This window comes from Dermochelys coriacea, chromosome 6, assembly GCF_009764565.3.
Source record: "Dermochelys coriacea isolate rDerCor1 chromosome 6, rDerCor1.pri.v4, whole genome shotgun sequence".
In the NCBI taxonomy this organism is placed as follows: Eukaryota; Metazoa; Chordata; order Testudines; family Dermochelyidae; genus Dermochelys; species Dermochelys coriacea.
The window spans coordinates 82,845,978-83,999,410 of record NC_050073.1 but is presented as its reverse complement, the minus strand read 5'-3'; the positions used below and the strand labels follow the sequence as shown (position 1 = coordinate 83,999,410).

Below are 1,153,433 nucleotides of genomic sequence, written 5' to 3'. Positions count from 1 at the left end.
TCCGGCACTTAGCACAATAGAGCCCTGATGCTCATTTGGCCATTTGAGTGCTGCTACAATACCAATAAGCCAACATCATCATTTTCATCAAGTGGAAGGCTAATTTTCAGACTTTAAATCAGTGAAATATCCTGACTGATGTCATTTATAGCCTGAAATTTTAAGAAAAGTTCATGTGCCTATTGCATATGATAGTAAAGCACTAACAAATGGTCATAGATCAGAATCTCAAAACAAGATTAAACTGGTACATAATGAAGGCTGCACTGTGTCTTTCGGTAGGATTATAAAAAAGGGGCCGTGTATAAAATGAGTCTAAGAAGATTATCCTGGGTGAGAGCTCTCATACATTTCTTTCTAATTTATTTTTCAAATTTACTGTGAACCCAGCACTTTCACTATTCCTTTTTTTAAAAGCAAGCAAAAGAACCACTGCAAAAGTGAAAATCACAATTAAAGATTAAAATTTCTAATTCAAAGCATTAATTGCCCCAAAGATGTCAGGTGATGCCATTTGTTTTGGGTTGCCAATCAATAGGAGTCTACAGGCATACACAAAATTCCAGTTAGCAAATAGCAACATTCGAGAACTTTTAGTTATGAATTAAAGTTGATTTATTCTCGATTCATAGCAAAACCATCTATGAGGAGTCATAGCATGATAATCAATATTTCAACCCTAGATGCCTTTATCAATGTTTGCCTCAGACTGAAGTACAATTCTTATAGTTCTCTTTCTATAATTATGAAGAGAGAATGAAACTAACTTAATACATAAGAACTGCTATACTGGGTCATACAAAGGTCCATCTAACCCACTATTCTGACTTCTGACAGTGGCTAATGTTAGGTGCTTCAGAAGGAACAAATAGAACAGGTAATCATCAAGGGATCCATACACTGTTGTCCGTTCCCAGTTTCTGGCAAACAGAGGTTAGGGACACCATCCCTGCCGATCCTGGCTAACCGCCATTGATGGACCTATCCTCCATGAACTAATCTAGTTCTTTTTTGAACCCTGTTATAGTCTTGGCCTTCACAAGATCCTCTGGCAAACAGATCCACAGTTTGACTGTGCATTGTGTGAAGAAATGCTTCCTTTTGTTTGTTTTAAACCTGCAGCCTATTAATCTCATTTGGTGATCCCTGGTTCTTGTGTTCTGAGAAGGAGTAAATAACAGTTCCTTTCTCCACACCAGTCATGATCTTATAGACCTCTATCATATCCCCCCTTAGTCCTCTCTTTTCTAAACTGAAAAGTCCCAGCTTATTAATCTCTCCTCAATTCAACAATTTTATGTATAAGAAAATTTTTTTCTGAATTCATCTAGTGGATTTGTGTGTGTGCATGCCCAGTCTTAAATGCTCTTAATCCTTTTATACCAACATCTGTCTATGTATTGCTCACTCTATTTTGAATACAATAATGTCATAAGTAATGGGAGTTTTGTCACAGTATCATAGAATCATAGAAGATTAGAGTTGGAAGAGACCTCAGGAGGTCATCTAGTCTAACACCCTGCTCAAAGCAGGACTAACCCCAACTAAATCATGCCAGCCAGGACTTTGTCAAGCCGGGCCTTAAAAACTTCTAAGGAAGGAGATTCCATCACCTCCCTAGGTAACACATTCCAGTGCTTCACCACCCATATTGGCAGCCCAATATGCTGTTAGCCTTCTTGGCAACAAGGGCACATTGTTGACTCATACCAGCTTCTCGTCCACTGTAATCCCCAGGTCCTTTTTTGCAGAACTGCCGCTTAGCCTGTCAGTCCCCAGCCTGTAGCAATTCATGGGTTTCTTTCATCCTAAGTGCAGGACTCTGCACTTGTCCTTGTTGAACCTCATCAGATTTCTTTTGGCCCAATCCTCTAATTTGTCTAGGTCACTCTGGAGCCTATCTCTACCCTCCAGCATATCTACCTCTTCCCCCAGCTTAGTGTCATCCACAAACTTGCTGAGGGTGCAAACCATCCCATCATCCAGATCATTAACGAAGAAGTTGAACAAAACCAGGCCCAGGACTGACCCCTGGAGCAGTCCGCTTCATACTGGCTGCCAACTAGACATCAAGTCATTGATCACTACCCATTGAGCCTGATGGTCTAGCCAGCTTTCTATCCACCTTATAGTCCATTCATCCAATCTATACTTCTTTAACTTGCTGGCAAGAATACTGTGGGAGACCATATCAAAAGCTTTGCTAAAGTCAAGGTATATCACATCCACTGCTTTCCTCATATTTTAAGCATCAGGATACCTTACTCAGTAAATGTTTTGCTTAATCATGGATTTAGTGAGTAATATGTCCTGACTGCTTGTGATACTTCCTAAAACATTATACAGTAACTCCTCACTTAACATCCTCCCACTTAACGTTGTTTCAAAGTTATGTCGCTGCTCCATTAGGGAACATGCTTATTTAAAGTTGTGCAATGCTCCCTTGTAACATCCTTTGGCTGCCTGCTCTGTCCACTGCTTGTAAGATTCTGTGGAAGAGCGGCAACTTTACAAGGAAGCATTGAACAAGTTCCTCTTCTCTACCTCCTCCCCCTCCCTCCCAGCGCTTCCCCCATCACCAAAAAGCTGTTTAGCAGCGCTTAGGCCTTTCTGGGAGGGAGGGGCAGGAGCGAGGAAGCGCCATGTCTCCACTCCTCCCCTTCCCTCCCAGCGCTTCCCCCGTCACCAAAAAGCTGTTTGGCGGCGCTTAGGACTTTCTGGGGGCGGGGAAGGAGCAGGGACACAGTGTGCTCCGGACAGGAGGTGGAGTGGGGGTGGGAAGAGGTGCCTGGAGTGGAGCGGGGACAGGAAGAGGCAGGCCTGGAGCATCCCCCAGCAAAGTCGGTGCCTGTTCTTCTCCTGGTAAGCTGCCACTGCTGCTGTGAAGGTGCTTCCTAGCGTACTGCAGCAGGCTGTGCCTGTGTGGGGTAAGCCAGGGGCACTTCCCAACCACAGTACAGTACAGTACTATACAGTATATAATGCCTTTTGTCTACCCCCAGAAAATTTCCTTGGAACCTAACCCCCCGCATTTACATTAAATCTTTTGGGAAAATTGGATTCGTTTAATATTGTTTCACATAAAGTTGCATTTTTCAGGAACATAACTACAACATTAAGTGAAGAGTTACTGTATTGTAATTTGGAAAGCCACTATCCAGCACCCTACTCTATATTTCAGGTATTCCATATTAAGTTTGTTTTATTATGCTTTGTCGTATAATTGTAAAAGTACTTCAGTGTTATAGACAGTATAATTGCATCACACTTATAAGCTGGCTTCCTGATTTGTGGGCTGAGCCCACTCCCACTAAAATCAATGGTAAAACTCACATTGAGTTTTATGGATGCAGGATTCAGTCCAATATCTGTATCATTTGCGTGTTCTAAAAAGATTTAGGGCTCAATCCTCTGGTGCAGCTGAGCAGCCCATCAAAGCCAGTGCGTTTCCATATGGACCTAATGCTTCAGTAATACAGATCTGATTGCAGTATTTGGGATTTAAATACAGACCAAGGCCCAGTTCAGCAAAGCATTTTATCATATGCTTAGCTTTAAGCACACGATGATCCACTAGATGCTTAATGCTTTGTGCTTAGTGCTTTGTTAAATGGGGGTGGAATTACTCGGGTGCTTAAATTTTCTGCTGAATTGGCGCTTTAAAATAGTGATCTATTAGCAGAAGGCTCCCTATCCTTTAGCTAATTGCTAGAGCCATCCAATTCCCCTTTTTGTGAGTTTTGAGAATCTACTCTATTCTAAAATAAAAGGAAATCTATGATTTTTTTTTCTCTCACTCTCTTATTTTTCTGATGTCTTCTTTCTCCAGAGATACTGATACATGTACGCAACCTCTTTGTTATTGCTCCACACCAAAAATTCTTATATATCATCAATCCTGTCAGGAACTTCTTAACCCTAAAACAACCTGCTTGTGCAATGCCATGTCTTTTTAGAAACACTTTCTGAACAATGTCCTTTTGTATTCTTGCAATATTGAAAGCCACAGTCTCTGCTGAAGTAAATAAAACACTATTTTTTTATTATGGTTTTCTGATTTCAGAGTATCACCCTTGTCTGACTTGTCAGTGGTGTATGCAAAAAAAAACCCAGAAGAATTCCATGCTTTATTTCTTTTCTCTCCCACAGAAAATAAATAAAAACTATGAGCTAATATACTGCAACTGCAACATGTAGACTGCCTGAGCACACAGGGAGTACCATGCCAGCACACAATGCTGTTGTGGGGGTCTAAAGTCCCACCATGGAGGTGTGAAGTCCCACGCAACATGACAGTGCCAATGTTGGGGGTAGGAGGAGTGTAATGATCTTGGGGTTCATTAAATAAAAAACAGTGAATCAGATAGAAACACAATTTTAATAAAACAAACTAGACAGCGTCCGTGATGAACTGCTGTACACAGCAGCCCTGTGTCCTCAATACCTCTACAGGGAGGACCAGTAAATGCGGGCATGAAGCCCTGCCCCAACTTCCTGTGGCAAGTTATTTTGGGGAGCAGAAGGAAGAGCATGTGTCTGTACAAGCATCAGGTAGCTGTCCTAGTGGCAGCAGTGACACAGCTGATTGAGAATCAGCTCTGGGCTGGAGGACAAACCCAGTGGGCAGACTGAGCATGTGATCCCACAGGCTTGTATCACACTGCATGTAAGAATCCGCCAGAGGCTGAAGGGGAGAGATGCTCCGATCCATGACTGAAGGGCTGAGGCTGACACAGGAGATGAGTGTGACATGGCGGTGGCTGGCGGAAGTCTTGTTTTGTGCTGGGAGAAGGTGGCAGCGGAGAAGGGGACAGCTGAAAGCTGCTGAAGAAAGGCCACACAGAAAGCAACCCAAGCACAGCAGGGAAGTGAAGGCACCTTTGCCTGGGGTTGAGACAGTGAGAGATACTGGCACTGTTTGTTGCTGCTCACGGTTACTTGCTGATAAAGCTGAGTGTTTGTAACCGGGGGAATTTCTGCCTCCACAAAGGCATTTGGAGGGGTCTCCACTCCAAGGTGAGGGATGGGAGGGAGTTCAGAACCCACCACTAACAAAGAGGCACCTCTGCCCACACAAATAACCAGGTGATGAGAGGTGGCAAGAGCCAAAAGCGATTTTTAATAACTTGATTGTATCGTCTGTATCCCAATGAAAGTACATAATGTGGACAGTCAAAAAATGGAGTCAGACAAATCACCGCACAGAACTAATTTCTAAATAGAATTTTAGGTAATCATGATTCATCATGTGCCAGCTACAGACTCTAGTGGCTTTGGGCTCTGTCTGGGACAGTCAGAATGATGAATTGAGAACTATCCATTCTCAATTGATTTGATTTTTATTTATAAATAAAGCTTAAGTAGCTGACTTGCAAGTCACAAAAAAGCAGTAAATACCAGAAGTGAGATGTATATTCTTGTCTCCTGCCAGGCTCAGCCGGACAATAATCTCACTCTTGTCTTCTGCTCCCACCTATCTGCTTTTGATTGCACCTCAGGGTTTTGATAGTGTTTAGACCCCACTCCCTGAACTGAACCCAGCCAACCAGGAAACCTTAACAAATTCACTTCCCTGACATAAGACTTAATCTAACTCCCAATTAAGCCCATAAAAAGGCAGTCATTAACATCAGTAAGAGTTGGGTTGGGCCAGAGCTGGTAAACATCCATGCGGGCTGCTCAGGCCATGCCCTTACAAATCACAGCTCTGCCCCTACCTGCTAGCCCCTACATTTGCCCATATTTGTCCAAGTTCACTCAAAAGTTTGGAGTCCTTTTATTAATTTTTCAACAAACATGATTGATGTTTCAAAGCTTGTAGCAAACATGAACTCACATGAGATTCCAGCTGCAAATATTCAAACAGCTCTAAAACTGAGGGCAAATGCCAAAGTAAATCCTCTTGTAAGTCCAAAACAACAACAAAAAAACCCTTCACACAAACAATACAAACAATTCAATGAAAAGCCCAACATTCCCAACAGCACAATGCGCTGAAATGGAAAACTAAAAGATCATAGAATCATAGAATATCAGGGTTGGAAGAGACCTCAGGAGATCATCTAGTCCAACCCGTGCTCAAAGCAGGACCAAGATCTTGAACATTGCCCTGATGTACAGAGACGGTTACCTGCTGTTCTATTTAAACTGGCCATTGGTCTGGTAACAAACTGGTGCAGATGATTTAAACTGATCTATGGAAGTAAAACATTCCTCTCAAGGAGGAAAATAAAATGACATTATTGCACATGTTATTTTAGTCAGTAACAATTGTCTGTGCCTCAAGAAATATGATCCAATTATACCTTACATGTAGCATAAAGCTTTGTCAGATTTTTGTGTTTTGCTTTAATTTGGCTAAATAGTAGTGTTATAAAATGTGAAGTCCTTTTTACAATTACTAAAGCCAACATTGTTGGTTAGAGTTTTTGATTCATCTCTCCAGTGTAACATTAAAAATCCCTCCATTTTTAGAGCCAAGAATCATAGAATCATAGAATCATAGAATATCAGGGTTGGAAGGGACCCCAGAAGGTCATCTAGTCCAACCCCCTGCTCAAAGCAGGATCAAGTCCCAGTTAAATCATCCCAGCCAGGGCTTTGTCAAGCCTGACCTTAAAAACCTCTAAGGAAGGAGATTCTACCACCTCCCTAGGTAACGCATTCCAGTGTTTCACCACCCTCTTAGTGAAAAAGTTTTTCCTAATATCCAATCTAAACCTCCCCCATTGCAACTTGAGACCATTACTCCTCGTTCTGTCATCTGCTACCATTGAGAACAGTCTAGAGCCATCCTCTTTGAAACCCCCTTTCAGGTAGTTGAAAGCAGCTATCAAATCCCCCCTCATTCTTCTCTTCTGCAGACTAAACAATCCCAGCTCCCTCAGCCTCTCCTCATAAGTCATGTGCTCTAGACCCCTAATCATTTTCGTTGCCCTTCGTTGTACTCTTTCCAATTTATCCACATCCTTCCTGTAGTGTGGGGCCCAAAACTGGACACAGTACTCCAGATGAGGCCTCACCAGTGTCGAATAGAGGGGAACGATCACGTCCCTCGATCTGCTCGCTATGCCCCTACTTATACATCCCAAAATGCCATTGGCCTTCTTGGCAACAAGGGCACACTGCTGACTCATATCCAGCTTCTCGTCCACTGTCACCCCTAGGTCCTTTTCCGCAGAACTGCTGCCGAGCCATTCGGTCCCTAGTCTGTAGCGGTGCATTGGATTCTTCCATCCTAAGTGCAGGACCCTGCACTTATCCTTATTGAACCTCATTAGATTTCTTTTGGCCCAATCCTCCAATTTGTCTAGGTCCTTCTGTATCCTATCCCTCCCCTCCAGCGTATCTACCACTCCTCCCAGTTTAGTATCATCCGCAAATTTGCTGAGAGTGCAATCCACACCATCCTCCAGATCATTTATTAAGAAGGTGTGCTACTGCCACAAACCTTCATTCATACCATGTTGCTGCTCTTTATACACAGCAGGTTCTGTCATGAAGTACCAAAATAACAATGATACACTTTGGATCAAAGTGTGGATGTTGGTAGGGAGGACTGGTGCTTTAAAGACCCAAAACGTATCAAAAGATTTGGCAGCACTTCAGAAAACTTTGTGGCACAGACAAAACCACATCTATTTTAAATCGAACCAGACCTAGTTTATTTGTTAAAACAAAAATCCAAAATGACTAATGTCTTTGTAAACAAAACAAACTAAAGTACTCACTGACATAATCTAATAAAACCAACGTGTCATAATATGCCACCATTGATCAGATTGCAAACAGCCATCTGAATCCCTTACTGCCACTGGTCAGCAGCTATTCACATGGGCATTTCCATTGACTTCACTGATGTCAGCAGAGTTGCACCCACTTGCAGCGGGTCTGTGTTTTGGCTCTGGCATCATTGGTTCATTTGTGTAAGGCTTTGCAGTAAGAATAGTGAAAAAATTAAACAATTCTAATATAGTAGTGTAGAAAACACAACACCTAGTAAATTTACCCAAATATATGTAGCCTCCTGGTGACCATTTCTTCAGTCTCCATTTCAAATTTCAACACAGGGAAGTATATTATCTCACTACCACCTTCAATAACACATTTGCTTACTCTCGGAATGAAAATGTTAAAAAAAGAAACAACAAAGATGTTTTTCACTTTTTTTCTGTGTCCACATTACTGACAAATTATTATACTAGCGTAATCCCCCCAAGAGTGTCTTAGTTTATTTTCAGGTTATGCACCATTTTGTACTGTGACTTCTTCAAATATCGCAAGCTAAACAAAGTCAGCTTTAGTCAGTATTTGGAAAATGCAGGGTGTTGCATATGTGGGTGCTGGCAGACTTCTTGTTAAGTACTGAACGAATGCTCCAGGATAGTGTAAAAAGGCGGCACTGTGTTCTTTCAGAGGGATGGCAAACTGGTCCAGAGAGGTCTTGATCACTTGTGGTCAAAAAAAGATTCCATTGCACTGTTGGCAAGAACAGTGTTGTTTTACCACCAGTTTTTTGGCCAAGCAGCTGCGGATTAGCCACTGGGCCAACAGGCCCGTGCCAAGGGGCTCTGGCCAATTGGGGGCCCCAGAAAAATGGGTGCCCTGACCCTCTCTGCCTGCCCAGTGTTCCTGCCAGGAAGCGAGGTTGGGGTGTGAGGGCTTGCCCAACTCTGCCTTCCCAGCACTCCTGCTGGGGAGCAGGGTTGGGGTGCAGGGGCTTCCCTCACCCTCCTGGCATTCCTGCCCGGGAGTGGAATTGGGGCACGGGGGCTTTCCCTGCTCTGCCTGCCCGACACTCCTGTTGGGGAGTGGAAGAAGCCTCTGCACCCTGACCACGCTCCCCAGGAGCACCAGGAGGCATGGGGAGGACTGCAGGTAGAAGAGGTGGGAAGGGGCCCCCATTTGCTCTGGCCCAGGGCCCCACAAAACAGTAATCCACCTCTGTGGCCAAGTTTCAATTCTGCATTCCACCTGCCTAAATGCTCTCAGTATATCCAATTGGACAGGGTACTCTTGTTCACTCCTTGACCTAAGCTGTTAATAATTTTATTGTATGCTGTTACACAGCTGCCAAGTTCCTCATCAGAGGTAGCTGCATTTCAATGGTGGATAAAAAATGACTCCTTTGTGTGTTTTGTAGAGTTTTGGTTTCCTTCCAGATGAGAGGTGCTATATAAATGGAAGGTATTATTGTAACTAAGATGCTCCTGTTGGAGATCTGTCAGCAAAGGCTTTGGCTAAAGATTGAAACTTGTAGCTGGTAAATAGCACAATTATTTTTGCCCAAATAATCGGCAGGAAATCATTCACTTGATTCCATTCTGATTTGAAAAGTCTGTTTTGGGAGCATATCACCAATGCAGAAGAAACCAGTGCTGCTGTGTGGGCAATCTACATGAATATGTGCATGTCATATGGGATGCAAAATATCCACCAAATTACCTCCTCCAAATATGGTGCTTTTGTATGGGAGCCTATACTTGTGGGCATGATTTCTATTTCAACAGCAAATAAGGTGGTAATTGGTTAAAAAAGTAACAGTGTTGAAGTGTATAGAGCAACACTGATGTACACTAGCTGGGACTCTGATCCCCTTTTTCCCTGTTTTCCTTTAATGACGTGGAAAGGAAGGCTGGCTATAGTTGTCTTCCTGGTTCTGCCTTTTCTTTGTTTTACTGTTAATGGACATCTAGAGTTGTTCCAACAATTGTGTTATTTGTTTTTTGTCTGATAGGGCTCTGAGTCAGGATCCAGTGGAGTCGGGTGGGCCCAGGTCCCCCTACCCGAGCCACCACTCCTTGGTGGTGGCCCCTTAGGTATTGGCCACTAGGCCATACTGCCCTGTATCTGGGGCTGCTGTATTGACTCTGGCCACTAGGTTGCGCTGCCCTGAACACAAGGGCCACTATTTTCACTCTGACCCTTGGACCGCAGTGGGATGAGGTTTGACAGTTGGGTAGACAATAATTTAGTTGTCCACACACACCCATAATTCCGTCTGGCAGGGGATGGGGTGTGCATACACCACCACAAAATTTCAAAAGCACAGAATGTTGAGGAGATCATTGAACATCATTGCTTCTTCTCTTAAAGCCTATATTTGTAGCCTTGAAGAGGCACAATTTAGGACTCTCTGAGATTTCCTCCCTATGTCCTCATCAGCAAAGATGCGCATAGTAGCTAGCTGGGGTAGCCAGATGTGAAAGGTGTTTAATACCTTGTGTGGTGGCGGTGGTGTCTTGCTTGTAAGAATATATACAATTGATAATCAGTGTTTAGTTTTGGGGTCTGTGAAGGGGCACACCCTCACTCTAGCAGAGAGGAGACTATTCTGGGCCCATTCAGAACTAGCCAGATGTACCTGGAGCAGAGGGACGCTTAAAGAGAAAAACCTGCCACGGGAAGGGCTAGTGAACAGGAAGAAGACTGCTGTTCCTCAGAGACTGCTGAGCACAGATACAGATCAGCCAAGAGGGAGACGGACCCAGGCCTCACTGCCCCTGGAACTGCCGGGACCAGCTATAAAGCAGGGTGCCCCAAGAGGCAGGGCTGGAGGTAGACCCTAATTAAAGCCACTATGTCAGCTGATAAGCCAAGCCCCAAAGGGACAACCCCAAAAGACTACTTAAAAAGCACCACCTTTGCCTTTCTTTTCTTTTACTCTGATTTCCCTCTCTCTCAAGGGAAAGAAAGAGAAAGGGACATTTCTTTTGTTTGGAGACCCCTCATGTGCCATGAACAAGGGAGGAATATTATAAACAACTTCAATTGGGGTCTGGTGGGGACTCAGGGGACCACAACCTCCCCACAGGGTCAAAGTATTCACTGAATTCCTTAATGGGCATTGCATAGTCCACTCAAGTTCAGGCAGCCAGGGCACAGGGAAACTCTATCCAGACCCATTTTCCTCAGCCATGACCCATGGCTGGCTACAGGAGGTGGAGTGATACATGAATCACAAGGCTGGCTCTGTAACAGTGGAGTATTCCTTAGCCTAAGGTGGTTTTCCTATGCCTTAGTAGGACAGCATAAGGGTCAGCTAGTGCCAATAGAGTGGCTCAAAAATATTACAGCACAGCTGAGGGGGGTATTTATGCACCTAAATATGCAGACAGGTGCTTAGGGGGATTTGTCCTTCTGATTCACATTTTCCAGATAGTCTCCTATGATACAGTGATAGATTTTTTTTTATGCTCCCAAAACTCAGAACATGCACCATTTGGGTACAGAGAGCATTTGGTGACCTACAAGGTCATAAATTCTGCTAGAAATAGCTCTGCTGTTGTAATGCAGTATTTTATGCTTGTTTCCCATATTACTTTATGGGAAGTAAATAACTGCTAATATTGTAAACCAACGGAAAACAATGAACTCTAGAAGGACAGGAGAAGGGGTCAGAGTATGTAGCTATTAGGGAATTTGCTTGTGGAATATCTGGCAGTTTACTAGAATGTTTATAAAATACTACAAATGGAATAAGTAAACATTAGCCTTATTATTATGTTTATGTCTAATTCCATCTGGTAAATCTTGTTAGGCACACCGGTGATCTCAAACAAACTCATCATGTAAAACTTTTGAACATCTGCTTAGCAAACTTCATTGGGTGGGCACTGTTCATTTCAAACCAGAATTCATCCCCAAGGATCCTAATCAAGAGCATAAAGGAAACCTTAAGCATCATGATTCTGAGTTGGTGAAAACAAACTTTTAACATTTCAGCCTTATAAGCCATTGGAATGAAAACTCATGTTCATCATTAGGTTAAGACATTGTGATCTTGGTTTAAAATAAGACTTTTCCTGAGGCCAAATTGATGCCTGCACCAGAAATAAAAAGATAAGAAAAGCAATGAAGATGAGTGGGTTGAACACACATGGCTTGAACTCCAACACAGCACTTAGTGTGAGTGTTTACTTTTGTGAAAATTGTTTATAGTCAATAAAAATCGATGCAGACAGTTGAAAAGAACAAAACAGTTTTATTTACAAGTCCAGAACAAAGCTCAGGGGACAGAAAGAGACATGTGAATTGCCATCAGCCTTGGGCTTTTAAAGTACAACTTTTACATCCTTTGAAAACTATAACAATTACAAGTCCTCTCTCACCGAAATCTAAGAAAGAACAAGCTGCAGATAAAGCAGTATGTGCTACCAGACTGTTCTAGGTAAATGGATGGATGGTCCTACTGCAGATTTCCCTTATCATCACCATAATACCTGTTTCAGAGTCACTAATGAATTTTATCCTCACCACAGTCCTGTGAGATAGGGAAGTACTATCTCCATTTTACACACGGGGAACTGAGGTACAGCATAGATTAAGTGATTTGCTAAAGAAGTCTTGCAGAGAGAATCTTTGCCTGTGCCAGGAACTAAACCCACATCTTTGGAGTTTTAGCCAATTGCCATATCTATTAAACCATTCGTTCCACCCCAGGGAAGGCTGATATTCACTAATGACCTAAATCTCCCTTCTGATGACTATAATCCTTAGGGCGGCTACAATTCCTACTCTCCAATACTCTAAGACTTCTTGACCAGTCCCCTCCTTCCTTCTTGACTTCGGATTTTTTTTAATGAGGCAATTGTTTTATTTTCTGAGTTAAATTGAAAATAATCATTGACATTTAACTTGACCTTTGTTACATTATTTGTGTCCTGAATAAAGTTACTAGCCATTTGACTGAGCAAAGATTTAGCCCATGAATTATAATTAATAGCAAGCCAGCTAAAGACTTTCCCACTCCTAATAATAAGCCCCACTATTTGGGGATATACAACAAAGTTAAAAATTAGCAAAAAAACCCTGACTCTTATATTACTAATCATTTTAAATAACAACAAAAATTAGAATAGTAAAGATCTACACGTATTAGGTCATGTAAGTCATACCCCATTAGTGCGCAATTGTTTCTTACAGCGTGGTTTCAAAGTACTTTGCACAGTTTCATTTTAAATGACTCAAGTGATGCAACTTCAACCCATGACTTCCATAGGGAGATGGTTTCGTAGTCTGACAGCCCCTACACTGTTAGGATTTTCTTCTCCTCGCTTTCAATGATTATATGCACCTGCACTATTTGAAACAATTTATTTCCCTTCTTGTGTTTACCTGCTTCAAACCCTAATATGCAGTATAGTTGTAGCCGACTCACCCACCTTGTCTCTCAAATCCTAGTAGACGGTTATCACAATTTCCTTAGTGATCTCATATCCAAGAAAAAAGAAAAGGAGTACTTGTGGCACCTTAGAAACTAACAAATTTATTTGAACATAAGCTTTCATGAGCCACAGCTCACTGCATCCGATGAAGTGAGCTGTAGCTCATGGAAGCTTATGCTCAAATTTGTTAGTCTCTAAGGTGCCACAAGTACTCCTTTTCTTTTTGCTGATACAGACTAACACGGCTGCTACTCTGAAACCTGTCATAGCCAAGAGTCATTCAGACTACATTTTTTCTCATAAATCAATCCCTGCAGACCTTCAGTCATTTTATATACTGTTGTTCTCTGGATTCTCTCTACTTTGTCTGTGTAGCACTTATAAGGGAATTTCAGGGTTAGATTTACCTGTGCCCTGTCTCTTTAAGGATTCGGGTCTCCTGAGCAGGTTAAAGAGGGAAGCTCTGGTTGCAGCAGCAGAGTTGTGTGGTTCCTGAAAGGACTGAGCGGCAAAGCTGTGTTTGTTAATTCTTAGTTTAATAAAACTCCATTTTTAAAACTATCCCTTGCCTGGCAGTGTAACACTTGGCAAGCACAAGAATCTATATGGCAATAATCTGCCCTTTCTGAGAGACAAAACTATGTGGAATCTGCTATAAACTGTTCTAGGAAAAGCTGCCAGGGAAGATTTAATTATCTGAAGCACTATGACAGGGAGAAAGTTAGAGAATCTGCACATGGAAGTAGTAGGACTTTTATACCAGCTAATGGATGAGCATTTTAGAGAAGTCTGTGACTCTGTGGGCATTTGTGGGCATTTCTGGGACAAGTCACAGTGAAACTGCAGCAAAAAGCCATTTTGCTTCAGTCAGATATATAAGAAGCCACTTACATTAGCAGGAAGACTTGAAGGATCAGAGATTGTCTACATTGCTGGCAGTGTTGGTGCTAGCCTGTTGGGGGCCATACGCAGGAATATTTTGCCCTGCCACACACACACCACATACGAATAATTAATAGGGAGCCACTTGACCTGCTCAGGGCCATAAGCAGTTCTGCTTATGTCTAGTGCCAGTTTTGATTGCTGGCATTAAAAGATAAGATTTTTACACTTCATTGCTCCAGCAAAAGAGGCACAAATCAAAACAACTGAAGTAGAGAAAATTCAAAGACAGTATGCTGAAAATTTCAAATTGCTTGAAATACAGTTTCAGAAAAGCATGGAAGAAATTAAAAGCCAAACCACTGAGGAAAATCTATCCCTGTCGCCCCGCCCCAAAAACAGAACCAATTTTAAAGAAAGGCTTTAAAGTAACCTGACAGAGTGGAAATTTCCACCAAAAGGACAATTAAACCTAATGTGAAAGGGGGTACACTAAGGCAGAGATAAAGGAAACTGTAATCAGGGCAGTTTACTCAGGGCTGAGCTCAGGAGCTACTTGGAAGGAAAAACTAATCTGAGCCTGCCAAAACGGAGTTGCACCTTGGGTCTTATTATCAGGAAAAAGGTACAACTGAACTTTTACCTGCAGCTCTCGAGAACCACACAAGAGCCAGAAGACACACCTCGGGATTTCCTACTTGGAGCACTTGATTTGGGACAGCAAGTTTGCCTCACACAACACTGACTATATGACCCTAGCCTTGTACAAAATGTTTTCCTTCATTAAGCCCTGCCAGCACTGCAGAATGACAATATTCAGAATGTGATGCAACCTTATTTAGAAGCTAATCAGGTTGCAAATGAAACCTTGTTTGAGACCCTGCACACATCTGTAAGTGATGAGGTAGAGCAATAGCAGAAGCTTAGGAATGGAGCACATGCTAAGGCAGTAGTTTGTAATGCTGTGCAATTGCCCTACACACAGCACAGGTCAGAGAGGGAAGCAGCACCTTCTTCCAAGGGAAAAGAAGTCTCAAAATGATGCATCTTCCATGTTGTATGCAGAATTGTAGCCATATCAGTCCTAGGATATTAGACAGACAAGGTGAGGGAGGTAATATTTGTTATTGGACCAACTTCTGTGGGTGAGAGAAACACACTTTTGAGCTCCACAGAGCTTCTCCCAACTACAGAGAGAATAGCCCCACAGACACTGATATAAAAACAATTAAACATCTGCTTATCAATGTCTAAATCCAATGGTTGGACTGGAGAATACACCATGGGGTTGTCCTTATGGCTGTCACATTCCTAATACCTACTCTTGCACCTTTATCCTGATTTCTATCCAAGACTGATGTAATATTTGTAAATGATGTAATATTGATTTATGGATATTGTTCTAAATAAAAGGAGTACTTGTGACACCTTAGAGACTAACAAATTTATTAGAGCATAAGCTTTCGTGAGCTACAGCTCACTTCATCGGATGCATTTGGTGGAAAAAACAGAGGAGAGATTTATATACACACACACACAGAGAACATGAAACAATGGGTTTATCATACACACTGTAAGGAGAGTGATCACTTAAGATAAGCCATCACCAGCAGCAGGGGGGGGAAAGGAGGAAAACCTTTCATGGTGACAAGCAAGGTAGGCTAATTCCAGCAGTTAACAAGAATTTCGGAGGAACAGTGGGGGGTGAGGTGGGACGGAGAAATACCATGGGGAAATAGTTTTACTTCGTGTAATGACTCATCCATTCCCAGTCTCTATTCAAGCCTAAGTTAATTGTATCCAGTTTGCAAATTAATTCCAATTCAGCAGTCTCTCATTGGAGTCTGTTTTTGAAGCTTTTTTGTTGAAGTATAGCCACTCTTAGGTCTGTGATCGAGTGACCAGAGAGATTGAAGTGTTCTCCAATTGGTTTTTGAATGTTATAATTCTTGACGTCTGATTTGTGTCCATTCATTCTTTTACGTAGAGACTGTCCAGTTTGGCCAATGTACATGGCAGAGGGGCATTGCTGGCACATGATGGCATATATCACATTGGTAGATGCGCAGGTGAACGAGCCTCTGATAGTGTGGCTGATGTGATTAGGCCCTCTGATGGTATCCCCTGAATAGATATGTGGACAGAGTTGGCAACGGGCTTTGTTGCAAGGATAGGTTCCTGGGTTAGTGGTTCTGTTGTGTGGTGTGTGGTTGCTGGTGAGTATTTGCTTCAGATTGGGGGGCTGTCTGTAAGCAAGGACTGGTCTGTCTCCCAAGATCTCTGAGAGTGATGGGTCGTCCTTCAGGATAGGTTGTAGATCCTTGATGATGCGTTGGAGAGGTTTTAGTTGGGGGCTGAAGGTGATGGCTAGTGGCGTTCTGTTGTTTTCTTTGTGGGCCTGTCCTGTAGTAGGTGACTTCTGGGTACTCTTCTGGCTCTGTCAATCTGTTTCTTCACTTCAGCAGGTGGGTATTGTAGTTGTAGGAATGCATGATAGAGATCTTGTAGGTGTTTGTCTCTTTCTGAGGGGTTGGAGCAAATGCGGTTATATCGTAGCGCTTGGCTGTAGACAATGGATCTAGTGGTATGATCTGGATGAAAGCTAGAGGCATGTAGGTAGGAATAGCGGTCACTAGGTTTCCGATATAGGGTGGTGTTTATGTGACCATCACTTATTAGCACTGTAGTGTCCAGGAAGTGGATCTCTTGTGTGGACTGGTCCAGGCTGAGGTTGATGGTGGGATGGAAATTGTTGAAATCATGGTGAAATTCCTCAAGAGCTTCTTTTCCATGGGTCCAGATGATGAAGATGTCATCAATGTAGCGCAAGTAGAGTAGGGGCATTAGGGGACGAGAGCTGAGGAAGCGTTGTTCTAAGTCAGCCATAAAAATGTTGGCATACTGTGGGGCCATGCGGGTACCCATCGCAGTGCCGCTGATTTGAAGGTATACATTGTCACCAAATGTGAAATAGTTATGAGTCAGGACAAAGTCACAAAGTTCAGCCACCAGGTTAGCCGTGACAGTATCGGGGATACTGTTCCATTGTTTCATGTTCTCTGTGTGTGTGTATATAAATCTCTCCTCTGTTTTTTCCACCAAATGCATCTGATGAAGTGAGCTGTAGCTCATGAAAGGTTATGCTCTAATAAATTTGTTAGTCTCTAAGGTGCCACAAGTACTCCTTTTCTTTTTGCAAATACAGACTAACACGGCTGCTACTCTGAAACCTGTTCTAAATAAAGTGTCTTATAGGTCTGGATAGTTTGCTATTATGTTAAATTAGTAGATTCTTTTCTTAATAGCTTGCCATATGCCAGTTGACTTTGAATTATGTAGTTATATCATTGATCATATCCGAACTGTTATTTCATAAGATAGGAATATATTTTGGAATTTAAGCTACTCAGAACTGGCTTAACTTTTTTGGGGTAGCAGAACTATAATTGCCGCAGAAACTTTCTGCTTAATGTGAAATAAACTGGGGAGAGATGCAGACATTTTCACCATCAATACCAGAACTTGTGAAGAGGAGAAACCTAAAGACTCAGTTGAAAATGAGTTATCAGCTTGTGAAACTCATGGACTACAGCTAATAAGTCAAATGTATACACTATAACTTATGTTTTGTTAATAGAAACGTCAGGTTGACATTACATTTACAAAGGGGGAGTATAGCACTCATAAGGAAATATCAGGGTTGGATTTACTTGTGTCCTGTCCCTTTAAGGAACGAAGGTCTGCTGAGGGGGTCAAAAAGAATACTTCTGGACTGGTTGCAACAGCAGAGTTCTGTGTGCCCTGAAAGGACTGAGCAGCAATGGGGCTTAAGAAAGCTGTATTTTTTTAATCTACTACATTTAATCTCCAGTTTCAAACATTCCCAGACCAGGGACAGTTAACATCTACATCTTTCTGGAATCAATGTGCCCAGCTCTACAGATGGCATAGAATCATAGAATCATAGAATCATAGAATATCAGGGTTGGAAGGGACCCCAGAAGGTCATCTAGTCCAACCCCCTGCTCAAAGCAGGACCAAGTCCCAGTTAAATCATCCTAGCCAGGGCTTTGTCAAGCCTGACCTTAAAAACCTCCAAGGAAGGAGATTCTACCACCTCCCTAGGCAACGCATTCCAGTGTTTCACCACCCTCTTAGTGAAAAAGTTTTTCCTAATATCCAATCTAAACCTCCCCCATTGCAACTTGAGACCATTACTCCTCGTTCTGTCATCTGCTACCATTGAGAACAGTCTAGAGCCATCCTCTTTGAAACCCCCTTTCAGGTAGTTGAAAGCAGCTATCAAATCCCCCCTCATTCTTCTCTTCTGCAGACTAAACAATCCCAGCTCCCTCAGCCTCTCCTCGTAAGTCATGTGCTCTAGACCCCTAATCATTTTTGTTGCCCTTCGCTGTACTCTTTCCAATTTATCCACATCCTTCTTGTAGTGTGGGGCCCAAAACTGGACACAGTACTCCAGATGAGGCCTCACCAGTGTCGAATAGAGGGGAACGATCACGTCCCTCGATCTGCTCGCTATGCCCCTACTTATACATCCCAAAATGCCATTGGCCTTCTTGGCAACAAGGGCACACTGCTGACTCATATCCAGCTTCTCGTCAACTGTCACCCCTAGGTCCTTTTCCGCAGAACTGCTGCCGAGCCATTCGGTCCCTAGTCTGTAGCGGTGCATTGGATTCTTCCATCCTAAGTGCAGGACCCTGCACTTATCCTTATTGAACCTCATTAGATTTCTTTTGGCCCAATCTTCCAATTTGTCTAGGTCCTTCTGTATCCTATCCCTCCCCTCCAGCGTATCTACCACTCCTCCCAGTTTAGTATCATCCGCAAATTTGCTGAGAGTGCAATCCACACCATCCTCCAGATCATTTATGAAGATATTGAACAAAACGGGCCCCAGGACCGACCCCTGGGGCACTCCACTTGACACCGGCTGCCAACTAGACATGGAGCCATTGATCACTACCCGTTGAGCCCGACAATCTAGCCAGCTTTCTACCCACCTTAAAGTGCATTCATCCAGCCCATACTTCCTTAACTTGCTGACAAGAATGCTGTGGGAGACCGTGTCAAAAGCTTTGCTAAAGTCAAGAAACAATACATCCGCTGCTTTCCCTTCATCCACAGAACCAGTAATCTCATCATAAAAGGCGATTAGGCATTTCCCCTCTTAGTCCATGATGGGATATTTTGGTATCTGCAACTCAAACTTTCCATCGGGGTTTTCTTCTTGTATTCACTATGAAGAGCCATCTTAACTGCACATTGGAATCCAGACAAGAGAGCCACAAGGACAATCTTACTATCCTTGGCGTGGATACTTTGTAAGAACACTGCTTTTTAGTTATTTTATTGTTTTGTTTTAATCCGGCCACCGACCTCAGCCCTGTACCACCTGTCAAGGACTTGGCCTAAACTCACTATTTACCTAGGCTGGTACTGGGAGGGAGAACAGGGTGGCTTGTACTGGCTGTACATTTGGGAAGGGTCGAGTTTAGTATTGTCATTTTTGTCTTTTATTATCCTGATCCTTTCTTCCATTGTCCCCTATCCTGAGTTCCCCATACCTAATAAAGCCCTGGTTACAGTTGTCTTACGCTGGGAATCATGACAGCTATTTTATTTTTGTGCTCTCACTTACACTCCTCTGTAATAGATTGTGTGTTAAATATTTTTACAAGGAACAAGCCCTCTGTGCTCTCTGCACTAGGAGGGGTCTGATTGCTTGGAGGCACGAGGCACCCTTATAGGTGAACCTAGGATCCATAACACTGAAGAGAAAAAGAAGGCTGCAGCCACATCTCAGGGCTGGGGTTACATTAACATCTAGTAGGCCATCCTATACATATACATACTTTAGTAGCCCTGTACAAATACACAAAGCCCAGATATAGTATAAATACTCATTCGTGCTACACTAGGGTGCAGGTAACAGAGAGTACATAAGCCTACACCATTTCCTGCGCACTACGGTATTCTTTCTATACTCCAAGGGAAAGGGTGTTTATGTTGGGAGAATGGCAGCAGTGTGGTAAGTGACTCCATGTACAATTTGAATTGCCAAACCCAAACCCCATGAAAGTGAGAAGCAATGGGATTGATCCACTACTCCCTTCTCTGTGTCCTGTAACAGCAGCTGTAAACCAGATGAGCACTGGCTATTGCATGTTGGAACCAAGGATTTTGTCCCTTTTGCTACGATAGCTTCCCCATAAGAGACATGATGGTTTCCTTATGTATAGGATAATGTTTAAGAGCTTAGAGATCTGTTCTTTCAGGAAGGGCTTGATGAGAGAGGACATTACATGTGGAGAAGGGAATAAAACCTGAATGTGCACTGCCTTGTCTCTCTGTCTTTTTATGCTTGACCAAGGAACACCTCTGCTCTGTACCTTTTTGTTTTTAATTTCTTGAATGTATTTCCTGTTTACTCAGCCTGTGCACTGATTTCCAGGCCCTAGCCACATCTGCCATCTTCAGAGGATTGATGAGCCATTTCCTACTTCCAGATCATTTACAAATTTGTTCAATTAAACTGGACCCAATAGTGTTCCCTATAGCATCCTCTGTACACATCGCCCCAGTTAAATGTATTGCCATTGATCATTACTCTTTATTTCCTTTTCTCAGCTATGGTGCAATACAATTGACCAGGCTTCTATCCAAGCCAATTTGAATTAAATTGTCTAGTAAGATTTTGAGAAGACCAGTATAAATCACTGCCAATACATAGCCTGTGGTTTGTTTAAGAAGTTACCAGTCAATTTAATAGTCCTTTCTCACTATTACTAGTTCTGGTTACATACTGGAAATGAAATAGTTATTTACCTCTCAGACTTGGTTTGTAGCTGGATTCGTTAATGTTCATAAAATGTTTTGAGATCCTGCTAGACAAGAACAAAGTATAATTATTATTGGTTAACCTGTGATTTTAAAATCTTTTACTAACACCTATATTTAAAAATATTACATACTGCCTTTGTAATCTAAAATATTGTACTGATAATCTATAAAGAAGCCCCTCAGAAGCTATCACTGTTGTGCCCAATATATCCAGTTGACTTTTTAAACAGATCCATTGCATTAGATTTAAAAGTGCATAGTGACTCAAGTGCTTTACCGTTTTTTTTTTTTTCAATTTCAGCAAACTCTCACCATGGCTCAGCTCCCACTGGAGATTTATATCTCAAGTCAAGAGTTTCAATCCAAATGACCTAATACAACTTTGTCTATTGCCTTTTTCAATTAAAGCACACAGTACATGTGGTAAAAAGCCAAATGCAATTTTCCCCCTTGAGAGGATGGAGAAGGAACCACATGTGACAGATGCTAGTCATATTGTTTAATTAATCATTGGAAGGTGATCAGATACTTTAGTATCAGCCACAGTAAAAAACCTCAATAGAAAAGAACAGGAAATCCTTGCATTTTATAAGAACTGAGATGTCTCTATTTACTGCATTTTAAAAATAGCTACTTATTTTGACTTCTCCAACAAATTGTGTTTTTACATTTATCCAACAAAATCAACTTTGATAGAATTACATTTATTGAAGGCCAGTTGTTTTGCTTCCCTTCTATGTAAAACATCTGTTTTATTAAAAAAAATGTGTATGTTATACTAGTGATATTTCTTGGAAACAATTTTCAAGGCAACCCAGAGATTTTGTCAGACAGTGTAAGTGTAATTAAGAACTTTATTGAGGGCAATTCTATTGCACTACTCCTAGTTCTGTTATGGCTGATACTGTGGTGACAGCCACCCATGGGTAGTAATTGAGTGTCCCAAGAAGGCAAATTCTGTTCCCTACTCTGGGGATATAAAGCAAATGCAAAGCTGTTTTGACTCCAGGCAGCAAGAGCCAGTCTAGCAGCTCTGCACCAACTCTCTTCTTAGCCTCTGCACAGAGAGTATGACTGGTATGTGTTATGTTCATGGCATGTAAACAGAGAAGCTGGATAAAAACATAAAATATTCTTTGTGGATATTGCAACAGAACACTACCTTATTTCTTAAAATCCAGAACTTTAACATACAAGAACCAAAAACAGAGAAAGAAAAAGTAGGCAGCTTCTTAATGCAGAGATATACAACTCACCCTGACTTGATCTAGGCTGGTTCTTTGTAGACGGACGGTAGAAAGACCCAGATCTCAGGCTTTCTTACAGAATCCCCTAGTCTGGAAGCAAGAGCAGGAAAGTTCCTGAGAATTTAAAGTGATAGCTTGTAATTTTAATACAATTTTCAATACACCACAGTTTGGACTGTCTTTAGGTTGTTTGAATTTATACCAGAGACCAGATTGGTCTTTAGCTGGACTCAGGAACAAGAGTGGCACAGAGACACCTTTTTATCAGGTTTCAGAGTAGCAGCCGTATTAGTCTGTATTCGCAAAAAGAAAAGGAGTACTTGTGGCACCTTAGAGACTAACAAATTTATTTGAGCATCCGATGAAGTGAGCTGTAGCTCACGAAAGCTTATGCTCAAATAAATTTGTTAGTCTCTAAGGTGCCACAAGTACTCCTTTTCTTTTTACCTTTTTATCAGTCACCTAACACTAGTCCTGCACCCAAAAACATCTTGGCCATACCAAAGAATGTGGACTCCTGTGCTCGCTCTTGATATAAGTTTCCAGATGTCCATTTAGAGTTACCTACAAAAGGCACAAATGATTGCTTCCATTTCTTGACTGTTTACAACGTTGTAACCATTGCAACGAACTACAAGAAAAGTGGTGAATTCTCCATTTTTTGATGTCTTCAAATCAAGAACAGATACCTTTCTGGAAGATGTACTTTAGTGGAACACTGTCAGTGAGCAAGTTATGGGCTGTCTTGTCTAATGGTTGCATCAAGAGTCTGGCCAGCCAGTTAGAGCTGAACTCCGAAGGGGCGAGTCCTGAAGTGGAGCCAAGAGTCAGGGCAGGAGTCAAAGCCAAAGCCTAAGGCGAAGGATAAGCCAGAGTAGTGGTCAGGAGGTATAGCCAAGAATCAGACTGGGATCCGAAGCCAGGGTCAGAAGCCAAAGGGTTAACTGGCTTCACAGTCATAGGTGTAGCTGAGGATCAGGGCTAGGAGTCTGAAGCCAGCACGGAGCTGGAGACTGGGGCAGGTAACAAGCTAGAACCAGAGCAGGGCTAGAGACAGCAGAGGCAGGGACAGGACTAAGCACAGCTGCAGGCAAGAAGTGCATTGAGAAGCCAGAGCTCTGCTGTTGCTGCTGGGCTTATAAATCAGGCGCTGTGACTAATCAGGCAGTTCCAGGGCAGTGCAGTTGGGCCTATTAATTGCCTAGCAGGGAAGTTAGCAGAGAAGCAGGCCAGTAGCTGGTCCTAGCTCAGTGGTCCCCAAACTATGGGGTAGGCATGGATGAATGTTGGGGAGCAGTCAGGCTGAGGCCAGCCCCCATGGGGAGCAGGGAGGCAGTGCCACCCAGCTCCACTCTGCCCCCAGCTCTGCTCCAGCCCCATCCTCAGCCATGTCCCCGCTCCCATCCCCAGCTCCGCATCTGGCCATGGCCCCGGCTACCGTCCCCGGTGGTGGCTCCATTTCCGGCCCTAGCTCTGCCCTCCCAACCCCTGTCTGCACCCACCACCCCGCCCCTCAAGAGCCAGAGTCCCGCTCCTGGCCGCAGCTGGGGGTGTGGGGTGCACAGACTGGAGTAAGGGGGGAGGTGCAACATGAAAAGCTTGGGGATCACTGTCCTAGCTGGTCTGACCCCTGACAGACGCAAGGGGTAACAGGGAAATTCTATGGCCCATGTGATACAGGAGGTCAGACTAGATGATCCCTTCTGGTCTTGAAATCTGTGGATCTATATTATATAGCAGATTAGCTCAAAGATATTGTCTCCTGAGAAGGGGAAGAAGAAGAAGCATAAATTGAGGAAGTCAGAGATAGGCTGGCAATTTTGGCAATCATTTTCAGTTAGACTGATGGCCACCAAAGTTAAACAGTTGTGTAATCAAGAAAGCCAGAAAATGAACAAGTATTAATTTACTATATAAGCAAAATAGTAATATTATTGTGTAATGTAAAACATTTTCCTGAAGAACTAATATGTTTAATTTGAGATTAATATCATTCAGCTATTCTACATGTAATCTAAAGTATATTCACCTACTTCTCAACTATTTATTTTATGCAGTTAGTTACTGAATGCGTTTTTAGCTTCTGTCAAGTGATAATTATATATCTGAGTTCAGTATCTTACACGATAGCAGAGTCTGTGCAAAGCCAGAGAAAGCCAGAAAGGATTTAAACCTGAAGTGTAATAAATGTTAATGTAAAACTGGGCCCTTCCATCTTTCTTTCAAAATATTCCAACTCAATTGCTGACAAATATACATCCCTAGTGTCAGTTTATAGCTCATAACCATCCAGCGTAGGGCAAATATAACAGCCCCCAAAACATGATCATGAAAATATCCAACAACCGTGATCCTGTGAGGACACCTAGTGAGCAATTACATATAGAAACCAAATAGTAATAGTTGGAATGTCCTACTTCTAATATACATGTTCAGAATATAAACATTTTAACCTTAAATCTTGTATTGAAGCCAGTGGTGATTATTATTAATTGTATTATAGTTGTCCCTAGTGGCCTGGGCCCCATTGTACAAAGCACTGTACAAACATATAACAAAAAGACGATTCGTATCCTGAAAGTTTACAATTTAAGTCAAATTTTATCTCTAGCTTTGGTACTTATGTGACCCGCAAAAGTACAGTATCTGAGCACCTCAAAATCTGTAATGGATTTACCTGACAACTTGCTGGAAGTGCTTTATCTCCACTTTATAGAGAGGATAATAAGAAACAGTAAGGCCCAGAGTTTTAAAGGTATTTAGTCATTGCTATGCTCAGCATTGCAACACCTACCGGTAATTTATTTAGAAGCCCAAGTCTCATTTTCAAATGAGAGTTAGGCACTTCGGTGCCAAAATCCCATTAACTGTCAATGGGATTCAGACTCCTAAGTGCCTTAATGCCTTTTGAAAATCTGGACCCAACTGACTTGCCCACAGTCACACAGGCAGCCTGTGACAAAGCAGGGGATTAAATCTGGGCTTCATAATGCAGAGCTGTAAAAGGAGATGGCCAGAACTGCAGACAACTGGCTCTCAGTTTGGGGTTTCAGTGTACAAAACCCAAACCAGAATCCCATTTATGCCAGACCCCAAATTTTGAAACAAAGGAGATGTCTGGATAACTGGTTCTGATTTGGGCCATTCTGTTCCAAATAGAGATGTCCAAAAGCAGGGGTGGTTTTGATTGGGATTGAACAAACTTGTTTGGCCTAGTTTTGTCCCCACCAAAGAATAGCTGCTCTTAATTAAAATTTTGGGTTGAGCACTGTAACTTCCTACATGTTCTTACTAAGGGTACTTTTGAAAGTGCCCCTCAGTGCTTCTGCTGTGCCTGACAGGCAGTGCAGTGAAGTCATTGTGCTGCTTTGGAACCCCTTAGAGGAATGTGTTTATGTGTAGTACGTACGGGCACTTTTGAGAATGTTTCTTCTTGTGGCCGCTCGCTGTTCTGCTGTAGCTTCCAAGCTGTTCAACAAAGTTCTGCTGCTTCTGGTGGTTTAGAGCCTCAGGGCAACATCAAAAAAGGTGACTTAGATTCAGTGTTGCAACATTTAACTTTAGGCACCCTGGTCAGGCCCCCAGACTCCCAATCAATGTATTAGGCTCATAGGAATAGGTGTCATAGCAGCCAGCACACAGAACAGGAAGATGCCTAATTTAGCCAGCTGGAAATGCTGAAGAGAAGCATGTGGCCTAATCCCCGAAAAGAGATGGGATTTAGGCCCCTAACTCCAGACTGGAGGAAGGTGCCTATCTCTGCTTGACATTTACAGCTATGAACCTGCTCCCGGAGTTAAGCACCTAAACCAGGTGAGCCCTTTCTAACAAAAAGCAGTGGTGATGGTATTATATCCAATATCCCAGTGATTAGTGTACTCTAAGGTGCCACAAGTACTCCATTTCTTTTTGCGAATACTGACTAACACGGCTGCTACTCTGAAACCTATCACCCAGAATGTGGGACACCCAGTTTCAAATCTCATTCTGTCTGATTCAGAGTAGGGACTCAAAATCAGGTCTCCTACCTGAGTGCCCTAACTACTGCACTATTGGGCATTCTGGGATAGATTTCTCTTCATTGGAGAAGGGTCTCATCTGCCAAATGAGTGCCTTAACCTCAGGTTTTACTCATTTTCACACTCTCTGGGCCATCATGGATTCTACATCTTGAAGCCCATTCTGTTAAATTAACAGCTGTGAATGGTTTAAAAGATACATTTGTTCATCTTTGTTTTTTCATTTTTCTGGGCAGGGCAGTTCTCCAGGTTTGTCCTACAGTACAGTGCTCACTGCTACTCAGAAATTGCAAGTTTGAAAATTTTATTTGAATGCAGTTGGGTTCCTTGCTCTATATATGAGAGGCTGTGAAAGAGGCAGAGATAAATTCCTCTTAAATTTGTGGGGGCTTGAAAAATAGTTCTAGGTTTGGCCCCTCTCTAGCTGTAATATGTGAAAGTCCTGTACAAGAAGAACAGCTGTGATCAATTTTGATACATTTAATAGTCCCCTAATGAATGACCAAGTACATGGATGTGTCCCAGCAGCAAAACATGCCAGAACAACACTGTCAATGTGGTGAAAATTCAAGGAAGATGAAGGAAAAGTAAATTTCAAAGAACATCTATTGCACTTGATTTACTTGCAGCATCTGAGATATTGGACAATTTAAGAATACATTGCACTAAGGTTTGAAATTATAATTTTATATCATGCAGTACATGAATAATGTTTTCATTTACTTGTGTCTATGGTTGTACTTTCCTAATGCTCTTTTTGTTCTCTACCCAGATAGTAACTATATCAACAAAATGTTCATATGAGAGGCCATTTGAGACTCCTTTGAATTAGTAATGCCCCAAAGACTATTTATGGCAGCACTAATTAAGTGACAGGGCCTCCAATTTCCATCTAATTAGAGTGCTAGTTAATTTCCCCAAATCCTCACAAATATTTAGAAAGTTGCCAGATAATGTAACAAGCGTAATGAAAAGACATTAGCTTCAGAAAGACTTTGGGGGGGGGGGGGCTGTGTCTGATAACATAAGCACCATAATGGTGAAATACCTGGAAATACTGTGAAAGGAAGAGCACACACAGATTACATGTAATTATGCTTCAGCCAATTCTTTAGCCTTGCCATGTATAAAAGTCTACATTTCTGCCCTTTTTCCTGAGTCTTCTTGATATAGTTGTACCTTAGGGTAACTATCCAGCAGTTCTGTTAAGTGGTACATCTGTCATTGCACTGAAATCACCCCCCTAAGACAGTGAAACCTTTGGAGATCAGAAGCTGAGTTAATTTTCGTGTGTTGTCAAAAGCTAATGTAAGTTTTTATTGGGGAAATATCTTTTCCAAAATATCTATTCCCAAAAGCCATTCACAGAAGAAGCAGTGACATAACTATGTGAATCATAAAAGGAAAACAAACATGTGTGCTGCAATTCTGAAAAAACTGATTTTTTTACAACAGACAAATTGAATGTTAAATAGTCCTATACATGCCTTTACTGAAATGATTTTTCTTTGAATGTACATTATGCCATTTTAGAGAATGAAGTCAACCAGTGGGGCCACTGCTCTATTGAGATGATAAAGGAGCACTCAAAGAAGATAAGATCATTGCAGAGAAACTAAATGAATTCTTTGCATTGGTCTTCATGGCTGAGGAGATGAGGGAGATTCCCAAACCTGAGCCATTCTTTTCAGGTGACAAATCTGAGGAACTGTCCCAGATTAGAGGAGATTTTGGAACAAACTGATAAATTAAACAGTAATAAGTCACCAGAACCAGATGGTATTCACCCAAGAGTTCTGAAGGAGGTATAGGGGGTAAGGATACCTCCAGCCAGTGATGAGCTGCCAAAATCTTAACAACCGGTTCCCTCCTCACCCCACAGGGGGTTGTGACCCGCCCCCCCTGGGATCCCTGCCCCATTCAGCCCCCTCCCTGTCCCCTGACTGCCCACAGAACCAGGCAGGAGGGTCTCCTGGGCCACTGTAGTGGGTGCCCACCGTGCCCCAACCCAAGAGCCAGAGGGACCTGCCGAGGGCGAGGTGGGGAGTCCCAGCAGTGCTTACCTGGGGTGGCTCCCAGGAAGCATCCGGCAGGTCCCTCTGGCTCCTAGGGACGGGGAAGCATAGCTGGGGGAAGCAGGGGGAGCAGCTACTCCCCCCACTGATCACATCAAAAGTGGCGCCTTGGGTGCCGACTCTGTGGGTGCTCCAGAGCTGGAGCACCCACGGGGAAAATTTGGTGGGTGCAGAGCACCCACTGGCAGCTCCCCGCCCTGCCCTGCGCCCGGCCTCAGCTCACCTCACCTCCACTCCGCCTCCGCCCCGAACATGCCGCCCTACTCTGCTTGTCCACACACCCCACCCCAGTTTCGGTGAATCAGCTATTCAGCGGGAAGCCAGGGAGGGCTGAGAAGCAGGCTGCAGCTTCCCGCTCAGGCTGAGGGTGGTGGAGGTGAGCTGGGGCGGGGAGCGGTTCCCCTGGGCGCCCCTCCCCAGGGTTAACTGCTGAGGCGCGGACGGTCCTCCTCGCACCCCCCCCCCTCCGCCTCCCTGGGCCTGAGTGCGAAGCCACCGCCTGCTTCTCAGCCCTCCCAGGCTTCCCACGCGAACAGCTGATTTGCGGGAAGCCGGGGGGGGGGGTGGTTGGGGGGCAGAGAAGCAGAGCGGGGCACATTCAGGGGAGGAGGTGGAGGCGGAGCGGAGGTGAACTGGGTCCAGGTACAGGGCAGGAGCTGATGGTGGGTGCTCTGCACCCACCAAATTTACCCCATAGGTGCTCCAGCCCCAGAGCACCCACGGAGGTGGCGCCTAAAACACTACTTTTGGCCGGTTGTCCATGAGGGACAACGGTTCTAAAAGGGCTTCTAAATTTAACAACCGGTTCCAGCGAACTGGTGCGAACCGGCTCCAGCTCACCATTGCCTCCGGCCCTGTATCTGCCACAGCTGGGCTCGTAGCTTTCAGCAGGAAACAAACATTTTCTTTCTCCTCTTTGGCATGTCAAACCTGGTTTCTCTGGAACTCTAAGTTCCCCTCCACTATTTGCAGGGCCTCCTCAGCAGCTGCCAGTTTGTCCCACAGCTCCTTCACCTGCCTCTCTGGGTCCCCCAGTCCCTTTTCTCCCAGGGTCTGGGTCCCCACCATAGCCTGCTGTGGCACTGGGTTCACCCCTACATCTTTCTGGGCCCATTCTGTTTCAATCTTTTTGTCTATCCGTTCTTTCTTACTCCCAGACAAGTGCGTGGGTGGAGCCTCTGTCCTTTCTGCGGTTATACCCACTTTCTCTGCACTCCCAGTATGTGCTTCCTGTTCCCCCTTCCTAGGAACTTTACCCCTCTCTGAGCCATTCCTCTTCTTCCTATGCGGGCACTTCCTTTCTTTGTGCCCCAACTCCCCACATAAAAAACAGAACCCTCCCCCCCCCCGTCTCTTAGCAGGAGGGCCTCTTTTGGGCACTCTTGCTTTTTCCCTTCCTGGGGAGCTTCTTCGTTACAACTCACATAGGGTCATTGCCTTTGTAGGCGTCCCCTCTGGCCACAGACATAACATAATTTTGGCTGGGACCCAGGCCTTAGGCTTTCCTCCCCGTTCCCAGCCCTTATGGTCTTTCTTATTTTTCTTCTTCCAGCACCTCAGTAAGTGCCACTGCTGTGTCATAATCTCCAGTAAGTACTCCTACAGGTACTGTTTTGCCTCCCACAGTCTTTGCTCATTTTCCAGCACCTGCATTAGCAGGGCCTGGATCTGCCCTAACTACTTGTCTATCCTCTTTGTTGGGAGTAGCAAATGCAGAGCCCAGCCTGGGAGGGTTTTGCTGCCCTCTGCAAAGAGTGCCTCTGCCCAAAGTGAGTCTATAAGGCTTTTCTCTTCCCCCCTCACCTCAGGGGTGTCCCTCCTGCACTGCACCACATTCCTCCCTTGTGTCAGGGGTGACCATGCAATACTGTCTTTCTCAGTTCCCTTTCCTCAGGGTCAATTGTCCTATACAATTCTTCATCCAGGGCTCAGTCCTTCGCACCATCCCCTTACCTCAGAGGCAACTGAATGCCTGCATTCTCCACCATGTTGTCACAGGGTGCAGCCCTCACTGCCAGATTGGTGCCTCCTCCTAGTCATGCTGGGGATTAGCTTGAGGCTGATGCCCACATCTGTGGTCTGCACACCGGCACTCTGTATCTACTCCCACCTGCGGCTCCTCTCTCTGCTTCAAGAATTGCAGCATCCTCTTTGAAACACAGCCCTCCAGCCATGTCGTCATCTGTGTTTCCACCTTCTGTGGTGGGGGGATCTCTGTCCAACAATCCAGCCACTTCCCCAGTGGTGAGTTGTGGGGACCTGGGCCCACCCTCTACTCTGGGCCCCAACCCAGGGACCCTGTAATAGCTCCTCTGTAACCCCCATCAATGCTGCTATATTTCCCTGGGCCACTTCTCCATGGCCCCAGCACCTTCTTCGCCTTCATCTCAGGGCACTCAGCTGCTCAGTCACAGAAGCCAGTCAGGAATTCCCTCTCACTCCCCTGGTCCCTTCTAGCAGCTGCTCCATCCAACGTGTTTAGTTCTTTCAGTCCTCTGGGGATGCAGTCCTTACTCCCTAGGCTCTCAGCAGCAATTGATCCTACTCTTCCCCACAGCTCCCTTTTATCTGAGCTTGCAGGGCATGATTAACATTTTTCTCTGCCTGTGTGGGGAAGGCACCCCATCACATTGCCAATCTCAGGTCAGATTGTCAGGAAACAGGGCACGTACCCCAAACTTGTAAGGATCACTCTCCTTACAGTGTGTATGACAAAAACCCATTGTTTCATGTTCTCTGTGTGTGTATATAAATCTCCCCACTGTATTTTCCACCAAATGCATCCAATGAAGTGAGCTGTAGCTCATGAAAGCTTATGCTCAAATAAATTTGTTAGTCTCTAAGGTGCCACAAGTACTCCTTTTCTTTTTGCGAATACAGACTAACACGGCTGCTACTCTGAAACCCAAACTTGTGGTATATTCTATCATAAGATTTTACCAAGCTAGTAACAAATGTGTGCTTCCAAAATAATATACTAGTTATTATGAAGCCACAGACATCTCCTTCTGGCCGTCTGGCCCCTCATGTACCACCCAGACAAACCAGACTTTTGTAAAAAATGATTATTAAAACCAAGAACCACATATATTAGGTTCTTCCAGTTCCAAAGAACCAGCCATCCACCCCAGATCAAAATATACTTCAGATCTTACCCAAAAATCATGGTGGCAAGCCAATCCTTCAGTAACTAAAAACTAAAAGTTTATTGATATATAAAAAAGGAAGAGAGGTTAAAATGAATTATATACATTAGAGTTGATTTCAGAGTTTGTAAATCAGGATAATAGCAGTGATGTTAAATCTGCCAGTCTGCAATTAGTCTCTCCGGATCATCCTAAATATTGGGGTCCTCAATCCATTGTTCAAAGCTCTTCTCTGTTAGAAATTGTAGTCCAGAGATGTGGAGCAAGAAAAAGGCAAATAAATGATGTCACAGTCTCTACTTTTATACCTTCAGCCCATGTTCATGGAAAGATACTGTCTCAAACATGGAGTCAGGGATCACATGTTCTATGTGCCTTGCTGAGCCACTGGGCCTACATTGTCCATATGCTCTCTGAGGTATCCTCTGGAAGAGTTGATTCTCTTTAATGGCCTGTCAATCATGGCTGGCTGGCCTTAATGTAAATATGTCTTGTGGGTGTAACCCAGGAACACAACACATTTGAAATACAAACATATAGCAAATATTCATTACTTCAGATACAATGATGACACATGGATTTAAACAGTATAATAATACTTAGCAGCTCGTAACATTTTCATTGACACGTTACAAGTAATACTTTGTATAAAATTTATCAGAATTGTGCAACAGAGGTGGTACATCACTGGTTGCACCTTAGTGTACACGTGGCCATCTTTCTTTCTACACAGCATCACAGTAGCATTTAAATACTAATATATTTTTAAAATGTTTTGAAAAATAGGAAACTAAGCCAATGCCTCACACCAACAACCCTTTAAAATTATAGTGCAGTTTGCTATATGCTATTCAAGAAAGATTTCCCATTAAACATATTATTTTAAAAGTGCAAACATTAAAAAGTATGGAGATCACAAGTTAAGTTACAGAAACAATTCTGACACAAACCTTAATATTCAGTTCCTAGACACAGATGATTAAAGAGGAAATAATTCTCATTAAGCAGCACCCAAACATCCTTAACTCTGACCCTGGAACAAGACATTCAAACTACCTACAGAGTCTGAAGCAAATTTGATGGAGCTTTTCATAGCCATCCAGGGGATAGAGCCACATATTTTTAATTCAAATTCATGTCTCGATCACCATAATAAAAATGAAGGTTAGTCTGAATAGACACACTATTACCCAGATGTTTCTTAGCATAAGAGACAAATAAAATCCCTTTAAAAATCTTAATTCTTTTTAAATAATGTGCCAGAATCCTTCTAGTATCCAAAGTATGTAACACCAATAATTCCCCTTTATTAGAATGTGACTTAGTAAAAATGGTAAATTAATAGTTTGATTCATGTGAAATTCAGATACTATCTTTGTAGAAACCTGTGGTCAGGTTTAAGAATCACTTTGTTATTATGCAAAAAGAAAAGGAGTACTTGTGGCACCTTAGAGACTAACAAATTTATTAGAGCATAAGCTTTCGTGAGCTACAGCTCACTTCATCGGATGCATTGCTGTAGCTCACGAAAGCTTATGCTCTAATAAATTTGTTAGTCTCTAAGGTGCCACAAGTACTCCTTTTCTTTTTGCGAATACAGACTAACACGGCTGCTACTCTGAAACCTTTGTTATTATGAAATACACTAAATGGCAGATACACCATCTGAGCATATAATTTTCTCATACTTCTGACTGATGTTATATAAGAATAATAAATTCCATCTTTATAGACAAATAAAACAAGGAACACTCTGCCAAGGGTTCAAATGGTGGTTTCATAATGATGGACAAGAGCAAATTGAGGTCCCCGATGGGATCAGATCCCTCAAAAGGGGATACAAATGGGACAATTGTCTCATAAACCTTTTAATTGTATCATGCACAAACAGTGATCTACCATCAAAGCAAGCATATTAAGTGGAAAAAGTTGCCAAATGAACTCTTAAAGAAGCATTAGATAAACTGTCAGATTTCAAATACATTAAACGTTCCAAAATAGAGGAAACCGAAGCTGAAACTGGGGAATCAGATTTTCTTGGCATCCAAGAGACCTGGAGAGTATTAGATCAGGCAAAATACTCAGTACTTCACCTCTGCTCTTCAAAGTTAAAACCAGAACTGACCTGGGCTTCAGAGATGGAAACGCAGAGGTCATGTCAGAATCAGACAGCTTTAGTAAATCTGATGCACAGGATCTGTTACTGCTAGCACTGGCTCTCTTTTCCCTGGCTTTCTTGGAAAATGATATACTTGGAGCTGATGATGTGGCAGTCATCCTTTTTCCTCCACTGGGACCTTCAGAGACTTGACAGCTTTGAAAGAACGACCAGAGCCAGAACAGATAATGGTCCCAATGACTGGGAATCTTTACACAGCTTAACTTTGCTGAAGGAAGCTACTAGAGCTGAAACAGGACTATTGGACTTCAGATCCAATGACCTTCTGGAACCAGTTCAGCAGCAAGGGTTTCCTTAAGTAGATCACTTGCAGTCTGTTCTGCCTCTCCTTGCGAGTGCTGGGCATGAAAGTCTGGCAAATAGAACACCCACAAGGAGAATGGCCTTCACCCAGGCATTTAAGGTACCTCAATGGTCATCTAATACCAGGAAGACATCTGGGTATGAAAAGGATCTCTTAAAACATGACTTATTTTTCCGTAGTTCCACCATCACTCAGAACCAACTCCACAAGCTACACAAAACTATCTATACTTAACACTACCTTATATTGAACAGTAAACTAAATTAACAGCTATAAACTACAGACTATTGAGACAGGCTCAATGGAGAAAAATCTGAGATCCAAATGCACCAGACCAATTCACTTCCAACTGCTGCAGAAGCTGGAAGGAATTGAAGCAGTATGAGGTGCACTACCCCCTTAAATAGCCTTGGACTGAGAACATTTGATGACACTGAGAAGAGGGGTACAACATGTGTATTCTAACAGACATTGCTTCGAGAAGGTTCTACCGTTGGGCACCACCAGGTGGCTCAAAACCAATAAGTGGGACTATGCAGAGACACTTGAAGAACTATAAGCATCACCACAAACGTGATGCATGTGAATCTTCATGATCAATCTTATTTCCAAAAATGCCAAACACATTTTAAACTGATGTGGCAAATCCTTCTTATGGTAGCACTCTGGATCTCTGCAAACAAGGCACTGTCAGAACCTTCTCTTTGGAACTGCCCAGTGAACCACCTTCCGACTGAAAGTGGGGAATAACATATTTTATATTGTGTACACTACTTACTATAGTTATGCAGGGGACGGTGGATATCTATTAAGGAAGATAGACTTAAGAACTCTGTAAATTGTCAAACAAAGGGAATGGCCTTCAAATAAATAATTAATGAATTAATTGCATTGCCACGAAGAAATCAGGCTAAAATGCAAAACTGTTTCCTGTTTTACCTGCCAATGACATTCAATATTTCTGATTTCTTAGATGTTTGTAATGAGAATCTTTGAATCAGTTAACATTAATGTGTTCTGCAGTTACCTAAAGGCATCTGGTAATCTGATCCTTTATTTAAGATACTTTCTATAATGAAAAACAAAAAAGTGATTTAACAAAACACAAGGGAAATTATGATTAATATGTTTGATATCCAGTTTCTCAATATTTTTTCTATTAAAAATAAGTTAGAGACTAAATTTAGAGTTTATCTCCCCAATTTAGCTGCCAGTTGAATACACCTTTCGTATCTACCATTAAATTAATCTAGACTAAGTGACTCCTTTTTTCAGGTTGCACATATATCTAATAATCCTTAATACCAACCATAGCTGGTTCATGTATAAATCAGAAATTCTTATGTTCTTTACTGCCAGAAGCCAAATGCATTATCTCTACAATAAACATTGTGCTAGCTTCTGGCACAAGAAATACGGGATGCAAACACTGACTTCAGCCTGACACAAATATGTACAGCATGCAACACCATTAAGCTACTTTGCAATCTGCAATTTATGGACACATTGCCCTTTGACTTTCATTAATTCTAATAAAATATTCATTAGCAGATTAAATAAACTTGTATTCAAGAAAGAACAGAATTACAAATAGCTAAAAAAATGTTGCTTTGTGGATGGCCAGTGAACTTCATCAAATTTGGTTTCTGTCTGTGATTGAAATAATGGAAGTAAAACTCAATTAGCACAAAAAATAAATGTGCTAGATCCTAAGGCTTCTTTATTCATGGTGTTTAACAAATTAAAATAAATATTTTCATCATAGGTTTCAGAGTAGCAGCCGTGTTAGTCTGTATTCTCAAAAAGAAAAGGAGTACTTGTGGCACCTTAGAGACTAACAAATTTATTAGAGCATAAGCTTTCGTGAGCTACAGCTCACTTCATCGGATGCATTTGGTGGAAAAAACAGAGTAGAGATTTATATACACACACACAGAGAACATGAAACAATGGGTTTATCATACACACTGTAAGGAGAGTGATCACTTAAGATAAGCCATCACCAACAGCAGGGGGGGGAAGGAGGAAAACCTTTCATGGTGACAAGCAGGTAGGCTAATTCCAGCAGTTAACAAGAATATCAGAGGAACAGTGGGGGGTGGGGTGGGAGGGAGAAATACCATGGGGAAATAGTTTTACTTTGTGTAATGACTCATCCATTCCCAGTCTCTATTCAAGCCTAAGTTAATTGTATCCAGTTTGCAAATTAATTCCAATTCAGCAGTCTCTCGTTGGAGTCTGTTTTTGAAGCTTTTTTGTTGAAGTATAGCCACTCTTAGGTCTGTGATCGAGTGACCAGAGAGATTGAAGTGTTCTCCAACTGGTTTTTGAATGTTATAATTCTTGACGTCTGATTTGTGTCCATTCATTCTTTTACGTAGAGACTGTCCAGTTTGGCCAATGTACATGGCAGAGGGGCATTGCTGGCACATGATGGCATATATCACATTGGTAGATGCGCAGGTGAAGGAGCCTCTGATAGTGTGGCTGATGTGATTAGGCCCTATGATGGTATCCCCTGAATAGATATGTGGACAGAGTTGGCAACGGGCTTTGTTGCAAGGATAGGTTCCTGGGTTAGTGGCTATCCTTGCAACAAAGCCCGTTGCCAACTCTGTCCACATATCTATTCAGGGGATACCATCATAGGGCCTAATCACATCAGCCACACTATCAGAGGCTCCTTCACCTGCGCATCTACCAATGTGATATATGCCATCATGTGCCAGCAATGCCCCTCTGCCATGTACATTGGCCAAACTGGACAGTCTCTACGTAAAAGAATGAATGGACACAAATCAGACGTCAAGAATTATAACATTCAAAAACCAGTTGGAGAACACTTCAATCTCTCTGGTCACTCGATCACAGACCTAAGAGTGGCTATACTTCAACAAAAAAGCTTCAAAAACAGACTCCAACGAGAGACTGCTGAATTGGAATTAATTTGCAAACTGGATACAATTAACTTAGGCTTGAATAGAGACTGGGAATGGATGAGTCATTACACAAAGTAAAACTATTTCCCCATGGTATTTCTCCCTCCCACCCCACCCCCCACTGTTCCTCTGATATTCTTGTTAACTGCTGGAATTAGCCTACCTGCTTGTCACCATGAAAGGTTTTCCTCCTTCCCCCCCCTGCTGTTGGTGATGGCTTATCTTAAGTGATCACTCTCCTTACAGTGTGTATGATAAACCCATTGTTTCATGTTCTCTGTGTGTGTGTATATAAATCTCTACTCTGTTTTTTCCACCAAATGCATCCGATGAAGTGAGCTGTAGCTCACGAAAGCTTATGCTCTAATAAATTTGTTAGTCTCTAAGGTGCCACAAGTACTCCTTTTCTTTTTGAGAATACAGACTAACACGGCTGCTACTCTGAAACCTGTGATTATGCAAGGCACTGAATTTAGCCGTATAGAGTGGAAATCTGTCAACTTCATGAAAAAACTCGCACAGATACAGACAGACATCATCTTCCTCTCCAAATGCAAACAGATGGACATCATACCGAAAGGACTGAAGGTAAAAAATCCATTACAATCTACATACCACACAGACTATGCTGACAGCTTGTGCCACACACTCTCAAGGAAACTGCGGAACCACCTGATCAACATCCTCTACAGCAAACAGGGAAAGATTAAGAATGAGCTCTCAAAACTGGATACTCTCATAAAGAACCAACCTTCCACACAAACTTCCTCGTGGCTGGACTTTACAAAAACTAGACAAGCCATTTACAAAACACACTTTGATTCTCTACAAAAGAAAAAGGACACTAAGCTATCTAAACTACTATATGCCACAAGGGGCCACAACAATGGTTCCCGTAACCCACCCAGCAATATTGTTAATCTATCCAACTATACTCTTAGCCCAGCGGAAGAATCTGTCCTATCTCGGGGCCTCTCCTTTTGCCCCTCCACCCCCACGAACATGATACAGTTCTGTGGTGACCTAGAATCCTATTTTCGACGTCTCAGACTCAAGGAATATTTCCAACACACCTCTGACCAACATATTAATCCACAGAGACCTTCCTGCCAACACTACAAAAAGAAGGATTCTAGGTGGACTCCTCCTGAAGGTCGAAACAGCAGCCTGGATTTCTACATAGACTGCTTCCGCCGACGTGCACGAGCTGAAATTGTGGAAAAGCAGCATCGCTTACCCCATAACCTCAGCCATGCAGAACACAGTGCCATCCACAGCCTCAGAAACAACTCTGACATCATAATCAAAAAGGCTGACAAAGGAGGTGCTGTCGTCATCATGAATAGGTCAGAGTATGAACAAGAGGCTACTAGGCAGCTCTCCAACACCACTTTCTACAAGCCATTACCCTCTGATCCCACTGAGAGTTACCAAAAGAAACTACAGCATTTGCTCAAGAAACTCCCTGAAAAAGCACAAGAACAAATCCGCACAGACACACCCCTGGAGCCAGGACCTGGGGTATTCTATCTGCTACCCAAGATCCATAAACCTGGAAATCCTGGACGCCCCATCATCTCAGGCATTGGCACCCTGACAGCAGGATTGTCTGGCTATGTAGACTCCCTCCTCAGGCCCTTCGTTACCAGCACTCCCAGCTATCTTCGAGACACCACCGATTTCCTGAGGAAACTACAGTCCATTGGTGATCTTCCTAAAAACACCATCCTAGCCACTATGGATGTAGAAGCCCTCTACACCAACATTCCACACAAAGATGGACTACAAGCCGTCAGGAACAGTATCCCCGATACTGTCACGGCTAACCTGGTGGCAGAACTTTGTGACTTTGTCCTGACCCATAACTATTTCACATTTGGTGACAATGTATACCTTCAAATCAGCGGCACTGCGATGGGTACCCGCATGGCCCCACAGTATGCCAACATTTTTATGGCTGACTTAGAACAACGCTTCCTCAGCTCTCGTTCCCTAATGCCCCTACTCTACTTGCGCTACATTGATGACATCTTCATCATCTGGACCCATGGAAAAGAAGCTCTTGAGGAATTCCACCATGATTTCAACAATTTCCATCCCACCATCAACCTCAGCCTGGACCAGTCCACACAAGAGATCCACTTCCTGGACACTACGGTGCTAATAAGCGATGGTCACATAAACACCACCCTATATCGGAAACCTACTGACCGCTATTCCTACCTACATGCCTCTAGCTTTCATCCAGATCATACCACTCGATCCATTGTCTACAGCCAAGCGCTACGATATAACCGCATTTGCTCCAACCCCTCAGACAGAGACAAACACCTACAAGATCTCTATCATGCATTCCTACAACTACAGTACCCACCTGCTGAAGTGAAGAAACAGATTGACAGAGCCAGAAGAGTACCCAGAAGTCACCTACTACAGGACAGGCCCAACAAAGAAAACAACAGAACGCCACTAGCCATCACCTTCAGCCCCCAACTAAAACCCCTCCAACGCATCATCAAGGATCTACAACCTATCCTGAAGGACGAGCCATCGCTCTCTCAGATCTTGGGAGACAGACCAGTCCTTGCTTACAGACAGCCCCCCAATCTGAAGCAAATACTCACCAGCAACCACACACCACACAACAGAGCCACTAACCCAGGAACCTATCCTTGCAACAAAGCCCGTTGCCAACTCTGTCCACATATCTATTCAGGGGATACCATCATAGGGCCTAATCACATCAGCCACACTATCAGAGGCTCCTTCACCTGCGCATCTACCAATGTGATATATGCCATCATGTGCCAGCAATGCCCCTCTGCCATGTACATTGGCCAAACTGGACAGTCTCTACGTAAAAGAATGAATGGACACAAATCAGACGTCAAGAATTATAACATTCAAAAACCAGTTGGAGAACACTTCAATCTCTCTGGTCACTCGATCACAGACCTAAGAGTGGCTATACTTCAACAAAAAAGCTTCAAAAACAGACTCCAAGGAGAGACTGCTGAATTGGAATTAATTTGCAAACTGGATACAATTAACTTAGGCTTGAATAGAGACTGGGAATGGATGAGTCATTACACAAAGTAAAACTATTTCCCCATGGTATTTCTCCCTCCCACCCCACCCCCCACTGTTCCTCTGATATTCTTGTTAACTGCTGGAATTAGCCTACCTGCTTGTCACCATGAAAGGTTTTCCTCCTTCCCCCCCCTGCTGTTGGTGATGGCTTATCTTAAGTGATCACTCTCCTTACAGTGTGTATGATAAACCCATTGTTTCATGTTCTCTGTGTGTGTGTATATAAATCTCTACTCTGTTTTTTCCACCAAATGCATCCGATGAAGTGAGCTGTAGCTCACGAAAGCTTATGCTCTAATAAATTTGTTAGTCTCTAAGGTGCCACAAGTACTCCTTTTATTTTCATCATAGTGAGACGTCAGATATGCTTATCACAACTATGGTAGTTTATTTTGATCTCCCCGTAGATATTACTTCCTGGGAGGCATGATTCTTCATTGTTTTGTTTATTCTAGGCAGTATGTCGGTTTCTTCTGGATAATATAACAAAAATATCAGGACACTTTGCTGTCTGGTACTATTATGTAAATAAGATTTTTGTGTAGCATATTCTTTACCTTTTTTTCCTAAGCCTAATCATAGACAATTTAATCTAATCTTTTTGTATTTTCATCACCCTGTGTCCCCCTATAACTATCACTGGAGGCAATCTATAAATAATAATGCTACCACTTTGCCAAGATGAAAGACATCCATCCATACAGATGCAAAATGCTTTCAATGGAAACTATTATTCCATTTTACGGATTGGGGAACTGAGGTACAGGGGGGAATAGTGTATTGCCCAAGGTCACATAGTAACCTTGATTTCTTCCTGATGCAGACTCCTCTGTTCTAATGGCTCTTCTATATACTACAGTGTGTCCCAATTCACAAAAAGAAACTATATTGGGAATCGAAATAATAGAATCAATAATTATTTTATGCACATAAGTATAGTTTGTAGCACACTATAAATACGTCATTAACTTTTAAAAAGAAAAGGACCACACAGTATTCAGAATATGTAGTAGAGGTGGACATAGCACTGGCCAAGACACCAACAATACTAGTGACTTGTCAACAACGTAGCCAAAGAATTAAAAGTTGAATGGTAAAAATTTTAAAAATGCCTAAGTCTGGACAGGAAACAGATTTTCTGTTACATGGGCAATTCCATGGGTTTGAAAAAAATTTTCCCTTCCAGTAAAATGAAAACAAAATGAAAAGAGAATGAAAACAAAATATTCCTGTACAGCAAAAACCTAATAAAAAAAAGCAAGTCAATTGAAATATTTCTTTTTGATCAAATTAAAATATTTCATTCTAATTTGTAATGTTCAATTTTTTGTAAATAACATTAAAAGATTTCTAAACAAAAAAATTCAAAATGAAAAACTGAAATGTTCTGTTCCGAAAATGTCAACATTGTCAAAACATTTCAGGTCATTCTTTTTCACCATGAAAGTTTCTCCAAATGGACGCTTCTACAAAATGTTTCACATCTGATAAATTGGCATTTTACAGTAGAAAAACATTCTGTCAGAAAATTCCCAACCAGGTCTAGTCTCATTGACTTTCAGTGAGACAGGATCTTAGAAGCCAAAGGGCCTGATTTTCAAAGATATTTAAGTGTCTAAAGCTGTAGATAGGCCCTTGTGGGATTTTCAAACACACTTACATTTCTAAGAACCTTTGAAAATCTGGCTCTGAGTCACTTTTGAAAATGGGACATGGGCTTCTAAGTCATGTCGGTGCTTTTGAAAATTTTACCTTAAAACTAAATTTGTTACTACATCTTGAACTTTCCTTTCTCTTCCCTTCCAGAGAGGTCCTGAAAAATGTTCTCATCTTCAGCTCAGTGATTTATTTTTTTTGCCACTACATTTTGTTTGAAGAAATAAACTATTTGGAGGGGAATCCTGGCAATTTAGTCTGCAGAACAGAAGCTGGTAAAGCTGCACCACCATTCCCAGTTGCCAAAGCAGTCATGTCAATAACTGACCTAATGGACTGCCAGGGAGTGATTAGGGTATCAACACTATTGGTGGTGAAGTGTTATTGGCCTCTCTGTTTATTCTAACCCAGTAATCCACCTGTTATCATTTTCCAGAAAGCGGAGGAAGAATTAGCAGCAAGAACTAGTGAACTGTGAAGCCTCATGCAAGGTTGAGTGGGCTCGTCTACAAGTGAGCCTTGTTCTCAGTGACTGACAGAAAGTACTGCAGATGTACCTGGGAGAGCCACTTTTATCCATCTCTTTAGGCACTTATATGGCCTCCACCTTCAGAATAATCCAGCACCTCCCAATCATTTCAAAATAGAAATATCAATAACAATATATTGTTCTAGAAAAAGCCACTATTATGGCAAATCAGATACCATGGTGATGGGCATGGTGTAAAAACCAAATAGAAAGAGGGGGAAATTCCATGTTGTGCCTCTAAGTGTATGTCTTCACTGCAGAGTTAGCATGGGATCTTACTCGAATGTTAGCTCTAACAGACTATGATGGGGTATGCATCCCACACCATCTCTGATAGGGTAAACCAGGGCCTCAGAGGCCAATTAGGTCACCTGGCATCACCTCAGAGAAGGAGGGCCAGGGTTAATTGAGAGTGAAGCCCAGCACTGTAAAGCTCAGAGTCTGAAAGTAGAAGGAGGCTGAAGGGGAAGAAGTCTGCAGTTGCTTCCTGGGAGGAAGGAGGCCTCCAGGAACAAGGAAAAAGTCTAGGGGGAGAGTAAGTCCTGGGAACCTGCCCTGACTCTAATAAGGGGTGGGAAGCAAAGCAGCCACAGGGAGTAGAGCCTGAGGTATACCCAGAAGCAGGCAAGAGAAGATAGAGAAACCGGGCAGGTAGGAGCCCAAGGAAACAGGGACTGGGAATGAGCAAACCTGGATTGCTGGTTGTAGGATACCTGGGCTGGAACTCATGTAGTGGGCAGGCTTGAGTTCTCCTGCCAGCCATTGGTATAGTGTCACAGAGCCTGAAAAGAAGCTGAACACTATCTTCCATTTGCACAGTTGTCCTGTTGGACTTCATAACCCCAGAAGGGATGGACTAAATGGTGACCTGGCCAGAGGGCCAAATTAGATGAGGATGAAAGAAATGCCATATCTCTGCTCCCCCTTTCTTCCTATACCCTTTTCCCAGACACATCTGAACCATGATGGATTCCAACCAGGGGAAAACATGCAACTACTGATTTATTCTGCCATGCACTTCTGCATGCATTCAAAGCAGAGAACACTAGTACAAGCCAAGAAATGCTTGCAGACACCAGGATGCATGATGCACACACATATGTACATCTCTCTCTATGTGCTGAAGTGTGCTTTTCCTCACACCGACAGGAATTAAAACATTATCTGAGGAAGCTTAGATTTTAAGTCCCATTGCATGACCTGTGGCTGTATTAAGTCCAGAGGACTTTCAAAGTCTCTTGGTGCTGCTAGGCCATTTTCCGTTTACCACAGGTGGAATTGTAAAGAGCAGAAAAGAGGTTGCAAAGGTATATCTCATGTAAGCAAGATTCTGCATCTGAGTTCAGAAACATGTTTATGTTCCCTGAAGTTTACTCCACTGCTGTGTGGTGATACAGAAGAACCTTTCATAGAGGAGGAACTCCAGAGGATCCATGAAGTTCCTGAGCAGGACAAATTTTCTACAATTCTCCTTGTAGCGCACTATGCAGTTCCAGTCATTAAATTTGTTCCTCTGATCCTTCCATATGTTGTGCAGTGCACAGCATGCCCCAATAATATGAACAGTACAGTATTGGGCACACTGGGATCCAAATGGGTTTGTAGGAAGTACCATCTTTCCTTCAGTCCACCTAATGCACATTCCACAATGATCCTGCAACTGCTCAGTGGTTAATTAAAGCTTCATCTGCCAGGTGTCCTCACATCAAGGTAGGGCTTCATAAGTTAAGGCATTAGAGGATAGGCTGATCCCTATCATACTGATACCCTGTGGTGGCAAGGACTACTGCTATCAGCGATACTACAAAATGACACATTCTGGCATACCTTTAGTAAATAAGGAATGTCAGAAGTTACAATGTATTCTATGCTGAACAGCCCCATTATTGGGGGGAGTTCAGTACATAAAGTTGGACTGAGATGAATTTCAATTAATTGTTTCTGTTAATCTTTAAACCCCCTTGTGATGCCATGCTCTGGACACCTAGAACTATGAGCCACTGTATTACCTCTCTGCCTTAGCAAGAGTGAGAGCTCTGCTGCGGCTAAGCTGTGTATCAGTTCCCTATACACCAGTCTGTCTGCCTTGCCAGAAAACTCTTCAAGACTTTGCCAATCTGTCATCTGCAAGGCAAGGTTTAATCACTGAGCCCCAATTCCTGAGTTCCCTAGAGATGTCTCCCTGCAGTGTCCTGTCCCTCTCGCTGGACACTCACAGAAATGATTAAGTTTGCTGCCTCCAAAGAGACAGAGAACACATCAGCCTGAGAGGTTAGCTGAAGACTCACACTTCACTAATACACAGCATTGAGATGGTTTTGTCATAAACAAGAATAAGTTTATTAACAAAGAACAGAGATTTAACTGATACTAAGCAAGAGAAAAAGAGACAGGTATTGTTACAAACAAAAACAAAACAAAACACACTTTCCAGTGACTACAAAGTAATCTTAGCAAGTTACAATCTTTACATAAGCAGTTTTCTAACTTACATCAAGATAGCAGCAGCTCTAGCCATCCAGATGAGGGGATCTAACTTTCACAGGCTCAGAGGCTGCTGTACCCTATGTCCCATCAGTGATGGATAACTAAAAGGTCTTTTTGCTCATTTTATATTAGTCAAAGTCCATTGTCTCCGTTTCAAGAGCCAGGAAGGCTTCTGGGGGTGCAGATTCTGTCCCCTCTCATGGTTGTTAAACTGCCTTCTCCCCAGCTCATTTAGCTTGATGGCTTTATTTACCTTATATGTCAATGTACTTTCATTGTCCTCTGTCAGTAATCAAGCCAGTCAGACAGGTAAAGACACATTCCTTTGTCTTGGGCAGCCTGGATTCAAGCTCTGTCTCCCAAGCACATTTGAAGAATATATTTCCAGCACACATCTATAACTCTTTGTATACAACCCATATATACAGCACGCTGATTTTTTGAGACCACCATGTCACCAGTTTACATATGATCCTTTACATGACACCTTTGAGCTACATATTATGGCAATTATGTGTTTGGGGCAATGAATGTGTCAGGTAGGGTGACCAGATAACAAGTATGGAAAATCAGGACATTTTCTTTTTGGGGGGTAGGGCAATAGTTGCCTATATAAGATACAGCACCTAATAGCTGGATGGTCCCAATAATATCAGGATGTCTGGTCACCCTAGTGTCAGGCATGATTTGAGTTACAATGTGATGGATCCTCTCCCAGTTGGCCTAGAGGGGTTCCCAGGGTCATTTCCCCTGCCCCCCAACTAAATCTCAGAAAACTTCAGCCAGAAGCTCTGCACTTAACCTAAACATCTACTTTTCAACATCTGTGATTTTTTTTAAAAAAAGGAACACCATCAACTTGAAATCTAAGCAGTTCAAAAATATACTTGATAGTCTATTATATATCAATACTTTATCAGGGATATGAAGGGTTCCTGATGGAGGACCAGTGAATGGAGATGGGGAACTGCATGGCGTGGCTCTCTCTTCTGTAGTCACCGGCTCTGGTGAAAGCTATGGGAGGACTGGGCATAGCAGAGTTATGTCCTCAACAACACCCTTTCTTTCCCTTATGCCAGCATTGGTGGTGCGAGGGCGGCTAGCAGGAGGCAGCATACCCATCTCCTGCACAACCAGTTTTCTGCAGGTGGAGAGGTCACCTACACAAGGTGTTATGTTCATGATGTACACATAGGGAAGTTAGATAAAAACATACACTGCTCTTGCTGAAAGGTTAAAACAAAACATTAGAATTCAGAAGGATTATACACAAGACCCAAAAGCAGAGAGAGAGAGAAAACAAGCTGCTCCCTAGGGCAGTAAGGCACCGCTCACCCCATCATGCTTTAAGTCAGTTCTTTCCAAAGAGTCAGAATGACTCTTATCGTGTGCTTTCTGACACAGACCCTTAGCCCTCAAGCATGGCCAGAAACTCCCCCCCACCCTTAAAGTGATATCTTGCAGTTCCAGCACCGTTATCAATGTACCGCACAGGGAAAATACTCCACTAACCATATCCAGCCATTTCAAAGCCACTTTGTATCACATAGAGAACTGAAGATTTTCATCTGTTAGCTCTAATCTCTTTCACTTGACATCTGAATGGTTATTTGTTACTACAGTTTGGTATTGAATTTTCAGATAGAAGTGTGATTTTTTTTCAATTGACCATGTCCTTTAAGCCGCAGCCCATGGTGAGGGTGGGAGTGGAGGAGGGGCTCCATACCAGAAACAGCTCCTGGAGGCATTGGGCCTGAAGCTTGGGAGCTGCTGGAGGAGTGCAGTGCACACAGCTGCTGCCAGAACAAAACCCTTTGAACAGAGCACAGCCTGTACGCTTTCTCCTAAACCCACGTTGGCTCTGTTTGACTGGGTGTTGCAAAATGAAATGTGGTCATGGCACCATCTACCACGTTTGGGGATTAATTAGGAGTTAGAGGGCTTGACTCTCCACTGTGTTACCACATCAGTATAACTGTCGAAATCAATGGCATTACACTGGGATAAAATTGGTGTAACATTATGAAGAATCAGGCTTTTAACATTCACTTGCATTCAGCTGTGACCTTAGTGATTCTTCCAGAGTTCCTGAGCTGATGACTGAAACACATGCACACCCAGCATTCATGGATGACTGTGTCAGAGATTAAAACACTCAGCAAACACGGGGCCACAATCAATCATGTCAGCATGGGCAGAGGATAGATAACGTTCTCATTTCAACTGACAGTTCAATCTGTCCATTTCACTTTCAAAAGTGTGGGTGGGTATTTGTTGTTAATCTGCAGTTTGTGGATCTGATCCAAAGATCACTGAATTCATTAAGGGTCTTTCCATTGATTTCAATAGCTTTTGGATCAGAATCTTAATGGGTGGTTTGTGTGTGCATCTGTTTACAAAAAAATGAGACTGCAGCACAGCTAAAAGTGCTGTTCCGCAGGGACACTAGGTCCCTGAACTTCTCTTGCTGCCTCTAGTAGGTATAATACCTGCTTTCCCTTTGTTTATAAGGACTGACAGCAAGTCTCAGGGAGGGTATCAAACTCTGCTTCCGTTCTAGGATTTTTATTTTTACTTAAAAGAGAAACTACTAAGCCAGATTTGTTTCTGTAAAGTAAAATAAAGGAGAACCAGCTGCAGCTGGCATAGCATTACTATCAATCAGTAATAGTTATCCCCTTTTAATTATCTCTTTTGGGGACAGGGGTGGCAAGAAAGGGAGGATGGACAATTCAGACAGGGAGAATGGCTGCCTCACAGACAAGGAGCTGTCTTTCTATTCTTTTTACTTTTTTTTTGTTTGTTTGTTTTCTGTTTCTGTTTCCTTCGGGTGCAGTACGCGATTTCTTTTTCTGCAAAAATAAAACAGCCACTGGGGCAATGAATCAAAAAGAACAGCCTGGAAAATATAACTGTTGGAGATGGTTAGAAGATTCTGTACTGTTTTCCTTCCCTTTCTGAATCCCTCTCTTTGGAAAGACCAATAAATCTGAGCTAGGCAGAGGAAATCATAGCAAGAAATGAGTAGTTATGCCAGACCTACAGTGCCTTCATTTCTGTTTTTGGTTTTGTTTTTAAATATCAAATAATGTTATACTATATCAGACACAGAGAGAACCATATATTTAATGGACTTGGAGACATTATACTGTAACATTCTACTAAGAATAGCTCCAGTACCAACAACTGATATTTATGACTCCAGCATCTCTTATTATACAGCTCATAAGATTGTACAAGTAGAGCTTCCACATTGCCACTACAGGTGGTTATGCTGTAATTCACTCTTTCTGTGGATGTCACAGTATATAACTTTCACAGAGTTAAGTTTAATATTCTGTCCTTTACTAACAGTGTATTCTTCAATGCACATTTTCAAAGCTTACTTATTTTCTGGATACTCCATGGAGAGACTTTCTATAGACTGAAATATAAGCATGAAGACAATAAAAAAACAGAACATACTGTATATAAGAGTGGATTAATCATTATCTTTTGGAACGTTATTCATTTGGAATAAGCAAAATGAATAAAGTTTCCTTTTTACTTTTTTAGAACACCATCCTGGAGCAAACACACACACCACAGTGGAAACTGCTTACGGAAAAAGGCCCATGATGTTGTATACTAGTATGTGGCAAGCATGGCAGTGGATCTATAGCAATGTCAAATAATATTTTATGACTGGGCAAGACACCTAGAATGTGTCATGTTCCAAGTCAGCAGTTGCATGATACAGGCATAGGTGATTTACCACAGTGTTCAAGTATGTGTGTGAAATATCTCTAGCTCTTTTGATGTGCTTGATACATGAAACAAAATGTTGCAAGCACTCCCAAGGAAATAGTGCACAAGAACTGGGTATTCTGAATTACCAAGTATATAACTAGTGTTTGGAAGCATCCACAGAATATTTAGTAGAAAACATGCAAGTCCCAATCCTGCACACCATATACACCCAAATTTCTCATTAAAATTAAGTGCATTTCAATTAAAGAAACGTGGGATCAGCCCCATAAAGGTCACTAGACACTGATAGCCTTCCTATTAAATACTACTGGGCCTTATTTGTGATATTTCATTTAGCTAAATACTGTCATCCTGCAATCTTTTGACAAGTATGAGCTTTTATGCCAAGGAAATGTTCTTGAGATAATATTTCCTGTTATACTTTCAGGTAGATTTACCAGGGAACCTCACAAATAAAGTGGATGGGTCATTACACAAACTAAAATCTATTTCTCTATGCTAATTTCCCCCCCTACTGTTACTTACACCTTCTTGTCAACTGTTTGAAATAGGCCACCCTGATTACCACTACAAAAGTGATTTTTCCTCCTGCTGATAATAGCCCACTTTAATTGAACTGTCTCGTTAGAATTGGTAAGGCAACCCCCATCTTTTCATGTACTCTGCATATATATCTTCCTACTGTATTTTCCACTGTATGCATCTGATGAAGTGGGTTTTAGCCCACGAAAGCTTATGCCCAAATAAATTTGTTAATCTCTAAGGTGTCACAAGTACTCCTCGTTGTTTTTTCTGATACAGATTAACACGGCTACCACTCTGAAACAAAAAAGTCTATGTGCAGCAGACAGAGGCAGACAAATCACATGCACACACCTGAAAAACATGGATTATGACATTCTGAGGCCCTAATCTATGCCAAGTGTAAGAGTCCCCATACTAGAAAAAAATGAATTTATTATTTTCTCAGAAAGGACATTGAATATATAAACACAAAAGTTTTATATTTGCATATATACAAAGGTGAATAATAATCTAACTAAAATACATGTCTTGCAAAATTCCTGTTTTCATTATAAAATAGTTTCAAATTAACATATTTTATCTATGATTTCTTAATTAGTAGATATGAAAACTTTATATCTACAGCAACATAAAAGCAGTTACAGTTACAAAGACCAGCTTACTTAATGGAAGCAGTACAACCTGCAGTATGTCTGTTTGCATATCACATTAATTTTAACACTGAAATTTAAAACATTTTTTGTGATTTTTGGAGAGCAAAGTCATTGATGATGTCCTCAAATGATAAGCTATGGAGTCTGTCACTTTCGATGCACAGAATGCTTAGAGCAGATAGCTTTTCTTGCAGCATTGTTCTCCGCAGTTCATTCTTGCTATAGTTCAGTTGCAAAAATGAGCTTTCTCCTGAGCAGTTTGTCACCATTAGACTAAAAATAAGCTGCAAAATCACTTTCAAAAACCAGTAAAAAATAATTTGATATTATAAATATTGAGATTTATATATCTATAACAAATAATATATATATATATATACACACACACTGAAAACCTGTGTTATTTTACCAGGATATTTCTGTGAAAGTAGTGCTATTTTGTCTATGTTCTCACAGGAAAACAAGAGAGGATACATCTTTTTTTTTACACTATGAATAAGGAAAATTATCCTACTTTTCATATGAATAAATGAAAAAACGTTTGATTAATTTGTTAGGGAAATACAAAGTTTATCCACACTGTATATAAAATATATTTACAAATGTTTATTCCGATTTAATTTTTGCTATGAAACAATGAATTGTTGGAGTTTTTCTTTTGCCATACTATAAAAATACAATGTATTATGCATATGATATGTGATTTATAACTCTATAAAATAATTTTTACATAACATGCTACCTATAATAAAATATTATCTTGAGTGCTCTAAACCCGCCAAGCAAAAAATCCCAGTCTTTTTTCTAGGCACACATCTCTCTTCGTGTTCGCTTCTCTGTCCTCTGTCTCCCCCATGACCACTAATTAATCTTGAGTGAACACCTCAGACACACAGAGTGACAACAAGCTATATGCACGAAAGAGAAAGAATTTACCAGAAAAAAGACTGGTAATCTCTAGACAGGCACTGAGAAAGTGAGAAAAACTAGCCTATATTCAAGAAATTAGAATGAATATTTAATAGCCTATAAATCATATATGCACATAGTTTGAAATAACTGCTCACCAAGTACTCAGATTATAATATATATGTATATCTTCCTTCACTTTTCTCAAAACCCTCTATTTATCCTTTTGTCAGCACTCTCTGATATTTACTGTGAAAGTTCCCAAAACTGACAGAGGGAAGCCAACACAAATTTATCCTCCTCAAGATCCACTCGATCCAAGGCCATAAGACGATCACCTGCAAACTCCATCACATGAAGCATGGGTAGTGCATGAAGCAGAAAGCAGTGTGCACACTAAAATACACAACGGTATATATGTACAGCTCAAAAGAAGAAACTAATACTAACACTTTAAGAAAACGAAAAAAAACAGGAGGGAAGGCACTGTACGACTGAGCGTGCTGGACCATAAACAAAAGATGGCATCCTTCCGGCTATTACCAGCCAAGGGGGATGCTATACATGATGTCACTCCTAGGACATGTCCCATGTGAGTATGAGCTTAGCACGATGGCTTCACAACACTGCAGTCTCCAACCTCACATTTTTCCCGATTTTATCAGCAGTGGGATTATTTATTTATTTAAATAAGTTATGAAGGCACAGTCAGAATTTTACCAGTAGCAGCTGGCCAACAAAACGCTGCTTTAGGAGACTGATAGCAGGTTTACTCATAGAAATACTAATTTTACAAGTGCAGTTATAGTTTTTTTCTCAGCCTTGGCCTCCTGCCTGTCAATAATTAACAATTAGTGAAGGGTAAGGGTAGGTTAAGGTATTTGTGTTGCCAGATGTGTGTATTTTTGTCATATTTGAATGAAATGTCTGTATTTAGAGAGAATCTTCTTTTCCCCATATATCCTTTATTTATCAACTGATTTTGATAAAATTTGAAATGGGATCAGTTTTTTCTTTTTTAGAGGCCCCTCATGTTGTGAGGCACTAAGCTGTAGCTTAGTTATCTTATGCATTAATTCGGCACTGTTGAAGAGCAGGGACTAGAAAGCTGACCTGACCACTCTGAAAACACAAACCTTTACAACTTGACCTATATAGAAAGACTGTAGCTGTAGTAAATCCCTTTGCTTCTTGTGAGACAGCCATTAGAGGGCAACATCCTTCCTTCACTCATACACACAAAGCCAGTAGTACATTACAGCCTTTTGTATATTTTTAGGCCCAAACAAGGTAGGCTGTGTGATGCTGTATGATTAAAGATGAACATTTTGATATTACCACTGTTATATAATTGCAACAAATCTTGTACAAAGTATGTGTCATGTAAGGTATCAATGGAAAAGTTATGATTTGCTAAGTATGATTATCTTGCTAATATGCATGTATCATCTTTGTATCTGAAGTTATGAATATTGGATATGTACTTGTATCTTAAACATGTTTGTTCTTAGATGACACCCCCAGATAGAATTTACATTAGGGCTAGACCTCTGTGTGTGGACGGGCCCATCAAGGATACTCCACTCTCACAATGGTCCATTGAAGAAACTCATCCCATCCAGATAGGTCTTCCTAAGGATGCCTCAAACAGCAAGAAGCCAGTGTCCATCCCCTGTGATTCAGCAAACCATGTGAGGACATGTGATAAGGACATGTGACTTTGGACTCCATCTTGGGCCAATAATTTTCCATGCTCCTTAGGTGTGGGCTTCGTTTGGGATAGTACATTTCCAGCCACATGTCAGAGGATACAAAAGATACGAGACTCCTCCATTTTGCCTCTTTCCTTCTCTAATTCTCTGGACTGTGGATTTACAACAAAAAGTAGCCTCTTGAACTATGGACTAAGGAGCTTCCAATCTTCTGGAAGTTACCAGAGAAACTTTACAAGCCAACAGTCTCTTCTGTCACTGCTACAAACCCTGATATAAGGACTTTGAAATCATTTGTATGTATATGATCTATTAACCATTTATAACTCTTCTTTTGTTTTATTAATAAATATTTAGGTAGTTTACTAAGACTTGGTTGACAGCGTGATATCTGGATAAGATCTGAGATTCATATTAACCTGGGCGTAAGTGTCTGATTCTTTGGGATTAGAAAGAACCTTACATATGGGGAACTGAGTTTTCAGTAACCTCTCACTATATTAGATTGGGTTGTCTGGATGGAGGCCAAAGACTGGAATGCCTAAAGGGGACTGTGTTTGGATTCTGGTTAACCAGTGTGGTATTGCAGAAGCTCTTTTGTTACTGCATTGGTGTCAAATTATAAAATAAACCACCAGTTTGGGGGGATTGTCTGTCCTATTTCTTGCAATCTGCCCTGAGTGTGGCATTCTCAATGTGGTCTGTCCCAGGCACCTGGGCACAGGCTGAAATAAACAAAAAGTTCAAATCCAGCACTAGATTAGCTGTAGCTCTAGCTATTGATTAAACACTGATTGTGTTGCTCAGGTGATCTTGTAAAACTCTTCCACTGCCAGGTACACTTTTTTTTTTTTTAATAAGGGTGTTTTTTCCCCAGGGCAGCCTTACACCACATGAGTTTGTTTCATGCCAAGTCAGTGTGTTTTTCGTTCACTTTCATGTGTTTTTCACTTTTATCGGTTTGGCAATCTTGCAGAGCTGACACCTCTATGTGCCAGATACCAATATACGTTGTTATTTTTGTTAGTTGTTAGGTTTTCTGTTCCAGATGTGTGGGTGGGACGGCACCTGCTTTTTATTCCTCATGTTTCCTATCTTATAGCTATGCTTTTCATTAGAAAAAAAATCCAAATCACCTGAGAGCGAGAAATGGCCCCATAGAGAGAGCGGTAATATTTTGTTTTGCTTTTGTTCTGTTTTGTTTGTTGACATTGGCAGTTTTTGGCTTGTTTCTTTTACTTCCATTTCCCTTTGACAGCTATATTTCTGTCACCTATGGACTAACTTATCACTCTGTTCAAGCTAAACTGTCATGAACCTGAACCATTTTCACCAAGAGGGATTTTGAAAAGATTTCTGAATGAAATGTTATCCACTTTATTTCACAAAGAAGGGGATAGCATTAGTAATTGTCACTGGGTGGGAAAAATAGTCAATGTTTGCCATTGTATACTGTGAAGGAAGAAAAAGCAGAACTTGCAAGTCCTGTTTGTTTTACTCAGACAGAGTCTGGCTGCTATTTGTCATTGAATATAAGTGGTATTCCCTCTGAAACTGGATTTTTTTTCCCAATGAAAGACAAAGTTATTTTTGCTGTTTGTTTGTTTGTTTAAATAGAACTACAGAATAAATTAGATGTTGGAGTTGGGAAAATCAGTTTATGGAGTTATTAAAATTATGTTAACAAAATATGACTCTAGCCTAACTGATAATGTTACAAGTAGGGCTTGTTGGAAAAATTTCAAATGAAATATTTTCCCATCACAAAATGGGATTTTGTTGAAGCTGAAATTTTCTGTGGGAAAAGATCAGATTTGGTGACTTTTTCCATCAGGAAAATCTAAATAATTAAGGAATGTCAGAATGTTTCATTTTGATCAAAAATGTTGAAACAAAATGCCTTGACATTTCAGAATAAAATTTCTGTTTCAACTTTTTTATTCTGCAAGAATTTTAGATATTTCACCATCTTATTCTAATTTGAGATGAAAACAATTTTCAAAATTCTGAAATTTCCCAGTCAATGGAAATTCCATTTTTTATCAACTCTAATTAAAAGCACTTCTGTGGCACTTTCCAGCCAAAGTTCTTAAAATGCTTTAAAATATTAAGACTTACAATGCCCCTGGAGAGTTGGTGAAGAATTATTATCCCTATATTACAGACAGTAAAACTGAGTCAGAAAGAGATTAAGTGACTGGACCAAGGTCACACAGTAAATCTTGGACAGAGAACCCATATCTATCTCCAAATTCTACCCTTTAACCATAAGCTCATCCTGATCTGTTAGCTGATATCAACTAACAGATGTCTGGGTATTCTACTTAACTACAATCAAGGTGTGACTCATACTACAACCATTACTGTTAATGCATCCTTGGTAGTTTATATCAGTCAATATTCTTTCTTTGGTTTACAGTGTTGTACGAAATAATAACTACTACACCTTAACCTTCAGGTTGTCATGAAATGCTTTCAAACATCTTAGTGCACTTGTTCACAGCCAAAATGTCAGGCATCCACAAGCTGAACCAAAAGATTCAATTATTTTTAAAATAGTCTAGGAGATACAGATATCCAAATATGTACATGGGGATTTCCCATGTGCCCAGATAGAAATATCAATAGTGGCTCTTATTATGTTGTTTATGTAGCTATAAAATATGAGTGCACAAATCCACATCACAAAGGTGTGTCCCACATCCATGCAGACTAAGGCACTGCCCATTACTTACGGAAAACATTAATATCCAGAATGACCATAGAGTTTGCTTACACTTCTGTACAATGCAGCAGTAGTTCCTTAATGCTACCGATTGTCATTATGTTTATAATTTTGTAAATAAGCACCCAGGGCCCAGATCTTCAAAGATATTTAGGCTCTTAACTTCCATTGCTTTCAACACCATGGAGGATTTAGGTCTAGTTGCTTCAGCAATGGGCACTTTATAAATCAATACAATAAATGAATCCTGCACCCTGGTACCCTTTAGCCTCACCCCAAAGCCTTAATTGTATTTTAATCTCCTAGGTTACTATGATCTATTGTAGAGCTGAAGACGGATATTTCTATCAATTTAGAGTAGCTTCTCATAAAACATTCTAGTCTTCTTCCTGAATCATATCAATGAGATCCTTTTATCACCTAAATTCAGAGGCAGGTATTGATCCAGGATTGGAACAACGTTCTGTATTGTCTGGCCAACATTTAAGAAACAAGTGCTAGTTTATTTGCCTCTTCTCTACTCTGCTGGTGTCATTGCTTCTTCCCAATACCTCCTAACTTAATTTTCAATCACTCATTAAGTCAGAGCAACTGGCTTTCCACTGATATATATGTCAGTGTTTTAAAGCAAAGTGTGTGTGGGTGGTGGTGGTGGTGAAGAGATGCTTCAGTCCTTTACATACATAGACCTATATTTAGGTGACAAAGATCCTTTTCAGTAATGCCTCCAATATCCTCTATCCAATTTGATAGAACTTCTTGAATACTTATGCATAAGTGCGCATGGAATTATTCTACTGGAAACTTTGGTTTTTATAAGGCCTATACATCACAATGACTATGGCATGCATGTAAAACCGAAAAATGCTGACATTTCTGTCTTTCTTTATCAATATGAAGCTGAAAACTCTTATTTTTTCCCCTGTTGTTACTTACAATCACAGGGATCATTTTTCTGAAGCAATAACATGCAATACCTCTCTCATATCATTTCCTTGATAAAGCATATTACATAGGAAAATTGTTTTTGAGATATTTCTGCTGAATGATCAAATACAAAATGAAGTAAAATGACAGCATTATAACCACAAAATGACTAGTAAAATATCTTGGAAAAAAGGTAAGGGCAATCCTCAATGAATTAAGTGCACCAGACAAAACTGAATATGATACTGAACCAGAAGGATATGCCACTACTTATGTATTTTCACTTTTCTTAAGTTAAATGAGGCAGAATGTTTACAGTGACAATTTCCCTATCTATCTGAGCAAAGGCAAAGCTTCTTAGTAAATCTGGCTTTCTGTCTACTTGGAGAAAATAAGAATGAAGAAGCTGGAAAATAAAATCAAAATGAGACTCATATATTTTAAAGTCAGAAGGGACCATTATGATCATTTGGTGATGATTACCATCTTCTCTTATACTAAGTAAATCTGAAAAGCAAAATCACTTTGATACTTCCAATAAGTAAATCTCTGGATCTATAATTTATCAATGGAGATAGAAAATATCCCAACATCTTTACCTCAGTTATAAGTTTTGCATCTAAGTGTTGGGATAACAGAAAATGAATGATTCATTTACAGGAGAATTCAAGAGGTTCCAATTTTTTCTAATTCAGTAAACATCCTGAAGCTGCAGAGACACTCCTGCAGTTGATTTTGAATGGTTTAGTCTAGTCTGCGGAAATCCTTTCGTGCAATTGCAATGGACTAAATCTTGAAATCCTAACTCATTCAAATTAAAACTCTCAGTGAACTCGTGAATGAGAAATTTCTTACTTGATAATTTTCTGTTAGCAGCTACTCTCCAAATTCAGTATGCATGGGCTAATGCCCACCTCCCGTGGAATTCAGAGGCAGTCCAACATTGTTGCTGGAGGCTCCAGGACTAGGCTCTGCCCTTCAGCTCAGGCCAGCAGAAGAGTTCTTCCACAGATGTAGAAACACTTCAGCAACCAATTATTAGCATTGATATAATGTATTAAACTTGATATAATGTATTAAATTAACCTTGAAACAATATATGTCTGTTTCTCTTTAGAGAAAATCTTTAATTTATAGTCTGTCCATTTACCAGATTACCGGGGGGGGGGGGGTTGAATTTAGAGAGAAGTTGCTAGCAGAACGAAAATTATCAGGTGAGAAATTTCTCGTTCTGTTGCACAGCTTCTCCCCTCATTCATTACTCATGGGTAAGGCTGAGATTTTGTCATGGAAGTCACAGAATTTGTGACTTCCAAAGATCTATGTGACATTTTTGCTTCAGACCCAGGGCGGCGGGGCTGAAACTGTTAACCGGTGGAGTCCCCCCGCAGCTCCCAGCCACGGCAGGCAGCAGGGGCTCCTGGTAGCTCTAAGCAACTGCCAGGGGAAGACCCCATAGCCCAAGCCACTGCTGCGGGCATCATGGGGACCCCCACAGCTCCAAACTGCTGCTGCGGTTGGCAGGGATCTCCGCAGTTCCAAGTCGTGGGTAGCGGGGGGACCTTCAGCTCCCAGCTGGTGTGGGCAACAGAGGGACCCCCATAGCCCTAAGCCTCCAGCATGGGTGTTGGGGGGATGCCGCAGCCCCAAGCTGCCGCAGTGAGCATCAGGAGGGACCCCTCAGCTCCCAGTCCCACGGGGCAAGGGAGGGACCCTGTATCTCCCAGTTGCCAAGGTCAGAACCCTCGGCTCAAAGCTGCTGCCACAGAAATGGGGGATCCCATGCTCTCAGCCACCATTGGTGGGGAGAACCTTGGAGCCCCAGAAGTGGTGGGTGCTGGACTCTCCTCCTTCCCCATTTTGTCAAAGTTATTTTTAATAAAAGTCAGAGACAGATAACGGGCTTTCATGAATTTTTGGTTATTGCTCATGACCTGTCCATGACTTTTACTAAAAATAACCATGACAAAATCTTAGTCTTACTCAAGGGAAGTAGCAAGCAGTGAATCCAAGAAGTAGGGAGGGAAAGGACAAACAGAATTTAATTATTATAGTAGGGTAATAGACAGGAACTGAAGTTCCCCCAGATGAAGCAAGAGCTTTATAAACTAAGGGGTTATGTGGGAACCAGCGCATAGCACGTTCCTAGCAAAGGATGTCTTTGCAGAGGAATGGAAGCTTAGTTGCAGATTTTCCTCAGATGATCCTCATACACTTCTCCCCCTGTGTTTCTAGAGAATAGTTTCCCGGATGCCTACCATGCCAACTGGCACAGGATTTATACATCTTGCCTACAGCAACCTTGATGCCCAAAGGACTTGACAACATGCAGAGAATGAGATGGTACAGGGTACAATTGGCATATGTACTCCATATGCTTGAGATACGTCTGTAGAGTTCTAGGAATGCCCATTTATGCCACAACCTTCTAAAGGTTAGAACAAAATGATGGGAGAACTATTTCCCAGGAATTGTGGAAAGAGGAACTTACCTTGAACAGAAAGGTTTCTGAAGCTATAAGAATAATCTTTTTCTCATGTCAATGGCAGTGTGGTTTTTGTAAGGTTATGGGAACTCATTCCAAAACTTGCCTTTCAGAGGTAACGGCGACTAGAAAGGCCAGTCACAGGCTTGTCTGATTTGTCATTGTGATAGAACTTAGCACCTGCTACTCAAATGAAGAATCCAATGTGTCCATCTACAAAATGCCCTTTCTCCCCCACACTTGAAATGGAAATTTGACCAGATCTGTTAAAACTCAACAAGCATAATTATTTATCTGGATACCAAATTGTACGACAGGTTAATGGAGAATCCATGTGCTGAAATACACTTCTCTTCGATGCCCAGGCTGTTAACTGTAGGTATTCCCAGTCTGACTGAAAGAGTCCTTGTGTCAGGAGCTCTAGTGTCTTCTGGTGTGGGGTCCTTGGCTGTCTAGCAAGTCCAAAGTGCTTTCTGGGCCAGTGGAGGACGAGGAGGAGAACCACAACTCTTCTTTTTCCTCTTTTCTGTATCCTTTATGGAACTATCTTGAAAAGGAGCAGATTCTTCTCTAACCAGAACATGATTTATACTGCCACAGAGAAGCTTTGATCTCTTGTTACTTCCTAGCTATGGAAGGGATTAAACACTCATGCCTCAATCATCAGCCAATCCCTAACAGGAAGTAGGAGGATACTTCCTCTGTGAGTATCATTATTGCCTACTATGTGGTTTCTTGAACCTTCTACTGAGGCAGCTGGTAGTGGTCATGGTTACAGACTAGATACCAGAATAGATGGAATCACTGTCCTGGAAAAGGGTTGTGGTTTGGGTTTTTGTTGTTGGTTGTGGTGGTTATGTATGATACATGTGTGGTACTTCTTCCCTTGGCTGTTTACAGAGGGGAGGTAGTACACTATTCATCCTGGCATGAAGCCCACACAACAGAGGAAGGGTACTGATACCCATACCTCAATAGTGGAAGTAGCTTGCTAGATGTCCCCGGGAGGCTGAAAGGCTGCCTGCCTGCCCCACCAAACTGCCCCAGTCACCTCCTGCACCCAAATTCCCTCCCAGAGCCCGCACCACAAATCCCTCCTTCACACCAACCACCTGCTCCAGACTCCCACACCCAAACTCCCTCCCAGAGCCTGTACCCCCCTCCTCCACCCCTTCCTGCACCCCAACTCCCTGCCCCAGGCTCCCTCCCACACTCCAAACCCCTTGGCCTCAGCCCTCAGCCCGCACCCCTCCTGCACCCTAACCCCCTTCTCCAGATTCAGCCTGGAGCCCTCTTCCACACCCAAGATCCCTCCCAGAGCCTGCACCCCAACCCCCTGCTCCAGGATCAGCCCAAAGCCCCCTGCCACACTCCGAACCCTTCGGCCCCAACCTTCAGGCCAGAGCCCACACCCCCGCCTGCACCCCAACCACCTGCCCCAGCCCAGTGAAAGTGAATGAGAGTGGGGGAGAGCAAGTGACCGAAGAAGGGGGGGCTGGAGTGAGCGGGGGACAGGGCCTCAGAGAAGGGGCAGGGCAGGGGGCGGGGCAAAGGAGTTTGGGTTTGTGCAATTAGACAGTTGGCAACCCTAATCAGACTGCATGCCTATACATGCTCAGGTCAGGATGGCAAAGGGGCAGTGTGCATGTGTAGCAGGGCCCACCCGCTCAAGTCCACAAACAGCTCAGAGATCTTTTTGCTGGTAAAACACCCAGTCCAGTTTATTTACAATATTAATTTCCACCACCCTTGTACTCTATACAGCTTCAATCCTACAGTTCTGGGGCTCCTGAGCAAACAGGGAAGAGTGAGCAAGCGACTGATAAGTGACCTTGCTCTCTCTCTCTCTCTCTCTCTCTAGCTATTTGCTTCCCACATTCTTCCTGTGTCTTTTGTACCATCTGCCTAATGGCTTAATTAGCTTCTTATTTCTCCTCAGCTCAGTCAGGCACAGCTCTTAATGAGATCTGCTCAGCCTCTGCTGTAACTAGAACTGCAATGACCAGAGTGCTGGCTCAGCTGCTGTTGTCCAATGCTCTGTCACAGAGCACTGTGAGAGGGGCTGTGTGTAGGAGAAAAGCCCCAGACACACCCCTTAGGGAGAGAGACAGAGGAGAAGGGGTTTAACCCCTCATTTTCACCACCACTTGTTCAGTAACAATACTAATCATTGCTGGGTGAAGGACACACTTGCTTTTGCCTTTTGTGGAGTTTCTGGAATTTGTAGGCCCTACCTCTGAGTATCATGAGACTCCCCTGGTTCACAATGGACAGAAGGGGAGCTGTGTAGGAGCCCTGCTTCTTTCCCCAGGGAGCTAGGACACACTTCAGTATCAGAGAGGAGATTCTGGATCCTTTCAGGGTTTTCCCCCTCCAGCCCAGATCTGATGTGGGACTTGCCTCCCGAACTAGACAGAGAGCTTCCTCCTCATCCTTGGGCCTTGTTTACACTACAAAATTACTCTGATTTTACAGAAGTCGATTTTTGGGAACAGATTGTATAAAGTAGAGTGCATGCGTCCACACTAAGCATATTAATTCGGCGGTGTGTGTCCACAGTACTGTGGCAAGCATTACATTCCGAGCAGCGCACTGTGGGTAGCTATCCCACAGTTCCCGCAGTCCCCGCTGCCCATTGGAATTCTGGGCTGAGCTCCCAATGATGGGGCAAAAATTTGTCATGGGTGGTTATGTGTAAATGTCATCAGTCAACCCTCCCTCGGTGAAAGCAACGATAGACAATCATTTTGCGCCCTTTTCCCTGGATTGCCCGAGTAGATGCCATAGCATGGCAAGCATGGAGCCCGTTCAGCTCACCGCAGCAGTTATGACTATTGTAAACACCTCGTAAATTATCGTGCAGTTTATGCAGAACCAGAACCTGAAAAACCAGGCAAGGAGGCAACAGCAGCGCAGTGATGAGGATATGGACACAGATTTCTCTAAAACCACAGTCCCTGGCAATTTGGAGATCATGGTGTTAATGGGGCAGGCTCATGCCATGGAACACCAATTCTGGGCCTGGGAAACAAGCACAGACTGGTGGGACCACATAGTGTTGCAGGTTTGGGATGATTCCCAGTAGCTCCAAAACTTTTGCATGCCTAAGGGCACTTTCATGGAACTTTGTGATTTGCTTTCCCCTGCCCTGAAGTGCAAGAATACCAAGATGAGAGCAGCCCTCACAGTTCACAAGTGAATGGCAATAGCCCAGCGGAAGCTTGCAACGCCAGGCAGCTACCTGTCAGTCGGTAATCAATTTGGAGTGGGCAAATCTACTGTGGAGGTTGCTGTGATGCAAATAGCCAACGCAATCATTGAGCTGCTGCTATCAAAGGTAGGGACTCTGGGAAATGTGCAGGTCATAGTAGATGACTTTGCTGCAATGGGATTCCCTAAGTGTGGTGGGGCTATAGACAGAATGCATATCCCTATCTTGGGAACGGACCACCAGGGCAGCCAGTACATAAACCGCAAGAGGTACTTTTCAATGGTGCTGCAAGCGCTGGTGGATCACAAAGGACGTTTCACTGTCAACATGGGGTGTCTGGGAAAGGTTCATGACGCTCGCGTCTTCAGGAACTCTGAGCTGTTTAAATGGCTGCAGGAAGGGATTTACTTCCCAGACCAGAAAATAACACTTGGGGATGTTGAAATGCCTATAGTTATCCTTGGGCTCATGAAGCCGTATACAGGCACCCTGGACAGTTGTAAGGAGCTGTTAAACTATAGGCTGAGCAAGTGCAGAATGGTGGTAGAGTGTGCATTTGGACATTTAAAGGGTTGCTGGTGCTGTTTACTGACTTACTCAGACCTCAGCGAAACCAGTATTCCCATTGTTATTGCTGCTTGCTGTGTGCTCCACAATCTCTGTGAGAGTAAGGGGGAGACGTTTATGGTGGGGTGGGAGGTTGAAGAAAATCGCCTGGCTGCTGAATATGTGCAGCCAGACACCAGGGCAGTTAGAAGAGTACAGCAGAAAGCGCTGCGCATCAGAGAAACTTTGAAAACCAGTTTCATGGCTGGCCAGGCTATGGTGTGACAGTTCTGTTTGTTTCTCCTTGATGAAAACCCACCCCCTTGGTTGACTCTAATTCCCTGTAAGCCACCCACCCTCCCCTCTTCAATCACAGTTTGCTTGCAAAGGGACGCATTATCGTTATTAAAATTACATTATTAAAGTCATTATCATTTAAAAAACATGTATTTTTTAATAATTGATTGTAAAAATAGGGAGATAACTCACAAGGTAGCCTTAATGGGGTGTGGGAGGAGGGTAGGAGGGAAGGGAAAGGCCACTTCAAAACTTGTTGAATGACAGCCTTCTGTTGCTTGGGCTGTCTACTGGGATGGAGTGGCCTCCCCCCCACTCCATGTTCTTGGGTGTCTGGGTGAGGCGGCTATGGAACTTGGGGAGGAGGGAGGGCGGTTAAACGGGCTGCAGCGGCAGTCTGTGATCCTGCCGCCATTCCTGAACCTCCACCAGACGCCGGAGCATGTCCATTTGATCCCACAGTAGCCCCAGCATTGCATCCTGCCTCCTCTGATCTTCCTGCTGCCACCTCTCATCTCAATCGTCCCTCCTGTCCTCACGTTCATTGGCCGCTTTCCTGTACTGTGCTTCTGTGTCCCTCCACACATTCTGCTGAGCTCTGTCAGTGCCAGACAACTGCATGAGCTCAGAACATTTCATCGCGCGTGCGTTTTTTTCGCCACCTTATCTGAGATAGCCTTTGGGACAGAGGAGGGAGGCTTGAAACATTTGCAGCTGCGGGAGGAAAAAAAGGGAATGAAGTATTTTAAAAGATACATTTTACAGAACAATGGCTATACTCTTTCACGGTGAACACCACTATTCACATTACATAGCACATGTGATTTCGGTACAAGGTCACATTTTGCATCTTATATTGAGTGCCTGTGGCTTTGGTGTTAGAGATCACATACGCAGAGTGGGGCAACAGAATTTGGCTTGCAGGCAGCCATGGTAAGCCATAGTCTTTTGGTTTCTGCAACCTTCATAACAGCAGCGCCCTCCTTTCCCATACCAAGTAAAACCTGTTGAGTTGGCCATTTAGTGCTTTGGTTTTCATGTTAACGTGCAGCAGCAGAAACCAAACTAACCCCCCCATCCAATTCTCTGGGATGATCGCTTTACCCCTCCTCCCACCACATGGCTGGTTTCAGGGAAGATCCCTGCTAGCCAAATGCGAACAGCTCAGCGCCAATGCCCCTCCCCCACCGATTGGCTAACTGTGGGGAGCATTTCTTTTCAGCCACAGGCAAACAGCTCAGTAGGAGCGGCCACCTCTGAATGTCCCTTTAATTAAATTCCCTATTTCAACCAGGTTACCATGAATGATATCACTCTCCTGAGGATAACACAGAGAGATAAAGAACAGTTGTTGCTTGAATGCTAGCAAACACCGGGACCATATGCTGCCAGGCTTTGTCATGCAATGATACCGGATTACTTGCTACTAGCATGGTATGGTAAAGTGTCCTACCATGGAGGACGGAATAAGGCTGCTCTCCCCAGAAACCTTCTGCAAAGGCTTTTAGAGTACCTCCAGGAGAGCTTCATGAAGATGTCCCTGGAGGATTTCCGCTCCATCCCCAGACACATTAACAGACATTTCCAGTAGCTTACTGGCCACGAATGCATCCCAAGTCCTCAGGGCAAATTAATCATTAAAAATGCTTGCTTTTCTAACATGTATTATATTTAAAAAGGTACACTCACCAGAGGTTCCTTCTCCGGCTTGGTTGGGTTGGGAGGATATTTCAGTCAGGGTGATAAAAAGATCCTGGCTGTCGGGGAGAACGGTGTGCTGTGTGCTCTCCTCAAGCTCGTCCTCCTCCTCCTCTTCATCTTCCCTGTCCGCAAAATCCTCAGGCATGGCGGAGACTACCCCATCATCGGAGTCCATGTACAGGGGTGGGGTAATGGTGGTGGCCCCCCTTAGAATTGCATGCAGCTCAGCGTAGAAGTGTCATGTCTGTTTGTTTGATTCTTTGGTTTTCTGGTACGTTTGTCTGAGTTCCTTAAGTTTTACGTGGCACTGTGTTGCGTCCCTGCTGTAGTCTCTGTCCCTCATGGCCTTGGAGATTTTTTGAAATGTTTTGGCATTTCGTCTTTTGGAACATAGTTCTGATAGTACAGATTCCTCTCTCCATACAGCGATCAGATCCAGTACCAGTACCAGTACCTCCCATTCAGTCCATGCTGGAGCTCTTTTTTGATTCTGGGACTGCATGGTTACCTGTGCTGATGAGCTCTGCATGGTCACCTGTCCTGATGAGCTCGCCTGACCAAACAGGAAATGAGATTCAAAAGTTCCTGGGGCATTTCCTGTCTACCTGGCCAGTGCATCCGAGTTCAGTGTGCTGTCCAGAGTGGTCACAATGGTGCACTGTGGGATAGCTCCCAGAGGCCAATACCGTCAAATTGCATCCACACTAACCCTAATTTGAAACGGTGATGTCGATTTCAGTGCTAATCCCCTCATTGGGGAGGAGCACAGAAATCGATTTTAAGAGCCTTTCATGTCGGAAAAAATGGCTTCATTGTGTGGACGGGTGCAGGGTTAATTCAATTTAACGCTGCTAAATTCGACAAACTCATAGTGTAGACCAGGCCTGTCCTCAGAAGCTACTGAGTGGGCTTTTCTCTGCTGGAGTCATGATTCCTTGGTAGGGTGGGGACCCAACAAACCAGTTGGACTCTGAGTCCCCTACCCTGGCAGTGCAACGGTCAGATGGCTGGCCACAGGCAGGGCATAATTCAACCTCTGTAGAGCCTGTAAGTGCTACCTCACAAAGGGAACAGTGCCTAGATTTACATCAGGTGTTTGCAGAACAGCTCTGCTGTGCCTGAGTGGGGACAGAGGAGCCCAGCACAGAGGCGCTACAACAGCAGATCCAGGTGGCTGAATCTGGGGAGGAAGATTATAAGTCGCAACTACATGAAAACAAATACAAATACAGGTTTTAAAACTAAATGGTAGGGAGAAACTGAACCACCAACTTGTTCCACTGTTGGAGGCAGAAAATCTGGTGGCGTGAGCTGAAGAACAGAATTCTAGTCCTGGAGTCTCCAGTAACAACACTGGACCACCTCCAGGTTCCATGGGTGAGGGGCCTTAGATCTTGAATAATGAATGAGGAGAGAAGTTGTGCAACAGAAATCCTTACTCAGCTGTTACCCAGGCAACATGCACATTGACTCAGACTCAGACTTTAAGGTCAGAAGGGACCATTATGATCATCTAGTCTGACCTCCTGCGCAATGCAGGCCACAGAATCTCGCCCACTCACTCCTGCAATAAACTTCTCATCTATGTCTGAGCTATTGAAGTCCTCAAATCATGGTTTAAAGACTTCAAGGTGCAGAGAATCCTCCAGCAAGTGACCCGTGCCCCATGCTGCAGAAGAAGGCGAAAACCCCCCCAGGGCCTCTTCCAATTTGCCCTGGAGGAAAATTCTTTCCCGACCCCAAATATGGCAATCAGCGGAACCCTGAGCATGTGGGCAAGATTCACCAGCCAGATACCCAGGAAAGAATTCTCTGTAGTAACTCAGATCCCACCCCATCTAACATCCCATCACAGGCCATTGGGCCTAATTACCATGAATAGTCAACAATCAACTAATTGCCAAAATCAGGTTATCTCATCATACCATCTCCTCCATAAACTTATCGAGCTTAATCTTGAAGCCAGATAGGTCTTTTGCCCCCACTGCTTCCCTTGGAAGGCTGTTCCAGAACTTCACTCCTCTGATGGTTAGACACCTTTGTCTAATTTCAAGTCTAAACTTCCTGATGGCCAGTTTATATCCATTTGTTCTTGTGTCCACATTGGTAATGAGCTTAAATAATTCTTCTCCCTCCCTGGTATTTATCCCTCTGATATATTTATAGATAGCAATCATATCTCCCCTCAGCCTTCTTTTGGTTATGTTAAACAAGCCAAGCTCCTTGAGTCTCCTTTCATAAAACAGGTTTTTCATTCCTTGGATCATCCTAGTATGTAAAATGCTAACATCCCTAGTAAAATGAGGGAGATTTGAAATTTCTTATTGAAACACACTGCTAAATCTTTCATAACAAAATGGCAAGACTTTCAAAAGTACCTTAAAATTAAACCCATTGAGAGAGTTTTTCTTCTCCAGATGAGTAAGACTTGGCAGGTCTAGAGGCAGGAGGGGATCATGTGGAGTTTGGCATTAGGTGTCTACAAAAAAAGATAATTACATGTACTGACAATAATAACAGTTAAATTTATTTGGGATTATTTGAAAAGTGTTTTCATTAATTAGTGATTTTATTAAATGCTGCATGAAGGGTGCATATGTCAGATCTATACTCCAAGGTCACATGAGTTCAAGTTTTTCCATCCACAGTTAGTTAGGAGGAACAGAAGATGGTTTTCAAAGGGCCATGTGACATTGACCATTAAGCACATATCCCAAGGAACTCAAAAGAAGATTAAAAAACTAGGAAGGCATGACAAAGACTCTTTTGCTCAATGCTGCCTCCTCTTAGATGAACTCCTAAACTGGAAACAGATAGCTGCATGTGGTACTGAATGTGGTAGACACTGACAAATTAAAAATGACATTAGGTGATGTGGATGTTTCTTGAAAGAATTGAAAGTAGGGATGTTCAAAATTTTTCCTTTGAAAACTCCTTTTTCCTTTGGAAACTCTTTGACAGAAAAATTGGGTCTTTGACTAAACATTTTTTCAGATAAAGTGTCTATGTTGCACAGAAATTTTTCATCCAAAACCTGAACATTTTGATTCAAAATGGTGCTGCATGCCTTGGGTTCCCATTCTCCTCAATGGGCAGGGTTGTCTGGCTGGACTGCATCTCTCATGATGGGATATTAGATGGATGGGATCTGAGTTACCCAGGAAAGAATTTTCTGTAGTATCTGGCTGGCGAATCTTGCCCATATGCTCAGGGTTTAGCTGATTGCCATATTTGGGGTCGGGAAGGAATTTTCCTCCAGGGCAGATTGGAGAGGCCCTGGTGGTTTTTCGCCTTCCTCTGTAGCATGGGGCATGGTTGACTTGAGGGAGGCTTCTCTGCTCCTTGAAGTCTTTAAACCATGATTTAAGGACTTCAATAGCTCAGACATAGGTGAGGTTTTTCGTAGGAGTGGGTGGGTGAGATTCTGTGGCCTGCGCTGTGCAGGAGGTCGGACTAGATGATCAGAATGGTCCCTTCTGACCTTAGTATCTATGAATCTATGAATCTAGTAGACCTTCTCTGTACCTGCTCCAGTTTGAATTCATCCTTTTTAAACATGGGAGACCAGAACTGCACACAGTATTCCAGGTGAGGTCTCACCAGTGCCTTGTATAATGGTACTAACACCTCCTTATCTCTACGGGAAATACCTCACCTGATGCATCCCAAGACTGCATTAGCTTTTTTTACGGCCATATCACATTGGCGGCTCATAGTCATCCTGTGGTCAACCAATACTCCAAGGTCCTTCTCCTCCTCTGTTACTTCCAATTGATGCGTCCCCAGCTTATAACTAAAATTCTTGTTATTAATCCCTAAATGCATGATCTTACACTTCTCACTGTTAAATTTCATCCTATTACTATTACTCCAGTTTACAAGGTCATCCAGATCTTCCTGTATGATATCCCGGTCCTTCTCTGAATTGGCAATACCTCCCAGCTTCGTGTCATCCGCAAACTTTATTTGCACACTCCCACTTTTTGTGCTGAGGTCAATAATAAAAAGATTAAATAAGATTGGTCCCAAAACCGATCCCTGAGGAACTCCACGGGTAACCTCCCTCCAGCCTGACAGTTCACCTTTCAGTATGCCCCGTTGTAGTCTCTCCTTTAACGAATTCCTTATCCACCTTTCAATTTTCATATTGATCCCCATCTTTTCCAATTTAACTAATAATTCCCCATGTGGCACCGTATCAAACGCCTTACTGAAATTTAGGGAAATTAGATCCACTGCATTTCCTTTGTCTAAAAAATCTATTACTTTCTCAAAGAAGATCAGGTTGGTTTGGCATGATCTATCTTTTGTAAAACCATGTTGTATTTTGTCCCATTTACCATTGACCTCAATGTCCTTAACTACTTTCTCCTTCACAATTTTTTCCAAGACCTTGCATACTACAGATGTCAAACTAACAGGCCTGTAGTTACCCGGATCACTTTTTCCCCCTTTCTTAAAAATAGGAACTATGTTAGCAATTCTCCAGTCATATGGTACAACCCCTGAGTTTACAGATTCATTAAAAATTCTTGCTAATGGGCTTGCAATTTCATGTGCCAGTTCATTTAATATTCTTGGATGAAGAGTATCTGGGCCCCCTGATTTTGTCCCATTAAGCTGTTCGAGTTTCACTTCTACCTCGGATATGGTAATATCTATCTCCATATCCTCATTCCCATTTGTCATACTACCATTATCCCCAAGATCCTCATTAGCGTCATTAAAGACTGAGGCAAAGTATTTGTTTAGATATAGGGCCATCCTAGATTATCCTTAACCTCCACTCCATCCTCAGTGTTTAGCGGTCCCACTTCTTCTTTCTTTGTTTTCTTCTTATTTATATGGCTATAGAACCTTTTACTATTGGTTTTAATTCCCTTTGCAAGGTCCAACTCTACTTGACTTTTAGCCTCTCTCACTTTATCCCTACATGTTCTGACCTCAATGAAGGTAGCTTTCCCTTGCTGATCCCTCCCATCTTCCACTCCCTCTATGCTTTCTGCTTTTTCTTAATCACCTCTCTGAGATGCTTGCTCATCCAGCTTTGTCTACAACTCCTGCCTTTGAATTTTTTCCCCTTTCTTGGGATGCAGGCTTCCGATAGCTTCTGCAGCTTTGACTTGAAGTAACCCAGGCCTCCTCTGCTTTTAGATTCATAAATTCTTCAGTCCAATCCACTTCCCTACCTAATTTCCTTAATTTTTTAAAGTCAGCCCTTTTGAAATAAAAAAACCCTACTTGCAGATTTGTTTTTGTTTATCCTTCCATTCAGTTTGAACTGAATTAGCTCATGATCACTCGAACCAAGGTTGTCCCCTACAACAATTTCTTCTATGAGGTCCTCACTACTCACCAAAACCAAATCTAAAATGGCATCCCCTCTTGTTGGTTCAGCAACTACTTGATGAAGGAATCCATCAGCTATTGCATCAAGGAAAATCTGAGCCCTATTATTATTACTAGGGGTGGTCCTCCAGTCTATATCTGGGAAGTTAAAGTCTCCCATGATCATGCAGTTTCTATTAGTATTTACTTCAGTAAAAACATTAAAGAGGAATCTATCCATATCCAAATTAGATCCCAGTGGTCTATAGCACACCCCAAGCACTATCACAGGGGAGGCTCTAGTAGTTTTCTTCCCCAATGTGATTTTTGCCCAGACAGATTCTGTCTTATCCATTCCGGTGCTTCTTATTTCTTTACATTCTACCTCATCATTGATATACAATGCTACTCCACCTTTATTTCTGCCTTTCCTAAACAGCACATACCCTTCAATACCTCTAGTCCAGTCATGACTACTATTCTACCATGTTTCTGTTATCCCTATAATATCTGGTTTCACTTCCTGCACCAGTAGCTCTTATTCCTCCATTTTGTTACCCAGGCTCCTCGCATTGGTGTACAAACATCTTAATTTTTGCTGTTTGGACTCGCTCACATTCTTTACTCGATTAGGCATGGACATTCTACCGCAAGTATGACCTATTAGACTGGTATCCACACTGCCCTTCCTCCTTATGTCCATTCTCCTACCCACAGTGTATCCTTTATTACTTTGTTTTCTTCCCTCTCAATGATAAAATCTGGCGTGGAGATTACCTGGACATCTCCTAACCATCTCCCCCAAATTCCTAGTTTAGAGCTCTCTTAATCAGTTGTGCCAGCCTCCATCGTAGAAGTCTATTTCCTTCCCTACTCCAATGAAGTCAATCCCGAGAGAACAGTCCCCTGTCTATGAATGCCTACCAGTGGCCATACATCCCAAAGCCCTCCTTATAGCACCACTGCCTGACCCATATGTTGATAGTCATAATTTTGTCACACTTTGGTGCCCTTCTCTTGGAACAGGCAGAATCCCACCTGAGCCTCAATTTTCTTAAGTGTCTTCCCCAGCCTGGCATAGTCTCCCTTGATATGTTCCAGTGAGAATCTATTGGTATCATTCGTTCCCACATGAGGGACGAGCAGTGGATTCTTTCCCGCTCCTTTTAGGATCCTCTTCAACCTCAGGTCCACGTCCCATATCTTAGCATCCGGTAGACAGCACACTCTTTTATTCTCTGGATCAGCTCTGGTTGCAGGCCTGTCTATTCTTTTCAGTAGGGAGTCTCTGATCACGTAGACCTGGTGTTTCCTGGTGATGGTGCGATTCTCTGTCTATTCCCTGTTCCCTCTGACTGCAAGTCCTTTCCATTCCTATGCTCCCTTGTAATCCTCTTCAACCCATCCTGTATCCTCTTGGGGCTCATATTTGGTGTTGTCTCCATTGACTCTTCCCCTTTTCCTGTAGGACTAGCTGCTCTTTTTTTCTTCCTTGCCCTTCCACCTTCAGTGATCACCTGCTGATCCCCTTCTTCATTTTCTAACTCTGCAAACCTGTTCTTGAGCTCTATTTCTCCTTCACTTGTCTTTTCCTCTGCCTGGTTCTTTTAGTCACATGCTTCCACTGTCCATTTTCTTCACCCAGCAGTCTCCCCTCAGAGTTCTTCAGTCCTGCTTCCATCTGCAAGTCTGAGCTTTTCTCTTCAGCTGCCTTGTGTCTTTGCTCCAGAATCTGTTCGAACCCCCTTCTAAACTCAACCAGACTTTCCACCTCCATCTCCAATCCTCGGATCTTTTCTTCCAACAGCTCTATCAGGCGGCACTTCAAGCAGACGAAACGCTTTCCAGGTACCCCCTCCAGGATCATGTACATACCATAGCTTCCACATCCAGTCATCTTCATTGTGTCTTCCACTACTTGGGTCACTACCACTGCTGCCTCTGTATCTGTCACAGCCTTCCCACCTAAATCCTGTTAGTCTGGGAAACAAACACACCAAAACACCACCCCACACAGCAAAAACAAACCCCAAACGAGCACTGCAATACAAACTCCCACTGAAACTCCCCTGTTTACAGCTCTGTTTGCTGGCTCCTGTGCCGCTGCAGCCCAAGCAAGAAATTCCGAGTAAGAATTTCAGGATTTGTCTCCAATTATTCAACCTCCCACACATCTCTACCAGGTCTTCCTGTATGTAGAAAATTTATTTTTCCCCATGTCAAACTACATATAAGGCTAGACTGTGGTATTTAGCCACAGCCCAGAGTAGAGGGCAGTGCAGAGCTGCACTGTCCCAGAGAGATCTCTATGATGGATTGTATTTCAGAAGCTGCAATACGTCCTGTGTGCTGAAGAGATTCAGGGGCAGCACCCTCACTGAACCTTTCCTTTGAATGGAAAAGCTGGGATTTTTCCTGGTCCTTGCATGAGGAAGCAATCACAATGGGTCAGAAGGTGCCTTGCATCTATCCACCCCCACCATACAGCTATACAAGGGTCAGGTACAATCTGATCACATCATTATGGGATTCTATATGATCCAGCCAAGTGCTTGAGCAACAAGGAATGGTCAGACTTGCAGTATTCCATAGAGTAAATGCAATGTTTTTGCTTCTGAACACCACTAAGGGAGGACTCAGCAGTCTGTAAGACCTGTCTAGACTAGGAAAATAGGTCATATTTTAAAATGTTAGCTAATATAGTTTAACTACCATGTTTTTAAATACTGTGGACAACTCTATCTACACTAGTATTTAAAAACCTGGTAGTTGAAATGGGTTCGTGCAGATATTTTTAAATACAATCTATTTCCTTGTCAAAACATACCCAGTGTGTGTGTTGGCCCAACAAGGAAAAAAATGTAAAATAGCCAATGTAAAAAAAAAAAACAGTTGTGAAAAAAGTTAGCTACAAATACTGATTAAAAATGATACTTGTAATAATCACAGTGGTGGTGTGTGGAATCCAAATTATACCAGGTTAGGCAAAGTTCAGAATGGTATGAATCATTCATAGTTCCTTCCACCAAGAGGGCACAAATGCTACTGCATAGCCATAGCATACCAAAAATAACCTTAATTTATAAGTGGCAGCAATGGCTATTAGAGGTATCACAGACTTGGTCTCTGTTAATTTATTCAAAAGATTTGAAATTAGTTTTGTCATATAAACCTTTCCACTATTTTTAAAAAATTTCTAAAACAAATTATTTGAATCATAAAGAAAATCAAAATAAAAGCTGAAGAAAAAGAACCTGAGAGCTACCAGAAACTTGCCACTTGGCTTCAAATGAGTCCGTGAGCTTTGATTTATGTAGCTCAAGGTTTTAATGCTCTATACGGAGGTTCTCAAATGTCATTGCACTATGACCCCCTCCTGACAACAAAGATTACTACATGACCCCAGAATAGTTAATACTTTAAATAAAAAATGCTTAGAAACAGGACCGGCATTGAGGGTGGCAAGAAGGCAATTGCCCAGAGCCCCATGCCACAGGGGCCCTGTGAAGCTAAGTTGCTCAGGCTTCGGCTTTGGTCCCGCATAGCAGGGCTCGGGCTTCGGCTTTCTGCCCTGGGCCCCAGCAAGTCTAATGGTGGCCCTGCCCAGGCAACCCTATTAAAATGAATTCATGACCCACTTTGGGATCGCAAAACACAATTTAAGACTCGCTGCTCTATTATGAAAAATAAGATCATCAACTATTTCCTGTTTAATTTTAAAGGCAGTCAATATACTTCCTTAATTGTCAGTGATATGGCAGCGATGCATACAGAAAATAGAAATAGGAAGGCTAGCCCATACCCCTAGTACTGTGTGATAGATTAAATGTATTGAAATGAATCATTACTCAGCCAATTATAGAAGTGAAAATATTTCAGTATTCCAGTTTTGTGAAATCTACAGTATCTACCATAAAGGGTAGAACAAACTGAAAAACAGGACACTTAGCCAGCATTATTTAAAATAGCAGGAACCTGCCAATATTAAGCAAAGGGAAATTTGTCCAGTTAATCATAACTGACAGAGTTTGATTTAAGTGTTTTTAAATGTAAATCAAAGAGCTTATAAAATGTCCCTGGCTATATTCATTCCAAGGTGATGGCAAGATTAAATTAAAAAAAAATCTACTGTAGATAGTGCAAAGAAAGCATCCAAGGGAAAGGTTTGATTTCTGTTCATTTTGATTTAACTCTGATGTTGCAATTTCCACAAGGAGACTGTCACAATCTCATGACTCATAATTGAGCCATTCTTAGGGGTGTGGAAGGAGGAAAAGAGTAAGAAAGGACAAGGCCTTGATACCACAAGATTTAACAACCCACCAGCCAAAAAATTGGTGTTACAGTAACATGAAAAATGAAAAAAAAAACTTTGAATGTTTATTTGTACACCCCATTACCACTGTTAAATTGAGAATGTGTGTATATATGGTTAATTAGGTGCATAATAACCTTATTTGCATATGCAATCATTATAATTGTACACACCAATGGGGCACAAGTATACTCACACTTTTTGTAAACTCAGGCGGTGGGGGGGTGAGAAAAAGGACATTACTCTTCACAAATTTGGTCTCTATTATGACAAGCCCATCACTCAATATTCATCTTTTCATAAGGAAGCAAAGTAGGAGTGGGGAGACTATAGAGAAGGAAAAACAAACAAGAAAATGGGGCAAATCCCCCCTCCCCAAAGTGATCAGAACTGAGTATGCCTATCCTGGGCTGAGCAAACAACCAGTAATAAAAAAGCCACTGTCACTGAGTCTGAAAGTGAAACTTCTGAAGAGTAGAACTGGCCATAGAAAGCTATGTTACTATGATGCTGGGAAGTTAATTTATTTCCTAATAGCCACAAAAATTTGTCGTTTGTAATGTCAGTCTCAGGAGTTCTCTTTATTGAAGTTACAAACTCTAGAGAAACTGTTTGACTTTGTCATCTGTCAGAAACCTAAGAATTCTACACGCTATTGCAGAAATACTATAAATCTCTTATTTATTACTGCAGAGCTGGAGGCATGAATTGCTCCTTGAGCTTCCCCTTTTCTAATAAACTAGGCTGACAGCCACTTTTACCTCTCTGGCATATATTCTTTCTTAGATTTAAGAAAAAGCTTTTCCATCAAATAAAGGCCACTAATTAAAGCTCTAATGTAGTGGAAACCAATTTAAACTATCTATACAGGGTGATGTGTTGCTGACATCAAGTATTATGCTTCTAATATTCTAGTGCCTCTGTATTGTGAAGTTCCACAATACAAAACAAAAGGACACCATATTGGTACAGCTGAAACATAGTGGGAGAAATCTTTGCCCCACTGAAGTACATGGGAGTTTTACCATTTACTTCAATGGAGCTTGGATTTCACCCATTAAAAACAAACAGTTGTTCTTCGTGTGAACTGTATCTGCTGAAGATTACTGGAACAAAAGTCTAGCTAATATTTTATAGGTTCTACATTTAATTTCTAAATTTAACTCATACATAAAAATCCTTTTTTCCTTGCATTGGAATAAGCAACAGTTTCACCATTTGCTTTGTCACCGTCATAAAGCTTAAGGCCAGAAGGGACCACCAGATCATCAAGTCTGACCTCTTGTATATCACAGGCCACCAGCACCACTCAGCACCCACACACTAAACGTAGCAACCCAAAATTAGATCAAAATATTACAGCCCACAAAAGACTAAACTATTATGTGCCACAGGCAGAGAATGGGACAGACAGAGGTGCTCCAATGCCTGAGGCCTTTGCAAGGCAGTGAATTGATTAAGTGAGATATACCCCAATAATACCAGCAAGTGAGGAAGGCTGCAGAGGAATACATGCTGCAGAGGAAGGCAATAAACACCCAAACTCACTGCAGTCTGATCCAAGGGGAAATTTCTTCTTGACCTCACATATGGTGATTTGTTAGACCCTAAGCATGTGATCAAGAACCAGCCAGCCAACCACATAAGAGAGTGAATGCTCGGTGCCGTCTCAGAGCACTGGCCCACCCAGTCTGGTATCCCATTCCAGTCATGACTATCTCTGACACTTCAGAAGCAGCAAACCAAAAAAAGCCAACAACCCAGAATACACTGGGAAAAGGGGTGGAATCCCTTCCTGACCCCTACAGGTGAGTATCTGAAGTCCCAAAGCAAGAACTTTTAGGAACATAAGACAAAGTGGAAGGGACCGTAGGGCTGCCAAACCCTGCCCTCCACCATCAGGAGCAGATCAGCACAGTACGCAACAGCTGTCAGAAACAGAGCTTTGAAAGGAGAGAGGCGCAAGCATTCAGGGCAGCCAGCTAAGTTCAAAACAATGAGCAGAGTGGCCACTTGAGGAATTATGGGACACTTCCGGAGGCCAATTACAGCGTTGAAAGCAATTGATGTGTTTACACTGGCAATGCAGCACAAGAGCATCTGCGCTGTAAGCCTTACGACTCTCATCGAGGTGGTTTTTTTGCAATGCTGCAACTGAGGAGTTTCTGTGCACTAAGTGGCTTGGCAGCGTACACATCTCGGGAGTTACACCGCAGAAAGCTGCTTTACTGCAAAGAAACTTGCCAATGTAGACAATGCCTACTTTGCTGAATAGAGATGGACTTAAGCATATGCTTAAGTACTTTGGTGGACTGTGGCCTTAGCTATGATCTTTTCCACTTCTTCACCCCAATGAAAGTTTATTTTACAAAAACATTTTTCAAAAGCAGAATATCATGAGGTGAGAATTTTAGCAGTGGAACCTATTGTCACAACTGCAAAAAGTTAGAGAAGATAGCTATAAAACCAGTTTGCATCATTGTGCCATATTAGCTAAACACCGATTGTTTGGTCAAGGGAAAAAAACAAATAAAAAATCTTTATGCAGAAATAAGGGGGTGAATAGCATTGTATGAAATATTCAAAAAAAGGGAATGCCCTTCAGGCAAAGTAATTTTGATGTTTTTACTCTGATCTCAGCAATGAAAAATCTACTGGGAGTTGTCAGAAGTGAAAATAGAACTGTGAGACCCATTAAATAATCAATTCACATTATGTTAAATTATATTTTTTCTTATTATGAATGTGAATGTAAATTATTTCCTTGCCATTGAGTGATTTATTTTACATAGAGAAGACTATGTAATTATAATCATGAACTAGCATTTTATTATCAGCTTCACTGTGAAGACTCCTTTCTGAATTCATATTTCAGGAGGAAAATGGATATTACTTTAAGGCTAAGGGAGATGTTTTTAAAGACACAAATGGCAGGTAGGTGTCTAACTCCCATAGACTTTCAATGAGGGTCAGGTGCCTAATTGTGATTTGTGTCGTTGAAAATTCCCCCCATCTTGAGAAATTGTAGCAAGTTTTCTGTTCTCAACGAGTGCTAGCTTCTTTTCCCACCCACCTCAAAGTAATATCCGAGCACCTAGCTGTATAGAACACAGTGGTACATTACAACTAGATATGGACTAAACTTGTTAACTTCAATGTACGAGGTTGGGGATTGACATTTTTTTATTTCTGTTCATGTGGAGTTATACCCTAAGTTTCAAATCTGAATGAACATGATCAAAGCAACATTTAAATCTCATTCTTAAGGCTCAAACCCCAAGACTGTGATCTATTATTTAATTCACTTTGAAGAAAAGTACAAAATACATGCTGAGTGTTCATGTCAATTTTTTATTTTATGTTCTTAAATCCTTTTTCTTAATCTGCTTTTCACTGACATCAACCTTTTCCAACATGGGAGTGTAGGTAAGTGGACAAATTATCTGTGTTTCAGATTTCAATTTGGAATAATTAGGACACATTTATACTTTAGCCAATGATCCCCATCCTCCATTCAGATGGGGGGATGTTTGAGCCAATTGGCAGGGGACAGAAAAACTCCAGGTCCTAGGAAGAGGAGGAAGGGAGGGGCTGGCTTGGTTGCTCTGGGACTTTGCCCCACACCCTCCCTGCCCATAATGCACATGGACACTACTTGTGTAGAGTTTGGGGAGGGCAGGGAAGGACAGATTTCTCTGCTTCCTCCTGCCGCCCATTTGCTGGACTGGAGGAGGAAGGGATAGCTGACTAGCACTCATACACCACCATCCTCACTGGCATGCAGCAGCCATTCTATTGCTGTTACTGCTTTGCTCCCCCACCCTTTAACTGAGGGAAATACAATTCAAACTATATACAAGACTGCAATGGGTCTGACTAGATCACTACCAGCAGCTTGGAGGCCTGTTTTAGGTTAGTTTAGAGAAAGAACAGTAATTTACACATTGTAAATTTAACAAGTGGAGTTTGTAAATTTTTTTGTAATTTATAGCTGGTGTCCAGTGTAGGTAAGAAGCTCAAAGGGGCCAGCTCTCAGGGGCAAATGTGTAAGAGGCCCAAGAGATGGCAGGTGGACCATATTAACCCAAGGTAGAAGGAAGACCTGAAGTCAACAAAGACTCAGGTACACCTTGTGTGTACACTCATTCCCTCTCACTGAGAGAGGGAGAGAGGAATCAGAGGTGGGCTGAATCCTAAGGGTTGGATGAAAGGGGGCCAAACCTAAATATTGGTTATTTTGCCATTTAATGTCACATTGGACCCAAGTAAATAAAGATGAAGCCTTCCCCAATGATATTTATTCCTTTGTGTTTCATTTTCCAACGGCCATTTGGTACCAATCAATAAAGAAAATCCAACATTCGCTTTGTGAAATTACTTCTTTAATGTTAGCATTCTGTTCTTAAATAGCTCTGTTCAATTTTTGCACTGAATCAAGCAATTAAATTATTCAGGAAGATAACATATGTGCAGAAGTTCATCTAAAAATGAAGATTGATTATTACAGTATTAACTGTATACAAAACTAAACCTTTTGTGCCAAGCCTAGTGCTACATAATACATTCTTTTAAATAGTATTTGAGATATAATTAAACAAATATCTCTTATTTAAATAAGGCAAAGCTCTGTAAACAGACCCAACTTGTTACTATGTTTTGCAGGAACTGGAATCTTTTCACATTGCATCAATCATTTCTTGAATGCTGATTGCTCGCTTGTAATCGGCAATGGCTTCTTCACTGAATCCCATTTTACCACGAACATCAGCTCTAAGTTTATACATCAAAGCATCATTAGGTTGAATTGATAATGCTGTAAAAATGAAAAATAAATGTTAAGGCATTTTTAAATTTCAAAAGATTGTTATGATTGTTATAAAAAGCAGCACATGCCAAAAGCCTATCTGAAAGTTGAGACAAAGTATATTTCAAAACCCACATGCTCTCAATAGGAAATACATATGTCCAATTCATATTTTTATAGCGGGAGCTAAGTAATTTTGTTAAGATATTTACATTCTTACAGTCTCCCTTTGACTCTCCTTTTTCTCCTCTTGATGTTAGATATCATCATGGCATGTTTATAAATCTGACTCTAGCAACTGCTGAAGCATCAGAAGCCACATTCTCCCTCCCAAAGCAGGTTCAACACCAAAACAAATATCAAGCAATAGGAAACCATTATCAATCTATTCCTTGGTGCCAGCAATGCACATTGTCTCAGAGTCAGATTTCCTATTGTTCAAAGGTATTTAAATAACTTACTGTTGGCAAGTGTTTAATCTGTTGTTTAAAGAGTCTAGGTCCCAGCAAACTCCCTATTTTACAGTAATCAATTCACTAGACAAGATTTCATAATTATTCTGTTCTGACATCAAGAAAATCTACTTTTAATGGAAAAAATTCATAGTGAAAATAAGGAATTTTATACATCTTTACCCAAATCATGTTTTCATATACTTTAGACAAACTTATATTGTAAGAGTATACCGGTTAACTTCTCAGTAAAACTTGATCATATTTATTGTTGGTGGAAAAATTATTGCACTTGCAATCAACTATTGGTTCAAAGTACAGACAGTAGTATAACAATGGTACTCTAGTTTGTATAGGGCTTTGACTCAAGGACTTTGTTATCAAAATCCAATGAAATAACTTCATCTTAGGAAGATTCAAACAGCCTGACCATGGATTTGGTAGCTGAGATGGAAAGACAGGAATTGAATCTGGGGTGGCTGAAGATGGGTGGCACACAGGGATGCGCTCAGCTGGTTTGCACACACAAATGTGGTATTTGTGAAATTTAGCTCTGTATACATTATAAAATTAATTTTAAAAAAATCTTTATCTGTAATTGGCTAAAGCAGTAGTGACTGAGTAGGTAATAAACTCAGATGCCCTCAGGATTTGTGAGGGTAGCATGAATGCACATCTTTCTGCTACAACTTTCTTTGAAAATCTGGCTCAGAGTTCAGCTGCTATGGTACATATTACATATGACACATTTACTTCTAATCAGTAATTGGAAATAAACAGATAATTGCATTTTTTGGTTTCGTGGCTGAACTGAACCCTCCTCCTCCTCTCAAAAAAATCATTGTAGGTGAACCCATAATAGATTTTTTTAAAATCAAAACCACCATCTCCCCCATCCGAAAAAAAGTAAAAAATAAATTACTAACTCCTCCCCCCCGCTACACACACAGTCAAACAACTCAAATTCACAAATAGTTTCTGTTGACCCCAAAACTGCATTTTTTGGCAAATAAAATTATTTGTCCAGAAAAAAACATTTGCCCAGCTCTACTAGTTAATTTTCATTAGAAAAACAAAAATAATTTTTAGCTGGCATTTTCATTACCACTCCCTTTTCAATCTCATAGCCACTCCTATATAAGTTAAGAACTTAAATAAATATATTAAATACATAAATGGAAATAGTTGCTAATACTTTCTGAACTATGAAATAGAGCCAAAATAATTTGTTGTTCTTATTCTAACTGAAACTATATCAGGTACTGAACAAAAAGTACCTGTTGAAATATCCTTCTCAGCTAGCTCATATTGCTTTAATGTTCTATAGAGATTTGCCCTGTTAAAGTACACTGCTGCAGAGAAAGGGCAGAGACAAACTGCCTTCTCAAAATCTTCTTTTGCTTCTTCGATATTTTGTAATAATGTATTTGTAATAGCTCGATTCAGGACTGCAGATTCATTCCGTGGGTCAAGCTGTAATGCCTTGGAATAGTATGAATTGGCCTGTGAAATATATAATATGAAGATATTATGCACCATGTAAACTTCTGAAATGCTGTATATATTTTTATATTATATTAATAATCAAGGTAGCAGAAATCCACAGGATTTATGCAAGAATAACAAGATTTTTGCAAGGATCTTTGAGAAGAAGAATTCAGCCACTCTTTCGCAACAGAATGATTTACTATTATTTATTAGTAGTACTATGGTAACATCCAGAGACTTCAATCAGGACTGGGTTCCCACTTAGGGTTGCTACCTTTCTAATGGCTGGTAACTGGACTCCCCAAACCCCCACCCCGCCTCTTCCCCCAAGGCCCCGCCCCACTCCACCTCTTCCCCCAAGACTCTGGCTCTGCTCCATCTCTTCCCCTAAGGCCCCACCCACTTCACTACCTCTTCCCCCAAGTACCCAGATTCACGCCAGATTTTTAAAAAATGGACATTGGGGTTTGTTAAATGGTATCCGGGACACACAAGCCAAAACCCAAACTATCCAGGTGAAAACCAGACAGGTGGCAACCCTATTCCCACTATGTTAGAGGCTGTACAGAGAGTATGAAATGGTCCTTGCCTCCAAAGAGCTTACTAGGAAAATGCAAGGGGAACTTCGGTGTTTGATTACCTCAGGCCCTCCCCAGGGTATTTTTGCAGAAGGGAGTGAGGATTCAGGACTCTGAGGGTATTACAACAGGGAGAAAACTTGGCTTAGTAGTTAAAGAATAGGCCTGTGAGACAGGAGATTTGGGTTCTACTCTTCACTCTGTCACTGAATTACTGTGTAAACTAGGACAATTACTTGACTTCTCTTTGCTTAGTCTCCAGGGCAAAAATTTCAGAAGCACCTGGCTGATTCAGTAGCCTAAGTCTCATTGAAAGTCAGGGAGATTTAGATTTCTAAATTACTTAGGAATATTTGAAGATTTTGGCCCCATCTGAAAAATCACCGTTATGAGTCTTTATTCATAAATATTTGTAAAGCATTTAGAGATCGTCAGATAAAATGGACAGTAGTAGAACATAGTAGTATTATGTATTACTCATTTCTATATATTAATTCATACCCTATCAGAGTACAGCTAAATGATTAAATTAAATGTAAAAAGATTCAAGTAAAATCTTACATTTATACACTAATTTGTATCAATAACATTATTCCTCAGTCAAGGAAAAGTGTTCTAAGAATGGTATGAAAATAGAACATAAGACCTACCTGTGAAAATTGCCTGTGATGAAAGTAGATATTTGCTGCATTGAAATAGGCTAAAGCATAGCCAGGGTTGATGGAAATTGCTTGCTGGTAATCTTTCATAGCACAGTTTACGTGACCCATAAACTGGTTAATGACACCCCGGTTTGTAAGAAGCTGAGCATTGATAGTGAGCTGAAATGTAATAATATATGCATTCTTATCTGAGTAAAGTTCACATTTCTACATTAATAACAAGACTCTTTCTTTAAAGGAAACGTATAAAAATAGAAAGTACCTCCTAATCTAAACCTACAATTATTCATACACAGTGCTTCAAATTTATGTGCATTATTCAGTGGCCTAATAACAGCAGGTTCATATTTATAAACGAACTGAAAACCAAACATTTACCTTTAGTGCTGCATTTGTATCTTGAAATGCAGCAAAAGTATCACCCATCTGAAGACAGACCACAGCTCGTCCGTCATAGGCAATATGGCATTTTGGATCAATGTCAATGGCAACTGTAAATTGATTCCAAGCTTTCTGAAATTTTCCAAAGGCCTATAATGAGTTTTAACATATGAATATTATTAAACGTACCACATACCAATGGACAAACTTTCAAAAATTATATGCATGTGGGAAAATTGCACATGCCCCCATGTTGCCACATTCAGTTATTTAATTTTGAGCACAAATTGGGAAAAGATGCATGCACATAAATAGTTAGATATCCACACACCAACTGCATGGGCAGTTACTTGATTTACATGCTACCTTTGCAGGAACTGCACATGTAATTGCTCTTGTACCTCAGCTTCTGGCCTCAAGTTTTAAATATCTAGCCCTGTTTGATAATGTAATGAAGTGAAGACTCATCTCTATGCATCTGCCTTCCCACAATAACATCAAAATGTCTTGGTGTGACCCTCTCTCCCTGGAGATAATAAAATAATAATAATAATAATAATAATAATTCTTGGGTTACACACTATCCAAAACTAAATAAGTAAGACCAAGTGAGAGCCACTCACCAAATACAAGAGAATAAAAATGAGAAACACCAGCATAATTGTTCAAAACAATATATGAAGAAAGCACAGAAATTCTGTTAGACAGCAACAATATCTCATTTTCATTTACTTGTGAATATGAGCCTATAACCTTAAAATTGGGACAGCTATGTTTTATTGTCATGTAGCCAAATTTGAGGTCTTAGCTGCCCATGGACAAGTGATCTGATATTTTATCCCCAGACTGGAAGTAGGCCCAGCCCCACTGGTTGTGGAGGAGTAAGAGATGCTAGACAAAAAGGGGGATGGAAACATGCATGGGGCAGGATAAGCTATTGAGTGAGGGGAAATAGAAAGATGTGAGGGAAATAAATGGCTAGACCCCACTTCTTCAAGTTCTGATGACTGATTCACGGATTCACTAATATTCTACCTTGGAAGACCTGGATTTGAATTTTGACCAAGTACAAATAAGTTTGGTAATCTTATCTGATTCCCCAAGAAACAGTCACACAATTTGGATCCATTCAGCAGAACCAGCACTCTGTTGTTGAAAGAGACTTTCTTGTATGACTGAAAACAATGGCAGGAAGGCTGCTTGTTAAGACTGATGATAACACTCAGCACTTAGATAGTACTTTATAAAGCACAGTGCAAACATTAATTAATTAGAATTAAAACATATTGGCAGAGCTGTGTGAGGAAATTTGCACAGGGCCTATCCAAGTAAGCCTGATGCAGGCTGATAAAATTAGTCCCTCATTTACACAGGCACAAAATTAACTCACAACTTTGTTGGAAAGAGTTTTGTCAGACAAATGGGTATAACAACAAAGCACAATAACAATGTTGTAAAATCATGGGAAGTAGAGAGGAGGAAAACACACTATATGTCATTTCATACATGACTTTGCTAATGCAGGATTGTTCTTTTTGGGGTATAGCTAACTGGTTTTCAGTTTTCATTATATATAAGCCCTCTTTGAAGGGGCTTAACACAAATGTTAACATTTTGTTTTGGATTGACTTAACATACAAGATTTTTTCCTTTTACGTAAGATTCACCAAAAATATCTAAGTCACTTTTTATGTAGCGACCTAGTGTCTAGTGTTATTGATTACAATACCATACAAGGTATCCGGGCATGATTACCAGTACCACTCTATTTCTCTCTGGGCTGACTAAGGAGATCAAGTCTCTTGGTACTCAAGAGTAAATCCACCAATGAAGTAAGATGCAGCATAGACAAATGTCAAAAGGAATTGCAGCCTATCCCTTTAGTTGAAAAGAAAAGTTTTGAAAAGAAAAGAAAAGAGTAGGGGGAAAATAGAGAACAACAAAGGATACATTAAGGATACAAGTTATTTTATCTGCCTGAACAATTTAACTAGTTTGCAGTATTATTATGTATGGAGCATGGACTAAACAATGTTATATATGAAAAATAATGCTACTCTCTTTGTCACAGGATATTACAGACTATGATCTTTGGTGTATTACCTGCAAATTGTATCCTAAGCAAATTCTGGCTTTCATATACTTTGGGTTAAGATGCAGTGCTTTCAGGAAGTCTTTCTGTGCTAGAGTATTGCCAGCTTCATTACCATATTCCATGTATGAATTTCCTCTTGCAACATAGGCATCCAGAGAAAAGGGATCTAGTTTAAGCACTTGGGTAAATGAATTCACAGCTTCTTCCAACTGCTCAAGTCTAAAAATAAATATACAGCTGACGGTCAGTGTTTTTTTTTTAAATCAGTCATTTTAATGAAAGGTGCCAGATTTACAACTCTAGAGACTTAGGTTCTCATTTCATCCACTAAACAGATAGCACTGGCAGTGCACACTTCCCCAACCAGGGACAATGGTTAAAGAAATATGACTGATTAATTCTCCATGCACAGTCCTTTTCTTGATCATTACAGAGGCCAATGCTGCTAGTCTGTGAACTTTTAAACACTTAGGGTGAAATCCTGTCCCCAATAAAGTCAATGTGAAAACTCCTGTTGACTTCAGTGGAGCCAGGATTACACTCAGCAGATTCCAATTTGCCTTGGTTTGTTCAGGTTCAGATTTCCAGCTGAATCATTCACACTGCCCAGTTTCAAGACCAAACACACTTTGTGCCAGTCTGTTCAGACTCAGCCGTTTCAACCAAGCATAGTTTACTTCTACAATAAATCTTCTTCTTCCTGTTTCCTCTTACTCTCTTCACTCCTCCAAGACTCACTCTCACCAATTTCTTTCTTCATCTTTCTCCCAATCTCATCTCTGCCCCTTCTTCATGCCAGCCTGTAAAATTTGGAACTGACTCCCTCTTTTTATTTCTGATCCAATGCCCATTAAGACTCCCACTTATTTTGTTCCTCAGACTATCTTTTCTCCTTCAAATACACTTTATGCAAAGACTTTCAGCTATAACATCTGCCCCTCCTCAACAAATACAATTTCCCAGTGCATTAAAAATATCTGAACTACTTGATCTATTTCTAAACTATACTGTAAACTCTTTGGGGTAAGGGCTGTGTCTTCTTATATGACTGCACAGCTCTGGGTGCGCACAAAGCTCTCAAATAATAAAAAGAGAGGAAGGATAGTATTGCATTTAAGGCACTGGGACTTAAGAACTGGGTTCAGTTCTTGGCTGTGCCACACATTTTTGTGCAACTGTCCTGGGCTGAGATCCACCAAAATGCTTGTTATGAACATATACATCCAAAAGCACAGAATTTGATCTTCAGCATTCAAGAATAAAATCTTCAAGCATGCTTTCCTATTTAGTTAAGAACGGTAATGTTTATGATTGAAACATCTGATTTATTGCGCTTAGACCTTTACTCAGTGCACAGAGCCACATGTATAGACCCTTAGAGATTTTTTCTTTTCTATGATTTGTCGAAGTCACTTTATAATCATGTGTATAACAAGCCTATTGCTTTGCCAAATCTGGCACCAGTCACACCATAGGCAACATGTGCGGGGAGGGGGGGGAAGGGCGGGCATGTGGGATCAAGTGCCCCCCCAGATTTCTGCTTGGCTTGCCAAGGGGGAGGTAGAGGGGCTCCGTTCTCCTGCTGCACCTACCTCCAGTACACTCAGCCTCTGTCCCTGGCAACCAGGCCTGGGCGGAGAGTGGAAGGGGTGGGACCAGCCACTTCTCATGCCGGCAACTCCAGATCACTGCTCTGTGCAGTGTGGTGGCTGCCTGAGAAAGAGCCTGGCTGGGGAGGTGACCCCACCCCCTCTGCTCCCCACCTGGGTCCAGCTGCCAGGGACAGGGGACAAGCGAGTCAGAAACATGCTGGGGGGTGGGGAGGCACCAGCTCGCTCAGCCTCTGTGAGGCGGGCTGCCATCCCAGCCAGGATCTTGCTCAGGAAGCCGCTGTGCTGCACAGAGTCAGCGACCCAGAGTAGCCAGCTTCAGCTGCGTGAGAAGTGGCTGCATCCTGCTCTCCAGGGCTGGCTGCCAGAGAGAGCGGCTGAATGTGCCGGCGGGGGGGGGGAAGGGGGGAAGGCGCAGTGGGAGAAGGACAGAGCTCTTCCCTTCCCTGCCCCCTGCAGGAAATTCTGGTGGGGCAGTTAGAGCACAGCAGCCCCAGGCTGGGCACAGGATGGGGGGTCACCGGGCAGAAGAGACGTGACTGCCCCACGTGTCCTACCCTTTCAATTGTGTCCCCCCAGTATTATCAAGAGGCACGAGTTGTCTATGAGTCACATATGCTGCCTAAGGGATTTTGTCTCCTAGCAACCACAAGAAAATGACCAGAAACCACTACCGCCTACTTCAAAGTCATGAGTCCCAAAGTTCCAAGAACAAAAAAAGTAAAGGGGAAATAAATACAAACCAAACAGGAAAACTTTTCATTGTATGATTACAAAAGATGTTTCAATGATTATGATGTCCCTCACCCTTAACTCTTGTCCACTCTATGGAATATTTCCTTAAAATTCATTCTGCAGTGTTGCCACTAGAGTTTCAGCTCCACTGGTGCCATCAATAGTGGGAGCATTGATATAGACAAAGCTCTGGTGTCAGCTAACATTTCAAAGTCCCATGTTGCACAGACCTGCGCTGGGCAGGATTAGACAACACAATACTTAAAATACTGGTAGCCACCTGGAGCCCTGGCTACATTAGGTCTCCCCTTGTTGCTAATCCAGAGCTGAAACAGTGTAAGCAACCAGGGAAAATTTGAGGCCAAAAAAACAAAGTGCAGACACCCCTTGAGGCAATTCAAATTTATTAATATTAGTAACTTTAAAGCAAGCTTTTGGAGTTGTTGCTCAAAACCAGCACTTGATGTCTTATGTGTTTCTTATTAGTATAGATGATGTGATGGGTTTGGAGCTGCCCTGTGATAATTTATAAATACTGTATGTTGGCCTGGTTATTGGGTGTTTTGTAGTCATAGAGTTTAAGGCCAGAAGGGACCACCATATCATCTAGTCTGACCTCCTGTATAACACAGGCCACCGACACCACCTGCACACTAAATCCAGCAACCAAAATTAGACTAAAGTATTATAGTATACAGGAGACGAGACCAGTAGTTTTCAAACTTTTTTTCTGGCAACGCAGCATGAATTTATTCAGGGCCAATTTACACCCATTTTCTTGTGGCAACATTGTCTCTTATCTTGAATAGCTCTTCTCCCACCTTGGTATTCCTTCCTCCCCGCCCTCCACCACCGTTGTATTTATACAGATAAATCATATCCCCTCTCAGACTTCTTTTTGCTAGACTAAACAAGAAATCTCTTCCAGTCTCCATTCGTAAGATAGGTCCTCCATTCCCCTGATCATTCCAGTAGCTCTTCTCTGCACCTGTTCCATTTTGAATTCATCTTTTTTGAACATGGGTTTTCTGTATGACTATATTGTTTTAACGCAATGGGAGTCTGTCTGAAAAAACATGCAGGAAAGAAAAGAATGGCTCAAGATGCCACCTCTTGGCAAATATACAGGAGTTGTTAAGGGGCAATGACAAAACTATTAATGCTTTGATGATTCTGTCTCTGTCTCCAGCAAACCTACAAAGCTGGTTTTGATCATGACAGGAAAAGGCCTGCAAACAAAGAACAGAAGAACAACAGCAGGAATAAAAAGAGTCACTCTCGCAAGAAAAAGGCCCTAGTTATTCAGGGAAGAAGAAGGAGGGGACCCAGACCTATTCAAAAGATCCCACTGAAAAAGATAGGCCTGCCTAGGTTACCAATAGGGATGATAAGTCTTTAGATAAGACAGACGTGTGTAGAGCGTTTGTTATTTTAAAAAAAAAAATTCTTTAAAAGCTTTGTTGCCACTGCACAAAAAACAATAAGGTTGTTTGGTCACAGATTCCAGAAGGGAAGAATTACATAAGCCTGAAATGTGTAGGACCTGCTGGGTAAGCACCGTAAACAAACAGGATACTCGCAAAAAGAAAAGGAGTACTTGTCGCACCTTAGAGACTAACAAATTTATTAGAGCATAAGCTTTCGTGAGCTACAGCTCACTTCATCGGATGCATTTGGTGGAAAAAACAGAGGAGAGATTTATATACACACACAGACACACACACAGACACACACACACACACACACACACACACACACACAGAGAACATGAAACAATGGGTTTATTTGTTCGGCTGCTACTCTGAAACAGGATACTGTAGCCCAGGGTCTGGGCTAAGAGTGGAAGAACTGTTGAATTCCACCCCAAGACAGGTAAAGGCAGGAGGCCTGACATCTGAGGAGGTGCACTGATAGAGACCAGAAAAGAGACAGAGGTGCAGTTAGCTATTTAACAATGACAGATGAAAACAAAACATATTTACCCTACCTGCAAATGACAAAAATGTGTACTCATATGGTGACAAATATTTTAAAGGGATCAAGTCTGCAAACAATCTGTGCATGGAACTCTAATTTATGTCAAAAGCTCTTTTATGTATGGAGGTCAAAATTGTGCCAAAGTGTGTAGTCATTTTACCAAGGAGACACGGAAAGATATACTAGATCCCCATGTTCTACCTGAAGCATAGACTGAATTCTTTACTACATAGAAACAGCTCTTACAGATATGGCTAAAATGCAACTACAAGGATTCAGGACAAGGATTTTGTTATAAATCTAAATAATTTTTTAAAAGTAAAAAACTGTATTAAAACCATAGTGCCAATCTCTGAGTTGGCCCTTTTAGCACTCACGTAAGCTCAAGGAAGGGGGACTCCCTGATTCTGGAGTTACAGGACCAGCACCAAGATGCAATTTAGAACAGCTTCTAATTTGCATTAGCTGATAATGGGCCCTGAGAAGCTCTTTTAGAAGCTGAGGATCTCTTAGTCATAGGGACACCTTAGCCATAGGAACACCCCAGTCACACCCACTGCACCTGGGTACACCAAAAAACACAGTGCCACTGTGTCAGCTCTATGCCTCCCAGGACTCCCCTGATACAAGTAGAATCAAGGAGCCATTTATATCACCAGAGCAACACAAATCAGCCATAGCCAGGCAAGACTCATGATGATAGATCTTAAATATGCCCACCCAAAGAGTGCCTAAGCAGCACTTGTACAATACAGTGATACGTGCTAGAGAAAGCCCTAGAATACAATAGATAAGAGTAAATTAATAGATTGTTCATCAACCAACATCACACTATAACCTACCTTGCTTTCCACATTAAAAAATAGAGACTTCCCATTCTTACTGATTATCACTATGATAAAATAGAATAACTTAAGTGTATACTCTAATGCCTCTAAATTATATACTTTAAAACGATTAATAGGTTTACTTGAAATTTTCAGAATATACCTCTGCTAGCTGAGACTAAACATGAAAAATTTCAAGTTAAAAAGTCAGAGTTGGTTTTGTAAAAAGGAAGGCGCATAGGTTTAAAATGGAAATTGTGTCACTACTAAAATTATGGAGACACTAACATAGTGCCATAATTACAGGCATTACTGGCTCTGTTCTATCTCCTCCTCACCTTTCATTCTATGTCATCCCTCTTGGTTCTCTTAGCTTTACTTTTTCTCTCGTACCTTTTTTTTCCCCCTCTGCTGCTATAAACATCTTATTGCTTGGTAATGAATGATCCCATGCGAGACTGGGACATCAATGGCAAATCTGACAAATACCTACTCATCTCTCTTTTTTCTTTCCCTTCTTCCTCTTCTCTTATCCAGTCCTCACTCGGACTGTTATTAAAAGATACAGTGGAACATCATCCAGCTCCCCCTCTATTTCTCTTCTCCTACCCTATGCCATACCCAACCACATATCATACCTGTGGTAGCAGATTCCAATAGCTTGATAGATCTCACTATTACTTGGATTACACAATGAAGCCTCTTTAAAGTCCTGAAAAAAAAGATACTCAATAATATATGTTTGTATTGTTTTGTTTTGCTTCAATAACATGGCCTTAGCAAATCAAATTTATATCAACAAGGGGATGAAACCTAAACAAGAACACAGTATGTTTTCAGTAGAATTGGAGAGTTAATGCACTAACAGTTTTCCATTCCATAATTAATGCTCAGGTTCTTGGGGGAACATAGCTTTTCTAGTCAGACAATATATTTGACGTCCGGGTATTTCCTACGGAGCTGGATGCAATATTACTTCCAGTATTTTTTTATAGAAACGCCTATATAATTGCAATTAAACATACATATTAAGGGTATATTATATTCTGATACACAATCTCATTAAAAAATTCAGTAATAAAAACATTTTAATAATAAAAACATTTTTTCATTTGCTTCTGCTACAGTATTTATAAACAAGTAAACTCAAGTAGTTTAAAAATAAATGATAGGATTGAACTGAGTGATTCTTTGGTTAGAGTTTCCTGTTCATAATCTTCCAGTTAAAGATGTATCAATATTTCCATTATAAATCACTAGTTTAGGGATTTCTAACTCTTCTTTTAACTAAAATTTGGAATACCTTTTCTGTGTGCTTTTGATATACAAGATTTAAAAGGAAAACACTGTTTAGATGTTTCTGATATGGAGAAAACACCTTTTAACTTTATAATAAGGAAGTAGTTTAAGTCCTTGCAAGGGAAAGTAGGCTTTATACAGTCTACAGCACCTCCCATCAACATATAGTTACAGGAACAGTTTGGCTTTGAAACAGCACTTGTACTGATGCACTCAATGGAAAAATAGTTTAGACTGGGGTGGCCAGCCTGAGCCTGAGAAGGAGCCAGAATTTACCAGTGTACACTGCCAAAGAGCCACAGTAATATGTCAGCATCCCCCCATTAGTTCCTCCCTCCCCTGCCCCGCTCCCAGCGCTTCCTTCCCACTGGCAGCCCTGCCGATCAGCACCTCCCCCTCCCTCCCCGCACCTCCTGATCAGCTGTTTCGTGGCATGCAGGGGGCTCTGGGGGGGAAGGGGGAGGAGCGAGGGCACCACAGGCTCAGGGTAGGGGGCAGGAAGGGGTGGAGTGGGGGCAGGGCCTGTGGCAGAGCCAGGGGTTGAGCAGGGAGCACCCCCGGCCCATTGGAAAGTTGGCACCTGTAGCTCCAGCCCTGGAGTCAGTGCCTATACAAGAAGCCACATATTAACTTCTGAAGAGCCACATGTGGCTCCGGAGCCACAGGTTGGCCACCCCTGGTTTAGAGGGTATTTTCTAGCTCTTCAAATGGAAAAAATAAATATCTCACTATCTATAGAGATTTAGTGTTCCAGAGACTATCATCACATTGTTCTGACATTGTAATGAGATATACACATATGTACAGAAATGTCCTACTATGTTAGTACAAACCTCTCTTTTGTAGTGACAATTTTATTTTATTTGTGTAACTAAAATATTGTAAAATAAAGACCCACTCTAAACAGGGCTGGACATTTTGGCCCAAACTACCAAAACACTTAAACATATTTAGCTGTAAGTACACAAATAGTTCTAATGAAGTCAATGGCACTGCTCACATTGCTAATTTTGCGCACATGCTTAACTGCATTGCTCCATCACCACACTTATCTTCACAGATCCAGTAACCACTCCAAAAACACTAAAACACCTGTTATCTACAGCCAGGCACTCACTTACCACAGATTGTGTTCCAAGAAAAGAGTCTGGGATACACATCTTAATACATTTAAAACTGCCTTCACCAAACAAGGACACTCCATCAGAGAAGTAGATTGCATCATGGAACAGGCCACTCAAATACCCCAAGAGAACCTGCCTCAATACAGTGAAAAAAAACAAACAAAAACCTCCAACCACACACCTCTAGTTGTCACGTACAAGCCCACACTGGAACCCATGTAGGATATCATTAAGCAATTACAACCCATACTCTATGGAGACCACATCCTAAAATAAATCTTTCCTGAGCCCCCCTCTTCTGGCCTTCAAACTACTCCCCTACCTTGCCAAACCACTCTCCTACCTTGCCTACACATCACTCCATATCTGATCTAGAAGTCCGCATCCTCAAAGGAAACCTGCACAATACCTTCAAAAAATAGGCCTGTGAGCTTGAATTCATAACTTTGCTAGATACTAAAAATCATGGTCTTAAGACAGACACTGGATTTGTAGCTTATTAATATAATCTGTGTGCTCCAACAAAAGATATTACCTCATCCACCTTGTCTCTCTTGCTAGATCATGGCAGAAAACATCTTCCAGGATTGAGCCCTAAAAGACTACCTCCTGACAAAACAGGCATAGTACATGTGGGTGCTCTGAAAGCTCCCCCCCAGCAGCACACTAACAAAACTGATTTGTACACCAGAGTCTCTAAATTACATGAAGGAGAAACATAATCTTGTGAAAATATTTAGCTACATGGGATGCATTAGGATTGTGCGTCTCTAATGTTCAACTCATTTTGTAAATCACTCTTCTCTAAAATTCATTCAGGAATTAACACTTTTTCCTGATCATGTTGGTTCTACTGCATTGCTATGAGTCCCTATTCTCCTTTAATTTGATGAATTACATTTAGTAGCATAAGACAGAGACCTATACAGTAATTGTTCTGTTTCAGCTATTTCTATGCAAGGTCTACGAAGTGTGAAGGACTTTTTCTGTGCATTTCTAGTGGGACATTTCTGGGTCATCACAAAGGTATCCATCTTCATTCTTGCATCTACATAGGATATCTATCTTTGAAACAAATAAACTACCCAATTTTGTAGAGTGCCCATGCTGAAATCATTCCTGTCAGATGAACAAAAAATTCAAAGCCTAAAGTTACCCATCCAAAATAAAAACACAAATAATACTGAGAAAAGGATTCCTTCTAAGTCATAACAAATGACGGCTTTTGAGAAATTATACTTTAAGAATGAAAAACGGTATCTATGAGACTATTTAATATGCTTAAGCCTCAGTCCTGCTATTGTTTTGCTGGCAGAACTCCCAATGAATAAGAGGGAAGTCTGGATTATGGATCAATGACAAGATTGCAATCCTTTTTCTGAAAACCTGAAGAAAAAAAAACTCAGGGCCTGAGTCTCCTGTAACTTTAACCTTGAGTGGTCATTTCACCTTGTGCAAAGAGAATGTAAAACAAAACCAAATCAGAATCCTCCATTCACTTACACCTGTGGCCTTGGCTTACACTCACTTTGCAAAAACAGAAAATGACTACTCAAGGTGCAAGGCCGTGGAGGCAGGCCTTCACTTTTTAAGTTAATATACAACTTGCATATTTTGGTTCTGTTTCTTGTTTACACTGTGGCCATTTTACACCACTCTGGCAATGTAAAGGTGCAGCAAAAAGAATGTAACTGTCATTTATGCCCATGCTAATGCAACACTGAACTACAGTGACGGAAAGGGTTCTTCCATCACAGCAGTAAATCCACCTCTTCAAGAGATAGCAGCTAGGTTGATGAAAGAATTCCTCTGTCAACCTAGAAATGTCTACAACAGGCTTTAGGCTGGCTTAATTACATTGCACAGGGCGTGAAATTTTTCACAGCCCTGAGCAATGTAGTTAAGCTGACCTAACTTTGTAGTGTAGACCTGCCCTAAATTTGCACATTATTCTTCAAGTCAGCTATATGTGTCATAAAATAAACATGAAATGTGAAATTTTGTATATAAAGAGAATCTTATACCTCTAATGCATTAGAGTAGTCTTCCAGTTCCACATAGAGTAGTGCACGGTTAATTAACACTGTCAAGACAATTTCCTTAGTCAATTCAAGAAGAAGAAGAATTCCATAGTCTTTCAAAGCCTAAAAAAAAAATTAAAAATATTTAATTTTACTGAGAAGCATACAATGATACTTAAGTTTACAATCTAAAGCTCCAATCCTGCAAACACTTATGTCTTATTTTAAGTACCTGATTAGTCCTACTGATTTCAGTGTGACTACTCAGATGCTAAGAGTTAAGCACATGCTTAAATGTTTGTAGGACTAGGGCCTAAATATAAAGAGGAACACAATACAGCAGTTATTTTCTTCTCAAAGTGTTGCCTATTCCTTTCTGTGCTTATATATACCCCTGTCTGCAGAACAGAATAGCAAAGAGACTAAGTCTGCACTGAGGCTACAAAAGTTTTATGTTTAGAGATAAAACTGCTATTCTTTCTGTATCTAATTTGCTGTTTCCCATATTTGTATTTAAACTTTATTTTAATTTTTTAACTTCATTTTAGATGCATCAAGCATTTTTATTATAAAGTTAAGAAACTTCTGAAAATTAAATGTCTCAAAACCTAATTTAAGACTACTGGAAAGTCTTATTAGTCTAGTTTTAACAACTAAATGTCAGTAGAGAGCACAACGGCATGAATAAGTGGAATGGAAATGCAGGTATCAATTCACAAACTTATCACAAAGTTGGACAGTATCTCACCAACCCTAAAATGGAAAATAAAGTATATGCCTTAAGTCAAGTGATAACTAGGGTGGGATAATTAGGACAGTTTAGGCCTTCATATCATGAAAGGCTTCCTGATAGTATTAGGCAGACCCCGCTCGTTGGCGGGCAGGATTGAACCTCGGACCTTGGGAGCTAAATGCATGAGCCTCTACTACATGAGCTAAAAGCCACATGGCTCTTAGCTAAGGCTGCAGCAGACTCATTAATCTCTACGTGGTCTGGGTGCCACAAGATGGGACAGAACACCACACCCAGGAGTGTGGGTTGCACTAAGACCTCTCTACACTGCCAGATTGGTGTAAAGAGGCCATAATGTAAATGAGAAGTAGTCCTTTAGTACTTTAGGATTTATCTACACTAAAAATTCTACAGTGGCACAGACACAATAGTCTCTCAGGGGAAGTCCTACTACTAGTGATATTTAAAACTAGACTAAGCAAACATTGGATTAATCTAAAAGGTCTTTTCCATCCCTAACTCCTGAGAGTCTACATGAGTTGATGGGTTATCTCCACTCTCACCACTATTCCTGCCACTTCCTGATGCCTCTTGGGATGCGTCAAGGACTGGAATGGTGATTCAACAAGAAAAATTCTGTAGTCCCTTGGAGGTGAGGGATGGGAACTGAGGTGTCTCTGGGTAGCAAAAAGAATTGGGAGGAGAAGGCTAGAATGAAGACTTGTAGGCTGGAACAGGTATTGGGGAAGCCTTAAGAGGCAAAATAAGTATTGCAGGGAGCTCAGGGTAGTAAGGTTTTGGCACCTTTAGAAGCTATATGGGGTAACAGTTCCCTCTGGAACAAAAAGATCTGCAGAGAGGAAGTAATCAAGCAAAAGGCTCTGTGGAGCTGTTGACATTCAAGTCCCACCTCTATGGTGATGAAGTCCCAACCCCACCTCTGTGGAGATGCCATCTGTCTTTTTCCCAAATGAAGTGGGCTTTGTGGAGCTTCTGTCCCAATCTTGCTCCTTTGAGCAGTGGTATGGACAGGGCCACAGGGGACCAGGACCAGATCAACCCCACAAGATAGAGATGGGCTCAAATTTTTACAGTACTGATTACTGCCTTAATCTTGCCCTGTTCTGCTTCTATGCTCCCCTTCTTTCCTTCCCCTTTCTGAACTCCCCTGCAAGATTTTGGTGGGTGGGTGGGCGTGCGTGTGTGATACACATATCACAGCAGAAATGCATATGTCTGAACAACACTACATCCTGAAATAATCACTGCAAATGTTAGTGATATAAAGGCCAGATTTTCAATAATGTATTGTCATGTATACATCCAAGTACCTGATTGGTTCCTGATCTAAGTACCACAAAACAGGTACTTAGATCTTCAACTGACAGCAATGCAGTTGTAAAGGATTGTTGATGCAAAAAGGAAAGCTTGCTACTAATGTTCAGAAACAGTTTATTAGCATTTCTGAATAATTGCATAATCAAGTGCTTTTGAATAAAAGGATATAATACCTTTCTGAAGTCCTTTATTTGGTGATAACAGATTGCTCTGTTGCAATATGCCAAAATGCAGATTTTGTCCAAGTCAATAGTTTTGGTTAAGTCTTCAATGGCATTTTTGTATGTCTGCACATAAAAACATTGTGTATAAAACCACTGTATAATTCACAGCATCATATGTTCTGTCCTAAAGAACACAACAGTGTAAAATTTGACCATACAGTTTTACATTTCTTGTCTCTTCATCAGTACTGGAAGGCATTCTCTCATATCAGTTTGTCAATATGGGTCAGATATTGCAGTCTTCTCTTAGGTAGGATTTCTACTGATTTCTATGGGATTTTGACTGGACCAAGACTGCATAATTGAGCCTTATTATTTTATGTTTTTGTCATTGTCATGGTTGTATCACTTAGTCAATCATTAATGTTATCTAGCTATATTATTCTTTACCCTCTCTTTGACCCTTTCATGATCACTTTGTATCATCTTCTAACATGGATGGTAGTTTATTACGGAGCTGCAGTTGCTCCTGTGGCCAAATTCACTTATGGGAGCTTCCTCCATGGGTCCTGGAGAGGTAAAATCGAGATAAATCTAGCTAGCTTAGCCAACCCACCCCACTGCACCCTTTCCAGAACCACAGAGCCCCCCACAAAGTGGCTTCCAAGACTCTGGGGAAACTGGAAGTATGCTATATTGGTGGAATTCCCCACAAGCCTGGGTAGCATTGGTCCCCCGCTTCTAGCTCTTTCTACAGGTGACTAACAAAAATATTTCATGTACTTCATCCAAAAGATAAAATACGTCTCTACCTTATTGTGATATTTCAAAGTTCCCCTGTAGAGATAGGCTCTCACACTGTCAGGATGAATTTTGATAGCCTCATTACAATTCAGAATTGCCTTGGAGTATCTTCCTTTGCTACCATAGTAAGCAGCACGACTTAAATATGCCTTTATAGATGAAGACAGAAACATGCTGCAGTACAAGTACTAAAAAAACTTTGATATTACCTTGGACAACCACTGAGTAAAGGTAATAAATGACTTTTTTCATAAAGAACTTAAAACTGCTAAGTCTTGTGGTCACAAAACCAAGCAAATTAAATGAACCTTTGTTACAATAATGGAAGACAACATGAATATTGAAACACGAAATAACTTATACTCCATTAGACATAACAAAAATCAAATGCAGGAGAATGATCTTTGGAAACCAAAAAGAAAAAACAAAAACAAAAAGGACACAAATAAAACAGACTTTAACAAAACAATACTAATGATGTCCAAGTCATCCCTTAAAGGGAAACTACTAAGCTGTTTAATAACAAAAATTACCATTTAGAAATTGCTATTGTGACTCTGGCAGATCAGACACCAGCTCATGCCAAGGTCCCCATGTCTCAAATGAACATTGACAGATAAATAGCTGGAATCTCTCTGGCTCACTTGTGGGTTAATATTAATATGATAAATATAAGAAAATGCTTAGTGTTTGGACTCTGTCAAATGCTTATGAATTGCTGCATGCATTGATCTTCCTTGTAATATCTGTATTCCACATTGTAATGTACTATTTGAGTGAGTGTAGTGGGAGCCTCTGTGACTGTATGAATCACCATACAGTTGATGGGTCAGCTCCACTCTCACCGCTGTTCCTGCCACTTCCTGATGCCTATTGAGATGGGCTTCAAGGACTGGAATGCTGATTCAACAAGAAAAATTCTGTAGTCCCTTGGAGGTGAGGGATGGGAACTGAGGTGTCTTTGGGTAGCAAAAAGAATCGGGAGGAGAAGGCTAAAATGAAGACCTGTAGGCTGGAACAGGTATTGGGGAAGAGGGACATTAATTACATACAGGACATACAGGAGAGGAACATTAATTAGTGTGAAGAGCTGCTCTTCTACAGAAATCATTATGCCCCTCCCAAAAGAGGAGCCCTATCGACACCAGACAGGCTATAGTTGGCTCTTACAACTGGACACTCCCTATATCTGGATTGAGGAACCGTCAACAAAAGGACTAAAGACTTATTGTTGTTCTGTTCTCCTCCCCGTGAAGATGAGTCATGCAAGTGAACTCCCACCAGCTGAGTTTTGCAGCTGAGAGCATATGGCAGGACAGGGATCAAAACCACAAGCAAAAGGAACTCAGGATCTCTATGTTGCTGGGACTCTGAGGGACAATGAGTTTTCTAGGCATAAGCAAGAGATCATCAGCTGCTTAGCATGGATTAAACCTAAAGGACAAAAAGAGCTTGCTGATTAGAAAAGCCTCTATTACCTTTTAAAACCTAAGACTGTAATTCATTTGCGTGTCTATATTCGCTTGCTTTAATCTTGTAAATAACATTCTAGTTACCTTTTTCTATTTAATAAATCTACATATAGTTTATTATAGGATTGGCTACAAGCTTTGTCCTTTGTGTGAGATCTAAGGCACAAATGATCTGGGGTAAGTGACTGGTTCTTTGGGACTAGGAGTTACCTCAACATTGCTGTGATTCTTGGTTTTAAGAGCCATATATGACAGAGATATGCTCAGCTGAGTGACAAGAGAGACCAGAGGACCCAAGGAGACTGTCTGTGACTTCGTTTAAGGCTATTAATATGCCTGAGGAGTTTGCATTTGGTGCAGTTGGTTGGTGAAATCTAAGTTTAGAATTAATGACCAATTTGGGGTTTGTGTCCTGGTTTTTAACAGTTTGCCCTGAGTTTGTTACTCATGTTCTTGCACCTCCATTGGGAGCATCACAGTTATAACCCGATGGAAAATGTGCTCCAGATTTTTTAATATCCATCACCCTATTGCAACAAAATAATAACTGTTTTGTGCAACACAACAAAACATAATGTGTGAACTCCCTCTGCTACTTTGCTTCAAATAGTTAATTAAAACATACTGAGAGCACTACATATTCTTATGGAAATTATGCTACTGGTGTATAGACAGAAAAGTAAACAAAATCCTCAAATCTTAATTATTTCTCCATTAGAAGCACAGCAGAAAAATTAGTAAGAGTGATTAACACATGGAGGACATAACTGTCAGGAAAATACATAAAAGAGATCAATACCGTGTCCTTCACATACACCAGTATATGAAGAACTTCATAAGAAGAATGGCCATACTGGCTGAGACCAATGGTCCATCTAGCCCAGTAGCCTAGACAGTGGCCAACGCCAGGTACTTCAGAGGGAATGAACAGAACAGGTAATCCTCAAGTGATCCATTCCCCGTCGCCCATTCCCAGCTTCTGGCAAACAGAGGCTAGGGACACTTCAGAACATGGTTTTGTATCCCTTCCCATCTTGGCTAATAGCCATTGATGGATCTATCCTCCATGAATTTATCTAGTTCTTTTTTGAACCCTGTTATAGTGTTGGTCTTCACAACATCCTCTGGCAAAGACTTCCACAAGTTGACTGTGTGTTGTGTGAAGAAATACTTCATTTTGTTTGTTTTAAACTTGCTGCCTATGAATTTCATTTGGTGACCCCTGGTTCTTGTGTTATGAGAAGGAGTAAATAATACTTCTTTCCTTACTTTCGCCACACCAGTCATGATTTAATAGACCTCTATAATATCCCCCCTTAGTCATCTCTTTTCCAAGTTGAAAAGAGCCAGTCTTCAAATTCTTTTTTGGCCTTCCTAATTATATTTTTTACACTTCACTTGCCAGAGTTTATGCTTCTTTCTATTTGGCTCAATAGAATTTAACTTCCACTTTTTAAAGGATGCTTGTTTGCCTCTGATTCTTTTACTTTGTTGTTTATCTGTGATGACACTTTTTTGGTCCTCTTACTATGTTTTTTAATTTGGGGTATACATTTAAATTGAATCATTATTATGGTGTCTTAAAAACGTTTCCATGCAGCTTGTATGGATGTCACTTTTTGCACTGTACCTTTTAATTTCTGTTTAACTTCCTTATTTTTGTGTAGTTTCCCTGTCTGAAATTAAATGCTACTTTGGTGGACTGCTTTGATGATCCCCCCGGGATGTTAAATTTTATTATGTTATGGTCACTATTACCAAGCAGTTCAGTTATATTCATTCTTGGACCAGATCCTGTGTTCCACTGAGGATTAAATCAAGAATTAGGGGGTAGCCGTGTTAGTCTGTATCCACAAAAACAACAAAGGGTCTGGTGGCACCTTAAAGACTAACAGATTTATTTGGGCATAAGCTTTCGTGGATAAAAAACCCACTTTCTTCAGATGCATGGAGTGAAAATTACAGATGCCAGCATTATTAGACATGAAGAGAAGGGAGTTACCTTATAAGTGGAGAACCAGTGTTGACAGGGCAATTCAATCAGGGTGGATGTAGTCCACCCCCAATAATTGATGAGGAGGTGTCAATACCAAGAGAGGGAAAGTTGCTTTTGTAGTGTGCCAGCCACTCCCAGTCCCTATTCAAGCTCAAATTAATGGTGTTAAATTTGCAGAGGACCCAACCACATGAGCCACAGCATCAGGCACTCAATCACCTGCACATCTACTAACGTGATATATGACATGTGCCAGCAATGCCCCTCTGTGCATTGGCCAAACTGGACAGTCTCTACATAAAAGAATAAATGGACTCAAATCAGACATCAGGAATGGTAGCATACAAAAGCCCAGTAGGAGATCACTTCAATCTCCCTGGACATTCTATAACAAATTTAAAAGTAGCCATACTTCAACAAAAAAACTTCAAAAACAGACTTCAAAGAGAAACTGCAGAGCTAAAATTTATTTGCAAATTTAACACCATTAATTTGAGCTTGAATAGAGACTGGGAGTGGCTGGATCACTACAAAAGCAACTTTCTCTCTCTTGGTATTGATACCTCCTCATCAATTATTGGGAGTGGACTACATCCATCCTGATTGAATTGGCCCTGTCAACACTGGTTCTCTACTTGTAAGGTAACTCCCTTCTCTTCATGTATAATAATGCCGGCATCTGTAATTTTCACTCAATGCATCTGAAGAAGTGGATTTTTTACCCATGAAAGCTTATGCCCAAATAAATCTGTTAGTCTTAAAGGTGCCACCAAAATCAAGAATTGCCTCTCCTCTTGTGGGTTCCAGGACTAGCTGCTCCAAGCAGCAGTCATTTAAGGTGTCAAGAAAGTTTATCTCTGCATCCCATCCTGAGGTGACATCTACCCAGTCAATATGAGGATAGTTGAAATCACCCATTATTATTGAGTTTATTTTTTATTGCTTCTCTAATCTTCCTGAGCATTTCACAATCACTATCACCATCCTGGTCAGGTAGTCGGTAGTATATTCCTACTGCTATATTCTTATTATTCAAGCATGAAATTACTATCCATAGAGATTCTATGGTACAGTTTGGTTCATTTAAGATTTTTACTTCATTTTACTCTATACTTTCTTTCACATATAGTGCCACTCTCCCTCAGCAGTATGACCTATTCTGTCCTTCCAATATATTTTGTACCCCTGTATTACTGTGTCCCCTTGATTATCCTCATTCCACCTATTATATCAATATCCTCATTTAACACAAGGCACTCAAGTTCACCTATTTTAGTATTTAGATTTTTAGTATTTGTATATGAGCACTTTAAAAAATTGTCACTTTTTAGCTGTCTGCCATTATGTGATGTAATTGAATTGGACTCTGTTTCATTTTATTATTTTTCATCAGATCCTACCCATATTTTATCCTCTCCTCCTTACTAGGATAAAGAGAATTGCCATAAATAGATCCTCCCCTAAGGCAGTGGTCCTCAAAGCCGGTCCGCCGTTTGTTTAGGGAAAGCTCCTGGCAGGCCAGGCCGGTTTGTTTACCTGCCTCATCCGCAGGTTCGGTCGACTGCAGCTCCCACTGGCCGCTGTTCGCTGCTTCAGGCCAATGGGGGTTGCGGGAAGGGCGGCTAGCATATCCCTCGGCCCACGCCACTTCCTGCAGCCTCCATTGGCCTGGAGCAGCGAACTGCGGCCACTGGGGCCGAACCTGCGGACAGGTAGGTAAACAAACCGGCCCGGCCTGCCGGGGCTTTCCCTGAACAAGCGGCAGACTGGCTTTGAGAACCACTACCCTAAGGGATGTCTCTGCTGGAACCACGTGCTCCTCCAGACCTGTTGACTTTCCCCCAGCTCTTAGTATAAAAAACACTCTAAGACCTTTTTAATTTTATGTGCCAGCAATTTGGTTCCATTTTGGTTTAGGTGGAGCCCAGTCTTCCTGCATAGGCTCCCTTTCCCAAAAGGTAATCCAGTTTCTAATAATCTAAGACCCTCCTCCCTACACCATCATCTCATTCATGGATTAGACCCTGCAGTTCTGCCTGCCTAACTGGCCCTGACTTCAGAATTCTTTAAAACTGCTCTCAAAATCTACCCAAAAGAAAACCATCAGAATTGTAAATTCAGTATTACCTGAAAATGTTTTGGATTAATGGCAAGTGCTCGATTGAAATCTTGGATGCAGTTAGCTTGTTTGAGCTGCATTCTGCACAGCCCTCGCTGATAAAAAGCATCAGAATAATTTGCATATATCTTGACAGCAAGGCTAAAAGCTTCAAAGGCCTAAAAGATGACATAATGGTTTGAATTAATGTAATCTACTTGCACAATTGCAATCATAGGCAGAATATCAACTTTTAAAACCCAGTAGTATTTTTTCTTGTGTTTTCACTATTTTATTCCTACTTTTTTAAAATTTTAATACAACATATGAGACAAACACAATAAGTGAAATTCTGCCCTCATTTAATACTTATCTTACTCCATTTTCTTCAGTGGGACTACAATAGTATAACCAAGGGCAGAATTTGGTCCTGTGACCATAAATAATTAACATACTAAAATTATTTGCTACATTAGAGAACACCTAAAATGTGATTTCTTTAAGGTCCTTCTGCAGCTTTTTTTTTATTCATACAAAAACACAGATTTTTCTGGGATCTGCTAATGTGGTGTCAGCCACATATTCTAAAGGGAAAGTAACCCATTCCTAGTGGCCAGGGTATGCCTCATCAGGTATTTCAGCCACTCTTGACTATCATTTATAACTGTCTTGGAAAAGGAGGCTAACAGGGTTATAAAAATAATGTTGTGATACTACTATGTTTGGTGAGTCTCTCAACATTGTAATACAGAGACAAGCTCTTGTCCTCACTACTAAACATCAAGTCAGCCAGGGAATTTAAAGTTGCTATGATCTGAAGATTTAGAGATAACCTGGGCTAACAGATCCATTTTGGAGGTAAACCACAAAACAGAAGACAAGGACCATTCAGCTCAAATATTATACCCTTCTCTATTCAAAATAGAACAGTTACTATGAGGGAAGTTCCTATTCCAGGTGACATTTCAAATTTTAGTCGTATAAAATTACTTTGAATATACTGTAGATATTATTCACTGGTCTTCTGTGACTAAAGAAATTATTAATGTTTATATTGTTATTGTTGAAATAATGCTTGAAGCATGTGAAGCACTATTCAAAAATAGGGTTCCTACCTAAGGATATATCAGTCGAAGATCCAGTCCTGTAAACACTTATACATTTGTTTAATTTTACTCATATGAAAGGAAGGTTGGCCTAGTGGATTGGGCACCAAACTGGGACTCAGGAGCTCTGCATACATTCCTGGCTCTTCCATAGTCTTTCTAAGTGACCTTGGCAAGTAAATTTAGGCCCGGATGCAGCAAAGCAAGTAGGCAACTTTACTGTAAACACATGCATAGGCCCATCTCTACTCAGCAAAACACTTAAGCATTTGCTTAGGTCCCACTGATGTCAATGGGACTTATGCATATGCTGAAGTGTTTTGCTGAATAGGAATGAACTTAAGAGCTTAAGTGCTTTCCTGAATCAAGGCTTTAATTTTTCAGTTCTTTAGTTCCCCATATGTAAAATGAGCATGATAATAATATCCCTTTTCACCGTTTGTCTCTCATGTTTACGTAAGACTGTAAGCTTTTCAGAGTAGTGACAATCTCTTATTGTGTTTTGGAACAGTGCCTAGCAATGTACTCCAATCATGCTTGGGACAGCTAGGTGCTACGAAATACAAATACATGATGATAACTAATCCTACTGAGGTCAAAGACATTACACATGTGCATAAATGTTTGCAGGACTCGGCTCTACAAATAGAATATAGGAAAGAATGGTGAAAAGGGATGCAACGATAAGCGAAAAGGCACTCTTAAAAAGATTTTCTAATGTCAATTTTGTAACACTTCAAAATGAGGGGAAGGCTAGGGTTTATAAGCTTTTTAAAGTTGGCATTATTAATATACAAAATGGATCCTACTCATATAAGACCTGATTCAAAGGCCCACTGAAGGAGTCCCATTGATTGCAATAGACTTCGGATCAGACTTTTGAACAATGAACAAGCCTGTAACTGTAGTTAAAAACATAGAAAGAACAAAAAAGTCCTTTACTATTAAAATGCACCTAGAAAAATGTATTAAATTACATAATAAAAAATACCTAGTTAAAAAAAAAATTATATCATGTGTAAAATCAATGCCAAAAACTGAACTAGTATAGGATTGGTTGGCTGGGGGATTTTTTTTAACCTCTGTAGAAGTACAACAATCCGTTAACTAAAATGCTATCCCTAGCGTGGCGTACATTGCTTATAACAACCATAGTGAAAACATTAATGTACAAATAAGATATTCATGTTGATTTCACCTCTATTAGAAATACAGCAAAAAGTATGCATAACTAATTAAATAAGGTAATACTGGTATGGAAAAAAATTGTTTACACATTTGCAAGAAGATCTGATGAAAACTAAAGAGTAAAAATATGTAAAAAGAAATGGAAAGTAACCCTTAAAATATTTAAATTTTTTAGCCAATCTTGTTTCCAGCTCTTAAAGCCACAAGGCTAATATGTTCTAATTAATAAATACACACCTGTAATAAACTGACTTGCTCCATATAGCACAGGCCCATGAAATAATAAATTTCTGCAGCCTCAAATGTATTAGGCAAGATTTTTGCTGAAGAAGTCAGTATCTTTAATGCTTGTTGAAAACTTTCCACAGCATCCTGTAATAACAAAGGATATTATTCTAATATTTGTAAAACACTGTTAGTGTAAAAAAAAAAAAAGTCTGAGTTTTAAAGGTGACATACACTGAATTTTTTTAATTGGGCCTGTGCCCTTTTTTGCTTCTTTATTATATATAAAGAAGGCCTGAAAAGTACTTTTGATTTTTTAGCCTTATACTTTTAAGAAATGTGAAGTCTGGTCTTCCTTGGTTTTGCTGGAAGTTCTGAATTGCTCTAATTGAAGGTGTGAGCATGATTAAGAACAACTTTTTTTCAAAATGTTCATTAGTCATTGGTTTAAATAAAAAGTAGAACTTTAAGCAGTCTGACTAATAATCTCTTCCTGTTGCAGTTGCTTAGCAACTTTCAGCCTCTTGACACTTTTGGAGGACTCTATCTTGGGAAGCAGCAACTCTGAAAAAGATTTGGAAATCATGGTGCATGATCAGATGAACATGAGTTCTCAATGTGACTCCTGTCGCCAAAAGGGCTAATGAGTACTTGGATGCATAAACAGCAATCTCAAGTAGGAGTAAAAAGATTATTTTACCTTTGTATTTGGCATTGGTGCAACTGCTGCTGGAATACTGTGTCCAGTTCTTGTGTCCACAATTCAAGAAGAACATTGACAGGGTTCAGAGAAGAACCACAAGAATGATTAAAGGATTATAAAACATGCTTTAAACTGATAGACTCAAGGAGCTCCATATATTTAGCTTAATAAAGAGAAGGCAAAGGGGTGACTCAATCACAGTCTATTAGGATCCACATGGGGAAGAAATATTTGATAATGAGCTTTTCAATCAAGCATACAAAGGTATAACAAGGTTCAATGGCTGGAAGTTGATGCTAGCCAAATTCACAGTAGAAATAAGAAGTAATATTTTAACAGTGAGGATAATTAACCATTGGAACAATTTACCGAAGGTCATGATGGTTTATCCATCACTGGCAAGTTTTAAAATCAAGATTGGATTTTTATATTTACACACATACACACACACACACACACACACCAGTTCAGTAGGCATTACTTTGAGGGAGTTCTATGGCCGGTGTTATACAGAGGTCAGAGTAGATGATCACAATGGTCCCTTCTGACCTTGGAATCTATTAATCTTTGATGTCATAACTTGACTAATGCTCCAGTCAGAGAATCTTCCAGTGAGACATCACCTGAATTTCTAAAGCAAGCAAGCAAAACATGCCAACAAACAAAAGCCAAACCTTTTAGGCCTTCTTTATATATCAGGCAGAGGCAAAAACCCCAATGTGTCCCACTTTTCAGATCACATTTTAAATACTTGCTTTTGGGTTTTCTGTGTGAACAGTGATAAACTATGCATAATATTCCATTTATACCCATGAAACATCTCACTTATAATACAATGGTTAAGGGCTAATCCTGCAAATAAACAGAGGTAATTTCACTCAAGTGAGTAATCTCACTGAATAAAGCTACTCATATACATGTGTGAGGGATGTGGGCCTATCTGTAATAACTTATGAATATTATATGTTGACTTAGTTATTGGAATGTTTACTGTCTGAAAATATTGGTTTAATTTAATGGGGGGCTACAAGGAGAAACAAATAGGAAGTTAAAGAATGGTACGAGATAAGCCACTCCTCACAAAACACTTGAGAGTTACTAAGGGAAAATGACAAAGCCACTGGTTTGGAAGACTGGCTCTATCTCGTGTTGAGCATACAGACTGGTTTGGTTCAGAAGACACATAGAGCGCTCTGACTCCATGGCTGCAGCGCTCCTGGTACTCCATCTCTGCGAGTGGAATAACGTTTTGTCTGCCCCTGCTGGAGTGCCGCGGCACCAGTGTGGACGCCCTGGTCTGTTAGTGCGCTCTGATCGGCCTCCAGAAGTGCCCCACAATGCCTGTTCTAGCCACTCTGGTCATCACTTTGAACTCTACTGCCCTGCCCTCCGGTGACCAACCATCAGACCCGCCCTTTAAATTCTCTGGGAATTTTGAAAATCCCCTTCCTGTTTGCTCAGCCAGGCGTGGAATGCTCTCAGCGAATCTTTCCAGGTGACCATGACTCCACACGCCAGGCGATCCCCAGTATGGAGCAATGGTGAGGTGCTGGACCCCATCAGTGTTTGGGAGGAGGAAGCTGTCCAGTCCCAGCTGCACTCCATACCTTCGGGACGATATCAAGGGACATGATGGAAAGGGGCCATGACAGAGACGCACTGCAGTGCAGGGTTAAAGTGAAGGAGCTGCGGAACGCCCACCGCAAAGCCCACGAGGCAAACAGCCGCTCCGGTGCTGCTCCTCTGACCTGCTGTTTCTACAAAAAGCTGGACGCAATACTTGGGGGCGACCCCACCTCCACTCCAAGTACCACCACGGACACTTCAGAGCCCAATTCAACAAGGCAGGAGGAGGAGGAGCAAAGTGGGAGCGAGGATGCTGAGGAAGAGGAAGACACCCTGGTATCCCTAGATGCAGGCAGCCAGGAGCTGTTCTCAAGCCAGGAGGAAGGTAGCCAGTCGCGGCGGCCGGTGCCTGGGGAAGGAAAAACACCAGAGGAGGTTCCCAGTAAGCGGCTTTTATTTTGTGAAGGAAGTTATTCGGTGCGGGCTCTTGGAGCGAGGAGGGTTAAGGCTGCCTACATGCCTAGATGCGGAATAGGGCATTAATGTGCTCTCTCACATCATAGTAATCGGCCTCAGTGATCTCTTCAAAGGTCTCATCCAGAACTTTGGGCAATGTGATTGTGCAGGTTTCTCGGGAGAGCCACTGTGGTCCTTAGATTCATAGATACTAAGGTCAGAAGGGACCATTCTGATCATCTAGTCTGACCTCCTGCACAGCGCAGGCCACAGAATCTCACCCACCCACTCCTATGAAAAACCTCACCCATGTCTGAGCTATTGAAGTCCTTAAATCATGCTTCAAAGACTTCAAGGAGCAGAGAAGCCTCCCTCAAGTCAACCATGCCCCATGCTACAGAGGAAGGCAAAAAACCTCCAGGGCCTCTCCAATCTGCCCTGGAGGAAAATTCCTTCCCGACCCCAAATATGGCAATCAGCTAAACCCTGAGCATATGGGCAAGATTCACCAGCCAGATACCCAGGAAAGAATTTTCTATAGTAACTCAGATCCCATCCATCTAATATCCCATCTCAGGGGATTTGGCCTATTTACTCTGAATATTTAAAGATCAATTACTTACAAAAATCCAATTATCCCATCATACCATCTCCTCCATAAACTTACCGAGTAGAATCTTAAAACCAGATAGATCTTTTGCCCCCACTGCTTCCCTTGGAAGGTTATTCCAAAACTTCACTCCTCTGATGGTTAAAAACCTTCGTCTGATTTCAAGTCTAAACTTCCTGGTGGCCAGTTTATACCCATTTGTTCTTGTGTGCACATTGGTGCTGAGCTGAAATAATTCCTCTCCCTCTCCTATATTTATCCCTCTGATATATTTATAGAGAGCAATGATATCTCCCCTCAACCTTCTTTTAGTTAGGCTAAACAAGCCAAGCTCCTTAACTCTCCTTTCATAAGACAAGTTTTCCATTCCTCGGATCATCCTAGTAGCCCTTCTCTGTACCTGCTCCAGTTTGAATTCATCCTTTTTAAACATGGGAGACCAGAACTGCACACAGTATTCTAGGTGAGGTCTCACCAGTGCCTTGTATAACGGTACTAAAACCTCCTTATCCCTACTGGAAATGCCTCTCCTGATGCATCCCAAAACCGCATTAGCTTTTTTCACAGCCATATCACATTGGCAGCTCATAGTCATCCTATGATCAACCAATACTCCAAGGTCCTTCTCCTCTTCCGTTACTTCTAATTGATGCGTCCCCAACTTATAACTAAAATTCTTGTTATTAATCCCTAAATGCATAACCTTACACTTCTCAGTATTAAATTTCATCCTATTACTATTACTCCAGTTTACAAGATAATCCAGATCCTCCTGTATAATATCCCGATCCTTCTCCGAATTGGCAATACCTCCCAGCTTTGTACCATCTGCAAACTTTATTAGCACACTCCCACTTTTTGTGCCAAGGTCAGTAATAAAAAGATTAAATAAGATTGGTCCCAAAACCGATCCCTGAGGAACTCCACTGGTAACCTCCCTCCAACCTGACAGTTCTCCTTTCAGTAGGACCCGTTGAAGTCTCCCCTTTAACCAATTCCTTATCCACCTTTTGATGTTCATATTGATCCCCATCTTCTCCAATTTAACTAATAATTCCCCATGTGGCACGGTATCAAATGCCTTACTGAAATCTAGGTAAATTAGATCCACTACATTTCCTTTATCTAAAAAAACTGTTACTTTTTCAAAAAAGGAGATTAGGTTGGTTTGGCACAATTTACCTTTTGTAAAACCATGTTGTATTTTGTCCCATTTACCATTGACTTCAATGTCCTTAACTAATTTCTCCTTCAAAATTTTTTCCAGGACCTTGCATACTACAGATGTCAAACTAACTGGCTTGTAGTTACCCAGATCACTTTTTTTTCCTTTCTTAAAAATAGGAACTATATTAGCAATTCTCCAATCATTCGGTACTATTCCTGAGTTTACAGATTCATTAAAATTCTTGCTAATGGGCTTGCAATTTCAGGTGCCAATTCCTTTAATATTCTTGGATGAAGATTATCTGGGCCCCCCGATTTAGTCCCATTAAGCTGTTTCAGTTTCGCTTCTACCTCTGATATGGTAATATCTACCTCTATATCCTCCTTCCCATTTGTCATGCTACCATTATCCCCAAGATCCTCTTTAGCCTTATTAAAGACTGAGGCAAAGTATTTGTTTAGATATTGAGCCATGCCTAGATTATCTTTAACCTCCACTCCATCCTCAGTGTTTAGCGGCCCCACTTCTTCTTTCTTAGTTTTCTTCTTATTTATATGGCTATAGAACCTTTTACTATTGGTTTTAATTCCCTTTGCAAGGTCCAACTCTACTCGACTTTTAGCCTGTCTCACTTTATCCCTACATGTTCTGACCTCAATTAGGTAACTTTCCTTGCTGATCCCTCCCATCTTCCACTCCCTGTATGCTTTCTGCTGCTTCTTAATCACCTCTCTAAGATGCTTGCTCATCCAGCTTGGTCTACAACTCCTTCCTATGAATTTTTTCCCCTTTCTTGGGATACAGGCTTCCGATAGCTTCTGCAGTTTTGATTTAAAGTAATCCCAGGCCTCCTCTACCTTTAGATCCATAAGTTCTTCAGTCCAATCCACTTCCCTAACTAATTTCCTTAATTTTTGAAAGTCAGCCCTTTTGAAATCAAAAACCCTAGTTGCAGATTTATTTTTGTTAATCCTTCCATTTAGTTTGAACTGAATTAGCTCATGATCACTTGAGCCAAGATTGTCCCCTACAACCATTTCTTCTATGAGGTCCTCGCTACTCACCAAATTTAAATCTAAAATGGCATCCCCTCTAGTCGGTTCAGCAACTACTTGATGAAGGAATCCATCAGCTATCGCATCTAGGAAAATCTGAGCCCTATTATTGTTACTAGCACTGGTCCTCCAGTCTATATCTGGTAAGTTAAAGTCTCCCATGATCACGCAGTTTCCATTAGTATTTACTTTATTAAAGACATTAAAAAGGGCTCTATCCATATCCAAATTAGATCTCGGAGGTCTATAGCACACCCCAAGCACTATCGTAGGAGAAGCTTTACTAGTTTTCTTCCCCAATGTAATTTTTGCCCAGACGGACTGTCTTATCCATTGCATCGCTTCTTATTTCTTTACATTCTACCTCATCATTGATATACAATGCTACTCCACCCCCTTTACCTTTGTTTCTGTCTTTCCTAAAGAGCACATACCCTTCAATACCTGTAGTCCAGTCATGACTACTATTCCACCATGTTTCTGTTATCCCTATAATATCTGGTTTCACTTCCTGCACCAGTAACTCTAGTTCCTCCATTTTGTTACCTAGACTCCTCGCATTGGTGTACAAACATCTTAATTTTTGCTGTTTGGACTTGCTCACATTTTGTACCCTATTAGGCACAGTCATTCTACAGCCAGTATAACCTATTAGACTAGTATCCACACCGCCCTCGCTCCTTATATACATTCTCCTACCCACGGCTGTATCCTTTCTTACTTCATCTTCTTCCCTCTCAATGCTAAAATCTGGCGTGGAGATTTTCTGGACATCTCCCATCCATCTCCCCCCAATTCCTAGTTTAAAGCTCTCTTTATCAGTTGTGCCAGCCTCGATCCTAGAAGTCTATTTCCTTCCCTACTCAGATGAAGTCCATCCCGAGAGAACTGACTTCTGTCCGTGAATGCCTCCCAGTGGCCATACATCCCAAAGCCCTCCTTATAGCACCACTGCCTAAGCCATCTGTTGATAGTCATAATCTTGTCAGACCTTTGTTGCTCTTCTCTAGGAACAGGAAGGATCCCGCTAAAGATCACCTGAGCCTCAATTTCCTTAAGTGTCTTCCCCAGCCTAGCATAGTCTCCCTTAATACTTTCCAGCGAGAATCTAGCTGTATCATTTGTTCCCACATGAAGGAAAATTTGGGGATTCTTTCCCGCTCCCTTTAGGATCCTTTTCAACCTCAGGTCTACATCCCGTATCTTAGCACCCAGAAGATAGCACACCCTTCTATTCTCAGGATCAGCTCTAGTTACAGGCCTGTCTATTCTTCTCAATAAAGAGTCCCCGATCACATAGACCTGCCTTTTCCTGGTGACAGTGCTATTCTCCAGTCTCTCCCCTGTTCCCTCTGGCTGCAAGTTCTTTCCATTCCTATTTTCCCTTACAATCTTCTTCAACCCATCCTGTATCCTCCTGGGGCTCATATTTGGTGTAGTCTCCCTTGACTCTTCCCCTTTTTCTATAGGACTAGCCTCTCTTCTCTTCTTCCTTACCCTTCAACCTTCAATAAGTACCTGCTGAGCCCCTTCTTCATTTTCCAACTCTGCAAACCTGTTCCTAAGCTCTATTTCTCCTTCACTAGCCCGTCTTTTTCTCTGCCTGGTTCTTTGAGTCACATGTTTCCACTGACCACTTTCCTCATCCAGTCTCTCCTCAAAATTCCCCAGCCCTGCTTCCATCTGTGAGTCTGAGCTTTTCCCTTCAGATACCTCATATCTTTGCTCCATCATCTGCTCAAACCCTTTCCTAAACTCAACCAGACTTTCCACCTGCATCTCCAAACCTCGGATCTTTTCCTCCATCAGTTCTATCAGACGACATTTCATGCAGAAAAAACTCTTACCGGTTCCCCCCTCCAGGATCATGTACATACCACAGCTTCCACATCCAGTCATCCTCAATGTGTCTTTCACTACAGGTGTCACTCCCACAGCTGCCTCTGTATCTGTCATCTCCTTCCCACCTAAATCCTGTTAATCTGGGAAACACAAGCCACACCAAAAAGACCACCCCCCCCCCCAGCAAAAGCAAACCCCAAACAAGCACCACAATCCGAACTCCCCTAGCAAACTCCCACTCAAACTCCCCTGTTTAGAGCTCTGTTTGCTAGCTCCTGTGCCGCTGCAGCTGTCTGTGCCACTGCACGACTGGCTGGCTACCTTTATAGGGCCCCTAGTCAGAAGCCCCACCCCGTAAGCAGGGCTCAGCTGCTCTCTAAGCACAAAGCCCCACCCCCTAATCAGGCTCAGCTGCTCTCCCAGCACAAAACCCCTACACACACACACAAATACTAAAAATACAAAACCAAGTACAACTACCTTCTCCTCCAACAGAACTCCCACGCAAACTCCCCTGTTTAGAGCTCTGTTTGCTAGCTCCTGTGCCGCTGCAGCTGTCTGTCCTTGTTCCAGTAAGGCTAACTTGCCTGTGCCACTGTGCCATAAGGGGCAGGGGGACTATTGTTGCATGCAGGCAAGCTGCATATGGGCCAGAGCAGAAGCCGCATTGCAGTAGAAGACCCTCCCTTGCTTCCCAGGTCACCCTCAGCAGTGAGATATCTTCCAGAATTAACTCCTGTGGAAAATGTGGTGACAGTGTTCAGTATAGGGGCCCCCTGCCGCTGTTGGCTCTCTACAAAGCACAGAAACCCAGAGGACAGTACAGCCGTGAAACAATCAGTCACACTTGACCCTGTGCTTACTCACCATTTTGGGGCTCCCGTGGGTTATGTGTGCGTGCTTTGGGTCGGGCAAATTATGCTATTGTGTAGACTGTGCTTGCCCTTAAGTATGGGGGAATCATTGCTCTGACTGGTGTGAACAATGCTGCCTCTGTTATGTGTTGCATTTTGCCATTACAGATGCAACCTTGAGATCTCAGCCATCCGTGTTATCATCGGCTGAAAGACTCCAAAGAATCAGAAAGAGGCCACGTAGAAGCAAGAAAGACATGTTGCATGAAGTAATGCAGCATTCAAGAAACGAAAATCAAAAACTGCATGAGTGGCGGGACAGTGAAAGGAGGATCTAGCAGCAGAATGAGGAGCGCTGGCACAAAAGCACGGTGCTCTAGCAGCAAAGCATGGATCGGCCAATAAGCATAATGGAGCGCCAAGCGGACTCTATCCAGGCCCTCGTAGCCATGCAGGCGGAGCACTACCGGGCCCCCGCCCGCAGCCCTTGTCCCAAAGCCCTCTTTCCCTTGTGCCCCCATGTCACCTCCAACCCACCTTCCCCAACATCCGGGTTCTTACCACCACCAGCTGCCTCCAACACCTGTAGCTTCACCACCCAGCCCTGAAAACTACAACCCTTACCCACTGCACTCAACCCCCATCACCATGCAGTATAGCCATCCTGAAGTGCAGCACTCATTGCACAGCACTCCAGATAGGAAGGCTGAGTATGATAACAGGACATACGCAAATCTGTGATTGTACTGTTCCCCACCCCACCACCTTAACCTTTCTGTTTCCCAAGCACTTGTGTTTTTCAATAAATGGATTTTTTGGTTTTGAAAACGTTCTTTATTATTGCATAAAGTAAAAGATACCTTAGCCCAGGAAAGAAACAGGCACTGCAAGTCAGCGTTGCAAACACAGATTCCTACTAACATTGGAACCATGCACTTCACTCCTGTGCAGGGGACCAGATATTACTGGTGGCTTTCAGCCTCAAATTGCTCCCTCAAGGCATCCCTAATCCTTGCAGCCCCGCGCTGGACCCCTCTAATAGCCCTGCTCTCTGGCTGTTCAAATTCAGCCTCCAGGTGTTGAACCTCCGAATTCCATGCTTGAGAGAATCTTTCACCCTTCCCCTTCACAAATGTTATGGATGGTATAGCACGCAGATATAACCGCAGGGATGCTGTCATCAGCCAGGTCCAGCTTCCCATACAGAGAATGCCAGCAGTCCTTTAAACAGCCAAAAGCTCACTCCACAGTCATTCTGCACTGGTGCAGCCTGTTGTTGAACTGCTCCTCGTTGCTGTCAAGGTTCCCTGTGTAGGGTTTCATGAGCCACGGCATTAAAGGGTAAGCAGGGTCTCCAAGGATCACAATGGGCATTTCGACTTCCCCTACGGTGATCTTATGGTCTGGGAAAAAAGCCCCAGCTTGCAGCTTCCTGAGCATGCCAGTGTTCCGAAAGATGCGTGCATCATGCACCTTTCTGGGCCAGCCTGGAGAACCACAGCGAAATACCCCTTCCGATTAACGTACTCGGAGGCTAGGTGGACTGGTGCCAGAATTGGAATGTGTGCGCCATCTATTGCCCCTCCGCAGTTAGGGGAACCCATTTGTGCAAAGTCATCAACAATGTCATGCACATTACCCAGAGTCACATTTCTTCTGAGCAGGATGCAATTAATGGCCCTGCAAACTTGCATCAACATGATTCCAACGGTCGACTTTCCCACTCCAAACTGGTTAGCGACCAATCGGTAGCTGTCTGGAGTTGCCAGCTTCCAGACTGCAATAGCCACCTGCTTCTCCACCATCAGGGCAGCTCTCAATCTCGCGTCCTTGTGCCGCAGGGTGGGGGCAAGCTCCTCACACAGTCCCATGACAGTGGCTTTTGTCATCCGAAAGTTCTGCAGCCACTGCTTGTCATCCCAGATTTGCATGATGATGTGATCCCACCACTCAGTGTTTGTTTCCCAAGCCCAAAAGCACCGTTCCACGATAATGAGCATGTCTGTGAATGCCACAAGCAAACTCACGTCATATGTGTTACTCAAGTTGATATCATTGTCGGAGCCCTCACTATCACTTTGGATCATAAGGAATAAGTCTACTGCCAAACGTGACGTGCTGGTGAGACTCGTCATCATACTCCACAGTAGTTTGGGCTCCATTCCCACAGACCGAAGGGGAAGACAGAGCATGCAGTACATAAAACGTTGAAAGATGGCGCCAAATGTGGACGAAAGCACAGGGATTGCTGGATGCAAACTGATGCATCACAGGGCGTTGGGACAGGACCCAGAATGCCCCACATCCCCGCCCTCTTCCCACAAGCCACAGCACCAGAATGGGAAGAGGTGCTCAGTGGGATAGCTGCCCATAATGCACAGCTCCCAATGTCGCTGTAAGTGCTGCAAATGTGGCCATGCCAGTGCGCTTGCAGCTGTCAGTGTGGACAAACTGCAGCGCTTTCCCTAGTGCGCTCTCCGAAGGCGGGTTTAACTCAAAGCGCTCTAAATCTGCAAGTGTAGCCATGCCCTAAGGCTATGTACACACTACAGTTTATGTCGGTATAAGGGCTTGGCTACACTTACATTGTATAGCGCTCTAACTTGCTGGCTCAAGTTAAAAGTGAAAAATCACTACCCTGAGTGCAGCAAGTCAGAGCGCTTTGGAGCACTAGTGTAAACAGGCTCCAAGCGCTGGGAGCTGTGCTCCCAGTGCTCAGAGCTAATCCCCTTGTGGAGGTGGATTACCAGGAGCGCTAGGAGAGCTCTCTCCCAGCGCTCGAGCGCGACCACACTCGCACTTCAAAGCGCTGCTGCAGGAGCGCTCCCACGATAGCGCTTTGAAGTTTCCAGTGTAGCCATGCCCTAAGTTATGTTGTTCAGGGATGTGAATAAGCAACCCCTGAACAACGCAAGATACATTGACCTAAGCGTCAGTGTGGACAGTGCTATGTTGGCGGGGGGACCTTCTCCCGTGGACGTAACTACTGCCACTCGTGGGGGCTGGAGTAATTAAGTTGATGGGAGACCTCTCTCCTGTCAGCTTAGAATGTCTGCACTAACAGCGCTACAGCAGCCACTATAAGCTCTGTCATGCCGCCATAGCCTAACTCAAAGTGTCACTCCTAAAAACAAGATTTGAATAGTTTGTTTAGCATAAATAGTTAACAGATATTTCAATGGACCATTCAAAGTGAAGGAGCCTGTTAACACCCCTCCAGTCATAGGAAGGAAAGGATGGGGAGAAAATGCAGCTGAGGGCAGTTGTTAGTGGGTTTATAGATTGTTGTAATAAACCATTAATCCAATGTCTCTATTCAGTCCATGATTTTTAGTGATGAGCAAAATTATGATCTTGCTCATCTTTTGAAATTGTTGTTTAGGCTTCCTTTGAGGATGAGGGCTGATAGGTTAGATATAGAGTGATCACTTTGTGAAAAGTGTTCACCCAGAGGTCTTTGTCTTCTATCATTTTCCTGTGTGAGTTCACTCAAGAGTGTAGTGATAGCCTGACGACACCCACATAGCTGCTATTGAAGCATTTAGTGCACTGGATGAGGTATACCACATGCTGTGATAGGCATGTTGTGGGGGGTGTGGATCATCATAGCAGTGAGATATGTCTGCAGGTTTTGCATCTGTTGTTGTGGCAGTGTCTGGTGCCACCTTGAGTTGATGTGTCCTGGTCTGAGGGAAGCTTGCTTCTAATGATGATTTCAAGTTGCAATGGGGGAGGTTTAGATTGGATATTAGGAAAAACTTTTTCACTAAGAGGGTGGTGAAACACTGGAATGCGTTACCTAGGGAGGTGGTAGAATCTCCTTCCTTAGAGGTTTTTAAGGTCAGGCTTGACAAAGCCCTGGCTAGGATGATTTAACTGGGACTTGGTCCTGCTTTGAGCAGGGGGTTGGACTAGATGACCTTCTGGGGTCCCTTCCAACCCTGATATTCTATGATTCTATGATTCTATGATCTTGGAGAGGGTGGGGGTTGTTTGAAGGCCAGAAGAGGTTCAGAAAATATTTCTTTTGGAATGGGTTCCCATCAAGTGTGGGTTGTAGTTGTTTGATGATACCTGGTATGGGTTCCGGTGTGAGGTGAAAACTGCGGTGTGCAGTCAGAGGGGATTTTATTTCTGAATTGAAGTAAGTTCTCTTGGGGTATTTGAGTGGCCTGGTACATGATGCGATCTACTTCTGTGGTGGAGTGTCCTTGTTTGGTGAAGGCAATTGTGAGTGCATTAAGGTGTATATCCTGGACTTTCTCCTTGGAGAAAATTCTATGGTATCTCAGTGGTAGGACAGACATGCATATAGACCGTTTGTTGTTTTAAAATCCTCTCATTCTAAATGCTTTATTCCTACTGTTAAAATAAACAATACTTTGGTTTTAAGAAGGCTGTTTGGTCACTGTATACCACTGGTCACATACTCCCAAAGGTGCCAGAACTCAATCAGACCTGATCAGCAAGCATGCTCGATACAAATGGTATGGTAACCCAGGGACCATTTTAAGAGTGGGAGAATTGCAGAATTCCACTCTGGGAGAGGTAAAGGCACAAGGCTTGACATCTGAGACGGTGCACTCAGAGAGACCAGAAAAGGGACAATGGTGCAGATAGACCTGCAACCATGACAGCATGTTTTCAGGCTCTATCCCGAATGCCTAGAGTACTCTTATGCAGAAAGTTACTAATGGCTGCCATCAAAGGGTTATTGATACAGAAACTATCACAGCCATGGTTAAAGCCAATGAATGAGCTAATCACCTTTCTCTCAGGTGAAGTATAAGGAAAACATTAAGCTCCTTTTCTGTGGTGAGACAGACGTAATAATGGAGGCTACTGCCTAAGGCACTAGGCTATATGATGATGTGGTTCAAGGGGTTTTGCCTAGTGGAAACACAGGATGTAAGTGTTTTCTTTCTGCAAGCTATGTGCATGTGTGTGCAATACAGGAGAAAGCCAGAGAAGCAGTTGTGAGCATAATCCTGAGACGAAGCAGAGGGATGGAGCTTCTTGGACACAGAACTTGCTAGAGAGGCAGACTTGAGGATTTCTGAAGAAGGAAACTGCCAGGTACAATTTGTTTCTAGTGTGTTTGAGGAAACAGGGCTTGCTGTACGTTCTTTGTAAATAAACAGGATTGCACCAAAATACATGTCGGACTTGTATCATCTATTTCTCCTCCTAATGAAAATAACTTTACAAGGCCGTGATTATTGTCTAGCTGTTTGTCAAAGACCCAACAGTATGATATTTCTACTGGTAACATACAATGTTAAGCAAGTACTGTATTCACAAAGCTGAGGGATTAGTTATAATCACTCTTAAAATGCTTATACATTCATTCTACAAATATGAAACAACCAAACTTTTATATTGCCTCTAGCTCCATTAGATAGTACAGTATTTGCACATTGCTTTCTTATTTTGTTTTGAAAAAAACAACATTATGAAATTTAACTGAACTCCAGTCTACATAATTATTTCTTTGAACTAAATTTTACATTGTTTTAAACAACACTGTGTAACACTTGCTGGAACATTAGTGCAGGAGCATTAAGCTGAAAAGAGTGTTACTATTCCCTTTTGTAATTTAAACATTGAAGTACAGGGAATATTTGATAAAATGAGATACTCTGTAAAGCATCAAGGCTATAGAAATCAAGACATTGTATTGCTTGGCATTTTATTGTAAATAGTTTAGAAATAATTTTCTAACCTTGGTTTTCTTGGCTTTCATTTGTATTTTTCCTAGCAGAACAAATATGGAAGGCACAGGCTGACTTGCAATAACCTCAAGTAAACACTCTATAGCTTTACTGTGATTTTGACAAAATGACTGAACAAGTGCTTGCTGAACAGGAGAGGTTTTAAGGGATACTGAAAATAAGAAAAACAAACAAACAATGGTCACAATATTATATTATTTCACACTGCATGTTCTAAATATAAGATAGTTTCATAGGATAAACAAACTTTACATTGTCCAAAAATCCATGAGATTCCAAGGTTGTTTGCTCTAACTGCTATACCAAAACATAAACAATTTTTTAAGAATTGAGTTTTAATCCTTTCACATCAAAGCCTGGGGTAGAAAACTTCAACTGTAAGCAGCAAAGTTAGGGTCAAATCATGGGCATCTTCAAACTTCCCCTCTCCAAAGAAAGAAAAAAGGAAAAAGACAACCTCAAACAACTACACAGGCATTGTTGAGGGGTCAATGGGGCAAAAGAATCGTCCCCACTGAGGGCATGGGGCACTTGTTCTGCCACTCCGAGACAACTATTACCACCCACAAGAGTTACTATAGCAATTGCAGTATTTTACCTTACAGGTGTGTTATGAAGCTTAATGTTTGTAAAGCCATTTGATATCTTAGTAAGAAAGATCCTAAGTAAATACAAAGTATTACAATAAATTCCACATAAAGTTCTATTACCAATATTTATAAGTAAGGCTGCAAATTTCTCACGGAGGCCCAGGACTTCTGCAGCGGTCGGTGTGGCTGGCCTGGGGGCTTCTTGAGCAGCTCAGGCAGCCCCTGAGCCAGCCGCACTGGCTGCTGCTGGGGCAGTCTTGGGCCACCGCACCCACCTCCCCCAGCAGCAGTAGGAGTTTAGGTGTGGGAAAGAGCCCAGGGCTGGGGGTTAGGATGCGGGAGGGGGTGAGGGCTCTGGGCAGCGCTTACCTCAGCGGGCTCCCCGGAAGCGGTGACATCCCTCGGCTCCTGGGCAAAGGCTTAGCCAGGGGGCTCAGCGCGCTGCCTCCATTTGCAGACACTGCCCCTACAACTTCTATTGGCTGTGATTCCTGGCTAATGGGAGCTGCAGGGTCGGTGCTCAGGGTGGAGGCAATGAGCAGAGCTGCCTGGCCGTGCCTCCATCTAGGAGCTGAGGGAGGGGGATGTCACTGCTTCTAGGGAGGTGCAGAGCCAGGTAGGGAGCCTGCCAGCTCCACCAACCCTCCCCCCCCAGTGCCCGCGGGTTTCCTGGGTGGTGGCGCACAGCCTCCCCTCCTCCCCCCGCAGCACCAGCGGGGGTCCCGGGCCAAACCCGGGTACTGGTGACACCCACCACCCAAGCAACCCTGGCACTCTCGGGCTGCCCCCACCCCAAGATTTAGTCAGGGGTATATAGTACAAGTCATGGACAGATCACGAGCCATGAATTTTTGTTTACTGCCCATGACTTGTCCATTACTTTTACTAAAACGTTACTAAAACGTAGCCTTATTTATAAGTCAAAATATAAACATAAACAGCACAAGTAAAGAAAGGTAAGTGAAAGAATTGCAAGCAATATAAGGAAGTGTCAGAGTTCCTTATAATAAATTACAGTATTTAAATTACTCCTTACATTAGGGCTCAGATACTATGGTTAATAAGAACCTAGACAATTAAACTGATTTTACCTTTGCCCATTTCTGATACTTGAAGAATACAGAAGCTTGCAAGTTTATATTCCTTCATCTCAATTAAATATTGTCCCCTGTAACAAAACAAATTTTTGTTGTATGTAATTTGCCCACTGTAAAACCATTTTTTCAGGCTAAGATTTCTTATTTAAGCAGTATTTTAAAAGTACAAATAATGCAGGAGTAAGTAAAAGTCTAAAGTTTCTAGTAAGACTCACATCTTCAAAGGAATACCATCCAGGTTTTTCCTCTTGTTCCTTCTGAACATACTTTTTTAAAACACTATCACCAAGAAATTTTAAAAATGCATAGCTATTCAGACGGCAAGACTCATAAAAACACATTTTCTGTGGGCTCCACAGCGACAGCGCACACACACACACACACACACACACACACACACACACACTCACTATCTCTAGATGTAATGCAAATATTGTTAATAATGCTATTTCTAAAATCAATGTTGTTTAACCATAGAGTGGTTATAGGTAAATTCAACCTGATTCTGAAGGCCAAGCTAGGTTTCTTGCTTTCCCACGCATCACCATTAGTAGTAAAGGTACTTGCAAGCCAAATCAGGCCTTCAGAGATACCTGCACAACTCCACTCTTGTTATTGGGGTAACAGAGGTGGGACTGACTGAAACTTAGTAAACAACTCTTTTGATGATGAACAAGAAGGACGAACTTTTCGCCCATTCCTTCTTAAGTTTGCTGTGACTCTATAGTACTGATAAGAGCAAAAAGCAGTAAAAACTTATTGTTGTTCCTAAAGTAAGCAGAGAGGACTTGAAATGCACACAAGGAATATTGATTAAGACAACATTTTTATATATTCACTATTTAGAGTACAGCCTCACTTTAAGTCCTTAATATGAGTTTTAATTGACGTATAGAGCATTGAGTTGGCCTTCTGCAATGAGATGAGATGACAATGAGATGTTCTCACTTCTTAAACATTTCCTACAGTTTATTTGGTTCCTCTCAGATGAAAACTGGCTTATCTGTTTGACTTAGTAAGGGCTGGTACCTTTCACTAATTTGGGAGGAGTGGAGTGAAGGAATTAGTTCATGATTTAAAATGTATTTTATGCATACTTTAGGAACTATATGGATTCATTAGTCAATACGTCAGTTTTCACAGAGTTTTGGAAATCCACACCAGCCGAAGGAGAGTTTCTCAAACTGCATGTGCCTGAAGCGATAGGCAGGATTTAGATATGCCAAATGGTGCACTGGTTCTAGACAAGCCTCAAGAAGCTTGTAAAAAAACCACCAACTATGCAAAAATACAAAGGACATTCACGAACAGTCTGGGAAGCTCAGATTTGGCTTTTGAAACCAAATAAAGACCAGAAAAGGAAAACGAGCAAATGGTGGTAGAATCCTAAGACTAGGAGAGGAAAGATCTTTAGCAAAATTATTTTCTGTGAAGAGAGAAACAGATTTACAGAGAAAATGAGTGAAGCTACACTGAAATGGAGCTTTTAGGCTAAGCTGGAGAGAACAGCTAAATATCAGGTTTGAAATATTTACTCTCTCTGAACTCATAGGTTCAAGCCTAGGGGAAAGGCTGAACTCAGCACTTCACCCTTATTTTACTGTGTCATTTCTTCAGATAGGACACTGAAATATTTATCCACTCTTAAAGGACATTTAAAATATGAATTTAGAAGAGTATAGGTGTGCCCTGTTGTCATTGTTCATATTCACACTCCCCCGTCCCCAAACCTTGCATGTACTTTATCACGCAGCATCCTGTATATCATGCTGGATCCTTCTCTCCATCCCAGAGGTAACACCAGTGAGGTGCTACTCAGAGCTTTGGAGCTGTGCTCTGGCTCTGCTCCAATTCGAGGCAAAAACCTGCAGCTCCACTGCTCCGGAGATGCTCCACGCTCCAGCTCCGGGCTCCGCTCCAAAGCCCTTTTGCTACTACATGGATATAATTTGTAAAGGATATTACCATTACCCATACTTTTCTACACTGAAACACACTAAAAATATCAGCTATATTAACACATCTGCTAAACAAGCCTACTGTTGTTGAAAACAGTTGTAAAGTGGAACACTTGTTAAGTTCTAATGATAACTTTCCTTTAATTTATTCCTACCTTATTATGCATAAATAGGATTCAGTTGGATAAAGATGAATGACTCGATTTATATCTCTTAATGCACGCTGTAAATTGTGCAGCTGTTATATAAAAAAAAATTCAGTTACTCCTGCATACTCTCTAATCACTTTTTCTACCCCATTGCGTGTATTCTTCTCTACAAGAGAGTTCTTTGTAATAAAATATGTAAATTAATGGCTATACTGTCCTTTTCTTTAAGTTTTAAATAATAGTAGGATACACACAGTGACTTGCACATCATGAATAAATACATTTTAAAACAAAATATTTGCTAATCAGCTTCTGCTTTACTTATCTACCAACACCCAATTTCAGGATTTTCTATTCTCCCTACATCTAATGGTGACACTAAAATAAATGCCTAAAACAGCACAGAGATCCTTAATCCTGACAAAAGATACAAACATGCAAACTTCCTAAACTGCTTTTATAATATTTTACAAAAGCTTATCTATTAATCTTACCTCTTACTACTATTATTTTATCCATTCCACTTTTTGAGGATCGATAGATGGCAAGTTAAGGCCCTAAAAATCCCATAGAGCTCTAAATATTCAGCTCATGGAGGAAGACTTTAAAACTACAATTACTACAGATGGGATTATCTGTTATTGCCTTTGATCCCAACCCTGCAAAGATTTACATATGTGCTTTTTATGCATTGCAAGTAGTCCCATAGAAATCAATATGGGTACTTATTGTCCAAAAAGTTAAGCATGTATGTAAGTCTTTGAAGGACCAGGGCATAAATATCTATTAAAATGTTTTTCATAGCAACTATAAAATGTAAAAGTAGTGTTATAATGATATAAAAGACCAAAAAGGATAAAATACCTGATAATATGCTTGAGCTCTACATATATAAGCGCTAACGTTTGTGGGGTCAACTTCAATGGCTTTAGAGAACTGTCGAATAGCTTCATAGTAACGCTCCAGATGTAACAGTAATATCAAGCCAATATTTATGTAAGCCAAGGCAATACCACTAAAAAAGAATAAAGATGATCTTATTTTTCATTTTGTCATACAATATGAAACACTTGGTTGAATACATCAATGTCCAGTACGACATGTTTCATCTAATTACTATAGTATTATAAAAACACATCTGTAAGCAGTCAAAAGGTAGGCTTTGAGTTACACCTATTTGCTTGCATAACACACATCAACTGCATTACTAATTCCCTTTTTAATTCCCTTGAACATTGGTAGCTGCATATATGCATGATTAGTGACTTCTCCAAAACATGGACTGCACCTTTTTTGGTAGATGTTTATAAGAAGGCTGTGATATGCAAGTCCAGTTTCATCAGCATTCCTCTGACTTTCTCCTAGATCCACGTCTGTCTGGTTTCAAGGCTGAATTTAGTACAGAGGGTTCATTAGTTTCTTTGGTTGTTGATTTTTTGCCACCATGTCTCCATTCTTATGTTATTTTATCAACTGCCTTTGATACGATAGACCATGAAGTGCCACTGCCCCACCTGGGGTATTGTGAAGGGTCTGACTCACCACCAGCACCTCCTTGTGGCTGGGCATGGCATAGCAGCTCACTCCTTACTGGGTGTCTCCTGCCGATGCCTCCTCTGCCTCTGTGGTGGCCTGCCTCTTCCTGTGACTTGGCTCTCCAGTCAGGTCACTTTAAAGTCTCTCTCTTTCCAGGGTTGTCCATGAACAAAAAGCAAGGGGAATTAATACGAAATAGAGGGGAATGATTCCCTCTCAGGATGCGTCAGAATCTGGCCCTTCCTTCCCTCAGGGAGTGGCCTTCAGGCAAGTGGTCATCTGGGAAGCTCCTGCCTTCAGTCAGCCCTTTCCTCAGGAGCTGAGAAAGGCTGAAGGTCTGTCTTCCCTGGTCTGCCAACAAGTGAGCTACTCTGTTCCCCTTTTAAGCTCCTCCTCCAACCTATGCATGTCTTACAAGTGTGATAGGACTGAACTGCCTAGGCCCAGAGCAGCTCCTTAGCCCCTGGTTGTCCAGTATGGAATTTGTATACCGCATCGCATACCCTTCCATTCCAGATGGTACCTGGAGAACCAGAGCCAACAGACTGTCTCCAACTCGGGGAGGGGGTGCGGGGGGAATAAAAAAAAAAAATCAGCATTTTGGTGAGCTCTTCTCACTCTGTGCTCACAGTTCAGATAGAGTACAGAAAGTTCCTCTCCATTTGTTTCCTGGGACAACATTTTCTTTGTCTCACTTCTGAGGCATTGATTTGCAAAATGAATTCTTTTGAAGAAGTCAACATTGAGCAAGACAGGCTCTTTGAAGACGTGGTTTTTCAACTTCTGAAAAAAATTTTTTTTCGACTTTTTCATAGGCCTCAGACCAGTGAACCTTCTTGGGGCTACTGTCCTAATTAGATCTGTGAGGTGGGCTGCTATCATCGAAAACTTGGTACAAATCGGCAGTAGTAACCTGACAGTGCCAAAAATCTCTGGACTTGTTTCTTCATGGTTGGGATAGGGCATGCTTTGAAGCCTGATCTGGCCCTTTCCCAAAGTATATCCCAGGTAGGTGGTCTCTTCTTTTCTAATCTTAGACTTGGCTGGGTTTGCAGTTAGCCCAGCCTCCCATAGGAACCGAAGTACAGAGGCGACTTGAGCTAGATGCTCCTCCCAATCTCAGCTGTGGATGTCCACATCATCTAAATAGGCTGCTACATATAAGCCAGGTGGTTGAAGAAATTGATCCATGAGCAATTGAAACATTTTTGGGGCACCATGGAGGCCAAAAGCATAGTCCTAAAATCACTGAGGCCAAACGACGTGGCAAAGGCATTTTTATCCCATGATTCTGGTGGAGTGGGATCTGCCAGCATCCCTTGGTTAGGTCTAACAAGGTGATATATCAGGCCTCACCCAGTTGGTCTATTATTTCATCAACTCAGAGCATGGGGAAGGCATCAAATTTGGAGACAGCACTGACCTTTCTAAAGTCTATACAAAACCAGATAATGCTGTCCAGCCATCAAGCTTTGGTATAGCTGCTGAGGGATTCTTCAGTGATCTTTGGTTCCAACATTGCTTGGACCTTTAGCCACATGGCCTCATGAATTTTTGGGGAGAGCAGCCATGGGTTCTCCCAAGCTCTGTCTGGATATGGTGTTCCATGAAATGAGTCCGCCCCAGCTGGAAGATAAACACCATCAAGAAAGCTTTTACTAGGCTTCTTACCTGTACCCTCTGTTCCAGGCAGAGGTGTTCCCCCATCTACATAGGGTCTGGGATCAGTGAGGTGAATCACTTGAGGCCCCAGCTCAGGCTCAGGGGGATAAACAGTGATAAATAAGCTCTCCAGTTCCTTCTAAATTTTCAGAAGGTTAATACGGTAGATCTGGGTTAGGTTCCTCTTGTTAGGCTGCCTGATTTAGTAATTAACTGACCCAATATAATTACTTCATATGGCCCTTGCCATTTAGCAAGTAACTTGGACTCTGCATTCAGGAATAGAAGTACCCAATCACCCAACTTAATATGCATTCCTTTGTTATAGGCTTGCTCCTGGTTCCATTGAGCACTGAGGAAGTTTTCTTTGGCAAAGGTCCGTAGGGTTTAAGGCCTCTCCCAGAGCTTCCAGTATGTACTATATAATTTTCTCCATGCTAGGAGGCTGCTCCTCCCATATCTCATGGACCAGGTAAAGAATTCCCAGGGGTTGTCTCCCATATAAAAGTTCAAATGGGAAGAACCCAGTAGATGACTGTGAAACTTCTCAAACATCAAATAACGGGATCCTGAGCAATAAACTTCTTTAACATCCTTTTCAGGGTCTAGCTGAATCGTTCAACCAGCACTTGCAGATGATAATCAGAGGTACATAATCTTTATTTTTAGGAGACCACACACCTCCTTCTGCAGCTGAGATGTAAAGTTGGTGCCTTGGATCAATGAGGATCTTCTTAAATATCCCTTCTCTGGCAAAGACAATTAGCAGTTCCACTGCAATAGTCTTTGCATTGGGGGTATGCAGTGGGATTTCTTTGGGATAGCAGATGGTGTAATCAACTATAACTAATACATGTTTATACCCAGTTCACTTTTTTCAAAGCACCCAATGATGTCCATCTTAATCCTGTTGAACAGGATGCCTATTATGTGGTGTCAGGATGCGGTTTCAAACCCTGGTCCTGAACCTAGCTCCACTGGGGAAGCAGTCTTGGCTGTTGTGCCATGCCAACTCATCCAATTATCAGGGAATTCACAGACTTGGGTGGGCCCAAGGATTCTGCAACCTGCTTCCTGACTGGCCACATGATCTTGACCTGGATTGGTTGGTGACCATATATAAACTTCTTGCTTCCTTTCTAGCCTTGTCTGAGCAACAAGCCATTGTCTGCTAGTTGGTACTTGGACTCCGCCTTTCTGCATTGCCTGACCTGAGTGATTCCTATGCATAACACCTGGAGACCTAGCAATTGGAGTCATAATGCTATAGTAGGTCCCCTGCAGCTCTGGAGCAAGATGATAAAATCCTACATTTTCTGAAATCTTTCTAATGATGGATAGGTAGATCTTGCTACCTAGGTGTCTATTTCCATCCCCAGATGGGTTACTCGGGTGAATGAAACCAGGGAGCTTTTCTTGGTTCTGATGATGAAGCCATTCTCCAGGAGGAGATTCAACTTCCAACATGCGACATGGTGTGCTGCTAATTGCAATGGAGCTCAGAACAGAATGTCATCCAGAAAAGGGTACAGGTAGGTCTACCACCTGAGTCTGGCCACTATCACTACAAACGTCTTTCATAAAAAACCTGGCGGAGCCCAGGACAGGCTGAATGGAAGTGTTCAGTACTCGTAACATTTTTTACCATAAGCAAACCTCAGAAGTATGCAGTGACGTGATCTGATGGAGATATGCATCTGTTAGATCTACTGAAGTCAAGAAGTCCCACTGAAACACGGATGACACCATAGAGGCCAATGTCTCCATCTGAAACTTCATTTTCTTCATCCACTGGTTAAGCCTTTTGAGGTCAGCAATGGCTCTGATACTACTCCCCTACCCCTGCCCCCATCCCATGCATTTCTGCACCATGAAAAATATATATTAGAACCCAATGTATATAGCTGCCAGGGCCGCTTAGAGAGTGGTGGAAGAGGCTTCAAAGTCCTTTCTGAGAGCAGGTTCCATCTTTCTAGCCATGGAGTCCTTAGAGCAGATCTCCTCCTCTGAGGGAATAACCATATCCCTGGTGAAGGATGCTACAGTGGCATCCACCTTTGGTAACTAGCAACAGAGCCTTTTGGTTCTTTAATGTTATATAGCCTGAGGTCACTCTTGTTAATTTCTTATCAGGCTTGCTCCATTCATCACTAATCACTTCCCTGAAGAAGGAGTGAAGGAGTATTGCTGCCTCAGGGGAAAATTTTGAGGGGAGGAACTTACTCAGGCTTATCCAGGTTGCATTTGAATCCTGGAAACAATCTGGTTGCATATAGTTTGATATTTCTTAGGAGGGAAAAAGTCTGTCCTGCATTTTTCCCTCCCATCCTGTTTCAATTCAGAGCCGGACAGCTTACCACCCTCGTGGTGGAGAATGAGGAGGGAGAGGAGACAGGACTCATACTTCCTGACTTTTTGTGCTTTTTCTTTCCCTTTTGTTCCTTTTAAATTTTTTTTAAAACTTTTTTGCACACTTTGGGATTATAGAAGCCTGTAGCAAGGCAGTTACCCCTTGCCGATGATGAATGGCCATTACAGACTACAGTTTGCCCCAGTGAGGGGGGCTAGAATAGATGACGACTGGCAGTAGCCACTGAGTCAGGATGGGTGTAGAAGGTTGGGGGATCCCCTGGGAGGGGAGACCCAGAGCATGGGGACTGCCGGGGGGGGCGGGGAACAGAACCCTGAAGAAAGGGGCACCGGGGTCCGGGAGGCCTGAAAGGATGAGACATTGGCCACCAAGAGGCGCTTCACATGCTGGATGAGCTAATTCCCAAACAACCAGCAGGAGGTACCACACCGGTGAGTCTTTGCTCTGCTACAAAGCCCTGCTGCAGCTCTGATGAGGCCTTTTGCTGTTTGCCTTCCTTAGTGCCTCGAGCCCTTTCAAGAAGTCAGTCTCAGAATCCTCCCCACTGTGTCCAACCCCCTGGGAGGGGAAAACTCCTCAGTCAGGGCCTGCCAGGTCATCTTGGGAAGGAGTAAGGCTGATTAGAAGGCCTGCTTCTTTCCTCAAGATGCTTGGGACCCACTTTAAAACTTGGGGGGATCTGTGGACCCATAGACTCCCTTCTTTGTTCTGAAGTGGTCCCTTGGGACTTACCCCCTTTGTCGAATGGTCTGGGTCCTCCTTGCTTTTAGAGCTTCTCCCTGCTCTGCACTGGGGTTCCTGGTCCATTTTCCTGCAGTGGAGTCAGGGCTGCCTGATGAGTTGGGGACCCTGTCTATCTGTTTGACTCGTAGCCCTGAATCCCAACAGAGATAGGGACAGAAGGCCGGGAGGGTGGGCACCACTCACCCTGGAGCCTGCCTCACAAACAGAGCACTGTTTGGATTTAATCCTATGCTTTCTTGGCTACTCACCACACCTCCAAGGGACAGAGGAGCCAGCAGTGAGACACTGAAGCAAAGGCTCAGAGAGGATTAAGGGTTAATTGACCCAGGGAGGGGAGGAATGTTGGAGAGGGAGAATGCTGTCATCACTGCCCAAAAGCTGGCCAGAAACAGCTCAGATTGCAAAGTAAGAGCAGGAGCAACAAACTGCCACTGTATGTTGGCATGGAGCCAGAGAATCTGACAGCAAGCAGGAGCAGAGGAATGTGAAGCCAAAACACTGATCTGTCTCTGCGAAGCTGCAGACAGAGGTGAGCAGCTCAGATGTCAAGAATTGTGGGAGATGGTGGGCTGCAGAAAATACTTATAGTTTTCCAACAAATAAGAGGAAGGATAATACAGCTCTACCCCGATATAATGCTGTCCTCGGGAGCCAAAAAATCTTTCTGCGATATATGTGAAATTGCCTTATATCGAACTTGCTATAGAGGGCCGGGTAGGAGAGGCTGTGCCTCCCCAAACAGCCTGGCCCCAACCCCCACCTACTTCCCGCCCCGACTGACCCCTCAGACCCCCGACCCATCCAACCCCCCGTCCCCTGACCATCCTCCGAGACCCTCTGCCCCTTATCCAACCTCCCGGCCCCAGCCCGGCCCCCTTAACACGCCGCTTAGAGCGGCATGTCAGAGCCAGACACGCTGCCTCCATAGGCACTAACTCTGTGGGTGCTCCGGAGTTGGAGCACCCACAGAGAAAAACTGATGGGTGCAGAGCACCCACCGGCAGCTCCCTACCTCACTCCAGCTCACTTCTGCTCTGCCTCCGCCTCCTCCCCTGAGCGCACTGCCGCTGCTCCGCTTCTCCCTCCAAGGCTTGCTGCGACTCAACTGTTTGGTGTGGCAAGCCTGGGAGGGAGGGAGAAGTGGAGCGGCGGTGCACTCGGGGGAGGGGGCGGATTGGAGGTGAGCTGAGGCAGGGAGAAGTTCCTCTGCTCCCACCGCCCCCCATTCCCCAGTTACTTGTTGTGGCCCTCTCTGCGCCCCCCCCGCCCCAGCTCACCTCCGCTCCGCTGCCTCCCCTGAGTGAACCGCCGCCACTCCGCTTCTCCCCCCTCCCTGCTAGGCTTGCGTAAGCCTGGGAAGGGGAGGAGGGGAAATGCTTTACCGCGTTATATCTGAATTCATATTATATCGGATCGCATTATATCAGGGTAGAGGTGTATTGTGCTTAAGGCACTGCACTGAGATGCAGGAGACCCTATTTCATTTCCAGCTGTGGCACAGCATTCTCATGTCATCTCTGGCAAGTCAATGAGGGTGGAATTTTCACAAGGTTCCCTTAAGGCACTTAGATACTTTTGAAAATCCCACTCAATCTCTCTATTGCTCAGTTCCCAATCTCTAACATAGGAATAATAATGCTTTCCTGTTTCATAAAGGATGAATTCATAAACATTTGTAAGTCTACACTGATGGGGGCCATAGCAGTACTTAGACAGACAGACATAGATTGAGAGAAATTAACATAACTTTCCACCTTAGCTAATTCAAAGTGTATACAATCTACATTAAAAGTCCAATCACCTGTCCAGAGCTAGAGCACTTTCAAAGTCACAGATTGCTAGTGACCACTGACATTGCTCTGTGTATAAGATCCCACGGTGAATGAAAGAACTGAGATTTTCATAAGAGTCATTGAGGAGCACTGAGGGAAAAAGAATATATTTTAATTGTAACTTTTTGATATTCACATTTAAATTATAGTTGTTTATTATATAGCTTATCTGCATATTTTATTCTAGGTTTCTTAGTGTTGTACTTAATATCAGTGAAGTGAATATAAAGTGAAGTAAAAACTAACTGGTGGGACAACCATGCAAAGAAACTAGTTTATGTAACATGAAAAATGGTATGTATAAAATGGAGCACTTACATACAAGTATATAATTATAATTCTTTACTACCTCTACTCTCAAATGATTAAAATAAAACAAAGGGGGAATTTGGAAACAGTGGGAAATAACTGAAAATGGCTTACAGCCAACATCCAATACTAATTCTAAATTAATACAAATTAAAAAGGACAAAGTCATCACAAAGTATGGAGTGACTACAGCATCCCTGACCATCTTGGCTAACAAGCATTGATTGACCTATCCTCCAGGAACTTTTCTAATTCTTTTTTGAACCCAGTTATACTTTTGGCCTTCACAACAACCCTTGGCAACAAGTTGCACAGATTGACTATGCATTGTATGAAGATGTATTACTTTGTTTGTTTTAAACCTGCTGCTGTTAATTTCATCAGGTGATCCATAGTTCTTTTATTATGTGAAAGAGTAAATAACACTTCCCTATTCTCTTTCTCCATACCATTCAAGATTATATAAATCTCTGTAATATCACCCCTCTAGTCATCGCTGAAGCAGTTCCATACCTCTAATCATTTTTGTTGCCCGTCTCAGTACTTTTTCCAATTCTAAGGTATTTTTTCGAGATGGGGCAACCAGAACTACACACAATATTCAAGGTATGGGCATACCAGGGATTTACATAGTGGCAATATGATGTTTTCTGTCTTTTTATCGATCCCTTTCCTAATGGTTCCTAACATTCTAGAGTGGTGTTTATGTGACCATCTTATACCGGAAACCTACTGAACGCCATTCCTACCTACATGCCTCCAGCTTTCACCCAGATCACACTACACAATCCATTGTCTACAGCCAAGCTCTACGATACAACCACATTTGCTCCAACCCTTCAGACAAAGACAAACACCTACAAGATCTCTATCAAGCATTCTTACAACTACAATACCCACCTGCTGAAGTGAAGAAACAGACTGACAGAGGCAGAAGAGTACCCAGAAGTCACCTACTACAGGACAGGCCCAACAAAGAAAATAACAGAATGCCACTAGCCATCATCTTCAGCCCCCAACTAAAACCTCTCCAACGCATCATCAAGAATCTACAACCTATCCTGAAGGACGACCCATCACTCACACAGATCTTGGGAGACAGGTCAGTCCTTGCTTACAGACAGCCCTCCTACCTGAAGCAAATACTCACCAGCAACCACACACCACACAACAGAACCACTAACCCAGGAACCTATCCTTGCAACAAAGCCCATTGCCAAATCTGTCCACATATCTATTCAGGGGATACCATCATAGGGCCTAATCACATCAGCCACACTATCAGAGGCTCCTTCACCTGCACATCTACCAATGTGATATATGCCATCATGTGCCAGTAATGCCCCTCTGCCATGTACATTGGTCAAACTGGACAGTCTCTACGTAAAAGAATAAATGGACACAAATCAGACATCAAGAATTATAACATTCAAAAACCAGTTGGAGAACACTTCAATCTCTCTGGTCACTCGATTACAGACCTAAGAGTGGCTATTCTTCAACAAAAAAAATTTAAAAACAGACTCCAACGAGAGACTGCTGAATTGGAATTAATTTGCAAACTGAATACAATTAATTTAGGCTTGAATGAAGACTGGGAGTGGATGGGTCATTACACAAAGTAAAACTATTTCCCCATGTTATTTCTCCACTCCTCACTGTTCCTCAGACGTTCTTGTCAACTGCTGGAAATGACCCACCTTGATTATCACCATAAAAGATTTTCTTCCTTCCCCCCACCTCCCTACCTGCTGGTAATAGCTCATCTTAAGTGATCACTCTCCTTACACTGTGTATGGTAATACCCATTGTTTCATGTTCTCTGTGTGTGTATATAAATCTCTCCACTGTATTTTCCACTGAATGCATCCGATGAAGTGAGCTGTAGCTCACGAAAACTTATGCTCAAATAAATGTGTTAGTCTCTAAGGTGCCACGAGTACTCCTTATCATTTTGCATGTTTAGTTGGGATTATTTTTTCCATATTCAACAGTGAATTTCATCTGCCATTTTCTTGCCAAGTCATCCAGTTTCATGAGATGCCTTTGTAAATCTTTGCAGTCAGCTTTGGACTTAACTATTTTGACAAATTTTGTATCATCTGCAAATTTTGCCACTTCACTGTTCACCCACTTTTCCAACTCATTTTTGAACATGTTGAACAGGACTAGTACCAGTGCAGAACTGTGGGCGACTTGGCTATTTACTTCTCTCCCTTTCAGTACTGACACTAGGTAATAACTGTGATAGCTCATAGACTGTGGTCTAGTAACTAATGGAGAATGTTTTGTAAAAAGTCAGCAATGAATTGACATTCATCAACATAAAATTAAAAAACAATAATACCAGAAACACTGAAGTCCTGCAGCGCTCTCTTTGGATCAATCTTTCGCAGTATGCAACCTCTGCAATAGAATGCTAACCAATTAAAAGGGTCTAGATGAACTGCAGCAGAAAAGTCTTCCATTGCATTTTTATACTGCTGTCGTTTAGTATATATTCTGCCTCGATATATCCTAGTACAGAAAAAATAATCTCTTTATTTACAGTTTTCCATACAAAAATTATATTTACCGAATGAAGCCATAGGAAGCTATCTACAATATGAATATTTGAATCAGCTTAGCATTAATGGTACTTAATTTGTTAATTACTTTAAGACTATGCAGCAAAGTATCTGAAAAAAAAGTCAAAGGATAGAATAAATGTTAATGGTAGTTTTAATGGTAGTAAGAGTTTTATTTCTTTTGTCAGAAGTTCTTTCTTTCTTTCTTGTTTAAATCAGCAGTGACAAAACAACTCAGAGGTTCAAATCCTCCATATAGATTCATATGGGCAGACTACTGCATGCACCAGCACAAAGCCCCACTGAAGTTGATGGGGCTCTGCATAATGGGCCCTTGCACCTGCATGGAGCTTCACAGACCCGAGTGGGGCTCTGTGTGAGTGCAACTGAACACTTGTGCAGAGCAATTTGCAGGATCAGACTCATACAGACTTAGTACACTGGTTTAAAAGAAAAGAAATGGAGCTCTGCTTACTATTACTAAAACTGCCTATAAACATTTATTGTCATTCAATATTTCCTTCAGGTAAATAACCCTGACAAAATGGGGAGCCCAGCTGTGGGGTCCCACACCACCTGCAGAGGTTGGGTAGCTGCGGGGGCTGCTCCAAGCTCTGGGTGCCCACACTGCCTATGGGGGCTCAGAGCTCCAGAGTTTCCCACCTCAGAGCTCCAAGGTACCCCTGCCACCTGCGGAGGCTGGGAGCTCTGAAGGACCCCCAGCACTATGGCGGCTCAGAGCTGGGGAGCCCCCACACCCTGATTGGCCGGAAGTTGCAGGGGCCCCATTGCGGTTAGGAGCTGTGGCCCATTGCCTGTGTTGGCTGGGAGCTCTGGGGTCCCTCGCTGCACACAGAATCCAGGAACTGTGGCCCTGCACCCACGGCAGCTAGAAGCTGCGGCCCCTTCCCTGCGGAGGGAAGAAGGCGGATTTCAAGGATCTTGTAGTTCTTGATGCTGCACAGTCTTACTCCAATGTAAGTTAGAGTTGCTGAGGAGCAACTGTAACTTACATCACTGGCATAAGGTCTCTCAATGACCATACGCCAGAGGAGTATTGGGTGTAGGGGATCTCTGCTCTACCATGTCCTCTATGCTGGTGGATGGGGAGTGGCTGGTGCAGGAAGCAGCTATGCCCCTTCCACCACTGGAGAGCTCCCCTCTGCAGGTGGAGAGTTCTCTGCCGGACATTTCTTGCCAGCATATGTCCACTGTGGAGAGTCCATTCCAGAGTGTGACTGATGCCTAAAAGAGAGAGCAAACTCTATATTTTCAAAAACATACGACTTATTGCTTAATCCACAAAACTCAAACCACCACTACAATTTAGAAACAAAGAAAAATTAATTTGGATTTTGATGCTTCATAAAAAGAAATACTAAAGAATTAAGACTTTAATTCAGCAAAAGCGCTAACACTGGAATTTTCAAGGTAATCTCAGGGAATTAAGTACCCAACTAAGATGAAAGTACATCCTTAACTTTAATCAGGTGTTTAAATCTATCCCCATTCATCAAAGAGGGGGATGACATAAATAAAGTGATGGACTTGGGAAATGATTTTGTAGCAGTATTCTGAATGGATATCAGTGGGGAAGACTATTTGTCACGGTCAGGAAAAAGGATGTTGCAGTAACTGAGACAAGACAATGAGAGCCGGGACAAGTTTTAGCTGTGTGGATGGACACAAAAAGCCATATCTTACAGAAGTTATGCAAAAAGAAAAAACAGTTACTCACATTTCCTTAACTGGTGTTTGAGATGTGTTGCATATGTCCATTACATTGTAGGTGTGTTTGTGCCCCATGTACCAGTGCCAGAGAATTTTCCCTAGCAGTAACCATAGGGTCAACCCCATGAACAGCTCAGCTCCTTGTGTTCCAAAGTGAGGATATAAGGGGCAGAGTTGCCTCACCTTCGCACTGGAAGCTGATGGTAGACTCTAGGGCTGTCAAGCGATTAAAAAGATTAATTGCAATTAATCGAACTGTTAAACAATAATAGAATACCATTTATTTAAATTTTGGATGTTTTCTACATTTTCAAATATATTGATTTCAGTTACAACACAGAATACAAAGTATACAGCGCTCACTTTATATTTATTTGTGATTACAAATATTTGCACTGTAAAAAACAAAAGAAATAGTATATTTCAATTTACCTAATACAAGTACTTTAGTGCAATATCTTTATCATGAATGTTGAACTTACAAATGTAGAATTATGTACAAAAATATAACTGCATTCAAAAATAAAACAATGTAAAACTTTAGAGCCTACAAGTCCACCCAGTCCTGCTTCAGCCAATCGCTGAAGTTTGGTTACATTTGTGGGACATAATGCTGCCCACTTCTTGTTTACAATGTCACCTGAAAGTGAGAACAGGCGTTCACAGGGCACTGTTGTAACTGGCGTTGCAAGATACTTATGTGCCAGATGCACTAGAGATGCATATGTCCCTTCATGGTTCAACCACCATTCCAGAGGATGCGTGCCCATGCTGATGACGGGTTCTGCTCGATAACGAAAGCAGAGTGGACCAATGCATGTTAATTTTCATCATCTGAATCAGATGCCACCAGCGGAAGGTTGATTTTCTTTTTTTGGTAGTTCGGATTCTGTAGTTTCCGCATCAGAATGTTGCTCTTTTAAGACTTCTGAAAGCATGCTCCGCACCTCATCCCTCTCAGATTTTGGAAGGCACTTCAGATTCTTAAACTTTGGGTGGAGTGCTGGAACTATCTTTAGAAATCTCACATTGGTACCTTCTTTGTGTTTTGTCAAATGTGCAGTGGAAGTGTTCTTAAAATGAACAACGTGTGCTGGGTCATCATCCAAGACTGCTATAACATGAAATATATGGTAGAATGTGGGTAAAACAAAACAGGGGACATATAATTCTTCCCAAGAAGTTCAGTTTAATGCATTTTTTTAATGAGCATCATCAGCATGGAAGCATGTCCTCTGGAATGGCGGCTGAAGCATGAAGGGGCATACAAATGTTTAGCATATCTGGCACGTAAATACCTTGCAATGCTGACTACAAAAGCTCCATGCAAATGCTTCTTCTCACTTTGTGGTGACATTGTAAATGAGAGGAGGGCAGCATTATCTCCTGTAAATGTAAACAAACTTGTTTGTTTTAGTTACTGGCTGAACAAGAAGTAGGACTGAGTGGACTTGTAGGCTCTGAAGTTTTACATTGTTATGTTTTTGAGTGCAGTTATGTAACAAAAAATCTACATTTATAAGTTGCACTTTCATGACAAAGATTGCACTACAGTACTTGTATGAGGTGAACTGAAAAATACTATTTCTTTTGTTTACAAATATTTGCACTGTAAAAATGATCAAAAATGTACACTTTGATTTCAATTACAACAGAATACAATACATATGAAAATGTAGAAAAATATCCAAAATATTTAATACATTTCATTTTGTCTTCCATTGTTTAACAGTGCAATTAAAACTGTGATTAATCACGATTAATTTTTTTTAGTTAACCACGTGAGTTAACTGCAATTGATCGACAGCCCTAGTAGACTTCAATGCATTGGAAAAGAAAGGTAGGTCATGTATTGGAGATATGCAATGCTTCTTTAAGAACAATAGGTACAAGAGGATGAGTAACCATTTTTTCTTCAAGTGCTTGCATATGTCCATTACACTGTAATTGACACCCAAGCTGTTATCCCAAGTGGCAGGACTGGGAGTCTCATCACAGAAGGGAATGTAAGATTGCTTTCCCTACACTTGAATCTTCCTTTGATACAGTGGACAGTGAATGATGTCTGGTAAATGAATGAACGAAAGACCACATCACCACCTTGCAGACGTCCATAATTGGAACATGTGCCACAAACACTGCCGAGGCCAAATGTTGTCTGGTTAAGCGTGCTGTGAGTCTGTCAGTAGGCGTGATCACTTTGACAGCATAACATTCTGAAATACAGCTGGTGATCCATTTTGAGAGTCTGTGCATTGTGGTTGACTGACCTTTCATACAGTCTGCCTAAGAAATAAAGAGCTGGGAAGAAACTCAAAAGAGCTTTGTCCCACTGAGGTAAAAAACAAGAGCTTGACAAACATGCAAAGAGTGGAGCCTTCACTTGAACTTGTGTGTATGTGGCTTTGGGAAGAAAACTGACGGGTGTATAGATTGATTCAGATGGAAATCAGATACCACTTTTGAGAGAAATTTAGGGTGTGGTCTAAGCTGGAGTTTGTCCTTGTAGAAAACTGTATATGGTGGATCAGTGACCAATGTACTTAGTTCTCCCACCCTCCTAAACACTAAGAAAGCTACCTTCACTAACAGTTGTAAAAGTGAACATGATATTAAAGGCTTGAAAAGAGAATCCATCAGGGCAGACTACACTAGACGGAGTTGGGTCCCTGTTAGATGGGAAAAATCTATGTAGATCTTTCAGGACTCTGCTCATGATATGATGAATAAAAAGTCTTACCATCTGTACAAAGGTGGACCGCTCAAATGGCTGCAAGACCCATCCATATGGAGCTGATGGTTAGACCTGACTCCTTAAGTTGCAAAAAACAGTCCAGTATTGTTTAAATATTAGTCTGAGTGGGGGGACGCATTATGGAGGCTGGCCATCCAAATGCAGAAAGGCTTCCACTTACTCAATAAGTAACTACTGTGGAAGGTTTTGTGCTGTGAAGAATATTCTGGACTGCCACTGAACAATGTGCCTCTTCTGCATTCAACTACTGACATGCAGCACTTCGGGACTTCGGTGCAGCACCCGACAATGATTCTGTGTTATGAGGCCAGTTATCAGTAACAGCATGGGCTCCTGAGTGGGCAGTTTGTGGAACTCTGAATAGCAAAACTGTCTTGGCCAGGCTGGAGTTATAGGGCTCATTCTGTCATGATCTTTCTTGAACTTGAGAATTATGCTGGGAATCAGAGTACTACTGGGAATCAGAAGTGGGTATGCATACAGCAGACTCCTGTCCCATGGAAACAGAGAAGCGTCTGATATTGATCTAGGGCTATGACCTGCTTTGGAATAGAACCAGGAACACTTCCTGTTCTGCCAAGTCACAAACAAATCCACCAACAGAAAAAACCCTGTGTGGAACAACCAAGCTAGAATGTTTATGTTGAGAAACGATTTGTGGTCTAAACTGAAAGTTCTGCTCCGATGAGCCACTAGACCATTTTGAACCCCCAGCAAGCGAGATGCACTGAGTGTCTGAGCTCCAAATGCATGTTACACAATTTTACTACTTCCTGACAAAGGCTGTTTGAGCTGGCACCCCCTGGCTTGTTCACATAATACACTGCTGTGGTGTTGTCAGTGAGCATTTGGACAATATTGCCCTGAAAGTAAGGCAGGAACTGCTGATATGCACGCAAATTTGTGTGCAACTCAAGTATGCTTACGTGTAACCTGGCCTTGTGGGCAGCTCATAAACCTTGAGCCTGATAAATGCCCAGATTTGCTCCAAGCCCCATAGCTGAAGCATCTGTTACCAAAGTCTTGGAAGGGAAAAGAGGAGAGAAAGGGACTCCCTTGGCTCATCCACTGAGGTGACAATACCTTGTCAGGAATGCATACCAGCTTATCAAGACAGTGAATCTGACGATAATAAACTGACTCGAGCCATGCCTGTAGTGCTCTGAGGGGGTCACACATATACATGAACCCATGTGACCTAAGAGCCTGAAGCAACTCCTTACAGGATGGTCCTTGAGGGATGCTCAGAGGTCCCATAGAGTCTGAAATCTAGAAAGAGACTAACACCTTGACAGAAGTCAAATCCAGGACTGCCCCAATTAATTCTACCTTTGCAAAGACAATAATATCAATTTTTCTTTGTTTAATTTCAGGCCCAGGATGTTGAACAGACACAGAGTTTGATGGATTACAACATGCACATGGCATCTGAAGTGATCCCAAATAACAAGTTGTCCAGGTAAGGATAACAGTGATGTCTCTTCCATGAAGACAGTCTGCCACTACTGCCATGCACTTGGTAAAGACCCTCGATGCTGACGATAGGCTGAAGGGTAAGACAGTGAGCTGGTAATGGTCATCTACTACGACGAACTCAAACTTCCTGTGGTCAGGCTGGAAGTCCACCTGGAAGCAGGGATCCTGTAAGTCAGAGGCGGCCAACCTTAGCCCGAGAAGGAGCCAGAATTTACCAATGTACATTGCCAAAGAGCCACACTAATATGTCAGCAGCCCCTCATCAGCTCCCCCGCTCCAACCTGCAGCACCTCCCGTGCGCCAGCAGCCCCACCAATCAGTGCCTCCCGCTCCCTCCCCACACCTCCTGCCCACTGCAATCAGCTGTTACGCAGTATGCAGGAGGCTCTGGTGGGGAGGGGGAAAGAGCGAGGACATGGTAGGCTTGGGGGAAGGGGTAGAGTGGGGGCAGAGCCTGGGGCTGAGCAGGGGGTTGAGCACTGAGCACTCCCCAGCACATTGGAAAGTTAGCATCTATAGCTCCAGCCCTGGAGTCAGTGCCTATGCAAGGAGCTGCATATTAACCTATGAAGAGCCGCATATGGCTCCCGGAGCCACAGGTTGGCCACCCCTGCTGTAAATCAAGGTAAGCATGCCAGCCTCCCAGATCTATGGAGGGGATAATCATAGCCAAGGATGCCATATAGAATCTTATCTTCCTGAGGTATTTGTTGGGCTTTCAAAGGTCTAGGATGGATCCGAGAGTTCTTTAGTGGGTGCAACACCTCATCTAAATTAGGTGAGAACAATGCACATTCCTTCAAGGGGAGTCCTCAATTGTCTGTGACACCTGCACAGGAATCCCCAAGGACTCCAGCCAGGAAGAACAGCACATAGTCACTGCCATAGCCCTGGCTGTAGAATCCATCACATCCAAAGAAGCCTGAAGAGCTGATTGAGAGACAAGGTGGCCCTCAAAAACAAGTGACTGAAATTGTTCTATGGAACCTTCCAGCAGCTTGCTCACAAATTAAGATATTGCCTCCCAGTTAGAGAAGTCAGACCTCGACAACAGAGCATAGTGATTGACAATATCAAGGTGTGAACTTGCCATAAGATCAATTTTACTACAAAAAAGGTTGAGCTTTCTGATGTTTTTGTATTTGGGGGTAGCCTTGGCCTGGTCCTGCCAGTTCTTCTCATTCACTACAGCCACTATCAAAGAGCCAAGTGTGGGATGTAAATAAAACTGTTCAAATCACTGGGTCAGAACCTAGTATTTACATTCCATTCCTTTGGCCATGGGGGGGAAGGGGGAGGAGGAAGGGGTTTGCCAAAGTGTTTTAGCTAGCTGCATAATGTCCTCATTGATAGGCAGAACTACCTTTAATACCACATCTTGGCAGCTGTGCCAGTGCCGGATGACAGATTTTGTCCGGAAGCAATGGTGACTGTGGTAGCGATGGACCTAACAAGTCCCTGCTATGGCCTAAGCCTCTGGTGTAATCAGTACAAACATGGCTATTGTCCCACAGTGAGCAGAAATGACTGCTCCATTGCAGCTGGAGAGATAGCTAGTCTCAATGGTCCCTGGAAGGGCACCGGCGTTGTTGGCTCAGGTCTTTCTATATGAGCCAGAACAAGGAAGCAGCAAGCCAAAGCGCAGACTGTACCATTAATACCAGAACAATCTTCTTGTTGTGTTTTTGAGGCCAGAACTACTCTGAGTCTTGCACTTCAAAGAAGACAGTCGTGGAGACAGAACTCTCCTGCAGCTCCTGTCTGTTGGCATAGCTGCAGGAGCACTTCAGGAAGGAATCATCGAAGAACTACCTTTGGACAACTAAGGAAGTTCCAACACCATTCTAAGGCCAGCCTTCATAAGGATGTAATGGAGATGCTCCTTCCTCAGCTTCTCTGTCCTGGCCTTGAAACCACAATGAATAAAGCACTTATTGCTAACATGATCCTTGCCTAAGCACCTGAGACAAATGAGGGTCACTGACAGATATAGGCTTTCTGCAGCCTGAGCAAAGTTAAAAACCCAGGGATCTTGGCACAGGCTCCCCAGATCCCAAGTAGGGACTGAAGGCCCTGCTGACTGGAAAAAAACTAAGAACTAAACATTTTTTAAATGAAATAAAAAATTTTAAAAGCATCAAGTGACAAAAAGGAGTACCATTAGGTATTACAGAGTAGACTAAAAGTTTTTGTTAACAGGGAACACAAATGCTCTGACCACCAACCACGGATGGTAGAAGAAACTGCAGGAGCAGAGGGTTGGCTCCACACTTTATACCCTCACTTCAGAGAATGAGGAGCTCAGGTGTGAGGGGTGCTGCCCCTATATGTACCACTACAGGAAAACTCTCCAGCACCGGTGCCTGGGACATGCACACACCTACAGTATAATCATCCAATATACAAGCACTTGAAGTATCTGCAAGAATTAGACTTAGCCTGGATGTGAGGACCTAGAGAGAGGCTGGAGTCAAAGATGACACCCAGATTATGGGCCTGAGCAACAGGTAAAATTATGGTGTTCTTCACCATGGTCAAGAAAAAAGGTAATGGAGAAGGCTTGGGAGTAGAGTTGCCAACTTTGGTTGGATGAATTCCTGGAGATTTCATAACATGACATAATCTTTAATTAAAGATTCGTCTTTATTTCCTGAAGACTCCAGGACAATCCTAGAGGGTTGGCAACCCTTGGGGGAAATAAGAGCTCTGTTTTAGCCATGTTGAGAATAAATTGATTGCTAGACAATAAAGGAGATGTCAGTGAGACAGGCTGAGATTTTAGTTTGGATAGACAGACAGGTCTGGAGTAGAGACAGGGATCTGCATAGAGATGGTAGTTTAATTTGTATTTGCAGATGAGATGTTACTATATTATTTTTAAAAGCTATTTTAATAATCAAATAATAATTGCAGACTATATATTTACCTTGCTTGAACATTGCTGGGGTCTTCCTTAATCACAGCTGTAAAATCCTGAAGAGCTATAGTCCAAACTGATTTCTCAAAGAAATATATTCCATGTTTCATAAATGCATCTGTTCTTTTTGGATTATATTGAAAACACTACATTGAAAAATTTAAGAAGCACATAATAGTTGCATAATTGTTACACTTATTTTCCTATAAATTAAAAATCTGAAATGAAAAGGTACCAAAGAATATAAACTTAGTTTATACATTTTTTAAAAAATCTTCCATTCTTTTAAAAAAATTTCCTTGTCCTTTAATTTCCTTTGCCATTCTTTTCCCTTCAATTGTAAAAGTGGAACATATAACCAACTAAGCAGACTTATAAACTGATTCTTAATTTAGCTATATGAATCACTCTGCAGAATAAATTTCAGAAAATATGTACTAACTCCATCACACTGAATGATTTGTTTGTTTAAAAGGATACATAGCTTTCAGAACTTGTGCCAGATAAATCCAAATATTTGTAATTCAGTGACTATAATAATGTTACACTACAAAAAGGAAAACCTACTTTGGCATAATCATCCATTGCCAACAATAAGTCCTCTTCCTCTTCCAACAACTCAGCTCTCCTAAAATAAATGTCATCATCTGTAGGGTTGCATTTCACTGCTAATGTGCAATTTATGATTGCCAATGCATTATTGCCTTGATTTCTGTAAATTTCAGCCTTTGACAGATATGCATCTAGAACCAATAAAATAAAAAATACATTTAGCAGCACAAAATATTGACAATTCATCTGCAGAAAAATAATACAAGCATGAAAGTAAAGCATGACCAATTCTTTTTCACTGTGGGTGATACATGGCAAAAGTACTGGAACTTCAGCTCTGTGCTCAGTCCTCTAACTCCATAGTCCTCCTGACAGATAGCTTGTGTAAGATTTCTCAGTTATTGAAAGTCTTTGCAAACTCAGATTAACGTAAAGCACTTCAAAGTGATCCAAATGTTCAAAGCCATTTTAGCCTGAGTAAAATAACCTAACAGGCCTATTTTGATGTTTCTCAACAACATTCTAATCTGTAGATTGAGCAAAGAGATCAAATAAAAAAAAAAACCTGCACATGCACAAAAAGCTTCCAGCAACTTCAAAATTACTACACCAATTTATTTCAAACGCAGCATGTTTCCTTACCTCTCCTTAGAATGTATTCCTCAAAACAAAGCAAGTTTGAGCAAAAAATATCAGTCACAAGTTAGTTATGTTTGTGTCAAATTCCTGATTAAAACTTACGGCAGTGTTTACATACACATGCACACCTCAAAACATTGAAGAGATTTTGCTGGAACTTTGCAAAAACAATTTGCTTCAGGCAAAGATCAAGCATGGAAAACTGCAAACCTAAAATGAATGCGTCTGTTTTGCGCAGTTAAAAAAGGGAGTTAATAATAAAAATTACATTTTAACTAACATACAAGAGGACAAAATTAAGGGTGCATGGACAACCATAAATTTGTTGATTCCTAACTTTCAAGTGCACCCTAAGTAACATTATTTTCATGCAGGTTTTATTGTATGCAATCCCTTAGTTTCTGTTTGTTTTTAATGGAAGATAAAAAAAATTACAACAATCTCACCTAGGGTTGCTAGGTGTCTGGTTTTCAACCAGAAAGTCCAGTTTTAAGGGGACCTGTATAGTCTCCAGTCAGAAGTATTGACTAGACACCAAAAGTCCGATTACTGCAATTTAATATCTTCTCCAGGAAGCAGCTGTAGCCATGAGAGGGTTCAGCCATCGCCGCTGTGGGGCACACAGGCTATGCTATCTGGTGGGGGAGTGTCCCTGGTTTGCCTCGCTCCCCTCCAGCTGTGCAGTGCCCAGTCAGGGCGTAGAACTCACACCAACAGCCTCTAGCCCTGCCATGAGCTGCGGTTGCACAGTGTGGGGCACTGCAAATGAGCAGGGCATAGCTGGCTGCTGTGATTGGGCCCTTTCTTGGCCAGCCTCACTCCAGCTGGGAGCGGGGAAACCTACTTGGTAGAAGAGTTCGTTGACCGCCACTGGCAAGATGTGCGCTGACTGGTTCACAGCCCTGGGGGCAGGGGTGGCCTATCACGGTCAGGACCCTGGGTGGATGAGAGCCAGGAGGAGGGAGGGAGGGAGAGTTTAGGAGCAGTCAGGGCCTGTCGGGGGTTCCTTCCTCACTCTGAACTCTAGGGTACAGATGTGGGGACCTGCATGAAAGACCCCCTAAGCTTATTTCTACTTGTTTCTAGCTTAGGTTAAAAACTTCCCCACAGCACAAAGCCTTTGCCCTTGGATTAGGTAAAACGCTGCCACCACCAAGAGTTTTAGACAAAGAACAGGGAAAGGACCACTTGGAGTCCTATTCCCCCAAGCCCTACACCCCCTTTCCTGGGGAAGGCTTGGTAATAATATCCTCACCAATTGGTACAGGTGAACACAGACCAAAACCCTTGGATCTTAAGAACAATGAAAAATCAATCAGGTTTTTAAAAGAAGAATTTTATTTAAAGAAAAGGTAAAAGAATCACCTCTGTAAAATACTTTACAGGGTAATCAGATTCAAAACATAAAGAATCCCTCTAGGCAAAACCTTAAGTTACAAAAAGACAGAAAAACAGGAACACACATTCCCTCCAGCACAGCGAATTTACAAGTCAAAAAACAAAGAAAACCTAACGCATTTTCTAGCTAGATTACTTACTAACTTTACAGGAGTTGGAGAGCTTGCATCTTTGATCTGTTCCCGGCAAAGGTATCACACAAATAGACAAAAACCTTTCCCCCCCCCTCCAGATTTGAAAGTATCTTGTCCCCTCATTGGTCATTTTGGGTCAGGTGCCAGCGAGGTTACCTTAGCTTTTTAACCCTTTACAGGTGAAAGGATTTTGCCTCTGGCCAGGAGGGATTTTATAGCACTGTACACAGAAAGGTGGTTACCCTTCTCTTTATATTTATCACAGGGCCCCTGTGAGGGGTATTTGTAGGGAGCTTTTTGCCACAAGCTAGCAAAGAGGGGACCACAAACAGGGGAGTTTGAGAGAGGGAGAAGGAGATCCCCCTGCTGAAAGAACAAGTTGCGAGTACTAATCTTGGGGTGAGTGAGTTTGTTTGGCTGTTTGTGGTTTCTCTCTCTTTCAGGTTATTTCCGTTACAGGGTCAGTTGGGATTGTGTGTCTGGGGACTGTTTGGGCCTTTGTTCCCTGGATCATCCTTCATCATCTTTGATTAGCCTCAATCAGCCTTGTGATCACCCTCCCCCTGTGTGATTAACAAGAGGGTAGAGCTGACCTAGGAGAGAAGGCCTTAAAAGCCAGAGGCTAAGCGACCCAGGGGAGCTAGCAAAAAGGGGACCACAAACAGGGGAGTTTGAGAGGGAGTTTTTGGGAAGGTAGCTGTAATATAAATCGCTGTGGTTAGGAAGGGACACATAGCCAGTGCCAACACTGCTCCAGTCTCCTCCACTTGCACCTGTATCCAGACAAAACAACCTAAGCATGGATGCCTCTACCCGGATCCTGGTGTGGATTTGAAGAGACTGTGGGCTGCATTTCCCCACTCACAGACAGCCAGGCTGGAGGGACCATCCAGTTTGAAAGGTGCCTGCTGGTGGAATCTCAGGAAGCAGGTGGGAGAGCTATAGGAGGAGGTGGCTAGGCTGAGGAGCATCTGTGCCCACGAAGAATTCCTTGAGAGTATTCACATGGAGACATCCAAGGGTGAGGAAGCTATCCAGTTTCAAAGGACTGATGTCACACCACCACGGGAGGAGGAGGATATGGCTCTATCACAGGGAGGACACTGGTTACTTCTGGCAGCAGGCAGTGCTCCACCCCTACTCCCAAACCGCCCACCATGGTGATGGAAAACCATTATGCTGCCCTGGCAACGAGTGATGAGGAATCACCCCCAAAGGTGGAGGAGGAGAAGCCATATACTCACAAGGCTGGGAGGATCGCAGCCACCACTCCCAGGAGGAAACATAGGGTAGGTTGGTGAATCTCTTCTCTCACCCCGACATGGTGTCATAAATATAAAGGGAAGGGTAAACACCTTTAAAATCCCTCCTGGCCAGAGGAAAAACCCTTTCACCTCTAAAGGTTTAAGAAGCTAGGATAACCTCGCTGGCACCTGACCACAATGACCAATGAGGAGACAAGATACTTTCAAAAGCTGGGGGGAGGGAGAAACAAAGTCTCTCTCTCTCTGTCTGTGTGATGTTTTTGCTGGGGACAGAACAGGAATGGAGTCTTAAAATTTAGTAAGTAATCTAGCTAGATATGCGTTAGATTCTGATTCCTTTAAATGGCTGAGAAAATAAGCTGTGCTGAATGGAATGGATATTCCTGTTTTTGTGTCTTTTTGTAACTTAAGGTTTTGCCTAGAGGGATTCTCTATGTTTTGAATCTAATTACCCTGTAAGGTATTTACCATCCTGATTTTACAGAGGTGATTCTTTTTACTTTTTCTTCTATTAAAATTCTTCTTTTAAGAAACTGAATGCTTTTTCATTGTTCTTAAGATCCAAGGGTTTGGGTCTGTGGTCACCTATGCAAATTGGTAAGGATTTTTTATCAAACCTTCCCCAGGAAAGGGGGTGTAACGTTTGGGAGGATTTTGGGGGGAAAGACATTTCCAAACGGACTCTTTCCTAGTAATATACCAGTTAGACGTTTGGTGGTGGCAGCGAAAGTCCAAGGGCAAAAGATAAAATAGTTTGTACCTTGGGGAAGTTTTAACCTAAGTTGGTAAAAGTAAGCTTAGGAGATTTTCATGCAGGTCCCCACATCTGTACCCTAGAGTTCAGAGTGGGGAAGGAACCTTGACACATGGCATTCTGGAAGGTATTGCTAAGGGTCAGGGGCCCATATCCAAGATGTTACTGAGGGATTGTAGAGGATCATCTGGCCCTCTTACTACTACCCCATGCTACTCATCCATGTGGGCACTAATGATACTGTGAGGTATGACCTTCAGCAGATCATGAGTGACTACAAGGCTCTGGAAGTAAGGGTGAAGGAGTTGGGAGCGCAGGTGGTGTTCTCTTTGATCCTTCCGGTCAAGGGGAGGGGTCAAGGCAGAGACAGATGCAACCTGGAGGTGAGTGCCTGGCTTCAAGGATGGTGTCGCCAGGAGGGTTTCAGCTTCCTTGACCATGGGATGCTGTTCCAGGAAGAAGAATTGCTGAGATGGGGTCCATCTATCGAGGAAGGGGAAGAGCATATTTGGATACAGAATGGCTAACCTCATGAGGATGGCTTTAAACTAAGTTTGAAGAGGGCAGGTGACCAAACCCCACAGCTAAGTAAACATGGAGACCTGAGAGAAGGATTAGAATGTGGGGGGAGCATGGGCTGTTATAGCAGGGATAAGGGAGAGACAAGACAGAACTTAAGGGGGGGGGGGGGAAGCATGAAATCAAATCAATATCTTAGATGTCTGTATACTAATGCAAGAAGTATGGGAAATAAGCAAGAAGAACTCAAAATACTACTAAATAAACACAACTATGACATAGCTGGCATCACAAAGACTTGGTGGGATAATACACATGACTGGAATGTTGGTATAGAAGGGTACAAGCTTGCTCAGGAAGCACAGGCAGGGAAAAAAGGGAGGAAATGTTGCCTTGTATATTAAAAAGGGACTGAGGTTGAGATGGAAATAGGAGACAGACTTGTTGAAAGTCTCTGGGTAAAGATAAAATGGGAAAAAACAAGGGTGCTGTCATGGTACGGGTCTACTACAGGGCATCTAACCAGGAAGAAGAGTTAGATGAAGCTTTTTTTAAACAACTAACAAAATCATCTAAAGTACAGGGCTTGGTGGTAATGGGGGACTTCAACTATCCAGACATCTGTTGGGAAAATTACACAGCAGGACACAGATTATCCAACAAGTTCTTCGAATGAATTGGAGACCATTTTTTATTTCAGAAGGTGGAGAAAGCTACTAGGGAGAGGCTGTTCTAGATTTTATTTTGACAAATAAGGAGGAACTGGTTGAGATTTTGATCACATTCACCCAAGCTGCATTTCCACTTTCATGAAATGGTAATGTTCATGATTTTAAGGAATGGTAAGAGGGAGAACAGCAAAATAAAGACAATGTATTTCAAGAAAGCAGATTTTAGCAAACTTAGGGAATTGATAGGTAAGATCCCATGGAAAGCAAATTTAAGGGGAAAAACAATTGAAGACAGTTGGCAGTTTTTCAAAGGCCACAAGAGCAAACTATCCCTCTGCATACGAAAGTTAGGAAGTATGACAAGAGACCACCCTAGCTTCACCAGGAGATCTTCAATGATCTAAAACTCAAAAAAGAGTCCAATAAAAAGTGGAAACTAGGTCAAATTACAAAGGATGAGTATAAACAAATAACACAAGTATGTATGGACAAAATTAGAAAGGCCAAGGCACAAAACGAAATCAAACTAGCTAGAGATATAAAGGGTAACAAGAAAACATTCTTCAAATACATTAGAATCAAGAGGAAGACCAAGGACAGGGTAGGTCCATTGCTCAATAAGGGCAGGAGGGGAACAATAACAGAAAATGCGGAAATGGAAGAGATGCTTAATGACTTCTTTGTTTCAGTTTTAACCAAGAAGGTTGGTGGTGATTGGACCTCTAACATAGTGAATGACAGTGAAAATGAGGTAGGATCAGAGGCTAAAATTGGGAAAGAATAAGTTAAAAATTACTTAGACAATTTAGATGTCTTCAAGTCATCAGGGCCTGATGAAATGCATCCTAGAATGGAGCTGACTGAGGAGATATCTGAGCTGTTAGCGATTATCTTTGAAAAGTCCTGGAATCTCCAGTCTTCTATAAGACTGGAAAAGAGCAAATATAGTGCCAATCCATGAAAAAGGAAATAAGGACAACCTGGGGAATTACAGACCAGTTTAACTTCTGCTCCCAGAAAAATAATGGAGCAAATAATAAAGCAAACAATTTGCAAACATCTAGAGGATAATACAGTGATAAGTAACAGTCAGCATGAATTTGTCAAGAACAAATGGTGTCAAAGCAACCTGATAGCTTTCTTTGACAGGATAACAAGCCTTGTGGATAGGGGGAAGCAGTAGACGTGGTATATCTTGACTTTACTAAAGCTTTTGATACTGTCTCGTATGACCTTCTCATAAACAAACTAGGGAAATACAACCTAGATGGAGCTACTATAAGGTGGGTGCATAACTGGTTGGAAAACCGCTCCCTGAGAATAGTTATCAATGGTTCACAGTCATGCTGGAAGGGCATAATGAGTGGGGTCCCGCAGGGATCAGTTCTGGGTCCGGTTCTGTTCAATATCTTCATCAATGATTTAGATAATGGCATAGAAAGAGTATAAAGTTTGCAGACAATACCAAGCTCGGGGGGGGGGGGTTGCAAGAGCTTTGGAGGATAGGATTATAATTCAAAATCAGATGGACAAATTGGAGAAATGGTCTGAAGTAAATAGGATGAAATTCAATAAGGAAAAATACAAAGTACTTCACTTAGGAAGGAACAATCAGTTGCACACATACAAAATGGGAAATGACTGCCTAGGAAGGAGTACCGATGAAAGGGATCTGGGGGTCATAATGGACCACAAGCTAAATATGAGTCAACAGTGTAACTCTTGCAAAAAAAGCAAATAACATTCCGGGATGTATTTGCAGGAGTGTTGTAAGCAGGACACGAGAAGTAATTCTTCTGCACTGATTAGGCCTCAACTGGAGTATTGGGCCAAGTTCTGGGTGCCACATTTCAGAAAAGATGTCGACAAATTGGAAAAAGTCTGGAGAAGAGCAACAAAAACAATTAAAGGTCTAGAAAACATGACCAATGAGGGAAGACTGAAAAAAGTGGGTATGTTTAATCTGGAAAAGAGAAGACTGAGAGGAGACGAAACAGTTTTCATGTACATAAAAGGTTGCTACAAGGGGGAAGGGAAAAACATGTTCTTCTAAACGCTGAGGTCAGGACAAGAAGCAATTGGCTTAAATGGCAGCAAGGGAGGTTTAGGTTGGACATTAGGAAAAAACTTCCTAGCTATCAGGGTGGTTAAGCACTGGAATAAATTGCCTAGGGAGGTTGTGGAATCTCCATCATTAGAGATTTTTAAGAGCAGGTTAGAAAAAAACCTGTCAGGGATGGTCTAGATAATACTAACTCCTGCCTTGAGTGCAGGGGACTGAACTAGATGACCTCTCAAGGTCTCTTCCAGTCCTGTGATTCTATGCTTCTAACTTACCCTGAGCTCGTTTGAACCCTGTACCTTCTGTATCACAGCACAGACTTTTATCATTTGCACTACAAGAATAACATTAGTCAGTAGCAGAAGGCGGATGCAATTGCAGTTGGTGAGAGGGAATAGGCCACTGGGGACAGGATATGGTTTGGGGGAGCCTGGTCCACTTCCCTCTCTCTCCCCTCCAACCTTCCGGGGAGTTGGAGAGCCCCTACCCCATGTGGAGCCCCTACAACAGGGAATGAAGCTCTGGGACCATTTGCTGGCCCAGATAATGACCAGGGGGAGCCTGGCTTATCTCTCTTCCACTTCCCACCCCAGAAGTGTGGAATCTCCTGACCCAAACTGTACCCTGGGAGGATGGTGGATGGATGGCTCGGGCCACATGCTGGATTCAGACAGCTAGTTGGGGAAGCCTGTGTTTCAGTGTTCCCCATGAAGGAGTTGAGGGATCTCCTGCTGCATGTAGTGCCTGGGTCTAGAGGGAGGCTGGGATCAGAACACCCAGCCTTCCCACCTCACCCAGGCTGCTGCAGCTGCTCTGGGAGCTCCCAAGCACTTTGAATAGCATCCACTGCAGCTCCTTTGGCTTTCCTTTCTTTTCACAAACCAAAAAAATAAAAGGTTGAAAGAACACTTTCAATCTTTAGGCAGGGTCATTACCAGCTTTCCCTGAAATATTAATGGATATAACGTCATGACAATTGTGTATTGTGACAAAGCTCTGTCCTTGCCTCCGTGGGTCCTGCGTTTCCTGGTGGATTTCGCTAGCCTCAGAGGCTCACTGTGACCCTCCACGTAACCCTTCTTTCTCTAGAAACAAGGGTCACAGTCTACTGAGCCATTTTCATCATAAGCCAGCGAGGGAGGGGAGGAGAAGTTATCCTTCCTTATACAGTCTCTGTTGTCTCCCAGTCTCAGTGATTAAACAGGGGGCAAAGGTGTGGGGGGGAAGAGAGCCCGGGCCCACCCTCTACTCCGGGCTCCAGCCCAGGGACCCTAATAGTATCAGCTATGGTAGCTGACCTTTTTGAAACGTGACCTGTACAATTCCCTGGGCTACTTCCCCCACAGCAGCCCTCACTTCCTCAAGCTCCACTTCACCCTTACCTTAGGGCCTCCTTCCTTGTGCCTGATATGGTGTATACTACTCAGCCTCTCCAACAGCACAATTTCTTACCACAGCTCCTGACATGCACATCCACCTGACTGACTGGGAGGCTTTTAACTAGTTTCAGCCAGCCCCTGATTGGCTTCAGGTGTCTCAGTCAACCTAGCATTCTCCCTGCCTTCTGGAAAGTTCTTAATTGGCCCCAGGTGTCTTAATTGACCTGGAGCAGCTGCCATTTCACTTAACCTGGTACCAGGGATTTGTTTAGCCTGGAGCTAGTATATCTATCTCCCACTACTTTTCTATAGCCATCTGGTCTTGCCCCATCACATATCCCCCCCTCTGCTCAACAGCACAGAATTGGGCAACTTGGGACGCCAGGCAGTATGCTCGTGACAGACCATCAGCGTTGCCATTGTGGCATCCAGCCCTGTGCCGTATGTGGAACTAGAATGGTTGGAGGGATAAGAACCACCTGGTGACCCTTGCATTCTTTTCCTTATTCCGCTACATCCACTGGAGGGGTGCATGGTCCGTCACAAGAGTAAATTGCCGGCCTAAGAGGTAATAACGCAGTGTCTCCATAGCCCATTTGACAAGCAAGGCATTTTCTCTCGAGTACTGAATATTTCTGTTCTCTTGGGAGAAGCTTTCTCCTTAGGTAGAGGATCGGGTGTTCCTCTTCTCCCACCATTTGCGACAGAATTGCTCCCAACCCCTCCTCGGAAGCGTCTGTTTGTAAAATAAATTCCCTATTAAAGTCTGGGGCTATGAGTATGGGGTCATTACAGAGGGCCGTCCAAAGGTCTGTAAATGCCCCCTCTGCTGCGTTGGTCCACTTTACCATGTCTGGACCTCGGGCCTTCACCAGGTCCATTAGGGGACTTGCCCTAGTGGCGAAGTGGGGAATAAACCATAGGTAGTAGCCTACCATGCCTAGGAAAACATGGACCTGCTTCTTTCGGGTCAGCTGGGGCCAGTTTTGAATTGCCTCTAGCTTATTCGTTTGGGGCTTCACTATGCCCCTTCCCACAATATATCCCAGGTTCCTAGCTTCTGCTAGCCCTATGGCGCATTTAGCGGGATTAGCAGTGAGGCCAGCCCGCCTTAAGGTGCGCAGTACTGCCTCAACTTTCTCCAAGTGGGTTCCCCAGTCTGGTGTATGGATGATGACATCATCTAGGTATGCAGCTGCATAACTAGTATGGGGGCACAGCAGTTTATCCATGAGGTGCTGGAATGTGGCTGGGGCCCCATGTAGCCCAAAAGGGAGGACGATGTACTGGAATAGCCCATCCAGGGTGGAGAATGCTGTCTTTTCTTTAGCTTCTTTGGTCAGAGGGATCTGCCAGTACCCTTTTGTCAGATCCAGTGTAGTCAAGAATCAGGCACTACCCTGTCGGTCAACCAGTTCGTCGATGCGTGGTATGGGGTATGCATCAAACTGGGTTATTTCATTCAGTCGGCGAAAGTCATTACAGAATCTCATGGTACCGTCAGGTTTAGGCACTCGAACAATTGGACTGGACCACTGACTGTAAGATTCTTCAATAACAACTAATTCTAACATTTTCTTTACTTCGACCTTGATTTCCTCTCTTTTGGCTGCTGGGATTCGGCTGGGTCTCAATGATACCTTGGCTCCGGGGATCGTGCGGATATGGTGATAGGTCTCAGTCGTCCGCCCTGGTTTTGTAGAGAACACATCTCTATTGCGATTAATCATGTCGGCTGCCTCGATCTTTTGGATCAGCATCAAGTCGGATGATATCCTCACTTGCTCGTGTAAGTTATCCTCCTGGGGAAAGGTCTCCTGCATGACTAAGCATGCCTCTTGATCGTGCCAAGGTTTTAGAAGATTGACGTGGTAAATTTGCTCCGATTTCCTGTGGCCTGGCTGCCGTACCTTATAGTTCACCTCTCCCACGGCTTCGATTATTTCGTAGGGTCCCTGCCACTGGGCCAACAGTTTACTTTCTGCTGTGGGCACCAGTACCATCACCCGATCCCCTGGTTGGAACTGTCGAAGCTTCGCTTGGTGGTTATAGTGGGTTCGTTGGGTCTCCTGTGCTCTCTCCAAGTGTTCCCGTATAATAGGCGTAACTCGGGCTATCCGAGTTCTCATCTGCAGTACATGCTCAACTATGTTCCTTCCAGGATTTGGCTCCTCTTCCCAGGCTTCTCTGGCTACATCCAATATGCCCCGAGGGTGGTGCCCATATAGTAGTTTGAATGGAGAGAAACCTGTGGAGATTTGCGGAACCTCCCGGATGGCAAACATGAGGTAAGGAAATAGGATATCTCAATCTTTCCCATCCCGGCTCACCACTTTCCTGATCATGGCCTTGAGGGTCCTATTGAACCTTTCCACAAGGCCATCTGTTTGCAGGTGGTATACAGAGGTCCGGAGGACTTGTACATGGAGCAAGGAATAGAGATCTTTCATCAACTTGGACATGAAAGGTGTCCCTTGATCAGTCAATATCTCCTTGAGTAGCCCAACCCAGATAAAGATCTATACTAGCTCCTTAGCTATTGTCTTGGAAGCTATGTTGCGCAGGGGAACAGCTTCCGGGTACCGGGTTGCATAGTCCAGTACAACAAGCACATGTTGGTGGCCCCGAGCTGTTTTCCCTAGGGGCCCTACAAGATCCATAGCTATCTGTTCAAAAGGAACCTCTATTATTGGAAGAGGTATCAAAGGAGCCTGCAAGTGCGGGCGAGGGCTATGTAACTGACACTCCGGACAAGAGGTGCAATATCGCCGGACATCTTCATGTACTCCTGGCCAGAAGAACCTCCCCAGCATCCGTGCCTGGGTTTTCTCTACCCCTAGGTGTCCTCCAAACAGGTGACTGTAGGCGAGACTCAATATGGCTTTTTGATGTTTTCATGGCACCAGAAGTTGTATCTCTTGCTCCTGCATTTGTACCACGCGGTACAGGAGATCTTTCTACTCCGGACCTTCCCATCCACGATATCCCATCCATCTCGGCCATCTCTTTCCTGGCATTATCATATCTGGGGTCCTCCGCCTGGTCCCGCCCAAAAGTCTCTCTCCCGGGACTAATCTGCCCAAGCTCCCAGGGACTGGCTTCTGCTTCTTCCAATGGCTCGCCGCCGTCATGGATGGGGGCAGCTTCTGGCTCACTTTCTGTGGTGGAAGTTTCTCTGTTGGCTGCTCACGTCCATCTGCCTACTAGGGAGGTCTTCTGGCCCTGGGTCAGGATCCGGGTTCCCGAGGCCTTCGCGGCCTTCCTTTCTTTTTTTGTCTTCCGGGTCTTTTGGAGGGCTGAGAACAGATCCTGAGAAATCTCAGCGAACATCAGGGGTTGACATTCCCCCGGTGACAAGTCGCTGTCCTCAGGGTCCCCACCTCCCTCCAGTCTCTCCAGGGGGAGTAAATTATCAAATCCTGGATAGTCCCTCCCAATGACTACAGGATATGGGAGTTTAGGAACTACGTCCACGGTCACCTCAATGGGGTTTCCCTGAACCTCTATCTCCACTGGGATGGTGGGGTAATGGCTCATGGCCCCATGCACACACGTCACTGCTACACGTTTGGCTTGTAGCAGCTGACTATTTTTTACCAGCTTACCCGACATGAGGGTGATAGCACTCCCAGAGTCCACAAGCACTATAATCTCTGCTCCATTTATCCTCACTGGCCTGGTGTAATTATGAGGGGCTAATGCGACCCCCACGAGGTGGATAAGGGAGCATGGGATCTCCCAATCCCCCAAGTTACATTGCATAGGCTCTTCGGTGCTGGGACACTGTGCTGCTATGTGTCCCCACTCCCCACATGCATAACTTCTATAATTGCTTTTAATCACTCCCCTATCCCGAGGGTTAGGGGGTTTAATCCTGGGGTTCCCCCCACTCAGGCCAATCCCTTCCTTCTGGGGTCCCCGCTGGTTTTCGGCCTCCCCCTTCTTCCACCTAGGACTCCCCAGGGGTTTGGCTGCCCAGCCTTCCAGGGGTGGGGTTAGGTGCTTGCTTCGAAAGGGGCCTTCCTAGAGTAGTCAGGTCAGTTCCCTGGCTGTCATCCGTCTTTCTACTAGTGTGATCATCTCGTCATATGTGGACGGATTGTTCTGGCCTACCCATTTGCGGAGATCTGGCAGCAGTCCCCGCATGTAATGGTCTATGACCACGGTCTCCAAAATCTCCTCCGGCCTGCACACCTCGGGCTGTAACAACTTCCGTGCGAGATGTACGAGGTCAAATAGCTGGGACCTCAGGGTTTTGTTCTCCTGGTATTTCCACTCATGGAACCTCTGGGCCCTTACTGCTGCCGTTACCCCTGCTCATGCTAGGATCTCTGCCTTCAGACGGGTATAGTCAGTGGCATCCGTGGCAGACAAGTCAAAGTAGGCTTTCTGGGCCTCTCCACACAAAAAAGGGGCGAGAATGCTGGCCCACTGCTCCTGGGGCCACGCCTCACGCTGAGCAGTCCTTTTGAATGAGAGAGATATGCCTCTACGTCATCTCCTGACATCATCTTTGGCAGACAACCAGTGGCCCTCAGGGTTCGCGTCCCATCGGCCCCCCCAGGCCTGGATAGTGAGGATCTTCAGCTGGTCCACCACATCTCTCAAGAGAGCATGATCTTGGGTTGCCTGGCTCATCAATAATTGATTGGTTTCCTGCTGTAGCCACACAGACGCCTGTTGTGCCATTGCCTGAACCTGGGTGGCCTCCTGCTGGGCTGCCGTGGCTTGTACCAGAGCTCTTACCACCTCCTCCATTGTAGTATAAAGCAAACAAACAAACAAAAAAAAAATCCAAAACCCCAGTGCACTTTTTTTTTTTAAACCTCTTTCTTCCGCCACGCTGTGAATGAAGTCCCACTCCTGACACCAGTTGTGACAAAGCTCTGTCCTTGCTTCCATGGGTCCCACGTTTCCTGGCAGATTTTGCTAGCCTCAGAGGCTCACTGTGACCCTCCACGTAACCCTTCTTTCTCTAGAAACAAGGGTCACAGTCTACTGAGCCATTTTCATCACAAGCCAGCGAGGGAGGGGAGGAGAAGTTATCCTTCCTTACACAGTCTCTGTTGTCTCCCAGTCTCAGTGATTAATCAGGGGGCAAAGGTGTGGGGGGGAAGAGAGCCCGGGCCCACCCTCTACTCCGGGCTCCAGCCCAGGGACCCTAATAGTATCAGCTATAGTAGCTGACCTTTTAGAAACATGACATGTACAATTCCCTGGGCTACTTCCCCCACAGCAGCCCTCACTTTCTCAAGCTCCACTTCACCCTTACCTCAAGGCCTCCTTCCTTGTGCCTGACATGGTGTGTACTACTCAGCCTCTCCAACAGCACAACTTCTTACCACAGCTCCTGATATGCACACCCACCTGACTGACTGGGAGGCTTTTAACTAGTTTCAGCCAGCCCCTGATTGGCTTCAGGTGTCCCAATCAACCTAGCATTCTCCCTGCCTTCTGGAAAGTTCTTAATTGGCCCCAGGTGTCTTAATTGACCTGAAGCAGCTTCCATTTCACTTAACCTGGTACCAGGGATTTGTTTAGCCTGGAGCTAATATATCTATCTCCCACTACTTTTCTATAGCCATCTGGCTTTGCCCCGTCAGTGTGTATTGAAATAAAACATTTAGTTAGCTATTGTTTTAGAAATTTGGGCCCCAATCTTTCAAAGACTTATGCTCACGCAAAACTTTACAAACTACAAGCAATCCTATTGAAGTAAATGGGACTATTTGGTGATAAAGTTAGGCATGTCCATAAGTCTTTGTGATACAACTGAAGACACAGCATTTGTGAGAAAAAACTGTTTTAAAAAGAAAAATCCTTCATACTTCAATAGATACATACCTGCATTATTTTTGTTCCATTTAATTATAAAATTCAGGTCATCCAAGGCAGCTTGATTTTTTTCTTGAAAGAGGTAAATCAAATGTCTGTGCCAATAAGCATTAAGTAGAAGTGGTTCTAAGCTTATGGCCTATAAAAGAAAATGTGAAATAAATTATAATTTATTATTTAGATAGTGAGATCTCACCAAGCAAATAATTTCTTATGCATTTTATTCCTGGTGCTCATAATATTAATCTAACATAAATCTAGGGAAAATTTACAGGAGTATACATATCTGCCACTGGTCTGCTAGAGTCTGGATTTGTAAACTGTCAAGACACACTGCAAGGCTCACCTGTTTTCTAAGGCTTTGGAGGATGATAAAGATGAGGAATTAAAAGGATAAAATGAATGTCCTGTGCAGGTAATTTTAGACAGTCTAGAAGATATCTTAGAGATTATAAGTGATAATGTGTATTGTAATGTATTGTAAAGAGTCATAACATATAACAGATACCTATATTATTTTATAAATCAAAAGAAATTAAACAAATACATACTTTACACTTTACATGGAAAGTCTGTGGGAAAAGATCTAGTTTCTTAATTATAGAACAGTAAGTCAAATTTAAAGTTAAAATGTTTTATAAATGTTTACTGGAATCCGGAGATAATATGTAAACTGGGTCCAGAACAGGCACATTTCTGGGGGAAGTATCAAAACCAGGTAAAGAGATTTTTACCCACATGCTTTGGATCTATGCATAATGAGAACAGGTGATGTGAAAGATGAGCAATGTGGATTTGGAATTTATAATTACTGCACCTATCTAAAATAAACACTATTACTGATCTGAAGACTATTTCATCAAGAAACGTCCTGGTGATAGGCACCTTAGAAATACCTAAAATAGATAAGTAAATTGAAGGAGCGCTGCTTGGATACAATTTGAATTAATGAAGAATAAGATCCTCCAACAAAGACAGACTGGAGAGTAAATCTTTCTCACATGGTAGATCTTGAGAGAGCAGGACAGCACAGATGATTAAAATACATAAATAAACGATTTATTTATACTGAGGGGGCTGGGATTAATTATCATCATTATAATCATGATTTAACATTTATATTCCAATAGTGCATGGACACCAAGCAGGTTGGGGCCCCAACATATGAGATGCTGTACAAACATATAGTAAAAGATAAGTATAAATATGAAGAACTATGCTATTGGCTGTAAGTGAAGATTTTTGCATTAAATACACCTTCTACCTTCAAGTAATGTACTTTAGATTTTATCTTTTTATTTTTGCTGTTTATAATTTATTTTAATCCTCTTTTTGTTATGCTTAGTTTAGATTGTGTAGTTTCTTGGGTGGAGGTGAAGAGTTTCTCTATGAAGTGGGTACCCTCTAAATTACTTATAGAGTTAATCTTTAAAAACATACCAAATACCAATGTTAATTTATAAATATTAATTATTGTAAGAACATTTATTTTAATAATGCATAATAAATATACTGCACTTTATAGAAAATAAAGGCTCGATCATCAGCTGTGCCCAAAGTAGTGCTTGGAACAGCTAGAAACAAAAAAACCTTACTTGCCAACTTTCTACACTCTCTTCGCAGCCAGGGACCAATTCAGAACTTTTCTAGCTTGAGACAGCTATTATGGACTCCAAAGAAACATTATGGTCGTAGAGCACAGCGTATTTTGGCCCTACATCTCCATTCCCCCAATATGCTCCTGGGAGCATCCAATTCTGGGAGAGAGGCAAAAGAAGGTGGCATAGAGACTGGCTATCAGCTTTCTACCAGCCCTGGGAGAACTCAGATGCCCAACAAGGTAACAAAAAACACCTACTTCTTGGTAGTAAACAAACTTTGTATTAAACTTACTTTTTCTAAATCATCCATGGCTGACTTTAACTTGCCTAATTTCCTGTTTATTGCGCCACGTCTACAATAGTGAAACGCTGAAGAATTTTCTTCCTTTTCAATCAACACTGTTAGTCTATTGATTTCTGTTTCCAAATCTTCAATTTCAGCAATATCTTCTACCAAAACAGGATTCACTGAGTCCATTAGTTCTATTTCTAGATCAGGTTTTCCTTGTTCTGCAGAGTCCACCTTCTTAGTGTCTGTTAGTACTTTAGCATCTTTTTCCTCAGTAGAAGCCCTAGTAGGAGGGAAAGCCTCATCGAACCAGCTATCCCAGATTCCTCTGACCCACTCACGAACACCAAGGTCTTTTGGAATTCCACCTTTACTTTTTTCGAATTTCTCAAAATCTAACAAACAAGGGAGACTGGGACTTCGATAACGTTGGACTGTCGGAGATAGTCTGATACTGAATTTATCCTGTATATGCAGTCTTCCAAGGGATACAGAGCTGAAATACAGGGGGGGAAATGATGACGTTAACTACAGGTTCTTAGCTATATTGACGATACGGAGAATTTGGCTATCAATAAATATTTAATTAACCACTTAATTAGTTTAATTAATAACTATAATATTTTGGTCTAATAGCCACTTATTACAATATAATTACACATTAGTCATAAGAGAGCACAGGTATGATAAATGATGTTCACACTCCAAAATAAATCAGCATCTGCTGCTCAGTTCCAAGCACACACACCTCTTCAGAAAGTTCTCAACAGAAGTATACAAAGACAAAGCTAGACCTGAGAAAAGGACCAAATTCAAGAGCTGCATAATAACCTAAAAGATTAGATTAAATAGATGGATGAGACGCACTAATGGGATTCTGAGGAGGCCAGTGAACATACATCTAGGTGCATCATCCAAATTGTAATGTATGGAACATGCTAATCACCAAGGATAGTGCCAAAACCAAGCCCAGAATGATCATTTCTTTCTAAAGACTGCACATAGCTTCCAAGCTGAGAGCCTCGACAACGTTCAAAATCAAAATCTGCTGATTGTGTCAGATTTAAAACCTATTTCAAGCCACTCAATGCCAAGGAAATATAAAAGTCTTTATCTGTAGCTGTAATATTATCTCTGCCACCAAAATACAGAGTTCTAAAATGGACTGTTGAGATAATATTTTACATTTATCAGACTCTTTCTTCTTAAAAATCCCAATTAAAACCATATCTAATTATATACAAAACCACTGAAATGTAGCCACCTCTAGGGTGAAGGACATGCAGGACACCACACAGAGGTAGAAAGCCCTGACTCTCAGCAAAAAAACTTCAGTGTCAACAAAAAGCAGAGAGCACCTCTGTTTATAAGTTTCAGAGTAGCAGCCGTGTTAGTCTGTATTCACAAAAAGAAAAGGAGTACTTCTGGCACCTTAGAGACTAAAATTTATGTGAGCATAAGCTTTCGTGAGCTACAGCTCACTTCATTGGCAGCTTATGCTCAAATAAATTTGTTAGTCTCTAAGGTGCCACAAGTACTCCTTTTCTTTCTGTTTATAAGGTTATCTTGAAAACATACCACCACTTCAACGTACCATCACAGTAAATCACACTGTCCTCAGTTTTGCTAGTTGAGAAAAATCTAAGAGCTAAACATAAGGAAAAAAGAAACACAAACTCATAACAGCCCATGAAAGATAGCTACTGAGACAAACAATTAGCTAGAAGAAGAAACTGAACTGAAAGGCCAGTATTGAGCACCTGTTTATATACAGTGGGTGTACATTTTTCATCAATCAGTGCACAAGCAGGTAGTGTACATTTTTTCAGTAGCTCCCAAGCCCACACACACACACACCTTAATCCAAAAGTGAAGATCTATGCATCAGACTTAAGAATTAATTTGTTGTCCATTTCATATATTACAAAACTGTTAAGTCAGAGTATTAACATTCTTTTACTGCATCTGTGGCCTTTTAAATTCTTGATAGCTTCCTAAAGTCATCTCTCTTCTATATCTTATATAATACAATGAATAAAAATAAGCAATGATAATGAATATATTTAGAGTGATACAAGAAGTCTGAAGAGTAGAGAGAACCCCTTCCCTTGGATATAAACTGTGCAACCTCACAGAACACAAGAGGTTAATCCAGCCCAGGATTTCATTCTATTCTTTCAGAGGAAAGAAATCTCAGTTTAAATTGTGCCGTTTTAACCACTAGATTAAGCTTTTGAACACACTACTTTTTAAACTTCAGCATTCACTGGCTACTGTTGTTCTATAAATAAGTTAATTAATTGAAGTATAAGATTCCCTTTTTAATGAACTGAACATAACTCCTGTGTTTCAGAGTAACACTTCACATTCAAAAAGATTAAAGACAAAAATCAAAAATATGACCACAAATTTAAATAAATGGTTTATAAATGCAGTATGCATTAATTAAAGAAAACCTTTTAAGAATCTTCGAGGGTTGTTTTAATTCCTCAGCCATAACTTCTAATTTTCCAAGGTCTATCATTTTCTTTGATTTCTTTGTTTTCTTTCTTTTTGGGAAAATAATGTACTTAATCCCAGCTTTTCGAGCTTTCTCAACAAGAACGATGTCATCATCAGTATCCTCTTGTCTTCTAAAAATAGGTATTCTTTCCATTGGTAAGTCTACTTGTGCTGGTAAAGGCTCATCACAGCTTTTAGTCAATAGGTGCTTAGAAGGGGAGCTTTTCTCAATCTCTGTCTCAACCGCTCGCTCAGATAGCTGTCCCTTCATAACCTTCAACTCTTTCATGCTAGTTTTGAAATTAGTAGAAATCTTTAACACTGTTTTGCCTTTGAAAGCAGACGCATCTGGTGCAGAGGCTGATCTTTTAATAAAACTTATCTGTTAGAAAAAAGAAAGCTGAATTTATTTGCTGTTCATTTGAAACAATATTTATGTATTACGTTTACACAATTTTAGTAGATTGGATTTTAGTATTTAATTTAAAAATAATAAAAAAGATATATAATTTCATAGAGGCTATACTATTCAAAACATTTTTAAAATAGTATTTAACCTAAAAAAACTACATTATATCTACATTTGTCAACATGTTTTTGAAAATATGTAAGTCTATGCAGTAATACATCATTATTTGAAGATGACAGGTGTTAATCTTAACAGCAAAGTTTTACAAGGAACCAGAGATGAAGATGCAGCATTCATATCTTTTATTCAAGTTTAATTTTATTCAAACCAAAAGATTTATACCCATGGAGCCACCATTCATAGAACCGTGTATTGAGACAGGCATGGAATCAGGACTAGTGAGAGACTGTTTGTCCTAGACACATGGAAAGAGAGACAAGATGAGAGGAATGTGGTTTAACTAGGCCAAAAATGTATTACTTATCTGGGAACTACCTGGTGATAATTTGTACGATGTAGACCATGATTCCTACCTTAATGATTTCTACCTGTTCGAGTGCTGCCATCAGCCACCCTACCCCTCCACAACTAGTCTCAGCCCATTGCTGTGACCCCAATCACTGTCCCTTGTATGAGGATTAATGAGCTAGGGAAAGAGGGTTGTCTCCTCATTGTACTAGACATTAGGAGTCCCAAGCCCATTCCCCAGCTACTTTAGGGAATGTGTTTGTAAAAGATATGACAATTTCCTGCACTATCCTTGAAAAACCTTACTGAATCAAGTGTATGTATCTTTGGAGTACATTTTATTAATGCAAAGTTCATGTATTATTGTGGGTCTGGATGGTCAAAGAACCATATTGCACAGTGTGGCAGACAAAAACAGTCTATTGGGACATATGAAATGAATTTTCTGGGAAGTATCTATGGGAGATGAATGCAAATTCCCTACCTCCAATTATGCAAATACCCAGCCTTTTGAAGCTACCCCCTGAGGGGAGGGCATTTGCCTGCTGGTCACCTGTTACATGAGGACAACATCAAAGATCCATGCTGTATCAAGAAAGATTGCACTATACATAGTTGTTCCCATTCTGAGCCAAGGCTGGTATGAACTTCTAACCACAGAAAAACCCCTTTGAAGGACTAGCTCCTATCAGTTCCCTTGTTGCAGTTGGAGGTGATCTCTGGTACGCTTATTAGCATGCACATAGGTTCTTATGTTGTTTGAATATGTTTTCTCTCTAATGCTTTCACTTTAAGATTAAATGTGCTTGCTTAGAAAGAGCTGTGTGGTAATTTGTAACTGCTGGCAATTACAGCAGTTCATAACCTTTGGAAAGAAAACAAAGCACAGACCCTAGTCTGGTAAGGCAATCTGGCTTGCTGGGTATATCAGAGTATAGGCAGGGAACTATACAGCCTGGAAAAACCCCAGTCAGGAGGAAGAGAGGTGATGACTGAGGAGCCGGGAGACTAGAGTAGGTGTCCTCAAGGGACCACAGAGGGTAAATACAAGTGCAGTTGTCCTAAACTGTGACATCCTTCCCCTAAATCCACTTCCAATTCTGATTTATCAGGAAACTGGATGCTCTTTGAGATGAGTACCTGCACTGGACACCTTATACCTGCTAAGTTGTATAAAACTTGACCCATAGCTCCAGGCTTACCCTGTTAGGTCTCTGAGTTGCTCTGGGGAAGATGAAAAATCCCACCCCATTCTAGCAACTCTGGCAGTGAGAGAAAAATCCCTTTCCTGTCCTCAAAAAGGTGACCACCACAATGCTCACAGCAGACCAAAAACCCAGTCCTCTGCTAATCCCAGGGATGGGAGGGTGGGGAGCTGCTAACTGGGCATAAGAAGGGGCTCAGACTGGAGGGACTAGTTTATATATCCTCCACTAGATGTGCAGAAGACAATGGTTTATCTTAGCCCCATTGGCTTGCCCACCATCTGCTCGGGCCCACCTCAACCAGGTCCTGCAAGAGGATGCGCCCTGCCTGCCCTCCACCCCAGACCATCCGGACCTTTTCATTGGGTTCCTGCCCCGTGGACCCAACCGGCCCCCCCACCCCTTCACTGTGAGCCGGCTGCACTACTTGCAGCTGGTTCATTTCCAGACCGCGCCAAGGAAACATCTCCTTCACACCCTTCACTTCCTCACCCTTGTGCTCCACACCCTTCACTTCCTCACCCTCGTGTCCCGCCCTGACACAAAGTGGCAAGACCTCCTGCCACCTTTAAAGGGTGAGGAACCCTGGTGGGCCAGCCCATACTCTACCCTGGTCCCGAGGCTCGCCGGGGATATCAGTTGGCAGCTCCTTCATGGGGCTGTGATCACGGCCATGTATTTGGCACGGTTTACCCTTGCCCCGACACCTGCCCCTTCTGCAGCGCGAGGGAGACCCTGGCACATGTTTACTTGGAGTGCACCAGGTTGCAGCCCCTATTCCAGCTCCTCACAAATATTTTGTTACGTTTCTGGCTACACTTTTCTCCTCACCTCCCTATCTATGCACTCCCTATCCATGGCCCAACAAAGCCATGGGACCTCCTGGCCTCCTCCTGGTTCTGGCTAAAATGACCATCTATAAAACCAGCGAGAGGAGGTTGGCCAATGGAAACTCCTGTGACTGTGGGGCCTATTTCCAATCTTCTGTCCGTTCACGCATCCAGGCAGAGTTCCTCTGGGCAGCATCCACTGACTCCCTTGACGCCTTCGAGGAGCAGTGGGCGCTGTCTAGGGTTCTCTGTTTGACCCTTTGACCGCACTCCTGTTCCTTTTATTTTATTAGTTGTCCCCCCCGAAATCACTTGGCTTCCAGGTCCTGTGGATTCCCCCCTTAGGCTGGAGGGGGGACCCTTTAGCAGTGGGCGGGCTTCCGCCCATCCACTTCCTGGATCCCAATAGAATCTGAGGTGATGCCTTCTCCCCCCACACACACATCTGGAGGGGGGTACCCCCAAAGGAGCTACTACCCTTTCTTCCCCACCAGTCCAGACAAAGTTTCCCCACCTTGAGGTTGCAGGGATTGCAATTTGTGCTACAGGGAATCAGAGTCAAAGTTTGAAGGGAATGGTACACTGCTATACTTTGTGTAAACAGAAAAACCACAACCTGATTACATCCAGGATACAGACCAGCTATTACACACTGGTGTTTAAATTGAATAATTATAAATCAGGTACAATTTGCAATAATAAAAGTATGCTTTGCCATAAGTTTTTACACTATTAATTCCAATTCACTGGTCTATTTTAAAAATGTACACAGACTGCTGAGTAGCCCTGCCATGCAGACTGACCTGAGCTTTCCAGTGTACGCAGCTCAAGCGCAGCCCTGCTATGCCAGAGCTTCAAGGGGTTCAAGGCTTCCTGCTGCTAAGCTGGGAGCCTGGCAGTCCAGGAAACCTGACTCAGGCACGGGCTCTCAGGATTTCCAGGGTTCCCACCTCCTCAGCAAGGAGCCTGGAAGTCCTGATTCTAACTGGGGCTCAGTTCCTGGTTCTATGGCTGGAAGCCCTGAGAACCCCAATCTCATGACCAGGTCGTGGGCCAGACCTAGGAGTCAGAACTAGATTCTGCAGTCATGAGATAGGAGTGAAGAGTCAGCTGGGTCAGGATACCGGGAGGTAAGAAGCAGGAGACAAATTGGAGATCAGAACCACGAGTCAGGAACCAGAGTCAGACCAGGTCAGAATATCAGAGTGTCAGTGGCAGAAGCGAAACTGGAAGTCAAGAACCACAAGTCATATGCCAAGAATCAAACCTGGTCAGGATGCCAGAAAAATCAAGCTGGGGAAGTGGGAAGCAGAGTGGAGCCCAATTGTTCAGGCAGCTTCCTGTTCCTGCTTCTGACTTAAGTAAGGCCAGTGGGCCAATCAGCCACTCTGGCGCTCTGCCAGCTGGACCTCAGGGATGGAGCCTCACACTGGGGCTGGGCTTTGTGGGTCCCAGGTAAGGAATTGTCAGCAGGCTGCTAGGTGGAGGGTTGAAGTATGCCTGTTCCCATGCGTCCTGTGGGCCTGGATTCAAGACTCACAGGTCATATCACCACCCCTTCCCCCAAGGGCACTCTCCAGGCGACATGGGTTCAGGTTTCTCAGGGTGGCTCCCATGGAAGGCCCAAGCCAGGATGGGAGTATGAATGTTTTCAGCTGGCTCTGAAGTGCATTTTCTGAGCCATAACCCTCTCAATCAGTTAAGTACCATAATTTGCCCTGCTCGATCTTAGAGTTGAGAACTTAATGAACAATGTATTCCTCTGACCCTGTACTTTCACCGGTAGGAGCAATGATTGGGTTCTTTGGAATGTATGGTTTTAGAAGCAAGACATGGAACATGGGGTGAACTCTGAGGGATCAAGGGAGCTGGAGCTCGAAGGTGACTGGGTTGATTTGTCACCATATCCTGTACGAGCCAAGGAATCGGTGGCCTGAGAGGATCTGTCCATGCAGATGTGTGCTGTAGAAAGCCATACCTTTTGTCCTACAGATCATGCAGGGCTCTGTTATCTACTCTTGTCCACATACTTTTTGTAGTCTTCCTTCACCTTTTCAAGGTGTCCCATCACTTCATCTTGTATGCGATAGATGTATTGCACTAGGTCCAATGCAGAGTTGGCGGAAGATGTGGGTAGCTATGGTGCCATCAGGGGTGGTACCCACAGTTGATAAAGAAGGAGCTGTGGCCTGTGGATGCATGTTCTGCATTACTGTACAAGTACTCAGCACAGGGAAACAGTGAAGACCATGGTTGATGTGGCATCATAAGTATCGTTTGAGGATCTGGTTGATTCTGTTTGGCTGTTAGACTGAGGATGGTAGGCAGAGGACAGGTGCACATGGACTCCTGTTTAATGAAGGGCTTCATGTCAGAAGCAGGCAGTAAACTGTGGTCCCAAGTTGGAAGTGATGTGATACCAGAGACCATGAAGGCAGACTACATAGTTTATGCAGAGTCAGGTGGTTTCACCCACAGAGGGTAAACCCATGCAAAGAATGAAGTGAGCCCTCTTAGCAAAGCAATCTATCACTATCAGAATGGTCATGAACCCACTGGATTCTAGCAGTTGCACCACAAAGTCTAAGGAAATGTCCCTCCAGGGCCAAGATGAGGAATCCAGAGGTTAGAGGAGACCACACAGTTTCTGGCATGAAATCTTGGTGTGGACGCACATCTGGCAGGAAGCTATAAAGGTCTCTATTGTGGGGTGCATTCAGGGCCACCAGAAGAAACAGAAAGAAAAGGAGTACTTGTGGCACCTTAGAGACTAACAAATTTATTAGAGCATAAGCTTTCGTGAGCTACAGCTCACTTCATCGGATGCATTTGGTGGAAAAAACAGAGGAGAGATTTATATACACACACACAGAGAACATGAAACAATGGGTTTATCATACACACTGTAAGGAGAGTGATCACTTAAGATAAGCCATCACCAGCAGCAGGGGGGTGAAAGGAGGAAAACCTTTCATGGTGACAAGCAAGGTAGGCTAATTCCAGCAGTTAACAAGAATATCAGAGGAACAGTGGGGGGTGGGGTGGGAGGGAGAAATACCATGGGGAAATAGTTTTACTTTGTGTAATGACTCATCCATTCCCAGTCTCTATTCAAGCCTAAGTTAATTGTATCCAGTTTGCAAATTAATTCCAATTCAGCAGTCTCTCGTTGGAGTCTGTTTTTGAAGCTTTTTTGTTGAAGTATAGCCACTCTTAGGTCTGTGATCGAGTGACCAGAGAGATTGAAGTGTTCTCCAACTGGTTTTTGAATGTTATAATTCTTGACGACTGATTTGTGTCCATTCATTCTTTTACGTAGAGACTGTCCAGTTTGGCCAATGTACATGGCAGAGGGGCATTGCTGGCACATGATGGCATATATCACATTGGTAAATGCGCAGGTGAACGAGCCTCTGATAGTGTGGCTGATGTGATTAGGCCCTAGGATGGTATCCCCTGAATAGATATGTGGACAGAGTTGGCAACGGGCTTTGTTGCAAGGATAGGTTCCTGGGTTAGTGGTTCTGTTGTGTGGTGTGTGGTTGCTGGTGAGTATTTGCTTCAGATTGGGGGGCTGTCTGTAAGCAAGGACTGGTCTGTCTCCCAAGATCTGTGAGAGTGATGGGTCGTCCTTCAGGATAGGTTGTAGATCCTTGATGATGCGTTGGAGAGGTTTTAGTTGGGGGCTGAAGGTGATGGCTAGTGGCGTTCTGTTGTTTTCTTTGTTGGGCCTGTCCTGTAGTAGGTGACTTCTGGGTACTCTTCTGGCTCTGTCAATCTGTTTCTTCACTTCAACAGGTGGGTATTGTAGTTGTAGGAATGCATGAGAGAGATCTTGTAGGTGTTTGTCTCTGTCTGAGGGGTTGGAGCAAATGCAGTTATATCGTAGCGCTTGGCTGTAGACTATGGATCGAGTGGTATGATCTGGATGAAAGCTAGAGGCATGTAGGTAGGAATAGTGATCAATAGGTTTCCGATATAGGGTGGTGTTTATGTGACCATCGCTTATTAGCACCGTAGTGTCCAGGAAGTGGATCTCTTGTGTGGACTGGTCCAGGCTGAGGTTGATGGTGGGATGAAAATTGTTGAAATCATGGTGGAATTCCTCAAGAGCTTCTTTTCCATGGGTCCAGATGATGAAGATGTCATCAATGTAGCGCAAGTAGAGTAGGGGCATTAGGGGACGAGAGCAGAAGAAACAGGACATTCAATCGTAAGGTTTTATATCACCCTAAACTGTCCTGCCAGGGTGGAGGCATGGGACAGTTGAAAAACCACCACTCTTGCAGGTCCTGGGGAAACACAGATGCAGTCACTTTTAAATGTGATCCCCTCCTGGGTGTCATGTGGTTCTCGGTTGATAATGGCTATCTGATGGGGTGAAATTCCAGAGACAGGCAAAGTGGATGCGTGCAAGCAGGTTCTGGCAGCAACTCGCATTGAGGAAATTATGGGACTTGAGTATGTTGGCTGGTTCTGGACTGGAGCCCTCCTGAGTCACAGCCACATCTTCAGGATAAAGTGTTGGCCTTGCCATTTCTAGTTCCCGGCTGGTAGGTCACGATAAAGTTGAACAAGGAGAAAAATAGGGCCTACCAAAGCTGTTGTTGGTTTAGGGCCTTGGCCCTGGCACAGGTACTTCAGGTTCTTATGATCGGTAAACACTTGGATCCGAAGACAGACCCATTCCAAGTAGTATCCTCACTCTTCAAAGGCGATCTTAATTGCCAGGAGCTCCTTCTCCAAGATTTTATAGTTACTCTCTGCAGGGATAAGCTTCCTCAAACAGTAGGAGATGGGGTGCAGTATTTTTTCCTCTATGCCTTTGTGAGAGGACTGCCCCGATTGCCATACTAGAAATGGCTTCCATAATCAAAGCTTGTATCATGTCTGGGAGGGTCAATACAGGAGCAGTGGTGATGGCAAGCTTCAACTGTTCAAAGCCATGCTGGGCCTCTAACAAACAATGGAACAAGGCATTTTTCCAGAGTAGGACAGTTAGGGGCTTGGCTTGTTTTGAAAAATTCAAAATGAATCTCTAGTAAAAGTTCACAAAGCCTGAAAAATATTACAGGTCATGCACACATCAGGGGGCTCACCAGTCGCAGACAGCCTGGACCTTGCATGTATCATCTTGATTCCTTCTGGAGACAGGATGAAACCCAGGAATTCAGAAGAAGTCTGATAGAATGTGCACTTGTCAAGTTTAGCATATAGTCTGTGTTGCCGTAGTCTCTCTAGGACTGTACAGACATAAGTAGTGTGTTGGTCCAGATCACCTGAGATCAATATATTATCTAAATATACTATCACAATCTGATCCAGTAGGTCTTGTAGCACATTGTAAATGAAGTGCTGGAACATTGCTGGGGCACTAGTCAGTCTAAATGGCATCGCTAAATATTTAAGTGGCCATAGCAGGTCTGAAAGGCAGTATTCCATATATCCCCTTCTCAGATACAGATGAGACTGTAAACTCTTTGGAGATCCAGTTTAGTGAATATGCGGGCAGCATCCACATGATCCAAGAACTCAGGGATCAGGGTAGTGGGTAACGGTTCCAGATTGTTATCATATTTAGGGCTCAGTAATTGTCCCAACGTGGAGGGAGGCTTTTTGCATTGTTATTCTCAAAGACATAGTTCTGGTGCTTGGGAAGTAAGTTCCATCATTCCCCCAGCAAGTGTTTTAATGGAGGCGACTACACCTACTTGAACCTACTTGGGTTTGGATACAACATTCACTGGTCCCTGACCATGCTGTCCACCAAATTCTGACAGGAAAATGACCTTCTGCGCTCGCCAGTGAATGAGGTGCAGCCAGGAGATGCCAAGGATCTGGGAAAATGCAGGGAATAGCATTATTTTCCTGTGTTCCTCAATAATGGTCTCCATTGGGAGAACATCTTCCACAACTAGACCTGAAGACAGTTTCATCAACAGTTTCAATCATGTCAGGCATGGCCTTGTGCAGCAGGAATCTGTAGGGCCCAAGCTGTACCTGCATCCATTAAATTGTCCACTGCTCCAAAATTGATGAGGGCCTGTTCGAGGGACATCTGTTGTGGGTCCCCCAGGATATGCAGCTGGATAGACACTGCAAATGAGAAACCCCTGGATAGGGCTCAGGATGTGTGTCAGTAAGGGACTAGGGTATGGGGAAGTTCTCTTCTCTAAAGGCCCAAGCTGGTTCCCACCACCATGCCTGGACCAGATTGTTTCCCATGCTCCTCAGCATTCATACTGCCCAGGCTGAGATAGGGTGGCCAGGTTCACCATAGTAGAAGCACAGATGGCATTGACGAAGCTGTTCCTTTTCTTCAGCTGTGAATCACTGATGAGCCAGACTGGTTTGGCGAGTGATAGAGAAAGTCACAGTACACAGATAGGAGGGCTGCAGGAAACCGCTTTTCTCCTCCCTTTGTTCTCGCAACCAATTATCTGTGTGGATGGTAAGGTCCACAAGGCATCTGAGCCTGTAGGTATCTCTATGTGGGCCAGTTCATCTTTGATTTCTTCCCACAAGCTCAACTGGAATTAGTACAGCTGTGCTGCTTCATTCCACTCTGTATCCGCTGGGAGGCAGTGGAAGTGCGCCGCTTAGGAGGCCACTGTGCTGTGTCTCTGCTGGAGTCCCTCAGGATGGCCTCAGTCATTTGAGCTGGGTCATGGAAGATGGTTGACATCAAATAGAAAAAGCCAACCCAGTTTGACAGCACTGGGATATGGGACTACCAGCTGCAGGGAGGCCCAGTCTAATGCATCTCCTGTCAGCAGGCTGATTACCAAGGCTATCTTGGCGCAATTAGAGGCATATATTTGGGGATGTATCAGAAACATAAGGCATCATTGGTTCATGAATCCCTGGAACAGCCGGGGGTTCCCATCGAACCGTTCAGACAAGGGTATCAAGCCCCTGTTCAGGGCAAGGCACTGCAGGCTGTGTTAGCCGCACAGTATTTTTCATATTGAGCTGCCTTGCTTGCTCCTGAAGCTGCTGGTTGTCTGAGGTCAGCGGCACAACTTGGGCCTGCCTGGAGGGAGAGGGCCCATTTGAGCAACTCCGGTGCTTCTGGTGGTGCTGCTGGTTTCATCCTTCTCACTCTGGGATAGGTCTGCAGGGTTAGTCTGGTCCAAATAACCTGTCACATCTGGGTCACAGGCAGCCAGACTTAGTAGTCAGAGCCAGAATTGGCAGTCACAAGACGAGTCAAAAGTCCACTAGGCCACAATATCAGGAGATCAGAAGTAGGAGACAAACTGGAGATCAGAACCACAAGTTGGGAACTAGAGTCTGGCTGGGTCAGGATACCTTGACATCAGAGACAGAAGACAAACTGGACATCAGAATCATGAATCAGGAACTAGAGTCAGGCCAGGTCAGGATACCCGAGGGTCAGAGGCTGAAGCAAAACCATAAGTCAGGAACCACAAGTCAGATGCCTGGAGTCAAGCCAGGTCAGGGTGCCAGGAAATCAAGCAGGTGGAGCAGTTGCAGGAAGCACAAGACAGAAAGTCCAGAGCAAGGTGGAGCAGGCCAATCAGTCCCTCTGGGACTCCGCCAATCAAACCTCAGGTTCCAAACCTCACACTGGGGATGAGCTTTATGGGTCCTGGTGAGTGATTGTCAACAAACTGCTAGATGGAAGGTTGAAAATTGGCTGCTACCATGAACACTGCAGGCCTGGGTTTGAGAACCATGGGTCGTAACACCCAATACATTTTAGCATTTCAATATTTGATTTAATTCTGAATAACAAAACCAAATTTTTCAAAATTTCTTGCAAACCAGAAACCCTAAAAAATGTTTTAGAAACAGCAACATATTGTGTTCCTGAAATGAAATAAATTCCCAGGTCCAGCAGTAGTGCAGCAGTGAAACTGACAAGCATGTCAGTTTCAGTAAGCAACTGCTGAGGCTCCTTGCCCCAGTGTTGGGTACCCCAGAGCACCAAGATTCCCAAGCCATCTTTGGAGTTGACTTCCCAAGGAGGTGGGAAGCCCTACTTCTTGCCAGTTGCTTTCACATTCTCCTCCCCACCATACACACACACCCCTTCCAGGCACCACATTACATCCCCTGCAATCTATTCACAATCCCTCCCCTGGTAGGAAAGGGTCATCTTAAATAGAGTCCACAAACTGATCTGCCTTAATAAAATATTACCCTTATAATGCTGTTAAGGTCAAAGTCTTGCATAGGTTGTATGATTGGTAAACAAAATATGCATAATTTATTGCTGTCTTATGCAATTTGAGAGGTTGCTCAAAATATTATTTATTTCTATAGTACCTTAAATGTGCATGGCACTTTACAGATAGAAAAAAAAACCCCACAATGTTGCTATTCCAATCTGGTAAGAATCTAAGAAGCAAACCTTTACTCACAGATCTTGTCCAACTTATATGTGATTAAGTAGGTAAAAACTATTCACATGAATAAAGGCGCTAGCCAATTCCCTCTGAAGTCAACAGGAGACTCTCAATACAGACCTCCAGCTTTCTGTTTTGATATTAAAAGATTCCATGCAATCCACTTGAAAGAGAACTTTGATTTAGTCTCATTTTTTTTAAATTAAGCAGAAAGGAAAACTTTAGAAAAGCAGTTAACTTTAAATATTTCTTATATAATATTATTATGCTGGAAGTGTTCTTTCTTAAAATTTACTGCAGATCGAAATAATCAAGCACCAAAAGGATAAAAATTGGTCTATAAAATCTAAAGGAAAAAATAAATAAAAGTGACTAAATTATAGTACCTTTAATTTTTCAGCGGCATAAAAATCTAGGCAGGAATGGCATCTTCTTAGTGTGCTTTTTGCCTATAAATAAAGTAAAATGAAAATAGGTCTATCATAGTCCATGCCGAGTAAAAGTGGAGTCTTCATTTACTCAAATCTTAATTACATAATTTTCAATAAGAATGATAGTTCTTCCTGACAAATTTTCTGTTTTAGAGCTGGTTTTATGATATGAATTTATGCAAAAACTATGTTAACACAACACTAGGATTACAAAGTTAAAATTAAAACAAAAGGAAGAATACATTAAGTGGCTATGTTACACATATTTCTTATGATCAAATCTTGGTTTTCTTGCTAGATATGGAGCCTAATATAGCTCTAGTTATGTTATTAAGTACATACCGTAAAATATTACCACAAACAAAAAATTTAGTTAGTTTAATATCTTAGGTTGCATGAGGACACACTCACCTCTCTTAAATCTTGAAAGCATGTAAATAAGAAGCTAAAAGTAAAGTCTCTAACATTCTTTCCCACCTTCACATTACCTACAATGTGGTCAATGACACACTCCAATAGTCTATAGGGTATTCACTTCATCTCCAACAAGTATAAAAGAGCAACTGCATCCAATTCATAATCTAATGCAAAAACTTAATAGTGACCTCATATGTTTTATATTTACAGATTAGCACATCTAACTATCACATAGTCCATTCATTTGGAAAATTATTCTGCCAAGATTGCCATCGCAGTTTTGCACGTGAGCGTGAGTTGGATGAAGCTGAGGTATATACTGCTTTTCAGTAGGTGTGTTCCAATGAGCTAATGCAATTGTACCAGCAGCAGCATGTATGCCTGCTGGGCTCCTGGTCAGGCCAGAATGTGCAGTGATGTCATTAAAGGGCTATTCTTCACTTGAAAATTAAATTAAGTTAGAACATGCCTTTGAGGAGTTTTATTAGTTAACCTGATGTTAAATGCTGCTTTGCAGTAGACAGTAAACTCAAGGACAAGGCATGTTTAACATTGTGTCAGCTTGTCATGGTTAAATATATGGTTCCAGTAGTTTACCCACAATCAGCTGACACAATGTTAAACACAGAGATACTTGACTGCAAAGGCATGCTTAACAACATGTTAGTTAACATGACTCAAAATTGTGTTCTAACACAACCTACCTTTCTAGTGAAGACAAACCTTGGATGATAAACTCCTTTCAGTTAAACTTCTTTCCAAAACAACTGTTAATTGCATTACAGAGAATCCTACAGTATCATATAATACTTTTATAGCAGTGTGACAGGGTGAACCAGGCCCTTTGAGGCTCCCCGCTGGAGGCCTCTCAGTCCTACCACACCTTGCCCCTGGAAAGGAGCAGTGAAGTTTGGTCCTCCAGGCTGCCTAGAAAGGCTGCAGGGAAGAAGCCAATCAGAATACAGCAGCCTCAGACAACAGGAGTTGCAGGGGCTAAGCAGGGCAGTTCCTGGCTGGGACAAGAAGGGGGAAAGACAGAGAAACAGTTAACTGACAAAAAGTATCTTTGAGTATAACAAATTTATCCAAAGATTACAAATGTTTTTGGTAAGCCCTTAACTCTTGAAAAGGAAGCAACTGGGAATAATTGAAATTGAAAGCTATCTTACTGAGATACATACATACCACCATATAATTGTAGATGTCAAGAGCATCCTCAGACTCTGAGTCTTCTTCATCTTGAAGGTCAGCAGAAAAGTCTTCAGTTACAACACCCTCAATAACATTGCTCTGTAATATTAACATATTTAATATTAATTTTACATTACTATTAAAATTTTAGTCAGCTACAGTAAAAATAGCAATATGCCAATTACTAAAGAACATACTATAATTAATCTAAAGTTTAGGGCTGTCAAGCGATTAAAAAAATAATTATGATTAATTGCACTGTTGAACAACAACAGTATACAATTTATTTAAATATTTTTGGATATTTTCTACATTTAAAATATATTGATTTCAGTTACAACACAGAATACAATGTGTAGAGTGCTCACTTTATATTATTTCATTACAAATATTTGCACTGTAAAAAAACAAAATAAATAGTAAAGGAGTACTTGCGGCACCTTAGAGACTAACAAATTTATTTCAGCATAAGCTTTCGTGAGCTACAGCTCACTTCATCAGATGCATTCAGTGCAAAATATTTTCCACTGAATGCATCTGATGAAGTGAGCTGTAGCTCACGAAAACTTATGCTCAAATAAATTTGTTAGTCTCTAAGGTTCTACAAGTACTCCTTTTCTTTTCGCGAATACAAACTAACACAGCAGCTACTCTGAAACCTGTCAAAATCAATAGTATTTTTCAATTCACCTAATACAAGTACTTTAGTGCAATATCTTTATCGTGAAAGTTGAACTTATAAATGTGAATTACGTACAAAAAATAACTTCACTCAAAAATAAAACAATGTAAAAATTTAGAGCCTACAAGTCCACTCAGTCCTACTTCTTGTTCAACCAGTCACTCAGACAAACAAGTTTGTTTACATTTGTAGGCAGTAATGCTACCCGCTTCTTGTTTACAATGTCACGTGAAAGCAACAACAGGCGCTTGCAGGGCACTGTTGTAGCCAGCATCACAAGATACTTATGTGCCAGATGCACTAAAGATTCATATTTCCCTTCATGCTTCAACCACCATTCCAGAGGGCATATGCCCAGGCCGATGACGAATTCTGCTCGATAATGATCCAAAGCGGTGCAGACCAATGCATGTTCATTTTCATTATCTGAGACAATTGCCACCAGCAGAAGGTTGATTTTCTTTTTTGGTGGTGCGCATTCTGTAGTTTCCACATCAGAATGTTGCTCTTTTAACTCTTCCGAAAGCATGCTCCTCCCTCTCAGATTTTGGAAGGCACTTCAGATTCTTAAACCTTGGGTCAAGTGCTGTAGCTGTCTTTAGAAATCTCACATAGGTACCTTCATTGTATTTTGTCAAATCTGCAGTGAAAGTGTTCTTAAAATGACCAAGTGCTGGGTCATCACCCGAGACTGCTATAACATGAAATCTATGGCAAAATGCGGGTAAAACAGAGCCGGAGACATGCAATTCTCCCCCAAGGAGTTCAGTCACATATTTAATTAACGCTTTTTTTTTTTAAACAAGCATCATCAGCATGGAAGCATGTCCAGTGGAATGGTGGCCAAAGTATGAAGGGGCATATGAATGTTTAGCATATCTGGCATGTAAGTACCTTGCAATGCCAACTTCAAAAATTCCATGCGAATGCCTGTTCTCACTTTCAGGTGACATCGTAAACAAGAAGCGGGCAGCATTACCTCCTGCAAATGTAAGCAAACTTGTTTGTCTGAGTGATTGGCTGAACAAGAAATAGGACTGAGTGGACTTGTAGGCTCTAAAGCTTTACATTGTTTTGTTTTTGAGCGCAGTAATGTAACAAAAAAAATCTACATTTGTAAGTGGTACTTTCATGATAAAGTGATTGCACTACAGTACTTATATGAAGTGAATTGAAAAATACTGTTTCTTTTGTTTATTATTTTACAGTGCAAATATTTGTAATAAAAATAATATAAAGTGAGTGCTGTACACTTTGTATTCTGTGTTGTAACTGAAATCAATATATTTGAAAATGTAGAAAAACATTCAAAAATATTTAATAAATTTCAATTGATATTCTATTGTTTAACAGTCGGATTAAAAGTGTGATTAATCATGATTAATATTTTTAGTTAATCACATGAGTTAACTGCGATTAATCGACAGCCCTACTAAAGTTTTTATAGAATTGCTATTTAGTTCACATTTAAGATGTGCAGACACTGCAGGCAGATTCTCTGTTGTGGTCAAAATCTATTTGGTGTGACAGCGAGTGAAGCTACCACCAAGCTGGCTGGTACTCCCTGATTCTCTAAACAGCTCCTCCATGGCCTTGGTAATTTATGCCACAGGCAATGGTCCTCAATGCACTATCTAACAGTTAGGGATAGGCAGAGCACAGCTCACTCTGGCTGTACCCCCTCATGATGAGACTGAGAGGGACTGGCATAGGAGCTAACTATCCCAGGTCTGTTCCTGCTGTAGACTCCCCTATGCATAAGAAAGAATGCCTCTTTTTACTGCATTTCTTGCACTGGATATTGTATATGGATTGCTGGCTTCTCTATAGCCACTGGTCCCAGCAAAGGTGCAGAGTAATGACTGAGTGCCAACACCAGGCACTAGATATGCCCATTAGCTTGGATGGCATGTCGGCTGTCAAACATGTTTGCATTACAAAGATTTTATTGCACAACAACATTACAAAGTTTAAAAACACACTGACATATTCTGAAATTGTTTTCTCTGTCCAAAATACTGGGGAGTGGGGAGGAGGGGTTATCACATTTTAATAGGAACTAGTGATAGGATTCTGTACAAGCAACTTTGTGTAAAGTAGCTTTGTAAGTTTTATTAAAAGAAAAAACACATTTAAAAACAATGTATTAGCATATAAAAGCATTATGTGGTAAAGGAAGTATATATTACAATGTAATTAAAATAAACACTATACGATATCAAAAGGTGGCCACTATAACATATAGCATAATTACTACTGGAAATTCTATTATTCCAGAAACTGAACTTAAAACCACAGCAAATTATGCAATACATACTATAACAACAGATCATATATATTATCATCTATAGATATTAATGCAGAAACTCTAATACAAACAGTAGTATAAATAACTACAGTTAGAGTGGTATATATCTTCAAAAAGTAACAACACACAGAAAACATTTAAAATATTTACCTCATACGTAGGAAATAAGGTTTCCTTCATGAAAGATAGTGGAGCAGAAAATTTTGGTGGAGCTGCAGCCCAAAACATTTTTAGAGTTCCTGGATAAACAGAAACCTTCAAAACCAACAAACTACAGTTAGCTACTAAAACCAAGCTAAACATTAAATGTCTTTACATTATTATTATCTGAATATAATTGTTTGGTGAAAAAATGCCAAAGTCCACTTAATATGCTTTTGAGGAAAGCTGCAAGCAGAATAATGAAATTTCAAGAGATGAAACACACTTCTACGGCAAAATAAACTATTCAGTGTAGCTCTCTAAATTTTTTAATTAGTTGTTAATTGGCATTTCTCAACCTAATGCTGGCATTGGCTATCATGCAGAAAAGTGAGGTCATTTTTGGCACTAGCAACATGAAGGAACTACAAGTTTCTAACCTGTTTTACTAATCATTTAACTATTAAAAGAAACCCTAATACTTAAAACAAATATTTTCAACTGTAAATATTAAAAGTTTTCCTTCTTATTGCTAAATCAATACTAAAGCAGATAAGAAACTGACTAGCAGATTCTCATGGCTCACACACTGCCAATGTTACAAATGATACAACTTTTCAGAAGATGGCAGGTTCTAGCATTTGGCTCAGACATGATCACTCTACTTAAAAACTTAGCTTTATAAAACTTTAAAGTAGGGCTGTCGATTAATCGCAGTTAACTCACGCAATTAACTCAAAAAATTAATTGTGATTAAAAATTAATCACAATTAATTGCACTGTTAAACAATAGAATACCAATTGAAATGTATTAAATATTTTTGGATGTTTTTCTACATTTTCAAATGTATTGATTTCTATTACAGCACAGAATACAAAGTTTACAGTGCTCACTTTATATTATTTTTTACAAATATTTGCACTGTAAAAATGATAAACAAAAGAAATAGTATTTTTCAATTCACCTCATACAAGTACTGAAGTGCAATCTCTATTGTGAAAGTGTAAATTACAAATGTAGATTTTTTTGTTACATAACTGCACTCAAAACCAAAACAATGTAAAACTTTAGCGCCTATACATCCACTCAGTTCTACTTCTTGTACAGCCAATCGTTAAGACAAGCAAGTTTGTTTACATTTACGGGAGATGCTGCTGCCTACTTCTTATTTACGTTACCTGAAAGCGAGAACAGGCATTTGCATTACACTTCTGTAGCTAGCATTGCAAGGTATTTACATGCCAGATATGCTAAATGTTTATATGCTCCTTCATGCTTCAACCACCATTCTGGAAGACATGCTTCCATGCTGATGATGCTCATTAAAAAAATAGCACATTAATTAAATTTCTCCTTGAGGGAAAATTGTATGTCTCCTGTTCTGTTTTACCCACATTCTGCCATATATTTCATGTTATAGCAGTCTCAGAGGATGACCCAGCACATGTTCGTTTTAAGAACACTTCCAATGCAGATTTGACAAAATGCAAAGAAGGTATCAATGTGAGATTTCTAGAAATAGCTACAGCACTCCACTCAAGGTTTAAGAATCTGAAGTGCCTTCAAAATCTGAGACGGATGAGGTGTGGAGCATGCTTTCAGAAGTCTTAAAAGAGCAACATTCTGATGCGGAAACTACAGAATCCGAACCACCAAAAAAGAAAATCAACCTTCTGCTGGTCGCATCTGACTCAGATGATGAAAATGAATATGCATCAGTCCGCTCTGCTTTCGTTATCAAGCAGAACCCGTCATCAGCATGGACACACATCCTCTAGAATGGTGGTTGAACCATGAAGGGACACATGAATCTTTAGTGCATCTGGCACATAAGTATCTTGCAACGCCAGTTACAACAGTGCCCCGCGAACGCCTGTTCTCACTTTCCGGTTATATTGTAAACAAGAAGCGGGCAGCATTATCTCCTGCAAATGTAACCAAATTTCTGTGACTGGCTGAAGCAGGACTGGGTGGACTTGTAGGCTCTAAAGTTTTACATTGTTTTATTTTTGAATGCAGGGTTTTTTTCTACATAATTCTACATTTGTAAGTTCAACTTTCACGATAAAGATATTGCACTGAAGTACTTGTATTAGGTAAATTGAAATATACTATTTCTTTTGTTTTTTACAGTGCAAATATTTGTAATCACAAATAAATATAAAGTGAGCACTGTACACTTTGTATTCTGTGTTGTAACTGAAGTCAATATATTTGAAAATGTAGAAAACATCCAAAAATTTAAATAAATGGTATTCTATTATTAACAGTGCAATTAATCATGTGATTAATCGAGATTAATTTTTTAATCGCTTGACAGCCCTACTTTAAAACAAACATTTTGGTTTATCTATGGCCTCAAATATTTCTTACCATCTTAAATATTTGTTGTTCAATGCAACCAAAACCTGTGCAGTTTCCCTTTAAATAATAAGTTGCCAAATTTAAAACAGATATAAGAAATACTTTTTAGCAAAATGCACACAGGGCATGTGCAATTAATTGCCTCATGATATAATTGAGGCCAACAGCTTAGGAAGATTCAAAAAAAAGTTTAGAAAAATGTATGGATAACAATAATATCCACAGGTTTCAGAGTAGCAGCGGGGTTAGTCTGTATTCGCAAAAAGAAAAGGAGTACTTCTGGCACCTTAGAGACTAACAAATTTAGTTGAGCATAAGCTTTCGTGAGCTACAGCTCACTTCATCGGATGCATTTGGTGGAAAATACAGAGGGGAGATTTATATACACACACAGAGAACATGAAACAATGGGTTTTATCATACACACTGTAAGGAGAGGTTTCAGAGCAGCCGTGTTAGTCTGTATTCACAAAAAGAAAAGGAGTCCTTGTGGCACCTTAGAGACTAACATGCATCCGATGAAGTGAGCTGTAGCTCAAGAAAGCTTATGCTCTAATAAATTTGTTAATCTCTAAGGTGCCACTGTAAGGAGAGTGATCACTTAAGATGAGCCATCACCAGCAGCGGGGGCGGGGGGGGAGGAGGAAAACCTTTCATGGTGACAAGCAAGGTAGGCTATTTCCAGCAGTTAACAAGAACATCTGAGGAACAGCGGGAGGTGGCGTGGGGCGGAGAAATAACATGGGGAAATAGTTTTACTTTGTGTAATGACTCATCCATTCCCAGTCTCTATTCAAGCCTAAGTTAACTGTATCCGGTTTGCAAATTAATTCCAATTCAGCAGTCTCTCATTGGACCCTGTTTTTGAAGCTTTTTTGTTGAAGGATAGCCACCCTCAGGTCTGTAATCGAGTGAACAGAGAGATTGAAGTGTTCTCCAACTGGTTTTTGAATGTTATAATTCTTGACATCTGATTTGTGTCCATTTATTCTTTTACATAGGTAGGTATCTTGGGAGACAGGCCAGTCCTTGCTTACAGATAGCCCCCCAATCTGAAGTAAATTCTCTCCAGCAACCACACACCACACAACAGAACCACTAACCCAGGAACCTATCCTTGCAACAAAGCCCGTTGCCAACTCTGTCCACATATCTATTCAGGGGACATCATCAGAGGGCCTAATCACATCAGCCACACTATCAGAGGCTCGTTCACCTGCACATCTACCAATGTGATATATGCCATCATGTGCCAGCAATGCCCCTCTGCCATGTACATTGGTCAAACTGCACAGTCTACTTAAAAGAATAAATGGACATATCGGATGTCAAGAATTATAACATTCAAAAACCAGTTGGAGAACACTTCAATCTCTCCAGTCACTCGATTACAGACCTGAGGGTGGCTATCCTTCAACAAAAAAGCTTCAAAAACAGACTCCAACGAGAGACTGCTGAATTGGAATTAATTTGCAAACTGGATACAATTAACTTAGGCTTGAATAGAGACTGGGAATGGATGAGTCATTACACAAAGTAAAACTATTTCCCCATGTTATTTCTCCCCCCCACCCCACCCCCCACTGTTCCTCTGATATTCTTGTTAACTGCTGGAAATAGCCTCCCTTGCTTGTCACCATGAAAGGTTTTCCTCCTTTCCCCCCCTGCTGCTGGTGATGGCTTATCTTAAGTGATCACTCTCCTTACAGTGTGTATGATAAACCCATTGTTTCATGTTCTCTGTGTGTGTATATCAATCTCCCCTCTGTTTTTTCCACCAAATGCATCCGATGAAGTGAGCTGTAGCTCACGAAAGCTTATGCTCTAATAAATTTGTTAGTCTCTAAGGTGCCACAAGTACTCCTTTTCTTTTAACCACTGACTGCAACAAAGTGCTGGGACCACGTCTGATCGAGTAAGGAAATTCCTATGTTCCCATGTAATAATATTTCATATAAAGAAATGGGGATGAGGGTGATTTATTAAAGCATATAAAAGACTGCATATTACAACATATAAATGACACATAAAATGTGTCATTATGTGTCACTGAATTCCTGAATGACACACACAAACAAAATGATTTAGGAATTTGTTTTCAGGCTCTGTGTAATTATTTGTAAAACTGCACAAACAGTGCACATTTTTATCAAAATTAGTTCTTACTTTCTCTCCTAACAGTTCCAGTCGTGGCTTTTCAACATAATAGGCAGCTATTTTTTGCCATTCTGTTAGACTTCTTGATGTATGTGGAGGCAAAACATTAATTCCATCTTTCTGATTATCCTGATGTAGTTCTGAAACAGGAACTCCATCATAACAAATTCTAAAGTGGAATAAAACATGAATAAACTACTCAAATGTCAGTTACTTGAAATATTAAGAAAAATAATGTAATGTTACTTAATTCAAATTTTAAATTAGTTTTCCTTGTGACTAAACCAAAGGTTAAGGAATAAATAAAATAAATAAAATTACTCAAGTTCTTTCCTAAGAAGGGGAGATGTCAGGAATAAAATGATTACCTGCCTTTGAGTAACTTGTGTTCTTCAAGATGTGTTGCACATGTCCATTCTACTGTAGGTGCGTGTGCACTATATGCACAGTTGTCAGAGAACTTTTTTCCTCAGTGGTATCTGTTGGGGCAGCTTGAACTCCCTCTGTTGCATACACTATTGCATGCTGGTATAAGAGAATGGAGCTCCCCCTAACTCCCCTCAGTTCCCCTCTCTATCAAGATCACCTAGTACGAAGGAAGGAGGAATGGACATGTGCAAAACTTCTCGAGGAACAACAGTTACAGAAAGGTAGGTAACAGTTTTTATTTCTTTGAGTCCTTGCACATGTCCATTCCACTGTAGGTGACTCACAAGCAGACAAACGTAGAGGTAAACTCGGAGTCTACCTGAATAGTGATTGAAGGACAACCTATCAAAAATTGGTATTGTCCCTGGACTAATGGGAAATGGCATAATGAGAAGCAAAAGTGTAAACTGATTACCAAGTCTCTGATTTACAAATAGCTATGATCAGCACTTGTGACAGGAAAGCCACTGGAGTTGCCTATGCTTTAGTAGAATGCATCAATACTCCAGCAACTAGTAGCATAAACAAATGCACAAAGAGATCCAGGATGAGATTCTCTAAGTGAAAACTTAACCCTGTCCATAACCGTAATGAACAGCTGTGTGGAGATTCTAAAGAACTTAGTACTCTCCAGATAAAAAGCTTAAGCCCTTCTCACATCGAACAAATGGAGTCTCTCCTCATCTCTTTGTACATGGGGTATCGGGAAGAATGTAGACAAAAAGACTGTCTGGTTATCATGAAAATTAAAGACTACCTTGATGACAAATTTTGGGTGAGGGCAGAGATAAATTTTATCCTTGTGGAAAACTGGGTAAGGAAGCTCTGACACTAGAACTCTCAAATTGCCCACCCTTCTGGCTGAGATAATGGCAAGCAAAAATGCTACCTTCACAGAGAGCAAGTTTCAAGGGGTTCAAATGGCAGTCCCATTAACTTTGCTAGAACCAAGTTCAGATCCCAAGGAGGGATAGGATCTTTGGCATGTGGGTACAATCTGATCAAACTCTTTAGGAATTTGGTAACAATGGGTTGAAGAAAAGGGATTTATTATCCACCAAGATGTGGAAGGCTGAGATAGCTGCCAGATGTACTCTTACAGAGCTAATCTCCAAACTCTGATGTTTTAGGTATAGAAGACAGTCCAGTACAAGATTCAGGGGTGCATGCTCTGGGAATATGCCTTTCTGACAGGATGAAATGGAGAAGCACTTCCATTTACTACGGTACATGCCCCTAGTTGAGGGTTTTCTGCTATTCAGAAACACTTCAAGGACATCCTTAGAACAGGATTCTCCAAAGCTGTGTTAACAATGCATTAGCAATGAAGCATCCATGCTGTCAGATGGAGGGCTTCTAGGCTGGGATGGAGCAGGCAGCCGCGGTCCTGCAAAATCACATCTAGATCCAATGGGAGAGACAGGGGCTTGACTGACAAGGTCAGTAGGGTCAAGAACCAGAATTGTTGAAGTCACGCTGGTGCTATAAGGATGAGACGAGCATGGTCTTGTTTGACTTTGAACAAAACTCTGGACAGCAAGGGAATCAGAAGGAAGGCATACAGGAGGGGGTCCTTCTAGGATAACAGAAAACACATGTCAACTAGCCTGGTCTGATACCTCCCCAGAACAAAACCAATGGTATTTTCTGTTAGACTTTGTTGTGAACAGGTCCTTGTTAGTAGTCCCCCAAAGCTGGAAGATGGATCTGGTGATATCAGAGCATAAAGACCACTCATGGTGATCAGAGAAGTCCTGCTCAATCAATCTATTAATTTATTCTGCTTCCCTACAAGGTAAGCAGCCCTGAGATTAACTGAATTGGTTATACAAAAGTCCCAGAAGCAAATTGCCTCCCAGCATTGCCTCCTGGATCGACTGCGCTCCTCCCTGTCTGTTTATGTAAATCATAATCGCAGAGTTGTCTGTTAGAATTAACAAATTCTTTCCATCTATATGTCAGAAGAAAGCTGAGCAGGCTAGTCACAAAGCTCTTAACTCCCTGACACTTATATGAGCAATCAGATCCCGAGGCAACCAGAGACCTTGAGTCTGCAGAGATCCCATGTGGGCCCTGCAACCCAGGGCTGATGCATCTCTGACTAAAGTGTGGGCTCATACCAGAGGGATAAAAGAGACCTCCACACAGACTTTCAGAAGGTCCATCCACCAATCCAGAGACAACAAAACTGACACTGGTACATGAACCATCTAGTCCAAATGATGATTACTTGGGGCTTTCCCTGACGCTAGCCATGCATGCAGCTTTCTGAGATGCAGCCTGGTGTGTTAACCCATATAGGTACACCTTGACATGCAACCCAGGAGGCTGAAGCATCTGTGTGTCATGGCGAGAGCCTATGCTTTCAGTCAAAGCACCTCAACAGTCTTGTCTGGCAATGAGGAAAAGGGCAGCACAGGATTCCAAGGTGGTAGCTGCTTCATGACTTGTGATGAGGAAGCCACACTTGTGACCTCAGTGCTCAGTAGTGGAGAACGATACTCTCGGTGCCAATGCCCCCAGAGCAATCTCATGACAAAAGATGAGATGATTGCGGGGAGGTCCTAGCAGAAGCAGGGACACCCCACAGTGTCCAGAACCACCAGAAATGGGCCTGGAACCGCACCTTGACTGGGCCATTGTTCCGTAGGAGGAGGAGACCAGTGCTGTGACTGTTGCATGACTCAAGGTCTGATGGAGGGTATGCCCTCTGTCTTGGATGGGACACAGAGGAATGCACCTCTGAGTACAAAGAGGAAGAATCTGAAACATCTGACGTTGGGGGTGCAGAACCAGTTGGGACTTTGGATAGGTAGCCCAAGCTTGGAGATGATGGATGTGGTACTGATGATATCATTGGAGGCTTGCCCTTTGACTGCACCAGCCTTTGTGGAAGTTTGGAGGTAACAGTACTGTGAGTTTCCGACACGGAGAGGAAGGTCACACAGGCATCAGTACTGATTGTAAACCTTCTTGCACCTCCGGGGATACCAGTACCAAGAGGCTAAATAGGTCCCTTGTGACTGCTTATGCCTCTGGGGTGGTTGGGAGCAGCAATGACTGATGGCTCTGCTGCAGAGATCTTTCAGGGGATGCCCTCAAAGGACCTCGCACAGCTCTGGAGGTGGCGATCCCTTTTTCTTAGCTGAAGAGTGTTCCAGTGCGAGACTCTACCCTTATTTCAGAGTAGCAGCCGTGTTAGTCTGTATTCGCAAAAAGAAAAGGAGTACTTGTGGCACCTTAGAGACTAACAAATTTATTAGAGCATAAGCTTTCGTGAGCTACAGCTCACTTCATCCGATGCATTTGGTGGAAAAAACAGAGGAGAGATTTATATACACACACACAGAGAACATGAAACAATGGGTTTATCATACACACTGTAAGGAGAGTGATCACTTAAGATAAGCCATCACCAGCAGCAGGGGGGGGAAAAGGAGGAAAACCTTTCATGGTGACAAGAAAGGTAGGCTAATTCCAGCAGTTAACAAGAATATCAGAGGAACAGTGGGGGGTGGGGTGGGGGGGAGAAATAACATGGGGAAATAGTTTTACTTTGTGTAATGACTCATCCATTCCCAGTCTCTATTCAAGCCTAAGTTAATTGTATCCAGTTTGCAAATTAATTCCAATTCAGCAGTCTCTCGTTGGAGTCTGTTTTTGAAGCTTTTTTGTTGAAGGATAGCCACTCTTAGGTCTGTGATCGAGTGACCAGAGAGATTGAAGTGTTCTCCAACTGGTTTTTGAATGTTATAATTTTTGACGTCTGATTTGTGTCCATTCATTCTTTTACGTAGAGACTGTACAGTTTGGCCAATGTACATGGCAGAAGGGCATTGCTGGCACATGATGGCATATATCACATTGGTAGATGCGCAGGTGAACGAGCCTTTGATAGTGTGGCTGATGTGATTAGGCCCTAGGATGGTATCCCCTGAATAGATATGTGGACAGAGTTGGCAACGGGCTTTGTTGCAAGGATAGGTTCCTGGGTTAGTGGTTCTGTTGTGTGGTGTGTGGTTGCTGGAGAGTATTTGCTTCAGATTGGGGAAGAAAGGAAGAACTGTAAGAAAGGACTGGCCTGTCTCCCAAGATCTGTGAGAGTGATGGGTCGTCCTTCAGGATAGGTTGTAGATCCTTGATGATGCGTTGGAGAGGTTTTAGTTGGGGGCTGAAGGTGATGGCTAGTGGCATTCTGTTATTTTCTTTGTTGGGCCTGTCCTGTAGTAGGTGACTTCTGGGTACTCTTCTGGCTCTGTCAATCTGTTTCTTCACTTCAGCAGGTGGGTATTGTAGTTGTAGGAATGCATGATACAGATCTTGTAGGTGTTTGTCTCTGTCTGAGGGGTTGGAGCAAATGCGGTTATATCGTAGCGCTTGGCTGTAGACAATGGATCGAGTGGTATGATCTGGATGAAAGCTAGAGGCATGTAGGTAGGAATAGCGGTCAGTAGGTTTCCGATATAGGGTGGTGTTTATGTGACCATCGCTTATTAGCACTGTAGTTTCCAGGAAGTGGATCTCTTGTGTGGACTGGTCCAGGCTGAGGTTGATGGTGGGATGGAAATTGTTGAAATCATGGTGGAATTCCTCAAGAGCTTCTTTTCCATGGGTCCAGATGATGAAGATGTCATCAATGTAGCGCAAGTAGAGTAGGGTCATTAGGGGACGAGAGCTGAGGAAGCGTTGTTCTAAGTCAGCCATAAAAATGTTGGCATACTGTGGGGCCATGCGGGTACCCATCGCAGTGCTGCTGATTTGAAGGTATACATTGTCACCAAATGTGAAATAGTTATAGGTGAGGACAAAGTCACAAAGTTCAGCCACCAAGTTAGCCGTGACATTATCGGGGATACTGTTCCTGACGGCTTGTAGTCCATCTTTGTGTGGAATGTTGGTGTAGAGGGCTTCTACATCCATAGTGGCTAGGATGGTGTTTTTAGGAAGATCACCAATGGACTGTAGTTTCCACCAAATGCATCTGATGAAGTGAGCTGTAGCTCACAGAAGCTTATGCTCTAATAAATTTGTTAGTCTCTAAGGTGCCACAAGTACTCCTTCTCTACCCTTATTGTCACTTAAAGTCTCTAACTCTACTAGGCTTCGGCACCGACATCCCCAAGTGAGGTACCAAACCTGAGGAGGATACCAGCGAATGGGACCGAGGAGCTGCAGACACCTCCTGTGTGCTCCATACCGAGGCTGATATACTTGGGGTTCTCTCTGCATGAGATGAGTCCGATGGGGGGCAAAGTGCTGCCTTTAAGAGCAACATTTGAGCCTTACCACTCTAACTCTCCTTGAGCGGAGCTTAAATCCCTTACAAATGTGACTTTTGTCACTTTTGTGGTATTCTCCCAAACATTTCAAACAGGCTGGGTGTGGGCCACTGACCAGCACAGATTTAGCGCAAGTGTGGCAGGATTGAAAACCTGGTAAATGCGGCATCATTTCGGTACCAATCCCAATATCAAAAGATGAAAACTAGTCCAAAAACACCTACGACTAAAATCTATCACTAAAACTAACAAACTTAACCAACCAACTACTTCCTAACAATAACAGAGAGTATATATACAAAGGAGTGAAGGAAGCTTATGACAACAAGTCTGAGATTACTCCGACAACCATCACTGGCAGTAAGAAGGAACCGAGAGGGTTGGGGATGGCTCCGTGCTCTTATACCAGCATGCAGTGGTATATGGTGACAGGGGGCATTTGAGCCGCCCCAGTGGGTACCATTGAGGGAAAAAGTTCCAACAACTGTGCACGCCCACGCCCACACCCACAGTGGAATGGACACATGCAAACACTCAAAGAAGTGATTTCAGGAAAGCGTGTGAGATCAAACCCATGATGTACATTATGTGAAGACACAAGAGGGCCACACTAGTGTTTCCCATGCATGTTGGACCTACAGCCCTGAGCCTGCAAACACTTATGAATATGCTTAACTTTAAGCACATGAGTAGCCCCATTTATTTTAACAGGATTAAATTTAAGCATGTGTTTGCAGCATTGAGGCCTAACTAGTGCATGCATAACTTTAAACATAAAGACTAGTCCCACTGAAGTCAATGGAGCTACTGACATACTTTACAGGAGGTACATATTTAAGTTAAAAGTACAGTAAAATCAATAGGAGGGTTTCTGTTGTCCTCAATGAGTTTTGGATTATACCCTAAAGTGATTATCCTGTCATTTGGATTCTGATTTTGGAAGGGTTTTTTACTTTTTAAAAATCACCTACTGCAAATGCCACACAAATGAAATATCTCACTTTAGAAAGTGACATTCTCAAGTATGTAAGATAAAAAGTAAAAAGCCATATGTCTAGATACATTTTGCACCTTTTATAATGTTTCAGATTAAAACTTACTAACCACTTCTTACATAATGTATACAAAACTGTCAGGTGGAATAAGCATTTTTGCCATTCTCTACCTCTCTACCTTTATGCCTGGTACCTCGTCAATAACAGATTTGGAGTGGGGATGACGGGGTTACCAAAAAAAATGCTACTATTTTCATTCTTCCAGGTTTGATTAATATTTATCAGCTAAGTAGCTATTTTTAAAAGTCATTCAGCTTGATAAATGATATTTATACCAATAGAGAATTTCTGCATTATATTTTTAAATATATTAACTTAACAGAAAGTAAGGATTATATTTATTTATATTTTTGTCATGATTTCATAACACACTGAATACTCAATGTTTTGATTATAATTGGTCTTTATGAAAATAACACAATTACAAAAATATATAACTAAATGGAAATGATGAAAGGTAGTATATATTATATTATACACACACACACACACACAGGAGAGAGAACTTATTGCTAAATATCTACGTATACACAAAAATATATATTACATTTGTCTTTTGAGCATTCTAACCTCATTAGTACATGCTCAGAGTGACATCTGCTGGCTTTATACAGTTTTGGTTTTTGAAAAGACTAAACCAATGGTTTTCAACCTTATTTCATTTGGGGACCCTTAAAAAAATTCAAATGGAGGTGTGGAACCCTTTGGAACTCTTAGACATGGTCTGCAAATCCCCAGGGGTCCATGGACCACAGGTTGAAAACCATTGCTCTATAGTAACGACAACCTTTCATGTAAACCCAGAGGGGTCCACGGACCACAGATCGAAAACCACTGAACTAAACCAATAATGACATTTCTCTTTGTAGAAACAAGGTGAATGAGATAATATTTGTGTTAACTACTTATGCTAAACAATCTGTTCACCTTTTATTTAGCTGTGCCACTCTGAGTACCTTTCTCAGACCTGAAGAAGAGCTGTGTGTAGCTTGAAAGCTTGCCTCTGACCAACAGCAGTTGGTCCAATAAAAGATATTGCCTCACCCACATTGTTGCTCTAATATCATGGTGCCAATGTGGCTATGACAACATGTTTCTCTTTTATTTCATACAATTAAGTTTCTATTATTTCATCTCATATTTCTTGGTAATCTAACTGACACACACATACAATATAGTTGGCCTGATTCTCATTTACACTATATATAATTTACTCCCCTTTTAACACCTCTTTACACTACCAGAGCAGCGTAAAGGGGCTTTAGCATACCTGAGCATCAGTTTAAAACAAAGTGCCTTCTAATTTGGAGTGTGATTAATTTTTGAAATGAGTCCAAAAAAGGTAACTTTGGAACAAAAGAACCTGTAATCCTTACTTAGGGCCTCAGAGAGAAAGGCCTTGGACCTGAAAGTAATGTGATCTTGAACAGTCTCTGACATATATCTGAGATTTCTCTTTCTTCAAATAGAAGTCTTAACAAAAGATCTGTTACTTAACTTGATAGCGGGAAAAAACTAGCTTTTTGGCAAGCGTCTGGCCTTTTATCTGTTCAAGTTTCCTCTTTATTTCTAAGACTTTGCAGGTTCTGACTCCCATTGAGAGTTTGTATAGAATGAATATAAATTAAAATGATAAAAGATATAAAACACCCTTGAGTAAAACACACTTTTAACACCCAAGTTCAAAAGTAATTGAAATGAGCAACAAAAACAATTATCCACTATTTATACTGCACTTTTGATCAAAGTAGTTTTCAGATTAAGAAGTCTATGTCAAACAATAAAGTTGATGTAACCTGAAATGCCTTACAGACTGTTGACCTTCTGGAGACAAAAACACACTGAGGGAAAGTGCTAGGAAGTACTAATACTGATGTAACAGTATTGTGTTTCTATCTGCTGGCAAAAAAATATAATCTGCACTCCCAGAGAAGTACAGGAATTCCTGCTGAAAGGAGTTTTATAAAATACAATACTATATGACATTTTTTTACAATATCTTGTAGAATATTTTTGCTGGAAATGGGGTAACAAAATACCTCTTTTAATGTTTAAATTGAACATATTGGTGCATAAGATAAGCAGAAGAATGAAATAAGCATTACTAGCTTAGGCAAACTTGAAGATATAGCTTTCTTGATCAGTTCCACTATAAATTCTATAACAGACTGCTGCAGACTTCCTTGGTCTTTGTTACAACAAACAAGCATCAATCTAAGTACTTAAAACTAGCACCAACACATGAAGAGAACTAAACTATTGTTGTTATAACTGCAGACATCAGTATAATTTGAATTTGACTATCCACTGCACAGAAAAACAAGTTTGCTCTAATCTGATTCATTGTATCTGTAGAATTTGTCAAATGCAGGAGCTAGTCATGTCTCAGTAGTTCAGTGTGTGCAATTATATTCTGAAAGAAGCCTTATCTGGTGTAGGATAAATTGTACCTATAAGGTTGTAGGTTCACCTGGCATGTAGATTTAAAAGATTTAAAACCAGGCAACTTCAAAGCAGTAGGAGGTGCCACAAGATGGCAGTGCTCCAGAGGATTCAGTTTTCTATACTTAATTCAGCAAGGTCGGGCATATGCTTAAATACTTGAGCATGCAAGTTGTTCCATCAATGTCAATGACATATAGATATAAATATATAATAAATATATATATAGATATATAGATATAAACATATAATATAATGGTAATTTCTATGCCTAGTAAATAAAAAAGTGAAAAACTGAGGCCATAACACAAATTGAGTGCATGAAATCTAGAAAACTAGCCAACTACTGAAAATATTAAAATCATCAAAAGTTGTTCTAGATTCTTGCATCCACGATACAAAAGCATCATATATTGATAAATATTTTTACTTAACATTCTCTGACTCGCAAATCTTAAACCGTTGGGATCTTTCCAGAAGTCACTTAAAAAGAAAATGAGGGGGAGGAAGAGGTATTATAGCTAATGGTTTAGGAAACTCTTGCTTCCGCTTTTGAAGCTGCATGCCATGTACACTGGGATAGTGAGTCTTCTGAAACCAGCCACTGATGTGAAAGCCTTTCTAAGTAAAGCATTTTCAACTCCTTTGCCTTCTGTACAGAGGTCTCCACCTCTTACCCAAAGAAGTTCTCTATGAACTAAAATAGGTTTTTGAGATTTTTCTGAACCTCCCAGTGGAATGCAGAAGTTTGCAGCCAAGTGCACCTGCTGGCATCAGCCTGAATCAATAATTTTCTGTACTGTATCACCCCCATCAAGAAGTGCCAATGCCTGGTGTCAGGCCAGGTCTACACCTTCATAAACTAGCTTTTTAGGCTCTTGGTGATTGTTCTGAAGGATCTTAACCCGCCTTTAGTCAGGAAGGCAAGACAGACCACAACAGGAAGGGCTGCAGCTATGGAGTGGTAAACCCCTTACTCCAAATGAATCCTATGACTCAAGCTTAGAGTTCTGAGGTGTAGTACCACATACTTGGCTGGCCTTTCCTTAGACCATGGCCATTTCAACCACTATCCTTTCATGGAGAAGGTAGGACCCATAGCTGGCAGCATCCTCAGGGAAGATCCTTGGAGACAGTACGAGATGGCAGCCATAAATGCTTCACAAGCTGGCCCAACATACTTTGCAAAGTCACAGCAATCCCATTGCATGGCTCAGTTATCACTTGGCTACAACCCTTATAGATTCCTGGCCCAGTGCTAACTGGGTCAGCCAATGTTGCCAGCTTTTTAAAAAACTGGGGGAAAGTCAAACCCTCTGTCACAGAGTTGCTATCCCTATCCTCCTGTTTCTTTGCAGCAGAACCATATTTGGCAACAGATTAGAACATCAGCCCATTAGAGTACAAGCAGCAATCATCATCTCCCTGGTCACCACTCTGCTCCAATTTGGGTAGTGATTATGATGTAGTGATGGAAGATCTAGGAGAAATGAGCTCTTCAGTACACAAGGTACCAGCAGCACTGGTGAGAAGGGCAGTGCTCCATGCAGTGATGAATTAGCCACTGGGCCAATAGGGCCCATGCCCAGGGGCCCCAGCCAACTGGGGGACCCCCAGAAAATGGGCAGCCCTGCACTCTGCTCCGCCTGCCCGGTGCTCCTGCTGGGAAGCAGTGTCAGGGTGCGGAGGCTTGCCCCGCTCTGCCCAGCAGAAGCACCGGGCAAGCAGGGCAGGGCAAGCCCCTGCCGCCTGACCTCCTCCCTGGCAGAAGCGCTGGGCAGGTGGTGCTGCCCCCGTGCTTTGACCCCATTTCCCCGGTTGGAGTGCCAGCAGGGGAAGGGGGACTTCAGACAGAGGGGGGACTTCGGGGCCCCCACTTGCTCTGGCCCAAGGCCCCACAAACCCTTAATCTGCCTCTGGCTCCATGTAGCAATTAAGCCATTAATTGTAAAATGGCCTTCTAATTATGGTCTAAAAGGAATTGACTGAATGGTTCCAAGGACAGAGTTTAGTTTATGGGTGTTATGCAGCCAACAGTAAGGGACATGACATGCCTTCCTAGCCATGACCCTTAGGGGTCAAAAAAAACTTTAGAGGCTTGGAAAGTTTCACCTGTCATGTGTTAGAGAGCTTACTTTACAAAAGGTTTTTCCTCCTTCACCATTTACTTCACAAAGTTTCACCAGGTGGCATACTTCCAGGTAACTGATAGCCTGATAAATCCTAGCTATCACCATTCAAAAACAGAGTCAGATATTTCACACAGTTAGGATTTTTTTATCTACTTTATGGAAATGATTGATTAGATTTGGAATTGGATGAACACATTCATTGGGGCAGATCCACATCTGGGAAGACAAACACAAAATCTTCTCTATTTTGCTAATTTTACTCACTGAGGTTCTAAGAGAACTTCACTCCTGGTGAATACCCAAATCAAAAGGAGCAGTATTAGTCTACTGGGAGGAAAAGAAGTCTGCATAGATCAAAATGAAAGAAAGGGCCTAACACAGTAGCCTGACAAAAATTCTCAAGGAAAATTACTAAGTCATCTTGATAGCTCAAGTGAAATCTTTACACAAGAGTTTTCACAGACTCACAGATTTTAAGGCTATAAGAGTTCATTATGATCATCAGGTCTGAGCCTCTGGCATAATACAGGCCATAAAATTTCACCAAACGATTCTTGCATCAAGTCTATAATTTCTGGTTCAGCTCTAGCCTATATTTCAGAGATATTCAGTCTTGATTTAAACACTTCAAGTGACTGAGAATCTCACATTCCTTTGTTTGCTAAATTAAAGGCTCTCTTTAGAAACCTTCTCCCCATGCAGGTGCTTATAGACCTTAATCAGGCCACCTCCTAACTCTCTCTTGGATAAACAGAATAGACTAAGCTTCATTAATTTCCCACTATAAGGCAAGAGGTTTTCCAGACCTGGAATCATTCTTATAGTTCTTTTCTGAGCCAATTTGTCAACATCCTTTTTAAAAAGTGTGGACACCAGAATGGACTGCAGTATTGCAGTAATAGTCTCACTAATTCCATACACAGTCGTTATATCACCTTCCTACATCTATGCAATATCACCTTGCATATACATCCAAGGATAATGTTTGCTGTCTTTGCCAGCGTATTCCTTTGGAGTTCATCTCCAGCTGATTACCTACCATGACTATTAAGTCCCTTTCAGAGTTATTGCTTTCCAAAATATAGTACCCCATCCTGCAAGCATGACCTATATTCTTTATTCCTAGAAGTATAACCTTACATGTGCCTGTATTTTTAAAAATGCATGTTGTTCAAGTGAGCCCATTTTAGCAAGCAATCCAGATTGCTGTGTAGAACTGACCTGTCGTCATTATTTACCATTCTAACAAATGTTTGAGTCATTTGCAAACTTATCAGAAATGATTTTATATTTTTGTAAGTATGACTGTATCTGGAGATATAAACAGCCCATAAGAAGCGAACAACCAGTCTGAAAATTGTGAAGGAATATCTGAAAGTATTAGGTGTCTAATCCTAAATCCCCTGATCAACAACAGAACACAGTAAGTCACAAATAAATAGAGCAAAAATGTAACTAAAATAATCACTACACAATGAAGATGAAAGATAATTCTTATTTATATTTAACTTTTTTCAATTAAGAGAAAGGAACTGCAAAAACCTGTATGAAAATCAGAAAGAGATTTAGGAACTAATCTGAATGACACTGGAAAGACATAAATTAGTGATGTGACAACACTATAAAACAGAGTAGGCAGACAACAAAGCAGAGTACTGTTAACGTTTCATCGTTGTTCCTTGTAAAACAAATTACTTGTTGACAGATCATCCTCTTGTTTGGTATGTTGTACTATCATTGTTAACTTGGATTTTTAAAAAATATTTTACATAACAGTCACTTCGTTTTAAATAAATTACTCACAAATTAAAGGTTAAAATCCTGCAAGGCTTTCTTCCACGAGTAGCCCTTATTCATAAAAGTAATCCTGTTGATTCTCAATCTGTGATTAACTTTATGTACATGAATTTTCCATTGGAATCAATGGAACTACTCGGATGCTTAAAGGTAGACAGAAATGTAAGTGCTTCCAGAATCAGGACTTGTGTGAGTAAGGTCTTCTGTGAGTCAGGATTTGCGGGACTGAGCTTTAAAGTCCAAATTCGTATAGGCATGTATAACATGACTTCCTTAAGTAGCCCTATGGACAATAATGGGACTGCTAAAGTTTGTAAACTTAAGCATGAGCATAAGCATTTGCAAGACTCAGGTCAAATCTGCAAAATATTCACTGAAAACCTGACTAAAAAAATGTATTTGTTTCAATAAGTCAAATGCAAAACAATATCTTTAATGTTTTGAGCAATATGAATTCTAGCTGTTTGTGGTTTAAAGATTAATATAAACAAGAATATTAAAATATGTCTGTAGTGCCAGCCTAATACAGAATCTATTAAGATATTATGTGTTCAGAACATTTCTTTAATAATAAAATATTAAAATAATGAAGCCTTCAGAAAAGTTATTCTTTAACTAATATTCATTTAAACTAAATTATAATTACAAAGCTAAAACTGAAAACAGATTATAGGTTCATACCTATTTCTTTCAATTTGCTCTTCAAAAGTAATATTTTCTGAGCAGAGTGATGCTTCCTCCTGGTGGTCCAGATCCTTTGCTGTAAATAAAAGATAATGCCCTTTTCTGTTGAAAGTATGACACACTCTTGAAGCCAGCTGTAGATCAGAAGGCAGTGCAAAACTAGGAGAAGCAGTACACAGGTGATGAATAACTGGATAATGTTGACCTCTGAGGGACAAAAAAAAAAATCAATTATTTTAGCATTTTCATTGTCTTCGGACATCTAGATTTCACATATACAGATTACTCTATTACTGCATTAGAATCACACAGACTGTATTTGAAGTTTTAATACATATAATTAGTAGAAATTATTGTACAATTAATAGAAAAGAAAAGAAGATGCTAAAATCCCTGACAGTAGCTTTAAAGTAGAAATTAATTACATAGGACAAAGTCTTACTCTCCTGATTCAAGCACAACTTTTATGGGCTTCATTGAGAGTTTCACTTGTGTAAGTACTTAGGATAAGACCCCTAAATTATACACATATGTAAATATGCTGAAACATTACACGAACTCATGAGTAAAACTATGGGTATGTCTACACTGCAGCTGGGAGTGTGCTCCCCAGGGTGGGTAGACAAACACATGCTAGATCTGCTGGAGCTAGAGCACTAAAAATAGCAGTGTAGCTGGAAGCAGCATGAGCAGCAACTTGGGCTAGCCACCCTAGTATGTAACCAAGAAGTCCAGGTGGGTTTGTCCTCAGGCAGCTAGCCCGAGCTGCTACGCATGCTACTCCCAGCCACACTGCTTTTTTTCGTGCCCTACCTTGAGCAGAGTATCTGTCTACCTGGGAAGCACGCTCCCAGCTGCAGTGTAGATGAACCCTAAATCTTTTGACAGAATTCCTTGGAAATAATGTTTATAAAGTTTTGGACTTAATTATGTTAATGAGGTGCTATCTTCACTTGAACATTTTCCTAACTTCTTTCAGTTCATAATTCCAAAGCAGTCTGGCCCATACTCTACACATTTGTTTTCATCTCTTGGCTTTGTAAGACCTGATGCCATTGATTAACTTTGGAAAGTTAAAATTATTTACTTCCACCATTTAAGATCCTGATCCAAAACCCCTTGAAGTCAATGAGACTCTTTCTACTAACTTAACTGGCAATGTATCAGGACCTAAAAGGCATTTCTGCCCATTTTATGGGCTCCACAGAGTTAATAAATGTCCAGGATCAGACAGCTATGATGTGGGGGCGGGGGGGCTAGCAGGCAGGAAGGCTCCTGGAGTGAATGAGGATGGTCTAGGAAGTAAAGAGGGTCCAAGTGATGGTGCAGAGATTCCCACATATCCTCGTTACATGCACCCCATCATCCTCCAGATGCAACGAAGCCTTCACCATGAAGAAAGAAAATAGGTAGCAGAGAGCCATGAAGGGGTTAATGGGGAAGAGGCATTTGGTCAGAGTGTGTGCGAGTGAGAGAAAGGGTGGATTTTAGAGAGGGTGGATTTTTAGGAAGAAGCAGAGTCCATGTGCAGGTTACAAATTCTACCAAAGGTCCTTTCACTGAATTGTTCTTACATATTTTGTTTTTTGTCTTCATTTTAAGATCTAAGAAATTAATAGGCAAACAAAATTATGCAGTATTTACAAACTTAAGTCCAGTTTATCAATTACTTAAGGGAAACATCTGTGTGAGAATGCTGGAAATTCAAAGTTAAAGTTACACTGCGTAACTTTCTTGATACCTTGCAGGGCTACCCCTGGAGTCATGAAGCTTACACATCTCCCTCTTGCTCAGGGCTGTGCCTAACTCCACAAACTAGAATGTAACTTTTTTTATTTTATGAAGGGGGAAAGCAGCACTAATAACTACAATTAAATCAGAAAAATACAGAGGTTAGTGTAACACAGTCATGTTTGTCATGTTCTAAAATAATATTTTATATTTATGTTGTAAAAATATTACAAAAAGAATGAAAGCAAAGAGGAAAGATAAAGCCGCCATAGAAAATGAAGGCAAGAGGATATGCACAATATATAACTCCACTCAGAAGAAAATAATACAACTCAAGAATCAGAAAATTGTTATCATACAGTCCAGCAATGACATCAATGGATTTTAAAGAAAACCGCAACACCCACTTAGTTCGTCAATATTTGAAAAACCTTAAACTACATTTTAATTTTTATTTGGGAATACTTCAATATGTTTTAAATTAATTGTTATATGAAAGAGAAACCACTTCAGGGGGGAAACAAACTATGTCTATTCTGTGCAAAAAAGTTAGGTTTAACTAAAGAAGTGTTTTTTTAAATTAATGCAAAACCCTGCATGAACACTCTTTTGTCATTTTAAATCTGGTTCATATTGATTGATTTAGCATGTGTCAGTAAATGTACAGGCACAAGTTAAACAAATATAAATAGTTTTCAGCCAACACCCACAAAAGTGTTTGGACCAGTTTAAGTAAAATAATTTAAAAACTGATTTTAGTTAAACAAGTGCAACTTTTGTGGTGTAGACAAGGCATTAGTTCCCTCAACAATGCAAAATGCAACAATGCAAAATTTCACCAGATCCTACAACCCAAGCAAAAGCTCACTGAACTCAGTGGGAACTTTTCCTGCATAAAGAGTACAGGATCAAGCCTTTGGGATAAAATTTAAAAGGATAAAAAAGAAAGGAGTATCCATGAAAGAAGGGGATTCACAGGCATGGCACACATGAGATGAATGGGCTAGTCTGGATTAAAGGATACCCCCTGGAAACCCAAGCAGTGGAGGGGACATTTTCAGGACAAGATTTCATAAGTTTTGCAGGATAGTAGGATTGAAAGCAGAGTCAGCTTAGATTCAGGAGAGTGAAATTGCAGACCAATATTTTAATGAGAAGCTTACATATTGGTTTATTTTAGAGAAGAGAAGAAAGATTTCACACAGTATTTCTACAAGGGGGAAATATTGAATATACTCCATAAATGTATGCAATAGCCTGGCTTATTTAAATCCGTGCACTAAAACTACATTTTCCCCACAGTACAATTCACCTGCAAATTAAAAAAACAACAGAGAGAAAAGACTTCTACGGGCAAAGAGTTTCTTAAATTTTCTTTAAAATATAATAGGTTCAGTGATTTCTGTAAATAAAGAAAAGTGAAATAACTGAAAATTTGTCCCAGAACATTGATCAGAAATTCTTGTTTACTTATTTAAAATACATAAAAACAGTCAGAGTATAAATTTAATTGGGTCATGTTTTTACACTTCTAGTACAGAAGTTTATCATTTCACTGGATGGACAAACTGGAAGTATAAGCAATAAAAACTAAAATATTTGGGGCATGTTGCAGGTAAAGGTGTGTTTTTACAGCACACAGTCTCCCTTAAAATGACTATTTATCATTCTTTGAAAAAGAGGACATGAAAAAACAATACTATGTGTGTGGCCTACATTACCTTCATCTAATGCACTAAATAAAGGTTTTTTTTAGAAAATCATGCAGTTTCTGAACCATTGATAATCTGACAATAACTATTTATTGAAGGTAAAATACTCATTGTCTGCAGTCACTATTTGTTTTAATATATAATCTTGCTAACCAAATGATCTTTAAGCCATGTAGATAAGCAATGGCATGCAGAGGGTCACTTAAATGCCAATTTGACTGTTTCATAAACTTAGGCATTCTTTCCCCATGAGTCTAGTCTCGGCTACTTAATTGAAAGTAATATCCATTTACAAACTTTAGGCCTGCCATAAAAAGGCTCTCTTCTGTGTCCAGCAAACCTTTCAGGGCCCTAAGCCCAACAAAAGCTAATAATTAAAGCTTTTTTTTTCATCTCAATAAAGAGTGAAGTGGAGGTGCAACTTAAGGTACACCAAAACAAACCTGGCCATAAAGATCTAATTGACAGGGAAGACTGTAAAACCAGAGAATCTCACTTGTCATGAAGCGAACAGGATCAGACAAATTAGTGTATAAACTGTACTTCTTTCTATATCTGCACACCTGCTACAGAACGACATATGCCACCTATGACAACAGCAGGATAAATAGGAGCTGTCCTCAAATTACAGCTTCAACTAAAAACTGCTGAATAGAGCTGTGCGAATATCTGATTTTTTGGTTCAGTAGCTAAACCAAAACAAAAAAACAAACAAAAAATTTTTGTTTTGAGTCAACTCAAAACAAAAATTTTTTGATGAACCAAAAAAGTCTGAAAAATTTAGTTTTGGGCTGAGTGAAATGTTTCATTCGACCCAAAATAAATCATTTCATCTTGCTTGAGGGTGGGTGGGTTTTTTTTGCCTTTTTAAAATAATTAAAATGCAAGTAAAATCTGAAATGAAAAATAATTTCCAATCAAAATATGAAGGTGTGTTTCATTTCAAAAATATTGAAACAAAATATTTAGACTTTTTCTGAATTTGTGTTTAATATGGCAAATTTGACATGAATTCAAGAAAGTTTCAGTCTGAATCTATATTTTTTATCTAAAATAAATTTCATCCAAAAAATTTCACCCACCTCTACTACTGAATCTGAAATAATAAGCACTGACTGTAATACAAATACAAGTCAACGAATTCTTAGTACATAAGTAAAGAAGATGGCTTAAATCCGGAATTGTTTACATTACATTTGTAGTATTTTCCACTGTTTGTTTTTAAATATTTTAATTAGATTATGCTTGGGATTGTATGGACCAAGTTCTACCATAGCATAAGTGCCTCCAACTCCTGCTGAGTCAATGCCTGGGCTGAATTTGGCCCTATAGGCTTAAAATAGTTTTCAGTTACAACTTAAGGAGATAAACAGAAAATTCAAACTACAGTTGATTCTGAGCTACAAAGTTTGAATCTGAACTTCACCAAGGTTCTGGATGTTCAGATCTAGGATTTTGAAATAGCCCTATGCCTACTCTAAACATGTACTATACTATTTTTTTCCAACAGTGTTTAAAATAACTGCAAAAATATTTCCATAATATTCACTTCATAACAATTAAATGTTCTAAAAGTTACTTGATCTCTGGATTCCATGTGGACAGTGAAGACAGTGATTGCTGTAGCTGGAGATCTTCTTCTAATACCTTTTGCTGAACTTCAAATGGTTTAGCCTTTATGATTGCTTCTCCTTTCACCTGTAGCATGTCTGAGGATACAGCCTAAAAAGCAATAAAACTGAAGGGTAAAAACAATGTTATGAGAAACTAAATATTAGATGGATTTTTTTTATCCATGTTGAAGTACTCTGAACTCTGGCAATTCTATGCTTCAGAACAAACCATAGCAGACAGTTAAGGTTGCTATAAATTAGAGTAGCCATAGTGACTGCTGTAACTTACTCCATTTGTTACATCAGCTCCAGGGGAAATCCAGAATCTGGCAACACAAATTTGCCATGCTCCTTCCCAGGCTGCACTTTCTGAGGGTCTGTCTACACTGAGGACTGGTCTACACTACACAGTTAGGTCAACATAAGTTGCTTTATGTCAGTGTCTACACTTCAGCCTTCCACCCTCCAATGTAAGTGCCCTACTACACTGACTCCACTTCACAAAAGGTGTAAGGCTTATGTCGGTGTAGTTAGGGCGACGCAGCTTACATCAGCTATCTTGTCAATTTCACCGTGGGGAACAGGGAGGAGAGAAACCCCAGGGAGCTTCCCTCCCACTCCTGGAGGGAAATGAAGGGGTGGGAAACCCCGGGTGGTTTCCCCAACTCCCTGCAGTGAACAGGGAGTGGGGGGGGGGGAGCCTGCCAGGAGCCCAGGAGCCTATGGGGCAGCCAGGCTTCTGTCAGGGAGCTGCCAGCAGAGCCGAGAAATCCGGCTCTCAGCTCCACACACTGCCCCTCTTAGGTTAGTGGAAGCGCTCCTGGGAGGACATGCACCAACCCAAGAAGGGTAGTGTGGACATGCACCACCACAATAATTACACAGTCAACCTAATATAGGTTGACTTAGATTTGTAGTGCAGTCATACTCTGAGATTGGAAGTGTGCTTCCCGACATGGGTAGACAAACATGTTAGCTCTTCTTGAGCTAGCGCACTACAAATAGCAGAGTATCTTGGGATTACATAGAATACGCATCCAAGGGGTCCAGGCAAGTTTGTACTCAGAAGTTTGGCCCAAGCTGCCTCAGCTATGCTGGCTATGCTGCTATTTTCAGCACAATAGTTCAAGCAGAGCTAGCACGTGCCAGTCTACCCATGTGGCACCCACACTCTGAGCTGCAGTGTAGACATAGCCAGAGATGTACAACACGATCCACCTCTAAGACTATTAATCAGATATACAAATGTTACCTCTAAAGACGATGTTACAGTTGTCTGTGATTCTTGTTTTCTCTCTACATCCTCTGAAATTTTAGGCACTGGAAAAGCTGGTTCATGTAAGGATGGAATGTCTGAAGAAGAGAACTTTAATTTATATTCCTCAGTTTCTACAAAAGTAGGCATATCCTCTGAAAGTGGAGATGAAGTTCCTGGTGCCTCAAAAGGAGTTGTTTCACTAAGTGATTCTTTGATCTAAGAAGGGGAAAACAGTTAATTTTTTTTGTAGACATGACATGTTAATACTTCTAATACAAGTTTTCTGAAATATAGAATGTAAACACAAAATCATCAAAAGATCATTAAAATCCTAAAATTAATATTCAGAACAGCTCAAGGTATTTTAGCCATGAACATACCTATGATAGCTTGATGATTTTTTTATGTACACAAGAAGGGAATTGGCGGGTTTAGGCTAAAAGTTCACAACTTCTCAGGAGTCTTCTTTTAAAGAGCTAGATCCTTCAGAACAATTATTTTAAGAATCCATGTTCTTGTGCTGTTTTCCCACATTGCCCTTCACTATATGCTGACAGCAGAAGAAAAGTTGCAAAAGTCCTTACTAAAGCATTGATTAATGGTACTACAGACAATCAGGATTCTACTGAATTTCACTTAGATGCTTGCCCACGGAATGAAAGAAAGTGTAGAGAGGTAGTAGAGTCAAGAAACTGAAGAATGAAAGGAAAGAGGTAGCTAGCTAGTAAAACAGAGAAGAGAGGAACAATATCAAAATGGAGGAGGGGAAGAAAAAGACTCAAAAACCTTACTAAGGATCCAAAAACTCATCTTCTCACTTATGCCCCTAGGACTTTCACAGGTCATCTTTGGTTCAATCCACTCAGCCAGTTACCCCTGGGACCTGATCTTTGGCCTAGATGTCAAGATAGAAAACATAACAACCCAGTCACTGTCTTGGATAGACCAACACCTCATTAAAGTACTGGTCAGAGATCTTCCAGTGCCCAAGCAACCAGAAAGACGAATTATTCTGATTCAGCCATGGATTCCAACAAATTACAAAGCCTGCTAAAGAATGACAGCACTCCAGCCACAAGATCAGAGCTGAGGACCTGGTGAATCACTACCATTCTACACTAGCTTCAACAACTAACATGTCTTCCCCCAAATGGCACCTTTCTTCCCATCATCCACAGATCTCCTTGGTTCTCTGACACCCTGAACCAGCTGAAGAGAGAAGAGCAGAAACTCAAGTGCTAATGGTGGGGGAGAAAGACTGATTCTGACAAGATGAAACGCAATAATTCCTCAAAGCTGAGGCTGTATAACAGGCCAAAAGAACTTTTCTTTCAGCCTGTACTGAGGCTGCCAAATCCCGCCTCAAGGAGCTAGCAAGGGTGGTAAAGTGCTTTATCAATCCTGAATGCCCACAACCTGCATTAGAGCTGGGCCTCAAGCACCATAAAGAGCTATCATCTTGCTTCTCTGAAAAGATTAGACACATTCAGGAAGCCTTCTCAAACAGCCTGGATCCATGCTGCCTATACCCACTATCCAACAGCCCAGCTGCATTCCCAGAGTTCAGAACATTCCCTCATCAAAAACTTCTGAACACCCTAAAGGAGTCTCAACCCAAAACTTGGGAATCTGACCCATGCCCTTCCTGGCTTGTGAAAGAGAATCAAAAACAACCATTGCCACTCCTGACCAAAACAGATAATATATCATTCAGAGAAGAATATAAGAATGACCACACTGAGTCCAACAAATGGTCCATCTAGCCCAGTATCCTGTCTTCCAACAGTGGCCAGATGCTTCACAGAGAATGAACAGAACAGAGCAATTTATCAAGAGATCCATCCCATCATCCAGGGCCAGCTCCAGCTTTTTTTGCCGCCCCAAGCGGCGAAAAAAAAAAAAGAAAAGAAAAAAACTCCAACTGAGCTGCCACTGAAGTGCTGCTGAAGTGGAAGGGAGGGAATGAAGGACTCGCCGCCGAATTGCCGCTGAAGACCCGGAAGTGCTGCCCCTTTCTATTGGCCACCCCAGGCTCCTGCTTCCTTCGCTGGTGCCTGGAGGTGGCCCTGCCATCGTCCAGTCCCAGCTTCTGGCAGTTGGAGGTTTGGGAATACTCAGAGCATGGGGTTGCATCCCTGAACATATTGGCTAAAAGCCATTGATGGACCTATCCTCCAGGAACTTATCTAATTCTTTTTTGAACCCAGTTATACTTTTGGCCTTCACAACATCCCCTGGCAATGAGTTCCATGAATTGACTGTGTGTTGTGTGAAAAAAAATACTTCCTTCTACTAATTGTAAACCTGCTGCCTATTAATTTCATTGGGTGACCTCTGCTTCTTGTGTTATGGGAAGGGGTAAATAACACTTCCCTGTTCACTTTCTCCACACCATTCATGATTTTAGAGACTTCTATCATATCTCCCCTTCATTGTCTCTTTTCTAAGCATAACAGTGCCAGTGTTTTTAATCTCCCCTCATAAGGAAGCTGTTCCATACCCTTAATCATTTTTGTTGCCCTTCTCTGTTCCTCTCCCTCCCCGCATAGCAGGGCCCCACATTCTCTGCACCATGCCAAGGATACAGTCCCTCCCCCACCCTTTCCCCCTTCCCTCACACTAAGGTCCCCTCTCATCTGCACTACACTAAGGACTTTGTGTCTCTCTCCTCCCTCTGCCCCTTAAGTACCTTTCATTCCCCTAGATTGGGAGGAGTGGATGCCAGGTGGTGCTCTCTCCCCACACCTGGTTCAGGCTTTGAGGAGGCAGGACATTACAAAGCAAGGAAGAAAGAAGTCTCTCTCTCCTTTCTCTCTGGCTGCCCCTGCTGGCTGAGTACCTGCTCAACAGCTCCAACCAGAGAAAGTAATTGTTTCTCTTTTGTCATTCAGGGTGTCAACAAGTTGAACTCCATTGGCAGAATGATCATAGGTATTATTATGCTGCATAGTATTAAACAAATGATAGCAACTCCAAGAGTCCCCCATTTTTCTTCTTTCAGTGTTCTGATTGCACCCAGAATCACCAGGGTTCTGGCCACAGATGCGTAGAACATGCCCTGAAATTTGGGAAACAATCAGGTTTGAAATTCAAAAGTTATTGTGTCACAGACAGATAGAGAAATGTCATCAAATTGACTATAAGGCCTTCACAAGCACATCCAAAAATGGGTACCGGTTATATGGGCCTTTGGGCCCAGGCTCCACCAATATCCTGGGAGTGGACTGGAGCTGGCACCACTTAGAGGGAAAAAGCCCATACCAGAGCTCAAGTTGTGCCAGAACACTGTGTAAGTGTTCCAGCACTTTTTTGGGGAGCCAGAACATAGTCTGGTACTTCTGACTGAGCTCACTGCTCCAGAAGTAGAGATGGTAGCTCATTTAATGAGCTGCCCTCACACATAGGAACACAAGAGCTGGTCAAACCAAAGGTCCATCTAGCCCAGTATCCTGTCTTCTGACAGTGGCCAATGCCAGGTGCCCCAGAGGGAATGAACAGAACAGGTAATCATCAAATGATCCATCCACTGTCGCCCATTCCCAGCTTCTGGCAAACAGAGTCTAGGGACACCATCCCGCCCCTTCTGGCTAATAGCTGTTGATGGACCTATACTCCATGAATTTATCTAGTTCTTTTTTGAACCCTGTTATAGTCTTTGCCTTCACACCATCCTCAGGCAAAGAGTTCCACAGGTTGATTGTGCATTGTGTGAAGAAATACTTGCTTTTGTTTGGAAAGTAAATAAAAACTTCCTTATTTACTTTCTCCATACCAGTCATGATTTTATAGACCTCTATCATATCCACCCTAATCGTCTCTTTTCCAAGTTGATAAGTCCCAGTCTTATTAATCTCTCCTCATACAGAAGCCATTTCATACCCCTAATCATTTTCTGAACCTTTTCCAATTACAATTCCAATATATCTATTTTGAGATGGGGCAACCATATCTGCACGCAGTATTCAATATGTAGGCGTACCATGGATTTATACAGAGGCAATATGATATTTTCAGTCTTATTATCTATCCCTTTCTTAACGATTCCTAACATTCTGTTTGCTTTTTAACTGCTGTTGCACATTGAGTGGATGTTTTCAGAGAACTATCCACAATGACTCCAAGATCTCTTTCTTGCATGATAACAGCTAAATTAGACCCCATCATTGTATATGTATAGTTGGGATTATGTTTTCCAATGTGCATTACTTTGCATTTATCAACATTAAATTTCATCTGCCATTTTGTTGCCCCGTCACCCAATTTTGTGAGCTCCCTTTGTAGCTCTTGGCAGTCTTCTTTGGACTTAAATATCTTGAGTAGTTTTGTATCATCTGCAAATTTTGCCACCTCACTATTTACACCTTTTTCCAGATCATTTATGAATAAGATGAATAGTACTGGTCTCAGTACAGATGCTGGGGGCACCACTATTTACCTCTCTCCATTCTGAAAACTAACCATTTATTCCTACCCTTTGCTTCCTATATTTTAATCAATTATCGATCCATGAGAGGACCTTCCCTCTTATCCCTTGATAGCTTATTTTGCTTAAAAGCCTTTGGTGAGGGACTTTGTCAAAGGCTTTCTGAAAATCTCAGTACACTATATCCACTGGATCCCCCTTGTCCATATGTTTGTTGACCCTGTCAAAGAATTCTAGTAGATTAGTGAGGCATGATTTCCTGTTACAAAAAACATGTTTACTCTTCCCCGACAAATTATGTTCATCTATGTCTCTGACAATTCTGATCTTTAGTATAGTTTCAACCAGCTTGTCCAGTACTGAAGTCAGGCTTACTGGCCTGTAATTGCTGAGTAGGGATCCAAATCCTGGAGATGTTGCTGGGTTCCTCTGGAGACTGCCCAGGTGACTGAGCTTCCATCTCTCCTTCCAGAGCGGGAAGCCAGGTCTGGAGGCTCCCCAGGGGTCTTCCCAGGTTACCAAGGCACCATCCTTCCACTTAGGAAGGAACAATCAGTTGTATACATACAAAATGGGAAATGACAACCTAGGAAGGAGTACTCTGGAGAGGGATCTAGGGATCATAGTGGACCACAAGCTAAATATGAATCAAAAGTATAACATTGTTGCAAAAAAAAAGCACACATTATTCTGAGCTGTATTAGCAACAGTGTTGTAAGCAAGAAATGAGAAATAATTCTTCCACTTATTCTGCACTGATTAGGCCCTCAACTAGACTATTTTGTCCAGTTCTGGGTGCCACTTTTCAGGAAAGACGTGGACAAATTAGAGAAAGTCCAGAGAAGAACACCACAAATGATTAAAGGTCTAGAAAACATGACCTCCGAGGGAAAATTGAAAAAAATGGGTTTGTTTAGTCTGGAGAAGAGAAGACTGGAGGGGACATGATAACAGTTTTCAAGTACATAAAAGGTGTTACAAGGAGGAGAGAGAAAAAAAATTGTTCTCTTTAACGTCTGAGATTAGGAAAAGAAAACAATGGTCTTAAATTGCAGCAAAAGCAGTTTAGGTTGGACATTAGGAAAAACTTTCTAACTGTCAGGGAGGTTAAGCACTGGAATAAATTGCCTAGGGAAGTTGTCACTGGAGATTTTTAAGAGCAAATTAGACAAAACCCTGTCAGGGATGGTCTAGATAATACTAACTCCTGCCTTGAGTGCAGGGGAATGGATTAGAAGACCTCTCAAGTCCCTTCCAGTCCTACGATTCTATGACCTCTCCTAATGGAGTGGGAAGCCAGGCCAAGGGTTCCCCCTGGGTTGCGCTCACGTTATTGAGCTGCCATCTCTCCTTCTGGAGCAGGGATGCAGGTCCAGAAGTTATTTTCCAATTTTATGCCCACCTGAGAGGCTTCACCCTCCCCCAGACACCCAAATTTAGGGGACTCTATCCCTTATTCCCCTTTGCTCTCTGACCCCTACCAAACTTTTTACAAATCTAGGGCCTATACTGGCAATATTCTTTTTGCCTTCAGAATACACATAACAATTATAAGGCCAAACTAATTTTTTAAACCAAAATTACAGAGGGGACGTAAATAAGGTTTTTTTTATAGTACATGTCGGTAACCTAAACTATGGAAATTCTACTACCCCTCCAGAATAGTGTTAAACTTCACCTGTTTCAGTTGCTGAAAATCTATTGATAGCTCTTTTTAGCTTGAGATGTATTTTGTGCTGAGACTGGAAAATTTCTAACGATAGCTTCCTTTCTGCTTGGAGCATCTCCCACAATTCTGAACATTTGAGCTAAAATATTCTCTCTGCAGCTCACAGAAGTGGATCGGTGTTTTGGCGCCATATGGTCTGACCACACCCACTCTGCTCCCACATGCTGCCAGATGAGTTATTCCCATGCTGTAAAACTTGCATAACACCATTATCAACAAATATTCCAGAGATAAATAAATAACTTATACATTAGAACAAGGAAGACTGTCATATGGTAATGGTTCCACCTAATATCTGACCCTTTGTTCATGAGCCATCCAGGGTGGATAGAACTGTGGGAGATGCTACTAGCCGAAAGGAAATCATCATTAAGAAATTTTCCATTCTGAAGCCCAGTTTCTCCCACAATTCTCAATGACTGAGAACTAGCGAGCAGTGAACAAATGTAGGAAGCGTTATGAGACAAAGTAGGAAAGAAGTATCCCGCTTTTTATGAGGTCATGCAAAAGCTTGTATTATTTATAGGCTACTTCCTGCAGCACATTCCTGCCAAAGAAGGAGAAGACAGAAGGTCCACCTTTATGTGAATAATAAAGTTGTTAGCTGTAGACCAAGTGGCTGCTTTGCAAATTTCTGAAGTGCACACCTGTTCTTTCTGCCCATGATGCTCCTAAAGATCCCGTGTAGTGTGCCTTGATCCCTTCCAAGACATGAATCTCTGATTTCAAGGATTCTACAATACATAGACTAATCCACCTAGCAATGGAGGACTTGGAATTTCGCATGAAAGGACATGAATATGGAACCTGATCCTCTCATGGATTTTGCATGCCTGAGATGGATTTTTCAACACTCTTCTGATATCTAAGGTATGCCATGCCTTTTCAGTTGTATCTTGTGATTTTGGACATAAGGAAGCACAACTGCTTTGGAAGTGTGGAAGGAGGAATTTACCTTAGGAAGAAAGGATTCTAGTATTCCTGAGCACCAGCTGTCCTCATGGAACACACAGTAAGGCTCCTGTATAGATAAGGCTGCCAGCTCTTAACATGCCTCGTGAATGTGACAGCTAATCAGAAGAAAGTCTTAATGGATTTTTTTTAAAAGTCTAACACTGAAGTCAAACACTGGAAGGGATAGCTTGGCTGTGCCCTCAAAACTAATGGAAGGTCCCATTTTGGAAGAGTGGCCTGACTAAATGACTGCTCAAAAGAATCTGGCTACCTTGGATGTCTGCAGGCAGCCCAAGGATCCTGCAAATAGTGTGCTATTAAGAGCAGACAGCTGGTGTGCATTGGTACTGGGCTAATCTGTCTATACCTTCTTGTAGAAGTTCAAACAGTTGGAATTCCTGAATTTCTGGGATTTGCATTGTGCTCTTGGCACCAGTGATGACTCTGGACCAGATAGAAGAGTACGCTTTAATGTTGATACCCTTGTAGATTAAAGCAATATCTAACAACAGTGGAGGACAGACCAAGACCTTTTAGTACTCTCTTTCAATAGCCAGGCTATTAGGTGAACTGTTTCAGATCCAGATGAAGGAGAGGATCTTGCAAGAGAATGTCCAGTCTCCATGAAACCTGGAGTGGGAGCTTTCATGCACTCTATCAGGTCTGAGAACCAAGGTCTCTTCAGCAAATGGGGAATTATCAGTATTACCATTCATGTGCTCATTTTATTTTCTTCTGCAGTAGAGGAAAGGGTAAAACACATAAAATAGGCCCTGTGTGATAAGGCACTGTTCCCATGGCTCTGGGGTCTGCCTTGTAGCAAAATATTTTGGCCTCTTTTGTGGAACAGGTCAGTTGAAGGGAGGCCAAACATCTGAACAATGAGATCAAAAACATGATTCAGCGCACCACTCCGAGTTGTTGACCCTACACCTGCTGAGCAGTCTGCTTTTGGTCCAGGTCTCCTACGATATGGATCACTCTGGGGGGGGGGGGGAAAGATGAGAAACTGTCTGCCCACCTCATTATTTCTATAGCTTCTGTGTGTAGGTCAGATCTTTGTTCCCTTTTTATTGTTTAATACACTACAGTAGTTGTCTTGCTGGACTGAGCCAGAATGTGGTTCCCTTAGGGTGGCTGGAACCTTTCAACGCTAGCTTGACCTTTCTCAGCTCTATGAGGTTTATCCTGTGAGCCTTTTCCCTCTTCCCTCCAGAGGCCCCTGGCTACTTGGATCTCAAATAAGCACTCCAGCCTCCACACTAGCACTGGTTGTGGACAAAGGATCTGGAAGGTAGATCAGCATGCTTACGGACCTTGTCATGGTCTGACCACCATTGTAAGGAGTTGTAACACCTGTGTTGAACCCATACTTGATCTTCAGGATTCTGTAGAGTGACCCCAGACCTTAGTATGAAGGCTTTTGATGTGTGACTGCCCATGGAGCAATCCCTATGCACAACATCAGGAGTCCAGCAGTTTGGAGATATAGCTCTATGGGGGCCTCCTGCAACTCCGGAGAAAGAAAATCAATTACTGAGTGGACCAGAGAACTTTCTTGGCACTGATGATGAAGCCATGCATCTGGAGGTGATTCAACATCCAACGTGGGGGCCTGTGCATTGCTGACTCTGATGGAGCTCTGATCAGATGTCATCCAGAAAGGGGTACAGGTGAGCTCCTTGCAACCTGAGTCTGGCTATTATCACCACCAGTATCTTTATCAAAATCCTGGAGGCCAAGGACAGGCTGAACAGGAGCATTCAGTACTGATGTCTCCTGACATAGGTGAATCTCAAAAGGCTGTAGTGGCATGATATAATTGAAATATGGAGATATGCACCATTAGATCTACTAAAGTCAAGAAGTCTCCTCCCCCCACCCCACTAATTGAGCCTTTTGAGATGATTTCAGATGCCCCCCATGCATTTCTGTTCAATGAAGTAGATGGAGTAGAACCCAGAGAACTTTTCTTCTGAGGGAACACTCTCTATTATTCAGATATCCAGAAGATGAGATATTTAATTCTGGATCAGATTGTGTTATATGGCATCGTTGTAGCTGTATGAAGAATGCATGGGGTGGAGCCTGCAACTCAGGGAGCATCTGTTGCATCACTATTTCCCTGGCCCACTTTTCTGTGGTCAATGAAAAATTCCTCTAGGAAATGGGAAAACCTGCCCCAGAGCTTCTGCTCTGGGCAGAGGCCTATGTGATTTTTGTCAAAGTGGATTTTTTGTTGGGCTGAGGTCCCTCTGGACTTTCTTCCAAGACCTTGATTCCACTATTTTCCATTTGGGGAATCTGTTGTCCTCACAGAGTACCAGCAAAGGGACAAGGAGAGAAAGGAGTGACTCCTGCTGAAGGCTGGTCTATAGTCCTCTCCTGATGGTCCTTAGTGGGGATGGAGAGGACTGTTTGGATATTCTTGTGTCGTCAGCCACCACCTTTTCCAGCTTTTTCTCCAAAATGGAGGAGCCTGTAAATCTTAGCCAAGCATAGGACCTGTTTAGAGTGAGCATCCACAAAGCGATAGGTGTGCCCAGCTAGTGAGCTGGAAACCATGGAGCAGGCTGAGCACCTCATAGCATCCATTGATGCGTCAGCTGCAAATACTGTTGCTAGGGAGACTTTCTTTAAAGTAGAGCCACAGTCAGGGTGAACTCTGTCCTTAAGGCTTGAGATCGTTCAGCCAGGAACAAGATGCTCCTACAAAGCAGGTAGTTGACAGTGGGACACTCAGAGGAGGCTTCAAGTCCTTTTGAGCGTGGTCTCCATCTTCTTATCTGTGGGGTCCACAAGGAAAACTCCCCAAGGGAATACCATATCCCTAGCAAGGGATGCTTCAGCAGCGTCCACCTTCGATGTCTCTGCAATAAAGCCTTTGGTTCTTGAGTATTATATAGCCTGAGGTCACTCTTGTTAATGTGGTTGCTTCTTAATCAGACTCGTCCATTCATCCCTAATCCCTTCATCGAAGGCAGAGTGAAGGGGTATTGCCATCTCAGGGGAAGTTTTTTGAGGGGAGAAATTTACTCTAGGGCTTACTCTCAGGAACCTGCTCAGGTTTCAGAGGCAGACAACCGACCTTTCTCAGAGAAGGAAGAGTGAAGGAGGAAGAGGAGTCAGGGACTTGTTATCGCCTGGATTTTTTGAACTTTTTCTTTCCATTTTATGCTTTTTAGATGTTTTTTTTAAAACCTTTTTGTGCACTTTGGGAGCATAGAAGCTCTGCTGCAGATTTGGTGAGGACTTTTGTGGCTTGCCTTCCTTAAAGCCTGGATCCTCTCAAGAGGTCTGTCTCAGAATCTGCCTACTGGGTCCCATTTCCTCTGAAAGCAGGGAGGAGGAAACTCATGGTCAGAGCCCTCTTGAGCTTGGGAGGGAGGGGGCTGATTAAAAGCCCTGCTTCTTTCTCCACAGTGCTCTGACCCACTTTAAGACTGTGGGGACAGGACTTTTGGCCCAAAAAGCCTCCCCTTTTGTTCTGCAGTGGTCCCCTGGTACTTACCCCCGAGTCGAATGGTCCAGGTCCTCCTCGCTTTTGGAGCCTCTCCCAGCTCTGCATTGGGGTTTCTGGTCCTTTTTTCCCAACTGGAGTCCGGATGAGGGTGAGCACAACTCACCATCTTCCAAGCCTGAGAAGCTGCCTCATATATAGAGCACCACTTGGATTTGACCTGGTGCTTTCTTGCCTGCTCTGCCATGCCTGTAAGGGGCAGAGTAGCCAGCAGGGAAGACACTGTAGTGGAAACTCAGAGAGGGTTAAACCAGAGAGGTTAACCAACAGGGAGGAGGAGGAATACGGAGAAAGGAGAACACTGCTCCCCACTACCCAGAAAACTCAGCAGAAAAGTAAATACAAGGAGTAAGGATGAAAACAACTGAAACTGCGACTGTCTTCTGCTGCAGAGGCAGAGAATCTGGTGGCAAGCAGAAGTACACTGAGTTTGGCCATATCAGGCAGTGCCAAAATACTGATCTGCCTCCATGAGCTGCAGAGAGATGTAAGCAGCCCAGGCATCCAGAACTGCAGGAGCCACTGGGCTACAGATATTTGTTTCCTACAGGGAAAATTTCTCAACATAATGTTTCTCTGCTGTGCAATTTTTCCTTCATTGCCTATATTTATTTATACAGCATCTGCAATATTTGATCAGTTAAGACTAAAAGCAATCATTCCTCTATGAATAAATGGACTTACAGAAGAAGGTGGAATAGAAACCAAAAGGAACTACAATTAATTGCACTAACTATTAATACTAATGGGGACTTTTGCTCAAAAATTGATAGCATGATCTGGTCTATGGGTCCTACAATGTGTGACCTGAAAACTTGAAAAGAGATATACAACAAAGACATATACTACTCAAATACATTATACATCTCTCAACTGCTTAGTTTACAACTATGAGCAACACTAAGAACTTGTCTAAGCTTAAATGTGTAACCATATATAACTAGATTGTATGTTACAGAAAAACAAAATAGACACACAAATATATAAGAACTTTTATTTACTCAAGGACCCACTCAATACAAGCACTTAACTTGAATAATTGATTAATCGTGTTTATTATTTGTAGTGCTTTAGGGATCAACCAAGAACAGGGCCCCTTTGTGCTGGGCACTGTACAAAGAGAGTAGTGTACTGTCCTGGCCCTCAAAAGTACTTGCCATTGATTCAATGGGATTTTGGATATGTCCATAGTAGGAGAATCACATCCACGAGCAGACAGAGAAAAAGAATTGTATATTTGACTTTTATGGAGTATTTAAATGTTTTAAAACATTATTTAGTTTCCTTTCACTTTTATCGTTTGAAACCTGAAACTGCCTATCTGAGCAAGGCAGCAAGCAACACAAGCACATAACTTATTATGTTTTTAACATCCTAGATAACACTGAATTTTACCAGGCTCGGTGCCTGAAAACTTGCCACTATTTCCTCATTAGCTTGACATTCAGTCTTCTTTTCCCGAGATTCAGCCTGATGTCTGCTTTGCCAAACAAGAAAGAAAATGTAGTATGATTTTAATGACTTATATTTTTATCCTACAGAACAAAACACCAACAAATTAATATATTCTCATAAGCATGAGTTTGTTTTTCACTGCAAACGCTGATAAATTAATTTGAAACTAGTAAGTACATTTATGGACAAATGATCTTAGGCCCCTATCCTACAACCCCTTTTGCACATGCTTAATTTTACTACCATGAGCAGTCCCTCAGTGGACTTACTTATAGTAGTAAAGTTAAGCACATGCAAAAGTATTTGCAGGATCAGAGCCCTAAAGAGCAGGATGTTGAGTAATTTCTTGACGCACCACCTCACATGCAGAATTCTGCAGGCAGAGCCAGCAAAAGAGTTACTACAGGGTTTAGAAGGGTGCTCAGCTCCTTGCAGAACTACTTATCCTCTTGTGAAGTTGGGGTGTGGAGCCACACCATGTCTGTGCTCAACATATGCCATTTTGTTTCTGGTGCACCAAACCAGAAGCACCAACTCACCATGTTAAGTAAGGTGTGTAACATTTCATTGAGAGTACATTAATAAATAAGCATCAGAGACCAGGTATTTTCAAAATTGTGACTTATCAATGATGTAGAGTAAAAAAAAAAGCTGTCCAGAGGCCAAGAAAAGAGAGCTGGGTCTATTCCTATCCCACAAATTAAATCTGAAAAGCAATGAAAAGCTATACAATGTTCTGAAAGGGACCATGATATATGTTTATTACAACCACCTTTATAATTCACCAATGACTTGCAACAACAGACAAAGGAAAAACTATGCTTTTCAAGGCATTAGATAGTTTTTCCCTGCTTCAGAGGCAAGGAACTGATCATAGAATCATAGAATATCAGGGGTGAAGGGACCCCAGAAGGTCATCTAGTCCAACCCCCTGCTCAAAGCAGACCAAGTCCCAGTTATAATCATCCCAGCCAGGGCTTTGTCAGCCTGACCTTAAAAACCTCTAAGGAAGGAGATTCTACCACCTCCCTAGGTAACGCATTCCAGTGTTTCACCACCCTCTTAGTGAAAAAGTTTTTCCTAATATCCAATCTAAACCTCCCCCATTGCAACTTGAATTGTGCAGAGAATTCATTGTAACCAAAATAAATTCCTCTGTTAATCTCACAGTTCTATTTTTAATTCTTAAGTCCTGCTAAGGTTATCTACCTTTAATAAATGTTTCATATGTATGAAAATTTGATATTTTACATAGCAGTTTTATTTTACCTAAGAGATCACATTTGTTCTTTGATAGATAGAAAATGTTAAAATAAGTTTAAGGAAGAATGTATATTTATATTTAATCTATATTCTATTTATATGCAGTAAATAGGCATGCCCTGAAAACCTGAAGACCAGCACTTCAGCTGTACTAAATCAGGATAGCACCACTGATTTACACATGCTGAAGAGCTGGCCCAAAACATGTTTGCATTCTGTGGGAGTCATAACATGGAATATACAACATGAAGATCCCACTAACACTTACATTTTGAATAGTAGGTATGCTTAAAGGTATAGGTTTCCAATAAAAGAATACAAAGATGTTGCTATTCTTCCTACTAATGATCAAAAGGTATATCTTAAAGCACTGGAATGAGAGAATAGCTCCTGACATACAAGAACAGGTAGAATACATTCAACGTCATCATTCCCAAAATGGAACACACAATCTCCTCCTTTTGCAACACCTGTACATATTTCCCCCCTTCACAGAGGAAGAGGAAGTCCTGTCCTCACCTGCCTCCAGCCCAGCCAGGATTAACACCTAATCCCTGCTCAGGGTAGGAGCCACTGGCTGGGAAGTCCCCAGCCCTGTGGTGATTATCGCTCTGCGATGCTCCAGGTGCCTGAAATGATCTACCTGCACAGCTAGAGAGTGGGTGCGTGACTGCTCTTGCAGCTTCCCTTTGCTTCCCTGTCAGAAAGGCATTTTTCTGCAGGGAAGCAAAGAAATCTGCAGGGACATGAATTCTGCCCAGAATTCCCCAGGAGTATATATCAAGGCCATCAACAGCATGCAGGGACCTGCACACTAAGGATGAGGGAAACAGTATAAGAACACGGGTCTATATAGAACATCTCTTTGCACAATTAGATTATTTTGAGCTGATTAGGTTGTTTTATACAAGATTTAAGCAAGTAAGTTAAACATCAGAGGTCCCTACCTCTAGGCCACCATTACCAGGCAATTTCCCATAGCATCATGACAGAAGTGTGTATTGAGGAGAAATTTGGAGGAAAGTGTAGTGGCTTACCAGACAATTTCAGGGACAATATACCATGCATAATGGTCCCATGGAAGATTGTGTGATGGTGCTTGTGAAGCAAGTGAATAATTGGGCAATGTAGGATAAAGAATAGCATTATTAGTAGAGCAGAGGAGATGGGGTGTTGACACAATAAAGTACAAGTACAGATAAGAAGGATTGGTCTAAATTGAGAAGGGCCTTAACAAGTCTGGAACAGACAGCTTCTGAAGGGGAAGCCAGTGGAAGGACTCAAAGAGCAGGGTGCTGGCGTTCAGACATACGGGTCAGAGAATAGACCTTAGCAGCAGTATTTTGATATACCTCAGGTGAGTGTTAGGAAGTGAGGGTGAGTGTCAGGAAGACCAGAGAGAAGGAGGTTGCTAATTATCAAGACTGGCAAGAAAAAGAGCCTAAACAACAGTGAAAAGACTAACAAATTTATCCAGTACTCCTTTTCTTTTTGCGGATACAGACTAACATGGCTGCTACTCTGAAACCAGTGAAAAGACTGAATCTTACATATGTTATAGAGGAAGGACCAGCAACATTTGGACACAGTACTGAAATGGATGCTCATATCTGCATTCCAAAATAACGTTACCATTCCTTAGCAATTAAACAAAAAAAGCAGAAGCAGATTGCCCAAGAAAAGGATGGACATCAGTTCCATGACAACCAATAGCCCTGGTAATCACACTCGTAATGAAAAAAAAACATTATGCTTCTTTTTCAGAAGAACAGTGAGGAGCCAAGTAGGAGCTGTGTCCACATGTCTACTGTAACCAGAAAAATAAAGATGAGAAAAGTCTGATCTTCCTGCTTAAAGGCTTGATCCAAATCCTATTCATATCAATGAAAAGACTCCCATTATCTTTACGGGAGTTGAATTGGGCCTCAAGGAAACAGTGGAAAAGAGAAAGTTTAAAATATCTGCATATAGTCTCTGTATGAAACTGTTCTCACTTAACCACCTTTCATATATTGCTTGCTGGTAAATTGGTGGAAAATGCATGCTCAGTCAATTTCAGCATTGCCGCTTAAGCTTGCAAGTATAGTATTAGTATTTATATCTTCCACAAGAATTGCTTCTCAACTAATGGTGCACCATACATAGATCTATCCAAAAAGTATAAGCCAGTTATGTCTGAACTATAATTTAAACCTAAACTAGAACATAAAGAATGTAAATAGCAAACATTAAAATGACATAAATATCATGAATGGATGTAAATGTCAAAGGGAAACAGAGCTGGTCAACAGTGACTAACCCTTAGAAGCACAGTAAGCGATTAGCCAAACTATTAAGCATAATGGAGAAGATCACAACAGGCCGTCATTCTGACATGGACTCACAGTACCCAGAGACAGACAGACAGCCACACACAAACACATAAGTTCAAAAGATAAAAGTACTGTATATTTGGTGTTGGTTTAATACTGTTCATTACACAGTTCTTGTATAGTAACAATATTTGCATGCTCAAATTTTTGTGGTTATTTTACCAAGATTTTTATTTTACTAACAAAACAGTTTTTCTTCCATCCATATAACCCAAAAAGTTATTTGGACCGCCAAGGAATTATTGTACTGTAAAAAAATAAAGATGATGAGCTGCAGGTTGTTTAATGCTGAACAAAAGAAATACATTTCTGCAATGAATATAAACTCCCTCTCATAGATAATAAAGTCAACAAGTAACTTGGTAACTCAGTATATTAAGAGTTAGCAAGCACTGACAATCAGTTTAAAATTATGGATTAAAATTCTACTTCTCAACAAAACATGGTGGGAACTATTATTCATAACTAGTTTCTCTTGAGGAATCCAAAGAAAATATGGTTGAGGGGTCATGTCCCGCTGCTGGGCTGGCATACTTTTCCCTGGATAACAGTAGTCTTTTTAAGGCTGCTGGGTAAATTGTGGTCAACCTTGTAATAGTTTAATAAGCTAACAACATTAAGTAGCCAATGCCAATCAAGAATGAGATAATAAGAAGGGAAAATATGTAAATAAATAAAATCTCATTTAATTACAATAGCTTGTTTTCATTTCAATACATGTATTTCTTGGATATTTCCATTTCACCTAAAAGAACAAATTTCATACCTTGTTTGTAAAGGCAAGGACTGAAACTCAGCAAAATATATGAGATAAGCTGTGCATAACAGATTAAAAATAATTGCTAGACTCTTCATCCTATTTAAAAAGTCACTTCAGTTGAGAAAATACATGCTGCAACTGCCTTTGACTTTACATAACTTAATCAACTATTGTTAGAGCAGCATTCACCCTTCTTAAGGCTCAGATCTTCTAGATAATGAAAATGCTAAAGAACAACCAGACCTGCAAAGACTCTCCATTTAGATTTTTTTAACCTGAACCTGTCAATGAAAAGTTTTAAGTTTCAAGATCACTGTACAGATTTTAAAAAGTGCTCTCTGCCCAGCAACTCCCATTGAAAACAATGGAGAATTTCTCCTCCCCACCTCAAACTGGGGACTGAGCATTTTTAAAAAACCTGGCCACTTATTTAGGTGCCTAAATGGGAACTATAGGATGTTGGGCCCTTTTGAAAATTGGGCCTAAGACATGTGTAGTTCTTATAAATAGATGACAAAAAGTAATGTAGCATAAAACTAATAATAATTTATAATGCAAACTGAACAGGAAGGCACAATGGGATGTGCTCACATATACTACTGTTTAAAATAGAAGTTCAGTTAATTTACACAATTATTGTTGCTCTCCTTCTAACTTTTGCATTTAATCAAACTACATGATGTTGGTTATCTCAAGTGAATTTAATGATCATAACTGCATTGACAGCAGTAGGGAATCACAGAATGATAGAATCAGGGTTGGAAGGGACCTCAGGCGGTCATCTAGTCCAACCCCCTGCTCAAAACCAGACCAATCCCCAACTAAATCATCCCAGTCAGGGCTTTGTCAAGCCTGACCTTAAAAACCTCTAAGGAAGGAGATTCCACCACCTCCCTAGGTAACCCATTCTACTACTTCACCCCCCTCCTAATGAAAAAGTTTTTCCTAACATCCAACCTAAACCTCCCCCACTTCAACTTGAGACCATTACTCCTTGTTCTGTCATCTGGTACCATTGAGAACAGTCTAGATCCATCCTCTTTGGAACCCCCCTTCAGACAGTTGAAAGCATTATTTCATTTCCCCCTCATTCTTCTCTTCTGCAGACAAATGATGTTCTCTGCCTACCGATAAAATGCATACAGTCACACAGCTCCACTAATTTGCCTCACCTTGTTCTAAGGCAACCACCTCTGCATGAAAGAGTAGTTCAGTCTCCATGCCCATTTATTCTTGAGGTTCTCTGATGATATTGCCAACATGGGTGCCAGTTGCAATAGTGGTTTTGGTGAGGGAGCTAGACTAGATGACCTATGGAGGTTCCTTCCAGCCTGAATTTCAATGATTCTGCATGATCATCTGACCACTTGGAAATGGAATAAGATCTTCTTTCATCAACTTATTTCACACAGGCCAAAGAGCCATCTGACAGTAATATCTACTGTCCTGGTTAGGAACTGAATCAGTAATCAGCAAGTAAAAGGCTCTGTATCCAATTAACAGTCTTCTGTAGCATTTTTTTTTAATGCTTGATGCCTTATTGTAGTCTTTTATTGTAAATATTACCACATTAGATGAGAGGAATCTCTAACACCATATTAATAAATCTACCAATAACATATTAACAGTTTTTCTGTGATCTCACAATGCTGAGCAATAACTCATAACTGACACCCTTATAAATATTTAACACTTGTTAATCTGTCAATATCAAACATATCCCTTTAAAAGGGAAACAGAAAACCCATCTAAATTATAAGCAATGTAAAGAACCAATGTCCAAAAAGAGGCCCTTAAATGAAGTTATATTTTAACTGGTTTTAATATTGGCTTGATTTGACTTTTAAAGGACACTGCAAATTGACAGTAAGATACAATGAAGGAAGCTCTACAACACATCAGTGTTTTTATCCATTTGTTTTGTCTGGCCTCTGTGTTATAACACATTGTAGGATCTGAAAAACAAATATACAACTTTTCTAAAAGTAATATTTACTCAACAGAAAATATTGCTCTTGTTCTGGTTCACCTACTTCCATTTTTATGCTGTAGTTCCGGCCAAGAACACTCTCCAGGAGTTCTTTGATCATCTGGTCTGAGGGAGACTGAAAAGTAGACTGCAGAGAAGCAATTATTTCATCAATAGACCTTGCAACCACTCTCACAGGCAACTTTGGTGTGGAAGTAAGCTCTTCTGGTTTGCTCTGCTGGAAGTTCTCCTCGTATATTTTTGAAGTGTCTGGTCTAGTTATGTCTCTAGCCTCTTCCAACTGCTCTGAAGCAGACCTCACACTTGGATGGCTGCAGGAGACACTGCTTCTTTTACTCAGTGCTCTTCCCGGCTCAACAACTGAATCTTGTTGACTTGCTTTTGAAAGTTCTCTGCATACTTTCTTTTCTTTTTTCCAAATAACTATTTCCTTTTTAGAAGCCTTTTCACTTGAATCAGAATCTGTAGAACTAGATTCATCACTTTCTTTACTGTCATTGCTAGCTTCTTCGGTTCTATTTGTTTTTACAACCTGAATGTTCATCTTCAGAGAATGGGCTCTAGCCTGCACTTTTCTAGTATCTTTGACTTTCTGTAACAGAATGGGGGGGTTATAAGTTACTAGTCTTGGATGAAGAATGAGTTTGCGATATTTAGGCTTCCGAGGTGGTGCTGGTTGTTTTAACATAGTGATTTTTTTAGTGGTACCTGCTAAAGATGCTATTACTGGCATTTTTACACTTGTACTTTCATGATTACAACTACTATTTTCCACATTTATTTTTTCAGAGTAACTTTTCTGATTTTTGTCAGCACTGTCCTCTTTTACAGAAGATTTATTTCTTTGAATCATTGTGCTGAGATCACAAGTTTGTTTTTTCATGTCTCTTACTTCAGGAGAGATTCTTACTTTTCTGTGAATTTCAGAACTGCCAATGAATTCATTAGGGACATTTTTATTTATATTAATGGTGGGCTTATGTGGACTCTCTGACCTCTGAAGATGATACTGCTCTAACTGATGTGACTGATCTGGTGTTAAATCTTCCAGTAAGGGCTGAGTGCTCACATTTGTATAAGCAGTAGCTACTGCTTGTTTGAATCTAAGAAAATCCTTCCGAGATTCCTTGCATATAATCTCACGCTCCTTAATCATATTTAGTTCTTCTAGATAACTTAGTCCAAAGTGCTCATGTTTTCTAGCCATTTCCTTTTAATATATGTGGCCTGTAAAGGAAAACAGAAATGTGTTCATATACGTTATATACAAACACAGACCCCAATCCTGCAAAGACTTATGCACATGCTTAACTTTATGCACTGCAAGTAGTTTCATTCATTTCAACAGAACTACTCACAGTATGTACAGTTAAGCATGTCTGACCAGCCACTAGCACTTTATCTACAGCAACTCGGGCCATTCCTACCACTGCTAGCAACTGCTGGAAATCTAGTGTAGAAAAGGCCTAAATATGGGAGCGCTAAATGCAAAAAAATAAAAAGATGGAGAGCCTTCACCTGCAATAATAAATCATCCCCCTCCAAAAAGATACTACGCTCTCCAATCAAAGAGAAAGATCCCCCCCAAGAAGCTTCCCTTTAAACGAGTATCTGGAAAAAATACTCCCAGCCCCAAAGGAGACCAGCTACCCCCCAAAAGAGATACAACCTGACCTCCCCAACATGAAATATACCACCCAAGTCCCCCAAATGGGACCCCTCCTAAGCACCCACCAAGCCCCCAAAGACACCCCCTAGCCCGCCCAAGACATCCTCAACACGATACCACCATGCCCCCTGACCGCCCCGCAAAATAACGCGCCCCCAGGCTAAAGCACAGCCCCTGGCCCCGTGGCGCTGAAGGGTCAGTGAGGCCCTCGACCGAGCTCTCTCACCTGGCCCCGGGGAGACAGCTGGGCAAGGCCTGCGTGCGCCGGCCTGGAGGGCAGGGAGGGAGCCCCACAGCCACTGCCCTTCCCGCGGGGCGACGGCTCTGCCCAGGCCCGGGGGCGGGGGCACGCGCTCGGGAGCCTAGCAACAGACCAGCTCGGCTCGGCGCGTGCGGCCCGGCGGGAGAAGAGAGGGACCCGCGGGGCGCCTGCTTCCCAAGAGCGCCCCCTGCAGCCGGGGAGGGTCCAGCGCCGCGCGCCTTCCGGGGGCGGCTATGGAGGGCGGCAGGGAGCATGCTCCAGCCCTGCCCGGCTTAACCTCCCCCGGCCCCGGCTGGATTGCCCCGGCGGTAGCCAGGGCTGGTCTCCGCGGGGATGCAAAAGGCGAGGCAGCTGGCGCTGAGGAGATCCAGGCTTCAGCGAGTAGCGCGGCGGGGCACCGGTGCCGGAGTCACCGCGGAGCGGGTCCAGCTCCTCCAGCCGTCGGGGCAGCTGCAGCCGTTTAGGCCAGCCGCCAATGTGGCCCCTGCTCCGCTCCTCTCGGGGTCACCCGACGAAGGGGGACCCTTGGCGGCCGAGGCAGGCGGAGCGGTCTGGCCACGGGGCTGTGTGAGCTGGGAAGCCTGGTAGCTGCGATCCAGTTGTGGGCGCTGCCCTCTGAGGTTAGCCGCTGGCAGAGGGGCAGCGACCAGGGTCGGGTGTCTCCCAGCCACGAAAGCAAGCGCCCCTCAATCTCATCCTGGATTTTCCTTCAACCGCTTTCCTTCGCCGTGTAAAGAAAACTCCGTTGCGCGGTCGCTGATGCTGTGCACTGGCTCCATGACATTTCTACTCTGAGCCTGACTGTCAAAATGGCATTCGTGGTGTTTCACCTGTATTACCTCTCAGAGGCTTCCAGATAAAGTCCAAATACCTCTTTCTACCTGCAGCCCTGCAAACTCAGCCTGGAGCTGAAGGTCAAACTTGAATCTTTCTGACTCATTCATCAGCAGCAATAAAGTTTCGCAAAAAGAAAAGGAGGACTTGTGGCACCTTAGAGACTAACAAATCTATTAGAGCATAAGCTTTCGTGAGCTACAGCTCACATCATCGGCTGCATTTGTTAGTCTCTAAGGTGCCACAAGTCCTCCTTTTCTTTTTGCGAATACAGACTAACACGGCTGCTACTCTGAAATAAAGTTTCGATCACTGGAATTTAACTAAAAAGGTGGCTGAGGGCCCATGGGACAGAACAGAATCCAGCCCTGGCTCCCAGAACTGTATCCAATTTGCAGTGCTAACGTGAGTCAAAAGTAGAGAAAACAGTTGTGAATGGAGCCTTCCTTGTGCCTGCGGTTGTGGATAATAACCTAGTTTCCTGTCCATAGAGGTACCCACTATACCTGATATAGCTAAGATCTGAGAGTTCCATGTTAACACTAATCCTTTTGTGTATTTCTGATTTGGGAGGATGGGGATCCCTTCCTTAAAATAATCACGCCCAATGCAATAGCAAAACCTCTTAGATACTTATCCAAACTGAACCTGGGTATCTCTGAGGCTGGCCCGTCACTGTTGGAAATGGTCTTCACCAGCAAGGTTTATATATCATTCACAATGAAAGAAGAGCAATATTTCCCACAAGAGAACCCAAAAGACAGAACAGAGAGACAGATTAATAAATTTGAACACTTCTGCCCTTCCATTGTTTCTTTTGATAGTCTATCTAAACCCAGAAAATGCCTTGTTATTTTCAGGAAGATGTTTACTCCCGAGATGGAAAATGATTCTCTCCTCTCTAAGAGGAAAGATTAAGAATGAGCTCTCAAAACTGAATACTTTCATAAAAAAACAACCTTCCACACAAACTTCCTCATGGATAGATTTTACAGAAACTAGACAAGCCATTTACAACACACACTTTGCTTCTCTACAAAGGAAAAAGGACACTAAACTATCTAAACTGCTACATGCCACAAGGAGCCACAACAGTAGTTCCCTGAACCCACCCAACAATATTGTTAATCTTTCCAGTTATACTCTTAGCCTGGCAGAAGAGTCTGTCCTATCTCACGGCCTCTCCTTTTGTCCCTCCAGGCCCACAAACATGATGCAGTACTGTGGTGACCTAGAATCCTACTTTCGACGTCTCCAACTCAAAGAATATTTCCAACACACCTCTGAACAACATACCAACCCATAGAATCCTTCCTACCAACACTACAAAAAGAAGGATTCTGGGTGGACTCCTCCTGAAGGTCAAAACAACAGACTGGACTTTTACATAGATTGTTTCCGTTGATGTGCCTGGGCTGAAATTGTGGAAAAGCAGCATCACTTGCCCCATAACCTCAGCCATGCTGAACACAATGCCATCAACAGTCTTAGGAACAACTCTGACATCATAATCAAAAAGGCTGATAAAGGAGGTGCTGTCATCATCATGAATAAGTTGGGATATGAACAAGAGGCTGCTAGGCAGCTCTTTTAACTCCTCCTCATTCTACAGGCCATTATCCTCTGATCCCACTGAGGATTACCAAAAGAAACTGCACCATCTGCTCAAGAAACTCCCTGAAAAAGTACAGGAACAGATCTGTGCAGACACATGCCTAGAACCCCAACCAGGGGTATTCTACCCAAGATCCATAAACCTGGAAATCTCGGATGCCCCATCATCTCAGGCATTGGCACCCTAACAGCAGGGTTGTCTGGCTATGTGGACTCCCTCCTCAGGCCCTACTCTACCAACACTCCCAGCTATCTTCAAGACACCCACTGACTTCCTGAGGAAACTACAATCCATCTGTGCTCTTCCAAAAAACACCATCCTGGCCACTATGGCTATAGAAGCCCTCTACACCAACATTCGACACAAAGATGGACTACAAGCTGTCAGGAACAGTATCTCTGATAATGTCACGGCAAACCTTGTGTCTGACCTTTGTGACTTTGTCTTCATCCACAACTATTTCACATTTGAGGACAATATATACCTTCATGTCAGTGGCACTACTATGGGTACTGCATGGCCCCACAGTAGCCAACATTTTTATGGCTGACTTAGAACAACGCTTCCTTAGCTCTCGTCCCCTAACGCCCCTATTCTACTTGTGCTACACTCATGACATCTTCATCATCTGGATCCATGGAAAAGAAGCCCTTGAGGAATTCCACCATGATTTCAACAAGTTCCATCTCACCATCAGCCTCAGCCTAGACCAATCCACACAAGCGGTCCATTTCCCGGACACTACTGTAATAATAAGCGATGGTCACATAAACACCACCCTGCACCTGAAACCTACTGACCACTATACTTACTTACATGCCTCCAGCTTCCATCCAGGACACACCACACAATCCATTATCTACAGCCAAGCTCTAAGATACAACCACATTTGCTCCAATCCCTCAGACAGAGACAAACACCTACAAGATCTCTATCAAGCATTCTTAAAACTACAATACCCACCTCCTAAAGTGAAAAAACAGATTGACAGAGCCAGAAGAGTATCCAGAAGTTACCTACTACAGGTCAGGCCCAAAAAAGAAAATAACAGAACGCCACTAGCTGTCACCTTCAGCCCCCAACTAAAACCTCTCCAGCACATCATCAAAGATCTACAACCTATCCTGAAAAATGATCCCTCATTCTCACAGATCTTGGGAGACAGACCAGTCCTCGCTTACAGACAGCCCCCCAACCTGAAGCAAATACTCTCCAGCAACCACATACCACACAACAAAAACCTCCAGGAACCTATTCTTGCAACAAAGCCCAATGCCAACTCTGTCCACATATTTATTCAAGTGACACCATCAACGGATCTAATCACATTAGCCATGCCATCAAGGGCTTGTTCACCTGCACATCTACCAATAAGATATATACAATCATGTGCCAGCAATGCCTCTCTGCCATGTACATTGGCCAAACCGCACAATCCCTATGCAAAAGAATAATGGACACAAATCTGACATCAGGAATCATAACATTCAAAAACCAGTAGAACACTTCAACTTCTCTGGCCACTCAGTAAAAGACTTAAGGGTGGCAATTTTGCAACAGAAAAGCTTCAAAAACAGAAACTGCTGAGCTTGAATTAATAGGCAAACTAGATCCCATTAACTTGGGTTTGAATAGAGACTGGGAGTGCCTGGGTCATTACACATATTGAATCTATTTCCCCATGTTAAGTATCCTCACACCTTCTTGTCAACTGTCTAAATGGGCCATCTTGATTATCACTACAAAAGGTTTTTTCTCCTGCTGATAATAGCTCATCTTAATTAATTAGCCTCTTACAGTTTGTATGGCAACTTCCACCTTCTCTGTATGTATATATATATATATATCTTCTTACTATATGTTCCATTCTATGCATCCGATGAAGTAGGCTGTAGCCCACGAAAGCTTATGCTCTAATAAATTTGTTAGTCTCTAAGGTGCCACAGGTACTCCTGTTCTTTTTGCAGATACAGACTAACATGGCTGCTACTCTGAAATCTCTAAGAGGGTTTGTCATCATTCATTGCATTTAGCTTTAAGATGGCAGGGGAAAGAAACCAACAAGAAGTGCCAAAGACACTGCCTCAGCAAGTGTTGTTTCTTTCAGGCTAAAAGAATCATAGATGAAACATTTCTGGTTCACAACATCTGGGAGACAGGCATCAGGTGCTTGGTGATGAATCCACTTAATTCAGAGACATTCAAACCCAAGTGACAGATACAGAGCGGAATACCTGTCCTTCCAGTGTTTATACTTATTCCTTCTATTTTCACTTAGTGTGCAAACTGTTTGGAAGGCTCTCAACCTAATGGTTTTGCTATGTACCACAGTGCTTACCCCCATTAATATTTATGTACAAAACAAACCAGGTTGCTGGGAAACCCAGTGTGTGTTACTGGTCCTCCCTGGGCTGGATCAACAGAGGATTTGAGTCTGCTAAAGGCCTAGCTATGGAGCTCTTTAGCCCAAGTTCTAGAGATTTACACTTCCAGATCAGTTCAGTCTCTAGTGTTGGCCAAGATAGTGGCCATCACAAATGCATTAGAAAAATATACAAAGCAAAGCCCCACATAATTTACCATAATCTGAATTTAGGTGAAGGGTTTGGTACTCTCCACTCCCTGTAGAGGCAGCAATTCCATTGCACTCTAACAGGATTCTAATTACCTGAACTCTACCTTATTGTAAAAAGAAACAAATTTATCTGAACTCTACCTTATTGTAAAAAGAAACAAATTTATCTGAGCATAAGCTTTCGTGAGCTGTAGCTCACGAAAGCTTATGCTCAAATAAATTTTTTAGTCTCTAAGGTGCCACAAGTACTCCTTTTCTTTTTGCGAATACAGACTAACACAGCTGCTACTCTGAAATCTACCTTATTGTGTTGCTCCAAGCACCAAATTTCTGAAGTTCAGATAATTCACTGGCTTTTATACCCAGCATCTGCTTTTCCATAGTCCTTTATTAATTTCTCCCTTTAAAATAATCTGATATTAAAAATTAAACATACCAGATAATACCCGGGGGGGGGAGGGGTCCACAGTCCAGTTATCCTGGACTCCTGGCGCTCTGCAGCATCAACATATAAGCAGGCAGGTGTCCCACTTTTGTGACATAGAGCCACAGCTGCAACTTGCCAGGAGCCTTGTGGCTGCAGCAAATTTGCATACCTGTTTGCCTAATCTGGTCATGTCTATGGATTGTCGCTATAAATGGATGCTTTTATTTCACCCGTCGTGGTCTGCAAAAAGCTGTCTGATAATAATGAACTTTTGTGATAAGTTACTTGCACCAGATTCAAACTAGTGACCCAAGTGGCGGAAAGGCAGTGAAAAGCAAAGAACCAAAATTATAATGGTTTTATATGGTAAGTATCTTTTCAGATTATTCTGCTTCTGATTTTTATAGCCTTGAGAAGCCTTTTCTACCTATTTGTGTTCCTGTAGCTCAAGGGAGTAACAAATGTATTTCTTGCAAATAGTCCAGGTTAGACTAAGCTAGAAGGTAGATTTTTACTTTTTTCAGGCAACAAACAGAGAACATGAGCTTGTCACATTACACCCAGAGTTACTGGAAGGGTTTCTTCTACTAGCAAAGTAATTGATTAAAGCTTTAAGAACTTTTGCTTGCTCTGGGGAACATGACTTCAGTGTGGAGTAGTCTACCAATGCAGGATGCCCTCTGCAGCCCATTATTTTGCTATGTAATTTGTTTCCCTTTCTCCCCAATACACTCATTAATAAATAGCTATTTGTTTTATGGTGCAGTAACCTAGTTAATCATTCAAGCCATCATGCTACTATTCTGCACAATAGGAATGCAAGCAAAAGTTGATAGAGATTGCTTTCTTTGTTGAGGTAAGAATCATTAGCTGAGCCATATAGTTGGGATTCTAGGAAGCAGCTCAGTCCCAAAGTAACCTAATGGTAAATAATAAATCAGCATCTCACTTTATCTTTGATAGTTCTTCTCTGCAGGAGTCACTGTGGGGGATGGAAGAGAGGACACTGAACATGAAGAGGTATTTGCATCAGGAAGCTTTAGGAAGATGGGCTGAATGGAAAGAGGTATTTGCATCAGGAAGCTTCAGGAAGGAGGGGAAAACCTTAGAGATTGCTTCTTCCAGGTCTGGGTTGTGATACAATGGTGGAGCACTGCAGGAAAATTAGCATTCTATACTGCCCATCCTGTATCTGTTCTTTTCTCGGAACTGATTCAAGCAAAACTGGGATCCTCTTCAAAAGTATTCATTTGGGCTGCAAGAAAGGCCCACGATTTACTTTGCATATGTTTTCCCCTTATTCCACCTGGCCTCAATGCCATGCAAGCTAGCTGGGGTCAGCACCCACAGCACCAAGGATGGAAAGATGAAAGCTAACATTGCAAGACATTTGTGGGGCTAATGTCAAGTTAAATAGCAAATATCATTTAGTTTCCTTTGTGAGTAGGGCTGTTCTCAGAGGCTAGTCCAAAAGGCAGCACTGTCAATTTATCACCTAGTGATTTACTCGAATTCCGACACTACTGTGTCTGCATTTCATGGACTAACTCCAGAAGAAAGAGGGCTGTTGAGATTTCATCAACAAGATATTATGCACATATTGGGTGGTTATTTTCTATACTTCTTTTTCAGTTATATTAGGGTTGTCTCTTATCCTCTAGGCAGATAGTGCCATTACCAAGGTGAAAAGCAGATGGGACAGGGCACAACCCTGTGCTGACACTCTTCTAAGCTCTGTTTTTTATACCAGTGATTTTAATAGTATCAAAAGGTTCTGTCTACATAAATTCAATCCAATGTCTAAACCTAGATCTCAGTCTAAATTTAAGAGCTGTATATAGGCTCACTGAGCCTGGCTGAAAGCATCCAAAGGAGAATGTTCTGGAGAGGATCACTTATATATGATATATCTAACAGTGCGGAAAAACTATGATTAAAATAAAATGTTGAGAGAGAAATTTGCAGGGAATGGAAAAACATATGCCAAGCTGTAAAAGAACAAGTAGTGTTACAACTAATTGATAACAGTGGGAGTTCTGCATGTGGAATGACAAGGATAGAATCTGGCCTACTGTGAGCAGCTTAGCAAAAATATGAACAGTCAGCTCTCAGATGTCTACTGTAATTTCATCAGTTCCAGGTGTTTCCTCTCACTTTCATTTCTGAGAGCATCTTGCCTTTCTTCATCAGCTTAAGGTTGGCCATGCTACCTTTGCTGTTTGCCAGTCTGAGATTATCCTGCAGTGCAAACCTAACAAGACAATCACTGAAAGAACTCTACCAGAGAAAGCATATGTTCATGGACATAAAACAGTGAATAGGAATGAGCCCTGGAATAAAAAAAATAATGGAAATGACTGGCAGGGGATTCAGAGCTGTCAGGAGTATCTTTAGAAATTTAGACACAATGAAACAAATAAGATTCTGCAGCTTCTGACTATCAGCTGAAGAGACGGCATTTTACCTAAGGAGCAGAGATATGAAAATTAACCAAATGCACTCAGCAGAAGATACAGATAGTGCTGAGAAGCTTGATGTAACAGATTCTAGGAACAGCTAAGAGAAATTGCAGAACAAATGCCTGGATTAAGAGCCAGACAAAAGTCAGAGGCGTAATGGGGAAAAAATCAGAAAAGTTAGTAATAGTATTGAGCAGGACATTTATCTTATGGATACGATTGCAACTGGTGACTGAACTGATCCATTGATTCATTTTAAGAGGAATAAAGACAAAAGGCTATCAAAAGTACAGGTCGGTTGAAATAAAAACATATAAAACAATAACATGGATGAGTCTCACTGAAACAGGGAGAAGTAAAATGATGCTGAAAATAGCTTTCTCCATGCCTTGGATTAACATAGCTGCTGAAGATATTGCAGTGAATTGTCTCCATGGTACTCATCCTAAGGACAATCACATAACAAATTGTGCATAGTTTTTTGTAAGAAAAGTATGACATACATATATTCTGGTAAGAAAGTGATCTGTATTTCCTAGCCCTAGTGAGTTGACACAGGACAGAGTATATAGTAGCCACGGTTACAATTTTCATTCCAAGAAATTATATCAAAGCACCACTTTGGGCCCAAATATATAATCCAAGCAGAACATCCACTGTAGCTGGTGAGTTTTGCTGGCATGAGGACTACAGGACTGAGCCCTTTCTCATTAGGTATACTATAAAAGTTATACCTGAATGTACTTAATGACATTCTGTGACACTCTGCATACTTGTTTCACACGCTATCTAGAAAAAGTGATGTGACTTATTTAGTATTGTAAGATTATTCTTCATTTTGCGCAATAGGATAGAGGTAATTTATTATAAATAGTTAGGCTGCAATAGGCACTAAGACACTTGATCCTGTTCCCAATTAAATCAATGGCAAAATTCATATTGATTTAAATGGAAGCGGCAGGGCAATTAGATAGGACTTAGTAAGTGTCTAATAGTCCCTTCGCAGAAAATTCAAAGGAGAGGATTCTTGGGAGGAGGGGGAATGGTTTTTACCTCCTAACTCTCTGTTTTCCCTCAAGATCCATACAACTCTCTGAAGCCCAGGGCCATCTACACAGGAAGCTCTGGCTCTCAGGCCCTGACTGCCAGAAAGTACAGCTTCTGGAACCCCTTCTTTCCCCAGACTTCCCTGCAGGGCTGGGGGGATGATGTACATCCTGACAGCCCTCCCCCTTCTACCTCCAGTCTACTCACAGATCTGCCACTCCATGAAGGGCCTTTGTGGAGTCCAGGACAGAAGGTACAGTGTCATGGAGGCAGCTGACACCCCTCCACCTCACCCCTAGATTGCAGTTTTGTGCATGGAGAGTCCTCTGTACGCATGGACACTGGGAGGGGGATATCCCCTCTCCCCAAAAGCTAGTGTGTGGCTTATGAACCACTCTTAGCCATCACAGTCATACCTGAAGCCTAGAAGAGTCTTTTTTTTTTTTAGTGTAAGCCATTTAGTTGAACTATTTAATCCTCATCTCTGTAGCCTGCTTAGTCCAAAGATTTAATCAGTAGATGACTCTTCATGCATGTAGATGGATCTAGATCTGGAAAACCTTGTATAATTTAGTCCCTGGGTACACACTATTATTTTTCTAAATTATACTTCACCATATCACTAAGCTTTCTAACTTCATATACATTGTATCTTCTAGGTTAGCAGATTACTACTACTACAAGGAAGGCTTTGTTCTTTTAAAAAGAAAAGTGTTCAATTGGCTGGATAGAAAATGCAAACTAGTTTCCTTTGTTTCTAATTAACACAAGCTCTTTAAAGAAACATTCCTAGGAAAGCTAAAAAGTAATAATTTTAAAAGAAAAGAAATTGTCTGCTTTGTAGCAAAAAGCAGTAAGTTTACACGGAACCACCTGTCTATCCAACTACTATAATAATAAATAATATTCTTTATCACTTGTATATTATTTTTTACTAAGAATCTCAAAGAAGGCTAAGTAACATTATCCCCATTGTAAAGATTGGAAAACTGAGGTACAAAGTGATTACATGACTTTCCTAACGCCAGAAAGAGAGTCATTGTCAAACTCAAGAATTGAATCCATGTCCCCTAACTTCTAGTACAGTGCTTCTCTTCTACATTCTCTATCTCAGATAAATAGAAAAACTTTATAAAATTACTCAGATTTTAATCCTATATTTGCTGTTTAAATAAACCAATAACTATGTTTTAATATTTCAGTTTTCCCATATATACAAATAAAATAAGCATAAGTATCCCAAAGACAACTTCTTATTAATAAATAAATACAGTGAGTATTAACTCTGGAAATACCATAATCCATATGTGTGGTAACTAGCTAAATACATTACAAAACAAACCACTACCCAGTTTAACCTTAGGAAACTGATCTGTTCCTAGTTGCTGTAATTTAGGACTACTTCATCTGCAGTGTTTTAGTGAAGCCACTTGTGCTGTGCAAGGGAGTATCTGTGGCACTGGAAAAAGGGGCTGAGTTGGGCATGTATCCTGCAATGAGACCTGCTCTGCCTCAAAATCATTATCACCTGAAATCGGGTTTTATTATGACTATTCTACATGGCATTATATGTATTTCATGAATTCAAGCAAAAGTGCTCACTCATACATTTGTAAATTTCCCGATTTAGAACTAAATTATGTCTTCTGTGTGTTACCTTAATGGGAACTGCAAGTTCATAATCAATATATGGCCTATAATAATTATTGTGGCAAACAAACTATCCTTGGAAAACAATGTTATTGTCATTGCTTGTGTATAGCTGCAACAACATTGCAGTTTTTAATAATTGATGAATTACAAGAAGGTAGACTGTAAAATAATGTACTTTATATTATAGGAAAAAATATATGGTATTCAAATTACCTGATTTAGGGCCCAAACCTGTAAATGGTACCTGTTGAGAGTAGTACTTACTATTATGAATTGTCCTGTTAACTACAAAAGCCTGATTCGGCTTCATTGACGTATAAGGCATTGGTAGCTTTTCCAGTGTCAGTGTATGGGTATTTGATCAACCCCTATTGGGATTATCTATAGCAATAAAAAGTAGTAAGTGTCTACAGAATCAGTACCTTAAGTAGCTCAGTCCGTCACCTTCTGAGAGTTATGGGACTTAGAAAACTGTAATTCTTCTAATCATTATATCGTATCTCTGACCAACAACAAATATTCACACTCTTCTTTGATAAGCTCCTCTGTGGTTCCAGAATATCTGTGCTTGCCAACATTATATCAACAGAAATAGTTTTGTAAATAAATATCTCTTCCTCCTAAGTGTTTAGGCTTTATTTGTTTGCCAATTTAAACATATTATTTAAACACTGACATGTCCTTGACAGCAGCAGAGTTGATCAAAAAGTTGGAATATTGATGATGACCTTTAATTGTTAAGCAATATTTTTAATGAGATATTATGACCACTTTTAGTGAACACAAACCAAAAGTTTATATTTGGCAGATTTTAACTGTGCCATTCATAATCTAAATAAGTGTAATATTATTACATACCCAAAGAAAAAATATCTGATTAACTTTTACAAGTTAGTCATAATCTTTACAGTGAGAAGGGCAGAACCTCCCCTGTTTTGATAGAAGCCAAAAGCAATAAGTAAAAATAAAACATTTTCACTTAGGTAATGTGCTATCCTATTTATCTACTAAGGCTCTAATCGTGCACTGATTCAATGAGACTACTCACGAGTTTAAAGTTAAGCCCCTGCAGAAATCTTTGCTGGATATGGCCCTGAACTTTTAATTTAGTTTTTAAAGGTTGACCTTATTACTGGCTGCTCTCCACTTTCTTTGAGTTATCCTGGCAAATTCTCCAGATTTCAGTCCCAGTCCATTTAATCTGCTTCCTAAAGGGTCACATTTTGACCTTGAAATAATGTGTGTGTAGTTCTCATTGACTTCATAGCTGAAAAGCTCAGTCTTTGGGGGCATAAAGGCCCCATACGTGCAGACTTTGCAATTAAAAGGTCAACCCTATGCATAGAGGGAATTAAATCTGCTGTGGCTCCAGCAGCACAGAGAGGTTGGAGAGTCCAGGGCCAAAGCTGTTAAAAAGAATTGTGGGGATTCTGTTTGTGAGCCTGCAAAGGCTGAGGTTTGGTATGAGAGTGACTCCCTGATAGTGATTCTGCAAAAGGTGGTGGAGAAAGGACCTCTTCCCCCGACCCTATAGATGATAATAAGAAAGGATTCTGTCCACAATCCTGCAAATAGAATGGGGGAGATAGTCCCTAATCGCTGCTGTTGGGAAGGGTTCTGTTTGGGTTCCCTCCTGTTCATACCTTCACTGTGTTGGGGGCTTTCTCTCACTCATCATTTAAAGAGAAAGAAATCTGAAGCTGGGTAGATTCCAGAATCTCTCTTTAAAGAGAGCTCCCTTTTGGAGCTGTCAGCCTTGGGGAGGGTCTCATGCTGCTTGACTCTTCACTGACTGCCTATTAGCCAAGGAAAAACTGATGCCACATGAGGAGGGAAGGGAAGACACCTAGTGTGGTAAGTGCCTTTTCAGATGTGATCTCCTAGATCCTGAGCATCATAAAAAACTCCATCTCTCTGAAGGGGATGTTTGGGGAAGCTGTGTAAAGCCAAAATCTGCTTCACGCAGCCAGCTACGGGGGGAACTAACCTTCAGAATAGGAAACAGCTAGCAGGGCTGTGGTGCTCAGTAGGTTCACAGAGCTTTGGTGATCCTTGAAGTCACTGGGGCAATAATGAGCTGGATAGAAGCCCAAGCAAACCAAAACCAGCCTCTACATACTATGCCATGGAATCTCATTGGGACTCCTATTCTACGGAAATATTACTGACATTGACTTCCCCTCAATAAAGTCCTTTACTCCATGGACTCCACCGGGCATGCTCAAAGTGGGGTACAGATGTTCCTTTGCAGAGGCTAGCGGTGGTGGGGGGTGTTCCTCCGACAGATGAAATATCACATCTGCTTCTGCAAATGTGATCATACTGCCCTACAATCTACAGAGCATGAGCATTGCTAACTCAGCTCAAGGAGATTCATCTTTATCTCATTTGTGATAGGGCCCTGACATTTTTGTAGCAGGAAGTCTTTTGTTCTATGAACTGCGAAATGCATGAGAAGCATTTCTGGTAGCATTACACAGGAAGGAACTTTAAATAAACCACCCCTGTGTTTTGTTATATTCAGCTCTTCTATTACTGTGAATTCAAAACTGAAATCAGTCCAGGACAACCATTTATGACAGCCACTGGTCTCTACCACACATCCTTCTAATACTGATGGAGAGCTAGAGGCACACAGCTGAATTAAATCTGTCTCCCTAGCTGACTTAAAGAATAGACCCCATCAGCCCAGGAAAAAAGGTCCAAACACAGTCCTGTGGGGAGGGAGAACTATCAAATGTGAGGGAGAGGGAAGAACCCTCCACAATCCCCATCACTCAAAATGTGAGCTACCAAACCCACCCTTCCCTCAAGAAGAGCCATTTCAACCTAGAGTTAGTAGTATTTGCATAAGCACTGCCAGCCACAGACAGTTCTGCAGCTTGTGCCCATAGTGGTATGGAATTATTTGATGTATTATGGCCTTTAAAGTTGAGCCAACCTTTCTCTGGGATAGGTAAACCTGCTGCAATTCTAGGATTCAAAATTTTGCCTGGAAAACCACATATATTGCCTATTGAATAGGTCATTTGTTAGGGCTAAAGGTCCAGTTCAATAACAATGATTTTTGTGCTTCCTTAGTTCTCTGTTGAAAGCCCCACCTGAACCCTGAAAGATCATGTTAGTTGTTTGAGTTGGATTCCACAAATAGGAAACCATAGGGATTTGTGCATGTTTTCCCAAAATTCACTCCATAGCTACTGCTAGTATGTTATTATAACTCCAGAGACAAGGTAGGCGAGGTAATTTGGACCAGCTTCTGTTGGTGAAAGAGACAAGACTGATTTCCAGCTCACACAGAGCTTTTCAAACCTGAAGAAGAAGTCTGTGTAAGGTTGAAAGCTTGTCTCTTTCACCAACAGAAACTGGTCCAATAAAAGATATTACCTCACGCACCTTGTCGCTAATATCCTGAGACCACCACGTCTACAACAACACTACAAACAATTATGACTCTATTAACTTTCAAAATAAATAATGTGTTTTGAAAATTGGATTTGTGAGAATGGGTACAGGACACCCAATATACAAGATAAACATTTATTTTTATAGTTCCATAAATTATAATATAAACATTATACCCAACATTCAGAATAAATGCTTATTTTTGACACTGGTGAAAAAAAAATCCAATGTATTTTAATAGGTCTGTTCCCATACTTAAAAGGATCCATCTCAGACCATATATAAATGTGGGCATCCTGACAATTTGAACTATTCAAATAACATGTATATATCTAGCAGCATTCACAAAAATTAACTTAAGGTAGGTATTACATAGCTTAATTTGGATGGTAAACTATTTAACAAAAGGTATTTAACAAAAAGTTGCTTTAAACAAATAAGACATACATTTCCTTACTATCCAATGGTCTTTGTGTCCAATTGTAATGATTGGACAGCCACTATTTATTTGTAGTTTTAATGTTTAAGATTTGTCCCCCTTGCTAACTGATTTAGTACACAGATATTTTCGGATAGGTTTTAGAGCAGGAATATGAACGATGTAACCAAATATAATCTGATCCCTAAATTACACCGGAATTAAATCTAGAAAAAGAATGGATGCTAACAATGATATGCTATGATGCTATCAATACAAATCATAGGACCAAAAAAAAAAAAATCCTGGCAGTACAGCATCGCTACAACAATGTCCAAAGCGATATCTCCTATGATTGTGGGGGAAAGAACTTTGTGACATGACTAAATTGTCACAATCAAGTAATTAAAGAATCCGGGGTTGTTAGGGCCGGATTCTTAGCGGTGTTGTTACGGATGCTCAACATCTTGCAGGAGCTGCTCAGCACCGATCAGGATCGGGACCAGAAGTGACTGTTTTCTAAACCAATGTCTTCTTTTATATCTCCCCCCCGCCCAATACTCCATGAATCTGATGGCCCGGATCCTGTTCTCACAGACTGCAATGGCAGCAGGGTCGAGCCCTGTGTCGGCGAACCTTCAACTTGCAAAGTTATCTGCTTCCTTCAAAATAAAGAACTCTACAACCCCGACTACTGCTTGGGGGGAAGAATGCTTATGCACCTGCGCTACAAATTCTTTGCTTCATCTGTCAGGAAAACATACTGTCTAGTTTGGGGTGTCGGGGGGGGGGGGAATACAAGAAAACAGGTTGAAATGTTGGAGACTACTCGATTATCGGACAGCCTAGTCACCCAACTGGCGCGACAAAAACGGGAGTAGGAGAGGAGGATGGCGGCGAAAGACGCCAGTTCCCAGGTGACATGTGTGTTGATTTCATTAATCAGACTTCCTGGCAGTTCTCCAGAATCCCGATCCGGGTAATAGTTAATTACCCATTATTAATAGCGTGTGAAGTCCAAAATATAGATACTTTTGCCGAATTTATCATATAATTTGTCCCCTTTATACTTTTATATAGTTCCTCTTTAAAGGAGTGACTCTAGACTGTATAGGTTGTCACCGTCTATATTTATAGGCGCCCATTCCATTTGGATTTATTGTAATATGGAAATACCATTAATCCCTGGCTGTTGACAACAGTTCTACTCTGAAACAGTTCTACTGTAATCCTGTGTGTTACAATCATACCCCTTTATTTGCATAAGACCGAAATGAAAGGAAGAAAAATCGATTCATTTGAATAGCTTAACCGAGATTCATTTTTTGAAATGGGCTTTTGCCTGTAGTCTCCAGAGGAGATAAAGGGTTCAGTTCAGAACGAAAAAGGGTGTTGTCCGTGTGAGTGGGATCACGGAACCAAGTAGTGTAGTTAAATGTCACTTATACAAGTGCTTCAGCGACGTTTAAAACCTACTTCCCCGTATGTTCATTTTAAGGAGAAGAAAATTCTTTTTACAATTTAGCAGGACAAACAAAACAAGCAGAAGCTAGGGGAAGAGGCACTCCATTTCAAGGCAGGTCATTAGTTAAGGAAAAACTACTCAACTGACAAAATCCGAGGCAAGAAAAGTTCATGTGGAAAAGACTAAAAGAAGCTGTTGACCCAATAAAGTGTTCTTACCTGTCTAGGCAGGTAAACTGATCCCCAAAAGAGAGGAAAGTAAATGCAACCTTATCGCATCTCACCTGGTCGTGAACTCCTCCTGCTGAGTGACTCAGAGTGCAACCCTTAAATCAAAGACAGATTCCAAATGGGTATCGTCTGAGTCTGAGATATACTTCGAAAACAAAGAGATGTCATATGCTGGGCTGGCCTGGGAGGTGTTAATATGCACGAGGCTATATTTTGCTCAAAACTTGTTATGGTGAACCGTTTAAACACTGTTTACATTTCAATCAATGCTGCAAACTGCCGAAGTGGTTTTATTCTGTCTAGATCCTTCCATAAAATTGCATTTTGTCTTGGTATTTACCGGATTCTTCGTGGAATTCAGATGCTCTTTAAATTAATCGAAGTACTTTCTAGGAGTGATGAAAGGAGGATTCAGGCTTTCACAATTTGTGTTGTCTCTGCCCACTATTTAAAAGAAACACTTGCTATACCTGGCGATCTAGCAACTTCACGATTTTCGTTTTATTGCCATTCCTGTGCGGTTTTGTATGAATGGAAGTAATAGAATTTTCCTGTTTCTGCTTCTTCTTTTCTGTAGAAAAGAAGTAAGCTTCTTTTTCCAGATAGATAGATAGATAGATAGATAGATAGATAGATAGATACCATCACCAAGTTTAGACCAAACAATTTTAACCCTTCCCCATAATACTCTATTAATATGGAAACCTTTCTGATAATGACCAATTCTACGGTGCAGATATGCAATTAAATGAATATACAGGAAAATAAAAAGAAGTCTATACAGAAGTCTATATAAAAAAAAGAAGTCTATAACGTAAAAGAAAAATATCCTTAGCTGCATGGAAAGCGACAGATGATTGAAACAGCTGCACTTTAGGGATGTGTCCCTTAACAGAACATCTGTTTAATGTCGATCAGAAGATCTCATTTGGCTAAAAACCAAGTGACCACTTCAAATTAAACCTGAAGAATTACCTGCAGGTCGTGTCCATTTCAAACGCAGTCTCTCCTAAATTAAGCGACAACGTTCTTTTGTTCTAGGAAAAACAATTAAACAGCTTTTCCCTCTCTCTTTTTTTTAAATAACTCCTGATAATTTAAAGTTTTGTTTTTGCTTTTGTTACCGGGTGTGTGAAGAAGTGAAACTGTGGAGAGTTTGGAATACATAAATAACTTTTATATTTGGCAAGTTAGTATGAATGGCAAACGCTAATTTCCCCCAACTTTATTCTTCAGTAAATGAGATGGCAAATAATCCAAAAATATGCCATTTCACCTTGTTCATTGTCATTATTTCCCTACCTGAGGCCTGCCTGGAATACCGTTACTCAGAAATATTGCACAAACTGGCTTCAAAAATTGTATGTGTTCTGTAAAATAAGTAGGTTAAATTGTGACTCGCTTATAATAACAGTTTACATTAACGTATTTTCTCTTTTTAATCTTGTTATCCTCCCCCCCATCTGCAACATCCTCCGATTTCTGATGCGGAGAAATCACTGAAAGGAATTGAGCCTCTGACCCCCAGTTAGACAATTCAAAGCAGAGCCCCTCCCCGTTCTGTATTATTACTCTGCAAAACAAATGATCTTGGAAGCAAACGATTTCACGGATTCGTTAGAAATAGGCACAATCCGCACTAGTTCGATAAGAGGAGAGGAACCCTATCACTTGAACCAGGGGTACCCGATTATAGCCTAGAAAACACACTTTGGCAAGCAGAATCATCCCAAAAGGTTTTATCTGGAGTCACCCACTCATATCTTAAGAAGAGTCTCCTTTCTTTCCTGCCTGGAGTGACTTAAATTGGCACAATACAGTTGACGCCCAAATCATCAGGCATGTTATTACATAGAGTTGCAACAGCTAGCTGGCTAGAGCGATGGATTGAAATGTACTCTTTTTAAATACCCGCAAAAGATAACCGCCCTGATCCTCGAGGTTAGATCCACCGCTACACTCAAGAAAGTATATTGGAAGCCAGTCTCTCAAACAGCAGGCTGCAATGCAGTAAAGGGGGGTGGGCATTGCGGGAATTTCCAGTAGCGGCCGATTCTTTGCCTCAGGCAGCTTGATTTGTATACGAGAAAACTGATGTAAAAAGATTATAAGCTGCAGTTATTCATGTGGTATTATACCCAGTAGCTGTGTTTAAAACAGGTATGTGAGTTTGACGTAACAGCTGGACAACAGGAGGCGCTGTGACTTTGTTCAATCAAATAAGTCTCCTATACACCTATAATTTCAGAGAAACAAGTGTCTTACAATTGCCTTTCAGCAGAGGAAACCTAATATTTAAAAGGGGGCTGATTCTTTAATCAGTTATGTGTGCTGATATCATTGCTTACGTTTTTTGGATGGACAGAGAATGTAATTTTAAACAGGCTGACTTTCGAGCCTGCTGATATTTCTGTTACACTTTCCCTTGTGACGTTTCTATATAATTTTGCAAGTGTATCTAGCAAACATTTGGCGTGGACAGTCGTCTTTTCGTAGGTTTTAACTGGTCTCTTTTGGGAGCGAATATATTCAGGCAGCTGTTCACTAGACTTACATTGCTGCGGAAAATAGGAAAATCTTGCTTATCTCATTCAAACGAAGAATAGTTTGTAGTATAGTCACTTGAAAAAGAGAGGACCTTTTGCTGCTGAAAACTCAGCCAGTTTCATAGTGCATTTGTGTGTACTTGTATGTTATCCAAACAGAACCAAAAATATTGAAATAAACAAACGACTCAAAAAGTACTAATTCATAGATTGATTAGTATTCATATGACAGATAGATAGATAGATAGATAGATAGATAGATAGATAGATAGATAGATAGATAGTGCATTGTTTAATGATATTGTCTCTTAATACGTTCCATGTGGATTTTATTTCAGCCTAAATCTTTTATTTACAGTGTGACCATTTTAAAAAGTGGATTGTAATCCAATGCTTTTATCTTTTTATTTCTTTAACGCCACATTTTTATCCCTTGTTCTCGCCTGCTGATTTCAGCGTTTTGTTTGTTTCGAGGATTTAACTTAATTCTGTTGCCAGATTTAAAGAAAAGGGAAAGAAAATAACAAAGAAAGGGATAACGCGTTTCTTAGACAAATTAAAACATATTTCTTCAAAGCAGAGATATTATATATGAGTCTATATATTAGAATGTTAATTTATTTTTAGGTACTTCAATAAGAAAGTTCTTTAAGGTGTGAGGCACGAGAATTTAGCACAGTAGTAAAAAAATAAAAAAAAACAAGGACAGTTAAATGTGGAAGCAACCAAAAGCCGTTGTATATGTCCCATCTGATAAACAACTGGTAAAGAAATCCAGATCATTTGTGTATTTTTAATCAGTTTGCTATGATTCGTATTAATCGATTTTCAAACGCTCAGGAAATTGCAAGGTGGTTTGTTCCCGGCCCCCTGCCTTTCCCCGAAAGCTTTTTTACAACGAAGTAATACAAGTTCTGTCATCGGGACAAACATAAAGGATGTTGCTAAGAAACCCAAGAAGAATCTGTGATCTTGACATCAGATCAGAGAATCACAAAAGCTAGAAATTGATATCTTAGTTCACCCAGTTCACCCCCCTACAAAGGCTGGGTGGATCGCTCACGTGCTTTTTCACCTTTTAGCCAAGTAAGTAACCACTGTCAGGCAGGCACCCGCGTTTCTTGCGAGAAGTCAGAATAATGCACAATTTAAGTGACTAATCAGGCATCTGCTACTCATTATTATCACTATTCTTGGGTGACTATTTCCAAGCAAGCTTCTAGGTTGAATGCTTTCTATAACAAAGATATAAAATGGTTTCAGTGACTCACCTGATGTTTGTCAAATATAGGTTAATATCAGTGGATCCGCATTCAAGCTGGTGTTCGTGTTTATTGGGTGGCTTAGCGTCATGTCTCACCGCTGTGACTCACATGGTATGGTTTCTAAATGTGTGACACGGCAAAAGAGAATAATAAAATATACAGAAATAGAAGCCTTGTATGAAGGACTGGACTGGATTTAGCCGATGAACGTGTCAATAGAATGTTGGAAACATATGTTCGAGAACCTTGATTGAAATTGGAAGCACCAAAGTTATTTGCCTTGGTGAGTCGGGGGGTGGAGGGGGAGAAGTATTGTGTGATGTGATCATAAGACTAGCTCTCATTTCTTGGGTGTATGTTGGCTGCAGTGCTCAGTCAGTACTTTGAAATATATGCCGGTCGACAAATTAAAGGAGCATCTACTGTACTTTAGTAAACACAGCCCGCTAATCTCCGGGTTTGGAGGCTGGGTGGCCTTTTGTATTCTATTCAAACAGCGGGGGCTGCCCTTCCTTATCTACTTCGTGTAATTTCCAACGATCCCTGCTAGCATTTCTACTGGCCATTTGAAAGGAGGGTATTTTCCTTTCCTACTCTTCCCCCCCCCATCCCTCCTCCCACCTCGGTCTCTCCTTCATTCCCCGTAGCTTAAACCAATTACACTGCTTTGCAAATAAAGTGACGCCCCGGGGGAGTTGCAAGCGAGTGGAACTGCCTTGTTTGCAGGTGCATCTCCGGCTTTGTAGGTGCGAACGTCTTTGTGCGGCGGACAAATGGGGAGAGGAGGAGGAGGAGGTGGGCACTTCTGCGACGTAAGATCCACATCAGCTCAACTCCACTCACATCCCAGCCGGCACTTCCTCACTTTCTCAAGTGTCTCGCCCCACACCGCTCCCTGCCTCCTTTTTGGCTTGTTATAGACCAGATCTCAACCCCCTTCCTCCCCCGCACCCCGCGAGTTGGCTTCTTGCTAGACTGGGGCTGTGTCACGCTCCCTTTCCTGCTGCCTGTCTCTTGCAAAAAGGCTGGATGGTTACACCGGGCAGGTTGGCTCCATGATGTTAGGTGCTGTAAAAATGGAAGGGCATGAAACTAGCGACTGGAGCAGCTACTACACCGACAATCAGGAGGTGAGTGAATCATAAGAGCTCCCTTGTTTGCTGCCCCTGAGCCGCTGTAGCGGGCGGGGGGGGGAGCGGGGGGGGAGGCTGGGTGTGCGTGTAACAAAATGGGGAAGCGGTTTGCACTCTAGATCCTGCCAGTGCAAACGTGCCTTTTCCAACACTGAAGCCGGCCAAGCAATAAAGAAACCGCCACGCTTTCCAATAGCCCCATGATAATGGGGCTGCTGCGTATGCTTGGAGTGAGTGGGGGTGCGGAGGGGGTTAGGAGCTCGTTTAAGAGGCGTCATTTGTACTTTTGCACACACAAAAGCCCCCCGTAAACTCTTGGCTCGGTGCACAGGACTGTGCCCGAGCTCTGGGCGCCCCCAGCCCTGGGCTCTCCAGATGGTGCAGTGTGAGGGCCACGAGTTGCAAAAACCCTCTAAAAACACTAGCGCCTTCCGTCGCCGTGGACGAGCTTGACTTTTAAGGCCTTCTCGACCCACAGTTTTCAACGGCCTCACCTGTTAATTCTGGTGGTTTACTGGGCAAAATAATCAGTCGTTTGTACTTTGCAACAAGATTTTTGAAACGTGGGTGCGCTTCTGCCTGGAACCGGAGGGTGGCGCTGCTGAGAGTCGGATCAGGCTGGCACCGGGGAACCTGTCTCTTTCTCCATACCCTTTGCATTTCCGTGTTGTTCTTATTTTTACAATATGCTCAGAAGGAACAGAAAGAAAAGATCAAACATAAACAAATGAACAATGATAGAGGGCAAATAAAACACCATTATGGAGTGAATTACCTCCCCTTGGAATATGGATTAAAACACATCAGCGATTGCTGTTTGCACAATTGTGGATGTGGCCGTGTAGCTTTCACACTGGCATGTTTGTGAAAAACAACACAGTTAGCATTAGAGAATATCTAAAGTCATGCACAGATTAGTACATAAAAAGGAGACACTTCACAGTCGAATTGTAAATGTGTAGGGCTAAAATGCGGGATATATGCTAAATATTTGCACACCCATTTTTGAGTGTATATGTGTTCCCATGCACTGATTTTTAATGTTGACGGAGAAAATACGTCATATTAAATACTTAGCTTTTCTGTATTTAATATTCACTACCATAAAGTCCTGGAAGCCTCCCTTTTACTATGTTAGCTGACAATAGCTTATCCTTATTTGTTCCTATAATAAACTCACTGTACATATTTTTATAAGGGAAACGCATTCCTGTTTTAAACTGTTCTGTGAAATAATTACCTCAATTTAAATTAAAATCAGATTTTTAGAGAAAAAGGCATGGCTGCTTATAATAAGTAGCTGCAAATACTACAGTACACCAACAAAATAATTAAACATAGCTTTTACTTAACAAGAGTTGCATTTGTTCACTCTTAATTGTAAATGAACGAAAAAGGCCTTGATCCCATTTCTATTAAATTAGATTTAGTACCGGTTTATATACCTCTACTAATTTTGGTGATAGATTTTTATAATAGTTCTGAAATGTGTCAAGTCGTAATTATATTGCACATTAGAAGATTATAGAAAATCATAAAGAAACACAATATAGAATTCAGAGAATTTATACTTTGGGAATTGTTTTTAATGTTAAATAATGTGACACATTAGATATAAAACAAATAACGGTACATGCGTTGTCTTTCAGAAATGTATAAGTAAAATAATACGGTCTGAGCAGGAACTGCTGAATTTCTTGTAATGGTATATTATTAGCTTGTTTAACAAAAAATTCAAGTACAGGGCAGCCATATGTCTGATGATTCTTTTGTAGCAAAACCTAGGCAATTTAATTCCGCCTTGTCTACAATGTAATCTGACAATGCACAAGTTTGTTCATTTTTATTAGTTGTATTAGTTTTTATTAACTAATCAAAACATTAGTAATTCTAAGAGTAAAATCTATCCTGTTTTAGCCAATTGTTTTGCCCTTATTTGAAAGTATGGCTTTGGTATGAAAAGGTGAGATTGTACTTTAGCGTAACTTTGTAATGTAACTGTGTACTGCATCAGCCGTTGGGGATACAAATACAGGCGCTTTTTCCAAATAAGCACTGAGTAAAAATATTTAGTCTTCTCATCCCACTACCTTGTGCACAAAACAGCTGCAATTCAAGATAGCGTCGTTTCAGTAGGACGGTAATGAAGTGACAAAATATTAAAGGCAAAAAGGCATTCACGTTGGCTGGCCGTTTGTAAGACACGTCAGCTAATACACGTTTTGATATATTTTTACATTGTATATGTAAATAGGGTGGAGGTATAGGAGCAAATCTGTTTCAATGAAGCCGGAGTGTCTTGTCTTGCCCCGGGCAGTCAGATCGCCTCCAGAAGTGCCGTGGTAACTTTCCCGGGGTTCGGCGGCGTTCTTGCTTTGTGTAAGGCAGGGAGACATTGCCCCGGCCTCTTGTGTAATGAACTCTTGGGGGGGGGGGAGAGAAGGGGTCGCTTTCCTAAAGTGTCCCGCTTTCTCTTCTGCTAACCGCCGCTCTTAATCTTGTGTCCCCGCTGCAGGCCTATTCCTCTGTTCCCGTCAGCAACATGAACTCGGGACTGGGATCCATGAACACCATGAACACCTACATGACCATGAACACTATGACTACCAGTGGCAACATGACATCCAGCTCCTTTAACATGTCCTACGCTAACACAGGGCTTGGGGCAGGCCTGAGCCCGGGCACCATGGCCGGCATGTCTGCTGGCCCCACGGGCGCCATGAACAGCATGACGGCCGGGGTGACGGCCATGGGGACAGCGCTTACCCCGACCAGTGTGAATGCCATGTCAGCTCAGCAAGCTTCCATGAACGGCCTGAGCCCTTACGCCAGCATGAACCCATGCATGAGTCCCATGGCGTACGCGCAGTCCAACCTCACCAGGACCAGAGACACCAAGACCTTTAAGCGAAGCTACCCCCACGCCAAGCCCCCCTATTCCTACATATCTCTGATTACAATGGCTATCCAGCAGGCTCCCAGCAAGATGCTGACGCTGAGCGAAATCTACCAGTGGATCATGGATCTGTTCCCCTACTACCGGCAGAACCAGCAGCGGTGGCAGAACTCCATCCGCCATTCCCTCTCCTTCAACGACTGCTTCGTCAAAGTGGCCCGGTCGCCCGACAAGCCCGGCAAAGGATCCTACTGGACCCTGCACCCCGACTCCGGCAACATGTTTGAAAACGGCTGCTACCTTCGCCGGCAGAAGCGCTTCAAGTGCGAAAAGCAGGCGAACGGCAAAGCCAGTCAGGAGGGCAGGAAAGAGCACTCCGGCGCCTCCAATTCCAGCTCCAATTCCCCGTTACACAGAGGTCACAGTAAACCCGCCCAGCTGGAAAGCGCAACCTCCGTCTCCAACCCCAACCCTCCCACCAGCCCCCCGTCTCTGGACCACAATGGATCAAGCACTGAGCTGAAGACCTCGGCTTCCGCGGCGTCCTCGACCATCAGCTCGGTCCCAGCCTTGGCGCCTGTCCCCCACCCGCCGCACTCCCTAGCCCACGAGTCCCAGCTCCACCTGAAGGGCGATCCCCATTATTCCTTCAACCACCCCTTTTCTATCAACAACCTCATGTCCTCCTCGGAACAGCAGCACAAGCTGGACTTTAAAGCCTACGAGCAGGCTCTGCAATATTCTTCTTACGGGGCGGGCATCCCAGGCGGGCTGCCCCTGAGCAGCGCCTCCATGGCCGGTAGGAGTAGTATTGAGCCCTCGGCACTGGAGCCTTCCTACTATCAAGGTGTGTATTCCAGACCTGTGCTAAACACGTCTTAGCTCTGCCCCGTCACCTCCCGCATGGCGAGTCTGATTCTCCCTGTCTCTAGCCCTGTAACAAAACTGTCACGTTTCCGCACGCTCTGTGCGAAAGGACTGTTACTTTATTATTGTGTTCAAACGCCTTGTGTATGTTGTTATAAAACAGGCCCTCCTGCGAAGTGGAGCGAACCCCCATTGTGCATACTCCCCGCCCCTCCAAAGATCGCTGTCGCCTTTGCAGGGTGTTATTAACGAGAGAGAGAGAGAGAGAGAAGAGGTTGTTAAGCTTGTAAACTTATTTGTTTGTGCTTTCCATCCCCACCTACTCCCCCCTTCTGTGCTCTATAATCTCATGCGAGTTTACAGGTATGTGGCAATACTTTTAACAATACGGAGATGAAGAAGCAAGCAAGTAGACATATAAGGTTCTTTTTTTAATTAAAAAAAAGTTTGAAGGACAATACTGCTGTGAAGTAGCAAAACACTAATCTCTAAGCAACAAGAAAACCATTTACTTTCTCCGATTATCCTTTTGATACTTGCAAAATACTCTTCGGTTAGTAGAACAGGCATCAACACAGATGCTATGGGCCGGATCCTGCACTCTCACTGATGTCAGTGGGAGGTTTGGAGCGCAGAATTTGGGCCAGATATTTCCAAGCGTTACCTGTCTTGGGATTTAATATCAAGTTACAGAGGTCACAATCAGTTGGATTTTTTTTTCCTTCCAAGCTGTTACTGAAGATTCTCATTCATCAGCAACTCTCTTCAACATGTGGATGACATGATTATTTCATTTGAGTCTCTTCATTGTGTACAAACTAGACCTATATATGTATAACAACGTTATTTTCCCCCCAGAAAATATTGAATATTAACCCAACGCAAAGAAAGAGAGAGCGCTCTCTCTCCTTCCATCTGTTTCAGAATGACTTATCCACAATTTTTTATGGCCGTTTAATTATTGCCATTGTTAGCTTGTTTCATCCAGTGTTAATGCACTTTCCACAGTTTTACACGGTGTTAGCATAGACAGACGGGTCTTATTATTATTCCTGTTCGCTTTCTCAATGTTCTTAATTTATTGCATGGTTTATATTTTCTTTCTTTACAGCTGAAATTGCTTTAAATAACAGCAAGAAATTACACATGAATTTTTTAAAAAAATGTTAATTTTATAAATGTGATTGTAATTGAAAAATATTTTGATTTAAAATGATAACTGAGAATTTAAGCCGTGACGTATGTTTTTGATCATTTGCAGTTAAGGACTTTAAATAAATCAAATGTTAACAATGAATGATTTCTGCTATTTTCTTTCAATTACACATGTGTGAAGGATAGAATAGACTTACATAAAATATAAAAAAAGAGGGTGGATATGAAGGCATAATAAAGACTTATTAAATGTTGAAGAACTCTTAACACTGTGAACCAGAATGGGGATACTGGCGTTAATAAAGAAAGTGATATCTGCTTTATTCGATAGATAGATAGATAGATAGATAGATAGACCACACAAGCTCTGTGTATATAGTAAATATATTCATGCATAAACATCCACCTCAAATTTAAAATTCACTCGCTATGGAAAAATATGCAGTTAGATGAAAGTATAATATCCTTTTTCTTTAGAGTTTTAAGACTACAGAAATTATTTTAACCGGTGCTGTGAATCTTTTGTCATTTTAGGGCGGGAAAGAAACTGAAAGTATATCTCAGTGTGTGTACCGTTTACTAGGAAAGTAAAACTAACATGTTACACAATATTTAAACGGTAAAAATCCACAACAGAGTGTGCTTTTATTTTAAATGCCATTAGGTGCTCCATACTGTATATTTAATCTGTATTTATTGCAAATTATGCAGCTGTTTCCGAGTCCAGCTGTGGATAACTAATTTAACAAAATGTGCTTGTCCTTCTTACCGCTGTTCCTAATATTAATTTGTTATAGCTGATATTGTTATGTATGCCAGTGTGCATTTTCCTCTCTGTACTGAAATGCAGCAGAACTATTTGCAGTATAGGATGCAACATAGCAGTGTGGTTTTGTATAAACACATTTTGTACCTATTCTTCTAAAGACGCAGGTTCCAGGAGTTAAGCTGTTGGTCATTGTTACATTTGAAGAAAATCTCTTAAATACAACTTCACACCAAAATGCTGCTCTAAATCACAAAAATCATTAATCTCCTCAGATCCTAGGCTCACTTTCCAATCCACCTACTTCTTTGTGGATTTTGCTCAGATTGACATCAACAACAACAACAACAACAGCTCTGGCAAACGCTGATCCCCAGCAAGCAACACTTGCTTGTAAACTGCATCATCGCCAGGGGTATGAACTTGAACAGATTTTACTTTGATCAGCTTACTTCATACAAGAACACGAGATAAAGAACTGTGTAATTCTCTTAATTATCACATAATTGCCCCCTGACTGGTCGGGGAAAGTGGAGACAAACTAAATTGGCTGGGGGGGCGGGAGGGAGGGGGAGAGAAAGCACAGAAATCCCATAGCAAAACCAATTCTTCAAACCCTGCGGCCCAGCCAGGAAGGAAAGGAAAATATATAAAAGGCAAGAAGCTCTGGGCTTTTAAAAAATAGTTTGATCATTCACTGAATGAAGCCACTACTCTGACGGGGATTTAAGGACACAGATACACAGAGTGAAATAAATTCCACCTTTTGCTACATACTTATATTTGATCGAATATAGATTTAGAAAATGAGTTTTCCAAATGATATATCATGTATTCTAGAACACTTGGAAATGCAAATCTCGGCCTGGTCAGCAACATGAGCTGTTTAGCCGTGTATCTAGATGCCATTACTTTGCAGCCCCTATGCATAAGACTGTCTGTGCCGCCTGGAGCTGCAGGCGGCTCAGCACCACTGGAAGTCAGGCCAGATGAGCCCTAGTCTACCGCCCTACCTCACTCTGTCAAAGGGAGTTTTTACCCCAGCAATTACTACACAGTCAAGCCCATTGTAAGTAGAAGGTACCTAGTCTTCCATAGAACAGTGCTATAAGATAACACTCTACTTCAAAATAAAAACATGGATGTAGTGCTTTGGGGCTTTGAACCGAAAATATAAATTGACCCACAGCGGTTAAATATTAGGATTCAGACCTTAGCTGTGGAATACAGCCAGAATGTAATTGACCTGGAAGAAATGTAAAATGATTAACCAGACCATTCTGGTTCAAAATGATCTATCTGGCTATCTAGGTATCTAGCTATAGTTAGTTCAGTCTATACTATAAATAATATATATTTCCAGGATATGCATTAAATATGATAAACGCTAGAATCTCTGTTTTCTGTAATAGAGCAACAGTGACTACGATGGGGGAAACCATATACATGGAGTAGAGGGGAAATTATTAATTGCCAGCATGGAAAAAAGTATATTTTTAAAAATATAGCGAATACAGCTTCTGTGCTTAGTTCAAGACAGAGTCACCAAAAGGAAGGAAAGTCGTGTATTTTCTGCCCCATGCTCATCTATCAAGTTCTGTTGTTCCTGCTTCTTCTCCTCTTTACACCTCTGCTCGAGAAGCCTTCAGTAACAGCAGAAAAATAAATTCGAGACAGGACTGCATGGGAAGGTGTGCAAATGCATCACTTTCATGCTTTTATTTTCAGCCAATTCTATCCTTCTGCCACGATCAAATTCATTACACAGAGTATGATTTTACTACATTTCAACGCCTGGTGTTTTAGCCCTGTTGCCTTATAGGACGCCAAGGAAATGGGTGAATTCAGGATTAGTCGCGCTGTGACTTCCGGACATTACTGTATTCCAGTTTATCTGGGAATTTCTGCCTTTTAAAAATGCAATTATCTTTAATCAACCACATGCTAGAAAGCTAAAACTATTGGCAACCATCAGGTTCCTTTAACCTAATTAAATGCAAATAGGGAGTAATTCAGTATATTAGGGGACATCTTAAACGGTCTAAGTAGATTTTAGATGGTTTGAAAGATCCAAATCTGGAAATCAATCACGGTTTCCTTGAATGGGAATTTTTGAGTTCGCAGGGAATACGGGCTGGGATTAGTGTCAGTACCTTTTTCATTTTATCATTTTAAAACGCTAGGTAAATCGTACCTTTGGCAAGTTTTATAAGCAATGGGAAGAAACACACACGCCCAGATTGTCAAAGGTCTAAAAGGAAATTCGGATTTTTTTCCTCCATAAAGCAATTTGGGCCCAATCCTGCTCCCACGGAAGACAACTGGAGCTGTACTAGTAACTGCAGCGAGATCAGAATCAAGCCCTAAATTTGCATCACTTTTTAAAACGGGGAAATCCTTATTTTTCTTTGAAGGGGAATGAAATCGTGACACTCAACGAATGGGCAGGAAGAAAGACACACCGATATCAGGAAAGGAATATAACAATATCCCTTCGGTATTGTTTGATCTATAAGGTTAATATTGGTATATGTAACAGCAAAACCATTGTAGGGTGCGTATCTATTGAAATAAATGAGTTAAAACCGCTATATGGAATCATGAGAGAAATAGAATTTTCTGTTATTTTTGCCTTAAATGTTACTGTATCAATAAAGTATAAATATGGTCAAATCCTAGAAAACACATCTCACTTTACCATATGCCCATGCCTGGTTTTAAAATGACTGGGGGAGGGGTTGATTTTTTTATTATTGGTCAATGATCAGTCAATACAAACCAATGCCTCCTGAACTAAGTGAACTACCCCCGCTGTAACTATAACTAGCCTTGAAAATAATCAATTGAATGGGTGTTGATTTTGCAGCAATATTATATGTAAAACACTTGACTGCAATAGCAGTGTACATAATAACTGTTCCTTTTTGCTATGAAACAATATTAGTTCTAGATTTTTTAAAAAATACTCAATTTGGAAACCAGTTTCTTTAAAAAACACGCAAGAGAGGAAAGACACTTGTTAAAAGACACGTTTTAGTGCACGTTCGGTTGTTAATTTTGACTTAATGTTTAACCAAAATTACCCTCTTATATACCGAGAGCGGGATGTTTTCTGAGGATATAGGATTCATATGCATGCATTGCATGTGGTAACATATATATTTAATATGAATTTGTTTCCACCAGAAAAACACATGCAATGGAAACATATACAAATAAACAAAGTAGCATTACATGACAATAGCGTATACAGGCTGATTGGTGTGTGCAGTTAAGGCTAGATTTTCCATTCCTAAGGCGAATTGTGGTATCGAATGTTTGCTGCCGATCAATAACTTAAAAAAATCAGTTAACTTGGTGACTAAATTTACAGGTGATGCTGTAAGACAGGTAATTTCTCCTTAATCAAAGCACGGGAGTCTCAATTTCCCAGAAAATACTGTGTAATAACTAATTACTATAGAATGAACAATTGTCTATAATTTTCAAGGGCTAAAGGTCAATCTTCAGGAGGCAAAAGATTGAAAAACGAGTTAAAAAGGAAGGGTGATAAGGAAAAACACAGCCTTTGTTCCGGCTGGTTATTCCCCACTAATTATTCTACTCTTTGTGACAGAGTAACAGTTAAAGACAGATTAGTCCAAATAACCTCACATTTCATTCTCAATATAGTGCAACTTTCTGGCCCAAGACATTCCGTGCTGTTTGTGTTTCTCCTCTTCGCCTCAAATAGAAACTCATTGAGATTTCACATCTTTGAACTTTGGACAGCTTAAACTACCAACCCTCACCTTTGTTTTCAGTCTTTAGGATTTAAAACACATGCAGTCTCCTGACAAAATCCAGCTGGGTTTGAGGTAAAAATAATAATAAAATAATAATAATTAATAAAAATGGGAACCTTCAATCCCCTCATACTGCTCTCCCCCAAACTATGAAATGAAATTTAAATAATGTAAACAAAATTTTCTTATTATGGCACGACTGGGTCATTTTCACTTGTCAAATGGGCTTTGCAAAACTGAACAATTTAAGAGAAAGCTCGGTGCAATTGTTGATCGCTGTACAATTATTTTTTAATTTGTCAAGAGAACGCGTTTCATCATTCTCAAATCTTCGCATTCCTCCAAAAGAGCTTCTCGCAGATGGAGAATTATTTTTTAAAAAGTGTCGTCCCCTTCCCCCCGCTCCCCCGCCAGCGGGCGGAATACATTTTAAATAGTTACTCGTCCCAAATCTCAGCCTTGTACTATGTACTCTCCGCTGGAGCCCTGAGAGCATGATGCGGTGCAGAGGATCGCTAGCAAGCTGGACATGCAAGAACATCAGTATCTGGAAAACAGCTGCCTTGCAATGATCCATTGCAACTCTCTTACGCCACACCAACTATAATCCGAATAGAACGCTCCGCGACTATAGCGCACTCCGACTATATTCCAGGAACATAGGCAACTAGATTGAATGGCCAGAAACAAACCCTGCCCAATTCAGGCAAAACTCCTTTGCACTGAAGTGATGTGATTTATCATCAGGTGGGAAACTGATTAGTTAAAAGAAAAGGAGTACTTGTGGCACCTTAGAGACTAACAAATTTATTAGAGCATTATGCTCTAATAAAGTATTATGCTCTAATAATAGAGTATTATGCTCTAATAAATTTGTTAGTCTCTAAGGTGCCACAAGTACTCCTTTTCTTTTTGCGAATACAGACTAACACGGCTGCTACTCTGAAACCTGTGATTAGTTAAAGGCGATTCCTCCCTTCCTCCCTCCTCATTTTAATGCCACTAGCCCCATTTGATAGATTTGACGACCCTGAGAATCATTTGCGGCGAAAGAGCTGAAATATCTGGCTTCTAAACTAGGCGCCAGTAATACCCAGAGACCTCCTGAGAACGTTTCCAGGTGACTTCAATTGAACTCATTTCTGCTTGCGGAATCTGTCCCGGATCAGCTACTTCATATCGATAAAATAAAGCAGAATTAGTCGTTATTGGAAATGAAATCACCCTCCTAAGCTGAAGGCTGGGGCATAAAATAGGCTCCCTGTTCCCTTCGAGGCGTTATAAAGGAACATTTAAAATGTCCCTGCAGTGAGTGTTTACTTGGGTGCCTCGTGACCCCGGAGGTCTGTCTCCGTTTATGCTGATTCAGGAGGCTTTAGAAAGCCCGCACTGTGGTGGAATCGGGGCGGTGGATCGCACATACTCTGTGCTTGCGAATCTGCGTATTCTTGAGAGCCGCAACGCCCGACTGCCACGACAACACTGTTGCAAAAGTGCAGCTGGGAGCCTGACGCCCCCCCGGGGCAGATCCTGCCCCCATTGAAGTCAACTGCCAGACTCCCTCTCGGCTTCAGCAGAAGCAGGGTCTGGCCCAGGCACTGCAGCACTATAGCCATTGTAAACATTGCCTTTGTGTGTTAGACTTTCAAACACTCGCCGGTTAACCATCTAAATCTGAAACGAACAGTGCAGTGGCTGACATACATCTTTGCCTTTATCCCCTCTATTCTCATAGCCAGCCATGCATTGACAGCGGACATACATTCCCTTCTGGTTATGACTGGCGAAAAATGTAAGCATATTGGAGGTGGGGTTCCTCTTTATGAAAACTTGGATTTCTCCATAGTTACTCTCCATAGTTAAAATGGACTCCTTTAGCATAGGAAACTTCTGGGGGCGGGGGATCTTTCCATGGCTGGAGGAGCGTGGGGCTTGGAATAAGAGAATGTACGAACTTCATTCAAATATATGCAAGAAGTTTTCCAGTGAGGAGGTTATCTGATGCGACTAAGATCTCTTCCTTTTGTCCCTTGTCCGGCTGCTTTAGCTGAGGAGATACCCTACAGCCTGTAGTTGTGTAACCACGGCGTACAAAACGAAGACGGGACGCAATACCCTAGCTGGCTCTACATTCCGTTTCGTGGCTATCTAAACCCAAATTCCGCCCCAGAAACGCAGGCTCGCCCTCGCCGGCAAACACACACCGCGCAAGCCAAGCCCCCAACCCAAAGTGCTGGTGCCAAACTAACCAACCACCCGACAGCTAGGGGCAAATCGATGCGTTACAGCCGCCACGGTGAGTTTTCCAATGTGCCCTCGAGTCCTGCCTTGAAACAATACGGGCTGCTCCTGTGTAAGAAACGTTCTGCCCTTTCATACCGAAACAGCTGGCCAAGTAGAATGCGTGATTCAAACCCAGCATGCAAGGCAGAAGCTCATCAATCTCCCCTCCAATATCCATACTTAGCGGCACAGCGGTCCGGAGAAAAAGCCTTTAGCCGGTGTAAGCCAGGCTAGTATCCCCCCTGCCCAATTGTTCCCTTTGAGCCCCTATTAATGCGGGACATATGTTATCCACAGGCAGTAGGCAGCAGTAAGACACTGCCATCTAACTTGTTGCTCAACTTACGAGGCGGTTCTCATCTTCTCATCAAAAGCCGCCGGTCTTTCTTCAGCCTTATGGACAAAAATCTGAACAACAATGCTCGACCCCCTTCACTTCAAAAGCCGCTATCAGGGAGGCTACCCAGAGAATTTTCTCCCGGCCTTTCATTCCGAGTTTGAAAAAGCCACTACAGGGCCAAGGCGCTCCTAATACTCTTTGATGGGGATTGAATTCATTATCTCCAATAACACAATTGTGCTTGGCCAACGAAAAGAGCAAAGTAATACTCATCTAGAATTAGACAGGGGCTGAGAAGAAGGGGGGGGGGAATGTGGAGACATTTCAAAGGCAAAGGGGGAAAAGCAAAAAACACCTATATCGAAAATCGGCTTGGAAGTGGGGGTCCCCGGCAGTTTAAATTACAGAAGTGTATTAAGTGGCGCATTGCGCGGATCAGGGCGCGCTGGTGGTCCGAGTGCGCATTCCTGCCTTTGCTGGAGGAGCCGACGCTAAACAGGTCGGGGTTCTTGACATTTCTCTCCTAGCAATAGGTAGGTGGCGTTGGGAGGCGCAGTCCGGATCAGGGACCCGGCTGTGGACCCTCCTCATCTAAACTTTACAGCAATTCCTATGTAAACGGACCGCATTTCAGGCACTAGATGCTGCACTTCAGAATGGCTTGAGGTTGGAGGAGGGGGAAAGGATCCTATCCGGCTGAACCTGCCATTGCTAACCGCTCCTGTTTTAAGTGCCACATGAATGTACCGACAGCTCACCGCAGGGGATGGCCCGCAGACACCCAATCTTACCCCACGACTTTACAGAAGAGCGTTAGAACCAACAAACTGAACTCGGTAAGAATTGCTGCTCCACTGAGCAGAGCAAAACGTGCCCAGGAGAGATCAGGGCGGTGGGAATGTGCCTAAGCACAGAGCCTGACATCAAACATTATAGACCGTTAAACGCGGCACAGTTTGAGGCAAATGATTGTAAACAAACTCAATCAAACGTTAACGCTTCCAGAGAAAACAGGAACAGCCAGCCCTTGTTCTGATCAAATTCAGCTACCACTCCACTTGGTCGTGGGCAAGACTAACGACTAGATTAAAATGAGGGATTAAAAGTGTTCCCTGCTTCTTTGATTACAGGGTGGTTGTTTTCTATCGGATGTTATTCAAGCAGGTTTCCTTTCAAAGTCAAGCAATATAGAGATGAATGTTTAAATAAATAGTGACAGGTTTCAGAGTAGCAGCCGTGTTAGTCTGTATTCGCAAAAAGAAAAGGAGGACTTGTGGCACCTTAGAGACTATGCATCCGATGAAGTGAGCTGTAGCTCACGAAAGCTTATGCTCTAATAAATTTGTTAGTCTCTAAGGTGCCACAAGTACTCCTTTTCTTTAAATAAATTGTGTTTGTGTGTGTATTTATATCTGTTCACACCGCCAACCCTCCCCCCCATACATAAATATGTTTAAATAAGATTATGACTTTCTATAAGGTAAATATGTCATTAAAATATTTGAGGAATAAGTCAGGAAGACCGGCACATAGCAGATAGTGGGAGGATAAAGAAGGGTTCAAAGTTCAAGACACCCTCTGGGCGATATGGTGTCATCCATTTCTAAGCAAAACTGACTGGAACCCATGGGGAATTCTGCATCCCTCTGCTCCATTCCCCCTTAAATATTGATGGTACAATAAGACCCTCTCCTTAGCTCTAGGCCAATGGTTCTCAAACTTTTATACTGGTGACCCCTTTCACGTAGCAAGCCTCTGAGTGCAATCCCCCCTTATAAATTAAAAACACTTTTTTATATATTTAACATCATTATACATTCTGGAGACAAAGTGAGGTTGGGGTGGAGGTTGACAGCTCATGACCCCCCATGTAACAACCTTGTGACCCGCTGAGGGGTCCCGACCCCCAGTTTGAGAACTCCTGCTCTAGGTCTTCTTTCACTGCACAGGAGTCCCTTTCTTCTACAGCTCTTTAGCACCCCTTCTAGCTGTCTTTGGAGCAAGGTTCATGTGAAGAACCATCACTCATCCCCATTGCAATGTCAAGCCATAAATGGAGAGAGGAAGGGAGTGAGGACCAGACCTTAAAAGGTACTGAGTGCTTTCAGCAAGGAGCTGAGCGTCCCGGGAAGTAATCCAGCTCTCATGGAAGTCAAGCCCATTAATTGCCATGGGATTTGGGGGCGATGAGTACCTTGGAGGAGAGGACCCTAACAAGCCAGGCCTCACAATCTTTAGGGGACACCATTATTATAAATTTAAAAAACAAGGGGGGAAGTGGGGGTGTGGGGGTTTGGAGGTAGGGAGAAGGGAAACATCATTGCTAAAATTCCAGTGCCTTGAAAGTAAACTCTTAAATAATTTCATAATTGTGTAGGCAATTCTCTCTAGTGTTAAGGGGAGTTACCTTCATGGTGGTAGGGGAAAATGTGAGTGTGTCTGTAGGGGGAAATCTAACTGATCCTGGAGGGAAAGTCAACTGCTAAGGCATAGTTTAGAAGCTTCTGGCTTCCATGTATTAGTCACTTTTAAAAAATTATTCATTTTCATGAGAGGAGTTATCTTTTATATTTTAAATCTTTCATGGAAGGTTATAAAACATCTATTAGTTAAACAGGAGACTGTCTCTTTAGGCTAATTTGTCCTTTAGATAAGACATAAAAACCAAGGTCCTGACCACTTGCAGTACATTAATGACCCTATGACACATTTCACAAGAGCAGGGGTCCCTGGCCAAATTCCACTTTAGATAACCAAGACCTTCTTAAACCCCCCTACTGTTCCAGTTGAATATGATAGAATCAGCCTTCAGTTCCTACTTTAAAAGAGGGCCAGATTCTGCATCCTTCTAGAAAAACAAAACACTCCCCACTCCCATTGACTTCTGTGGGAGTTTTGCCTAAGCAAGGACTGGTTTAGGTTACTTGGCTGGGTGGGGGAGAGGTCAGGGTCAGGGGAGAGATAGCTTCTTCCAAACCTATTGGGATTTCCCCATGTGCAATAAAGTTGACCCTGTCATCTTTCCTTTCATGAAATAGGGCTGACCTTGACAGGATTATTGTATGTGGATTCCCACTCTGTGTTCTCAGGTATGCCCTGGAGGGATTTTTTTTTTTTTGGCCCAAGTGTGGAACCACACCTACATTGACTTCAGAGGGGGTGCAGAGTATTCAGGAAGTTCAGTATCTTTCCCATAGTTTGTAAAGTGCTTTAGGTTGCTTAGATATTTAAAAACAAAACAAAACAAAAAACACCAGATAAATAGGAGCCTAACCTTTCTCCCATTGAAGGCAGTGGCAAAACTCCCCTTGTCCTCTATGGGAGCAGACCTCACATTCATAACACTGAGGTAGGTATATATAGGCTAACATGAATATATTTCATCTGGTAAAATACAGATTTTACTGTGCATATGATTTGCCTCATTACGTATAATGACTCCTCCAAAATATATTAAATGACCACATACTTCATGTGCAAGGACTGTCTTTACAAGGCTAGTTACCCTGAATGTCAATATTCCACCACACATTTTCTAAATAGGTATTTACACAATAGACCTTAATTGCTAATTGTCTATGAGAAATAATTTGTCCTACGCCATAGCACAAACAGAGGATTATGATTTTCAGGTGAGGAAAAGAAACCCTAAGCAACACAAATTCTGTTTTCATGCAACAGTTTGTACTAATAAAAAGCAGGAGGTGACCCCATTCTCATTTCCTGGATATCTGAAAGCAAAATTACAGCACCAATGGCCCTGTTTTTTTTAAACTGGCCCTGTTTTTCCATATTACTACAAATTACACAGAACACTATGCAGTGAAAATAAATAAGATAGATTTCCTTCTTTCTATAAAGCTATTGCATTAAACATAATCACTATTTTAAAAAGTCACGAATCAGCAATGAATGAGTGAAGCTGAGCTAGAAACTTGCTATTTTCTATTAATTCAATAAAAGGTGATTTATTTTTAAAATATTCTTTCCATTTTTTATTGATAGCTGAATTTTTCAAGCACCAACACACACCAAATTTTATTAAACCACAATGTTTAAAACAGGAAGTTCCTTCCTACTCCAGAGGCTTATAAAATAACTGCTACCAATCAATGGAATATTGTTAAGGGCCCAATCCTGCAAATACATATCAGTAGTCCTTCATTTTAGTGGGAGTACCCATGTGAATAAGGGTTTTTGAGATGATGCCCTTATTCTTTAGGCTTCACATAATATTGATTTTTAAATATGGAAATTTACATTGATACATCATATTTGGTAGTTTGCCTGCATACCAGTGTCCAAAATATTTTCATCTAAAGATATAACCATCAAATGCAGTATTTATGAAAGCATTTTAAGCATTTTCCCTTTTTCAAAAACAATCTGCCCAACCAACCTGTATTTAAATTACTATTAAGATTGCTTGTGACAACCTGACTAAAGCCAGATGATTCTAAATTAAGGTTCACATTATCTTTTAACAACATAAGAATGGCCATACTGGGTCAGATCAAACGTCTATCCAGCCCAGTATCCTGTCTACAGAGAGTGGCCAATGCCAGGTGCCCCAGAGGGAGTAAAACCTAACAGGTAATGATCAAGTGATCTCTCTCCTGCCATTCGTCTCCACCCTCTGACAAACAGAGGCTAGGGACACCATTCCTTACCCATCCTGGCTAATAGCCATTAATTACTTTATCCAGTTCTCTTTTAAACCCTCTTATAGTCCTAGCCTTCACAACCTCCTCAGGCAAGGAGTTCCACAGGTTGACTGTGCACTGTGTGAAGAAGAACTTTCTTTTATTTGTTTTAAACCTGCTGCCCATTAATTTCAGTTCCGTCCATTAAGAAAAATGAACAAAACTAGCAATACACAGAAGGTATAATTTCCTTTTGAGGAACCTCATAGGAAATACCTGCTGGCACTGTACTTACAGAATAGATTTTCCCCCTTCACCATTATATCCCTCCAATTTTCCCCTCTTAACATGGAATTTCTTTGTTTTGGTGTCTTTTGTTGCCAGGGTAATGTTAAAGATAGACATTGGTTCTTCTGACATTTAAAAAGTAACCAAAGTTCAGTTCCTGCTAAATGGAGGGGGCAGGGGAGAGAAAAATAGGGAAAGAAATCATATGTGTATTTACACTGCATAATTTTGGGAGGGGCTCAGATACCACTGTGATGGGCACCATGTCTGGACCTAGATAGATAGGGAATCGATGAATAAGCTATACACAGAAATCAAAATCTCAATGAATGAAAACACAGTATCTTACTGCCTCTACCTCCTGGTTCAAAAGTTTTAAAATACTTTCCCCTACCTCCTAGAACAGATATGGGGAGAAAACCAATTACTGGGAGGAATATACTGGTCTCACCTCTATAGGGCTAAAGTAGCCAAAGAAGTGCCTTAGGGAACTGAGAAAGAGTAGGAGAGGGATTGTGAGGCAACTAATTTCCACTCTCCTACTGCCAGCAGGATACATCAGAAGGTTTGTTTTCTTCCTTTTGCTGCTTTTAGGAAATTTGGGCAATCTGAAAGGGTGGTGAGTTCCCTTCCTGTCTTGTCCCATTGCAGTTCCTGGGCTGCTCAGATTCCACCTTGGCAAAGTCTGCACAGAACCCCTAAATGTTCAGTTACACTGCCCATGCATAAGGCAGGCTCTGAGGGTAAGAACTATGGATATCACAGGTTACCACTGAGGTCAAAGGGAGTTTTGCAAGAGATTTCAGTGGAAGAAGGATGGGTTTTATTAGGTGCTATGTGCCTTCAAGTCCTATTGTACGCTGTAAACTCTTTAAGACACAGACTGTCTCTTTACTGTATATTTATACAGCATGTAGCACAATGGCTCCAATACATGTACTACTGTAATATAAATGATAACATGAAATAAATAAACAATGCTGCTAAGTACCTCTAGGAGTTGATCAACACCTTGCAGAATGGAGCCCTATATATGTTGCTGTCAAAATCACATATCAGTAATTTGTAACAACTGCTTGGACTTTTGTACTATCTTAAACACTTCTGTTATGTACTGTATAGATTACTGAAGTTTCATCTTGATATGAAAATAATAAAAATCCAGTTTTGCACATAACATACAGGATTTTTTTAAAAAAGAAAAACAGAAGACTATCTCTTTCATGAGAGGTTGTAAAATGGGGATTATTTGCTCAAGAGTCCGGAACTCCTTGGCAAATATATATTTATCTGATAAACCAGAGCATTTACAGTTTGGTCTACTGAGTGTAAATATGTACGTAAGCAGTTTTTACAATGTCTCTTCTGTCCTGGATAGTCTGGCACACTTAAATATGTATTAGTATACTTTTCTAAAGGATAAATTTGTATTCCTTTTTGTGGAAATGCTTATCTAGAACAAAAGCTATGGGATAGAATAATAAGGAAAATAATCTTTGTGGAAAATAGTTATTAGATATGAGCTAAATTGCTTTGCAATTGATTTTAATTTTGAAAAGGAAGAGAGAGGCATTCTACTTAATCAGGTAAATAACATACAACAAAACACTTTTTAACTGAATAGATAATACCTATTTTGGACTAAATATGTGGAAATTTAGTTGCTGTGGAAATTATTATGTCATAAACTGTGGAGTCTGGCCTTATGCAATATGCAATAAGGAGCAGGATTAGATTCACTACTAATAAAGTACAACAATCCTGTTTTCATGCAAATATCTTTAGCAATAAATACAAATGGAAATATAGACAATGTAATTAGCTTTTAAAAATATATTTTCCCAATATATTCAGCATTGAATTGCACATGAAATCCTATAGAAGTGTGTAAATATATATGCCCAGTAATATACAGATCTACATTAATATACATATATTCATCTATGGGAGCCTGTGGTTTATTAACTATGTGGACTATGCATACATATAACACACCTGAGACAATATCAGCTTAACAAGAAACTTTGAAAATTAAAGACCAATAATGAAAAAAGTGTTTTTTTAAAATGCTACCCTCATTTTAATTGTAACATTATTTTTAAGATTATTGAACACTGGGGCTTCAAAATTATTCTATGAGAAATGAAATCACATTTCAAGTGTAATTTTTCATAAGGTCTAAAATAAATATTCAATATTACGTCCCTGTCAAAATATGAATTTGAAGCTTGGAAAGCGAAGGGTGCGGGAGGACAGCATTTACTATGGGCCTGGCTCCTGGGTGGTGCTGAGTGTCACCAAATCCGACTGATCTCAATAGGGGCTGGAGCTGCTCAAAAATCTCACAGGATGGGTCTTTTAGAAAAGGCCAGAAAGAGAAAAAGAGAGAGATGAGTTAGCTTAGCAGCAGCAGGTGTGGGCTCAAGAGTAGATAGCTGGATGGACAGATTGAAGGGTTAATAGACAGATACACATGTGAATTAATGGCTGGAGAGGGTGAGATGGAGTGTGCTGGGGAAGACAAGGAGTGAAAAGATTTGGCGTAGTTATAGCAACCAGCTCAGCCCTGTCCACTCCCCCATCGTCTCTAAACCCCTTTCAGCTCGGGCTGCCGGAACACGTTTTTAATTAAAGCGTATAAAAAGTTGTTTTGTAAGGACTGCTCCTCATCCGATCGGTTTCAAAATGGTTAATCAGGCTTCATCTCCTTTTGATGCTCAGAGAAGCATAGGCCGCAGAGGGGCTCACTGGGGCTCACTGAAACTGCTGCGAGAGAGTTATCTCTCAATCAGACTGACCGGGAGGGTGAAACTAACACATTGACTCGAGTAAGGACTGGAGGATTTGGCCCTTAGTTATTTATTAACACCGCACATAAGCACAGTGCTGCCTGTGGGCATGTTGCTCTGAAATACAGAAGGGACATTAGGCAGCCTGTGCCTTTAGCGCTATAGGGATTCCCCCCACTCCAATGTATGGGGGCTGCAATCTACAGCAGCAGGGATAATCTGCTCTGGAAAAATGAGGGTGGGGACTGGCCTGAAAGGTTTTGGAGACTGGTGCCCTATAGATAGAGCCAAGGATGCAAAACGATGGGGGAGGGGAGGAGGCTCCTCTAAGCTTATCACACATTGAAACTTATTGTGAGGAAGTCTCCTTCAATGGCACTCAACTTCCCAGCCACTTTTCCTCCTCCATTTCTTTAGTGCAAGTGTTTCCATAGAAAACATGGGGGCTCTAGTCCCCCTCCACTCTATCCTCACACTCAGTCTCTGGATGCTGAGGTAGGTCTGGCTCATCTCTCCTGTTCCTGGAGACAGCAGCCTGCTCAGTTCTAGGAAAGGGAGTGTGAAGTTCCCCACTGGGTACATAAGGGCCACAGAACTAACTGCACACTGAGTTCTTTATTTACTCTTATTCAAGGGCTCCTGTAAAAATGAAATAAATAAATAAAGCAGTATATAGTAAACACACACAGTTCTTCATCTCTGTTAATAACACCCTACCTGATTAAAACTGAAAGAATGTTTAATACCCCCTTACACTTTTCTGTGGTCACTTTTCGCATTTCCTTTAACTCAGACAATGAAAAACATTGAAGTCAGTTTCATGTTTCTTTGCAGTCAGTTTCACTTTCAGGTCCTTAGTGCCCTAATGTCTGAGTTGCAAGCTCTACAAGAAAGTATTCTGTTTTTGTTTGTTTGTTTAAAAAACCCTATATAGCATCAGTACAAGTTTTTTATCATGAAAAATATTTCTATTGATCTTAAATTTTGTCCAAAAATATTTTTACTAAACCTAACTTTTAGGCCAAATTTAAGCTAATTGTGCCTGTAACAAGCAGGAAACCAGCTGAACTCTCCCTTTGAGTGTCCCTGAAAACTGCCAATCAAGTCTGGGGAGGGACTGGTTGTGAAACCTGATCTTGCTTCTGGTTCAGTTGAAAGCCCCAAATGTTTCATGCATGACAGTGTCTTTTAGATATTTCTTATATAGACTTTTTTCCTGCTTCCTCCTTCCAATCTCCTTGTGATTAACAATTCCAAGAAGCCCTTACAAATATAACAATGATGCTGCAGGCAGCAGTATTTCCTTGAAAAATTTTATTACTGTTTTTTTTTCATTCAAAGACACAAGTTTTTGACATAATAGTTTATAAAACAAAAGCAGCCAGTTACATATAAAAAAACTGATACATTTTATAATTATCACAGCATTTTAGCATTGCCACCCATATTTGGCAACATTTCACAAGATTTTGCTTTTATTTTAAGCATTCTGATTAATTTCTGATTTCTGCTTTCAATTTTGCCCTTATCTGAAATGATTGCTATCTCCCATTACTCTCAATAGGACCGACACCTCAGGTTTCCCTCAGCAAGGTAGCCACTACTTTACAGGTGAAGTCGAGACTGCCCCCAGAAAAGATGGCCACTGTCTCCCATTATTATCCATGGGGCTGAGCCCAGACTTCTCTCACAGAATATGGTGGCCCTTGTCTGTGAGGGCCATGGAAAGGACAGGATAATGTGGAGGTGCCAGGAATGAGTTTACCAGGACAGCAGGGAGGGGGAATATGTTAGGAAACTGAACAATAAACAGGAAAGAGTCAGGGGAAAGTGGAGAGCCAGAAACAAACTGAGAGGGCTAAATGTAGGGAGCAGGAGGCAGACTGAGGAGGTACACAGGGCAATGTGCCATGGCAGACAGAGACTAAAATGGGTAGCAAACTAGAAGGAAAAAAAGGAAGGAAATACAGGGGGAAAGTGAATGTAGGGAGTAGGCAGGAGACAGGAGAGAGTGGGGAGCAAGGAGACAGAATGTGAATGGGGCTGCTACCTATCCTTTCCAGGAAGGGAAAGAGAGAGCAGCACAGCAATAGAACGGCAGCTCCCAGCACTCCAGAGGATAGCAGTAATTCAGTGACAGGTTTCAGAGTAGTAGCCGTGTTAGTCTGTATTCGCAAAAAGAAAAGGAGGACTTGTGGCACTTTAGAGACTAACAAATTTATTTGAGCATAAGCTTTCGTGAGCTACAGCTCACTTCATCGGATTTCCACCAAATGCATCCGATGAAGTGAGCTGTAGCTCACGAAAGCTTATGCTCAAATAAATTTGTTAGTCTCTAAGGTGCCACAACTCCTCCTTTTCTTTTTTCAGTAATTCAATGGAATTTCCTGTGAATAGTGAACAGAGAAGCCTGCTTTTTGTGTGTGTATGTAAGGTTACATTTTGACTCTGAGATAACTGCACACAAAATGGGGGTTGGCTGCTTCCCCTAAAGATGAAAAAAATCAGAAGTCAGGCTAAAAACTTGATTTATTAAATATCTCCTGATTTGGGGGCTCTGACTCATGATTTGTGAGTACTTGTTGGCAGAACTGTACTTTTAAAATATCATCTTTACCACAGGTCAGGAATTATTATTGTTCTTTATTATTTACTTGCAATAGTGCCCACTATGTGCTAAGCACTTTCCAAACAATTAAGACAGACAATCCCCACTCCGAGGAGTTCACAATCTAAGGAATAGTTTAATAAAAGCAGGGTTAATAGGTTATTTCCAAATATTATATATTCATGTTCTTTTCTAGAAGTCCATTTTAAAGCATGTAAGAGCATGCAGAGTTTACTACTGCAAAAGTTATAAAGCTATTGGTAATAGAGACTCAGGTTAGATAAGGGGCTATATGGGTGGAGCAAGTGAACAATGCACTTAGAAGTGCTTTTCTTTCACTGATCTTGGTTCAAAGTAAGGTTACATTCCACGGGGAGTGTCCTTTTCTCTTTCTCCTTTCTCCAGGAAGAGGATTTAAAATACATCATTTTTAGTTTAAAACAAAACAAAACAAAAACCCCTATACATATTCATATGAAGGAAGCATTCAGCAGTGGAAGAAATTAAATTAGTCTTCTTCCTTTTTAAGGGTTGATCCTGCCAATTCTGAGCACCCTCAGCTCCAAGTGCAGTCAAAGCAGGTTGAATAAACTCAGCACCTGGCAGGAATAGGCCTGATCCTGTGCCCCTTTTTTGGTGTAAATAAGTCCCACTGAAGTCAGTGGACGTCTGGTCCTGATCCTGCAAGATGCTGACAACATGTCCTATAAGGTGCTATGTGTTCTCAGCTTTCAAAGAAGTCAGCAGAAATGACAGCAATTAAAACTTTACAGGTTCAAGCTCCACATACTTCCCCCTATGCATTGGAATTACACTGGCTCCACTATATTCAGGGTGGTCTGTGACTGTGTGATTGAACTGGCCCAGTAAGAAATAAAACACACATGCACATGTGACACAGGCAAATACTCACAAACATCTGCACTCAAGCACCCCCCATAATAAGTCCAGTTTGTTGTATATATACGTATGTCAAACATTTTAAATTTTTGTGAAAAATATTTCCCCTTTTCCCCTCATCAGAAGTCAACATTTGCGGGGAAAAAAACATTACATAATGGGTTATTATTATTGTCACAAAATAACTATGGGGTCCTGTCAGGGTTCCTTCCCCACTCTGAACTCTAGGGTACAGATGTGGGGACCCGCATGAAAGACCCCCTAAGCTTATTCTTACCAGCTTAGGTTAAAAACTTCCCCAAAGTACAAACTTTACCTTGTCCTTGAACAGTATGCTGCTACCACCAAGCACTTTAAACAAAGAACAGGGAAAGAGACCACTTGGAGACGTCTTCCCCCAAAATATCCCCCCAAGCCCTACACACCCCCTTTCCTGGGAAGGCTTGAGAATAATATCCTAACCAATTGGTTACAAAATCATCAAAGACCCAAACCCCTGGATCTGGAACAATGGAAAAATTAGTCAGGTTCTTAAAAGAAGGATTTTATTTAAAAAAAGAAAAGTAAAAATCATCTCTGTAAAATCAGGATGGAAAATATTTTACAGGGTATTCAGATTAAAAACACAGAGGATCCCCCTCTGAGCAAAACCTTAAAGTTACAGAAAACAGGAATAAACCTCCCTCTTAACACAGGGAAAATTCACATAAAACAAAAGCTAAACTAATCTGCCTTGCCTGGCTTACCTATACTGGTTGCAATATTGGAGACTTGGATTAGGATGGGTTGGAGAAGAGGGATTTCTGTCTGGCCTCTCTCAGTCCCAAGAGAGAACAACCACGTAAACAAAGAGCACAAACAAAAGCCTCCCCCGCCCCAAGATTTGAAAGTATCTTGTCCCCTTATTGGTCCTTTGGGTCAGGTACCAGCCAGGTTAGTTGAGCTTCTTAACCCTTTACAGGTAACAGGATGTTGCCTCTGGCCAGGAGGGATTTTATAGCACTGTATACAGAAAGGTGGTTACCCTTCCCTTTATATTTATGACACACACCCCCATCACAGGTAGGGTGAAACACTGGCTGTGATTTCTTCCTGGAGCTCTAGGAGAAAACAGAGTTAATAAGACACATGCATCTCTAAACATACTACTAACTGTATAAAGACTAACAATATTTCCCAAATCTTAAGGACGATTTGGACCAGTTGATTCTGGGAAACTTTCATGGTATAGTGCATCAGCCACTTTGTTAGAAGCTCCTGAAAAGTGTTGTATGTCGAAATCAAAATCTTGGAGAGCTAAACTCCTCCGAATACGTTTTTTGTTATTTCCCTTGGTGGTATGAAGCCACTGTAGCGCAGCATGATCAGTCTGTAGTTGGAAACGCCGTCCCCAGACGTATGGGTGTAGCTTTTCCAGAGCGTAGACAATGGCGTAACATTCCTTTTCACTGATTGATCAGTGGCTTTCCCTCTCAGACGGCTTCTTGCTGAGAAACACAACAGGATGGAACTCTTGATCCGGTCCTTCCTGCATTAAAACTGCTCCCACACCACGCTTGGACGCATCTGTGGTTACTAGGAACGGTTTGTCAAAGTCTGGGGCCCTTAGCACAGGGTCAGACATGAGTGTCGCTTTAAGCTGGTTAAAGGCCTTCTGACACTCTTCAGTTCATTGAACGGCATTTGGCTGTTTCTTTTTGGTTAGGTCTGTCAGGGGAGTGGCGATTTGGTTGTATTGTGGTATAAATCGCCTGTAATATCCAGCCAAGCCTAAGAAGGATTGGACCGGTTTCTTTGACTTTGGGACAGTCCATTTTTGGATCGCATCCATTTTGGCCTGTAGCGGGTTGATAGTTCCTTGACCCACCTGGTGTCCAAGGTAAGTTATTCTGTTTAGGCCTATTTGACACTTCTTAGCCTTAACAGTTAGTCCTGCCTCCCTTATGCGCTCGAAGACTTTTTGTAGATGTTCCAGGTGTTCTGCCCAGGAATCCGAAAATATGGCCACATCGTCAAGGTAGGCAACTGCATATTCTCCCAATCCCACTAGGAGACCATCTACAAGTTTTTGGAAGGTGGCGGGCACATTCCACAGCCCGAAAGGGAGCACATTAAATTCATACAACCCGACGTGTGATGAAGGCTGACTTTTCCTTGGCGGATTCATCTAGCGGTACCTGCCAGTACTCCTTGGTTAAGTCCAAGGTAGAGATGAACTGGGCCCGTCCCAGTTTCTCCAATAGTTCATCTGTGTGTGGCACTGGATAGTTGTCTGGGTGAGTTACAGCATTTAGCTTACAGTAGTCCACACAAAAACGTACCTCCCCATCTAGTTTGGGAACTACAACCACTGGAGATGCCCATGCACTGCCAGAGGAGCGGATTACACCCATCTGTAGCATATCCTGGATCTCCCATTCTATAACAGTTTTAGCTTGAGGAGATACCCGGTAAGGTTGGGCTCTAATTGGATGAGCATTACCTGTGTCAATGGAGTGGTATGCCCGTTCAGTCAATCCTGGTGTGGCTGAGAATGTCGGCGCATAGCTAGTGCCGACATTCCTGGTACTTAGTTGGAACTACCAACTGTCTCTGAGGATGCCAGTTTTCCTGGTGCCCACAAGAAAGAGTTTCTTTGTATAAAAGTCCTCTTTCTACAACAAACTGGGATCGATTAGAAGAGCTGAGAGGCGGTGGGTTGCTCCGTGCCTCCATCCAATCTCTCTGGAGGCTTTCATCTGCTTCCTGTTCGGCCTGGAACTGTTCCCTTGATGCTGGAGACATCACTGGATTGTGGACCTGGGCTTGGTCCCTCTGGAAGCAATGCAGGTGATGGGGCTGTTTCCATTGATGGTGAACCGCTCTCTGCTGGTGCATTATGCGGTATTTCAGGCTCTGGTTGAGCCTCTTGTGTAGGGTCATCTGCTGCTGCTGCCAGTGCAGGCTCAGTGGTGCCCTCTGGTGCTGGAGCTGTAGACGGGGTTGCAAGCGCTGGACTCAGTGCTGGCAATGGTTCTGGTGCTGTTTGCTTCACCAGTTTCGATTCGGGGACTGGCTTTGGCTGGGTCTCTGGGACTGGATCCACTACAGCTGTTGTAGTCATTGGCAGGGTCTCCGGTTCCACCACCTCCACCTGGTTCTCTGGTAACACAGATGGGGCCCTGGTAGAAGGCTCAGGAACACGGATAGGTGTGGAAGCTTGCTTAGTCTGGCTGTGGGTGACCATTCCCACCCTCTTGGCCAGCTTTACCTGGTTGGCCAAGTCTTCCCCCAGCAGAATGGGAATGGGATAATCATCATAGACTGCAAAAGACCACATTCCTGACCGGCCCTTGTACTGGACAGGCAACTTGGCTGTAGGCAAATCGAAAGAGTTGGACTTGAAGGGATGAATCATCAATTGGGCCTCTGGGTTGATTAAGTTGGGGTCCACCAAGGATTGGTGGATAGCTGACACCTGTGCTTCAGTGTCCCTCCACGCTGTAACCTTCTTACCTCCCACACTCACAGTTTCCCTTCGCTCTAAGGGTATCTGGGAAGCATCTGGGCCTGAGGATCTTTGGTGTGACCCCAGTGCAATGAATTGTAATCTACTGGGGTTCTTGGGGCAGTTGGCCTTCACATGCCCCAGCTCATTACATTTAAAACATCGCCAGTTGACTGGTCACTGGGGCGAGGTGGGTTGCTGGAGAATGGTGTGGTGGGATGATAAGGTGTCTGTCCTTGGGATGTAGGTGGGGCTTTGGGTTGCCCCCAGTGATAGGGTTTTGTTTTGGGTTGTCCCTTCTGATATACATCTTAACTGCTACTAGTTTTTTTCTTTTCTGCCACCTCCACCCATTTGGCTCCAATCTCCCCCGCCACGATTACTGTTTTGGGCTTCCTATCTAGGATGTCCCTTTCTATTTCCTCAGGAACACCCTCTAAGAACTGCCCCATTTGCATTAGGAAGGGCAACTCTTCTGGAGATTTAACACTTGCTCCTGATATCCAGGCATCCCAATTTTTCACAATGTGGCTTGTCAGGTAAATGACATGTCCGGTTTCCACCTTAGGGCTCTGAACCGCTGACGGGAATGCTCGGGTGTTAGCCCCATTCTGACTCTCACCTGGGTTTTAAAAAGTTCATAACTGTTCATGTGTTCCTTTGGCATTTCAGCCGCCACCTCTACTAAGGGTCCACTGAGCTGCGGCCTCAGCTCCACCATGTGCTGGTCTGTAGAGATGCTGTAGCCAAGGCAGGCCCTTTCGAAGTTTTCTAAGAAGGCCTCGGTATCATTGACAGCCTTGTAGGTGGGGAACTTTCTGGGATGGGAAGTGGTACCTGGAGAAGGATTGCTAGGGCTGGTTGGTATATTCTGCTGAGCCCTTGCCTTCTCCATCTCCAGTGCATGTTTCTTCTCTTTTTCTTTCTCCTCCATAGCTCACTTGTGGGCAGCTTCCTCTGCCTCCACCCTGGCTTTTTCTGCCTCCATCTCCAAGCGCCTTAATGCCATCTGTCTATCATGCGCTTTTTGTTTCTCTTCAGCTTCAAATCTGGCCAGCTCTAGTTTATTAGCTGCTTCACTGGTAGTCATTTTCCTGCTTTCTTGTGCTTAACTCTAGCTATACTTGAGAGTTAGGAAAAAAAAAAAACTTGTGAATTTCCCTGGAGGAGGTTAACTACCCTGCCTTTAGGTAGAGAAAACTCCAGCTCAAAAAAGAAAAATACCTTTGTAAAAAAACACCTCTGTCTATAGCCAAATAGACAGAAAACCCTCTAGCTGCTCTCAGCTTAAAAAAAAACACCTTTTTAGATCTGTGCTTTTGGTTCAAAATGATCTCTGGTTCAAAATGATCCCACTGCTCTGCCACTATGTCAGGGTTCCTTCCCCACTCTGAACTCTAGGGTACAGATGTGGGGACCCGCATGAAAGACCCCCTAAGTTTATTCTTACCAGCTTAGGTTAAAAACTTCCCCAAAGTACAAACTTTACCTTGTCCTTGAACAGTATGCTGCTACCACCAAGCACTTTAAACAAGAACAGGGAAAGAGACCACTTGGAGATGTCTTCCCCCAAAATATCCCCCCAAACCCTACACACCCCCTTTCCTGGGGAGGCTTGAGAATAATATCCTAACCAATTGATTACAAAATCATCAAAGACCCAAACCCCTGGATCTTGGAACAATGGAAAAATCAGTCAGGTTCTTAAAAGAAGGATTTTATTTAAAAAAAGAAAGGTAAAAATCATTTCTGTAAAATCAGGATAGAAAATACTTTATAGGGTATTCAGATTAAAAACACAGAGGATCCCCCTCTGGGCAAAACCTTAAAGTTACAGAAAACAGGAATAAACCTCCCTCTTAACACAGGGAAAATTCACATAAAACAAAAGCTAAACTAATCCGCCTTGCCTGGCTTACCTATACTGGTTGCAATATTGGAGACTTGGATTAGGATGGGTTGGAGAAGAGGGATTTCTGTCTGGCCTCTCTCAGTCCCAAGAGAGAACAACCACGTAAACAAAGAGCACAAACAAAAGCCTCCCCCCCCCAAGATTTGAAAGTATCTTGTCCCCTTATTGGTCCTTTGGATCAGGTGACAGCCAGGTTAGCTGAGCTTCTTAACCCTTTACAGGTAACAGGATGTTGCCTCTGGCCAGGAGGGATTTTATAGCACTGTATACAGAAAGGTGGTTACCCTTCCCTTTATATTTATGACAGGTCCACAGAAGCATCACAAGACCTCATATGGGACATCTTATTTTATGGATCCTGAAACCTTGGAGACATTACAATCTGACATATCAATAAGGTCGAGAAGAGACAAGGTGGGTGAGGCAATCTCTTTTATTGGATCAACTGCTGAAGGTGAGAGAGACAAACTTTTGAATTTACACAGGGCTCTTCTTCGGGTCTGGGAAACTTACTCAGGGCTTGAGTTCACATACAGAACTTTAGTGAAGATTCTAGTATGTTGACAGGAGAGTTTCTCCCGTTGACATAGTTAATCTACCTCCCGAGAGATGGTAGCTATGTTGGAAGGAGAAGCTCTCCCATTGACAATCACTGTCTACACAGTGGAAGTTAGGTTGGTACAACTACATCACTCAGGGCTCTGGATGTTTCACATCTTGAGTGATGTAGTTATACTGATATAGGTCTGTAGTGTAGACCTGGCCTCACAGTGTCACAGCTAACTACAAGATGGAATAGATAGTTTAGCATAGGTAGTTATTACATATTTCAAGGGACCATTCAAGGTGAAGTGGCCTGTTAATACCCCTCCTGTCATAGGGAGGAAAGGAAAGGCAGAGGGTGGGGGAGGACAAATGGGAGGTGGGTTTAGTGGGTTATAGATTGTTTTAATAAGCCATACATCCAATGTCTCTTTTCAGGCTCTTTTGAAAGTGTTGTTCAAAAGATGAGCCTGGGAGCTTAAATTCATAACTTTGCTAGTCACTCACAATCATGGACTGAATAGAGTGCTCTTGGTCTGCAACACATCAGGGACCAGGGACTCAGAACATTGTGTGGGTGCAGCAAGAGCCTGTGCTCTGGAGGTCACAAGTGAAAGCAGCCTCTCAAAGAGGTCTTTCTGCAGGCCTCTATCTCCTTCCCTCAGCCAACATTCCTGCTCCAGAAACTGCAATGCAAGCCTCTCCCTGCATGCTGAAACTCTGTCCTCACTTTGCAGCCTCTCTGTGCCTTCCCATTTCCCTTAAATCTTCTCCTTCCGCTTGTTGGCTCTGTCCAGAATGGCCACTATAAGTTCATCATGGAAATGCTTCCACTTGGATCAGTCTGTGACAGTTCAGAGTCCCAGGGACCTGCTGGAGTGGGTCCATGCTGCTGAGGTGGAAGGACCAGCAGAAGTTGAAAGATCATCTCAAATGAGGCTGTCGTGAAGTGCTGGTGGCAAAGTGCTTGGCACGGTACCCAAGCAAACTCCTCGTAAAAGGGGCAGGATGATGGCGAGTGCTCAGAGGTGTGGTTTACATCTCTGGCTTTCTGGTAGTCAGTCTTGAGCCACGAAATCCTCTCCTTGCATCTGGTGAATTCCCAATGCTGCCTGCTTCTTTGCTATTAGCTGGTCCACATTATCTTCCTGGAACCCTTGCTAAAGTTGAACTGTTCGCTTGCCTTGCACGAGAGATTAATCAAAATCTGGCTGTGCTCCCGGAAGCAGCTAGCAGCATGCTTGGTAAAGAGCTTCTTCATATCGGTGGCCATTACAAATGCAGGAGTAGATTCACTCTGCTTGCAGATCAGCAGTCAGAACAAAATGGAAGGGTTAAATGCCTCACAGATGTTCTTAAACCAGGGGGGTTACTTCCATTTCCTGGGAGTTTCCTTAGGATAGAGGGGACAAAGGACACTGGCCCATGGTATTGTTACAATGGCATTGATGGACTCTCAGGACCCAAGTCTGGGGGTCCTGGGCCTGAGCTGCATTCACACTGCAAAACAATGGAGTATGGGCCCTTGCCCCCACCGGATTCAGTCTCAAATCCCCCAGCCCTAAGGGTAGAGCCCTGCAAATCCGTGGATATCTGTGGACCATTTTTGCAGATATGGATTGGATGCAGATACAACCGTGCAGGGCTCTACTCACTGGCGGTGCCTGGCCTGTGGCATCTGGCTTGGGCAGCCCGGGGGGGGCACAGCATGCTTAGGGATTGCGGCCAGCAGCCAGTGGCTGGGCGGCAAGCTGGAGTCGGAGCTGTCATCCACCACCCACTTGCTGTGCCATTTCCTGTCCAGCAGCTTGGGCCCCTGGGGGAATGACAGTGTCCCCGCCATGGAATGACCTGGTAGCATTGGCCGCACTCCTGGCCCGCTGGCTCCTGGGGAGCGGGGCCCGCCCCAGCTGTGGGGACTGGAGCAGGCGGGGCCTTGGGGCCCCACCCCTCCGCCCTGCTGTGATGCAACATGCACTGCTGCTGCCATTGCTTGCGAGCACATGGGAGCAGCACGTGATGCAATGCCCCATTCCCCCAGCCCCTGCCCCCACGTCCCCCTTCTCCTCAAGACCCCACCCCTCCGCTAGCTCATCTCTGCTCTCTCCGCCCTCCCCCAGTCATTAGCCTTTGTGAGACAGCTTGCTGCTGCGGATGCAGATACACATAAAAGACAGCTAGCAGATTGCCGGTCGGATGCATGTTGATTCTGGCGGATGCGGATCGGATGCAGATCCACATTTTTGTATCTGCACAGGGCTCTACCTAACGGGTCCTGGGTTTACTGTGCCAGACAGAATTGTGTATAGACAGAAGCGGGTTTAGGCTTGAGCCTGAGTGTGAGTCCAGGCTTACACTGTAGTTTAAATATACCCTCTGCCTCTGATCTCTCCCCATTCCACACACTGCCATTACATTCCTTCGCTGCCATTCAGCTCATGTCCCTCCCCTACCTTAATGAGTCCCTCCATTGGCTTCCCTACTGGGTTCAACCTCAATTTCACGCTTCTTCACCTCACCCTTAGTGCTCTGTGCAGTGCTGCTCTTGTGTGCATCTTGGCTCTCCTCTCTCACTACACCCCCATGATGCATTATGACCTGCCAACTCTGCCTGCCTCTCAGAAGCTTACATCTTCATACTTTTTTTACCCTGTTCTCTATGCCAAGAATAGCTTCCCCCTCTGCTTAAAATGACACGCAAACATCACTGTCCTCCTTCAGATCTCTCCCGAAAATCACTTCTTCCAGCTTGCCTTCCACTAGCAAGTGCCCACCCACTGATTTTACAATACGTCACCCAATAATCCTTTGCTTTAGCTCAGATTACAGTATAATTAAAATCACCATAATACAAAACCAAGCTAATAAGATTAACTGCTCAATCACTTAGCTTTTATGTTGCATCCTTTCTGTCCATCTCTCTGATTTTGGCTTTTTAAACTGTGGGATCTTTGCAATCCTTACATGTTTGCAAAGCCCCATGGCACAGCAGCAGTGCTATAGAAATAAAAAAATCATCTGTAGTAATTAATAAATACATAACAAATAAATAAAACAAAGGTCATTAGGTCGTGGGTTGTTTTACTCCTAGTTTGCCAATCCATCTTCCATCCTACTCTTTCATTAGTTATGTCCATTACCATTTTATTTTCCTTATTTTCTATCTAATGTTTTCATGTCTTTCCTTGTCTCTCCTTTCCCCTGGTTCTGTTTATCTTTTCCTATTCCCAGTTTTCTGGTATGATGTGGTTTCTCCCTCTACATGCTACCCCCTTCATCTGTTTTCTCTTCTTTTCATTGTAGCCTGTCTTGTTTGGCTCTTTTGCACCCTCTCCATCTTTTTTATATTCCCTCTTTCATTCCTTTGTGCTTTTTTCTGTCCCAACTTCCTTCCTATTCTGTTCATTGGCTTCTCTTCTGAAAAGTCCTTCTTCTCCTTCCCTTTACCCATTGCTACCACCCCTCCAAGTCTCCCAATTTAGTTTTCCTCCAACAATTATAGAAAGCAATCTGGATCACTTAGCAAGGTGGGCTCATGTGAATGTGTGGTTTAGACAAACAAATGCAAGTGTAGACATCTGGGAACAAAGATTGTATGTCACATTTACAGGTGGGGGACTGTATCCTGGAATGCAGTTGCACTGAAAAGGAGTTGGAGGTCATGGTGGATAACAAGCCAAACCTGAGCTTCAAGTGCGATGCTATGGCTAAGAGAGATAATACAATCCTTGGATAAGAAGCTGGGAAAAATCAAATAGAAGGAAGTTGGCATTATCTCTCTATACAGCACTGACGAGGCCATTACTGGAATACTGTGTCCAGTTATAGTCTGCACAATATATTGTAGGAGCCATCTCCGTGGGTGCTCCAGTGGGTGCTCAGCACCCACCAGACACAGCTGTTCGGCGGTGCCCCTGATGAGCTAATGGGGGTGCTGCCAAACAGCTGTTTGGTAACACCACCAAACAATTGATCGACGGCTGCTGCCACTAAACAAACTGTTTGGTGGCTAGGGGAGGGACTTGGGGGAGAGTGGAGAGTGACAGGAAGGTGGGGGGCTCAGGGGAGGGGATGGAGCAGAGGTGGGAAGAGGCAGAGCAAGGGTGGGGCCTTGGGGGAGGGCGGTCAGGGTGTTGGGGCAGGGATGGAGCACCCCTGGGGAAAACTAGAAGTCCGTGCCTATGGTGTCCACAATTCAAAAAGGATGTTGAAAAATTGTAACAGGTTCATAATGATTCAAGATTTGGCTTGTGTTATACAGTTGATCAAGTTAGATAATTATAATGGTCCCTTTGGCCTTAAAATCTATTAATCTGTTCCTTTTCCCAGAATTTCTTTGAACTTTATTTGCTCCCTCAATGCTGAGAACAGCTTGAGGATGATGTTGATATCGCCACACCTGGGGAACAGACCTTTAACTAACACACATATTTATCTCCAGTCTGGCTCTGAACCCTCACATCTCTAGAAACATACAGCCCCACAACATCTATCGCTGGCTTCTTCCCAAAATGCATTTCACCTTCCATCTGTGGACCCCCATCCCTTCCCCTACAGAAATGCACAAGCACACCTCCTGTTTTGGTGCTCTGATTCCCTCTTCTCTTCTTCACTGGGTACCTCTACATTTTCTTTCACTCTCTCGTCTGTAATAGAATCATAGAAATGGAGCTCTAAGCCCAGGGTTAAATTTACACATTACACGCCCCTAGGCACAGCATCTTCAGTGCCACTCACCCAGGGACCCCTCCACAGACCCCATTACCACAACTGCACAGCACCCTGCACACACACACACCCAACCACAGACCTCCCACTGCCCAGTGCCCCCCACACAGCCCCACCACAACTGCCCAGTGCCCCACACAGACCACCCACTGCCCAGCACCCCCCACAAACTCCCTACTGTCCAGCGCCCCCCCCCGCCCACCACCACCCCACAAACTTCCCCACTCCCCCACACCCTGCCCCCCAGCCGCACTCACCAGCCCCGCGGGCAGGTGACTGTCTGCCAGGCTGAGCTGGCAGCACAGCCGGGGCTGGTTGGGGATCACTTGGGCCCCTCGGGAGCAGCGCGATCAGTCAGGCTGGAGCAGGAGCAGGAGCAGGAGCAGGGCCTGCCCAGGCTGGGCTCCCTCAGGACCCACTTGCCTGGCATGGCCCCCTGCATTGGACTGCTGACCTCTTCCCCTGCCAAAGGGGGCTGCTTTGCCTTCCCTGCTGGCAGGAGTGCTTCAGCAGGCCCGCGTGGCACCGTCTCCCCCTCAGCCAGCCCCGCCCCCTGCTGGAACCTGGGTGGAACACCTCCCTTATAGGTGTTTGTCTAATTGGTTCTTAAAAACTTTCAATGATGGGTATTCCACAACCTCCCTTAGAAGCTTATTCAAGTGCCTAACTATCCTTATACTTAGAACAATTTTCCTAATATCTAATTTAAGTCTCCTTTGCTGCAGATTAAGCCAATTACTTCTTGTCCTACCTCCAGGGGACATGGAGAACAAATGGTCATTGTTCTCTTTATAACAGCCCTTAACATATTTGAAGATACTAATCAGGTTCTCCCTCAGTCTTTTAGGCACATTTAATCTGGAGGAGCTGCCCCCAGTGGAACCAGCAGCAGTAACAGAAAAGGAAGAAGTAGCCCCTGAGCTTGGTAAATTTCTGGTACCATGTTTGTTGTTATTGATATAGGGATGGGAGCGATTTTCAGTTTATTACCCAACACAAAATTTATTGCAAATCACAGGCAATAGATGTAGCTGCTAATGGCGGATTGCAAGACAGCACTTTATCACCCCTGCCACCACCATCACGTGGAATTCAAAATGGTGACTAGGAAGTGCAAACAAATGAAAGCAGCATTCACAATTAAATTTTGACTTACAGAGATGTGCCTATGTGTTTAAAGTAAGACTTTTGTTGGCTTCCCTTTTAGTATGCATAGCCATACCAATCAGGCTATAACATAATGAGGCATCTGTAAAGAAAAAACTGTCCCGAGGTGGGGGTTGGGGGGTGGAAAGTTAAACGTAATCCCTGGGTGATTAAATCAATGTCCAGAGTGTGGCTGGGAGGTTGTATGCAATCCAGAAATGTGCTGGGGGAGGGAGGATGGTTGGGTAGTTTTTGTAGAGTCCTTATTATCATGCGTATTTGCATGTAGTCCCTGGGCAGATGCATTCAGGGCAGCCTACGTTGAGAGCCATATGGAGCCACAGGGAGGCAGCCATCCATGTGGATGTGAATGCAGCATCCTGTTGATGCCACCATGAATTTTGAGTCAATCCCAGGTGCCGATGTAGTAGGAATTCCAGATAGGTAGTCGCATTTTGGGGAAGGGCATATTTCCAAGGCCATCCTCTATAGATCATCAGCCCACTCCACTCGAAGATGTACTGCCCTGTCACCGTAAGTTTGAAAACCTCTATGGCATACATGGTTGGTGTGTAATTTTCCAGCCGCCCCCCATCATCTAGTCCTCTGTTAAAGTCACTTTTTTTATACCTACCTCTGGGCTTTTGGCAGCTGCCACCTTTAAGCCTAATTTAAAGCCCTTCTTATTAAGTTGGTGAGTCAGTGTGTGAAGATACTCCTCCACTTCTTGGTCAGGTGGACCCCATCTCTCTCCTGCAGTCCTCCCTCCTGTAACAGCATCTCATGGTTAAGAAAGCAAACCCAGCCCCTTCTTCTCTCTTCCATCATTTTGTTTTCCCTCCTCTTTATTTCTCCTCCTGTCATCCATTCTCTCTCCATTTTCTCTATGCTTCCCCAGCTGGGTTTACATGGCAGTGAGAGGGTTCTGCTGGCACATGGTGATAGTGAGTGTGGCAGTGAAACACATCTCTTCCTGTCCCGCTTTCCACATAGGCTTCATTTCAGCTGGGAAACCGAGCAATCTGCTCCCTGCTAATTCTAGGCAAGTTGCTGGAAGCAGAACAATGCTGAAGGGGAAGAGGAGATCTTCAAAAACACTGAGTGGCCCTAGATAGAGCCATAGAACTATCTATTGGTTAAGACTGTCACAGGTGTATGTATATTGGGGCAGGAGGTGGAGTCAGTAGCTGGGGGGATGGAGAGGAACAAAAGGGCTTGACGGCTGGGCTCAGTCCTGTCCAGTTTTGTAACATCAACATTTTGCATCCATTGTATCCATTCCTCTCTGATAAGGAACTAGCCATTGTTATCTAGACTTGCATCACCTTTCAGTCAGAAAACTGCAACTCACTATATCGGATGACAACTGTGAAGGTCACACAGGAGCCCCAATTTGTGCAATGCAGCAGCCTTACCTTTAAGACCAATAAGAGGACATCATACCAGTACAGTTTGCTCTCCACTGCCTCTCCATTTAATTCTAGGTCCACATTAAGGTCCTTGTCCTAATCTTTTGAGTTCCTTGTGGGCTGGACATAGCTATTTTAGAGACTCCCTTTTCATCTACAACCCCCTGATATAGCTGTAAGGATGCTGTGATTATTGAAAACCTAGATGAAATTTTATTTGGTGTCTGGATTTCCCAGTGGTGAGTGAATTAGAAAAACACTTAAATGTAAAGAAAATGGATGCACTTCAAATGTTCTTTTCATTCTGAAATATGCTACCAGATAGAGAAAGATTCCTTAAACTTAAAATGAGGAATACCTCTGAAAGCAAAGAAATTTTTTATACACACATGTATTATAATAATTAATAATCAATCATAATAAATACATCTATATAACGGAAGAGGCACCAAAACCCAGGTTTATATTTTCTGCTAGCAGGAGATGTTTTAGATAATATGAGCATAAAAATGTAAATACCTGTGAAAATATTAGACATACATAATAGGAGACAAAATAGCAGGTCCACATGGTAACATACATTTTTAAAGGAAATGAGGATACAATGAGTGAACTCTTAAATAAGAAATACCTTCACTGATAATGTTAGCAGTACTTTTCAGTATCTCAATGATTGGATAATTACAAACATTATTCCATTTTTCTAAAACAGACAGTCAGATATGTGAATGCATGGGAATATTGGAAATTATTCTGTGAGATTCATGACAGACAAAAGGCGTAATTTGATTAGACAAAGCCAACATAGATTTACATGAGGGAAGTCTGGCGTTAGTAACTCGTTGGAGTTTTTAGAAGATAAAACTGTCATCGGTAGACAAGCAAAATGAAGAGAAAGCAACACACGTAGATTTTTGAAAAACATTTGATACAGATTTCCAAGGTGTGTGATCAAAGAACAGTGTAATTGTGAAGCTTTCTGGACTTTTTCCAGAGAACTTTATGATGACTGTCTCTGGCGGTTAATAAATGTTTGATAATGTGGAACAATATATGTATTATTCACACTAGTAAGGAGTTTGCAAAAACCTGGAGTATAATCAAAGGTCAAATTCTGGCAGGATACTTTGCACAGACTTGTTAGGCTGAGCCATATTCTGGCCCAGTGGTTCATTATTAATCTATAATGAAATCAAATGAAAACAAGACCATTTTTCTTGCCCTGAGTGTGTGAAACTCACCAAGTTTCGATATATATTTGTTAATCCAATTGTATGGCTTGAGAAATATTAGAAGTAGAGGATGTGTTAATTGCTTAGCAAATAAACACAGTATAGAATATAATAGATAATCAACAATGACAAAAGTAAGATCTATAGAGAACTTTATTAATACAATATTTCTTTACTAACTAGTACTAATGATGGAGTGGGTAACTGTGAATGACTGAAGTTTGCAAACTAGTAATGGCCAGATTCTATGACCCTTCCTCATGCCCATTCTCAGTGGGGCTACTCATGGAGTATGGTATTACTCAACATCAAGGAAAGGAGTACTTGTGGCACCTTAGAGACTAACAAATTTATTAGAGCATAAGCTTTCGTGAGCTACAGCTCACTTCATCGGATGCATCCGATGAAGTGAGCTGTAGCTCACGAAAGCTTATGCTCTAATAAATTTGTTAGTCTCTAAGGTGCCACAAGTACTCCTTTTCTTTTTGCGAATACAGACTAACACGGCTGCTACTCTGAAACCTGTCAACATCAAGGAAGATAGTAAAATCTGGCTCTAATCACCCAATTCTTGGCCAGCTACAATCAGTGGAATTACTCCCATTGACATCAATAGGTTTCAGTTAAGGCCCTATCTGAATAAACACAATAAGTAAGCAAGCAAATAGATCACCAAATGCACTTTTAGGATTTATTTTGCCAATTTGGGGATAATAATACTTACCTCCCTTTGTAAAGCACTTTCAGATTTCCTGAAGAAAATGCTACATAAGAACTAGATATTTTAAAAATTATAATTCAATGTTAATTATTTATGATAATATATCACAACATACTAGTAAGTGTTTTACAGGATGGAAGTCTTAATAATAGGGTGACTCACTGCAACCATGGCTAGTCAATCTTTGAGAAGTTGTGGAGAGACTGACAGCTTTTTATACCAATAATGAAGTGTCTGAACCAGCAAAAAGTGAATGAGCAAGGTACTACTCTATTATAAATATGGAACTAGGTTTGCCTGTTTCATCAAATAAGAAGTAAATCAAGAAAATGAACACAGATAGCCAACATTTTCAACCCAAGTGCCTGAAAAATAGATTCCTAGATCCACATAAGTATCCAAGTAAAAGAGCACCTGCAACTCTCTTTGACTTCAATGGGGTTTGCCAGTGCTTGGCAGTTCTGAAAAGCTGGCCGCTTTTATTTAAGTCTCCAAACAACTGCTTTTCATCCCATTTTTAAGTTTTAAACAAACAAAGTTTGCATTCTCATGCACAAGTTGCGTGGTTAGCTGTGGGATTGTTCTCCAGATGAAGTTTAATTTGTGACTTGTACTTGCCGTATAAAGTGCATTTTCTCAGTGTTAATGGGGTAATTTTGCTATGTGGATTAACACTTTGCTTGTCCATAGGAAAGAGTCCAGTTTCTGGAGATTCAAATTTTAAACTGCGGAATTCCGAGCATTCTCCTCCCACTGAACTGAACTGACTGGGTGTTCCACTTGTTGAGTGCTTGTAGGACTAGATCCAAAGAACACAACGTGGTTCTTATTCTCCCGTGAATGTTTGGACTACTGGTGAGGCTAGTACCCACAGGGGCAGATATGGCCTGGCATGCAGCATGGATAATGCACCCTCTTCACTAATGGCATAACTTCCACAGTCCCTGAAACTCCAGGACTTATTGTGCTTGCTTGAGGCACCAAGTTCTGCAGTATCCCAACACGACACTGTGCTTTTTTTTTTCCGATGTGCATATAGTTGGGATATTGGCTCTAGACTTTGCACCATAAACCTTCATGAGTTATTAAGTGTCACTTTTAGTGAGTTTTTTTGATGTTCACATTTTCAACTGCTTTACGGTCATCTTTGCATAGAAAGTTGTCCGTTGGCAATCAAATGTACTCATGTTCTTTGACTTTACATTTCAATCTTTGTTCTATAGATATCATAATTACAACAGATTAATGAACTTACATAAGCAGATGCTTTTGCAGAACACAAGACTCCAAAAAAAGATAGAGCTCAGTCAATTAACTGAAAGAATGAACATGCCAGTTCAATCTGTTGTAAATGATTCAAAAAAAGACTTTGGTGAAAGAACTGCTTAAGTTTTTTCTCAACAAACTATTGTGTCAATCATGATTCTTATAACTGTCAGGTGGGGAAACCCAATGGTCAAAAGTAATCTGCCCCAAGTTTTGCCAAACCTCTGAATACCCTGTTTAGAGGACAAGACCCGCTAAAGCAAAATGGAAGAACTGGTGATTGAGCAAGGATTATAAACCATAGGACTGTGGGTATATCAGACATAGCAGAGAGTTCAGACTCTGAAAGACTCATTATCACAACACTGGTGTCTTGCTCAAACTAATTTGGATTGATCAACTACTTTGGCTTCAGAGACCCCTTACCAAGAAGGCCTCTAGTGGTATACACTGCTGTGATGAGCAAACTGAAAAGTGAATGGAAAACAGGAAGAAAAATTACCCCAAATAAACAAAAAGGGAGGATTTATAAAAGTCAAGGGAAGTGTTAATCTGACCTCCACAAGCTAATTTACATGGCCAATACTTTAGGTGCCAGTAATAACCACTCACTGATGTTGGCACTATTAGAGGAGAAATATTATTACAAGGAAGAACAAATAATGTTTCCAGTTTATTAAGTACCAACATGTTTTCTATCAATACCAGGCACAAACATATTAGTCTTTTACTCCTTTATTTTCAAACATGCTGGAGTCATAGCATAAAATCCTCCACCCTCCGCATTTCATATTACTACAAACTGACACAGCAAGGCAGTAGCTGATCTTGCTTCAATCTCTGTCAGTTCTTGATCTTCTTCAATAGCATAGTGTAACTGCTAGTCTTTAGTGATCTTCACTGATAATATTCCTGTTCTTCATCAGCTTTATTATGTTAGAATCTGAGGGTGAAAGTAAAATTTGCTCCAATGTGTGAGGTGGATGAAACAAAAATAATGATACTATTGGAAATGTTAAGATATCAAGCATAGTGGTAATGCGAAATCTGAGCTGATGTAATTTTCCCACCATTAGTTACTCTCTTTTTGGTCCAATATATTCTGATAGAAGTATACTCTGATACACTGCTGCTTTGTTGGTTAAAAAAGTGTAAAGTGTATTCACCAAGTCAACTTAATTACTACAGTGGTTTTATTTTCTGAAAGGAAGGGGATTCTAACCTGTTGATAGCTGAAATCCTGCTTAGACATCAGTTTGTGGCCTGATATTACAGAGACTGATTTTTATAAATAGCATACAGAGAACACACCCATTGGACCACATAAAGAATTTGTGAAACAATATAGCTACCTCTGTGAAAGTCAAATACTGAAAAACAAAACTCTAGGTCTCCAAACTGCAAGTTAGAGCAGTTCCCAGGCAGTAGTTATTTCTTTATTTATGTATTTATTTTATCGTGCATTTTAATTTATGGAAGTCTCTTTGAAAAGGTTTACTTCAGAAATTTGGTCAGCTAATATCTGTTCTGTGACAAATGCACCATATAAGAGTTTCTACCTGTGGTGGGGCGGCTGCCCCACCCCTATCAGAGATAGGGCTAGAGTAGGCCAGAGCGGCTGCGCAGAAGGGCAGCCAATCAGGAAAAGGCCTACTGGGAGCCAATCAGGGCCAGTATTACAGCCAGCCAATCAGGGCTAGGCCCTATATAAAGGCTGCCCAGGAAGGGAGCAGGGAGTGTGTCCCAGACCTTCATGGGGGAAAGTCTGTCTCCTGAGCAAGAGACAGGCACCTCGGACAGAGCAGTGCTGGGCAGGCTTGGGGGAGCATAGAAGGGCTCCGGCCCAATACCTGCCGGATTGCGGGTCCTGATAGAAAGGGCCTAGAGGGTGCGAAGGGCCAGAGGGGAAGTGGCCCAGGGACAGTTAGACAGGGGGAGAGGAGGAGGGCATGGAGGCTACCACTAGAGGGTCCCTGGGTCAGGACCCAGAGTAGTGGGCAGACCTGGGTCTCACCCTTCCTCCTTGTACAGCACCTGGCCGTGGAAGGGTGGCCATGACAGACTGCAACCGGCCCTTGAACAGAGGGGCTAGATCTGAGAGGTTGTGGTTGGCCACTGTGGCAGGAGCGAACTGGAAAGACTGCTGTTAAACTCCCACCCTCCCCTGGAAGGGGGCAAGTGTGGACTTGGGGATTAATTTTTATGTCTAACTAGAGCCACATGAAACATGGTAGTTTCAGTTTGTAGTGGTTTTCATTTCTTGAGTTTCACTATAAATTTCAGGTTCAAACTAGCCATAAAATTAAAAGTAAGTTTAGTTTTTTTTACTTTAAATTATAAAAAATTCCCTATCACATGTTGGAAACAGAAAAAGAAGGATTTCTTTTTTCTGAAGTTATTCTACTTTATCAATAGACTACACAGGCAAACTGTCTGCTTATAGCCTGATCCTGCAAAGTACTATGGGTAATGCTTACTAACCCACTGTAAGCGTTACTCCCAAGAGGAAGGGTCTGTAAGATCAGGCCCCTAATATATTTTATTCATTCTATGAGGAAGAAATCTGGGCCACTGACATGAAGCTTCAGATTCTAAAAGACATTTTTGAAATTACATGTCAGCCATTGCAGTTAATTTTGACTCTCATTAGTTTAATAACAATATTTTATGTTACTTTTTTTTAAAAAAAAACCTTTACAAAGACTATTTTAATGAAGGGATTAAAAATACAAAAAACAAAGACAGGTAACTTGAGATGCAACTTTGGAATGTATATGGCTAGTTCAAATGTGCAAGCTTGAACTTAACAAATGTTTAAAATATTTGAGTTTTTTAAACAGTGCCAAAATAAACCACATCTTTTCTAAAGACTACATATTTAGCTAGGCACTAGCAATGCAAATCTTTCAACCATTCCAAGTATTTGTTTAAAAGCCTCACAGAACACGTGCGCTCCCTACAAAACTGGAGAATGAAATGTTTAGACCACTGAAGCCCAGTAACTGACTTACGATCAAGCTAAAACAAGACAAACACTTTGTTTCTTGGATTTGTGAATACATTTTTTATTTACCAGTGCAGTGGAAGAAAAAGGAATATTTTGCACAGACCTTATGCTAATTGGTGTAATGATAAAAGCCAGATGTATTTCACGTAATGCTGCAATGCTGTCAAGTATAGTAGCAGAGAAACTGCCATTCATTTCTTGCAAGAGTTTTCTCTGCCTCACAGTAATTTGTTTGTACATGGGGTACAGCACCCTCAAAAAGCAGCTTTCATATGGCATTATTTTAAACAAAGGCATGTAGAAACTGACATTTAGATAGCAACTTCATTTTTGTGTGTGTATTAAAGCAATTACAATTCAAGGTCACCTAATAAGATTTTTTTATAAAACCATTTTAATTTGGAAACTAAAGTGAATGAAAATCTTATAAAATATCCTATAATTTGAAAAAAATGGAATGTCTCTGTGACAACACATTGACATTATTAAATTATTTCAATATGATAGCTTATTTGTGAAAGCAGTCTTCAAATTCTCATACATTAATAATTAACTAATGAGTCTTCCTATCAGCTGAATATATTTAAAGAGGGTTACAACTGATTTCATCTATAGGGTTCCACTACAAGACTGAGTGGGCTATGAACTTTTCAACTATCAGCAGCTTTCCTGACACCAATGTACAAAACTACACTATGAGATTTTGGCTGTGGATTGAATGAAAAACAGTACTAAATAACTAAAGGGCCACAGTTCTGTTCTGTTAAAGTTGACTTGTCACAATATTGTTAATTAGTGAGGGCTTAGGGAAGGCTTACTATGAATATAATTACAGTGCTGAAAAGCATTAATAACATTCTTATCCAGAGAAAACGTGACACTATTTACATATTTCATCATGGCATGCATCATGAATGGCTCCCAGTGCTGTCATTCGCTGCATGATCACACAGAGAAATGCACAAAATTTCAGGAGGGATATGAAATGCTACATCAAAGTAATGGTGACACTGCTACACCAGTAATTACCATTGTCATAGTCTTTGCCTATGGAAGACAAGCCCTTACTCTGAACTGGTGGCTAAGGCACTACCACTACCGGGATGTAATCTGACACAGTCTCATCCTTCCCCATAAATTAGGAGACTAATAAATAATGTCTATTTTGTGGTTATACAGTATTTTACACCTGTACAGACATTAACTAATCAATCCTCACAACAATTCTGTGAGGAAAAGCAAAAACAAAATACTATTATCTCCATTTTACAGATGGGGAAACTTAAGAGGGTGAAATCCTGCCCCCCATTAAAGGTAATGGCAAAACTCACCTTGATTTTAATGGGTCCAGGAATTCACCTACACTACAGAGATTAAAGGCCTGATCCCACACCACTGAAGTCACTGGGGGATTAACCGTTCATTTCAATGGGAGCAGGAGAATAAATCAATTTATTTCAATGGGAGTTTACCTTGGCGCTTTTGAAAAATCCCACTAGGTGCCTATCTGCATCTTTAGGTGCCTAAATACCTTTAAAAATCTGGCCCTAAGTGACTTGCCCAAGGCCACACATCAAGCCAGTAGCAGGACAGGATTAGAACTCAAGAGGTCCTTCACGTTTAGATGAGCCTTCCCAAGCATTTTCCCAAAGATGACAAATATTTGTAGCTGAATTTTTAAAAGGTGATGGATAATTTAACAATGAATAAAAGTAATTTGTAGTTGCACTACAAGGGTGCTAAAAATCCATGCTAAAAGGTAATCTGATCTCATGCTTCATGGTGTAAGTGGTAACACAGAGTCAGGAAGGAATTTTCCCTCATATACAACATGGCACAACTGTATTATGGACGGTCATCATCTTGCTCTGAAGAATCAGCCATTGGCCACAACCAGAAAGAGTATATTTGACTTAATGACTATTGATCTGATCTTGTATGGTCAATCCTACTTTCCTGGATAAAAAGGGAGGATGGAAGCATGATTATGTAAAGTGTGCATGTAAAGGATGAGGAGCTCTTTCATTAGGGAGTCTGTTTTTCATTTCGGGGCGGGAGGGGGGGCAGTTATTTTTAGCAATTTTTTTTTTTTTAGTTTTATGTAGCTGTCCAAAAATCAGGGTAGATTTTTTGTGGGCTGTCTCTTTATATACACTGCAATGAGTGATGTATATTACATATATTACTCATTACAGTAGCATACACTGTAATGATTAATCTCTTTATAATGTTCCCTAGTGAACTTTAACACAGTACTGTTTCAAACAGCACTATGTCATAGCGCACTAGGGAACCTTTTGTGCATGCCAGCCGCGTCTACATGGACCAATTAATGTGTAATACATTAGTGCGCTTTAGAAATCACATCCCACAGTCCACATTATTGCTCCATGTAGGCAAGTTCTTTGATACAAGTAACCATTTCTGCTGTTCATTGGATAAACACGAGTTTCATTTTTTGTACTAAGAGCGCTGTATCAGTTAAAACTGAAAATCAGAAGCCCTACCCTTAAGAGAGAATCAAGGTGAAAATTCTAGATATACCTAGATAAATGTGAAAGTGACACCTAGGTCACTCAAGCATGGACAAAAACTTCTTCCTTCCTTGTTTGCCATTTCCCTCAAGCAGAATTGGCACAAAGGTGTCCACAGCATGTGGCATGCCACTCAATACAACACTGCGGGTACAGTAAGGATATTAGAATAGGTCAGTAGTTGCTTCCAATCTAGTGAGAGCAGCATCCTCAAGACAGTAATTACAGGCTCACTTTGCGCACAAGAGGAACTAGGGCCTCGTGCAGCAGTCATTGGTTCCTCTTGGGTTTTACCAGTTCCCAGGTCTGGAAGCATTAAAGGGTCATCGGTGGTTTAATGACTATGGAGGTTCAGAAGCAATAATCACAGTCTGTCTTGGGGCAGAGTGGGGGGTTTGGAATCACTCATAGAGTCTCCTGGGGCATAACAAGTACTATGCACTGTAGGTAAATGTACCTTCCCCTGCAAGTGGCCTAGTTGGCATACTGAAACCAAAAGGAGCCTAGGTCTGCAGACAAAGAATGCAGAGTATTCTGCATTCTGCACGTTGCAGTGTCTGACCAGAAATACGAACCCTGAGTCTGACTCTCCACATTAAATGGCATATTGCAGATTTCTTTCCATCATTCTTCTATTCTCTTCTTTCATTGTATCTATAAAAACAATCACTAAAGGGAGAAGACAGCATAAACCCACAAAAGCCAGAGGAGGGGGGCTGAGCAGAATGTTCAGTGCTTCCATTTCAAAGGAGGAGGCAAGAAGATTGATATAGAAGAGATGAGGCTGTGCCTTACACAGTGGAGGTGAATGGCAGTTCCTTTGCCCCAGCAAGGTGGAGTATTAACCCCTCAGAGATTTTCTTCCTAGGAGAGGGAAGAAGAGCTTCAACACTAATCAATGTAACTACATTTTTACAAATTAATGAATCTACTCTTTTAGTGAAATCTAACTGTACATACATGTTTATAAGGAGCTGAAATTGATCTATAATAGGATTCTGTGCTAGCTATAGAAATTCTTTTTAAAGCCACGTGTATACCTTCCCCATGATGCATGTAAATAATTCTGATTAACAACTACAATATGGAGGGATTATGAGTGTGGATCAGGAGGGAAACATCTCCATGATATTAATATACATAGAACATTGAATCTGAACTTTTATTATCAATTAAGAAATACATTCAACATTAAAATATTCAATTGTTTGGGGACTGATAAATAGCACAGTAGATTTATAGTTTGAGACTGTGCTTTGTAGGACTGGCCCCTGAAGCAGGCTGTATGTAACAACATGACCAGACTATGTCTTTCAGCACACTACAGTCCGACAATGTTAACTGAGAGAAGAGACTATTGTTAAAACAGCACACAAATGATTTCCACAATACTCACTGACGATACCAGAATACAGCTGCTTAAAGCAAATACATGTTTGCAGAGATACAGTTTGACAAATAACACAACTCAGCAGCGAAGTGGTTAAACATTTATGATTTGATTTTATCTCAGGCTGGAATGTCATTGGAGTGTCCCACTTCTAACAACTGTTTGCTAAGTTAAGGCTTTAGTGTTTACATAGTGCTGAATGAAGCAGCCTGGTCACCAGATGTGAATACTTCCCTAGGCTGGAGCTTTCAATCAGATCACAGTCCTAATGGTCCCTGCTCCAACCTTCTTCCTCAGGACGTCCACCAGCCTTTCCAACCTGAGATGCGGGCAATGTGGGGAAGGGAGGGAAGAAAATAAAAAGGAAGCTAACATTAGGAATGTTCTGGCTGAAAGAGACAATGTTTGCAATGAACCAAGCTGTCCTGGTGGTGGTCATGCTAAGAAACAAAGCATTACTGTAAAAGACAGACACTAGGGCAGAATGCAGACAACTTGAGAGAAACTTTTAACCTACAGCCCAACCCAGTCACAGTCCGAGGTGTATATCAACTCATCTTCCCTCTGAGAAGGACATACTGTGTCTGAGACGCCCATGACACACTAGTTTACACAGGACTGTATGAATAAATCTTGCTGCAGATATGCCACGATACATGGGCAGCACATTAAATTGCTGGAGAAAAAAAAACCCCGACTCGGTGGCTGTTGCCTTCACTAAACACAATACTAATTGTCTTGTTTTTTTTAAAAGAAAACTAGCACGTGGTACTAAAGCTATGTGTACACTACAAGTGGTACAGTGGCAAATCTGCAGCACCGCAGTATGCTGATGTAGCATGGATGCTTCCTACATTGATGAAAGGTTTTTTTCTGTCACTAGTTAATCCACCTCTCCAAGAGGCGGTAGCCAGTTCAACAGAAGAATTCTTAGCTGCACCTACAGTGGGGGTTAGGTTGACCTAACTAAGGTGCTGAGAGTGCCAAATTTTTCACAGCCCTGAGCACTGTAGCTAGGTTGATCTAATTTTTAAGGGTAGACCAAGCTTTAGCTCAATTGAGCAATGTGCCCTTGCACATACTGTATGTTTACCTCTAAAAATCCCATGTGTGTTTATATCAAAATCTCTTTTAAAAATACATGATAGAAGTCGAGTTTCTGAGTTGAGAGTGTATAAGATGTTATGTCTACACTGGTTCATATGTTTTGAATTGATGATACAAGCAAGAGCGTACCATAATTTGGGTCAAATCCTGCAAAATGCTCAGAGTCCTCAATTCCCATAGACTTCAATGCAGTGGGAGCGAGGGTGTTCAGTGCCTCACAAGATCAGACTCTTCCTGGCACATAGCCAAACCCAAATTCTAAATTTGTCCAGGAGTTTGCATTCACATGCATTTTTCTTAAGCACTCCAGGGAAAGTGTATTTAGTTATTTACTTGGTTTAATCTATTTTTTTTATGTAATCCTCCAATGAAAGTTCTCCCACAAATAAACACAGAGCATAAAGCTGGACATTGAGGGAAAGGGAATATTTTCAGTGCCTATGCCAGTTAACAAGAGTTGTGACTTGTGAGTCCAATTAGCTGCACACAACACTGAAGGTTCACCATCTTTTCTGGGCTGAGAAAATGTTGTGTGTATATGTATTGTATACTGCACAACACTGGAACATAAATACAATATAAAAATAATTTAACCCCCTGAAAGCTGAAAAATGCATTTGACCTAATGGATGCATTAGTGACTTAGTGCAAAAGAATTAGTTCATGCTTCTTGGATTTACTGCCACAAGTTATAACATCTGATAATCACTAATGTGTACAATTAGGTACTGAAACACTCGCATTTTCCAGTAACCTCTGAGTACCATGAAACTACACCTTTTATTGTGCTATGCAGATGGCTTAAATCCTGAAACTAGATTAGGAACTCACTACCAAAAACAATTGAGGGAAAGATTATCAACAGGCACCAGGAAATGACACATGGAAAATTTAGATGATACTGGTTGCATTTTCCATGGTGAAGGTACTGGAGATGCAGTTTTTATTTCTGTGTAGTTTCACATTTTAAGTACTAGCATAGATAGTATCATTACAGGTTAACTATTCCTTCTCTTCCCCTTCCCCCTTGTCTATATATCTTTGTATCTTTGTCATTTTTTCTTTTGTCTTTTATTTGCTATAATTTCCATTATTTGCCATAACACATGCATCTAAGGAGTTCATCAAACTTTTGGGGTTGAGAATCAGGCAGGAAACAACTTACCCACAATGATCTATACAACTCTCTTAAGTCAGTTCTTATGCAGTTTACTCTAACCAGAAATACTTTTCCAGGTTGGTTAAGTGAGTGGCTTTTAGGTCGTAGAAGATCTAAGGATTTTACCTCATAGCTACATGATACACCATATTTTTCTTCCCTCTTACTTAGAAGTTCATATATTTTATCATTTCCTATTCCAGGGACAATACTTAAAATAATTTGGAATAGAGCTGGTTGAAAAATTTATGATGTAATGTTTTTCTGTTAGCAGATGCTGATTTGACAAAATCAAAACACTTCATGGGAGTGCATCTATGTTGTTGAAATTTTTGATGGGAAATTATTGAAACATTTCATAGGGATGAAACAGTCCATTCAGACTTCATCATTTTGATAACAAATATGTTATTAATGAAATCTTTCAACTTTTATAATAGTCAAAATAATAAAATTATAAAAGTCAAAACGATAAAGTTGAAACAAAACATTTTGACCTTATTGAAATGAAATCTTTTAATAAAATCCAAATTAAATATTTAGTTTCACAAAAAAATTCCCAGATTTCTACTTTTCGTCCCAATTCAGGATGAAATACAATTTCAAAATCTCTTCCCATGGGACAGGAATTCCATTTTTCAACCAGATCTAACTTGATCAGTTGAAGTCAATGGAGTGATACCAATTCACATCATCTGAGGATCAGACCCACTGTATCTTATCTGTTTTCCATCTGCAGGAAATATGCCCTCTTTCATTGAATAGCCATCAGTTCCCTATCCTTCACCAACCAGGAATTGCCTAATGTCTCTGCAAAAGATCTGGGAGATATCCAAGAAGAGTAGCTTTCCCGTGATGGCTTTTTCAGGTTAAGGATTAAGATAACATTTTTAATCTACACAAATAGGGGCTGTAGGAAGGGCCAGTTCTATGGGTGGGCAAGCAGGGTGGTTGTCCTGGGTGCCAACTTCCAGGGATGCTGAAGTGCTGTGCTAGTTTTTTCCCCTGCTCTAATCCTGATTGGCTGGTTGTGTTTTCTCCCATTTTCAGCTGCTTTCGGGAAGCATGGTCCTAAAACATTTTCTGTTCTGGCTGGCAAAATGGCTCAGGCTGCTGCTGGCTCTAGACCTGTTCAGGTCCACAAAGCTCAGTGTTATAGGAATATGAAAAGGGAAGGAGGCCAGGCCTGATTTAGATGTTATCATTCATCTCCCTTTACTTTTAGCAGCTGCTAGGACCTTTGGATTTCGCATTTATTATGTTCAATAGCACCACAACAACCTTCTCAGCCACTTTAAGCACCTATGAAAATCTCTCTCATACTAGTACTTATCCCCAGGATCATACAATTCCTGCTATGGAACAAAAGGGAAGAAGAAACTAATCTGACACACTGAAAGTCTGAGATTTGAGGGTTTATTATTTTTTGAAAAACAGGAACACCTGATAGCGTGATTATTTAAATCACTGTTGTATTAAAAGCAATGCTGTGCAGCTGCACACATGGGGAAAAAACTATAATGGTTTCAGTTATTTAAGTACCTTTAAGATCATAAGATAAATATGGAATAGCGGTCAATGTTTAAACTTTCTCTTGCTAGCGTGCTTAGATATGTAGCTATGATCACAATTTGTGATCAACCAATGGCAGTGGACACCAAAGGAGACAAGTTAGTGAAGAGTTGCCCATATTTGAAAAGAAATACCAGTAGGATGAAAGTTGCTGTCTTCTGTTTAACCTTGCAACTGTCAGGCCTCATTGAAAATAATGAGGCTTAACAATCATAGCTTCTGCTCTTCTGATGAATGATGACTGCAATCATCAAAATGAGGTATCCAGCACCAAGTACAAACTATGCAGAGCTTATGTGCCTTTTATGTCAGTCCTGTATGGATTTGCATTTATTTATTATTAGAAAAATGATTTTTAATAGTAGGAGATTAAGAAACCACATCTCTAACATGGATCTAAACAATTCTGTGAAATAAAAAGTAACAGCTAATTATAAATTAAATCACAAACAGCGTGAAATTCACCCCTGCGCAGAGAGCCAGCAAAATGCCTACTTGTACCCCTAACATCCCTCTTAATCCCATAAAATAGTGCTATGGCCTAAATCAGTGGTTAATAACCCCTGGTAAAAGCCCCAAGACTCACTTTTGGGAACTATAATTCTATGTCCCTGTTGTCCATCACAGAGCCCAGTTCTGCCACCCTTACTTACAGAGTAGCACCTTTCTCTGTGGATAGTTAACTAAAGTAATGAGACTACCTGGGTAGTAAGGTATTACCCAGAGTGAGTAAAGGTGACAAAATTGGGCCCTGAATGATTAGCTTCTTTGTTAGCTCAGATGGGCTGCTGAATATTTCCTATCTCCTTTTCAAGGTTGTGCCGCCTAATCCACGGTGGAGCTTGTTGCTCCAAATGCCATTCTTATGGCAGAGATAGTAGCCTAAATTCCATTGTGCATGCATAGTTGAATGGGAGGTGTAGGAAACCAGTGGGTACACCAGATCTCTTAATTTTGGTAAATTTTCATAAAAAGGATGGAAGCCAATAACCTATAGGAAGTAATATTAAGAACATAAGAAAGACCATTGATATGACCCAGTAAGGCCAATCTAGCCCAGTATCCTGTCGTCCAACAGTGGCCAGTGCCAGATGCTTCATGAATGAACAAAACAGGACAATTTATTGAGGGATCCATCCCTTGACATCTAGTCCCAGTTTCTGGCAGTCAGAAATTTAGGGACATCCAGAGCATGGGGTTGTGTCCTTGACCATCTTGGCTAATATTCATTGATGGACCTATCCTCCCTGAGCTTACTTAATTCTTTTTTGAATCCAGTTATAGTTTTGGCCTTCACAACATCCCATGGCAATGAGTTTCAAAGGAGTCTGTGCGTTATGTGAAGAAGTTCTTCCTTATGTTTCTTTTAAACCTGCTGCCTATTAATTTCATTGGGTGAACCCTAGTTCTTGTGTTATGTGAAGGGGTAAATAACACTTCCTTATTCACTTTCTCCATAACATTCATTATATACCTCTATACTATCCCCGCACTAGTCACCTCTTTTCTAAGATGAACAGTCCCAGTCTTTTTGTTCTCTTCTCATACGGAAGCTGTTCCATATCCCTAATCATTTTTGTTGTCCATCTCTGTACTTTTTCCAATTTAATATATATTTTTTGAGAACTGCATGCAGCATTCAAAGCGTGGGCATACCATGGATTTATATAGTGACACTCGATATTTTCTGTCTTATTATCTATCCCTTTCCTAATGGTTCCTAACAGAGATAGCTTTTTTGACCGCCACTGCACATTGAGCCAATGTTTTCAGACAACTATCCATGATGACTCCCAGATCTCTTTCTTGACTGGTAAAAGATAATTTAGACCCCATTATTTTGTATATATTAGGGCTGTCAATTAATTTCAGTTAACTCATGTGATTAACTAAAAAAATTAATTGTGATTAAAAAAATAATCACAATTAATCATACTGTTAAACAATAAAATACCAGTTGAAATGTATTAAATATTTTTGGATGTTTTTCTACATTTTCAAATATATTAATTTCTATTACAACACAGAATACAAAGTGTACAGTGCTCACTTTATATTATTATTTTTATTACAAATATTTGCACTGTAAAAATGATAAAAGAAATAGTATTCTTCCATTCACCTCATACAAGTACTGTAGTGCAATCTCTTTATCATGAAAGTGCAACTTACAAATGTAGATTTTTTGTTACATAACTGCTCGCAAAAACAAAATAATGTAAAACTTTAACGCCTACAAGTCCACTCAGTCCTACTTCTTGTTCAGCCAATTGCTAAGACAAACAAGTTTGTTTACATTTACCAGAGATGCTGCTGCCTGCTTCTTATTTACAATGTCACCTGAAAGTGAGAACATGTGTTCCCATGGCACTTTTGTAGCTGGTGTTGCAAGGTATTTATGTGACAGATATGCTAAATATACGTATGCCCCTTCATGCTTTGGCCACCATTCCAGAAGATATGCTTCCATGCTGATGATGCTTGTTAAAAAATAATGCATTAATTAAATTTGTGACTGAACTCCTTGGGGGAGAATTGTATGTCTCCTGCTCTGTTTTACCTGCATTCTGCCATATATTTCATGTTATAGCTGTCTCGGATGGTGACCCAGCACATTTGTTTTAAGAACGCTTTCACAGCAGATTTGACAAAACACAAAGAAGGTACCAATGTGAGATTTCTAAAGATAGCTACAGCACTCAACCCAAGGTTTAAGTATCTGAAGTGCCTTCCAAAATCTGAGAGGGACGAGGTGCAGAACATGCTGTCAGAAGTTTTAAAAGAGCAGTACTCAGATGCAGAAACCACAGAACCTGAGCCACCAAAAAAGAAAATCAACTTTCTGCTGGTGGCATCTGACTCCGATGATAAAAATGAACATGTGTTGGTCTGCTCTCCTTTGGTTCATTATTGAGCAGAACCCATCATCAGCATGGCCGCATGTCCTATGGAATGGTGACTGAAGATGAAGGGACATATGAATCTTTAGCGCATCTGGCATGTAAATATCTTGCGACGACTGCTACAACAGTGCCATGCAAACGTCTGTTCTCACTTTCAGGTGACATTGTGAACAAGAAGCAGACAGCATTATCTCCTGCAAATTGTAACCAAGTTTGTTTGTCTGAGCAATTGGCTGAAGTAGGACTGAATGGATTTGTAGGCTCTACAGTTTTACATTGTTTTCTTTTTCAATGCAGTTATTTTTTATAAATTATTCTACATTTGTAAGTTCAACTTTCACGATAAAGAGATTGCACTACTGTACTTGTATGAGGTGAATTGAAAAATACTCTCTCTTTTGTTTTTTACAGTGCAAATATTTGTAATAAAAATAAACATAAAGTGAGCACTGTACACTTTGTATTCTGTATTGTAATTGAAGTCAATATATTTGAAAATGTAGACAACACCCAAAAATATTTAAATAAATGGTATTCCATTATTGTTTAACAATGCAATTAATTGCAATTATTTTTTTTAATCGCTTGACAGCCCTAATTTATATGTATTCATTTTTATTCATTTTGTATATTTGTGTTGATATATTTTAGTTAAGTTGCAAACACATTTATTACAGTTGTCTATGATCTTGCAAAACAGGATGAATTAATCTTTTCCCTGCTGTGAGTCTTATACTGTGAAGAAATACTTTGCGGAGGAGGTGCTCTTTTGAGGATAACTAAGATGCATAAGACAACGCTTATCCTAAAGTATAAGCATGGATAATGACCCAATTTGCTTCACCTCTTGAAGCTACCCAAAGAGTTTCCTCAGGAAGAACAATGAGGAGTACTTGTGGCACCTTAGAGACTAACAAATTTATTTGGGCATAAGCTTTCAGAGATTTTTCTGACCTTTTAGTGAAGATTGAACATGCATGACTGACTGGTGGAAAAAAATCAGCTCCAGTGACCAAGGTCCAGACGTTCAAAGATATTTAGGGCCCTGAAGATAACAAACAGGCTCATAGTGGAGTTCTCAAAAGTGCCTAATCTTGTTAGGCACCTAACTCACGTTGATTTCAATAGGACAGGCACCTAACCTGCTTAGGTATTTTTAGAAATTCCATAGGGCACCTATCTGCCTTGTTAGATGCCTAAATGCCTTTGAAAATCTAGCTCTAAGAGATTAATTCACCTTACAAATATCACTTTACTGGTGTGCAATTTTTTTTTGCTATATTGTATCTATGTATTCAAAGACCCATGTTAAAAGGGAAAAAAAACACTGGGCCAAATCATGTCCTCATATGGATATGATTGCTCTGCCTTTAGTCATATTGAGCTGCACATTCCAAGGGCAATGAATTCCATGCTTAAAGGATTGATAAAATTTACCATCTCTGAAGAGCATAAAAAGGAGTGAGAAATATTCTTTATCTTTATCTTATTTCTATAGTGCCTTTCTAAGTGCTTCTCCTAATAATCCTATACAAGAAGAAAAGTCCTATAGTGTAAAGACAAAGACATCTGCAAAGCTGGTACATGAGTATTTCTTAGTTTAGCAAAAGACGTATTGCCTTTTAGACTCTTGAGTGGTGCTAGACTAATGGTGCTCTTTTTTATATGAAGTTGGAGTTAATTCTAGGCCAAAAGCAAGGAAATCTGTGGCTGAGTGTAGCAGCAAACAGGTTTACTAGTGGGGTCTGCTACTGTGATGTTATCAGGTGGAATAAATTCTTCATGAAATGTTCATAATCTTTGAGAAGGAGGTCCCATCTACAGAAGCAGACTGACTAAGCAGTCAGGTATTTCTTTTCCAAGACAGTCTGTTTGCTTGCTTATGCAGTTACTTTAGGTTTGTGCTCTGTTGTCCTTTATGTATGCTGTTCTGATTTGAATACTGGATGTGGTTAGACAGTTCTAAGCGCTTGACTGCTTTGATTTTTAGTAGATTTATGGATTTCCCTTCCTTGGTGTTTCTCTTTGGGTTGCCATACATTGTAGGTGGGCTCCAGATTTCCAGAAGCTGATGTCTACTCTGATTTTGAATAATTCTGAATTATCTGGAAGTTTCCTTATTAAAATATATTTAAAAATTTTTGATGACAGAAATTTTAATAATAGCTATAGGGTTCTATTCACTGTTCTTTCAGATCACCCTCTACTATGGGTGTGTGTGTGTGTGTGTGCAATTTTTGCGCCGCTGCCCCCCTATAGAAGACCAGATGAAGGAATACAGCTTTAAACTGGGGTTTTATTTACTCTAAGATCTACTGATGAAGGCTGAGAGATGTGCTGAATCAGTGCATTCCCCCGCCGGTGCCCCTTCTCTGGCCTGAGCTGCCCATTTTATGGTGAACAGTGACATTTAGCCACAAACCTTGAGTAAGGGCTTGTGTAGATCTGCACTGCTCCAAGGGGATCACTGGGGAGATTACAGCTCAGGTCTACCTAAAATTTACCTCTACTAGAGAATAGCATTCTTCAATTAGCCTTATGTCCTAATCTGCACAGCAATACATAGACTAGGACAAAACAATAGCTTCTACCTGCAGATGGATGATAAAAGCGATAAAAACAAAACCCTTGTGGATTTTGAAATACTATATAAAGGCCTATAAACCTATACTCTAACCTTTGGTTATCTGTCCAACAGATTAGATTAGGCTCAGGCCATGAAGATGGCCTTACTTGGGTGCTTGCTGGCTTCTTGTGGAATGTATTTTGCTGACATTAATGCCTCTCCCAAACCCAACAGTTCTGACACATTCCGTGATGAGTAAGAGGCAGTAGACAGAAAGAGTGGGAGATGTCTGTGCTTAACAGACCAAGTGCAGATCTGCTACAATCCTGTAATAGATTATTTATCGGATAATGCCTTGATATGGTTTAGAGGCATCATGCTGATTTCCTCATACTTCTTCACTCCTTCAGCATCTTCTCTACCAGAAAGAATAATTTTGTACTGGATTAAACTTAGAGGTAAATACAGCCAGTTGGGCTCCTTTCAAAATAAACCTGGTTTATATGGGCCTTGGCTAAAATATTAAATATTGTTCTGTGGCCCACAATAGTTAATCTCGCCAAATAGTTTTCCCTATACCTTCTGTCTCAAAGATTATGAGCCTGACATCAGCATTGCCACATACCTTCTACCATTACTTACATCAAGAAAAAGTGAGTGTAAAACACTACCATTCTGTTTTGATAGTGTTTTACTCCTAATGGAGAATTAGGCCCCATGTACGTATTTAGGACTTAAGTCATTCTTGCTAAGGGTACAGCTCTTCCCCTATTTTAGAATGCTTATTAAGAAGAGCATTTATTGATTGCCCACAAGACATTATCTTATTACAAATAAGACAAAAAACCCTGAAAGCACTAATTTACCACCTCAACTGGGTTTCAGTACAACCAGCTCTTTGGAGCAAGGACTGTCTTTGTTTGCTGTAGTGTACCATTCTGCGCAAGGTGTTGACACTAAACAAACAATAATAATTAGAATAGATGATAGATTCATATATTTAAAGGCCAGAAGAGACCATTAGATCCTCCTGGCCACAGAATTTCATCGAGTTATCCCTTTATGGAGCCCAATAACTTGTATGGTAGCTTCATTAGTGACCTTATGATCCCACATGTGTATTAGAAACCATTTTCTAAATTCTTTCTTTATGTGTGACTTATTTTATACTGGTTTCTCCATGACAGTTTGTCACTGACAATTATTGCTTCAGGTCATTTTGTTCCATAGTTTGTTCTCTGTCTTGTAGAGTTCATCTAAAAAATCCTGGCATCAGAACATGTGTCTTGGAATGACCACATTTTCACAGCTTTTTCACTTACATTAACTGGGGGTTTATTTGATTTACATACCAAATATTTACTGGAACAATTCTCTCTGTCACATGCATAAGAAAAACTAGCAGTTTTGCTTTTCAGGTCAGATAGCTTTACCATAGAAAGCCTTTGTGCCAAAGTATTTATTGGTTTGAAGGGAGGAGAAATCACTACTTCCCATCAACCACAGAAGAATACTAGTCTTTCATTTTGGTAGTGCTGTTTGATGTTATTAAAAAGTCATGAACTCCTGAAAGGCTCAGTCTCTCTCCTAACAGCTCCCCACCCTTCTCTCAAGAGCATTCTCTCCAGAGAAAAGCTGCATGTCTATATAGCTGGGATATTCATGTGCAGCCCGGGGTTTAAGGGCAGATTCTCAGCTGGCATAATCAGCATATTGACTCCAATAGAACTATGACAATTTACATCAGCTGAGGAGTTATTTCAATAATACTTCTGATAGGGTCACTTATTTTCTGCAGTGTCCTGTTATCTACGATACATTTAGCAAGACAACCAACATTCTTCTTAAGAGTTGTATTTACTGTGGCTAAAGCAGGCCAGCTGACAGGAGTCATAAGATACCCACACAGACCAAAGGCAAGTTACTGGCAAGATGGAAGAATGATGTGGAATACCAGTAGCTCTGTGGGATCTTTCAAATCTAAGCTAGGATTGAGGTGGTTGCAAGGTCCCAGATGAGGTTTTTTTTTGTTTGCATGGCTGTTTTAAAGAACTATTCTTTAGATCCTGTAGTATTAGGTTACAGAATAGATAGTACTTATCTGCAATGGAGCCAAAGGTAAGCCCTTGCTTAGCCTGCTGGGCAATGCCAAAAATCCATTTCTCTCTCTCTTTTTAACATCAAAACTGACTAACACAGCCTGCTGTGCCTATTGTCACCATGCAGAGTATTCATAAACGCTAGGTTAGAGTATGTGGTTATGGAACAATCATGGAACAGTATGTGGATGTTTTTCTTTCCATAAGAGATGAGGTTTGTGATCACAGAGATTGAGACTGATAGTGAGAAAGCTTGCCTGCTAACCAATAAACTGAACCAGTACAAAGCTGAGAAAGCTAATAAAGCCATAGACATTTTTGTAAAGTAATAAAATCAAGAATATGAGGTTCTCATTTTTGTTTTTAAACCACTGAAAAAGAATAAGATGATCAAGGCACAAGAGCAGGGTTTGACATTTTCTTTGTTCCTAAGTCCTATATTCAGTCTTGGATCAGTGCCTGCTAGACTGAGGGACAGTGACAGATTTTAATGGGCCACGGTCTCCCAAACACCAGGGTTGGAAAAGAATGTGAGTACAATCATAGCGAGCTGAGAATTCTGCCCTTTCAATGCAGGGCTAGCTCCAGGGCTTCTTATGGGGAATAGGCAAACGTCCTGCAGTGACCCACGCTAGCAGATACTGAAAGTTTTGTTGCTCCATGCAATTATTCTGTATGGGACAGCAATCCCTGTTCCAAAACACTGGTCCCTCCAGGGATGCATGTTAGTCCCCCACTAATAGTGGGGGGAGCTTCTAATAATAAAATGCACTATTACTCAGGCTAAGTCTTTGGCATGGTTATTTTTATAAAAGTCACGGACAGGTCACGGGCAATAAACAAAAATTCATGGAAGCCGTGACCCATCTGTGACTTTTGCTGCTGTGGCTCCATGGTTTCCCCCACCACCGTGGTACCTGGGAGCTGTGGGGATCCCCCTTCGCTTGAGGCAGCTGGAAGCCCTCTCCCACAGCACCTGGGAGCTGCAGGGTGGTCATATTTCCCAAAGAAAAAACAGGACACCCCCAGCTGCTCGTCCAAGGTGCTCCCTCCCCCTTCCCCCATAAGAGTCTGTCGCCTGTCACTGGAACCCTGAGGAGGGGCCCCCTCAGGAGTCTGTCACCTGTTGCTGGAACCTTGCAGGGTGCCCCTGTTGCTGCTGTTGCCTGTCGCTGGAACCCTGCCAGGGTATCAGCTCCAGAGACCCACAGCCCCTGGGGCTGAACCAGAGAATGTCATCCGTGACTTCCATGAACTCCGTGATGTAAACGTAACCTTAACTATTACCACTACTTAGCACTTAGAGTTCGTTTTACCATCAAACTTAAAGTGCTTTACAAAGGCGAGTGAGCAACATTAGCTCTATTTCTCAGATGGGAAAATGTTTGGGCAGAGAAGTTAAGAGATTTGCTCAAGCTCACACAATAAACTAGTAAGGCCCCAATCCTGCAAACATTTAATGCATGTGTTTAACTTTATTCAGAAGTAGTCTTATTGAGCAGGATTGCTCATGTGTGCAAAGTTAAGCACGTGCATAAGTGTTTGCAGGATCAGGACTGAAGAGAGTGCTGGGAATAGACCCTGTCTCTCTTGGCTCCAGTCCCATGGCCCATCTATTGGACCAAGTTCGTACTTGGGGATCTAGAATGCTTCCAGGTTTTGAGAACTCTCTTAATGATATGTGTCAGAAGGTATGTGCTGCAGGAATTGGAATTAATACAATAATATCTTCTGTTGGAGATTTTGGCCTTCTTTAGAAATACTCAAAAATGACCTCAAAAACTGATTGACAACTGTAAAAACTTTTTTAAGCATAAAAATCTGTTTTAGAGTATTTTGTTTTAGTTACACAGTAAGCCACATGGTGTATTTTTAAAAGTCTCTAGGGAAGCTGTGATTATCTTTAAATGTTAATGCCATCATTCTAATGCCTCTTTGCATGCTTCAGACAAGTCCTCCTTGTAAGACCAGATCTGACCTTCTTGTCTGTCTATTCCAAGTCAGCTCCACCTCTCTTATGTGTGCCTTAGTCAAGATTTGTTTATAATGAGGTTTGCAAAACTGCAAACACTGTTACACTGCCCAAGTTTCTGTTTCTCAAGCGCATCCCACCAACCCGTAGTTTTGGCGGTACCTGCTTAAAACACTAAACACCCTCTTGACACTGTAAACAATGAAGACAAGATTGTGTTCTTTTTTGATTCTGTGCATATTTTACAAACACTAATGCAGACTCGTGGGCTCTAGATAGCTCTTATTTTTCTTCTCCCTCCTTGGAGGTAGCCGTACCACTATGACTGAGAGCAATGCGGAGTCTGTGGAGCAAATTCTGCCCTTCCCCCCACCCAAACCACCATCAATTCCCCTTCGCTATACTTTTAGAAAAACCCTTTTTTATATAGGCGTGATGTGTTTTAGTTGCTTTTCCCTCCTGGCATAACTGAGGTGATGTTGCTCAAGCAGAAATGGAAGAGATGGTGCCATAGAAAGATCAAATGACAATGGGAAAGGGTTTGAAGGCACAGGAAAGTAGTTAGTTAAGCTCTCACTTGTGATATCTCCCTCATGACAGGCAACAGACCAGTAGCCCAAACTGCCCAACCTTCTGGCAGAATCCAGTGGCACACACCAAGCAATACACCTTGCTCATAGACCTTTCAGTACCTCTGGATTTGGAGGTATTCACAGTTGGTCAAATCCTGCAAACCATTTCTTGAAAAAACAACCACAGATTATTTATTACTAGTCTCTCAATAATGTAAGGAAAATGCTGTGGATGAGCCATTTCTCTACCTACATTATCTATTTCTTGTAATGTTTTAAAATATTGTGGATGGGCATTATTAATGGAGAATTCATGGTGATTGGGGCCCCACTGTGCTGGGTGCTGTACAAACACAGACAAGAATACGGAGGTGATCACTTGCACACAATAGAAAAAAAGATCGCAAAAGCATTGTTTGAGGATTAACATTACTCAGCAAAATGTGCCATCTGCACATGCATGGAGCTCTCCTCAAATTATGCTGTAGACATGCTGCCTCTCCACATGAGTTCCTCATTTAAAATATTAGAACCTGCTCAAAGTCTTATGGGAAAAGCTGGCTGTTAGTTTAGTCACTTAATATAGGGTTAAAGAAATATGAAAAACTACTTTTTCTTCATAGAGTTAGGTAGGTTCCATTTTCGCAAAGCACTTACACCCCTGCTTAACTTTAAGCAAGTGAGTAGTCCCACTGATTTCAAGTCTGTTTAAAGTTAAGCATGGGTTGAACTGCTTTGCTGGATTGGGGCAATAGTTATTTCTATTGGCATTGTAAAAAACAAGAGTGACTAGCCCTTCAGTAAAACTTTAGAAGTAATTCATAAGCCTCAAAAAGTCTGAATTTTTGCTGAGTTTTTGAAAATACAGTTTTATCTGGCTATAACATTCAATCTTTTGCATATTTTCAGAAATAATTTCAAAATTGTTAAAAAATACCCTTATTTTTATTCCAACAGCCAAGTCACAAATAAATTACTTTTTTTACCTTTTTTGATAAATGGCTCTTGCAAGACAATTAAATATCATTTAGTAACAGCAATATAAATGCCATGGGTATATTTTATTTGGATAGAAATTATAAAAGCTAATGATTATTTACTGAGAGACTTACTTTTTCACCTGGGAAAAAAAGCAAGTTCCACAAAAAAGTTTTCTTACTTGTCTTCAAGGGGTATTTAGTGTGTGGTCAAAACGGTAATTTAATAGTTTGTTATAGAACAGTTGACTATATGCTTTAAAATGCTATGTAAATATGCTTTTTGGTACTGGACAAAGTGTACAACTCCAAGATCTAATTTGTTTGTGTTATTGGTCTTACTAAATATTAGTCTTTCCTAGTCTGGTTTACACCATTTATCTTGACTATGCCAACATTCTGATTTTGTTCTGAAGTATTCCACAACAAGCTGATGTTATACAATACTAGCCTTAGAGCTAGCGTTTCCAGTTTACTGAGTATACTTAGTATATTTTGTTACTGATAAATCAATAGAACAACGTTGTAATGTACAAACTTCCATCTCTGTGAAGCCGCTATAAGCAAACTGTAAATGAACACATGGGTCAAAAAATGGGATACTGTGATTATGTTGACTCTGAAAACATTTGATTTTCATACATTTTACTGTTTAGGTAAAATAAGTTGTAGCACTGCCTGCATTTTCTTGAACATTAAAGTGATAAATATTCAAATGATAATAAATATACGGGTTTAGATCCTAGTTATTCATGTTTAAAAACAATTATTGTGAGGATTGGTGTTGCAGGCCATATTTTATAGTAGATAAGTAAATTAAATCATATGTACAAGTAAGTAGATAAATACCTGACTTGGGCTATGTCTATATTTAAAATTGTACAGCTGTAGTGGTCAGTCTAGTAGACACTTACTACAGTGATGGGAGGGGCTCACCCATCACTGTGTGTAATCTACCGCCCCTAGAGGTAGTAGCTAGATCACCGAAAGAATTCTTTCATTGACCTAGCAATGTCTACACTGGGAATTAGGTTGGCTTAACTACATCTCTTAGGGGTGTGGATTTTCATACCCCCAAGACATGTAGCTATGACACATGTAACTTTTCAATGTAGACCAACCCTTACATTCTGAGCTTGAGTCTGCATCCCATATGCACCCGAAATTCCATGAAGGCTATGTAAATTGGGGCTGCGCAAGGAATGCCGGATAGCCTCTCTGTAAATATTTTGAGGACAGAGTCTCTTGACTTCATTCTTATGTAGATCACTGAACATAATGTTGCCATTCAGCACAAGCCATCAGATGCCAGAAATCTCACTTCAACCCATGGCATCGGGGATCTCAAGAGAAAGCTTATCCCAGAATGACAGGTCACTCTGTGACATGCCAGAGACTAGGCTTGCAATGAGACTTTTGGTATTTGATTTCAAAGACAGATGTATTATGGGATATCCTCAAAGAAGCAGGAAGTGTCAGAAGGGATTCAGAGATGGGAAACAGATTAGATCAAATTTATTTCTGTGCTGAAAGATCTCCACAATCTGGCTAGTAGATGGCAGAGGATGGCATTCAGCACATGCATCAGTTTTCATTTTACCTTAGTTCATATTTAAATATTTTGTATTGATTTATTGACTTAGATTCATGATATCAAGGTGATGTAGCAGACTCTACCTAGTTAATTTTAATCAGTATGTATCAAATTGTATTAGCATTGAAGATAGGCCAGGGCTGAGACATACTACATACTGAATAGCAACACAGACAGTCTGCCATCAGAAGTACTGCTTTATTCTTGGAACACTAAGGCATATTCCTGGAACACTCAGACATTTCAGGTGTTGGAGAAAGCTCCTGAATCGTGTCTTTCACATCAGCTGTAGAATCCAGATCAGTGAATTCCTCTGTATATGTATGTTTCAGAGTCCACAGGTACCTTCAATATGTTTTCCAAATTATTTCTGAACTCATGTCCACTATGTAGTTGTACTGTACAGGATCTGAGAGTATTTTCTTTGACCAACACATGAGAAAGTTTCAATTTACCTCCTGATGTATCTTTTCTGAACACCAGCATTTACTGGAGGGCAGTACTTTATCATCCCGCTGTATTAACTTTTCCAGCCTCTATTTATGAACTATCAACTTCTATCTTTTAGTACAGTCTCTTTTGCTTATTTTAAATAAGCTAATTGTAATGGGAAGTCTTGTTTTCAGATGTCTACCTATTCATAATTGGACAGATGATTCTGATTATTCTCTTTTCTTAAGTATATTTTTTGACCAGTTTTTTCTGCTAATCCTTTTGACCTTGGATATTTTGAACTGGAAGTAACATGCACAGAAGCCCACTACTCTACAAATGCTATGCATTTTGTACTAGTATGTAGCAGACTATTATCTGAACACATTTGATCAAGAATTTCATGCTTTGCAAAGATAGATTTTCAGGTGACTAATTACTGTTTTACTCAGCGCAAAGTAGCCTGAATATGAGTGATATATGGGAAGAAAATCTAAGGGAAAAAGGAGCTCTGCAGAGCAGGCAGTTTCTCAAAGAGACAATATTAAAGGCACAACAGAAAACTATCCCAATGCAAAAGAAAGGCAGGAAGAATAATAAGAGGCCAAAATGATTCCATCAGGAGCTCTCTAAGCCTGAAAATCAAAAAGGAATCCTACAAAAAACTGGAAACATAGACAAATTGCTATGGATGAGTATGAAAGACTAGCACAAGCATGAAGAGACAAAATCAGAAAGGCTTAGGCACAAAATGAGTTATATCTAGCAAAGGACATAAAAGGCACTAAGTTCTATAAACACATTAGGAGCAAGAAAAAGATGAAAGATAGTGTAGGTTCTCTACTTAGTGGGGACAGAGAGCTAATAATGGATGACATCAAGAAAGCTGAGGTATTTTTTTGCTTTAGTCTTCACTAAAAAGATGAATTGTGACCAGATACTTAACACAATTAACATTAACAAGGGAGAAGGAACACAAACCAAAATAGGAAAAGAATAGGTTAAAGACTATTTAGATACGTTAGCTGTATTCAAGTCAACGTTGCATTTCAAAATATACAAAGTACATAGTCTTAAATCAAATGCTAGTATGTTCTCAAGCAGCATTTTTCTTACTTTGACTATTGGAAAATTTTTATTATTATTGATGGAAATATTTTTTCATCAGTTTGTGTCTGGTGAAATAGCCAATTACCAATACAAATCTAATCCTACGAACTGTACCTGTGAGGAAAATTTAAAAATCAGGGCATGTTTAATCTTGAGAAAAGAAGTCTGCAGGGGGACCTGATAATAGTCGTCAAATATGTTAAGGGTTGTTATAAAGGGAACAGTGATAATTTTTTCTCCATGTCCACTGGTGGTAGGACAAGAAGTAATTGGCTTAATCTGCAGCAAGGCAGATTTAGATTGGATATTAGAAAAAAACTTTCCCACTATAAGGGTAGTTAAGCCCTGGAATAAGCTTCCAGGGAGGCTCTGGAATTCCTGTCATTGGGGGTTTTAAAAAACTGGTTGTACAAATACCTATTAGGGACGGTCTAGGTTTACTTGGTCCTGCCTTAGTGCATGGAGCCGGACTAGATGATCTCTTGCAGTCTGTCACGGGGTTTGCATACCCTACACTAGGCGAGGGTTAACCCCATCTTATGAGCCTCAGTTTAAAAGGGAGCTGCCCAGCTCATTCTGGGCTGACCGCCGGGGAGGAAGGATGCTCGGTGGAGACTCCAGCCCAGGAGCCACTTCAGCCCCTGACTGCAGGAACCAGAAACCCTGAGGCCTGACAGGAGACCGATTGCCTACTGCAGCCGACAGGAGTCCCAACAAGCTACCAGCACCAGGGAGCTTGAAGACCCCAGTGATGAATGGACCCCAACTTCAGGACTCACAGTAGGAAGTGGCCCAGGGAGGTGGGGTGAGTAGTATCTCCCATCCGAGGAAAGTTGGAGTATTGTGGTAAGATCCCATGACTGGGTGACCACCACACTTAGTGCCAATAGGGCCCTAGACTGGGACCCGGTGGAGAGAGCGCGACCAGGTCCCCCTACCCCAGCCGCCACCCACCCCTCTGTGGCTGCTTCACTGACTCTGGCCATTAGGCCGCACAGCCCTGAGCCCAAGGACAGCTGTACTGACTCTGGCCACTAGCCCGCACAGCCTTGAACCCAAAGGAAGCTGCATAGACCCCAGAAATTAGGCTGCCTGGCCTTTCGCCCAAGTGCAGCTGTCTTGACCCTGACCACTGAGCCATGCTGCCTATCTGCCTCTGATAGATGGTAGTCACGTTGATATCACAACCCCACCTCACCCTGAAATAGGACAGGGTGTGCATACTCTGAGACACAGTCCCTTCCAGCCATACATTTCTATGATTCTATAAAACAGGTCTTGCCTTCAAAGGCAAAATGTATCAGTTTTATCAAGTTGTTCTCGTATATACTGAGGATACAATAATTCTTTAGGTTTTTTGGATAACATTTGATAAGTATGATTTTCAAACCATAACAACCATTTGTTTGTTCATATAGGCCAGTAAATGTTTTCTCTGGTGCTTCTTTTACATAATTCCATAACCACACGTTCTTCAAGAAGGTTCTTTCCCCAGTCTGCATGAGATCACTCATTTTTCTCCTGAAAATTACATCACTAACAGCAGTGACTGCATTACAGACAAATCGGTGAAGAAGGGATGAACCATTTCTCTTTGCCGCTAGTCTTGCCTCAAGTATCATCATGTTCAGAACATGTTTTGCAGCCACACAAGTTTCTTGCATCTACCAGTAGAGACTTGAAGGTGTGTTAACTTTTATTGCTGTTTAGTGGTCCATGGTAAAGGTAAATGACTGTGGTAATAAATTTGAGTTCTGGTAATTATGCCATAAATAGTGCACATGTTGCAGCCAAGATGTCACTCGGCACATTGTTTAGGTTAAACTGATACCTTTGCAAGCTCAATCATATATATTGTACTTTATTCAACGTTTTTAAATAAAAGCCTCTAAGGAATGATGCTCAGTTTGTACCAGGAATTCATTCCCATAAATGTACTGATGAAATCTCTCTGACCGAAATACTATAGCAAGTTATCTTTTTTCTACGACAGGAAGGCTTTTTGCTCCTCTTTGAATCATCGGTACGGAAGCAAAGAGAAATGGAGCAACAATCCGCATTATCCACTTTGTTAGGCAGCACCTACCAGTCCATTTGTTTTGATATAAATATTGCAAAATAAGGGCTTTTATTTACTATTTCTTCACTATTTTAATGTGTTTCAATTTCCATAGTTAGTCACAGTACTTCCTTAATAATTCTTTAAGTGGCAGAGTTGCTGTGGAACTTGGTAGCAGGAATTTGGGAAAGTACATAAGCATTCCAATCTGTCATTCCTATGTATTTTAAAGTTAATGGAAGTTTAGTGATAGCTTCTACTTTAGTGTCACCCTGCTTAGTGACTTTTCTAGTTAATACAGATGGAAATGTTTTACACCTATTTCTGGCTTTGCAGCATTTGCCTTTATTTATTACATTTAAAGCCCTATTTTCTTGCCACAATTTCTAATATTGTATTCCTTTCTTAGGCCGCAAAATCAACAGCGTCAGTGATACCATCAACTACTTCTAACACAGACTACAAAATTCTAACTGGACACTCACCTGCGGTAAGCAATTTATTTTTATAGGCAAGTAAAATATTTTTAAATTATCCTCAGTCAACACAGCAAAGTCTGGGTGATTAGATTTTATGCCTGGGCTAGTAAATTTTCATGAGAATTTTGCAAGAAAGAATCTACTTTTTATGGAACATGAATAGTACACTAGATATACTGAGAGAAAAAATATCTACCAAGAGATGTTGGAAATGTATTATACCCAGAACATTCTCTAACTATCCAGGCAAATTTGTGATGAGTGACTGCATGCATCTAACACAAATTAATATTCAGCTCCAGTCCGGTCTACACGTATTTCTTCAATAGCTAAGAGAGAAAATTCCTTTTACTTTACAGCTTTATTAAGTTCCTTTAGATCTAGGCATACCTTCACCAACTTGTTTGGTTTTTCTACCACTACAATTAGATATACCTAGATAGTTGGTTCACTGACTTTCTTTATAAGTTGTAATTTCACCATTCATGTTAGCTCCTGCATACTGCTATCAGTGTAAATGGAATTTTACTAAGTGGAGTAATAATGGGGATTATTTTAGGTTTAAAAAACTGTGATGTGTGCAATTAGTTTTAAACACCTAAATAAATTCTGTTAGTAGTGTGAATTGCTTTCAGTTAGATCACACATGAACTTCTTTATATATTTCAATTACTCTTCATTCTTCACAAATCTTAAATCCTAAAACAGACAGAGTTTCCATACCCACTGTCACAAAATCTAGTGACTTTACACTCCCTCTATTCAAACCTTACTCATGTTTCTTTTTCTATTTCAGATTCCTCATGTACATATCCATGCCACGCAGGCCTAAGAAAGCTTGCATCAGCTGTGCCACACTTTGCAGAGTTCCTTTCGGGTGCACTGTACTTTTGTGCATTTGGAAATCTTGCTACTGACTGGTGTTGCCTTCCCAAACTCTGTAAAAGCCAGCAAGGAGAGATTATATCATGGGCCCCATGAAGCGTATATTGTAATACTCACTTGCAGAAATCAATAGATTTATTGGGACACTGCAAGTAACAACTCCATCACACACAGGCAGGACTGAAAACTTCCTCAAACCTCTCCTACTCCCAAAAAGATACATCATAATATCAAAACAAAACAATTTAGCTCTAAGTTACATCACCAATTATTGGTGGAGGTAGTATCTACACTGATCATACAATATACATAACCTGCTTTTAACAACTGCATTCTTTCAGGACACCAGTCCTCACCTAGCATTTTCTCCCTAACAGAGCTTACCCAATAACTTTTGATCCAATTATGAAACTCCATAAAGTTGTTAATTTTCATCACTGTCAGTATTACACTAATCTTATCAATCATAGACCTTTCACTGGGGCAGACACTACTGACACCAGACATCAACTCTATTATCTTTAAAAACAGTAGAAAGTTCGTAGAACCTCTCCATATTCAACCTTTACTCAGTTGTCTATTTTAGTTAGTTTTTTTGAGTATAGACTATCTGTTTCACTATAAACTATGGGTCAGATCCTCAGCTGGAGTAAATCAGCATAGCTCAACTCAATAAAGCTAAGCCTATTTATACCAGCTGGCCCTATATTTATATTCTTCCATAAAATATCAGAGCTTACTTTATGTTTCAGAACACCAGAACTCATTACAATTACTCTCAGAATAATGTTAAAAATACTATTGATTATTCAGCACCAGTACAAACATTCTCTTCTTTAAGATCAAACCCACTTTTCACATTATGGGCCAAATTCTTTGCTGGCATAAATGGGTGAAACTCCATTAAAATGAATGGAGCTCCTCCCATTTACTCCATTAGGTAATTTGGTCCTATCATCCCCCAAATTTTGCTTTATAATTAAGGGGAAGAATCCAGTCTAAATTTAATAGAAGAATTTGAACATGTAATCATTAAACATATTACTAAACTAACGGGAACAAATTAAATGTTTTGAAAGCCGCAAAACAGAGAAAAATATTGGTGATATTTAAAGTAAAGCCAGCTGAGTTCTCCAATATTGGGTGATTTCTCCAAAACAAATAGCTTTCATTCTCCATGAATGTACAACTTGTTTCTTTTGTGCAGTGCTTCTGCTTGTAATTTTTAATTAGCTAGACCCATCCTTATCTTTGAAGAATGACTGAAGGCATACATGCCACCAGATATACTTCAGCTAAATATATTTAGGTATGATTTTTATAGGGAGATAACTAGTTAATAGCATTTACATGGAAGAAAAAGACTCAATCAGCATAATAATCCTGAAGTCTAGTTTTTATCTGTTTCCTGTTTAACAGAAGTTGTACTCTACAGAATATAATCTGTACATTAAAGATATCATGCTTGCAGTTAAAAATCTCAAAAGACTTTAGACCTACAAATAAAAGATACCCATTTTATCCTTTTCTGAGACACTGACCTGTATCCTCATTTAAAAATGAACACCACATCTTTGTGTTATTAAATCTTTGTTTTGATCTGTTAGTATTCACCAAAGTGCCATTTTATAAAACCCCACACTGAATAGGCAAGGCTGGAGGTAACCATCTGCAGCTTTAGAGTCTGCGTTTGAATTGATGAAAAGAGCTTTGTGTTTTCATTGCCAAGTTTGATTCTTCCAGTCATTAGGCATTCCCCTCAGATCGCATCAATGAAGCGGACTCTCTTACACCCATGTGTTAAATTCTCTTCTCCTCATGGTTTCCTTTGCCAGCTATACTCCAGAAAGACTACTGGGTCTTAGCCACATTCTTCTCACAGCTGTGTTAAAAAAGAGCATCAGAGCGTCTTCCCAAAACCCATATGTGTATCTGGTCAGTCCCCTGTCTGGGGGTCACCTCACATTGTGGTGTGATTATTCAAAAATTCATTCTTGTTCTTGAACTGCTCTGCTCAGATCATTCTGAGAAAGATTAGACCCTCCAGTGGGCACTAGAGAACGTCTTGGACATTGATGTGAAATGCACACAACTCCTATACTCAGAAGGCAGATTAGTTTTAGTTTCAGAGGCAGAGGAGTCTAACGTTTATTAAATGTTCAGTACTCATTTCTTTTCATTTTCACATTCTTTTCATGTGTCAAATGCCAGTATAAAATGAAAAGAGAAATATTCATTTTTGTGTCTCTCATTAATGGATATATTTATCATGCAAAGCAAAGAAACAAAACAAAGTTTTATACTAAAATACCTGAAAACATAAAGAGCTTGCACACCAGAAATGCAATGGGAAAATGCAGTGCAAAATGGATATGTTCCATTAACAGTAAGGGTTATGCAGGCAAGGAACATGCAGGAATTCTCATTCTATTTTACACTAAAAAAAATCACCAAAAATTAGACAAATCACTGGTAAGATTAAATATATCTTGTGTAGGGTATTGTAATTCCCTTTGCTGAAATTACCTAATTATATATGATGTACTTTAATTTTGTCTTGCATTTTTTTCCAATTTAAAAGCAGAAACGGGGTTTTTTAGAAAAGAACTGAGCTTCAGTAAACAATTACAGATAAAACAACTAAGAGTGTTATCACTTTTATATTTTCTTAGTCCATTAAGAAAACTAACTTAGCAAAATGTATGTACAAGCATTTATCACAGTTTGTGTTTATTTTCTTAGATTTATATTTTAACAACCAACGTGAATTTCTGTTCTAATTGTATGTATGTCATTTCAGTTATATGTGTAGCAATATTTTGTGTGCATGCATGCACACACACACACACATGCGCACACACACAGAGTCAGACCTTACTGATCTATCCAGTGTCATTAAATTACTCTTTTACCAATAAAAACCCATAACTAAAATCTCATACACTTAAATTCACAGTATCCTCAAGACTAATGTTATAGAAATGGAACTCTTCCTAGGGAAAATATATCATAACCACATCAGTCTTTACTATAAATTATTAACATTGGTTTAGCACTATAATAGGACCTCTTCCTGCTTTTAATGAACTCGACGGCCACTGCCAATCCCCAGTAGTTCCACCAGGGTGGACCACTTTAAAATCCAGCGTAGACTTCATATGATCCAAGCTGGCAGAGGCACTAATTAATTCACAGCATCTTCCAGCTGGCTTGGCCCCACCTCCTCTAAGTCAACCCCACTTCCCTTTTGGGGCTGCAACATCTAGGTCCACCATCAGAGCAAATTTTTAGGGGCCTTCTGCCTATATGTCACCACTTCAGGTGGATTTATGCCACTGCCCCAAATGCTTTGTTGATCAAAATGAAATAAAAAAATTATCAAAAATTATATTTATTTTTACAGTCTGGTAATTATACGGTTGCAGACAGTTTTAAATATTATTTAAGTCCCTAAGCAGAGCAGGGCAATAAAAATTTGTTGGTTTCCTGGTTATTCTAAAAAATTGGAAAAAATTCATTTGGGGTTGAACCAAAAACAATTTTTTTAAATTGTTGGCAAAACAAAAAGTTGAATTTTTTTGCTTTGTTTTGGATCAAATGAAACCTTTAGTTCCACCCAGAAATAAAATACTTCATTTAGAAAATTTAACATTTTTAATTAAAGAAAATTAAAGGATGCTTTGAAATGAAAAGATGTTTGAATTAAAAAATAAAACCTTTTTGTTTTGAAAATGTCAAAATTAAACAGGATTTTTTAAAAAGGTTTTTTCTCCGCAATGGAAACAATTTGGAGAAATTGACACAAATTTGCAAAATGTTTCGGTGTTGCCAAATCTGTTTTTTTGGCAAAAAAACAAATTTTATCACAAATTTCTGCCCAGCTCTCTACATAATAGATCTTATCTATTAAGTTAATATTTACTCTATTGCATATATTGCTATTTATATATTGCAATGCATTAAAAAAAAGTAAGAATTTCATTCTACCTAAGTATAAAACTGTACTTTTGCTATATCCAGGTTTGCTATAAGCAAATTCCACTGTATCCCCCTTCTGGCTAACAACTGCTGCTTCACATGGGGTGGAATCCAGAAACTTTTTAGATGCTTTGTGTCCATATGCCAAAGGACAGAGCACTAATGTATGTGAGATACTAAATTTAGAGAGCAACAATTGCAGGTAAGTAACTTAATATATACACAAATGAATTAAACCCAATAGTGCTACCTTCGATGGAGAAATGAAAGCTATGCTGTTTTCTAAACTGTTGACATAACATATATTGTAAGAATTAAGATTTATTTTAAAATCTTAATTTTTTTATTCATTCTTCAGTAATGTCAAAGAACCGGTCATCTAAAGTGTGGTATATGTCAGTCAATGACATTAAGAAAGAAAGATTTGCTTGCCAGACTTGATTTTGACTTCTATTAAATGACATGACGCTCTGAATTACATTCTTCCTTAATCAAGCTCATGATTATTTCCCTTTTTAACTGTAAATCCATTACTAATGTACATTATTAAATAACACTGAAAAAAATAAAATAACTTAGCACATCACCAGAAAATACTTCACTCACAGATGATGGAGAAGAAAAGGTAAGCCTATACTTTGAATTCTCACTTGGGCTATGAAGTTTAGTTTCATATTTTAAATACATATAAAAATCTCTATAGGATAATGATAAAAAATAAATACTAATATAGCAAAAAGCCTTCCAGCTGATAGGTTTTAAAACTGTCAGTCCTTTTTGAAATGTAGAACATCCCACATCTTAAAAAAAAAAAAGTAAAGCTAACAAACTAGTTCCTGCCTAATTGCCAAACACTGATTTGAATGAAGCAGTTGAGGTTACAAAGAAATTGTGAATTCTCAGCCTGGTTTCCCTGCTGATGAGCAGGAACTGTCTGTGTAGTTCTCCCAGAGGTGTCAGTGGAATCTCTATAGTGTCACACAAGGGTTCTTAGCTCAGAGTAAACACACTTTCCACAAACTCAGCTGCTTAATCTGTTTGCAGGTTGAATTATAGGATGGGGGTGGATGACTGGGTGCTGGGAAGATGCACTGAGCATTTCCACAGTTTCTTGATAAAAAGGGCATGCTATTGTCATCAAAAGATTTCAACCAACTGTTTAATTTTGCTAGAGGACTGATTTTAGCAATAATGAAACTAACCTGAGAAAATTTCCCAAGTAGTTAAGCATGTTAAATTGAATGAATTCTTTTCATTATGGCAGTGCATTGGCACCACTATAGTTCAAGTTGTGTCTGCACTTCTGTTCTAACCACTGTGGTTTCAGGGGATTAAAACATGACTGAAAAATATTATCTGGGACAAATATTGGCCTATAAATTCCCAGTTTACAAATAGTAAGTGCTTTTTCAACTAAAATGAAAAACAATAACATGACAGCTTTAAAATGATACTAGTGCAAAGGGAGATTTAATAGATGTCTGGACATGGACCATGAGTCCTCCACGTTCTGTACAGCACTGAGCAGTGTTGACACTGAACAAATAATATAGATAGTTTATATGAATTTGTCAAAATGATATTAAAAAGCAACTTCTGCATATGCACCATATCTATTTTTCATAAGGTTATTTTAATTATGCATGCTTAATAGTCCAAGTATATGCATGCTTAATATATATAAAAGATTAACCCAACAGGGAAAAAAACTTATTGGGTGCCTGAAATGAATTATGGACTAATTTCTGGTTGCTACGTGAGTATATTACACACACTAGGAAACTTGTTGGCAGATGTGGAACAAACAGGGAGAAATGTTGCCCTGATTCAGGCACCACAACCTAAAAAACTTGTAGGGAGTTCATTTTGGAGCCCCCACGTATCATACAGGTGCAAGCTGGGCCAAGAAATGAAGAGGTATAGTCTGCATGTTTGCCCTGATCCAGCAATGAGAATTATGGGCAAAGAACTTACAGGTAGAATAAATAAAAAGACAACTCTTAGGATTTTGTCTGCATATACAATATATAACACTAGACCTATGTTTTGACCTCAGAACATTAATATGATCAAGAAAGTAACAAGATGGAACAAAATAGATCACATCTTTCTTCAGAGGAGGTGGGTGAGTGTACTTCACTGAGAAATAACAATACCTTCAGAGTACAACAGTTTAATCCCCTTTGATTTCAATGAGAGCAAGAGTAAATTTGGAGTCTTCACACTGAAGACTATAAAGTAAGAAATTTAGAATTAACATGCACACTTTCCTCTTGACAGTATACTGTATTCTTTCTGTCTGTATGATTTATTTCTCACAAGGCCAAAAGTGTCTGTTAGAGGAGCATTTATGACAACAGGTTGGATAGTGTATAATCTTGCAACTTGTGAAACATATACTAAAGCAAATATTAGGAGTATATACAAATAGTTTAATTTAAATTCACAAGTTGAGTTTGATTTGTAGTGGCTATAATAATTCTATGTACATTATTTTAAAGCTGACTACAAAGTCATATCTTTGTTTTATCAGTTAGTTATTACCCAATATTCAACTATCACTTGTAATTAACCATTATCCAAAGGACTGTCATTATGGCTGTAATATCTCATGGGTGAAATCCTGGCTCCACTGAAGCCAATGGGAGGCTTGCCGTTTACTTCAGTGGAGCCAGGTTTTCATCTAGAGTCCGTACACTGATTGTCACTAAGATATATTTCATATTCCACTTTCACTATATAAGTTTGTTTGGTCAGCTTTGCTGTTTCCTCTCTAAAAACCTGCCATATGGAGCAAAGAATTGTGTGTGTGTGTGTACTAACTAGTACATTGTTAAAAGGGAACTTATAATGGACTTCAACACAGCTGAACTCCAGGGTTCAGAGTTTAGCAGCCTTTTAACAAGAAGTCTTACCTTATGGAGCACTGTCATTTACCTAAACATAGGGTCCAATCCAATGCCCACTGAAGTCAACAAGAGTCTTCCCATTCATTTCAATGGAATTTGGATCAGACTCAAACACCTGGCCTGAAATGTACCAGGTATGAACCAGACAAAAACTGATATATATGTACATTGCAAATATTCTCACATGTAACTATAAATTGTTGTAGGCAGTGTTTTGTAGCCATGTTGGTCCCAGGATATTAGAGAAACAAGGTGGATGAGGTAATATCTTTTATGGGACCAAAATCTGCTGGTGAAGAGCTCTGTGGAAGCTCAAAAGCTTGTCCCTCTCACCAACAGAAGTTGTTCCCATAAAAGATATTACCTCACCCACGTTATCTCATATAGCTATAAAGGCAAATAGAATACTGTAGCAGGGATTCCATGTGTTCCAAGAACACTGAAAACCATTCCAACCTAACAGAAAATACTTTAAAGACTCTTGTATATGTATAAAAGCGGTGACCATATGACATTAAGGGAAAGCACATCACGAATCCTACTATTTCATTACAATGCTGTTGAAATAATCAGCATCTAGAAACCTTTAACACTTGCAGCCTTGGATGTCAGAGTTCTGGCATGTGAGGATTTAATTTTGCTCAGTCACTTATCCAACACGATCTGTCCCAAACTGAAGAGTGGTTTTACAAAACTCAAAGATAAGTTGCTTAGAATCTAGAGAACATAAAAACCTATGGGGCTGATCAATGGCTGCTGGATCTGGGTCAATTGGAGCAGGAAAATCCCATTCAGCTCATTCCCCCCAGTTTCTGCACCCTTGAAGAATACCTCCTTTAAATCCTTTACCAATCCATTTTATCTGATCACTATATCCCTTCCCTGTGGAGTACCTGCACTGGACACCCATCCCACATTTACATAATGATTTGCAACATCATAGACTAATTCCCATTTCATGTTTGCCCCCAAATAAGCCACTTCTCCCCCAAACCTGCTGTGGGGAACGCAAAAACCCCCAATCTGGTGGTGAGGGAAAAATTCATTCCCAGTCCCCCGAGAAAGGAGCACTAGCACAGCGCCTATAGAGAATCTCGACAAAACCCAGTATTTCACCATTTCATGGGTGGGAGGGTGGGTGCTGCTCTGTCTGGTCCAGGTAAAAGAGGGCTTTTTCTGCACTGGCATGGACTTAAATAGTCCCCCCTCTCTTCTGGTCACATGGGGGTTGTTGGGTCAGTGACCCTATGCTGACTTGGTCCGCAGCTGCTTCTGAAAGTCACTCCCTAGCTCTCTAGCCCTTAAAGAGGTGCACACGTTTTCCAACAAGCCAAACAACAACCCCCACCCCTTAATGTGCAGTGAGGTCATTCTCCCAGAGGCAGGTTGGTTATACAGCGCTAAGGCAGTAAGCAGTAGTAGTGTTTTGTCACTAAAGCAGCAGAAATGACTCTTGACTACAACAAGAAGCCAATCTGTGAGAAGCCACTTTTAAACAGCCACTTTTGTGACTACAACCATACTATAAACATCAGGAGGAATAATGTCTCATTCAGCTGTCAAATGACATTCTTCCAAATGTAAAGACAACTGACTTACGTTTGAACTTTTTCGTTGGCCTCTTGTGAAGCTTCTAAAGCTTGCTGAAGCTTTAATTCCATATCTGTTCGCTCTGTTAGGGCTTGCTGCAGTTGGGTAGCTAGCTGCTCATTTTGGCGATGTGTGATGGTTACAATATCCTCACTGCTTTTCAATGCATCTTCATATGTACTAAGAGTACAGTTAAACTGATCCTTAAGACTCACTTCTTGGGATAGAGATTTGTGTAAACTGGGAAAACAAAAATATACATTTTATTGACTCACAGTATAAGCTTTGAGTTTGAACTGCAAGAATACCACATTTAAATTGTATTAATGTATTTTAAAATATTACACATATATCAATATAAACTAATTCTGAAGCAAGATCTTTATTATATCACAAAACAAGAAGACTGAAAATGCAGAGATGTAACTCTGAACTGGAAAATCTCTTTATATTAATTTCAAGGAACTATAAACTAAAAACAACATATAATTTTTAAAAGCTTCTTTTCAAGTGTACGGAAGATATTTAAAAATTCCAAAAGAAAAAAAAACAGTGAAAAACTCAGGTTAAAAAAATATAGAATACATCCCAAAATTAACTCTTTAAAAATAAAATCTGTACCACATGTAAGCATAATTTTTCTATAGGTTGTATGATAAAGTTGAATGTGTAATTTACAAGAAATTGAATTAATCACCATGAATTATTGAGTGTGCAATGGAAGATTCAGCTGTTTTCTCATTAAATATTGAAATAAATGAGTAGAATGAAAAAGAGGGATAGATTCTGATGCCCTTAACTCATTTTGAACAGCATGAGTTGCCCCATTGACTTCAGTGGGATTACTTGTGAAGTAAGTTATTACTCAGCATGGGTAAGGATATCAGAATATGGTCCAAAAGGAGTGAAAATACAACTGACTAAAATAAATTAATGAAATTAATGTGCTTTTCTGAAATACAGTTTGCACAGGCTAGCTCAACTCCAAACAACCTCAGTCAACTTTTCAGTGTCTAAAATCTCAAATCCTTCCTGATTCTGGTATAAATAAGGATAAACTGATCTTAAATAAGTTTTTCTATATTAGGTAGAAATATGTTACTTATCACTATCAGATGGCAATCACTGGGCCAATTTCATATCCATAGCTCCTTGAATCACGGTATTCATAATTTCTTGCCAAGCCATGCACAGCCACTATTTTGGATTCATTTATATAATAAGTAAATCACCTTTAGCAACTATTTCACATAGAAAAGCCTCTATCAGCCATGGCTATGCATTCACCCACTGTATTTTATATGACTTTGGGGCTATATTCATGGAGACATTAAGTCATGGAGCATGGCAGTAATAATCCTTCACTGCAAGATCTGGAATACAGTATTCAGCAACTCAGTACCAGGAAGCTACCGACAGAGTTTAAAAAACAGCAACAAAAGTGTCTATATGTGCACAGCAAAGAAAAACCTGCAGCTGGCCCATGCCAGCTGACTTGGGCTTTTTTCCCCCCCAGCATGATTCAAAGGCTTTATTTCTTCAATAGCTTACAGGTTGAGATTTCCATTTTTAATATTACATTAAAACAAAAATAGGAGCTTTTCACACTAAAAGGAGAGGGAAAGACACTATCTTGTATTTCTCCCTGTCCTTGTGCCAGCTGGATTTCTTTGAACTCTTGGGGATAGTGGAAGGGGCAGGACTGTTTCTGTCATCCTGTTTCTGAAACAAGTTGGAGTAGGGTGTGAAGAGAACAAAGATTAATGTGAAGAGTACCTGTCTGGATATGAAGCCAAAGCAATAGGTGAGCTGCAGCTAAAAGGGTTTTCAATGCAAACCTAACTGTCTCTCCAAGCTCAGATTGCAGGGCTGTTTCATTGCTGTCTAGACTTCTGGGTTCTGGCTGGAGCCCAAGCTCTGGGACCCTCCCAGCTCACAGGGTCCTAGAGCCCAGGCTCCAGCCTGATCCAGAAAACTACACAGCAGTGAAACAGCCCCGCAGCCTCAGTCCAGAGAGCCTGAGTTGGCTGGCATGGGTCAGCTGTGGGTTTCTAATTGCTGCATAGACTTACCTAATGGGGTTGAAGGAACTGATTTACGAGAAAAGATTAAAAGAACAACAGATGAGGAGATTGATTAATAACTAAGGGCTTGTCTACTTAGCGATGTAGTGTGCAGCAAGCCAGGGCGTGAATCTACAGTGCACCAGCTTGCTGAGCACTAACTGGCCACATGAACCCTGCAACCACATGCTAAAAGTTCCGTAGTGTGCTTTGATGTACTCCCGTTTCAAATGTTGAGTAGGGAACATCCCTGCACTGACCAGGTGATGGACTAGACAGTAGGTCTGCTCCATTTCTATTTTCCATTATTCTATCATTCAACTGTGTGTGAAATGGGACCAAAAGTAGAAGAAATTCAGGGAGCACATTTACAACGAAGGTGGTAGAAATAAAAACGTTATAATGAGTAGGCAGTTTATATCATAGTTTAGGGTACTTCAGAACTGCTGCCTGTACACTAGAAACTGATGAAAGCTGTTACCATATTGATGAATATGACTTGAAGTCATGTCAGAATGATAACTATGAAAATATCAACCATTCTTTAAAGTGTATTGTCCTAGTTTCCTATCTGAAATGCAGGGTGAATAAAACACACCAGCCATACTTTGCATTCCAGAGTGCTGGTATGCAGTGGCATATTTATTTCCGTTTCCTTTTGTTAAAACATTTATACAGAAAACATCCCCCCATCAAGCTATATAGCGAAATCACATACAAATGAAAATATAATATACATGCATAAGTAAATATGGATGAATTAATAGAAATTGAAAAGTTAAAGGTTAGAACATAGGTACGTCATTACACCTAGCACCTGAGGTTGTTTGAAAATGGTGTGAAGCACCTATTCAATTAAACCACGACATTTTGAATATATCCACAATTCATGAAGGGACATGACAAATCCACAGAGAAGAGGCATTAAAAAAATAAAATCATATTCGTAGCTGCATATAAAATATATTGATTGATGTTTTATTCTAGTGGGCAACTCCTGAGACTTACTAGAAAAAGTAAGCAACAACATTTGGAAGTAGTACTAAAAGCTGCAAATTGAGGATGCTGTTGCTCATTTTTATACTCCTCGGCCAAGATTTTCAAAAGTGGCAGCCTTTAAAGTTAAGCCCCTCAGGATATGTCTACACTGCAATTAGACACCTGCGGCTGGCCTGTGCCAGGTGACTTGGGCTCACAGGGCTCACGTTAAGGGGCTGTGGTGTAGACGTTTGGGCTTGGGCTTGGGCTGGGACCCTCTCACCTTGCAGGCCTCTAGAGCCCAGGCTCCAGCCCAAACCTCGATGTCCACACTGCAATTAAACAGACCCTTAGCTGGCACAGACCAGATGCGGGTTTTTAACTGCACTGTAGACATACCTTAAGTCAGTATTTAAGTACTTAAACAAGTGACCTGATTTCAAAAAGTGCTGAACATTTAACCTTCCCCATCACCTTAAATGGGAGGGAATGGGTTTTTCGGCACTCCTGAAAATCAAGTCATTTATCTACATACTTGAATATAGATTTGGGAGCCTAACTGTAGACACCCATTTTGAAAATATTGGCCCTGAGCAATACTGTGTCTAATGTTCACTGTTATACATTTCACTGCAGAGGTGATTGCGATTCAGTCATGGATAAAGTGATTCTGACGCGCTATATACTGTAAGCCAGTCTAAGATCCTTCTAGATGAAGGCCCTATTGTGTATAAATGTAAGTTATTTTCTTACCCCCAATTTTTTCAGACAAACATGATCACAAAATTTCTGTATGTATGTGTTTTATTAAAACCTCTTCTCCTTAGGACAATGTGTCAGGAGTAAGGCCCTGCAGCTGTGCCTGCTCAGTACTTCTGATGCCCTAACAAGCCACCTAGGCTGCCTGACAGACCACCCTGCCTGATTAGCTGAGGAAGCTAGCACATCAGTTCTTAAGCCCAGCAGTAACTTGCTGGCTGCTCATTGCACACACCCACGGACTCCCTGTGCTTATGTCTCTGTAAGCTCTGCTCCCGCTTTGCTTCTTCACAGTTCCAGCCCAGATCCTGCCCTGCACCTAGTCTTATACCTGTCCTCGCCCAGCTTTGCTCCAGCCTGAGAACCAGCCCTGCTCTTGCCTTCCTTGATTCCTGTAATCCGGACCCAACCCTCAGCTCTGACTCTTGACTTTGACTCAGTCTCGACTCTTGATTCTGGCATTCAGCCTCTGACTTTAGCTCTGACCCTCGGCCCTGGTTCCTGGTTCTGACCCTGTCTCGACCTGTGGCTCTGACTTTTGGACTCCAACCCCGAGGCCTGACTTCTGCTCTGACCACTAGGCTTAACCGCCTATGACCTGGTCTGCTGATACAATGGCACGTGCTCATCCTCTTCTAACGATTATGTATTTATTGATAGAAATATTTATTCCTTTATAATTTTAGAGGAAAATGAATCCCAAGTAAACCATTTTGATGGTATGGACCCATGATATATGGGAGGCCTAGGCTGAAGAACAATCCATTTCAACACCCATATTGTTTGAGGGTGAGGAAGGTTCAAAATTTTCTGCCTCTTGGGTTGCTGTAGTATGTACATCTTTCAATTTCCTGGCTCATCTTGAATGTGATGGCTTCAAATAATAGACCTGTCTGAACTGTGTCCAGGTAGGGAGAGGTGTGTGACAAAAGCAGTTGTATGCTACCTATGTACTCCCCCGACCAGCTACAGAGCTGAAGGTTATCCAGCCCTCAGTGTTACAGCATCATCATGAATGTTCTAACTTACACCAGCTAAAACAGTCTCCGAGAGGCTCTTATATTGGCTGGGGACCACTGGAGTACAGCAGTGCTCTGGTCATGCCCCTTCCCAACTCACCAAGCATACCTCTGTCACACTCCCTATTTGTTTATAGAGTGCCTTGCACAAAGGGGCCCTGATCTATGTCTGTGCCCCCTAGATATTATCATAATCATCATAATCACTCCCATAACCTCATTGGTAGTTGGGGCACCATCAGTGATGAGCAATCAACCAATTGTCTCCACCCGACAATTGTGTGTCAGTGCTTGAGTCTCTGCGAAGTCCATTCCTGTCCACTCTTTTATGTCCTGTTATTGACGGGAAAGTCCATTTCCTGTCCATCTCTTCTTCTGCCTACCTCTTCTTCTTTTCCCTGTACTGTCCCTTGGAGGATGATCTTGGATAGGCCAGATGATCTTGTTACATGGCCGTAACACTTCAGCTTGCACTTCTTCATGGTCATCAGGAGGTCTTCACATGACTCTGCGCATTGGGTGATGATGTTGCGGACTTCTTCATTAGTGATGTCATCGAAGTAGGAGATATCCAGGATTTTATGGAAGCATCTCATCTCTACTATCTGTATTTTCCATTCAAGTTCTGCCGTAAGGGTCCATGTCTTGCACTCATACAGAAAAATGGAGATGACCAATGTGTGCAGCAGTTTCAGTTTAGATTCCAGGGAGATGTTCTTATTCCTCCCAAATTGGCTTTAGCTTTGCCACTGCTGCTGTTGTTTGCACAGTTCTTGCCTGAATTTCTGCCTTGGATCCTTCATCTGTGATGATTGTCCCCAACTACTTGAACCGTTTCACTGTCTCCAGCTCTTGTTCACTGACGGTGATATGTGAGCTGATCCCATCACATTTGTTTGTCATCAGCTTGGTTTTCTCTGCACTGATTTCCATGCCATATTTTGTGGAAGTTCCATCCAATCGTTTCATAAGGTTGGCAAGTTCATCTTCGCTGCCTGCCAGGCCATCAATGACATCAGTGAACCAAAGATTTGAGATTGTTTGCCCCCCAATGCTGACTGTGCATATGTGATCTTCTAGGGCATCAGTCATTATGTGCTCCAAGTAGATGTTGAATAGTGTGGGCAAAAGAAGGCAGCCTTGCCAGACTCCAGCAGTGGTGCGAAACCACTCTCCTATTATGCCACTGATGAGAACTGCACTGATGACCTTCGCATACAGTTGTTTAATGTTATCATAATACAAATAAAATAAAACAAAAATGACAACATTTTGGGGAATCCTCACCTGCCCATAAAGGGGAGATTTAGAGTGTTTTTGCACTGCTGTTTCATGGCCATCTATCTAGCCCTATATCTATTCTACATCAATGCATTACCTTTGTCTTATTGATCGCTCTATTTGGCTATATCCATGAGACCTGAGATCTCAGTATGTTCTTTAGTCTTGATAACATTTTTGCATTTTGAACTTTGTGAAGAGAGTTCTGAGACTCTTGAGATAACAAGTGATTAGCTAAGGTAGGATCTGAGGAGCTGATGGAATAGTATCCCAAAGGGAGTAAGTCTCTCTGATAACTTTTTGTGACAGATTTCTTCAGGCCTGAACCTATGAGGCCTACAAGGCACATGTATCTGAGCTATTTTTGCTGCAAAAGAGGGTTAAAAATTGGTCAAACTTGGATTATTAAATGTAAGTATGTTTAATTGAAAGTCCAGCAGCCATTAATCAGTCACTAGATTGGACTCCTCCGCCACAGTCTGGTATCTTGGACTTCTGCCACAGATAATCCTCTGTTCTTGTAGTGTTCATTCCATAGTGTGAAATTAGCCCCTTTGAGAAAGCTTTGTTTTCTGCACAGACAGCTTTGCCTCTATTGTACAAAGTTCCCATGTGACAGAGGAATGAAGTTGTTGACCACAGTCTTCATCCCAGAACCTTAGTCAATCTTTTAAATACCCTGGACCCAGGCCATTGAGCGCCTTGATGATAAGGACCAAAACCTTCAATGTCCTACAGGAAGCCACTGTATGGGGAATAAAGGACAGGTCTGATGAGCTTGCAGTAAGTTGCTGAGGAGATCTACTGCAGCATTCTGTACTAATTCGAATTTCGTAAGTGCTGAAGGTGTCATGTACACGTATATTGCATTGCGGTAGCCAAGCATGAATAAAGATAGTTTTCCAGGATGGGATGGAGTCTCAGCCAAGTGGAGGTGGTAGAAAGGATCACTAGCAATTACTTCTGTGTGAAAACTTAGTATCAGTGAGGAATCCAGGAGCATGCCAAAACTCTGGACAGAACTTACCAATTGTGGCTGTGTACCTTCAAGCGAAGAAGACTGAACATGGTTTGTAAACTCTTCAGGTGGTTTCCTCTGCCTATCAGCATCACCTCTATCTTGATCAGGTTCAGTTTCAGTCACCTATTCTTTATCCATAAGCTGATCCTTTCCAAGCATAAAGTCATCTTGGTGGTAATCATGTGGTTGTATGTGGTAAAAGATAGATAGACCTGTATCTTATCTCCATATTGCTGGCACCTGAGTCTCTCATTTCACCATTTCCCCTAGTGGCTGCATATGGATGTTGATTAGGACTGGAGAGAGAATTCTTAGTGGAACTCCATGAGTGAGGGATCTAATAGTGGAGGTGCATTTTCACATCATGACTCATTGGATGCATCCCTCTAGAAAGGAATCAAATCATTTTTAGTGCATTACTCTGGACCCCTGCCACCTCTCTGCTGACAGTTTTGAATGCTGCAGAGAGGTGCAGAGGGACGAGATTGATTATCTGCCATCTATCCATTGACAGTAGATCATGCACGAGTACCACTAAAGCGGTTTTGATTTCATGTCCTGGCCTGAATTCAGATTATGCCAGATCTAGAATATTCACTTCAATTAGATAAGCTTGAAAATGGCCGTTGGCTAGCTTCTTTATGAGCTTGCTCAGGAACAGAAGGTTTGACACACTGAAGAGCAGTTGACTATAACCAGTGTATCCAAGGTGTTCTTTTCAGTGTTGGTCAGACTGTTAATGTGACCTTAACTCATGTAATTGTGGAGGAAACCAGACAATAGCAGACTCCAAAGTACTCCTAGACTTCTAAGTGCTAGGCACATTTCTTTGACCTTGCCTTCTCCAATAATATAGACACATTCATCTGTTGCTATATATTATATAAAAAAATCCAAAACAAAATGCTTGACTGAACACACTTCTAACCCTGGGAACAGGACGAGAGAACAAACACGTGACAAATGTTGGTCACATTGGTTAATGCACTACTTGGAGACACTTGGATACTATGGCAATGAGTGCACTATAAGCACCTATATAGAACAGAACAGGATATTCTGGATTTGCTGCCTTAATTCTGAATTTTCCTCTCTCTCTGTGCGTGTGTTTAGATTAGTGATATATTTTTAAAGAGCCTCTAAACATGTGTACCTATTATTTACAATGCACACCCATTCATATGTTCTAATGTTTCTTTGCTTCCACATTTGTGGATTTTATTTTCAAATTAGTACAGCTGCAATTGTTGTGGGTCCCCATTGTTACTTATTACACTATACACCTACATATTTCTGTGAGTAATCTGAATGTTTCTGTTGAGCTTTGATATAGAACTGGCTGTTCATAATTTCATAAGAAACAAAGCATACAGGGTTTTGTACAGAGACAAGGTGGGTGAGTTAATGTTGTTTATTGGACCAACTTCTGTTGGTGATAAGAGACAAGCTTTTGAGCTTACACAAAGCTCTTCACCAACAGAAATGGGTCCAATAAAATATATTACCTCACCCACCTTGTTTCTCTAATATCCTGGGACCAACACAGTTACAACAACAGTAGGGTAGTTGCATACAGGGTTTGGTACAGGCATTCACAAATCTGTGTATCCTTAAAACTCAGACAATCCCGGCATGTTGCAGTCTTACACCAACTGAGAACAAGACAATTGCAATGGTGGAGTCATGCCCAACGTACAGAGGAAGGCACACTTCTATAGAAAATTTATAGAGTTGAGGCTGAAGGAACAAAGAGCACGAGGCTGACCACGAATGAGATTGGAAGATGCAATTTTGAGGGATTTAAGAAGCCTAATTCCTTCCTTACTAACTTTGGCACAGGAAAAAGACTTGCAAGAGACTGTTCAAGATGGAAGTTCATTCTATGTGCCACCGAAGCTACATCATAGCCATGTGACTCTGCCGCTGCTGCATCTTTGAGATACCCCTTCTGACTAGGTAAAATTGATCTTAAATTTGTAGAATGGCTGCATTTTGAATCGTGCCATTTTTGTTTTATCCCACCATTAAAAGTTATAAAAATGATTTTACCTATCTTTTATCTACTATTTATTGTCAATTCATATAGTCTAGTCAGCCTTAAATACTTACCAATTGCTTTTGGTAACTAAATAACTTTAACTTAGTATTTGCAATCATCTAATTGTTTAGGTAATACAACAAATACTGAGGTAACCTTATCTATTAATCAAAGGTAGTTAAGAGTGACCTCAATATTTAAAGAAAAAAGATGTTTAAGATGTTTTCATGTATAAAATCTATCAGACAAACCTGATTATTTTACAAATAAAGAGCTAAATTAACTGCTGCACTAGACCAGAGCTTAGGCTTACCGGGGTCAAATGGACCTCTAAGTGCAAGTTAACTTCTGCTGGCTTGTGGAGGCCACTACATTAACTAGAACTGTTAGAGGCCAACATATTGTGGCACTGCCCCCTACATAGGGAAGTCTATGTGAATGGGTGGAGTAAAGCCAGCTATACTGGCTTTATGTCAACTGAGAATTTACCTATGCCAAGGGTTTACAGTAGCACAAAGTCTCTGGAAGGGGTTTGAGGATCCAAGGGTTTAAAAAGGTTAATTTTTTATACTAAGTGTGTGTTTCTAACTACAATCGTTTCAAAAGTAGCACATATTTTTGCTAAAAACTGAGCACAATTTTTTTTAAAACCCTGGTTATATATTAAAATATTACAGCTATTTTAATGCAAATTAAACTTGGTAGAAAATAAAAAGTAGTAGATATTGCTTAGTGGTTTGAGTATTGGCCTGCTAAACTCAGGGCTGTGAGTTCAATCCTTGAGGGGGCCGTTTAGGAATCTGGGGCAAAAATTGGGGATTGGTCCTGCTTTGAGCAGGGGGTTGGACTAGATGATCTCCTGAGGTCCCTTCCAACCCTGATATTCTATGATTCTATGATTACCCTCCTTTATTTATCCTCATTATGAGCCTGATCAAACTGTTTCTAGCTCATGTGAGGCTCAAGCCCCAGAGCTGCATCCTATGAGGTGTTGAATGTGTTCTGGGGGTGCAAAGCCTCAATTCTTACTGACTTCATGGGATGTTGAGAGTGCTCAGCAAATTGCATGTTTGGACCTTGATTCCCCTGCTGGGTCATGGCCCAGCACCGTGACATATGCGGTCGGAGGCTTTAATAATCTGTGCTGTCATGGTTGCTTGACTTTACATCAGCACACATACCTAAGAAAACCAAATGGAAAATATATACAGTGAAAATAAGATTTGCTTTTTGTTAGGAGTTGCATATAAAAAAAATAAAGGGCACAAACAAAACCAACCCTCGCTTCATGAATAGTTTTAAAGATTTTTTTTTTAAATAGGAAAAGCCCTCCCTGGAAAAGAGCTGTCTGCCTATAATAGCATATCACTTTCCTCTATTTGATAAACTGCAAGAATAAATAAGATGAAAGGAATAAAAATATTGCCTCTGAAAACTGAAGTACCCAGTAAAGTGTTCACTCAGTTAAAAGCGATACTTATGATATATCAGCAGTCTGATAACACTGGAACGTATAATAACACAGGCAGAATAGCCTAAAAAACAAGTTCAACTTAATGACCATCCTGTGCTATTTACTTTTATTTTCATCTCCAGGGAATACTGTTTACCTTGCTTTAAAATTTATATGAGTCATTGTTATGTGCCTTTTTTAATTAGTTTGAAGGAAATAGTCATTTGGGAGAGACAGCGGAAATCAATTCTGATTCTATATTGGTAGCTACTGTGCAATGTAAACCGTATGTCCTCTCTAATTAAATGTAAACATGTTCAGTTCTAAAGTCCAACAGCGATGACAACAACCACTAGAAAGGATTGCTTAAGCACTGATCAACTGATTCTCCTGAACCTTTTGTTCATACCGTGGGTGCGCTTGTGCAATCTGTGGCAGGGTGAATGCCAGTTGTAACTGACTTTATTTTAGGTCATCTTCAGAGAAAAGAATTGACAAGCATGTGGAGTGTTCTGTAATACCTCAAGTTACTCATTAACTATGTCCTTCTGATAGCTAATCAATAGCATCGCATGGAGCCAAACACACTGCACTGAACTGCCCCTCTTCCAAAAGCCAAGTCTTGGTAAATATTTAATGGCAGTAAAGGTGTTTTGACTGTTATCAAACTGATATGTTAAAGAACTCTTACAAGAAACTTTATCTTGCTTCTCTCTGCATAAATAATTTGTTCTGTCACCATACAGTCCTGATGCAAAAGCACTTACATTAATGCATTCAAATCGGTGCTTTGGAGAGAGAATACTGAGTTTCACTCTATGTGGTGAAATAATGAAAATAGCTCTGCTGTCACAAAATAACAATGAAAAATCAAAAAGTTTACTTCCTTGGTAAAATGCCAGCTCCAAATACACAGCAAGCAACCCAACCCTTTATACTTCAGTAATAAATACTGCATCAGACTTGTTCAAAACCTGTTATACAAGTGCACGCTTGAGGTTCTCTGACAAGGTTTCTCTTGTTATAGAATCTCCACGACCCTCTAGAATCAGAACGGGCCTGGATTTTCATCCCTTATCCAATATAGGGGACAAAAAAATCCAGTTTTCAACAGTTGCCTTAGTTTCTGCATATTTTCATTTCCCATGACCATCCCATACAGACAGTGGATATGTTCCCCATCAACTGGAAACACCCTTAGCCACCGAATCTCATTTGGAGGTCTCCCATTTGTCATGTTTTTCTCTATACAAGCAGCATGTATGGACTTTTCAAGCATTTAAGCCCTGATACATCAAAAAATAGTATGTGGGCTGCCTGGTACACCTTGCCCAGTACTCAATTGATTTCAAAGGGGTTTGCACAGGTACACCAATGTGATATCTGTTGCAGGATCCAGGACTTAGACATTTGCCATTAGAGGATCTGACCATCAGGTAAACCTGTGTGTTTTGAAGATATTGATTCATCAACAGACTGGGGAACATAAAACTGAAAGTGCTTCTGCCTCTGAAATTTAAAACACTATAACACTAAAGAAGTATAAGCCCTTATATTTATATTTGTAAAGGACCTCTTCACTGCTCTAGAAGCTAGCTGTTCAACAGATAAAAATATTGATTCATTATATTTTGGAATGATTCCAATATACACAGGTAAATCAGCCACCCAGGAATTTCCAAATCAATAATAATAATTTAAGAAGAGAACAATATTAACAAAATAAAAAATATAAATCAAACAATAACAAAGTGCAGGGCATTATATGGGAATGAATGAGCAGTTGAAGAAAGGAAATCATTGTCATTAAATGCTTTGCACTTAACACATTATTACTGTTATAAATCAAGCATAAGAAAATATTTGTCACTGGTGAAATTATGGGTCTCATGGTTTGGGCATTGCAGTGGGGTGGCTAAATCTGACCCTGAACCAAAGCAGAGAGAAATTAATGGATTGGATTGAAAACCAGCCCTGCCTTCCATCAACATCAAGCCTGGAAGGGGGAAGGCAGGAGTCTCTTTAGATGGAGAGAATAAAAAAGATGGAAACGTACTTCAAAGCTAGGCTGCCCAAATAGATACTGAGTTTGAGCAGAGATGACCTAGTGGGTGGGCTGAGCAGCCCGGAAACAGGGACTCCAATGGTAGCCAAGCCTGGGTGAAAGACTTGCATTGAACTATGGTATCTTATTATTCATTTGTTAATAAATACAAGTGGTCGAAACTTTTTGAAATTAAGTATTTAAATTTAAAAATGCCCTATTTGACAATTTTCAGAGTACAGCCGTGTTAGTCTGTATTTGCAAAAAGAAAAGGAGAACTTGTGGCACCTTATATACTAACAAATTTATTTGAGCATAAGGTTTCGTGAGCTACAGCTCACTTCATTGGATGGATGCATCCGATGAAGTGAGCTGTAGCTCATGAAAGCTTATGAGCAAATAAATTTGTTCGTCTCTAAGGTGCCACAAGTACTCCTTTTCTATTTGACAATGAAATTTTTCACGAAAAATTGTCAATTTAAAAAAATGTGCATGACATTTCATCAGAAGTGTTATTGAAGATATTATAGGAATTCTTCATTTACAGAAACCCCTTTGATAACAATTTTGATGTTTTCTGTAAAAAAAACTCCAACAATAAGGGTCTGTTCTGAATCCTGGCAAACAAAAATAACTTTGAAATTTTGGTATTTTTCACAATTTCCTCCCGCCATTTTTCACCCAGTTCTATCAATAAAGTCAAGTCCCTGGAATGGAGCAAGTTCTGATGCTAACCAGGTTGTGTGTGACTGTGTCTGAGGGCTTCTCTTCACTACCATGCTACTGCGGCGCAGGGGCATTGATGCAGCTACGCCGATGTAGTGCATCTGATGAAGACGCACTATGTTGATGGGAGAGCGCTCTCCCATCGATGTAATTACTTCACCTCAACGAGAGGCGGAAGTTATGTCAGTGGGAGAGCATCTCCCACTGACATAGCACAGTGTAGACACTGCTTTAAGTCGACGTAACTTACGTCACTCAGGGGGTGGGTTTTTCACACCCTTGAGCAACATAAGTTACTTGAACTTAAGTGGTAGTGTAGACAAGCCCTTACAAAAATCACCTGCTCAAAGGCATGCAATGAAGATCAACTGCACTTTAATCCTTATATTTTACCTAGGGCTTGCTCCCGCCAAACCCTTGCTCATAGAAGCCACTTTGTTACGTGGACATATAGATCTATGAAACAAAAGACAGCTGAAATGCCAGCTCAAAATGACGAAAGTGAGGGGGAATGCCTGGGAAATCTAACTTGTTGAAAGTCTATTCACCAACGTACCAACCATTACTGAGACAACTGGCAGACTTGTCTGGGCCATCCCCCTGAACCCTAAGGCATTATTCAAAGACTTGGAGTGGGAGAATGATCTTGTGGTTGAGGCACTGGACTAGGATTCAGAGATCTGGTTTTAATCCCTGGTTCTGCCACATGCCTTCTATGTGACCTTGGGCAAGCCACAGCCTCTTTGTGGCTGAGTTTCCTTTCTTCAAATGGGGAATAATACTTCCTTTCTCCCACACTTTGGCTGTCTGGTTTACTTAGATTGTAAGCTCTCTGAGGCAAGGGCTGTCTCTTACTGTGTATATGTACAGCACCTATCACATAGGGGCCCTGACTGTGGCTGGGGCCTTTAGGAGCCAATGTAATACAAGTTATTACTAACAATGAGAAGACTTGAGTACACATATTCAATCTAGGATCAGGGCATTAGTGACTCACAGGTAGCTTATACGATATGAATTCAGCCTGCCATTGCTAGAGAAAATCAGAGAAGCAGCAGTAGAAGGCTCCAGGAAGCAAGTGCTGGAAGGGGGCTGAAAACAGATCTTGTATCCTGGAGCTTATAAGTCAGTTGCTCTTCTCTTCATTTTTTCCTGCTGAGTCTGACTGCTGAGCTGTTTAAATGATGTGGGGAAAACCTATGCTGTCATGTACTGTAAGCAAGTCTGAATTAAGAGGAAGACATATTATATGTACTTAATGAGGCAAGAATTGTGATGAAAAACTGCAGGTCATTTCTCCGTAACTTGTAGGTAAAATATAAATATAAGGAAATGTGTTCATTGCATTAAACCAAATGACTAATTATTTCTGAGACCATGACAAGGAAGCTGAATATAGGATCCATCTGAAATCTAGCCAACACAGTGTGCACTGCAGATCTTTTGGGAGAGGACAACGGAATAAGCTAAGTATGAACATGACCTAGAATATATTTTTTGAATCAGGATTTTGCTTTTTTCTTGTTGGAATTATAAAACTGCTCAAGAAGTAAAATTGAAACCATATCACAGGCCACTTGTTTTACCATTATAACTAAAATGGAAGTATGAAGATGGGCTTCTTCTGAGGCTCATTTGGTTAGACAGAGTTATAGTTTTTCCTTTTTAAAAGGGAGAACATGGATCCTCTGCATCTCTATCAAAAATCTGAGGAACCAGCTTTAGCCTGTGGAACTCACTGTTGCAAAATATTCCTGAGGCACATAGCATCTGAAGTCAGACGAGCGTGGATAAAATTACAATCCTTTCAGTCTTGTAGATCCAGGGGTTAAAATAAGGGGAAGCAGGAGGAATGGGACAGAGAATGGGGAGAGGGGTTGAGCACAACTCCCCATCTCTGCTAAAAGCTCTCTTCCTCCCCTTGGCTTGCAGTCTCCAGCATCTCTCTTTTCTCCTTGCCTACTGGGATGAGAGCGCCCCATCCTGTTTCAAGCTACTGTAACCACTGTGTAGGTCATTAGTGGATCTTCTTCTGAAGTCAAAGAAAAATTTCCAAGCATTATATTATTAGTTATTTGTATTCTCCTAGTGGCTAAAAGTCATAGTCAGGAGCAGGGGCTCTTTTTGTTGGGCTCTGTATAATACAATTAGATGCATTATGGAAAATTCTATTCCTTTCTCTTAATCTTTCATGAATGGCCACACTTAGAACAAGGATACCAGACTAAAAGGAACAATTCTGATGCTTCTAAAAGCATTTTAAAAAATACAAAAAGAGGGACAATATAAAAAAGTTCTTTCAAGAATAAGAAGAATTACTAAAAGTCTAGATGCTTGGAGTTTGACAATAACCTCATTTACCTCCTAATAGCCAAGAGATAGCTATGACACAATTCCTCAGGGGCATATTTTGTACTCTATGTGCAGGCCTCTTACATTAATGGGAGGTGCACAGCTCAGAGCCCATGAATCAAGTTGATAATATGCCCCTAAGTTATTGTTTCATGGATAGTGGGTGAAACTGATGTCATTCCTCTGTTCAGTCAGGAGTTAAAACATGTACAGCAATTCCTTATTTTCACAATATTCCTTCTGACAAAAAGAACCATGAGAACAGTTCCCAGCTGGCTAAACCTGACATACAGGTTTCGTTAATAAAAAAATGCATGACTTAATTAATGAAATGGATCTATTAAGACTGTCCCCCAACCCACTATGGCTGCCCCACCTACAGCTGAACTTCATATGACCTATCTTATGCAAAAAGAATTGTAATAACTTGTACTAAAAGCTGTTACAGAGGAAAGGTTGCCATGAAGATAAAGTATGACTCAGAAATGCATACGATGCCCCTAGAGGAGAAAGCTAAGTAAATTCACGTTTAAGCAAGGTTTACTTTTACAGTGAATAAACAGGTGACATAATTTTGTTAAACTGCGTAATATTATTTCATCAGCAGTAATTATATTTGGTTCTATAAGTACTTGATTATACTGATTGTGCACTCAATCCACAAATAAATGTCCATAAATAAATCTCAATAGTATTAGAATTAAGTCCATTACTGAGGCATTAGTGGAATCAATATTTTTAAGAGTTCTACATTTTTATAAACTCCTCCACCATAATCCCCAAAAGAGAGACCATGACACTGTTAGCTTTTTGTTTTCAAACTGTACATCTTGTCTTAAATCTATAAGTTTAGGATCTTTAAATCCAAGAACAATTTGCCTGTTTTGCCCCAGCAAGCATAATTCTACATTAACCTACTCATTTTACAAGTTTCTCTGTTCTTGTCTAGCCATCCCATGCTAAACTGGTTTTCAAATCCACCTCCATCAACACTGGCAGGTTCAACCCCTCCTTCTCTCAACTAGTTTCCCCCCAATAATGCACTACCACATTACCAAGCAAAGAAAAAGAACTCAGTTCTATTTACATAAACGAAGTGCTACATATATTCATGGACAGACCATGAACATTTTCCAGACCTGCACTTCTACAATAATAGGGCTCGCTTATTCAGAGTGCAGATGTTCTTTCTCTGTCTCAGAATAACATCGTGTTTCAAATGAGACTGTTCCAAACACCCCTTGTCCATATGTAGAAGAAATATTAGATATATCTGGGGATAAATTCTCACTCCAACTGATGGATGCTACAGGCCCCACCCATATGCATGATGGTGAGCTGACACCTCCCTCCCCTTGATTGTAATTTGTATTTTGAGAATAATGTAGAGAAACCAGAGGGAACTGTTGGTCATTAAGCATTGCATATAATAATTAGTCATTCACAATGCATCATTTGCCTGAAAAATGCAGATTAGCATTCTCTAGTCTTGGAAAACTGGATGCAAAGCAACAGCTGCCATGGAATACTTTTTTACCCCACCTAAATTGTATTAGAAAGTCTAATAACTAATACTTAAATTTATATAGCTCTCACAGTATTTTCCAATGATGAATGTGTCATTATTCCCACTTTAAAGCTAGGAAGACTGAGATGCAAAGAGAACAAGAACAACATTTTCAAAAGTTATCTCTGATTCTGGATTTCCTGGCCGTGATTTTCAGAAGTGCTGAGCACCTACAGCTCAATTTAAGTCACTGGAAGATGAGGGTACTCAGCAACTCTGAACAACAGACCTAATGTCTCTCTAGTTGAGAACTCCAAATCACTCTGGGGCATGTAGGAAACATACAACTCTGGTTCATGCCATCCTTGAAGAACTGCTTGGTTCTTCTGGAGACCTCAGATCCCGGTGCACTAGTTGAGTGTCATGTGACATCCTCTCAGTAAGTGGTAAGTTTAGGAATGGTGCAGTAGAGCGCAGCCTCAATGAGCTTTGCTTACAGCGCACAGCCTAAGCAAAGATTTTCTTTGTGCTTTTAAAGTTATATATACCACTTTATACAAACTCTCTAGAAATGAAATGTTATTTCAAAGAATCTGTCTCTGACCAGGCCAGGGCCAGCTCCAGGCACCAGCTTTCAAGCAGGTGCTTGGGGAGGCATTTAGAATGGGGCGGCAGTCCATGTCCCAGGGCAGCAATTCGGAGGCAGCTCTGCTGCTCTTCCCGCAGTGGCAGCTTTTGGGTGGCAGCTTCACCGCTATTATGGCGGCTGCAATTCGGCGGCGACTGCTTGGGGCGGCAAAATTGGTAGATCCACCCCTGGACCAGGCCCAGGTATGCCTAGTAAATGGCCTATATTTTGCCTGGTCTGATGAACTGATGACTAATTTAAAGTTTAAAGTAATTTATCTTGGGAGCCACCAGAAAATTAATGCTATACACCAGTGGTTCCCAAACTTGTTCCGCCGCTTGTGCAGGGAAAGCCCCTGGCGGGCCGTGCCTGTTTGTTTACCTGCCATGTCTGCAGGTTCGGCCAATCGCGGCTCCCAGTGGCTGCGGTTCGCTGCTCCAGGCCAATGGCAGCTGCTGGAAGCGGCACGGGCCGAGGGATGTACTGGCTGAATCACTATACACCAATGGAAAGCTGGGAATCCTTTTATTTTTCCCTAGCCTTAGTTATTCATGAAATATCACGTCTTAAAACAACATCATTGTGATAATCATCTTGACTTTTCCCCTCCTGCTTCAATTGTGACCTTAATTAGGTGGCTGCTATCTCAAATTGTCCCAGCGTCCTATGAGCCTTACATACTGTCAAATAGTTGTAGTTCTGAAAAGCTCATTGAAGTCAGTGGAAAGATTCCTCCTGACTTTAACAGGCTTTGGATACGGTCTAAGGTGATCGTATGCATTCATAGGGGAAGGAAATGATGGTTTTATACTGGCACTAATCAGGAGGAATGTTGGTTGTGTCCTGTGCTTTCATCATAGTTTCATGGTCTGTGACCCAAGCAGCTCAATCTAGGAAAAATACAAAGTTGAGTTTTTAGCACCATCTAAAACTTTGGAAAAGAAAACAGTTCACAGACAGAAAAGGAGTACTTGTGGCACACAGTCTCTAAGGTGCCACAAGTACTCCTTTTCTTTTTGCGGACACAGACTAACATGGCTGCTACTCTGAAAAAAGTTCACAGACAGAATCCAAAGAGCAGAGAGTGAACAACCAATGTGCCTAGAGCTATACGTTTTTCAGGATGAAAGTAACCTGGTTCAGGAGTCCTCTGTCACAGCAGAGCAGATGACAGCATTGTTTATATGGTATACAAAAGATCTGGGTATACAATGCACAGATACAATGCAGCAGATGAAAAATATCAGTCAGATCTCTTAAACAATCATTCTGGATGAAAGAATCTAGAGTCTCACAGATGTAAATTTGCTAAAATAAGAGTAATATATTGCCTACTTCTACAATAAGTACAGAAGTAAAAGTAAAAAGAAAAGGAGTACTTGTGGCACCTTAGAGACTAACAAATTTATCTGAGCATAAGCTTTCGTGAGCTACAGCTCACTTCATTGGGAAAGCTTATGCTCAAATAAATTTGTTAGTCTCTAAGGTGCCACAAGTACTCCTTTTCTTTTTGCGAATACAGACTAACACGGCTACTACTCTGAAAGAAGTAAAAGTGGTTGGCTGCTAAATTTGGGACGTGATAGTGAAAAACCTTAACAAGGAAATCAAGGAAAAGAGAAGCAGAGTATGTAATTCTCAAAGTAACTATGGTGTAGAAAAGAATTTCAGCAGCCTGCCTCATCAAGTACTGACAAATGGAATGTGAGAACTATCCCTTAGATGAAAGAAGGCAGACTGAACAATCCAGCTAATGGGATCACATTGAGCTAATGGGATCACTCTGACTTTTTTTGCTTCGGTTGGTGTATGTCAAAACTTTAATGTTATTTTAAGGTTGTTCCTTTTATTTTTATATTCATTAGCAGCGGGCCAGAACTGGCTTTAAAAATTTGAAGGGATTGGGAGAATAAACACATCCAGACGCTGTAAAAATTGTGGGGCATACTGAGCCTTCTGCAACAAGGTTACACTGCAAACTTCTGCTGTGTTAAAATTGTGAGAACAAATTTCTCTAACACTGTTACCGAAGGCAAAACAGAAACCTTGGGTTCTTTAATATCACATTAAACAGATGTTTACTGCTACTACAATCACTCTGAGATGAGAGGGTTACAGATTGTTTGCATTCAAATAAGCCCACGATTGGTTTCTTATATAACTCTCAGGTAGGCAAGAGAAGGGTGAATACAATCAAACTGTCCTTCAGACACGGCAGAGCACCAGGTAGATTTTGTGTTCAACATTATTTGCATAATCTAGACATTATGGCTCCAATTCTGCTTCTGCTGAAGTCAATACAGAAGTTCAGTTGACTTCCGTGTGGGTACTGCGCTCTATGGTCAATATGACTCCTGAAGATGTAAACATGAGTTATATCAGTTAAATCTCTGGACTGCTTTGAAAACTGACCCGTATATGTTGCTAATACAGTGAGCATCTAACACATTTGTGGGCACTATAAAACAATTTGATGATCATGACTGCTAGAAGTTCTGGACTACTACTTGTATGACATGCCAGCATCAAGGGGTTAAGCACGCAGTAGGAGTTTTGGGTGTTTACACTTGACTAATTTATGAGGCTTTTTTAACAAAAGTAAGATGAGATCACAATGTTCAAACCTAGGAGCCTAATGTTTGGTACCTAAATGAGCAGCCAGCTTTTCAGAGGTGCACTTGCAGTTTCCACTTAAGTCAGCACTTTTGAAAATCAGGCCACAACCTACTTACTAAGAGTATTTCTACACTACAAGTGCTAGAGTGGCATAACTGCAGTTACACTGCCGTAGTACTGTAGTGCAGACACTTGCTACAGAGACTGAAAGGATTTTCCCATCACTGTAATACATCCAACCCCTCGAAAGGTGGTAGGGTAGGTTGACTGACAAATTCTTCTGTCAATCTAGGGCTTTGGTCAGCTTACTTATATCTCTTAGGGTATGAATTTTTGACCTTAATTTTACATGTAGACCAGGCCTTTGTCCCTAAATACAGAGTTAGGTGCCTAACTTTATGTATCCAAGTTTGAAAATTTTGGTTTTACGGTCAGATGTGCTCGGAACCCCCTTGTAAACAGATCTTTAAAAAAAGCCTTAAAATTCACTGGATTCTGTGCTATCAAATCTAAAGAGACTGTCCAGAGCAAGCCAACATCCTCACTGGCTTCAAAGTTATGATTTTCCACCTCATGAATTTTTATTGACTAATGACAGGTTGAGTACCCAAATCAAGTCTTGCTTGGAACATATATTAATCATTTTGGAGTGCTGGCAGCTATCTGTCTACAAAGCTGTGGGCAGAATAAAAGCATTCCAAATTGTAGTTGCTTGACTTCAAGACTGATTCCTAAAGTCACAGGAAACCCACGGACATGACAACTCTGACACACTGTTCACTGAAAAACTGGGGTCAGTGAACCCCTGCTTATAAAACCTGGAGATCTGCTAAGACTACTTTTATTATCTACCACATCATTAGTTTTAATGATACTAGTGATTACACATAGATAAGCTTAAGAGATACTATTGTTGTCTCCTATCTTATAACAGTAGGTATCCTACTGTGACTTCACACTGGCCATCCCGTAAACCACACTTTTCTTTCTTACTATTCTACCTTAAAAGAATATGCTAATGAAATAAAAATAGCTTTTCTGATGCAAACCACAGAAATACTAACACAAAAGCAAAACAGTATGAACAAAATATTAGGAATATACACTCCACAGTATGTTTTCTCTTGGTTTTCAAAAAAAAAAAAAAAAAAAACCACCACAGAAAAAAACAAACAACAATCCCAAATAAACTACTGTATTTGTAGTTTAGTCTAATGTTAATTGAATCTTATTTGGGCATATTGGCCCAAACCCAACAACATGGAATTCAAATGTAAGGAACAGATTAAAAAGGGAGAGTTTGCTGTAGTTGTATGATTGCCACTAAGAAGTCAACATTTGCCAACCAATTTTACACAATTGTCACAGTTATTCCCTAACTCAAGTATAAAGAAAAAATCAGGTATCTCAAATATTGCTGTGTGTAATGTGTGGCAAACACTATTGGCCACTACTGAGAGGTGTGGACATAAGTTGATCCCTGTTGCAAGTCTGGAAACAGCCAAGAAGCCAGACACATTACACAACAGTATTTAAATTCCTAGGCACAAGAAATAACCCCCACATGAAAGCAGCAGCCTTAAAGACAATAGGTTGTGGGGGTGATGGTAAACAGAATTCCCTTCTTGGTTTTGGTGCAGACATACAATCCCACCTGGAATGTAGGCTCAAGAATTGTGGAAAGAAAAAGAAAACACTGTACAGTGAGTTTAGTCATCTGTTTAAGGCTACAAAAAATTTGAGGCTGATGTTTAAGAGAGTTTTAATGAGAGATGATGCTATGTAAGCCTGTTGGTGTGGTGTGTTCTTTTAGGTGGCATGAAAGCAGGAATGGGTGAAATCTAAGACTTGTGAAATATTTTGGGGCTATCACAAAAAAAGGAATCTTTTCAGTTTTGACAGAAATATCACCATAATTTTCAGCCATTTTTGTGCTATTTTACTGCCCAAGAACTATCTTTCTCACAGACAGGTGTAGCAAAAAGTAGTGCAAAGTCTCATCATTTCAATGATTTTTCCACTTGGAACAAATAACTAAGAACTCATGTGATGAGTGATATCATCTTATAACTGTCATAGACTGTGAGCAAGGAGGCATTGTGTTTACAAACCAAGGAAGGAGAAGTGGAAGATTTTCTTCTTTTTAGTTGCATGCCAAAGCTAAAGCTCCAGCAGGGTTCATACGGGCCAGTCAGTGTGTAACATGCTAGTGGGCACTAGAACGTACACTCCTGTAGTGTGGGCTAATGCACCATGTAGACAAGCCCCCAGAAACCAAAGAAAAGTTTATAATGGAAAAGCTGATTAAGAACAAAGTCAATAATGGAAACTCACAGAGAAAAAAAGAAAGAGAATTCCATTAGATGTATAACAGGAAGTTGGTATGAAGGGAGAAATAGAACCATGAAACCACATCAGCATCCAATTGCAAACAATTCCTTTGTCAGGTCAACTAATGACCCAAGACAGCACTTAGATGACCACCTGAAAGAAATGTACAAAGCAAAACTGGCAAAAAATCCTTCTAGTTAGATTTACTAAAAAGCAAAAAATCTAACATTTTCCCTTGAATAGTTCAGTCTGATGAAAGACAGCATATTACAGATTGAGACTACTTTTTGCCTTAGTGTTGACTAGAAGATAAATGGTAGGTCTCTGCCTTGTGGATTTTATAGACCTGACATTTTTCAGATGATTTAAAAGTAGGTGAGCAAGCAGAATACAAGGTATAAAATGTAGCATCTCTAGAATACATAATATTCAGTAAGCAATTAAAATTGCATTATACAACAATTAAGATCGGCATTGAATTGAAACAATTCTTTAAAATCGAGTCTACAGAAAAGGTAACCAGGAAGTGGACTACAGCTTTCATTTGATTAAGTCTTTGCTACATGGATGTCATGAGGCAACTCATTATTCCATCAAGAAGTTGGAAACTTATGAAACACCTTCAGGAAATCGTGAGTGGCCTATCTTGCTCAACGTTTCTATAATTGCTTTAGTGACCCATCAGGTAAAAATCATGTATTTTTAACAAAGTAAGTCCGGACCCAAGCCTACATTCCTTGCATTGTCCAAAACTCCCACTGAAATCAATGGGACTTTACAGATTGAGAATAAACCAAGACACATCACGTGGTATCCCGCATAGGTGGTACCTGCGATTTTTTAAAATAATGAAAGAAACAAAAAACCCAGCATTTCCTTACACTTCTATTGTTCTATATGAGTTGTGTTATATCAAATTGCAAGGGTTAGGCTCCTTCACAGGAAGAGAATAACTCAAGACATATCACATTGTGTCCCACTGCATAATGCATGTAAACAAATACCTCCACTTCATTTTGGTAGAGAAGAAAAAGAATCCTTCCCTCTTGTGCCCTGAAACTATAAGCACAACAAGAACATTTGGAGGCAGCATGTCTGTACTTTATGGAAAACTAGTCAAGATAGGAAGTCTCTATAGTACTAAAAAGAACTCCCACAAAATCGGAATGAAAAATAAGAACAGTATTATTTATCAGTATGATTGTTTGAACTAGTCTTTTATTATTATTATTCTTTCATGATTACAACCAACCACACTAAAACGCTTTTAAAGCCATTGAGACTGATCTGTAGGGGAGAAGAGGGAAAGGGCAGGAGGGTGGGAAGGAGGAGTAAAGAGAGTCAACCTTTTTCTTTTAAACCAATATAGTTTTTTAGATAAGATTTTTAAATTTTGCCACTTTTCCACATCAGTTTAAAAGAGCGAGAAGCCGAGGAAGCATCTTTGTTGCAGGCAAAAAAACCTTGAAAAATCTAAGTACAGGAGCCAGTTAGAGCTGAGTTGGACAGATTTGCATATTCACAGTACTACTCAGAAATAACCATACATTAATTATGCTAATCCCTGTATTCTGTATGGCTAACACAATGATTGTCAGCCAATTAAAATACAGTCAGGATATGATTATTGAAAAATTACACACGACTATATACCACCAGAGTCCGAACAATCAGTGTGTAGGGAATTGCGTAACTGGGCACAAAATCATGCAGTAATGTATCAGTTGTGCACAGAATCCAAGTACTATGATGGGCCGAAGTAATCCTATTTCAGTGTAATAATCCATAATTTGGACCATGAAGCTATAAAATATAAGAAGTTAAACATGTACCATTTTACACAGAGCCTCAATTTTGCCAAGAATGCAAATACTACCCCGTAAAGCATCTTTCTTCTTTTATTTCTCCTGTTATAGTGTATGTCAGTGCTAGAATTAAAATTAAAATCTAGTGTGTCTCCTTTACACTATGCTTCTACTTCTGCCACTTAAAGAAATTGAAAAATTTTTTGGTTCCCTTGTTTTTCAAGTCTATTAATTTTAATCTTTAGGAATATCAACCTTCATGTCACTGTACAAGATAGTTTGCAGAAAAATATGCAAAACTCCATAAAATTAATTGTTTTTGAGACTGTTTGCACATGCCACTTAAACTATGAATTCTAGCTTAACTGAAGCATCAGGAGCTGACTTTATAGAAATGCCCTTGGAGTAACTACATCTTTAAATTAGGTTAAGGAAATACAATAGCAGAAGAAAATTAAGGGCAAAAAAGAAAGCTATTCAAGTGTGGAAATAGTATCTCTAGCTGCTTTTGGATTAAAATTTTAATAAATCTCTTCAGAAGTACTTAACTCTTAAAAGTAACAGGACTGGTTAAGGAATTGCTTTGCAACAATTCACATGAGGAAGCCACCTGTATTAATTAACGGGCTGATTCTATTAATATTTACTATAGGCCCTACTGCTATTATATAGTGAGTCATTCCACTGAGGTTACTGCTGTGTGATTTTTGAAAACTACAACACAGATGAGTCAAGATATCTTCTCTGCTCTCTGCCTGGCTATTAATAGCACATTGTTTTCATGACTGTGCAGTATGTAAATCCCTGCACTCTGACTTGTTACTGCCCTCAGGACTCACCACCCATATGCCAACAACCAACATGGCTGCCTCAGCTTTTCATTTCACTCTGGTGGCAGAATTATACATTAAAAAAATCCTATTCTAGAGGAACATTAATTGTAATGCAGTTGTACCACCTGAAAAATGTCTGCTCTCTAGACAATTTGATACAATAAAATCAAGTTTCTTTCTGTTAATTAGAGCTGGCCGAAATGTTTTGGATATTTTGACATTTCAGTTATAAGTGGCACGAAAATTTTGATAGACAAGGTGAGGGAGGTAATATCTTTGATTGGACCAACTTCTGTTGGTGAAAGAGACAAGTGTTCAAGCTTTCAGAGCTCTTTTCAGGAAGAGGTCACTTGAAGAAGAGCTCTGTGTAGGGTTACCAACTTTCTATTTGCATAAAACTGAACACCCTTCCCCCGCTCCTTCCCTGAGGCCCCACCCCTTCCTCTGAGGCCCCGCCCCTCCAGGCCCCATCCCTGCTCACTCCTTCCCCGCTCCCTCTGTCGCTCACTCTCCCCCATCCTTGCTTATTTTCACTGGGCTGGGGCATGGGGTTGCGATGTGCAACGGGGTATGGGCTCTGGGCTGGAGGTACAGGCTCCGGAGTGGGACCAGAATGAAGGGCTCAGAGTGCAGGAGGGAGCTCCAGGCTGGGGCAGAGGGTTGGGCTGTGGGCGCTGGACGGTGCTCTCCTCAGGCAGCTCCCGGAAGTGGTCGGCATGTTCAGCTCCTAGGCACTGGGGTGGCCAGGGAGGATCCACACGCTGCCCCCGTCTGCAGGAACTGCCCCCGCAGCTCCCATTGGCCACGTTCCCAACCAATGGGAGCTGCGGACCTGGCACTCTGGGGCAGCACACGGAGCCTCCCTGGCCACCCCTACACCTAGAAGCCAAACGTGCCGGCTGCTTCCGGGAGCCACACAGAACTGGGCAGGCAGGCTGCCTGCCCTGCTGACCAGACTTTTAATGGCCCTGTCAGCCATGCTGAGCGGAGCCGCTGGGGTCCCTTTTTGACCAGGTGTTCCAGTCAAAAACTGGACACCTGGCAACTCTAGCTCTGTGTAAGCTTGAAAGCTTGTCATTTCACCAACAGAAGTTGGTCCAATAAAATACATTACCTCACCCACTTTGTTTGTCTAATATCCTGTGACTAACATGGCTACAACAATACTAAAAACAGAATTTTTTTATAATATTTTTGGTAAAAAGTTTTTTTATTGTTGCACCCTTAAATTATTGTTAAGTTACTGCTGGTGCATTTAAGAAAACAAAATAAACTAAAACACTAAATGCTACATTAGGGCCCAGCCTTGCCATTGGTAGCCTCATTGCAAGATAACATATATTAACATGAGTTTATATATACTTTATATAGTGTGTACAGTTAACAGTAATGTTAACCTCCAGATGTTGGGACTGAATGATATGATTATGGAGTGTCACAGTTTCTGATCACAATGTAACTTTTGAAATATGTAAGCTTAATATAATAACCCCCTAATGTTTCATAATTTTGCTTTTCCTGCTTATTTTTACACTGGTTTTCTGGTTTTGCAGTCCCTGCCTTCAGTTTCTGTTTGAACACTGGGATGCGAGGTGCAGCTTTGATCTCATGACATCTGAAGAGGAGCCATCATATTAACAGCAGGGCACAACCAGGCAGAACCTTTGGTGTGAGGCTCTCTACCGCCACCTATCAACAATGCAATCTTTCTCTAACCTCACCTAGCATCCACACATGCTCTGTTGCTGTAACCCCACCATCTCCTTGTAATCATTGCCACCCAGCTGCTTACTCCCTAGCCAGAAACTCTTTCAACCCCACAACCACCACACAGGAAACTCAGTAGCCTGTCATCTCCTCCATGAGATGTGGTGAGTGTTAAGAGCTGCCCTCAGGAAACTACTTATAGATTCATAGATACTAAGGTCAGAAGGGACCATTATGATCATCTAGTCCAACCTCCTGAACAACGCAGGCCACACAATCTCACCCACTCACTCCTGCGAAAAACCTCTCACCTATGTCTGAGCTATTGAAATCCTCAAATCGTGGTTTAAAGACTTCAAGGACCAGAGAATCCTCCAGCAAGTGACCCGTGCCCCATGCTACAGAAGAAGGCGAAAAACCTCCAGGGCCTCTTCCAATCTGCCCTGGAGGAAAATTCCTTCCCGACCCCAAATATGGCGATCAGTTAAACCCTGAGCATATGGGCAAGATTCACCAGCCAGATACTACAGAAAATTCTTTCCTGGGTAACTCAGATCCCACCCCATCTAACATCCCATCACAGGCCATTAGGACTATTTACCATGAATATTTAAAGATCAATTAATTATTTGTACTGCATAACAACAACTTCATTGACCGTACAAACTTATCAACAATGCTGCATATTCTTATATCCCAAGAGATGGAACTCTTTATAGTACCTAACACCTCCTATCTCTAGGCATGTGTAGATCTTTTATTACATCAGATTTCAGAGTAGCAGCCGTGTTAGTCTGTATTCGCAAAAAGAAAAGGAGTACTTGTGGCACCTTAGAGATTAACAAATTTATTTGAGCATAAGCTTTCGTGAGCTACAGCTCACTTCATCGGATGCATTCAGTGGAAACTACAGTGAGGAGATTTATATACACACACAGAGAACATGAAACAATGGGTTTATCATACACACTGTAAGGAGAGTGATCGCTTAAGATGAGCCATCACCAGCAGGAGGGGGGGGGAAGGAGGAAAACCTTTCATGATGACAAGCAAGCTGGGCCATTTCCAGCAGTTAACAAGAACGTCTGAGGAACAGTGTGGGGTTGGGTGGGGGGGAGAAATAACATGGGGAAATAGTTTTACTTTGTGTAATGACTCATCCACTCCCAGTCTCTATTCAAGCCTAAGTTAGTTGTATCCAGTTTGCAAATTAATTCCAATTCAGCAGTCCCTCACTGGAGTCTGTTTTTGAAGTTTTTTTGTTGAAGGAGAGCCACTCTCAGGTCTGTAATCGAGTGACCGAAGAGACTGAAGTGTTCTCCGACTGGTTTTTGAATGTTATAATTCTTGACGTCTGATTTGTGTCCATTTATTCTTTTACGTAGAGACTGTCCAGTTTGACCAATGTACATGGCAGAGGGGCATTGCTGGCACATGATGGCATATATCACATTGGTAGATGTGCAGGTGAACGAACGAGCCTCTGATAGTGTGGCTGATGTGATTAGGCCCTATGATGGTGTCCCCTGAATAGATACGAGGACAGAGTTGGCAACGGGCTTTGTTGCAAGGATAGGTTCCTGGGTTAGTGGTTCTGTTGTGTGGTGTATGGTTGCTGGTGAGTATTTGCTTCAGGTTGGGGGGCTGTCTGTAAGCAAGGACTGGCCTGTCTCCCAAGATCTGTGAGAGTGATGGGTCATTCTTCAGGATAGGTTGTAGATCCTTGATGATGCATTGGAGAGGTTTTAGTTGGGGGCAGAAGGTGATGGCTAGTGGCGTTCTGTATTTTCTTTGTTGGGCCTGACCTGTAATAGGTGACTTCTGGGTACTCTTCTGGCTCTGTCAATTCATCATCTGGACCCATGGAAAAAAAGCCCTTGAGGAATTCCACCATGATTTCAACAATTTCCATCCCACCATCAACCTCATCCTGGACCAGTCCACACAAGAGATCCACTTCCTGGACACTACGGTGCTAATAAGCGATGGTCACATAAACACCACCCTATATCGGAAACCTACTGACCGCTATTCCTACCTACATGCATCTAGCTTTCATCCAGATCACCCCACACGAACCATTATCGTAGAGCTTGGCTGAAGACATAACCGCATTTGCTCCAACCCCTCTGACAGAGACAAACACCTACAAGATCTCTATCATGCATTCTTATAACTACAATACCCACCTGCTGAAGTGAAGAAACAGAATAAATGGACACAAATCAGATATCAAGAATTATAACATTCAAAAACCAGTCGGAGAACACTTCAATCTCTCCGGTCACTCGATTACAGACCTGAGAGTGGCTATCCTTCAACAAAAAAACTTCAAAAACAGACTCCAGCGAGAGACTGCTGAATTGGAATTAATTTGCAAACTGGATACAATTAACTTAGGCTTGAATAGAGACTGGGAATGGATGAGTCATTACACAAAGTAAAACTATTTCCCCATGTTATTTCTCCCCCCCACGCCCACTGTTCCTCAGACGTTCTTGTTAACTGCTGGAAATGGCCCAGCTTGCTTATCTCCATGAAAGGTTTTCCTCCTTCCCCCCCCCTCCTGCTAGTGATGGCTCATCTTAAGTGATCACTCTCCTTACAGTGTGTATGATAAAACCCATTGTTTCATGTTCTCTGTGTGTGTACATAAATCTCCCCACTGTATTTTCCACCGAATGCATCCGATGAAGTGAGCTGTAGCTCACGAAAGCTTATGCTCAAATAAATTTGTTAGTCTCTAAGGTGCCACAAGTACTCCTTTTCTTATTACATCAGAGAAAACCACATTAAAGAAGAGTTAGAGTTACAAAGTGAAGCATTCAAAATTTTGGAAATGCTAAAATAATCTGGTCCCTTTATGTATATACATTATGATAGTGTTACAGATCCTAGCGAGCACTCCCTCCTGGCCACCCCCGGGACTGCTGTAAAGGGAATGCAAGCCTCTATGCTCTGGATCCTCTCATATGTGTTAAGTTGCTGGAGCCTGACTCAGTCTGCTACCATTTCTCAGAAATGGGGCTACACAGCACATCTGCCCTAGCCCCCCAGGACCAGTACTGATTCCAGAGATACCTCAGTTATTTAAATACACCCCTATCCCAGAGCTCCATCCCAAAGGTGAGAAGCTTCTAATTTATTGTTCAAGTCTCTCAGGGCACACAGTAGGTGTAAAGCAGACAGCAGACATATTGTGCTCAGTCTAACACCTTTATGTTCCTTTATACTTAATCATGCAAAGCAAAGGAGAGCACAGAACATACCAAACACTAAACACTAAACGCATGTCCCTGCCTCAATTTTCTCAACACTCCAGGCATTCTTTGGGCTTGGGTCTGAATCTCTTGGGTTGCCAAAATCCTTGAGGCCATTTTGGCTCATGAAAGCAAGTAGGGCCTTATGCCCCATGCTAGTGCCCTCTTCTCTTTGGAGCCCATAACCCAGTTTCTGTGACCTTGCTCCCTCTTGCCCCATTTTGCTCTTCCTCTGTGGCTACCCCCATTCCTCTGTGTTTCTTTGTTTAACTCCTCCCGGTCAACTGGTCTCTTTTGTTCTAGTCCTGGTAAGTTCCCACTATTCTTACCTTCCCCCTGCCCTTTGGGGGGTGAGGATGGGGGGAAGAGGGGTTAACCTAAAACTGGATTTTCAAGCCTAGTGCTGCTTTTTAGCTTTATGAGGTCTAAATACTGTCTCTAACCTTAAGTATTTCCTATATACTTGATAAATTCAAACAGTAGAACAATCTGAGAGGATGGACAGTAATGTAACTCTTCTACATAGTGCAAAACTGATTATTCTAACACATCCTTCATCATGTCACTCAAGTTTCTATGATTTGCATTAATCCTCAGCCTAAAGGATACAGTTGTGAAAGAATTAGAATAACTCAGTTGGGAACACTAACTCGGAACTGTTATGCAAATTTTCATTTCAGACTCACATTTCCAGGTTATGCATCAGAAACTGCGATTTTGCTTCTGAGCCACAATATAAAAAAAAATAAACAGAGAGACAAAGAACTTGCCTAACTTCATTCTGAGCCAACTTTCTTCTGGCGTGTATGATTGAATTTGATTCCTGATATATATATTTTCTCATTTCTCTTTCCTTTTAATGCATGATGGAATCAATTTTTGCTCATCCTCAGTTTTCAGAAAACTCAAATTCATATTGAAATATATGATCAATTTTGGTCTTTCAAAAAAATTTAATTTTCTTTCCTTTCTGAAACTCTCATTCCTTCTAGGAGTTTCTCTCCATGTTCTTTGCATGGGAGCATGGCCTGCAACAGTGGCTTCTGGCAGAGAAACAAATAATAGTTTCAAAACAGCAGCAGCCTGATCACATGATATGCACAGGGAAGAAAAGGAAGCACTGCCAGGGGCTCAAACATTGAGATATTTAGAAGGGTGGCAGGGAGGGCAGATAGCATTTGCGGCCCAACACATTTGGGATCTGGGAAACTTGGGAGAGAAATATGTCCCCACTAAACTAAATAGAAAACTGACCTGGGAGGGAGCAGGAGATGCATTGCTATTGGAGGGTCAGCAGAAGGTGCATAAGGGAAAATTGCTGCTAGGGAAAGGGGCAGTACTCTACCCAAGGTCAGTGCCAGTTGGGTTATAAAGCCACTCAAGAGAGGGGAAGTAACTCCTCTCCTTCATGCCACATGGACTGGCTGCCTTGCCAGCGAAAGGACAGGGGTTTCTGCCAGCAAGGATATGTCAACACTGCAAAAAAACCCTGCAAAAACAAACCAAACCATGGCAATGAATCTCAGAGACCATGTCTGCAGATTTGGGCTTGCGCTCTGGATCTAAAAAAATAGCTGTGCAGATGTTTAGGCTCGGGCTCTGAGACCCACCCTATTCCCTCGACTTCCTAGCCCAAGCTCCAGTCTGAGCTGGAATGTTTACACAGCTATTTTTAGTGCAGGAGCCCTAATCTGCAGACCTGGGCACTGAGATTTGCTGCTGTGGGTTTTTTTTTTCTGAACATACCCTAAATTTCTCTGTTCCTAGGCCCCTGTCTGCTAGCATAGGCCATTCAGGACTCCCTATCTTCTGTGCATTTGCTGGGGACGGGGGAAGCAGTGAAGGAGGAAAAAATCACTGTGATAGGCAGATTTCCTTCTAGGACTATGTCCTCTGGCTTCCAGACATCTTAGAGATGCAGAAGCAATCTGTTCCTCTGACAAAACCAGACTTTTGCTTTTCAAAGGTGCTTCAGCTCCTCCCCCACTTTGTAGGTGAATGTACACATACACACACAAACCTGATCTCCTTCCACATCAATTTTATATCATTATAACATGACTCTGATGAAATTACTTCAGTTAGAGAATGTAAATTAGAGACGAATCAGGCCCTATATATCTATAAGTAAGCGTATACACATGTACTCACCACTAGATATGTATGCATACACAGTCACTACACTCCCCGCCCCGCACCCCTATATGTGGTATTGCATGCTGTAGCTCTCTTACTGGGGACCTGGTTGTTCTGCTCGTGCATGGCTCTCTGCTTTGCCAGCCCTTGCTCCCTGCCCTAGGTGCTGAGTGCCAAGAGGTGCTTTCCTGGCTACAATGCTTGAGGGAGTCTCTTGGGAGGGGCACTGCTGTTCTTTAAATGCCTTCGTGTTACACTGCCTGTGGTTTTTTAATATCTTTTTTCATGCAGTGCATGCCCCTGGAGTGGATAATGGTGTTGCTGATGCTCTCTCAATTTCAGGATGACAGATTCCGGGAACTTGACCCACCAGCCAGCAGGGATCCATGGGTGATGTCCCAACAACTATGGAACCTTGGCTCATGACAGCTGTGGGACTAGTTGAGGACACAGTGTTATCTCAGACTCCGAGGTCCTATAAGGAGTTTGTGGAATTTAGGGCACATGAAGGATTTTATTGTGGATGGACCATCCCCATACTCAGAATGCCCCTCATCTCCATCTTCCCCCCCTCATTTCTCCCCATACCCCTAATTCTCCCTTTCTCCACCAGGCCAGGGGCTCTATGTGCTCCCCCACCCCCACCACATGACAAGGATACTATGTTCCCCATGTCCCCCACCCCCATACCATTGTGCCTTCTTTCTCCCCATGCCAGGTGCTCTGTGTGTATCCCTTCCTTTTCTGTCTGGGAGAGAAGTCTTCCGGGGTGTCAGCGTTTTGAAGCTGTATTCAGAAGATGGGCAGAGCTGAGATGGGGGGTGTTATGCTGAAGGTGTTAAGGGTCATCTTCAACCGCTTCTTTGACCTCTAGATAATTACAGACCTGATTAAAGCTGGTGGGTTTGTTAACCAGATGCCAGGGGTTCTGTGTGTTCCCCATTTTCACCTTTTAATTTTTCTAATTTTCACTAAAATCAGTAGGGTTCTGCCTATAAATACCTAGAACATTTCCTAAATTTTCAAATTGATCAGATTCAGGGTTCAATTACATTGCAGACAAACAAAGATGCACACAGTCAGAGAAATCCACTTAGCTGAATGCCCTTGTTCGCTTGGCCAGAAAGAACCCCAAAATGTATTATATTTTTTAAAATCTCATTATTTTGAGCCAACGTTGTGATTTTTTTGAGGCCTGAAATCACGATGTTTGAATGCTTGGAGTTGCCACATATGTTGGACAGCCTCAACAGCTTGCTAATCCATCCCAACATGGGAGATGTGTAACATTCCAAACTTCGAACAGCTTTAGACAGTTGACATTAAAATAAAACCAACCTGCTACAAATGCGTTTCCTATTTTCTCCCCACATTTGGGATTCTTGCTACACTCCTTCCCTTAAGAAAAGCCCAGTTTCCAGAATGATCAATATTTTAGTCCTGGACTAGTTATACAATCTCTCATGATCCTTCAAGGAAAGAAACAGCAACCATATATACATCATTGGAGAGAGGAGATATCCAGCTTTTAGTGGAACACAAAGAACTTGCTAGTTGTAGCCTTGGTAGGTCATAAGATAATTAAACTTAAAGTAATATATTTTATGTATAGAAAAGCTTTTTATGTACTTTTAGAGGTTTTTTCCAAACATATTCGTTATACTTTTTCTTCCTCAGAGGCATGTGCTAGATTTATGTTAATTAGCCTGGTTTTACAGTAGGAGAGAGAAAAAATTAAACCCAATAAATATTTTAAAATCTCAAACATTTCTTAAATATGTTTTACATCCAGAAGACATGATAGTGCCCTATAAAGATTTTATTCCCATTCTGGTACTCATTTGGGATGACCCCAAAATTGACTCATAGTATATCACTCACACATATGGTGGCCATCCCAAACTCATGCTGATAACACTTCTTTCAGTGTTTGCACATATATATTATTGAGGGGAGGGATAGCTCAGTGGTTTGAGTTTTGGCCTGCTAAACCCAGGGTTGTGAGTTCAAAGCTTGAGGGGGGCCATTTAGGGATCTGGGACAAAAATTGGGGATTGGTCCTGCTTTGAGCAGGGGGTTAGACTAAATGACCTCCTGAGGTCCCTTCCAACCTTGATATTCTATGATTCTACTAAAAAGAAAAGCAGAACTTGTGGCACCTTAGAGACTAACAAATTTATTAGAGCATAAGCTTTTGTGAGCTACAGCTCACTGTAGCTCACGAAAGCTTATGCTCCAATAAATTTGTTAGTCTCTAAGGTGCCACAAGTACTGCTTTTCTTTTTGCGAATACAGACTAACACGGCTCCTATTCTGAAACCTATGATTCCACTGTTTATATTGCACTGAATGTAACCTATTTTGTCTTGAGTTTGTATTTGTAAGCTCCTTGGGCATAGATCTTGTTCTCTGTCTGGCACACTTGCCAGTTTGTAAAGCATGACACACAATCTGGGAACACTATATAAAATGACTGTCATAATGCTAATATGTTACTAATTATTATCACATTAATGCAATTCATTTCTGACTCAGGCAGAAATAAGATGAAGGCTTCTAAAAGGGCAAAGAAGGATTTTCAGGGACAAGAGGGAAATATCCATAAAGAATATTTTTAAAATGTTTTTTGTGTACTTTTCCCATCTGGCAAGTAAGCAGTCAACTCCACTATTTGGGAGGTTCTGTGGAAAGTACTCAAGTGGTACGGTTTTAGCAGCAGGCTGATTCAAATATGGCAGAATCTGTATAGCATAGCTTGGTGTGCAGTGAGAGTCAGTGGTAAGCTGACTGAGTGGTTTGAAATGAAAACCGGAGTCAAACAGGGATGCATCCTCAGTTCAATAGGTTTTGCTTTAATTTAGAAAACATCTTGTCCAACTCCCTACATAACATTGATGGAGGCTGATGATATTGGAGCAAATTATCTATCATCTTAACTTCACAGAAAATATCATAATGATAATGTCTACAGAGGAATATAACCAAAAAGCATTGGACAATCTGTATACAACAGCCAAACAATGGAGATTAAAACTGGATGAACAAAAGTTAAGAATAACAGAAAAAAGAAAAGGAGTACTTGTGGCACCTTAGAGACTAACAAATTTATTTGAGCATAAGCTTTCGTGAGGTACAGCTCACTTCATCAGATGCATCTGATGAAGTGAGCTGTAGCTCACGAAAGCTTATGCTCAAATAAATTTGTTAGTCTCTAAGGTGCCACAAGTACTCCTTTTCTTTTTGCGAATACAGACTAACACGGCTGCTACTCTGAAAACTGAACTACTAGTATCACTCTTATTATTTAACACAATAAATCTTGTTCTGATGGCAGCAAACAATAGGATTTGATCAGTGTTTGATTATTTCATTTTGTCTTTTTCTCAACAATAGGAAATAAAGGAAGCACTGCAAATCAGCAGAGAGACTTAGGCATACTCTTTATTACAGAAGAGGATGTCATTATTATACTGGCTGAGTCTTGGAATGTAGTGCTACTAGTTTGTGACCAAAAAAAATAAATAAATCATGTCCTGAACATGACTCTGACCCCTTTAAATTTAACATTCTCTTCCTCAGTGAATTTGTTCAGGCCCAAATTAATACAAATGGCTATCCACTGCTGTTATAAGCTAATTTATTCCCCAATGATAAACAGAAGTGAAACTGCAGAAATGTTCAATGTAACTTTCGGGAGTAAACTTAATCCCTTTTTATTCTTTATTATTATATTGATTTCTAAAAAGTTTTGGAGGTAATATTAAAAGTTGCATTGTATCTTTTCTTGATGACATGTATGTATACACATGGGACTGAATTCTAAATGTGCTAGAAAAAAGCAACTACTTAAGACATCAAGGGAGAAATGGCATTTACGGATCAAAAGTTCTCTATTTCTAACCTTATAAAGGGCTCTATAACCTAGTTATTAGTTGGTACTGAAAGCTCTACAGTCAGAGGATATTATATTAATTCAGCTTATAATTTCATATATCTAATGATACCATACCATAATCATCAGAGATTATCAAATACCATAATCAAATTAGCACTAAAGTGTTAGGTGAAATTAAAGGTCAGAACTTAGTTAACTATGTGGTATATTCAGATATGGATGCTGGCAAGTAGGTAATATTCAAGTATTTGCATCAACAGACTATAGTCTATTGTCTGCTTTAACGTCTGCTGCAGTGGAACTTTTTAATGTTAGAATAAAAGTGTACTCAGTCTTTATGCTTACAGACCAATTCGTAAATTCTGAGTTTGAATTTTTGAAGTGGCATGATAAAAAAGTTAATCAAATTATTTTTTACTGTTTTTCAAGTCCTTTCTAAGTGAATAATGTTGTTTTGTAATGCTTTATTTCTAGTTGACAATAGTGTATCTAGAAATTTTTCATTGAATGCTGAACAAATTATTTAAAAGAAATACTAAAAGATTCCTTGGAGTTTCTATTGACTAATAACCAAAGCAAAGGTTTTCAGAAATGCTGATGAGATTTAGGAATACAAGTTTTTAATAAATATAAAGGAACATGGGAAGCGTGAACAGCTACTAGAAACCTGCAAACGGAATCTCCGTCTCAGCTGAAACATTGTGTGGAAATACAGAAGACACACAAGAAAAATGCGGTGTCATTGCAGTTATTTTTTCAGCTGTAACAAACGAGTCCCCTTCTGTTTTAAATTTTAAATGAACACACCAGTCATGTATCACTGTATTATCTCTGCAGACCATGTCCCTTGCAATAGCTATACATTCAACTTTTAGATTTTCTTCTTGTACTGATGTCAAGACTTCTGCACCTAATCTGTTGCCAGTATTGTAGGCTGATAAACTAGGAGAAGAGAAATAGTAATACAACTGCTCCCCCATAAAACAACCTAACTTCTTCACTGGACCACACAGCTGTTCCCTTAGATACTAAACAAATCCAGGTTTCAGAGTAGCAGCTGTGTTAGTCTGTATTCGCAAAAAGAAAAGGAGTACTTGTGGCACCTTAGAGACTAACAAATTTATTAGCGCATAAGCTTTTGTGACCTACAGCTCACTTCATCGGATGCATCTGATGAGCTGTAGCTCATGAAAGCTTATGCTCTAATAAATTTGTTAGTCTCTAAGGTGCCACAAGTACTCCTTTTCTTTAAACAAATCCAGTGATCCATGGAGAAGTTTTTCACAGGCCTCCAAAATTAATGAGAGAATGGCTGTCCGCACCACTAACTATTGTAGAATATAAGGCAATCAAAATTCTGCATTATGTAGGAGTCTAGAAAAGAAAACACAGTTCTAGAATTCAACAGATTTTGTGTTTCCTAAATCAATGCAGATAAAGCTAGGTAAGTGCAGACAATCAAGTAAGAAATAGGCTCTGTCCAGCGGTGCTGGAACAATTTGTATAGTGGAGGTGCCGGAAGACACTGAACCATGACGGAAACCACTTCAAGCCATGGGGTGCAGCAGCACCCCCAGCATCCCTAGTTCCAGCACATATGGGTCTATCTGCTTTTTAGTGAATGCATTGCTGCATCATAACTTTTTGAATTTCATCAAGAACACTGAGTGAGAATTACTACACAGAAAAAAACCCCAAAGCAATAAAGAGCAGGACTATTGAAACAAAACTATATTAGCCATGCGACCATCTTTATAAAAAGATACTTCATGGCACTGAGTCATTGTTAATAAACCAACAATCACAGGAGATGACACCCTACATTTCGGAATAGGGCTTGAAGATCAGAAAGGTGGGAAATCTAGAAAAGAAATCTGCTAGCTTCACACTCTTTGGAATATAAGGCCCATGGAATATGTATAACCCAAGGCAGTTATACATATTCCTAACAAATACCTAAGCAATAAGGCCATTTCCTCACTTACAGTTATAAAGCCATGCAGAAAATTTCCCCTATGAGTCATCACATTTACAATAATATAAATGATTTTACCTGTAATAAACACGTAGCGTCTGAATTTCTTCTTCTAGTTTTTTATTCTGTTGAACAGCAGCCTCTCTCTCTTGTTGCATAGCTAGCAACTTTGCCTGCAAATAGATAGGTGAGAATTATTTATGAGAAGACTGTGCTGTTTTAAGCACAATGAAAAAAATACAGCAATCCTTTATGAATGTTAATTGCAGCTCTATTGTAGGTTTGATTATACACAAAACCGTAGTCCTCTGTAATATTACCCATTTGTTCATTATTATGACATTCTTATTTAGTTGGTATACTATTGTAATTGTTTGTAAGTATTGACATGTTTCAGTTGGTAATGTTCTAAACAAATTTCCCTACTTTTCCCTTCTGCTTTTCTATATTTCCAGTTCCCATATTAATGTCTTCTTCAATTTTATCCAGCTGTTTGCCAACAAATATATTTACATGGTATTCAGAATGCTAAATCTTGAACTAAAGTACTGTTGTTAGAGTGCTAAGTAAGAGTATTGACCAGTTCCTGTAATTGTCTGAGGAGACGTATGGAAAAATAAGTGCACGTATGTTTAATATAGGACCATAGCTTAATCACTTTGAATATTTAAAAATCTAGTACTAATAGTGATTTAGGACTCCCCAGAGTACTCAGGTTTCATATAATTTATTTAATATCTCACAGGATGATTAGCTGATTTAACTACAAATAAGACTGGGCTTGCATTGCATTTCTATCGTACATGTAAGTCTGAGTACTAGGCAGCCTTCCCTACCATTCAATATATTTTTTTATTATATTGCACAGCTACTGCAGATCAACCAATTATCAGAAGTCATAGGACATAAAACCAAAAAGGGTGTGTGCAACTCCTTAGTGTATTACCATGTGTGAATTCTGTCAGTGTCCCTGGCCTTGCACCCACCAACTCCCTGAGGCTACAAAAAAAAAATGTCTTGGTGAATTCCAGACACAATAGATGAGCTGTGCATACATAAAGTGGAAGGTTATGTTTCAGGCACTGGATTGGGACTCAGTAGATCTAGGTCTGCCAAACTCACTGTATGACCTTGAGCAACTCAATCTCTCTGTGCCTCAATTTCCCATCTGTAAAAATGGGGATAATAATACTTCCTTTCATCCACCTTCCTTTTGTGTATTTAGACTGCAGCTCTTCAGGACAGGGACTGTCTTTTAATATTTATACGTACAGTGCAAAGAGAGGCCCTGATATCAGTTGAACCTCTAGGTGTTACTGTAATATAAACAAATTATAATAAGCTGTTAAGAGAATAACAAGCACAGACTATTTTACTACACACATGGTCTCTTTAAGCCTTGAAAGTGAAGTGTGTTAATGCTTAACCTCTCTGTAACACTGATTTAGAGTGCCTGATGCTGAACGGCAATGCACTTTGCATGAGCACTTGGAGTTGGCAAGCCCTAACTCGTGGCACTAAGAGGTTAAAGTACTCTCCAGGTGAGCTGTTTAAGTCCTGAGCCTGGTGCTGCTTACAGCTTTACAAAGAGAACTCAGAGAACGCAAGAATGTTAGCCAAACTAAACGATTTTCTATAATTATACCGTACTGTTTGTGAAACTACATACTTAAAAATTGGAAAAAACATGCTCAAATCAAAGTAGGTGGTTTGTTCTAGAGGCCAATAATTAACATCCTTGCCAATTTTCAGCGTACTGTGAAGTGTGATTGAAATGGTAGACTGGAAGGAAATGTTTGCAGCAGACACACCTACGCACAGAGAGATTAACGGCTAGTCTCTTTAGGGAAGTATACAAAAAAGTACACCTACCATTCAAGTCACACTTTTCAGGACAAAGTTCAGAAGACATTGGGGCTTGAGACTCTTATTTATGCCAACTTTGTACCAGTCTAACTCCACTGATTTCATTGGAGTTTCGCCTGATTTACACCAGCATAAATGAGAGGAGAATCCAGCTCACTAGACTCAATATAATCAAAAATAACAAAAACAGAAAAGTAATAGGCATGTTGCCAATCTTCTTGCATGTGATTTGTGGGGGTGGATAACAAAAAATTTCAGCCTGGGTATGTGATCATGACTAGGGAAGGGGGACTTAGCTGGGAGTGGGGTGAGACAGAGGGCAAGAGCAAGCACCAAGCAGTGAGGGTACTTATCTGGGATGTGGGAAACTGGTTCAAGTTCTTGCTCCAGCTATTCTAGGGTGGTCTTTCTCCTCAATTGCACCTGATGGAGGTATTCCACTCGTATAAGTAATCAAATATTCAGCAGGCTAGTGAAAGACTGATTCTATAGCTCTATGGTTATAGCACTCACCTAGGATGTGGGAGAGCTGGGTTCAAGTCCTTGTTCTGACTAATTTGGAGTTTATATAGCGGAAGAGAAAGTCCTGAAGATTGTTTCAGTAGTGGAGAAGCTCAACTGTTTATGCTTGGTACAGCTGTGGGGTGATGAGGGCATATGAGTCTAAGCTACCTTTCTACTCCCTCAATCCTGAAACTAAATGAAAATCAGCAGCACATAGCCAGCAGAGAATTGCCCTGCATTACAGATACTCCCTTTTGTCCTAGGTGTGCTGGCTACATGCCCTGCGCCCACTGTCCCCCTCTAAGATGTGGGGGTGCACTGCATTTATACTCCACTAGCAGAAGGTCTGTTAAGGGCCAAATGCTATTGTAGGGATTTAGACCTCTCTCACAACAGATCTAAGCAGAAATGGAGCTAGAGCTGGCCTGAGAATCAGGATATTGTAACTGGCTCCCTGGCACAACTCTCCTGTGCCCAGTAGAGATCTGGTGTCCATAAACATTTATGACTTAAAAAATAGTTGAAATGTTTGAACATGATGGAAAGTTGTTACTGTGTTCCAGCAACAGAATTTTGATTAAGCTGAAGAGAGAAGAGGGCATGGAAAATCAACATTAATTTGACCTAGGCAGCAAATTTTACACAGTGCTGATCTTTCCTCCTCAATTTTGAAAGTGGTACCAAGATTCAGCTGTGTATATCATAGAATATCAGGGTTGGAAGGGACCTCAGGAGGTCATCTAGTCCAACCCCCTGCTCAAAGCAGGACCAATCCCCAACTAAATCATCCCAGCCAGGGCTTTGTCAAGCCTGACCTTAAAAACTTCTAAGGAAGGAGATTCTATCACCTCCCTAGGTAATGCATTCCAGTGTTTCACCACCCTCCTAGTGAAAAAGTTTTTCCTAATATCCAACCTAAACCTCCCCCTATCCTAATGACCGAAGTGATAGTCACAAAATAAAGGACCCTGCATACTGCATTATCTGGGGAAGCTTTCTAATTATTTTAAAAATGCTCAACATACTGAATAAAATTCTGACCCCTTATCTGCACTATGGGACATCTATGGCATGTTACTTACATGTATCACTTGATGAACTCCTCTTGACATCAAGGAAATTCCCCGTCTCATGGGGAATAAGGGTCCAGTACAGTACTTAAATATGTGCATAACTTTAAGCCCTTGAGTAGCCCCATTGAGTTGACATACTGAAAGTTACGCACATGCTTAAGTACTTGGCCAAACTGGGGTCTAATTGCAGAATGTATAATAGAGATCCCAAGTGGAGAGGACAACTGTGACTTTGTATTGCCACAGGCAGTATTTCTGAAAAGTACAAGGAAAGAGGTGTAACCAACCCTCAAGTGGTTGCACATCTAGGGTTAAATCCTCAGCCCTGCCTTTGGTTGCTTTGCATTGCTGAGGTAGATCGAAGCAGCCAGAAAGCTAACCTAATCCTAAAGGGGCAGCTGAAGATTCCCCCTGGCCTGGGTGGAACAAAGTTGGTGTAGCTGGCTTATACCACCCGTGCCCCCTCTTGCTGGAGGGGGCATGACAGGATTTAGGGGGTGGTTCAGATCCATTGACTGGCTGACATTCCTCGGGGCACAAATGGGCTAGATCTCAATAGAGAATATAACTTTTATTAGTTCGTATCTAGAAATTTTAATCAGCAGGAACAGCAAATTAAACTGTTTTACTCTGCAATCTAATACCACACACCCCCAACCCAATCCTTACTCTGTTATTTAATACTGTTCAGGGATATTTGCAGCAGACATGTAAATGACAACACTCATAGCGGTCTGTGTTTTGCACTAGTCTTAAGGTTGCAGACAACAAATCCAGCATTAGAATTCCTTGTCTGTCTCACATGAATATTACTGCTACACCACATGATCATTCATTTCTGAAAACTTCAGTCCTGATTCAGTACTATGGAAATAGGCCAGAACAAACATTTTCCAGGTAGTACCGTCAAGGAAGAATATGGCTTTTATTTCTCTATCAAAGAAAAGGAAAGGACTGAACAGCAATTTTGAGCAGGTAGTGCACACATATGATTTGTTTCATTGTAATAAAAGCACATTGAGTCTGATGCTAGTTAACCCATGTAAAGAAAAGTGTTTTGCAACATTTTGTTCATGATTTTAGTCCCATAGTCTTCCCCTTACATGATCACCTCACACTGGGGAGTGAGGCATAAAATATTATAGCAAATATTTTACATGTAGGAGCTAACTATGTGCCCATAAAAATACTACATGCTAATTCTAGTATGTTATCACATTATGGAGGCAAATTGATATATGAAAAGTTCACATTACTCTGAATTAAAGTTACCTTAAGAACCTGCCTATTTTACTTTAGATACATTGATAACGTTTCCTCAGTATCTGCAGTAACATTTTTTAATATCCTATACTTTAGGAAATACCTGAAATATTGCAAATGCAGAGGTAAAATGAGTTAGTTATCTCAAGTGCAATCCAAGGCAAATACACGTGTTTAATACATGGAATGTACCACCCAGAAATATTTTATTGCATATGGTATTCCTGAAAACCAAAGGACTGTTTTAATCACATAGTGAAGCGGCATAGGGTGAAATCTTGGCCCTACTGAAGTCAATGGCAGACTCCTACTGACTTCAGTAAAGCCAGGATTTTACCCTTAGTTTCTGTGGATTTAAGCACAATCTCTAAAATCCAAAAGTCACATGTAATCTATTCAGCACATTTGGATTATTACATATGCAAACTAGATAGTTTATTTCAGGCAGAAGGCCATCTTGGCCCTGGTCTGTGCTACAGGCTTAGGTCAAATTTAGCTGCATTAGGTTGATTTTATAATGAATGCATCTACACAAGCAACCCCGTTTCGCCAACCTAAAGGGCTCTTAAAATCGACTTCTGTACTCCTCCTCAGCGAGGGGAATAGCACTAAAATCGACCTTGCTGGGTTGAATTTGGGGTAGTGCAGACACAAATCAATGTTATTGGCCTCCGGGAGCTCCCAGAGTGCTCCAATGTAATTGCTCTGGACAGGACTTTCAACTCCGAAGCACTAGCCAGGTACACAGGAAAAGCCCTGGGAACTTTTCAATTTTGTTTCCTGTTTGGTCAGCATGGTGAGCTCAGCAGCACAGGTGACCATACAGTCCCCCCAGAATCGCAAATGAGCTCCAGCATGGAGCGAACAGGAGACACTGGTTCTGATTGCTGTATGGGGAGAAGAATCTGTGCAGGCAGAACTCCGAACAAAAAGAAGAAATGCTAATATATATGCCAAAATTGCACAGGGCATGGTGGAGAGAGGCTACAACAGGCATGGCACCAGTGCCACAGGAAAGTCAAGGAGCTCAGGCAAGCCTACCAAAAGATGAAGGAGGGAAATGGTCACCCTGGCTCAGAGCCCCATACATGCCACTTCTATGATCAGCTGCATGGCATTCTGGGGGGGGGGGGACCCTACCACTACCCCACCACTGTCCGTGGACACCTGCAAGGAGGGAGTCTCACTCAACAAGGAGGAGGATTTTTTGGATGAGGAAGAGGAGGAGGAGAAGGAGGAGAATGTGCAGCAGGCAAGTGGTGAATCCGTTCTCCCCAGCAGCCAGGATCTTTTCATCACCCTGGAGCCAATACCCTCCCAGGGCGGGATCCCTGACCCTGAAGGCAGAGAAGGCACCTCTGGTAAGTGCACATTTGTAACTACAGTACAGGGTTTAAAAGCAATAGTGTTTAATGTTTGATTTTCCCTGAAGACTTGGGATGCATTCGTGGCCAGTACAGCTACTGAAAAAGTCTGTTAACATGTCTGGGGATGGAGTGGGAATCCTCCAGGGACATCTCTATGAAGCTCTCTTGGAGGTACTCTGAAAGCCTTTGCAGAAGGTTTCTGGGGAGGGCTGCCTTATTTCATCCTCCACGGTAGGACACTGTACCACACCAAGCCAGTAGCAAGTAGTCTGGAATCACTGCAGCACAAAGCATGGCAGCAAATGGTCCTGGGTTTTGGTTGCATTCAAGCAACATTTGGTCTTTATCTTTCTGTGTTAGCCTCAGGATAGTGATATCATTCATGGTCACCTGGTTGAAACAGGCGAATTTTTGTAAGGGAACAGTAAAAGGACCCCGTTCATGCTGGGCTGTTTGTGCTTAGCTAAAAGGGATCATCCCATAGCCACGCGGCGGGGGGAGAGGTGAAGGGATCATCCCAAATAGCCACGCAGAGGGGTGGGGGGAAGTGTGTGCTGCACATCCACCCAAAAACCGCAGCCCCTCCTTTTAAATGGCAAACCCAACCAGCATTGCTTGCTATAGGTAAGGAGGATGCTACAGTTTGAAAACATGCCCACATGTTATGAAGGTGTCAGAAGCCAAATCAAGCTTTGAGCAGGGGGTTGGACTAGATGACCTTCTGGGGTCCCTTCCAACCCTGATATTCTATGATTCTATAAGTACCCTTTGGCTTACCATGGCTGCCTGGAAACCGAATTCTGTTGCCCAGCCATGCGTGATGTGTCACCATACCGGCAGGCACTCAATATAAAAGGCAAAATGCGACCTTGTACCTAAAGCACATGTGCTGTCTGCTGTGAATTGTTTGATTCATTGTGAAAAAGTCTCCCTTTTGTTCTCAGGAATGTATCATCTTAAATTTTACTCTCCCTTTTTATCCCCCTGCAGGTGCAAATGTTTCTATGCTCCCCCTATCATCTCCGTCCCTGAGGTTATCGCAGATTAGAAGGTGAAAAAACCACACTCGCGATGACATGTTTTACGAGCTCATACAGTCCTCCCGCACTGATAGGGCACAGCTGAACGCTAATCAGTGTTCCACTGTATCAATCAGCCCCACTGCCGCCATGATGTCCCAGTTGCCACAGCCTGTGCTTTCAGGAACATCTGTGTCCCATGTCCTCCTTATAATCGTCCTTGTGCTGCCGTCTCTTAGCCAGGTTCTGCACATACCGCAGTATAATGCGCAAGGTGTTTACAATGCTCTCAACAGCAGTGGTGAGATGAGTGGGCTCCATGCTTGCCATGCTATGGAATCTGCATGGGTAACCCAGAAAAAAAGTTGTGAAATGATTGTCTGCAATTGCTTTCACAGAGGGAGGGAGGGGAGACTGACGACATGTACCCAAAACCACCCGCAACAATGTTTTTGCCCCATCAGGCAAATTAGGAGCTCCCATTAGGAGCTTAACCCAGAATTCCAATGGGCAGCAGAAACTGAGGAAACTATGGGATAGCTTCCCACAGTGCACTGCTCCGTGAGTCGATGCTAGCCAAGGTAGTGAGGATGCACTCCGCCGAATTAATGCGCTTAGTGGGGACATACACAATTGACTGTATAAAACTGATTTCTAAAAATTGACTTTGATAAAATCAACCTAATTTTGTAGTGTAGACATACCCTAGGTGTCAACAAAAGTGCTTCAATTGTCACAGCACCAAGTAGTGCATTCAAAACCAGATGTCAGATTGGTTTCTGCAGGCAGGTAATGTTATATGCAGAGATGACAACAGATTCCAGGTAGAAATAGTTTTATTATGAAATCTAGCTGCAGGCAATTTTTTAAAACAACAAGAATCCTGTTTATGGAGGCCTAGCAAGTAATTTCTTGTATCATCAATCATAACACAAACTGTGAAAAGGTGAGAAAACCACAGACTCCATTTGCATATATCAGCAAACAGTTATTCCTAACTGATTTAGAAGCCCAAATCTCTATTAGGCTCCTCAGTGCATGAGCCACTTTTGAAAACAAGACTTGGGCTCCTAAGTCAGTTAGGCCTTGCAGTGCTGAGTGAAGCACCACTTTAACAGCTTTTAAAGTCTGGATCTTTGTGCTTGTGACAGGTACTAGTTTGGTATCACAAGTGACAAAGTGGTGTGGGAAAGTTTCAGTGTTGATACCTGTTGTCCAAAGAAAGGGCTTCCGTGACCTATGATATCAAGCTAGCACCTATCAGAAGCACAAAGGCCAAGACTTTAAAAGGTTTTTAAGTGTAGCTTCCCACAGCAATGCAAGGTCTAACTGACTTAGGAGCCCAAGTCTCATTTTCAAAAGTAAATTAAGCACTGAAAGTCAATGGGACTTAGACTCCTCCATGCTTTTGTAATGAGACTTGGGCTCTTAAGTCAGTTAGACGTTGCAGTGCTGAGCAAAGCAATGCCTAAATACTTTTATAAATCTGGGCCTAAGTTTGTTCATCATTCCCTGTTCCAAAATACATCACACATCTCTCTTGGAAATCTTAAGAGCGACTTAGGACCGAATGGCCATATACAATAAGTGAACAATCCCTCTAGCATCCAGATCAGGGTTGAAGTACATTGGTGGGGGGACCTACAGAAGCTAACACTGCTGCTATTACAGGTTATAATTAGGCTTAAATTTCACTGTACATGACAAACAGATGAAAAATATTTCCATCAATAATCAAAATTTACAGTTATGCAAAGTAAGAAAAATGCTGTTTGAGAACTTGTTAGAGTTTGATTTAAGCAGGTTTAATTTGTGTTTTTTGATGTGATGTTGATAATTTGTGTTTTAATGGTTATAAAGCTTTCACTTTTAAAATCTCAGTGTCTGCTGTCATTAAATACTTAGTGTCTGACCCCCTCATAATTTCCCATGGCTGTGAACATTTAAATTGATAATTTTAAAAAAATGCTTAAAAATAAACGGATACTATCTTTCAAAATTATAAAAAAATAAAAATCAAATTCTGCCAACTCTAGTTATATCTGTGTTGTAGACAAAGTATCAGTTTTCAGAGCTGTTAGTCCAATATCTTTCATAATCACTAAATTTCCCTTTGAAAGGAAAAATCCACACATTTAAATTCTTCACTCCTCATTCAAGTAAAAAATGTCAATTCAGGTAATTAAGCAAAATACTGTACTCAACGAAAAGCAGTTAACCAATTTGTGTTGAATGCTTACAATTTATGCTAAATGGGAAAACATAGTTTTTGCTAATTCCATTGAGCAAACAAATAATTAGTATATCCCAAAGTAGTACTTTTTCATTCATAGTGCCAAAATCATATATAGCACTCCGCGTTACTTCTGCTGAGAACAACAGGGTCAGAGTTTTGTTGTTGTTTATATTGACTATTTGAAACTATTAAATGAGACCATACCAAAAAATTCAGTTACATCATGAACAGTTCACAAAGATCACAATCCTGCAAAGAATCACAAACATGAGTAGGCCTGTTGACTTCAGTGGCACTGCTCACGTGAGTAATTTTTTGCAGGATTTGGGTAGGCGAGGAGGGGGAGTTTGGGTTAATGTCTATTTGTATATACATGGCCTGTGTTCGTGAAAGGGAAATTGAGCTATTAGTATGCACAGGCACACAAAAAAAAAATCTAATTAGATATCATCATCTATACATAACACAGAATCAAAATGCTGAGTTTAATACTAAGACTTTAGACAAATATGTCACTCTTAAGAAAAGAGCAAAGAAATTATCAACACAGAATCAATATATCTGTGATTAGAAAAATTAGGATTAGTAAAGAATCAATGTTTATACCTCAAACAACAGAGGTGAGCATTCTGCAAGTATTAAGACACTTGTCACTATAGGAGCTTCTTTTGCAATGGACTTGTATAGGACCCCATTTTGTACGTGTGTTCTCCTTTGATATTTGAGGCTCCAATCAGACCACCTAGTGAAACATTTTGAGCTCAGTCCCCAACTGGGCCAAGCTCTTGCTTGGCATATTTGGAAAAGGAAGGAAAAAGTAGCTTTAAGCAATCTTTCTGCTTTCCCAATCCTGTGATTGGCTGGGGGTTGAACTGACCCCTGCCTCAGTTTAGAGCAGCCTAAGGGCTGCATTAACTTGATCCATCTCATAATGACACTGGTTAAACTGAAGACTGCTGAGAAACAATCTATGCAGGCCCCTGGAATGTCTCGTATGCTGAAGGAATCCTCAACAGACAATTTATGGTGGCTTTAGGGTTCCTTGCACAATTCCAGTGATACAAAAGGACCAATCATAGTGGGGCTATGGATCTGTCCTTTATGATTTATCATGACCTGTTCTGAATATAAATATCACCAAAATCTTTATTCTGAATTATGCTTTTTTTCCTCATCCAAATACAAGTCCAGCCAGAAATTCTGATTAAGATATACCTATTAAAACATTATGGGAGCCCTCCAAAAAACATGTAGCTGTTGCAAAATTTGCTACTGAGGATTCAATAGGTGACACTCTTCCTCCTGAATCCATATGGAACAAACACCTCCATATGGGTTCTGGAGCACTATACTACAGGAAGTGCAGTCTTATAGATCAGACATAAAAACAAGGTTCTGATGCTAAAGATTCCTGGTACTTTTTGCAAGAATGGTGGATATGTCCTTAATTAAATTTCAGTTGCAGTAACTGCATTCTTCCTTACTAAATTTCCATGTAGCTTCAATTGAAAACAGTTTTCTTTTTCAATTGCTGTTCTTAGCTGTGGTGTGTAGTTGCTGTGCACTGTTAAACCTCTGTCACATTTCAATGCATGGGTACATTTCGGCAATGAAAGAAGGAATCCCTGCATATTTGATAACACTTACAAGCATTTGAAATTTGGAAGGTGAAAAGAACAAAATGTTAATATATTCCATTTAAAATTACAGTTTTGCAAAGCCAAGCAAACACATTTGGAAAAACAAATCCTTTTATTAATGAATTGTCAAATGCTCAAATATATTTCATTATCTATAATCTAGTGCAGAAGGCATAATTTTTGCATTATACTTGTGAAATGCTATTGAGCCCATTTCAGTCACCACAGACAAAATTACAGTGTGAAAAAGTCATGTCTTGTTAAACCCACACAGTAAACATTTCCCTATATAACAGTGTCCTTCTATAGTTAGAATTTTAGCCAATAGTTTTGTTTTTGTTTGTTCAAAGGATCTCTTATACTTTCTCACTGCACCTACTGTACACTTCATCACCTGAACACCTGCAACTAAACTGGTCTTGCCAACAAAATTTTTTAAAATTATGCAATCTGTATTCTATCAATGGCAAGCACTTGGGTAGAATTTCCTCGATACCTTTCAACATAACCAACAGACAATTAAAGAACTGAGTGTATAGAAATATTTGCCAACTGAAAAGTTAGGAAAACAAGTTTAATCAAGTGATCTTCACTGACATTTTAGCAGTGTTTTTGAGCATTAGCTGAATGTTTTAAATATAACATATAAGGGTTAACTTTAAATAATGGTTCATGGAAAATATTTTATTGTCTAACTCAGGCTATACAATCTGTAATATGGGTCTAACTTTCATAATACTTGAGGCACAAGATCCATTAATATTTGAGCACCTCTTTTGCATGTGTGAAGCAAGTACTTAAATGCATGCAAATCTTAGCCTCGATTTAAGAAAATTAGGTTCTGAGAGAGGAATGCTGCCCCATTTAAGTCAATGGGAGTTTTGCCATTAACTTACATGTGCATTCACACAACTTCTATTTAGACATAGATATATCAAGTAAATATACATATGCTGTATTGTATGAAGGGAAAAATATATAGGATAGGTATGTGTGCATGCTCTCTTTCTTTCTCTGATTTTATGTTTACTAACAGATACTATAAATGTAAAGACTGTAGAATTCTTTCCAGATCTATACTGTGAAAGCTGAGATGCTATCTATTCCACAGTGGTAAAGGATTTTCACTTTTAAACTGACCAACGCACATAGATTTTATGGAGCAATGAAAAGATCCTGGTTCAATTTGCACAACCCAATTTATGAAGGACCTGGACTGCAATAGTAAAATTCTTCAGATGACCAGCCCTTTAGAATGACAACATTCTTTTTTTGTGGGGAAAAGGGGTCCAATGATATAAAACATATATAGAAAAGGTGACACCCACCATCCTCTTTTGGAGGCGGCAAGAGTTGGCAGCCCTATTGCCTAGGCACACCGCTGTGGATTTCAGCCATTGTATGGAACTCTACAAAACGCTTTTGATCCATTTTATCTTGCAAGTTAGCAAAGAAATGTTGCAATAAGAAACACCAACAAAGATCTGAAAAACTTAAGCTCTGGATTACCATATTGTGTTCTCCTGCTATTCAATGCGTCAGACAAAGGCAGTGGTGTTCAAAGTAGAAAAAGAAAAAAGAAACTGGTCACAGAAAGTGCAGAGCACAAAGTAAATAATATTCCTCCATATCCCCACTCTTTCATAGATTGGTCGTTAAAAGAGTTGCAGCAATTAGGCTTTTGTTAATTACCAGCTGTTGAAACAGATGTGTTGACTGTGCTTATTAGCCAACAGCTGGGACAGGAGAACAATTGAGGCTCCCTAAAACCAACAGCCAGCTGCTTTGCAGTAATTATCTCCAATCAATAATACAGGTGATAAAGGCAGTAAAAAGCTTATATCTATGAGTTTCAATAACTAAGACACTGTTAATACATATTACTGGAATCGATGGTTATTTTTAGAAAATGAGAAAAATAGTAACTTGTTATGGCTGCCATGTGCATTATATCATTTAAGGGGCAAGTGTCATGCAAACATTAACTGAGGAATACACAGCAGAAACAGACACTTTAAATTCTTTTAACTAGCTTGCCATATTTCAAATGTCTTCCTATCTTTAAGGGATGTTCTCTCTTTCTCAGCTGGCTCTGTGACTGTTTTTTATTTACATTTAATGGACATCCTTGCCATATACCTTTTCCCTAACTTCACTGTACATCACTTGATTTTTAAAAAATATATATAAACACTAATTCTAGCTATTAGGAAATATCATTATACAACATATAATGAAAATGGTGTGGTCTAGTGGTTAGGGCAGTGGTTTGGTTCTCAGGAGAGCTGGCTATACCCACTGCCTCCTGAGGCAAATAATTTACTTTGTGCTCAGTTTCTTCAGCTGTAAAATGGGATAATAATGCTTGCCCAGTTTAGTGTACTATTTTAAGATTGTTGTCTGCCCAGTTTAGTATACTATTTTAAGATTGTTGTCTACCAGGTGCTATATAAATGCAAAGTATTACAGTATGCTATTGGGAAGGGACATTAAATATTTTCTCTAACTCAAGTAGGTCAAAAGGATCAAAATGTATAGACCATATAGTGGCATAACACCATTCAGATCTACACTGGTGGTGGCCACCTGCATAATAGAACATTTCTGAATGGATCATACTACATCAGCATATATAGTCATACGGTTTTTATTTCATTTTGTTCCTGCTTTATTTTACATTCTCATATCTCCATGGCCTATTAAAGTGCATTAAAAAAAGAAAAGCAATGGAAAATAAGAGTTTTTAGACCATTTATATTAGCTAGGCCGTTCATCTCAGGCCAACAAAAGACATGTCTACAACAATGTACAACCATGTCTATTCACTAATTAGTTTGCACTTAAAGACACTGCCTTACTGAAAACAAGGATTAAGGCTGGTTGAATACTTGCCCTTTCATAGACCTCCCTTATGTCTCTGTTGGGTCATCATAAGCAGCTTGTTCACTCAGCTTTAAGTAGAGAAGCTTGACAATCAGTTCTGCCCTCATCAGTAGGCACTGGGGCAATTTATAGGAACTACAGAAATTTTAAGGAAACTTAAAGAAATCAGCCAACCAAAAGTGTTTCATCTAAATGTATTTGTAAAACTGCAAATATAGTAATTCTATATTAACTACTTGTAAAGCAAGAAGCATTGTAAACTACATGGTACAGAATCCTAAAGTAAAAACAAAGTCATTCCAATCCCCACTTTCCTACTCCAAAAGAAAAAGAAGTGCTTTTAATGGAATCAAGAGTCATGGAAACAGATCTCTACACATACACCTTTACATCCATTAATATGCTTTCAGTTCATACTGTAAAAGAAACACCCGATCAAGCATGAGTATAAATGTCAGTTTTCTGTTTTTAGAAGAATGCCTAAAACAAAGTAACCCCTCCCTTCAGCTACTTTAATTTCCATTAGGAACAATTGTACAGTGTTAGAGAATAGAGAAATAAGCCACAGCAAGGTGTTTTTGAACCATCCAAGAATTGTATCAAATGCTTAATAATACTAATACACATATTGATGGAACATTGCTATTAGACTTTAAATGTAATTGAAGTTAAAAAACCAAAACAAAACCCTTCCAATACAAAACATGATTCATGGCAGAAATAGAACAGAAAAAAAGTTGGGAAAAAGTTAAGTGAGCTGTAGCTCATGAAAGCTTATGCTCTAATAAATTTGTTAGTCTCTAAGGTGCCACAAGTACTCCTTTTCTTTTTACTCGGTCTTTACTATTTTGGAGCTTGCACAGACCTCTTCTCTATTGTATTCTTACTTTTCTTTCTTTGCACTCGCCAAACTGCCTGAACTATTTGGACTCCTCCTCTTATACCTATTCCTCATGATTCCTGCTGACCTTTAAGATGCAGTTTGTTTCTTCATAGCCATTTCTATCGTAGAAATTATATTAGGAATATTAAATATCTTCCAAGTTAGATTTTAGAGTAGGAAGTGACGTCTGAAAATGGCACAATGGTCACAAACTGCTGCCTAAAGGTTCCTGAGCGTGGGGTGGAAGGGTGAATAAGCTGTTTTAAACCACCACTTTTCATTCTCTTTTCTCCTCCCTCTGCATAGATGCCTCTCTCCTACAGTACCCATCCCTGCAGTTTCTGGGCCGTCACATAGCTTTACCCCTCAGAAGGCATGGTTTGGCTCCCTACATTCTCTTTTATATCCATGAATGATTTGAGGGGGACAAGGAGAGGGAAAGGGCATAAGTTGTGGCCTGGCTCCACTCTGCTAAGAAATGACTAAGATCTAGATGGTACTGGGAGGGGATATCTGGTGGAATAGTGGACAGCACAGGACTACTCTTTCCTAGGAAGAGCTCAGGGAAGGATTATACCTAAGACTGAAAGATACTTTTAGTTAAATTAGGTTAGATCTGCAGCTATCAGGACATTTTTCAAGTTTTATCAGTTTTAACATATTTTTTTTTTGACAGATGCAGCCGCAACAGCAGTAGTAAGTGGGAGCTGAAAGACGGGGAATTCATCATTAGCATTAGGAGCTGACATACCTAAGCAGAGACAAGACCCATGACCTTTGACTGTAGATGCATACCTTTTGGGGTTGGGGAGACCTGCCTAACATTCTAAAGTTCTCAGGCACTGGGATTACCAAACCACCTGCATGAATTTATTATAACCAACACTTTACCTCTATAGAATAAATTACTGGAACATAATCTAACAGTAACAAACTACATTATAGTGTGTACTGTTTGGCCCTTAGCATACTACTGGGACACTTGAAGGCACCTGGACTTAGAGGCCTCATAACTTGCAACAGTCCTACAGTGAGCACTAATAGTCTACACCCTAACTTGGAACAATTAAGGCAATATTGCACAATTAAGACAAACCTTCTTAGCCTTAAGAATGACATGAAAAGCAAACGAAGGAAATGTGATCTGGATGAAATAGAATAAAGTGGGTGCACAACTAATTGAAAGAGTTCGCCGTCAAACCAGGAGGGAATATCTAGTGGAGTCATGCAGCAGTCAGTCCTGGGTCTGGTACTATTCAATATTTTCATTAGTGACTTGGATAATGGAATTGAGATTATGCTTATAAAATTTGAAGATAACACCACACTAGGAGGGGTTGCAAGCACTTTGGAGGACTGGGTTAGAATTCAGAACTACCTTGACAAATTGGAGAATTGGTCTGAAATCAACCAGATGAAATTCAGTAAAAACAAGTGCAAACTACTATACTCAGTAAGGAAAAATCAAATGCGTCGCTACCATGGGGAATAACTGGTTAGGCAATACTGAAAAGGATCTGGGGATTATAGTGGATCACAAATTGAATATGGGCCAATAATGTGATGCAGTTGAGAAAAAGGCTAAAATCATTCTGGGGTGTGTTAACAGTTGTGCCATTCGTAAGACCATGATGTCACTGTGCTGTGATCCAGTATGCATTGGTGAGGCCTTGGATGCAGAAATATGTCTTTAAGAAAGATGTGGACAAACTGGAGTGAGTCCAGCGGAGAGCAATAAAAATGATAAAAAGTTTAGAAAACCTGACCTGTGAGGATATGTTAAAAAAAACAACAACCTGGGCATATTTGGTCTTGAGAAAGGAGGGTGAGGGGGGACCTGATAACAGTCTTCAAATGTGTTAAGGACTTATAAAGAGGATGGTGATCAACTGAACTCAGCTGAAGGTAGGACAAGAAGTAATTTGCTTAATCTGCAGCAAGGGAAATTTAAGTTAGATATTATCAGAAACTTTTTGACTATAAGGATAGTTAAGCTCTAGCATAGGTTTCCAAGGGAGAACAAGTTGGACAAACACCTGTCAGGGATGGTGTTGGTCCTTGCTCAGCATGGGGGACTGGACTAGATGACCGCTCATTGTCCCTTCCAGCCCAACATTTCTATGATATGCTCTGAATTCATACTCAACCGGACCACATTCTGTCTTCTTCTACATTCATGCAATCCCACTGAATAAGGCTCAGAACAAAATTTGGCCCACTGAATTTATTCCAATGCATTTTTATATCTCTTGTACTAGAATTAATCTTTACCTTGCTAACGAAACATGTACACATCAGCACTGTACACACTATGGGGTTATCCTATTTATCCAAATCTATAGTATGTCATAAACAATAAGAACAGTTCCCTAATAAAAAGTTAAACTGATGCTTGTGACTATAACAAATCCTTTTTGATATCTCATTAAATGTTGGTAAATGTTCCAATCAATCAAGCTCTCAACAAATTTTACCAGGCAACAGCTGCATTGAAACAAAGTTACTGCAGCAACAAGTAACGTCACAGTGTTAATAATTGACATGCAAAGAATGAAAAGGTGAGCAAGGGATAAAGAGGACAAAGGAGAGATTTTAGTAATAACTTATCCTGCTATGTAATCAATCAAAATTAAGATTCAAAGTATCTGCATTCAGCATTATGTTAAAAGCTGAAGTAAAATTGATGTTTTGGACACTTTTTTATCAATATATGATAGAAGTTGATTTGCAAAATGTGACAAGCAAATCCTTCACTGATTTGAATCTTCCTTCGTTTGATTCTATCAAGACACTAAAGAGAATGCCATACTGTAGCTCTGAATGTTTACTGTACCTAAGAAAAGTGTGGTTCAATTCCTGGTTCTACAGGTTACAACAGGAATTAGTAGTGTGTTAGTAATAAATGAGCTTCTAGATTTACATATGTCTATCAAAAGGTCACACCCCTCTCAGGGAGGAACTAGATCCTAGTGACACTGTTTAGATGAAATTGATTCGCATGACTAACTTATCAACAGCCTTGGGTGAATTCTGCTATTGTATTAACATCCAGGACTACTATGGCTAGAGGCACTGTACCAAAGAAAATAAATTAAAAAAGAACAAAAATAGTGAAATATGGATTAGATCCTTCACCACCAAATATTTTTTCTTACATGCACAATATGATTGACTTATAGTTCATATATAAAAGTTTTAAAATGTCAATTTCCATGCTTCCAGTTAACGCGATGCTGTTTTACATTGCTACAGAAACATTGGTAGAAGTTACGTTTACTATGCACTATAACTGCACTTCAGAATTTTCTGTAAAACATGCAAACTAAACATAATTCAACTATTGCATTTAATAAAGTAAGCAAACCATACATTGAAGTTAATTACTACAAAGATTCTTGCAAAAGTAAGGGTCAGACCCCTAAATTGTTTTCCCCCCGAAATTAAAATCCCCATTTTAATTATATATAAGCTACTGACATTCTGTCAATTCTATGCAAAAAGATTCTGCTATTTAGATGGATTTTTTGACTACATTAGAACCTTGCTATTTATTCTACATTTTTCGGCGTGCACACAAAATACTGGTCATTTTTCCCTGTCAGCAAAGATTTATTAATAGATAGAGGCTGTAGTACAATTTTACAAAATATACTACAGATTTAATTCTGCTTCATGGAATGTTGACATAAATAATTAAAGTTGAACTGTGATTGTCAAAATAAGTTAGCCAAGTATATTGGCTCTTTTGCAGGGGTTATTAACTTAGGGCCTGATTCTACTCCCAGTCAGGTCAGTGCAAGTCTTCCCAATGACTTCAGTGGGAGCAGGATTGGGCCCTTCCTAGCTAGCTCACAATGGTCTTCACAAAATTAGAGAAACAAGGTAGATGAGGTAATATTTTTGTTGGACCAACTTCTATTGGTGAGAGAGACAAGCTTTAGAGTCACACAGAGCTCTTCTTCAGACCTTAGCTGCTCGAATGCTTCTCTCTCTCTCTCTCATCACAAAATTTGGACCAATAAAAGATATTACCTCATCCACCTTGTCTCTCTAATATCCTGAAACCAACATGGCTACAACTACACTGCATACATTCCCAAAAATAGACTTAATAAGGGTCTTCTACATTAGTAGAAATGTTCCACAAGGCTTCATTAATATTTCATATTAAAAGGATACCATACTTTTCTAGCCACAGCAGCATTATTTAAATACTAATATCTATTATGGCTCCAGTCTCTAAAATGCCCTCTTGTAGCAACTCATTACCTTTCTTTTTAATCTGCTTCATGGTGGTACTCTTTAAACGGGGGAATTTGTAAAGTAAATATCTGATTAAGAATCTTCCACAACCCTTCCCACCCCCATCTTTATAGCATCAAGGCTCCAGGAAAATGGGTGATTTCATTGAACACATCCACTTACAGAATAAAGAATTTACATTACTACTGGAAAAATGTCCACCTCAAGAAACTGATAATAGATAGCAATCTTTCACTTCCAGATAACCAGTCATCTGACTGAGCTCCCAGCAGCTCCCACTGCTTTTACTGTCCCTGAACAACTTTAATATTTTTAAGGTACCTTAATTTTTGGACATGCTGTGCAATCTTCCCTCAAAATGTCTTTGGAGATCAACAGACTGACATTAATGTTTGCTAAAAACTATCATCATCATCATCATCATCACCACTACCACCACCATTTAAGAGTTAGGTTGAGAGAGTTATTGCTGCAAACTGGCAGTTAGCATCTACAACAACTTTTCCACTAAGGAAAAAAACACAGAAAGCAACCATTTAATTACTTTATGATACAACAATCGTATAGAGTTTTTGCTTCAGCAGTGGGTCAAGGAAACTAACAAAAACACAGGATTTTTCATTTTACAATGAGGTTTCCAAAAGTTCCTTAAATGATTTAATCTAAACTTCAGTTTTAGCTGATCTCACACAAACTCTTTCATCCTACACACAAACCTTAAGAGATACATTATTTTGCAGAACAAAAAGATCTTTTGCTAGAGCCACAAAATTGTCTCATTAATTCTTGCGCAGTGTATAGATTTGAAGAAGCCCACATCACAACATATTTTTAGTCTCACAATTTAGATTTTAATTATGGTTAAGAAGACCATTTTGTTAAGAAAAGTATTAATGCTTTTTGTACCTAACATTTATAATTACAAGAAAAAGGGAGCATAATGCTAAATAAACCTGTTTGAAGGTTAGGCTAATCCGCTAAACATATGTCTTATAAAAGTGGATAGATTTGGCAACTGATTAAGGTAAAAATAAACATACTACTGGATTTCCAGAGAGCACACCTTACCATACTGTCTTTGTTTCATTTTAAACAATGAAGGACAGAAATCAGACATTCCTTGATTGTTTAACAAGTCATTAGTCTTCAGATATAAACCCATTAAAAACAACCCACCTGAAACTCCTGGGCTCATTCAAAGTGAAATACTATTCTTTATCAACCAGGATAATCTCTTTATCAGTGTTATAACCATATCACATTATTGAGACTATCTGGGGGACAGAAGTGGTTCTCTTCAGACACTAAGGAAGCAGATTAAGACTTGGGCTAGATTCTACTGCTCAATACAGGATGACTGAAGTACTATATCTGAGGCCTGATTTGAAATATACTTCACCTGCAACTTGGAAAATCACTATTACTATAAAATATAGAAATAGGCTAACACACTAAGTATGTACATAGATGAATATATACATGTGTGCATATACACACACAGACATATATCGCACACAAAAATAATGGTTAAAAAGCATTAAGATTGATACATCAAGCACTGAAACGTTAGGAAATGCCACAATTAAGGTTGCCTGTGCAATCTTAATTCAGTCCCCTTGTGCATACACATTATGGCACAGTCTTTAATTATATGATTGATTACTATTTTTTCCACAAGACCCTTGCCTTATTCCGTGCACAGGCTTAACCTGCTCTAGTGATGAATCAGAGTTGTGAAGTAAAGAAGGATGTTGTCTGTAGGACCACTGCTTCATTTGTTGCAGTAGTTGGAAGGTGTGTAGCAACCGAGGCAGGGAATTGTAGGAAGAGAAATGATGGAATCATGGTTAAGGCAGTTGAATGCTGCACTGGAGAACTGGATTATATCCCTGCACCTGCCACAGAATTTCTATGTGATGTCACTTAAACCAAACTTTTCACAGGTGGGCACTCAGTTTCTGGATGTCTGATATAAGACCCTAAAGTATGATTTTCAGAAGTGCTGAACATTCACAGTTGCAACTCAAGTCAGTAGGAGCTGTGCTTTGAACATACAAAGTACTATATAATGCTAACCATTCTGAAAAATCAGGTCTAATGTGTCTCAAATCGGGCACTTAAAATTAGTGGCAACTTTTGACTCTAATCTCTCTTTTCTTCAGTTCCCCATTTGTAAAATGGAGATTTTAGTGCACCCTGATCTAACAGGAGTGTTGTGAAAATAAATTCATGAATATTTATGAAGGACCCAGATACTATAGTGATGAACAAGATAGACATATGAGGAAATTAATAATTCTGTCTTCAGAGCATGATTTGAATAATGGACAGTAAAATAAGGCCTGGGGCCACAAAGAACAAGGGTAAAACAAAATATTGAATAGCTGCTCACTAAGTGAGCACCGTCCATCCTGTGCACTGAATGAGTCATATGTTCTGTGGAAAAAGAGTATGTAATCATGTAATTAAAAACTATAATAACGTACAGGGACACGGTATGAGGCAAACCAGCAACTAGCCCAGGACTGCTCACTTGGCTGTGATGACTCATCCCTCCAGCACAGCCTGCAGTGACTCAGCCCTGAGGCATGCTGCAGCAGCCTATCCCTGAGCAGACCCTCGGTCAGATGACCCCCAGGCACAGGTATTACATTGACTGCCAAAACTGAAAGTTCATCCATGCAACAGCGCTACATGGCCAGGAATCCTCCTGCTACCTTGCAGTGTTACAGACGCCTAGGCTTCCAACCTGCTCTTGATCCAGTTCCTGTTCCTGTGCCCAGCCTCGCCTGTGCCTTGTTCTAGCTCATTTCAGCCTTGTTCGTACCTTACCCTAACCCTGCTCCAACCCTGTTCCTGGCCTGTTCCAGCCATGTACTCACCTTCTGAACCCCAGATCTTTGGACCAACCTGGCTTCAACCTTTGACTTGTTTCCTTGCTCTTGATTACAATCCTGATTTGGCTTTTCCATGGACTCTGACCATGGTTCTGACCCACAGCCTGACCCTGGATCCCAATCTCAGTACTGCCCTTGGCCCAGTCCCAACTCTGGCTGACCTCAATCACCACTCCAACCACCAGGCCTCATCATCTAGAACCCAGAGCCTGACACAAGGGGGCCTAATGTTGAAAAGGCAACCTTAATTGTGGCATTTCCTAATCTAGGAGTGCTTGATTTTGCAACCATAACAACATTCTTTCAACATAGTTTTTACTCACCCACACATAGTCATAATCTGGATAGTCATGCATAGTAGTCATAATCTGCAGGATAGTTATAATATGACTATTATAGATAGATAACCTGCTTTCCTGAGAATGAGGAACTGTGTGAATAATTCTACTACACTTTGAGATCTATGGATGAAAAATATTATATAAGAGCGAGGTGTTATTATTACTGAAACCAAGAACATTTGGCCATCCTGTCTTACACAACTCAAGTCCCCTGAGTGATGAACAAGATAGGAAATTAACAATTCTGTCTTCAGAGCATGATTTGAGTTTCTGCACTGTGAATATAGCACAACAGTGTGTCCAGTGGATACCAGAAGGTTTTTCTCATCCTGCCCACTGCCGGCCACTTTCCAGTTGCTCAGTGTGGACTTGAAATGATCTTTGTGCTTCACAGCACAGCTAAGAGGAACAAAACTACCAATGTATTAGCTGCTGCTTCCAGCACGGAAGAAAGGTCTTCAGAGTGTTCAGGCTGGCCCAATATTTGGGTAGGCTGTGGATGAGGAAGATGGGGGCCAGGGAGAGAGAGCATGAGAACCCAAGGAAAGGAAGAACAAAGGAGGAAACCTACAAGGAAGGAATGTGGGAGGGAACACTTCAAGGAGGACAATAAAGGAGACCAGAGAGGTGCCAAACAGATGATGTGAAGGTTTAGGGCAAAGAGAGAGAGAGGGAGGAGTAACAACACCACCCTCCTTTCAAAGCTGGACCAAAAAAAAAAAAAAAAAAAAAAAAAAGACAGAGGAACAGAAGGAAGTTAGTGAGAAAAGAAAATGGGATGTGCAAAGTGCTTTAAATAATAAATAAACCTATTCAGCTTTATCAAATTGTTTATGTTTTTAGTGCTCTTTTTCACTCTGAGGTATTTACATGGACATAAAATAGATTTGAAAGTTTTTTGATACAAGACATACTGGTCAAGATTTTAAAAACTGGCTCATGATTTTGAGTGTCCAGGGTGAAACATCTTAGATGGACCTGATTTTCAGATTTTCCTGAGCACGCAGAATCTGAAAATCAGGTGTCTCAACCTAGACAGCCAAACTAGGAATTATTTTTAAAAGGCTTGGCCATTAGACTGTTATTGTAACCTGTCAATGACAAGTAACAATTCTTAATGGTTAAAAGGGGTGTGATAAAATATTAAGGTTCTTGTTACATCTTTTAGGCTAAAAGTTTTGGAATAGTCTAGAAGCCTAGAGAGGAAGGAGACTGTGGAATCACTGGGAATTGGAGACGGGCATGCTTAGCAAGTCGAATCAACTGTCAGTAGATATTCAAGGGAGAGAAGTAGGTAGAATTCCATCTTCAGTGTTGGATTCACTAGGTGGTGACTTCTCAGTTTAAACAGTAGTAAATGTAAAAGCTGCAATACAGAAAATGGGCAAATAATGTTTAGTGATTACTAAATGTCAGTATGAATTTATCTTAAATCCTGCATCTTGGCAGGGGGCAAAACTAGATGACCTTTACAGTCCCTTCTAACACTATGATTCTATGATCTGGCCCAACATTCCTAGAAAGTTAAAGGAAGTGTAGAGAACAAGTTACTGAATAGATTCAAGTAATGAAAACAGATTATTCTTCTAAAATAAAAAGTAAACATTGTCAAAAATTGTAAATTAACAGCAAGGATTTGTGCTCTTCTAAAAAAAATCATAATTGGTTCTTTAGATTTTTCAAGATCAAAAGTGTCACTGAATGAACCTTTGTCCACAGAAGTCAAAGAGCAGGATGGAAGAGTCTCTGATCACCTTCAGCCTCAAAAATGCCAATGTTCAATTAGTGATTATGCCATAAAAACAGTTTCAGAGTAGCAGCTGTGTTAGTCTGTATCCGCAAGAAGAACAGGAGTACTTGTGGCACCTTAGCGAATGCTCTAATAAATTTGTTAGTCTCTAAGGTGCCACATTTACTCTTGTTCTTTATGCCATAGAACAAATGAAAAGCAGACTTGAATTTCATAGGAATCTGAAACCTCACTCTACGCTAATATCACCAATTTCAATGGAGCATACAATGAGCAATATAAAGACATGATTGAAGCTCTTCACTGTGAATATACTCCTCTTGGCAGATTTAAATTTGCAGGCCCACTACAAGATCCTGAATGTCAAGTCATAGAGGAAAAGATAAAGGAAGAATCAACAAAGGCAGTGACTTCTCATGAAAGGGTCTGTAATCCTTGTGGGGCAAGAATATCCCTGAATGGCAGTATACACATCATAAAACCATTGTACAGTACATGCTTTATGTCTTTTTCAGTTAATTTATTTATTTTGAATAAAGTAACACAGAAACATGGAAGTCATATTCTCGTTAAAGAGAATTTCATTTCCCTTCTCTCATCAAGGAGTGGAGATATGTCACAGTCTCATAGGAAGAAAGACATAATGAAGGAAGGACAACCTACTGATTCTGATGAATATGAAGAGGGCCTTTGTGCACCAAGGTTGGAACAGTATGCAGAACAACTTTGTCCACATGTAAAATTTAGATTGTTTCTTAAAAAACAAACAAACAAAACTATGTTTGTAGAAAAGGGGTGTGTTATAGCAGGTCCTTACCAGCTTGCTCACTTCCCATGTTATGTAGTGCCTCAGCTCACCTGTCTCTGCTCTGTACCACCTCCAATGCCTTCTAGGTTGCAGAAACTTAGTCCTCCAGCTAGGTCACTTTCACTTCTAAGCCTTCTGGGATACTCAAAATCCACAAGTATGAAGCAATATAAAAACTCTTCCTATTCCTCTGCGAGATCTTCTAGGCACCAGTCTTCCACCAGTCCGTGACCTTAGTCAGCCTTTTCTCCTGCAGTGAGAACTCCACATCAGCTTCCCTCCTGCTGCACAGGGCTCTTCTATTTAAGCCACTCCCTGGAAGACTATCTTCTATTCCAGGTATCTCAATTTGAGCGGATTGGACCTTCTGTAGCCCATTAACCCCTTCCTGCCTTGAATGGTGGCTTGCATGCTGCATTGCAGGCGGCCATCTCAAAAACCCAGTGAGCAAGACAAATGCAACTCAAAACAGGACCTTAAGGGTTAAACATTTCAAAAGGATCTCCAAATGAGGAATGCAAAGAGCACATACCAGGTTCACAGGAGGCTTAAATTGAACTAGGGCTTCTAAACAATATGATTACCAATATATTGTTGAGCAGTGTCCCTATTCATCCCCAGAGCTGATGCCTGATGCCTCAGGGAACAGATTAAATTACCTTCATAAAAAACTTGTTGGGAAAAAGTCTGGGACCTTGCTGAGAGAGGGTTTGGAGGTTTAATGGATCTCCCCTTACTTCTACACTAGAATCTCTTCCAGACTCTTGAATGGGAAAAGAACATAGAACAGCACCTGAGATTTTACTAGGGTCTCAGTGAATCTTATTCAGAATTAGAGATACATTGAAGAGTTAAACTCTTATGCACTGGGCTTTCAGAGCTAGTCACTGAAAGTTCATGTGAAAAACTACCTCCTGTTGGATAAGTTATGCTATTGCAGATATATTCTCTGTCCAGACTAACGTTGGCCTGCCTGATACAATTTTCATGAGGCACCATCTCTTTTAGCTCGTATTTCCAGAACATGTATCTAGAACCTTGCTTCCAAGCAGAATTATTTTCTCTAAGCCATTTTGCCATTGCCCCTACAATTGGCCAGATTTGCATCTATTGCAATAAAAGTCCTTCGAAGACTAAATAGAAGTTCTAGAATCAGTCAAACACAGAAAATGCAGATTGTTGAAACTGAAACATTTTGTGGGAATGTGTTGATTTTGAGAAAATTCTTTTGACTTTCTTGTTTCATTAATTTCAATCATTTTAATTTCAATGTCAAAACATTTTGTTTCAATGAGATTAAAATATTTCATTTCAACTTTATCATTTTGATTAATTTTGTTTCAACTTTATATTCTATTAAATATTAATTTAAATTGTACAGTACGGATATTTAATATTAAATACAATTTATACACATTATATATTTAAAAGTCAAAACAAATAAGGTAAATATTTCATTTGGACTTCATGAAAATGACATATTTATACCTTATTGAAATGCCACATTTTTACCTTATTGAAATGAAACTTCTTGATGGTCCCAAATAAAATAAATCAAAATGTTCATTCAATGGGAAATTTCAGCTTTTTGTTCTGATTCAGAACCCTCCCCCCACCAATGGGGGGTTTCTTCATGAAATAGAACCAGGTTTCTTCATGAAATAGAAATTCTGATTCCTGGCTGTTTCTCCTTTTAATAGATTGAAGTCTTGGATCCACCATGAGAACATTTTATCATGAAATATTTATCTATTTGTCTAACTTCGGCTTCTAATTTGTTCTAGCTCATAAACAAAACAAATGTAGACATCAGAGCTGTAAGCAAGTCCAGAGGATTACTTTGAGCAGGATACATGTAAATGAAGGCAGGATACATTGTCTGATGATGTGAACAATGCTGTAGAGAGCATAGAACTCCTGGATGTCTGACTTTAATTGTCTTTTTTCAGTAGAAGACGTCCTTCAATAGTGATGTGATCATGGTGGAAAAGAGTCAGTAAAGTCTGAGAGGAAGGGATCCCAAAAAATTATTTTACAGGCCCACCACAAATGCTAAGGCTGCCTCTGTGTGGAACTGGATTCCCCGGTGAAAATTCTTGATGAGATTTAAAACTAGGAACCAGAACAGACAAAGCCTGGATACTACTGGCTGCATCTCATGCAAAGAATTGCACAACAGATAGTCATCTAAGACTTCAGGAAGTCTGAAGTAAAGTCAGCAAAGTTGTGCTTTTTCTTAAAAGACTGGCTGCTTCTCTTAAAATTATCATGCATTTGTAAAGACACTGGGGCTAAAGAGAAGCCAAAGGAAGGATCTCAGTTTTGGAGGTATAGATTGCAGAAGCAGAAATGCAAGATAAAATTGGTGCTGGAGAGTGATACGCAAGTACAGATAAGCATCTTGGTGAATGGGAATGCTAATAAATTCCACAGAGGAACAACTAGAGTGACTGGATGGAATCCACCTTGAACATGTAGGAAATTCCTAACTTTCTAATTAATTTTCAAATCCAACATTTCTTCAATAAGAAGCAGAGTGAATGAAAAGTTCCGAATCTTTTATGTGACGAGTCTGATATTACCTGTATGGAGAGGAGATGCAGAATTGTCTTTAGGCCTTTGGCTTTCTTTTCTATGTATTGGAAGAAAAGAGACTGAACTACTGTATGCAGAGTGAGAATGGAAGTTAGAGAAAATCTATTAAATACGTTTACACTGAAGAACAGACTAAAAGAGAATGATTCGTTCATGACAGAATTATTTAGCTACATAGTGTGTTCCTATCTTGTAAAAACAGACCTGTTTATGAGAAACCTGATCAAACAACCTGAGGTTCACATAGACAATGATGTATGCAACATACACATTTATAAAAATGATAAGAATGGATTTATTCTGCTTTAACGACAGTTATAGAAATACATCCCAAGGACATGCTCAGAGTTGGATTTCTAGCAGGCCAAATTAACACTCCCAATGGAAATCAAATAGATCAGATTTCATGATCTTTTAGAAGCAAATACAATTTGACAGCCATTCCAATTTTAAATGTTAGGGCACAGTAGCCCTCACATTTGATGGCAAGAGGTTCTCTGACAGCCTTATTTCATTGTCAGCACTTATGGTGAGCAGAAAGTGAGCAGGGAACCCAATTTTGAAAGATATTTGGTGCTTAAAGATGCACACAGTTGCTTAATGGGATTTTCCAAAAGCACCTAAGCAAGATAGGCACCTAATTCCCATTAATTTCAATAGGCATAAGGTAGCTAACCTCCTTTAGAAAATCCCACTATGCAACTATCTGCCTCTTTAGGCACCTAAATACCTTAGGAAATCTGGCTCTAAAACCTATCTATGTGTGACCCAGCCTTTAAAGTTAACAGTTGCAGTCCACAAGAATATTTTCCCTTTCAGATATTGTCCTTACCTTGCTCCCTTTTACACTTGATACTTTTATTAGCTATTTATTTAATTATACAGACATTTCACCTAAATTCCCTTAGAGCCCTTCCTGAGTTTAAGTGCTCTTTTTTTTTGTTCTCCCTAGCTGTCAGTCCAGTTTTTGGATCAGATCCTAAAATGGTGTGAATGAACACAGAAACACTAATTTTAACAATGCTACACTGATCTGCACCAGTTGAGGATCAGGCCCACCATGTGTCCTCCGTGCCCCAAGGTGATTCAGATGGGTCACTTTGAGATCCTTCTATTTGACTTGGTTGGGGAACATTTTTTAATTTTTTCCATGAGTTCCTTTCCTTGCAGTAAATTAAGATTGCAGCCCACTTGCTTGGCTGCTTTGCAACCTGGAGAAAACTTCATCAAAGCATTTGCCAATACTAATATCACTTTACTTTTCAAAGTAGAACACAGTGCTTTTTGTATCACTGCTGCTATATTATTAATCACTTTTTGGAACATAATAGAAATGTTCCCACTTTCCTGTGTTTGGTAAATTGAGATAATTGTGATACAACCTGTAAGTCTTTTGGCATGCTTGGAATGCTACCACACTGCTATACTGAGCTATCACAGAAATGTAGGGCTGGAAGGGACCTCAAGCGGTCATCTAGTCCATCCCTCCCATGCTAAGGCAGGACCAAGGATAGCTTGGCAATCCCTGACTGGTGTTTGTCTAATCTGTTCTTAAAAGCCTCAGATGATGACCTCACATGGTAACCAATTCCAGTATTTAATTTTCTAGTAGTCAGAAAATGTTTCCTAATATCTAACCTAAATTTCCCTTGCTGCATATTAAGCCCATTTCTTCTTGTCCGACAGCCAGTGGAAATGGAAATTGATGTCAGTCCTTTTTAAAACAGCCTGTAATATACTAAAAGACTTATCAGGTTTCCCTCCTCAGTCTTCTTTACTTATAGGTCAGGTTTATAAAAACATGTTATCATTTTTGTAGCTCTCCTCTGGACTCTCCAATTTGTCCACATCTTTCTTGAAGAGTGGCACCCAAAACTGGACACAATACTCCAGCTAAGACCTCACCAGTGCAGAATACAGCAGGACAATTACCTCCTATGTCTTACATATGAGACTCCTGTGAATACACTCCAGAATGATATTAGGGTTTTTCTCAACTGCATCACAATATTGACTTGGATTCAATGTGTGATCCACTATAATACTCAGATCCTTTTCAGAAGAACTACTGCCTAGCTAGTTATCCCCCATTTTCTATTCATACATTTGATTTTTCTTTCTTAAGCATAGTACTTTGCACTTGTCTTTATTGACTTTCATCTTGCTGCTTTCAGACCAATTCATCAAGGTCATTTTGAATTTTAACCCTGTCCTCCAAAGTGATTGCAACCTCTTCCAGCTTGGTGTCATCCACAAATTTTATAAGCATACCCTCCACTCCACTGTCCAAGTCATTAATAAAAATACTGAATAGTATTCTTTGAGTATGTTTTTTCAACCAGTTGTGCACAGATACCTTATAGTAATCTCATCTACTCCACATTTGTTTAGTTTGCTTATGTGAATGTTATGTGGGATCGTGTCAAAAGCCTTACTAAAATCAAGATACATCACCTCTACAGCTTCCCCTGACTCACTAAGCCAGGATCATGTCAAAGAAGTAGGGCTGCCAATTAATCGCAGTTAACTCACGCAATTAAATAAAGAAAAATTAATTGTGATTAATCACACATAACAATAGAATACCAATTGAAAATTATTAAATATTTTTGGATGTTTTTCTACATTTTCAATATTGATTTCAGTTACAACACAGAATACAAAGTGCACAGTGCTCAGTTTATATTATTATTTTTATTACAAATATATGTACTGTAAAAATGATAAAATAAATAGTATTTTTCAATTCACCTCATACAAGTTTTCAAGTGCAATCTCTTTATTGTGAAAGTGTAACGGACAAATGCAGAATTTGTTTTGGTTATATAACTTCACTCAAAACCAAAACAGTGTAAAACTTTAGAGCCTACAAGTCCACTCAGTCCTACTTCTTATTCAGCCAATCGCTAAGACAAACAAGTTTGTTTACATTGATGGGAGCTACTGCTGCCTGCTTCTTATTTACAATGTCACCTGAAAGTGAGAACAGGTGTTTGCATGGCACTTTTTTAGCTGGCATTGCAAGGTATTTACATGTCAGATATGTTAAACATTAGTATGCCCCTTCATGCTTCGGCCACCATTCCAGAGAACATGCTTCCATGCTGATGATGCTCATTAAAAAAAATAATGCGTCAATTAAATTTGTGACTGTACTCCTTTGGGGGGAGGGAGGGAGAGGGAGAATTGTGTGTCTCCTGCTCTGTTTTAGCCACATGATGCCATATATTTCATGTTATAGCAGTCTCGGATGATGACCCAGCACATGTTTGTTTTAAGAACACAGTCACAGCAGATTTGACAAAATGCACTGAAGGTACCGATGTGAGATTTCTAAAAATAGCTACAACACTTGACCCAAGGTTAGAATCTGAAGTGCCGTCCAAAATCTGAGAGGGACGAGGTGTGCAGCATACGTTTAGAAGTCTTAAAAGAGCAACACTCTGATGTTGAAACTACAGAAACCAAACCACCAAAAGAGAAAATCAACTTTCTGCTGGTGGCATCTGACTCAGATGTTGAAAATGAACATGCATCAGTCCGCACTGCTTTGGATCGTTATCAAGGAGAACCCACCATCAGCATGGAAGCATGTCCTCTGAAATGGTGGCTGAAGCACAAAGGGACATATGAATCTTTAGTGCATCTAGCACGTAAATATTTTGCAATGCCAGCTACAACAGTGCGATGTGAACACCTGTTCTTAATTTTAGGTGACATTGTAAACAAGAAGCTGGCAGCATTATCTCCTGAAAATTGTAACCAACTTTGTTTGTCTGAGTGATTGGCTGACCAAGAAGTAGGACTGAGTGGACTTGTAAGCTCCAAAGTTTTACATTGTTTTATTTTTGAATGCAGTTTTTTTGTACATAATTCTACATTTGTAAGTTCAACTTTCATGATAAAGAGATTGCGCTACAGAACTTGTATGATGTGAATTGAAAAATACTTTTTTTTACAGTGCAAATATTTGTAATCACAAATAAATATAAAGTGAGCATTGTACATTTTGTATTCTGTGTTGTAATTTAAATAAATATATTTGAAAAGGTAGTAAACATCCACAAATATTTAAAATAAGTGGTATTCTATTGTTGTTTAACATCACGATTAATCATGATTACTTTTTTTAATCACTTGACAGCTCTACAAAGAAGGAAATTAGGTTGGTTTGGCATGAATTGTTCTTGACAAATCCATGTTGGCTATTGCTTATAACCCTATTATCCTCAAGTGCTTACAAACTGTTTAATATGTTGTTTCAGCATCTTTCCAGTTATCAAATTTAGGCTCATTGGTCTATAAATACTCAGGTCCTCTTTGTTCCCCTTTTTAAAGATAGGTTCTATGTTTGCCCTTCTCCAGTCCTCTGGGACCTCACCTGTCCTCCATGTATTCTTGAAGATATGGTTCCAGTATTGCTTCAGCTAGTTTTTTAAGTACGCTAGATTGAATTTCATCAGGCCATGTCAACTTGAATTCATCTAATTTCTCTAAATATTCTTTAACTTGTCTTTTTCCCTATTCTGGCTTGTGTTCCTTCCTCCCTGTTATTAATATTAAATTGTGTTAAGCATCTGGTCACAATTTACCTTTTTAGTGAAGACTGAAGCAAACCAGGCATTAAACAGCTCAGCCTTCTTGGTGTCATCTATTATTTAGCTCTTTTTCCCCACTAAGTAGGGGACTTTCCTTTGACTTTCTCTTGTTCTTTCGCTGACTCCACCTCAAATAATTCTTTCACAGCAAAGATGACACCACCACAACTACCACACCCCCATGGTCAGTCAGAAGAAATAAAATCATTTGACTTGACACCCCACATTGGACGAAACCACCCACTTGATCATTACATTGATTGCTTAAAAGGAAAAAAAATGTCTGAAATCCTTAACAAACATCACATCCACTACAGTTTCTCCACTAATAACACAGATTGCATCCAATGAAGTGAGCTGTAGCTCACGAAAGCTTATGCTCTAATAAATTTGTTAGTCTCTAAAGTGCCACAAGTACTCCTTTTCTTTTTGTGAATACAGACTAACATGGCGGCTACTCTGAAACCTGTCACAATGACAGAATCACTTTCTATAACACATGTCTACAAGACAATGGACACCGCTCAGATAACCACCCCAAACACATTGCCAAACTCATCCATTTCATCCGCACCTGTAACAATTTTACATTCAACGACAAACATTTTGTGCAAACCATGTGAACAGCTCTGGGGACTAGAATGGCTCCCCAGTATGCCAACCTCTTCATAGGCCACCTCGAGGAAGAATTTCTGGACAAATGCATCACAAAAGCAAAGAAATTTCTCAGATCAAAGGATGAAAATATCAGTGTGACAGACAATCTAAAATCCCGCATAGATTTCCAGAACTTCAACCGCCACCATCCATCCATCAAACTATCTCTCTAGAACACTCCGACACCAGCATCAACTTTATGCACACCACAATGCTCTGCAACAATGGAACCCTACGGAAAAATATATACAAGAAATTCACCAGTCACCACATTTACTTTCACAGATCCAGTAACCACCCCAAACACATTAAGAAATGAATTATCTGTAGTCAGGCACTCAAATACCAAAGGGTGTCCTCTGAGGAGAAAGTCTGGGATACACATCTTAACACATTTAAAACCAGCTTCACCAAACAAAGGACCCTCCACCAGAGAAGTAGATTGGATCATGGAATGGGCCACCCAAATATCCCAAGAGAACCTGCTTCAACACAGAAAAAATAAAAACGTCTGACAACACCCCCTTTAGTTGTCACCGAGCACCCTACTCTGGAGCCCATAAAGGGTATCATTAAGCAATTACAAACCATACTTGTTGGGGCCAACATCCTGAAATAAATCTTTCCTGTACTCATGGTGGATTAGTCATTGGGCCAGCAGGGCCTGTGCTCAGGGGCCCCGGCTACTTGGGGGCCCCCAGAAAAATGGGCACCTCTATGCCCCGACCCACTCCACCTGCCCAGTGCTCCTGCAAGGGACTGGGGTCGGGGGGCTTGCCCTGCTCCGCCCACCTGGCGCTCCTGCTGGGAAATGGGGGAAGCCCCTGCACCACAACTCCATTTCCCCAGCAGAAGTGTGTGGGGGGGGAAGAGGAAATGCAGGTGGAAGGGGTAGGTAGGGGTCCCCACTTGCTCTGGTCCAGGCCCCACAAAAGCTTAATCTGCTTCTGCCTGTATCCTCTCTTGGAGCCTTCAAACCTCACCAAGTTCATCATCAGAGGTAAGCTCCCTACAGACCAGGACACACCAACTCAAAGTGGCACCAGACTCTGCCAAGACAACGGATGCAAATCCAACAGACATATCTTCACTACTATGATAATCAATACCCCCACAACACACCTTTCAAGATTTATGGGTCCTACATATGCCTCTTACAACATGTGGTGTACCTTCTCCAGTGCATTAAATGCCCCAATAACAACTATGTGGGTGAAACCAGACATCACTATGCTTTCAAATGAACTCACACAGGAAAATAAAAGAGAAATAACACAGTATCACCTGTGGGTGACACTTCTCACAAAATGATAATTCCATATATGATCTCTCAGTCCTCATCCTCAAAGGAAACCTGCACAATGCCTTCAAAAGACAAATGAGGGAGCTTAAATTCATAACTTTGCTAAACTCTAAAAATCTGGGAATCAATAAAGACACTGGATTTATGGCAACTACAACAATCTGTAACATACTAACTCTCCTTTGTCATATGACTGTAGAGATGTTATCTGCCCTCTTCACCTCAAAAGTTCTCTTTTCTGTTAACTGCTTATGCTAAACTATCTGTACCACCCTGTATTTAGCTGTGACATTCTGAGTTCCTTTCTCAGATCTGAAGAAGAGCTCTATGTAAGCTTGAAAGCTTGACTCTTTGACCAATTGAAGTTGTTCCAATAAAATATATTACCTCACCCACCTTGTCTCTCTTGCTCTTCATGTATTTATAGACCCTCTTCTTATTGCTTTTTATGTCCCTTGCTAGGTGCAACTCATTTTGTGCCTTTCTGATTTTGTCCCTTTGTGCTTGTGCTCTTCTTTTGTACTTATCCTTTAACAATTTTTCCACATTTCCATTTTCTGAAGGATTCCTTTTTAATTTGCAGGCCATTTAATTTGAAGAGCTCCTGATGAAGTCACATTAACGACAATGACGACTTCTTCTTCTCTTTCCTTCTCACTGGGATAATTTGTTTTTGTGCCTTTAATATTGTCTCTGAGAAACTGCCAGCTCTCTTGAACTATTCCCTTTAGATTTTCTTCCCATGGGATGCTACCTACCAGTTGCTTGAGTTTATTAAAATCTTTTTTTTTAAAAAAAAAAAAGTACACTGTCCTAATGCTGCTGTTCTCACTCCTTTCTTTCCTTAGAATCACGAAATCTATCATTTCAGGATCACTTTCACCTAAATTGCCTTCTACCTTCAGATTTGCAACCAATTCCTCACAGTTAGTTGGAATCAATTCTAAAATGGCTACCCACCTGTTTATTTCCTCCCCCTTATGAAATACGTTGTCCCCAACACATTCTAAGAACTTAATGAACATTTTGTGTTTTGCCATATTATTTTTCCAAGAGATGTCTGGGTAGTTAAAGTTCCCCATTACCACTAGGTCTTGTGTTTTGGATATTTCTGTTGTTTGTTCTAGAAATGCTTCACTCACTTCATCCTCTTGATTTGGAGATCTGTGGCAGACCCCTACCATGACATCACCTTTGTTATTTTCCCCTTTTTTCTTCACACTGAGACTTTTACCTGGTCTGCTTGTCATCACCTTCAGGACCTCTGAACAATGATATATTTTTTTGATGTACAATGCAACAACTCCTCCCTTCTTATCCTGCCTGTCCTTTCTGAACAAGCTATAACCTTTTATACCAATATTCCAGTCATGACATTTATCTCATCAAGTCATCTGAGATGCCAATTAAGTCGTAATCTAGCTTGTGTACCAAGACTCCCAGTTATTAATGTTTATTCCACATACGCCTTTGCATTTGTGAATATATATCTAAGATGTTCAGCAGATTCCCCCACTGTTGTCCCATTAAGATGTCAGACTAACAATATTACAGTAACTGTGTTCTGGCCTATGGATTTTGATCAAGGGTTTCATGTTGTCCTTTCCCCTACACTGACCCTGAAACTATCGAGCAAACACAAAATTCTAAGGAGAACAAAGAGTAAGAGGGATATAGAGCATAGTGCTAAGACCAACAAAGTAACTTTTTTCTTTCACTCTCCTTCAAAAGCACAGAACTTGATCTAGATTGAATAGTTCTTAAGAAACAACTATTACTACAATTATGAGACAACAAATTCTATAGTCAAGAATACTAGGCATTGTAGAAAGGCAAAATAGAGGTCTAATTATTTACAAAATATTAAAGAAAGCAATTCTTAAAAAACTATAGTATCAAAACCACACCAGCAACGTTTTAAGGTAACAATAAATGGCAACTGGAAGCAGCAATAGACAAAAATTTCATCCTATCGCAATATGAATTTCTAAATAATAAGCCAAAACATTTCAAAGCTCCAGCAACACCATTAAAAATACTTGTTGAATTTCAATTTTTAAAAAGAGTGTAAGGGCTACTGTAATTAATTTTAAAGAGATAAACGAATCCAGATGGCTCCTAGCTTAATTCTTTGACTGACAACAGAAAGACAGAAAAAAATATCATCTACATGATAAAACAGAGGCAGGCGTATTACCCATTATTTAAAAAAAATGTTTCTTTAAAATAAAACTCTCCATTCTAAAAAGAGTTCAAGAGTATTTTTTTACTGGAAGATAATGTGTACAATTAACCTTTTGAAAATACTACAATATGATGTTCAACATTCGACAGAAAGCCAAGTTTAGATATTTTCTTATTTCACCCCTAAAAAATAAAATTGACAGTTAAGATACAGTTAATTCTTACCACACAATTCTGTAAGGTACTAAAAAAAAAATCCATGGTTTGTCCCCAACTTTATGCAATAAAATTTCAAATAGAGACATAAAATGTTACTAAAAGGAATAAAATATTGGTAAGACTAAAATTAGCTACATAGATAGATATGATCTGGTATCCTACTAAATGTAAGAAAAAATCTAAGTGCTTTCAACTTGGGGTTAATGATTAGCTGCATAAAGAGGTCTGCTATCTCTTTCTCTCTCTCTTTTTTTTTTGTATTGCAAAGGCAACACAGCCATCATGCAGGTCTGTCTGTGTCATTCTTAGGCCACTTTCAGGCAGATTGAGAAAAGCTGGAAAGTAAACACAGGTGTTTTAAAACTGGAGCCGCTGTCAGGGACAACCACAAACACCGTCAACTCTGATGTGGCAACGCCTCTTTCCCGCCCTCCCTTTTTTTAAAGCAATGCCCAAAATGAAAATGTCAAATGTTTCACCTTTCACCACCTCAAAATAACTTGGAGCTTAAAGCATTGTTTGGCAAAACTCAAGCAAATAGATCATTTTTTTCATTTCTTTTCAAATGTAGCCAATTAAAAATTATCCACATAAAAATAAAGTCATTTTATTTCTATTTCATTTTCAAGATAAGTTTGCTGGTTTAACTGCAAGCACTGTGTTGCAAATTGACTATTTTTTTTCCTAAAACCAGTTTAGACTGCTTGCTTCAGTTTCAGCTAGAAAATATGAGAAGGAATTTTGCAATGCCTAACAGATAGACTTAATCCAACGGATAAGAAGATGAAAAAAATCCATGGCTTTTTGGTCATTGTGCAAGAACAGATGCAACACTGTAAAAGTACTAACTTGTTGTAAGTCAGCTATCCCAGGAATCTGCACATCCTGTTTAACAGCCACAAAGAGGTATTGGCATTAGCTAGCAAAAAACTATGGTAAATAAAAGTAGAATAATTCCCCACCAATTATGTAATTAGTCTCCACTTAGGCAGCCAAAGTGTTTAAAAAATCATTTAAAAATGTAATACCTATTAAAGAGACTTAATATTTTACCTTCAAAAATAGATAAGCTAAACAAATGTCGTTAACCCTGGACCAAACTCATCAACACTCCCCACAAAGTCTATAATTGGTTCATAACCTAAATATGGAAAGACATGGCAGATAAACCAAGACATCCGTAAATGTTATACTCAAAATTGAATGAAACTTCCTCTCCTCCTTGCATAAGCAGTTGACATACTTCAAAAATTAGTGTTGTTAAAAGAACAATGCCTATCAAAACCAGGTAAAATATTACTTATCTTAAAGGATGATTTTTCTGGTCAGTCTCCGCATCAGGACTCCAGAACAATTTTCTTTTGGAAATAGATGCTTACACGCCCTGGACCGTTTTAAAAACCAGACACCAGACTTACTGTGTGTTCTGTGTTCTAAGTTAAACAAACATGTGCAGTACTTCATGAGATAGACAGTGCTCATGCATACATTTATTTATGTTAGAACACAAGCAGTTTGGAGTAGGGTTTTTTGAATTTCTCAGTATGAAGAAGGGAACATATTGCTTTCAAAAGATCTGGCTGTGATCCTTAACATCCTCCCACTCAGTTAACCTAACTGGGAATTGAAAGGTGCTCAGCATGTCACATATCAAGCCTTAAAAGAGCATCACTAGGTAACTCCTGAAATTTAAATTATACAAGACAAATCAGTTGTCACATTTAGTCATTTTTAGGCCATGTTAGATTGATATTGATCTTCATGGAAACCTGGATTCACAAAACCTATGAATTATTTTCTAATGTGGTAATAAAAGTCTGAAGGGGTAGTATTTTCAAAGATGCATTCTGTCAGGAACAAGAGGCAACAGAATGTAAATGAAAGTAAAACAAATATAAAAATTCCATCATCTTGCAAGGAAGCATCCGTGCCTTGCATCACCTCACACATGCAGGGTGTTAAGAGACAAAACATATATAATGTTAAGATTGTGACCTAATCCATAAAGAGCAAATAAATTATTAATTTAGCATTAATTGTCCTTAACTCCTCCCCCTGCACCAAGCATAACACATATGGACCATAATATGACATGCTACCCTGAAACCGCTGCACATAATGGGGCAAAAGTTAGGGAAAATATGTAAAGTTTATATATATATGTTAGCTTGTTTTATTGGTGGTGTTAAACTTAATTTTTCATAAACATAAAAAGGATTTATGCCTTTACAACCCCCCTTTCTGGGAGTTTTTAATAGAAAAAAAACACAAGATGGTTTTTCAGGCTTATTTGATTTTTTTTAATTCACACTATAGAACTACAAGATGCAATGTGAATTGTGAATCACATCTCTCATATACATACTTGATGCTAAAGAGAAAAAACCTCTAATTTAAAAAATTTGGATTAAGTACAAGAGAATTTACAAATGACTGTTTAATAGTGGTTTTAATCTGTGTGATATTTACCTAGCGGAGAGAAGCAGCAATTATGGTCCATTACTTACCTGTATGTCTGAAAACATTTTAAAAGTGTATTTTTAATCCGTTGACTGGAGTTGGTTTAGTTTGCCAAGTCACTGGCTACCATTAAATAATGAATGATTATCTTTCATGGACCATGTAGCCGTCCTGGATGAAAACTAAGTCCTTCCAAGCCTTTGTGCTCAAAGTTATTACCCGTGCACAAAAGGAACCAATTTTCTAAGCAAAAAAACTCCTGCCCTGCTCCTTTGCAGTGCTGAGCACTAACAACTGCCACTAACTTTAACAGCAGTTGGAGATACTCAGCAAATCTGATTAATTACTGGATAAATCTGTAAATTACCTTTGGGCAGAGACTGGTCATTTTCTACGTGTCTTTAAAGCACAGTACTGTGGTGCTGAATGAAGTAAGATATTATAATACATTTTAATCAATTTTTGTTACTGAAAACAAAACTGTTGTTAATAAATGATAGAAAAGCATCTTAGATGCTTGGCTTATTTTATCTTTTAATAAACAAGAAAAAACATCAAACTGATTTTTTTAACTAAGGCCCCGGTCCTGCAAGTCTTATACATTTGAGTAATACTTATTCACACAAATAATCCCATGAGTGAAATTTACTGAATTAGGCCCCAGTTTGTGAAAATGTTGTTTCTGGACTTGGATGTGCTATTCTAAGTTTCAGTCTGGAATGAAGTTTTTACTGTTGAGTTCTTAAACCCAAAAGATAGGGGGTTAGAATGGAAACAATTCAGTAATGTGAATTATGCTGCTGCTAGAACGTCAGCTCTGCTGGGCAATTTTTTTCAAGTTACTAAAGAGAGGAAACGAAGTCTGATGTCATTTTCTTACAAACATAAACAAATCCCAGCAAGACTGCAAGTCTCTCTTTTTTTTCTGAAGAATAACAGAAAAAACAAAACTATGAGAGGCAGACATTCCTTTGTAAGGATAAAGCTAATAAAGCATTTTATGTTGGAAGCAGACATGACACAATGAGTTTAAAGGTGCATTCAGCTTTGTCCTAATATTTTAAACTTGACAACACTACATGTCAAAAGATGTTAACATTGTTTTGTGGTCCAACAAGTCGCTCTGCAAGAATAATTTTTAAGCGGCTTTTCTTTTTGTTTCAGTTAAAATTAAAATCCATGCTGTCTAATCCTTAGAGTCAATCTGTAATTAAGGGGATTTGAAGAGAGACCATGCACTGCATTAATGATAAAATTTAATATCTGTTTTAATACTCCAACATAAGAAAAAAACCTAAGCAACACACAAAAACACAATCATTTCTCTATTGTGTGTGAATAGAGTATATGCACCATTTCTATGTGTAGTAGCAATGCTATATTTGATGTCATCTTTTTTGTTTCTAGATTGAATATTTTAGGATTAAGTATCTACACAGCTTAAAACTGCATCTGGTTGAAAGTTGGCACACAGCTCTAGTAGGCTCGATAAACAGATTTTATTTTATCTAGTATAGAAAATTATTGTTGGATGTATAACTGCTTCTACTTGGAATTCTTAACAATCACACATTCAAGATTTCAAACACTTCCCCCCACACCTACAACGTCAAAGATAAGTATAGCTCAAAGGTGAGAAATGAGAGTAGACAAGCAATTCAAGTTGACCAATTTTATTTGGTATTTTGATTTTTTTAATCGGTCATAACTACTTTTATAAATTCTATTAAACATACTGCAAAAATTGTTTTTCATAATGTTTTTAGTGTAAATCCATATTCTATACTATGTATCATAGAGCACTGTACCTCCCAAGATAGTTTGATATCTTAACTATTTAAAACTGCAGTAAGTTGACACCTAGTGTAGTACTCAAACTGTCCACTCAGCTATACATCTTTAAATGAAAACATGATTGTATTTAGACCGAAACTGATTTTAAGTAGTCATACTTTATTTTTGTACAAACTAGTGAGTAAAAATCTAACTAAACAAAGAGTGCCATTTGTACTTAGAGTGGTTCCTAATGACATTTTGGATGGGAAGGTTTGAAGTGATGCAATATTTATATTTGAGAAATGGATACTGACTTGGATCAGTAATTTTACTTTGGAATCAAGCATTTTCCTCAATAAAATGCCTACTTCTCCTTAGCCTTTCTGAAAATAGTATGGAACTACAACTTATTCTAACAACAACTAATAGTATTGTACAACATAAATATGTACTTTACTACACAGATCTACACATAGCTTCTAATGATGTCACTGGATATTAAATGGTTTATTTTTCTACGCCAATGTAAATGTGCATGGCACTTCCCTGAAGACCTTATAAGCTCTGGGCCCATGCCTACAAACAATTAAGTGTGTGAGTAACTTTAATACTTCAAAGCAAGTAGAAAAAAAAAAGGTCCCTAGACCTTAAGCTAATGCCCTACCAAATTCACATGGTTGCTTTCATGGTCATAGGATTTTAAAAATCTTAAATGTCATGATTTCAGATATTTAAATCTAAATGTTTATAGTGTTGTAATTGTAGGGATCCTGAAACAAAAAGGAGCTGTGGGAAGTGGGGGTCACAAGGTTATTGTATGGGGGGGTTGCAGTACTGCTACACTTACTTCTGAACTACTGCTGGTGGTGGTGCTGCCTTCAGAGCTGAGCAGCTGGAGATCGGCAGCTGCTGGCTGAGAGCCCGGCTCTGAAGGCAGCCAGTAGTAAGGGTGTAAATACTATGACACCCCTCCCCCACACCAAAATAAGCTTGCGACCCCCCCTGCAACTCCCTTTTGGGGCAGGAGCCCCAATTTGAGAAACGCTGGTCTCCCACATGAAATCTGTACAGTATAGCGTAAAAGCATGCAAAAGACCAGATTTCATGCGGGGGGGACCAGATTTCACAGTCCGGGATGTGCTTTTCATGGCCATGAATTTGGTAGGGCCATACTCATGCCTTTGAATTCTGCCAGTGAACTCAATGGGACTATTCACATGCACAGTCACTCACCTGAATGTTTACAGTATCAAGGCTGTCATAAATATAAAGAGAAGGGTAAACACCTTTAAAATCCCTCCTGGCCAGAGGAAAAATCCTTTCACCTGTAAAGGGTTAAGAAGCTAGGATAACCTCTCTGGCACCTGACCACAATGACCAATGAGGAGACAAGATACTTTTCAAAACTGGAGGGAGGGAGAAACAAAGGGTCTGTCTGTGTGATGCTTTTGTGGGGGACAGAACAGGAATGGAGTCTTTGAATTTAGTAAGTAATCTAGCTAGATATGCGCTAGATTATGATTTCTTTAAATGGCTGAGAAATTAGACTGTGCTGAATAGAATGAATATTCTTGTCTTTGTGTCTTTTTTGTAACTTAAGGTTTTGCCTAGAGGGATTCTCTATGTTTTGAATCTAATTACCCTGTAAGGTATTTACCATCCTGATTTTACAGAGGTGATTCTTTTTACCTTTTCTTATATTAAAATTCTTTTTGTAAGAAATTGAATGCTTTTTTCATTGTTCTTAAGATCCAAGGGTTTGGGTCTGTGGTCACCTATGCAAATTGGTGAGGATTTTTTATCAAGCCTTCCCCAGGCAGGGGGGTGCAAGGTTTTGGGGAGGATTTTGGGGGGAAAGACGTTCCCAAACAACGTTTTCCCAGTAAACCCAGTCAAACGTTTGGTGGTGGCAATGGAAGTCCAAGAGCAAAGGGTAAAATAGTTTGTACCTTGGGGAAGTTTTAACCTAAGCTGGTAAAAGTAAGCTTAGGAGGTTTTCATGCAGGTCCCCACAGCTGTACCCTAGAGTTCAGAGAGGGATTCTCTGTGTTTTGAATCTAATTACCCTGTAAGGTATTTATCATCCTGATTTTACACGGGTGATTCTTTTTACCTTTTCTTATATTAAAATTCTTCTTGTAAGAAATTGAATGCTTTTTTCATTGTTCTTAAGATCCAAGGGTTTGGGTCTGTGGTCACCTATGCAAATTGGTGAGGATTTTTGTCAAGATTCCTTCCACACTCTGAACTCTAGGGTACAGATGTGGGGACCTGCATGAAAACCCCCTAAGCTTACTTTTACCAGCTTAGGTTATCTAAAATGCAAGAGACCCAAGTTTAAGTCCTGCTCCAAATCAAGCAGCATGGGGAGTTGAACATGGGTGTCCCACATCCTAGGTGAGTGCGCTAACCACAGGAATATAGGGCAATACTAACATCACAGCTTCCTTGAATACTGCCTGTGGCCCATTGTGAACTGAGCCCCACGCAATTTTTTTTGACTGAAATTATTCAGCAAACTCGTATTGAATTTGTGAATAGTTTTGGTTGACTCGAAACTGCATTTTCTGGCAAATAAACTATTTGTCTGAAAAATTTCACCCAGCTCAATTACTTGCATTTTTAAATGTTTATGATTCTAAAAAGCGCACTATTAGGAGCAAAGCCAGAGTACAGCACCCAGGCCCCCTCCATGAGGGAAAACCAAAGGATCAACACAGAGGCAAATTCACTAGCCCCACTCCACCCCTCACCCAGCCCCACACATCCTGTGTGCTACTGTGAAGAAAGCACCTATAAAACAGGACTCCATAGCCTTCAGGGTGTGCATGTCCCCCATGTAGCACCCTCAAACACTTACAGAGTAGAACTGCACCCCTCCCACACACCCACAAAGGTAAAGGTGGGATTTAACCCTTAATTATGATCAAATGGGTGGGATTTTCAGAAGTGCCTCAGTGATTTAGGAGCACAAGTCCCATTTTATCCAATGTTGCACAATACGTGGGACAAACAAACAGACTGAATTAAACAGGTGAGGTAACTAGGGTCTCAAGAAGCTATTTCTGCAAACAAGTGACAACTGGGAACGAAACTGCAAGTTCTGATATAGCTAGGGTTACCATACGTCCGTATTTTCCTGGTCATGTCTGGCTTTTTGGTTCTTAAATCGCTGTCCGAGAGGAATTTTTAAATATCTAAAAATGTCCGGGATTTTGCCATTATTATTTTTTCCCAAAGAAGAGTTGATCATTCAAGAAAGAGAGTGAATGTTGATCATTCGAGAAAGAAAGTGAATGTTGATCACTCGAGAGAGTGCCCGCTTTTTCCCCCCAGCTCCCAGCGCTTGCGCCTCGAAACAGCTGTTTCGTGCAGCTGGGAGGGAGGGAAGGAGGGAGGGTGGAGGAGGGCGAACGCGGTGCGCTCAGGGGAGGAGGTGGGGCCGGGATTTGGGGAAGGGGTCCAATGGGGCAGGGAGGGGGCGGAGTTGGGGCGGGGACTTTGGGGAAGGGGTTGGAATGGGAGCAGGGAAGGGGTGGAGCTGGGGTGGGGGGAGTGCGAGCAAATATTCCCGCCTTCCCCCCTGGTGGAGTGTCCTCTTTTTTGAATGTTCAAATATGGCAACCCTAGAGGTAGGCCTTCTGACTTGATCTATGTATGAAAACCAAAAGGAGCTTCCCCACTCAGAACAGCAGAACAGACAAGATCTTCTGATTAGGGGAGAAAGAAAGATGGGTAGGAGCAGATATATAGTATCTTGTGGCTTCTGAGGCAAGACTGATCTGTAGGCTTGAGATTGCATTAGGGCCCTGTGCTTTAGTGTCATCTGCTGCCAACTCCCCCTCTTCTACTCAAACTCACTCATAATTGGTTCTTAAACCACAATAAAAAGCCTATCCAATAGTGCATAAGACTGAGATAAACCGGGCAGATTTTCAGATACAGGGGCCCCAGAAGACGTTTTAGCAAATGTGTAAGACTCAGAAATATTTAGATTGGTACCCCACCCCCATGTCTCCTCAGTGTCTACCTCAGACCTAAAGTGGATTCTATTAACTCTGAGAGTCTTTTCAGATAAGGAGGTCATGGGTGGGTCAGAGCAAGACCTTTGCTATTTAACACTCCTTTTGGGTGCGGGCTTAGGTTACTACTACCTTTTATACATTTTATTGTAGGACAAATAACCAATGTATCATCATGCACTCAGGCTCCAGATGTTGTTTACAGTTACTGCTCAAATAAAAGTTATTTTCTCTGTGCATCCTGTAAGCTGACAATGTAAAATAGGGCATGAGAAGGGTGCATGAACATGGAAATTGGGATCCACTGCACTGTCAGGGGTGGATGGAAACAAGACTTACATACAAAATGAAGTTTTATGAAACAAACAAAGTAATACTTAACAGCAACATATTATTTGCCATAGCCATTCACATAGGTCTGGTACCTTGCCTCCGGAGAAGCCTTAGAAAAAGGGAAAATAAAGACTGAGCTAAACATTTTTGTTTGTTTGTTTGTGATGGAGCTATTCAATAAAAAGAAAAGAAGTAAAGCCAACACATTACAGCAACAGGGGAAAAAAAGGAACAGTAAGGAAAAATGCTCTAAAAAGTTTTAGCACAAGGTATGACTCAAAGCCAGATGGCCACATCCACCTGCTTCCACCTGGCAATTATAGCTCATATAAAGGGGAAAATCCCCAAAGCGATTACAGTTATCCAAATTCCAGTATAAGGAAATTACTTCAGGATCAGATCATGAAAGAGCAGAAATAAAACAAAATCAATGCAAAAAGAGTCCAGAGTTCAACAATATTCAAAAACTTCACAGTACCTATAATATTCAGAGTGAAGAACTGCAAGCAGCTGCACACCATGTTGCACTCAATATTTTACTAATCCAACAGGATGGGATTATACTATCGTGACTAAGATATGGTGGGGGTGACTGATTCATGCTCTTCAGTCTTGTTTCTTCCATGTTGTCTCAAACCCATATCAAGTCCTGCCCTATGTCAGGACATTTAAATCCCCCATTTTATTTGTGTGTGAGTGTGTGTGTGGTGACAAGCATCTCAAGCAGTCAATGATGCACGTGTGTGTGTGTGTATGTGTGGTGACAAGTATCTCTAGCAGTCAATGATGCACCAAATAAAAAATGTCTGACAGCCAGAGCATCATCTGGGACCGGAGTGACATTACAATTGTTTCATTGTTGCAGTCACCAATTTACCATTGCTTTTAAAGTTAAGTCCTCTGCCTTCAGAATTATCAGATTTTATCAAATACTGGCTTCAGACTCATCACATTGGGTTTTGTCACGAAGGTTCATGCAATGCTTAGGAATAAAAACAAAAACCCAAAAGAACAAAGATCAAGGGAAGTTTTCAAAACACCTAAATGGCTTAGGAGTGTGAAGACACTTAGGTACTTTTAAGTATTATACCCAGATAAAGCTCTAAAATTTGATTTTGGGAAAATTTCTTGTAGGCATAGATTCATAGATTCATAGATACTAAGGTCAGAAGGGACCACTCTGATCATCTAGTCCGACCTGCTGCACAGCGCAGGCCACAGAATGTCACCCACCCACTCCTATGAAAAACCTCACCCATGTCTGAGCTATTGAAGTCCTCAAATCATGGTTCAAAACTTCAAGGAGCAGAGAAGCCTCCCTCCAGTCAACCATGCCCCATGCTACAGAGGAAGGCAAAAAAAACCCTCCAGGGCCTCTCCAATCTGCCCTGGAGGAAAACTCCCTCCCGACCCCAAACATGGCAATCAGCCAAACCCTGAGCACATGGGCAAGATTCACCAGCCAGATACCCAGGAAAGAGTTTTCTATAGTAAATCAGATCCCATCCATCTAATATCCCATCTCAGGGGATTTGGCCTATTTACCCTGAATATTTAAAGATCAATTACTTACCAAAATCCCATTATCCCATCATACCATCTCCTCCATAAACTTACCATCTCCTCCATAAACTTAATCCTTAGTCCTTCCCACATAAAGCAAGTCTGTCTCAGTTAGTATGAGTCCAACTGTACAGCTGTCTGAATGACAGGAACAAGTTAACTGATACATTTTAGACTCCTCTAAAGATCACATAGAAAAGTAAAAAGAAAAGAGGTACTTGTGGCACCTTAGAGACTAACAAATTTATTTGAGCATAAGTTTTCGTGAGCTACAGCTCACTTCATTGGATGAATTCAGTGGAAAATACAGTGGGGAGATTTATATACATAGAGAACATGAAACAATGGGTGTTACCATACACTCTGTAACCAGAGTGATCACTTAAGGTGAGCTATTACCAGCGGCGGGGGGGGAAGGAACCTTTTGTAGTGATAATCAAGGTGAGCAGTTGACAAGAATGTCTGAGAAACGGGGTGGGGGGGGGGAATAAACATGGAGAAATAGTTTTACTTTGTGTAATGACCCATCCACTCCCAGTCTCTATTCAAGCCTAAATTAATTGTATTCAGTTTGCAAATTAATTCCAATTCAGCAGTCTCTCGTTGGAGTCTGTTTTTGAAGCTTTTTTGTTGAAGAATTGCAACTTTTAGGTCTGTAATCGAGTGACCAGAGAGATTGAAGTGTTTTCCAACTGGTTTTTGCATGTTATAATTCTTGACGTCTGATTTGTGTCCATTTATTCTTTTACGTAGAGACTGTCCAGTTTGACTAATGTACATGGCAGAGGGGCATTGCTGACACATGATGGCATATATCACATTGGTAGATGTGCAGGTGAAGGAGCCTCTGATAGTGTGGTTGATGTGATTAGGCCCTATGATGGTGTCCCCTGAATAGATATGTGGACAGAGTTGGCAACGGGCTTTGTTGCAAGGATAGGTTCCTCGGTTAGTGGTTCTGTTGTGTGGTGTGTGGTAACGATTCCATGCTTAATAATGAGACAGTTGTAAGGTCCAATATTTTGTAATCTAGTAGTGCTGGAAATGTGCCTTACACCATTGAAAAAGGTTGAGTGGGGGAGAGACTCTGGGTATAAAGAACCTATTTCTAGCCCTGAAACTTCAAGAAATATTAGACTTTAACTTGCCCCTGTCTGAAGACTGAAAATTGCATGAACTGTACCTCAGATCAGCATAATTTTGAAATGCAATTCTACATTTGGGGGAAGGGAAGAAACATTTTTGTAGCAGGTTTTGGATTGTATTGCACTGAAACTAACTGAAAACTGCTTGAAGGCTCGGAATGTCCAGTGTATATCCCACTGATGATGGATTATTGGGCAGAATTAAGTGAGATGGCGAAATTTATATGATAAATTAGTTAGTGCATAGATAACAGACATAAACAAATGTTGTTCCAGACATATGTATATGACAATGGATTGGGACAGAAGGCACTGGCTGAGGGTCTCAGGAGTCGAACTGACCAGGGAACAGGGCTAAGGAAGCTGGAGAGCAGGTGAATGGTATCTGATGTGTTTAAAACTTTACACTACTGGCAGAGGAAGCTCTAACTGATGCTCAAACTTTCTCCCCTCAGTGATCCACATAGACAGAGAATTTCTTGAAGCTATGTGGTTATCTGTGGTATTTTCTGCCCCACTGTATATGATGATGCATGGGCTGGTTGCCAAAAGTCTATGACATATCTTTAATGGGAATTATAGGACAGTAAGAAGAAAACACGCTCAATTCACACTGGACTTGAATATGTACACAATTTGTTATGCCAGTAATTGTAGATTGCACAGTTTTAAAGTTCTGCTAATGCATAATCGAACTGCTTACATAGAGTCCAACCCTTAATCATGTTGACTAGTACTTAATGCCATTTAACTCAGTAAGACTGATTATGTAAGCACTATTCAAGTTGAGTGAGGGTTACCGAATTGGGCCTAGATGTAGTGACAGACCACACAGACACAGAGCACGTCATTACAGCTTAGTTTACTAGCAAACAAACATTATATTTAGTCACAGTTAAGGTTCTGGCAGGACATACCCCATCCACACAAAACCTTAAAACATGGAAATAAAAAGTTAAGGGAAAAGACGAGTGTATTCCTTTCCACCTTCATATTCCTACAACATTGTCAATAACACACTCCCATGCTCTATGAGGCTTTAACTTCCATCTGCAGCAGATTCCCAAAAGCAATAAGCATCCCTGCTTCAACAAACTTACACTATAATGCAAAACCTTAACAGTGATCTCATATACTTTTATATTAATTATATCAACAGATCAGCATATCTGACTGTTACACATTCCGTGCATTTGAGAAATTATTTTGCCTTAACACTGTTGAGATCACTGTTAAACTTATACTCATATGGCAAAGCCTTAAACTGGGGTACATACTGCCCTTGAGGAATCCCACCATGATTTCAACAATTTCCATCCCACCATCAACCTCAGCTGGACCAGTCCACACAAGAGATCCACTTCCTGGACACTGTGGTGCTAATAAGCGATGGTCACATAAACACCACCCTATACTGGAAACCTACTGACTGCTATTCCTACCTACATGCCTCCAGCTTTCTCCCAGATCACACCACATGATCCATTGTCTACAGCCAAGCTCTACGATACAACCACATTTGCTCCAACCCCTCAGACAGAGACAAACACCTACAAGATCTCTATCAAGCATTCTTACAACTACAATACCCACCTGCTGAAATGAAGAAACAGATTGACAGAGCCAGAAGAGTACCCAGAAGTCACCTACTACAGGACAGGCCCAACAAAAAAAATAACAGAACACCACTAGCCATCACCTTCAGCCCCCAACTAAAACCTCTCCAATGCATCATCAAGGATCTACAGCCTATCCCGAAGGACGACACATCACTCTCACAGATCTTGGGAGACAGACCAGTCCTTGCTTAAAGACAGCCCCCCAACCTGAAGCAAATACGCAGCAGCAACCACACACCACACAACAGAACCACTAACGCAGGAACCTATCCTTGCACAAAGCCCGTTATCAACTGTGTCCATATATCTATTGAGGGGACACCATCATAGGGCCTAATCACATCAGCCACACTATCAGAGGCTCGTTCACCTGCGCATCTACCAATGTGATATACGTCTTCATGTGCCAGCAATGCCCCTCTGCCATGTACATTGGCCAAACTGGACAGTCTCTACGTAAAAGAATAAATGGACACAAATCAGACGTCAAGAATTATAACATTCAAAAACCAGTTGGAGAACACTTCAATCTCTCTGGTCACTCGATTACAGACCTAAGAGTGGCTATTCTTCAACAAAAAAAAATTAAAAACAGACTCCAACGAGAGACTGCTGAATTGGAATTAATTTGCAAACTGAATACAATTAACTTAGGCTTGAATAAAGACTGGGAGTGGATGGGTCATTACACAAAGTAAAACTATTTCCCCATGTTATTTCCCCCCTTACCCCCCACTGTTCCTCAGACGTGCTTGTCAACTGCTTGAAATGGCCCACCTTTATTATCACCATTAAAGGTTTTCTTCCTCCCTTCCCCCCCCCACCCTTGCTGGTAATAGCTCATCTTAAGTGATCACTCTTCTTACAGTGTGTATGATAAAACCTATTGTTTCATGTTCTCTGTGCGTGTATATAAGTCTCCCCACTGTATTTTCCACTGCATGCATCCGATGAAGTGAGCTGTAGCTCACGAAAGCTTATGCTCAAATAAATTTGTTAGTCTCTAAGGTGCCACTAGTACTCCTTTTCTTCATACTGCTTTTGAGTATCTGTTTGAGATGGAAGTGAAAGCCTTCCATAGTTCGGGTGTACCTCACTGGACAGCTCCCCTAGAGAAGAGAAGCTGCACCTGCCTGGGAATCAGAGGGAGAAACTGAAGCTACTGCTATGTTAATCCTGCTGAAGAGCCTGAGAGGTTGTAACATGTCTCATTGAATTCTGTGTCTATAACATTCCATCCCCATTGAAAAGTTCCTCAACATAAGTACAGCAAGAGGAATCCGCCATGATGGGCAATGACAACCTAACTGTCCACAGAAGAAACTTCCATGAAAACGTCTATGTAATCACTCACTTCCCAAAACACTCTGTCACCTCTCACAGACTTCTGGAAATTGGATACAGCCAGGTGCAGCTGCAGCAGCATGGTGTGCATTCCTGCATTGCACCAGCAGATCTGCCTATTGCTCTCCCACTTCCATGGCAGAATGAAGCATACATCTCTACCTCCAAAGCAAACAGAATGGTGGGAATCGTTAAGAAAGGGATAGATAATAAGACAGAAAATATCGTATTGCCTCTATATAAATCGATGGTATGCCCACCTCTTGAATATAGCGTGCAGATGTGGTCATCCCATCTCAAAAAAGAATTGGATCAGATCCCTATCTTTCACCCTTACTATTTGAGGTGAAGGAGCAACTGTCAGCCCTTTTGTAGAACTACTACTTGAGGAAGACTTGACACTCAACTTCTCAGTGGGTTACACAACTATTTACCTGTCAGCAGTAGAATATTGGTGATTGGAAACCCTGGATTTGATCTCTGACTCTGGGTGAGCACTATAGTTTATTGTAGTTAGAGCCAGGAAAATCAAAACTGACTAGATATTCAATATGGGGTTTTGTCACGGAACAGACCTGGGATGTGGGCCTGCAGCAACCTTACATAAGCTCTCTTATCACTTATTAAAAAAAAGTGGATAATGGAGTGTTCAGCAGCTCTTCCAGAACTATCTTCTAGGTTAGGGTTATTGGGTATCGTCAGCTGCATGGGAATTTAAACAGCAGTTATGAGACCAGAAATTCAAATCTCACCTTTTCTTTTTCCCAGCTCTGGGAACTTTCACCTGGGCTACAGGCATCAGAGTCAGACACATTCATTCTCTCTCTCTCTCTCTCTCTCTCACTCTCTCTCTCACACACACACACACACACACTTTACTGATATCAGTTCCGCTGCTTTGCAGTAACAGCCCAGTTTCAGACACTTTAAAAGTGAAGCTTTGCTGGCCATGTGTGCCCTGTAGTCATTTTTTTTAAAGGTAGAAGAAAGCAATACAATCTCTCTTCAGAAACAAGAATCATATTCCACATTGTATATTACTTAACATTACAATAATTCCAATAGGAGTGAGCATATTAAAGTTTATGTTACAGCTGATCCTTCAGATTCATTATAAAGTCAAGGGTTATGTACTTCACTCGATTGGTTGAATGCTCAGCTATGGTGCTCTTGTGCTTGGCATAACTAAGGGTGATTGGCACATCTTTCCACTCCAAACATTTTGGGATGCTGAGGGCCAAAATGGCCTCTGACACAACTTAGGGAAGCCTAAGGGGTGCTCTAAATTGTACCACTTGGAGTGGACCTCCTGTCCCTGCCACATGCCACATAACACACACAGAGCGAAGGAAGCGGGAGATGTAGAGCCAGGCAGTGTAGGATTTACCTACTCCAGGGGAATCTTTTGACTTCTCCTTTAGGGAAGCTTTCTGGCTCCCTTGAGCAGCAGGACCAGGAGCTGAGGATCTGGCCTGAATGTATTAAGTTCTTAATAAAATCATGAAAGTGTATAGGATGAATTCTACATAAAATTACAACTAGAGAGATAGCCAGGCAATAAAATACAATAAAACAATCACGGCCAAATATTAGCATTCTAACAGCTTTGAAGGAGATGTATAACCTTTAGAAAGTCTACTGACATCATACTTGGCTGGAATAAACTCATTAAGTCATTAAAGGTCACCTGATTTGTGTATCCCTTTCCCCATTTTAAGGGTTTAGCTTAAAAGTAAGTTAGCGTGTCTCTTTGGTGTTTAAAGCAGATTAATAGCAGCTTTGCAAAGAATGTGCCACCTAATTAAAATTTGCAACATAAATCATAGGCCTTTGAAAAAAAATCACCTCTCCAAACTTCATATTCAAATCCAATTAAATATGTTGCATGAGTTTTCACATGAAGTTTATGATTTCACAAGATTTCTTCTCCATTTTTTGTTTAGCAAAGCAAAGAGGATATTCACATAAAAATACAGACATGTGATGATGGTGACTGAGGCACGGCAGAAACATTTCCTTTTCTTTTTTTGAACCTATTCTCCACAGCTATCAACTACAAAATCAACAACAACAAAATAACTCAAGGTGGTATTCTAATACTGATGAAGAAAACTGTGATTCCTGAAAAACTGCACAGTGTAACTGAGTCAACTATTTCAGTGTAATGTGGGAATACATTTATCAGAATCAGTAGAGACCAAGTGTTAATTACAAAGGCCAAACACAAATGAATAATCTTATATATAGACCCTGACATATTAGTCTCGTAAAGCACTTTGCAGATCTTATTTTATGAAAATGTACAAAGGGTCTATATACATTTGTGCTTTTAGGAAGCAATTATTCCTAAAAGATTTAGATATAATTCAATCTGGAATATTGTAAGAGATTTTTTTAAAATGGTTTCAGATAGAGAAGGATTATATTACCTTAAAATGGAAATACTGATCCAAATTCTCCTCACAGTGGCATCAGCACAACTCTGGGTGTCACTATGAGAAGGATTTGGAACTGACATTTTCATTCAAATGAGTGTAATCCTCTAGTATGTGGAGAAAAAAAATGTAAAACAAAATTCAGAGCACAAATTTGGCATCAGTGGGATTGGATCACTGTCACCATGAGGAGCATTTGGCCCATTACGCTAATTAGTCACATAAATCCTAAACTCCATAAACTGATCTGCATGAGAGAGATTGGTTTAAACCAACTACCTTACCAAAAAGATGAAGATAAGATGTATTGTACAGTAAGCTAATGTAAATGAGTGATATGGAACTAGAGGAAAGCTGTATATATGCAATAGCTTCACACTTCATACATGAGGCACAATCCTCAAGTCTGACAAGACCTAAGGGCTCACAAGGGTGGTTTTACTTACACTTTTGTGTCCCCTTGATCTGGGGGCTGGCTAGGGCGTAGTTCACTCCTAGCACAACTTATAGCAGCCTTCTGCCCCATTCAGTTTCTTTGCTATGATCCTAGGAAGTGCTGAAAGTCCTCAAAAACCCACTCCAGTACGTGAGGGTAATTAGCACCTTACTGAAGGTGGCCTGTGCCCCAAACATGTTACAGAAACAACCACTTCACAAGAGACCCACATTACAAAGCGTATTCAGTAGCTATTAGTGAAGGAGAAGACATTCATTTTAAATTATGTACTTCTATCTCATTTATGAAGTTAGACATTACACACCCAATCTTTTTTTTTTTAAGCCAGAGAGAACTGTAAGGCATGGGAGACGTTACTGGGAAGCATTAAAGCACTCTGCAATTCCCTGTCTCTTTTCCCCCCTTTGCAATTTGCAGAGATAGCATGAAAGGTTCTTTAGCTCATCCATAAGAAGAAAAAACCCCATTAATCCTTTATACTGTACATTCACTTTCTTAATCCCCCACTTCTTTACTTTAGCAATAACACACCAGAGGCCTTGTAGCCCTTCTCTGAGACTAACTCAGCACCTTTATATGAACTATTACCATTCATTTGTAAGGAAATGCTCCAATCACATAGACACTTATGCACATGAGTAACTTTACTTCCATAAATGAGTCGGTGGGATCATTCATTTGAAGAATCACTTGTTTGAAAGTGTCTGCAGGATCAGGGCCTTACTATTATTTTGCAGATTTTCTCCTTTCATCTTATGAAGGAAAGAGTTGCTCAATTACAAAAAAAGGATTCGCTTACTCAAAGGTAGAGTTATGGTTGCTGCCACACAACCGTGCTTCCTGCTTGCCATACCCAGGCATCCCAAATCAGAGCACCTTCCACTAGGCTAAGAGGCTCTTTCCTTATCTCTTTCCCCTTATCCTCCTTTCCTTCAGTCAGTCCCTGCGCACTGCTGGTGCTCCATGCAAGCAAGGATTGCAGCAGTCCTGTTCACTACTCTGGAAATAAAGTTGAATGATTGTTTATAAAGTTTGGCAGCTTGTTTTAGGCATCAGTCACTAAATCTCAATAATCAATCCAGTGTTATATGTTTAGTGGGGGCATTGCTCATGGGTTTTTCCCTTTCTTTGAATAACAAAGTGTAAGGAAGCTGATATTTTAAAAACAGGATATTATTTGAGGAGTTGTATCTCAGAAACCCTGTGAGCAAATTATCTCAACTTTGTATCACAAATTCTACCTCAGGCCCTGAATTGTCATAACAATTTTTAACCCAATCTGACTATGCATGTGGACTATAAAGAGTAAATTGGAAGTAGAAAAATTCATTACAAAAGTTCAATAAGTAACCTTAACTCCAATCCTATATTCCTGCTCTCTCCATTGTTTCTATACGTAAGGGTGTAAATATCTTTCTGTTGTCCCCTGATTTTGACCCCTCCTTTATTTTTTAAAGGAAAATCCAAAAGGCATGAAACATCTTTTTTTTTTTTGATTCTCACCATAATAGATTATTTTGGCAAATTTGAGGTGAATTGGACGAGAAGAGTTAAATTTATGGGAGTTAGACAAATACAAAAATTTCCCTTTTTTTTTAAACAATTGGTGCAGAGTGGACAGAGTAAAGGTGGACATAAGCCTTGTTTCTGCAGTATGAGGTCTTACAGCCATATTTGGAGGATGGATTAAGGATAGACATGGTGTTTATATATGGGGTGCATGTGATGCTGGCAGACTAGGTGCCAGCTCTTGCCAAGATTGTAGGTGTCAGCTGGGCATAGACAGATTCATAGCTGGAAACCAGACCAGCTCACTTGTATGTTAGTATTGTTCAAGATAGGTGTTAGACTTACAGGAAAGTGTTTAGACACTATGGAATGCTTGCAAGTCGCTACATGCATTGATTTCACTTGTCATGTCTATATCCCATGCTATAAGGTGATATGGAAGTTTTGCTTTATAACTGTCAAAATGCTTGCTCTGAACCTGTGAACCCAGTCAGAAGGAATGGTCCACTACCTATCAAGAAGGGCTATCAAAACTAAATGGGCCATTGTGGAACATCACAATAAAAAAACTTGGTTAACAGCCCTCTCACACCCAGGAAGCTGCTATGTGCAAGAAAGCCTGTCCCATCAGCGGGAATGCTAGAAGAAGGGGATAAAACAGGGACACAAGAAAATTTTCTCTCTCTTTTTGCTGTTTGGAGTCTCATAGCAGTGGAGCTAGGAAACAGAAGCAGAGATCCCAAGGGTCAACCTGGGTTAGCCTTAAAAGACATTCAGTGCTGGCAGATTACTACAAACCTCTGTCACCTTTTGGAACCATAGACTGTAACTCATTTGTGTATATATGTTGCCTAGTTTAATCTGTAAATAACTCTCTATTTTCTTCTTCCTAGTTAATAAACGCTTAGTTTGTTTACTATAGGATTGGCTACAAGTGTTGTCTTTGGTGTGGTGTGGTATTGTCTTTTTGTCTGAGGTACAAAATTGATCTGGGGTTAGTGACTGATCTCTTGGGACTGCAAGCAACCTGAATCTTTTGTGATCTTTGGCATATGACAATCAACTATCACTAAGTCCAACTTGCGTGGGTGGCTAGATAGAGTGGAGTGCCCAAGGGGACTATCAGTGACTCCATGGTAAGACTGTTATAGCACTTCAGGAGTTCACATTTGTATTAGGTTGGTGAAATCTAATCACACAAGATACCAGTTTGGGATGTCAGCCCTGCTTTTTGACAATCTGCCCTGAGGTTGGCACGCTCAGTCATGAACCACTCCAGGCACCATGACAGGGTGGATGAAGTAAATTTGTTTCTCTGGATCAGAGTGGGACAGTAGGAGTTGGGAGGATGTTGTTTTTTCGCTGTACATGGTATGGATAAAAGATATGGTATGTTTCTCTGAAAACAGTCAGGTGACCTAGAGGATGTTCTGTGGCTGATGTGAAGGGGCTCTTAGATTTGTAACTACTCTATGTGTGGTGAAGGTTTATGGTCACTGTTAGAAGTGTACCAGAGGTGAGACCTGGTGGTTGGGAATGAGAAGGGGGAGGGGGGAGTGTGTGTGCATGCATATTTTCAGTCATGCTCGGTCTCCCAGTAGGGTTGTATGAAAATTCTGTCACAGTGAGCTCTGGTGCTAATAGTCATAGGGACAGGTGGTTCACATTGCAGTGGCAAGAGAAGAGCAGCTGTAGGAGAATAATCTGTGATTTTTAAGAAAAATCACTGATATAAACTTTTATATCTAGTGTTTGATTTACATTTTCTATTTTTACAACAGAAAGGGCTGATTAGCTTCTTGTTCTAAATGAAAGGTTAGTTACATATCAAAGATCACAAGCACTCCTGATAGGAGTTTTCAAAGGTACTAAGTCCCTAACTTAAATTAACCACCCAATCTTTCAAAAAGTATTCAAAAGGGACTAGTTCTCTCTGAGGACAACAAAATACAACAAATCTGGACTCACTAGATTTCTGGAGATATAATATTAAAAAACCCCAAATGCAACTTTTCCAAAAGTGAAAAGCCTTCCACATTTCATATATCCAAAACAATTTAACCAATTAGCCACTAACTTTGCAAAATGAAATATGCCCGAAAAAGGCCAGGCAGAATTTAGATTCTTTGAGGACTGGATACAGGGACAGCAATAGCAGGATTAAAAATAAAATCTAGTTTCAGTTTGAACTATTAGGTCTCTCTTATGGCTCTGAAAATAAAATTATACAGTAAGCATCATTTCAGATAATATTAAAAGGAAAAATTGTAATCTCAATAAAACATTATTGTTTTCTGATGGAAAGAATCTCTCCAGCAACCAGGGGCACTGGAACAATTTTTATAGCAAGGGTTCTAAGAGCCATTGAATGAAACTGTAAACTTGGCATAAAATGGAATTCACTTCAAGCCAGGGGCTGCAGCAGCACCCATGCCAGCAACAATTCAAAGCCATTAAATAAGTAACTTAGTACAATTATGGGAAATTACTTAAAATCTTTTAAACCTTTCCTATTTGCAGTCAACAGAATATCTGTCAAACACTAGCTTGTGATGACTCCAGATTCAAGGCATTTGCATTACTGTGAACATAAATGATTCTGGAGTCTATAGTTTCTCTCTATGATGTCCATCAGTTATCTTGAAGAAGGCTGTACTACTTTTGATAGCATAGACTTCATTCTGCAATATTCAGCAAAGATTTTACTGGTAACCTTAGCTAATGCAACTCTTGGTATTTATGTGACATAGAGTCTTTTCTAGGTTTCAAAGTAGCAGCCGTGTTAGTCTGTATTCGCAAAAAGAAAAGGAGTACTTGTGGCACCTTAGAGACTAACAAATTTATTTGAGCATAAGCTTTTGTGAGCTACAGCTCACTTCAAAATCTGTTTCCAAAAATAGCCTCAAAAATTGCACAGCAATTTTTGGCTACTAAATTTATGTGCATGCAGTTTTATATGGCCAAGTTTCTGCTCAAGCAAAAAGTTGGATTTGTGTATGCAACCTCTATTCTCATTCTTACATGCAAATCTGAATGTTTTAATGTACAGATATATATGTATGCAAAATTAAGTCCATAATTTTAGAAACTAAGTGGAGTCTGCTCTGAAAATTCAGCCCTCTACATCCACAGTGATAAAGCGCTGTACCTTCTTTTTGTAATTAGTGAAGGAATAACTAAACAAGAGGTATATAAATCAACTGATAGTCACTATGATCTACTGGATCTCAAATTTCTTCACACTCAAGTGCCTTTTGTGCATTCCATAGTAAACAAACGTGGATCCGCTTTATTGTCAACAGAAAAGTCAACTTTTAATTTCTTTGTTGCAGCATGAAGGTTGAACATGTCACTGTATCCTGAAAGTGACCAAGGGTAAAAGAGAGAGAAACCATCTAAGATGACAGGTTTCAGAGTAGCAGCCGTGTTAGTCTGTATCCGCAAAAAGAAAAGGAGTACTTGTGGCACCTTAGAGACTAACAAATTTATTTGAGCATAAGCTTTCGTGAGTTACACCTCACTTTATCGGATGCATTCAGTGGCGCTTATGCTCAAATAAATTTGTTAGTCTCTAAGGTGCCACAAGTACTCCTTTTCTTTTCATCTAAGATGAGTTGTCTTGAGCTGACCAAATCTACCAAGCAAGAATGACAATTCTCTCATGCTCTCAAGAGTAACAAAAGAGGCTGGGAAACATTTGACTATAATGAGATACGTTCATTTCCTCCTGCCTAAATAAAACACAATTTTAAAATGACAAGATTAAAAAGATAAAGGAATACTGGCTCCTACTTAAGATTTATTTTCATTCCTTCACACGTAAACAGGAAATAGATTTCTGAACATTTTATTGGTTGAACACACTTACAAGTTTTTGCATCTTCACCGGGCAATTTCTCTTATGCTGGCAAGTAATGGTGCCTGCAGTTAGGCAGCTACCACTTTCAACAACGTCACAATGCCACTTTCTCAAATCAAAGTAGAAAAACCCTGTCAAATCTTTTCATTGTCTTTTCTCTTTCCCCCTCCTCCTGCTCTCCTAATTTTTATCCTTATTGATAAGGCTTATTATTCTTCCTCCCAATTCCAACTGAAATAAGCTACCCTTTTGCAAATAGTAGTCTCAACTATGTGGTCACTAGTAGTATAGGTCAATAATGTTATTAATATAGCACATGCTGCTGAGAGCAGATCAAACAGCCATGCTTTAAAATGTTAGTTTTGTGCAATTGAGACAAACAGCAGCAGTTTTTTACACATGATAAAAATGTAATATTGCAAGGACAGAACCAAAACCAAATCTAGTGCTAGTTACCACAACACAGCCCATCAATTTGGAGAATATATTATTTCTTTCTTGTTGTTTTCATACAACACACAAAATAAAATAATACCATAACAGAAGGGTGCTGTATCTGTGTTTAAAGAAGGGGTTGTTGGCAAACACTACAGCTCACTTCTGCCAAAATGTACACAACTGATATATGCAGCACGGAAAGCTGGCACCATGGGCTTACAACCTTAATTTGCCTGCAAGAAGGAACGGAGATTTACCTTCAGAGCACGTTCTTGATTGTTTTCAGCAGTCAGATGTCTCGTGTTGTTTGCTGAAGTCTGGTTCTGCTCTTTCAGATGATGAAGCTCCTGCTCCAGCCGTTTGCACTGCAACGAGGAAAGAATTCCATTAAGTAAAGGAGATGGGGCATATTTTTTTTCCCAAGAAGCCAAATGAATTAATGTAAATAACACCATCACCATTTTTTCAGCGGAAAAAGCTTCCAACAAAAGCAAGTTGTAATCAAAGAGATGAAATCATATTAGATCTATACTATACTATATATATATATACATACACACACACACACACACACACACGTAAATCAATCTTTTATTCATTGTCTTGTTCAGATCCAATTGTTTAAAGGAAAAACTCATATATCAAGTATAGTATATCAAGAAACTCTGCCAAATAATATTTAAATATATTTTACAAATTAATATGACACTGAGCCAAATTCTGGTCTCAGCTGCACTAGTGTAACAGAGCAGAATTTGCCCCATTATATATTTAAATATAATTGAATATGAAAAAATTAAGCGTGTACCTTCACAAAAACCCTCACTTTTTAATAAGGAAATATATGTATAGATTTACACAGTATTATATTAATAATTATACATATATTAATTTATAATATAATATAATATAATATAATATATAATTTATATATAATTATAATTAATTAATTAATTATCTATAATTTATAATTTATAATATATAAGTATATTAATAAAACTCAGAGTCTGCATTCCCAAATGTATACCAGACCTTGGACGACAACTAGTTTTTTAAAAAATGTTTGCTTTTTAATAATCAACTTTTTAAAATAATCAAGAACAGGATAGAAAATTTTAGTTTTTCCTATTCTGAGTGTGTGTATACAAACACTTAAAGGAGTTAACTTGAATAAGTATTTTAAAGGCCAAAATATTTAGGATATTCAAACTGGTACCCAAAGCAGATTTAACCAGTTTTCAAGATAGCAATGAGGGGCAAAACCCAGCTATCCTGGCTTACCACAGCAATTAACAGTTAGCAGAAAAAACTCTTATAAAAATAGGGAAAGGGGAATTAGAGATGTCTTACTATGGGCATGTAAGAGAGCATATTAGCTGAAAACATTAGCAAAACCAAAATATTTTTAGCATACACCATATTACTGGGAAGCAGAAGGAAGTAGTTATGATAGCACCATTGAAAACCAAAGCATGGAGGAGCTTGATGGCACAGCATCTGAATATTCAAAGATGAGGAACATCTTCTGCTGATACTCAGAGTACACATTAAGGGAAGGGAGAAGATCAAAGATATAATGGCCACTAGCACTGTGATCTCAAAACTAAAAATTTAAACTAAAATAATATTACTATGGACCGATAGCTTATGATCCTGGATTATTTTGGAAGTTATGTAAGGAATCAAATTTCCTATCAAATTTATAATCTGTCATGATGCAGGACTAGCGAGTAAGGAAGCATGGGTCATGTTAGCCCCAATGCTTAAAAAGGGTAAATGGTTCTGAACCAGAAGACCACAGGCTAGTGAGTCTATCTACAGTCCCAAATAAAATTTTAAAACTGTATCCAAAAATGCATTTTCCAACACAAGTTTAGATAACACTATTTTATTTCCTTCTTTAAACCCTTAATCACAAATAATGAACTCTGGGCCCCATTACCAAACACTGGCACCTAAACTGGATGCCAAATCCCAAGGCTTGCACGGGTATCCAAATAACAGCAGGTTTCAGAGTAGCAGCCGTGTTAGTCTGTATTCGCAAAAAGAAAAGGAGTACTTGTGGCACCTTAGAGACTAACAAATTTATTAGAGCATAAGCTTTCGTGAGCTACAGCTCACTTCATCGGATGCATTTGGTGGAAAAAACAGAGGAGAGATTTATATACACACACACAGAGAACATGAAACAATGGGTTTATCATACACACTGTAAGGAGAGTGATCACTTAAGATAAGCCAACACCAACAGCAGGGGGGGGAAGGAGGAAAACCTTCCATGGTGACAAGCAGGTAGGCTAATTCCAGCAGTTAACAAGAATATCAGAGGAACAGTGGGGGGTGGGGTGGGAGGGAGAAATACCATGGGGAAATAGTTTTACTTTGTGTAATGACTCATCCATTCCCAGTCTCTATTCAAGCCTAAATTAATTGTATCCAGTTTGCAAATTAATTCCAATTCAGCAGTCTCTCGTTGGAGTCTGTTTTTGAAGCTTTTTTGTTGAAGTATAGCCACTCTTAGGTCTGTGATCGAGTGACCAGAGAGATTGAAGTGTTCTCCAACTGGTTTTTGAATGTTATAATTCTTGACGTCTGATTTGTGTCCATTCATTCTTTTACGTAGAGACTGTCCAGTTTGGCCAATGTACATGGCAGAGGGGCATTGCTGGCACATGATGGCATATATCACATTGGTAGATGCGCAGGTGAACGAGCCTCTGATAGTGTGGCTGATGTGATTAGGCCCTATGATGGTATCCCCTGAATAGATATGTGGACAGAGTTGGCAACGGGCTTTGTTGCAAGGATAGGTTCCTGGGTTAGTGGTTCTGTTGCGTGGTGTGTGGTTGCTGGTGAGTATTTGCTTCAGATTGGGGGGCTGTCTGTAAGCAAGGACTGGTCTGTCTCCCAAGATCTGAGAGAGCGATGGCTCATCCTTCAGGATAGGTTGTAGATCCTTGATGATGCGTTGGAGGGGTTTTAGTTGGGGGCTGAAGGTGATGGCTAGTGGCGTTCTGTTGTTTTCTTTGTTGGGCCTGTCCTGTAGTAGGTGACTTCTGGGTACTCTTCTGGCTCTGTCAATCTGTTTCTTCACTTCAGCAGGTGGGTACTGTAGTTGTAGGAATGCATGATAGAGATCTTGTAGGTGTTTGTCTCTGTCTGAGGGGTTGGAGCAAATGCGGTTATATCGTAGCGCTTGGCTGTAGACAATGGATCGAGTGGTATGATCTGGATGAAAGCTAGAGGCATGTAGGTAGGAATAGCGGTCAGTAGGTTTCCGATATAGGGTGGTGTTTATGTGACCATCGCTTATTAGCACCGTAGTGTCCAGGAAGTGGATCTCTTGTGTGGACTGGTCCAGGCTGAGGTTGATGGTGGGATGGAAATTGTTGAAATCATGGTGGAATTCCTCAAGAGCTTCTTTTCCATGGGTCCAGATGATGAAGATGTCATCAATGTAGCGCAAGTAGAGTAGGGGCATTAGGGAACGAGAGCTGAGGAAGCGTTGTTCTAAGTCAGCCATAAAAATGTTGGCATACTGTGGGGCCATGCAGGTACCCATCGCAGTGCCGCTGATTTGAAGGTATACATTGTCACCAAATGTGAAATAGTTATGGGTCAGGACAAAGTCACAAAGTTCTGCCACCAGGTTAGCCGTGACAGTATCGGGGATACTGTTCCTGACGGCTTGTAGTCCATCTTTGTGTGGAATGTTGGTGTAGAGGGCTTCTACATCCATAGTGGCTAGGATGGTGTTTTTAGGAAGATCACCAATGGACTGTAGTTTCCTCAGGAAATTGGTGGTGTCTCGAAGATAGCTGGGAGTGCTGGTAACGAAGGGCCTGAGGAGGGAGTCTACATAGCCAGACAATCCTGCTGTCAGGGTGCCAATGCCTGAGATGATGGGGCGTCCAGGATTTCCAGGTTTATGGATCTTGGGTAGCAGATAGAATACCCCAGGTCCTGGCTCCAGGGGTGTGTCTGTGCGGATTTGTTCTTGTGCTTTTTCAGGGAGTTTCTTGAGCAAATGCTGTAGTTTCTTTTGGTAACTCTCAGTGGGATCAGAGGGTAATGGCTTGTAGAAAGTGGTGTTGGAGAGCTGCCTAGTAGCCTCTTGTTCATACTCTGACCTATTCATGATGACGACAGCACCTCCTTTGTCAGCCTTTTTGATTATGATGTCAGAGTTGTTTCTGAGGCTGTGGATGGCACTGTGTTCTGCATGGCTGAGGTTATGGGGTAAGCGATGCTGCTTTTCCACAATTTCAGCTCGTGCACGTCGGCGGAAGCAGTCTATGTAGAAATCCAGGCTGCTGTTTCGACCTTCAGGAGGAGTCCACCCAGAATCCTTCTTTTTGTAGTGTTGGCAGGAAGGTCTCTGTGGGTTAATATGTTGGTCAGAGGTGTGTTGGAAATATTCCTTGAGTCTGAGACGTCGAAAATAGGATTCTAGGTCACCACAGAACTGTATCATGTTCGTGGGGGTGGAGGGGCAAAAGGAGAGGCCCCGAGATAGGACAGATTCTTCCGCTGGGTTAAGAGTATAGTTGGATAGATTAACAATATTGCTGGGTGGGTTACGGGAACAATTGTTGTGGCCCCTTGTGGCATATAGTAGTTTAGATAGCTTAGTGTCCTTTTTCTTTTGTAGAGAATCAAAGTGTGTTTTGTAAATGGCTTGTCTAGTTTTTGTAAAGTCCAGCCACGAGGAAGTTTGTGTGGAAGGTTGGTTCTTTATGAGAGTATCCAGTTTTGAGAGCTCATTCTTAATCTTTCCCTGTTTGCTGTAGAGGATGTTGATCAGGTGGTTCCGCAGTTTCCTTGAGAGTGTGTGGCACAAGCTGTCAGCATGGTCTGTGTGGTATGTAGATTGTAATGGATTTTTTACCTTCAGTCCTTTCGGTATGATGTCCATCTGTTTGCATTTGGAGAGGAAGATGATGTCTGTCTGTATCTGTGCGAGTTTTTTCATGAAGTTGACAGATTTCCACTCTATACGGCTAAATTCAGTGCCTTGCATAATCACAGGTTTCAGAGTAGCAGCCGTGTTAGTCTGTATTCGCAAAAAGAAAAGGAGTACTTGTGGCACCTTAGAGACTAACAAATTTATTAGAGCATAAGCTTTCGTGAGCTACAGCTCACTTCATCGGATGCATTTGGTGGAAAAAACAGAGGAGAGACTTATATACACACACACAGAGAACATGAAACAATGGGTTTATCATACACACTGTAAGGAGAGTGATCACTTAAGATAAGCCATCACCAACAGCAGGGGGGGGAAAGGAGGAAAACCTTCCATGGTGACAAGCAGGTAGGCTAATTCCAGCAGTTAACAAGAATATCAGAGGAACAGTGGGGGGTGGGGTGGGAGGGAGAAATACCATGGGGAAATAGTTTTACTTTGTGTAATGACTCATCCATTCCCAGTCTCTATTCAAGCCTAAGTTAATTGTATCCAATTTGCAAATTAATTCTAATTCAGCAGTCTCTCCTTGGAGTCTGTTTTTGAAGCCTTTTGTTGAAGTATAGCCACTCTTAGGTCTGTGATCGAGTGACCAGAGAGATTGAAGTGTTCTCCAACTGGTTTTTGAATGTTATAATTCTTGACGTCTGATTTGTGTCCATTCATTCTTTTACGTAGAGACTGTCCAGTTTGGCCAATGTACATGGCAGAGGGGCATTGCTGGCACATGATGGCATATATCACATTGGTAGATGCGCAGGTGAACGAGCCTCTGATAGTGTGGCTGATGTGATTAGGCCCTATGATGGTATCCCCTGAATAGATATCACATCAGCCACACTATCAGAGGCTCGTTCACCTGCGCATCTACCAATGTGATATATGCCATCATGTGCCAGCAATGCCCCTCTGCCATGTACATTGGCCAAACTGGACAGTCTCTACGTAAAAGAATGAATGGACACAAATCAGACGTCAAGAATTATAACATTCAAAAACCAGTTGGAGAACACTTCAATCTCTCTGGTCACTCGATCACAGACCTAAGAGTGGCTATACTTCAACAAAAAAGCTTCAAAAACAGACTCCAACGAGAGACTGCTGAATTGGAATTAATTTGCAAACTGGATACAATTAACTTAGGCTTGAATAGAGACTGGGAATGGATGAGTCATTACACAAAGTAAAACTATTTCCCCATGGTATTTCTCCCTCCCACCCCACCCCCCACTGTTCCTCTGATATTCTTGTTAACTGCTGGAATTAGCCTACCTGCTTGTCACCATGGAAGGTTTTCCTCCTTTCCCCCCCCTGCTGTTGGTGATGGCTTATCTTAAGTGATCACTCTCCTTACAGTGTGTATGATAAACCCATTGTTTCATGTTCTCTGTGTGTGTGTATATAAATCTCTCCTCTGTTTTTTCCACCAAATGCATCCGATGAAGTGAGCTGTAGCTCACGAAAGCTTATGCTCTAATAAATTTGTTAGTCTCTAAGGTGCCACAAGTACTCCTTTTCTTTTTGCAAATAACAGCAGTTACTCAAAATGGGCAAATAAGGGCTGATCTAAGCACCCAAATGAAGTATCTGGGTGTCTATTTTATGTATTTTCATATGAAACCGGAGCTCAAAAAAATTACCAGCTCTACTGAATTTCTCGTTTTTAAAAGAGGGAATATTTCTGGAACTAGTATATTCTCTCAAACTGGTGGCAGTGTATAAGTGTGCTAACTGTATCACAGCTATTTCATTTTTATAGTGAACAACAAAGAAAAAAAAGATAGAGAAAAGACAAAAAAAATCTGTTAAATTGCACCATGATGGATTGTGGTTGTGAATTTTTTTTCCTCGTTAAAGCCTAAGGCTAAGATGATATATTAATACATTTGATTTGATTTGTGTATGTCTGTGTTTATTTGTATAAAGCAATGGTTCAAGTACTGATTATAATTTTAATGCTCTTTTTACAGAAAATAGCAATCACAAATCATGCCCCTAAAATGCCTTTCCATAACAACTGTGCGAGAAGTAAGGTGGTAGGAAAATAACTCCAACAACTCTAAATCAGTTCTAATTAAATCCATGTATACATGGGTACAGTTTCTCTGGCAGGCATACTCATAACACCAGAGTTTTAAAAATCAGTTAGTTAACTCATTATCACAAATCATGAGTTTTCAATTGCAACTTAACATCAGCAAAATTGCCATTTTAACCTTTCAAAAATGCCTTCCTTTAAAAAAAAACTTTTGTCTTGAAATCTCTTAACATTATACTCATTGTACCCATGACACTTAAAACACACTGGGGTAACATAAGGAGATGGGCCAAAAATTTAATCCATCTGAAAAATATCACATATTTTATTCATGCTGCCCTCCTGGCTCCAAAAATAACACTGGTACATAGGTAATATTAAAAACTAGTTATTGGATAATTCAATAACAAACCTCATGGGCTTGATGTTTTGCACAACTGCAGGCATCTGTGTGCACTTCATAATATTATTCTACTCTATTTGTTCCACTTTTATGAAGACAGGATATTGACATAAACAGAAACAGCAAGATTCTTGCACTATCCTAACTACTCAGAGGGAAAGCAGGCAAGTCAAAGAGAAGCAGCACAAAGCATGCATGCCCCCACATTAAAGCAGCTGGTAGAATTAAATGTATGTCAATTTCAACAGTGTCTACGTTGATTTAAATATGCTAGATGTGCACTTTCCCATCTTCAGTGGATAAAATGATCTCATTTTCACTAAAATCACTGACAATAGAAAATCAGGACTAGTGTTGCTAGAATCCATTTTAGGGGTATCATAAAAAAAAACCCAAACAAAACAATACAAAGTTAGTGACTTAATTTACATATCACAGGAGAAAAAGTGTCTAATTAATTAAGTCTATGATAGTGTCACCCAAGTAGAAGGCACAAGTCACCTAATACATTTAAAATAATTCATTAACCAAACCTGTCGCAGGTACATCACCAATCAAATTTATTTTCACCAGTCCAGGAAATAGCACCTAGCTATGCATTGTCTATGAAGGACTGTTGTTACAGTGACAATTTTTTATTTATATGTTAATGGTGTATATAGCATAAAAATCATAACTTCACAAAAATTTACAGTTAGAATATTTTTAGCATTAACAATACTGTACAAATCTACACTCCTTTTTCACAAGGGCAAGAGTATCTGGAATTTCTGTGCAGCCAATATTTTTGCTGTTCAGAAGGAGTATTAAGAACAGTTTTAGACAATGTGGGCCTTCTACTCATTTCAGTCAACATTTTTTGACTTCTGTGTCGTTGGTTTTTAGCAGGATCCAATAAAAATAGATGTTCTTTAAAAGAACATGTGTTTTTATTGGTTCCCCGCTTTGCTGAAAGATGCCAACAGCTGCAAGGATGAAACTGGACTTCCTTCTAAAAACATATATAAAAATCTTTTGGGAGTAGGGCAGAGAAGACATGCCCAGTTTAATACTGACAAGGAAGCATCAGATGTTTACCTTTAAGGCCTAATGGAGGAAGTCTTTTATTTTTAGTATTATAAATAAGAATTTCTAAACCCTACCATATCAAATGTGTGAAGATATTTATTTGTGAAACATTCAAGCTATATCCTAACAATATCAGAGATGTGAAACTATTTGAAAATGATATATCAACTAAAGTAGATTTTGGACTGTCTACAGATTCTTATTTGAAAGAAAACTGCTCACATAGAGGAAATCCTGAATTAAGCTACTTACTAGATCATGTAAAAGGCAATAATCATTTAGGATTCTGTTTCTTTCCTAGATTGAATATCATACATATTTCGGACACAATTATGGCACATATGCACAGTGTTGTTGCAGGTCAATGGGGGGGGAGGGAGAGGGGAGATAAGCATGAGGTAGAGTCCTGGAGACGTAGCTAGGAAGGGGTCATTAAAGCCTTGGTGAAGGAATATGTCGTTTCATGGAGATTTCACACAAGTAACCCACTGAAGATCAGCTCACTCATGTAAATGGATTTTACCACCGAGAAAAGCTGTGTAGTCAAGATATGCATCGCCTATGCAGAGATCAAGTGTGTAATGTCAAAAAAGGGTGAAAGGATTTGATAGAAAACAGGAGACATTTTCCTAAAGAACAAATTATTATAAAATCTGGATGTACACATTAGCTCTAAAATTACCAAGCTTAAGTCAGCTTTGCCCATGTCACCAACAGCCTCTAACCCAAACAGTGCTCCTCTTTAACCCCACTCCCCAGCTCTGCTCCCTTAGCAATAAGTCTTTCTGTTTTATACAGCAGTTGCCAGTAAAACAGCAACATTTCCCAACACTTGCCACTCACCGTTGTACTAGTTTTCTTCTATATTAAAATAGGAAACAACTGCAGTGTCTAGAGAACCACTGCATGGTAAGTGTTGGAATATGACCGGTTTCAGAGTAGCAGCCGTGTTAGTCTGTATTCGCAAAAAGAAAAGGAGCTTTCTTTTTGTGGCACCTTAGAGACTAACAAATTTATTTGAGCATAAGCTTTCGTGAGCTACAGCTCACTTCATCAGATGCTTATGCTCAAATAAATTTGTTGGAATATGGTGACACTTTAATGGTGATCACCACACAATCATTCAAAAAGTAATCACTTTGGACAAGATTTTTATATTCCTCCTTCTGAATTAAGTATGTATAGAGGGCTTTAGTTTTACACCCATGAATTTCAGAGAGGTAGTGAGAAAGGGACAGATATGATGGGCAACATAATTAGCATTTACCAACCAATCTCCCATCCCCATGTATCAAAGGGCTGAAGCAGTCCCACCCAGCTCAGCCAGTCTTCCCTCCTGTTAGGCCTGGGAGCAGGGCTGTGCAAAAGGATCCTCCAGAGAGCTTTTCACCACTATGCCTTGAAGGGAAAAGAAACTCCTAGGTCTTGCCCTCTATCAGGCCTGAGGCAGGTGGAGATGCTCCTGCTGTGTGCCCCCACCCCCCCCCGAGCTAAGGGAAGAGCGGTCATTCTAGATTAGTCCCTCCCTCAGGAAGGGGATGAACATCCTCCAGATCTGGTGGAGTAAGGGGGTTGGGTGGGGGTGTGCGTGTGTCTCCATCCTCCTGAGGCTGTATCCCATCCCACACCTGGAGGGATTGAGGATCTTCCCTGTGGTGGTACTGCAGCATTACAGGAGTAAAACAGAGTAAGGAAGTCAACTGTGTGTGAAAGAGAACAGTAAATGTAAGCAAGTGTGAGAAAGAACCCGAGAGTGAGAGAGCTCAGAGGGGACAGGAAGGAGGTTGAGAATGTACTGTGGGGAGCTGAGATGTACAAAGGCAGAAGAAAAGACATTGAAAACCCCCTGCCCCTGAAGATGCAGTGGTGGGGACGGATTCAGAGTGGGGAGAAGGGAATAGACAGAAGTATGTTTTTTAAAAAATACTTATTCTTCCTCCCCTTACTTGAAACTGCTGTGGGTGCCTGGGGCGCTGGAACAATTTGTATAGTGGGGGGCGGGGCTGAGAGTCATTGAATCAAACTGTAAACCCTGTATATAATAAAAACCACTTCAAGAAAGGGGGTGTGCTAGAGGCCCTCACAGGTCAATTGCTCTTTCTGTGCACCTGACAGCATTTGATGTGAGATTCAGCAGAGTGAGATAGGTCTAATGAGGAAAGGTAGATTAGAGAGTCATCACAGAGGAGGTAATTGGACCCACACAAACCAATGAGGACACAGTGACAAAAAGCGTCGAAGGAAAATATGAGAAAGCTAAGAACAGAGCCTGGAAGACCCCTACAGAGGTGGGGAACAGGGCAGAGAAGGAACAGCTGAAGGTGGACATGGATGGAACAGTCTGGGATAGGAAGAAAACCAGGCAAGGACAGAGTCAAAATGCTCAGGAAGGACAGACTGACAGCATCAGAAAGTTAAGGAGGATAAGCATGGTGTAGAATCCTAGATACTAGGAAGAAATTATTAGAACTACGGTAATGACAGTTCCAGTGGCGCGGAGGGGGTGGAAATGGATTGGAATAGTTTCAGAGGTGAGTTAGAAGAGAGGCATTCAAAGGAACCATCTCATGTTGTTTGTCTTCACTAGAAAATGAGGTTGTACTAACATGATGCTAAATATGACTTTATAGTCAGTACAGATTGATCAGCTGACACAACACGTTAAGCATGACCTGAGGGAAGCCCCCAGCATTCTTTCTCAGGGTTTATCTACAACTAGCTAACATGGTGTTACACACCACTTTCTTTTGTCTACACTGACTGCTAAATTGCTTCTATCACATTACTGAGTCTGAGTCCTCAAAGCTGGATTCTAACATGCTTTCACTAGAAAATAAAGTTAAGACCAACAAGGTTACAGACAAAGGGAAGAAGAGAAATGTGAAAGTAATTGGAGAAACAGCTAAAGTCACTAGTTGTTTTAAGTGCGGGGGAAACAAGGTAATGCTTATACAGGATTAAGAGCCATCCTGTCACCCTCCTGTGCAATGTACACACAGCTCTATAGCTCTGATTCAGCAAAACGTTTGAGTATGAGTAGTCCCATTGACTTTAATGGGATTAGTCATATGCTTGAAAATAGGAATGTGTCCAAGTGCTTTGCTGGATGAGGACCTATGTCTCTATTTCATCAAACCAGATGCAGCAGATGACCAAATTACTAATTTCTTATCTGAATACAGAGGTTGAACGACAACTAAGACTAGCTAAGATCAACCTAGAGAAGACCCAGGTTTTATTGGCAGGAGAAGCAACCCAATAATATGGCAGGCTGAGCAGAGTAGGAGGGGGTTGTGGTAAGAAAACTGTATTTGTAGTGTGAGGGGAAATATAATTTTTAGGGCAATTTGAGTTTGCTAACTTTTGTTTATGTTTTTTATATTGCTGAACAACACTTTTGTACAGAGTGAAGCTTTTATTAAAATGGAAAGAGCAGTTATGGCAAGATGCTCCAAAAGAAGAAAATGCATTGTACTTTTCAGATGCGACACAAATTATGAGTAGATTTCTCCTGTTAATCACAAGTTTGAGGTTAAAATTTGACACCTGTTTACAATGTCATTTGTTTAAATAAATTGCATCAGGTGTAAACCAGTGCAGAACTTGGCCCAGAGTTCTTTACTGATATCTGGAATTCAGCAGAAATATCTAAAAGAGATAGATTAGATTGATAATGCAATTAAAAACAAAACAAACAAAAAGGCCTTTGTTTATTTAGCTCTTCTATGAAAATATATCATGTTCATGGAGCAGATCCTGCAGTCTTTGTCTGAACCAGTCCCATCTTGATGTAGACCCTATATTTGAATAGTAGTTCTCTTTTTTCTCTTTATGTATTTGACAAAAACAATAATATTTATTAACCTTAAAGATAAAAAGTGACCGTCATTAACCTAAACCATTTTACTGAATTATACTAATGCGCCTACAGGGATCATTATCTATATAAATTTACTTAAATGTAATAACTTAAAAAAATCCAATTTGATAGAATACACTTAATTGTATGTCCTGACATATAAAACAATTGCTTAAAAAAAAGCCCTGTAGCATATTTTTCCTCCCTTATTGATGTTTATGTGCATTTTTTTTCAAACAAGTGAGAATCTAAATTCCCAATTTTGCACTAACCTCATTGAGGCTCCATATAGATGCAGGATGCATTCTGATATAGGATCTAGGTCAAAATCACTATGGTCCAGTTCAGCAAGGTATTTAAGCATGCACTCAAATTTAAGCATGCAATTAGTTTCCCTAAACTCAATGGGATTACTCCAGTGCTTTATGTTAGGCCTGTTCTTAAATACCTTGCTGAAATACAAGTGAAGTAGTGAAATTGACAAGAACCAGGTTGCTTGGGTGACCAGATGTCCTGATTTTATAGGGACAGTCCTGACTTTTGGGATTTTTTCCTATATAGACTCCTATTACCCCTTACTCCCGTCCCGATTTTTCACATTTGCTGTCTGGTCACCATATAGGTTGCAGCCAATACCCAAAGTAAATATGAGTAAGGGGAGAGAAATATTTCCCTCTTTAATGTCTTTCAGTTATGGTCAACTTTTAGGTGTTCATTTTAACAATCGTATGTACATCACTGTGACAGAAATGTATTTATCGCTTTATGTAGAGTCAAGAGAATGTTATTGTTTTGCACAGAGAAAACCAATTTAAAAAAAATAAATTTTGATATATTTCAATAGAAATATACAAGAGAGAAATTAAACAGATCTTTGAATATCATGTTCCTACTGGCCAGAGCAGTATTTCTGCAAGTGACAAATACTAGGATTTACAATAGCAATCACTTCATCAGTAGCATAAGCAACTAACATACAATCTGTACATGAAGCACTAGAAATTTTTTTTTTGAAACTACGGCTATTTTTTACATCTGATTTTTTTTCTCAGTCATCTATAGACATGAATGAATACAATAATATGCAGCAGACAGAAAGAGTTTAACTGATTTTACTCTTGTTTTATTATTCTATTATCCTTTTCTTTATTTTCTTTTAAAAGATCTTCACATGCGAATAGCACCCAACTCGAGAGTCCTATTGGAATGCAAGCATTCTTAGTTTTTGACAGTTTTTTTCTTTTTGAACAGTCTGCTCCTTGTCCCAAATTCATCATGATTGCTTGAGAGGCAAACATCTTGCCATTTGCATGCTACACAACTCTTTCCTTTGCAGACAAAAATAATACCAAACTCTTCCAGTCAAAACACAAACCAACCTTTGGTGTCAATGTGAATTATGTACATTGAACTGCAGAAGTTTGGACGCACTTATATTTATATAAATAGATTTTATCTTTTTTCATGTAGAAGAATTATTTTTGTTAAAAAATAAATGAGTTTCTATACAATAATCCCTAGAAGGATTTTTCCATTAAACTATAATTTTGAATTAAAATTTTCTACTGTCTGAAAGAAAAGGTTTTCTTCAAAGTCTTGGCAAACACTCAACAAATGTGCTTAAATGATTATTTATACAATGCCTAGCAGCTTAAAACTACTGGAATTTCAAGAAAGAGAAGTGCTTTTATAGCGTGTAGGCCTCAGAAACAGCTGCCTCTTAAAAAAATTATATTTGATTAGTAAGAGAAACATTTCAAGCTAGAAACATTTTCTTGCAATTGTGCATTGGGGTCTTGCTCACTCAGAAGTCATCAAAAGAAACATTAAAATACAGATGAAACACTCTTTGTCTGCATTGCTACTGTGAGCCAATTGGAGCCTGGCAGATTAAAGGAACCAGATAATACACAATGAACATCACTAAATGTATATTTATGAACATGACGAAGAACAGCAAATCAAGATTTCATTTATTTTCTTTGGAATACTTTAAGGAACCATAGTCACACTCATACTATAAAACAAGATGAATGGAAGTTTCAGGTGATATAGGTTAACTGCTTCTGTCCCTCTTCATTAAAAATCTAGACAGGTACAACCAAATAGTGCCACCAGCCACACCTGTGCAATTTTGTTTGGCCTCAAGTGAAATTTAGCTGTAACGTTTATGTAGTTATGCAGCTTTTTTTCCCTTTCAGGATGAAATTTGGAAAATCCATGACAAGATAAATTTTCTCTTCAGTAAGCTCTCAATGTACATTTCTACCATATTATAATGAGCCCTCAACATTTGGCAATGTGGGAAGAGAGTCAAACCTATGATGTAGGACCACAATCACGGCCTAGAAATGATCAAAACTATCTTTGTTCTTGCAAAGGGCAAAGACTGGTAATGGCTGAACCTAAAGAGATATGGTGGTTTGATTTGAATAAGCAGTTTAAAGCTTGGATTGCTTAACCTGTTAAGTTCTGGAAGTCAGGATGGAAGACTTGCAAGTACAGGCTATTTCAGAAGATTTTATTGCCATGAGTGAAAAGTTTCATTAAGTAGGCCTGTAACAGAGTCAAAACTAGTGTCAGGCCCCAATGTTTGGTGTTGCTCCATTTACTGTTGCAAGGTCCAAGTGACCTAGTTCGTGTTAAGTTCCACTTTCAAAAGTTAATTTGGCATTTAGGAGTCTAAGTCTCATTGACTTTCAATGAAAAGGAGAGAAAAAATAATTTAAAAAAGTAATATCTCTAGAAATTACCTAAAATAGCCTTCTGTAGGTCTAAAAAGGCCACAAAATTAGAGGTCATTATATCCTGGCCTTTCAGGAGTAGAACCACAGAATCATAAAAATGTAGGACTGGAAGGGGTCTTCAGGGGTCATCTAGTCCAGCCCCCTGCACTGAGGCAGGATCAAGAAAACCTAGACCACGGGTCGGCAACCTTCAGCATGTGGCCCATCAGGGTCATCGGCTGGTGGACCGTGAGACATTTTGTTTACGTTGACCATCCGCAGGCATGGTCCCCCGCAGCTCCCAGTGGCTGCAGTTTGCTGTTTCCGGCCAATGGGAGAAACTGGACACAATTCTCCAGTTTGGAGAACTCACCAGTGCTGAATAGAGCAGAACAGTTACCTCCCCTGACTTACATACAACACTGCTGTTAATATACCCTGGAAACTTATTAGCCTTTTTTGCAACTGCATCATATTGTTGGCTCATATTCAATTTGTTATCCACTATAACCCCCAGATCCTTCTCTGCAGTACTATTGCCTAATCAGTTATTCCCCATGTTGTGTTTGTGCATTTGGTTTTAACTTCCTAAGTGTAGTACTTTGCACTTGCTTTATTGAGTTTCATAGTGTTGATTTAAGACCAATTCTCCAATTTATCAAGATCATTTTGAATTCTCACCCTGTCCTCCAAGGAGATAGGAACCCCTCCCAGCTTGATGTCACCGACAAATTTTCATTATCCAAGTCATTAATGAAAATATTGAATAGTACCAAACCCAGAACCAACCCATGGGGCCTCACTACATACATCCTCCTAGTTTGACAGCAAAACTATTGATTAAGCCTAATGGATTTAATATGGATTTCTACAGGGATATAAACAGAGCATAATTCTACCCAAAATATCTTTAGCCAGGTCCTGGAAAAAAACTGTATATGCTAGATTGAATAAAAAGCTACATCTAATTCTATTAACAATATAAGCATAGATCAGTCTCCTGCTAAGGCTAGTGTGAGGGAAATTCAAACCTGGCATAAAGCCAGCAGAGCTTCTGGCTCAGGGGGCATGTCAGGACTTTGGCAGAGTATAACAGCTAGGAGGGTATGGGGTCAAACTCCACAGCTCTTATGCTGCTCTAAATTATTTAGAAGCTGTTTGGGCCCCCAGTGACCTCAAGATCCTGGAGGCAGAATGATGGTTTAGAGCCCCTAGGCTCGGTCCACTTGAGCATCTATCTGATCCATTGGAGACAAGTCTACAGGTCTTTTGTTAGATATTCTCAGGTCATACACCACCAACCTTCACAGCAGGTGTATTACTTTTGTCTGTTTTCTTGCACTAATACAATGTATACTTTTGTATGCATGATATCACAAGACATAAAATAATTGCATCAGTATCCACTGGAAGAGAAGAGAGTACTCTCACATTTTGTTACAAGTAATAGAACAGAAAACTGGTGTGCTGGGTCCCAATGGAAAATGGGGAATCTCTCATTCTCAGTGGGGTACTGCTTCTATTCCTAGCCCCACAAGGCCATGAAGTATCTGACTTTCAAGTGATGTCATTTTTTAGCTCTAGACAAATTTCCACTGGCCCACATCTGAATCTTACTCACTGGGGACCTAGGTAATTTGGAGGGAAATTCCACATTTGGTGGAAAGACAAGATTTTCATTGCAAACTAATTGCTGTTGTTTGAAGCAGCTCAGTGATCTGGAATGGTGAAGTCCCAGAAGATGGATTAGGCCTCAGTCCTTCAAAGATTTATGCATGTGCTTAATCTCAGACAACGTAAGCAGTCTCACTCAACTACCCACTCCTAGAAAGTTAAGCACATGCATAAGTCTTTGTGGGACTGGGGTCTTAGTGGGCAGGTAATGAGATTATAGGTATAACACTTTTCATATGCATGTGCAATTTGTCACAGAACTTTTCCATTTATCACATGGATTTCACTTCCACATATATGATATATAACTATTAATGTAATTCTTCTCAATTCTCTGGCATTTTGGGCTTGGTTACGAGATATAACCTAGTGTTCTCTCTTCATACAATATATAGAAATGGTTTGTATAAGGAATGGGTAAACTCAGTGAAGTTCTAGGATTTGCAACCTCTCAAACTGTTTTTAGGGGTTGCAAAACTCATCTGAATGTTTGACCCTTGCAATTTACCTAAGAATGTTCAATTAAAGACAAAAAGCAATAAGTTTTTTCTAGCAAAAGAGAATCCTATACTCTGTACTGGAAAAAGACAAACTCCTTCAAATAATGCTGGAATAAGTGGGTGCCTTGTACTTGGCACATATATTGCATATCTTTTCTCTGGATTATATTCCTCTCTTACCTTTTATCCCCCAGTGGAGTTTTTTTCTTTGCCCTCCCTCTTCTACCTTCTTCATAGACCTTTCTAAGCAGAATGCAAAAAGTAATAATTCCAGAATCTGAGTGAACTTTTACACACAAAGGTTTGAAATTAAGCAAAAATATGTTCACGCATCTTTAGGGTTTTTTAAGTGCATCTCATATGTAAATAAGAGACTTCTGTTTTACATGGAGGTCACATTACTCATTCAATTTTCTAATTTCATACCTATAATTCTAATAAATAATATATAAACTAAACATGTAAGCTGATAAGTAGTGCTCATGGTAACAGGCTAGTGAGCTCATGCACAGGAAATCAATATAGTACAATGAACTTTAATAGTTTATACTTCTGTGCACTGTACATATCGAAACAAAAACCATTACCAATGATCCCGAATAGTTCAGCCAATTGTACATTTTAATTAAGAGTTCATCATGGGAGAAAGAAGGCTCAATAATTTAAAAATCAAGTTTTTTATTTATCACTGTCACTGATAATGAAGCACAAACATTTATTCTTCCAAACAACTTGTAGATCTTTGTTAGCAAAAATCATGATCACAGGATAGAGGTCTAGATGTAAAATATATTTGCTGGGGGATTCTTTGTTATATTCAATGCATAGTAGCAACTTCAAAAAAAGAATTTCAGCGTGAACAAAAAACAATTCCAATGTAATTAGCTTGGAATATTAAACAGCACTAACCGTTTAAAATGTTTAAAGAATGATAAAAATATGCCTAACATACTAATTCATTCGTATAGTAAATCATGTGTTTCTGGACACTGACATGTGTATCAGTATTGATACTCTATAAATCCACTGACTACTCAAGGCCCAGTTCCGCTACCCTTACTTCATTAGTCTCATTACAAGGGACTACTTGCAGGGTAAAATACAATGCACATTGAGAATGGGTATCAGAATCAGGTACTTAGGGTACATCATCTAAACTGCAGCTGGGAGCTTGCTAAAAGCCAGAAGCTAAACGCAAGAAGCCCACTCCCAGCTTCAGTGCAGACAAACCCTTAGCGAGCATTCTATTTGCTGTGTATCAGTGATCCCCATTTACTTGTCTGTAAACTATTCTGAAATTCAGTTATGGCTGCTGCAAACGTCACTCCTTGTGTTGGGATGTTAGGTAGCCATAATATTTTTGAATGGACCTACAAAACTACTTCCTAACTTCCTGAAAACTTAACTCACTTTGGTTCATCATGATCACAGCACTATACAAAAGACCAGCCTTAGGACTTCAGGGAACATGTTTTGAGTCCCCATAAACTTAAATTATTCTTTTTCTGTAAGAAAGAGGTAAAGATCTTCAGGCTGCTAGCAGTCTCCTCTGCTGCAGGAAAAAGTGGATCCAAGCTGTTTGTTCTGAGTTCCGTTCACATCTGCTAATGTTTTTAAAAGTTTCAAGGGACAATTCTTCAAATAACCTATGGGTTGAAGTGCTATTACAGCACAAACAACTGGATGTGTACATGCACAAACTAGTACATTTTAGATTGTCTTTTTCCTCCAATTATTTAACTACACACATCAGAATATCCAGCAATATTAATATAACAGACCTGATTGAAGTAGTCATTCCATCCTATTCCCTCAAATTCACAGAGATTTCTGGCAGAGAAGAACAGAAAGGAGCATAAATTCATCTAAATTCACCACCCTACAAATTATGTACATTTTTACTTTCTCGTTCTCTTCTATTATGTTATCTCATTTTTTCTCTCCTTCCATGTGAATCACAGATGCCCCATTTTTTTCCCAGTTTTGTCTGTTTTCTTCTTTTGTCTCTCTTCCTTTGAAAAGCAGCATCTTCTTTCCTCTCATCCTCACCCTGTCCTGCGTCGCCCACCCCTCCGCGCTCCCCACATTACAATGTCTATTTCCCTTTGGTCTCTCTAATCTGTTCTCCCTATCCCCACAGATGTTCTCTGTATTACATGTCTTCCCTCGTAAGTCTCTCTCATTATAACAACAGTATGCAGCAATGTTATAGCAGCTGACTGTCAAACTAATAAGTTGTTACAACAGCTTTCTGAGGTTAGCAGATAGGGCCAGCAATACTTGTCCATTTTATGAGATGGGAAGTTAAAAGAGAAAGTTCAAGTGGCTAAGTCAAAGGGATCCCATGTTAGAACTAAAATGAGTACACACAAGACCCTTGCTTTCACTACTATGCTTAGCCCATTAGACTATATGATATTTAGCTATTGCTTCTGGTGGCCACATGTTATGCTGCCTGATTCCACTGCAATCAGAGGGCTTACAGCCAGGAGGCAGCTTGTCAGCCATTTGGCACAGCACCTCCCCTTACACACAGCTGCTTTACCTCTCCCCCCCCCGGGGAAAAAGTTGAGCAACCCACACCAGCATTGTTCACAGGAGTATTCATAATTGAATGGAGGCAGTGGACAGAGTCTGGTACTCGTGAGTTCCAGTCTTGTAAATTGGGGGAGTTGCTGGAAAAGGTTGGTAACCACAGTTTTAAATGGTTGGCTAGAGCAACACATTTCCAGACTAGCCTTTTCTCTATAGGCATTTCAGGGCTATAGAAGCAAACATCCAGCGTAATCCGTCCTCTTTTCCACCTATTTCTAGGAATGAGGAATCTGATTCTCAGGCTAATGCAGAGTATTCAGCTGATGATATAGGTATGTTTTTGTACTACTGTAACCTTGTTTCACTGAATGCAACTAATATAAATTGATGGACAGGAAAACAAAATTCTGTAAACAATCTGTCATTCTAATGAGCTGGTTTTCAAATAAGCTTCATAGGATTTTCTTGAAATCCATATGCAAACAAGACTATTGCCTAAATGATAAGTTGGTAGTTATTACACAAAAAGACAAGAATGCTTCTTGTCCTTTTTTAAATACCACCACATTAGTTCAGGAAACAAGTATCAGGGATCGCTGTGTAACAGCCATAGTTTATTAATTTCCTTGTTCGGTTATTATAATCCTGGGATCACAGTTGTTTCCTCATGGTACACAAACTAGCTGTTTGTCATGATGATAAGTACTGTACTCTCAGTTGAGCTGTCAATTGCTTAAGTGCGTGGTCTTGATTTTCTCATTGAAAATGTGTGTTCCCCAAACATCTTTAAACTCTAACAAAAGCTACTTTAAACAAGACAGGCTATGAGAATCTAAGCCAAGATAACTAACTAGGTATATTAGAAGGGAAAGTTTCAACGGCTCTAACAGCGGCAACAGGTACTTTTTGAACAATCAAAGAGTAGTTCCTCTTTTCTCCTTGGAATGAGGAATGGAGACACAGGACATGTTGCTTTCATTATTCTCAATGAAAACAGCCCTTATCCCCCGACACACACACGCTACATAATGCTACATAAAGGCCAAGAACTTAAATTATATAGAAGAAAAGGTGCTCTGCATGCATAAACACACAACTATAAACCTTCAAACTTTAAAATTCTTAAATCATTTTTTCTCCAGAACATTACTGCAGTACTTCCTTACAGAAAGCTGAACAAGGACAGAACTGAAAATGTAAATTTCAAATATTTTTGTCAAATTTGATCAAATGCACCCCACAATCATTTTTTCTAGTACAAACAAAGATCAAAACTTATCAATTTTGCTCAAACTTTTCAAAATGAATGACATATGGAGAGACTAATTCTATGATGTTACATCAAATGTGGAAAATATTTTTAAAAATTATATAAAACAGAAAAGATAGGTTTAGAATGTATAGCCTTCTCAGCTTCAACAATAGTGTATACTATCAACATGAGATTTATTATACATGTGTATGTATATATAATATGTGTGTGTATGTATTTAAAAAAATCTTGTTTCATTAATGTTATATCTGTGGGGATGGAACTAGCTACCCAAGCTGATGGGGGCTTCTGAGAGTCTTCAGTTCTGAATGGAAATTTGCTGTTATTTCAGAAAATCCACCTAAAAGCTTTCAGACCACTAACAGAGGCAGAAAGCCTAAAACTAAACACTGTGGTTCCCTCAAGACCTCTTCACTTGTTTCCTCAAGAACTCAGTTCAACTTCAGTCTCATCAATCACGTTGCTTTATTTGGATACAGCAAAGCTATGCTGAGTTGGTCAGACTGAAGTATAGGCATAGGCACGGGAAGTACAGGTGCGGGGGGGTGCAGCAGCACCTCCAGGTTTTATGTGGGGTCCCAGCTGCCAACCCCACACCCACCTCCAGCTGTGGCCCCGGCCCCTGTACCTCTGTCCTAGTCCCCACTCCCAGAGACACAGCCCTGCTCCCAGCCCCAGCTCTGGGGGAGGGGGAAACACGGACGGGGTAAGGGGACTGGCTTTCAGCATCCCCACTATTAAAAATGTTCCAGCACCACTGAGCATAGGGGGTGAGCATAGGGTGTACGACACATCCAAGGTTACACAGAAAACTTCTTCCTCTATACACATTTAGGCATTACATTGCATATATTATACTTGCATCATTGGGATTGGCTTGGTTAATCTGTAGGAACCAATCCCTGTACATCATGCTCTGTCCAGACACTGACCATGTACAATTTACTCTTTACCTCATCTTTACATTTCCGACTTTTCCATTGTTATCTTGTCCATTGTAAATAGTTTCCCTGGGGTGTTCCCCTTTATCTTAGCTAGAACAGATATTCTGTTTCCAGCCTAGTGATTCGTTTACCTCCCTAATCCCAAAAAATGATGCCTCACCCATGTCCAGTTATTCATGTCAAGCCAGGTCTACACTAAAAAGCAGCAGAGAGAATTTTTCTGAAGTGCAGCCTGCAACATGTTTAACCCGCAGCACGCACACCCACCTCAAAGTCTCCAGGCAATTCCACCATTCACATTTACAGGGAAAGACACCCTAAGTAGAGGGAGATCTGAGGAAATTTTAAGCAAAACAGAAAGCTTACAGAATGTAATGACATCTCCTGAAAGCAATGGGGTGGATCCATCTGCCAAAACAAACAAAATGAATAAATGTCTCAACAGTTGAGAAGCGTCTATATACCATGGAGGACAGTATGAAGCACATAAAAGAGAAAGTGTAATGAGACACGCAGCAGCTGTCTAAGTAAGAATTTGGCCCCAGCATGGAAAGCAGAATGGCCTGAGTATTGGTTACAAGTGAGAAATAAAGAAAGATCTAAGAAGAAGCTGCTAGATGCCATTAGTTTCATCAAGAGATTTATTAGCCTGGTTTTGCTAACTGTTTTAAATTAACATCCCTACCCCCATGCAAAACCCTAACATGTTCTAGTTGTCATTGGGACTTTCAGAAGTGGGGTTATAACCAGTGCTTTTAGATTGAGAAACAATAGTTGGGCTTAGAGAAGTTGAGAAGGTAGAGGAAGCAACCTACAAAGGGATTGTCATAAATATAAAGGGAAGGGTAACCACCTTTCTGTATACAGTGCTATAAAATCCCTCCTGGCCAGAGGCAAAGTCCTTTTACCTGTAAAGGGTTAAGAAGCTCAGGTAGCTTGGCTGACACCTGACCCCAAATGACCAATGAGGGGACAAGATGCTTTCAAATCTGGAGGGGAGGAAAAGGCTTTTGTCTGTCTGTGTGATACCTTTGCCGGGAACAGATCAAGGATGCAAGCGCTCCAACTCCTGTAAAGTTAGTAAGTAAACTAGCTAGAAAATGTGTTACATTTTCTTTGTAAATAAATTTTACAGTCTCTAAGGTGCCACAAGTATTCCTTTTCTTTTTTGCGAATACAGACTAACACAGCTGCTACTCTGAAACCTGTTTTCTTTGTTTTGGCTTGTGAAATTCGCTGTGCTGGAGGAAATGTGTATTGCTGTTTTTGTGTCTTTTTGTAACTTAAGGTTTTGCCTAGAGGGATTCTCTATGTTTTGAATCTGACTGCCTGTAAGATTATCTTCCATTCTAATCGTACAGAGTTGTTCTCTTATCTTTTTTTGTTCTTCTAATAAAGTTCTGTTTTTTAAGAATCTGATTGGGTTTTTTGGGTCTTAAAATCAAAGGCTGGTCTGTGCTCATCTTGTTTATTCTCAAGCCTCCCCAGGAAAGAGGGATGTAAGGGCTTCGGGGGATGTTTTGAAGAAATAGGAACTCCAAGTGGTCCTTTCCCTGATTGTTTGTTAAATCACTTGGTGGTGGCAGCGTTTACCTAATTCAAGGTCAAAGACCTTGTGTCTTGGGGAAGTTTTAACCTAAGCTGGTAGAAATAAGCTTAGGGGGTCTTTCATGCGGGTCTCCACATCTGTACCCTAGAGTTCAGAGTGGGGAAGGAACCTTGACAGGGATAAAGATTTTCACTTCCTGACCAGAGCTCCCCAAAGCAGGCTTGATAGCAGGAGGCCAGAGATATCCAAGTTGCTTCAAGCAGAGGGGGAGTGGAAGCCTTCCTCTTCTACACAACACCGCATCAGTCCACACTGTGCACTGTAATCAACAACTTAGAAACTTTCCAATGAGACTGTAAAACAACTGATTTCATTCATTCAACATAATTCTTTCACCTTTGCTTTCTAGTTCTGTGTGAACTTTAGTAATAATTAGACATGAATGCCTAAGGCTCAATTACTTTAAAGAAGAGGGTGAAAATCAAAATCAAAATTACCTAATAGAAACTTTGTGAATGACTGTAAGGAGAATCATGAGTCAAACACTAATTCCAGTAAAACTTTTGGTTAATATATTTATTATATTTAATTTATTAATTCTGGGGCAAAAATTTTATTGTGGTTGAATTTTTCTTTCAAAGAGACACTCTGTATTATCAACGGCATAGAAAATTTGAAGTAAATATTATTGATATTTATCCAGTACTATAGTATTAGGTCTATGCTACAGTATTTTAGTTTAGCTACCTCAGATATTAAATATTTATGATCACTGTTATATGATTGTGAAAAGCAATTATTGTAGTTACATGTAAAATCAATAATAACCCTAAACATACAAGCTTTAACAAATGGTTGTTCGGTTATTTTTGCTTAAAGGTTAAAATATCCTTTACTGCCTTCTAAATATTAATGTCAATGAGGATATGTTACTTTTCAAATTTACCTTTTGTTAAGAATCTTTCAAATACCTTTGTCCATTAAAATTGGGAAAATCATAGCTTTACTATAGCGACCAAAATATAAACTTGAATTAAAAAAACTTTTTAAAAAAGGTTTTGTTGTTTCTACTATACCAATAGCATACACCATGCTAAATGTGCCAAAACACACTACAGAAAAGAATGGTGATAAAAACTGCATAGAGCACAACGTCCAAAATCTCTGAGATAGTAATCTCTCACAATTACATGCTTCCTCCTTTCAGTTTTTCCAGTGGATACCTGGCAGAGTCAGTATCCCCCACAAGAATTAAAAAAAAAAAGAAAAAAGTTTACACGTGACTCAAGACTTCCCAGGACAACATTCATGAATTTACAGAAGTTAGAGGTGGAAAATAAATATTACCTCATGTAGGTTTGTCCTTTTGCCAGTGTTGAATTGTTCCCTAAAATTGAGTCTTTTTTGCTATTTAATTTTAAATGGCTAAAATAATGGGGCTTCCACAGGTTCTCAAGAGAGATTAGTCAATGGCTTAATATTCTTCCCGCTTTGGAATTACTCATGATATTCAACTTAACTTTACTTTTGCTCAGTTTTATTCCATCACAATTATATTCCCCTCCCTCCCCGTTTTTACCATCTTAAACACTTCCTCTTCTTCCTTACTGTTTATGTCCTTCAAATAGTTTAGGTGGCTTACCTTTTCTCATAAGTCACCATTAACCTTAAATGGTCATCTAACCCAGAGGTGGGCAAACTATGGCTCGCAGGCAACATCCTGCCCACAGGACTGTCCTGTCCGGCCCCTGAGCTCCTGGTTGGGGAGACTAGTCCCTGGCCCCTCCCCTGCTGTCCTCTCTCCCCCACAGCCATGCCGCCACACCGCCAGTGCTCTGGCCCTCTGCTCCTGCTGGGCAGCATGGGCAGCATGGCTGGCTCTGGCCGGGCTGTGAGCTCCTGATGCTCTGAGCAGCATGGTAAGGGGTCAGGGAGCGGGGGGGGGTTGGATAAGGGGCAGGGGATCCTGGGGGTCAGTTAGGGGACAGGGAGCAAGGGGGGTTGGATAGACATGGGAGTTCCGGGGGGGCTGTCAGGGTGTGGGGGTGTGGCTAGGAATTGGGGCAGTCAGGGGGCAGGGAGCAGGGCAGGTTGGATAGGGGGTGGGATCCTGGGGGGCAGTTGGGGCGGGGGTCCCGGGAGGGGGCAGTCAGGGGAGAAGGAGCAGGGGGGGATGGATGGGTTGGGATCTGAGGGGGGCAGGGCCAGGTTGTTTGGGGAGGCACAGCCTTCCCCACCCGGCCCTCCACACAGTTTCACAACCCTGATGTGGCTCTTGGGCCAAAAAATTTGCCTACCCCAATCTAACCAGTAAATCATTTTCTTGTAGTTTTCCAATGTTTCTCCAACTTGTTGATGTCCCAGAAATAGGACACAAAACCAAGTGCTCATTGTGTAGGGGTTTCTATAATTGCCTTAAAGAGAATTGATACTGTATTGATATGTTAGATAAAAAATGCACAATACAGGGCAGGATTGCAACTGCTTCTAATAAAGATGTGCAAGCTTTCTTTTACATTAAACCTAGCCAAAAAGAAATGGGGAAGGCGGGCCAGTATTTGCAGATAGGATTGCATATTCGTCTCAACCAATTCCACCAATCCACCTCATCAAGTGGGAAACTTGTTGGGGTTGGTGGTGATTGGAATACCCCAGTTGAACGGAGGAGGAGAACATATGCTGATGGAGATGCAGGGGTGGCGCCCTCCTCTAGCAGAATCTCTAGCCACTTATTGGCCAACTGAAGAAAGGAAGCTGATTGGTCCCTTACCTTCCCCTTTCATTAGTTTCAAATTCTAGCTCAGGCCATGTGAAGCCTCTTTTTGCTGTTTTTCAGCCATCCCACCCTGTGCTGATAGCTTCAGAGTTGTGTTTTGTAGATACTGTGGGTGTGACTGATTGACTGTTTTGGGGACAGGAGAAATTTTTTTCTTCCCATAAGGGCAAAATTGGCAGAGGCCTGAGGAGGTTGTTGCTTTCCTCGCGGCATCCTAGAGGCACAGTAAGTTGAATAGAAATAGGGTTTAGTAGTTAGTGGTAGTACTTGGTGAGGATGTTAGTTCATCACAATTTACAGTCAGTTTCCACTATGGTTCAGAGGAACAGTAGCCAGAAGTAAAACACCTGGGATTTTGCTGATGGGCCTTGTTCTTATAGTATAGAGGAAGCACTTGTGGCCTTCCTGGGCAGAGATCCCCTTTTAGTTACCCTCTGTCCCCCTCGCAGAGTGAGGTGGAGATGGTAGAAGAGCAAGTAGGGGTAGGCTGAGAAGAGTCGATCCTGGGTTGTGGGTTATCTGGTAGTAGACCTGTAACCCCCACACTAAAACCAATTAAAATGGTATTTGAGAATATGGTTAACAGAGCATGTAGCACGCCACCCCTGGGTTAAGTTTAATAAACTTGTAGCCTGCCACTTGAAATCCATGTTTGTGTTTCTCCTCATTTACTGCCATGTCCAGATCAATTCAAGTCATTTTGGACCAAGGGAGAGGGAATTCAATTCTCAAGTCCTCATGGAGAACAGCCTGTCAACAACTCTCTTCCTTATGAGCCAGAGAGACTTCAGCTTGAACCTTTCCATTGCTTGCAACTGCAGTATTATTACAGGAAAGAGTGGGGTCCCCACGAGTAGGCAGGTCTCAAGTCATTCAGGACTTTTGGTCGAAGAATAGAGAAGGAGCCACAACCTCCTTACCAAATGCAGATGTCTTGGTCACTATTCTATTGGGCCACTTAAAAACAGGTGGGAATTTAAAAACATGCCCAAGTTGCAAAGTCACCTATCAAAGAGGCCTATATAACCTCTGCTATATATTCTGTTGTTTCCAACAAGTCAATATCATCATCTCCCCATTCTTACCAGAGTCTCAACCAACTCAATCTCATCCATAGCTAATCTCACCCAGTCAATGATAAAAAACACCTGGCCACACTCCCTGTAGTAGAACCTTAAAGTTACGAATTGACCAATTAACCACACATGTGATTTGGAACCGGAAGTTCACAATCAAGCAGTAGCAAAGACCATACAGTACACTATGTTAAACATAAATGACTTAAAAAAAAAGGGAAAGCAGCATTTTTCTTCTGCATAGTAAAGTTTCAAAATTGTATTAAATCAATGTTCAGATATAAACCTTTGAAAGAACAACCATAATGTTTTGTTCAGAGTTACGAACATTTCAGAATTATGAACAACCTCCATTTCTGAGGTGTTCGTAACTCTGAGGTTCTACTGTAAATGAGTTGGAGATATAAACCTAGTTGCCACCAACATACTAAAGGCATTTAATCTTCTTTTAATACTGCTGCGCTCACTCTCTTAATAGGCTCACAAGCATGTTGAAGAGCAAAGATGGCTAAGGAGAACTCTGCAGCAGCACCGGGACATTACTACACTTTGGGAGCTCTCAAAAGAAATAACATTGCTATCAGAAAATAGCTCTATCCATTTTTTCTGCTTTGGTCTGTAGACAAATCAACTCCATCCCATCACCCCCATGATCCATATCAAAGATAGCTCGTAGATGTAACAGTAGCAGCATGAACAAAGATATATTTGACCACTATTATTTGAAGGTGCCTGCATCCATTGTTCACTTTGCTATTACTTCAGAAAAACTGTGAGTCACTGAAATCAATAGAATGACTTTGATTTACACCTGCTGAGGATATGGCCCTAAAACTCCACCAGAAAGATAATTTTGACCACAAAAGCAGCCTCTTATACAAGTCATAGATTTCAAAATAAAAATGGCAAATATGGAATATTTTAGGATTCATTCTTAGAATAAACAGTGATAACTTAAAACAAAGAGGGGAGAAGAGGGAAAAAACATTACAACAAAAGGATATAAAAATTATTTCCAACTTCTCTTTCCTAATTTCATTTAGGCAGGACTGGTAGAACTCTTGATATAATTAGTTATTTGTCTTCATAAAATAAATGGATCAAGTTTTCATTGCTATAATAATAAATAATGATGCTTTGCACTTCTAAAGTGTACTCATACGCAATACTAAATTGAGAAACGTATAATCAATTACTATTTAAATAGACATCAGGATTTATGGAGGCTGAGTATAAAGATGCAAATTTTTTTTACATTCAGAAATCTTTTATAGGGTAATAGAAAGACAGACACACAATCTAGGTACTAATTTTTCCATATAAATGCTTATACTGGATTCCACTTATATTATTAGAAAGGGAGTATATAATAAAAATAAAATAAAACCAATCTTTTTTATAATTTCTTTTTTTAACAAAGAGACAATTCAAATGTATGGCAATGTATTTCTGTGGGCAGATTTCATAAGCATGTTGCCTGTGCATACTACAATTTAATAGGAAAGCCTCCCCAGCAGTTTGGATTATGTATATTTTTAAAAGTAATACCCACTGAGCCAAATCCAAAAGACCTGAGTCCTCACTCAAGGAAAATTTTCATTAAAGTCAATGTGATTTTTAGCTGCTCCGTAAGCAAATCAGATTTTGGCCTAACATTTAGGAAGTGTACAGCACTTTACATCTTCTAAGTACTGTAAAAACTTTACTTTAAAAATATCTAAGCATATAATTTCAGGCACCTATACAACTTATTTCAACCACAGTGAGTACAATTCTGCTCTCAGACTAAGTACTGTATACACTCCATTACTTATAACACATTGGGAATTTCCTCTATAGGTTGTTAATGAAACAGACCACCAATGATAAACCATTTTTTCCTGTTTCATCCTAAGGTTTTGACATTAAATGTTTAAATTAATTCTAGAAAGTGGTTTGGGAGTCTGAGCTGTGTGATCCTAGAGCTTAGCATTATGATAGATGAGTCAAACAGCAATTAATCAAACAAGCTTTATGCAAATTTATGGACACTACCTACTGTCATTTTCAAAAAGGGAAGGTGTTCTTATGTACTGAATAGAAGATGAATGTACCAGTTGAAAATTTATTAAAGCTTATAATTAAAGATACAAGGCTTAATCATGCCCTCAAATACTATGTAGATATGTATCTTGTAAATTCTACACAACACATTGTTTGCATAAGCACAACAGGTGATTTAACAATACAAATAGTGATGTATCTTAGGGCAGAATCCAGCCAAAAGTTTGTGACATTAAATGGAGAAAAAGCAATATTAATTAAAATTTTGCTTCAGAAGTTCAAAAAGAGAAATTTTAATCCCTCTTTTCAAGGAAGTTATGCATTCACATATTTACTCATATTGAGCATTCAGACTAGATAAGATAAGAACTTCTTGAAGGAAGATTAGAAAATCCTTCCAAGTCCTCTATTTTCACTCCTTCCATGTCCTACAGGCTGACCTGTCCTTCCAGCTGAGGAACATGGTTCCCAATGGCATGGGTCAATGCCATACCTGTAGTCAACTGAGAGGATAGCTTCAGAGACAGTGTGACAGATTCATTCTCCTAGCTCCAATGAAGTCAATGGGAGTTTGGCTACTTAGTTCAACAGGGCCAAGGTTTCATGGCAAGGCATAAAAAAATCTGCCAATACAGAAATCACAGCCTCTGCCATGTCAAAGTGAGGAAACTAGTTGAGATTCCAAAGATACAGATCTCAAAATCTTCTCAAACTTCCCTACTAGGGCATAAGAATAGCCATATTGGGTAAGACCAAAGGTCCATCAGCCCAGTACCGTGTCTTCTGACAATGGCCAATGCCAGGTGCCACAGAGGGAATGAACAGAATAGGTAATCATCAAGTGATCCATCCCCTGTCGCCCATTCCCAGCTTCTGACAAACAGAGGCTAGGGACACCATCCCTGCCCATCCTGGCTAATAGCCATTGATGGACCTATACTCCATGAACTTATCTAGTTCTTCTTTGAACCCTGTTATGGTCTTGCCCTTCACAACATTCTCTGGCAAAGAGTTCCACAGACTGACTGTGCATTGTGAAAAAATACTTCCTTTTGGAAGTATTAAGGATCTCTTATACCTCTGGACAGTCTCAGCTTTCCTCCCCAACAACATAGAAACTGAGACTATAGAACTATACACAATGATTGAATACATTACTAAATGAAAACTGAAGTGAATATTATTTTTTCTGGGAGTGGGGGTATTACAAGTGAACATACCCAATCCATGGTATAGAGAGGATTAAGTTTGGCGAGTTCACTTACTACAAGTCTCCAGAAGACTATAGTTCACTTTAAAAACAACAACCCCCCGTCCCCACCACCACCCACTTTACACATTTACTCAGTGTGATCTAATACAATGTCACTCAAAATTCAGGAAAGAGCAAGGGGTGAGCTAACATACAGATTTAATTGCACGTCATTCCATGACATACTCATACAGCAGAAAACCACACTGACAAGTACCAGAATCACATATGTTTTGGCTTGTTTATCAGAGACCATTTCTGATTTTTTTTTGTTTTTTGGTACCTGAATAAAAAACACCTCTATTTATTGAAGAACAGACTGACATACAGTCAGGTATGAAAGAACCTGACCTTTGGTAAGATGTTGGGGGACTGGGCAACTCCCTGATGCCATTCCCAGTACCTCAAATACCATGAGGGAAGTAGGTATTCTGTGCTTCACAGCCACAGAGGCTATTGCTACTTCTGAGGAACCTAGCCAGTTTGGAGCTTCTGTAAACTCTGCAGCCAAAGAGGCTCATTATACCTATTTTACTCCCTAAGGGAAGTAGCACAGAATATAAACATCAAAGACATGACCAGGAAATGGGTAGTTTGGCGTAAAGGTTGGAGCCTTGGGGGCAGCCAGGCTAGGAGGTTAGAGTGGAGCTGAGCTGAAGTCAAGAATTAGGGCCATGACACCTGGGGACGTAGTTGAGATCAGAGCTGAGAATCAGAAACTGTGATCAGAAGCCAAATGCCAGGGCCACTGGGTGAACTGGAGACTTGGTTGGGAAGCAGAGCCAGGAATGTCAAGGATGGAGAAAGATAGGGACTGAAGTGGGCACAAGAGCAGGTGGGGCAGGAGCAGACACAAGAAGCAGGACCAAATGCAGCTGTGAGCAGCTTGAGCAGCCAGCAAGCTCCAGCTGTTGCTGGGTTAAATAGTTGTTGGCTCCACCCCTCCACCAAGCAAGAAGTGGAAACAGGCAACACCTGTTAGAATCAGGCGCCCAGTATGTTGCTAAAAGATTGCCCTGCTGTACAGGACTCCCCATACAACACCACTCCTCTCCCCACAAAGACAACTTCTAAGGGCCATAAGGCCCAGGTTTTTTTGGTGAAAAGCAAGTACAAGCTCAGGAACATAGGCATTCCCTTCTGGTTCCCAAGATCGTTTTTCCAAGCCACAACATTGCCAGTGCACCAGGTAGTAAAGTCAACTTCTGATTCGCTTAGAATTCAGGATTTCTCTGATTTTGCATTCTTCCTGACCTTGATGGAAAGTGATGGAGCAGAGCAGTCAGGGAAGTGATTTTCTGTGTAGGGCTTCAGGAGGGACACACAAAAAACTGGATGGACGTTCAGGCAGTTGTAGTGGGACTTCTACTGGGTTGACTTGTTCAGTAATCTCAAATTGATCCAGGTATTGGCAGTCTAATTTGGCAGATGGGTGGTAGGATTTGACATGGTTAGAGGACAGCCAAACCTTATCCTCCACACTTAGTGCCAGTGCAAGTTGGCGGTTTTGGCTGGAATGACGCTTATGTTTCCTTGGCAGACTCCAAATGCTCCATAAATTCCTGGTGAACTTGAAGGTGGGTAATGAGATCTGTCACAGCAGTAACTTGCGAGTGCAACTAGATGGAAATGAGGGTGAAAACTGTAATTGGCATAAAATGGACTGTGTTGGATGCAGGTATGGATGGAATTATTTTAAGCAAATTTGGCATATGGCAGGAGACTGACCCAATTCTCTTGGCAGTAGTTAAGGAAGCACTGAAGGCATTGCTTGAGCATTTGATTTACCTATTCTGTCTGCCTGTTGGTCTGCAGGTGACAGGATGAGGTGATAAAGAGTTCAATTCCTAGGAGTTTACAGAGCTCACACTACAACTGGGAAGTAAATAGTGGGCCCTAATCAGACACTATTCTGGCTGGCAATCTGTGGAACCAAAAAATAGTTTAGGAAAAGGCAAGCTTTTTCCTGAGTGGTGGGGAGAGAGTGAAAAGAAATAAAGAGTGCCATCTTAGTGAAAAGATCAACTGCTAGGATGTTGGCACAACCTTGAGAACAAGATAGTTCTACAGTAAAATCCAGGATTCAGGTGAAAAGGGATGAGGCTGGAGTATGGTTTAGCATGTGGGCACTTGTTCTGACAGCACAGGTCATAGGAGCGGACATATTTTTTTATCTCAGTACTTGCTCCGGCCAGCAGTGAATTTTGTATCACCAAGTCCGGAGTTTTATGGCAGCCTAAATGGCTGGCCATCAGCATATCATGGCACATTCTCAACACTTTGATTCTGGGCTAACCTTCTAGCATATAAAGACTTCCCATGATGCAGAAGACCATTGTGCAAATAGAAAGTTGAGCTGGCCAGCGTGTTGGGGGAAATCAAGTGTCTGACAGACTTTGGTCACTTGCAGGTCTTTTGGGAGTCGTGTCAGAATAAGGAACACCAAATCCCAGACTATGAATCCACAAATAAAATTAGATGGGCATAGCACAGTATCTTGGGGAGCTGTGTTTGTTTCGGCCTATTCATCCTTGCAGAAAAGGGTGTCAGTTTTCCTGTTTCATGACCCAGGGTAGTCGGTAATGATGAAATCAAATTTGTTAAAGAAAAGTGACCAATGGATCTGCTGCTGTTCAAAATGATGGGCTGTTCAAAGATTCTCTAAGTTCTTGTGATAAGTAAGGACCTGGACTGGGAACTGAGACTCATCCTAAAGATGTCTCTATTCTTCAGTTGTGGTTTTGATTGCCAGCAGCTCGTTGTTCCAGACATCACAGTTTTTCCTTAGCAGGTGTAAGTTTACAAGTATAATACACACAAGGATGGAGTTGGTTATGGGGCCTACATTTTTCAGAAGTACAGCGCCCACTGCAAAGTTCAAAGCATCTGGTTCCACAGTAAAAGATTTAGCAGGGTCTGGATGCACAAGAGCAGAAACTGAAGTGAAAGCTTTCTTTGGTTGATTGAAGGCTGACTTCCTCCTCTGACCTGACAAAACGAACCTGTTTTTGCAGGAGTACAGTTATGAGTGCCACTAGCTGGGAGAATCATTTAATGAACTGTGGATAAAAACTGGCAAATCCAAGAAAATGCTGAACTCCCTTAATATCTTTTGGGGCCCTCCACCTAGTGATGGAAGATACTTTCCATAGGTCATTTGCTAGGCTCTTTGGGAGAAATGTTGTAACTGAGGAACTCAATAGTGTCATTGTCAAATTCACATTTCTTCAGTTAAGCATAGAGGCGAATCTGGTGAAGTCTGTCAAGGACAAAGGGAATATGTGTGTGTGACATTGCACTCCATATGTTTATGGAAATATGCTAATGAGTGTGAATAAGATTAACTGGAATATGCTTCATGCAAAAGGTCTCTTGTAAGGTATAATTACAAATCTTATAATCTACTGAGTGTGTTCATCCTATTTGTATGAATGTATCATTCTTGTATTTAAAGCTAGAAATATGAAGTATTACTCTGCAATCCTATTGTAATTATGCAAAGTGTGGGCTATTAATGGTGGCTTAGAATCTGGATGGCTCCCATTAACTAGAACAATTGGTTGTAAATGGCTCTGTTTACTTGTAAGACTTCCTGTGTTCCTGGGAGTCAGGCCAGAAAGAATGGAGGCTTGGGGTCTCACAGGACATGTGACCATGTCACCTGGTACTGGAATCCATCTTAAACCTGGTGCTTTTCCATTTAGAAGGAGGGGTGGGAACCCAGAAAGACAAAAGATCCCTGTCTTGTGCCAAAGCTATAAAAGGGGGTGGAACAGAACAAAGGGGGCTGCCAGTCATGAGAAATCCCCTAGTTACCACCTGAGCTGAAGCTAACAAGAACTGAACCAGGGAAAGGATTGTGCCCAGACTAAGAAGGAGTCTAGTCTGAAAAAGAAGCTTATTGGAACATCTCTGAGGGTGAGATTTACCTGTATTCAGTTTCTTAATGTATTAGGCTTAGATCTGCATGTTTTATTTTATTTTGCTTGGTTACTTACTTTGTTCTGTTTGTTATTACTTGAAACCACTTAAATCCTACTTTTTTACTTAATAAAATCACTTTTGTTTATTAATTAACCCAGAGTAAGTGATTAATACCTGGGGGAGCAGACAGTTGTGCATATCTCTCTATCAGTATTATAGAGGACAGACAATTCATGAGTTTACCCTGTATAAGCTTTATACAGAGTAAAACAGATTTATTTGGGGTTTGGATCCCATTGGGAACTGGGTGTCTGGGTGCTGGAGATAGGTAACCTGCTGAGTGGTTCTCAGTTAAAGCCTGGAGCTTTGGGGGCGTGGTTCAGACCTGGGTCTGTGTTGCAGCAGGCTAGTGTGTCTGGTTCAACAAGGCAGGGTTCTAGAGTCCCAAGCAATAAGGAAAAATGGGCTCAGAGGTAATTTCAGCACATCAGGTGACAGTCCTATGGGGGTCTCTGTGACTGAACCATGTTACAGTGTGCTCATGTAGCTTCTGGTTTTCAGAGAACACAAGGATATCATCTAAAAAGATAACAAATTGGTCCACCACATCTCATAAAACATTGTTCACAAAATGCTGAAATATAGCTGGAGCATTACATAGCTCAAATGGCATAACTAAATACTCAAAATGTCCCTGTCAAGTGTGGAACACTGTCTTCCACCCATCACCTTCCTTCACACAAACTAGCCTATAGGCTGTTTGAAGGTCTAGTTTAGGCAAAACTCTAGTCAAGCAAAGTCTCTCAAAAAGTTCATTAATAAGTGGCGAAGGGTGGCGGTTTCGAACTGTCACTCTAGTCAGGAGCTAGTAACACAAGAGCACAGGGAGCCATCTTTTTTGCCATGAAAAAACAACAAAACAAATAGATGCCCCCCACTGGAGAAGTAGAAAGATGAATAAACTCCTTCTCTAAATTCTCATGGAGGTAGTCCCAGAGCATCTGGAGTTCCAGTTCTGAGAGGGAGTAAATATGGCCAAAGGGAATGTCAGACTTGGGCTGCAGGTCAATGGGGCAATCATCAGTGTAAAGTAGTGGCAAAACATCTCCCCTCCTTTTGTCAAAGACATCAGCACAGTCTTGATATTTCTTTATAATATCTGAAGGGGATAAAAGGGTGACAGAGATAGTGGCATCTACTTTTTAAGTCCCCCCTTTAGCAACTGCATTGCAAGAGGATTCAGGACTAACACTTAACCTTGGAAGACCTGACTGGCAGCAGAACCTTGAGGTAAAGGGCATCGTGACTCAGCTCCACTAGATTTGTGGGTCATAGGCAACCAGCCAAGGAATATTGAGGATGATAGAGGAATGAGGGGGCAGATCAGTTGAAATTTCTGAACCTCCTACTGGCCCTGGAGGGTGGTCATAGTCAACAGTGTTGTCTGGTGAGTTACTAGGCCAGAGGAGAGTGGGGACCCAACAATGGATTCTATCAAACTGGGGATCGAGTTACATCGAGTGGGGATGTTATGGCTCCAAGCAAAATCTATGTTCATGAAGTTGTCTGAGGACCTTGAATCCACCAGCATTCTCAGCCCAATCTCAGACCTGGCAGGTTATCATAACCAAAAAGGAAGCTGGAGGCTTTCTGGTGAGCCATCGCCAGGGTACTGGTTGTTCATGACTGGGACAGGACAGGAGTCTTACCGGGGCATAGTTCCCAGGTTCCCTGCAATATAAGCATAAGTCTAAGGCTTATTGGTGGCTCCTTTCTGCATCAATAAGGCAGGGTTGAATTTGGTTGGCTTGTGGGGAATCGAAAACTGGACTCCTTTTGTAGTCACTGTTCAGCCAGGCGATCACCAATGCTCAGGCACAGCTTGACCAGGGGATCTAAGTCAGATACTGGCTCTTCATTCAAGCCATGCTGAAAATGGTAGCTCTGCACTGTCTCATTACACCTAGTGTCAGCCCGTAAGCACTGGAATTCCACAGCGAACCTGGAGACTGGTCTATTTCCCTGGCATACATTCTGAAACATGCTTTCGGCAGAATGGGAATGGTTCAGATCATCCAAAACAATTGCTATGGCTCAACTGAATTCCTCCAGTTGCCTCAGCAAGGGACTGGAAGTCTCCAGGAGGTGGGATGCCCAGGCCAGGGCCTCCCCAGTTAACAGGATGATAATGAGCTCCACTCAGGCCTGATCAGTGGGAAATGACAGGAATGTAGCATGAACAGGAGTTGGCATCGATTCACGAAGCTGCATTTCCCATGGTCACCGTCAAACGGGGCTGGCAGCAGACTCTTCAGGTCCTGAGGGATCTGGGTCCCAGATAGCAAGATCTGTTCCTACCAGGCTGAGATCTGGGATTGTAGCCTCTGCAAGGTGTTCATTACATCAATCGGAAAGAGGGAGGCCTTAACAGGTGTCAAACCCACAGCTGAACACAGTCTTCAGTCTTTCTCTCTTGCACTGCTCAAATTGTCAAGTACATGACTGGATGTTGGCAGTCAGGCCTAATGGTTAGATCCACGGGGGTCGCTAGGCCTGGAGGCTAGAGCAGAGCTAAGCTGAAGTCAAGAATCATGGCCTTGGGACACCTGGGGTCATAGTCGAGAGCAGAGTTGAGAGTTAGAACCAGTGATCAGAAGCCAAATGCTGGAGGCAATGGGCGAGCCAGAGACTTGGTCAGGAAACAGAGCCGGAGGTATCAAGAATGGAGAAGGATAGGGTCTACAGCAGGCACAATAGCACGAGGCAGCAGCAGGCACAGGAAGCCGGACAAAGAGCAGCTGCAGGCAAGGAATGTGTTGAACCGCCAGCCAGTTCTGGCTGTTGCTGGGTTAAATAGTAGTTAGCTCCACCCCTCCACCAATTAAGAAGTACAGTCAAATAGGCAGCCCCTGTTAGGATCAGCTGTGTCCAGTGTGTCCCTACAAGACTGCCCCTGCTGCAGCTGGCTGTCTGACAATAAATCAATTGATCTACTCATCTTTCCCAAAAATGAAGGTTTTGATGAATCTTTGTAAGGAAACTCTTAAAAATAATTAGAATTGCAGTGTAATCAAAGTATTTACCCCATTAACTCTGTGGAACAGAACTGAATGGAAAACTGAGCCCGACTTACAAATAAAAATCATTGTTTGTGTGACCGGGCTTTGTTTTTTGGTGAATTTCTTAAAAGGGTGCATGCCGCCCAGCTTCATTGGCTTGGGCTTCAGAGTGAGGGGGCAAGGATGTATCCCTACAGCCACCTGTGAGAAAGATGACTTGGGTGGCCATTTCCCCTGTTCTACCCTCCCAGAGTGTTATTTTTTTGAGTTAAATCCAACCTTTTAAATTAGAATAAAAAATGAAAGTGCTATCTCCCCCAGCTTTTATCCCCCTCTAACTGAAAGCAGGGCTCACTCCAATATGAACTGCACAACAGGGGCATCTTGCAGGCAGAGTCTTTGAACCTACACTGACTCTCTTGTGCTTACTGCATTAACTCTCTCCACTCACTCTTCCTGGTGGTAGTTTCCTCCTCCCATCCTCTTGTCTGCTACCAGCTATAGAAAAAGCACAGGAAATGTGTGGGTGTAGGGATCTTGCTGTATGCTGGAACAAGAGGGGAAATGAACCAAGATAGTCCTAGGGCTAATCAAATTGCAATCACACTCCACACAAGCCAGTGAGTTTGAAAAATCACCCCCACAGCTGTCTGCTTCACACGGACAAGTGTCAGAGTAGCAGCCGTGTTAGCCTGTCTTCGCAAAAAGAAAAGGAGTACTTGTGGCACCTTAGCGACTAACAAATTTATTAGAGCATAAGCTTTCATGAGCTACAGCTCACTTCATCGGATGCATTTGGTGGAAAAACAGAGGGGAGATTAATATATACATGTAACAATGGGTTTATCATACACACTGTAAGGAGAGTGATCACTTAAGATAAGCCATCAGCAGCAGCGGGGGGGGGGGGGCGGGAGGGAAGGAGGAAAACCTTTCATGGTGACAAGCAAGGTAGGCTATTTCCAGTAGTTAACAAGAATATCTGAGGAACAGTGGGGTGGGGCGGGGTGAGAAATAACATGGGGAAATAGTTTTACTTTGTGTAATGACTCATCCATTCCCAGTCTCTATTCAAGCCTAAGTTAATTGTATCCAGTTTGCAAATTAATTCCAATTCAGCAGTCTCTCGTTGGAGTCTGTTTTTGAAGCTTTTTTGTTGAAGGATAGCCACTCTGAGGTCTGTAATCAAGTCATTCCTAAGAATCTGGTGTTCTCCTCTGACCCTTAGTATTAGAGGCAGCAGAAGAAGGGGTAGAAGGAGCAGTGTCCCAGCACAGTAGCTAGATCATTGTCAGATGTACCTTCTCGTGCGCTAGTGCCAACACCAGCAGAGTGAACTCAGCAAGTGTTGGCAAAGGCTAGAATAAGCACCACAGTGTAAAACAGAGATGCTAATTTGAAAGATTTAGTGTTTAAAAAAAAATAAAAATAAAAAATAAAAGGTAGTTTCCTCTGTTCTAACAGTGTGGCCATGCACTATTGCCCCCTCAACATGAGGATGCAGATTCCCTAGTTTAGATTGCAGCCCCAACCTATATTTCAAATAACCATTTTTTTTGTGGTTTTTAAAGATATTGCAGCTCACAGAGTGTATTTCTTAAATGAGAAATGTTCACCGATGTGTGGTAAGAAATCTTGAATGCTCTAGGAACCACAGAAAACACTGAGCTCTACACCTTATTTGGTTTTAAACCAGAAGAACTGTTTGAGAACAGCCTCAGAAAGGTTAATAAGAAGTTGGCCTACTGAGACTACTGACATTTATTAGTATTAGTCGTTAGCTGAAATTGATAATGGTAGGCAGTGAAGCGTACTGCTTCTAATCTTTGTTCTCAATTACCATGAAACACTGTCTGATGCCAAACAGTGCCTTGAAATGGAGAAAGGCACTTTAACTTGTTTCAGATGAGCAACTGGGAGTGTGCCAGTTTTGTACATGAACAGTCATAAGCATGTTCCTGCACAGCAGGATGTGATCAAACTATTCAAAACTGTAAAACCAGGGTTGCTTGCCAATTATGTTACTGCTTCAATCCAGGTATTAAACAGAGAATGCTATACTGGCCATGAAACTATTGCTTTTCTTCTACAACAAATTCTACACCTTTAATATTAAATTTTGCATAGCAACAGGCTATACCTTGATTACAAAATATCCACTCAATGGAAGTTAGGGCTGAAAACACAATAAATACATGACCCTTCTGTAGTATGATCCACGGTCTTGGTTTACAACCTTTAAAAGCACCTTCAACCTGCACTGATAAAAACATCTCTTTTCGTCCCTCAAAAGGGAAGAAAAAAATTGCAATGCCTTACTCAGTGCCCCAGTTTCAGCTGCCAAACTTTTAATCATATTAACATTCCTGTCCGGAAGGTGTAAAATGGCTTACAGCCATTTGCTACTTTGAGGCATTATTACACCATATTGCCTCCTGCTGGTAACTATTTCCTTTAAAGTATTTAATGAAGATTACCAAATTGTGACTACAGTGTGTTGTATTTGTATTAAATGTTAATCACAAATATATTTGATTACTCAATAAACAAGCAAGACTTGCGAAGAAAAACAAGAACTACATTACAAACATTTGAATGGATAGAATATTTCCATGAATGGGTTAAGATTAAATTGAAAATAAACCAAGAAACTTCTTTCTCATGGCAGTCAGCATCTCTGTTTTCTTTTCAAAGAGCAGCCATAAAATAGAAACAAGTTCCACACCATAACACAGTATCTGTTCACTAACAAATATATCTTGGCAAATGCAACCACTACGTTGTGTTTGGTTTTTTTTAAAAAGGGGGGTGACATTGGTATGTGGGGTGGGGGTGGCAAGGGAGGGATGTCAATGTTTAGCCATACTTTAGCTGTTTGTTTTTTATTCACTGGAAAATACATACTAAAAGTAATATCAAATATTTGAGTTTATATCATTTTATTTGTTTTTGCACATACAAAATGTAGTTTGTGTATTTGCTCAGCAATCTAGTGAATGATCTAAGATTGTGTACACGTGTGCTACTCAATACGGTGATAATAGTGTCCAGCTTTCTGTTAAGACATGGTGATCTAGATATTTGTAAAAAGAAAAGGAGTACTTGTGGCACCTTAGAGACTAACAAATTTATTAGAGCATAAGCTTTCGTGAGCTACAGCTCACTTCATCGGATGCATCCGATGAAGTGAGCTGTAGCTCACGAAAGCTTATGCTCTAATAAATTTGTTAGTCTCTAAGGTGCCACAAGTACTCCTTTTCTTTTTGCGAATACAGACTAACACGGCTGCTACTCTGAAACCTAGATATTTGTGGTTCACAAAGGGGTGGTTTTTATAAAACCACATTTCCTAAAAATTAGTGAGCATTTCTAGTTTGTGCAGCAGTGAAAAATGCAAGTAAAATTCTAAGTCACAAAATATAACTAGTTAACTATTGCCAAGCATGTGTACAATAGCAGTCTAATTAAATTAATACAATAGAGCCACCACAATGTACTACAAAAATCACACCTGAAAGACTACTTCAAACAGCCTATATTTACATGCTCATAGAGGGCACCCAATTTATAACAGTGCATCCATTATTTAAGAATATTAAATATTGTCTAACTGAAACAAAACTGATAAGTTAAAGTTTCATGGTCTTCTGTGTTACAGTTTCTCAATCAGAAAATCTGAAACCCTATCAATAATACCAGAAGAGCTAGATGCTGTTTAGGTAAATTGTAGTTAACAGTCAAGTGTCAGGCTGTGAAGGGACTCATTCAGAAGGTTAATGGATTAGCTTAATTAATTATACCCCCTGTAAACCCTGAAAGCAGGGAGGAAGTGAAATCAGTTATGCTGGTAACTCAAGTGGCAGTGTTGCTCCTTCACTAGATACTAGCAAGTTGTATAGGAGGATGTAACTTTCACAGAGACTCACAAATACTGAGCTCTTAAATGCTGCACTGCAGGGGACAACCACAGACTACAAATGTCTCCCTATGGCTGTGACTGATTGTAACCCCTGTTTTGGCTCAATTTTTATGATATGCCTTGGTGTGAATGTGATTTCATATCCACTGAAAATGGAGAGCTCTCATCTTGCGGATGCTACCAAAACCTGTGGCAGGGCCAGATCTAAATGACAATAATTTGGGTTTATTATAGTATAACTATAGATATTGCCTGAGTTACCTTCAGTCCCTTTGTGCTCTAATGCAAGATTCCCTCTCCTATTCTTCTTGCTGATAAATTGTAATAACTGTTATTAGAATCTTAACAAAAGACCAGTAATTTGTATATTGCACAAGTACCCAAACCATTATCAATTAAGAAATGTAGTTTGAAATGGTGGCCACAATTCTAAGACTTATCTTACACATTCTAAAATATTAGTTATAGCTATAAAACTATATGTACAAATATAAGTTAGGTTTTCCATCAGTAAATTTCATAGAGTTCTATTCATAATAATTATTTACAATTCATAGTAGAAGAGTTTTTTAATGAACATCAAGTGGAGCAATACTGCTTGGCATCAAATGTTGGTAGTATAATATAATTCACATCACAATGTTTTTTTATGACCTGCATGATCTACTTAAAACTATCTGTGTAGTATGCTGACAGATGTGTAAATTGCCTTTGATGCTCTTGGCACGTAAACCATTATTATGTGGAATAACTGATCTTTTATTAATGCTTGGTTTAATTATTTGAGAGAGCAACATATCATACATGATTCTGTGAGATTATTCAAACAAGCAGTTTTTTTTTTAAAAAAGAGTATATATATATATATATATATATATATATATATATATATATATAGGCGCATGTGCACACCATATCACTCAAATGGTGATATTCAAGAATTTATAGGTTTTACTGACCTTTTACAATTCCTATGTGAAAGGACACGGACGAAAAAAAAAACCCATAAAATCAACAAACCAAAAATAAAAATACCAAACATATTCTCCTCCTTTGCTGAAATCTTTTCTCTTACTGGTTGCCCAAATTTCAATGTCCTGTGTAAGAAAAGTCAATAATAATAAAAAAACCCAGCATAAAATGTTCACAAGACTGTTGGGTATTTCACCAGTAACCATGCTGCTAATAAGCTTTTTAAAAAAATAAAAATATAATCAAATACATTCTGGAGTGGCAAATGAATGGAGGAGACAGGAAGTAGCCAAAGATGGACTGAGGAGAAAGGAATGACTGAGATATGTTCAGGTAAATTTGTATAATTTAATGAACAAATTAAAAATAGTTAAGAAGCCAATAAAAGTACAGGTGATTTTACAAACTATTTATGCTTTGCTCAAATAACTTTTTATAATTCTACCTGAAACTCTTGTCACACTTGTTCCTCGGCTAGTTTATCAGTTGTACTCTATCAGTTATTATCCATTTACTGTAGAACACCCCAAACCCCTTAATCTGTGAAAGATGCCCATACCTGTGCAGAGAGCCAACACAAGACCTTGTGTTTTAATGGTACATAGATTCTGGACATCTTTATGAGGCTGACTGAAGTAGCCCTATGTGGCTCCAATAGGCTCCCGCAACAGGAGCGAGGAACAAAGACTCTGATAGAAGTAGGTCCTCTGACTCCACCCCTTTCCCTGATGCAGGAGCCCTCTCTTTCAATTGTGTATGCACCCCCTGCACAGAAACCTCTTGCACAGTGAGAGCAGAATTTGTCTCTAAATGCCTATCATTTATTCGATATATACATTAAGACACAGATCCTACTCCCCTTGAAACTAAAAAATAAAAAAAATTATTCACACCATCCAATGCTGCAAGCAACTGCTCCAACACATCCTCAGAAATTATCTCGCTTTAATACATCTCTCCTGAGCAAAGAATGAACCAACAGACAAGGGAAGCATAGTGAAAAATCTCTGACCAATTTCTTAATCACCTGGCTCATTTATGGCATTTCATGCAATACAACTTTCCAGATTCCCAGAGATATTATTTCATCTTAAAGAAAAATTACTTATTTTGTAAAGTTTGTCTTCTGTGTTTGGAATACGGTGGAGGGGAAATGCAAAAACACACAAAATAAAGGAACCCAACCTCAATGCCAGCTGCAATTCCATAACTACATGAACATGGCTGCATGCCAAGTAGAGGTGGCTGGCCAGGGTAAAATAGGGTAGAACGTAAGAACAGACGTGACAATAGAAGAGGAGGAAGTTTCAGGGTTTGGAGAGGACACTCTCCTACCTGGTAGCTTCTTGCTGAAAACGTTAGTTGAATTTACATTGTACCAACAGAGACCATAAACTGACTTTAAAAACTAGTTAATCCCCAGATGGATGCTACTTGGAGACTGGATAATTTAGATCATTAAGGTTCAGGGAGCATGTTAGGTTTCTGGCTCTCTGAGAGGCAGGGCCAGATCACAGCTCTTGCATGAGGTGAGTGCTTAATGGCTGTACATACCCCCCCATCTAAAGTCCCCTTATTCTCTCCCAGCTGCCACATGATCTGCCTATTTCAATGACCTGATCCCAAAGGACAGAACCCAGGAATGTGGAAACAGGTCATATCAGGTGCTAAGTCTAGGAGCAGCCAAGACTGGGCACAGAACCCAAAGCGATTCTATGGTGAGGTACGACTGGTAGCCCATGGAAACAACTGAGGAGCAGGAGGGCTCTCGGCCTGCTTCAGGGAAGGGGAACGGTGTTTTTTTGTGGAGTTTAGGAGATGGAAGGGGCTGTGTGTTCAGAAGTATCAGGAGCAGGAAGGGACATCAAAATTCTGCTGAGTATAGTAAAAGAGGCAAAGACACTGAATACCAGGACTGTATATCAAGGACCTGATTTTTAGCTCTTGAATGCAGAACCCTAGGGAAGAATTTGCTTGTCTTAAAGAGTAGCTATATGTGACAGGATTTCTCTACCATTTATAATAGTTATCCCTTTACAAATATTTAGGACCCAGTGCACTGTTGCCCTGCACCTTGTGTGCCCATTTACACCATCACAATGACCACCCTGCACCTTTAAGTGGGGGTAATTTGGCTGGGTGGCTGAGTGAACGGAACAGTGCTTTATGGATTTAGGGTGGGGAAGGAAATAGGAATGAAAACTGTTGCAAAAAGGGGTCAGCATGGTTGATGACTCATCCCCTAGGAATGCAGAATTTAAAAGGGGCAGCTCTGGGCCTGAAGCCACTCTTTTACACGGAGCATCTGAAGAAGGATCCACCCTCCCTTCCCTTTAGGTGGTAAAATACCAGGTCTAGACTTGCTGTGGGCATTATGCTAGTCGTCCCTTTTTTAGGGGGGCTGGGAAGGAATTTTTCCTTTACCATCATATTGGTCTGGGTGCAGCTGAGGTTTTTTCACCTTCCCCACAGTGGGTTCAGCAAGGGCTCTGTTCATGCATGGCATGACGGGTGGTAGGTTATATGTCACAACTCATTATTTAAGTGTAGGGCGGATGTCCAGGACAGGTACTCCATAGGGAAGGTATACAGTAACCAGATAAATGTCTTGGAAAAGGACTTAAAAGAGATGTTCATTAAAGGAATGAATAGGGGCAGTTGGGGACTCCTATGTTTGGTATGGCAGGGAGTCAACCCTCCATTCTTATAGCCCACCTTAACCCTCCTACGAGGGGGATGGATGGTAAATTCCTAGCATTGGATTTTCTGAGGGACCTGGATGGAAAAAGAGGGGGAGCTGGTGGGAGCCCCCAGGTATGATAAGGTCCCAGCAATAAATTTGCTGGATGGACTTGGATGGAAAATAAGAGGGGGAGTTGATAAAAGCCCCCCAGATAATTACAGAATAAACATGGGGTTACCTGCACTGTATACTTTTATCTGTTGGGTAGTCCCTGATATCTAATAATAAAGTTGCATCCTGATTAAACCCATGTCAAATGTCTCCTGTCCTTCTTTCGGCATAGCCAGACAATGAGCTGCACAACTGAGCTCTTAGCAGTTCTATAAAGGTTAGTACTTTGGAAGCTATACTTAAAAAAAGAAAAAAAAACACAGAGAAGCATCTTTTGTAATCAGGAGTGTTAGATGCAAAAAAAAATCTTTTCTCTTTGAACAGTGGCTTGCAAACATTGTTAAAGCCATTTTAAATAGCATTCCTATGGTACTACAATAATTGCATAGTGTTCATGAGTTCTCTATGTGGAAGGACTTTTTAAAAAGTGAACTTTGAACAGGAAACATACGTGGAAGACTTTGTTTCCCCAAACATGGGGGAAGAGAGAGAGTTTGGCATTGAATGTTTTTATAGACTAGTAGGGACTTACTTGAGACAAAGCTGCATCCCGTTCTTCTATCACCGCATTCATTTCCTCAGCTGTTATTTTTTTTCTACGCTCCTTGGTCCTGTGTATTCGATCCACAATTATAGCTCCATTCTTCTGTATAGCTATCCCTGTGTCTGCATTGTTTATTCTGTTCAGTAATTCCTGTAATGTCTACCAACAGCATTATATGTTAGTCAGACATGAAGTTTTAATATATTTTATTTAATATAGGGTTTTAATTAATAGGCACATGTGAATTGTAAATTGACTGAGTGAAGTTATTGAATTTTTATATTGCAGCAAAGATGTACATTATTAGTGTGTCAATTCTTCTTTTTTCCCACATCTTAGTTCTTGAAACCCACTCAATTGAACTTAAGCCTCTAAGATATAAATCTGACATCAAGAAATCTCCTCAGAGAATGGCTTACCATGTCATTTTCTTCAGGGTTAATATTTTCTAGCCTAGAAAAAAGGGACACAGAAAGCCTGATCAGTAGCATTTCCTTAGTGCAGCAAAATGAGTTCGCTTTTTAAATCTTTAGAACCTCAAGTAATTTCATTCTACTAGTCTTTAGAGTCAACCATGACACTGAACATATTAAAGTGCCACCTGCTCGACTCCATCTTTCAATAATGCTCCGTATCTTCAGCACTGACTTCAGACTGTTAAGTTATTAATGTTTACTGCTATATATGACTACAAGGATCAATTGTTCATATGTGCTTAGATGAAGAAAGTTCCCTAGTGATAGAAAGCACTGGTGCTCTTATTTTATTTATTTTTGGACTTACAACTTTAACCTGAAATTATATTCATGTTGTCTTTATTGCACCCCAAAATGAAATGGGACAGTAGGTTTGTGGGGGGGGGAGGGAGGGTTGGGTTTGTTTTAACAAAATGTCATTCTTCCCCTCCACCTAGGAGGACAAACATTTTAGTTAAACCTCACTTAGAAATTTTGTTTTATCCTATCACAAAATATAGGAGTTAAATTAAGCCTCTAGTGGTGCCCTTCCTTAATTCTGGAACAAAAATATTGAACTCTTTCTTTCTTTGTTTCACTGGCACATTTACTCATATGTAAAGAAGCAGTAAACAGTTTTACTGCTTTGCCGAACAACGGCTATTGTGCTCTGCAACAGCAATGAGTAATAGCACAAATTTCTGCATACAGAGATGATTAAACAGGAAATTACACTTTTTTCTATAATAATTAAAAAGTTAATTATAATTAATATCTAAACATCTGATTATTTACAGAACATTTGGGGTCCAAAATACAGAGATTAATACCTTGTTAAAAATTAAGCTTAAACATTAAAGAAGTGCAGCCTCTCCCAGTTCATGGATACTTAAGCAAGTGGTGGATCCAGTACATACTAAGTAGCTTAAGAAAAAGCATTCTGGCAGAGGCTGCAATGTAACATTTCAAAAACAGTTACTGCAATCATCAAACTTCCAATGTCTGCCAAAGAACAAGGTGTAATTTGTACTGTGATGCTGTTGTCAGAGATCACCCTTCAAACATCTCTGTGCCACACAGCAATTGACAGTGTCCTAACCCTGTGCCTTTGAATGCACTAGTCTTCATGACCCTAAATATGGTATAACCTCTTATGCGCACTAAGCTAGGAAATCAACCCATTCTTGCCATCTGACCTTTGACATTTAATACTAGTGCAGCTACCTAGTATCATAATTAGTGAATTTCCTGTGTTTTTTGTTCAATTTGTACAGGTTCATAGTCAGACAAAGTCATCTGAATTCTTGTAATCACGGGAAGCAATTCAGAAAGGACTGCTCTGTTGCTGCTGTGTAGTGGAAGACATTTATTTGGGAGGTTCTGAGCAGATGGTATTCCCAGCATACCCCAAAACAATAAACATGTGCTGAGTAGGTTTGAACCTTACCTCTTTGATGGGATTTGATCTTATTAACAAGAAAACACACAAAATGTAAACTCCAGCCTGAACTCTCACACCTAGCTTAGTTATTCCTAGAGTTACTCCTTTCAAACAGGTCAGTCCAAGCCCCTAGATTTCTCCGACTAATTCGGCCATTATCATTTCCAGAGCAGGCAAATGATCTACACCTGCCACTGTGAGTCAGCAGGATTCAACTGGCATCTCCCTATGCGTTTCCAACACCTGCTAACAGGGTGGGTCAACGGTAGAACCCAGCCGACTAGAAGGGAAAAATAAGTATTATTACCCTTTGTGGGTAAGGCTATCTCCAAAATCTGATTTTGGGCCAGATTTATGGGCAATGATACTTAAGTAACTTGTAAAAATCAATTGACTAACAGAGCACACATTAAAGGCAGCCATACTATTGCAAAGGGATCTAGTTTTAGTTTAACCCTTTGGCCAGTGGCAACTGGTATTTCCCAGCTTTATTCTCTAATGCAATCATCAAGTACAAACAACAAAGCATGAATGCAAATTGCCAACTCTCAATACCAAGAGGTTGAACACAAATGTGGAAAAATAATGGTGGCATTTCAGTCTGGAAAAATGCAGGTTGTTTACTGTGAAAAAACAGCAGCGCCACCAAGAAATAAGTTTGTAAGGGAAGCTTCATGAGAATAGTTTTTCTAATGAAGTCTTTCCTACCAGTTATCTGTGATACAGAAACCACATTTACTCTAGGGGATTAGAGTAAGAAAAAATGCCAGCTAATAAAAATACCCAACAAGAGGCAGATATCCATTTTGTCCTAGAGAAAAGAAACAGTTAATGAGGTTTTCTACTAAGGTCAAATATTTAAAAAGTAGCAACTAAGTACAATGCAAAATCTATTGTATTTACTTTATGTGGTACAACACTTACAGATAGTATCCTTGCTACTGTGAAATACTGTCTGTTCTCAGTGATACAACGTATTATGGGGATGAACTCAAGTTGCAGCACATTTCCAGAATTGTGAACATTTGGACCAATACTCAATTGTCATTCTGCAAAGAAGGACCAATCCTAGGGCTCATAATGGGGAAATAGAGTCAGATATATCATCTTGATATTCTTTACCTGCCTGATACATGGAGCCCTTTAGTGGCTTCATACAAACAGACATGCTTAGGGCTCTCTCTAGCTCCCTGGAGTAGTGGTTCCCAACTTTTGTCTGTTAGAACACCTCTCTACTGCCAGTTCAGCAGATGTCATCTTTCCTTTCTCTCTGGCTATTTTCTCTCATTTCTCCTTTCCCCTCTTTCTTGTCTCTCTTTTCTATATACTTTTTCTTTATTTACCCTTTTAACTTATTGCTCTTTTACATGTGCTTTGCTGGCTCTTCTTCCCTTATGCCCCGATACCATCCTCCTTTCTAGTACTCTATTCCCCTTCCCTATGTCCTCTTGCACCAGAAGCCTTTATGCTGCTGTTGTGAAAGTTGTCTGTTGATGAAACCCAGGGCTGAACAAGGGTCATGAAAGGAGTATAGCTTCTGTCTGAGCCTGACACTTGGAACTATACACAAGCGGCTCTTGCAGTGTGCTCCATTAGAGTCCATAACAGAAGCAAAGAGGGAAGGGGAATGGCTTATAAGCTAACTATTGTTTTATCTTCAGCTGCAGCAGCACATTTGCAGAGAGAGAGAGAGAAAAAAAGAGTGTGTATTGGGGGGCATCTGGATCCTACATCTTTCCCCACCCACACTAAACCTCTGCATTCATAACAACATAAGAATGGTCACACTGCATCAGACCAATGGTCCATTGAGCCCACTCTCCCATCTTCTGACAATGGCCAGTGCCAGATGCTTCAGGGGAATGAACAGAACAGGGCAATTTATTGAGGGATCCATCCCCTTTCATCGTGTCCCTAGCTTCTGGCAGTCAAGGTTCAGGGACATCCAGAGCATGGTGTTGTGCCTTTAGTATGAACCTCTATTATGGTATTTTAAAGAAGTTTCCATACAGCTTGCAGGGATTTCATTCATGATTGTTCCTTTAATTTCCTCCTCATTTTTGTGTAGTTCCTCTTTTTGAAGTTAAATGCTACTGTAGTGGGTTTCTTTGGTATTTTCTACCCTACAGGGATGTTAAGTTTAATTACATTATAGTTGCTATTACTAAGCAATTCAGCTACATTCACCTTTTGGACCAGATCTTGTGTGCCATTTAGGACTAACTCAAGAATTATTTCTCCCCCATAGGTTCCATAACTAGCTGCTCCAAGAAGCAGTCATTAATGGTGTCTAGAAATTTCATCACTACATCCTGTCCTGAGGTGACGTGTACCCAGTCAATATATGGATAGTTGAAATCCCCCATTATTATTGAGTTTTCTGTTTTTGTAGCCTCTCCGATCTCCCTGAGCATTTCCCAAACACAGTCGCCATCCTGGTCAGGTGGCCGGTAGTATTTTTCTGCTGCTATATTCTTATTAATCCAGCATGGAATTGAGATTCTATGGTATAGTTTGATTCATTTAAGATTTTTAGTATGTTTGACTCTATGCTTTCCTTCATATATAACGCCATTCCCTCACCAGCATTACCTATTCTGTCATTCCACTTAAGCTAGTCTGGCACTCTCTATGGCTGAAAACACTAGCCTGGTTTGCAAAAAGAAAAGGAGTACTTGTGGCACCTTAGAGACTAACAAATTTATTAGAGTATAAGCTTTCGTGAGCTACAGCTCACTTCATCGGATGCATTTGGTGGAAAAAACAGAGGAGAGATTTATATACACACACACAGAGAACATGAAACAATGGGTTTATCATACACACTGTAAGGAGAGTGATCACTTAAGATAAGCCATCACCAGCAGCAGGGGGGGAAAGGAGGAAAACCTTTCGTGGTGACAAGCAAGGTAGGCTAATTCCAGCAGTTAACAAGAATATCAGAGGAACAGTAGGGGGTGGGGTGGGAGGGAGAAATACCATGGGGAAATAGTTTTACTTTGTGTAATGACTCATCCATTCCCAGTCTCTATTCAAGCCTAAGTTAATTGTATCCAGTTTGCAAATTAATTCCAATTCAGCAGTCTCTCGTTGGAGTCTGTTTTTGAAGCTTTTTTGTTGAAGGATAGCCACTCTTAGGTCTGTGATCGAGTGACCAGAGAGATTGAAGTGTTCTCCAACTGGTTTTTGAATGTTATAATTCTTGACGTCTGATTTGTGTCCATTCATTCTTTTACGTAGAGACTGTCCAGTTTGGCCAATGTACATGGCAGAGGGGCATTGCTGGCACATGATGGCATATATCACATTGGTAGATGTGCAGGTGAACGAGCCTCTGATAGTGTGGCTGATGTGATTAGGCCCTATGATGGTATCCCCTGAATAGATATGTGGACAGAGTTGGCAACGGCCTTTGTGGCAAGGATAGGTTCCTGGGTTAGTGGTTCTGTTGTGTGGTGTGTGGTTGCTGGTGAGTATTTGCTTCAGATTGGGGGGCTGTCTGTAAGCAAGGACTGGTCTGTCTCTCAAGATCTGTGAGAGTGATGGCTCGACCTTCAGGATAGGTTGTAGATCCTTGATGATGCGTTGGAGAGGTTTTAGTTGGGGGCTGAAGGTGATGGCTAGTGGCGTTCTGTTGTTTTCTTTGTTGGGCCTGTCCTGTAGTAGGTGACTTCTGGGTACTCTTCTGGCTCTGTCAATCTGTTTCTTCACTTCAACAGGTGGGTATTGTAGTTGTAGGAATGCATGATAGAGATCTTGTAGGTGTTTGTCTCTGTCTGAGGGGTTGGAGCAAATGCGGTTATATCGTAGCGCTGTAGACAATGGATCTAGTGGTATGATCTGGATGAAAGCTAGAGGCATGTAGGTAGGAATAGCGGTCAGTAAGTTTCCGATATAGGGTGGTGTTTATGTGACCATCGCTTATTAGCACCGTAGTGTCCAGGAAGTGGATCTCTTGTGTGGACTGGTCCAGGCTGAGGTTGATGGTGGGATGGAAATTGTTGAAATCATGGTGGAATTCCTCAAGAGCTTCTTTTCCATGGGTCCAGATGACGAAGATGTCATCAATGTAGCGCAAGTAGAGTAGGGGCATTAGGGGACGAGAGATGAGGAAGCGTTGTTCTAAGTCAGCCATAAAAATGTTGGCATACTGTGGGGCCATGCGGGTACCCATCGCAGTGCCGCTGATTTGAAGGTATACATTGTCACCAAATGTGAAATAGTACAACTACAATACCCACCTGCTGAAGTGAAGAAACAGATTGACAGAGCCAGAAGACTCCAACGAGAGACTGCTGAATTGGAATTAATTTGCAAACTGGATACAATTAACTTAGGCTTGAATAGAGACTGGGAATGGATGAGTCATTACACAAAGTAAAACTATTTCCCCATGGTATTTCTCCCTCCCACCCCACCCCCCACTGTTCCTCTGATATTCTTGTTAACTGCTGGAATTAGCCTACCTTGCTTGTCACCATGAAAGGTTTTCCTCCTTTCCCCCCCTGCTGCTGGTGATGGCTTGTCTTAAGTGATCACTCTCCTTACAGTGTGTATGATAAACCCATTGTTTCATGTTCTCTGTGTGTGTGTATATAAATCTCTCCTCTGTTTTTTCCACCAAATGCATCCGATGAAGTGAGCTGTAGCTCACGAAAGCTTATGCTCTAATAAATTTGTTAGTCTCTAAGGTGCCACAAGTACTCCTTTTCTTTTTGCGAATACAGACTAACACGGCTGCTACTCTGTAGCCTGGTTTGCTCACTGGCATTTTTTGACAGAATGTTTTTTCACTGGAAAATGCAGATTTGTCTAAATGTATCGGTTTCAATAAAATTTTTGTTTGGATGGGTCCTCAGGTCCAGAATGCAGTTTCTGGTCAGACACACTCCCCCAGTAGTAGTTATAGCACTCTCCTGGGATGTGGGAGACTCAAGTTCAAGTCCCTGCTCTGCCTCTGGCAGTTTTTCCCACATCCCAGGTCAGTTCCCTAACTGCTAAGCAAGGGGTGGGCAAACTTTTTGCCTGAGGGCCACATCGGGGTTGGAAAACTGTATGGAGGGCCAGCTAGGGAAAGCTGTGCCTCCCCAAACAGCCTGGCCCCCACCCCTTATCTGCCCCCTCCTACTTCCTGCCCCCTTCAGAACCCCCGATCCATCCACCCCCCTGCTCCTTGTCTCCTGACCACCCCCTCCCAGGACCCCTGCCTCTAACTGCCCCCCGGGACCCCACCCCTTATCCAACCCCCCCCACTGTCCCCTGATAGATTTCTTGTTTTCCAGCCAACCCTAGCGCTCATACTCTGATGCTAGGTTGTCTTCTCAGAAAGACAGAGGCCCCATGGGCAGTGGCAATATAGGACCCTAACAAACCCTTAAAAAAACCCTGGCTTTTGGAGCCTAGCCTGGGAGTCAGCAGTAGTGGGAGAGGAATCTAGTTTTGTACCCAACGAGTTTGTGCTTGACAGACTAGTCTGAGACAAACAAAACACAAGGAGAAGAGAACAATAATTTTGAAGAAACAGCATTCTGGGTTCTGGTCTATCCTGAAATGGGAGTAATTAAGAGGGGTATGTGTGTATGCATGCACAACAGCATGCATATTTGGGTGGGAGGAAGGTGGGAATTGTTGGGCAAATGAGAAATAAAGGACAAGCTAGGGAGGATGTACTGGGGAAACAGGGAAAAGGAGAAAATTAGGGATGGGCAAGAAAGTGAGAAGAGGAAACAGTAGAGGAAGAGAGAAAGAGAAAAGAGAACAAGAAGGATAAAAAATATAAAGGAAAAGAGAAAGAGAATGAGAAATTAAAATAGTTCTTCCTAAATTAAGAATGACTTTTGTTTAAATGAGAACAAGTAGGAGGGTAATGCAGATAATTTTTTCCACACTTCCACTGTAATTAGTAGATATTTTGCTAAAAGAAATGTCTAGTGGGCTCAAAGATTCAATTGATTTCCTATACAGTGCAACTTCTGACCAACAAACTTGTACTCCATGTGAAGAAACCCCTGTATGAAATGTCACACTTCCCTGATTTATCTCTGAATAAATCAATAGTGGATCTTTTTTTCTCTCTCTCTCTCTCTCTCTCCTTTTTTCTTTTCTTTTCTTTTCTTTTCTTTTCTTTTCTTTTCTTTTCTTTTCTTTTCTTTTCTTTTTTGCAACCAGAATCATTCACCTTGTTCTCCATCTGGGGAAAAAAACATGACCTCATTTGATCATGTGTTTTTTTAAAAAAACCTACACACACAGTTGGAATATTTAGACTATCGATATTCTCTTACGTTCTATCACACTGAAATTCATATTAAGATTTACCACATGTTCACTTTTGAGTACTATCAAGTTTCCCTTGGCTTCCAATAAATAACCATCTCTTTACATATAGTAGAAAAAACATACATACTCTTTAAGAGATTGCTCCAAATGCTTGGCTCGAAGAAGTGCTTCATCTCGCTCTTCATTGGCTAACCTAAGTCTAGCCATGACAGCTTCATCACGTTCTCGTTGAGCTGTATAAACTTCTTCCACGAGTGCTGCAAAATGACCAGCGTGTTTAGCACAGCTTTAGTTGTATCCTCACATGGGCCCTATCATTTAATGCCTATTGAAATCAATAGTTTTTCCACTCACTTCAGTGTCCTTTGGATCAGGTATTGACTGTACTTCCTATACAAAACATTTGCTAATGTGAAGATACCATAACAAGATTTTGCTTTACAGTTTTGAGAATATCAAAGTGCTATTGCTAGTTAACATACCTGGAGGAATAAGGAAGGGACAAGGTTTCAAGATTGACCTTCAAACTCATCACACAGAACACTTATTTGAAGCAGTGACTCTGAATACAAAGCTAATTCCTGATGCTCACATTCATATCAGATACAACTAGCCCCCTTCTCTTATAGCAAGACATCAGATTAAGAGAAAGGATCTCCTGAAGATGCTTTTAACACCACACTTTAACTAGCCCCAAAGTGGTGCACAATTTAGCTCTTGCACGATGCCTCTCTGGTATTATAAAGATAACATGGTCAGCACCCCTCTCTCCGTCAAGCCTTTACTTTATTGTTCATATATTGTTCTATTATCTGTTAAAACATTCAGGGACCTTTGAGCATTAGGTGCCAATAAACTAAGATTTACTGTTAGTTTGCTCCCAAGGACAGAAACCTTCAAGTCATTCTTCACACTGGGCTTACTTTTTCTTCCTGCATCTCCCTTGTCAACATAGCTAACACCATCTCTGGTACATCATCAGAATCCGTACCTCAACCCTGCTTCTGCTAAAATCTTTATTTACACATTTTTGTCATTCCTCATCTCTAATATTGCAGATCTCTCTTTGCAGTCATCCTAAACCCCTATTCTCAACTTCAGGGCACTCAGGATGCTGCAGTGAGACTACTTTTATTCCAGGAAGGACTATATCTTCTACCATTGGCACTGGAATTGAGTCTCCAAATTCAAATCAAAATTGTTTCCCCTAGGTTTCAAAGTTCTCTGTGGGCCCCTTTCACTCTAATGAACTGATCTTTAATTTACATAGTTCCCCTGCACCCAACTCTGACGCTTCCAAATGCTGGCATGTTTTCCAGTATTCTCAAGATTCTGCTGAGTCAAAAGCTATTGCATTAGTTCTTCCCCCTCTATCTGGAATTCCCTCCCGTTCTCTTAGGCACGGATGAGTCATTTCCTTTCTTCAAGTCTCACCTTAAATAGATTCTGTTCAATTTAACCTAGAGCCAACTCTGCTGCTTTTTCTATCTTAGTTTCTTTTTTCCTGCTTCACCTTTGTACATTATTATTATGTCTGTATTAAAGTGGCTCTATCCAATTTACTATAAAGCAATTTATGATACTTCATAGGAATGGCACTATCTAAAATTGTAATTATATTTTATAATACATTTTTTGCTTACTATCATACTTATATCATTGGTACCAAATAAATATATTTACAAATATTTACAGAAAATATTTAAAAGACAAACTAGCAATAAAATGTCACTGCAGTCAAAAATACCAGAACAAACTGTTGCTCATGACTACATTTTGTTGAGAAAATACCTCATGATGAAATGTCATTTTTAGTTATTTTTCAGAAGTTTTAATATATCCATACAGATATATTCAAGTACAATGACAAAGAAAACCGCAGGAGTATGGATTTAACAATATCACAGCATGAAATATTCACCAATAAATACTCCTGAATGTTACAAGATAAATAATTCCTTAACAACCTCCCACCACAAAACTAAAAAAGGGGAGAAGCATCAGATGCCTAATCTACCTGGATTCAATTGTAACACTCTCATGAAAGACCAAACATCTTCATAGTTGCATCTTATGTCTCCATAGATTAATGTCAGTTTTTCCAAGAGGGAGGTGTTGGTTTGCTCAGTTAGCCAATCAAAGAATGAAAGGGGAAGAAGCTGACACCCATTTTCATAAAATGACTCTTTTGGTCACTATAAGTGCTGCAGCAATTCATTTCCTGGCATTACTCGAGCAGGGAAGATCTAGAATGTCCAAAACACAGAGGCTTGACATAGGGGAAACTCCTACCTAGTCACCTTAGATAGAGCATCACAAATGCCAAGATTTCTACAGTTCTACTTACTGTGCCATTAGGACTGTTCAATAAATGAGGTCATTTGAAGGGTTAACCACAAGCATATCAAAACATTTAGATGAAAATGTAGTCTATACAGTGAATACCCTTTAATTTGCAGATTCCTTGACCCCTTCCATGAGCAGCTTTGGCAGCTGAGAGATGTAGGACACTGGGGGAAGGTGTGGAAGAATTAATCCTGACAGATCATCTAGAAAGGAATTCTGGGTATGAAATACTTCTGTCACCCCTGGAGCAGAACCAGAAGCATTATTGGGAAGTGTATGAAAGGTGGAAGAAAGATGTGATTTTTGTGCTTCTGAGGGTAGGGTGAGAGGGCCAATCTAAGAGGCTGGATGAAGGAGAATGGGGACAGCTACACAAGTTGCTTCTAGGGGTATGGTCTACCCTCTCGTTCACAATTGAAGAGGAACCCTCAACTCAGTCACATTAGAGAGGTCACAGAAGATATATGCCAAATTGTGTTTCTGGCAGGAAAATAATTGCTGTGTCATAAGAAAAACCACACCCGATTGTCCAAGAATATTCTGCCCAGATTTGGAGCATCCATCAAATACTGATTTAGATATCTTCAACCTGAATATTGTTTGGTGGCGAGAGGAAAAGAATTTTTCTGCTGCAGTTGGATGTAGACACAACACCAGAAGCTGCCTGCCTCTTTGTGAGATGATATCCTTGCTACAGTGCAAGGGATAAAGTTAGGTGGATGGGCAGAGCATGCAGCTCCAGATCTACACACGTGATTTGGAGATGAATGAATTAAGAGCACATGCAGAGAATGATTCCGACATCTGGACAGTTGTGTGGCGCAGATAAGCACTGTGTCCTTACACCTATCAGGTTCCCAAAGGGACATAAGATTTCTGAAATTTGTGCTGGCATCATGGTGCCAACTGCAGAGGCTTACATTAGAGCCTCTTTGTCTCTTGCTGAAGTCACTTGGCTGGTTGTAGAAGCCTTATATGCCATCTGCCAGATTTCTCTGCTGGCCAGATCATCTACTGATTCTACACACATATTTTCATGTTCAACATGTACATTAATTTCTGACCATATCAGATCATTTTTAGTGTTCATAAAGTTAAAAAGTTTTACAATTTTATCAATATTTCTTTTTAAAAATCCTTTAATTTCATACAGGGTGCAATTATTACGGTAGATAAATGGGCTGAGAAATTTATTTTCACAGCAACAATCAACATTTTAAAGAGTTATTGATATGTCGTTGTAGCGGTGTGGCTACCCTGCTCCTAAAATAGAAGGGGTTAAAAGCAGCCCTGGAGAGGGCTGTGGCTGGAGATAGATGACTGGTGAAGCAGCCGCAGCTGGGCCACGCCCCAATCAGGCCCCAACTGGCCTGTATAAAAAGGCTGTGAGCCAGAAGTCCAAGGAGTCTCTCTCCAGGCTGGGAGAGAGCAGGGCCTGACTGTCTGCCTGACAAGGTACTGAGGATGGTGCAGTGCTGGGGAAGGAGCAGGCTGAGCGGGAGCGCTCCAGGCTGGCAACTCCCCAGGCTGTAGTGCCTGGTCCAAGGCCCATAGAGGTACTGGGAGGCAGAGGAAGGCAACAGGTTCGAACCTCCTTGCCTATGATGAATGGCCTTTATGCTGCAGTCTGCCCCAGGGAGTGGGGGCTTGGTGATGACTGGCCATAGCCCAGACTGAGGCAAGATAGTGGGTTGGGGGTTCCCCAGGAAGTGGAGACCCAGAGGCAGAGTGTGGGGGTACTGCCAGGGGGCAGAACCCCAGAGAAAGGGGCACTGGGGTCTGTGAGGGACATGGGAGCCAGAGCTGTGCGGATCATTGGCCTGCAGAGGGTGCTCTGGGGCTGAAAGAGCTAATTCCAACAACCAGCAGGAGGCGCTGCAGGGGTGAGTCCGCTCCTTTACAGTTGTGTATAGAAGTACAGCCCCACTCCTACAAGCTACTTGGCAAAGGCAGACTCCTGCAGCTGCACAGAGCTCTACTGAGTTCAGGAGAGCTGGAGGATAAGGCTGTAATTCTTCAAAGTTAATAACGAAGAGAAACACACAACTGCAAAAAAAAAATTTTTTTATCTCCCACCCACTATCAAGCTCATATTTGAAGATAAATAAGCAAAAAAGGATTTTTCCTAGAACTACCCCTGCATGAATGTGCACAGAGTGTGGGGCAAGGGACAAGGTATGCCTTCCCTCCCACCAACTCCAGTGATCCTATGGGGACTAGAATTGAATGACATCAGTTACCCCATGGATGGCCAGGAGGAGCCATGGCCACACCCACTCCAGGGGCAAGGCACACAGAATCCTCACATGCCGTTGCGGTGGCCATGCTACCTGTGTTCACTGGAGAATTCTGAGAAGCATTATGTCATTTGTGAGTGCTGACACATATTTAAGTGGCTTATACTTATCATCTTCCTTTATCGAAAACAGCTCTATAAATAAGGACCAAAAGAGTGAAGAGGGAAAAGAAAGTATTTTTATATAATATAGCATTCTGTTACAGAAAAATACCACTATTAACAATACCACATCTTTCAACCAGAAGAATCTCAAAATGCTTTACAAACTTTATAAAGAAATCATCACCCACTGAAACACTGCCACCTCTGGAGTGCAACTGTTTAACAGCACAACATTTTAATGCTATATTTAGGACAGGAACTGAAGAATGAGAGTCCAAATAAAACTCTTTGGGAAATATTTTGATAGAAAGGATGCAGTTATCCAGGTTGGAAAATCAGGATCCACAGCCCCTATCTATGTTTATGAAAAGTGTCATGGGATTGTGAATGAACATAAGCAATCGGGTTCTTATGTCCACTACAAAAGATGGCACCTCCAGCAGCACAATGGGCCCATAGTTCCGTGCTAGCACACTAATTCAGTGCCTGACTCTAAGAAATGAGAACCAGCTACTTAATCACCAATTCCACCCTCCTGGGTTTTCCTTGGAAGCCTGCCATCGAAGTACCAACCAACCCTCCCCTGTTTATCTCAAGAGCTGACCAACAAGAATAAAATTTTGTATACAATTTCCCCCCCTTGAAACATGATACATGAACTGAAAATGTATATTCAGGCATTAAGGTAAAATGAAGACTTGTTTTTTAGCAATAGCACGTGTATCTCAGGACATGCAAGAGTTAATAGAGGTTATTCCTGCAATGTTAAATAAAATTCACCTAATGAAAAAAACACCCCCGACTGTTTTCCAATGACAGGTTTCAGAGTAGCAGCCGTGTTAGTCGGTATCCGTAAAAAAAAAAGAAAAAAAGAGTACTTGTGGCTACTTAGAGACAGTCTCTAAGGTGCCACAAGTACTCCTTTTCTGTTTTCCAATGCTTACTAAAAGTGTACTTGAAACATATTTATATAGTACATTGAACAGCTAAATTTTATCTGCTCTGGAATAATGTAATAACATCTTTGTCTTTGTTACCAAAAAACTTATTATACTGGAGCTCTTTATTTCAAAATGATCGTTATGCTAAGTCCATCAACTCTAAAACATTTGTATTTTTTAGTAAAGAAAACAACTGTAAACAGAGAGCTTTGGTAAGGTAGATAGCTATTACAAAGTTCACTTAGAAAATCAATATAGCATTTTAGTTGGAATTTGCTCATTAAACACCCACAGCTCTAATGCAAATTATGATGGAATTAATAAAGCAAATACATATGCTTCTTTCTTTTTATTAAATGTAAAATCTGCTGTTAATTGCTTCTGGTATGTCATATAAACTTTTCTCCTTAACTATTAAATGGAAGCTTTTACAAAAGTCATTAGAGAGTCTCTTTCTTTAACTTGTATAAATTTCAATATTTGTTCAGTAAAGGTTCACAGCAGTTAAATTACATTAACAAATATTATTAGCTACTATGTAAGCCAGCTAAGTAAAATACTTATATTGCAGGTAAAACAAATCATTGGGTGTTTACAATAATATTTGGATATGCCCATTTTTAAACAAGCTTATCAAATATCCTGTAATTCTTAGTCAAATGAGAGACTCAAAGTAGATTTTTTCCACAAATACTCAAATTTGTTTAGTAAGCTAATTGTTTTCTAATATGGGTGAAAGTAAATATGAAGAAGATGAACCATACCAAGTATGAGTTTACTGAGTCAAAGTAGTGTACATATTTTTTTAGTTAAACCTGATTCTGTTGGCAAACCTTTCTTCCACACTTTTTAAACTACCTTTAAAATACAGTAGTAGCAAGAGAATGTGTTGGAAATCATTCTAGTTTAAACATTAGTTCATGATTCTCCAAACAACAGGACTTTGGGGGAAGGGAGGGAGTACGTTTCCCAGGAAAGAAGACTGTTTGCTGATTTCCTAGAGGTCATCTGTGTAAATAGAAAAGTTGAATAGGAAAGGCAAGAAAGAAGAAATTGTTAGGATTTAAAACATCTACTTCAGCAGAAATCACTTAACATTACTCCTATCAAAAAAATGAAAAAGCCAGAATAAAGGCAAGATCTTACAATAAAAAGATGAGATCGCTATCCACAGTACTATCTCAGAAGATATAATAAATATTACAACACTGTAAGGACTGACTTTCAGAATAATTCCCTGTTACAAAATATACCAGTACAGTATTTTGGAACTTTATAAGGTGTTTTATAAACTAAGTAATAAAATTCTGCCATATATATATCTATATCTATATCTATATGTATGTGTGTGTGTGTACATATATATATATATATATATACACACACACACACACATATGTCTCTCTCAGAACAAAAACCAAAAGCTCTAAGAAGTACTGAATGGTTTTATTTGTTTGTTAGTATTTTGTTACTAACTCTAGTTGTTATTGTTTATTGGGCATTTTCATGGAATAAGCGTGGCAAAAGCAACTTGCTGTTAATATATTGGTGGATGATATGAGGGTTCTCTGGGTTTTGGATTTAGTATTCAAGATTAGTGGTTGTTGAACTCTGCCTGACCTAGGCTTTTCTTTAGAGTTGGCTTTGGAATTATCACTTTTAATGATTATGCATAGTATGTATTTTTAATGTTATGGTCATTGCTGGGGGTAACGGTACATTTTTATGAAGAAATGCTTGGAGTTTCCTTAGTTAAAATTTTTCAGAACTAACTGAAAATTAAATATTTCTAAGTCTTTTTTACTGTATGATTTCACTAATAATTCATATAGCTCTATAGAGAGTTAAGATTTAGTTTGTCAGAAAACAAAGTAAATTATGTATTTTCTATTTCGCCCTCCCCACCAAACATATATTAAAATGAAAGTAAAATACAGGAAACACCACACTTGGTAAAGTCATACTTTGAATTTAAGATTCCTGTAATGGGTCTCTTGTTTGTTCTGCTTAGTTGTTTCTATGAAGGATCTGTCAGCTGAAATTTATCCTGGGGAATGGGTGTAAATGGTTTTGGGGTTTTTTGTGTTTGCTTGTTTTTGGAAGGAGGGCAAGCGTGGGGAAAGAAAGGAGAAAAACAGGGAAGAGGGTCACTAAGAACCACCTTCCTTTTCACCTTTGCAGCCTCCCCCAGCATTGGGGTGCCCTGTCCTTCTGGGCAGAGAAGGCTTTGGAGCCTGTCTATGCCATTTCTAGATGGGCCAGTACTATTGATATTTGCTTTAAAAACTTACCAAAACTCATTTTCCACTAAAAACATCTTTTCTTTATTCATTTACTTTAGAAATCAAAATAATTTGACAGACTTTTTTCAGGTTTGGGTCTAGTCATTAACCCCCAGTTCTTATTTTAGAAATTGAACTTATAATAGTCAAATAAATTGAAACAGAGTAATTACATTACTGTGAATGTCATTAAAATATACTATTAATCTGCCTACACGCACACATTGCAAAGTGCTGATAATCCCTGGAAATGTTGTAAACCTAAAGGCCCTATTCTACTCTCATTGAACTCAATGGCAAAACTCTCATGTCTTACTTTTTTTTTTTAAATGATCTGTAAGGTTCTGCTATGAAACGGACAACCTGACCAGGTACTTCATTGCGATTTTGAAAATTACCATTAATTTATTTTAAATTTTGTCATGTAACTAAATATTAGAAGCACATTGCTGATGAACAAAAATTGCAAAGCATTTTTGACTGGTCTATACTAGGAGTTACCGACTACAAGCTATTTACATATAAATGTGACTCTGTAGATAAAGCAATCTGTACAAACACAGATAGACGCACTGACACTTTTATTGCTTTGTGTTTGCTATATGTATTTAGTTTGTTGTATTCATCTGCTCCTAAATTTCAAATGCTGTAAACACACTGATTTAACTAAATGGCTAAAACTATTTAGTTGGCAGTTATCAAATGTGGCTCTGTACTGTGGTTTCATTGTGTACTCAGATCCAATTCAGTGAAAAAAGAAAAAAGAGGTTTTGTAGGTTTAGATACTGACTCTCCACAGGACTTGCCTAACCTGGCTCTTGTGAAAGCTAATCCTTGTACAACTTTAACCTCTCTGCTTTCAACATACTGAATTCCACACAGCTGACTTTTAAAAACTGCACAGCAATCTTGTTCAGCCTTTTTCTGTGAATAACTGATTCCTGAATAGCTTTATTTAATTATTTTAATAGAAAAAGGATTGGTAAGTAACATGGGTATGTATACAAATGTAAGCACATTATGGTCATGTTTGGGTGTTATACTTCAACAACTATAGCAGGTGTAGTCCACGCTATTCCCTAAAAAGAAGATGATTTGAAGTCCTTTCTTTTGTGTATAAAGGAAAAACAGATCTTATATTTATGGTTTACTTGGCATCATGGAGCAAAAACTCACTAACAGGGCCTTCTCTGAAATAAATGCTGGATTTATTTTTACATAAAAGCAAAACTGTATATGGCTTAATAACTAAAATACTGAACTTGTTCCATCCAATCAAATTTTATACTTTAAATAGTTGTGACCTGTATATTGTTTTTAGACTACTGACATTTCTGATCATTTCAACGTAAACTTTAAAGTGAAACATTCATTAGGTTGCAAACAGTCATCAGAGTTGCAAAGAAAACTCTACATTGTCTGTTCTTTTGACAGCTGTGTACTTTCCCATTCTCATAACTCAAACACTATTGTCTTTTTAAAGATTTTACTATTTATAAAGACACATTTTGATAAAACATTTAGAAAGTGGGTTTACATAATGCAACATTAATGACAAGAAAACCAAGAAATAATTATGTATACTGTATACACAGTGAATAATTATACACAGAGAGCTGAATAATTAGTGAAAGTATATGCATTACATACTTTTTAAAAATGTAGAATGTCATATGTATTTAGGTTTATAAACATAAGGGTTGGGAACAAGTGAGTTCTTTTGGCTAAAGCCCAATATTGGCCTTATTTCAGTTTAATTGGAAGAGAATCTTGAATTCATCTTCTCCATGAGTTATCAGGAACCTGGATTTCTCTTTGTACCAAAGGTTAATAAGAAATGTGTCTGCAAAAGTCAAACAGCATTAAATACCAAAAACTGATTATTATTCCACAGGAGTTGTTCTGTCATTCATAATCTCTCCATGCTCCAACCTTCCTCAGCTAATCTTTAATGGATGACATGCAAGAAAGAAAAATAACTAACATCTAAAAAGGGGACTCTACAGCAAGCTTTTAAAGAAATGGAAAATACTTTTCTCAGTGCTAGAAATAACCACCATTGGCACTTAATTAGTGAAAAGACCACTTAAGTAAGAGGAAGTAAGTAATGTTAAATTAAACTTTAACTCCAGCCTAGCATCCTATTGGATGATTTGTTTTCTTCAATTCTGCTGTTTGAACTGTTGCACATTTATTCAGTAATTATAATTTTTTCAAGTAAATTAAGGACATTTTCAATAATGCTCTGCACTTCATTATGTTCATACCCTATACCACATCTGAGTATTCCAAAGAACTGTACAAACGTGAATACACAATATTAACTGTATAACAGATTAAACAAAAACGTAAGTTTTCCTGTACTGTACTCCATTGCTACTTTTTTTCTTTGAGACCGAGAAAGAGAGAGACAAACATATAAAGCTGCAAAACAGGTATAACAGTAAGCGATATGGAATACAAACAGCAGATAATAGATTGAGAAAAAGGTGGAACTTTTCCTTTTTTATTTTTAAAAACAGAGAGAGATAGGAAAAACCTCCAAAACAGTTCACAATTTACATAAAACTATATTTTAAACATTCATATAGCAAAATTCACAGACCAATCTTTTTCCAATATGTTCATATATAAACACAAAAACAAATGTTCTGCAATTATCTACTGGATTTTTAATAACAAAATAATATCCTGCTGTAAATTCAGGGATCTCAAAGCACTTGTCTCACAACTTACAGTGCTCTAGAGCTGTGAAAAATTTTACCTTCACGTTACGAGTCTCCTATTTTAAGAACACTGCTACAGTCAAAAACTTGATGCAAGTATGAAATACTTGCCAACCTATTTTATTTTTGTATCAGTTTCTGAATGCATTTTTTTAAACTCACAAGAACAGTCCAAGGAATGACCCAGGTTGGGACTTTCAAGGGCTTCTCTTAAAATCCCAGCCTAACATTAGTTTATCTGTCACAGCCAACACACTGGATATGGATCTCTTTACTACACTCTTGTTCCTCTCCTCTCACCACCAACTTTCTCTCCCCCAAGATTGGTACAAATTATTTTCTGCTGCTGATTCACAATTTCTGAATTCATGATGATAACTGAGGGCAGGTCTACACTAGAAGCATTACATCAACGCAGCTGCGGTAGGGTGTCTGGTGAGGATGCTCTATGCCAACAGGAGCGTGCTCCTCTCCCTCTCCCTCTATGCCAACAGGAGCGTACTCCACCTCCATGAGAGACAGAAGCTATATTGGTGGAAGAGCATCTCCTGCTGAGATAGGGCTAGTGCAGACAGCGCTTCCGTTGCTGTAACTTCCATCGCTCAGGGGGTATTTTTTTCACACCCTGGCTGACGTAAGTTAGATTGACTTAAGTGGTAGTTTCAGAGTAGCAGCTGTGTTAGTCTGTATTCGCAAAAAGAAAAGGAGTACTTGTGGCATCTTGGAGACTAACAAATTTATTTGAGCATAAGCTTTCGTGAGCTACAGCTCACTTCATCGGATGCAAATGCAACCTGCCCTTAGTTTGGATTGTGCATTGTACGGGGAGGGGAAGGGAAAAGATTTTCCACACAATAAAAACTAATCAAAAAAGAGTTAAATTATTGTAAATTTTGTCAATTAATAGCAATTCTAGTGCAATTGTCATTTAAAAGGTATACAGAGCAATTTTTTCCCAGTGGCAACATAGCTACATGAAATATAGTGGGTGAAATCCTGAACCCACTGAAATCAATAGGAGTTTACCATTGACTTCAATTGGGCCAAGATTTCAACCATTCACTGTAATGGGCTGGCAGTGTTTATCTGAAACACTTCACCACATTAGCCAGTGTTAATACAGCTGAGAAAGAGATAAGTGGGTTTGGCTGATTCACTGAGGCATGTGTCTTGTTACCCTATGTAGATATAAGAGAGGGGGAGTGGCTCTCAAAGATAAAGAGTCTTCTAAGGAGTGGGCTGAGCAGTGGTGACGGAGGAACCCTTGCAGCAACCAAGGTTTCATCAGCTCTTTAATAGTATCTTCTTCTTGTTTTGTTCATTAATAAAGCTGAGCTCCATGAAGGGGGTGACTTTAGACTTTACAAGTTTGTAGAGCAGATTAGAAATGCTGCCTGCTAATGTTAACCAAGTGAGGCAATGTGTCCAAGTAAACAGCTAAAATCAGAACAGAAAGTAAAAACACAACCAGCCATGCCTCACACATCCAACAGTAGTTAATTCCTTCACCAGTAACTCTTAAAACCCTCCCAATAAATCAACATTTTCAAAATAAGTTTGTCTTCTATAATACAGAACAAGGAACCTAAAACTTCACAAAATCTTAAATTGTGCATCAAAGCTGTAGTTCTATTACAAGGTTTTGATGATGTATTAAAACACAAAAGAAAGGCTAGTGATAATTTCCTAACTGTTTATCGTATTGCTCCATGTCCTTCCTTATAGCCATTGTTTGGGGTGACATACAAGTCCTTCTACAAGCAAAATGATTGCGATGTCACTCCCTTAGTAAAGCTGAGTAACCCTGCTTTGTTGACCTAGCATGATATTTCATTAATTCGCATTTCAGAAAAACAGTTTCAACCCTATCAACACAACAAATACAGGTTGCGATGTTTCAGGTTGCATAGTCAGGACTTGGAGAAACTAGGTTACCAAGTAAGAAGTTCCCAATCTACATTCTCCTCCTTTGCCAACCTAGATAACAGGAACGCCAAAGTGGCACCCAAGAAATGTGTTGGCCTATTTCTTTGAGAGGGAGAGAAAGTTATTTACATGATCTAAAGGAATGTAGGACCAGACCACTCCTTGTCCAAGATGCACTGAATAGAGCAGATAACCTGGAAGCCTTCTTATGGCTGGTCAAAATAGCCAGTCATTTTTTAGAATTAGTATGCTGACCACTTGCTTAATCAGCATGGTTGGACTGCCCCTTTTGGAAAGTACGAGTTCAGAGACATGACTCTTCCCCCTCCTCACCCTGAAGGAATTTTCTACTCTTCACAGTCATTGATCCAAGTCTCATCTCCCATTTCCAAGTGGGGAGGCTAATCTACTGAGAGACAAAAAGTATTTTTGTGCTTGAGAGAGACTGTATTGGCCATGATATTGTATTGAGCAACCCTGCGATTCAATGAGCCTGAAGCTCAGACCTTCTAGAGAGACTTGAGAACAGACATCACTATTGCCATTCTTGGTCATCAGTCTCATTCTGCATACTTAGCCCCCTTATATTGCAGCATGACATTGTGTCACTAAGTAACACTTTGTGGCAGTGATGTAGCCCTACTAAAATAAAGAGCAAGACTCTATATATTGCAAATGTACCTCGAGTACAAAACCAGTGAAGGAGCAACCCTCTAACATTTCCTGTTAGCAGACAATGGTTGCCCCCTATATATCTCTTTGTTTCTTCTTGGGGAAGGTCTAATGGGCTATCATCCTCGTTCAGACAGATCCATTCCCTCCTCTCACACCTTTGAATGGATATTCACCTTCTGTCTCCCCATCTCTTCCTTGCAGTGTCTCCACCCTTACTTTCCACTCTCCCTTTACCTTTTTGGTGTGGTCCTCCCTTCTCCCACCCGTGGGGGCTACTTTTCTTTCTCCCTTTCTGCCTTTGGTGTCCATCCCTTCCTCTGTCCCCTTTGAGAGGTTTCTCCTTCCTCTTCACAACCCCTCCTGTGAGGTTCCTCCTTCCTCTCCCACAACCTTTCCTCCCACAGAGTTCCCTGTTTTCCTCTCCAGCATCCTACGCTCAATCCCTATATGGCTCTCTCTTCCTCTGCCTTCACCTGTTGCCTCTTCAATTACTTCCTCCTCCCGAGGGATAATTAAGTGAACAATACCTCCATAGATGATGGCTTAGATGAGAGAGAATCAGGCAGGGGGAATAGTAAAGAATTAGAAAAGAGAGAGAGAAAGAAAGCCTATGGAAAGCAGCAGCAGAAGGAATAATAGCCTCTAGTGGCCAAAGAACTGCAACAACAACAAAATTCTTCCCTATTTCTAGTCCCAGCTACTTGGGGCAGAGACAGGAACCCAAGACAGAGGTTGAAACTCACTATTAGGATTGCAAAAAGGAATGATAAAGACTACATTTGACAGTACATTATTTCTTATATATATGACTATAAATACACGCCTTGTGTTTCTTTCCTCACTCTTTTTTACTTCATCTTTTGTTATTCTCCCATCAACCCCTCAGATATTTCTGTTCTTCCTTTTTACCTCTTCCCATGCATGTACAAAGCTCTAGAAATGAAAAGTATAAAGTGACAAACTTTGGGTTATTTGCTGCTGAACTCTATGGAAATTTCCATTTAAAAATGAACTCTCTTTTTAACAACAGTGTCAGTCCCAAGTGTGGATAAAAAAGGAGGCTTCTGCAGTTGGGTTTACACTCCTCTCCAGAATGGAGAGGGGTAACTAGTGGTGTTCCCCAAGGGTCAGTTCTATAACCAATCCTATTCAACTTATTCATAAATGATCTGGAGAAAGGGGTAAACAGTGAGGTGGCAAAGTTTGCAGACGGTACTGAACTGCTCAAGATAGTTAAGACCAAAGCAGACTGTGAAGAGCTTCAAAAAGATCTCACAAAACTAAGTAATTGGGTAACAAAATGGCAAATGAAATTTAATGTGGATAAATGTAAAGTAATGCACATTGGAGAAAATAACCCAACTATACATACAATATGATGGGGGCTAATTTAGCAACAACTAATCAGGAGAAAGATCTTGGAGTCATTGTGGATAGTTCTCTGAAGACGTCCACACAGAGTGCAGCGGCAGTCAAACATGCAAATGAGATGTTAGGAATAATAAAAGAAAGGTTAGAGAATAAGACAGAGAATATCTTATTGCCCTTATATAAATCCATGGTACGCCCACATCTTGAATACTGCATACAGATGTGGTCCCCTCATCTCAAAAAAGATGTACTGGAATTAGAAAAGGTTCAGAAAAGGGCAACTTAAATGATTAGGGGTTTGGAACAGGTCCCATATGAGGCGAGATTAAAGAGGCTAGGACTTTTCATCTTGGAAAAGAGGAGACGAAGGGGGGATATGACAGAGGTATATAAAATCATGAGTGGTGTGGAGAAAGTGAATAAGGAAAAGTTATTTATTTGTTCCCATAATGTAAGAACTAGGGGCCACCAAATGAAATTAATGGGTAGTAGGTTTAAAACAAATAAAAGGAAGTTCTTCTTCACTCAACGCACAGTCAACCTGTGGAACTTTTTGCCTGAGGAGGTTGTGAAGGCTAGGACTAGAACAGGGTTTAAAAGAAAACTGGATAAATTCATGGAGGTTAAGTCTATTAATGGCAATTAGCCAGGATGGGTAAGGAATGGTGTCCCTAGCCTTTGTTTGTCAAAGGGTGGAGATGGATGGCAGGAGAGAGATCACTTGATCATTACCTGTTAGGTTCACTCCCTCCGGGGTACCTGGCATTGGCCACTGTTGGCAGACAGGATACTGGGCTGGATGGACTTTGGATCCAGTATGGTCATTCTTATGTTAACACACTCAGGTAAAGCCTTACTGCAACAGTAACAGTTGGTGGGCAAAACAGGGGTGGGCAAACTTTTTGGCTTGAGGGCCACATCTGGGTATGCAAATTGTATGGCAGGCCATGAATGCTCATGAAATTGGGGTTGGAGTGCAGGAGGGGGTAAGGGCTCTAGGTGGGGTTGCGGACTCTGGGGTGGAGCCAGAAATGAGTTCAGGGTGCAGGAGGGGGCTCTGGGCTGGGGCAGTGGGTTGGAGTGCTGGGGTGGGGGGTAAGAGTTCCAGCTGGAGGTGTGAGTTCTGGGGTGGGGTTGGGGATGAAGGGTTTGGGGTGCAGGAGGGTGCTCCAGGCTGGGACCAAGGGGTTTGGAGTGTGGGAGGGGGTTCCAGGATGTGGCAGGGGTTTGGGGCATGTGGGGGGTGAGGGCTCCGGCTGGGGGTGCAGGGGCTGGGGATGAGGGGCTTGGGGTGTAGAAGGGTGCTCTGTGCTGGGACTGAGGGGTTCGGAGGGCAGGAGCGGGATCAGGGCTGGGGCAGGGGGTTGTGGCATGGGAGGGGCTCAGGGGTGCAGGCTTTAGGTGGCGCTTACCTCAAGCAGCTCCCAGAAACAGCAGCATGTCTCCCATCCGGCTCCTACATGGCCAATGGGAGCTGCGGGGGTGGTGCTTGGGGCAGGGACAGAATGCGGAGCCCCCTGGTTGCCCCTATGCATAGGAACTGGATGGGGGACATGGCGCTACATCCGGGAGCCACACAGAGCCACAGCATGTGCATACAGAGTGATCTCTGATCCCGCTCCCTGGCTGGAGTGCGGGAGTGGGGCAAGCCCCAGACCCCGCTCCCCAGTGGGAGCTCAAGGGCCATATTAAATCGGCTGGCGAGCTGGATGTGGCCCATGGGCAGTAGTTTGCCCACCCCTGTCTTGAACCAAAAATCGAGGATGGTAGATGTAAATGATGTGAGTGAAGTTTTGGAATAGCCTTCCAAGGGAAGCAGTGGGAGCAAAAGATCTATCTGGCTTTAAGATTCTACTCGATAAGTTTATGGAGGAGATGGTATGATGGGATAATGGGATTTTGGTAAGTAATTGATCTTTAAATATTCAGGGTAAATAGGCCAAATCCCCTGAGATGGGATATTAGATGGATGGCATCTGAGTTACTATAGAAAATTCTTTCCTGGGTATCTGGCTGGTGAATCTTGCCCATACGCTCAGGGTTTAGCTGATTGCCATATTTGGGGTCGGGAAGGAATTTTCCTCCAGGGCAGATTGGAGAGGCCCTGGAGGTTTTTTGCCTTCCTCTGTAGCATGGGGCATGGTTGACTTGAGGGAGGCTTCTCTGCTCCTTGAAGTCTTTGAAGCATGATTTAAGGACTTCAATAGCTCAGACATGGGTGAGGTTTTTCATAGGAGTGGGTGGGTGAGATTCTGTGGCCTGCGCTGTGCAGGAGGTCGGACTAGATGATCAGAATGGTCCCTTCTGACCTTAGTATCTATGAATCTATGAATCTAAATGGAGCTTAAAACCCAAATACGACAGATCTCAGTGAAAGCCAAAAGGAAGCTAGAATCAAGACATCAAATCTTCATGACCAAATTTGTAACAAGAACAGGCATGTGAAATTATGAACCTTGTATAGTACAGAAAAACTGGCATAAGTTACATAAGAAACGAGAAAATACCATATGAACATACTTAATATCAATCAAATGAGATGGGCAGGAGGTGGCAAGATGGTGTTTGATAGTACTACACTCTTATACTCAGGTATAGGAATTATGCTGGATAAAATCACAGCGAAAACTCTGCTGACTTGGGAGGCAGTGAATGACAGAATAACGACAGTGATGCTGCAAACAAGACAGGACACTTGTACAAGTATATGCACCAACAAACACAGCAGCCTACAGTGAAATAGATACATTCTATGAGCAGGTGCAGCAAGAACTGGACGATGTGTCTATCCACAAAATCAAGGTGATGATAGGCAACTTCAATGCACAAACTGATAACAACTCTACTGGCTGGGAAGTAGTCAAAGGCAGATCAGCGGAAGGCATCCAACCTGATAATGACGAATAAGTCTCGATTCTCAGTGGCACAAATACCCTAAAGATAGGAGGACAAGAGGAGTCACAAGGTCACATGGAGATCACGAGATTATGCAAATATCCACCAGACATACCACGTGTGTATATCTAAAATGTGCTATATTCTTTGTGGGATGTCAGAGTCAGCAGAGGAGCAGATGTTGGCTCAGCTCATTATATTTTAGTGTCCACATTACAACTTAAACTCAAAGATCATGAAGACAGACAGTATTCTAGCAAGAGAAAAGTTCAAGGACAAAGAAACATAGATCTGATTCCAGATTGCACTTATAGTAACCGTTCCAGGATTTCATAGGACCAGGCTGATGACAGAGCAGGACATATTAGAAAAGAAAGAAGGCTCAGGTGGTTGGGACATGAACACCATACGGCAGATGGGACACATGCTAAGCAAACACTGAACTGAATACCCGAAAGAGGAAAGAGAAAGCAAGGGAGGCAAAGGAAGAACTGGCATAAGAAGTGACAGAGAATACTGAGTGAATGGCCAGCCCCTGGGAAGAAGTACCACAACTGGCAAGTAACCATACTCAATGCAGAAACTGGACTGCCTGATATGTTAGCAGCCCAGAAGGAACTAAGGTGTCTTTTTCTGCCTTTCTGACACAGGTTTTAAAATCAGCAAGGCCTTAAATAAATTGGAAGGTTCATTTTTAAAAAGTGAATTGTAATTCCTCCCAAAGAAGGTGGTAAATGGTTTTATTATGTCCCTTACGTGATGCTTTTTACAATGTACTTTTCTGGAGTAATTTTCTTATCACGAAGTCAGTACTAAGCAATAGGAAGAATGCAAACACCCATATTTATAAGCTTCATTCTCTATGGGTTAAATACAGTAGCAATTAAGCATTAACTAGTTACATGAAATCATAACACCATGTGTTCCCCTTTTCTCAATGAACTTAACAAAATGAAAAAAATCATTTGTCTAAATACACTGAATCTTCATTACTATGCTCTTTAATGATAAAGTAGGTCTGCCCCTGAAGTTTTTATTAGACAGATCGGCAAACCTCCACAAGTTCAGTTTGGTTTAGATAACTTGGATAAGCACTCCAAATTTTGGAGTTATCTGAAACTTTTAGACTGGTAAAACCAAGCAGGAAGCAAACACTCAAGAGATATTGGAGGCTTTCTTCTTCCAGTCAGGCTAGAAATAAAAGGACACCCAGTCTCCCAGCAATTAGACACTTCTGCTCTTCCAGAACCAGGAGATGCAGAAACAAAGAAAAGATGAGAGGAGGAAAATTTATTAAAAATTTACCCTAACGTTCTTAAGACTTCAAAGCTTTGATTCACATTTGGGTTTGCATGGTTCATTGCTATGTCCATATCTAGTTATCATATCATGTCATTTCCTTCTGAGAGGATATCATTAATAAATTTACTAAAGTAAACAGAAAATTAAAAGGTTTCAGAGTAGCAGCCGTGTTAGTCTGTATTCTCAAAAAGAAAAGGAGTACTTGTGGCACCTTAGAGACTAACAAATTTATTAGAGCATAAGCTTTCGTGAGCTACAGCTCACTTCATCGGATGCGATGAAGTGAGCTGTAGCTCACGAAAGCTTATGCTCTAATAAATTTGTTAGTCTCTAAGGTGCCACAAGTACTCCTTTTCTTTTTTAGAAAATTAAAAACTTAAGATGGGAACTGATTGCCAACAGTTGTTTCTTCCTATCCTTACAGGAAACTGATTAGGATTTTGACTGTGTATTTTATATCTACAGGGGCTTTTTCCCTATAGGCTTTAATGAGCAATGAAGGTTTACTTTAAATAGAATATTTCTGTATTATATACAATAGGTAAGATGCTATGCAAACATCCAGAAAACAAACAGATAACTTGGAATTTAATGCAAACAAAAGATGTTATCATGACACATACAGAAGATTTATGTTTCTTCTGAATATACACAAGAGGGTTCATTCAAAAATTTCTCTTATTTTGTTTCACACTATCTAGCTCCTCACCCCCATAAACCTCCTTTTCCATCTGTGATATACACACACAAAAGAATATTGATTCTTGGTAGTTTGACATTAAACAGCTAGCCAACCATCTAATTTTTCAGTTGGAGAGTTTACTTATATTCTTTTCCACTATTTTTCTGGTGATGATTAATCTCCCTTTCAGTACCATTATCTTGGAGACAGGTCATTAGACACATAATTTTACACCTTGCACCTAACTTAAACCTAATAAAATATGACTGAGAATAAATTGTGTGAAGCATTTTATAAAATTCTGGTGCAATTAACTGTTTAAATCACATGGAGAAAGATCTCAAAGAACGTTGTCATCTTTCTTTAAGGTACTAAGCATCATCTTTCTATAATATTTTAGCCTCACGGTGTACTGGCTCTATATAAGAAATCACTGTCAAATGTAAAAATATTCTACTTAAAATATAACTTTTTGCAACTTAACAAGGTAACTGTTTTTTTGTATACCTACCCAGAGAACAATGGTTAAATATATTCACATCTGTATTGTTCTTAAAATTTATTTTAAAGTAGTCACTTTCAACTGTAAACTTTAAAATCATTGCACTTTGGAAATCTTTTATAAACCTCATCCTCTGGAGACATACCATCATCAATGTCATGAGATGAAAATTCATTAACTACCAGAAGAACAGATTTTTCAAGTGCAGGTCTCCAGTTGAGGTGACTGTGTGACTATCTCCATACAAAGGGGGGGCGGGTGGGGTAGTATTGCTCTGAACAAGCTAAAACAATAAGTGGTATTTGAACTGCTGGTTGAAAGGTAGAGGCACTGGTAATCATTATTTCTTCTTGTTTGTTCAGGACCTTCCAACAAAACAAACAACCTTTTTGTGATTGGATTGACATGGTGTTAACAATGCATTTAATGCCCAAATCAGTATGAATACAGGTAAAGCTCTCACTAATACCAGTACCAGGATGTTAAAGCCACCTATTTTCTAAGCAACTCTAAACAACCACACATAAAAAAAAAAATTATCAAATCTTCCCTCCTTTAGCAAACATAGCTAACAGTCACTAGGCCACGTCATATAGCAACCATGGGTACTGTATGATCCATAGGGCCATCTGTTAAATGCTTGTCTACTGTACCTGCAGTCTTTTCCGCAATCTTAGCTTCTGTAGCTCTCTCTTGCAGTTCTAAGTCCAGCTTTATTGTCTTCAGCTCCTTGTCTTTTTCAGACAGCTTATCCTGAAGCTTAATTGAACAAATGGACAATAAGATCCTTTTCTGACAAATATACCCTGTGCATTAATCTTCAGCAAAATATAAATTTCCCTCTTATAAAATGATTCCTCTCCTCCCAAAGAAAACAAATATTAAACAACACAGGTGTTTAATGTGCTTCTATTTATTTAAAACACTAAAGCAGAAAATACCGTCTGTTTTCAACCCCCTTGTTTTCATCTACTCTGTACGACAGACAGCACTGTTTTTATTTGGGATACTCCATCTCAGAAACTACTAGCTGTAACAGTGTTGCATTAAGAAATTCAGAAGCAGCATGAGATGAATGATGCATCTTATTCCCTGGAATATTCTTTCAGCTCACAGCCCTTTCATAGGAATGGTGTTACTTCAGTTAAGATAAATGGAAAGGTTTGGGCTAAGTTTGTAGGTGCAATACATTCTTTTCTGTATTCTTTTCAAGCCAGAATTTTGACTCTTTCTCCCCATACTGAGCCCTTCTTGTATTTGGGAATTAATTTTATCTGTACTTGGGAAACGGTAAAGGCTGTTTTATTTACAGGTTTGGGCGATCACAGCTCCCACTGGCCACAGTACACTGCTCCAGGCCAATGGGGGCTGCGAGAAGCAGCAGCCAGCACATCCCTCGGTCCGCGCCACTTCCCGCAGCCCCATTGGCCTGGAGCGGCAAACTGCGGCCAGTGGGAGCAGTGATCGGCCAGACCTGTGGACGCAGCAGGTAAACAAATGAGCCCGGCCTGCCAGAGGGTTTACCCTGGCGGCCCGCGTGCCAAAGGTTGCTGATCGCTGGTGTAACCAATAACAGAAATTACCCCAAAACTTGCATTAAAACAACCAAGTGACATTAGGGCCTGCCTATCAGATGGACTATATGCATAAAGGAAGAGCTCCAGTTTACAAATTATTGCTCTTATTTATAAGCTTCTAGCCACTGTTTATGCCAAACAGCTGATAATAGCATCATGAAATGCTTGAGCTGTCTGAGAATGGGGGAAAATCCATGGGGATAAATTGTTTAACAGAACAGATTGAATGAATGCCATTCTGGAAAGTAGGTTTCAAACTTTTCATAAAAACATGGAAGCACCATCATTCAAACTCTCCACCATCAACATTATATTAGAGGCTGAAGTCTAGTCTAGAACACACGAAAAAAACAAAACAAAACCCAAGACAAGGTGGTGATGGAGGCTGAGAGAATTAAAATAACACTAATAAAACATGGATCGGGGTTCATTTGGTAGATAGAATAACTTTGGAACCAAGAACTCTCACAGTCTCAAACTCCTCCAAATTCCAGAGAGAAAAATCCAATGGAGATTACAGTACACAAACAGAGGGATGCAGAGGTTATATTAAAATGATCAATGCTTAAGAATTTGTACAATCTCTAGGGTTTCCCTCAAGATTAGGACATGAGGGGGTAGGGGAAAGATCTCAAATGTTTTCTATCTAAAATGAGAGAAATTTGGAGAAATATATGTAGAGATTGGTTTCAGAGTAGCCGCCGTGTTAGTCTGTATTCGCAAAAAGACAAGGAGTACTTGTGGCACCTTAGAGATTAACAAATTTATTAGAGCATAAGCTTTCGTGAGCTACAGCTCACTTCATCGGATGCATTTGGTGGAAAAAATTTAATAAATTTTTTAGTCTGTAATAAATTTGTTAGTCTCTAAGGTGCCACAAGTACTCCTTTTCTTTATATGTAGAGATTGTAGAGATTGTAATTGTTATTTTGGAATTAGTCTAATTAAAGATGGAATTAAGCAAACAGGAGAGGGAATCAGAGTAGCAGCCGTGTTAGTCTGTATTCGCAAAAAGAAAAGGAAGACTTGTGACTTCATAGGAAGTACTCAAAATGTTAATGAAGTGAGTTGTAGCTCACAAAAGCTTATGCTCAAATAAATTTGTTAGTCTCAAAGGTGCCACAAGTACTCCTTTTCTTTTTGCGAATACAGACTAACACAGCTGCTAGTCTGAGACCTGAAGAGGCATTGCTGCTAAATAAATAAAGTTTAGTCAATCAGCTGCAATGCAGAAATTAATTAATTAAATGACAACAGGGAACTGCTAATAAAAAGGGAAAATAAATACAGCGGAATTTACTAAGCCCTCAAATCTGCGAACATTTCTGTACTTGTTTTCAAAAGGACAACCAAAATGAGTACAGTTAAGCATATGCATTTTTGCAGGATTGGGGCCTGAAACAATTTGCTATGTCTCATTATTTACGTTCTGCTTTTAAAACATTGGTCTTTCCCCTCTTCTCAGAAAAGTTTTAATAGGAGTGCATTGTTGTGAGATTTCATGTTACTAAATATCATTACTTCTTCAAAATATTGTATGATACCTTTACTACTAGTTTGCTGTGAAATATCAAATTATTGTAAAAATAAATGGACAAAGCATATTTTGTGACACATTATTCTCGCTTTTGTACTGTGCTTACTTAATCACTCATTTGCAAAATTCTGTGATCTGTACTGGATCTCCCAGTCATTAGCGTGAATGACTGACATGAAACTAGTGTGGGCCCTGATCCAAAGCTCACAGAAAACCACGGGAGTCTTTCCATTAATTTCAATAGGTTTCAGATTAGCCCTTCTGTTTCTAAATTCCCCAGTCTCCACAAATCTGACTGAAACCTAGTAAAATGTTAATGAATGGCCCTACAGTGATATATTTATTTTGCATCTATATCTATGATATAGGAATTGATGTCACTGATTAAAAAAGTCAAAAAATAAAAGATTATTCACTTCCTTGGAAACATTCATTAAGCAAATACTAAGAGTAGAAATGACAAGAGATCTATTGATTAATAATGCAATAAAATAAAATAATTAAAAAAAACTATATTAGAAAAGGTTGAAATGAAGGTATAATAGGAAACAATAAAACAGCAAGTACTGTAATCTGAATATCTCTATTGTACCTTTTTATTCTTTGCCCTTACAACATCCAATTCTTTTAAAAGGAATGCAATATTCATCTCTTTATCTAGGTCTCCAGTCTCCTTCCAAGAAGTCATAAGGTCAGAGAGCATTCTACCTTGTTTTTCTGTAATACTATGATTTTTAAAAAAAGATTAAAAAAATTCATCAATCAATAGAACAGAAATTCTCTCATTCAGCAAGACATCCATTACCTGCATCTGAAGTTTACAAAATCTGATAGTTAACTATCACAGATTTAGGATTTATAAATTAACCATAGAGCTGGACAATGCTATTTCTCATCTTTTAAACCTACAAGAGCAGCAGTATTTGAAATAATAAATGTATTAAAATGCTAGTATATAAAATAAACTAAGCTAAATAAGCTATGAAGTCTATAAATTGGAAATGCTTAAAGGAAGTAAATATCAAAAATGCTGAGCTTAATCTGGAGTGATAACGTAAGAAAAATATTGGGAGATCAAATTTATGCTCAGGCTAAAGAATATATTTCAAGAGAATGGGCCACTCAATGAAAAGAAATGAAAATATTCAAAAGATATGAGACAAAGGAAAACATCTTTTTGGAATTCTAGAAAATGATTTTATGTCATTCTAAATATTATATCAGACCACAGGATGTCCCCACTTTATACCACCCAATTCCAAGAACATTTATTTAGTGATGGAAAGAAGAGAGATAAGGTGGAGTTGAAAAGGTTAATTTTTGGAATACAATGTGGTGAAATTTCCTGCTGAACCTTTATACTACCTATTTTGCTACTAAGGTCTGATACCAGCTACTGTAGGGAGCTGATAATAAGGGGTGAAATCCTTTCCTGGTTAAAAACTGAATTGGGCACTCTTGCTATACCAATCAGACAAAAATTTACGCTTCATTAACAGTATACCAATGTCTACAAAATATTGTCTTGTAGTCTACCTTTCTAGGACCCAACCCAAAGTAAGATTTTAAAAATTCCTTTTACTCTGTCACCTGTTATTTCCAGATAACTCAGATCTTAGCTCTAATGCAGAACCAATGTAGACATGTTCATGGATTAGGGGAGAAATTCATGGATTATAAGTAACAGGCACAGAAAACTTAAGTTTTATACAATATAACCTATTACCTTTGACATACCAACTCTACAACTTTTCTTGTGTGCGCTATCTTCAAATACAATATATTTCCCAAAAATAAATAGGAGAAAACCAAGGGTGATCTTTCCCAGACAGCTGAAGACCTAGCAAAATATTTTCAAATGTGGCTAAGTGTCTTTGAAGCCGAAATCCCATTTTCAAAAATTTACTTAGACACTACAGTCCCACTGACTTTCAGTGAGACTTCCTAAGTCAATGGCTCCTGATTGCCGAAGTCACTTTTGAAAATGGGATTCAGGCTCCAGAGTCATGAGAGTGCATTTGAAAATTTAACCCCTAGTAAATAAATCAGAGTTTCTCATAAGTACATACACACACGATTACATGAAGGAGTGTTTTACACTCTAATTATAATGAAAATGTAATATAGATTATCATGGGACTCAAAACAGGTCAAGATAAAGAATGGAAAATAATATGGATAAGTCTCCTAAAGGCCTTACAGAATATCTGCATTAAGACAACCAGTGATAAACATATACAGACCCCAGAAATTTTTATTATATATAAACATGAATAGATCAAGGATGAAACTATGGATCGTATCTCCAGCACACAAAGAAACAAATCTTGGATCTACAGAGCCATGGAGAGATCAGCTGCCCCCAGGAATGTGTCGAGAGGACTATGCATGGAATTCTAGGGCTACCGCAGTTGATTCTTGGGCCCGTTCATCACTTTCTATCAAAGACATCCATATTGAGTAGCATGTTAGCACAATTATGTCAAACAAGGATAGCTTGCACTGAAGCAAGAGGGACGCTGTGCAAGTGGTAGGACCAGTTATCAGTTCAACTGGACTCATCAACGTAAGAAGTTGGTATTATGAAGATGAACACAGGAAGCATTATTAACACTGGAAAAAGATAAGAGGGAATCTACATGGAAGGCAGAAAGATGTAAACACGAATCAACTTGTCCCTCCTTTCACCTTTGCTACTGACAATTTAGTCACTTGCCCATCTCACATCTAAGAGTTGCATTTGACCCTTTCACTTCTCTCCTCTCACATCCCAGTATTCACCACTTCTAAAACCATCCTTTCTTTTCAGTCCCCATTGCTAACACCCTGGCTCACACTCCATGCCTCTCTCTGATCTGAACTATAATACAACCACCTAATTCCCAGCCTCCCTGATCCTCCCATCTTCAATCTATCCGCAATTCTGTAGCCACGTTATAATCTCTCTCTCACTCCACAGACCATTCCTCCCTCTCCCATAGCCCCTTAGATTCCTTCTGTGGGAGCTTTCCCCAAAGTGTTATAAATCCTCATCCTAACTTTTAAGGCTTTGCCTACACCTCACCTCCCATCTGCCTTTGATCCCCCAACTCACGCCAGGTGATCTGCCCACTCCTCACCCATCATTGCTCCCTTGGTTTCTCCTCTTCCTATACTTGTCTTAATTCCCATAAACTTAATTCACTCGTGAATGAAAGCCCCTCTTCCCGTGCACCCAACAGCCTCAGTCTCTTCCTTCAAGCCCTCTCTCCAAGACCCATTTCTTTTGCCTTGGTTTTCGTAAGTGGCCTACACTGCTGAGCTCTCTCTCCTGTTGCCCAACCCGATACCCAATTGTAATTAGTGTCAGAACTTCATTTGTGACATAAAGAGACTTTGTTTTAACCATTGCCCCTCATTTTGCTACCCCTTCTTTTCTACAGTTAGCTTCATTTTCACTGTTTGTCTGACGCAGATTTTACCTTCTTTGGGGCACTGACCATGCCTTGTTTAAATTTCAGTAGTGTTTTGTGCAGGTTTATTATAGCCCTAGGTAAATATTTATCAGCACAACAATAGCTTTGGATTAGTGCTTGAGGAAAAATAGCTGAAAGGAATGGGAGACATAGTGGATTCCAAAAGAAGACATGGCTTAGGGGTGTGAGAGCATGGTGACCATTTTTATGAATCCAACACACGAGCAGCCTTACACTCATTCCAAATTACACAGAAAAGCGCCAAATTTTTGGAATTTTCAAAGTCTAAGGGAGTTAGGCACCCAAATACCATTGAATTTTAATGCAAGCTGGGCAGCTAACTCCCTTCATTGCCTTTGAAAATTTTATCCATAATAGTGAAATATTCTCAATCCAGGAAAAAATATATAAAAGAAGCTTGTATTTACCTTGATTCTTCAGCATTACAAGGGGCAATAACATGATCTAGACACACATTCTGGGTGCTAGCACTCTGCATACTGAGTGAGGTGGCTGTTGGCAAATCTGACCGCTTCATTGCTTCAACATTGCCTTGGATGACCAATTCATGTTGTGGTCGTAGGCTTCTTGAAGAATTTGGACAAAGCTGAAATTTCAGACAAAAGTCTTCTCTTTGCTGTTCCAGATTACAAATTTCTATTTGAAGATAAAAATTAACAAAAAGTTCTCCTTGAACTGCCTTTTAAATTGAAGGAAAGCATACACTTAAAATAATTTATGAAGTTTTAAAACCCACCCACACTTTTCTTTGTAACAGAAGGAGGAAACATACCAATTTAGGTCCACTGCTCCCTCATCCTATTGATGGAAGGAGAGGAGTGTATCCAAAGCACTGACTCAGGAGATCAGTCCATATTCAGGAGTTACGGGTTTTCACTGGATATTTCACATGCAAGTCAAAAATTTCTCCCCATTTCCTGATTTCTCTCCCCTCTCAATTACTTATTAACAGGATAGATCATTGGTCCTTACAAATGACCTGCAATAGCCAGGGTAAGCATGTATTACAGCACGTTATGAGCCTGATTCTCATTTACACTAAGGCCTCTTGACTTCAAAGCTTACGTTAATTTTCCTCTTAGCTCCCAAAGCACCTGGCTCCACTCAGCTCTCCAGCTTCTATAGAAATATGATACTCCAGCATGTGCTATGATAGTTTTGCCACCACAATTTGTGGAAGTCAGCTGGAATATGCAGACAGTGCATGTCAGTGCATCATTCATCCAGACAGTTTAACAATATTTGCAAATCTTCAGAAGCAGGTATACTCTTAGCTATCTGTTTTATGTAGATTAAATAGAGACTACTAAGAGTTTCTATTTCTAAAACTTCTTGAGGAGGGTTTTGGTTTTGTGTCACTGTTGTTTATTAAGATCACTTTTATTCTATACATACTGTACTTTAATCAGACTCATTATTTCCCCTCAAAACGGACACAAGAAAAAACTGTCTATACCCTGTTACTGTTCTAGGAATAGCCTTAAAATACCCATTAAACAAACCCAGGATACTGTACTGCATATAAAACAGAGAAGCAGAGACTTTAATCCAAGAATATTCAAATAAAGTAATTCCCTAAAATCTGTTGAAATTGTGGAACCCTTTCTTTCCTGAGGAAGGATTAGCAATGATACACAGTCACTTGCTGCAAACTCTGCCTCAGCACTGGGGTTGAAGCTTGCTCCCTCAGGTTAGGCTATCGCAGCACTATTATGGAACTTACGCAGGACAGGCAGGACTCCTGAATCAGGTGTGCACTACTGCTCATTGTCCCACGCACCCCTGATTTCTGACTGGCCGTTCATTGAAACTGCTGCTGGATTTATGAGCTATTGGCAGAAAGTGGTTCAACCTCTTTCTCCCTGCTACAATACAAAGCAAAGGTTTCAGAGTAGCAGCCATGTTAGTCTGTATTCGCAAAAAAAAAGGAGTACTTGTGGCACCTTAGAGACTAACAAATTTATTAGAGCATAAGCTTTTGTGACCTACAGCTCACTTCATCGGATGCATTTGGTGGAAAAAACAGAGGGGAGACTGATATACACACACAGAGAACATGAAATAATGGGTTTATCATACACACTGTAAGGAGAGTGATCACTTAAGATAAGCCATCACCAGCAAGGAGGGGGGGAAGGAGGAAAACCTTTCATGGTGACAAGCAAGGTAGGCTATTTCCAGCAGTTAACAAGAATATCTGAGGAACAGTGGGGGATGGGGTGGGGTGGGGGGGAGAAATAACATGGGGAAATAGTTTTACTTTGTGTAATGACTCATCCATTCCCAGTCTCTATTCAAGCCTAAGTTAATTGTATCCAGTTTGCAAATTAATTCCAATTCAGCAGTCTCTCGTTGGAGTCTGTTTTTGATGCTTTTTTGTTGAAGGATAGCCACTCTTAGGTCTGTAATCGAGTGACCAGAGAGACTGAAGTGTTCTCCAACTGGTTTTTGAATGTTATAATTCTTGACGTCTGATTTGTGTCATTCATTCTTTTACGTAGAGACTGTCCAGTTTGGCCAATGTACATGGCAGAGGGGCATTGCTGGCACATGATGGCATATATCACATTAGTAGATGCACAGGTGAATGAGCCTCTGATAGTGCGGCTGATGTGATTAGGCCCTATGATGGTGTCACCTGAATAGATATGTGGACAGAGTTGGCAACAGGCTTTGTGGCAAGGATAGGTTCCTGGGTTAGTGGTTCTGTTGTGTGGTGTGCGGTTGCTGGTGAGTATTTGCTTCACATTGGGGGGCTGTCTGTAAGCAAGGACTGGCCTGTCTCCCAAGATCTGTGAGAGTGATGGGTCGTCCTTCAGGATAGGTTGTAGATCCTTGATGATACATTGGAGAGGTTTTAGTTGGGGGCTGAAGGTGATGGTTAGTGGCGTTCTGTTATTTTCTTTGTTGGGCCTGTCCTGTAGTAGGTGACTTCTGGGTACTCTTCTGGCTCTGTCAATCTGTTTCTTCACTTCAGCAGGTGGGTATTGTAGTTGTAGGATTGCATGATAGAGATCTTGTAGGTGTTTGTCTCTGTCTGAGGGGTTGGAGCAAATGCGGTTATATCGTAGAGCTTGGCTGTAGACAATGGATCGAGTGGTATGATCTGGATGAAAGCTAGAGGCATGTAGGTAGGAATAGCGGTCAGTAGGTTTCCGATATAGGGTGGTGTTTATGTGACCATCGCTTATTAGCACCGTAGTGTCCAGGAAGTGGATCTCTTGTGTGGACTGGTCCAGGCTGAGGTTGATGGTGGGATGGAAATTGTTGAAATCATGGTGGAATTCCTCAAGGGCTTCTTTTCCATGGGTCCAGATGATGAAGATGTCATCAATGTAGCGCAAGTAGATAGGGGCATTAGGGGACAAGAGCTGAGGAAGCGTTGTTCTAAGTCAGCCATAAAAATGTTGGCATACTGTGGGGCCATGTGGCCATCGCAATGCCGCTGACTTGAAGGTATACATTGTCCCCAAATGTGAAATAGTTATGGGTGAGGACAAAGTCACAAAGTTCAGCCACCAGGTTAGCCGTGACATTATCGGGGATACTGTTCCTGACGGCTTGTAGCCCATCTTTGTGTGGAATGTTGGTGTAGAGGGCTTCTACATCCATAGTGGCTAGGATGGTGTTTTTAGGAAGATCACCAACGGACTGTAGTTTCCTCAGGTAGTCAGTGGTGTCTCGAAGATAGCTGGGGGTGCTGGTAATGTAGGGCCTGAGGAGGGAGTCTACATAGCCAGACAATCCTGCTGTCAGGGTGCCAATGCCTGAGATGATGGGGCCTCCAGGATTTCCAGGTTTATGGATCTTGGGTAGCAGATAGAATACCCCAGGTTGGGGTTCTAGGGGTGTGTCTGTGTGGATTTGTTCTTGTGCTTTTTCAGGGAGTTTCTTGAGCAAATGCTGTAGTTTCTTTTGGTAACTCTCAGTGGGATCAAAGGGTAATTGTAGAAAGTGGTGTTGGAGAGCCTCTTGTTCATACTCCGACCTATTCATGATGACGACAGCACCTCCTTTGTCAGCCTTTTTGATTTTGATGTCAGAGTTGTTTCTGAGGCTGTGGATGGCATTGTGTTCTGCATGGCTGAGGTTATGGGGCAAGCGATGCTGCTTTTCCACAATTTCAGCTGGAAATCTGTCAACTTCATGAAAAAACTCGTACAGATACAGACACACATCATCTTCCTCTCCAAATGCAAACAGATGGACATCATACCGAAAGGACTGAAGGTAAAAAATCCATTACAATCTACATACCACACAGACTATGCTGACAGCTTGTACCACACACTCTCAAAGAAACTGCGGAACCACCTGATCAACATCCTCTACAGCAAACAGGGAAAGATTAAGAATGAGCTCTCAAAACTGGATACTCTCATAAAGAACCAACCTTCCACACAAACTTCCTTGTGGCTGGACTTTACAAAAACTAGACAAGCCATTTACAACACACACTTTGCTTCTCTACAAAAGAAAAAGGACACTAAGCTATCTAAACTACTACATGCCACAAGGGGCCACAACAGTGGTTCCGTAACACGCCCAGCAATATTGTTAATCTATCCAACTATACTCTTAGCCCAGCAGAAGAATCTGTCCTATCTCGGGGCCTCTTCTTTTGCCCCTCCACCCCCACGAACATGATACAGTTCTGAGGTGACCTAGAATCCTATTTTCGATGTCTCCGACTCAAGGAATATTTCCAACACACCTCTGACAACATATTAACCCACAGAGACCTTCCTACCAACACTACAAAAAGAAGGATTCTGGGTGGACTCCTCCTGAAGGTCGAAACAGCAGCCACTAGCCATCACCTTCAGCCCCCAATTAAAACCTCTCCAACGCATCATCAAGGATCTACAACCTATCCTGAAGGACGACCCATCACTCTCACAGATCTTGGGAGACAGGCCAGTCCTTGCTTATAGACAGCCCCCCAATCTGAAGCAAATACTCACCAGCAACCACACACCACACAAAAGAACCACCAACCCAGGAACCTATCCTTGCAACAAAGCCCGTTGCCAACTCTGTCCACATATCTATTCAGGGGACACCATCATAGGGCCTAATCACATCAGCCACACTATCAGAGGCTCATTCACCTGCGCATCTACTAATGTGATATATGCCATCATGTGCCAGCAATGCCCCTCTGCCATGTACATTGGTCAAACTGGACAGTCTCTACGTAAAAGAATGAATGGACACAAATCAGACGTCAAGAATTATAACATTCAAAAACCAGTTGGAGAACACTTCAATCTCTCTGGTCACTCGATTACAGACCTAAGAGTGGCTATCCTTCAACAAAAAAGCTTCAAAAACAGACTCCAACGAGAGACTGCTGAATTGGAATTAATTTGCAAACTGGATACAATTAACTTAGGCTTGAATAGAGACTGGGAATGGATGAGTCATTACACAAAGTAAAACTATTTCCCCATGTTATTTCTCCCCCCCCCCCCATCCCCCACTGTTCCTCAGATATTCTTGTTAACTACTGGAAATAGCCTACCTTGCTTGTCACCATGAAAGGTCCCCCCCCCCCCCCCCCCCGCTGGTGATGGCTTATCTTAAGTGATCACTCTCCTTACAATGTGTATGATAAACCCATTGTTTCATGTTCTCTGTGTGTGTATATCAATCTCCCCTCTGTTTTTTCCACCAAATGCATTCGATGAAGTGAGCTGTAGCTCACGAAAGCTTATGTTCTAATAAATTTGTTAGTCTCTAAGGTGCCACAAGTACTCCTTTTCTTTTTGAGAATACAAAGCAAAGGAAGACCTCGCTGTAATGAACAAGGCAGAGCAGAGACACTGAGTACAGATCTTGCCCCCACTAGGGTGTGGGACATTCTGGATATATTCAGTCACTATTAGCTAGAGAACTAAGGTAATGGGAGTTTTTATTGCCTTTAAACCCTTGTTGTGGGGGCAGGGGGGCATCCCTTTTTGGTTGTGTAACCACTAAAGGGAGTTCTCCTTGAACTACCTTTAATTGCTTCCCTATCTACCAAAGTACACACTGACGAATCTTGTCTGCAAATGCATTGTCTCCTCCACTTCTCCTACTTTAGACACCCTTTGCTTTGCATACAAAGTAATACAAACCACCCTCCTGCACATTATAGGATGGGTGCTGCATTACTGAAATTGGTACTTGCTTTCAATAGTTTGGTTCAACCTCAGGCAATTATTTTCTTTCTGTAGTCTAGCAGTAGACTCCATAACTAGTCTTTATTTGAAACACCTCAGGCAGGGATGGGTTAGTGACTGCGATGAACTCTCCAACCACCACACACCTACTTTTTATTATTTGTATTACTTTTGGGCCTCGAAGCCTCAGTCATGGATTAGGGCTCCCTAGGAACTGTACAAACACAGGACAAAAAGATGGTTCCTGTTCTAAAACGCTTATCATCCAAGTATATAACAAGCTAATCAGCCTCTGTAGTTACACTGGGACAGATCAAAATTTCAAGACATCTCAGCCCTCATGCTCCAGGGCATAAGGTGATCGATAGCAGAGGTTTTCCTTTTCCTATTTTTCACATCTGCAGCTTTTAAACCTCACCAATGTATGTACTGAGTTCTTGCAGGAGGGTGACCTGAATTGTACTGTTTAGGGCAGTAGTAGGGTGGTGCTCTCTGATTCCCAATCTAGATATGGTTAGGATTTGGAAATCTATGTCTCCTTTGAGTCACCAGCAAAGCCAGTCATCATTGTGATGGATTCAAATTTGCATGGGACGTTTCTATTAGCTGGTCTTAGGGCCTGTAATTGATCTGGCTTGAGGGATGCTTATGGGACCTGGTCCTTCCTTGCTGGTTTTATAAGACAGAGAGGAAAGGTTTCAGCCTCCCCCGCTCAGAATTGGAAGGACTATCTGTCCTGGGGCATTAAGGGTGAAGTTGTTGCTTGTTCAATAAAGCTGCATCCTTTCTTTGCCAAGGCACTACATCTGTGTCATTGTCCTCATTTGAGCGTGTCTGGACTAGAGTGCTTTAAGGAAAACTTTGTAAATGCAGTCAGGTTTACTGTGTATTGTGACTTTTATCAATTTCAGAAATATTTTATTCACCAAATAAGCATGACCATTTGTCCTAGCTACAGAACCATCCTCAACTCCCTAACTAATAATGTAAACCCTGGGGCTGATGCAAGATGGTAACTTGGCTTATTGCTAAATTATGCAACAATATGGATCATTGCCCACCTTGGGTGTGTTACTTCATGCCTCCTGTGCATTCTAAGGTGTACATTAATCAGTACTAGTGCACAGACACAATAGACACTGAAAGTATATGTGTAAGCAGGCTGCATGAAGAGTGCCACGGATGGGACTCACAGCATTTTTTTAGACATTCTGGAATATATTTTCATTGAAGTGGTACCACAACATGGATTTTGAGTCTTCTTGCATAGGCCAACCAACCTTTTTTCTATATAAATTCCATATTAATATTTCACTGCAAAGGTGAAACCAAACAGCTGATCATCAATTTATCTTGAATGAATGCTCATTCATGTTGAGGGAAGGGGGGGCAAATGTTAAAAAGGGATATAAAGACACTAGAATTGAAGCTGGCAGGTCTGTGGGGTGAAGAGGAATCAAGGAATCCCTGTTGAGGTTACAGGGACAAACCATCCCGATGAGTCGAAAGAATAGTAAATATGGCAGGCGACCAGCTTGGCTTAATGGTGAAATCCTAGCGGATCTTAAACATAAAAAAGAAGCTTACAAGAAGTGGAAGGTTGGACATATGACCAGGGAAGAGTATAAAAATATTGCTCGAGCATGTAGGAAAGATATCAGGAGGGCCAAATCGCACCTGGAGCTGCAGCTAGCAAGAGATGTCAAGAGTAACAAGAAGGGTTTCTTCAGGTATGTTGGCAACAAGAAGAAAGCCAAGGAAAGTGTGGGCCCCTTACTGAATGAGGGAGGCAAGCTAGTGACAGAGGATGTGGAAAAAGCTAATGTACTCAATGCTTTTTTTGCCTCTGTTTTCACTAACAAGGTCAGCTCCCAGACTGCTGTGCTGGGCATCACAAAATGGAGAAGAGATGGCCAGCCCTCTGTAGAGATAGAGGTGGTTAGGGACTATTTAGAAAAGCTGGACGTGCACAAGTCCATGGGGCCGGACGAATTGCATCCGAGAGTGCTGAAGGAATTGGCGGCTGTGATTGCAGAGCCCTTGGCCATTATCTTTGAAAACTCGTGGCGAACGGGGGAAGTCCCGGACGACTGGAAAAAGGCTAATGTAGTGCCCATCTTTAAAAAAGGGAAGAAGGAGGATCCTGGGAACTACAGGCCAGTCAGCCTCACCTCAGTCCCTGGAAAAATCATGGAGCAGGTCCTCAAAGAATCAATCCTGAAGCACTTAGAGGAGAGGAAAGTGATCAGGAACAGTCAGCATGGATTCACCAAGGGAAGGTCATGCCTGACTAATCTAATCGCCTTTTATGATGAGATTACTGGTTCTGTGGATGAAGGGAAAGCAGTGGATGTATTGTTTCTTGACTTTAGCAAAGCTTTTGACACGGTCTCCCACAGCATTCTTGTCAGCAAGTTAAGGAAGTATGGGCTGGATGAATGCACTATAAGGTGGGTAGAAAGCTGGCTAGATTGTCGGGCTCAACGGGTAGTGATCAATGGCTCCATGTCTAGTTGGCAGCCGGTGTCAAGTGGAGTGCCCCAGGGGTCGGTCCTGGGGCCCGTTTTGTTCAATATCTTCATAAATGATCTGGAGGATGGTGTGGATTGCACTCTCAGCAAATTTGCGGATGATACTAAACTGGGAGGAGTGGTAGATACGCTGGAGGGGAGGGATAGGATACAGAAGGACCTAGACAAATTGGAGGATTGGGCCAAAAGAAATCTAATGAGGTTCAATAAGGATAAGTGCAGGGTCCTGCACTTAGGATGGAAGAATCCAATGCACCGCTACAGACTAGGGACCGAATGGCTCGGCAGCAGTTCTGCGGAAAAGGACCTAGGGGTGACAGTGGACGAGAAGCTGGATATGAGTCGGCAGTGTGCCCTTGTTGCCAAGAAGGCCAATGGCATTTTGGGATGTATAAGTAGGGGCATAGCGAGCAGATCGAGGGACGTGATCGTTCCCCTCTATTCGACACTGGTGAGGCCTCATCTGGAGTACTGTGTCCAGTTTTGGGCCCCACACTACAGGAAGGATGTGGATAAATTGGAAAGAGTACAGCGAAGGGCAACAAAAATGATTAGGGGTCTAGAGCACATGACTTATGAGGAGAGGCTGAGGGAGCTGGGATTGTTTAGTCTGCAGAAGAGAAGAATGAGGGGGGATTTGATAGCTGCTTTCAACTACCTGAAAGGGGGTTTCAAAGAGTATGGCTCTAGACTGTTCTCAATGGTAGCAGATGACAGAACGAGGAGTAATGGTCTCAAGTTGCAATGGGGGAGGTTTAGATTGGATATTAGGAAAAACTTTTTCACTAAGAGGGTGGTGAAACACTGGAATGCGTTACCTAGGGAGGTGGTAGAATCTCCTTCCTTAGAGGTTTTTAAGGTCAGGCTTGACAAAGCCCTGGCTAGGATGATTTAACTGGGACTTGGTCCTGCTTTGAGCAGGGGGTTGGACTAGATGACCTTCTGGGGTCCCTTCCAACCCTGATATTCTATGATTCTATGATTCTATGATTCTAAGAAAGTTAAAGGGGAATTGGTTTGTGTTGAGAATAAAGTGGAGGGAAATTTAGCATGTTTAACTTGGGAGTGATGGAGGGTGAAACAAGTAGTAAACATGTAACCAAAAAAATAAGAGCCTACCATATAAATGCATCCTTCCCCCTAGTCCTCCTCTGTCTTTGTCTTTTTAAATTGAGGAAAGGACCATGACTTCCTCTGTGCATGGAAAACACCTAGCAGTTTTTGAGCACTGCCACAGTCTAAGCTACAGCAGTCATTACTATTTCTATCATCACTGAAATGACAGAGACATTGGGGCGGGGAAGCAGACTACTGGAGAATCCTGTAGTTACACAGACAATAAAAGAAAAGGGGAGATATGCTGGTTTAAAACTGGTGATACGTAGCCCTCTGGGACTTCCCAACACTCCACTTACTATACTCAGCTAGTCAGCACTTAGTTTGTCAGGAAATATCTGGGGACCTACATATATGTAAAGGGAAAGGAAAGAACTGATCAGACAGTAGGGTAGGTAAGATAGGAGTAACTTCAGATACAGAAGTGATACAGGCATACAAATTGAATAATAACATTCAGCAAATCATAACCTTTCCAAGAGAGGACAGAGATGGCCAAGAGGGATGGAAATTAGACAAAGGAAGGAAGAGGGAAGACAGAGAGAAAGACAAAGAGCAATATACATTCTAGAATATGAACTAAGCTTTTTTTGGAAAGCAGATTACTAAATTACAAGCTCATGGGTCCATGCTATCATTGTTAAAGGGACACTCAGGTTGAAAATCATATTAAAAACCCCATACTTTAAAAAAAACCCCAAATTTCCATACTTATGGTATCAACAGCAAGCTTAGATGATTAAAAAAAGAATGTTAATAAAATCTATATTAACTTTTCATTATTTATTCTGTTTACGCCCTCTTCCCCCTTCCTTTCCGCCCCCCCTCCCCCAGTTTGAACAACAAGAAGTCTAGTTTCACCCAGGCCTGGCTTACACTTAAAATGTAGTTCGACATAGCTATGTCACTCAGCAATGTGAAAAATCCACGCCTCCGAGCAACGTAGCAATGCTACGTAGACCCCACTGTAGATGGAGCTAGGCTGATGGAAGAATGCTTTCAGTGACCTAGCTAATATCGCCCAGGAAAACCCCTTCCATGAGTGGAGGCTGTGTCTATGCTATGGCAGAACTATAACACCATATAGTCCCCATAGTAAAGAAATACTCTCAATCTGTTTCTAGTTTGCATACACTAGCACAAAGCTACAATATTTGAGACATTGAGCAAATGTTCATTTGTTTAAAAAGAAATATAAAATCTATTCCCACTGGAATATTAAAAAAAAGAAAGAAACCTTTATAGGGGTATTACAAATACTTATTCCACCACCACTGACCACAATACACATATCTGGTCAAATTTGAAAGTCCAGATATTTATATCAAACCAAAGACAACCAATCTATGCAATGTCCAGGTGCTAATATCAGGCAATAAACCATCACCTAAAAGCTTCACTGCAACCCTTCCCTCTCATTTTTGCGGCAGTGATTGATCTTGTTACTTTATTATTGATTTGTCAGAAAAGTCCAAACCAAGTTTAACTTTCGTGGGGTGGTGGAAAAGAAATTTCTAAAAATTTCCCGTGACCTGCAACAATCCAGATGTTCCTGCTTCAGAAATTTCACCAGCGCTGTACGTTTGGGTTGAAACAAGATGTTTGTTCTGACAAGACAATTACCATCATTATCTTCAAGCAATATCAGCTGAACCATTTCAGCTGAAAATAGACTAAAGTGTTTGTGATGTGTCATTCCCTATTCTTTATGAAAATACAGTTATGATATGAATATGCAAAAAGAAAAGGAGTACTTGTGGCACCTTAGAGACTAACAAATTTATTTGAGCATAAGCTTTCCTGAGCTACAGCTCACTTCATCGGATGAAGTGAGCTGTAGCTCACGAAAGCTTATGCTCAAATAAATTTGTTAGTCTCTAAGGTGCCACAAGTACTCCTTTTCTTTTTGCGAATACAGACTAACACGGCTGCTACTCTGAAACCTGTCGATATGAATACGACATAACTGAGATATACTTTGTGCAAGATGGCTCATGTATCATTGGAAAGGTTATGATTTGCTGAATGTTATTATCCAATTTGTATGCCTGTAGTGAGCTGTAGCTCACGAAAGCTTATGCTCTAATAAATTTGTTAGTCTCTAAGGTGCCACAAGTACTCCTTTTCTTTTTGCGAATACAGACTAACACGGCTGCTACTCTGAAACATGGGGAAATAGTTTTACTTTGTGTAATGACTCATCCATTCCCAGTCTCTATTCAAGCCTAAGTTAATTGTATCCAGTTTGCAAATTAATTCCAATTCAGCAGTCTCTCGTTGGAGTCTGTTTTTGAAGCTTTTTTGTTGAAGGATAGCCACTCTTAGGTCTGTGATCGAGTGACCAGAGAGATTGAAGTGTTCTCCAACTGGTTTTTGAATGTTATAATTCTTGACGTCTGATTTGTGTCCATTCATTCTCTTACGTAGAGACTGTCCAGTTTGGCCAATGTACATGGCAGAGGGGCATTGCTGGCACATGATGGCATATATCACATTGGTAGATGCGCAGGTGAACGAGCCTCTGATAGTGTGGCTGATGTGATTAGGCCCTATGATGGTATCCCCTGAATAGATATGTGGACAGAGTTGGCAACGGCCTTTGTGGCAAGGATAGGTTCCTGGGTTAGTGGTTCTGTTGTGTGGTGTGTGGTTGCTGGTGAGTATTTGCTTCAGATTGGGGGGCTGTCTGTAAGCAAGGACTGGTCTGTCTCCCAAGATCTGTGAGAGTGATGGCTCGTCCTTCAGGATAGGTTGTAGATCCTTGATGATGGGTTGGAGAGGTTTTAGTTGGGGGCTGAAGGTGATGGCTAGTGGCGTTCTGTTGTTTTCTTTGTTGGGCCTGTCCTGTAGTAGGTGACTTCTGGGTACTCTTCTGGCTCTGTCAATCTGTTTCTTCACTTCAGCAGGTGGGTATTGTAGTTGTAGGAATGCATGATAGAGATCTTGTAGGTTTTGTCTCTGTCTGAGGGGTTGGAGCAAATGCGGTTATATCGTAGTGCTTGGCTGTAGACAATGGATCGAGTGGTATGATCTGGATGAAAGCTAGAGGCATGTAGGTAGGAATAGCGGTCAGTAGGTTTCCGATATAGGGTGGTGTTTATGTGACCATCGCTTATTAGCACCGTAGTGTCCAGGAAGTGGATCTCTTGTGTGGACTGGTCCAGGCTGAGGTTGATGGTGGGATGGAAATTGTTGAAATCATGGTGGAATTCCTCAAGGGCTTCTTTTCCATGGGTCCAGATGATGAAGATGTCATCAATGTAGCGCAAGTAGAGTAGGGGCATTAGGGGACGAGAGCTGAGGAAGCGTTGTTCTAAGTCAGCCATAAAAATGTTGGCATACTGTGGGGCCATGCAGGTACCCATCGCAGTGCCGCTGATTTGAAGGTATACATTGTCACCAAATGTGAAATAGTTATGGGTCAGGACAAAGTCACAAAGTTCAGCCACCAGGTTAGCCGTGACATTATCGGGGATACTGTTCCTGACGGCTTGTAGCCCATCTTTGTGTGGAATGTTGGTGTAGAGGGCTTCTACATCCATAGTGGCTAGGATGGTGTTTTTAGGAAGATCACCAATGGACTGTAGTTTCCTCAGGATGTGGAAACCTCAGTGGTGTCTCGAAGATAGCTGGGAGTGCTGGTAACGAAAACTTTGTGACTTTGTCCTCACCCATAACTATTTCACATTTCCAAAATGCAATTTGACTGTACATTATTGCACTTCTACTATACAATATATTAAGTCTTATGGAAAAGACAACACTTCAGCTTGAATCTTGTAACTAACCCATTTTTAATAGATGCAAAAGAAACCAGTACCATGGCTGGGTAACTTCAGGATCAGAAAGAAATGAATCAGCATTTTTTGTCAAGGCCAACATATACACATATTACCTCTGAAATGTCTACCAAACAGAATGTCTGCAAGAGAACCAGATTGCTAAACAGCTCACCCCCTTTCTGAATAGAGGTCCTATATCCTGAAAAAGAGGGCAAAGCTCATATAAAAGGGTTTTACTTGAATAAACAAGCAGTGAAACAAAATGACCCTGAGGGAAGGAATCTACTTCTGTTGCTTGGTGTAGGCGGGGAGGAGCAGGGAGTTTTTGGGCTGTATGCAAGGATCTACATATGCCTGCTTTCTCCTCCCTTATTCCCACTGGGGTCATCACAAGCGCAGTATGTATGAGGTTGCAAAGTACCTTGGCAAAGAGCTTCTACTACTTTTTGATGTCCTCTACTAAGTTGACATGCCTCTTACTCAGTGCTGTTGTCCTTTATATTTGTGCAAACCAGAAGTCTTCAAGATTTAGCCCAAATAAATTAGTGAGAAGATGGAGAAGGACTTGGGAAATTCAGTGCAAGTAGATAATGAAAGTAATTCCAACTTCTGTTTGGCAAAATTGTAACAGCTGGTTCAAGCATTTAATACAGAATATTGCTACAGGATCAGCATCTCCCATTTTCAAAATAAAAGCCTCAGATTACCTCAGCCTAGGGGTTTTAGCATATACTGGCCTAAGTTGATCGTTTTATTGACCTAATAGTCATAGTATTGAGTGTCTAAGGTGGCATTTGTCTAGGAGCACCAGACTATTATCCTGCAACTGTCCTTTATTGACACTCTCTTTTAATTTGGCCCTATTATGTATTTTCCTTGTGTCTGGACCACTGAATGGATCTTAATATGCTTTTTACTAGGACTCCATACGAGGCCTAATAGCATCACCTGTGCAGAGTTCAGAGCAGCTCCATGGGGAGGCTGGGATCTGCAGCCACAGAAGTTTAGGGACATCCGGAGGCTCGGATCACACTCAATGTGTCACTTATTTGAATCCATTCCCCTTCTTGTAACTCCACCTAGCCTGACTTCCACTTCCAGCCAGGCCCTTGAGAATTACATCAGGGAAAGTGCTGCGCAGGTGCAGTATATCCCAATTCCCTCATCTGTCCCTAATTGTCAGCCTGGTAAAGAATGAACAGGCCACAAGGCCTGAATACAGTCACAGAGTTCACAACTGATGCAAGTGAGGGAGAAGAGACCCCCATTAGGCTGAAGACCCTAAAATCCCTGGCAATTCACTGGGACAGGTGACGGTCTCTTAAGGAATTCCTCCAAACACAACGCAAGGCAGATTTAGTGTGGTGTTTGTTTTCTTTTGAAAACACACATATTTAAGAAACTGTAGGTTGATGGCCTGTCATCTCTGCCCATGGAGGATTCAGTGCCACATCTAGGGTCTTTATTCAAGCATAGTTTTATTCTCCAAAATACAATTTAGGCAAACCTTGAACACAGATACAAGATTTTTCCTCTTTATCCCTCTTAGTCCATCTTGCTTCAGAGTCGACCATAGTCTCCCTCTTGTTGCTCCTCATTCCTCCTCCAAGCCATCTGCTTAGGAGTTGCCCTTCTCCAGGGCCTGTCAGAGGAGCCAGCTCCTCTACTAACTGAGCTCTATCTCACTCTTTGTAGATTCCTCATTCCTCTGACTCCTTCCCAGCTGGGTCAATAATTGAACAGGGTCATTTGATCTTTAGCCCATCAGGATCAGCTGGGAGGATCACAAGTGAGGCTAGCCCTGACTCCTCTGAAAGAGCTAGTCCTCTGTGACAGGGACCCATTAATAATAATATCACTTAGCTCTTCTATAGATAGCACTTTTCATCAGTAGAAATCAAAGCCCTTGCATTAAAGAAGGTCAGTCTCATCCCCATTTCCAGATGTGGTAACTGGGGCACAAACACAGGAAGTGAGACTTGCCCAATGTTACCCACACGCCAGTAGCAGAAATGGGCATAGAACCCAGGTCTTTTGAATTCCACTCCAGTGCTCTGTCCACTACTTCATTTTTGGCCCTTCTCCTTGCCCCCTTCTATTCTGGTGACGTTTAGAGATTACTACCACACTAAGTTTCTCTTTTCTTTTTCATTGGCTTCATTAGGACCTTAAGAGACACAACACGATGGAGCCAAAGAATAATGATTTTTTTAAAAACAGTGAACATGGAATAATGTTTCCCTATCAAGGAATAAAGAGGAAATTCAAATCATGATAGTGGTATTCTTCCAAAACTCAGGACGGCCATAACTTTCATTAACATGCCAGATCACAGTACGATCTGTCACAAAAACACCTAGAGGCACATTTACAAACTTTTTATAATTTTTAATGGTTTGTGTAAAAATAATTATCCTCTTAATTAAAATGAAATTGTAATTCTCAAACATATAATTTTTCAAGTACCAAAACTGCTTTGACAGATAGTTGCATTAGTACAGCGCTGCAGTTTAAGGGCTGAGGCTTTTCTGGTTTTGGTTTGCATTTTCAAAGAGTCCAAAATGGTGATGAAATGGACAGAAATTTTTGTTAAAACAAGAAAGTTTTTTGCTAATAGTTCACAAAGCAAAACTTGTATAAGTTTTATTCTGAAATGTCACTTATTTCACATGATAAAAAAACTTTAAAATAACTTTTGAAAAAGTCAGATGTCCTTTATCTGCTAGAATATAGACAAAACTCAAAGTGTAATGGTTCATTTCTTTAAATCTTGATGGAATCTAAAGAGAATACTGAATTCATTCTCTGTAAGCAACTTAAAGAAGGACATCTGTGTTACTTAGAATGCTTCTTTATCTCACCTGTACTTGTTTGGAATCCAGGTAACACCCTTTAGAAAGAAAGAAATTGAGAGAGCTTAAGAACTGTTGGAGTTATTCCAGCAGAATGGCAATTTTTACAATCCTCCAAGGACACTGGTTATTTTAGCTATTATATTTTCTCTCTCACTTTCTCTCTCATTATTAGCCTTTTACTATCTTTCTTTGCATACAAAATGCTGAAGTAAATGGGAAGACTTAAATATTTACAAGATTGAGCACTTCTTTTAAAGATGTGTCAAAATTGCACTACCATTATTTGGTATTCACTGCAGTTAATCATGATGCAATTATTAATAGGTAAATATGACATATTTCCTTTGGCATTCCATTCTCATTTTTCAATTAACATTTAAAAAAATACTAGCATTTTAGAAGAAAAACGATTTTTGTTGTATTGGTTTCTTTCTTATTCTAAAAGCAATTTTAGATTCTGAACACATCAAAATAGCAGAATCTCTAGTCAGACACTAAGTGGGATTCACTGAAACACAATGTTAGTTCTAATGGATGGATGATTGTGTTTGGTCTTTTGAAACTTTGAAGTATAGGTAAGTCTTGATCACACAAATTAATAAATCCTAAAGCTGGAGTTAACAATAACCATTACACCCAAATTCTGCAGCTTAGCCCAGCCAATTTTTCAAAAGGTCAGGTTGTGAACTGGAGAAGATCAGGGAGGTCCACCGCATAGCTTTGTTGCCAGGCATCTCTCGTCTGGATTGTTGCAGGCATTTATTAGTATTCGTCAGCAGACTCAACAAAGCAAACAAGAAATTCAAGCACGAATAATAAAATGAAATGCTGCTATATAACCCTTTGTCATTCAGCAAATATGGGACTTTTTAGCTACATTGTTCCTAAACCTGGGTTACTACTTTAATTTTTCTCCACAGTGCTGACTGAATGAGTATGCATGTGTGTTAAATGCAGAGCTCCCTTAACAACTGCAGGACTGCCATTTAATCTGTTGGTAGATGGACCATTTCCTGTGGGAACTCTAGCTATGACTTCCAGATCCACCAAATAAATCTCAGATTAAGATTCCAAATGAAACCTGCCTTTGGCAGATAAAAAATGTCAAGATGGATATAAACAGTAAAATTATAAATTATCTAGGTGTTGCACGATGACTTTATGTGCGTTTTTTGTTTACACTTTCCCCGATATCACAACTATACAAGGCATTCATCAAATGTCACACTTTCATAATATTGGAGGCATCATTAAAACTGTTTGGCTAAGGACCTTGAAGTATTTAAGCAGTAGCTCAAAAGTATATTTGTGCAAAGTAGAAGAATAAATTTACATATCAGCAGCAGCTCATAAGGGATGGGTAAATATTCTGTTTATCTCTCATTGTAATTCAGGTTAGTTTAAATACAGGGTTTCAGGATATCATTACAGCCTATACGGAGTTATTACATAATTTCCAAACACAGTGACTGGCAGAGTTTTATTCATGCACCCTTGTATTTATGTTTTCTAGAACAACTGAAAACATAAATGGGATAAAGTAAACCTTCCCATTGCATTTTTCTGCTGTTATTGTGATACCAGAAAATTACAATTTATATATGACCAACTCAATTAGCTAAATCTTGATTATTCACAATTCCATTTTATCTACAGCAGGGTCATTAAGTACACTGAAAATTATCTGTATTTACCAATATATTCAACATTCCCTATCACATTTGGATAATTAAAGTTCTATTGTATTTTGAATTCTGAACAAAACAAAAACACACTACTCTTTAAAAGATTTTTCCTTTAAAGATTTCTTTTAATTTTAGGTGTCCACCACAACAAAAAGAAAGGAAAGGTCACTTTTGGCAATAAAATGCCAATAAAAATCATTCAGAACAAGTGGTCTATTAAAGATGCAGGTTAAATCTCTGACGCTAGTCTCCAATGCACTCCCCAGAGAACAAGGGCTGTTTTTTAATGAAATTTTTTGTTATGTCTTTTCTCATCTTACCTGTGCTAATGCAGGCCTGTTCTGGATTTAAGCTTCATTCTAGTTGATAATAAAATAGCAATGAAGGTTTCTAAAGAAGGAAACAACCAATTCTTCTTGTACCTGCGATAGTTCTTCTAAAGGTGATTCTGAGGCATAGTATAAAAGATGGCTGTGGCAATAACGGCCACTACCCTGAGCGCACATTTAAAGTCTTTTTAAAGTTAGCGGTACCCCCATTTTTAAAGACTAAAATGATACAAAGTGAAATATTTTAAGGGGTTCATTGACCCAACCCTTTAACCAAGTAATAAATGCATGGTACTTATAAAGCACTGAGTTTTCTAATCAGTGTATAATCATTAACAACAATCTTCATAATATTGCTCTGAGAGTTAGGTAAATGTTGCAAAGCTTTAATTTTGTGTCTGGTGGAGAGCAGTTAGGGAGACTCTTACAGCCCCCATGCTCCATCCAACCCACATGCAAACAGTTTCCAATTTAGTGATTTAAAGTTTATGGGGTGGGGGGTGAGTGGCTGGAGGGGGAGGGAAGGTTGTTTTTGGAGGGCAGATCACATAATATGTGAGTTCAGTCAGTCAGACAATCATTTAGTGTGGCTAGAAGTCTAACAATCAAAGAGAACAAAACAACTTCCCCACAAAATTAATTTCAGTTTCATTTTTAGATCTCTCAACCTTCAGATCCCTTCTCTCTTCCCAGGGTTCTTTTGGGGTGTCCTGTTCCACATTCCTCAACCTGATTTTTTTTGTCTCCCTCCTTATGTCCACTGTTGCCCTGTTGTTTCTACCCCCTCCACCTGTGATGTTTTCTCTTGCCCCTTGTGCCTCTTCTGCTTCCAACATCATGCTGCTTATCCTGCTCCCCCTGTGCTTGCTCTTTGGAGGTCCCTTTATCTTGATGTAAGCACTAGGGTGGGTTTCCCATCTCTGAAGGCAGAATGAGAGGAGGAAACGGCTGCGGTTTCTCCTGCTGCAGCATTCGAAGGGAGAAGATCTGAGCCAAGCATGTTGAGTGTGGTTCCACTCTGCCCCCCCCCCCACATCAACTATACTCTTTGAGCGAGAGGCATCAGTCACCACCTCCCCACAACAGCCACAGCAGCACTTTGTGTTTTGGAGAAAGAAGAAGCATCACCTCAAGTCTGTACCCAGTCAACTCTTGAGCCAATTAGGGCTTTCGCTGGAGGTGAGAAGCAGTTTTACAGCCGGGTCTTACCCCCAGAGCTTCATTGAGTAAGTTAGAAGGCTAAAGTGCTAAGTGGCAGTGGAGCAGAAGCTCACCATCCCTTACCGGGGATGACTCCAGCCACACAGAAGTTCCTGTAATTCCATGGCCAATTTAGAGCTTTGTGCTATCCTCATTTTACAGAGAGAGGGGAACAGACACAGATAAATTAAGAGACTAGATCAAGGTGACTCTGCAAGTCAATAGCAGATGTGGGATTGGATTCAGCAGTTCCTGGCTCCCAGACCCACACTCAGTCTCTTGGACAATTTACATCTAACTATATACGTAACTAATGCAATGGGAGTTTCAGGAACACAAGGAGAATAGCACAGACTTCCCTCAGTGGCTTAGTATTTCTTTTCAGTGTTACATCAGGACTTACATTTCATTCCATTTAGAAAGAAAGAAATCATAATAAAATCTTTATGCTACGAAATCATCACAGTCAGACAGAGCTCCTTACTAACATGGTCTATATCTTTCATGGAAATTGAGGGTTTTGTTTGTTTGCTTTTAATAAAAACATCAACAACAAATGTGTCTTGGCTAACTTTTAAACCCATTTTACATCTACGTTCCAAATGTGTGTAGCTGTACATATCAATTACAATGAATTTATCTGGGATTATTGATAACTAATGGAAGTAACTTGCAAGTGAAGTAAATGCAATACATACATGATATATATTTCTAAAGAGGTTTCATTTCTTAATACATTTTCAGTATACTATAAAATGGAACAACATATTTATAAATATACTGAAATATACATCATAATTTTGCTGACATAAGGAAAAAGCTCTAGATTTTCAATGCTAGGTACCAAAATTTGCATGTACCTAACCAACATGTGTATAACTCACATGCATGTACAAATACATGAAGGAAATGCACAGACATCACATATAAGAATGGCCATATTGGGTCAGACCAAAGGTCCATCCAGCCCAGTAACCTGTCTACCGACAGTGGCCAATGCCAGGTGCCCCAGAGGGAGTGAACCTAACAAGTAAAGATCAAGTGATCTCTCTTCTGCCATCCATCTCCACCCTCTGACAAACAGAGGCTAGGGACACCATTCCTTTCCCATTCTGGCTAATAGCCATTAATGGACTTAACCTCCATGAATTTATCCAGTTCTCTTTTAAACCCTGTTATAGCCCTAGCCTTCACAACCTCCTCAGGCAAGGAGTTCCACAGATTAATTAATTTCATTTGGTGGCCCCTAGTTCTTATATTATGGGAACAAGTAAATAACTTTTCCTTATTCACTTTCTCCACACCACTCATGATTTTATAGACCTCTATCATATCCCCTCTTAGTCTCCTCTTTTCCAAGCTTAAAAGTCCTAGCATCTTTAATGTCTCCTCATATGGGACCAGTTCCAAACCCCTAATCATTTTAGTTGTCCTTTTCTGAACCTTTTCTTATGCCAGTTTATCTTTTTTGAGATGATATGTGCACACACAAGGCAGCTGTACATGAACACTAAGTATTTAAATGCATAAACCAGGCACTCGCAAATATATCTGAGGAACTGTATGTATCTAACTATGATAATCTGGCCCACATGTTTATTACTTTCCCCCACCCCTCTTCTGTTTTTCCTGGGGATAAGGGGGGAAATTCTTGAACATGATAGTAAATTAGAATCAGCATAGCACACAGTAAATTCTATGGCAATTTCCACACGATGCTATGCCAATGCAACTCAAATCCAACCTACATCATCACAACCTGATTAAACTGTAGGACTCTCAACAGTCAGCGACATGCATGCTAAATTTGGTACAAATTAAAGTGCTTTTGATGAAGCAGACAAATGTCCTCTAGGGACTAAGATAAAACCAGTGTATTCATTTTAATTGTCACCACACTAGAATTTGACACCCGATCTTTTGAAACTCTGGTTCATTAGCTCACTACACCAACATGTAAAATGAGAAGGAAATATATTACTGATCTTATTCTGTGATACTTATATAACTATGGTTGAAGGTGTTAATTAAAAACTCCTATTTTCAAAACTTATAAACTTTGTGCTCATAACTCCTTCTCCAGAAAGAAACTGGGCATGCAAGATTCCAGCTGGGATCATAATTTGTTTTAAAATAAAGTTTTAAACACAAATAATCAGAATTTTGAGTTATAGAAAACAGCAGTGAAAACTTTGGATACTTTTTGGCCACTCTCACAAATAAAATAAATGAGGGAGTTATTATTTATTTTACAGTAGCACCTATACATCCAAATCAGGGATCAGGACCTCATTATGCTGAAAATTCTTTTAATTTTCATGCACACTTACTAAAAGACAATTCCTTCTCCTAAGGAGTTTAAACTCCAGGGTTGTTTGATAACACAATGCTGATAACTCGACTCTCATACTATTTTTTTTTTACTATGTAATCATATGGGGCAAAAGAAGTTGTTGGTCTGGTGACTCTTTGTATCTTTGAAATTCAGTTTTTCCAATAATAAAATGTAATCTTTTAAAAAAAATCCAAATTAAAAAATAAAAGCAAAAACCACAAGCTTTGTAAGTATTTGGCCTGTTAAGTGAACAAATCACTTTGCCACTTTTAAAAGCAACAAAAAAGGGACAAATTAAGTTACATACTTTTACAAAGTTAGTAATTCTAGATGTACAGCAATCAGATTATCATGATCATTTTCTCCAGTTTGGCATCAGCGATAGAAAATCTCTTGTCATTTTTGGTTAAGAGATCAAAAACTACACGGCTGTTACTCTGAAACCTGTCATTATGCAAGGCACTGAATTTAGCGGTATAGAGTGGAATGCTCAAATAAATTTGTTAGTCTCTAAGGTGCCACAAGTACTCCTTTTCTTTTTGCGAATACAGACTAACACGGCTGCTACTCTGAAACATATCCAAGAAGGGTTATCTCCCTCCTTTCCTTAAACCAAATAAATTCACACAATAATACAACATAGACAAAAAGATCACAACTGCAAAAAGTATAACAAATGTGAACATATTTGTAGTTAACAATGAAACATCCCCTGAGCCCTTCAAGCACACCTTTCAAATATAGCTCATCACATGGGACATCACTCAGTTCAAACACAAATTTACCTCCAAGTAAATTTACCTGCCATTTTTCCAAATCCTGCTATTTCCTGTGAATTTGTATAAAAATGTTGAATCTTGAAGTTTAGTTCACAGAAACCTATATACCTAAAAGGAGCCAATGCCGTTCCAAGCCTCCTCATGTACTTTTATTTATTTATATTTGTGTGTTCTCCATATTTTGGTGCTTTGCCACACATTTAGGCCATCACCAGATAAAAGTTTTACATCCCAATTTACAACTTCTTTTAATTTGCATGCAAACTTTATACACACATTTGTAAGATTAAATTTCTTTTTAGAATAGACTATAGTCCTATGCTTTCGGGCTTGGAATCTGAGCATTCATCTGGAAATGAAACAGTTTTCACTGGCCAGCTGCCAATGATCCTAAACCATTACATCTAAGAATACTTGAGAGAAATATGTGAGAAACCACTATCCCCCTATTAAAAACGAGATCCTGTGGACATAAACAGTAAATTTAAATTAGACCCAAGACCAAAATGGTAATCCTTACACACAGACTAGTTTTTAACTCTCTCTAATACGTACAAACAGAGGCAAAAGCATGTCTTCAATTCATGAAGACATTTATAATCCAAACAGTCTGGAGGTTTCAAAGACCGACTGAATTCCAAAACAAAATTTAAAATACAGTGTCCTTCTTAAACTGCTCTCTCAAATGTTTTATTTTCTGGAATACATAAACAAATTGCCCAATGTACCATGCAATTATTAAAACTGCCATTTCTCCAGAGGTAATAACTTATCTTTCCAATCTCTTTGTTTGGTTGGGTTTCTTCTAACCACATGAATTTAACCTTAGCCATGCCTAATGGTATTTGCTTATGCTGTAAAACAGGTTCTGAATCAGAAATAGTCATTAGGAGCTATTTCTAGAAGCAACTTATGTGGAGGGGAATATTGGAGGCAGTATAGTATCCAATGCAGGAAGGAAAAACAGCTAAGAGGACAGCATGGAGGATTGAGGGACACAAACAATGGCAAGTTTACTACTTTAATTATCCAGGTAGAACACCTGAAGTTGTTTTGGATGTAGTGGGTCATCCAAAAAAAATCAGATGTTCACCTAGGTTACATAAAAGGCCTTTACCTGTTACCAATATGGCAACCAGGCCAATTACACCAATAAAGGATCTAGGCTTTTAGTACTGGAAAACAGTTTCAGGGAGTTATTTGTTTGAAATAATATTTTTCAATTTAAACCAAAGTGATGACAAGGAGCTCTGTATGCCCAACTGATCTCAGTAAATCACAACATAAAAACTATTAACACTGTTAATAGTAAGTACCTCTTTCTTATTTATCTGTATCCATAGGAAAGTTAAGAATCATACGATTTGTAAATTACTAATTACAACTTAATTCTATGTTATGCTATACATGCTTTCATCTGCAATATTTCATAAAGTTATATCATATCTTTTATTGGACCCATAAACATTTGCATGAAATAATGTCCTTTCCTAAGCAATATAAAACTTTGAAATCCTTTCATCAGAAGTGATATTGCAAATAAATGGAACTCATTAAATAGCCAGCCGTTTTTTTAAAGATTCTGTAAGCTATGAAATACCATTTATTGAAATTTGACAGGAAATGTTTAATGCACAGTGAATTTACAGTACTCATTGTTAGCTACTTTGGAACAGTTAACCTTTTGAACCTTTCTTAGGGTATGCTGACCCCTAAAGGTCTAAAGGTACTGCATTTGAATTATCTAAATAAAATTGAAAATATAGTATAGTGAAAGACCAATTCTCCAGTTTTCCACTTAGCTACTGCACTGAGAATATTTCATAAGTTTTTGGTTCCGAAATATTTTTCAGCTACCTCAGCAGGCATTCTACATAATGGGGATTAAAATATGCCTGTAGATTGTTTTTACATACAGTATCACTCCTAGAAAATTAGGAATCTCCAAACCAGTAAGAAGCAAATCCCCTCCCCCAAAAGAAAAAGAATGCTTTCTCTTGCCTTGCAAATGCAAGACTGGTTTTATGGCATATTTGAAATTTATTCTCTTTGGAGAAACAGTGGGGAGGTGAAAATTTGGGTCACAGATACATGAGGTGCCACTAGGGTTTGCCATAACAGAGGTCTTTGTGGTTAAGGCCATTAGCGGCCTGATTCTTCTCTGCCCCACTCTTCCTAACCCTATCTCTATGCCCATAGTAATGGTCATTTGCCTGTGAGCTCCTCTCTTTCATGAGACACTATGCTCTACCTCCCACATCCTTTCCTTTCTTCAGGATATATGGGCCACTCATGACTTACCATCTCTCCATTAGACCTCTTAGGCATTCTGTTCCTAGAAGAATCTAGCCCATTCATGTGATACCACCTTAGACACTTAATTCTCATGCAGTTCCCCCATGAGATACCCCTCTCCCCTGGAACTCTCTATGTAACCACTGAAAAGACATATCTGAGAACTCACTTTGGTTCTTTCCAATATAAGATGACTCTTCCCCTTCCCAATCAGGAGGCTAAAGATATGTCTACACTGCAGCTGGAAGGTGTGATTCCCAGCACGGGTAGACTTTCACTATCTCAGTTAGAACTAACATGCTAGAAACAGCAAGGGGGACGTTGCGGCAATGGCAGTGGCTTGTGATAGCCCCCGGAGTCCAAGACCGTCTGACCCTTTGGGTCCAAGCTTGGTCGGTGAGCCCAAGCCCCTGCCAGCGCAGCAACATCCACCCTGATATTTTTAGCATGCTAATTGAAGCTGAACTAGTGCAAGTCTGGCTATCTGTGCTGGGACTCACACCTCACAGCTGCAGTGTAGACATATTCTAAGAGTCCCAACTCCTAACATGGTGCCAAGTGCCCTCAAAGCCCCATTGAAGTCAACAGAGGAGACACCGCACATTATTGGATCAAATGCTACACTGTCATGTGATTTGAACTAAGGTAATATTAAGAATTTTTAAAATATTAATAACAAGATTTTGATTCCCACCACAATGAGGGTCTGAATAACAGAAAAAATACCATGACTCTTAATTTTAAGATAAAATTTTTTTTATTAAATTCGTGAAAGAACTTAGTTAGAAAGTAATGGCATTTTGGGGGCAAGGACTGTCTTTTTGTTCTGTGTTTGCACAGTGCCTAGCACAATGAGGTCCCAGTCTATGCCTAGGATTCCTTAGCACTACAGTAATACACATAAGTAATAATAATACTGAATATCACAACTGAGAGTTTAACTGAAGTCCCTTAACATTGCAAAATACCAAAAAGCTACAGTAATCTACAAAAAACTAAACTGGTTGAAGATTTACACATTTTTTCTTTCATGGAAGTTTTAAAATTCCATTTTAAAAGACATAATCTTGCAGCTGCTTTTCTTTCACCCCAAATGTTTCCAAGAGGCAGAGCAAAATGATTGCGGAAAAAAAAGTCACTTCGATATATCAGCAAGAACAAATACATTCCAGTCAGTACCTAGCACTGGTACACCACCTGGGGTTACGCATTAACACCTTAAAAGTCCTTACCTTTTGACCAGTCCTCCATTTGTACTTCTGAACTTGTTGATCTGGCACTCACTCTGGTTTTTGCTCCAGATTGCAGAGCTAAAATAAGCCAACTCTAGATAAATAAACTTGAAACAATATATTAGAACACACCTATGCCTACCCTTTATTTGACAGAGAATTTACAAGACAAATGATTTTTAAAATATTTATAGTAGGACAATGAACTCTGTGTATTTTAACAGTTAATGCTAAGCTATGCTTCTCAGTAAAAGATTTTTTTCTTCACACATTTAGTTTATGAAATGGTTTATTCAGCTTTCTGCTGGGTTTAATGCCTTTGTAGAAGTATTTGTTAGTTTGCCACCTTGTTCAAGTCCTGATCTTGCAAACACATGCAACCAAGTGTAGCATTTACTACAGCAAGTAGTTCCATTGAAGGCAAAGGCATTGTTCACCACTGTGGCAAGTGCTACTCGTGCTAGTAAGTACTTGCGGAATTGAGTCCTTGAGCTGTTTATAATGTGCTTGTGTTTGTGAATTTTTCATGAGAAACACACAAAATAACCATGAACATTTTCAACTTGTACTTTAAGCTTGTATTTAAGAAGGCAATTCAAACCTCTACAATAAAAATAACTGCACTTCATATATACTGTTCCATATTATATACTATAATATAAAACTAAACTTTTCAACTAGTCATGACAATATTTAATTATGGTTTAGGGTATATTTACTGTATTGATAAGTACTTCTTTAGATTTTCATGAACTATTTAATCTGATGGATTTTTAAGACTCTCTCTATAAAACATTTTATTTCATTTTTACATACAACATATTATCTGATGATACTTTGTCTAAACACTTTACCATACACTTTATTTGTGAGCTTTGCTTTTTGTTTATCATCTACGTTTACCATAAACTTTCATATTTACTCTAGCATCGCTTTTTAAATTATCTATAGCAACAGCAATTTTTTACCCTTCAAGTACAGGTGTTGGTGAAACATCGAAAAATAAATACTATATTGTATTCTGCATTTGTCTAAAAATACAGTGTGAAGAGGTAATGTATGGGCTAATGAAAATGCACAGAGAATTACCATCTCTGCAAATAAATCTGATGTAGGGTGAAAAACCTTAAAAGTGAATGCATAAAATCCAGTAAATGATACCAAGATAAAGGTTTCTCTTACCTGCTCCCCACTTATTAGTGAAGAAGTGGGGGCGGGTGGGGGGGGAGGAGAGTTTTCCTTCTATGCTACATCAAAAACTGAAGGGCCTGTCATTTCTAATTTGAGATTATAAAAAATTAATTCTGAAGACCACTGATAAGATTTTATTTATTGAGACTAACATTTACTGTAAACACTCAAGAATTAATAATATCTCTAGCTCATATTTGTCCTAAGTCTAAGTGTACATGATGAAAGCAGTGCAAGTGTTTATTTGATGTGCTTGCTTCTTAAGAGTGAAAGAAAAGATAACTTTACCGCATACCTAGAACAGTGAGTGCTTTACAAAAGTCCTCAAATGAAGCCGTAAGCTTCTTCTTTTTTGATTCTGTATAACTGTTGATTTGGAGTTGGCAACCTTTTTCTAAGTTCCTCATTTACTTTTGGATTAGCTGAAAATATAGAAGGTTATTAATATCAAAGAAATATGTTTCTGTCAATGAAGCCATTTCCCTACATATTGCACAAAAAGATTCATAATAATTGCAGTCTTTTAATAAGATATTCATATAGCAAGACATGAAGAAAATACAGTCTTTAATAACCTCCAGAGTATTTTAAAACATGTCTTAGAGCCTTAATGTGCCTAGTAATATACTATTTAAAACCATAATTTTATCCCTGTACAATATACAGTCATTCTTCCTCGTGATTTACCCAGCTAATGAATGCCAGCAATTAGTAAAATGTAATCCCATTGCACAATCATTTTAATGCTTTTAGCACTCAGAAAAGTAAACATCGAATTAATACTGCTCAAGCCATATCAGATCCTAGCTGGAAGCAAGCAATTATAGTTCAGCTCCTCAGGTGTAATTAAATGATTGGAATGATTTAGTTCCATAAATGCAAGTTAATTCATAAGCAAGCAACAAATATACTGGGAGTAATTACAAGAAACATTGACAGTCTAAGCAGGGCATGTTCTTTTATGTACCTGTTGTAGGAAAAGGCTGCCCTCTCCTGGAGATCATAGTGAATAATAAATTTACTGAATAATGAACTCCATAACTTGGAAAATGGCATAACTTTTAGAGGTTGTAGCTTCTCTCATATGACACACAAACACTCATAATTAATGAATAGAAACTGTTTTGTTTTACATAGAGAGAAAGTCAACTATGGTCATCAAATTATGTTGGGTAACTTACTGGTAAAAGTCAACTAATACGATTTTTCCAGGCAGTTGGTTTTTTTATTTGTTTTTTTCCCTCTGTTATCAACAAAATATTACTTTTCAAAATATCTCATTATTCAGTTTTGCTAAGTAAGTGTCCAGGCTTATTCTTAAAAAAATCCACCATAAAACGTAGCTTATACACAATATTTGCAAGCAAGACAACATATGTTTCCGTAAGGTACTCTAAGTGACATTGAGTAACAAAACTAACTACAATGTTACCATTCTGACAGCATTGAGTAACTCATACAAATCAACAAGAAGTTGGGCATGGTCATAAAAGTTTCTTTGTGAATGAATCACTAAAGAATTGCAATACAGTGTTCTACTTAAATTCCCTTTTGAAATGAAATGAAAGTTTTGTAATTGATCTATTACCGCAGGCATTACTGAGTGCTTTTATTAAGGAAACAGTCTTCTGGTTAACCTAATTAAAGTGATAATCAAAATAAATGAAAATTTATGAAACAGTGGAAGAATATACAGGAAACAGGATGCTACATTTAGAAGCGAAGGGTAAGAGAAGGGTTGGAAGAGGCAAAACTAGATGGATGAATGTCACACAAAAGAATTTGATTAGCTCCAGAGTTTCCAAGGAACTGCTGCAAGACAGACTGGAATGAAGAAGAAGGACTCAAAGAGCATTGATTCCATATAGATGGGTCTAAGGCGAGAAGAAGGTGACAATATACCACTGGGGAAAAGGTTAAATCAAATTCTAAAAATGGTAAGAGGAAATTAAGGCCACAAAACAACATATTTCAATGACACAATTCAAGATTGATTTAAAATGCTCTTTCCTTATTCACAATCCTTCAATTCAAGGTGGTATCAATTATACATATCCTGTTTTGATATTATCATAACATCCTATTATAGCTTCCGTCCTGTACACATCAGCAACTAACCAGAACATTAAGCAAGGAAAATTATAAATTGACTATAACTGTGGCATGCCACATCCAATAACTGCAAAAATAAGGCTTTGCAAATTTAAGTGAAAAGTTACTTATGTACCTAAGTATAAATTTACTAATAACGTCCCAGTTTTTAAACGAGTTCCAGCCCTAACCTGTCTTTATATATTGCTTTCTAGTAAAGTATACAGAGAATATGTAAACAGTATTTGCAAATGTCCTGTATATGGTCTTTTCCACAAACACTGAACTTACAAAAAGTACATTCAAAAACATGGTTAATACTCTTTAAGACATTGAATAGTTCCTTACTAATAAGATTTCCTGCTAGCAAAATAAGTCTCTGTTATTGAGCTTTACACACTTAAAAACAATCAGAGGCCATGGACAAATATCTGAGGACACTATACTCATTGTGAGATGAAATAAATCAAATTATTTTAAGAAGTCACATTTCCAAGTTTAAAATGTACAGCACATTTGCTTTGCCCTTTGATGTCACAGTCTTATTTTTCTATTCAAATCTTGTACACTGTAAGTTAATTGCTTTTGGAAACTACTTATTATTCATGTAAAAATTAATGTGCCAATGTGTTTAAATCCTTTTAAATGACCATTCATGCATCTTTCTTCTTTAAGTACCGATGAAATCTGTCAAAGATATCAATGCAAGATGGTCTTAAAGAAAGTTCTAATAAAGATTCTTTTCTGCTAACATAAGATTTTCATTTTTGCCAACTTTACTTAAATTCCATTAATTTTTTAAGCTGCTTTTAATAAATTCACCAAGTAAAATTTTTTAGGCCCCATAGTCTGTCATTTGTGTTCCAGCTGACTTTATGAATATTAATAACAGTGTTATCCTGATTAAATAGGCTTCATATGAAATCCCTGTGAATCCTATAGCTCAGACATCTCATTTTTCCAACTCTTTATGAATTTGGATTCAGATATTAAACTGGAAAAAAATCTTAAAAAACAGATTTAATGGTACATTTGTGTATTCTTAAGCAAAAATTAGATAATCTAATGATTCAAATAATTAAAACCGATAGCCTGAAATCTTAATATGTGGACCTTTCTGTAAACATGCAACATATTTTAACTCTAATGAAAACTTCAACACTTTCCAGAACAAAGCATTAAGGATCTATTATAAAATACTAATGTCTGTCCTTACACTCACCTTAAACAACAGATGATATAGTCTTAACTCACGTATATGAGTTTTAGAGTTGCAAAAAGGATTCCTAAAGTTTCCTTAAAGGAAAATAACTATTGATGGATCTTTGGTTATGTACATTTAAATACCAAATACATGCACACAGTGCTTTTATTACAGTTTAAGTACAATGATTTCAATCTTTTAATACTTATAAAACCATACTCATATCAGACACCCAAATTAAATTAAACAACATTAATATTTACCTGGTGTACTTCTGTTCTCATTCAAAAATGGCCTAAGTTTTCTAACAGGGTCCCGCCAAAGTACACACATGCTCTCAGCTAACAAATCCTTAGCTATATGCATGGGCAACTCTGATTTATGTACATGCACTAGAGGTTCTGTACAGCTTTGTCAGACATCAGATTGAAAAACTGGGACAAACTGTCCTGTGTTATAGCCAGTACAAAAAGTTACTTTATTTTCATCATGCAATATGAAATAGAAGCATCACTTACCTCATTCAGTTAGGGCCCAATCCTGCAAAGGGACCCCTGCAATCTTTAGCCCTAGGTATAAATGTTTGCTTAGATGGATTCCATTGCAAGAACAGGGCCTTAATTATTAGATTTACTAATCACCAAGATTATTTAATTCACTCATTATCAGAAGAAGAGGATGATTTATTTTTAGACTTCAGTCACTTTCTACAATGTATGAACAAATTAACTTTCCAGCTAATGAGGATTTTCTACAGCCTGTATGCACTGTATGTGTATCTCTGTCCTTCACTATAGTATGCATTTTTATTGGTTTGGTGCCCACAACATGCTAGGTGCTTTGCAGACTTATTAAATGATTGAGCTGGTTCCTTATCTGTTTTCCCTACTGTCTGAACTAGCAGAGTACTCTTTTAGTACACTTAGTAGAGATATATGTTTTTGGCAGTATCAGTATAAGGTTAGGCCTGATCTCTTCTCGTGTACCATTACATGATTATATCATTACATATTGGGCACTGAGCTCTTAGAATAACAGTGAACCACCAATACCCTGCAAAGCACTGTTTTGAGTGAAGGTTGGTATGTGAAAGGGTGTGATCTACTGATTTCTGCACAGTTGTTCTACTTTCCTGTACTAGAAGGAATACAGTCAAATTCATTTAGGATGTGTGGGCTGACCAAGCAATTTGACAAAACCCATTTACCTAAACCAAACTGACTACTTATGAGAGGCGCATGCCAGTGGTTCTTAAACCTTAGATGTAAACAAGGTCTTACAAGAATGTGTCTCATGGACACCTCTTCTACCATTCAGAACTGCATAGCACGCCAGTGCAACCACAGCAATCATTTATACAGAAAATATTCAGAAAGCCTTTAATTTATCTATAACTACCTTGACTGTGATTTAGCCACGTTAATAAAGGAGGAGCTGGAGGCAGCACCTTGTGACCAGCCAGGTCTCCACACACCCACAGCAAGTGATCCATAGACCACACTTTGGATATGGATACCACAGATTTGTGCTATTGCTTACGATTAAAAAAAAACTCCACAACAAATAATTTTCTTTGAACATTTTCTGTACCAGATTCTGCTTCTCTCTTTGAAGTGTATTAAGTCCGTTCTTGTTACTACTGTTCATATGGCCGTAACATCCAAACACCCAATCAGGATCAGGGCCCCACTGTGCGAGGCACAGTACAAACCCACAATAAAACATGGTCCTTATCCTGAAGAGCTTACCATCTAACTTGAAACAAGCTATAGGTGAGCCAAGTCATCATGTGATCTTATATGTACATATTTATGTTCCTGAATTGTGTTTTTCTTTATTTGTTTTGGGTTGTTTTTTATATATATATTCGCTGTAAGTGCTGCTCAGCCTGTTGTTAGTTGGCTGATTTTCTTTTAGATGTCACACCAGATGTGGGTCTTGAACGGGGATGCTGGAACAATTTGTATAATGGGGGTGCTGAGAGCCACTGAACCAAACTGTAAACCCTGTATATAATAGAAGTCCCTTCAAACCAGGAGGTGCGGCAGCACCTATGGTCTTGAGGAGTGGTTTGAAGGAGAGAATGGATGGATTAACTCAGGAAGTGTATTACATGTGCAAGAGGTGGCATGGCAGCATAGAGAGAGTTGTAGGAAAAGAGCAAATAGACATTCACTTGCAGCTTCCATCTCTATCATCTCTACCACAGGGAAACTCAACATCCCCTTCCCAAATGACAAAGACAGACAGTCTAACTGTGCTCTCTTGAATAACTATCTCAATCAGTTATTTTGGGAAAGGACAAGATTCTCTACGGAGCGCTCCTTTCCTCCTCTCTCCTTGATAATGGGCTCCAACTCCTTTCACAAAGTCACATAACCCTCCTCATGTATTGAAAAATCTGAAATTACATACAGAGAGTGGCCCCCTGTCATATTACCTTCCTTGATAGAGTAAGGCTGAATAGGATTTCATTTAAAGCTCACCAAAACTTATCCTACTGTGGTTACCAGTTGTCTCCAGACAGCAACATAAGTGCTCCATCCCTCCATCCCAAGTTTAAATGAGCTGCCTCCATGCCAGCCCATGAAGCAAGAAACAGGACCTTGGACTCAATATAGTGATTCTCATCTTAACAGGCTTTGACTGAAATTAAGTATTTATCCTTTTTCTGTAAAGGATGAATTAGTAGAATTGCTCCATTATCTGAACAAGTAGTGTGTTTGGAGCCAAAAAACTCTGAACTGTACTCCTAATGTGTATACTTAGTTAGCTGACAAATATTCCTTCTATATACGTGACCAGATATTGTTCATTACACTAGGTCAGGGGTGGGGAATCTCCGGCACCCGGGCTGGATCCGGACTGCTGCTTCATTTCATCTGGCCCAAAGCAAGTCTCTGCGCCGTGGGCCGGAATCCCTGAGACTTGGCGCCGCCCCCACAGGGTTGGAGCTGCGAGTGCCGGCTCGGCCCGCTGCGGGAGGAAACTGGGGTTGCCAGGTCATTAAAAGTCTGGTCAGCTCTGCACAGCTCCCAGAAGCAAACGACATGTCCCTGCGGCCCCTAGGCGGAGGGGCGATCAGGGAAACTCTGCGTGCTGCCCCAGCCCCCAGCACCAGCTCCGTAGCTCCCATTGACCAACTGTGGCCAATGGGAGCTGCGGGCGTGGGCAGCACGCACTGTGCAGAGCCCCCTGGCCCCTCCACCTAGGGTCTGGACATGGTGGCTGCTTCTGAGAGCAGCCTGGAGCCAGGGCAGGCAGGGAGCCTCCCTTTGCCCCACCGACCTGGAGCTGCCTGAGGTAAGTGCCGCCCGACCACAGCCCATACCCCGTACCCCCTATCTCAGGTGGGAACCCCCTCCCACACCCTAACTCCCTCCCAGAGCCCGCACCCCATGCCCCAAATCCATGCCCCAGCCCTAGCCCCCTCCGACATCCAAACTCCCTCCCACAACCCGAACCTCCTCCTGCACCCCAACCCCCTACACCAGCCCTGAGCCTGTCCCACACTCCAAACCCTTTGGCCCCAGCCCAGAGTCCCCTTCCCACAGCAAGGTACCCTGAACCCCTCATTTCTGGCCCCACCCAGAGCCTATGGGAAGCCCCGAGCCTCCATGCCCCTGACACATAGGGCTGTCTAGCCCGAGACTGATTTTTTCTGTGGTTTGGTGGCCCCGATAGAAAAAAGGTTCCCCACCTCTGCACTAGGTAAAATTCTGCTGTTTCTACACAAACGTTCTCTTGGGGTTACATCTTTGATAGAAATGCTGTATGCTCTAGGAAAATACCACAGACAGCTCAGTAGATCTGGTTAAAACATGCAGTACTATAAAATCAATAGATGCTAACATTCTTCAGAAGTGTGAAATTCTAAGCAGTTTGTACTTAAAAGAAAAAAAATCGATATAGGTCAACATTAGAACTACAAATTGGCCATGAAAATATGGCCACTAGATGGAAGAAGATATTTGCATAAAAAGGGCAAAATACAAAGTTTACTTAATTTGTTGCATTCCACAATGAGCTTGATAACCACATATTACAAACACCTTTTCATCTTCAGCTGCTCCTCCGTGGCTTTGTTGTCTTTCAAGCAAACACCTCCTGTTTAAGCGACAGGAAACTGAGCTGGCACTCATATAGTTTCCAGTGCATTTTCCCTTGGTGAAGAAGGGATAAGAGGAATGCAGATTTTGAGTTAGAAAAGTCTGGAATTCTGTCCCTAAACTCAGCAGATTTCTGGGGATTCAACCAACACTACTACCATCCATGTGGAGGGGTAGGGTGAGCTTCACAAGGGGAACGTAGATACCCAAGTCCAACAATTAGCCACAACTGCCACTGAGAAAATTCCTGCTCAGCTGCTGCCTAGCCCAAGGTGCCTAAGTTTCCACCATTAAAGGGTCCTGAGGTGCCTAAATGTTGGCCTCTGGGCATGCACATAGTCACTAAGTCCTGACACTGCCCAGTAGCTCAGCACTTAACTCACGCTTAAGCCCCAGTGGGATTCACAAATCAGGAATTCTCCACTTATCTTGCCTTTGGGGCCCAGTTCAGTCGGTATGCTTATAGCATGCCCAAATCCCTGGAAGAATAAGAGGTGGTGGTGGTGTCCTTATGACTTTTAGCCCAAAGGTTAGAGAACTCACCCACAATGTGGGAGAGCTGAATTCAAAATTCCCCATCTGCTTGATGTGGAGCAGGGATCTGAAGTTAGTCTCCACCTCCCAGGTGAGTGCTCTAACCACTGGGCTATAGAGTCTCTCTCTCTCTCTCTCTCTGGCCCAAAGAATATTTAAGTATTTCTACACAGTGGAACAGCTTCAACACAAGAAACAGAGAACCCACACCACCATATCCCACAGCACAGTGATTGGGGCACTCTCCTGAGAAGGAGGAGACCCCAGTTCAAATCCCCCCTCTGCATCAGGCAGAGGGGCGATTTGAACCTAGGTCTCCTACATGCTGGGTGAGTGCTTCATCCACTGGTTTTAAGGCGATAAGGAGGGGGCAACCTCAACCTTCTCATTTTTTCTTGAAAAGAACTGAAGTGGATTAGGCACCAAACTCCAGGAGGGATTCACACAGTGAACCCTCAGGTGAAATGGACACTTCCTTCTGGCCTGAACTTCGGCACCTAAGTCCCTTTCAGAGGCAAGGGTTAGGCTGTGCCCCTCCTCTCAGCATTTTCTTCTGGCTAGTTTAGGTGGCTCCCGAGAAGCATGCTGGCTTTTATGAATCCCATTCTTAGGCGTCTAACTCTCTCCATGGCATTGTATAGGAGCCTGGATGCCTACTCAGGTTTGTGAATTCCACTAGGCAGCAGGACACTTAAAATGTAGACACTGTATGTATGTCTACACTACAGTTAGACACCCGGAGCTCACCAGTACCAGCTGACTCAGGCTCGCAAGGCTTGGGCTGCAGGGCTGTTTAACTGCAGTGTAGACATCTGGGCTCAGGCTAGAGCCTGGGCTCTAGGATCCAGTAAGGTGGGAGGGTCCCAGAGCCTGGGCAGCAGCCCCAGTTGGAATGTGTACATTGCAATTAAACAGCCCCATAGCCTGAGTCAGCAGGCATGGGCTAGCCATGGGTGTCTAACTGCAGTATAGACATAAAGTGCAATGCGGAACAATGCAGCCCTCCAGCCCTTTCCCACCTATGCCCCGCTCTTGCCCCGCTCTTGCTCCTGGGCAGCACTGTTTCTGAACAACCTTGGAGTAGAGACTCCTCCTGATAGCTGCTGCTGCTGCCCCCTGAACCACCACATGGGACTGGATGTAAGTTAATGCTGATAAGGCTAGCACTATCTTACCAGCAAAAATCCTGTGGGGGGAGGGGGGAAGGGGCTGCCAGAGTGCTTGAATGACCATCCTCCTCCCCCCAGCTTTACCTTTTCCTTCCAAACTCCAGAGACTGATCAATTCCTCTTGGAGAGCTTTCCATGGGCCTGTGAAAAGGTGGCAGTATCTGATGCTAGGTGGATAGCACTCCCTCCTTACATGCTCTGTTTCCTAGAACTCCTCATTTTTGATACCATCCACCCATAAAAGCAAAGGCTCAATGTGCTTTCACCAGCCACAGTTTTGCTACTTGCCATGTTGGAAAGATCTTGTAGATCTGTCTAGATATCACACAGTAAAGGAAAAGTTTACACAGACTTAAAAAAAACAACAACCCAGCCTCATCAGGCCACTATAATTTGGAATAGTTCCAAGCCAATATTTGTCCTGTACCTTGGATGTAAGTGACCAGTTACCACTGACACATTAGAGGGGTGCAGGGAGGGAGCCATACAGAAGAGGGAAGATTATATGCTCTCTTGATAAGGAAGTAAAGTTTGAAATTTAGGATTATTTCATAGGGTTAATTAGATACCAGGATCTTCTAAAATATCCTGAAACGTTTTGCCCCAGGCCAAGCTAAACTAAATCACTTAATCTAGGAGGGTACAGCATATAAAAACAAAGTAAGCTTATAGAATAGTTTCCCCAGGGAACAGCCTGTTTTGTTTTTGCTTTTTTGTATTCACATGGAAGCCAAGTTTTGATGAAGTGACACACTCCTCCACAAAAGGCTATATTTCCATAGAACCAACAAATTTACCAGAAAATCAAAAGTCTATAAGCACCCAAAGGAAGTTCAGATCAATCTATGAAACAGCTGGTATGAAAAGTCTGTACTGTTCAAAAGAAAAAGATTATAAGAAACAATTATAATAATTAATTCACATACATATCAAACATATAATAAAAAACACCAGACTCAAGTTTTCATTTACATACAGTAGAACTGTTTTACTATTTTATTGATATATTAAAATCAGGAACCCCCTCATGTCCTGGTGTGGCTTTTTTGGGGGGAAGGGATTTTTAAAAACAACCCTATACGCCATAAACTTGTGCTCTCTGTCTCCTTTCTGCCCTCTAACCCCATAACAAACTCCATTTGCACCTTTATTTATTATTCTCTTCTGTCCATATGCTCAGTAGAGGAAAAGAATCTAGGAAATGATTGGAAGATGACACATGTAACATGGCATGGCAGACACTCTTCCACCTGTGTGTGATATTTTCTTTTATCATGAAATAAGGGCATCAGTCTGTAACTGTTTCCAGCACTGTTTAGCAGACCCATCCAACAGAGTTCCAATAAATATCAGCTTTTCACAGTGATCTGTCAGGTTAATTCTGAGTAATGAGAGCAGACCCCCAAGAATACTGGTTTGTAGGGCAGCCATGAACTAGCCCAGTTTGACCTCTGATGCAGACAGAACTGAAATACTGACCAGACTTTCTGAAACTATTGATTAAAGTAAAGTCCAGAGATATTTCCCATTTACTGAATCATAGAAAAGGACTGAAATGAAAGCAGTAAAAAATGTTGATATGATTAAAGTGAAACTCCAAAACAAACTTTAGAAATGGTTTAGGAGACATCTGATAATATGGCTATATTATCTTCTCTTCGCAAAATCCACTGTACAATAGATCACAAGAGTATCTAAAATTTCCTAATTCTCTAAATTATAGCTTCCGCTACCAGCAACACAAGTCAATATTGTCTTATTCCCCCCCCCAACCCCAATATACTGAAAGAATGAAATTAAAGCAATAGGATGACATCATAGCCTGGTATCATGTCACACACAAGCAAGCAAAGGGGTGTCTCAGTATTGGTATCATGACAAACATGTTTACATGCATGTGGGCCATAATTTTAAACACAACTATATTTCACAATCAAAACAACACAGTCATTTTCAGTAGTTTCGAGAGACAGAAGAAATTTGGAGGAGACGTGGGGAGGGGGGAAGATGACAAATTTAGAAATGAAGTAGAGGAGCTGCAAATCTATTGGCTAAACTGACAGTATCCAAATTTTCTTCAGCCATAATCACCTCTTTACAAATAATCTTCCATTTTTCTGAAAGCCAAATTATTAAAAACATAAAACAAACACGCAGTTTGTGAACAGTCTCTAATTTCTGCACTATATTTAGGGTTGTCAGGTGTTCTGTTTTCGACTGGAATGCCCCGTTGAAAAGAGACCCTGGCTGCTGACAGGGCCGTTAAAAGTCTGGTAGGTAGCAGAGTGGGGCTAAGGCAGGCTCCCTGCCTGCCTTAATTCCATGTGGCTCCCAGAAGCAGCGACATGTTCCCCCTCTGACTTCTATGCATAGAGGCAGCCAGGGGTCTCCGCACACTGTCCTCGCCCCAAGCACCTGCTCTGCAGCTCCCATTGGCCGAAAACCATGACCAATGGGAGCTGTGGGGGCGATGCCAGCTGACAGGGCAGCACACAGAGCCACTTGGCTATGCCTCTGCATTGGAGCCAGACGGGGGACATGCTGCTGCTTCCGGGCTGCCTGAGGTAAGCGAAGGCCATAGCCTTCATCCCTGACTACTCCCCTCTGCACCCCAACCCCGTGCCCCAACCCTGATCCCCCTCCCACCCTCTGAACACCTCAGTCCTAGCCCAGAGCCCCCTCTTGCACCCCAAATCCCTCTTCCCAACCCCACCCCAGAGCCTGTACCCCCAGCCAGAGCCCTCACCACCCCGCACTCCAACCCCCTGCCCTAGCCTGGAGCCCCCTCCCTCACTCTGAACCCCTCATTCCTGGCACTACCCCAGAACGCGCACCTCCAGCCCAGAGCCTATACCTCCCTCCCACACCCCAACCCCCTGCCTCAGTCCAGAGCCCCCTCCCATACTCCGAATCCCTCGGCTCCACCCCCCCAGCCTGGAGCTCCCTCATGCACCCCAAATCCGTCATTTCTGGCCCCACCCCAGAGCCAGCAACCCCAGCTGGAGCCCGCACCCCATCCCGCACCCCAACACCCTGCCCCACCCCAGTGAAAATGAGCAAGTGAGTGAGGGTGGGTGATGAGGGACAGAGGGAGGAGAGATGGAGTCCGTGGGGGTGGGGCTTTGGAGAAGGGAGGCAGGGTGGGGCTTTGGAGGAGGGGCCGGGCAAGGTGTTCACTTTTGTGCGAGTAGAAAGTTGGCAACCCTAACTATATTGCCACTAACTGTAAACACATATAGTCATGTTACATGTACTCAATCCATTCTAGATATAGAACAGAAAAGCTAGAAGCCCTTTTGTATCCCTTACAATCAGCAAAACTGTATTTCTCGCATGCCTTCCAGGTGGTTTTCCAAATAAGAATGCACTTCCTTTTTATCATAAACTGTTGGATGTGCAGTGGACATATCCAGAATGGTTGATCCTCTCAATTTGTGTGGCATACTACACTTATAAAGGCCAGCAACACCAGAGTTAAATCAGTCATTCAAAATCTATAGAGGGAATGAGGCGCAGGCAAGTAAAAAAAGACACTACCACTGAAATGAACTGGCTTTGTGAGGAGAATTAACTTGGACTTCATATTCTGAACTAAATGCTTGATGAGAAAAAAAATACAGAGACTTAAGTGCCGAATTCTTCCCTCACTTACATGCTACTTCTGACTCATTGAAGCCAACAGGAGTGCACTGGTGTAAATGAAAGCATACGTTTGTCTCTAGATCTGTAAAGTTTCAATAGCAATTACTGGGCTCCTCTCATCAATTTAAGAAGCGTGATAAGTACTGCAAACACATCTAGCACGTAAATGCTTCCCCCACTCACTACAAAAATAGCTCAACATTTTAAAATTGGCAAGAAAAAACAAAGTTATGAAAAGCGTAATGCATTTCAGGGTTTATGTGTTATACTCCATTAACAACACTTCACAGGTGTTGAAAACACTCTACATTAGCCTTGTGCCTTATATCACTCCTAAGGCAAAGGGTATAACACATGCCCTATCATGTGCTGTTGCTTATTTAGCTATGATAAGCAGACTAGTGTTTTTTGTAAGTGTAACGCAGATGTTTCTCACAGACTATACATACCACTAAAGAGAGCTAACAGGGAAAAGTACTTGGATAAGAACATCTAGACTGGGGGCAAGGGGGACAGTCTGGGACCATCCCAGGAGAATCAGATATTTTAAAGCAAGCTAGAGCTTAATGAAAACAGCAGATAAGTGCTGGATCTCTTCAGGAATTAAATATGATGAAAACAGTGTTCAGAATTTAAATGGATGATGAAAATCAAAAGGACCCAATCCTGCAAATACATATTGCCATGAGTTGTCCCACAGCAGCAACAGCAAAAGGTCAGGTGAAACTTCAGGTTTACATCTACTAGCCAGAAGCCAATACAAAAGAAGAACCTCCCATGAATTGTGCTTGAGTGGCTAATAGGCTGATGGTGTCAGGGAGCTGATACCCAGTTAAGCACAAAGCAAGACTCTCTCATGCTGGAGGTAAGGAGTAGCAAGGTGATTCTCAGTCCTGGCTATCCTGAGAACTATCACACCTCCTCCTTCCCCACTGGTCAGGGCCCAGAGACAACACCTTAATAATAATCCCAACATCCTGCTGGGAAAGGCAGGGGGCTGGACTTACCACCAGAGCATTTCTGCTGGACCTCCCTGTGAGGCCACTGACCTCTCTGGGTATGTCTACACTGCAGTTAAAAACCGGCAGCTGGCCCATGCCACCTGACTCGGGCTAAGGGCTGTTTAATTGTGGTGCAGGCATTTGGGCTTGGGCAAGAGTCCAGGCTCTACATACTGCAAGGTGGGAGGGACCCAGAGCTTGGGCTGCAGCCTGAGCGCAAACATCTACACCACAATTAAACAGCCTCTTAGCCCGAGCCCAGGTCAGCTGGCACAGGCCAGCCACCGATGTCTAATTGCAGTGTAAACATACCCTCTCTCTCTCCTGGATAGTAGGTTTCTGAGAAGTTTTTCAAGACCTGCATTGCATTTTTTATAATAATATTATATTTATACAGACACCAACCTAGCACAATCCTACTCACCACTTGCAAGCAATACTTTTTTGATGGTCAAATTAAATGTTAGGGACTTTCTGCCAGTATAGGGTAGGTGAATAAATATTTGGCTGGGCTGGTAAATTTTCATGCCAATATTATTTACATATATATTAACTTAAAGGAATATCAAATACACAGTATATGAGATACACATATTGTAGGGGTATCTATCTTTCAGACTGAGTACAGAAGACATTTTTTTTAAAAGACCCCACAACATTCTGTAATTTCACACACCCTGCCTTTAGTAGGGTTAAACCTGGAAGTATATCAGATGTCTTTTTACGAGGCTGAATTTCTTGCTGATAAGAGAATGATAAAGAAAACCTAAATCTGGAAATCACCATCATTGCCACAAAGACTTCAGACTCACATGGTAATTATTGTATTTTAAAACACAATCAAGCTAAAGGTCAGTGCAGTAAGTGAATGCAGTTGGTTACAAAGCCAACATGTTGGTACATAATGGAAGTTTTACTTTCCACCCTCTCAGCCCAATACTTTGTCTATATACTTTACTACTACATAAAAATACATTAAAAGAACAGTAGGATACAAAGTCAAGCACTCAAAAGTAAGGAAGTGCCAGAATTAAGGTTGCCTCTGCAACATTAATCTGGCATCCTTATCAGCACATGCATTATGATATAGTATTTAATTAAATGATCACATACTATTTTTTCCACAGGACCCCTGCCTCAGTGCTCTGGGAATGAACCAGAGTTGTCTCATGAATGACTACTCATTCACTGAATAAGGCAGGGGTCCTTAATTCTGGCATTTTTGTAGCTTTGGAGTGCTTGACTTGACAAACTTCACATTTGGTTAACTTTGAGAAAAACAACAATGTGATTTCCTAAAAAAATTGGAAAAATAAATTCCATCATGTTAAACCATATTGATCCCCAGTTCATCAACAGGGTTCTGATCTTCATTTCTACAGCACAGACCTCAACTATGCAGTTAAGATTAACTAGTAGCAGTAGTAGGCTGTTATCCCCTATAATGTGAACTAGAACGGGATGAGACATACACTTTGCCAGGTTTCAGAGTAGCAGCTGTGTTGGTCTGTTTCCTCAAAAGAACAGGAGTACTTGTGGCACCTTAGACACTAACAAATTTATTTGAGCATAAGCTTTCATGGGCTACAGCCCACTTCATCAGATGCATAGAATGGAACATACAGTAAGAAGATATATATATACACACATACAGAGAACAGGAAAAAGTGGAGTAAGAGGCTAATTAATTAAGATGAGCTATTATCAGCAGGAGAAAAAAACTTCTGTAGTGATAATCAAGATGGCCTATTTAGACAGTTGACAAGAAGGTCTGGGGATACTTAACATGGGGAAACAGATTCAATATGTATAATGACCCAGCCACTCCCAGTTTCTATTCAAACCCAAGTTAATGGTATCTAGTTTGCATATTAATTCAAGCTCAGCAGTTTCTCACGGGAGTCTGTTTTTGAAGCTTTTCTGTTGCAAAATTGACATCTTTACATCTATTACTGAGTGGTCAGAGAGGTTGAAGTGTTCTCCTACCAGTTTTTGAATGTTATGATTCCTGTGTCAGATTTGTGTCCATTTATTCTTTTGTGTAGAGACTGTCTGGTTTGGCCAATGTACATGGCAGAGGGGCATTGCTGGCACATGATGGCATATATCACATTGGTACATGTGCAGGTGAACGAGCCTCTGATGGCATGGCTAATGTGAATAGGTCCTATGATGGTGTCACTTGAATAAATATGTGGACAGAGTTGGCATTGGGCTTTGTTGCAAGAATAGGTTCCTGGGTTAGTGTTTTTGTTGTGTGGTGTGTGGTTACTGGAGAGTATTTGCTTCAGGTTGGGAGGCTGTCTGTAAGCAAGGACTGGTCTGTCTCCCAAGATCTGTGAAAGTGAGGGATCATTTTTCAGGATAGGTTGTAGATCTTTGATGATGCGCTGGAGAGGTTTTAGTTGGGGGCCGAAGGTGACAGCTAGTGGTGTTCTGTTATTTTCTTTGTTGGGCCTGTCCTGTAGTAGGTGACTTCTGGGTACTCTTCTGGCTCTGTCAATCTGTTTTTTCACTTCAGCAGGTGAGTATTGTAGTTTTAAGAATGCTTGATAGAGATCTTGTAGGTGTTTGTCTCTGTCTGAGGGATTGGAGCTAATGTGGTTGTATCTTAGAGCTTGGCTGTAGACAATGGATTGTGTGCTCACCAGTATTTGCTGATAACAGACAAATGGAGAGACGAATGACTGATGGATTCAGGCTTTATAGGGGAGTGTTCTCTAGCGGATATAGACCATTCTGCCCCTAACTGCCCCTTGGCTCTGTAACCCCTTTCCCTTCTGCTCATATCCAAGCCCCAACCCTTGGTGCTTGCCCCCCATTCTACAGCTATAGTGCCCCACCAAACCTCCTCTGCTCCAATCCACCAGCTTCCATCCCTTCTCTGCTGCTTCCACATCCTCAGCTTCTACAACCCCCTATTCACTACCCATTTCTCACCTCTCTGAATTCCAGCATGTCTTCTTCTTTGTTCCCACTGCCAGGACACCAGGAAGGGGAGCAGAGAGCAAAGAAAAGACAATCTACCTGTTCTCAGTTCTGGTACCTGGCAGATAAGAGGAGCAATTACAGGGAAAGCCATGCTCATCCTCTGCAATCCTAAAATGGAGCATGCTCAGTGCAAAAGGAATCTTCAGATAATTTAGCTGTGAAACTCAAACAAGCCTCTACTGAGCACGTGCGAACAGAGATTTTTTTTCAAAGACTTAGAACTTGACCAAATTTAGGAAGACCTTCACAGGGACAGCAAGAGGTGCGTCCTGAAGACTAGAATGATCTCTCTACCAAATTTCATCCCCTGCTGAATAACATGGAGGTGCTAGAGCTCCTCAATGACATGATTTTTAACACGTGTAAAACAATGGATTTTTCTCTAATCTTATAGTTGGAAAAAGATACACCTTTTTGAGCTGAAAGTTTTAAAAAAAAATCTACTGGAGGCAGACAACCAGCATGGAAAATTTCAGCCTAAATTGTTAAAGTTTGTCAGAGTTATAAGCAACTGAATAGAGTCTTATAATGAGAACCAGTGGGCAACTGTAACTATCAGTGACATTACCAGCACCACCTATCACAGAACTATTTATTCATTTAATGATTTCTGTATTTTCTTTTTATCCTCAATTAAATTTTATTATTTAAATCTTATTTGCAATACATAATGTGAATAAATGGAACCTTCTAGTTACATGATTCTTCCATCATTTATAAAGTTATACAACCTAGGTCATGAAGAAGCTGAACAGACTTGCTTTGTTAAAACATTCCTTTATTGCGACTTGAATAAAGATCAATTGCAAGCCTTTATATGGTGCATATGACACACACACAACAAGCATATTTCCTGGGCCAGAAATGTGAATAGAAAATCATGATTCACACATAATGAATAAAAAAAACCCTTAAAGTATTCTTCTGAGGTCATTTATCTGAGGGTAGAGTACAGATAAGTTTTAGGTTACACCATTGCCAGAGAAATTTCTATCTATGGTTCAGATCCTCAAACCCAAACAGAATCGGTTTTAGCTACCAATATGTTATGGCAAACAGTCAAATGGAAGCAAACATTTTTCTTGTTGAGACATGGACAACTTAGCTTGTTTCAGCAAGATTCTCTACTTGAAATTTGCCTAGAAAAGAGAAGTTGGACAATCTCTTCTATCCTGTAACTATAGTGTCAGCTTAGCAAGCTGCGTATTGATTAATCATAGAAGGCCAGTTTACAAATAGAGATTGTCCTTTTCATCAAGCTACAATGATATGTTTTCACTAGCAGTGCCCGAGGTATCCTGGGGAAAGGGAGAAATTAAGTATTGATGGATTGAGGATTTGGACTACTAAATCAGTATCAAAGCACCTTCACACAATTACTCTTTGTGGAGCAAGAGAACATTCTTGGGGAGGAGAGAGCTGCACATCTGCTTATTCTCCACCTGCACATAGATCCTTGCTCAGCTCACAATTCTGAAACCCTCACTCATGCTGAGGATTATTTATTCATGTGAGTAGTCTTGCTGAACCTTGTCAGTCATTAGGAGCCTGTTTTTCAGAGGTTTTGAGCCTCCACCACTCCCTTTGCTCAGCATCGCTAAAAACCAGGCCTACAGCACTAGGAATATTACCTTATAGGACAGAAATGCAAGGAAAATCAAGCTTAGAGGCCAAATACTTAAGACACATATTGATATTTTGCATTGTCAGCATCTGCTGGACTCTAGGTTTGATCTTACCAACCATCCTGAAGAAGCACAAGAGACTATATACAACATTCACCAAAAATGGTCTCAAATAGTCGTGAGGACAAGTCTTAGCATGATGAAAGACTTCCAGATCAAACCACACACCCTAAGTTCACAATAAAACTGGAGGAGGGGATGCAGGAGATAAATTCTTAAATCACTTATCCAGGGAGTCAACATTTCTTTAAAAAGTTTCACTTTCATGAACCAAACTGTCAAGCTGATAGCACAAATCTTATCTGGTTATCAAAAACTAAACTTTAAAGCAAAGGAACTCGAGTTGTCTGAGAGAAGATCTGTGGATATGTGTAAGGCCATCAGAGCTGTTATAATGGATCTTAGCCCCATTTTTTGAATTTCTTCAGGACTTTGAGGACAGTATAATCTAATAAGTGGTTTGGCCTTATAAGAAAATATGCCAAAGCCCTTTCTTTGGCTATCTAAAAAAAAAGTATTCTTTGTTGAACTCCCAGATTGTGAACCTGCTCAACAGGCTGGCTTGAAAATGGAGGACACTATAACAAGCTGGCAGTTTTTACCTAAAATGTTTCATCCTGTCAGAAGATGATTCTGCTGGAAAGGATTAAGTGAGTTCAGTTTCCTCACTGAGGCAAGTGGCTTATTACTGAAGTAAATGTAAGGAAGAGGAGAGTGGCTATCAGAAAGAGGATCTTTTCCTGGGATGAGCATTCCTGATGTAGGCACTCCAGGAATAGCCAAGCCTGGGGAGAAGTCTTGAGCTGAATTTTATGAACAAAGAAATTCACTAAAACATACAGCCAAGTCAGAGGAAAGGGGTAAGATTTTGATACTACGCATTGTCAGAATTTTGTTTTATAGTACTGTGACTGGGTCGGGCCAGATGGCTACAGGAGAGTGACAGAAAACAGATATATTAGCCCCAGGTTGAGTAGGTCCCTTTTCCCTGGGTAAGGCAACAGGGAAGGTTCCAGAACAATCAGGACCTTTCTGGAAACAATTAAGACAGACAGGCTGATTAGAACACCTGCAGCCAATCAAGAAGCTTCTAGAATCAATTAAGGCTGGCTAATCAGGGCACCTGAGTTTAAAAAGGATCTCACTTCAGTTTGTGGCGTGTGTATGAGGAACTGGGAGCAAGAGGCACTAGGAGCTGAGAGTGAGAATGCGGACTGTTGGAGGACTGAGGAGTACAAGCATTATCAGACACCAGGAGGAAGGTCCTATGGTGAGGATAAAGAAGGTGTTGGGAGGAGGCCATGGGGAAGTAGCTCAGGGAGTTGTAGCTGTCGCACAGCTGTTCCAGGAGGCACTCTAGACAGCTGCATTCCACAGGGCCCTGGGCTGGAACCCAGAGTAGAGGGCAGGCCCAGGTTCCCCACAAACCTCCCAACTCCTGGTCAGACACAGGAGGAGTTGACCTGGACTGTGGGTTCATGAAAACGGCCAAACTGAGGGCTGCTGTGACACTCCAAACCACTTATACTGTCTTTACAAAAATGCCACTTTTTTAATGCAATGTGAATTACCATGTGTACCTTTGAATTCCTGTAAAACAGACAATCTTTTTTCTAAAGTACAAGTGGAATTTTAAAACTGTGGATCTGTAGACAAGTTCTTTAATTTTCATTTATCCCTCTGAATGGGTGGGACGGCAATATTATTGCTGGTTACTAGTGAGAGAAATTCATTTAACTTTTAAAACTTTCATATCAATAGTGAAAGTATAGATATATCTTTCCATTTCTTTAAGCAGTTAAGATATATCATTTCCAACTGTATAATACCAAACAAAAAACACGTACCAGCAGGCAAAGTCATGATGGCTCCTTAGCATCAAGTAAAATTTCCTACTAAATATTCAAACATAATGTTGTGGTCTATTTGTGAAACCCACAGCTAAAGTTACATATGACAAAAAAAGTGAATGTCTACCAGGAATATTTTATGCACACCAACTTTTTTTGGAATGTGAAATAGATACTTTCAAAATATGAACAGAATTACATTTTTTTCCTAATATTTAGTAACCTTCAGCTAATTCCACTTCAAATCCTGGAAAACAGTCTAGAGACAAATATTAGCCTAGCATAGGACAGTAAAGAGGAGGAACAAAATTACATTTCAAGGCGAAACTGTATTTTAATTAGTGTTACCTACTACACCCACACAGCAGTCACCTTCAGTGCAATAAGAGAAAAACTGTTACACTCCACAGAAGTCTTTGGCTGCCACTGCAAAGCACAGAAGTTGGAGCCCCAGCAAGAAGGGGGCAGGAAGGTAATATTGGCTTCAAGTCACTTTAGTGCCACCCTAATTCTAGGAGAGCAAACAAACTTATAACACCTTTCTGTGACTGCCCGTAGGCTGCTCTGCAGCCCAGAATAACCAGAGTGTTCTCCACTCCCTTTTCCATCCCAATCCAACCCCTGCACTGGGAGAAATCTCCAGGGGGCTATTCCATCCTCCTTTTTGCTGCCACAGTGGCATCAAGAGGCTGGAGCAGTGGAAAAAGTCTGTCTCAGGGTGGCCCTAAAGCAACTGTATTCCGTCATAGAAACTCTCTTTTGATGAAGGAAATTCCACTATACCATGGAGGTGTGGTGCTGAGCCAGTAACCACACACAGAACTGCATTTGCCCAACAATCCAGCAAGGTGATGAGGTTGCTGGCTCAGCAACACCGCCAAAGTCTGTGCATTTGTGTCACCTAAGCAAGTGAGACTTTTTGAGCCACAGACATCACAGAGGCCTGAACTGTAACATCAGCCCAGCACGCTAAAACTCCTGAGTTAGTGACATCACAGAGGCCCGTGTACTGACATCACACCACTATCTACAGCTGTTGAGCTGCCTCAGACACCTGAAAGAAACTTGAACCTTGAAATAAACCCAGCAAATTAGAGCTCCTCAGTCCAAGAGCTCACAGAACCCTGTCCCCTGATGTCAGACCAACAGGCTACAGGTCCCAAGTCAGCAAGACTCCTCTTGTCTTGACATCAGACCAGCTACCTAAATGAGCTGAACCAGAGGACCCCCACCAAGGCCTATATCTTTAACCCAGTGCAGCAAGCTGTGGCCACTCTGCTAGTAAACTTCACAGAGGTGTCTGCATGTAGACATCAGATCTGCATGACAGAATTGCCGAGCCACAGGTCTCACAGTCACCATCTCCTGATTTCTGCCAAGCAAGCTAGATGAGGCAAGTCACTGACCTCACAGAAGCTCATACCTTCACATCAGTCCAGAAAACAAGAGAGGCTTTGAGCCAGTAATTGTCATAGAGGGCTGTGCTTTGTCATCAGCCCAGCAAGCTAGAAGTGTGGAACCAGAGAGCTTACAAAGGCATGAATCAGACAACTCATACAGGCACCCTGGGCTAGAACTGTTGGGGCTGGGGCATGGATGAGGGTAAACTGGCCAAAGCTCTACCCATACAAAACTGAGGCAAAGATGCTAGGCTGGGGGAAGCAGCAGGAGGATATGGCAGAGACACTTCTGCCCCTTTAATTGAAGTTGCTCTTCCACCATTAGTTGCATGAATTCACAACTTAAAAGGGAGTGGAGGGTAAAGAGAAGGGATATTTAGATCCCCAGTAGCTTTTAGATGACCATATTACAAAGTGGACCAGATTAGTTTTGTGGAAGGTTAAGGGATTGTGATTGCAGCTGGTTGCGAACAGAGGAAATTTTTTTTCAAGCTTCTGCCCCATTTCTCTCCCACCCCGCCAATTTTGTTGAAATTTCAAAATTAAAAATATCAGCTACAGTTGTAACCTTTTCACAAGCTGGTGTAAAATATGACAGCCTCATTGGGATCTAGTTACCTAGGGAGAGCATCTCTCTCTAGGGCATACTGCCATTGTTACAATCAACTTAGGTGCACAAGTACTCCAGCTTGTCTGGAAGAAAGGCAGTTGCCAGCATGGCATTCTCAGTGATGACTCTGGAATTTGTTTCTTCTTTCTCAGTGTGAAATAGTTCAAAGGTCTCTCTCATCCGTGCTTACAGCAAAGACCATCCAATGCTAAGGCTTGTGGGGAGGACTGGGCATATGAGCACGGTGGGACTCTGAAGGGAGATGAAGTATATTATGCAATTTTAAAATTACTGACTAGTGCAGTTGATTTTGTTGTGTGTAGGTTTATGTTATCCTGCTGTATGAATTGTGATTTTCAAAAACTTCCAGGGAATATAGGACAGTGGAGAGGACTTTTTTGTATTTAAATGGAAACAAATTTATTATATACACAGTAGAGCTGTCGATTAATCACAGTTAACTCAAGTGATTAACTGAAAAAAATTAATCATGACTTAAAAAATGAATCACAGTTTTAATCACATTGTTAAACAATAGAATACCAATTGAAATTTATTAACTATTTTTAGATGTTTTTCTCCATTTTCAAATATATTGATTTCAATTACAACACAGAAACAAAGTGTACACTTCTCACTTTATATTATTATTTTTTATTACACATTGTATGTCTCCGGCTCTATTTTACCCGCATTCTGCCATATATTTCATGTTACAGTAGTCTCGGATGATGACTCAGCACATGTTCATTTTAAGAACACTTTCACTGCAGATTTGACAAAATGCGAAGAAGGTACCAATGTCAGATTTCTAAAGATAGCTACAGCACTCGACCCAAGGTTTAAGAATTTGAAGTGTCTTCCAAAATCTGAGAGGGACGAGGTGCGTAGCTTGCTTTCAGAAGTCTTAAAAGAGCAACACTCCGATGCAGAAACTACAGAACCCGCACCACCAAAAAAGAAAATCAACCTTCTGCTGGTGGCATCTGACTCAGATAATGAAAATGAACATGCATTGGTCCACACTGCATTGGATTGTTATCAAGCAGAACCAGCATGGAAGCATGTCCCCTGGAATGGTGGTTGAAGCAGGAGGGGACATATGACATCTGGCATGTAAGTCTCTTGCAATGCCGGCTACAACAGTGCCATGAGAACGCCTGTTCCCACTTTCAGGTGACATTGTAACCAAGAAGCAAGCAGCATTATCTCCTGAAAATGTAAACAAACTTGTTTGACTGAGCAATTGTCTGAACAAGAAGTGGGACTGAGTTGACTTGTAGCCTCTAAAGTTTTACATTGTTTTATTTTTAATGCAGTTTTTTTGTGCATAATTCTACATTTGTAAGTTCAACTTTCAAGAGAGATAAAAAGATTGCACTACAGTACTTGCATTAGGTGAACTGAAATACACTATTTCTTTTGTTTTTTTTACAGTGCAAATACTTGTAATCAAAAAATCAATATAAAGTGAGCACTGTACACTTTGTATTCTGTGCTATAACTGAAATCAATATATTTGAAAATGTAGAAAACATCTAAAAATATTTAAATAAAGGGTATTCTCTTATTTAACAGTGCGATTAATCTCAATTTTTTTAATTGTGCAATTAATCGCAATTAACTTTTTTAATTGCTTGACAGCCCTAATATACAGTAAACTAGCCTCAGAAATCAAGCAGGTAGGTGGCCTTTCCTAACCTGAGTATGCAGTCTACAGAATCCAAACTCATCCTTTCCCTGAGGTTTAAAGAAAAGGAGTACTTGTGGCACCTTAGAGACTAACAAATTTATTAGAGCATAAGCTTTCGTGAGCTACAGCTCACTTCATCGGATGCATTTGGTGGAAAAAACAGAGGAGAGATTTATATACACACACACAGAGAACATGAAACAATGGGTTTATCATACACACTGTAAGGAGAGTGATCACTTAAGATAAGCCATCACCAACAGCGGGGGGGGGGGGGGGGGGGAAGGAGGAAAACCTTTCATGGTGACAAGCAGGTAGGCTAATTCCAGCAGTTAACAAGAATATCAGAGGAACAGTGGGGGGTGGGGTGGGAGGGAGAAATACCATGGGGAAATAGTTTTACTTTGTGTAATGACTCATCCATTCCCAGTCTCTATTCAAGCCTAAGTTAATTGTATCCAGTTTGCAAATTAATTCCAATTCAGCAGTCTCTCGTTGGAGTCTGTTTTTGAAGCTTTTTTGTTGAAGTATAGCCACTCTTAGGTCTGTGATCGAGTGACCAGAGAGATTGAAGTGTTCTCCAACTGGTTTTTGAATGTTATAATTCTTGACGTCTGATTTGTGTCCATTCATTCTTTTACGTAGAGACTGTCCAGTTTGGCCAATGTACATGGCAGAGGGGCATTGCTGGCACATGATGGCATATATCACATTGGTAGATGCGCAGGTGAACGAGCCTCTGATAGTGTGGCTGATGTGATTAGGCCCTATGATGGTATCCCCTGAATAGATATGTGGACAGAGTTGGCAACGGGCTTTGTTGCAAGGATAGGTTCCTGGGTTAGTGGTTCTGTTGTGTGGTGTGTGGTTGCTGGTGAGTATTTGCTTCAGATTGGGGGGCTGTCTGTAAGCAAGGACTGGTCTGTCTCCCAAGATCTGAGAGAGTGATGGCTCGTCCTTCAGGATAGGTTGTAGATCCTTGATGATGCGTTGGAGAGGTTTTAGTTGGGGGCTGAAGGTGATGGCTAGTGGCGTTCTGTCCCTGAGGTTTAGTTTTATTAATATGGAGATATAAGGTACGTGATATAGGGTACGGCAGAGGAAGAAAAGGTACGTGATAAGCTGTCTGTGTTTGTTGGAACACCTTATCCCACTACTATGTGTGGATCCTAGTGCCAAACGTTAAGTGGGTTCCACTGACTTACTGAGGCACTACCCCAGCTCACATGGTGACAGGGGAAAGGGTCTCTGCTATCTGGTATGGAGCGGGAGAAGACAGGACTTCAGTATCATATGTATCCTTCCAGTATCATAAGACTCCAGGCTGGGCCTGCACAGAGGAAAGGAAAGTAGGCTGCAGTGGTTATAGGACACAGTGCAGTGCAGGATTTGTTCCATCTCCTCTCCTCCAGCTGGCTGTGCAGTTTGAGAGGTGCAGTAGAAGGGCAGTACACAGCAGAATTATATGATTGAATATCCTTCACTGGTTCCTAGAGGTACCAGCCAGGGATTGAAGAAAAAAGTTACATTTGAAGCAACTGTTGGTCACTGAAGTAACAAGTGCTTTATATTTTCACAGGCTGAGCCAGTCTTGGCATTTTGGGTTGGTTGCAAAGCAATTTCTGCCCCACAAATGTAAGCTATTCAGTTCATGACTGTCACACTATTGTGCACAGGGCCAACCCAAGGACTGTGTGGAGGGTGAGAGAGGTGACTCTCTGGAATCTACCTCAAACTTAACTGCATTCTTTGTCAAAAATGGTACATGCAGAGGTGATCTTTAGTCCCCACAGCTTCCTGTTGCAGAAGTAGAGCAGAGCTGCAAATTCTTTTCAATCTTAGCCATCAGTTTGCACTGGTTTATGTTTTCAAGGCTCTCTCTATCAGACCCAAATGGTTCTCTTTTAGCAGGCTTACAGGTAATATCTATTAATAAGGGTTCTTTGTGAGTTCCTGGGAATCCCCTCATATCATTGCCCCTACCAAAAAGAGGGCACAAACTTTTGTCATTCTTTCTTGATAAATATAGAACAACTATTGAGAAATATATCACTATGAAGTATAAAGGGTTTTTTTTTCTTCATTTTTTAGTTAAAAATAATTTACCAAAATGCCACAGCAAAACATGTAAATATGTTACTTCAAGGATTATAAGTAGCATATGAACCAACATGTCTCTCTCAAATTTTTGACAAAATTAAGATGAAGAATCATGTCCCAAGAACCTGTGCTTACGTGCAACGTGTTACCTGAAATCACACTCCTCGTAAAATAATGTTCAGGGAGCTAAGCTGAGAGACAACTTCACAGAGCCGTCTGACTCCAGGTAACATTAATTTGGCAACTTGTAAAGAAGACTAAGAATGTGGCAATGGTATATATAAAAGAGATCTATTAAACAGTTTACAGGAACACTTAAAATATTAATGAGTATGTAACTATTATTGAAGGGAATATATAAATTACAGGTGATCAGATTTAGTTTTCAGGAAGCCCACCTGATGCTATTGTCTTCTGGCATCAACTGCTTATAGTTTTATTTTTCAGCAGAATTTGGTTCACTTGAACTATTTCCAATGAGGAGTAGTTATATTGCAATTTCAAATCTGGTATATGGTGAGAGATGATATTCTCCCAAAACTCAAACTTGTAATTAGCAATGCTGTCCTCTCTGCAAGAAAGGCTGTGATATATTTACAGCAGCAGCCTGCTGTAAATATATCTTTAAATCAGAGGCTGCACCTGCCTATGCTAGATTTGATCCAGTCAACAGCAGTCTCTGATCCTGACTGACCTTGTACAAGTATCATAGCTGATTTTCTCTAGGTGGTCCTGGCCAAGTGTCCCCCCACAGCCTTAGTGCTGCAGCAAAATTTACGTTAATCTCTTTTTAATAAAGATACTTTATTTTTGGCTACAAATGATATGTAGGGATGACACTAGGGGCATTAATACATCTCCACTCCCTTATAACACTGAAGATACCTGATTCTGAAACTTATAATAAATGTGGAGTGTATATAATAACAAGGGCAATGTATTTCAATCTCATTTTATTCACTTTATATTTCCAACAAAAGAAATGCATTTTGCACATGAAGGAGCTTCTATCTACTGACCTTGGCATTCTGGACCATACTGTGATTTATACGGAGAATTCCAAGTCTCTATCTAATCTTATAAATAAATGTAAAATACATAAAACAATTATCCTAGAGTAAAATTGAATTTTATCTCTCTGTAATCAGCTTTTGTCTATGCTACATATTTCTATATTTGAATACAATTCAAAATTAACAGCTATAATTTATTTTCTGACTTTTCATTATCTTGACATTTTAACAATAATTTTTATATACATAGGCTTTACTTTATCTAGAGCTTCCACCCCACAGTTGATTTTTAGCCATGAACAATGTACTCTTCCAGCATACCTGTTCAAGGAATAAGCCTGTTAAAAGAATACATTTCCAATCTAGCAAACCAAAATATACAGTATCAAGAAATAAAAGGAATTCATTATAAAGGAAAAATCAGAGTAAATAACAATTTGTAGTGCTGCATGTCAGTGATCTGAATACTGTGTGTACTTCAACATCTGCCTACAGCGAACTGAATTAAAGAGAGAAACTGGCTTTGTTTGATTTCCTTGCTTTTAGAAGTTTCCCCAATTAGGAACATAAGATTAGCCAGTGCTCCATTTAATAACAATACTTAGCTCTTATCAGTAAATCTGAAAGAGCTTTACAAAGGGAGGTAAGTATCATGCATCCCCATTTTACAGATTGCGAAACTGAGGCAATAACTTTCCCAATATCACCCAGCAAGCAAGTAGCCGAGCCAGGATTAGAACCTAGATCTCCTGAAGCCCAGTCCAGTGCTCTATCCACTAGAGCATACTGCCTCCTCTGTCTAGTATACTGCCTCTGACAACAGCCAGTACCAGATACTTCTGAGGAAGGTACAGATACATGAAATACCAAAATAGAGGACTACGGAATAAGCTGCCAACAAAAGTTTCTTCCCTCTCAATTAGTGGCCGACTTATGTCCTGAAGCATGCGGGTTTATATTCCTTCCAAATTTTCTCTACATATTTCTAAATAGAATATTTTCATCAGAAGCTAGTACAAAGAACCTTTAATGATGTAAAAAATGTCCTTTTTCCAATTTGGGGGGGCAAAAAATTGCCAAACTTCTTAATTTTTTTTCCAGTTTTTGCAAAAATGTCATGGCCCTCTTCAAACTTGTATTGCATGACCTTGTATACATGTTATGATTACATAATTACATATAGGACTCTACATGTACACAGGTTTCAGAGTAGCAGCCGTGTTAGTCTGTATTCACAAAAAGAAAAAGAGTACTTGTGGCACCTTAGAGACTAACCAATTTATTTGAGCATAAGCTTTCGTGAGCTACAATAATGCATCCGATGAAGTGAGCTGTAGCTCACGAAAGCTTATGCTCAAATAAATTTGTTAGTCTCCAAGGTGCCACAAGGACTCTTTTTCTTTTTACATGTACACAGGCACTCGTCAGAGGAGGCATGGTCCTTGTCCAAGAAGCTTACAGTTTAGCTCAGGCATTAACGGTGGTGAACAGTTGAGGTGCATGGGTGGCATTGGCATGATCAGTGAGGAAAATCCACCATTGGAAGGCTTCACCAGAGAAGTATTGTTCAAAAAATGATATGAAAGAGGAAAGGAGGGTCAGCTGGGAATTGATCCAAGCTGCCAAATACATTCTATTCCCACTAACTTCAGAGGAAGCTGGGGGTGTTCAGAATCTTGACGTGATTTCTCAGTACCCTGAAGAATCCAGTCCCTAGTGAGTAAGTCGTAAAGGGAAGTTTGAGGCATAAAAGTTAGCATAAAAGAAAGTACAAAGCCCATAGCACGAGGAAACAACAAAAAGGAGCAGTTAGGAGAAAAACTTGAAAGAGGGAAGGTAGGCTAAGGCAGAGCTGAGTAGAGCCTTAAAAATGAAGGCAAGGAGCTTGATCTTTAACCCATTTAGGCACACCCTTCGAGCACAAAAAAATACAGTGCTGATGTCATAGAAAGTCCTCAAACAGCGTGGACAAAAACACAAAAAAATCTTGAGTAAATAAAAATGAAGAATAGATCGGGCTCTGTGGCTTGGCTGCAATGCTATGTGTCATGAAACTGGACAAGTAGTGCTCAGGGGTTCTCATACTTCAATGCACCGCAACCCCATTCTGACAATAAAAATTACTACACGACCCCAGGAGTGGGGGCCGAAGCCAGAGTCTGCCTGATTCCCACTACCCCAGGTGGGGGAGCCAAAGCCCAAGTCCCACTGCCCTGGGGAAGGGTTCAAAACCGAAGCCCAAGGGCTTCAGCTCCAGCTAGGGGGTCTGTGACCTGAGGGCTGAATCCCTCAGGCTTCGGCCCCAGATGGTGGGGCTCGGGATTCAGCCCCAAACCCCAGCAAGTCTAAGCCAGCCCTGGCATCCGCATTAAAATGGGGTTGTGACCCACTTTGGGGTCTCAACACACAGTTTGAGAACTGCTGCTGTAGGGTATTAAAATGGATAGGGGAAGGGGGTAAGGAAGGAAGCTGGCTGTGTAAATGCCACCTGTGCACCAATGGTGGGTTGGTAATTGCATTAGTATCAAAGGAGGCTGCTCACCTTGCCTCCCTGGTTGCAGGAGGAATGTCATAACCATGGTGGTCTAGACTGTTGAATAAAAACAGCATTCCCAAGAATGAGTGACCTTGAGTCTGAAGTGGCTCTGGGTCAGAGTAAGGCATGGTTAGGAAGAAGCCCATTGAATTCCTTAGTGGTAAACCCAGCAAGGAGAGGGAGAAATAGTATGAAAGAACACTGTAGTTAACTAAAGAAAAGGTTAAAAAAAACAAACAATATTTTTGCAGCTTAACATTTATTTGTGAACTGCTGGTGCAACTCTATGTTAGATGGTAAAGCTATGAAGCTCTTGGTTGTTTGACAAGACAAGCTACAAGCCTGAATGAAATGTTCAGCTTAAAGAATTAGAATAAATCTGATGACTGATGTGTTACTGAATGTGACGGGCTGTCATCCGTTTTAAACAGGATCTTTGCTAGGATGTACTGAAAGCAATTTTTCCATTACCCTAAACATACTAAAGCTTTTTCCAATGACATCTGACTTCAGACTATTAAGAGAAAAGACTTACTCAGACTGTTGCCATTTAAATAAAATAATGAAACAGGAATTTAGTTAATTTGAATAATTAAGCATTCAAACCAGAACTGTATATTTGTGATTAATTCATACCCAATCCACAAAAACATACAAACCAAAACTGTACACTCATATCCTAATTACCTCTAAAAATTACAAGATACAAGGTATTTTAATCATTTATTTGCTCACCCAAGCCTTACTCATACAGATGATTCCATATTTTGAAATATTAGGTTATTGCAAAAGACAGTATTATAAACAATGAAATAGTGTTAACTGATGCGGGAATGCGTTTGATACTATCTATTCTTAATATAGATAGTAAAGACTGGGAGTGGATGGGTCATTACACAAAGTAAAACTATTTCCCCATGTTTATTCTCCTCCCCGCCCCCCACAGTTCCTCAGATGTTCTTGTCAACTGCTGGAAATGGCCCACCTTGATTATCACTACAAAAGTTCCCCCCCCCTCACGCTCTCCTGTTGATAATAGCTCACCTTACTGATCACTCTCCTTACAGTGTGTATGGTAACACCCATTATTTCATGTTCTCCGTGTATATAAATCTCCTCACTGTATTTTCCACTGAATGCATCCGATGAAGTGAGCTGTAGCTCATGAAAGCTTATGCTCAAATAAATTTGTTAGTCTCTAAGGTGCCACAAGTACTCCTTTTCTTTTTGCGGATACAGACTAACACGGCTGCTACTCTGAAACCTATCTATTCTTAGTATTACTGTTAGACTATGCATAAAAGATAGTGATACAGAGGTTCTGCAATTTTCTTTTCAAATTAAGAAAGATTCATTAAAGAAAGTCCTGGAGTGGAATTGTGTAATAACATAGAAGAGACAAGAAATCAACCTGCATTTCTCTAGCCTGTCTAAACTAAATTTGGAATTAAGTTTAACCTTTGTTCGGGGTGATTACTGCATACATATCGATGCTCATTTTTAGGATGTGCATATACATCTAAAATAAATAATTAATTAGAGTTGCCTCTGGGCAGTGCCTTATACCAGTACTTTACAAAAACTGTAGCCTAGCCACAGGTAGTTTTGGGACAGAAAATACCGGGTCTACAAATGCTGGCAATTCCTTAAGTAAGAACACCCTTTCCCCATTAGATTGTACGTACATACATTGCGTGAGGGATTAGGTGGTGATGATATTTTAGGTGATCTTTTCACACAAGGTCAATGCTAAAGATAAATGAAAAATGAGTTTTGTGGCCTCATCCAAGGTCTCTACATCACAGAACTTTCACATGTAGAAAATTGACACAACTGATTATCACTGCAGTAACACCAACAATATAGGTCAAAACTCAAGTACATTAGCAGAGCTAAGAGGGAAAGCTTGCCCAGCATCTCTGCCATTCGCTTACACCAAGCCATTGCAGTTAGTGAATCCAATTTCAAAATCATTAAATTTGCTCGCAACTTGCAGGACAATGAAGTCAAATAATATATTACAGCACTGAAGATGTCATAATAATGTTCAGATTGTTCTTTCCTCTACTTATTGGGCAGCCCTCTGCATACAGTTAGTAGATTAACATCTGAATTACATTTCATACCATATTATTGTCGAAAAAGAGCAGTATGTGCTATGATCCAAAAAGAAAAACAGTCATTTTCAATCCTGTTTGGTTCTAAATCAGATAAATGAATCTGTTAGAATGAATGCTACATTAGGGATTTTTAAAGCTCAACCTTATTTAGCAATATACATCTATACCTATATGTCTGAGGGGAAGAGATGCAGACTTACATTGCAACAGTATTTGCACCTGCATGAAAATAATGAAATATAAGTCACAATAAAAACAATCAGGAGAAGTGGCAAAATAATTAGAACCAACAATTTAATAATTAATTGCCATACATTTCTTTAATACCTTTAGTCCCAAAGAATCCCTAATGCTCAAATATAAAAAAAAATACATAAGTTTCTACCACTAAAATGCAACCACCTCTGAGGTGAAATAAAGCAACTTTTCAACAGCAGCAATACACTACAATTTAAAAACAGGAAGTGAAGTTCATTTAATCCAGTTGAAAATGCAGGTAGAAAGGAACTTGGCCAGATACTAAGACCTCTGTTTTAGACCTTGTTGGAAGGATGGCACCAGGGCTTTGGAGCTGTGTCTGGCTCCGCTCCAGCTCCAGGCAAAAACCTGCAGCTCCACTCCTCCGGAGCTGCTCCACGGGCTCTACTCCAAAGCCCTGGATGGCACATCCTGCTATCACAGTGCCTCTAGCCACCACACTATAGCTTTGGTTCAGTAATGGGTCTGTGAACAGTACCATCTACTGGTCCACACAGCCATTACTCAAGACTCTGTGAGAGGAGGCCAGTTTCTTCATAACTGTAGTTACTTTAATTTTTCTTTTTAAAAAACATTTTTCTTAAAAAAAGACAATCAGTTCCAGACATTGACGAAATATCCATTAGGAAAGGTCCTATACAGTGTTTCTCTCCTCTCATTCCCAAATTTTGCTCCACAAAACACCTGTTGATGGGCACCAGCCAAATCATTTTAAAAGAAGCTTAAATACTTTCCTAATATTTTTCCATGTAAGCAATTGCTACAGTTTACCACAACGTTATGCAAACAGGTGGGGAGGTGTCCACAAGACACTTTCTCTATTAAGATCTAAGTCCATGCGATAAAAAGTTTTGAGAATTCTTATTTAAGAATATAAGCATGTAGGGTGGAATTTTCCATGCTATCTTTGCTCCCAGTGACTTCACTGAAAACTAGAAAAATATAATTAAGGCCCTGGTTAAACCTTCAAACTCTCTTTGACCATGAAATCTCACTTAGGTGACAAACTACTGGGTATGAGTCTTTTGTTATTTTCACAAAACACAAAAAACATTTAGCCAGAGGTAGTGATGTTATGACAAAGGTAAGCCAGAAATAATGGAAGAAAACCCTTATACTTTGTTTTCATTCCAAGATAAGCTTCTCTCTAAGAAAAGATGTATATGCGACTAAAAATTCTAAAACCATTTTTCTAAGTTCTGAAAAGTTTTTCAGAATAGTATGCTTTCTAGAAAAACTTCTCTGTACTGTCATTCCTAGAAAAATGTTAAATGTCATTTTTCACTTGCCCGCCCATGCACAAGAATGTTTCATATATAAGAAATGCTTCATATAAGAAATGATGATAGTTTCACCACAAAACTCTATTCAAAGTAACAAATTCCTAAATATGACTGACTAATGCTGCTGTGCAATAGCATTGAATTGTGCTATGAAAAAAATTCCATAGTTAGTCTGCAAAACCATAATATGTGAGTAAAAGCAAGTGTGCTTCAACCTTCAAAGAACACAAACCAAAGATGGTGTTCTGAGGAAACTAACTTGTTCTGTTAAATTTCTTTTTGACAAATGCCAAAACATTACCTTTCACTGTCTCATATTTTACATCATGCCTTGAATGCATTTGTTTTACTTGCATAAATAGCAGTGTGCAGAGACTCACTTTCTGACACTACTCAGGCTTGCAATTCACTATTACTGCACAGTAGTAACCCAAATCTATAACATTTGGGCATAAATGAATCCCTTATTTTTGGGATATCAGATACTGTACAAAAGTGTTATTGTACTATGATGTTATTCAGATGTAGGACAGTTGGGACTCAATCAATTTCCAGATTTTTTGAGAAAAATATGAATGACCAAGAGCATCAAATAAGAGATGCACTATATTTAATTTCTTTTCAGAAAACACCAAAATAGTCCAAATTTAATAGTTTTAAACACTGATCTTTAGACTGACAGATTTTTTTTCCAATCAATACTATATATTTACACTCTTTCAGACAGCAATTTCAAGAAAACCTAGGTTCCCCCCCTCCAAGTAAAAATATAACAGAACTGTAGCATCACTGTAACCACATCATCCTGCTCTTTAGATGTTGTTTCACTCTCATAGCTTGTGTCAACACACAGAAATGGCGCCATTTTAACTAAATTGGTTTCAAAATGTATTTTGTTAAATTGGCATAACTCCCCTTGTGTGGACACTCTCAAATCACGTTAAGAGTGGCCAATATGGATTTAGCTTCATTTGGTAACAAACCAAATTCATTCGAGCCCCTTCACATGACTTATTTTTAAGCTGAGGGTCTGAATATGCATCAGGCACAACAAAGTGCGCAGTTTTTTGCTGACCTATTTCCTCTAGTTGTAGTCTGCATTTTCAGTTAAAAACTCAAAGGCTAAATGGATATCAGAGCCTTAGGCCATGACTACACTACCCGCTGGATCGGCGAGTAGTGATCTATCAGGGATCGATTTATCGCGTCTAGTGTAGACGCGATAAATCGATTCCCGATCGTTCTGCCGTCGACTCCGGAACTCCACCAGGGCGAGAAGCGGAAGCAGAGTTGATGAGGGAGCGGCGGCAGCCATCGATCCTGCGCCGCGAGGACACGAAGTAAGTGATTCTAAGTCGATCTAAGATACGTCGACTTCAGCTACGCTATTCTCGTAGCTGAAGTTGCATATCTTAGATCGATCCCCTCCCCAATGTAGACCAGGCCTTAGTGTCTCAGTGCAGGATCAGCGTCCATGACTTCTACAATACATTTCAAAAAAAGTTTTAATACTTCATGCATTTTTTGAACATGTAATACAGAATCATAGGCATGAAAGCACTTTCAATTATATATATGGGGTTTCTGGGAGGGTGGATAGCCAGTATTGTCACCTGTTATTTTAGAGATCCACTGTTGGCACATAGCTCCATCTAGTGTTTAAAGATACTAAAGAAACTCTCAAAAAAGCTGTATTTGTTGAAAGATGTTTTAACAGTTCAGCACGTCAAATGTGGTAGTAAGGGCCCGGCCCTCAGAAAAACTACTGAACAAAAGAAAAAGGTTAAATGACAATCTTCATCAGTGTATGTTCTCCTTTATTGTTTCCAATAAATGTACTTTCAAAATGTATTTCAAGAAGCTCCTAAACTACCACCATTAGTCTAACCGGTACCCAAATCAAGACATGAGAACCATCATAAAGTAAAAAGAAAAGGAGTCCGTGTGGCACCTTAAAGACTAACAATTTGTTAGTCTCTAAGGTGCCACAAGCACTCCTTTTCTTTTTGCGAATACAGACTAACACAGCTGCTACTCTGAAACCCATCATAAAGTATTCATTCCTCATGCACATGTAAAGTTCAATATGTCCTAGAAAAATACATACAGCTGATAACTATTATTAGCACAGTAGCACTGTTCTAGACACATATGGATTTCATTTCTTCAAATTTACAGAAATACAAATGCTTCTATAACATGCATTTTACCTTTTAAAACAGTAAATATGATCCCAATTTAATATTTTTCTTCATATACAGGTAAAAAGTGTGCTACTTGTTTTCTACTGCTTGCGTATGCTCAACACATTAGTAATCTGCTGTTTGGTAGCAGACAGTAAATCAGAGAATTGGGATGCGAGGTACATGAGCAGTATCAGATCACAGGTTATAAAACTTGCAGTTTGTTTTTTTTGGGGTGGGGTTAAGTTAAAGACAAATATCTCAACACTAATGTTGGCATTTTAAAATTACTGTAGTTTGTTCTAAAAAGTATTTTTAAAATGTGAGTAGCAATAATTGTAAGTTTGTTATTTTATGTACTGTTCCTTTAAGGAACACAGTGAAATTAGGAAGGATTCTACTTCACAAGGATATAGGTGTGGAACTATATCCTTTTTCATGATATGTAGTCAGGTGCAAACATAAAAGCTTAACTTTAAAGTTCCTGTGGTCTAATGAAAACAAACAGTTTTAGAGATAGAGCCAAGAATGCAGATTTATAAAAAAAAATTGTTTGCTTTTCTTTAAAGATAATCATGCGAACTGAAATGTTTAACTGCATCTTTCTAAATTAAGATTTGTTAAAAAATAAAATATAATGTCAACAAACTCATGAAATATTGACATAACAAGCAACAAAAAACTGTGAATTAACATGTTTGTAAACAGATTAAAATCAAATAGCTAAATATTTGAATATTTTACTTTAATACTATAAAGCAATGTATCCAATAGGATATTAACTTTATTACACATTCAAAGATAATATTTGTGAGAACAAAAGCAATTTAACCTGAGAAAATATTTTATAGATACACCGGATAGGATTATTTTACCAGGCTTTCAAGCATACTTCATAGTGTACCATCATTTTTACCATTACACAATGACAAGTTACACAGGTTTATTAGTGTTATCTGAAATGTATGCATTTACATATTAATATGCCCAGAAGGTGTGAAAGAGTGTGCACATACAAAAAATAGCACACTTAAGTACACAGACCTTCTTAAATTACCAAACAATGTCTAGATAATGTGGAGTATCTGAATTATTCCCACAAAAGCAAGAAAACTACTGAAAGTTGAAATCCTGGGTTTACACTGCATAATTCACAAAGGGCCTATTTCAAAAACTGAAGTCAATGCAAATTTTTCTGCTGACTTCAATGGACTTTAGGTCAAGCCATACGACTGTTATTTTAAAAAGGAATATCTTCATTTAAGTCCATATTTCATTTGAGGCATTAACATTGTTCCTTCACCACAGTATTGTATTGTATTTTTGTAGGGTTTAATTTTCTTTTTTATTTTAAAGTACAAAAACAAATCAACACTTTTCCAAAAAAAAATCTAAATAGGAACAAGTGAACCTTGTAATAATTTCCAACTATTTCTCCAAGAGTTCTGTTTTTCACAAAGTAAGTCTATGTTTTTGGAAATCCAAAGCTTTCAAACCATTCCCATAGCCCCCATCATCAGGCAGGGAAAAACTGCACTGCACCCTCTGTCATGCTGGAGAAAAAAAAAGAGTGAATATATCACAACACTACGCCCAAACTCCCTAAGCTTCTCATACACTATGAATTGCCTCGGTCTCTTGGGGCTTTACATAGCACTGTGGAACATAGTAAGAATTATTTTCCCGTGTTTTGCTGCTGCTAGATGAGGTGTTGAACAACCAGTCTTCCTCCCCTCCCTGCTCACCAGAACCATCTCCTTTTGATGGTGGGGTATAGTAGACTTTTTGCCAGGCTACTTGAAGACAGAAAATGCGGGGTAAAGCAATTTGCCTCCTATAGAAAGTGCTAGAGGGGAACATAAAATGCTAACCACACTCAACCCATCAAACAACACTAGTAAGAAAGTGGGTATGGTACCTGGAGCCTTTTGGGGTGGGTGAGTGCAGATGGACATGGCTCTCAAGGGTTGTGAGAACTTCACTCCCTGGTCCCTTGAATGACAGAAAGCATTTATGGATCTCCACCATCTCTTCCTGACATAGGGCAGGGAAAAGGGTTGCATTTCATCTGTCATCCTACCCAAAGGTCATGGAGATTCTTCTCTTCCCCTTTTTAACTATGTGATGGGATAAAAGTTAGTGCCCTGCCAGATGTAGAAATCCACGTGTCTTAGCCCAGGGCAGGTACTGATAGCAAAAAGACAGGAATTGCCAAAATTCCAGTGCCGAACAGAATGCAAGCCTCAGAAGGTTTGAGCTCTGTTCTCAGTTTCAAATTTGTGATACTTGAGTGGGTTTGAAATTAGGCAAAATGTATTGAATACATGTTGAAATTATTGCTGATATTTTATGTTCTTTTCTTCATTCACAATACCTTAATTACAATATAAATTGCCACAAAGCAAGCAGCTCATATGATGTTTTTATCAGAGATTTTTCTGTCAAGGGAAACCATGTCCCAATATTTTGTTGCAACAGAGAATGGCATTTATGTATAACAAGACAGGAAAAACTGTGATATAAATACAATACACATAATGCTGAAAAATAAAAATCAAACAGAGGAGATAAATACATATATACAAAATAAATCGGATGAGAAATATTGCTACTTTCACTCACTGGGACTGCATCTAAAACCAGCCAACCAATTTCTCTGTAGGTCCATCACTGCTGAACACCCAATACTGAAAGGCCCTGAACAACCTCAAAATTTCTATTGACCTGAATGTGAGTTGCAGTTCTGTACCTTGAAGAATTAAACTCTAAAAAATCCAACTACAGATCAAGAACCTTGGAGAAAGAGAATTGTATTGATGGGAAACTAGTGCCACTTACTTTGAAGCCCAGCATTCATATCAGCATTGGTAAATTTTATTATAGTTACATATATTATCTATACACTCAAATAATTAATATAATATATACAAAAGTACACACATCATATAAAGGGTAAAGACTCCTATTGAACTGAAAACTCTGATTAATGTCGCCTATAGTCTAGCTACTGCTCTACCATAATATAATACACGTATATGCTATTTACACTGTTGCCAATTTTGCTTGGATGTATTCCCAGAGTTTTCATCGCATGACAATCTTTAATTAAAGATTAATCTTTAATTCTGGAGACTCCAGGACAACCCTAACTGTATACTGTATTGACATGAAGGCAATAAATGGCATCACCATGTGTATCTTGCTTGCATACTACCCTCTAATCCACCTTAACCAGAACTATTTTCTCTTTTCTTTTCTTTTTTTAAAAATGTAAAAAACAAACAATTCCACATGGCATACATGCTTACATTGTATGCTTCTAAACAGTTTTCAGGTAAAATACCACCATTTAGGAAAATAAATTTTTCAGAAAATGACATACTACAAAATTACTTCTTTCCACCCAAAAATATGATATCCAGTACTTGCAGCATTTAGTTCTGGGCAAGAAAAAGATTTAACAGTCAGTACCTTGTGAACCATCTGGTCTGGAAATAAATGTACAACATGCAACATGCAGGATAATCATGTCATATCCCCCTCTAGTGACTAGAGTAGAACCTACTATTTCTCCTACATACTGTACTGTTACTCCTTTGGCGCAAATGGTAGAGGCCTGTGCTTTTCGTGCTGACGGCCTCATGTTGAATCCCGAGTGACAATCCATGGGAAAGTCATTTCAAATGGGAGAGCTGGTTCACCTCTTTCCAGTGGTCTACAGCACTTGTTTCTTGCCTTGACAAGATCCTGGATTTTAACATCACAACATTATGATTTTATTGTAATGTACCTAAGAGATATGAACAAATACTTCATATTATTATTTTTATCTTCTTCCAAGTCCTATGTCATTCACAGTATGCATGCTAGCTTTACAGGTGAAGAGATACACAAAGTAGTACTAACAACATTTCTTTAAAAATAGTGTCTAAAACATTTGTAAAATAGTTTTTTGTATTAAAAATGTGGCAAGAACAAAACATACAGAATGAGGTGTAGGATAAATGCTTTAATACTAATTTGATACAAGACAAAGGCCTATGTTGTAACTAAATATGAAGGAATAAGACTTCCAACACAAACACTTTTGTACAGCAGGATATTATCACTCATGCTTCTCAGTAAATTCTTATGTTCCAAACTGCTCCATCACACAATCAGAATAAAATTAATTAAAATAACAACATGTATTCCAAACCAAATAAAGTTACTTGTGCAAGTAACACTTTCCGCACGTAGCATTTGGAGGATGGCTGGTAAGCAATTTCTACTTCTGAAATGTTTAGATACACATCCTGCTGCAATGAACTGAAAGGCCACTGAGAGGTGTGCTTGCACCAGTGAAACAACACATGAATGCGAGCCTTCCACAATATTATTTTAATCCATTCCAACTCTGCAGGGAAACAGCCACTTGTCTGTCTATAAACTTGTCTTTCTGCCAATCAAACAAGCTCTTAAAATTAAGCTAATCTATAAAGCACAGGGGAAAATTGTCAGAAAAACAAAGTATGTGCCAAGATATTTTATTCTTATATCAGAAGTATTATTAGTACATCCAAGAATGGGGCAATCTACTCACTAGTACTAGCTGATGGAGTAGAATACAAAGAAGGGGTTCACATTTGAATCCTGTACTTAGTATGTACCGCTGAATGTAGTGTGGCAAGAAAATTGAAGTGAAACTCAATTCTCCTAAAGAAAATAAACTGATATAACTATGAAAACACCAATTAAGACCCCAGTCCTGCAAAGATTTATGCATTGAAAATTGGAATGCAGCACAATAATTTTTTTAATTGTACAAATTCTGTGACAAATTTTTAAAATTAAAATTCACACATATCCACTAGCATGCTTGAAAGAGCCTTACTCTGCTTCTCCCAAGCTAGTCTAAGGCCTCCTCTACACAACAAGTTTAGGTCTAATTTAGCAGCGCTACCTCGATTTAACTCTGCACCCGTCTGTCCACACGACGAAGCCCTTTTTTTCAACTTAAAGGGCTCTTAAAATTGATTTCTTTACTCCACCCCCGACAAGGGGATTAGCGCTGAAATCAGCCTTGTCGGGTTGAATTTGGGGTACTGTGGACACAATTCAACGGTATTGGCCTCTGGGAGCTATCCCAGAGTGTTCAGTTGTGACCGCTCTGGACAGCACTCTCAACTCAGATGCACTGGCCAAGTAAACAGGAAAAGGCCCACGAACTTTTGAATCTCATTTCTTGTTTGGCCAGCATGGCAAGCTCATCTGCACAGGTCACCATGCAGAGCCCATCAGCACAGGAAACCATGCAGTCCCAGAATCGCTGAAGAGCTCCAGCATGGACCGAACGGGAGGTACAGGAACTGATTGCTGTATAGGGAGACGAATCCGTGATGGCAGAACTCCGTTCAAAAAGACAAAATGCCAAAATATTTGAAAAAATCTCCAATGGCATGAAGGACAGAGGCTATAACAGGGACCCACATGAAAATTAAGGAGCTCAGGCAAGCCTACCAAAAAAACAGAGAGGCACTCCGGTTCAGAGCCCCAGACATGCCACTTCTATGATGAGCTGCATGCCATTCAAAGGGTGCAGCCACCACTACCCCAACTCTGTGCTTTGACTCCGTCCAAGGAGTGGGAGGCAACATGGAAGCGGGTTTTGGGGGCGAGGAAGAGGATAATGAGGAGGAGGTTGTAGATAGCTCACAGCAAGGAAGCGGAGAAATTGGTTTCCCCAACAGCCAGGATCTGTTTATCACCCTGGACCTGGAGCCAGTACCCCTTGAACCCACCCAAGGCAGGCTCCTGGACCCTGAAGGCAGAGAAGGGACCTCTGGTGAGTGTACCTTTGTAAATATTATACATGATTTAAAAGCAAGCATGTTTAATGATTAATTTGCCCTGGCATTCGAGGCCAGTACAGTTACTAGAAAAGTCTGTTAATGTGTCTGGGGATGGAGCAGAAATCCTCCAGGGACATCTCCATAAAGCTCTCCTGGATGTACTCCCAAAGCCTTTGCAAAAGGTTTCTGGGGAGGGCAGCCTTATTCCGTCCTCCATGGTAGGACACTTTACCACGCCAGGCCAGTAACACGTAGTTAGGAATCATTGCAGAACAAAGCATTGTAGCGTATGGTCCTGGTGTTTGCTGGCATTCAAACAACAACTGTTCTTTATCTCTGTGTTACCCTCAGGAGAGCGATATCATTCATGGTCACCTGGTTGAAATAGGGTGGTTTTAGTAAGTGGACATTCAGAGGTGCCTGTTCCTGCTGGGCTGTTTGCCTGTGGCTGAACAGAAATCTTCCCTGCTGTTAGCCACACAGTGGGGGGGATGGGTGAAGCCATCATCCCAGAGAATTGGGTGTGGGTGTGTGTGTGTGTGCCGGGGAGGGAGGGGGAGGGTTAGTTGGGTTTCTGCTGCACGTTAACCCGGAAACCGCAGCCCCTCCTTTTAAACTGCCAACCCATTTTAAAAGGCCAACCCCATGGCTACTTCGTATGGGAAATGAGGACACTGCTGTTTGAAACCATTCCCACATGTTACGAAGGTTAAAGAAGCCAAAAGATTGTGGCTTACCATGGCTGCCTGCAAGCCGAATTCTGTTGCTTGGCCTGCGTGAGTGATCTCTCACACCAAATCAGCATACCCTCAATAAGAGGCAAAATGCGATCTTGTAATGAAAGCACATGTGCTATGTAATGTTAACAGCAAGGTTTACCATGAAAAAGTGTACCCACTGTTCTATAAAATGTGTCTTTTCAAATACCACTCTTCCTTTTTTTCCCCTCCACCAGCTGCATATGTTTCTCCTTCCCAGAGACTAGAGATTAGAAGGCAAAAAAAACGCACTCACGATGAAATGTTCTCTGACCTCATGCTGTCCTCCCACACTGACAGAGCACAGCAAAATACATGGAGGCAGACAATCTCAGAGTGCAGGAAAACACAATCTGACCGTGAGGAGAGGTGGCGGGCTGAAGATGGTAAGTGGCGTCAGCTTGCTGAAAGAAGGCAGGAGTCAATGCTCAGGCTGCTGGAGGATCAAACTCATATGCTCCAGCATAGGAGCACAGACTGCCGCTACAGCCCCTGTGTAACCAACCACCCTCCTCCCCAAGTTCCATAGCCTTCTCACCCAGACGCCCAAGAACACAGTGGGGGGGCCTCCAGCCACCCCACCCCAGAGGATTGCCCAAGCAACAGAAGGCTGGCATTCAATAAGTTTTAAAGTGCTGTGTGGCCTTGTCCTTCCCACCTCACCACCCCACCCGATGCTTCCTTCCTCCACCATTGAAAAGTACCCCTTTCGGTTTATGTACTCGCTGTCTTGGTGCTCCGGTGCCAAGATAGGGATATGGGTTCTGTCTATTGCCCCACCAGAGTTAGGGAATCCCATTGCAGCAAAGCCATCCACTATGACCTGCATATTTCCCAGAGTCACTATTTCACCTTGATAGCAGCAGCTCAGTGATTGTATTGGCTACTTGCATCACAGCAGGCCCCACAGTAGACTTGCCCACTCCAAATTGACTCCTGACTGACCTGTAGCTGTCTGGCGTTGCAAGCTTCCACAGGGCTATCGCCACTCGTTTCTCAACTGTGAGGGTTGCTCTCATCTTGGTATTCTTGCGCTTCAGGGCGGGGGAAAGCAAGTCACAAAGTTCCATGAAAGTGCCCTTATGCATGCGAAAGTTTTGCAGCCATTGGGAATCATCCCAGACCTGCGACACTATGCGGTCCCACCAGTCTGTGCTTGTTTCCCAGGCCCAAAATTGGTGTTCCACGCCATGAACCTGTCCAATTGACACCATGATGTGCACATTGCAGGGGCCCGTACTTTGTGAGAAGTCTATGTCCATGTCTCATCATTCTCATCACTGCGCTGCAGTCGCCTCCTCCTCGCCTGGTTTTGCTTTTCATGCAGGTTATGGTTCTGCATATGCGCGTGGTGTTTATAGTGCTCATAATTGCCGCAGTGATCTGAGCAGGCTCCATGTTCCCAGTGCTATGGCATCTACACTGAAAAAAGGCACGAAACAATTGTCTACCATTGCTCTGATGGAGGAAGGGGTGACTGACAATATGGCTTACAGGGTTGGCTTACAGGGAATTAAAATCAACAAAGGGGGTGGCTTTGCATCAAGGAAAAACAGAATGGCCCCCTCAAGGATAGAACTCAAAACCCTGGGTTTAGCAGGCTATTGATTTCTCAGATGGAGGGAGGGGGAAGAAAATGAATACAAATGAATACAAAACAAATCTGGTCTATTTCTTGTTTTGATCCACTTCATCTATCTTTATGTTGGCAGCAGATGGCGCAGCACGACTGCTGGCCATCGTCATCTCCTGGCTGCTCACCAGAAGACGGTGCAGTACAACTGCTGGCAGGACTGAATCTCCATGAGACAAAACTTAAAAGGGAAATGACCTGGCTGAGTCACTCCCATGTCTGCCCAGGCGCCCCTGACCGACCTCACCGAGGTGGGCTAAAAGTGCACCCTGGAGTGCTGCGATGATGGCTACCAGTCATACTGCACTGTCTGCTGCCAAAAGGCAATGAGCTGCTGCTGTGTAGCAATGCAGTACCGCGTCTACCAGCACCCAGGAGATGTATGGTGATGGTGAGCTAAGCGGGCTCCATGCTTGCCGTGGTATGGTGTCTGCATGGATAACCCAGGAAAAAAGGCATGAAACTATTGTTGGCCGTTGCTTTCACGGAGGGAGGGAGGGAAGGAAGGGGGGGCCTGACAATATGTACCCAGAACCACCCGTGACAATGTTTTTGCCCCCAATGAAGGCATTGGGATTTCTACCCAGAATTCAAATGGGCAGCGGAGACTGCAGGAACGCTACCCACAGTGCAACGCTCCGGAAGTCGACGGTTGCCTCAGAACTATGGACGCACTCCACCCTTAGAGAATTTGTGGGGGGGGACACACAACTGACTGTATAAAAATGTTTTCTACAAAACCGACTTCTATAAATTCGACCTAATTTCGTAGTGTAGACATACCCTAAGTTTGGTACCACTTGCTAAATCCGTATCTGTAAAATATTTAAGTAATCGATTCCATGCAGAAATTTGATTAATAAGATTGTCAGACCTAAATGCACCTATCCTTCATAAAGTTAAAATATAGAGCAAGCAGAAATCACCAGAAAGTCTCCATATTTTCTAAATAATATTAAAAACTCAGCCAATGTACTTCAAGTACACAATTCTGGACCATAGAAGAAGCTTTTTATTAAGCTTATTTCTATTTCTACTCTCTTGCATTTGGATACAAACTCAGACCAGACACGAAAAAAATCCTGTGCTTTTACTCAGTACTGAACTTTGTAAGTGGCATTCATGATCAAGGAATTAAACTTTTTCCCCATTTTATTAATATATTATCTTTACATTCCAAAAGCATCACATTTTGTACTAGCAGTAGAGAATCTACTGTAAGAGATTTAGATTTTGCCTTTTTGCCTGTTAGAAATGCGTATCATTTAATTTACTGCAGATTTGGTTCCAACATTGCTATTCAAATTAACATATGACACGAAGTCAAAATTCTGCCTTCAATGGAGTTACCCAGGATGAAAGTAAGGGTTGAATATGGCCATTATGATGTTATATGGATTTTGGTAAATTCTGCATCATTAAAACCATACTGACAACGAGGAGATTAACTCATTACCTATTATTTCTTCCATACCTAGGACCCAATCCCACAATATCGAAATTGATGGGAGTTTTGCCACTGAATTCAAAAAGATCAGGCCCTTAATTGGCTAATTCAGTTACTATAAATTGTGATGTACACATAATCAGTTTTCCTCACTGGGAAGTAGTCATCAAACGGAGATCTATAATATCAGCCTAGTAGACTTATTCTCTACTAAAAACAGAGAACAACATTTTAACAATACTTGCATCTACTCCTGTAAATAAAGTCACAGCAAAATTCTGTGAACCTTTTCAATACTGATTTTTTTTAATGAAGTCCAGAAACAAGAAAAGCAATTACTGCTCATACTGTTTTTCAGCATGTCTTTTTCTTCTACTTTTAAACAGAGATTTAAAGCGGGATAATGAACTACAACATATTGAAAGTAAAGCCAAATTGAAACCTCTTTGATGCCAATAAAACTATAAGCCTCTTCTTTTTTAAATAGAATATTTTCATTAATTTACACACACCAAAGAAAGAGTACACCTGGTTTCAACCTCAGAATCAATTCAATTGTGCATTACCCTACCCGCATGCTTCTGAAATGAAAACTCAATAGTGGAAGGAAGAAATGAGAATGAGCTACAAGAAGATTTTAGAGCTCTGAATGAATTGCAGTTAACTCAACAGATTAACACAAAACAAATTAATTAGATTTTATAAACAGTCACGATTAATTGCAGTTTTTAATCACACTGTTAAACAATAATAATAGAATACCAATTTAAATTCATGATAAATATTTTTGGATTTTTTCTACAATTTCAAATTTATTGGTTTCAACACAGAATACAAAGTGTACAGTGCTCACTTTATATTATTATTTTGGATTACAAATATTTCCACTCTAAAAAAGAAAAAAAATAATATTTTTCACTTAACCTCATGCAAGTACTGTATGAAATCTCTTTATCATACAAGTATAATTTACAAATGTAGAATTTTTTTCCACATGACCGTACTCAAAAATAAGAGAATGTAAAACATTAGAGCCTACAAATCCACGCAGTCCTATTTCTTGTTCAGCCAACTGCTAAGAGAAACAAGTTTGTTTTACATTTATGGGAGATAATGCTGCCTGCTTCTTATTTACAAGGTCACCTAAAAGTGAAAACAGGAATTCGCATGGCACCGTTGTAGCTGGCGTTGCAAGATATTTACGTGCCAGATATGTCAAACATTTGTATGCTTCGGCTTCTAGATTTACAGTGCAAATATTTGTAATAAATATAATATTAAGTGAGCACTGTATTGTATTTGTATTCTGTGTTGTAATTGAAATCAATATATTTGAAAATGTAGAAAAACATCAAAAACATTTATCATAAATTTAATTCTATTCTATTCTATTATTGTTTAACGGTGCGATTAAAACTGTGATTAATTGTGACTATTTTTTTAATCTCACAATCAACTGCAATTTTTAAAATCATTTGACAGCCCTAGAAGATTTCAAACAATCATTATTTCTGCTTTCTCTCAAAAGTGTCCCAAGAACAAAGTCACTATTTGTTTGCAAGCAGAATAACTTGTTTTCATTCATGACAGTATAATAGTTTGCTACAAACATTATAAATAAGTCTGCATGTCTGTCATGGAGGTCACGGAAGTCACAAATTCCGTGACTTTGTGACTTCTGCAGTAGCTGATGCAGCTGGATCCAAGGCTGCCCTGGGCCAGCCGCACCAGCTGCTGGTGGGGCAGTCTTTGGCCATCGCCCCCCACCCCCTCCGGCAGCAGCAGAAGTTTGGGTGTCAGAGGGGACCCAGGGCTGGGGCAGGGGGCTGCCCGGAAGCGGACGGCATGTCCCTGCAGCTCCTAGGGAGAAGAGCCAGGGGGCTCTACACTCTGCTCCTGCCTGCAGGCATGCCCTTGCAGTTCCCATTTGCTGCAATTCCCAGTGAAAAGCGCTCATGGAGGGGGCAGCATGTGGAGCCCCCTAGCCTTCCCTCTCCCTAGGAGCTGTAGGGGACATGCCGTCCACTTCTGGGGAGTTGCATAGAGCCAGGTAAGGAGCCTGGCAGCCCCGCCAATCCTCCCATCCCAGCAGGGGGGCCAGGCCGCCCTCTCCCCAGCACCCACGGCGCCCTCCACCCCGCTCCGCAGCACCTGCAGCCTCCTGGCCCAAGTTTTAGTTAGGGGCATATAGTACAAATCATGGACATGTCACGGGCCATGAATATTTGATTACTGCCCATGATCTGTCCATGACTTTTACTAAAAATACCCATGACTAAAATGTAGCCTTAATTATAAACAATAGCATCTGTCAGACAAATGACAGTATTATCTACATAATTTCAGGTAAGATTCATTTCCTCTAAAAATAAAAATGAATCTGGTAATCTGTTCAGTGAGATTCAGCCAACTTCAGTGACACACAATATTATGCAAGTTATCTGTATACGCAGTTGATATTTTCTCATACAGTTTACTGCTACACACACCTTTTGGAAATGTAAGGCTGACCTAAGATTGCTGTGCGCTGACTAAAACTAAATCCTACATATTAGTCTTGCCAGGTGGCAACCAATGCTATAATTAAGGTTACGAAAGCATATTCATCCCTGTAATGGAGCCTTTTGCTGCTCGTGCCACAAATCAGCCGGAGACGGCTTAGAGTGCAAGCACCAGTGCCCTTTTATTTACAGTATCACTTCCCACCACCATCTATATACAGTCTGTTCAACACAGCTCCCTGGGGGACAGCTAGCTAGCGCCCTCAGCCAGCAGGCACCTACAGCCACAGGCTCCTCCCTTTGCTTCCTTCCTTCCAGCTTTATATAGTCCCCTGGCTAATAAGGTCCACAGGTGTTTCTCATCAAGCCCTTAGGTGAGCCATATCCAGCCACACCAATTAATGCCCCTTAATGCCTCCTGGCCAGCACCCTGTTACAATCCCAAATACCTGGTTTTCAGTTGTTAATGACATTTCTTAAAAGTTTATCCTTATACACTAAAAATACATTTATTCTAAATTCAAAGGTGATTTTTTAAAATTTTGAGTAAAATCCCTTCAATCATGTTGTAAACAGTTGGTGCAATTAAAAAAATGACATTTACTATCCACCATAATTAAATTTACTTCAACATCAGTGTTATTTGCCATTCTAAGAATAAAGAAAGCCACAAACAGCTCTGTAATACATATCCTTTGGTATTCAGTGTATGTGGTCATATATCTTCTTAAGTGTTTGTACAGCACCTACTACAAGGGAGACAGAAGAACTACAGTAAAAAACTCTCAAGCAGTTGTTAACTTGTTTCTGTTCTATTGGATCTGCACAAATCAGCACATACTAAAACTTCAACTAATATTGTTTAGCTCATTAATATCAGTGCGGATAATCAAATATCACCTCCTGCCATCTTCAAGTTCACAATATTCTTTTTGCCATTCTAATTTTAAGTTATCTAACTATATCCATATAATTTCTACAACATATCTAAGCCAGTCCACTGAAGATATTACTAATATTTCCATTACAACCACCCATTTTCCTGTTTAGTTCCTAGTGCATAGCAGTCCACAATGAATAACCACAATCAAATTTGGTTGTGATAAGCATCCTTGGTGGTAGTTTATACAAATCAGTATCTATAAAGTGTTTTAACTACAAAAAGTGGATATATTGTACATGCTAAGGAATACTATACCAGCTGACAGCATGGTTACTGCCCTCTCATGCTTAAGAGTTGGTAGACCCACGGTAGCATTGAGACATACTGATGGAGAAGCATGAAGGAGCTTACACTGATGCTTTCCATGCTGTATCTATTCTCTGAATAAACAGAACTTCTCAATCTCCATTGATGTTTACATGACATTTCACAAATAGTTTACATTTTAAGAGAAGAGAAAAGGCAAAACCAGAAATCCTCTTTTCAACAATATTTAGCTGCTGAAATATTGCTGTGAGATGAAATTTACTAAAATAAGCCTTACTCTGAAAATAAGTTTTTAAAATAAATGTTAAACTAGTCACTAATCCACACAAGTGAAAGAAAGCCTCAGTACAGATTTGAGAGGTTTGAGCTAACACGTTACAGGCTGTGCTTTTGCATTTTTGGGTGCTCCTGCAAAACGTATTTTACCACTGGCCTCCTTCCACAAATGTAACTAATTCCTGCCTACACTACTATGTACAAAGATGGCCTAATGATTTTGGGAAGAGTTAGTCAGAGGACTCTTGGGGATATACCTCAAAAGCAATTGACTTGTTTTACATAAAATTGTGGGTCACACAGGTGAGACAAAACTTTAAGTACTCAGCCTCCTGCAGCAGAAGTTGAGCCCAACTCTGGTGACCAGTTTACATTCACAAGGCTATCTGCACATGGGGAGGGGAAAGAAAAGGTAATATATTTAAGTGAAAGCCGAGCTTCTCCTTTAATTTTCCACCAAATTAGAGGAGTGAGCAGTTGAGAGCTTCACAAGAACAGAGCTGACTTTTGGACCCTTATAGAAACAACATCACACACTCTCCTTCAGGGCAATAACAGTGTGCTACAGCAACCCCTAGACTATCATGTATCAAGATGGCATGCCAAAAAGATTAATAGTAAGTTTGATCTGATTTAATATACTCATTAATGGTTGAGAAAAAGGAGCAAATACCACAAGAGTGAAATTTTCAGATAGTACTGAACTGGAAAGGATACCAAATAGCAGTGAGAACAGAGAAATGCCACAGAGAACCAGAGAAGCTAGAAATATGGACAAAAAATTGCAAGCTAATAACTCAGAACAGAAATAAAGTGAACCAGTGAATGAGAGAGAGAAAGCTGATTAGATGTCAAGGGGAAACACTGGGTGACAGAAAAATTATATCTCATTTGCTATCCCCTAGGCAGCACAGCAGCAAAAAAAAAGTGCTCTATGGGAAGAGGCTGCATCATCAGGGAGGTGGTAGTTCCTTTCTGGTGAAACATGTGCGCACCCACAGCCCCACTATGCTCGTCAGCCCCAGCTCACCAACGAACAAACAAAGCCCTGAGCGCAGACAGACGAGGACAGCGGGCACACCCTGGAGACACCGATGTGGAGGGGGAAAGGCATGCAGCTCTCGGGAGTGCGCAAGGCGAGCCCCAGCAGAGAAAGAGGAGCAGGAGCGTAAGCAGGGATGGGAAGCGGGGCTAGAGTCGGCGGGTTAGGATTCGATCAGCTGTTCACTGAAGCTGGTGAGGAAGTAGGGGCTGGGGTCTTCGGTGGATGTTTTTACTGGGGGCTGAGAGCGATTGCTGGTGGCTTGTTGCTTTGGAGAGTGCTGTGGTGGTGGACCTGCGGCAGATTTTGGGGGGAAGGGATGCAAAAGCTAGGTATTTCTGAGAGATGGCTAATGAGAAAGGGCTGGAACACACTGGGGTTTTTTTTGAGGGAGTGGGGTCGGCGGGAGGGGACAAAGTTCCTATGTTTGTCTGCTTGGTGTTTGTTGTTGTGTGGTTTGTTTTGTTAAGAACATTAAGAACGTTATGTGACCGGAGGAATCTGATGTGTTTCTTACTAATGGCATGTGAGGAAATGTCCTTGTTTCTGAAGAGATCAGGAATGGAGGCCCTGACAGGTGTCTGGTTTCAAGAGTAAAGTTGGTTGAAGTATGTGTGTGTGTGCGTATAGAGGGGGGATTATTCACTAATAATTTAATACCTAAGGTGATCATACATTCTGTTTTGGCTGGGACAGTCCCCTTTTTAAACCCTGTACCCAGATGTCTTGACTTTTTTTTTGGCAAAAGTGGGCATTTGTCCTGTTTGATGATCAGTTGGCAAGAACAAACAGGACAAATGCCCAGTTCTGCCAAAAAAGTGGGGTGTGCCTCGGGTGACCAGATAGCAAGTATACAAAAATTGGGATGGGGTGAGGGGTAACAGGAGCCTATATAAGAAAAAGCCCCCAAAATCAGGACTGTCCCTATAAAATCAGGATGCGGAGGTGTGGTGTGGAGGGGGAGAGCAAAAGGAGATACCAGCCATGCACAACGGGCTTGGGCTAGCGGTGACACCAGGCAGCCTAGGTGTCCTGTTTTCACTTTGAGAAATATAGTCACCCCAGATACCTTCGAAGGTGGAAATAATCAAATAAACTATATTTTGATAATAATATTACTGAACTAGTTCTTTTGAAGAGGAGGATGTTGTGATCCCAGTAAACACAGGTGATGCAGTGTTTGGGAAGGGCAGGAGAAGAAAAGGCTCATGCGAACACAGGATTAAACCTTGCAGTACTTTGGGAAATCTGTCCAATGGAGGTGCAGCGATTAGTATTTTGAGAATGTGAGCAGACAGATGTCAAAGGAGAAAAGGTATATGTTATAAGTTAAAGTAACCCGCAGGGGCGTTTAACCATGTTTGTTTGTTTGTTTGGGGTATATAACACCTAGTACTACAGTGATAATGGATAATGGACTTTAAGGTTTCCTAAAGTAGTAGTTAATGTTTTATCTAAGAGAATGACATTATGGGGACATGGATCCACAACAGACGCATCTCAATGTTAATTATGTACACCTTGGCTATTTTATTTTTAAATTTAATTTTATTCTGTAGACTTACACAAATTCTTTACACAAATTCCTGTTTTGTTACAATGGTACTTATTGCTGAAGAAAGATCTGATCAACTGTAGACCTTCCCCCGGCTGATACTATTAGGCTGAACTGCTACAGTTAGTCCATCCTAATTCTATTTCTATTCTTTGTATCAAAGGAGATCTTGTACAGTAGATTCTCCATCTCTGGATGAGCAGTGATGCTCAAATAGTTTTTTGACAATCTAGAACACTGGGGGCTTCCTGATCCTGCAGTATTTATCAAGCAATGTTCTCACTGAGAAAAACCAAGGAAACTAATGCAAATGTTAATGAAACATTAATGTTGAGATTTTAATTATTTGAAGGTCACCACAAACAAAGTGTATTATCTTAGGAGAGTTACTCTAGATTCCCATTACAATGATTACTCAGTCTTTATAACATGTATATATTAAAGAATTCACATTACTATTTGTTTTCTGATACGTGCAAGGGGGACGAAGTATGTTTGCTGTGGGAACAATGATTTTGAATTTCCTGATTTTTTTACAATTAAAATCTCAAGCTTTAATGCAGCATTCATTTTTTTACATATAATTAATACTATCCATGTTCATATACTGTATAGTGACAATCACAGGTTTTGCAAAGTCTTTGCTGTAAGCAATTAACAGCTACATTTTCTTACCATGCTGCAATATCTACTTATTCCAGTATTGGAATAAATATCTACTTATTGTATTAGAATAAGTATCTACTTATTCCAGAACTTGCTGGTAATACTTTATCACCTGTATCACTTTATCAAGAAGAGAGGCTCAGCAAATGAACTTATCAGAATTGTACTGTAGCTTGGTGAAAATATCTTTCTAACAACAACGTATTTTCAGGTCTTGGCTTCTAAGTAATAACACACTAGCTATTCATTTTCCAAGTAGCAGAACACATTTGGGAGAGATTTGACAAATTCTCAGAAAGGCCTGCTTCTGGGGGAAAAATGTGCTTTATCTCAGAAGTTCATGCACAATAACTACCTACAGCCAACTAAAGTATCTTCTTCAGCATGCCACTTGTCTAAAAATTATTGCTTTTTTGCTTGTAGAGGACCTGCTTTTTCTGCCACATAAATGGGCTGGAATGGCAAAATTAGATGAATTTTGGTGTCTAATGATTTAATAGTCTAACTTGATTTCCCTTCCTGTTCCTATGTAAATCTAAGACTAGCCTCCTCACAGTCCTTCCATACAATCTCTCCATTGGTAGTATAAGAACCATCTCTGCAACTCCTGACAAGTGAAACAACTTTCCTTTATCTTTATTGCATTTTGCCATTATTGTAACACTTTAATTCTAGCTCAAAATATATTTTCCCTTTCCAGTAACTTAATGTAGTTTTCCTCAGTTACTAATTATTTAACTCCGTGAAGGCATTAACTCTGTAAAACGTTTTGGGGTGCTGTTTGTAGGAAAAATTGAATACAAAATTAAGTTGTGCTGTAATCTTACTATCTGGTGTAGGTATTTATATTGCCCTATTTCCACAGTTTCTGGGCACTTCACAATCTTTAAAGTATTCATCCTCACAACACCCCCTGTGAGACAGAGAAATACTTATCATAATTAAAAATATTACACATTTAACTTTAAATATATTTATCAGATTGTACACCCAAAGAATCATTCCAGATAAGAAGGGATAAGAAAAGTTATTTATTTTCTTCAAAGCTATCAGATTTAATTTAACCCCAGACATGGGCCCATATTCTTAGCAGCAGACTGATCATAACTCTCACATTTTAAAGTAGTCTAATGTCATTATCTCAGGCAAGAGTGTCACATGCTACCACAGCCCATGGCAACTCCCAAGTGTCTCCAAGTGTTCTTTACTTTCTGTTGCATGACTACCTTGTTTATTGTTACATGCCTCTTATTCACACTTACTCAATGAAGTTTTGGTGCCTTAGTCCTTAGATGTGAACGTTTTCTCTTTAAAATAATCTAGTTTTCCCTAAATCTTGTCTTGTGTATAATTCCTTAGCCATGTCTTCCAAAATCCTGCTAAAAAGGAAGAGAAGAAACATCACAGTGACTTCAAAAACTCCTCCATGTGTGGTGACATTCACTGCAGGCTAAAAGGACCCGTGTTTGGTGAATCTTGTGTCTCACCGTATCTGCAATGACTGGGCCTAAATGCTTTGGATGAAAGCCTGGCCTTACTGAAATCAATGGCATTGACTTCACCCAGAATTTCACCCTATAAGTCACTGTGGCTTGGCAGGTCTCTGGGCAAGCACCTGAAAGCTTCCTTTCTCTTTTATTAGTGTGTCACATAATTATGACAAGAAGTTGGTTTGTAAGGCCTTAAAGTCAGAAGCCCTGAATGAACATATCAGAGGCACCAGGAGGTAAATGAAACACTGTATTAGTACCACCCACTTTGACACCAATCTATTGAGTCATACAAGCATAAATACCAGTTCAGAATATGGAAAACAGCTCTACCCAAAAAGAAATTCTACCCAAAAAGAAAGCAGGCAGAATTTAAAAATACAGGTGAGTCGCATCATAAGTGCATTTAACTTACGCAAATTCAACTATACACACTTGGCAAAAAAAAAGAAAAATAACAAGCTACTTGTAAATAGTGTGGGTGATTCCACGCACTATTCCACTCAATAAGCATATGCCCCGGAGTGAGCATGAGATGGGAGACGTGAATCTGCTGTTCCCTCAGTCAGTCTCAGTTCTCGCGTGCCTCTCATGGTGCGAGCATCTCGCCGCGCTGAGTGTGATTCTAGTGTTTAAAGATAACGTATTTTTCATACAACATGGCCCCTACGCACAAGCCAACTACTTCATCTGGTGCTAAACCAAAGAAACAGCGATCTGTTCCAACGCTGGAGGAAAAACTGGTTGTGTTGGACTTATTGACGGTATGTCAGTCTCCAACGTGGCATGGAAATATGGCCGCAACGAATCTAGCATCCGTGCCATGAAGATTCAAGAGAGAGAAATTCGTCAAGCCATGGCATCAAGTGCTCCAATAACTGCTAAAGTGACGACCCAGGTGCGTGATAAGACTTTAGTGAAGACTGAAAAGGCATTAAACTTATGGCCGGAAGACATGAATTATAAACATGTGCCTATCAATGGCAACATGTTGCAAAAAAAGGCTCTTAGCCTCTATGCACTGTTCAAACCTCCCACTGAAGAGGGACAGCCTTCTGATGAGAAGGAATTCAAAGCCAGCCAAGGTTGGCTTAACACTTTTAGGAACTGCTTCAACGTCAAAAACGTGCAGATTACTGGTGAAGCTGCATCTGCCAATGAAGAATGATTTAATTTCTGAATACAATCCCTCTATGGAACGAAGCCTCAAAATCACACATAGTATTACGGACGATTTGAGACCGTATCAAGAAATGTTTGAGCAGCTCAAGAGACAACAGCAACAGTTGCCGATCACCATGTTTTTCAAGGAAAAACAACCAGCAGCAGATGAGCCTATGCAATCAACTTCTCGAGCTGAACCAGAGCCAACCACTTTGTCTACAACTCACTCTCCGTCACCCAAGCTATGTACTCTTTTTTATATACTGTACATTACTGTATACATTATACATTTATACATATTACTGTGCAGGGTTGTATACACAAAACATGTACAGTATATTGTACTTTATGGGCGATTTAAGGGATTTTTAAGGGTAATTTTGACTATATGCAATTTTAGCCTTACGCACTGACTTTAGAATCGAACCCCCACATAAGACGCGACTCCACTGTAGGATCTGTTTTGGCTTGGAGATGACTTGGCACTAAGATTCAGATGGTCTTTGGTGGCTGGGATGCAAGAGCATGCAGATACACCCAACTACAAATATTTTCTGTCTTCAAGAGGTTTAGCAGAAACTAGGGTTCCTGTTGTATGATGGTGAGCGCCTTTTGAGGGAGAAGTTAAGAGCTTCAAAGTGACAGAGACAAAAGCCACCCTTTATTCCTTCACGTCTGTCATCTAGTCCTTTCACCAGAAGCCACCAGCCAACCTAGACCTCTGGATTCAGGACACTCATGTTCACAGTGTTCATCACCCCTTTCAGATAATCCAAAAGGGCCTCCTAAATCCCTAATTCCAAGAAACAAAAACCTCTTGCTTTTTAAAGAGTAAAGAATAAATAGCCAGTTGGTATCCAGTTTGGAGGGTGTCCCTCATGGAAGGAAAATAGGAAGCTTTTTATCCCAGATGGTCCCTAGTCACCTTGGATAAATAGTCCCTCAGCTTTACCAAGGAAGGCTACAGAATTCAGTTAAAAGAAATTCTACCAAATTCACCATCTGAGCTATGTTCAAGAGTGTCTTTGAGATCAACACTCATTTGACATGCATCCGACGAAGTGGGTATTCCCCCATGAAAGCTTATGCTCCAATACGTCTGTTAGTCTATAAGGTGCCACAGGACTCTTTGCAGCTTTTACAGATCCAGACTAACATGGCTACCCCTCTGATATTTGAGATCAACAAAGTCAGTAAGAAATTTCAGGAACTCCAATCCCTCCTTGAAAAGAAAGGCATCAAGTCTATGGATATGTATTTCCTGATCCTTAAAAAAAAATGAGAGGGCTGAGGCCTATCATGGTAGACAGACAGCTCAATTTTCATGTGGCAAAAGAAAATTCTCAGTGTCTGTAAGGATAATCATACATTTGTTTTCTGTTTGTTTTGTTCTGTTTTTTGGAAGAGAGTGACTGGATATATGCAATTTGGACCTTGCGGATGCTTGTATGCTGAAATGACTGAATTTCATTTAAAACTACCTGAAGGTGCAACTTGTGTATCTGAAACAAGTACAGGATATAGAAGCCCTGCCAGGCCTGACTCCTGAGCAGGTAGAGACTAGAGAAAGAGGTTTGGTATCACCTAGCTGAAGCTGGGAGATAGGAGGTTAGACAGACATCCCCAGAAAACAAAAGCCATTGCCTCTCCCCTCTGAAGATTCAAGGGTGTGTAACAAATTGGGCCAAGGGTCATCAGGGTGAGGAAATAAGTGTTGGTTGGCTTTGGGTTAGCTTGTGTGGCTCTGTGGGGATGGAAGCCTGAGGGGTCCATGTCTAGCCCATGAGAGGGGAGATATGGGATGTGGGCAAGAGGGTTATAAGAAGTATGGGGGTCAACTGGAGGAGAAAGGGGGTGAGGCAGCCAGATACAGGGGTCAGGGGCGGGGCAGAGTGTTGTGCTAATAGATTGGGGGCAGCCAGGGAACAGGGAGTTATTTGGGGATTAGAAATCTGAGGAGGGTACTGGGGACAGCAAGGGAGTTGGCACAGTGGGGTGGGAACGGGGAAGAAGAGCAGGGGAGCTGGCTCAGTTGATTGGGTTTGAGACCTTTCTGTTCTCTGCTCCACTGGCTACTAGGATGCTCTGTCCTATCACCATCCCTGGGGCTGCTGCCTATACAATAACTCCTTGCTTAACATTGTAGTTATGGTCCTGAAAAATGCTACTTTAAGTGAAATGATGTTAAGCAAATCCAATTTCCTCATAAGAATTAATGTAAAGGGGGTGGGGGGGGTTAGGTTCCAAGGAAATTTTTTTCACCAGACAAAAGACATTTATATATGGAGTCAGAGGGTGGAAGAGGGCATGATATTTCCCAGGGAATGCCTTGCTGCTAAATGATGAACTAGCACTCGGCTGAGCCCTCAAGGATTAACACATTGTTGTTAATGTAGCCTCACACTCTACAAAGCAGCAGTAATGGAGGGAGGGAGACACAATAGATGCATGGCTGTGGCTGCAAACATTCCTTGCGAAACTGAATAGTGATGATGAACCCCCGCTATCCCAATGGAGCGCACCACTCCCTCCACAGACATACACACCCATCTGTGTGTGTGTGTGTGAGAGAGAGACACACATTGCCCCTTTAAGTAAGCTGAACCCACTCTAAGTACATTGCCTTTTTAAGTAGATCAGCAAGTTGAGATAGCCGCTGCTGCCAGCCAGCTCCCTCTGTCCTGAGCCCAGTTGTGTCTCCATCTGCTTTGTGGAGATGGGGTATAGGGATGTAGGGAGATGGGGACACCCTTACATCAGCACCCCTCTTCCCCCCCCACCTCCTGCACAGCAACAGGAGGCTCCCAGGAGCAGCTCCAAGGCAGAAGGCAGGAGCAGCACAGGGCAGTGGGGGGAGGGATAGCTGAACTGCCAGGCAATTGATAGCCTGCTGGGCAGCTGCCACACAGGGAACTTAAGGGAGCTGATGGGGGGGCTGCCGGTCCACCCTGGTTCTAAGCCCCCACCAGCTCGCGCCAACTAGCTGCTCTTCCTGCAAGCCCTGGACAAAGCAGGCAGCTGCCAAACACTGTTATAAGGGAGCATCGCACAACTTTAAACTAGCATGTTTTCTAATTGATCAGCCACATAACAAGTTAACCAAGACCACATTAAGTAGGAGATACTGTACCTCCTGCCTCCCTGCCCCTTGTGACGGGACTTCCCCCTTTCCACTCTCTCAGTCTACCAGTAGGGGCTGAATTGCAGACTGCAAAGCAACGGGGGACCTGCCCTTTGGGGCATGGCAACGACTCGAGGCCCAGGTTCTGGCCCGCAGCTGTCCCCCGCCCACTGGGTATAAAGGTTGCGGGGGAAGGGCTGGGGGAGCGCACATAACAGGCAGGTTCCTGCACGTGCAGCTGGGCTCTTGCCTCCGCCTCCTCCCGCCCAGCCACGGTCCCAGGGTGGCGGGGCGCTCGCGCTTCACCCTTCCAGCTGCCACTTTCTGCCAGGGGCTGGTCTCCGACATCCCCCCTCCCCGCGGCTTCCCACTGTCTCGGGCTCTTTCCCTTCACGGGGGCTGGCGCTAGTTGTGCCCCCAGGCCGCCTCTGCCGGGTACTTCGGCACTGACCGCTCTGCTGCTTCCCCAACGCAGGTGAAGATGTCCAGGAAGCCGGGCGGCTTGCTGCAGGAGGCGTCTCATCAGATCACGGCCGGCGGCTCGGCGGGTAAGTCAGACATTTTCCTCCCAGGCACTCTGCGCTCCCTGCTCTCTGATTATGATGTATTGGAGGGTGTGATTCAGTTCACCAACATTTCCTGACTCTGGCTAGCCGTGGGCACCACCTCCCCGGGTGTGGGCGCTGCGAAGCTGAGCCTGGCCATCTGAAAGCCCACTCTGCGCCCCCAACCCCAATGTGTCCTGGCCGCGGAGCCCAAAAAGCCTTGATCAAGTGCCCAGTCTCGTCCCACTCGCGGGCTGTTGGCCGCTCCTCCCCCTGTGTGTGCGTGCAGCCAGTTGCACTGACTAAAGGAGGCGAGGTGGCCGCCTGCTCTTTGGTTCCCTGCTTCAACAGTTCCCCTGTCTGGGAAGTTTAAACCAGCCCCTTTGGCGTTCTGAGGCAGCTCTCGTGCCCCAGAAGAACCGATTGGGTTTCCTCTCCTTTGATTTTTACAAACAAACGGAATGGGGGTAGAAATTAACATGTGTCGTTCTCCTGTCAGTGTCTGTAGCAATTGCTGATAAAATACAGTAACTCCTCACTTAATGGCCTCCCAGTTAGGCAGCCGCCTGCTTTGTCCACTGCTTGTAGGAAGAGCAGCCCACTGCAGCTAGCTGGTGGGGCCATGAAACCAGGGTGGACCGGCAGCCCCACATTAGCTCCCCTAAGCTCCCTGTGTGGAGACTGCCCAGCAGGCAACCAATTGCTGGCAGTTCAGCTGTCCCTCCCCCCCGCCCTGTTTGCTGCTCCTGCCCTCTGCCTTGGAGCTGCTCTTGGGAGCCTCCTGCTTGTCGTGCAGGAGGTGGGGAAGAGGGGTGCTGATGTAAGGGTGTCTCCCTCCACTTGCTTCTGCTTCTTGCTCTTGTACCCCATCTCCCCAGACCAGGGGGGACACTATAGGGCTCAGGATAGAGAGAGTTTGCTGGCAGCAGCTTCTGTTGCAACTTGCTGATCTACTTAAAAAGGCAATGTACTTAGAGTGGGGTTAGCATACTTAAAAGGGCAGTGTGTGTGTGTCTCTCTCTCTCTCTCTCTCTCTCTCTCACACACACTCACACACACACACACACACACACACACACACACACACACACTGTGTGTGTGTGTCTGTCTCTCTCACACATGTATTCCCCAGGCACTTTGGAAAGTGGAGGGAGTGGTGCACTCCAGTGGGATAGCATGAGTTCATCATCACATTCAGTTTCCACAGGGAATGTTTGCAGCCACTGCCATGTGTCTGTTGTGTCTCCTTTAAGGTGACCAAATAGCAAATGTGAAAAATCGGGACGGAGTGGGGGGGTAATAGGAGCCTATATGAGAAAAAGACCCAAAATCAGGACTGTCCCTATAGAATCAGGACATCTGGTCACCCTAGTCTCCTCCCTCCATTACTGCTGCCTTGTAGAGTGTGAGGCTACGTTAACAGTTCATCATTTAGCAGCAAGGCATTCCCTGGGAAATATCCTACCCTCTGATTCCATCACCTCAACCAAGCTTCGCAATCATCATTGCTGTGTACGGTATTAAATTGTTTGTTTAAAACTTGTATATAAAATCTTTTGTCTGGCAAAAACAATTTCCCTGGAACCTAACCCACCCATTTACATTAAATCCTATGGGGAAATTGGATTCACTTAACATCATTTCACTTAAAGTAGCATTTTTCAGGAACATAACTACAACACTAAGCGAGGCATTATAGTATTCTGTCTGAGGCCCCAAAAGCTACGTTTACAATAGTGTTACAACAGTATTTTAGGCCATTATGGAATAATTGTGAAATATTTAAAACATAGGAATGGCCATACTGGTTCAGACCAATGGTCCATCACCTTCCAACAGTGGCTGATGCCAGATGCTTTAGAGGGAATAAACAGAAGAGGGCAATTTGTAGAGTAATCCATCCCCTATCCTCCAGTTCCAATTTCTGGAACTCGGAGGTTTTGAGGACTCTGCTGTACTTTGGACTAAGCTTGGATATAGTGTAGCATGATTATGTTTGAAAGGCTGCTAAGATTTAATCGGTTTACTGTTTAACTATAATGGTGCTACTGGCCCACTGTAGTCTCTTCTAACAAGTGACTGCTTTATCTTTTCCTTGCAGAAGCATGGACTTAATTTAATATCTTTTCCATATTTGCATACTATGATCGTCTATAAATCCTTACTGGAGTGTTCATACCACATAGAAAGCAGTGTTAAACTTCAGAAACTTATTTTATGTAGCATTTTTGTAGCACATTTGATATTATTAAGTTAAAATAGATGCTGGATTGTTATTACTGATCTAGAATATTATGACACATTGTTAATAGCACTTGAAGTCATGTAGTTCAGGGTTTACAATTCTGAAATATTAATAGTAAAAAATTGCACTGCACTGAAACTGTAACTACTCTATATTTAAAATGGAATCACACTGTACTACTCTTTGTACTTTAGCAGTAATCTTTAAAATCAGATATACTGTTGCATCTCCAGGAAGAAATTAAAGTAACATCTTATACTTTTCTGACATAAATATAGCATTAAACTAACAAAATCAACCTATAATAATTAATAACATTATTTTAAAAAATTACAAATCACTAATTCATTAGATTATTCAAACTGTAAACTTTAAATATCACAAATTTATGATATTCAGTTTTTGCATATAATTCAGCTTGGACAATGACAGTATTTCTAGTTTCTGATTGTCATGTAGTAGTATATTTCAGTGTTTGGGTTGCAAATAGTGCAGAGTGCACTCATGTCTAAAGAAAATATTACTTTTTTTAGATAGATTATTTAAATCATATAAGCATTTTAATTAGGTGGGCTAAAATATTTTTATTAGACCTAAACTAGTAGACAGTAAGTACTTTAAGCCAAAAGAGAGAATCTGTCATTGAAGTACTATAGTCTGTTAAAGTTGTTTTCAAACTTTTTTTTTTTTTTTTTTTTTAACAACCCAACTGAGGAAAATTGTTGATGCCTGCAATCCAATGGAGCTGGGGATGAGGGACATGGGAGGGGTTCAGGGCTGGGGCAGAGGGTTGGGTTCAGGGCTGTGGGGTGGGGTTGGGGATGAAGGATTTGGGGTGAAGGAGGGGCTCTGGGTTTGGGGGGACTCAGGACTGGGGCAGGAGGTTGGGGTGTGTGTGAGGGGTCTGGGCTCTCGGCTGTGGGTGATAGCTGTGGGGTTGGGGAGGAAGGGTTTGGGGTGCAGGAGGGGCTCTGGGTTTGGGGGGACTAAAGGCTGGGGCAGGAGGTTGGGGTTAGAGCATGGGCTTACCTCGAGCAGCTCCCGGTCAGCGATGCAGCGGGGGTGTTAAGGCCGGCTTCCTGTCTGTCCTGGCACCGTGGACTGCACTGTGCCCCAGAAGTGCCCAGCAGCAGATTCAGCTCCTAGGCAGAGGCACACAAGTGGTTCCATGTGGTTCTCATCCACAGGCACCGCACCTCCACAACCCAGCTCCCCTAGGAGCAGGACCTACTGCTGGCCGCTTCTGGGGAACAGCACAGTGTCAGAACAGGTAGGGAATAGCCTGCCTTACCCGGGCAGCACCACTGACGGGACTTTTAACGATCCGGCTGGCAGTGCTGACTAGAGCCGCTGCTACCCAGTGCCTTCCATTCCATGACCCGCAGTTGGAAACCACTGGTCTATTAGACACTGATACAGTACAGAATATAAATGTTTAATTTCAAATCCCACAATAGTCAGTATAAATATGACAAATATAAATCAGAGTCAAAAACAAAGCCATGTACACACAACAAACATCAGTTAGTCTGGAATAGCAGATTTTCCCTCACAGATTGTTATCCAAATATAAAGGATTTTTCTTTTCCTGACTATCACACTTTTTTGTTGTTTTAATCTTTGCTACAAGCAGATAACACTCATTTACCATCCTTGATTTGAAAAAATACGTGCAGTGATCCTTAGATGGAATTAATAGTTTGGCAGAAAAATAATAAAGCCGGGTCATGCCCAGAGCTATGATATGCACTTTACCACCAGAAACATGAGTAAATATCTAACCTTAAATTACTGGCTGAGGACCAAGGCCTCCTGCTCAGCCAAGGCCTTAGATAATTTTTCCAGCTGTTCGACCTCCGTCTATCCTCCCTACGCCACCCCTTGAAGGCAACCCTGACTCCTTTGTGGATACCTCATACCTGAAAAATGTAATCTAATTGGACAGAACATTGTGAAAAGAAAACAACCTGATTTAAACTAAATATGCAATTTGGCAAGTGACGAGTTGGGGAGTGTGTGTGTGTCGGAGTTGGGTGTGTGGAAAGTGGGGCATAACTATCCACAAATATCTGAAGGGTATAAATGGGGCCCTACCAAATTCACAGCCATGAAAAACACATCGCAGACTGTGAAATCTGGTCTTTTTTATGCTTTTACTCTATACAGATTTCACGAGGGAGACCACCATTTCTCAAATTGGGGGTCCTGACCCAAAAGGGAGTTTTAGTGGGGTTGCAAGGTTATTTTAGGGGCAGTCATGGTATTGCTACCCTTACTTCTGCATTTCCTTCAGAGCTGGGTGGCTGGAGAGCAGCAGCTGTGAAGGCAGTGCACTGTGAGCAGCAGCACAGAAGAAAGCATGGCAATAGCATGCCATCCTTACTTCTGCGCTGCTGCCTTCAGGGTTGGGCAACTGGAGAGTGATGGCTGCTGACTGAGGGCCCAGCTCTGCAGGCAGCAGCTCAGAAGTAAGGGTAGCAGTACCACAACCCCCTCCTACAATAACCTTGCAACCACCACCACCACTCTGCCAACACACAGCTCTTGTTTGCTTCAGGATCCCTACAATTACACCACCATGAAATTTCAGTTTTAAATAGCTGAAATCATGAAATTTATTTTTTTTTAAAAATCCTCTGACCATGAAATCGAGCAAAATGGACCATGAATTTGGTAGGGCCCTTGTATAAACTTCAAGGTGACAGAATATTGTCAGCATGGTACAAGGGGGTATAACTAGGACATACAGGATGCAGTTAGGGAGAGGAAAACCCTTTTGTTGAGATCTAAAGCTAGACTTCCCAAAGCACTAGAAAATGTATTCAGAACTATCTACCATTGACAGGAAAATGGACTGGATGACTGAATAGGTCTTTTCAATCTCTATTTTCTGTGATCAGAAAAACTTACCCAATTTATTTGCATTACAGACTATTAAAAATGATGCGGAAGGAAAAAAAAAAAGGAAGAGAAGTACAGAACTTGTGAATTGTATTAGAACAGAATATGTCCCTTGGTGGTTCAAAAACACTTTCATATACAGTAACTCCTCACTTAAAGTTATTCCGGTTAAAGTTGTTTCGTTGTTACATTGCTGATCAATTAGGGCAGTGGTCTCCAAACATTTTGGCTCGTGCATCCCCAGGATGACCTGCCGCAGGCGCGCTGCCGATGGAAGAAGACCGGAAGACCTGCCGCAGGTAGGCTGCCGGAGAGGAACACCAGCTGTGAACGTGCAGAGCTGCCACCGAAGGAAAAAACGGCGGAGTGCCGTCCGGCAGCGCTACTGCTGCTGCGCACCCCCGGGATCATCTCACGCACCCCTTGAGGTGCATGCACCCCAGTTTGGAGACCACTGAATCGGGGAACGTGCTCATTTAAAGTTGTGAAATGCTCCCTTATGACATTGTTTGGCAGCCACCTGCTTTGTCCACTGCTTGCAGGAAGAGCAGCCCTTTGGAGCTAGCTGGTGGGGGCTTGGAACCAGGGTGGAGTGGCAGCCCCCCATCAGTTCCCCACTCCCTTAAGTTCCATGTGCAGCAGCTGCCCAGCAGGCTATCAATTGCCAGCAGTTCAATAGTCCCTCCCCCCACTGCCCTTTGCTGCTCCTGCCCTGTGCCTTGGAGCTGCTCCCGGGAGCCTCCTGCTTGCTGTGGAGAAGGGTAAGGTAGGGGCAGGAGTAGGGAGGAGGGAAAGAGGACCTAATGTCAGGGTGTCCCCCTCCCCCCCGCTCCTGCCCCCTGCTTACCCCTTCTCCATATAGAGCAGGGTGGGGACAGGACAGGGCTCAGGATGGAGAGAGCTTGCTGACCGCAGCTCCTGTCTCAACTTCCTGATGTACTTAAAAAGGCAATGTACTTAGAGTGGAGTCAGCGTACTTAAACCTAACCTCCTCCCCCACCATTTACATTAATTCTTATGGGGAAATTGGTTTCACTTAGTTGCATTTTTCAGGACCATAACTGCAATGTTAAGTGAGGAGTTACTGTAATGTAAAAGCATTCTTCTTGTGCGTGATGCTGTAGAGCTGGGTTCTTACGGGGGATTTGAATAAAGTCAGGTTGGAGTTTTGGTACACAGACATTTTTGGAAGGGTGTTCCTGTCTGAAGGGGCAGTATGGAAGAAGGCATAGAGCCAATTATAAGAAAAGGAAACTGGACACAGAAGCTGATGGTGTTGGCAGAGCAGAGAGAAGAGGGTAGGAATGTGAGCAGGAGAAGAAGTTTGAACTAATTGCACTGTGCAGTGGGGAGGCAGTGAAGTGACTCAGAGGGGATGACATTGTCAAAGTAACAGGTGAGAGATTATTTTGGTATCAGCGTGTTGGATGGACTTGAGGGGAGTTTTTAGTGTCAAAGACCTGAGCAGAGCAGACTCCAATGGGTGAGATGGAAAAATGATAGACAAAAAGAAGCTGTCAGGACAGAAAAAAGGGGATGAATTTGAAGCATGGTGACAGATGTGATGGGTCTTGCTCATGGCCTTGGGGAGGAGGAGAAGAGGGTGGGAAATCAAACATGATCCCCCCTGCAGGTTGCAGGCCAGGGTGAAATGGAAGAAGAGGTATGATCACCTGTAATGGAAAACAAAGGTAATCCAAAGATTTATGGGGAGGAAAGATTAGGCGTGTACCATTAGGCATCTAGATCTTGACATGACATCAAATCATCTGAGATAGGTGCAGAATTACATTTGAGTCACCTGTGTAGTTCATCAGTTAAACTCATGTGTGGCAAGATTTCTTACCTCTTCCACGTCAGATGCAGTCACTGCTTTAGTTTTCTTGGTGCTGAAATAATTTAGCTCTTTGGCTAGACTGAAAGCTCTACTCCCTTTTGAGAGTACACTGAAAGTCTAAAGTCACAACCAGATCTACCCCAGTCTTTGCTGGGTCGTGGACTTCTCCCCGGAAATGGTGAAGGGGAACTCCTGCCTTCTGAATCTCCAGTTTAAGTCCCTGTAAAGTAACCAGGTGGACCCATTCTAGGCCACAAGCCCACACTTTCCTAAAGGTTGCTTCCTTCGCTTTGTGTCCAGTCTGTCTCCTACTTCAAGCTCCTCACATCAAGTTCCAACAGACAGCAAAAGTTCCTTTAACCACTTGTTCAGGAAACCTTTCCCTGAGCTTCCTCTGAGCCACCAAATGCTTCCCTCATCTCCAGGGTTCTTTACCCAGTTCAGATCACTTTAGTTCTGGTTGCTGCCCACAGGAACTCCTGCTTCTTCTGCACATTTCTCTTTTACTAGAGAAAAACTATCACAGCAAGTCCTTCTCCCTATCTATAAGGAAAAGAAGGATGCTTTTATGCCATGGGGGGGAGGGATAGCTCAGTGGTTTGAGCTTTGGCCTACTAAACCCAGGGTTGTGAGTTCAATCCTTGAGGGGGTCATTTAGGGATCTGGGGCAAAAAGTTGGGGATTGGCCCTGCTTTGAGCAGGGGGTTAGACTAGATGACCTTCTGAGGTCCCTTCCAACCCCGATATTCTATGATTCATTTCTCTTCTTATATTGGCTTGCTATCAAGCCTTCAGTTCCCAAGTACCCTGGAAACAACTGTTCCTCACAATGTCTGTGCTCTGAGTAAAACTTGGAATAGGGCAGAGCTGGAAATTGATCCCCTCTTAAAGGGCCAGCTTTGCTCTGTCATACCACGTGAGTGGATTACGTTGTCCAAGAATCCATATCAAGGGAAGGAGCCAAGGAATGAGAAGGAAAACGGGGGTGGGGGGAGGAAAAGAAAGACAGACAAGACATAGAGCCAGGTAAGGCTGTGGAAAAGGAAAAGGATGATCCTGGACTCCCTAGAAGATGCTGACCAAAACCCAAAAGGGTTGTAAAAGTGGTGAGGAAACGGGCAGGGTTTTGCATGCAGGTCTCTTACTTTCTATACATCTATATATCTCTTGTGCTTTGTCTTTGAGTGAAGTATGGTTCGTTTAAACATTCTGTTGCAAAGTCTGAGTGCCCCTTGCATTCACTGTCATGTAGCCCTGAAGGTGGAAGCTGGAATTTGGAAAGTCCACAGCTTCAGTGGAACTCTGAGAGCCCATAAGAGCTACTGGGGAGGCTTAGGAGAACTGGTACTGGTTTCAGGATGTACAGAGTTGAACTGAGGAGTCTTGTCTGTCAGAAGTTGCTAGATGGAGGATCTGTACCCTGACCGTGCATCTCAAGACTGTGAGCCAGAGTTGGTGGCTAGGCTGTGCTCAAACCCAACAAGCAAAGAGCATGTGGGATCCAGTGGGTGAATGCAAGTACAGCAACCTGGTAAGCATCCAACTACCAGCCCTGCAAATTCAACAAAGGATCTGAAAGTCAAGCTGGGCTCTTTCCTTCATATGCATCATAATCTCCTACACTTAAGGGTGCTGTAGGTGAAGTTCCATCCTCGGAAACCCCTCTGCAATTTCGCTTAAGACTAAGTGGGTCCATCTTGGCTTTGATGCTTGTTGAGCTTGCAAAATTGGCAGTTCACAAAAGCATATTTTTCTTATAAGCTGAGAAAATTTTGATATGGAAGAGTTTGAGGGCCAATACATTTGCAATACCGTTAAAGTCTATTCTTTCCAGTACTTCAAATAGAACAGAATAAACCATTTATGGCAATGTACAAATAATCCATATATAAATCATGAGGGACAAGGAGGGTGAGGTAATATCTTATCTTGGATTAACCTCTGTTGGTGGAAGGGACAAGCTGTGACATTTTGGGGATAACCCACTCTGGTAAGGGGTTCTGTCTCCATGTGCCCTGTAATGTTGGGATGCTTTGGGGCCATGACACCAGGAGCCATCCCAGAAGCACAAAGTGTCACCCTGTCTCTCACTAGTCTTGTATCACTCTGCAAGGAGTAACCAACAGCCCTTCTCTTCCCAAGTCTCTCCAAAATCCATGCTCCTTAAGGTCTTAATTACCAGACATTCCCCTCTGGTTCATCACCCCAATGTGTGAAAACAGTCTCTCAGTTATCAGTTTGGCACACATCCTACATACAGTTTGCACACCAGTGATCTGCTTGGGTAAAAATAAACAAAAGGATTATTTAATAGAAAAACCACAGATTCAAAGATGAAATAGTAAAGAAAAGCAAATGTATAAAAGTTACACAGAAAAGGAATGAAGATGTGACTTCAGGCTTTAAATCTCCATATTAGCTAAAATCTCTTTTCTCATACAAGTTACTTATTGCCCTTGGCCAATTTCCTGATATGCCTTCTAGCATTAGTCCCTTCCACCAACAGTAGTTGGTCCAATAAAATATATTGCTTCACCCACTTTGTCTCTCTAATATCCTGGGACCAACATGGCTACAACAACACTGCAAATAATATATAAATAATGTCATTAAGACCTAGATCCAGCAAAGCACACAAACATCTGTTTACTTTTAAGCACATGGGTAGTCCCATTGCAGTGAATGTGTTTAGAAGTTTGGAAACTAAAGACAGTAATAAATGAGATTAGTACCTCCTGGAACATCATGGCTTTCACTGTTTAGGCTCTGATCCAGCAGAACGCTTAATTTTAAGCATGGGAGAATCCCACTGATTTCAAAGTTTGATTTTAGTACGTTCAGTGTCCATACTCCAACATACATCTTAAAATCCACCCAGAACTATCAACCTTGTTTCTTATCACATGTTCATTTTAAAAAATGGACTATTTGCCCTTTGGTGATCAGAGTCTGGAATTATTTCTGAATAATATATTATATGCACAAAGTAATTATGGAAAGTAGTTTACAAACTGATATTTGAAATATTTTCATAACTTTCTACCTGCCAGAGCTCCGACCACATATAAAGCAGTGTTCAAGGGGTGATCTGCACTAAACAATTTCTAGGTCCCTGTACTGAAAAGCTTAGTCTAGAGGCATGAACAATAATATGACTTCAGCAGAAGCAGGAAAGTCATCTGCCGATTATGCAGGTTCATTATTGGTATTGATGACTAAGGCAGTCTTACTTTGTAATGTTTCCTTATGTGGACTTGAAGAGGTGCAGGGGGGAAGAATGTAGCAGACTGCAGCCAGACATCGCTAATCCCACCTTTACAGAGGGCATCTTAGCGAAAAGGGAGTAACTAGTCGGGCACAAAGTTAGCTAATGATGTCAGTACTTCTTGGGCATCTCCTTGGCCAGGATCTGCAGGTTCAGGTTCCTTCATGCAGACGGAAGGAAGCATTTGTCCCTAAAATTTTATACCTGTAGTCTGATCTACATGTTAAAAAATCAGAGAGGTAATATGATTCTTTCAAGTGGGTTGGGGTTTCTTCCTAATTAAGTACTCTAATTATATTGAAGGTAAAATCATTCTTTTTAAAAAAACACAGACAATAAGCTTGGGTATATAGGAAAAGGGAATCTTGAAATTAAAGGGTTAAGGTATATATTAAAACAAAAAACTTTTACTTTTGCCACTCATTTTCTGTCTTATCCACAAGATGGCAGTGTAAGACTGCCATGTTGTGTTTAAATGGGTAGTATTTGGTTATGGAAGGAACAAAAATTAAGTTGTTCCTTTGCAGGTGAGATATAAAATTTCAATATGTCAATCTAGATGAAAAATGTTTGAAAAACTAGTGTAAAGATAGAGGAAAGAAAAGTTCATATACATAATCAATAGGGCCTGAAAACAAACACACATACTACGTAATCTTCTGGGTATATACGCATACATAAATTAAACAAAAAGAAAAGGAGTACTTGTGGCACCTTAGAGACTAACAAATTTATTAGAGCATAAGCTTTCGTGAGCTACAGCTCACTTCATCGATGAGTGAGCTGTAGCTCACGAAAGCTTATGCTCTAATAAATTTGTTAGTCTCTAAGGTGCCACAAGTACTCCTTTTCTTTTTGCGAATACAGACTAACACGGCTGCTACTCTGAAACCTATAAATTAAACATTGTTTTGTTAGGAATTCTACAGTCTAAGAAACAGCAGTATCTTTTCCCCCAAAAGTTAATACTGTGAAGATAAAAGTGACATCAAATTTTCTGTTTTACAACAAATCTACAGTAAAGATCACATAACATATAATTGGCCAGAAGCAGGAGGATGGTCTTGTGATTAAGATACTGTTTTATAAACCAGGACACCTGGGGCAAAATCCTGGTTCCATTGATATCAATTGGTGTCTTGCATTGACTTCAACAGAGTAGGAATTCACCCTTGGATTCTATACCTAGTTCTTCCACAGACTTCATGTGACCTTTCCAAAATCACTTAATCTCTCTCTCAGTGGCTCTCAACCTTTCCAGACTACAGTATCCCTTTCAGGAGTCTGATTTGTCTTGCGTACAACCCCAAGTTTAATCTTACTTAAAAAATATTTGCTTACAAAATCAGACATAAAAATACAAAAGTGTCACAGCACACTGTTACAGAAAAATTGCTTGCTTGCTTACTTTTACCACATAATTATAAAATAAATCAATTGAAATATAAATATTGTACTTGCATTTCAGTGTATAATATATAGAGCAGCATAAACAAGTCATTGTCTGTATGACATTTTAGTTTGTACTGACTTTGTTAGTGCTTATGTAGCATGTTGTAAAACTAGGCAAATATCTGGATGAGTTGATGTACCCCCTGGAAGACCTCTGCATACCCCCAGGGGTACACGTACCCCTGGTTGAGAACTACTGTTCTATGTCACCCACCAATGGGTTGGCAGCACAACCTGGTGGTCAGAGCAGGAAGCTGACTTAGTGGTCAGAGCAGAATCAGAGGCCAAAACCAGAGGCATGGTCATAGATACTAAGGTCAGAAGGGACCATTATGATCATCTAGTCTGATCTCCTGTAGAACGCAGGCCACAGAATCTCACCCACCCACTCCTGCAAAAAACCTCACCTATGTCTGAGCTATTGAAGTCCTCAAATCATGGTTTAAAGATTTCAAGGAGCAGAGAATCCTCCGTCAAGTGACCCATGCCCCATGCTACAGAGGAAGGAGAAAAACCTCCAGGGCCTCTTCCAATCTGCCCTGGAGGAATATTCCTTCCCGACCCCAAATATGACGATCAGCTAAACCTTGAGCATATGGGCAAGATTCACCAGCCAGATACTACAGAAAATTGTTTCGTGGGTAACTCCGATTCCCACCCATCTAATATCCCATTACAGGCCATTAGGCCCATTTACTGTGAATATTTAAAGATCAATTAATTACCAAAATCAAGTTATCCCATCATACCATTTCCTCCATAAACTTACCGAGTTTAATCTTAAAGCCAGATAGATCTTTTGCCCCCACTGCTTCCATTGGAAGGCTATTCCAGAACTTCACTCCTTTGATGGTTAGAAACCTTCGTCTAATTTCAAGTCTAAACTTCCTGGTGGCCAGTTTATATCCATTTGTTCTTGTGTCCACATTGGTACTGAGCTTAAATAATTCCTCTCCCTCTCCGGTATTTATCCTTCTGATATATTTATAGAGAGCAATCATATCTCCCCTCAACCTTCTTTTAGTTAAGCTAAACAAGCCAAGCTCCTTAAGTCTCCTTTCATAAGACAAGTTTTCCATTCCTCGGCTCATCCTAGTAGCCCTTCTCTGTACCTGTTCCAGTTTGAATTCATCCTTTTTAAACATGGGAGACCAGAACTGCACACAGTATTCCAGGTGAGGTCTCACCAGTGCCTTGTATAACGGTACTAAAACCTACTTATCCCTACTGGAAATACCTCTCCTGATGCATCCCAAGACCGCATTAGCTTTTTTCACGGCCATATCACATTGGCAGCTCATAGTCATCCTATGATCAACCAATACTCCAAGGTCCTTCACCTCCTCCGTTACTTCTAATTGATGCGTCCCCAGCTTATAACTAAAATTCTTTATTATTAATCCCTAAATGCATAACCTTACACTTCTCACTATGAAATTTCATCCTATTACTATTACTCCAGTTTACAAGGTCATCCAGATCTTCCTGTATGATATCCCAGTCCTTCTCTAAATTGGCAATACCTCCCAGCTTTGTACCATCTGCAAACTTTATTAGCATACTCCCACTTTTTGTGCCGAGGTCAGTAATAAAAAGAGTGGTCCCAAAACTGACCCTTGAGGAACTCCACTGGTAACCTCCCTCCAGCCTGACCGTTCACCTTTCAGTAGGACCCGTTGTAGTCTCTCCTTTTAACCAATTCGTTATCCACCTTTCAATGTTCATATTGATCCCCATCTTTTCCAATTTAACTAATAATTTTCTGGTCAGGAGACAAGCCAATAGTTGATCAGGAGTCGGAACAGGACCAAAAGGTAGGGTCAGAAGACAAGTCAGAATCAGGAGTTCTGAGGGTGGCACGGACTGGGGCTAGAGCAGAGCAGGCAAGGGTGCGGGGGAGCAAAGGCTGGACAGGAAACAATCAGGTGCAGCTGCAGGCCTGGAACCCATTGAGGACCGCTGCTTAAATGGTGGTCAATTGGCTCTTCTGGCCAGTCAAGAGCACAGTCATTTAGTGCGGGTTTATTGGACCTAGCTGAACTTTCTAATCGCGCAAAACCGAACACCCTTGGTCCTTCCCCAAGGCCCCACCCCTTCCCCGAAGCCCTGCCCCCTTTCACTCCATCTCACCTCCCTCCATCGTTCACTCTCCCCCACCTTCACTCACTTTCACCTAGCTGGGGCAGGGTTCAGGTGCAGGAGGAGGTGAGGGCTCCACAGGCTTGGGGATGGGGCCAGGGATGAGGGATTTGGGGTACACGAGGGGGCTCCAGACTGGGGGGTTTGGGTTGCAAGAGGGGCTCAGGGCTGGGGCAGGTTTGGGCTCTGGGCGGGGTTGGGGATAAGGGGCTTGGGGTATAGGAGGGGTCTTAAAGCTGGGGCAGAGGGTTGGGGTTTGGAAGGGTGTTCAGGGTGTGGCTCTGTCCGGGTGGTGCCTACCTCAGGTGGCTTCTGGAAGCAGCTGGCATGTCGCCTTCCTAGGCAGAGTGGCCAGGGGGCTCCGTGCGCTGCCTGCCCCCACAGGCACCGCCCCTGCAGCTCCCATTGGCTGTGGTTCCTGGTCAGTTGGAGCTGCGGAGTCGGTGCTGGGGTGGGGGCAGTGTACAGAGCTCCCATAGCCGCCCCTGTGCCTAGGAGCCAGATATGCCAGCTACTTCCAGGAGCTGCGTGGAGCAAGGGAAGGCAGGGGGCCTGCCTTAGCCCTGCTGAGCTGCTGATTGGATTTTTAGCGGCCTGGTCAGCAGTGCTGACAAGAGCTGCCAGGGTCCCTTATCAACTAGGCATTCCAGTCGAAAACTGGATGCCTGGCAACCTTAAGCTGAACTCATTGGGTTGCTAGGTGACTGAGCCTAGAGGCAGCTGAGTTCCTGACACTTTATGCCTAAGTTTTCTGAATCTGCTTAAAAAAAACAAAGGGGGGGGGAAGGGAAGCATGGACCAGTTTGTGAGTAATAGTGCCGTTAAGGCCTGGTCAACACTTAAATTTTAAGTCAACATAGCTACAGCACTCACACACTCCTGAGTGCTGTATTAGTGCTGAGATAACTCCTAGTGTAAATGAAGCTAGATCAATGAAAAGAATGCTTCAGTCAACATAGCTAGCATTGCTCAGGGAGGTAAAATTCCTAAAGTGATGGAAAAACCCCTTCTGTCGATGTAGGCTGTGTTTACACTATGTGGTTATGCCAGCATAGCTACCGTGCGGTAGCTAGGCGGTCATACTTCTAGTAGTGTAGACATGGTCTTAGTCTGTTTTTGATTGCACCTATAGCTAAGCCAGTTCCTCTAAGCATCTAGCATGCTGTAAAATGCCATTAATGGCAAGTGCTAAATTTCACCACTGTAAACACCAGACTCTCCAATGACTGAAGGTCTAGTGGCCTGCACATCCCAGTTTATTTAGTGGCTTGTCCTTTGGACTACATTTTTATTTTTTTTTTTATGCTGGTAGTTATACAAAGATTGCAATGCAAGCATGTGGCCTATTTTTCCTGCAGCTCAAGACAGTTAAAAAGGTGATGCCCCCAAAGATTGTTTCATTGAGATTCCAAAGCCCTAGGGCCAACTTGTGTATAGTAGTGTAGTCCTGGACAAATGTTTGGGGATGCCTGAAAATTGTTTTGTAGGATTAGAATTCAGATGTTCTTAGACTTGTGTTCAATCCATTAGACTACATGGTTGCTGCTGTTTTTGTTCTCTAGACCCTCTTCAATTTTAATTTTGGTAGGAAATGTAATTTACAGGTCACTTTTCATCCTTCAGTTAATAGATCATTTCCCAGTTTGGGACATATTTTTCATGGTTTCCTTGACATTCTTCTATTTGTGTTGCACTGAAATGTGTTGATGACTGGTTTCCTCCAGGACCCACCCAGACAAAAACAAAATGTGATGCTTTCCCAGTGCTCAAAACTTTTTTTTTTTTTTTTAAATGGCTTCAAACTTGTACTCAAATGCTCATTCTGTAAATGTTATCACAGAACTGGGAAACTTCCCTGTTCTCTTGTAAACTCAACTTTGAATGCAAATCTTTACGTGCATTTTAACAAATAAAAGTTATGTTGCTTACATTTGCAAATGTATATTTGTAAGGTACTCATAAAACTGAAGAGTAGCTTAACTTTAGTCTTTCAGATGACATCAGGTACCATCCTTGATTGACTGACTGATCTTCCATGAGAGAATGATTATTACACCTGTTCTGGTTCTACTACCACATTATCAGGCAGTGTTCCTGACTTTGGTGATATTTTTTATCATGAGTTTCATGGTATTTGGTGTTTTCCTCAGCTGCTAGAGTCGTGATTATGTAAGAATCTTAGTGGGTTTTTTTTTTAAAGATAAATTGTTAGTCCTCATGGTTGTGGACAAAAGCTTGAAAGCATGAACCCTAAAGTCTTAAAAACCCAGAAGACAAATAGAACCCCAAAGTTATTTATTTATTAAAAATCTTATAATTAAGTCAATCTGATACTGTTTTTTTTAGTGTCTTAGTAATGATTTTTGACTGGTTGGGTTGGTAATAATTTATGGCTTTAACTAGCAAGAGCTATGAAGATGTAATCTACAGGCAAAGCTTGGAATGCTGTCTTGGAACTAGTGGAAATACAGATACACTATAAAGGAAATATTGGTCTCATGGAGGCCCATAGAGCACTAGTGAAATAACTATCCCAATGCTTATTGAAACTATTCCCAAGTGTCTGGTACAAAAGATGCTACTTCACTATAAAATCTGACAAATACTGGCACAAAAATGAAAAAAAAAAAAACAAAGGTGTATTTAAAAATACACATAAAATAGTGCTAATTACTGACTTATTAAATGTGGCAATGTGAATATATGAAATACACTGAATGCATCCAATGAAGTGAGCTGTAGCTCACAAAAGCTTATGCTCAAATTTGTTAGTCTCTAAGGTGCCACAAGTACTCCTTTTTTCTTTTTGCGAATACAGACTTTTCTTTTTACACAATACTTAAACTGGGTAGATATATGAGTTTTAGTGTTGGGGATAATTTAGTCTTTTAAATATCTGGTAGCATGCTCTAGGTACCAGAACCTCCTCTCAGAGCTATTCTAGCTACCCTGATTACATCTGCCCTTTGATACAGTCCCCTATCAAAGAGGCAACCTAAAGAGGGGAGAGGGAAATAGTACAAGTTAATGTAGCCTTGGAATGTATTAATTTGTGCAGAGAGGAAAGGGTTTTAGAAGACTCAAAAGAGGAGCCCAGCTACTTTTCATTGTCTCAATTCCCCCCTCTCATTGCTTGGTTTGTAAAGCCTGAACCAGGCAGGGGGACTTTGTGGGATTGGGGGATTATGTTGCAGAGGCGATCACTTCCTTCCCCGCATCTTTGCTCATGGATGAGAGCAGGGCTGCAAGTGAGTGAGGAACAAATGGCAGCTTTATTTAACTTGTATCTGTTCTTAAAATGATCATATATCAAAATTGTAATGTAAATGGGGATATGAGATGGTGCTTCGTTGAGAGAACCTGCACAATTTTTTTTTTCTTTGTGAATAGTTAAGGTAGTGCCCACTCCCCTCTCCACCCCCTGCATCTTCACTTCTTTCCCATCAGAAGAAAATGGAGATTGATAACTAAATTTATTTGAGATCTCTGTAATGCTGACAAAAAATATATATAACTTTTTTTCTTTCATGTAGTAGTTGCCCAAAGGGAAGGAAAATTCAGAGGGAGCTTGTAAGCAAGTAATTGGGCCAGCACGCAGTATTTGTGATAGACTAGAGAAATATTAAAATTGTCTCTTTGAGCAGTTGTTCACTACATATCTATAAAGGGGAGGAGGAGAATGGTATTTGTGAGGAAACAGGCACAGACTCCACCCCCCCCCAAAATATTAACCATTGAATATTGCTAAAGATCAGAGTAAATGGAGAAAAAATGTCATCTTTAGGGTATGAAACTATTTTACCATAATGTCAATACATTTAAATTGGTTCAGACTTTTCTTATTAGAATAAATGTTTCCTCTTAAAATGCATGATAATCATAATCAAGACTAAATTTGTTCTGTTATTTATTTTCAAAATGATTGTACATGTTTAGCAGACTTTTTGATTTAAATCCCTAGGGATATATTGGAGACAGATGTTTAGATGACCTCATGTTTAAAGTAATGTTGTATTTGGACAGCAGATTAAATTTTGCTTAAAATCTTTCCTTATATATTAGAGTGGTTTGGGATGCAGAAAGTAATCAATAATTTATATTGGAAAAATACTACTATATTTCTATAAGAGGTTTTTTTCCAGGAGTCTATATGCTACAAAAGGTCTGATTATGAAACAGCTTGTTTACAAATGAAAATATTGTTTCTGGCTGGAGGGCTAAATGGGAAACAGATTTTTAAAATTCCATGGATTTAAATGCAAATTTACCATGTCATTTATACCTTCCCTAAAAAGCTGGTTTAAAAACCTGCAACAGGATTTATAATGTAATATCACTTGAAGACTGCTTTGTAAACCTCAATGAGAGCACATATTTTATCATTTGCTTTCTTTGAACAATGTTGTCTACTTGGTTACAATCAAGATCATGGTAGGTAAATATGATTGTTCTACATGGGAGGCAGTTCAGTTGCCCATAATAATGAAATCATAAGTATTTCAACAAAAGTAATTATCAAAATTGGCTGATTGAAAATATATGGACGTGTATTAATTGACAGATAAAAAAAGTGATCTTCAAAAGATTGAAGTGACTTACCACTTGCATTAGAAAAGAAGTACCCGTGGCACCTTAGAGACTAACAAATTTATTAGAGCATAAGCTTTCGTGAGCTACAGCTCACAACACTTTGCCTTTTAATGTGTTTTGTTAGATAAAGAGAAGTTATTCAATAAATGGCACTTAGCCATTTGCAGTTGTAACTAAAGTTACTGTAGTGATTAATGTGTAGTTATCCTTGTCACTACTAATTGGAAAAAATTATTAATATTTTACTGGAATAATAAAACCATTCAGGTTTTTTTTTTCTCTGTAAGCTAAAAGAAAAGTTTACCCGAAAACATTAGTGATGTTGTGATTCTTGGGGCTAAAACCCATCTTTCACTTAAAAAGGCATATTAGGGTCTAAAACATCATAAAAGCTATATGTGTGTTGCACACAAAGGACAAAGCACCAGAAACCCAAACCAGAGGGAATTTGCACCCTCTGTACATCATGTTTCTGTGGCTCACTACAGGAGTGTGAAATATAGATATTTCAAATATGGCCAGTAGGTTCCTCTAGAGCATGGATCCACTTGCTGATTGGAGAGACAGAGAGAAAGGGGTGAATGTAGTGTCTATCTACCATTGTTTCTGTGGGCAAAGAGGTTTTGCTCAGGTTTTTCCTGTGGTAATCAAGAGTTGGAACTTAGATGCTGATATCTGCTGAAAAATATTGGCAAACATTCTGTTTACAAATAATTTACTAATATTTACCCTAATTTCTTATTAATAGCTTTGCATGGAAATCAGGATCTATAGTGTCCTAAGAGTTCATCTGTTCCTGCTTGTCTCATAAAAAGCAAAGGGCCAAATACAGGAAATATGTCTATGCTATGAAATTACTCAGATTTTACAGAAGTTGATTTTTGGGAACAGATTGTATAAAGTCGAGTGCATGCATCCACACTAAACAGATTAATTTGGCAGTGTGTGTTCACAGCACCGTGGCAAGCATCAACATTCCGAGCAGTGCACTGTGGGTAGCTATCCCACAGTTCCTGCAGTCCCCGCTGCCCATGGCAATTCTGGGCTCAGCTCCCAATACCTGATGGAGCCAAAAATTTGTCACGGGTGGTTATGGGTAAATATCGTCAGTCAACCCTCCCTCTGTGAAAGCAACAGCAGAGAATCATTTCACACTCTTTTCCCTGGATTGTCCCAGCAGACGCCATAGCACGGCAAGCATGGAGCCCGTTCAGCTCACCGCAGCAATTATGACCATTGTAAACACCTCACGCATTATTGTGCAGTTTATGCAGAACCAGAACCTGAAAAACCAGGTGAGGACAGCAGCACAGTGACGAGAGTGATGAGGACATGGACACAGATTTCTCTAAAACCGCAGTCCCAGGCAATTTGGAGATCATGGTGTTAATGGGGCAGGCTCATGCCATGGAACGCCGATTCTGGGCCCGGGAAACAAGCACAGACTGGTGGGACCACATAGTGTTGCATGTTTGGGATGATTCCCAGTAGCTCCAAAACTTTTGCATGCCTAAGGGCACTTTCATGGAACTTTGTGACTTGCTTTCCCCTGCCCTGAAGCGCAAGAATACCAAGATGAGAGCAGCCCTCACAGTTCACAAGTGAGTGGCAATAGCCCTGTGGAAGCTTGCAACTCCAGACAGCTACCAGTCAGTCGGTAATCAATTTGGAGTGGGCAAAACTACTGTGGGGGTTGCTGTGATGCAAGTAGCCAACACAATCATTGAGCTGCTGCTATCAAAGGTAGTGACTCTGGGAAATGTGCAGGTCACAAGAGATGGCTTTACTGCAATGGGATTCCCTAAGTGTGGTGGGGCTATAGACAGAATGCATATCCCTATCTTGGGACTGGACCACCAGGGCAGCCAGTACATAAACTGCAAGAGGTACTTTTCAATGGTGCTGCAAGCCCTGGTGGATCACAAAGGACGTTTCACCAACATCAACGTGGGATGGCCGGGAAAGATTCATGACGCTCACGTCTTCAAGAACTCTGGTCTGTTTAAACGGCTGCAGGAAGGGATTTACTTCCCAGACCAGAAAATAACTGTTGGGGATATTGAAATGCCTTTAGTTATCCTTGGGGACCTAGCCTACCCCTTAATGCCCTGGCTCAGGAAGCCAGTAGTAAGGACAGTAGTAAGGAGCTGTTCAATTATAGGCTTAGCAAGTGCAAAATGGTGGTAGTGTGCATTTGAGCATTTAAGGGGTCGCTGGCGCAGTTTACTGACTTGATCAGTCCTCAGCGAAACCAATATTCCCATTGTTATTGCTGCTTGTTGTATGCTGCACAATCTCTGTGACAGTAAGGGGGACACGTTTGTGGCGGAGTGGGAGGTTGAGGCAAATTGCGTGGCTGTTGAATATGTGCAGCCAGACACCAGGGCAGTTAGAAGAGTACAGCAGAAAGCGCTGCGCATCAGAGAGAAGCTGTGAGAACCAGTTTCATGACTGGCCAGGGTACCATGTTACACTTCTGTTTGTTTCTCCTTGATGAAAACCCGTTCCCTTGGTTGACTCTAATTCCCTGTAAGCCACCCATCCTCCCCTGTTCAATCACAGCTTGCTTGCAAAGGAAATAGTCACTATTGTTTAAAAACCATGTATTTTTTTATTAATTGATTACAAAAATAGGGAGATAACTCACAAGGTAGCCCGGGTCAGGTGTGGGAGGAGGGTAGGAGAGAAGGAAAAGGCCACTTCAAAACTTGTTGAATGACAGCCTTCTGTTGCTTGGGCTGTCCACTGGGGTGGAGTGGTTGGGTGCCCAGAGCCTCCCCCCCTTGTTCTTGGGGAGGAGGGAGGGCGGTTAAACAGGTGCTGCAGCAGCAGTCTGTGATCCTGCCACCATTCCTGAACCTCCACCAGACGCCGGAGCATGTCCGTTTGATCCCTCAGTAGGCCCAGCGTTGCATCCTGCCTCCTCTGATCTTCCTGCCGCCACCTCTCATCTTGATCGTCCCTCCGGTCCTCACATTCATTAGCTGCTTTCCTGTACTGTGCTACTGTCTCCCTCCACACATTCTGCTGAGCTCCGTCAGTGCCGGACAACTGCATGAGCTCAGAGAACATTTCATTGCACGTGCATTTTTTTTTTCTTTCCTCCTTATCTGAGAGAGCCTTTGGGACGGAGGAGGAAGGCTTGAAACATTTGCAGCTGCGGGAGGGAAAAAAAGGGGAGTGAAATATTTTAAAAGATACATTTTACAGAACAATGGCTATACTCTTTCACAGTGAACAACACTATTCACATTATATAGCACGTGATTTCAGTACAAGGTCGCATTTTGCATCTTGTACTGAGTGCCTGCGGCTTTGGTGTTAGAGATCGCACATGCAGTGCCGGGCAACAGAATTCGGCTTGCAAGCAGCCATGGTAAGCCATAGTCTTTCGGCTTCTGCAATCTTCATAATGCCAACACCCTCCTTTCCAATAACAAGCAAAGCCCGTTGAGTTGGCCGTTTAGTGCTTTGGTTTTCATGTTAACGTGCAGCAGGAGAAACCAAACTAACCGCCCCATCCAATTCTCTGGGATGATCGCTTTACCCCTCCCCCCACCACGTGGCTGGTATCAGGGAAGATCCCTGATAGTCAAACGCAAAAAGCTCAGTGCCAATCCCCCCCCCCCGCCCCGCTTGGCTAACTGCGGGGAGGATTTCTTTTCAGCCACAGGCAAACAGCCCAGTAGAAACGGCCCCTCTGAATGTCCCCTTTATTAAATTCCTATATTTCAGCCAGGTTACCATGAACAATATCACTCTCCTGAGGATAACACAAAGAGATAAAGAACGGATGTTGCTTGAATGCCAGCAAACACCAGGACCATACATTGCCAGGCTTTGTCATGCAATGATACCAGATTACTTGCTATTAGCATGGTGTGGTAAAGTGTCCTACCGTGGAGGATGGAGTAAGGCTGCTCTCCCCAGAAACTTTCTGCAAAGGCTTTTAGAGTACCTCCAGGAGAGCTTCATGGAGATGTCCCTGGAAGATTTCGGCTCCATCCCCAGACACATTAACAGACTTTTCCAGTAGCTCTACTGGCCACGAATGCATCCCAAGTCCTCAGGGCAAATTAATCATTAAACACTCTCTTTTAAAACATATATTTAAAAAGGTGCACTCACCAGAGGTTCCTTCTCTGGCTTGGTTGGGTTGGGAGGGTATTTCAGTCAGAGTGACAAAAAGATCCTGGCTGTCGGGGAGAACGGTGTGCTCTCCTCAAGCTTGTCGTCATCATCCTCCTCATCTTCCCTGTCGGCAAAATCCTCAGGCATGGTGGACAGTATACCTCATCAACGGAGTCCACAGACGGGTGGGGTAGTAGTGCCTTCCCCCTCCCCCAGAATTGCATGCAGCTCAGCATAGAAGCGGCATGTCTGCGACTCTGTCCCAGAATATCCATTTGATTCTTTGGTTTTCTGGTACGCTTGTCTGAGCTCCTTAAGTTTCACGTGGCACCGTGTTGCTTCCCTGCTGTAGTATCTGTCCATCATGGCCTTGGAGATTTTTTTGAAATGTTTTGGCATTTTGTCTTTTGGAATGTAGTTCTGATAGCACAGATTCATCTCCCCATACAGCGATCAGATCCAGTACTTCCCGTTGGGTCCATGGTGGAGCTCTTTTTCAATTCTGGGACTGCATGGTCACCTGTGCTGATGAGCTCGCCTGGCCAAACAGAAAATGAGATTTCCAGGGCTTTTCCTGTCTACCTGGCCAGTGCATCTGAGTTCAGAGTGCTGTCCAGAGCGGTCACAATGGTGCACTGTGGGATAGCTCCCAGAGGCCAATACCGTCAAATTGCATCCACACTAACCCTAATTCGAAACAGAGATGTCGATTCCAGCGCTAATCCCCTCGTTGGGGAGGAGTACAGAAATCAATTTTAAGAGCCCTTTATGTCAACAAAAATGGCTTCGTTGTTTGGACGGGTGCAGGGTTAATTCGATTTTAACGCTGCTAAATTTGACATAAACTCATAATGTAGATCAGGCCTAAATTTGAGAGTCTCTCTCTTACATTAGTAAGTGTAAGGAAGTTTAAGATTCATATCTTGATTTTTGGAAAAAGGTATAAATAACACCAATTTAGAGTCTCCTCTGAATTTGTTCCATAATCTTTGCTGACATCTAGCAACTAATATATTACAAATATAACTTCAGGTGGGGAATAAGCAACAGGAACACACAAACTCTAAACACAAGTTAGTTTTATTTTTTTTCATGGATATTCATCAGAAGTAAAAGGACAAAAAAGTTAAAATTCTGCTGAAACAGAATATCTTCCAAAATCTTCATTCATAACTTTAAGTAACAGCCAAGCTTTCAAAAACGCACAATAAAAATATTTTACACGTCACTTATCAGGATTATTGTTACCAAGGTGAACAACCTTCAATACAAAGAAATTAGATTCTATTGATACCCAAACTTGAGGAATCAGTAGAATCTAAATATTAACATCCAGATTAGATTAACATTCAGAAATGATCTGACAGTTACACTACAACAAAATATCGATAAATTTATGATTCTTTAAATTGGGCTGCTCATCGTTTTGCTGTTTTGTTTATCAAAAGTTGTTAATTTTAATGGATAGCATTGGCTTTTTTTCTGCTCGCTTTTTTTCAGGGTTTCTGAAAACTGTTTATTTCTTGGAAGAAAAAAAAACAAAACCCCATCCCAACTCGGAGCACTGCACTAAAATGATCTTATGGTTGCAAAGTCAAGCACTCAAAAGTTAGGAAATACCAGAATTGAAGATCCCCTAACTTTAATTCTGCCTTCTTGTAATTCAAGAATGTACCATAATACATACACACACATTTTCACAGACTAGTTCTTCCGCAGCACCCTTGCCTCATTTGGTGCACAGGATGGACCATGCCCACTAAATGGCTAGCTAGTCAATAGTTCATTTATCCTTGTCAATATGTAGTCCCGTGTTATCTTTATTGCACAGTATTCAAACCCTGCACTGAACAAAGATTATTAACTTTCTCTTGTACTTTTCTATAGAGCTTAGGGTTGCCGGCTCTTCAGGATTGGCCTGGAATCTCCAGGAATTAAAGATTAATCTTTAATTAAAGATTGTCATGTGCTGAAATCTCCTGGAATACATCCAACCAAAATTGGCAACCCTAATTAGAGCTTATTGCCATGATATCGGAGGCCCAGACCCACAAACATACTTAAGTTCCTAAAACTCATACTTAGGTGCCTAATTCCCAGTGTTAGGCTCCATGGTGATCCACAAAATCCGTACTCAGACATTGCCTTACCCTGTAGGTGCCTAAATTCTCTGCACAAACCTGGGGAAGATAGGCGGGGGAACATATATCTCTCCCAGGGGGTCCAATCCAGTAGGCATGGTCGGAGGCCGCCTAGCAGATCTGGTCCCTTTCTGGACATATTAGTAGTGCCTGCTTGAACTTTTATCTCGGTGGTTAGAGCACTCTCTTAGGACGGGGGAGATCAAGGTTCAATTCCCCACCTTTGCCAGATGGGGGAGAGGATTTGAACAAGGGTATCCCACACCTCTCAGGTGAGTGCTCTAACCACTCAGCTATGTGATATTCTGAGCTGGAGCTCCCTCAGTCTCCCTCTCTGCTTTTTCTAAAATCTTGAAATTAAAAAAAAAAAAAAGACTGGAAAAAAGAAATTCCATAATGCAGAACCTTATGTATTCTCCCCCCCGCCATTATCATGATTGGAACCTTTAGATTTACACTACAACCCTATACCTACCGAGATAATGGAGAAACTTAGCAGCAGTAATAGGCTGTTATCCACTGCGTGGCCAACCACTTGAGGGGAAAGAGACCCATACCTTGTCAGTGGATTTCACAGCTATTTGCTGGACAGCAGAGGAATGTTGAGATTCCATTATTCCTGGATTCTGTTCCAAATTTTGGAGGGAGTATGCGCTAGTAAATACAGATGCTTGTTCCCTTTAGCCTGAACAGCTAAATTTCTCCAACTGCTGTTGCAATGGAGGAACAAAAGAGTTTACAATTGACTATTTATTATTCAGGGTATGAAACTATATTTCAAAAGCAGTACAGTTAAAAGAAAAACTTCCATACTTAATTCCACTCTTTGAATTAAGGTGACCTCAGTGTAACTTGAAATTCTTTCCCATCCCTTCTGATTGCATGAGACAGTCCAGTGAATCTGAGAACTGATAGTATTTCATTCACTCTTCATATTCCTTTTTCACAGGAATTTGCTGCTCTGCTAAAGCACCTTTCTGCTTCTGTAATGTATAAACTACTACTAATGTTTGCACTAAGAACCACTTTTTTCCAAATTAAGGGACAGAAGCATCAATTATTATATGAAATTCACTGTGAAGAATGTAAACTTAAGCTCTTCCAGAGCTTAGAACTTCCAGGGTATTTTTTTATTGGAAAGAAAAGACTTACTTAGAGGTCTCTGTGTACAGTGAAACTGAACAAAAGAGATGTCCTTTAGATTCTCTGCACTATTTCTGCAAATGAGGGACTTCTTAAGTACTTGTAATGCTGAATTTCCATATACAGAGCTTTGACTGGCTGCCCAAGCTCTGCTTCCTTTGTGGCTTTGCATTTATTATGGAATTGCATTTGGCAATTTACTTTAGAGTTGGACTAGATTATGTTCCAACTCATAAGAGTTACTATCTTTTGAAAATAAGTTATTTTAAAGAGGGGGTGGTAAGCTCTTGAACCACAGTGTCACACTTCTCAACTATAAGAGCTGTGCAGCCTATTATAAAACCACAAAATCATTTCAATGGGATGGTATTACAGTAATTCTCCAGAAATCTGAACATTATTTATTTTATTTTATTTTATATTTAATATCTATGTAAGCCCTGAAGCCCTGGATACTAGGGAAGTCACTCTTGGCACCTGTTGGTGAAAAGTGCAGCCCAGAGCTGTTTGAGAATTCCAGATGGACAGGGGCTTGATAGGGGAGGGAGCTCCTTGCCAACATTTATTGATGAGCAAGGGAAAATAACTGAACTGGCCATTTGCATTTAAGTTATATGACCATTTGGGGCAGTTTTGAGTTTGGGAGCAATCAAATGCTGATGAGAAATGAACTGACGAGAATTATACCAAATGTACCTGAGCTGAGGGTTCACCCTGACCAAAACAACAGTTTGGCATAGTTGGGTAGCGATGCCAATGGACAGAGGGGAAACAGCTTCCCACTATCTTCTGGGAGTGATCTGCTGCTGGTAAGGATGCTGTAAGGACACTTTCTATAAAGAGTCAGCATAACAGCAACTTCAAGATAGTGGATGGCATTATGGTAGCAGGTTGAGCTGAGGTACCTTTGAAGTAACTAAGTCAGTGGCCTGAGCTGGCTGTGAGATAGCAGACAACACAGAAGTGGTCCTGAGTGGCTTGGGCTGAAGCTATGAAGAGCAGTAGCCTGCAAGCTGAACTCGAGTTTGGGCCCCCTATCCAGGAATCAAAGCTGAAATCAGTTCAGCTGGGTCAGGTGCTGGGGCTCCTAGAGCAGCCCAGGCAGTACTCCTCAGGGGCAGGAGGTTGACTGCAAGAAGCCTGGACAAGAGACTGAATGGGGAACTGGGGTGGCAGGAAGTGCCTAGAACACATTAGCTACTCATAACTGCAAGAAGAGCCCAGTGAACTGAGTTTGGGACTACTAATGTTAAGATGCAGTGGGGGAGGAGTTTTACCTAATAGATAATATTAATTTATTAATTGTTGGCTTTCCCAGGTTCATTCAGTTGTCTCTGTTCTTCCTTCTCTTCCCCTCAAGTAAAATTCTATTTGTTTTAAATACCTGGACCTGGTGCTGCAAGTGGGGAAGTATTGCTTATCAAGAGTGCAATCTTATGGTATTCTATATAGTTTGCCAGGTTTCTGGATGGGGGTTCAGATTGGTGTTTTGTTTTCAGGAGGAACTCCTAGGAAATTGAACCTGGCCCTTTTTGTTGGTGACAACATCTGGCAGAAGGGTTACATCCGGAAGAACTCAGTCTAATATTGAACACAGTAGACTCGCATAAAGTTGCCATAAGAATAATGTGAGCACAAACATAAATATAGCTTATTGAATTGCACCACAATACAGTACTTTATGACTAATCTTTGAAGTTCTGTAAGTTTCTACCCAGGGACATTTATAGAAGAAGTTTATGTAAATGTGTAGTAATTCTCCATTTTGCAAAAATTTTCTTCAGCACAGATAGTTAGTGTTTGTGGGCTTGCTTTGTCTATATCTTGCCTACAGACTACTAGATAAAGAAACTAAATTCAGACAAAAAGAAAAGGAATACTTGTGGCACCTTAGAGACTAACAAATTTATTAGAGCATAATCTTTCGTGAGCTACAGCTCACTTCATCGGATGCATTTGGTGGAAAAACCAAATTCATTGGTGCATCCGATGAAGTGAGCTGTAGCTCATGAAAGGTTATGCTCTAATAAATTTGTTAGTCTCTAAGGTGCCACAAGTACTCCTTTTCTTTTTGTGAATACAGACTAACACGGCTGCTACTCTGAAACCTAAATTCAGACAGAATAACAAATCACTTTTGTTTATTGTATTGGATTTTATAGTTTGGTTGGAACTATTTGGGTATTTGCTAATTGCTTTTGTAAATATTTCAGTATTTAAACTTGTAATACAAGATGTTCTGACTAAGTCAAAACTTTCAGATTTGGGGTTTAAAGTTAGGCCCCTACAGCCATATTTAGGTATTTAAGTATGAGGCTTGATTTTTACCCAGAACCCTTACTGAAATCCATAGGAGTTTAAGCCGGACACTTATGAAAATAGACAGCTTTTATATAAATGTATTTAAGTGCCTATGTTTAGATTCCCAAGTTTGAAAGTTTCAAGAGTGGCTTAAAATGGAGGATAGACACTGAGCTCAGGGCTCCTAACCTCAATTCCCATTTCTCTCCCAAGCACAGGCCCAGGTGCATACCCATGGATTACTTACAGCACCCAGGCTACACATCTCCCCAAAATCACTGCGTGGTAGTCATCCCTGCTGAATGCATGGGGCCCATGCCTGTGAACCAGAAACTTACCCAGATCCTCCTGCACACACACACCATCACTATCTTCTGTGGTTTTCCTCCCCACAAAATGAGCCTAAAAGCTATCTCAGAGGAATGGTGCCATGGGAAGTACCAAGTGGTGCTTGAGATGAATGACCAACCTCAGCTGCTAGCCCTAGGTTTTACTGTACAGTAGAAATTTATTACATTGCTCACTTGACTTTATTTGGTTTTGTTTGTGAGAATCTCTCTTCTCCCTCTACTAGGGTAGCAGAATTCTATTGCTGCATCTGGTTATCAGGAGCTGGAATCATGCAGGAAACTGCAGATAAAGATATTGGGGGAGGGAGAAGCTAGTGTGTGGGATGGACAGAAACTTAGACAACTCATGCCTCCCCCTGCGGGGTGGGGCACAATCTAAAGGGGCGGACACGTGACCACCCCACATGTCTCCTCTGCCCAGTGACCTCTCCACCCTGAGTCCAGCCCAAGGCCACCCCAGGTTACCTGTATTGTGTGTGTGTGTGGGGGGGGGGGGTGCGCTGTCCCTCCCCACAGTATGTTCGGCCACTTTCCCAGACAGCCAAGTGGGGAATAGGACAGAACCACTTCTGCCTGACAGTCTGTCTGGGAAGCAGTGGCGGCCCGTTTCCTGACCAGGCTCAACTGCTGGGAACAGAAAAAGAATGAGGAAAAATACAAATAATCAGCTTTGTACTTGAGGACAAAAGGTGGTGGCGGCTGATGGTCATTCATTATATTGAAGATTCTCTTAGGCTTACTCAATGATTAAAACACAGAAGAATGAGGGCTGTTGATCACAGTTAACTCGCACAATTAACTCAAATTAATCATGATTTAAAAAATTAATTGTGATTAATCACCACTTTTATTGCAATGTTAAACAATACAATACTAACTGAAATTTATTAAATATTTTTGGATGTTTTCTAAATTTTCAAATATATTGATTTCAATTACAAAACAGAATACAAAGCGTACGTTGCTCACTTTTATATTTTTGATTACAAATATTTGCACTCTAAAAGTGATAAAAGAAATAGTATTTTTCAATTCACCTCATACAAGTACTATAGTGCAATATCTTTATTGTGAAAGTGCAATTTACAAATGTAGATTTTTATTTGTTACATAACTGCACTCAATACAAAACAGTGCAAAACTTTAGAGCCTATAAGTCCAGTCAGTCCTACTTCTTGTTCAGCCAATTGTTAAGACAAACAAGTTTGTTTACATTTATGGGAGATAATGCTGCCCACGTCTTATTTACAATGTCACCAGAAAGTGAGAACAGGCATTCACATGGACTTTTGTAGCCAGCATTGCAAGATATTTACGTGCCAGATAGGTTAAACATTCATATGCCCCTTCATGCTTCGGCCACTATTCCACAGGAGATGCTTCCATGCTGATGATGCTCATTTTTGTTTAAAGTATTAATTAAATTTGTGACTGAACTCCTTGGGGGAGAATTGTAAGTCTCTCTCTGTTTTACCCGCATTCTGCCATATATTTCATGTTATAGTAGTCTCAGATGATGACTCAGCACGTTGTTCTTTTTAAGAACACTTTTTCTGCAGATTTGACAAAATGCAAAGAAGGTACCAATGTGAGATTTCTAAAGATCGCTACAGCACTCAATCCAACATTTTGAGAATCTGAAGTGCCTTCCAAAATCTGAGAGGGACAAGGTATGGAGCATGCTTTCAGAAATCTTAAAAGAGCAACACTCCAATGCGGAAACTATAGAACCCAAACAACCAAAAAGAAAATCAACCTTCTGCTGGTGGCATCTGACTCGGAGGATGAAAATGAACATGTGTTGGTCTGCACTGCTTTGGATTGTTATCAAGCAGAACCCAACATCAGCATTGACACATGTCCTCTGGAATTGTGGTTTGAAGCATGAAGGGGCATATGAATCTTTAGTGCATCTGACATGTAAGTATTTTGCAATGCCAGCTACAACAGTGCCATGCGAACGCTTGTTCTCACTTTCAGATGACTTTGTAAACAAGAAGCAGGCAGCATTATCTCCAGCAAATGTAAACAAACTTGTTTGTCTGAGCAATTGTCCGAATAAGAAGTAGGACTGAGTGGACTTATAGGCTCAAAAGTTTTACCTTGTGTTTTTTTTTTTGTTTTTGAATGCAGTTTTTTTTGTACATAATTCTACAGTTGTAAGTTCAACTTTCATGATAAAGAGATTGTACTACAGTACTTGTATTAGGTGAATTGAAAAATACTCTGGTTTTTTACAATGCAAATATTTGTAATCGGAAATCACAAAGTGAGCACTGTACACTTTGTATTCTGTGTTGTAATTGAAATTAATGTATTGGAAAATGTAGAAAACATCCAAAAATATTTAAATAAATGGTATTCTATTATTGTTTAACAGTGTGATTAATCACAATTTTTAATCATGCAATTAATTGCAAATAATTTTTAATTGCTTGACAGCCCTAATAAAAATTGGAGGAGGAGATCTCCAAATCTGGTGATTGTATGTCATTACTGGTTTTAATGTCACATAGTGATGTGACATTTCAGAGAGAAGAGAAGGGAATAAACATTTTTGTAAGTAGTTCATGTCCCCATGTAGACCCTCAGATTACAAAGTGTGTGTGTGTGTGTGTGTGTGTGTGTGTTTTCACGGAATAACTTCTTTTTAATGAAAACTGTGGTATAGCTCATCCAGTGTACTAAATGCTCCAATTATAATGATGTGGGTGAAACCAATCACTATGCTCCTGATTGAACTCACATGGGAAAATAAGACAAAAACACCTTATCACCTCTTAGTGAACACTTCACAAAGCGATCACGTTATGTGATCACAAAGCTCTGACCTCTCAGTCCTTATCCTCAAAGGAAACCTGCACAAAACCTTATCTTCAAAAGACAAGAGTGGGATCTTAAATTCATAATTTTGCTAGAACTAAAAATCATGATCTTAATGAGGACACTGGTTTTATAGCTTATTACAACAATTTATAACCCACTATACTTAGTTTTTGTCTTCTGACTACAGAGATGTTAATGGGTCAGTTCACCTTGCCTGATTCCTTAGTTTAGCGTAAGTAGTTGCATATATGCTATCTGTAGGGCCTTTTATTTAGCTGTGACACTCTGAGTACATTTCCCAGACCTGAAGAAGAGCTGTGTGTAGCTTGAAAGCTTGTCTCTCTCACCAACAGAAACTGGTCCAATAAAATATTACCTCACCCACCCTGTCTCTCTAATGATTATTAACAGTTTCTAGATAGCAATGTTCCTAGTAAACATAGCTTGGCCTACGCTGTTCTTTCTCTGTGGTCCTTCCAGAAGAGGTGGATACAGAAACTAAACCTGTGCGTAAATAAATAGGGAAAATATCATTAAGGCAATTTGTCATAAGTAAATAAGCTGGCTTACATGGTCCCTATTCAGCGTCTCATGTAAAAAGCTGCACCCAACAAGCTTTTTTTCAGTGCACAACATAGGGTTGCCAGGTGTCTGATTTTTCGACTGGAACACCCTGTCAAAAAGGGGGTCTGTGCTGATGACCGGGCTGTTAAAAGTCCGGTTGGCAGTTCAGCACGGCTCGCAGGCTCCATGTGGCTCCCAGGAAGCGACCAGCATGTTCGGCTCCTAGGTGAAGAGATGACTATGGGGCTCTGCACACTGCCCCAGTCTGCTGGGGCCACCCCGAGCACCAGCTCCGCAGCTCCCCTTGGCTGGGAACCACAGCCAACGGGAGCTGCGGGGTCAACACTTGCGGGCGGGGGCAGCGTGCGGCACCACCTGGCCTCCCTTCCACCTAGGAGCTGGAGGGACGTGTTGCTGATGTCTGGGAGCTGCCTGAGGTCAGCATTGCCTGGAGCCTGCACCCCAAACCCGCTCCCACACCCAACCCCCCTGTCCCAGCCCAGAGACCCTTCCCACACCATGAACCCCTCATTTCTGGCCCTACCCTGGAGCCCACACCTCCAACCCAGAGCCCATACTCCCTTCCTTACCCTCTGCCCCGTCCCGGAGTCCCTCAGCTCCAGCCTGGAGCCCACTCCCACACCCCAAAACCCTCATCCCTGGCCCCACCCCAGAGCCTGCACCCCCAGCCAGAGCACTCACCCCCTCTGGCACCCCAACCACCTGCCCCAGCCTGGTGAAAATGAGTGAGGGTGGGGGATAACTAGCGACAGAGGGAGGGGGGATGGAGTGAATGGGAGCGGGGCTTCAGGACAGGGGTGGGGCAAGGGTGTTCAGTTTTCTTCATTTAGGAAGTTGGCAACCCTAGCACAACAACAAACAGCTTTACTGGGCCTACAAAATCCAGGAACAAAGTTGCATATTCTTGGGCACCATTTACAGTCACATTATCTATTAACTGACTAATTACATATATAGACATCTCTTTTGTAGAATGCTGTCATAACAGTCTCTAACATAACAAGATGATTCTCCAGATCATTAAAGGAAGTGCCAATAGTTTTGCTCCCAAGACTCTGACCTTGGGGCCCCAAAAACACAGCTGGGGACCATAGGACAGCATGTTAAAAATATCACAATGTTATTCTGAGACCCTGTCAAACATGCCATGTTTATTGCCTTTAAAGTGCCTAGTTTTAGAAAGGAACACATTACAAGGAAAAAATTGTTTATGGATTATAGTTCTTTAAAACGCAAATATATAGCTTTCTCCCCAAAACTTTGCTTTGTAACTGTGAATACAGCGGTGAAAGATATGAAAGAAAATGACTGGAAAATGTTATCAGCACATAAATATGTAAAATGCCATGAAACATGCGCTAAAGGGGATTTTTTTTTAATTGGAAATGGCTATTTTAGTGTTAAATACATTATCCATGACTTTTAACATTGTTTACTAGGATTTTTCTTTAAAGTCATTTGAAAACATTCAAATTTGCCTGTTTAATGACATCTCCATGTATATATGCAGATAAGGCAAAATTTGTTGGCAAATGCTCTAAAATAAATAATAAAAATTCCATGAATTTCTCCACGAAGTAAATTTCTTGAAGTCAGCTTTCCCACATACCATAAATTTGCAGTAATTTTCTTCCCATTTTAAAATCATTCTATTTATTACACATCTAATTTATATTTCTGTGGTGAAATAATTAGCCTCTGAGGACAGTTGTCTTAGAAATCTTATGTGAGAATATATATTGTTTCTTTAAATCTGTAGCAGGAAGAGAGACAGGAGTGGATGGGGAGAAAGTTCTAGGCAAAACCTATAAAGTGAAGCAGACAGAAAGCAACAACAACAGTGTATGTATATATGTGTGTGGGAGGAAGTTCATGTTTAGAATAATACTGGGGTTTTTTTAATTTAAAGAAGTTTCTTGTTCAGAATTAGAAGAAAATGACCCTTTACCATGGCGATGTGACATAGTGTCAGAAGCTAATGCTTTGGTTTTGGACCAGCATAAATTAGAGGAAAGAAAATGCCAAAGTTTAACAGTCCCCTTTCAGTTGGGTAACTCCATATAAAGGTCTGAGTGGTAGGAGTACTTCACCAGATTCTGAACCTCAGTGAAGCTTAACACAGACAGCAGCAAAGTATGGGTTGGCTCATTAATTTATGCAATGGGGTGGGAAACTGAAAATATTTAGAAATCATTTGCCATCTAGTTGCTGACAATGTGGAATGTGTTTGGTGGTCTCATCTTGCTTCGCAATGCATAAGCATCTGTATCACAAAAGCCATCATCACAGTCAGCGCTAATCTGCAATATTAGCCGAGAAGCCAAGGAAGGAAAGCACACTGAGACTGAACGCTCCTCTTTTTCCTCACTGACCCCATTTCCTCCAGGGCAGTTGGGAGTGTGAGGAGATTTTAGTAGCCTGTGTTGAACCTCCTCTGTTAACCCCAGTCTTCTGGTCTGTTAATCTGGCATTTGTCAAGAGCATTAAATTCAAACACTTTCAAAAATAATTTTTGATTAAACTATTTTTATCTGCTATTGCTATTTTTACCTGCCATTTTAAATGATTAATACAAGAAAAGTTAGCATTCTGAAGGTGCTTTGTGTTGCCAGAACATTTCAACTTAAAATGTTCACTATTCTTTTTATGCCTATGATACTTGTACTTCAGGATTTAAAATGGAGATGGCAGTGTTGTCTGTTCACTATCTTCGTGTTTTCCTGAGACGTAAAGGCAAGTAACATATCAGTTGGCTAAAGTTCAGTATTACCTCTTGGGACTGTCTTTGGCAACTGCTGTTGCTGAATTCGTGTGTACATACAGAAGCTTCAGTACTTGGAGGTATTTGCGATAGGTAGTCTGTACTATAAAATATATTGAGTATCATTTAATTTTCTGGCAATAAATGTAAGATTATTAAATTATTACAAGTGTGAAAATAGTTCGTTAAAAGTTTACATCACTCTGCGGCCCTGGTGTGGAAGGAGAATAATTCATTAATTGAAATGGTTTCTGAAAGGATTTGTCAAGAAAGGTTAACTTTCTTTCCTTTATGAAAATCTTTTGACATCTGTTTGTATTACATTTATAATAATTTAAAATATTTCAATAAGACTTAGTACTAATTTTATTCCATATCCTTTTTCCTTTTGGTAGTTCTAAACACACAGGAAAGCTCTGGGTTTCAAAGTGTTCATAGTCTAGTAAACTAAAGTTTCTATAACGGTTTTAGTTGTCTTTTTTTAAAAAAAGTTTTCCCTTATAATTAATGTGGGTGACCAGTGAAAAAAAACAACTTGAATATCTACTATATTAAATTTTGAGCCAACTATGGGAGACCCAAGCTGAAAATACAGCCTGTCTTAAATAGAGCTGGGGGAAAATTTTGTCTAAAACTTTTTTCAGGCAAAAAATACAGATTTGGGGATGCCAAAATGTTTAGTGAATTTGTGGCAGTTTCACCAAATTGTTTATTTCAGGGCGGGAAGCAAAATAATAATAATGGAAAAAATTGAACCATTACATTTTGACTGTTTTGAAATGGTTTTTGATTTTTCAAGTCTAAATGACTTAGTTTGAAGTTTCCTATCATATTATTTAAAAAATTAACCTTAAAAAGGCTCAAAATAACATTTCATTTTGGGTTGAAAAACACATTTTGTTTGACCTGAAATGAAAATTTTTAACTTTTTGGTTTGCTGTAAAAAAAAAAAAAAAATCATTTCAGAACAGCCTACAAACAAAAGGTGATTTTTGCTTGTTTTAATTTTTAAAACTGCCAGCAAGCTGAAAAATCAGTTATTCATACAACGCTTTGTCTTAAGTGAAACTTTATAGAACTACATTAGTACTAATTGTCATTTGAAATGTTGACTTCCCATATTGAAATATATCAAACCACAGTCTTGCAACCTGCTCTGCGCCTGCTGACCCGTGCCCACCTGGAGTCCCATTGACAAGAGGGGGTCTGAACTAGGGGTCTGCTTGTGTGGAACCTCCTTTGACTTTTTAATGCTATCGATTATGACTCCCTCTGAAATTAAAGGCTAACAAATCATATGGTAGAAGAACTATATTTGTTTAGTTTTGCAGTTTTTGAAAGTAGAGTTTTTTCTCTACATCATATTTAATGAGCTGTTAAATTGATGCTACATATGGCCAATAATTAATGCAGCTAAGGCAACACTGTTTGAATTCTCCAATATGGTAGTGACAATGATATCTTCATTTCAAGTTGTTCTGGGATATATTTAATGATTGTTGTTAACCCACAAGAAAATTTATTCTCAGCTGGATTCTTTCATTGTAGGTATTACTCTTTTAACTTTGTGGGTTTATTTATAATTATTATTGAAAGGATATAGTCTGTGACTTTGAAAGGTATCCATTAAAAGACTTCAATAACAAGTGCATGACTTTGAAAGTCATGTTAGACCATGTGTAACATAACAACATCAAATATTTTACAAATAGTATAATATGCAGACAGTACGCAAGATTAATGTATCATATATAAGTTGTGGTGCTTGCATTTTTAGAGCTATCTATTCCTCTTGAATCTGCCATTGACATAAATGGTAGGTGCAAGAGCGTAACCCTTCATATACATACACAGGCAGGGTTTGTACTACTGCCAAAACTGACCTATTTTATCTTACAAGTGAAGTCTTTGATACTTAGGCATTTGAAGAGCCACAAATACATGAGAAGAGTTGGAAAGGCTTGAGTATGATACATTTATGTTCTGTATATACTATTTGTTTCTTTAATGGCTGTACCTGTATTTACAACTGCAGCTCTGTCTGCAGTTAATGTACCTTAATAAGTTTGATTGGTATTTAAGGGGTGACATCATTCAGATTTTTTAGTCCTGGTTCTTTGTAATTTATTCAAGGTCTGTTTTACTTTTTTCCATTCTCTTCTGCTGAAGCAGGAATTTCCTGACAACGGGCTTCAGCCAATTAGGAAACAAGATGTAGCACTATTTTCAAAACATAAATAATGTGAAATATATTCCGATGAGACTGTTTGCTTTTCTTTCAGATTAGATGATACTGTTATGATAGTCTAGTCTATACAGGTGGAAGTAAGTATATCTGATGTTATCATCATTTTAAGATTTTAACCCTTACTATAACTTTCTATTACAACTGTAATAACTGACAGTTTTCTTAACTTCAATTTAAGAAAATAAATAGCAATCATACTGTCATGGCAACATTAGTTCTGCTTTTTAAAAAAAGCATGTGTAGGTTGCAAAGAATATATTAATTTTAAAACCAGAAATACTATTTTTTTCTTTGGTTATTATAGTTGCAAGAGATGCTTATGGGTAGAATCCATACATTTTTAAACATGGCCTTTAGAAATATTTACATTGTCTTTCTGTTGAAACAGCTGGAAAATGTTCCCCTCCAAATCTAATAAATCAGAACAGGGGGTTCCTAAAGTGTAGGGGCCAAAAGACTAACCAGGGAGGTATGGACAAACCTTAGCTTTTCTTTCTTCTTAAAGAAAAATAAAAGTCAGTCTCTAGTTGTTATGGATGCAAAGAAAACTTTCAAAATCTGAAGTGATTATAGCCAATATAGTAATGTCTGCCTGAGTTTGCAGAGAACTGGAAATGTGCTCTGGGTTGTGAACTATCCGTTCATTTCAATAAGTGCTAACTTGTATGTCAATGATAATACTTTAAATGTCAACATTTTGTTAACAATTTTACTGCTCATCAAAGCATGTAAGAAAGGAGAGGAAGTATCGTATTATGAAGATCTACACCAGCATTTCCTAAAGTGTGTCGGGGGTGGCAGAGGAGCACATGGGGGTGGGTTGTCTTAAAGGACTTGCTAGAGGGGAGGTGGGAAGATGTGTAAAATAAGATGGTTAGGCCTTTAACAATATATGCTGGGATTTCAGGATGGCATGACTAGTTTTGTTCTTCTAAATGGATTCTCAGCTTTCACAAGTTTGGGAAATGCTTCATCATTATTTTCACATGAACACCTTGATCCTTAGGGATATTGGCTCATACTCTGACCTAGTGTCAGCTGGTACAACTCCATTGACTTAGATTTCTGAATTTGGCCTAATCTATAGATTTTTCAGGGCTGTAATATCTACACACTAGTCAATAATTTTACTCTTGAGGAGCTGTTATTATGAGGTAAAAATTAGCTAGCTTTCTCTCCTTCCTGCCTTTCCTGTGCCTTGGAGTTAAGCAGTGCTTAACTGTGCTCTCTGCTGGCCTTTGTTTGAGCTTTTTGTTCATTCAATATGCATTGCTAGACTTCTCTGTAGCACTGCAGTAACTAGGAGGAGGAAGAGTACAAGAAAGGACACACGTTCTCAAGCCATGCATCATGGGAACCTTCAGCAGCACTGCTTGTCTAGACTCACAACTCGTTATGTATTCTGACCTCCTTTCCTGGTCAGGATGTTACCAAGGTAGAAAAGAATTCAAGAACCTGTGTGAGATCAGTTTGTCTCTACACCACACATTACCTGTTTTGGTTTGGTAGTAGGCTTGATACAATATTTAGCTGTTGGGTTGATGATATATGCAGCATGGCCATGACCCAGCATTTGGACCAGTATGTTAATGTTTTCATCTCAGACTGTCTAGAACAATTGATACTCTTCAGTTGAATTGGTGTACTGTTCCCAGGGTGAGAAGTCCACCTTTAGTATATACACGGTTGCACGGCAGTGGCAGTTGGGGAAAGTAATGCACAATCTGTGCAGTCTCCCTCATCCAACCAATGAAATTACTGACGCAAATTAATGGTAGAGTAAGGGTTTTTCTAGGGCTCTTGGAATTGCATAGATGCAGGACTAAGTGTAGCTGTACACTACATGGCTATAATTTATAAAGACAAAATGACTGAGAACTTAAAAGTATGTGTTTCCCAGAGTTTGTTTCCCAGAGCTGTCCCTTTTTTAGAGGCACAACCACCTAATTGTTACCCCACATAGGTGTTACTCTCACCATCTCTGATCAACTGTTATAACTGGAACAAATTATTAAACAATCCATTTGTAAGCACCTAGAAGATAAGAGGGTTATAAGGAATAGCTAACATATATCTTTCAAGAACAAATCATGCCAAACCAACCTAATTTCTTTCTTTGACAGCATTACTGGATGGGGAGAAGCTGCAGATGTGATATACCTTGATTTCAGTAAAGTTTCTGACACAGTCCCACATGACATTCTCATAAGCAAACTAGGGAAATGTGGTCTAAATTAAATTACTATAAAATAAAGTGAGTACACATTTGGTTTAAAGACCATATCCAAAGGGTATTTATCAATTAATCTCTGTCAAACTGGAAAGGTGTATCTAGTGGAGTCCGGCAGGAGTCAATCCTAGGTCTGGTACTATTCAATATTTTCATTAGTGACTTGGATAATGAAGTGGATGGTGTGCTTATAAAATTTGCGCATGACACCAAGCTAGGAGGGGTTGCAAGCACTTTGGAGGACAGGATTAGAATTCAAAACAACCTTGACAAATTAGAGAAATATATGAAACCAACAAGATGAAATTCAATAAAGACAAGTGCAGAGTACTACCCTTAGGAAGAAAAAAATTAAATGCATAACTGCAAAATGGGGAATAACTAATGAGGCAGTAGTTCTTCTGAAAAAGACCTGTGGCTTACAGTGAATCACAAATTGAATAAGTCAACTTGACATAGTTGCACAAAAGGCTAATAAAATTCTGGGGTGTGTTAATAGGGGTTTCATACGTATGATATGGGAGGCAACTGTCCCACTCTACTCGGCACTGGTAAGGCCTCACCTTGAGTTCTGTGTCCAGTTCTGGGCATCATCGTGCTTTAGGAAAGATGTGTATAAACTAGAGAGAGTTCAGAAAAAAACAAAAAATTACGAATGGTTTAGAAAATCTGATCTATGAGGAAAGCGTGATAAAATCTAGGCATGTTTAGTCTTGAGAACAGGAGACTGAGGAGGACCTGAGAACAGTCTTCAAATATGTTAAGGGCTGTTATAAAGAGGATGACACTCAATTGTTCTCCATGTTCACTGAGGGCAGAACAAGAAATAAAGGGCTTAATCTGCAGTAAGGAAGATTTAGGTTACATATCAGGGAAAACTCTCTAACTACCAGGATAGTTAAGTACTGGAATAGGCTTCTAAAGAAAGTGTGGAATCCCCATCACTGGAGGGGTTTTTTTTTTCTGTAGAATAGGTTAGACAAATATAGTCAGGTATGGTATAGGTTTACTTGGTCCTGCCTCTGCAAAAGGGGGTGGACTTGATGACCCCTCAAGCTGCCTTCCAGCTCTGCATTTATATTATTCAAACTGCCACAGGGCCTTTGGACTCCAACATTTCTTCTGATTCTCACAGACAATGTGAGTGAATGAGGAAAACAAATGTGCGTGTTGTGCTGGGAGAGTTGTTGATTTGTGTGGGGTGTGTTCTGTGATGAGGGGCTGTGTGAGTTTTGGGTTATTGTGTGCATGGTTTTATGGGGGGTTGTGCTGGTTCTCTTGATTTGTGTAGGTGGCAGTGAGGTGCATGGGTGTGGCACTTGGGCCAAGTAATCCACCACCTGTGCACTCTTCCTCATACAACCAGTTAAACTGTTGCATGGAAATTACCTGTAGAATAAGGGTGGTGATTGGTTGAGTTACCTCTGATGGCATGGCATAGATACATGCCTTATTTTAGCAGTATGCTGCATGGGTGTAATTTGTAAAGTCACTTAAAACTTAAACAATGGATGGTAATAGACCACAAAAGCCAGTGATGATTGATCTTGGGATAGTCTGAACAAAAAGAGCTCTCAACCATACTTCTAGCTGCTTCTATCGCTTCACACTGACGGCAGGTCTACACTACAGCTGGAATCAACGCTCTGAGATCAATCCACTGGCGGTCGGTTTAGCGTGTCTAGTAAAGACCCACCAAATGACTGCAGATCACTTTCCAGTCGACCTCTGTACTCTATCCCTGACAAGAAGAGTAAGGTAAGTCGATGGGAGATTTTCTCCCATCTACCCCCCACAGTATAGACCCCGCGGTAACTCGACCTAAGGTATGTCGACTCCAGCTACGTTATTCATGTAGCTGGAGTTGCGTAGGGTAGGTCAACTTACTGCGGTAGTGTAGACATAGCCTGACTCTACAGATGTTTTAGGTTTTTGAGTGACACAGAGTGACATTCTTGTTTGAATGGTTTTGTGTTATAAACAAAGATGCAACATTTTCATATAATATTAGTAAACTCCTGAGTTATTAGCAGATCAAGGAAAGGTGTGGGATTAGCACACATAATGTGGTATGTGTAACCTCGGTTGTTTAAAGTTCTTTTCCTTTTAAAATACTGTGCCTGTTTAGATCACTAATGTATTTTAATCGTTTCCATCTTTCAAAATATGTCTAGCGGGTTCAGTTTTTAGTTGTTGTTAGACAAATAAACCGGTATTAGATGCAGTGCTTTCTTCCTTTCAAACATAGTTTCAAATTAGTGCTTAATGTGGTTTGAAGATTTTGCCAGAATATTCCCCCAGATCCTACTTTTGTATGAGGGTGGTTGATTACATCTATTTTTTTTTTCAGTTTACAAATGCCAATATATTCAGAAGAATGCAAACCCTGGGACCATTTGTCATCACACTTTGATTGTAGTTCATTTAATTATTGTATGTAGGAGGAAAAGCAAACAATTAGATGTCTGAGGGGGGATACATTGGAGTGTCAGGGCATGCTAAGCATTATTATTGCATCACATAGTTGTACAACCTTTGATTTTTTTCTCCACTGCCTTTAACACTTACCTGCCTGGATTTGGAAGATACACATCTGCAAAAAGACTTTGTTTAAAATGTGTTAAAACATAAATATGGAAATACTCCTGAAACAAAATTAAATTAACAATAGTTCTGGGCTTTTGGGTGTGTGTGGCAGGGAGAATTAAAGCCCTCCCATGGGGGATGGGATGGTAGTAATTGCATCCTCCTTAAATAATAAGAAAAGTCAGAGGAAAATTAGGGTCCAAAATAAAGAACTCCAAACCCTCTCCCAGAAATAATCAGACAAGACAATTGTGGTGGCTGGCTTTAGTGTGTCTCCTGTGGCTCTTTGCAGCACATGATATTAAAACACTGTGTGATTTCATTATTAACTAATCAGTATTCTTTTACTATGTTATTAACCAATTATAGTTGATAAAATAATACTTGGCCAGTCATTTTGCTATGAGAATAATATATATAGTAAATGAAACAATGAATTCACACTACTGTGGCTCTTTTGGTAATGCTGATCTCTAATTTGGCTCCTGAACCACTGAGATCTGAGTATCACTGCTCTAGAACATGACAATTCTATCTAGGTAGGGCAACATACCTCCAATATGATACTCGAGGAAGAGAAGACATGGAGGGTTAAGTGAAAAGAGAAGGGCTAATGTAAAGTGGTGAGGTGGCCTCTATTCCTATTCACAAAGGAAAGCTGCACAACACCTTCAAAAGACAAGCCTGGGAGCTTAAATTCATAATTTTCCTAGACACTAAAAATCATCAACTGAATAGACACACTGGATTTTCTGGCTTATTACAACAAACTATAACCCACTATGTCTCTCTTCCTCTGGCTTTTTTTTCTTCTCCTCCCCCCACCCCCATCCCCGACTTTTGACTGCAGAGATACTAACTGCCCACTTCACCTTAAATAGTTTCTTGCAAAATGTGTTAATTTCAGATGCTAAACCAACTGTTCCACCTTGCATTTAGCTGTGCCACTCTGAGTACATTTTCCAGACCTGAAGAAGAGGTCTGTGTAAGCTCAAAAGCTGGTCTCTCTCACCAACAGAAGCTGGTCCAATAAAACATATTACCTCCCCAACTTTGCTTCCAATGGGCATTTTCAACTAATTCTTTGACAGTGGTGCGAGCCTGGAGAATAGTGAAATTGGATCCACTTCAGTTGACCATAGCGTCAATTCTTGAAGAAAATGAGAACCAATGAAGCAGAAGAGATGTGCTCTTTTGAATAACAGGTAGAGACTGATGGATGCTATGCATGCATCAGAATTGATGACCCAACCACTACTTAGAAGATATGTGTATTGAGATAATTTGCAGATCATTGGGTAGTGGTTGCAAGTCATGACTGCTCATAGTTAAGGCTGGAGTTTGGTGGTGGCCTCCTCTGCAAAAATCCAGTTCAATAGGTAGCTGGGACCATTACTAGAGGTTCTGTCCTTGTCCCTTGTAGCTCTGCCAAAGCTCCTTTGCTTTGACATAGCACTGTGCCATGTCCTGGACATATCCCCTCTTCACTTGCTCTGCAATCCACTTGTAGATCTTGACGTTCTGATGAATGTTGTTCAGATGGGACTGGACAAGCTCCTTTCCTCAGAGGAAAAGGAAGTTAAGGACCTCCTGATGGGATCACACAGAAGCACAGGGCATGGCTGCTATAATGTGTATGCTACTCCGGGTTTGGGATCTTGCCACAAACTGGAATTGCAAATGTATATGCTTGTCTGTATGCCAGCAATTAAATGGGGAGGTGACATTTGCTCAGGATAACCCTGGAGCAGTAGAGGGCATGCAGGCCAATCCAGAAGTGAAGCAATGTACTCTAGGATAATAGTGAGAAGGGCTGCCAGAAGCAGCATAGTTAGTCTGAAATAGAGATGTGTCTACTAGAACCTCATACTGTATAATTATTCTAGAATATTTATGTCACTTCCAAAGCAAATTAAAGTGGGAAAAGATAAATTGAAAAAAGAACTTGTGTGTGTAGAGGTGAATACCATCTGGTCCTTGTGACTTATTACTGTTTATCAGTTTGTTCCAAAATCTCCTCTAATGACACCTCAATTTGTGACAGTTCCTCAGATTTGTCACCTAAAAAGAATGGCTCAGGTTTGGGAATCTCCCTCACATCCTGAGCCACAAAGAAGTCAAAGAATACAAATAATTCATTTAGTTTCTCCACAATGGCTTTATCGTCCTTGAGTGCTCCTTTAGCATCTCAATCATCCAGAGGCCCCAGTGGTTGTTTAGCAGGCTTCCTGCTTCTGATGTACCTAAAAAATGTTTTCCTATTACTTTTTGAGTCTTTGGCTAGCTGTTCTTCAAATTCTTTTTTGGCCTTCCTAATTATATTTTTACATTTCATTTGCCAGAGTTTATGCTCCTTTCTATTTTCCTCATTAGGATTTAACTTCCACTTTTTAAAGGATGCCTTTTTGTCTCTCACTGCTTCTTTACTTTGTTATTTAGCCAGGGTGGCATTGGCATATCTACATTGTGATGGGGTTCCATTAAAATTTAAAAATATGCACACAAATTGTATTTTAACTTTTAAAACTATTAAATTCATTTCAGGTAGGCATCCTAGAAAGAGGAGGGTTTTCATAAGACACTTTTATGACTATAGTGATAGTGTCTATCAGCATGTCCAGGCACTTAAAATGAATCTGTGTGGAAAGTTTACTTAGAATGGATTTCTCCCGGTTAATAGTCAAGATTTCTTAAAATAGTTCTAGACACTTGTGTGTTTGGTGGGAGGTCAGGAGAGGTAAGAGAAAAAGTGGTTTTCTCTTCTCCAGACATGTTAGGTGTTTTACTGGATGGTGATGGATATTTTTCAGGTGTACAGTAGCTATTTAGAACTTACTTCTTTGGATACATGTGTCACAGATCTAGACACGCACTCCTTTCTAGCCACTCACTGGACTGCTCTGAAAGGAATCCAAGCTTCTGTGTTCCCTGGATTCCTAGGTATGTTAAGCTTATGGAGCATCAGCAGACTGCAGGCTCTCTTTCTTCCCTTGGCTTCTCTGGCATATTTCTTACCCACTTACTCTGTCTGCGACCCTCTCATGGAAGCATAGTCCTGCAACCCATGTACCTTAGGCTCCTAGGACCAGTGCTGAACCCAAAGACACCCCCGTTGCTTAAATGCATCCTGTCCCAGAACTCTACCCCAAAGGTATGAAGCTTGTGGTTACAATTTAACTTTCTCCAGACACATGCAGTGGATGAGAAGTATTTAACACAGAGAGAGAAAGGCACTTTGCACAGAGTCCAACATCTTAATGGTCTTTTACTTAATCATATAAAGCACAAGAGTACAGATGATACAAAACAATAAACTTCTAACAGCATTGTACCTCACTAGCTCACCCTTTTCTTGTGAGACTATCTGGGTCCAGGCATGAAGGAAGGCTCCCCATGCTGGGTGGTTTCTCCTTCATGTATTGGCAAAAATGGCCCTGGAGCAGAACAGTTTCTGTTCTTTGAAAACCTTTTAGCCCCTTCTGTCAGGTGATATCCTTGCCATCCACCTGTATGAGCACAAACCCCTGCCAGGTGACTTTGTTGCCAAGGCGACCTCTCCCCTGCTAAACCTGTTCCCCTGGTTGGGAGCCAGTCTGTTATCTAGAGCAGTTACATTTCAATAGTCAAAAAGAAAAGGAGTACTTGTGGCACCTTAGAGACTAACAAATTTCTTTGAGCATAAGCTTTCATGAGCTACAGCTCACTTCATCGGATGCATCGAAAGCTCATGAAAGCTTATGCTCAAATAAATTTATTAGTCTCTAAGGTTCCCAAGTACTCCTTTTCTTTTTGCGAATACAGACTAACACGGCTGCTACTCTGAAACATTTCAATAGTCAAAGCATTTTAAGTCAATGATTCTTTGCCGCTGCCTTTGTATCTCAACCCAACATGGAGGAAAACAGACCATAAAGAAAGCAAAAGGCTGCACATTTAGAATGGAGTTTGAAGCTTGGTAAAAATACACAGAGTTAATAATCTTACACAGAATTCATACTTTGTACAGACATTCCCAAATAGTCATAACATGTAAGTCAGTGCAGAGAAGTTCTGGCTTGATCCAACTGAAAGGCTCCACCATGTTGACTGCTGGTCAACAGAAACTCTGAGAACTTCCTGTGCTTGCCAGCCATACAGGCCATTGTCCTATTCTAAAAGTTAAGCCCCTCACCTCTAGCACCCACAGAATGCCAGAGAAGACATTTTATGGTCATGCTTTTTCCAGGCCAATCACCTCTGCTGAAAAGCCTTTCTCTTACTATACCAATCTCAGTCCATGTGTCTTGTATGTTTGAGATTCTGGACACAAAATCTTGCTGGCCTCACTCACACAATTACTCTTAGCTTCAGTGGGAGTCTTGTGAGAGGAAGGTGAGCAAGATTTAACTTTGTGTCTTGCAGGGTATGGTCTGGATCTAATGTAAGCCCTGATTCTGCCGTCAAATTACATGGGAATAGGCTTATATCCAGAGCGGTCCCACTGAAGTGAATGATGCTGCTTATGGATGCCAGAGTCTGACTGCACAAATCTGATTGCAGGATTGGGGGCTTAAATTGTAAGCCTCTCGGAGCAGGGGCTGTGTCCTCTTTTACATACCTGGCAAGCTTTAGGCACTAAGCAAATATTTAATAAAATGGGAATTGTAAACTTGGGAATAATGTTCATTGAGACTCTGACATATTCAGGCCTGATCCAGCATTTGTTAAAGCAAATGGGAAGACTTCCATTCGCTTCAGTGGAGGTTAGATCAGCTCTTCAGTGCATAAGTGGTGTTTTCCTTGGTTCAAGGAACATCTGTCAGCTGGGATGGAATTGTAAACATGCCTTGGCCTGAACCCATCTTCCCTGCACTTATCCAGAGTGATGGGTATTTTGTTTTGTTTTTTTTAAAAGACAAATAAAAGCAATCTCTGTCCAGAAGCTGACCCAGAACATGTCTCTCCAGTCATGGCTTTTCAGAGGTATTATGATTGCTCAGGCTGTGTAACCCCAAGTGAGGAAATAGCCTGCCCTGGGAATCATGACTTTCATAGCATGGGACGTATTTGCATAAGCTGTCATTTTCCATCTCTGCCCCCTGCTTTTGAGAACTGCACAGCTCCTGACCAAGGAGTAGGAATACTTTAACAGTTTTTTTGGCTTTCCCCTAGAGCTTCCGTTAGCTATAAAGCTTGCATCTGTTGTCTTCTGAGGCTTGTGCAGCCTGGAAGGCATGGATATTTAGTTCTGGATCAGGTCACTAATTTGAGGGATAGAACAATTTTGAGCATTACTTTTAAACTTTGAAGAAACTTATGTCTAGTTTGTATTTTGTTGTTATGGTAGTGAGAAGCTCTGGACTCAGCCAGGCCAAAGAAAAGATGGAGTAAAAACCTAGATAAAGATCTATTTCATGTTGCCTTTAAAGTTCCCAACATGGAAAGAATATGTATAAATTTGCACAGATCTTGGTCTATGTCCTTCAGCAGCTCAGAAGAATTGCCAAGAGATAAATGTAAACTTAATCTTGAGGGAGCAAAGAATACTTCTGCACAGTTGCATCAAATATACTGCGCTCTCTCCACAAGACTTTAATATTTAAAATTAAAAATAAAGAAGTTTCCTTCTTTTGTGCATGCATGTTTTTTTTTTGCTGTCCACCATTCACACACATCTCCTTTGAAACTTTGCATTTATTTCCCTAACAGTTTTTTTCTTCTCCCTACTAGGCAAACGTTTTGTTTTTCTGCTGTTCTAATGTTGCCATAGTCAAAGTGGCTGCCTTTCACGATTTCTGTTTCTTAACTATTATTGTGACATTTTTTTGGCAGTCTTAAAAAAATTTTTGGAAATTTAATTGTGATCGCAGACTGCCTTGCACTCCAGAAATTGCTGCTTCTTTGCTTGAGGACACACTAACGTGTTTGAATGCTAGGAAGAGCTCGTACGAGATACACATTGAGTCTGTTGCTGATCTCAGTTACACTTGTTTCAGTGTAATTTCCTTTGTGTTACTGAAGATTATTCCTGTTAAGTGAGATCAGAATCAGATCATGATGTTTTGGTATGATTACAGCAAAATAACAGCATTTGATTACTGTTTTACATATTAATATGAGTGAAGGATTTAAAATATCTTTTTTGTGTTTCTGCATATAATGTCATTTGTTAGCGATGGGCAAAATCTAAACCCCATAGATCCAAATATCCTCAAACTTTCAGGAAGTTCAGATCTAAACTTTCTGTCTGAGAGGGAGCTATCAACTAACAGTAGACTTGGCAGAATTCAGAGTTTTTTTATCATTTTGATGGATAATATTGATTTTCATTTTTAAATTTTATCAATTTAAATTTTCACAGTTGTGGGAAATTGGGGGCAGGGAGATAGTAATTATTGAATGACAGCAGACATTCAGGTTTCAGAGTAGCAATCGTGTTAGTCTGTATTCGCAAAAAGAAAAGGAGTACTTTTCATCGGATGCTGTAGCTCACAAAAGCTTATGCTCAAATAAATTTGTTAGGCTCTAAGGTGCCACAAGTACTCCTTTTCTTTTAGCAGACATTCAGTAATTCAAAAAGTTAAAGCTTTATAATCATTAAAAGACAAAATAAATATCCTTAAATCAAACTCTAGTAAGTTCTCAAGTAGCATTTTTCTTACTTTGCCTATCTATACATTTTGATTATCATAGATGGAAATATTTTTTCCTAGGTTCGTGTGTACTGTGAAATCAACACTTGCCAGTAAAAATCTAATCCTTCCAATCTTAACTCTATCTCTGCTGTATGATGTGCCTTAAATGCTGGATAAACTTCTTCACATAAGATTATACATTTTTTTTGAACTACCGGTATATCAAATATGGGGATGTAAACAGGAGAACAATCCCTTTAAAACGCTAATTAGCATTTCTAGATTCATATGGAGGAATGGGAAACCTATAGTTTTGTAGTGAGACATATCGTTCCGTTGGGGTTTTGAGGATTGATAGTGCAACAGGACTATATGAAAATTCCTACACACATATTTGTGGGAAACCACACCTTTGCGCACACAAAGATTCCTGCATATGATCAGTTAGGTGCTCATGTAAACATGCAATTCTGTGTGTGCAGTAGGTGTTTCTTTGTGGCTTTACTTGCTCTATCTGCAGCTGAAAATATGACTAATTTTAAACAGTCTTGTACTGTGTAGATACTAACAGCTTTTAATACTAACTAAAAACTATCTATATGTAAGTTCCTTACATATGTGAGATTTTTATCATGCTGTATATTAAACAGGCAAACATTACGAAACGTTATTTTGCATGTAGAATAAACTTGTAATGCTCAAGGCTAAGTTTCTAGTTTTCAGTGTGAGTTGTTCCTTCACAACTCTGTTGCTTCCATTTTTTCTTTGCATTTTTAAATGTTTTTTGTAGTTCAGAAGTTGCTTTTTGCCTCATTGCAGTGCTTTCTTAGGACACAGCATCAGGTAATAGAAGTAGACAGGAAATGTGCTGTTGCTCTCCAGAGGATGATTAAACAAGTCTGAAGATGTAACCTGATGTGCCCACAAAAACGCTCTTATATAACAATATGGGATTGTTAACTATGTTTTCCCCAAGTATTGAAGAGATTTTTAGAAAACATGGTCTCACATTAAATCAGACATTGTGGTTCAAGAAATAATCATGATACACACAATAAAGAAGCATAATAAATTAAATAAATTATTACATACTTAAAGCCCTATCACACTTGGTTCTTGTTTAAATTCTTAAAAAATAACTTTACAATCCTCCACCAATTTTTGGAGCACGCTTATAAATAAAGGACTCTTATCATGCCGCCCCTTACTCAGTTGACTAAAAGGTTACAGATTGAGTCCTAAAGACACTGTGGGACAAATTTTGGAATAAATCCCATTCTATTTCTTATGGAAGTAGTCCAGTTTACTTCAGGGGGCTGCTTTATTAAGTAAAGCAAAAAGAATTTGGCCCTCTGCTCTCAGTTACACTCATGCAATCCTATTGTAGGGGCAGAATTTGATTCACAGATTTTAAAAACATAAGTTTTATTCTTTCCTTCTCTGCCTTTTGCTTCTCTGATGTTTTCCCTGAATATGATCTTAATAATATATACTAGCATTAGGCTGGGTTATTATAGGTATTTATGAGTCTGAGCCATTAACATTTGCAAGTATATCTTCTTGAGAAACTTGTTTTGTGTGCATTTTATTTTCTTTAGTGAAAGGTGTATATATATAATTTACAGTTTTATAGTTTTTCTTTTCCATATTATGTGAAAAATGGAATACTTACTTTATTTTGATGGTTCTAAATAAAATTCTAGTCAATGTGATTTTACAGCAAGAATTTTATCTTTAGAGCTATAAAATAGATTATTTGAAATAGATCCAGCATAGTACATTGTGTCTTCTAGAGTGTAATTCATAATGTACGTTTGTTTCCACTGGCAAGGACATACAATAAATGTATTAGAAGAGAGTATTTTATGGTGGAATTAGGTTAGAGTTGTATTTTTTCCATGTGTTTAAGAAAATAGTAGAAATATTGTTAATTTCCAGGTTAAGCTCACGAAAGCTTATGCTCTAATAAATTTGTTAGTCTCTAAGGTGCCACAAGTACTCCTTTTCTTTTTTCCAGTTAATACTGAAGCACTTATGGTTTGTACTGTATAAATTATAAAGATTGGAAACTGTAAGGGGTAGAGATGGAGTTGTGACCACTTGTGAAATTTGACTATCTACAATTTATGAATTCTCATTGATGTTATGAAGTCATTGTGAAATTATTATCTCACAGAATGCCTCTATGTGGATTCCACTATTTGCTCAGAGGGGCAGTAGCACATATGTCCCAGACAAGGGACAATGGAGAGTCATTAACCTTAATGACTGTGCTGTGACCAGACAATGAGTATGCTAAGGTGGTTAGCTGGAGCTGAGAGAAGCTAGTTCCTTCAACTTGTCTTCAGAGAGGGAGAACTGGAGAGTGGAACAGTCCCAAACAGGTCAGAGGTGGGAAATCAGGGGTTTAAAAAGGACTCAGAAGCAACAATGGGGAAGGCTTTTGGAGGGACAGGAAGTTTTGGACAGGAACAAGGAAGAGGCAGACATACTCTTGTAGCAAGTGGGTCTAGTTTAACTGTATGACTAACCAAGATCAGAGAAAACTAGCAGACCTAGAAAAGGCTCCATCATTCTGAGGAGAAGCTGTAAGCTGCAGGGGAAGGATCCAGAACACACCAGTAGGCTCTGCCCAAGCCCAAAGAACGTCCAGATTGGTGAGGGAATCTAAGGCAGGAAAACATATGGGTGTGTTTATTTTTTTATAGATATGTGTATCTCTTACATTAACTAAGTAAAGGGTAATGATGTTTTAGAATCTTGTAAAAGTCTGTTTTGTTGGCTCTCTGTCATGTGGACCTGAAGACAAAATGCAAACTAAGAGTGTCTACATGGCTGAAGTTCTGGGAGAGGGTGTGTTTATGGGGAAGTCTCTGGGGTTAAAACTGGTCGAAGGGATAGGCAGTTGGACCATGGGGTCCCAGCTCTCAAGAGGGGTAATATACAGAAGATGTACACATCAAACGTTTGCCTAGAGACCCAGCCACTGGGACCCTGTTCTGACACAAAAGGCTTAAAGCACTTGGACCCAGTGAGGAGGACCCCCAATACAACAGTTTGGGGAGTGTTCAGCCAAAGAGAGCTCTACTAGAGCTATATGTGCTTCTATGGCCATGACTAGGAACTCCAAATCTGAGTATGCTAACACTGAGGATAATAAAAGATTGAAACCCAAAATAGATGTGAATTTTCCAGCTCAAGCCTACCTCCAATAGAAAGCCTTGAATGCTCTGAAAGCTCCTTAGGTCTAACAATAGTGAAGCTGGCATCTATAAACTGTGTTATGTAAAGTATTTTTCCATAATCCAGAGACAGAGCTTCATATTCTCTTTGTCAAATATAGAAAATAGGAAAAGGTTGTTCTAAAGCTTTATCCATATTTTTGGAATCATGAAGATTAGTACATCACACAACAATTACCTTTTACACAGCAATAGTAAAAAGAAAAGGAGTACTTGTGACACCTTAGAGACTAACAAATTTATTAGAGCATAAGCTTTCATGAGCTACAGCTCACTTCATCAGTTTCCACCAAATGCATCCGATGAAGTGAGCTGTAGCTCACGAAAGATTATGCTCTAATAAATTTGTTAGTCTCTAAGGTGCCACGAGTACGCCTTTTCTTTTTGCGAATATAGACTAACATGGCTGCTACTCTGAAACAGCAATAGTAAGTGTCTTTAACTGGCTGGATAGTCTGTATATTGAGCTTTGTAAGAACAGCCTCTTGTATGATGTTGTTACAAATATTTTTAAATTATTTTGTTTAATTATTTGTCCCAATAAGAGGAAGAGAGATATTACACAGGGGATCCCTCCACCAGCAGGGAGCAGGAGGTAGAAGAGACTGGATGCAGACTGTAGTGTATTGCTGCCCTTGTGAAAGCTAGATAAACCTAGGAAAGTTTCTGGTAGCTCTTCTCCACTCCTGGCATGTGAAGACTACTATTGACCTATTCTCTGTCTTGCGTCAGCACCATACTGGAAAACTCTGGTGCTTTTTTTGTCTAATGCAATTTATAATCCATTTTATATTTTCTTCTTGTGGCACAGGTAACCCAACGAACCATTTGTCTTCCTTATGCCCTAAGAAGAACTTTTCTTGTCCATATGCTTTGTTCTTTCAATGACCAAGTGATTTAAAACAAAAGTACTTTGTATGCTTCTCTATTCTACTTTAGCTGATGGTTTGATGTCTTGGTGTGTAACCATGTGACTAATGTTGAAAAACCCTTATTAAGAAGAGTGGTAGTGAACTTTTTAATAGTACTATTCAGTCATAGAAGTTAGAGATGGAAATGACCTATTAGTCCATATCCCTGCCCATGCAGGATTGTTCCTTTTAATACATTTTATAAGTGTTTTTTAAATGTCCCAAGTAGTGGGGCTTTCACCACTTACTTGTGAACCTATTTCACAGACTATAGATTTAACTGTTAGGAAGTTGTCACATTTAGCCAGGCTTTCCAACTTGGAGTGTTTTTTGCTTAGCTTCCTCCTAATGAATGGTACTGTTACTCCAAATCAAATTATTAAATGGTAACAAATGATGGTCAAACTAGACATGTTAGGATTAGAGTAATGAGAAGTCAAAAGCTATTTCAGTGCAAATGTTTCATTATCAAATGCTTCTGGTCTTGTTGCAAATATAATTCTGGTCAAATAATAAACTGTTTTTAAAACTATAAATTGTAAAAAAAAAAAAAAAAAATCTAATAATTATCCTAAATATTAAGCAGGAAGGAAAATCTTCCTTGCTTCCAATGAAAAAAAATTGAAATGATGCTTTGACTATAATAGTCCACCCTACTAAAAATACATAATCCATCCAATCCATCCCATCTTCGAAAATTACGCCTTTGGCTTTTTATCTTCTGTTGTATGACTTTCCCTTTCTAGGGGTACATCTTCACTGCCTGCCAGATTGGCGGGTAATGATCGAGCTATTGGGGATCAATTTATCGCGTCTCGTCTAGATGCGATAAATCGATCCCCGAATCAACGCCTGTACTCGACCTCGGCAGGAAGAGTAAGTGGAGTCGATGGGGGAGCCGCAGTGGTCGACTCGCCGCTGTGAGGATGGCCAGGTAAGTTGAACTAAGATACTTCGACTTCAGCTACGCGAATAGCGTAGCTGAAGTTGTGTATCTTAGTTCGAACTCACCCCCAGGGTAGCCCAGGCCTGGGACATGGCCACTAATTCACTATTGGAGGGTAGTATCCTTACTGTAAGACTGGAACAACTCCATTGGTTTTTCAGAAACTTCTGCTTCTGTCATGCTGTGTGGAGTAAGAAAAGGAGTACTTGTGGCACCTTAGAGACTAACAAATTTATTTGAGCATAGGCTTTCGTGAGCTACAGCTCACTTCATCGGACGCATTCGGTGGAAAATACAGGGGGGGAGATTTATATACACACACAGAGAACATGAAACAATGGGTTTTATCATACACACTGAAAGGAGAGTGATCACTTAAGATGAGCCATCACCAGCAGGAGGGGAGGGAAAGGAGGAAAACCTTTCATGGTGACAAGCAAGTTGGGCCATTTCCAGCAGTTAACAAGAATATCTGAGGAACAGTGGGGGGGGGAGAAATAACATGGGGAAATAGTTTTACTTTCTGTAATGACTCATCCACTTCCAGTCTCTATTCAAGCCTAAGTTAATTGTATCCAGTTTGCAAATTAATTCCAATTCAGCAGTCTCTCGCTGGAGTCTGTTTTTGAAGTTTTTTGTTGAAGGATAGCCACTCTCAGGTCTGTAATCGAATGACCGGAGAGATTGAAATGTTCTCCGACTGGTTTTTGAATGTTATAATTCTTGGCGTCTGATTTGTGTCCATTTATTCTTTTACATAGAGACTGTCCAGTTTGACCAATGTACATGGCAGAGGGGCATTGCTGGCACATGATGGCATATATCACATCGGTAGATGCGCAGGTGAACGGGCCTCTGCTAGTGTGGCTGATGTGATTAGGCCCTATGATGGTGTCCCCTGAATAGATATGTGGGCAGAGTTGGCAATGGGCTTTGTTGCAAGGATAGGTTCCTGGGTTAGTGGTTCTGTTGTGTGGTGTGTGGTTGCTGATGAGTATTTGCTTCAGGTTGGGGGGGCTGTCTGTAAGCAAGGACTGGCCTGTCTCCCAAGATCTGTTAGAGTGATGGGTCGTCCTTCAGGATAAGTTGTAGATCCTTGATGATGCATTGGAGAGGTTTTAGTTGGGGGCTGAAGGTGATGGTTAGTGGCGTTCTGTTATTTTCTGTGTTGGGCCTGTCCTGTAGTAGGTGACTTCTGGGTACTCTTCTGGCACTGTCAGTCTGTTTCTTCACTTCAGCAGGTGGGTATTGTAGTTGTAAGAATGCATGATAGAAATCTTGTAGGTGTTTATCTCTGTCTGAGGGGTTGGAGCAAATGCGGTTATATCGTAGAGCTTGGCTGTAGACAATGGAATGTGTGGTGTAATCTGGATGAAAGCTAGAGGCATTTAGGTAGGAATAGCGGTCAGTAGGTTTCCGATATAGGGTGGTGTTTATGTGACCATTGCTTATTAGCACCGTAATGTCCAGGAAGTGGATCTCTTGTGTGGACTGGTCCAGGCTGAGGTTGATGGTGGGATGGAAATTGTTGAAATCATGGTGGAATTCCTCAAGGGCTTCTTTTCCATGGGTCCAGATGATGAAGATGTCATCAATGTAGCGCAAGTAGATAGGGGCACTAGGGGAAGAGAGCTGAGGAAGCATTGTTCTAAGTCAGCCATAAAAATGTTGGCATACTGTGGGGCCATGCGGGTACCCATCGCAGTGCCACTGACTTGAAGGTATACATTGTCCCCAACTGTGAAATAGTTATGGGTGAGGACAAAGTCACAATGTTTAGCCATCAGGTTAGCCGTGACATTATCGGGGATACTGTTCCTGACGGCTTGTAGCCCATCTTTGTGTGGAATGTTGGTGTAGAGGGCTTCTACATCCATAGTGGCTAGGATGGTGTTTTTAGGAAGATCACCAACGGACTGTAGTTTCCTCAGGAAGTCAGTGGTGTCTCGAAGATAGCTGGGGGTGCTGGTAATGTAGGGCCTGAGGAGGGAGTCTACATAGCCAGACAATCCTGCTGTCAGGGTGCCAATGCCTGAGATGATTGGGCGTCCAGGATTTCCAGGTTTATGGATCTTGGGTAGCAGATAGAATACCCCAGGTCGGGGTTCCAGGGGTGTGGGTACGGATTTGTTGTTATGCTTTTTCAGGGAGTTTCTTGAGCAAACGCTGTAGTTTCTTTTGGTAACCCTCAGTGGGATCAGAGGGTAATGGCTTGTAGAAAGTGGTGTTGGAGAGCTGCCTAGTAGCCTCTTGTTCATATTCCGACATATTCGTGATGACGACAGCACCTCCTTTGTCAGCCTTTTTGATTATGATGTCAGAGTTGTTTCTGAGGCTGTGGATGGCATTGTGTTCTGCACGAATGAGGTTATGGGACAAGTGATGCTGCTTTTCCACAATTTCAGCCCGTGCACGTCAGCGGAAGCACTCTATGTAGAAGTCCAGTCTGTTGTTTCGACCTTGAGGAGGAGTCCACCCAGAATCCTTCTTTTTGTAGTGTTGGTAGGTCTGGTAGGTAACTCTGTGGGTTAATATGTTGGTCAGAGGTGTGCTGGAAATATTCCTTGAGTCGGAGACATCAAAAATAGGATTCTTGGTCACCATAGAACTGTATCATGTTCGTGGGGGTGGAGGGGCAAAAGGAGAGGCCCCGAGATAGGACAGATTCTTCTGTTGGGTTAAGAGTATAGTTGGATATACTATACTATTTCCCCATGTTATTTCTCCCCCCCCCCCCCCACTTCCCACTGTTCCTCAGACGTTCTTGTTAACTGCTGGAAATGGCCCACCTTGCTTGTCACCATGAAAGGTTTTCCTCCTCCTCCCCCCCCCCGCTGATGGTGATGGCTCATCTTAAGTGATCACTCTCCTTACAGTGTGTATGATAAAACCCATTGTTTCATGTTCTCTGTGTGTGTATATAAATCTCCCCACTGTATTTTCCACCGAATGCATCCGATGAAGTGAGCTGTAGCTCACGAAAGCTTATGCTCAAATAAATTTGTTAGTCTCTAAGGTGCCACAAGTACTCCTTTTCTTTTTGCGAATACAGACTAACACGGCTGCTACTCTGAAAGCTGTCTGGAGTGGTTCACTCATTGTGTCTAATCTTTAACCTTTAAAAACTCTCAATATCTAATTTAAACTTTTAACGGTGCTGGGGTTATAATCTATAAACCCAATTGACACGTGGCATGTGAATCCTCCCAACTATGCCAGTTGTCAGTGTCTGGAGTAGTTCACAACTGAGAGTGCCAACCTCAGAGCAGATTGTCAAAAGGCATGGCAGACACCCCAAACTGATTGTGTTTTCTATAATTAAATTTCACCAACCCGGTAACAAATGTGACCTCCTGAAGCACTATAACAGTCTTACCATGGAGTCACAGACTAGTCCCCATGGACATTCCAGTCTATCTTGCCACCCAGGCATGCTGAACTTAGTGATAGTTGGTTGCCATACAAGAAAGATCACAGAAAATTTTGGTCGCTTCCAGGCCTAGGCAACAGCCATCAAATCTCTGTGTGGAGCATTCGCATCTCATTACATAGAGTGGAATTAAATATGTAGTAGCTACAGGCGCTATTTTCAACAGGGTTGTTTTTGTTTGTTTGTTTGTTTGTTTTAATCTATTTTTTCCTACTTTAAGTCTTTTCTTCTACTATATCCATCTTCCCTGGAGTGGGTTGAGCTTTAATAAAGCTTAACATCTTCACAGCATTGTCCAACACCTTCAAGTTGTCACTACTCCACTATTCCTACCAGTCATTGGCTTTACTCTATTGGTGCAGATGCCAATACATCGTGACCAGTGATTTTTGAAGCTGTCAAGCAACTGGAAAATCTCCTCTGCTGCTGTTCTGGTAGGCAGTGACTGGCAAAACAAAAAATGTCTTCCTATATTGTACCTTCGTAAATGTACTGTACGTATACCAGCAGGTGAACTAAGCCTACCAGGTCTGTGGATTCATCCAACTGCAGAGCAAATTACTGGCTGCTAGTGACACAGTTCACTAACTGAGTTAGGATATCATTGGCCATGTCATCAATTTGATGCAACACTGTGTTGTTTGATAATGACTGAATTAATTTTTGGACCTTGTCTCCAAGCATAGTGCTTACTATGTCTGCAGCCACAGGTAATATTAATTCCTCTGCTATGGTGGGAGGTTTTCCTGATTTTCCAACTCTGTAACTCACTACGTATGATGCTTCAAGGGCCTTAATGTTGTCAGCAGCAGAGCACAAAACTTTCTTGCTCACCATTATCCGCACCTACATCTGCTTGAAAAATTCTGCTGGTTTGTCCTTGTGTTCATGTTTTTTTTTCCAAGTGTCTGCATAGAAGAGATGATTTTAGGCTGTTAGTCGACAGGACTTCACCATATAACACATGCTGTGGCTGAGTGTATTCACTGTCGCCAGTCTAAGAAAATCCCTTTTTGTTGTAGTTTCCATCATGTTTATGTCTGTTTGAGATAGATCCTGTTTTGTCCCTGGTGTCAATGTTTCGCTTCATACGTTGAGAGCCACATGTTGAGTCAATAGTCATTGTCTCACCAGCAATTTCAGCAAGTGCACTTGCACTAACGACAAATTTCATCACTTTTCGTTTTATCACTGATACTTTGTGTGTTCTTAACACTACCTGTCTTTAGCCATCTGTCCATATTTCACTGTTATGTAAAGATATAGTTATAGTGCGAAGTGTACAACCAAAAAAGACCCCTAAGTTCTGAGCTCAGGTAGACTGGACAATTGCTGGGTAACTGAACCTGAGCTGTACAGTGATTGGAGGTGAAGGCTCTGTACATCAGAAGCTTTGTATCTGTGTGTTCATTGGTCCATCCCAAAGTAAATTAACTATCATATTTTATATAACAAATTACCACTGAGCCTATTATGAAAATGCAATAAATAAAATTATTAATAAATAAAATCCATCATTACATAATTTCTCCCATGTAGCCCCCTGGAGATGTCTTATATCGCCTACAACATTTTGAGAACACTGGCAATATACCATGTTATATACATACTTGCAGTCTTGATTTTTTACAAATAATACCTTTTCATGCAAAGCATTATAAAAGCCTACTAACATATTTAATTAAAGAAAACATTTTCTGAGCAAATATTCAGTTAATTTGGAAGAGTTTCAATGTAATCTTGTTTCATAAACTGGTTGGCAGAGCAAAGCAATATCTAACACTCAACGCAATGGGATTTCTCTGTCCGTCCTTCTGTAATGCGATAACTTGAATGCCATACAAGATGAACTACCAAATTTAAAGGGATGTTCTAGGCACTAGTGGGAAGAACCCTACTGATTGATGGACAAAAACGAAAAGAGGGATTTGGGGGGCACATAGCCCCTGACATCTGGTTACCAGAGCCAGCAATTCCATCTGCCTGTGTAATTTTCTATAGATCAAAGAACCTCTTATTGGAGTCATTAACACCTGAAATAGAGGGGGATGAGAGGGTGGTATGCAGAGTGCTGTGGAGGGAGGAGGTGGAATGAAGTAATGCAAGGAGCTCCTGGTGTGTCCAATGTACTTGGCCTACAGAATCAACGACGTGTGCAACCCTCTAGTATTCTTAGTATTAAATGTTTCATTGGATTATGCTGGTATAATTGTCTCAGATCCAGATCCCCTGACAGGTTAGTTATGTGAGTATTTGTGTAAAAGAAACCTAGCAGTAGGGCAGTTATACATACGGAACCAAGACATAATCATCATCTTACTGGGTGTAGCTGACGCAGCCAGCCTGGATTCATATCAGGTATCTGTCTAATCACATGAGGTACATAGGGACAACCTACCCTATTCTGTGCTGGGCATCTGCAGAAGATTAAAAACAACGACAAAACAGAAGAGCCACAGTCATGTAAAAAAAAAAAGTTGAAAAACTTTAAACAATGCTGATAGTGCACAATCCAGAGACCAGTGAAAGAACTGAATTTTAAGATAAACATATTTTGCAAATGGAAGGGGGCAATGAGGAACAAACATTAGAACTTGTGGCTCAGTGGCCATGTCTTCTTAAAACTGCCTTTAGGAGTTGTTTTGATGTCATAAATCTGTCCTGGCAGCAGTGAATGAAGGGACTGCCACAGCATCTCTGGGTTATCACTGGCCTCTCCCACTTCACCCCATCCTTTCTTTGATTGAATCCAGAGTATCCTAACATGTTCCAGGATTAACGAGATGACTTAAACTTAATTCTTTATTCAGTCCACATAGGACACTAGACAAAAAAGTCCCAGAAACTTGCTACAAAGGCTCTGGCCTCCTTGCAAATTCAACATCCTTTTGGCACAGAAGGTAGATTGATGCCTAATTTTCAGGAAAGGGTGATACCCTCAGCAGTTGACCTTTGCATTTTCTGAAATTCCAGTAGGCACCCCCAATAATTCTATCCCATTGAGGGGAAATTAACCCTCTGGACAGGGTGCACTGCCTAAAGTGCTGATATTGTGTGTGATGGACAGTGCTCACTGGCAGCATCACCTAATGGTTAGGCTACTAAGTTTCTACATGTCCCACCTCCAGTGTCTCTCACTGGCCATTGTCACATGCTATGGTAGCCTGCCTTTTGGTGGGTGTTGACTCAATCCTCCGGTCAGGTAATCAATTATCTGTAATCCTCTCTGTAGTAACAGAATCCCCAAGAAGATATGGGGTCCCACACCCTGACCACTGGGGGGGGATTATCAGTCCATTTATTGACCCCTGCAGGTGTCCAGTCCCCCAGCCACACAGTTTTCAAAGTCTTTACCCTGCCCTTGCTTCACCAAGGAGAAATCTGGAAATGAAGGGTAACTTCGGGGGTTGGTAGGGAGCCTAGGCCCTCCTACTCTACTGGGCTCCAGCCCAGGACACTGTAAGAGGCAACCATGTCCAGCACCCAGGAGTGTCTTAAGGCTGCCTCCCTTGGCCGCCTTCTACTACCTACTCTCCTGCCAAAGTCTTACAGTTTGATACAAAGTAGTAAAGAAAGTAGTAAAGAAAAAGAATAACTGAACCTTCAGACCCTCTGGGCTCAGCAGGCAGGAGCTTGCAGGGTAGGTCTCTCTCTTTCTTTGCCCTAGATGATTCCCTTTAAGCTCGACCTGCAGCTCGAGCATTCTCTGCAGGTGTGGATGGGAGGGTTGGCCTTGACCCAGAGTTTCTCCTTTGAACTTCTTCAGTTCCAGCGTGGGGTTTATATACCACATTACACTGTGAAATAAATATTAAAAAGTGAATCGTGAAACATGCTTTTTGGCGAATTGATTGTGCCCATGTAGCACAAACCATACCACTGTTTCCAAAGCCAGATGTACCAAAGCCAGGTGCACGCTCACCTCTTGTCAACTGTTGCCCTTGTTAGGCAGGTCTTCAGTGGCGCAGCCTCCAGCTAAGTCATGCAGTCAAATGCATGAACGAACCCGTTCTGGGGTAAAAGGTCCAACAGGGCCTGTCCTTGTGCCCTTGGTAATGTCTTTAGCCTTGTCTCTGGACTCAGTCCTCAGCCTCTTCTGGGCTAGCTTTAAGTCCATGCCTGTCCTGGTATAGAGCAGTGCACCTAGGGCTTTCTCCCTGGGGACTCCTTGCCTTCATTAATTCTTATTGCCCCAGCTCTCCAGCCTGCTCACTCCTTCAAGTTCAGTCCCCTTCTGGGAGTAACAAAGTTCAACAGATGGTTTGCTCTCTGCATCGTCTTCAGCTCCGTCCTTGAGCCCCTTTAAATCCTAGCTTTCTTGGGCTTCTCAACAACATCATCTTCTCAGGGCTTTGGCCACTCTGTTTTGTGGGGACCTAGGCCTGTCCACTTTTCCAGGTCCCAACCCGGGGACCCTACAAATAGCAGCCACGTGTTGCTTTCTTTAATTACTACTGCATCTCCTGGGCTGCCTCCCACTCTGTTCCATCACCTTCTTTGTTTATCTGTCTGTTCCCTGTTTGAGCAGGGTCTCTCCCAGGCCTCCTTGCCTGGAGAGCTTCCCAGTCCTGATATCTCAGAGTCTTCTCTCAGGCCTCTTTGCCTGGAGAGCTTCCCAGTCCTGTCCCTGCTTGAGCAGGGTTTTTTCTCAGTCTCTTTACTTGTGGAATTTCACAGCCTTTTAGTCCACCTTCATTCTTCTGGTCCCAGCCAGCAACTGACCTGTTCAAGCCCTCCTTTTAACTGAGCCTACTGGGCTCTGATTGGCCGTTTCCCTGCAGCCTTTCTAGGCAGTCCTAGAGGACCCACCTTTACTGCTCCTATTCTGGGACAGAGTATGGTAGGACTGGGAGGCCTCCAACGGGGGCCTCAAAAGCCCCAGTACGCCCCAATAATACCATGACATACTGTACCAACCTGACACAAAACATATATGGATATAGTGTAACCATTCTTGAGGTAACAAGCTGATTCTCAGTCTTCAGTATCTCCCTGCCTCCCTATATCCTAGGGTGGGCTATTAATTAGAGACTGTTGGGATTCAGTCCCAAATATTATGTTCTAGTTAACAGTCACATTATAGACATTGTAGTATCTAATGTGGCTATTGTATTGGGTGTAGCTCCATATGCTGCCACTGGGGGATACCTGGAGGGCTTGTAGCTTCTTCTGCCCATGTTGATTCCAGTGGTTGTAATCCTGGTGTCAACCCAACTCACTACATTATATGCTTTTTAGGCCACAGAGCAGGGAATGCAGGCTTGTGAGGGGCTAATTCAATTTAATTCCACAGAAACAAGGTATGGAGCTAACTGTACATGCTCCCTTCGATCACTGCTCCATTCCTTGTGCTGTCTTTGCTCTTGTTTTGGGGGAAAGAGGGGCTGGCAGGAGGGAAAAACTTTTGAGTCTAGAGAAGTGTGTTTTTTGGTTTTTGGTAAGTATAAGGGTTGGGGCGGGGGGTGAGTTGAGCCAGCAAGAATTTTGAGTAGGGCTGATAAGAATATTTTCAATGGAAAATTTAGATTTTTTTCATCAAAATATTTCAATTTGGAAATGTTGCTGTATTGTCTAATAGGAGTTTTAATATGAGTACCTCATGCTCCAATTCTCCTACATAGGCTAGGCTCCCTGGCTGGACTACATCTCCCATGGTGCATCATGGTCTCTGTATCAAGATTTTGAGTAGAGGTGTCTTGGGAGATGTAATTCAACCACAGAGCCCAGTCCTTAGAGGAGAATGGAGAACATGAGACCAGTGAACTACAACTCCCAAGAGACATTGTGACTGCATATCCAAATTGAAATATTTTTGTTCCAGAAAGAAATATTTCTTCATCTTTTTATGAAAACATTAAATTTTCCATGGAAAGTGAATATTTTTCCATCCATTTTTTTTTCTATTTGAAAAACATTTTAAGTGGCAAATGTTCAACTAGACCTAATTTAGCGACAGGACGGAGGGTCTGAGCTGTCAATAGATGCTGAACATTGGGTGGGAAGGGGAGTTGAGTGTGTTCTGAACCTGCTGGGATGAGGGGGGGTGGGGTTGGGTTCTCAGAGTTAATGGTAGGTGAATGTGTGGGGGCATGTCGGTAGAATGGGCTGTGTGTGTTCATGAATTTTGGTAGTATATATAGGTAAGGAGGAAAAAGGAACATAAGAGTTACATTGGAAGGGGGAGAGTGAGTGGGAGGGACGTTGGTTTGGAGAAAAAAGTAACGATTTTCGTCCATCCTGTTTACAGTAATGTGTCCCATGTTTTCATTACGGAAGGGGAAGTATGGTGGCAGAGGGAGTGTATGTATCCTTTTCTTCCCCTTTAAATACCAGCTTTCCTGTACCTCTATCAAAACCCTTCTAAAAGACACTCCCACCAAAGCAGACTATCCCAGCAATTGACTAGAACAATTCGGAACAAAACAGAGTTAGTCCCATGAAGAAGTAGCAAAGCAGAAAGTTCAAAGAAGAAGTGATTGAAGAGTCTCTCTTCTTAATTCTCAGTTTTCCCATTGCATATATAACCACCCCAGGGAAGATGGATACAGTAGAAGAAAAGACTTAAAGTAGGAAAAAAATATTAAAATAATAAAGAAACAAACAAAAATAACCCTGTTGAAAATAGCGCTTGTAGCTACTACATATTTAAGGTGATATTGGAAGTTCCCTTTCTATGCTTGCTCTCATGCATGCAGCAGTTAACACTGTTCCTAGTAAAGCCTCTCTCAGCATAAACTGTTACTGGATTTGAAAAGAACTATTACACTGCCTTTACACACAATCCTAGCATTCTGAGGTAGAAAAGAGGTCATTTCATTCTCCCTTCTGCAGGATTTGGAACCATTACTGAAATAATGAAGAATTTCTCAGTTAAAGGATTGAATACAAAGGCTTGTAGTCAGATGAAGGAGGAATCCACATTTAATTACTCATGCACTTGAATAAATTAAAAAATATATTTTCATTATCCTTTTAAGATTGAAGGTAAAACTGGGATTTTTTCAACAGTTCAGAAGAATTCTGAGTGTTAAGATTCCTCTTTTGCTCTTCCTCCTGAAAAGCTATCATTTTATCTGTAGCACATATGGAGAAGTCTAGCTAGAATGCAGGCAAGCCAGAGCTGCTCCCTTATCTGGCCCCTTCAGAGCATAGCCTCTGTTTTTGCTTGATCCAAATTGACAGGCTAGTGTCTTAGTCCCATAGCCTATGAAATGAGTGCTAAAACTATCTATATTAAGCAGAAAAGGGAACACGAAATTTATAAGCCAAAAAATCCAAGATTTGAGCTCTACCGAAAAAATCAATACTTTCATTTATAGATGCAGAATGTTAATTACCTAGTATCAATACTACAATAAATGAGCGTGCATCATTTTAGATCTATTGTTGCATCATTTCATCTAAATGTGTAGTACATTGCCAGCAGCCAGTATGCTGACTGAAAACTGTCACAACAGTGATCACTACAATCTGGGAGTTAAGTTTGACTAAAACATATGTCTTCAATTTTAATAGCTCAGCTTCCCAGATGCCCTAGAGGAGAATATTGCCTGAGAAGGAGCTTTTCATGTAAGAATAATTTGTGTTAAGTAGCTCAGTGATCTGTTTGTTAGGTTAGAGCTGACAGTTTGTTTATATTTCTAAAGGGGTATGATGAATGGGAGAGAAGTTTATGTTAATTAGCCTAAATTGTTCCTAAGAATGCAGAGAACTTTGCCAGTTTCATTGTTTCTGTTTCTTTGCACATTTTCAATAATTGAATGGAGCTCAGACCATTCATCATAATTTCAGGCAAGATGGAAATAAATGAATATAGCACGGGCCAGCCTGTGCGATGGAAGATCTCACTTTAGAGGTCAATTAGGTAAGACATCAACCGGGGACTGATGCAGCATTTTCTAATCCATTTTGTATAAATATAGCAAACATGAGCATTTTCATCTAAGAAATTTATTCTCTCTGTCATTACACTAGTATACAATATTAATACTTGGAAAGCTGTTTTTTTTTCTTATTAACATGACGTTTCTTTATTTTTGGAGCTTAACTAAAATGCCACAATGTGGACCTGTAACATTATATATGAGACAACTTGCTACTTTTCAGTGTGCTGTTTATCAGTTACAATAAAACCAACAAATCTGCTGTTGGGAAAACTAAAGCATGGTATGGTCAAGTGCGATTTGCAGAAGATGTTTGCAAAAGGGCCTGAAAATAATCAGTTGTCCAGCATAGTTAATAATGAAGAATCATTTAATATTGTTCAGTGAGTTTATTTTCTACATATTGTACTATGTATCAATATTACCCTTTGTTTTAGATTTGGGGATCATAACTTTTTCAGCTTGGATTCAAAACATCCTTTACATACATAAATAGATAATTTTATAAGAACATATAATTGAGCACTTTCCCTAGTAAACTAAATCTAAATTTAGAAAAACCTACCAATGTCAAGTTTTTGGGCTTTATTCAATACCATTCTTTTTTAATTTATGCACATATAAAACCACAGGAAGAGATGGTATAAATTTGTGGACTGTGGAGAATGAGTGAACATTTTTGAATCAGGATCTTTAAAAGGGGTGAAATTTGAGTATGATTAAGTTAGGAAAAAGGCTCGCTTACGGCGGAAGTCAAGATTCTGTATACATTATAGGCATGTCATGGCTTTTAAAAAGTTATGTTAGACTTCTATACAAATTGTGAAAGAACTTGTATAACCCCAAACAAAATTCTGTGTGGTTCTAAACTCTTACAACAGCACAAAATAAAGTAAAATAAAAAGGAGTGAACTGATAATAGTAGTTAGTATTCAGATCAGGAGTGAGCCTTGCTGTAGGGCAGTCTGGTAGTTTACACTGCATGGGTGTTTTGCTGGTCACTAATTTTCTCGGAAGGAAATGATCCCATGGCTTATGCTATCCACGTTTGTGCATATTTGCCCTATAATTGGCATTTATTAAGGAGACTTTTGGTTTGATGGATGACTGTCAGGTTATAGCCTGCTAGCTTTGATGCAGATTGCTTTTGCATGAGGTGTTTTTTTTTTGTTGTTTTTTTTTTTTACATTAACTCATTAGAACTCTGGTCTGCTTCAACATGCTCTTTATTTACCTCCTGATAATTAAGATTTTTGAACCACAGGTTTCAAGAGACTTAGCAGAGTTTTAGTCAAGTACTGATATTTCTAATTTTGAGGGAAAGAAAAGCATGTAGCAGAAAAAAATAGATGAACTGTGAACTGAAAAGTTTTAAAATTATAAATTGTAATATGACCTTAATTAGATGTCAGCTTAATTAGTTGCCTTTGAAATGTTAAGCCACTTGCTAAATATCTTAAAATTATAGCATTAACTTCCTTGTACCTAAGCTTCCTTTAAAAAAAACAAACAAAACAAAACCAAAACAACCTCATAAAATCAGCAGGTATAGTAATATTTTCACAGCAGGTTGATATAAAATGAGCATTCAACAAATCTTAATTTGGATGTCTGAGGCACATTAGCAATTTCTTCAGTGCTGACTTAGTAGCCTCTCTTGTAATATATTTGGAATACAGTACTGTTAGGATAATTAGCTACAACATTATTGGTACAACGGTTAAAACAAAATGATATGGATTTTTAAATGTTTTCTGGTTAACAGCCTTTATAGTCCAATAAGCATTTTTTGTTTTGACAGACAGAGAAAAGCATATAAAAGAAATATAAGTTTTCTGCATTAACAATGTCAGGTTAAGGTGCATAATTTTAATGCAAAAACCGATAATTAAAATGATAAATGGATGTTTCAGAAAATAAATAAAATATGCTCTTGAGAATAACAGTGGACCAATCCATGTCTGCTCTGTTGCACAAAGTAAAATCTCAATCTTTAATATGAAAAATCATTGGAAAATTCAGCATGTTAAATGCTCTTTGTGGAGTTATTTTTATGGATGCTTTATAACAATCAATTGGAGCAAGAAAAATGCTATTTTTAAGAACATGCAGTTATCAGTTTTATATGATCTACATTTTGGTTTGGTTTTTGTATTAAGAAATGTTCTTGAATATTGAACATATATGTGGATCAAATTATTTTGCCAATAGTTGAATGTTGTGTTTTTTCATGGTACTTTTTAGACAAAGGCCTGATATATTATGTTACAAGTTGCTTTTTATAAGACACACACAACTGTAGAAACAACTACATTCAAATACAAAATTGGATCACTATTTTGAAAACATTCAGGATTGTTCAGATTTGTGGTTTCACTCAGCCAATTGCAGAGATTCTATATGGCACAACCACAAAATTTGTGTCTTTATTCCCTGTAATTCAGGAAGATTTGCTGGATCTGAAATTTCTGTTTGGGCCCATCACAAAGAAAAAATATTAATTTGGTCCCAATCTTGCAAATGATTACAATGCTTAACTTTACTCTTTTGAATAACTTTACTGAAGTCAATGGAGAAAAATTAAGCATGTGTTAAGAGTTTGCAGGATTATAGCCTTTGTTGCTTGTCTGTTAGTTATCTGATTCCATATGTCTGTTTGTGAGTAGTGCTGATCAAATTATTTGTTGCAAATAAATTATCTGACAAATCCAATACTTTTGTCAATGAAATGTTTACAAGCAGACTGATTTTTTCTTAATAAATGTATTTTCTCTTCATAATCATTTAAACAATTTGTGAATAATTTTCAGCCTTTGGATGGCTTGAGATGATTACTTTGATTTTTCAATATTCCTACTGTGTGAGTGGTCAGCTCAGGCATGTGGTATTGTTTCTGCTTCTAATTGGATGTTTCTGCTCCTAACTTAATGACTGAGATGTCTTAAAGGAGAATGGTGACAAACAAATGGCAAATATTCTTTGCGTGTGGATATTGGTATTTACATGAAGAACAGCCATGTTCACCAAACATAATTCTGTTCACATCAATGTTTATAAATATTATTAAAAGGTGTAGAAAATGACACTAACCAACTCTAATAGTTTGGTTCAGTTAATGTAGGAGTGAACTTACTGTGATCCTTGCCCAGAAGTAGCAGTAGGTGGGGAAGAATGGATTTGGCCGGAGTATGTTTACCCATATGTGCCCATGTTTAATATCTTTTGTCCTTGATTTTAAATTAGACAAAGACCTTTGTGTAAATTCATACTTCCTAACTTTTGCAGGGGAATGTAAACTATAGGTTATGTATTCCATACATCCTCCTAGGTTAAAGTTTTAAATGCTGTTATGTAATAAAATAAACTGTGAGAACCCAGAACCAAAAGTACTTGCTGTTCAGTGAACATGTTGTATTCCAAAGTGGTGCTATCAAATGGCTAATGTCCCAGATCTGACCAGTTTAAGCAGTGTTGCAATCTGGTGACAGCAGTGGGCAAATATGCCCCTCTCCACGCCCAAATTCTGCATCTCAGCTGGAAAAAAATGTATTGTAATTGTACTTCAGTAGGAAATAGTGAAGATTTGGGGGCATATAATCCGCTGCAAGCCATGTGCTTTGGCATTTCTGCATGATCTTACCCTGTTCCACCAAGTACATGAATAATGAGGTAATAGGATTAGGATAAACCAATATTGTATTGCCCGGCTATACCGAAAGAAGGACAGAAGACTTTTGACATCGGTTTAATCCAGGGATCGGCAACCTTTGGCATGCAGCCCGCCAGGGTAAGGCCCCTGGAGGGCAGGGCCAATTTGTTTACCTGCCGCGTCTGCAGCTTCGGCCAATTGCAGCTCCCACTGAACCCTGTTGGGTCGCATGCCAAAGGTTGCCGATCCCTGGATTAAACCGATGATTAAATTGATTAATCAGTCTGCAACCTTATTATTAGATGTCTGGGACTACCCGGCAGATAAAAGTGTACAGTGCAGGTAACAAAGTAGCAGCTGTGTTAGTCTGTATTCTCAAAAAGAAAAGGAGTACTTGTGGCACCTTAGAGACTACAAATTTATTTGAGTATAAGGTTTCGTGAGCTACAGATCACTTCATCGGATGCATTTGATGAAGTGAGCTGTAGCTCACAAAAGCTTATGCTCAAATAAATTTGTTAGTCTCTAAGATGCCACAAGTACTCCTTTTCTTAGTGCAGGTAACCCGCATGTTTTTTCTGTAATTATCCAGGGGGCTTCTGCCAGCCCCCCTCTCTTTCCATTCAGAACCCTCCAGCAAATCCGTTGCTGGGACCTTATCATCCATGCCCCCTCGTAGGAGGGTTAAGGTGAGCTATAAGAATTGGGGGTTGGCTCCCTGCCATACCAATCATAGGAGTCCCTCCCCACTCCCTGTTCATTCCTTTAACAAACACCTCTTTTTAAGTTCTTTTCCAAGACATTTATCTGGTCACTGTATACCTTCCCTATGGAATACCTGCCCTGGACATCCACCCTACACTTAAATAATGAATTGCGACATATAGCCTACCGTCTGTCATGCCATTCATGAACAGATCCCTTGCTGAACCTGCTGTGGGGAAGATGAAAAAACCCCAACTGCCCCCAGGCCAATATGGTGGTGAGGGAAAAATTCCTTCCCAGCCCCCCTAAAAAAGGGGCAGCTAGCATAATGCCCACAGCAGGTCTAGACCAAACCTGGTATTTTACCACCTAAACGGGAGGGAGGGTGGATCCTTCTCCAGACTGCTCCGTGTAAAAGGGAGGCTTCAGGCACAGGGTTGCCCCTTTTAAACCCTGCATTCCTAGCGGATGAGTCAGCGACCACGCTGACCCCTTTTGCAACAATTTTCATCCCCTCCCCCACCCCCAAGCCATAAAGCACTGTTCCCTTCATTTGGCCAGCCAGACAAATACTGCCCCCCCACACACATTTGAATGTGAGATGCAATCATTGTAGTGTGCTGATGTTGTTGGTACTCATTTTTTGTCAGTTTTGTACCCCTTCCTGACAGTGGGGAAAAAAACCCAAAATTCCATTCTGGTTAAGAGTCTTCTGTTTTTAAAATACTTATTTTTATTTTTTTTAAATTGCCACAGTACCTGAGAAATTATTTTTTTTAAATAGCCACTATTTTTATGTGACAGTAAGAAAACAAATATGTTAACTGCTTTTCCACTCAGCCACAAACAGTTAAGTAACAAACTCTACTCCAAGGGCTGTGGACATGTCTGATGACATTGTTGATGATGTTGGTACATTGTATAAATGGAAGTTGTAAACTGAGCTAGTTTGGCTTCTCTGGGTTTCTGATCCATTGGACATGTAGGAAAGTGAACTAAAAAGAAAGGAAACAAACAGAATTAAGTTTAAAAAGTTGAATTTGTTTATTTAGCATGGGAGACCCATCTAGTGGTCAAAGTGCAGGACTGGAAGTCAGGAATTGTGGATTCTATTCCCAGCTTTGCCATTGCCTTTCTCTGTGACAGCCAGAGTGCATGGCAGGCCAGTAGTATGGTAAGTTGTAAGTGAAATGCTGAGGAAATGGGGCTTATTGAAGGCTCTTGAAGTATAAGAACTGGCTGATAGTTTATTTCCACCCTGGTAAACCTTTCAAGGCTCATGTGTGAGGATCTGAGGATTGACGAGTCAGAGAAAATGTTTCACACAAATTGTCTGTCAGATGACCTTTTTGTGGGTACATCTGTTCTCTGTTCTTTTATGAATCATCATTGGTTCATCGGAGCAGAGATAATTGGTACTCCACTTCTCATACTTCATCTGCCCTACCTTTTCACGCCCCTCTTCTCCCCTTCTTTCCACATCTCTGCTCTTTTCCTTTTGTCCCCCATATGTTCTGTAGACTCCCAGTTCCTGCCTCAGCTTCCCTCAGCATTCTCATCTCTGAACCCACATTCCTTCAGCCCTCATCCTTATAAAGCAGGGGGTTGTAGGCTGGTTCTGAGGGTCAACTGCAGATCTGGAATGAGAGGGAATAGGGCTCTGTGGATGGTGGGATGGCTGAAATGAGGGATCTTTGTGGAGACTGCAGCTGGACAATTCTGAACCTGCGCATGGCACTAGGAGAGCCCTTGATGTACACCAGACTTGGGCTGTCCTAATTCTAGCCTCTCCAGTGATGTTAGAAGTTCCTGGCTCATGCCTCTACAACCCCAAACTACTGCAGAACTCCATTCCATCCAGGTCCAATTCTGCAATACAATCCACTTCCCCTGATTGGGGGAAGTGGGAATCCATGCAAGGGGTTTAGAGTCCAGTTATTTGAGGGACAAGGAGAGGGGAAATGCATTATAGGGGGTTAGGTACACAGTGTAAGATCAGAGACGCCCCTCCCCCCCACTCCACAAAGCAGGCCACTGTCACATGCTTTCTGCAGCAGCTGAGATTAGATGCTGAATTCCAGCACATTCTGTTGTTTCTCTCTTCAAAGAACAGACACTGTCTAACTCCTGTGGAAGTGTTACTGCCCTCAAAAAATAAAGCACTCAGGCCCAGATCCCCAAAGGTACTTAGGCTCCTAATTTCCAGTGAAATCAATGGAAGTTAGGAGCCTAAATATTTTTGAGGATCTGGGCCTCAGATCACAAGAGACTCCATGTTTCATTTTCTCCAACATACCTGTGTGATCCACTGTAAAAGTACCAGAACCTCCCATTGTAGTGCAGCTTCCAATACAACCTTAACTGTTGGCCCAGCTCCATGAAAATAATACATTAACAAAAAATAGGAAATTCCCTGACACTCAGCTTAAACTTCTAGTTTGCAAGTAACCTAATAATTAAAAACTGCATGCCAAAAATATTAAACATTCTCTCAAACATCTAAATGTGTGAAAATTCATGTTAGATATTCCTGAAGTCTTCTTAATTCAATCCTCCAAGCTACAGATATCAACAATCATATCGTTCTATGGATTGAGTTATACTAAGTCATTTAAAAGAAACAATTAAAAAACCCTTTCACTTTTAGCTAGCCATGGGTCAGAGGAGGTCCACACCTTTTCAAAATTTTAGGGGGCATGAGCTCAGTATGTTGGTTCAGCTACAATTAAAAGTGATGGACTGAAGGGAGAACTTTGGATATGAATCTGAATTTAGATGAAAAATCCGCCTTCTCACAAACATTCAGGATGAGGGGGTCCAGTCCAGAAGTTTGGTTCCACCTCATTTCTCCTTTCAACACATAAGTCACCTATTCCAATTTTATCTATATGCCTTACTGAAGACCATATAAAACAATACACTTTATAGTCTATTCCACACATACCTATGAAGAATATTAAGAGGAATGTTACAGTAAAAACTGAGTATTTACAATTATGGAAATAAAATGTCAAAGGGAGGGAGATATGTATTCAGATACATCAAGCTGTTCATTTGTACATTTATTTAAGAGCTTGGTTATAAAATATGATTTTGCATATTCAAGAGCTCCACAGGAAACTTTGCCTCCTTCACTGTCGTGGTCTGTCAGGCATACAGACATCTACAACAACAGTAGATACTGATACTCTTATATGCCAGCATCTAAGCTTGTAGAGTGAAAGAACATATTATGTTATAATGTATTTATCAAATAGTATGTTAACTTGTAATTAAAGACATTGGACCTGATTTCTCACTCTGTTACTATGGTTTAAAGTCCCTTAGGATATACATTTAAACTTTAACTTAAATAGATTTTGTTCTCTGATATATAATATGTTTATAGTTAAGTATTCAAACTGTTCATAGCAACCTGTTTGAATAGTGATACACTCATGAATTTGTTGCTTTCTTTTTGTGTTAATTTCCTAAGATTATATGGAAATTAAGTTTCTAGTATTTGTAATCAAAAATAGAAGATGATTATGGGTAGATTAATCATGCAGCAACCTGGAAATTACTATGGAAGGGAAAAACCTTAAAGGAAGAAATTCATGGCTTTGGAAATTCATTAGCTTGGCTTGGGTAATGGTGAACTCTAAAAAGAAGTCCATTTGTAAAAAGGATACTTCCTCTAATAGAAAGTGATGTGGGTTATACACATTTGGGAGGGGGAATATGTGTAAACAGTCCAATATTTAGCTTAAAAATATCTCTGCTAATGTTACATATCTGCATGAGAAAAATATAAGAATTTAGTAACGTTAGCCTTCTGAGGAAAATAACTTTTATTATATTTCTAGTGTGCTTGCTTAAAACATTTTTGTTAACTAGTGCTCACCATTGCTAAAAAGCATCAGAGATTTTCCTGTGGTTGCATACACATGATCTTCTGAGTAACATAATGTGAAGATATTCAAATACAGGAGTAGACAAAAGAAAAAAAGTTATACATTCAAAAGGCAGAGAACTTTACAATGCTTCAAGTAAGTAAAAGCAGATGTTGAAAAGTTTAGAAAATCAAGACATTATTTTCCTAAACACATTATAAATAAGCTTTGAAGTAATACAAAATACCCTGTTTGTTTTATTGATAGCATCTTTTTGTAAAAAACTTTATCAATGCTTGTTTAAGTTATAGACTAAATGATATCTGTGTGGTTAAACAACCAACCGTATCTCTTTGCAAACACAATGCTGAAAGACACGCAGTGTCTGAATCCTTCAAAAGCCTATCTGATTAGATCTTTTGAAATTAATTTTAAACAGCTTAAATATTTTGTATGTTTTCAGAATGTAAAAATTAAACCTAATTGTTTTTATATTACCTCAAAAAAATGTGACTTTGCATTGCTCCAGAAAAGTCATTTTAAACCTGTAAATAATTATTCTAAAATGTTGGTTTTATAAAGGCTTTTATAATAGAGATGTTTTTTACAGCCTTGATAATCTTTTCTAGTGTTATACTTTACTTTCAACAAACATTTTAAGTCCTTAATAAATATATAAACTGATGATGATCTATATGTGAGAGGTTCTAAAATGCATCCATGAAAAGGGGTTATGTGAATTAAACACTTATGAAGTGATAGTCCAAAAACTGATATTCTGTCTCCCCAGAGCAAGCATAACAAAGGCAGTCACGGCATTGGCACTTAGCACTGTTTACGTGATTCCATAAAGAATGGGCCAACTGAATAATAAATTTGCCAAATGGCAAGAATTATACCTGTTTGGTCAGGCAAGTGTTTCCAGATACCAGACAGATATTTGGGAGCATGTTCATTCAATTAGCAATAAGGGTTCAAGGGAAACTTTCAAGTCTTACATTCAAGTATATTCTGTCTATTTAGTAGCTAGATGTAGAGTATATCATTATGTAGAACTGCCATTTTCCAGTCATTTCTCACTCATTTTGGATGCTGGCGTGTCTGGAAGATGGAAGCAGAGAGGAAAAAAGCCTCACTGTCTCTCAAACTTCCACATGCCCCTTTGTTTTATAATATTCCGCCTCCCACACAATACTCTTGGGTTTGTTTGTTTTTATAGCATAAGATGAGGATTTGAGGGAAGAGGGCACTTTCTCAGTCTCTGCTGCTGGCTGTAGTGCTAGTGCACTGGTGAGCAGTATTAGCACTAGGTAAACAGATACAAAAACTTCAGACAGCACTACACCTACATGCCAGGAATCTTTGCATCTTGCTCTCCGGGTTTTGGTGGTTGCTCTTGTGAGAGTTGGGTGAAGTTCAGCTGCTCTATTAGTCTGCTTGGCTTAGTTTACAAGTTATTGTTTTAGACCCTGAGGTTGCAGAAAGGGACTCTTTTATTTGGTTTCGTCCAGAGGGTCATATGTCTTTAATTTTAAGACAAAATTCTTCTGCCTTTTAATCTGCTGACCTGTAATTGGGCCTCTAATTTTGCATAGGCAATTTTTGCATGCACAGTTGGTGTATTTGCACACTTAATTACTATAAGTGCAAAAGTCAAATTTACATTCACACATAGATGCACATACATGTTTATGGTGCACAGAATCCACAGTTTGAAAATTTGGTTCCATATAGAGTAACTTGTACAATTTCAATTTTCCTATACTCTTTATCTTGTAATTCCTATTTCTTATGTAGGAAAATAAAGAATTGAGGCCTACAAAAGTTAATAAAATATTTCAATACATAAAAATCTGTCATAACAGAGCTCCCCAGCAAAATGACACATGGCAGACACATTGTAGCACTAGGCTTTAGGATTTGAGACTACTTAGTTCCCTGAGAGCCAGTGTAGTTGTGCATTGTACTTGCCATTACTGATGGTGTTTTGATATATATCTTTGGGATGGATGTTGCATCATGCCTGGTCACATAACTAACAGTGTAATGCTTGAATCATTAAAAGAAAAAACTAAAATCCTGATCTACTTTTTTGCTGCTGCTGCTGCTCATCTTACTGTCCTTTTAAATCTGCCTGTTTCTCTTCTCTCTCACTGCTACCATGACTATCTAATGAAAGATACAGAAAACTATAATATATATTTGAAATCTCAGTTTGTCTCTCCCCTCAGGATGACTCTTGTGATGTACCTGTTGACTTCATTGCTCTACCCAGCATTGTTCACGTTTTACCCCATTATTTCGATTCTATATTTTTCTGAAGTTGTATATTCTCAAATATACAAATAAATAGTCTCTCTAAATAAAAATATGACCAGAACTCAATTAGTTATCCCTTCCCAAATATCTATATCCATTCAGTCCTGTGCCTCTTTAATGAAAGTGCCTTCATGGCCTACCAGTTCATGCAGTCATGTATTTTAGTTATATGGTAAACTGTTTGGGGTCATCTTTTCATTCTGTGTGTACAGTGTCTAGCATCATGGGGCTCTGATCTCTGATTGTGGCCTTAATAAATACATGATATGGACATTGGTTGGCTAGGACTTGCATAGAGACCCCCAATTTGTATTACATAGGCCATGTCTGAGCCATCCACAAGTAATGAAGTTTGGGCCAGTGTGTTTAGGTTTGTCTGAGAAATAAAATTTTGTCTCTAAGACACAATTGTTTAAAAAAAATTGAAATAATTTTTTGAAATGTTTAATGTAAACCAGATCATTTGCAAATGTTCTTGAGAAACCTCCTTCATCTCTTAATTTTTTAAAACTGGAAATGTGATAGAATCAATTTTATAGTATTTTAATGAATAAAAGTTATTTGCATTCTTTGTCTCTCCAAATGTAAATTAGTCACTTCCATAATTTATTCCTGTTTTAAAAAAAAGAAGAAGCAGCAGCCTGAGACTCATTTAGATTTTTAAAAAGTAATAGTAATACAATGCATGTGGACTTCTTTTCTCACCTTTTATCTTCACAAATAAAGGTATAATTTCCATTCTCACATGCAATTTTACAAGATGCGTCAGAGTATAAATCTACAGAAAAACAGATCATTTTTAACTGCAATACAAAAAATAATGAAATGTACTCTATTTTTGGAGCATCATTAATTTCTACAAAATGAATGCATAAAAAGCTTAGTCTGAATACTGTTGCTACTGTACTTTAATTAGTTCTGGTATCATAGAGGAACAACATATCTTTCTCTTTTTCCTCATAACTTTCATCATGATTGTATAGTCAAATTTCCTTTTTATGTATGTGATATAGACAGTAACTTTCTTAATGTTTATGCAGATGCTAAAATTAGCAAAAATATCTTATACTTTTTTAACTTGCATCAGTCACAGGGTGTGTGTTTCTTGTTGTCAGAATATTCTAAGTTTCTTTTCACAGTTCATCACGTAATTCACTGATACAATGGTATAAAAGAAGGCAATGCATCAGCCTTTTCTGCAACAGAGCCAAGTTACAGCTGACCGTTTTCCCATGGAAGCATTTGCCAGTCAAATATAACCCTTTTGTTTATGATGATATTTCCAGAGTCTGTGTTAGGGAAGGACAATTCAAAGAACCTGAAATGCTGCCACTGGAGAGCTTCCCCAAAGGAAAACTGAATCATGATTTCTGAAATGCAGAGGACTTTCTGCTAGAATTGTGATGTATATTTATGTTCTATGATGTGTTTTTCATTACCAAAAATGTAAGCCTCATCAAATGATAGAGCAAATTCATTAAGAACATACAGTAACTATCTCTGCTCTTGTTTTTTTTTCTTCCACTTTTCTGTCACTATTAGCAGTGAAAAGATTAATTATTGCTGATAGTTTAAAACGTCACTTCTTAATTCCTAGCTTTCTTTTCTTCTCCTTATTTAATATTTTCCTTCCTTACTCATACTCTCACGGTGTATTTTTGTTTGCCAGATATAGTAATGTTAACACTGGGCAATGCTCTGCCATAATTTCACAAACAGAACTCTCATTTGTCAGTGGGAGGCTTCCATTAAAAAAAAAAGTGATGACAAGATGCACTTATGGCCCGCAATTATCAAAGACTACTATAGTAACTTATTTTTGGGAGAGTGAAACAGTGCCTAGCAAAGAGGTGAGTGTGTATATAAATGGGAAGGGACTACTGAAAAGAAGAAAGACAAGGTTATTTGATTTTGAGACAAGTGGACTTTAAAGAATGGAAATTGTACATTATGATGAAAATAAACTGCCAAGTGAATGTACAGTTTATTTTCCTCAATGTGCAATTTCCATTCTAAAGTGTTAATGCCCTTTATTTGATATATTTAGATTTATGCAAATGCTAAAAATAGGGCTCCCATATACATGGTCTAAGCACCCTTAACATCACTTAAAAATACATTACAAATAATACCCTAAGTGTAGCAGTACAATTTAAAATAAACAGCTGCCAATAAGCCAGGCAATTTAAAAACTCATTTTCCTCTTCCTCTCCAGCAATATCCCACCCTTACAATTCCCCTAGGGAAAAAAAGATGAGCTTTGCAATGTGCCATGAAGGTCATCACATTTGAGCTATTTCAGACCAAAACAGGGAGTGAGTTTCAAAGGCCCACAAGGCTCTTTCCAAGAACATCCTGCCAGTAGCTCCTCCCTGTTTATAACAATTGAGCTTCAGCTTGAGTGGCTCTTCTGATCTCAACTGTAGCATTATGGCATACAGAGAGAGGCATTCTCTCTTTAGACCCTTTCTACACTTAAGGTCAAACTGTGCTGGGACATTCTTGAAATTAAGGTGCTGACATGGTTGTCATGGCCGATATAGAGAAACCTACTGTAGGGTGACCAGAAAGCAAGGGTGAAAAAATCAGGACAAGGAGTGGGGGGTAATAGGCACCTATATAAGAAAAAGCCCCAAATATCAGGACTGCCCCTATAAAATCGGGACATCTTGTCACCCTAACCTACTGGGACCAGCTACATTAACAAAACTGTTCTGTTATGATGATTATGTCTTACCAAGCTGTATTGTATGTGTAGGTGGAATAAACCTTGTTATAATCATGTTACTGCACAGTCAGGATCTTTATACTGATTTGTAAAATAGTTTACAACCAGTGGACAGGGGCTTTTACAGGCTCCCGGGATTTCCTTGTTAAATTTCACCACCAAATTCAGTTCATATTCTTCACAAAAGGAAAATTATGTGAGTAGTGTGGTGTTCTGTTTTGGTGGGTATCATGAAAGTTATACGTACACCGTTCTGTGTGTTTAAATTAGAGAAAGCAGGGTTAAAGACGTGCATCTTGCATTTGGAATGGGAGACGATAGTGTCTGGTGGTTCTTAGTTCCTGTCAGAGTTCATTCCATACTTGTATACCTGCCCCCCAAAAGGCTTTTTCTGCTGTACGGATGTGGCAGTTCCAGCGTTCCTGAGGAGATGAATTATTAACTAGAGCTCTTGTCGCAAAACTTTAGGCAACCTTTTAGGTATCCTGGGCCCAGGCCATTTCAGCACCTTGAAGATAAGAACCAAGACCTTGAATATGGCTCAGTATTCTGTGGGAAGCCAGAGTAGAGAGCAGAGGACAGATTTGATGTGTTTGTGATAGCCTGTTTGCTGAGGAGATGTGCTATGGCTTTTTGTAGTAGGGCTAAGGGCTGGTGGCTTCATGCTCAGGTATAGTGCCTTCTTGTAGTCCCACTCTGTGTGTGTGTGTGTGTGTGTGTGTGTGTGTGTGTGTGTGTGTGAGAGAGAGAGAGAGAGAGAGAGAGAGAGTGGTGTATAATTGAGGCCAGGTCAGATCATTATCAATCAGAGTGGGAAGGCAATTCCTAGCCAACTTGAAATGGTAAAAAGCTTTATTTGAGGACACTGCTTTGTGATTAGTGCAGGGAGGAATCCAGGAGTTCTCATAAACTATGGACTGAACTGATCAATAGTAGGTGAATAATGACTTATCCCGGGTCTTGAAAGTAATGTTGTTGCTTTTAGAACGGCCCAGGTGGCATCAGATGCTAGAATTTTCAAAAATGCTTCTGGGGAGCTGTAATGGACTTCACCATCCCAGAACACCTCCTCATGGCATTGTTGTCACCCACCATCCCAGAGCACCGTCTTCTGGCATTGCTGTCTATCTCATGTAGTGGGTACATAACCTTTTGACCAGGTCCCTCTAGAGTCCTGCCCCTTTCAGGGCATTAATGTCCTACATAATGTCCTTCATCAGTTTTTAAACAACAAGTAGCAAACCATAAAGACTTCTGCCCCACTGTGGGTCTTCAGTTCCAGTATCTTCACCGACTGACATCAAAATGATAACACCAACTCCTACCCCTGTGGCTTTGGGATTTCAGTCTCTCTTCTGATTCCCCTTTGTCCTCTGTCCTATTGTCAGGACACTGACCTGCAGGGCCATTTCCCTTGGGTCCCACCCCACTTTCTAGGGGCCCACCACAGAAACTAATCCTGGTTCCTATACCTTATTCCTCTCTTCCCTCCCCACCAATATCTGAGTCCTTCTTCAGTCTCTTCACCCAGGAGACAACTTCCACCCTGCCTCTTCCTCAGGCCTTCCCACCCTGGGTATCCTCTTAATGTTGCTCTAAATGCCTTCCTTTATGATAACTACCCAGCTCGTTCCCATCTAGGTATGTTCCTAAATTGAGCCTGGCACAGCCTCCAGGTAGAACAAGGTGAGCTAATTGGGCTTTCAGGCTCCTGTTAACCCATCATTGGTCTGTGTTGGGTTTATACACCCCATCACAGGAAAATACCCCTAAATGCTGCCAGCAAGGGTCTCATCACTGCATACTATCAGTATACTTTTCAGGCATTATAAATAGTTTCCAAAAAAAGTATACTTCACCTAAGTTTGTTTGCCAGCTTCCATGGTTGGGAAAGAGTGTATTTATTTAAATGGAAAAACAAATGAGTAGATTCCCCTGTCCCTTATCCTCTCTCTCTTCAAGGATACGCACTCTAGGATACAGACTTATCATAAGCTAAGAAGGAATTTTCCTTGTTTAAAATTCTGATACCACGTCACTGGTTTAATGTGTAATTCATCCTTGAGTATGCTGGGCACAGAAACTGTTAGCTCTTTGCTGGAAAGAATTGTATATATGCCACATATGGGGTGGTGATATCAGTGTGACAAATTGCAGAGTCATCTGATAAATTGTATTTACATCCACCTTTGACCGTCTCACCTGCTCTCTGCCCACTAATCCATTTCCACTGGGATTTATTCTAACATTCCAAACCTTGGAGCAGCTTCAAACATTTGCTATTTTTAAAGAAAATCAACCTGTCAGAAAAAAATATCCTTCTTGCATCCCAGCAAAGAATTACTTCAGCCTCAAAAATTATACTGGCCTAAGTTGGGCCCCACAATGGGCAATAATCAACGCTACACCAGTGATAAGGTCTGATACCTTGCAATCCACTAGTTCTAGAAATGGGAATGTTACACATTTTGAAAAGAGATTTTCAGCTTTCCAGTGAGATGCACAACACTTGCTTCTAGCTCTGGGAGTTCTTGAGATATTAGACTTTAAAATTATGACATTTATAGGTATAAAAGAATCTATTTTAGGTCACTTAGAGAAATTTCTCCCTCTTATGTGGCACTTATGATACTAAAGGAGCCGGAGTTTACAGGAGATGGGATTGACTTGAGTGGGAGAAGAGTTAAGCCAACACTGAGCCCACTTGAAAATCCCGCTCAGAGAATACACGATAATGTGGTATAGGTGTTTTATTGGCATGAAAGGGGGATGCATTAAATGTGAGTTGTGAAGCCATTAGTGAGTTATGCATATCATCTCAAACAAATTCCAATAAAACCTCGATATCACTCCACAACCCCATATGCGTACATGCATACGCAAACACTCTGTCTCCCCCACCCCCACTTGCATTGCCATTAATGTCAATGGGAGCAGCATTAGGCGGACACAGAGCACTTTTGAAAATCTCACCTTCTAGTTATAGCCTGTTTTAAACTCTAAGTCAGAAAGAACCTTAACTTGAAGTGCAAACTCCTATACTGTTGTAGACTGATTTCTGGATTCACTCTTGTTATTTCAATACATCAACAATTATTTGTTATTATTAAATATTATCCAAATACGGTGATTTTTTAGAAAAAAGTAATTAGTAAATTTCTGGATGACTAAAATTTAATTCATTTCCAGTAAGACAAATTTATTTATGGATGGTGCACTTAAGCCTCAGTTCAGCAAAGTGCTTAAACACATGCCTATATCTAAACTTGAAGTTAGGTATGTGCTTAAGTGCCTTGCTGAATCAAGATCCTACTTAGGATCCCACTGGCTTTTGAGCAGGTTTTTCAACATAAGATACAGACCATCCAGAGGTAATTGTCTTGCCTAGCCCCTGTTATGGCAAAAGGGGAGCATGAAACAAATGTCTGGGTGAAGCAAAAATGGATGTTTACAGCTACATTTGAAAACTGACTTTATGAACTGTTTGCTTATTGCTACTGAAGAAACCTGCTAAATACAGGACTTCTAATATGAAAACATAAGAGCATCAGCAAATATGTGCAGTGCTTTGGGAAGGAAGCCCGACATCTGCTGTGTGAAGAGCTCACCCAGGAATAGGCTGCAACAAGCTTTGCTTTACAATTACAGTATTTTTGGCTCTAGTACCTTATTTGACAGTAAAAATTAGTATGATATAATCAATATGGAAATATTAAATGACACTTTGCAAATATATAGTATGCTTTTAAAATGTATATACCTTAGACATACTTTAAACCTAAATTAGATTTGTTTATCTAGTAGGGAATGTACTTGAATTCTAAATAATTATTTTCTCAGGAAAATAACCAGCTCAGATCCTCCTAGAGAAATTTTGAAAAGGAGTGACCACCTCCTGCTGTGCTGCATCACACTTTTAAGTAAGTCTTGTCCAGTTGGTACATTCCTTTTAACTTTGTTAGCAATCCTGGGACATAAAGAGAAGTAAACAAAATTGAGCAATTTTAGCAGAGTTTTAGTGCCAAATGTTCACAATTAGAAGGAAAGGACATTTTCCACAGTGAAATGTAATTACTGTGAAAAATGACAGACTAATAGAAATGGAAACTGGAGTCCCCCATTTGTTGAGCTGATACAGTGTAGTGAAAAACAGTAGTTCTTCTCTGAGCGATGGTCCCTATGTGGATTCCAAACATTGGTACACATGCGCATTATGCGCCAGAGCCTGAACTGTTCATAGTAGTGTCAGTTGACCTTCATGTGCGTCGGCCGCGTGGTGCATTGAGGCTTTAAGAGGCTGTGTGAGTTGATGCTGCTCCAGTTCCCTCTTACCACCGCATGGCCAGAGTCAGAGCCCCTGTTCCTCAGTGCTCTTAGCTTGCTAAGAAAAGTGCTTCTGTTCCTTGTTTATGTTTTTTTTCTAGTTTTAGGTGTTCGTTGTCCATTTGTTCATTGTCAGTTAGTTAGTTTATATTGCTGCAACACAGAAAGCTTGGAAAGGACACATGGGCCTCTTCAGAGAGAGACTAGCATCATTTGTGAATCTAGGTTTTCTCAAAAGTTACCAACCAATGGTGAAATTCTTGTTAGTGAAAAAGTTTTGCTCCAAGTCTTCCCTATTATTTAAACCAGCCTTTCTCAACCTTTTTGATATCTGGGACCAGTTTGCTGTCATCCTAAACTATGTCAGAGAGATCTCAGGGATTGGCACTGGTCCATGGAAACGGTAGTTGAAAAGCACAGATTTAAATGCTGTTTTAGTGTAATTGACAGTACTTAAGAGATGCATGGGTCCCTGCACAGGGATCTGAGTCAGTATGAGTCATTTTCACGCTCAAGATTTCACTGACCAGACATGCCATTTAAGATCACTTGTGCAGTTAGTTCATAAACCTTAGCTTCAATGAGCATTGTCACAAGAAAATGTTTCAACCTGTTTATCAGCATCATTTAATTTCTCCTCTATTTTGAGATTGGTTTGGGGGTGGGAGGAGAATGAGGGATAAGAGGAGGGAAATAACTTTTATATACCAAGAAAAATTGTAACATAAAATGACAAAATATTTCCATTTATTTAGATTGTACAGTACATTTTAATTTTTTTCTTCAGTTTTTTCTTCAGCTTACTTCAGTAAAGTGACTGTACCCATGTTAAGTATCCTCACACCTTCTTGTCAACTGTCTAAATGGGCCATCTTAATTATCACTACAAAAGGGTTTTTTTTTCTCCTGCTGATAATAGCTCATGTTTAATTAATTAGCCTCTTGCTCCACCTTTTCATATTCTCTGTATGTATATATATATCTTCTTACTATATGTTCCATTCTATATCTGATTAAGTGGGCTGTAGCCCACAAAAGCTTATGCTCAAATAAATTTGTTAGTCTCTAAGGTGCCACAAGTACTCCTGTTCTTTTCTCCATAGTGAGTTGCATTTCATATAGTGTTTTGTTTTTTTTTTCAAGGACAGGATTTTCTTAATACTGACAAAACCAGGGTATAATTAACATGTATAGAAAATAATTTTCATAAACAAAGTGAAGCCTTATTATTTTTTTTGCAGTATTTGTCAAGATGTTTTGTGTTTTTTTGCAACTGTTCTCTAATGCTTGCGCTGCTCCTTTCATTAAGTAAGAAAACATCTGGGGAAGTGGTGAGAAAAAGGTATTCCGACTCTTAATGTAGCCTGCTTAGTTGTTTTCTACTTAATTATTAACTTTGGGAGGTTTATATATTTTATACTGTTCCATTATTATTGAAAATTGGCAGTTAATGACACTGTTACATTTGAATGTATAAATTTATTTTGTTCCCAAACACAAGAAATAGATATTTTTGAAACAGATTTTTGATAATATCAAGGGGTAATTTGTTGAGTTGGTTTTCTTCTTTTTCTTTCGGTACAACGTAATACTTCTGCTGTTCTTGGAAATCAGGAGAGACATTTAGCTATTTACTTAATTGTGTTTTTAATCTGTCATGTGACACCAGAAACAAGAAAACTTCACATTCTGCACTTTGCTAGTCAGCTTTAAAAACACATCAACAAGTACAGAGTATCAAATTCACATGTCTGTTTTTCCATGGCAAATACAGGTTACTCAGAGTGTATTTTGAAAGGGAAAACAGGGAGGAAGTACTGTTTTGAAAAGCAGTTACTTTAGCATTTAAGTTGCTGTGAATATTTTTTTAATCACACCTTCTCTTGTTGATGTGGGCTACAGGAATGAAAAGTTACTTTAGTGAAGGCTTCCTGTCCTACTTTAAAACCTACAGCTAAAGTGAATTTAATTTAACTTTACTATAGGCTATTGACCAGCTCATTCATCTGGAGTTGCCTTTGTCCCCTATCCTGTTGTTTAATATAGTGTATTATGTAGGGTATGATAATGATTCTGTGTCTGAAGGACATGCAAAATGTTATTCTCTAAATCTGATTTCAAGGTCATTTTGCAGATCATGTGCTGAAAAAGCAAGACTAACCCTGTTCCCACATATAATCATCTAGTTTGCAACTATACATCTTTTTTTTCTGTTTGTGAATCACTTGCAAGACATAACTTGTTTCACTGGAAAAACGGGGGGAAATTGACAAAGGATAGGAAAGAAAAACAGAATAAGGAGTAGACAACAAATGGAGACAAGGAAACTGAGTGGAACAAATAAAAAAATAAATAAAATAAAAACAGACAGGGGACTGAGAATTATTTTATTTACTTAGCTTAGGGCCTGATCAAACTTCCACTGAAATCAATGTAAATCTTTTAATTTACTTTTGCTGGAGTTGGACCCCGCTCTTGCTTCCTAAATTGTATTTACCTTTAAACAGCTCAAATCTCTATTATCTATTGAAGGAGGGTGAAGTGGAAGGTAATGGTAGAATGTATTTACTGATGGAAGTTGAATCAAATTGTGCGGATATGTCAATTCAGAAATCCTACTTTAAACAAACATCCTTGCTGGTAATCTGTTAACTAATTACAATTTAAAAAAATTAAAATCCAATTTAGTTTTTCGCTGTTTATACTGCTTGGTCATTTTTTGACATTTCTCTCAACTGCAGCAGGGAGTACCAATGAATCTGGTTTCACTGTTCTTTATAATCTGTTTCACTTTCAGGTTCCCAATACTGGAATGCTTGGGTTAGAAACCCTGCACGAGTTACATTTATGTAAACTGCTTTTTCCAGTGCATATTGAAAGAAAGTATAGTATGTTGCTCTTTGGTTTTGGAAGAGCTTATTTTTACAAGATCTAAATTTAGGGCCACTTTTGAGGAGTTCCCCTTTAATGATTTGGCATGTTAATAGGATAGACATTTTAAAATATTTATGCCACAATAAGAAATCTCTCCTCCCCATCCCCCTCCAAATTTTATGTCATGCTCAGGTACAAGCATATGCTCTGGTATTCAAAAAAAAATTCAGCCAGAAGTTGTTTCTTGAATGTTGCATAGTGTGGCCCTGGCAGAAGAGAATTGAGAGATGTCTTGCAATGATATCTGGCATTTCCTGTTGGTTGAAATGTTGCTTTGCTTACTATGTAAATATTTAGTGTTATCATTGGCAAGGCAAACTTATATAGAAAAATGTTGGTGTGAATTTTACTGGTGAGATGGGATTACAGGCCATAAAAATTCTCAGTTTCCTTTTTAAAAACTTAATCCATTTGTCCAACAGGAATGAATACAGCAGGACTAGAGGTTTTGAACTTCCCTCACATCTGGGTATAGCAATGTATTTTGACTCCAAGCACAATAAAACAACCCTACTTGCTGGTGGTATATGACATAATGACCCAAATATGTTTTTAAAAAATCATTTATTGCTGTACATAAACAGCTAAGTTAGCACAAGGGATGATAAAATAACACTGGTAATTCTTCCTTTAGCTGGGAACCATTGGTGGCCCATTAGGATTCCAGATGTAGCCATGTGTGCTTTTTCCATTTGTTTTCCAATGTCTAGTGCTTGGACCCTTGGTACCTTGGCTGTGGTTGTCAGGCATGTTGGCTTTTCAGCTTGAGGTCTTCCTGAAGAAACACACTGGCCTAGCTAATAGCTATAAAGCAGCTTATTGTCTTGGGCCTGGTTTGTTAGGAATAGCCGGACTGAGGGCAACCTCTTGTCAAAGGTCAAACACCAGCTTGACCAAGTTTTGTATAGTAAACACTTTCAACTGGACCTCAACCTCTCCTTAATTTTAACATAAAAAGTAAGAATGCAAAGTTAAAATTGCTTTTCAAAAGTACTGAATTCTGCAATAATTCACAGCTCTTCAGAATACATGTGATTTATATTCAGGTGCATTATATTATAGAATATATTCTAATTATTTTATAAGAGAAAATATAAAACACTGAATAGAATACCAATAGAAAAAAGAACAATCCACTAAAGAAGCTATTACTGTAATAATGGTGTATGTCTCATTGTGAAACCTTCACTTTGTTTCATAGCTGTTAGGAAGCAGCAGTTATATTTGTCATTATATATGTGAATCAACTGTTTTTTTTAAGGTATTGGTATTATGGTGGGTGTTAACTAAAAAAAATTGGCACAAGCCTCAATCTTCTTTTAAGTAAAGAAAGAAATACTGAAAAAAAGACTGTTGCAAATTTAAGGACACATTCTTTAATCTTTTATGTCAGGTAGTGTGACATTATACCCCATATTCTTTATAGAAATATTATGATATGAATATGGCATAACTAAGATGTGTTTTATGCAAGATGGGTCATGTGTGACATCATTGGAAAGGTTATGATTTACTGAATGTGATTATCCTATTTGTATGAATGTATCATTTCTGTACCTGAAGTTAGGAACATTGATTATGTAACAATTACAACTGTTTTCACCTGGGAAACCTCCACCAGACACTATGCAATCAGCCTGGAATGGGCCATTAGGGAAAACAATAGGACTTTGAAGATACTAATCTCCCTCCTTCCTGAGAAGTTTCCTGGGATGCTGCTTTGATACTTCAGGGCCATGTGATCATGTCATCTGTTATTGGACACCATCTTGGACTGCTGGTATTTTTCCATTAAGGGGAATTGGGGGTTAAACTGGGAAACAAAGGATTCCCACCATATGCAAATCCTATTTAAGGCTGGGAAGTAAGTTAATCTTGGTTCTTCTCCACTGCCTCCCCACCCAAGAAGGAAGATTGCTGAAAACAAGAGTCAAAGGAACTAAACTAGGAGGGACAGGGGCTGAGCCCAGGCAAGAAAGGTCTAGCCTGTGAAAGGAATACATGGAGATTTAAGCTGCAAGCAGTGCAGTTTACCTGCAAGAAACTCTGCAACCTATACAAAACAACATTTAGGGTGAGAATATGCTACTATTTATCAGTTAATTTAGTGTATTAAGTTTAGATTGCATGTTTTGCTTTATTTGCTCAGTAATCTATTTTGATCTATTTGCTATCCCTTATAATGACTTAAAATTTACCTTTTTTAGTTAATTAACTAAACTTGTCTTTTGTTTGTTCTAAAACCAGTTTGTGTAATTCATAACTGGGGGTGGGGGTGGGCGGGCAAAAAGCTGTGCATATCTTCCTCCACACTGAGGGAAGGGGTGGATTTCATGCGCTTATGCTGTATAGATTTCTGTGCAGTGCAAGACAGTATAATTTTGGATTTACACTCAAGAAGTTGTGTGTACATGAGTGCTGGGTAATTCTCTAGCTGAAAGGCTTCCAATGCAGCACTGATTTCAGTATCGGTGTCATTGTGCAGCTGGGTGGGTCCCTACCTGTGTGTGTGTGTGTGTGTGTGTGTGTGTGTGTGTGTGTGTGTGTGTGTGTGTGCACGCACCAAGATAGGACTATGGAGCCTAGGCTGGTGGAACGGGTGGGCTCAGTGGAACCCCTGTACATTAGTTGGCATTCTGGAAGGGGGGGGGAAACTGTCACAGGGAGCACTTGCTTAATTAGGGCCAGATTTGTGAACTGCTTTACTCCCACTAGAGACCAGTTACTCACTTGAGTCACTAGGATTATTTGTACAAGTAATTGTTTGCCTATGGGAGTAAGGGCTGGATAATCCAGTCCACATTAACTTCAGTGGCTCTGCTTATGTAATTGACAGTTGCAGAATCTAAATAGAATGTGGCCCTTAGTATGTTCAGTTGCCACCTAAAATGTATGTTTTCAATAGGGTGGGTGGGTGGGCCTCAATATTTTAATGAATATACACACTTCAATAGAACTGAGTCAAAACTAAATCCTTCCATGTGGACAGCCCTGAACTTTGTATATACTGTATGTGGATCTGAATTTATTAACTCAGGTCCATCTCTAATTCATGTACTATGTGTTTCAAAGTTCTAGTGCATCATTGTATTAGAGTACATTTATTGGTATTGAGGATCTTTGTATCTCCTTAGTCCGGGGTTTTCTGGAGTTAGGACAAATTATGACTGGGCTCAGCCCAAGCTTTCCCATTACATTTGCGGTAAATGGGCCTGTTCCCCTTTCACTGAAATCAATGGAGTTATGTTGGTGAACGTAAAAGCAGATAAAAGGAGAATCAGGCCCAAGATATTCAGCAATAGTTGGACACTTCTTAAAAAACTTGTTGCTTTTAGTCCTGGTGAGTCTGCCCTGTGGACCTTATCTAGTGACAAGAAACCTTGTTACCATTTACATCCTTTCAAATGCCCATCTAAATTTGGTTTAAAGGAGGTAAATTGTTTCCTTTTCAGATTGCTAGATATCATAGTGTTATATTCTGTTATAGTTATCAAAATTCAAAAATAAAAATAACACTTTATCTCTCTACCTATCTAAAAATAAAATAAATATATATCAGAATATATAGAGAGAGAGAGAGTTATATAATTATAGTTATATAAACTATCTATATCTGTAGATATATGTACATAATATTTGGCACAAATAGCACAGGGTATAATTCTTCATAGAATGGGTACATTGAGAGTGGGTGAGAAAGAAAATATGGGCTAATTGGTGGATGAAGTGACCATTTTTCTTAGAGCTTTGTGGCTCAAAGTGTGTCTTAGTAGAGGAGATAGCTTATTGGCTTATACAGTTATTCCTGAGTGAACACTTCAGAAACAAAATGCAGTTGCAAGGGGATGAGTAAAGGGGAAACCAGTGGTGGGAGGGGCAGAGATGGAGAAGTAAAAGACCCAAGCAGATGAGAATGTGGTCCAGCAGCAGGGCCCCTGTATTACAATCACTTTCATACCTGTCTAACCTTGCACGCAAGTAGCCCCATTGAACTCAATGGGACTATTTGTGTAAAGTTACTCACAAGCATAAGTGATTGCAGGATCAGGGTTCATATCTGTACAGTCAGTCAGCACACTTATTTTTGCCCAAAGCATTACTTTCAAACTGTATATAAAGCTGCTGATGTGGCCTCATTTCATTTGAAATTTGAAAACAGAGGATGGCCAAATCTGATGTAAATTAGTTTTACTCCACAGAAATCAATTTACATCAACTGAGGATCTTGCCCAGAGTATAGTTATAAGTGATTTTGAAGCAAAGAGTTAACTGGAGACCAAGTAGTGTATTGTAATGATAATAGAATCTTTGTAGATAACAGGAAAAACCTGGAGAAGGAAAAATTGACCGTAATTCAATATGTTTTGAAATGGGTGAATGCAAGGTTGTAACCTGAGTGTGAAGAGCTGTTCAGGTGACTTGTATGAGTACTGGATGTTGCAATTTATTATTATTATTTATTATTTAATTATTATTATTTTATTAATTTTTTTCTGTAACCCTTTAGAGTACAGCTATCCATACACATTCTTCTAATTATGTGTTTGCTTGGCAGAAAAAATGCCATTGTTCTAAAATAAAATGTCTTAAGCTGAAAACACAGATATAATGAACCCATTGTTAGCTGGGCCTTATATACAATCCTTCTTCATTGACAATTTTATTAGTTTTTTTTATAAGATTTGTATTTTCGTGATTGAAAAATTTAAATAATATGTCAGACTTAAATAAAAGTACCATGGCTCTCGTTCTACCATCATACACATGGGCACAACTCCTGTTGGCATCCCATGTGTGCAATAATGTGTTAGTTCAGTGGTATGGCCTACAGCTAGTATCATGTGCTGTTGTTATTCGGTCTGCTCTCACATGCTATACAGGATTAGGCTAGTCAGATTGGAGACCTGCAGGTAAATGCCATCTGGTTCAGAAAGTGATTCTGGTGATTTAGTAAGTAGCAAGCTTCCGCTGAGGCTGTACTGAATCAGCCAATGCTCACTAGGGTGTTAGAGGGCACTGTGCTACTAGAATTACCATCCTTCAGGTAAGATGAAACACTGAGGCGTATCATAGGTTCTTCTCTGACCCCACCTCTATATTTTCTGAGCACTGTAACAGTAATTCAGATTTGCATAGTGAGGTAGATAGTGGATTTGACGGAGTTTTCTGTTTTCACCCTTCCCAGATTCCAGGAAGCTCTGCTTGGAACATGTTTATCATCTATTTTAAAAAATATATAGAAAACATTTTTATTTAAAAAAAAGAGGTTCTTGCACTGTGTGTAAAAGTGGTCAGTTTTGGGTAAGTCTCATGCCCTTTGCTAACTCATTCCATAGCTGAACTCCTTCAACCAAGAACTCTTTGTCTCCAGTCTTGTACTTCATTCTGTTCTGGTAGCTATATTGTACCAGAGGAACAGATCTGTCTTAGCGTGCCATGGCCTAAAGTCTCTCTGGATCCTGATGGTGTTGGAAATTAGGATTGAGGCTACTTCCAGTTGGCAATTAAAGTGGTCTGGGAGTCAGTGGAGGTTGCAGAATGCGTCAGGGGCAATCTGTCTCTGTAGGTGCTAAGATGATCCTTGAGGAGGTAGGCTGCTGAAATCTACCCAAGCTGGAGCCTCTGCCTTACTTCTGCTCCAGACATGGTGAATTACAGTAACCAGTCTGGAGAGGGTGAACGTGTGGATCATTGTGGTCAGCTTCTCAAGTGAGACAAAAGAGCTAAGTCACCTAGGTAACTGAAGGTAGAAGAAGACATATTTGCCAATCTGCACTGTCTGCTCACCCAGGGTTGGTGGTGAGACTCCCAAGACCTTGAGGATTTATACCACTCTAACGCATTTCCTTCTCTTGACTAGCATTGCTTTTGCCTTTCCTGAGTTGAGTCTGAGCCAACTGCTCTTCATGTGGATATTGTTCTGTAGTAGACTTTGGGACATTTCAATGACTATGTTGGCTGCATCTGTAGAAACTGAGGTTGACCTTGGAAAATTGTGTATATAATTTTGTATATTAGTGTGTGAAAAAACAAAACCCAACAAACAAACAATCCCCACTGTGATCCTTCAGGTGAAAGGCACCACGTAAATATAATAAAACAAAAATATTAACTGTATATTACATTATTAGCAGTTAAAACAATTAATTATTCTTGCTTTTTATTACATCTGTGTTTCTATTCACTTCAGATTTGAATGTCCTAATCTTATAAAGGACTCAGAAATATCTAGGGATATAACAGTGGCATGACTTCCTCTGAATTAGATTGGCACTACATTAGTTTTCTTGAGCAAAGATATTTTTTAAAGAGCTAACATGGCCACTTTATTTTTATTAGTGGTAGCATAAGCCAAAACCTTATTGACTCAGTTTATGTAAATTGCCAATCAGTTTCTCAGCAGAAGTGAAATATATTTATTAATTTATGTGTAATGCAAAAGCAGTGTTTTTAAAAGCAATAGAGATGAGATTCTATGTAAAATATTGCATAAATGAGCATGCTTACTGCAGACACTGCTTGCTGTTTTCTCTGCTAGCTGTTCATTATATAGATTCTACAACATTTCTGCACAAACCTGATTTTAGATATTTTCATGTACAGCAGAAGCATATTATTGTTGGACCCAATCCTTGACCAAGGAGCTGCACTAGATACAGGACCTTGGAGTATATGGGGGCAAAGTTGTCTATAATCCACTTTTTATGCACCCTTCCTCCTGATTCTGAGGTCAGTTTGGCCCCCAGCCCAATGTAGAGTATCTTGAAGGCTGCTCTAAATTACACTCAGCTGCAATGGTCCCAAAGGGCCATTTAAAGAGCTGGGGATTACCAGAGCACAGCAGTGCTCCAACCATGCCTCATTAACCTAGACTGTGAGAGGGATGGCATCAGGTTGGCTGAGTCAGCTCTACATAACTGAAATATTCTCCTATGTAGAAGAATCCTCATCTGGCAATTTAGACCAGCTGTGGAAGCTTTGTGATGCCAGTCATGCAAAGCAGATTGAAAAGAGGCAGGATGTGGCCTTTTGGTATATATCTGGGTAGTTCTTATGGGCCCATCATCAAAGTACAAGGACCACAGTTGATATATGGCCAATTTTGCCTTTCCATAGATATGGTTGCCTCAATATTTGCAGCAGTCCTATAGTATATCTGTTGAGGCATCTTGATTTGAGGTGCACGGAGTGTTTCTATTGGCAGAGGGGAGTAGGTGGTGGGATAGAAGAGTCCCTGCAGCAAAGACCCTAGGACAGTGAAGCTTGGGGAGGAACCTTAGGCTGAAGTTTGTTTTGTTGTTAATTAAATGACTAATAAAGCCAAACTATAAAAATGGCTGAGTTTAGATCATATTCAGTATGTGAAGCAGCTGGAAAACTGCTCCTGACGGGTAGCTGAGGATTCTCCTGATGCAAGGCAATCTCTCAAGCAGCATGAAGCTGAAAGAGCCAGCTGTATGTCATCTGCCTTAAATTCCAATTTGGGGGCATGTTAGGGACAGGTTTGGAGCTCACTGTGCTCTGGCTGATTCTCTGTTGGTAGAGATGTCTCTTAGGTTGCCTAAATGATATTGGTGTAATTTTCAGGATCAGGAGATAGGAAAGATGGCTTAAAGTCATATTTTCATCTTTCCCTTCCTCTTTGCCTCAGCTGCATCAAGAATGAGGCCCAGCCCTGCTTTAAACAGAGGAACTTCACCTGCTTCCCGTGGGTTTGTCTATATCCATTTTGAGGGGATTTGGCTGGGAGCTCCTGTCCATTACAGTTTATACTCCAGGCACCTCTTTGGCCCTCATTTAAACAGCCTAGATCTGGGAATCTCTCTGACAATGAGAATCATGCAGAAAGGGTTTCAGATTGATTTCCATTCTCCTGCTCGTGCTTGGATATTAAAAAAAAAAAAAAGTATAATGTAGCCCTGTATATTTTAAAAAGCAAGATAATGGCTCACTTTAATGCTGTTTTAGCTTGAATTTGTGTCTAATCCTTTTCAGATTCTATTGTTCATTCGGATGTTTGCATGAAACAATTTACTGCAACTGAATGTGTACAATGTATGAAAGATGTTTCCTTTGTTGTCTGGAGGTACACACTAATTACCAAAATTATTAGACTGCAATATTTGTATATGAAAATTGCACTTTTCTTCTATTGTGTTTGGTTTGAGCAGGATTGTTAGCATTTATCAAAGTTAAGAAAATATTGCAATACTGGAAATAAAACAGCATTATCTGCTGGACATGGTAAGCTTACTCCTAATATGTGCATCCATGATCAGTCCCCTGACCATTTCAGCCTCCAAGTCAGATTTCTATGTATTAATTTACTGATGTCGATTCACTGTTTGCCAAGAGCTGACCTGAAATCACCCAAATAATTTTATTTGAAACTTTTGGTTGGTCTTAAACTGAAGCCTCAGAAAAATAAGCACTTCAGTTTGTAGCACTTTACTGGGATTATATTATCGTTATTAAAATATTTCTTGGTGTTATTTTCTTGGGCTTTAAATTAAAAATTCAGTCTAGCAATATACAATAATTGTTACTGACTCAGAAATTGCAGCCAATATGAGAATGGAAGCCAATTTTTTTTGTTGACTTTCCAGAATTGAAATTGTAGTACAGTGCACTTAGAACACCCATGGTGTCTCTTTACCATTCAGTCATTTAAAAATGATGCTTCAGCCATTTAAACATTTTCATATACTTGTGCACTGTATGGTGTCCAACAGTCAAGTCAATAAAATAGTTAAAGTAAAATAGTAATTTAATTAACAGCACAGCCAGAATATTGATTGTAGGTAATAAAGGTGCTAAAGCAACTAATCATACTGTAATAACTCCTGAAACAAAGATGGAGTTTGGAATTATTTGAATGACTTAATTTACTTTAAATTGCTCTAACATTTAACATATTTTCTTTAAAGAATGGTTCTCTAACTCTGAACATTTAAGTTTAGCACCTCTTTATTTTTGTTACTGTTGGCACGCAAAGCCTGTAAAAGAAATTTCTAGTGTATAAATGATATGTTGTAAGAATGATAGTGTTGTTTTTCTTCAAAATGAAGGTTGAAAGTAGCTATTGAATGACTAGGTGACTAAGCCCAGATAGTGTATATTGGCTACATTTCTTTAAAATGTTATTGTTTATATATATTGCTTAAAAACAAAATTTAAGTGACCAAGCAGTTTAGAATCAAAATATCATTTCCTCAGTATAGATACATAACATTTAATTACATTGTTATAATAAGCTAGAGTAATTATATGTTGGAATACTACAGAAATTGATATTTAAAAAAGTTTAGAGGTACGTTTTTAGAAGATCGCGTTTCTGGAATTTTTTATGCTGTGGAATTTCTGATGCTACAGTAAATAAAGAAGTTGGATGATTTTCATATGATATCATATTTCAATAATACAGAACAACCTTGAACCACACTAGGGCAATAATTACCTAACCTAAATCAGAAACAAACTCAGCCAAACAGCTGTTTTCAGTTTGTTAGGAGATCCATTTGATTTACTCTCTTGGTCAACTTTCATTACTGTAGAATACAAAATTTTACTTGAGTTTTTAACCCTGAATTCCCAGTCTTGTTTGCTGCCTGCTATAAAATTGTATGCATGAACTGTCACAGTCATTCAGCATGCTAGGGAGCTACTGCTGAGTTTTATGTCAATGCTATTTTCATGAGAGGTAGAAGTTTCCATGGAGGTAGAATGAAATCCCAAGTCCATTTCCACATCCCCCTTTTCCCTCCCCCTCTGAAAACTAAGAAAAAGAAAAGAAAAATCCATTTGCAGATGTTGACAAGTCACTGTTGTGAATATGTTTACTGAACGGATGGGCCAAAACTGGAACCTTGAATCCAAACCACTTTAAATGTTGGGGCTGATACTTCCCAAGGGTATCCAGAGAGTGAGGAACCATCTCATCATCACCTGCCCTTACTGTGAAGCTGTCTTTCTTGTCTGTGCCTGCTGTGGATCAGCTCCCTAACACCACCAGCCTCTGGCATCTACCTTCTAGGCCTCTGCCCGCCTCATTGTCTCTGTACAGTTTAGTGATAGGCATACACCAACCCCAGAGTCCTTCAAGCATTCCCTGTAGTGCCCAACCCAGTATCCACTGCACACTAATAGAATTACCAAGCCTGCTGTTCCCAAGGCAACAGTGTACTGAAGCTTACTAGTTATACCTAAGAACACAGTTTTGTTGAACATACAGCACTTAGATATATTTATAGTGAAAAGAAGAATAAGTTCATTACCAAAGAACAGAAATTGAAGTGATAGTGAGAGAATATTGGAAAGAAATGGTTACACATTAAATACAACACAACACACAACACACTTTCTAGAGACTAAACTTAGACTAAACTTAGAAGAATACCTTGTTAGTTATCTCCTAAAAGAAAACTTACCCAAAGGTCTTTCCTCAGCATTTTCAATTAGCTTGTTTGACACTCCTTCTCATAAGATCAAGCCTGCTGACCACTTGTGCTCACAGATTGAAGGTGTTCTTAGTGGTTCATCTGTAACCCAAGTATAGTTCCAAAATTCATTTAATTTCATTGTGGTACCCCTAAACAGGATAACTGCTACTGTTCACCTCTTCCTGGTAATTTCCTATCTTTGAAGATTTCACAATCCTTCGTTAGCATTTGTCTCACACTTGTGAGTGGAGGCTCATTGTAAACCCTAAAATACTTAATTAACATGTAAAAAGACAGATAAACATTTCTTATCTGAAAGAAAACCTGCTTTTCACCTTTGCTAATGACCAGATCCTAGATACAGACCCTATGAACATAATTTTTCAGTGTCTATATACATAACTTTGTACACAATATCCATACATGCGTTTTGCATGTTATTGATGACCAGTGTGACACAGGCTTTTATTACAGACCTCATATAATACTTTTTGGTAAACCAGAATGTAAGTACCAGATCCCAGGTGTTCTTGTAACCCTCATGCACCCTTTATTCCCTCTACCACTTTGACATTAAGAGTTCCATGGATCATAGGAGTGTTCAAATTTAGCTGCTCAGATTTGAACCTACTCTTGTGGTTTTCAACCCAAAACCATAATGGGTCTACATTCTGATTTCAGTTTGGATGCAACCAAAAATCTTACAAGATCACCATAAAATATCAACAAACATAATGAGCTTTCCACTCTCTTTAACTGAAATTTCACAAAAATTTGGTGCTATCAAATATGACCCTGAACATTGACCCTTATTCAACCTCTAACCCAAACCTTAACCTAAACAAGATCTGGATCCAAACATGACCTCTTTTGCCTTTTGATAATCTACCACAAAATTGAAATGACCACTGCATTGTGGCATTCCTAGTGAACTATCTTTATTTGAATTAAGTGTTATTGGTAGGAGAATACAAAGAAATAAAACATTCTGTTATTGTTTTTACTTTGGGTTGTATGAACATATTTTTGACTGTTATGGATTCCAAGATTATATGTAATGATAACCATAATCTCTAGACCAGCAGTTCCCAAACTTTTTCCACTGCTTGTGCAGGGAAAGCCACTGGCAGGGTGGGACGGTTTGTTTATCTGCCACGTCCGCAGGTTCGGCTGATCATGGCTCCCAGTGGCTGTGGTTCGCTGCTCCAGTCCAATGGGAGCTGCTGAAAGCAGCGGCCAGTATGTCCCTCAGCCCGCGCTGCTTCCAGCAGCTCCCATTGGCCTTGAGCAGTGGATCGCAGCCACTGGGAGCTGTGATCAGCCAAACCTGCGGACGCAACAGGTAAACAAACTGGCCTGGCCCGCCAGGGGCTTTCCCTGCACAAGCAGTGGAGCAAGTTTGGGAACCACTGCTCTAGATCATTGTTGTTGTACTTATAGTGCAATGCAGTGGCGCCTAACCTTATTAACCAGGAGGGCTGCATAAACCTAAGCAGACTCTTGTGTGGGCCAAACAGATTTTACATATTTTAATAAGATTTAAAGTCACCTGTATTTATTTATATTTTAAGTTCAGCTTGTTTCATATGTATTTAGATAGGTTGTTTCTATGTACAGTATTATCGGTTTACACACTAGTGTAAAATAAAATGATGTAAAGATGACAACAAAATGCTAATGAATCATCCGTTAGTATATTGTGTTGAAGCAGGCCATGGGCATTATGAAATACTCTGGAGGGCCATGTTCAGCCTGTGGGCCATAGGTTGGGCACCCTTAGTGCAATATATTCTATCCCCTCTCACCAAAGCAAATGGCAGTGTTAGGGACCTGCAACCCATGCATCACAGGGGGTCCCAAGGCAGTGAGGGGCATAGGGGCCCCCTGACATGGGGCCTCAGTTACAAGTGAAATGCAAACCCTGCCCAGCATGGTGAGGCAGTGATGCATACCCTACCCAGTGTGATGGGTAGCCACTCTAGTAGGGGCTCCGGAATTGAGTTTTGCAGGGGGCCACCACAGGACAAACACTGCCACTGAAAAGCAGAACATTCCATAGGGTTTCTTCCAGTTAGTTACACACCCCACTATCGCACATGTAACATAGAAGTTCAGTAAACATCCTAGTTCTAATATGGAAAAAAAATTGGACATTCCAGGAAGTAAAAAGAATTCTAGGTCTCAGGTTTGGAAGTAAAATAAATTTTGGCAATGTACTTTTTTTCTGAAGCTAGTATTTCAGTCTGCAAAGTCAAGATGACTTCTGATAAGGTGGTGATTATTATTATAATAGTGCTTCTGTTGTTTTAATCTGCTTTTTGTTATAATATTCTAAATGCATCCACTAGGAAGGCAGACATAGTAAAGGGAAACTGCCAAGTACATCTCTTCAAATAGTTTTTTAATTTGGTTTTACACTCCAGTGTTTATAATATTCTTAAAAACTTGAAAATAGCATTTCCCTGCTTTCTGATTTTCACTTTTCCATTTGGTAAATGTGGATTGCATGGGTTCCTTATGGAGCACACCCAGCAAGGCTGTACTCTGTTTACTTCCTTATTTATGTTCCAGCATACTGGGTGAAGTCAGCACCTCTTCAGGAGGAGGAGCATTTTAACTTCTGCTCACTCTCTTGGCTGCTTTTCTTTGCAGCTGTGAAGCACTAAATATCAATACTGTAGCACTTACATAACACTTCTCCGCTTCAAATTTCTTTCCAAGCATTCATTAATTAAATGTTGTAATGCCATACTGAGGTACATAAGCACTAGCCCCAGCTCATCGAAATGTAACTATAGCCCCTGTAATACATGTGTGAGACCTACTTTTATCAGATATGAAAATGCCAGTTATGGACATCAAAATTACCAACTTATGTACATCAGAACTTTTCAACCCGTGGGTCTGGTAAAATTATTATTGGGCAGGCCAAAAGGGAATTTAAAGAGCTATTAGCAAAACACACAAAAACTAAGAGCAAAATTTTGTTACATTTTTTTAATCTCTGGACAATTGAGGAGTTAAAGGAGCACTCAAGGAAGACAAGGCTGTTGCAGAGAAGCTAAATGAATTCTTTGCATCAGTCTTCACTGTCAAGGAGATTCCCACACCTGAGCCATTCCTTTTAGGTGACAAATCTGAAAAACAATCCTGGACTGAAATGTCAATAGCAGAGGTTTTGGAACAAACTGATAAATTAAACAGTAATAATTCACCAGAGTCAGATGGTATTCACCCAAGAGTTCTGAAGGAACTCAGATATGAATTCGCAAAAGTACTAAGTCCAAAGCAGACTGTGAAGAGCTATAAAGGTATGTTACAAAACTGGGTGACTGGGAAACAAAGGTTTCAGAGTAGCAGCCGTGTTAGTCTGTATTCGCAAAAAGAAAAGGAGTACTTGTGGCACCTTAGAGACTAACAAATTTATTAGAGCATAAGCTTTCGTGAGCTACAGCTCACTTCATCGGATGCTCACGAAAGCTTATGCTCTAATAAATTTGTTAGTCTCTAAGGTGCCACAAGTACTCCTTTTCTTTTTGGGAAACAAAATGGCAGATAAAATTCAATGTTGATAAATGCAAAGTAATGCACATTGAAAAACATAATCCTAGCTATACATACAAAATGATGAGTTCTAAATTAGCTGTTACTACTCAAGAAAGAGATCTTGGAGTCATTATGGATAGTTCTCTGAAAACATCTGCTCCATGTCCAGGAACAGTCAAAAAGCTAACAGAATGTTAGGAACCTTTAGGAAAGGGAGAGAAAATAAGACAAAAATCTCATAAATCCACTATATAAATCCATGGTATGCCCATGCCTTGAATACTGTGTGCAGTTCTGGTTACCACATCTCAAAAAGATATATTAGAATTGGAAAAAGTACAGAGGCAGCATTTTTAAAACAAATATAAAGAAGAACTACTTCACACAAGACATAGTTACCCTGTGGAATTCGTTGCTAGGGGATGTTGTGCAGGCCAAAAGGTATAACTGGGTTCAAAAAAAAATTAGATAATTTTATGAAGGATCAATGGCTATTGATCAAGATGCTCTGGGTGTCACTAAACCTCTGACTGCTAGAAGCTGGGATTGGACAGTGAATGGATCGCTCGATAAATTGTCCTGTTCTGTTCACTCCTTCTGAAGCATCTGGCATCAGCCACTGTCAGAAGAGAGGATACTGGGCTGGATGGACCATTGGTGTGACCCAGTATGGCCATTCTTATGTTCTTAGAGGAATAACTCATTTCTGAGTTCAAGTGGCCAGCTTAAAACTCCCTTGTGAAAGCCATCAATAAGGAAAAGGTGCAGCTGGTTCTTACACCCTATTTTCTCACAAAGTATATAGAGCTGACTTGATTGGATAAAATGTACCAGTTTTACAGTATCTGATTATGCTGTGCTTAATTGAAGAGGCAATTACTTTGCTACAAGTACTTTTTGTGCATAATGTAATGAACCCACTATATTTGAAGATGGACAGTCTCAGTTCGAGTGATAAGGCCTTTCTCTCTCCCCTCCCCCATCTTCTGCACTATTATTACAGATAAACTAATGCCATTCCCAGTGATTTTTGGTTTCCTTTAAAAAAAATCAAAATTAAATCCTTGCTCCCGGGAAAATTTGAATGGATTCGTCTGCATGATAAAAATTCTATAGTTTATTAACAAAAAACAAAGCAATAAGTTCTGCTAGTACAGCAACATCAGGAGATTCATCATGGTGCAGTGGAAATTACTTTACGGTGTTTAGTGTTTCACTCACTTGACACTGAACAGCAAGACCTATTTCATCCATTTGGCATATGACAGTGATCTTGGAGATTGGTAACATTTTCACTATATCAATTTCTTTTTCTTTTGCGCATGTGTGTGGGACATAATTTCAGCAGCTTCAGTAATGGATGGTAAGATTAGCTCCTCAACTATTGCAAAGTTTCATTTCTTCGACAATTTCTTACAGACAGCAAACTTTGAGTATGTTCCTGGACCTGAGGAAGAGCTCTGTGTAGCTCAAAAGCTTGTCCCTCTCACCAACAGAAGTTGGTTCAATAAAACAGGTGTTCTCAACCTTTTTTTTTTCTGAACCCCCCACTTCCCCCACAGGCTATAAAAATTCCATGGCCCACCTCTGCCACAACAACTAATTTTTTGCATCTAAAAGCCAGGGGTGGCATTATGGGGGAGCAAGCAGGGCAATTGCCCATGACCCCACGCCACAGGGGGCACCAGAAAGCTAAATTGCTCAGGCTTCGGCTTCAGCCCCGGGTGGTGAGGCTTCGACTTTCTGCACTGGGTCCTAGTGAATCTAATTCCAGCCCTGCTCGGTGGACCCCCTGAAACCTGCTTGCAGCCTCCCAGGAGCCCTCGGACCCCTAGTTGAGAACTGCTGCAATAAAAGATATTACCTCACCCACCTTGTGTCTCTAATATTCTGGCACAGACTCGGCTGCAACAACACTGCATGCCGCAAACGTTAAGATTTTTTTCTGAAATAGCGTTAACCTTTTGAAAAGTACTTTTCTGCTTTTTGAGGGCAGTTAGCGTCCTTTTAAAAATAATTCTGTAAGTTTCCCAGCATGCGCCTTATGATGTTATTAACTGGCGCTTGAGCAGCTTGTTTGGTTTCATGCTTTCATTACCTAGTATAAATGTTACATAATACACATAATAGATTTAGAAAACTAAGTACACCTGTAAGGACAAAGGGATGATGAAAACTAACCCCTCTGGGTGAAATCCTGGCCCCATTGCAGTCAATGGCAAAATTCACCCTCTGTTTTATTTTCTTGCCCGCAACTTATCTGACTTATCTCTCCCTTTTGGGGAATGGCAATGGTATTTTATTCACAAACTGCAACATGCTACACCCTTTCACACCACAGATATGCTTGGGTGCAATAGCCTGGCAATTATGCACATGATGACACAATCAGGAAATGGGTATGACTCTTTTCCAGGCCAGCCCCACTGGTTGAAAAGTTTTGATGGAGATAAGTTGGTAATTTTGATGTCCGTAACTGGCATTTTCATATTTGATAAAAGTAGGTCTCACAAATATATTACAGGGGCTATAGTTACATTTTGATGAGCTGGGGCTAGTACTTACATACCTCAGTAGGGCATTACAACATTTAATTAATTAATCAGTCACCCCCTTGATGGTTTGGCAGGCTTCCTGCTTCTGATGCACTTAAAAATTTGTTTGCTCTTAGTTTTTGTGTCTTTTGCTAATAGCTCTTGAAATTCCCTTTTGGCCTGCCTAATTATACTTTCACACTTGACTTGCCGGAGTTTATGTACTTTCTATTTTCCTCAGTAGAATTTTACTTCACATTTTTTAAAGATGTCTTTTTTTCACTAACCACCGCTTTTACTCTGTTTAGCCATGGTGGCATTTTTTTGGTCCTTTTACCACTTTTTAAATTTGGGGTTTATATATTATATAATAATAATATATAATAATAATATATATAATAATATAATTATATAGTTTGAGCCTCTATTATGATGTTTTTAAAGAGTTTCCGTGCAGCTTGGAGGCATTTCACTCTTGTGACTGTTCCTTTTAATTAGCTTCATTATTTTTGTGTAGTTCCCCTTTTTGAAGTTAAATTCTGCTATGAAGGTTTTCTTTGCTATTTTCCCCTCTTCAAGGATTAAATTTAATTACATTATGGTTGCTATTACCAAGTGGTTTAGCTATAGTCACCTCTTCGACCGGATCCTGTGCGCCACTTAGTACTAAATGAAGAATGTCTCTCCCCTTGTGGGTTCAAGGACTAGCTGCTCCAAGAAGCAGTCATTAATGGTGTCTAGAAATTTTATCTCTGCACCCCCGTCCTGAGGTGACATGTTCCCAATAAATATGAGGATAGTTGTAATCCACCATTTTTATTGGGTTTCTGTTTTTGTAGCCTCTTTAATCTCTCAGAGCATTTCACAATCACCATCAACATCCTGATTTGGTGCTCAGAAGTATATTCCTACTTCTATAGTCTTATTTATTCAAGCATGGAATTTCTATTCATAGAGTTTCTATGGTACTGTTTAATTCATTTAAGATTTTTACGATATTTGACTATACTTTCTTTCGCACATAATGGCACTCCCCCACCAGCACGACCTACTCTGTCATTCCTATATATTTTGTATGCTGGTATTATTATGTCCAATTGATTATCATCATTGCACCAAATTTCTGTGATGCCTCCTATATCAATACCATTAAATACCAGGCATTCAAGTTCACCCATTTTAGTATTTAGATGTCTCGCATTGTATACAAGCACTTATAAAGTTTGTCAATATTTAGTTGTCTGCCTTCATGTGATGTAATTGAATGGGACTCTTTTTTCATTTGACTGTTTCTCTTCAGTACCTACCTGTATTTTATCAACTTCTATCCTCTCCTCTTTATTAGGATATAGAATAGCACCTTTACTAAATCCTCCCCTAAGGGATTTCTCTGTCTAAACAGTGTGTTCCTCTGCATCTGTTGGCTTTCCTGCATCCCTTATTTAAAAAAAAAAACTCCTTTATGACCTTTTTAATTTTACAAGCTAGCAGTCTGGTTCTGTTTTGTTATAGGTAGAGCCCATGCTTCCTGTATAGGCTTTTCCTTTTCCAAAAGGTCCCCCAGTTCTTAATAAACCTAAATCCACTGAGCACCATCATCTCATCCACACATTGAGACCCTGTAGTTCTGCTTGTCTAACTGGCCCTGTGCTTGGAACTGGAAGCATTTCAGAGAATGCTACCATGGATGTTCTGGACTTTAATCTCTTTTCTCGGAGTCTAAATTTGGCATCCAGAACCCATATCATAACTTTCCCTTTTTTCAATGGTACTTACATGTACCATGACCACTGGCTCCTTCCCAGCACTGCACATAAGTCTATCTAGATGTCTCAAGAGATCCTCAACCTTCACACCTGTCAGGGAATTCACTATGTGGTTCTCCTGGTCATCACATACCCAACTATCTATATTTATAATAAGCAAGTCCTTCATTATTACTATTATCTGTCTCTTCCTAATAACTGGGATATCTAGTTATCTTCCTAATAACTGGGAAGAATATTCTCTGTGTAAGAGGATACCATGATATCATCAGAAAGGAGGGTCCCAACTATGGGATCATTTTCCTGAACTCCAGCTTCATGTTCTCCTTTCTCAAGACTTTCGTCTTCTCTACAGCCCAAAGGCTGTCTGGCTTGGAGAGGGACTGCTCTGCATCCCAGAAAGTCTTGCCTATGTACCTCTCTGTCTCTCTTAGCTCCTCCAGTTCATCCACTCTGGTCTCAAGAGCCCACACTCAGTCTCTGATGACCATGAGTTACTTGCACTGAATGCACACATATACCAGTTGTCCACAAAGCAAGTAGTTATACATTCTGCATTCTGTGCAATAAACTGTATAGCCCCCACTCTGCTCCTGGATTTCTGGCTACATTATTTTTACTCTGTGGCTCACTCTGCAACAGCTCACCCGCTCTGATAGGCAGGATGATAACCAATTACAATGACGAAGTTTCATGCTCTTAAGAGGTCCCTCTTCTTTTCTGCTCTTTCTGTGTCTATTGGTAGCATGTGATTTTTTTTCCCCATACAATTCAGGACAGTTTTCCAGCTAACTGACAGAAACACTTAACAGGAAATACCTGGGGTTTGGGAGCTAAATCCATTCCCCTAGCTCCCTCTGTGATAAGTGTCCAGGAGATGAAGGAACAGTGAGATCTTCCCCTGCGGTCCCATTTCCTGAAGGCACTTTTCTCCACTGTCCAGTGAGCTCCCTAATGTCTCTAGGAGGCTGAACCCAGTCCTCCTCTGGTTTTGTGAACCTCTCTTCAAGATTCTCTGCTTGGTAGCTTTGCAATTCATTACTGTGAAGATAGTTTCTAGATAGCAGCCACATTTGTGTGCTCTCTCTTTGCTGTCCTATAATCCTTCATATTCGGTCATCCACAGCCACAAGGTGGTCTGTAACACCTCTCTCAGGGTTGTTGTTTTTTTTAAAGTCCTATTCTGCTTTCACCAACCCAGGACACCTCCTTTCAGTGTTTCTAGTCCTCGCTGGAACCCAGAAAGGCCATCATGGTGTACCCAGATAAGAAACCTTCAGGCAAATGGATCCCCCTTTTTGCTCCATTCAATTGCTCTTCAGTTAAATATTTAGCAGGAATGCTTCCATCCTCCTGCACAAAAAGATCAGAAAAACATAGCACTATCTTGGGAATCAGTACAGATGGTTTGGGAGAAAAAATGAACTAATGTGCACGATGTTCTAATGATGATTGCAGATTGCCTTACCTCAGAGCATCATGTCTTATGAAACAAATGATGGCATTCAGAAAAATCTCAGGGCTTTAGAGTCAATTATATCAAATCCCAAGTAATAGCGTCTGGAATAAACCAAGATACCTAAAAGTCAGTGCAAGAAAAAACTTTTATTCCATTTGGCAAATACCTTGATAAAGCTTGTAAGTGTCCATATTATCTGCCATCTGGAAAAATTCTGCAATTCATGTTACATGTCTCTATAGAAAAAAGTAGAATGATTGAACAAAATGGGACAAGCTAATAATATCATGGATGGTAGAATAATATCAGTAAAAATTATCCTTTTCCCAAAGATTGTTTTTATTTGCATAGTTCCAATTGAAATAGTTACCAAAGTACTAGAAGAGTTACAGGTTGTTTGTTGGTATTTTTGGTTTGAGAGAGAGAGAGAAACATTTTAAGTAAAAAAGAGTCCTGTGGCACCTTATAGACTAACAGACGTATTGGAACATAAGCTTTCATGGGTGAATACCCACTTTGTCGGATGCATGTCATTTTAAGTGACTATTTCAGTGGACCTGACACCCTACAAGTTAATGGAAATCTATGAAGATGTGTTTGAGTGATGGCTGGAGAGTCTGGAATAAGCCTAACATTTTATCCATATTTGTGGGAGTGATCCAAAGCACAGGATTTTAAACCTCAACCTGAATATAAGAAAAGTGAAAATACAAGTGGCATTGAGAGTACTTTTGGATCTCCCAAATTAAAGAGGCCTAGCTACTCTAGAATACAGAAGTGCTCTTGCACTGTCTAATAGTGTCTAATAGTCTAATAATTAACTGTCTTAATGTGTGCTCTGCAGAATTTTGAGAGAAGAGAGACCCTGGTGATAACAACTTGAGGTCAGAAAGGTGTGGTATTTTCTGGTAATCGAAAATCTCAAAAATTATCTGAAACAGGAGTAAACAGTTGTTTCTTATAGATCAAGCTACCATTTCTAAACTATGAGAAGAAATAAGACAAGAAAAACAAAGACCTGAGAAATTTTGATTTACAACAAAATATTTGCAGTCTGTTTTCTATTAATAGAATGGATGAATATTAAACTTCTAATCTTTTAATAGCTTTGGTTCCAAAAACTTCCCACTGTGCTGTATTGTAATTTGAACTTTCATAATGATTTTTCCTTGTATCTGCCTAAAGTCTGCAAAATAACATTTTAAGAAATCTGTTACTGAACTCTGAATGTTTATATACAGAGCTGTGATCTCCACAGAAGAATCTGTAATTGTAAAGAGAATATGTGTGCCAGAGAATGCCACTAGCCGTCACCTTCAGCCCCCAACTAAAACCTCTCCAACGCATCATCAAGGAGCTACAACCTATCCTGAAGGACGACCCATCACTCTCACAGATCTTGGGAGACAGGCCAGTCCTTGCTTACAGACAGCCCCCCAACCTGAAGCAAATACTCACCAGCAACCACACACCACACAACAGAATCACTAACCCAGGAACCTATTCTTGCAACAAAGCCCAATGCCAACTCTGTCCACATATCTATTCAGGGGACACCATCATAGGACCTAATCGCATCAGCTACGCTATCAGAGGCTCGTTCACCTGCGCATCTACCAATGTGATATATGCCATCGTGTGCCAGCAATGCCCCTCTGCCATGTACATTGGTCAAACTGGACAGTCTCTACGTAAAAGAATAAATGGACACAAATCAGACGTCAAGAATTATAACATTCAAAAACCAGTTGGAGAACACTTCAGTCTCTCTGGTCACTCGATTACAGACCTGAGGGTGGCTATTCTTCAACAAAAAAACTTCAAAAACAGACTCCAACGAGAGACTGCTAAATTGGAATTAATTTGCAAACTGGATACAATTAACTTAGGCTTGAAAAGAGACTGGGAGTGGATGGGTCATTACACAAAGTAAAACTATTTCCCCTTGTTTATTCCGCCCCCCACTATTCCTCAGACGTTCTTGTCAACTGCTGGAAATGGCCCATCTTGATTATCACTACAAAAGGTCCCCCCAACCCCGCTGGTAATAGCTCACCTTAAGTGATCACTCTTGTTACAGTGTGTATGGTAACACCCATTGCTTCATGTTCTCTATGTATATAAATCTCCTGACTGTATTTTCCACTGAATGCATCCAATGAAGTGAGCTGTAGCTCACGAAAGCTTATGCTCAAATAAATTTGTTAGTCTCTAAGGTGCCACAAGTACTCTTTTCTATATTATGGAATATAATGCAAATGACAAAATATACTTACCATGAAAAAGCAAATAACTATTGATCATAGCAAACAATTCAAGTTTTTCTGGCTCCTAACCTAAGCAAAATTCCTATTTAAGCCCAGGTAAGTTTTTCCGAGGTCATTTCTTTCCATTTCTTTCTTCTAACTTCAAGATAAGTACAGAAGAGCTTTAATTGTCTTAAAGAGAAAGGAAGTCAACTGTCACTACTACAAATACTTTCATAATAAATAGGCTGTATTCACTATGCCATCACTTCAGTAAGGGATACTAGATGTGTATTGTTAATAGCTGCTTTTAATAAATCAAAGTTCTTCTCTTCTTCTGTTGTTCCTATTCCTGTAGCAATGGCTTTCTTTTAGTCTGTGATACTTTACTACAATTTCTTTGTAGGGCTAGTGGATTCATCAACAGTCTTCACAAATAATCAGCACATCTAACAGAAAACAGACTATAATTGAATAAAACAGCAAAGGCAATTCTGGTTGATAATTATATCACACAAGGCATAGTAATCATGAGTTCTACGTGGAAATAGCTTCTTTATATAAAGGCAGTATAGTGGCCAACAGAGAAATAGATGACCTCAAGAAATGTCTGGTTTAACAAATGTATATCTTTAAATCGAAAATCTAATTATTTGCCTTAGCGTTTCACTGCTGGGAACTTTAATGCAAGAACATGTTAAGTAAACTTATTATTTCCGTTTTTCGTTTAACCTGTGGGTTATAGTATGACCAATCTGTTTTATATCCTCAATCAACAGATGATTGTATTTGGTAATAATTTATCAAGAATAAAAATCTGTTTTTGAAACTAATCACCTCATCTTAGTCTGCCCTTTTTCAAAACCACCATCTGATATTCATTTTGTCTGCAAGACAAACATACTGATGAAAATGCATCTACCACAGGATATAACCAGTGGAATAAAGCAGTTCCATTCTTTGTATATATTCAGAATATTTTATGTTTTCTCAACAGATGGACCAAATTTCAGTATTAAAGAAAAAATCAATTTTACATAAACAATTTTGAACAAGTACATTTTGCATTTCTGTAGCAAAATGTCCAATGGAATTCGAGGTCAGCTCAGGCCATATCTGAGATGTGAGATTTGAAAAAAATTACTTTTTTTACTGAATTTTCTCTAATGAAAATGATGAAGCTCTGTGTTTAAAACCTATGTTCTAGTTCTGCTTATGGATGTGTGGGCAGGTCCTGTTAAAGTCAGTGGGAGCTATGTGTGCATGTATTTGAAGACTGAATTTGGCCCATAGTGTTTAAATATTTACTTTTTAAAATGTTTCTTGTCTTCAAAAAATATTCTCCAGTAATGGGAACTGAATTCATTTAAAAAGAAGTGCAGAAGGAAGATACATCTGTCTACGGATGTTGCAGTATGAACCTCCCACACTCCCAGTTATCTGACCTGCCAGAACTCCCTTCGGAATATGAAGTATCTAAATCTTCCAAGCATCCATTTCTTGCACCTTTCCAGAATTCCCAGTAATACTAAAGTATAAGCTTGCTACAGCAAGCGCTCCACGTGCAGAGCACCTGCAAATGAGTTTCCTGTTTGCTGAGCACTGATTGGATCATGCCCATGTTCCGTAATCTTCTGAAATAAAATTTTGTCCCCTTAGGACTAAATTGAGAACACCAAACTCATTTTAATTTGGAGCTCAAAGTAGATTTAGACTCTCTTCTCTGGAAGAGCTGGGGGTTGGTTGGGAGTTTTTTATGAAAGTTTTTTTGTGAAAAATGCTGATTCATCAAAACCAAAACTTTTTGTGAAAAGATATTTGTTTTGACTAAACTTTTGTAAGGAAGGATTCTTGGGGCCACAGTGGAATTTCTGGTGAGAGAGAAACCCACCCCAGAATAGCCAATAGTCTAGTCATTAGGATTATAGCTATCTCTGACCAATGAATATTTATTTATTTATGCAAAATGACTGCACCGCACCTTTAAGGGGCAGGGTGGGGAATTTGGCTGGCTGGCCGAATGAAGGAAACCGTGCTTTTTGCCTGGTGGCCTGGGGGGAGGAAAACAGCTGCAAAAGGAGACTGGGGCCAGCCTGGCAACACCGACTTATCTCTTGGGAACTGGATGGGCAGAAAGGTTTAAAGGGGGCAGCTCTTTGTCCTGCTTTGAGCAGGGGGTTGGACTAGATGACCTTCTGGGGTCCCTTCCAACCCTGATATTCTATGATTCTATGATTCTATGAAGTCCCCTTTTACATGGAGCAGGCTGAAGTAGCACCCACCGTCCCTCCCCTTTAGGTAGTGAAATACCAGGTTCGGACAAGACCTGCTGTGAGCATTACGCTAGCCACCTCTTTTTAGTGGGGCTAGGAAGGAATTTTTCCCTTACCACCAGATTGGCCTGGGTGCAGTTGGGGTTTTTTCGCTTTCCTCACAGCAGGCTCAGGAAGGGCTCTGTTCATGCAGTAGGCTATATGTCACAACTCATTAGGTAAGTATGTGGCAGTGAAGGTCCAGTGAAGATACTCCATAGGGAAGGTATACAATGACCAGATAAATGGATTGGAAACGGACTTAAAAAGGACAGGTTTGTTAAAGGGGGGAGGTGGGGACTCTTATGATGGTTACAGCAGGTAGCCAACCCCCCTTTCTTATAGCCCACCTTAACCCTCCTACGAGGGGGAGGGGGAATGCATAGTAAGTTCCCAGCAGTGAATTGGCCGGGGGTGGGGCCCAGATGGAAAAAAAGAGGGAGCTGGCAGAAGCCCACCCAGATAGTTATGGAATAAACATGGGGTTACCTACATTATACACTTTCATCTGTCGGGTAGTCCCAGACATCTAATAATAAAGTTGCGGCCTGATTAAATCTATATCAAATGTCTCCTATCCCTTTGGTATAGCTGGACAATGGAACAACTCCAAAGGAGAGATTGACTGGGCTGTTCGGTAGTGTCTCTGTCTTACTTTTGCGAAAGATTTCAAAAAGACTCAGTTTTGTTCTGAATTGGAATGAAAACAAATGCCAAATCTCAGAATTTTTCATGAAACAGAAATGTTGTTTTCCAACCAGTCAAGTCCTTACTCATTGTAAGATCTTTATAGAGTAATAAACTCTAAGGTAAATCTCAAAAGGGGAAATAAACCTTTAAAGAAATATCATGTATGTCATTATTTTTAGTTTTTAAGAAGCACTTGTAAAGTAATTGGAGTTCTTCCAGTGTTCATTCTTTCCCAACTCTGCTGTACTTTAAAAAAAAAAAAATCCAAACTTTTCCCCATGGAAGTAATGAAGTACAGTCAAAATTAGGAAGCTGGGGACTTTTGTTTTTCAAGGTACCATGTCTGTATGTATTTGTCATGTTATATCACAGACTATCTAGGTAGCAGTAGTAATGTATTATTCAATATTGACTGGAGCAATTTTGCAGTAACCAGTGTTTAGCAACAATTTTCAAAAGCAGTTTGTTTCAATGATTGTTATTTTCTCTAGACTTTTTTTTAACAAAACCTCAACTAAAGGACTCCCCTCCCCCCCCAATTTTACTAGTGTGTTGGCCATGATACCAACTGTATTTCATCTGACAAGAAGTTGAAAAAAAGAAAAAGCTTTGGAAAACAAAGAAGCTGAAAAATGAAATACAGCTGTTTGCACACAAATAAAAAACAGGAGGCCTAAAATCCTTACCAGAGATTGGGTGGATTATTTGAAATGTGGCTCATTGTTTTGTAATAATCACCATTTATTTTTATCCATTACAATGAACACTGACAAACTATTGGAAACAACTTTAGCAATCCACTTGTATAAGGAACTGGGAATGTGAACATGCCTTTAACTTTTATTTTTACAACTTATATGTCAGGGGCCCTATGAACACAAAACTGCAAATGTTCAAAAAAAGCCATTTTATAGATTTATATACACAATATTTGGCTTTATATACTACTTTTCAAATTTCAGAGATCCCAAAGTCTTTTACAAAGCAACATGCTAGCTATTGGTAGTATACTGGGTAGGCAAATGTGGCATCCAGCTTGAGCTCAGCAATAGGCTCTCACACAGCTTTGGACATATTTAGGTCCTTTTTTATTGAGAGAGGAAATGTTGGCCAGGACACTGGGATTATTCCCCCCCATCTCCACCCTCCAAAAAAAGACAAGGCATGAGATCAATTTCCACTTGAACAGCAACCAAACATAGGCAAGGATTTACAACTCTGCCATATATCACATCACAGCAGGCTAAAATCTGGAGTTACAGTTCTCACCTCGGAATATTTGTTTTGAATCTGTATAACAAGTTGTTCAGCCATTTTTAGTTATAAGGCGACAAAAGTAAATACTTTCCCTTTTTCTTTTAACTAATAATATTCTAGCATCAGGCTATCCAAATGAATGGTGTAAGGCCACATCGTTGAAAATAAAAAACTTCAACAAACTTTAATGCAGCCAGAGCCTTCACACAAAAGTGCTTATCTTCCCTAGAGCTGGCAACAGGTGGTGGCACCCCCAAAATATGCCAAACCTATGCACAACCCAGCTAGTGGGGATGGGGGAATCCCATTACAATATCTATATTAAATTGCATTTTGCAGGCTATTGTTCTATAATCTATGAACTTGTATGGCCCCATTACCGTATTATCTGTTGAGCTATAATGATGATTTGACCCTTATATTCATACTGCTCAATTATTTAAATTATTTGTAGAAAGCAGTTCCCATTGCATCCACACTGTAGCTCCTGGTATATAGGGCAGGAATGGATGTGGTTGAAAAATACTGTATTCCTTCAATTCCCCGCTAGTGGCTATCCCCAGTATTAGAATGGAAGTCAGTAAAGGAATTGGGGCAGCAGGGGTGTTTATAGCAGCTTGTTCAAATAAGCCTATTTCATTACAGCAAGCTAATTCAATGTTGTAAGGACTGGTGGCTAGAACATATGAACAAGAGAGAGAAATATTTTTTCCTTGAAACTGGTGTTCGCAAATCTGATCTAACCTAGAATATTTAAATATGGACTCGTAATTATTTTTCACATAAATGTAATATAATGTGTTTGAAAACTATTTTTTTCTTCATACAGTTCAGTGTGCAAAATATATATGGCCAATTTTTTGACTTCTAAATTATACATGCAAAACTGGGAACTTGGGAGTAAAAAATTCACATAATTTCCTTTTAATTTCCTCAAAGATGAAAAGAGAGCTGAATCTTAATTATTTTAAGGTCATTTTGATACACATGCGGTGTGCTCATTAAGCTGCTAAGTATCATGTCACATTTTTTGGAAAAGGAGGTGGTACTGGCAATATTTTTTTATAGTGATCAGAACTTTTTGTGCCCAAAATATTGTGGAACAAATGTAATGGATGATAATTTCTCTAGTCATTTTTGGATGAACTGTCAGAAATATGAATGAAGAATGGCACTTCTGTGAGGTGTACAAAAAAACCTGATAAAGTCAACAAGAGCCTATTGTGGTGGTGTGAATGCAGGACTAGGAACTACTGGGGAACGCCACATAACATCTCAGACTCTGCCTTTCCATCCAGTGAGGATAATGTGGACTTGCCTACTTCTCACAGGTACTGCTTGTATCTTTATATAAGTTTGTTAATACTCAGCTACCACAGTGATAAGTGCATTTCAACTACCTAAATAGCTAGAAAGATAGAGGTTGAGTATCTTCAACTGTCATTAAAGTTCATGGGAATTGAGGGCCCTCACCCCTAGTGCCTTTGTGAAAGTCCCTTTTAAATCATATTTGTTAGTTGAAAGTTTTTTCTAGACATAGTTGAAATTATATACGAATACATGGGTCTATGCTGTAATAAGTGCCTGGAACGGGAATAAATTATTCATCTGTGTGTTTACAGTTTCAGTTATCGCATTTTAATATACCTTGGCATTTACTGTATTAATGGACAAATATTCACATTTAGGCTAATTCTTAAGAAAATATTACTTTATAATGAACCCCAGTAATGACTCCTTATGAGAGGAGTAGGTGTTTTAAGAGGCCCATGTGAGATGGAAAGAGTGGTACATTGAAGGTATGGCGAAGTACGTGAATAGGATGGCAGTGGAGGAAAATATGTGTCTGGGAGCAATGTTTTTCTGAGCACTGATGAAAAATAATCTGGCAAAGAAGAGTGAAGCTCCTATGCCAAGTTGAATGCAAAGCCACTAAAGAAACTTTTGGAACTCCAGTACATGTTTTGTGGAGTTTCCTTTTCAGTGTGTTTGCACATCTTAGGGAGCAGCTTGTCACAATTGGAATGGAGTCCTTCTGTACTTGACCTCTTGTACTATAACTATTGTACAGATTTACCTCAGGAATAGACAGTGGGTTAGGTAAACTCATACTGTGTATGGTCAGTCAGCATATACCACTGTTACCACCAAATATTTTTCCTTCCCCCCCAAACAGTGTCTAGCAAACCTTGCAATTGCACAGAAAATGTTTCCATTCACTCCACATCAATCCTTATAAGACTAATGGAGAAACAGTCTTAGTATAGGCTTAAACTATCCAAACTGTTTCAAGTGCCTAAAAATACCTACCATGGCCCAAATCCTGCTGTCTTTATACCAGCAACCCCATTGCAATAAGCCCTATGATAAAGCTACACATGTGAGTAAGGCAATCAGGCTTTTTAAAATCTGAACACCAAGGAGGGAGAAGAATTTTTAAGATATTGATAAGTAAAGTGATGAGATGAAATTAAGAAAGAGAATACATAAGATGAGAATTAGGAAAATCTTTCACCTAGTAAGATCAACAAAGTGCAATAATGTCCCATGTGTAATGAAAGATTAGGACAATAGGAAACAATCCCTCATTGATAAAGGTGCTAGACCTTTATAGGTGTCTGCCAGCTCTATCTATGATGATGTGCCACCTCAACTTCCAGCTTAAATTTGGCATTTATAGCAATACAGATTAGAATTTTTTTTAAAGGGAACAGATTCTTTTCTATAGAAAAATGGGCTACTAGCAGTGTGGTGGATCCCACTGACTGGTCTCCTGATGGCTTTGAACTGCCTTTGGGTCTCTCATGTGATTATATGACTGTGGGACTGGCTAGATAATGCTTCCTCTGGGAGCAATTTAACCTTTAATTTTGAGGAATTTGTGCTGATTACATATCTATGTAGATCAGTAATATATTGTGGTTTGTGCTTTGCATATTTATTATCTGTTTCTACATATATTTAAAATTGAATCTGTGTTATATGAAATCAACATATTGCCTTCAAAGACCACCTACAATCAAGATTCTGACATCATGTTTTTCTTGAAAGTCAGTATGATAAATTGCACAAATCATGCTTTCCAGCCCTTTTACTGTTCTTACTAGTGAGCAGTTTGCTAATCAGACAGAAGAGCAATAATTGCAACAGTGCTCCCTGGATGCAAAAACATAGATTTTACATATGTTGTATTCATTCTTTTATTTTGTATGAACAGTTGGAATTTTTCACTGTTCTTTCTTAATGATCTCAATCCCCACTTGGCTTCCTGACTTCATAATGACTTAAAGATTTTAAGGATTTAAATTTTTCTAGACCTTTTCCTTTATACTATTTTCATTTCTACCTTTGATTTTAATGGTGTCTCAAGAAAAATGAATGATCAGTTGCTACTTCTAATAAATATTGTAGTTTTATTTCTTTTGCATGTGTTCTGCAATACAGAGGATTTGTAAGGATTAATTAATACTACTTTGTGTATTACTGTAGCTATTGGTCCCAATTAAATTCATTAAAATCTCTAAGTATTAACGGGTGCCATAAAAACAGGATTCCGATTCAGCTATTTTAGTAATGCCTTAACATCAACCCACATCGTCATAAAATACAGGGATATAATGTTGTGTTTTGGATTGTATTTTTTAGGTTACATTGTTTTTTCTTCTAAACTTTTAACAAGCTTAAACCAGACCACTTTAAAGTATTTAGAATTTTGGGAAAGGAGTGACATTTATTTCATAATTCAAAGTAATTTTTATCCTAGAATAAATAATAGCCTTATTAATGGTTTTCACACATTACATTTTATAATCTAAAAAGTTTTACGTATTTATGAGTTTCCGGACACAAGTATCTGTTTCACTGCCATAGGAGATACGGATTCTTAAGAAGACAAAAGAAATTAGAGGAACAAACAAAACAGCTATCTTGCATTGCTCAAGTTAGGTGTAGGTAGGGTTTTTGTGACCTATTTTGGGCTCTGATTATTATTTTTTATTTGTATTGTAGTAACAACCAGAGGACAAAACCAAGATGCATTGTGATGGGTGCTATACCAACACATAGCAAGAGACAATCCCTGCCCTGAAGAGGTTACAAGCTAAATAAACAAGACAGACTAAAGGTGGGAGGGAAAACTGATGGATAAAGAAGTGAAGTAACACACACACACATCCAGGAATAGAACCTAGATCTTCTTATGCCAAGTCCAGTGCCCTATCCATTAAATCATACTGCTTCTGATGGTTCAACCACTTGAATTCAGTGGGACCACTCTTGTGGTTGAATTACTCAGACATTGCAGGATTGGAGCTTTAATGTGTAGCAAACTCCATCATAAAATGTTGTAATTTGTTACTAACAATGTAAGATATTAGGGCCAGATTGGGATACCTTTGTTCTGGCTGAGCAGTTCCTTACTCCACAAGAAGTCCTATTGACTTCAGTGGATGTAATCATGATGTAGGATAGCATTCAACATGAGCAAGATTATCCCAAACTATTTATGCTAAGTGTTGAAATGTATTATTATTCATACTGTCCAAATAATATTCTCTCTGAAGTTTGGTTTATAGATAGTGGACCTGATTCTGTTTCTCTGCCCTCCAAATTCTCATTGACTGTAAAAGAAACCTTGCTTTCATTGGTCAAGACATGCCCATTGTGGCCAAGGCGCAAGAACATGTTTATTTTAAGGTTTTGCTAAAGAACTGAATGGACTGTACACGTCATATGTTTCACAGTTGCTATTCCGATTCTTTTGTGATTCTAATTGTGATCTTTAGTCGAAGTCCCTGTATGTTCTGTGTTTACATGAAAGGCCTTTAATAGTCAGAGCACTCTCCTGTGCTTCTTGTGTGGTGATATGAAATTTGTTTTTTTTTCATAATAGGAAATCTGAATCTCAGAATGCTTTTTAAGGTTAAGAACTTCTCATAATAACAATTTCCTGGCAGGAACTAGACCTGGTCAGGAACTGAAAATGCTGATTTGTTAAAACTGAAATTGCTCATGGGAAAAGGTTGGTTTTAACAAATCTCCCAATTCAAAATTTTTTTGAAAAGAAAGTTTCAAAATTCTCAAAATGTCCAGTTTTGATATTTTCTAAATGAAGTTTCATTCTTTGGTTTCAAATGATTTTTTTGTTTTGCAATTTTAATTAATTTATACTAAACAATTTTTTAAAAGGTTAAAATGTTGAAATCAATATGAAACATTTTTGAAATTATCAAAACCAAACATTGATATGATTGATTTGATCTGAAATTTTCTTTGGATTATCAATTCACCAAAAAAATGTTGTGATTTTGACTTTTTGGATTAAGTCTGGACGGGAAACTTTTTCAAAATCTGGAAAATTCTTATGGGACAGGAAAACCATTTCCCATCCAACAAAAGAAGTGAATGATTCATATCATGTGACTGTTTGAACAAGATCACCATGGTCAGTTTTAAGTTATATAAAGGTTAAAAACCTCATTGCCTCGTTTTAAACAGTTGCTACTTTTCCACTCAGATTAAAGTGTAAAGTATTTAAATAGTCAACACTGAGGCATATGTTCAGTACTAACTTTAAAAATCTTGATTGGATAATATAGCAATGAGCGATTGTTACTAGCCCAGAACTCAGTTTTGCTCATCTTGGGATTCTGGCATGGGTGATTTTTGTGGAAAAACTACATGGAGATGGGGGAGGGAAAAGGAAATATATCTCTGTTAGATTAATATTTATTAATGGCAGGTGTTTGAAATTGCTCAGGAGGGTTGTAACCATAGCCTAACTCCCAGGGAGATGGATTAGTGGGCAGGTGATGCAGTCATGAATATCAAATTCCTCTTCAATTTTTCACCTGGATACCACCTCCATATATATGGGGTGTGAGCCTGTGCATCCACATATCCTGCAAAAATCCCAGATAGCTGTATTTTTGTTGATATATGAACAGTTCGTTACATATGGAGGAAAATAAAACATTCATGAATTATGAAATATTGTATAGGCATCCATACAATAATCCTAATTATGAAATTATGAATAAATCCTAATTATGAAAACATAGCTCTGACATTACTCATTATTTATAAAATAAGCTTTTACCTAATAGTGACTATCTCACTTTAAAAGTAAGAAACAGAAGAATATTCACAGCATTTTAATTAGAAGGACTACAATCTTTATTGTAATCAAGATCAACTGTATAATGAATGGCAGTTCGTATCTCTATTGTCCCAACTGTCCTCAGACCAGGAATTAAAGCTGGGTCTGCTCTGTGCCAGTGAAGACCATTACTTTCCCAGATGGCTTGTGTATGTGTGTGCTTTAAAGCCGCAGTACATGTAAGTGAGCATGCTTTCCTACACGGGGGATAATGTGATCATAATTCTAGCAACGTGGCCTGCAAGTTGAAAAAGTTAGTTATTGCAGCCTGACACATATGCTTCATTTGGGGGGACTTTTTCTAATTTTGTTTTCTTGCATGTTCATTTATCTTACTCCTTTTACTCCTCCTGTTTAAAACAATTAATCAAAATCCCCAATAGCTTTTAAACAGTCTTTGTTACTAAAGCGTATAATGTGCCTTTAAAAAAAATACTGGAAAATTGTATTTTCACAATGGGCTTAATCTAAAGCTGGCCACTGCAGTGAGAGGGGGGAAAAGATGATCTCCAGTCAGCTCTCTGTTAGAAGAAGGAGTACTTGTGGCTCCTTAGAGACTAACAAATGCATTTGAGCACAAGCTTTTATGGGCTAAAGCCCACTTCATCAGCTGCATGCAGTGGAAAATAAGGTGGAAAGATGTATATATACAGAGAACATGAAAAAATGGGGGTTACCATACCAGCTCTAATGAGACTATTCAATTAAGGGATACTGTTCTTGAAGGCTTGTAGTCCATGTTTATGTGGAATGTTGGTTTAGAGGGTTTTTACATCCATAGTGGCCTGGATAGTGTTTTCTGGAAGATCACCAATGGATTGTAGTTTCCTCAGGAAGTCAGTGTGTCTCGAAGATAGCTAGGAGTGCGGGTAGCGTAGGGCCTGAGGAATGAGTCTACATAGCCAGACAATCCTGCTGTCAGGGTGCCAGTGCCTGAGATAATGGGGCATCCAGGATTTCTAGGTTTATGGATCTTGGGTAGCAGACAGAATATCCCTCATTGGGGTTCTAGGGGTGTGTCTGTGCAGATTTGTTCTTGTGCTTTTTCAGGGAGTTTCTTGAGCAGATAGTGTAGTTTCTTTTGGTAACCCTCAGTGGGATCAGAGGGTAATGGCCTGTAGAATGTGGTTTAGAGAGCTGCCTAGCAGCTTCTTGTTCATATTCCGACCTATTCCTGATGATGACAGCACCTCCTTTGTCAGCATTTTTGATTATGATGTCAGAGTTGATGTTACAGACAGGAACAGTATCCCTGATAATGTCATGGCAAACCTGGTGGCTGAACTTTGTGACTTTGTCCTCACCCATAACTATTTCACATTTGGGGACAATATATGCCTTCAAGTCAGCGGCACTGCTGTGGGTACCCACATGGCCCCACAGTATGCCAACATTTTTGTGGCTGACTTAGAACAATGCTTCCTCAGCTCTCATCCCCAAACCCTCTACTTGTGCTACACTGATGACGACATCATCTGGATCCATGAAAAAGAAGTCCTTGAGGAATTCCAACATGATTTCAACAATTTCCATCCCACCATCAACCTCAGCCTGGACCAGTCCACACAAGATATCCACTTCCTGGACACTATAGTGCTAATAAGCGATGGTCACATAAACACCACCCTATACCGGAAACCTATTGACCGCTATACTTACCTACATGCCTCCAGCTTTCATCCAGACCACACCACACAATCCATTGTCTACAGCTAAGCTCTAAGATACAACCACATTTGCTCCAACCCCTCAGACAGAGACAAACATCTACAAGATCTCTATCCAGCATTCTTACAACTACAATACTCACGTGCTGAAGTGAAGAAACAAATTGACCGAGCCAGAAGAGTACCTAGAAGTCACCTACTATAGGACAGGCCCAAAAAAGAAAGTAACAGAACGTCACTAGCCGTCACCTTCAGCCCCCAACTAAAACCTCTCCAGCACATCATCAAAGATCTACAAGCTGCCCTGAAGGACGATCCCTCACTCTCACAGATTTTGGGAGATGGCCAGTCCTTGCTAACAGACAGCCCTCCAACCTGAAGCAAATACCCTCCAACAACCACACGCCACACAACAAAAACACTAACCCAGGAACCTATCCTTGCAACAAAGCCCGTTGCCAACTCTGTCCACATATCTATTCAAGGGACACTATCATAGGACCTAATCACATCAGCCACACTATCAGAAGCTTGTTCACCTGCACATCTACCAATGTGATATATGCCATCATGTGCCAGCAATGCCCCTCTGCCATGTACATTGGCCAAACTGGACAGCCTCTACGCAAAAGAGTAAATGGACACAAATCAGACATCAAGAATTATAACATTCAAAAATCAGTCGGAGAACACTTCAACCTCCCTGGACACTCAATTACAGACCTAAAAGTTGCAGTTCTTCAACAAAAAAACTTCAAAAACAGACTCCAATGAGAAAGTGCAGAACTGGAATTCATTTGCATCCATCTCATTTACATAGTAGGTGTATAGATACCACTTACAGAAATGATTGATGTGAAGATCAGACAAGTGATATAATACTGTATTTTTTAGGGGGATATATACATGGGTAGGACATCTCCCAAGTGGCCCAGCCAGACAGTCATATTCCAGCATTGCAATCAGTCTCCGAAATCACGTTGATAATTAGCTTTGATAGTAGCAAAGACGTTTGCACACTGGGGGAATAAATATTATGACCTACATTTTCCCAAAGTGATAGTTATTTTGGGTATCTCAGTTTCTGGGTATCCACCTTGAGAGATCTGAAAGCAGCCTCAGTTTCAGAGCACAGGTTTTCACCAATACTTTAAAGCAGGGGTTCTCAAACTGGGGGTCGGGACCCCTCAGATAGTCACGAGGTTATTACATGGGGGGTTGCGAGCTGTCAGCTTTCACCCCAAACCCTGCTTTGTCTCCAGCATTTATATTGATGTTAAATATATAAAAAAGTGTTTAATTGATAAGGTGGGGAGGTTGCACTCAGAGGCTTGCTATGTGAAAGGGGTCACCAGTACAAAAATTTAAGAACCGCTGCTTTAAAGCAACTCAGGTTGGGCACCTGAAAATAAAGGCATCCAAAATCGCTAGTCAATTTTGAAAATTTAGACTACATCAACACATATTAATTTGAAGGATTACATATTGTATATTACAGTAAATGAAAATACGTTTTAATACAAAGATAATTGTCACTATAGTTAATATAAGAGCAACCAAACACTTTGAAACAAAATAAAAATATTACCCTTTCTAAACAAAACATTAACAAGTGAGACATTTTCCGTCTTGTGAGGAATACGGTTTACCAGTGTTTCATATATACTGTAATCTCTGTACTTTATTGTAGCGCCTATCAATATGAAGTTAATCACGGGTGATCTCAGGTTCAGTTACTATACAATTCTCTTTTAATGAGAGAAGCCACTAATTTATTTAAATACACAATACAGACCGCTTGTGGTGTTGGTCATCTTGATTTGGGGGATTTGTTTAAAGAACAAATCAGGACATGCGGGACATGTTGTTGTTTTTTTTAAAAAAGATCCTGTAAAATTACTCTCTGAGTTGAGCCCAATCTTTTCTGTAATTTTTTCAGTCAAAAAATTTAATGAATTTACAAAGCTCTAAAGGTTTCCTATGTGGGTTCCCATTTGGGTCCAATCTCGCAAATCCTTACTCATGCAAGGATTACTCATATGAGTAAATGTTTTCTAGATCTGGGCTGTGTTTGTAATTTATTTGCTATATTTTGTTATCTTTTTAGTAATAGCATATTTTTAAAAGGATCCCCTACCTACTATACAATTTCTAGACACAGCCTTGTACTATTTATATGGTGATCTGCACTTATTTTCTACCAAAAAAAACCCCAGCAAAATGAATTAGGGACAGCACAAAAAAAGAACTGTAAAAAAATGTTTGATTGTTGCTTAAAGCCAGACAGACACATGTAAAAACAATAATAAATATGTATCCAGCCAATCTAATATGCTTGTTTGGGCAATTTTTGGCTGGAAAAGCATAAGTGAGTAATTAGATAGTTGCTGCCTTGATTGAGCTTAATAGGAAACATTTCAATTAGGCTAAAACTACATAGAGAGGAAGTAGGCTTTATAAAGGGAAACATTCTTTGTCATGCAACTGTCAGCTTTTGCCCACACTAAGAGATGGGATTAAGTGGATCTATGCAAAGGAAGCAAAAAAAGAAATGATTGCAGTAATTAGACTTATACTTAAACACTGTGTCTTCTGATATAATTTCTTGATGATTCCAGCTTCGATAACATAGCTCTTATAACCTCTTCCATGGATTTAAGGCCATAATTTGTTACAGGCAGGGAGTTTGTTTCTGCTTTTAAAAAAAGAGACACTTTCTCTTTCTGTATATTCTAACATTTTTCTGTTTGCCCCAAGCTACCTACACTGCAAAGAGTGATCAGAAGAACCATTTGGGGCGAGTTTATATATAGTTGGTGTTTTTATAGTATATCTAAGGTTAAAATGTCCAAGTAGGACACTCTCCAGATTAAAACAGTCTCCATGAAGGGCTGAGATTGTGGAGATGACTCCTCCTTCAGGAAGTCGTTTCTCCATCCGTAGCAGAGGCATAATACCTAAACTGGTATTGTATGGCTTTCTATGCCTGTTCTTACAGGGGTGGAGTCACAGACTCCATATATGGCAATCCGGCTCACGGGAATTTTGTCAACGCTGAGGCCATCCCTAGCCTCCCAACAACAATTAGGGGAGCAAGTACTTCCATGACTGACTGATACATTAAAACAAAATTGACCTGATGTTGTCTGTCTGTTTCCTTCTGCCCTCACCCCCCATGATGGGGTCACCTACAGGGTTATATTAGTCGTAGTTCTGTCATAACTCCTGTAGGTTGCATAGCTTGAGTAGTGGAGAATGGAAAGACGGAGACAGACAGATGACTGAAGCACAGGGAGTTGCAGTTGTGCAAGAGGTAGGAAGCTCATTTACAGTATGTGGGTTCTGCTCCATAACTACCTGCTGTGGAAATAGGGTTATTTTCCTTTCATCGACCTGCTGCAATGGGCTGAACTTTCCCCTGGATAAATCAGTTGCTGAACAGCCATTTGCACCCTTGAAAATAGAAAATATTTCCAGCTGGATAGACCCTGAAATGAGTAAAAATGGCTGTCTTTTATTTACTGCCGCATTGTTAGACTACCCTAGTTCTGTACAATGTTCCCAGTAAGTTATGACAGATATTCCCTTTCATGTAGCAGAAATGTGCTAAGCTAAGCAGGATCATGCTGGGTTAATACTGTGATTAATTACTTTCAAGGGGCATGTGGGTGCTGCAAGAAGTGCTGTTGGTGATTCAGAAGGTGGTAGTCTGCCCTCTGAGTATTGGATCATTGACCCGGCATGAATCGACAGTCTGAAACATTCTGGTAGCTCACAATAAAGGTGCAAAAATAATTATTTTTGTATTAAGGAAATCATTTTAAAATACGCTTCAGAAGCATTTAACTTTCTGACACTAACTTCAAGGGAAACCTGGAAGCTGTCTAATAGAATGACTCCTGCCAGTCTGTATTTGGGTTCTGGGAGGTGCAGAGGGCACTCAGTCCATTGAGCATGAAATTGCAGAACTCGGGGGAAGGCTCACTTTACCTGCTTAAAATCAGAATGAAATAAGTGTTGATGTGACCTCACCAACTGAGACAAGACAATAGCCATTTTCAGTTGCATGTATTAAAGCTTACTGTACAGGCTAGGGTACAGAGGCTAATTAGTGTAAACAGAGAATAATAATGATCAGATTTTATGTTTTTTCTGTGTAAAAGTTTAACAAAAATAAAGTTTCATTTGGCATGCATGGAAAACTAGGTAGAATTTGCATATTTTCACATAGTACAGCAACTAACTCCTATTGAGATCATTGTGGGATTGTTGCTGTTGCTGTTTAAGCCTGGTGTCGAGTTTGTTTAGCCTGGAAATACTTGGCCTGAGGTAAAGAATCATTGGAGGTTTGCACATCTGCAGTTATAATTTAGTAATTTGTGTTTGCATGATGTATGACAAATTGACTAATGAATGCCCTAAAGAGAAATGCCAGCCTGGCATTTCATAGGCAGCAATCTTATGGTAATACTCAGGTGTACTGTCTACCCTAAAGGACAGAAATTACTCCACTGCTCCATTACATTTTGTATTTCACTTAGGTTTGAAGTATATGTATAGTCTTTTTTCCAGGAGCTGCTTTTAGATGGAGTTCTGCATTATGACAGAAGCTTGACTTGCTGCCAGAAAAGTTGGAAATGGAGGCAACTTAAAATAAATACTGATGGTATTTCTCTCTCTTTCTTTTTCTTTTTTTTTTTCATTTCTTTTTTTTTTTTTTTTTAAGGAAAGGCATATGTTCATATCCTAGCTTATCCCAATAGAGGGTCAATTACAACCAGTTGGCTGCAAATCCAATCCAAGAAAAATACTGAGTAAAGAAACTGCAGCAGCAGGTACCAAGGGCCTCTAGTACAGTCATTCACTCCCAGTACATGTGAAATGTGAACATAAAGCCTACGGGTAAGATATTTTTAGGTCTTGTGTTTCCCAAGATATCCCAAAATGAATCAATACATTAAGCAGACATTTTTGCATAGTTAGGTATTTTCCTGGATAGTCTTTTAAATGTCCACAATGGAATGAGCTCTTTTATGTGAATCGTGAGAATAGAACAATATCTTATTTAGAAAAATCCGCCTGGCCAAGTGCTCAGTATAGGACATAGTCTGCAACATGTGTTTATAGGGCTGAAACATCTAACCTTTGGAGCCAAATTTAAAAAAATAAATGAATAAGAATGTACAATGGTATACATGAATGGGATTAAATTTTATGTTTACAGAAGTGGTCCATTTTCTGAATTTTGTTCTGGAATTCCCAGAAATGAAGACTGGCGTGTACATATTAGGATACACACATAAACACGTCCCCACCCATCACAATCTCTCCGTTATCTGAGGTCACACACTTAAATAGATCCAGTTCATATTCATCGGCTGTACAAACTGGGGGGAGGTAAAGGACTATATGCAAAATACGGGTTTTTTTTTAATATTGCACATGCACAGCCTGGCATCATGCTGATGTTACCAAGATGATTCTCCTTCTCCTCTTCTAACTTTTTGTGCCAGACCAGGTTCTCATACACACATTTTATGTCAGATCTACCTTGCTGAAATGATGGTGAAAAGAATTGTAATACTCCAAGTCAACAAAGGTCAGCATCAATAAATTGTGTGCCAGCATTTTTGTCAGACTGGCATTAAAACGATGGTCACAGGACAGATAGATTAGAATTTAGACCAGGTCAAGCAGGCTGGACACAGATCAGCAGTATCTCTCCACACATAACATTCACACCTGAACTTTGCCTACTCTTTTAATGAAATATCATACAGACCAGTTGCGGGAGTAGAGAGAGAAGTTTCACCTCTCTAAGTCTAAACATTTACGGACTTGACTTGTACTCTGTGGCTAGGCAGTCATAGGACCGGAGAGAGAGCGTTTCTACCAAAGGAATCACAGACAGAGAGTAACAGCAGTGTTTATGAGACCAATAAACTAGTTTGAAGTGGGTTCCCTTCCATTCCCAGCTTCACCCAGACCATTTTTCATCAGTACATACCTACTACTCATTGTCACTTGTGCTCCATGGGTGCATACTCATCTGTTTCCCAATAAACAACTAGAGCTGATTAAAAAAAAAAAGTGATTATGCTGGAATTGAAATGTCATGGGAATTATGATAATTTTTTTTGCTGGGAAAAACTGAAAATGAATTGTTTTGATAAGCTAACAGCATGTCATTTTGATAAGATTAAAGAGTTTCATTTTGACTTTTATTTAGATTATTTTTTTCAATGTTTATATTATCATGGTGGTAATATATTATTATATTTAATATGATATATAATATTATATGCAAAAACACATCAAAAGAGCAATAAGGTCCCAAAGTAAAGCACTCAAAAATTAAGAAATGACAAAATTAAGACTGCCTGGGCAACGTTAATTGGGCCCTTGGGTGCTTATGCATGGTCTTTAATTACATGAACACATGCATTGCCCAGGCAGTCCTATCTCTGTGGGGATGGGGCATATGCAGTCCAGTCAAATGTAGGAGCTGTGAAGAGATGGCCCATGCTCATTTGCTCAGTGCACAGAATGGTCAGCACTAGGAGCTGTGAGGACCTAACCTTCAGAAATTTTAGCTGTTAATTTCTTGTAAGTCTCTACTGAGTGTGTAAATGCAATTTTTAAAGGCTTATCGCTTGGAAAAATTCAGATGAATTTTCAGAGAGACAGCACAAGGCACATTTCTAACACAAATGATACCTTCTTCCCTATTTCAAGTCCATGTTCTAAATCACAGGTGTGTTGTGGTGGAGGTGTTGTATTGAAAAACAATGTATTTTTCCATAACCACATTCTCTGTTTTGGCTGAAATTTTCCAAAAGTATACAACCTGAGGCAGATACCCAGAATGGAAAATTTCAGCCCAAATGGTTGAAGTTTGGGACAGTTATAAGCAACTCAAAACAAGGTCTTATAATTGGTAACCTTAATAACAGGTGGTGCTACCAGCCCCACTATAGTATATTGTACTGTATTTAACATTTTGAAACAAAATGAATTGAAATGATAAAGTCAAAATGAAATGTTTTTGCCTTGTTGAGACAAAATTATTCAACATTTTTGAGACAAAATTATTCAATGTTATCAAAATATAATGATTCAATGGTCCCAAATTGAATTTTTTTAGAATTTTAGTTTTGTGGAAAATTTGAAACTTTGTTTTTTGTTATGATTTGAAATTCAGTTTTTTTCCAAAATGTCAAATTTTCCACAGAATGAAAAAGCTGGTTTTCAATCACATCTCAAACAAACACACAGAAAGAACCATCCTCTTCTAAAAATTCAGTGGTATCAGTAGCAGGTTTATGCTCTGTGTTAAAAATTTGCTCTTGAGCCTCTAGCTCTGACCTGAGCCTCTCTGACTGATTGGGCCTCCCTTTTTTGCCAGTACTTTGGAGGAAAGAGCTAAAATTCAGAGGGATCTTGATACATTGGAGAACTGGGCTATAGGCAACAAAATGAAATTCAACAAAGACAGATGCTAGCCTTAGGCAATAAAAATCAAATGCATGAATACAAAAATGCAAAAACTGGCTAGGCAGCAGCACTGCTGAGAAGGATCTGGGAGTTGTGGTGGATCACAACCTCAACATGAGTCAGAATGTGATGCTGTTGCAAAAATAGCATATGCAATTGTAGGTTGCATTAACGGAGGCATAGCACGCAAGTCACAGGAGGTGATAGTATCGCTCTGCTTGGCACTGATTAGGCCTCAGATGGAGAACTGTGTCCAATTTTGGTCACCAATGTATAGAAAGGATGTAGAGAAACTGTAAAGGACCAGAGGTGAGCAATAAAGATGATCAAAAGGATGGAATACAAGACATATGAGCAAAGGCTGAAGGAACTGAGTATGTTTAGTTTGGAAAAGAGGAGATTAAAGGGGGATACAATAGGGGTCTTCAGATACTTGAAAGGCTGCCATTAAAAAGATGGAGAAAAGTTGTTCTCTTTTGCTATGGGGCAGGACAAGAAGCAGTGGGTTCAAACTAGGGAAAACAGATTTAGATTAAATCTCAGGAAAAACTTTCTGTAAGAACAGTAGGACAATGGAGCAGACTGTCTCAGGAGGTTGTGGAAGCTTCTTCACTGGAGGTTTTCAAAAGGAGGCTGGATAGCCATCTGTCTTGGATGATTTAGACACAACAAATCCTGCATCTTGCCTGGGGACTAGACTAATGACCCTTGTAGTCCATTCTAACCCTATGGTTCTATGTGGTATATTAAACTTAAGCTTTTGGGCATCAGGTCTCTGAGGTCAGTGGGCAGAGCTACCTTCCTGGGAGGTGGCCATCATTGAAGAAGCCGCAGTGTGACCTCTGAGCCTGATTGTGGCCATTTGGTTATAATAAGGCCTCTCTTTGTAGAAATGTTGGGAAGTGGGGGGTTGTGCTCCTCTGCTATTGCTTCTGTTCCTGACTTTCTTCATGCGGGTTGCCTTGGGTCCCACAGCAGAAGGTTCTTACATAACATCTACAGCACCATAGGGATACGGAGCACTTTACATACAAATGATGAGAAGCTCATCCTGAGAACTGTAATTTTCAGCCTAAATAAGAGAGAGATGACAGCAAGGCTGACAGTTAACTGAAAGTGGATAAAATAGCTTGGGAGGATGAGGGTTTAAGTAGTGAAAGATGATGCGATGTATATAGAACAAGATGTATATCTTGTTTTTTAAACTTAAAAATTTAGGGACAATGTTTGAAATTAAGACCTGGGTGCAGATAGGCCATATAATGGTATCTGAAAAGTGAGGAGGATTGAAGTTGCAGATGCACTGGCACAACGAGGATGTTCAAGTACATGGGATTGCATGATTGGGAAAAGGAGGATCATCAGAAGAGCTGAACTTGCAAAGTGTAGGGCATGGGCTGTAGATAGGAAACTCCGATTGTCTCCAGGGTCTGTGATCATCTTATAAGACAGTTATTACTAACAATAAACATGATGCTTTGAAACTATAGTGGGGCTTCTTCAAAATCATAGATTTCCTGAAACACATCCTTTATTGAAATATACTTGAATTTTTGTTTTTGTTGTTCCTTTCATGATCCACACTGTTAAATTAAATTTGAAAATGATCCAAAAGAAGGATAAAACCATCTGTGTCACTTTCTAATATATTATGACTATTATTCAAAGTGGTGGTGTGTACATAACTGGCTCAGAGTTCTATAACATCCAGTGTCAGGTTAGAATGTAGCACATCTTCCCCTTCCTAAAGATAAGCAACAGCTGCAAGTTAAAAACAAATTGGAGATGTTGGATTGGGTTTGTTGAGCTGATAGGAATCTAGCAAATTCAGTTTATTTCTTGCAGCAAAATCAATATTTTACTAATTGTGGATATATTCTGACCTTCCATCACTTGGTAGACTAACCATACATACTACAGAATTTTGTTATTGTTATGGTTGATATGATTGACTCATATATTTATCAGACATGTATCTTTTTGGGCATGCCCCTTTTTGAAACATTTTTTTATTTTATTTTGGTAAGTTGGTGCTTCCTGGACAAACCAAGTGTGCAGTAACTATGCCATTCAGAATAGACTTTGGACCAATTCTAAGGCTGTCAGTCACTTGCATTGTTTCATGTTGCATTACTACTCGATGTTCAGTAACCAATAATTAACAATTAGATAGGTAGGTTTTCAAATTTAGTTGCATGCCAGTGTTCTTGTTTTCTGTTCTAATTTCACACAGAGTATTGCAAAGACAGGTCCATTTCTCCTTTGCTAGGATCTTGGAATTTGTAACACTGCTCATTTTAACTACGAGTTGCTAGAAGACCAGCTGCATGTCCCCATGTAAGAGGAGTGAGGCCTCTAAGGAGTTGCTTTGTCCTTTTCAGTCTAAGGTAACAATATATACTAAGAGCTTTCCTTTAAGGATAATAATAGATAATTCCAATTTGTTATATTTTGCCTCAGTGAAAAGACAGATGATTTATAGAGTGCTAGGAATAAGGTTTCTTCCTTTTGGGTGGCACATGTCCTCTTCTTGTAAGAACTTAGCCCTGGTCTACACTGGTGGGGGATCGATCTAAGGGTATGTCTACACTATGAAATTAGGTTGATGATATAGAAGTCGATTTTTAGAAATCGATTTTATACAGTCGATTGCGTATGTCCACACTAAGCGCATTAAGTCAGCGGAGTGCATCCTCACTACCGTGGTTAGCATCGACTTACGGAGCGATGCACTGTGGGTAGCTATCCCACAGTTCCTGCAGTCTCCGCCACCCATTGAAATTCTGGGTTAAGCTCCCAATGCCTGACGGGGCAAAAACATTGTCACGGGAGGTTTTGGGTACATGTCATCAGTCACCCCTCCCTCCATGAAAGCAACAGCAGACAATCTTTTCATGCCTTTTCCATGTGGACGCCATACTGCTTTCAGCAGATGGTGCAGTAGGACTGCTAACCGTTGTCATTCATGGCTTCCACTGCAACTCTGCTCTGCTGCTATTGTCTCAATAGTGAATTTCTCCAAGTTGTCTGTCATGGGCTCCCGGGTACATGTGTTCTTCTTCAGGAAATGAGCGCGGTGCTAACCATCATCATCCACTGCTTCCGCTGCAACTCTGCTCTGCTGCTCTCATGAATCCACCTCGCAGGTCCTCTCGTCATTCTCTATAAATATCTATTCTCATGGCATCCATCATCAGCCACCACTTCTACTGCAACTCTGTTCTCCTGCAGACATCATACCATGGCAAGCATGGAGCCCACTCAAATCACTGTGGCAGTTATGAGCATTGTAAACACCTCGCACATTATCCTGCAGTATGTGCAGAACCAGAACCTGCAAAAGCAGGCGAGGAGGCGACGGCAGCACGGTGATGAGAATGATGAGGACGTGGAAACAGACTTCTCTCAAACTATGGGCCCTGGCAATTTGGACATCCTGGTGGCAATGGGGCAGGCTCTTGCTGTGGAACGCCGCTTCTGGGCCTGGGAAACAAGCACAGACTGGTGGGACCACATAGTGTTGCAGGTCTGGGATGATTCCCATTGGCTGTGAAACTTTTGCATCTGTAAGGGCACTTTCATGGAACTTTATGATTTGCTTTCCCCTGCCCTGAAGCGCAAGAATACAAACATGAGAGCAGCCCTCACAGTTCACAAGCGAGTGGCGATAGCCCTGTGGAAGCTTGCAACGGCAGACAGCTACCAGTCAGTCGGGAATCAATTTGGAGTGGGCAAATCTACTGTGGGGGCTGCTGTGATCCAAGTAACCAATGCCATCACTGAGCTGCTGCTATCAAGGGTAGTGACTCTGGGAAATGTGCAGGTCATAGTGGATGGCTTTGCTGCAATGGGATTCCCTAACTGTGGTGGGGTGATAGATGGAACGCATATCCCTATCTTGGGACCGGATCACCTTGGCAGCCAGTATGTAAACCGCAAAGGATACTTTTCAGTAGTGCTGCAAGCAGTGGTGGATCACAAGGGACGTTTCACCGACATCAATGTGGGATGGCCGGGAAGGGTACATGACGCTCGCATCTTCAGGAACTCTGGTCTGTTTCAACAGCTGCAGGAGGGGACTTACTTCCCAGACCAGAAAATAACCACTGGGGATGTTGAAATGCCTATAGTTATCCTTGGGGACCCAGCCTACCCCTTAATGCCATGGCTCATGAAGCCATGCACCGGCATCCTGGACAATAGTAAGGAGCTGTTCAACTATAGGCTGAGCAAGTGCAGAATGGTGGTAGAATGTGCATTTGGACGTTTAAAAGCACGCTGGCGCAGTTTACTGACTCGGTTAGACCTCAGCGAAACCAATATTCCCATTGTTATTGCTGCTTACTGTGTGCTCCACAATCTCTGTGAGAGTAATGGGGGAGACATTTATAGCAGGGTGGGAGGTTGATGCAAATCGCCTGGCCGCTGATTGCGTGCAGCCAGACACCAGGGGGATTAAAAGAGCACATCAGGGCGTGCTGCGCATCAGAGAAGCTTTGAAAACCAGTTTAATGACTGGCCAGGCTATGGTGTGACAGTTCTGTTTGTTTCTCCTTGATGAAAACCACCCCCTTGGTTCACTCTACTTCCCTGTAAGCCACCCACCCTCCCCCCTTCGATCACCGCTTGCAGAGGCAATAAAGTCATTGTTGTTTCAAAATCATGCATTCTTTATTAATTCATCACACAAATAGGGGGATAATTTCCAAGGTAGCCCAGGAGGGGTGGGGGATGAGGGAAGGATGGGGTGGGGTGGTGGATGAGGGGAGGAGGGAAGTACAAGGCCATACTGCACTTCAAAACTGATTGAATGCCAGCCTTCTGTTCCTTGGCAGTCCTCTGGGGTGGAGTGGTTGGGTGCCCGGAGGACCCCCCCCCACCCTGCATTCTTGAGGTCTGGGTTAGGAGGCTGTGGAACCTGGGGAGGAGGGTGGGCGGTTACACAGGGGCTGTAGCGGCGGTCTAAGCTCCTGCTGCCCTCCTGCAGCTCCACCAGACGCCTCAGCATTACATCCTGCCTCGTCTCCTCACGCTGCCACCACCTCTCCTCTTGCTCATCCCTCCTATCCTCGCATTCATTTTCTGCTTTCCTGGACTCTGCCATTGTTTGCCTCCACACATTCTGCTGAGCTCTTTCAGTGCAGGAGGACTGCATAAGCTCAGAGAACATTTCATTGCGAGTGCGTTTTTTTCGCCTTCTTATCTGTGCTAGCCTCTGGGACGGAGATGATAGGGGGAGCATTGAAACATTTGCAGCTGAGGGAGGGAAAAAAAGGGAGAGTAGCATTTAAAAAGACACAGTTTAGAGAACAATAGATAGACTCTTTCACGGTGATCCAAAATGTTAACATTACATAGCACGTGTGCTTTTGGTACAAGGTCACATTTTGCCTCTTATATTGAAGGCCTGCTGGTTTGGTGTGAGAGATCATACACTCAGAGCTAGGCAACAGAATTTGGCTTGCAGGCAGCCATGGTAAGCCACAATCTTTTGGCTTCTTCAACCTTCATAACATGTGGGAATGGTTTCAAACAGCAGCGCCCTCCTTTTCCATACCAAGCACCCGTTGGATTGGCCATTTAAAAGGAGGGGCTGTGGTTTTCAGGTTAATGTGCAGCACAAACCCAACTAACCGCCCCCTCCCCCACCCAATTCTCTGGGATGATTGCTTCACCCCTCCTCCCACCGCTTGACTAGTGTCAGGGAAGATCCCTGCCAGCCAAAGCGTGAACGGGCCCTCCCCCCTTTCCCCACGTGGCTAAAAGTGGGGATGATTTCTTTTCAGCCACAGGCAAACTGCCCAGCAGGAACGGCCACCTCTGAATGTCCCCTTAATGTGTCCCTGGAGAATTTCCGCTCCATCCCCACACACGTTAACAGATTTTTCCAGTAGCTATATTGGCCGTGAATGCATCCCAAGTCTTCAGGGCAAATTAATCATTAAAAAACACTTGCTTTTAAACCATGTATATATTTCAAAGGTACACTCACCAGAGGTGCCTTCTCCGGCTTCATGGTCCGGGAACCCGCCTTGGAAGGGTTGGGAGGGTATTGGCTCCAGGGTGATAAACAGTTCCAGGCTGTTGGGGAGAACGGTTTCTCCACTTGCCTGTTGTGTGCTATCCTCCTCCTCCTCTTCCTCATCCCCAAAATCCTTATCCCTGTTGCGTGAGACTCCCCCCAGCAGGTGTCCACGGACAGGGGTGGGGTAATGGTAGGGGCACCCCCTAGAATTGCATGCAGCTCATCATAGAAGCAGCATGTCTGGGGCTCTGACCCGGAGCGGCTGTTTGCCTCTTTGGGTTTTTGGTAGGCTTGCCTGAGCTCCTTAATTTTCACGCAGCACTGCTGCGGGTCCCTGTTATAGCCTCTGTCCATCATGCCTTTGAAGATTTTTTCAAATATATTGGTATTTCGTCTTTTGGAACGTAATTCTGATAACACGAATTCATCTCCCCATACAGTGATCACATCCAGGACCTCCCATTCTGTCCTTTTGCAGTTCTGGGACTGCATGGTCACCTGTGCTGATAAGCTCTGCATGGTTACCTCTGCTGATGAGCTCGCCACACTGGCCAAACAGGAAATAAAATTCAAAAGTTCCCGATGCTTTTCCTGTGTACCTGGCTAGTGCATCTGAGTTGAAAGTGCTGTCCAGAGCAGTCACAATGGAGCACTCTGTGATAGCTCCCGGAATTGCATCCACACTGCCCCAAATTCAACCTGGCGATGTTGATTTCAGCGCTAATCCCCTCGTTGGGGAGGATACAGAAATCGATTTTAAGAGCTCTTTAAATCAACAAAAATGGGTTAGTCATGTGGACGGGTGCAGGGTTAAATCGATCTAATGCTGCTAAATTCGACCTAAACTCGTAGTATAGACCAGGGCTATGTTACGCAATTTCAGCTACGTGAATAACATAGCTGAAGTCGACGTACTTAGATCAACTTCCCATGGTGTCTTCACCGTGGTGAGTCAACTGCTGCTGCTCCCCCATAGACTCTGCCTGAGCCTCTCACGGCGCTGGAGTACAAGAGTCGACAGGAGAGCACTCGGGGGTCGATTTATCACATCTAGAATAGACGCTATAAATCGATCCACGCTGGATTGATTGCTGCCTGCCGATCCGGTGGATAGTGAAGATATACCCTTAGTTTGTAAAGAAGGCGGTCATTGCTATCCAATTTACATATCAGTGTACTATCTGATGAAATGTGGGACCTTACTTATAACTTCTATATGTCTTTCAAACTAGCTACTCTAAATGGGGCTCAATCGGAGAGGACTTGTGTAAGAGAATAGTTCATTTTATTGAAATAGATTATTTACTTTTAATATATGTTGTCCAAGGAGAAAACAAAATGGAAAAAGTTTGTAACATACACAGAGGTGAAAGTAAGCTGGTACACCCCAGGACAGTGTACCAGCAAGCAGCAGAGGCAAGTTATATGGGCTCATGGCTCCAGCAATATTGAGGGCCCAGGGGCCTGGCTCCAGCAATCCCCCTGGTCCCACCTGCTGCCCCCCATGCCTCACCCAAGTGTCTCCTGACCCCCCACCTTGCTGCCCCACGCACCTGCCTGGGTCCCGGAGCAGAGTGTCCCTGTATCTCCCCTGCAGCTCCATGCTGCCTCCCTGCATGAACTGCAGCCGCAGGGTCCTAGTGCCTCTCACCCACTAGTGGCAGGACAGGCTGCCCTTCCCCCTCAGACCCTTTCATTTTCTGGTGGGACCCTTCACCAGTACAGCCGCCCCCCCTGCCCGCAGTCACCGCTCCTGCCCCACGCTGGGCAAGGGGAAGCCCCATACCCCACCCCCAATGAGGCTACAGTGAAGGGCAGCAGCAGGGGATGAGGTGCACCTGTGATGGCAGCCTGCCCCCCCCCAACCATGGCACCCACCACAGGGGAGGCGAGGGAGATTCCTGGACCTGAGAGGGGCCCTAGGAGCATGTGCAGTGACAGTGGTGGGGATGAGTGTGCTGCCGGGGTGGAGAGGGGAGCCCCTACCCTAGAGCTCACTGCTGCCAGCGGGGAGAGGGCTGGGAGGAGTCCTCCTCTCTGGCTCCAGTCCTAGAGCAGCCTGCCTGCACCCCAAACTCATCCCCACCCCGTCCCACTCCAGAGCCCATACTCCCAGCCAGAGCCCTCATCCCCCCACACCCCAACCTTCATCCCCCCACACCCCAACCCTCTGCCCTAGCCCTGAGCCTCTCCAACACCACAAACCCCTCATCTCCAGCCCCAGCCAGAGCCCTCATCCCCCCCGCATCCTAACCCTCTGCCTCAGCCCTCAGCCCCCTCCCACACGCAAACCCCTCATCCCCAGCCACACCCCAAACCCACCCCCAGCCTCATCCCACAGCTCTCACCCTGCACCCCCTCCTATCCCCAACTCCCTCCCTGCCCCAGGCCCTTTAAATCACCGCTGTAGCCCCACTGCTGCTATGCCAGGACTCCAGGGATGATTTAAAGGGCTCGGGGCAGTATAGGCAGCGGGAGCCCCGGGCCCTTTAAATAGCCCCCGGAACCTGCCGGAGTCCTGGGGTAGTGGCGGCGGGGCTCCGGCGGCTATTTAAAGAGTCTGGGACTCCCGCTGCCTCTACCACCCCAGGCCCTTTAAATAGCTGCTGGAGCCCCACCGCTGCTACCCCAGGGCTCTGGCAGCAGGGCTCCAGGGATGATTTAAAGGGCACTGGAGGGTAGTGGCAACCGGAGCCCCGGGCCCTGCTGCTGGACCCCCGGGACTCCGTCGGCAATTTGAAGGGCCCGGGGCCCTGCTGCAGTAGTGGCAGCTAGAGCCCCAGGCCCTTTAAATCGCCCGTGAGCCCCAGGGCTCCCATCCACCTCTGCGGCTGGGAGCTCAGGGGGTGATTTAAAGGGTCTGGGGCTCTCAGCTGCTGCTGACAAAGCCCTTGCCCCAGGCCTTTAAATCCTGATTTAAAGGGCCCAGGGATTTAAAGGCCCCACCTCTTCCGGTAGAGGCCCCTCCCCTTCCTCAGGACTCTGGAGTACCGGCAAGTCCTTTAAGTTACTTTCACCCCTGAACATATACAAATCTCCCAGCACTCTTTGCTAGTGAGTTAAATCATTCCTGGCTTTGATTTAGCCTAATCTGGCTGTTGAGCATTTAACAATGAAGATATTGTTTAGGAACATTACAAGAACCCTTGAAGGGAGTTGTTTCTTCTGAATACCTTTCAAATAGACTTGGTATCTATGGCCTGTCTTTTGGGAAAGGGCAGCTTGTTATGGATAGCAGGTAAATATTGCTTTACTGGTTTAGCAGATTTCTAAATAAGGTTGTTATTCAAACACATTTGCTTCTGCTGTATGTTTGAAAATAAGTCTTTGGGAACGCAGTACAATAGAAATATCCAATTTGAGCTCATGAAATAATTAAACCAATTCGTGAATAAACTCTTCCAAAAGATAGAAGTCTACTTATGTTGTCATAATAGTTATTTGCAAGTATTCTGATGATCACTTGTATTCAGGCAGAAACAAATATTCGTGAATCTCAAACATAGGTGCTGGAATTAGGGGTGCTGCTGCACCCCCTGGCTTGAAGCGGTTTCCATTATATGCAGGATTTATAGTTTGGTTCAATGGCTCTCACCACCCCCACTATAAAAATTATTCCAGCACCCCGATCTCAAAAGTTTATAGCATTTGTTAATCAGATGCACTATTTGCTATTCTTATTTGTGTTGTTATTCATTATCTTGCCATTGAAAAGTCTGACATCCAATCGGGAGCAGAATATATAGCACATGACCAACCACGCACTATGAATTGAGAATGGCAAATAACGTATTTAAAGGGAACAATTCCCAAGAATCCATAATTAGAAAACTATTCATCTAAACTATTATGTGAATAATGATCAATATCTAATTAATTGTCAGAAACCTGGAATGGTTTGTTAATGATTTGCAAACAAAAACAGTCTAAATTCATTGAATTTTTGATTTGATGAACACTGTTCAATAACAATGTGGAGTAAAATTGACAGTCAATGGGACTTAGGCTCTCAAGTGCCTAAACCACTTTGAAAATGGGATTTATTGTCTTAAATCACATAGGTGCTCTTGAAAATTGTATTCTACAGCTAGAACTATTTGTTTTTCTATTTTATTCTCATTTATTATAAAGTAATATGATTATTTAAAAATTCTTGTGTATCAACAAGTTTCTCAGTTATTTCCTATCTTAAGAATAGGCAAACCTATATCGCAGGTACCATTGTTTCTGTGATAACTGTTGACAAATTACTTTTTATTGGCTCCTGTTGTATATGGTGTTATTTTTATTGTACCATAATTACATATATGCATGTTGATCTATATATACTACGGGTTTGACTACTATGTTTCCCTAGTCTAACATCTAAAATGCATTATACCATGCCATTTTTGATTGTTTATTCAATGGAGTTCACATACATCATATAATGAAGAATTTAATGAGACTTTAATAGAATCTCAGGGTTTTTTTGCTATGTGATGTGTTGAGAACAAACAGAGTTTAAGCTATATCGAATATAGTAAATATAGTAAAGCTTATGAAGAAATCTTAAGCCTTTATTTCCCTACAGCATTGCCCATAGCATTAGGAACTTAAAACGTGTTCAAACATTTCAGGATTAGTTTCTTAAATCTCAACGTAGACTCTGTGTTGGACTTGCATTGTGAGAAAAATATATCTCATGTTCACAGTGTAGTCTCCCTGGACTATAGTCTCTTATGTGGTCCTGTATGATTAATAATTGTACGTGTGAAACAGCATGGAAAATCATAATGGTATTAAACTGAAAATGCATGTAATTCAGTTCCACCGAAATGCTTCACTGGAGCCTCCTGAATCAGGCAGAAATGAAAGGCCTCAAGCAATTTTACATGCCAGACTGTAACCCACTAACCTTTCTTTGTCCTTGTGGGTTTCAGAGCCCAAACATCTATGCTGCAATTTTTAGCCGCGCAGCCCAAGCCCTGTGAACCCAAGTCAGCAGATCTGGGCAAGCCAGAGCCGTACTGCAGGTCTTCTATTGCAGTGTAGCCATAGCCTTAGGCTTTTGACCGGGGAATCGGACACCCCAGAGGGAGAATCTTCAAACTACCTTGTCTCAGCAGGTGTTTCCTTTGGAGCTGCTGCTCCTTCAGGTTCCAATATAGAGATTGCACACCAAGAGGAAGCTATTGCTGTCTTTCCTGAGAATTGAAAGGTCAAAGCTAGGAGTCTTCTCTGGAAACCCATTCAACTCCAAATGCTTATCTTGATTGTTGGGTTTCCCAAGTCTGGGTTTTGGGTTTCCCAAGTCTGATTCTCTCCCCACAACTCCCCAATCCTATGATGGGTGCTTCAGGGTGGGCCCTCACCTGGGAGTGAACAACCTGAGAAAATGGATGCTTGAGATAATCAGGAAAGGATATTCAATAGAATTCACTCATTGTCCCAGGGACAAGTTTGAATTTTCACCAAAGTAAATTAAAGTAAAGTAAAGTATCGGTGAGAACTTTGTAGCATCAAAAGATGAAAGGTGCAGTAATCCAACTCTTGCACACTGGAATGACAGAACCAGTTCTGTGGCAAGAGAGAGATTTTGGAAAGAGTTCTTCGCAGAATAATGGCATGCATCCCATTTTATATCTCAGATCTCTGAGCAAGTCCCTAAGATCATCAATATTCCAGGTGAAAATACTGAAATGCATTATTGCAGCTTTATCTTCCCAAAACTTCAGAATATGAAAATAAAACTCCTGGAGATCTACTGAAGATACAATAGAGGAGAGTCATCTAGAGATCCTTTAGCTTTTGCTACAAGAAACATTTTCAATATAGAGTTCTTCCTTTGTGGACTCATAATTTCTCCACAGGTATTCACAAATACCATATCATCCCTCCCTTCAGGTGAATAGGATACATATCTACATTGGACAATCTGATCTTCTCTATCTGTTATATGGGGCCCAGCAGCTATTGCTAAAAGCTTTCAGAAATACAGCTTTGAGCAAACAAGTGGAAGGGCCAATTAAAGCCCTCACAAAACTCCAGCATCTAAGGTATTTCCCATGACAATCTTTGTTTCAGAAGAGAGATGGAAGAAGATAGTGTCTGACTGGCCAAACATTAGCACACTCCCCAATGATAAAATCTCTCACTCAGCTCCTGGGCTTGCTGTTCTCATGTGTGAGTACTTGGGACAATTCTTGCTTTACTTCCAGACAGCAATTGTAGCAAATCAGTATATAAAAGTCCTGTCCAGATAAGTCTGTATGACAACCTCTTGGTGAATTCATTCTTAATATTATATAACAGCTACCTGGTGTTCAGTCCAGGGAAGCTGGTCATAGGCAGAATATGTCTCACATGCATTCTGTATTAAGGTTAAGTTTGAGCATGCTCCAAGAACAAAGTGATCCCTGACAGAGCTTACACACTGAGTGAAAGGAGTGCTATTGAAGGAGTGCTTTGCTCATGGTTATTTCATATACGTTAGAAATTGTTGGGAACTGATATTTTCAGGTTCTGCACAATGATAAACTCTGTTAAACTGAAATATTAATACAGTCTTGATGCCATTTTACATCCAGAGAAAAACAATTTATAACTTGAAATTTAATTTTTTTACAAAATTGGACTCACTCAAATAATAGCTATAGGATAAGTGTATGAATATGGCTGAGTACATAACAATGCAGGGTTTGTAATGATTTTATACTAATTTCATTATCTGTAGCAAACCATTCTTTAATCAGATCTTGATCTCATGAGTATCCTTTTTTGTGTTTCTGCTGATTTTTGAACAGCTTAAACTTTTAAATTAAAACATTTATTTGGCCACATAAACTCAGATGTCTGATTATTGAATTTACAACCATATTAATTAGTGTACAGTCTAGTATTTAATTCTATTCTATTCTCTATTTTCAGTTCAGCTACAATAGTAGGATGTCAGATCCAGCTGTTAGTTTTCATTCTACTATAGTATCCTTAATCAGGTGGTTATGGGAGCATATTTTCAAGTGTTACAAGTGTAAACTCTGTAATCAAAATTAGTGTCAAGGATTCATGCTATTATTTAGTTACCAGACTTGGAGGGGAGAGGGGTTATGGAACCAGATGGGACTTCTTACATGGCTAGACACATTCATCATGTGCTCTTATTGCATTGGCTTTTTATTTTGCTTCATCATCTCTGATTTGCTTATAGGCCTTAGACTCATGACATTCTTCAAACATAATTTTTTCTGAACTTAAGGTTCTGCATATGGTCCAGTTCTTTCTACTCCCTTTTGTGGCTCCCAAGGTTAATAAAAAAACTGAACAATCTTTGGCCAGTTTAAACTGAACAGAAATTATGGAATTGTGTTTTAGTGTCTGGTATATCATGAATGTTTTGGTAAATTATTGCTTGGAAACAGTAACTGTGGTCAGAGATCCTACCTGCAATCAACAATTTAAATGATCTTTTGGCATCTGTGTGCAAGTGTTAAAGTGGCTATTTTTTCATTCTAAATATATTATACTAGTGTAGTAGCATACTGCAGTCCCCATACAACCAATATTTTCTATTTGTGTGAATGGTTAGATAGTAAAGATTAAAACTAGTTGGAGAATGTTAAGTATTTTCTTTGTAATTTTTTGAAATAAAGATTTGTCATTTTCTTCTTTTTTGTTTAATTTTCTGTGTTTTTAAAGACAATTTTTTTTTCATTTTTGGGTTGTTTTGAAAACTGAAAATATTTGGTTTCTAGTTTTCTTCCTTTTGCAAAAAATGAAAAATTCAAAATAAATAAATCAAAATTAAATTAATTCTACAAAAAAAAATTGGTTTCCCAAAAATGACCATTCTTAATTGAAAAAGTTTTTTGATCAAAATATTTAGACCAATTCAAAGAGCGTTGCTTTACCTATTGTATACATTCACTAGACAGTGCTTCCAACTTTAACACAGTTGTTATAGGGCTGACAAGAACATAGTTGCACAATAGCAGAAATAAGGAAGCTGAGCAAACAATGGCACCAGTATTCATCCTGGCTAGTTTTCATTCCCTTTAGAAGGATTAGTGACATCTGCTTCACAGTTTGAAATCCCCAGCTGAGGCCCTTCAGATTAATGACGACAGGGAAGATCAAGGATATATACCAGCATTTCTTGTAGATCATAGGGAGGAGCAAATCAAATGTGCAATTTGCCAATTACTGCAAATATTGGCAATGTTTGTCCATCAGCATGTGTGTAAATTCACATGGTAATATGTTTCACTTGCCCATGGTGCTGCCAGCAGCCACTACTCTGCCTATCCCCTTCCTGCCAGAATGCAACTTCAGATAACTGGAGGAGGAGGGTCCAGATATGGGAAGATATTTTGAGGAGGATTTTGTATGTTCAGACTTATTCCAAATTGGATAATATTAGGATTGGAATCAGACTGTAACCTGAGCATTAGAACTACTAATTCCAAATATCACCTAGAGTACCCCATTTCCTCATCAACAATAATATATAGCATATTATCAGTATCTTGTATATTATATTTTTCCATGCTCTTCCAGTATATTCTCTTGTGGCTAAGGAAATGCCATGTGAGCAGCGTGAACAGGAAGCATTAGCACTACATATTGTGCTAAAAGCCAGAGAAACAGAAAATGATCTTTCTGCAATCTGTTGGAAGCTGTTTTGAGAGAAAAAACAAGAGCTTGGGATCAAGGTAATAAATAGAAAAAGGGAAAAGCTTTAGAAATTTGTTGAATGAGTAAAAACAGAGTGCCATTTCATAATATGGAAGTCTCAGTGCAGCACTCCATAATACCAAAATGATACTAAATTTCATTTGTTATTGCTTGCCTTCTTTCTATACACTGGGAAACATCATCAGTTTGTTGCTTAATACTTAATGAGACTCTTAAAGAAAGACTATGTGAATTTGTTGAAATCAGTGATTTTTGTCTGCCTATTGTTAACAATGTACATATATCTATTGATCTCCATTCCCAGAATCTCATTCTCAAAGATACATTTCAAACATCCCTACAGGACAAAAGGTCATTATTGATAGTGTGATAGCAATAATCATCTACAGATGTGATTCCTTTAAATGGAGTTTTATCATTTTGGCATTCTGTGTAAGCAAGAGTATAGAATCATAGACTTTAAGGTCAGAAGAGACCATTATGATCATCTAGTCTGACCTCCTGCACAACGCAGGCCACGGAATCTCACCCACCGACTCCTGTAACAAACCCCTAACTTATGTCTGAGCTACTGAAGTCCTCAAATCGTGGTTTAAAGACCTCAAGGTGCAGAGAATCTTCCAGAAAGTGATCCGTGTCCCACGCATCAGAGGAAGGCGAAAAACCCCCAGGGTCTCTCCCAATCTGTCCTGGGGGAAAATTCCTTCCCGACTCCAAATATGGCGATCAGCTAAACCCTGAGCATGTGGGCAAGACTCACCAGCCAGACACCCAGGAAAGAATTCTCTGTAGTAAATCAGATCCCACCCCATCTAACATCCCATCATAGGCCATTGAGCATATCTACCGCTAGTAGTCGAAGATCAATTAATTGCCAAAATTAGGCTATCTCATCATATCATCCCTTCCATAAACTTATCAAGCTTTGTCTTGAAGCCAGATATGTTGTTTGCCCCCACTGCTTCCCTTGGAGGGCTGTTCCAGAACTTCACTCCTCTGATGGTTAGAAACCTTCATCTAATTTCAAGTCGAAACTTCCTGATAGCCAATTTATATCCATTTGTTCTTGTGTCCACATTGGTACTGAGCTTAAATAAGTCTTCTCCCTCCATGGTATTTATCCCTCTGATATATTTATAGATAGCAATCATAACTCCTCTCAGCCTTCTTTTAGTTAGGCTAAACAAGCCAAGTGCATTGAGTCTCCTTTCATAAGACAGGTTTTCCATTCCTTGGATCATCTTAGTAGCCCTTCTCTGTACCTGTTCCAGTTTGAATTCATCCTTCTTAAACATGGGAGATCAGAACTGCACACAATATTCCAGATGAGGTCTAACCAGTGCCTTGTATAATGGTACTAACACCTCCTTATCTCTACTGGAAATACCTCGCCTGATGCATCCCAAGACCAGATTAGCTTTTTTGACAGCCATATCACATTGGTGGCTCATAGTCATCCTGTGATCGACCAATACTCCGAGGTCCTTCTCCTCCTCTGTTACTTCCAAGTAATGCGTCCCCAGTTTATATCAGAAATTCTTGTTATTAATCCCTAAATGCATGACCTTGCACTTTTCACTATTAAATTTCATCCTATTACTAAAAAGAAAAGGAGTACTTGTGGCACCTTAGAGACTAACAAATTTATTTGAGCATAAGCTTTCATGAGCTACAGCTCACTTCATCGGATGCAGTTTACAAGGTCATCCAGATCTTCCTGTATGATATCCTGGTCCTTCTATGTATTGGCAATACCTCCCAGCTTTGTGTCATCCGCAAACTTTATTAACACATTCCCACTTTTTGTGCCAAGATCAATAATAAAAAGATTAAATAAAATTGGTCCCAAAACTAATCCCTGAAGAACTCCACTAGTAACCTCCTTCCAGTTTGACAGTTCACCTTGCAGTGTGACCTGCTGTAGTCTCCCCTTTAACCAGTTCCTTATCCACCTTTCAATTTTCATATTGATCCCCATCTTTTCCAATTTAGCTAATAATTCTCCATGTGGAACCATATCAAATGCCTTACTGAAATTGAGGTAAATTAGATCTACTGTGTTCCCTTTGTCTAAAAAATCTGTTACCGTCTCAAAGAAGGAGATTAGGTTGGTTTGACACGATCTACCTTTTGTAAAGCCATGTTGTATTTTGTCCCAATTACCATTAACCTCAATGTCCTTAACTACTTTCTCCTTCAAAAAATTTTCCAAGACCTTGCATAATATAGATGTCAAACTAACAGGCCTGTAGTTACCAAGATCACTTTTTTTTCGTTTCTTAAAAATAAGAATTATGTTAGCAATTCTCCAGTCATACCGTATAACCCTGAGTTTACAGATTCATTAAAAATTCTTGTTAACAGGCTTGCAATTTCATGTGCCAGTTCCTTTAATATTCTTGGATGAAGATTATCCAGGCCCCCCAATTTAGTCCCATTAAGCTGTTCGAGTTTGGCTTCTACCTCGGATGTGGTAATATCTACCTCCATATCCTCATTCCCATTTGTCGTCCTACCATTATCCCTAAGCTCCTCATTAGCCTCATTAAAGACTGAGGCAAAGTATTTGTTTAGATATTGGGCCATGCCTAGATTATCCTTAACCTCCACTCCATACTCAGTGTTAAGCGGTCCCACTTCTTCTTTCTTTGTTTTCTTCTTATTTATATGGCTATAGAACCTTTTACTATTGCTTTTAATTCCCTTTACAAGGTCCAACTCTAACTGGCTTTTAGCCTTTCTCACTTCATCCCTACGTGTTCTGACCTCAGTAAGGTAGCTTTCCTTGCTAATCCCTCCCATCTTCCACTCCTTGTAGGCTTTCTGTTTTTTCTTAATCACCTCTCTGAGATGCTTGCTCATCCAGCTTGGTCTACAACTCCTGCCTATGAATTTTTCCCCCTTTCTTGGGATGCAGGCTTCTGCAACTTTGACTTGAAGTAATTCCAAGCCTCCTCCACCTTTAGATCCAAAAATTCAATCCACTTCCCTAACTAAGTTCCTTAATTTTTTAAAGTTAGCCTTTTTGAAATCAAAAACCCTAGTCACAGATCTATTTTTGTTTATCCTTCCATTTAGTTTGAACTGAATTATCTCATGATCGCTCGAACCAAGGTTGTCCCCTACAATCATTTCTTCTATGAGGTCCTCACTGCTCATCAAAACCAAATCTAAAATGGCATCCTCTCTTGTCGGTTCAGCAATTACTTGGTGAAGGAATCCATCAGCTATCGTATCCAGAAAATCTGAGCTCTATTATTATTACTAGCACTTGTCCTCCAGTCTATATCTGGGAACTTAAAGTCTCCCATGATCACACAATTCCCATTAGTATTTACTTCTTTAAAAACATTAACGAGGTCTCTATCCATATCCACATTGGATCCCAGCTGTCTATAGCACACCCCAAGCACTATCCCAGGGCAGGATCCAGTAGCTTTCTTCCCCAATGTGATTTTTGCCCAGGCAGACTGTCTTATCCATTCCATCACTTCTTATTTCTTTAGAGTCTACCTCATCATTGATATACAATGCTACTCCACCACCTTTGCCTTTATTTCTGTCTTTCCTAAACACCACATACCTTTCAATACCTGTACTCCAGTTGTGACTACTATTCCACCATGTTTCTGTTATCCCTATAATATCTGGTTTAACTTCCTGCACCAGTAGCTCTAGTTACTCCATTTTATTATCTAGGTTCCTTGCATTAGTGTACAGACTAATATCTTCTGACACAAAAAGTGTCACTTTTTTGTCACTTATTCCCTTTTGAAACTGGCAAAATTCCTTGTTACTGGGCAGATTGCAAGGTTAACAGGTTAGTGGAAGTGTTGTGGCTAGATCAATTAGGTGGAAAGACGTGTTTTATGGAACTAAGAGTGCCCCTCACTTGCCTTTGTGGCCTGAATACTCATCCATTGATGGAAATATAAACGTAATATACATATGTAATATTGTATCTAGTTGTTTGGTTTATGGTAATAGTTCAACAATTACAGGTAAACATTATTTCATAAGGAGATAATGTGTGAGTACTTATTTTTTAATTGTCTGAAAACTTGTGCAAAGTGTATGAGTATGAAAAGTATTTAAAAACTCTTTACATTCAGTAAACTAGTACAATTATTGTATGCATTTGCCAAGGTTTGCTCTCTTTCCCCCATAATTACATAATAAAATACTGAAGATACCATTCATATTATTTAGAGACAATTAAAGTTGCATCCAGCTTTCATTTTAAAGTCTTGTTTTCTCCCGTCTTTAACATGTATTGGAAAAATTACATTAGTAGTATTGGGCACCATGGACCAGATTTTTAAGAGTTCCCATTTAGGCATTAAAATAAATTACCAGGTTTTTCAAAAGAGCTCAGCATGGTGTCACAATGGTGTCACAATGGATGTTGACCTGTGCTGATTTCTGTTGAGAGTCTGGCCCCAGTTTTGCGTGCTGAGTATTTGAGTATCTGGTTTTGAACTCTTGCAAAACTGGCCCTAAATGTATGTGAGCAAATCGCTTTGTATGAGATGGCTGTATCTTAGAAAGATCACAATATTCAATTATTTTAGCTCAGGTGATAGTAGAGCCCTCTGTTTTAGGATCTCTGATGATCAGGCTTCCAGTTATGGCTGTGCAGGTATGGGGTGAAGAGGTGTGTATGCGTAGGTGTGTGTGTGTGACAAAGAGAGAGAGATTAAGGAAAAGTGATTACAGTAATTACAGTAGTTACCATGGTCCAATGTGAAGCTGATTTTGATCTCTCTTGTACCACTACAAGAAAGAAAGAATCATCAGGAAGGATAATAAAGAAGGAAGAACAGCTAATTGAGAAGAAGGGGGGGGATGGGTAGAGAGGGGAATGATACAGAGAGGAAAGTTGGATATGGTAGAGTGGAAAGAGTACCATGTCATACATCAACGTATTCTTTTAAATTGATTGTATTTCCTTTTTTGCGCTGTCTTATGTATACATGGTGTTCTGCCCTCTATTGTTACTTGGAGAACTGGCTCATATGTAATCCTTGAGAGATTCATGAGCGTACTCCTCTGAAACAGAATAGGTCAAATTCATCCCTGGACTTCAGTGAGTCAGCTTTGCACTTTCTGTAAATTGTGTGTCATATTCTATTGTTTAATGACATATTACATTTTTATTAACACTTGTGCTATAGCGGTTATTTATGCATATATGTGTGCACTGTGCACAAACTACTGCAAACAGTCAAAATCCCTAAGGAGAAAGTTAAGATATATTATCATTTCACATCTACTAGATTGTATCCTAGTGGTATGCAATTGATTATCTTGAAACTGTAATATTTTTATTTTCCCACTTCCAGTGTGTCCTCTGTTTGGGGATTTTCTCCCTTTCTGTTTTAGATCAATTTCAAAATTAGGAATACTTTCCTCTGTAAAGCCCTGATCCAAAGACTATTATTGCCATCATGGGGCTTTTGATCAGGCCCCAAATGAAACTGTATTAGTAGACTTGTTAGCCCAGGTTAGGTTTTCACTGTATTGTTTCAAATGATGCTGTAAAAAGTTCTATGATGTATATATGGCATTGGGACAAGACAATACTTTAAAACATGGGTAGGGAAATTGTTCTTATTCCAAAAGTAATTTCACCTGTAAAAAATTCAGTTGCCTATCTTCCACAAAGAGAGTCCCTATCATAATAATTATACTTGGAGATGGACCCTGCCTTCAAAGTTCAAACCCAGATCCAAACAGTCCCCAAATTTGAGGTTGTTCGCTTCTGGGGCTCTTTCTTGTACCTATTGCTAACAATAATATAATTTTAATTTATTTATATTGTACCACCTTTCAAGGGCACTATTGAAATTATGCTAAGATTCTTAATGTGGTTCATGAATGGTTATGTTCATGAAACTCCCTCAACTGGGGACATAATGAGTCCCTAATAATGACCCCGTACCAACAAGATTTCTTTTTCTTGTCAGGGTTGAAAAAGAGCTGATTCTGATAGATTTATTTGGCAATATCATCCATGCCTTATTTCAAGGCAGGCAGCAGTGCAGAAGGTCAAGAAATAAACTGTACTGATTATATTCCACACTTTCTTTAGAAATTATCTGCACAAAAGGCCTCAGGTGGGTTGAAGAGTAGGAAAGATTGTATAGGTCTGTGCAGGCTGCTTCTTCTGAGAACCTTTGGAGGGTGGCACATCTGTTACTAATAATTGACTTCTGTGTTCCAGGCATTAATTAGTATTTCTGAAGGACACTCCCAGATACACCAAAGATATTCCTTAGTTGCTGAAGCAAGAACCCATGGTCCGTTGTGTCATAAGCAGCTGAAAGATCCAGTATGGCGAAAATGATGAAGTGGCCACCTTGTGAAGTCAGGAGGACATCATTTATTGATGAGTGCAGTCTCAATTTAAAAAAAAAAAGTCTTAACTCAGACTGGAATATATCCAGGATACCATTGTAGTGGATTGTGCCAGTCAGAGACCCAGCAAGGGAACACATAAGGAAGTGAACCAGCTGGAACTGGTTGTGAGTAGGTAGTGTCTGACTTCTGAAAAGCTGCAGTGAAGCTCTATTTGTTGAACTGGTGTCTCTGTCTGAGCTGCCTCCTCATCTGGTCCCAAACTGAGAACATTACAGGCATGAATATCACTGGTGGCATTCAGATACACCTTTTTTCAATCGCACCATATGAAGAAGAGGCTGGAGACAAATTACATTGGGCTAGACTGTGATTTAACAATATATCCAGAGTAAAGAGTAGCACGTTGTTGTGCTGTCTCTGCAGCAGCCCTGTAGGGCTATTGTGGCTCAGGTGATCTCAATCTCCTTCCTGGTCTCCCTGCTGCTCCAGGAAGAGAGTAACTGTGCCAGATCTACACCTGGCATAGCCACATTGTCAGGCACTTTAAAAGATGAAGCCAAGGTAGCAATGAGGGACATAGCAGCTCTGCAAAGCTTGCTACTCCTCCCATTCCATTAGCCAGCACAAGGAAATAATTGAGAGTGTTATGTTCCCTATTCACTTGTGTTGCCACACAAGCCAAACCAGAATGTCTTATAGCAAGTATGAGGAAGAGATGTATTGCTAGATAGATGATTGTGAAATATGTTTATTATTTTAAAATTTTATGAGGTGATAAGATCAAAACAAGTGGTCAATCCACTCTGATGTTTCCACTGGGATTTACTACTCATCTTTTTATGTTGTCTGAAAAAAATTCTTACAAATGCACTTTTTCACGTGTGCCACTAAATGCCAATTCAGTGACATTTCAAAATCCTTTTTACTACATTGCATCACTTTGTATCTGTCTTCTTTAGTAGAAATCATTCGCTATCCCTTCACATGCTCTTCAGAATATTCTTGCATGTATTTTAATCAAGCAAATAGACAATCAATCTATCTAGTCTCGAGAATGTTCAGCACGCCTTTTGTTGTGGTATGTGATATGAGGCCAGTCTCCTCCAGAACAATTAGATACAGAGTGACCTTCTTATCCTCTTTCTGCAGCATCATAAAGGCATCCATCCATCTATGATTTTATAGTGTGTGAATCACCATAAAATCTAGGTGCATGCAATTATTGAATTCCAAAGAATTATAGAAGGTACCATATGAGCCAACCTGTTGCTGAAGTATTACTCATCTGTGGAGGAATGACATGACTCATGTTTGCATGCAGTGAGGAGGCACTTTTCTACTTTTCTTTATCTGCTTCAGATTTCACAAATTATTAAATGAAAGCAATTTTTAAAATGCAGCGAACAAATCAATTCCCCATCTATAATGACACAATACCATGTTTTTATTGTGCCAGAGGCAATGAACCCACGTAGAAAGAAAAATCAATGAATAAGTCTCTCTCAGGCCTTGTCATGCAGCTCCTTTAATACATTCTTTGTGGCGTTCAGAGTTTTCTAAACTGCACTCTGAGTGCCTTCCTGCCTACCATAGGTTGATGGGTGAGAAATCTGGCTTCCTCCTGCTGAGTAAGGAAAGGAAAAGACAACCAGTGAGTGGTAATACATATGTATACATTTGGAGGTTATGCCACTCAGTGGGGAGCCTGTCCCTGATCTAGTCTTAGACGTGCTTGAATTGTTCCTGTCCTGTTTCTCCTCCTCTCTTGGCTCTCCTTTGCTGCCTTACAGGGTGCAGATGTTTCTCCCATGCTATTTCATGGTTATTTTTCAAGTGGCTTCTTTGTAGAAGGATGAGAGCCCTCACATTGGAACATCTGCTCTAACAATTTTTCTAAGCAAACAGCAGATGGCATTGCTGCTGTCCTTTTGATCTAGAAAGAAAAATCCCATACCAGTGGTTTTGGTTTAAGTTTCAGACTGCTTGGCAATGGTGTGTGTGAGCATGTGCCTCCCTCTCTTCCCTCAACAGTAGCACTACATGCAGATGTTTTCTTTGTGACTTTCTTGTTTAGCCTGTTTCCCTCTGTGACTCTCACTCATACTGGGTGCCTTGAACTTTGTTTTCTTCTAAGTCTCTCCCTCCTGGGACTTTGTAACAAATGCCATATCATTATCATCAGATTCAATAATTTTCTCTTTGGTGTTGGTGTGTATTTGTAATGAAACAGGACAGGTGTACCTGGCTTGGGCTTCCACCATTGTTATGATTCACCCTCTGTACATAGTGAACTGAAATACATAGACATCTTTCCTATTTACTTTCCCTTCTTAAAAAAGAGAAAGGAAACTTTCTTTTTGTTAGCACAATTAGTTTACTTCTAAGTAAAGTTATGTATAGTTAATTAAACTTTTACCTTCAGATCTCAGTACTAAAATGTCTGTGAAATTTGCAAGCTTCCTTCAATATGTAGCCTCTGTTGTTATTTTTGTCATATTTTCTATAACACTAATTTAATTAAAAAGAAAAGGAGTACTTGTGGCACCTTAGAGACTAACAAATTTATTTGAGCATAAGCTTTCGTGAGCTACAGCTCACTTCATCGGATGCATCCGATGAAGTGAGCTGTAGCTCATGAAAGCTTATGCTCAAATAAATATGTTAGTCTCTAAGGTGCCACAAGTACTCCTTTTCTTTTTGCGAATACAGACTAACACGGCTGCTACTCTGAAACCTGTCACTAATTTAATTTTTATCCACTGTGCAGCACTTGATTTTTACTGACTCTGCAATGAAAGTATTCATAATGCTCTCTTAAATACCTCTAGTAGAAGTTTGTTGTACACAGGGTCTATTTATGGGGTCCTGTTATTGTTTTATTGTGAGAAATTGAATTTCTATACAAAAATACTCTGTGTAATTTCCTGTAAGAATAAGATAGGATTCTAGTGCAAGGAAACTGCAGTAGGATTTCTATGTGAGATGGGTAAGACCGAAACAAGAACAGTCTTGCAGGCAATATGTCGTCAGCACAGTGTAAGAGTTAGGAATATCATGTCCATTAGCAATCCTGAGAGCTTAAGGTAGAGCTTGTGAGCATCAGCCCCTTTAGGTTTCCAAGGCTGTAACTGAGAGTAGAGTATAGCCCATTTTATCATGTTTCTAATTTGCACCATGTTGTACTTAATCATTTAGTAGCCAGCATAGGAACAGGAAGAATCACAGACTGAAAATTCTGATGCAATTTAAAAGGACCTATTTTCTTCTGCCTTCTTTTCACCAAACTTAAGTGTGCCTCTCCCTGGAGCGCCCACCTCTTCCAGTTGTTGATGGGGCATAAGTTTCATTTCTTTATTAAATAAAGTGTAGAAATTCTCTTTTGTGAATAAAGATTTTGTCCACAATTCATATCTTCAGAGACATTTTCTTTGTTTAATCATGAGGTCACATTATAGTAAGTGCTAAATTCAATGCTGACGTAAGTAGGCTAGCTTGTTGCTGTTCTATAACTTTAATAGTAATTTAAAAATTAAGGAATTTATTTTTTATTCTTTGAAGCACTGGATTAAACCAATTTTTACATGAAAGTATTTATAATGCTGCATTCATTTTTATCACTGGCAAAATGGATAACACATTGGCCTTGAACTTATGTGTTTTTTCTGTGGGTTGACATTAACTTGACATCATAATTGAAACCAAGTTTAGTCTTTTGATAAAGATTAATAAATAGAAAGCTTGTTTGTTTTCTACCCACAATTGCAAATGATTTTGGTGCTTTTTCATTCTCCATGAGTTGGCAGCTTTTAGGTTTGTTGGTTGAAGGTCTTTCATATTGTGGTAATTATAGATATACATGAAACAGAGACTGATCATTCGCATTGTATCTAATTGATTACTAAACAGAGGTGAAAAACAAACACTGATATCAAACAAAGATGCCATTTTATCTTTGTCACAAAATTTTTGGAAAATCAACACAGGATGTCTAAAAGGCAATTTCTGATTTGCCTACAATTAGCTACATACATGAGTTAGTTTGCTGCTATTTGAACCAGCTCCATATAAGTAAAATTAATAGATTTAAGGGTCAGTTTAAAATTTATTTATAACCTGTTCTCAGATTTCCTTCATAGTTCTTGCATCTGAGGTCCTTCCCATTTTATAAGAAAATAATGGCTTCCAAGTTTCCTCAAGAGTAGATCATTGTAGTATATCAGGAACAAAATTATCCTTTCCGAAGGACTAATTTTCAGCATGTTCTGAAAATTCTTTGTTTTTCATCATGAGGAAGGATGATGTAGTTACTGTGCCTACAGAAAGGCATGGCCTTCAAAATGTGCTGAGAGTGGAGGTACTGCCAATGCCACCTCCAGGGGGCTGGCACCAAAGCGGTCCTGCTGGCTGTGTAGTACAGGTCAGGTTCCTTTGTAATTGTCATAGGTTGTTATTATTATTAAGTATTACTTGTTTCATGTCAGTGTCCAGAGGCTCCAGTCAGGATCATAGACCCCCTTTGTACAAACACACAAGAAGGCATTGTTCCTGTCCCAAATTGTTTACTCTTTAGTTTAAATAGATTGGACCCCTTGCTGCAAAATGTTGTCCAACATAAGGACTAGAGCTGGAGGAGTGTGTGGGCCTAGAGGCATGAAATGGATCAGCATTATCAGCATTATATGGTAAATTGCAGGCAATTCAGAGGTAGATGTTGCTTCTGAGAGCACTTCCACCCTGCCTGTGATCCCTCGAAATTCATGGCACCTTCCACTCAAAGTACACGCAGAGGAAATTCTGCAGATTCCCAGAGGTAATACTACTGCTACTTTACCTCATCTTTACTCTCCACCTCCACCATGTGCCAAGTCATTTTGTCTAGTATTTGCATAGATTTCCTGCACAGGGACATTGACAGGATGATTCAGCCTAGAATAACTTGTGTAATTTGTCTGGGTCAGTTACCAGTGATACTTATTTTTATCAGAATTTTCCTTAACTTTAGTGCATATTGAAGATATTACTGCTCTGTTTTGGGTCAACCCACTGCTTTCCCAAGATATTGTGTATCCACAGGGTTTTTCCACTTGCCTTTTATATAAATTCTTTTAAAGCTGAAAATTAGGCTTTTCTTTGAAAAATCTTGTAAAATCATCTTTACAAAGTTTAATGGGTAGTTTCGCATTGCCAGGTTTTCAGGGCCATTGACAAAATGTGTACTTTTTATACACTGGAATAAAGGAACTTTATGGGGCATAAATCTACCATTCGTAAATTCTTCCAGTTCTTTTTTGTTGTTGTTCTGTCCTTTTAATTTCTTCAGTTCATTCAACCCTCTTCCAGAAGAAAAGATGGATGAAGAAAATTTCACGTTTTATTTATTTAGAACTAGATTTTATCTTTACAGCGTGCACTGCATAGATGACAGCCGAAAGTTGCACTGCCTCAGGAACAGACAAGGCAATGAACTATGATTCTGAGTCACAGTTTGTTTCCACATCTTCGCCCTTGTTCAAGGAAGAAATGAACTGCTACTTGTCTATATTGGTAGCAGTTTGCTTCCTTCTCTCCACCAGTCCCACTATGTTGGCTGGTGTGTAATGGGGTGGAATCCATTCCCTGCCTACTTGTGAGGGATGGGGAGTGCTGATTCTGTAGTGGCTATTCTACACAAGGTGTGACCCAACATGTGGGTAGCCCATATAGGCTGGTAGGGTGACACTTGACATCTCCTTACTCCGTTGTGTGAGTGTGAAGGGCAAATGATGATCTTGCCCTAAGTGTGCTGATCTTATACTCTTGGTGTTCTGTGCAATTAAAAATAGAAATATTCAGTACAAACCCCTTAACCATTAGCATTAATTGAGTTGTCAAAATTTCAACATTAGCATAAGCCTGCCAAACAATTACAATGGTCTAGATTCTGCATCCTTACACTAAAAAGTACTTTATTCTGTGATTAGTCCAAAATAAAATGAATAATATAGATTCAATCACAGTAAAACTCAAATATTATTCAAGTATGGAGACTGCGAGTGGGAAAAATTGCAAAATTCTGGTCAGCAAAGCACATCAGAAACAAGTGCATATATTCATAAAAATCCCCAATTCTTACATTTCATTAAGAATTCGGCCATTAGAACTTCATAATTACTCACAATTAACAAATTAGTATATATACATTGATAGAAAATAGCAAGTATGTAATGGCTTGTTTACACTAGAAGGAAGCTGTGTGGTGTGTTGTGATATGTAGAACATTTGTCAGGTTTAGTAGATTAAGATAGAGTTAAGGTGAAGAGTACAGATCTATATCTTGAGTTAAAAACATTACAGGGGTGTGGTAATTATCCTAAAAACAAACATTACAAACCCAGGATATTCAGAGTTAAGGTTCTATTTGAAAGAAATTCAAACATGATAAAATGAGCAACTACACAGTTATGTCACCCAAGCATCTTTAATGCTGGCCTGTAACATTTGAAAGATGGGTGAGACCATAGCATGTTTATATTAAGAAGGGGAAGGAGGAAGCATGTATGAATGGCGTCAAGGGAGATCATGAGGTGGGACAAGGATTAGGTCACTGGGACAGATAGAGGCTTGGAAGAGGAAAGGAGACAAGAAACATTGGTATCTATGACAGAGAGAAATAGGATATAGTGGGGGTGCCATATTGGATCTTGTCAATCTTTTTCACACAGTCAAGATTGGGGAGGGGATATAAGGAGTGAGTCAAAGGGAGTGAATACAGGTAGCCAGAAGTGAGGGCAAAAGAGTCAGAAAGAATGAAAAGTACAGGAATTCTGCTTGACCAGGAAGAAGGAATTGAATTAGTATTGTGAGGCTTAATTAACTGATGTTTTAAAGCACTTTTATGATGCTTTGCATCTGAAGTTCTTAAAGTATTATTGCACTTCAATAATTTATTTCTTCAGTTTGGTGCATGCCCTTGATTTCAATTCTATGTTAACTTTTACGATGGATGGGAAGGGACAGAAGCCTCTGATTCCTGTATTACTGTATGCATTTTACATTTTCTAACAGTGAAAATGTGTACAATGGAATATCATCCTTTACTTTAAAGTCTCTTATTGAGCTCTGTCTCTCAGAGAGTGAATTCACTCTATTGGTAGATGTAATGGCATCACGTCTCTCTGTTGGTGCTATATGGAAAAGACAACATCACTGAAAGCTTTAAATTTTCATGTTGTTGGGGCTCCTTAGTTTTGTCAGGTGCTCTGACTTGGACCTAACACTGAGTTGTAGCTTGGGAGACAAAACAGTTGGAGAACTTGAAGAAAGGCTCTAAGGGTCAGTGAAATTTACTATGGGCAGCTGTGGCTTCAAAGCAACTCTCTGTGCAGAAGCCTATTAAGAAGTAGTAGGTTACTGTCCTGCAGTTTCCCCAGCATGATGGATGACATTCTGAAAAGTGAAAGGACTTCCTGTGCCAGGGAGGTTTTCCTTATGGTATGCTGTGAGTTCTTCTCTACCCAGTTTGGTTTCAAAATATTGGTTACCCTTTGCCTGATTAATATTCTGACTTAAAAACAAAAAAAGTAGCTTCAGGTTTTATTATACCAAAACAGACAATGTGTGATTTTTCATTGTGGTTTATGATAGGAATGTTAAATTAGTAATTTATTCCTTGTCCTAATAGTATTCTAAATAAGCCATTTACAATTCAAGAGCAGCAATTACTTTTAACTAGGAACTGGTCCAAGGTCAGATCTCTATTTGAACTTTTCTGAAGTTTTCATGTATTTGGATACAGAATTTTAATTTGGCTCATTAAAATGGTGAAGGACACAGCCGTAAAGTGTGGATCCAGATCCGAGTTTCACCAATATTCAGTCAGTGTCTGAATCTGGGCCCATGTCTACTTTAAACCTATTGTACAACACCCTGGAAATTCAACATTATGGTTAAACTTAAAAGAAATTCAAACATGTTAAGGTCAGATTTATGATTAGCGCATAGTAGAGTTTGTAGTTCCTAATTAAATTAAACTGATTAGAAAGAATACATTACATTTTTTCCATTTTTCCTCTCTCAGTCTTAAGAACATAAGAATGGCCATATTGGGTCAGACGAATGGTCCATCTAGCCCAGGATCCTGTCTTCTGACAATAGCCAATGCCAGATGCTTCAGAGGAAATGAACTAGCCAGGATGGACAGGTGTCCCTAGCCCAGGGGTGGGCAAACTTTTTGGCCTGAGGGCCACATCTGGGTGGGAAAATTGAATGCAGGGCCATGAATGTAGGAATGGGGCAGGAGGTTGGGGTGCAGGAGGGAGTGTGGGATGTGGGAGGGGGTGCGGTATGTAGGAAGGGGCTCAGCGTAGGGGATTGGGGTGTAGGAGGGAGTGTGGAGTGCGGCAGGAGGCTCAGGGCAGGGGGTTGGGGTGTGGCAAGGGGTTGGGTGCGGGGTGCAGGAAGGGATCGGGCTCTGGCCTCGTGCTGCTTACCTGGAACAGGTCCAGGATGGCAGTGTCACGCAGCAGGGCTAAGACAGGCTCCGTGCCTGCCTGCCCTGGCACCGCACCATGCTGCTCCCGGAAGTGGCCAACACCATGTCCCTGCGGCCCCTGGGGGAGGGGGAGTAGAGGGCTCCACATGCTGCCCTCCCCTGCAGGTACCTCCCCCAAAGCTCCCATTGTCCATGGTTCCCCATTCCTGGCCAATGGGAGCTGTGGGAGGTGGTGCCTAGAGGCGAGGGCAGCATATGGAGCCCTCTGCCCCTCCTCCCCCAAGGGCCGCAGGGACTTGGTGCCAGCCACTTCCAGTAGCAGCACAGCGCCCACAGCGCCCCGGGTGGTGACAATCCCGCAGGCCTGATCCAAAGCCCAGATGGGCCAGATCCAGCCCGAGGGCTGTAGTTTGCCCACCCCTGCCCTAGTCTCTGTTTGCCAGAAGCTGGGAATGGATCACTTGGTGATTACCTGTTCTGTTCATTCCTTCGGAAGCACCTGGCATTGGCCACTGTCAGAAAACAAGATACTGGATTAGATGGACCTTTGTTCCGACACAGTATGGCCATTCTTATATTCTTATGTAACAGAACAGACCAATTATCAAGTGATCCATCCTGTCATCCAGTCTCAGCTTCTGGTATTTAGAGGCTTAGAACACCCAGAGCATGGGGTTGCATCCCTAACCATTTTAGCTAATAGCCATTGATGGCCCTATCCTCCATGAATTTATTTAATTCAGTTTTGAATCCAGTTTTACTTTTGGCCTTCACAACATCCTCTGGCAATGAGCTCCAAAAATTGTCTGAGAGTGTGTGAAGAAGTACTTCCTTATGTTTGTTTTAAACCTGCTGCCTATTTATTTAATTGGGTAACTCCTGGTTCTTGTGTTATGTGAAGGGGTAAATAACATTTCCCTATTCACTTTCTCTACAACATTCATAATTTTAGAGACCTCTATCATATCCCCCCTTAGTTGTCTCTTTTCCAAATTGAATAGCCCCAGTCTTTTTAATCTCTCCTCATATGAAAGTATTCCATATCCCTAATAATTTTTGCTGCCCTTCTCTGTATCTCTTCTAATTCTAATACATCTTTTTTGAGATGGGACGAGCAAAACTGCACATGGTATTCAAGGCATGGGCACACTATGGATTTATATAATGGCATTATGTTATTTTCTGTCTGATTATCTATCCTTTTCCTATTGGTTCCTATGATGGGGTTCGACTGACCACTGTGGCGCCTCCTGCTGGCAGACCTGGGAATTAGCTTAGTTTGCCAGTGCACCCTCTTCTGGTGATGTCTTGCCGTGTCACATCTGCTTCAGGAAGCATGTTGTCCCAAAGAACACAGAGTACTCTTCAGGACACAGCCCTCCAGCTGTGTCACACTCTGTTCTCCCCCCTTCAGCGGGAACTGTAGTCCACTGTCCAGCCACTTCCTCGGTGGTGAGTGGGGGTGGTGGGGGGACCTGGGCTTGCACACTACTCCAGGTCCCGGCCCAGGGACCCTGTAGATGGCAGCCATGTGCTGCGTCTCCTCTAACCCCACAGTCTACATCCCAGCACCTTCTCCACCCTTGTCTCAGGGCCCCAGCATGTCAGCAGTCGGCTGAGAGCTCACTCTCACACCCCTGATCCTGTCCAGCACTGCTCTGTCGAAGGTGCTAGTTGCCCTCTACCTGCAAGGACCTAGCCAGTCCTTCTCCCTCTCCGAGCTGCAGGAAGTGACTGACCTGTTCTGCCCTGCAGCTTGTCTTATATGGGCCTGCCTGGCCCTGATTGGCTGCTCCTCATAGCCCTCTTGAATTGGCTGTGTCCTGCACAGCCTCCCTAGGGTCTTCACCAATTGGCTGCCTGTTGCACAGCTTCCCTAGGGTTATGTTAACCCTTTATGGACCAGTGTGGGACAGATGCCCCATCACAGTTCCTAACATTCTGTTCACATTTTTGACTGCCACTGCACATTGAGCAGATGTTTTCAGAGAACTATCTACAGTTACTCCGAGATCTCCTCCTTCTTGAAAGGTAACAGCTAATTTAGACCGCATCATTTTGTATGTATAGTTGGGATTATGTTTTCCAATGTACATTACTTTGCATTCATCAACATTGAATTTCATCTCCCATTTTGTTGCCCAGTCATCCGGTTTTGTGAAATCCCTTTGTAATTCTTTACAGTCAGCTTTGGACTTAACTATCTTGAGGAATTTTGTATCATCTGCAAATTCTGTCACCGCACTGTTTATCCCTTTTTCCAGATCATTTATGAATATGTTGAACAGGACTTGTCCCACTATAGATCCCTCATTTGGGGAAATCGCAGGGGTCAGCACACCTGCAGTGCAATGGATGAACCTCACCCTGGGAAAATCACCTTCATGATCATGGTATCCCTGGGAGGCACCACTATTTACCTCTCTTCATTCTGAAAACTGACCATTTAATCCTACCCTTTGTTTCCTATCTTTTAACCAATTACTTATCCATGAGAGGATCCTATCTTTTAACCAGTTACTTATCCTCTTACCCCATGACTGCTTACTTTGCTTAAGAGCCTTTAGTGAGGGACCTTGTCAAAGGCTTTCTGAAAGTCCAAGTACACTATATCTCCTGGATCACCCTTGTCCACATATTTACTGACCCTCTCAAACAATTCTTATAGTTTGGTGAGGCATAATTTCCCTTTAGAAAAGCTATGTTGATTCTTCCCCCAACAAATCATGTTTATTTATGTGATTGATAATTTTGTTCTTTACTATAGTTTCAAGCAATTGGTCTGATACTGAAGTTAGGCTTGTCGGCCTGTAATCACAGGATCAGCTCTGGAGCCTTTTTTTAAAAAATTGGTGTCACATCAGCTATCCTCCAGTCATCTAGTACAGAGGCTGATTTAAGCAACAGGTTACATACCACTGTTAGTAATTCTACAGTTTCATATTTGAGTTCCTTCGGAACACTTGAATGAATACCATCTGGTCCTGGTTACTTATTACTGTTTAATTTATCAAGTTGTTCCAAAACCACCTCTGTTGACACCTCAATCAGGGACAGTTCTTTGTACTTGTCATCTAAAAAGAATGCCTCAGTTCTGGGAATCTCCTTCACATCCTCTGCAGTGAAGACTGATGCAAAGTATTCATTTAGCTTCTACGCAATGGCTTTGTCTTTCTATAGTCACCGCCCTGTACTTTAAATTGTTGTCCAGCTGGCCAGGAGAAGAGGGCAATGCTTTCTGGTTTGGGGGAGGAGGGGAGACGTAAAACTGCTGGAAAAGCAGTCAGCATGGTGGATGACTCACAAACCTAGGAATGAGGGGTTTTAAAAGGTCATCCTAGGACTGGACCCTTCCCTCATCACTTGAAACACGCTAGGCAGCACCTACCCTCCCTCCCTATTTAGGTCAGAAATATGCCAGGTGTTTAGCTATATCTGCTGTGGGCATTATGCTAGCCGCCCTGTTAAGGGGGGCTGGGAAGGAATTTTTCCCTTACCACCATATTGGCCAGGTGCAGTGGGGGGGGGTTCACCTTCCTCGCAACAGGTTCAGGTGGGCTCTGTTCATGCACAGCATGATGGACAGTAGGCCATATGTCGCAACTCTTTATTTAAGTGTATAGTGGATGTTCAGTGCAGGTACTCCATAAATTAAGACACAAAAGAAGGGGAAAATGGCTTGGAAAAGGCATTAAGGAGAGGTCATTGATAAGTGAGCAAGCTGGGGACAGCTGGAGACTCCTCTGATTGCTACAGCAGGGAGCCAACCCCCAATCATTATAGTCCACCTTAACCCTTCCTACGAGCAGGGGTGATCAGTAAGGTCCTGGCAAGGGAATTGCTGGAGGGACCTGGATGAAAAGGGGGGGAGCTCGTGAAAGCTCCCCCCAGAATTGGAAGCCCCCCCTCCTCCCAGAAGTTCCTGGCAGTGGATCTGCTGGAGGGACATGAACAGAAAGGTGGGTTGGTGGTGGAGGAGGCTGAAAAAAGTACTCACCCTCCCGGTGAATTGTGGGAGTTTTCACCCACACTGCACATTTTATCTGCAAGGTTAGTCCCAAATATCTAATAAAGTTGCAGCCTGATTAAACCAATATCTCATGTCTCCTGTCATTCTTTCAGCATAGCCAGACAATACTCCTTTAGCACCTTGATCATCCAGTGGCCACACTGATTGCTTGGCAGGCTTCTTGCTTCTGATGCACTTACAATTTTTTTTCCCTGTTAGTTTTTGTGTCTTTTGCTAGTTGGTCTTCAAATTCTTTTTTGGCTTGCCTAATTATACTTTTACACTTGACTTGCCAGAGTTTATGCTCCTTTCTTTTATGCTCCTTTTAGTTTCCTCACTAGGATTTGACTTGCAATTTTTAAAGGATGCCATTGTGCCTCTAACCATTTCTGTTGTTTAGCTAGAGTGGCACTTATTTGGTCCCCTTACTTTGTTTTTTAATTTGGAGTATACAGTTAATTTGAGCCTCTGTTACATTGTTTTTCAAAACTTTCCATGAAGCTTGCAGGCATATCACTCTTGTGACAGCACCTTTTAATATCCATTTAACTCGCTTTCTCATTTTTGTGTAGTTAAATGCTACAGTGGTGGGCTTCCTTGGTATTTTCCCTCTCACAAGGATGTTAAATTTAATTACATTATGGTTGCTATTACTGACTGATTCAGGAACAGTCACCTCTTGGATCAAATCCTGTGCTCCACTTAGGAATAAATGAAGAATTGCTTCTCCCCTGGTGAGTTCCAGTACTAGCTGCTCCAAGAAGCAGTCATTAATGGTGTCTCGAAATTTTATCTCAGCATCCCATCACGAGGTGATATATACCCAGTCAGTATGGGGATAATTGAAATCCCCCATTATTGAGTTTTTTATTTTTATAGCCGCTCTAATCTCCCAGAGTATTTCATAGTCATCATCACCATCCTGGTCAGGTGCTCAGTAGTATGTTCCTACTGCTATACTCTTATTGTTCAAGCATGGAATTTCTATCCACAGAGATTCTATCATATACTTTGATTCATTTAAGATTTTTACTATATTTGACTCTGCTTTCTTTCACATATAGTGCTACTCCTCACCCAGTACAACCTACTCTGTCATTCCTATGTATTTTGTATCCTGGAATTACTGTGTTTCACTGATTATCATTGTTCTACCAAGTTTCTGTGACACCTAGCATATCAAAATCCTCATTTAATACCAGACACTCGTGTTCACCCATCTTAGTATTTAGACTTCTGGTATTTGTGTACAAGCACTTATAAAATTTGTCACTTTTTATTTGTCTGCCATTATGCGATGTAGTTCTTACCTGTACTCTATCAACTTATATTCTTGCTATCCTTCTATCCTTGCTACGGGACACATACACCACCCTCCCCAAGTGCTAAAGAAAAACTAGTAGCAGCCTTTTTCCTAGATTTTCTGAATGGCTTTGCAATACCTGGGGAAAGTTTCCTTATCCCTCTCTTCCCCTACCTACCAGCCCTGTGCAATTACCGAAATTTAGCCCTTAGAAAGAAAACAAAGTGCTAATGACTGGATATAGATGATTCACCATGATTAAACACCGCAAGCTCTAATTACACAGACTTTACATAGAAGAGGAAGCATGCAACACTTCTGCTGCATTCCTCTATACCTCCTAAATGCTCCCTATCATGTATTCACATTAGTATTCTTCCGTCCACCCACATATGGTGAGGGCAGCATCCAGTCTCCAGTGAAAAAATATTAAAAATACTGCAACACATATGCTTCCAGGAACTGTGTCAAAATAAGCTGATTTAATACCAACATTCCTATCATGTTAGGAAAGCAACTTCTAGTATAGTATCCGCTTGCAGATTTTTATCTAGCAGTATAACTACTGACTCTATTTTGAGATGTTTTCTTTCCTTAACTGTGTCAGACAGATTACACCATGAGGGGAATTTTTAATATGAAAACCAAGATTCAACAGCATTCCCACCTTTTATGTTGGGGGAGAGGTAGACTTAATAAATTAATATTTATTTTTTACTGTTATCACTGTGTTTGATGCCCATTGGACCTGTGGACACCTTAACATAAATTAATTTAATATTAAATAGTACACACACACACACACAGGCTAACAAGTACCACATAACTTCTGGAATGGGAGCATATAAAGCCATTACAACTCCAACACATAGACAAAATTGCAATGGAAACAAAAACTCTTTGCTCTGATGAGGCAGAAGGTAAATCTTAGCAATAGAGATTTCCAGGACTGTAGGCCTTCAACAGAAAACGATGTGCCCCTCATCCTCTTCAATTGTCTCTTGGGAGAGTTAGTAGATCTGTTGCTGTGATGGGGTAGGCAGCTCCTCAGGTGCACTGATCTTAAATAATGTAAGACTTCAGTGCCTCAGAGCTTTCCCTTCTAATAAAAGGCAGCTAGTGCAGTTCATGGAGTGCAGACATCAGTGCATTTCATGGACATATTTTGCAAAAAATTCCAGTCTACAGGTGGTTTTCAAAGGCAGTCTCACACTGAGCATATTACAATAATTCAGTCTGGAGGTCATCTGGTTGAACAAGCTACTGAAGTGGAAAATTTTCACTAGGGACAAGAAAACCAGTTCACTTAAAATCATACCCATCATTTCAATTGCACCTTTATTGTGAGATTAGAAAAAGTTCAGTTTAAGGACCCTTTCTTAACTTTCTTCTCCTGACCCAAGAAGAGAAGGGATTGTGTACTTCCTCAAGTTCTACTGTTTGATAACTTATCTTGTTGGAGTCCAAAATCTCAGAAGTCTTTCCACCCACCTTGGTTGCTGTAGTGTTAAGATTGTGCATGAACAGAAACCAGAGTATATACAGTAGCATTTGCTCACACATTTTGTTCACACAGCAAGAGGTCATCCTCGTCTTCCACTCAACACCAAGCCCATTCATTGGAAGATGGGGGGGGGGTGTCCTCAATTATTGTCTGTCTAATTTTGCAAACATTTTAGTAGAAATGCTAGAAGCCAACATTGCATGTGAGTCATCTGATACTGAGATTTGTGAGTGTAAGTCATAGCCTAGCCATAGTATTGGTGCACAGATGATTTGCAAATGTAACCTATTATTTTCACTTTAATTAGATGATGTGAGAGGTATGAGGGATGGATGAAAGAAATTACTTGTTTGATACTGTATTTACTGCTTCTAGTAAACTGTGATATGCAGCAGCCACAGGCAACAGAGTTAGTAACAGGTTTCAGAGTAACAGCCGTGTTAGCCTGTATTTGCAAAAAGAAAAGGAGTACTTGTGGCACCTTAGAGACTAACAAATTTATTTTAGCATAAGCTTTCGTGAGCTACAGCTCACTTCATTGGATGCATTTGGTGGAAAATACAGTGGGGAAATTTATATACACACACATTAGTAACATTAAATTTAAATTAAATTTAAATTAGTAAAATTAAATTAGTTGGTTAGTAACACAACCAACTAAACGTCATTACTAACTTACTCAGGATTATGTACTGAACTGGGACTATTTGGAATATCTTTAGTGTCCTAAAATAGAGCAAATGAGGAGGCAGTTGGAAGGGGAGAGAGAAAGATGCGCAAACGCTTTGTGTAAAACCTTCAATTCGCTTGCATTTATCTTTGGGTATGAGAATTGAGGGTTTTGAGAACTTCAGTCTGTGCTTGTGAAAATTCACAAAAAGGTTGAGGCTGTTCCCATTGCTGGAAAACCTGTAACTCCAATGGCCCGGTCAAACCCTTTATTCACCCAAGAAGCCTCACAATCTCCTTGCTAATCTTAGATGTTTTAAGAGAATTTTTTCTGGTGGTGGTCTGGATAACCTAATAAATCTTTCCTATCTTTAACTTCTCTGAATCAAAGGGAGTCCTAGTGCTCTACCTGCTTTCTTGTGGTTGGATAGCTCTCTCAGCGAGGTTTTCAGAAGGCAGCTACTGGTCATTTGCCCCCCCCCCACCCTTCAGGATCTTTAAATCAGTTGGTTTGGGGTTGACTAGTATTGGTCATTCTGCCTTACAAATCCATCTGATTCTGCTGATGAGACTGAATGTGTGTGGCCTCAACCCTCTCAACAGTACAGTCGAGCAGGAGATCACTCCTGTTCCTCCTGCTTCCAATCAGCTCCTTAAGGAGCTCAAGGGCTGTGAAGACCTATAAATTATAATCCTTATAAATGCATCTGGGAAATGCCTGGGGGTTGCCATGCATTCACACACTAGGAACTATGGGAGTGAACCTTGTAACACAGTTGCTAAGAAATCAAGAGGTGACCGTGAGCTGGAATCTCAAGTGAACAAAGAAGAGTTGGTTCCCTTCCAGTCCTTGTGACTCAAGCTTCAGGAGTTCATTTTGAGAAGTGAGCTGGCAGGATTCACACAGCTGTAGAGAGAAACATAACACATAGTCTGAGTGAAACAATTCCAAAATCCAGCCAAGAATTCGTAAACCGGATAAGTCATAAAGTTTGCTTTCAGAGACATTGTTTTCTGTTTTTTATATACCTGCATTGTATCTATTTATTGTCCATTTCCTTATTACCGAGTAAGTGACTGTTCTTCACTTTAGGCTAAATCCTAAAGCCCTTACTAAGTTGTTCACTGAAGTCAATGGGATTTGGAAGTTTGCCTGAGTAAAAACTGAGTAAGGGTGTTAGGATTTGAGCCTTAAGGTATTTTACTGATTCTGTCAATGTAAAAAGATTAGTAGAGTTCAGATACGGATCACCATTCATTTGTCTAGGACTTGGCTTTCTCCATAATGAGGATTGCGTAGAGTACAAAATGAGGACTGAAGAAAGTGTAATCATTCAGTTGCTATAAATTTATGACTGCTATAGATTGCCCTAGTAAATTATTGAATTAGTAGTGCAAGAGAAGGATCATATAACACAAATAGAAAATCTATCCAGATTATAGGACATTCAAATCTATTAATAAATTTAACAGGCTTGCTTTCGGAATTTATTTACATTGTATATATGGTGAGGAAGTCGGTGAGTACAGCATATGTTTCAGGTACTGTAAGGAAGATACCACGATGCACTGCTTGTGTTTTATGTAATAAAATCATAGCATAGGCCTCAGCAAGGTACTAAGAGCTTGTCTATACTACGCATAAGTTGATGTAACTTATGTTGTTCAGGAGTGTGAAAAAGCCACACCCGTGAACAATGCAAGTTATATTGACCTAAGCGCTGTCCACACCAGCGCTAAGTTGGCGGGAGACGCTCTCCCGCTGACATACCTTCTGCCTCTCACTGATGTGGAGCAATTATGCTGATGGGAGAACACTCTCCCATTGGCAGAGCATGACTTTACCAGATGTGCTACAGCATCGCAGCTGCTTTGGTGCAGTTGTGCCAATATAGTGGGTGGTGTAGACTAGACCTAAGTCACGTATCTTACTGTAAGCATGTGATACATTGAAATCAAAGGGATTATTCACATATTTAAAGTCAGGCACATGCTTATGTACCTTGCTGCATCAGGGCCTTAAATGGAAAACATTCACTTTTCTTTAAAATAATATTGTCTCCCTCCCTACAACTTGTTTGTATCCTTTTCACCTCCTGCTAATTATTTGTAATCATGTGTTCCTACTTATATACATATGTTATAGCTGCAACAGATTAAATTATTATTCTTACATATCTGCATGCCACCTGTAATCTTTGGAAAATAAACATTAAAGGTCGCAACCCGCCCTAAACCTTGATGATAATGATTGGCAGTTTTAGAAAGTGTCATCTAGTTACTATTCTATTAATTAATATTCGAACAATGCTAATTTCTTAAAACAAAAATGATACTAGATTCACAGAGTGAAATTTATACTTTAACAAATTGAGCTGTAAAGCTTTAATTTAAAAAATCCCCAAAACCATAAGATCCAAATCATAAAATAAATATAAATTCGAAGATGATAAGGCCAGAAGGGACCATTGTGATCATCTAGTCTTACCTGCATAACGCAGACCATAGGACTTCCCTGAATTAATTCCTGTTTGAGCTGGAGCATATCTTTTTGAAAAATATTCAGTCTTAATTTAAGAATTTCCCGTGCAGAATGCACCATAACCCTTGTTACATTCCAGTGTTTAACTACCCTCACTGTTAAAAATGTGTGCCTTATTTCTAATCTGAATTTGTCTAGATTCAACTTCCAGCCATTGATTTTTGTTATAACTTTGTCTGCTAGACGGAATATCCCGTTATTATCAAATACACAATTAAAAATTTATAAATATATTTAATGGGTTAACTTTTGATATAGGCCCAGAACTGCTTTGACATTAACTGGCCTGTATTTTTTATTAAAACCACATAACCAACTTTTTACTCATTAGAACCACAATGTAGAACACAATGTGTACTTACCTCATTTGAGCCTTCAATAAAATCTACAGTTTTCATATTTTTCCACAACAACTTTTATTAAATTTACTATGACTAGTGGGTTTTTTAAATTATTTTAGTTTTTTTGTGCCAGCACATTTTCAACAAACTTTATGCAAATAATATTCTATTTTTGTGACTGTGTTCTAACAAAATAATCTGCACGTACAACCCATCTCTGCCAGACCTGAAACAGACATGGAAATGATATAAATGTGTCAGTATTACAGTAGGGAAAACACATGAATGCACATGGTGTCTCTTTTAACTCTTTGGCTTAGTGTGATCCTAATTCATTTTTGACATTTGGAAAACTTCTAACATTAATTTATAAGTTTATTGTGGGGGATAATTCAGACAGACATAGTGTTGAAATAAAAACTTGAAAGAATGCACATCAGATTTTACAGGTGCATAGAACATTAATTTACAATGAAAAACTTTTTGTTAAAGGTTGACATAATATTGAATGGAATGTTTTGTTTAAATATGGTGGTCTAGTTTACTGACTAATACCAAAATGTGTGACCAAACTGGGACTTGTACAGCCTGCATTTCTTCTACTTTTTCTAGAATCATTTTCTTTCTTTCTTTCCTCGCCCCCCCCATCACCAGTAGTTGCCTCAGAGTATTTTATTTGTATTATTTTCCATAATTGTATTTTCCTTTAAAAAGAAAAGTATTTACCAAAGTTGACAATGTTAGATGTATAGTTCAGAACAAGTAATATTTATAGAATGCATGCTAAGATTGACCTTTATGTCAGTTGTCACAGAACTTGATTTGTTCGTTTGAAGTGATATACATTTATACTGAAAGCAAAAATTACAGTTATTAGCACTTAGTATAAATGGATATGCTTTCTCCAGGGAGGACTTTTTCTTTTGAAATTTACTTAAGGAAAATGCTGAGAATGTATATCACTTAGTTATGTCAAATGGGAGAATTGGGAAATGGGTAATGAAAATAGTTTTGTGTCTTTCATATGCCCACTTGAGTGAATAGGATGAAATGTCTTCGTTTCCATTTAACATTTCATGGGATAAGCTGATCTCTTTGTGTACAAGAACAAATTGTCTTGGTAATTTTAGGACTAAACTCTGTTCTTGAATATATGGAGAGGGATACCATGAAGTCAATATAAACCCTATGCATGCATCAGGGGCCAGAATTTAGCTGGTGGTATTTTTTAATATGTTACTTGATGGTGATAATAGTAAAAAAAAATAAAGACATATTTGATGGCAACAAGGGACAAATGACATCGAAAACTTAAATCTAGACAAAAAAGCTAATGTAAGGAGGGAAATGGAAATATGAAGACATTTTAAGTGCTTTTATCCATTTTTCTTTGGCTCAAGTTGTTCATAGATCTTGGATACCAGGTCAAAACTCTGATGTTACCCCTTTAAAAAAATGTCTCTGAAAAGAAAAACACATTCCTTACTTCAATCTGGGTAATGATCTTTCACTGCTCTTACTACTACCTCCTTCTCTGGAAGATACTAGGTACGTTGTAAAATCTGAAAATCTATCAAGACCCACAAATCCTAATACCAACCTTGCCCCTTAAGGTCAGCTGCAACCGATTCTGACTCTGTCTTCTCTGAGTCTCCTGGGGTGGGCTTGGATTTATATCACAACATATGCCAGTCCCTTGGGCTAGAGGTTCATTCCTCAATCAAGGCAAACTAATGGAATTATTTTTCCAGTAAGAGAAAGCTGCACATCAGGATTTTGGAGCTATAGGGCAATATGCCTGGCCCTTCTTTTTGAATCCTCTCTTGGCCACCAACATATTGTCATTAGGTCAGACAACTCAGCAGTTTCAGCATACTTGACCTGTCAGAGGCATTGATGGAAAGGACAAGAGCTAGTCCCTTCTTAAAGAATCCTCTCCTTTGTTCAGATGGTCCAGCAAAATCTGGAATCCATAACAACTTTTCATGTAGCAGGCTATTTAAATAGATTAGCTCAGAGGAGCCCAGATATACTCAAGGAGATTGTCTTGTCACACAAGGAGCTACTCTAATGGAGAAGTAACAATACACAAAGAACATTTAGTGTCCACTTTGTATCCAACTCCTACCCAGATACTGTAAGGTATGCTGAAAACCCTAAAGCATAGGTCTGAGACATTGTCTTGGTTCACTGGACCAAGGAGATATTATTTACATTCCTTCTGCTTCCCATGACCTGGGAAGTCCTCATAAAACCACAGATATGCTAACGGTCCCAGAATATGCAAGAAGTTATAGGTCTATGGGCCTCTTTTTTGTCCAGAGCACTCCGCTCTTAGAAAAAAGAGACTTCCTGTATAAGGGTCCCATTCTTCATTCAAGGCCTTATTCAAATTAAAAGCTTGTTTCATGAAGAGCCTTTAGAAAATACTGAGGCGCACAAATTGTATCGTCTCCACCATGCTTTATTCCCATAGGAAGGGAATTCCCTTTGTCTGCTGGTGTTTGGGTGACCACCTCTGCCTGGAGTAGGTTCCAGAGACTTCAGCATGTAAGACTTCTTTCCATGCCATTCTTAGATTTATTAAAGATGTGGTTTATAATGGCCAGCTGTCAGCCACTTCAGCTTTTAGTTTACTTAGTGTTAACATACCATTAATGGCTTTCCAGTTTGCTCTTACCCTTTGGCAATTAGATTCTTCCACATGATCTTCTATCTAGTCTATACCCTCCTACCTAGGTCTTAATTTAATTCTAAAAGTTCTGTACTCAGATTTCCTTTGAACCTGCTGAATGCCATCCAGATGTCCATCAGGTTCTAATGGTTTTCATTCAGTTCACGCGGGAGCTTGTGATCCTAGTTTTCAAAGCTGCTTATCTGGTTTTCCACAAGCAGAAACTGGTTCTCCATGGCTAAGTTTTTCAGTTTTCTCCTTCAAGTAGTGTCTCCTTTATTTCTTAACTAGGAAATCATTCTCCCACCTAACCTCCCAACATATATCTAAAGCCAGGAGCTTGGAAAGAAATCCTCCGGCATTCTCTAGCCTCGTTCTCTTCTCTCTGACGTTGTCTGGTTTCTGCCCCGTCTTACTACAACAGCCTTAAGAGGTGAGAGAATGGCCTCTGGATGGGGATGCAGACAACAGCCTTGCAGGGACAGTAAAAAAATCACTCCCTCTAAGACCCAAGATACATCCTTCTCTTTGTGCAGTGGACAGCTGGAGAGATTGGAGACAATAGTGGAGATGGAGAAACAAAAAGTTAGAATTCGGGAGAAAAATTATTAAGTTGTATGAATAGGGGATGGAGTAAGGGATGGAGAGATAATGGGGGTAATACTCAACTTAAATCCCTGACAAAACTTTGAAATGGTTTATCTGTAAAAGTATTTTGGGAAAAGGGGTAAAAGCTACCTGCAGAGTATATGGATAGTGCATTTTTGCCTTTACAAAGGTAGAATTTTTAGAGCAAAACTCAGGTCATTGGTAGGACAGTATAACATATTCGTACTTACACCTTCCTTTAGAAAGTAACTATTCGGTTCACATTTACTGATAAATGTTACCCGAAATTTTAAAATAGAAAATATAAATGTTATGGGTAGTTTGTTTCTTAGCTAAGAGCAAAATTCAGTTTACACTTGGAAGCAGAATCAATAAGTGTTAACTTTATGAAATATTAATAAAAAAATGGTACAGGGATTAAAATAAAAGTATTGAAAGCAGACGTATTCACTAAGCGGCATAGATGTGCAACACTGCATCTCTACATTGCTGAGCACTCAGTGGATGCTTCTTTTTGCTAACATTATATAATATTATTGTATCTAGTAAATTACTTTGTTCTAGTAAATTCTAGTAAATTACTTTGTTAAATATTTTGAGTAATGCCATGTGGAACTCCCTAGTGTCGATCCATTTTGGCATTACTCAAGGTTTTTTTTTCTTTAATAAATTAGCTACTTTTTGGCTGTTTTTGTATGGATTGACATCTGTGGCATTCATTGGACCAAGAAGAACCAACATGTGATCAATTACCAAACAAGTTTCATTACAAAATCAAAATGAATATACAGAATTTGCTCTAAAAATGTCTTTCTATTAAGAGGTTACCATTTGAGACAGTTTGATATGAAAGGAGCTACAGTAGACAAAACCACAATCTGTTTTATTCTGTAGTATTTTCCTACCTCTTTATTAGTATAGTTACACAGTGTTCTGATTTTCTCTCTCTTTCTTCTCCCACCCCAATTTGTCAGAGACTACTTGGAAACATAGTGATCAGTTTTATTTTTCTAGTTCCAATTCAAAGGATTTTTAAAACAAGAGAGTGTATTTGCATTAGTAAAATTTTTGATTATATAGTACTGAATTTTTTTTCTAGCACCCTGTGTCCATCCTGGGTTATGTGTGATTTAAGGCATAACAAACAAAAACTACAAAGGACTTTGAAATTAAAAGGGACTGTCATCTTCCAGTGCACTGACAAAAATGATTCTAACTGTAAAGAACAGTTAAGCTATCATGCTGACAACTGTAAACTGTTGCCAGTTAAGTTTCTCTTAGTTCTGTGATATTCTGCCTGTGGGGAAAACTCTGATTTTAATTAGCAGTTGAAGCTCTTGCAAAGCTATGTTTGGCACATCCTGGCAAGCTCAGGAACAACTATTTGCTGTCCTTGCAACTATTTATAAAATTATTATAGAGAAAACTAGTAGTTTTGCTGATTCTTGGACAAGGGAGTCACTACTATCTCTTACTTTAGCATTACTGCGCAAATGTATATCCAAATATTGTGCAAAGTTTGTACACTGTATAATTTTAAAATACTAGAACTGACACTTAGGACCAACACCAGATTTATTTCCATGATGTATGGAAGTTGTTATAGAGTACCACAAAGCACTGACTACATGTTAAAAGGAGAAAATGGGCCAAATTTTCAAAAGCGCATTCACTCACCTTAGATATACATGTCACCAACTTATTCATATCCATTGAGGTGTTTGGGAGCCCTAATTGGATGCATGCAGTTTGGTCCTGTGATGTTTAAAAAGGGGCCAGATGTCCAGTTTTCCAGTGGTCAGTTCTGGAAATTTGAAGATTGAAAATGGGACACCTATATGTCCCAGTTATGCTCAGCAGCTCTCCTTACCCTTCCCAACAGATGGTGCTGATGTGGGCTCTGGGAAGCATTCTTCCCAGCCCCAACCCTAGCCCCTGGGAGAGCACCAGCGGGAGCTCTTCCGGACAGAGAACAGCAGCAGCAGCAGCACCACCACAGAGGGCTGGCAAGTGTGGTACATAACTGGTGGCAGCCCCAACCCAGGAGGTCAGGAGAGGGTGTGAATGTAGAGAACGGGCTCCTCACTGGGTAAGGAGTGACAGGTATCTGGTTTTTTTTCCCCCTTCATTTTGATAATATGGGCATCTTAGCTATAATAGAGTTGTGGCTTTACCGACTTATCCAAAGCCCACTAAGGTCAATGGAAAGACTTCTACTGACTTCAGTGGACTTTAAATCTGGCAACAGGATTCTGGTCTCAAACATATGATGTATTATATCCTGGGTTGTAAAATCTTCAGGCCAGAGACTGACCTCGTCTTGTTTAATTTGTCTTCAAAGTGCCACACATACGTGTGGTGATAATAAATTACAACATCAGTTAAAGTATAGGTTGTGAAGTTAGCTACTATCTGTGTGGATACATGTGAGAGAAATGATTTTAAAAGATGAACTGTGAAATGCACTGGATATATGAGACCAGATTCTGGTGCTAAAAGTAAGCATTTTTTATTATTATTAATTATTTTATTTTAAAATAAATCTAACAGCACAAGTTTATATGCTACCTGAAAATACTTCTTACATTAGCATTTTGCTTGTTAGAAGCTCTGTTTTCTTCTTTTACAAAAGAATAATATTTCAATAGATGCTCTAACTAATTTAAAAGTATTTCCGGGCTGAAGGGGAAAATGTTATATTTGGCCAGTGATGACCCAGCAAAATAATTTATGAAAAATATGACACTATTCTAAGTAATGTTATTTTAAATAATATCCCACAAAAATGTAGGGTGCCCAGATGTTCCAATTTTATAAAGACAGACCCAATATTCAGGGCTTTTTCTTATATAGGCACCTATTATGCCCACTCCCATCCCCATTCCCATTTTTCATACTTGCTATTTGGTCACCCTACAAAAATGTATATTGTATGTAATAATTCGAGGAAAAATTACATGTAGGTAGATATCCACTTCTTTCTATACTACAGAACTTAAAACATACGTTAAAAACATCATCAGGGTTTGTGTGCATGTGTGTGTTGGACACTGCTGGAAAACTCGATGTCATGCATTTCAGACCGGACATGGTAAATCTATTCATCATGAGCTGAAGACCACCACTGTGTTTGCAGAGCAAAAAGCCAACCTTTCTTTTCTGGATAATAAATGATCACAGGGCTGGAAATGAGTCAGACTTTTCAGACTAGCCAAAGACAAACTATCTTTGATTCCAGTCTTTTTGACTCACCTGTACATATTCCATGTTATTACTCAGGTGCTAAGCAGAAGTGCTTTTTGTCTTCAAGGCTGAAAGGCCCTTTAGTTTAAATTAGGGACGTTCACTGGTCTTCCTTGAGAAAGTAAAATAAATTCACTAGTGGTTACTAGTTGTAAAAAGCTGTTAAAATACACAAGTTCTGCCTCATTTCCAATGCAATGCTGTGACTTAAGAACACTTGTTTATTGTTGCACAGTATGCTGCCAGACTGTCCAGGTAGATGAAATCTGATTCCCTTTCTTATTGCTTTAAGCATTTCATTATCACTTACGGGTTGTTTCAAAAGACAAGTAAAAATATAAGACTTCTTGGAGTAAAGTAGTGACTAACTTTCAGTAACTTGCAACGGAGCACTTCTCTCTCTCTCTCTTTTTTTTTTTTTAAGAATAAATTGACTGTGTTTGACCTTTGACTCAAGAGAATCTTACAGGTTTCTATTACTGAGGAAATAGGTTCCTTAATGACAGTGTCATCAGAGGTGAGATGAGTAAAAGAAGTTGTTATGTAATGAAACATGAAGACACATACATGAAATATTAAAGGCTTGATGGGACAAGTCAGCCTGCGTCAACAATATGCTAAGAACATCTATCAAAACAGAGCCAGTGCCCGAACAGTGATACTCTGGCTGCATATTAGGTATGTAGTCAGATTGCTGAAGTGTAGCCCTCTTCCACTGACCTGTTGCATTGATATGAAGTGTAAATGTATCTCTAGATAAGCTGTCTGTCGGTTAGAGCTAGACCCTGGCCTGCTACTAATTGATTCCCACCATTGTTTTCCCAAAACACTTCTGGTGATTTCTAGTGAATCCCAGTATTGATGATACTCTTTTAAATTTCGTCCCTGTGTTGTTTTTCATTCCTTTCATTAACACTAATAAAAATATGGCAAAAAAAAAATACAGAAAACCGAAATTGCAACTGCTTCTTTGTGTTTAAATACATTTTAAACAATAGTTAAAATGTTTTGCATCTTAAGATGTTTGTCACTAATTAAATGGCTGATTTGTATATATGCAGTTAACTTTGTACGTTACTTGCAGTTGTTCAGTATTTGAAAATGTCATCTTCTAAAATGATGATAGTTCTGTTACACAGGCTAATGCAAGTGTTTTTTAGGAAGTCGAAGAAAGCCTTGCAGGCATCAGCAGTTTATTAGATCCTGATTCTGCTTTAAAAGCTTTTAACACCAGTCTTTTATCACATATGTGTCAGGGACAGAACTTATAAAAAGGCAAGCACATTTGAATACATTACACTTAGTTCGTTGTTAAAATTATTATAGGCTAAGTCCAGACTTAACACAGTTGCAAAAAGTAATTTTGTATTTACAACTTTCCTGTTCTTTGTGTTAGAAGTTTATATAATTATCAGCTTGTTAACAGATTGTTAGTTAATTTCATTTATTTATTGTACTAGAGATGGGAGATCTTAAAGATTCTGCAATTTCTAAATACCCACACTTACGGAAGTTCTGATTTTTATTCTGAGCCTTATCAAACACTGCGGCACTCATTCCCTACCATCCCTAGATATCTGTCTACTCATATGCCCCCCTTCATCATAGCATCTGAGTGCCTCACAATCATTAATGAACTTCATCCCTATTATTTAGGCAAGGAACTGCAATAAGGGATAGATTAAGTGACATGCCCAAGATCACACAGGAAGTCTCTGGTTGATCTGGGAACTGAACTTAGGTTTCTTGAGTCCCAGTGTGGTGCTCTATGCACTGTTTATGTCCATAAATCAATCCTTTGGTTACTTTTTGTCCTCATTCAGGGCTTTTGGCAGGATAGGGTTTTTTTTAAAAATAACTATAATGTTATGTAAAATTTTAGGGTGGATTATCCACCAGTCTATACCATCTGATCCTGCTGATCCTGCCATCACTTTGGAGGTAAGACAGAACACCTCAGGGTCAGCTCCTCCTTAAAGATGGGTGAGTCCATTTGAATAAAATAAGAGTCCTAAATCTTCATCCAAAACTCAGTCTGAACTGAAACTGGTTGGGTTTTTGGTGGTGATGGTTGTTTTGGGGGTGGAAGGCATGTTTGTTTTTGTTTCTTTCCTAAAGATTACTAAATGTCCCTTTTCTTTAACTTTCTTCTCCACATGCCTCTGCACTTTTTGGTATGGCTGGGACAGTAGGTAAAAATACCATGAGAAAATTGCTCCTGTAATCTCTTCAGCCTTATTGAAATCAGCACTGACAGGAAATATCACAGGAAAGTCTTTTCTTATGAGATTTTCAGCCCAATTTCTCAACCCTTTTAATCAGGTATGAGAGGAAAGAAACCAGGGATCTAAAATCCTGACCCCTGAGCAAAGTCTGAGTAAAAAAATGTTGACTCACAGAAACTGTGCAGGGATTGAAAGTAAAGGAATCCACTCCTAGGTGCCTCCACAACCCAATCACAACCATTCCAACTTGCTGAGAGGAACTGTGGACACAATCAGCTGGATATGTGCAGTGCAGAAACACACTGGGCACATTTGTCTGCTCTATACAGAGAACCTTGGAAAAGGGTCTAATTCCTGATCTTCCCCACTGATCTGGCCCTTTCGCACAGCAAACCTGCAGCTTTTATGCCATTTTGAGCCTTAGAATATATGCTTCAGGGGGTACAGGATTTGGGCCTGAGTGAACTTACTGTTCACATATCTCAGAAAAAGTAACATCTCCAACTCCCAGTTCCTGACAATGTGCATCTGAGGCAACTAGCCAGATCCATAGGAATTAAAGTTATCTTTTCTATAAATTTCAGAAATTTGGGGTTACTATTAGTTAGCGCAACTGTTGGTATGTATTGCTTTCCTTATCTTTTTGTGGGCAAGAAGCAGAAACTGAAGAGGGAATTTTGTTCACCTTGAACTGTAAAGATCTAAAGTGTCCCAATTCTCTATACTTCCACCAACAACTGATTATATTTAGTTGCAAAATAATACACAATACTTTTTAGATATATGAATTATCTGCCTATGCAGACTATCTCTCTGTATTTTAATATAGTTTAAAATATATATCTGTAGAATCCAGATATGAGCTGGGTGAATGCTGCAAAAGAGAATGTGTGAGCACTTTTTCAAACTTTTCAACAAATTTGGTTTGGCTGATCATGTCTCTTTGATATTTGCTTTCCATGAATATTTAAGCAAACATGTTTACTTGTAGGAATATTCATTGAAAGAACAAATTATAAGGACATAGTGCAGACTACTTGGATAAAGTGGATTATGAATTTGTAACCACAAGCCCTTTTGCTAACCACCTGATTTAGGAGAAATTCTCAACCAAGTAAATGCAAAGAAATATACCATGTGACTTAATCATCAAGCAAAACAGCACACATTTCCCATTGGAAATACAAATACATGCATGAACCAGTTGTGGAATCCATAGGCTGAAATATGTTTAAGTAATTCTGAACAATGAACAAATTACCGGTAATAGGAATCACTCTGTGTTCATGGACAATTAATTAATTTAAAAGAAAAAGCTCTAAATTCAGTGACTAATGTGTTTGCTGCTGGTAGTCTATTCAGCTGTATTCCAAGTTGTGTATTTTGGATTTTCTATGGAAACAATTGCATTAAACTAACCACATGTCCTACCATGTAGGAGATGCCCAGGAAATAAGAGATGCATGTTCACTACAAAAAAAGAATTCTGATGGGACTAATATGATTATGTTATGCCATAATAAATTTGTGAAAATTTTCCCATAAAGTATGAGAAATGATCTTTTAGTAAATGTATTTATATCTACGTTGAAAACTCACTTTTCTCTTCAGAGATGAGCCTGTACCAAAACACAGTTCCGAAAATCCCTAATTATAGGATATGTCTGAATTGGAATCTGAGTCTAAAATTTGTATTTCAGGTCTTATTTGAATTTCCATTCCAGCTCGGTTTTAAGGTTCTTTTTTTATGTTTAAAACACACAGAAATAGTGTATATGAAGAGAAACCTATTTTTTTACCATTATTGTTGCAGTTGGTGTTTTTCAGTTTCTTTGTCACAAGAAAGCTGTAGACTTCAAGTTTGAGGCTTCCAAAAAGTGTGGTGTTTTCATTTATTCCAAACTTGATCCTAGTTGATTGAATAAATACTCAGACAAAAGCATTAGAAAAAAAGATTGTTTGCTTCACTTAAGGCAAACTGGCTGAAATGTTTTAATGGCAGGTAATACTACACCAAGGAGGCGTCTCTGAGAATGTTCCTGTGCATATGCCATTGTTTCTTATGACAATAATAGCTTGTGGTAACATGGTCCAATGTGAGTTCCCACAGAATTATATAACTGTTACAAAACAAATGTGGGTTTTCATTGTGTGATGCAGCAAGAACTTTGTAAGAAATGATCATCTGGGAAAAGCAGCTCCAAAGCCCTTCCACTGCTTCTGTTACAAACCCTTATGTGTAATTATTAGACAGTTATACATTTTATTAAACTTTCTGTGATAATACTTTGCCTTCTTTTTTTAAAATTATTTCCACTAAGCATGGAACCAACAGCCATGTCTCCACCCTTGGACTGCTCCTTATATCACCTGCCTACCTCCCACCATACTGAGCTATGTGGAGTGGAGTCCCCCTGCATACCTGTTCTGCAGCTTTTGACTATGGTTCTGTTGCACTGGGAGGTTTTTATGGCACCAACATCCTTAGGTGAATTTCATCCTTGGTCCCAAACTGATGTCCTAATGTAAGCAAAATTTGCAAAGTTTCAATGGGATGGGAGTTTGTCCATCTATGATTACAGCAGCAGGTCCACAACATGTAACAAACTTCTTTGGCTGAAAATTCAGAATTTATAAAATGATGGAAGCAATGGACTAATCCAGCCTTTTGTCTATGGAGATATGGATGCAGTTCTAAATTAGATAATAAGTGATTTGAGTTTGATGGCTTTAGTTTCTGTTAGTGTAGATGCTTAACAGGGTTTTGTAGGTAAGTGCAGAAGATGAAAAAAAAGTAGGACTGCATCTCCTTACCTTATTCCTATCTTTAGTGTCATTCTCCCAATTCCATGATTACTTAGCTTCTTCACTACAAGCGCAGGCCCTTAAAAATGGAAATATTACATTAATATTACTAAAGATTTACTCGTCAACAAAGGATCATTAAAATGTACATTGGGGCCAAATTCTCTGCTGTTGTAACTCCAGTGCAGCTAGTCAAGTTTTGTTTGATCCTTGATGTTTGATTCTTGATCTTAAATTGTTTTCACTAGGAAATTAATATGTAAGTGTGTGTGTTTTATTTTTCTTAAATACTGGAAGTAGCTGCGGTAATATTATAGGTGGACTCTTCTACTACCTTTATCCACTAGGTGACAGTACAACTCTTTTACCTTTTTTTATTATTATCCATAGGTGATTGAAGCAAAAGAAAAAAGTTAATGTAAACAACTTCTGAGAATATATTCTTGGCAGTTGAAAATTAATACGTACTTTGTGTGAATTTTTTGTTTATAATTTTGGTATCGTGAGGAAATATTTCTCATAAGTTAGTTTGCTTAATGCAAATAAAGGAGTTCTTTATCATTAAGCAAAGCTATTGTTTGTTTTTAACCAAAAGACCCCTTACATTGTATCTTAATTGTAGACTGATAAATAGCTATGGAAAACATAAATACTGAAAGTTACTGAAAATGAACCCTTTTTAATAGCTGAAGGTAAGATATGCAAAATAAACCCTGAATCTTAGCAGTGATCTCCAAGAAGAAAGGTGGATTTTTAAAGCTTCCTTTTAAATAAAATAATATGTACAGTATCGTTAACCCTTTTAATAAACAGTTACACTATGAATTAGATGACTTGTTATTTAATCTGTTTTTAAAAAGAATGAAAATAAATTACTAATTTTCAGCATTTCCATTGTACTCTGCCACATGGCTTATATTTAATTTATGCAAAATAAAACTAAATGTTTCTTTTTGTATTTGAAAATTTTATAAAACAGAGTTCCCCTTTGCTACCCATTTTCAACTGCATACTTCTCAAGACATTTTTATTTGGACAAATCCTGGAGGTAGGGTAAAGGAAAAATGGTATATCAAAATGTGCTGGAGTGTGATATTTTATATGTTCTAAGGGCTGATTATTCAAACATGAATTTCATTGACGCTAATCACATGAGTAAAGTTTCTTGGCTAAATGTGTACAGGATCAGTCCTGCAACCACTACCATGTACAAGATAAAACATACACTAAAAAAAATTACATGCTACTCATATTGTGTGATTATATGAATATATAAAATTATAATTTAATAGTTACAGTATTTTTATAATATTCCTCGGAGCCATGTAAAGTATTAAAAAATCCCAAGAACTAAACATTTGTGTTTGTAATTACAGTGAGATTTTGAGTGAGCTTTAGAATGATATAGGTTTGCAGAGGCTATTTTAATTTATAATGCAATGCTGAAACCAATTGGAATATTGTTTGTAAATACTGACAAACCTCTGATTCCTATTAGAGGAAAGAACAAAACTATTCTCATAGTATAACAGACATATTTTTATCATGGTATTATTACATTCTGGAAACAAATGTCTCTGTATAATAAACAAAGTAATAGCCATTTTTTAAAAATTCTATCTAGTTCCCAAAAGTTATAAAATATAATAAGCAAAATGAACATTTTTACAGTAGTAATAAAAGATACAATTTAATGAAAAGTGAAAATTAAATAAACAATCTGATATACACATCACACACTTTCTTACTGAACACCTTCAAAATGTACCTTATAAAAAATCTATTTTAAACATTTTAGCAAAAACCAATTATAATCATGAGCCTACATAACTCAGAAAACATCATTCTTAAAAGAAAAAGAAAATTTTCTTCAGTATGACGTATAGTAACACTTGCTGGACTAAATTGTGCTACGATTTACACTCTGTGTAATCCCCCATTAGGGTGCAAGGTAGAGCAGAATTTGGCCCATTATGTTTAATGATTGACGACTATGAAAGTGTTACACATTTAAAATTTATGATAGAGCATTACAAAGGTTCACTTTGTACTTTGAGCTAGGATTTCTAGAGACATTAAATGCTGTTGCACATTTCAACACTTCTAGTAAAACAGTTGTGGTTCATTTTTGAGACATCAATTTCTCTATACATTTACTACATACTATATATTTCTGTTACTTGTGGTCCCATTACGACATGTAATGTGAAAGAGCATTTCATTAAAAAAAAATGAAATCCTTCTTAATCTTCATCTGAGTCTTCTGTTTAGTCTCAGAACATAGGAAAGATCAAATACACTATATTATAGAATATGCCTAAGTGCTTGCCTTATTTTTTTCAATTTATTTTAGGCATGTGCCAAAATACTGCATCCTTTGTCTGCAACACATAACGTTGCGATAAAATTCTACCTACCTTAGACACTTTTCTCAAATTTTTCATTTATTTGTAGAAGAGCTTAACAAAATACAAAGGCCTCAATACTGAATTTAGCCCAAACCACAAAGCGATTACTTTGTTTTTGATTCCTTAAAATGTAAGCTATTGTGTAACCATGATGTCTATAATTTCCCTATATTTCTTAAAAGAAAAAATGATTGCACTGTTAACCGTATAAGGGCTCTTAGGAGAATGTGAACAAAATGTATTTACAATACATTACATTTTTCTGAGATTGATTTAGGCTTCAGTATTGTGACATTACCTTTATAGTTAAAATTGTCATTTCCACTATAAACCTCTATGTTGAGATGTTTATAATTCAACTCAGACATTTAAAAAATAAGCAATTTAGGCTGTGAGGTCTTTATTTGGCAGTGAACTTTTTAGTAGATATTTGGAAAAAATAGCTCTTTTCAAGTTATAAGAAAACAAAAACAAATGTTAGTGGTTTCAGACACATTTTTGTCCACCTATAACCTAAAGCCAGTTAAATTTTATTAAATGAAATTTTAGAAGCCATTAATTCTTAGCAAATACCGATGGTAACTAACTATTGAGTATACTAATTGAGAAAAACAATCACGTTACTTTGCCAGTAATTTTTTTGTGAAGCAAAATTCAGTGAGCTATATCGTGCCATCGCTGAAGTCAGTAGGGAATTCTCTTTAAAAGCTGCTTGTACAACATGGCCCCTTGTATGTACACTTTGGACCTGTTGCTTATCTTACTGGTTTTTCACCAATGTAACTCCATTCATTTTAGTGGAATTACTTCTGATTTATACCACTTTGAGAGAGAATCAGATCAACTATGCTTATGCCTGACAGCAGAAATGATAAAATAGAGCACCTCTTCCAGATAGAGGTTCTTTAACCTATGTCCATTGAAGTCAATGGGAATTATTTCATCAACTTAAATGGGTGCTGAATAAGGCCCTAGATCCTGATCCTGATCCTGCAAATACTTACACACATATTCAACTCATGTGAGAAGTCCCATTAGCTTCACCTAAGTGAAGTTTGGCATGTACTTAAGTCACTGTTGGGTTGTGTTCTGATTCTGTGGAGTTATCTATAATTTTATATATTTTCTGCGGTTGTATTTCTATATTAGGTTGCACTTTCATGCTGTTGAATCAACATCCATAGGTTTCTATACAATTTTATTTTTTAAAGAGATCTGATTATTTCTTATAATTGTTATTTCTTCTTTGCTAAAAACATAGCTGGATAAATGTTGATATTTACAGAAGAAAATACTGTTCTGACATAAAAAGTGGAAGGAGAAAGAATTAGTAATATTTGTGTCACATGAACTATTAACAGTAACATATACAAATATATACAAATGCACAAAGCCTTGGAAACAAGCAGGGAGAACTGGAGGTCCTGGTGATGTCAAGGAATTATGACGTGATTGGAATAACAGAGACTTGGTGGGATAACTCACATGACTGGAGTACAGTCATGGATGGTTATAAACTGTTCAGGAAGGACAGGCAGGGCAGAAAAGGTGGGGGAGTAGCACTGTATGTAAGGGAGCAGTATGACTGCTCAGAGCTCCGGTACGAAACTGTGGAAAAACCTGAGTGTCTCTGGATTAAGTTTAGAAGTGTGTGCAACAAGAGTGATGTCATGGTGGGAGTCTGCTATAGACCACCGGACCAGGGGGATGAGGTGGATGAGGCTTTCTTCCGGCAACTCACGGAAGCTACTAGATCGCATGCCCTGATTCTCATGGGTGACTTTAATTTTCCTGATATCTGCTGGGAGAGCAATACAGCGGTGCATAGACAATCCAGGAAGTTTTTGGAAAGCGTAGGGGACAATTTCCTGGTGCAAGTGCTAGGGGAGCCAACTAGGGGGAGCGCTTTTCTTGACCTGCTGCTCACAAACCGGGTAGAATTAGTGGGGGAAGCAAAAGTGGATGGGAATCTGGGAGGCAGTGACCATGAGTTGGTTGAGTTCAGGATCCTGACGCAGGGAAGAAAGGTAAGCAGCAGGATACGGACCCTGGACTTCAGGAAAGCAGACTTTGACTCCCTCAGGGAACAGATGGCCAGGATCCCCTGGGGGACTAACATGAAAGGGAAGGGAGTCCAGGAGAGCTGGCTGTATTTCAAGGAATCCCTGTTGAGGTTACAGGGACAAACCATCCCGATGAGTCGAAAGAATAGTAAATATGGCAGGCGACCAGCTTGGCTTAATGGTGAAATCCTAGCGGATCTTAAACATAAAAAAGAAGCTTACAAGAAGTGGAAGGTTGGACATATGACCAGGGAAGAGTATAAAAATATTGCTCGGGCATGTAGGAAAGATATCAGGAGGGCCAAATCGCACCTGGAGCTGCAGCTAGCAAGAGATGTCAAGAGTAACAAGAAGGGTTTCTTCAGGTATGTTGGCAACAAGAAGAAAGCCAAGGAAAGTGTGGGCCCCTTACTGAATGAGGGAGGCAAGCTAGTGACAGAGGATGTGGAAAAAGCTAATGTACTCAATGCTTTTTTTGCCTCTGTTTTCACTAACAAGGTCAGCTCCCAGACTGCTGTGCTGGGCAACACAAAATGGGGAAGAGATGGCCAGCCCTCTGTAGAGATAGAGGTGGTTAGGGACTATTTAGAAAAGCTGGACGTGCACAAGTCCATGGGGCCGGACGAATTGCATCCGAGAGTGCTGAAGGAATTGGCGGCTGTGATTGCAGAGCCCTTGGCCATTATCTTTGAAAACTCGTGGCGAACGGGGGAAGTCCCGGATGACTGGAAAAAGGCTAATGTAGTGCCCATCTTTAAAAAAGGGAAGAAGGAGGATCCTGGGAACTACAGGCCGGTCAGCCTCACCTCAGTCCCTGGAAAAATCATGGAGCAGGTCCTCAAAGAATCAATCCTGAAGCACTTAGAGGAGAGGAAAGTGATCAGGAACAGTCAGCATGGATTCACCAAGGGAAGGTCATGCCTGACTAATCTAATCGCCTTTTATGATGAGATTACTGGTTCTGTGGATGAAGGGAAAGCAGTGGATGTATTGTTTCTTGACTTTAGCAAAGCTTTTGACACGGTCTCCCACAGCATTCTTGTCAGCAAGTTAAGGAAGTATGGGCTGGATGAATGCACTATAAGGTGGGTAGAAAGCTGGCTAGATTGTCGGGCTCAACGGGTAGTGATCAATGGCTCCATGTCTAGTTGGCAGCCGGTGTCAAGTGGAGTGCCCCAGGGGTCGGTCCTGGGGCCCGTTTTGTTCAATATCTTCATAAATGATCTGGAGGATGGTGTGGATTGCACTCTCAGCAAATTTGCGGATGATACTAAACTGGGAGGAGTGGTAGATACGCTGGAGGGGAGGGATAGGATACAGAAGGACCTAGACAAATTGGAGGATTGGGCCAAAAGAAATCTAATGAGGTTCAATAAGGATAAATGCAGGGTCCTGCACTTAGGATGGAAGAATCCAATGCACCGCTACAGACTAGGGACCGAATGGCTCGGCAGCAGTTCTGCGGAAAAGGACCTAGGGGTGACAGTGGACGAGAAGCTGGATATGAGTCAGCAGTGTGCCCTTGTTGCCAAGAAGGCCAATGGCATTTTGGGTTGTATAAGTAGGGGCATAGCGAGCAGATCGAGGGACGTGATCGTTCCCCTCTATTCGACACTGGTGAGGCCTCATCTGGAGTACTGTGTCCAGTTTTGGGCCCCACACTACAGGAAGGATGTGGATAAATTGGAAAGAGTACAACGAAGGGCAACGAAAATGATTAGGGGTCTAGAGCACATGACTTATGAGGAGAGGCTGAGGGAGCTGGGATTGTTTAGTCTGCAGAAGAGAAGAATGAGGGGGGATTTGATAGCTGCTTTCAACTACCTGAAAGGGGGTTTCAAAGAGGATGGCTCTAGACTGTTCTCAATGGTAGCAGATGACAGAACGAGGAGTAATGGTCTCAAGTTGCAATGGGGGAGGTTTAGATTGGATATTAGGAAAAACTTTTTCACTAAGAGGGTGGTGAAACACTGGAATGCGTTACCTAGGGAGGTGGTAGAATCTCCTTCCTTAGAGGTTTTTAAGGTCAGGCTTGACAAAGCCCTAGCTGGGATGATTTAACTGGGACTTGGTCCTGCTTTGAGCAGGGGGTTGGACTAGATGACCTTCTGGGGTCCCTTCCAACCCTGATATTCTATGATTCTATGATTCTAACACAATACTTGGGTTGGGTGGGACAGTAGCAGATGTTATGCCAAACCTATTCATTTGAGGTACATATATGGCCCCCATTACTGTAGTTTCTGAGAACCTTAGAGTCTTTAAGGTATTTATCCTCCCAGGACCCTAGAGAGGTAGGGAATTACTATTATCCCCTTTGACTGAGGCACAGGGAGGCTAAGTGACTGGTCATGCAGTCATACCAGGAAGTCTGTGGTAAAGCAGAGACTCACAAGTCCTAGATTGGAGTCCTAGCCTCTGGACCATCTTTCTTCTCCTCATTACTCTGCACCTCATTTCTGCCAAATTTAAAAAATGAGGGGAGGTGTGCTATGGCATCCCTTTTTGTGAAATAGGTAATCGCATTTTAGTGGACAAGCCCAGTACAAAGCACTGGAGTGAAACATATGGAAGCAGTACAGTAAGATGGGGCAGCAAATATATTTATCTATTTTAATATATTAATTGGAAAATAGCCATCTGAAAATATTGTTTTAGGCCATTTGCTCTTTGTCATATTCAACCACATTATAGCTATACTTGCCACGAAAAGAAAAGGCAGAAAGCCCATATTCAAAAGAATTTAGTAGTGTAAAATTTACTTCTGTACTATTACTACCAGTGGTGACTGGAGGCAAAATGCTGGAAACAAAATCCAGTCGCATGATAGCAACTGGAAAGAGTTTCACTTTTCATGGGGTGGAAAAAGATAGATTTTCCACATATTTTTACTTAAAAGATTAGATCCATGTGTAAACTGCAGGGATAACACCGAGAATCAGGATGGCATAGATTCTATCACATTCTTCTTATGCCACACCTTCCAGGCCCCACTCCATAAAGGATCAGCCTCAGATGTGGCTTGTACTCAGACCCATTTCAGCCTTTTATGAGCGAGTGATATTGCTAGTGTGACAATACAAACCTGTCACCCTAGGCAATTTTAATGTGTCATTTAATATTTTCCTATACCTACCCATTTGAGTGTAACAATATTACTATAATATTTACCAGTGCCAGTTTTACCATTTTGGGAGCACCTTCCTACCTTTCCCCATCAGAAAGTTCCCCGTACACACACTCCTTTCTCTTTCCCCACATCCCACCACTTCAATGAGATTCCTGTGACCTTCATCCCTACCATTTTTATATTTAAAAAAATTGAAATTATTATCTTGACTCTCAGCCCTGTGACTTTGGTCATCAGTAGGGTTCCATGAGCAAGTGAATGCCATATGCACCCTCACTCTGACCACATCCCTAGGGCCAGCCAAAAGAGTTAAATTAACTGTACTCCTGCTATGTATCTTTTTGGAGTCACTTCATTGGTCATTAAACTTAGTACCATATACTGGTTATTTTATAATTGGGTCTATTGTGCATGAATCTGTTTGGTATTGCAATATGTGTGCCACTATTAGCTAGAAAGCAAAGGGAATAAACTGTTGTTCAGACCCATCAATCCAGGAATGACTAGGTAAGGAATGTCCCCAAACAGCTCAACTGTGATATAAAAGCACACTTCATTTACATGTGAAAAAATGATTCAAGTGTCCAGGTGCAAAATAAGCCCAGAAGCCGGAGAATGAAAATATTAACTGACAGTCCAAAAACAACCACAGCATTTCATTGGGTACACAATGAAACAGCCGTAGGCTTTCTGTAAGCTATGAAACATAAATAAATAAATAAATAAAATTAAAATGTGGTCAATGTACAGCACTCACAGCAATGCTGCCTCAACAGAATTTCATCTTGCACCTTTTGAATCTAAGGTCTCTTTGCACTGGCTGCAGAAATTCTTTTCTGTAGCTCCCAGAGTTGATTTTTCACTGTTCAGGTTATATGAATTTTGGTCAGAGGAGTTAACCACATTGAGACAAATTTTTGAAAAGGCCTCAGCCCCGCCTTCAAGGTTGCTTTTGCAATCATTTCCATCCAGATGTTGGGTGTATTTTTTTTTCAAATAAAAAGTAGTTCTGCATGCAAAGCAGGCATCTATCTTCTCTTTTCCCTGTACTCCCACAAGTGCCACTTGTACATAAAAATGCAGATTTTCTGAATGCACAAATTACTATGTTGTGGGTGCAAACGTGGGGAAATATTTAGACTATTATGTAAAAATGTTTAAATCTTCTTCATTTCAGTTTAACTGTTCTCTCAATAGTGATTTCAGCCTTCAAAAGACACGATTGCTTCTCTCTCACTTTCCTATCATATAATGCTGGAAGGTTCTCTGTAATAAGGGTCCAAACCTGCTTTGACTGATTTTGGTAATGGAAGATTGGGCCCCAACTGCAATAGCTGTAGGGATGAACCCATTTTTAGATTATTTGCTACTTCATAGAAGAGCTTCTATATTAATGTGTCCCAGATGAGTGTTGTATGCCTTAGCTTCTCCCCCAGATTGATATTTTTACATCAAAGTTTTTATTCAGTCCTTCAGGTATACTAGTCAGTAGTCAGACAAGATACAGAGTGATCAAAGCCAGATATAGACATGGGAGGAGGGAGAAGGGGAGAGAGGAAGCGTAGCAAAGGGAGAAAAGTTGGGGGAGCCAATTCTAATTTGAGGGGGAAAAAGAGAAAAGTGTCTATAAGGTGTTCTTTATTCACATTTCTCTTCAGTGGTACAGTACGTCAATGTCTAATGCAATACACTTTTTAGTTTTCAGGAAGTTTAGGAGGTATGACCACATGCTGAAAAACAGTCTCTAAATTTGCACCAGAAAAAAAAAAGACTCAGTCTATGTATGCAAATGCATATTAACTACAGTAGCTACAATGAATTGCATATCAAATGCCACATCTACATACACTTTTTCTCTTGTGGACAGAAATGAACTTGCAAGCAAAAATGTGGCTGTAAATGTGTAGATTCTTTGAGATTTTTATGTAAATTTGGCCCTATGTAAATTTGTAAGCTGCTTGTGTATCAGAATTAATTACAGTTCATTAAAAAATTCTACAAAGTAACGGATGGCTGGGACAGCTCCATCATGCAACTCAGACACATTGTTAGTGAAGCCCATAATGAGTTCCATAAAATAGAAAAGGCTATTTTTAAATGCTATTGCCTTATTTTCTTCTTCAGATGGTATTTATCTACCCTTACTGAGTAAAAGAAAAAATTCTACCTAAGGCATACTAATATGATGAGAAAAATAGATTTTTTCCTGTTTATACAGAAGTTTATTTTAAAATGTAGGATGCATCAGAATTAAGCATGGAATTAATGGGATGTGTCCTGTGGAACTACAAATTCACATAAATTACATATGTATCTTAAAATACATGTTTATGTTTTGATTATTGTTTAGAGTATATTGAATGATAATTTAACTACACTGATCACTTAGGTTTTCACCTGAAACATACCATTTGCTCACTAGGTATGTACATATAGACTCTAGGAACCAGAGTTCTAAACATGCTTAGCACCCACAATTAGGACAGATTTTCAAGAGTTCGGCGCCCACGAAGAAAAATATGGACACTTTTTTTAGGTGCTTACTTGAGAATTGCTGGGTTCTGAATTCTTTTGAAAATCTAGTTCTAGCTTCTTATTTAACATCATTAACAAATATGTAGCAAATATATTTCCAAATTCCACTTGGAAAGCTAATACAGAGTACTGGTAATTGCTTAAAAAGCCTATCTGTTTAAAGGCCATGAAAACAGTAAGAGAAGGCAAACATCAGGACAAGCACAGGTAATAGTTTATGGGAGATGGAAGAAAGGGTCTTATTGAAAAGCATTCCAATCCATTTAGTTCCTTCACAAGTCCTAATGAGATAATAACTCAAGTCAAAACTATTTGTTACTTTCAGGAAGTGTACCTCAGGTAAATGAAGAAATTATTTGAAGAAGGATCATAGTGGGTGGGGTCTGTTTGTGATTCAGCTTGGTAAAGGCAGATGCGGATTTACTTCTGGTGTTTAGTGCCCCACTAGTATTGGTTCCCATTGATGTGGCTATCTGGTCTTTATCTCATGTGATTCATGGCTTGTGAATTGAGACGATGGAAAACACTTAGAAACTGATACTGCTGAGGCTGTAGCAGATAAAAATGTAATACCAGTAGCAGAAGGAATCCTGGAATGTCTCTTTAGAATAAGCTGATGATAATGAACATTTGATGACTCCAAATTAAAACAGCTCAATTCATAGTGTTTAAAATACTTTAATTAAATCAGCATGATTCTGTTGCGTTGAACTTCCAAACATCCTAAAAATGTAGTGGAGGGGACAAGCATATGCACTGAAATGTATAATTCTTGTAAAGATGAATGAAAACCAACTGGGAAATGTACATTTTTTTTTTAGCACAGAAGTAACAGAGCCCTAACATTCCCTACATAGGCAGCTAGTCCCAAATTGTACTCATGGAGCTTGTGATGCATATATTTCTGTTGGGGGAAAACAGCTGGGTTCTGCCTGTACAAAGGACTTGTGCCTTTGCACTAGCTTCTTGCTCTTTCTAGCATATGCAGAAATAATAAGAAATGACATTGCAGCCCACTGGCAATTAGGACCAAATATTTGCCCTTTACTTAAATGGCAGCCACGTGCATGCATCTGAGGGCATTCTGTAATTCGGCCCTTTGGAAGTATCTTCCGAAGGACCGAATTACAGATACTTGTAAAAGCATCAGTTTATGTCACTTTTTTGTCGAAGTCGGTGTGCAAAAGGAAAACATTGAATTAAATCATGAAACTGCCAGCAGTGAAACAATGATATTACAAACAACTGAAATAATATTCAGAAAGAGAAATGTACCACATGGTATTTGGCAGAATAGCAAGTGTGTGAGTTTTTATCCAATGATAAACACTGGGTTCAATTAACAAAGCCTGTTTTCTAGGCTTTTATTTTTAACACTCCTAGATAACTTTAATGGACCCGTTCCATTAAAAATACTAGTACAGAGCCTCTACACATTAGGGGGCTTTCATGTGGATCTTATTGCACCTGAAAAAATAGTTTAATTTTCACTGCTAAATATAGAGAGAACAGCATCAATGTTCACAGTGAATTTCCACAGTTTAACATACCAGGTGAGAAAGCTGCTCTTCAGAATGGTTGTCATATTAGTTAAGCGGGTGAGAGAGAAGGGGGCCTTCTAAAGTTGAACATTGCTTAACCACGGTCAGGGTTGGCAGGGGGCCAGTGTAAGTACAGTCTGTGATAATGTAAAGGCCTGGGGTAATCTAATAAATGGCACTATGCACTATGCTCAGGATTAGGAATCTTGAGAGATCAACTAGAATATGCATATTTTAAACAAATGTGTTTTGGGGGAACTACTCAGTGTCTCATCTAATAAATGAGAAAAAAATTACTGGAAATGAGGAAAAATTATGCCTTAAACTGAAAAGAAAAAAATAACAAATAGAGTACAAGATAGAGTGTAAAAGCTGAAATGGAGTATTATTATTGTATGCAGTTGTTGTAGCCGTGTGGTTCCAAAGATGTTAGAGAGACAAGGTGGGTGAGTTCAAAAGCTTGTCTCTCTCACCAACAGAAACTGGTCCAATAAAAGAGAGTACATCACTCACCTTGTCTTTCTATTATTATAAACTATAATTACATTAATATCTAGAGACTCCAGTTAGGGATCAGTGACCCATTGTGTTAGGTGATTCATATATGCAAAGAATCAGAACTTGGAGTAAAGAGCTTACAATCTACAAAAAATGGCAAAAAGAAAAGGAGTACTTGTGGCACCTTAGAGACTAACAAATTTATTTGAGCATAAGTTTTTGTGAGCTCATGAAAGCTAATAAATTTGTTAGTGCCACAAGTACTCCTTTTCTTTTTGCGAATACAGACTAACATGGCTGCTACTCTGAAAAAAATGGCAAGACACAGTAGGGGGGTGGAAAAACAATAAACAGGTTGGGATGGGGAGGAAGGGAGAATGGGGAGCGATGAGAGTTTGGGGCAGAGACTGCTACCCAGGCCCCATGTTTTTGCATGAATTAGCTTTATGCACAATGTGGCTCACCATGTGTCTAGCGAAAAGCACCCGGATGAATTCTGTGGACATCATAGTAGAAACCATCCTCACACATGTTTTGCAATGTCTGTCACTGTTGAGTAGAAGGATTTTGTAGTGTACATATTGTTTAGATTCTGGGAGGTCTACTGAAGTGCCTCAAACCTGGGTCCACGAGCAGCCATGCGACAATCCTCCACTTGGTTGCCTGCTGACAACTGCTGACCTATGAAGCCCAGCCCCAGTTTGAGGCTCCACCCCCAATGCCCCATTGGCAGCGTCCCAGAGCAGACAATTGGCTCACTGGCCCTACTTAAGCCAACAATGGGAACAGGAATCTGTCTGAACAACTGGGATCCACCCTAGTCTGGACTGTGTACCTTGTAGCTCCCACTCCTCTGTCTTTACTTCCTGGCATTGTGAGTGCTGACTTGTAGTTCTGTTTTCTGGTTTGTCTTCTACCTCTGACCTCCTGGTTCCTGACCTGGCTGACTCCTGACTGTGGACTGCAGCTCTGACCACTAGGTCTGGCTTCCTGTGACCTGTCCCTGACATACCAGGTGATTTTATTAAGCTGAAATACCTAACAGTAACTTGGAAGGAAGTGAAAGAACAAGATAACTCCATGATCTGACACACTTGGGAGAGTCGACCACTTCATTTTAGTTCTCAGTACATTTGCTTAAGGGTATTTTTAAAAATCCAGTCTCTAATGTAATTGCATATCTGTCTGTACAGTATTACAGCTTTGTGATTGGTATGAGGAAGAAGCAGGAGAAATGGTGAGCAAAAGTCCAGCAGAAGTGGAGAAATATGCCAAAGCATGCCCTCACAGCAGGAAGCTAAGACAGTAATTGGGAAAGTCTTTGAAATCTTCTCTTTGCCCATATGCTTACTGTTGCTCCAATTCTGGCTCCAACAGTGACTGCAGGGCAGTACGTATAGGGGAAAATCCCCCTTGTCTAGGGAACTATGAGATAGCAGTGGTAGCCTGGCATAAATAGTCTGGGATTTTGATTGTTTTTTTTTAAATTACCTCGAAATTAGGACCAAACAATCCAGATGCATTAGAAAGTTCTGAGAAGAGCTGGCTGGGAAATTTCCATTGCAATGAAATACAGTGGTAGGTACATGCACACGTTTCATTATGATATATTCTGTTTTCCAGCCAGCTGTAAAGGTGATGGGGAAATTTTCATTCACATGATATTTTGTCCAAAAAATGGAAAAGCTGTTGAGGAACCTTTCTTTCCATTTTCCAACCAACTCTAGTAATCATCATCTAAAAAGAGGATGGAAGGGGTTTATAATGAAAATAGCATTGCAACCTTATCTGCAGCACATGACCCTGTTTATATATAAAAATGTAATAGTTTTGTAACTTCTGGGGGACACTCTATTAACAATCCACTATTCTTTCATAACAAGCTGTGGTGTCCATTCATAGTATGGAAAGTATTTGGCGCAAGAGGGAATTGAAGGCAGAGGAGTGGATTTGGGGTTAGAGGGAATCAGTCTGGTTGAGTATGCAGGAGATGTACATAGTAGGGGGTGATATTAGTAGGTTCCCGGGTAGGTGCCATATTGCACTAGTTCACAGTGGCATGCTATGCTAACACTTCTACTTTGGCCTCAAAAGTTTCTGCCATATTTAAGCTTTCATTTAAAAAAAAATAAGGCCAAGATTTTCAAAAGCGGCTGGAATGTTGAGTACCTCAATTTTGGAGTGCTGAGCTTGAGACACTAACAAGGGCCTGATTGAGGGCTCAATTTCTGAAAATTCAGGTCCTTGAAGGAGTCTCAGACTGGACCACCAAAAATTGGGGCATCTAAAAATCACTAGTTATTTTTGAAAAGTTTGGCTTATGTATCGAGCCCTTTAGATTGCCAGATTACTGTTCTGGATGTGAACCAGTGCAGTGCTGGGCCTACAGCCAGATCAAAACAAAAGTAAAAGGCCTAAATGTTGACTGGAATTGAAGATCTTACATGAGAACAGGCATGTTCCCATGCCTCTCAATGTGGCAAGGCACAGATATGGGACACAATGTGTGACAAAGACCTAAAATGAGGAAGACAAAAAAGTATTCATGCATAACATTTAATATGCTGTGGGATTCCTTCCCTTAGTATAAGTAATTCTGTCTATAACCTCAGTTAAATGATTCTTTCTGAGGGAAATAATTTTCTACAATAAAAGTATGAGGTCACCAAATCTGTGAAGAACATAGATAAATGGGAATAAAATGAATAGCACTCCTCAAAATGAGGGCTATCTGAGAGGTATGATGGTTCTACTGCGCTGGGCATGGGGTTGGGGAGAATAGGCTTCTGAGAGGGACACCACATGGAGGAGTTCGGCATGATGGGAACAGGGCACATGACTGGCTTATAGATCCACTGCTATGTGGATCCTCAGGCTTAAATTGTATAATGGATTCGAAGGAGAACTTGGCTGGTGCTGAAGCAGTCATAGAGGCAGAAGAGAGACTGTCCAAGTGGTCTTTGCTGATCCACCAGTTCCAGGGGTGGATTTTCCTTCAAAGCCTCTTAAATCCTCCACAAAATTGCATTTATTTACGTGGGTTTCAGCACTGGTCCTGAGAGAGATTCTTCTCAATTGGACATTGACTCTGAAACCTAATAATGATAATGTCAAGTCAGCATTCTTAATTATCTCATGCAGAAATATCCAACTGGTTTAGGTTTGTGAGCAGAGTAAGAATTGTAGGGAGAGCTGAAAGGGAATATCACCATTTCTCTCTTCTCCCCCTGGTCTTGGGTGAGGAAGGTGATGAGGAGAAGCAGAAAAAAGAATCTGTGCAGAAGTGTTGAAGCTGGAGATAGTTGTAAGTATTAGAAAATGCACTTTACTTTACGGGGGCAAAGAGTTTATTTGGCTTATTTTGGGTATTCAGCTACTTATTTTAACCCTCCTCTAGCTGAATGCTGCTGGTTATTTTTCATCACAGTACTAGTCTGTTCCTGCAGATAAATTCTTATTTGAACAGTTCAGAAAACTGACCCACTTTCCCCAGAAAAGGGGTGCTTTCCAGAACAGGCATTTTATTTGTATGAGTTGTACTCTGATTTAATAACCAGATGTAGATTCACAGACATTAGTGTTTAGCAGAGCAGTTCAGTGTTCTCCACTGGGTTCCACAGTTGGAAACCAAATAAAAATCACAATTTAACCGGGTGTGAATTAATGATTCCATAACATACATACAGTACTTCTATATGTACCTATAGATATACCTATATATCTGTGCATACAATAAAAAAGATCTGTAGGAACACATACAGATGGTGTCCTATCAACCACAAGTCTCAAGTTTCCAAGCTCTCCTGCAACTCACTAATGCAATATTACCTCCTCATGGATTATGGATTATGGTTCAGGAGGACAGGACTCTAATCTTCAAGAGACGTTTTATGATTCTTGAGAGAACTAATTCTCAGGGTAAACTAGAGAAACATGCTGTCGCTTTGTGCTCACACGGTGCACCAAAGGGTGAGAACTCGTACCCTAAGGCTTAAACAAATTAAATGAACTGTTAATTATAGTTTCTGCAGTCTACTTTCCCGCAGAACTCTCTCTTTTCTCAATTCAGATTATTTCCTAAATATTCTCTTAATTGTATTGAATAGCATAAAGCTGTTTCCAAATGAAAAGATTTTTTCCTTATTTTCCTCCTTTATGCATTTTTAAGAATGTTTACAATGCATCCATATATCTGCCCTTATCTCTCCCTCTCTACCCTGTAATAATCTGGTTTTCTTTGCAATACACCCACTTCCAATGCAGAGGTAGAAGGACTTAGATACTACAATGGCAGGCACACTGGGAATAACTAAGAAAAAGCTCTCCTTCCTGGCTTCTACTCCCCAACTTTCCAGCTAAATCTGCCAGTTTGAGGTATTTTTCTTAAAATCCCAGGTCCTGGTGTCATTGGACTACATGAGAATCTCACCTTTCTTTTTTTTTTTAAGTATGTTTCTTGTCCTCATGATTGTACAAAAAAGATTGAAAAAGCATAAAGAATCGGAAAGTAGTAATTGCTATATTGAGTCAGGCTCAAATTCCATCTAATCCAGTAGCCAGTCTCTGACAGTGGCCAATACCAGCTGCTTCAGAGAAAGGTATAAGAATCCCACAGTGGGTAGATGTGGGATAATATTCCCCCCACTTTGGGTCTCATCCTGCTCTCTAATAATTAAATACTGGCTGGATCCCTGAAGCATGAGATTTAATATCCCTTCTAAAATCAGTGTTATCATTAACTATAACTCTGGATTTTATTGTTATCCATATAAATGTGCAATCCATTCCTCTTTCTTCCTTTTGCTTGCCAAGGGGGATATACTCCCCCTCCCTGTGTGTGATGGGAAGTGGATTCAAAGCTCAGATAGCCTGTAGAAAACAGTGGAGGTAGGCGGGATAATGGCTGTTATGCAGCATCATCCTCAGCACCATGTAGCCATCTCTTGTTGGCAGCAGCTATTCTGGAACTCATCCTCTTGTGGCTGGATGAAACATTGACATGCAGGGGCATAAAGGGAAAAAGTTACCAACATAAATGTTCCCCTTGAACTCTAGCTCAACATTTGATGCTTTTATCATCATTCATTACTGCTGCCCCAAATAGCAGTAACTTCTCCTGTGGTTTTTATAACTGTCAAGGCATCATGTGCCCAGAGTGAGGACCAGATACCAAAATGTTATCAGAAGGTGGAAGTGAGGCCCAAGACTGTTGTAGAGTGAGGCTCCAGTCATGCAGAAGGCCAGGGATCTGTGAGCTGTTTCTTACCAACTTGGACCTACCTAAATTTTGCAGGCCAGCTTACTACCATCTTGAGAACTGTATTGTTGCACCCTAAACTTTGAGGGTGTACTAAAGATGAGGCCCAGAAGCTATGCAACTGTTTTCTTGTCCATGTCTGTAATGAGATAATTTAGCCATGACTTACTACGTTTATAAAAAATCTGTTCTCTGTTTGATTTTTTTCTGCTAAGCAGCTTTTCATTTGCATGTGACTCACTTATTATAAGGAATCACGTATAATAATATGCCGCTGCTAATCAGTTCTTAATCTGTATGAATGCTTTTGTATACATGTTCTGTTCTCTCAGCGAATACATCTATGCCTCAATAAAATACCTGATGCATGGCTGTGGCTGGCCAGGGTCAGTGGACTTGGGCTCACAAGGCTCAGGCTATAGGGGTAAAAATTGCAGTGTAGATGTTTGGGCTTGGGCTGAAGCCCAGGGGCCGAAACCTGGGTGGGTCTCAGAGCCCAAGCCCAATCAGGCATCCAGCCCAAGCCCCAGGGTCTATAGTGCCATTTTTAGCCCTGCAGCCTGAGCCCAAGTCAATTGGCCCAGGTTCTGAGACTCAGTGCAGCAGATTTTTTATTGCAGCACAGACATACCCAGAGGCATTATCTTATGAAAAATGTTGATGCATGTTAATTATGGATAAAACTTTGACTAGTGTGGAGGAATGAGAATCAAGGAGATGGTGGCAGCTTCCTGGTCCCATGTGTCCCAACCCCAGTGTAAATTAGAGTTGCTGAGGAGCACCGCTAACTTACACAACAGATATAAGGTCCTTCTGTGGCCTTAAACTGGTGAAAGATTGGGTTTGGAAGAGCTCCATTCTTCTCTGCCTCTCTTCTCCCCAGCATGCCCTCACACAACATTTCCCTCCCTGTATACCAAGGGAAGAGGGAACAGCCAGAATAGATCTAGAAGGAGGTATATTAAAAAGTTTTTGGCTTATGTATCGAGCCCTTTAGGAATATTAAAATTGTTTTCAACCATATATCCTATACCACTTTTTTACCTGACTGAGTTCCAAAGGGAAAATTTGAAGTGAGCAATCAAGAAGGAAATTCTGGAGACCCTACAATAGAAATATTTATAATGTATCTGTAATAACTGAAGGTGTCTTTAAAATAGTTGTAATTTCACTTACTGAGGAGATTCTAGAGGCTTGAAGATTTGACGGTAGCTTTCTAGAAATATGAACTTTTGATTATCATCATTATTTAACTTTTGAGTAAGATATGATCTTCTATATAATCTCTATGTTATTTTAACTACATTATTTTTTTATTTTCACTAATAAAATATAAAACTTCTTGGATGGAAATATATTTTCCATAAATGATATGTAAGTTTCTTATGATGTTATGGATGTTTGGAATCAAGTAACATCCACTTGAAAAGGTAATGAAACATATAAATCAATTGCTTCATCTAAAAATATTCTAGATAAATGAATGAATAGCTATTTTTGACATATTAAGTGTTTTGGCATATTGGAAACTAAGTTAAATATAATCTGCTTTCAAGCTGTCTGTGCATAAATTGTAAGAGGAAGTTTCAGATGAAGGGATAGAGAGATGGACAGACAGATACGAAAACCTCCATCTGTCCTAGGCATTTGTATTGCGCTCATCACTATATTAGCTGAAATGCAGACTTTTGTATATAATTCCTTTCTGTATAAATACCTTCAAAAAGTGCTCGAGATACATCCACTATACTTTTCCTAATCCTAATATGCTGCCACCTTGAGAATAGAATACAGCAGACAGATGCACAGCTGATCCCTCACCACAGTGCAAAACAGTGGGTTGGGGAGAAGGTACATTTTGCCCAGGGCAAGCCATTGTTTGTATGGAGAGAACCATAGGATGTGTAATGTCCACAAACAGCAGAAAAATCTTAGTTATCAGATAAAAAATAAAGACTGTTTCTGCAGCCTGCAAGAGCTATTCAAATTGTGTTTAGTTTTGGCTGGTTAGGTAAGAAAGATACATAGAATTGTTTCTGTTCTTTGATTAGGTGAGCAACAATTTCTGTTGCAGAGACTTATGCATGTGAATCTAAAAACCAGTTTCTGTGAATACTCACACATACAACTTTTAAAAGTTGCATTCTACAAACTTTTACGCCAGTAAAACTATTGTTTGAATGTTTGCAGAAGGTGAATCCAAAAAGACTAATTGTAACCCACTGGTTAGTGTTTGCTGCACGTTCGCCTCTGTGCCCAGTTTACAACCTCTAGCTAGAAAGGTTGGATTTTTGGCTCAAGAGGTAGCCATTTGCACTTTTAGCTCTAGAGGTCCCTGTTCAGTGCCCAATATTGACCAAGGTGGCAATTGTCCCAAAAGTGGGGCTGGGCTGAGATTTGAACTTCTGTGGCCCTCACATGCTTGGGATGATCTTTTGCAGTTCAGAGGGAGCGTGTAACCGAATTGTCAATATGTGTTATCTGCCCTCAATCTACAGAAGATCTGGGTCTTGTATCCTTTATTGATTATTATATTGAATTATGCTGATAACCCCTGTAAACCCTAATATTAGACAAAAGTCCAACCTCCATGGCTATTCCAGTAATCAAAACATTACGGTGAACACCAAAGTGGGCTAGCATCATTGTTGGGGTTGGAGACTTGAGGAGCATGAGAGAAACAACAGTCATATCACATCTAATTAGATGTACCTTTATTAAAAGCCTTATCACACAGAAAAACCCACTTAATAGAACTGCCACACAGATTACAATGGTTGGAAAGTACAAAGTGTCCAGCCACCAGTTCTTTCTTACTCACTATCCATATGGAATCCTGAAGAAAAGTGGAAGTGGCCAGCTCTTGTTGCGGTTCATGAAACGATGACCTCTAGCCATCAGCCAACCCTCATTTCTAATAAGTTATGCATATGCCCTTCAAAGTGTATTAATATTCATGAGGGTAGAAACTTTCATGTTCATTTTTGGTACTGTTACCCCAATAGTACTAACATTCAGTGGGGATGTTTTGGTTGGCTAGCTCCCAGTACTAAAAAGGGGGAAGGGTCGATGCGGAATCAGGACCCTGAGACTGACAGCCCCCAGGAACAATGGGGAGAGGCCAATGCTCCAGGTCAGCCTGAATGACAGTGTGAGCAGGCTAATCAGGGGTCAGGAGGCCAGGGAGGTCCCGTCCTCCGTGTGAGCTGGAATTGCCTGGGTCAGACAGAGTGGAGCCGAGCTAAGGAGAAAGCAGGGGCCCGAGCTGAGCTGGGGAGCAGAGCTGTGCCAGATCCAGAGACAGCAGACCTGTCCTGGGAGCAGACCTGCAGCCTCAAAGCCAGAGGCACAGCCCAGAGAGAGCAGATCTGTCCTGGGAGCAGAGCTGCAGCAACCAGAGCCAAAGGGTCCAGAAAAGCAGCCCAGGAAGCTGGAGGCAGAGCAGCAGAGCCAGAGCGGTGGAGTTGGGGCTGGAGCAGTCTGGAGCTGGGTGCGGTGAGCAGCTGGAGAGACCGAGGGGGACCCTGGGCAGCAGGCCCATCACAGGGAGACGCCTCAGCCAAGGGGCTTTGCACACCAGGCTTGGATCATAACCCCAACAGGGCGGGGGCGATACTGGGAAGAAGGGTCCTATCACTTACCGCCTAAGAGTGTGTGGCCACCACCAGAGCAAGTGTCCAGCCTACAGCACAGCCAGGATCTGAGAAGGCAGCCTGGGACTTGCAAGGAACAGACTGTGAACTGCCCTGACATTCCAGAGACACTGTTTGTGATGTTCCCTGCCACAGAGCAGGTTGATGTGTTTCCTTTAACCTTTCTCATTTTTCCTTATTCTTTTTAAAATTAATTGTTGATTAACTTTTATTTGCCTTAACTTGTATGTAATGGTCAGTGGGTCAGAGAAGTGCCCAGTGCAGAGAGAGTACTCTGGAGTGGGGACACCATAGCTCCTGTCCTAGGTGACCACAGCAGGGTTGGGGGTTGAGCCCCCCAGGAATCCTGAGCCCAGCCTTGTTGGGGTTACGAGGACTCTGCCAGACAGGAGAGTGGAAGGAGAGTCCTCAAGGGCAGGGAGGCCACTGGGTAAAGGAAGTGGGAGCAAGGACTCAGATCCTTTCACTAGCCCACTTCACCAGGGTAGTGCAGAAGCCAGGAAAGTTCCCCACAAGAGCGGGACTATTCCCCCGCTTACATATAAAACACAAGGGAAGAAGTTATCAGATGAGGAAGGTGACATTGCTTTCATCATGGCACAGCAGGAACATTTGATGCCCCTTCAATAAGAGTCAGAAGAAGCTAGCACATCCGTCACTACAGTGTAGAGTGTTAAATCTCCTCACTTTTTTCAGTGGCATGTTATTTCCTTGAATGGTCATATTGCTATTCCTTGAAGAAGTTTGCTCCTTGGCATGGTCGGCATTGTGAATCCATGTCTCTGCTGTAATGTTAATGATTAATGAAGGATTACTGCTCTACATTTGTGTTATATAAAACAATGTCTCGCCCCACCCCCACATGCTGCTGTGACGCTGGTGGAAGTTTCAGAAATGAAAGAGGGTGTGGGAGCCTACTAATGTTAAAGACAGGTTAATTCTAGACATGGCTTTGCATGTTGACATTTCCCAGTTAGCACATAGCTCATGGTAGATTTCTGTTGAAACTCGGCCATGATATACTGCCAGCAAATGGGAGTGGTGAAAAATACTAGGAAGACCAGTGACTGCTAAAATAACACAAAATAGAAGTGCTGTCATCACCTGTTGCCACAACACAAACTTAAGCAAAAAACACATGCAATGAGAAGACTGTTGCCTATTTGATGGCATTGTGTATGCAAGTCATCATCAGGAAAATATTTTACCATTTTGTATTCAATCTACAATGGCGCAGTTAGAAACTGTGTTTTTGTAACCTTAACACATAGGGCCAAATTCTCTGCTGGTATAAATAAATGGAAATACCTCTGAAAGTGTTGCAGCTGTGCCCATTTACGCCAGCAGAGAATTTGGCTCATAGTATCTTCTCCCACTCCCAAATTATTAATTTGAGCCTAATCCTGCAAGTGGATCATATGTATGTATCTTATGCCCACAGCAAGTGTCATTAACGTCAGTGGGACATTGGATGGGAATAAGGAACTGTGCATGCAGATCTGTTTGCTGGACTGGGCTTCTGCATTCTAAATGGTTACACTATTTTGTCTTCATTCACGGTTGCAATCCACATTTTTTTTTCTTGCATAGATCAATAATTTGGGATCTGATCCTGCACTCTGCAACAGTGACACTCCCACTGGCTTCAATGGGAATTTTAGGTGTGCAAGCAATGCAAAGGAGGTTGTAGAATTCCTGTCGCTGGAGGTTTTTAAGAACAGGTTAGACAAGCATCTGTCAGGGATGGCCTAGGTATACTTAATCCTGCCTCAGTGTGGGGGCAATTGATTAGATGGCATCTTTAGATCCCTTTCAGCCTTACATTTCTATGATTCTAAGTTCAGGTCCTTTGTTTTGCAAAAGCAATCACTCTGTAATAGCCTCTGGGTCCTATATAGTTTATATACAGCAAGCTGTGAAATAAGTGAGAGTTGCATACAAAATCTGACCCAAAGTCTCCCCTAAAATACCCATACCTATAAACAATGCTGTATTAACCTAATTTTAATCCTAATAAATCTTTCCATGATAGGGCATGATAGTAATTAATGATGGTGGTGAAACCAAAACCCATGTCTGAACATCTCCAAACTTCAGGACATTCAAACTCTGGGTCACAATCCAAATTGTTATATCTTGAGCCTTTCTACTTTTTGATAGAGTAAAATGTTTCCTGCAAGACATCACATTTTGAACACACTAGTGTTGGCTCTTTATAAAAGATGGATTTTTTCTGGTGTACAAGTACATTTTGGTGCAATTATCTCTGACTTGTTGTCACTTTATGTTTTTGCAGGAACTCTCCCTCCCCCCCACCCCCCACCCCCCCAAAAAATCCAGTCTTTGATATCAAAGGTCAAATGGAATGAAGACAGTACCATTGTAGTCTGGTGTTATGGCAATTGGACTGTGGGAAAAAATGTTCCCCCAAATCTCTCTCTTATGTAATGTTCACTGTTAAAAAGCAGAAAGAGGCTGTTTGTGCTAAGGATCAAATCTTGCAGTATTCATCTGGAAATCAGCTATTGCATTTGTACTGCAATAGCTTACCAAGGTTTTATATCTTTAGCTTGTAACAGAAATCTGTTTTCATTAGAGAGCGTAAACCAGACGTGTTTTTGGTTTTAGCTTAGTTTTTTCAAAACCTTGTCAGCCGTTTTTGTTTTGGAAAGCAGATCCAAAACCAAGGGTGGTTCAAATCCAAGGGCCACCTTATGTTTCAATGGATGAGTGGAAGTGTTTGAAAACATTATTTCATCTCTTGGTTTGTACTATGTTTATTTCTAAATAGTTTGTTCTATTCAAAATACAGATGGGACAAAACTGCGGATGGTTTTGGTTTTGCAGAACTTGACTGGACAATGATTTGACATACTATGCCATAAGGATTATTCCGAACTAGATCCCATTTTGTAGCCAAACTTCCCAAGTTGTTGTTTTTGGTGGTGGTGGCGGTAGTGATCTGAGGATAAGGAGCTCAGAAAAATGGTTCAAGTTTTCACTGCTTTTTAATTTTCACAAATTGTAAAAACACATTAACATACACATATGTTATGTGATGTCATGTTGTCTCAATAAATCAGTAAATTGAATATGAACTTATACATTTTTATGTTCACTAATTTTTATTAAGATATATCTTTAAATGAGGCTGTTAATTTAATTTGTTGTTTTAGTTAAATGAGTGGAATAGAACTCAGTGCTTCCCATATGGACGAACACACCCAATATCTACTGTGAATTTAAGAGTTAAAGGGTCAGATTTTGATCTGTGTTGTACTAATGTAAATCCAAAGTAATTCCATTGGAGTCAGGAGAGTTACTCTGGATTTACATCAGTATAACTGAGATCAGAATCTGACCCAAAGTACCTGGTGTTTTTAAGGCATGTTGGAACTGAAATTAAGGCAGTGTGAGAAGATGGTGCCCTTGCCTCTTCCACTTCCGAGTACGCTACCGAAGGAGAAATAGTGGCTTGGTGACCTGCTGAGTTGCCATCTTTCTTTCTGGAGTGGGTAGCCTGGTCAGAAATACTGGAATGCTGATCCAGTTCCCAGAAAAAGTTCCAGAACACCATTCTGGAGTGTTCTGGCATGATTCAAGCACAGATGCAAACCCAGCTTCCCCAGTTTTTCCCCCCACCCCAACCACATAGCTCTCCTCTAGATGTCCCAGAAACCCTGCTTCCTTTAGCTACCTCCCTGGACACCCTCACACATCAAGTGCCTCCAATAGCCCCCAACCACCTCTTGGAGCAGGGTATATTGACTTTAAATTGATGTTTATGGTGATTCACAAATTATTTGCAAATATGCCAATTATTTAATGTGCATTATTTGCATATAATTTGCACAAAATCTCACACATGGAGCTGCACAAAACTTAGCAGTTATGTGTGTGACCCAAAAGGGCCATTACAATTCAGCCCGGAGAGTTAACATCCTTCCAATTTTTGCATAATCTTGAGAGCAAGTGTTGTTCTTCACTTGTTTGATAAACACTGTTTCTTAGCCATACCACATAGTGTGATGTATCAATACTTTACATTTATCAGTTAAAAAAGGGAAACAAAATCTTTTCAAGACTTGCCTAGTTTTCTTTATTTTTGGCAATATTCTATGTTATTGAATTTTTAATAGTCTATTCTATTCATTGGAATTTTTCAGTCATAAGAACAGTTTGTGCTCATACAAAAGAAGATAAATAAGTCTATCTTTGGGGTTTCCAGTGCACTAAACTCTATAAACTCTCTGTAATGTTAATCTTGGCCTTGGACAACATGTTTTTCTTGAGATTTTTTTTTCTTGTATATTGTTACTGTATTAAGTTGTACTAATATGAAAATTCCTGGGCCCTTTGGGATATTGCAAACCAAGAACATATTAATTCTGTTAAACCTATCCCAGAACTGATTTACTTTTAGGCAGACTTAGAGAATGTGCAATAAATTCCCATTACCTACATGACATGTTCAGTATTTACTATCCTCCTTTATGATTGCTTTCCTCAATCAAACTGGGGCTGAGCATATTCTGAAAATAACTTTCTGGTGATTTCACAATCATAAATCAGATACTGATTTGTAATTTCTGTAATGACTGCTTATCTTTTGGATAAACAATATTACCATTGGCTTATATTCATTGTGGCTCAATCTGTAATCCCTCACTGGTCAGTTTTTCTCCTAGAAATATTAATTCTTTCACTGTAAATTTACATGTATTTTTGTTAAATTTCAATCCTGTTTCTTTTGGTCTAGGTAATGCTTTAGTTAATCTTAAATCATGTTCTTTTAAAGTTCTTCCCCATATTATTGCATCATCTATGTGCTATTGTGTGTCATCTGTATTTGCAAAACAAATTTTGTATTGCTCTGTGAAATAGCATATAGCAATTGACTTTCTTGCTCCCATGGTATATGCCAAAATCCATTTGAAGCATCTAAAGAAGAATATATTTTGCTCCTGACATTCATCCAAATATTTCTTCCCTCGGAAGTATTTTAAAATGTTCCTTTTTAACATACTTATTTAAATCTTTTGGATCTAAACATAAACATAAGGATCCAGCTTTCTTTTCGACTATTACTAATGAATTCACCCTCTCAGTTGGCTCTTCCACTCTTTTAATTGTATCTAAATTAACTAACCTTTCAAAATCCTTTTATACCTTTTCTTAAAGCTAAGGGTATTTTTACTAGCTACATATATAACTAGTTTCTTTGTTTCATTTAAGTCTATTTTATATCTTGTATCCAATTTACCAATTCCAGTGAATAATTCTGTAAATGGATGTTCAGAATCCTGAATACTCTGAATTCTACCCATTAGATTTAGTACTAAACACAGGTAAACCTCAAATAAGAAATATTTTGTCCCTTAACTACTACAAATCTTATGTTTTCTAAATTATCTTTAACTAGGACCTATAATTTACAAATACCCATAACAGAAATTTTTTCACCACTATAAGATTGTAAATTAATATGTACTTGTTCTCTTGCTATAGGTTTTTACTTTTAAACATGTTATGGTTTCTTCTGAAATTACATTAGCTTGTGAACCTGTATGTATTACACACACAATCTGCTAATGGAACGTTTATTTTGTAACTGTCCAATCTTCCTTGTGGTCCACAACGTGACTCTGTTACAAAATACCAAAACCCAATTTTCTCCATCTGTAATGTAATCTCTGTATTCCTTATTCAATATCTTTTCTGAGATGTTTGAATTTTGAACTAAATGTATATGTCTATGTTTTTCAGACTTCTCTGTTTACAAACTTTTGCAAAATTATTCTGTTTCTTACAGATATGACAGGTATGACCATATGCTGGACATTGTCTAGGTTGGTGCCTCCTTCCACATCTAGAACATCCTTTCGGCTGCTCATACATTTTAACTTTATTACTTTCCTTCTGTTTTCCCCCATGGACTTGTTTTAACTTTGTCTTATTAAGTCTATATTCACATCCATTTGTTTTCTTTCTAAAATGTGCAATTATTGTTAAGTTCAGTTCTTTGGCAAATTCTCACTGCTTTTTCCGGCTTTAGATCTAGCTCTTCAAACCGTCTTTTTTGTACACTGATATCTTTTATACTCATCACAATTTGATCTCTTATTACTAGGGCTCTATGTCTGGCATAGAGGTCATGAAGTCACAGATTCCATGACTTTCCACAACCTTCATGACTATTGCAGCAGCGAGTGTGGCTGACCCCAGGGCCGTCCAAGTGGATGGTTCTGGGGCCAGCTGCTCAGGTGGCCCTGTAGACAGCCACACTGGTCCCTGCTAAAGCAGCTCTGCAGCCAGCTGCTCCGGCGGCCCCACAGCCAGCCGCACCGGCTGCTATTTGGATGGCCATGGGTAGTTGGCCCTGGGGACCACTCGAGCAGCAGCTGGTATGGCTAGCTCTTGGTCCACTCCAGCAGCTGTTAGCGTGGCTCGCCCCAGGGACAGCCTTAGCAGCCATCCCAGGGGTGGTCGGGGCAGTCGCTGCTCATCAGCCCCTGGCAGTGATCCCAGAGCGGCCCCCGGCCACTGGTGCCGGTGGCCTTGGCTCCCCCACAGCAACAGCCCCCTGATGCCCTACCTCAAGCAGCAGCCCCCTGGATCCCTGTTGCAGTGGTCCCGGGGCAGCTGGAGCAGCAGCTGCTCAGCGGCCCATGGCAGCTGGTGCTGCTGGCCCTGGGGTGCCCTGCCCTGAGCAGCGGCACCCTTCCCAGCAGTGCTCCCACCCCTCAAGATTTAGTCCTGGGTATTTTTAGTAAAAGTCATGGACAGGTAACGGGCCATAAATTTTTGTTTGTTGCCTGTGACCTGTCCATGACTTTTACTAAAAATACCCATGACTAAATCGTAGTCTTACTTATTATTGACTTAGATAGATTCTGGAAGTTACATGTCTGACTTCTTATCTTGAGATCTGTTAAAAATTATTCAGAAGTCTCTTCCTTCATTCAGTGGTACTGGAACACTTTTTACAGTGGGGGTGTTGAAAGCCAGTGGTCCCCAAACTTTTTGCTTTGCACCCCCTTTACCCTTGTCCATGCCCCCTCTCCCCAGAGCTGGGGTCAGCACGGGGCCGTGGCACCAGGAGAGTGTGGGGACACAGATGGGGGTAAGGAGGCTGAGGCTGGGACCACAGCTGAGGCCAAGAGCAGAGTCCTGGGCGCAGGTCCTGCAGCCAGGACCTCGCATGTGGGGCTGGGAGCAGAGCCCTGGGCATGGGGCCAGTGGCGGCCGGGAGAGGAGCCTCGGGTGCGGGACTGGTGGAAGCCGGGACCCTGGGCATGGGGCCAGAAGCAGAGCACTGGACACAGGTCCTGCAGCTGGGACCCAGTGTGTGGGGCTGGGACACAGCCCAGGGTGTGGGTCCTGCAGGCAGGACCTTGCATGCAGGCTTGGGAGCAGAGCCCCAGGAGCGGAGCCAGCAGCAGCCAGGACCCTGGGCATGGGGCCGGGAGAGGAGCCTCAAGTGTGGGGCCGGCGGCAGCCGGGACCCCAGGCGCAAGGTGGGGAGCAGAGCCCCGGGCAAGGGGCTGGCACCACCGGGACCCTGGGCATGGGGTCGGCATCCAGGACCCTGCACAAAATTGGGGGTGTGGCAACACCCCCTGCATCCCTAGTTTCTGTGCATATGCCTTCATTTGATTTCTTGAGTGAAACTGGAATCTTTCTGATGTTTCTGTTTCTTTTTGGTAAACAGTGTTGTAGTTGTTTTGTTTAAGACCAAACTCATAGTCAGCTCATTCTCTAGCATTAAGATCAAATGAATTATATAATGAAATTGCTTCAGTTCCTGCAATATTCAAAAAAAGATGGCAACCTTTTGTCTATCTTCCTTATGAGTAGATTCCGATGCCCTCAAAAATAAACCAAATTCTTGTTTAAGCCTTTCCAATTTTCTGCAGCATTTCTCAACATTTTTGGAAATGTGGGAATTCTTCATTGATCCATCTTATTTCATTCAGATTTGTTTTTTTACTTCTGAGCAAATTTTACTTCCATTTTTTGAACGTCTTCTAGTTCTTTTTATCACTTCCTTCACTCCTGATACCATGGCTTGTTTTATATTCAAGTGATCCACTCATCTTAATAATAATTCATTGCTAGTAACTTAACAAACACCTTTATTGAATAGGTGATTAACATCTATACAGGGCATCTTACCTCCAGTCAATCTATCAGTCCAACCTAAAACCAACAGTCTTCTGCCACTGTCAGGTCCCACACCCTGGAGATTCTATTCATTATCTTAAAACCATAGTAACACCACATCCTTCTTTACCCTGATTGAAATCATCCCTCCAACCAGCCTCCCCATACTCTTGCAGCATTGCCATCCCTCAGTTGGGTTTTTGACACTGTGAGAGTCAGGGAGTCAGACCTCTCCTACAGATCCCCAAATTCCAATGCCTAAATTCTAAATTCTTTCCACTCAAACACTTTATTAACTCTGATAGCAAAATGGAATAAATTCCCCCCTACTCCCAATATACACTTGAATGACTAAGGTGATAGTTGCTTTGCAATCAGATGAAATTGGACCCTAAGGCTTTCTGAGGCCTCACTACCCAAATAGGCTCCTTGTGGGTTCCCTGCACCAGCTCTCAAAATCCACCCATTCCAGACTCTGAGTGACTTGAAGAACTGGATGTTACCAATGTGGACCCCTGCCTGAATCACCTCCCTTGCCCCTGGAATAAGCTGCCATAGGTTATGCTCCCATCCTTGCCCAGATCCAATGAGTACCACTCAACTTTCAGGTCTCACTGTGGCACCTCAGCCTCCCTTCAAGGAAACTCGATTGCCCAGATTAAGGAATTGTAAAAACCTCCATTTCTTAATTTTTCTTCAATAAATTGGGTCTGGCTGTGACTGAGGAGGCAGCTCACTGCTAAGTGTAAAACACGCACCCCAAGAGCACCACCTGAGGTGTAATATTGAAGATGGCCAGACTTGTCATTCATGCAAAGTAATCATTCATACTTCAGCCCTCTTCCTCAAGTCCCATGATCCTGCCAGCTTCTTAACAGTGAATAGAGAGATACCTGCCTTCTAATTTATCTCCAGACAAGCGAGCCTACTGGGCAGGGAAGTGTTCTATATTTCATTTGCTGGCAGTATTCCTAACCTACCAGCAAACATGCAATGAAGTCAATAGGCTTTTATCTTTGTAATTAACCATCCAAATGGTCTATCAGATACAAAGCTGATATTAAGTAAGCTGTAACACCCGGGCTTCAATTATCCAGTGTCAGGTGGGGAAGGGATTCATGCTCCCTCACCCCCTCACTATACCCTGCTTTTCTGGAGTTTTATCTCTACCCCTGGGCTGTGTGTATGAGGAAACCATCTCTCCTCTTTTGGGTTAATCCTACGTTCTTTCCGCAGGGATAGCTTCCTGTCTCTGCCCTGCCTGAGTGTGTGTGGTGAGTCATGGTCCCTTGACTGAGGTGTTCCCCAATGTCCATGGCAATCCTCTGTAAACAGTCCTCTATTATACACCTCAGCCTCCTTGTTGCTTCACATGTAATGTGGAATCCAGGCCTCAGTTTCCCTGTGTTTGGCTGGGGTCTTAGCTACAGCAATATTGGGGTATGTCACAGTTTCCCCAATTTCCACATGACTCTTGGACACAGCCATATTGGGCTGTTCCTCAGCTTCCCAAATTTCAGCTAGGATCTTGGCCACCTTGGGTCAGGCCTGTCTGCAATATCTGCTGGCAGGTTGGCTGCAGCCACTCTGTGTTCAGGGCTTGATTTCCAGTTAGGCCCAGCAGGCACATGCCAAGGGCCCCTTACCCCTCTGAAACTGTGTGCAACAGGAAGGTCAGCTGTAGGTGGTGGTGGGGGGTGCCGAAAATGCTGTACCTAGGGGCATGTAAGATGGAAATCCAGCCCTGCCAGTCTTGTTCCTGTTTCCCCGGTTTTGGTTCCCAATCCCTGCTGTAATCTTGGGTGCATCCACCCCAATCCCAGGGAGAGAGGTCTTCTCTGGAACTGCCTATGGTATAATTACCCCGCTCCTATGGTCATCTGGAAGGGGAATGCCCCTGCACCTGGCCCTGCCACTTCATGTTCCTCCCTGCTTTGTCCAGATAAACCTTTGCCTTCCTCCCGCTCTGCCACCAACTATAGAGGAAGCCCTTATAATGGTAACAACTCCTTTTCTTCTGGCCTGCCAGACAAAGGACCCACCGTTTACAGTTGCATGAGCATGTTTTCTATTCCAGATTTTTTATTATAACATTATGTTGATGGTTCAAAATGTGGTTGAAAGAATAAATGTATTGATGGTTGCTGTTAACCTATTAATAATGTTTGCTAAAATGTAAAGAAAGGTAAAAGTATGGAATGCAGTTTTGTAACACCACTGTAGTTTTATGCGTCTTGGGTGTATATATACCTACACATAGTTTCCTGCTTAACTGTGGATGGTAGTACAGTTTATTCCTTTTCTTCGACAAAAACCTCTTGAACTGAAGTGGGATATATGTATTCAGCTTGAAATAACCAATGGATAATTATAGCTTTCAACAATACAGTTTGGGCCAACTATTTTGTATCTTTTTAGAAAGGAGGATTGATTTCTGAAGAATAAAGTTTGTGTGTTAGTAATCCTTCCTGGCTCTTAGCATAGAAGGAGGTTTACCATTCACATTGATAAGTGGACATTCTTTGAAAAACGGAAGTCGGCTGTTAGCCATAACCCTTTGCTAGTTGCTGTATATACTCTGACAAATAGTGGGCATGTCTACTTTTGGAATACTGTCTAGCTAAATGTTGTTATTGTTAGAAACTATGTTCTTAAACCCAGCTTAATTTTTGTAACCTACATTTTGAAGCAATTGTTCAAATTTATTTTCTATATTTTCAGAAAAAATGGAATACTGGGATTAAGAAAAGATATTGGCTTATATCTTCCTCCATCTTTTCCTGATTTAAAGACTGAACGTTAGCACAATTTTAAATATTGTAGGAAATATTTTAAGGTCTAATGCTCACATACAATACAGTACAAGGAATTTTTTTTCACTTTGTCATTAAGTCAATACCTTTAGCTAATATAATTGTTTATCCGGACACGTTGAGAGCTAACACAAGTAGAATCGCTGAATTCATCTATGGCTTTATACACAGTTAATCTTTTCTTGAGGGCAAATTATACCCACTGAGACATGTAGACACCTTCTACTGAGGCCAATGAGCTGAAGTTGGCCCTAGGTGTGAAAGACAAAAATCAGTACATATTGGTTACTTTTTAGTTTTGCTTTCTTTAGAACTAGGGTTACCAACTCTCCAGTATTATTCTGGTGTCTCCAGGAACTGAAGATTAATCTTTAATTATAAAGATAATGTCATGTGATGAAACCTCCAGGAATTCATCCAACCAAAGTTGGCAACCCTATTTAGAATACTTTAACTAACAAAACAAGAGAGTCACCATAAAGTCTGAATCAAGAGATCTTGCCAAATATTTTTTTAAGCAAAAGGGTAAATTATTTCCAATAAATTATGATGGTCCTTTAATAGGTTACCAGTTTTTGAAGAATCTCTTGAGTAGTTTTTATTATATAGTAAAATGTCAATGAATTAAAATAAACCATTATAAAAGGGAGTTGATTATGTTTATGTTAAGCAATGATACTTACCAATATATACACATTTGCATGACTACCTTTGAAAGTCTTTTAACTTGTTTAGAGATGTAATTAATTGGAACTTTGTTAGGAAAGGACTGAAAGATTGACAGTTGTGGGCAAGGCACTGGACTCTTGTTTGACAAAAAGATTACATAAGAACTGATTTATACAAAAAAAATCTAGGGACAGTTTAAGCTGCAGTATCAGCTTTCAAAGTCTCTCCTTTTATTAATGTAACTTTTAGTTCATTTTATCTTTTTCAGTTAATGCTGTGGGAATAGGGGCCTAAACCAAAACATGGTGAATTCAAGGAGACTTTCCATTGACCTCAACAGGCTTTAGATCAGGCCCTGTGTGGCTAATTATCAGTAATTATGTTAAATCATGTAGCAGAATATGTAATCTCAAAATGTCTCACTCAGCAGCTTCCTGAACCAATGAGAGCCCTAGAATGACAGTACAATGCTGTTGGAGGGAGGCAGTGCACTAAACCACTTATTAGCTACTGATGATGCACAAAACCTATTTATTGATGCTGCCGTGCTGATTGGATTTATAGGGCATTATCTGCACAGACCACCATCAGGAAGGATGCCAGGCAGACCACTGAACATTTGGGCACCTATACAAAAAAAGTGAGTTGAAGAGCAGAGATGTGAATCTTTCACAAAGTGCCTGATCCCTCAGACCTCATGTTGGCAAAGTTTCCATTGGCGTCTGTGGGATTTGTGCCTGCCTGAGGGCTGCAGGAACTGTCCCCAGACAATTTTAGATAATCTTCCTTAGAACAGGCCCAGGGTTTGGAAATGTTTCTGGGTAGGTAGGGATAGAGAGGTGTTATACCACAGCATGACTGTCCACACTAACAAATTATTATCATCACTACATTTTCCAAATGCAAACTGCTGGTCCAGATGAAATAGAACTTCCTCTTTGGCTATCATTAGAGCCCTGCGCGAATACACAAATGTGTATCTGCATGCGATCCGCTATCTGCATGCAATCTGCTATCTGCAAAAATTATCTGCGGATTTGCAGGGCTCTATACTGGGGGCTGGGCTGAAGCTCTGAGGCATCCCCCCACTCCCCACCAGGGAGAGCCGAGGCCAGGGTAGGCAGCTGTGGGGAGCCCACATGGACTCGCGGACCCTCCACCTGCCCTCGGCTGGGCTGGGAGTCTGGGGGGCAGGGACACAGCCAGGGACTGCTCTCAGCACACACACACCTGATACCGTGGGCAGGTGAAGGGTCCGCTGCGGCTTCCCACCGCTCCCCAGCTGGGCTGCACACTGGCCTGGCTGGGAGAAGGGGGGAGACCTGTGGAGCTGCCTGAGGGCTGCTTGGGCCCCTCTCCCAGGGCAGATGGAGGGTCCTCCACAGCTCCCAACAGCTGCCTGCCCAGCTCTTACCGTGGCCAAACTGCAGCTCCAAGCTGCCCCTTCCCTGGCTGGAGCCGGGCAAGGGAGAGCCATGCTGGCAGCTGTGGGAAGCCACAGCAGACCCTCCACCTGCCCTGGGCAGAGTGCTCCAGCAGCCACGGCCCGTGTCCCTGCACCCCAGACACCACACCCAGAGCCCAGCCAAGGGCAGCGCCCCCCCAGTGTCCCTGCCCCCCAACCTCCACACCAAATGTCATAGCCCCCGCCACCCAGTGTCTCTGCCCCCTGGCCCCTCCACCCATGGCAGGTCGAGGGACCCAGGCTCCCCACAGCTGTCACATGGGTCTCCCCAAACCAGCTCCGGCCGGGAGTGAGGGGCTCGGAGCCACAGCCTGGCCACAGCAAGAGCTGGGCGGGCAGCTGTGGGGAGCCACGGCAGACCCTCCACCTGCCCTGGGCATGGGGCCCAAGCAGCTCCCGCCCAGTGTCCTTGCCCCTCAGGCCCCCCACCCAGGGCAGGTGAAGGATCTGTGCCATGGTTCCTCACAGCTGTCTGCTGGGCTCTTACCATCAGAGCCCTGCACGTATACTAAATTTGTATCTGCATCCGCCGTTGCTATCCGCAGAAATGGTCCACTGGATATGAAGTGGATACCCGCGGATTTGCAGGGTGCTAGCTATTATGCCGACATCAATACATTCATCTGTCTAACAATTGCCTTATTTGGATTTGTAAATTCCATTTCATAGTAGTAAGGTGTCAGACCAAGCCAGTGTTGTGGTGGATTTATTTCTTTGATCTTGAAGGGCATTTTGATTTTAACCATAGAACCAGTAAGGACAATCTTGAAACAAAGTCAAGTAGACCTGAACATAAAGATTCTTAGGGCCAAATCTTCAGCTAGTATAAAGGGGTGTAACTCTATTGTCTTCAGTAGAATGATGTTCCTTTACACCAGCTGAGGTTATGGCCCCTAGTCTTTATTGCCTGCAGAGTTGGTATTTGCCTTCCTAATCACCCTCTCAATAATTTGCCAGAATAACTACAGGAGTGGTAAATAGAGACACATCACTCTCATCTATGTAATTGTATTGATTTTATGAATTACGTAACTCCTAATCTATGACTATTTCAGTCCACCTGCATCGTTACAGTGAATCGCCATTTCCTGAAGCAGTGCCTCCTGTTGGTTACTGAAAAGGAGATATTAGGAAGGATTCACCTTTCTGCTTGGGACCCTATTTGCCACTGAAGAGTAGTAAAGGGACCATAAAAACTCCTTATGCCAGGAGAGAATCTCCCCAACACCAGCAGTGTGTATGATAGCCACAGGCAGCCCTATGCAGACCCCCTCACAAGCCCCAGAAAAAGGAATATGGTGGGTACAGGACGGGGCATGTTAGAGTTGGAGGGGGATTTTCAGCTGTGGGGTGCATAAGCAGCCCAGTATGGAAGGGTATCATAAAGTAGAGAAGTTTCTAGAAGCTCTAGTTTACACTGGAGCTGTACTGGCCACCACAGCCATCAAGAATCTGAAGAGCATAAAGGTGGCTTAAAGCCACCTTTGGTCCTACTTCCCCAGGGCTTTCTGTGCTGAGGCTCCAGCACAGAATCCTGGCCAGTATTTCCAGATATGGTCCTTGTCTTAAGTCTCCTTTAGTCATCCCTGTTGTGTCATTTTTACTCATATCTTTCAGAGATAGGTAACGTACAAAGGCCTATAAATAAAATAGCTAGATAAAATGTAGACTCTAAATTCTAGAATCATCCAGTTTTGAAAGAATATTTTGATTCCCCAAACAACTGAGCAGCCTGTGATAGTTGCATATAAATCCAGAGTCAAGCCTTGTATTTCCTCAAACAGCAACCCCATGATGTGAGACCAAAAATTTCTTTCCTGTCCCACATTTAAAATTTTTAGATTTATATTTCCTTGAAACTTGTGCAATGGTACAGTACTTAGGGACATGTCATAAGGCTTATAGCCTGTTGAATGTGTGACAAGGAGGTCATAAAGAATCAGGTCAGATGTAGTTAATTAACAGTAAATGAAGGACAGCTGCTCTTTATGTTCCCAGCACATCTTTGATCTGCTCTACTCTTCAGACCTCTGTGGACAAGGTAGTTAAACACAAACTAGGAGGCCTGTTTTAAAGACCTTAAAGAGCTCGGGGCAATCGAGTGACAGTCCAAGAAGCCATAAGCTGTTATCTTTATTCATTAGAGAACTTTAAACATGTCAAGAATTAGAATAATGTCCCTACTCTTAGATCAACCTGAGCAATGAAGATTACAACAGCTCTGGGACACATGAGTGGGCAAACTTCTTGTGAAAACACGTTTATTGAGAAGCATTTTACTATAATGGCAAAGAAAATATAGCTTGCACATTTTCATTGCAAGGATATTGGTTCAGTATGCACTGAAACAGCGAAAGCTGTCATGGCGCAAATACAGTGTAACCCAATGTTGACCTCACTGATCCCTTCAATCATGTTTTAAAAAACTTCCTTTTCAGTCACACATGATAGAAAGAATATGTCATCTGTGAGCAACATAGCAATATGTAATGCTTGCTGGAAAATGTATGGAGAATGTTACATGATAAATTGCAGTTCACTTGTATGCAGAGACTCCGGTACTTAAATATGTTAAAATGCAGATATTTATTTTGTAAGTCAAATCTTTAAGGCCAACACTGGCAGTCTCTAAAATGTACATAAATACTGTCTAATTACTGGAGAAAAAAAATGGTTTGACATATAAATGCCTTTTTACCACTATTGTTAATCATCTTACGAAACTTGTGATTTTTGCACATAAACAGTGTTCAAGTGTCAGCTGAGTGTGATGCATGTTCTGAGATATTTTACTATTGCCAATATTTTTCATTTTGTATCTCAGATTTGGCATTGACCAAACAAATTTTAAATGACATGTTAAGTAAAGACGTATGGAAGAGCATATAATGTCATACCAACAATAGTCAGTAGAAAGTTAAGGCACTCTAGAGACATAGTCAAATAGATCTGAACATAAAGATTTTTAGGGCCAGATCGTCTCATCTGCTGTTAGTTAGTGTGGCTCAATTGACCTTAGGGGAGATACACCAATTTACACTGGCTGCGGTTCTGACCTATTGTTAATTTTTGATACGTTGTTTTCTCCATAATCTCTTGTACAGTTACCTACTTGTGCACTCTCTTAATGGTATTCTGTCCTGTAGATGTACTTAATGTCTGGATCCTTAAGATCAAGGGGTGGGTTTCAGAAAAGGTGTGAAGAGTCAGGAATTTCAAATATGGCCGTGGTTATTGCCTTCTTTTGACTACACTATAGATCGGGGTGGGCAAACTTTATGGCCCGAGGGCCACATCTGGGTATGCAAATGGTATGGCGGGCCATGAATGCTCACGAAATTGGGGGTTGGGGTGGGGCCAGAAATGAGGAGTTCGGGGTGCGGGAGAGGGCTCCAGGCTGTGGCAGGGGGTTGGGGTGGGGGAGGGAGGGTGCAGGCTCTGGGATGGGGCTGGAGATGAGGGGTTGGGGGTGCAGGAGGTTGCTCCAGGCTGGGACGGAAGGGTTCAGAGGGTGGGAGGGGTATGAGGGCAGGTGTAGGGGGTTGGGGCAGGGGAGGGGGCCAAGGGTGCAGGTTCCAGGCAGCGCTTATCTCAAGCAGTTCCCAGAAGCAGTGGCATGTCCCTCCTCCAGCTCTTCATGCTGCTCTGTCTGCGGGCACAGCCCCTGCAGCTCCCATTGGCCACGATTCCTGGCCAATGGGAGCTATGGGGCAGCGCTTGGGGCGGGGGCAGTGTGCGGAGCCCCCTGGCTACCCCTACATGTAGGAGCCGGAGGAGGACATACCGCTGCTTCCGGGAGCCACACAGATAGGTGATAGCAATATATTGTTGCATCACTGCCAAATGAAAATGGATAGCATGCTTGCACCTGTCACAGGTGCATTAAATCTACATATATTACCTTTACTGTGAAAAGCAAAAATCATGCAAATTACCTACAGTAGATCTAGTTTAGGAGGACATCAGAGTAGTCCAATAGGAACATTCCCCTCAGTTTTTAAGCAGTCTCAGCAAAAATAAACCAAATCTGGCAGATGGGCAACAAGGGAATTAAGACGATGAAACGTAATACGATACAGAATTCCAGGGTAAAATGCAGCACTAAGCTTACATCATTTAGGAGATTCTTTTATTTATTTTCCTATTGCTTTCAAACCAAGTCTGATGTATATTTAAGTAAAGATGCATCGTGAAGACCTTAGTCATATTTTTAATAACTCAAACATAGCAGTATAAATATTGGGTTACTCCTATAACACCATTCAGCTAATTTTATATGTATCACAAGCCAAATTCTCCTTTTCTGAAGATCCACTTGTAAGTGGGAGATTTCCACGGACATGTGCAAGGTGCAATGCCAGCTTAGTGTATGGTGCCTTGTAATCATGCCTTAGGTGTTTTGGAAGTTCCATGTTGTGTTCTATATTTCTGCATTTTGCTGCAATACTCCAACTGTCAAACACGGAACAGGAATTTTTACTCATGCTTTATTTGCAACAGAATTGACCAATTTACTGCTGTTACAATAGTGGATCTTATGCTTCCCTCTGCTTTGCTTGTAGGAAAAAGTGTGTGTCCTTTAAGGGCTAGAGAGCCAGGGAGTGACTTTCTGTTGCAGCTGCAGACCAGCTCAGTAGGAGATTCTGACCTATCCCCCCCAGGTGACTGGAAGAGGGTGGGGGACTATATAGATCTGTGCCCTCACAGCATCAGGTAGATCCTGGGCTTACCACCCTTCTGTAGAATAATGGATTCATCCCAGCCTCCTTGAGCCATCTTTGACCTCCTCAAGGTTAATAAGGTTAATAATTGCCCCTCTCACTGTATGTCCCTCAGTTCCAAAGGCCTTCCAGAAGGGTCCCTACAGGATCCAGGCACTAGCTCACTAATCCTAAAAGCTCAAAAAAAAGTAACAGAAATGCCACCCTGAACAAGGCCACCTTCTGCCCTCAACGACATATGGGTTCCAAGATCGACACGAGATCCCTGAGTGTATTAACAGTGATGGGACGTGTATCCTTTCTAGGGCTGGTGCTTTGAGACCACTCCACTAGAAACCTTTGAACTACAAAACTGCTGCAAGGATGTGGGTAACCATTCAGCCTGCTGACAAACGTAAGGGCCGATAGGCGAGTGGAGATGGTTGAGGATCCCAGTCGTCAGCATGCTAATGACACCACATACTGCAGCACACGTTCCTCTGTAATGGGCCATATTGGTGATAAGCCTTCCAGATCCTGAAATTGCATAAAATCATTAAAACTTCTCTCATTGCTCTACAATGGAGATGTCTGGGAACCCAGGTAGCTATGGAAGGGAGGCAGCTAATTGCTGGCACCTCCTTGTGGCAGATGTCCACTGCAGGTCCTTCCTAGGGAAGGGATATGGTGATCAGATAAAATGGATTGGCAAAGGATTTAAAGAAGGTTTTCTTTAAAGGAGCAGAAATGGGGTCGTTCAGGGTTCCTATGACTGGTACAGCAGGGGGGATTGGTGAGGTCTCAGCAGTGGGTTGGCTGAGGAACAGGATGGGTAAATGGGAGGGCTGATGCAAGCCTCCTGGTGTATATTGAGTTGATTATGGAATTGTCTGCACTGTAGACTTTTATCTGCTGGGTACTATCAGACATTTAAGAATAAAGTTTCAGAGTAGCAGCCGTGTTAGTCTGTATCCGCAAAAAGAAAAGGCATACTTGTGGCCCCTTAGAGACTAACATTAAACCACATCCAGTGTCTCCTGTCCTTCCAGCAAAGCCAGACAATAGAGCTTAAGCATGAACAATTTGCAGCTGCTGTTATAGAAATGTCAGAATGGAGGAACAGCCACACTAGATGACATGCTGCCCAGAGAAACTCTTTTCCAGTTTTCAGTCATTTCCATGAGTCAACTCATTTGGAATGTCTGCTGTAAAATTCCCCAGAAGTTTGTGACCCCCTTATAATTGATTTCCAGTCTATGTTTTAACCCCCCTTTGGGGGACTGAAGTGGAAGTGTACTGTTCAGTCAAGGACCAGCGAGCAATGGCAACACAGCCATAAAGTTGGCTGTCCTGCCATTGGAGTGAGAGGACCTAGTACATTGTGCAAAGAGACTGGCACTCAGTGTACATGGCCCAGGTGCTGAAGGTCTGAGGCCAGTATTTCCTACTGATCCTTGGGCTCTGTATAGATAGGAGGCCAGGTCATCATCACTTTTCATGCAGAAACTACTCACTCAACTCTACTTTCTATAATCATGTCTACATTGGTAAAATGTACCATATTGGTATTAGCACCTCTGTTAGCTAGTTGTGGTTAACCAATGATCTTTGTAGTGTTAATTGTGATCAGCTAATATTTTTAAACATAACCATCCTATCAAAATCCTAACAAGAACAGTGGAAGTCAAGAGTCAGAGCAGGGTCAAACCTGAGACTAGGAGTAGTGAAGGAGTTTGTATTCTAGGCCAGGGTTGATACCAAGGGTTAGAGTCCAACTCAGGTTTCAGGGTCTGGATCAGGAGGCAAGGTACAAATCAAGCCGAGGTTGAAGCCATGAGTTCAAGAGCAGGAATGGTTGTAGCAGCTACAGGAAATCTTCCCTGTAGCCAGGACACTTCCTGGAATTCCCTATGGGATTATATAGGGTGGTGAGCCAAACAGGGGCCATGAGGCTGCTGTCTGTCTAACCCCCTAAGGCAGGACTTCCCATGGTCTGTGTCCACAGTGGGTCACAAGTGGTGGAGCACAAACTGCTTACAGCTGCCACTGGGTAGCAACATGGAAATGTCTGCTGCCTGGCGGCTCAACAGGCTCAGGTCGTAGACCAGTTGGGTCTTACATAACCCATACCTCCCACCAGCCTGGATTTGTCTGGACAGGATGCATGGAAGGCTACCATGAGATCAGGGGCATGGACTAGGGATATGGGCTCTCTGGATCACTCTTCTGGGCCATACCCTTCCAGCCTATAAGGTACCAGAGGGAGCTGTCTGATTTTTGAGTCCATGGACCTTGTACTCATTGTGTTCTTGGATCCATACCCGAGGGGGCAGTGGCTGACCCCGGTGAGTGAAGGGGTTGTCAGTGGAGGATTTTAGCAAGTATATGTGAAACACTAGGTGTATTTTGAGGGAGCTGGGTAACAGAAGCTTCATGGTCTCTGGGTTGATTACCTGGTTGATGGAATATGGCCCATGGTATGGTAGTCCCATTTACAACACCGCTTGTTGGTGCAGAAGTTTTGGGCTGAGAGCCACACTTTTTGCCCAACAGTGAATGCTCGGCCTTTTAGGCACTGGCGGTCAGTATACCACTTGTAGTATTCCTTGGTCATGTCTTCTATGTCACTAGCCCCAGTGACAGGAGTGAGCCATCTGTAGTTTTCACTAGATCAGGGAGATTGTTTGGTTGAACCTGAATACCCAGGGCATGGTCTGTATCAGCATCTATAAAGTTGTTCACTGCCCTGGAATGCACCAGTGCCCACTCTGGTGAGATTTGGTAAGATTCCCCCGGAACCTAGATACAGACCTGGACTTTGAGGTGCAGGGATAGCTCACCATGAACTGGGTATGTCTCAGTGAAGAGTAAGGGGTCATTATCTTAGGGCTCATCCTGTCCAACCCCTTCTACCAATCCTGGCTGTGGTAATTTCCTGAAGTGCGTCTTGCTAGAGCTCAGAGTGGGCAGTTGGCAAGACCATGGCCAGATCTTCCCCAATGGACACATAGCCCATGGCAGCAACAGTGCTCTTTTTCCTCAGGGGTCACATAGTGGTTGGCACTATGCAGACGCATGGTTTGGTTCTGGTTTGGAGACGGGTACCAAGGGGCACTGATCAGGTAGTTACACAGACTGCTTCCTTTCCTCATGTTGCTCCCTGAGCCTTATTGTTGATGTGTGGGACAAGGTTGATGAAGGCATCAGGGCCCCCGCATGAGCTAACTTGTCCTTATTCTCCTTGTGTAGTCCACAACGGAACTGGTAGAGCTGTGCCACATTGTTCCACTTGGTGTCAGAGACCAGTCGCCAAAAGTGGGCAGCATAGGAGGAAGCCGGTCCTTGTCCCTGCTGGAGTTTGCACAGGGCTGCCTCTGCCGAGCGGATACAATGGAGATCATCAAATATGGCAGAAAATGCCTTGAGGAATTGCATCTAGCTCGCTCGTTTGAGTAGTAGTGAGGCGCAATCCAATGCATCTGCCACCAGGAGGCTAATAATGAGTCCTACTTTTTGCTTGGTGAATGAGGTAGGAATGGAGGTGGAGTAGAAACAGTAGGCTGCATTGGTTTATAATCCCCTCAATTTTTGGTGGTCCTCATTAAAAAATTCTGGGAGGAAGACTGGGTCCGGATATGTGTCCACACTGTGAAGGAGTTTGCAGTCAGGTTCCAGGCCAGGGTTGATTTCAAGAGTCAGAGTCTGAGTCAGGTTTCAGGGTCTGGGTGAGGAGGCAAAGTCCAAATCAAACTGAGGATGAAGCCAGGAATTCAGGAAAAGGAATGGTCATGGCAGCAAGAAATCTACACAGTTACCTGGATACTTCCTGGAAGGCCCCTGGGATGTATATAGGGCAGTGAGCAGGAACCATGAGACTGCTGCCTGTCAGACCTCCTAAGCTGGGACTTCCCATTGGCCATGTCCACAGTGGGTCATGTGTAGTGGAGCACAAGCTGGTTACAGCTACTACTGAATGGCAGCATGGAGATGTTGGTTGCCTGGCAGCTCTCTAGGACTGGGTTTTAGACCTGCTGGGACTTACACATTCTTGTCCATGCTAAGGGCAAATTGGGTTCAGTATCTTCTTAGCTGACATGTTTTCTACCATGATGAATTATCTCAGTGTAGTCAAGGCCTCTGAGGATCGCATTCTATTTAAATGCTAACTGCCATTACTGAGCATTTTTTAAAAGAACTTTCCACTTATACCCATTTTTCTAAGGAAAGGATTGATTTGGCTTATTACCTAAAAGATTAATTAATGTTTGCCAGAAGCTCCAGGGTCCCATTAGCTAATCCCATACCCCACCGCAAACCAGAATAATGGGCAAGAGTTAAAGGAAATGTCATTTTTTAAAATGAAGGTGAATGTCATGTAAATCTTTTCCAACATGCTCAGAGCATCCCTGTACACTTTACTTTTGAGCCTAATTAACACATATTACATCTGGGAAAGGCACAATATGTGGATGGAGTGGGCTTTGACAGCCATATCTATAAAGCTGAAAATGGCATTTTATGGCTGCTTCTGAGATGGAACAGGTTAAAGCTTTATGTGTCTGCACAGATGCAGTGGGCCAGCAGCCATGAAAAAAATGTTGTCTGGATAGAACTCATAATGGAAGATTGACTGCTGGGACCCTTGTGTTTCAGACATTGATTATTCTCCAAACAATGCTTTTTACAGTCAATTAGAGGCTGCTGGAAGTATTTGTCTTGTCAGATAACTAGCATTAGCCAACAAGTAAGCTGATTTTAAGAAGGAAATGTGTAACAGTTGGTTTTGTTTGTTTGTTTTTTCCTTTTTTAGGAAAGAAAGATCAACATAATTCACACTTCCTTAGGATTGATTGATTTTTATGTCAGACTTTTTTCTTAGAAGGAAATGTAAGGTACACAGTAAAATATTTATTATCGTTTCTTATATCGTAACTGTGTCTCTACGAAGGCCAAGATAAATATGTAGTGTTCCAGCTATACAATGCCTGGCGTGTTTATTGCCACATTTTCTATGAGCAATCTCCATTCTGTTGTGTTTCCTTGGTGACTGTTATTCCAGGAAAATGAGTAACACACGGTGAGGAGAGTGTCTAATGACTTCTACACTAAATGGGGTGTCTGCACTAAAACACATGGATGATGCTCCCTGAACACTCAGATCTTCACTAGAGCATCCCTTACAGAGCAGTTTTTTGAGGAGCAAATATTAATGTGCATCAATTGTACCCCACACTTCCCTCCTGGCCACAGCTTTTAGAGTGTCTGCAGAGTTCAGAGCCAGAGTTTGTCCCAAGAGAAGAATAAAGAGAAGCATAAAGAATTCCATTTTTGAAATGTGTACAATCCACCTACTTCTGTTATCTATATTCCCCACTTATTAGTTTGTTTGTTTTTTTCCCTACTCAATGAATATAATGGGTATAGGAGCATTTTGTTCTTATAGTTCTACACTGATGAGCTCTTAACTTAGCAGTGTTGGGAATTGGTATCATACGTAAGTATGACATCATCCAAAAGACTCAGAGAGCCGGTCACATAATCACAATGTTCCCAGCCCCTTTAATACAGCAATAAACCACTACAGGTTGTGCATTATATGGGTGCTAGCTTCAGGTGTGCTGCAAAACAGAAGGATAAAGGCCAAGGGAATTCAATCATCCAAGATGTACACCAATCACTAATTAATGCACACCATGGAGTGACATACTGCCATTGGAGTCTGTAGCTTGTTAATTTTAAATATAAATTACAAAACATCTTAACAGCCAGTTTGGGAAGGGTATGTATCCTTCCAGAATGAAAAGGGGTTTTAGTAGGGAAAAGGCATATTCTGTGTTGGAACTGGAGTGGAACCACATCTCTTCTTCAAGATGTGTTGCTCATGTCTATTCCATATTAGGGGTGTGTGCTCGCCACATGCACCAGTGCTGGAAGTTTTTCCCTCAGCAGTATCAGTAGGGAACCAGCTCTGGCACCCTCTGGAGTGGTGCCTGCTGGCTCCCCCACCCTCAGTTCCTTCTTGCCGCCAGTGACAGTGCTGGAACGTCTGCTTCTTTGGCTAACATTGATTCCTTCTCTGTTCTTGTACACTTTGAAATCCTGTAAAATAATTATATTGTAGTTTTCTTAGTTACCCTTAGTAGTAGTTCTCAAATTCTTAGTTAGTCCCGAATGGGACCCAGCCGGGGGTCAGGGCATGCCCCGGTCCCCAGACTTTAAGCCCTGCGATCACAGCAAACGGCCTATGCCCATCAGCAATCCCCATACCAGCTGCCTAAGGTGCTAGGCGAAGGGCACATAAAGTGACAAGTGCCGTATCTGCAAGTCCTTCAAACCTAGGACGAAGATGGAGCACGATATCCGTCTAAGAGTGCTCCTAATGGAGTTGGCATTCACTCCAGCACTGGAACAATGGTCCAACTCTGCACCAAGCACCGTGGCCTCCATGCGCAGTGCTCCCCCAGCGCCATCCATGAGCTCCAGTCAAGAAGCCGAAAAAGACTGTGAGGGGGAGATTTGCTACCTCCAGCCAGGGAAAGAAGAGGGCAGGGGGCGAGCCAAGACCCATGTCAAGCAATATCCCATGCCTTACCAGCGACTCCAGATAGCAGTGCAGGCCCCAGCCAGCTTCAGGTGCTGTCAACACCTGAAGCCCTTCAAGCAGCTCAGGAGATCCTGACACTTCTGATGCCGCCCTCGCTGGCTCCTGCAGTACCCCAATCTTGGAGGAAACCCGCATTGGGACCTATGCATGTGTCCCCGCCTCAGCGGTACCATTCCCCATCGAGAGGGACATCCCACCAGCATTCACCCACCCTCAGCTGTCATAGAATCATAGAATATCAGGGTTGGAAGGGACCTCAGGAGGTCATCTAGTCCAACCCCCTGCTCAAAGCAGGACCAATCCCCAACTAAATCATCCCAGCCAGGGCTTTGTCAAGCCTGACCTTAAAAACTTCTAAGAAAGGAGATTCCACCACCTCCCTAGGTAATGCATTCCAGTGTTTCACCACCCTCCTAGTGAAAAAGTTTTTCCTAATATCCAACCTAAACCTCCCCCACTGCAACTTGAGACCATTACTCCTTGTTCTCAGAGTAGCAGCCGTGTTAGTCTGTAACCCTCCTCGTTCTGTCATCTGCTACCACTGAGAACAGACTAGATCCATCCTCTTTGGAACCCCCTTTCAGGTAGTTGAAAGCAGCTATCAAATTCCCCCTCATTCTTCTCTTCCGCAGACTAAACAATTCCAGTTCCCTCAGCCTCTCCTCATAAGTCATGTGTTCCAGTCCCCTAATCATTTTTGTTGCCCTCTGCTGGACGTTTTCCAATTTTTCCTCATCCTTCTTGTAGTGTGGGATCCAAAACTGGACACAGTACTCCAGATAAGGCCTCACCAATGTCGAATAGAGGGGAACGATCACGTCCCTCGATCTCCTGGCAATGCCCCTACTTATACATCCCAAAATACCATTGGCCTTCCTGGCAACAGCGGCACACTGTTGACTCATATCCAGCTTCTCGTCCACTGTAACCCCAGGTCCTTTTCTGCAGAACTGCTACCTCGTCATTCGGTCCCTAGTCTATAGCAGTGAATGGGATTCTTCTGTCCTAAGTGCAGGACTCTGCACTTGTCCTTGTTGAACCTCATCAGATTTCTTTTGGCCCAATCTTCTAATTTGTCTAGGTCCCTCTGTATCCTATCCCTACCCTCCAGCCTATCTACCTCTCCTCCCAATTTAGTGTCATCTGCAAACTTGCTGAGGATGCAATCCACAACCATCCTCCAGATCGTTAATGAAGATATTGAACAAAACCGGCCCGAGGACCGACCTTTGGGACACTCCACTTGATACCGGCTGCCAACTAGACATGGAGCCATTGATCACTACCCGTTGAGCCCAACAATCTAGTCAGCTTTCTATCCACCTTATCGTCCATTCATCCAGCCCATACTTCTTTAACTTACTGGCAAGAATACTGTGGGAGACCATGTCAAAAGCTTTGCTAAAGTTAAGGAACAACACGTCCACTGCTTTTCTCTCATCCACAGAGCCAGTTATCTCGTCATAGAAGGCAATTAGATTAGTCAGTCATGACTTGCCCTTGGTAAATCCATACTGACTGTTCCTGATCACTTTCCTCTCCTCTAAGTGCTTCAGAATTGATTCCTTAAGGACTTGCTCCATGATTTTTCCAGGGACTGAGGTGAGGCTGACTGGCCTGTAGTTCCCAGGATCCTCCTTCTTCCCTTTTTTAAAGATGGGCACTACATTAGCCTTTTTCCAGTCATCCAGGACCTCCCCCGATCGCCATAAGTTTTCAAAGATAATGGCCAATGGCTCTGCAACTCACATCCGGCAATTCCTTTAGCACTCTCAGATGCAGTGCATCTGGCCCCATGGACTTGCGCTCGTCCAGCTTTTCTAAATAGTCCTGAACCACTTCTTTCTTCACAGAGGGCTGGTCACCTCCTCCCCATGCTGTGCTGTCCAGTGCAGCAGTCTGGGACCTTGTTCTTGAAGACAGAGGCAAAAAAAGTATTGAGTACATTAGCTTTTTCCACATCCTCTGTCATTAGGTTGCCTCCCTCATTCAGTAAGGGGCCCACACTTTCCTTGACTTTCTTCTTGTTGCTAACATACCTGAAGTAACCCTTCTTGTTACTCTTAACATCTCTTGCTAGCTGCACCTCCAGGTGTGTTTTGACCTTCCTGATTTCACTCCTGCATGCCCGAGCAATATTTTTATACTCTTCCCTGGCCATTTGTCCAATCTTCCACTTCTTGTAAGCTTCTTTTTCGTGTTTAAGATCAGCAAGGATTTCACTGTTAAGCCAAGCTGGTCGCCTGCCATATTTACTATTCTTTCTACACATTGGGATGGTTTGTCCCTATAATCTCAATAAGGATTCTTTAAAATACAGCCAGCTCTCCTGGACTCCTTTCCCCCTCATGTTATTCTCCCAGGGGATCCTGCCCATCAATTCCCTGAGGTTGTCTAAGTCTGCTTTTCTGAAGTCCAGGGTCTGTATTCTGCTGCTCTCCTTTCTTCCTTGTGTCAGGATCCTGAACTCGACCATCTCATGGTCACTGCCTCCCAGATTCCCATCCACTTTTGCTTCTCCTAATAATTCTTCCCGGTTTGTGAGCAGCAGGTCAAGAAGAACTCTGCCCCTAGTTGGTTCCTCCAGCACTTGCACCAGGAAATTGTCCCCTACACTTTCCAAAAACTTCTTGGATTGTCTGTGCACCGCTGTATTGCTCTCCCAGCAGATATCAAGGTGATTGAAGTCTCCCATAAGAACTAGAGCCTGTGATCTAGTAACTTCCATTAGTTGCCAGAAGAAAGCCTCGTCCACCTCATCCCCCTGGTCTGGTGGTCTATAGCAGACTCCCACCACGACATCACCCTTGTTGCTCACGCTTCTAAACTTAATCCAGACACAGGTTTTTCTACAGTTTCATACCAGAGCTCTGAGCAGTCATACTGCTCTCTTACATACAATGCAACTCCCCCACCTTTTCTTCCCTGCCTGTCCTTTCTGAACAGTTTATATCCATCCATGACAGTACTCCAATCATGTGAGTTATCTCACCAAGTCTCTGTTATTCCAATCACATCATAATTCCTTGACTGTGCCAGGACTTCCAGTTCTCCCTGCTTGTTTCCCAGGCTTCTTGCATTTGTGTATAGGCACTTGAGATAACTTGCTGTTTGTCCTGCTTTCTTAGTATGGGGCAGGAGCCCTCCCCTTTCGCGTTCTCCTGCTCGTGCTTCCTCCCAGTATCCCACATCCACCTCAGGGCTTTGGTCTCCTTCCCCCGGCGAACCTAGTTTAAAGCCCTCCTCACGAGGTTAGCCAGCCTGCTTCCGAAGATACTCTTCCCTCTCTTCATTAGGCGGAGCCCGTCTCTGCCTAGCACTCCTCCTTCTTGGAACACCATCCCATGGTCAAAGAATCCAAAGCCTTCTCTCCGACACCACCTGCGTAGCCATTCGTTGACTTCCACGATTCGACAGTCTCTACCCAGGCCTTTTCCTTCAACGGGGAGGATGGACGAGAACACCACTTGCGCCTCAAACTCCTTTATCCTTCTTCCCAAAGCCATGTAGTCCGCAGTGATCCGCTCAAGGTCATTCCTGGTAGTATCATTGGTGCCCACATGGAGAAGCAGGAAGGGGTAGCGATCCGAGGGCTTGATGAGTCTCGGCAGTCTCTCCGTCACATCGTGAATCCTAGCTCCTGGCAAGCAGCAGACTTCCTGGTTTTCCCGGTCAGGGCAGCAGATAGATGACTCAGTCCCCCTGAGGAGAGAGTCCCCTATCACCACCACCCACCTCCCCTTCTTGGGAGCGGTGGTCGTGGAACCCCCATCCCTAGGACAGTGCATCTTATGCCTTCTAATCAGCGGAGTCTTCTTTTGTTCCCTTCCCTCAGATGTATCATCTAGTCCACTCTCCGTATTAGTACCTGTGGAGAGAACATGAAAACTGTTGCTTACCTGTATCTGCGCTGCTGGTACATGGATGCTCCCTTTTCTTCTTCTGGAGGTCACATGCTGCCAAATTTCTTCACCGTCCTCCTGTCCCCACTGCACAGCCTGCTCTGAATCTTCAGAACATTGTGCCCGTAGAAGCATATCCTGATGTCTGTCCAGGAAATCTTCAGTTTCTCTTATGCAACGCAGCGTCGATACTTGTTTCTCCAGACCTTGAACCTTCTCTTCCAATATGGAGACCAGCTTGCACTTTGTACAGACAAAGTCGCTTCTGTCCTGTGGAAGAAAGACAAAAATGGCACATCCAGTGCAGGTCACAACAGCTGAACACTCCCCATCCATATTACCTTCCTTCTACGAGCTTCCTCAGGAGTTGTAGTAACTACTTAGAGAAGCCGGCAAGATGTAAGCCTCAGTGGGCTCTCCCCAGACAAACTCCCTCTGTTAGCCTCTCTGCTTTTTGCCGCTCAGCTCGTTCGCAGCCGACTGGCTTTTTATAATAGTTAGGCCCACTCAAGGCTCACCTGGAACAAAGCACTCCCAATTCACACTTTTCAAACAAACAACCAATCAAGCACACTGTCAAACTGTCTCCACAACAGACACTCAGACACTCACCAACACAGCCTCCCTAATGCAGCCCTTAGCGTACCTCCTCTCAGACAGATCCCAGGCAAACTCCCTCTGTTAGCCTCTCTGCTGTTTGCCGCTCAGCTGGTTCACAGCTGACAGGCTCAGTGGCGCCCTTTTAGGTCCCCGCACCGGGGCCACCGATTGAGGGACTCGAGGCATACCTCACCGGTAGATTGGTGCAGACCCTCTGAGGCATGTGCCATCTGGCAAGAACTCCAGGACCAGCCCCAATCATCTTCAAGGGCCCAGGACCGATCCCGGGACCCATCGGGTACCAGAGACCGCTGATTGCCAGGCTGTCATTGCCCGTCTTCAAAAGGCAGGTCTCCCTACTCAGGACGATCCTTCCAGCAACTCACTCATCAAGGCTCCCAGTCCCACTAATGGTCGAGTAGCATGAGGCGTGGATTGCTGGGTATCTGATACAGATCTGCCCAGTGCCATCGATCCCCGAGAGCTGGACCACCACAGTCTCGCTCGGACAGGTCGGCTTCAGGATGCAGCGACCAGCACCAGTCGGACAAGAGCCACTGCTCAGCCTGATCCTGGTTGCCCAGAACTGACCACTCCGCTGGTACCAATGGTGCTGACTATATTATCAGCCTATATTATCAGGAAACCTGTCCCATGGCCCCAAACGCAGTGGCCAGTGCCATGGTACCAGTGGAACCCTTGGGGATTCACCCAAGCTTCCCAGGCTGCCTGATCAGTGTCAGGAGACTTGGAGAGGCCAGCGGCTGTCCAGTGCTGGAGACTTCAGGGGGTAAGACCCTGCAGGTCCAGGAGAACCCTGGGGAGCAAGCTGCTGGACCACCAATGGACATGGAGGTTCCTGGGGCACCGTCATCGTCCTCATCATTGCCAGACAAAGCTATCATGGGGTCCCCTCGGCCCAATTCCCCAGGGTGACGCCAAAGCGGACCAGGAACTTTTGAAGAGGGTCAGGTCTAACCTTAAAATACTCAGTAGGATGTTTTTAAGACAATGGCTGTAGGCTTCCCTTTTTTGTGATGAGATTCCATTTGGCACCACTGTAAATGCATGTGAATCACCAAAAACTGTTCCCACAGGCCAATCAGAGTATGCTTTGGATATCTGTGTCCCTAGCAGTCTTAAAATACCATGATCATAGAATCAGGAATTGGGGTAAACGCAGCTATCTAGTATGAATAGCTAGATTCCATGCAGCATGGATTGCATATTAGCAAATGACATAGCACTGACAGACTTCGCAGCTAATGTGCATGAGTTGTTTTGTTCTTTGCAAGTCTTTTTTTTTTTTTGACAAGTCACTTATTTTTCATGCAATTCAGATTGCTGTAATTTAGTAGGGCCACCACAATTTCTGGGCAAGCTATCAAGTGGGATGTTGTAATGATTTGCATGACTACTATGGTAAATGGAAAAATGTAGCTTGTGTTTGTAGCTATTCCATCGGATTCTTGCCGTTTTCTCTCTTTTTAGTGCTTTTTAGAAAACTATGCAACAATCCTTAGCTATTTTACAGACTGCTGTCTGGTGAAACGGACTACCTATGCACTGTTTAAAACTTTGTGCATAATGAATTGATGAGAACAAAGGAAAGATTTTTATCCTTTGAGAAACGCAGATAACTAATAGAATCTTGAAGTTATCAAAACATATTTCTTGCCAAAGAACTTGGAATTCATGGGATTCAATTACTGGAAAAATGCCTGAATTAAAAATTGTCCTGTGAGGACCAAGAAAGTAGAACCAAATTGTGGCACAGTACAGTTTTTTCCCAAAATGGACATTAATGTGTAAAAACAGGGTAGGGTGAACAAATGCTTGGCCCCCTACCACCAATCATTCTTGCCAGTGCAAGATGGAAGATCAAAAATTGGGGAAGGGAAAGAAAAGTCATAGGCCATACCCCTCCCACCAATGCTGAAACACTCTTCTGCAGCTCCACTTGTAAAGCACCTGTTGGCAGCTGTGGATCAGTTTCTGTACAGGAGGTGGGACAGAATAAGAACAGAAAACCTGGGTTCTGGGTTCCCCCCGTCTGGCATGTAATTTGGTTCTTAGTTTAGTGCAATACAAGCCATGCATGAGCAATGAGAATTATAATAAGTGGGGAGTCAGGGGGAATAAGCAACCTAGCTGACTTAGGAATAATAGTGCAATTCTTGCTTTCCAGAAAAATATGATTAAAAACAACATTGAACTGCTGCTACTCTTACTTCATGTCCCTGCTAGTATATATTAATATTCTGGGCATATACTACTTCTTCTCCCTTTAATCCAGCCTTGAAAAAAAATCATATGTGGGGGTGGAGAGGGGAAAAGAAAGTATGAAAAAACAATAACTAAATATTAATTTTATGTAGGCATTCAGATATAGTATTGATGGCTGAGTAAAAATAGCTATCTAGCAAGTTTTGTATGTTCCATAAACTTCCCATACAGCTATAATTGAGAAGTGAGGAAACCTTGTTATTTTGTCAGTATGTCCAAAAATTGGTGTAGGTGTACAGACTTAAATACCTCAACAGCAGTATATAAAACAGCTGCTCTGAGATGTTTTGCTTAATACTTTGACCAAGATTTTGAACAAATGATATTTCATGGAAATATAACAAATACTTTTGTATCTCCAAATACGGAGTAATCATTATTTTGAAATAAACGTATAAAATAAAGTGTGTGCAGGTTTTTTAAAAGAAATCTAAAGTAAATAAAATGAGTCCACAAAATTTAGTTTAGAATCAGTGCAATGTAATTAAATTAGACTTTTAACCACGTGTTCCTATTACTCTTCCCCGTGTCTTAATTTGTTGAGTGCCTTCTCTGTTTTTTATTACACCCAGTTGTCTCAGCTTTTCTTTAATTAGGCCCTGATTCTGCGACCATTTATGTTCATAATAACTTTGAATACCTGCATAAATATGGGCAGGATTAAGCTCTTAATTTGTACAGCACCAGCATAGTGGAGCTCTGATCCTGAAGGGGCCTTTGGATGCGAATGTGAAAAAAATATGAGGATGAAAGTTCTAATCATGTGTACAGGTGTGTCTGTGATTAGCTCTCTTTACTTCAGATTTATGGCTCCAGTCCTGCAACTGACACAAAGGAACTACTCATATGCTTGTAATTAAGCACATACTTAAGTCTTTGCAGGATCGGAGCCTGAATTATTAGCTGTATTATTATATAAATAGAAAATCTCTGATATTTTGAGGCACATATACCAACAGAAAATATGACTTTTTTTTAGCTGAAATGGACAGAGAGGAATTGTTGGTCAGTTGGGTGGAAAACAAAAGGTCACTTTTTAAAAATCTCCCTTAATTTCAGGGACAAATCATACCATACCATAATACTGTACTGCTATGCATTTTCTCTGTACTTCTATATTAACCACAAGGAAATTAGGATATCATGGTGTAGCAGCTGACAAAACAATTAAGATGGAAATAATTTCCTCCATGCTATTTGTTTAAATGTTTTGCTCAGTTACATATCATATTGTATGTAGGAACTGCTATGCCTAGATTTTATGGGAAGTTTGAAAAAAATATCTGGAGTTTGAATCCAATTTTATTTACTCAAGTGTGAAGAAAATACACTTTTCTGATTTGTTCTGCTTGAAAGTTTGTATTTTAATAGCTCAGAAGTAGTTGAAGCTAGAAACATTGAACTGAGCTTGGTTTATAGACAATGTTTGGGGAAAAAACAACTCCCAGCCCTGATTCTACAATAGACTTCATGCAAGCAGACCTCTGCAGCTGTACAGAGCCCCACTGACGGGTCCAGCCATGCTGCGTCTGCTACACCATCAAGGACCCAATGCTACATTAAATTGGTTTAATACTTTGAGTTGTGAACACTGAAAAATTAAATATATGTTGCATATAGCATTACTAATTGATTGAAAGGTTTCAGAGTAGCAGCCGTGATCCGCAAAGTAGCTTGTGACTAAAATAGCAAATAGATGAAGCAGAGAAATTCAAATCATGTTAAAAATGAATAGTCCTGAAAATCCTTTGTTTATTTGATTGTTTTAACTTGAAAACATAAAAACTAGTTATTTTTGGTCAAACACGGGAAACTGTGGAAGCCAGCAAAAAGACACTCAATAAGACAGGACCCCATAGTTCCAAAAACATGTAATCACGTCATATCATGCATGTGAGCACACCCTTTTACCCTTTAATTTTTTCATATTTTAAAAGAGCTTTTACAGTGAATGTAGTGGCTTGGTATCAACCTTCTACACAAATCTGTTTCAAATCCCAGCAATGCACTTTGGTTGTGGACTGATCAGTACAATGGTTTCTGGTATGTTGTTGTTTCGAATGGAGGCATCTGGATGGGTGGGCATGGAGCAGTGAATGTAGAAAATGGCAAGCAGATGTCGGGGAGCTCTGATGTGTGCTAGAAGAGTAGAGTGTATAACAACTTGTAGATAAGAGAAGTGCTCTTACTTCAAGGGTCAGTAATTGCAGCCGCACTGGAAATGACTACATGTGCCTGTGGTGCACTGGGACTATCTTCTCCTTTACTTAAACTTTATATTTTCCTTTAGAGGAAATTAATTTTCCTTCCAAGAAAAATGAGAATTAATTGAATTCTCTTTGTCCATGATGCCAGTGGGTTTTTTCTGGTGTCCCCGTTATAGAATGGTGAACAACCGGAATTAAAATGGAACATACAGTTTGGATCCCCCACTTTCCCACTGTTATCATGAATAGCTCATCACCAAAATTTGCTACCTCAAAATGTGCCTACGGTGACTACTAACGACATCTTTGGTCTGTCCTCTGATCTCAGGGTTGCATTTATTTTGGCCAAAATGGTACAGAAAAAGAGCTTTCACTTTTATAAATGATGAAGCTGAGAGCAGTCGATTTTAAAAATAATCAAAACTGTTACCATAGAATAAGTTTAGTTCTTGGGAATAATGGTTCAGTACACTGAGTTTTTAATACTAATAGTAATACTCAGTCCCTATATTTATTTATGTCTTCTTGTTATTCAGTACTTGTGGCACCTTAGAGACTAACAAATTTATTTGAGCATAACCTTTCGTGAGCAACAGCTCACTTCATTGGATGCATCCAATGAAGTGAGCTATAGCTCACGAAAGCTTATGCTCAAATAAATTTGTTAGTCTTTAAGGTGCCACAAGTACTCCTTTCCTTTTTGCGAATACAGACTAACATGGCTGCTACTCTGAAACTTGTTATTGAGTGTTCACTGAAAGTTAATCTATTTAGTTGTTTGAGAGGAAAGAACCTATTTTTCCATAAATATTTAAAAAAATACAATATATTTCAGAAGAGCATCTTTACTATGTAATATATGTTTTTGTACTTTGCCCTCGGCTTTTAACTCCATTTCCTTCATTGTACTCAGCTTTCTATTTTAACATTCACACTTAGAAAACTATTGGGGTCAGTGCAACAAAGACTGCTGTTTTTACAAATGTTGATTAGGCCTCTCTTCTTTATCATCTTACAGGTCTTGTAGAAATTTGCCTCATGCACCCTCTTGATGTAGTGAAAACCAGGTAAGGTTCTGCTTGAACAAGTTTTATTGACACTGGAAAATGTCCAAATTGGGAGCTGTCAGAAAATAAAATGCTAGAACTTGTCCAAGTAAGATAACTTCTCCCTTTAATGGCATTTATGTTTACTTACTGTTTTTTTATAGCACTTGATAGACAGAATTTGAATGGCGTGATGCATTTCTGGTTAGAGGTCATCTGTAGGTGTTAAATACTTTTTATGAAATACAGTCTTCAAATAATAGCAAAAGGAGATCGTATTAAATAAAAGTTAAACATTTAAATTTGCTTACTGTATTCATCATCTCAAGTAATGTTTTTATTTGAAACTAAAGTGCCATATTGCCTTAGAAATATTTTTGAGTCCTGCTGCAATGGGTCATGCTTTCAAAAGTTAGTACGAAAGGATGTTCCCCAAATTAGCACATGAAAATTGGTTATTTCACGTCAACTATATTTTTCCCCCCATTTTCCTGCATTAGCCATACAAATTTGTGTTTTTGTGAGTACAAATGGTGAACCAATTTTGAAAAAAATTGTCCTAAAATTTCTGTTCTATCATATTGTTCATTTAGAAGAAAAAAAATCTGTGGTATTTGATTTCTGGCTATTGGAGCTTGACATCTGAATTCATAATGTAACAAATGTAGACATTACTGGTGCCAACTATTTGTGAAACTGACCGGAGTAAAGCGCTAGCATTGCCAGTTGAAAGGTGAGAATTGAAGAAGGTGCCTGAAGTAGGAAAAAGAGACAGCAGTTCTCTGGGATGCTTAAAGTGATATTGAAAGTTTGTAAAGACATTTTCTGCTTATTTTTTTATAATTACACTAAGGACTCTGGAGAAGGAAGTGATTCCATATTAGGAATTTTCTCTGAACTTTCCTCAGCACAGTATCCACAATTCTTGGTCTCTTCAGTGACATAGCCACTTCCAGTTACTACAATGGTTTTTCTCTTGACTGGATGAGAACATTATGTACATATATAAACTGATGCAACTCTGCTATATAGTGCATTTTTGTGGAGTTCTGCACTTTCTGCTCTACATTTTTTACAAAGGGGACAATGTGACTTTTTAAGATTAGTGAATCTTTGGTTGAACTGGGTTAGCATTCCAGAGGAACATCAAGACAATGCCAGAGGCCCACATCTTGTGGATTTGTGGCTGTGTATCCTTGCTTGATTCTTATGTGTTTTCTTTTTGCTTGACTATGTTTTTAATAAATACGTTGGAGAAGGAAGTTGCTGCCTGAGATTATTTTGAATCTCAGGAAACACGTATGATAATGGTTTTGATTTTTTGTCAGACTATTTTGCAATATGTCTGCTGTATTTAATAATTTTCTATTATTGTACTGTACAATAATAATATGATCATTTATCCACGGAAGGTTTTGGAGAAGGGATGAGATATAAAATTATGTTCTTGTAAAATATAAACAAGCAACATGCTCAGTGGAGTTATTTTCTGCTAAATGTACATTTGAAAATAATTGTGTTTCATTCTGCATTAGGACACCAAAGAAGATCTCAAATCTGAGGAATTCATCTAAATTACTATACATATTAAAAAACAGAAAGATCTGTCTCTCTCTTTCTCTCTTTGTTATTTTATCCCAGTGCATCCCACTTTCTCTTCCAAATGAAATGATATACCCAGTTGGAAGATTATTGCTGTACTTTCCAATAAAAGGAGGCCTAAATAGCCCGTGGTGCATTTGTTAATCTCACAGCAAATCTTTTGTTACCTTTTTCTTTCTTAACTGGATTATCCTTATGGAAGATGCAGCAGTCAGTAGAATAAATGAAGTACTGGGTCCCTATAGTCTCCCTGATGGCAACAACAAACTTACATTAACATCAATAAAAGTTGCTTGTAACCTCTGGGTGGGTAGGGAGTGAGGATACAGCCCCTGGATTCCAATTGCTAAGAACTTCCAGATAGGGCTGCTGTCAAAATACAGAAGGTCAGGTTTTTTTGACTAATAAACCTTGATGATATCACTTGAATGGAAGACTGGCGAGCTGACGGGTATCCTAGTCTGAATGAATAATCACTTTTGCTTTTCCTTCTGCTTAGCCTTGATTGAAGGGAGGTATCATACTTTTTACCCATCAGACTTACCAACGTGTGACACAGAAATGATTTTGTAATACTCATTATTTTTGAGCTAGATATAGTAAAGTGTTTTTCCAACTAGAAAGCTGTAATTTGTGCCTGATTGGTATATGTGTTAGTTCAAACAAATGTACCAATGTCATAACTTCACAATGTTTTATTGTTGGGAAAATGAAAACTTGAGCAACAACTGACAGAAACTGTTTAAGGGATAATTAAGCTAGTTATGGGAATTTTGGGGGGACAAAGGGAAACCTGCTAATGGAAAATTGTTTGGGAGGAGGAGGATTTGGGCCAAATATATAAAGTTAGGCCAAGCTGTAACTGGAGGTCCAAACTTACCAGTGTTTGAGTAGCTTTACGTCCAGTGTTAGAGTTTTGGTCATCTTCACAAACAGGTTTGAAAGGGTTAAGAAAATACCTGCACAAAACTTTAACTTTCCCCACTCCAGATTTTCTAATGGAATCCTGTCAGCATAAAGTTGACATGTAAAAAATGGTGAATTAGGCCCAATAACTTCCAACTCGTGGGCACCACCATGAAATTTCATTATTCTCAGATATACCATCTTAAAAAAATGGTACATCCAAAAACAACATTGCAGCATTAGAAGGCACAGGGATTGTGACTAGAGCTGGGCAAACAATGCAAAAGAAATAAATAAATAAAAATTAAAAATTATGTTAACATTTGCTCAGATTTATAAATGAATTCAATTCACATTCTCTATGCTTGCTCTCTTTTTATTCACTCCCACAAATATTTGTGCAGTTGTGTTTTACTGGCATCAGTGTTCCTGGAAAGCAAATTTCAAAGTTGCAAGTGCAAGTATTCACAGAAATTGTGAACTTTTGATTAGGATGTAAGTATTTAGGGTGTAAGTAGTTGTGTATCATCCTATCAGGGAAAGGAAACCATACCTCTTTCCTTATCAGGGCAATCATAACTGTATGACCCAAGATATTTGCCCAGAGATTAGCAGATTGGTCTAACGGTTGGTTAAAGCCTGATATGCAAAGTGTGGATGAAATTATAGACTCCAGAACTCTGGAGCAATTTCTACAAGGCTGTGTCTGGGTTGGTTAGGAGGCATCAATTCAAAACCCTGGAGGAGAAGGTCAAACTGACAGAGGAGTTTGAGGAAGCAGATTTTCCCTGACAGGTACATTGTCCATTTAATAAACCTGAACTGGGAAAATAAGTTTGGAGAATTGGCAGGGGTGAAGCCTGCAGAGAAGAAAATGGAAAACAGAGGAACTCCTTTGGGGAGATGGGAAATTATCAGCTACCAGTGCGGGAGATAGGCCCCTATACAGACACTGTGCTGTCTGAATTTTGTGGTTGGACTGGAATCTTGGGAGAGTGCCAGAGGAAAAAAGCAACCATCTTGATGAAGATGGGGGAGGAGATGAGAGAGTGGCCAGGTGTCCGTTGGCTAGGAAAGATGTGGTAAAGTCGCTCTGGATCCTACCAGGGAAAGGCTGAGTCTGGAGTGCATCCATGTGGAGAGTAGACTCTACTCAATGGTCAAGATACCCCTAAAGGTCCAGGTTAAGTTGAGATAGAAACAGCTTGGAGTGGTGGTTAGGTTGCCCCATCTGTTGGTATTAGGGATGAACTGGAACTCCTTCCCATTTAGGAACAAAGTAGGCATCTAGGGTCCATGGCAGAAGGGAACTGAGCCACCGAGGAAGATGAAGAAATGGCTTGAAGTAGGGAAACAGAAGAACCCTGGACAGCAGGATACAAGCCAGGGGGTGAAAGAGGGAAATGAATGTTCCCGAGGAGAAAATGGAAAAAGGGAAGAACTGGCCAAGCAGGCATTGGGGGCGGGGGAAGCAAGAAAGGAAGCCCAAAAGTATCAGAGGAGGATGGGCTGTCCACAGAATGTTTGTTGCCATGGTCTTGAGAGGAAGAACCCTGAGATATGTTGGTAGGACTAGGACGGGGTAGGCAATCTATGGCACGCGTGCCAAAGGCGGCACACAAGCTGATTTTCAATGGCACTCACACTGCCTGGGTCCCGGCCACTGGTCCGAGGGGCTCTGCATTTTAATTTAATTTTAAATGAAGCTTCTTAAATATTTTAAAAACCTTATTTACTTTACATACAACAATAGTTTAGCTATATATTATAGACTTCTAGAAAGAGACCTTCTAAAAATGTTAAAATGTATTATTGGCACACAAAACTTTAAATTAGAGGGAATAAATGAAGACTCGACACACCACTTCTGAGAGGTTGCCGAGCCCTGGACTAGGAGAACAAGAGACCATAGAGAAAGGAGATGAAGGGATTCACCCTGACCCAAAATAAAAAGAGTGAGGAGGAAGAGGAGATTAGATCTTCGAATTGCCTCTGGTATGAAGACCAGTGGACTGAAACTGAATTATGGGGATGTTCCTCCCCTATAAAATATGACTTTTGTGGGTTTAGATGAGATGACCACTCTGGAGGTAAGTGCAGGAAAAGGGCACCTGGTGCCTCCTCTAAAGAAGGGAGGGCACGAGGGAAAAGGAACCGCAGCGTTAGACAGTTGGGGGAGATGTGTGACAGAGGGCTAGAAGCTAACAGGTGAGCCAGCACTCTGATCTCTTCGGCACCAAACAGCTCCCCTGGAGAAGGCTCATTGGGGATATTCAGCTAATTAGCTAGTCAGTCTGGGAGAACTGAGGAACCAATTAGCCATCAGCTGTGGGATATAAAAGAAGACAGAGGAAAGAAGTAAGAGGAAAGGACCCTGGGCTAGCTGAGCCCAGTATGCTCTGAGATCTTGAGAAAGAGAGACCCTCTGTTCTTCCCTGGCCCTGTGGGAAAGAATCACTGAAAATACTTTGTTGTGCAGGGCTGTACTGGTGTTGGTGATGGGAATATAAATAAATTCACACAAAGTTACCATTGAGGGGTTTCTGTGGCATCAGATCAGAGGACAGGGATAGAGGGTGCCATGTTACAGTCACCTCAGTGTAAATGAGAAAATGCCCTTCTGTCTCTTATGTGGTCAAGAGTAGACACAGGCCCGCATCAAAAACCTGAGACTGAAACTCCAGCCCACAAATTTTGGGAAAGTTTTGATCCATTTTGTGACTTAGATTTCATGGCTGACTGTTATCTTTGTAACGAGCTAAACCAACACCCTAGATTCAAAACCCCCTGAGCTTTGGAAAAGTTAAGAGAGGACCAAGTCCAGATATGAACTTTTCTCCTAGCCCCAGTCAGAGACTTTTCTACTGGTGATTCCCTCCCCCTGCCTCTTATTCCAATTTCTGTTGTTTCTGCTCGTATTAGAAGAGTTCAGCTTACTACATGTGTTTCCGATCTCATTCCATCTGTTGTTTTGCAAGAGCTCCTTCCTTTTATATCATTAATTCCTCTTTGATTTCGGGTCTTTTTCATTCAAGTGAGCAGTAGTGGAGCCTGTTCTGAAAAGCCTTGGCTTAGAGTAAAAGATTGATAACAATTGTCATCTGACTTCCATTTCTTTCTAACATACCTGAGTGCATTGTCCTTACCCAATATTACTATCTCTACATGATCATAATTTACTTGGTTCATGTTGACCTGGGTTTAGTTCAGGTTATTTGACCAACCAGCTTTGATTAGGTTCTTAATCAACTTATTTCTGCCAAACCGCAAGGCTTTTCACTAGTATCTTTCTTGATTTATCAGTGAACTTGGATATACTCACTCATGGGATCCTCATGCATGCTGTAGTTGATCTTCTGGTTTTGGCATTCAGGATTCAGCACTTAAATAGTTTGAATGTTTCCTTACAGATTCTTCATGCCAGGTTTTATGTAATAAGAACTTATCTCAAGTTAACAATAATTTTGATGTGGATGTGCTCCAGAGCTCAGTCATTCACGCTTTATAAGAAGGAAAACAATCTGTTAGGAATTAATAAGGGCATATGGACTAATAGTTCCAACTAGATATGCTATTCCAATTTAAATCCTGCCCAGAACTGAAGAACAGTATTGATGTGCACTGTTAAACAGATGCTGCATTTTGCAGTGCTGGGCAAAGTGATTCTTGTTTGTATGCGCAGACATACCATGTATATAGTTTATACAAATACTGGTTTCTCATCTGTTCATGTGATCCTGCGGCATTTGTGATCAAGAAACAGAGGAACTTTACAGTTGCCTTTTTAAAACCAGGGTATTTTTGGTGAAGAGCCCTGTCTCAGGGCACTTCCCTCGCTACCTGGAGAACCTCACTGCCTGGCCAGGTGAGATGGTTTCACAGTTACAAACACACACTGGGCTCCCCAGCCCAGGCTCACACTCTGTGTTCCTCTTGTGCTGCCAGTTGCTTCCTGTTTCATCCCCTTATATTCCCACAATGACCTTGTTAACCCAGTGATTGTCACCCAGGTGCTCACAATCCTCCAACAGAAAGTGTATAATTGCCTTCAGCAATGTCAGCCATTAGAGTGCTTTTGATAGCACCTTGTCACAGGGTCTTGATTCTAGAATTTACTTCCCCTTATTCTGAAAGAGCCTAGATTCGTTGTCCTTCAGTTTACAGTATTGGACCTGTTTTCCCAGGCCTTCCTTGACAGGGCGGGATGAGTGAGTTGGGATGGCTGGGGGAGACTTTTATTTTATTGGTGGCGGGTCCTTATGTGGACAGTGCTCAAATGTAGTGTTTTGTTTTGGAGATTTATTGTTCAGTGTGTGATTTTATAAATAATAGGTGCTTTTCTGAACAACTGAAATAAATCTAGCAAAATAGTCACTTCCTTTTAGAGATAAGGGGCTCACAGGACTCTGCTCTGGGTTTGGCAAATCCTCAGTTGTTGTATTTTGCCATTACAATGGCCAAACAAAAAACACCCTTGGTTTTAGTTTCCTGATTCACCTGTGACTTGCAGCAATGTGAAGTATCTGACAAATATCCCTTGCACTCATCAGACATGCTCAAAATAGAACAATAATCTCCATTTCCCCTTTAAAGGATCCTTCCCATGTTTCTAGGGCTGTCAGGGAAATGCCATAAAATAAATGAAAACTCCAGAATCCTCAATAGATATCTGCGTATTAGAAATATACAGGTGGCCAGTCTCCTTGCACTGACAGGAAGGGAAGCCACTGAGGACAGGAAGCAAGTGAAGGGACCCCCCTTGGGAGAAATGGGGAGAGATGCATTAGCAGGTGGTGAGGTGAGCTTTTTGGGAGGAAGGGAAGCAGATTAAAAGTCTCTCACAGGAGCAAGAGGAAGGGGATTCCTGAGCAAGTGCTAGGACTAAGGGCAAGACATCAGTGATAGTTATTCTTACTTATTTCCTCCCCAGCACAGACCTGGATGTGGAGAAGTCCCCCTGCAGTTCTGGAATCCTGTTGAATCCTAAACCACAGGAAGTGGTCCAGATCTAGTACTCTGAATCAAACCTGGCCATATTTGGATTTGGGGCTCTTGTTTCGGTCTATCTCTGCCACCCTTTTCCCTTTATTTAAAATACCACAAGTGCCAGGTTTTTGCACACTTGGCTCATATCTGGAAGTACTCTTCACTGAAGATGATCCGGGAACAGATTGAAAGCATGCTAAAAGGACACTTTTTCAACAAGTCAGTATTTTTAAAATTCTTTACCTGGCTTACCATTAACAAGACTTTAGATTATGGACACTGGGGAAATTTTAAACATTGAATTTACTCTTCGCAGGTTTATGCTCTTTTTATCTTGCATTTCACCCAGATTGGACAATACAGCTAGAATAGCCCATGTTACTTCCCTTTAAAGCATGTTTTGCTTTCATTCTAATGCAATAGCACAATGCTCTTTGTATGTTTGTGTTTCCAATACTTGCAAAGATCGGGTACCCCTTTTGTATAAACATTTCCTGGCAGCTACAAGGGCAGCATTAGTAATTTGACAGGAGCCTGAGAGTTTCCCTTCTATAATCTGTGTGTGTGTGTATATATATATATATATATATATATATATATATACGAAAGCACACAGGCACGTTTGCTTGCGTTGGTGGGTGTCTTCCTTGATACAGAAGGGAAAATTGGTTGATGTTTGAGTTCACTCTCAGTGGAAAAACCTGCAGTTGATTAGCTCTATCCTCATATTGCAGTTACAAGGAGAGGGCGGCCATGGACTGCATTTTATGATTCCATGGACTGCACATTGTGTACTCCTGGTATATGTTCAAAAAAATCTGTTTTTTTAATTTAATTTCATGAAAATATTTCCTTTCATAATGTAGGCCTACATAGCATCCTCTGCCATGTATGACTGTGACAAAAATGGCCCAACATTGTGGTAGTAGGGGAGAGCCCCATCCTGATTCCAGACATGACAGAATCCCTACATATGGCTCTGAGAGGGCAGATGCAGGAAAGGGAAGGAGCCAGAGAGCAGGTGCTCTCCAAAACATGCTCCTGTGGAGAATGGCAGCATTCCCAGTTAGAAATCTGCCCACGAATAACAGAAATATCTCCACCTCCATACATTTCAGTCTCTGAAGAAGGTTTTGATGCAGCTGCAGGCAGGGATCATCTGGGAGTGATGCTACCAAGGAAGAAAGGGAAAGGATGAAGTGTGGAGCCATGTGGATACTTGGACACTCCTTTCTGTAGTGTCTCAAGGTTCAGACAGATCGCAGGAAATCCATGGGTTGGTAAACCCATGGCAACCCCATGCTTGCACTGGTACAAAGTATCTTCCTTGATTCAGAAGGGGAAGTTGCTCTGAGTGACCCTAAACCTCCAACTGCCAGAAGCTGGGACTGAACTACAGGGGATGGATCACTTGAAAATTGCTCTGTTCTATTCATTTCCTCTGAAGTATCTGGCACCGACCACTGTCAGAAGACAGAATAGTGGGCTAGATGGACCATTGATCTGATCCAATATGGCCGTTCTTATGGGAAACCACCTCGAGGGTTGAGACGGGTGTTCAGTTTCTATAGTCTGTTTAGTCCTTGGCCTCTCTACTACAACTGATAACAGGTATGGCAGTTATAGTGGGAGTTCTAGAGTATCACCATTCCACTAGGAAATATATCGAGACCACCAAACTAATTTAAAGTAGAAAACACAATAGCTGGCAGATTGTATATCAGTTTTTGATCACTGTCTACCTGAGATAGGTTTTAACCAGTGAATTAGCTATGATCAAGCTCTATATCCCATTACAAATCCCCTGAGCCATTTATCTTTCAGTTCAAGATTTTTAAAAAAATATATTTGGTTAGCAGTATCTTATTTATTTGTAATTGTTCATTTGATTTGTGTATAGCACTTTGATCCAGGTAAGTAGTTCTCTCTCTAGATTTTTAAAAAAATATATTTGGTTAGCAGTATCTTATTTATTTGTAATTGTTCATTTGATTTGTGTATAGCACTTTGATCCAGGTAAGTAGTTCTCTCTCACATAACATATGATGACAGTGTCATTAATAAAAAGAAAAGGAGTACTTGTGGCACCTTAGAGACTAACAAATTTATTAGAGCATAAGCTTTCGTGAGCTACAGCTCACTTCATCGGATGCATCCGATGAAGTGAGCTGTAGCTCACGAAAGCTTATGCTCTAATAAATTTGTTAGTCTCTAAGGTGCCACAAGTACTCCTTTTCTTTTTGCGAATACAGACTAACACGGCTGCTACTCTGAAAAGTGTCATTAATGACCTTTACAGAGATGAATTCTTGCTGGTATTGAGTCACTAAGCAATGCAGGTATGATACAAGTGTTTGTCCTCTGACAGAGAATGTGATCATGGAGGAAAAGAGAGGAATGGGAGTCTGGTCAGAAGGGATGAGATTGAGCAGCTAGGTTGGTTCATAGAGTCAAATTCAAAAGTGATATGTAGGGTTGTATACATTATATCCCATTTGACTCATTTAGACTCCTTCAGACCTGATGATGCCTATTCTATCCCTGTGTAATGGGGTCCAAACTGGTGTAACTTACACACCAAGGAACTGGAAGAAGGTGTAGATAGAAGTGGTGTCAATTTCTTTAATTTACACCATTGTCTAACTCCCTGTTGTGTAAATTACACCAATTTAGACCCCCCCTTACTCCATGGCAGAATTGATGTCATTAGGTTTGAGGGAGCCTGAATGTAATGGAATCCAATGTAGACCACCTTATATATCCTTTCTGAATTTGACTCATAGATTCTAGAGCTGGGAGATGCCTATTAGATTGTCATGTTCATCCATCTGCTAGCACAGGATTGTTGTCAATTGTACAACTATTAGTGTTTTATCCAGTCAAGTTTTAAATGTGCCAAGTGACAGAGCTCCCACCATGTCCCTCAGGAGGCTATTATACAGTCTAATACATTTCTGCTAGAAAGCTTTTTCCTAATATTTGGGCTGAACTTTCCATAACATAATTTCATCCCATTACTGCTAGTTATTCCCCTTTTACTATGCTACATCACTCTTCTCCCACCTTTGTGTTGACATCCTCCCGATATATGTAGACTATTAGCATGAGCCCATTTTCTTTCACCCAAGCCCATATGAAAGCGAGCTGATCAGACAAACAGGCTTACTAAAAAATCCTCTCTGCATGTAAATCTTCTATTTAAAATATAAGTATTTAAAAGGAACCCATGGGGATAGTTATAAATGAGAGGAAGGCAGAAAGCACAGGGCTAGGTGCTGGGAAAGGACACGGGATTATATTAACAAGAAAAATATATGTTTAAATTAAGTATTTAAAATGGGAATTGGGGAGTGGAAATGAGCAGATGTTGATGTAGAATAGCAGGCTGGAGACAACGGAACAGGGAATGGTTTTTAAAATGTATCCTATTTTTTTAAAGGAATACTTAAAATTAGAATTTAGCAGCTGGGAAAGGTTACATGGGCCATGGGTTGGAGACATCTATGCCATACATATGATTTAAAAAAAAAACAATTTAACAGAGCAGATGGGTGGGTTATTAACAGATGTTAATGATTTGTCAGTGGTATGAAACATTAAGATCACATTCAGGGTAGACCATGGTCATGCCTGATTTCTAACTCAGGGACAAAAATTTAGGGTTAGACCACTGTCATGCCTGATTTCTAACTATGGATGGAACATGCCTGAAATAAAGCAAGCAAGGAGCCACTTTATTTTTTTTAATAGCAAAAAACTCTATTTATTTTTATTGGTGTTTGGTCATGTGGCAATACTACTGAGATAATTTAAGGATAGAATACCACTACTTAACAATTTCATGTACAATAAACAGAAGGGCAATTATTGACCGCTTTACAATAGTATTGTTTTTAACTATTTGGTGAGCTGCCTTTTGGAAGCTACTTGTCCAAAAGAAGAAAGCTGTTGGAAGCACAATATAATCGTAGTGAGGCCAATAATTCTTTCAAAGTAGTTGGCCATTAATATTGTGTTTAAATACTGTATATCCCTAAAAAATAACTACATTTGATCAATGGGTTCCAAATAAATCTATAAATAAATAGAGATAATATCTTACTTGAGGAACTATGCTTTGTGTGTTTTTACTAGCAGATGTATCAGTGTGTATTCTAGGTCTAGAGGGGTTTTTGAGAAACAAGAGTCTTCATGGAAATAAAAATACCATATCCAAAATAATCTTGGCAAGACAGAGTTCACTTTTTTTATTTATTTCTCAAGAGGTTGCAAAATATTTCTAATGAAATATCTGCAAGTTTTTAACCTCTGTAATATGTTGTAGTAAGCTGATGGCTCTCTGGTTAAAAGCCCAGTGGGCTAGACTGTGCTTATAACAACCTATGCTGAGCAAGGGGCAATGTGTAGCTGTTCTACCTCAAGAGCACCCTAAGCAGGGAATTATGTCTCTCTGAAGTACAATTCCTCCCTTCATAATGAACAGCTAGTCCATATCTGTATCAAATTACTTACACTAGCCAAGGCTCGGACATTCTTCACCCTTCTCTGCCCATTCCCTGTGCACCTGTGCTGGGGGTGAAATAATAGATGAGCATCCCCTGCTGACTTTCTGCTATACCCTGCAGTGGAAGTGTTGCGGGAGGAGGGTGTCCTACTCCACGCTATATCCTTGCCACATATGCGGGGCCACGATCTGACCCAATATTTGTCATTGAGAAGAGTGAGAAACCTTTTAAATTGCTACTTCTTGTAATAACGATCTAGCATCTACACAAATCTCATTCCATGTAGTGGCTTAATCCACGCTGCTTTCTCCCAGGAGCTGATTCAAGTACTTCGTGGGTAAAGCAACATGTCTTATTTTATTGTTTTTTAGAGAAAAACACTGCGATTCAGGCTGTGCTGTTCATCTGCACGGCATGAAGACCAGGACTTTTCCACATGGGTTAAGACCTCTGTAACATTCTTTTGCTTGCAAATCTTCATTTTACAACCTGTGCTTTGGCCATGTGCCTTTCCTGGCTGGTACAGGCTAGCAGACAAGTACAACATCCTTGGATGGAGGAGAATGTTTAAGGAGGGCAGAGTGCCAACCACTCTTAAAGAAGCATGTATGTGCTCCAGAAACCATCATTTGACACTGGCAATCTGGCCAATTATCAACCTGGATCTAATCTGCAAAGGCAAAAGGGGGATTGTAACTCTTTCTTGCTTATTTATGTTGAATGTAGACAGTAGAAATGCTTTCTCTGAAAATGAAATTTTATATTTTCAATGTTTCTTACATTAGAAATCCTGGTCTTTTCAGCCTTGAAAGCAATGTGGACCTGTAGAGAACTGGCAAGATTATCATCTCAGCTGTTCACTAAGTGAAAACGGATTAATTGAGTTAGAAATTAGGTTACACCCAGATTGTTTAAAACTCTTCACTTTTGTTTGGTTTTTATCAATGCCTATGTTACTCAAAAGCCTGAGGAATACTTGCGGGGGAAAGATCGCTATTGTTAAGATTCAACACTTCCCTTCCTTCAGTTAACAACTGAAAAAGATGACAAGATGCATCTCTGAGAATCCCAATGAGGCTACTAGCAGAACCAAGAAAGATCAGACTACATATTCCTGAGATTACTAAATTAAAAAACAAGTAGGAAGGAAAGAAAGGTTGAAAATACACTTTTCAACTCTTTCTTATAAATCATAAAGAAGCAAAAAAGGGTGAAACCTAGTTTTCCTTTCCTTTGCAATTCCCCGGTAAGTGAATCAGTGCACACAAATGCCTGTATGGCACGTATCTCACTCTACCTCTGATTTGATTAAATAAGGACTCTAGTTTACATAACCGACAATTTCTGTATCCTGCCTGATTGCCAATATTTCACAGCATTATACCTGCTGTTATTAAAACACATCTTGAAAACATTGAAGTAATTCACTTGGACAAAAGTGTTCTTTCTCTAAGGACATTGTTTGAGTTCCATCCCCATTGCTTAAAGATGAGTAGCAAATAATTCCAGAATGTCAGTTGTGCTGGAAGGCTTTCTTAGCTTGGTCATGGGAAGGTGCATTGTCTCCTAAAGGAACACCAAGATGTCATCGTGTATTTCCTTTTTCCCCTTGCCCCCTTTCGTCATTTTTTATTGCAACGCTGCTTTAGTGTCTAAACCGTTTGCTGACATACCAAAAAACTGGAGCAGCTTGCAGTGTCTTAGTTCTACTCATAATGGCAGCCTGTAGCATGCAGGACAGTGTGTGGCACATGTCTCATGGATTCTAGGTATATACAGTATTGTAATGTAGCTAGAGACGGACCCTGATTTAGCAAAGCATTTAAGCTCATGAGTAAATACATCCCTATTCAACAAAGCACTTAAGCACATGCTTAGTTAAATATTGTAAACCTTAAAGCTGTACTTAAATAATTTGCTGAACTAGAAAACAAAAGAGAATAAGACTCTCTTCAGTTGCCTGCTAATAAAATAAACAGAATTGCACCATGTTACTTCCTATTCATATCATATGAAGTTATCACATATTGCAAGGGGCCATTGATTTAGCTGTGAAACATGTAGCTACTTAAGTGGAAAATAGGCCATATCCAGGCAACCTGCCATTCATGCCCAGAAAATACAAATGGACACACGAGATAAGTACGCGCCTAAACATAAAAAACAAGCTCTTAGTAGTAGGAAGGGAAAAATATGGGTGAATAATCTTCGTACAAGTGATTGTAGTGAGAATGATGATGAAAGCTGTGTTGCCACCTGAATAACCTTAAAAGTATAACGACAGCAGGCACAGGGAAAAGAGATAATCTCACCAGAGCAACAGAAGTAAAAGCTAACAGTTGTTAGAGTTCAGTGTGGTAAACAGGCTAAGTTCACCTTGCCTGGCAGAGCATGGCTCAAAAAAGAAACAAATATTTTGCAAGAGATCTAAGTCATTCGTTGAATGACCAGCTGCTGTTGCAAGATATTAGTAACCATTAGTGAAAGCCTGGACACTATTTTGTTGAGCCATTCACCATAGTTTAGAGATTAATTAGAATATATTAATGATACTACATGCAGAATGTTATCTATATGCTTTGCAACCTTTGAAGAAATGTATACATTGGGAATGCTAGATGTGTTAAAGATAGAGGGCCCGATTCTTTGTCCTGTTACCACTCTTTTATGCCATGCTGGAAGCACAAAGGGCCCAAAAATGAAGGAGATTTAGCCCCTGGAGAATTTCCCCCTCTGAGGGGAAATCCCAGAGTGATATGGAGACGGTTTAATGGCTCGACATCTCCTTCCCCTCACAGGATTTGACATGGGGCAGGGGACTGCTGTGGGGAAGAGTCCATGGAGAAACATCTCTACTCTGACTAGTCCTGGCAACCAAAACAGCCCTTTGTGACTAGGTTCAAGCTGGGCCCCTGGCCAGCCCAAGAATGCTGAATTGCCACAGCATCTTAAAAGTATGGCTTGGCTATAATGCAGAATCACCTGGACAGTCAAATCATGAAGCTGGTAAACTGCAACCCCATTTAGCCAATAGTCCCAGGAGAGGTCAGATGCCTTCAATTAAGCATTTCTTGGAGCACAGCCTCTTGAAAGCTGCCTTATCTGAAAAACAGGCCAGCTTTCTTATCTTGGGTACAATACAAACCAGAGAGACGTAAACAAGCTTTGGTTAACAAGAGTTTTGATGAGCCATGCTTCAAGTAAACAGGGATAGTAGTATACAACAGTGAAACGTTCGTTGAAATTAGGACACCAACTATTGAAACTTCCATAATAATGTTCATGGGGTTCAAAACAATAGCATTAACATTAGGGAAGTATACGTCAAATTACAGAAATAATGAGAGAGACCAGGTTGGTGAGGTAATATCTTCTAGTGGACACTTCTGTTGGTGAAAGAGAACTTTGTGAAGCTTATCTCTTTCACCAACCCCAAGGGGTCTAATAAAAGATATTACCTCACATCTTGGGACCAACATAGCTACACTGACACTGCAAACAAGCAGAAAGAATGATACTTACCATCTATTAAGCACTTCACATATTCAGAGGGCCATGCAAACAATATTTACAACACTCCTCCAAGAGCGGTAAATGTTATCCCCATTTAACAAATGGGGAAAAGTGAGGCAGAATGGTGACATGATTTGCCCACAGCCTGCAGTGGCAGAGCCAGGAGTGGAGCTATCTCAATCTCGTACTCAAGTGTCCAGACCAGCATGCCTGGCTGGGTAAGGTAGGGGTGCTAAAAATGTTTTCCACCCTGGGCAGCAATACACTGAAGGCTGGCCTTGCAGACCAGATAGCCTCCCATACAGTACTGAGAGATCAACTTTACTTGAGGAATCTTCTTAAAATCCATATTGTCCATATAACAGTTCCAGTAAATTGAAACAGGTAACTTTCTTAAAAGACTGTAGGCTAAATTCATGCCTGTTCAGGAAGCCAGCATAACAGTATGCAGCCCCACTGAAATCTCTCTTAAACCCCATTCCAAATCAGTTTAAATGGAATTTTAATAGTGCATAGGCCTTATGCTAGCCCTCTGCATACAGGTGAATATCACCTCATGTGGAGAAATTCATTTTTAATAAATGTCACCATTTATATTCAGTGAAACCTTCCTCTGAAAATGAAGCTGTTTTTTCTTAGAAAAACTTCAAACAGAACTGCAATTTGCACATTACAATCTAGAGCTTTCATTTTGCTTTGCTACAAACAAAGTTTCACAGTCTCAGAGTTCTCTATGAGAAAACTCCACTAATAATGCATGTGGGTATGTCTTCACTGCAGAATTAATGCAAGCTCTTACTTGGTGTTGCCCTTAACCCAGCTACCTTCCACACACAAAACCTTGGCTCCAGGTTTGGTGGTGGATATCAAGGTACAATTCAAACACATACAAATTGTATACATTGTGTCCTGCTGTCTATTTAGGGTATGTGTACTTGGCAAAGAAAAACTCAGGGCACCCAGTGGCAGATTAGCCACTGGGCCAACAGGGCCCATGTCAGGGGGTCCCCAGAAAAATGGGTGTGTCCCGACCCGCTCTGCCCACCCAGCACTCCTGCTGGGGAGCAGGGTCGGGGTGCAAGGACTTGCCCCACTCTGCCCGCCTACCCCTCGCTCCTGCTGGAGAATGGGGGGATGCCCCCATACCCCGACCCCACTCCCCTGCAGGAATGCTGGAGGGGCTCCCACTTGCTCTAGCCCAGGGCCACACAACCCCCTAATTTGCCTCTGATGGCACTAACTCTCAGAGCCCAGGTCAATTGACTCAGGCTCATGGGACTTGGGCTATGGTTCTAAAAAATAGCAGTGTAGATGTTTGGGCTCAAGCTGGAACCAAGGCTCTAAAATCTGTGAGGTGGGAGGGTCTCAGAACCCGGGCTTCAGCCTGTGTGGGAATGTGCCTCCTATTTTTAGTTCCACACTTTGAGCTCCATGAGTCTAAGTCAGTTGACCAGGGCTCTGAGACTTGGTGCTGCATGTGTTTCTTTGCTATGTGGGCATACTCTTGGAGGCCTAATTTAGAATACATATTTTCACTGTAATTATATTTTATTTCCTTGGAAACTTCATAGATAAACAGATGCTTGTTGCATTATAATTGTTAGTATCTTGACAAACCATATTCTCTTCTTAAATGAACGTGATATAAGATTATGTATTTTTGGATTTAGACACTGAATTATACACAGGCTAAATTAAATATATTAATTTATAGTATGTTTTGCTTTTATGTATATTTATTTTCTATATATTTTCTATATTGACACCTTATAACACTTGTATGCTGAATGAGTAGGGTAGACGTATATGGTAGTGGTGAATTTAATTGCACATTCTGTTAAAAATAATAAAGTAATGCAAAAGAATTGCATTGACATTTTAATATGCTGTCACTTTAAGATACCACATGAAGTGTGAACAGAGCACAGGCACTTTAAACAGGTGTGTCTAATTGTTAGTTTGTTCCTTAAGATTAGCCATCATGTAATGTTTGATGAAACATGTAGATCCGGGGAAGGTGTTTGGATACCGCAACATGCTAACTAGGTTTTCCTTTGCCTGCTGGTAAAAACAAATTGGGCTGTGTAATTGATTTTTTTTGTAAGTAAGGCTTTTATGTTTGCTTTGAATTCAGACTCCATCTTTTTCTTGTTATATTTTGTCCCTTAGGAGGATTTGCACCATTGGCTTCTAGAAAAAAAAGAATTTAGTATATTCATTTATATAGTGAATAACACATTTCTATTACTTTCAGATTTTGCCAGTCTATTACTGCAAAAGTAATCTGGTAAATGAAAGAAAGTCATATCAGATTCATTAAAAATGTGTGATACTACTCTGAAACCTGTTTTAATTAAATCTTCCAAATTCTTAATATGTTTGGGAGGGTTCCAGAATGTCTTGTTTGTATGGGATTTGAAAAAGCCTCTTAAAGGAAATAGATCCATTCAGGGGAAAAGGTCTATTGGACAAACTGTATTTATAAAGAAAGCATTGGCAGGAAAGCAAACATCAAACATATAGAGTTCTTTCAAATGCTTTGTGGATTTATTACTAAATCTCAAAAAAAGCTTCCACATCACCTACATTAAAACAAAAAAGCATTATGAAAGTGGGTAGTGAAAATTAGAAAACCTTAAACCTTTTGCATCAAAATGAGTAAGGAACATGTTTTACCTGTTGGTCCGTGTGTTCAGTTAACAAGGTTTGATTATAAAACACTTAGTTTGTCTCTGTGCCAAAGGGGAAAAATATGTAACATGTTCTTCAAAGTTACATGCTCAAGATTTAGTGAACACTTCAAGATTAAATGTTTCATTAATTTCTTAAATACATTTAGGCTGACTGCAGAAAATTATGGAAGTCAATATATTAGTTAAGCCATAGTTAAGGTAAAGGAATTCTGATCAATTTGCTAAGAATTGCCTCCAGCTTGTTTTGGTTTCTGCCCTTTTGTTAAACAGAATCTGACCGTAGTTTGCTCTATTCATCCTTCTTTCCGATGGTCACTGAAATAAATTGTGATTGGCCCACAAGCAGTCATGTGCCGCTTGACTACCGATCATATGTTTGTTGCTTGATAGGTAGTAAAAATTAAGGGAGGATAGATGGTCTCATACTTAAGGCACTGATGTGGGACTGAAGAGACCTAGGTTCACTTTCCACTTCTGTTACAGATTTGCTAGGTGACCTTGGACAAATAACATATCCTCTCAGTTCCCCATCTATAAAATAGAAATAATATTACTTCCTTTCCCCTGTCTTTTGCATACTTTGATTCTTCCTTTTGAATTTAATTTCTGACATGGAAAATATTTACTTAAATTTCCTTTCTACAAAGAAGTAACAAAAGAAAACTCCTCCCACAATAAGCAGAGGGAGACTGCCCCGCTGCTGTTACATGAACCAGTTTTGTGGTGGGTCCTAGGTGTCAGGAGGAATGGTGTTCATGCTTTTGCACCGTGATCTAGAAAATTTGACCAGAATCCTGGGGTTAGTACCTCTGTACTTGTGAAAAGTGCCTCCCCAACCCTTCAGCACTATGCTGGGGCATTGGTTCAGTCACTGATGGCTTTCAATCACTTTTTTGTCAATGCCCAGCATGCTGCTGGTAGGGAAGAGTAAAGAGGATGTTGTGCTGATGGCAGACTGGCAACATCTTTCAGATGAGACATAAAAACCCACGTCATGGCCGCATGTGGTCAGTAAAGAGACAAAGATCATTGCTCTGGTCACATATTAATTTGGGTAACATTCTATTCTGTGTTCCTATATTCTGCCTGGAATTTCAGCTGTATAAACTATTGGTCACACTTTGAATTAAGGTTAAATTGTTATAGAATCCAACAGGTCAATCCGTTTTTTTTATCATGGTTTATAATCAGCTATAATAATGGCTTATAATCAGTTATACCGCCTTTGAGTGATGTGTCTTTAATCCTCTATAACACATACTACTGTGGTCTGTAATACAGTTATAACTGTTAATTATTTGTTAGCCCTTTATAAATTATTAATGAATGTAACCTTAATATAAAATCTGACCAAGTCATTTGTCTTTCCTTCCTGTCCTAAACTTTTATGTAATGCTGCTGCGCACTGTTAAATGGCTATTTTGCAAAGCATTTTTGGAATCTTTGGGATAAAAGATACTTAGACGGTCCAAAATCAGCATTGCAGAATAGACGCAGCTCACAAGAGATTTTGGTAAATGTTCTTTCCTGTGGTTTGCATGTGCTGCTAGTGACTCAGATAAAAATATCAATGTTTTGAGTCACTCTTTCTCGTACAGCTAGCAAAACTTAACTCAAGCCAAAGGAATAAGTAGTTTAAACAAAGACCAACCAAGTTATAGGCAAGACTCCTACATGAGCTGGCTAATGTTCTAAGATACTTTCCTTTTGAGATGAGACCAGTCTAAATGTATTATCAGGGCAACCAGACCTGCTAGATAAGTCAGTCCTAAACACAGCTTCCCTTTCCCCCAGCCACGTTGAGGGAGGAATAATTTTTACCCACACCAGTCTACAGAAGTTGTGTTTTCAGAATCCCACTGGACCCTGCTAGTTTCTTGACTGAAAGGCAAACCCAATCTTCCCAGAGTCCCTGAATGCAGTATTCGGCTTTTTCAACCATAAGTAGAAGCCTGAACATATCCCTGCATTCACACAGCTGACAGGAGTGTTCTCACAAAGAAGAAATTTGGATGGGATGATTCTGGCATCCTCCTGCTGCCCAAAGTTTCTCCTGCTAACCCCCCGAAATCCCATGCACACATTACAGGTGCTGTCTAAATGTAAGATTGATATTAAATACTCGGAAACTGAACTGGAGTGGAACCCAATGTATATGACAGCTAATGCCCCATCATAAAAGTTGACCCAATAGCATCCTTTTAACTCCTTCTTTTAATTCTCCCAGCTTGCTTAAATCCAAGCAGTTAACATTATTATCTTTTGGGTGACTATAAATCAAAATCCTGATTGTTATATCACTGCTTTTCTATTTTAACATCCTCTGCTCTGGGCTGCCAGTAAGCCAAGACTTTCAGCTAGTGGAAAATGTAGCAGCATGTTTGCTCTTGCTCCCTTGAACCTGGTCTTTATTCTTATGTGATGAGTGCTGTCACAGGTTCAGGGTAACTGCACCTGTATTCCCTCTCCAGGGTCCCTCAAGGGCACTCATTTAAGGTTTCAAGCTTCTAGTTTTCACCTTCCTTGGACAGAGACCCACATATCTCTTCCTCCTGACTGGGGTTTTAAGGGCACAGCCCCCTGCCATCCACTGTGATAGCCCCAGCAAACCAGTCTGCCTGAAGGCAGCCCCTGTACATTGCTTTCTTTCAGAGGACAATGACAGGGTTTTTACCAGTGACCAAACAGCTCTTCCAGGCAAGCACATTTATTTAGAAGGCAAAAGCATTACAGAGTCAACATATTAAAAAAACAAAGTTTAAGCCCTATACTAAACATACCAGAAATCACCAGTTTTCCACATGGAGAATCAGACAGGCCAGTGTCACTTCCAACCTTTTAGCAAGGGTTGGGACCTCCCATTGCACAGAGAGACATACATTTGTTGATCAAAATGAAGGCCACGAGTCAGTGAAAGCTCATTCTTTTATACCAAAAGCCCTTTCATTGTTTCCTAGTCTCTGGAAAGCCCAGCTTGAACCAGTATATGCAAACCACCCCTGGGAGGAACTTCTCTGAAGTTGTTTAATCTTAGTGACTCACTTTAATCACCCCCCAGTGATTTTAGTTCCTGGAGGAATTGTGGTGACCCTTCCCATGCAGTAGAACACAGTCATACATAAACCATTCATAAATTTAATACAATGGTTGCAATATCTGTCATTGGGGCTATTGTGGCTTCACCAGAATTGAACAAGCGACCTCCAGAGGTAAGTCTAAGGCCATGTCTACATGACAAACTTCAGTCGACACACGTTATGTTGTCTTGCAGCCACCAAAGTTTGCATATTGCTCAGGTGCAGGCATATCTGTCTGCGAGCATCAGTGCTGCAAGTATTCAGCAGAAGTACTTGCATCAATGTAGACTGCATTGAACCATGAATAGGTATCCCATTGTGCCATGCGCCACTGTCCAGTGCAATGCTTTTGGGACACTTTCACAGTGTTTTGTGGGATCATAATGATTTGCCTAGGGATTTCTGGGAGCTAGGCGTCAATTTCCCTGGATGCATCCCATTATAAATTCCACATCCCATAATTTTCACACCTTTTTTTGAAATCTCACAAACACACAAGATGCTTTTTGGTCTCTGACATCTCTGACAAAAGCATGGAGCCCACAGAGCTCAGCACTATTCTCGTGAACATTGCAAATACAAGACATGTGATTCTCCTATAATTGCACATCTTCAGGAAGTTCCACAACAGCTGTGATCACAATGAGGAAAATGAAGATATCTACTGGGAGAGTTTGTTGATGGACATATGGAGAAAAATATTCCAGGGTGCTGGGGGCATTCATGGAGCAGCTTCAGACAGTGAAGCACCACATGAAAAATAAGCAGTGACTGGAGGGTATGCACTGTAATGCAGGTTTGGGACAACAAGCAGGGGCTACAGAAATTTTGACTGTGAAAGGCCATATTCCTGGATCTGTGTGCCATACTTGCTCCAGCCCTCCTTCACAGAGTCGCCAACGTGAGAGCTGCACTGACAGTTGAGAATAGTGTGTGGTGATTATGCTTTGGAAGCTGGCAATGGGAGATTGCTACCCGTCAGTGGAAATCATTTTGGGAAATCAATGGTGGAGGCTGTTGTCATGCAAGTAGGTAGGGCTATTAATCGTCTCCTGCTAAGCAGAACTGTGATTTTTGACAATGTGCAAGAAATAATGACGGATTTGCAACAATGGGTTCCCAAACTGCAGTGGGGCAACAGATAGCATGCATATCCCTGTTTTGGCACCAGCCCACCATGCTACTGAGTACATCACAGAAAGGATAGTTTTCCATTGTTATGGAAGCACTTGTTGATCACCAGAGATGCTTCACTGATATCAGTGTGGTTTGGTCAGGGAAGGTGCATGATGCTTGCATCTTTGAGAACACAGGTCTGTCCAGAAAGCTGCATGCAGGGATGTTCTTTCCCAAGCAATGAAAGGTTCAACTACCACATCCCAACAGCTACAGCTACAAGGTTTCAGAGTAGCAGCCGTGTTAGTCTGTATTCGCAAAAAGAAAAGGAGTACTTGTGGCACCTTAGAGACTAAGTTTCAGAGTAGCAGCCGTGTTAGTCTGTATTCGCAAAAAGAAAAGGAGTACCCGTGGCACCTTAGAGACTAACAAATTTATTAGAGCATAAGCTTTCGTGAGCTACAGCTCACTTCATCGGATGCATTTGGTGGAAAAAACAGAGGAGAGATTTATATACACACACACAGAGAACATGAAACAATGGGTTTATCATACACACTGTAAGGAGAGTGATCACTTAAGATAAGCCATCACCAGCAGCAGGGGGGGGGAAAGGAGGAAAACCTTTCATGGTGACAAGCAAGGTAGGCTAATTCCAGCAGTTAACAAGAATATCAGAGGAACAGTGGGGGGGGGGGAGGGAGAAATATCATGGGGAAATAGTTTTACTTTGTGTAATGACTCATCCATTCCCAGTCTCTATTCAAGCCTAAGTTAATTGTATCCAGTTTGCAAATTAATTCCAATTCAGCAGTCTCTCGTTGGAGTCTGTTTTTGAAGCTTTTTTGTTGAAGTATAGCCACTCTTAGGTCTGTGATCGAGTGACCAGAGAGATTGAAGTGTTCTCCAACTGGTTTTTGAATGTTATAATTCTTGACATCTGATTTGTGTCCATTCATTCTTTTACGTAGAGACTGTCCAGTTTGGCCAATGTACATGGCAGAGGGGCATTGCTGGCACATGATGGCATATATCACATTGGTAGATGCGCAGGTGAACGAGCCTCTGATAGTGTGGCTGATGTGATTAGGCCCTATGATGGTATCCCCTGAATAGATATGTGGACAGAGTTGGCAACGGGCTTTGTTGCAAGGATAGGTTCCTGGGTTAGTGGTTCTGTTGTGTGGTGTGTGGTTGCTGGTGAGTATTTGCTTCAGATTGGGGGGCTGTCTGTAAGCAAGGACTGGTCTGTCTCTCAAGATCTGTGAGAGTGATGGGTCGTCCTTCAGGATAGGTTGTAGATCCTTGATGATGCGTTGGAGAGGTTTTAGTTGGGGGCTGAAGGTGATGGCTAGTGGCGTTCTGTTGTTTTCTTTGTTGGGCCTGTCCTGTAGTAAGTGACTTCTGGGTACTCTTCTGGCTCGGGTACTCCTTTTCTTAGAGACTAACAAATTTATTAGAGCATAAGCTTTCGTGAGCTACAGCTCACTTCATCGGATGCATTTGGTGGAAAAAACAGAGGAGAGATTTATATACACACACACAGAGAACATGAAACAATGGGTTTATCATACACACTGTAAGGAGAGTGATCACTTAAGATAAGCCATCACCAACAGCAGGGGGGGGAAAGGAGGAAAACCTTTCATGGTGACAAGCAGGTAGGGCTAATTCCAGCAGTTAACAAGAATATCAGAGGAACAGTGGGGGGTGGGGTGGGAGGGAGAAATACCATGGGGAAATAGTTTTACTTTGTGTAATGACTCATCCATTCCCAGTCTCTATTCAAGCCTAAGTTAATTGTATCCAGTTTGCAAATTAATTCCAATTCAGCAGTCTCTCGTTGGAGTCTGTTTTTGAAGCTTTTTTGTTGAAGTATAGCCACTCTTAGGTCTGTGATCGAGTGACCAGAGAGATTGAAGTGTTCTCCAACTGGTTTTTGAATGTTATAATTCTTGACGTCTGACTTGTGTCCATTCATTCTTTTACGTAGAGACTGTCCAGTTTGGCCAATGTACATGGCAGAGGGGCATTGCTGGCACATGATGGCATATATCACATTGGTAGATGCGCAGGTGAACGAGCCTCTGATAGTGTGGCTGATGTGATTAGGCCCTATGATGGTATCCCCTGAATAGATATGTGGACAGAGTTGGCAACGGGCGTACTTCATAATATATGTGCGGCAAAGAGGGAAAAGCTGCCACCAGTGAGGAGGAGTGAGGTGGAGTAGCTGTCTGCTGATTCTGAACAGCCAGATAACAGGGCTATTACAAGAGCCAATATGGAGCTATGTTTTTGATGGAGACATTAAAGGTTTATTTTCCCAGTCAGCCACAGTAGTGTTCTGTCTTGAAATAATGTCTCTCTTGTGTAATTTACATTATGATTTTGTTTTGCTGCTGGTATCTATTCCATTGTGCCTGCTGCAAATTATAAATACTGCTGGACCTGGGGCATTGCCTACTGCTGTGAATTGTTGGTGCTGGCTGTACGTTTATAAATATGGCTGGGTGTTTTTCCAAGGCCATGCATTCTGTAGTGCTTCGTGGGTATTTATAAGTACTATTCGATTTCTTGATGTCCGCTGTGCATTCTGTAACATTTGTTGTGAACGAATCAAGATACTTTGCTTCTCCAAAAACAGAAGTTGATTGAGTACAAAAATTTAGAGCAAAATCACAATGCTGACAAACACGTACAAAACTTCTACTATAACTTAACAGGGTTCCTATTACAAAGGAAGTAAGCATTTATATCCATTCATGTAAACAAAAAGGTAGTTTTCCGTCATTTGTTGTGGGTACTCATACACTAATGGGTGGTTTTCACAGGTCAGCAATGTAAAGCTGTGGTTTTTCCTGGCTGTCTCCCAGAATGGAGCAGTAGGGGAAGTATGTGGTCTATGATCCCCTATGGTATTTGGGGACAGGGGAGATAAGGAGCAGCGACCATGGAGTTCTACAGTGAGTGCAAGGGCTGAGTCCAGGATGTTTGGATCTGTAGGTCATCCAGGGTCTTCAGCATTAGAGGTTGCTCCTTAGGAAACTAAGTGGGTGTGTCTACACGGTTCTGTGGGACCTGCACTTTTGCATGCAGTGTTTCCAAGCTGTTTGAGTGTCCACACTCGTTGTAACCTGGATTTATAGCAGCTGGACCTGAGTCTCACAATGATGCCAACATGTCAATACTGCACTACACAGACCTTCTGACTCAGGTCTGTAGGTTGAGCTGTGTCCACACTGCAAAATGATAGGGCTTGGATCTGAGTCTCAGTGGGACTCAGGTTCAGACCCACTGCCCCCAGGTGGGTCCTAGGACTTAGGTTCTGAGTGCTGCTAACCCAAGTCAGACAGATTTGTGTGTGGACGATAGGGGGTTGAGCTCAAACATGAGTACGAACCCCAGTTTACAATGCAGTGTAGACATTTCCCACTCCTTCTCCTGATGGGATTCCCAGGCCTTCCTGTTTTTCCTCCATGCTCTCGGTTATATTGGCTCTCCAAGCTCTTTGTTCACAGTGCAATGGAGCACTTGCTTGTAGGATCTCACAGAAGATGTCCTTCCTTGTCCTCTTCCTTCTCCTCATCAGGGTCAGATGTTCTGTGGGTATGGAGGGGTCATCCCTCAACACACCATGCCAAAGGCTGTTGATAAAAAGAGTCAGATGCACCATTAAATTTACAGTCACAACGTAAAGGGAAAGATAAGTTTCAAAACTCCCTTCCTTTATTCCCCTAAATACTTTTTAATAAGAAATGTTTATGGCACTTCAGCTTTGGAGTGTCTCAGCACAGCACCACTCTCCAGGTTGACCCACAGTGAGGATGGCCAGGCAGAGAGAAGGGAGCATGGATTTTCTGTTGCATAAAGCTATAAAATTCTGTCCACTATTCCATGAGTACAAGTACAGGGCTATGGCAATGAATGATGGCAATGGTGAGTTTGGCTGATATCTTATTCCTGAGGCTCACAAGGCATAAAGAATCCGGCTGCTACTCATGTCCCAAAGCTGCCCAGCCCACATGCTCCTAGCCTCTTTGCTAATGGCATGGGAAAGTGTTCTATTATGCAAGTAGAAATAAGGACACCATCCCTGTAAACCTTTGGGAGAGGATTGCAGAGTATCTCCACAAACATTTCATTGAGATGTTTCAGGAAGATAAGAGAGGAATTCCTATCCACATACACAGATGCTCCATGTACTCCCTCACCTACCTAGCCCAGCAAGGGTATGAAAAACAGATGCCAACTCTACCTCTGTTTGTTCCACTTCTACCTGAGCACAGCTCAGAAAATAGATATGGAGCATGTAATCAGTCTGCCATAATAATGCTCACAAATTTATTTTGAATTTACTTTCTAACTTTTTATTTTCTCACAATATATGAGAAAAGCAATGAAAAGTCAATACGTTTATCTTGGAGGATGGACCAAGCACCAACTTTAAATGGTTGAGGGAAGGGGGAAGAGAGAGGAAGTAAAAGCAAATAAAACGTTGTACAGTGGAGTAGCATCTTACACGGGAGTTAGATTTTAAAGTCAGTAAGTAAGGTGAAAATCGCATATAGTCAAAATTACCCTTGAAAATCCCTTAAATTGCCCATAAAGTACAGTATACTGTACATGCTTTTGTATAATCAACCCTGTACAGTAATATGTATAAATGTATAATGTATACAATAATGTACAGTATATAATAAAGAGTACATATGCAAAATATAAGTTTACAGTACTGTATTTTTAATTACAGGGGGTAATTACAGGGGGTTGTCAGGACTTGATGTAGATCCAGGAGACAGAGGTGACGGAGAGCTTGGGTGACAGAGAGCGAGTCATAGACGAAGTGGTTGGCTCTGGTTCAGCTCGAGAAGTTGATTGCATAGGCTCATCTGCTGCTGGTTGTTTTTCCGTGCCATCGATGGCACACATTTATGGTTCATGTCTTCCAGCCATAAGTTTAATGCCTTTTCAGTCTTCACTAATTCTTATCACGCACCTGGCTCGTCATCTTAGCAATTATTGGAGCACTTGATGCCACGGCTTAACAAATTTCTCTCTCTCAAATCTTGATGGCACGGATGTTAGATTTGTTGCAGCCATATTTATGCACCATGTTGGAGACCAACATACCATCTCTCAATAAGTCCAACACAGCCAGTTTTTCCTCCAGCATTGGAACAGATTGCTGTTTCTTCGGTTGAGCACCAGATGAAGTAGTTGGCTTGCGTTTAGGGGCCATGTTGTATGAAAAATACATACAGTATCTTTAATCACTAGAATTACACTCAGCGCGGTGAGATGCTCACACTGTGAGAGCTACACGGGAACTGAGACTGACTGAGGGAACAGCAGATTCACGTCTCCCATCTCACGCTCACTCTGGGGCATATGCACATTGAGTGGAATGGTGGGCGGAATCGCCCGCACTATTTACAAGTATCTTGTTATTTTTCTTTTCTTTTTTTTTTTTTTGCCGAGCATATATAGTTGAATTTGCATAAGTTAAATGTGCATATGATGCGACTTACCTTGTAAGGAGAAACGCATGCTCACACTTACCCAAGCTCCCTTCCCCTTCATCAGCCGGATCATCTGTGCTTACCTGGTGGAACTGGCTAGACTTCTGCTGACTTTCAAGTAGGTCTTAGTTCATTGCATGGTTTGAGTCTCTCACCGTATCTCCCATCTCCTCCTCTTCCTCCTTTTCACTGTTCAAAGGCCAAAGTCTCTGTCTGGGCCCCTCCAAGGTATCCATGGTGGTCTGCAGAGTGCTGCTGGAGTCACTGCCTAGTATGCCATGTGGCTCATAAAAGCAGTAGATCTGTGGGGCAGCACCAGATTTCTTGTTGCTGTCCCTTGCCTAATGGTATTCCTGGCAAAGTTCCTTCACATTCACATGACACTGCTGCTTGTTTGTACCCCGTTGCTAGCATCCCCGTGCAATCTGCCAATAGATGTCTATGTTTCTATGGCTATTCCACAGCTGTGCTTGCACAGCCTCTACTCCCCACATGCCCAGGAAATCCAACACTTCTTGTCTGCTCCAAGCAGAAGCACACGTAGTATCTCTGTGTGCACAGAGGGTTGCCAGGTGTCCGGTTTTCGACTGGAATGCCTGGTTGAAAAGTGACCCAGGCGGCTCTGGTCAGCACCACTGACCGGGCTGCTAAAAATCCAGGCAGTGGTGCAGCAGGGCTAAGGCAGGCTCCCTGCCTGCCTTGGCTCCACACACGTCCTAGAAGCAGCTGGCATATCCGGCTCCTAGGCACAGAGACTGCCACAGGGGCTCCACATCTGTCCCCACCCTGATTGCCAGCTCTGCAGCTCCCATTGGCCAGGATTTGCTGCAGGGGTGGCATGCAAAGCCCTCGGCCCCTCTGCCTAGAAGCCGGACATGCCAGCTGCTTCCGGGAGCCGCCTGAGGTAAGTGCTGCCCTGCTGGAACCTGCACTCTGAACCCCCTCCCGCACCCCAGCCCCCTGCCCCAGGTCAGAACCCCCTCCCGCACCCTACCTTCCTCCCAGAGCCCATACCCCTCACCCTCTCCCTCACCCCAACCCCCTACCCCATGCCTCAGCCCCTCCCAAACTCCCTCCCAGTGCCTGCACGCACACCCCCTCCTGCACCCCAAAGCCCTCATCCCCAGCCCCACCCCAGAGCCCGCACCCCCAGCTGGAACCTGCAAACCCTCATGCACTCCACTCTCCGTCCCAGCCCTCAGCCTCCTCCCGCACCCTAAACCCCTCATTCCGAGCCCCCACCAGATCCTGCATCCCCAGTTGGAACCCTAACCCCCTCCTACACCTCAACCTCCTATGCCAGTCTGGAGCCCCCTCCTGCACCTTGAACCCCTCATTTCTGGCTCCACCCCAGAGCCCACACCTCCAGCTGGAACCCTCACCCCTTCCTGCACCCCAACCTCCTGCCCCAGCCTGGTGAAAGTGAATGAGGGTGGGGGAGACTGAGTGACGAAGAGAGGGGGAAGGAGTGAATGGGGGCAGGGCCTTGTGGAAGGGGCAGAGAATGGGGCAGGGCAAGGGTATTTGGTTTTGTGTGACTAGAAAGTTGGCAATTCTACGTCAGGTCAGCTGGCCACAAACAAAGGTGAGCAGTGAGGTGTGCTCATGAAAGTGGGCAATGAGGAAAAAGCATTTTAAAAACATGTTGGGTTTTTTAAGTGGGGTGGGGGGGCAAGCTTCCAGTCTCTGTGATCCCTGGGCAGTGGATTTTAAAATTGTGAGCAGAGTGGTCACAGTAGCGGAGACTGGGGCATTGTGGGACAGTGGCTGGAAGACTCTTAGGGATGACACAGGTCATGCAGTGTCTACCTTTGCACTGCATCAACCAAAGTAGTTTGATCATGGTTCTGCGCCATTCAAAGAGGTGGTTTTACTGCATCATTATCATGGGCTGCTTACATCAGCTGGAGACAAATTTGAGTGTAGAGACATGGGTAAGTAGGCAATTTACGTCAACATAAGTTTGTAGCGTAGACCAGGCCTAAGTCTCTACATCTCAAGCTAAAGAGCCAGACTCAGAAGCTGAGAGTTGTTAGAGATTTTAATTTGCTTTGGATCAGGTACAAAGGGGGATATGTAAAACACAAAAGGGGTTTCCCTTGCACATGCAATCACTTGCATACACAAGTCATAATAAGGTGCGATGGTGCCTGAGAAATTATTTGGATCTTTGATTTTATAATGTGGGTATTTATCTGTATCCTATTACCCTTTTAAATATCTTTTGAATGACCCTTAGAAGAGGGGGAAGTAGGATGGATCCATGGGCATGAGCAGGGAGAAGTTACAGTACCCTTATAAACAAAAATGATCATCATATAATGCCATTAAAGCTTAAAGTCCTAGTGTGCTTAATATATCTCCAATACCACTTGGAGGAGATATACTGAGCACACTAGAATTTCAGAGGAGCTGTGTTAATTTAGTGCCTGCTCTCTAGCCCATTTCTACATTTGAGGTATGCCTGGGTGAAGATGTAAATCCTGAGCACGAATGATATTTATGTAGTTTTTGCCCTGTATGCAATAGGTATAGTTCCAGTTTGGGGATTTACTTTCTCAATAGTTACTGTACATGAAAATCGTGATTGCAAAAAATAAGATCAACTGAAAAAATTGTCATTTGACCTAGACATGCACATGAATGAGGATACAACACACAGAGGATGGGACCTAAGCAGCAGGCTGCAACTTTTATTAAATTGAATTAATACCAGGATGAATGGTACTGCAAACTGTTATGGGGAAAAGAGTGGTCTGGTGTGGGAAGACAGGTCTTTACACAATAAACACTCATTAAAACTAGCCAGTTGCTAAGTTCCCCAATACCTGCCCTTTCATGCAAGGGAGTGACCATAGAGAGATGTTTCAGAGTAGCAGCCGTGTTAGTCTGTATTCGCAAAAAGAAAAGGAGTACTGGTGGCACCTTAGAGACTAACAAATTTATTAGAGCATAAGCTTTCGTGAGCTACAGCTCACTTCATCGGATGCATAGAGAGATGGTGTGCCTCAATCTGTCCTAGACTAAGAGACTTCCCTCTGCCCTACTAATACCAAACCTGAGAGAGGCCTCTTGGGTCCTATGCTCTGTTTTACCCTAGGATCTGACCAACTGACACCTACCCTAACCTTGCACTGGACAAAAGTTGTCATGATTCTAATGCCCTGAATACCCACCCAGGCATCCCTGGTGCTGTGAGGATGATGAAAAGCCCTTTGTCCATGGCCAGTTCTAATGTGAGGGGGCAATGCCCCACCAGAAGGTTGATCTCTCAAGGCCTACAGCATGCCAGGAGACCCAGTTCTGCCACTCTTGGGACTACTAACTCACAGGGAGGGTACTTTGGAGCTGCTTAGGTACAACCAAAGATGGCACAAGGGGAAGGCTTTCTGAGCTGAACAGTGCAGGCAGACACCTGACCAATCGTGTTCGCCTGCCTTCCTAGGGCCAGCTAATCAAGAGCTGAAGGGATGGGGAAAGCACACCACTCTGTCCTCATTACCACAGCCGCTCATCCGCTCCAACCTGCCCAGGTGCTCTCCTCTTGTACAAGGAATGCAGGCAGGCCTCCTAGTGTTTACAAGGGTGGACACCCCTTTCCCTCTGCAGACGGACCAGGACCCCAGGGAGTACTTTCCTCCCTACCGGTCTCCTCCCATGACCCAGGCTGAAAGAAGTGACATTTAGGAACACACAACACCACATAATTTGTAGAACCACTGAATGTTGTAGTTACAATAAAACAATACTGCCCTCCTAGTTGGAACATTGAGTTCAAACAGGCTGATAGTTTAATCGGACTGTTTTAGAAACATATTTGCTTAACCATCAGTCTACTATTCTTGTCAAGCTCTGAAGGACTATAAATCTTTGTTTTCAAAAAATAGACCAGAAAAAATGTAACACATTAAAAATGAATTAGATATTGCACGCCACCCATAAACTGTATAATAAACAGATCATGGCCCTGTAGTAAGAGTTATGATTTCTGGCAAGTCACTGGAGAAGAGCTCATGGGCTTTCAGAATGACCTATATCATAAATCACCAAATTCTCATTTACATTGAGCACATGTATCTCATTTTTCAAGACTGGCTTCTGAAATACTGATGAATGACTTCAGAACTGATAGTTTGAATTTATGGGAAGTAGGGTCACTAGCATCTTTTTGGGGAAGACACAAGAGAGATTTTTTTGCAAATACAGCCCATAGAAATGGGAACCCTGCAAAACATTAACATTCACCCCCCAAAAAGGAAACATTGAGACTAAAAAGCCTGCACCACTTTTCCTCAAGTTAATCAAACTAATATATTTTCAGTGTAGAAAATAACTATGCACACACAAAGCCAAGGTAAACCTTTAAAATTTTTCCTGGCATGTCGGCACCAGCACGTTACTATATGGTTTAATGTTTTATACAGGATAATGTTCATGGCACTTAGCTCCTTACATGTTCAAAGCACCGTATAAACATCCAAGAATCTCAGAGCACTTTAAATATATTCATTAAACCTCACAAAAACACCGTGGGATTATGTATGTTCTACCCATTTTGGAGATGACTGAGATGAGGAACGGAATTGAGGGTTCTCAGCATCTTGTGGGATCCTGTCTTGAGTGACAGAGGCAGGATGAGAACCGACGAATTCAATTTCTTCATCCTTTGTGTAAAAGTCTCTTAATTTGTAAAATACACTGGAAGATGATCTATACAGTATTTATATTCTGCCCATTATTAAATATTAGTGTCAAAAGCATAAATAATTTCACATTGCGTTGTTATTTCATTACAAATCAATGGGCAGATCCTCAGCTGGACTTCAGTGAAGCCGTGACAATTTACAATAGCTGAGGAGCTGTACCAAAGTTTATTTTGCTAACTTTTATTGCTTTTTGTTCTAATATAGCTGCAAAGAAGTTTTTTTATTTACATTTCTGAATACTTGAAAGCTGCAAGTGCACCTACATTGACTATATTGCATGATTGTAGCATGTAGGTTCTGATTTGGTGTTGAAAGCAGGTCCTTAGGAGATAACTAATGAAATGAAACACAAAACATGCCATCACCTAATAAAAACATCAGTTCATAAGAAACATAACTACCCTTTTCAAAGACTTCCTTTTTTAATTGATATATTTGATTTTGGCATCAGATAATGAATTAATACCTTTTTAATGTAATGCTGAGCACTGGTTACAAGTTAAAGAGATTTTATAAGGAAACTATTAGCCTTTGTTCAGCCTCTAGTTCCATGATTCAAAATGACCAGCATTCATTAAAGTTTATTACTGAGGTGCATGAAAGTTTCTTTGGATTAGGAAGGCATAACCTTCCGTCCAGGTTTTTAAATGGTGTTGCAGCTTTTCATTAACCTGGAAACCTCCTATTTACATGGTTCACAGCCTGGTCTCAGCTCACTTGGAGGTAACAAAGGGTGTCGGGACAAGAGTACAGCAGGGGGCTCACTCCTCTAGGGCTGCCATCTGAATTTGATTAAGTCAACTGTTTCAACTCCTGCCTCATTAGGCAAAATAAAATGGAGATTATGATGTGTGGAAGGATCAAATTACAGAGAGCTGGCTCTGCCTCCTAATACTCGCTCTTGATTTTCATTTTGACAAGACCTTGCACACTCTGTTTTCCATTTTATACTGCAGCAAGCTTTACATTATTTTGAAGACAAGATCATTTATATCCCTTTGACATGTCAGCGCTTAGGCGAGGAGGAGTAAAGTAACAAGTGAAGACACATTAGTCTCAGAGGCAGTTTACCTACTGGAGAGATGTCAGTGTGTAGCATGGGCTTAATGCTTATAGAGGCATTAATTCAGCTTGTCAAGAGATGCCTAGCTCTTTGCTAGAATGGCTATACATTTGAAAAAGTGACAAAAAACAGGTTGCTGGGGAAATTATTTTTACCTGACACAGATAATTAAGTAATTTATTTTGATAAACTTTTAATTAACATGGTCTTGAGTCTATTTTGTTTCTATCCATTTACAGTTTTCAGTGTTTATGCAACATTGTAAATATTGCTTTAGATTTAATGTACCAGTGGGTTATAGTGGCCATTAATCTGGAGATTAATAAGATTCTTAACCACCTGATGGTCCATTGAAAAACATTTTCTGTACATGGCATACACTGATAGAAAGCTCATGGTCTATAAATGTCAAACGTGGCTTTTCAAATTGATCAGATGGCAACAAACTGGCACAACCCATCACAGATTTCTTCCTCGGAAAGCTGTTCTTTTCCCTCATACAACTCAACTGACTATGACTTCCCTTTGAAAAAAACATAGGTGGTAGTGAGTGATGGTTAGCAAGTGGAAATTTTTCTTGATTCTCTTATTACATTTCCTGATAGGAAAAAACATGAATTTGATTTTCTTCAATTTACTACTGTCTGAGCTAAGGGCAACAATGCTTTTAATCAGCGCTGAGAAAGTAGAATGGTTCAACATGAAAAACACTTTTATTCTTTTGACATTGGAATAGGATTTGATAATCTAATAATGACCTGGACTCAGTAGTACACACAGTTGTCACCGCCTAGCTGGACTACAGCAGTGCAGTATACCTGAACATATAGCCATCATACCTCAGGAAATGCCAACTATTCAGTAATGAGTCTCAACAACACACGCTCTTGGGAGCACATCAAACCTGTCTTCTGCTCTTTACATGGACTTCATACAACCTCGCTCATGACACAACCCAGATTCATTTGCAGAGCACTGTCCACCTTGTGCACAGAGTGAGGCAGGGATCCCACAGAAAAAATAATATGTGGAATAATATGTGGAATATTTTCAACTTTTTTCATCGAAAAATGCTGCTTCATCAAAACCAAATAATTTCACAGATATGTAACAATTTTGACAAAGTTTTCTCCAGGGAAGATTTCTGAGATCCAGTATGGACTTGCTGGTCACTTCCAAAAAAAGAGTGACAGTGAGAAAGATTGAAAAACTGACCGTTTGGACACAATTCTGTTTCCTGAAAACATTTGAAAGGGTTTGTCTTCATTCCAATGCAGAACAAAAACAAATTTTGAAACCTTGAAAGTTGTCACAAAATGCAATTGTCATTCTCCAGCCACCTCTAATAGTGTGTGATCATATAATTAAAGTCTGTATCATAGTGCGTACATACAAAGAGGCAAATTATGGTTGCACAGTGTTATATACCTTTGTGTTCCCAGCCCCTCTCTGTCAGCCTCACCCCAACTCCTGTCCCTGTCCCTGTCCCCCTGTCCTCATATACATCCTCCTCCCATCCCAGTTCCTGCTTCCCCCCATTCTTCTCCAATCCACCCCCAGCTCCTGCCCCCTTCCTTCTCTGTTCCTGTCCAACACTCTAGCTCCTGCCAACCTCCACCTCTGCTCAGATCCACTCCACCCACCCTGGATTCTGACCCCCTTCCCTTTTGCACCTATATATCTTCTAGCTCCCTCTCCCTCTGCTCCAATCCACCCCACCAGGTCCTGTCCCCCTCCTCCTATGCTTTCCCCACTCTCCGGTTCCTGCAACCCCATCTTCCCTCACCCCTCTGCATCTCAGTCAGGCTGCTCCCTCCTTTTCCTCCTTTCTGTTTGGGTGCAAGTCAGAAGAGCATTGAGAGCACAGGAAAGACAGTATCCCTGCTCCCAGTTCCTGTGCCCGCGGCTACTAGAAGGAGCAATTATAGGGAGAGTCCTGCTCGGCCCCTGCAGCTCTGGGCTGGAGCTTGCCCAAAGCATTTGGAATCTTTGGAGACTTTAGCTGCCAAAGAAGTCTCCACTGAGCATGTGCAAACTGAGATTTTTCAGAGGTTTATAATGTGGCCACATTTGAATGAATGTTCATGGGAACAGCAAAAGCTATGTACATGATACAAAAGCCACTCTCCTGCCAACTTTCAAGTCTCTGCTCCAGAGCATGGAGACACTGGAGCTTCTCATCAAAACAGTTATAAGAATATTTTAATGTGGGGAAAAGAATGAGGCAGACACCCCACAGGCAAAATTTCAACCCAAAGAGTTAGTGTGTCAAAGGTATCAGAAACTGAAAACAGGGTCTTATAATAGAAAGCATTAGACAACCTTAATTAGGCAGTGCTATCAGCTCTGCCTAGAAGTAAATAGAATAGAAGAAACACAATTGGTCTGGGTTGGATTAAGCTCCATCATAAAATAATCCCACAGGTAATATAAATGTAGCATAGTGGTTCACTGAAATTAACACTGTCATTAGTGATTTGTATCTGTTTCTATATTAAGTTCTTATTAGTAATGCAAATATATTAACAAAAATAGTATCAATGCATAATACGCTAATATCAGTGCAGTAAGAGGATAGTAATGAAGACAGGTTGCATTTATTTTTATATTTATTTATATATATTTAGAGAAAGATGAGATTGAGAGAACAGGCAGTTGAGATTTTATAAGTGTATGTGACCATAAACATATATTATCATAACACCTAGGAACTCCATTCATGCATCAGGTCCCCATTGTGCTAGGCTCTGTACAAACACAGAACAAAAAGAAAGAGGAGTCCTTGTGGCACCTTAGAGACTAACAAATGTATTTGGGCATAAACTTTCGTGGATTAAAACCCACTTCATCAGATGCATGGAGTGAAAAATACAATGAGCAGTATAAGTATTATAGCACATAAAAAGATGGGAGTTGCCTTACCAAGTGGAGGGTCAGTGCTAAAAAGGCCAATTCAATTAAGGTGGAAGTGGCCTATTCTCAGCAAAGAAGGGGTGAATATCAAGAGAGGGAAAATTACTTTTGTAGTGCTAATGAAGCCAATGCAGTCAAAGTGGACGTTGCTCCCATTTCCAACAATTGACAAGAAGGTGTGAGTATCTGCAGAGGGAAAATTACTTTTTGTAGTGACCCATCCATTCTCAATCTTTATTCAGGCCTAATTTGATGGTGTCCAGTTTGCAAATTAATTCCAGTTCTGCAGTTTCTCATTGAAGTCTGTTTTTGAAGTGTTTTTGTTGAAGAATTGCCACTTTTAAGTCTGTAATTGAGTGTCCAGGGAGATTGAAGTGCTCTCCTATTTGTTTTTGAATGTTACAATTCTTGATGTCTGATTTGTGTCCATTTATTCTTTTTCATAGAGACTGTCCGGTTTGGCCAATGTACATGGCAGAAGGGCATTGCTGGCACATGATGGCATATATCACATTGGTAGATGTGCAGGTGAACGAGCCCCGATGGTGTGGCTGATGTGGTTAGGTCATATGATGGTGTCCCTTAAATAGATATGCAGACAGAGTTGGCAATAGGATTTGTTGCAGGGATTGATTAGTGTTTTTGTTATGTGGTCTGTAGTTGTTGGTGAGTATTTGCTTCAGGTTGGGGGGCTGTCTGTAAGCAAGCACTGGCCTGTCAAAAACAAAAAGAGAGTCTCTGCCCCAAAGAATTCACAATCAAAGTAGTATATGTACACAGCGTCCACTGAGTTCAGTGTGAATGCGCTGCAAGTGTCTGAAGGCAGAGTTTTGACTGTAGTGTAATGTACATTTTAATAACCTGAAAGATGTCACTCGAAGTGAATTTGAAGAATAAATGTATTGGGGATGGAGGGCAGGGAGTGCACATCTGCTAATGCATTGGCATGGAAGGCATCTTCGTGCACAGGGCCTGCATGACACCCTATGAAATACTTAACCCTGTAACTCAGGGCTTAGATGGTGCGCAGGACATTGGGTGGTCCTTTGCACAAAGGTGAATTTCCCCCCTCAAGAACAGAAGAAAACTGCATGTTTGTAATCTGTAGTTTTTAATTAATACAGGAAGAAGTGAAGATAGAGATGATGGTGATACTTTGGTTAGACTTTGGGAAAACTTAATGCCAACCATGTTCGTTATGAAAAGGAAAAAAGGAAATCTCATTTGTTCCAGCCTGCTGAAGACCATGTGTCTTGTTAGTGTTTTTTACATTCTTTTTCTCTTCAGGGGTCATGTCAACTGATTCCATATTCATTTGTGGTTTGTCAGTGTCTTGTATTGCATTAAAATACTGAACAGAAAGAGTTAGAGCTGTTTTGTGTTACTGTCTGTTTGATTATGCAGTCTTACAATATTAAATAGGTAGATCCTTGAAAAATAGTATTTTCCTATGAACCTATTCTAGAAAAAAACAGCGCCTTAAAATATAAAGATGCCATATTGACGGAACTTGGGGTGAGGCAGGCAAGTGCTGTGGCGGATAAATGTCCTTTAATATATATAAGCTGTGTCTAAAATAATCACTTTGATTGGCTTAAATGAAACATAATTGCTTCTGGACATGGTAATAGTTAATTTGATCTCAAAGATTAATATTAAATTAAGAGGGTTGTACGTTTTATGACTTTAAAGCTGTGAAAAGTGAAATGCTTTTGCATATCCACAATAATAATCGTATTTAATAATGCTAATAGGCAAATAATGCATTTTTGCTTGAAGTAACTCCTAACTATGCTTTGTTAACTACTAATATACATTGCTTTCTAACCACATTTAGGGCCAAATTCTGGTCAAGGTTTTCAAAAGTGACTAGAGACTTTGGATGCTACAATTTTGGGGTACCCAACTTTAGACATTTTGAAGGGCCTGCCTGATTTTCAGCACCCACCTTCTGAAAATCAGTCCCCTTTAAAGGGTCTTAATGTAGGCATCCATAAATTGAGACACCCAGAATCACTGTGGTCACTTTTGAAAATCTTAGTCTCAGTTCTCAGATGTACATACATTCATTTCTTAGCAATGAATTATTTACCTGAATAGAAGCTATGCAGGTACTCAAGGGCAGAATTTGTCACAAGCATGAAGCATGTATCAGTGGATTAGAAAAACCCTAGATAGAATTAATTAGAAGTATAACTATATTAATTTAAATGGGAGTGACGTGCATCAAACATCAGATTTTGACTTGTGAATAATAAAAAGACTCTTAAGACGTATGATCTGCAAAGCCTCAGATATAAATATTAGAAATTGAAATCTCTGTAGTTGTTAAATTGTGTTTGCTTAAAACTACACCTGTATACGTATTTTTAAAACTATGGCTGAGAAGACTGTAGACTGCAGCCCCAGGCAGTCCAGAGCAGTATTCACAGCACATGAATAGGGGAGCTATAAGTGACCTTATTGCATCTTTTGGACTTCTTAATCCTGAGGGCTGCTTGGCCCTACCACCCCACCCTGGAGTACCTCCTATATTGGTGGTGAGTTGGCAGCATGACAGGCTGCAATATGCTTCACTTTTCCAACCAAGGAGTCCCCTATGCTCTAGAAATCTGCTAGAGCTATGCAAAAAGACTTGAGGAGGCCAAGGATCTGGTCCTACTTATGTATGCACAATGATTTCATGTGGCATATTGGGCAAAATCTGGCCTGTCCTCTCTTTGGCCACATGAAGAGAGCGGAGGATACCAGTCATGTGGTAGGCCTGACTCATATGGCACAGGGCTGAATTACTCAGGGTGGCTGAAACGGGGGGACACATTCTGTTCTCCCAAGAGTAGCAGTGTGTGCCCCCAGCTAGCAAGAACTGCTCACTGAAGTATATAGATATAGGGGCAGGGGCCTGGCCACATCTTCAGGCTGCTAAATTGCAACCCCTTGGGGCCAGGGACCACTGGTGAGTATTTTAGCCAGCCGCCCCCTCCAGATGTAAAAGAGAGCATTAGGCAGGTATATTGCCCCAGCTGCTGCAGAAAGGCATTGAGGAAGAAAACTCTATGTGACACTTTTTCTCCCTATACAGAGAAGGATAATCCCCATTGCATTTTAATACATAGGGTCAGAATGTGGCTTTTAAGATACAGTCCTGAGGGCAGTGCAGATCCACACTATTCCAGGACGAATGCTGCAAATAGTGTCCTTCAGACAAGGCTTCTCCTTGCAAGTGGGAAACACCAATCTGTTCCATCCAATAGGGTGAATTGTTTCCTTCCACTGTTGGTCCTGCTATGTAGGTCTGGAGTAGGGTGGCCACCCATCCTGAATTGGGCGAGACAATCCTGAAATGCAGAGTTCAGGTCCAAGGCCCCAGCTGAATTACTTTGGGATACCATTTGTCCCAGATTCCCTGTGGTGCCGCTCCGTGCCAGCACGAGACTCAGGAATCAACCTCTTCCTGGTTGGAGGAGGGGCTGAGGTGGGCCTTAGTCCCAACTCGCCACAAGGCCCTCCCACCTGGTCAGGCCAGAAGCCAGAGATAGGCAGTGATAAGAACTGCCCAGGGAGCCTGGGCTGCTGTGAGGAGCCCTGGACCTTCCACCTGCCTTGGGTAGGGGACAGAAGTGCCGGAGAGCAGCCCCCAGCCGGGGGTGGGACTTTGGGGGGAAGAGGAGGAGCAGGGGGCAGGACCTCAGGGGAAAACACAGGGTGGAGGCAGGGCCATGGAGGGGATATGACTCCTACATATGTCTTGCTTTTGCCTTTTGAAAAGGTGGTCCCCTAGTCTGGAGTAGGAGGAGCTGCAGGGCCATGACTCCACCCCCTTTTGGCTCTGAGTCCCTGCTGTCCCCAGAATGCAGGTGGCACAGGGATGGCTGCTTCTTTCTTGTCCCTCTGCCCCTTTGTGGTTGTGTAGGTGCCACTCACAATCTAACCCATAATATCAGGTTAAGTCTAGTCTAATAATATAATGCACCTTCACTATCAGTGCATACTGACACAGAGCAGCACAGCGTGGCTGGAAAACCTGAAATGGCTTTACACAAGCTTTTTAAAAAATAGTTGAAGTTTTTAAAGATTTTTGCTAAAAAGAAAGAAAGGTTTGAATAAGAAAAAGGTCCGTATTTTCACTGCTAATGGTCCAATTTGTCTCAAAGTATAAAATAGTTTCTGGTCACTGATCATGCAAACTGCTGTAGGATATATATATATTATATATATATATATATATATAATATTAGACATATTAGAAATTACTGTGTCTGATCTGTTTAGCAAATCAGTTGTTTAAACAGTGATGCCAAATCCTTAACTTCTTTGGTTAGATTAACTTAGACTGTTTAGGGTAGGTTAATTCTTCCAAAAAATCTCTATTGTTCCAATGTTACAGCTAATCCTTTGCATTTAATGCATTTGCAATTATTTTTAAGGTGTTTTAGATTGTGCCAGCTGACATACTATAGACATGTGTCTACATGGAAAATATTTCTGTGGCTCTTATAAAGTTCCAAAAAGATAAAATGTCTCATGTTTTCAATACAGGAGGTCTGGGTCTTTCAGACAAATTTAATAGCTATTTATACATTGAGAAGATCTTATCTGATGTCCTATTGGTTCAGGGTCATTCACAGGCTCACATTATACTGAAACGTGGACACAGAGAGAGTAATTTGTTAATGCCATGTAGGATGAACTTGGTTAGAAAGGGAAGTGTATGCGCTTTATAACAACACAAGTGTTTCCTTGCAAATCCCTTGACAGGTTCATTATCTGTAGAGCCCCAGGCAACGGTTGGCCTATCGTGAGAGTGAAATTTAACCCACAGCATGAAATTAATCCTCAAAGACTTGTGTCTGCTTATTCTAGAAATAATAAATTCTAAGTGATTTTATTATTCTCCTCTCTAAATTTATGCAAAAGTGTTAAATTGGTATCTAAGCTCTGTGGCACATGTCAATCTATTGATTTATGCTTAGATGAGTAACCTTAATGAATAATGACAGGTTTCAGAGTAGTAGCCGTGTTAGTCTGTATTCGCAAAAAGAAAAGGAGTACTTGTGGCACCTTAGAGACTAACAAATTTATTAGAGCATAAGCTTTCGTGAGCTACAGCTCACTTCATCGGATGCATCAATGAAGTGAGCTGTAGCTCACGAAAGCTTGTGCTCTAATAAATTTGTTAGTCTCTAAGGTGCCACAAGTACTCCTTTTCTTAATGAATAAGAGAATGGTGAGCAGAACAAAGAGGCTGGAGATTTGAATTGTAATATTAAAGTGGTAACATGTTCACCCAGCCACCATCCTTTCTCTATCCAAACCCCTAAAAACCCTTTCTTTTCTGATATGCCTTAAAACTGAGCTTATTGTGATTGTGGGGAGAAAGGAAAGGAAAAAAAATAGATAAAAGTACCCAAATTAACAGCATCTCTGAACTTGTCAGGATTCCCTGTCTTTTATATTTGAAGCAATTTGTGGTTTATAGATTATACTGTGTTTTGCACATCTTTTTGATATCCAGCATGAAAAAATTTTGAAATAGTGAGATCAGAATGTGGGGAACTGATGACTTTAATGACTGGCAGGTTCTGCCTTTTTGTAGTTTTCAGGATGTACTTCTTCACTCATAGCAAAAAACCTATAGCATTAGTGCAGTTAAGTGCTACTAGAGATTACTGAAAGCAATATTGTGGGTGATCTTTTTTTAAAGGGATGAATAATTTTAAGACTAACAAGATTTATATAGTTGCTTATGTGAAAACAAGAGCAATCAAAACTTCTGTGTTAGGAAACTAACCATCAGTTAGAGGTTTAGGGTTTATTCCTCTATACACAGCGGTGTTCAATTGGCTACGTGTTCTGTGGGTTTTTTCACCTTCTACTGAAATTGTCCACAAACAGAGGCAGGATGCCAGATTTGGTTGGCCCTTATACATGGCCAGAACGACTCATATTGATCCACGCTGAAGACCTGTCCATTTGGAAGGGAGTAAGCACTGCCTCTGCCACACCATCCCTCTCCCCTTCAGAAAAGCTCTTTCACTGGAACTCCACACAGAAATACCTCTTAAGGGTGAGAAGGGGTGGAACGGCAAAGGTGCTGTTCTAGAGGGCAGCATCTCCTGCTTTACAATCCCATTTCGATGTCATAGCCTTCTGTATCTGTTAATACTGAACAACAGCGGGAGGCATATTCTGCAGGAGCTATGCTGACAGGGACCAGTGAAGCAGCGGGAGCCAACTGTGCAGTCCTGAGGACTCAGATCTGTAGTTTGAGTGGGGATGCAGCCTCCCAAATCTGCAATCTCCCAAGCCTTTCTCACCAGAGAAGATAGTGTGAGGAAAACGCATTAGGAACCTTGAGGTTTTCCTCCTCATGTGAGAGTGCAACGTGGGCTATAGTGTCTGCAATGCAAATCCTGCCGAGAACTCATTGCAAACATTCTCATTTGACACTGTCCTTTAAAAAAATTACTTTACTAGATCCTTTAAAAAAGCCTTTTGTGTTGGGGTGTTAGGAAGAAAAAAGTGGGTTATAGGAGAATGTTAAAGAGGCTGATAAGCAAAAGATGTGACTTTGACCCCAAGAAATAATTGAAGATACACTAAAGCTGCCAGCTGGTGCCATGTAAAGATCAGAGATGTATAGTAGATCTAGGTAGCTTCTGGAAACTACAGTTGGATGCCATAATGCAGGGGTGGCCAACCTGAGCCTGAGAAGAAGCCAGAATTTACCAATGTACATTGCCAAAGAGCCACAGTAATACGTCAGCAACCCCCCATCAGTTTCCCCTCTGCTCTTAGCGCCGGCCACCCACCGGCAGCCCCGCCAATCAGCGCCTCCCTCTCCTTCCCCTACCTCCCGATCAGCTGTTTCATGGCATGCAGGAGGCTCTGGGGAATGAGGGGAGGAGCAAGGGCCTGGCAAACTCAAGGGAGGGGATGGGAAGGGGTGGAGTGGGGGCAGGGCCTGTGGCAGAGCCAGGGGTTGAGCAGTGAGCACCCTCTTGCACATTGGAAAGTTGGCGCCTGTAGTTCCAGCCCCGGAGTTGGTGCCTATACAAGGAGCCGCATATTAACTTCTCAAGAGCTGTATGTGGCTCCGGAGTCACAGGTTGGTCACTGTGCCATAATGCATTCCCTATTGCTCAGTATAGGGAATCACACTATGATATGAAGCGCATATGAAGTTACAATACACATAGCATTAGTGCAGTTAAGTGCTACTAGAGATTACTGTATTACACATGTATAATAGAGTTTACATGCAACTTTTATCTTTTATAAGAGCTGATCGTTTTGAGTATTGTAATCTGGGCAGTAATAATGTAGGAGGCCTATGACTGTGTTCGAAGCAATATAATATGCCAATAAAAAGTATATTAATCCAAATGTCATATAGGGCCATATCATCCCCTTCCATGCAACAATGTGGTGAAGAGGAAAATTTACTTTCAAAATTACAGTAGTGTATTTTCCTCCTTTACATGTTCGGGATTAGTGATGGCATTGGAGATGGGGTAGTGACATGCTGCTTACATTTTGAAAAGGGCCTTCTACAAAGTATTCCTTCACAGCAACACATACCATGTTCCTTGGGGAAACTGCTTTTTTCCCTCCAACCTCAAAAATGAATTATTGCCATACTCTTCCTAAATCCACCATATTTCCCACTCCCCAACACCTCATGGAGGCTTCTTTTGGTGACTCTCCTTGCTGAAAGCTGCTCCTGACATGTGGCATCAAGGTGGTAGATGTGTTTCTGTGGTCTCTGCTGACAGCAGTGGTGACAGGTGAGCACCCAGCCTCATACCAGGCCTCTGATACAAGGGCTTATGTCTCAGGCTCTCTTTCTACTAAACCTGTGACCTCTGGTTATTGGGTGGTTGGTCAAGTTGGAAGGGGATCTTCTTTGCTGGTGGGACTGAGTGGTCCTTTGGGGAATGTGTCCCCTTAAGTTTGTGAGGCTGATGATTAACTGTCTTCCATAACTTGTGTTGGGTGTTTGGTGGGGACTTAGAAAGAGCTCTCCAGGCTGGCATGGAATCCCTAGTGGGGAGGTAGGAGAAGAAGCAAGTTTCCCCTGGTTGGTGGTATAGGATCAAAGGAATGGAGTTTCAGGCGCCTTCCCAGTACAAGCTCTTCAAACTCCGGACTGGGGCTAGGCAGGCAGGGAGAGAGGCAAATGGCAGCAACCATAGCTCAGTACAGCTGCAGCTTGCCCCAACCTCCTCTCATCATTCCACTGGAGCAGCTTTTGGAGTGTGTGGGGCAAGGGAGAATCTACATGGTGCATCCCCTTTGTCCACCTTAATGGCATTAAATAAAGGATGCAGGAGAGAAGTTCTTCTTGAAGTAGCTGCTGCAGCAGTGTTAGACAAATACCCATGGTGCTGCAGCTGCCTGAGGGCTAGGCTGTGTTTATTAGACACTGCCCTGCATATAAGAGTGTGTGTATGTGTAATGGGACTGGGTACACAAGGATGTGTGTGTCAAGCTTGATCTGTAGACCAGTGTGGAGAAGGGACAGGACCATGTCCCATTTCCTCCCTGCCCCTTCTGTGGCAATACATGCTCCCACCCAGTGATGTACAAAGGATACAGGACCTGAAGTCTCCTTTAGGAATGGACGTAATAATAGTAGCAGGGAGGAAGCAGGGTGCAGCCTCCGCTCTCTCCTGGTTTGGCTTTTGTATGGGACACACAAGGAAAGCAGACTCCTTGCACCCCCGTGCCTCTGCCCACTTGCTCAGAGACCTGAGGCAATCTAACACAAAGTGAACAGCAGCCAACTCAGTCCTGGCATCAGAAAGGTCCAAAAAGTTTAAAGGGGCAGAGCTGGCCTAGCATTTTTGTGTAGGCCTTAAAAAAATGTGGTGATGGTTTTGCTACCCCAATCCCTCAAATCTCCCAGTGTAACCAATTCGTGTCCACGGTTATCACTCCACTATGAATAGGGCCAGCCTGAGGATGTGGGGAAAGGCTAGAGAAATTGTTCTTTGAGATACACTGCAAAATTGGCAGGGGATCTTTAGGTCCCATGGCTGCAGAAATGGAGCCCATTTAATATTTCCTTTGCCCAGTATTTTGCAACATTTATCTGCACTATTAGTCCATCCCTTACCCTGTTCTTGTCACCCTTCACTGGGGAAACAGAGTGAATTTGCAAGGTGTGGTACCACTGGATTCCCATTCACAACTGCACGCTGCCTCTCTCTCTCTCAGCAAAATTGAGGAGCCACAGAAAGGAAGTTAACTGCAATGAGCAGAATTATTTCATATTGCAATTGGTCACATAAGTTGTATGGGGTGAAGCACCTCCCATTTTCTGACCAGTCACTTCTATCTCAAGAGTGTGTGTGTGGGGGGGGGGGATGTAACATGCCACCAAGCCACCACTCTCTTCCTTGTACACTTCTTAGCCATATTTTGTCCCCAGTAGGAACAAGTAGAAATATTTAATTTTCAGATATCGCTTTTAAAATAACTATGTGTCTTTTTAAGATAATCAGTTACTATCACTGAGTTTTATCTGTGAATCTTTAATTTGACCCACTTGATCCCAAAGGGTTTGGTTCACTGGGTTGATTTTACAAGTACTGAATGTGATGAAGAACCAAAGCAGGAGAAACCATTAGTCCATTACAAATGTTACATGCCAACATCTGAATGAGCTTCACATATATATATTCTTCGCAGATGGAACTAAACAACTGACAAGAGTGAATCATATTTGTGTGGGCTATCCACAGGAGAGGACTGAAGAAGAACACAAACAAAGTGGTTTTAAAAGACTTCTGTGAATCTGAAAAAGGGTGAGATTGTGCTCAATTCCAGCTGATGGCTAAAATAACACATTTTGTTTTTTGAGGGTGAAAGAGGTATAAAACCATTGTGAATGGAGCCTTAAGATATTTCTTTGATATGAAGATTTTCATGAGGTTAGAAACAGTCACTTGACAGTGTTTAAAAAAAATCTTAAAAAAGACATAAAGTTGCAAAGAGGCAGTAAAACCTGTTGCAAAGTATGTCCCTCAGAATGCTGCAGTGGCTGCTCCCCACAAACATTTGGCTGTAATCCTTTCCTTTCCCTTTTTCAAAAATTGTCTTGCTTTGTACCTTTAAAATTATCAGCACTTTGAAAAATCTTGTTAAACCTAAAAGAAGTCCTGTTTTTCTTTAGATTTCACAATGTTTCAGGTACTGATTACAAAGGAAACTCTCCTTTTATTCCTGAAGTCAGTAAGAAATATTATGGAAAATTGTGTTAACTCTTGCAAATCCCTCTACAACTATAAAAGTACAAATGAGATTGTCCCTGCTGTTTCAGTCAGGCCTATGAACCTCAGAGCAATAGGATATTTATAAGAAAATTCCAGACATAGCAGTGGTGCTGTGATCCATATGACCCAAACTTTCCAGTCTTTGTCTTTCCTCCTGTCTTTAAGGAAAAACAGAGGGGCATAAAATGAAAACTTGGAAGATCACAAATCATTGTTATGACTCATTATAATGAATGATTTGTGCATTACTTTATGGAGTAGTTAGGTTGACTAGAGGGAAAAAACCCTTCCTTTTTAATTTTCACCATTTTGTGCCAATTCTCAAGTAACTGTCTCTCCTAAAATAACAGGGCTCCTTTTTCAACACTATCCTGGGCAACTGGCTAGTTTTTTCAGCTGGGAAAGTGTGTTGTGTTATAGAGGTACAGGCTAGCTCTGCTGTTGTCAGGGGTCTGTTAGTGTTTCCATTACGATATTAAGTCCTGTTTTCAGGAGTTTATAACTTGGCCGTAAAAAAACATTAAAGGCTGAACTTTGATAGTTTTCAAAATGTATTTACAAATAACAAAAAAATCCATTTTGGTGAGGTTTTTTAAGTTCTGTTTGTGGAAAAAATAATATCCTGACACCTTTTTAGCAACTATGATTCAAACAGTTTTTGGTACTAAAACTGCAATTTTCTGGCCATTAGTGTGCAACCTGGACTGGATTATCTTGAGCGGGGTTTTTTGTGGGGGGCAGGAAAAGGGAAATTTTGAAAAAACTCAATACAAGCGGGGCTACTGAAGTCTAAAAGTACCTGGCTACTGCTCTGGCACAGTATCTTTTTCCCACTATATTTCTTAGTACCCATCTACATTAACATTGTAATGTCTTCATGCTATGGATTAATGTGATATTATATGTATGATGTCAGAGGTTTGTCTAGTGGCTTTGTAGGAGAAAATTGAATCTGTTGCATCAAAAATTCCCTTAAAATGTGGCTACACATCTATCCATTCTAAATCAGACAGGCAATCTATTGTTTCAACTATAATAAAATGCCTTTAGAGGTTTTTTTAAAAAGGTAGAGTAAAATTATATATAAGAGAACCTTTAAAACTGTTTAGATATTGTTAGTAGTTTGACTTAAATTCACCATAGCAAAGGAAGTCATTGAGTTTCACCTGAAACTTTACCCTTAACTTGCCTTGTTATGCTCTACTGTATGGTAAGAACTGTGGGGCTGCAAAGCACAAACTGATAATGAATACTATATAAGTTGTAATAGTGGGGCACAGCTGGGTGGGTGAGAATAGAATTTCAGGCTTTAATGCTAAATTTCCTTGCTTTAGGGGATTCGTTTCAGAGTTATTATTTTATTTTAATTGTGTCTTTGGTGGTTCAACTATCTACAGCTAATAATAAAAAACAAAGGTAATTTTTCTATGGAGAGAGTGAATATCTTTATATAAACATGATTATTCTAGGCCAGTGCTTTTCAAACTAGGGCCGCTGCTTGTTCAGGGAAAGCCCCTGGTGGGCTGGGCCGGTTTGTTTACCTGTCACATCCACAGGTTTGGCCGATCGCAACTCCCACTGGCTGCGGTTCGCCACTCCAGGCCAATGGGGGATGCAGGAAGGGCGGCCAGCACATCCCTCGGCCCGCACCGCTTCCATCAGCCCCCATTGGCCTAGAACAGCGAACCGCGGCCAGTGGGAGCCATGATAGGCCAAACCTGCGGACGCGGCAGGTAAACAAACCGGGCTTTCCCTGAACAAGCGGCGGACCTAGTTTGAGAACCACTTCTCTCAGCAACATATAAGTTATGTAAAATACTGTATGTCACTTAAAATGGTTTGTCTCTTGATAACAATAGACACACAGGTTAAGATTAGTGAAGCTATGCATTGGATTTAGCTACTCATTTCAGTATGTGGCTAAATCCCCTCTGCTGCTTTGAAAATCTCAACCACGACACTTTAATGATTCTGTCCCCCCTTTGAAATATATTTTTCAATACAGCTTTTGAAAGCAGGATGAATACTCGAACTAACATTACTTGCAGTACTTTACTTACTACAGCTTGCTCTTGGCAATTTTCCACTTAAAATGCATTTTATATTTTATATTGTTTTCATATTTTAAAATGTCTTGACTTATTTCTTTTCTTTTGGAGGGGAAAAAAATCTTCATGTGACTATACCACATTGGCAGTAGGGAGTGAATTTAATGTGTGCTGTGTTGTGGTGTACAACTTCTTCTTTGCCGATTCATTGCAATATGAAAAAATATAGTATTGCACCAGGGGGTAGAGAGGTTGATCTCACAAAATAACTCAGAATGTTAATGAAAACTGAAAAGGGATCTTAATTTCTCAATCAGTAGCAGTTTAAAAAATCTCTTGCCAGAAAACCATCAACTAGCAGCCATTTTCCTGTCCTCCGAGTCAGATGGAAAGGTGCTGTGTGATTACCAAAAGGGAAATTGAAACCTCATAAAAAAAAGATTCAGAAATACATAGCCTTTTTGTAAGAATTAAAATAAATCTGAAACCTTTCCTTGCTGGATATAAAACTTAATTAGGATTTTCTAGAGATACATAATTTAATATTTTGACTGATCTAATATTGGAGATAATTTCATAGTGAATCTCCTGCTTGAATGTACTAGCAAATAATTAGCAGTATGAACACTAGAATAACTTGCCAGCAATCTAGTGGTTCATCAAAGGGGTGCTTTATTTTAGACACCTACAAATAGACCAGCCTTTGTTGGTAGCAGGCTTTTCAAAATAACTGAGGATAGCTTTGATTTTATTTAATATATTTTTGTATTTATTTATGAATTGAGGCAACCAAAAGTGTCAACATAATCTTTAGGTTAGTAAAGTCCTGAAGAAGAGTACTGCAGCTTGAAAGCTTATCTCTTTGGCCAACAGAAGTTGGTCCAATCAAAGATACTACCTCAGTCACTTTATCTCTCTCATATCCTGGGACCAATACGGCTGGGGTTCTTACAAGTGCTTCCCACTTGATCTTACCTGCCATGACTCATAGACTTCAAGGTCAGAAGGGACCATCGTGATCATACAGTCTGACTTCCTTCACATTGCAGGCCACAGAACCACAGCTACTCCTGAAATACATCCCTAAACTGTGTGTGCAGTCTCTCAGGTAGCCACATCTCAGACCATTCAGGGCATTAAAGATCATCCCCAACATCTTAAATTGCACCCAGATGCATACAGGAAGCCAGTATAGAATCACAAGCACATTATGTATTCATGCTGACCTCTCCCACCTCAGGAGGCAGACAGAGCTGTGTCTGCACTCAGGGCCAGCCCGAGACCAAATGGTACCCCAGGTATGGGGCGTCTTTGGCGCCCCCTCTCCATTTGTTAAACTTTTGAATACCTTATTTTTTATTGCATTTGTAGCCCATTTCACAACTTTGATGTACTATTTGCACGCATGGTTTGTCCCTGTCATATAAGACAATGCATTTGCAGCTAGGATCTATAAATCTGCGAATTCATCGCCCCGCAAGCCTGGCACCCGAGGCAGTTGCCTGGGCTGCCTGCCTCTATATTCAGCCTCCCTCATCTGCACTGTCTAGAGTAGCTGGGTGGACTTCAGGGGTAGAACATTATAATAGTTTCTAAAGGCTAATCAAGTTGTGGACAGTTTTCAGGTTCACATCTGAAAGTAATGGTTGATGCTTCCTGGACAGGTATAGCTGTTGAAGGCCCGCCGCTTATATCAGGGAACCCAGGAACAACAAAGAGCCAAAAAGCACGCCAAGGCTGTGAGTTAATTTGACAAAAGCTAGATCTGTACCCTTCATTTTGATGGTGCTGACACCACCTCTATTCATTACTCTAAATGTTTTTCTTTGCAAAGAAGGAAATTAGCATAAGAGGTTAGTTTTTCTTTGTAAGTGCAGTACAGAACTTGGAAATAAACAGTAGTTCTATTCTTCATAAAAATCAGTAGATTCTTTGCTTTGACTTAAATGCTTGCAGGTTCAAGATTGTAATATGGTATCTTTTCTACTGTATAACCAGCACTGACTTGAGTACTGAGCAATGTTCTCATTTCATTCCTCAAAATTAAAAACGTACTTGCACAACAGCACAGCTAGCAGTTTGCTTGATATTTTTCTGGCCCATTTTTGATGTAGAATAAAATAGTGGTAACTTTGAATTATTTAGTTTTGAAAAATGCAGTTCCTGAATTAGATTATTAAAACCATGTCTGGTTTGAATGAGGCTTGTGCTGTATTTCTTTCTCAGGAAGATGATAAAATATTTGAGTGTCATGAACTGGTGAGACTGCTATAATTATTTCTTTTGTTAACCCTCAGCATAATTACTGTAGCACATTTCCATGGAACTGTTCCATGGGCAAGTTAGACCTGCTCCTGGGCAGGTTTAATTCATGCATCTCTGTTTTTGCCAAATATTCTAAGTGCCTTGTAATTATTTTTGAACAAAGTTCTTGGTTCTACCTTTTTAGCTACTGTATGTTTTGTCTTGCATTGTGCAACATAAAGGAGAAGTCACATTAGTGTGTGGAGAAAAAAGACTTAATAATTCCTCAGAGCTTCACTCCTAACAGAAGGTCACTGCACTTTTTTTGTCTCCTGGTGATCTCATATTGTTGTTTTGTTTTTTAATGAATCAGGGTTATGACAGGGTAACATTTAGGAGAAGACTTGGATTTGTAAATTTGTCTCTGTATCGGAGGTATTTTTAGAGCCCTTATCCATATAGTATTGGAGCAGTAAATAAAATAACTTAAATTACCATAATGTTGCCCAAGAGAACTTCAGAATGAATTCTGCTCCTCGCCTATCTCAGGTTGTCAGAAGATTTGTTTGTAACAAGCGTCTCCTCACAGCCCTTCAACTGGGAAGGGACAAGAGCAAAGTAATTGATCTGATTTATCATAATTTGGACAAGAAATGTTGGTGCTGGTTTCCTTATCCCACCTTGATTTTTCACTGACTAAAAGACTTCTCAGCTGGAACACAAAGAATAAAGGAAAGGCGTTTTTAAAATGAACAGGGAATATAAAAGGGATGAGGAACCTTCCTAAATAAGATTATTGCACCTAATTACAAAGGGTGAAATTCACCCCTATGCAGAGAGCCAACTCCACGCACCGCTGAACCACTTAAAACTTCAGAAAAGGAGTTTGGTAGTGCAGAGGCCTTTTCTGCTTCTGTGCAGAAATTAATTTCTCCCAGACAAAAATTTTTTTAAATTGTATGCACAAGTTAGAGTCAGAATTTCGATGCAGGATGGGAGACTGTTTGGGCTGGTTATTATGTTGCCTTTGAGCTAGTTCATCTGTCGAAGTGATGAGTAGTTTACTGATGGAGCACTCCCACTCAGCCATAAAGCTAAAAATTCCTGTGCAATATACAACAACACAATAACCTGCCTCCTTTACTGATGAACACCATGCAGAGTGATTGTTGGGCATTGGTTTCAGAGTTCTCTTATAGTCTGAAAATAAAAGAGTAATCTCTGTGCCCTTGTTTTGAAATCTGAGCCAAAGTTTGTGGTTTGACTAACTCCACACACATCCCAGGGCAGATTCAGATGTCTTAAAATGTTCTTTTCCTTGAATATGCAAGGACATATTCAAACATGTATATGCAAAACTTACAATATACAGTAGTTCAGTGAAACCTACTGATGGTATGTCAAGTCTCTACAGCATGCTCTAGTAATAGAATACAAGTTCTAAACCTTATTTTGTTACTTCGGAGGAGACCTAATTGTGCTTGGTTTTATCCTGATATATTGTTAATTTTTTGCCACTTTACAGGAACTGGGTCTTCTTCTTCGGCCTCTTAACTTGTTTTCTTCATTGGGACTGACCACTGTGCGTTTCACTCAGGTCCCAGCAAGAAAATGTAATAATGGCAAATGTTTACTTGTATTGTTTGCATTTATAGTTTACATGTCTCTAGTACCTTCCATGTGGGTCTCTCAGAGTACTTATAAGGCCACAGTACACTCCTGTGTGGAAAGAAAGCATTATGTGTGCTTTGCAAATAGGTAAATCAAGACACATTGATTGGCTTGCTTAAGGCTACACAGGAAGTCCATGGCAGAGGCAGGAATAGAACCTCTTGAGTCCCAGTCATTAGATCATCCTTCCTGTTTTCCAGGTAGAATCTTTCCACTCCTGTTAGGTCTGAGGCAATCCTCCTGCCCTTCCTCCATTTTTTACCATCCAGAATTCTGCCAGATCCATGCCACTGTCCATTTTTTATTGAACATGAGAAGATTTGACCTGGTGCTGAGTGTTGTGACTTACATTTATAAACCTTTTTGCCAGGTCATGTAGTTACTACCAGTCAAAGGAAAAAACAAAAAACAAAAGCATTAAGTCTGCTGCTACTCCTCAGCCTGACTTCTTCTGTCCTCCCCTCTACCCCTGACAACATATGGGGCAGTTTTCTCTTTTAAGTTGTTTGTAACTCACCTAACTTTTACAATACACTTTACCCAAGAATATGACTGCTATTTTTCCTTCGTCTCACTGCCCTTATCCCTAGTACATATCTTCACATCCAGTCCTCCTCCCTGCACAGATAAAAAACCCATGCAAACCAGTTGGTGATAGCTACCATGCAATATCACTCAAGCTGCTGAGTAACTGATGTGCGACAAAATCTCCAAGAAGTGTAATAATACAAAAAGGTTACAATGAAGTAGGATCAACTTACTGTGCATAAAGAAAATGTTCTGTAATCTCACTCTCATGACTGGAACTGGGTGAACTATTCATAGGGAACTACATATTATTAGACAGAAATAGGAGCTAATTTATCTCTGAACAGACTTTGCTTTTTCAGGATTTGTTCATTATTTGAAATTATTCATTGACAAGAAAATACTTCCATCTGTGAATTGGTTGTGAACTCTACTACGAGTATTCACTACTGTATTTGTAACTTGCTATTCACGCTCTGTCACCTAATCTGCATAGAATTCATCTTCCGAATTAGGGGATTCCCAAACCCACATACAGCTTTCAAGATAGCTATACAAGTATGTCCATTGTGAATATTCATACAAATACATATTTGTGTACATAACTGAAAAATTTTGCCTTTCCAAAAAAAAAATTTGCTCCTCCAAATGTCACAGAAAGTAAATAAGAGGGATTATGAATCCCATCAAAGTGAATGAAGTTTTTATTGAAATGAATGTTGGAATACACTTTTTTGCAGTATTTGTTTATCTGTACTAATGATTTATCATTTGTGAAGCAAGTAATTTACAGAAGAGAAAACTGAGATAGCCCTGTAGAGAGTCAAAACTAAATATAGGTCTAAAATGCAAAATGGTTTTTAAAAAAATTCTGCCCCTTGCCTGTTTCTATAATGTTACTGTTCTTCTATGTTTCTTTATGGCCTTGTACTTAAAATATCATCATTGCAGTCCTATAATACTTAAAATATAACCACATATATTGCATAATTTATATCTATGGCTTAAAATAATTAGGTTTTTGTTCTGAAACGTAATGTTCATTGTTCAACAGCTTGTGTGACTAGAAGGATTTACTGTTAAAATAAATGGCAGAATTATACTCTCAATTTAGTTATTATCCCATAAGTAATATAAACAACCTGAAGAATTTGTGCCAAATAGTAGAATAAACTAAACTACCTTATCAAGGTCCATTTTATAATATTGGGTTTCACATGAAATTTAAGCACTAGTAATGCCATATACAGCATTTATAGTAGCTGTGCAAATCTGCATTCATATACAGCCCTAACAAATGGCAACAGAGTAAATGTTTAAGTTAACAAATTTGATAGCTGTTTAAATTGTGATCCAGTTATATTTGAATATAAGCATGTAAACTGCTAAAAATATAGCCTCAGACTATCAGTTTTCAAATCTAGTTATGCTTATAGGAGCAACTGCAATGAGGTATGTCTGGAATCACAGGAAATTAATTAAAGTATAAGTTCTAGTTGTTGACCTTACATTTCAGAAAGCTATACATGTTTAAAAGCTTTTTTAGAATTTACATTGCACAGAAGATTGAATTTGCTTTTGTTACTATGCCAAACAATTTTCCATCTATCATCTAAATATCATCTAAATTGACTGAGTACCCAAAGTTATATATTTACAGTATGCATATAAATGCTTTCACTCCTTCATACTTCACAATCAGGGAAGGAAATATCAAGGATTTGATTCACATCTTAAAATTGCACGGTGTAGCTGTCAACCCAGTTAGATGTAATAAGGGCGTGTAAGGTAAAGGGGAGACAGAAGACTCACCTATTAACAGAGATCATGACTATGATCCAAATGCTAGTTTTTCTTGCGAGAGAGAAAGCACCCAGTTTTTCTTTCCCTCTGATCTTCTCAGCAGCAGAACTGGTGTATTGGCAGCACAGTACTGAGTACCAAGAATCTCTGGAATTCATGGGTGAAATCCTGGCCTCATTGAAGACAATGGGCAAAACTTCTATTGCAGGGGTGACCAACCTGTGGCTCCGGAGCCACATGTGACTCTTCAGAAGTTAATATGTGGCTCCTTGTATAGGCACCGACTCTGGGGTTGGAGCTACAGGTGCCAACGCTCCAGTATGCCGGGGGGTGCTCACTGCTCAACTCCTGGCTCTGCCACGAGCCCTCCCCCCACTCCACCCCTTCCCACCCTCTCCCCTGAGCCTGCCATGCCTTCACTCCTCCCCTCGGCCCCCAGAGCCTCCTGCACACCACAAAACAGCTGATCGGGATGTATGGGGAAGGAGGGGGAGGTGCTGATCAGCAGGGCTGCTGGTGGGTGGGAGAAGCTGGAGCAGGTGTGGGGAGCTGCTGGGGGGCTGCTGACATATTACTGCAGCTCTTTGGCAATGTACATTGGTAATTCTGGCTCCTTCTCAGGCTCAGGTTGGCTGCCCCTGTTCTATTGAGTTTAATGGAGCCAGGATTGACTCTATGAGTCTGTGCTGTGTGGACAAGGTTTGGTCGCTGACAGTATATTTAAATACAGATATCAAATACTGATTTACCCCTTTCTGACAATAAGGAAATGATAGTATTTTTAACATGAATTGAAAAGCTTGTGGCAAATATCTCCAACAGCCGGCGATGGGGCACTAGATGGAGAAGGTGCTGAGTTTCTACAGATAATTCTTTCTCAGGTGTATAGCTGGTGGGTCTTGCCCACATACTCAGGGTCTAATTGACCACCATATTTGGCATCAGGAAGGAATTTTCCCCCGACCTAATTAGCAGAGACCCTGGGGCAGGGGGGTTCACCTTCTTTTGCAGCATGGGACATAAGTCACTTGCAGGTTTCAACTAGTGTAAATGATGGAGTCATAGGGGAGGGATAGATCAATGGTTTGAGAGTTAGCCTGCTAAACCTAGGGTTGTGAGTTCAATCCTTGAGGGGACATTTAAGGATCTGGAGCAAAAATTGGGGATTGGTCCTGCTTTGAGCAGGGGGTTGGACTAGATGACCTCCTGAGGTCCCTTCCAACCCTGATATTCTATGATTCTATGGAGTCTCTATAACCTGAAGTCTTTAAATCGTGATTTGAGGACTTCAATAATTCAGCTGGAGGTTACAGGTCTATTACAGGAGTGGGTGGGTAAGGTTCTGTAACTTGCAATGTGCAAGATCATCAGATTAAATGATCATGATGGTCCTTTCTCGCCTTAAATCCATGAGGCTAATGGAGAGCCTTACACAACACTTGGCATCAAATGGGGGAGGGTTAGTAAGAGCTGGGTGAACAGACTTTGAAAGCAAAAAAAAACAAAGGTACCTGTGCTGTCAGGCACCCAGAAGGCTATCTTGGTGAGGGATAGTAGAATTGACAACTTGTGGGAGTTTCCTTTCCCTTTTCAGGCTCTTGTCCTCAACTAGCTTGGGAATCCCTCCTCTTATGTCATCTTCTGGGATGGATTGAGGACAGTGGCTACTGCCTCCTCTTACAAACATCACGAAGCCTTTGTGGTAAACTTAGGAGGGAGAGGGAAATAATTATTGCTGCAGCATTTTGAACAGACTAGAGAATCAGCAAAGCTGGTGGAGAAGAGGTTACAGCTGAGGAAAATGTCAGTTGTTTGAACCTTTTTCCAGTGATACGTTCAATAAACTTGCACCTTGTCGCAGCATCCACTGTCTATTGCTTCTTGTTGTGTGGCATCGTTGTTAATGCACTCTTAACCCAGGTGCTTCAAAGGGCTCTGCATGGGCAGATCCAGGTGCTCATATGGAGCCCTAGAAAAGGACTGTGGCCTTATCTTGTTAGTGTCCTTTCATTCTGACTCTGAAAAATGTTTAGTTGCAGGTTTTGCTTTTTAGACTTCAGAATCTTAACCAGACCAGAAATATGTTCTCCTTTCTAATTAGTCAGGCAGGTTAGCTTCTGTAATTCTAACAAACCAATAATGTATAAGACACAGTCCTCCTACTTTCAAAAACGCAAGAAATTCACTTGAATATGAGCATTTAGTTAATACTGTTTTCAGAGAGAAATAGATTTGAAGCAGAAAAAAAGCATTGTGTATCTCCAGGTTGTGCTCAATCCCCTAGTGAATAATGTAAAACAGACCAGGTTGTTTTTGAAGTGAATGCTTTCACCCTTCTTTATTATTTCTAGTACTACTACAGGGTGCTGCTGTGACTGCTGCTCCTCCCCCCAGCAAAACAAATAAGCATCTTGTCAGTTCTTCCTCTAGCTTCTTCTAACAAGTACTGGTGATCAGTTAGCTAGTACATTAAAAAGTTAAACCTTATTTTATTGAGGCAAGCAATTCCAAATCAAATAACCCAGTTCACAGATCTACATTAGAGCACATAATTGGCATGTATTTTAGGATTGCTGTTAAAGCTATTAAAAAGATTTACTAGGGAAGGAATTAATCCAAAAACCCTAAAGAAAGGAATATGTTGTTTGTGTCAGTGTTACAAATGAACTCACTTAATACTAATATCTTCTCTCCCTTTAAAAAAGAAATTGAAATAAATGTAAAAAATATTATTTAACATTTTTAGTAAGAAGTTATCCTTTTACCACATAAACTGATACAAATAAATTAACTATTATTTTATTAAAGTGCTTATTCTGTTTCTGCATCTTATGAGCAGAAATATTAAGAATTAAGAAATATACAAGACAGTTGTATGTGGCTATAGGATAAAGCTAAAGTAAACTAATTTTAATATATATTATCTCTGTTGGGGTAGCCCAGGACTAAGGCCCCAATCCAGCAAATATTTATGCATGTGCTTAAATTTATTCACATGAGTAGTCTTGTTAAATAATTTGTAGAACATGCATAAGTATTTACAGGCTAGGGGCCTACGTTTTTCCAAGAGTATTTTAGAAACAATCACCTTTATTCTAAATTTCTGCTTAGGACGAAAGTCTTAAAACTTCTGAAAAAAGTTTTATAATTTAGGACAGTCTTTCTATGTAAATACTAGTCTACAATTTCTTTCAATTACTAGTGAATTTTTAAAAGGTTTCGTTTTACAACAAATGGAGCCCATCACTTTTGAATTTAAACTTTGAGGTATAAATGATCAAGGCTTAAACATACTAATATTAGTATAATCCTACATGTTTGTGTGTGCTAAGATTTTTTTTTCAGTCTTGATTTCTTGGCTAGTGTAATGTAACAACTTACAACATTCCGTTGCTGTTATTACTGTTGGACTTTGTGCGATGCCATTGAGGCATTTTCAGCTATTAACCTTCCCAAGGGTTCTTTTCAGACAAAATGTTATGCATCAACTCTCATATGAGTGTAAACCTCTAGAACAGCAGTCTCTGCTTTGCCAACTTGGCAGCAAGTTCTCTCACTAATAAAAGAGGTTACCTCAGATGGAGATCCCACATGTGCCTGAACTGCTTTTCTTAGGACTATGGAGCAATCCAAGGTTTCCTTCTAAATGCATTCAAAAAAGATGTGGGTTTGCCTTCATAATTGCCCAAAGAATTATATTACATCACTGGAAATTTGTCTCCCAGAGTGAAGAAAATGCTTAGATTTGTTAGTGCAAACAGCTTAGGAAACACTGATAGGCAAAACTAAGAATGCCTTTTGCTAAAATGTGAAAACCTTTTTTGATCCTGCTGAATCCAGTTGAGATGGAAGAGAAAATTGCTGTTTAATATCATTTAACTAAAATTGTACTAGTTTGTGATATTATTTGAATCTCATGGTGTCTTATCAGAATAAGAAGCCATAGTTGTATGTTTTCTATCTAAAACACTAATGTATACGATGTGTGAAGAACATAAATAAAAAGAAAAGGAGTACTTGTGGCACCTTAGAGACTAACAAATTTATTAGAGCATAAGCTTTCGTGAGCTACAGCTCACTTCATCGGATGCATTTGGTGGAAAAAACAGAGGAGAGATTTACAAGATATAAATCTCTCCTCTGTTTTTTCCACCAAATGCATCCGATGAAGTGAGCTGTAGCTCACGAAAGCTTATGCTCTAATAAATTTGTTAGTCTCTAAGGTGCCACAAGTACTCCTTTTCTTTTTGCGAATACAGACTAACACGGCTGCTACTCTGAAACCTATAAATAAAAAGGTAAACATGCTTGTTTTGTCTTTTGCTTAGGACTTCCAGCAGTATTTGATTATAATAATTAATGTCTGAATGATTCTTTGAAGCAGGCGTTATTTAATGCACCGGGCTGATGTTACATGAGTTATAATGGCAGTCTGTAGATGGCCTCAAACAATGCTATTCTGAACTGAGATTACTAACATTTGTGTTTATGTTGTTTTGGATGCTGGATAGTAATTGAAAAAAATCTAAAAAGAAATTATGTTCTTCCAACTCTGTTTGAAGTTCCCTTGATGTGGAACTTGGCTAGGCTACTCAAGTGAGCATCTTTGCAGCTCTACAGTTTTAAAAATGAGATATAATGAAAGAGTGCACATTTTGGTTTTAGATGATAACTTTCTCTACAAAGTCCCCTTATTGTGTAGGATGTAGTCAAAGACTTCTAAGTGTAATCAAACTATGAACAAAAGCACAGTATATCCAAGGCTCAAACTGGAAAAAGATGTCATGATCCCCTCAACCCCCACCACGCATCCACACTTTTAAAACAAAGGGTGGGGGGGATGGGGAATGTATGCTCTAGCCTCTTTTTCCTTTTCTCTATTGGCAGCTTTGAGAAGTGGGTGTAACCCCATTTGGAGCACTCATAGATTAACACAGTGAGTTATGCTGACCACCTTTTTATCCAGAGTTTATAAATACTGGCATGTATGTTTGCAGTCTTAAATCATAATCTTGTTGTTATTCTTAAGGCTGATGTGCTGCAAGCATTGTCAGCCCGCTGCTGAAAGCTCATTATGTGTCAAAATATGAGCAGAAGAAAGGAGACTTCATTAAAGTATTGATAGCTGCATTTTATATTGTTCGCCTCTGTGTTAAATGTCCAAAAGTGACTGTTAGGAACCTGATCTAACTTCCAATAGAATCTCCTGATTATTTTAGTTGAAGTTGGATCAGACACTAAAAATAAGAAATTGTATGGTAGGTTCATTTCAGAGTGGTAAAATGCATTACAATATGCTACTTCAGATTTCTGAAAACAGGGTCTGATTCAAAGACCATTGAAAGACTCCTATGAACTGCCATGGACTGGATCAAGTCCATGATTAGCAGTTTATTTTTTACACAACAAGAAAGAGGCGTAAATTGTAAACGTGTTGGTTATCTGAATACTATGAACTACTAAAAAGTTACTTTTAATACTGTATTTCTCCTTTGTTTAATAACTCCTATGAAAGTAGTGTTAATAAGAATAAATATCAGGAACAGTCTATAATAATGAATAAGATATATCAATAAACCTTAAAATCCCTTTTATATAGAAATTAGAAAGCCGAAAGTGGCTTTTAAAATGCTTAACTTCACATGCTGTTATAAATTGTATTTTTTAGGTTCCAAATTCAAAGAGGGAAAACTGATCCAACCAGTTACAAGAGCTTGGGGGACAGTTTTAGGACTATTTTCCGGACTGAAGGGTAAGAATACATATGTTATATTTGTCAATTTTATGTGACTGTTTCTAATCATCCACTTTTCCAGACATTGGAACACTGCTTTTAAATTAACCCTTTCTCCTATGGTCAGAATTTGGCAAACATTTTATTTGACATAATAAACACAATCTGAAATGCCTTACACATCATTTAGATGCAGGATGCTTAATTATGCTCTTTGTTACACCAGTATGGACTCATTGAATTCAAGAGTGTAATACTGATTTGGGCTAGAACTTATGTCATTAAAATCCTCTCTATTTAATATATAATAACACCAATCCAGTGCAGTACCAATTCCTGAACTCTGATTAACTGGCATTTCAAGTTAGCCAAGGTGAATTAGGTTCCCAGGAGTTGCCCTAACTAATGCTCCACAGGAGCAACTTCTCAGTTCTGTGGAGCATCTAAGATCTTCTCTAGGGTTCCTCCCCCCGATCCAACAGATCTCTTAAGCATGAGCTTAACTTTCAATACATGATCAGTCTCACTGATGCCAGTGAGTTCAGTGGGATTACTCACAAGTTTAAAGTTAAGTACATTAGCCACAGGACCTCTGCATGATTGATGCTCGCCTTTAATAGAGGGGACTCAGATTAGCCAAATCCCAGTTTTATACAGCTTGCAGGCTTACCCCCAAGAACTTTGAAAATACAGTAGAAACCTGATTTTACACTGTATGGATTTTCAATACTTGACTTTACTATGGATTAAATAGAATTGTGCTTTTACATAAGTACAGAGTAGCAGAACTAATTGTTTTCAATCACTAAGTAAAGAAATCTTTACAAATGTTTCCATTAAGTTTGTGAGATAGAAGACTGCAAATCCATCTGCAGTGATTATGTTGCTTTCAATTACTTTTTGATTCCTGGTGAAGAACTGCTGTGCATCACACCTATACAGCATGTGACATTTTAAAAAACATACAAGAGTTTGCTAAAATAACTAGGATTTCTGGTTTTTCTGATTTGTGTGGGTATTGTTCTTTATCCCTTCAGAAAGAAAAATGTATAATCCCTTCATCTAGTTGTTTAAAAAAAGTATAAATCAGGTATAAATCACCAGTAATTCAGTATTTTGAATTCAGTGGGCATTTGGGTGTGATATGAATGCAGGACTGGAGGCTTGATGTCTTTTGGGTCTGATCCAAAGCCTACTAAAGTCAATGGAAGTCTTTCTTGACTTTAGTGGGACAACTCACAGTGTGTAAAATTAAGCATGTGTGTGAGTCTCTGGAGGCTCAGGGACTAAGTGAATAAAATATTTCCTATTTAGCCAATGTTTGAGCCTTTTTTTTAACTCTTCTATCATTGCATAGTTTTGTCCAGTCCAGGGGAGTAAAGTAACAGAGACTATATGAACCTGAATATATTATTGGAGGTACAAACCCTTCACCCTGCTCTATTTTTATTAGGAAAAGGAACAACTAATATTAATTTAAATTAAGTTACATTAGAAAGTTAGACTTTTTCCCTCAGATTTATAACCTACCATAAATTTCAAGTAAACAGCCCTTTTTAATATTCTTTAAAATGAGGTTTTTTATATATATCTTTGTGGAGTTTCTCTTCAGCAGTGAGACTCAGACATGTTTGTTGTTGAAGAGTTTTTGTCACATAAATATTGTACTTTTCAATCACTTCTCAAAGACACAAAGACTACTTATCCCATTAATACAACTCAGTTAATGCTGATATTATTGCCATTTGCAAGGAAATGTGTGGTAAATTACCTTAATCAGAATATATACCATGCCTGTTGTCAAGGTTCCTTCCCCACTCTGAACTGTAGGGTACAGATGTGGGGACCTGCGTGAAAGATCCCCTAAGCTTATTCTTACCAGCTTAGGTTAAAACTTCCTCAAGATACAAACTTTGCCTTGTCCTTGAATCCTATGCTGCCACCACCAAGCGTGTTAAACAAAGAACAGGAAAAGAGCCCACTTGGAGACGTCTTCCCCCCAAAATATCCCCCCAAACCCTACATCCCCTCTCCTGGGGAAGGCTTGATAAAAATCCTCACCAATTTGCATAGGAGAACACAGACCCAAACCCTTGGATTTTAAGAACAATGAAAAAGCAATCAGGTTCTTAAAAGAAGAATTTTAACTAAAGAAAAAGTAAAAAAATCACCTCTGTAAAATCAGGATAATTACAGGGTAACCAGATTCAAAACATAGGGAATCCTTCTAGGCAAAACCTTAAGTTACAAAAAGACACAAAAACAGGAATATACATTCCATTCAGCAGAGCTTATTTACCAGCCATTTAAACAAAAGGAAATCTATCGCATTTCTAGCTAGATTACTTACTAACAAGTTCTAATACTCCATTCCTGTTCTGTTCCCGGCAAAAGCATGACACAGACAGACAGACCCTTTGTCTCCCCCTCCCCCCCGCCCTCCAGCTTTGAAAGTATCTTGTCTCCTCATTGATCATTTTGATCAGGTGCCAGTGAGGTTATCTTAGCTTCTTAACCCTTTTTAGGTGAAAGGGTTTTGCCTTTGGCCAGGAGGGATTTTATAGTTCTGTATACAGAAAGGTGGTTACCCTTCCCTTTATATTTATGACACGCCCCCCAAATCACAGATAGGGTGAAACACTGGCTGTGATTTCTTCCTGGAGCTCTAGGAGAAAACAGAGTTAATAAGACACATGCACCTCTAAATATACTACCAAATGTATAAAGACTAACAATATTTTCACATCTCAAGGACGATTTTAACCAGTTGATTCTGGGAAACTTTCACGGGAGAGTTCATCATCCACTTTGTTAGAAGCTCCTGAGATGTGTTGTATGTCGAAATCAAAATCCTGGAGAGTTAAACTCCACAGAATAAGTTTTTTGTTATTTCCCATGGTGGTATGAAGCCACTCTAGCGCAGCATGGTCGGTTTGCAGGTGGAAATGCCATCCCCAAACATATGGGCATAGCTTTTCCAGAGCGTAGACAATGGCGTAACTTTACTTTTCACTGACTGACCAGTTGCTTTCCCTCTCAGACAGCTTCTTGCTGATAGACACTACAGGATGGAGTTCTTGATCCTTCCTGCATTAAAACTGCTCCCACACCACGCTCGGATGCATCTGTAGTTACTAGGAATGGTTTGTCAAAGACTGGGACCCTTAGCACAGGGTCAGACATGAGTGTCACTTTAAGCTGGTTAAAGGCCTTTTGACACTTTCAGTCTACTGAACTGCATTTTGCTGTTTCTTTTTGGTTAGGTCTGTCAGTGGAGCGGCGATTTGGCTGTATTGCGGTACAAATCGCCTGTAATATCCGGCCAAGCCTAAGAAGGATTGGACCTGTTTCTTTGACTTTGGGACAGGCCACTTTTGGATAGCATCCACTTTGGCCTGTAGGGGGTTGATAGTTCCTTGACCCTTAATCTGATGAGGTTCAACAAAGACAAGTGCAGAGTCCTGCACTTAGGATGGAAGAATCCCATGCACCGCTACAGACTAGGGACCGAATGGCTAGGTAGCAGTTCTGCAGAAAAGGACCTAGGGGTTACAGTGGACGAGAAGATGGATATGAGTCAACAGTGTGCTGTTGTTGCCAAGAAGGCCAATGGCATTTTGAGATGTATAAGTAGGGGCATTGCCAGCAGATCGAGGGATGGGATCATTCCCCTCTATTCGACATTGGTGAGGCCTCATCGGGAGTATTGTGTCCAGTTTTGGGCCCTACACTGCAAGAAGGATGTGGAAAAATTGGAAAACGTCCAGCGGAGGAAAACAAAAATGATTAGGGGACTGGAACGCATGACTTATGAGGAGAGGCTGGGGGAACTGGGATTGTTTAGTCTGCGGAAGAGAAGAATGAGGGGGGATTTGATAGATGCTTTCAACTACCTGAGAGGGGGTTCCAAAGAGGATGGATCTAGACTGTTCTCAGTGGTAGCAGATGACAGAACGAGGAATAATGGTCTCAAGTTGCAGTGGGGGAGGTTTAGGTTGGATATTAGGAAAAACTTTTTCACTAGGAGGGTGGTGAAACACTGGAATGTGTTACCTAGGGAGGTGGTGGAATCTCCTTCCTTAGAAGTTTTTAAGGTCAGGCTTGACAAAGCCCTGGCTGGGATGATTTAGTTGGGGATTGGTCCTGTTTTGAGCAGGGGGTTGTACTAGATGACCTCCTGAGGTCCCTTCCAACCCTGATATGATTCTATGACCCACCTGGTGTTACTCTGTTTAGGCCTATTTGACACTTCTTAGCCTTAACTGTTAGTTCTGCCTCCCTTATGCGCTCGAAGACTTTTTCTTGCTGTTCCAGGTGATCTGCCCAGGAATCTGAAAATATGGCCACATCGTCAAGGTAGGCAACTGCATATTCTCCCAATCCCGCTAGGAGACCATCTACAAGTCTTTGGAAGGTGGCGGGTGCATTCCGCAGCCCAAAAGGGAGCACATTAAATTCATACAGCCCGACATGTGTGGTGAAAGCTGACCTTTCCTTGGCGGAGTCATCTAGCGGTACCTGCCAATACCCCTTGGTTAAGTCCAAGGTAGAGATGAACTGGGCCTGTCCCAGTTTCTCCAATAGTTCATCTGTGCGTGGCATTGGATAGTTGTCTGGGCAAGTCACAGCATTTAGCTTACGGTAGTCCACGCAAAAACATATCTCCCCATCTGATTTGGGAACTAGAACCACTGGAGATCCCATGCACTGCCAGAGGGGCGGATTACACCCATCTGTAGCATATCCTGCATCTCCCATTCCATAGCAGTTTTAACTTGAGGAGACACCCGGTAAGGCTGGATTTTAATTGGGTGAGCATTACCTGTGTCAATGGAGTGGTATGCCCATTCAGTCAGTCCTGGGGTGGCTGAGAATGTTGGCGCATAGCTAGTGCACAGCTCCTTGATCTGCTGTCACTGCATACGCCCGAGGGTCATGGAGAGGTTCACCTCTTCCACGCCACCAGCACTTTTCCCTTTGTAATAGACACCTTCAGGCCACTCAGCGTCATCTCCTCCCTGGGTTGTAAACTGACAAACCTTTAATTCTCTGGAATAAAATGGCTTTAGAGAATTAATCTGGTATACGTTAGGCTTTCGGTTGGAAGTGGGGAATGCTATGAGATAATTAACAGCTCCCAGACGCTCTTGGACCATGAATGGCGCTTCTCACGACACTTCCATTTTATGGGCCTGGAGCGCCTTTAAGACCATGACCTGGTCCCCTACTTTGAAGGAATGCTCTCTGGCATGTTTATCATACCAGGCTTTTTGCTCTTGTTGAGCATCCTTTAGGTTTTCTTTAGCAGGAGCTAAAGAGGTTCGGAGGGTGTTTTGTAGGTTGGTTACAAAGTCCAGAATGTTAGTTCCTGGAGAAGATGTAAATCCCTCCCATTGCTGCTTCACCAACTGTAATGGCCCCTTAACCTAGCAGCCGTATACAAGTTCAAATGGTGAAAACCCTAAACTGGGATGTGGTACAGCTCTGTAGGCAAAGAGCAACTGCTGCAACACAAGGTCCCAATCATTGGAGTGTTCATTTATGAATTTTCGTATCATGGCCCCCAAAGTTCCATTAAACTTCTCCACCGTGCCATTTGTTTGATGGTGGTAAGAAGTGGCAACCAAGTGATTTACCCCATGAGCTTCCCAAAGGCGTTCCATAGTTCCTGCCAGGAAATTAGTTCCTGCATCTGTTAGGATGTCAGAGGGCCAACCTACCCTGGCAAAAATGTTTGTTAGTGCCTGGCACACACTTTTAGCCCTGGTGTTGCTTAGAGCTACTGCTTCCGGCCATCGGGTGGCAAAATCCAGGAAAGTCAGTATGTACTGCTTTCCTCTGGGTGTCTTTTTCGGAAAAGGACCCAGAATATCCACAGCTACTCGCTGAAATGGAACCTCAATGATGGGGAGTGGCTGGAGAGGGGCTTTGACCTGGTCTTGGGGTTTTCCCACTCTTTGGCATACCTCACAAGACCGGACATCGGTAGAAATATCCTTTCCCATTCCCTCCAAGTGGAATGACCTCCCCAAACGGTCTTTGGTCCTGTTCACCCCAGCATGGCCACTAGGATGATCATGGGCTAAGCTCAAGAGCTTTACCCGGTACTTAGTTGGAACTACCAACTGTGTCTGAGGAGCCAGTCTTCCTGGTATCCACCAGAAAGAGTTTCCTTGTATAAAAGTCCTCTTTCTACAACAAACCTGGATCGATTAGAAGAGCTGAGAGGCGATGGGTTGCTCTGTGCCGCCGTCCAAGCTCTCTGGAGGCTTTCATCTGCTTCCTGTTCGGTCTGGAACTGTTCCCCTGATGCTGGAGACATCAGTTCCTTATTGGATTGTGGACCTAGGCTTGGTCCCCTGGAAGTGATGCAGGTGATGGGGCTGTTTCCGTTGACTGTGAACCGCTCTCTGCTGGTGCACTATGTTGGGGTTCAGGCTCTGGCTGAGCCTCTTGTGTAGGGTTATCTGCTGCTGCTGGTGCAGGTTTGGAGGGGCCCTCTGGTGTTGGGGTTGCAAGCACTGGATTCAGTGCGGGCACTGGCTCTGGTGCTGGTTGTTCTGCCAGTTCCAGTTCTGGTACTGGCTCTGTCTGGGTCTCTGGAACTGGATCCACTACTACTGTTGATGACGTTGGCATGGGGTCCAGTTCCTTCACCTCTGACCGGTCCTGGTAGAAGTTTCCAGAATAGAGCTAGGAGTGACAGCTTGCTTAGCCTGGCTGCGGGTGACCATTCCCACCCTCTTGGCTAGCTTCACATGATTGGCCAAGTCTTCCCCCAACAGCATGGGGATGGGATAATCATCATAGACTGCAAAGTCCACGTTCTGACCAGCCGTTGTACTGGACAGGCAACTTGGCTGTAGGCAAGTCAAAAGAGTTTGACTTGAAGGGTTGAATTGTCACTTGGATCTCTGGGTCGATTAAATTGGGGTCCACTAAGGAAGCATGGATAGCTGACACTTGTGCTCTGGTGTCCCTCCACGCGATGACCTTCTTCCCACCCACACTCACAGTTTCCCTCCGCTCCGAGGGTATCTGGGAGGCATCTGGGCCTGAGGACCTCGGGTGGAATTCCGGTGCAATGAACTGTAATCTGTTGGGGTTCTTGGGGCAGTTGGTCTTTACATGCCCCGGTTCATTACATTTAAAACATCATCCAGCTGAGGGGTCACTGGGGCAAGGTGAGTTGCTGGAGAACGGTGTGGCAGGACGATAAGATGTCTGGAGTGTTCCTTGGGGTGTAGTTGTGGCCTTGGGCTGCCCCCGGTAGTAGGGTGTGGTCAGAGGTTGTCCCTTCTGGCCTCCGCTGCAAATGCGACCAGGATTGTTTCTCTCTCCTCCCTCCACCTGTTTTGTTATGGTTTGCCCCTTCTGATATTCACCCCAACTGCTACTAGTTTTTTTCTTTACTGTCACCTCCACCCATTTGGCTCCAATCTCCCCCTCTTCGATTACAGTTGTGGGCTTCCCATCTAGGATGTATCTTTCTATTTCCTCAGGAACACACTCTAAGAACTGCTCCATTTGCATTAGGAATGGCAACTCTTCTGGAGATTTAACACTTGCTCCTGATATCCAGGCATCCCAATGTTTCACAATGTGGTAGGCATGTCGGGTAAATGATATGTCTGGTTTCCACCTTAGGGCTCTGAACCGCCGACGGGAATGCTCGGGTGTTAGCCCCATTCTGACTCTCACCTTGGTTTTAAACAGTTCATACTTGTTCATGTGTTCCTTAGGCATTTCAGCCGTCACCTCAGCTAAGGGTCCACTGAGCTGTGGCCTCTACCACATATTGGTCTGCAGAGATGCTGTACCCAAGGCAGGCCCTTTCAAAGTTTTCTAAGAAGGCCTCGTTATCATTGCCTGTCTTGTAGGTGGGGAACTTCCTGGGATGTGAAGCTCCATAGCTCTCCTGTGGGCAGCCTCTTGGTTTTTTTCTGCCTCTTTCGCTGCCTCCAGTTCTCTCCTGCGAGCAGCCTCCCTTTCCTCCTCAGCATGCTTCCATTCTTTTTCCTTTACCGCCATAGCTATCCTGTGGGCATCCTCTTGGGTTTTTTCTGCCTTGGATTCTGTCATCTTAGCCTCTCTGTTTTTAACTAACTTTACACCCGAGAGTTTAAAAAAAAACAAAAAACTTGGCTTGTAAAATTTTGCTGTCCTGTAATATGATACCTATGTTTTCTGATAACTATTCTCAGCCTACAGAAAAATCCTTTGTCTCCAGGCAAATAGACAGAAAAACCTTGTATTTGCTCTTAGCTAAAAAAACCCAACCTCTTCAGATCTGTGAAAAATTTGTGAATTTCCCTGCAGGAGGTTAACTACCCTGTCTTTAGGTAGAGAAAACTCCAGCTCAAAAAGAACGATCCCTTTTGTTGTGTCTGCTGCTCTGGCCCCAGGCAGAGACAAAAAAACTCTAACTGCTTTCAGCTTAAAACCTGTTTCCAAGCAGCCCAAAGGAAAAAAAATGTCCTTTTAAAATCCTACTGTGCTTCTGGTTCAAAATGATCCCAAAAAAATCTCAAATTGATCCCATCGCTCTGCCACCATGTCAAGGTTCCTTCCCCACTCTGAACTCTAGGGTGCAGATGTGGGGACCTGCATGAAAGACCCCCTAAGCTTATTCTTACCAGCTTAGGTCAAAACTTCCTCAAGGTACAAACTTTGCCTTGTCCTTGAATCCTGTGCTGCCACCACCAAGCGTGTTAAACAAAGAACAGGGAAAGAGCCCACTTGGAGACATCTTCCCCCTAAAATATCTCCCCAAGCCCTACACCCCTTTTCCTGGGGAAGGCTTGATAAAAATCCTCACCAATTTGCATAGGTGACCACAGACCCAAACCCTTGGATCTTAAGAACAACGAAAAAGCAATCAGGTTCTTAAAAGAAGAATTTTAACTAAAGAAAAAGTAAAAAAATCACCTCTGTAAAATCAGGATGGTAAATACCTTACAGGGTAATCAGATTTAAAACATAGGGAATCCCTCTAGGCAAAACCTTAAGATACAAAAAGACACAAAAACAGGAATATACATTCCATTCAGCAGAGCTTATTTACCAGCCATTTAAACAAAAGGAAATCTAATGCATTTCTAGCTAGATTACTTACTAACAAGTTCTAATACTCCATTCCTGTTCTGTTCCCGGCAAAAGCATGACACAGACAGACCCTTTGTCCCCAGCCCTCCAGCTTTGAAAGTAACTTGTCTCCTCATTGATCATTTTGGTCAAGTGCCAGTGAGGTTATCTTAGCTTTTTAACCCTTTATAGGTGAAAGGGTTTTGCTCTGGCCAGGAGGGATTTTATAGTTCTGTATACAGAAAGGTGGTTACCCTTCCCTTTATATTTATGACACCTTCGGTACAGCTTGCCTTCAAAAACAACTTTACAAAATCTCTAGTTCTTAATATGAAATAGAACGTCAATAACTTTCAAAATAGATCTCCTCCCAGTCTTTCTTCCATCAGTAACATCACAGATAACTGACCATAACATTTACATCCCTAATACTGACAGGTTTCAGAGTAGTAGCCGTGTTAGTCTGTATTCGCAAAAAGAAAAGGAGTACTTGTGGCACCTTAGAGACTAACAAATTTATTAGAGCATAAGCTTTCGTGAGCTACAGCTCACTTCATCGGATGCATTTGGTGGAAAAAAAAAACCCACCACCAAATGCATCCGATGAAGTGAGCGGTAGCTCACGAAAGCTTATGCTCTAATAAATTTGTTAGTCTCTAAGGTGCCACAAGTATCCCTAATACTGCTGCCATAGCCTTTTGCTACCAAGTGTTTTCTCCTTTGTTGCATGTCCTTTGGTGGGCTTAACTGATAACAGACAATAAGGGAAAACCTTGATAGTGGTATTATCTCAAGAGAACTGATTAGGGATCTGATTATGTGGTGTTAACAAGAAGGAAATGTAGAGAATTTTTGTAATTTTGAAAGTGTGTTGACCTCAATCTGGAGTCAGAGCAGAATATTTCTGATGTTTTCAAGTGTTAATGTTTAAACCTGTCGGCAGAAGTAGAAGATGAGCACTGTATAGGGAAAGGTTCTAAATTAAGATTTTAATCTACTAGTGCGTTGCAGGGAGTTTCTAGTGGGTTCTAGCTAAAGCTGTGAGAGAAATTCTTGCCAACAGTAAAACACCGTGATTACATTCATCTCTAATATTTTGGCAGAAACAAAAGGTGATTTTCAGAGGCAGGAAAATGAAATTTCTTTATGAATTTCACCTGATTCTTCTTTTGACCTTAAAGATGCTAATAACAAAAGCTGAAAATGACCCAGGCAAGACTGTGCGATTTATTGTTTTATGGGATGAACACTTTCTGTAGTGTAAGCATCTTCCATCCAACATCAAGCATGCATATGTTCTTGTCAATCTATTGTTTGCTTGAAAAAGGACATTTTGTGTTGCCCTTCTAGTATTCCCTGATAAGGTCGGAGATGTTATTTTGTAATTCCTCTGCTGTGTCATAGAACAACTGGTATTGTTTGGTGCTGTTCCTCACAAAGAGTTGCTACCTTGGAACACTTAAACTGTTTCCATTTATGGTCTATCTGTAGTAGAGATTCGTGTTGTAACTGTAGAACAAATATCTCTAATGTAGACAGGCCCTTAAAATGGCATTGAAGGCTCAAAGACTTAAAGTCTGCCCCTCAATGCCTTTGTCCCATCTTACATGATTAGATAAACAAGGGGTTTTACATTGACTTCAGCTGAATCAGGATTTCATCCTGAGTCTTCAACAGTAGAGCTGGGTGAATTTTTTCAGCTGACACTTTTTTTGGTGAAAAATTCAGACTCAGGTTGACTGAAACATTTCATAAATTCATGTCAATTTCACCGAATTGTTTCAGTTAAAAAAATCTAAAAATGATAAAATAAGATTATGAAAAAAATCAAAACAATGACAATTTTTTGTTTATTAATTTCTTTCAGGTTTTTTTTTAAAGTCAAAGCTCAGACTCAAAGGGTCAAACAAAACATTTCATTTGATCTGAAACAAAAATGTTCTTGACTTTTCGATTTGTTGGAAATTTTGAAATGTTTTCCTATTGAGTCAACCCAAAATGATTTGGGGAGGGAAGGGAATGGGCGGGTTGCCAACAGACCAAAAAATAAATTTATTCTCGGAGCTCTGTTCAACTATTAGTCTACTGGCCTGTCTCCATTAGGGATTTTTGCACTACATTAGTGCAAAAATCTCCTAATGTACACAGATCATAAGAAGTAACAGTTTAAGTGCCCCAAAGAAGAAGCTATTTCTGAGGGATGGCAATGAATACTATCAGTTGTTCTATGGCACTGAAGTATGGAAGAGGATATGGAGGGAGCAAATTTATAGAGTACGAAAAAGTAACTGAAGTAGCAGCATGTACAAAAAATAAATGTACTGCCCTGTGACAGAGGGTCTTTATAGTAATTAATGAAATGCCTAAGCTGTAAAGTAATTATTCCGTTTTTCCAGGGGTGTGGAGGGAGGCAGGAGGTCACATTGTCACAGTCATCTGTCCATGAGTACCAGCTTAAAGAGGGAAGAAACTGAGAGAAGAAGGTGTAGAAAAGACAGTTTGATAGACACTGTCAGCAATTTTGGCTTAAAATAAACAGATATCAACAAATAACTCAGAAAAAAATGTATGAAATAGGAGCTGCTCTGTCAGTCCCAAGTCTGGAGGCAACTGCCCAAAGAGAAATTATGAGAGTGCTTGCTCAGCATGAGGGACAGAAATCATAAAGAGGAGACAGAGAAAGATTCATTCCAGAGTAAAATATTTGAGTTCATCCAGGGAGAAATTCCCTTCTGTAAAGTGGGCCAACGAAAAGCTAAGGCACCACTTAAATCCCATATAGGACCTATTCTGAAGACTTACGTGGGACTTAAATGGTGCATGGGCCTTATGCTGGCCCTCTGCACAGGAGCAAATTTCACCCGTGATAAGCCAGCCAAGTTTAGATACACTGATCTGAACTCCCCAGTTTTGTTCTAATTGTTAAACCACGTGATCTCCTGGCTTTATATTCTTGCCATATAAGGCTATTCTGACTGAATAATCACTGAGCTGAGATTTTAGAGAAAATGGTATCCTGCCATATATAATTGAAATATATGTTGAAATATGTGGTCACAAAGTCTTGACCAGATGCCATAGTATGTGTTTTTTTTTCTGCCTAATAAATACTATGTTGACAGTACTTCCCATCTGGCCCATCTCATAAAGAAGAAGCTGTGTACATAAATAAAATATAAATTACCAGTTTGTACAGTCTTTTAAGGGTTTTCCTTGGTTTCAATACAGATTTGGTTTGTGGATTGGTAGGATCAAACAGCAAAAGACTAAGGGCTAGAATTCTCTGCTTGTGTAAATTGGTGCTGTTCAATTGAAAATTTGGCCCTGAGTGTATATTTTTAAAAATGGCAGAGAACACCCCAAAAAACTGGTTTTGGGGTGCAGATGAAACAATGCTTAGCTCATTGCACATTTCTTTGTAAATCTAAAAAATTAAAATACCATAAAGTGAAAAGATATGTTGTGGCCTGGTTTTATTTTTTTGTTTAAATGTCATTTTAATTGTTTCATATGCTAAATTTCATTATGTTTTGTTACTGCCAGATTTTTTAAATTAGGCAATGTTTGTACTTCCATGAACCAATAAATAATTAAAAAGTCATGCAAATGAATGTTTTTAACTGGCTGACCTTTAAAGGCAAGTACTATATTTTTCTATAGTCTCCTGAAGTGTATAAAATCCAAAGTTTTGTAATTAAGAAACATGAGATTTTTTTTTCTGAAATAAGAATTAATTGGAACTTCAAACAGTGGGTGTTGTGCAAGCTTGATTTATGCAATGTGAGCTACCCATTCAAAAAAATCCCATATCTTGGCAAGCCAGTTCTTCTCATTGTATTTATAGAACCTCTTTTATTGCATCTAGCACTGATCTGACCTTGCCAATTTTGGGTGCAGTTTCTTCAGCTGCGTAACCTGCATGCCTTTTACCAATCCCCCTTATTTTCAATTCTTTTTAAAAAGTAAATGTGACAAGCTTTAGTAGCCAAAGCATGTGAGTCATTCTACCCGTCTTTTTTTCTTCTGTATTCCAGCCACTGTCTTTATCAGTGCTTATTACTGCTTTTCAGTTTTGCTTGTATTAAGGAAGGCAGTTCTTTCCAATACACTTTGGCAATGTAACTACACATAAGGTAGGTAAACATAGTGGATAAACCAAATGGGAAACAGGGAAAAACAGGGTAAACAAAATGTTGTTACTAAGGGCCTGCTTCTACAAATGTTTACTTCTGGCCACAATGCTTGCTATCCTCAGTATTTATTTAAGTCAATGGGACTGAACAAGTCATTATCACCGTGAGCTAGAGTGGCACAGCCCTTACTTGCCTGTGCAGAGGATTAAGGGAGAGTAAACTGCTCGTACTGCCCTGCTTGCTTGGCTGTGCTCAGATTGTGACACTGGAGATAGGAAGGAGAGCAGAGGCTACTCACCCAGCACTTCCCACATCCCTAGCACCACCAACCACCTCACCATTTGCTGGACAGAGTAGCTGCCTGTGCCCATAGGGGCAAGTAAGCTTTCCCATGTAAAAGAGATAAAATAACTTTGCCCTGGGATGGGAGTAATTGTGTGATCTGCTCCTGAGGCAATGTGCAGCTGCACACCATCTCTTACTCAGCACAGATTCTACCCTATGCCAAGAGTTTGTGTTTTCAGGGTCAGTCCCTAAAATGCTGCTCAACATTCTGAATATTTACCAATGTGTTTACATCTTTATTTACTGCCATGCCTGTTTAATGAAAAGTTACCCCTACTATGCTACTGCTGTATCATAATAGAAATGTCATGGTTGCACAGAACACTATCTCATCATAAACTTTCTCCATGATCTCTTTAACCATTCACTTTTCATCATTCCACTCTTCTTCTCAAATAGAAGGAAAAGTCAGAGCATCAGAAAAAGCATTTCAAATTTAGTCAATTGCAGAACACTGTCACTTTCAAAGGCCTTCAAGACTCTTTCCATCCACAAAATAGTCTGACAACTACAAAAGTGGAAATAAAAAAATCTATGAAAGGCCCTCTAGGTGGAAATAAATTGTCCCCACAGGGAATTAAAATCTTCAAAGTGGGATCCATCCCTTGAACTTTTTTTTTTCTTGTCTTACAAGAAAACGGGAGCCACAAAACATAAAATTTAATTGAGATTTACTTAAAGTAGGGCTCCGTCTGACAGAGCATTAAAGGTCACATAGCTTTCTATTAAAGAGAAGCTGGACTATTAACTTCAGGGCTTTTGCTAACTTATGTTGGAATCTTCCAGTCACTGCCTATTGTATGGTGGCCAGAACTTCGTGAATCCTATCATGCCGTGAACAACTTTCTGTTTAGCTAATTAATAGTTGTACATTTGGATTTCTCAGTTTGGGTTAGTTTCAGAGTTGGTGTGTATATTGACAGTTCTTTGACAGCAGAAGTAAAACAACCATGAGTATATCTGTTTATTGAGGACTGACAGGTTTATAGCCAACATAAAAATAATCTGATGTTTATTGGGGCAAATGTTTAGACAGAGGATTAACTGAAACTGCTGAGCAGAAAAAAAAATCATTCTTTTCAGACTCCAGATAGGAGGTTAGATCAAATTATATGAACTTTTTTTTTGTCACTGTCTTCTTCACCACTGCATCCATCTATGTTATTGATAGTGACTTAGATTTGAATATGAAATGTAAGAATAAAGCAACAGTCTATTGGAATATATATGTTACATGTATTTAAACACACTTGGGATTATGTCTTATATTAAACATTGGAAATTATACTCATCTGCACTGTCCTAATTTTGAGTTAAAAGCATTAAAATTATAGATGCTATTGTTTAAGGTCTGTGAGTAACAACATTATTATAAACCTGGATTTTCATGGGGTTGTAACTTTATCAGTAAATGTTGTTCTGGGCTATAACTGGCCAGTTCTCAGTCGAGGAGTCTGTTACTTTGGTTGGTTGATTTGTCTGAAGAGAGCAAAGTTGAATTTTATGAGTTCCCAATTTAGTAAAACATTAAATGTAAAAAATTAAAATTTGACATGCAGTTTAGTCTTTCTTGAATCTGGTTGGTCTTTGGAGAGTACAAAATGAAATTGTTTCTCTTAGTCTATTTAAGACTTTATTCCTGGTGGAGACATTAGATGTTGAATCTATTTGGTTAAGGAACACTTTCTGAATCTGTTTTTAGTTTCATTAAGCTTTGAGCCATATTTATTGCTGGTCCCGCTCCACTGACTTCAGTAGAGTTACACCAGGGCTAAGATTAAAGTTGTTTTTTTTTAAATGACTTGGGGGAGAGTGAATAGAAATAAACTTTACTTAGGGTTCAGTTGTCTGTCTTTTTACCAAAACTAATGATAACTTAGATGTGTTACTCTTGTAAAAGATGATAGCTTCTTGAAAAGATGACTTATTGCATATTTGTATATTTGGTAACTCATTTTAGAAGTGTTTTATATACAGTGTGCTGAGTGAGATAAATTTTGCTTACATTATACAAAGATGGACATGAATGCAACTGGCCTGGTCTACACTACAAACTTTTGCTGGCATAGTTATGTTGGTCAGGGTTGTGAAGAAGTATGATCTCTAACCGACATAGCTGTACTGGCAAAAGCCTGCCATGTAGACGACAGTTATGCTGGCTGGTATAAGCTGTGACCATAATAGGAGTGCTTTGCCAGTTTAGTATACAAGTGTACCTCTATTGGTAAAGTGCTTCAAGTGTAGACCTGGAAACACAATTCTGATTTTATTTTCAGGACTACCAACTTCAAGGGGAAAAAAATTATATATCGAGCACTACAACTGAGATGAATTATGTACTGTGCTGACTCATTATAATTGCTTTTAATGATAATATTACATTCCTATTATATAACCCTGATCATTTTCCTATATTGTAAGATGTTAAAATAAACTAAAAAAATTAAATTAAATAAATTTTAAAAGAAAGTAGCTACTGAGCTTTTGCGGGAACTATTTTTTCATAACATTTTATTGCACAGTGATAAACTCTGATCTCACTGGAAACACCATCTTATCTTATGCTTTCTTATAGACTTCCATTGAGATCTCAATAAAACAAAATGATTTGAAACAGTGCACTACCATAAAAAATGAAGACATAAGTATTAATTTTCCTTGCTTTTGGGTGCTTAAGTTAGATGCTAAACTCTTTACATTACTTTTAAGTTAAGCCAAAAATTACATCCTTTAAAGTAGTGTTAGAGGACAAGGATGTTTTGGTATTATATATTTATTTACCAGCAATGACTTCCAGACCAAATTTTCAAAGTCTGCAAGCCAAAACAAGCCCCTTCTAAACTCGTTTTTTTTGGGGGGGTCACTTTGTAAGTGTGCCACTGCCAAGCCTGTTTATCTGAAAATCAAGGTGTGTATTTTCTGAATTATACATGCTCCGTGGACATCCATAGCAATAAAAACTCTGGAGCCAGAATTTATCTGGCAATTTTTTTTATTATACCTTCAGGCAGAAAACAATCCAGCTTGATCTTCTAGAGCTACTTACAACATTTTGGGTCTGCACAGTGCTGACAGTATTAGTAAGCTAAGCATATATGGCTCAGATGATGCTCAAGGCTGTTCTGCTCAGAATTGCCTTCATGTCTGCAGAATCTGGTAGCCTTAGAACAATGTCTGCCTTGTTCTTGAGTCCATCAAGCCAGCCTGCTGTATATGGCAATTTGCATATGACCATAAACTGCCTCAGGCAGTGGCAGAGGTAGGACATAGAACTGCACAAATCTTGGCAGCTCTGGCTGGGATAGGTAAGTGGATGGGTGAATGCTGGAGGGTGTCTGGGGGTTCTGGGTAGGAGGGTGAGTGGTGGAGGATGGCTGGAACTGCTGGAGAGAGTCTGAGTTCTTGGATTAGATGCATGGTAGAAGTTGTGAGGTAGCTGGGTGGGAAGTTGGAGGTGACTGTCTGAGGGAAAACTGGAAGCTGTGTGTGGGAACTGGTTAGGCCATCTGCAGGGTAAGGTGGGGGTTGGGCAGGCTGTCTGTGGGGTAAGCTGAGTATAGGTATAAAATTGAGAGTAAGGGTTGTCTGGGGAGCTGGGTTTAAACTGGGGGCTGGCTGTGGGGTAAACTGAGCTTGTGTGCCTGGAAGATAGGGGTGGTGATAAGAGTTGGATGTGTGGCCCTCCCCACTGGCTGTGGCTGTTCCTCCCATCTTCTTCCTCACTGTGATCCAGTAGGGGAACAAAGAGAGGGGGAAGACAGAGTGATTGCCAGCCTGCTGGCAGCTGCCAGCAGTAATTGCTGCCCATTCCTGCAGCCCAGCTGGATGTGTGACATTTGAGCTGGGCTGTGGGCAGATGCATGACATAGCTGCCAAATGAGTGAGTGTCACACCAGATGCATGTCACTTGGCTGCCCTATGCATGAAGCCCTAAATGGAGTTGCCAATCAGGAGGAGGTGACATGGCAAAACCATGACCCAAATCCCCTTCCCTCAATGGCTGTTGCAGAGTGGGGATTTATTTCCACTGAACAGGGGCAGGAGTTTCTTGGAAATCCAGAGACCAGACCAAGATCCATCCTTCCCCACTCCCTTCTGGTATACTTCCCACCTAAGCAACTTGTGCTACTCGTTTAACCCCAGCTGGTGGGAGAGGGACAGACCCAGAACTGAGAGGTGTGGTACTGAGAAGGCCTGGAGACCATTAACCTGGCCTCCTCAGCCACCCAAACTGCTCATTGGATCCTCTCCATATAGCTAATTTTCCCTCTCTTTGCCCTTGCACATTAGTTAACCTTCCTGTGTGGGGGTTACGCACTGTATAACCTGCACATGTATCCTTCTCCTATACAGTTGTGTCTACTGCAGAAATGACAGGTTTCATTGAAAGGAGTGTGATTTGAAATATTGGAAATGGCAACTATATTAATGTGTAAAATATTATCACCTGAAAATCTCCAGGTGTTTTACAAACAACTAATTAAACCTCAGAACACCCCTGTGAGGTAAGTAAATATAATAGGAAGTATAAAGGGCAGAATGTCAGCTTTAACTATGAACATTTTGCTTTTGTGGATTTTACTTTGACTCTTAGGGCTAAATTTTCAAAACCTTGTGCTTGCTTTGCATGTCTTTAAAGAAGTAGTGCACAGGATTAGATGAGTGTTTGCATATTTTCAGTGAGCATGAATTTATTGACAGGAAATTTATGCTTGCAAAATATGGGTAGGGACATAGAGAGTTATTTTAGTGCATAATGAAAACGTTCAGCTGTGTTTAAACTAACCACTTGGAAATAAAGATCTCTATTTGTTTCTCCAGTTCTCCTTTCAACATTAAGATCCCCATATTACAACTGGATTTCAGTAGGGCGCCACATGGAATGAAGGCATCCATCCATGTGGATCCCATCTCGGGACTGGGGCCTGTATCATGTATACAGTATTTAGTAAAACATCAGCAGCACTTCATTTACACTCCTTGCTTATAATTTTGCTATACGAAGACATTTATATTTTTATCTACACAATGTTAATTAATCTGTCTCGGCTACACAGTATTTGCCATCTTATTTAAATGGGTTCATTCTATAATTGTGCTTTTAAAACCTCCTTTGAATCAGGCATAGAAATAATTTACAACATTATTTTATCTATTTATAGACTCACCTGTTATTAGTTGTGCTATTTTTTTCACGTATGAATTTTCTTTTTTCAGAGAAACAATATTATTAACATTTTATGTGTTATAATCAGTGAGTTTAAGCTTGGTTTGCAAACAAAACATATAGCACTAATTAAACTCTGTGTTCTGGAAGCCAGGCTGTAGAATACAAGCTTAAGATCCTAATATCTATGGTCCCAGTCCTGCAAGTGGATAACATATGGATGCGTTCAGTGGGTCTACTCAGATGTGTGAGGTTACCCAGTTGGCAAGAGCAAACAGGACTGCCAACTTCTGTCAAAAAAATCAGGTGCAGTGTGGAGGGGGCAAGCAGAGATGCCAGTCCCCCGCAGGGGGAGCCAGGGTTCTGGGGGAAACAGTGTTTCAGCATGTGGGGGCCCGCAGGGTTCCAGTGACTGGGAAACAGCCTCATATTTGGGGCGTGGGGTCAGGGTTCCCGCAACCAGACAATAGCATGGGGGGGCCCTGAGGCAAGCGGCTGGGGGTGTCCTGTTTTCTCTTTGGGAAATATGGTCACCCTACATAGTCATAGAGTTTAAGACCACCAGATCATCTAGTCTGACCTCTTCTATATCAACACCACCCAGCATCTGCACAGTAACCCCTACAACTGAAATTACACAACAGTATTACAACTCACCGGGACAAGATTATTATGTGCCACAGGCAGAGAATAGGTGGGGACCAAGGTGCACCAATGCCAGAGCCCCCTCCCCCTCTCTTTGCCCCCAATGGCAGGAAACTGATTAAGTGAGATAGACCCAGGTAATCCTGGCCGGTGATCCGCACCCACATGCTGCAGAGGAAGGTGGAAAAAAAACCCAGGATCATTTCCAGTCTGACCTGGGGGAAAATTCCTTCTTGACCTCACATTTGGTGATCAGTTAGACCCAGAGCATGTGAGCAAGAACCAGCCAGCCAAGCAGCTGCGAGAGAGCATGCGTGATGCCACCTCAGAGCCCCCATCTCACCCCATTCAATGTTCCATCTCCAACTGTAGACATCCCTGATGCGTCAGAAGAAGGAGATTTCAAAAACAAAACAGAATACATGGGGGTGGGAAGGAATCCCTTCCTGACCTCTGCAAGTGGCTCAAGTATTGTATGCTTCCGTTCATTATGGATAACAGAGGGTACTTTAAATTCTAATAGCTGTACATAATTTAGATTTTTTTTCTCTATACTATGTGGGTTTTTTGTTTTTAACCTGGCATATTTACAGAATACAGTGAATTTGCTTTACTTTTAATACATACTAGAGGTTTTATTTGCCAAAATGGCATAAAATTTTAGACTAAAAGTTGCCTTTCTTATTTAATAAAATAGTCTTAGTGTGTTCTAACAAGCTGCTGTTTACACCGCAACATGTGACTGTTGCATGCAAATAAAGAACAAGAGAAAGCATACATTCCATGAACACTGGAAAAGATTTTTGACCATTATCAGACATGTTTTTAAATGCTTTCATTTTACAGTGATGTAACTCTATGACATAAATCTGGAGACAGTCCCTAAGACTTGGTTGAGTCTGGTGCTTCTTGATCCTTTACAAACCTGTACAGGAGCTGTGCAATGGTCCTTGTGCTCTCCTAAGGAAAAGGGCGCATCTGCCAATCCTAAACTTCCTAGACAAACCAAGCCAATGTCCCTGAATTGCTATCACCCCAACCCCTGGCTCCACAGAGGGAAGTGCATGCTTTCCAAATGTGGTACAGTGACAACACTTCCTCTGTTCTTCAATTGGCATAATACACCTGACTGGCATGGCTGGCTGTAGGTTTTTTGCTTCCCCAAGTTCTGAGAGCACAACTGCCCAAGCAAAACAAAAAACAAAAAAATGGTAGCCGGAATGCCGCTCCTGGAATTGTGCCGCCCCAAGCACGTGCTTGCTTTGTTGGTGCTTAGAGCTGGTCCTGCTGACTGGAGCTCCCACATGGGGCAGGTCACCTCCAAATTATTCTCTACTTCAGGCTGTGGCACAATAACTCAGTTGAACCCTGAAAACAAAATGTTTAAATGTCTTCTGTTGTTTTGAAACTGCATACATCTGTGCATCTCTGGTGCTGCAAAGTTTCTGAAGGTTGTACACTTGAAAGGAAAGGAAACTGGATCTAGCCCTAATGGTTATGAAGAAACTCTCTCAAATTTGAACCAATGCAGTGTTGCTTCTAAGTAGTCTGCAGACTGCTGCAACAATAGTTCTGAAAACTGTATATTGCCCTTTTCCTCTCACTGGGGTGGTAACTCTGAAACCTAATGATGGAGCCATATTACATATTGTTAATTATCTCAGAGTAATTACATCAGTGTAAAATTATAACTTAATGTTTAATATTTTCCATACATAATTAAAATAGAAAATACATAATGAAAAGCAATATTTATTTCAAATCTGTGTTATGTTATTTTTTAAAAAACAAGCGATGTTATTTATTCCTCTGTAATTTTGGGTTTTGCTAGCTCTTAATAATTAATTTTTCCTTTAAAAAATCTTCCATTGTGTCAGAGGAAAAAAAATCAGTACATACAGAACATGTACTGTAAATCACTTTTATGTCTTTTAAAACAGCTGACTTTGCATTTTTATTACATTGTTTGAAAAAGTTTCTTTTCATCTGGAAAGAATCAGTTTAAATGTGATTGTCAACACAACTAAGCCAATTTTGTGTTTAAAATGGCTGCTTGTGAAGCTTAGAACTATAATTATGCCAATATTTTCTTCACAGACATTAGTTACTAGGGCCAGGAGAATTTAGGTGGGATGTGCACAGGAAATACCTGGCAGACAGTGTAGCATGTACTTTGAATATAAAGCAAAGCACTTTTATTTAGCTTACAGGAAGCATATAAGTAATGATGAGCAACAGTCATTGCTTTTAGGTGAAGAGCCTTCCTTTTAAATTACAAAGGGATGTTTGGCAATGTTTTGTGAAATTCAATTAAAACTTCATAAATGTGCTTGTAAAAGGGTGCGGAATACAAATATTTTTGTTGAGTGGGGAATTATTTGCTGATCAATTTTTTATATATTCTGATCAAATTAATCAGGAGACATAATTTCAGAGTGTTCCTTTTGTTTTCAGACTTAAAGTATATTTGTAACAAATCTATTACAATTCCCTCTAGTCAGTCTCTGTGTCTCCACCATTTCAGTTTCTTTACTAATCTCACCTGAAAACATAGCTTTCCCCATACCTATAATAATTTTCAATTTGTCATTTCTGTGCTTATTTAATTCAGTAGAGTAATTGATTATTTAATTCTAAAATGCATTTTGGGATGAAATGTATATGAACGATCCTATGCAAAATGTAGTATTGTATTCACTGATCACATTTTCACATTAATAGATGTAGTTGAGATTTAGATTTTATAAAAAACTTTGTTCCCTGTTTTAAGTGGTACATTGTAAAAAATTTCATAATACTGAAATTTAAACCATCACCTTTCAATATGCATTCTTGGTCCATTTCATTTTTCAATTTTCAGAAGGTGTAAAATACCTTTATTAATGAACTGTTGCCTTTGGATTATGCAATATACAATGAAAACATATGTATCATCTTGTTTTGTTCCAATAAATGGGCTAGTTGTTTTATTAATATTTAGAGATTAATCCATGTATTAGACACTTCTAAAATATTGTTTTAAAGGAAAGAGTTATTGTCAGTCAAATATTCTCATGCAGATTTTTTTTCCTTTGAAAGATACAGCAGTCATTGCAGCAATGACTATTAAAAGTGTGCTAATCTTTCATCTCTGACCAGATTTCCAAAATGCTGTTCTGTTTGTAATTTTCTTTACACAAGTTGGGCAGCATTTGAAGACATTATATATCTCATCCCTCAGGTGCTGTAGGAATCCCAAAAATATTCATGCTTGACCATTGAAGGAGGGCTATTAATCTAAATCAGAAAACAGTGACATTAATACAATGTGGGTGCAATTAGTAATAAATCCATGACAATCACACAGGTTTTCAATGGAATTTACTCTAAACAAAAGGGCATAAAATGGGGAGTTCACATTTCATGCAGGGTTTGTTGGGGTTTTCTTTTTGTTTTCCTTTTTCTATTTATAGAAGCACTTTTCTTCCATGTACAACTAAACCATTGTCCGCAGCACACTGGGATTGTGCATTCTAAAAATAATTGGAGTCAAGTTGTAAAAAATAAGGTATTAGCCTCTTTTAAATGGCTAAAATACCTCAACACTCAAAAATGATTTTTAGAAATATTTTAATGGGCTCCATTTTGCTGTAGTCACTATTTTATTTAATTCTGTATTTCTGATTTTTTTTCTTTTGTTATTGTTATTATTTATATGACAAATACTTGTGGCACCTTAGAGACTAACAAATTTATTTGAGCATAAGCTTTCGTGAGCTACAGCTCACTTGCATCCGATGAAGTAAGCTGTAGCTCACGAAAGCTTATGCTCAAATAAATTTGTTAGTCTCTAAGGTGCCACAAGTACTCCTTTTCTTTTTGCAAATACAGACTAACACGGCTGCTACTCTGAAACATGACAAACACTGTAACAGTTTCTGCAACACATTTATGTGAAACACACTGCATCTTCTCACTGGAACATATACTCAGAAACACAAAATTAAACAATGTTGTCAACTTCTGTCACTCTAATCTCATTTTGAACATTCTCTTTCACAGTAAACCAGAACCAAGTTTTTTTAAAGTTCTTATGTATCATGTGAGGCAGAAACTGTTACTAAAAGTCTCAGACTCTGGCTATGCACATGAGATCTGCTCCCATGTGTGAAAAAATGGCTGTTCTTTAAAGCCTGTCTTCCACCTTTATGCATGTTGACATACTTTGTTTTTGCCTGAACCTGCCTATCTGTTGTTCTTTGACTGAGTGACATTCAGGTTTTTTTTTTGTTTAGAATATTTTGTATGATAAATGGACTTTTCACTAATAATCTGCCTCTTCTGTGTAGTAGGAATTTGGTAGCCAAAACCAAAATACTTAATCACTGTTTTCCTGTAGCAGTTGCACACTGTGGCACAGACAAATATCTTCATGTTTCTGATGCCTCTTGATCCAATCATAGGGCCTGATCCTGCAACTACTTATTGTCGAGGGTAGCGCTTAACACTGTGAACAGGCAAGGGGACTAGTCAGGAAGTAAGCATAGCTGGTCAAAAAATACTTCACAAAAAATGTTGACGTTGCTCCATTTTCAAGGGTTCAAAAAAAGCCCTTCATAATTATTTATTTTTCAAGTGTTTTAAATAATTTTTAATGGAAAATATTATAAAACAGTATTAAAATAGTCATCCAACATTTTCATTTTCCAAAAGCCCTTTTTCAACAAACTAAACTTTTTTGTTGATCCAAATCCAGGTTTTTGTGGACAATAAATTTTGATGATGTGTTCCATAAGAATATCGATTCAAAAAATCTTTTGTGGAAAACATTTTTATAATGTCAGCAGTTTTTCATAAAATATGTGTTAAAAGATCATTTTTCAACAACAAGAAGAAAAACTGTTTTGAAAAATTGTGACCAGCTCTATTAGCCTGGTAGCACAAGTTTGCAGGGTGTAGCCTGTATTTATCTCCTTCCCCCTCATTTTTTTAACATTTAACTTAAAATGATCAAACAATATTATAGATAAAATAAAAGTATCAACTAATGGGCAGGGATTTTTGTTTCTAGAAGGGTTCTACATTATATCTGAAAATTTTAAAAGTATGCATTCCATATATTTACTCATACTTGCACTTTTATTGGATCACAGCTAAAGCTGGTTAAAAATTTTCATCAGAACTTTTTTCAGCAAAAAAATTGATGTTTGATTAAAATGGATATTTTCAGCCAAAAATAAATTTTCATCCAAAATGTTTGGGTTTTCATAAAAAAAAAAAGCCTTAAAACCTATAAACTAAAAAATTGTCATTTTAAAAAGTGTTCAAAGAAAAACATTGCCGAAAATGTAAAATTTTCATTATTGTAAAAAATTTTCACAGGAACAAAAATCATTTCTCCACCAGCTCTACTCACAACTTAGGTTAATAAACTATAAATAATAAAATTATTATTGTAAAACCCTGTTACATAGCTGGAACAATAATGTTATGTGCTGCTGCATAAGAGGGCAATGAAAATAATAGTACATATTTATAAAAATGTCATGTTTCTCTGGCTTTCTCAGAAATACCATAGAAATTAATTGGCTCTTTTAGTGTTACAGTAGGGAAATTATGGTAAAGGTGACTTATTTTTCATGAGGGATAGTGATGAAAACTTAATTATAAGTGAGGGAAGCTGAAGACCTCTTCATGGAAAAGTAGGAATTTTAACATTGGTAGAATGCAACACCCTTTGTGAAATTCTAAGATGTGATATGTTAGAAGATTTATCCTCAATACTATGCTAAATGATAGGGGGAAATGCAGTTTCAGTGGTAGATCTTTCATAGTTATCATGAGGGAATGTTTGGTATTTTGTCTTTCTACCACATGAGATCAGTTTTCTCTTGATTGTCATCATTTTGTTAGGTTGTCTTGCTATTTAAGCTATTAAAGATTGGTGTGCTGCTTGATCTCAGGTGATCCATAAAGAGGAATGAAGCTTTGGGAAGGTAAACCACCATCAGACTGACGCAGTGTATCAACCTTCCATGACAGGAGCTCTTTGTTGAGAATTGTTGGCAATTGCAGAAGTTTCCAACTTAAGATAAGAGCCAGCGTTCTCAGGTAATGCCCTCGATCACACACCTGATGACAGACTCCTGCTTGCAAGTTTTTTCAGGTGCTATGTTTGCTCAGTAATCCTTCAATGCCAAACTTTTCTAAATAGCAAGCAGGTCCCATCAGTAATGGACATCAGCCATTAAGCTTGTAATATTTGTCATATATCGGGTTACGGCTTTGTTACTCCAGTGTGATGAATGGATGCTGCTATGCTTTAAGAAAATAAAGAAGTACAATAAATTTAGAAGCACTGAAAAAGTTTCTGTTGTAGGACCTGACACAAAGGCCACTGAAGTCAATGGAAAGTCCTCCCCTGACTTTAATGACCTATGGATCAAGCCCTTATTCTCCTCTCTTTTGAGAAACAGAACCTTAGTATGTAATTAAAATACATTTCCCCTTTCTCACTATGCACATATTTTATACCTATTAATAATCTTTACAAAATACTACTCCTAATACATCTATTGTTTTATTTTAACTCCTTGGTTTTCATGTTTTTAACAACTATTTTGATTAAAACAGAGAGGCTTACAGTGACTGATCCAATGTTCACTCTGGTCACATCCATAAAAGTATTGTACAACTGTTTCATTTAGTAGTTGCTATGTTTGCTATAACAGCTCCTGCTTCAAGTGATATAATATATATCCCACATCTGGGATGCTGTATATCATTTTAATATAATACAGCCAACAATATATACAGTCTAAATTTACAACTTTATATTTTAATTGACAAGTAATTTGTCCTCATAAATTGAACTGGTAATTGTCAGACAGCCCCACTGCTTTTGGAAAAACTGACAGTAGTATTATTTAAGAATTTATTCTTTTCTAGTTATTTATTAAATGCCAGTTGTGTGCTCTGTGCTAGACTGAGCTGACCTAGAGCAAAACACAGACCCTTCTCTAAGGAGCTAACATATAAATCAAATCTAGACAATAGAGCGTGTGTGGGGAAAATGCACATAAAATTTGGACAGTTTGATGAGTTAATGCTAAGACCTCATGGAAGAAGTTTTGTGGACGCATATATGACTGAGAAGAGAGCTAATGATTGCCACTTAAGGGCAGGCAGAGGGTTCCAAGCATGAGGAATGGCATAGAAGAAGGCATGAAACCAATAGTTGGAGAAGGATAGAAATAAGATTTTCAAGAAATGGACTTGAAAGGAATGTAAGAAGTGAGAATAGGAGGAAAGGTGAACAGAGATATAGGCTGGAGTAGAGCTGTGATTCAGGATTCTTTATGAATCATGTAAACAGCATTATTCAGCCTTTTTCAGCAGGGGAAAATAGTCAATACAGTGTATACTCAAGATGTGAAAATGCTAATAATGTTTTATATTCAACTGCTTAGGCTATGGTAATGCTTTTCAATTAATTTTTCCAATAAGAAAATCTAACACCTTTGAATTGTACGAACTTTTGCTGCTTATCTTCTGTCTAAAACCTACTTTGATTCTTCCCATCCTGGATAATTCATTTGGCTCAAAATGAAACTCCTATTACCTTTTAAAACACTGCATCGCTCCAATGTGAATTTTCCTTATATCCTCCTAGATGGTCATTGTGGTCTATAGTGTCACAGGCTATCTCAGCAATCTTTATAGACAGTATTCCTTTTCTGCATTCATTAATGACATGCAAAAATACATATTATTTGCTAAAATCATCTGAATTACTCTTTCACAGATTTTTGTGGCATATTATCTAAATCTTTAAGAAGACTTTAAATGGCAGATGTCTTGACTTCGGTGGAATTACTCTGAATTTACAATGGCATAATGGAAAGCAGAATTTAGACATATATAATTCTCTCCCATAAATACTGTACATATATTATGCTAAACTGGTGTCTGTTTAATGTGCAGTTCTGCAGATGATGGTGTGCCACAGGTCCATTGGTAGTTCACTACTTTGTGTCAGCAACTCTTGTCAGACCTGACTTACTCACTGGTGTCATGATATTTATTTGAAAGATGACATCTAATATTGTTTGTCTAATAACACACTGGTCATTAATGTCACTGTGAAATGTTTATAGCAACTCTATAGATGAAATTATGGATACCCTCTGATATTTTGTTTTTGAAACTGAACAGACAAAGGTGACAAAACAGGTTTCCTCTATGTAAAGGAAAAAGAAAATATGGTGGCAGATGCCTTGTGCAGGAAAGAAAGCTCTGACCTGCTGCCTCAAGATCAACCAGTGACTAACCTTCCTGAAGCTTTGTAAGAGGGGAGGTGTGACCCTAAGACACCCATCCCAGTGCCACAGGACAAGGGTCTCACTGGTGTCAGGTAATGAGTTTCGGCTTGCCTGACCAATTCATTATACCCTAACTCACTGTGGCTATAATCTATATCTAAAAGTTGTCATGTAATATGTCATCAGAAAGCTCATAACTCACTGATCATTAATATTCTTGTGTGATGTATGTATGCAGTGTGTATTAAGAGTTATGGATATATGCTGGAATGATGACTAAAATGTGTTTAAACCAGGCATGTCATGGGGAGTTGGTAAACAGGTGGGTCTAGACAAATGAATGTGTATTTACTTCTTGGAGCCCAGTCATCAAGCAGAGATGATGAAAGTCCATTTACATATTAGGTAAATAAAGTTATCATGTTAACAAGTGGGAGAGGAGACAGCTGCAAACAGGGAAGAGAAACTTTATCAGGGCTATAAAGATGGGGTCTGAATCTCAAGTGACAAGCAATTGAAACATCTAATTGTATACAATATTACTGTATTATAAAAGTTGTTTTATGAACACCAATGACATACTGGTGATTAATATTGTAAAGTGTATGTATTACCACTATAGAAGGAATTATGGATACTTATTGATATTAGACTTTACAGTCTGTCGCCAAACAAAGGGAGAAACAGGTCTCTCCCAGACAGGAGAGATGTCACAGATATTTACCTGTCTCCTATGTAAATTAAGCATGATGGAATCAAACCAAAGGAAGCCCTACTTAGATACAGGGGGATTGGAAGCCCACAGGAAGGGAAAAATAGTATGAGGTCATCCTGCCTCTTTAAACAAGGTCACTGAATTTTGGAAGATATAAGCAAAGATAGGAGCCATCTTTGGCATACATCACTAGAAAGAGCCAAGGGAATATAACTCTTGCAAGCTGAGAAAGATACGTCCCTCAACCAAGTGGGAAAGGGACTTGAAGTCTCTGGGAACTGAACATAGGTGAGGAACCTGCTTAGGCAAAGATCTTTCAATTAGGAAGACAAGAGAAGCCAGTATCTTGTGCTTCTGTGAAGGTCCTGATTGAGGGGAAAATCAGCCATGGCTGGGAAGAAGGAAGATTGGTGAGATAAAGCATCTTGAACAAAGCATTTACCTTGCCAGATTAAGTTTTAGACTTTTAGATTTGTGTCTTCACTTTTATTTGCTTGTAACTCCTTCTAATTTTAGTCCTTTTACTTGGCATCCCTTAACCTAGGTTCCGTTGTTAATAATTTGTTTTATTTTTACTATAAACCAACTCAGTGCTGTGTTTGAAGGGAAGGGTATTTACTTCAGTTACGTTAATAAACTGTAATGTGCTTTTGTCTCTTCAAAGGAGTAAAGAATCTTATTATTTCTGTGAGCTATCCAGGAGAGGACTGGACACTTCAGAGCACATGATTTTGGGGAAATTCAGGACTGGGAGTGTGTTGGGGTCAGCTTGATGGTTGTAACCAAGGCTAGTGAAAGCTAGAATGGGACGGTAGGGCTGTACACAAGCTGCTGGGGTCAGAGCTGCTAAACCAGGGCTGTCTAGCATGCAGACACTCAGGGTTTGACTTGCATGCTTATAGGTTAGCTCTGAGCAGTCCAGGCTGGGAGCTACAGCACCAAAGCATTGTAAGGCACCCAGGGATGCAGGGCAAGTAGTGACACAACCCCTCGCTGGTCTGGATTGCACCCTCAGAATCACAACAGATGTAAAATACATGAAGTCTGGGTCCAAATAAAACCACATCAAAACTAATTTGAACTAATCATAATTTTCTATTTACTATCTTACATGATCATTTCTTTTAAAACCCTTCAATTCCTATATCTCATTAAAGGACCTCAGCCTGCCTACTCATTAGAAAGATTTCCATTGTCTTTGCTATCTAAAATATTTTCAACAATGATGGGAAATGAGCATGCCTAGTAGAATTCCAATTAACCTTGCCTTGCTTCATTTCTGATTTTAACTGATGCATGACCAGAGCTTCTGCTTCTGTGATTCATCTGAGATGACTTTATAAACACCTGTGAATAGGAAATCTCTCACAGGAAAAAGTTAATTATAAAACACTTAGACAGATATATTTTTGTTGCAGTAACATGTTTACTTAAATGACACTAGCTTCACCATCAGCTGAATACCAGCTGAACTGAGTTCTGGTAGCCTACAAGGTTTGCTACTGACTTTGTAATATGTGCCTGATAATCATTTCAGCAGAAAAGAAAAGAAAATAAGAAGCAATTTTCTGTTCAGTGGAACACAGAAAGCATCCTTGAACATATGGGATAAAATCCTGCCTTGTCTATGGAAGTGCAAAGAGACCTCAAAGCTGGCCCTCCTGAGAATCCCCCTATATAGGGGAAAGCCTTGAGTGGTCTAGTATTGGCATAGTGTTGTTGGGGGAAAAGAGCGTTACTATACTCTGATGATCCTCAGTTGCAGAAACAGTCCCTTGAGGCCACAGGTAGCATGTTGCAATTTACAGCAGGCCTAAAACTGCTCTAAATTTCATTCTGAATGAAAATAGTCCCTGGACTGGGGAGCTGCAACGGTGTCATAAAGCCACCCAAAACCCCAGCCCTGCAGACAGGATAGGTCAGCCAATCAGAAAATACCTTCATGTAGAATTTATACTCCACTACTTTCACAGACTGTCGACCACTATTCTTCCAAGCTGTCATTATAATCCCTTTAATCCAAACAGAAGTTAAAATTGACCAAAATCAAGCTGTTCTTTCCAAACAATATTTTTGTCAGCATAGCTGACATTTCAAAATAATAATAATTAATAATAATTCAGAGGAAAAAATATGAAAATTAATGTTTCTTTAATGGGAATGTGCAGTGTTTTCTACTAAATTCAGAGTTCTCCAAAACAGGAACTTTCCCTCCACTCGCTAATATATTGTCATTCAGATTTCATCAGTTCTTTGTCAGATTTCCTACCTTCTAATAAATCCCCCCTGCAGGAAATTTCAGTTTTCTACTCCCACAACCATGGATGTGGTATAAGACCCTGAATGGAATAGAATATTTGAAGTGTACTACAGCACGTGCAGCTTGATGAATAGTAGTTCCCATTCCAATGATAGTGAGAGTTTGCATTTGTCAGTGGTAAGACAAAGTCCCTCAGATGTAAAGGTAAATCGCCCTCTAACAATAGAACCCCTCAAAGTAAACTGAGTCTCTGCTATTCATGGCCCAGATATCTGCCACAGATCTGCTGTCTTCCACAGCTGTAAAGTCCTCTTCCTGCTCCAGAAGGAATGCATATGAATATTGTAATGCCACAACTCTAGGTGTATTGTCAGTACCAGGGATCGAATCTAGGATTTCTGTATCTTAAAGCATGAACCTCTGCTATCTGACCTAAAAGAACCAGGTCTATTAACCAAGGTTGTAGCACTGACATCGAACTCTCTATGTCAGCCAGCCACAGCCAAAGGGGGACAGAGCACCACACTGAATAGATATAGACTACAATACCTTCTTTATACGCAGTGTAGTTGTAGCCGTGTCGGTCCCAGAACATTAGAGAGACAAGGTGGGTGAAGTAATATCTTTTTGTTTTACAAACAGAAGTTAGTCCAATAAAAGATACTACCTCACCCACTTTGTCCCTCAAACACCTTCTTTAGCAGTCACAGAATGCCCAATTAGACATTCGATGCTGTGCTCTCCAGTTCAGCCCATGTGGTAGCAAGCACTTTAACTACTGTCAGAAGGCATCCAGTTACTTCTACCAAGGTTTTCCTGTCCCCAGATACCCTCTGCCTGTTTCTCCCATTAATGTACACCCTTCTGGACCCTAAACAATCCACTGTGTGCTGAAGATGTGTGTCGTAAAGAATGAAGCACTTAAAGTCTTTAGATGCTGAATCATAGCACTTTAGATGCTAAAACATAAAGCCTTTGAACAGCAGAGCCTTTGGGCCAGTTATGGTTGCTCTGGCGCAAGTGCACTGGTTGGGGGTGAGAGTACAGGGAGCAATTTGTCCCACCAAGCGCACCAGCAAAGGGTGCAATCCTGACTGGGTTTCAAGGAGCTGGAGCGGGGGCCACTGTAATACTGGCTGCATTTGCAACCTTGGGACAGGAGATTCTGCATGACATCACTATGAAAGTAGAGTTGCACTGTGGGGAGCAACACTAGCTATAGAAGTAGCAAGGGGTTCCTCTGTCCAGGTTTCTTTAAGCAGTGCAGCTGTGGTAGTGTATCACCTTCTTTCCCCCTATATAGCTCAGATCTAAATGATTACTTGACTGCCTACTCATTACCAGGAATCACATGTGGTATCCAGCAAAATTTCTAGTCTAATATTTACTTGAGTGTTCCAAAAATAGAATCATCATATCTTTATTTCTTATGAAAAATAGGCTCTAATTCAATGGCATCCTTTAGACTCTGAATAATATTATGCAAAGGAAAATAATGTTTTCCTAGTTAATTTCTGTTTCTTGTTTTGTCATCTAATACTTGACCAATACAGAACAATTAGGATAAAATTTAAGCCAGGGGTGATTCTCATCAATCTAATCTAATTGTAAAGGCTTTTTTTTTTTCAGAACAGTTTTGTCTCTCTTGTCTAGTAACCTGCTGATATTTATATTTTTGTTTTGCTTGAGATGATGCCACATTCTTGGAAAAAGTTGCCACAAACAAGCATTGGAGAGCAGAATTTGACCCTTACTGTTTTGGGTATTCTCAGAAAAGCAACAACATTGCATTAATGGAAAAAGAGGAACATGGGGATTTCGAACATTCCTGTTAATTGATTATTTATGCATTTTCCTTATTTTGAGCAACATCTTTGCTCAAAAATATTTTATCTATGAGTTTTATATTTACTTAGCTGTAGAATATCCTTGGGCATCTAGATTTATACTGAACTTTTGAACCTCTTCTTTAATAAATAACTGTATCTTCAGTCACATGACTAATGCAGTTACTGTGGTATCCACTAAGTTTTATAAGACTGAACACCAGACAAAATTAGTCACTGCTGATTCCTGTTTTAAGCTTGCGAACACTCAGTATCTTCCAGGATCAAGCCCTAGCAGCAAAAATATTTTAGCTAAAAATAAGCATTCACTAGCGAGTCATTGGTATTTATAAAAAGACAGTCTCTCTGTCGACCTCACTAAAACAGTGTGTTTCTAGTTCAGTTGTACACAATCAATGCCCCTGGTCCTGCAAACAGTTACACGGGTGCTTAACTTAAAGCAAGAGAGTAATTCCACTTCAGTCAGAGGAATTACTCAAATGTTTAAAGTTAAGCATGGGCTTACGTCTTTGTGAGACTGGGGCCTGTGCTAGTTTCTTATCAATCGCACAAAGGAGAAAAATAAAGCTGACAGAAGAAAGCACTAAAAATGGGAACAACTTAGATGCATTTTTGGTAACATTTTAACAGGCCTAATGGAGATGTCAGAAGTGCCCATTGAGTTTGTATTTTTTCCCTTTACTGAAAATAAGGAGTCCCATTTACTTTGTACTTCATTAGAGCCCATTTTCAGATAAGAGCTTGTACTGAGGACACCTTTCCTATAGCAGGTTTTAGAGTAGCAGCCGTGTTAGTCTGTATCCGCAAAAAGAAAAGGAGTACTTGTGGCACCTTAGAGACTAACAAATTTATTTGAGCATAAGCTTTCGTGAGCTACAGCTCACTTCATCAGATGCATTCAGTGCAAAATACAGTGTGGAGATTTATATACACAGAGAACATGAAACAATGGGTGTTACCATACACACTGTAACGAGAGTGATCAGGTAAGGTGAGCTATTACCAGCAGGAGAGTGGGGGGAGGGAGGGGAACCTTTTGTAGTGATAATCAAGGTGGGCCATTTCCAGCAGTTGACAAGAATGTCTCAGGAACAGTGGGGGGATGGGGGAATAAACATGGGGAAATAGTTTTACTTTGTGTAATGACCCATCCACTCCCAGTCTTCATTCAAGCCTAAGTTAATTGTATCCAGTTTGCAAATTATCCAGTCTGTCACTCTCGTTACAGTGTGTATGGTAACACCCATTGTTTCATGTTCTCTGTGTATATAAATCTCCCCATTGTATTTTCCACTGAATGCATCCGATGAAGTGAGCTGTAGCTCACGAAAGCTTATGCTCAAATAAATTTGTTAGTCTCTAAGGTGCCACAAGTACTCCTTTTCTTTTTCCTATAGCAGTTCCACTTACTGAGGTACTCATATGAATTAGTCTTTTAATTGCCTGGTCTCTTACCCCAGCCTATCCAGACCAGTTCCCTATGTATAATGTCTGCAGATAATAGCCAGCTGAATACAAGTCCCTAGACTTTTCACCCATACCTCATTTTTCTCAGGATTACTTTTAATTTTCCTCTACACCACAGTGTTGTATTTCCCCCATAAGCAGCCTCTTCTCATGCTGCAAATTTTCATAGGCAGTTTATACGTGCCAGTTTCCCTATCGTCAGCTAGTGAAAGTCTAATTTGTTGTATTTCAACCTTTGTCATGTTTTAAATCTGCTTTAGAATTGATTACAAATGTGAAAACATGAAAAATTACCTCAGCTATTATTGATTTTTTAATTTAGTTTTCTCTTAGTTCATTTTGTTAATATTGCCATGTGTGACCTTGGGTGGCAATATCATGGTATTACCATGATGAACTGTATGACGTTCCTCCTACTGGGAGGAATCTGTGTTTTACTGTATAAAAATAATTACTAGGAAGTGCTAAAAGAGGTATTAACTGCACCAGTTGGTGAGTGGTTAGTATTTAAAGTGGCTGGAGACCAGGAGTCTGTTGCATCCGATGAAGTGAGCTGTAGCTCACGAAAGCTTATGCTCAAATAAATGTGTTAGTCTCTAAGGTCATAGAATCATATAATATCAGGGTTGGAAGGGACCTCAGGAGGTCATCTAGTTCATCCCCCTGCTCAAAACAGGACCAATCCCCAACTAAATCATCCCAGCCAGGACTTTGTCAAGCCTGACCTTAAAAACTTCTAAGGAAGGAGATTCCACCACCTCCCTAGGTAACACATTCCAGTGTTTCACCACCCTCCTAGTGAAAAAGTTTTTCCTAATATCCAACCTAAACCTCCCCCACTGCAACTTGAGACCATTATTCCTCGTTCTGTCATCTGCTACCACTGAGAACAGTCTAGATCCATCCTCTTTGGAACCCCCTTTCAGGTAGTTGAAAGCATCTATCAAATCCCCCCTCATTCTTCTCTTCCGCAGACTAAACAATCCCAGTTCCCCCAGCCTCTCCTCATAAGTCATGTGTTCCAGTCCCCTAATCATTTTTGTTTTCCTCTGCTGGATGTTTTCCAATTTTTTCACATCCTTCTTGCAGTGTGGGGCCCAAAACTGGACACAGTACTCGAGATGAGGCCTCATCAATGTCGAATAGAGGGGAATGATCCCATCCCTCGATCTGCTGGCAATGCCCCTACTTATACATCTCAAAATGCCATTGGCCTTCTTGGCAACAACAGCACACTGTTGACTCATATCCAGCTTTTCGTCCACTGTAACCCCTAGGTCCTTTTCTGCAGAACTGCTACCTAGCCATTCGGTCCCTAGTCTGTAGCGGTGCATGGGGTTCTTCCATCCTAAGTGCAGGACTCTGCACTTGTCTTTGTTGAACCTCATCAGATTAAGGGTCAAGGAACTATCAACCCCCTACAGGCCAAAGTGGATGCTATCCAAAAGTGGCCTGTCCCAAAGTCAAAGAAACAGGTCCAATCCTTCTTAGGCTTGGTGCCACAAGTACTCCTTTTCTTTTTGCAAATACGGACTAACACGGCTGCTACTCTGAAATATCCAATAGAGAATCTTATTTACAATTCAAAGGTTTCCTGTTGCAGTCACAGCAAGGAAAGATTCCTCATATATTCCTGGTGGACTAGGAACATTATCTCTGTAAGACTCCCAAACTCCAATAGCTGGAATGGCAAGAGTCCTGAGGTCATACCTGAACCAGGGTTTCTTGTATAGCAGTATGTTGCATTACCAATTGAGTCACTGGTGCCAGCTGTGTTTACATATCTTGAACCATTCAAAGTCAGTGATCTTTGTTCTGATAACAATGGAGCATGCTATACTTTGAATTCACAGGTAACATTGAAAAATCCATTGTTTGACTCTCATCAAAAAATAGCAATGACAAGCATATGACTGAATGGTGATTTGCCTTCTACAGTTTTTGTAAGACTCTTGCTTTTAACTTCTGTGATTTACAAATTAATGGAAATATTAGGCAATAATCAAGTATAGGGAATTGAAGATTTCCCTATAGTTAGGGAGTCTTCAAAAACATAGCAGTGTCAGACTTTGGATCAGATAGTCTGTCAGATAATGAAGTATTAACTGGCAAGAGATTATCCTTGAAAGCCCACATCCTCACGTATTTATCACTGTGGAATGTTGACGTATCAGTTACCACATTCAGGAGGAAGTATGTGTGTTGTACTTTAGAAGAAGTCCCTAGAAGAGGCTTTTTCATTCAAAATTACCGCTAGATGAGAGAGTAAAAATGCTATTGTTATGGCATAGCTGGATGGATATAACATACAGCAAAAAATGAACACCTCAGAAAATCAACTGAAGAAGGAAGACATAACAGGCTACATACTGATTTATGTCCAGCTAAGTATAGCATAAAATACAATGTAAAACAAAAAAATTGCATTTGGCCAATGGACAGACAATATATCAAAGAACTGAACAGTAGAAATAATAATGGATGTTGTCAGCTTGAAATTTGTATGTTGGAAATAAACCATTTTATTTACCTTTATAATTAGTAACATCTAGATGATTGATTCCAAACTGTTGACTATGGATCATAGTCCACAGAGATCTTGCTGGTGATCTTCAAAGAACTGGCTGGTCACATGGGGCTGGCTCTTCAATTCATTTCCAGCAACTGTGCAAAAAAATTATTCCTAATGTTATGTGTCCATGTAAGCATTTACAGTACCGTTGTCACCACAGGGATGTTATTTATTCACAAAGTGGGAAGGGAAATGGTTCATGTCACCATGAAGTGGAGAGAAGGTGGTGTATGTTATAATCTTTCTCTCAAGGTATGATTCAGATTATGAAAATATTTGATAGTCATTGCCTTGGATTATTAAAAATGAAGGCATTTTGCCACTCTTTATGCCCATTGCTCACTTACTGCACCTGGACAATGAAAATCAGTGAAGATTTGGAGCTCACTAGGTGTGACAATCTTTGTGTCAGAGCTGTCATGTTGGAAGCACAGCTCACATGCAGCTCACTGTGGGTTAATCCTGATAAGGAAATCCCCACGTGGGTGATGTTTGAATTGAGAGGCTGCCAAAGGTGCTGGATCCTTCAGGTTTATACGTTAAAAATAAGTGGTGGTGTACTTGAAGTGCACGTGGCGAGAGGGGCAGATGGAGAAGAGAAGGAAGAAGAGCAGCAAGGTGAAGGGGAAGTTTGACTTCATCTAAGTCGGCTTGCCCATCCCTATGCATAAAACAGGGCTTGCCTTTGACTTAGCAAATAACCAAACATGCTGGGCTGGTTCGTTTAAATGGCTCAGCCAGTGGTGTGTCGTACACCTGGAAATGAAGCCTAGGTCTAGGAATGACCTTGAGCGCAACAGAGATTTGGACCAAATCCAGCCCAATGTAAATTGGTGAACTTCAATTATTTCATCTTAACCACATGGCACAGATACATCAGAATCCATGACTACTTTATCAGTAGATCCTCTGTGCCTGTGGGATTTGGAGATATGTGTCACAAGCATTGCTTGCACTTTATACAACCATTTTAATGCAAATAACCAACATTCAGCTTGTGCATTGGTGCTACTGAAGGAATGTTAACATATTAGTTGCCAATGCAGAACCAACTCTTGCAAAAGCAAAGTAACACCCCACATTTTGAAGCTATTTTTACCTTCGATGATGGAAAAAAGTCACCACCCAGAGAAGAATTAAAGATCATTAGTCTGGTCCAGTGCTGATGCAGGATGCCGGTGAGTTATTGTTACTTTTAGTTTCTCATGCAGCCAAAGGATTGATTTGGCAGCTCTCAAGGTTGTCAGTGAAAATGGGCAACTGTTACCATCGCATCAGTCCACCCATATGTAAAAATCCCCAAATGCCATGGGTGTTTTTAAAAACATATGGCTTGTATAATCCTTTATTTCTTTGACAACTGTGACAAAAATGCAATCTTAGCTATTTGAATTTTCCAATTTAGGTCTAATTTGGGGTTTTTCCATGCTGCCATTCTATGAAGATGATAATGTACTAAAAAGATTGTCCATTATCTGTGGGTGATTACTTGGCCACTGAAATGTAAAAAGACCAAGAATATTGTAAAATCTACCTAGAGATTCTACACATATGGAACTGCACACAGCTGCAGATGTTTCCAGTGATACAAAATTCACTAAAGTCTGTTACAGAATTTGGTCCAGATATGCTATTATAGAATTACAATGACCCTGGTAATAAGGAAACTTTAAGCAACAAGCACCAGATTTCCATAAAAAGGTTAAAACTGAGATCCAAAGCATGTTGGTTTGGTTCGGTTTGGTGTTTTTGGTTGTTTTTCGAGGGTTCTTTTGTTGTTGTTTTTTACTACGTCGTCACAAATAAATATGGAGAGACAAAGGGAGGCGGAAAATTCTTGAGTTCAATTAATTATGAATAATCTCTGAACAGATTTTACGTGCTTGGCTTGCTCTGGTGTAATACAATTTGGGTATAAGTTTTGTATGAAGGCTATGTACTCAGAGGCTTACATAATTTTGAAAAGGTGAGTAATCAGATGGAAATAGAGAGGATTTTTTTTATTACAGTGAGGATATTTTTCTCCCAACTTCCTATCAGTATGGGTTTCAGAATAGAATAATTTGCTGGCTTTGTGTACGAGTGTATGGTGTTGCCTTCTAGTGGTTGGCCCACCGAGAGAGCAAAGGAACTGATATTACTATCAGGTAATGGAGTTCTTCTTCAATTCAAACGTAGAGGACTCCAGTTGAAGTGCTAGGGTTCCACAAGCTGCTACATTCTTTCTCTGTGTGTAGAATAAGTGTGTCTGTTTTATGAAGCACATATATTCATTATAGTGTGGAACACTGCTTTATACTTTGTGGTCTCTCAGAGCTCCAACTGCAGGAGTAACCCCACTGACAATGGAAAGAATCACATTTACCATTCTGCTCTCCATTGGTTGCATACGGCTTTTTACATTATCATGTCTAAATTTTACATATTCATGATCAGAATTTCACTTTAACTCACAACTCAGCAAACAAAGTGTATTTCTATTTTACACTCTAGTCTAAACCATGATTGCACTTTACTCCTCACTGGTGTATGGTACACTTTGCTTAGTGCTTGATTGCACTAGCCTACTCTGCTTTATGTTGTATATTTGGGTAACTATGGACATCAGAAAAGCCCTGTTTCTATTTCTGGCCATTTATTTACCTAGAGTTGGGGGTCACAAGCTTTCTCGAGAAGCTGAACAAAAATCAGAAGAAATGATTAGATATGAAAACAACTGGAAAGAACTTGGACAACCTAGTGAAACCTATGCTGCTAAAGAGAATCTGTGGCCAGGAAAAGAAAGGGGATTTTAAACTTTCCCTAAAACTCATTTCAAGCTTCCTCTAAAAGCTTGAATTTCGCTCTAAAGGTCTCATCTGACACCTACTGAAGTAAAGAGAAAGGCTCTCATTGATGTTAGTGGGTGGTGAATCATGCTGTAAGAGCCTGAAACTCAGTTATTGATTTTCACATATGAAGAAGTAAGAAGAAGAACTATAGTCATGCCAGTCATCAGCTAAACAAATGGATGAGCTACTTAACATGTTATGCAGGGACTAAAGATCAAAACTGTGGTAAATTTTGCAATTATGGCTCAGAGAGTCAATGTATTTAGTTCAGTTTCAGTCCATGTGAGCTGACACCATCCTCTGACAGGATTCAGAGTAGCAGCCGTGTTAGTCTGTATTCGCAAAAAGAAAAGGAGTACTTGTGGCACCTTAGAGACTAACAAATTTATTAGAGCATAAGCTTTCGTGAGCTACAGCTCACTTCATCGATGAAGTGAGCTGTAGCTCACGAAAGCTTATGCTCTAATAAATTTGTTAGTCTCTAAGGTGCCACAAGTACTCCTTTTCTTTTTACCATCCTCTGAGTTTCCTGAACCCAAAACACAGTGTGAAACTCTATCAAAACTGTTGAGTTTCACCTGATTTAGTCTCCAAGCCATATGAAACTGCCAGTTTCACATGGTTTCAATATAAAATCATAAGTGATCCAGATTCTTCTGAAACTGTGCACAGGTGTTCTGAAGACTCACAAACATTTGCCGACCTTTCAAAAGATATGAGCTGTTTCAAGCTCATAACAAAACACATCATTTAAATGAGCCTTTCATGGTGTGTTTCACAGAGAACATTTCACACATTTCCTTGGAAAGGTCCAGTGGGAGCCCCTAGTGTGCAGCCCTCAAGTTTCTTGTAATCTTGTCCTTCAAGATCAGTTTTAATTATGATAGAAAACATGGCATTTTGAACTATAGACACGCCCTTGCCATACAAGACTGTGTTTGTTTTTCACTCCACTAGTTTTGAAAGGCCTGGGCTTGCAAGAAAATTGCAGCTATAACTGCTTGTTACTTTGGCAAAATGATACAAAAGTGTTCTTGCAGCATCTCTGGTTTTACTGTTGGTGGACAAACTTTTTGCATGTCTCTAAATCAATATTGTAAAATAACAGGTAATCATTTAGTCATGCCTAGTGAAATACTATTCATATTGGCTTTGTAATGGTCTGTGATGATGCCAAACAAGAAAACAGCATTGTGGTTACTAACAGCAGTTACACTTGCAGTCTGTGAGATCATTTCATATGCTGTTTAGAAAGATAATCTGCTGCTAACCTAGCTTTGCTATAAATGCACAGAGTTGATTACTAAGCAAATTTAGTCAGATGTTTGTGAAATGTCAGGATAACTGATACTAAGGAACAGATAAATTGTCCCTTCACACACACACAGAAAAAAATAGATTTGACTCAAATAGACTTCTGTTTGAAATATTCTTACTTTTTAAAGTGTGTTATCAATTTAGATATTTAAAAAAAAAAAGACGAATAAAAATGCATGATGCACATGTCAGAAGAGCTTGTCATGAGTTTACGCGGTTTGCTATGTGAAACATTTTCAGCTGTTGTTTGTTGAGTAAAGTACTGTATTCTCACTTAAGATTAATTTAAGTTGTTTTATTGCATGCTGAGATGGCAACATTTCTTTTCCACAAAAGAGGTTGAGTTGGAAAGGGCGCCTGATCAAAAAAGTATATTCAGGAAGAAAAGAAAACATTTCAAAAGGGATGTTCAAGTTAGACCTGCCAAGGCAGGTTTGCTATTCAAAGAAAAGATTGCAGGCTTTTTTTAAAAAAATAAAGACTTCATTAAGGACTGCCACATCACATGGTATGATATGTCACCACTGAGATACAAACTGCATTACTTTCTGAAAGAAACATGCAAAGTGAAGCTCTGTGCTTTACAATTGAGGGGGCTATGGCTTACATCAAACTATCAGTATATCTTTTAATTAGGGCCACCAAACTTCTATAGATTTTTTCTTTCACAAACTTGCATCTCAGCTGGTAAATCTGGCTGCAGAAGGCATTAGCAGACCTGTAATGCAGAGTTATATACTCAATGCTCAGCTAATATCTAGAGTAATGAATATAGGTTACCAATTGCAAATATGATATGGTTAAATTCCTCTTCTAACAGCTTGACAGAGAACTTTGGTTGGTATTCTTTGGTAAACATTGAATTAATTGCAGGCCGAAGATAGGCTTAGTCATAGATTACATAAGAAACACCAAAAGACATCTATTTTTCAGAGGCACCTCTAACCCAGTTTTTCCTCTCCCTCCCCACCAGCTGGCAGACACTAATGGAGAGAGGATACAAGGCTTTTACTACTGTTGTGTCATCTAAATCTGCTATGGCTGTTTTCTTTCTCTTTGAGAAATTCAGCCCAAAAGATTATCAAAAAGTCCAGGGGAAACCCATGTCATGGGAAATAGTAGTGGGTGTCTTTTCCGTACAAACTGTGTGAGAAGGAAAGAAAAGGGAAGTATAACCAAATTGAGGGAGGGGTTGGAGGTGGAAAGAATTCAAAACTGTGGACTGTTCTAGAAGTCCCTCAGTAGCATTTTTGCTATGGCCAGAAAATGAGGCTGCTTGACTAGAAACGTATCATGATTAAAAAGTTAAAATAAGTGTAATTCTAATAACTGTCAATCTACTCTGTTTGCACCGTAGGTTTAACTAGAATTAAGCAAAATTATTTGCAAATGTGTGCTCCATTTTTTGACCTTTCAGTTATGTGTGCATCCATGAAACTCAGTACATAATGAGCCCTTTCATGTGACAGAATTGTTAAACTTTTTAACTCTGAACAAAGTCAGGTGAGCAGGGTCAGGAATTTAAGTTCAATCTTGTACCAGTGCTTTTATATATCATGCCATTATTACACAGTGTGATTCTAGCCCTAGATCTGGGACTACATTGTATGAAATGCATCCGATGAAGTGAGCTGTAGCTCACGAAAGCTTATGCTCTAATAAATTTGTTAGTCTCTAAGGTGCCACAAGTACTCCTTTTCTTTTTGCAAATACAGACTAACACGGCTGCTACTCTGAAACCTATGAACTTTTTGTTCATTCAAAGAGTCATGTTCTTTCCTCAGGGCATACAACACTCCTCCTAGAAATTTTTCTGATCTGAAAATACATTATAATTTTCCTTATGAAGAACAGCACTATCTAAGATACATTTATATTTTTAATATAGTGATCAAAGACTCAAAGTAGAATTTGATTTCATTGACATGCATAGCATATGCCACAAATATCCATCTCACATTTTAGATATACATTTTCCATTACTGTGGGTTTCCTTCTACATCTATACAGTAACAGACTTTACTCCCGCAATATCCCTGTGTACCGCAGCCCTCTAGTAGTTGGAAATTCAAATGTGAGTGTACATGTGCGTGCATGATCATATTGCCCTCTATTGGCTAAATACTACTACACAGCCTACAATACTGTAATCCCTAAGCATATATGACCATGTCACCCTCTATGGAACACAGATGTTGAGGGCAATACTACTACAAGATCATGAATCTTTCATAATTTAGAGATGCTGTACAAAAATTAAGAGACAACAGTACCCGAAAGTACGAAGTTTGAAAAGATGGTACCATATTAATTATCATATGTATATTTAGTTTGTTCATACCAAAAGGCACTTCTTTCTTTTTCCATTTAAAAGTGAAGGAAATAAGTACAGTTTTCTTGACCTAACATGAAAAATACTGAAGCAAGATAATTTTTGTTATAGATGCAAATACTATGGGTCCAATTTTAATTCTGAACTCAGGCAGGTCTCTGTGTCTGAAAGTGAAAATAACTGCAGGCACAATTTTGCACCTGCAGTTCTGTTTGCCTGCAATTGAGATTATTTAGACATCTACATCAATGATTATACCTGCAAATTGGAAACATCTAAGTAACTTAAATTATAGGCACAAATAATTGCAGGTGCAAAGCTGTGCCCACAAAAATGGAGGCTGATGTCTGAAAATCCGGCTTTATATCTTGGTAAATTATTCACTGCATTATGGAACCAGTATCCTCCTGGGAGTGTCACAAATCCGTATAATGACTCTGAGTGCCTTTTAGATCTTTGATTTAGCAGGCATATGGGAAAGAACACGTGTAGCCAGAAAACTCCCTAGTGACTACACATGTGGATACTGAAGAATGTGAGTTATTCCAATGAATATTAGAATTAACTTGCAATCACAGTTTTCCTTCCTGATCCACACTTTTCTAATGATTTCAAACAGCTTAATGTTGTATTTTTATTATCTCACTATTGGTTAGAACAGGTGGTGCTGCTAATGCAAACAGGGAAACTGTGCAAATAAGAACTACCTTTTATAGAAGATGGCATTAGAGATTAGGAGAGACAAAATGTTGTCAGCTTCTTAAATGCATAAATAATGCTAAATTTCAGAGATCTTCAATGAAGACAGTCACACTTCAAAATGTACATTTTTTGCCATCATTTTTCATGGAAAGTGACAAACAAAAATATTTTTTAGATAACTGTAGAACTTCCCTCCCTTATCTTTAAACATTCTGGAAAACAAATCTGCAGCTACCCTCAATGTTGAATTATTTTGCTGTCAGAGATATAGATACACAGCTATAAACATAACCATTAGCACCTAAATTTCCTTTAGTAACAAAAAGTAATAATGAAAGTATTTTTGTATATTCTTTGGCTTAAATAGATCTAGGTGTGGTGCAGCTTTATAACAGTGATTGTTTCCTGTTGTACCTGTTATGTAAAAGGCAGTACTGTTAGTGAAAGGGTGAAAGAAATTAATTTAAATTCTCTTCTAGTGTTTGAACAGCTAAAAATCATAGGGAACAAATGAAGCATTCTGCCAGTTTTGACAAACTGTACAGTAAAGAAGCATTTTTCTGTTTTAGAAGCTTTAGGCAAAATTGTTTTGGCATGTCTATAACTTGTTCCTACTGCAAACAGAAGGGCAGTTAGAGAAATGTCTATTGTGGGAACAAAACTGTACATTAAAAGAAGTGAGGCATTTCAGTCCATTCTACAGCCTAGTCAGTGCTTTTATCCAGACACGAGATCTGTAAGGACTCAATGCAACGCTTAGTGAAATGAATGGAAAGATTACTATTGATTTCAGCGGGAGCTGCACCAGACCCTATGGCCAGATCCTCAGCACGTGTAAATTAGTGTAGCTCTATTGAAGGAAATGGTGATATGCTGATCTATGCCAGATGAAGATCTGGCCTCTAGCCTTGCTGAGTCTCAGCAGCCATGGAAAGTCATGGCTTTCAGTTCCATGACGGACTGACCTATTTATTAGAAAAATCATCTGCCTTGTGATAGTCATTTATTTAAATTTATCAGACTTTCAAACATAGCTCTTTTTAAAGCAAGTATTTACAAATATTTTTGAATATAGAATACATTTAAAATACATGAAAGCTTCTACTTTAACAATAAGAAAAGGAGTACTTGTGGCACCTTAGAGACTAACAAATTTATTTGAGCATAAACTTTCATGAGGTACAGCTCACTTCATCTAATGTGAAGTGAGCTGTAGCTCACGAAAGCTTATGCTCAAATAAATTTGTTAGTCTCTAAGGCCCTCAAGCCTTCTCTGGCACACACACAGGTAAGGCCGCACAAGTACTCCTTTTCTTTTTGCGAATACAGACTAACACGGCTGCTACTCTGAAACCTACATTTAACAATGTATGCTATTGTATTGCTTAGTTAAGTTTTAAGCAAAAAATATAAGTAACCTAGAAACAAAAAGCCAGAATAAGATCTGCATTTTGAGCACTAGTGAATGTCTTGGGTATGTTGTGAGGTACAGAGTAGAGATCATGAGACTTTTCCCCCACTGGATTTTTTTTATAAGCACTCGAATATGGCAAAACATGGAAAATATATGAGAGTAATATATGGTGTGAGAGAAGAATTGACTTTAATATGAACATTGCCCAGTTTTTAATATAGATCTCCTTTTTCAATTCTCACTTTGTTGTGCTAGATAAAAGAGAGGAAGGTCCAGGTTTCTCATCTTTCCATATTGTTAGGGGTTTATTTATGGGTGAGTCCTCTAGCTCTTTTAAATTCAGTGTACAGTATAGAAAGCCAAAAATTAACAAGGGTTTTGAGCTAGATATTGAGAGGTGATTAAGATTCATGAAGAAGGGACTTATTTCTCTTCAAGAATAAAAAAATGTCACATGGATGATAGTTCTCAATAATTTCATAATCTGACCTGTATGTAGTGAATATATTGCTGACTCTCATTCTGAATGAATTAAATAGATTGATGCTGATTTTTAATCTGTTTGATGGACAATCCAATGGTTTCTGAGCCATTTGCTCCAAAGTTCTGTATTTTTTGAAGTGCTTTAAGAATAGATTTAATTGATATTCTCGCCTTCTTTTATTGCTTATTTCATACTGTACATTGTCCCTATTTCTTTCTCTTTGGCTTCTTTCATTGATTGCCCTGCTTCTTATATCATGAACATTTGTGTTGTGGTGGACATATAACACAACATCAATACTACTACAAATATTAGGCCAGCTTTCCAGGAAATGGGCTTTCAGGCACCTCCTATATTATACATACCTCTGAACTGTATTTCTGGAATGAAAAAAGTGTCACACAAATAAATTGTGTTCTTTTTTGTAAGACTCTTTATAGCACTGTGTTCACAATATTAAAAGATTAGGATTGTGTTAACACACATTATAATTCTTTAAATATGTTGTGGATTTTTTTTTAAATCTTCTGTCCTGAAACTGATATTGATTTGGCTGCATGAAAGCTTGTATAGTACAGTGGTTCTCAACCAGGGGTACGCATACCTCTCGGGGTATGCAGAGATCTTCCAGGTGTATACATCAGCTCATCAAGATATTTGCCTAGATTTACAAGAGGCTACGTAAAAAGCACTAGTGAAGTCAGGACAAATTAAAATTTCATACAGACAACGACTTGTTTATACTGCTCTATGTACTATACACTGAAGTGTAAGTACTGTGACAGATTGGACCCCCCACCCAGGATGCCACTTGATATGCTGGGGTCCCACTGACCCCACCCGTTCCACCAGCTCAGGCTTCCTCCTCTTGTTCTTGCTGTGCCAGGCCCTCAAGCCTTCTCTGGCACACACACAGGTAAGGCCACACCCAGCTGTAGACACAGACTGAAATCAGCTCTGTGTGGGAGGATTCAGCTGAAAAGAGAGATCTGTACCATACAAACTCATAAAAATCGCCCCCTCTCTCAATGTGGAGGAAGATATGCACAGCTCTCCCCCCTCCCCTCCGATATGAATTGCACAAACTGGGTTTTGGAATAAACAAAAATAAGTTTATTAACTATAAAAGGTAAATGTTAAGTGATTATAAGGGATAGCAAACAAAACAAAGCAGATTACTGAGCAAATAAAACAAAACATGCAACCTTAACTTAATTCACTAAAGAAACAAGTTACAAATAGCAATTTCTCACCCTAAATGTTGTTTTAGGCAGGTTGCAGAGTTTCTACAGCTTAGAGTTCCAGTTATTTCTCTTCACAAGCTAGACCCCTGGCTTAGTCTGGACTCAGCCCTTGCTTTTCCTGAGCTTAGTTCCTTTGTTTCTTCCGGTGCTTTCAGCAGTCTTCCTTCTTGGGTGGGGAGGCAGTGGAGAGGAGCTGGCCACCTTGATTAACTTCCTTCCCATCCTTAAATAGGATTTACATATGGTGGGAACCTTTTGTTTCCCAGTCTGATCCCCATCCCCCTTCAGTGGAAAAGTACCAGCTCAAGATGGTGTCCTCTACCAGGTGACATGATCACATGATCTTGCAGTGTCAAAACAACCATGAGACAAGATTTATTTGTAATGTGCATAGAAAGGAACTCCAGGAAGATGGGAGCATCTTCAAAGACCCATTTCATTGTCTTTCCTAATGGCCTGTTCAGGCTGATTGCCTACTGTCTTGTGGGTGTTCCCCAAGTACACACACAGTTGTAATTGTTACATAGTCAATATTCTTAACTTCAGATACAGGACTGATACATGAATACAAATTGGATAACCACATTCAGCAAATCATAATCTTTCCAATGATATCTCACATGACCCATCTTGCTTAAAACATATCTTAGTTATGCCATATTCATATTATAACATTTTATTAATAATATGGGGTGCAGTGTCAAAAGTACAATATTAATATTCTAATTGATTTATTTTATAATTTATATTGTAAAAATGAGAAAGTAAGCAATTTTTCAGTAATAGTGTGCTGTGACACTTTTGTATTTTTGTGTCTGATTTCATAAGCAGGTAGTTTTTAAGTGAGGTGAAACTTGGTAGTACTCAAGACAAATCAGACTCCTGAAAGGGATAGAGTAGTCTGGAAAGGTTGAGAGTACTGGTATAATAAACTAAATGATGTCTTAAAGGCAAATAAATGCAATGTAATTGAAAGTACATAAGAAAGAAAACAAATGACTTGTCATATTGTTTACAAGTATCTAAAATTGTGGCTGTCTTGATTGTGGAATTATGAGGTAGAACAAAGGGAACTAACTTTGGGTTCTGTGTGTCAATGACAGCTTTAACTAATATGTCTCTATTAAAATGGTATCAATAGGATAATCTATGTAATTTGCTGTCTTAGGTTGCTAACGTGGTAACATATAACATGTATTTTTCATACATGTTTGCAAGTTGAGGTAGAGATTGTGGGAGAGTGGAGGAGGAACCTCTACAGCTTGCCTCAACCTGCTAACACATGTGAAAAATACAACTGCCTTGTCATCAGTATGATTTTACCTTGTGTTAGTTGTAAATGTACAATGTGTTAGCTAACACAAGATAAGAACACACCTTGTTTCCTAGCAAACACTCAGGTAACTTTCACCACATTTGGGAATGTTTCCCTCCTTTGTTGAAGGACATCCATCTGCATCCCACCTAAATTACCGTCTCTTCAAGATGCCTGAAATTTTGTGAATTCACATTGCAGATCTTGCCAACCTTAAATGACAGAGCCATGAAATCCAGCCCTTTCATTCAAATTCTGAGATTGGTGCAGTGTAAGTGAAGGCGGAATAGGACCCTAAAGGTATTTTGTGTCATTGTTTCAATTATAGAACTATGTGGGTAAAAAACTTGGATTTGACAGCAGCAGAAGAAAGAGGATATTGTATGCATGCCTTCAGCTTTGTATTAGATCCTTAAAAGGAAAATTATGTGAAAGACGGGAAGAAAACAACAAATGAAGCAAGATCCCTATTTCAATATAATTTGGAGAAAATAACTGGTTTGGGTTGGTCATGTTGCCAGGATAGATGACTCAAGACTTCCAAACAAGAAATGGAAACCAGAAGGATGCCTAAAGCCTGAAAGAAGAACAAATTGAGAAGATATGATTGACTGTAATGTTTCAAAATCAACTATTCCAAAGATGAGTTTGGGCTGTTGCCCAGAATACAATTGAATGGTGATGTTCATTTAGATCCTTAATGCTGAAACAAAATAAAACACTGTAGTTATGTTTCTGTTAGACATTTACTTCTTAATTCTTTCCAATTTTCCCAAATTTGGGATCTGATGTCACTTCCTCTCTCTCTTACTACATGTTGCAATGATTGTCGCTGCTGCTCTGTAATTTTTCTGAATACCAGTTTTCTGATGAAGGCCTGCATCTAAGGGCTTGTCTACACTACAGAGTTTTGTCAGCAAAAGTTATGCCACTTTAATTAAATCACTGTTGCATGTCCACTCTATGCTCCTTGTGTCAACAATGTGCATCCACACTAGCAGCTCTTGCATTGACACAGACAGCAGTGCACTGTGGGTAGCTTTCCCCCTGTCCAACTGGCTGCAGGATGCTTTGGGAAGGGTTTGCAATGCCTCATGGGGCAGGTACAGCATTACATGATGAAGGTTTCTCTACTGATCGTTCCATGGGCATCCTACTAGATTGACAGCTGCTTTTCAACTGAAGTGGGGAGCGGGGACAGGGAGAGTGTGTGACAGGGAGTGTGAAACTGAAAATTGCTTGTTTCATAGCAGAATATTGTTTTCCTAACCTTGTGCTGGACCATGCCCTCCCAGAAGAGGGAAGCAGGGTGGAAGGTAACTAATCCCTTCCCATCAGGGTTCCTCTTGCAGCATTTCTTCCAGATTTTTTTTTTAATCAAAGTGGAGGATGTAAACTGGTGGGATATTGCACCAGTCTAGGGAAAAAACAGTGCTGCTCCTTAGTTCATTTCAGGCTCTTGCCTCAGAGAACAATTTATTGTTCAAACACAAGAAGGCTCATGAGTAACCCAAAAACAAAGCAATTCCTGTGACCAGTGCAGACTCCAGTCCCCAGAGGATTTTCCCTTGCCTCTCTCCACACCAGATGGAAGACATACCTTTTTCCTTATATCCTCTTGTTGATCATGTGAGAGGCAGGTAGCTCTTAATGCTTTCCTCTGGCGTTTTATCCTGTCACAGTGAGATTTACCCTTATGGAAGAAACAAGGGGCAAGGCCTTGAATCTGGCTGTGTGTCCCTTGAAAGCTGTAGGAATCACAGGGCCGGGACCAGATGTGGGTGCCCTGCAGCTTCCAGTGGATCCTGGGCACTGCAGCTCCATTGGAGCATCCTCAGAGTGGCTGGAACTCAATTGGGAAAAGTTTTGTTTTCCTGTGGAATTGTTGACCACTGCTAAGGGGACAAATGCATTTCCCTTCAACTCTACTTCCATGTCCTCCTCACGCACAGTCCCCTCACACTTATCCCTAGGCCTACAAAGAGCAGGGAGTGTGGTGGGACTTATGTATATAACTGTATATATGTGATTCTATGAAACTAGTTCATAGAAGGAGCACCATCTACTGGCATGTAAGCATATGTAACATGGTTCATAAGTTTTTAAGACCAATAAAGTTGTTGTTGTCCATTGCAAATGGCTACCTGATTACACAGCTCTTAACAAAGAGGGCCTTTGGCAGAGATGGCACTCCTCCCTTCTCTATGGTGGAGGCAGATCTGGGAATGGATCTGTGGAGCGCTTTCTCTCCTTTAATTCTGTATCTTCTCACTACACTGAAAAACCATAAAGTCTGTGCTGGTGAATGAATTTTAATTATTAACATACTTAAGATATTTTAGTATAAACTGAAAACTGATGTATTAAAATCAGTAAGAACAACACTGTTTAGGTAGGTTTATGTAGTTGTAACTGAGCCCACTTGGGCTTACAGTGAGGTTTGAACCTGTGTCTTAAGCATGAAGGCCATAATTCAGCAAGGTATGTAAGCATGTGCTTAATTTTAAGCATGTGAGTAGTTCCATGGAAAGCAATGGGACTAACAACATGCTTTAAATTATGCATGTGTGTAAGTGCCTTACTAAATTGGGGGCAAAAAGTAGAAGCCTTGATCACTTAAACTGGGACTAACCTAGCTGTACAACTAACCCAAATCTAGCTGTACAACTCATTAACCTCTTATGGGGACCAGCCACTAGATTGGGACAAAGATCCACACTAAGAGAGTTACATTATATCACCCAAACAAATTTTCAAGATGAAAAATTTGCATTTCAGTCAATTCTATATGACTAGCTAACTTTCTTATGCTTTTTTGAAGTAGTTACAAATTTTATCTTTAAAATTAAATTGTCAAATAAAATGTCCTTCATACATTTCAACGAACATTTAGAACCAAATTGGCCTTTATCCAGCCTCTAAACAGGTGCCTGCCGTTTTTTGTATGCAACTTTCTGAATATGCTTTTTGCCCCTCATATCTACATTTTTGGCTCTAACTTTTATATTTTCATCGTTACTGTGGAAAGAAGGAGTAGCTAAGAAGTTCAGAAAGAATGATTAAACTAAAGTGATTGTTCTTCATTATCAAGAAGTTTCTTCTTTTCTTTTAAACAGGTTTCTAAACTGTACAGGCTGTGTGGATTGCATTTTTGTTTACTCATTGCTGCTTCTAGTTGTCATTCCACCACTGTATAGTGGAAATGGTAGCATGTTAGTTACATAATAAGCAAGAAAACAGAGTTTCACTATTGACAGTGAGGGTTGTTCTGAATAATTAGGAATGCTCTGAGATTAGTTACTTTATTCTGAAATGAAAATAGAATTCCCTGTTAGCTAATGCTGTTTCATACATGTGTACAAAAAATCCTTTGTTTGTTTCTCCAATAGATGGTTTGGTTTCTACAAAGGCATACTCCCTCCTATCATGGCTGAAACACCCAAAAGGGCAGTGAAGGTAAAGCACTATATTTCCTCCTTTTAAAAATAAGTGTTACAGTAACTAACATCGGTAACAGTAAAATGTCCTATTTGTCCGTCACCAAAGAAATGTGCTGATTGATGTTAGAATTAAGACATGATCCTCTAGTCTTTACTTAGAAAAAAAACTCTTACTGATGACAGAATGGAAATTTTGCCTGATTAAGGACTGAAGCATCAAGCTCTTAATTACTAAGTATATAGTTAAGCAAGATGCATGACATTACTGAAGAACAAATTATGACTTCAAAGTAATATTTATCCTAATATGTTTTGCTTTTTATTGATGTTTTACTTCATTGTGAATCCTCAGCAACATGCAAAAGAACTAATCCTAGGAATATGTATGTGTATGAATGCAAACATAAAGGAAACTCTTCAAAGTAAACATTTATTAAGCATTATGTCAGTGCAGTTCAAGTGCCCTCTTCCTGATGTTTTCCTATACTCTGAGAACAATCACTCAAAAAAACAAGCCCTCTTGTACCCTTCTGTGTATTACAGTCACCCATATTAATAGACACAAATCCCAATCCTGCAAACAGTTATTATGCCCTTTAGCTCTGTTATAGTAGAAATAAATGAATACTTGCCTATCAAATTGCCTTCACTATTAAATGATAACTTTATTTGTTCGGATATGCTTTCCTCATTCTCTACATTGCTTCTTACAACTTTACTTTTATTAGGATGATTTAAAACCTTTCACCACATAATTGTGGAGTTTTCTGCATTAATATTTTTTGGTTCTTCAGTTGAATGTGTACATGTGGGAGGACCTCCTGTGCATAATGCTGTTCATTGGATTTTCTCTCTTTTTTGTTTTACTTTCCCCAAAGGCCCCAGATCAATCTGGGCCTTAGTCTGCCATCAGTCATTACACAATGTTCCCCTTCACTTATGTAGGTATTACATGTGTGTAAAATGATAGAATGTAGCTCCATCACGTAATCCTAAAGAAGATCTCTTGGTAGAGTCTTGCTGTTATTATCATATTGAATACAAATGAGACAATCACTGTCTCTTAAAATTATTGAATATAACAAAGAAAAACTATGGCTGTATTTAATTTGGAGTTGCAGTACAGAGTCTAAGGTTGAAATTTTGAAACCCTCCTAATAACTTGGATCGTGTGCTTTCTTTTCTTCACATTAATTTGGTAAAAGGTGAAAAAGTCAGTCTGATAGTTGCTTCTGAGCACAGATATTGGTATATGCTAAGTAAAAAGGTAGGTTTAGGCATTGGGCTAGATTCCAGTACTGCCAACCCCAATCATTCAAAAGTCATGAGTCAAGCCGGCCCCAAGTGATGAGATTGTCTTAAAAATCATTAGATGTTAAAGAATAATAAATGTGAGGATCTCTCTGTCCTCTGGTTTTTGAGCTGTTATGATTCACATTTTCTGCATACTTTTGATAATCATGAGAGCTAAAACTTACACGTTTTTGTTTTTGCTAAATGAAAGCTGATATGCTCACATAATAACATGATTCTTAGTGCTGAGGCTTTAAGAAAAACACCGAATATCACAAGAATCTCAATAAAATTGTGAGAATTGGCAATGCTGAGATCCTTGGCTTCCCTTAAGTTCCTTTGCACGGCTCCTGTGGGCGTAAAAAGGATCTAAAGCAGCCTAAATGCTGCAGCAGTATTCCACAGAGGGGGCATTTCAGTGGCAGGAGGGGTCAGGATAGGAGTGCAATGTGCTCCAGAGATCCTGGCTGATGGAGCAACTTCCTGCAAGCTGTTACCAGACAGCACAAGTTATAGCATCCTGCTTAGAGCTCTGTGAAACCCACGGACATTGGGCTAAAGAGAATCTAAGTAGATTCAAAATTCCTTTAGCTTTTCTTGGATATGAACATGAAACACCAAGGAAGATCACTGGTTTCTTAGATTCATTTCTCTCCTTCCCTTTCTCAGTAGCCCCCACTCACTCTAACAGGCCTCAGGATACATCCTTCCCATTTAGGTATGCTGGGTTGTGAAACTGTTGGTGATCTGGACCACAACATCCATGCAAAAGACTTTGAGGCTTGAGCAGTAACTAGGGAAACTCCAGCTTTTCCCTTTCACATCAGTGAGGGAGCCTCAACCGTGGTAAGGACATTTTCTGGTTTCTGGCAGTGTGGTTTCTGGTTTGGTGGTGAATATTTTTCACAGCTCCAATTGTACAGGAAGGGTGACTTGAATTATGAAATTACTGCACTAATTAAAGATCCCTAAGATAAATAAACAAGGCAGAGTTCCTGCTGAGAAGAAATGTAGCATTGTCTGCATGGAATAATGTATTAGCTGGATACATCTATTTGCATGTAAAAATAAACCCATTAAAACCAAGGTGTTCTGATGCAATTTTTTACTTTAAAGCTAGGTGTCAGAAACCTGGGTTCACCTTTGAAGAGATTTGATCCTTTGTCTGTCTGTCTGTCTTTGTGTCTCTTTATCTCCATCTCTCTTTTTTCCTTTCTAAAAAGAAAGCTGATATTTCTGAAGGATGAAAACTTTATAACCCTGAGTTAGCTTGGGCTTGGATAACAGAAATCAGTGGTGCCAGTGCAATGGTTAACAGATGAACTTTTTGGGCAAATGTATATTGTGCATCTGTTCCAAGACATCTTGTTTCAAGCATATTTTTACCTTAAAGTTATTGAGACATATGGTAAGTACTTTGGCTTTTTTCTGTGTAATGTAGATTTAAGTGTATCTTTGCCAGATGGGCAGCATTGGTTATTAGATATATGAATGCATATATTTTAAATATATGTTTCTTTGGACTTTGTGAGGATAGCTGTTAACTTAATATAATTGTATAGTAAAATAAATTACTTCACTCTATGTTATTAAAGGCACTTCGGGTGCTCATCCCCTTCAATAATTGGGAACATAGAAGCCAGTCTATCTATGTAGAGCCTTTTGACAAAATTATTCACACGCAAAGTCATTTTGGTATGTCCAACTAAATTTTATATAAAGTTTTTACTGGCATTGATTATTTTTCTTTAAAAAAAACCTCTATTCACATAATGTGAAAGAGTTACTATTAAGCAGTTCTTTTATTTGGGACTTTAGGCAGCTATCAGTACTTTAAGGTAAAATTTTTAAGACCAAAACATTTGCAGGTAGTATATTTCTTCTTTTTTATGGCCATTTCACAGGTCTAGGAGACTGTGGAAAACATTAAGGAATAACAGAAATTCCTTGAAAGGTGGGAAGGGTAGCACTCTACAGAAAGACATTGGAGAGAGAATAAAGCAACTTTATAAAAATAAGAAATGAATTTAATTCAGTATCATAATGGACCCTGCTGTACTTGACATTTTTCCAGAGATTTTCTTTTGCCATACAGGTAAAATTGACTCTGGAAATTATGGCATACTGTTTAAGAGAGGTGTATTTCATGGTTATTTAACTTAGCAATAAAGATAATTATAGGTTTATGCCTAACACTTTTATCTTGTTTGATTATTGACAGACCTATTGCATTGATCTTAAACATATTTGCACTATGTGCTGTAGATTGCTGTTAAGTCAATACAGTGTCTGGAAAGCAATTAAATTCTAGGAGCTGAATTCTTCTGCTGGAGTATAAGAGTCATTCCTGTTGAATACAGAGGAAGCTATTTGTATCCTGTGGCTGGAGTGTCAGGCTCTAAGATTTCACAGTTTTAACAGTGTGTAACACTGACAGATCCCGGGCATTGTCAGGTGAGATTGAACCTGGGGTCTCTGGAGCTTAGTGCATGAGTCTCTACTGCATGAGCTAAAAGCCAACTGGCTTTTAGCTAAGGCTGTAGAAAAGACTCATTAATCTCTAAGTGGTCTTGGTGCCACTAGAGAGGACAGAACACCAAACCCATGTAGTGTGTGGGTTACATTTGTGTCATAGATATGTAATATGTATTTTATTCTCGCTTTAAGTTTAGCATTGTTACATTAGCCCATTCATGTCTGGTCCTTTGTTGTACCTGATGTGATTCTAGAAACTAGAAAACAGATCTGGTTCAGAAAATGCTACCAAACTTGCTGCAGCACAGGGCCCTGAATCATGGAAGTCCCCACATCACCAGGATCAAGTTGAAATGCCAGTGTGGTATTTACTGCTTATGCTCCAGTGACACATGTTGTAGAGTAAGAGTTGTTTTATATGCAGAGCTCTGTGATAAACTAAGTCCCTGGGGTATCAGGTTCTCTCCCTTGGCTGGGGCATATTACCTGGGTCAAGCACCTCCTTGTGTTTAATAGGAAAACTCCATTCCCTGTGTCTCTCAAGAAACATACATCAGTTCTGGACACATTTCCCATTGCTTCCTTTGGCATGGCAGAATAGTTTGGCTGCACGTGAAGAGGTGGGAGAAGATTCCACACACAATCTTGGCCTTGTAGTTGGAATCCAATTGAACAGCGGACCAAGAGATACCACATTGGCTTGAATCGGCTTAGTAAAAATAATGGAATGCTAGAGCACATTCAGCACTGCAGCAGGAACATTGGGCAGGAGTCTGGAAGATAAGACGTTGTTGGTTACTTACTTTTTAGAGGTGGGGAGGTGGTAACTTTTGCCCCATGTTTCTAATAAATGTTCAGAAAGTCCCAGAATACATCTGTGGTAAAGCCCTGAGAACCTCCATTTTTCTTTGCTTTATTCTTCCCCTAGTACTGAAAGCCTCATGTCAAGGTGCCACAAGTACTCCTTTTCTTTTTTTCCTCATATCAAAGTCACCATCCTTTGACAGGGAAGTACTGGACACTTGTTTGATAATTATGGGAGACTCAAGTCTGGTGAGCTTTATAGTCCTTCTAAGCCTGGCATATTCTCATCTATCTCAAAAATATAAAACCATGAAACTTATATGGAATATTACTTGTAATATTTCTAGGTTCTACCTGAAACTTGGATCCCCTTCTTCCCTCTTTATCCCTGAAAGTTCTCTCCTGTCCTACTTCATCATTCTGGCAAGAATTTACTGTTCTGAAAGTAGTTACTCTGGATGGCATCAGCAGCAGTGACCTTGAGATGGTTGAGTTCAGGATCCAGACAAAAGGAAGAAAGGGGAGCAGCAGAATACCGACCCTGGACTTCAGAAAAGCTGACTTTGACTCCCTCAGGGAACTGATGGGCAGCATCCCCTGAGAGGCTAATATGAGGGGGAAAGGAGTACAGGAGAGCTGGCTGTATTTTAAAGAAGCCTTATTGAGGGCACAGGAACAAACCATCCCGATGTGCAGAAAGAATAGCAAATATGACAGGCGACCAGCGTGGCTTAACATAGAAATCTCTGATGAGCTTAAACGCAAAAAGGAAGCTTACAAGAAGTGGAAACTTGGACAGATGAATAGGGAGGAGTATAAAAATATTGCTCGAGCATACAGGCATGGAAGGAAGGCCAAAGTATAACTGGAGTTGCAACTGCAAGGGATGTGAAGGGTTTCTACAGGTATGTTAGCAACAAGAAGAAGGTCAGGGAAAGTGTGGGACCCTTACTGAATGGGGGAGGCAACCTAGTAACATCCCGGATGTTTGGAAAAATGCACATATAGTGCCCATCTTTTAAAAAGGAAGAAGGAGAATCCGGGGAACTACAGACTGGTCAGGCTCTCCTCCATCCCTGGAAAAATCATGGAGAAGGTCCTCAAGGAATCCATTTTGAAGCACTTGGGGGAGAAGAAGGTGATCAGGAACAGTCAACTTGGATTCACCAAGGGCAAGTCATGCCTGACCAACCTGATTGCCTTCTATGATGAGATAACTGGATCTGGGGAAAGCAGTGGATGTGATATATCTTGACTTTAGCAAAGCTTTTGATATGGTCTCCCACAGTATTCTTGCCAGCAAGTTAAAAAAGTATGGATTGGATGAATGGACTATAAGGTGGATAGAAAGCTGGCTAGATTGTCGGGTTCAACGGGTAGTGATCAATGGCTCAATGTCTAGTTGGCAGCTGGTATGAAGTGGAGTGCTCCAGGAGTCTGTCCTGCAGCTGATTTTGTTCAACATCTTCATTAATGATCTGGATGATGGGATGGATTGCACCCTCAGCAAGTTTATGTATGACACTAAGCTGGAGGGAGAATTAGATACACTGGAGTGTAGGGATAGGCTCCAGAGTGACCTAGACAAATTGGAGGATTGGGTTAAAAGAAATCTGATGAGGTTCAACAATGACAAATGCAGAGTCCTGCTCTTAGGACGGAAGAATTCCATGCACTGCTACAGGCTGCGGACCAACTGGCTAGGCAGCAGTTCTGCAGAAAAGTACTTGGGGATTACAGTGGACGAGAAGCTGGATATGAGTCAACAGTGTGCCCTTGTTGCCAGAAAGGCTAACGGCATATTGGGCTGCATTAGTAGGAGCATGGACAGCAGATCAAGGGAAGTGATTATTCCCCTCTATTCGGCACTGGTGAGGCCACATCTGGAATAGTGTGTCCAGTTTTTGGCCCCCACTACAGAAAGGATGACTTATGAGAAGAGGCTAAGGGAACTGGGCTTATTTAGTCTGCAGAAGAGAAGAGTAAAGGGGGGATTTGATAGCAGCCTTCAACTACCTGAAGGGGGGTTTCAAAGAGGATGGAGCTAGGCTGTTCTCAGTGGTGACAGATGACAGAACAAGGAGCAATGGTCTCAAGTTGCAGTTGGAGAGGTCTAGGTTGTCTGATAGGAAAAACTGTTTCACTAGGAGGGTCGTAAAGCACTGGAATGGATTACCTAGAGAGGTAGTGGAATCTCCATCTTTAGAGGTTTTTAAGGCCCAGCTTGACAAAGCCCTGGCTGGGATGATTTAGTTGGGGTTGGTCCTGCTTTGAGCAGGGTGTTGGATTAGATGATCTCCTGCAGTCTCTTCCAACCGTAATCTTCTATGATTCTATGAAACATTATTTCAGCTATTTCAGCAGTATATTTGCAAATTTAGATGATTTAGAACTTTCTGAATTTACACCCAAGAAGTTGGGAACTGTGGCTGAAATCCTGTCTTCATTGAAATCAGTAGGAACTTTGTCAATCACTTCAGTGGGGTCAGGGTTTCACCCTGTGTATTCTTCTTCCAAGAACAAGGCCCTCCAGTTGTTCTGTCTTTGAATATGGCAACACTGGACAATTGATGTGCTGAAACATCCAAGGAAAGTTTTAGATGACAATGGGTATCATTCAATCCTGGCTGGCTCGTTACATGGAGGTGCAGGAAAAACTAAATTAGAATCACAGAATATCAGGGTTGGAAGGGACCTAGTCCAACTCCCTGCTCAAAGCAGGACCATTCCTGCTTTCCCAATTTCCCATCTTTCCCCTCAAGTTACAATACAAAAGGGCACTGATTGTGAAACTAATCCTCAGAGGAGTTGTATATGCCCAGCACTTCTGAGGACCAGTCCCTTAAGCAAAAGTAGACAGTTCTGTGTGAGACTTACTTTTAAAGGAGGGAAGAAATTGGAAGAAAAATATCATTTCATGTGGAAGACTACAGAAAGATACACAAACTTCCATTCTTCAATTCTATCAGTTTGCATCTCTCTAATGTGAAGTGTACTAATATCAGACAAAAATGGAAATAGTATAGTTAATTTATTACAAAAAAGATTACATTAGCTATTCTGTAACTTACATAAAAACATCTGAAAATGAGCCATTAGAGCAAAGGTTAGTAAATTGAAAGCAAGAACTATGTATTGCAAATCTTCTCTTGTGTACAATAGCTCATTGTCTTTAATTCCATTTGTGTTAACATTATGCCTTATTTACTAATGAAATCATCTGAAGGGCCTTATTCTCCACTACCTTGTAGCTTATGTAGTCATTTACACTTGTACCTACAGAGTGTATGAGACAGTGGAGAATCAGGCCTTCATTGTCTCTTTTTTCTAAATCAAATAAATAACTTGTAATAAAATCTTCTAAACATTGCTGAGTTTTAAATGTAACTGTATTTAATTTATAGTTTTTCACCTTTGAACAATACAAGAAATTACTAGGACATGCTTCACTATCACCAGGATTGGTAAGTGTGATACATAATTAGGGTTTTCGTTCATTTAAGGAAATATTGGATGTCCTGCTACCCTTCCCCAAAAGTAAAAGGGCCAAGATGCTTCGCGTGATGCCAAAGTGAAATACAACAGAAAAAACATGCCAGGTATCTGAGCTGCAGATAGCAGAAATGAAGGTGTTGCCTTGGAAAACATGGGAAGAGTCCAAAAGCTAAAGTATAATGTGTGATATCTTGGAAAAATCAATAAGTTACCATAGTAAATACATTTCAGTTGCAGCTGGTCAAAAAATGGAAAAACTCGTTTTGTAAAAATATTTCTAAGTTTCAAAGTTTTCATTTTGAAGGGGTCAAAACATTGTTTATTTTTCAATATTTTGGAAATATATTTATCAAAGACACCATTGAAAAAGTGATTGAAATGGTTATTGACATTTTTTGATTATCAAACCCCAGCTTTTCATTAAATGAAGATCTTGTTAACCTTTTCAGCAACTTTTTTTGATAAACAAAAAATGTCAACAACCATTTTTATATCATTTTCTATAATATTTTCAATAACAAATGTGAAAAAGGAGCACAATGCTGTTTTCTGGGGAAAATGAAGAATGTCAACAATTTTCATTTTTTTAAAGGCTATTTTTAATAGAAAATTTTTGTCTGAAAAATTTCAACCAGATTTCATTTCGATGTTTCTACTTTTAATCTCTTGCCTCCTGTCTACTCCCTTTTAAAAATTTTTTGGCATGCATAAAACACCTCACACTTTGTAGAGACACCTGTATTCTGTTTATAATAATCCATGTATCTGAGTTTTAAGCAAGACTAAAAAAATGTGAACTACTTGGAAAAGAGTATGTAATAAATAATAAAATCCTGAACATCTGGATTATAGATTTTGGGATTAGAATTCTTTTTACAGTTTTGGGTCCTGGGATGGAAGTTTGTGATAGACACAGAAAATATATGGTCACTTGTCTTGTAAGAATAAGTGCCCTATATTAGACTATACTGTGCCTGCTAAAGGGTGTAAAAATAGAGAGGAAACTTTTAGTTTATCATTACCCCAGGTACTGTCTGTGTGACACAACATGCTGCTGCCCTTCTCATGCAGGATGGTAAACTCTTCACATGAAACTTCCTCCTTTTAAGTACTCCATTGGTGCCATGGTTGTTTACAGTCCCCTCATGTTGTCAGCAAACTCCCTCTTTCTTAATGTACAATGGAGAAGCTGTCATTTGCATCCCTGGCAAGTGGAAAGAGCAGGTTTCAGGTTTTTTGGTGTATTGCCACCCTTTTCCAAGAACAGCATGGTGAAAACTAGTAAACATACAGCATACATTCTTAACAAAGAGCAGCTTTGATTCGTATAGCAGCTGTACTGGGCAACAAACATCCCAATAATTTTTTTAATGAATAATGCTGCTTTCATTACATTGCTATCGTTTTCAGTTACACTTAGGGCTCTCTTGTGTCTTAAATGCCATAGCCATTGGGAGTGTGTGGGGGGGAGAATCCTAGAGGTTTTCTATATACCTCCAGGCTGAGGCAAGTGGAATACCTCCAGGTCTTCTGGCGGAGTTCATGTCAAGGAAGCATGTCCCACTGAAAAGGAGAAACAAGTGTTTCCACCCTCTTCTCCTTGGCTTCAGACCGACAACTGCTAATGAAGGGGTGGGGCCGTGCTCCCATCCCATGAGGGAAATATAGCCCTACTGGCAGCATGGCCAGTGTTCCGGGTGCAGAATGACTGGGATTGAGACTGCCCCTGTATAAATGAACAAAGGGTTAAAGGCTCCTGCCACCTCTCCCTTCTTGAACGCTCAGAGTCAGTCATCCTCTGGCCCCCTGTGAGCCGAATGGAATGTTTTCCTGACTATTGCTTTCTTCCCACCGTGGTTCTTTTCCTGTTCCAGCCAGTTTACTCCATATACTATGCTGTGGGTTTAAGGTGGTAGAGGAACGGGAGGGTTCTTTTAAGTGGCTGGCACTGGAGACTAAAACAAAGAAACAAACAGACCAAGATTAATTATTTTGAATTTTCTTAACTGCTCTGATACTTAGCTGTTGTTTATCTATTATGAACAAAGTAAACCATTTTTTATCTTTCTAAATATGGCGTATTTTACCTGAGTGCAAAGCACAGGCCTTACTCAGGGCCATACTGTGCCATCGATTTTTGAGCAGATGGGGTGAATTCACCCCAGTGAAGGGGGCACCACTTAAGTACCACTTAAGTCATCTCAGGGTTGAAATTTACCTATGGAGAATTTTCCTTCTAAGTGGGCATTTTGCTTGAGTAAGTGCTTCACAATTTAGCCTGGAATATTCATTACTTTTACTATATTTTAAGTGCATTTGATTTAATGCTGAATACACAGAAGTTTTTTTAAGTATTACATAGCTACATCTATATTTTAAAAATCAAAATTATTATTTATTGCATTCAAACTCCACCCAAATATAACATGGGAACATTATTTTTCCATGTATGCATCTTAAATCAGTAACACAGCTTTCCTTCCAGCTAGAGAGAATTCATTGTTGATAGGACTTTGACGTTTTATTTTGAATTTTTGGAATGTGGTTTTGGTTTTTGTAATTTCTTCTTCATGAACTGTCAACATCTAATCAAGGGCTAAACCTGTTTAGTAATGGTATACTGCTGCATTAGTGAAGGTCTCTCCATTTTCGTCATATCATTCAGATTCATCATGTGATGTATGGGACATTTTACCACAGTGCTCATGAAAACTTGATTTTTAAGTATTGATTGATTTAATTTCCCTAGACGTTTGCAGTTGCTGGTCTGGGATCTGGATTAACAGAAGCAGTTGTGGTTAACCCATTTGAAGTAGTAAAGGTTAGCTTACAGGCAAATCGGAATGCTTTCACAGAGGTATGGTAACGATTCCATTCTTTTTTCAATACTTTGTTAAATATAAGAAATGCTGTAAAGTTAATTTTAATATTTAATCAGAATCTCTATGCTCATTGTAGAAAACTTTCTCTGAGGCTGTTTGGATGAAATAATGCTGTTCCCTCTAAGCAATGCTATTTTAACAAAGGTGGAATAGGAAACTTTGCTGACAAAATAATAAGTATAGGGAAAGTACTTAGTTGCACATTAGGAGCCAGATGTTTTACTCCTCTTTGTGATGCTCTTACAACACCCATATGAGATACGAAAATACTGTTATCACCATATTACAGATGGGGAACTGGGGCATAGAAAGAGGTTAAGTGACTTGCCTAAGGTTACACAGAAAGTACACAGAGCAGGGACTTGAACCTATGTCTTCTGTAGCCTAGGTTAACACTCTAACCCATGGACCCTCCTTCCTCCATGGTCAGTAGGGCCACAGAGAATACTGTATGGAAAGTAAAGCAACTAGGGAGCTGGAAAGGTGATTAATGAAAATATCTTTCTCTCTCTCTCTCGTTCTCTCTTATGACATGCTCTGTAATACGAAAAAATTGTGAACCAGTATTACAATCTGTCAGTTCCGTGAACAAATAATCAGACCTTTTCTATACCTCTGCAGATACAATTGGCCTGCCTCAATACAAACTTTTCCTTTTGAGTATAACTGTATTAATACCATATTGTGAGCAAACTAGTTCCAGCAGCACTAAATGGGAACACAACATCCTCTCCGCACATAAATTCCAGAGACTTTATTCTCCCTCACAGGGTTTTTAATCCACCTCACTGCTTTTCTTTGCAGTGAGTTATAATTAATTATTCCCCCCCAATGAAACCTATATCCTCTACATTTTTCTCCTCTGATCTTCAAAAAAATAAAATAAAAAAATTAGTGATATTCCTCTTTGTAATTGTTCTAGAAAATCAAATCTTCAATTTTTGAAATCAAAGCTCTTTGAGCTTAAAAAAAGGAATCAAAATACACTAATGCTTAATGAAAATGCTAACAATGCCCTAATTGCGGTACTACGATTATGTCGTAGTCATTCATGTAAAATTTTCAAAAGCAACTAATTGAGCACCTAGGGACCTAATTCCCATTGAAAATCAAATAAGTTTTTATTTGTCCTCTTGGAAAAAAAAGTAAATGGGACTGAGTCACTTAGGTGCTTTGTAAATTTTACTAACATTTTATGTAACTAAAAATATAATGCCAGATATTCCACTGTTGTAAATTGGTTGAACTCTATTCACTATACAATCTAGATGGAGCTACTAAAGGTGGGTGCATAACTGGTTGGAAAATCGTTCCCAGAGAGTAATTACTATCAGTGGTTCACAGTCATGCTGGAAAGGCATAATGAGTGGGGTCTCACAGGGATTGGTTCTAGGTCCAGTTCTATTAAATATCTTCAGCAATGATTTTGATAATGGCATAGAGAGTAACTTATAAAGTTTGCAGACGATACCAAGCTGGGAGGGGTTGCAAGGGCTTTGGAGGATAGGATTACAATTCAAAGTGATCTGGGCAAACTGGAGAAATGGTCTGAAGTAAATAGGATGAAATTCAAAAAGAACAAACACAAAGTACGCCATTTAGGAAGGAACAATCAGTTGCACACATACAAAATGGGAAATGACTTCATAAAAAGGAATACTGAGGAAAGGGATCTGGGGGTCATAATGGATCACAAGCTAAATATGAGTCAACAGTGTAGCACTGTTGGAAAAAAAAGCAAACATCATTCTGGGATGTATTAGCAAGAGTATTGTAAGCAAGACATGAGAAGTAATTCTTCCGCTCTACTCCGCGCCGATTAGGCCTCAGCTGGAGTATTGTGTCCAGTTCTGGGTGCCACATTTTAGGAAAGATTTGGACAAATTGGAGAAAGTCCAGAGAAGAGCAACAGAAATTATTAAAGGTCTAGAAAACATGACCTATGAGGAAAACATGACCTATGGAAAAAATTGGGTTTGCTTAGTCTGGAGAAGAGAAGACTGAGAGGGGACATGATAACAGTTTTCAAGAACATAAAAGGTTGTTACAAGGAGGATGGAGAAAAATTGTTGTTCTTAACCTCTGAGGTTAGGACAAGAAGCAATAGGCTTAAATTGCAGCAAGGGCGGTTTAGGTTGGACATTAGGAAGAACTTCCTAACTGTCAGGATGGTTAAGCACTGGAATAAATTGCCTAGGGAGGTTGTGGAATCTCCATCATTGAGGATTTTTAAGAGCAGGTTGGACAAACACCTGTCAGGGATGGTCTAGATCAGCGGTGTCCAATACGTTCACCACTAGCCACATGTGGTTAATAGGCTACTAAATTGTGGCTAATGCATGTGGCTTTTTTATAATGTGGCTTAATGTGGCTTTTTTATAATGTGGCTAATAAGAAAAATTCAAAACCACAAGTGTGGCTAGCAGTGTGGCTAGCATCGAATTTCTATTGGACACCGTTGGTCTAGATAATACTTAGTCCTCCCTCTCGAGGTCCCTTCCAGTTCCATTATTCTATGATTCTATTACTTCAATAGAGCTGTGTTGATTTCCACCAGTTGAGGATCTGTCCCATTCCTGTTAGAATATTCTTTAGCATATTCAAAGCTAAAGGAGATGTCAGAAACACAAGACATTATATTTTTTCTTTTAAAAATTCTTAACTTACCAAAACCCAGACCTATTTCCTTATGAGTAGCATATTCTTGTTACTACTTACTATATGATGTGTCTTCACTCTGTAACAATGCAGTGTTTTTCTAAGAGAATTAAGCAGTGTCTGCACTTATCCCATTGTGTAGTTCATGCCATGTGATGAAACTTAATGCAATTTACATATTATTTTGGTTGTTACCTTTAAATAAGAAATATAGCCTGTTTCAAGGAACAAAGGAGACTGCACACCAATAGTGTGCTGACCATTGCATTGTTCTGTGATATCTGAGCATCTTTCTATGGTCTGTTGGTTTAAAGAGGAAGACCCTCAGATTTGACACACCAGCACTCTGACATCATGTAATTCCCCTAATAGAAACACTGAAGTGAGTATTTATCAATGGCCAAATGCTAGCAGCCATACCACATTGGATCTTTTCAGGTTTCAAAAGCTAACCAAGGTCAGAGCTGTGCTTTGCCAAAGAAAATCTGCTGCTGCCAAAACTGGCATCAGGTGTTCAGCAGCTGGCATCCCTTCCCTGCTGAGTCATTAGTAAATCAATAATCCAACTTAGTGCCAGTGGGCACTGTATTGTTGAAGTTGCCTTCTTTAGCAGAGACTTGAAACTGAGTTCATGACTGCTGGTTATCTTTAAAAATCCAATCTTAATTTTTCCAAGAGCAAAGACATTAATCCTAGTGTCCTGATCAAATTCCAGTTTGAATATCTGCATTCAGTGTATAGATGCTTATCTATAGTAAAGAACTTTGATATCTTTGCGTGTAGCTACAAAAGTAAATCGTTATGATAAAATAGGGTTGGTTTGTTTTTTATTTCTACAGACAGAGATGGATAGCAGAGCATCAGCGGGTCAATATTAGTTACTAAGTATGCAAAGGACAAATGAACCTAAATAGTAAAAGAAAAGAAAACTTGGCTGTAACCTAAATAAGCAGTAACCTGTTGTGTTGGATATAATTGGGATCATTTGGCTGATGATGTTGATCTGCCAGGGTGATATTTTAAAATGGAAGCCCATTAAACAAATAAGTATATTGAAATCAGCAGTGTTTACAGAGTTCTAGTCAAAATTGTTCTACATTTTCCTGTTTAAGCATCCTAGTGGAAGTAATGTTTTGCCTTTCTAATTAAATATTTGGTTATACAAAGGTGGCATTATGTTTTAATGAAAACCAAGGACAAGTCAGCAAACAGGCTTTTTAAATGACCTTTTTAATACTTGTGACTTAAAGCAAAGAGCTAAAAAGTAAAAGATCTGAAAGTAATTCACTGTACCAAATCTAGTACAATACATTTGGGAACACGGGACTTGCCATGTGGTATCAAATGTGCATCTATTCTGATGGCCTGTCAAACAGCAGCCAATACTACATACCTCAAAGGAAGGTGCTAGAATCTTTGTAATGGATAATTAGGTAATAATCTACCCGTAGAGGAAATTTCTTCCTAGCGTCCATTAGTTAGTGGTTGTCTTATGCCCTGAACTAAGAGGGTTTCTATCGCTTGTGGCCAGGATTTTCAGAACAGGATATCTTAAATGAGATTCCTAAATCCAGGTTAGGGAATTTAAATAAGTGGCTTGATTTTCAAAATCCAACAGCTCCCATTAAAGTAAAATATTTCATTAGAGAGGCAAACCATGTTTTCCATTAGGACGCGTAAGCAGGAAAATGGAGAACCATTTTGACTAGATCGTAAACACTAATTTCAATATACTTATAATAAATATAGTCCAAGATTTTCAAAATTATTTGCCTAAAGTTAGGCTCTTAAATCCATACTGAGGCATTTTCAAATACACTTTGTATGTGGTTTTTCATCTACTGCAACCTTAGCAACACACCGTCTCTGCTGATAACAGTATTGCCAACCCCACGCATTCAAAATTATGAGTTGGACAACAAAAATTCATGAGATTGGTATAAGGATCATGAGATTTCAAAACATAAGAATTTTGGGGTCTTTTCCTTCACCTCCTGGTTTCTGAGCCCTTAGGACACATTTGGATCATGGTTTCAAGCTTTTCTCTGCAACCATGAGGGTTAGAAACTTTTTTTTTTTCAATGAAAGTTGTGATTCTCACATAACTTCAAGATTCCAGGGGCTGGGGCTTTAAGAAAACCCACCAAATATTTTGAGACTCATGATAAAATCACAAGAGTTGGTAACACGTTGATAGTGGTCTAGTTTGAAATGAGGCTCTGTGGATAATTTACTACGCTTACTGTTTGTAAAGATGATTTCTTCTTTCTTTTGTTTTACATGTGCAGCAACCATCAACCTTTGTCCAAGCATGGCGAATTATTACAGCTGATGGTTTAGGATTCCGTGGACTCAACAAAGGCCTCACTGCAACATTGGGCCGCCATGGAGTTTTTAATATGGTTTACTTTGGATTCTACTTCAACGTCAAAAACATTATTCCAGTCAATGAGGTAAGTGTTTTGTACTGTATAAAAGACAAAAAGATAGTCATAAACAGGGCAATTTAATTGACATTCTACCTTTCCTTGCAAAGCTGTGGTCTTTTCAGAGAGACATTTGGTTTATTTTGTCTATTTTTGGAAGTTTTACAAAGTTTTATTAGGAAGATTATTTTCTGTAGCAAAACAAGAATTTGCAATTCTCACTTTTTAAGCAAAGTGAGCTACAAGCAATTCTTTAAAATATGAATGGCCTGAATTCTCATTTACATGAAGGCCATTTTGCACCTTTCTGGCAGCATAAAGATGCCAAGAAATGGGAATAAATTACATTTATATTTACATTGGGCTCCTTAGTTTGAATACCTTTCACCAGTTTACATATTTTTAGAGTATTGTAAATTTCAAAATATGAAAAGTCAGATACTCTTAAGGACATGGAGGGTCAGGCATGTCTTCTAGGAAATAATGAAGAGTTCCTGCCTGCTAGTCAAGGGATAGTGATAGGATTTGGCATAACAACCATTTACTAACTTTTTAGAGTAAAATAAAATGTCATAAAAAGCTCTTATTGCATTATGAGGGAGAGGACAGTTGAGAGTTTATATAGATTTTGTATGATGCAATGAATTATTCAGATCTGGAGACATACATTTTTTGTATGATTTTAAATCTAAGGGAAGTAAGTCTGCTGGCCAGAATCCACCTACTTGTCCTCAGTGTACAAATACACCACAATCAGAAGACAGACGTCTTCAAGGGTGTAGCCAGTTACAGGATTAGGTTGCTTAAGTACAATTGTGTAGAGAAGTTTGCACAGGGACTGACCACAATAGGTCTGACCCAAATCTCATTGAAGTCAGTGAGAATCTTTCCACTGATTTCAATGGAAGTTGGATCAGGCCTAAAATTCCAGCTGTGCGTCTCATATGCAAGCGTTATGTCTCACATATTCGTGAACACAGAACTACACTTCAGTATTTGGAGAACAGAAAAAATCAATAATTCTTTGTAATTTGTAATCTAATCCTATTTCATCAGTGGGAAAGCAATATAGATGCCAACAATTATCAAATATCTGACGGGCTTGATAAAATAAGCTGTTTCCCAGTTGGAGCTGAAAAGATTAGACTCTTTCAGCTTTTCAATTATTCTCAAGTATTTCATTGCGAAAACCAATTTTTTCATTTCATATGCTTCCCAAGAAGAGAAACTCAAAGTAAGTCTTGTAATGCTGACAAGCATATAAAAACTGTGAAATAAAAATGGTACACTTTTTAAATAGCTCCGGCTCTTTACTATATATCTGCTGCTTACCATCTGTAACGTAAGTGGAAAAATGTATCAGAATGTCCATATGAGCCTTTTAGCTGTCAACAGTGTTAAGCTATGCATTAAATTTGCATCCCAATTAAGGATGTTTGCAGCTTATTTTGCCAAAAACAATAAATCTTTTGTGTTGAGTGCCTGAATGATATAAATGACATGTGTGGGTTGTAAGTCTTCAAAGTGAATAATTTTTCATATGTTCAGTCTATTTTGTTAAACACGCCATTTACAATCAACCTCCTGCTCTGTTTACTAAAAACAGAATAAATCAGACTTGTGCTATTCACCATAGAGTATTAGCTTCTATACATCTGCACTAGCAATTGAATTGGTCTGTAATTTATTTCACCTTGAAATTTCTTGATTTTATAGCAGTTTATTTATGCTACACATTTCATAGACTTCCAATAGATTTTCCTTTGCTATTTTTATCATAGTTAGATCTGTTGGTAAATGTTAATTTCAGAATAACAAGCAAAATATTTGCTCATTACTACTTCTAAGTGGCAGTCACCCACCTTAACACTGCATTCCTAAGACTCTCATAATAAGTCCTAAAAAGTGGCCACCAAAAAAATTCATTTCTGGGCACAAATTGATCAATCCAGCTGCTGCAGGTGTATGCTGTGTCACCTGTTAAAGGGGCTTTTGCACCCAGATATGGGAGCTGATGAGTCAGTTGCTATGTCACAGAAAGGGCTTCCATATCTATTCTATTCTACATGGGTTCTTAAAGTGTGCTCATCACCGTGGTATCTGAGCACCTTCCAATAGTGCATTAAGCAACGTGATTACACATCTGTCACATGGCATTTTTTTCTCTCATTGGCTTCCCAGAGGGAGAAGTGTGTTCAGGAGAGTGTCTTGTTTTGATGTGTGGTGGAGGTTCTTTGTAATATAACAAGTAATATGCCTGTTGCAATGTGTTTATATTAGAGAAGGCAAGGTCAAACAAATGTGCCTTGCAATTGAAGCAGAAAGTGGTGAAGTTTGTGCTGACCCTTAGTTTTGAGGGAGTTCATTCTACAGTCTCGGACTATCCCCAGAGAAAGTTCGTTCTTCTGCACAGACAAACTTTACTGTTATTGTTCAGATTTCCATTGTGCCTGAGAAGCATAGTTGTTGACCACGGTCTTCATCCCAGATCTTTTAGATTCCCCAGACCATGGAGCACTTTGAAGATAAGGACTGAGACCTTGAACTTGATTCAAAATTGTATGAACAGCCAGTATAGAGAGCAGAGGACAGGTCTGATGTACTCACAGTAGCCTGTGTTGCTGAGGAGACACTCTGTAGCATTCTATATTAGTTGGTGTTTTCTAAATGCTGAAGCATTTTATGAGCAGATATATTGCTTTGCTGTAATCCAGTGGGAGATGACAAAGGGATGAATGACTGAGGCCATGTCTTTGTCCTCCAGGATGGGATGAAGTCTCCTAGCCAAGTGAAGAAGATAGTAAGCAATACTTGTGGATGCTGCTATGTGAAAGCTCAGTGCCAGCAAGGAATCCAAGAATATTCCTAGTCAGTTGACTGGACTGATCATTTGTGGGTGTGTATCATCCATCAACAGAGCCACAAGTTCTGCAAAATGCTTTCCTTTGCCCACAAGTATCAGCTCTGTCTTGCTCAGGTTCAGCTTCAGTTTCAGCCAGCAAAGAAGAAAGAAGCAGCAGCAAAAGCTGAGTGCTAAATTTGAAAAACAATAAAAGTCATCCAAGAATATGAGAGCAGAAGAATTTTCTTTTAGTTGTACACTACCCAGGACATTTTAAGAAACAGAGAAACCCAATGTGGGGGAAAATTTCTTGTTGGTACAAAGTGCTGTAAAAAAACGGAGGCAGAGGATGATTATGAGGCACATTGGAGAAGACTGGGAAGGAATGGTATTTCTCAGTGCTACAGCCCAACCTGAAATTTCCACGTGATGTGAATTAGCAGGATTAAGACAATGTTGTACCTGAAACATACCCACCATCTCATTTGTCCAGGACTGTCCCAGCCTGTATGTCCTGCAAGCTGCAGCCTGGGTTGCTTTAAGTCTGCAAACATGTCCTCCCTCCACCAGGAGATGCTATATTGAAAGGGAAGAGAGTCTGGCTAGTGAGTGCTTCTGCCTCAGTTACTCCAGTTCCGATGTCTCAGTACAGAGTTACTTAGGCCAAGAGCATGGAAAAGCAGAAGAATCAGGTCCACAGCCATATGGGGGAAGGAGGGGACAAAGCACAGCTGGGGATACAGGAGAGAGAAATTTTGACAAAATAAAAATTTGATGCAAACCAGACCCTTTTAAAAAATGTGGTCTCTGTTTTCTGACCAGCTGCACAAGGACATTGGAGACAGAGGGCACAGACAGGGACATAGGATGTAGGGTGACGAGGTGGAAAAACCAGGGCATTTTTTCTAGTGGAGGGGACTCAGAGAGATTGATTTTGATGGGCCCAGGGAGCAGTGCACCAAGAGGGTTTTGATGTTTGTGAGGGCAAGAGGTTGCACACACCTGCTTTTTATATTTTCTATGCTCCCTTCTTCTATTTTTCCTTTTCATTACTTCCTACAAAAAACTTGACAATGGTCATGCTGCTGGTGCATTGATACCACTGCCTTACCCATGCTAACCAGTATTGTTTCTTTGTATTACCTCATCTGTCTGTCTGTATCCATTTCTTGTCTCATCTTATACTTAGATTGTAAGCACTTTGTGGCAGGGACAATTTTTTGGTCTGTGTTTGTACAGCACCAAACACAATGGGGCCCTTGGTCCATGACTAGGGCTCCCAGGGCTCTACAGTAATACAAATAATAAACTGAATTCATACCGAATCTGGATTAAAAAGAAAGGAGTTGTGTATTTCACTGGGAATTTTCACTGTGGGAATTCCCAAGGCTGAAAAACAAATCACTCTGAGTGGATTGCCAGCAAGCTGCAGCTGTCCACCACAGGAGCAAATGGAAATGTTACTCTGAGGATCATGACAACAGCTTTGTATCTGCAGTACATTCATTCCCCAAGTTTGTTGTGCATCTGTTTACACAATTAGTTATTTTTACGGTCATTTTAGAGTATTTAAATGAGCAACTTTAGCAATGAGACTTTCGAAGAAGGGTTCTGAAGTGGCACAAATGTAGCAAGAGCATTCATTGCAAATAGAAGTGCAATAGTGAGCATTGTAGGAGACCTTGTGTTACCAAGTCTCTTCCATGATGCTTTCACTTATTATTATTATATTCCACTAGTTCCTAGAGGCTCTGACTAAACACACAGTAAGATACAGCCTGTACCCCAAAGAGGTTTCAGTGTAAATACACAAGGCAGACAAAGGGTGTGAAGGGAACCAAGATTCAGAGACTTGCCCAGGTGCAATGCTCTTTCCACTAGATTATGCTACCTCCCTATTATTTAGGATGTTATAGGGTGGGCACGGTAGGGATCTGAGAGATTAAAGAAAAACTTTTTTTCAGAGTTGGTCAAATGTTTCCCAACCTAATTGGTTCATTTCTTGGTTGAATTTTGGAACATATAGTACATGTTTAAAACTTTGAAGAGTTGTTTGAGCACATTTTGCACTGATTTATACCTCTGCAATCCCTCTGAACTCAGTGGAAATGTTTGTGTGTACGCCAATGCAGAATTTTGGTCTCCTCCTTTTGTATTTTAAAAAATCAGAAAACTTCCTTCTTTTATACCAATAATTCCCTTAAATGGTGGGTTCAATTTGACATGCTGCTACAGCTATTCCCTTCTAAGTCAGGCAACAGTGATTAGATGATGCAAGGTCAGTGTACTGATATTGCAGCTCTAGAAACTTTGATTCAAATCCTGATCAGATCATGAGTGAAAATTAATTTGATGGACCTATCCTGTTCCCTAGTAGAGTCATGGCACCATGTCATAAATATATAGAGAGAGGGAGAGTAGTCCTATGTATAGAGCAGAGAATGAGGGAGTCTGGCCTCTACATTCTATTCCTGGATTCTCCACTGACCCACTCAGTGACCCGGGGCAAATTTATTTAGTTTATGTATTTATTTCTTATGACTTATTTCAAATCACTTAACACTTTTGTGTCTTACTTAACTTTTGAGTATTATGACTAGAATTTTCAAAGAAGTCTAAAAGACTTAGATGCCCGAATCCCATTGAAAATCAGTGGGTTTGGTGTATTATTCCTTTAGGCTCCTTTGAAAACACCAGGCTGTAATACTAAACTATTCTTACTATTTATTCATCATGTATATTGTCATAAATGTAAATAGTTCTTTACAGCAGAAGACCATTCTTCCACAGTTTAATCCAGAGGGGTTAAAAATTATTAATTAAAGCTTGAAACGCATGTTGACATCCTTGCATATAAGGTACTATGTAAATGCAAAGTATTATTTATTCTAAGCTGTTTATCCTCAGTACCTCAGAAAATCAGCGAGGGGTCTCAAGAGGAACACTCTAAAATTGAATCACAAACTCAGTGACAAATTTAAAAATATGGGCTGCAATTAGAGAGGTAGTAACAAAATAACACTTCCCACAGTTACAGTAAGGTCCATGTCCTTTGCCTAGAAACAGGATTTGATTATAATTAAAGATTCTTTGGCACAGATTCTGTCATCTTTACCCACACTGAGTAGGACCTTTCTCCACAAGTAGTCAGCTTGATGCAGAATCAGAGTCTCTGAATGCAATACTCCTGAATGCCCATGTTTTTCAGGTTCCCACACTGGTTTCTGAACACCATTATATATGTGACATTTAGTATTCGAGGTAAGACAGGCAAATATAGTCTAATGTGATTTTTCAGTTATTCCATTGCTGCATTTTGAATTAGATGTCTCCCTCAATGGTTTGGATCATCTCAGTCAAGGAGTTCTCTTATTCTGAAATAAAAATGTCATATTTTGATTAGATTTGCATTGTTTTTACACTCTGGTGCATCATGGTATCAGAGGTACTATTAATCCCAAAGCATATAACCCTGAAATTCAAAGCACCCCAGTACACATGAGAACACTCAACATTTCAAAAAGAGCTGACCTGCCAGGACACAGCACAAATGCAGTTGGCCCCAGGTTCAACATTTAATATATAATAATTATTGCTTAACATTTGTATTACAGTAGCACCTAGAATAGCAATCCACTGTGCTCGGTGTTGTGCAAACATATAGTGAATGACAGTACCTGCCCCAAAGAGCTTACCGCCCCAAAGGGGGTTTTAGACTGTTTTACAGCCCTGAATACAAATGTGCCACTTGTCGCCTCCTGGCTACAGTTGGTTTTAGAAGGTTTGTAAAACCTGAAATGTTGCAGGGTTCCCCCAGCCTTAATTGTAATTGCATGCACACAGCTTGGATTTGTACAGATAGTCTAGACAATAATTTGCTGCTAAGCATTCTGGCGAGAACTTTGTGTAATGTTTAATTATAACAAAAGCTGTTTTACTTTTAGTTTAAAAGGGATTATCCAAGTAAATGCCCTCTATTGTGAAATAATAGAGTTACTTTTTCTGTAACTAAATATAAGCACCGTGTTGATTTAAAAGCCTCTCTTTAAACTTACAACACGTGGAAGTCCAATGTATATTATGAAGTTTTAACTAATTTTCCTATCTGCAAATCTGCAAAATAAAACCTATTGATTGTTCCTATGTTCAGTAACAAATGTAAGGCCACTATGTACCTCCTTTTTAGAATTCTTTTCCTCAGGAATGTGTATGGCTCAAATAACACCTTTAAAAGAAACGTTGTTATTATTATTTTTATTATTATTACATTTTTAATATTAAGCTGAATGTATGATATTGCATCATCCTATATTGTTTTACTATTGATTTGCTGTGTGTTGAGTGCCTTCTTGCAAAACATGAAGGGGACATGAATGCAGTGCATGGTATGATACAAAAGGATTTTTGCTCTGTTGGGGTAGAATGGAAGAACAGGGGCATAAAAAGTTATACGGACAGCCTAGGAAATTCATTATGACAGAGTTCATTGTGATGAACACTGTTCACAGAAATGGGATTAGACTTTGTTAAAGAAAATTTGACTCCCAAATAAACTGAGTACTTTGATGTCATAGAGAATGCCAAGGTAGAAAGATTTTCTAAGGGAATCCAGTAAAGCACAATTGGATCATCTGGATTCAAACAGAGAGAGAACAAAATGTTTTAAGGTCTGTTTTATAATCTGTTTCTATCTTTTACCATGAAAGAATAGTAGGGTTTAGAAACAATGAGTTGTAAATTCTTCAGCCAATTAGTTTAGAGAGTTACTACTGTTTATAATGCACAGAATGTTGAAGGCAGTTTTGCTGTTGCACCAAGTTGGATTGTTAATAACAGGAAGCTAGCACTTCTCAGTACAGTGGATCAGCTACACGTGAAAATAAATGTAAAAAACCTGGAGGGGAATGGCAGCAGACTGAGATTAGCCTTTATTTAATTTAACATTTGGGGGTCCAACACACAAATGAGCATTTTAGTAGGCTTCATGGTGGAAGTTGCTGTCATTTGTAAAATATTCTGGCCAATTAGCTAATAGTGTGCTTGGATTTCTCCTGTTTTGATACAGTAATACTAAGTACATTGTGAAGCCCAATTATACAAATCATCCCCATATGCCATACCAGTCTTTCTTTATGAACTGTGTTTATAAATCCTGTGTGAGGAAATGTGTACTTCAGCAATTTAGACCATGTGTAAAAACATAGCCAATAGGATTGTCAAGAAAACAAGTTCCAGCCTAGGAAATCCTAATGTGTTCCGCTAGAATAACATGAGTGTGTCGTGTTGTGCAAGTTTTCTGATTAAATGCATATTACTTTGTAGTGTTTAACCTATTTAGGTGCTTCCGTTTCCTTTTTCATTCATTCATTCATTCTTTCTTTCTTTCTTTTTAGGAGCCAACTTTGGAGTTCTTGAGAAAATTTGGAATTGGGCTAGTCTCAGGGACAATAGCCTCAATGATTAATATCCCTTTTGATGTTGCAAAAAGTAGGATTCAAGGGCCACAGCCAGAGCCTGGCAAGATCAAGTATAGAACCTGTTTTAAAACTATGGCAACAGTCTATAAAGAAGAAGGGTAAAACATCCTTATTTTACTAAAATGTCCACGCCTCTGTTTTAGTTCATATGGGTCCATAAAACTATGTTGTAGTATGTCAGATTTGATGAGGAACATGAAGCTACCTTGCGCTTATGTGTTGAGAGAGTGCAATGTAACATTTTAGAGATGTATTTTAAAAGTAAAAAGAAACCTCTTCCTATTTCAGCTGTAGGGTTTTTCTTTTTTAATATTTGCAAAACTATTGTTATGTTGTTGAAATTTATGTCCCACAAATAAAGGCCTACTACATTTCAAGCACAGCATTTTTGCTTGGTAATGATAAAACTGACTCTTCGCTTTGCAGTTGCAAAATATCAGTAGAACAACAGAACATTTCACAGTCAAAATCTCTACTTGCAATTTCTGAATACAGTTATACATTGAGAATGATTGATGAAATGAGTGAATGGAGGACAGAACCTTTTGGCAATAAGTTTCTCCAACTTTTTAAATATTTCTCAAGTGAGCAATGAGTTGTGGCTTTGATATTCAATTATAGCAGTCATTTTATCCATGTAATGCAGCTGTTGTTAACAGACTTGTCTTGAAAGTAAAAAGCATCTCACTGATTAAAGTCATGATTCTGATTGGAGGGATCACAGCATAGCTTTTGTACTGAACATTGATTAACTTTTTCTCTTTGTCTGATCTACCTCTGCAAAATGTTAAAATCCAGATACTGTCTGGTATTGGACATGTGTCATTCCAAATAATTGCATGTAAGTGCTATGCCAGCATCTTAGCAAACATAAGATAAAATGCCATTCTGCTTGTAGAAAAATAATATTGTTTGAAACTTTTGTTCTTTCTGCTACAGGTTCCTGGCTTTGTACAAAGGGTTGGTTCCCAAGATCATGAGGCTTGGCCCAGGTAATTTTGCCTCCATTATTTTTGTCTCTTTATTCTTTGTTTCTGTGTCTTGTTTCCATTTAAATTTAAGCCTCAATAAATAACAATAAAACAAATGAAATGCTGTACATAAATCTGGCCCTTAATCTTTACATTATTTATTTATTTTTATTTAAAAAAATTTGGATTTGTTGTGCTAAATTTGCCCTCAAAAAAGCATATTTGCATGTCTAAATTGGAATACTGTGCACCCAATGACCTTAGGTGCCTGCAGATGCCTGATCAGTGAACAAATCATGAAGCACAAGGGATTCGGTTGTATGTGCGAATGGATGTGTCCACATATTTTTCAGGCACACTCTTAAAGATCTTTGAAGGATATGCTTATAAGAACAGTTAGTGTCAATCTTTCACCCCTTGGGCCTGATTCTGTTACATTAAGGCTACTTCATGTTCTTTGGTAGTGTAAAGGTGCCATAAAGTTGGCGTAAGTGGCTCCCTGAGAACACCCTTTCTGCAGGGAGCCTCTCTGGCCAGGTCAGTACGGGCATAAGAGCTCTACACCAGCCTAGCATAGGGGTGAATCAGAGACATGTAGAGGCAGAGCCAAAGTGCACTGTACTGTAGTTATTTTCTGCTTCCAGTGCCTGTAAGGAATGATGGGAAACAGAGTGTAAGTTTGAACAGATCTGGGGCCTTTCGAGTTTTGCCATTCCAAGTGGGCACGCATGGCTGAGAGTGCAGGTACCACAAATAGACCAGAATCTTATTCCCATGTAAATAAGTGTTTCCAGTTGGAGTAGGTGGTTTAATGGGCAAGGTTACACAGATTAAAAGCCAATAGGTAACTGTGTCTGTTAACAGTATCTGTTCTGCCTACGTTTTGTGTTTTTCATTATAAAAAAAGTGTGAGATTTTCCTGTAAATGCTTGCATGTTCCTGTAAATGATTTTCTCCAGCCAGGAGCCAGACTGTGCCTGGCCTTTGTGCAGTTTCATAGAAAGGTGGGGCACAGGGAATCCAGATACAATCCAAGGAGCACACAGCCTTCTCCTTCCTAATGCCCCCACAATGGGCAGGGAGGAGGAAGATCCCAGCTTTCCTTGTCCCAGCCAGCATAGCTAAGTTTATAATGAAGGACTTGATTCCAGAAGGTGCTACCACTCTCCCCCAGATCCAGCAAAGCAATTGAGCATGTGCTTAACTTTAAGCCCATGAATAGTCCCATTGACTAATGTATAGGTTTTGCTGTCTGAATGAAATAAGAAAGCAATTTTAATTGTGGCTGAAAAGGTAAGTCCATCGGTCTACAACATAAATAGTTTGCGTAAGAGAGCTGGTGTGAGTTCAAACTGTGTCTGCAAATGACAGGTTTTGGAGTAGCAACGGTGTTACTCTGTATCCGCAAAAAGAACAGGAGCACTTGTGGCACCTTAGAGACTAACAAATTTATTAGAGCATAAGCTTTCATGGGCTACAGCCCACTTCATCAGATACATAGAATGGAACATATAGTAAGAAGATATATACACATACAGAGAAGATGGAAGTTGCCATACAAACTGTGAGAGGCTAATTAATTAAGATGAGCTATTATCACTACAGAAGTTTTTTTCCCCTGCTCATAATAGCTCATCTTAATTAATTAGCCTATTACAGTTTGTATGGCAACTTCCACCTTCTCTATCTATCTATCTATCTATCTATCTATCTATCTATCTATCTATCTATCTATCTATCTATCTATATTTTTACTATATGTTCCATTCTATGCATCTGATGAAGTGAGCTGTAGTGTATTTCAAGTCTGAGCATGGTTTGCTGGACTAAGTCACATGGGGCAAGTCACATGGCATTTCTATGTCCCTGATTGTCTGATCCTATCCCATGGGATCAGAAAGGTCAACTCAGTTCAGCAGAAGATGTTTTTATTTGGCTTTTCAGAGATGCTGCATTCTAATTAAGCTATCTGATCCAACAGGCAAAATTAGGGAAAAAAGAAAAGCTTTGGGCCCTATTCGGTTATTACAGTCGAGGTTGTGCTACATTTACTTGTATTGGGTAGAATCTTTCAATTATCTTTCATAATTTCCCCAATGTATAGGCCTCTTCAGATGCTATGCAGAGGCCTTCTGAAAATCCCCCTTGTTAGAAACTGTGTCGGGTCTATTTATTTAACTTGCATAATGATTATAGCCCAGTCTTAGAATGTCATGCTTGTTTCTCTCAGATGAGAGTTCCCTCATTGCATTAGCACTAGGTCTTAGTCACACTTTTGATTCTACCAATATCAATCCATCAACCTCACATTTTGCTTATGGATTCATGAGATAGAACTGTGGGAAGACTAGATTCCAGTATCATGATTTTCAAACGACAGGTCCTGTTAAACCATCCAACCCAAATGTCAAACAAAACATTTGATAAGTCTTTTCAAATCTTACTTGCAAGGATTTTCACAATTCTGGTGAAGAATTTGTGTCTTTTCATTCAATTCTTTTCATGTCCAAGTCTCTCTCTCTCTTTCTGTATATATGTATATATTTGCAGATCAAGAGTTTTGTCTGTACCATAGCTAAAAAAATAAAATAAACATCTTCTGAAAATTTTTAGAACAAAGTATGAAAAATATGTAAGAAAATTGCATTTAAAAGTAAGGGTGCTCTTGATTTAATTTACAAGCTTTTCACATTGACTTTGTGTTCCAGTGTTACGTAAATTTTGTATAGTTTAAGAACTGGTGATTGTGTGGAATCCAGAGAGTTTTTGGCAATACAGTTTCATTATATTTCAATTTATAATTTCAGTTCAGGAGAAATGACACTATATACGTCCTGCAAAATATCGAAGGGATCTAATTTGATACTTAAGATAATGTCCTCTTTTCTAGGTGGTGCAGTGATGCTTCTGGTTTATGAATATGCTTATGCATGGCTTCAGGAGAACTGGTGATCAGAAATACTGCTTCTAAAACAACTTACTGTTTGAAATTATATACCTGATAAATTTCACATGTTATGATATAAAGGACATAAGTAAAGCAAAATATAAGAGGAACTCATACTACAGTTCTCTTTGATATGAATGAGAGTTGAAGGCACTCATCAGTTTGGAAGATTGGGCCCTATGGCCTTGATCCAGCAGAGCACTTTGGCACAGGCTTAGCTTTAAGCACTGACGTGCTTATTTGCTTTGCTGAATCAGTGCCCCAATGATCAAGAAAAAATATAAAGGTAACACAGGAACAAGTTAATTTCTCAAGAACAAACCAAATGTAATGGGCAGTAAATTATGTCATTTAGTAAATGCATCCATTTTTTAACTAGTGATTGTTAAAATTTCAGGTTAAGTTTCTTGATAGGTGAACTCAGCAGGAGAAGTGCATTAATCATGTTGGGCCAAATCCTACGCTGATATAAATTGTCATGGCTCCATTGACTTTCAAGTTGAGGACCTGGCCCATGCTTTGCAAATCTGAAGTAAATCCTGGGTCCGATCATGCAGTTCTAACACAGTATGGGAGTGACACTTGGAAAAGGATGGTTGGACTGCCCCCATATCTCAAATAATACCTACTGTCAAACATTCTGCATAGTCTCAGTTATACATTGAATATTATCCTTACTTCAAACAGGTCATAGAGAGATGGTGAGCGTAATTCAATTTACCTAAATTCTGTCCTCACATAAAATTGTACAACAACCAAAGAAGTCAGTGAAGTAGACAATAAATAAACAAACAGGTAATTTAATTCATTTTGGATGTATAAGGCCAGATTGTGAACCCACATTGTGAGCAGTTATTCACATGAGTAGTCCCATTGACTTCTGCCCAACAGTAATCATCTGAAAATTTCACAAAAATGTTCAGAGGGGAGATCCTAGCCCCACTGAAGTCAAGGCAAAATTCCCATTTATTTCAATGGGGGCCAACATTTCACCCTAAGTGTTTTTATTTCCAAATTTTAAAAAATCAAATTAAAAGATACAAGAGAAAAATGATCATAAAACAGCCTTTTATTTGCTGTAAATGTGAGAATAATAAATATATCAGTAAGCCTATATAATTCATTTCAGCGTATATGTGTGTGTGTGTATGTTTCGAGAAGTTGACAGAGAATACTTGACCTTGAAGGGTAAAGGTGGGTGAGGAGTGGGGAGCAAGATTTTATTTTCTTTAGATTGTAATAAATGTTTCAACACCTCACGACCACCCTGACTGCCTATCGTGACCCCCTTGGGGTTAAGAAACAGTGTCCTATACTGATATCCCATATGCAGTCTTAATTAGATAACGATAAGCCTTTCTGAAAAACAAATGCTGAACTTTGTTATGAAATTAAATATGTTTGCTATCCCAGATATTCAGTATAACTTAGCTCATATTTCAAATATATTTTCCTACTTTTTTCTATTTTAAATTGCCATTTGAAATAGGATATACTACATTTCTGTCATGCTTATTGAAGACAAAGTCTAACTTCATGTAGTGTATCATCTCTCTGTTGATGTTCAAGTGCTGTCTTCTTAAATACTAGAAGAGCTGTATTTCTTTCACAATAAACAATTACCTTTATCTAGTCCTGTTTTGCTGACTATTGCCTATATATTTTTAAATGGCTGGAAACATTTATGTTATCACCATAACACATTATTTGTACTGGCTAACATTAGATGTTCTTCCTTCTAGATAATTGCAAAACTTTCTCTTCAGCAATCCTAGAAGAATATCTTTCCAGATTATTTTTTTTAATGACAACTCAGGTGTGAAGTCTGGTGTCTGCAATGTTTTTTTTAAAAAATGCATTATAAAAGGAAAAAACTTAGAATAGAAATGCATTCTCAGCATTTTCAAGCATTCTTGTACTAACATGCACACAGAAAATGTCTCTTTTGTCTGGATTTGACCACACTGACATCTCAAAGCTGTGTTACTTCAGTAGCTAAAGCCAACAAAATGAGATATGTTCCTTTTTTAATGTTATTACAATTCCTAGGCAAGTATTCCTCATTTGATCATTTTATTATCAACCCTTATGCAGTGTAAGAGATAGTGTTTGGAACATTTTGAAAAAAGAAAAACAAAATATATTATAATTATTCTTTTATTAATTTAGAGCATTCAAAATATAAAAATAAAAGGCTTTTAACATTCAGTATATACATACACAGCCTTCTGTTGTACATCCTTTTCAACATGATTTATTAGTTTTAATTATAGTTCAGCCTGATCATTTGATAAAACAAGGACCATTTGCAGAAAACATGGAATCATTTTTTTTTAAATGTGTCTTTTTAACCTCTTCAAGCCCACACTATTCACTATTCCTGGTGCTCCACTAGGCTTCTCATTTACGCTAAGGACATTTTACACCACCACTCTGGAAGCATAGTATAAACAAGTATTAAGTCTCATTGACTTTTGAAAGATTTGGGTACTCTGAGAATGCAGGATTGGGCCCTTCATGTGTACAGTGTGGGAAATGTTGTTGACTGTTAGAGGACTAAATTCTGCTCTCATTTATGCTGGTGTAAATCCAAATTAACTCCACTTACTTCACTTGGATTATTCCAGATTTACATCTGTGCAACTGAGAACAGACTTTGATCCATTTATCATTAAAATAAAAATGGGGATTTAGTCTTTAAAAGTGATTTAAAGGTGTTGGGTCATTAAGTTAATATGTTCCATCTTTCAGTTTAACCAATACGTATATTCTGTACGAAAAGTCCTTGGATAAAGGAAAATTCTGCATGGTAATTTTACATCAAAAAACAATGTTAACCTCCCTACTACCCCAAGAAGCAATTATAAATAGTTCAATAAGGATTAACATCAGATACCATTACTCACCTTGAGTAGCACCTTACTCCACACATAGTCCTACTGACTTTTCACTCACAGATTAAGGTATTATTCAGAGTGAGTAAATGTATCGAGATCTGGCCCTAAACAAAGGACTGCAGATACAGGAAAAAAGTTTGCATTAAAGTTGCATTTCCACACACAGAATAATTACTTTGGGCCATATCCTCAACTGAAGTCAACAGAGCTTAGACCAGCTGAGGATCTGATCCTTTAAGTATCATTTAAAGACACACTCATGCCTCATGAGAGTCACAGGAAAGCAGACTCTTATTTCAACTGGAATACCATCTTGGACTCTATGGATCAGAAAAGGAAGGGAATCAGCCTTTTGAAACAGGGGCATTTTTATCACAGACCTGTTAATGCTTTGGGATGGAAAATCTGTAGTTCAGGAAGGTTTATCCTCTTTTTGTCTTCATTTCTTGTACCTTGTTTGTGTTAGTATGTTGCTGATTACAGATGGGCTTCTTAATTCAATGTTTATAGTATCTTGTCTAAGAATTAGTTTAAAAGTTAAAAAACTTGGAAAATATGACATGTTGCCAAGAAAATCTTTTATTAATCATTTTCCCCTATTTTTTTCTTCTCACTTTTAGTTTTTTAATAGGGAGTTTGCCTGGAATTAAGACACCATTATCTTTAACATGGAATTAAGGATCTCTGAGCGAGATTCTGACCTGAGCTACAATGGCATAAATATGGAATAACTCCATTGAAGTCACTAGAGTTTTACCAATGTAAAAATGGTACAAATGAGAGCAGAATCAAGCCCTCCCAATTCAACAAAGCACTTAAGAATATCCTTAAATCCCATTGACTTCAGTGGGCCTTAAGCATGTGCTTAAAATTAAGTGCATGTTCAAATGCTTTTCTGAATAGAGATGAATTTAAGCACATTGTTAAAGTTAAACAACTGCTGAAGTCCTTTGCTGAATTGTGGCCTAAATCAACGGATGTTTTGCTGAATTCCAAGATCTTTGTTTCTTTAGGGCCAGGTTATATCTGTGTTCTGTGTGTAGAAGTCCTGATGATTCAACTGGCTTTTTATGCAAAGATCAAAGCTAACTACAACCCTTAGAGTCCATCAGCCATGCTGATTATTTCTAATCTGTAGTCCTCATTCTGTTTATGAAATTACAAATGGTTACTGTGGAAATATGTTTTTCTGAAAGCTTTCCACAAAGTTTCAAGCTGCTTGTTAGTCCCTGATTCTGCAAAGACCTACACACTGTGAACAATCCCATTGATGTTAATGAACTACTCAGAGTATGTACCTCTGTGTAGGATTGCTGATCATAAGGCATATGTAGCTATTTACTCGTTATTTCCTTTACAGTCCCATGGAAATCTGCCTATGACCATTTGAGTTATAAATAAAAGCATGAAATACCCATAGTAGGTACTGGATTTTATCGTGCCATTGAAGCAATATTTAATATATCTAAGAAGAAATCAAGATGATGTAATTAATGCAATCTTTTAAAGTCTATATCTAGTGATGTTCTTTTAAGTTATTGCACAAAAGAATTCTAAAAATACACAATATATTAATATTCTATTATGGATATGAAATGTCACACCAATTTTCAAATCTTTTTATTTCATGCATGTGTTCCACACATGTCTGGAAGCATGTGGAAGACTTATTGGAGTAATATTCAGAACTTTATTATTGCCCTTGGAAAACAGGTAAGTTTGAAAAGACCAGAATATTAGCTTTTGGGGGGTTAATGTCAAGTAGAAAAATTTAAAGCAAAATTATTGGGACAGAATGTTTGCCAATAGATACAGAAATGCCAAAAGGGAGTTTAACATTAAATAAATTTGTATTTGTCAGACCGCCACCAGTATACCTATGAGTGAAACATGTTTATGTACAACAATGTAAACTTTATCGGGAGCCATTTTTACATTCAATAAAGCAGAAATTTTAAGACAGCTTTTTCTTTTCAAAAAGTTATAACATAATGTTGGGGCTGAAATTGCTGAACACAGGGAAGCCAACAATGACAGTACAGTTTTGTTTCACAGTGGTTTTGTTAACTTAAATTGATTCTTTTAAGTGTCTCTGCACAAGTTTCACATTAAACTTCTAAATCACTTTCCTCTACAGTTCTTGGTTTTGTTCAGCTATTTTCCACCTGCTTCTGTTTTGTACACTTGGCACATGTGTGGTTGTGTCATGACTCTGGAAGATGGGTATGACCTGGGAGAGTTATTTGGTCGATTGCCTTTGAGTCCTCTGCTGAAGAAACAAAATGTCTTTCTTAAGATGTTGAAGCCTCCATTGTATGCACAAAACATGCCAAAAGAACTGTCTCAACCTCAGTTACCTGAGGTGCTTGCCAACACCAAGCAAGAAACAGAAAAGACCTAGAAAGTCACTTTTTAACATAAAAAAGTAGCAGAAATGTACTGTGGAATGGAAACACAGATGCTGTCCAAAGCTTATATTTACAAATAGATAGAAATACAAACACCTTACTGTTTTTGTAACAGGATGAAATACAGGAAGAATGTGAGAGCCACATATTGCCTTGGTTCTATATTTGATAAACAAAAAAAAGCAATATCTTAACAATAACAGTGAATCACTTAACCTTGTCGATAAATGATTTGTTCTCTAGAGACAGATCATCAGCAAATAACTTCTGTTTGGCCACTTTTGTTGATTAGAGGCATAGCATATCTTTCCCTATTGATTTTTCTTTATTGATTTGTACACAATCTCAACGACAATTGCACATTTATAGAGTTCTTGTTGACTTAGAATAAATATGGGTGGTTTTACCAATGAAAGTCCCATGAGCCCTTTGAGGGATGTAAGATCTTCTTTACTTAAAACAGTGCAAGGGCAACAACCCATGGATCAGTTTCTTATGTTGTTTTGGCTAGTTCAGTCCAAAGACTTTGTGGGAGAAAAGTCATGGGGAGAAATCTGTAAATGTCACCAACACAAAAGATCAGTCTCTGAGCCATTGAGGGGAGGAAAAAGGTTGAGTTGTTCTAGAATGAGTTTCGTATCAGAGAGCAGAGGCTGTGACAGAGTGACTACCTTCTCGGGCTGTTTGCATGCCCTTGAATGCCAGTGACGCAGGAATATCACAGTTGTGAGGGGAGAGCGGAGTGCTTCCAGCATGCTGCCAACCATGGCCTGTCACATAACCAGAAGGGGCAGCACTGTATGTCATATAAGGGGACACTTGGGCTGGTGTAGGGTAAGGCGCCATAGTTGATGCTGAGACAAAACCGCTCACCGTTGGAAGACCATTTGGTGCCTGAAAGGGAAAGAGGGAAAAAAAGGTTCTAAAATATAAAGATACATTTTTTTTCTGCTTCAGAAAGAATGAACTAATACTTGTGATCTTGTACACATGTCTATAGAGCCAGTGGGCAGGATACTGGAGTGAGAGAATAAGGAGATTTGGGTTCTATACCTACCTGATTCTACCACTGACTTGCTGTGTGACCTTAGACAATTCATTTCAGCTTCCTTTGGGTGAACTCCTGATCCCATTCAAGTCAATAGCAAAACTCCCATTGAATTCAGTGTGGCTAGGATTTCACCCTTTGTGCCTCAGTTTTCCCATCTGGGACATGGGGATAATTATACTTACCTGCCTTTGTGAAGTATGTTTAGATGTATAGCTGAAAAGTGATATCTGTATGCCTAGTTTTATTATTCGTGGTGTCTTTTTAAACCTTTTCTACATCTTTAGGACCTGCTCTTGCAAATGATCTTTACTCTCACAACTCCCATTAACTTCAATGGGAATTTTGTGAGCAGAACAATTACAGGGCAATTGCAAGAGCCTTACCATTTTTTGCTAGGTGCTTATATAGGCTGATGGCAGGGGTGCTGGAACAACTTTTATAGTGGGAGTGCTGAAAGCCATTGAACCAAACTGCAAACCCTGTGTATGATGGAAATCACTCAAGCCTGGGGGTCTGGCAGCACCCTTAGTTCCAGCACTTGTGGCTGATGGTAAGGATTTCTATTTAAAATAAAAAAGGAGAGACATTCAGTCTGTCACAGGAGGACTTCACAAGGGAATGCCACCTTTTTAAATGAAAAAATGCTCAATATTTTAATTCACACACTGCAGATGCCTCCTCATCAGAGTACATGCAAAGCAAAGTCATTTATCTTGCTCAGGTTTTCATCCATGAAGTGCTATTTTATGTGTCAGTGTTGTTTTTTTCAGGAAGGAAGTTTTCTATTCAAATATAAGGGTACTGCATTTAGGGTCCTGATTCAACAAAGTACGTAAGCATGTGTTGTTTTTCCATTCACTGCAATTGGATTTAAGCACATGCTTAAAGTTAAGCACGTGCTTAAGTGCTCTGCAGAACTAGGGCCAAGCTGTGTAACACAGAGATGTAAGAAAGGGGGCAGACTTTTGTTTTAGATAAAACTTCACATAATGTTAAAATTTTCTACTTTGCCTATTTTTCTCTTCTCTGGATTTCATCTGGCCAAATTTCAGATTTATATCTACATTTTAGATCTTTCTAAATGGTAAAGGTCTGGTTATGATCTCACATATATATATTTTGCACCAGTGTAACTCCATTAGGACTGATTTTCCTGTCTTTTACACTAATCAAATTCAGGAGTGAATCCACTGAAATCAAATTAAAGTTTTACAGCAGTAAAACCAGCATGAGAGAGAGGAGTCCAGCCTTGTGTATTTAACAGGCATATTAACACAAATTATACAGCTGTGGAAATAACATATTGTTTTTCAAATTTATAAATGTTTAACTGAAACTGAATTTGCCATTTTTTTTCCAAATCTAAATTTTGATCTGAAATTCAGCCCCAGTTAATGTTCTGGTATCTGAGGGCTCCCATGACTGCTCTGGTGTTATAAAATGCACTTCTGCACCATGTTCTTGGGCTTTTCCTAAAGGTAACAGCACTTTACCATGCTAGAGTGAAACAGTCAGGGGAGCCCTTAGATATGTATTATAAAGCTCTGAAACACAAAGATACATAATGTGAGTATAAAATGGGGGGAAGGAAATTGTGCCTGACAGGGGTCTAGGGGGAAGAAGAGCTCTGGGAATTGCCCCTCGTGGAGTTTCCTCTGAATTCTTCTGATAAGAGTGCGGGGCTTGCCCACCACATGAGAAAAACAGGTCATCAATCCCTCAACTCCCATGAATCCACAAAACATGGATACCCTATGTCTCTGCACTGGCTCAGGAATCCAGTGAGCCCCTCACCAGTTCCCCAGCTCCAAGTGAAGCTGCACTGCTATGAAATGCTGTTCCGGGGTCTTCCTCTGGAACTCTTCCCTTTAAAAGTATGAGTGGCTCTGTGCAGAAGTTATACAACCAAAGTCTATATTCCCTTTTCAAGGGTTCCCCACAGATTTTGGATGGTAACGGGTGTCTCCCACCAATCCCCCACATCACCACTTCACTTCCCCTCCCCACCTCTTCTGCAGAAGCCAAGACAGATTTCCCACAGTGTGCAGATCTGGGGGAACAACTAGGCTCCAATTTTGTGAACAAGGAACACAACAGAATGTTTAACATCTGCTGTACAGAATATCAGTCTATAGAATCTTCTCAGAGAATGTCTCAAACACTGACTGCTTCTCTTTGTGCCTCTTAAAATATGTTGAAGAGTCTACTGCATGAGGCATTATCTTACTTGAGGGGGGAAAAGAGGTGATTAGAATTCAAAGGTGTCATTCAAAGATGTGCTCTGATACTTTGTCATTTCTATATTAATGCGCTGTTTGATTTACAGTGACGGTGATTATTTTCACACCATTCACACACAATTAAAAATAATTATGTTTAGTAGCAGTGTAACTTTTGGTCTTCAAAACCACTGTCTGTTGGGTCCAGTCTGACAGGCTTTGCCTAGGCAAAACTGTAATTGAAGTCACTGAGAATTTTGTCTGGACTGGCACTCTAGAACTGAATACTGTGTATTGTGTGAGGCAAATCTGGCATTGTAAGTAGAATTGGAACCAAATAAAATATGCCATATGTCATTAAAATAAGTTTGTCAGGCATTATTCAAGGATAGTTGACTGCATGTTGTTGTTTTTTTTATAAAGGCTTAGGCCCAAATGCACACTTACTTCATCTTCTTACATATTGTTACATTGGCCTTCCTTAGCATGATTACCATGCCATTGAATAAAACAGACAGTCATGGATTTTAATTATTGAAAGGGTTCCAGTCTTTTATTGAGTTACACTGCATATTTTACCTGGGAGATTCATTAACAAAATTTGACTACAGATTCATTCATTTTTATAAAAGATAATAAAAATATACCCTGATTTTGTAAATGTCAAATTAAGCCCGCATGCCCCCACCCCTTTTCTTAAACCCCACCTCTGATGATTTGATATATTTTAATATTATCCAAACACTTTGCTTTGGGATTTAAAATGTAATTGCACTAGTGACTTGTAGTCCAATATGGAGCCTTTCACCTATTGGTCACCAGTTCAAATCTTTCCTAGGGTTTGATAATGACTGAAAAACTGTTACAATCTGATGCCTCTTTGATGAAATGAATTGGCCTCATTTTAGTTCCTAACTAACCAGTCTTTGTCTCACAAAACCATCATCACAGTAGGCACTAACTGGCACTCTAATCCGAAGTTTCAGCAAAGAGACCAAGGACCAAACTGTCATGGAAACGGGTCTACCTCCCAAATTAGGTTTGAGGCACATAGGTGGGGCAGTGAGAGGAAGCTTTCATTGATGCTGCCTGTATTCTGCATTGTATGGGTTAACAGAGAGCTTGAATCTCCATCTGTCAATCCGGCAATTCTTACAAGCACTACATTCACTTACAAAATAAATGGAAGGGATTACATTCCATGACCCTGTATGCATTGGACGAATAATTCAACCTGTGTATTTCAATAGGAGGAAATGAACACCAAAATCCAAACATATATAATTAGAAGAGGGGAGAACCCTGTGGTGTTTATGGGTTTGCAAAACCTTTAGAACTTTGTTAAAGGACTGAGTTTTCTGAAACTTTTTTAAGTTTCAAAAATATTTTTCTCTTAATTTAAACCATTGTTTTTCAAGGGAAATTTAATTTTAAAAACAACTAAATGTATTTCTAACTGAATGGAAACCTGTGCTATATAAATAATAAAAAGAAAAGGAGTACTTGTGGCACATTAGAGACTAACAAATTTGGATCCAACTGCTGGAAATGGCCCACCTTGCTTGTCACCATGAAAGGTTTTCCTCCTTCCCCCCCCCCTTCCTGCTGGTGTTGGCTCATCTTAAGTGATCACTCTCCTTACAGTGTGTATGATAAAACCCATTGTTTCATGTTCTCTGTGTGTGTATATAAATCTCCCCACTGTATTTTCCACCGAATGCATCCGATGAAGTGAGCTGTAGTTCACGAAAGCTTATGCTCAAATAAATTTGTTAGTCTCTAAGGTGCCACAAGTACTCCTTTTCTTTTTGCGAATACAGACTAACACAGCTGCTACTCTGAAACAAATAATAAAGAATCTCGTTGGAAGGTAATTACTGCTCTGTTTCTAGGAAGACCTCGGGAAACATTTGCTTTCTAATGTTGCATCTGCCCAGAACTCATGTTTTGCAAGAGTAAAATGAAACTAGAACCTCAGCAATTCTGAGTTATGATCAAAATATAGAACCCACGATTTTCTAGTGGTTTGTAAATTTAGCAAAACAAGTTCTCTCAACTGTGCTTGTAAGATTCAGGGCCTGATTCTGCTCTGGCTTCCACCAAATTTACACAGGTGCAGCTCCACTGAGTTACACCTGATTTACACCAGTGTAAATGAAAGGAGAATCAGGTCCATAATTTAAAAATACTTGGCCACATAGCACTTCAGCTGTTGCAATTCAGAATTTTTCCACTGAAGTCAACAGAGCTGCACTTATTTTTGCCAGCTGAGGATTTGGCCAAATCATTTTATTTGCTTATATATATATATTTGAGATTACATTGGGGCCAATGACTGACACTTGACTCTCAATAATCTTTTGAACAAGTAGCTTACATTGGCCATTTGGCCACTCAGGGTATGTCTAAAATTGCAACTAAAAACTCGCAGCTGGCCCATGTCAGCTGACTCAGGCTCACAGGGTTCAGACTAAGGGGCTGTTTAATTAACAAGGTGGGAGGGTCCCAGAGCTCAGGCTCCAGTCTGACTCCAATGTCTACACTGCAATTAAGCAGCCCCTTACTTAGCCCAAGCTCTGTGAGCCTAAGTCAGCTGGCCTGGGCCAGCTGCAGGTGTCTAATTACAGTGTAGACATACTTAAGAATCAACCCTATTCCTATTGTAGTCAATGACAAACTACATTAACTTCAGTGAGGCAGGGTCGGTCTCTAGCTTGTGTTTTCTGAGGAGACAAGGAACAAATTCCTTGGATAATCTCTCTTATTTAGCTCACAGGCTCCACCATCTCCATTTGATGGTTTTTCATTTTTTCCAGTCTTGGATTGTAGAAACCACATGGGCCAAATTCTGCTCTGAGTTACCTCAGTGTAAATCCAGAGTTCCACCAGTGAATTTTTCCTATTACTTTCACATGATTTAATTCTTATCCCTTCTCCCCTTACCCCCTTGTTTGTCTGTTATACATACGTTTTGTGGGTGCCTGCTTTATTGCCTGATCCTGCAAAATCTTCCTCATTGATTTCTATGACTGTAAGGTTTTTAGAGCAGGAACTGTGTCTATTTAAAATTTATGCAAAATACCATGCAAAGTTATGGCAATACATTCATGTCTGTTACTGTAAATCATAATATTCTGGATGGACAATGTAAGTGGTTATTATTTTGACAGAGTTGCCGCCATTATTCTGTCTCATCAACCCATTGTTCTGGTGCTTGCTGTGATATTCCATTAGGCTAAGGTGTTTTTGGAGCTTTCATTCTGAAGAGGTGTTTTAAACATCTGTGAAAAACAAATTGTAACTTCCTTGAGAAACAACATTTTTCATGGGCAAACAGTGCCTTCCTCGACTATCAAGTTTATCAACACTAATGAGCTCAATCTAGTAGTCTTGCTTCAAACCAAATTTTGCCACTGAAATCAGTTGCAGTTTTGCCTGTGTCAGGTCAATAGGAATGGATTTCTGGTAAACAGTGCTGCTATCTCTCAACCACAATATCAGTATGGATGCCTCTCTTTGGAGTAGCAAACTTTACACATTTACATTATCCTCCAGTGTAGAGCCATCGCCCAAAAGCAAACTAAACAAACTATCAAACTTATCACACTAGGATTACTAAGAGCAGCAGTTAGCCTTTAGAATGGAGTGTTGCCAGCAGCCTTAATTATAGGCATGCTACTGTAACTCCACAAATAAGACATTTTCTCACTGCTCATTTTCAAAGTGAAAAGCTGGAGCAATTTCTGCAAACTGGAAATGTGCATCCAATGTGCTGAAAACACATTTGCAAAGTAGCTGCTGAAGGAGTAAATTTTTCCGCAGCAAAGGAAAACTATAGCAGAAAGCATGGCTGCATATCTAGTCTTCCGACAATAAGAGTAAATCCCCTTAAATGACCCGAATATGTTTAACGTACTTTGTGATGTACATATAACTAGTCAGAGAGGTTACAGGAATATGACTAGAAGCAATCAAAAAGCAAACTGTTAATATAAAGGAAGCAAACATGCTAAATCACTCCCTTTAATTGGATGGTAAAATATGATTTATAAATCAAGCTAACATATGGGATCCCCAAGGGACGGGTAAACAAATTTTCCAAGTAAAACATCATCAGCAGGTATGTAATGGAAATCTTTTAGGAGAGTGGATTGCCTAAAGATGCAATTAATACAAATACATTTCTTCTAACCTTTTAAAATAAATAACATAAAATAAAATTTTGGTTGTGATTGTTGTAAATAGAATTAGGGCTAAATTCTGCAGTCATTACTAAGGCCTTTGGCATCGGTGGGAGAAATTACATGATCCTACAAATGCTCATGAATGTTCCATTGATGTTTAATGGGGATACTCATGTGAGTCAGAATTACTTACATGAGTAAGAGTTTACAGAGCTGAGCTCTAAGTAAGGACTGCAGAACTTGGCCTTTTTATAATAAAGCTTTTCATAAAAGAATGTTTCTGAAAAATAATTTTGACCACAAGTTGTGTCCCTAATATAGCCAGATATACATGTGTAGTCTATTTAGAGTGGATTCTGCAACCCCATATTTGCTGAGTTTTCATAACTATGCCTGATCCAAAAATCTATGTGTATTTTGTAATGTAGTGTACCCAGCATATTGGAAATAGTTACCTTTACTGGACATGCTCCTGTTTCCAACTGAAGTCAAAGGCAAATGCTCATTAATTTCACTGGGAGCAGGATAAGATTTATTTTAAAAACTGGGGAAGAAAATATTCATTCAACAACTTCAATGTTCAAAAGAATTTCAACCTGAATAGAATATGGATTATCTAGTAGGAGGTAGAACACCGTCTTCAAATATATTACCTCAGTTTCAGCACACTAAATATATTAGACTGCAATAGATTTGAAATTAGATTATTTAAAAATTCTAACAGTGTAAGTGTGGTAGCTTTATATTTGGTTTATTGCTCAGGGGAAATGTAATTGCATTGATTTCCAAAGTATCTGGCTGTGAAAACTGAAGACAGCTTTTTGGGAGCTGGGATTTACTTGGTTTACTCTTTATATATACATGACATGGAGCAGGGTTAACAAACCTATATTTGAATTCAACAGGATTATTCAGATGAATAAAATTATGCTTAAATGTTTGCAGGATCAGGGTCCAAGTATTTAATTAACTAACTGTCCAGACACAGTGGATCTCCCTGAAGTGAGGTAATTTTTTTCACAGAACTTTACTGTCAGTATAGGTTCATGGTAACTAGAATTCAATATGCAGTGTTTTGTAATGCAACTCCAAGAGACATTCACGCTACTTCATTATAAAATGTGGTCCACTCTCTTAATAAAGAGCAGGTTCCACCGTCTATATTTAATGCACTTCTTTATTAACTTAAAGTTGTTTCCTTTTTTTCATAGACAGCTCCAGCTGCACCAAATAACACACAAAGTTGGATCAGACTAATTGAATTTTGTAACTAGAGTTGTAATATTCATCAAGACGTGTCTTAATTATGTTTGGCTATCAAATTCCAAGTTTGAGTCTCTTTAGGGGAGCAAAAAGCTGCTCTCAGAAACAGTAATAATAAATTTGATTTGCACACCAACAACAGCCCCCTCCCAAAGTTTCCGGAGGCACTGCACAACATCACCAAAACAAAATATAACAGAAATAAAAGTGAAAACACCTTCTTTAAAAGCCATACACATTAAAAACAGAACCAAGGAGAGCATGACAACAGCAGTGTAGTAAAAGAGAAATAAAGGAGAAAAGGGTAACACGTATGGGACCCAATATTGGTCATATAAACAAAACAAAACTTATATTTTTCTGGAGGAGAGAGAAAGGGGATTGAATATCATTAGGGTGTTTTTTTCTAGAAGAGAAATGTGGATTTCACAGTGGATTGGATTCCACACTTATAGTCCACCACAGCTAAGGTCAGTCATAGAATCATAGAAATGAATGACTGGAAGGGACCTCAATCACTCATCGAGTCCAGGCCTGTGCACTGAGGCAGGACAAAGTATTATTTAGACCTAAGCGGTGTGTGTCTAATCTGTTCAGAAAAACTTCCAGAGACAGAGATTCCACAACCTCCCTAGCTAATTTGTTCCAGTGCTTAACTACCCTTACAGTTAGGAAGTTTTTCCTGATGTCTAACCTAAATCTCCCTTGCTGCAATCTAAGCCCACTATTTCTTGTCCTGTCCTCTGTGGCTAAGAAAAACAGTTTATCACCCTCCTCTTTATACCAGTCTTTTCCACACTGGAAGACAGTTATCATGTCCCTCCTCCATCTTCTCTTTTCTGAACTAATCAAACCCAATTTTTGTTCAACCTTTCGTTGTAGGTCATGTATTTTAGACATTTAATCATTTGGACCCATTGCTCTCCTCTGGACTTTCTCCAGTTTGTCCACATGTTTCTTGAAGTGTGGTGCCCAGAACTGGACACAATACTCCAATTGAGGCCTTATCAGTGCTGAGTAGAATGGAAGAATTACTTCTCATGTCTTTCTTCCAACATTCCTGTTAATACATCCCAGAATGATATTTGGTTTTTTGCAACAGTATTACATTGTTGACTCATATTTAATTTGTGATCCACTATAACCCTCAGATCCTTTTCTCCAGTACTCCTTCCTAGGCAGTCATTTGTATTTGTGCCACTGATTATTCCTTTCCTTACATTTGTCCCAGTGATGAGCTGCCAGAAGCTGAAGAACTGGTTCCTTCAGTCGTTCCGAGCCTTCGGCGGCACTTCGGCAGCACATCCTTCAGTCGCTCCGGGTCTTTGGTGGCACTGAAGGACCTGCCGCCGAAGGCCCGGAGCGATTGAAGGACCCGCCACCAAAGTGCTGCCGAAGGCTCGGAGTGCCATCGGGTGAGTAAAAATTCACAGGGAGGCCTCCCCAGCGAAGAGCTCAGGTGGGACGGACGGGACAGACAGGATGGTCCCGTGGGCCATAGTTTGCCCACCCCTTTAACAACTGGTTCTAAACCGGCTTCAAAATTTAACAACCAGTTCACGTGAACCAGTGCAAACCGGCTCCAACTCACCACTGATTTGTCCTTATTGAATTTCATCCTATTTATTTCAGACCATTTCTCCAGTGTGCACTTTCAGTTCAAAATCCGATTTACAGAACATGGTACAATGGAAGTGGAGGCCATTCTTCTTTGAAACTCTGCTGAGTGCTCTACCAATACCTAAGATGGATCTAGTAAACCTACAGACCCCCTTTGATGCAAAGTTATATGAAATTTTCCAAAGAAATTCGATATGCTATAAGTTTAAAACTCAGCCCCAACTATGGAACTGCAACTGGTATCTCCATGAAATCTATATAATATGTGGTAAAGAACGAATGTTTTGTTTGTCTACATTGATAGATAAAAGTGTATTGTTCTCACAAGTTCTATAGAAAATATCTACTTAATATAGTATATGTAACCATATAGTCAGACCATGCTGGGGTCAGGAGGAAGGAGAAAATAAGGGAGATGGGGCTCCCTCAGGACTTGCTGGCTCATAGGAGTGGTGGGAGAGCTACTAACAGTGCTCCTAATTTGTCGTCCCAGTGGAGACCCGTCACCCAAAGCCAGCATTCCCATTGTCCAGCAAGGCTCCAAGCTCGCAGGGGCAATTATCAGGTGCTGACAAACTGATGAGGGTGACATCAGAGCCCACTGCCTGTGACTGGGAATATAGGCAATCCCAATTGGCTACCCAATTTCCATGGCAGCCGTAAAGCACAAGATGTAGGTTCCTGCCTCCATTCTCCTGCACTCCAAACACAGGAAGGCTTATGGGATTTCTAACAAATTGCCATGTTTCTGAGGATCTGGTCCTGATGATGATCCCTCAACAGTCAAGCTCCTCTTTCCTTCAGAATAGGTGCCATGATCTTGACTACTGTGACTGAGTTTCCAGACAGTGATGTCCAGGCAATAAGCAGTTGGCACTCAGAAGCCAACCTGGGTGCCAACCATTCACTCACCTCTCTGACTTTCTTTATTAGTTTCATCCCGGTGGAGTGCCCTGAAGCCACGTGGATTGTTGGGCAGGGCACTGTGTTTTGGGCGTGGAAGCGGGTGGCCAGTAATAGGCAGGTCTCACAAATAGGATTCGCATGGGGTGCAATCCAGACCACCTGGGAAGGAATCAGGTGTATGTAGTGGGATCAGCTCATGCCACTCAACCACAACATGCAATGACATGGATGCCTAGACCTCACCATTATCCACCATGGTGACAATGTCCTGATGGTGGGAACTAGTGTAGAGCAATTAATCAGAGTACAGCAGGACTGGTCAGTCCCCAGGCCAGACTGTTCTGGTCTAAATTCCTCCCTTTTCAGGTGTAGTAGACAGCATAATCCCTTCAGCTAACTGGGCAGGGAAGCCAATGGGAACATGTTCTGAGTGCCCAGGACAATTGATGCCTGGAGAAAGTACATTTATAGCATATTAGCAGGGACTTGTTTATTCCTGGACCTTCACTTATGAATCCAGCTGTTCAGGGTCTAAATAGGAGTGGAGGATGCCAGCTAACTAATTTGCTAGTGGCATTTTGTGGCAAGTAACCCTTGTAAGAGGATTAGATAATAGGCCAAAACATTTAGGGCTAAATATTCAGCTTACTCTTACTAGGGTCACCATTTTTTGTGGGTGTAAATAATTGTGGATGAAAAGAATTAGTGGTGTGGTGCCCACTGCACCCACAATACACTGTCCACTGTAACCAAAGAGGAGGATCCTAGATATTTGCATGGCCTAAACTGTTGGTGCAAGTAATTATAGGTGCACAATTGTATCTGCAGTTGTTTGCCCTCTATTGCCCTAAAATGGAGGCTTGGATATGAAAGTTTCTCCCCTACGATATAAGAGGTTGGAGTTCATGACCTCCCAATCTCGGTGCAATTGGGAGGATGGAACAGTAACTCCTGAAAATTCCAAAAGTGAATGTTCAACAGCTGATAAAGGTTTGGCTATGAAAGTGAATGCTCAATAGCTGATAAAAGGTTTGGCTGTGGGTGAGTGAAGCTCTCAGGATGAGAGCAGGGCTTCTTACATATTAGTATGTGTAAGCTCTAGCCATTAATAGTGTCTCTGATTTGCTAGAATGGGGCCTCATTCCGGGCCTGATCCAAAGCCCATTTAAGTTAGTGGGAGTCTTCACTAACTCCAATGGGTTTTGAATCAGATCTTAGAACAGAATTAACTTGCAGGATACCTGTCCTTAGACACTAGTCCTTAATGTTGGCCTGTTAAGAAAGTAGCAGCCATTCTAGTCAAATGTGCATGTCTTCTTTCTGCAATATCCATGACAATAAATTCTGAGAAAAGTATTGTGATAATATTTGCCTAACATTTCACTAATTATATGTACACCTAACCCAAATCCTTGCATTAATTTTATTACAGGAGTGCAAATACAAACTTTAGTACTATTCAATTTGTGCTTCCATAAAATTAGTCTGTTCAAGACCTAGGCCTTTTAACATTGCAGTTTACAAACTGTTCATGCTTATAAAACATCTTCATTTCAAATGCAATGTACAAATGGAATTCTCTTTATCTTAGCTCCACAAGGATTTCAATTATTTTCCCTAAAAGCAACTGTGTATACAAGCGGCTTAACCCTGAAATCACTTTTCTTTAAATGCATGGTATGTTCACTTTTTTGTATCAAAGTCCACAGACAATAATTACCCTCACAAGTACCCCCAACACTTAATAAAGTATGTTTTCAGGCATATATGTGCTTTTGTTGCTGAGTTTAAAGATGTGAGGCATTTGTGAATCAAAACTGTCACATTCCCAGAAAAATCTATTTTCCACTTCAGGTTCCACTGTACTCAGACTGTGCTGTCTGCAAAGCTGCTTTGGCTATAAAAGTGTGTAAAATGATGTACTGGGAAAATATAATGCTATTGCTTGCATACGACCTAAGACTGGAGGTATCCGTTAATTAAAAATCAATAGGAGCATTACTAGACATCTCTGTGATTTCCTATGGAACTTTTGATGCAAAATCAGAATATGCCAGCCAAAGTTTTCAAGCTGTCGAAGCTCAAATATAGGACAAAGTTTTGGGTTCCAAAGACACAAGAAAACTATAAATGTGGAGAGCTTAAAATGTTGTACATGTGAAAAGTAGATTTTGTTTCAAGTGCATGTGATGGCATATTTGCTAAGGACAAAAAATCTGGAGATTTTTGGCCTCATTCTTTAGTCCTTACTCAGACAAAATTCCCATTGATGTGTGGCAAGTGGGGAGTGAAGGGCAGTATGCAAAGGAGTTTCTGCACCACCTACATGTTGCAAAGGGGGCACTGCCTGTGCACCCAAAAGACTGATACAGGAGTCAATGAGATTGCTGCCTGAATAAAAGCTGCAAGATCTGGCCCATTAAAATGACTGTGTTGCTTATACAAGGATGGAACAAGTAAATATAGCAGAAACTGCAGCACTGTATACAAAAACCTTATTTAGGGCTTAATTCTGCCACCCTTTCTCATGTGGAGTGACTTTCCATTGGTCTACTTGTGGAGTGAAGAAGTACTCCACAGGAGTAAGGGTAGCTGATCAGACTGAGGCATTCCCCCCCCCCCGCCCCCAGTGAAAGTGGTGGAAAGGGGAACCACAGTCTGTGTCTTGTACATTGTTGGTGCATAACAAATTATAAATAATAATAATCAGTAATAGCTGTATTCTCATCGCCCACTAAACCCTTTATGGAAATGCAGTGTGGTACATTCTCCCCACCCTTGTTCTGCAATTCAAACTCTCATTAGAGCCTGATTCCCCACTGTTTTACTCTAGCTTTAGGCCAGTGAAGTGCTGTTGACTTTAGTTATGTTGGTGTAAAACTGGAGCACAGAGTTGAATCTATTATTTTAGACCAATCACTTCTGTTCTATGGGTGAAAATGCACATTTATCCCCCCTCTGGATAGAGCTTCAGTAAACAGGATTTGTTCAGGGAACCCCTTGGAATGGCATTCACCCAGTAGCCTATAGGCAGCACATGTATTTCACTGTAGTCTCTGTGCAGCATGAGTACCGGCTGAAACTTCTTACTCCATCGACTCTAGATACCCTCACCCTGGATCCACATACGTGCAGACCCAAAGGTCTCTCCTCCTGCCCATGCCAGTTTACTCAGGCAGTTCCCCCTTTGCAACAGGTGTGGAGACACCTCACAATCTTGCTGATGGATTTAATTGCTACAGAATGTTTACCACAGACATATCGCACTAGGGTGAATTTCAACCCAAATGAACAAACAGATAAGAAAATTGCCTGTGCATTGAGCTTTCAATCTGAAATCCATTTTGTACCTTGTTGGAAAAGCTCTATTCAAACCACGAATCTTGTCAAAACTGCAAAAAAAAAAAAAAAATCACATTCTTCTTGGGCATTTATTTCCTTTTGAGGATACTCTAGGTCACAGAAGTAGCCAATTTATGAATTAAGGCAGTTGTACACATTTTCAGTAAACAAGCAAGAACACTATATTGTAAGTAGCCCGGAACATAAATTAGGGCTTCCCAAAAACAGATTTAATCTACACAAACTATTCTGGAAAAAAGATATTTTTAAAGGTACTCAGCAGTACTTTTTATTTTTATTTTATTTTTGAACATGCACGGCTCTGAAAATGGCATTTTCCACAACTGCTAACTATTTTTGGCCTTTCATAGCCTTTATATCCTGTGAACAATATACATGTGTTAAGTGGACACAACTTTATTAATAGTGTAGAATTTGCCCCCATTTTTTTTATTTTCTACATTTTAAAAGTAATTTTTGTAGTCAACTTTCTAGTTTGTATATAACTTTTAAATAATACTGGTGTTTCCACAAGAACATTTATATACATATACAAAAGCATATATAGTGAAAGGATGAGATGTAAAATACAGTTTCCTACGCTCGTGTGGAAAACAACTGTAAGGTTCAATTTATGTTACACTGTTCTTTAGCTCATCTGTTAAGGTGACTGAAAACCTATCAGAAGCAGCAGTTTACAAGGCAAGACTCTAATCCTGCAATTACTTCTGTGGATTTATTCACATGATAAAGCTACTCATGTGCATAAGTGTTTGAAAGATAGGGGGCCTAAGCCATTATATACAGAGCAGAGCTGTTCTTAAAAGAACAATGGCAAGATATTTTTTGCTAACTGGTTTGCATATGCAATAAAACTAGAAGCTTGGAAATTAATTCATTAAAGTTTTTTTCATTAATTGCAACTCTTAGTTGGGCTGTTAGCATTATTTGTAATTGGGAAAAATAGGCTAGTTTTAAGAAAAGCTTTACACAGTCAGAAGTGTTGGAACAATTTTTATATTGAGGGTGCTGATGATGGAAACCACTGAAACCATGTATTTGGTGTTTGTTGTTACTATGTCAAGCCAGGGGGTGCAGCAGCACCCTTAGTTCCAGCACCACTGTACATAGTGTTAGCAAACATAATAAAAAGGTTGCTCACATTTGGGGCCTACCACTTTTTCCATTAAATCTATGCAGCTATGTTTTCAGAAGTGTTCATTCGTTTTGTGAGCATCAGATTTCGGGTGCCCAACTCTAGACAGGTTTCAGAGTAGCAGCTGTGTTAGTCTGTATTCGCAAAAAGAAAAGGAGTACTTGTGGCACCTTAGAGACTAACAAATTTATTTGAGCATAAGCTTTTTTTTCATCTGATGAAGTGAGCTGTAGCTCACGAAAGCTTATGCTCAAATAAATTTGTTAGTCTCTAAGGTGCCACAAGTACTCCTTTTCTTTTTGCAACTCTAGACACCTTGTGCTTGATTTTCAACAGGGTGGAGGACTCTCAGCTCTGAAAATCAGGCAAAAAGTGACTCAAATTGGGCATCCAAAAATGAAGCCATACACATTTACTGAACGCTTCTGAAAATGCTGCCCTCCAACTATAGCAAAATTTGAATATAGGACATGAATTTCCCAAAACGAAGTAGAACCACCCCCTGAATGAATTTCAGTCTCTGCATAGAGAGTGGAATTAACATGGTTTGGGAAATGTGCTATGATTTCGAAATGTATTTTTACTGTGTGTAAAAAATGTTGTTACAAATGTGCTACCCGGGTCAGTCATATTTAAATCTGTTACATCTTATGCCTGGGGCACGATTTGATCCCTTATCAGCAAATGTAAAAGTTAGACAACTGTTTCTAATATTGTTCAGTAAGAAAAATCATAGGAATTAAATAGAATATTTAGGAGTAAAAATGCTTAACAATATAAAGAAGCAATTTGTATGCCCTGTGTCCAAGCTATTCGATTACCTGCTGAATATGGTGTGGATATTCAACATGCTTAAATGCATATTGGGAATGATTCCTTTTAAGGCAGTGAGTCTGAATTTTAACCAAGCTACCCTTAAAATACCGGGGGTCAGAAATCTAGCTCTGTTCTCTAGGTAAATCCACTTAGTGAACATCCAACTGTGAGGTGTATTTATAGAGGGACAGTAGGAAGTTGCAAAAAGAAAAGGAGTACTTGTGGCACCTTAGAGACTAACAAATTTATTAGAGCATAAGCTTTCGTGAGCTACAGCTCACTTCTGTAGCTCACGAAAGCTTATGCTCTAATAAATTTGTTAGTCTCTAAGGTGCCACAAGTACTCCTTTTCTTTTTGCAAATACAGACTAACACGGCTGCTACTCTGAAAAGTAGGAAGTTGGCCTCTCTCACAGCTGCTCGCTGTGCAGTGACAGTAGGGAAGTTCAGGTAGCTGAGTTGCTGCTGAGAAAGCATCTCCCCCAAACCAGTTCACAAGAGAGGGTGAAGCCGCTGGTCGCTATACAAATGCCCACCAGCTGATCTGGCTATTCCCAGCTTCCCAGGGGACTGCTTGTGGGTGGCCTCCCCACGTTCCCAGCAAGCTTTGGGACCCCTATTTCTTTTTGATTCCTTGCAAGGCCGGGTCCCTGCGGGCGCGCCCTGGGTGCCAGCAGGCTCCCGCGCTGTGGGGGCTGCGGGGGAGAGGGCAGAGCCCGGTGCGGGGCAAAGGTGCGGGGGAAGCGGATAAAACGGGGCCCGGGTGTTTGCCCTGAATACGGGGCCGGGCTGGAGAACCCCCGTGCCCTGCTTGGAGCGAGCTCGGCCTGCTCGCTGGGTGGCAAAGCGGGCGCGGGGCGCAGAAGAGCTCGGGGAGCTTTGTGCCAAGGGCAGGAGGAGGGGAGTGAAGATGTGTCTGGTTCCTGCGCGCTGCAGGGGCCCCGGGCTGTCCCACCGCTGCCCAGGCCTGGGGGGCAGGAGAGGGAAGCAGCTGGAGGCCGCCTTCTTAACACCATCCCCGAGATGCGGCGGGTCAGCATCGCCCAGGGGCTCAGAAAGGGGCTCCCGGGCCCGATCCTGTTCCCGGGGGCTTCAATGGGACCAGGATCGGGCCCTAGGCGAGCTGGGTATTTCAGCCCGGCCCCAGGAGTGGCCTCGTGATGTTCTGCCAGCAGCGTGAACCGGCCCTTCCCCGGGGCTCCCTGAGAGGAAGGCAGAGTCCGCATCGCCCGTGCAGTTTATCCCCCCTTTCCCCCTCCATCTGAGCGGGCCTTGGGGTTGAGATTAAATCTGAAGAGTGCAGACGCCTGGGCAAAGGCACCTTGTTAATTATTATTATTTACAATTGCAGCGATCAGAGCCTAGCCTGAGCCACATACAGCTCGACACCCCCTGGGCCATGATCCACTGGGACTCCCGCACGTGGCAACGAGGCGGATTGGGAAGCGGTGCGACTCCAGTCCAGGCTCTGGCTGCTGAGTTACGGTTTGGTTGTGGGGGAGAGCGGGCTCCTTGTTCCTTTACAGAGCGTTATAATTGTTCTTCACCGGACTTTTCATGCACATTTAAACAAGCCAGCACCTAACGTGGCAGGGTACAGAGGAGGGATCGTACCAACACCCAGACTCGGCAGCAGCCCGGACAGTCCTGGGTACCGGCCCAGTACAGAACACAGCAGTGAATAAGGAGAGAGCAGCTCAGTGCTGAGATCTGGGACTTGAGACTGTAGCCAGGCTGAGCCCAGAAGCCTGTGGAGAGTTTGGGCCCGTCTGCAGCCAGTCATTAGAAATCCAGCCGGGCAACCTTCTTGCAGACAGAAAGGAGGAAAGCTCCCCCCACCGTGCAGCCCTCCCGCCTGAGGTTAGCAAGCGCCGTCTCCTTTACCTGGCTGTACTTGGCCTCCTGCTCCAGGGAGCTCTTCTCCAGTCCATTCAAAGCATGCTGGGCCGAAGGGGGGAAGCTATTTCTGCTCAGGCTGCTCCATTCTTCCACTTTGGGGCTGTGATACGGCGAGCTGTCACTCACTGTTGGGAGACACAGGCGCCGCTCGTTAGGGATTCCGAAAATGAGCTGGGAAGTGCCAAGGCAGTGGGCTTGTGGCAGGAATTGCTATGTGTGATTACAGGCTGTGCCTTCCCCTCACCACTAACACAAGCACACCAGAAATCGCTCTGAAACTGTACCTGTGACCCAGAACCCCAGTAAAACGGAGGCCAGAACTCCCGCTCATAGGTACTGGAACTGGGGGCGGGAGGCAGCTGCAGCGCCCCGTTACTTGAATTATTTCCATCATAGCCAGGGTTTACAGTTTGGTTCAATGGCTCTCACCACCCCCACTATAAAAACGGTTCCAGCGCCCCTGATCCAGCTCCTGGCAAGACCGTCTCAGCTGAGTGACAAATCCTCCCTATTTCTATCCACACAATCAAGAAAAATAACTGATCAGGCATGACTGACACCAGCGGACACCTCTTTATAATATTTACAACAGCTTGATTTCCTTCTTCTCCCAGAATAAAAAAAAAACTGGAGAAAACTGAGATGCAGGTATGTATGCATGTTTCCTGCTTTATGAAGTTAAACCTCAAAGATATTTTAATAGCATTTCCATTTCTGTACTAAATAGACGGTACTCGACTTCCCCAAATGGCCCGAAACCGAGTTACAGCTTTCGGTAATTTGAAGGAGACTTCTGGTGCTTGTTTGGAAAACTGAGTAAGTCCTTATAAAATTTTATTTTAAAAATACTTGATGTGTAAAGTACATAGCATGTGTGTAAATCGCATATCTTTTTACATGCATGTAATCGCTGTACGTGTAAACTGGTATATATAAGTGTGTGTGTGTACACCTCTATGTGTGTACACCCCCACCCTGCCACCCCACTCTCTTTTAAAAATCTGTTGGGTTTCTCTTTGGAGGTGGGGGTTGAAGACTGACAAACAGGAGAGATTTCAGAGTAGCAGCCGTGTGAGTCTGTATTCGCAAAAAGAAAAGGAGTACTTGTGGCACCTTAGAGACTAACAAATTTATTTGAGCGTAAGCTTTCGTGAGCTTCAGCTCACTTCATCGGATGCAGTGAGCTGTAGCTCACGAAAGCTTATGCTCAAATAAATTTGTTAGTCTCTAAGGTGCCACAAGTACTCCTTTTCTTTTTTGCAAACAGGAGAGACAAAGGGAAAGAAAGACAATAGGAGAAAAGATCGATCATAAGTTAGAGGGGCGAAACCTTCAAAGTTTCATTTCCGTATTTATTCGAAATACAAAGAAACTCATATAGTATCAACCGATTAGTACTAGCTCCAGGGTGGTTTCGAACCATTCATCATCACCTTTCCCTGACACCAGGTCATTTCGGAGGAGAAAATTGCGTAAGAATAACTGTGTGCTTGGCGAAAAAAGAAAAGGAGTACTTCTTTTTCTTTTTGCGCATACAGACTAACACGGCTGCTACTCTGAAACCTGAGTGCTTGACATAATTATTTCCAAGGTAGATTTAACGGAACAGTGTAACTTTTTTTTTCCCCAAAGGGAAAAGATAGCCGTGTTGTTAGCACCTCCGGCACTGCAGAATTATGACCCCTCCCCCAGTAAAAAAAACTTTTAAAAATCATTGATTTGAAACGCGTATGACTCTGTTAGGGCTTCGCGGGGCTGCAACATTTACAGGCAACGAAAATTGTTCGGCGTGACCCGGCGTACTGGGGGGAGAATGGTTTCTCCGAAACCACCTCCACCCTGAGCGGTGAAGTGTGCCTTGCTGCGATCCCAAGCCTGTTCCCGCTGAAAGCAAAAGAAAACCCTCTGGTTGACTTGAGCCGGAGCTGGATCGAGCTCTCGTGTTAAACTGTTTCTGTTCAGAAGCTACTCCTCTCTAACCAACTTGCAAGGGAAAATGCAGTCCGTGGCACAAGCCTGAAGTTGTGTGAAGAAACTGAGCTCTCTCCGCGAGCCCCCTTTTCTGCTGATCTCACACTTTCCCATGAATAGGGGCTTCCTTTAAATGTCAACAAGGTCAATTTATCCTACAAATCAAGAGCAAACAACCCTCGTATGCAGTTTCTGCTGTTCAGCAGTCCAAACCTGGGCTTGGGGCAGAGGAGAATGTATAGTGTAGTAAATCTAGTAAATCCCAAAGTCTGATAGAGGAGGAAAGAAATCTAAACACTCAATGGTACCTTAAGAGGCCCTGTTGCCAATCTGATGTTAATAAAGGAGGAAAACATTCAAACCTTCTCAATTTCTAATTTAATTTTGCCTGTAATGTTCATTTCAGACATTCCACCCTCCGTGTAATGAACATACTCTAGCATGTATATTTTCTAAATGCAGCTGCACACGCATATACGTTTGGTTTGTTCTTTTGTTTAGGGGGGTTATATTTTGAATCTGTGTCCAACATACGGGGGCTGCCTTTGCTTGTAAAAACCTGACACCAATGCATTTGGAGCGTTTGTTATATTGATATCTTGTGAAGTCAACGGGTGTAGCTGAAAACATGCCATGAAAATAGAAAGCCAAACTCCATTTCCAAGAGCAGGACACAGAGACAGCTACAGCCCAGAATTATTTTTGAAATTCTCTCTTTTCATCCCTTTTAATGTTTGTTACTTGACAAAAACTAAACTTGGAAATGTTCTTTTTTGCTGCAAATGACAGAGACTTGTTCAGCGAGAAGCTAATGTTTCTATCCAAAATAAAAGAAGGAGCGTAGAAGAAAAGCAGTCACTTGGAAAGGGACAAATGTAAGTTAAGTATCAGTGGTTTCATTTTCCTGGACCACCATTTCGGAGGAAAACAAAGTAAAACATAAGAATGAAAGCAATTAGGTGACATTTGAACTTCCTGTCTGAGCAAATTTGGCCTGATTGCGAAAACTAGAGAAACTGAATTTCTCTGTAATTTCAAGATGCTTTCACTTATGAATGCCTGATTTGGTAACAAATATATGAAATACACAGAAGGCATGCGAGATCATTATATCATTAATGACTGATAAGGAAGACATAGATGTGATACATGATACAGAGAAAGAGAGTTAATGTGGAAGTGCCAATTTTTTTAGCCCACGCTGTCTGTTCTTCAGCTAAATTATCATTGCTGAAGTCAACCTTTGTCATTGCATTATGTATTATACGTCCAAAAAGCATAAGCCCATAGAAAACATTATTAAACGTGTTCCTGATCTTTAGTGTGTGCTGGAGAAAATATAGTTTACAAACTGTGGAGATAAATAAATGAAACTATCACTAAACGTGGCAAGAATTGGAGACTTCCTGCTTTGAAATAGAAAAGTCGAAATATTCGAAGAAAAATGCCCAGAAATTAGGCGTTAAGGGGCTCTCTTTTGCTATCAACATAGTATTCCTATGTGAGTAAGAAGTGTCGCCTTCGGTTCTTTTCTTACCTTGGTCTGTTATGGACCTGATCCCCAGGATATCCGTGACTGAATGGGAAGAGGGCCAGGTCCTAGGCATAGCCATGGTGCTGGGGATTGCTGGCACTCCCGGCGGGGTTGGCACTTTGGCTCCTGCAGCAGTGATGGGGTTGGGATAGGAGTATATGTGGTTGTAAGGCAGAGCAGGCTGTGGAGGGGGCTGATGCTGTTTGTAGGATTCGTAGTGACTCTGCTGAGAGAGATTTCCAATTTTGTTCCGGAGGATCCGACTGATGGAGCTGACCGAAGGCACATTGTACTTGTCACACACGCCATCCGCCAGCAGTCGGTCTCGAATCTCCCAGGCAAAGATGCCCGGATCTCTTTGTTTGTAGGTCCGGATATGTTTCACCACCGTAGGGGTGGTGACCCGAGGCTTGCTGCCTCCGATCGCCCCTGGTAGGATGGAGCCAGTCTCATTGTAGCGCGCCAGGATTTTGCTCACACAACCATGGGAAACCCGCAGTTGTCGGCTGATGTCACAGGGTCTGATGCCCAGTTGGGCCAATTCCACAATCCGGAGCCGGATGGCATTGGGCAAGGGTCTCCCATTCACAAACACCCCTCCGAGCTGGTTCACTTCCCCAAAGGCAGGTTCTGCAAGCAAACACACACACACACAAACACATTTGACACGGCAAACGGTTCACGGGGGGCCGTTTGAACACACCCGACTATTAATCCTCAAAACGCAGATGTCACCGGTTAGAGGGAACGCGCCACGGTCACTTCACTTACAATGGTTTTAATCTAATGCGGCTGACATTTTAAAAAAAAATCCGTGGCAACATTTTCAAATCACATTGATCTGTGCCATTCAAAATAGTCCAGAATGCACATTCCAGAGGTGAAAAATAAGATCACACAAGCAGACAAGTCTCTTTATCTCCCCCCCAAAAAGAGAGGGGAAAGCCAGCGAAATTGGTGGACAATTCTGCAAAAACGTGAAAGGTGAGGGAACCTGAAAGTAATAATTAAAGAAAAAGATCAATTCTAGTGCTGTTTGTTCCTGTTCATGCTTCTTTGTTAGCAGCACGACTAGCCCCACGATGCGAAGCAAACGTGTTACTTTTTTAACACCGCTGCGCTATCGATGTCAGCAACAATATACAATGTGCCACACAGGCTCAAATCAGCCGTTAGGCTGCAATCATCCAGTACTCTCATAATAACATTAATAATAAACCAACCAGTCATTAACATGCTCCATTCTGTGCTGCTGACCCTTAACGTGTTCCTACAACGTGTAGGAACACGAACAAAGTCAATAAGCAACTTGCGGCTGCACATGATCTCACACTGGTGCTCTCCCTTTTGACAGCCCTTGAACCCTCCTGCAGCTTCCAGCCACTTACCCATTGCTCTGAGCAGGACACCAATGAGACTAATCTTCCAAAAGGGAATTGAACAACAGATTCAGTCTCCCGGCCTCCTGCAATCCCGGCTGGAAAAGTCCACGGGTCCCTCTGATTTCCACTCTGGGAGATAGCAAGAACGTAAGGAAAAAGGCCAAAAGGAAGTCTGTTTCCCGATGAAAGAGACTTGAGTTCTGCATTTCAATCTCACAGCAACGTGGGCTGGGCTGGGCTGGGCTGGGCCGGGCGTCTCAGTCTATCAGTCATCAGAGGCACACCCCCTCCAAGGGGCGGACCCAAGGAAACGAAGGCTTCCAATTGGTGCTCAACGATGATAGACAGCATAATCCTGGAAGGCTCTTCCGCTTTCTTTTGCAGGCATGCTCAGCACCTGGATTCCTAATACAATAGAGACGAATATTAAATACCTACCTAGTGGTAAGTCGCACAGAGAGTGAAATTAATATAGGAAATATGAGTTTAATGATAGCACTGTAGTAAGGCATTGTTTTGTAGAAAAAGCAATTGGTCCTGTCTCTACGTGTGTATGCGATCTATTAGTTCAAGTTTACATACTTGCTGGGTTGGTAATACCTTTCCTAGGTTATTGTCAACGGTGCCAATATTTTGGTCATATTTCTTTAGAGAAAGCAATCTGTTCAAAGTTTGTAGATACGCCTGCCTTTCATTTCATTCAAGTTTTCTCTGGCTATTGCTATTTGCACAATAAATGACCAGACAGAAAAGTATGTCGATGTTTATATCCAAATACTGGAGTCAGCAGTTTCACAGAGGAATAACAGCAACGTCTTGAAAAATGCAGAACTCTTTATCATTTATTTTGCAGGTAATGGAGATTTGTGTGTCTTTACATGATTCTGCTGTAATTTGAAAATAAAAGCCTTTTAACAAGTGAATATATTATTTAGCATACGTCCCAGAGAGTTGTGATTGTTAAAGGTAAGTTTATTTTTGACATGAACTGAAAGCATGTACGAAAGCCACATGAATCTGTGAGTTGTATACCTGAAACATGGATGCCACAGTCTGTGTTTAGATGGGGGGGGGATCATTGTGTGTGACCTCCACAGACTTGTGCTGCGTGATTTAAAAAAAAAAACCAATTTATATTTTTCATTCCTATTTTAAGTGTTCCTTTATGTTTAATTGCAAGATGTAAATGCCTGATTTTGACTTTAGGAAAACACTAATACTGGTATTAATAGAAGAAAATCATCAGAAAAAGTTGGTAGGCGCTGGAGTACTTGCTTTTTATGCGGTGTGTGTGTGTGTGTGTGTGTGTGTGCGAATGTGTTTTGTTTGGCATCGTTGCCTGTATGATTCACTAGATACGTTTGTGTACATACTTACACACACTCCGCACATATGTCATACTACACGCATAGATTATGCACTCTCCCATTCCAGCCACGATTTTCTGATATTGTCCTTTCAAATTGACGTTTAGAAGTAGAATATAGCAGGAATAGGATATGTAAATGCTATATAATGGAGAAAAAATAGAATCCATTAATTAGACTGAAACATAAACTCGGAAAATAAAAGAAATCGGATCAGCCCAGAAGGGAGTGTGTTGGAACTGTTTCCAAATATCATTTTCAAATGGAATATTAAACGAGGAGGATTTTTAAGGCGGCAGGTTGTTAGAAGACAGAATAGAATTTCCATGGGATATTCGGTCTTCCTTTGCAGTATTATTTTAAACCCTAGTGAATCTGCACAATCAAGAATGAGTAGGATAATACCGGAAAAAAAGACAGGAATCAATTATACGTTGAAACTATTTCTTGATGGAGGGGAGGCGATCATGGTCATTTTGTGGACTTTTTGAAAAGATTCGGAATATTGATACATTTGATCTCTGATACGTATTTTGCACTGCGTTTCTGTGCCAGCAACGTGATTTGCACGTTCAAAATATCTTAGTTGTAAATTGTGGGATTTCCTCAGTTTGTGAAAGTTCACCAATACCTCACACTACAATTCTCACACATTTACCATCGCCGTTGTATGCTGTTAAATTGATCTTTCTAGAGGCTTTAGTGTGAATCATAAGTCCTTTTGCCACTGTATGTTGATGTGCTCTGTGTATTTTTTTAAAAGAGAAGGCAAAGATGTGTGGAACACTTATACAGCATTAATCAAAGCTAATTATGTAATTTAACAATACACTGGAGTGCATGTACAGAAAACTTCCGTGCTGAATTAATTACCTACTCCCTTCCGAAATCTAATACGTAGACTAATCCATTACAAGACTGGCTTTTTCTCCAAACACAGTTTTCATTTTAACTAACTTAATGTATTTTCAATAAGCTGGATCGTTGCTAAATGTCTGTGTAAGTAATGACCTAACTAGGGCCTTACACAATGTATGGCTAAGTGTACAAATAATCTTCAGGTTTCCTCGCATGTGTGATCGTTTTCTGTGTTGTTACCCATTAGTTCTTGGTGTCTTTTCTTATTCTCATTATAAAGACAATGAAGAGTGTCAGACTGAGTTGTCCTAGCAGTTAGCTTTGCGATTTGGGGCCCAATCCTGCATTCCTTGAGCACCCAAAAACTCCCATTGACTTCATTAGAGTCTTCTCCCCAACTCTGCCTGTGTCTCTCCCAATCTATGTCTGTGTGTGGACTATTGTATTCGCATTGTGCCTTTTTCTCTCAGTGTCTTCCAACCTGTCTAACCCCCCCTCCCTCCCTCCCCTCTGACCCCGCCTCTGATCCCTTGGATATTCGGTTTCTTTTCCTTTCTCAATGTGTGTTCCTGATGTGGTCCTGTCGGAAAAGCTCGTTTACTCTGCTTGGGTCTCCAGTGGTTTAAGGATAATGTTTATCAGAAGTGAACGTGCTCAACTTGTTTCCATTTAACTGCTGAGTGTGGGCTGAAATAACAAAGGTCACAGCCACAGTGAGTCGGTAAAGGGCAGGGGGAAGCGAGAGGAATAGGAAAACATGATCATATACAACAGCCTGTTGACCACTGCCTGGCAAAAGATTAATTTCAGGTACAAAATAATTAAATAATTAAAGGAAGGGGGCTTCCTTCCGAGCAGGCCGGCACCGGCGGCGGATACAACCGACGCTCGCTTGGGAAGTTTCCCCGGCAGTTGTGCGGCGCGGTGGTGGGGCTGAGATGAGCCGGCTTTCACCCGGGAAAGAAAACAGGACAAGTGGCTCTTGCTCGAGTCAGATCAGTCCGTGGGGCGCCTGGGGGAAAGCGCAGGGGGCGCCCAAGCGGAATAACTGTGAATGTAGGTGGCTGTTAGAACCAAAGAGCGGATAAACCCCATTGCTCCCAGTGGAGTTGTGCAGTCGGAGCGTCCCATTTAGGCAAACCTGCATCGGTGCAACGCGCCAGTTCAAGAGCAGAGCTGATCCCAGGGATCTTACTGGGAACAGTTAAGAGAGAGGTGGGGTAGAAAAGCAGCCAGCACACGCACCTAATAACAACGGAAACGCCAAGTGGGTGCATGTGCAGGGGTGACACGCGAAAACGCGGCCGGTTAATGCAATAAATCTGTTTCTTTTTAATTGCACCGTGCTGTAGAAACGTGCGAGCCGGATCTTGCTCCCGTTTCAAAGCCAGAGGAGTTTGGCGGGTGCCTTAGATCAGGCCCGAGCTGTTGTATATTATATCTGCAGAAGACGTTAGACTGACCACTGATTTTCTTTGCATGCCACCCGCAGGTTATTGACGGGATCCCCGCGTTTAAATGGATGGTTTCCCCTGAAAGGTCAGCGTCTGTGCATATATTATACTAATATCATACTGTAAAGACTTCCATGGGTCTGCTCTGCTGAGCACTTGAGCTACAGTTAAGCCAGGCTGTCTGTGGTGGTCTTGTCTCGCTAAACATTGCTCTTTTGTGTTGTCCAGTTCTCAATACCTGTTTTAATGTATTTCCGATAGGAAATAGGAAACAGGTTGTACCGAATTAGCACTAGTGCCTGCCTGACAATGTTTCTTATCATCTTTTCCCATGCACTGTGGCTGGTGGATTAACTCCATGGTGCTGCTATTTATCTGATTTAGCCTATTTTACCAAAATGAAGTGTCCCCCCCACCCCGCCTGTCTTAAGTCTGAGCCTTCTCAATTACAAATTTAGGATCTAGTCCTGCTAGCCGAACTCGGGCGAAACTCCCATGGCAGTCAATGGGCGTTTGGAGGTCACAGGGCATGCAGGATCTGGCCTCCTGGTTGGATCCATCTTTCAGTAATAGGGACGGATAAGGGCAGCCATAAACACACTGGCAATGACTGCCTTTGGGAAGGGCCTTCATCGATATCTTTGGTACCGAGAAGCAATCCAGGAGTCCTTACTCACCTAAACTCCGGTGACTTAGAACAGGATAAAGTCACTGAAGTAAATGGCAAATCTCCCCGTGATTTCAATGGGAGTTCGAGCAGACTGTTAGTGAATGCATTTCCCTCCTGTTTTCACTCGAGATCTTTCCTCCACTTGGAATTGCACGAAGAATTTGCTCTGGCTACTAAAGACCAAATGCACATCAATCCCTCATACTAGATGGTTGGGGCTTGCTTAGTTTTGAATGGCAACCCAGACATATGTGACACAAGACACATCCAAACTCACACTGTCAGTCTACCATTTTCTGTAGAGATCTCAGCCGGAATCTATGTGCATTGCTTTAAAAAGATACTTTTCTCCACCATGACATTTCAACAGACACCAAATGAGATTTATCAGGGGTAGCCGTGTTAGTCTGTGTCCACAAAAACAACAGAGTCCGGTGGCACCTTAAAGACTAAGATATTTACCCACGAAAGCTTATGCTCAAATAAATCTGTTAGTCTTTAAGGTGCCACCGGAATCCTTGTTGTTTAAAGAAAAGGAGTACTTGTGGCACCTTAGAGACTAACAAATTTATTTGAGCATAAGCTTTCGTGAGCTACAGCCGAAAGCTTATGCTCAAATAAATTTGTTAGTCTCTAAGGTGCCACAAGTACTCCTTTTCTTTTTTGCGAATACAGACTAACACGGCTGCTACTCTGAAACTTGTTGTTTAAATGAGATTTAAATACCAAACTTTTCAACCGTATTAAAAATTAAGTAAATTAAAACAATCACCCCAGCGATCCATTTAAAATTGCTTTTAATTGTTCATTATGTGTTGGTTGACTTTTGACAGAAACTAAATCCCCTCCAACTCCCCTCCCCCCATAAACGTAGCGATTGAAAAGCACGCCTTCAAATAGGGATAACTGGATGGTAAGTAGAACATTTCTGTACATAAAATGCCTAAATCTGACCTTCAGAAAGGACAAAGCCCCCTGTATGTGTGTTTTAAAGGCTGGATGTCATGGGGCCACAGAGAAAAAGCGTGCATGTAGTGTCATTCCGCTAATACTGAAACTCCTGGAGCATATATAGACACATAGATATTATATTCATGCCGGGGAGTGAGCTTATTGCAGTGAAATACTACTCAGGACGATTGATTTACACAATCAAAAGGGCACACTTCACCCAGCCACTGCTCGCTGAAACTAACAAGGATGCGTGTGTATTTGGGATCTCCGAACAGACATTTTCCTAAAGCTGCCCCAGGAGCAATGTTATTACAAACTCCACAAAAACAAGCAACCGGGGTTGGGGACGGGGGAGGCCTGTGGGAGCGTTTGTGGAGTCTTTCGACAGGGTTGGTGCCGGGAGAAAGGCAAGGCAAACCTGTGCTCCGGTTAGCTTTCTCAGGTGCAGGGGGGAAAGCCACACCTTCGGTTTTCTCATTGTCAGTGGGAGAGTGGTGTAAATATGCCCACAGTGTGCAGATGAATAAACAGGGCTGGTAATTTTTAGCGAACAGGAATACAACACTTTGAACCCTTAAAAAAAAAAAGTGTGTTGCCAACACATTAGAAAAGCGACCGAGCCCTGATCCAGTGGGACTGTATGTTGTTGTGTCTGGTCGCAGAGGCAATTAAAAATATATCTACAGTGAGATATAAAGCGGGACTTTTCCTTTAAATACCGGTGTAAACAGCGCCTCCCCTTCATGTTCGGCATTTTCTGTAGGATATGGCTTGCGATGAGTTCATAGTGTGAACATTTGCTTCGCCAGTGACCGGAATGACTAGCGTTTAAATGGCCTTCAAGTTTCACTAGCTAACCTCTAAAAGAAAAGCAGTACTTGTGGCACCTTAGAGACTAACAAATTTATTAGAGCATAAGCTTTCGTGAGCTACAGCTCACTTCATCGGATGCATCCGATGAAGTGAGCTGTAGCTCACGAAAGCTTATGCTCAAATAAATTTGTTAGTCTCTAAGGTGCCACAAGTACTGCTTTTCTTTTTGCGAATACAGACTAACACGGCTGCTACTCTGATAGCTAACCTCTGTGTGTGTGTATGTGTGTGTGTGTGGGGGGGGGGGGGGGGGTAAAAGCAGGTCTCTCGCAGCATGGTCGCGGGATCTCGGGCACTGTACCGTGCTTGAGATAGTGAGAAATCCCTTCCAAGCGCAACCTCTCTGGCTGCCAGCATGCTGCGGAAGTGCGCACACGCAGAGCGGACGACACCTTGCGAACCCGCGCGATCTGATCAAAGGGTCTTGCTGTGGAATCGCACAGGGCCTCGCTAGTCTTTCGGCTGCAGCCTGGCAACTCCCCGAGCTCGGTGTTTTCACAGAGTGCTCCGAGGTACTAATCCACTTCCGGTGTCTTTAGACAAAATGCACGTAAAGAAAGTCCCCGACAGACCCCTGCTGCTGAAAGTGGCTTTCGACATCGTGTAGAGGGGGAGATTTTCAAAATCGAGTTCGTCTCTTGGTCGGAACGCTGCAAACTAGGCATTTACTGCAGTGATCACTCAGTTCCCACAAACCTGAAGTTCACTGGCTCTGGTTAATACGGCACCGGGATGGCTTTTTAGTCTTCTGGGGAGAGGCCTTCATGCGGGGAAAAAATAATAGTAAACCTGGTTGCATGTTTCAGTTCATTATTTTTTGTTCTCTTGTTGGCTCTACTCTACACTACTGAATGCATCCGATGAAGTGAGCTGTAGCTCACCAAAGCTGATGCTCAAATAAATTTGTTAGTCTCTAAGGTGCCACGAGTACTCCTTTTCTTTTTGCGGATACAGGCTAACACGGCTGCTACTCTGAAATCTACACTACAGTCACCTTTGCATCAGTGAGGAATACACATGTGCACACGTGTAGTTTCTTTGTTTTAAAATGAATACATGTGCACTCTTTGTATACACGTGCCTAGAGGAAAGTAGTGTATATGGATAATATACACACGTGATTCACTAAAAACAATTTAGTATTCAAATGTATAAGCAAATATTTCCAAAGACTGGGGTGTAACAATTAAAGATTTAACAGACCCCTAAGCATCCTTTTTGAAGAAAAAATACTTCACCCCCCCCCATTTAGGAATCGATTAGCTTTCAGGGCTAAGTGTCATAATGCGACTTGATATGATGAGCTTTTGTTGAGTGACATCTCAAAAGGCACAAACCAGATCAGATCTGAGCAATAACCTTGCATTTTCCACCCTCGTGTTACAACGCGAAGAAAACTGGTTCGGAGAATAATCAAAATCGAATTGGATCTTAAACTCATCTATTTAGTCACAAAGTTCAAAATGGAGGGGAAAGTAACGTCCAATAAATGAGGAGTCTCTCTCCCTCTTGTCAAATAATTTATGGGGGTAAAGGTCTTTGGCTAATAAGCGCACTTTGCAAGCTCACGAGGGGTTGGTTGTTTTAAAAAAACCCCGAGGATTTGTTCCGCTTTTTAAGAGTAAATTTGTTGCATATGATTTTCGCAGGATTTGTAGGGAGCCCTCAGCCTGTGCTTTCCTGAAGGCCATCTGTATGGGGCCAAATCGTTCCGCCTTTGCTCGGGCAAAGCTCCCATTGACTTCAAAGTGGGATGCTTGCCCGAGGAAGGGGCTGCAGGATTTGCAGGCTTGCGGATGCGTTTGCTACCGAAGATGAATTTCGTCCCACCTCGGTGCAAGGACCGAAGTTTCTGATTTTGTGATTCACGGTTTCCATCGCCTGGTTCCTTACTCAGCCCTAAACCAGAGTCCTCTTGTAATGTCCTTAAAGAGTGTCCCAAAGGGGATCTGGGTAGAATCGTGGCTGTAAGTAAGTGAGAAGGAAGCTTAAAAGCCCTCCTGGGAAGGCCAGTCTATATCGATTTGATAGGGGTTCGTTCATTTCAGCCGTGTTATTGTGTGTAATAGATCGCCTTGATCAGTGCTCGGGCACACCGTTTGTAGGTACTGTACAACGTTGATGAAAGTTAAGGCTCCTTGTGGCGAGCAGCAAGCAGGTAGCGCTCGAATAAGTTAATTGGTTTCATTCCCCATGAGTAAAGAGATGGGAAAATAAAGAGGGGGAAGGGGGAAGAACTCACTCAGACCCATTTGTTTTACATTCGTTTTACATTAGAACTTCATCCCGCCTCCACTGAAAGCAATGACAAATCTCCCTTCGATTTCAATGAGGACGCAACCAGGCTTTTCCATTGTGTAATGTCTTTAAGAAAAATAAACGGGTAACATAAATCCAAAACATTATTTTTTCAATTGTAAATTGTCCACGCGGAGGGAATCGCCCCCCTAAGCTTATCGATGCCACTTTCCCTTTCAGCTGCACGGACACTGTGGCTACAGCTAAGGCCAAATCCAAAGCCATGGAAGTCAGTGGGAGTCTTTCCATTGATTTCTGTGGGCTTTGGATCAGGCTGTGGGTGTTTAAGGCGAGGCTACTGGAGGAGCTAGTTACTTGTGTTAGGTGGTGTGATCCGGGATCACGGCAGCGATATTACTGCCTCGCATTCTAGTTTGAGTATCCAGATCCATTTGTTGGTTTGTCTTAATGATGTGTTAGTTTCTTTGGCCCTTTCAATCACTTTGTTCCTAGCAGACCCCGTGGAAACCAGACAGTGCCTCATTAGGGCTTTCCTTGTGAAAAAACATTTGACTTAAATGCTCAGTGCTGAGTTAATTTGTCTTTGCACGAGGATTTTTGGTTAAAGACACAAGGGGAAATAGGTTTCAGAGTAGTCTCTAAGGGGAAATAGGCAATTCTAACGGCTATAAAGCAGCAAAAAGACAGATTTTAAAAGCATATTCTTTTCTAAATCAGGTTTGCATTTGTCACGTTATATTAATTTAGAGTAAATGAAAACAATCCCTCTATTGTTCTGTACTAGATTACAGTAACCAACTGGGAATTTCTAGGTAATTTCCCCCATCTCTACAGTTCCTTCCAGAACACCTAGTAAGAGCGCCATCTACGGGAATACATTGTTCCTCAAGTAGTTTTAAAAACAAAACGGAAACATTTCAGATGAGCGTTCTTGCAACATTCTTATTTCAGGGCATGATCCTATAAATTATCTTTCCGTTCTACAGAGAGAGCGCGCGCGAGAGAGAGAGGTGCTGATTCAGAACACTGGTTTCAGAGTAGCAGCCGTGTTAGTCCTTATCCGCAAAAAGAACAGGAGTACTTGTGGCACCTTAGAGACTAACAGATTTGCCATTCAGAACACGGAGGCTGCAGAAAATGTTATTTATCTTTGTAGCGTTCCTTCTGAGAGTCTCCCTCACATTTGTGCCCTGACAGGTGGAAAGATATGTGCCATTGACTAAGTCAAAGGCAAAAAGAAATGACTTTGCTGAAGTACCTCACCTATATCCCTTGCACAAGGTATTCCAGAAAGGGAAGACAGAACTATACGGCGAGATTTTGAGGGTAACTGGGATAGACAATCAGATCTGACAATTCCAAATCCTAAATGAGTAGATTACGCCTTTAAAACATGCCACAAAGACTCTAAAGGAAGAACCCAACAAAACCAGCAGGACAGGGAAATATCCATGATGCAGAATTCAAACGTGTACATGTACACGTATTTTTCTACGTTTTACTTTAAAGGGGAACTTCAAGGAAAAAGTGTAAGAAGTTTTAGGCCTTTACTACTTCTCTATCGTATATCAAGAATGTCCCACAATCCAGAGGGGAAAAAGCCTAGTGTGTCTTTTCAAGTCTTCAGTGGAGCAGGCCTTGACTATGTTCAAAATTCTCCTTTTATTTACACCTATGTAATCCCATTGACTCCAGTGGGTTTGCCGGGAATTAGCAGAATTTAGCCATATATTCAAAATCCCGATACACGGAGACTACTAGACTTTTACGGATTTTATAGGGGGTAGGTGATAGTGTTTTCCCGCCATGAATTCCTATAGTGTGCAATTTGTCTCTCTGGACTGGTTTCAGAGTAGCAGCCGTGTTAGTCTGTATTCGCAAAAAGAAAAGGAGTACTTGTGGCACCTTAGAGACTAACAAATTTATTAGAGCATAAGCATTCGATGAAGTGAGCTGTAGCTCACGAAAGCTTATGCTCTAATAAATTTGTTAGTCTCTAAGGTGCCACAAGTACTCCTTTTCTGGACTATTATCTCAGTTCATCCTTTCCAACTGTTGAACTTTGCACCTTAAAAAACTATTTCCCGCTGAGACGTTTGTTTATTATGATCGTCGTTGGTCCATTATTTATTCTTTTTTTTTTCTATTAGAGCCCCTCTAATTTTCTCTTTTATAGCAATAGGAAGGTTTTTCATGGTTTACATCATATTTATACGTTTAAAATATAGATATTTCATTGCATTTCAATTCTTACTGTGCAGTCCCTCTGCAGGAGAGGCGCTTTTAAAACAAAATGATTAGTATCTTAGCCAGAAACCCATGATTCAGCATTTTTGGTGTTTATCTACAATGACTAGTGTGAAGTGAGATAGCACGAGGTATGTATGCACTTTGGGGAACAAGAGTACATGTGATTCTGAATAATGCTGCAGCGTATACAGATGGGGATTGTAGGAGACAGAGAAGGTCTGCTGAGTACTTCAACAGAAAGAGATTTATAGTGGAAGGAAAGGCATTAGGAAAGCAAGCAAGCAGCTTTCCTATCTTTGTCTTCCACCTCTTATATGAACATTGTAGAGACTGTGCATATGTAAAATGCTTCTTTATTAAATCGAGATTAATGGCATATGACTTGAAAGGTGAATTCCAAGCAATTTTTTTAAATAACATTTTGGCCTGCAGGCCCAGACTTTTAACCATTGTATGTTTATAGGCTAGCTACCATTTAAAATTTTAAACTGGGCAGGATACAATTATTCTCGATTTAAGAGATGGGTTAATTCTTTTTCTTTATGAAAAAAAAGTCCCTTTGGGAGCAAATAAAATCCTCTGTCTCTAGCTATGTGGAATCATACTTGCCTTGCGTGGTTCCCCCGGTATGAAGAGGGCTCCACATCACCATTGCACTCACCTGAACTCCTCCTGTGCTATTGCTTTTTTAACCATATATTTACTCATTTGTCGTATAAAAGAACAAAGGTGTCCCTTGATGTGGATTCCAGTGTCCGTTATTGTTTTCTTAATCAACCAAGTGCCTGGATCCATATTTTGAACAATTCCGAAATTAGGTTCACGGTGTTTTCCAAAGTTGTAGTGCAAAGTACATTTGTACTCCGATTTCACTGGGGGATGGGGGAGATGGATATGAGAGTTTATTTATGGCATTACGGACTGATACTCTGCTGAATTTAAACTTGCAACCTGTTCGTTTGGTTTGTCAGAAAAAGTACTATTGTCGAATTTACTTATCTAGCCCCGAGGGGTCTAATTGCTTATGTGGCTTGTAATTACAAATAATTGAGGAGGGGGAGCGGAGGGAGGGAGAGGAAATCGGTTAGAAAACCAGCTCGTGTAAAGTAATACATTTGGCCCAGAGAGGAAAGAGCACAGATTTTAGTGCTGATTCTCACACCGGGTCACCCCATTAAAAATACCTTTTGTCTCCATTTAAAGTACCTCAAACGAAAGATTCTATGTCATAAATAATAATATAATATAATTAATATAATTAATCAATTAATTATAATTAATATTGAATTCAGGGTTCATCCCATTGCGCAAGATTGGCTGTTTCCGGAAGGATAAAAGAAACTAGTCCTTTTATGTTGATGGGGAAATTTTTGCATTAAGCTTAAATTTGTCCTCCTGAGAGTTAGTGTTACAGTTATAAAGAGAAAAATAGTTTAAAATAGCAGCAAATTAAACCAACTATCTTATATGTGAGAGTCAATCTACTTCTTACGGCAAAAGAAGGAAATGTCATCTACACTAATTCTTTTGAAAAGGACAGATCTCTCTCTGTCTAGCTAAATCAGCGAACCTATTGATGAAACGTTTATTGCAGCTGCATGTTTTTAATTACATAAAGTGATTTTTCATCAAATGTAAATAACTCCTGGGGGTAGCATAATACTATATCTTTGCGAACACGAGTCAGCCATTGATTCAATATAGACATTATTTGCTGCTCGGATTTCTAGCGGCTTCAGAAAACGACCTTTATTAGTGGCTTCTGTTTTATGTTTGCTTTATACAAAAGCGCAGGATATTCCCTTAAGGATTAATCATTAAATGCAACGAAAAGATCCGGAATGAAACCTTCACTTTGTCAGTCTAGGTCCAGGGACAAACAGCAATATATGTGTAGTGTTGGAAAATTGGTGTGACTACATGTAACGATTTCTGTAAAGTTTGACCCAATTAACACCAGTATTGAAATGCTTTTTCGTCTGACATCTTTCTTACTGTTTCAACCGATAGGATCTAAAGGCCCAGCGAAGCGGTATTTTGTTCTGCTTCTCCTTTGTTACTTGTAGCCCATGAGAATTCCCCCCCCCCACCCCTTCAGGGCTGCGTGTTGAAAACACAGGACAGAGATACTGAGCTCAACATCTTAGATCCAGGATAGATACAGTATTTACAGTGAGTCCAGGTGCAGTATTTTCTGAGGAGTAGAATCAGGCTAAAGCACAGCCTGCATCTTGAGTCTCAGGTAGAGAGGAGGTTCCCCGGCGAGGTACAATGTAAATAGAAATCCTATTTTCTACAGTGTCGAGTAGAAAAGGATAGGCGCGCTCCATTCTGGCCCCCCAAGTGAATAGCCCCCACACAAGGGGTCTTTAAGTTCTAGGAATGGTGCCCGGTGACTACTGCTCAACCACTGGAGTACATCGCCGGGCACTAGATCTAGAGTACACACCAGTGGTCACAGGCTGCAACAACAAGCCCCTCTCTGTTGCCCGGAGAATCTGTGTAATTGCGGATCCCAACAGCTACCGCCTCAACCCCGCCATCCTCGGGCCCTCCAACTCCACCGCAAACTGCTAGATGCGTTGCCACAGACAGAGCCATTCTGGAGCACGGTTCGGCGGCAGGCCGCCAGTGGGCACGCAGTGCCATTGTCTGACCTCTTCGCCACCTAGCAGCGGGGCCAGGGTTTGCGGAGCCTTCTGTGCCCACCCAGGTGAACCTTCCTGGCACACTCAGAGCTACCACGAGCTGCCAGAGGAAGCGCGGGGTGGGGGGCTCGAGGGAGGCAGGATCGGGGCCTTAACCTGAGATCACCGCAGCTTTTCCTTTAGGGGTTCACGTTTTAAAGATCGTTTAAGCCAATGGATAGGCTGCTTCCTGCTTGTGAGCGGTAGGTAGCCTGAGCTAAACAATCTGCAAGGCCCCAGACAGCCGCACATGATTGCCCCCGTATTGACAGAAAGGAATGCTCCTTCATTGTTTGTAAAGCGGCATATCCATGTACACGTCTATTTTCCCCTTCACTCACCCAAGCTATGCCCCCCACCACCCCGCAGGCTGATCTTGGGGCTTCTCCTCCTCCTGCCTCCTTATCCCTGCTTCGAAGCACAACGCAGTTGAGAGAAGAAGGTCTCTGTTTAGTCTGCCGTGCAGTTTAAGGCGCAATGCAATGGGCTCAGCTCATCCCTTGCTGGGGTAGGAGAGTGCAGATGACACGGCCCTGGGACAGTCAGGTTTACTGCCCAACCTCGTCCTCCAGTCCTGCAAGAAAGGGAGAAGATTGCCTCCTTGGAGACTAACTCCTGTACCCTAGTTTCAGAGTAGCAGCCGTGTTAGTCTGTATTCGCAAAAAGAAAAGGAGGACTTGTGGCACCTTAGAGACTAACAAATTTATTTGAGCATAAGCTTTCGTGAGCTACAGCTCACTTCATCGGATGCATCCTGTACCTAGTGTTGCAGTTCAGTGCCGCCACACCAGTAATGCTCAGGCTCCTCCAGTGAACTACCTGTTGAAGGCAGACCCCTCGCCATAGGTCCTAGCACTAGCTCTGTCACTGCAGGAACATCTGCAGGCGCGGGGGAGCTGACCCCCTCCCCCTAATGGGAATGCTCAGCACGCCTAGGATGTGCTTCTCCAGTCCTGCTACTGTTGCTTCCCATGGAACTTGCCCTCACTCTGGAGGCTGAAAAATGCCCTTTCCCAAAAGCGTGATGTAATAATGTAGGACATCTCAGCCCCCAAAATGAGTCAAAGGGCGGTTATGGGCACATCCGTGGTGCTGGAGAACATATCCCGGACCTGCAAAGCTCTAGCCTCCCGGGGAAGCTTCCTTATATTATTGGCTGAGGGGGCAGAGGGGACGGAGATGGGAACTTTGTGCCATGTGTGGTCATATGTGGGGCAAGGACTCTGCTAGCTGGCTCTGCAGAGAGGAAGGGTGAAGGGCTGGACCAGCAGCCTCCCTGAAGAGAGATGGTGAGGGTGCAATAGAAGGCCACCAGACACAACCCCTCAGTCCCACAGGAGGAGTCAAAAGTTAAGGCCGAACCTTACCCAGGGGCCGTTGGCAAAGAGGGCTTTTTGAAGCGGCGGGGGAGGAGGGGAGGGTGTCCTGCACCACTTGATGCCAAACTAATATCCCAAATCAGGCAAAATTCACCTGGTTTCTGGGGTAGGGCGTAGCCAAAAACTCACCACAATTCATTGAACCTCAGCACGTTTCAGGTCCAAGACACAACCCCTAAGCCAGGTGAGTAACTCGCAAGCTGTAGGGAACAACAACTCATTGCTGGGTAGTGACTGTGTAACGCTGGGATGTCACCCAGCGCTCTGTGTCGCAAGTACATACACCACTTTCCATACCAGCTTTCACTGCTATTTAAGCAATTGAACTAAGGTACCCGCGTAAATGAATTTAAATAAACTGCATAGGGATTAGCTGATGTCTCTGTGGTGTCAAAATCCCACTATTCCCCAGTGCAAATAGCTCACAAGTCGCTGGATATCATACTATGAGTCACGTAGCATCTCCCATCATCAAGTGCAAACATCTTGTGCACAGATCCAGGGTAATATATGGACGTACATTTAAAAAAAAATCTAAACCATAGCCTGCTGTTTTCCGTGTGGTCTCTAGCAAACAGAATTTTCCCCAAAACTATGCTTGTAGGCTAGTACACAGGGTCAGTTTACACAGGATTTTAATAGGGCATATTTTTCTGCTTAAAACCCAGTGGCAGCCTTCACAAGTAAATTGTGACCGTCAAAGAATATAATCTAGTATAAATTTCACTCCTTTCACTGTGGAGAAAGTTGTGAGGTTATGCATGTGAATATTCAAAAAAGGATGACTCAAACCATTACAGTGCAGAATTACCGCTCACCGTCAATGATTCGTGAGTTATTATTTATTAATAATACCTGATCATCACATTTTAGTTAGGCACCTGCTAATGCCCACTCTGTGGATTCTGCAAAACACTGTCGGGAATATCTTCTTATGGTACCATGCTGACAACTTGCTAAAAGCCTTTGCCTTTGGGGGCTGAATTTGTCCACACATTTTCATTTGCAACAGATACCATTTTTCCCCTGGAAAGGCTGGACAAAGTTCCTTTAAGACGTTTTGGGATTTCATATGGTGGGGAACATAGTTTCCCATTTAAAAACAAAAATCTAAGAATACTATTTAGAGCTGGAATAAAAATGGCTGATTTTTGATACTTGAAACTTCACGCGGATTTAGACTCGCTAAGAGGATGAGTGTCTGCTTGGCTAGAAAAAAGGTTTTGAGTTGACTAGAATTTCACACTCATCATGGCCAGTAGTTATTTATTCTGTAAATCTAGAGGTGTGCATTAAAACAGATGACTTGCATATGTATGTGCAGTTAGCTACGGGTTCACTTGGCTCAAATAAATGGCAAATTTTGCTGGTAAAAATCACTGGAGCTTCAAGATGTGCAAGGTAAACCAAGAGACCGGAATTTACAAGCGTAGACGACTGTATCAGCAAATTGTTGTGAAGAAAGAAAATGGCAAGCGCGACTGGCCCAGCCTGCAGTTTGTAAGATAGGCAAGCCGGCTCGCTGAAGAGAAAGGGCCTTTCAAGCGCCTCTGCCCTGGCGAATTACCTCCAGGTTCCCTTTTTCTTCTTTCCTTTAAACTTCCAGCAAGCCCCCTGCCTCCCTTAAACATTACACACAAAACCAAGCACTAATGCAACATGAAAGTGGCAAGATCAAACGCCCAAAAATAGGGAAGTTACTTGGCCAGGTTGGACGCACTCTTTTTCTTTGTGTTAAATGTCAACGTTGCCATATTGTTGTGTTGTTGGGCCGGTCCATAAAATAAACAGGATGCCAAAGGTGTCCCAGTTAATGTGGCGGGTAAAACCTTGGCTTCTGGCATTTCCTTACGCTGGAGGGCCAGATCTCCCAACCTTAGCGCTATTTCAGTAGAGCTAGACGGTTTATTTTTGTGTTGTTGCGCGCACAAACGGAAGTAACAGACAGAAAGTGTGTTCAGGAAACACTGAAACTGGAATGCGATGGGGTCAGTTCAAGACTGGGCAGAGTTTGGTCACCAGGTTTTGACTCTCAGATGCTAAAACTCTTCTAACAGGGAGGCCCTATGGCGGATACTGTCACACATAGCGAAGACTTCAACGGCCTGTTCGTCCATCACAGATCTCCTCCATAGAGTTGTTGTAGCCATGGAGAGCTGGGATATTAACAGAGCGCATTTGGGGGGTGGGTGGGGGGTACGCATTTGGGGGGTGGGTGGGGGGGACTACTATTCTCTGATGGAAGGATCTGAACCCCCTCCCCCCCCTCCCCTCCACCCCGCCACTAGCGCTGCCCTGCGGAGCCCTGATTGGTGCTGAATTCCCACAACTGTTAGTTCAGCATCGGGCCCTTTGTGGGGGGCTTTTACTTTTAAAAATGCCCATTGCTGAACCGCGGACCGATCTATTCCGCGTAGATGTGCCCCCCCCCACCCCCGCCAAAAGGTTTTGTTTTTAACCCGCAGAGAAGCCCTTTAGCAATACCTCTAATACGGCAACACGCTACCTTTATGTCAGCATGGCTCGAACGCACCTCCACAAAGCATCTGTTGCGAGGCACTGCTAAGGACAAAAGTAAAACCCGCCATTGACTTGAGTGGGAGCAGGTTGGGACTCAGAATCCCTTTGACTTCACAAAGGGTTGCCACTGGAGTAACTAGGGGTGATGTGAGGTCAATGAGTCCCCAAGGAGAAGAAACTTTACTGCATATGTGTGTCACTGTGTGTTTGGAACCAGGGATTGTATTGTTATACTGGAGTAGTTTCCTTTCCTGGTCAGAAAGGAAAAGAGAGCAGCATTACATTGCATCGGAGAGGTTTCCTCCGTCAAGGGCCCAAAGCTGATCTATGCGGTGTTGCATAGTTAATACAGACTCCCCCCCCCCCATTTCTGTTTTGACTTCTATGATATACGACAAAATGCTTACAGTATGAAGTCACAAAAGCTCATGACCTAGCGATGATAGCCATTAAGCCTGTGTATGTGTTTATATTCAACAATTAAGACTTTATGTTTATACATAGCCTTGTGTGTGCACGCACACAATCAGATACATATATGTGTATCTGTGTTTGGACAAAGGCAGCTGATCCATATTTAGCCAGACAAACCTGTCCCAATTAATTGAAGAGTTAGACGACTGTAAATGATTAAGCGGTTAAGCGTTAAAATCGTCGCCAAGCCACGAATAAAATAGACGCCGGGCACCCGTGGCAAGAGGACTCGGTAAGCTTTTGTGTCTTACAAAATCCTGGCGGCTTTTTCATTCTGAACACGCCGAGGGCCGCTCCTGCAGCCCGTTCGCATGTGGGACCCCAGGACCCCAGCCGCTTTTCGGCACAAGGCGCAGGGAAGAGTTTTATGGAATCAGCTGCTGGTGCGCTATGGCTCTTGTGATTGCCGGCGGAGTTTGGCCGAAGTCATTAGCGGAGCAGCGGCCCCTAGTACTCCAGTTAGGAAGCTTTCCAGCCGTGCTTGCTAAAAAACAAACAAACCAGAATTCAGTTGCTCTCGCGTCTTTGTTTTTTCGGCAAATGATCCGCTAAGCGGATTTTTGGAACCCACAAACAAGCTGTTCGTAGCACGGGAGCCCAGCAGCGAATGCACCCGCGCATCCACCTCACTCGGGGCTCTCTAGTTTTCTGTGTAAACCTGTGCGCCAAAGCCCCCTGCGACGGGGAAGGCAGAAATCTCTTCCCACGTTAGCTCCGGGAGCCCGGAAACTCCTGCGCATCCTTGGAGAAGCGTGCAAGCGGTGTGAAACCCGCGCGGGATGAGTGGTTCTTTGCTAACCCGGCCAGAGGTGAGTGTCTCACCGACGCAGGGGCCCAGCGTGCAGCCCTCATTCAGGCAAAACTCCCTGGCAGTTCAGAGAAAGCCTTGCCCATTTAAGAGCCGCACCGTCGTTTCCCCCACGGGCTTATTCAGACGGCCACAGAGGATCCAGTTCCATCGAGAAGATGTGTTATTTCTACTGCAGACCGGAGGGCTTATCTAGCTCTAAATTCACGTGCATCAAGATTTAACAGACCCTTGAAATACCTGGAGAGTGCAACCCCTTAAAATTAACCCAGCAAAATATCCATATAGACAGTGTATTGACTTCAAGATAGCTTTCATTTGCTCTATTATCTGCTAAGAAAAACCTACTTCATATCGGCCCTATATAGAAAGGAAGGTGATGCGGGACATGTCCCAGGTTTTAGATTCCCGTGCTTGATATTTGTTTCTTTGGGAAGAGGGGATTTATTTTCCCCTGCCCCGCCCCCGCGCTTAGAACAAGTCTTCACTCAAAGGACGGTCTAGGGATTTTTATGCAAAAAATCAAGTTCCCCATGGGTATGCATTGCTCTAACACAGCCAGCTGTGCTTTACAATAAGGACATCAATTAGAAATTGCCATTTACCACGGCTGTCCACACTAATAGGTTAGAAACCGCCTCTAGCAATGGATTGCCCCCAGGAGAAAACCAGGGCGTGTCCAGCTCGGAAAGACAGAAAGACCCTGCCTGGTGGGGTAGATTTATGCGACTGCACGTAAATGACCAGAGTTGTTAAAAAGGGCACCCAGCATAGAAACACACAAACAAGCAGCGCATGAAGGGGTGCCTGTCATTGCAATCAGTGGGTTGCCATTTAGAGCCGGACAGGAAAGAATCAGACCCATTTTTGTTGCAGTTGTTCTGGTCTGTTTTCCTCGAGCCGGTTGCAAGAAGCGGCCGAGGCGATGTGTGCATGTGTCTGATGTACATGGGGCTGCGGGCAAGCTGTCGGGAGAGGCAGGACAAGGGACTTCACCGTCCATCATCCTGACAGCGCGGCCGGCACCTGGAATGCATTACCGCAAACAGCGGCCACCCGGGCTGCGGGGGGCAAACCGCGGCCTCGCTGGAAAAGCTGCGCGCTGCCCCCTGGCCTGGTTGGGAAGGTGACTTTCGAATGGGGCCCCGCGAGTGGGAAAGGCGAAGGGAGCAAAGCGAGCTTTCCCCTGCAGCTGCATCCCATGAAGTGAGCTGTAGCTCAGGAAAGCTTATGCTCAAATACATTTGTTAGTCTCTAAGGTGCCACAAGTCCTCCTTTCCTTTTTCCCACTGCGTGTTCCCTTCATTGTCCCCAAGGCAAGAGCAGCGGGCTGGGGCGCCCTCTCTCGATGAAACACACAAAGGGAGGCTACGAGCTACTTAATTCTTCCCCGGAGTTAGAGCCCTTGTCACTTTCCTCCCTTCTGCTGACTTGCTGGAGATCTCACTAAATCAGGAGTCTGACACACACACAGCCACACAAACACAGACCCAGAGATAAAGCTTGCAGGCCGCTCTGACCTTTTCACTGCCATGCGATCTGAACCCGTTAACAGGCTGTTCTGTTAACGGCTTGTTTACATTATTAAAAATAGATCAGCGGCCGCTTTTAATTTTCCACCGGAAGCTCAGCTTGCCGGGCTGACTGAGAGCCAAGCTGTCTGCCAAGTAGCTCAGGACAGAAAAAAGGTAATGGAGTTTAATTACTCTGAGCATGTTCCGTCCTGGTAGCAGTCATTGAATCCGGTTGGTTTAGCTCAATCGTCGACACGGAAAAAGTCCTCGGTGTATATATGCGGGTGCATGTGGGTGTCCTTGTCATGAAACTCATTCACAGCGTTCGTGGAGAAATGCCGGGATCAAGTCCGGGGCAGACTGGTAACGCACTGAGCAGTTTAGTGCATGCGAAGCAAATATCCAGGACCGGCTGCTGCCAGAACCGGCCCCTCCGTCACCGAGCAGACACTCGTGCCCTCGGTGCAGCGATCGCAGCAGCGTCCGAGCCGACAGTCCCCCCTGCGCTGGAATCCCAGCCCCGGAGCTTTGAGAAGAATAAAGCCTGCAAGATCGCTCAAAGCGTTGTAATTCATCCCAGTTACCCCCGGCTCCATCCGTATAAAAGAGTGTGAATCCCAGGATAATTGTGGTGACCGTGAGCGCCTAGTCTATTTACTTTAAAGCAAGACCCCAGGAAACCAGAGCGATACACATTTAAAGTAATGGCGAGGCTCTCCCTGACTTCTTTCCCTTCGGCGGCTCCTTTCCCATGCCCAAGCCTAGAACCACAGCAATAGCCTTTATTAGAGCATAAGCTTTCGTGGGCTACAGCTCACTTCATATGCTCTAATAAATTTGTTAGTCTCTAAGGTGCCACGGGTACTCCTTTTCTTTTTGCGAATACAGACTAACACGGCTGCTACTCTGAAACCTAGCAATAGCCTTGTGCTCTTTTTAAATAGCCTCATAGAAATAGACTACTTCCAAATCAATAAGGGCACCCATGTTAGTGGGCTCTGTCTTTCTTACCTTAGCAGTCTCGTTGACGGGCGTGGGATTGCTCAGGGGCTCAGCGCTGCACGCAGGGGTGCTGGCTGAAGGTCCAGCCAGTTCTCTGGAGTCCTCTCTGGGCGTTGAGAAGAGCTGTCTTCCCTCTGTTTCCAGTGAATTGTACGTGCCTGCATTTGTACCTGAGGGGCCCAAAAGTGGAAATCCAGCTTCCAATACATTGCAAGACAGCCCCTTTCAGCCGATCACAATGCACCGAACTAGGCATCATCCTCAGACAAACTACTCATGGAAGTGATTTGCAGACATTCGGATGAAGTTCTTTTGGGAAGCTTTTGGATACATCCCCCCCAAAATGAAAAAGAATATTGAGTGCAATCCGATGCGAAGGGCAAAAACTGTGCTTTGTCTAGAGCTATCCTTATGATCCAAGGATAAAACATAAGAATGGCCATACTACATCAGTCAACTGTTACCCAATGGTCCATCTAGCCCATTATCCTGTCTTCTGACGGTGGCAGGTGTTAGGTGCTTCCGAGAACAAGGCAATTTATCGAGTGATCTGTTCCCGGTCACCCAGCCAGTTTTTGGCAGTCAGAGGTTAGGGACACCCAGAGCAGGGGGTTGCGTGCCTAAGACTGATCCGTCCTTGGAAGGGGTGGATTAACAGCATGCAGAAGGAATTCCACTAGAGTTCCGAGAAATGCCCCCATGCACCCCACCTCTTCAAACACTATAGTATCTTTTTGCAGACACAGGGCCCAGTCATATGATGTGCTGAGCATCGTCTCCAAATTGCTGAGTGCCCTCAGAGGGATGTACGGTCCATATTGTGAGTTGCTCAAAACCTCACATGATGAGCCCTATAATTTCAAAAAATGAATCTTTATGGGCCCAATTCTGCCACCATTAGTCTTGGGGAGTAGTACCTTACTTAGCAAGGAGGTCCATTGTTAGTAAATTGCTTCAACGATTAATTACTCTCACTGCTATTTCTAGTATTAACTTGTCTAGCTTGTTTCCAGCCATTGGATTTTGTTATGCCTTTGTCAGGTAGATTAAAGAGCTATCATAATGACAGGTTTCAGAGTAGCAGCTGTGTTAGTCTGTATTCGCAAAAAGAAAAGGAGTACTTGTGGCACCTTAGAGACTAACAAATTTATTTGAGCATAAGCTTTTGTGAGCTACAGCTCACTTCATCTGATGAAGTGAGCTGTAGCTCATGAAAGCTTATGCTCAAATTAATTTGTTAGTCTCTAAGGTGCCACAAGTACTCCTTTTCTTTTAAAGAGCTATCTGCTCTCTGAGAGCAGGACTGGGCGCCTATGGTTACTATTCCTATATTATTTTGTTTTCATTTCTTTCTTTAGGATCTCCTTTTTTTTAATGTTTTTTTTATTAATTTTGATCCTTAATATATTTTCTCAGAACACATCTTAGCTTAGGCTTCTTTGTGATTCCAAATATTAAAGGAAATACTGAGAGTCAGAGAGTACTTTCTGGCCACTGACTTTGCATTACAAATATTCTGATTTCAGGATAAAGGCAACAGGCCGTTTATATAATAAACAAGACCAAATTAAACAGAATTTTTAAAACAAAAGCTCAAAACAGCATTCCTTATTCACGTGGGTGGTCTGATTGACTTTAGTGGTACTACTCACATGAGTAGGGGCTGCAGGATAGGCCCCAAATGACGTACTTATGGAAAATATAATAGGCTTGTTTAACAAGGATACTTAGAAAATGTCTCATTTTTAAAACATTTTTAAAAAATAGAACCAAAAGAAGAACCAGAAGCCTAGAAGAACCTTACTGCTTTATTTAAAGGAAATAAGAGGATAACTCCTTTTGATGTTGACCTAACAGAAGAAAGGAATGTAGATTGGGATGTTTCATATTTACCTTCCCTGCAGATTTATCTAGGCTTTCAGAATACTGAAGTAAATGAAAGCTATATGTGAACATTTGGAGGTAGGGAGGATGGTCTGTCTTGCAACTGTTACCCACTGGAACTACTTGAGTGGGTCAGGATTGTAGGATTAGGTGCAAGGTCTGCAGGGTCAGGCATGTGTGCTTACAGGCATGAGTTTATATGGCAACCGTGTGACTGTTAGGTTCCCATGCAACAGCAGAATGATTAAGATGTATAATTGGCCATTAAAATAGTAGTTTTTCTCTGCTGTCTTACTTTCTGCACACAGTTCATCCTATTTCTATAGCCAGCCGTTGTAGATTTCTGTTTTCTCATTGTCCCCATTTCAGTCACATAGGGCCCTCATACTGCAAAGTATTGAGCTCTGCTGGTACTCAGCACTGAATGAAATACTGAGTACAGGGTTTCCTTGCCTACATCTACAGGTGATTGTAGCTTTGCTGTAGAAATAGCATTTCAGCCCTGGTTTATCCAGGTATCAAACTGTCACATTCCATGGGGCCTCCACTGCAAACTGCCCTTTGTATAGAATGTTTACAGTGACTGTAAGGCAGCTGTGTTTAGACATTCAGTCCAGGTTATGTCTAGAAAATAACGAGCTAGATTCCCTTAACAAATGCTTGCCAAATAGCAAGGAAAGAGCTACCTCTCACCAACTAAAGCTTATGTTCATATTAGGTATTAAAATTAAATGTGAGTAACAATACTGTAACTTAGTAACAGTTCAAACAACGGACTGGGAACTCAATGATGTGTAGCGTGTCACTCAGTACAGTAGCTATTAGCTATAACTCATATTTCAATAATCCTATAATCACTTGCAATTATAAATCAGGGCCTGAGCCTGCACTTTGAAAAGAGAACACTGGGCCTGATCCTAATCTCACTGAAACCAATGCAGATAATGATTAGCCCTATTCAATAGTCTGTAACTCATGTGATATCTGGCTGCAGGAGGGTTGTGTCTATGGTATGTTTTGCACCAATCAGCAGCCTCAGATTTGGCTCTGGCTTCTAAATGCTGGTCAGGCTTTCTGTACTGTGGACAGAGTGCCCTGTATTGTGTTAATTGATTAACAGCCCAAATATGGGGTCATAAACCTCACGAAACCCACAAAACAGTCAGAAATGAGGGGCATATTGGGGGCAGAGAGCTAGATCTCTGTGAATGGTGTCCTTTGTTTTGTATGTCCTATCCTCCACTTCATGACCAGAACCTGAAGTGCTAGGATCAAAGTAGAGACCTTGCTTCTACTTGAGAAGGGTAAGATTTTGCTATAAACAATGGCTACTACTCACATGTATGTGCATCCCAGGATCTGGTATAATCCAGTTTTTCCAAGTTCCAGCCACCCTTCTCTCCCCAGTCCTCCTCATCTCCATGTTATTTTTGGGGTAACAAAATCAGCTAGCATTGGGTGTGAGTAAACAAAGAGCAAGGATCTGAAGTTTACTTTGGGCATCAACAGAGCATGCTTGAGCACATACTCTAGAGTATAATACATCAGAGTGTACTCATTCAAACACAGCTCAGCCCTGTGCAGGACTGGCCGTTTGATTGTACAGACAAGTACATTTCTTCTAGAGATGGAAGAATCTAGAAAAGTATGGGATTCCACTTAATATCTAGAGACTCTGATTTAGAATTTCTTTTAAATCTATTCTTCAAAGGTGAAACACTTTTAATGTTCTTAAATGGAACAAAACCTTTAAAAGTTCTGATTAACTTTTAATTCTAGCATTTAGGATCTGTTACAGAAAGTTATAAATGTTACTTCAGGGTTCTCCTATTCCTTTTTGTTTTATTTTTTTTTCATTGTCAATGCACTAATGATTGAGATTCTTTATTCCCCATTGCTTTATTTTGTTGTTGACTTTTCATTGTAACCCAAATATTTGTAAAGCAAGTCAGTGGTAGTGCAGAACTGGTTAAACTAGATAGGATAGCTGGTATTCAATAGTCACTGAATGACATATGGAGATTCATGCATAAACATATGAAGTAACTAAAGTATAAAGGGTTATTTTGTTTGCATTGGAATTTGTGACTCTGATATGCAATATTTTGGAAGATATGAGGGCAAGTTTATCCTAGGCTATGTAACCTACCACTGTGTGTTTATTACAGCTCCCACTTTGTGTAGCTATACAGAGGATATGAGGTGTTACCCCCCCTCCCCAGTTAGGAAGCTGTGGTTCTTTAGCTACAGCTGTAGGAGCTGGTGCTTTTAGCTCTGGAGGTCCCTGGTTCAATCTCCACTGTGTTAGCGAAGATGGTGTTGGTCACGGATGCACATGCACCTGTAGGGCTGTCATTGAAAGCAATGATAGCCAGGCACACACATATGAGGGAAGAATTTTGTCCTTATATGTTACTGCAGTGAATTTTTTTTAATGTAACTTTAACATGGAAGGCGATATAAATATGGAAAAAGCAATACCAATAATTTTGTCCCGAGCTTTAGGTCTAGTTCAGATTTGGTTCCACTTGACTTTTTGTATATTGGGTGCTTAGCTTTTTAATAAGGACACTCAGGTAGAATAGGCCCCTAATTTAGTGAGATCCTTTGGATTCTAAATACTATTATTTTAACAACTTTGTTCTGTCACCAATAAGTGAATAACTAAGAACATTAGAACGGCCATACTGGGTCCATCTAGCCCAGTATCCTGTCTTCTGACAGTGGCCAATGCCAGGTGCCCCAGAGGGAATCAACAGAACACATAATCATCAAATGATCAATCCCCTGTTGTCCATTCCCATCTTCTGGCAAACAGAGGCTAGGGACAGCATTTCTGTCCATTCTGGCTAATAAATTCATGGAGGATAGGTCCATCAATGGCTATCTAGTTCTTTTTTGAACCCAGTTATAGTCTTGGCCTTCACAACATCCCTTGGCAATGAGTTCTACAGGTTGACTGTGCATTGTGTGAAAGAATACTTTCCTTTGTTTGTTGTAAACTTGCTGCCTATTAATTTCATTTGGCTGTCCCTAGTTCTTGTGTTATGAGAATGAGTAAATAACACTTCCTTATTTACTTTCTCCACACCAGTCATGATTTTATAGACCTCTATCATATCCCCCCTTAGTCGTCTCTTTTTCAAGCTGAAAAGTCACATTAATCTCTCCTTATAAGGCAGCCATTCCATACCCTTAATAATTTTTGTTGCCCTTTTCTGAACCTTTTGCAATTCCAGTATATCTTTTCTGAGATGGGGCAACCACATCTGCACACAATATTCAAGACGTGGATGTATCATGGATTTATATAGAGGCAATATGATATTTTCTGTCCTATTTTCTATCCCTTTCTTAATGATTCACAACATTCTGTTCACTTTTTTGACTGCCGCTGCATATTGAGTGGATGTTTTCAGAGAACTGTCCACAATGACTCCAAGATCTCTTTCTTGAGTGGTAACAGCTAATTTAGACCCCATCATTTTATATGTATAGTTGGGATTATGTTTTCCAATGTACATTACTTTGCATTTATCAACATTGAATTTCATCTGCCATTTTGTTGCCCAGTCACCCAGTTTTGAGAGATCCTTTTGTAGCTCTTCGCAGTCTGCCTGGGACTTAACTATCTTGAGTAGTTTTGTAACATCTGCAGATTTTGCAACCTCACTGTTTACCCCCTTTTCCAGATCATTAATGAATATGTTGAATAGACTGGGCCCAGTACAGACCCCTGGGGGACACCACTATTTACCTCTCTCCATTCTGAAAACTGACCATTTATTCCTACCCTTTGTTTCCTATCTTTTAACCAGTTACCAATCCATGAGAGAACCTTCCCTCTTATCCTGTGGCAGCTTACTTTGCTTAAGAGCCTTTGGTGAGGGACCTTGTCAAGGCTTTCTGAAAATCTAAATACATTAGATTCCCCTTGTCCACATGCTTGTTGACCCCCTCAAATAATTCTAGTAGATTGGTGAGGCATGATTTCCCTTTATAAAAAACATGTTGACTATTCCCCAACAAATTATGTTCACCCATGTGTCTGACAATTTTGTTCTTTACTATAATTTCAACCTATTTGCCCAGTACTGAAGTCATGCTTACTGGCCTGTAATTGCCCGTGTCACCTCTGAAGCCCTTTTTAAAAATTGGTGTCACGTTAGCCATCCTCCAGTCATTTGGTACAGAAGCTGATTTAAATGTTAGGTTACAGATGACAGTTAGTGGTCCTGCAATTTCACATTTGAGTTCCTTCAGAAGTCTTGGGTGAATGCAATCTGGTCCTGGTGACTTATTACTGTTTAGTTTATCAATTTGTTCCAACACCTCCTCTAATGACACCTCAGTTTGGGATAGTTCATCAGATTTGTCACCTAAAAAGAATGGCTTAGGTTTAGGAATCTCCCTCACATCCTCAATTGTGAAGACCGATGCAAAGAATTCATTTAGTTTCTCCTCAATGGCTTTATTGTCCTTGAGTGCTCCTTTAACATCTTGATCATCCAGTGGCCCAAATGGTTGTTTAACAGGCTTCCTGCTTCTGATGTACTTAAATTATTTTTTTGCTATTACTTTGAGTCTATGGCAAGCTGTTCTTCAAATTCTTTTTTGGCCTTCCTAATTATATTTTTATACTTCACTTGCCAGAGTTTATGCTCCTTTCTATCTTCCTCATTAGTATTTAACTTTCACTTTTGAAAGGATGCCTTTTTGCCTCTCACTGCTTCTTTTACTTTGTTGTTTAGCCATGGTGGCTCTTTTTTGGTTCTCTTACTATGTTTTTTAATTTGGGGTATACATTTAAGTTGAGCCTCTATTATGGTATCTTTAAAAAGTTTCCATGCAGCTTGCAGGGATTTTACTTTTGGTGCTGTACGTTTTAATTTCTGTTTAACTAACCTCTTCGTTTTTGTGTAGTTCCCCTTTCTGAAATTAAATGCTATAGTGTTGGGCTGCTGTGGTGTTTTCCCTGCCACAGGGATGTTAAATGTTATGTTTGCTATTACCAAGCGTTCCAGCTATATTCACCTCTTGGACCTGATCCTGTGCTCCACTTAGGACTAAATCAAAAATTGCCTCTCCTCTTGTGGGTTCCAGGACTAGCTGCTCCAAGAAGCAGTCATTTAAGGTGTCAAGAAACTTTATCTCTGCATTCCTTCCTGAGGTGACATGTACCCAGTCAATATGGGGATAGCTGAAATCCCTCATTATTATTTATTATTATTATTGAGTTTTTTATTTTAATAGCCTCTATAATCAACTCGAGCATTTCACAGTCACTATCACCATCCTAGTCAGGTGGACTGTAATATATCCCTACTGCTATATTCTTATTATTAGAACATGGGATTACTATTCGTAGAGATTCTGTGGTACAATTTGATTCATTTAATATTTTTACTGCATTTGCTTTTTTTCACATATAGTGCCACTCCCCCACCAGCATGAGCTGTTCTGTCTTTGCGATATATTTTGTACCCTGGTATTACTGTGTCCCATAGATTATCCTCATTCCACCAAGTTTCTGTGTTGCCTATTATATCAATATCCTCATTTAATATGAAGCACTCTAGTTCACCCATCTTATTATTTAGATTTCTAACATTGGTATATAAGCACTTTAAAAACTTGCCACTTTTTAGCTGTCTGCCATTACATGATGTAATTGAATGGGACTTTTTTTCTTTTGACTATTTCTCGTCAGATCCTACCTGTATTTTATCATCTTCCTTCCTCTCCTCCTTATTAGGACACAGGGAATCTCCATTTATAGATCCTCCCCTAAGGGATGTCCAAACCACATACTCCTCTGCACCTGTTGGCTTTCCCCCAGCCTTTAGTTTAAAAACTTCTCTATGACCTTTTTAATTTTATGCGCCAGCAATCTGGTTCCATTTTGGTTTAGGTGGAGCCCATCCTTTCTGTATAGGCTGCCCCTTTCCCAAAAGTTTCACCAGTTCCTAATAAATCCCCTCCTCCCTACACCATCATCTCATCCATACATTGGGACCCTGCAGTTCTGCCTGTCTAACTGGCCCTGCGTGTGGAACTGGAAGCATTCAGAGAATGCTACCATGGAAGTCCTGGACTTCAATCTCTTACCTAGCAGCCTATATTTGGCCTCTAGGACCTCTCTCCTATCCTTCTCTATGTCACTGGTACCTACATGTACCATGACCACCGGCTCCTCCCCAGCACTACAAATAAGCCTATCTAGATGTCTCAAGAGATCCGCAACCTTCACACCAGGCAGGCAAGTCACCATGTGGTTCTCCCGGTCATCACATACCAAGCTATCTATGTTTCTAATGATCGAATCACCCATTACTAATACCTGTCTCTTCCTAATAACTGGAGTTCTCTCCCCCGGAGAGGTATCCTCAGTGTGAGAGGATACACATCATCATCTAGAAGGAGGGTCCCAACTATGGGATCATTTCCCTCTGCTTCAGTTGGATATTCTCCTTCCCTGAGGCTTTCATCCTCATCAACAACACAGAAGCTGTCAGACCGGGGGGTGGGACCATTCTACTGTGTCCTGAAAAGTCTCATCTATGCATCTCTTGGTCTTCCGTGGCTCCTCCAGCTCAGGCACCATGAACTAACAAAATGACATAAACAGCCCATATGTAGGACTTCAATATCTTGTAAGCAGGGTCTGTGTCTTCCTGTGTGTTTGTACAGCAATAAACTGATCCTGACTGGGGCCTTTGGTCTCAACTGCTGTACAAATAGTCAGCAATTAGAACACTGTTGGGCCACCTCAGGGAAATCAACTAACACATTTTTATAACCTGAGCTTGTGTGTTATCCTTCATTAGTAAAGGCTCACTTGTATCAGTAGTGGCTATGTCTTAAAGACACAATTGAGCTTTGCTCTGGGGGAGTACAGGAAAGGAACTCTATTTAAGTGAAGCATAATTCCTCCCAGAGCTCTCTGGCACTTAGAGGGCATGCGCTCCTGCTACACTCTTTTATGGGGTACACCACACTCCCCCATGGGTGTGGTCTCAGTCTCCTGAGGGGAAGTTGGGGGTATAGTCATCGCCCAGCCTTCTGCCTCACCTCTTGGGATGCTGTGTGCCCCTGGGGGGATATAGAGGAAGTGCAGGGACTGCAAGTGTGCTGACCCTTACATGAGCCATGCAAGGGCGTAAAGACACATTGAAATCTCCCCCCACAGCTGCATTCCCAAACAAAGGCCAGGCTCAATCTGGCTTTGATAAAACAGGAGGAGTTCATATGCAAACAAAGAAGCGAAGACAGAAGAACAAATTTTGTTCTCAGTCAGACCAAGTACTGAGCTTTGAGCATGTGAGTAATTGAATGGGACTACACATGAGCTTTAAGGTAAGCACATGCTTTTAACTTCTTTGCTGGACCTAAACTGGCTTAATAAGAAATTTAAGAAAGAAAAGGGACAAAAGAAGTAGGGCAATATGTTATTTTCACATTTCAAATTGTAAAACCTGAGAGAGAAGCATAAAGGCTTCCGTGTGCTAGGGAAAGATCATGTCCAGATTCTATTTTCAAAGACAACTTAGATTTGGAACCAAATTTTCAATAAACAGCATCTACATTTTCACCTTACGTTTTCTAAATGCAAATTGGGTCGTTAAATATCTTAACACCCAAACTCACGGTGCCATTTCTGTTTGCAGATTGAATGAATGTGAGTTTTTGTAAAATGAAGATAATACTAACCAACTGGCAGAGCTTTGTGCAAATTAATTAATGTTTGAAAAGCTCTTTGAGATCTTTAGAGTCCTGTGGGGGCTGCACAAATTCATTTGTGGGCAAAATTGAGCCCAACATAAGAAAATACAGTGTAGTATCACATCAACATATTTTTTTTCTATAATGCTAAGATTGTCAATGAGATACAGTGCAAACATACATCTGGTTGGAGGAAATAAATGCTATAAATGCTTCAAAGACTATGTGACAGGCTAAAAATGTAAAGGGATAAGGATTTGTTATTAACAGAAGGGCCTAGAGGTCCCAACTGAGATCTGGGCCCTATTATGCTAAGCATTGTTCCAATATATGTAAGAGAGAGAGATTATTTTGCACCATTCATCTCAATAGGTTGTTAACATTGAAGCCCAAACATTGCAGGTTAGACGTCATTATTGTTAACTGTGTAAATGCGGATAATTTTAGCAAAAGCAATCAACTGCCCTTGGATTCTAACAAATTTATTAGAGCATAAGCTCTCGTGAGCTACAGCTCACTTCATTGGATGCATTGAAGTGAGCTGTAGCTCACGAAAGCTTATGCTCTAATAAATTTGTTAGTCTCTAAGGTGCCACAAGTACTCCTTTTCTTTTTGCGAATACAGACTAACACGGCTGCTACTCTGAAACCTGCCCTTGGATTGTGGGTGGAGTTTGGGATTGTTGAGACTGAGATTGGACAGAGTTTAAACAGAGTGCCAACACTTTCCCTGCCCCACCTACTCCTTTTAAATAATATATTCACAATTGAAATAGAGAATAAAATATGCATATCACCTCAGGTTTGGCTACATAGTTCAAGGTTTCTAAACTAGGTGAGTTATTTTTTGTTTTGTTTTTGAGTTTTTGCTTATTCACACATGCTCTTTATGTTTCAACAGATCTGACTGCATGATATTCTTCCCTTTGGATAGACAAGATAAGTGGGAACATAATTGCTGGTAGGATATGGGTTTCTGAGTACGTACTGGAGAAACTCAACTGTGGCAAATGATTTATTTTCACATAATCATATGTATCAGGCTAAACTTCTCCATGCAGAATGTATAGTCATAGCTTATTTGCAACATAGACCCTTACAGATTTCAGGGTTAGATTAAAGAAGAATCCCTGGGACCTATGTCCCATGAATTGGTGGGGCCCAAGTGTGGCAATGAACTAGACCAGGAGAGGGATTGCCCTTCCCCTGGCTAGTCACTGGCCAGAGAAAGTGAAACAAGGATCCTGTACAAGGTGGCCAGGGTGCAACTGGGCTGCCTGCATGGAGGAAATCAAGAAATATGTCTGGGTGGCTGGAAGGAAGAGTCTGTTTAAAGCCCAAATGAGCTGGGAGGAAGCCCAGGAAGCCCCAGGTGACTTGTGGAAAGATGACAAGAGCCTTTGAAAGGGTTAGATCTCAGAGTCCATCCAGGGTGGAGGATGTGTTGGGTCAAAATGTCTGTCCAAGAGCCACAAGAAGGTGACATTTGTATTGACCAGCCTCTGTTTAGTCTTAATCTATCCCCAAGCATATATATGAGAAAAGAAATATATGGAAAATCCTCATGTTGCAGAGGGCTTGCAGCTTGAGGGACATTGTACACTAAAGAAACATTCACCCTTATAATTTTTTTCTATTTTTTGCAAGAACACCATTAAGATACACAATCTGTCTACACTGCATGTAGGCCTGTGCTTGAGCCTGGGCACAAAGCTAACTCCTCTTGTGTCTACACTGAAATTGTTCTAACCCAGGGCTTGGACTCAAGGTCCCAGGACCATGCAGGGCTGGAGGGTCTGAGCTAGAGTTAAGTCAAGACCCAGGGAACGAGCCCTATAGCTCTGCAATGTAACCTCACCCAGCTTGACCCAAGTCCCAGGAGTCATCCAGAAGCATCCCACAATTCCATGGGACCTCTTCTTTAGTCCTCTCTATCCCAACAATCTGTAATCCACTCTATTGAAAATGGAAGCCCACCCCTTCCCCAAGAAATGGCAGCAGCTCAGGTCAATGTTAACTCATTCTGTTCTGATCACCAATCTGCAGCACACTATCAGAGAGCCTCCTGGGTTTGCCATGGAAAGCGAACTGAGCAGTTCTTTTGCCAAGTGAGCCACTTCCTGGTAACGTGCAGGGAGGGCAGTAAAGTTTTCCCCACAGTGCACCATGTTCCTAGAGCTACACTGGCCACATTTTGTGGGGGGAGGGAAGTCATGGGCTAGTGACTCTGGGATATGCTACTTTGACTGGGGTCTGCACTCTGCAGTGTGGACACCAGAGCCGTAGGTTTGAGCACAGGTCAGAAAATTCTTAACCTAGGGTTAAAATACAATGTAGATGCTCAAGCCCAGGGTTCCATAACACAGGTCAACTGACCTGAGTCCTGCTAACCCTCAGCTTACATCGCAGTGTAGACATACCCAATGTAAATTATCAGAGCAAAACCTATAAAATTATCTACAGAAGCTGGGAAGTGCCCAGTTAGCAGAGACGGTGCTCAAGACTCTTCCATTTACGGCTTCCTGCCAAACCACATATTCAACTCATTATTTGCTTACAATATCTTTTTTATATTTAATCACAGAAATAAAAAGGAATTAATATTTTCACAAAATTAAGTCATTTTTTCCAGCACATTGAGTTTAATGATAAAAACTCCCCAATAAAGACAAAATTTAGAGCTACAAATATATACAATATATAAAAATAACCAAAGCAATGTTTTGGTTTTTTTTTAAAAAATCATTTTTTCCATGGAAATCAAGTCTGAGGGCACAAGAAAAAATGTTCAAGACATTTTGATCTATGGCTGTAAATATTTAACACTCAGGGACTATGCAGGTTAGTGATTACATATTGTCCTTGCCTCTAGAGGGGGTATCAGGTCAAGTCCCAGATTTGGAGACACCCCAGCAGAAATCACTTTTGAAATGTTGTCTTTAGCCATTTACAAATTTTGAAGGAAGGAATCTAGGCACCTGGAGCTGGTGGGTTGGTATTTTGACAGAGAATGTTGAATCCGGGGAGGTGGACACACACAAACTCAAAACCCAAGCGGGTGAAATGAAGAAAAGGAGGAGAAAGAGCAAATGTAAGCAGAGAAAACCCTGCTTTGGATCCAATCATACAGTTGACCAAAGATAACATGATCAATTGCAGCTGGGATTTCAAAGGAACCTTAGTTAGCTGCATGCCAAATTGCCACTGGAATTAGGCCCAGAGATTATTTAGCTTGTACAGTCACCTTGTTCCATCAGATTTAAAGTAGAATTCCCCTTGAAATCAATGGGAGTTCTGCTTAAAGACCTACACCATAACATGACCCTTTAATTTTAAACATCCCAATATTTAAATGCATCTTCCTAATATTTTTAGATTTACATGGAATGTTACTTCCTTAAGCTGTTATAAATTATTCAATAGTCTTTTCATTCCCTTCCCTCACTAAAAAAAATAAAAAAATAAAAAATCTAATAGTGTTTTATGTAATGGAAAATCTAAGGGGAAAAGTAAAGCATCAATAGACTATTTCATCAGCAGAAACCAACTGGGACCTGCTTAGCCTACTAAGCTTTTCTCCAAATTTATTTTGAAAGAGGCACATAAACAGCTCATCACTTTCCATCTCTTTTTTTTTAAAGTGGAGTTCGTGACATATTTTAGCTTTCTAATCGGTATCCAGGCTGATCTTGAACTTGCGTTGAAGTTACTTGAGATCACTATTTTTTCCTTCTTTTGACAATTTCTGGAACATTTGGAAGACTAGTTAGGTTGTTCCTAGTCAACAGGTTTCTAGATACTTGCTCATAAAAACATGTGAGCTCATAAATAAAGTCAACAGCTACACAGAGTGCAGGTTTTTTTTAAATAAAAGGTGATTGGCAGAGTTTTTGATTTTCCTGTGCATGTCATGGGAAACAGTGCAAAGTTTACAGTAAAATTAACTAATAGCCAGTTTTTCATTGCACCCCTGCAGAGATCACCCTGCAGCCATCTCTCAGAGAACACACCTATGGGTACTGTATGTGCTGTTGCTAGCTTCTTGAGCCCCTAGAATCTGGTATATGTAGGCATGTGGGACTAAGGACACAATTCAGCTCCCAATGAAGTCAATGAAAAGATTCTCATTGACTTAAATGGAATTAGTCTTAGACTTAAATGCATCAAGGTCCAGACTTGCACACATTTCCATTCAACACACTCATTAAAGTCAGTGGCAGTTTGGTCTGAGTGAAAAATGCAGATCTGAATGAGTGTGTGTGTACAGTCATATTCCAGTTTGTATCACATATAAAATGTAAAGGGTTATTCACAAATGAAGAAATATTTTAACAGTAAAATTAAAGACACATGTCCAACAAAACCAGCAAAATGATCTGTTTCCTTTACCTGTACATATCAGGTGTGGTGATCCCTCGCAATGGGTAGGACCTCTTCCTGCATTCTTCAGCAGTGGCTCAGAAATGAGCCCAGCAGCAGTCCTCCTGGTCCTGTATGAACTTGCCAACTGAAAGCCCACTAGAAAGCTGTAAATCACTAAAACACAGGCATCATTAAGGCAGTTCTAGACCCAAACACTTCTCCAGTTAGAGAAATATATTTCTAACACAGTAACCTGAGCTGGTCTGCCAAGGTTATTATCCAAACTGAGTTGGGTAAGGGCTGCCTGACATACTGTCTCCAGGAAGAAAAATTTACAGGTAAAGGTGACAAATTTCTTTTTCTTGAGGGCAAGTGTCAGTAGACTCGCACAATGAGATGTAACTACCAATGTCTACAGAGGAACAGAGGGGGAAGAAGTGATAGATGGTGGATGACAGTCATAGAGGTTTAAAACTGATAAGGAAAGATATCATTTCCCTCCCAGGTAGAGGCATCTTTTTAAGTTTACTTCAGCACCTCTTGGGGGGGGGGCCCTATCGCTGTCAGCAGCATCCTAGGAGGAGACCTGATCCAACTTGTAGCATTCATAAAAGTCTGTACAGAAGATCAAGCCTTACCTTCTTCTTATCCCATGTTCCTGGCTATATGTTTCCACTATACAATTGGCGTTCATCTGGCAGTGATTTTTTTGTGTGTGCTACTTTCTTGCTCTTACATCTAGAGTGATAAGCCATGAAGAGGTACTGTGACTGCCTGCATGACTTAGACCTTTCGATAACTTACTAAGGACTCAGCATATATTCAAGTTGTGCTATGTTCTCTCCAATGGATGGACCAGTTGGGACAGAAAGATGGTGGGACTAGTTCTTGCACTCAGTGGAGTGTGGAAGCTCTTTTCTTCTGGACAGCTTCTGGTATCATGAGCACAGTTTTGCTTCTGTGAAAGCTACAGTATTGCTTTACAATGGACATCCACCCAGCACTTGGCCTGGCTTTCAGTTTGAGTGTTGGGCTCTGATTATGGGCTTAAATGGGATTTAAGTGAGGCACAGTCTCTTGTGTGGTCCTCAGCTGTGAAGTAAACTTCCGCATCTCTGAGGCTTCAAATTAAAAGCATTAACAAGATCTGTTCCTTATGTTTGAACACAACACATTATTTCTGCTTCCTCTGTCTCCTCACTGGTGCACACCAATCTGGGCTCCATCCCATGACACCTACATATATGCCACATATACACCCATGTACATATACATACACTTTCATTTCTCCTATTGCAGTCAGGAAGAAGTGCATTAGTATCATATCTAAAATACAAATACCCCCACCCCAGCTGTGCCCAGATAGTGTGGAAGAGGAAACTGCCTGATTTGAAAGTAGAGGGGACAAGAGCCAGACTTGGTGTGGGGGCAGTAGATTTGGACAAGGAGCTTGGGGGAAGTGGGGAGAGAGAAACTGGGACTAGGAGTTGGGGTGGGAGACTGGCACTGGCTGGAGATTGGGATGGGGAGCTGGGATTGGGGTGGCTAGTCAATATTGTGTTTTCCTGTCATTGTTCAGTGAGTGACCCCTGGCCTTACGTACTACAGCACACTATTCAAACCTTGCTCTGACTGCACTATTATTAATTTCCTCTTGAGCTTTTCTGTGGCGCTCATCACTATAGTTTCTGAGTGCGTCACAAACATGGCATAATGTATTTTCAAAACACCCCTGTAAGATGAGGAGTTACTATTATTCCCATTTTACAGATGGGGCATGGAGGCACAGAGAAATTAATTTCAAAAGTATCCATTAATTTTGTATTCCCAGTTAGAGATACCTAGGAGACCTGATGTTTCAGTGTACTTAGCATTATATAGCATTTAATATATCTGCAGATCTGACCCCAGGGTCTAAACTCAGGCACCCAGAAACTAAGGAACACATAGTTAGTGACCACTTGTGAAAAGTTTGGTTTAAGTGGCTTATCCAGCGTTACATAGAAACACTGTGGAAGAGGCAAGCATAGAATCCAGTTGTCCATGGCATCATTCAACTGCCTTAAGCATGAGACCATCTGTTCTCTTCCTTACAGTCCCTTGCTTCATTCATTAAAACACTTTCCAACTTCTACAACAAATGAGAAAGGGGATCCTACAGCCAGCAATCTCCTTTGTTACACAGCCCTGATTTATCCCCAGAGCAGGATCCATGCTGCTGACTGAATGAGGGGCAGAGATCCTGTGGTAAAAATAGTATGAGATATATAATTAAAGACTTTATTCTTGTTAACTGCTGGAATTAGCCTACCTTGCTTGTCACCATGAAAGGTTTTCCTCCTTTCCCCCCCCCCTGCTGCTGGTGATGGCTTATCTTAAGTGATCACTCTCCTTACAGTTTTCAGAGTAGCAACCGTGTTAGTCTGTATTCGCAAAAAGAAAAGGAGTACCCATGGCACCTTAGAGACTAATAAATTTATTAGAGCATAAGCTTTCGTGAGCTACAGCTCACTTCATCCGATGAAGTGAGCTGTAGCTCACGAAAGCTTATGCTCTAATAAATTTGTTAGTTTCTAAGGTGCCACGGGTACTCCTTTTCTTTTTTCTCCTTACAGTGTGTATGATAAACCCATTGTTTCATGTTCTCTGTGTGTGTGTATATAAATCTCTCCTCTGTTTTTTCCACCAAATGCATCCGATGAAGTGAGCTGTAGCTCACGAAAGCTTATGCTCTAATAAATTTGTTAGTCTCTAAGGTGCCACAAGTACTCCTTTTCTTTTTGCGAATACAGACTAACACGGCTGCTACTCTGAAACCTATAATTAAAGACTGTATCAAAACATACATACAAGGGAGCCAAATTAAGGCTGTACGCACAACATTTATTCTGGCATTTCCTAACTTCAGAGTGCTTGAATTTGCAACCTTAGTAAAGTTCTTCTAATACAGTTTCATGGGCGTAATAGATAATACAGAAATGTCTTGCCTAGTTTGATTATGTTTTTCTAATTTCAACCAACTCAGCAATGTGCAACTGTGTGCATGAATTCCATTAAAAAAAAAAAGCCCTAATCGGACTCACTGAGTAGTATGGGTATATATTACAAAAACTTAATAGGAACTGGGTGACTGCCATCTATTACCTGGCACACTGAAACTGTACAGTCTGTTTTCACCATCAGAGTATGACTTATCATCTGGAAGTGATCTAGTTGCATGGTTACCTTTGGTGTGTAGTTATTGTTGGTTCTTTACTAACAAGCAAAGAATGACCTTAAGTCAGACTTTAACTCCATCAAGTAAACAAGTAATTGGACTGACGATATCAAAACCAGAAGCGAGTAGTGGATTTGAAGCTTGTCAATATTCTGCTGCTTTTATCCTCTCTGGTTGTTTTTATGGGCAGTTATAAAATCCAAATATCCCTCTCACTCTCTCCTTTACTAAGTGGTAAGCAAAGAACACGGCTTGAAATAGACGGCTGCTCAACTCTCCACAACCCATGTCCAAAAAGTAAATTTGTTTTCTAAAGGGGTTAACAAAATATAGCACCGTATTCTCCACCAGTGCACACATGTAATTTCCATCAGCATCTATAAGAGGTATTGGCACATAATGAGGGAGAAACGTGTGCCACATTGTGTATGACACTAGAGAATCTCTAAAATGGTTCATATTACATCTCTCTGACTAAAAAGGCTATTAAAAGTGCCTCAGATAAGTTTTCCAAATCCAGTTGAATATAATAAACAGACCCCCAGTATTAACAACAGGGTATTTGTGCCTTATGTGCCTGTCATTTCTGAACTAATAAAATAAGTTTCAAGAGCCCAGCAGGCACTAAATACAGCGTTATCTGATGGCACATTGTCATAGGAGTAAAAAGAAAAGGAGTACTTGTGGCACCTTAGAGACTAACAAATTTATTTGAGCATAAGCTTTTGGATGCTGTAGCTCACGAAAGCTTATGCTCAAATAAATTTGTTAGTCTCTAAGGTGCCACAAGTACTCCTTTTCTTTTTGCGAATACAGACTAACACGGCTGCTACTCTGAAACCTGTCATAGGAGTATATCCCAAAATGCTTTGGGGAGTTAAATGCCCCACATTTCATTCAGCAACAAATAAAGGCAAAGGAAGGGAGAAATTAAGAGGTGAAGACAAGGGAGAAAAAACATGCTTCCTGAACTTACTAGATGGAGCATCTGTTACCCTGGCAAACCAGGTGCTAGCTCAGGCTAATGTCCCCATGCCTCAACTGAAATCAGTCTGGCTCACCTGGGTGTTAGTATTGTTAAAATAGGTTTTAGAATGATAAGAATGTGATCTGTGTTTAGACTTTATGGAATGCTTGTAAGTTGCTGCCTGCATTGATTTCACTTATAATATCTGGACCCCATGTTATAAGGTAATATTTGCATGGTTGCAGTGTAAGCCTTTGTAACTGTGTAAATCATCAGACAGCAGAGAAACATTAACTAGTGTGACATGCTGGTCTCCACAGAAATTGTTATGTCCTGCCTGACAAGGAAAGCCCATTGATGCCAGACAGACTAGAGTGGAACATTAAAAGGGACAAAAGACTTTGTTGTTTACTCTCCCCCTCCCCACCCCATGAAGATGAGACTTGGAGCAGATTCCTCATTGGCTGAGTTTGGCATCTGTGACCACTGCAGAACCTCCTACTAGCTGTCTTGGGAATTAGCTCTGCACCCTCTTCTGGTGGTGTCTCACCCACCATCACCTCTGCTCCTGGACTGATGTGACTCCCAGAACCACAGCATCTTCTTCATGACACTGCCCTCCAGCTGTGCCACTCTCTGTATTCCTCACTTCTGGGATACATGCAATCTCTTCCCAGCCACTTCCCTCAGTGGCAACTGCAGTCCATTGTCCCAGGGCCACGTCCCATGCAGCTTCAGCACCCTCTTCTGCCCTTACTTCAGGGCCTCAGCCTGCAGGCCTTAACAGCCCATCAGGAGCTCTGTCTAGCTCCCCCAGCCAGCCCCTACTTGCAATACTGCATTGTCCTAAGTGCTAGGGCTTCTTCCTTCTGCTAGAAGCCTGGGCTTCTCCCTTCAAGCTCCAGGCAGCTCCTGAACTCTGCTCTACCTGCAGCCCTTCTTATATGAGCCTGCTGGCCCATGATTGGCTACTTCTCTCAGCCCCTTTCTCATTGGCTGCCTCCAGCACAGTCTCCCTCAGGCTGCTTTTAACCCCTTTTCTGCCAGTGAGGGGCAGCCGCCCCACCACAGCATCTCAGGCAGAAAGGGAATAAAAACTCCTACTAAGGAGGAACTAGATTGTTATGCTGCTTGTACTGGGGTGGAGGTGGGGGGAAGGATTACGAGGCATAAGCAAAAGATCTGTAGTGCTTAGCCTGGGTTAGCCCTAAAGGATATATAGAATTTGCTTATTATAGAAGGTTCTATTACCTTTTGAAATTTAAGATTAGAACTCATCTGTATGTATATGTTTACCTGCTTTAACTTTGTAAATAACTCTCTTATTTCTTTTTCCTATATAATAAATCTTTAGATATTTTATTATAGGACTGGTACAAGCACTGTTTTTGGTGTGAGATCTAAAGTGCAATTGACTGGATAAGTGACTGATTCTTCGGGATTGGGAGTAACCTGAATATTGCTGTGATTCTTGGTGTAAGAGACCATCCATCACGAAGGTATGCTTACTTGGGTGGCAAGACAGATTAGGAGTACCCAAAATGACTGTCTGTGGTTATGCTGTTAATAATGCCTGAGCAGTTTACACTTGTTAATTGGTTGGTGAAATCTAAGTATAGAATTCACCACCAATTTGGAGTTTGTGCCCTGATTCTTAATGGCCTGCCATGAGTTTAGTATTCATGCTCTTGAGTCACTGTCATGAGGCAGAAAGATACAGAAAGGCTGTTCCAGATGGCAGGAACTGCAGGGAAGAAGACTCTTGCATCAACAATGGCAAGATTGTGTGAAGGAACAAAGAAGAGCCCAGTGTTACATGAGCAGATGGACCATACATGGAGGGGAGGGAGAGAGTGAAGCTAAAGGTCTATGAGGTGGGCTGGAACAAGTCCATGGAGGGTATAAACATGATATCAGCATCATTATAGCTTTGGATTTGGGGGAATATTAAAAATGGTGCTTATGTCTTAAGGACCTTATTCCCATATACCCATTAGAAAATACAGTATGCAATGTTGTACAGTATATCGTGTACAGTATTATGTTGCTAACTCTCATGATTTTGCCATAAGTCTCATGATAATGATTGTTTTCCTTAAAGCCCCAGCTCTTGGAGTCAAGTGGATATGTGATGATTTCAGCCTTCATTCTTAAAGAAAAAGTAAGTTTCTAGCTGTAACGGGATGTGCCTACCCCATGACACTAGCCCTTGTGGCTGTGGTGAAAGCTTCCAAATGTGATCCCAGTGCACCCTAAAGGCTCAAAAAGCAGAAGACAAATTAAAAGAATACCAGATCTATTATTTGTACACAATCTCATGATTTCTGGTGAACCTTACTCATGATTTTTGAACATTTGGGGTGGACAATACTGCTATCAACAGCAGCATAGTCTATACTGGAGAAAGTAGACATGCCATACAGCAAAGCTTAAAAGAACCTACAGTTATTCTTAGTGCCATGCTGATCAAGTTGTTACCTGTACAGTGTACCCCCAATTATCCAAATAGCCTGGGGGAGATGGATTTTATCTGGCTAATCAGAAGTTTGGATAACCAAGAGGGTAAGAGCAGTATTGCAGGAGAGCCCTCATAGCTTTGCTGTCATGTCCCTGCTCAATCACTCCCGGGCTGCAGCTCCATGCACTCCCACTTCTGCCCTCCAAATAATTGCATGCATAGTTGTGATAGGGACAGGGAGAGGCTGTGGGCCAGAGCAGAGACCCCTCCACCACCCCCCAGCCAGGATTCTGCTCTGCTAAGACTGCAGCCTTCTCTGTACCTTGTGCCTGCCGGGATTGGATGTCACCGGCCCTGCAGCAGCCGAGGGAGCCCTCTGCAGCCCCACTGTCATGGCCCCACTCACTCCTGTGACAGCGGGATGCAGGGGGCTCTCTGCACTGCCTCTGGAGTAAGGCTAAGAGTTAGTCATGGGTATTTTTAGTAAAAGTCATGGACAGGTCACGGGCAGTAAACACAAATTCGTGACCCATGACCTGTCCATGACTTTTACTATAAGCACCCCTGATTAATCTTAGTTGCTCCTGTGGCTGTGGGGCACAGCTGCTCTGGGGTGGGGTGGCCCGGGGCACCGCTGCTGCTTGCAGGGAGGGGCGGCCTGGGGGTCAGCTAGCCAGGGACGCTCCAGCAGTGGCCGGTGCGGCCAGCTGCTCGGCCAGCCCTGGGGTCAGCCACAAGGGCAGCTGCAGCAGTAGAACTCATGGCGGTCCTAGAAAGTCACAGAATCCATGACATCTGTGACCTCTGTATAGACTCGCAGCCTTATTCTGGAGCCATTCAGTTCGCCTCCCCCACAGCTAGGGGTTTCTGCTTTCTTATCCAAACCTCTGCATTATCAAAAACCCTTCCTTATCCGGCATGGGGACAAGAAGGGGATTTGGATAATGTGGAGGTTCCGATAGTAGGGTTTCAGAAAATCAGGAGTATCCTGTATTACATTCTATGACTACCAGCAATAAACAAGAAGAAATGGTTTAGAACATGCACTATGCAAAAACTTCTCAGGTCACGTAAAACGAGTTTGACATGATTTCTGTTATACCTGTCTCCTTTGTGTTTTAAAAAAATAATTAATTATATGTAATGTATCTTTGAAAACATCCATTTTTATTCAATTTTTGAAAAATGTTTATATTAGCTGAACAGTTGTATGACTAATTTTTACCCAAATCCTTGTAGGATAATTGTATATAAATGACATCTCCCTTTTAAAAAGGTGATGGCATTTTAAAATGCACCTATCTGCATCTTTAGGCACCTAAATACCTTTACAAATCTGGTCCTGAGCCTCACACATAACGGGATATATTCTCTTCCTAGAGTATCTGCAGCACTCCCATTAAGATTAATGGGTGTGCAATGTGGAGATATGTGCTATCAGCAGTTAACCAATTGGAACTGATTGATCTGTGCAAGGTTGTAAGGTGCTTTGGAAATGGAAAGTGTTTTGTGCTATAGGTTTTAATATCTTACCTAACAAGTAAACAATATTTAAGGTAATAACTCAGAGCATACCTCAAGCTTTTGAAAGAAGAGTCAGTGCATGGGAGATTTATACACAGAGTCCTATTTAGTATTAATGGGAATTGTTCTGGTACCTCCCCTGTGTGCTGGGGAAGACTAGCTCCTGTGTTAGGTAATGTACCAACAACAATAATTAATTGCTTGCAAAATGATTAGGAAAGTGAATGGTGTATGCTCTGTTTGACCTGCTATGGAGAAAAGAGCCTGCGCTCCTTATGTCAAAATACCTTTTCCAGGTCCTTGGGCCCTGTGCTGAGTACAGGTTGGCTGGACCTGGTCATTGAGCCAACTAAGAGCAGATTCTGTTCAGAGCAGAGTGGGAACACCACCTGGTCACAACACGTCCACCACCCACCCCCTTATCTACCCCCATTCGCCCAAGATGTTTTTCATTCATATTTTGAAAGCATGGCTTCAATGAAGTAACTATGTCCCTCGTGCCTTGCTCCTCATTCTTCCATCAGGCCTTCATCGGTATTTTAGAAATGGCCAGTGTCTGCACAGGTAGATATTTGCCACGATCAGAAGCTGTGTCAAGAGTTAGCTGGTTGAGACATGTAAGTTTGGCAGCTTTGTCTGTCTGTTGGTAGAAGCATGTTGCAGATTTTCTGTCTTTTGCTTCAGAGGTAGGACTGGCGTAAGTATGAAAGAGTTAAATACCAGTGCAGAGGAAACTAACTTTGGTTGATTTTATCAATGGCCTGAAATTAGCTTTTGATTAGGCAGTGGAAAAATTGGGTCAGCTTCATGGCCTTGCCTAAGACTTCTTTGTGTGGCTTCAGGAGCACAAAGAGGACTGACAGCTGCCTCAAACAGGCAGCTGAAAATTCTCCCCACCTGCTTCCCACCTTAGGGCCAGTGGGGAGCTTGTCAGGGGCATCAGGAGACAGGCACCTTTGGACTGCTCCAAATTATGCTGGGAGCCATTTTATCCCCCAACACCCAGAGCTCGGGGGAATGGAAAGGTAATTTGTCATCTCCCTCCCTCTTCAGCAGCAAAGGGTGTAAGCGCGGGTCAGTTTAGGAGATTGCACTGTGTCTTTGGCATAAGAGCCAATTGGCTTTGTAGGACTGTAGCTCCACTAATATGTGGACTTCATTATTTCTCAGGAAAAATGCTTGAAGTTATTTCTTAAAAGCCTCAAACCTGTTCCTAGCCCTGCTATGTTTTATTGCTTCTTACATCCATGCAGAGTACTGTGTGCTCAGATACCAAGGAGGAATAAGATAAGTAAGGAATTATTAAAAGAAATATATATACTCTTCCTACTTTAGGAGGTGGGCAAAGAGGGTACATGCTGATTTTTGAGTGCACTGGCCTTGCCTTTGGGACTTTAATGTTATAGGAAATGTAATAGTGTGTAAATTTGTATTTAAAATACTTATTCCCTCCCAGAAAGAAGCAAGTGGGGCAGTGGCCTGTACCCCACGTTTTCTGACTATGTGTGTGTTGCAAAGTTCTGCAATTTTAATGACCAATGGAACTTCCATACTTGTCCGTTCTGCACTTTTTATTGGTTAAGTTCACAGAAAACCCACATAATTATTGCATAATGCCTTCATGAATCAAGCTCATAGTGTGCAAGTCAAGTAGCAGTAAAATAAGTGTGCTTCATATGTTAACAATTATGGGCTAGATTTATAAAAGCATTACACATTGTTTGCATTGGGGTTTCTAAGTATTTTATTCATAAGAGTGTTTAATGCACCTAAAATAAATCCACCTTCCTTCTGAAAGTCATTAAACGTTTGTCTCTCTGCACAGATTGTCATTATGTATCATAGGAATGTATCACACACAACCGGCTGGAGCATCCTGCTCAGACTCTCACAATGTCAAGCATTTTATTTTTCAAAAGAAAAAGGCAGGTATGTGAGTTAGAAACAGCTGAAGCTATGTCTAATTTGTGTTCCATTTTCAGAGGTTCAAGCTACAATTGTAGGGGTTGTCCCGTGCATGCCTGATCCGCCCCTAAGGCCAATGGATCTATATCAGCTAAGGATCTAGCTTACAATGTGTAAGTCATGGCAGAATTTGTGCCAATGGGATAATCAGAAACACTAACTCAAGGCCTTACTCAGTTCATACTTACTGTACCTCCATTGACTTCAGTGGGTCTGAGTCTCCCATTACTTATACAGTTGCAAATCAGAAGTAGTAATTTCATTCAAGACAGTGGAGTTAGAGCAGTATAAAAGTGGTGTGAGATGAGAATCTAACCCAATGTGTTTACATTTGCTATAAATTAGGGTAGAATTTGGCCCGCTGAGCTCAATAACAGACATACAATAGAAGGTGTACAGAGAATATAGGATCAGACCCAGTGTGTTTTTGGTATTATATATCATAGCCATAGTGTAGATAGGAGCACATGATTAGGTTCCTTTGTACTACAGAACTTTTCTGTAAATTAATGTATTCACAGCCTAAAACAGGCATTTTTCACACTGGAATAGGACATAGTATATCTGCTTTCTAATAAATCATTTTCTCATTCCATTTTGTTGAGAAAATTAATTAAATTTTCCTTTAAAATAGTTTAACGTTTGATATAAAACGTTAAAAAAAGCCATGGTGAAGGGTTCAATTCAGAAGAGAACAAATGGTGCTGTAAGGGGACCGTTGGCATAAGTCCAACATAATCTTCTTTCATGTTAACCTTCCTCTGAGAATTCAGAGAGGTAGTAGAGTTTCTGAGAGAAGATCCTGTGAACTTCCTGATATGAACATACGATCACTTTGAGAGAACTGCATGTTTTCATGCAACCATATTTCCTGGCCAGGTATAATGTAGCCTTTGGGTAAACTTCCACTGCCAGGCAGAATCACCTAAATGTCCAGTTTTTCCTTTTGGAACCAGTCACTCTGCTTTCCTACATGAAAGTCTTTAATGCCACGTGTATGTGTGTGTAGGTGGTGAAAGTTTTCCCATGTTCTTCACACTGATTAGCCCTGGTAGGTATATCTGAACCATATTTTCTAAAATAAGTTATAGAAATATGTTTTACCCCTTTTCTTTCTTTGTTTTTGAGAGACCCCCTAGACATCTGAGCATAAGATTAGTCTTTGTGCCTACCGCAATTTCATATCCCCACTCATATCTTGGACTGACACCTCCTTTATCTTCTCCCTGTAGAAGAAATGCTGAAGGAAAGGATTCAAAGTAATCTTTCTGTATTAGAGAAGATATAAATTATTAAATGGGAAATAGGGATGTTCCTTCCAATTTACTTAATCAAACAGAATTTGCTTCAATGTGCTTTGGCTCAGACCCTGCATTTCCAAATGCCTATCCCAACAACATGCACTGTGCTCAGTGTAAAACCCAAGGGCAGTCTCTTTGATTGTTCCAGTATCCTGGTCCAGGAACTTGGAGTAAGGGCTAGCCCCACACTCAGGGAGTTTTTTCTGAAGGCTCTCTTCTGAGAGGGAAGCTCGGAGTCCAGGGATTCATGGGGAAATTAAGTTCCCATCCCAGCCAGTTCAGCAAAAGGAGCCCTCATCAGCAAAGGCACCAGCTGCAAGGCCCAAGATTCAGTGTGCAACCTCTCTCTCCTAAAGCATACTTCAAACTGCCTTGCCCTGGCAACTGCTGTTATTTTGGTGACAGAGCAATAAGGAATGTGGACAGAGAAAGAGAAAGTGTTTTGCTGAGGAGGGGGTCTCTACATGATTATCAGTGTGTACTCTATACTAGGAGGCATTGGAGACTGAGTGGTATTCATTAATTTATTATAGTTATGGTAGTGCCCAGGAGCATTAGTCATGTATCAGGATCACAGGCACTCTACAAATACAGAACAAAAAGCCAGTCCTTGCCCCACAGAGGTTCCTGTTACACTAAGATTTCAGACTGTCAGCAGTGAGGTACCATCTCTATGTTCTGGGGGGTTCTCTTTCTGCCTTAGAGTTGGCCGCATTGTCTGAACCAGCTCTGGCTCAGAAACAAGGAGGGGCTGTCCCTCAATGCACCTCGTTGGGCTCTTCTCCCCACAGACATGGTTTTGTTTGTGCTATCGACTGGCCCTACCACAATGCACAAGGGAGTTAATGCTGCTACAAGCATTATCAGCACACGTAAAGTCTATAAGCAGCATTAGCTTCCAACAGCTTCTAATGTGTAACACAAATCACTTGACCCTGGAAAAAAGTCACCAAGAGCAGCTATTCACCAGCTCCTCGCCTCTCCCTGGACACACATCTTTTTCTCTCCTGCCCATTGGCCGTGCAGATCTTTTGCAGAGACTATGGCAGCTAGAAAAGATGATACTGTCCCTGCTCAGCAAAGGCCTCCTATGGTTTTTTCCTGAGTATTTTCTCCCCTTTGCACCATACAGTGGGGAAAAGTATAAGGCTCTTTGTAAATTGTAATGGGTTTTTGAGCCCCCACATTTTGCATACTCCTTTAATGCGCGTGCACATTATGGGTTTGATCTAAAGTTCACTGAGGTCAATTGAAAGCTTATAATTAATTTCAGTAGGCTTTGGATCAGGACTTATGTGCTGCCATCTTGTGAAAAATTAGAGCCCTAAAAATGGGAGAACTTTAAAAAGGTTCTAGACCTGATTTTCTAAACTGTGGGATTGATTCTGGTCTTGGTGACCCTGGGTTTATACAAGCTTTACTCTGTTGACTTAAGTGGAGCTCCTCATGAGCTCACTATAGGGAATCTCACAATCAGATCCTTTGTGCATAAAATTAACAAATGTGATTCCATGTTCAGAACAGGCGATTGAACAGCCAGTGGCCAGTTGGGTGCATACCTGACCACTTACAGATTTAGTTGTCCAAATTAGGTACGCAGCTCTGCACACATTTTTTGCATATGCAATTTCATATTTTCAGTTTAGAAAAACAGGCCTCTGCATTCAAAACACTTTCCATCCAGGCCCTTTTAATCTTCCTAGCTGTTGCTGTTTGATGCATGTCTTCCTGAAACTAATGCCAGGCCTTGACCCTCCTCTGATTTGAGTGTATTTATTTGTTTTTACACACCTAGGGCCTGAGCCTATTCCCAACAGAAATCAAGGGCAAAATTCCTATTGATTTCAGTGGTGCAGGAAATCTAGCTGCCACAGAGGTCTCAGGAAAGATAATTATCAGCCCACTTAACTCACTACTCTAATGTTTTTGGAGCCTTCAGCTCTTGTAAAAGAAAGCCAAACATCCTCACTGATGTCATTTATATTTTAAAGGAGACATTTATAGACTACAATGTTTTACATTTGTTTATGCCACTAAAACTTCCAAGTAGGGTGCCCAGATGTCCTGATTTTATAGGGACAGTCCCGATTTTTGGGTCTTTTTCTTATATAGGCTCCAATTACCCCCCACCCCATCCCAATTTTTCACATTTGCTGTCTGGTTACCCTACTTCCAAGCCTGCAAAGATCAGTTGGGTTTGATATTTGGTCACACACAACACATTCCCACAACCACAGTGATTTCATAGGGAAAACCAGACAACTGCAGATTGTTTGATTTAACTCTAGGGGGCACCAGAGACACTGTTTTGTTTTGTGGTCGCATGTCACCTTACTAGTTTCTGTCTCATGGGATCTCCGGTGTCTATCATGTAGCATTAAGTGATTGTCCATATTTACTATGTATGTGATTAATGAATAAAAGAGCCAAGCATAGTAATGGTTCCTTTCAGGCAGAGGCAAACAGTGATATTAATTAGATTAACTCAAAAAAAGAAAATGATTATGAAATATGAGCAATTACTATTTATATAGAACATGATGTTTTCTGATTAATGTATATTGTCCCTGACTTGGCCTGATTCACCACTGTTCTGCATCCTGTGTAATTCTTTATACTTGTGCAAAGTGGGTATCTAAAATGCTACCAGAGCAGAATGATAGGAGTTTATACCCACTTAGTAAATGACTCTATAAGGGGCAAGGCACTGGAGAATCAGCCTTGTTATTTCTGCAGTGAATAAATATGGACTGAAGCTGTTACTCATATTAGTGTTGTAGCAGCTATAAATATTTGGACCATCACAGTTGCTTCATGCGGTAGTGTTCTACCTGCACAGGTCCCAGCATATTAGAGAGACAAGATGGTGAGGTAATATCTTTTATTGAGCCAACTTCTATTGGTGAGAGAGACAAGCCTTAAAGCTTACCCAGAGCTCTTCTGCAGGTCTGGGAAACATGCTTACAGTATCACAGCTACATACAAGGTGGAACAGATTGTTTAGCATAAATAGACCAAGAAAGTGTTTGTATTCATGAGAGGGATGCTTCAGACTTTCACCTCTAGAGGGGGATATATGACCTTTGTTCTATTTTCTACTTTATTCTACTATTTTTTTCTCAAGTTTCCTTTAAATAATATTTTTTTACCCTGTCATTATAAATATGATTTTGCCTTAGCTAGAAACAATGTATTATGACAATACATTATAGGAATCATTTACAGGGTATGCATTTAAGAAAAAAAACATATTCTGTATTTTGAAAGGAATTGGGCACTCTTGTATCCCTCTAGATAATTTTTAAGCAGGGCTTCAAATATGTACAAAATTGAAAAAGGTAGCTGTCATATTCTACTATGTATTTCAGTAGTGGAATTAACTAGCATTGTCGTCAAATATGGTATGAATACCACATATATTTGATTAAACATTCAATAGATAACCTATTTCCTAAACAGGTAGCCTAGATATAAGTAAAGGATGAAATTCTTTCCTAGTATAATCCTAATGAAGTCAATGGATTTCAATTCAGGGATGAATTTGGCCCACCGTGTCACTTTTGAAGAGGCTTATTTTTAAGTTTATGAGTGTTTTTAAAATTACAGAGAAACTTACGATCAGCTTCTCTAAATAAAAAATGGGTGTCTAGATTAAGATGCCTGCATTTTCGTCTTCTGTGGTTCTGTAGACGTGTGAGTCTCAGCAACTGGTGGAGAAAAGACCTTCTACTTCACAGCAGAAATGATCACTCATTCTCTTTGTCTTGTAATTTACAGAGAGTTTGAAACACTGGACCTTGTGGAAACTGCTTTGTAATTAATAGGAGTGAATAATTGTTTATGGCAAAAAATACCAAGAATACATGTCAGGAAATATTATTTTGTTTAGAAGTAATGTTTACATGCATTTCATGTAATTGGCTAATGGTTATTACTATCTAGCAGCATATTATTATCAGGCTAAAATACTGGGTCCTGAACTTTATGCATGTGGGCCTATGCATGGTGCTTAAAATTAATCAGGTGTGTAAGTCTTTGCAGGATCTGTGGCTTGGATTGCGCTAAAGTTAGAAACATTCAGCAGTGCAATCGGTTAACTATGAACCAATGCAAAACTTACAGAAGCCAAAAAAGCTGAAGTACTTGGTACAAGTTATTGGTTAGTCCCACAATGATTCCCATGGAAGTAACAAGAATATCTTCTTTAAACAAAAATCTCCTAATATTTGTTTCATTTCTCTCAACATCTGAAGCAGAGGCAATCCTTTCTAGCTGCCAAATCCTGGAACTGATCTGATAGTCTGTTTCACACAGTGAGCTAGTGAACCACATTTCATACCTGAGATGTCACATTTATATGAGCTCTGTAAGCAATTACTTAATCGGGAAAAGCTTTGTTTCCTTTTGCCAGAGGTGAGGTTCAGATGGCCTAGTGCTTGCCTCCTCTTTCATGGAGTCAGGGACAAAGGTGTAAAAGCAAGAGTATAAGCTCTGCAGAGTGTTTACAGCTCCACAGACCCCTGCCACAGGTGCTGTACAGGACCTGAGATCTGAAGGAATGAAGGGGAGGTGTCATAACAAGCAGAATAGTGTTGAAGTGATACCCATTCCCCATAGCAAACTCTGTCTCTCAGTCACAGAGAGATTCTGGGTATAAATGATGCTGAGCGCATTGTATGTATGCAGTGATGTATGCTACATGCTGGTTTGCCTTGCCTTCTCCATTTCTGCTTGCTCTCCATAAGAGATGAATGAGCAGCATGGCCGCCTATGCTGTTTTGCAGGGGTGGGGGAAGGCAGGAGCTAGCAGATCTTTCTGGTGATGGCCCTGGCTCTAGTAGAGCAATTCTCAACCTTTAGCCATCCGGGACTCCCAACAGAGCCAGTTTTTGCTAGGTGCCTCTCCTAAGCCATGAGCTGTAATACTTTGGTCTAACTTCAGTTTTTGGGTTTAGTATGTAGGTGCTGCGTGGTGCTGGTGGCCTGTGATATACAGCAGGTCAGACGAGAAGAGCTGGTGGGCCCTTCTGGCCTTCAACTTTGCAGGTGATATTTTTATGATATTTAATATACACACCACATTTACAATATATTTGTGTATGTTTTCCAACAATGTCTTTGCAATGTGTTCTCTGCGTGGATCACCACACATGCCTGGCAGTGCCAGGGGCTTTTCCCTAACTTGGATCACTAAATACAGAAAGTTATGTTAATGGTGGCAATTTTGCTTCAGTTAATGGGCACTATTTTTAGTCCCTTTTTCAGGCATGTGGAATATCTATCTTAGTTCACTTTTTGCTACTGTCCAAGTTTTTTCTATTGGCAGGGTTCGAAGCTCTGTCATTAACTGGAGCAATAATGGCTGGGACTAGAAGGCTGGCCTCTGGCTTCCAAATGTTGTTATTGAGACATGAACAGAAGTTATGAGGCTATCTCTTGTACTAATACAGAGGCTTTCACATTTAACAATTATATCACCTGAGAAGCATATTTTGTTGTTTTCTGACATAGGAGTAAGATTTGGAAACAATGGTTTCTAGCAGCAACACAAAGGATTCACCATTTTGTGGCAGGCATCTGGACTGATTCATTTGACAAAGGTCATGAACTGCCTCTAGGGATGTCAAGTCAGGTCCTTGGCTACCTTGGATCTCATTTTGCTTTGACATGTGTCTTGGCCATAAAGAATGCTGTGTCTGCTGAGTTGCAGAAATCCTTCACAATATCTTTGTTAAACGTACTTTTGTGACCTTTAAAAGGCCATAACGACAGATTGCCATAAGCAATGGCAAGAATTTTCCAGACAATGTAGAAATTATGAATAGAAAATAAAGATGAATAGATAGAAATACCTGCTATAGATTTCCAGATTCACCTTCGAATTATTTGTCTTTCGGTCATACGTCTTTGAAAAAGTAAAGTATTTCCAAATGAAGAGCAAGCTACCAAAGATCAATACAAGCTAATTCATTTTAAAACAGTGATGGCTTTTATAGGAGATGCAGTTAGGAATGCAAAATATTTTCCAGTATATTTTATTTTGCCAGCAACCTGTTGAATTGTGTCACTAGGAAATTAGAAATGGGCAAACCAGCTTTAGAAAATGGATACCATCTTCTTCTCCCACCTAGCTGTGCACAACTCTTCATCTGTTTCAAAAAACGAACACAGACCAAATTGTTGAAGTAGTTTATGGCCTATTGTTATGATCTGAGTTACCTTTTTCATTTAGCTAGAAGATGGTAGTGGTGCACACTCATGTGTTGATGTGACTGGATTATCATTTTTGTTATTACTGAGAACTTTCTAGGTTAAAAAGTCATTTTGCTGAACAAGGCTGTTTTTGTGTCTTAATTGTAGCGTATAGTAGTTTAGTAATGGTTATTGAGACTTGTCCCACTTAACCTCTTTTTGCTTTTCTGCCTATGTTCTTCCCATTAATAGGCATGACTTTTTAGGTGCCAGGTATCAATTTCTGATGCTACATTGACTGCCTGGGCTCTGAAGGCTAATTTATAGTTTATACTTAGGGCCCTATCAAATTCAAGGTCCATTTTGGTCAATTTCACAGCCAGAGGTTTTTTTAATTGGTCGGTTTCACTATTTCAGATGTTTAGATCTGAAATTTCATGGTGTTGTACTCATGGGGGTCCTGACCCAAAAGGTGATTATGGTGGGGGGAGGGGGTCACAAAGCTGTTGTAGGGGACTCATGGGATTGCCACCTTCATTTCTGTGATACCTTCATAACGGGGCAGCAGCCCCAGAGCTTCCCGTAGGGGGAAGAGGCTCCCAGAGGTGGAGGTGAATCTGATCTCCCTATGCTGTTGGGAGCTCCCCCACTGGGGGCTCCTAGCTGCTAGCCCCAGCCAATGGTGGATTAATGCAGGGATGCTCTGGGAGCCTCGGGGCAGATGCTCCAGGGCTGCTGCAGCACAGAAGTGAGGACTTACCACCCTCACTGCTGCGCTGCCTCTGGCGGTAGGTCTGATCTCCCCACCCAGAATGGCCATGCAGGGGAAGGACAAGTCCTGTCCCTCCCCAGCCCAGCCAGGACTAGCAGCTAGGAGCCCCTGGCTGGGGCATTCCCAGAAGCATGGGGAGATCAGATTTCACGGAGAAGGGCTTATTTCAGGGTCTGTGACATGTTTTTCACAGCTGTGAAATTGGTAGGGCCGGATTTATACTTCATATTACTATGCTATTTCAGTCCATACTACTATGCTGTTTAAATAACTTTTCATTTTCAAAGCGTGTGTGTTCAGAGAAAGATACACATTTCACCAATGTTCACACAGAGGGCAATAATCCTATGGATGGTTGTGTCGCTACATGATAGGAACTTGTTTTTACATATCTCTATGAGGAGATACCCAGTGACAAAATTCAAGATCAGTTTGTGGAGGAAATAGCCATACTGTGCATATCTGAGCAATTTGTTCTTGGGACAGAACTATGTTTATTCGAGCTTGGAATGAAAACTTGGAATTTCCATCCCATGGAAATTCTGACATTTTAAAATCCCCTTGTGTCTTAAATCAGAGCAAAAAGTCAAAATGATAGAATTTCCCTTTAAACAAAATTTCTGAAAAAATTGTTTCAGAAATAGTGAAACGACCTTATCAAAGGGCTTCATTTTGACTTTATCACTTCAACTATTCTATCCTATTCAAGTTGAAATCATAAAATAGCAATGAAGCACTTTGACCTCATTGTAATGAAATGTTTCAATAACTTTTCCTTGAAAATTTCAACAGAATCAATACGTTCCAGTGAAATGTTTCTATTTTGTTGAATCAGCTTTTTCAACAGAAACTAGTTCCACTGGAAATTGTCCAATCAGCTCTATTTTTTACAGAAAGAAGTACAGTATTCATAGTTGGCCAGAATGAGTCTGCTCTGGTTCAGGGGACTACAGACCATGTCCAACTGTTAATTAATTAGCAGTGCAATTCCCAGCTCAGCACTTATGTTTGTGGGGGCAGACAAGATAGGGTACATTTTTCTACATCCTGGTAGCTGTGTTAATCTCAGTACCTAATGCCACCAGTATGAAAAGTCAGGTCATTTCAATAAAGCATGCTGCAGTCCTCACTCCAGGAGTGAACTAGATATATTACGGTTCACTGATTATGGCCATTTGCCTCGCCTTGTTCATAAACCTCTTTGCTACGCTGACATTTGCACTTTCAGTGCTCATGCCAGATAGACAACCCTGGAAAATGTAGCACTTGCCTTATCCTTAAATCAAATACAGTACAGTTCAGTGGCACTGCAATCTTCCCTACACTGACTGATAACATGCCCAAGTGACATGAAGTGACTGTCTCTGATTGTGAAAGGATGAATGTTTACATGGCCCACTCCTTTGAGTTCTCTGCTGAGGCTTCCAGTAAAATGTGCTAATCAGTGGCAAATATGCTGGTGACTCTTGTGATGTCATCTTCAGTTCTGAGGGAAATGGACTGTTACCATCAGCTCATTCCACATAGACTCCCACAACAGCCATGAGATAGTAATGCCTGTGAATCACTATCAATCTGGGCTGGATTTGAACCAGTGACCCAGGGGTCAAAAGCACAGTATTCCATTAACAGGGCTGTACATCTTCTAATACCTTATCATAGATTTCCTAGGACTAGACTGTAGCTGGCCTCTATGTAGGCGTGCTAGGGCAGGCACTTCTCTTTGCTAGCATAAGTTTGGGAAACTAGTTACCTCAAAGGTAACTCACTGTGCATTGCTTATGTAGAAGCCCATATCCTGTAATCCCTGAAGGCCTTGATGAGGCATCATTCCTCCCAGGGCCCCAACATATAGTTTTAGGCACCTTGGAGGATCTAGGCTTAGCTATCCTTGGTTTCCCATTGTGAGGTAGGTGCCTAGCTTTTAATATCTCATTATCTCAAATAGAGCTGGACAGCATATGAATTTCCTTCTTACTATGCAAAAATGTACATCTACACAACACTTCCCAAACATTGGCTGGGTGCCTATATACCAAAAGGGGTTTCTAGTGGAAATCCTGAAACTGGAAATAGGCAGGTTCAATGGGCCAAGTTAAAGGGAAACATCAGACATACTTCTTTAAAAAAAATGGATAGAGCCCTATTAGAAGCAGATATCTGATAACTCAGTCACTGAATATCTCTTTTGCCCCAAGGTTTTTTAATCTGAACCTACCTGAAACAATCTTTACTGTTGATGCTGTACTAAACAATCTGCAAAAATACAAGGCCTGATTCTCATTTACACAAAGACCCCCCTCTCTGGCAGTAAAGGAGCCTTAGAGTGGATGTCAATGTAATTTGCTCCAGCAGTATAAAGAGGTCTTAGCAGGATTGGCAACTCTCACAATTTTATCACGAGTCTAGCAATATTGGATGTTTTTCTTAATGTCCCGGTTCCTGGAATCATGAGGATATTTAAGAATGTCAGTTTTTGTTTTTTAAAAAGATTAAGTTTCCTTTATGTTTGCAGAGGAAAACTTGTAAACATGACACAAGCATACCCTAAAGGTTCAAAAATCAGGGAGTGAATAAAAAGAACCCAAAATATATTTTAAAAAACACATATGTGTTTTTTAAGCCAATCTCATGATGATGGGAGGGGAAGAAGGGGTGAGTTCATGACTTTTGAAAGCCAGGATAGCAGTACTGCTTTAGTGTAAATCAGACATGCAGCATCTATTGATAGAACTTACAATTTCTTGTGCTTGTATCAGGCACATATCATAGAACCATTGCCACTTTTAACAAATTTACATTTATTGTGACCAACATTTTCAAACTGGAGTGCTGAAAGTTAGGCTCCTAAATCCAGAGATAAGCCCCTAAATAATAGTTCGATACTTAATGATGGATATCAGAACCTAACTTTAGGCATCCAGGTTTGAAAATGTTGGCCCAAAGCCACACCACTTAGCAGCCCTGTATAAGTAAAGGCAATGATAAGGGTTGTATATTGTTTCCAATATAAACCCCATCTTGCAAAGTTTTATAACTCCTCCATAACCATAGATGTTGACAGGTAGTATTAAACTACTCTGTATAGAAATGTTGGGCTTTACATGTTTCTTAATAGGTTAGATAGTGACTCAGACTGTACTCGCAGGCAAGGGAATAGGCAGTTGGGTACAGGAATATAGAAATTAGTGGGTCTATTTGCCCACTTACTGCCTTCCTGGAAAAGGATGGGGAATAGCTGGCACCTTGGGTCCATCCCCCTCTGCCTGCTGGCGTGGGGCTTGTTACCTATTGCTGGCATCGTTCAGAGCACTGGTTTTCAACCTATTGACTGCGGACCCCTGGGGTCCAAAGACTATGTCTAAGATTTCCAAAGGGGTCTGCACTTCCATTAGAAATATTTTAGGGTTGCAAATGAAAAAAGGTTGAAACCCACTGGTTTAGAAGTAAATTATTACCAACAAGGAGGGAGCGGAGAAGGAATTGTGTCTCAGGTGTGTCAATGAGGCTCAATGCCTCCAGCTGCTACATGTAGATTGGTGCCTGAAATCACAATCTAGCACAGTCTTTACCAGATAAACAGTGCTCCTCTTTAAAAAAAAAAAGATGAATTTACATGATAAAACAGCTCTTTCTGTGCAACTATGATTATGAATGAGTAAATGATATGCCATTTTTTGCCTAAATGCCTATAGGCAAATCTTACGTATTTATACACTAGACAAGTGGTTCCCAAACTTGTTCCGCCACTTGTGCAGGGAAAGCCCCTGGTGGGCTGGGCTGGTTTGTTTACCTGCCGCGTCTGCAGGTTCAGCCAATTGCGGCTCCCACTGGCCACGATTTGCTGCTCCAGGCCAATGGGAGCTGCTGGAAACGGTGGCCAGTACATCCCTCGGCCCGCGCCGCTTCCGGCAGCTCCCATTGGCCGGGAGCAGTGAACCGCGGCCACTAGGAGCTGTGATCGGCCAAACCTGTGAACGCGGCAGGTAAATAAACCCGCCGGCCCGGCAGGGGCTTTCCCCGCACAAGCGGCAGAACAAGTTTGGGAACTACTGCTCTAGACTATAACAGGTCTAAACAGGCTCTGATGATCTGTGATACCAGTTCTCATACCGTACTTTCAGAGAATGTTAAGGACTAATTTATGCAGAGAAAGGAAGGAAATTCAGAGTTCTGGATGAAAACTGATTTTAACTCAACCCATCTAGGTACCGTAAGATTCTTATTCCATGCCACATTACCAGGCCTGATTCTCTACTGCATTATCCCTGTTTTATGCTGGTATAACTCCATTGGTTTATTGGTATCATCTGATTCTCCACTCAGTTGCATCAGTTTTTTATGTGCCAGAGTTCTAATACCTAGGCACAATGGAGTGAAATTCTGCTTTAACTCTTCACTTTCTTAGCATGTAATCCGTTCTCCTTACATTGTCTGAATATGGTCAGAGAGGTTTAATTCAACACTTATTTTTATAGCAATATTTTTGAAGCAATTGTCTTCCAACTAGCACTTGCCCATTTAGCAATAGTCCATTTTTGTAAATTCATTTGTTTAAGGTTTCCTTCATGCGTGCAAGCTGAATACATTGTTAACCTTGTTGAGCAGTTAGACAGTTACATAGCACTGCAACATTTCAGATCTTTGTCAAGAGCTGAAAGCCTTCTTTCTCTGTGGATGTTCTGTAAACTTGGTGTGGGAAGATGGTAAAGAAGGGAATAAAAATTTAGAGCTAAATCCTCAGGTAGTGTAAATCTGTGTATTTCATTGAAGTCAATGGGATCAACAGTTGTGGGTCTGTGCTTAACTTGAAAACCCCCCTATCATTCAATATTCATTTTCTTCCACAGGATTAGCTAAGTCTTTCTTCACTCTTATTTTTTTGCTGCTATTCCTTTTTCCTTTTAAAAAAAGAAGTCAGTAAGTTTATTTAAAAGAATATGAGATAACGATGACTATTTGTCAATATAATATCTTATAATAAAATATATTAGTGATCTTACTGGCACATGATTGTATATACTTACATTGGATAACATTCACTAAAAATCTTAGGCCTGATTCACTGCTGTGTTATCCTGAATTTACACTAACGTAACTCCATTGATTTCAGCAGAGTTGTACCAAGTTTAAAACCAAAGCAGTGATGAGACAGACCCTCTTTTTCTTAGGTGAGGTACCTAAAATGTAACTCTGCAATTCACATGCTAATAATAGGTGAATTCTGGATCTCTACTGAGATTAGAAGAATAGGTGAAGTGGTGCTGTAATGGTATCACACAAGTGAAAATGTAAAAAGTGCTTGTGAGGGTCAAAAAGAGGCAGCCAGAGCTAGAACTGAACTGCTCCATGCACATACATTAATTAAGTGAAATAAAAGCTTTTCCTGAATGCTTGGAGAACATAGAGATCAGTGCTGTACAGCACAGGACATGTTAGAAAAAGCTGCTGTTGACACAAAAGAAAGACGGAGGATATTGTGGTTGCAGCTGCAATACAGCTGCCACATACAAACAAATTAAAACCCTCCGAGGACCAAAAAACACAATAAACTGTGACATAAATTAAGCAAATAAACATTTTTTCTCAGCAGTCCAAGAACACTTGTTTAGAGTTTGGAAAAGCATGCAAGGATTTCCCAGCTGCACAAAGAGTCTTTACATGCCAAAGAAGCTTAAGATCCAGGTTTGTCTGTTAAAACAGCATATGCTCACTCTCCTGATAACTAGGTATAAATATGATGTTTTTCCTCTGTTTTTATCCATATTTTAAGGCTTCTAATCACACACACAGATCCACATGGAAACTCTTGCTATTGGTGTCAATACAGTAGAAGCTGCACACATTAACTTTTAAAGTAACTGTTGCACTATGTATTGATGCGCCAACATAGTTTGCAAATGGTACTGTATTAATAAAGCAGCTAGGATTTGCTATGAGGAGGTTTGATCATGTGAAACCCGCCAACCCATTCCACCCCACTCACACTTGGTTGCCGAGAAAGTTTTGCATTACTTACAATTTTGCATTACTTATGCTGATTTACAAAACCATTCACAAGCAGAGCCCAAGTTACCTTTCTGAGTTAGTAACTCTTTCCTCTTCTGGTCAGCTGGGGTCAACTGATACAGGTCTCTGCATCTTCGATACTAAAATGTGTCACTTTGGGTGGTCGCTCTTTCAGCTATTGTGCACGTGGAGCTCATTGCCTATTGACATTAGCAATGTCGCTACCTTCCCTGTGTTTAAAGTCTAAACTCAGGACACATTTGTTTTCATTGGCCATTAGCTGGTTGCAAATTATTATGAATTTTGAAGGATGAACTGGTTTTTCTTTTAAATTTTTATCATTGCTGTGAAGTGTTTTGAAATGCATCTGCATGATAAGGCATTCAGAGTTGTGGTTTTTTCCCCTTTCATTTCATTTTTGTTTTCTATTTACAAATACAATCAGCCAAAGATACAGCAACACAGAATATACAGTGGAATTATTCAAGTGCAGATAGACTATTTTCTCCCTAATGTAAAAATGTTGTAGACCTAAAGGAAGGCTCTACAAGGCAACCCTTTTGAGAAATACATAAAATAAAATGAAACAGTTACTGTTTTAAAACAAGCATAAAATATTTCACCAATTGAAATAGCTATCAGTCCACCCTATACAGAACATTTAACCTTCTATTGAACTAAATCAAAACACGGGAACTTTAGTCTATCAGAAAACAGCCAATTCATAAGAGAGGAGTTAGCATTTTAAATAATTATTTATTGCTATTTTATTATTATTCATTAAGTGCTGCAGGCATGCTTGGTGTGGTACTAGACACGGAAGATGACACAGTCCCTGCCTGTAGGAGGTTACGTGTACTGTTTATCAACAGCTTGATTACCAATTGACTGAAGAAGAGAAAAATTCCATTTTAGAAAGACACTGCAATGAATCAAATCTAACAATAGGAAAGTGGTTTAATATCCCTCTGCTAGGACAAATTCCATCAGACAAAAATGATTCCAAAAAGGTCAATCATTAAAAAGCATACAAAAATAAATAAGAGTCATAGTAAGAGAATATTGCCACAGGGAAAAATTCGCTCTCTCACTGGGAAATACTCTCAATAAATGCCTCCATCACCTCAGCTTTCATTTAGCAACAGAAGGCCCCCCCAAGAATGTTTTGTTTTATTCTAGTGGAAATGAGTCAGAGGCTGTTCCTCATTCATGTCATTGTGTAAAGGCATCACAATATGATACATGAGATCATGGAACTGTTCTCATATTAATCCAGTAAACAAGATGGAAGGCATGAATGGATGAGCCTAACCCTGGCTTTCATGACTTTTGGAGTATAAGTGAAAACCTTCATAGACTGCATTATTACAGTAAGTATGTTAACTTGGTATTAAGAGAAGAAACTACAGGGTTTTTTAAGTGGGTAGCAACTGCACTATGAAGTGCAAAGAGATTATTAGTGAGAAGATGGAAAGAGATGAGAATTACAAGGACGGGTATTTGAATTTAGCAGGGATGGCAGCATACAAAACAATTAGCTAGAAGAAAAGGAGTACTTGTTGCACCTTAGAGACTAACAAATTTATTTGATCATAAGCTTTCGTGAGCTACAGCTCACTTCATCGGATGCTCACAAAAAGCTTATGCTCAAATAAATTTGTTAGTCTCTAAGGTGCCACAAGTACTCCTTTTCTTTTTACGAATACAGACTAACATGGCTGCTACTCTGAAACCTGTCAATTAGCTAGAAGACAACTCAGCTGAGTTTAGAGCTATATGGGATGAGCTTGCCAAATTCCTAAAGAACACAGCTGATGTGCTAGGACACTAATTTACTGAATTCAGTACACAGTGTGGCAAAGGAAGGGAGGGGAAGGATAAATAACCATTTATTTGCTTTTAATTGTTACATGTGTTTTCTTCCCACTCCTCCTCTTTCTATCCAATCAGTTTTATTTATTTATTTAGGTCTGATCATGAAGTCAATCAATGGCTTGCCATTTATGTCAACATGGGAAGGGTCAGGCCTAAATTCTGGGATAGTTTTACACTTCCAAAGATCAAAATTCAGACTGTGTTGCCCACTTGCTCCTTCCCAGTGAAGCTAGTGTGATGGCACAGCTGTGAGTCAATGCAGAATGTACTCCAAAGTTCAAAAATAAAGAGACTGCTTGAGAAAATATTGTAGTGATCCAGGCATGAATGTTAACCTATCACAAATTAGTTCACGTGTTAATCAGCTGAACAATTTTCCTGATATGTAATTGGGGATAGACTTGTAGTGAAGTGCAATTGTCAGGCCTATAGGAGAGAAATTGACTTTTCATGTCCTGTGTATTTCTATATGTTATCATAAATTCTAATAAAACGTTATTCAAAATCACACACTTTTTGTATTTTATTTCCTTTTTTAATTGTTTTACTTCTTGACGGAAAGCTATATGAGAAACGTCAGTCATCCTTGGATCACTGATGTGATCACCTAGAGGGACACGTTTAGAATTGCTACATAATATTATATCCAGGGGTACCCAGGTATCAAACACCACAGAGTAGCCTTTAATTTTAAAAGTGCATATGGAAATTATTACTGCACATGTGTCATAGCTTTTCTGCATTAGAAACCATGGCCATTTAAATTGCCTTTAAAAATAAACAAAGGCATTAGACTCAAATCCTTCTCCCAGCGAAGTCAAAGGCAAACCTCCAATTGACTCCAATGGTGCAGTATCAGGCCTTTAGTCCATTATGAACCACTTGTCCACTCAAATGTGATTTTAATACTTATTTAGCATTTTTGCAGCATTTTATATAGAGCACTGTCCAAACATTAACTAATGAGTCTGCACAGCACCCAGAGAGGTAGGCAGGTTAGTGTATTTATCTCTATTTCATAGGGCAGGGAAACAGAGCCAGGAAAGTAGCATGAGTTGTTCAAGGCTACACAGTGAGTTAGTGACACAGAGCCAAAATTAGAACTTAAGCCTGCCTGCGTCTCAACCCTGTGCCTCTGGATTCTGCAGCTTTGCCTTTTGGCAGAGAGGCTGTTTCAATAACTCAAACACCAACAACATTTGAAATGAAAACTTTCAGACTGTTTGCACTCTTGCCATTTAAAAAGTAACTGAATAGACTGGCTTTGAAATGGTTAAAACAAATAAATCTAAGTATTCTCTCCTTACTCATACTAGGGATGTAACATTTCAGCTCACAAAATATGTAATGAACAGAGTGCCCAGCCTTTGACTATAACACCACTAAAGAGGAGGTCTCCTCTAGTTTTGTTTTGACTGGTCTGTTTATAATACAGAAAAACATGTACAAGGACTGTAAAATTGTTCCTTACATCCTTTTATTGACTAAGGAGCAGGGTCGAGCCCATGGTTAGTAGCAGTAAAATTTGTTCAACCCCTGATGTTTCCACAAGAAAGTGACCAAAATGAAGATTTAAATTTTAAAAGTTTGGGGGCGGAAGGAGGATGGAAGCAAAAATTTGTAGGGATAGAAGAGGAGAAAAGAAAGGCACAGGGTGCCTATGGGGAGATCTGAGATACAGAAAGAGAAAAGGAAGATGAAGCACTTACTATAAAATAAAACCTTTTAAATTATGCAATATGTTAAATCATATACCCCAAACATATATACATAAATTAGGGCTGATATTTGGTCAGGGTCATTTATTACTTCTTAGTTTTAGAGTAAAATTAAATATAAAAATACACTACAGTAAATACTCAGCACCCATCTCCGCAACTTGAATTTCTAAGAACAAAACAAGAATGGCAAAAATAAAGTTGAGTCCAAACCACAAAACAGAGATGCCTATTTTGAACTCTGCAGCTGTAGAGGATCATTTGGATACAGGGTTTTGCTTTCTCTCAGCTATAGTCAAAAGTAAAAAGGAGAGCTTTGTGGTTTAGATGTTTGTTTCTGCTGTAACCTCTCTACAAACATTAATAGCTGGAGTGGCATTTCTTTGCACAGTTAAGGATGCTGCTATTTATCATGGAGACTTCTGAGAATAACTTTTGTGGGTAGAATCCCGCTGATGTCAGTGGTGTTACTTCTAATTTACTCCAGTGAAAATCACAGCAGAATCAGGCCCAGTGATTGCAACAAACCCCTGATCTTTGTGAAAACATCTTTTCAGCTACAGTCTCAGAATCAAATCTTCCAACTGGGGGAAATTTTTTTAGGCTCACCAAACACCTCGTTCCCTAGTTTTTAACCTAGCAGCAATTAATATCTTTGTACTGCCTAGTATCTTATACTATAATGTAGAAAGGTTCTTGAATGTTTAGCCATGTCCTATGGCTCAATGTCCTGATGGAAATGAATTCTGAGTAATTTGAGAACCTTGAGATCAAAGCTTGGCTTATCCTTTAGAACACAGCAGCAGGCATTGTGCACACAGCATGTGCAAAATATTATCAGAACAGGATTCTGTGTTAGTAAAAAATCTGTGAAATAAAAACTAGAGGAGAAAAAAATCTAACATATGTGTCCTGCTCTGAAGCTCCAAGTAAAGATATATACACAGTGGAGTCTTTTATACTGAAATTCTACTTTTCATAGAAAAACTTTGCCCCAAACAGAGGTTCCCTGTCAGAAATGAATCACAGAATTAGACCTGAAATTTGCATGATGTGATCCATTAAACAGTTGGGGGGGGGAGAGATTCATTCTACTTTAGCATAAAGTGGCGTTTCACTACTCCCAAATTCACTGTGAGTGGCCTCCAATGTAATTTGTAGCACAACAGGGAAAAGAGTAAATGTCAGTTCACTAGCAAATAATTGGCTTCCAAAATCTTCATAACAAAAGTAAGTAAGAGATTTGGTTCTGTTTTGCCTTTCTTGAATTGTGCACAATCGTCATTGATTTCATTCAACTCTTGTAATTTTATGAGTCTTGCATTATTTGGTGTTTTCCCGAATGCCCCAGCTCCCAGAGTCATTGATTACATGAAAAAAGAACAGGAGTACTTGTGGCACCTTAGAGATTAACACATTTATTAGAGCTACTGCGAAACCAATTGATTACATGAGAATCTCACGTTTCATTTTGCAAATAAGCAATATGGGGTTGCAGAGAAAAGCTTAAAAATGTGAATCCCAAAAGCTCAAAAAAATCCAGAAAGCAAATCAAAAGAACCCAAAATGTATAATTTTGAAAACTTGGGGTTCTACTGCTTTCTTCCAAGACACAATACTACATTTTCACAAAGAAACTCTTAATGAAACTATCCCAGTAGAGGCCAAACCCTGAAGTCCTTCCTCAGGTTTAACCCTTCCTCAGTCTTTCCTCATACAGAAAATAAGAGCTCTTCACCTTCTGAACAGCTCTACATTTTTCAGGCATGGAGTGAGAATTCACTGGGTTTTGCCCTTGTACACCAGGCAATCTTTGGATATGCCCTTCTGGAGCAACAGAGGCTGGAGTCGTTGGGGCAGAAGCAGGTATAGCTGGTCTGATTCTTCTCTTGAGTTCCTTAGCCTTTTGGTGCTCCCCTGCTGGAGGAGGTGAACGCCTCCAACCCCTTCCAAGACATGCCCCTTCTGGGGTGATCAGTACTACCAGCTGAGCTAGTGGTTAACTTTTATACTCCGGGATTGCTAGCTCAGCATTAAGCTGCCACTTGTTTGGGAACACTGTGAGGAGGAAAAGGGTCCCTGCATACTCATGTTGCAACAGCTTTATTTTGGATTTATATCTCATCTTGCCCTTGATATCCTTTGCCCTTCATTTAGAATCAGATCTGGAACTCTACGTACAGCCAGGCAAATGGGCTCTAAGCACAAACTAAAGGGATTGGGTTGTGGGGGCGGGAGGAGGGGAGGGGGGTTTGGGATGCTGATAGACTATTTATTCCAGGCCATGGTAGTGGAGCCATTCTGCAGCTGCTACTGCCGCCTCAGGATTACAATAGTCCCCATGGCTGCTGCGCCCCACTCACTCAAGGAGTGCTGTTGACCATATAGTGTAAGATCCATCCACCACCATGCCCTGGATGCTGAGGCAAAGGGTCGCAGTGGAGCAGAGCATGAAGGGTTGTGCATCCCCTGCTCATGTCCTCACAATCTCCTTCTCCTCACACAGAGGAACTATATCAGTTCTGTTCTGCTCAGGGGCTTCCAGGCCCACAGAGGGAGGCAGGGCAGGGAGGATTTGTCCCTTCGTACATTCCTTGCTTTCTTGAGTTCAGTTTGCAGAATCATTCCTCCTAGTCAATTACACAGACTCAGCAGAAAGCAACCCAATCCTGCAGTCCTTGTTCATGCAAGAGAAGTCCCATTGATTTCAATGCAGAATCAGGTTCTACAACAGAAACTTGTGGGTTACAGAGCAAATGTGAGCCCAGAGACAAACCAGCTGCATATAGTCTTCATCTGATTTGTTCCCCACATGACCAGCAGCCCCAGTAGAAGGCCTTTAAATATGGCATGGATGTTGGAGATAAAAGTAAAAGAAATGTAGAGCCTTTATAATTCACCATTATAGAAAGAAACCTTTGTCTTCAGGTTTGGCTTTTTGATTTTTTTTTGTATTGTGTTAAATTCAAGAAGCATGTGTGTGTGTGTAGATCGTTTTTAAAATACAAAACAAAAATAAAGGAGGAACATAAAGAGGAAAGAGATAAACCTACTAAGGGAATGGGGGGAAACTACAATAAAATACCATTATTCCTCTGGGAGGAAAAGAGATAGAGGCAAATACAATACACACTGGATATAAATGGCATCCTTCTGACATAGTATAATATACACTACAAAACAGCAACCTTATCACAAAACACTCCACAGAGAATGTCAATCATAAGACAAAGAGACACGGATGAGTTTAAGGTAAGATTTACAGACAGGAAGTGAGTTAGGCTCTAAGAGAGAAAGTGAGTTAAGAGATAGCAGAAGTAGGAAAGTTACCTGAAATGAGGGAGATTCACAGAATGAAGACAACAAAGTGGAATATAATTTGGTTTCATACAGCACCTGTCATGCTGAAGGGGTGATATCTGGCTCCGTTTAAGTCAATGGCAAAATTCCCATTGACTTCAATTCCCATTGTCTTCAATGGGCCAGGATTTCACCCAAGGTTTCCTAAGCACTGTAATAAGAGCTGAACAGTGGTAATAAAGGAACTGTATGAGCAAAGGGAACAGCCAATACACACTCAATAATATATCATATACAGCTTTGAACATTAAAATCTGTCACAGCACAAGAGAAAGGATGATTTATACTTATGGCTCTGACCAGGGAGCCAAAGATCTTTGTTCATTTTCTGGTTCTGCTCCAGACCTCCTTCATGATATTTAAGCAAGTCATAACTTCTCTATGCCCCAGCTCTCCAGTTGCCAAATGTGGTAATAATATTTACTTTTTCCTACTTTTTTCTTATCTATTTAAGCTGTAAATTCTTTGGGGCAGAGACTGTCCCTTGATATGTATATGTGCAATATCTAGAACAATGGGACCATGACCTCAATTGGTGTCCATAGACACTGCTATGACACAAATAAATGAAACAAATGAATGTAGTAATAATAAAGAGAATATGGGGTCCAAGTACACATTTCTGGCTCTGAGAATACTAGCCATGGGACTTTTAACTCGCTCCTGGAGAGCAATCAGAAGTGAGCAAGAACCTTTGATTATCATCTCAGCCCAATGAGGTCACCTCTGGCAATGTAGCACTCCCAAATACTGCACTGCATTCAGAGAGTCCAAGGCCAGAAGAGACCATTGTGAAAGTCTAGTCTGACCCCCAATATATCACAGGCCATAGAACTTCCCTGGGAAAAGAAATCCTAGTGCATGTCTCTTAGAAATGGGAGTGCACCATTGAGAGGGAACCTCATAAAGTTAGGTTCTCTCAGTCCAAATGCCTGACCAAACTTTCTCTAAAGTACACCAATGTATCTGGTCTGCAAAATTGACTGAGAACCTTACAAGAAGAGTGTTTCTTGTCATATTTCCAGTCCTGCCCATTGCTGTCTGAGCCAGGGCTGCGCCAGAATGTCATAATTAACAACGTGAATATTTCAGCCAGAACCAAAATAACATTTATTTTTTAGTCCGAGGCGGAGACACAACTAACTACTTGAGAGAAAATGGTCAGTTCAGCATCCCAGATGCATTGATTTACTCAGCCTGCTTTGCAATACTCCACTGAGCAAAATAAATGGCTTCTTTCAAAAAAGTAAAGCATCCCATATTTTCTCAGGTGGTATGAATAATTTGTAACATGGCCTTGGAAGATTGCAAGTTAGGTGCGTGGTCACGCCCAGTGCTACTTACTTGCCACTAAAACAGAGAAGAAAAGTGTGTGTGAGAGAAAGAGAGTATATAAATAGCACGTTCTCTCTCTCTTTTTTTAGCAGTGGAGGCGGCACCTGATCCTGCACACCAAAACGCCTAGGGAAATCAACTGGGATTGACTGAATGCAGCATAGACTCCTCTGAGCTCTCACAGCAAAAGCTTTACAGTACAAAGGGCGTTTCCCTTCGCCAGCATGGCTTCGTTTTTTTGGGGAAAATCATTATCGTTCGCCTTCCAAAACTGCATATTTTTATTTTTATTGGCTGATCGATTTTTCGTAAGCTATTTCACTTGAAGCCGGAGTAAAAATGGCTTCGAACAAATTGGCAGCTCTTGATCGAATTCACTAGCAGGACTAGATCATGTTCCCTCTTTTCCAATATAGTATGTAGGAAGAGTATAACACAGTTGTAAGACACTGGTTTACCCGCAACCATTTTAAAATCCAGAATGCACACTCCTGGAGGAAATTCCCCTCAGTCTAATACAGACGCCAATAGCTGTAGGAGGGTGCACAACTTTCATTTAGTTGGGACACATTCGTAATGGAATTTTCTATGGATGTTTCTAAATCTTCTCAGACTGCATCAAGCAGTAGTTACTTTAAAAGAGCTCGATGCTTAAGTAAAGGAGGCTTCTTAGACCCAGAGGAAAACCATATTCTTGGAATAAATGAGCAGTGGAAATAAGAATAAACAATACAAATAAACATCGCCTTGGGCAACATTATTGAAATTTAATTATGTGCAGGAAAATTCACGATGATACCAAGTGGATTGCATATTTGTAAGTGAAATGACTGCTCAGACAACTCAACATGCAAATAGCTTTTTCATGAAGCCTGAGAGAGGAGTTGAGGAATTCATTCAAACTGTAACCTAAATTTTGGGACTCATGCTAATCCTATTGGAGTCAATGTAAATGTAGCCATTGATTTTAATGACAGCAGGATCGGACTCTTTACCTGGACACCATGAAATAAATTAGACATCGATTCTGCAAAGAATGTATGTGTTTTTATGTACACGTACACAGAGCGTGTAAACACACATAGACGTGATACTGTGTCTATATAGTGTGTGTGTACGTGCCTAGAGAAATAGAAATCCTATGTTTGTATTATAATGTGATACGATTATATAGTATTTTCTGCATATATGGGGCATACAAAATGTATAGCGTTATGCAAGTTGCAGTTACAGAGACCTGGGAATTGGTAGTGTAACTTTACAGGTAAGTGTCTTTATTACTAGTAACTATAAACAAAGTCACTTGTGCTTTAAACTCAATAATAGGAATATTACGCACTGTTCAACCTGCGTCTCTTCTTGAAAAACGTCCCACCTGATTCTGAAAGTGACTATTCGATACAAGGTTTCAGAGTAGCAGCCGTGTTAGTCCGTATCCGCAAAAAGAAAAAGAGTACTTGTGGCACCTTAGAGACTAACACATTTATTTGAGCATAAGCTTTTGAAGTGAGCTGTAGCTCGGGAAAGCTTATGCTCAAATAAATGTGTTAGTCTCTAAGGTGCCACAAGTCCTCCTTTTTTTTATTCGATACAATACATCTTTATCAAAGAATTTGATCTCGCCATTTGCCAAATGACCACCGATTAGCAGGGTTGTTTCAGGGAACCGAACCTGCAGACATTAAGAACTTCTAAATGGATATGTATCTCGGTGGTTTAAAAGCTCATAAAAAAGTATTCCAGCTGAAGGTGGAACTCTGAGATAGGAGACATTAAAACGAAGGGAGAGAGAGAGACGCAGAATTTCAAATGTATCCAAGTAGATCCCAATCAAAACAAGCCACAACACACTTGAGGTTATTACATTTTCCTTTGAAACCAAATATGCCGAAGAGATAACAATAGGTAGGTATATTAGACAGTTCAGCTGTTATAAGGGGACCGTTTCTTGTGCTATTTGAGAAAAACTCTAAGAGTAAGAGCAAATATTTGATGCTGAAGAGCTCTTAAGGCTTGAAGAGTACCATTTACTTATTTCTACACATCAGTGTGGGTTTAGGATGTTAAATAGATTAAAAGGCTAAGAGAGGTCACTGAAGTAGAGACTTTCTTTCTCTCATCCTGACTTTTTTCCCTTACAAAGTTTTTACACTTTCTTTAGAGGGTGCTTGGCAAACTTCATTTAAGAGCCACCTTGACTACAGTATAAATTTGTGCCTCTGTGAACTCCAAAAAACCCCAGCGCAGTAAGAATATGTTTGCATACGAGATACTAATAAGTACTTTTCGGTGTCTTTTATTTGGGGGGCCTTTACAACTGCAATTCAACGTATTGCCTCACTTCATTGGTACTAGCACTACTGGTTGCCTCTGTATGGCCCCAGGGCCCGACATATTAAATATGCTTTTGTTATAATCTCATTGCTTTGTTTGCAGAGGGATCTGAATCCATTACAAACTACCAGTAAGCTGTTATCAGTCATAGCTCGGGAGCGCCACAATACAATACACATTATACTATACATACCTTGTCGAGCGCAGTTTATGGATCTCTGCTGGGATTAAAATGATTAGGAGATACAGGGCCACCTATCCCTGAATGAGTCGTTGCATGGAGGGAAAGCAAGGCATTTCAATTTAATCTCATTTAAAAAGACATAACTAATAAATTTGTATGGACTAGGCTGCAGTAGACGTAAAGCAGAGTCGATAGTGGTTCAAATCCCATTGAACCCTATTGAAAACCATGACAACAAGAAACAAGCTCCGATTTATCCCGGAGAGTTAAAGAACATTGTGAGGAGGCGTCAATCACCTATTATTCCAGATCTGAACAAATGCAAAATCTTGACTGGAACAAATGCTTCCAACAGGTCCAGGACATAGGGCTACATTTCCCCTTTGTTCACAGGCTAGCAGTTGGCATGTATTTGTGTTCCCCTCGGTCCGACCACCCAGGACGTTTGGGAGGCTGATCTTGGAACAGGGAAGATAACTACTGTCACCAGGCACGCTTGATAGGTGGCTCCAATAATCATGGCCTGGGAATCTTTTATATGGAGCCTGTCCAGTCTCCAAGAAATATGCAGGAAGTTGGCCAAAAAGGAGCTTTGGGCCCTGTTCATCTAGCCCACAAATCTGTCAGATATAAATCTGTCTCGTTCCCTTGCCATTATCGCTCTGTTTACATTTTCCCTATCAAGTGCAACTGCATCCGGAAGCCATACCCAGAGCAGTGTGTGTGTGTGTGTGTGGGGGGGGGGGTGTTAATATCATTGGTACATTTGTTTGGTGCGTGCGTGTATATAGGCCCATTTGAAACGTTACACGCGAGAGATTAAACTAGTATGTAAATATGACCGTGTATGTTTCACAGGCATAACGCGGCACACACTTTTGAACCCACCTGGCCGTTTTGTTTGTACTTTGGACGGTCCAGATGAAAGGAGCGCTGCTTGGGAAAGCGAGGTGCCGCCTGTCGTAAAGGGCTCCTGTTGCCTCTATTTACCAGGAGCCAGACTTGCCCGTTTATGTCTCCAGGGCTCCCCGCCCTTGGAGCGACACCAGCTCCAGCGGGTGGGGATCGCTTGGAGATCAGCTCGCCCCAGGCAGGGAGAGCGGTTGGCGACTCACATCCAGGCGGGGGTGTGAGCCACCATCCCTTGGTCTGAGGAGGTGGAAATACGGGCCGCGATCCCACCGATTTAAACCAGAAGCACCGGGGTTGACCCCCAGCGGTGAACATCGCTTATTTATGGCTCGATCATGAGGTTCAAGGCCTATCATGGTGCATCCGATGCAGTGAGCCGTAGCTCAGGAAAGCTTATGCGCAAATCAATCGGGTAGTCTCTAAGGCGCCACAAGTCCTCCTTTCCTTTTTGCGAATCCAGACTAACCGGGCGGCTACTCTGAAACCGGTCATCTTGCTGTTTACCGTGTGAAACGCTGACTGGGCCTCTTTGTTGACCCCAAAGCCGCTACCAAAATTCCCCTTTGCAGGAAGTTAGACGATGCCCACCGGCTTCACTGGGACCCGCCCGAGGGAACGGCCATGGGGAAAGGCCACATTTGCGTCCTACCCTGAAGCCTTCTCAAGGCCGACGCATCGACGCCGATTGGAGACTCCCCCGATGGCCTCCGCCTCGCAGGGTGGAGGCCAGAGAAAGCCCCCAGGCGTCTGACACACAGGAAGAAAGTGGAGCCGGCGGGTGCAAGCGCTGCGCCTCGGTGCCCCGCCCTGCCCCCGCGGTTCACATCGGACCCGGCTTCAGAGCCAGCGCTTGCTCCTGCGCCTTTTTGGCCCCGTCCCTTTCAAAGTGTGTCCACCCGCGACGAAGCGCCCCCCCACCCCCACCCCCCGGGCGCCTGCTCGCTTCCCCAGCGGCAGGGGGTCCCGTCCCTGCGGCGCCCGGCGGGAGAGAGCCGACCTCGGAGCCCCGCTCGGTCACCTCTTGCCACAAATAGCACATCGCCTTGGGACCTGGCGATGTCTCGGGAACCTGGCGCCCCCCCCCCGCCCCCAGGTTTACACGAGCCCCTGGAAAAGCAGGAGCAGACGCCCAAATCGATCCCTGACGGGAGTGAAGCCGTTTCCTAGAACGACCCCCTTTTTCTAGTGGAAACAAACGGCTGGAGGTGCCAACCAGCCCCCCGTGGCTCAGCAAACCTGCCATGGCCTGGGGGCTCTAGCTGCGTGTGCTGCGAGCCCAATGAAGGCCAGGAATAAAACCGACAATGAACAAACTCCGGCCTGGGGTGGGGGCGGGCGGGGGGCTGGCCAAGCTCTGGGGATGTTCCTGCGCCTAGCGGGGACGGTGGTGGCGATGGTGGTGGATGGAGGGGGGCGGTTGTTGGTCACCACATACCACCCAAGATGTTATTCACTGCTAACAATTACCATTATCTGTCCCCACTTTGGGCTAATCAGACAGAATATGTAATGATGAAGCCCGTTTCCTGCTGTCTTTGGGAGGTAACGGGTTATTCTCTCGGCGGGGTTACCCCTACTCCCATTAGAGCTTTAGCACTTGACTAATTCAGGTGCTTAGCAGCCCCCAGACAGGGACGGTTTGAAAGCGGGCAGTGTTTGCAGTGGCGAGGACTGTTTATATAAACAGGACACCTCTGTAAACGACACTAATATTCGGGCTTCGGCTGGCATGGAGCGAGCATCCCCTTGAGTCCGCAGGTTCCCGCGTAGCTTGGCGCCGTTATTTTGTAGCTCCGAGGGAGTTTGTGGCAAAGGCGACCGACCCTACAATGGCCACAGCTGGCAGGATCAGTTTTACGGTGAGGAGCATTTTGGATTTGCCGGAGCAGGATGCTAACAACATCAAGCAGGACTCGGATCGCCACCCGTCAGAGAAGTACGCCAGCTCGCCGTACGGGGAATGGATCGAAAGCGACAGAAACCATTATCTGTGTGAGTATGAAATAAACAGGACACCGCAAGCGTAACATACCTTTTTTATCGGGGCCAATCCAACACTCCGCAGGAGCCAGCCTGGATTTCTTGGAGAACACTGGTTGAATTGCAGCAATAAAACAGCAGGAAAATACTGACAACACGCTTAAGGGCATATGGGTAGATATAGCTCATGAGATCTGAAGATATATAGGTGTACCTGTACGCATATATATGTATGTAAATGCTCACATAGATACACACCATAAGCTTTAAAGTTTATCAGAATTGTCCTTCTTTTTCCTTGCTGCAATTCTATATGTAATGGAGGGGTTCCAAATCTAATAATACACGTGCTCCAATTTTCAGTCTGAATCCATGTACAAAACATAAATAGTATGTAGCCTAATAGAATCCAAGTGTGTAGAAATACGCATCTACACAAGAATCCGTGTATTTATTATTAAGCTGTAACTTTTATAGATTGTGTAAGGTCTGTGCATGTATCATAAAAAATGAACGTATCACCCCGAACCATGCTTCGTATTAAAGTAACGGAGCTGCAGAAGAAAAGAGATACAGGAACAGCAATTATTAAAAGAAACATGATAGCTGTTATAATAACCTTACGGCATACCGATATACAGATTATATTAACCTCTGCAGGGTTTACATATTGTGCATACTGTATACAGAGATTCGATCTTGCACACGGTACAGCTATGACACGTGGAAAAGCGAGGCAATCCTGTCTTTTCGGTTTAATTTGTTCCCAAATCGGGATTTTAGATAGAATCTCCTGATTCCTATTAGAATTCTTTCGGGCTTTTAAACAATGGTAACTTTCACTGTTCCAATCAGAATGACCCAAAAGCACCTTGCTCACACCAGCATCCCTTCCCCATCTTATCTGTGGGGCTATAGGTACCTGATCCTGCTAGTGGCGGCTACTTGCTCTCCCTCTAACCCTGCCACTGTTATTGCTGTCCCCAGCTTCCGATGAGAGCGGTCCAGAAACGAGTTTACCCGATTCCACCCAAAGATCGCACCCGCCCCACGGCTCGGAAGCTGAGAAAAAGAAAAAGAGGCGAGTGCTCTTCTCCAAAGCACAGACCCTGGAGCTGGAGAGGCGGTTCCAGCAGCAGAGGTACCTCTCGGCGCCGGAACGGGAGCAGTTGGCCCATTTGCTCAGCCTGACCCCCACCCAAGTCAAGATCTGGTTCCAGAACCACAGGTACAAAATGAAAAGGGCTAAAACGGAAGGGTCCTGCAGCACCGAACTCAACCAGCCCCCTCTGCTCAGGAGAGTCGTGGTGCCAGTGCTGGTCAGGGATGGCAAACCGTGCCAGAGCTGTACCCCCAGCCCGGGAGCGGGAGCGGCGCGGGACAAGCTGGGCTGCAACACACAAACTGCGTTCACAATCCAAGGGTACCAAACCTTCCAGCCCAGCTCCGCCGCTGCCCTGAGCCTCTTCCCGGCCTACCAGCACTTAGCACACCCTGCCATAGTCTCCTGGAACTGGTGATGCTGCCTAACCTTCCTGAGCTAAACTGGGGCGGGGGGGGGGGGGAGAGGGGAGAAAGGGCGGCGGGATCAAGAATCAAGCGAATTTCGTTGCCCCAAGCTCCTAAATCAAGATTCTGGGATGAAACTGCAGGTGGATCCACAAGGGAGGCGAATCCACATCAATGTAGACTGGTATTTGGGACGCAACCTAGGGCTGTTTTGTTTTATTAAAGCACGTTGTGAGCATGGCTAGCCAGGGATGTGTTTTGTTTTCCTTTTGGGGCATCCGTTTTAGAGGGTGGATGAGAAAACCATAATATTTGTAAATCCTATGCGACTCCTGTTGCCATGCGAAAAGCTATTTGTAAAATAAATACAATAGTGGTTTGCACCTAAAATAGTTTATTTTAAAATAGATTATTCTTCCAGTGACTAATAAACCGATTTTTTGGGGCAAATAAAATCCGCCAGGACAAGTATCTTTTTGAACATTCGAGCTCATCTTTAGCTTAATTGTTGTGTGATGAAGAGTAAGATTCTCTTAAATGTGCTAAATAAATTACGTTTGTCATTATACTTGACCCTCACGCTTCAGTAACACACAGAGTTTGCTACAAACACCTAACTTTAAACCCGATGACTCTATTATACCTGACCCCCCCCAAAAAAATCTCTTTTAAAATGAGTCTATTGTACATTCACTTGGGGCTTTGCTGTTGGTGTTTTTTTGTTGTTTTTGTTGTTGTTTGTTTTTGGAGTCTAATGAGGTCTCATGTTGCTTTGATGTATTAAATGCTTGTTATTTCCCGATTAGGTTTTTATCGATCTCTGTTTCAAGCTACAGAGTATAATACCTACTGCAATTCAGTCACATTTGCACAGACATATTTTTAACCAATTTCCATCATTTTTTTCAAAACAGGATCCAGGCTATAGCGTCTCAGGATTTCAAGCAAATCTTCAGAATTATACTTACAGCTCCCGGTATATTTGTAATATTTTTAGTCGGAAAGAATGACCAAAAATAAGTGCGCGTTCCTTTGCTTCATGTCCCTTTGCTAACCAGAGATTTGAAAATGTCTTTTAAGGACAAACGAATACATCTTATTGTAACATACAAATGGTATTATGCTATTGGATTTATTCATTTCAGCCACAAGCATTTGCCCTACCAAGAATCTTGGGAAAGATTCCTGGAATATTAGCCCTGTCCTGATTCAGACAAAACTCCCTTTTCGCTTCAGCCGGAGCTTTGTCTGAGTAAATGGCCCAGAAGGGATCCATACCTCTTGCATAGAAAATAGAGACATATTTGACGGAGCAAGATACACGTCGTCTACACAAGTTGGCTGAGGCTAGCTGCCAGAGAGAAGAGCTTCACATCAGAGCCGCCAGAGAAGTTAAAATGCGTGGCTGTGGCTGCTTACCCCTAAAACCTCTCCTCTTTGCTCTGCCGATGGACAGTTGTAACAGGGTCAATCTTAATTTTAAAAGAATCGGCACTGACAAGCTAAGGGAGAATTAAAGCGCAATTTAATTTGTCCAAGTAGAGAAGGATGGGTATGTGGAAAGAACTCCTCCTTCCCCTCCACACCTTTTCTATCTTTTAAAAACAATTGGCCAGTTTTCTCCTACATGGGTTTCGCTTACCATGATTTCAAACTGTATCAGATCCTACATGAAGGATACGTTACCAGTGAGGCTGCTCAGTTAATACTATTGGAGCAAAGGGATATGGAGGGATTTTCCAGTATGAATGAGTGAAATGATTGTTTTCCCCACAAGCATTGGTAGACAGGAGCAGGATCCAGCGGTCTTTAAGCTAAATACCCATTGAAATAACAAACCCATCAACCGAAAATCATTTGATTGATTTAAAAATGCTAGATGCGCCTTAAAACGTCTGCAGAACTGAACCACCTGCTGTTGATTTCACTCCGAGGCTGCAGCCCTCCCAAATATCCGCTCGGTGAGTGCAGTTATCTGCATTAAGCGCTGCACAGCGGCAACTTTCCAGCAAAGCAACACGATCCTAGAAACTGCGCCGATTTCGCTCAATGTGGGATTCATTCTGATCCTGTGTGTCTGCTTTGTCTAACCTAAGAAGCGCCCGATGATGTACCCTATAGGTCCCTCATTCAACTCCACTCTACGTCAAGGGGGGTTAGACCACTGACTTCGACTGAGTGGGATCAGGTCCCAGATTCGTTTTCTAACCCTAGTAGGCTTTGGATGAAGAAATTAGCCTCTCAGGAGACTTATTTTCTGATTTCCAAGCTGCGCCCGGCCCCCTCTCTCCTGGCACTCTCCTTGTGAGTTGGGCGGCGAATGCCCCCTTTCAATCGTCAGTTTGATCATTTCCAAGCCCCTGAAAAGATGCACCAAGCAAAGCCCACAAACCCCGCTCTGGGCCCAGCCCGCAGGGAGGAAACGGGTGCGGGTTGTGAGGTCAGGACGTGTGGCGTAGTGAGGTGCAGAGTGCAGTGCAGACGGGCTCCTGTGGCCTGGATGGAGCACGTAGGATGGCCCTGTCTCGTCACCTGTTTTCCCCCCTCTCTTCCCTCCTTTCTCTCCCCACCCCCCATTTTTTTGTCTCAGCTGCTGGCCACCTTGTCTTCCATGTGGATGGGGTTATCTTAGAAGAATCTCCCAGAGAATGGCTCCTTAAACCTCCTTTTGTCTTGGGAGTTGAAAAGAGCATTGTTATGCTTGAAAAGGACCTAGACAAAATCCGCACTGTTTCGATTCAGGACTGTTTAATCAGTCCCTAGTGACAATTTTATGGGTTTTAGGCAGGACAATGGTATCTTTTAAAACCTTGTGGCCTTCATGAAGACAAAGGGCTCGAATTTTATGGGCTTACAACTCCAATTAGAACAGTGCCAATGTCTATGGGAGATTATCAAATTTGTATCATAAAACCCCTTTATAATAAATGATTGCTGGGGTGAGGGGAGAGGGGCAGAGGCTTCAAGCAATAGACTTTGTCAAAGGTATGTTTGAAACTGCACATGGTGTTTTACATTTTATCTCTCAGATACACAATTCTCTAGAACGAGCCGATGTGAAAACGGAACTATTTAGTTATCTGAAATGAAAAAAACCCAGAGAGGGCACCATTGAAATAATCGATCCCAGAGCCCATTCGCTTCACACCTAGGGCCTCCCCTTTACTTAGTTCGAAGTTCAATGTTCTTCTAAGGTAGACATCACACATGCATTGAAGTAGCTCCTATAAGTTTGCTGACCTTTATATGATCACTATTCATTAGAAAGCCTAACTTGGCTATTTTCGGACCAAATTCCTTTGGCAAAGTGGAAGGGCTGCTTTATTTATTTATCTCCCTTTGTGTCATAGACAGACACTATTAACCATTATGGCTAAACACTTTAAAAAAAAATCTGGCCCCCAGATCGATTGCTCTCTCAAACATACCTGCAGGCCCACTGAAATGAATGAGTAAAGGTGGTGGAATCAGGCTTTAAGTAGTGATACTGAATCAGCAATTGGTATTGCTAAAATCTTCAAAAATCCTTTTTGGATATTTATTCTTATTTAGCTATCTAAGGGCCCGATCCTGCTCCCATTGAAATCACTAGCAAAAGTTACTGACTCTGGACTAGCACCGGAGGTATTACAACAACTCACTAGAATTAACCTTCAGAGAATGTATAGTAGTTTTAAATGTGCACATATATTATTTAGTGTGAATTTATTGGTATGGTTTATTACAGCATTATGTATTTGTCTGATTATGTATGTGGCTATTAATAGTCTCTGGCTGCATTTACAATACATTTAAAACACCACAAAAGATAAAAAATGACAATGGTCACCTCAAAAACAGAATTCCTCAACCGACAAAGGAAACTCACTACCCTTATCACTTATTTGGGGAAAGCTCCAGTGAATAGATTATGTCTCGCACTATTATCTCGCACTATGTCTTGGTTAACAAACTCAAACTTGGTTATGAATGAAGCAAATTCCAGAGCTGAGGGCTCTTCACTAACTTCCCTGCCTCCTGCTCCCTAGAGCTGCAACCTGAGGACTGTTAGGGAGAATATCCCAGCTGATCACAATTGCTAAAATGGTGCTCAGGGAAACAGCAGGGCTTTGTATTGCATGCAGAAACAAACTGGTAACTATTGTAGTCTATAGAGGAGCCCAAGTCTTAAATACTCCAATTAAATTATTTTGCAATAGCTTAAATTTCTGTACTTGTGGCACCTTAGAGACTAACAAATTTATTAGAGCATAAGCTTTCGTGAGCTACAGCTCACCTCACGAAAGCTTAAGCTCTAATAAATTTGTTAGTCTCTAAGGTGCCACAAGAACTCCTTTTCTTTTTGCGAATACAGACTAACACGGCTGCTACTCTGAAACCTTAAATTTTTGTGTAGTCTACAGAGCAATCCCATTCCGCTAATCCAGTTTGGAGGTAATGAAACTGGGATAGCAGTGGTGAGAGCCACATCCAAAAGGTAAGGTAAAAACTCTTAACCAGACTCAATTAGGAAAAAGCATTTCTAGCTACTGCTGCTACTTGAAAGTCCAGGAACAGCTGAGGATCCCATGAATTCCAGACTGAGAGCCTTATTTAACAGTACTCTGACATCCCTTAACCTAGAGGCCAGATACTCTGTTTTCCTTCTCTTCTAGATGTTTCTCCTGACTCACCAGCATTACTTCCATTTCCATCTTAAATGCATTGAGCTTCAGTTAGAATGCTTTCTTCCAAGCTTCTGTCTTGATCAGACAACGGTAAAGCAAAGACAACACCATCTAGATCAGATGAAGGTCAGAGGTATAACCAAGAGCCATTAGAATCATTGATGCCATGTAGGCTCAAACATTCTCATTTAATCACCTAGTGACTTTACTCATATTTTGAACAAAAGGGGCAATACAGAACTTCATCTGAGATCAAATATATCAGCTGAGCAATTTTCCACACGGGAAGGAATGGGCCACTCAAAACCATGAAACTGTAGTAGTAGTAGTGTACTAGAGGAGAGTGGATGAACAACATTTCTGACCAATGGCATTAAAAGCTGCTGACAGTTCACCAGGGACAACTAGCCTTTGTCCATCACTAGGCAGAGATCATTGACCTATGAGAGCATGTACCTTCTTGCCATATTCATAGCCACACCTAGATTGACAGGGGACAAGAAAAATCAGAGTACTGTAGATAGATTACACCAGTATTACTTTTCCACAGTCTTCTTAACCATTTTCCCCCCAAACAGGAGAAGATTATATACAGGACAGTAACTGACAAAACTGTCAGTATCAAGAGTTTCTTGAGCAAGAGTTGGGAAAGCACTCATCTGAGTGAAGCCAGAACCTAGTCCTCCCATGAAGAGACAGTAACAATCTGATCCAACAAGAGTCCCCACACCTGTTTTCTTTTACTAGCAATGTGGAGAATGACTCCATCTCACAGGCTTTAGTCAGAAGATTTGAAACAGACAATCTTCATGAGCAAAACTGGGCAAAATCTATTTAGAAAAAAAAACACTAGGTTTTCTACTTCACCAGAAAGGTCTCTTCTCACTGGAGTCAGATGATTTATTCAGAATTTGATTGATCTTATTTATAGACAAACAACAGTACAAATGAGTAAATCATTAGAAGAAAACAGAACAAAAGTACACAGAAGAAACGAAGCAATAGGTAAGTAAAATTGTCATTCTCACTCATGTAGGAGGGGCAGGAAGTCCATGGAATGTCCTTATCTCTGGATTTCCTCACAGTGAGAAAATATTGACTCTGTCATTGACTGCAGGAGACCCAGACTAATCAAAATGTCCACTTCTCAGAACATTTCCAGTGATTGGGACTTCACCGAAAATATTGTGGAAGATAAGAAATCTTTCTTGGCCTTTACAAAAGCCATGGCATAGGATCCCAAAAATATTCCATGGCACTAGATGTTAGACTCCATATGTGACTACTGCTCTTTCCTTCTCACTTAGTTTTTCTTCTGTTGAAGGTAACCTGTATACTAAGATGACCTGGGTACAAAAGGATGGGATGGATGCTTAGGATCCACTATATTTCTAAGTTAGGACACACATTGATTGCAATATCCTAGAAAGCCAATAGACTGGACCTATAAAATACCTGCAGAATTATTGTGTTCATTCTTACAGGTGTGTAGTATCTACTTTTATGATGCCAGTCCTAGTAATAATTGGAAAAAGATATTACAATATATGTAATGTAAGTTTTTTTTTAATACAGAAAATAATCTGTCCATGACCTGAATATGTATTAAGGGAAGAAATTCATCTTTCTATAAACTATATTAATGTATGCAATTACATTATTTAATTTTGCTATATCGGATGTTAATTTTGGTACACAACATACTGTGTGTAGCAAATTGAATAATATTTTTCTTACACTAAAATAACATTTGAAGAAAAGGAATCTACCATTACGGTATTTATTTTTTTATATTAGGTTAGTGACCAAATATCCCAATCACTTTTCTTGTCTCTTTCTAAAAATTATAATCAAAACATTTTGATTGCATTGTTATGAGACATATCTACTGTATCTTTTTTTGTACAGACTTGCATGGATTTTTTATTCCCTTTTACTAGTGCCAGTTTTCTATATGCATCAAATATCATCTATAGCTACATCACATGCTCATACCTTTCCAAACATTCCCAGCAGAAGTAAAGTTTCCCAAACAGGTTGCAACTTGTTTTGGAAAGATGCCCATAGCTAACAATATACCCTTCTGGAAGGTGTTGATTTTTCTCTTGTGTTTGTTTGCATGCGTTCATGTACAGCTGCCAACTGAACACTTCTGCTGTCTGCAGGACACAATATCCTTCTAGGATAGGTGGTCTACCACTACTCTTCCAAAAACACATCTGCTGCTGCTATCTTGGCAGAAATTGCCAGCTCTTTCTTGTTTTTTCTGTTTCCCAGCAGTTTCTCATAGCTCATCTTGATGTTGTGTTTTCTAATGTCCCTGCACGCCCATTGCCTTTGGCACAACACTATGTACAATTGTAATGGTGACATTGCTATCCCTTTCTGTCTCTTAACTTCTCTTCTGCCAATCTCAGGGCATTTTGTTAACTTTACTGTTTAATATCTTATGTCACAATTTCACCTCCCTCTTATTCCTCTGCAGACATTTTCATGATGTGTTTGTCTATTTTTCTTCTGTTAGAGGTAGAGAATTAAAGTTATTTCATTCTTCCCCTTCATTTGAATCAGGATCTTATACCTTACTATAGCTTTAATCCAACAGATTTAACATTAATGTCTTTGATATTGTCTGATGTGACAATCAGGTAAAATTCATATCCCCATTGAATAATCTGGATGACGACCTCTACATATAGCTCTTATAATAATTGTATGTTTACAATTATTTTAGCATTTGGCTATTGAAGAAATTAATTTACTTTTTTCCTATTTCAAAGTAATCTAATAGCTTGATTTTTTTTTAAGTTTTCGCATTAAAATTCAGTGATGATAGTGGAATGGTTCCCGTTTGGTAATTTAATAGCTCATCTAGGTTTGTGTATACTTCCAGCATTACTGGAATGCTGACTCAGTTGTAGTATCCACACTTCAAGAAGAATGTTGATAAATTGTAGAGGGTTCAGAGAAGAGCCATGAGAATGACTAAGGGATTGGAAAACATCCCTTCTGGTGAAAGACTTGAGGAGCTCAAGCTGCTTGTCAAAGAGAAGGTTACAGACTGACAAGCCACCCTTTAAATACCTACAGATGGGAACAGAAATTTGATAATAGGGGGCTTTTCAGTCTACAGAGAATGCTATAACCAAATCCAGTTGCTGGAAATTGAAATCAGATAAATTCAGACTATAAATACAGTGCAATTTCTAAAACACTGAGGGTAATTAACCATTTATCAAGGGTTGTAGTGGATGGTCCACCACTGGACATTTAAAAATCAAGATTGGATGTTTTGCTAAGAGACATTCTCTAGTTCAATCACAGTTGTTGGACTTAAAGTGGGAATTAATTCAGGAAAGTCCTATGGCTTGTGTTATGCAGGAAGTTAACTAGATGATCACAATGATCCCTTCTGGCCCTTCATACACTCTTATGATCTCTAGGTGTCAAAATGGCCCCTGTTATCATCCACTATAAATTATGGCAGCCCCAAGGCTGCTCTAATTTATACTGGGAATCAAACTGGTCACTGTCTGACCCCTGAATCAGAGAACCACAAAGGTTACTTAAAACTATGTTGGTCTTCCATCCACTCCTTCTAGGCTGCATTGAGTGCAGGCTGAAAACAGGCCAGCATCAGGCCCAGATGCTATAAGCCATCTGCAGCTTAATTGCTTATTCATGAGAATTGCTGAGCACTCTAATACCCATTTGGCTAAATTGTAACCCTTTAGCACTGGGAGAATGGAGCCACCACCATCATGCTCTGTGGCTACTTATCCTCATCCTCTCCCCAGAGGAGTTGTCAATGACTATCACTAGCCCCTATTGTCATATATAGGGCAATGGAGGGTCTGGAGAGTAGGGGAAATGGTGTCTCCTCCAACATACACATGTGTGCAAGTAGAATAAGTCTACAGAGCCAGTTGACTCATCTGAAGTAGAAACAAGGTTGCCTTGGGGAAATAGGGTGAGGCCTTTGAGCAAAAGGAAATTCCCCTTCCAAGGCAGCCCACATGAAAGGGGGTGCTTCAGAGTCCTCTCCATCCTTAAGCCACCAGCTAACTTTTTTTTTGCGGGAGAGTCTCTGGCTAGGCTTCCTCCCGCTCCGGCTTCTCCATGGGGATTACTGTATTTCCACAGGTGAGACAGGGAGTCAACATTCATGGAGAAAGAGGGATGTGGAGAGGATTTGTATTACCCCTCCAGCAGTTTTGGGAGATCCTACAGCTGAACTGCACTGAGCAGCTTTACCCCCTCTTCTGGGGCAGCCAGATCAGCCCTGCTAATGTAGATTTCTTCCTTAGAAAGTGCCTCTTAGTCTCTCATAAAACAGGATAAATATATGGCCCACTGACATTGTTGGGAATTGTGGACGCTAAGAACATATCTGGATTCAGCCCAGTAAAGGGTCTTACAGCTGCTGGTAGAAATAACTGAACGAGCAGGAGGCTAAGGAAGTGTATTTGCAGTTCTAGCTCTCTCTGTCTCCGCCTTCCCCGTTAGCCCCCCCTTACCCTTGACTATGCTTGGTATAGCATTAGACCAATAGCTTCTCATAGCAGCAACACTTTGCATTTTTCACTATTGTCACTGTACAAGCCAATCATGTAGAAATAGTACATTGGCTTGGCAGGTGTTTCTGTTTTGAACATGAATTAAATAATTTTTATTGTCGTCTTCAAAGCCTTTTTATGGTCATTTACTGAGTGAAAGGGTTCTGATTTTGAGAGCGTCTGCCAGAATGTGTTTGATCCAGTCATCATTTCTTCAGAAAAATCATGCACTTGCAGCTAGAGTGCAAGACACAGTAAATTGTCCATCATGCACTGCACGTACAACACTGCCTTCCTTGTCAGTGATAACAACAGCAGGGGAGAGATCTTGGGAGTTAAGCTGCACATTGATTCAGTCTTGATGCTGTGCAAATCTTGGAGATGAAAAGTGCAGTTTGATACCATTTTTTAAAATTGATTTTTAAATGATTTGTTATTCATAATTAGAACTGGCCAGAAAAGGGAATTTCTGTTTTCCAGGAAATTCTGAGTTGTCCTTATTTTATTTAATTGCACATGGGAATTAAATGTCAATATTGTGGAAGTTCTGGTGAAACAAAACAATCTGTTTTGGTGCCCCCTCCACAGCCAGCTAGGCAGTCATGGGATTGGTTTAAAAATATGGTTTTTTTTTTAAAATGAAAGCTGAGAGTCTTATGTGATTACATTTTTCCAGGAGCTGGAGCTCTAAGGAAAAAAAAAACCCACACTAAATATTGTGAGAATGATAAAATCATGAGAGTTGGCAACACTACAGTTTCAAAGGGAGGCCCTAAGCTGCCTGCAAAATGTGTTCCTTGTGTGTTCAAAACCCCACCTGTGAATGCCAGTGGGCATGTAAACATACCAGACAGAGGTCTGACTACCTAGCTAGTGTGCACAAAGCAGTGCTAGTGCTCACACACAGGTTTTGCACACACCCAATTTAAATGAAAAGTTAGTCAGGAGGAAAAAAAATAAGTTACTTAGAAATTGAATAGAAGAAGCATTAGAATCACTAAAGGCAGAGGGTACATTTGCACTAGAGATGGAGGTGTGATTCCCAGCTCAAGCAGTCACACACATATCCACACTTGCAGTGATTGAGCAGCATAGCTGAGGCAGCATGAGCAGTGGGACTGGCTAGCCACCCACCATGCCTCGGGTTTCGTATGGGATGTAGTCGGGTGGCTAGCCCAGCCAGCTGCTCGTGACACAGTAGCATAGCTGCAATTTTTAGCATGCTAGCTCAGAGCTAGTGCAGGTATGTCTCCCCAAGCTGGAAATTACACCTCCAGCTTCAGCATACACATACACTAGACGTGAATGAACGTTAGTCATAATTTTGGACTAACTTGTACAACCACAAGCCTTGTGTTGATAAGGAGCAGTATGTAAGGGAGCATGCACACTACTTCACTCCTTCCTGGGGTACAGCATACTTCCCCAGGCAGGCACACAGTCAGCACCTTTGCTGGACTGAACATGAGGGATGTGGAGGCAAGACTCCAACTACTCCTCCCTCACCCATTGGTATGTCCTGTTCTTCCAGGGGAGTAGGCACAGTCCTGAACTCCCTTGGGTGGAGGGGCTAGAATTCACCCTGCCTTTATGTAGGTTATACAAAGATGGGGAATGCTCCTTATTCCTTTCCACTATGAGCCTGCATATGAGCCTCCCACTATGAGAGAGGCAGAATCCAGCCATTTATTATTTTAAATAAAGACTATGTAAATTAAGAGCTTGTTGCAATGCTAACTGATAACAGTAAATAATATAAGTAGAGCAACACCTTCTGGAAATTCTTAATGGAATCTTATTTTATATTCTGGTTTGTTTCTTTTCCAATTGACTTGGAAGCTGCAAACCAGTCTATTTGCATGCTCCATTTTGTGATTTATTTCTGTACATTGTTAATACAATATATTAAAAAAATAACACCTCATGGGTGCAAAGTTGAGGCTCTTTGAGAACACTTTACAATGTTGGCCCATAAAGTCATAATCAAAGGGCTCAGGAAACTTTTTGAAGTTCCAAAGGAAACACTGCATCTGGTAAGCACAATTATTGAGAATGCAGATCAAAGGGAGCTATGGATTCCATCCCCAGCCGGTTATAATACATGCATTTGAGAACTGATTATGGTAAATGGCTTGCTTGAAGAATGTTTGCTCAGCGGTGCAGGAGAGAAAGTATTGTCCCATCAACGAGGAGTTTCCTTTATCTGGTCTACGGCAGAGTTCAGTTAAGAGAGCCAAAGTGTGTTAGCTCAGTAGAGATACAGAGACTGGCCTAAGTGAGGACAACTTTGCCAACCTTTTTATTTGTGGGGTGCTGAAAATACTCTATTCCACGGGCCAAAATAATAGCTGCCCAGGTGTGGGTGCCCTATGGGGATGGAAAATGAAGCATGGAGCTTTTTCCTCACCACAGTTTCCATGCAGGAGGCAAACACAATTTGGCACCTAGTGCTTCCTAAATACAAAGAGGACCACTTATGTTTGCCTCCCAGAGACAAGAATTCTGAGCTGGGCAGGAGCAAAGCTATTCCCTCACCCCCTGCAACAAACAGCTACTAGAGGGCTGTGCTGGAGAGAGCATATAGTATGCCCATTATACAGGTGTAGAAAGGGCTGTTGGTGACGGGTTCCCCACAAAAGCCTGTGGAGGTATTAGCTCTGCTTCTGGCCTTCATAGGCATAATGGGCCAGATCCTCAGCTCGATGGAGCTCTATTAAATGTTAGACCATCCCTGCTAAAGATGGGGCCCAATAGATCTAACTCCTGCCATTCAGGTAGTACATCTCCTTTCCCTCCTCTTCATTTATACAGCTCTGGCCCATGCCTTGTTTTGATCGTTGTTACGAGGGGGGAAAAAAAAGATAAGGAATCTGTCTAACATTCAAACACAGACAAGACTAGAAACAAACAGATCACACATAATTGTTTTTAAAAAGTTTATGTGCCTGCTCTGTGTCTACTTTAAAGGTGCACACGAAGCAAGTTATTTAAACAAATTCACATAAAAAGAGACACTTTGACTTGTAAGCGGGGAGTTCTCAAACACAGAAAGTGTAGATAAGAACAGAAAAACAGCGACAAAAAAAAAGTCCCTTCTCATTCAGATTCTCTTTTTGTGTGTACGAAAACAAATCTGCTTACCTTCCCGACACAAACAAGATGATTTATTTCTTATAATCACACATTTGTCATCCTGATCAGCTGTAAGTGATCCCTTTTATAGGACCAGGTATTGGGAAGCCAGACTGTTTTGCTGTTGGACTGTTCAGGCTTATGAGAAATTATGATCTCAGACGCACATCTGGAATGATTGAGTACAATATGCAGAATCAAGAGAAACATCCATTACTTGTGATTCTGGGGCAGAAACTAGAACAGTATATGTCAGGAAAGATCTGAGACAAACTACAATCTAAGTGATTCTCAAACTGACTAGTTTACAGAGGGTTTAAAAACAAACAAACAAATAAACAAACAAACCACACCACACAAAACAAAGAACTCAAGCACAGGGCATCAGAAATTGGTGCCAGCACGGTAGCCTTCACCTCGTTAGTGAACTATATTGATCCATTGATTGACTATACAGTCCCTTCCTTTTCTTCTATATTTGTGAAATATGCAAACCTACACCTCGAGTTAGCCATTGTAGGGAAGCTGCAAGTATTCTGTGCATGTTACTTAACTTCTGCCCTCACCAGACACTGCTTCCACCACCACAGCACTTAGTATTTTGTGACCCTGAGTGAAGTGAGTTACTGCACTGCAGTTTTAAAATGACTAATTATGGCTTGGACAATGGCGGAGTACATGCAGGGCCAGAGTAAGACAATGATACCATAGGCGGGTGCTTAACAGCAGCATTCTTTCTTTTTAAAAAAAAAGGTAAGTTTCTAGACCTCATGGTTGATTTGATAAACAAAAACAAACAAACAAACAAAAAAAACCACACCCACACCCCCCAACCTTGAAAATGTGAAAAGAGTATAACCAATCCTGTGACGTCTGCCTGCCTCTTCAGATTGCCTGAAACAATAGCTCTGAGTTGTGAACTGCATTTTAGAATGATTGAATTGTAGAATCGTAGGGCTGGAAGGACATCAAGAGGTCATCTTGTCCAGTCCCCTGCACTCATGGCAGGACTAAGTATTATCTAGACCATCCCTGACAGGTGTTTGTCTAACTTGCTCTTAAACTAATAATGCAGATTCCACAACCTCCCTAGGCAATTTGTTCTAGTGCTTAACCACTCTGACAATCAGGAAGTTTTCCTAGTGTCCAACCTAAACTGCCTTTGCTGCAATTTAAACCCATTGCTTCGTGTCCTAACCTCAGAAGTTACAGAGAACAATTTTTCTCCCTCTTTCTAAAAACACAGAAACTTTTATGTACTTGAAAACTGTTATTGTGTCCCATCTCAGTCTTCTCTTTTCAGACTAAACAAACCCAGTTTTTCAATCTTCCCTCACAGGTCATGTTTTCTAGACCTTTAATCATTTGTGTTGCTCTTCTCTGGACTTTCCCCAATTTGTCCACATCCTTCCTGAAATGTGGCACCCAGAACTGGACACAATACTCCAGTTGAGGCCTAATCAGCACGGAGCAGAGCAGAAGAATTACTTCTCATGTCTTCCTTACAACACTCCCACTAATACATCCCAGAATGATATTCACTTTTGGGGGGGGGTGGGGGTGGGGGGGCAACAGTGCTACACTGTTGACTCATATTTAGCTTGTGATCCACTATGGCCCCCAGATCCCTTTCTGCAGTACTGCTTCCTGGGCAGTCATTTCCCATTTTGTAAATATGCAATTGATTGTTCCTTCCTAAGTGGAGTACTTTGTGTTTGTTCTTTTTGAATTTCATCCTATTTACTTCAGACCATTTCTCCAGTTTGTCCAGATCATTTTGAATTTTAATCCTATCTTCCAAAGCACTTGCAACCCCTCCCAGCTTGGTATCATCCGCAAACTTTATAAGTATACTCTCTATGCCATTATCTAAACCATTGATGAAGATATTGGAATAGAACCAGACCCTGAACCTGCAGGACCCCACTCATTATGCCCTTGCAGCTTGACTGTGAATGAAGGATAACTACTCTTTGGGAATGGTTTTCCAATCATTTATGCACCCGCCTTATAGTAGCTCCATTTAAGTTGTATTTCCCTAGTTTGTTTATGAGAAGGTCATGCGAGACAGTATCAAAAGCCTTCCTAAAGTCAAAATATATCACATCTGCCACTTCCCTGCTATCCACAAGGCTCGTTACCATGTAAAAAAAAACAACAACACGCAATTAGGTTGTTTGGACATGATTTATTCTTGACAAATCCATGCTGACTGGTACTTATCTTATTATCTTCTAGGTGTCCACAAATTTATTGCTTAATGATTTACTCCATTATCTTTCCAGGTACTGAAGTTAAGCTGACTGGTCTGTAATTCCCTGGATTGTCCTTATTTACCTTTTTATAGATGGGAAAATGTAGTGCCAATTTCCAGTCCTTTAGAATCTCTCCTGTCTTCCATGACTTTTCAAAGATAATTGCTAATGGCTCAGATATCTCCTCAGTCAGCTGACCTCAGACTGCAAGTATTCTAGGATGTATTTCATCAGGCTCTGGTGACTTGAAGACATCTGACTTGTCTAAGTAATTTTTAACGTGTTCTTTCCCTATTTTAGCCTCTGATCCTATCTCATTTTACTGGCATTCACTATGTTATTCCTCCAACCGCTTCTAACCTTTTTGGTGAAAACTGAAACAAAAAAGGCATTTAGCACTTCTGGCATTTCCACATTTTCTGTTATTGTATTCAATTTCTGTTATGTATTCAATAGGATTCTGTGACCATGTCTTCTTGGGCCACAATTGAGAATGTCAAATTCAAGACAAACTGTTGAGAAATAGGGTAGATACACCCCAAGATTGGTGGCTGATCCCCATAGGATATACCAAATCAGAAACAAAAGTAAACTTCTTGTTAGCCAGTGTGGTGAAACAGAAGTCATAAAAGCAGTTTCTCTAGACATTCTAATCCTTGTATTACCACTGAAAACACTAGAGACTTAGAGATGAGTTGTTCTTTAAAACCACTCTTCAGATCCCAAAGGACCAGCCACACACCCAGGTCAATCTTTTAGATCTTACCACCACCACCCCAAAAAAACCCCCATGCTGGATGCCAATCCTTTAGTATCTAAAAATCTAAAGGTTTATTTATAAAAAGAAAAGAAAGGTGAGAGTTAAAAATTGGCTAAAGGAATCAAATACATACAGTAATTGCAAACTTCTTGGTTCAGGCTTGTAGCAATGATGGAATAAACTGCTGGTTTAAGTCAAGTCTCTGGCTGCTTCCAAATCATTGAAAGACCTCAGTGCCTTGGTTAGAATGCTCCCGTTCGTATAGTCCATATTCCAGAGGTTTGAGCAGGAAAGAAGCAAAATGGAGAGGTTTCCAGGGCCTTTTATATCTTCTGCCATGTGGAGGGAAACCCATTGTTTCAAACAAAGCCCTCAGCACAGCTAGTGGAAAAAATACAGGTGACAAGATAGTGTTTTGGAATGACGTGGACAAGTCACATGTCCACGCATGAAGGTTTGGACACAGTAGAAGCCATTACTTATACCCCAAACAGCACGTTTGCAGGACAGACCATTCAGTGTAGATGGATATCTCCCATGTCCATTGTCACTTAAGTGTTTCTTGATGAGCCACATAATTTGAATAGTCCCTCCAAGATGTACTGGCTAACTTGTGGGCGTTACCCCAGGAGCAAACATTTGAAATCCAGGTACAGAGCCAATATTCATAACTTCAAATATAAAAATTATATATGCATACAGATAGCATAATCATAACCAGCAAATCATAACTTTCATAGGCATCTCACATGCCACATTTTGTACCAGATTTGTGGCAAATATATAACAGTGTTTGCAACAATGATCTATATGGTCATATTTTAATCAGATAACATCACAGGTGTTAACACACAGGGCTTGTCTTCACTACCAAAGAGATCGATGCTGCTGTAATCGACGCAGTGCGTGTTCATTTAGTGAGTCTAGTGAAGACCCACTAAATCGATGGCAGAGTACTCTCCGCTCGACCCGGTACTCCAGCTCTCAGAGAAGAGTAAGGGAAGTTGACTGGAGAGAGTCTCCCATCGACACAGTGCAGTGAAGACACTGGGGTAAGATGACCTAAGCTACATAGTCACATAGCTGGAGTAGCATAACTTAGGTTGATTTACCCCCATAGTGAAGACAAGCTCTAAGACACTGCTCTGGGGGGCTGCCTACCAACACTGCCCGAAGAGATGACTGTGTGTGGCAACTGGGGGAAAAAGGGCAGTGAGCCACACTGGGGGAAAAAGGGCAGGTTTGGTCCACTCAAGGAGATACACACTCGTAGCTGACAATAAGTACTAGTGGGCCCCCTGCCAACACCCCTGCCAGTCTGGGGGGGGAGGTAGAGAGGAACCCTGGTGGTTGCCCCTGTGGGATAGAGGAGCTGCTGTCTTTTCTGAGAGGGAGAAGGGGGTCCTTGGCTACTTTTCCTATCTCCCTGCTCTGTGTCACTACCACTCCAAGTAGGGGGGAAATGTCACAGTGGGGGGTTGCAGGGTAGAGCCATGGGAGGCCCCATGTCAGAGTGTGCCCAGGACGCTGGATTGCCTCTGTCTGAGTACTGACTAACTTTTTTTCCCCCTCCCCCCCTTAAGAGGCAAACAGTATCTTGGGCAGTGTCCTTTGCCTTGTGGTGTGAACATCCCATAGATGAATGTGCCTTTAACACACCACTCCCCTTTTCTTCCACTGACCCCACTCAGTTTGCTCTCTGGGGTCAATGAAGTCCCAGAATTCAGGGGTGCATTCACATGTGTTCACCTCTAGCCCATGAAGGCATGGGAAGGAGTTGAGCACTGGCTGTGCTGCTCACTGCTGCCACCTTTGCCACGGTCTCTGCTGCTGCAGTGTTCTGAGGTTCCACCACTTGGCCCAGTTCTTAGAGATTTTAGCTCTTAGTGATTTCACAGGGCAGTAGGGAATCTCACTGTGGCAGTATCTTTTGTAGTATCTTTCAACGCATTACTCTCCCCACAACAGACTTAACATTCAGCTCCTTAAGCCAGCTTATCAGTGATTTCAGCTCTAGTGATTCTTGAGCAAAAACAAGGACTTTCCCTTGAGAGTCATCAGCTTTGTCTTCAAACGCTAAAAGGGAAAGTTCAAATAGTACCTAGAACTCTTTAAACAGAATACACACTACCAGATAGGAACAGCTATCCCCCACCTCCTCTGACTTTTATTTGGTTTTGGCATCACTATCTCCTGCTAAGTGAGTGACGTTCAAGTCAGGGTGATACCATCACCCCTCTCAATTAGGACATATTATGTGCAGTTCTGCTGCCCTTTAGTCACAAAGATAACATGTCATTACCCTTATATCCAAGACTAAGTGAATTTTGACCCAAATTAGCCAAAATTGATCATGATGGCAAAATAGGTCTGTCTCCTGATCACCTACACAAAGTAGGTGTGTCTATGCAAATACCTTCTCCTCCTAAATTCTCCCAGTTGATCAATAGATGGCAAGGGGAAAGTTCACTCAGACCCTGGCTTACACCTGAATCAAGCACCCCTTCATCCCTCTGCTGGACTACTGTGTCAACTTCATCTTCCCCCTCCTTCAACATCAGCTCACCAAATTCAGGTTCCTCCCCATCCATAACTGTAATTGCATCTGTGGTCATCCTGGTTGTAAGAACTTGGTCTAGCTGCTTGAATCAGTGAACAATGTACTACCAGTTACCAGAGACCTTAATTTTCACTGCCCTACATCAAATGTAGTAAGTGAAGACCAAGTGCAAAGTGGGAGTAAACACAGTCAGAATGAGTGTATTTGAAACCCATTTTACACAGATGTGAAAGACTATACAAGGTGTAGGGCAGTATGAAATCAGGTCCATCGTCTGAGTCCTTCTATCAATAGTATTGAACTCTCATGGACTTTGTTTTCTCTCTGTACAGCATAACAGTTACCTGGCTCCTATTCTCTGTAAGGGGGCCAGAGATCCTGTGATGCTGGCAGACCAGGTGCTACCTCCTGCCAAGGCCCCACTACTCATTTGAATCCTGACTGCTTAGCTGGAATCAGTCTGGCTGACCTGTGTTAGTATTGTTAAAATAGCTATTAAAAATGTAAGAATGTTTAGTGTTTAGACTTCATGGAATGCTTGTAAATTGCTGCCTGCATTAATCTCACTTATAATATTGGTATCTCATATTATTCTGTAATATTTGACCATTTGCATTTGTAAGCCTCTGTAACTGTGTAAGTCACCAGAGGGAGAGAGACATGAACTAGTATCAAGTGCTGATCTCCAAACAGAAGGTGTTTACATCCTGGCAGAAGAAGAAGGCCTGTTGACACCAGACACACTAGACTAGAACATTAAAGACAAGATTTTGTTGTTTACTTTCCCCCTCCATTCCCTCCCCTCACTCACCTTCGGAAGATGAGTCTTGCAAGTGAATTCCTCATATCAGCTCAGTTTACACTCAAAACAGAAGAGGGGAAGGGAATAAAAACCCCTAACAAAGACGAACTGGATCTTTATGCTGCTTGGACTATGGGGGCACAGATTACAAGGCATAAGCAAAAAAGATTCCCACTGCTTAGCTTGGATTAGCCCTAAAAGACAGAGTTTTATTATCATAAAAAGCTTTTATTAATTTGGAAACTTAAGAGCATAACTCATTTGTATATATTTGCCTGCTTTAAGTTTGTAAATAATATTTCCTTTTCCTAGTTAATAAATCCTTAGATGGTTTATTATAGGATTGGCTATAAATGTTGTCTTTGGTGTGAGATCAAAAGTCCAACTGACTGGGTAAGTAAGTGATCCTTCAGGACTGGGAGTAACCTGAATATTGCTGTGATCATTGGCGTAAGGGACCATTTATCACTCAGGTACTCTTACCTTGGTGGCAAAACAGATTGGAGCTCCCAAGGTGACTGTCCGTGACTCCATGTTAAGGCTATTATAGTGCCTAAGGAGTTTACACTTAATAATTGGTTGGGGAAACCCAAGTATAGCACTCACCATCCATTGCAGGGTTTTGTCCGGTTTCTCCCCAGACTTCCAAGAGCTTGGTACTCATGGGCTTGAGCCTCAGCAGACTCCCATAGTCAGATCCATTGATTGCATTTTGCCAAATTCAAATTAGCCATTGCTCTCCTCACTCAAGAGCAAGTCAGGCCTCAACCTCCCCCTCACACCAGGCACATTATCATGGCTTTTCCGGGATGAAGCAATAGGACTGCTCTGCATCTCCCAGTATTCAGAGATCTGGACAATGGTGAGAGTGCCACACCATGGCAAAGCAAGCTGCAGACTGGTTTAAAATGAGTGTTCCTTCTAGGTGACAGTCAGGGAATTAATTTACACAGGAGGAAGAGCGTCCCTGGAGGTTGGACACACAGTAATATACCCATCATGTGGTAAAGTGCATTGTCGGACGATTTACGGTGCAGAGTTATGCAATGAGGAAGGATTAGATTGACTTTTTACATGCCACTGAAACACTTACAGGCCCTGGTCATCAGCAGGCAGGATTGAACCTGGGACCTCTGAAGCTTAGTGCATGAGCCTCTACTGCATGAGCTAAAAATCACATGGCTCTTAGCTAAGGCTGTAGCAGACTCATTAATCTCTAAGCGGTTTTGGTATCATAGAGGTAGGGTAGACAGAGCACCACATCAGGAAGTGTGTGGGTTACGCCACTACTCAAAGTACCTATGAAAACAGCAAAATAATCCAGTGTCTTGTCACTTGCAGGAAGTTAACTATATCCCAGACAATGTAGCTAGTGGGAGCAGAACACACTTAAAAGTCACTGATTAATCAAATTACTATGTGCTGTGTATGTGTGAACCAAACGTTTAGCCCATCATGCCCTCAGAGTGGTTAGAGGCACAATACAAAGTTGCTGTGTGGGTGGGGTTTAGGTCTTACAAGTACATGTCTCAGAGGGAGAAAGAAATAAAGCTGATTTTAGCTAGAAATAAAAAAAAAAAAAGTCCAGTATCTCAGAACCTTTCAAGGCTAGAAGCATACCCCATACATCCTATATAAGAAGCTAGGGATCTTTCCTGACCAATGATCTATGGTTCTTATTTCTAGCCCTGATGGTCTGTCACATACTGGACTTTCATTCTGCATCTCAGATGAGTGTAATTCTGAGGGTGACATAGGGAACATTTCAAGATTTTGAATTTTTAAATTGGTGGCTGCCTGAATCTGTGGAGAGGACTGAAATGCTAGCAGCAGCCCCAAAGGAAATGGCTTGGTGGGCAGAGTGCAGGTGAAATAATCAGTCACATGTTACATACATGACAGTGACGGCGTGCATTTAAATTAGTTCTTGTGTATCTCATAATAGACAGGCAATGATAAGCTGCTAAATTTTAGCAAATGGCTCCTACAAACATTTCTCCCTGATCGTGTGTTCTAAGGCTGTATGTGCTCCAGCGAGGATGGGTGAGGACTGCAGAATCTAATCATTTGTTTTCCCAATTAAACAAAAGAGGTTATTCCTTAAATAAATCAAAGAAAGAAACAGCAGCTGGCAAACACTTCTATTGAATGCATTTTCTGGAAATGTGTATGCGTTCCCCCCCCCCCCCCCGACAACTATACTAACACACTAGCTCAGGGTTCAAATGGTGTTATTTGAAATCGGAATTGGAGGTGAATATCCTGTTGAGAGATCTGGGACATCCTCTCCTGGGAAACACATTTTGAAAATCCTACCCAGTAAGTGCAATCGGATTCATTGTGAAGGTAAAAATGTGCTCCTCAGAAGTATTACAATCCTGAAAGATAACTCAAACTGAGACAGGGGCAGAGACGAGCTACTAGGCTTGTAACCTAGCAAGATCAGGACTGAGAGGGGATATCATTGCTCTCTATAAATATATCAGGGAGGTAGACCACCAGGAAAGGTGAAGAGTTATTAAAGCTAGAGGATAATGATGGCACAAGAACAAATGGATATAAACAAATTCAGGCTGGAAATTAGAAGGATTTTAATCAGAGGAGTGAGGTTCTAGGACAGCTTCCCAATAGAAGTTGTTGGGGGCAAACAACTTACATTTGTCCATTTCTCCCTCAAAACTATGGGTGCGATCATATGACAGGGTTGCTTGTGATGGTGGAGGGCAGTCCTTGGCAACTCATAGACTCATAGATATTAAGGTCAGAAGAGACCATTATGATCATCTAGTCTGACCTCCTGCACAATGCAGGCCAAAGAATCTCACCCACCCACTCCTGCAATAAACCTCTCACCTATGTCTGAGCTATTGATGTCCTCAAATCATGGTTTAAAGACTTCAAGGTGCAGAGAATCCTCCAGCAAGTGACCCGTGTCCCATGCTACAGAGGAAGGCAAAAAATCCCAGGACCTCTTCCAATCTGCCCTGGAGGAAAATTCCTTCCCGACCCCAAATATGGCGATCAGCTGAACCCTGAGCATGTGGGCAAGATTCACCAGCCAGATACCCAGGAAAGAATTCTCTGTAGTAACTCAGATCCCACCCCATCTAACATCCCATCACAGGCCATTGGGACTATTTACCATGAATAGTTAAAGATCAAACTTTTAAGTGTCCACATCTCAATTTACCCATTTAATGACAATTGCAGTAGACAAGCTAAACACTGAATGGACATGCAGAACAGTCTTATCTCGAGAGGCAGCCCCTCCAGAACAGCACTGAAAACTGAAAAGATTTATGCTCTAACTCTTCTATGCATTGTTATTGTTTAAGAGCAGACAATATGTTTGTCAAGAGCTGTCCCTGCCCTGGAAAGCTTATGATCTAGAAGATGTACATAGAAAGACACAGTATGCACCGTGAGATGGGGAGAAAGGAGCTATATTTATTAAATATTCTTAATTGATCTTCAGGGTTTGTTACCTGATACATGCAGGTGGGCTGAACCAGCAAGATCTAGGATAATAACCTGGTGAGAAGCCCAGCCCATCTGCTACACATGTGCTAGTGGGAAAGAAGAGGGAAGAGTAGGATTTCTACCATGGTGCTATTCTTTTTTCATATCAGCTTCTGGCTGACAGCTGTCAGATAAATGTGATGCTCCCCCCACCCACTTCTAGCTAATGAAGGAAGAAGTGCCATTTTTATCCCCTTCTCCAGCTTCTTTACTGCCCCCCTTCCTTCTCTTAAAGTTCCTGGTTGCTCTGTGTCCATGTATGTGTAGTGGTAGGGAAGTTTCTGTTACTCTGCTCTTCTCAGCTACCTATTGAGATTCTCCTCTCCTCCTCCTTTTTTATTAAGAACTCCGATGGCCGGGTTATGCTCTACTTCTCCCACAAGCAGCCACATGAAAAGCAGGAAAGCACTGGCACAGTTTGTCTACAGATTGACGAAAGTCACACTAAATCAGTTTATAATTGATTCAAATTTGGAAGGTTAGCAGCAAGGATTGTAAAGTTTTTATAAATGAATGCTTACTTCTGCATAAAAGCATATTTAGGCACACACATGCTCAGGGAAAACATCCTAACCTGCCACTGGCAAGCAGATTTTAAAGTCTTAACATATCATTTATCTGTGTTGTAACTGCATTCACTTCAGTGAAGTTCACACCTCAGCATAGTTCATTAAAGTCTCCATTAAAAAGTGTTTCCAAATTGTCAACTGTTAGGGAAAATTTACTTAATCAAAATGCTTAAATAATATGAAAGGTGACATCTATAATGCACTGATGTGATAACTGCACAGTACAGGGAGAGAGAAGGTGCTTTCAGGTCAAACATCAGTATGAAAATCAATATACAATATACTGTGGGGATCCTTTCTGGTTTCTGCCGTATGTTCTAAAGTCTCACGCTCAGGGCTGCAGCTGATCACCTGCAGGGGTCAGAAGGGAATTCCACGTCCCACTGGGTTTATTGTAGGTGTGTCTCTCTTCTTCTCCCTCCCCCACAGCTGCTTCAATACAATCCTGGCAGAGAATAGTTTGGAAGAGAGTCATCTGAGGGAAGGGATCAGAAGGAGACCCCATGATTGGAAGACCTGGGATGCATTGTCCTAGGGATGGAGGTTCTATGACCACCACTCAAGAGGAGGAGACAGGTGGTGGCAGTCGGGGACTCCATCCTAAGGAGGACAGAGTCATCCATCTGCCATCCAGAAGTGTGCTGCTTGCCTGGAGCTAGAATTCAGGCTGTGATGGAGAGTCTGCCGAGACTTTTCAAGCCCTTCCTACTTCTCCACATGGGCACCAATGATACTGCCAAGAATGACCTTGAGAGGGTCACTGCAGACTATGTGGCTCTAAGAAAAAGGATAGAAGAGTTGTAGGTGCAAGTCGTGTTCTCGTCCATCTCCCTGTAGAAGGAAAAGACCCAGGTAGGGACCATCGAATTGTGGAGGTAAATGCATGGTTGCACAGGTGGTGTTGGAGAGAGGGCTTTGGATTTTTCAACCATGGGATGTTGTTCCAGGAAGAAGGATTGCTAGGAAGAGATGTGATCCACCTAACAGAGAAGGAAGAGCATCTTTGCAGGCGAGGCTTGCTAGCTAGTGAGGAGGACTTTAAATTAGTTTGCCAGGTGATGGAGACCTGAGCCCTGAGGTAAGTGGGGAAGTGGATATGAGAGGAACAAAAAGGAGGAGGGTGCAACAGGGAGTACTCCTGATTGATACTGAGAAAGCAGAGGCAATTGCTAGCTATCTAAGGTGCCTGTACACAAAAGCAAGAAGCCTGGGAACAAGCAGGAAGAATGGAAGTCCTGCACAGTCAAGGAACTATATGTGCTTGGAATAACAGGCTTGGTGGGGTAACTCACATGACTGGAGCACTGTCATGGATGGTATAAATTGTCAGAAGGACAGGTGGGGAGAAAAAAGGGGAGGAGTTGCACTGTATCTAAGAGAGCAGTATGATTGCTCAGAACTCCAGTATTAAACTGGAAAAAAAAGCCTGTGAGAGTTCTTTGGGTTAAGTATTAGAGGTGAGAGCAACAAGGTGACGTCATGGTGGGAGTCTGCTATAGACCACCAGCCCAGGAGGATGAGGTAGATGAAGCTTTCTTTGGACAGTTAACAGAAGTTTCCAGATCACAAGCCCTGGTTCTCATGAGGGACTTCAATCCCCCTTACATCTTCTGTGAGAGCAATAAACAGTGCACAGATAATCCAGGAAGTTTTGGAGAGTGTTGGGGACAACTCCCGGTGCAAGTGCTGGAGGAGCCAACTAGGGCCGTTGCCCTCTTGACCTGCTGCTCACAAACAGGGAAGAATCGGTAGGGGAAGTAGAAGTGGGTGGCAACCTGGGAAGCAGTGACCATGAGATGGCGTAGTTCAGGATCCTGACAAAGGAAGAAAGGAGAGCAGCAGAATACAGACCCTGGACTTCAGAAAAAGCAGATTTGACTCCCTCAGGAACTGATGGCAGGATCTCCTGGGAGGCTAATGATGGGGAAAGGAGTCCAGGAGACTGGCTGTATTTTAAGTAAGCATTATGAGGTCCAGGAACAAACCATCCCCATGTGCAGAAAGAATAGCAATATGACAGGTGACCAGCGTGGCTTAACACAGAAATCTTCAATGAGCCTTAACACAAATGGGAGCTTACAAGAAGTGGAAATTTGGACAGATGATTAGGCAAGAGTATAAAAATATTGCTCAAGTATGCAGGAATGAATCAGGAAGGCCAAAGCAAATTGGAGTTGCAGCTAGCAAAAGATGTGAAGGTAACAGAAAGGGTTCTACAGGGTAAGTAGTAACAGAAGGCGATCAGGGAAAGTGTAGGACCCTTACTAAATGGGGGAGGCAACCTGTGATAGATGATGTGGAAAAAGCGAAGTACTCAATGCTTTTTGTGTCTCGGTCTTCACAGACAAGGGTCAGCTCCCAGACTGCTGCACTGGGCAGCCACAGTATGGGGAGGTGGTGAGCTGCCCTCAGTGGTGAAAAAACAGGTTAAGGACTATTTAGAAAATCTGGACATGCACAAGTCCATGGGCCAGATGCAATGTATCAGAGGGTGCTGAGGGAGCTGGTGGGTGTGATTGCAGAGCCATTATCTTTGAAAACTCGTGGAGATCAGGGGAGGTCCCGGATGATTGGAAAAAAGACAAATATAGTGCCAATCTTAAAAAAAGGAAGAAAAAGAATTCTGGGGAACTTACAGACCATTAGCCTCACCTCATTTCATGGAAAAATCATGGAGCTGGTCCTCAAGGAAACCATTTTGAAGCACTTGGAGGAGAGGAAGGCGATCAGGAACAGTCAACATGGATTCTTCAAGGGCAAGTCATACCTGACCAACCTGGTTGCCTTTTATAATGAGATAACTGGACTGTGGATATGGGGAAAGCTGTAGATATGATATACCTTGACTTTAGCAACCTTTTGATATGGTGTTCCACAGTATTCTTGACAGCAAGTTAAAGTAGTATGGATTGGATGAATTGACTATAATGTGGATATAAAGCTAGCTAGATCGTCGGGCTCAAAGGGTAGTGATCAACGGCTCAATGTCTATTTGGCAGCCACTATCAAGAGGAGTGCCCCAGGGGTCAGTCCTGTTCAACATCTTTATTAATGATCTGGATGATGGGATGGATTGCACCCTCAGCAAGTTTGCAGATGACACTAAGATGGGAGGAGAGGTAGATATGCTGGAGGGTAGGGATAGGGTCCAGAGTGACCTAGACGAATTGGAAGATTGGGCCAAATGAAATCTGATGAGGTTCAACAAGGACAAGTACAGAGTCCTGCTCTTAGGATGGAAGAATCCCATGCACTGCTACAGGCTGAGAACCAACACTTCTGCAGAAAAGGACATAGGGATTACAGTGAATGAGAAGCAGGATATGAATTAACAGCATTCTTGGCAACAAGGGCAAATTAACAGCATATTGGGCTGCATTAGTAGGAGCATTGCCCGCAGATTGAGGGAAGTGATTATTCCCCTCTATTTGGCACTGGTGAGGCCACACCTGGAGTATTGCATCCAGATTTGGCTATCCCCTGCCCACTACAGAAAGGATGTGGACAAATTGGAGAGAGACCAGCAGAGGGCAACCAAAATGATTAGTGGGCTGTGGCACATGACTATGAGGAGAGGCTGAGGGAACTGGGCTATTTAGTCTGCAGAAAAGGGTGAGGGGGGGATTTGGATAGCATCCTTGAACTACCTGAAGGGGGGTTCCAAAGTGATGGAGCTAGGCTATTCTCAGTGATGGCAGATGACGAACAAGGAGCAATGGTCTTAGGTTGCAGTGGGGGAGGCCAAGGTTCGATATTAGGAACACTATTTCACTAGGAGGTTGGTGAAGCACTGGAAAGGGTTACTAGGGAGGTGATGGAATCTCCATCCTTAGAGGTTTTCAAGGGCCTGGCTTGACAAAGCCCTGGCTGGGATGATTTAATTGGGGGTTGGTCCTGCTTGAGCAGGGGGTTGGACTAGACGACCTCTTGAGGTCTCTTCTAACTCTAATCTTCTATAATTCTATGATTCTGTCTGAAGCCATGGGTATGTATACGGGACAGTTAGCCTGTTCCCCACTCCTGCGGCTACACTGTTATTTTTAGCCTGCTAGCTCAGTTAACGCTAGAACATTTAGGTCTATCTGAGCAGGAAATTATACCTCCAACTCAAGTGTAGACATACCCATGGAGGAGAGTCTTTGGTTTTTGAGAAGTCCTGTTCAGAAGTCTGGGGTAATAGCCTCAGGAACATTAGAGAAGATATATAGGGTAGGTAGTGGGAAAAAAGAGAGGTTTATACACCACTGTTGTGGCTAAAGATTCTGGATAATCTGGGGACTGGACTATTTCCTAGTAAAATTGAGCAACATGAAGAGTGCTCTAACTTAGGCCTGGCTGCACTCCACGAACCAGGAACAGCAGAGGCCATTATCCCTTGTCTCCTGGGATTGCCTTTAATTCCCCTGTTAAGCAGGCTTTCTGGTGGTTTTGCAGAGACAGAGCAGTACAAAGAAGTGGGAAGGGATGGGGTGGAGAAATTGGCCCAGCATGTTTTTCTGGGATTAAATTTTTAACTGCTAAATATTGTCACAAACTTTAAAAGGTTGGGATTTTTTCCCACCTCACTAATCAAGAAAGAGGTAGATCTTAGAAATGAGACAATTATGAAAATCAGGAAGCAATTTAATTGTCTGAAAACAGCTTAATTAGAATGAATATCATTTTCTTAAATTATACTAATCATCCTACTGGGGGTTAAAGAATTGCAAACCTTGTCTTTAAGTAAAGTACCTTTTGCTATCAAAACCAAATGAATGAGAAAAACTGGCTAATAATGGGAATAATTAGTCCTGTTTCACCAAGTTCTGTGAAACAATCACATGCAGATGAAAATCTAATTGCATTTGTTTGCTGTGTGGGATACTACTACTACTACTTGTTTATATCACAGTAGCATCCAAAGTCCCCAGGTATGAGGTTGAGTAGTACTATCAGAATCTGACTGTAGCATCTTACCCATTTAAGTAGTATCTTACTCATAAGCAGCCCCTTTGTTTTAGGGGAACCACTCAGTAGAGTAATATGCAATGCAAGGCCTTTTTCATCTCGTAAAAGAGATGTCTGGGTTACATTTAAGTGATTCCACTCTATTTAAAGCTTCTTACCTTGCCATGAGAATGATATTGGATATTTTCATTTATCTCTCCTTTGTTTTTTAATCTTCCATGGGCCAAATTGTTGCCTAGATATCACAATGGCACAGGGACATAACAGGCCCCGTGATAGCTACTCACATTACATGCCGCAGTGCAGGAGGCTCTTCAGAACTATTCTTTCCTACTCCCTGTGCAGGTGGACAGGAAGAGATGGAAAGAGGTGAGGAGCTCTGGCTCCATCTCCTGCTTCCCCTCTTGGACTGGTTAGTGTATGTTGTGCCTGGTATAGGACCTGGCACATCTTACTTCCTCCCCAGAGGGGTGGGGAACCACGAGGAGACATTAACTTAAGGGGGGGAAATATCACAATTTCCCTCCTGGGCTGCTCCTGGGGCAATGCAACAATGGGCCTTGATCTGGGCTCATGGCAAAGCTATGATTGAACCCTATGTTTATGGTGAATCATGTCATTATTCACATTACTGTCTATGGAAAATGCTGATAAATTTCATAATTATTTTTACATTCCAAAACTGTTTACTTCAATAAGAGTTTTGCCTGAGCAAAAGCTACACAGGATTGCATCTTTTTAAATTATACTACCAAAAATGCACAAGTGTCATAAGCTAATTATAAATATGCAACATGAACTTGGGATACTTGCACTGCTTATAAGTGGAAGCTACAGAAAGTTCTTTTCCAAATAGTTGCCCGAAGTCTTATTGGAGTTCAATATGACTCATGCTCCTAAATTATTTTTGAAAATGAGGCTTAGAGCCTTAGTCACTTTTGACAATTTTACCCATCATCATGTATTTTGCATGTGCCTCATAAAATATTTTAGGAATGTTTTACAGAATGGTTTATTATTGATTCTTTATTAAATTAAAAATTGATAGAGAAAAATCAGAAGGGAATACAAAGAGGCCAGCCTGAGAAACAGTAAAATGACACTGTCGGGTAATAATGAGTGATGTGACTTTCTCCTATAGGAATGACAGTGGAAAGAAAGTCTGGAAGAGACAAAGCAAGCACCAAAAGAGGAAAGAACTTCGTTATAGTGGCACAGAAGCAAGGGAAGGAGGGGGAAGGAACAGAGATAGAAGTCAGACAATATATGTAGTAAGTGCATCCCTCACTAGAAAAACCTTTTATTTTGTAAACATTCATACATTTTACATACAAGTTATGATTAGTCTGTACTAAGATCTGAAGTAGAGCTCTGTGGAGCTCAAAAATCTGTGTCTCTCACCAGCAGAAATAAGTCCAATAAAAGATCTCACCCACCTTGTCTCTAAGAGAAATAAAGACCATTTGTCCTGGCACTCTAATGCTTTAGAGAAACAAGTTATTGGGCTGATTACAGGGGCAACTAGGTGAATTTCTGTGGCCAGTGTTATACAGGAGGTCAGACTAGATAATCTAATGGTCCCTTCTAGCCTTCAAAATCTGAATTTTTTTTCAGTTCTTGTTGCCATTCACACAGTCTTTCAATGGCTGCTGTTTCAAATTTTATTACCTGCTTGAATTAGCTGGGATACACTTAGAAACAGATTCTGAAGTTTCATTTCATCCCAAATTGGGACAAAAGTGTAGAAATCTCAATCCCCCCCCCCAAACATTCTGAAATATTTTGATCGGACCTTTTGAAAACATTGATTTTGACTTTAGGATTTTGACTTTAATAAATGTTTTGAGAAGGCTGTTTTGAAACTAAACATTTTGATACTTTCTCATTGCATTTTTCAACAAGATCGGTATGTTCCCACAAAATATTTTGATTTCACCAAATCAACATTTTCTGACAGGAAAACATTCTTTCAGAACACTTTTGACCAGGTCTACTTAAAACTCTTTGCTCTCTTTCTACACCATTGATTTATTTTCAATAAGGAAGGGTGAGCTCCCTCATAAGGAATGAAGTCATACAGCAAGGATATGATCATATTTATTAGTGGCTGCTATTACCTGAGTCTTTGCTCTAGCATGTAAAGCCAACCCAACTGAAAAGCCTTATGCATTTTGGGCAGGATTTTCAAAAGCACTTAGCACTGGCCTAGCTGCTTTCACTGAGCAAGTCCCCTTGGCTTTATTGGGAACAGAGAGTTGGGTCAGTCTCCAAAACACAGGGCTACCAGTTAGCTACCTCCTCTTATTTCTCACCTACCCCCAATCTCTCTCAATCATTTCTGGTCTTCCCGATTTAAACAAACAAATCGCCCAAGCTAAATATTTTGCTGTATTCACTCTTCACCAGTAAATAAATCCTCACTCCGTCCTCCCCCCCAGCAATAGCTCCTCAGCTGTAATTCCCACCATTACAACTCCTGGGGGGGGAAAGAAATCACCACAGGTAGCTCTGTTCTAATTGGGGTCAGCTGACAAGCCATGGGTGCATTGGCCCCGTTCCCTCTTAAATGGCCAGTGTCATCCTGTGACATTCCCTCTGGCACATCCCTCTCCAGCTCATAGGACTTCCACTCCTTGGTAACAGGCCCCTCTCTACCTGCTGCCTCAATCAAATCAGAGACTGGTTATCTCCTTTCCCTTGGCTTTCCCCCAGTAGTGCCTCTTGTGCTGCTTCTGTGGTGAGGCTGGAGCTTGCAGGGGGGCTGAGTTACTCTTAAATTCTAACCTGATTGTAAAAAGAAAAGGAGAACTTGTGGCACCTTAGAGACTAACAAATTTATTTGAGCATAAGCTTTCGTGAGCTACAGCTCACTTCATTGGATGCATTTGGTGGAAAATACCATATCTAATAAATTTGTTAGTCTCTAAGGTGCCTCAAGTACTCCTTTTCTATATACACACACAGAGAACATGAAACAATGGATTTTATCATACACACTGTAAGGAGAGTGATCACTTAAGATGAGCCATCACCAGCTGCGGGGGGGGGGGGGGGAGGGAAGGAGGAAAACCTCTCATGGTGACAAGCAAGGTAACCTGATTGTGTGTCCCAAACACAACTGATGCATAGAACGGGGCTGCAGACTGCTGATTCCATTTTGAGGAGGATTTCAATATCCTGACATTTGATTTCATTCCAATTTGGAACAAAAAGCAACATGGAGTGGTGGCTCCATTGCAGTCTGCTTGGTGGGCTGCCCCAGAGCTATGGGACCTGGAAGCCCTGACTCTGGACATGATGACTCTGAGGCAGTCTGTATAGTGGGGTTGCCAAGGAGCCATGCAGGCTGGCAGAAAACCAGACAGGTTTTTGGTGGGTTCCACTAGAACTCTGTGAAAAGTGAACCATCTCCTCAGAAGGCTTCATTTTGAGTGAATCTGTAATGTCCAATGCAAAAATGTTTAGTCAGCATTTATCTGGCTCTGCTGAAAAGTCAGCATCTGAGCATGCTTGATCTCAGTGCTCTAAATTTACAGTGGAAGGAGGGACCTTTTTATATCTACACAGCCCATGGGAGATGGGTGGGCTTCAGAGCTCGAGTGCCAGCCCAAGCCACACATCTACACAGCTATTTTTAGCATGACAGCGTGAGTCCCACGAGGCCAAGGCTGTTGACCCAGGCTTGGAGACTCACTGCTGCTGGCTGCATTGACATATCTGGGGCTAGACTCTTGCTAGTTCTACTTGCCTCTCCCTCTCCTGACTGTACTGCATAGTGCTGGCGTACTGAAGGTGCTAGATGCTAGTCCCTTTGGGTATGTCTACACTATGAAATTAGGTCGAATTATAGAAGTCGGTTTTGTAGAAAGCATTTTTATACAGTCGAGTGTGTGTGTCCCCACACAAATGCTCTAAGTGCATGTAGTCGGCGGACTGTGTCCACAGTACCGAGGCAACCATTGACTTCCGGAGCTTTGCACTGTGCGTAGCTATCCCACAGTTCCCGCAGTCTCCACCGCCCATTTGAATTCTGGGTAGAAATCCCAGTGCCTGATGGGGCTAAAACATTGTCGTGGGTGGTTCTGGGTACATATTGTCAGGCCCCTGTTCCCTCCCTCCCTCCTTAAAAACAAGGGGCAGACAATCGTTTGCGCCTTTTTTCTTGAGTTACCTGTGCAGATGCCATACCACGGCAAGCATGGAGCCCACTCAACTAACTGTCACCATATGTCTCCTGGGTGCTGGCAGATGTGGTACTGCATTGCTACACAGCAGCAGTTTATTGCCTTTTGGCAGCAGACAGTGCAGTATGACTGGTAGCCGTTGTCGACATAGTCCTGGGTGCTCTTTTAACCGGGCGCCTGGGTAAACATGGGAGTGACTCAGCCAGGTCATTTACCTTGTTTCGTCTCATGGCGATTGAGTCCTACCGGCAGTGCACTGTCTTTTAATCTGCAGCCAGCAGAAGATGATGGCCAGCAGTCATACTGCACCATCTTCTGCCGAGCACCCAGGAGGTGACGATGGCTAGCGGTTGTACTGCACAGTCTGCTGCCAGCAAGATGTATAAAGATAGATGAAGTGGCTCAAAACAAGAAATAGACCAGATTTGTTTTGTATTCATTTTCTCCTCCCTCCCTTCCTCCCTCTGTGAAATAAACGGACTGCTAAACCCAGTTTTGAGTTCTATCCTTGAGGCGGCCATTCAGTTTCTCGCAAAGCCACCCCCTTTGTTGATTTTAATTCCCTGGAAGCCATGTCGTCAGTCGCCCCTCCCTCCGTCAGAGCAACAGCAGACAATCGTTCCGTGCCTTTTTCTGTGCAGACGCCATACCACGGCAAGCATGGAGCCCACTCAGATCACTTTGGCAATTAGGAGCACATTAAACACCACACGTATTATCCAGCAGTATATGCAGCACCTGAACCTGGCAAAGCGAAACCAGGCAAGTAGGCAATGTCAGCACGGTCACAAGAGTGATGAGGACATGGACACAGACTTCTCTCAAAGCACGTGCCCTGCCAATGTGGGCATCATGGTGCTAATGGGGCAGGCTCATGTGGTGGAACACCGATTCTGGGCCCGGGAAACAAGTACAGACTGGTGGGACAGCATAGTGTTGCAGGTCTGGGATGATTCCCAGTGGCTGCAAAACTTTCGCATGCATAAGGGCACTTTCATGGAACTTTGTGACTTGCTTTCCCCTGCCCTGAGGCGCAAGAATAGCAAGATGAGAGCAGCCCTCACAGTTGAGAAGTGAGTGGCAATAGCCCTGTGGAAGCTTGCAACGGCAGACAGCTACCGGTCAGTCAGGAATCAATTTGGAGTGGGCAAGTCTACTGTGAGAGCTGCTGTGATGCAAGTAGCCCACGCAATCAAAGATCTGCTGATATCAAGGGTAGTGACCCTGGGAAATATGCAGGTCATAGTGGATGGCTTTGCTGCAATGGGATTCCCTAACTGTGGTGGGGCCATAGATGGAACCCATATCCCTATCTTGGCACTGGAGCACCAAGCCAGCGAGTACATAAACCGCAAGGGGTACTTTTCAATAGTGCTGCAAGCACTGGTGGATCACAAGGGACGTTTCTCCAACATCAACGTGAGATGGCCAGAAAGGTACATGACGCTCGCTTCTTCAGGAACTCTGGTCTGTTTCAAAAGTGGCAGGAAGGGACTTTCTTCCCAGACCAGAAAATAACCATTGGGGATGTTGAAATGCCTATAGTTATCCTTGGGGACCCAGACTACCCCTTAATGCCATGGCTCATGAAGCCATACATAGGCAGCCTGGAGAGTAGTCAGGAAGTGTTCAACTACAGGCTGAGGAAGTGCAGAATGGTGGTAAAATGTGCATTTGGACGTTTAAAAGCACGCTGGCGCAGTTTAGACAGCTGACTCGGTTAGACCTCAGTGAAACCAATATTCCCACTGTTATTACTGCTTGCTGTGCACTCCACAATACCTGTGAGAGTAAGTGGAAGACATTTATGGTGGGGTGGGAGGTTGAGGCAAATCGCCTGGCTGCTGGTTATGCACAGCCAGACACCAGGGCAGTTAGAAGAGCACAGGAGGGTGCGGTGCGCATCAGAGAAGCTTTGAAAACCAGTTTCATGACTGGCCAGGCTATGGTGTGAAAGTCCTGTTTGAGTTCCCTTGATGAAACCCCCTGCCCCTTGGTTCACTCTACTTCCCTGTAAGCTAACTATCCCTCCCCACCTCCCTTCGATCAATGCTTGCAGAGGCAATAAAGTCATTGTTGCTTCATATTCATGCATTCTTTATTAATTCATCACACAAATAGGGGGATAATTACCAAAGTAGCCCAGGAGGGGTGGTGGAGGAGGGAATGACAAGGCCACACAGCACTTTAAAAGTTTAAAACTTATTGAATGCCAGCCTTCTGTTACTTGGGCAATCCTCTGGGGTGGAGTGGCTGGGTGGCCGGAGGCCCCTGCACCATGTTCTTGGGCGTCTGGGTGAGGAGGCTATGGAACTTGGAGAGGAGGGCAGCTGGTTACACAGGGGCTGTAGCAGCGGTCTGTGCTCCTGCTGCCTTTCCTGCAGCTCAGCCATAAGCTGGAGCATATTAGTTTGATCCTCCAGCAGCCTCAGCATTGAATCCTGCCTCCTCTCATGATGCTGCCGCCACCTTTCAGCTTCAGCCCGCCACCTCTCCTCCCGGTTATTTTGTGCTTTCCTGCACTCTGACATTGTCTGCCTCCATGCATTCATCTGTGCTCTGTCAGTGTGGGAGGACAGCATGAGCTCAGAGAACATTTCATCGAGAGTGCGTTTTTTTCGCCTTCTAATCTTCACTAGCCTCTGGGAAGGAGAAGATCCTGTGATCCTTGAAACACATGCAGCTGGTGGAGAAAATAAAAGGGACAGTGGTATTTGAAAAGACACATTTTATAGAATAATGGTTACACTCTTTCACGGTAAACCTTGCTGTTAACATTACATACATAGCACATGTGCTTTCGTTACAAGATCGCATTTTGCCTCCCCCCACCACATGGCTAACAGCGGGGAACATTTCTGTTCAGCCATAGGCAAACAGCCCAGCAGGAACGGGCACCTCTGAATGTCCCCTTAAGAAAAGCACCCTATTTCAACCAGGTGACCATGAATGATATCACTCTCCTGAGGATAATACAGAGAGATAAAGAACGGATGTTGTTTGAACGCCAGCAAATGTACACTGCAATGCTTTGTTCTACAATGATTCCCAAGTACGTGCTACTGGCCTGGAGTGGTAAAGTGTCCTACCATGGTGGATTGAATAAGGCTGCCCTCCCCAGAAACCTTTTGCAAAGGCTTTGGGAGTATATCCAGGAGAGTCACGAATGCCAGGGCAAATGAATCATTAAACATGCTGTCTTTTAAACCTTCTATAGTATTTTAAAAGGTATACTCACCAGAGGTCCCTTCTCTACCTGGCGGGTCCAGGAGGCAGCCTTGGGTGGGTTCGGGGGGTACTGGCTCCAGGTCCAGGGTGAGAAACAGTTCCTGGCTGTCAGGAAAACTGGTTTCTCCACTTGTTTGCTGTGAGCTATCTACAACTTCCTTATCATCGTCTTCCTCGTCCCCAAAACCTGCTTCCATGTTGCCTCCATCTCCATTGAAGGAGTCAAACAACATGGCTGGGGTAGTGGTGGCTGAACCTCCTAAAATGGCATGCAGCTCATCATAGAAGCGGCATGTTTGGGGCTCTGACCCAGAGCGGCCGTTCGCCTCTCTGGTTTTCTGGTAGGCTTGCCTCAGCTCCTTAAGTTTCATGCGGCACTGCTTCGGGTCCCTGTTATGGGCTCTGTCCTTCATGCCCTGGGAGATTTTCACAAATATTTTGGCATTTCGAAAACTGGAACGTAGTTCTGATAACACGGATTCCTTTCCCCATACAGCAGTCAGATCCCTCCCGTTCGGTCCATGCTGGAGCTCTTTTGCAATTCTGGGACTCCATCACGGTCACCTCTGCTGATGAGCTCTGCATGGTCACCTGCAGCTTGCCACACTGGCCAAACAGGAAATTGAAATTCAAAAGTTCACGGGCCTTTTCCTGTCTACCTGGTCAGTGCATCTGAGTTGAGAGTGCTGTCCAGAGCAGTCACAATGGAGCACTCTGGGATAGCTCTCGGAGGCCAATACCATCTAATTGCGTCCACAGTACCCCAAATTCGACCCAGCGAAACCGATTTCAGCACTAATCCCCTTGTCGGGGGTGGAGTAAGGAAATCGATTTCAAGAGCCCTTTAAGTCGAAAAAAAGGGCTTCGTCATGTGGACGGGTGCAGGGGTACATCGATTTAACACTGCTAAATTCGACCTCAACGCCTAGTGTAGACCAGGGCTTTGTCTCCTGACTGTATTCTACGGCATTATTTAGACTAAGATAATAATAGGTCTATTTCTGAAATGTGTTAGCAAAAATCTTGAAACTAACACATTTTACAATTCATAGGTAGACACGGCCAGTTATATTTTAACATGTGATAGCTAGTCATGGAGACCCCTGGGTGGCGGTAACCCTAATGTGTTAGCTAATGCTGATCTAGAGGCTACTCCCCAGCTGCACACTGTCCCAATTTATTTGGAGCTGCTGTGAAAGCCGCCTAGTGGGTGTGGAGGCATAATCCCTCATCCCAAACCCCCAGTAGATCCCGAAGGCACACATGGTGTGAAGTGCCTTGCACAGGTCCTCTGCCCTGAAGCTAATTTCCCCCAGGTAAATACTTTAAAAAAATAGTAAGAGGTTCAAAATATAACTTTAGTCAATTCAGGCATTTATGTCATTTGCACTAGGACTGTGATGCTAAAGCACTATCTGCAAGTCAGAAATGGAGAACTGGAATTCCAGGTAAAAATTCAAGATAGCCTCAATCTCTTAGGCAATGTCCGCACTGCCCCACAGTTCAGTTTATGGGGGTGTGAATAGCTGCACTGTAACTCCCCCTTGTGGATACTGTGGGCACAAACAAAAAGGTTCCTAGTTTGGTTCATGCCCACAGCGGCCACACTTTGGCGTGCACTGCTACTCATACCCCTGTAGTCTGAACTGCTGGGCAAGGTAGACAATCCCTTAGAAGCCTAACGTCCATTGATTTTTCAATGGGACTTAAACACCAAAGTGCACATCTCTTATTGTTTAGTTGGTTTATTTTTATTTGGAACACAAGAAATTATTTGGGGCAGATGGTGGTGGTAGTAGTGTCATTTTTTTCAAAGAGGTATCTAAGGGACAGATTTTTCAAAGGTATTTAGGTGCATAAAGATGTAGGCAAGTATCTAACAGGATTTTCAAAAGTGCCTATGTGCCTAACTTTTATTGATTCCTATTGAAAATCTGGCCCTAAATCACTTTTGAAAATGAGACTTGGATTCCTAAGTCACTTAGGTGCTTTTAAAAAGTTAGCCTATCTCCTTAACAAAAGCTGTCTCCTATGAAAAAGCATATTTATTTACCAGCCCATTTAGCGGTTACTAATCTTTCCCCTTCGTTCTTCCCTCTCTTTTCATTTTCTTCTTACTTTTCTTATTCTACCTTTTATATTCCATCTTTAAAAGTACCCATGCTTGTTGATATTTTGAATAACCTGCATTTGATTCTATTTAAACATGGATTGTGGATTGTGGACACATCTGAAGCATGGTCCCTGTATGTGTACAGTTGTGGCTATGTGCTAATTATTAAGAATGTTTCTCAGGAAATAATGCAAATAATACTTAAAATAATTATTTGTGAAATTCAATTAAAATATTATTTGGTTAATATTTCTACTGCAGTACAAAGGAAGTAGCCCCTTTATTCTTGAAGTGAGAAAGTCTGAATTAGGAAAATTGTATATGCAAAAAAACCCGGTTATATGCTTAATCCCCTAGAGGGCAGTATGACCTAAAAATAAATTAAACCGAGCCATGTAATTAGTATTTTTTCAATAGATGTCTATGTTAGATAAGATTCTGTTTCTTACTTGCCCCTACAAATTCTCATGAAGATGCATATGATTTTAGGTATATTTTGATCTCCAGTGACTGCAACAAAAATTGTAGTTTCATTTATAACAAAATGAGCAATATCAATCCATATATAATTTACTTAAGCAACACCAAAGGTATGCCCTATTTGCTAACTAACATAGTCAAATTTACTATATGTAAGAACTTATCAGCAAGCTTCTTAAGCTAATACTGATGATTATGAATTACCATGGGATCATTGATGAACCTCCAAACTTCAACACTAACTTCTGTGGAAAGAATAGATAGGAATCTCCCACTGGATACACTCATAATTAATCATTTTTCAGGTTCTTTGCCCTATCCAGAGCAAAATCAGAAGAGCAAAAAACATTTTCAGAACAACAAAAAAGGGATTGGTTCTAATGCTGAGAGATGGAAAGAGATTTTCGAAACTGGTATACCCATTCCTAATTTCAACTTCCTCAGCATACAATGTTTTAATGCAAGTTTTCTCTGTCTGTCAGAGAATTTTTGCGCAATATACTGCAAAATTAGACAGAAACTAATGGTAGAGACACACTAGCTGTCCATTTCATAGAATACTATTTTCAGAAGAAAATATGTTTGAAGAATTATCTGGTAAGTGTATAAACAATTATACTATGCTAGGTGTAACTGTAGGATGTAATGCCATGTTTTACATTAACTAGTTTAGATTTCTTTTTCAGTGAATTTCTTAACAACGTTTGTGTTACCCTCCTGTTTCATTAACACCTGTTTAGAGTACAGTACTTAATGCAGTTTTTTAACATGGAGTAAAGCCACATACAGATAATTTAAAATGATCATATCAACTAACAAACACGTAATCAAGAAGCTCTTAAAATGCATTAAAATTCAGGTCTCTCACTGTTAGCAAAACCGCTTCATTAAGATATTAAGACAATGTTCCTTTTATAATTAGCTTGTGTTTTCTTTGCATCCTTGCAGTTAAAATAATTTCAGTGAGGACTGATGGGAAAGTTTATGTTTTTCTCTGGAGAGAACCTGTGTGAGGGCTAGGTTCACAGCTCATCATTTATAATCAGCTTTCATTTTTTTACTTTGCTGTACTTGTTCTGCAATACAGCCTACTGTGCAGGCCCAACCAACCTTCTGTGGTGGAGATAGGACAGACTTTGAATGTAAATGTTCAGCAAAAGAAGGACTATGGGCTGGATTCTGCCACACTCTCCCTCATAATGTAAAGTACATGGAAAGCCAGTTTGGAAATGTTTTGGTCACACACTCTGACATGCTTGCTCCCACCCTTGAGCTCAGAATCTGGGCTTATATGTGTGGCAGAGAAGGAAAACTGACTTGCCAAAAGCCATGGGGGCAGTGGGAGAGAAGGTGTCACTCAGAGCTGGGAGTAGTGCCTTGTTCTCTGTCCTTTGCATAGTCAACTTCCTCATGCTGCTTCCCACATTTTGAGCTGCCCTCTTCATGGCCATATTAAAGTCATGCTGGTTGCTCAGCAAGGACCTGCCTCAGCTGCATATATCTGACTGTAGGGAGCTTGTCCTCATACCATCATCATTAACCCCAGGACTGACCTCCACAGCTGCAAGCTTGATTTTCTTCCAAAATATCAAAGAGTCTGATTATACTGTTTTTTCTGGGCTCCAGATCCTGGCCCCATGTGTAGTTGAAGGGACAGAATAACCTGTGATTTTAAGAATAAAATCAGTGACAAGTTTTCAACCCTAATAATGGGTTTCCCCAGTTATATATTCAAAGGTATCTTTGCAAGGAAAAGACAAGGAAGCTATTTAAAAAAAAATGAAAATGGAGCGTCTCCTGTACTCCTCAGAAGGGGTGGCCTATGGTTCTAGATGTTGCAGAACCTCAGAGGTCAGCTGTGTTCACTGAGGCATCACAAACCCATACATCTGTACTGTCCAAGTGTCACACATGTTTGCTGCCATGGCAGCTATAGCCAATGGAAATAGTTTATTTTTAGTGCAGACATCTTGGGAGCTATAGGGATCAGACCTTCACATTTGAAGCCTGACATTAAATATGCAAATTAGGCCAACCAATTAAGACTCCCCTATTATGCCTTAATTTGCATATTAAATGTTGAAGTTAAGTAGTAAGCAACTACATGGTCCACTTGTTGAAACAACATATGCTGTAGGCTCCACATATAAGTGCTAAAAGGTGTCGGATGGAATGCCAATGTTCCAAAGCTTCATTAGAACTTTCACAAGTGGCAGGCACTTTTAGTGGGAAACTCTAATGCTCTACAGGGTTAATAAAAAATAAAGTGGTGCTGATTCACCTTTTGCCTTCAGTGGGGGAGAATAACTTAGCATGTTTCACTCATGACGTCCCCTAACAGCCTTACTCTTTTGCAGTTGCATAAAAGGAGGTGATGACAGGACTGAGCCCTCTTGGATGTCACAAGCCCACTGGGAGGTATAGTTGCTTATTGCCACACTCTGAGACTCATAAGGAATGAGGATGTCAATGAAGCGTAGACAGCATGTGGAGAAAACAACTCCCGACAATAGAGTAAACATTCAATTGTGGATGTTCTTACCGATTTCAAGAGCTGTTTTGTGTTGGCTCTCTCTGTGTATGGTGTAACAATGATCAGACTAAGTCTTTTAACATGAGTAATTGGCTACTAATAGAGGTGAATTTTAAAAAATATTTTATAACGTTAATGTTTTAATTGAACAAAACACATGTTCTATATGCCATTCCATTCATTAACAGTGAAGCTCTTACTGTAACAGTAAGCAATACACTGTATTTTTACATATATTTTCCAGATTCTAAGTCAGGTGTCAGACAGAGGCAGAAGTGTTAAATAGTCAATCCATTGTCCATATATTTTGTGTCAGTGGTGTACTACTTCTTTATTTAGATATCAGTGTTGTAACAGCTGCTGGCATGAATAGACATTGCACTTGTATATGTTCAGAGACTTAATTATACTGCTGACAAAATGACAATGACCAAGAAAAAGACACAGAAGAGGATGAAAAAAAAAAGAATAAGGAGCATCACTACCCAAGATTACAGAATTAGAGATTCCTAGGAGCTCACTTACACTGGTTTTACATGACTTAAGTAGGCATGCCATTACATTAGAATGTAGCAATATCTTTCTGCTCATTCTTCTGATAAGTCTCAGAGGGTGACAATAGGCAACTGTACATCCCCATAGGCTCTCTCCTACGAAATCCAAGGGGTTCAAACATCCCTGCCTGTTGCAAGAGAGTAAGACTGTTAGGGGAGGTCCTGCATCATCATGGATTACAGTGTCATCAATATGCTGTTGACATCCAGCTCTACATCCTTTTCAGATCTAATGGAGACAATGCTATTGTCCAACTGCCTCAGTGTCTGAAGGAGACTGGGACCTGGATGATAGAAAGCTGGCTCAAGTTAACCCCATGCAGATGGAGGTAAAGTTATTAGGAAGAGGAAACCACTTTGAGGAAATGGCAAAAGCAATTATCACAATGTATATTGAGGGCATCTGCCTTCCAATGGTCAAAACAGTATGCTGTTGTGGGCTTTTATGGAATCCATTGCTGCTCCAGGTCACTCAAATATTGATGGTTGGCTAGGAATTCCTTTTCTCATCTTTGGTTAGCCCCTAGAAAAAATTAAATTCAATTCCATTAGTATTCAGATAGCCACAGTATTTTATTACTAATTCAAGTTTTTGGAGCAACTTTTGACCATTTCAGCTGACATTCAAAATTCAATAGGAGAACAAACAGATCTTCCCACACCTAAAATGTAAAATACTTGACCTTGGTTTTAACACAGCTTCACCAGATGCAGTGCTACATTTAACCTTCACTTTCAGAGTTTAAAAGACATAAATCTGGAGGTGTTAAAAACCGTATCTTTATTTTTTAATGAAAAGTGAACACTAATAGGCAGATCAGACATAGATGAAGCACTGTCGAAAGCTGCAGCTGCAGCAGTGCAAGGGAAAGGAACAAAAATGTTTTTAGAACAGAAACTGCTGATATGGCTTTTGGTGAAGCTTCAGCGACAGCTGTGATAACTTTTCTTTTTCATTTGGAAAAAATGTTATTTCTTGTACTGTCATTTTTATTAATAACACTGAAAAATTAGAAATTGTTAGGCCAGGCTGAGGAGCAAGGATGGACAAAGTTAGATGTGATGTGGCTTGACAAAAATATCAGAACCCAAACCAATTATGCGGGGGGAAGTAAGTAGGGGGACCGAGAGTTGAACAATTCTCCAGCCAATGGCTGTGCTTACATACAAGCAGAAGTGATGGCTACCAGGAAGCCACCTTGATGGAGAGGAAATACATGGATACCTTCCTGAGGGACACAAAGGGAGGTCGAATCAGGGCTTTAAGAACCAAATTGAGGAACCATGGCAGTGCCTAATGAATCTTAGGAAGATGAAGTAAAGGTGTAGCTGTGAGGAAATGCTTGATATGCCCATAAAAAGAGATCCACTTCCTGTCTGTGGTGGAAAGTATGTTGATAGTGCAGCCATTAGACATTTTAATTTGTGAAGCCCTTGATCAGACCCTCCGGTAAGAATTCCAAGATCTGCAATATAGTGAATGAAGAAGGAGAGAAGCGACATTTCTTGCACCACTGTTTGAACTTCCATCGTGTTCTAGAATAGGAAAGATTTTTTGAAACTTATATATATGCCAATAGCAGAGATTATGCCTTCTGAATATTTTCTCTTCTTCATGCAAAATCATTCAAAGATGAGGCAGTTCATCTTAGATACTCTGGCTCTGAGTTACAAACTGGTCCCTGAGAGAACAGATCCTGTCTTAAAGGGAAGTGGTCAACTGAGCTGTGTTGGGGAGACTAGAGAAACAGGACCTCTTTGGCCTATACAGAGCCAATATTATCACAGCCATCTTCCTACCAATCTTCTGGATAGTTCTGGGTAGCAGGAGGTAAGGAGGCAAGGTACATAAGGCCTATTGGCCACCTCTGGGAGACAACATCTGTGCCCAATGCTCTTGGATCCATCTTTCAGGACAAAAAGGAGAGTATCTTTCAGTTCCAGAGTGATCCATCAGCAGGACCCTGAATTTCCTCACTAGAAATTGAAACACTCCAGGGTGAAGACTCTTTTCCACTGTATTTATATTGAGCTGTTCTTGGCATAGCCCATTAGCTGTTATATTTTTCTTTCCTTGAATATGTAGAGCTTGATTTAATGGACTAGGGTCTCCACACTTTTATCCTGAAAGATGGATCCAAGGGCATTAGACACAGATGCATGTTATCTCCCAGAGGTGGCCCCTAGGAATGTAAATTGACAGCAACAGTTTGCAAAATTAGCTTGTGAAATTAAACACTGATATTTTAGGGTGATATTCACTCAAATCATTCACTCAAATCTTTTTCTTTGCAAAATTTTTAGGCAGTAACGCTCCCACCATTGGTCCATCTCTGCAAAGATGCTAGTGGAACCATTTTTCAAACAATTAGGACTTTTAATGCTCAGAAGATTGAACTGGAATTCCTTGGAGTTTTGGAGACTACTTTACAAGAGGTGAAGAAGGTTCTGAGTTCATCAGGTTCATTGCTTTTGAATTCTCTCCTCCTCCACACCAAATTGTTATTGATTGGGAAAGCATTTGCACATCCATTTTCATATACTTTGCATTATAAACAGGATGTCCCCCCTGGGTTTTACTTTTCATTCCACATCTTTAAGGCCTCATATTGTGGTGAACTTCCTTGAGCAAGGAAAACTGGATAAAATTCTTGTCAGAGCCCATCAGAACAACTCCTAGTTTGGTCACTATATGGTGGGATGTTTGCCATGCACAAAGAGCAACTATATACTTTCAATATTGTCAATCCCATGTGTTAAAAAATCATGTGCCAGGCCCCTCAAAATCATGAGATTGACTTAAAAGTCATGAGATTTTAAATAATATGTTTTTGGGTTCTTTGGTTGACGTCTAGTGTTTGAGCTTTAAGGAATTCATATTTCCAAGCTTTTCTTCATAACCACACGAGCTATAAATTTACTTTTAAAAAAATTGGGAAAGGAAAGGAAAGGAAAGGAAAGGAATATGAGATTGTCACAGAATCACATAATTCCAGGAGCAGGTGCCTCCAGAAAACCACCAAATATTGGGATAAAATCATGAACTGGAAATACTGTATTTTCAGTCTGAATTATTTATTTTAGATTAAAAGAAACAACAAAATGAGAAAAAACAAAAGTAAAGTCTCCATGAATGAGCACGTTTTTCTCCTTTGTGATTCTCTGTATCTTAACTTGACACAAAAGAGTAACTGCCTCCAATAGACTCTCAGAAATTTAAGGGGTAGTACACAGAAGACGAGAATCAAAGCAGCGTTTTTTTGGTGAGAGTATGTGTGTTGTGTACAGGGCTGGCTCTACCTTTTTTGCTGCCCCAAGCAGCGAAGCAAAAAAAAAAAAAAGTGGCCACCAAAGAAGAAAAAATAAAGTGAAGTGCTGCCGCCGAAGTGCCGCCAAGGAAGGGAAGATGAATGGCCCAAGAATGGCTGAAGTGCTGCCCCTTCTGATTTGCCGCCCCAGGCACCAGCGTCCTTAGCTGGTGCCTAGAGCCAGCTCTGGTTGTGTATCCCAATGTGTATGTGAAAAAAATTATTGAAGGGAAGCTAACTGGAAGAACTGAGTTTTGTATTTAGTTCTGAAAATGATGAGGTCTGTGGTCATTTTTATCTCTTGTGAGAGCAAGTTCCATAGCCTTGGTCCAGCTCCTGTGAAAGTGAAAGTTCTGTCTCCTGCACTCATAAGCCTCCCCAAATCAGTCAATAGCTTGAGTTGTTTTGGTGGAATGTAGCTGTGGTGACAGGGCAGGATCAAGGAGGAAGAGGTGATCTCTCAGGTAGCTGGGCCCCAAACCTCATAGAAGAATTTGAATAGGAGTACAGAGATCTTGAACTGGCCCCTGTCTTCAATGGGGAGCAGATGCAGAGAGCAGATCCCTGGGATGCTAGGGTGTGGTAACCTGTGTTGCCAAGCAGACAGGCTGAAGCATTTTGTATCACGGTGTGTGACTTCAATCCTAATTTCTCTTTTCCTTTTCACTTCCTTGATTCACCTCTTCTCTCCACGGTTTCTGTGCCCCCTTTCTCCCCTTCAAATTCACTCTGCTACCTACTTTTCCTCCTGTACCCTCTACACATATTCTCTCTCACATGCACACTGAGCGCCACATCCTGCCCAGGCCAATTCAGTGAGGTGGAGGCAATGTACTGCTTATTGGGACATCCCAGTAACAAGGAAAGATGAGGTACCACACGGTGAGGTTCACTTTGCTGATCCTCTCAGAAGGAGGAGTAAAGTCCTCACTCACATTCTGGAACAGAATTAACAAATGGGCACAAGATGTCGCATATTCTGCCAATGCTCCCATCTCTCCTACATCCACGTCATCATCATACCAGCAGATGAAACATTTATACATTTCTACTCTAGAAGCCTCCCACACCCAGGAGGAGTGCCAGAGGGAAAAAACATCATATTTGTTTGTACAGGAACTTGTAGCAAGTTACACTGCTAAGTTTGCTTCTCCCAGCAACCTTAAGCTAGCAGAATGGCTCCTTCAACCACTTTATGGGCACTATAACTGCTCATAACTGCCTGGCCTGTCTCTTTCACCTGAAGCTCACTGGTTATCAGAGCCATAATATAGCCTTCAACGAGGTAAATGAATTTAGTGCTTTTTAAAAAATAACTTTCATTTTGTCGTGATCTCACATGAACTTGCTGACTGCATGTGACAGCAGGAGTACATAAGACGTATCAAAAGGATAGATCAGTGTCAGCTCAGTCCAATACATAGCATCTTGCCTTGTTTGTGAATGCCCAAATATCCTGAAAGTAAAGGCACCAAGCAAAGCAGCAAACCAAAAAAAGGGGAAAGGGAATAAAAGGGCATGTGAGGAGTGTTGTTTGTTTCGAAAACCCAACTCCATATGACCACAACTACACAAAGGACAAGCAAGAGGTCAGGCGGTTACCCCTAACACCTGTACTTACAAAACAAATCTCAAACTAGCTTCCAAATGAGGTCAAAATAATTAAGTGATACTTTTTAAGTGTCTCAGTACTACACCACAAACAAAAATGTTTCAGATTTCAGTCAGAGTAAATGTAAATGATTTCTGGGTACTGCTGTCTTTCAAGAAGTAATATTTAATTCAACATTTTCTTGGAGAGTTTTGGCTGAGCAAAGTGATGGCCTACCTTCAGCTTGATGGCACTTCTCTGTTTGGGTGTTATGCAATATCTTTTGACTGATTAATTCCAAAATTTCAGGGAATATCCTAGGCACCAATGGGCAGAACCCTGTTGATTCTGGGGGATATAAGAATGCTTTAAAGGGGAAATGGGGGGCACATACTCCCCCTTGAATCAGGTTAGCAGGCCCCTCAGATTTATTCAAGGCTGCAATTATCTATAGATCGAAGACCAGCTGTCATGGTTCCTTCCCCACTCTGAACTCTAGGGTACAGATGTGGGGACCTGCATGAAAGACCCCCTAAGCTTATTCTTACCAGCTTAGGTTAAAAACTTCCCCAAGGTTCAAACTTTGCCTTGTCCTTGAACAGTATGCTGCCACCACCAAGCGTTTTAAACAAAGAACAGGGAAAGAGACTACTTGGAGACATCTTCCCCCAAAATATCCCCCCAAGCCCTAAACCCCCTTTCCTGGGGAAGGCTTGATAATAATTCTCACCAATTGGTACAGGTGAACACAGACCCAAACCCTTGGATCTTAAGAACAAGGAAAAATCAATCAGGTTCTTAAAAGAAGAATTTTAATTAAAGAAAAGGTAAAAGAATCACCTCTGTAAAATCAGGATGGTAAATACTTTACAGGGTAATCAGATTCAAAACATAGAGAATTTCTTTTGGCAAAATCTTAAATTACAAAAAGACACAAAAACAGGAATATACATTCCCTCCAGCACAGCTTATTTTACAAGCCCTTAAACAAAAGAAAATCTAACACATTTTCTAGCTAGATTACTTACTAACTTTACAGGAGTTGTAAGGCTGCATTCCTGATCTGTTCCCAGCAAAAGTATTACACAGACAACCCAAATCCTTTGTTCCCCCCGTCCAGATTTGAAAGTATCTTGTCCCCTCGTTGGTCATTTTGGGTCAGGTGCAGCAAGGTTATCTTAGCTTCTTAACACTTTACAGGTGAAAGGGTTTTGCCTCAGGCCAGGAGGGATTTTATAGCACTGTATACAGAAAGGTGGTAACCCTTCCCTTTATATTTATGACACCAGCTTGATGGCAGCCATTCCTGTATAGCAACACCCCACGCTCAGCTCTGCCTGTCCTCTCAGCTGAGTTTAAAATGTTGACCTGAATGATTTCTCTTCCAAACAGAACCAAAATAAATAATAATGTGCAGGGGAAGAGTGAAATGGTTAGGTCCGAGGTGAAAAGGGGAATGAGGATGCACAGAGCCACTGGCAGTGGGGGGGGGAGATAGGAGGACTCTGGTATGTAGGTGCGGGGAATAGGGAGCACACTGAGTTTCTGGCATGGGGAGAGAATGAGACACACTGGTATGGGGGAGGGGAGAAAGGGGGACACAGGTCCTTACATGGGGTAGAGGGAAGTATGTAGGTCACAACACAGACCTTGGAATGGGGGGAAGGGAGAAATGGGGGCATACAGAGCCCCTGGCATGGAGGAAGAGAATGGCAGACCCTGGTATGGGGAGTGATAATGGGGTGCACATAGAAATTTTGGCAGGGAGGTAGAATGAGGTACATTAGTATGGGGGAAGTGGAGAATGGGGATCACACAGAACCCCTGGCATTGGTGGGAGAATGGGGTACCCTGATATGGGGGAAGGAGGTGAGGAGCCCTCACAGAGCCCTTGGCATGAGGGGGCATTGCAGGGAGTCCCTGAAATAGAGGGAAGTGGGCACAGAGGGAGCTTATAGGAGGAAATGGATGGATGCAAGCAGCCCCTAGTGTGTGTGATGAGTTTGGCTGACAGAGGCAATGAAATGTGCAACCTTCTGGTTACATATTTTTGGTTTCAGGGCTGCCTACATGATGGTGAAATGCTAATAAAACACACTAAGCTGAAGAAAAAAGATAAGCTCGATAATTATTTATGTTTTCACCAAGGGACTCAGAAACAAATTGCTCCGGACTTAAGCATCAGCCTTAAATTGCCTTTTAAGATTGTTTATTATAGACCTGCTGCTTGACTACCTAACCATATCAAATAGAGGTTATTTGTGCCTCTCTGTTCTGTCAGGAAATCTTGACCTTGAAATAGAATAAATACATATCATGCTCGTTACTAACACCACTAGTGCTAGGTAGGGTGACCAACTGTCCTGATTTTATATGGACAGTCTCAATATTTGGGGCTTTGTGCTATATAGGTGCCTATTACCCTCCTCCCCCACCTCCTGCCCCAATTTTTCACACTCGTTATCTGGTCACGCTAGTGCTAGGTTTCAAGGATAACGAACAAAAACTTGCAAGAATGGTCTTATTCTGTGCTATTTGAGTCATTGTTACAAAAATGAGACATCAGAATGTAAATGCTTAATACAGTCCATGAATGATGACACATTTGTAACTGATGCAACAAATGGTGATTTTTCAATGGATGAGATATGGAACTTTTATGGCCTGGTCCTGCTCTGGGGTCTTGCTTTTGTCACTCTACAGGGAACCAAGTGAACAGAACTTGAGGATGGCTGGTTATTAAGGCTGAGTTTTTCGAAGCTGCCTAAGGGAATTAATTCTTATTTAACACGGTTAGTATGCTCATGAAAAGGAGACTAATAACACATAAAATGAAATCTGTAAATGATCTCATTAAAATGAATGGAAATTGGATGTCTAAATCTTCTAGGCAGCTTTGAAAATCCCACCTAAATGTTTTTATTTATACACACACATACATATATATACACACACACGACAACTTCAATCACTGTGGTACCTATTTGCTAAGAAAAGGTGCTGAGGGTCTCAGCCAGTGGCACCATGGCTTCAGCTGAACAGAGGGGCCAGTATGGCTGCAAAGATGGCTATCTATGCAGCCTCATGGCTCCTGCCCTCCTGAATCTTGGAGCCTGTCCCTGTAAACTCCAGGATCCACAAGACTGAGAAGCCTCACCCACTGTCTGCTCTGCACCTTTCCACAAAAGAACTCCTCCCATTGGCAAGAATGATTTCCTGAAAGCTCAGTGAGAAGTTTTCGGTTCCTTTGGGGGAAGCGGGGGGGAGAGAGAGAGGAGTGATCTAGCACGTGACTTAGCTGAATAGTCACAGGGAACTAGTGAAATATTAGATGACTGGGGGAAAAAACAAATGCAGAACCAATCTTCAAAACAGGAAAACTGACTGATAAATTAAATCTCAATCCCGAATAATATTAAATACATAGAGAAATTGGTTATCATTATATGGGGCCAAAGTCATCACTGGTGCAAGTGGGTGGAACTTTATAGATTTAATAGAATTGCACCTACTTAAACACTGTTGCATTTGGCCTATAGAGAATAACAGGCCCTGAGTGAAAAACAGCATGGATTGGTAAAGAACAATAGTGCCAAAATAAATTAATAGCTGAAAGGAATGCCATAGATTTAAGACAGTTGGATTCTACTTAGAGCTTTGCCTATACACGAAGTTATTCCTGACCAACTATTCCTGAATAACTCCATGTGTGGACATGCTTCTGCTGTAATAAAAATGCCTTATTCTTGTTTAGTTTAATCCATTTAACAAGGCATTTTTATTCCAGAATAATAAATGGTATTATTCAGGAATAGCTATTGCACTTTAAATTCACACCCTCTGTTAATCCAGATTAACTTTCAAGTATAGACAAACCCAGAAACATTAGATACATTATAAAATGATGATGCCTACTTGCAATACTAATTCAAATTAACTTGGGTATAAGCACTATAATATCGATTGTAAATTGGCTGATGGACTGCAAAGGGTAATGATAATCAGTCATGTAATAAATTGGATCGGTGTTGGCTCTGGTTTTATTTAATATCTTTTAGGAAAAAGAGGTTAATAAGACATGAATGAAATTTGCAGAGGATACCAAACTGGGAGATCTTGCAAACCTTACTGAGGCCATGGTTATAATACAACGGGAGCTAGGGGCAATAATACAAAGGGAGTCTGAAACTATAGGTAGAAAATAACAAAATGAGATTCATCTGGAGAAAATGCAAGCTGGGAAATCTGGGTTGGGGGAAATTCAACACAGAAATAATCAATTGGAAGGAAAACCCCATTAAGCAGTAATGCTAAAAGAGACTTAGGGGTAACAGTGAACAGCAAAATAGAGATACATCTTCAGTGTGACACTGCAGCAAGTAAGGCCAACCTTACTGAACATATATTGATGTCATGTCACGGGGCAGGGAGATGACACATCCTCTCTAGAGGCCTAACCCTGCAACTATTAAAGCCAATGGGAGTCTGCTAATAATGTCAATTAGAGCAGGATTTGGGTCTTTCTAAGCTGGGTGAGACCACACCCATAGGTGCTAGAATGACAGGTGCAGGGGTGCTGCAGCACCCCCTGACTAGAAGTGGTTTCCATTATATACAGGAACTCCTCACTTAATGTTGTTTTGTTGCTGATCAACTAGGGAACATGCTCATTTAAAGTTGTGCAATGCTTCCTTCTAATGTCCTTTGGCAGCCCTGGCAGCAGCTGCGGCTCAGCTTTCTGATCTAATTAACAAGGCAGTGTACTTAAAAGGGAAATGCACATCTCTCTCTCTCACACACACACAAGGTGTGTGTTTCTGTCTGCCTTCCCTCCTTTCCTGCTGCCTTGTAGAGTGTGAGAGTTAACCTTTGAGGGCTCAGCCAATTGCTAGTTCATCATTTAGCAGTAAGGCATTCCCTGGGAAATATCCCACCCTCTGACTCCTCCACCTCAATCAAGCTTCACAATCATCATCACTGTGTACCAGTATTAAATAGTTTGTTTAACACTTATACTGTGTGTGTGTGTCTATATATATATATGTATGTATGTATATAGTCTTTTGTCTGGTGAAAAAAATTTCCCTGGAACCTAACCCCCTCATTTACATTAATTCTTATGGGGAAATTGGATTCGCTTAACATCGTTTTGCTTAAAGTCACATTTTTCAGGATCATAACTACAACGTTAAGTGAGGAGTTCCTGTACAGGATTTACAGTTTAGTTCAATGGCTCTCAGCTTCCCCACTATACAAATTATTCCTGCACCCCTGACCACACCTGGAATAGTGTGTTTATTTCTGGGTACCTCAGTACCTGAAAGATGTAGACAGATTAAAGGGAGTTCAGAGAAGAGAAACACAAATGATCAGGGAGCTGGATGAATGGATTTATGATGAAAGATTAAAAGAAATAAACATGTATATCCTGGTTAAGCAAAAATGTTGCCATTTTTGAAGATCAGGATAAACTCTGATGTCATGCCACAGTGTTACAATGGGACAATGGAATGAGGTGGGCATGAAAATGATTTTTCAAAGGACTTTGAAGAAGATCTATTGGGTCATCTATTTAATCATCCTGCCAGCATAGGAGTGTTCTCTATGATGTATTTTATAGTGCCTTGTCCAGTCTTGATGGGCCTTTGATCTCTTCCCTTGGGAGATTATTGCACAACATTTCTGAACATTAAGACTATGTTTTCTTTTTTTGAAATTTCATCCTGTTATTCTTAATCTGACATTTTGTCATCCTGTTACTTTTAGTTACAGATGCTTTCTTTCTATCCCATCTTTCAACCCTTCAGTATCTGTAGATGTTTATCATAACCCTTCAATATCCAAGCTGCACATGGCAGTGAGTAAAGAATGAACTTCCAGCTTTAATTCTGAGTCTTCTTGTGTCTCCGTGTTTCATTCAGAGTCCCTAGCTCACAACATTACCTTGACTATTTGGAAACAACAGAGTTTAAATTTGGTTTCTCTTGATCATGGACAGATCCATGTACTGATCTATAAGCATATAAAAAAATTAGGCAGGGCCAGCAGAACCAGCAGAGCTACCAAATCCAGGGATTTGAAAGAATTGGACCCTGTCCAATGTAATGGAATCACAGAGGAACTTCTTAGCCAAAAATAATGGAGACAAAAATTGCAAGGACCAGATGACCAACTGAAGAGGAGAAATCCAAAAAGTTAGTAGATCACTAGCCTGGTAGTAGGCTGCAGTAAAAAGAAAAGAATCTAGTTAAAATTGTTATTTTGCTATGCATTTTCCAAACTGTGCCAAAACGCTTTTAAACAATAGCAAAATTAAATTGTACTGTAATTAGAAATATTCTGGCCCTCGTTCTGCTCTCAGGCACACTAGTGAAAATCAGGAATAACTGTTGAAGCCAGTGGAGTTACAGACTAGTAAAGTACTTGTAAAGTAAAGTAAAGTACTTGTGGGAGCTCAGAATCAAGCCATCCAACACTAATTTATGCTACAATTTCATCTAAGGAAAACATGCAGTTTACTGAAGAAAAATGTGAAAGGTGTGACATGAAGAATAAAAGCGAGGAATCTGATATAAGTAGAGGGAAAAATAATTTTAAGAATAGGTAACCATCAAAAGTGAATCTTGAATGAGACAAGCAATAGTAAATACATTTAAAGTACATCCAAATGTGTGTTGTGCCTCTATGTGCCTCTCTCGCATGAAAATGAGTGGAAGGAAACAAATTAATCAATTCACATGGATTTCAGAGGACAGCTGTTGGGGCACATTTTCCTTTTTGTTCCTTGGGATGCAGGCAAATCAGAAAGCAGGGTCAGGGAAAGTACTAAAGACATGAGGAGAAATCTTGGCTCCACTGAAGTCAATGACAAAACTCCTATTGCCTTTAATGGGTCCAGGATTTCACCCCATGGTTCTATTACAAAACCCTCTGTTACCAAATTCCTGGATCCCTGGCCAAGCATGCAGAGGGCTATTCCTTCCCCAAGTCTTCTAGGTCTCTTCCATCTCCAGGTATAGCTGGTTCCTAGACCTGTCTACCAAGCTATGGGCTGCACTCCTTCCATGGGAATTGCAGAGTACGGAGGAGTAATTAATGTTGCTAGAATCTGCACTAACTGATCATTTTAAGCTGTGTAGGATGGAGAACATCACATTTAGGGCTCGATTCTCCATTCTGCCCTAGCAGAGCTCAAATGGAGTGAAGATGTGTGGCCACAGATTGTAGCTCCCTCATCTGGAGGCAACTGCCTCCAGGTCAAGATAGAACTGTAAAGAAACAGCTCAAATTTATGATACAGGGAGCTTACACCAGCAGAGGATTGGATGTGGTGGAACCTTGCTCTGCCAAGCCCACTCCATTCTCCACCCTCCATTCTCCATTCTCCATCCATTCTGCCTGTGGAATGCCCTCATACCTCTCCTTACTCTGGGGGAGAGGGGTGGCTTGAGCGAGAGGCAGCACTGCTTTCTCCAGCAGAGTTCCCAGAACCAGGGAAAGTCCCTTCTGGCCACCTCCCCTTGTTTTAAGGACACTTTGCACTGCTTATGCAAAGCAGCCTTAGCAGACTGGAGAATCTGACCTATTAAATAGTCTATTCCCATCTTGGTCCCCTGCTCCCTGACTCTCTTTCCTATATGGGTCATCAGCTATGTGGCATGAGGAGTGGTAGATGGGTGGCACAGGAGTGAACATGACATATAGCTGTGTTTCCCTCCTCACAGCCATCCTACTGCTTTTTACAGAATTCCTGGTATTTTTCTCCCCCTCTGCAGCATGACTTGGGGGCATATAGGCTTAGCTGACAATTAAATTGCTGCAGAAAATAATGAATACAACTAAAGAAGGCAATAGTGGATATTAAAATCCTAACATCTATGAGTCACATTCAAATTTAAAGAAAGAAGGAAGAAATGTTGTTGTGTGTTGCCAATTGCTATGGTGACAATCACTGGGGCTCTAGTCTCCTCTTATGTGTATGCAACTCTCAGTGATATCAGTGGAAGTTATGCATGCACACAAAGAGAGTGGAATTTGCAAGTGAAGAGGTTTACCTTCTATTCATTTGGAAGATTGTTCTAAAAAGAGATTTAAAGCAGTGTTGGTGGACTAAGAAAGACTTTTATAGTAGGCTAAAGGAATAATGCCTATTGTGAAACTTGGTGGAAAACATTTGCTGTGTTGGAAAACAAGGCTAAAAACCCCTCACCTATGCTCCTTGGGACCTTTTGACCTGAAAACAAGAAACAAAGGGGTTTTATAATGTCATTATAAAACTTACATTAATGTATGTTTTATGGCAGTAAATTGTGAGTATATGGGGCTGTATCATGCAAGATACCAATGGAGTGTTCTGCTTAAAAAGTGACAGTACAATAATGCCCAAAGTTTGTAAAATAAAAAGATACTGAATACATCTCTTATGGATATGCAGGATGTTGGTGTCCCATGAGAATCCATAACAATTAAAGCATCCACTTTCCCTACTGTCGGGCTGGGTATGTTGAACAGCATATTTTAAAATGTAATAAAATAAAACATGCAGCAAAAGTAAAAAAAAATGATGGGAGAGAGCAATAACAACACGGAGCTGGCAGTGGTTAAAAAAACACTTTGAAGGGGAAACAAGTTTTATGGATTTGCTTAATTTTAAGATGGAAGAGCTGAAATGAGGCATCTGTCAAAGGAAAGCAAGTTCCATGCCATATGTGCAACACTACAAAGTCATGATAACCTTCCAGCCTGGACCCGAAATGCCATGATATAATCTCTTAATATTGTGCAATGTGTGGCCACAGACACCATCAGGATAATGCTCAAGGAGAAGGTCCCTAAAGAAAGCAAAGGCTACTACCCACGTAGAAGAAGCAGAATTTGTCCTTTTGACATAGCTTGTCAGTAATGACACAACAGCCACATTATTTGGTTTATGTAACCAAGATGGTGAAGGGACATGACCACAGGTGGACCCAGAAGACAGTGAACACCCTCCTCAGAAACCAAGACAGCCCCAAATATGGGAACACAATCCCCCAGAAGCCCAGGGCTCTGAAAAACACAAGGCATGGTGAGACCAACTCCGACCAGTTCTGCTATATCCATAAAGAGCATAACAAACTCACCATAATGATCAGCTGAATGAACTGCTAATACAATGAAACAATATGTATTAATCAGAATCTGCTATCCCCAAAAGTGTTCATCTGGACAACTGCTCATGGTGTCTATGTCAAAAGACTGGTAGCATCTCTTGGTCTCACTCATGGCTATTCTGTACATCCACATAAAATCTTTGTACAGAAAATAATCTGATTCCAGGTGGCTCCCCAGACACCTCTTTCCAAACTGTACACCATCTGCTTCATCTCGTGGAAATGGGGAGTGAAACCACACTGGCCTCTGGGCATAGGAAGTTGTTAGGGTACAGAAAAGGGCCTCACAATTTAGGACCCCTCCCCAACCAACAGGCAATATTAGAGGTCGGGGAGCTAATTGATTACATAGTTGCAAAGGAAGTTCAGATGTGTCAAGAGATCACAATTTAAGCAATTTATGTCAGGGTGCTGGATCATGCTAGAAGGTTCACATCCCAGACCAACTGCTTTTCTCAACTCTCTGTCTTTTGGAAGGAAAATTCTAAGTACTCTAACAACTGGGTTGTTAATTACAACTAGAGATGGTTGAAAATTGAAATTTCTAACCTGCAGAAAATTCCAATATTTTGAAATTGGTTTAAGTCTCAAATCAGGCCAAAAATCTGAAGTATCAATTTTTTCATGGGATGGAAAATTCAGAAGAATTTGCATTTGAAACATTTAATTTAATCTAGTCCACTTGAAACAAAATGTTTTTATATTCCCACATTGAAATATTGTATTTCATTTTGTTGAACTACATTGAAACATTTCACTTTGGGTTGGTTTGAAATTAATCTGTGTCTCCCTGAGCTGCTGTGATGCCTCATGGGAGTTGTAGTTCAAATGCCTCATGCCCCCATTATCCTCTATGAGCTGGGGTCCCTAGCTGGACTATGTCTCCAATGATGCAGTATGGTCATTTGACTCCCATGACATTCCAAGTCAGTTCATCCAGAGATGAGACCACAGTAATCCTGGGTAGAGTTGCCAGACATCTGGTTTTCGACCGGAATGCCTAGTTGAAAAGGAACCGTGGCACCTCCGGTCAGCACCACTGCCTGGGCTGTTATAAGTCCAGTTGGTGGTGCAGCAGGGCTAAGGCAGGTTCCCTGCCTGCCCTGGCTCCGCACGACTCCCAGAAGTGGCTGGCGTGTCCCTGCAGCTTCTAGGAACAGAGGCAATCAAGGAAGCGCTGCGCTCTGCCCCTGCGCCCAAGAGCTGGCTCTAAAGCTCCTCTTGGCCAGGAACCATAGCCAATGGGACCTGTGGGGGTGGTGCCTGCAGTTGTGGAGTTGCCTGGCTGCCCTTGTGCCTAGGAGCTGGGCTGGACATGCCAGCCGCTTCTGAGGCCACAGAGAGCCAGGGTAGTCAGGGAGCCTGCCTTAGCCCTACTGCATCACCGACCAGGAGCCTCCTGATGTAAGCACCACCTGGCTGAAGACCACACCCCAAATCCCCTCCCGCACCCCAACCCCCAACCCCAGGTCAGAACCCCCTCCCATACCCTAACTCCTTCACAGACCCACACCCCAACCCCCTGTCCCAGCCCTGAGCCCCCTTCCTAGCCCAGACTCCACACCCTGCACCCCCTCCTGCATCCTAACTCCCCGCTCCAGCCCTGAGCCCCCTCACATCCAAACTCCCTCCTGGAGCCTGCACCCCCTCCTGCACTCCAACCCCAACCCTGAGCCCCCTCCTGCATGCAAACTCCCTCCTGGAACCCAGACCCCGCACCCCCTCCCATACCCCAACCCCAGCCCTGAGCCCCCTGCTGCACCCTAACCCCCTGCCCCAGTTCGGAGTCCCCTCCCACACCCTGAATCCCTCATTTCTGGCCCCACCCCAGAGACCGCAGCCCCAGCTGGAGCCCTCACTCCCCAACACACCTCAACCCCTTGCCCCAGCCGAGTGAAAGTGAGTGAGGGTGGGAGAGAGCAAGCGATGGAGGGAGGGGGGATGGAGTGAGTGGGGGGTGGGGCCTTGAAGAAGGGGCGGGGCAGGGGTGGGGCCTTGGGGAAGGGGCAGGGATGGGGGCAGGGCAAGGGTGTTCAGTTTTGTGTGATTAGAAAGTTGGCAACCCTAATCATGGGAGATGTAGTCTGGCCAGGGAGCCTAGCCCACAGAAAAGAACTGACATCCGAATTACAACTCCCATGATGTTCTTCTTCAGCTCAAGCAAACAGAAATTAATATCAAATTAACATGAGTCAATACATTTCAATTCAGTTCTACAAACCAAAATGTTTTGATTTAAGTCAACCCACCCAACTCAAAACAAAATATTTAGTTTTGGTTTTCCTGACAGAAAATTTTTAAAAACAGCAAAACTACTTTTTTTCTGTCAAAAAGGTTTGTGGAAAATTCCCTCCTACCTCGAACAAGGTCAGCTACCAGACTACTGCACTGGGCAGCACAGTATGGGGAGGAGGTGACTAGCCCTCTGTGAAGAAAGAAGTGGTTCAGGACTATTTAGAAAAGCTGGAAGAGCTCAAGTCCATGGGGCCGGATGCACTGCATCTGAGAGTGCTAAAGGAGTTGGCGGATGTGATTGCAGAGCCATTGGCAATTATCTTTGAAAACTCATGGTGATCGGGAGAGGTCCCAGATGACTGGAAAAAGGCTAATGTAGTGCCCATCTTTAAAAAAGGGAAGAAGGAGGATCCTGGGAACTAGAGGCCAGTCAGCCTCATCTCAGTCCCTGCGAAAATCATGGAGCAGGTCCTCAAGGAATCAATTCTGAAGCACTTAGAGGAGAGGAAAGTGATCAGGAACAGTCAGCATGGATTCACCAAGGACAAGTCATGCCTGACTAATCTAGTTGCCTTCTATGATGAGATAACTGGCTCTGTGGATGAAAGGAAAGCCGTGGACGTGTTATTCGTTGACTTTAGCAAAGGTTTTGATACGGTCTCCCACAGTATTCTTGCCAGCAAGTTAAAGAAGTATGGGCTGGATGAATGGACGATAAGGTGGATAGAAAGCTGGCTAGATCATCGGGCTCAATGGGTAGTGATCAATGGCTCCATGTCTAGTTGGCAGCCGGTATCAAGCAGAGTGCCAATAAGCATCGGTTCTGGGGCCAGGTTTGTTCAATATCTTCATTAATGATCTAGAGGATGGCGTGGATTGCACCCTCAGCAAGTTTGCAGATGACACTAAACTGGGAGGAGTGGTAGATATGCTGAAGGGTAGGGATAGGATACAGAGGGACCTAGACAAATTAGAGGATTGGGCCAAAAGAAATCTGATGAGGTTCAACAAGGACAAGTGCACAGTCCTGCACTTAGGACAGAAGAATCCCATGCACTGCTACAGACTAGAGACTGAATGGCCAGGCAGCAGTTCTGCAGAAAAGGATGTAGGGGTTACCGTGGACGAAAAGCTGGATATGCATCAACAGTGTGCCCTTGTTGTCAAGAAGGCTAATGGCATTTTGGGCTGTGTAAATAGGAGCATTGCCAGCAGACTGAGGGACGTGATCATTCCCCTCTATTCAGGACTGGTGAGGCCTCATCTGTGTCCAGTTTTAGGCCCCACACTACAAGAAGGATGTGGAAAAATTGGAAAGAGTCCAGCGGAGGGCAACACAAATTATTAGGGGGCTGGAGCACATGATTTATGAGGAGAGGCTGAAGAAACTGTGATTATTTAGTCTACAGAAGAGAAGAATGAGGGGGGATTTGATAGCTGCTTTCAACTACCTGAAAGGGGGTTCCAACGAGGATGGATCTAGACGGTTCTCAGTGGTAGCAGATGACAGAACAAGGAGTAATGGTCTCAAGTTGCAGTGGGGGAGGTTTAGGGTTGGATATTAGGGAAAACTTTTCCACGAGGAGGGTGATAAAGCACTGGAATGGGTTACCTAGGGAGGTGGTGAAATCTCCTTCCTTAAAGGTTTTTAAGGTCAGGCTTGACAAAGCCCTGGCTGGGATGATTTAGTTGGGGATTGGTCCGGCTTTGAGCAGGGGGTTGGACTAGATGACTTCCCGAGGTCCCTTCCAACCCTGATATTCTATGATTATATGATTAATGTCCACAAACAATTCTTTACTCAAGAGGCCTAGGCTTCATTTTCCTACAGTGAACCTATGAAAAGGCTAACTAACTCACAGCAGCAGAACAAAGAGCATGAAAGAAATATACTCGGTGAGTGAAAGTTCATCTCAGCCCTGTGGCCTGTTCACAGGTTGGGAGTATGAGTTTTAGGCCCTCTGCAGCCACTTTTCCATAGACTGCAATAGCAGTCACTGCTTCTCCACAATCCCTCCATAGAGTTTCTGGGCCACTGGATCCTAAAGACCCTGGCTCCTGTCACACTACCCCTGGCTTGTCACCAGTCCACTTACACAATAGCCTGTTCAGGATCCATGGCTGAAGGGTACAGAGCTTTGCCTGCAGTTTCCACTGCACAGCCCCACCATGGGCTTTTCAAGTGGTGTGAAGAGCCAACCTAAAGGTGGTCATTAAAGGTGGTCATCAACCTAAAGGTGCATTAACTCTAACCACTATTGTAAGTTAAGGTGCAATAAGACAATGAAGTGCACGGCATGTCTGAATTTAAAGTCTATCTCAAATGGAATTGGAACATAATGCAATCAGCTGAGTGAGCAGAAGAAAACATTGTAGTCAGTGTTAGTATCCATTTGGAAATGTTTTACACAACCAGCGTTTAGTCCAATATGAAAAACCTGCAAAAAGAGAGGTGCATTAGCCTGAAGTGTTAGAAGCACAAATATGGGAATATTTACTTGGTGAATAAGCCTAAGTGATCATTTAAAATAAATAGCTCCATAACCAGGAAAAGAGCAGTCTAAGCAAAACGTTTACATGACATTTTTCCAGAGAAGAAAAATTAACTAGATGAACCTGCAGCACCTGGTTACCTGCCCCCATCGACCATTGCCAAAACTGAAATGGCACTGGGAAAATATAATTACATCCATTCTTGATTTTAAGATATGCTTCAGTCAGCAAAAATAATTTATTCTGGGCCTGTTGGGCTCTAGTGAAGTGGAGTTAATAATATTTACCTACCTTTAGAAAGGGCTTTGAGCTCTATGATGAAAAATGCTAATTAGTTCTATTAATGTATTATTATATGTGTGAACAGTACCTCACCTGATCAGGATGGTGATGGTAACTGTGAAATGCTCTGAGGGATTAGAGAGGCTACAAAACCAGAAAACCCAATAATAATGGGGAATTTCAACTATATCCATATTGATGGGGCACATGCCACCTCAGAACGCAATGCAGAGATAAAATTTCTAGACACCATTAATTATTGATTCTTGGAGCAACTAGTCCTGGAATCCATAGGGGGTAATTCTTGATTTAGTTCTAAGTGGCGCACATGATCTTGTCCAAGAGGTGAATATAGCTGAACCACTCTGTAATCGCGACCATAATGTAATTAAATTTAACATCCTTATGGGAGGGAGGGGGAATACCAAAGAAACCCACCACAGTAGCATTTAACTTCAAAAAGGGGAACTACACAAAAATGAGGAGGAGAGTTAAATGGAAATTAAAAGGAACAGTCACAAGAGTGAAATGCCTACAAGCTGCATGGAAACATTTTAAACACATGATAATAGAGGCTCAAACTATGGGTTATCCCAAATAAAAAAACAGTGGGTGGACCAAAAAAAATGCCTTCATGGCTAAACAACAGAGTAAAAAAGGTGGTTAGAGACAAAAAGACATCTTTTAAAAATTAGAAGTCAAATCTTAGTGAAGAAACTAGAAAGGAGTATAAACTCTAGCAAGTCAAGTACTGTATAAACGTGTAATTAGGCAGGCCAAAAATGACTTTGTATTGGTCTTCACTGCAAAGAATGTGAGGGACAGTCCCACACCTGAGCCAATCTTTTAAGTGACAAATCTGAACAACTGTCACAGATTGAAGTATTAATAGAGGATATTTTGGAACAAACTGATAAATTAAATAGTAATAACTCACCAGGACCAGATGGTATTCACCCAAGAGTTCTGAAGAAACTCAAATATGAAATTGCAGAACTACTAACTGTGTTATGTTTCAGAGTAGTAGCCATGTTAGTCTGAATCCACAAAAAGATCAGGAGTACTTGTGGCACCTTAGAGACTAACAAATTTATTTAAGCATAAGCTTTCGTGGGCTACAGCCCACTTCATCGGATGCATGCAGTGGAAAATACAGTAGGAAGATTTTATATACACAGAGACATGAAACAAGGGTGTGACCATACATGCTATAACAAGAGTGATCAGTTAAGGTGAGCTATTACCAGCAGGAGAGAAAAAAAAACCTTTTGTAGTGATAATCAAGATGGACCATTTCCAGCAGTTGACAAGAACGTGTGAGGAACGGGGGCGGGGGGAAATAAACATGGGGAAATAGTTTTATTTTGTGTAATGACACATCCACTCCCAATCTTTATTCAAGCCTAATTTAATGGTGTCCAGTTTGCAAATTAATTCCAATTCAGCAGTCTCTCATTGGAGTCTGTTTTTGAAGGGTTTTTTTTGTTGTAATATTGTGACTTTTAGGTCTGTGTTATGTAACCTAACACTTAAATCAGCCTCTGTACCACATGACTGGTGGACAGCTAATGTAACACTGATTTTTAAAAAAGGCTCTAGAGGCGATCATGGTAATTATAGGCTGGTAACTATAACTTCAGTACAAGGTAAATTGGTTGAAACTATAATAAAGAACAGAATTATCAGACACATAGATGAACACAATATGCTGGGGAAGAGTCAACATACCTTTCATGCCTCACCAATCTATTAGAATTCTTTAAGGAATGTGGACCAGATTGATCCAGTAGATACAGTATACTTGGACTTTCAGAATGTCTTTGCAATGGTCCCTCACCAAATATTCTTAAGTAAAGTAGGCAGTCATGGGATAAGAGGGAAGGTTCTCTCATGAATCAGTAACTGGTTAAAAGATAGAAAACAAAAGGCAGGAATAAATAGTCAGTTTTCACAGTGGAGAAAGCTAAATAGTGAGTCCCCCCAAGGATCTGTACTTGGACCAGTGCTGTTCAATATATTCACAAATGATCTGCAGAAAGGGGTAAACAGTGATGTGGCAATGTTTGCAGCTGATACAAACTATCTTGAGTAATTTAAGTCTGAAGCTGACTGTGAAGAGTTACAGAGACATCTCACAAAACTGAGTGAGTGGGCAACAAAATGGCAGATGAAATTCAATAAATGCAAAGTAATGTACATTGGAAAACATAATCCCAACTGTACATACAAAATCATGGGGCCTAAATTAGCTGTTACTACTCAAGAAAGATCTTGGAGTCATTGCGGTTAGTTCTCAGAAAACATCTGTTCAAAGTACAGAGAAGGGCAATAAAAATTATTAGGAGCATGGAACAGCTTCCATACGAGGAGAAATGTAAAAGAGTGGGACTGTTCAGCTTAGAAAAAAGATGACTAAGGGGGGTATAACAGAGATCTATAAAATCATGAGTGGTAGAGAAAGTGAACAGGGACGTGTTATTTACCCCTTCACATCACACAAGAACCAGGAGTCACACAATGAAATTAATAGGCAGCATGTTTAAAACAAACACAAGCAAGTACTTCTTCACACAATGCACAGTCAACCTGTGGAACTCATTGCCAGGGCATGTTGAAAGGGCCAGACATATTTCTGGGTTCAAAAAAGAATTAGATACGTTCATGGGGGATAGGGGCCATCAATGGCTTTTAGCCTAGATGGTCAGGGATGCAACCCCATGCTCTAGGTATCCCTAAACCTCTGACTGCCAGAAGCTGGGGCTGGACAACAGGGGACGGATCACTAGATAAATTCCCCTGTTCTGTTAATTACCTCTGAAGCATTTGGCACAAGCCACTGTTGGAAGACAGGATACTGAGCTAAATGGGCCATTGGTCTGACTCAGTATGGCTTTCTTATTTTCTTATTAATTTTTTCTTATTTTTTAATAAGAGGTATAAATACATATAAATGCATTGTGTTCTGGAGGATAAATAGTACTGAATACTAATTAGAAAAATCATCTACCAGACCACAGTACTTTTTTTTAAATAGGCGTAACAGCAGCCTCTTTAAAAGGAAAGGAAGCAATTCTTGCAAATAGTGAGTTCACCATCTGCTCAGAAGAGGGCTGAAAACTGAACATTATTTCCTAGGTAGCCAAGAAAACAAATCATACATAAGAATTCAGACCTCTGGCCACCTCTGAAGGGGAAAGCTAATGGAAACAACACCTCATCGGGGACATTACTGTATATCATAACCCATCAGTGACCCTGAGGGAAATGAAACTGAACAGGAACAGAGCTGCATGCAAGACAGGCACTGCCATTTTCATCTCTGAGCCATCACGAAAACAGTCTAATTGGATATAAAGAAAAGCAAAATAAATAAACATCATATGGAAATATTTTCAACCTGCATAAAGAAATCATGAGTAAAGAGAGACAAAGGGAAAGTCATTTGTTTATGGCCCTTTGCAATAAATACAGGGTGTTCGATGAATAATTCAGACAAGGAAAAATGAGAGAAATCAACTCAAAGGACTGCATGTTCAGCTAGGTGTCGTCCTTTAGAAGGAACAAGTCACAGAAAGCATTGTATAAAAAGTTCATTAAACAGTTCCTCCAGAAGTCAGAGTTCTCAAGCAACTAACTGGTAAAGCCTTCCAATCTTCTTTCTCGCCCATTTTGTCTTGTCTGGACTGCATTTTTCTGAAATGGCTGATCATTCTAATTCATGGTTGTGTATGATCCTCTACGGCATGTTTCTTTTGTAGTGAGGTGGGGTGGGGATGTATGTAATATTTGTCTGCTACCTCAATGTGATGTTTCTGGGTGGCACTTTTGTTGGTCCCTAGCATAATGGAGCATTCGTATTCCACAAATACACATTTTATTATAACAGAACCAAAATGCATTTTTTAAAAAAAGTATGAATACATTATGGGTTTTTTTCAGGGCAAGCATCAGAGGCTGGGTGCCAAATCTTGCTTTCTTTGAAGTCACATGCCCTGCCCATTGCCCGTTCTAGCTGAGTCCTGGATAGAGTGCAGGGGAAGGCAAATCTTCTTTGCAGGTCAAGACATGGCTTCATAGTTCTTCTGTGAAGACTATTCTAATGCTGGAGTAGGTTCCCCAGCCCTATAAGCAGCCTCCATGGGAAGGAGGATGGGAAGATTCATGCAGATGTGGATCCCTTGGCTCACCCTGCCCCTTCTCACTTATGTCCCTTTTCCATCAGCCCCCTATGCACTGCAGGCAGGCGGCTCTCAGAGACTGATCTGTATGTAACATGGAGTTGCACTCTCTATCCACATTGCACCCCGCCAAATCCGCTTCCATAGGCAGCAAAACTGCACTGGCTCTGCTGTTAAGGGAGTACATGCAACCAAATAGGCAGGGGAAAGTCTTGCCCCTAAAGCGCATAAACTTATTCATCCTTCAACAAAATATCTGTTTTCAGAGGGGAGCCCTAGAAAAATGAGACCTGACCTACATAAGTCTTAATACAAACATTTGAAGGGGTCCACTAAACTGAACTTTGGGGGAGGGAAGATCTCATGGTTAAGAGACAGGAGCAATACTTGAGAGACCAGGATTTACTCTATTCCTCTCCCACATATTTCTCTTATGACCTTGGGCAAGTCACTTATATCACTACCTCACAGGGGTGCTGTGAAACTAAATTCATTAATACTTGTAAAGTGCTTTCAGATCCTGGAATAGAAGGTGATGTGTAAGTGAAAAGTACTATTGTTGTACATTATTATAACTCACAATGGGCCAGACCCTCAGTCCTCCATCTGACTACTTGGCAAAGCAACTGGAAATCTGCACTAATGGGGCCGCTAGGGATTCCTCTCATGTAGGGAAATCACTGGGTGCAATACAGCTAGCACAGCCATCTCTACTCTCCCAAAATTATGCCAGAGGCTGAACCAGCTGCAGGATCAGGGGAGTGGAAAAGGAGCTTAGAGAAACCTTCCCTCTTCTTAGGCCCTGTGCCAAGTGCAGTTTGACTTGACACAAGGTATGTACAATGATCAAATCTGGCTCAACAGACATAAGCACCATTAGCTCAGGTTTCTACCCAATCTGTTCATCCAGAGATAATACATAAACAAGTTCACCTAAGGTACTTGCTTGCTTCTGAAGACAACTTTATTCCAAGGTAATGTTGTAAATTATTTATTCTGGATTCAGCTGTAGAAACCAATGCATATACAATTACTGATGTAGGTGGCAGTCAATCTTGTCCTTTCATACTCCAATGCAGGACAGTATCTCATTGTATTACCTCAGCAGCCTTCTTTGCCTGGAATCTGAAACAAGCAAGATACATAAAATAGTGGGGAAGCAGGTAATTACAAGATAACAAAACTTAAAAACTATACAATAGTAAAAAAATACATTAATGAGCTGTTACAATGGGTAAACTAGCTCTATAAAGATAGCTAACCTTCTTCGGGATAAGAATTTCTACCCTAAACTTGTAACCTGAATGAACCTAACTATACAATTAGCTTTTTTTGAATACATATAACATGCTTTCATTTATTAAAGGGCATAGCTGAGTGAAATTTTTCATTTTATTATCTCCAACATCCAAAGTAATTAAAAAGGTAGTCCTGCAACATGGAGCCTTTTTGGACTGGAATGCTAATAATGACTGCTATTTGGGTGTACAAAAAATATACCTGTCAATGAAGGCAGGTTGTCATTCTGATGGATTTCCCCCCACAATTCTAAAGTGTTATTCTACTTGGAAGAGTGATATTTATTTCTCTTCAGTGACTTCTATTTTGCATTTGTTCAGTTTTCAATAAAAATATGTTTTTTTTCTAACTGCCAATCCTTCAAACACAATTTGACATTGGAAAGCCAAGCTGCGTTCTTTCTTTCCTGCTCATCAACACCAATATTAAAGATTCTGCAAGCCATAATCTGTCTTCCATTACATCTATGAAACACCTTTGTCAACACTCAGTTGGAAGGGATTGGCGCTACAATTAGAACTCAGTTAACAATTCTGTTGTGATGCACATGCTGGAAAAGAATCCAACTCACTCTCTTGTACAATATCTGTGTTCTGTACTGATAGCAGGAATAAAAACTTATTTTTGCCACTAAAATAAGCAGATAGGTCTCTGAATAGGGAGCAGATTTATGGAGTAAGATGATGATGCTAATTTACAAAATTATTTTTCAGAATAGAACTGTACTTTGACTAAGAAAAAAAATCTAACTCCTTTTCTTGGGGCCCCAGAAGGAAATAGGCTTTACAACAGAGTTCTGCAATATTAGATGATTTCTCTTCCCAGGGATTTATCTGAACATTTGCTCCAGCTTCCATTTATGTGGGTTTACACCTGGAATTTCACTTCTTGGTACTCTATTTTGGCATGTTTTCTTCATCTTCTCAGTGTCTGAGTTCATTTAGTCCATTTTTTCAGTTGAATACTTTTTAAAATGTTCACTTCATTTTTTTCTCTGTCCATTCTTCTTACATCTCAGACACCATGCTCACCCGCCCTAGTAATAAGCATGGCACAAATGCCTACAAAAATAAGACAGACAGACATCTCTCCTTTCTCTTCAAACCACTTTTCTGATTCTACCTTGGTCTTCAGTGTATCTCTTTTCCTTCAGTATTCTCTCTCTTCAGAACAGCTGGTGCTTGCACCTCTGAAAGTCAGACAACATTCATTCAGGTGCCTAAAGACAGATGGAGATGTCTAACTTTAGGCATCTGCATTGGAAAATATTGGCCTTTAATTTTTAGCTAATTGGAAGCTTGTATTCTCTAGGTATGAGAAGTTGTTTTGGTCTTCCAAATCTATCTACTGAAACTGAGGACAACTGCTCACGAAAGCTTATGCTCTAATAAATTTGTTAGTCTCTAAGGTGCCACAAGTACTCCTTTTCTTAACCAGGAAGGTAGCTGGTATATCCCAAAGAAGTATCCTGAGCACAAGTTTCCTCTTTTATAAAGTTATAGATGGTAGCAAGTAGTGTTTAGCAAATGGAGCTTTCCTAGTTCCCCTAATTCCATTTCCTTCTTTGGTGGAAATAGATTAATTTGTTTTTCTGTCAATTACTTAAGTCAACACCAAGCGAGTAGAAATAGCCAAGAAATAAAAAACAAACACTGTATATGCAGAAATTGATTGGATACACAAAATAACCAAAATTGGCTCATAAATTATGGATTACGTGCTATTGTAGGATGGGCCCCCAGGCGGATGAATATAATGTGTATAACTATATTACAAGATACTGGTAAAAAAAACTGAAGGCCACAGCTAGTTAAATGGCATATGTATTTTTGCTTATGACTAGTACCTACCTACCTATATGAGTGGAATGTAGCTAAACCTACCAGCACTGTTTCAGGAAATCAGAACTAGTTGGTTCAGTTCACTGGATTTGCAACCACTGAATTTCTAATTTATTCAAACCTAAAGGCTCCAAGTGCAATGTCACACTAACACTGTAATGTAATATATGCCAATTTCATAATGCTGCAGGTGCTGGATGCTCACAGAGTTGGCCTGCAACCAGCTAATTGAGAGAGTGATCAGGAAAGGAGAAAGGGAGAAGATTCAACAGGGGCAGGGGAGAAGGCAGTACCAACTATGAAGAGGCAGAAAATCTGTGGAAGAGAAAAACAACGGAGAATGGAGCAGATGGGACTAACACAAACCACAGAAAGGGACAAAGAGGAAGGGAAAGAGGTTAGAAGAGAATAGAAAAGAGGGACGAAGGAAAAACAGAACATGGAGATGTAAAGGATGAAGAAAAAAGGACAGAGAGAAGAACAAAGTGGGCAGAGACAATGGAATAAACAGAGGAACAAGGGTGGATACTAGTGTGACCACAAAGACCAAGAGGAAAGGAGATGCTAGTTCAGTTTATGTATAGAAACAGGAGAAAAGAGAACAGGGTTCATTTCAGAGATATGTTGAAGCAGGACAGCATCCCACTTTTACCCCTTACCTTAGGTCAAATCAGTTGATTTTCTCCCACCACTTTTGTCATTCTCCAACGCCTTCATTCCTGGTGGCAGTGTTTCTTGTCAGAGGCCATTAAGAGGCACTGTGTCTCATGGAATAAATTTTCTTTTTCTTTCTGTTCTTGTGTCTCTACTGCCTGGATTTTCTGTTTTTACTTCCTCCTATATTATCTTTGATCTCTTCTCTCCCTATTTTCATGGTAAATTTTGAATAATGTAGAGGAACTAGGGTAACAGTGTCACAAGTCACTGAAAGTGTGGCAAAAATTATGAAAATTGCCATCTCTTCTTTTCTTTCAGCTAGTTGCCAAGTACAGCCTTGGAGGTCTATTGTGCAGAGCTCCAGTCTGATTCCACCTGTCCAAATCTTTGAGTCTGACCACATTCCCGCACTCCTTCCTCTCCAGACTCTCCATCTGTGAGAAGTGATGTCCTTGTGGTATGAGATAGAGAAGACAACAGGAGATAAATTAAGACATGAAACGGCAGATTCACCAAAACACTCTAGACTACTTTGCACCACTTTGACAATGCAAAGCAGCTGTAAACCCAGGTTTATCAGCCAGTTAAGCCAGGTTTATGGCTGTTTTCTGCCTTTGAATATGCACAAAGAAGCCAAAGTCTACCAGTGATTTTAGATTTAAATCTTTATTCTACTAAAACCCCACAGAAGGAGTTGCTTTCTTTGTAGACATTGTCTGCTCTGCACCCTAAAACTCTACCCAGGATTTCTAATCAAAGTTCATCAGACTGGCATCCATTCCATTATGCCATCTATTCCCTCCCTCACTACTAGCACAATGAAACTCTAAAAATGTCAAACGTCATGGACATTTTTTAAATAAAACATCATAATTCTGGAATTCATGACTCCATCATCATGCTCTCCTCAAACACTAAAACAATCCCACTGGCCCCCCAAGTCAGTATTTAACATTTATTTTTTACTCAGCATGAGTCATGCTAATATTGCTTATGCAATGAATTTCCTGTTTTAAATGAGAAAACAAAGCAAGGGTGGTATTTGGAGAGAGAGGTGAGATCTTTCTAAAAATTCTACAATATAGAATATAATATATAACAATCTCAATGTATTAAACTTCTGAGACATATAAGCAGGAAAAAGCTATACCTAGTGACTTAGCAGAAAATCAACCTTCAGGACAGTCTTCCACAGAGAATCTAAAACTAATCATAAAATGCCTCTATAGTAGGGTGTTTCGAAGTTGCCCACAGGGAGAAGAACTCACGGAAATGAGCTCATACCAAGATTACACAATGTTAAGAGGTTACTGCTTAACATTACTTGATTTACTAAGAAGGGAGATTAAGAGGGGACAAGACGAACTACTACAAATAACCTACTTTGGGAGCAGGCCTGTCCTTCAAATTTCAGGAATTTCTTATCTGACAGGAACAACAATCCAGCAGATCCAGTATATTTGGGTCATGCAACCACTTTACAAATTTTCTCTGATTAACTGAATATCAGACAGCTGGAAAATGTCAATGCTTGTGCTAGGATGTTGGAGGACACGCAGAGTAACAGAGAAACATGGCCACCATATTACCCCTAGAGTAGATCCCTATTACAGGGTACTCGTGAGAGGAGCTGGAAGGGTCATATTTTAGAATTTACCCACCTATATTTATAGTATAGACTAAAGAGGTTCTGCTCTCATATAAGCTTGCAGAGATTTGACCACATGTAGGTCCCATTAGCATTATTTAATTAGCCATATGATCTCATCACATATCAATAGAAGAATAACCTTGAAAATATATTGTATGGTATAAACCCCTTGGAACACTGGGATTTAAAAACAGGGCCATTAGTGTACAAGCAGTTGAACTTCTATAAAGAGGAATTTATTTGTTACCAGAGTGTTGTGTCTTTCTCTATACATCAACAGTCAGTTAACAGAAAATGTGCCAGGAGATGGCTCTCAAGAATATGTAGCATTGTTTAGGGGCCAGGTAGTAGAACCAAAACCATTTCATTCTTGCTGGACACTGCAAACGGCTTCCTTTTAAGGAAGCACTTTACATAAGTTTTGAACAGTACCCACCAGTTCTTCTAGCAAGAGCAAGGGCATAATCTTTCCAGGAGAGAGGACCTCTTCAAGTGAAAGAGGACCTCTGAAGCTTCCCCAAAAGACCTTCTGGGTCTCTGAAATTGCCTGTTTGCCCATGAGACCACCAGCTCCCACTTCACCATTAACTGAACAGCAGAAGATCCTAGCATATGGCTGTCTCTGATTATATCATATGTACATTCAAACATGATATTTTTGAAACAGGAAAACTAAACAAAAAAGCCTTTTTTGTATTAATTCTCACTTGAGTAATAAGCCCGCCGCATACTGGCCCACATTGCCAACTCAGTGGGGATGGGCAGTGACTCAGGGAGGTCTCATTCCTTATCAAGCCTTATCCCACTGGTAAGGACTACTGTGAAAAGTGCTATAAGGCCTGCCACTTAGGGAGGGGGAGATGCATTCTATCATGTCATGGTGGGAACTAAAGGGAAAGCAAGGAAATCCACTCCTAGGTAGAAGAGGTTTTAAACAGTATATTTTTGCCACATGGATTTATCAAGAGCACATTTTGAGAATATTTTACTGGTTTGCGGAAATGAACATTGGAAAAAAAGTATAAATGGTCATAGATTAACAACCTCCTCCTTCTCTTGATCCCTGATATTTTTCAGGGGAGGAAAAGACCAGATTTTTATGTACCCGATATTTTTCAGGGGAGGAAAAGACTTATCTTTGGTTTGGAAACTGAGCTATTTGAATGAAGAAGAGTTGAAAATAGAAAATGAAGGCCAACCAAATTAAAAGGAGCTAATCCTTTCCTATAGATCTGGAGAAATATCCAGATGAAGCAATGCAGAGTGTAGACTATTATCATGATACATAAGAACTGGTCAAAATTGCTTCACGGTTTTTATCTTGAGCCACAATTTGTTTAAGGAGAATTTAAATAAAAAATCATCCTCAATGAAACAGGGGCGCTGCAACAATTTTTCTGGTGGGGGTGCTGAGAGCCATTGAACCAAACTGTAAATCCTGTATATAATGGAAATCACTTCAAGCCAGAGTGTACCGCAGTACCCCCTAGTTCCAGCATCTATGCAATGAAATGTATTTGCCTAACGGTCAAGCTAGGCCTCTGCCTTCCTGTCTCCGGAATGAGGCGGTTCTCACGGTGGCCAGTAGAGGCTGTTGCATCAATTCGAAGCGTCCGAGGGAAGCAGATAGTCCTACTACATCTTTCTCTGCGCAGGTCGGAAAATCCCAGCATCCTCCAAATCGCATTGAATCCTCTTGAGCACAAATGCACCGTCCCTCCTTAACATGACTGTGCTTACCACAAAAACTACTTTCAGATACAAGGGCGCAACGGGAGATCTCTGAGCTTTCCTTCTGAATTAAAGCTCCCTGAGGATCATAGCCCAAGGAACTCTTTGCTGGGGATGGCAGGGAAGAATTCAGGGCAAATTACTAGAGATCTTTTGCTTGATTGTTCAGAAGGAAATTATAACACGGCAACAGTGAATGAGTCCTTTACTCGGCTCCAGCACTCTTTTCGTTTGAGATGACAAGTTTCGCAGGGGATCCGTGTAGATTGGTGGGGAGTGGCAGATCTGATATATGTAATTAATGCTTTAGCTAGAAGCGTTCTTTGAAGCAAAGCAAGGAGTTCAGTGTGATAATAAGTCAGAAGGTAACAGCTCTGAGGGTGGATCACAATACCTAAACGACATGTGTTTGAAGGAACATTGGCAGGTCTAATTGGGTCTCCGTTTTAGCTTGTGTTACCAAAAAAAAAAAAAAAATCACGTTCCGCAACCACAAATCAATAGAAATATTCCTATTATCGGATTACAAAATGTCAATGGAAAGAGATTTTTCTGAATGATCAAACATTCCCGTTTCTGAGAGTGCCTGCCACCCAGCCATTGCAGCAGCCAGCTAGTGCATGCCAGCTGGGGAGCGAAATTAGCACAACACACAAATAATAGTGAACAGTGACATCTGACTGAAAATAAGAAGTAGTTTGCGTTGTCCCAGCTGAGTAAAGTGCGAAGCGGAAACTGTACAGCGCCCAGGGACAACAGACATCGGATTGTCTTCATTCTTTCCGTTTTAAATAGGTGTTATTGGGGGTACAAAGAAGGCACTTTCTGTTAATATACAGACTTTTCAACCTCAGCATCCGTACAATAAATGCAGAACGTATTGTCTAGTTTTTAAAGGTAATTCTATTTGAAGTCAAATACTTTCGGTAACTGAAGAGAAGAAAATATATTTTTAAATTATAAAATCAAAACCTGCTCACATTATATGTAACCAATAGGACTATTTGCCGGAGCAAGGCGAATAAGTTTAGCCTCTGAGTCTTGGGGGGGGGGAAACAGTCAAACGGGCAAGGTCTCTTTTCCCCCTCCCCCACTGCCCTTCATATTCACAGACTTAATTAAAATCAGTGGAGAACTGTAACCCAAAAACAGACACACAAATACACAAGTAAATCATTTTGGTCCTGCGCCTTCTGTCTTTCATTCACCCACTTCTAAAAGCAAATATATACCTATTGGCAACTTTCTCCCTTGGTTTTCATCCTAAACCTAACTGCTGAAACATAATCCATTTGGGAGCTTTGTCCCAGCGGGCCTGGGAGGTTTTGTACCCCAGAGTTTTAATCCACCGCGGCTCTAAAATGTTTAGTGGCCTAACAAATCTAATTAACATTACTGTTCGGCTGGGGGCAGGGGGGCCGACTCTCCTTCACTCTCTGCTCACGCTATATGCTACTCCAGACTAGGGGCTGCAGGATGGCTCCCCAGAATTGCTAGCATTTGTAATGATTAGCGTGGAAATAGCTTAGGGTGACAGTTGTAAGATTGGGGGAAATACTGATTTTTTTTTTCTGAGATGAGTCTTAAATATAGTGGTGTTGTTTTTTTAAATAAAATCCTTCACAAATGCTGGCAACAGCCCCCTCCCCTAGGGTAATAATCCCCCTCGGATCCTAATGTGCCAAAGCTATCCATACACAACTGATCTGTCCAGACTGCAAGGGGCTTCCACTCAGCCCCTGATTCTGGGTTGGCATTTCTCCCTTCCCCCTCATTGCCTGAAGTTCTCCCCCTCTCAGCAAAGTGCATTTTAGATAAAGGGGAGGTCAGTGTCTCCCGGGGACAATCCCTAACACACACAGCAATGCGGCACCAGCACCCTGGCCAAATCTGTCCTAGAACAGAGGAGACTCTCGCCTATAAATGTTCCCCTCAGCATAAAATAATGGTCCCTTACAGCGGTCTCTGGGCAGATGACATAGCAGGAGAGGAGTCAAAGCCATGGGCTTTGGGGCAGAGGATGGGCACTTTATTATAGGATAAGCGTTACGAGGCCGAGGTGGGGAGCTCATGGACTTCTGTACCAATCACCGAGAGCGCGGTGCAAGATGAGCCTGCAGCCTGGGGCCAAAGGGGACTCTCCGTTTGGCCAGAGCAGCTCTTGGAAAGCCCCAGGTTACCTTCGGGACCTGCACCCAAGAGGCACTATAGAGTCCCGGCTCAAAAAGGCTCATTTTCATACACAGCCTCAGCTCCTGAGACGATGAAGTGAGGGTTTCCTTTTCATTTCCTAAGAACTCAAAACCGGGGAAATTTGGACTCATTCACTTCAACCCACCAGACTTTCTCAGGTCCCATTGAAGTAACCAGTGGAGTGAGCATCTTCGACAGAGGGAAAGATGTAGGTTTTTCCGATGATTCCTACCGACAGTTCCTCCCACCAGGGCAATAGATTTCAAGGGAGTATTTACAAGGTGTGTTTGTGGAAAATAACCTTTACTTACCCGGACACCCGCTCATCTTACCCTTCAGGAGTAGCTGACTGCAACGTGTGTTAAAGTGTTCTAGCAGTGTTCAGCTAGACTGTTTAAAGCGCTCTATTACGGTTTCTTTTGTTTCTGCTGTCCATATTTAATTTGCTCAGACATCTGGGCTGTGGGAGGAGAAGCGGGTTATTCAATGAGCAGGCAATATATTAATAAGAAGTCGCCTCTAAAGACTGGGTCTGAATCTTACCTTTGTTATTAACTCTTTTAAACTAAACAACGCTCGTTTAATGGCACTACATTATTAGCGTGAAAGGTAAACACTACGTTGTAATGATCCGTATATCGATAAGGTAACATTCCATTACACTGCACAGCGCCTTATGTCGGCAGTGGTTTCGGATTTCCACCCCCTCTGCATGTTCTAAGAGTAATTGTTTTTTATTCTTCTTTTGAATGTTACCTATAAGGCAAAACTCACTGTTCTACTTGCTCGTGCATTGCCTTGGGACTATCCCACCAAAGTTAACCACGTCTAAGTAATGAAACTCGCTCTAACTGAAAAACGTAAAGCGCCTTTCCTCCCTCCCAAAGGCAATGGAAACTTCGCAGACGGCGTGCACGTAAGACACTGACATCTATCGTTCGCTAACAGGTCGGGAAATTGGATAAGGTGTGTCTGGTGCTTTGTAAATCACAGGGTAAATTGTACCGACCTTACCCAGCCAGCAATTTTGTGGAGCCTACACAGCTGGGACTTAAAGAGGCGCCTTTGGCTTTTTCAAGTTATGATTTCAAAACCCGTTGTGAAGAAACAAGCACCCTGTCTGGAAATTGTTCGACACCCTTTTGTTGTAAGTGTGGTACTCGTTTGAGCCTGATCCACCAAAGCATTTGAGCACATGCTTAATTTTGAGCACGAGAGAAGTCCCATTGAAACGAGTGCTTTGCTGAATCGGCTCCTTAGTTTTCGCTGTTTCTACCTTGGCTCCGCTTGCACATGAAAAACATCTGCAGAGCGATACATTTGTGTTTTAAATGTTAAAAAACGTGAAATACACCCTTCTTGATTTGACATCAAACAAAGTTAAATCTGTTAAATCAGACGGCGAAACGCGCAGAAATCTTTCCCCTTCCCATGCAGAGAAATGTATGGAAATTCTGCTTTCTCTAGCCTCTGGGTTGACTTTGCCTAGACTAGCTCATCTGATTCCCATTGGGGAGGCATGCTAGCACGCATTTAAAAAGACACTGTTAAATTTCTGGGCACACTTTAAAAAGCTGCTCCTTGAGTTCCCAGCCCCCGCAATCCAGCTGATGAGGAAAGGCGCTGTGGTTATGGTGGCACCGTTTCCATTGGGATTGGCACCATTTGATTGACGAAGTCTTCCATTCTTCCACATCCTGAGTGTTATCAAACGGATTGTGTGGGGTCAAAAGCTATTAAAGAGCCTTCCGTGTAGCCGCAGAGAAGAGAATAAAGCATTGTGCAGACATAGGGTGCAGACAGTAGCATTCTCGTGGATATGCTTCCAACAGGCGAAATGCAGTTCATCTGTCTTCTTCTTCCTCCTCCTCCTTAGCATTTCCTTTTAACTCAAGCGCTTTAGTAGACAGCCTCACCAGGTAAAAGAACACACAGCTCCCAGGCAGTTAGGTAGGATCAAACCAGGGAGTTCGGAAAGGCTGGACTTCAATTGCTCTGAAGGCAGCTCTCCCGAAACAAGGTCGGAAAGGCGGGTTAAAAACAAAAAACAAACTTTCCTGCTAGTTGCATAGGAGACTGAACTACCTGCTGTAATTAACTTGGGTGGCTCAGTGATAGCATACCACTAGCATAACTCATTTTGCTAAAATGTGCGTGCGAGTCATATGATTTGCAATAAACAATCCGTGTGTGTGTGTGTGTAAGCTAAATTACAATGACAAAAAGCGAGTTTTACCTTCATACATATCAGAGACGCAGGACAAATATAACAATCACATCAACTTTCCTTTCCAGGATCCAGCACAATCCACCTCCACACTGATCGGGTTAATCTAATTGAGGAATATTTGGAGGCCATTTGATATGCATTCGTTCGAACAGGTGGACAAATAAGAATGATTAACCACAAAAGTTTTGAAAAGGAAATAATTTCAACACATTAAAAAGGCACATCTGCACCAAGACCCACTACTCTAGTGAATGTACAGAATTAGCATCAGATAGGAAGCACGCGCTATATTAAACGGGCAATTAGACATTACTCAGAAAGATACAGGTGCCAGTGATATTTCGTAGGAAAGGCAAAATACGGAGGATTTTTAGACGTGTCATATGCATAGCTAATATCCTGAATAGAAAACATCCCTTTTCCCTACTACCAACAATAACTTTTTGCAATAATTAAACCGAGATTAATAATTGAGTGGTTTTGGAATTAGGTATAATGTAATGTAAGCTCCTTTCAAAAATATATTTTTCTTGCCTGCTTGTGCTGCAGAATTTGTATTTTTCCGTATACTTTTATGTCCTGTTCCTTTGCTAACGTAATAAAATACGCACGAGATTTATGTGGAAAATCCGCAAAAAAGCTTCGAATTTTTAACCGAATATTCTCATCAACGAAAGCATTGAAATAAATGTGTAAAAAATGACAGATTAATGCAATTATCCCTTGGCAAAGCCAATGAAGGAAAAGTTCCACCTAATTAGAAAGACGAGCGAAAGACATGAAAACAGGACGTCAGTCTCCAAAGCAGACGCATTTCTAACCAAAAGTCCTTCCCTGATTAAGATGTGCTATAGGCGACACAACAGACTCACAACAAATCCCCTTTTCGGTATTAAGGCTGGAGATAACCTGGTGCCTAAAGAGGCAGTTGAACTGATGCAGAGGAACTGGGGGCCTGATTGAAAAAAAGTTCCACCGATTATATTTGTGTGGAAAAGCTCACCTCTTGCAGAGCTCTAAAGTATAATCAAGGCGCAGGCTTATACTTGAAGGGTGTTAATTCTCATACGGGAACCTACTTTCTCCTAAATCGTTTCTTGCCTACTGAATGAGAGCCTCCCAATTGAAGTAAAATGATCCTTATGTCCAATATCAAGCACAGTCACAAAGCGACTGGCCATTTATGCTGCCTCTTTAGACAAAGATATTTAGTTATTCCCGGGTAGCAAGTGCACTTTTGCATTTTTAAGCAGGAACAAGCAGAGGACAAACATATTTACAAGTGCAATTATTAAATAGTTATTTGATGCTTTAAAGTCACTAGGTTAACTGCACCTTTTGCTGCAATTTTTTTAATATTCAGATAATCCCTTTATTAAATTAGTTCCCAATCCTTTGGGCCAGTATGTTAAAATTCATGGAAGGTTTTTCGTTGCGTTCAGGAGAGACACTGATATGTGTTATTTGTAGTTACTGTAAAAGTTGGAAGATTCCTTCAAAGTCTTGGCAATAATTTGAGTCACATTAACTATTAGAAATATATATATGTATTAATATGAATGGACTCTACATTTACTTAAAACTCGACTGGGCAAAATATCACAAAATTCAGGGAACCAAACCTTCATTGGCAGGATGATGGACCAGACGACCAAATAGATCTTTTCCATCCCTAACTTCCTTGATTCATAAATAACCTTAGAAACCATCTTTAGCGGTGCCATAGGAAGCCTCTGACATTGCTCCTACTAGAAAATGACAAATGACATTTTGTTTTAAGATATTTTTCAACAATCTGTCACCTATTATTACTTTACATATTTGCAAGCAAGCTTCCATCTCTCTTCAAAGTAAAAGCTAGGCAAAACGATCTGATGATTTAATGTACAAGAACCAGACGCTGACCGTGGCGTTGCATTTGAAGACTTATTATAATATATGCTATAGAGAAACCTCCTCTGCAACGTTGTTAAAATGTAGGTGCTGTTCACTGCCTTTCTACCAGACAATCTTTTGGGCATCTCTAGGACTCTTGGAATTGTGCAATGCTCAGTGCTGGAAACGGTGCCTCAAATATGAACGTTAGCTCCTCAAACTATTCTAGGAGCGATTTCTCCCTTCAATGTTTCTTTAAAATCGAACTTAGTGGAGAAGGAGGGGTGGACGGAGCGAGGGGAAATAAATCCCTTTGTTCCATAATGTTAAACTCTCTCTAACCATCCCTCACAAAGGCTGAGGCTATAATGTTAGGCGTCGGAATAGAATTGTAAATCATTTCTCTTTAACAGCAAATTTGTCTTTACAAATGACATGAAATTCCCCACCCATAATGCTGCCACCCCAGAAAAATAAAATAAAATTACTTGTGCTCACGGGGTCTTTAAAAAAAAATACATTAAAAATCCTGACAAGTAAAACTTAAAGGTGTTTACCTTGTCATCAGCATGTAAGCTAATTATCTTGGGCAAGATGTAGGCTTCTATTGTCTTGTTGCTTTAGTGCCTATGCCCCGCCTCTGGTGGCAGCCTAAAACCTGGCGTCTGGCTAAAACAAACGAAAGGCAGCCCTGAGCCTCCACTCAATCCAATTAAGGCGGACTTCGTCCACTCGGTTACGTGTACATCCAACAAGATCGGCGTTAAGGCAACACCAGAATATTTGGCAAAAAAGATTGGCCTCCCCTTCCCCCTTTTTTTTCCAGCCGCCGAATCATGTCGATGAGCCCAAAGCATACGACTCCTTTCTCAGTGTCTGACATCTTGAGTCCCTTGGAGGAAAGCTACAAGAAAGTGGGCATGGAGGGTAGCAACTTGGGGGCTCCCTTGGCAGCCTACAGGCAGTCTCAGGTTTCTCAGCCAGCAATGCAGCAGCACCCCATGGGCCACAACGGGGCAGTGACTGCTGCCTACCATATGACAGCGGCAGGCGTCCCCCAACTCTCCCATGCCACTATGGGGGGCTACTGCAACGGCAACCTAGGCAACATGGGCGAGCTTCCACCTTACCAGGAGACCATGCGGAACAGTGCTTCAGCCACAGGATGGTACGGGGCCAACCCGGACCCCCGCTTCTCTACAAGTAAGTGAGCCCCGTAGCCAGCGGGGAAAACTTTATCCATAGCTCTGGGAGGAAGCCTTTCCAATGAGCGTCTTGGAGAAACCCTGTCAGTTGCGGTACAGTGTGGGTTTGGGAGAGGGGTGGGGGCGAAATACAAGGGGGGAAAGTGGCTTGAAGTCGAAACCAGGTCAGCCCAAAGAGCTGGATCGCGGCAGGGCTGTCTAGGATTTATACGATCGGTATTCCCCCCGGCTTCCCAGGTTCCTGTCCTGTTTTAGCTCTTTCTCGGTATCCCCTGTCTCTCGCTTTCCATTTCACCCCCGGCTTGTGGGTTGCTTCGCTGAGACTGAAGGTGTTGTCTGGTCCCAGGGAGCCAGCGCTCCATTGCCGAAGGAGAACCTATGGGGAAAATGCCCCACGATGGGAGCGATTTCACCGTAGGCGAGGAAACATTTGGATGGTTGTGTCCTGGGGGTGGGGGTCCCTCTCCCCAACCCTCCTGCAATAAACAACCGTGCAGATAAGGGCGACAGACAACGGAAACGCAGCAAACATTGTCATCAGAGCAAGGGACTCGTTTAAATAAATTCAGACGCCTTCCAACCTAAATTCAGAATAATTCGCAACTAAATGGGCACATCAAGCTACTTACTGACCTGTCGTGTCTCAGTCCCCCACATGCCTGCTTAACACAGAAGGTGGTGGAAGGGGGAACTCGCGTGTATTCCTTTAATAAGGCTATACGGAGCGAGATGTTTCCTTCTTACGGAGAGTGGTTCGAAAGGGGTGTGAGACCCGTTTAAAGGTGGAACCTTGCACTAGCTATTGTATGTTCCTAGCACTGCTTTTGTTTTGTTCTCTTTCGCTATGTTCCAGCTCTCGGATAGTCCGTGTTTGCACATACTCAGTTATTGGTGAAGGTTTTGCTCCGTATGACCCCTAAGTGTTTGAAATAGCACGGGGGTGGGGGGGGGGGAAGAAGCGTAAATCGTTATCAAACTGTTTCCCTGCTAGTGACCCGGCGTGCAGCGGTCTACAGCCCTGCCTGGCTCGGTGGTGCAGAGCAACCGGCTTAGGTGGGGTTCGAATAGATTTTGACTGGGAAGGTGATTATTAATCGGGGAGAGGATCTTGGCTTTGGAGTCAATATTCGAAAAGCGTGGCTCGCCCAGGCAGTCCCATGCCGCTAACCGTGCTGTTTAAAATGTGTGATCTTCTTGATTTTAGTATCCCGCTTTATGGGGCCGTCTTCTGGAATGAACATGGGCGGCATGGGGAGCTTGAGCTCGCTGGGAGACGTTAGCAAGAGCATGGCACCGCTCCAGAGCACTCCACGGAGGAAACGCAGGGTCCTTTTCTCCCAGGCCCAGGTTTACGAGCTGGAGAGACGTTTCAAGCAGCAGAAATACCTCTCGGCTCCGGAGAGAGAGCATTTAGCCAGCATGATCCATCTCACTCCGACTCAGGTCAAAATCTGGTTTCAGAACCACCGCTACAAGATGAAACGCCAGGCCAAAGACAAAGCCGCGCAGCAGCAGATGCAACAGGACAACAGCTCCTGCCAACAGCAGCAGTCTCCCAGAAGAGTGGCGGTGCCCGTGCTTGTAAAGGATGGCAAGCCATGTCAAGCCGGCTCCAACACACCGACGGCAGCTATCCAGACCCATCAGCAGCAGGCAGCGGCAGCAATCACAGTGGCTACCAACGGCAACAGCCTTGGACAGCATCAGAACCACCAGCCAAACAGTGCAGGGCAGTCTCCAGACCTGGGACAGCACTCAGCCAGCCCTTCGTCTCTCCAGAGCCAGGTCTCCAGTTTGTCTCACTTAAACTCTTCTAGTTCTGACTATGGCACCGCCATGTCTTGCTCTACCTTGCTCTACGGTAGGACCTGGTGAAAGGATTTTTTTTTTTAAAGAAAGCTCAGATGCGCCCAGTCACACAAATCTCTTTCCTGTTCAAACTATTTTTTTTATTTTTATTTTTAACGAGCGGTTCTTTGAGGAACCCCTAACAGAGAGAGACAGAGAGTGACTTTTAGATTGTTAAATGAGTATTTAATAATAATAAAAAAAATCATGGAGCAGTTGCAGAATGGAGCCCATGAGTGGTCATGGTCTGAAGGCTTGGATTTCAAATGTACACTTTGCCAGCGAATAGACCTTGCATGTAAATATAGAGATTTTCGGAGGGGAGGGGTAAGCTTCCCCCCCCAAAAAAAAACATTAGTGTCACCCAGAGAAAAGGAAAGGCCCCTTTCTACTCCCCCAGCCCAGCCGCCAGAGCCCGCGGATGGAGATATTGATTCGTCACAGCTTGGCATTTTTTTCTTCCCTTACTTTTGATGTGAACCTGTAGCTGTATAATGCTGTCAAAAGTTGGACAAAACCCATAGTTTTTAGTAACCTGTATATTTTGTTGTAAAGAAAAAAAATACAATCAACCAAATCAAACCAAAACACACACCCGACCTTTTTTATGGACATTGAACGATCCGTGTAAATCCTTTGGCAGTTTGTTATTTCCGCACGTCTCCTCTTTCTGTTGTAAACTTATGTAGATATTTGGCTTAAATATAGTTCCTAAGAAGCTTCTAATAAATTATACACATTACAAATATTCTTTTTATTATTATTATTTCCCTTTGCTTTCCCTGTAGGTCTCTCTCCCCACACCCGAAAACAAATGGGGATGCTAATAAATACTGATACTAAAAGCAAAAAGGCCCAAATCTTGCTCCCATTGAAATAAATGGGGAGTTCGGCCAATTGGTTTCAATGGGAAGCAGGATCAGGCCCATGGTCTGGAGAAGTGATAAGCAAATATACGTGATAACTATATTCCTGCTTTATCTAATGAAGGAATAGAGTCCGAATTGATTAGCCAGATATCAGGGGAGGGAGCCCACAGCAGACAGTTATTCATAGAGAAAGGAAAGTATTCCAGAAGTAGTCACTGAAATTCCAAAAGGCATTTAAGAAAAGTTAACTGTCTGAGGGCATTAGAAACAAACTAATGAGGAACCCACTGACAAGCTAGCAAATGCAACCGTTTTAAGGCGTGTCCAGTTTTAATAACTTGTACAAAGATCATTTCTACCAGGTTTTATTATGTACTTGTATTTTAAGGAAAGTACAGTCACCTTATTTATAATCAAAATAAAATGATAGTTTATTGAGTCCAGCGTGTAGTTTGAATTAACTTTCTTTATAAAAATGTATTTCATTATATATACACACAGGCGCAAACGCATCACTTCAGTTTGTCCTGCAGCTTTCATGCTTACAAAACAGCCAGGGAACTACTTTACTGCAGACACATTTCGTTTTAACGCAGATTGCTTTTGCTTCGGTGACTGGACTAGGCTGTAAAGAAACAGGTGAAGGGGGGGGGGGGTATGTGTGTAGCTGAGAAACAGATGTGCATGTGTTAGTGATGTAAACACTATAGGGATTCAAGAGAGGTACGTGTTAACTTCGGTGTAAATAGACAAAGTAGATATTGTGAAATAGTTTTTAACTGGACAATCAACAAATACATTAAATTCACAAGCTTTCTGGCCCAACATTATCCCTTTTGTGAGTGTAACTGAAAATCCAAAGTGCTCAGTGTTAACCTATCCCAACAAGGACCCCAGACCCTAATTTCCTCCAAAAATCCACTGCTTAGTTGTAGTTTTCCCTCCGATTTTTGAATTAAAACGCTGAAATACATCTCACAATTCAAAGATCTCTGAAATCCTGAAGAATCACGAACCCAGTGCCTGTTATTTGAGAAGGAGCGAGAAAGGAGTTAGCGAGAAAGGAGTAGAAACAAACAAATCTACAGTTTTTGTAGCAGCGCCGGAGGGCTTTATCATCTTAGTTACCCTAATGTTACTCAGGGAGCTTGGATAAGAAAAAGGAAATAGAGTAAAAAGATTATCGGATCCTTCTGTTAAACTGGAGGACATCACGTGTATCAGCGGGAATTTCAAGCCTCTCCATGTTTATAGTATTCCCTAGGTTGATAGAGGAATATTATCAAATGGGATAGAACATATTTTAACGTTACTTTTTTCTCTATTAAGAATATTTATTAATATTCTATTCTATTAAGAATATTTATTTCAAATTTATAACTATAGGTCAAAGCTAGCATTCAGAGAGCCTAAACAAAGCGTTCGGTGCTGTCATTTAAAATAGAACTCCACGGGAAAATTGGTTGGAATTTCTTTGAAGTGTGAAACTTCTGTTCTTAGGTCCTGGTCCAAGGGAGAGATCCGTGCGTGTTTAATGCTATACATTTTTTTAGGTTTCAGAGTAGCAGCCATGTTAGTCTGTATTCGCAAAAAGAAAAGGAGTACTTGTGGCACCTTAGAGACTAACAAATTTGTTAGTCTCAAATTTGTTAGTCTCTAAGGTGCCACAAGTACTCCTTTTCTTTTTGCGAATACATTTTTTAGTAGGTCTAGTTCCTCTCTCCCAATTTTAAAATACACACGAAAGGTGTGAAATGCTATGCTTAAATCGACATTTCCCCTTTCTTGGGATTTATTTTAGAATCCTTCCAAAAATTGGTAATTTTCAAACTCTAGGAATAATTGGAAAATCCGAGAACTATTTTCATGGAACGGAGAAATAAAGTTGGCATGTTTAGTGTGGAACCAACTAGCGACTTAACATAATAGACTTTGGGCAATAAATGAATTTTATTGTATCTAGACAACCCCATAAACACATATTTGGTGGTGGGTGTAATTACTGTAATGGATTATTATGTACACTGGCTTATCTTTCTTAAACTAAATTTAGTTTCGATTAAATAAACTCGTTTCCACTTTGTCTGATGTCGGCTTAGTTTAAAGTCTGTTTACTTGTTCCACAGAAAGGTGAATTCATCTCTTTATAAAGCACTAGAGACCAAGCAAACACAATTCAAACTGTATTTACATATCAATCAGGAGAAATGCAAACAAACTGCCTCTTTAACAAATTTATAGAGGTTTTTTTTTATGACACCGTATTATTAGCCTTTTATCATAGACTTCTTTGTACAGCCAGTTATGTCTTCCATTACGATCAAGATATTCCAATGACTTTTAAAAACATTTTAATCTAAAATTTCCCTTGAGCAGACTCGCGGGAATTTACCCACTGTATAGCTTTCCTAAATTAAAATATATGCTACTATGTAAACCCTTGCCTCTTCCCGTGCCACTGATTTTCAGTCGCTTGTTAATCAATGCAGAACTCGAATAATGGGAAGTTAAAAAGGCGGGGGGAAGGGGTGAGGGGGAAGAGCTAGAACAGTGATTAAAATCTTTGAAGTGATGGAAGAGAAATACATTTCCAAATGTCTCCGATCACATATAGAAATCAGACCCCGGATACCATATAGATATTTTGTAGCTAAAGAGATCTAATAAAGAATGGCTGTTTCCTCCTTCCGCTCCCCCCTGGCACTGCCTATAGATGTACGAGATTTGCTGAGGGCATTTTTTTCCCTGCTGTAAACAGGAGTTCATGCTTGAGTGCCATGAAGTGTGTGGATGTAGTGGCACAGCAGGCTGGAGAAAAAAAATTAGGGCTTCGCCATATTTGCTATTCGGTATGAACACATTTTTGTTTCAAACCAACGTCCTTTTATCACCAGTAGCTGAGAAGTCTCGGAAAGATATACAATCAGAAGGATCTCCAATCTTGGGGTCTGAGCCAAGATGATATTTCTGTTCCCTGAAGTCAGAATAAGAAGCAGTGCAGGGATAATTATTATACACACGAGAAAACCAATCGGGATGCTAATCTAGATGTGTATTGCCTGCATTTTAGTTCAAAAGGCAGTTCAGTATCCTAATACAGTTAGTTGTTTAAAGTGCAGGTCCCAAACAATGTAATCTGAGACAGTTCTAAAATGACACCAAGGGAAGTTGTCACAGAAAAAAGTATATTAGCAGTTTTATTGCAGACAGCGGGTAAAAGGGCCTCGCTGGGAAGCGAGCTCTATTCTAACTACTCATGGCGACTGCTTTTACAAAGGGAACTTGGAGGTAAACACTGAATGGCTCCTGAAGAATTTCAATCCTTTCATGGCAATGTTTGGCGCAAAGTTGACACTATCTTTCTATCTGACCAGCTGTTCCTCTTATGATTCCCATCGAAACTGCCCCCTCCCCTAACAAGTAAATGGTAATATTGTATATATGTATCAAATGGTTACAAAGATAGAAATACTGTCTTCTATAGCAAATTGATGATTAACACGAAATGAGATCTGGTTGTCTCTGGCTGCAAGCACATTAGGGATCAGGTAAGGTCAAAGCTTTATATATTATGTCTTTTTCTCTAAGGCTTCTGCTCAATTTCGGATAAAGAAAGTGAGTAAGATGTGTTGTCATAAAATTAAATTAAAATAATTTTAATGCTTAAAGTAACTGAGCATGCAGAAAACTGCTTCGAAAACCTAAAATGGAAAAAGTTAGTTGTGAGATTCAAGCTTAGATTTAAAGGTTCGGGTTTTTTTTTAAAAAAAACTTGATTATTTTTATAATAATAGCAAAGATATGAAAACCAGTTTTATGAGTATGACTTCATTGACCTGAGTTGCCATATATAAACTTCTCTAAAGTAGTATGTTTAATTTTTAAAAATATTTACAATGTAATTAATAATATTTAAGCCGTTTTAATACTTATGTCCATATCTCACATGAACAAGATGTGAAAATGATTAATATACTTTTTAAAAATATTTGATAAACACACTGGGGCTATTCATGAGATTTTTAATCCATGTGTGGGTTGCATCTCCCTAGAAAATGAATTTACATAATGATCTTGCTACACTTAAAAGTTTTCTTGTATTCGATTGATCAGAACTGCTAATATCTTTCCATACATTGCTTTATCATTGCAATGGTTCTTTAAAGTGTTTCTCGGGGAAGCACTTAATTGATTAGATATTCAGAAAATGTCTATATAAGAGATTAAGACAACATAAAGCGGCAAAGAATCCCGTGGCACCTTATAGACTAACAGACGTATTGGAGCGTAAGCTTTCGTGGGTGAATTCGTCGGATGCATGTCGACTTGTATTCGCCCAGGAAAGCTCATGCTCCAATACGTCTGTTAGTCAAAAAGGTGCCACAGGACTCTTTGCCGCTTTTACAGATCCAGACTAACATGGCTAGCCCTCTGATATAAGACAACATAGTTTCAATGCAGAAAACTAAAAAAAGTGAGATCTCGGAGGAAGTGAATTTTCCCTAAGCATCCAAACATGCGCACACCTGGGAACTTTGAAGGAACAAACTTTTCTGTTTCATATTAAAGGTGCAGCTGAAGTGGCTGAGTTCATTTCAGTTTGTTAGTGACCTAATAATGTAACTCCAGGACGCCGCTCTTTTGGAGTTTCTCTCGGTGCTTTTGTTTGGCAAACTTTTTTTGTTTCTCAGAAGCACTTATAAATAATATACTTTTGTGTCCATTTTTGTTTTGATCATTTACTCCCAACATGCCGATTTCTTAAGATATTTATTACTGTTATTAAAACAGAGAATACAATCTATCATGATAGTAATACAATATAGCCACCTTAGCTCTCTCCTTTTTCTGCATCAGTTTATCTTATTGAAAGAAAGAAAAAACAACTATTTAACATCGACATTCAAATATATATATATATTAGGCACAGCCTATATAGATGCGGCTCTGACAAGCTGATTTATCTGTGGACCACTCAGAACCCAAGCAGGCTCAGTTGAAGAAAATGTTACATTGAAACAAAACTGAATAGTTAAGTGGAGATGGGGGTTTGTTTTTGTTTCCGTTTTTCTCCTCTTCCCCCCAACATATATTGCTAATTATTTAAACTATCTGTTAAAATTATTTCGTCATTTCTAGCTCCTAAGAACATTTTTATATTTTTAAAAAGGGTTATCCTTAAAACACCTCAATACTGGGTGTGTGTTTAGAACAAATTGACTCCATTTCTCCTGACAGGTAATCTTTTTCTGAGGTTTATCTCCCAAATAAAAACAAAATGGAGCATAAAATGTAAGACCTTCAAAATCAGCTAAAACATGGTATGCCAAAGTTTTCTATATGTTTTAAAAACGTATCCCTCATTATGTAATAGAGGGCCTGATTTTGCTCCCATTTAAACCCAGGGGAGTTTTGTAATTTACTTCAGTGGAAGTAGGAGTCGGTTAAAAATGGTCATTTATAATTTCACTAAATTGAGAAATAATTCTTCTGAAAAAGTCTCTGCTCATTTAATGTAGTGATCAGGCAGATTTCAGGAGTAGTGGGTGCTAACAATTTTCAATGAAGTTCAATTTGTTGTGATCTACACGTAGCCTTAAAATAAATAACAAAGGAGTTTTGTATGTAAGGTGCTTCGCTCGTTAATTTAATTTGTTTGTTTATCTGTTTATTTGTTTAATTATTTATGCAGTACGGAAAAAAACCCCAATAATTCTAGACGGGACTGTTGCAGGTACTACAATGGAAAATCCCAAAGTATAAATTGAGAGCTTCTTTTACTGCTTATCATATATAGCTATATGGTCATGGGGGGAGGGGGAGAGAAGGGGAGAGAAAGAGATTAAAAACACCAAACTAATCATTTGTTTTACTCAAATGCAAATGCTAACCCTAAATCCAATTAATAATTTCTTCTAATTGTGATGCTTTGTATTATTTATGGCTAATAACATGGTATCATATTTAAGTATGCTTATGGCTAATGTAATCAAAAGTATATGGCCCAATACATACAACAATTGCTTAGTACTGAAGTTATAGAGAGAAAGGTTTATGAAGAACACCGCTCATTAACTGAACAGACTTTCCCTTTCCTAGCTAGTGTGCTAAAAAAAGAAGGAAGTGGTACACCCAGAATGAACACACCAGCTGTGCCTCCTAAAAAAACGTGCGTGAATTATTCTGTTGAAGCAATGTGGGCAGGTTACAACTACCCCAGCACGGTCGCCTGTTAAATGTTAATAGCTGACAAATGTTTCGATTTGAATACCTTTTCATGGGACTAAAATGTGCTCAGGTACATTGATAACAATACAGCCCTGTCTAAATCCCGCTGGTTTGACTCACGGAAGTAATCCAATTTAACCAAGTGGGATTAGGTGCGTGAGTAAAACCACACAACCTGGCCCGTTTCTAGCTATTTTAATTCTATCCAGACAGCTAATAAGACTCAAAGGTCCTACCAGGAGTTTGCTACGTGCGCTTTATCTTATAACTACTTACTTACGCCTTGCCGTGTATTTCTGTCCTGTAAAAGAAAACCACACTTTAAAAATGAATATGCTTGAGATTTTTGTTAAAAATTAGGACCTAGGCGTGGCCTCTATCGCTTCATATCAGAACGTGAATAATTTTATATTTATAGTATAGTTACATATTGTGTGTGATACAAAGTGTCTTGTTTCTGAATTTGTGTGGGTGGTAGTGGGGGGTGTGTGTGTTAAAATATCTATTACATGCACAAGGCATTTAGATTACTGTGAATTGAATACTTTCTGCCAATTCCAGCTATTTTCAATCTTGTAATCGTTCTGTATTTTAATTGGTTATTCTTTGGAAAATACAACTTGTCTGAAAGCTGCCACCGCGTATCACTGGAGGGATCCTTCGAATGGAAACCATCGTCAATATTCAGTGTGTGAGCAATGGCTCATTCTCTCTCACACACGCGTGTGTGTGTTGTCCTGAAATAATGTAGAGTAACGTAGGTCGAGAAGCAGACCCCAGGCGCTGAAAAGCTGGGCACCGCATTCTGTGTGTGTGTGGAGTTTAGGGGAAGGGATGACAGAATAGTGTGTGTTTGCGAGTTTGTTTGGGGGAGGACTGGGGCGGAGGTGGTGGGGTGCTGGAGCTATTGTGGTGGAGTCCGCATTTGTGTGGCCGTTGTGCGGTCGGGGTGCAGCCTGTGTGTTTGTGATGGCGCTGGGGACGTTAGGGGTGGCAGTGGAACTGGTGTGTTGTGGCAGATGGGTGGTGGTGGTAGCTGAAGGTGTGATGAGTGTGTGTCGGTGTTGGGGAGATTGAGGGTGGTGCTGGATGGGTGGCGGTGTTGGGGGGGGGCTAAGGTTGAGGAGGGTAGTTGAAGGGGTCTATGAGTTGGTAGTGGGGGAGGTGGGTTGGGGGTATTTGTGTGACAGCGTACTGCCCTTATACAATAATCAAGCAATTATCTAGCTGAAACATTCTCAAATGGCAAAAAGTTGCAAAATAGATCGACCTCCCTGAGATGAAAAGGAGCTGGATACAGAGGTCTGCAGCCATCATCCTTTTTTCAATACATTTTAAACAAGAGGATCTAGTGAGTGATTCCGATTCAATACACATAATCAGTTTGGAAGTCCTATTTCCATTTGAAAACAGGCCTATTTGCAATCATGAGAGCTGGACATGCTGAAAGATACAGAATGCATTCAGAGTAGATGGTAGGTGATAGAATCTGTAGACAAGCACTAAATATTTTCTTCCAGTTTTCAGACGTTTTACATTATACTTTAAGCATGATGTATTTTTAATCTAATATTCCTTTTGAAAATATGACTTAATTGCTTTAGAAAGCAAAGCTCTGACCCACAGCGAGACTCCCTGGTGGAAAAAAAAGGGGGGGGGGGAATACAAGAAAGAACGGTGATTGAAAAAGCATGTTGATTGTCCTA

The 1,153,433-nt window shown here is 40.8% G+C and overlaps 7 protein-coding genes, 4 long non-coding RNA genes and 1 pseudogene across 45 annotated transcripts; 5 read left to right on the top strand and 7 right to left on the bottom strand.

Annotated features, from left to right (window-relative positions):
- Positions 1-78,035: 78,035 nt before the first annotated feature.
- Positions 78,036-224,076, bottom strand: TTC6 (tetratricopeptide repeat domain 6). 6 transcript variants are annotated; one of them, XM_043516730.1, is made up of 32 exons: positions 223,594-224,069; positions 221,742-222,925; positions 215,254-215,338; positions 203,227-203,448; positions 201,941-202,083; positions 196,916-197,125; positions 183,110-183,269; positions 178,588-178,692; positions 175,442-175,546; positions 173,795-173,857; positions 162,079-162,506; positions 159,626-160,118; positions 157,742-157,871; positions 143,092-143,267; positions 142,534-142,670; positions 133,426-133,595; positions 130,739-130,859; positions 123,489-123,639; positions 122,631-122,713; positions 120,512-120,588; positions 118,821-118,981; positions 104,857-104,991; positions 102,355-102,504; positions 96,768-96,908; positions 95,965-96,078; positions 93,724-93,843; positions 89,915-89,988; positions 84,136-84,346; positions 82,030-82,182; positions 81,640-81,810; positions 80,201-80,426; positions 78,036-78,480 (listed from the first exon to the last, which is right to left on the bottom strand). In XM_043516730.1, the coding sequence occupies exons 4-32, from the start codon at positions 203,377-203,379 to the stop codon at positions 78,344-78,346; spliced, it is 4,698 nt and encodes a 1,565-aa protein (XP_043372665.1). In that variant the 5' UTR covers positions 203,380-203,448; positions 215,254-215,338; positions 221,742-222,925; positions 223,594-224,069; the 3' UTR covers positions 78,036-78,343. The 6 variants fall into 6 exon arrangements, with proteins under 6 accessions (XP_043372665.1, XP_043372664.1, XP_038263520.1 ...); XM_043516729.1 differs by having other exon boundaries at positions 215,254-215,335; XM_038407592.2 differs by having other exon boundaries at positions 133,426-133,484; positions 215,254-215,335.
- Positions 224,077-244,312: 20,236 nt separating this feature from the next.
- FOXA1 (forkhead box A1) lies at positions 244,313-249,761 on the top strand. Its single transcript, XM_038406114.2, has 2 exons — positions 244,313-244,698; positions 247,217-249,761. The coding sequence occupies exons 1-2, from the start codon at positions 244,624-244,626 to the stop codon at positions 248,477-248,479; spliced, it is 1,338 nt and encodes a 445-aa protein (XP_038262042.1). The 5' UTR covers positions 244,313-244,623; the 3' UTR covers positions 248,480-249,761.
- A 37,758-nt stretch (positions 249,762-287,519) lies between these two features.
- Positions 287,520-586,111, bottom strand: MIPOL1 (mirror-image polydactyly 1). Of its 10 annotated transcripts, XM_043516951.1 has the most exons (16): positions 585,975-586,091; positions 581,011-581,127; positions 575,693-575,745; positions 537,287-537,337; positions 527,653-527,779; positions 526,167-526,244; positions 500,271-500,499; positions 496,980-497,112; positions 493,927-494,032; positions 473,352-473,481; positions 465,469-465,502; positions 465,038-465,208; positions 419,353-419,460; positions 359,865-359,959; positions 321,369-321,599; positions 287,520-291,715 (listed from the first exon to the last, which is right to left on the bottom strand). In XM_043516951.1, the coding sequence occupies exons 5-16, from the start codon at positions 527,762-527,764 to the stop codon at positions 291,649-291,651; spliced, it is 1,494 nt and encodes a 497-aa protein (XP_043372886.1). In that variant the 5' UTR covers positions 527,765-527,779; positions 537,287-537,337; positions 575,693-575,745; positions 581,011-581,127; positions 585,975-586,091; the 3' UTR covers positions 287,520-291,648. The 10 variants fall into 10 exon arrangements, with proteins under 10 accessions (XP_043372886.1, XP_043372881.1, XP_043372882.1 ...); XM_043516946.1 differs by lacking the exon at positions 581,011-581,127 and having other exon boundaries at positions 585,975-586,111; XM_043516947.1 differs by lacking the exons at positions 575,693-575,745; positions 581,011-581,127 and adding an exon at positions 531,171-531,221 and having other exon boundaries at positions 537,262-537,337; positions 585,975-586,088.
- LOC122460744 lies at positions 478,024-480,786 on the bottom strand. Its single transcript, XR_006282220.1, has 2 exons — positions 480,271-480,786; positions 478,024-480,234 (listed from the first exon to the last, which is right to left on the bottom strand). It is a non-coding gene; the product is annotated as an uncharacterized LOC122460744 (long non-coding RNA).
- On the top strand, positions 585,559-962,337 carry SLC25A21 (solute carrier family 25 member 21). 21 transcript variants are annotated; one of them, XM_043516954.1, is made up of 13 exons: positions 585,572-585,665; positions 585,999-586,071; positions 667,939-668,018; positions 671,219-671,260; positions 819,887-819,935; positions 880,756-880,839; positions 932,385-932,451; positions 940,412-940,471; positions 943,252-943,359; positions 948,331-948,495; positions 956,704-956,885; positions 957,727-957,779; positions 960,649-962,337. In XM_043516954.1, exons 1-13 carry the CDS (start codon positions 585,644-585,646, stop codon positions 960,708-960,710), a joined length of 1,047 nt encoding a protein of 348 aa, XP_043372889.1. In that variant the 5' UTR covers positions 585,572-585,643; the 3' UTR covers positions 960,711-962,337. The 21 variants fall into 21 exon arrangements, with proteins under 21 accessions (XP_043372904.1, XP_043372891.1, XP_043372889.1 ...); XM_043516956.1 differs by lacking the exon at positions 880,756-880,839 and having other exon boundaries at positions 585,571-585,665; XM_038406727.2 differs by lacking the exon at positions 671,219-671,260 and having other exon boundaries at positions 585,573-585,665.
- On the bottom strand, positions 744,746-744,854 carry LOC119858133 (annotated as a pseudogene).
- Positions 962,338-965,308: 2,971 nt separating the features above from the next.
- Positions 965,309-989,815, bottom strand: PAX9 (paired box 9). The gene is made up of 4 exons (XM_043516973.1): positions 989,360-989,815; positions 987,975-988,601; positions 984,452-984,591; positions 965,309-966,904 (listed from the first exon to the last, which is right to left on the bottom strand). Exons 1-4 carry the CDS (start codon positions 989,361-989,363, stop codon positions 966,650-966,652), a joined length of 1,026 nt encoding a protein of 341 aa, XP_043372908.1. The 5' UTR covers positions 989,364-989,815; the 3' UTR covers positions 965,309-966,649.
- Positions 989,816-1,047,575: 57,760 nt separating this feature from the next.
- LOC122460743 lies at positions 1,047,576-1,051,170 on the top strand. The gene is made up of 2 exons (XR_006282219.1): positions 1,047,576-1,050,165; positions 1,050,746-1,051,170. It is a non-coding gene; the product is annotated as an uncharacterized LOC122460743 (long non-coding RNA).
- A 10,729-nt stretch (positions 1,051,171-1,061,899) lies between these two features.
- On the top strand, positions 1,061,900-1,064,038 carry NKX2-8 (NK2 homeobox 8). Its single transcript, XM_038406531.2, has 2 exons — positions 1,061,900-1,062,505; positions 1,063,481-1,064,038. The coding sequence occupies exons 1-2, from the start codon at positions 1,062,343-1,062,345 to the stop codon at positions 1,064,011-1,064,013; spliced, it is 696 nt and encodes a 231-aa protein (XP_038262459.1). The 5' UTR covers positions 1,061,900-1,062,342; the 3' UTR covers positions 1,064,014-1,064,038.
- A 29,925-nt stretch (positions 1,064,039-1,093,963) lies between these two features.
- On the bottom strand, positions 1,093,964-1,095,577 carry LOC122460682. The gene is made up of 2 exons (XR_006282140.1): positions 1,094,865-1,095,577; positions 1,093,964-1,094,553 (listed from the first exon to the last, which is right to left on the bottom strand). It is a non-coding gene; the product is annotated as an uncharacterized LOC122460682 (long non-coding RNA).
- A 4,440-nt stretch (positions 1,095,578-1,100,017) lies between these two features.
- LOC119856718 lies at positions 1,100,018-1,142,262 on the bottom strand. Its single transcript, XR_005293417.2, has 5 exons — positions 1,142,135-1,142,262; positions 1,131,900-1,132,348; positions 1,129,034-1,129,225; positions 1,125,651-1,125,824; positions 1,100,018-1,105,384 (listed from the first exon to the last, which is right to left on the bottom strand). It is a non-coding gene; the product is annotated as an uncharacterized LOC119856718 (long non-coding RNA).
- On the top strand, positions 1,142,263-1,147,587 carry NKX2-1 (NK2 homeobox 1). Its single transcript, XM_038404649.2, has 2 exons — positions 1,142,263-1,142,780; positions 1,143,987-1,147,587. The coding sequence occupies exons 1-2, from the start codon at positions 1,142,414-1,142,416 to the stop codon at positions 1,144,655-1,144,657; spliced, it is 1,038 nt and encodes a 345-aa protein (XP_038260577.1). The 5' UTR covers positions 1,142,263-1,142,413; the 3' UTR covers positions 1,144,658-1,147,587.
- The last annotated feature ends 5,846 nt before the right edge of the window (positions 1,147,588-1,153,433 follow it).

Excerpts from the sequence above, each read along its gene's own strand:
- PAX9 (XM_043516973.1), bottom strand. Across the intron at positions 984,592-987,974 it reads CAGGTCCATAACAGACCAAG|TGAGTGACAGCTCGCCGTAT; the intron begins GTAAGAAAAGAA and ends GTCTCCCAACAG. Across the intron at positions 966,905-984,451 it reads AGGAGGCCAAGTACAGCCAG|GCACCAAATGGTCTTCCAAC; the intron begins GTAAAGGAGACG and ends TTTCCCTTTCAG.
- MIPOL1 (XM_043516946.1), bottom strand. The coding sequence starts at position 527,764 with ATGAGGAACTTAGAAAAAGGTTGCCAACTCCAAATCAACAGTTATACA. Across the intron at positions 526,245-527,652 it reads TAAAGCACTCACTGTTCTAG|CTCTGCAATCTGGAGCAAAA; the intron begins GTATGCGGTAAA and ends GGCTTATTTTAG. Across the intron at positions 419,461-465,037 it reads GGGATGCAGCTTTGTCTCAA|TGCAAACGGCTGGAGCAGGA; the intron begins GTAAGTCCCTAC and ends TCCTCGTTGCAG.
- SLC25A21 (XM_043516954.1), top strand. The coding sequence starts at position 585,644 with ATGGCAACGACTCGAGGCCCAG. Across the intron at positions 668,019-671,218 it reads GTGCTGCATCACACTTTTAA|GTTCCCAATACTGGAATGCT; the intron begins GTAAGTCTTGTC and ends TTTCACTTTCAG. Across the intron at positions 940,472-943,251 it reads CTTCACTATCACCAGGATTG|ACGTTTGCAGTTGCTGGTCT; the intron begins GTAAGTGTGATA and ends TAATTTCCCTAG.
- TTC6 (XM_043516730.1), bottom strand. The coding sequence starts at position 203,379 with ATGCCTACTTTTGTAGAAACTGAGGAATATAAATTAAAGTTCTCTTCT. Across the intron at positions 84,347-89,914 it reads ATTGGAATCTGCTACCACAG|ACTTGAGCAGTTGGAAGAAG; the intron begins GTATGATATGTG and ends ATTTATTTTTAG. Across the intron at positions 82,183-84,135 it reads GCTTAGGATACAATTTGCAG|GCCTTTGGAAAATTTCAGAA; the intron begins GTAATACACCAA and ends AACTCATTATAG.
- FOXA1 (XM_038406114.2), top strand. The coding sequence starts at position 244,624 with ATGATGTTAGGTGCTGTAAAAATGGAAGGGCATGAAACTAGCGACTGG. Across the intron at positions 244,699-247,216 it reads ACTACACCGACAATCAGGAG|GCCTATTCCTCTGTTCCCGT; the intron begins GTGAGTGAATCA and ends TCCCCGCTGCAG.
- NKX2-1 (XM_038404649.2), top strand. The coding sequence starts at position 1,142,414 with ATGTCGATGAGCCCAAAGCATACGACTCCTTTCTCAGTGTCTGACATC. Across the intron at positions 1,142,781-1,143,986 it reads GGACCCCCGCTTCTCTACAA|TATCCCGCTTTATGGGGCCG; the intron begins GTAAGTGAGCCC and ends TCTTGATTTTAG.
- NKX2-8 (XM_038406531.2), top strand. The coding sequence starts at position 1,062,343 with ATGGCCACAGCTGGCAGGATCAGTTTTACGGTGAGGAGCATTTTGGAT. Across the intron at positions 1,062,506-1,063,480 it reads CGACAGAAACCATTATCTGT|CTTCCGATGAGAGCGGTCCA; the intron begins GTGAGTATGAAA and ends TGCTGTCCCCAG.